The following is a 1153433-nucleotide window of genomic DNA, read 5'->3' on the forward strand; positions in this document are numbered from 1 at the left end:
TAAAGTTGTGGCTAAAGTAATGTCTAAAGTAAAAGTAACGGTCAAATTCAATTTTTATATTAGTTTTGCTGTCACTTTAGCCTTGAAAAAACGAATTTGACCGTTACTTTTACTTTAGACATTACTTCAACTTTAACTTTTGATGAAAAAACTGGCCGTAAGTTGTATTAGGTTATTAATAACATCGCTGTTACGAATTTGATGGGTTTGAAAGGATATTGCATCTATTGAGAAGACCAAACGAACCGTTAATTTTGCAAAATTATCAAAGTGGCTATTGTGGTAGTTATACTATTCAATCGACAAAATGATCAATTTGTATTCAATCCACTGTATCGTTTTAATAAGTATATTATTATAAATTAATATGTAATTACCGACTAAACATCCATTTAATAAACACAGGTCACCTAAAATCAAACTAATATAATAAAACCAATAATTTTGGACACAAGCCACCTTTCTGACAATAGCTTGCGAACACAGCAGGCGAAAACAAAACACTGTCTGACTGTACCTAAAAAAATCCCCTGTTGAGGCCCAGAGTTTTTTCTATGTCGACAGGGCCGGATTGAGCAAGCGCGCAGGCCACTGACACATCGTGAACTAAGTCTGAAATCGCTTATCCGTTTGGAATAAACGTGGAGGTTAATGCTGATTTTTTCTTGGCTGGTAGCTAGTTGTATACAATGTATTTCAGATCGGTTAAATAGTGAGAGTCCCTAGAGTGTGAATATCAACGTGTTACGTGCACCTCGACTTGGTCACATAACGTGGTGTTTCGGTGCTTTCGCGGACAAGTCCTACTCGAGCGTACCAACCTATACATATTTATTAGTTAGTCTTTAAGAGACTATGGGACAGTGTTGCCTGAAAATAAATAGGTATATTTTGATTTGATATAAAAAATATTGCAAGGTCCTTCAAAGTATTAAAAAAATCTTACTTTAATCTGAGTACACACTTTACAGCGAAAAGAACTAGGTCGTTCCCACTGCCCTTTTAGGCATAAGTTGCAGGGCCCTCCTATTACGGGCCTACAATTACTTCTTCGAAATCCGTCCCTGAGTACAGCATAGGGCAGCGGTCACCAGACCATTGAAACGGTGCCAGGGTAATTGCACCACCGTCCTTGTACCCAGGCTGCTCCAATTACACCCAACACTAACGTCACGGGAACTCTAACTGTACATAAAGGATTTCATAAAATTTTTCACTCAACGCACTCCAGTATTTTTGACAGGGCACCAAGTTATTGTGAAATTTTGAGGATTTTTTGGCGGATTTTTGGTTGCAATATCGAATTAGGTTGTTCGGTGAAGCTGTGTTATCTGAACATGTGAATTAAGTTGATATTATTACAAAAAAAAAACTTATTGTATCTTAAAAAAATCTTATCGTAACCGACAAGATACAATATGATACGAAATATCAATTAAGAGTTCTAATCTAGATAAATATCCAAATGAAGTCTACGGGCCTACATCATTTCAAAACTGTAAACTACTTAAATTCCTTACTTATGTATTTTTTTATTTACGTAGATGTTTACTTTCTATGAATATTATTTTTCATAATGTAATTTGTATTTGTAATTTTTAATAAAATATTACATTTCAAATAATAAGATTTTTTGCAAGTAATGTTCATAGCATATCTAAGTTATCCAAAACAATTCATGTCTTTTAAACATTTTTATAAAGCTGCATTGTCCAAAAATATTTTGAAATAAATTGTCTTGAATTTAAGAATAAATATTTTAACGTAATTTACATTCTTCTAAATGTTAATGACAGCGAAAAATCTTAAGACAAAAAATAAGAATTTGATTACCCGTAGTAATAAAATGAAAAGCTTTTTGAGGACAAATCAATTATGTAAAATTGTTATAAAAATGACACAAAATTTTACTGCAGCATATTTGAGTTTAGAAAAGTAAATTGTGCAAATAAAACTAGACATAAAAGATTCTAGAAGGAACACAGGTGGGTTTTTGAACACTGAATTTCTGAAACACCATTTCCCTATTATTGAAGTCGTGGACGTCAAAATAAAGAATTATACATTACAGGCTAATCTATTTTTGTAGAACGCTGCACTCAAAACACAAAAAAGTCCTAATGACGGACGACAAACTGAAAAAATTTTCTTGTTAAATAAAAGTAAGAAGAGCAAAATAAAATTATGTACTTAAAACAATATTCTATTACATTGCATCTCATAAAAATAATTTGTAAACAGACAAGAATTAGTATACATTACCCCAGCTACACCGCAATCAGATCCAGGGTCTAAGCTGAAAGCTTATTACAGTAACTAAAGAAAAATTATGCAAACAAGCTGTGTCGCTTATTGGCCACTTTTTCCTTCGTCTCAGATATATTTTCTTGAATCTAGGTCGATCCAATAACTGATCAAACTAGACTTGAATGGTGGAATACGACCACGTTATTACAGTCTTATGCCAATTTTCACCAACAAGAAACGGCCGGTTAAGGAAAACAACTGTTTAATATTGATTAAAACCTCCTATACTCAAAGGTTAATAATTTACTCGACACTCATATTCCTTCAATTATATATTGTTGAACATAAAGAAGGAGGTTTAATGAAAATTCCCACTTTGTAGTAAAAGACAGATTGTCGTTTAATCAACCGATTACGTAAACGACCATCGGTGAAATTGATCCACAGTATTAATACCATTACATTTTGATTGAAGACCTGCAACGGTACAATAGAACCAGAAATTTATTGGTTACTTAATCGTAATTTCAAAAGCAATCTGTTATCCAAATCGTATATTACAAGGGTAAGATTTGGACAGATCTGTGGATCCTTCGGGGAAATCAAGTGATCCTGACTGCGGCGGTTCATTGGGCATCAGTCTAATGCGATCCATTGTTAGGTATTACGGCGGTGTTTCGCGTAATAGCGTAATTTAACTTGGTATGTACAGACAAGCCCAAAACGCTTGTAACGGACCAAGAATACTGTTGGGAGTTCAAACCGTGAATCAGTAAGAAGGTAAGAGAATTTGTTAGTACATAGAGCTGTAAGTAACTATGTATGCAAACGATACAGCAGTTCTCAGGGCGTTATTCAAAATTCAGTAATCAATCCACTTAAAATTCAAGTTAGTTACTAAGTCTTAAAATGAATGCTCTCAGCATACTAATAGGAGCAACCGTGCAGAATTTCGGCCAGTAATTTTTAAGCCTATCGTATTAAAAATTCTTTGAAATAATAGGAGTTTTGCAAAAAAGTTGTTCATACTTAGTGCAAATAAAACGATTTTTAAGAAAAATACTCGTCTAAAAACTTAAATTTCAAAAGTTATAATTTAAGGACCCCTAAAAGTTACTAGTTGTAATCGATTCATTAAGTCACCTTTGCTAAAAAAATGCAATTTAAAATTGAACACACTGATTGGCCAATTTAAAATTTGGGACGTTCTATCTAAAGTTCCATTAGCATTAGCTGGCCGAAAACGATTCTAAATTCAAAATAATAATCGTTAAAATTTTAAAGTGCGTTTTAAATGCAATTTTCACTTGATACCGCGACTGTACACAACATGAGACTATCCGAAATTATCTAATGTGTAATGACAGTGTCCAATCTGATGAGGGTCGAGCCCCGGCCAATCTGAAAGGAATTCCAGTTAATATGGCCGTTATACCGAAACACCGATCCCTTGTACTATATGAACCTCTACTTGGCATGCAAAAGCCGTCACTAGATGTCTCTGTTCTACCGCTGGTTTTGTACTAAAGTTACTTTGGAACTAGCTACAATACCCTCAATGGATGTGAAAATAATGTGTAACTTTTGAGTTCAAGTGTACCTAAGTACAGTCGAGGTCAAAAGTGGTAGTAATAAGCGATTAAATCTACAGCGGAGTTTAATGTTATCCACGCATGACTAGTTATATAAATTCGCAATATTTGTAATGGAAGCATCAATGTGAGTTTGTGTTTATTTTTAATTTTACATATGAGTTGCAATTTCATCGGGATTATTAATTTGATGTTTAATTTAACTTTTTTAATTGAAAAAAAGTGATTTTAATTTAGAAACGCAGGCTTTATTTTTTACAAAAATATAGTGTATTCATATCTGAATTGTAAACGTAAATGAAAGAATAAACATTTTTAAATGCAATCCCAACATTTTGTCAGGCACAGATACGTTCTATAAAAGGGTCATGATTAAACCTCAACACACGTTACGAGTCAAACAGAACGCCCCTCTTTGGAAAATGCAAAAATCATTTTCTTTTTTAATTATAACCAAGTTGTATGTCATGCAGTTAATCAGAGCGCCGACGTTGTTAACAAACACACGAACAAAGGTGCTATTAAACAAAAGTGCTCTAGTTCCCCACAAAAGGATGTCACAAGCATCCCACTACTACTACAAAAATCCTTCTGCATGCCACTTAACCTTTATTAGAAGTGCACAAAGATCATTTTCGTTTGACCTAGTGGTTTGTTTGAGTGGTCACGATCAACACTTGGGAAAACAATAAAAATCGCTCACGGATCAACTTTTTCCTCAAATATCCAATTTATTTATGTGTTTTATGAGTGTCGAAATGTGAATTGAAGAGTCTTGAATTCCTCTCCTTGAGGCAACAGTGTAGTTTATTATAATAAAACATCTCGCGAATGTTTTTACGATAACTTTTTATGGTACATAAAAGTGGAATATCTATAATAGTGAGCTATTTGGTATAAACTAGTTTGGTCTGGTATTGGTTATGATTATTGACTTTGTATCGACTCGTTTTGGTCAAAGAGTGGTGGAATTAAATTCTAATCTGCGGTGATGTTTTTATTAAAATAAATATTTTTGAGCTGCGTTTTTTGTTTAGCAATTAGTTTTAAATTTCGTTGTATCAATTATGAACTAAATTAAATTTGATTCCACTGAGGATTGTACGTCATTGAGTTAAACGTTGAAAAGAAATAAAATAATTATATAAAAGCCAGTCTTGTATGAATCTAGATAAATCTGAAGATTCAATTTTAAATTAAGAATAGGGCATCAAATCAAATTTTGTATCTTTGTTTAATCAGAAATTACTTGAAATTGAATTGGAATAGATTTCATGAATTTATTATGAACCTGAATCTAAAGTGTTAATGATAGCCCGCGTTGATTTTAAATGGATTTATTTTATAAACTTTAAAGTACTACTCAGATAAGCTATTACGCATGAAAAACTTTTGAGATAACAAGTTCAAAGATCAATTAATTATTTATCAAAACTTTGAATCATTAATATGCCACAAATAAAACAAGTCGTCAAAGCAAAATGCTACGAAACCGTAGCCGCGTAGCACTCGTAGCACTGACTACGGCGTAGCAACGACAAACATTTTATTTATTGATAGGTTCAAAGAATTTATACCACAGTTTGTACATAATATTACATACATGGTGTGATGTGAACGTAGGTGTGTGAAAGTTAAACAATGTGACACAGGGGACAAAGCAAGTGGAGTGGTGAGCCCTCCACTTTCAAGACCTTTTGTTCTATGACCCTGCCAGTGATGTTTCTTTTGTAAGTGGTGTGAGTTACAAGCTAGGTTGAGGGTATATTTTGATTGGATATTGTGGAAAATGGACACACGATAGATTTGGATTCGAATAATAGGTGATCTGCATAATTCGAGAAGACATAAAGTAATTACTTATTCACACGTCATTGATGTTTGTGTTCTTTCTTTTGATTTTTTTAAAACTTTTTCCAGTTTTCTTAACACATGCTTTTATTTGTTACTAGTGTTCCACGCGGTTTCACTTACGTCCCGAAATTCAATTAATGTATTTTATGCTGTCCTGGTACATGGGGAGCAGTTACATAAAAATACAGTGATATTGTATTAAAAGTTTTCAGTAATTAATATCCATTGTTCACCATACCATACAAGTTTGGACTCATAACGAATTTATCATACAATTGCTACTTTTCAAGTTGTAATACAGCTATGTATTTAGATAGTTTTTACTTTCTATCTAAAGACCAATTACATAGTTTATTCACAGCACACATTCATTTCTTACCGCGTTCTCCTACAAATTGTACCACAAGCTCCCCAGCAGACAGGAAGCAGTGTCTCTTTAAAACAACCACACAAGATCGCTTTTGTATCGCTGACATGCCCCGCGGCGGTGTGAATATTCTTTAATTCTACCTTCCACCTCGTTATTCAATCACAAACCATTGTTTTAGCCCTTTAATTGAAAATGCTGGTTGAAAAGGGTTATCGTAACTAATATGAATAATGTAAATACGTGTGTTTGTTTGGTACAGTAAAACGGCTGCATTGATTCAGATGTAGAGTATCCTACATATGTTTAGGCGGTCGCCAGTTTGTTTGGACTTATAAATCAGTATGGAAACGAATGGTAGTACGCACATACAACGATCAGGTATTTGGCTGGTATCAGACCAGCTAGATCTTTTTCTTTGAATTCTCATTCGATTTTCTTTAAAAAAAAAACCATCGAGCTAACTGTCGGCCGACTATTTAGTCTGCAGTGTGCTTCATCTGTGTCGCAATACGATATGGACAGAGATGAAAACACAAGAAAGAAGTAGAATAGAATAGAATAGAATAGACTATATTTATTTGCTTGAAATATGGTTAGGTACAATATAGGTCTTATAGTACCGGGCAACTAATTTAATTAATAGAAAAACAATTGTAATGCACGCTGTTATGTAAATAAGTTCTCTGTCATGTTTTGCTTTGCGTACATGCCGTAAAGAACGTAAAGACTGTTTGTCAGGAAAACATTGAGTTAACAATGTTTAGAGTCTTTTTTATCTTTATATTTTAAAAGTTCTCATACCATTCCGATAAGCCAGACAGACGTAATACTGGACCCATTTTCTAGAAGGATTTTTCCGGTAACACGAGTGGAACCACGAGAAACAGCTAGTACTACATATGTTGTGGCAGTCCGAAGGTCAAGGTTCAATTCCCGGTTAAAACAAATATTTGTTGGCTGGCCGATGTTTGCTGAGCGTCTGGACTTTCGTGTTAGTGATTTTATTACGATTACGTCTATAGATTGATAAATTTCTTCTTCTTAGTACTAGAAAACATTTAACACAAGGTTTTCTTTCGTTCTTGAGAAAATACAATTGTTATTTTTTGAGTAAATATCGGTAAAGTTAAGCCTAATGTAGGAGTAGGTTTTAGGATTATTTCTTCCACCAACCTTATCAAAAATTTTATAGAATCAGTCCACTATTTACATGAAAGAGTCAGACTAATTCCCTATGGAAGAATGTCTTACAGACGCTTGCTTGCTGAGGCAGCAGGGTTTTTCAAAAGATTTTCCGCGACCCTGGTACACAAAGGGCTCCAGAAAGAAGAAAGGTTGGTAGGGTTATCTGATGATTTCCCACCTGAAAAAAAAAAATGTCTCGCGTTTTCTAATCTGTGATCGTGCTATAGATTGTATGTATTTTTAATTATTCACAAATTCATTGTATGCAGGTGCACTTACCATAAATGTTGTACAATCATAACAGTAAATTCTATTCCTTTCTGTAACTAATGTAGAAATTCAGTCCCCTGGGTTTGTAAGACTCATCTATTTATTTTATTTACTTTCATATATATACGTATTTAAGTGTATCTCACACAAGTAATGCATTTAATTTCGTAAATATGCCAATTACGAGAATGTCTTCACAGATAAATATTTCTCAGGCCGATATCATTATAATGATAGCCTTACTCACCGTTTTTCCACGATTGTACCCTCGTCCAGTGGGAACCCGTACCGGGATATAATATAGCCTCTATACTACTCTGGACCAGTGCAGGTTTCCAACAGTGAAATCATTTTTCAGGTCGGCTCAGTAGTTTCGGAACCTTTAGGATACAAACAAACGCAAAAATCAACTTATTTTATTAGTGTAGAGAACGTATTTTTTCTTGCTCATATGGACTTCATTTACAAATAATTTTACACTTACACTTATTAGTCCCAAAGTAGAAACAAGTGCATGTTGTTTTTCCAATTAGCACCTGTATATCTGATTAGCAAATTGTTAAAGGCAAACCTCTGTGCGGCATTTCTATGCTAATGCATCGCGATATACAAACGAACTGATGACTCTACTCCAGTAATTGTGTTAAGGCGACGTTTCTGCTTTTGTCACTGTTTTTATTATTTTTATTGTTACATATGTAAACATGTACTATAGGTTTACTAAAATAAAAACGTAATATATTTAAAAACTGTTGCACAGCCAAACAAAATAAATAAAAAAAATAATGCACCTGTTAAAAAATTATAGCTTTTAGTAAATTTTCTGGTTTCAATAAAATAAATATAAATAGATAAATAGATCATTTTTTTGTGTTTTTTTTTCAGTTGTTCGTATTTATTTTAACATGTACTATTGAAGGTATACAAAATAATTAGAAAATGATGTAGTGTGTTTGTCACCTGTCAGTCACATAGTTATGAAATACTAACGTTTAGGTTGACAACTTTTCAAAAAAAGTAAATTTTCTAATTTGTAACCATTACAATAAAAATATCTATCTTGATATTCAACAAATTGCATACATTGAAAGTCCCATACTTAACCGCTGAACATCTGAAAGCTACATTAGTTTCAACTGAAATGAAACTAGGTATATATTTAGAAATAGTTTCGTGTGACAAGTCTTCTGCATTAGTGAGATCAGAACCAGTCGTTATTAAAGTTCTGCATTTAGAAACTGCCTAATTTAAATCGTTACACAAAATTCTAACATTTGACTTATTAAAATGTATTTAAGTTTGAAAGTTAATCTTTTTAATTTAAAAAAAGTAAAAATATTTTGCTTTTTAAATTGCAAGCAATTAATTTCTTTTTTTCTGAGCAAATTAAAATGGAGCTCAATTAGAGATATGATTTTATATGATTTGGATTTTTAATGAATGCTCTCAACGCAAAATGTTGTACATTATTATAACTGCCTAAAATTCTCTGATATACCTACATATATGGTGAAATGTTTGGCGATAATTTCTTTTCAATTATGCAATAATTTAACGGTTACTGTTAACTTCCTTTATTATTTCCTTAATTAAGGTTTAAGGCTAAAAAATAAAATAAAAATTCCACTCTTAAACACAAAAATTAAAACCACGTTGGCCCCAACTGTACTTTTAAATGCAGGTACAGGCGCGCACAAAACGCTTCTCTCAACATTTTCTCACATAATTATTTTTTACTTCACAAGACTACATCTGCTAAATTAAAATAAACTCTCCTTCATATTACGGTATGCTAGAATTTTTTTGTTAAAGTATTTTTTAAATTTTTCGACTGTACCGTGCACCCTTAAAAAGGACTCAGATGTATGTTTGACTAGAAGTGACAATTCAATTTTGTTCCCGGAGCTGGTGGAAAAATCCCGACTCGGAAGAAAAGTAATCAAGATATGTTTGAGATGAGGTGTAGGGAGTAAAAGCCTTGCTGTAAATGTGCATATACTGAAGTACTAAGACACCTACTTAGCATAGTTGATGGAGTTCATTGTTTGCGCTCTGTAATCTACTTTTACTTGGCTATGGTAAACATTTACCCGCTCACGCTATGTAAGGAGTCCACATGCAGTTAAGATCGGTGAAATAAATTAGTAGGATCGCACGACTAGATAAGGAACGAAGATATAGTGTGGTATTATTTATCTACGGTATAATATGTCCCTATGTTAATGTAAATAAGTTATATTACATTGAAGAGCAATGAATTTTCAAAATGACTTCAGAAGAAGCTTCTTTACTCTACTTTTAACTCTTAATTTTGACAGAAATTAGTTACATATTTCTTGGGACAGAATCGTCTTTAACAATTTGTATTTGATTTAATGAATTATCGTATAAGCCACTTCCAGTCATCACGCACCATTGTGCACAACTAATTCCCTGTGTACAGAGTGTCGGAAATTAAATTAGAATAAACATAATTAAACAGTTGGCCCCATTCGCTTCGACTTTCAAAATTACCGTATTTAGGGGATTAAATGCCCCCAGTGTTTATAATACTGGATTTTGGGGGCCCAAAAAGTGTATTGTGCTTTTCGTATGCCATTGGTGATTACATTAATTATATCATTAGCATAAAATTATTTTTCTTCTGCTACTCATAGGGGTCGTTTTGTGTCGTGTTCCTAAATCAAAATTATTTTTTGGTAAATGAAAAAAAAATGACCGCTAACATTTTTTTTAAAATTAGGATTTACATAATTAAGGTGCTCTCGGTTCACCTATCCTAATGTAATGAGCATTTAATTATTTCTATTTTAATTACATACCTAAACCAACCACCGGTCACCAATTACCCTTTATGGCTATACAAACCCCTAATGGGACACCAAAGCATGGTAACCCTTTTTAGATGCTTCAAAATTTCCAAAGTTTAATTAAACCGCCAATTTATAAGTCACACCAATATACACCACGGAAGTTTGTAAGCTCACCACGTCGATACAACATATTTCTGGCATATTTATCTTTCTTCCCGTTTGAAGATAATATTTTGTACGCCTCACAATAAGAAATATGAAAGAACATTCCTCCCAATAGCACAAACGGACGCTGACAAAGAAAATCTTTTGACTCAAAATTCACGTCGAATATTGCTAAACAAGGCGAAAAATTATTTTTCCAAATGTCATAATCTTCACGTGAATATTCGAAGTGTAGTATACATTGCAGTATTTGTTTGAGTGTACGAAGTTTCAGTTGTTAGCCGTGCGGCAATGTTTAACTAGTGAGGCGGTTTGCACAAGTTCGCTTTGCGCATGTATAGAACATAGTGCAACAGATAATTTTCACGAGAGCCTCAAATTCAGTAGACTCTGTGCCGCCGTGGGGGTAGTACGCGCCTCGTTGTGGCTCCATGTGAAGTTTCCTTCGCTTATCGGTGTTACGAAATTTGAAAATCGAACGCTTTTGTTTTAAGTGGCAGTTTGTTTATGGACGAATTATTTTGGGTTATTTTTGAGGTGAGTGATTTTTAAATATTTTTATTATCTTCAAAGGAGTTTTTATTCGTGTGTTAATAATATTGCGTAACAGATTAAACGATAGTCGTTGGGAAGGCGCAATTTTAAACTGGTGCCATAATTGCCGCCTTTATAATTATGGATTACTTATGGTACTTGTTTTTTTTTACATAGCTTATGGCTGTTTTTTTCCTTATGTCTGATATACATACAAGTAATAAATCTACGAGTAGGTACTGTTTAAATCTACCCGTGTCCTGAAAATAAAACAATTTGATTATCTAAAATAACAGTTTAAAAAAATCAGCTTTTATTTATAAAAACATGACAATATCCATTCACCATCTTATTTTAAACCAAAAAAACTATCTGTAATTCAAACTCGAAAACCATAAACAGTCGATTTAACCTGAAAACGGAATCGTATCGGTAATCCGCGGCTTAAGCCTTAGAGACATTAAGAGCGCTAGATTTATTATATAAGTAATTCCACGGGGTCGTTTCGGTCGACGCTTGATCTTAGCTCAGTTCCCGGAAAGGGGAGAATGGTGCTAAATAGAGTAGACTACGGAGTAAGCCTATTGTGTAAGATGCTAGGCAGTATTATCACGCACTGGGATTGCTAATGCAGCTATTGGCATATGGGGCTATATTTGTAAGCATATAGAGCCAGTTTCTGCATTAATTGCACGTTAAAGAGGTTTCAAAATCATCATCATCTGCTTAGCCTCTTCCTATCTATGTTGGGGTCGGGTTCCAGTATAACCGAATGCAGCTGAGTACCAGTGTTTTACAAGGAGTGACTGCTTTTCAACACAGTTACCTGGTCAATCCAGGATCGATCGAATATATCAAAATGAAGTGGAAATTAATATTTTTTCAAACTATTGGAGTCCGGTTATTCAAGCAGGATGATGTGCAATCAATGGCCGAGTATGCTTTTCATCTTGGTTAATGTTGTATAGTTAAGACCATTGTTAGTAAGGCGATGATGAAAGCTTATACAGTTGTAATAGTTTCTGAACAATGCATTACCTAATTGTTTGCATGTTATCATCTACAAAGGTCCACTATACACAAAATCTTGTTACGCAAAAAAGAGACTGAAAATATGAGTATTTACGAGATTGTGAGGCATTTACAACACCAAAGTAAGAATAAGAGAGTTGACAGAACAGAACAGATAAAGGGAAGTATGCGTTATACCTAAGTAAAATGGCCCCCGCTCAGCATAATGCTGTGACCCTATATGAGACGGAGTCCCAGCGCAGATTTTAGCTAAAGCAATATCAGTAGGTTTGTTCAATCTTTAGATCAACAGACGCAGTGGGGATCAGAACTCTTATAAAAATTAGACAATTAATGGTCGTAGTGTGGTCACCTTTATATGATTCTGGTTAGAAAGGAACATTATATTATTTGTACAAGTATTAACGAAACTATTGATTTTAGTTATTATATGAATTTTGTATAAATTCCAGTAAGAGAATATAGGTTGCCCGGGAATCTGGGTTGTAGAAGTTAGATAGGTAGTCGCTTCATATAAAAAACTAAAGTATTTAGGCTGATCCCAACATTTGTTGGGAAAAAGCTAGGAGAAAAAAAAAGCAGATCATGGAAGGAAAGGGTGTTCTGTAGAACTTGATGTTGCTATACTACAGTCTCGTACTAGCGTTACGGGATTATGAGTAGATACATCATCACTACATAATATTTTTGTTTTGTCATTGTAATCGAATCTGCGTGCGTACAAACAAAATCGTGAGTGAAACAATAAAAACAATAAGACAAAACAAAGAATGATATAACCTTTTTCTTGACACTTATTATGTAATATTTAAATGATGCCTTTGTTTGATAGCTTTATTATATGAATGCTATGTTTCATTTACTTGGATTATTATATTGGTATTGTGAGCCCAAGTAACATCGTCATTCATCAGCAGCCCTTTCATTGTTCTACTGCAGGATACAGGTTTTCTCTCATACAGAGATGGATTAAGTGTTAATCTTCACGCTTGCTCAAGACGGATTGGTGATTTCTGGCTTTGAGTCCAGGTTATTCAAGAAGTTGTATTAGAAAGTACATATGACACAGAGTAGTAACATTGGTACTTGCCTGATAGAAATATGAAAAAAAACCGTCATACTCGTACCGAGTCTGACGTTTAAACAATTAGGCTTTCAAGTCACATAACGATTTACTTTGGATTTATATTTTGTTTATTGAGCGTATCTAATCTTGTAATTAGTTTACTTGTCAATAATATTCTAGCAGACATTCAGCAAATACCAAATATTTAATCAAAATTGTCCTTAGCTCTGTCAGACAGTAAATAATGAAGGTGGGCACAGGATGCGCGACAATTTGTTTTAGTTCAATCTCCACCTACTTACGCCTTATCAAGATGAACTGATGCTCTTGTTAGTCATCGGTGCTAACGCTCGTGTGATGTTCGTTCTATTATAGTTTATGTTCTCATAAATTATAGTGACGGGAATAACAGTGACTATGTTTTTGGTTTCTATAGGCCTCGTGGGTAAATCTAGGTGAAGGTTCGATTCCAGGTCGATGCAAATTTTCTTAGCTTGACATTTTAAGTATATCTTGGACACCAATGACTTTGGCACTTACGGGTAGTCAAAAGCCAGTAAGTCTGACAACCAGTTCTGCTTGGGGGTTGTAGACTTTTTAGAGGTCGCTTCGTGACGCTGACATTTGTTGTTATGAAAGTTGACTTGAATAAAATAATTTATTATGTTTGAGATCTTGTTTATCGTAATTGATAGTAGAATATAGGTATCATGCCTTTTTAATGTCGGTCCTTTTTTGTTCAATTAGCTTTTGTTCATCGGTACCTCGCATAAAAGATTTTAAGAAGGAAATTCAAGGACATTTCAGATAAGATAGGTTCAGCGTTTTTAGGGATTGTTTATTCTATAAAACATCAACTAAGAATATCCAGTATTATAGTAAAATCCCGGATAATGGCCTCTTATTTCCCAAGATCAAATGCTAGAAATGACCGAATACTCGCACAATCGGCATCAAAAAGAAAAATATCATATCAAAGGCTTATAACCTAAATGTCATCGTCCTATTCTTAACCCAATTTATTTATATCTTATTATTCCATACAACACTATAAGCTTAGCTTAGCATTCATTCCCTTTCGGGGCTAATCCTCTTTCATACAGTCTACCCATCGTTTTCTTAGTGGCCCTCTTTTGTTGTAGAAACATTTGTACTCAAAACCTTTTTGGTGGCATGTCCTTCATTCCTTCGCCTTACATACCATGACAAACAATTTCTATAGAAATGTTGTCATTGACACCATTTTCAAACTAATACTTACGTATAATTATAGGTAGTTGTTTATAACTCTTGATTTTCTTCATTATTTACATCTTTTAAATGTTCATGGGAACTCTCATGAGTTTCACTTCAACACACATGCAGGCAGTAAAATCACTCCAAAACACATGCAGGCAGTAAAATAATTCTTTGGCATTATAGAAAAACAAAAGTGTTTAAATCCTCTATTATTATTTCTTTATCACCAGCTTCAATAAACAGAAAGCTACTTATCTTCTGCGCTTGCAGTGTAACAGAATCCGAACAAATGTTCGAACGAGCATATCAGTATGCAAACCGCGAGCATGGACGGCAGACATTTGTGTTACGGCGTCCAAAACATGACGCGCAAAGGGATGTGTTTCAAGCAATTATAGAATTTAAACGCTCCCGTACGAAATGTTTCGGATAATCAAAACCGCATCAGCACAAGCTGTGAGAATTTTGTTTTAATTACGGGTTGCTTGTTTCGAAATAACACGGAATAATGATGCAGCATTTACTAAATAACATTGGCAAAGGAATGCTGAAATAAATGCAGTCCATTTGTTTGATGGAATTTTATTGATATTCGTACTAGTGAGTATCGGTATTCGAGCAATATGCTCACATATTTGTGCAAATATAAATTAACATTTATCGTAAAGAAACTTTTTCACATTCTGTTATGAGACTAATCTGTAACCATCTCCAATGCCTCCTTGGCTGTCTTTATGATATCTTATCTTGAAAGAGTCTCAACAAAACTAAATTCTGATAAATAAACTTCATCTAGACAGAGTTAGCAACATCATAGAGAGATTTAGCAACCAAACCCTACGTTTGATCCTTCCATCAAAGCCTTAGGCCTTCTATTACTATTTTGCCAATACTATCTCAGTCACCCAATTCTCTCCCATCATATGACGATTAACTTCAAGAGACACAACTAATACTTCATAAAAACGACCAACTGGTATCGTATACACCTCATAGGACCTTCATTCATTCACTCGAGTGAACGTAAGTACTATCTTGACCGTAACTTAATGAAGATGGACCGTGGTCCAGAAGCCAACGGTTTGGAAAAACTTGGGTAAAAAAGAGGGAATTTATACATTTCTAACATACGCTTTTCTAGGATTTAGTTGTGATTCCCTTTAGAAAAATTAAAGGAAGAAAATATTTAGAATTTATGATGAAGATTACCCTATGGCTCTTTTCTGAGCATCTACCTTTATACGCAGCTTATATCATGTTTATGTATTCATTTTCCTTTAAAATTATTAAAATGTTTTTGAACCATGAATAAGACGCTGAGAATATTCAAAAACTGACCATTAGAACTAGCCTACGCATTCTTCTATTGACATTTTTTTTCATTTCAAGAAGCACATCATTCCTTTTTCTAAATCAAAGAAAATAACAACTATGATGAGCTAAGATTATAATTAAAACTCTTCTTTTCATGATGTATTTGTTTGTATGTGTTTTACAATCAAGATCTGAACACCTGATCAATCCCGCCTTTCAATAACTGCAGTACCAAAGGCATAGACGAAGCAATGGCAGCTTCAAAACAAAGCAGAAATACTCCATGTATCTGTGATTAAACCACCAACATACCCTTGCTATAGGTACCCGATACCCAGTCAAGATTGAAATTTTTGGGAAACAATATTTTGTTCATAGAATCGTTTCTAGAACAAGTTATACTCGTAAAAAGTCGAAAATGACAAGCTACTTACTGATCGACAGCAACTTAAGTTTATTTGTACAAATTAACATCGATTATTCTCGATTCGTATATGAAAAAGTTCTTTCTTTCAACAATACATGTAGCAACACATGTTTTCGATTAGACATTGATCGATTCGACGCCTCGATTCGCGTACCTAAAATTATAATTGAAAGTTAAATTTTGAAGCGAAACTTAATACCTAATATTAGTATAGTCCCTTTTACGTCCACTGGTCAGTAGGTACACAAAAGCTCCATTAAATTTGTTACCAATCCATCAATGGACAGCGTGTGCCTTTGTGCAAAATCTATTCATAAAATATATTACGTTGTCCATAACGTACTTTAAAATATTAGAGCAAATGTGGCTAATGTGGTCATGTATAAACTAAATACCTTTTTGACTTCACCACTTTAAATGTCAGGAATTATGATGAGATTTTTTTTGTAATCTGCATATAAAACAGTCATTTTCGTCTAGGTTATTTGCTTTTGGAACTTTAGCTTTTATAATCTGGCATGTGGGAAAATGTGTAGGCTCCTATAATGGGTAGAATCAAAAATTTTGAATTACGAACCGTTTCTTTTTTTAACCATTTGTCAGCCTCATTAAATATTATCAGCCTGAAAGTATTATGTATCTACATGTACATATCTATTTTTAGTTTCCATTATATCTCCAAAGTCATCTTATTTTTTAAAATCTATGTTTGACACACGGTCATGAGGAGTGCCTACGTTCCAAATTATCTACATACTTATAAAAAGCCACAACGATATTATGACATCAGAGATTATGAAATTAAATCCAAAAATATCAAAGGCCTCGTGTACGTAGGCCTAATATTATAACTACGTGCTTATACGTATATAAATCTGTCAAAATACTTTGTTTATTGCGTTCTCATATCGCCTTTTAGAATTTTAATTCAGAGGGCATTAGAGTACCCTACAGGCCGGAAATTTAATTTCCTTTACGGTGACTTACATATAGATACACATATTTATAATATGCTCAAACCAATGAAGGTTTACATTGAATACATTAATTTGGTCATGTATCTAAGGGAATTTCTAATTTTCTAGTGAGCTAGAATGGCTATCTTTTCAATTAGAGGGTTGCTTTAGCCTAGAGGAATATGTAATTTTGGTGCTTAAATGAACCTATTGGCTCAATGTGTTCGATGGTGCTTAAAATTAAATATATAGGTACGTTTTTTAAAGGTAGAATGAAACAGTGATAATTTGTTATTAAAACTCAGATTTGAACTTTTATATAGGTACATATGAAAAATTAACAGTATTTATTATTATGTTTCTATATGTAGGTATGTGTGTTAACTTTTTTACACATGTAACAAAAAATAAAAACTAAAAAGCATGAGCATCAAAATGTTCGTTTGCGTCAACAATTCAAAATACTACTATATCGTGTGCTACAGTTTATAAATTATTGTTTTCGAACTCCGCTTTTAATATTTCACCATTTTCTGTTTGCTATTTAACCCCCGACGCAAAAACGACGGGGTGTTATAAGTTTGACGTGTCTGTGTGTGTGTGTGTGTGTGTGTGTGTATGTGGCATCGTAGCTCCCAAACGGATGATCCGATTGTAATGCGGTTTTTTTTGTTTAAAAGGTATGCCAGTCGGGAGTGTTCTTAGCTATGTTTGGTGGAAATCGGTTCAGGTCTTCAAGGTCATCAGCTCGTTTGCTAGATGTGATAGGAATGTTTCACGCTCAGTTCACTTGCAAGTATATGTGGGATCTGAAATTGGAAACACTAATGTCTTTTGGAACCACTGAGCTGGTCTGCTGTTAGGGCACGAAGATAGGAGACGTAACCCTGAACTGCCTTTTAGTAAACCCATCGAGTTTGGGCTCGTTGAATTTGTCTTGACGAGTTCTCTTCATGTTTCTGATTGACGAGAACCTGATGCTGGAAATGGGATGTGGCGGATGAAACCCTGGAATGCCGGAATGAAACGGATAAACCGATTTATATTTTTGCTGAAAATCTAGAATGTCCAAAGGTTAATCTTTATTTTTCTCAATCTGTGCAATTCTCCCAGAGCCAGTTTGTCATGAGGATTGTAAAACAGCTTCCTTTGGCCGAGATCGCATATAACGACCCCATCTTAAGATAAAATAAAATAAACGAAAGAAGGAAAAATTAAGGAGCTCCTTTAAAAAGCATGAAATAAAATTAAATTATAAATTTAAAAAAACCCCCGACCCAAAAAAAGTACGCAATAATTATGACAAAAGGTTAAAAACGCTAAACCCTATAAAAAGCAAAAAATAACTTTTAACACTAGGTAAACTAAATTTTGACGTGTCGGGGGACCGCTTTCTACCTTCATAAATACTTACATAAATCAAATGATACCTACCTAATTACAACATTCGTTTAAAAAAAAAACACGTATCTAAAGTAATGAATTAGAGCGGTCCCCCGACACGACAAAATGTAGTTTCCCTAGTGTTAAAAGTTATTTTTTGCTTTTTATAGGGTTTAGCGTTTTTAACCTTTTGTCATAATTATTGCGTACTTTTTTTGGGTCGGGGGTTTTTTTATTGAACTTTTGTTTTGCATACTACACATGACTCGTAGCTCGTAGTTACGTCATCATAACCCTGTAGTGACCGCTTTGTATTGCTTCGCATGCAAAGAACTCCTTATTCTCTTTTTGCTTTTCCCAATTTTAAACAACCAAAGGCCAGTGTTTGTAAAGAAGTCCCCAATTTCACCAACAGTATAAAGAGAACGCTGTGTTACCAAACGAAGAAAAAATGTTCCAAATAGCTTTACTATCAAAAACGTGCCAAGTTAGTCATCTCTTTTCAACCCTTGCCAAGAGAGAGATAGCTTTTTATGTGCAGACAACCACAAGCCTTAGTGGGAGGGTTGAAATAAATAATTCTGTACAATTTGCCTCACAACCGACCCCTGGTCCAAATCATTAACTCCAAAGGGTCCCGAATCTTAAAGACGTCTTTAGTACCACTGATTTGAATATTCCTTGTTATTCATTAAGTCCTTGGTTTGGATATTTACAAGACGCATCAGTCGTTAGGAGTGGGTGAGCTTGAAGGGTGCTTATAATTCTTGACGCCTCAAGCTTACCCTCAATTTCGTAAACAAATCCTGGGGTGCAAGTATGTCTTTAATGAGTACCATTTATATTGAGAATCTGATGATAAGATTTTGTTATTTCGTTAAATGATTTTCAGTGTTACAGTTCTGTTACGCATGAAACGTTACATGAATTACCTAAGCTATTTATTAAAATTATACGTCTGAAGAAAAATAATATCGTCATCATCAGCCTATTTATCGGCCCACTGCTGGGCACAGGCTTCTTCTCGCACTGAGAAGAATTAAGCGTTAGTCACCACGCTTGCTCACTGTGGGTTGATCAGAAAATAAGATTATGAAGAACTTCGACGCCGATGTTTATAAACCCAATGTCGACAGTTTTTCTTAATATCCATTTTTACCAAAACATTCCGAACAACAAGCAGTGTTATAACACTTCGAATCGAGAAATTTATACACAGAGTTCTTAAAACAAAACCCAAGCTAGCGGAACGTAAATCTGGGGTGTCCTAAGCATAAAATTTGTTGTATCCTTAATCATTAATCTTGTAGGCAATTGTGTCTAATTCTCGGAGCTTCCTTTAATGTAATAAATCAACTTAGTAAGTACGACTGGTGTTGTGGGTAGGGCTGTTCGTTTCGGTTTCGTTAACAACGGCTTATATTTAGAGTAGATGTTGCAAGAAATTTTGTTCTCATGGATTTAGGTACTGTATTTGTGTGTGAGTACAAGTTTTCGTACTGAGAATCTAAGAATAGGCATTTTTGAATGACGAATTATGCAAGAACCGTTTTCGGGCTGTTTTGATTCCATTAATTTTATTTATATTTATTGCTGCTAACTTTTAACCAGTATCTCCCCTGATGGCAATCGAAACTGTGATAGAAAATGGATCACATTTGTTTTTATAATTTAACTTACATACCTAGACACACGTACGTGTTTTTTGCAATATAAACGTCACACAATATATATAGGCACATTTGAATAAAACTTTTATGTAAAGGCGACCTTTAATAAATAGCAACGTAACATGAATCGATATATTTTTTAGATTACTAGGTAGGTAATATTTTATATTCGTTTATCGAGATCAGCGGGCTTAGTTCATGAAAAATATAATAACGTGTAGAATGTTGAAAATAATGAATTTCTACTGAAAGTGAAAAAAGCGTGATCATGAGAAAGTTTAGCTTTAACGTTTATTTTCTAGCTTATGCCTGCGATTTCGGCCGCGTCCTGAGGGACTTATGAATAAAAATTTGCCTATGTATTATTTTGATATATAACCTATATTACTGCTAAGTATCCATCTAAATCCATCCATGTGTTTTAGAGTGAAAGAGGAACAAACATCCAAACAGACAAAATTTCATGTATAAAAGATTTATAAATGACTAAAGATAATCTAGCTACCAGGCTAGCATAGAAACCGAGGAGGTCTACCAGCCACGTTATTCTAACAAATGACTTGACCTCCCCTTTGTGTGCTTTCCTATACAAAGCAGGGGTCATGATTGATTGGATAGTACACAATGTGGTTTCCCGAATTCCGCCCATTATAGTTGATAATTGATTGTATGATAATTGCCTGGTGACAGGTGATTGGCGAAGAGTTGATTGATTTTCACGCAGGTGAAGTCACGGGCATAGTTTGTAGGCTGTGAATAAACTTCCAGTAAACTGCTTGAGCGTCTGTAGTGTACTTTTTGTAGGTGGTGCAAGTGGTCTGATATTGTGCTAGTAGTCTGATGTTGCGCTAATAGTCTAACTAGTCTGAAAAAATATTTATGTACATCAATTTGTAGTTTATGTTAGTGGCGTGAAGCCATTACACAAAACAACATTTATTTTGAACGTGTTGATTTCTCAAAATGCTAACATAAACTTCGTTGTTTTTTTTCTTTTAATAATGCGATCTCATTTAACATTTACTCTGGCAAATTGCATTAATAAAAAGTCTTAAATGAATTAGGCACTTAAATTAATGGCAGCGATCAATTAAACTTTAACTGCAACTAAAAGCTTTATACTCCGTAAATATAAAAGCTAAGTAACATCAATAGTTATTCACCGAGATTATTTACGCCCTGTTACCCCTTACCGAAAATACCTTTTGACGAATTAATATTCGCGTATACATAATATATGAGTAACATCACTATGGACCTATAGTCCCCAGCTCTGTCGGACTACAAAAGGATTTGTCAAAACAATTGTTTAAACTTCGTATTATGTTTTCGGCGTAAACATGACGCATCGTGCGTAAAGGTCCTAATCCCTAAATAATAGTAATGTATAGCACTAAATTAAACGGGCTTTTAACTACTATTATACATTTATTATGCCATTGTGAGTGTAGTAACGATAATGTATTGATGTAGCTTAAGATGAACTATCACTCGCGAAAATAGCACCGTTTTACGGCTAATGGCGGCGCTCCGCTCGGATCATTTAACTGAAATCTTTTGAAGAAATATGTATACGCTGAAAGTGCTTAACTTTCATTATGTTTTCTTAATATTATTTCTGTGAGCAGAAGTAATTTTCAACTCGATTAACTCGCTTCTTAAGAGCTAAATTAATGCTCAAATACTTCAAACCTAGCTTGTATTTATTGCTGTATAACAATATTCTTGGAACTATTTCTGATGTTGTTTTGTTTCCTGTGATTTATTTCTGTTGTTGTGGTTAACATTGAAAAGAGGTCACGAACAATATTGCCTCATTTCTGTGTCGGTTAATTGAGTGAAATATCTGTATAAATCATTTGTGGGGGCGTTGGAAAAACAATTGAATCAGCTGCTTGTTCCCACGCCTCGGAATAATATTAAAGGGTATAATAACGTAATATTTCTTGAAGGTACCTACAGTCGGGAGCAATGAAATCGGGTCTCGTTACAAAAATCTTGGAAGCCATGAATCTTAGCTTACTGAAGAGAATATAAGTACTGTAGAGGTTTTGTATTATAGTTTTAATGAATGCTGGTGATAAAATCGGTCACGCATTTGAATGTTGTTTTTTCAAAAATATAGGCAGTTAGATTTTTATGTGGATTTGTAAATTCTGCCAACGGGCCCAAGAAATGAACATAAGTTGAAAAATCTACAAAGGATTTGTATAAATAAATTTCCAAAGATCCTAGTTACTATAGTGCGCTACCGTACCTAATCATATTTACTTTTTATTTTAGGTGCTGTGTTACATATTCTAATATACCTACCTAGGTGCTAGTGATTGAGAACGTTTAAGTAAATAATATACTCATGCTAAGGGTTTCAATTCTTTCGCTAAAGCAAACTAAAGCTTGATTGATGGCCCCCGAGTGTAACAACGTAATAAAGCGTATTATTATTAAATTGGATCACACGTTTGAGTTACTGCGATCTTCTTTTTTGTATTTAATACTTATACGTACATAGTTTGGTTTAGAAGATAAAATATTGATATGGACCATTTATTATTTTCGTATTATAAGTTGGGTCACAGACTTTCTGCATCATAAAATAGGGTGTTTTTCTTCAAAATGCTTGGTAACAAAAATAACTGATTGTTAAAGTACCTATGGTACTCAAAATAATGTCTTCCAGACTGAGTTACATCAAAAATTTGATTAAAATGACAACTGTGAGTAAGTAATTTTTCTAAAATTTTAATATAAGACGTAAAATCTTAAGTTAAGTCCCTTTCCCTAGTCCAGATTTCTTCCCAAATAAAACGCACGCCGTGTCTACAATGCCGTACAATTTCCCTTCGTTATGAAAATCTAAGGGTCGAAGAACGGTCGAACATTATAACATAATGATTATAATAGGCAAACAGAAAATGGCTTACAACAGCAAATTGGAATGACGGCCATAAAACTGTTTATAGCCTTGTTAGCTTAGTTTACTGTTTCTTAGTACATTGTGCATTGTTGTCCTGTAAGTTAATTTACTTAGACTAGATACATGACTTCAGTTTCCTTGGAGATAATAATTATGTCAAATGGTCTTCTAGTTTAGTTGGAGTTCTATAAAATCACATATTTTTGTAATTTATAGCTCCTTCACGGCATCTGTATTTCCTATTGGGCACTGAAAAATTTACTGACTCATTTTCAAGCAGTTTTCATTATCATAAATTATCTTTACGGTGAATGTTAAGATGCATGTTCTAAAATATACCTATGCGAAACCAGAACAGTGACCTTGTTCGTAAATGAAATACACAACAATCAAGTTAACATTTTTAATATAATACTTTAATAAAAATAAAGGTCAGAACACACAATAAAAGTCCATAAACAACACAAGACAAACAATGGACATTTCACAAAGGCGAGCGCACACTACATGATAACTTGATCCTCAGCGTAAAAGCTAGAGTAACAACACATACATTTTCTATCCTGTCACTTTAAGCTCGTGACGTCACCGCTTCCTTATGACCACGGAGGAAGGAAAGAACAGAGGTGCCATAAGGAAGGTAGGTAAAACACATTCTTATAGATTCCTTAGGCTGATTTTACAGTCATGCTGATCATGCGCTGACGATCAGCGCCGACGACCACAAATATATGAAACTCTATGAAGCTTTTTTGAATGACGCGTAGCTGTCAGCGCAGACGATGTTCAGACAAAATACGCGCGTAGCTGTCAGTGCCGACGGTCAGTGTGACTGTAAAACCAGCCTGACTGCCTCGTTGGTCTAGTTGTCGCAAGTGCGGCTGCTGAGCACGAGGTCTCGGGTTCGATTCCCGAGTCGGGCCGAAATCGCTTTGTGGGTTTTAGAAGACTTTCACAAAGCAGCCCGTAGTCTGGAAGTTGGTGATTGATTCACCCGTGCATCGGAGAGCACGTAAATGTCGGTCCTGCGCCTGATCTCTCTCCGGTCGTGTCGGATTGCCGTCCCATCGGATTATGAGAGTGAAGGAATAGGGAGTGCACCTGTGTGTGCGCAAATGCTCGTGCACTATAATATGTCCTGCGCAGTTGGCTGATCTCCTTACATGAGAACAGCCGCTGTAGCCGATAATCGGCTAGGAGGACATCATCAAAACCGGCCTAAGCAACATACGGTAGGCGTTAGTAATCAGCTACTAGAACTAATTAGACGTTCGTGCTCCTTCTCAAATCAAAACAAATTTTTCAAAATTAGTCTTGATTGATTGGGAGGTTTATTTTTGAAAATAAATGAGGATTCCTTAGAAGGCGTGCAAGGGCAGAGCAAGTAAGGTTCCTCGTCCCCCGGACATCTGAATTGTGACGCACTACTTTTTTGGGAGATGTTGCGTTATGACATCTCCACTGGTCGTTTTGTTTTCCATGTTCTCGACCATTTAACCTGACCTCAGCTGTATAACTAGCCATAAAAGTAGTAATAGCCCATTGTGGTTACTTCAAGGGCCTTTTATTGAAGTTCATAAAGTAATTGCAGGCTAGCTTAGCAAGTTAGTAAGTAGAGCTTTAACTACCACCTCGAATGTCTGTGTACCTAGTACTCTGTGGTGATAAAAGTTGAAGTAGTGATTTGAAATGTAGTGGGAAAAGTTTGTGTCAATGATTATTTTATTATATAGAAACAATATCTGCTGCATTATTTAAGTTTAAGAACTCAGGAGATTCATAAATTGCGTTGGTATATACCAGACGCACAAAAATGAAAGCAGCCGAGTAAAGCTCTTTCTGCAAAGTATAAATAAACAATTCTAAGGTATAAAATCTCTAATATAAATAACTTAATAATACCTATACTAAAAACTATCCTATACCCATTTAAAGAAAATCATAAAGTATCATAGAAATAAAATATAACCCATCCAGTATCCACCTAGAAGTGGCATCATTTGCTCTGAACCACGAGTGAAAGATTAACTAGAAGAATTTATGGCTTCGTCGTAACTGGAAGCGGTACGTCCGACAGGACACCCCAGAGACACACTCGCTGTTAATGACGTCCTTCATACAATTTAGTGCGTAACACCAACTCACGGTTGACGTGAATTACAGATTAAATGGACAGGTATATTGGCCGTTTAGGTTTCTTTTTGGAAATCTTTTTTTATTTTTGTAACAGTAGGTAAGTATGCAGTTGTTGAAAGTAGCCATGTTAACATAGGGTATTATTCAATAAAGCTTAAATTGAGATTGGTGTGCACTTACGCTTAGATTCGATGTAAACTAGATAGTGCTTGATAATGTATGTTACATATGTAAGCTGTTGAACCTTCATTAATGTAACGGCCTATAAATTTGTAACAGCCTAAGCTATTCAAAAAAGAGGATATCTTTGTAGCACTAACTAACAGAGGTTTTATAGCTATCCAAAATAGCGAGTTTCATTTAAAATACAGTTCCGAATAAAAGGAAAATAAATCTCATTCCCACTGAACTGCTGATAATCTAAAAGACAATTTGTGACCAAATTATGGTATAATTGAAATAAATATACCAAAGCATTAACAGAATAAACATTTTCGAGCGGAAAATCGACAAATAAACGACAAACAATACATCAACTTCAGGGCATAATTAGTGAAGCGCAACTTTGGTAAATTATGGACATTAGCTATCGAAATGCTGAGCAATGCCCATGGCAGCTCGTGTCGAGTGTACCTACCAACCGTAATATGTAAAGTAGACCCAGCCATTAAATATTTAACGCACACTGTGAGAGGACGTCTTAAGAATTTACGCAGGCCACACGAGAGGCTTAAGTTTTTACGTAGCGTCTGTAAGACTAGTGCGTAACTCGGAACGTTGTATTTTATCTTGATTTGTCGGTTATGAAAGGAATATAAAGTAGCCGGAGAAAATGACTGCCTCATTTTCTTCTCAAAAAAGTTAATGCTTTTGACGTATAAAACTGTTATTTTGTTACTAAAACATCATACTAGGTATCATTTATCAAACCGTGACCTAAAATAAACACGATCTGAATTTAGAAATAATTATCTACAAGTGTAACAAAAATGAACAAAAATCATTTTACGTGTGTATAATTAATATTTTAATATTGTCACCACGATATTAGTTTACGATCAAATCATTTGATAACAGATATTGGTACGACACGTAACTCGAGTAATTTAAATCCAATTAGTGTTCGTACATTGAATAATTTAATAGAATTACTATAATGTTTGTTTTGTTAGAGATAGGTATTAAACCTCAAGGTTCATAACACTAATCTTGCATTTACCTTCAAAGGTTTGCTTTTAATTTCATTCTAACGCATTAGAGTCCGTTTTAAACCATTAAACTAAGTAATTGTTTCAGCGAGCAATTTCAGTTAAAAGCAACATTTGAAAAAGTAACGTAGAATTTGCTTTATCATGGATATTGCAGATTTAGCAGTATGGTTTTAAATACATGTTTCATATATACTCTTTAATAAATTACCCCAATTTCACCACAAACTGGCCGTTTTTAAATATTGGTATTTGAAAAAAGAATACCAATTTATTTTTGCATGTGAAAGTGACTGTGACCTCGTGTTCGTTTTATTTTTAATCTTAGAACAATGATTTGTTTATTCAAAAAATTGTAATCTGGGTTGTCAAAACTTTTTTATTTATATAGCCATGGCACATTTTTAATTAGCCCAAAAAAACAAGGGTCGGAGCGGCTGTGTGTAAAGTCACGTAGAATATCGTCAACAGCTGTCAAGAATAGAGTTTATAATAAACGGAGTATGGCTTAGGGTCGCCATGCCTTATTTTAATTAAGTTCTCAAGTAATGTAATATAATTAAAGCAGTAAACAAACAAGTACAGTTCACGAACAATATATGAGTAGTTTGGATATAAACATAAGGAGGCTATGTTACCTTCATCCCTCGCGAAACTTTCATTCAATTTTGGCTAAACCGCGCGATGACAGAATACAGATTTTTGCGCAAAACAGTTTTTGTTCTTTACATTTAATCAATCTGTCTGCCTAAATAAATATTTATGCGGACGACGATATGGTTTATGAAGATTTATTATGAATTTAACGGAAAATAATCGTCTTTTTAAAGCAGCTTTTTATTTTGTGCCGGCTTACGTTCTTGGCCTACATAAAGTCAGCTAGAGTAAATATTTCGCACGAAATTAATATTTTACTCATTCTGACTTGTCCAAACACAAATATTATGAAATTACTTTTTAGTAGAGAGATGAAACTAAGTGACGTTGATATAAATACGAGAGCTATTCAGATTAACTTGAATGTAAATATTTTTTAATTACGTTAAAGCTGCGAATTTTTCATGAATATTTTTAATGAAATTCATGTCCTACATTTTTGACAAATATTTTATTTTAGCGAGCTTTTGTATGACAGTAGAATACAATGCATATTATTTTTTTATGTTTGAGTAGTTGAATAATAATTCTTGAAATAACCACAATTTTGTTTTATTGAGCTAACAAATATCAAATTACCAGTACCTACCTACGCATATTTATGAAAATATGATTTGTGTTCATACGAGAGTACTTTTATCGATCAAAATATTTGAAACATACTTTAATATGTTACGGTATAGATTGATTCGCTTATCTTTGCGTGCAGCCTGTGTGTGAAGGCATGTCAATATCCAATTTTCCTTTACGGGACATGCTTCTTCCCCTTACACATGCACATGTAGTATCAATAAAAATACATTGGCATTTTTATACTGAATATTTTGATACTAAAGTTCCAATATACAGAATATTATTTTTGATATACCAATCCGATTTAGATACTGAAATACCATAATGTCTATTTCTTTGTGATATAGTCGTTCGCATTACAAACGCTTTGACATAAGGTTCGAAATTCAAATGTAGGTACCATAAAACTCAAAGCAGGTTTAGAGGAAAGTTTTACTGGCCATAAACAGAAGGCTGGCAACCGACAAAGTATTCGTTATTTAAAATAGAATGTCGCACTCATGTGCATTAGCTGAGTGGTGGCCAGTGTTTATTTATGCACTGTTGCTAATTTGGTGTTGAAGGAGTATTTAGTTAAAATATATTCTGGCTTACCATGGTCCACACTATGTAGTTTGCGTTGATAAAAACAGGCGTGATAAAAATGTTATAAAGCCTTCATAGCGTGTGTGTATGACGAGTCTACTCACAAAGTTCGATAAAATAACTTGACGTAAGTCTTACATTTTGCTCTCCGATGATATGTCTGTTCAGAAAAGATAAATAATAAATAGCACTAGATATGATTGCTAGAAGATCGATCTAACCTATATAAAAATTCAGGTCACGAGGGAAATTGATTTCTTGGGAAAACCCTTTCGATATTCCAAGAACGCATCGACTAATTTATTAAATTGTATTGTTTTGATTTCAATCTTGTTTTTGTTTTCGCACGACTTCATAAAACGAGTGAGTTATGAATGGGGCGAGTTTGTAAATAATTTCGTTTTACGAAAACATTCGCAAACAAACGCATTGTTTTTCAAGTCGACAAAAACTACACAAAACTTAATTAAAGACACCGACTTTCGAAACAATGTATACGAGCTTTTTAGGGAATGTTGAGGATAAAAATATTTTTCATTTTGTGTGTCACAATTTTTTCGAGATACAATTTTCATCCTACATAAATTATGCTTTTGTTTTCTTAGTCCCAGCCTAAGTTTAAGATCCTTTCAAAACCTAGTAAACGAGGTAACATTTTGATACAAAAAAGAGGATAAGGTGCTAATAATGTTGGCGGGAGGGCTCAGCGTGACGTCATCAGGCTTTATCTCCAGGGATAGCACTCGGCAGATGCCGACTGGCTACACGTTGCAGAAATATGGCCTGCGGGCTGCAGAGAGAACGAATAGCGGATTGGGACTCAACTATTTGATAGTTTTATTACTGAAGATGAGTTTCTAGAAGAGAATTCCGTAGAACTTTATTGTTATTATTACCATATTAAAGCAATTCTACAAGTTCTGTAATGTATTTTATAATGTAATTGTTAGATTCAACGCGGTTCCGTCTTTGTAAGATTTCGTTAAAAAGCTGAAGACGAATAGCTAGTTGAGCTAGATATTCTGAGAACATTTTAATGTTGTTGTTTCAACAGAGTTCGAGTTATTTTAAAGGGCCAACTGAAGTCAAAATACAAGTCGTGGAATACGCAATAAGTTTCCAATTCAACTTGTTTCAAACTTTGCAACTACAAGCGTCAACTGCATATGACACGACTCAGGATACCCCATGAATTTTTAATGACCAATCAAAACTTTCTCATAGTATTGATTGAGTCAACTTTTGAGCCAATGTTTGAGCAAACTTCCACGTTCCGTTCACAACTTGTACCGTGGTCCGTCATGTCTGTTCTCAGTGCGGACCGTTTATTCATTATTCACTTCGTCGACGTTCCGTTAAACGCGTTACTCGTTTGCGACGCTGCCGTTTGGCTGCCACTGCTAAATAGGTTAGACAGAAGGCCTATTAGTGAACACATCGTTTTGGGCACAGCAGTTTATTTCCGCCAGTTAGTCAACATAGAATTTGAGCTAGATTTGAACACTCAATGTGTCAATGCACTCACTAGAAGTTGCTTAATGACTACAGAAGACTTAATAATATGGCCACGGCGGCTATTCTCACACAAGGAGATAAGCCAGTTGCGCAGGACATATTATAATGCACAAACATTCGTGCAGACACAGTTGCACTCTCTATTTCTTCACTCTCATAGTAGAACAGAAGATTACAGAATACATGTTTATAAATAGGACAATACATGTATACAGTCAGTATTTATGAAAATTACAAAACCAAAGACACCAGCCACAGATCATGAAACTTCTAGACTAACCTCTTTAGTCACACGTCCCGTGTCACAGTGGCAACTTATTGCTCTGTGACGTCAGATGTCATTGAGAAAAATGGCGGCAGCTGGGCAAGATATTGCGGATGCAAGTGACACCGGGCGTGCATGCAAATGAGCATAGTTTGTCTAGTCACTCTTCTGGAGTAAGTACTAAGTTGCTTCTTTGTGGGGTTTAGAACAAAGTTTAAAGGTATTTTTATTTTTGTAATACATACTGCATTACAATACTTGATATAAGTGAAGACTTGCCATTGTCCCTATTAACTAAACTGTGTTATTCCTAGTTATTTTAGCAGTAAGTTTTCCATGTTACGTTTAAAAAAAAAAACTACATTATGTGTACTCTATTTCATTCGCTTACGAAAACTTAACTGTAAGGTTTAATATAAGTGTAACGTGCCAATAGACTGTGAATAGTCTTTTCAAAAGAGACAACTTTGCACCAAAAAATATGCTCATGCTGTTGGAAACATATCCAGCAACGTAACCTTATTAAATCGGCAAAGTAACACTTGGACATAACACAATCACCATTCAAGAATAAACCCTCTCAAAACTTCTATTTTCAAATTGATAAATACAGCTCTCTACACACAGTTCTATTGTTACTCAATCTACAGTGTTTTACTGAAGCGAGAACAGCGACATCGGCAATCCAGTGTGAATTGAGCCTAATTGAAATACAATACTCTGTTACTAGGAACAGATTCTAGCATCGTATGTACTTAGACATTTGCACTGAGGAAGGAAAGATAGCGGAGACGGCATAAGGAAGGTAGGTCAGCCGCATTCTTGTAGGTCACCCAATGTACGTTACGCCAGATCAGTTACTAGAGCTAATGAGGTGTTCGGATTCCTTGTCAAATCAAAACCAATCTGTCAAAGTTTGGTCTTGCTTGATTGGTTCCATAGAAGGCGAGTAAGGGCGGATCTAGTAACGTGCCTCGTCTATCGAACTCCTGCATTTTGGCGCGCTACTTTCTTAAGAGATTTTGCGTTATGACACCTCCGCTAGTCATTTTGTTCTCCATGTACATTTGTATGTACTACGAAGTAACGTAGAACTCGCAAGGGACTCGCCCTGAAATCTCGAAGAGAAAAGTGAGTTATCGGGACTGACATTGATAACTAATTCAGTCTGTCTTTCTGTCTTTCTTTCTTGCGGAGTGAAATTATGTGGTCGTGTGAACGGGATTTATTGTAGTACGTATTGTATTGAGAAATCTCTATCGAATAAGTACATCGACTAGAGAGACATTTTCCAAATGAGTTTTGCACATCGTAATAATACTGCAGTGTAAGTAGGGAGGTCTAAAGAGTACACAACAGTTTTTTAGTTGGTAGAAAAGATAATATCTCGCGCTCAAAAATATACCTAAGTTATTCTGTTATCTAACAAAAATATGAGCCCTATTCTGTTCTGTCAAAGACGTCGATCAAAAATTCCAATTTCTATCTTGTTGCTGTCATTTATTACCCCTAAAACATGGACATTTCTATTACCACATTGACGCTAGACTTTAAGAGAAAATTCCGCTCCAATATTTTCCTTTATTATCAAAATAAAAAGCAAAACAATCCATAACTTCAAAACAGAATGATGGATCGTTCTCTTTATAACCTCAAAGTTTAGATAGTCGCCCTCGGACGCAGTAAAGGCCCCGGAGGAAATTTCATTTCAATTTTTGCGAACATTCCCTATTCCTACACAATTTAATAACCAATGAGGGCGTAGTTCGGAGATGACGTCACAATACATGCTCTTAACTAACAAGGTTTGGTCTGAAAGCAAAGACAAGCGCGGCACCCCCCAAGCGAAATAAGTTATCGATAACTCGCTCTGTGAGCGGGCGTAATATCGATACATTATCGATGGAACAGGTTCGCGTAGGTACTTTGCATTAATTTGTTAATATTTGGCAATGGCTGTAATTAGTTTCTTGCTCTCGATATTCGGGTATCGACTGCAAATGTAGGTTAATTAATTGCGTTTGTTTCTAATTACTTTACGGTGTGTTTTTAACAAAGAGTTGTTAATTAAGCAAAATCTTTAAGGATTTCATAATTTTGTTTATACCTTACTGTATATACATATACTTCCTTAGTTAGCAGTATTCAGACTCCAAATCGATGGTTACATCATCGATAAACCCAACTGCACCGCACATCGGAGACAATTTCGAGTAGATTGGCAAATCGGTCACGTTCACAATATAATAGCTTTTAATGCATGACAAGGAGTAATGAAGCGTTGAAGCAATCTCTAGCTCGTACAGCATCTTCTATTGATCATTATCCCCTTTACAAGATGGATTTACTCGAACGAAGTATGCTAATGCTGTGATAAATAATCGCTTGCTTAGAATTGGAAAACGCTTTAAGTACTTTGAGCCTCTAAGACGATTTCGATAAATCGAGTTCGATTAATCGAATGGAAAATCGAATAAATAAACTCGAGTGATAATTATGTTGGTTGGATGAATTGTAATTAATGTTCCAAGTAAATAAGGTGACTTCTTTGACAGCAATTTTTAAGGTTTGAATAAGATTGACGACGAAGTTTGAGATTATCCTAGGATTTAGTAGAAAGCTTTTTGATTGAATTCTATCTAAACATTTTATTTGAATATCAAAAGACATTAAATAAATCTAAAATATACAGTGCTTAGTTACATCTAAAAGAAAGAAGCCTTTCATAAAAACAATGTATTTTAAGCGAACATGACAGAATGTCTGATACTGCTACTTATTTTCTGATTTATTCTGTCCTAGGTCATGTTGATATTGAATAAGTTGTTTGACATAAATTCTTGTTGAGCGTTTCACCGAAAAAATATTAATAAGAAAAAAATACGATGCCCAAAAAAGTTGTCAGATACCTATATGAAATATATGAAGAAAGTTTGTGATACCGAACAGAAATTTATAGCGGGCGCCTTAAAAACTCCGAAGTGATAAATTGAGAAAATATTGCTTTTCATATACAAATAAGTGAGGGGACCTTAGCTTGGGTTCACTTAACGTGATTCTTGTACCTGAATATTTATAAAATGAAATGTATGTCGAGCGAGTTTATTGGGAAATTTTGTCCTTGCAAAGGGCGCATTTCTTATTAAGAAAGTATTTTTATAAGTTTGTTTTGACACATTTACTGATGTGTTCAGCTTGAGTGTTATGAAATAGTGTTTTAGTAGATAAGCATTTCATTCTCTTTAAAAAGAGTTTTGAAAAGTTTTTGTAGTCAATATCTTGTGTAGAGACGATTTATTATTTTGGCAGTGTTGATTAAAGATGTTACGCTCACCTATCATCAATTTTTTTTTATATATCTAGTCTTCAACAAATAATAATAACAAACACAAATAAATGTTACAAGCCAAACTACAAACATTGTGGGTCTGTAACGCCGACAACAGAGGCATAACTACTAAAATATACAGCAATTTGGATCGCACTAATTAAAACAACACATTACATATTCTAATCGCCGTACGAATGTTAAATACTAATACTAATAGACACTGGATAATAAGGGTTGTTAGAATTACCATTATTAATTACGAACAAACCTTCGGCTAGGAATGTTTGTTTCAAATTATCTTAATAGCTTTCTGTTATTTTCATATAAGTTTCTTTAACGCAAGAACTACTGGGTGGATTTTGAGAAAATGAGTCAGTTACATACATAGTTTAATAGTTTAAATTCTACTTTTATCCATATGAGGTAAATCGGATTGGTACGTTTAGCGTGAAAATGAAACAGATGATGTACAGATGCCACTAACGGCAAAGTTATTTTACAAGAACTATATTGATGATTTTCAGACATCAAGCAATTACGTCTTATGTAACAATGTACTTTTCTTTTTATCCCTATATCTTTTTTTATTAGATAAACAAACATTATCATATTCATATGAAACTCATAGATCTGGTATATTGAACTTCGGCGCCTGTCGTAAGTTCGCCCTCAAGTTGGCATGTCTACCAACAAACTAACTAGATGCCACTGAATATTCATGCTCCGAACTTATACCACAGACATCTTATCACTGTGCTGTGTTATAAAAATACTAGATGTTCTACGCGGTATTAAAATAGCTTATTTTCTTTCTCAGGCTCTAGACTATTCGTGTATCCAAATTTATTTGAATCTGTTCAGTAGTTTTGGCTGGAAGCTCGACGGTTTAATACATTAGAAATAGTTTTATAGGCTACTTTTTATCCGGGTGCGTGAAATCGTTGTAAACAGATGCGGGCAAAACCGTTTGCGAAAATCAGTACATATTTTTATAAACGTGAAGTTTTGGATGTGTGTTGTTCTATAAAGCAAAAATGATTAAACGAATTTTGATGAAACTCCGCAGTAATTTAGCTTTCACAAAGGCTTTTTATCAGAAGGCAGAATGAAGGGAAACACCAAGCTCAAAAGCTAGTCCTAAATAATGTATATAAACATCTGCCTTCACTCATAACACGTATAAGTTCGCTTCGTCGCTTTAACGGAGGGGACTAAAGGCTTACGTCCGGAGACGGCCAGCATTCGCCTATTAACTAATAACATTACACGCGGTCACCACACACCCTGTCAAGCGTACGGAATATGCCAGCATTTTCCCGCCAATATACGTCGCCATCTTGTCTCCTTATAATTAATTCCATAAAGCTATTTTTGCGAAAGTAGCTCGTGTATTACCAACGCTTTGGTGAAAATGTTTTATTTACTCCAAAGAGATTAATCGAAGCAGAACTAATATTTGTTGTTAAACCAATGTTTAATCACGTATAAAATATGTTGGGAAAGTTTAATCTCTACTGTCTAGTTCGTTGCCCATTCAAAGTCAAATACTTTGTTCAAATAAGCTTTAGATCAGTCTTCGAACGTATGAAAGGTCATATACCTGGCCACTACACAGTTTGAAGCTAATAAAAAACCAAGGACATCAGGAAAAGGTTTTTCCAAGACCTAGTGTTTATACGAAAAGCCGTCTAAAAAGTATGTACAAATCTATGTAATGTACAAGGCTTTAGAAAGTGTGGATTTATAAGTCCAAAATCACTAAAATACTTTGAGCAAGTGTGGTGATTAACGCTTTACATGGCGAGTAGGTCTGTGCTATACAATGAGACCATAAGTTAGAAGGTTGATGATGATGATACACAACTCCTTTTAAAACACCACACCAAAGTCCACATTCTTTAGTTAATTGAGAAAAAAAAACGAAATCAAGTCTACACATACTAATTACTTAAACTAAATTAGATATCGGATAAGTAATTTAATTTGCATCAAGGATACATTAACTCGTTTATATACGCAGTAGAAACCTGCTAAAGCGGGAATTCAATTCCATTATGTAATTTTAAAGTACTAATATATTTCCGAATAAGTCGAGCGTAGGAAAAAACCCTTTTTTCAATCAATTTGTTTCATTTGGGCTGGTCTATATTTGGATTGGAAATGTTAGCGTTAGTAGAAGTTTTTACGTAACGACAGTGAGGATAGGTACTATTAATAAAATTTGTTTGGTCAATGATGTGTGGAACTTAAATAAATTAAGGTAAATTGACTGGTTAAAACTATTTGAATCTCAGGAGACATGGAACGTAGGTACTGGACTAGGTATGTGAGTAGTAAAGATGAAGCTGACTTTGTAAATCTGCCAAAATAATATAAAATGAAGTTCTGCAATTATTAATGGGGAATAATTCGTGGTTACCCATACCATGATTAGGAATAGTTCAGTTGAATTTTTTGCTATTATTACAAAAGATTGCCGTTGCCCAATCTTGGAACGTACTTAAAACTAACCAACTTCTGTTAAAAAAAAACTGGTATATTTTCCAAGTTGAGAAAATAACCAAATATTTACCTACTTTAAAGTTCTCTTCAAAAACGTAAAATGTATTTAGGTACTTGTGGCAAGAGTTATATTTAAGGTAATCTTAAAATTTTGCTTGTAATATTATAACACATTATACAAGTCCAAAGCTTCGAAGCAAAGCTGTAACATTTAGATATTTTTGGTCCATTTCTCTGAAATTCGTTTCAGCTCTAATCTAGATTGGCTCAAAACCTACATTTTGAACATTAAGTCGGAGTTAAAAACACTTTTGTCCAAAACGAGGTTCTAGTTTAGAACGCTATCTAGTAACGTAACTACCTACCCACATTATTTTTGGTTGATTAGCTTTAGGGTAGGTATAAAACAGCCGAAACTAAGGCGAACAAAAATGGAAAAAAATCTTCTTCATAGAGTCATTTTATAAAATATGTATTTTTGTATTTACATATTATCTTTTGCTTTATATATATGAGTAATTTATATATCTTTACTATGTCTTTTTACACAGTCTATCTACATACTTATCTTTATTCTAACTCTCCTAATCGGGTCTGCTGGAAGAGATTTCGTTAGAAATAAGCAGTAGGTACCTTTGGACTATTTTATGCTACCTTTACTTCTTTTGTATTCTCTCTGTGTACATAAATGGTTAAATAAATAAAAAAATATATATTTTTGGAAAATTAAATCTAAAAATATCTCTAGACATGTTTAACGTATTTTATATAAAAGGTCAATATAATTCAGGTGAACAAGGCAGGTTGATGCGGGTACCCTTGCTTGCCCAAAGCGACAGGTTGACGGCGGGCCACGTTCACCAACCACTGGGGAACGATTACGTGTCTCCCCGTACATAATCGTTTATTTTATAACCGCTCACTCTTTATCTTTGGGGAATCAGCCTTTTGGGCAATTTGCCTTAATATTAATGATAATTACATGGCAGGAATTATGCTTAATGCTGTCGTAATTTTCAATGTTCATGGGATAGGTGTACGGAATTTCAATTAAATATTATTTATGTAGCTTTACCATACAAAATTCTAAAGCCTTATAACCTCGACAACAATAACTGAAAGAGCGAATTCAGAACGAGTACTGTTCAAAAACCAGTCTTACTAAGAAGGGTTGCCCGGGTAACTGCGTTTAGGATGTCAGATAGGCCGACGCTCCTTATAAAATACTGGTACCTAGCTGCATCCTGTTAGACTTGAAACCGACCCTAACATAATTGAGAAAACGCTAAGTAATCAGATGATAATTATGACTGTATTATGACTGTATGAAGAAGCAAAAACAAAAACAAAAGAACAACGAGAAAAAAATTTAAGTCACGCCCCGTAAGCTCGTCACTATAGCATAAGCCTTCCTAGATTTTAAGGATATCATCAAATACCTCATTAAAACACCCCAAACAAAACAAGATATACACATCAACCTTCTCGTCTAAACAGGCAAGCTATTTCTCACACAGAATTAGGTAACATAGAATGAGCAAGCGTAGCTGTAGCTAATTTGCGAGCGTACTGATTAGATACCCACCGTGCTCATTCACCGCCGCAGGATTACAAGTTGAACCTAGATGCGTTGCGGAATCAAATTACGAACAGGAATAAGGGATTCATTAGACATTTTTGAAGGCAGATCTTTGAGTATCGAATTCTTCATTTTATACATATCTTTCTTATACATTTGTCTGTAAGAGAGGGAAAAGGGCCAAAAAGCAAATCATTCAAGTCTTTATAAGCAAATTGATTAATATAGTCAAAACTCGTGGACATGTATAGCACATTTAATTTCAAAATTATCAGTTGCTCACCCTTTTTTACTACAATACACAATACAATTTGTAGTTGCCTTAATTCTAACAAACTCTTTTTCCATTTATTTTTGTGAAATGCGGGGATTATAAAAATGAACGGGGATTATAAAAATCCATCCTTAAGACTAATCAGTCTGAACTCACTGAGTCACTCTCGCAGATTTGTTTTATAACAAATTATTTTTATGATTATTCTCTACAACCCAGTTTGCTACCTCAACAACTGTTCTCACATGTCTATTCCTTTCCAAAACAAAACTGCGCGTTTTCATCAAGAAATTGGGAACTGGCATCGAATGCCAGTGTTCTGATTGAGCTAGTCGTTCACATTCACCAGTCTTCCTTTTGTATCGAAACTTCGCGTTCTACAGTTCGACTATGCATATTGGAATGTTTTACATTTCTGCAGAAGTTCGATAAGGTCCCCCAGTTTGTACACAAAAGAATCAATGTAGCAATATCAACTATTGTTCTCAGAACTAATAAGGTCTTTACCCTTCTGGATCCGATTAACGGATATTTACTTAGGAGCCCTTTAGTATGTCCCATGTGGGAACCGAAACTAGTACAACTATTTTCGATACTTACACAAAGAAAAAGATTTCTTACTAATTCCCTTGTAACTCTTTGTTGTAGGTATTGTTTTTTGTTCAGGACATAAATAGGTAGGAAACTTTCCTTCACTACATCACTAAGTTGGTGTTCAAAGCAAATAACATAAAGCTAGTTAAATAAAACCCGAATGCTGCTTAAAACACTAGAACAGCAGAATACTAAAAGTCAATCATATCTAAGTGCCTTAGATCTCAAAAAACTGAAGTGTTTATAAAATATTTCTATTAGATTAGACAAGCAGAGCAGTTCTCACGGGACGCGGGCAAAACCACTGGCCGAAGCTAGTAACTTCATAATTAAAAATTCTTAAACTGAACACAACAGTATCGTATAACATTCTGCCTAAACAATAACTATACAAGGCGAAACACATGAAACAAAGGACGGTTCACTATACTGTACGTACGTATGTATGTACCTACATAGGAATTGTACACAATAACCCTCTATATGATTTCACTGGAATATTATTATGGTGTTTACAGACAAGGAAATAGTGTACTAACTACTTCCACTTATTAACCCGTGGACAATGGTGTGGGTTATATGTTCACCTATTTATATTGTAAAACTTATAGTTTAAATTTTAACATATAACTGTTTTTTGTCCCCAATAAATAAAATTAAAAAACTATGTGTAGCGTTACAAATAGAAAGTACATTTTACCATAAGTAAAAAAATATATGATTACAGTCTGACCGTTTTTGAGTTAGCAGGTGCTGTCAGTCAAACTGACAGCTGTCAACAGCACCCGGTAGCACTATAAGGTTTTTTTAGTGTCGGGTTTGGATTGCCAAAAAGTATTTATTCCTACTGTACTGTTGTACTGTTACTGCCTTTTTTTTTATCGTCCCACTGCTGGGCACAGGCCTCCTCTCACACGGAGAAGGATTGAGCATTAATCACCACGCTTGCTCAATGCGGGTTGGTGATTTCAGACTATAGTCCAGGTTTCCTCAAGATGTTTTCCTTCACCTTTTTGTCAGCCATTGGTGTCCAAGATATACTTAGAAAGTACATACAAACTTAGAAAAGTTGCATTGGTACTTGCCTGACCTGGAATCGAACCCACACCCACATACTCGAGAGGTTGGTTCTTTACCCACTAGGCCACCACGACTTGTTCCTACTGGTTCGAAGTTATAGACAGAACAGTCGCTAATAGAACTATTCAATTTATTCATGACAAGATTTAAATAGAAATACCGAAATAGAAAACTATGACACTATTCCCAAAGTCTGGAACTTAAAAACAAGTGGAATTGCGTTTCAGAATCTCGAATAGATCTTGTATAATAATAGCTGTCAGCCACATTCTAGGTGAACGAGCTAAAACTAAAATACAGACGGTGAAGGGAAAATTGGAACGAAGATTTCGTCAATACCTAAAGATATTCTTATCCATTGTCTAACACATTTGACTCTAAGGAAAGCAGAATTAAGGCACAAAATTTCCTTTACAGAGCGAAATTAAAATTAATAAAAGTTTCTTTTCGTAACGCCTTTAACCTAGATCTTTTCTAAGTCTGTTTAGTGTCTTAAAAATCTTGTTACTTGAATCTTTAGTCTGGTATATTTCATTTTTGGAACAAGGAGTACAAATCGTTTATTTATACTCAACTACACTTCATCTAGCTAGCACCAAGAAATATGTGAAATATCAAAACAAGACTATGACCAGCAAATTACATCCTAAATTCGCTATAGCAAAATGTATCCTAAAATAACGCAGCAAATGGCTAGATTTGATTACTCACAGACCATTGTATAGCTAAGACCTTCCACTAAACTAATTCCTCTATACATAATGCCATTACGTTCCAAGTCTTAAGCAGGAAGAAAGGCCATCCGTCTGATGTTATATCTATCCCTTTAATAACGTTATCCGTATTAATTTTATTACTGTGAGTAAACCTTGTTTCTGTGGCCGCACTTTTACTTATATCCTCAAGGATGAGCCAATGATTTTAACGCAATTTTCGCCGCTCAAAGTGAGTCGCTAATGTTACAATCTATTTTAGTTTCGTGGAACGTGACGGAGATGTGACTATTGTGTGATATACCAGGATGTTTTTTTTCTCAGTTTTTGAAAATGAAATTAGGGGCTAATAGAAGCTGTCCGAATTGTCCTTTGAATATCCCAAATTATTCACGCATTGTATTTCTTTTTGGCAGTATTTTCCTGCATTTATTAAGTTCGTAATTGTTAAGTTCGGAAAAAGTGTCAAGTACCTAGTATCTAGTCTCATTAGTGAAAAAAAACAAATTCTAAGTAAATTATTTTACTGTTTCCGAATCTTTTTTTTCTTTTTCTATTTTTTCCGTTATAATTCAGGTCTCCTCTCAAACAGAGAAGGAAACCTCCAAAATAGCTCATACAACAAACAGTTATTAATTGACGCATCAAATAATAATTAATTGCGCCACAAAATCAAACAAACTTCCAAATAAGCTTGTTTAAGCATATTTGTAGCATATCGACCGGCCTCATTAGCTCAAATTTGAAACTAATACAACTTTATGCTATCGTTGTAATAAGATTACAAAATCTGAACTCGGGAACGCGTTCCGTTGATATTAATTTGTGCAAGTTGGGAACATCACCTGGTGCCTAATTACTTGTATGTAAGACATTTTCAGCAAATTTTGGTTCATGCTTTATAGCTTTATTGGCTTTGAAAATCTAGCCAAAGGGTTTCATGATGATAGAAAGGAAGGGGTTGTGTTCAGAGAGGCAAAGATAATTTTACTAGGAGACTTTATATCAAACTAACATTGTAAATGTGAAGTCTGTGAATCTGTCGCTTTTTTACAAGCCAAAATTGCATCAAAATCAATCCAGTAGTTTTAGCGACTAAGTAACTACAATAATTATACATAAACACATCCATCCTTCTAAACATCCGCATTTACAAAACCTAAAGGAAGGTATTAAAAATATTCTATCTTATCTCAGTTTCACAAAACTTAAAGCAGCGATATCACTTAAAACAATTTCAAAGGCTCAACTTCATGGAGTGAGGTTCTGCTCAAATAATTTTCTTTAATCCTACTTCAATCTTTTTTCATGGCCACGTTTCTTGGCCGGTCGCCAAGGCTTTACTGAAGAAACTGTTCGTGCGACTATTGACAAGCACAGAATCCTTTCATCCATGTTATTATGGTAAATGTTCCTGATTTTACGGAAAATGGCTCGAGGATTTGATGAATTTGGCAAATCTGGTAGAATACCTAATAGGTATGTTAGGGGTTTAGATTTATGTAGGTGATATTTTATTAAAGATAGGTAAATCAGAACGTACACAACGTTATAAAAAATCACGCAGCGAATAAAATTACTATAGAGTATAGACATAACGAGGTTCATACCATTAGCTATCACGGCATAAAAGTCAGGCTTTCTCTCAAGGCGTTATTAAATATGCCGCATAGCAACATCGCCTCAAGCAATAAAATGAGAAAGCTAAAATATCCTGTTACGTCAAACCAAACACGTCTCAAATGAACACCCAGAAAGACAAATTGACATATTCCCAACTTTTCACTTTATTCTGAAGAATTTTAGTACCCTTCCGCGTTATATAACCCCCTAGTCGCCGGTTTATGATACCCGCGTGCAAACAGACTACCGGTAACCGCAAACAAAAAGTTTTCTATCCAGTTCGTAAATACAAACAAAAAAACAACAGCTGCCTTGTCACAGCGAGAATTATGGCCACCACAAATTAATGCCTTCCGATTTCTATAAATTAATAACTCGCTGTAGAAACATAAATCAACAATGAAGAAACACGCGAGAATAGAGAAACTGATACCAATATTAATGTCATAATGATGTATGTACCTACCAGTGATAAGACCTTATTAATGTGCATGAAAGGAACTACATGAATACCAAATTTTCACATATGGACTTTGTATTTGTCTTTTAAGATAATCGGAAGAAAACCTTTCAAACAAAGATTATGTAAGTGATATCTTTATTTGACTTCACTCTCATGATTCAATGAAAAAGATAAATAGGATTTGCTGAGGCAATCGTTTTAGAGATGAAAGTATTTATATTAAGGTTAAGAACAAATAAATAACGGGAATACCCTTACGCACTACGCACTTATAAATAAATATTTGATTCGTGATATAAGAAGGTGCTACCGACATCATACTCAACTTTGGCAATTTCATTCAAAATTCCATCTAAAATTTCGAAAGCGATGACATATTTTTGCAGAGTTTGTGCAAAGTTGTGCAAAAATATGTCATCCCATTTCCTACGATTATCCAAGTTCCCTTGTTAGTATTCAGTACGTGTTTCATTCGGAATCAACTTTTAAAGTATTCTTAGCGGGATCTAAAATCCCGGTCACACAAATCCGATTTTAACGAAACACAAAAATAGTTGATAAAAACTTTTATACGCGTTAAAAATGCATTTTAAAACCCCGGGAGCACTACTTTTAATCCGCTTGCGAAACTTTAACCAAAAGCAACTTTATAGTTTCAAAATCCTAAAAGCCGAAGGCTGACAAAACTGGTCGCGACATCTAATACTCCGTATTATATAACATTATTAGCTGCCTTCGTTTTAATTAGGTTAAAACTTGTTAATGGAAGATCTTTTTGCCGTGTCGTGACCTGGCAATGTGTGAAACCGAATATTTAGGGTTATTTATGAGGGTAATATATCAAAGGGTGACCTGGCCCTTCGTGGGATGCCTGTGCTGCTATGAAAAAGAATATTTTGTGTTTATCTGTGGCACGCCTCCCGTACGTGTAATTACACTGTATCGCAATATATCGTATTTAGGGGCCCCGGACGACAGTATTGGAACCGAATCGATATTAATACGAGTCGTGTTTATTACCTTCCATTTTATTCGTTTGGCACATGTTTTTATTTGGAGCAACGAACAAACAATGAGATTGTCTCCATTTAAACTCACATTGTTATCTTTGATGATACCAATATAACATTTTCACAAACCTGTGTTTTTACTTTAGTATATTTCACGCTCGTGTTTTCATACCCTGTTCTAGTTTGATGTCCTTTTTGTTTCGCACGCAGACTTAAATAACTTTTCCCGGCTGCAAAACATAAAAATGGCCTGTAAATCTTAGTCTACTTGTGTTATTATTTTAGCCCATTTCCTTAGGCTTACAGATTTATGTGAAAAGATTACCGATAAGATTTTTTCTTTAACATTTTGTTACAGTATGGAAGCAACTTCAGCTAGTACCAAATTAGTTATAGACTATCATTTCTTATCTGAACCTATTAAACTAAAGCACTTAAGAAAGCTTTTAGATCACTGTTATTACCTTCATATTATCGTATCTTAGAAATTTATAAAGGCCGACTCTTCTAATAACGTCTGAAGAATAGTTGGCTATTTAAACTTTTATATACATCGAAAGTTGTGACTTTAGATTATATCCAAACGAGTTCGATATACAAATATTCAAATTCTCTTTCTTTTGTTTCAGATATTTTGGTTTGAAGAAGAATGGAGCAAATTACGAAATATTTGGTCATCATCGCGTCACTAATGACCGTCAAGTTCACAGTGACGGGCAGTACGAATGAAGACACACAGCCAAAAATGGAAAGGCTGTATTATTCGCCGATGTTTATCAACGTTTGTGACATCGTCGACCGGCGGTCCAAAGTGCACTGCTATTGTGACAGTAACAAACCAAAAATGGCCACAAGAGCGGACTGCTGGGTGTTCAGCGGAGGTATTACTGAGGAAGACCTCATCTGGCCCAGTTTTTCATCGCAGTCGGAAATAGAACACCTGATGTTCAATGTCAGGTCAGACGACGCGCTAACATTCATACCAGCGAAAGCTATAGTAAGACTAGACAAACTTAAACATATCTCTATACAATTTGGAACCATCAAAAGGATCCCACCATATGCTTTCACAAATTCTTCAACAGTCAGACAAATCGTACTGAAATCGAATAAGATTGCAACACTAGAGAAGCACTCATTTTCACAGATGATGATGCTATCGAACTTAAGTTTGGACGAAAATCAAATTTCGGAATTAAAGAGGGACGTGTTTATTGGTTTACCTAACCTTCACGTTCTACACTTATCGAATAACAATCTAAGTTTGATACACGAAGGTTGTTTTAAACACTTGAATAATTTAATAGAACTCAATTTGGACTATAATTACATATCAGTAGTGACTAGGGAAATGTTGGAGGGACTGGAAAACCTTTCTCGGTTATATTTGAGGAATAATAAACTGACGATGGTTGGCAATTTGGCTTTTAGTGAGCTGTGGGGCTTGAAGGAGCTCATGTTAGATAACAATGCCATAGAGTATATATCAGAAAGGGCTTTCGGTGGCCTAGCTCAGCTGAGAAAATTGTCGTTGTCTGGTAATAAACTAAAAACGTTCTACGAAGATATATTGGAGGACATAAGGAGCCTGGTCGTATTAGACCTGAGGTACAATATGTTGGAAGTGATTACGTACGAGACTGTACGTCCCGTGGTGGAGAATGACAAATCGGCTTCAACTGCAGTTTATTTGGAAGGTGAGTTAGAACTTTTCTTATTTATTACCCTAATACCGACTATTAAACCGAATATATGAGCGGTTGACTCACGTGACTTTCCACCCGTGAACACCCGGTGCGTATGGGGTTTTGAATATTTTATTCTCAGTATACCGTCTAATGCAAAATCCGATTACTTCGGTACCATTCTCTTTGTTTTTGCTCAAATCTCCTTGTGAATACGAAAATATAGGAGTAGATTTTTGTATTATTTATGATGTGGTTTTCATGTAGTAAAATATTATGAGCATCCTGTTGGTGAGATACGTATATATCACGCGCGGGTAACATTTATTGTCACGTTGAAACACACACCGTTGTCACGTATTGTGTAAATATTTCATGAATAATAGACCCGATCATTAGTCACGTAATTGCTCCGTGACGGAAAATCAACTGTTTGTTTGACGAAAATAGGAAAAAAACGAAAACAATCATTACACCACTTGCGTGCCCATTACGTGACACTATCTAAACAGATAAAAAAGCTGAGAATACCAAATTGTATTATATTGAAGGCCTTCCAAAGGCGATTGGATACCTGGCCGTGGTTTACCTACGTTTATTTTGGCAGTTCCGAGGGATTCCGTTGCGGGTACGATATTACAATTCTCGTTTCAAACAAAGAAACGGAATTTTGTTTAGACTAAAAATAAACACGTATTCAAGTTGAAATTCTATCGTATATCGGAGGATAAATGGTTGAGAAAATGGGAAATCATTGTAGCTATAAATTTCAGTGTCGCAAAATGGAGTAAAATCAATACGAATACTTTGATCCTTGCTAACGTGACTTTATAGAGGATAGTTTTAGTTATTTTTGAACGATTTTGTACAAGTCACAGCGAAGTGGCCTGTTTTCGTCGATTTCTATTAATTGGGGACGTTGAATCAATTTATCAAAGCTAGATAGACTGAACACCCTATTCAATACCTACTTTACTTTTTGTGAAAGCAAAGTCGCTTTTAGTGTCACATTTCGTTTAGTATACAAAGACTACGTAGTATGTAGGTAAAAATGTCAGACAAGCAAATATATTCAGTCATTTACATGAGTGTTCCTTACGAATAATGTACCTAAAAGCTTAGATTGTATAAAAAGCAAAATGGTATTTTTGCCAAAAAATAAAAAAGTAATGTGAGAATCTGTTTTCTTTGTTCACAAAAAACTGAGCTTAATATTAACGCGTATAAAGTACGGCTCTTTAATAGCAGAAAATATTTAAGTATTTTTTAAAACGACTTCACATAATATATCTTGGTGCTGTCATGGCCATTGACCAGCTCAAGATTGATCGAACAGAAGCTTTAAGCTCTACAGTAGAACGTAAAAATAGTACATTAGAAAGGGCTTCTCTAGACTCCGAAGTCGATCCAGAAATAAACTTTAATCTTTATTCAAAGAATCTATTTCTTAGCTTTCCTAATAGTGATGGACGTTCCAAATTGAAACGGTTGATATGATAAAGGCGTCTAGCTCCGAATATAGAGCAATACCTTTGTTCTTTGACCGATATTCTATATATTTAGTGTAGCTACGTGCCCCCGGTAACTTATAACTACCAATTCAATTTCGTAAGGGTCGACTTGATATGCGTGGTCATCGAAATCGTGTGAGCTCTAGAGGCCATGTCGGCGCCGCAAACGATTTGAATCGATTATTGATTCAATAGAATATTGCTAAATGCGGGATTTCAAAGAAATATAAATAGAGGGCTCCTTTGGGCGTTCGATAAAATTTAAATAACCAATAGCGATGCCAAAAATCGTTCTAGTATTAGTTTTGTTTTTTTTTTCAGACCACTTTTGTTAGACCTAAAACTAAATTGTGGTCGTAAACAAGGGATTTAGGTGTTAAAGTGGTACGTGTTTTCGCCAAGTACCTGTAGACCTCGGTAAATTAAGACTTCGCATTTACACGAGGGCTATTGAGACCTCTCTAAGTTTCAGAAACAGAAAAAACTTTGCATTACCCGAACCCACATTACTTTAAGTGCTGCTAAAACGAACAATTGGTCAAAAGCTCTCCACTTTGAGCATAATAGTGTTGTTACGAAAATAGCGTAGCAAAGAGTATCAATGTGGGTAACAATGTGTGCACAACACTCGAAGCGTCAGCGGCGCCAAATATATAGTCGCGTGACACTTGCAAACGACACTTATATCTCAATCGCATTTGATACACAATTTCGGCTCCGGAAGATACACAAATCCTTTTATTTCTTGCGTTTCATAGACATCGCGTACGTAAATCACCTTTCCACCGTTGGCAGGATTGCACCTATATTTTGCGGAGCGACCCGATAAATTTGGCCCGTCCCACCATCGGGAAATAGCTTTTTATTCGCAAACCCGTTTGTTTTTTACGTGTTTTGTGTGTTGTATCGGATACAGGTCGCTTATTTTATTATTCACGAGTGGCTTTTGTGACTTATTTGTTTATTTTTTTATATTATTACTTTCCTCGTTACGCTAGCGAGCTTTATTCTTCTTACTGTGAATAACAAGTTGAGAACGGAACATTAAGATTTTCGTGACTTACACCGTCATAAAGAAGGAAAGTTTTCATGGATGTTGTCTTTCTTTTGTAATAATAAGAAGGTTTTATTCGACGCGAAAATTCTTAATTTTATTTTACTGTTTCAATATCACGAAAATATTTCGCATTCAGAAATCTCGAAAGTTGTTTTCTTTTATAGCTTATTGCCTTTTAACATAAAATAGAGAAAAAGTTTTTTAGTTTCGCCGAACCACTAACATTTTAGAAGTTTTCTTGAAGTCTGTTAGAGGGAGAATATTTTTATTAATTCAATTAAGTTCCTAATGGTTGACCTTACAGTGAATTTGATTCAATTAACTGCATCAAAGAAAGTCTTAATTTTAATAACTCACCTTCCAAACAATTTTATAATTTCGCTTCCAAGAGAACGATCGTCCGTCGAGTTTCATTTTGTCGATTAAATTTTGGGAATTACAGGAACGCAAGTTGGGCATTTCTTAAATAACTGTGGAATAGGAGGCTAACTCGTTTGCCGGCTGAGCTCAGCGTTTGTTTGAGGGATTACTCTAGATAAGGTTTTTCAAAAAAGGATTCTGGATATAACTACTTAGCTATGCGACTGTACATAGATACATTATACGATTTGTTTTCCATTCACCTGTTTATTTCACCTAATCTCTGCAATGGTGGGACTGATTTTTTTTGGCTGATACTTGAGGTAACAGAAAATAATATAGGCTATTTTTATCAGGGTTTGGAATGTAGGTTCCTTTGGACTCCAGTGAAACCGGGAGAAAAAGCAAGTATTTTCATAAGTCTACATTTTCTTATTGACTTTAATATAATATTCAGTCCAGCGATAGCACTAAAGTTTGAGTCATGTAGGTTAGACAAGAATTAATTGTAGTAAAACTGGGTCAGATCTCTATGTGGTACAAATTGAATCAAATCAATACAAACTGTTTCAAACGGATTTCAGTTCTAACCCTACAGTGCTTGGAAATAAATCTGCTAGCGATTTGATAGATCGCTTTTAATAAGCAAATTCGTTACTTTTTAGGTATCAAAACATGAGGAGCATAGTGTTTTACATTTGCTTAAATATTATTATGCACCTATTATCAAGTTTGGCTTCAAGAAATTAAATTACAACTTTGACCTCAACTACCAAATTTTTATTTTCTGCAATCTATCCTTAGTTAAGGAAATATCAAAATCAATCTGTCTACTGCTTAGCATACCAAAACTACTAAAACGAATAAAATAAAAAGTCCACAGATACTCTAAAGTCTGAGAAAGGACAGAAAGGGCCTTTATCCACGATCAGGAAGAAGTTAGATGGGACTTTAGGCAAGTTCCAGTTTCAAACCAGTTCTATAAAGTAAACAAACTTCGCTGATGTAATTATTGGCGGATATAATATTCCTGTACAGTAACGTCAAACCCAAAATCTAGTCGCCTCTCGTCCCCCATTAAGATTCATGTCTTGACGAGAACCAAGCGTAATGATAGCACGTCACTTTGATAAACTAATTTTAGTTAATTGTACACGTATCGTGTAAGATACTAGTTTAGTTAGTAAGTTGTGCTAATCTGGACAGGCTGTATTGAGAATAAATCATAGACATACAATTTGTCATACACATCTGATTTGTCATTCTTCTTCTTTCTCCTGCCCTGTTCCCAATTTTATTTGGGGTCGGCGCAATTTGTCATTCTCTTCCATTTTCCACTGTCACTTTTCATACTGACACTCACTCCCTTCCTATTCATGTCATCTTTCAGGCAATCCATCCATCCTTTCTTAGGTCTTCCTCTTCCTCTCCATCCATCTACATTCATACTTAGCATACACTTTGTTGCATGCGTATCATCCCATTTGTCATAATTTGTCATTCTACTGATAAATAAGTTTCGTAAAACTAGTAATTTCTTCTCGTCAAAGAACATTGAAAAGAAAATTGACGGATAAGTTACTCAAAGTAACCTAAGAAAGGCTTTAATCTAATAAGCTCGTAAATACTGGGTTAGATATTGCACGTTTGACATTCGTTCAGTGAATACTACAATTTTTGACTTTCGATTTTCCATATCCAGTTCCATATTTCAATATTGATGTGAGTTGTTTCTTACTTTTTTTATTGTTTCTCCATATTATGTTTTATATATTATGTACCTTTGTAAATGTACGTAACAGAACACAATTCTTGTGTTAGCGATTCAGTAACTCCACGCATTGAATTTGTCGGCCACTATTTGTTCAGAATAGCGGCATCGGGGCGTGCCTTACCGATCGCCATTTTTCTTCTGCCAGCTATCTGGCGGAGGCAGGACGCTGCGTCGGCAACTCTGATAAATCCTCCACGGAATGCAAATAAAATAGATCACAGACACAAATAAAATTATTCTCCCAAAAAGGTTCCAATAATTATTTTTTGTTATTCCGTCTGTACCTGTTCTTTTTTTTAAAACGTTTTTTTGTTTTTTGGTGTGTGTTGTATTGTGAATTTAATACTGGCAACCTGGCGAGGTGCTAATTGGGAATTATGGAGCTTGAAGTTACGGGGACAATATAAATTAGAAACTTTTTCGTTTTTTGTTCCGACGTGGCTTGTTCGTTTGTTACCTCTGTGAATTCCATGAGGCGTAAACCATAATGTTAGCGAGTAGCATTTTTAACAGGTTGGATATTTTTACGAGGATAGGATAATTAACGAAAACCTTTGTGCTCGAAAAGTCTCGCTGATAACATAATCATAAATTCAATGTGTATGTTTTGTAGGCTTTGTATAGGACGCTTTTTATGCTGAAAGAGATTCCTGTAATAGAGAAACCTGTCTAGTTTATTACTATATATATATATCTATATTTGTTTGTTTTAATGTTTAATACATAATTTGTTACCGTTGTTCAACTTATCATCATTGAGCTATGCAAATTTTTTGACACCTGACAAACATTAAATAAAAAAAAACTCAATTGAAAACATGACGTGACGTATGAAAAACTATTGGTAGCGTTTTCCATTTTTTTATCTATTATTTTTGAACACCCGTGAAACATCCTTCAAAAAATTTTATTTTCTATACCAACTGTCAGTTTCAACCCTATCAATGTGAGGTTTTAAATTGCTCGTTACTCGATAAAGGTTTTGCGAATTCGCGTTTTATAAAAAAATAGGATTGAAATAACTTCCATACGACAGCTTGTTATTAAAATACTCTGCTACATATTCAAATGTTTCGTATAAAATGTTAAAATTGCAATTTGAGTGATACATCTATTACTCAGAACTAAATTGCACTGTCAATTTTTAGATTGATTTCAAAATGACTATAAATATCGTCCAGTATATTTTAGACCGAGTGTTTATATTTCCATTTATTTATGTCTAGTTTAAACGACGAGGAAAACTTTATAAAGAAAATGTAATTTAAATGTGTTTCAACCTCTTACTTGACACGTGTAACCACAGGTACATGAGGTATACGCAATTAGCGAGTTTTAATTTTAGAATCAGTGCTTAGTAAATAAATTAATATAGTTAGGGAAAAAAAAAGCGTTTTGAAAAGAGAACACTCTGGTCTGATCTGTCTGGTCTGGTAGAGAATGCCTTGAGGCATTAAGTCCGCCAATGTACCTACTTTGTACATAAAGTATAAATAAATAAATAAACACTGAATAAAATATTAAGAATTCGTTTCAAACCTCCACGGACTGCAAACTTTTTTTTCTGAGTTTAGTTTGATCGGGCTTTTAATACCTAAGTATGGAGTTGTATTGTTGTATAAATACTCTTTACAAGATCAGGATATCGGCCTAAGAAGTTTGTTAGGATTCGTGAATACTTATGTAGGTATAGTTGTAGTAATGGCCGTCAGATTAGCTAGCAGTCTGCGAAGGCTCTTAGATCGCATTTGAAAAACTGACCGTAAATGCTTAGGTATAGCTCAGTCATTTTGACAAAAGGTACAAAGCACTTCGTCGAAGCACTGGAATGTTCTAGACTTTTAATGCGAAGGTTCACTAAACCTCTTAGTTTGGTCTGTAGGTATAGAAATAACACATTAGTACTGTACTTGTGTTCAATGTAAGCTAGGGTATGTGTCCTATCGTGTCTCCGCAGTTGGCTAAATACAGGCTTAAGTAAGATTTGTGGGGACCATTCGCGTACCTATCGCTGTTTAGCAGTTACGGGTGAAAGCTTGCTTTAACGTGTTACTATTGTTTGGAAAATTGACATGCCGAAAGATTTATAGGTACTTTTTTAAGAAATAATACATGTTGAAAAAAAACTGAGTTGCTAATATTTTCCATTTTTTATATTTTATTAGGTACAATAGTCATGAAATATGTTACGTTAATGTGGTACCTACATTTTAATTCGATCTATAATGTATTTACATAAGCCCACATAATATTATTACCAGTACCCTTTGTGCCAACGAGTAGACCACAGCCCACCACACAGCCCAATACACTGCGCTTAGTTGTTACACAACGATGCCAGCATAACCGAAACTTATTTATAATAGCTATTCCTATTAAAATAGAGCAAACAAACTAAGCTTTAAACAAACTGCGCAATAATCCATTCATTGGCGAAAACAAACACCGGTTATCCAGGTTGAAATATTTAAAGTACCGTCCTTGTTACCACAGACAAAATTAACAATTACAAAATTGCGTTCCCACGCCAAAAGGTAAAATTAAAGAATATAGCATAACCGTAAGCAATTAACATTAAAATTGTTATTATACCTCAAACTGTTGCCATAATGGTCAAAAAATTGTTTTAATATTTTTCGTTACTTACAGACTCTCCTAATATCGCTATGGTCGAGATATTTTGTTACAAATTGGCTTGAACTCCTCCTACACTAGAGTTGATTACTAAAATAAAATTTAAGTAGTACAAAACTGCGTCGTAAAGGTTTACGTGGCTAAGAGCCCAGCCCTTGAAATTGAGCCGCTTCCACTAGCCGTGAAAGGGGTGGCTAAATGGCTACCTACTACGGTCTGCCTCTGGTATTAAGTGTCGAGGCTCATAAGTATGGTGTATATTTTTATGATGGGTAGAAAATAGCTGGTTCCTATGATGGTAAGTGGTTACGCCACTTATTGAAATCTGCTTCAGTAGAAGCACTGTTAATAGAATATTACAATACAGTGACTCAATCATCATATTATGATATTTAAGCTCTTACAACCCATTTATTCATTCATTATTTGCCATTTTTGAGCAGATTGCCATTTTTGCCATTAAATCAGGTTTAGCTTTTATTATTGCGTGGTTTATCGAATTACCCGTCACTCAAAACTTTCAACTTGTACCCAAGTAAACCTTTCTTGGATTTTAATTAAAAATTAACTAAGTAAAACTTAGCCATGGTTTTCATTAGACAGAACTAATTAATTAGAGCTTAAAAAAATCATGCCCTAAAAAACTATTTATAAACATTTATGCAAATTAAAACTACCTAGAAGGAAAGTCCTAGTTAGTAACCTAATTAATTCCACAAAATTTGGGCGTGTAATGCCTAAGGAAAGTGTGGAGTCACGCTAAGCGAATGACTTGTGTATTTTGGCTTGGCTGCGAAAAGGTTCAGAAGTCGACGACCACAATCATTAATCGACCACCAAATTCGATAGCTAAGTTTGGGAACAGGTTATTTTTCCGCAGGATTTTCTCGAATTTTCAAAACAAAAACGATATTTCACTTCTACATTTGTTTTCGAAAGTACTTTCTAGATTTCTAATCACATTGGATTCTACTTACAGATTCGTTACAGCAACAGCTTCATAAAACGACCAAAACCAAGCAACAAAGAGTGCAACGAAACCACATATTATGTAACAGCCTGTACACAGCTCTATTCTGTTGCCCGCGGCTCAGCTCAGCTTGTCTCACAAGTTAACAACCATTAATCGACCATCGAATTGGATATATAGTTTTCCGAAACGTCTAGATTTTTTCTTAAAACAAAAACGGTGTTTTAATTGTTCTTTACTTTTTGGAACCTTCTTATTTTTCTTGAAAAAAAACACGCGTGACCTATCCACGTTAGAGTAAGATGCAACGCGCCACGTCCTTCATAAACGACCAAAACCAAGCAACAAAGAGTGCAACTACACCACATATTATGTATTACGTAACAGCCTGTACACAGCTCTATTCTGTTGCCCGCGGCTCAGCTCAGCTTGTCTCACAAGTTAACTTGATTGTAACAAGCTCGCAACCGTCCCGTGAAACATTGTAACGTGTTATATAACACAGACTTTTGTAATCAATTGAAGTACGGCAGTGAATGGGATAAGTACGCTCACGATACGGAACATATTGCTGATATTGTTTCGTGTTCTTAGTAGTTAGTTTGGTTTATGAAGTATTAGGAGTAGTATTAAAGTGCAGTTTTTATATTCAGTTAGAATGATTTTACACGACGTGTTTGACGATAATCTAATGGAATCTTTTGATTATCATACTTGCCACATGTTTAATGACTGACTAGGTCTACAATACAGGCTGTTCCCCACGATTTCAGCCACGCCCCCAGAAAACTATTTTCCGTACACTTAAAAAAATTGATTAGACTATCCTGTGTACCAAACTATTAGCAGACATTTATTAACTTTTACATTTTTAATAGTTGTAAGATTTTTTATAAATTAAATAGGTTCTTTTTGGCCCTTACAAATTATTGCACTAGATTCTATTCTTGATTAAATTATTATCCATTTCCCACAAAGTATTGTGCTCACCATACCGGCGAAATAACATAATCCATGACATTTCCTCGGCCTTGGTACAGTTTTCTGAATGGAACTGTCCCTTCGACACAAATGTACCACACTTCCTTAACCTTCAACAATCTTATAGAAACTAGATTTATTTGCGGTTTTTCCAACGGTTGAATGCTATAGTGATTTAAACTCATATCTGAAATCTTCAACCGCGAGAAGAGGGTCGCCTTTTGTTCGGCAAAAACCATACGTTACGTTGATTAATTGATGATAACAATTTTGATAATAGGAGGATTTTATCATTGTAATTGTCATTTCAAAAGACCATACTTTTGTACAGCACCTTTAAAAAAAAATGCGACCAAAATAGCAAAAACAAACTATGAAATCGTAGTCAAGGGAAATTAATTTAAAGTTGGGATGTATTAGCTTTAAGTGATAGGTACTCAACCATTATTAGTTCCTCAATAATGCCATAACTTTTTATAGGTCAATTTTAATGTACTTTAATCATGCCAATATGCCAAATATACGGGTTAAACATACTTCTGTGTGTTTTGAGCGTATTTGCCTTTTACCAATAATAGATCCTTTTATCAATACAACCCACGGCTTATTACATATCAGATTTATTTTGGGAGAAATACTCCCATTATTGAATGTGTAATAAAATATCGGGGAGAGAATAAACCTTTTTCTAAAACAAGCACGTTAACAGGCTCTCTGTTTACAGGTAACCCACTCAGCTGTAATTGTCGTCTCTCGTGGATATACGCGTTACGCAATGAGACCAGAGACAACACGCTGAGGCAAGCCCTCGAGAAAGTATCGTGTGTCACCGACCTCACCGCCGACCGGCACTTGAACGACCAGGAAGATAACGAAAATGTCAAAGATAATGCCGTACCCGAAGACACTTATGACTATTACGATAAAAACGACGACTACGCTGAGAAGAAATTCACGAAAAAGGCTACAAAACTCACCGATATACCCTTAGAAACTCTCCCGTGCCCTAAGGAGCTCAGGCAAAATGAGGAATATGGACACCCGGTCCAGAACGAGATCAGGCTAAAAGCTTTTTCGCATGCTGATAAAATCTCTCCGTGTTTAATCTTAATTGTATTTATGCTGTTGTGTTAATTATAAGTATGAGACAAAGATATTTGTGATATTAGACGTTAATTAGTATATTTCTCGTGTACAGATATATATTTATTTCTGGATGTAGATGTCGTTGTCGCCTATTTTGTGCGGTGGTTGGTAGAGCAATCGTTTCGTTTAATTAATTCGTGTGAGCTGTTATTTTGGAAAGCGTATGCGCTATGACATATCACTGGTACTTTTAATCCATTAACGTTATTAACTGTTTATGAAACGTTGACTGAAAATTAAAATCCGCAGTGCACTTGTCATAAACATTAATGAATATGAATATTTGTAGTTCTAAACAAAAAAAAAGGCTTTTTCGATACTACCTAAACCACACAATTATTTGTAGTAGGTACTCCTGTCAATAACAATCAACCAGTAATTGGACGACCACCGCACACTTCTATATTTCAAAAATAAATGTTCTATTTTGTTGAGCGTGTCAAGTTTCATAAGGTGCACAGGCAAAAAATTCATCTCGTTAAAGAAGACTCCTAAGGGATTAACCCAATGTGTGATTCAGCTATTCGGGCAAAATTCCGAATGCGAGCATCGTGAGCCCGGACGCTTAAAATTATCTAGCTTTCGGGAATTTTACCAGAGGTTTATCTACTAGGTATATGTTTTAGAGCGAAAACGAAACTCGGCTTTTAATTTAAGCCGGATTGATGTAAATAGTTACACAGACTTATTTTATTGTTGATCGAGTACCAGGAACGTGGGAGATTGAGTAATGTTAAATTGTTTTAGATCAAAATGTTCTATATTCGTACGTATTTCATTCGCGCAATTAGGGTAAAATTAATGTTCTATAGTAAAGAATGCACACGTAAATACATGCGGCTTTTCATTTGTGAATTAAACTTCATATAGGTGATTAATAAACGTGGAATGTCACGAGTGTATGTTAATATTTTACTAAAAGGACTAAAGTATGAATTAATTTTGTTTGATATAGGTAATGAATATTTGAGCATAGACTTGAAACTATTTTCAATCTAATTCGGAAGGTTTTAATAGAAACCTTTTACAGCTGTTCTCATTACTCTCTTAAACTTATTTGTTCTACTGTCTGACTGTACAAAAGTGATATTTTCAAGACGCAAGCTGTAACATTTAACCGCAGTCCTGTACATTGTCTTCATGTTCATTCTTTTATTAGAAGTATATTTATCATAAGTCTTATGTATGTACGTTTCCACCATAAACAATATTAGAATAAGAAATAAGAAAAATTTTATTTATCCACAGTTACATACAGTTTGTTTGCCTTAAAATTAAGTAAGGTACATTTATTAGGTGTAACTATATTGTAGTAGCAGACATTGCTTTCTTGGATCGGCGGCCCCCAAACTAGGCTAGGCCTGTATCTTGGGAGCCCGAGTTGCGGTTACATGAGTTTTTTTGTCGTGTGCGGTATATATGTGGACAAAGATAGAATATAAAAAATTTAAACAAAACGTAAAAAAATTTAGGAAAGACTATTTATTTATTTATTTATTTATTTATATACTTTTTGCACAAACAGTACAATGGCGGACTTAACGCCTTAGGCGTTTTCTCCCAGTCTACCTTTGGGTGGTGGGGAAATAGCAGTGGTAGGTGCAGTTTTTAATATAATCTATGTAAAGAAGAAAAAGAAAGAAATATTTATATATATATATAGAATATATAGACAATATTACATAAACATAATATATACATATATACATACATACATACATATTACATTTGCCATGAGAGACAAAGAAGTAAAAAATTATTACATATTGCTACAGCTTCTCACAAAGTAAGTAAACTTTTTTGTTTTTGGAATTAACATAAGTATAATTTTTAACACAACTATAATGTACTTTTGTCCGCGATTACCTTTTCTTATGTCTTAAAAATAAATATTTAAACCGCGCATAAAATTTGACAGAAACCGGCTATAAAATAGAGTCATCTATTATACTAAACACAAATTGAAAATCTGGCCAATTGTATTGAACAAAGTATAAAATACAATTAGGCCTAAATGACCATGATCTTAGCGTTCAAGTCTATCAATCTTAGCCTATTCAAATTAGTACTTCGTCTGTCCTTTCTAAACAATGGACGTCACATAGGCAGGGCTTTTAGCGATAAGACCGCTATTACTATCTATCGCTTAAATTATCTTAGTCTGTGTAGAATCAACAAAGAAATATATACTGCAGCTAACAAGACCGGTTTGTTTGAGGAGCTCAAGTTTAACAAAACAAAGACTGTCTGAACTGAATCAATTGGCTCATGGGGTTATTTAACAACAAATGGATGTTACTTTAATGTTGTGTATGTTTTTTTAAACTAACTAGCTATTTGATTTGAATATTACCTTACTAATACTTGAGGAAACCTCCAGCTAAGCTGAGTGTACTTGTGCCTCCAGTGAATTTACGTCAGTTGTGTAATTGGTGGCGATAGAATTAACCACTTCTCAATTGTTGTTCCACCTCAGGTATTGGGCTATCGCAGTTTTAAATTCATAATCCCATATCCCTTTAGGTTAATAATTTTTCAATAATACTTTTAACAAAACTGAAGCTTGGTCTCAGCTTAGCAAACATTTTGATTCAATCAATCAAAAGGCGCCTTACACGTGGTCAAGACAAGACTTATGCTTGAGTGGTTATCGATTTGGGAAGGCCGGTGCCTAGAATTTGAACACAGAACTCAATTTGGCCGGCCCCATATCTTCGTATCTATTCCTCAGAACTTATAGGTACATGCAGGGTAGTCCTACACTTATCAAATATCATCGTTCAAGTATATCTACTTTTTTTAAATTCATAAGCTCTACAACTTATTGTTTGAAGACATTTTGATTCGGATATTGATGATATTTGTTAAAATGTTGTTGTTTTCAGGACACAGTTTTCATGAAGACTTAAGCATCAAATATTGGACTAATATTATTTGATAAATCTTCGCCTCAACTTTAGAAAAATGCGTACCTAAAACCATTAAAAATCAGTCAATATCACCCTTACTGAAATATATCAAGGGCACATATAAAAACAAAATTTGTATGTAGCCTTTGATGCCGTTGATAGAGCATAATAGTCCATTACTAGTGCAAGTAATAAAGCATCGTGTAATTGCCACGTATCATGAATAAATAATTAACATCAATTTCGTATCAATTTGATAATTGCATAATAATTTGTTACGTTCAAATTTCAGCTGTGGAAAATCATTTTCGGGAAGCACGTGTTTGAAAACTTTTTGAATTTAAATTTTAGTGGTGGAAATGTAGACTTTAAAAATAAATGGATAAGGAAAGATACTGAATACAAGTAATCACAAAGATACAGAAATATTTACAAAGCAAAATACAGTAACATTTCCTTCCTCAAATGATATCAGCAACAAAATTATAATTATGCTTCTTGTACAAACATTTCGAGTCTAATTTAAGTTTGATCCCGCGTAACGATACTACTGCCATCTATATCAAGATTATAGCCCATTTTATCCTTTAATTATACATGAGACCAAAGCCAGTGAAGCAATTCCCGCGGAATTTTATTAAATATCCTGTTAGTAACGTGAACTGAATTTTTATTATAACCTCCATGCCTGAACGCCTCATATTATACTTGAATACTTTTTTTTCGGAATGTAAGGCGTGTGAGTTTTTTAATGGCCAGGTACTTTTTAAATGTAGGATAAATATTAAAACCTTGCATTATAGACAAAACCACAGGATAAAACACATTCCATTAGTGAAAAGTCAGCCCAAATTATAAAACATAATGGGCCGAGTGGATGCAATTTTATCTAGCGTTGTAAGCTGATTTTACAGTCACAATTTTTCAAAATATTTTGGCTATCAGCATTGATGGTGAACCTTGAGGTCAGCGTCTACCTAAACCTAGCAGTGCCAACAAGTTTTTAAACAATCAAAATAATTTCTTTATTCAAACGTCTCGTATCTGCCTATTCAGCCTAAAACTAGCCTAAACCTTTCGAGTCAACCATTTACAAACTCTTTGACATAAAGACGACTTAAACACAGTTTGACCGTTTATTTATCAATTCCTTGAAATCCGACTTCAGCTTTGATAATATATTTCTAGCTCATTCATGAGTGTGACGTAGTTCAGCCATACGATTCCATGTGGTAAGTTTCCCGATGCATATTCAATATCATGGTGAGTTGCGAATAGACTGCTCTATGCAAGTCAATATGGTTTGTAAAGCTGAGCTGGTGAACTGGAGTTTAGGTTGCGACTATCAAAATACGTGTGTGTACTGTCTTTATATTTGGACTGTGTAATCAATGTGCAGATTTTGTAAGGATCTACTGTAAATTGTATGATTCAATTACGTACTAAGTTGTAAAATATTTAATGTTTTCTTACTACATTCTGTGTTAAGACAATTCAAGTATCATTCAAAATGTTTAAGCAGATAATGAGAAAGAGTAAATAAGGCTTGAGTAAAAAGTTAAGTAAAACCTTCCGAAATAATTTCACGTATAAATAAGCTTCATCAAACATCTGTACGCAGATCGCAATTTATTATATTGTTCTTACAAATAAAAACAATTGGAAATTGGCCTGTATTTGTAATGTTAATATTAATATTTAAGATCAAATTCATAGATTTTCATCGTTGAAATTATATAATTAATTGTACAAAATGTATTCCTGTTAAAGATATCGTGTATATTATAATTATTAGGTTGTGTATAGTCTTCAATTCTGTTGTAATAAATATTTCTACCCGTGCTTTGTTCGTTTTATTTTTGGGTCAATTAAGGGCTATACTACCTGGTAATTTACAAAAGATCCCATCATATTTGAGGGTAAGTAATTATAGGTAAGTAATTTAGTTGCGGACAGCCACTGAAGTTTGCAAAACTGTACCAATGTTTGAAAAAAATGTAATAAATTTGGTACATACACGGTTCACACAATAGTGATACAGAGATTATAAAACGACGAGCAGACAGACATAAAAAAATAAACTTTCTGCGATTTTTCAAGTTATTTGAACATGTTATTGTATCTTTCAATTACTCTTTTATTTACCGCAATAAAATACATTTAGACGTCTAGACGGCCAGAGTGGCAAGTATAAATCCCATCCATGTACCCTGTACAAAATAATGTACAGAAATGTGCAATAAACGTGTACCGTTCTAAGCACATTATTTATTTAATTACAACAGTTGAGCAGAGATTTTAAAAATAATTCCAAAAGTTTAAAATAAAATGAGTTTTGCTAAGCAACTATCATATTAAGTACTCGTATAACATAACAAAGATGCTCAAACTTCGTGAATTTACGTAGATAATACAAAGCATCAAATACTTTTAAACTTATCATTTAAATTAAACATGGTACGCAGATAGTCTACGCCCCGATCTGGGATACAGTCTACTTTCTACCGGATTGCAAAAACTGTTTCTTCAGAGACGTAGATGTACACCTCGGGAAACAACTAGCTTTGAATAGAAAGAGATTTCAGTTAATATTTCAAGCTTAATTTAATCTTTCCAGTCAAAAACATATCTAATAGACTCTTTAAATGAAGTCTTATATTTCGGGTTTTTTCAAGAGAACCCATTTATTTTAATTGGAAAAATAAAAGTCATAATTTCAAATGCCTTTTCTAGTGAACTGATGTTCCTCCTAAAATGAGAAATTATTCTGTAATTTCTGTGAACACTGCTTCTGAAGCTGAAAGTCAACATGAGACAGACTGGCCATAGCTAATTAAGTTCTTTAACTGATGGCCTGAAAAACTATGTTGACGTCTGAACTTATTTTTCAAACACAAAAAATCTACAATATTATAAATATGGAGATTTTGTTTGTTGGTTGGTTATGCTTTTGAGGTAAATCTGCGATCCAATTGTGATGGTATGTAAGGAAGTTCCTAGTTTACTTAAAATGCAGGTAAACCCTAGTGAAAAAGCTAGGGTATCCTTTATCTAATACAAAAACACAAAACACAGAACTCTTTTATCAACAATTGCTTTAATCTATAACAAAATGTAGTTTTAACAATGATCATGAACAAAAAAAAAAACAAATAAAAAATATTGTATTGATTATACATAGTTTCTGCTCTAATAAAAAAAGGAATTGTAAGATTGAATGTTACAACTTTTTTCTTTAATATTTCCACCAAAAAAATATATAATTATTATTCGAGTTCCACGTAAAGAGAATACTTGATTCTTCACTGAAGTTGGAAACGAAATGGTTGTTCTTTGTTTGAATTTTATAATAATACGTCTTCGCTCTTTTTTAATTCCGACTGGGAAATATGAATAATTGTTTTTTGTTTTGTTTATATACCTACGTAGCGTAGCTCGTGTTTGATATTCCAAACCCGCCGTACCCCGCCTCCCGTACTTGCGAGTCCGACAGCTATACATGGAAAAAGCGTCATTTAGCTGTCTTCTGAACGGCACAGTTATTTGAAAAGATCTGTCTATATTCCAAAAGGAGCATTTACATCCAATACTCAACTTAACATACCAATCAGTCAAGCATAATTCTAATTAAGTTAGGTATTTGTTTTCAATTAAAACTTCTCATTCCTTTTCCAATAGACTAGAAATCAGGTTCTGCTACCGTTATCATTGCGAGCTGGCGGCGAAATAACTCCGGCGGTATTATGCTTCGTTTAAACTGATCCAGTATTGAGGCTAGTAGCTGCTATAGAATGACTTGGCGGGATTGTGTTCTTGGACAAAAGATGTATTTACATAATTGGATCAAGAAAATATATTTTTACTAAACGTTTTATCAAGTGTAAGTATATGGGGCAGCAGGAACTACCAAGACTGACGCCCAGAAATACATTTCAAAATGATTAGTCTTGCATGGTGAGTATAGTGTAGATGTTTCTTTTATTATTAAAAAAAATATAGAGTTTTTAAGTGATAAAATAATGTACTAGCTAGTAGACACTTCCTTTTTGGTCACAATCTGCTTTCAAAATAACCAAGATTAAAATTAAGCTCCGCAAATAACAGTACTATGCCACGAGTACGCCAAAGTAAACGAGGCTTAAAGCGACTTTGTCCCGACTATCTCGAGTGAGAAGATAAAAAATTATTAGCTTTGAAACTCTAAAACAAAGTCGTAAACTTTAAGAAAGTTGGTAAAAATTTCGCCATTTCATCCTAACCTTGGCCCTTTAGCCTGAAGATGATGGATTCCACAGATTTATTGAGCAGAGATGTATAATCTTGCAAGGAAGAGAAAAAATATTGTCTGATGCCCGCTATCTTTTGTTTTTTCTGAAGAAAAAAATAATGATAATGATAGCATTTACTTTCTCTTGGGATAATAGGCATCCAGTGAAAATTAGCTCTTTCTTTAAAACAGGATTGTGATTGAGTACTAAGTGGGAAAACACCTGGTGTATTTATTTTTAGAACTTACCTAAAACATTGATCGTCGTCTTCAATTAATATCCATTATAATTTAGAATAGTGGTTAAAAGTAAGCGAATCTCGTTCAAAAATGGTAAGTCCTATTAACAAAAAAAAAATTGTTTGCTTTGCCAATAGCATTCCTATAGGTACAAGGACTGCTTGAAATGATTGAATGAAATCATTCAGGTCATGGAGCCCAAGTCCTGTCAAGGAATTTTAGACTTGGTACGCATTTCCTTACGTGTGACCAGATAGCTGGACTCTAACTTTTGAATAAATGTGTACTTTTCTAAGAAGTAATGCTGGCAGACTTCTGAGGGCATTATGTAGGGAGTATGAAGACAGTTCAGGAGCGATCGAACGGGCGTGACAAGTAAGCGATAAAGTTTGATATTTGAGTCGTTCAGTTTCACATTCAAGACATTGTCATACTAAAGACTCGACGAGGTATAGTCCGAGAGCCAGTAACTATCAGACCTTTCATGTACACTATAAGGTTTCATTCTCGATAAAACAATGACGGTCTGACAGTCGCTGGCGCTTGGGCCATTGAATTACTGTTGACAAAGTCCTATTTAACTGAAAAAGCAATAATAAATGTATAGAATTAAAAAAAATACTGTTAACATCACCAGAACACATCGAATAACAATAAAACAAACCCGCAAACAAATCTCCTACCAAAAAAAGTATAAGATTTCAAACTGAAACTTTTACCCAACAAGTATTAAAAGTGATATAAAATTAAGTTTGAAAGTATAAACTTATCTGTGGCACACATAAATGTGAACGGAATGAGTGCTTTGATGACGTCGTTAACTGTTCTTTAACATTTCTGCTATAAATTTTGCAGTTTTAGAGACGTTTCGAGAACTAGAAGATAGTGGTGCGCTATTGATATGCTCGACGGGAAACGACATCGTTTTCAGATATGGGGAAATAAAGTTAGGGTTTCGGGAATGTTTCTTTGCTTTCACGATAGTTTTTTTTTATTCGGTTGATAGAAATAATCTTTTGAAATTTCAGTATTTAAGTTAACTAAGCACGATAGCTGTGCTTTTAAGGGCACAAAGAAATTCCATAGATCAATTGGTAAACCGTGTATGGACCGTCAAACACAAGTCTAAGTAGTATCATTTTCCGTAGCGCCCATATAAATCGTAAAACTGATCCCAAAGAAACCTGAACATCGGTATCTAGATACTCAGACTTTGATTGTATGTAACTAAGCCTACCTAAGCCTGTGTTGAATGTTGAGAAAAAAGTTTATTTTTCTTAGTTTGGCAATACACACATGGATGCGTTGGCTAGCTGACTGCCACACTCAGAGTCAGTTAATGGTTACTTAAGTGGCTCCTTAGTATAGATTTAAAAAAGCTCACTCTCAGAGACAATTAATGATCCGTTAGCATCCCTTAATGACAATTAAAGTTAAGTAAAGCAAAACCTTTACTTAACTTTCTAATGATTGATTTTGACATTTATGTTTAAGGTTATAAAAGTAAATAAAATATTTGAAAAAGTCTCAGGAATAGGAATGTTTTAACAACAAAGTAAAGATGAGTGATTTGCTTGACTTTATTGATTTTGTAGACTATACCAGAAGGTTTAGAGTAGTGGGGCCAAATAAGAAGCCCAGGAGGAGTAACATTAGAAGTCTATAGGAATATAAAAGGGTATATTTCTATCAATGTTCAAGCAGTCACTGGGACAAACTTGGAATGTTATGATCTAGTAGCCCGGTGGCCTGGCAGTACCCATGATAATTTTATTTATAACAGCAGTGCAAGTAAACAAAGACTGAATACTGGTGTGTTAAGAGGGATAATTTTAGGGGACAGCGGGTATGCAGTTAGCAATGTGCTACTGACACCGTTTTTATCACCAAATTCAACTGCACAAGAAAACTACAACAGAAGCCAAATAAAATATAATGTGGAATACTGTGGAAAGATGCTTTGGCATTTGGAAAAGAAGGTTTCCTTGTCTCCAACTTGGCATGGGCATTAAGATGGATACAGTTGTGGCTGTTATATGTGCTTGTGCGACATTGCATAATATTTCTTTACAGGTTGATGATTTGGTTCCAAAGAACTGGGAATCTCCTCATATTGAGAATGATGATGTTGTCCTGAGTGAAAGGCGTGAAAGCACAACCAACAGCAATGGATTTTTGGTGCGACAATCTATAGTTGATAGATTTTTCTCATAATATAATTTTTAATAAATAAAAATCCATAAAATAAGAGGAATACTTTTTTAATTGTTGAACAAGAGGCCAATTATGTAGAACAAAGTTTATTTGACTTCCTCGCTGATCTAGTGGTCGCAAGCGCGGCTGCTGTGCTCGAGGTCTCGGCCGGTCGGAGGTCGGGCCGAAATCGCTTTTTGAGTTTTCTTAAACTTTCACAAAGCAGCCCGTAGTCTGGAAGTTGGTGATTGATTCCTGATTGAACTCCTGTGTTATACTATCCCATGCTGCTTGTTTCTTGGCGACTGACTTGCCATCTGTTATTTAAGATTCCACGATTGGTCTCTTTTTAACTAATTGTGCTAACAAAGCTTTTTCGTCCGCCGTGAAATCAGTCACACGTTTGCGTGGGGCTCTTGTTCCTGAAGACTCCTAAAATGAAACAAGCACAAGTTAAATATCTCAAATACATATGTGCAGCTACTTATGTACATAGAAACGAAACTTACCACGATAATATGTTAAGATAAAGCTATTTATTTCAGAGCTTATCACATTTTTCCACACACTTTTCTTTCCTCACGGTTAACGGAACAAGAATTTTAAACGTAACCTTGACACTGACAGTACAATATTGACAGTGATACCAGAAAAAAGTTTCCATGTACTTTATATCATTTACATGAAAATAGGTGTTTTTACGTGAAAACGATGCCGAAATTAACAAATTCTTATTTCTATTGTTGATATACAAGGTTTTAATGTATTTAAATAACAGTTTTTGCTACTTAATAATTTCACATTTTCAGGTGCGGCTACACCTTTCGTTTATCGATAAGCATTATCAAAGACAATTTGACGATACTCTGCCCTACGGATACTTAAAGCTGTCATTAACTAATGAACCCTTAAATTTCGTCTCTGGGATATGTCGTTCATTAACAGATTTAATGATAATTAGTTAAGGACTCGTTAGGACTAATTTAAGTATCCATTCTGAGTGTGGCAGTGAGTCTAGTGTTACAGCAGTAACCACACTCCTGGAACGACTCTGGCTTAGCGCCAAACATAGGAAACAGAATTTAGCTTCATCTCATCAAAGAAAGCAGATATTTCTAGAAAGAACTATATTCGGTAAACCATCTTGAGATTCATAATAACTCTTCATCTACGGTGTTGGCACTTCATATCGATTATTTGGAAATTAAATACTACCTTTCACGAAATCAATAAAATCGTACCTTTGAATAGATTTCATTCAAGTCGATACGATGGATTCTTACAAAGTATCTCCTCTAAGAATGGACTTTATTGGACGTAAAACGTACCTGTATCGGTATTCTAATTTTAACGCGAATCGACGTCTATTTATAGTCTTTGAATTCAAACGGCATTTACTCTTTAAAGCATTGTACTTTTCACTGTCACATTGAAGCAACACTCGCTTAGAGACAGAGGAGCAGAAAGTAATAAGTACGAACATACAAAAAACATACCACGTAATACCATATTTTTCGTATCACAATCATAAAAGTAACGAAAAATGAACACAAACACAAATGATAACCGCACGTTTCCGCCGTAAAAGGAATATTTAACTTCCAAAAATATACCTGAAGGCGATACACACGCTATATACAACATTTTATTCAGAACATTTCACAATGACAATTTCAATTTGCAGCAAAACATACTTGTTTATAGATTTCCAAAATACACATTCCCTATTTGATAGTTTCACAGAATATTACAAAGAGGAAACACGAAATAAATAAGCCTTCAAACGTATGAAAGGCCCATACATCTCGCAATGCCAACACGGAAATATTAAAAAATATCTTTTGAATCGAACGCGCTATTTGCAGGTGTAAGGAAATTGGACCGCGGTATAACGTAATGGCTGTATTTCCTCGACCTTTCATTTATTTCAGTTGAAAAACCCGCCACAGCTGGAGCATATTTGGCCCGCCGAAATTATCTGTAAGGATTCCAACTAAAGCCACATGGCAATAATCCGAACGAGATCCTGATTAGAAATCCGCCTAGGCAGGGGACGACCCTTATTTGAATTGTCATTCGTACCTACAAATTCTTATCTGATCATACTTGATATAATTCGGATGGGTTTATTCATTTTCAATTCAATGAAAACGTCAGCCTATTTTGTGATTGCGAATTCCGATTTTCGAGTATCTCGTCGGTTCTATGGCAGCTATTTATAAAGAGCTATTCGGAATTGATAATTTACTTCCCTATATCAAATCAGCAATTTTATAAAAGCACCGTAAGTGCTGCAGAAAATTTCCCAAGTGGAATTCTTGCCTGTTAAGCTTATTTGAGTTTCGCAATGTACGTTATGGCAAATATTTAAGTTGGTATAGGTCCCCAAAGGCGGCGTATCGTATGCACGCGATATTCCATATTCTATTGCTGGTTGCCACAAAGTATATATAGACATAAAGATTTTTAAGCTGTATCTGGCAGTGTAATAAACAAAGTTAGATTAGAGCTGTTACTAATGTTCGATAAAAAAGTCGAGATCGGCGAGGTATCCAAATTGCCGAATATGCTGCCAAGCTGGAACTGTTCCAAAATCAAGTTTGAACTTCAGCATTAATCTGACACTGTAAATTGGAGGGATTATAGTTTAATACAAAATTATATGGATACACAGGTGCTTTACATAATAAGTACATAGTGAGCAGAAGGGGTGTTATTACGAAATATAATGCGGACTATTTGTGCGGAATGAGAATTACAAACTTGTAGTTATACGGGACCAGAGTTGTATGAGGATATAAAGGACTTGTCAAATATTGCTAATTGCTTCTGAGATTAACTTGGGACAGCTAATGAAAGAGTTTTCCGGATTCAAAGTGCGTTATTAATAGTTTGGTAAGCTACTATTCGCAGAATTTGGGAAATTTCCTATAATAGGTACACAGCAATTATGTGGGTCAACAACCCTTCCAAACTATTAGATTGGGTTATAACAACTTGTACAAAAAGTGGATCAGAATGAATTAACATTCATATCTGTGCACCATATACACAGATTACAGAAGAGAACTTCTGAATACGGCGAATAAATTATTACCTTTGAGTTCAAAGACAGACCTAATAAATTGAAACTTATGTAGATATGTACCTAATTATATAGCATACATTTAGCGAATACAACATGAAAATTGTATAAAATAAAATACATTTAATTTTAATTAATTTGTTCTAATGTTCGAGAAAACAAGATGATTCCGTCATTTCATCAACGTTCGTACTCTGCGCTTGTAACATAATTTTCCCATCACTCGGAAAAAGGGTTAAACTCGGTAAAAAGACTGGAAAATTACATTGAATAACGTCAGTTAGAATGTTTCAGTGAAGTATTTATTTAATGACTACCAAGAAATAAAATGTTAGTGTAGTGTCTAGTAGCTTAGTATTGTAGTTCTGGATTTGATCATGATTTTAAGCTCATCTAGTAGGAGAACTAGATATTTTTCATGAAGCAAACTATCTCTTAAATCGTTTATTGTATATAAAATACGTTTGACGTTTTATTTTAAGATTTATAAGCTTCTGTCCGGGACTTTACCCACATAACCACGTGGATAATATGTCATGCTATTATGTGTACATACGCGATACACCTACACCATCACTATTAGGCGTCATCCTAATTGGGAGCGATCGTACGATGGCGCGATGCGTTTTTCATCTCACGATCAAAGTGGTCGTACAAAGACCTAACAGGTGTCCTAATAGATCGCGCGATGTCTATCGTGCGATGCCGTCGCTCGATGACTGGCGTCGCGCTTACGCCATTTTAACGGTGGCTCTTTATATAGGCAATATTGCTTTAAAAATTGCAGTACCTACTGTGTGTTACTGGTGTTGGCCCTTGCCCCTTTCGTCCCGCGCCCCCCGCGCGTCGACGCATGGCGTATGTAACCAATTAGGACACTCAAAAGAGATCTGTTGCTTTGAATACATGATCGCACGATCAAACAGATCGTACGATCGATATTAAGCATTTCATGTGCTCGCACGATTACTTGCGAGGTTCAAATAGGACACTCTGATGAAATCTGTATGTTTGAACTCATCGCACGACGAGAACGCATCGTGTCATCGTACGATCGCTGTCAATTAGGACGACGCCTCATACCATACACGAGTACATACTTACAAACTTCTACATGTATAATGTTAGTAATTAAAGTATAAAAGGTTTCCTGACATAACAGCACAGCATTTAATCTTTATTAAAGGATACCTTAAGCCTAGCCTTTACAGGAACATGACAAATCGATACCTGTAAACAGGTACACAAAAGATCTAAAGGACAGCCTTGCTAATGCCCCTTACGGCCTTTGAGCCCCTAAATGGATGACCTATGAATATTTGTTCCCAGTCTGCATGTTTACATGCCTATGTAAATATTGTATCTGTCATGTCAAATCCCGACGTAAATAGGGCAGGGAAAGCTACGGTATAATATTTTTAACCGACTTCCCAAAAGGAGGTTTGCAATTAGTCGGTATCTTTTTTTTAATGTATGTTCACCAACCAGGTTCTTATAGACTGGACCGATTTGCAAAATATTTTTTTTTGTTATGAACTCCTGTTTTTTGAACTCCTGTATTATACTATCCCATGCTGCTTGTTTCTGGGCGACTGACTTGCTATCTGTTATTTAAGATGCCACGATTGGTCTCTTTTTAACTAATTGTGCTAACAAAGCTTTTTCGTCCGCCGTGAAATTAGCCTCACGTTTACGTGGGGCTCTTGTTCCTGAAGACTCCTAAAATGAAACAAGCACAAGTTAAATATCTCAAATACATATGTGCAGCTACTTATGTACATAGAAACGAAACTTACCACGATAATATGTTAAGATAAAGCTATTTATTTCAGAGCTTATCACACTTTTCCACACACTTTTCTTTCCTGACGGTTAACGTTTCAAGAATTTTAAACGTAACCTTGACACTGACAGTACAATATTGACAGTGATACCAGAAAAAAGTTTCCATGTACTTTATATCATTTACATGAAAATAGGTGTTTTTACGTAAAAACGATGCCGAAATTAACAAATTCTTATTTCTATTGTTGATATACAAGGTTTTAATGTATTTAAATAACAGTTTTTGCTACTTAATAATTTCACATTTTAAGGTGCGGCTACACCTTTCGTTTATCGATAAGCATTATCAAAGACAATTTGACGATACTCTGCCCTACGGATACTTAAAGCTGTCATTAACTAATGAAAACTTAAATTTCGTCTCTGGGATGTATCGTTCATTAACAGATTTAATGATAATTAGTTAAGGACTCGTTAGGACTAATTTAAGTATCCATTATGAGTGTGGCAGAAAGACTGTTTTACTTAGTAATCTGACATTAATAAAGTTAGATACGTTAATTTGATTAAAGAATTACGTTTGCACGTGTTTTACTCTGAAATAGTAATTTTTTGTAGTAAAATTGTATTTTAAATCTTATTAAACTAGATTAAAAACATTATGAGTTGAGTTATTTAGAGAAAGACTTCAACACTTCGAGATATTTTTAGAATCCCTTTTAAACATTAATGTTCGTTACTTTTCAAATATTTCCATTGTCATTCTCTGAATATTACCGCCTTTCATTCGTGGGCGTCACAGAAATCATGAGCGGTTCATATCGGGAAGATGAGAGGCAAATGAATTGTTAGCCTTGTTGTTCCAACATGATACCGTCCTCGAACGAGTACACAGAGATGAATTGATGGTTACGAACAAACTGTAGGCGTGTGCCTACATCTCGCTAATTGATCGTACAGTCAGCAAAGATATTCTACAATTTCCCTGAAATCCATAATATTTGATGTATTCTAAGAAGTATTTCAGAGGAACCCTTGAAGCAAGAAAAAATACTTATATTTAAAAAAAATATGTTTAATCTTTTACTGCTGAACGTATAAATTTCCAGTTAATAAGTAATAAAAACAAAGATTTCTCTTTAATCATTTGCGTAATTAATTCTCAGAACAATAAAATCTGCAAAAGGCAATTCATTTTTGAGAAAACATTTTCACTCATATTTGTCGAAATATTTTACTCGCTTGACATAAAATTCAACAAATACATTAATGCCATTACGATGCTCCTTACACAAATTCCCCGTTTCCCACAATTTGAGCCTACTTGACACACTGACAACGCGCCAACAAGGACCAATCTTTTACTCGGCCTACATCAAAATTACTGTCCTATTAACCACATTTCATTCTTCACAGCGAAAGTCAAGGAAATGGGTTCCCAATGTTATTTAAAATGTCTTTTAACATAATTTCCTGAGGCGCATTCGGAAGAGGTAGAAGTTAATTTATTTACTCCATCAAATTCAATTTGGATGTTAAATAAACAGCCGGTTTACCTTAGTTATATTTCGCTGCTTCTTACTTTAAATAAACTTGTTATTTATACAGCTAGTTTTGTTTATAAATGTGTTTTCTCAAAATATTTGTGCTAACTGAGAATTTAAAGCTCTGGTTATTTTAGGATGCTAAAATCTAGATGAAAATTTTGGCACAGAGAGGTGACCAAATGGTTTACTATTAAAGATATTCAATGAACCGATAATATTTACTCATTTTTTGAGTATGTAGCTATAAAACAAAAATCAAACGAAACGACAATGAGTACTTATACATTCTCTGCGAAAAACTTTCCATTTGAAATTATTAAAATATAAAGCCGTAAATATTAACTTTTTCATCAAAACATTTGATCAGACTTTCGAGTCATAATAATTAAGAGAAAGCACTTCATTACGCAATCATTACAAAAAAAAATCTTTTTCAAAAAACTTTCTATCTCTCGTGATTTAATTCGTGGGAATATGAAAAATTGTTATTTCAATTTTAAATAAAGCAGTAGAGAACTGAAAGAAAATTGGGTTGACTTGGGACCCGCAACGAATTTAATGAGAAAAATATTACGAACGTACTTTTTATGTTTCCCTTCACAACTGATCGTAATGACGGATTCTGTGTACTTTCGCTTTCATTATAAACTTAATCTTGTATGATAATGTTTCTCGTGTTTTATATTAAGGTATCTTTGTTTACGAGATTCATGTTTTGTTTGATGCAATTATATTTGTTTCATAAAAGTATATGTATGTTTAGTTACGTTAAATATTTTATGAAGTAGCTATATCATTCACCTACCATTATACGAAGTTTTTTTTTGTTGAAAAAGTGGGTAGAGACTTCGTTATCTTAGAATAAAACCTCAAAAATGCAATTCTTGCAAAGAAATGCATTTCTAGGGAGAAAACTTTGAAGCACGTGATATTTCTTCCTTCTGAAAAGTTAAGACTTTTAAGGCATCGAACAACAAAAACCATCATCATCTGCCTAGCCTTTTCCCAACTATGTTGGGCTTGGCTTATAGTCTAACCAGATGCAGCTAGCTGAATACCAATGTTTTACAAGGAGCAACTGCTCTGACCTCTTCACTCAGTTACCCGGGAAACCTTATACCCTAGATCATTGTCAGACTTACGGGCTTTTGCAACCCGTAATGCCTGCCAAAGATGTTCCTTGACAGCCGAACAGAACAGAACAACAAAAACCATCAGTTAAAAAAAAAACAATATCAGAATTACCAACATTATTCAGGCCATCATTTCGCAACCGTCGTAAGAAATGAACGAGTAAAAGTGTTTTATTTTACCGTTGGACAAAAGACTGGCAACCTGTTACGTCGAGGTGCATAACTCTTAGCCGCTGTAATTACTTTCAGTCGTAATATCGCCTTCAGTTAAGAAAATATTTCAGTTTTTGTATCGTAGTATAAAAGTGGCCTGGTTTGTGAAGGAAATTGTTACAGTTTTGTGCTGTGTATTTCTTTATAAAATGTGGTTGTTAACATACATACTATGATGTTATAGACGTTTTGTTTTACTAGAAAATATTGTGTGCTCGTGAAGGCAAGCGGCAAGATCAACACACAACAAGAAAAAATTGAAGAAAATCCAGCAAAAAAAAATATCATGTGTGTATTACATACTATGGTAAAACTACCTATACATATTTTTAACAAAATCCCAAGGTGAGCCAACATACCGCAAAAAGAATAAAAACAAATGATCCAACTTTTACTGCCAACATGCAAAAACCAACGAGATTATCAAGGAAACAGCCAACAGCCGCACCGAAACAGATACACAACATTATGTAACGACATTAACACAAAGATCCACTAAAACAAAAGATAGCGTAATAGGGAAATGAAAATGTGGTTTCATTTGCAAAGGTCAAGGAAAACTGTTGGCGAAATAATTACTGTGACTATGCCTAAGGCTTATCTTGTTAAGTTTGCCGTAACTATTATTGTTGGATAGTTACGTATATTTTGTTAAGTATTTAGAACATCGTCGTCATCATCATCCTCTAGTCCTTATTGATTTTATTTGGGGTCAGCGCGGCACGTTTTCTGTTTTCACGTCAAGTATTTAGAACATTAAAAAAAAATTACGACCCCCATCAAAGTAAGTAAGAAAAATATATGAAAAGTGACTGAACAAAAACGCAAAAAAAAAACACTTTAATACCAGATCCCTCTAAAAAGTACCAACTTGTGCAGAATTGCAAAGAAATTTTGTATATTTGAATATTACTGCTGATCTCTGAAGCAAGACAGTCGTACCTTTAAGAAACGCTAAAAATAACTGTTTCGCAAACATCTCCTTTCTGCTGAAAAAACGAGAAAAAACCCGCTTTTAAGTAAATGTTGAACAACGAGAATTCGTGCCATTTTATTTCTATGAACTTACTTATTATTCATTTCAGTGTTTTACCTGCAGGAGTCCGCTTTGCTTTTACTATAAATTAGCCGATGAACTACTTATTTCTGAGTCGGAATAAGACCTTCTAACTCAATAGGATTAATTACTAAAGAAAGTTCTTCAGTTATTTCATAAGCACTGTTCGTGTAATTATGTCTTAGAAGTCCGTAGACAATGGCATGTCTATAAACAGCAGATTTTAATATGTGGAGCCAACTGTAAGGTAACGTTATTTTTTGCATTGACGTAACAATCAGGATTTTAACCTGATTAGTAAAAATTTACCGCTACATATGCCATGAAAACCACTTCATTATATCGATACGTAAAAACAAATACGATCGCCAAAAAAACAAAAGGTGTATTTTCACACATTATTTGCATACAAATTCAAATGGACACAATAAAAATATATCTATCGCGTTTTTCGAATAACAGCTGTTAAAACTCCCGCGCAAAATGTAAAAACATAAAATTACAATTGAAACATCAAAGCTCGATGGTATTTAGAAAATGCTCTGCTTTTGTTTAACCGGTACAAAAATACCACTCGTACAATATACCACAGGCCACGTAAATGAACAATATAACATACTTTTGTACATTTATTTTTGGAAATACAGAGGCGATATGCCAAAACATGTAGAATATTTTATACTGACATACAAATTTCAACTCCAGAAAAAAGAAACCTGTTATTTACTCATAAGTTAAGGGTCTCCTTTTAGTAAGATAAATGATAGAGAACATTGCAAAAGAATATCACTCAATACTTTGGAAATTAGAGCATATAGCATAGTAGAGAATTCTCTTTTACAAATAAGTAACCACAAGTAACATCATTCAGATATTATTTCGAAACCTTAGCACAAAAACAAAATAAAATAATTTAAATTTATTAAAAAAAATCGGTTCAATCGCAAGTATTTTACATTTTCCTACAAAAATATACAGAACTTTAGCGAAACATGTACATAATTATTTGTTTAACAATAGAACAATACAAGAACACAACTGATGTACTCCATTATTCGTACCTAGATGACTCCATTCCCTTTCATGGGATCCTGGTAAGTGTAGATACGACTTAAAGATGTCTATTACACAGAATGTTGTAATTAGGTAACACAACACTCTAATATTAATCACGTTGAGTATCACTTTCTTCGTAATAATGTCTTGTGAAAGCCGATTTCCGAATAGCTTTGAAGATTTGTATGTAAACATAGTCGAAATGTATGGAATATAGGCTGTATTTTATAATACAGCGACTAGTAAGTTACATATTAATATTATGTTAAAGTTAAATATTAAATTAAACATGTCAGTACTAAAAAGTACTTACACAAGTTATTAGATTTTCTTGAAATTCTTAGATTGAGCGTACTTCAGCCAGCTTGTTTAAATATGTAAAAGATAACATTTGTTCATAAAATATGTCAATTTCGTAAAATAATAGTATTAGTTTTGATGTTAAGCCTTCACACAAAGCTTCCAATCCAGGTGAAGCTCCTGACATTGAACTTTCTGAAACATTCGCCATACTTACTAACTTCCAACACATTTATAATAGAGCCACAATACTGTGTCAAAGAAATTGTAGCCTTAAGCGTACAACGACAAAGTTCAAAGTAGTTTGGCGCGAAGTCGTATGACACATTATTGAAAGGACTTAATTTTGTTGGCAGCACGGCCAAAGTCCGGTCTGGTAGGTGTAAACCAAAAAGTTTTGACACTCTAGTCCGGACAGACCTGTTTTGTAACAGATTGTACGTATATGGCATATACGTACATTCTTTCAAATTGATTATGATTGTGACTTGCGTATGTTTGTAGAAATTATTCTCTGAAATAATCCTCACAAAAATGACAATAGAAACCCTGCGTTTCAAAGAGAACCTTTATCTAGCGAGAGATTAATGCTGCACAAACCCTCCCAAACCATTGTTGAACTCGTAAAACAATGAGAAATAAACCTTGATATAATCGCAGCAAAACCACGTTTTGATCGATAGCCACGAAAATATGAGAACACAAAGAAAAGTAAAGTTTATCAATGGCGCTTGAGGGCGAGTTGTACTTACTTGTGAGCGACTGAACACGCACTTAAGTAAACATAATTGTTTGAAAACCGACGAGACGTGCAACTGACGTACAAGATTGATAGAACCTTTGTCAAGATGTAGAATTACTGAAAATGACTCGCCTCGCAAGGTTCTGGATATAAGGACCAATCTCGTTTGGTCCTTATGTGTTAGTGGAAAATTACCTTTTACAGAGAGTTAATCAGATAGTGGTTACTTAAGTTGGTATTGAAAGCTTTTGTGTATAGTTATTATTTCTGCTTTTGTGTACTGTGAATATTTACTTTATTAGATGGGTATGGCAAACATAAATACTTGTAAGTAAAATTATAGATCTAAACTTAAAAGCGAAAGGGCAAATGGCAACATTGGCCTAACCTTTTACCCTATTGGTGAACAATGAAGAATATGTTCTTTTTTTGCTGATCCTCAATAAAGGAAAACTATTAAAGCAATGTAGTTCTTCTCGCATCGGTTCTTCTCTATAAGTTTTTTTTTTTTGCCGCCGAGATTTAATAACTGCTATTAATTGGTCTTTTTACCTACAATGCAAGCTTTGGACATTAAACTTGAATTTTATGAACCTTCCTACCAACTTTCCTATCTAACTTTAACATAGTAATAGAGATATAGTATTTTATTTTAACAATGGAAAGAAATTAGGATAATGCGTTAACATCAACAAGGGACGGCTTGTATAAAGTAACTCTCGTAATTGAATATTGAGGCTGAAAAAATAAAAGTAACAATCCAAATAGGTATGTAATTCAAGAATTATTCCCGAACATAACAGAAAGGTCCCTAAGCTACCCGAATTTTATGCGCGCAAATGTAATTCTTACGCGAGGCTGAGGCGTTATTGAAGAAAACTTTTGTGTTTAGGCCTCTTAGCTCAAAACTACGGACAAAAATATAGGCCCAGAACGCATTATCCTACTCTCTGGGAGCGCACTCGAACAAACTTGGCTCTTCCATTCCTCACAAATTCTTTTATGGCCGAATTTACCGAGCCTAGTAAATTAATCTTCGTACAGATTGGGACAATGGGGGACTTAGCAACATAATACAGAATTCTTGTCGGCAAAATTTGGCGCCAACAAAAGATTTGTTCTAAATAAATGGACCTTTCAGTTTACGGATTTCTTTATAGCTTATACGAGTCGAATTTGATTTTTGGAAACAATGATAGCGGAATCACCTTTCCACCTGCATTGTACCTTTTGTTAGCGGGCGGGCCCTCGACTGCCGCCTTAATTATGTCCGTATAAATCGACAGAGTCGAAAACACTCGTAAAATTCGTTCACAAAAGGAAATGAGTAAAATTGTACGGACGAAAATATCCGTTAGCCTTTCATTTGAAGTAACTTATTCACTTGTTGTAATTTTATTGAAGAACTGGAGCTATTCTTGGAAGTTTTATGTTTTCATTTCTCAGTCAATTATCTGGGCCTATTGTACTTGGGGTTGCTCCACATTTTACGCGCACATTTTTATATATTTTTTTTAGAACGAAGCAACATTAAGGATTCTCGTTTGACATGTTTTCTCGCGTAATGTGTGAAACATTGTGACGTAACATTTATCGACGGCTCCTTTTGTGGTTGGCTTCCCTCAGTCTGGCATTTGTTTGATGGCAAAATCAAATATTTGAATGGTCGACAAGCTATTCACGGTGTAATAGATAAAGGAACATTTCTAAGGAACGATGGAACACGTGTAACTTCTGGTTTTTCTGTAGCAAAAAACATCGAAATATACCAAAAAATCTTTCTTAACATAGATTTGAACTTATTTGAGAATAAAGCTTTCCCTGAAATCGGTGTCTCTTTGTGTGTAAGGAGCTACACGAGTAATTTTTTAATTTAGGTAATTATTATTTTACTATAGGTAAGTATATTTGCCTACATATCACTGCGTATCTATCCTATAAAATAATATTTACTAAAGAAAAAGTGAGCAAATAGAAACCGCATCAAGATGCTTCAAAATTTGGAAAAAGGCATTCATATTATAAATAATTTTCTTAAAAAATACTTCAGTCAGTCAGATCAAACAAAACTTCATCTAGTAATTTGAATAGTCCTTACACCAATAAATCAAATAAAATTCGAATTAAACTAGTTTCACAATGAATATGTTATACCTACATCTCTCAATACCTACGACTAGACCCTTGTTCTAAGTTATGTAATTGAAGTATTCATAAATCAAGTACCTCTTATTCACGAATTAATTAAGATGAAGATCTAGTGTCTGCCTTTGTTTTCGATATAACATATCACATATGGTCTTGTGGTAGAATAAGTATGTAGGTATATAACCAGGTACATAAAAGCTTCAAAGACAAGTAAGTCCTTGTTATATGCCTACAAGTTTGAACAAACTGTTCACTAATGTGTTAAGCTAAAGAAATAATTATGAATATGTAACAAATAGGTATATCAACATATAATTAAAGATGTCTGCTCTTCTTGTACCAAAAAATGGAAAGGGAACAAAAGGATATTTAAAAGTATATAAGGGTCATAATTTTTATATAAAGAAAGAACCAAATACGGTCTAAAATTAAATTCATGATCCTTATCCCCGTATTCCACTTCCACAAAGCAAATCAGTAATCAACAGACACTTCTGTCAAAAAAATGTTCTAAAAATAATCATTCAAAAATCGTTCATTCTATTCTTAGCATAACAAAGAAAGCAATCTAAAATCAAAGACTCATTGAATGTCAAGATCTGTGAAACAAATGCACATCGCTCAATATTCGTATTTCGAAATATTCTTTGAACGAACACTTAGCTTAAAAGCCAAACTAATGGTCGAGTTATTATGTTCATAAAGTAGCACTTACTTGTCAATGGCTAGAACTATGTCTAGATCTAGAAATAAGTGAGGTCAACTTAGAAAGTATTTGGTAAAGTGAGAGTTGTTTTAATTGAACGCTGATGACCTTTATAAGGGAGCGGTTTGTTTATGCCGTAGTACATATATACTTAGGTTATTGGGTTTTTTATAGCAAGAATTGAAGTACATATAATTTAGTAATAAGTAGTCAATTATTCGATCATCATTATCTCTTTTAAAAAATGTCATTATGCAGATTTTATTCAACTTCTGTAAAAAATATGAGGAAGATAACATTTACCTAAGTCTGCGTAGTTAGGATAATTCTGTGAAGACCAACTTTGAAAAATACTTCAGCCAGCACTAAAAACTTCAACCCGACACCACTTAGACTCTCAGTAGGGCCGGTGTGACCGAGACTATAGACCGAGAAAATAAAATTAATTAAAGTGCAACTGTTCTATACATTGTTTTATTACTAGTTAACGTCAGCAGTTTTGGATATAAAGCAGCCTATAACTTTTCTCGAAAATATTTCAGTATTCGACAGTAATATGGACTCATCACCATGGGAATTTTCAAATCAATTCAATAATCTAAGAATAGCTATATGAGTACCTATTTGATATTCAAAAGACAATTCATAACTATTTTTGCCAACTAGCTATTAGATTTACCCATGCTAGAGGATCCACACAAACGTCAGAATAAACCCGTTTCACCCACAAGCTGACAACGCGGATAGTTCGCGAGTGACACAATTACGCGAGTATAATTCCCACAACTTTAGACACACAATCTACGTCCCATCCATCTGTTAAATCCAGTTAAAAAATCACTTAGTATGACCGCCGTAGTTACACGCTAAGCCTACCACTTAGCTCGTACAGTCAATCAAGTAATTGCTTCACCCAAATCAAACCAATTGCTATCAATTATCCACCCAATCGGCAACATTCCCATCCCTAGCGTCTCATAAAGTTACAAACACAACACTCCAAACATCCGATACAAAGGTAACAACCACAAAGTCTAACAAAAACGACCTGAACACGCAAATTCCGAGCCGTTTGATCGCAATCATTACGTCTGACGTATCAAACGGAAGATTCACGACATAAGCTTCCTCCCAAAAAATGAAACTTGCAAGCGGGCCATAAAAATCGTCAATTTTACGGATTTCCGAATTTCGATGTGCGATTCACCGTGAACAGTGAATGCTTGGGCGAGCGAAAACTTACAACAATCGACAGTTTTCTAACGCGTAAATCTTTTCGTGGGCAACCCTATCGGTGACGACGTTGCCAACTATCGTGATTTCTCTGTATCGCGGATTTGTATTCTTGTCTTTTGCTAACCCTAATTTTCTGCATGGTTTATATGGCTTTTGTAATGTTTCAGGAACCAGATATTTATAACACCTATGATAGTCCTCCCTCATTCGAAGGCAGTATACGGAAATAGCTGTCGTTTGTGATAATACTCGTAATTTAAAACGACAACAACCCTAAGGGTTGTCTGCTGATCGAAGGGTCGTGGGCTTGAATGGGAATCTATTAGGTCATTACCCACAGACAAGTTGTCGAACCGTGTCTTTCTGATGACTCGTGAAAATTACAAGATATCGTATCTGCTTGCAAACGACCGGACATAATAACCAAAATGTGTTGTGGTAAAGGGTCACTGGTCCACTTTGGGGATCGCGTAATTATTTTAAGTGTCGATTAGATAGATAATTTATTTAGTACTTACTTCAAATACCTAACATAAAAAGGGATTTTATTATTACAAAATCCTATTATCGTTATTATAACAAGCAATAACTGCGTCATAAAGCGAAACTAATTACAAATTCTGCTAATTACGTTCTTGAGCTCCAGTTTATTAATTGCTTATTTTTAAAATGCCTAAGACCAAAACAATCTAAAATAGGCAACGATAAAAATCTTCTAAATCTAAAATATACGGTTTATCGCATAACGAGAGTTTTTTGCCCTAAATAATTTAGAACTAGCAACTAAATAGCTAGGTACTATTTACTATAATCTGAAACGGAATCTTGCGTATAAGTACGGGTCGAATTGACCCGGTATTTTATTTGTTACAAAATAGACCATTTCATATAAACGTAGAAAAGTAGTTATGCATACTTGAGGATTTAGATTGATACAAATTACTATTTTATTTTCCGAATGAAGTAACATTTTTTTTTTAATATTGATCATTAAGTTTTACAAACGATTCAAAATAAATAAATAGTAAGAGATACCTACATAAAATCATTTTATTTTGCCGATAATTCCAAGAGATTGAACTCACTCGCGACCCGATACCTTTTTATCTTTCTAATGACATGTTTCTTTGTCCGCAGTGTCCAATTATCTTTTACGAAAGATCCAAGAGGATCTCAAATCTTTGGAATCGGAATCAACATTAAAGGTTCCTTTGTGGAACCATTGGAAATGATTGTTAATTAATTGTAAGCAATTTAATTTGAAAAATCGAACAGCGTTTTCTGGAATTGATTGATTTCACGTTGAAAATATTTAGGTATTAACTTACATGTGTAAGGAATTTTAAACCTTAAAGCTGTGTTAATAAGGAAGGTTTTAGGAAAACAAGAATAAATAATAATATCACTGTTTCTGAAAGACTGTTCGGTAAAACCCTGTTCTTTAAATACTTTAGACTTTACGATATTCAGGAGCAGAAAAATTGCTCCTTTATTTAATGCTCTTTAGTACTTTAATAAAATATTGCTTTTTCACAAAGCATTACGTTTAAATAACAAAAAATACAGTCATATTAATACTTTTATTACCTCGTATGAAATGTGGTGCACCGGATTTGACTGTCAGACTTTCACTGGCTAAAACCAACCTGGAGCCTTTTCAGTGCTTACGGCAACTATTTTCTCCAAAGTTAGTTAAACCCTTGACCATACTGGACGCTTGAGAAGTCAATCTGAAGACCATATGATAATGTACAATGTACAGTCACCAAACTTAATTGCGGCTTGCTACTAACTTCAGGTTATAGGTGTGCGTAAGTGGGGCGCACCTTTACCGTTCATGACAACATTTAGTTTGTTTCATATTATACGCGTTTAAAAAAGGTTGAGTCCAACAGTGCACTCTTGTACCTACTATTACAAGCCGCGAATAAATTTATACTCTATGCTTCAAGCTTTAGGGTATAAATTCCTTAAACATGTACATAAGTGTTGGAATCTATTTGATGTGAAAAAAATACTTAATAACAATGTACGTCCACATATCACAGGTAAGTAAATTAGTTATAGTGGCCGACTGTACTATTAATTTTCTAGTTACAACCTCGTCAAGGTCAGGAAGCACTTAACCATGTATTAACGAGAAGGGTCAAGGGTATAGCCAAGTTTAAGGGTAGAGCTTAAGATGGTATATCTTTTGAAGATTTTGTAGCAGGAAGTTTACTTCTGATGAGTTTAAAACCGCTGTATAATTTAGTTTGTAGCATCCTTGTGGTTTTATTACTTGGTTGCTTGGCTGTCAAGACATTCTAAACTTTTAAAGTCATATTGATGAAACTTCAAAATCTTTGGAACTATACTTTTCCGTTACTTAGTCATACTGCAATTTAACATATAATAAGATGGGAAATAGTGAGAATGGATGGAAAGGTAGAGGACAAAGAAATGTTTTTAAGTTATTGATTTTTGTTTTTGCTTATTACTAATCAATTAGAATAATAATAGAATGGTACTGATTTTGTATGTACTTACGCCATCGCAAAAAGTAAGCCACATTTCTTCTAACAAAATATTACAGAAAAATTTCCACGAACCCTTTCACGAGCGAATTTCCTCGAAGAAAATTTCCGGAATCAATTTTGTATTTTATTCGTCTCTAGTGGGGGATCTAATCAATACACATTATGCTCTAAACGAGTTTCCCTGGTTAAGTTTCCCCAGGATACAGGTAAACACGTCTTATTTATAATAGAGGCGTGATAAGTGGCGGTGCGAACTATTCTTCGAGCAATTTATACGCGTATTGCCTCGCGCCTCGCGCCTCGGTCGAGAGAGGAGTTGTGCGGTTGTTGGGAAATGTATGCATGGATGTGTGGTTCAATTTTGGAATTGTTGTCTTGTTTGTGCTAGAGGAAATCGTAAGTATATGCTGTAAGTATATTAAAGTTGTACATCTGCCTGTTAAAAAATTATACCTATATCTACAGCTGAAGTTCTGCGTAATACTAACTACTACTGCTTAACTTATATTATTTAAACGTAAGTCTTCTGTTACTGTTGGTAACCATAGACTGCACTGTTCCAAAAATATGGCTATTTCTATAAACAGAATAAACATGATCTTGGGCTACAAAAAGTAAAATTACAAGCATTTCTCAGTAAACAAACAAGGTAATAAAGTAAATAGTATTACAAAATTCACACTCACACCTTTTAAGTATGTCTCATCCCAGATTACGAGTAATAGCTTTAGATCAAATGACAGATGAAAATACTGGTACTCAGCTTCATCCGGTTAGACTGGAAGCCCACCCCAACATAGTTGGGAAAAAGGCTCTTAGGATGATGATGAGATCGAATTAATTTACTAGGAACCGAAACACACCTTTTAATTTTACCTTTTAGTCACAAGACTCCAATATCCTATAAACCCGCTATCAGACGTTTAAACTTCTTTAACGTTCACCCAAAACAGCTGCATTATGTTTATTCACAGTGCAATTGCAGGTTGTAACAAGTTTTTATTTGCTTGCCAGCTTGCTACTGAGAACGAACAAAGTAGAACAGAAACTTTGTTTTGTTGCTAGTACGTATTATTTACATTTACTTACATAAAAATAAATGTACTGGAAACAAACGAATGGTTGATAAGCCCTTTTTAAAATTGACTTCCAAAATATGATGTTTCATTGTACAACAAAATGTAGATGTGTGGATGTTTCTTACTCTTTCTCGCAAAAACAACTAAATGGATTTTTATGAAACCAGGCATCACCCAAATAATTATTACGGAAAGTACTACGCTTAGAACGCAGGCGAAATATACGTGCGTATGTAAATATAAGTATAGATGACAAATAGTTTTATAACTGTCTTAAAATTACGCTTCAAACATGCTCATGCTTTCTTAAAAGCTTTTTAAAAGAAGTCTTAAAGCACTAGACTATAAAATCGTTAGTTGATATTAAAAAATACTGGAACAAACACAAACAAAGTCATCATTTACTTCTAAATAAACAGACATTTATAATACTTATCACTCATAAAATATTAAAGCTATAACGATTTTCGGAACACCTTCACTTTAATACATTAATAATTTACTTGAATTATACTTGAAGTGGCGACTTTATCGGTGTAGACGTTAAATCAGGTGAAGTGTAGTTTATTTACATTTGTTTGACAAAACAAGAATATTATCGAAGTGTAAAGTACGAACCAAATGACTTTGATTTTCGACTTTGACTTTGGTAAAGATGCGTGAGGGCTATACCTATTTGACACATAGGATTTTCGGGTTTGGTTCATTCTGAGGTAAATACCAAAAATAGGCGAACTCACTTATATTTTTAGGGGCAACTTCATATAAATAAATGCAACTTTTAAATTATTTTTTCAATTTATCTGTAAAGCTAGAGAACTTAGCTCCCTAAATACTGTTATAACTTTCCCGCTGTAACATTTTGTAAAACAAAAATATTTTAATCTCTCTCCCCAAAGCCTGTGAAGGAAGTATGAGAGACTGAACGCAACCAAAAAAAATATTTACTCGCTTTTCCTTTAACGTCGATCTGAGCAAAAAGATATAATAGGCTGCTTATCTTTCTCTTAGTCGTAAACTTGAGGAAAAGGGTTGCTTCACTATGAGATAGGCAAAGTACTGATAAGAGTGTTCTTGGCAATAAGTTTATCAATTTCACTCGATTTATGGAAAAGAACAGCTTTTTAGCGCATACTTTTTTTCGGCTGTAAAATGTTAGCCTTGTTGAGATTTTTTTTCGGTAAGTTTCTTGAAGGATTTCACAATAAAGTGCGGTAAGTCTCACACCGATCCTTTTAATATTATTATATTATAAACTTACGAGTTAATGTTTTCGTATTTATACTTTTATGTGTTACCTTCACTTGTTAAAAACCACACGTTACTTTAAAAAGGTACCTATTTTTGAACGAAGGTACCTAGTTCCCTATGTAACACCTGTGATAAGCATCACACTATGGACCTATGTATTATCTACACATGTTTTTGCAAATAAACGAATTTGAATTTGAATTCCCTCAGGAAGCGAATGAAACTGCTGGCCAAAGCTATTTCACAGGTAAAGGTAACTACATAGTAATCAAAGTACTAGTATTAGTAAAGTACTGGTAATCTTCTAGTAGGTAGTAAGTAGTAAGTAATGGTAACTTGTAATCAAAGATCAATTCAAAGACTCACTTATACCCGTCAGGCTGGACAGCCGACAGGTCAATTTATATGAAGATGAATATTTAATGTGGCATCATGAACATTAAAGGGTATTTAGGCCGAAGTCTAAATATTAATGCTTATGATACTTACAAGAGTTCAAAGGGAATGCGTAATGTATGATTTAAATGTTTTTACTGAGGTAAATAAATAAATGCTGGCATTTGTACATCTTTGAAGGGTGTTTGGAGTATTTAGAAGCCAGAATGTCGGATAAAAATCTTAAAGATTTTGAGGGTAATTGAATTGAGAAGTCAGATAGACAGTCGCTCCATATAGCTAAGACATTACCACTCAGCCTCCTATGGTAGGAAGCTTATGACAACTAAAATTTAATTTTGAAAAGCAGATAGTGAAGTAAATTATTATGACGAAGTAGACAAATTCTACATTTAGAAGCCGACACCAAAACGCTTGAGCCTGGGTTGACAGTATTCATCGGATCAATCCCAACCGCTCAATTTAGTCGCTTGAACTCATACTTTAAGTCGTTGAGTCAACCAACTTCCCACTGGTATATAACTTTTCCGCATTTATGTACAGTAATTAGCAAAAAAATTACCCTTCTTGGTATTTGGGTATAAAGCTCAAGCTATTGGTTGAAAAACCCCCGACCCAAAAAAAGTACGCAATAATTATGACAAAAGGTTAAAAACGCTTAACCCTATAAAAAGCAAAAAATAACTTGTAACACTACGTAAACTAAATTTTGTCGTGTCGGGGGACCGCTCTAATTCATTACTTTAGATACGTTTTTTTTTTAAACGAATGTTGTAATTAGGTAGGTTTGATTAGATTTATGTAAGTATTTATGAAGGTAAAAAGCGGTCCCCCGACACGTCAAAATTTAGTTTACGTAGTGTTAAAAGTTATTTTTTGCTTTTATAGGGTTAAGCGTTTTAACCTTTTGTCATAATTATTGCGTACTTTTTTTGGGTCGGGGGTTTTTTTAAATTTATAATTTAATTTTATTTCATGCTTTTTAAAGGAGCTCCTTAATTTTTCCTTCTTTCATTTAATTTATTTTATCTTAAGATGTGATCGCTATATGCGATCTCGGCCAAAGGAAGCTGTTTAACAATCCTCATGACAAACTGGCTCTGGGAGAATTGCACAGATTGAGAAACAATAAAGATTATCCTTTGGACATTCTAGATTTTCAGCAAAAATATAAATCGGTTTATCCGTTTTATTCCGGCATTTCAGGGTTTCATCCACCACATCCCATTTCCAGCATCAGGTTCTCGTCAATTAGAAACATGAAGAGAACTCGTCAAGACAAATTCAACGAGCCCAAACTCGATGGGTTTACTAAAAGGCAGTTCAGGGTTACGTCTCCTACCTTCGAGCCCTAACAGCAGACCAGCTCAGTGGTTCCAAAAGACATTAGTGTTTCAAATTTCAGATCCCACATATACTTGCAAGTAAACTGAGCGTGTAACATTCCTATGACATCTAGCAAACGAGCTGATGACCTTGAAGACCTGAACCGATTTCCACCAAACATAGCTAAGAACACTCCCGACTGACATACCTTTTAAACAAAAAAAACCGCATTACAATCGGATCATCCGTTTGGGAGCTACGATGCCACATACACACACACACACACACACACACACACACACACACACACACACACACAGACACGTCAAACTTATAACACCCCGTCGTTTTTGCGTCGGGGGTTAAAAATATGTTCTAATCAAAAGATGGTAGGTTAACAACAAAAACAACCTACACAATTATTTCAGTAGTATTCCAATTGACATGCTCTTCAGCTTTTCCAGAGTAAAATATAGTTTTCCTTCCCCATAATGGCTATTCGACCTCCTTCGTCTCAAAAATACGTTAACTCCGTCCTAGCTAAGTGATGTTGGTCGTTAAGGCACAGCCCAGATAACTGAACAAAATAAAGTGGGGTATTAAGGCGAAGATTTTTGTTTGCGGCCAATTATCATAACGTGGTAGTACCGTGCGCTTTGTGAACGGAGCCTAAGTTTAAATCTGCGAAAAAATGTACTCTAAAAATTACTTCTCTCTTTTGTATTATGTACAAACACACCAACGAGAAAAATAATTCCTGCAATTCGTATTACATACATGCATAACCAATAACCAATGAACTGTACTTACCTACCCATTTTGGGAGAATTTCTCACAATTCAAATACACGTATTCTTTTCTCCCGCCAATATTTGACAGGTGTCAAACTTTTTTTTTATTCCTAAAATACGCTCAACCAGCCAGGAGTAAATTCAAACAAAGAGTTTAATACTCACTGTTTTGCCGAAACAGAGTCAACGGCTACTGTCAGTCGCACAAATGGTTTTCAGCTTTCGTGTCGCTTAGAGTTTTGGTTCGTAAACGCAAAGAGCATAGGAATAAGTGTATAATTAACCGGATTCCGCTTGTATTTCTGTCGCCTAAAGTTCTTTAGTACGTTTTACACGTCGTCGTAAAAGATCTAAAGTTTCGGGTGGTTTGTTTAGCTTGAAAAACGAGTAATGTTAGATAAACTAAGCTTAGGATGGCGCTGTGTTTACTATAAATTAGTTTAACAAATATAACCTTAATTTAACCTTTATTATTATAATTATTATAATTTAACCTTTATTCACAAAAATAAATACAAATGCATAAAAAAGGTCTTCAGCAAAAAATTGATCTTTTTCTATTTCAGTGACCTAAAAATATTCATCTACTCATCTATATATAAATAAATCAACGATACCTTTAATTTTTTCCATAATATAAAGCAATACAAACTTAATTCCAGCAAAACAAAACACCAATAAAATTCCAATTTAAAATCGTTTTCAAACGAAACTAAACAAAGAGAGTAATAAATTCAACCTTTAGCATTTATAAATATTTCCACATATCTCAGGATATCCGCGCTTTATCTCAAAGAAACCTGTACGCTCCACGCTTACAACTTATGTAAATAGAACCGTCAAAGGATTTACATATGAACGTAGATTCCGGGAAAAATCCAAAAACTTTTGCTAAACCTGAACATAATCAACATCTTAACTAAATCCCGGACCGTAGCCGCTGACACGTCTGTCATAACTGTCTAGAAACGTCAAATTTCACTTTACAAACTTACAAAAACATATCAAAATTCACTTATTAAGCAATTTTCAACTCTAACCCGTTAAAATAAAGCTGAAAAAGCCACTTAATTAGCTTCGTTACCCGCATCTGCAAGTTGGCCGCGGATTATGTTAACTAGGTTAGCCAGAAAATGTATGTCAAAGAGATTTTGTGTCGTATGTCGCCTTTTCTGACAGAACTTTCAGCTTCTCTAAATAAATATGAGGAATAATTTATTTTTACCTTGTGTTTTTGTAGCATTTTTTCCAAAAATTTGAAATTTTGCCCTAAAGTAGTTAAACGTTGAAAGGTCACGAATTCCTAATTAGAGTAAGCCTTTGATGTTTAATGTTGTTAAGTAAATGGATGACTAATATTTTTTAATAGATGTATTTTCATTAAATATTTATCAAACATCGTAAACGCTAAGAATATAAATAACTAAATAACTAGGTACACATAATTACGAATAGGCAATTAGGTATTTCCGTTAGCAATCAAGCAATACATACTCAAAATAAAACTCCGTTTTTGGACTCAAACTTCGGTGTAATAGATGATGACGCAAATAAAACTTATACGGTAAACTATGGACTTATTTCTGGCGTGAGCTTTCCCTTTGCAATACATAACCAAGTTATATTACAAACGTACATACATAAGGGGAAATGTATATCTTAATAACATATTAGTAACGTTAGTTATTCGAGGAACTTTGCCTCTATTCACTAATGAACGATAACGATGTCTTCACCTTACATTAATTGTAATGTAATATTATATACTAGCTGTTTGCCGCAGTTTCACCCGGTTTCCGCATAAACTACTTCTCAGTATCTGGATAAAATATAGCCTATGTCACCCGACGGTAGTGTAGCTTCAAAACAGTGAAAGTATATTTCAAATCGGTTTTGTAATAATGAAGTCTTTAAGATACTAACAAACCTACAAAGTTCCTCTTCATAATATTAGGTACCAGCAGTTTTGTTTGCGTACCATGAGAACTACTTCCCAGATCAAGTTTAGCTTATGTCAACTGGGGATAGTGAAGCTTCACTGCAGTGAAAGAATATTTCAAATTGGTTCAGTTGTATTAGCAAACAACTATTCAAAAAAAAAGGTTCCTCTTTATATTATTAATAATATAAAAGTAAAGACGTGCGCATTTAATACGTAAACGTTGTAATTCTACACAAAGAAAAATAAATATTCCTTTCCTAGAAGGAGATAAAGATTCTGTCAAAGCCTTAACATTTTTTCGTTACGTAGTTGATGTTTATTTTTATTGGAAACCCAAATTCCTAGTAATCGTTTTCAAAGCTTTCTTCAATTTCAATGTTACATTATCCGTGATAATGACTTCTGAATTATAGATGACAACCAAACAAAAACGAGAAATAAATACATAAAATAGCCACTAAAGAAATAAATTAGTACTTTGACTTCTTAAAGTAATCTAGGTTATATCAGTATAATTTACATACGATACTATAACAATAAAATACAGGCCTACACAGAATAAAAGATAAATAAAAGAGGTATTTGTTTAAATTCAAACCACTCCGAATGCAAAATTCTTGCTCCAAATTGAGCACAGAATAACCGAATATTTTCTTTGTACATAATACAAAATCTATTGGTAAGTACAGTACCTATGTAGGTATATACGTCCTCCTTTCCTGTCCACAAACGCAATAGGATCACAATTTACTATGACATACGATGTTTTATAACTTCAATAAGCGCTTTACAAGTAATTCCACCACTGCAGTACTTAATCCCTTCACAGTTGTTTGACAGGAGTTTCGGAGTTTCGTGAAAACTGCATTTTGTGAATAATAGCTGGTTTTATGGATATTGGAAAATTGGTACACTTGTGGTAATTTTTAGCGGGTATTCGGGACTTTTTTGCAAAATTGATGAGTATTTCTACGTTGTTCTCAGAACAAGGTCGTTGGCCAGATCTGACAAAGGTCGCGCGTAGGTGCTGGATATGGGGGAATCCTATGTTCAACAGTGGACGCTATGGTTGAGATAACATTTATGTTTTCTTTGTAAAAGCCAATGTTTGTTTATGTACGTAAATTCCTATTTGGTGTCTTAACATTTCAAATATTTTTAGTATACTTCTCTATATAAGTTTTTAAACGCAGAAGAACTTAAGTTTTACTAACATTAATTATTTTTGACATCTCCGCATCCTGTATATAAGTATTGTTTTACTGGAACAGTTTTATTAATACTCAAGGAAAAACATGGACTAAAAATAATATGGCATCCTAAAAGACTTATTCTAAAATCCCTCCCTATTTGACTGTACCTATATCAAAAGAACATAGTGTAAATATACAAAATAAATTGTAGGCACACATACGTTACTAGATTTGTATCAGTTAGCTTAGAAATGTGAAAAATGTACCACAAAATGTTTTGACCTCGTGAAAAAAGGTTCTGACACAAAAACAAATATGCAACGCTGTATCGGTTCGAGTTACATGTGTGTTTCACTGTACACAGTATTTTGTTTTAGGACAAAAGCCACATGAAAACGTTTTTTGACTAAGCGTTTGATTATTTGTAGGTACTTTACTTAGATTTTACTACTGGATGGATGTTTGAACATTAGTTGTTTTTTTACTTAAAAAACAGTTTTTATCGAACTATACAATAATGTAAACTATTTATGCATAAATACAAACGAAGGTGCATTCGATGCAGATCTTTGCGAAACTGTGTAGTTGGCATAAGCATCAAGCAAAGAAACTTGACGTTTAAAGTCAATTAACAAAATATCTCTTTCGAATAGAAACTTCTTAAGTTTACTTTTCGCTACTTATCTATGAATTATCTTGAGTTATTTTTTGTAAGGACTATCACGGCAAGAAAATGTCAAATTAGACCAATAGTTTCCGAGATTAGCTCAAGCAAACAAACTTTGAAATATTTAGTTTTGTTTTTATTGTATTTTAATTCGTGTACATAATAAAGAGTAAATCTATCTATCTATTGTTGCATTTATACATATAACATTACCACAGATGTTGACTCAAAATATTTACCATTTCCAACTCTCAAGACTTCTCATGATTGATGGTCACCCTACAAGGGTGTGATGTTATGTGTAACTTTGAGGAATTTATGTGACAAGCCTAGTAACGGGTGGTGTTACGAATTAATTATCGCGTTCAAGGGCTGTGGTTAATTAAACAGGTAAAGGTACCCGTGACGTTGGTTTGCCACAAAATTATGTGTGTTAATTACGTATTAAGTGGGCGGCTTATTAAAAAATGGGGAAGTTTTGTTTCTGTGGGTTGTTTTGCGTCGTAAGTGTATGTATTTTTGAATTTTGTTTGTTTTATTTAGGTGGTTGAGTAAAATTAGAACGAGAGATCTTGTGGTTTCAAACATACATACATACCTAAGTACCATAAAAAGCATTACAAAGGCTATATTTGTGTGTAAGTATTATGGTGCTGTGTTCTCTGTATGATGACTCTATATGTAGCTTGTCGCCCCAGAGCAACGAGATAATAAAGTCTGATATTTACAATAACCAAATCTTGTTTAAACTTTTTCAGAAGATTAACCATAACCAAAATTTAGAAAAATCTTACGACAAGCAAAACTAATTGATTAACCTGAACTTACCAAACCATTCATTGATCTCAGCTTAACCTCAAGCTAATCCTGTTACTTTACTAGTTAAAGCTTGTCAAATCTACACTTATAGGTATGACTGTACATACAAACACAAAGGCATGTCATACAGTGCAAGTTGTAAGCGATACAGGTCACCGAGCTGTCATCGCCTGTTCACGAGAATGCGCTGAGTTTACTGAAGTTTAGTAAACCTAACATTGTGAATTTTAGGCCAATCTAATAAATATCTAAACAAAATCAGGATCAACAGAGAAAAAAAACTAATGAAAATTGTAGAAATGTTGATAATTTACAAAAAAAAAAACAAGTATCTGTTTATGACACGCCGAAAGAAAACTCTTTCCGTACGTAAATCATTTAGTTACCAAGTCACAATACATATATACATACAAACACAAAGGCATGTCATACAGCAGTGCAAGTTGTAAGCGATACAGGTAACTTTACGTAGCTGTTGGGTCACCGAGCTGTCATCGCTTGTTCCTAGAATGCGCCGAGTTTACTGAAGTTTAGCAAACGTGTTTGTAGCTTTGTAGTATTGTGTAGCTTAGGCCAATGTAATAAATATCTAAAGAATTACAAACCAAAATGATCAGAGAAAGCAAGCAAACAGCAATACTTATACATTCTTACAAAAAAAAACACAAGCATTACCCACGTTTAGAAAGAACTGTTTGTCGTACTACGGTAAAATATTATGGCACTCAAAACTTCGCTTTAATGTGAAATATTTATTTATTAGTTTCAGAGATTAATTTCAAACACTCCCACACAAACTTTACTCCCTCTCACTTATATTTAGTCATCCATATATTAGTCCTTCTTCTTCCGAGCCTTTTCCATCCATATATTAGTATACCTACATAAACATCTTTCATCAAAATAAAAATACCTATCTTATAAAATATACTGGAGGTCTTCTTACCTTTTCAACACAGCAGAAAATCTCGTCATGTCATAATTGTACGAAGCATTTTCAGTTCCCATGGGACGAAGCCATTTCTCTTCCATAATGTTGTCTTAACTACTGTAATGGGTTAATAACTATAGATGTTACGGTTGCGAACTCTATCCAATGCTTTATAATATTATGTAAGACATGTTATATTCACATGAAAGTCGTGGTGGCCTAGTGGGTAAAGGACCAACCTCAAGTATGAGGGCGCGGGTTCGATCCCAGGTCAGGCAAGTACCAATGCAACTTTTCTAAGTTTGTATGTACTTTCTAAGTATATCTTAGACACCATTGACTGTGTTTCGGATGGCACGTTAAACTGTAGGTCCCGGCTGTCAGTGAACATCCATGGCAGTCGTTACGGGTAGTCAGAAGCCAGTAAGTCTGACACCAGTCTAACCAAGGGGTATCGGGTTGCCCGGGTAACCGGGTTGAGGAGGTCAGATAGGCAGTCGCTTCTTGTAAAGCACTGGTACTCAGCTGAATCCGGCTAGACTGGAAGCCGACCCCAACATGATTGGGAAAAGGCTCGGAGGATGGACATGTTATATACACATCGAAATTAGAAGAGAAATAGAGATTACAGGTTTTTTATATCCTTCAAATGTCAAAGTTTGTATGTATTGTTTGTATTAAAACTAATGGATCAATTTTGATGAAACTTAGCAATAATATAACTTACACAAATATACATACATAAACATACAGATACAGTTACATGAAAATAACATACATACAGGCTACTTTTTATCTGGTTTCGATAAGTCCCTCGAGAAGCGGTTAAAACTGCTGGCTAAAGCTAATTACTAAATAACCCCAAAATCATCGTAAACCAATTGCAAATGACCATTAAATTAACCTAACAGCTAATTTGACAAGCTCACTCTTACTCACAGTAATAAAAATGGTTATTAAACTTAGTAAAGGTTGAATACTTAGGAGCAGAAACTTCGAGACTTGAACTTAAGTTCCGTTTGAACGCTGAGCGAAGATGACGTACCTTCCGTATAAACAGACGTTTAATTTATGAAATTGGCGATGCGTTAGCGGAAACTAATTTGAGGTAAGTACCTAATATTTTTTTAGGAAGCTCTTTATAAAATTTCCTGGAAAAGCTGAATATTTTTATTAATAGAAAGAAAGAGGTTTTGGTATTTGGTAAAACAGTGTAATTTTATCTCAATTTACATCAACATATCGTCGCGGTCTTATTCCAATTTCATTTAGGGTGGTCGCAACATGTCTTCTTCATCCACACATCCTTGTCCATCCTCCGAGCCTTTTTTCCAACTATGTAGGGGTCGGCTTCCAGTCTAACCGGATTCAGCTGAGTACCTGTGCTTTACAAGAAGCGACTGCCCTATCTGACCCCCTGAACCCAGTTACCCGGGCAATCCAATGCCCCTTGGTAAGACTGGTGTCAGACTTACTGGCTTCTGACTACCCGTAATGACTGTCAAAGATTGTCAATGGCAGTCGGGACCTACAGTTTAACGTGCCATCCGAAACACAGCATCCTTGTCTGATTTCTTAACCAAAAGACACTTCAATTTTCCTCCTTTTAATATATTTCCCGCTAATCAGTCCCATAAAAGAAAACCAAAGACAGTATTGAAATTCCACAGACACCAACATACCGCTTAACAACAATAAGTTCTTATACAAAAAGCGGCCACGGTCTTTATACCCCGGTAGATTAATATTGGATTTAATGAAAACCTTTAGAGGAACATAAATCACTGGGCCATTGATGGCGCGGCTTATTAGCTCGGATAAAGACTGTCGCAGTATGGACGCTTTCAGTAAACATTCCACTAATAGATTTATTGAATATCTGCGGCCTACGCTTGTTAGATGAAGGAAATATCAAAGTTATGGCTGTTTTATTTGGTAAGCTTTTGTTTTTTCTATAAATGTTATAAAGGTTATTTTTTGGGATTGTTTTATTTTGTTGCTGTTTATTTTTGGTTTGCTTGTCTGATCTCGTAGATTCTAAATATAAATGCTTAAATATATCTCTCACGCGAGCCAAATGTCGGCTCATGATTTTATACATACTTGTTTTTTTGTGAACATCCATTTTTTATAGTATCAGCTTATTTTTTTCTCAGTTCTTACAATTATTGTGTGCAATATTTTTGGCCATACACCGGACTTAATTTAAATCTGCAATTACTCTAAAATACACAAGTCATCTGGCGACTATACACAACTCATTAAAAACAAAAGAAAACACAGCAATCCCAAAACCCCCTCAGCATACAAATTAACTCCATAGTCAGCAAGGCCATCCATAACAAGTGCAAATGAAAACTACAGAACTAACTTCCTTTACAAATTAGCATATAAACAGCAAGAATTTCATAAGACGGACGTGTGGAGCCCGCCCATGGAGAACAAAATGACTGGCGGAGATGTCATAACGCAAAATCTCTTAAGAAAATAGCACGCCGAAGTGCGAGCGAACTTTACTAGCTCCGCCCTTATACGCCTTTTCTGGATCCTGCCCATTATTTTCCAAATAAAATCACTGATCAATCAAGACCAATCTTTGACAGATTTTTTTTGATTTGACAAGTAACTCGAACGTAACTGATCGCGCCTACCTTACGTTGCTTGACTTACAAGAATGCGCCTGACCTACCTTCCATATGGCATATCCGCTATATTTCCTTCCTCCCTGAGAGCGCCTTAGAAGCGTCTTTGTCCAACATTTCACAGTTGATTGTACAAGTTATATCGAATGACTTGACTCCGTGACTGACTCAAGGGAATACAAAAACAACCCCGCAACCCTTCTTTGTGAAAACTTAATATTTGATTCTTTTAGACTGGTTAATCGTGAGGAACTCGTGGCACACAGGTCGATGGATCATAAGGTTAAGCAACGCTTGGCGTGATTGGTTCGTGGATGGGGGACCATCTTTTCATTACTTCTTCCGCATTTCAGAAGGCATATTAAATCTGTATCAGAAGATAATGATGACAAGTATTAAAGTTGCCTCTAAATTGGTTGACATAATAACAACATTCTTAACTTATTAGTTTTACACAATGCAACGAGATATTTATTCGAAAACTCCAGCTTCCTTTTTCCGTATTTTTGTTACGAACTCGGAAACAACAATAGTACATTCCTTACCCAAGTTTGGCTATAACAATACATCGGCCCTTTGTACGCAAAACAACTGAACGAAAATATTGTTATTTTCATATTTTTAGTAGCTGTATTGATCATGTAATATAGCGACCCTAGGTTAACAATGGCGTAAGTGGAAAAACGTATTTTATTAATTTATTTATATGTTGAGACAGAATAAGTTAAAACACATACTTCAATATTAAAAAATATAAAATGAAACATTTATATAAAGAAGTACCAGGTCAAATAAATTCAACATTTTGCATGCAATTCTTAAACCACCGTTTATGGTGCTAGATTGGGTACTTTTATGTATTTTGTTAAAACATGATTCATAAACAAAAAAGTTATACCTACATACCTGGTTTATTTTTTTCTCTCTCCTGTAAAGTTGGTGTTTTCACCTTACGCCCTTATACACTAGGTGTGCGATAAGAGGTTATTGAAAATGCCTCGCAAATACTACTGATGCTTATGAAGAGTTTTCACGCGCTTCCTTAGAACATGTAGTCTCAGTTATTTTTCAATTTCTCTAATAAATGTAATTAGTTTAGTTTGTCTGTTTGTCTTCGTGAGGTTTAAAATCGTTCTAATGCTGGTGTCACAGATAAGGTGATTTTTCGACCTTGACACAATTGTTTCTAGATTTGCGCTTTTCAATGAGAAAAATAATATTTATTAATCCTACTATGCGACCAGATTGTATTTGAGACAAAATTCATACATTGTAAATCATTTCTAAATTACTTATAGCCTCCTTAATTTACATATTTCAAACATCGATATAGATAATATGGGTATGTTATAAACGTGGCTCAAAAACACATCTATTTACTCCGGTTCCAAAAAACATCTGCATATCATTAAGGCTCATATTTTAGTCGTGCAGTCTACCCGCATTTCACGTTTATAATCTCGCTCATAGAGAGCTCAATCTAGAAAGTGAATATTCACGTTATCAGATAACAGAAGTTAGACTCGTAAACGAAATTCTGACAAATGTTAGACGCAGTTATCTCGATGGCACGAATGTCCAAGCAGATTATATGACTCAAATGAAATGATGCTTTGGGAAATTATTTTCTCAGAAGTCAAGATTTAAGAATAATATTAGTGAGTAGCTACAAATCAAGTTTCCAGAACATTCCAGTCCTTCTCAGAAGATCTCTCGATTATTATAAGTATCACTATAGACCTTTTATTGTAACTATGGTGGGTTCTCTATTCAATACTTACAATACTTTCCTAATATTAATACTTTTGTTGATTTTGAATCTATCGATAAGGTATTCTCGAGAAAATTTACTAGAAAGTCTCCAAAAACTTTTTGATAAAAATTTAAATCGACTTCAATAATATACCTAAAACTTAGCCCTGAGTCTGACAAAGGCTATGTCAAAAACCGCATCAAAATCAGGTCTGGTCAAACAAAATCCCCCTTTTTTAAACTCGGTTAAAATGCAATTTTACCTTCCACAAAATGCAAGAGAACACAGTAGCACAACTAGTTTTGGTATAACCGGGTAAAGTATGCGAGTTTCATTTCAAAATTCTTCCTCTATATCATTGGGGAGTCTGAAGTTGAGTGGATTTTACGTGATTCGACTAGCGATGGTGGCGAGCGATCCAAATGCAGTTCTTTTAGACATCGTTAGCTAATAATGTAGTGCAGTCTCATTTATTACTTTATTGCTGGGGACGAGGGAAAGTAATTCTTTATGGGTATGATTTAAGCTGTCACCATTTTAATTCATTTTGTGTTTCTTAAATAATAGGGTTTGCCCTCAAAATAGTAGATTTGTCACCAAAATGTATCACCAAACAATGTAAAATCAATTCCACAATAAATTACCGAAAATCATGGAGATATGGGGTCAAGTACCAAATAAATGATTTTGTATGTATTATAATAGGTTTTTCCTAATAGTATTTAAGCAAACTAATTTAAAGAGATCACCAATAAATCATATATTATATCACTAGAAAATTTCATGAAGGTCTAAAAATGTAGGGTGGTGGTCATCATCCTTTCAACCAAAAGAGTCTACTACTTAACTGGCCATGTGTCTCCCCCCAAGGGCTTTAGTTTCCACAGGTAGTATAAATATATTTAAATTAAATTTCTAGCTGAATAGTAAATAAAACACTTAATCAAAGTCAAAATAATCAATATTTATTGTTAAAAATCTCGCTGCCCGCGCCCCGCATCGTATGATCGTACCTACAACCAACCTACAACCCATTCGTTGAGGCATGAAAGCGCGCCAATTTGTCTCCCTTCCCTTTGAACATATTTTTATTAAAATTATAAACTGATGTATTAAATTGGTAACGAATTCATTATTTTAATAACTGAACGAAATAAAATGTAACTACTGTATTGGTGACAAAATAACAAAAAAAAAGGAGTCGCAGTCAGGGATCGATTAATCGATTTATTTGGTGACAGATCTACCATTTTGAGCACCAAGCTATTATTTAAGTAATAAAACTATTATTATAAGAACGAAGTTTATATTCATGTAATGCACTACAATTTTATTGGTAATCCATCTCATATTTTACACATTATATTAACAATAATTTGCTAATTCATACCTGGGAATACTCTTTGTTTATCTGAGAACGAAAATATTTCGTGGCGATAGATCTATTTATTAGGTGATACAACTTGATGACAAATATAAATTTTGGTGACAAAAAATATAGTTCCCATTCTTTATTTCTTGTTTCAGTGTTTCTGATTGTGTTATGCAATCATCATGTGCCCAGCCATTTCTTGACAAAGGGGTCGGCTTCCAAATGCATTTGTTTGAGTGCTATTGTCTAAGATAAAATGACTACCTACTCTTATGATTACTACTTAATATGATTTTCAAAGATCGAACAGCCGAGCCTCGATCAACCCATGCGGCTGTTTATAAGCCACGACATCCATTTCGCATTTTCCATTTCCAATATCTTATTTAATAAGATAGTTCAACACACAATGACTCGAAAAATAATGTAACAAGCAATCAAGCTACTTAAATGTATAATATGGAAGCTATATATTTTAAGTCACTAAAAACTATGTCGCAAAATAGATTGAGCGCTCTGTAGTGTCTCCACCAAATGTTCGCACCGTTATCACATACCCATGTGTATGAATTTCGCTCTTTCTATCAGTAACTTTGCTTCTACAGTAAATAGTAAAGTAAATAAAGCGATATTACTACTCATAGCTCTAGGCAATATCAACAAATATTTCAAATAACTTCTAAATAAACTCTTCGAAATAGAACCTCTTACGCCTTAAATATTAATATTTATTTAAATAGACTAATAAATAATGTTTGCCTTCTTATTACGGTTTCTAAATTAGGTATAATGTACCTCTATGTTTTATCAATTCAATATGAATTTTTTCATTACGTTATATTTATTACTTTGGGCTCATCTCAAAGCGAGTATTTTGGGCGAAATTTAGGAAAGCATATCTTGGACATCAATGACCTATTTATTACATTAAACGGTAGGTTCCGGCTGTTACTTGAACATCTTTGGCAGTCGTTACTAGTAGTCAGAAGCCAGTAAGTCTGACAAGCAGTCTTACCAAGGGGTATTGGGTAGCCCGGGTAACTGGCTTAAGGAGGTCAGCTAGGCAATCGCTCCTTGTCCACTGGTGCTCAACTGCACCCGGGTAGTCTAGACGCCGACCATACTTGGGAAATGGCTAGGCAGATGATATTATCCAAACCAACTGTCCCACATACCTACATAATATCTCTTTAATAGTACAAGCAAGTTTACTAATCGAAGTTACAATACTCGTTACCCATATAAGTTTGTCTATTTGTTTAACCCACATACAAGTTCGGCTTCATCTCACATTAAATTGATCTAAGGAGCAAAACTTTTTGGTTACTTTTATATAGATGTCTATCTGTATATCTACTCTTTGGTGGAGAAATAGATGATTGGTTTGTTTTGAGAATAACCAACCGATTCATCATCATCATCAGCCTATCGCAGTCCACTGCTGGACATAGGCCTCTCCAAGTGCACGCCACTGAGATCGATTTTCGGGCTCTCGCATCCAGCTCCTGCCAGCCGTCTTGCGCAAGTCATCACTCCACCGTGCCTGAGGACGTCCTACACTACGTTTGCCGAGGCGTGGTCTCCACTCTAGAACTCGTTTACCCCAACCAACCGATTAATAACCGATTAATCAACAAAACGCTAAATTAACGCCTATCGATACGTAAACTGCAGGGGACTATTTTAATTTTGTAGGTACTTTTATGTACTGATAATTGGCGTTGAATTCATTTAATCCTAAAGACTAAAACTGATTTCCAGGGAAATACAAATACTTTTTGTTTTAAAATAATTTTTATGCTTCATTTTACAAAGCTACGTTAAGTAATTCCAGGAATTTGTAATTAAGTAACGGAAACAAATAGTTTTTACTATGTTCCGTATATAAATGTTTGTCATTATTCGATACATTTATAAAATATGTATTGTTATACAGAATATTATTTACAATGATCCATTAAATATACCTTCATTTTAAAAACAATACGAAAGCTTAAACAATAACTTAAAATACAAGATACATTTATTCGAATCTCATTAAAAACAGTCTTACGTAGAAGCATACTTTATCACTAATTTTGAAAGGCTTTCTGCCACACTCAGAGTCAGTTAATGGTTACTTAAGTGGTTCCTTAGTATAGATTTAAAAAAGCTCACTCTCAGAGACAATTAATGATCCGTTAGCATCCCTTAATGACAATTAAAGTTAAGTACAGCAAAACCTTTACTTAACTTTCTAATGATTGATTTTGACATTTATGTTTAAGGTTATAAAAGTAAATAAAATATTTTAAAAAGTCTCAGGAAAAGGAATGTTTTAACAATAAAGTAAAGATGAGTGATTTGCTTGACTTTATTGATTTTGTAGACTATACCAGAAGGTTTAGAGTAGTGGGGCCAAATAAGAAGCCCAGGAGGAGTAACATTAGAAGTCTATAGGAATATAAAAGGGTATTTTTCTATCAATGTTCAAGCAGTCACTGGGACAAACTTGGAATGTTATGATCTAGTAGCCCGGTGGCCTGGCAGTACCCATGATAGTTTTATTTATAACAGCAGTGCAAGTAAACAAAGACTGAATACTGGTGTGTTAAAAGGGATAATTTTAGGGGACAGCGGGTATGCAGTTAGCAATGTGCTACTGACACCGTTTTTATCACCAAATTCAACTGCACAAGAAAACTACAACAGAAGCCAAATAAAATATAATGTGGAATACTGTGGAAAGATGCTTTGGCATTTGGAAAAGAAGGTTTCCTTGTCTCCAACTTGGCATGGGCATTAAGATGGATACAGTTGTGGCTGTTATATGTGCTTGTGCGACATTGCATAATATTTCTTTACAGGTTGATGATTTGGTTCCAAAGAACTGGGAATCTCCTCATATTGAGAATGATGATGTTGTCCCGAGTGAAAGGCGTGAAAGCACAACCAACAGCAATGGATTTTTGGTGTGACAATCTATAGTTGATAGATTTTTCTCATTAATAATAATTTTTAATAAATAAAAATCCATAAAATAAGAGGAATACTTTTTTAATTGTTGAACAAGAGGCCAATTATGTAGTACAAAGTTTATTTGACTTCCTCGTTGATCTAGTGGTTGCAAGCGCGGCTGCTGTGGTCGAGGTCTCGGCCGGTCAGAGGTCGGGCCGAAATCGCTTTTTGAGTTTTCTTAAACTTTCACAAAGCAGCCCGTAGTCTGGAAGTTGGTGATTGATTCCTGATTGAACTCCTGTGTAATACTATCCCATGCTGCTTGTTTCTTGGCGACTGACTTGCCATCTGTTATTTAAGATTCCACGATTGGTCTCTTTTTAACTAATTGTGCTAACTAAGCTTTTTCGTCCGCCGTGAAATTAGCCACACGTTTGCGTGGGGCTCTTGTTCCTGAAGACTCCTAAAATGAAACAAGCACAAGTTAAATTCTTCAAATACATATGTGCAGCTACTAATGTACATAGAAACGAAACTTACCATGATAATATGTTAAGATAAAGCTATTTATTTCAGAGCTTATCACACTTTTCTTTCCTGACGGTTAACGGAACAAGAATTTTAAACGTAACCTTGACACTGACAGTACAATATTGACAGTGATACCAGAAAAAAGTTTCCATGTACTTTATATCATTTACATGAAAATAGGTGTTTTTACGTAAAAACGATGCCGAAATTAACAAATTCTTATTTCTATTGTTGATATACAAGGTTTTAATGTATTTTAATAACAGTTTTTGCTACTTAATAATTTCACATTTTAAGGTGCGGCTACACCTTTCGTTTATCGATAAGCATTATCAAAGACAATTTGACGATACTCTGCCCTACGGATACTTAAAGCTGTCATTAACTAATGAAAACTTAAATTTCGTCTCTGGGATGTATCGTTCATTAACAGATTTAATGATAATTAGTTAAGGACTCGTTAGGACTAATTTAAGTATCCATTATGAGTGTGGCAGTTTGTGCTCCGAAGATAAATGACTACGGCGTAACTACTACGTGGCTTGGGTGTATGACGTCATTGCTACGGCTACGCTCGCTACGAGCTCGTAGCAGCCAGCTACGCGGTCGTAGCAGCCCGCTACGATTGGTTACGGAATCAATTGAATTCACTCTGCAGTGGTTGGTCGACATTGTGCTTTTGACAAATTTGAATATTTATTTCAGGCAAGTTTTTTTTTTCTGTGACACCGTGTTTTTATGTGAAATCTTTTTTACTGAATATTTAAGTAAATAAAACTTTCGAATGAAATAAAACTGTATGAATCAACCCAACAAAGAAGTTTGTAAAAGTATTTTATTTTGTTTTTTTATCATGTTTTATTTAAAGTAAAATATTTTATCCAAAAATACATTTACACAGGCGAACTGAACCTGTTAGTCAGCTCATTTAAAAACGTAAACTTTTAAAATAAACAGTACGAATTCCTCCAACCGTTAATTAAAAGAAAATAACCAATACTGCTGATACCGTTCGAAATAAATGAATTATTAGTATATATTCGATTATTTGTGCTCTGTAAACATACTTTAAATTAATTACGCATGGAGGAAAATTATTCCAAATATTCATTATGGAAAATGTCCTCTTATTTGTACTTTATTTTTTTCATATAAATTTAATTTTAGCGGTAAATAAATAGTGTTTGTATGTAGTCGAATTTTACAGATTTACGAGTTTCTGACTGCTCTACAGCTCATAAATGCATTACGTTTTTTCAAAACTATCAACAATCAAAACGTGAAGGAAAACATTTCGAGGAACCCTGGACTATATAGTCTGAAATCACCAACCCGCATTGAGCAAGCCTCAATCTTTTACTATGTGAGAGGAGGCCTGAGACCAACTGTAGGACGATAAAAATACTGTGTTGACGATATCAATCTTTGAATTTAAACAGATGCAAAGCAGATTTCTTTTGTTGTTCAGAACTATACAATCATTAGTATAATTAATGAATTAACACAAATATAAATACCCACTACTCTATTCACACTGGTTTTCATAAAAATATCACTCCTATCCTTAAGGGTGGGTTTCGTAAGATTGGCACACATCGAGTCAGCTGTGAGCGAGGGAATCAATCACGAACATGTCTTGTGACGTCACAGCGTCAGGCAAATGTACCAATTGAATGTTTACATAGAATATGTTTATTTATGTTTATGTATCATTTTGGAAAATAAATCCTCAAATATTTTCAATTTTTTTAGTAATAATTTAATACCATGTGTAATTTAAAGTCTGTAATTTTCATTCGCTCTCCGGAGGAACTATTTGTTTTACCTGGATAAAATGTAGTGTATGTATACTGACTTATTAACTTTAAACAGAGATCACGTAACATTCTGATGATCAAAGGATTGTTGATTTATAGTAACTCTTGCTATTCTTTCCTCCTATTATGCTTGTGTCTGAAATTAGTTAACTTTATTACTACAACGGGCGGGGATGAGATTCAAGGTTCTCCAAGCCGGCACTTTAGCTACTGGACTCTGGGCTAAATTAAAATTCATCCTTTCTCCTTTCACGGTCACCACGAGGCGAAAACAGCTCGTTTACCATTTACATAAAATAACAGTACTAAAGTTATCTGTAATTCGGTCTTTGTTGTTCCTGATTTGGAAGACAAACTTAGTTTCAGTGAGATTATGGGAAAACTCGAATTACTTTGAGTACTCGTGCATAAGAGAGCCTCTCAACACCCGGAAAGCGAAACCCACAAATATTGTTACACCCACAATAGATAAATAATGTTCAATTATATAAATAGATTTATCAATTTTCATCTACAGTGTCTATATATACAGGGTGATTGTATAAGGAAAATGAATTTGGATATTGCGATTTGATGTCACCTTTTGGAACATTCTGTATACAGAGGAAAGTTTTGTATGTATGTAAGTAAAATCCCTGCAACCCAGTTATCTTTGAATTAAATAAAATAAAAAAATCTACTACTCATACCTAAAAAACACGTTTCTGAACCATAAACCGATGTTCACTAGTTACAAATAACCAGAAACCTACTCAATTAAGAGGCTACTGAGTTTGTTATGGACAGCCGTTTCTGTTCAAATTCAGTGTAAGCTGAACTAAGAGGAATAGACTATGCAGCCCACAATTCCTACTACACGCACACAAACATACAATTTCTGCGAACACCCTCTGTCCTCGATTCTCGATAACAACATAATTCGTATGACAAAGTTCTCGAACTCTCTGGAACCCTGCGGATGACAGCACTGAACATCGATGGCATTTGGAAGGTAAACCGCAGTCGGGATACAGACCGTGTATGTTGGTATAAACTTTGTTTCGTATTACCAAGAAATTAAATGTTCTCTAAAGTTACATGGAATATAGATAATTTTAGTTGGTCAACAGAGGTTAAACATTCAAGGGTCCTACTTATACTATGTATTATGTGAATTTTTGGGTTTGGAAGTTTCTTTCCCAACCACGTTTTACGGATATATAAGTTGAGTTTCGTTGTGACGGGTATATCTTGCACTGACCTATTAAATACTACGCGACCGCCCGCATCGCTTCGCCCTTTATAAAAACCAAGAAGAAGCCCTTTCTGCAGACAGATTTGATTATTGTTAGCACGAATTCATCTTAATCAAATGATCCATGAATCTCACCAGCCCCACCCAAATTAGTTATACGTTACATGTAATCTAATTACAGAATCGCTTTATGAACATAATTTCATAGTCCGAAGCACATGACTTCACAATAACAAGACGTCAATAGCAGCGGAGGGTAACCACAGCGGAGTCACCACGCCTTGCATCGCCGGACACCGGACGAACGACCCGGACGCCGGACGATCGACCCGGACGCCGCTCCCGAACCGGACGCCGACCGTCAAGCTTTTTAAAATAAATATTATTTGAAAGAATTCGATATTTTGTTGCTTCAGTTGTGAGTAAATTTATTCAGATGCTCGTATGTTTTAATCAATGTAATATGTAAATGTTGTGGAAAATGGTTCATTCCATTTATTGCGGCGAGACGTATTCGAATAATTTATTAGAATTTCGGTTCATGTCAGCGTTTGGAGGAGCGTTAAATGTAAATTCGACATATGCGTCGATAACCCGAAAATGATAATAAACTGTTTGACAAGTTTTTCCATTAAAGCGGGATTGGTTCTTACGACCCTTAAGATTTTACTAGCATATTTTTTGTAAATATTGACGAACAACCTTATAAGGAAACAAAGACTACAAAAACTATACATTAAAAAAATGTATTATAAAAGCCACATTGACAGTTTTATCCAACACGGCTTCTAATAAAAAAACAGCCTCGCATCGATATAAAATTACCCGGCCCAATAAACCAGCCTCTCCGATGCTTAGAAAATTGCATCCATTACTCGCTCCGTATGCAAGAGGAGCATTAAAGTAGTTAGTAATGGAGCAATGGATATAATTTGTGGTGCAAGCCGGCCGGTGTAAGAGCATTGTTGATTGTGGGCGAGATAAGTTCACGAGGTTAATGTTAAGCCTCAACTTTAGTGGTTGTATTAGCTTATCGTATTTGCGTTTTAATAATGGCAGAAGATTATATATGCAATTAAAAACTTGAGAATCTTGAAGAATACATGTCACTTTGCTAGTAAGTCCAATGGACACAGAAAGTTCTTTAGCTTTAATTTAAAGTTGTTATTTAATGCAACATAATAAAATAAAATTTCAAAAATAGCGTGTTAAAAAAGCATTTTACTGCAAGAATAGGAGACAAGTAAGAAGTTAAAGACATCTTTGTACTATTAGACAAGGACACAGTTCTTTTTTATGTAACTCCTTAACGTAATGTTTAAGATGAATTGGATTTTATTTAAGTGACACATTTAACTCAGATAAGGAGCATCTAAATAAAAGTATTTAAATACCCACTAACTCGCAAAAGGCTTTATGCAAAAGAATATTATAACACATACTTAGCCACAAATCGTTTTAGATCCACTATCTAAAAGAAACCAAAGCACGTACAAAATAGGCACAAGCATAACGTTGATATACCTGCGCCACAATAGATGTATGCGCGCCACCTGACTCATCAAAGCGCCATTTGTCGCGCCATCCCGGGAACGGGCTGACGGCACTCATAAAATATTTAAATTCTTTGATATATCCCCTTTTTATAGTGACTGACAGTGGAGTGTGTGATTAGACGGTAAAGAGTAGATTGGTTTAATGTTAAGTTATTATTACTGAGTTGTCACACTAGGGGCTTTTCCGCTCGGATCTTGAGTGAGCAAATCCAAGCGACAAAAATTTGGTTTTGATCTTTGACAGATCGAACAGACGAACCGAGCAGGAAATCCGTCAGTGCAAAAATATTGTTAAGGGTGCGTTTAAAACGAACAAACAAAGAACTAGTAGAGTAAAGGCATTCTTTCACAGACACAGAGTTTTATTTATTCTTCTTTAAAGAACTTGATACGCGGTAAAGAATGAGTATTCACTTGTTTGGTATAAACGAACCCTTCTAAATCTTAATGTTAAATATACAACTACATCTTAACAAGTAAATGATGAACCAATAAGCCCATAACAGTAAATATTGAAAGACAAATATCGAGTCAGTGACAGCTGCGCCTCAAAATTAATAAAGAAGAATACAGGCTTAATATGTTTCATAACATTATTCATATCTCGTTGAACGTAAATTGGGTTAATCAATTACTATAGTCCTTGTAAACAATATTATGGCGTACTTTAATCCCGCTGTGTCAATATTGTAGGCCTGAATCAACATGACCTAGCGATGCTTTATTATTGCTTGTAATGTATAAACAATTGAAAGATGTACTTAAATCGTAAGATTTTTTCTAAGCTACTAGTGAACTTGCAAGAAACTCGTGGCTATGTAGTAGCTGAATCAAATATAATATAGTAAGGATATAGGTTTTTAGGCGATTTGCAAAGAACAACTCAGTTTATCACATAAAAAAAAGTTTGCTTCAACTTCAGCATGGGTAACACAGCCTGACAGTCATTAAAATCGTGGACATATTCATACAGAGAAAACGACCAACTCATGCCAGTTATTAATAGTGTTCCATTTTACCAATTTCGGTAAGTAACACTAAAAATATTGGCAGAATATTCGCAATAAGAAGGCCATACACGCATAGGGGCGCGCGCCGCGCATGCCAACTACCCAAAGTGATAAATAACATATCGGTACCTAATAACCGCAGACAAAAATAAACAATATATTATCGTCACCGCAGGACGAGTCTCGTTTGTAACCCACCTATTACGTAACTTTACGAGCTATAAACCGGACAAATGAAATAGTTTGTCGTGCGAACGCAATAGCACCGCGTCGGCCCGTCAATTTGTCAAGTCGTATGTTCCACTGGCTCCCTCAAAATTGCTTTTGTATGCTACATGTTTAGAGTTGTGCGTAAAGATAAGCGAATGTGAATTATATTGCCTAGATCGTAAAGCCGTCTACATGGAACAGATAAAATGATATTATTTCTAAATGTTTGTATGTGTTTCGCGTTTCTGGTTTATGTTATGAGTAGGAGGGTCGTATGTAAAAGTTAACACTTTCATAAGAACCCTCGTTTGTTAGCTGGTGAATTCTAAACTCAATGTTTTAGTGCAGTAATATTTTGGCACTTACACGACAGTTTTGTTTGGTTATGTTTATGTGAATGAATTATACTAAAATTTTGATGTCGTATTTTATGATTATGATGATGAAAGCTGCACCTTTTGGAAACCAGAAACAGTCCTTAAAATACCTATACTTCAACCTACATGCGAGCCACCAATTCAGTAGAAACATTGCCATAACAATAATTCTAAGTATAGCTCATCTCACAAAGACCTCTTCCAACAGCAAAAGACTACTAACACAACGATTGACATAAAAACCCGTCCATAAAGTACGAGTTCAACAACTACTGGTAGTTGTTACAAACAACTGTGTACTTGCTGTGTCGTTGTTGAATACAGAACGAACTCATAACTCACAACTTTAGGATCATGATATGCTGTAACAAATTGTGATGTCGTTCTATACAAATACCTTTTGAATTTAAATTTTTGTTGTTTATGTTTTTTTTTTGCGTTTTGTTTATTTCAGGTATATGAAAGTAGCCTAGCCCGGTTTCAACCCTGTGTCAAGTTGATTCCAATAAAGTGATAGAAACCTTAACTTTAAATAAAACGTGATGAAAAGGTAATTACAACTTATGACAAAAAATAATGATAGTATTATAAAATTATTAAAAAACACAGTGGACAGACGACCTTATAAAGGTCGCCGGAAGACGCTGGATGCAGGTCGCCTCCTACAGGTATCTGTAGAGATCTATGGGGGAGGCCTATGTTCAGCAGTGGACGTCCTATGACTGAGATGATGGTTAAAAAATAAAGATCTACTTTTAGTACACCCTAATTTATTCTACTAAAACATCCAAAACAAGACGTGGCACTCGAGTTACTTATATAAAAGTTTTTGCTGTTTTCCTTTCCTAGAACACATTTCTATAAAATAGTACCACACATTATACAACTCTACGTTTCTACGAATAGACTTCGTAAAAGTAATTATACATTATTTTACTTAACGTCTAACAAGGCCAATGTTTTGTTCCACGCATCTTGTTATGTCACTGTCGAGTTTTTACAAGCTATTTTTTATGTTAGTTTTCTTGTTTACAACTCGGCTCGTGGGAAGCTTATTATTTGTAGGAATGTTTTGTTTTATTACTTTTAAAAAGTCTTTAAAAATACGATAATGTGTTTTAGTTACAATTTTAGTAGTCAGCGTAGTATTTTATGGTAAATGCTAATAGCCTGCTTGAATCGTCATCGTAATAAGCAAAGGAAATTGCCACAAAATATTTTATACATCTATTCTTTTGAGAGCACCATCGATTTTGTGTCAAAAAATCCGTTTATAATTGAATTTGCTCTAGAATGGCACTTTATTACTGATTGCAATATCTCAAACATTTCAATGGCAGTATATTGACACTACAATACGACCCCATCCATCATCCTTTTCAAAATCATAAAATGTATTCTTCTTTCTCGTCAAACGCCAAAGAGCTCAATTATTTGAATGGAATGAAAAGAAGTGTGAATGAGAATGTTTTTCAACAGCTCGGTAAAAAAGAATTTTATCATTGCTCTGGGCATTCTAATCATCTAAATTTAGGCATTGTTCTGTATAAAGTTTCGCCCGACAGTTCATTATGTTACGTCCTCTGAAAGTACAATGGCAACAATGATTTTTTGTACGCACTTATTTAGGTGTTTTTATTGAGCAAAGATTATAAGACTTGACTTTATTTTTAACTTGTAAGTGTAGCTAAAAATAAATTCAGGTGTATTTTGAAAGATATCTTGTCTTACCATTCATGACCAAAGTAATATTTTGTCAAAATAATGACCTTTCATATATCAACCTTAATTACTTAGGCGGTTAAATGTTACCAAGGTATTTCCAGGCAGAATTATCAAGCGCACAGCTCGTATAAGTCATGCAAAAAAGCTGAAACAAGCTTTCCATTTAAAAACGTACATAATACAAATATTGATCAACCATTTTATTATTATCGTATCGCAACAAAAAAATGCTAATATCCTTAAGAAAATATTGTGAAGTCTCATTATTCTGTTAACACTTTGTAGTCGAGGAGTCAGTCACCGTGACATTATATTAAATGGATTTTCTCTAGTTATTTAAATGGAAGGAGTAATTCCTGTTTTTAATAGAAGCGCATAAAATAGCTAATTTTAGTTCAAAGTATTAATTTGCCCGACTACAAACAATTTTCTCCATTGAAAAAAAGTAGGAACGAATAGATCAACATTTGTATAAAAGACACATGATACATGAATGGTTTTAGAAGTACATACATATTTTTCTTAAATACTCGACAAACGTGTTTCTATGTTTTTTGAAGATAAACCATGAAGACACAGTTTAAATATATTCACTGTGAATTAAAAAAAAACTACCCCTGGTTACACAGAAAATACACAGAATCGAGTATAATTACAATCCGCTATAAAACATATATATAACTATCTAATATATAATACACATAAAAATACACAGCTTGAAACATATAAAATAGGTATAAAAAAGAATTATATCATCTAATTTAGACAATATTACAGCTCAACATGTATTATAACGGGTAAGATTTAGTTCGTAAAATATGTGAGTATGTTAGTATGAAATATGTGCGAGGCAATAAAAAGCTACATTATCCCTAGGTGGTATTTTTATCCCGGAAATAAGAACCGTTCCTACGGGAGTGTGTGGGAAATCGTGGAAAACGGTGTTAAATATTGGCTTTCAAAATTACAGTAAGTACTATGAATAGACTTCTTAGAAATGTATTTTTTGGTCCATTAGAAAACTTGAAATACATTAGGCATTTCTATAACGGCCTACATCTCTTTTTATTCTAACTCCCATAATGGGCCTGCTGGAAGAGATTTGTTATGAAATAAGCCGTGCCTTGTACTATTTTTGCTTAATTTCTGTATTCTGTGTGTATAACTGAGTACATAAACGATTAAATAAATTAAACAATATTCCATATAGATACAACTTTTGCAAGTACAAAGCAAAGCACTGATTGCTATATCTACCAAGGAATAAGTCAGTCCGTTCCTCAGCCGGTAATCTGGTCTGCTTAATAACAATAGATTATCATCAATTATCTGGCTGCCAGCCATAGCTTATCCCTTTCAGTCGTCCACTTGCTAGCTAAGAGATTTATGATCTAACTAGCTTTGCTCCGCGGTTTCCTTTGAGTCTAGAAGTTCTTTTTTAATGTACTTAAGAAAGATTTGATATTTTACCTTCGTTTTATTAATTTTACCGGTCTTTATTACCGGAATTATTTTTTTAGAATATATTTTGTATAGAAGCATCAAACAATCAAATGGGCCATCATTCGAAACATTTTACAAACAAAAACAGGAAAAAGAAAATTGTGGCGTCATGAAGATATGTATTACGTACCAACGTACCTGTAATTACTAAACTTTATTATAGTAACATAATTTTATTAGGCAACGTTTTACAATTGATAGCATAGAACAATCTACAATTTTTACCAATTCTTTTTTTTATTGCTTAAATAAATAAAAATCTAAATTATCCGACTCCCCGCCTACCCATTTATATATGTACAGTATACAGTACACGCTTTGTGAAGCAAACAGTACCACCATCATAATAAATAACACGACAACAAAGCAAGTCGCCGATACACAACATTTACCAATACATTCACTTTCAAAGCAAATCAAAGCTCTCATTAATTTAGCGGCCGAAGAAATATGACGATGGAAAGAATACGGCGACCAATGAAGACTGCGAATAAACGTGGCCGACATTGATAAATTAATAGTCACTTGCATCTGTTTCCGTTATTTTTCATTTACTTTTTTAGTTGTTAACTACGCTCCTCTTCGGGTTTGATCTTCTATTAAAAATGTTAATGTTTTCTTATTTAAGAAATCTTTGTTATTTTTTCTTATATGCTACCTATTATCATGACTAATTTCATCTATGCTAATTGTATTGCTTTTCGATTATCCAAAACGGTTTGATTACTTTTGAGATTAGATGGAACAATCAGACTAACGCAGAGATACAAAGTGTGTATTTTAGAATGAATACATTTTCAAAATTGTCAGTAACCTAAAAACAGTCCCACACTTAACAAACAGACACTTTTCACATCATTTACGTATATTAATAGGTGTTCGCGAGTTCGACGGTTCAGCAGTAATGATTGTTCGATGCATATGTGTCACAATAAATACGTTTTGGGCCGCTTTTGTCCTTTGTGGGGCGAAATACATTAATCAGGTGCGCGGGAATCGGGTCAGTAAACGGTATGTTTTTGCTTATATCTGAAGATTGCAATAATATTGAATTTCTATAGATCTGGTTCATTTGTTTTATATTGTATCAAAAGTTCTGCATGAATGAGTATCAGAGTTGAAGGATATTTAATACAGCAGATTTATTTTATAATGAACTTTGTTTTGTTTGTCACTTATATTATGTATCGAGGCTTTTATGCGTTGTTATGCTGAGTTACCTTCAAAAGTTCAATGTACAGTGACAAAAAAGATCGGGATTAAAATACTGAGCTTCTGATAAAAATAAATTGGTATCTAAATCCCTAGTAAGTAATCTAATCTTCCCTTAAAAATTTTTAGGCATTAAAAAATTAAACAGTTTGCTGCTGTTATAAAAACAAAAACGACCAGACGAAAAAAGTCCAATAATCTTCCTCTTTCGCAACTTAAACTCAACTCAAACCTTAATAAACTATCGAGGGACGAAACTAAATAAAAACTCAGTGACCAATTAAAAACTTGGTATTTTTGTTCACAACAGGATGTCATTCTAACTGTGCCTATTTGCCGCATCAGCGAATACGCGATTCACTGTCTTGAAATTAAACTACGTTCGGGAATGTTCGGTTTAAACGAATCTCCACGAATTCACGCTTTGGGGATAATAGTACTTATTTATTTTCGGGCTGGTGTAGCTTTGAACGGAGAACTGGTTTAATGCGGTTTGTAGCGAGATGCTGGCAGAATACGTGCTTGAAGACTGAGTTTGATTAGGGGGTTAATTTATGACATAAAATTTTAAATATTGTTGATTGTTTTTAGGGCTTCATTGGTTGGTTACCAAAAGCATTGCATGCGAGAATGGATTCCAATAAGAATTTGACGCATCTCCACTTCACCATAAATATGTCGTTTCTGTAAATATTTAATACAGATTATAAATATAGATAGCACATGGTAAGTATCTAGTATCAATGTAATCATCATGCAACAATAAAATGTACCTACATTTTTTCCAAAATCAGTGATATTACCCGTAGGTATTTAAATTAGAAAGTTACGTAAACCTTGTCAAGCTACTTTTATAGGTGAGCAGAGGTGAACACGGAACAGTGTGCACCTCGGAAATTCTTTCCTAACAATTTACAAGTTTGGAAAAACTCGCGAACTACAAGTTTGATACGACGAAAACTCCCACGCTAACTGTTCCGCCGGGTCTATTTAGGTGATACTTTCGTAATAAGTTTAGATTAAAAATATTGCAAAGTATTGTAGGTGTAAATACAATGGGTTCTTTGTGTTTAAGTAAAAGTCAATGCGATTGGACCAGTTTTGGGATTCTTGGTATAAAAGCTTAGCCTTATTTTAGCTGTGGAACATAAATGGAATAATGACTTTTCTTGAATAGTGTCTGTCTGTCTGGTTACACAGAAATGATTTTATTAACTTAGGTCGGATTCTAGACCCTATGACCAAAACTAAGTTGCTACTTTCCAATATGGAAAAGTCGAAAAAAAGGATCGGGAATTGTTTCTTTCAATAGTCAACAGTGAATAAATTCAAAATCGAAACCTGGGTGCATCAATGTGACTTCTAGCCATAACTGCCCTATATGAAAATCATCTCGAGAAAACCTGGCCACGCCAATCCACTTTCATAAGAATAAGCCTGTACTCAGTAAACACGAGGATAAACAAAATAGGTCAATTATGATCATCATCAATAACAGTATTATTAAATCAATACCTTCTGATTATCTCACAGCCGCTCTATACACGTAATTATGTTTTAAACCCAAATCAATTGGTTGCCTTGTGTACTGGTTACATTTAATTGATCAATTATCATCTGTGTGAGTGCAAGAGCCGTGATTGGCTGTATTATTCGCATCGAATATTATCAAGTGTTATGGTGGCAATATGTTTTAGGGTACAAACACTCTATAAACTTTTAGTCGGCCGATAGTTTGTTTGGGCTCAAACTCAGTATGAAGATGAATGGTAGTCCGCACATTACAAAGATCAGGTATAAAGCCGGTATCAGATTGACTGAAAAGTTGGACTGTTATCAATATTTTCCTTTAGAAATACATTTTACCAACCATCAGGTCAACTCTCAGCCGACTATTTAGTATGCAGTATGTGTTGAAATAGTATGTTTAATACTATATTCATGAATAATTTCGGATTTCTTGGAAATTGTGAATAATTTTACAAAGCCTTTTCGGATCTATATTGGGTTTGATGTAGCTAAATAGATTAGCGGATTATTGTTGTTTCATTGTGTGTTGTGTTCCCAGAACTAAATAATAAACATTAAAATTCCGTGTATTTTATACATATTATACAGGGTTATTGGTAAATCACTAACAACCTTGCAGGACTGTATTACTAAAGTCATAAACTACAACTTTTGTTCTATGACTTTTTATAAAACATAATACATTTGCCAAAAACAAACCTACAAGATTTCATTGGTCTATCTAACACATTTCAACTCTATTTTGCTATAGTGATAAGCACGCCCCTACCATTTCTTCACAAAAGGCCCAACAAAAGGCCCGATCGAGACCAGTCGAGCGATTAGTCGACCTTAGAGTGTGCGGACGAGTCGAGATTATCACACATTACAATAAATTCGTTTGGTGAAGGGTTGCATTTTTAGAATGAATGCAAGATCTTTGTCTACCCTACGCCTCCCGCGCACTATTCTCGTACCTAGTCATACTTTTGAATTGGTAACTCGCTACGCTACGATTTCCCGCCTTTTTACGAAAAGGTCAAATAAAAAAAAATAAAAAAACAAAATATCGTCTTCTTCACGTACTGTGTGCCTCGGTGGACGATCACTATCCCTGATGGCATGCCGGAATTGCCCGTAATCTCGTAACCTATGTGTGGCGGCTAGCATTGTTACTCAGCTAGGTGTAGGGATGTTTGGGAATCGTATGGCGTGTTGGCGACAGGCTTCCGAAACATTGTCATCACACCTAGCCAGCGTTCGCACCATTTCCGTGTACTCGACATTTGAATATCGATACGCCATACTGTAAAGATAATTATGTTCGCACCACCGAATTTACCTACAAGGACACGTATGATGCGACGCGGGCGCATAAAAACGACTGATGGCCGCTCGTAAATAGGTCAAACGCTCCCCGCCTGAGCCCCGCTCCCTGCTCCCCTCCGCTGTCTTTTGTACTACTGTTTACTGTGCTTCGCATAGACCTCGTAACTTTTAGAGCGTTCACTTGAAATATTTTAATTTTTGTGTGAAAATTTTGATGAACTAAAATCTGAGAATTATTAAAAGTCATAGAACAAAAGTTTTAGTTTATGATATTAGTAATATGGTCCTGCAAGGTTGTTAGTGATTTACCAATAACCCTGTATAGAACTAAAATAAATGTTCCTCTACTTAGAACGGTTCAACTAGTTACTATTTTGACGTTTTATAAGTGCTTTTACATGTTCACTTATTGTGTAATATCATCTTCATCGCAGTCTTTTTATCTTCCCACTGCTGGGCACAGGCCTTCTTTCACACAGAGAATGGTTGACTTTTGCTGATTGCAGTTTTTATAGTCCTCGAGACGCCTTTAACTTAAATCAGACATTGGTGTCCAAGATATACTTAGAAAGTGCATACAAACTTTGAACAGTTTATAACGAACTATTATAACATACGAACGGTCGAAAAAAATCTAGGATAAGTAGTTCTGCACTTCTTTAAATATTTCATTAGAAGCCTGAGAGGTCAGATGGTAAAGAGTCCAGTTACCCAAACATAAACCACAATTCAGGACCTTATTTTCATCCATGTATAATTCAATTTACTTAAACAGAGAATTTTTGAACAAATATTTAATTCAGGAAGGTTTGATTGTCTATTTCTCATAATTGTATTGATGTCGATTCGAAATTGGCGTCCTGGTACGTTGATTAACTATTTGACGTTGCCATGGCAACAAATGAATATTTCACCATTGTCATTGATTTGTAATCAGTTTGGTTGGTTATTGAATGGCTTTAAATTGGCTTCTGATTGGAAACTTACCCGACAGGGATGAATATAAAGATATTTATGTCAATAGTGACCTCAAAAGCCTTTATAACCTACTGCTCTTAGCAACAAAATATGTTCATGTTTTGATTGTGTTATATTTTTTCAATGTCCTTAAATAGTTTAGTTTACCTAAAATTTTTGCGTGCTATGTTCATCTTAGCTAAACATGCTTGTACCTACTGTATTATTATTGAACACCTTTGTATACCATGTTTAATGCAAATAAACGATTTATTATTATTATTCAAAAAAACATGTTCAAACACAAACAAATGCTCTTATGGAGAAGAACCGGCAAAAAACTCCATGGTGGCTAATGGTTCCTAATTGAGTCACAAGAATTAAATATAATAGGTATAATAATAATATATGTTGTCGGTAAATGCACCTCTACCAATTTACCAGTACATTATGCACCGCAAGATCATTCCCGTATCTTCATTTTCATGAAAACTTAACTACCGCATTTTACGATCCCGCTAGGAGTTTTGAAAAATTCTGTCTCTCGTTGCTACGTCATAAAATAACATTCATATTGTTATCATGCAAAATATCTCACCGCTGCATTTAAATATATTTTTATAATAAAATTGAAGAATATGAGTTTTGAATGCGGCCGAATAAAATGATACCACAGCTATGCAAATAATTAATCACGTCATGTATGTGTGTGTGAGTGTAACTGACAAATGGTTGATTGTTCATTTTTCATGCTTGATTGGATTTTATCGTGTTTTAAATTAATTTTGGGTTTTATAATAAATATCAGAGTACTACTGCGATTAAAATGATATCTAAAATTTATTACTTTTTTTTTCAATAACATATTTATTACACGTTGGCTTTGAAAAAGGAAAATTTGAAAAAAAAATGCAAAATAAAATTTTTAAACATATGTATGTATTAGTTTTCTACACGGTCCACTACATAACTACAACTTTTTTTGCTAATGACGTTGGCCAGATTTCCATAGCCGAAGGATGTTTAGGAATACCATAATGTTAAACCAAAATTCAGGATTCTTAATTGGATGTCGATCAAATTTGACCACTATAACGACTTATTGTACTAGCAAGCAGAATTTCCGAATTAAATTTGATGCTACGACCTCGTAAATCCACATTATTTATTCAAAATAGGCATTTCCAGCACTACGTCAAACATGCTTTCATCAGCGATAACATGTTTGGTTTATGTTTAATTAACGCAGTGAATACTCCAAATATTTTTAATATCAACATGACTTCATATCTGAAATCGGTCCTCACCTCACTTGAGGCGAGCGGTATTTACTCAACGTACTAAACAAACAGTCGAACGTACCTTGTATTTACATATGATTTGCCCCGAAACTCGTTGCTCATCGATTACAAAGAAATTGGTATCGAGTCGGTGCCCTTTTCTTTGAGCAAACAGTCAACTGTTTTGTGTGATTTTGGGCCATTTCAATGTACGCTTCCATGGGACGTCAATGGCGTGCCTTATTTGTATGTGTGACCTCTTTTGCTCGTTTTAGGAATGGTTTGATGACGTGATGAAACGGGGAGATTGTTAAGATTTTCTCTTTGCAATTTTAATGTGTATTGATTGCATTGATGTTTCCCTTTGAAATAATATTGAGTTGCTTTAGAATGGGCTTCGAGGGGAGTTGATCGTTAATTATTTTCCATGTCATGTGATCGTAGTCGGTGTAATTGGTGGTTTAATTGGGTTTAATTATTTATTAAAACAGAAGACATGCATATAACCTTAAAATTATTAAATAAATAGTGATACATAATTAGACTTGATACCACAAAGCATTCAACCCGTACATGACCAAATCTGCTCTAAATTGGACTTATAACCGCAAAATCATTTGCACAATGTCTGTTATTTGAAGTGGAAGCTTTTCCATTTGATGTCCACCATTAATTGAAGATGCGATAATAAAAATGCACCACAATAGTTTAAAACCAGAAAATACGAAGCTGCATATCACCGCAGGAGTTTAAAAAAACTGTTAAAACGTAGTTTCGCGTTATTTTTCCACAGCGTTCTCTCGTGGGTGATAAAAATATTCATTTAATGCCTTTTATATATTTTTCTGTGCTTACTTATTATAACTCGCGCTTTGTTCCAGCGATGGTCTCATAAAAACATTATGAGGAGACATGAAACGTAAACCTCTGTGTTATTATATGGCTTATATATTTTATACGGAGGTTTCGAGTGAATTTTAGTATTGTCAGCGGTAAATATATCTCTTTTGGATGAATTCGGATGCTTTCGTATTCGTAAATATTCTGTTAGACGTGAAAATATTTTCCTCTAATTTTGGAGTTTATAGTCATAAGTGCCTCCACTACACTACACTTCATTATGTACATATGGATCTACATTAAGCTTAGCTTGCCGTACGCAGATGAGTCTATTCATTTGGTAGTGTACCTACCAAGATGGTATAAATCATTGCTTGTTTTTGCAAAGGTGATATAAACGGGCGTTTCACTTACATTCACACATCCAACTGACTGATTATTATCAGATGACTATTTTACCATTGTTCAACCATACATTTGACTTCGAAACTCAAAATAAAATTCATCCCATAAATAACCATCAGAACTAAATCGTACATCATAAAATATAGTTTTGGATCGTATGATGTAGGAACTCGCCTAACGTTTTGCCAATAACCGCATAACTAGCCGCTTGATAAAAGTGCTCTTTGGCCAACTTCCAAACTGTTCAAATAGTTTAAGCCAAAATGATTGAGTCCACTTTATTCAAATTACGGTTCTATCATTTTGTTTAAACTAATGACTTTGTTAAAACTAATACATATTGGGTCTCTCGTGGTATCCTCTTCCTCATATAATGGTCCATCCCTTTTGGTTGGGAGCTTTATAATATTAAATGTGCCTCTGCCAACTTTATAGCAATATAGCTTATAACGGGTGATTTTTTTGCTGGTATCTTTTTGGGAACACTGTTTTTGGCAGATCACGCGTGAATCGTGTCTTGTGTCATTGTCAAACTTGTTCAGTATGGTCTATAATTTAACCATGAATCGACTTACGAACGAACAACGCTTGCAAATTATTGAATTTTGCTATCAAAGACAATGGCCGAAACGTTACTGTGAATGGCGAGCGCTACCGTGTGATGATTGACATGCCTGACATGTGGTATCAACAAGACGGTGCCACATGCCACACGGCACGCGAAACAATGGCCTAATTGAGAGCAGCCTTCCGTGAACAGTTTATCTCACGTTTTGGGCCATTCAGTTGGCCGCCTAGATCGTGTGATCCAACGCCTTTGGACTATTTCTTGTAGAGCCAGCAACGATTGACGCACTGGGAGCCAATATTGAAGCATTTATTCGTAATATACCGGCTGATATGTTGGAGAGAGTGCCGAAATTGGGCCTTGCGAATGGGCAATCTAAACCGGAGCCGCGGCCAGTATTTGCATGAAATCATCTTCAAACATTAAATTATATTGATCGTTCTATCGATTCCAATAAAGATTTCATCAAATTTTTAATTTTTTTTGTGTTTTTTTTGAAAATCAAATCCTATACCTCTTAAAAAATCACCCGTTACATCAGAATTACACATAAACTTTTACCTGGCTGCAGGTCATACTTCTCTGGGATTACATGTGAAACTGAGGGTTAAGTTTATGTGAAATATACACCACCAAGAGAAATAATATCACGATTCTTTTATTTCTCTGTGTAACACAATGTTCTCCTTGTTCTTACGAAAACCAGATAATCATTAACTTGAACACAAAAACAACGTTTCTCTCAAAAATACGTCCCTCCCGCGCTTCTACCGGCAATGTAGAACAGCCATCGACGTCAATGATGCCATAATGACTGGCAGATAGCAGATAAGCCCCGTAACTGCAATACGTTTAGACACAACGGATCCAAAACTCGATAGATTCCAGATTACGAACTGTCAAAGTACTTTAAAACTCCTTATCGAGTTACCTATCAGTTTTATTGAGTTTCATTACGTTTTGTATGGCGGCCATTGAAGGAGGCCTTGAAAAGGTCTTCCTGAGTACCGTAAAATGTTATATTTTGTGGACGAAATTGGCAGTAACTTTGTTAATAACGGGTTTTGAATTGGTTCCATTTTATTTTATTTTTAAATGCAGGTGATAAAATCTCATCTGAATATTTTGACTCCGAATTCTTTGAGAAGTATTTACATACTACAGTTTTTTTTTACTTGTCCAATGAGTTTTAACTTCTTAATTCGACCCTGGGATTTCTTAAACATAGAAAAGAAATATGTCTGAAACTCAAAACTGTACTTGAAAAGACATTAAAAATATGTAATTGTTCAAAGAAGAAAATCTTCAATTTAAATAATAAAATAACAACGAAAAGAGAGTAAGTTGATCATATATTCTCCGTATATTATATGAGAAATTGTTGAAGGAATTGTAGAATTCTTAAAACCAGTAAGCTTAAAGCACTATTAAGAAATGTACGTAGGATTTCCAAATGAAAATGTAGTTAGTTTATAACATGATAAAATGTTTCAATGCTGATAGTGTATTTCAAATCAGGTTACTGACTACCTGGAATTGTCTGTTAAAGTATCATTTCGACCTGATGTACCTACTCCAAAACCTTTCTTCCTTCTCAAATGGGAAGGTTAAGTTTGTTTGTGATATTTTCAAGGTACAAATAAAGAAGATACTTGGTTTTGTGATGATACTAAACTGTTTTTATGTGAGAAATCATCAGGTGACCCGTCCCGCAGTGGATGCAATACATAGAAGTCTCCGACTTCTTGGAGTTTATACCGCTATTTCTTTTGGAGCCCTTTAACGATCCCGCAGGCAGCGGCAGGCTCCAGCACACAACAACTCCACAGAGTTAGCTCAATAGATTATACTTAGAAGATGGTTATAGGCTCTTAAATATTATGTGCAAAGTTCAACTGTTCAAGTCATTTAAATAGAAAGATATATAGCATAGATTTATAGCATAGATTGTAAGAAAACGTGTTGTGATAATAAAATAAATAAATAAATAAATAATAAATATAGTAAGTTAGTGTATGTTAATGACATGTGTGTTACTTATTGAGTCATGCGACGAACGAGCAAAACAGCAAGCAAGTTATCGGAAAATAGTCATAAACATAAGCACTATACTCTCGCATCAATGACTCGAAAGCACCTCTTTACAAGCATAAGCACCGACGTTCCTTCTACTATCTTTAAGAGTTTCAAGTTGCCTACAATCCGCTTCTCAGTATTGGCCAAACGGCTGCGAAATCGAATGAGTTCCGTGTAAAGGAACGTTATTTATACTCTCGTACGACTGGATGCGACTACACTCGGATATATGACGCTGTTTCTTAGCGTAACTTGGAACGTTTATTAGGTACAATTGAATTTTTGGTAGTTGTTGTAAAGTTTAAGCTGGTTTTATGCGTTAAAGATATTTTAAATGAAAGGCTTCATTTTACTAGTACTCTTTCGTTACAGACTAAGGACATATAGATAGGTATATTCATTTGATGGCCCCTTTGAAGTAAAAATGTTTGAACATATTTTATGAAGTACCTATGTATATACAAGAAATATGTAATAGAAGGATGGACGATGGAAAAGAAGGAACCCTTATAAAGTTGATCATAACTGAGTTCTTCAGAAACCCCTAAGATTCCATCTACGAACCTACAACTAAACCAAAGAAAAAAATATTTCGTCACACTGAACAATACACCCTTTTGTTGAAACTGAAACAAAATCGTGTTTCTTTGCTAACAAGCAAACTTTGGCGTTCCCTGAACCAAACCCGGAATAAAAGCTTTTAACCACAATAGAGCAAATAATTAAAACGATGACTCGTGGTTTATATGAACAAGAGAATATGGTGTTGTCATAACAGGAACGAAATGCGAAACTACCATTTTTATTTACGTAATTACTATCAATATGAGGTCGTGTGTTGTAAATTGATCTTTTAAATGGGCTTATGGTTTTGAGTGATGATTGATGAATTAATTTAATACTTAACATTATTTTTCTCTGTACAGTATTATGGAAACGAAAATACAAGTTGTTCTCATCTGTTATTAACGATCTTAAGAGTGCCATGTAGGTAACGATGACCTTTATGTACTTAGAATGCTACAAAATCATGCTATTACTTCTTAGTTCGTACTCTGAAGGCTACGAAACTGCAGAACCGATTTGGAAAAATCTTTCACTGTTAGGAATCTATACTATCCACGGATGATATGGGCCATATTGCACGCGAGAATGGAGTAAGAGAACTTTTTTTCAGGGGCAGGTGAAGCCGTAAGAAACCTTTACATTAAGAGGCCTTCACAACTTATACAAATCATTGCACAAAACATGCAAAGGCTTAAAATAAAAACATATTCGCATTATAAACCCCGTAAGCTTCAATCGCGAGTTACCTGGCTTTTAAATTAAACATAATAAACGGACCATTACTCTGAATTACACTCGGATTTATTTAGTATTCGTATTGGGAAAATCCCGGCCATATTATACAACCACTCGGGTTACTGTGCAACAAAAGTTTTGTGATTTCTGCTTATAGATAAACTAGCATTATTCAAATTTGTGTTTGCAACTGACTGTTATAATATTCTGACTATGTATTCACATTTTCAAATGATAATGACACAATTACATAACATAGATTGTTATCTTACGTTTTACTGTAGTTTCATCCCCATCCCGTGAGAACTACTGCCCTCAAAATGGAAATAAAATATATTCTTTTAGATAGAGCGAATGAGTCATTCTTGAATGTTGTCTTTATCACCTTATCGGCCACTGTTAGGCTCTCCTTACAAATACAAAGACAATGTGCATGTATACACACAATATACATTCGTAATATACAAGATTTTGAACGACATTAAATAATAATCATTAAAAGTACTACTTGAAGAACTAACGTCGTAGAATATCAGGTTACTTTTTATCCTACTAATTAAAATTTGTAGAGATTAATGCTAACAAAATGCCTTAATTCCTCCGAACAATAGGGATCTAGTTACGCAATCAAGTTTCTATTATGTAATAAGATAAAAACTGTTCATAATATTTTATATTTCTTGTGTTACCAACCATAACTTTATTAGTCAGTCAATTACTGATTTCAAATAAATTAAAATTGATAGCTTCTAGCCATCAAAATTAATAAGTGAAGTTTTATGATAGTTTGTAACTAAGATTTTTTATTCTGGTAATATCTACTGATTTTAGAGTTTCGTACCCAACGAGAAAAACAGGACCTGGACACTATTAGCCTATTACTATCAAATTATTTTATTATTATCACTACGACTTCGATCTCAGTGGCGTGCACTTGGAGAGGCCTATGTCCAGCAGTGGACTGCGATAGGCTGATGATGATGATGATGACTACGACTTCTCTGTCCGTCTGTCTGTCACCAGGCTACATCTCGAGAAGGGTGATAATTAGTCGGTATTATTCAAAAATCATACCTCTAGATAAATTCTTGCGGCTATATGAGCAACAAATACAGAGAACCCATCATACTCGTTTTTTTTTATACATAAAATACGAATATTAGAACCGAACACAGGCTTTGTTACATTGCCCTTCTACCTTTACAAACCTTGTGACATTCCCAACACTCGAGGTGAAACCTGCTTCAGGACATTTGCCTCCAAAAATAAGCAACATTTTCATTTAAAGAATTACTTTAAAATAAACTCGTAAATTAGAATCATGCTAATATGAGTTATAAATCCTAATTACGCTCACAAAGGGGCGTCGCAATGAAGTATATTTAGTTAAATAAACATTAATATTACAGAGTGGGGATCCCTGGTTTACTCTCATTCGACTTTCCTTTCTGCTCGGGGTATTTCATTACGCATTCCCCGGTTTGTCCCGGCCCCCGGCTGCTATTGAGAAGATGCATGACGCTAGAAGAGCTCGTCTTCAGAATATCTTGAGATAACCATGATGGAGAAGAAAAGTTATTGAAGTCAGTAACTGTGCAGATATTGTCACTTAAATACTAGGTAGGCAGTGGACTTATGTCCAGTTTGTCGTAGAATAAAAAAGGCTCGAACAAATATGATTTAACAATGGTGGTGAAAAAGTTTCAGTTGATTTGGTTCAGCTCACTTTTTAAGATAAAAAAATCTCTCTCGTAAAAAGAACTGCTTACCTTATCCCCCCAATCCACGAGTACCGACGTCTAAATTTATCTAAAACCAATATCCTAACTCTATATGATAGTTGTAAAATCAGTTTACTCGAACCATTCTTCAAACTTCCACCTTTCAATTTTACGTGCATACTCGAAACTTTTTCCCTCTAGCCGTCACTGAAACTAGTTTGAAACTGTCCAACTATGCTGAGTATAGGAGCTTCAATAAATTTTGTATCCTTGGCAGATCCGGGCCAAATAAACAGAACCGGTTTATGAAGAGTTCCGTATGTAATGTCGTAAGGCTGTGGTTGTTGTCGCTGAAAAGAACATCGTTACTTCAAGTGGGGTCTTTATGAGGTAATTTCGGTACATTTGAAAGAGTTACACCGTTGTTAGATGCAAAGTTAAGTCTGTCAATGCGTCTTTTATTACATTTGAGGTATTGGAGTTGCTCTTCGTTAAAAGATTTAGTAGCTGGTTCGGTAAGTTAAAAATAGCCTTCCGTATACCTATTAACCATACCTACACACAAAACACAAAACTTTTCTTAATAACACATTTTTAATAACTTTAATTAAAATAATTTCTTTATTACGTCGGAGGCTACGTATCATACGTCAGTCTCACTTGAAAGTTGCGTTAAGTGAAGCTCTCATTTCTTGGGACTCCACTTCCTAGAAATTCACAACATTTACTTAAGACTAAACAAAACATAATTGAAGTTTTCTATAAGAAACTTAATGTTTCCCGCAATTTCGATAGCGTCTTAGTGGCACTTCTATAAGCATCAGAAAAAAAAATCCTCCTTCGCTTTTATATTGATATTTTTCAACAATATTTTTTTTATTGCCGATAGGCTCGGCTAAACTCACTATCTCACCTGATGGTAAGCGAAGATGTGTTAGAAGATGGACGCTTATCTACCTCTAGAAGAATCCTATTCACTCTTGATATCCGTTCTAATGTACAAATAATAACTCTTAAAATAATCTTTAGAGCCCTTAAGTTTTTGACTAAAAATATTCTTAACTTAGGTGTATTCTTTACTAATATCTTTATTTAAAAAAAAAACGGATATTATACAACCCATATTTTTGTAACCATTTCTTTCAACATAGGTTAAACCTGTCTTTCTTTGCGAACTGTAGGTACACGGAATATGCAAAGAGACGCATCCTTTGTCCGCAGAACTTTCTTGTTGTTTGTTCCACCGGTTTGGGGTTTGTTGTACAGTTATTTTTGATGTGCGACCCCTAAGATTAACGGTTGACAGATATTCTCGAGTTTGTCACTATGATACTAGTTTTCGAACAGCGTTTGTAAGTTCTAGCTTTTAGGAATAGACGGAGGACTTGTGAATGTGAATGTAAATAGATACAATTGGATACTGGAGGTTAATTATGAATACTAAGAGCATTTTATGAATTGACAAGATGTAAAGTAATATTTATTTTGTACCTTGAAAAGCTTTGAACATTTGAATTTGGTCACCAAAGCTAATATTGCTGATGAGATGAAATGTCAGCTCATTAATTTGAGTTTCACTCAGACCTAATATTCTATGAAAATAATACTACCAAATTGTTATACTTCATATTTTGAACATAACAAACGTGTATTTTCTGATCCATTCTGACTACCAGTTCTAAGAACCAAGCCTCTAGCTTGCCTGCTTTATAATGTAAAGTAAATACCATATGGAACATATACAATACGGAATTTGTGGTTCCATCCACGAAACTACAAGGAATAACTTTACAAATACAACAATTTTCTTTGACATACACAAAATACTTAAAACCTACATTAATGTCGGTTAAACAGACACAAATTCCATAGTAAAGTCACAGGTGACATTTGAACCAATAAATTGACTAAGGTCACCCTCTAGGGGAAATGTCCCATAAACATTGGAGATGAGTATTTGTTCTTTTTATTTACACGTTAAACCTTCATGGAGTCATAATCCCGTAGAGTATCGCTTCCCATTGAACTGGGAACCCGATGTAAAGTTCAAATTGTACTCGGATCGTTTGGGGATTAAAAAGTTTGAGAACCACTTGGCATTTTGCATGACTTGTTTTAATTTATTTATTTTGGAATATTCAGTTTTGTTAAATATGTATTACATATTTTACTTATGAGTGCATTATAAGTAGATTTCATGTTTCACATCTTATAAACAGAATAAGTTTGCTTACTTCGTTATATCTAGATGTTTCTATTCAAAGTGAATTTTAATGGCGCAGTCCCTCGAGTAATCAAAAGTCATTTATTTAAATTTAAATAACCTAAAAGTAAGTTTTTCAAACACTGACTTTTGAAAGACAAATAGTTCATTTACTATTCGAGATAAAGTTACGCTTATCTAACTATGGGCCTTTGATAATAAATTAGATTATAATAAGGTTCAGTGACTATATTAACTATTACAGACACTTCTAAGAAATATTTTATAAAAATATATATAGCCACAAAATCTCCATTGGACCCGTTTCTAAGAAGACATTTACGAGTACGTAATCCAAGAGAATGTTTTGTGAAACAAAATGGATTCCGTTCCAAATACAAATCGCCTGTCTGATTGACACGAAACATTTGTTACAGAAACATTCAGTTCACAGACTATAAATAGAAAACAAATTAAAGAGCCCGACGATAATCGACTAACAAAATGGACAATACAATAAAATTTTCGGGACGGAAATTAAATCGTGCACGGGGAACGATTTTCAAATGTGTTGAGGACAATCTATTGTGAGTCTAAGGTCAGTTTTGTTATTACGATTATTTATATAAATATTTGGCAGTTGTATTAGGCTCGAAACAAAAAGTATATATAACATTTTCTAATTAAACATTAACAGCACTCTTTACATTGTACTGAACTAGCTTTAACTCATAAAATGCTTTCTTAGGATTAATGTGAGATTTACTAAGTTCTTAATGTATCATACCTGCTTAGTACATTAAGATAAGTAAGATACATAATAAGCAAATGATAATTAGTGTATAATGTACTTACTATATTACAATAACACATACCTATATCCAAATGGCACCTCTTCTGTTAACCTAGTTGGTTAAAAAATACGTCAAATAATAGCAATAACAAAGTTTTTTTCTACAAAAAGAGAAATGTTTATGTCTACAGGGAACAAATACTGCCATCGGCGAGATGTAATATGATGACACTCCATATCCATCCCTTCGGGGATGAGGATCCTGATGGTTCGGTTATGTGTCATTTTACTATCTGTGTGTGTAGGATGTTGTGTGGATGTGTGTGTAAGTAGCTATTAATAGAAAGGCGATCAAAGGTTCCCATGGAAAATTGGGGTAAAGAGTGGGTGGTTTCGAGTTACTTTATTACATTTTGTACAGATATGTTATCTTGTTAATATAATTTGTATTTTTATTTTAGATTTAAATATTCCCCGATGATAATAAAAACACAAAATTAAGAGACATTAAAAATTCACAATAATTGCTATTTAAATTTAATTTATATTATTTATTGTACCATAACATCCCAACACTGCCTATCTGCCTATACCGTCTACCCAACCAATCATGTCTTATAATATGTTTTGATCGACGTCCGACGAGCAGTCGATTAATAATGCAGCGAACAGAATCCATGCGTGTCTCAATCTGGGTTATGCTAACCGCACTAACATCATTACATCACTGTTGTAATGATCCGCAAAGCATGCTCCTAAGGCTTCGAACCCATCGGCTCAAACATTTCCATTAATTATTACACACACGCCTAATTAGCCACCGCATATACCGTTCTTTGTATGCCCTCAGAGAAACCACTACTTTAATATAAGTCCCCGTTCTAATTAATTCAGATCTTCATAATCAACGACCCACGAAACATCTCAGTCATTTGAAAATTGTGTTCACAATGAAGGTGGAATATTTTAAGCTAAATATTTTCACTTGTGCTCTCGTACTTTATCTGAAATGTAAAAAGTAATCAACATAAAGTAAACTGTTCGTTGAAAAGCGCGCCATATTTGAGAGCGGTAGATCGATTTGCTTTATTCAAAACCCGACTGAAGAGTCAACAGAGGGCCTTTTATCGTAATTCTTTGCTCGTGAGCTTAGTGATTGTACTTTTTCCTTGTCAGAATAAAATTTAAACAGCGGGCAAATAAGAGTCGAATTTGCTTAGGTCACGCCGGAGATGTCAGACGGGGAGAGATATTACTTCAAAGAGACCGCAACACTTTTACGACGTCACAGAGGAGTGCGGAATGCAGCACCATTTGTTTTTTCTTCTTGCGTCCGCACTCGCAGCAGTGTGTTCATAGCTCAAGCGAACGCATTAAGAGAATGGCACCATTTGTGGGGAATTTCATTAGTCATTCCCTGCGGTGGGGGTATTCCATCATAGATTCCTTTCGCGTCTCACGTACCGCGGATACTTCGCAGACAAATATGTCGGGAATAGGGGTGAATTTTCAATTGGATCTTCATTAATTATTTACCGAGCAAGTTCTCAGGATTGTTCGGTAAATAACGTATATTGGACGCGTAAATATGTTGCGTAGGCTTGTTGTGCACACTAAAATCCTATTAGCGAAGCGACGATGAAGTTAACCGCAGTGTGTCATAGCGATGTCTCAACTTTACTAGTTAATAACAACGTGAATCAATCTAGGCCACAGAGCGAGCACCTTGTACCAGTTCAGTATAACAGGCGCCTGTCTCGTTACTGCAGATACGTTCAGAAAATCCTCTGGAATTTAATCAAAGGGAGTTAGGGCATATCAATATTGGACCGTAGAAGAATATTATTCTCATTTAATAATTGAGTAGGCAAAGCTTTTTGAGAAAATTAAAGATTTTCGATGCGTCGACTAGTTTTTTCCATTTACTTCGTTTAGGTGGATTGGCTTGTGGCTGATGGGTTCAATTGCAATTGGATATTGGGATTTGAACTTAAGTGGTTATTAGAGTTTTGGTGCGAGTGAATTCATTTTCTTTTCGATTTTGGAAAGCAGTACCTATAACTAAAGTTAAGTCTATGTTAACTTTAAATAATCTTTTTTATTCATACTATTAATATATTTTTCAAATGACCACTTATTCAGACCATTTCACCCTACACACCCATATATTATTACTAAGGCAAAAAACGGTAGAATCACGTACCACAATTGCCACCAATGCTATGTATACCATTTCAGTACCGTGACCTCTATCCTCTAGCCTCTAGGATATTGAAACTATTCTGAAACGCAAACCTCAAATTGGAAAGTCAGTGTAAAAGCTTGTTGCCATGTATTTTTGTTTTTATATTTTTGTTGGGTAAGCTGTAAAAGTGGGTGCAGGAGATCGTAGTCGTTTTAACCGACTTCAAAAACAAAATTCTAATTATATTTCGGATGTTTCAGAGATTCATAAACTATGTAAAGAAACGCCGGTTATTTACAACAAACTAAACCTATTACTATGTATATCTACATTCTACAGCACTAAAATATTGGTATTGCTATAGACCACATTACTATTTTTTGAATTTAGAAAACGACATCTAAGCAAAACTATCTCACGAGCAATTTAAAATTAGAATTCAGAATACTCAACTTTTTTTCTAAGGTACTCCAAAGAGGCAAGAGTCTTGTAGTGGTAATGAAATAAGTTGGCCAGTATCTGCCATGCCATGGGTGAGCATGAGATTGTTTTTTTTTTTTTTTCATGGACCCAACAGATGAAGACTTTTTGCAATGCTCCCTTGGATAGTTTTCTTATAAACACAACACGTCAGCTTCGATAATAGTCATAAAAACTTGGGACGTAAGTAGGACCATATAGTAAAATCCCGATACGGAGGAAGGACGACAATTTCATCGGGATGACAACCAACGGAATGTTTGGACGTGCGGAATATTCTAGAGTCCCGAATCGGAGGCTATATAAAAACAATTTTTTGCGAACAACCGAGTGATTTAACGATCGACTTGAATCCACGAGTTTTTTTTTTTTTCGTACAAAGGAAGTTTTTATAGAAATGGATTACGTTAGGGATAGGACAGAAGCTCCGCGGTCGTTAGCTTAAATCCGACGCGAATACTAATGTTCCTACGTTTTTAAACATTTTAATAAAACCATACTTACTGATAAAGCTTTTAGACCCAGTCTTCGCAACCGTACCAGGTAATTTCTAATTACGTTTCTGTTAAGTGTCTAAGTTTTTTTTTAAATATAGGTACTTGTGGTGGCTGAAAATCCGATTAATATACATAACTAAAATATACATCGCAAACATAGCGTATGTCAATACCATGTGTAAGAATAATTTAGGTCCAGCTGTTTCCAAGTTTTTCTTTACATACAGCCATACATACATATCCACTTTATAATATCAGTATTAAAAAAAAACATAACAAAAAAAAACGCTTTTGAATATAATCAAAATGACTATAACTACGGTACTTGGTACTTCATCCAATTAGATTAAGGTATGTTTTCTTCATTCGTTATTATAAATATTACAAGAAGTTAACAAACTCTAACAAATAACCTCAGTGAGCACCTGTTACGTTACATCTTCGCTCAGTAAATGTCTCAGTAAGTTAAATCGACTGACTACAATGTAACTTAACTCTCACTTTAGAACAGTTTAACGTGGCAATAAAAATGAATTTAAACACAATGTATTTTTCTTTTTTGTTGATGTCATTTAAAAGCTTTTTTTTTACTTTCTCAAAGCAATAAACAATATTGAATGTAGACTAGGATTGGAGTACACAAATTGTTGAATAATATCGAAGAGATTTTTATTATTTATCTTTTATGTACATAAAACCGAAATCCAATAGCTAAACTTTATATTGCAACTATTATTGATAGGTAATATTGCAACTTTTGTACAAATTTATCCAAAATGTAGCGTACCACTGCGAATTTGCATGATATATTCCCAAAACTTTGCCTTGTATTTTGTCATTTGCTCAAACTAATACTACTTTAGAAACCCAGGAAAGGCTAAAAATAGTATAGAATTTACATAAAACTGGCGACCAAAACGCAACGATTCCAAACTCAAAACGTATGGTACTAGGAACTCGTTATATGGGGATCAGTAGAATAGCGTTGCATTTGTATAAGCTTACCAATTAAGCCGCGTAACTCTAAACTAACTGTCTGCGCTGGTGAACTGTCATAAAGTACTGACATGTGATTGGTCGGTTTATGTCGACGTTATGTTACGGGAATTCTGGAAACTATAGAGCTATGGAATTCTGCGTATGTGTGGTTTGGAGTTACATTTTCAGTTTGTGTCACCAAATATATGAAGAAGAGAATTTAGGCAGCCAGTAATTGATAATTATTATACACTGCACGTTGAAAGCGAATAATTTTGTTTATTTGGAGCTATCTAGTAAATGAAAATCTGAGAAAGGACTTAGTGTACTCTACTAAAAAGATGATAATGCAAACAAAATCACAAGAAGCAGACTTACTAGTAATATACACATTACGTACAACTTATTCGCAAATAAAAAGGAAAAAAACTGATAATGTTTTCCGAATATATAAGCAGCATCATAGTTCTCAGTGTTGCCATGAAATACGTCAGTTCTTTCTTGTTTTTATAATGGCAACAATCTTTGTGTGCCATCGTAACTACAAAAGGAATATGAGACCAACTTCGTGTTGAAAGTTTTATCTGCAATTTCGTAGTACTAACTAAAAATTGTGGGCGAAAACTTTTCTTTTAATATTATTTTCTGGGTGTTTTTGTTCTTAAATATGGTAACATTTTAAAACTTTACGCTGTGTATTCCTATCTGTTGGAAAGTGCACGTGAAAGAGACTGGGTGTTTTTCTATAAAAAGCAACAGCTACCTATTTTGAGAAATGTTGTATCATTTCTTAGAAAATCTTTAAGTACTATTGAGCCAAAAATCGGTGGGACGGGTAAAATACAGATTCATTAAATTATTAAGCGAAGGAGATAATGTTACACAATGTCATATGATATCCCAGAACATATTTTAAACAGAACAGATAGAAAATATAAGTTATTGTTTTTAATAGAAGGTATTTCAAGAAAGAAATAAATCAGCTTCGTAGACAAATCGAAACCTCATATTTCAAAAGATATTGAAACCAGGCTTATAATCCGATACATGAACAGCAAACAGCCGAACCGATACATGAATATACAGCAAAGTTCCGTTCGCAAAAGAATAGAACATTTATACAGGAGGCTAGTCCCAAAAATACAGCCCGTCTGGAAACAGGCACCATAGAGGAAATCCTCGACCGTCGGCCGCAGGAAAAGCAATAAAAACTCCTATAATCTATACAAAGCTTTATGGAGGCTCGTCGGCGTCGGTGCAATTTTTTTTCACCCGTTTGTCTTGTAAATCACATGATATTTATGTTGATAGAACGCGTTCGCCAACTGTACCCAACTTGCTTCAACCCCGTCTGTTTTCGATATTGTTTTGTTTTATTCGAACCCCAAGTATTCGGGTTTGTTAGGATCGTCATACGTCTTTGTTCGGATTGAAACTTTGTTCGATATGTTTATAAAGTAGGTACAATGTTACGATGTTTATGGGAAATAAGATATGTTTTAGTGAAAGTTTTTTGTCTTTTTTTCGGGAGGGTGAACAAATAAGGGAGGTTTTTTTTAAAAAATAATTCAATTTCGTATCATAACTATCACTGTTCTTAGAACTAATTCTGCATTATTTGATTTTCTGTTGTGTCATCCGCGCAGATGCTACGTCGTAGCAATTACGTGCACCTATTGCTACGACATAGGTGCTAGCAAACAACAGACATTGCTTAACCTATATTTTATCGTACATATATTTATTTACATCAGCGTGGATTCTTATGGCTCATTTCCCAATAAAAGTTTCGGCAAACAACAATCTGAATACGTTACTTATCATCGCCACACTTTACGAACAATTTATAAGAAAATATTGTCGTTACAAAAGAAACATTGTTGACAAAATGCCTATAGAAAGTGTAAGAGCTTTTTCAACTAAAGATTTTGCCAAGATTATTCGATTAGAAAATGTTATAGATGTAACGATGATTCTGTGTTTTAGTTAGCGGCATGAAAGTTAAATAAAAGATTTAAATAAAACTACTTTTACGGATTTTATCGCGGTTATATTATATTATTTAATCCCGACGTTTCGGATCCTTTACAGCATCCATGGTCACGGGCAGACTAAGGTGTTGGTCGTCTTGATATATTAGTTACAAACAGCTACCCTACATTTTGTTAAAATTTTGTTAAAATTTTGATAAAATCCGTAAAAGTAGTTTTATTTAAATGTCTAATATTCGCGTAAGTGTCAGAAATTAAATAAAAGATGAATATGAATCTACATATACAGATTTTATACTGTTTATACTGAAGAGTTTATTAATTTGATTTCTTGGTTTTAGATAACCCATATATCGAGTCAGGCTGCTTTTTATCGACGGCACACGGGTGAAACTACTGGCGCAAGCTATTGGTAACATTGAGCACCAATAGCGATCAGACACCATAATTTTATTTTATATCTTATTGATCTAGGAAAGCACCAAACTTATAAGCAATATCTTTTAGATAAACTTTCCAAAAAAAATCTTCGGTAAATGCAGATCTGCATTGCGAAATCGTCGCACGATTATTGCTCTGTTTGTGTTTACTCGGGATGATAGTCGATTCGCACGAAACTTCGTGTATTTTGTGGGAATTTTTAATATCTGTGAACTGATATGTTATTCCACGTGTTAGAGAAGTGTGATATAATCCTACAGTTTTTTTTTTTTGTCGCAGTGCGAAATCAATAAATGTTTGCTATATTTTGTGGTGTGGAAAAGAATCCAAGTGAAGATCAAAATAAAGGATTGGCCGGTGTGTTTTTCATGTAGAAGACCAGTAAAAATTTGAATTAAATTAACTGAGCCTTTTAGCAATATAAAAAACAAGAGCTTCAGTAACATAGTGATAAAAAAGTAAAATGTGTTAAAGTAAAACTAGTAGGTAATTTACAGCGAAAAACATATTTTATTTTTCCTAGTATTTATATAAAAAAACGATATTTATTAAATAAAAGTTTCTCTACTAACTCAATTCCCACTAAAAGCAACAAAGTAAATATTCTAAGAGAAACGCATCAATATGTAAATAACAAACAGGCTACACACACACATGTACAGAGACACACATAAGTCAACTGGGTACAGGCGCATCACACAGACTTCCTAACAATTATGTCAGGACGTAACTAAATACAGAAGATCCATTTTTAAACATAATATGAAGAGTTCCTTCCGTCAATGCTGCTTCGTGAATCCTTTTATCTACTGAGGAAAATCGCAAGAAACTCCGTTCAGTAGTTTTTGCGTTTATCACGAACAGACACGCAGACGTACAACACTGGTACTTTAATTATTTTATATTAAATTTATCTATGTATACTAAAAATATAAAGCTAAAGAGTTTGATTCTTTCGATGTGCTGAACTCAGGAACTACAATTCTGATGTCAAAAATGTTTGAGTGCCTGAAAAAGTCTCCATTCAAAGAGCTGGTTAAACCTCTGGCGGAAACTAGTGTAATGATAAATTAATTAATTGTTCTGTGAATATGTGTACATCTGTTTATGTTAAAAAAAATAAAGTTTTATTAATTTATCAAACATGTACCGAAAGCATAAATGATAATAAATAATCAGCCTTTCACAACACAGGAACAAATTGCCATCAATCATAATTTCTATTATTAACTATCAAAGCTGTAATAATATTCATAATAGCTCAAATAACAATTGTTCATTGATCATTGTGCTCATCAATTAACGTTTGAAACACTTTATAATTGTCACTGGCAACTTCAAAACTGTTCTCAATGCTTAACTGAGTTCCCTTGTTTGTTAGTTATTTGTAAATCACTGAATCCATTATTATCATCAGCTATCATCTTCCACTGCAGGGCTTGGCTCTCTTCTGATAAAGAGAAGGCATGAGCTACTCTCACCACGCTTGCTCAAGGTAGCTCACTACTGAACTGATTGCAATAAAATTATACTGAACTAATTGTACTGAGCGTAGTAGCTTGAGAACAGTTGTACAGTCAACTTCAGGTCAGTGGTAACAGTTTTATAGGAAAATCGTACTTATTACTATTAAGTTAAGGAGCATGACAGTTACCACTGATGTGCAGTCTAGTAGACTGCACACAGACCTACCATACGTATAGGCTGTCATTATCCCGATGCTGGAAAAAGTGATGAGACACAGATGAAACTGCAGCACATAGCTTGTAAAGCTGATGATTTTCTGAAGTATAAAAATAGTGTAAAGTAACCTAAAGACTATCGTTAGAATTATCCTTACAAGATAGTTCTTGAACCTTTACTTCTCCAACTCTCTACTTGTTCTACGCAACCCGAACATATCTTCAACCAAACCTTCGGCAACACATTCGAAGTATTCCACCCATACATGTAGCGTATGTAGCTTCTACTATTCAATGACCCACAGATCCAAGATATATTCTCTCATAGATAATGCTCTATTGTTGGTACATACAATGCGTACATCACTGCTATCAAATGTGCAATGGATTCCTGTCTGGCCATCGATATTCAATATGAACGCATCATTTGTTGTTGACCGCACCTACGAAATTGTTCGAGATTTCGAATTTCGAACTGACTTTTGGTTTTGTGTGGTCGATTTATTTAAATTTAGAACTTCGAACTTCATTTCTTTTTAATTCATATTTTAACTTTTGTTTCAGCAAGAAGTTTTCAACACTTCCGTACACTTTGAAAAATCAAGTCCTGCTACAGTCAACTGATTATACGATTTAAGTAAATAATATACCAAAATTAAAAACAAAATGTGATATAAAAGATCAAGATCGCTTTTCCTTCCCTGAATAGCAACAGAAACGAACTTGCGATAACACTGTAGCCGGCCTTTCAAGAGGCAAATAGTCAACAAAAAGTAAGAAAACTGAATCGTTCCTTTTTCTGGCATCATAACCAACACCTACCTATAGGTACATACCTGCCCACCAAACAAATCACCTCCCACTCACCTACCCATAACTCTCAAAAGAATCGACTATACTACAACAAAGTGCATGTAATATAAACACTCATGTTTTTCAGGTCTGTATTAGGGAACCCTCCATTAGGTTGGTGCGCTATACCAGACGGGGCCGAGCGTTTTTTGCTCTCGCTTGCCTATCTCTATAAATCTTTGTAAGTGGCTCGTTAGTCGCTCTGGTCAATTCCCGTCCAGTTTCCACGTTGAGATTTTTTATTCATCCAATTTGGGAGGTATGTGTTACTGTTAGAGAGAAATAGAGTTCCCGTAGGTATCGACCTTGATACATTTGCATTTCTTGCGTATAAATGTGGTTTTTTTACACTCCTTGTTTATCTATCCTACTAATATTATAAGAGCGAAAATCCGTTTGTTTGCTACGCTTTCACGCAAAAACGACTTAGTACCTATCATCATGAAACTTAGTACACATATTCTTGGTGGTACTAGAATGAATAAAAGATACTTTTATTCAGTAAATAAAACTAGTACAGTTCATTAGGGAACAGCTAGTACTAAAAAACAAAACAAAATAACAAAAATTATATAATTATAAAGTTTGTATTTTGGTTTGTCAAGTAATGAATAAACTTAAAAAGTACTAGACCATTTTAAAAATCTGTTGAAAAGCTGCACTCTTCCCGAGTAACATAGGCTATCCCAGTTCGGGCAGTAGTTCCCGAGGGACGCGGGTGATAACGCGGGAAAACAGCTAGTTTTCAAAATAAAATGAAACATATTATTTCGGAGCTTATTGATGGATTGCTCTTTGATGGACTACTTAATTTTAAAAGCAAGGATTATGAATGAGATTAATAACGTCAGGATATTATTTTTGCACAGCTGGGTAAATGCATGTTTCTATATACAGAAGGTACGATCATACATTTTATATGTATGCATAGGGTTAAAATTAAAAGGCCAAATAAACTAGTTGATTTTAATATATGGTCTGACAGTTCTTGGTGCAATTGGCAATTGTTGGAGTCAATACAGAAAATGCTATTCTCCCCTGAAATCTGAGTAGCTAAAAAGTTTGTGTTACGAAACTTAATATACAGAAGTAACTGAAACGTAAATAAACTGTAACTGGAATCGAGTTACATTTGTATTTGAGTAATCAGAATAGTAATTTGTCACCATCAATCATTTACGTCGACTTAATTACACATCCCGGTTGAGTTAATATACTAACAGTAGAACCTTTGAACTCACTTCAGGTATATGTTGAAGAGATTTTAGATTTGTTTTCATCAGCTGTAGTAACAAGTAACCTACTAATAGAAATCCTCAGATAAATACAGACAACAGCACGTCAACCAACCTCAATTTGTCAAATGTCTTCAACCGATTTTCAATCTTAGCACTATAATGGAAGGTTATATGTTCGATTGGTAAAAAAATACAGATCCAGATAGGTTGGCCTGCCGGTGTCTGTATATACGGCAACCGCAAATAATTAACCGATAATAAAGTTTATCAATATTTAAAGAAATAGTAAGACACTTTATACATACATACAATGACAATTTATAACAAATACGCAGTACTAACCTTTACATTTAACGCTAAATTATTTGAACTATCTCGAATTTAAATTCATTAGAAAGACTAGGTATTACAAAATTCGAGTAATTTTCAAAGCGTGGTTAAGTCTGAGGTCGTTAGAAATAGCAGTTCTAAACTAGAATTATTTATCATCCTGAATTTAAACCTTTAAGTTCGTGACAGGCTAGCTTTAGCCCGGATTTCGACAAAACAAAAATAGTTATTCGCGATTTTATTAATTTGGTCCTAGCTTAATATTTAGGTCAGTTTCACAGTTATGGCAGTCTCGATTGGATAGCATTAGTAATTTATACTTCCATCAATTTTAGCAAAAAATTGCTACTGAAATAGATATTTCAATCATAATGGGCTTTTATGCTCGATATTGCATGGCTGATTTTAAAATGGCAAATTACCTTTTTGTGCCGATAACAGAGTTGGGGCTAAAATTAAATTATTCATATGAATGTTTTTTTGTTTTTTACCTTTTATAATATTTAAAATTACCCTATTGTTATACATAATAGGTATTGTATGTAATTAGTAGCTTCAAGACAATTTAGTACCTAGAAGTAATTCTAAACTACGCACCATTGCCAATTGCTAATAAAAAGAGGTACCTACGTTCCGCCTAACCAACTGAAATTAGTTCGTTTCATTACCTAAACAGTTTAACGAGGAAGGGCTGAATTGTAAACGTTTTTCTGCTAATCCTTTGAGTGTGAGTGGAATATGCAAGGGCTTAGATCATTGAACCAACCGGAGACGCCATTGGCAAACCTTCTTCTCTGCCAAAAGTACATGATCTGTTATAACAATCTTGTCGGCTGCGTGCATTTTGATGTGATCCTAACGATATCAATGCAGTGTTGTTATTTGTTGCCTTGCTTTGCCTCTGAGGCGTAAATGAGTATACTTTTTGCCCAGAGATTTGTGCTGTTGACGTTTCCAGTTATTTAAATAGTCTAAGTGCAAGGGTTTGTCTCAAGGGCGGTGAGCCTCGGGTCTTAGTAGATTAGCGCGCGTGGCTTTTAGTATTTAAGCAAGATATATGAATGATATGGGAGATTTATTTGCTATACTATGTAGTTTATTGGTATTGTGCTACGATTTAAATACAATGCTTTAAACTATGGGTTTAGTTTAGCCTCATATAATCATTCTGAAATAACTTATTGTCGGATAAAATAGGCTGCGAGGCTTTTTTACGCTGCTTTCAGACTGGCGGATTTTTGTCGCGCGTTGCAAATATTAGCGTATATGCTCAACACAATGTGGGTTAAAAACTGCCGAACCGTGTGAAATGTCATATTTCGTATCAGTAGTGGTGAATTCGTTTATTTACCTGTACGAACCGGACGATGTCTCTTGGAAATACCGAGCTTAAAATGCACTAGTATGAAAGCGCTGTTACACCATCAGTAGAACCTACTTAACACAATTTATTGTTCCTACTCAACATTAACTTCATTGTAATTTCAATTTAAACTATACATTTGGAATTCCATTTTGATTTTCAATCCTCGTTTCTCAGTAGTCGTTGATTCTCTTCGTGGGTGAGTGAGGTACATAGATTGTTGGTGTAACAAACCAGTGTGGGCGATATTTCCAGAAATCTATACACCCACGTGACGATCTGACAGTGTTTTGTTGACGTTATAACTATGATATGTTCTGGTGGACTGGTTTCAACACAAACCAATTTATAACAATTTGGTTTCGAAATAATTTACAATTTCTATCAAACTGACAAAACCAGAAAAGAGCGTTGAAAAATACATTTAGAATATAAAACTATCACAATATACGAAATAACACAATTTATAACACACTGACAAAACCAGAAAAGAGCCTTAAAAATATCTTTAGAATATAAAACTATCATAGTAAAATAAGCCGTCCTTAGGCTGATTTCACAGAATACATACAGCTTATTTATTTCTAATTTTATTCAGTTTAACATGCTATTAAGTAGGTAGACTGACGACTTGGTAAGTCTATCTATCTCGTGCTCAGTTGTATGTCGCGAATCTTGTCACATTCATTATTCAAACTCAGCACAGTGGATTCCACATAGAGCTCAAAGTGAGTAGAAAAGTATTGCATTAGAAGCAATACATAGGACGTTACTTCAAGCAGGAACTGAGTTAACCGTTCAGAGATCAGTTTAACTAACAGTCCAAAGAAACTTCCCATTATTTAACTAAACTAAAATTTTAAACATCACGAGTTTGTTTGTTGGTTAAAACGCTCTAATCTGGCAAACTACTATTTGAAGCCATATTTTAGTGACCATTAATCAAGGAAGCTTATAGGCTACATTTCATCTGGGTCCGCGAAATAATTCCCAAGGGACACGGATGAAATCGCTAGTGAAAGCCAATAAAAGCTTTTATTAGTGTACCTACCAAAAATCGAAGAGTCGTTTCAACTGCCAAAAAGTTCTATATTGTATTAAGGTATCTTATTATTAGTTGTGGTTGATCTTACATAATGTAGGATTTATCGGTGACAGCGCATCGGAGCGCATTGGAGCGCAAGGCCGCAGTTGGATGACTGCTATCGGCGTCAAGCGTACTGTAACGTTCTAGCGCATTCCAGTATATTATTTACTTAGTTTTATTTGACACGGTTTTATATATGTCATGGGGAAAATGGTTGCCTAAAACTAGCTCCGTGGTCTTTTGCATGATCGCCCTCCAAATTTTATTTGTGGCCTGCATGTTATCTCCACAACATTATTTTCTCAATTGGCTTAGACCCGAGTTTACCGACAACAGTAAAGTCTTAACACCAATGCATACTATGAATTTTCACATCTAATTTTCAATGTAACCATTTGAATTAAACCGGTCATGGGGTCAGAAAAATGGGGCTCAGACATCCATGTTGGAAAATGTTTCAAATAGACGTAAATTGCTGAGAGTATATTAATTTATATGGTATAATCAACGAGGAACCACATTCAAAGACATCGTCATCATCATCAGCTTACGTCGTATTCAAGTAATGCAACCCTTTAATTCCTGCATAACCCTTTACTTACCGCTACTTAAGTACACATCCAATGTTGATAAATGGGGTGTCAATCGATTCGTAATTATGGGGCGGGACACATTGGTACCATATAAATATACAACCATGGCCCGGAATAATTTCTTGATACCTTTGATAAGTAGGTTATAAATTCATATACTGCTACACGTGTTTAAAGAAATATGTTGGTTTTTATGACACGTGTCAAACGTCTGTTTAACTTCCTAGAATAGATTAAAAATAAATTATTACCTGATTTACTGTCAATGCGGCCATGAGTAAAATACAAAAAAAAATTTGCACTGTTCAATCAATTCATGTAGAATACAAGACCTTTTTGCGCTACTTCTGAATAAGTGTGATCACCCTCGTATCGAAATATTTACTTCAGCTAGAAATACGATTGGATATTGGCGAAAATATATCGTTTTAATATCTTGCGTACACTTGGAGTAAGCCACTCCAATAATACGTATGTAAGTTCTTTTATTAACTATGGACTAATACGACGACACACACTTTATTTATTTCTGCTTTGTAGAAAATAAAAGTTTTAATTATTGTTTTTTTTTTAATTATTTACGCTAAATTTTGTGAGATGACTGCTGATAGAATAGAATGAAAAAAAGAGCAGGAAAATGATCATTTTAATTACTGTTTATTTTTTGACTTTTTAATATTTTGGTGAAAAGGTCACTTTTTATTATTAAAATTCAGGAGATATGCTTTAATTTTTTATTAATTCCACGAATCAATCATGGATTTAAAATGTACGTCTTATATACATATAGGTAACATGCTGTTAAAGTCTGTCCGCTACGTAGAAGTACTTTTGTTAAAAATATATAATATCAGAGAAATCGTGTTCCATATTAAGTACAAAATAAAGCGGATTAAACAAAGGAATTAAGCATGAAAAATTATGTACAAAATTAACTGCAGCTTCAGTACAAAGTCAGTGTAAAGACTATTATACGTTAATTGACACTTATAAATCTGATGTCAATGCGTCAGGTTGCCAGTGAACAAAATTCGGAACTCCCGCTTTATTGAATTACAAATTAAACTTATTACGTGGTCCACCACAATAGTTTCTGAAAAGCTTCAAAATGATGCAGTGTAATAATTTTACGTAATCATTATGGTTAAAAGTAAGCTAGTTTGTCTGTTCCGCTATCACGCTCAAACAGCTGAGCTAAGATGCTTATGGCGTATTAAAGAACCACAGAGATGAGTGAAACTGCAGAGAACAGCTTGTTCTAGCTCAGTTTATTATGAAAATGGAAAATGGTACTTTTCGAATAACATAGAAAACAGTTAGGTATGTATTATTTGTACGAGTGGTACCTACTGCATATTTTGCCTTATCCATATTTTGTCAGTTTCTGTATTAAGCAGAAACTTGTGCTTTTTGTATTTAATTTTTATTTTAAACAAGTTTATTTATTTTTTGTTAATTCATAAAGTAACTATACAAATATTAACAATTTTGACTGTCGCAAAAAAATCAAGAGGTTCAAAGAATTCCCCATCATGACTAAATCGATGAACACATTGGATATTTTTATCATGATGCATAGATTTCCATCTTATAAGGTAAACATACAATTTTTTGAAGCGTTCACTTGACAAGGGTAAGTCCAAATGTTGAAGCGGCGCCATGACAGTTAGTTTTGACAGCTGACAGTTGGCGCCAATATGGCGGTCAATCGCCTTAAGTTATTTATTATTTGATTCCTTTATTCGTCTTTATAAGTTTTGATCGATTTGGTATTCGAAAGTGTTTTTTCATAAGGTATGTTTTTTTATCATAAAAATATAATTTATGCATACGATTTTACTTTGTTTGAAATAAAAATATTAGTAAAAAATTCTACAACATACTTTTACCCCTTTCCGCTAACTAGATAAAGTACACGATAATTTCTTACTGTCTGCACACATGTCTTACACGTCATTTATTTCTACGTGATTCCACCCTTACGACCTTGGTCCTTCTAGACACAGCTCTAATTTAACAGGTGTGACGAAACTTAATTTAAAGTACAAACATTTTAGACAACATTCTTAAAGACATACAATATCGTTAGTTTAAAACAAGTGTATATACCTACGACGCCATTGCTGTATAGCAGAGCCTCATTTAGGTGCAAGTTCTCTCAAATATGGGCAAACTTTAGCGAACTCCGACACTACACTACTCTACGAAAATATGGACTAAACGTTGTACATTACCCAAGTAATTACTTACATCGCTGTTATTATGTAGAACTTGTTATTAAGTGCTTTGTTTATATAATTTTTTATATACAAATATGATCCCTTTTAAGCGACTTTCGAAAAAAGAAAGAGGCTTTCGATCAGATTTTTGACCTACAAAGTTATGTCTCAAATAAGTGTCATAGTTGGAGTGTTTGTTCAAAAGAATGACTACGTAGGTAGGTATATGAAAAGAACAACCACTATGATATCACATAACTACTATCACAGCAAAATTATCTATACAGATGAGAAGCAGCACCTACGTATTTTCATAAAGAAACAACTTCAAGTACCTACATGCCTAGATACCTCAACAGTGGCAGTAAAATAAATTAACGCCTAAAAACCCCATTTTAAAGGAAGATCTGCTCCACTTTCAACTAGTAAAAGTTTTAATTTGCTACGTTTTGTACAAATTAAAACTGTAGCAATTACGACTAGGCCGGAGATATCAGAACTTTTTATTTATTTAACTTAAATGTTACCATGTTGAAAAAATAAGAAGTATATTTTTTGTTTAAATATTTTTTAGTAAATAATGCTTAGATAAGAAAGAAAAGTAATATTAATAACAAGAAAATTGTAGACTTTGAGATGTAATTTAGATTTATCTGTGATTTTGTAAAACTAAGACCTGGGGCTACGAAAATGAATTGGTTTCACAGAAGTTTCTACAAAAAATCATCAAAAAAGTTTTTTCTGTCTGAAATATTATGATATAGAACCTATTATTTAAAATGCTTATCAATACGTTATTTGTGCCTAATAATACTCTATTTATTTAGTACCCGCTTCAGCTAGGTAATGTGTTTAATTCATAAAACTATGTGAAGTGCTATGGTTCCATTAAGGTCCTTAATATCGTAGATAATAATTAAGTAATCGATATTACGCACAAACTCTGTCTTTGATGTTAAAGGCACAATTAGTAGACCAGATCTCTTTGTACTTTAGTAATAATTAATTATATATTAGCACAAATTGAGCTAAATATACCTACTTATACCTACCTACTTCGTAATGTGGTGCCTATGGTTTAAAACATACAATAAGATTTTTCAAAATATGCTTTTATCGATAAGACCAGCGCCCATTATCACCTACTTTCATTACTTCTAAGATCAAAAAATGTAAAAATTGGTGTCCCTAATAATGTATGTATATCTATCTATCTGTCTATACTCGTAGAACCAGTGTGCTAACTTGATCACCTTTCTTTTTACACAAAACTCTTCCAATCATTATCATTCCTCAGGAAACGACTTAAGCAAACATTTCATTTATAAAATATAACAGATCAACTTGCCATTTTGCTATTCATGCTATAATCTAGACAATTACAACAAGTAATTTACATAGTACTTTTGGATACATTTAAGCAACCATTTTAAATCTTGAGTTTCTTACAGGTAATTTCTGAAAGCACAAGTAAAATCACAGTCTACTTACTACCTAAAGGCCTCACAATTTACCGAAATGGTCACAAGTAGGTACCCAAGAGGTTCTCTAGACAAGTATGTATTTAACCTAATAATTTAACCTGAATATAAACACTAAGGTAACAAGTAGGTAACAAGAGTTTAGCTAAGACGACTGGCAGACAGTATTGTGTTGGTATATGCTAGCAAGGAGATTAGAAATTGTATACCTATGTATATTACGTATGTATGTACTAACATACTAGCTTTCTCAAGTTGCTTTGCTTGTCGTATATTTGTAGAGGTAAGGGTTAGTTTTCTTAAATCCTGTTGATCATTTCTTTTATTATCAAATAAATATATATACTTACAGTGATTATCCTATATTATATGAACAAAAAGAGACAAATGACAACTGATACACACCGCGTAGGGCGTTAAGTCCGCCATTGTGCATAGATCGATACAAAATCGATCTCAGTGGCGTGCACTTGGAGAGGCCTATGTCCAGCAGTGGACTGCGATAGGCTGATGATGATGATGATGATAACAAACTCTGACAAAACAAACAGATATTTTTATTTGATATACTCTTATAGAATAGACAGAGTAAATCAATATTCGTATATCATTGCTAAGATTTTGTCGAGGTTTCTCGAGCCTAGAATGTGTCTGGCAGGATATCGTCTCCACCGCAGGCCTATGTAGGATTGTAGGTAACACCCACACAAAAGTAAATACTCCATATATAACTCGTATGTACTGAGTATTAGTGATAAAACCTTCATTGTGTCCTTAAGTGAAACATAAATGTATTGTATGTAGGTTACGTTTCTATATTTCTATAACCTTTAAATGTGGACTGAGCTATGAAATATCTGGATCTAATAAATCTGGTTCAAGTAAAGTATGCTTATGTCCAGACATTTTCCTTTCATCATCCGTATTCTTAAACCGATTGGTTTGACTGTTGGATATCCAGAGTTATTTATATTTGTGTTCCATATTTTAAATCAAACGTATTTTACTTTAAAAACATCAGCAAGCCAAGATACCGCAACGAATAAAACCGACAGCTGATTCCGTAAGCACATTTAAAAGTTAAACAGTAGACGATTACAATCTGTTCTGAAAACAGGGAACTTCGCCCACCCTACGTAAGAATGTTTCAAGTAAGCTGCATTAAGTCAAAAGTACAATAAAGTCAGAGTTCGGTCGTTCCGTGCCGGATAGTCGCGTGCCTTCATCATCCACCCGCCCATCCCTCGATATGACATCCGAAGCCTTCCTAATATTCCCCGAATGAATAAATTGGGTACGGTTTTGGGCATATGAGCAATGGATATTTTTAGCCGAACATTTCAGATTGACGTTTAAATATAAAATTTATAAAGCTGCGAATTGGACGTTTGGATATAAATGCGTTGTTGTTAAAGGTCAAATTCATTTGTGATGCGGTTGATGCTTTATTTGCGATTCTGAGTAATTTGTATTCAGAATTGTTACCTTTAAAAATCTGTGTTCAAAGATTGCTTTTTCTGTGTTAATTAGAAGTCTTCTCTATACACGTTAAGTAGCAGTATAAAAAATCGTCTGTGACAAAAAACCACAAGCTCCTTTGACAAAATCGCTGTACAAAATAATCCTTAGTAAAACGCTATCGTATGTAGTAACAGCAAAGAGTTCGACGCCTCTTAATCCAGCCATATTAGCAGTTTCAGCCACCGGGGATTCGCTCAGAGCATATTAAAAAAAATGTGCGCGTTTAAATTTAACTTAGCAGAAAGTTCTAGCAAAAAAGGTTTAACGGTCGCGGTTAAGGGGTCCCAGCAAACATTCAACATTTAGTCTGTGCAGCTTTTTTTTAAATTCGTAATTGAATTGTGTTTAAAAAATGTTCTATATTAAAGGTATTGTTGTTTTAGGTGAAATTCTACATGATAGTTAACTAAATGTTTTCCTTAAAATGTAGATGTTGACCTAGTAAAGTACCTAGGGATGAGCCTGGGTACTCTAGTTTTGTTAATCCTAAGTCAATTACGTTTAAGGGAGGTTGAATCAAGCCTAGTAACAGCGCTCCATGACCTTCAGCCAGCTACAAATTAAGCAATTTTATTCAAATTCATAGCCTTTTTCGTGTCCGTGAACCTGGCAGATCATTGTCTAGCAGATCAACTTTTTTTTTGAGTTCTTATCGCATGCAGATGAGTTCTATAGTTCCTGATAGTTTTCAGGAATAGTTCTGCCATTTTCAGCTGAAAAACGATAGTTCACAAAATGATCTGCTAACTTCCGGTAGCAGAGCATTTTTCAGAAAATCAAAAAAAAACTGAGATATTGTCACATAAAGATGAGTTCCATAGTTCCTCATACTTTTCAGGAATAGTTCTGGCGTATTTCAGCTGAAAAATATTTTTTTTCCCAATTCACGTTTGAGTGTTAACAGAGCATGAATAAAGATTAAAGTGTTATTTTCAAAGTTCAATCCAGATAAAAGGGCGAAAACTCATTTGTTTTCGATAGATGCTTCATGAAACTGTAATCTAGACTTCAATTCAAAACCCAGAACTCTCACTAAAGTATCAGCAGAGCATGGTTGAAAGTAAGAAACTGTGAAATTTCACGTTTTAATATGAAAAAATATTCAAAAAAATATTTTCGCGGTTCCAATTACTCTAGGAGGCGGGAACTATCGCGTTTCTGATAGAAGAATACATGCACCATTATATAGAAGCAGATTCAAAACCAGAACTCTCACTAAAGTATCAGCAGAGCATGGTTGAAAGTAAGAAATTGTGAAATTTCACATTTTAATATGAAAAAATATTCAAAAAAATATTTTCGCGGTTCCAATTACCCTAGGAGGCGAGAACTATCGCGTTTCTGATAGAAGAATACCAGCACCATAATATAACAGCAGATAAAAACCCAGAACTCTCACTAAAGTATCAGCAGAGCATGGTTGAAAGTAAGAAACTGTGAAATTTCACATTTTAATATGAAAAAATATTCAAAAAAATATTTTCGCGGTTCCAATTACTCTAGGAGGCGGGAACTATCGCGTTTCTGATAGAAGAATACCAGCACCATAATATAACAGCAGATTCAAAACCAGAACTCTCACTAAAGTATCAGCAGAGCATGGTTGAAAGTAAGAAACTGTGAAATTTTACACTTTAATATTCAAAAAAATATTTTCGCGGTTACAATTACTCAAGGAGGCGGGAACTATCGCGTTTCTGATAGAAGAATACTAGCACCATTATATAGATACAGATTCAAAACCAGAACTCTCACTAAAGTATCAGCAGAGCATGGTTGAATGTAAGAAACTGTGAAATTGCACGTTTTAATGTGAAAAAATATTCAAAAAAATATTTTCGCGGTTCTAATTACTCTAGGAGGCGGGAACTATCGCGTTTCTGATAGAAGAATACCAGCACCATAATATAACAGCAGATTCAAAACCAGAACTCTCACTAAAGTATCAGCAGAGCATGGTTGAATGTAAGAAACTGTGAAATTGCACGTTTTAATGTGAAAAAATATTCAAAAAAATATTTTCGCGGGTCTAATTACCCTAGGAGGCGGGAACTATCGCGTTTCTGATAGAAAAATACCAGCACCATAATATAACAGCAGATTCAAAACCAGAACTCTCACTAAAGTATCAGCAGAGCATGGTTGAAAGTAAGAAACTGTGAAATTTCACATTTTAATATGAAAAATATTCAAAAATATTTTCGCGGTTCCATTACCCTAGGAGGCGGGAACTATCGCGTTTCTGATAGAAGAATACCAGCACCATAATATAACAGCAGATTCAAAACCAGAACTCTCACTAAAGTATCAGCAGAGCATGGTTGAAAGTAAGAAACTGTGAAATTTCACGTTTTAATATGAAAAATATTCAAAAATATTTTCGCGGTTCCAATTACTCTAGGAAACTATCGCGTTTCTGATAGAAGAATACATGCACCATTATATAGAAGCAGATTCAAAACCAGAACTCTCACTAAAGTATCAGCAGAGCATGGTTGAAAGTAAGAAATTGTGAAATTTCACATTTTAATATGAAAAAATATTAAAAATATTTTCGCGGTTCAATTACCTAGGAGGCGAGAACTATCGCGTTTCTGATAGAAGAATACCAGCACCATAATATAACAGCAGATAAAAACCCAGAACTCTCACTAAAGTATCAGCAGAGCATGGTTGAAAGTAAGAAACTGTGAAATTTCACATTTTAATATGAAAAAATATTCAAAAAAATATTTTCGCGGTTCCAATTACTCTAGGAGGCGGGAACTATCGCGTTTCTGATAGAAGAATACCAGCACCATAATATAACAGCAGCTTCAAAACCAGAACTCTCACTAAAGTATCAGCAGAGCATGGTTGAAAGTAAGAAACTGTGAAATTTTACACTTTAATATTCAAAAAAATATTTTCGCGGTTCTAATTACCCTAGGAGGCGGGAACTATCGCGTTTCTGATAGAAGAATACCAGCACCATAATATAACAGCAGATTCAAAACCAGAACTCTCACTAAAGTATCAGCAGAGCATGGTTGAATGTAAGAAAGTGTGAAATTTCACATTTTAATATGAAAAAATATTCAAAAAAATATTTTCGCGGTTCCAATTACTCTAGGAGGCGGGAACTATCGCGTTTCTGATAGAAGAATACATGCACCATTATATAGAAGCAGATTCAAACCCAGAACTATCACTAAAGTATCAGCAGAGCATGGTTGAATGTAAGAAACTATGAAATTTTACACTTTAATATTCAAAAAAATATTTTCGCGGTTCAAACACTTTCTTACTTTCAACCATGCTCTGCTGATACTTTAGTGAGAGTTCTGGTTTTGAATCTGTATCTCTAAAATGGTACTGGTATTCTTCTATCAGAAACGCGATAGTTCCCGCCTCTTAGAGTAATTGGAACCGCGAAAATATTTTTTTGAATATTTTTTCATATTAAAATGTGAAATTTCACAATTTCTTACTTTCAACCATGCTCTGCTGATACTTTAGTGAGAGTTCTGGTTTTGAATCTGCTGTTATATTATGGTGCTGGTATTTTTCTATCAGAAACGCGATAGTTCCCGCCTCCTAGAGTAATTGGAACCGCGAAAATATTTTTTTGAATATTTTTTCATATTAAAATGTGAAATTTCACAGTTTCTTACTTTCAACCATGCTCTGCTGATACTTTAGTGAGAGTTCTGGTTTTGAATCTACTTCTATATAATGGTGCATGTATTTTTCTATCAGAAACGCGATAGTTTCCGCCTCCTAGAGTAATTGGAACCGCGAAAATATTTTTTTGAATATTTTTTCATATTAAAATGTGAAATTTCACAATTTCTTACTTTCAACCATGCTCTGCTGATACTTTAGTGAGAGTTCTGGTTTTGAATCTGCTGTTATATTATGGTGCTGGTATTCTTCTATCAGAAACGCGATAGTTCCCGCCTCCTAGAGTAATTGGAACCGCGAAAATATTTTTTTGAATATTTTTTCATATTAAAATGTGAAATTTCACAGTTTCTTACTTTCAACCATGCTCTGCTGATACTTTAGTGAGAGTTCTGGTTTTGAATCTGCTGTTATATTATGGTGCTGGTATTTTTCTATCAGAAACGCGATAGTTCCCGCCTCCTAGGGTAATTAGAACCGCGAAAATATTTTTTTGAATATTTTTTCACATTAAAACGTGCAATTTCACAGTTTCTTACATTCAACCATGCTCTGCTGATACTTTAGTGAGAGTTCTGGTTTTGAATCTGTATCTCTATAATGGTGCATGTATTCTTCTACCAGAAACGCGATAGTTCCCGCCTCCTAGGGTAATTGGAACCGCGAAAAAATTTTTTTGATTATTTTTTCATATTAAAATGTGAAATTTCACAATTTCTTACTTTCAACCATGCTCTGCTGATACTTTAGTGAGAGTTCTGGTTTTGAATCTGCTGTTATATTATGGTGCTGGTATTTTTCTATCAGAAACGCGATAGTTCCCGCCTCCTAGAGTAATTGGAACCGCGAAAATATTTTTTTGAATATTTTTTCATATTAAAATGTGAAATTTCACAGTTTCTTACTTTCAACCATGCTCTGCTGATACTTTAGTGAGAGTTCTGGTTTTGAATCTGCTGTTATATTTTGGTGCTGGTATTCTTCTATCAGAAACGCGATAGTTCCCGCCTCCTAGGGTAATTAGAACCGCGAAAATATTTTTTTGAATATTTTTTCACATTAAAACGTGCAAGTTCACAGTTTCTTACATTCAACCATGCTCTGCTGATACTTTAGTGAGAGTTCTGGTTTTGAATCTGTATCTATATAATGGTGCTAGTATTCTTCTACCAGAAACGCGATAGTTCCCGCCTCCTAGAGTAATTGGAACCGCGAAAATATTTTTTTGAATATTTTTTCATATTAAAACGTGAAATTTCACAGTTTCTTACTTTCAACCATGCTCTGCTGATACTTTAGTGAGAGTTCTGGGTTTTTATCTGCTGTTATATTATGGTACTGGTATTCTTCTATCAGAAACGCGATAGTTCTCGCCTCCTAGAGTAATTGGAACCGCGAAAATATTTTTTTGAATATTTTTTCATACTAAAATGTGAAATTTCACAGTTTCTTACTTTCAGCCATGCTCTGCTGATACTTTAATGATAGTTCTAGATTTGAATTGAAGTCTAGATTACAGTTTCATGAAGCATCTATCGAAAACAAATGAGTTTTCGCCCTTTTATCTGGATTGAACTTTGAAAATAACACTTTAATCTTTATTCATGCTCTGTTAACACTCAAACGTGAATTGGGAAAAAAAATATTTTTCAGCTGAAATACGCCAGAACTATTCCTGAAAAGTATGAGGAACTATGGAACTCATCTTTATGTGACAATATCTCAGTTTTTTTTTGATTTTCTGAAAAATGCTCTGCTACCGGAAGTTAGCAGATCATTTTGTGAACTATCGTTTTTCAGCTGAAAATGGCAGAACTATTCCTGAAAACTATCAGGAACTATAGAACTCATCTGCATGCGATAAGAACTCAAAAAAAAAGTTGATCTGCTAGACAATGATCTGCCAAGTTCACTGACATGCCTTTTTCCCCGTAAATATATAATCCTTTTATACGCAAACCTTTTGTAATTTGCCCAAAGTTTAACCCTAGAACTAATATAGAGTTTTACTTGTAAGAACGGAAAGGTTAGTCCCTCGTGTCCGAAACTTCCTTCCTCGATAAAACATTTATTATGCGCGGCTATTAAAACTTTGTATTCGATGACACTTTGTGACACCTCTTTTGTTGAGATTTTTATCTTTCTACTAGGTAATAACATGAATGCCACAAGATCATTGCCCTCTTCATTATATTCTTGTAATGCTAGTATGAAAAATAGCTCAGGAATATATAATTACGACACGATACATTAACTTACGCGTAGGAGTGTCAGGCTTTATAAATAACTAAAACACCGCCATGCTCCTCACTGAGCTTTGTGACTTCGTTCTAACTTTCTAATTTCTTAGTTTTTAATCCTTTACACGGTTTTCTTTTAACACTATTATCTCAGCATCCTGTCTTTTCCTATCCATTTAGATCCTATTCCTACGCATCCTACATGAAATAGAAAATGTAGTAGAAATCCGAATACTTCAATCCATATCACAACAAATTATGAAACAGAATACGTAAATCGAAAATCTCATAAATCAATTTCATTAAAATGCATTTCCAGGAATCGGTCCACTTCAAAAGTAATTCTCTTTTTGTATTCGCATCCCGTTCCGCATTCAGACAAATCAAATGACGTCTCATTTAACAGAATGGCTCCGATAAACGACTTTCGTTCAAGAGTTATGTGATCTTCCATGTACATAAGTATACTGAATAAAATTTCCCCCAATTTTTCAGGCCGTCCCGTAAACAATGGACCGTGTTTGTAAATTGATTTCTGACCGTTGGATGCAGAAGGATGAAGGGACGAGATACGTCAAGCCGTGGATGGCATTAAGAAAAGGTTTAGTTAACAGAGTGCGTCAGAGAAAGTGGGGATGTCTTGAGAAAAAATAGACGATATGTGATAAAGCCACAGCTCACTCGATAAGAAGTTGTATGGCTGAAGAAGTTATATTATTGAATTATTAAAATATTTCTCAGAAGAACTCCTTTTATAGTATGTATCTTCCAAGTTACGAGCACACGAGCTAACATAATACTCCTATCTGCAAATTGGTCAGCCTAGTTTCACACGGCACAACGCTTCATCTTTGCACAATACACTGTTTCTGATATTACCTAGAGAACACAAGTCACTAAGACACATCAACGTCTTAATCCCGTAAATCACATCTAGACGTATTCACAACAATCTTAGGATAGCTCAGTGTTGACCTAAAACGTACACAACAGTATTATCCTGACGTCGGAAGGTAATGGTCTGAACGACGTTGATATAAGCACAACAGAATATTAGCATGAAAATACCACACGTTCTTTGTTTCAAAGGTTCCCTAGATATATGGGTACTGGCGAAATTACTATTTTGTAGGCTTAATTTCAACGCTTGTACGCGAAAATGTAACATTAAGGCAGGCCGTTAAACTTTTTATTTGTCGTCAAGTCTGTTTTCTTTAAGAGCACATTTGTTATGCGCCATTTACTCCGTGCCGGTCGCAGTATAATCACTGGGTATTATGAAGAAAAATACGTTTCCACATTGACAGAAAGACATCAAGGCATGTTTTTGGTATATTTTTATGATGCCGCTGAGAGTACAATAAAGTTTTTAAAGCTTTGTACAAATCTTCAAATATTCTCGCTTTGCAATGTGCCACAGTTTGAGTGAACGTTTGGCAGAGAGCGAATCAGCTATCTTCACAGGCAACAAAGTATTTGTTTGATCGACCAGCTTCGCATAAAAGCTGAAGTTCTGTGAGGCATGTGGTGCGCTGAAGCCAATATGGCTCAAAAACTAACAACTCTAATAACTAACTACATGCAATGCTGGCAGAATCGATTCCCTCTAAATCGCCGTCGCTTTAAATTCCGTTTATCCTAGTTCCGGAAAAACTCATTACACATCCCAAACTGAGTCCAGCAAAACCAATTATTTCTCCATCCATGTGCGTGCCTGCACTGTTCTCTAAATTCCTGAACATTTCACTAGAAATAAACGAGCGACTGTTAACAATATTGAAATGCTTAAATTCGAGTCATTAGAGCTATAAGCAGGGTCGTAACGTGAGTTTTCTACGTCTACCCACACATGGAACCGGGCCAAAATGAAACGGGGTGGTGCGCCGACATTACCGACCGAACCACTTTAAACATCCAACTAACAGGTTTTATGAGACAATTTGCTTGGCATTTACATACTTGTTAAAGACTTGATAGGTCCGAACAATTTTATAGCTGCGGACGAAGGGACCAATAGTGTTAATCGTGGTTGGTCTTCCGAGTCGACAAGGGAGAGCACACTTCATAGCTGCTATATACGAACCCAATGCATTATCCTTCACACCTCAAGCGTGGCCCTGAACTGCCTAGTACATTGTTCCAGGTTGATTTATACATTGACTCCGGTTGCCATTTGCATTGCATTGACCTACCTTAAGTGTTTGCTTGAGTCACACATTGCCACATTGAGTTGAAAATAGCTTTGAAATTTATTCTCTCGCACTAAGTGGTACATTTCCTTGTTCTGTCAATTAAAATGGCTTAGTAGAGCATCGAATGGAGTTGCATTTATACACTGTTGAGTTCATTCTTATGCCTGGTTCATTTGCCATTTTATCTCACACTAGATTTTTTCTCGGGGTTTCCCCCGTATCGTCACTTCTTCCCGTACCCGAATAAAATATAGCCTATATTAATTGAAAAGAGTGTAGCTTTCTAACGGTGAAAGGTTTTGTGAAATAGATCAGTAGTTTCGGACCCGTTTGTGGGGACAAACAATTTGTTTTTACTATTTGTTATAGATATATTTCTTTTGATTTATGATCGAGTATTTATCTATGGTAAAGCTGGTCTTCACAATACAGAATGAAACAAATGACAGTTGCATTATGTAGTAGCAGCAATGTTCGATGTTTAAAGAAAGGTCGTCGCACACGTGACGATATCGAGCAACCAGTATGAAAGTTTAATATACTGTAAATAATGTATCTGTTCCGTGATCTCGGATTGTTTCTACAGAGTTCTTTTTTTCAAGATTTCTTTGTAAAACGTGTTGACTTGACAAGTTGACTCGTATAAACAAGTTATTGTAGATCTCTTTCCAATTTCAAAACCCAATATTTGAATAACCTTTGCAATAAACCGAAATTTGACATGCAATAAAATATATATCAATAAACCTAACGAGCTTTTTTGTACCCATAATCGCAAATGAATAAAAGATATTATTTGATTTGAAAACAATGGACACTCGACCTCTATAGAGCTCTAGAAGAAAAGCCTGAGATAAGTATCTGGACACATTGGATAGCTATAGTTCAGTCGTTTTTCCCCGATGTGTTCAAACAAGAACACAAAACAAACTAGGGCTAACACGGAGCTCGCAAAATATCACGGAACGAGATCTTATACCGAGGAACAACAAAGGCATAACTCACAAACAACAGCTTTGCATAACAGCAAAAATCTTTTACTTTTTTTCAGTATTTTTTCATTTTTCAGCACGTTCAAGTTTAGATATTAAAGCTCTAGGTCGTATGCTTAAGACAGATTAAACATAAAAAAGTTAATATAATAAGTTTTTTCGCTTTACTCTTTCGTGACATAATTTTGTTTTCAATTTTGGAACTCGGCTAATGACATTTCGTTGCCAGCATTTAATGTCATTAAAACTTAAGAATAAAATGTTTTTTTCTTTCTCTGGGCAAATAATATATACTCGGTCCTGCGTTATAAAGTGAACCCCCAAAAATGAGTGAGTAATGGTTGTACAATTTTAAATGACTCAGATTAATTCGATTCGACAAAATCGTGTCCGTATCTAAGCATTTATCTGGAATTCTGCATCAATGTTTTGTCGTTTTGAAACTGAGAACATTATCGTCGGATGAACAATCGTTTGCACGTCGCATCTAAAGCTGATAACTGTCAATGGAGAAGTATCTGAAAAGAACGCAATAAAACAAAAGAAAAATAAAATAAATCAGTCATTTTCTTTGAATAGTTTAGATACTTATTTTTACTCACTTCGTCATATAAGTAGGTTGTATAAGTGGCTATCCAAACCCATGTGCACAACACTTTTAATAATTGTGCATGACACAATCATCAAGACTTTATCTGATCTAAGAATCAACAAAGGACCACTTCAGTTCTCTTCAGATATTATAGCAGACCAACATAGGAGTTTTAGCAGTATACTAACAAATTGATATTAAATCCATCTTTATTAATCTAACTCTCTCAAACCCATTTCTCAATTCTAATATCATTCAAGATCCCTGCTCAGTTGCAATCAACTTGGGAAATGTAAATGTCAAGTCACAGCCAACCATCTATTGGACTCCGATTTCCTCTACATATGCACTGACTTGAGTACCGCCATTTTTCTCAACTAATGTCACTTGCTGCCTTCCCAGCAGAAATGTTTTATTCAAGGTTCACAACCGTGTTTGAATCGGAAAACGAATTGAGAAGTATTTCATCGCAAGAATAATGTTGCAACTTTGTATGTATTATTAGTGTTATAAGCTGAAGAGTTCGTTTGTTACTTGTTTGCCTGTACGTGCTAATCTTAGGAACCAATTTGGATAGACAAGCTTTGCCACGGAACACGAAAGAAACCAAGAATGTAAACGTCTCATAACGTTAGTTTATTAAGTATCGTATATAGTATCGTATAAGGTTCGATTAGGATATTAGAATAAGGATTGAAGGTTTCGTGACCACAGGTTACTTAGTTAAATCAAGACTTATTTCCTCTTATCATTAGGATGTAGGTTTGGACCACCTACCTCTTTTTTCAAAGTCCGATTCGGCCTCTGACGTGGAATGTTGAGTATCTTAGAACCCCTTATAGTCTGAGCGAAACTTCCCTTTATCACTGGACTGGAAAAAGTCTAAGCTCGATTCAATTTCTCGAGGGAGTTGCGTAAGAAAGGCCAGCCAGCTTTTAAGAAGAAAATTAATTTGTCTTGAAAAAAGTTTACTAAAAATTACCAGCTTTCGCGAGATAAACATTTCTATTCGTATTTTGAAACAGACCAATATATTAATATCCTCAAACTTGGGTATAGAAGGTTTATCACAAGAAACTATATGAGGCATACTTGTTAGTTCAACTGCACATGCACATTGTCTTTCCGTGTGTTGATTCGGTTGAGTCGCCAAGACATACAAAGACAATATACATATATCTGCATTAACGCACACAAGTATGCCTCACTCGATTTCGTGATATAAGAGTAATCCGATGAAGGTTAAAGTTAACACACATATCCTGGAGCTAAAGGCAAATATACAGACAGATAGTGACTTTAGCATTAAAAATACGAATAAAGATAAAATGCTTTCAGTAAGGTCCATTTTCCCGTAACTGATCCAATAAATCAATGAAAGGATCAATTATAAATGAGCACTCGTCGATAGTTAAAACGTTGCAACATCAGAAGCAAGCTACTGAATTCACTCTTCCGTCCAGTTCCCACGATTTGCATAAGAGTACCGGCACACTAGACACTGAACAGTCGGCCGACAGTTGAGCCTATGGCTGCCAATTTTCTTTTTAGGGTTCCGTAACCAAAGGGTAAAACGGGACCCTATTCTTATATTAATATATAAGAATAATAAGTTTAATAGTCTTCGCTCCTCTGTCCGTCCGTCTGTCACCAGGCTGTATCTCATGAACCGTGATAGTTAGACAGCTGAAACTTTCACAGATGATGTATTTTTGTTGCCGCTATAACAACAAATACTGAAAACTAGAATTCAATAAATATTTTGGGAGGCTCCCATACAACAAACGTGATTTTTATAAATAATGGTACGGAACGCTTCACACTTGGCCAGTTTTTTAAAGAAAATTATGATTCCACACAAAGCTTTCAGTCGGCTGCATCAGACAGCTAAATACCTGATCTTAGTAATGTGAGCACTACAATTCATCTTCATACTGATTTACGAGCCCAAACTATCGGCCGACTAAAAGTTTGCAGTATGAGGATGAGGGCATTCTAAGTAGATAAATAGTCAAAAGTGTTCGTATACTTCTTTCGTTTTTAGTTTGAACTCATACATCAAAAGTAAGACTGTGTGTTAAGATTTGCACTGAACGTACGAGTTCTTTCGCATTTCAAGAAAACTTTTCTAGAAGCTGACATAATATGAGAAAGATTTGAAACTAAATGTGGAAAGAATGGAATGTTAACATTTGAATCGCATTTAGCTTATCATTTTGAACCGTGGGAGTATTAAACATCTATTTATCGACTATTACCAACATAATTAGTACCTAGCTAATGATTGGCTGCATGTGTACTATATTAGTAATTGAGACCTTTCGATAGCAAAGACGTAGACAGTTGCATAACGAGATGCTTGATGTCATATTTACTCACTATTTAATACTACAAGCTGTAGATTAAAATATTATTTATAGGACTTCAAAGAATTTACGTTTCCGTTCATTCAATAAATACTTCATGAAAGAGTTTCCTGAAATTTCGCCAAATGCAAAGTAGAAATACATTTGGTTTTGCTCATAAATATTGCTAATGGTTTAACAGTACGGAATAGAATTCCAAGAAATAAATCCGATTGCTACTCTTGAGGAAATGCGGCAAATACGGACTAATAACTCACTCTCACAGAAATGGAAATTAAACGAACTGCACTCGGTTAGAAGCAATAATAAATATTTAGTGCATGCTAAATAAACGGACTCAGAAAACCAGGAACAATAGTACGAGTGAGTAGAAAATATACCTTAAAACCTTATAAACCGTTTCTTTTAAAAGACAATAATTTACTGAAAATTGATTTTGCGGCATTAGGTACGATATATCCTTACACAACGAATAATTTTATCTCTGAAGTATGCCTAATCACTGTGGAAGCACCTTACCTATGGACACACCCGAACACACTATCTCGTGATCATATTAATGTTAGCTGCAAGCAATTGACAATATCATGTATTAGAAAGAAAGCAGGCCAACAAAGGTAGGTTAACTATTAAGTAGATGTAAAAAAAAAATTAACATCAATGTAAGTTTTTTTACTTTTATCAAAATTATTATTTCATCTGAAAATAATAATAGTATTTCCATTCATAAAGCACCATATAAATAAATAAATAATAATAAATAATGTCTGGACACCTTTTCACACACTGTCGGTTAGCCCCATGGTAAGTTATTAATTAACTTGTGTTATGGGTGCTAACACAACTGATAAACTACATATAGCTACATATATACATATTTATAAATACATATTGTAACACCCAGACCACGGCCAACAAGCATGCTCATCATACAAATGTCGACCGAACCGGGAATCGAACCCGGGACCCCAGGTTCGGCAGTCCGGCATGGTGACCATTGCGCCATCGAGGTCGTCTAAAAAAAAAATAAAGAAACAATTTTTTTTTGTTTTTCATGGTGAAAACCTCAAAAGTAAATAAGGTCAGTGTTCATTACTACTCAAGCTACTGCTGAGATTATTCGGTGGTATTGTTGAATATATTTCGCTCTTTTGGTTCGCGAATCGGCAATGTTCGCAAACCCGGGTTGCAGTAAGTTTGGCACTATCATTGTTGCGTTTGTAGAACTAGTAGTGTGTTTGTTTAAAGATTTATTCTTTTGTTTCGAATTATCCTTTTGAGGGGTTATAGTAATAGTAATGATGAGTTAGTAAGGTGAACTATGTACTTTGTAATTCTGAATTATTTAGAACCTAGCAAAGACCTCGCATGAAAACTATTAAAATTAAAATGATCATTCGAAAAAACCTAAAAATATTCTAAAAGTGAAAGTTAGTATGTATGGATGTTTGTTCCTCTAACGACCATAAACTACTGGCCAGATCTTTGTGAAACCTGGAATTCTTATAGCTTAATATCAGAATAACATATAGATACTTATTATTCATATTCGAAAAGTATTCCTTCAGCATGCGGGTGAAACTGTGGTTAATAACCACGCCACAAATTCGCTCCTAAAACTAAACTGCAAAACTAAATCACAAGTTAAAGTCAAATAAGCGAAGCAGATTAATTCAGACCGCATATCGTCTACATTATATTAAAACATGTTTCATCCCGAAATCCCCCGGTATTCGACGTCACAACTAAATCCTTAGCCGAAATATTATCGAGTAAACGGGAAAATTGTCGCCGCAAAACTTCTAGCTACTAGGTTCCGCCTGCGGTTTCGCTCGCTTCCTGAGGAAATGACTTCTTGCAACCGGACAAAAAGTATTCTATATGTTAATTTGATGTATAAACTTTATTATTGCCAAGTTTTATCAAAATCCGTTTACCAGTTTAATCGTTATTGAGGAACAAATACCAACACATCCAAACTCACAAACATTCACATTTTCAACATCAGTTAGATAGGTACGCAAATTCTCAAACTACAGATACTTGCAAGAAAATAGGGGTGTCACCAAAGCTTTTTGTACCAGCACGCAGTTATTAAATCAGTAGGAAATGAGTTGCTAAACCAGTAAAAATACGGTCATAGATCCAATTTAACGGTAGTTAGGGGTGACACGAACCACGTTGTAGGTCAACTGATTTCCTGATAGCGGTTTTGGGTCGCAACAATTAATATGTTGAGTGTATGGAAATGTGATGTAGCGGTATTAAATTGCTTTACTTGGAGGAAGGAATAATGTGCAAGAATATTGGAATATCATACTTATACCTACTTCTTAGTTGTATTGTTACTGTTCCTTTGTGTGTTTGGTTTTAAGATGAAGTCTCTAAGCAGATGATTTTTTTTAAAATAATGAATTTAATTCTACTAAAATAAGTGTTATAATTCGGATAATTAAGATAATAACTATGGTTGTGTGATGTAGAACTCCGAAAATAAATAAAGTATATCAAAGAGGAGATCCGAGTAAGTAAATTGAACACATACGTATGTATAAGAATATCATGTCTTAACCTCAACAGAATTATGATAATGGTCAAGTTCTAGTTTCACAACTTTCTTTGAGAAACTTTGAAAAGCAGAAGAAACGTAAGTAGAGTCGGTGTTTCTTCGTTTTCATTGAATTAGGTACTTTTAAGTTTGACCGCGATATTCGTGGTGAGAGTACGGTGATGCGGTTATTATATAGAAGCTTCTAAAAATTACCGCTGAATTGTTTCTCTGTATGATACTTGGTGTGTTTTGCATGAATTGGTGTTTAAATATCATATATTATTTTAATTTCTGATTGTATAATGCTAATGTGCCAGCAGCCTTCGTGATGGCTTCATCACTAATCAACTTTAAAATTTCAAACATAAACAAAGATTGTACCTAAATAAGAAATGTTCCTAAATCAAGCGACACAGCTACACGTACTTTAGTGCGAGATCAAGTAAAAGCAGCAAATTCCTCTCAAAGCCGAATAAAATAAAACACAATCGGTGAGAAAATTAACAGTCCCGAATTAATATACTTTAAGCTTCGGGTACACGATTCGCAGACCGGCGTGATAATTTCCAACAATCTCCGACACAAATCGAGGGCCAGATATTCCGGAGCGCCAGTCCAAGACGGAAATATAATGGCCCATTTTTTATGCACGCTCGAATTTCTGGCCATTGACCCGAAAATTCCAAAGGCCTCGTCAAATGAAAAGTTGTCACGACTTTGGGAAATTTACATGTTTTCCGTTCGGGAATGGATTCCTGAAACCCGAGATGATGTTAAGTGCAAGCGTTCCCTTTTGGGTGGAGTGGCACTTCCAGACGTTATTTTTATCTTAGTAACGCTCGCACAACGCTAAGCTGTGGGAAGATCCCCATGGAGAATTAATAAATAATACCCAAAAGAAGTGCGTTTACATAAATAATGAAAAGAACAGCCGACATTCTTTGGATGGGTCATGATAATCCCCCGTTTTTTTGTTGTTTTTTTTTTTATTCTACTAAACTTAAATTATGTGTACTACGTTGAATGAGGTTTTATTTGCAAGGCTTACATTATACTACAGTCGATTTCTAACACTAAGAAACATTTATAAATCGTTTACTTACACTTTAAAGTGAAGGGTTAATGAAGTATAAATCTTACCAACGAATATTACACAAACAATCTCTTAGCTTAACATTAAAGCTATGCCTCGCCTCCTCACCTATTTTAATTAGCTAAAGCGACTAGTAACAGTAAGTACTAATCAACCTACATCATTTAGTAAAAGAACATAATCTAGACTAAAATAGACCGCTAAATAAGTCCTGAAAGAAACGATCGTAATCCCTTCCCTCTTTTATATAAGTCGTTTAATTAATTATGAAGTTTTTGCTTCACTAAGTAAGATTAAGTAGAATGGAGCCAGGTTCCAATGGCGCCGTGAATTAACATTTAAACTATGCTAGGAGGCTGAATGTTTTAGACATTCTTTCTGGCTAGATTAAATATTTAAGTGAGATTTTTTTTTTCATCTTCAATTAATATTTGAAGATGACGAAAGGTTTTCTCAAGCCCTTGCTGAGTCAGGCTCTTGATATGCGATGAAGAGTGAAGACCCACGCTTAGGTACAGACCCTAAATATCTATTGTTCATGGTTTCTTGAATCTGGATAATGTTATCTATATAGATTCAAAATACATTGTAATAAACATTATTTTAAACGAGCAAGGGCGTTTCACAAGATTTTGACACAATTTTTACCCCGTCGCGTCGATTTGTGTTTTTTTTGTATGTGTCTACGCGAATAAATGTATTTTCTTTCTCTCTATTAAACACTTTCTCAACCTTCCTTCAAAACATATTATGAAAATAGTTTTACCCATCACAAAATGCACGAGCAGACTTCTATGTAACAAAATTAGCACGGTAATCAAAATGAGAATTCTACGAACAATGTTTGAATGAAGCAACACAATGCACAACGCATCAATTCGTAACGCATAATGTTGACTAGCTCTATGGTCAACAATTAAAATATAATCATGTATTAACTAAGAGAATGTGTGGCTTTGTTACCGACAGTATCAACGTTTGTAATTAATTATCGTGTGCGGTCAAGCCACAATAGTGGAATAGGCATTAACATCGATCTATTTACCCGCTGTGTTAGTTATATCAAGCAATAGCGCAAATGCTAGAAGAAAGATATTTTTGACATAATTTTTTTATCCTTATTAATATTTTACATGTGAAAGTAACTCTGTTTGTCGCGCTTTTTATCTGGGATTTGTTGTCTCGGGCCACGCATTTTTTTTTTTGTAAGGTTTCATTTTAATAAGACTATAAAATAATTGTTGCTACAATACTCACTCATCTACCCTTTTTTACGACTTTCAAAACTTTTTCTAGCTACAGTTGTAAAGGTATTATGAAAAACGTGGAAAAACACTAGATTTAAGTTTATATAATTCTCTTAAGATCTTAGTTTCTACTAGGAAAAGATACTTGTTGAGATTATACGAAACAAATTCCAGAAAATCCCCATAGTTCACTTGTATAATAAACAGACATAAGGGTATTTAATAACTATAACATTTATTACAATTTTACTGTATCTTTCATATTGTTTTATTATTGTTTGTTATATGTATTCTTTGAGAAAACAATAATACTAATGAATTTGGCTTTCATTTTCTTCAGCTTCGCTTGTACATGATTATAAAGCCCGATTTTCATCAAAGTGGAGAGGAACGGAGAAGTCTTTAAACAGCCAATGGAATTTCATCACTGAGAGTACTGACAGAGAGGAGACGATACGTTGAATAACGAAATTATATCGGCTGTTGAAAAACTTCTCTATTCCGCTATCCCTTGGTGTAATCTGGGGCTAAGAATTTCACTCATGAACTAGCACTTTGGTCCGGGGCTGCGGGATCGTTCGAAAGAGTTACCGCGGTCCTGGTACATAAAAGGCCTACGAAGGAACACGATGGCATTTGATGATTTTTGCCATTTATAAAAAAAAACAGCTAGTACTTTCGCTACGTAATATTATTCATTTGTGGACCTCAACAGAATGTGTACAGCTATTAAAAATGGTACTGCCGTTTCTTCTAAGAAATAGGAACGCACAAAGCAATTACTCAATTACAAAACTTGGAGAAGTCTTCTAAACCTTGTGTATAATTAGCTTCACAAGGAATTCTATGAAAATCTTACTAAAGAGGCCAATTAAAGTCAGGTTACTATTACCGATTTGAAAACATATATTATGTTCATGTACATCCGAAAGTGGTGTATCAGAAACTTAACTACCTACTTAACTTGCACTGATGTGCATTGGATGCATGCTTAAAACTATTAATCTAGACAAAATTTTCTGGAGATAGTTTGTTAGGTTCCGAAAGGTTTAATAAAATATTATACATGGTACACTATATTGGGTATGTTCAGTACATAACAGTCAGTACATTACCTTGTAAAAGAGTAAAAAAAAAATACGTATGCGTAAATATACCTACATACGCAAATATAATGAAATAGATAATAATAAAGTGGAGCCCTACCTACCAGTAACTTGGATCCTGCTAACGATGTCAGTAGAAGAATAGATATTTAAAAACTTAAAAGACATGTTCCATAATAAATAATGTACCAAAGATATATCGTTTTATCAATATCCAAATGCCTCTGAATACAAAAATACAACCCCAAACGGCAGAAACACTATTTTCTTTTTCCTAATGCCCATAACGTTGATAAATCCATATTGACAAAGCCATTTATTCGGCGACGGTTGATTAAAGCTATCAATAAGCTTGGAAGTCAACGACCTTTCTTCCATATTTTAGGGGTATTAGGTGTACTTATAAACCTTTATATTTATTCTTGGAAAGTACGTAGGTAAAGTGATAAATGCTTACTATTATTTAATTTTTTAAATATCAATACGCCATCCCCTTAAAGGTTAAGCAAAGGTGTTGTGTTGGCATCGTTATGAGTACACCTACGTCACAATTGTTATGTTGGTCCTAAGTCATAGAGGGCGTGACTTCTCCCATTAATCAGGCTCAAAACTGATATTGAAAAATTCAGTTCGAAAATAACACAATACTTTAGCGACCCACGAGTCAATCTCGTGACAGCTTATTGTGATTGTGATAGTAATTATATGTACTTTAATGTTTTCACCATCACGGTAATATTATAAAGGTAAAGCTTGCGAGTGTGTGTGAGACGTCTTTTGATGAAACTTATCACTATCGAAAGTATTATGACGTACAGTCCTGCGATTCTATAAAATTCGATCAACAACTCGCATTTCACTTCGATTCGTAATGTCATTTCATACTTTAGGGGAGGTAGGGGAGGGATGGGCACTTTTTCACATTTATTGCATAAAAAATCAGATTTTACAGATAATCAACTTTTATTGCCATTTCTTATGTTTGGTTAGATAAAATCAAAGAGCTATCCTAAAAATTACAATCAGTTTCAACATTACGAGATATTTAAACGGTTTAAATAAAACCGTCGACACGTCAAAATTTTGTTTAGTCTGACATGCTTTAGTTGGTACTTACGTAGTGTTTAAAGTTACTTTTTGCTTTTTATAGGGTTTATCGTTTATAACATTTTGTCATAATAATTGCGTACTTTTTGGGTCGGGGTTTTTTAAATTTATAATTTTATTTTATTTCATGGTTTTTAAAGGAGCTCCTTAATTTTCCTTCTTTTATGATGGGTTCGCTATATGCGATCTCAGCCAAAGGAAGCTGTTTAACAATCCTCATGACAAACTGGCTCTGGGAGAATTGCACAGATTGAGAAACAATAAAGATGGACCTTTGTTGATCCAGGGTTATATACCATTCTAGGGTTTCATCCGCCACATCCCATTTCCAGCATTAGGTTCTCGTCAATCAGAAACATGAAGAAAACTAGTCAAGACAAATTAAACGAGCCCAATCTCGATGGGTTTACTAAAAGGCAGTTCAGGGTTACGTCTCCTATCTTCTTGTCCTAACAGCAGACCAGCTCAGTGGTTCCAGAAGACATTAGTATTTCAAATTTTAGATCCCACATATGCTTGCAAGTAAACTGAGCGTGTAACATTCCTATCACACCTAACAAACGAGCTGATGACCTTGAAGACCTGAACCGATTTCCACCAAACATAGCTAAGAACACTCCCGAATGACATTCCTTTTAAACAAAAAAACCGCATTACAATCGGATCATCCGTTTGGGAGCTACGATGCCACATACACACACACACACACACAGACACGTCAAACTTATAACACCCCGTCGTTTTTGCGTCGGGGGTTAAAAAGAATGGTTTGCGACGGGAAATTCCTAAAGATTTAATATAACGAGCAATACAAGAGGTATGAAAAGGTTAAAAAATAAAATTAACAGCTGATAAATATGGAGTCCCTAGATCAAGTTGGCAACGGTACCTGAAACAAGATTCTATAAAGGATTTTTAGCGCAGATTTATAACCTCACAAATTTTCACTGAAGAAAAAGAACAAAAATTTACAAATTATACATTACATGGTATGTCCAAGCCTCCCTACCATAGGGAGCATTGGACACTTTTGACTTAAACTAAACTCAAAAAAAATCGGTAAAAAAAACTTAAGTAAAACGGTTTTATCTTATGTGCACTGAAAACTAGAAAATAAAAAATAGTTACTTACCTGTCAACCTACGTAGGTGGTCCCGGTCATATTAGACTAAAATAAAAACGTGGGGCCCATAAACTATTGCTGTAGTACCTCTTCTAGAGGTATAATAGGTGTGGATTGCATCGACTTACTATAATCGTAACTGGAGATTTTGACAATCAATCATTAATAATAGAAAATACACATACCTTTCATTAGTTTTCTCTTTATAACGATCCGAAACCGCAACAAAATATTTAAGTACTTTTACGAGTGTTTGTTCTTGACAACTCACAGAAATGACAGATAGTCTATGGATGAACACCGTTACCAGTCGGTAACGTAAACTACCCAATAAAAAAAAAAAAACTATGATCAAATCAGAATAAAAGGACCCCCCCTTTTATTCTGATTTGATCATGTCTCCCAACTGCCCATCTCTCCCCTACCTCCCCTATAGATAGACAGATTTTGGTAGATCTGTCAAAATCTCGAGTTTAATTTAGTTCAACTTGTCAACACGCTCGATAGTGTAGCGCTAGTGTAGTTTGACAATGTCAATCACGAAACTTTAAGGTAGAATTCCGTGGGTCGCGATTGTCGCAGCCGCGCGCAACAAAAGTCAACCTATGAAAATGTATGGCACCGCTGCCGAGGGCCGCGACAGTCGCGCGCGGACGACGAATAGGGTATTTTAGTCTAGATGAGAAAAAAATTAAAAGTGTATTACAATGATTGTTTAGAGGAAAAGCAATCGGGAAATGTTAGTTTCACTTCGTAAGGTACATAACGACGGGTAAAAGGCAAAAGGGGTCAAGCACCACAGATCAAATTGTTCAGGAGAGTAAAAAGAAAGTTTTAAAAAATAATATCTCTTTATTGCTTTATTGAATCACATCACAATCTTCAGAAAAGTTTACTTAAATACAATGTTCTTTAATAATTGTACATCAAAATAAGCCTGAGATCAATAGTTTCAAAGATAGATGTCGCTTGACCCCAGGTTTTTACCAGGTTTATCGCATTTGCGAGGGGGTCAAGCACCAATATTGAATGTTGGAATATTTAGATTTTGGCCTAAGCTCCATGTGTATGAAGTAGTAAAGTATTTTATTTTATTTGGCACAACAGATCATAGAACTAAGTCAGATTTTGGCTTAAGTTAAAATATCTTAATTAACAGTATTATTTTATATTTGGCACAGCAGGTAGGTAATAGAACTATGGATTATGTATTAAATTAAAACAATACAAGGAACAAAACTGAGATCCAAAAAACAGCAGTTACCTAAGTGATAGTACATACAACAGCATGTTATCACATTATTTGTAAATAAACCACAATAACTTGGTAATAATTATGATTGTTTACATTTTTGCTAATTTTTAATGATTTCCTAAACGCGTGAACCGATTTACATGATTCAAAAACGGATAAAATGGTTTTATACAAAAATTGGTGTCAAAAAAAAGGTCTAGCCTTTTATTTGACACCAATATCGTTAAGATATCTCAATAAACACATTTTCAAGTTGCCCTCGTAATAAAATTATCCAACATGTACCTATGAAACGCGTACCTACTACCTATTATCAGTTCTTAAAAAAATCACGTTTTTTGTATAGGAGCCCCCCAGAATATTTATTTGATTCTAGTTTTCAGTATTTGTTGTTATAGCGGCAACAGAAATACATCATCTGTGAAAATTTCAACTCTCTAACTATCACGGCTCATGAGATACAGCCTGGTGACAGACGGACGGACGGACGGACAACGGAGCGAAAACATTAGGGTCCCGTTTTACCCTTTGGGTACGGAACCCTAAAAACTATCCTAAGAAACGTTAAATTTATTTTTATAAAATAAATAAAATGAGGATGAATTTACCGATGATAGTAGGGGAATCACGGCATCTTAAATTTCTTCGACCCCTCTATTGCTATCATTATAATCAAATACCTAACCTTCTTGGTACTAGCAAGTCTTTTTCGGCCTAAAACACTTCGCAATTTCACGTTTTCGGGAGTTGCAGACATGTTTTATATAAAATTTTAATCTGTGTTAAAAACTGCGATCGCGTTTCAAACACACGTGAACTCGCTTTCACGTACCTAAACGAGACATATACCCATTTGCAAGGGCGCTGTCGTGCGTGCGGAGTGGATCAAATGCAACGTAATGAAAATAAAATTATTTAAGAAATGGGGCCAAGCGCCAATTTATGTTTAGTTGACAATTTTTACTATTGGTGTAAGCGACGTTATAGTTATTAAACAAATAAAAGAAAAATGGATACAAACGACATATTTACTTCTAATATTGTTTTTAAAATTATGCCAAATGACAAGGCGATACAAAAACGTAAAGTTGGTGTCGCTTGAGCACTTTTGGTAAGTATCGATTTGGCACTTCAGTACAAATAATTCTTTGGTACAAGCGACTTTTTTTCATGCTAGGAAAACGATACTACGACCATTCGAAAGAGAAAAAATAGTGGAGTTGGGGTCAATAAAAAAGTTAAAATCGCAAAATGTGGCGCTTGACCCCTTTTGCCTTTTTACCGTCGATAAATATATTTTTTATTGCAGTTTAAAGTTTTTAGGTTTTTTTATTAGGGTTCCGTAGCCAAAATGGCAAAAACGGAACCCTTATAGTTTCGTCATGTCCGTCTGTCCGTCTGTCCGTCTGTCCGTCTGTCACAGCCGATTTACTCGGAAACTATAAGTACTACAGTGATGAAATTTGATGGGAATATGTGTTGTATGAACCGCTACAAAAATATGACACTAAATAGTAAAAAAAAGAATTGGGGGTGGGGCCCCCCATACATGTAACTGAGGGATGAAATTTTTTTTTTCGATGTACATACCCGTGTGGGGTATCAATGGAAAGGTCTTTTAAAATCATATAAAGTTTTCTAAAAAACATTTTTCTTAAAGTGAACGGTTTTTGAGATATCAGCTCTCAAAGTCGTAAAAAGTATGTCCCCCCCCTCTATTTTTATAACTACGGGGTATAAAATTCTAAAAAAAATAGAGGTGATGCATGCTAATTAACTCTTTCAACGATTTTTGGTTTGATCAAAGTATCTCTTATAGTTTTTGAGATAGGTTGATTTAACTGTAATTTACGGAACCCTTCGTGCACGAGTCCGACTCGCACTTGGCCGGTTTTTTATCTGTCTTTGAACACTACGAAATGTCGCCGCCATGCTAATGACGTCATTACGGTAGTAAACAAAAGTGTCAGTTAAAATTTTCAATACATATGTTAAGAAATAATCACACCATGTATGATTCACCGCGATCCGTTCCTTGAAGCTGCCACCATCGATGCTTTGTTTCGCAAGACCTCCCGAACGCCGAGCGCTACCGGGAAATATCATACCGTGGGGACCAACCTGTGATTCAGTGATTGCGTTATATTGTTCGTTTTAATTCAATTATAATTTAGACTTTAGAGATCACTTTTTGTTCTGACATCGAACAGATTGTCGCGTGTTAGAAATAATTAATTGTAACATTAATTACTTTATTAAACGTATTATAAGTCAATTCGTTTCGGTTCATTTTGCATCCTCAACGACAGCCCTACCTAATTGGCGCAGTCGGTAGGATGCTCGCGGTACGTTTCGCGTAGAAGATTTCCGTAATCGCGTGAAGCTCCGCCGTAGCTTGTCTAGCTGCATCCAGAGCATCCGAATCTACAAGTAGTGCTGCACCAGAGGTCTATCTAGACATCGATAGCGCAGAGGGACCGAAACATGTTCATGTGAGTACACTAGATTCTTTTTAGTGGTTGCTCAGTCCTAGCCTTACTAACCTGTGTTAAAATATAATTTGCCAAGATTTTTCATTTAAGAAGATCAAAGGACCCTAGGATAGTTACTAGTAATAGGCAACTTTTTATAGATAGAAGAAGAAATCTTAGTTTGAGTAGTATAGAAGAAGAAACGGATATGTCTGAATTAGATATCATTTATAAATCCTTAAGATTGGTACCCGACTTCGACGGGAACCCGAATGTGCTCACTAGATTTCTAAAATTATGTGACCAATTAGTAGCTGAGTTTTGTAGTGCAGGCAGTAGTGAATTAAGTAGGTGTGCTCTTCTCAATGGGATTCTGAACAAAGTAACAGGCTCTGCTGCTCGCTTAATCAATTCTAATGGGATTCCATCCGATTGGCAAGGCATTCGAACTGCTTTAGTGAACAACTTCGCGGACCAACGAGATGAGACCGCTCTATATAATGACTTAGCAATTTTATCGCAAGGTTCTAGCACCGCGCAGGAGTTTTATGAACGTTGTCAGAATCTATACAGTACTATAATGACTTATGTGAGCTTGCATGATACCCTAGAGACTACTATTAATGCTAAACGAGATCTTTATCGTAAATTAACGCTTCAAGCGTATTTGCGTGGTCTGAACGATCCCTTAGGATCGCGGATACGTTGCATGCGCCCGGAAACCATAGAAAAAGCATTAGAATTTGTGCACGAGGAGACGAATACCATGTATCTACAAAATCGGAACCAACGACTACCTGACAAAAAATCTATCAATTCTATACCCGTGCCAAATCATTTTGTAAGTGCCTATAAAATGCCTAACCAACAGTTTTCAATGCCTGTGCCTAAACCTTTTAACTATAATATGCATGGCTTTTCACGCCCTAATTTAGTTTCACCATCTGCACCGCAATGGAGACAGAATATGTATCAACCCCGCCAATTTGGTCCAACTCGTACGCAACAAATTTTAGATCACCACCCCAAAATTATAACCCTCAACAAAATAACTTTCAAATAGGTTCGCGTCCTAACCACCAAGTTTTTAACCAACCTCGTCCTATGAGTGGTGTCAGCCATTATGTAACAAGACAATTACCACCTACTCAACCAGCTATTACAGGACATAACTGGATAAAATCAGGGAACCCACCCCCTACGAACTACTTTAAATCTAAAGAAGTAAATTATAATAGTTTCATTGACAATTCTACATACGATGAATATGCTGATTATAATTATTACGATATTAGTGACTGCGTAGAATATCAGCAACCGTATGAATATTCTGTACAAGAACTTTCAGAAAATTCTACAGATACGCCCCAGGTGGAAGCCGATATAGTGAAAACGAACGAGCAGGATTTTCCGAAGGACCGGGAATCCGACATCTTAAAATAGAAATTAATCTTCAAACACAACGTCAGCTTCCATATATCCAAATCGCGTCACCACCTATAAAACTCTTAATAGATACAGGTGCAAATCAATCCTTTCTGTGTCCCGAGGCAGTGGAAAGATACTTCAGTAACGTACCAGTAAATTACGAGCCTTTTGAAGTTAAGAATTTTCATACAACCTCTAGGAATTACTATTCAATTACGTTACCTAGCTTTAAAGAATTTAACAATTCCGATAATACGACATTTTACATTTATAAGTTCCATGATTATTTCGATGGGCTTATCGGTACAGACTTATTAGACAAGTGGGAGGCTGTAATAGATTATAAGAATAAATTACTAAAAACTAAAACTGCTTCAAATGCTATTAAAGTGTATGATTCGCGCAACGCAAATTTGTATGAGGATATTATACCGGCAAATACTTCCAAATTACTTAAAATTCCAATTAATATTCATGACGGACATGCATTTATAGAAGAACAAACTATTTCTAATTGCATTATTGGCGAATGCTTAACTACTGTTTCAAATAATAGGGGAATAGTAGAAGTAACTAATCCAAGTCGAAGCGACGTTATATTCTCCATGGACCGCGCGATCTCTGCAGAAGTGTATAATGTACAGTGTACACCTGGAAATAACCAGCAAGACCGCGTAAAAGAAGTGATTTCGCGCCTACGCACTGATCACTTAAATGTCGAGGAGCGTACGAACTTAGAACTGCTTTGTGCTCAGTATGCAGACGTTTTCTACTTAGAAGGAGAGCCCTTAACTTTCACCAACAAAATAAAACATTCGATTAAAACAACAGATGAGGTTCCAGTTTACACAAAAAGTTATCGGTATCCGTATGTCCATAGACAGGAGGTACAGGAACAGATAGGTAAGATGCTAGAACAGGGAATCATTAGACCTTCAAATTCAGCATGGAGCTCCCCAATTTGGGTTGTAGCTAAGAAAGCAGATGCGTCAGGAAAAACTAAATGGCGTATAGTAGTTGACTTTCGAAAGCTTAATGAAAAAACTGTAGATGACAAGTATCCCATTCCCAACATAGCCGATGTCTTAGATAAATTAGGTAATTGCCAATATTTTACAACTTTAGACCTTGCTAGTGGCTTTTACCAAGTAGAAATGAACCCACAGGATATACCGAAAACTGCTTTTAACGTAGAACATGGCCATTTCGAATTTCTACGCATGCCCATGGGTCTTAAAATAGTCCATCTACTTTTCAGAGAGTCATGGATAATGTGTTGAGAGAGCTTCAGAATACTATTTGTCTAGTATACCTAGATGATATAATAGTTTTTAGTACATCCCTTCAGGAGCACATAATTAACCTAGAGAAAGTATTCAAGAAATTACGCGAGTCCAATTTTAAAATACAAATGGACAAATCAGAATTCCTAAAATTAGAAACGGCTTACCTTGGGCATGTTATTAGCAAGGATGGTATAAAACCTAATCCTGAGAAAATATCGGCAATTAAAAAATACCCCTTGCCTAATACCCGTACAGAAATAAAACGTTTTCTAGGATTACTTGGTTATTATAGGAAGTTCATACCAGATTTTGCTAAAATAACCAAGCCTCTGACCCAATGCTTGAAGAAAGGTTGCAAAATTGTTCAAGATCAAAATTTTATCAAATGCTTTGAAAAGTGTAAAACTCTACTTGTTAATGATCCAATCCTTCAATATCCAGACTTTTCAAAAGAATTTATACTCACAACAGATGCTTCGAATTTAGCAATTGGAGCCGTTCTTTCTCAAGGTCCCATTGGATCAGATAAACCAATAGCATACGCATCGAGAACACTTAATACCAGTGAAATAAATTATAGTACTATAGAAAAAGAATTACTCGCCATTGTGTGGGCAACGAAGTACTTTCGGCCGTATCTTTTTGGTAGGAAGTTTAAAATCATGACAGACCATCGGCCTTTGCAATGGGTAATGAATATGAAAGAACCCAATTCCCGCTTAACACGTTGGAGATTACGCCTAAGTGAATATGATTATACAGTCATTTATAAACCAGGGAAAATTAATTCCAACGCCGACGCTTTATCAAGAATAGAAATCCATAATGAAGAGTCTAGTTCTATTGTCGTTAACACTTCTGACAAATCCGATTCAGAAAGAACCAAAAGTATCGACTCAAGAACCGATAGTATTCATAGTGATTTAGAAAGCCCCATATTAGAAGTACCTATTACTGATGATCCCCTCAACAGATTTAGTAGACAAATCGTATTTAATGTGGTTGGCAATATTAAAATTAAACCTCACATAACTCATCCTTTCGAAACTTATACAAAAACTTGCATACAAATCTCCAAGTCAAACCTAGAACAAGATATAATAGATGCTATAAAAGAATATGTTACCCCGGGTCTAAAACAGGAATCTTAATTAATCCCTCAATAGAAATGTATAAAATTATACCGGTCATACAAAGATACTTCAAAAATTCAGCAATGAATCTAGTTCTTTCCAAATTAGAAGTTGAAGATGTTAAGGATTACCTAAAGCAACAAGAAATTATTAAGAACTATCATGAAGGCAAGACGAACCATAGAGGCATTAATGAATGTTATTTAGCTCTGTCTAAACGTTATTTCTGGCCAAAAATGAAAGACCAAATTTCAAAATTCATAAATGAATGTCTTATTTGCGGTCAAGCAAAATATGACCGTAATCCTGTAAGACCTCGGTATCAAATTGTACCACCACCTACCAGGCCTTTTGAAGTCGTACATTTGGATCTATTTAGCGTAGACAGTAATAAGTACCTAACAATTATCGATGCATTCTCGAAATATGCACAAGCATATTCTTTGAGAGATGCTACAGCTGTTAGTGTAATCCAGGCTCTATTAAAGTTCTCTTCCCATCATGGTATGGCTCTTAAATACATTACGGATAATGGCCCAGAGTTTACAAATCAGCTATTTTCTGAATTCACAAAATTACATAAAATTCAACACCATAGAACATGCCCCAATACACCCAACGAAAATGGAATGATAGAACGCTTCCATAATACCTTACTCGAACACTTGCGTATCTTAAAATTAGAACACCGGAATGAATCCGTTTGCAATCTTTTGCCATACGCTGTAATGGCTTACAATAGTTCAATCCATTCTTTCACGAAATGTCGCCCTATAGACATAATTACTGGTCATTTAGATCCGCGAGATCCTTTAGACATGGATACAACACAGCATCTATTGCAAGAATACATAGTAGATCACCGTAAGCGAATGTTAAAAGTATATGAAATTATTCATGAAACCGCGCTTCAGCGTCGTACTGAAATAACCGAGAGCATTAATAAAAATCGCGAGCCTGAGCAAATATATGCACATGATCAGCGAGTCCTTGTCAGAAATCCTTTAGCTAATAGACAGAAACTAGCTGCTCGCTATACGCCTGATACGGTTGTTACAGATTTACATATACACATTTATACAAAAAGAAAGAGAGGGCCCGTACCCAAGTCGCGCCTGAAACGGGTACCTAATAGTGCTCGTTTGTTACAGGATACAGAAAATACTAATCGCGTTGATGCTGGCTCAAGCCCTGAAGCAGGGACAAGCGGACGAGATAACACTTGAAAGCCTAGAAAATGGTCCGGGTATCCTCCCCTTCAACCTGGGACCCACTAGAGTCATTTCTCATTTCCATTCCTTCATTCAAATTATAAATTTAAATAATGTGCGAAATAGATTAGAATCTGTTAGAGAAAACTTAAGCAATCTAGCACCCGACTTAAATAATAAAACGTCATTACTTTACGCTCCTCATATCAAATACCTTGCTACAAAATTAAATGATATGTCAGATCAGTTGTTAACTTTTCAAGGAAAACGTTTAAAAAGAGGCCTTATAAACGGTCTTGGTTCCATAATCAAAAGTATCTCCGGTAATTTGGATTATACAGACGCATTAAAGTACGAAAATGCTATTGCTATGCTACAAAAGAATGAGAATAACTTAGCAATGGAAATAAACCATCAAATAAGTTTAAGCAAGCAGTGGGCATCCCAGAGTTCAAATGTTACAGATAGGATAGTAGAAAACCAGAAGAAAATAGAGAACATTATTAAAAATATCTTAGATAACGATGCTAGGAAAGAGGAAGACGCAATTAAGTATTTTCATTTAGAACAGCTACTTACAATGCTAGGCGATGATATAGATAACTTGTCTCAGGAATTGTCAAAATTACAGAATCTATTGGCATTCATAAAAGCTAAAAGCATCCATTATTCTGTTCTCGATTATGATACTTATAAAGTTATGTTAAATAAATTAAGAAGTTTATATAATTCAGAAGTAGTGTTAGATATTAATTTTAGAGAATATTTAGATCTTTTAAGATTAGGATATTATTATAAAGATAATGATATAATCTTGGTAATTAAGTTCCCAATTATGAATCCTAATAACTTCATCCTTTATAAATTATCCTTGGCCCCTAATAGTAATAATGAAGTTATAATCCCTACCTATCCATACGTAGCAATCCACGAGAAAGATCTACTGTATATAGAGACAGAATGTCCGAAGTATAGTCACGGTCATCTTTGCGAGGACAGCTTAAACCGACACTACGGAGAGCAAACGAGCTGCATTCAACATCTTATACTTCAGCAACATATCCATGAAACCTGTCGAGCAACTCGAGTAATCTTATCGTCTCAAGCCATGGAACAATTGGATGATCGCCACTACGTTCTGAGCTTTCCCAACCTAACGAAAGTTCACTTAACCTGTTTCCAAGATCAATACAGAAACCTTCACGGAAGTTATCTAGCCGAAATACCTCAAGGGTGTGCTCTACAAACGTCCATCTTTACCATCGCTAACCACCATGATCAAGTGAAAGGACGAGTTTTGAAAATGCTGAATATAGAATATAGTAATGAAAACCCATACAAAGCGACAGCGAAGAACATCTTGAAATTGAATAGCATAGATTTGAGTCACTTACACTCAACCAATATCAGAATCGCCTCTCAGCAACCGGTGACTTTGGATACGTCGAACTTAGACACTCTCTATCACACGACTATACCTGTCTATCTGCTCATCGGTGCATCAGTACTCATTATAAGCATCGTCCTCATCCGCCGTAAATGTGTGCCTTCGAAAAATATCAACCAGAGGGAAGAAGAAATAACCAGAACACAAGAAGTCCAGGACAGCCCCAGCGATCCTATGTCTCTATCAGCACTATTTTCGACAAAAGTCTCCAAATAGCTGCTGATCCTGCGGAGGGAGTTGTTAAGAAATAATCACACCATGTATGATTCACCGCGATCCGTTCCTTGAAGCTGCCACCATCGATGCTTTGTTTCGCAAGACCTCCCGAACGCAGAGCGCTACCGGGAAATATCATACCGTGGGGACCAACCTGTGATTCAGTGATTGCGTTATATTGTTCGTTTTAATTCAATTATAATTTAGACTTTAGAGATCACTTTTTGTTCTGACATCGAACAGATTGTCGCGTGTTAGAAATAATTAATTGTAACATTAATTACTTTATTAAACGTATTATAAGTCAATTCGTTTCGGTTCATTTTGCATCCTCAACGACAGCCCTACCTAATTCATATCAAAATATGTATTACTGACAGCTGTAGTTTTTTACTAACGTAATGACGTCATGACCAAAAAACAATCATGGCGTCCGTTGTGTGCCGCGTTTTCGCGAAATACGCGCGTAATTTGAAATCATGATAAAACAATTAATTTATATTCGTACATAACGTGAGAAAAAAAAATATTTTTAATTTTTTAGAGATATATTAAGACTAAAGAATTTATTTAAGATATATTTCAAAAATGCATGTAATACCCTATTTCGTGAGCCGCTCGCGGCCGTACGCTTCTCAACATGGTCTAGCGCTTAATAACATCTATAGAATTTTAGTAAAACCAGAATTAAATTGTTGACAATGCCGCGAGCAGCTTACGAAATTCGTCGGCCGCGCGCGACTGTCACGGGCCACGGCAACGGTGCCATACATTTTCATAGGTTGACTATTGTCGCGTCCACGGAATTCTACCTTTAGAACGAAGTCGAAGTGAGAGTGATGTCGAAGTGAGTTATGATATTTTATAGAATCGACATGCAGGCTACTATTTATCCGGCTGCGGGATGTAGTTGCCCCAGGAAGCGAGTGGAACCACTGGTAGAAGCTGGTATAAATATAATTAGGACCCTTTTTGATTAATTGACTATAAGTAAAAGTCCTATTTGTGTTAAATCAACCGTAAACGGGTTCAGGCAAAATACTTTTAATGAAAACACAACCAATACATTTCACACAAAATAAACCTTTGTGCGTGAAAAAAAGGTAACGTAGAGAAAATACAAATGATACCATACTATTTTTACAGTACAGATAATTTGAACAACTGAATAAACTACAGGAAAATGTACCGATTAATCAGCGAATAACAAAATTAAATTATGCTAAAGCGAAATAACCAAACGAGCAATGTTATTATAATGTTACATTTTCATTTTTAACCTTCACACGAGTTCAATTGTTGTTTTAAGACCATTCGAATCGAATTATGTTAAAAAACCTTTTTGGTGTGCTATGTACGTTTAAAAAAAAGATTGCACACCCATATGAATAAAAAAGTATATTGCCTACAAATAAGATACGTGTTCCATTTACAAAATCATTGAACGTTATTTTAACTTGAACACAAAATCGCCAAACTATATTTATTTTATGTATGAATGAGCTTAAAAAAACTGCTCGAAGATCCAATATTTTTAAGTGAAACGATATACATTTGAAATGAATTCATATTTCTGAATATATGGGTGTCGTGTCTCATATGCATTTAAATAAAGTACTGCGAACATTGTATCGATGTGGCAAAAGGTCAGAACTACTTCTCTTAGCATTCCGAGCGAGTAAAGATGCAAGCAAATACTAGCGAGAAAATAAATTTGAATCTACGGTTCGAGCAACAAGCTACTTTCATATATATCGAGAGTATAATCATAATCGAGAAAATTATTTCTCTCCAATTTTCCGAGATCAAAATTCCACTGATATAAACGCTGTAGGTTCAAAGCAAAAAGTTGCCTTATCTAATCATATTAAATTTACAACAAGCCAAGTAACTCAAGAGCTATTAAGGAAGATCTTATTTCTCTGAAAATTATAAATGTTATCTAAGCGAAACGGAGTAAAACTATTTGAAGAGTATTCTTGTTAAATGTTATTAATATCCTTAAATAACTTGCTGTTTCTTAAGTAAGATACCCGTTTATTTCGGTATCATTTGAAATCATAGCTTACATCAATTATGAACAATTCTGTTTAGCAAATAAATCATTAGCATATTTTTCCGTAACTCTAGATCAAATTAAAAAGATTGTACATAAGTCCATATAGAAGCATAAACAATACAGTATCTTTTTCCGCTCTCTCCTCACTCACACCACAGTATAAAGAAACATTCTAGAGGCGTCAAAGAAAAATCGTAACAATTTATTTGTCGGGTCGCCCCTGAATGGAGAGAATTTTCGCTGTCCCGCCATTACGAGCCCTTTCACTCACAACGCTGTATTATGTAATCTCCATCATTAATTTGTTTCATTTTAAAATTGGAACCTCGACTTCGGCCAGTAATAAAAAGTTAAATAGTCTCTGGTTGCGTCCATTTTTTTTTTGTTTGGCTTCATTGTAAGTGATGGCCAGTTTAGCTAAGTGAGCAAGGAGTTTGCGTATGGCCGGTTTTCAGGTGGCCTAGATAACTTGAGGCGCTCTAATGAGCAATAGTGTAGGGTTGACAACTTAGACCGTCTTGGGCACGACGTCTGAGGTTTAGGGAGACTAGAGATGTGTAGATATGTAAATGCAGAATAAACAGGTATTACAGCGTCTGTGCGGTGATAACGTTTGCTCTGCGTAATACAGGGATCATGGAAGGTACCTCTGATGTTTAGAGCTCTGAACATTGTTTACAGGTTTTGTCCTTACTTTGTTCAAAGTCATTCGGTACCGCTATTTGTCTTGGGAGACCTTTTTGTCGCGAAACCAATGACTGGAATATTCAGTGCCTTTTTTTGTTACATAAAAGTGCCTGGATTTTGTTTGCAAAGATCATGTCGTAGTGTACCTACGTATACCTACCTATCATAGCAACAAGTGTAAAGTATGTCATCTCTCGACGGATATCTGAGTCAGCTTTCATTCTGAATGTTTTAACGCACCATTTGACATTACCGTAGACAATTTTCGAGGGAGACGTGTCAGCCATTTTGTTATTCCATCGTTATCCATACATGTAGGCACCAGAGGCGGCTCGCCCTAAGGAGCGCTGGTGCAGTGAACTCCCTCTCATAAAAAAATATAGGTACCTACTTAATAATAAAATTAAACTCCTTAAATTCATTACCAATATTATTACTTATTCAAAAACTATTGTAAAGAACTACTGTAAATACTAATTAAAAAAAAAGACCTTTACACATTACCTACCCATCCCATAGCCCACACCCGTCATACCATACACGTCATACACCATCATGTCATAGGTAACGCGCGAAGCGGAGCGCTCGCGATTGCGCTCCAATGAAACAGGATTCAATACATTGCATAATACGAAATCCAACAGGAGTGAAAGAGAAATTTCGCCATAGGCCTGCGCGTGAAACAAAAGATTTTCTATGCAAAAATAGCCAATTTTGGAGCGCCGCTCACGCGACGTTGCCGGTCGGTCTATTTTACCAATCGCGCGCGCCCGACAGCGATTGCGCGCGACGTTGCCACTCTGATATAAACAAACAGATGACAGATCATGCATGCGCGCGAACTGCGAATGTAATTACTAATTCGGGATTTTTTAAATTAATAATCACATACGTGTTGAAATAGATTGTACTTGTTACTTATTACTATTAATGTGAGTGTTAAAATGGACAATTATAATGTGGAGTTCATTAAAAACTGTGAAATACCTTACAAATTCGGATTGAATAAATTAGGAACTTTGACTTTGACTTTTCAAGTGAACACCCAAACAATTTTGTCACAAGCCGCCTCTGGTAGGCACATGGGGTAGGTATATGTAGCAAGTTTTTCAAGGTATTTTTTTTGTTGTAAATAAAACAATGGGTACTATTGACAAAACTATTTATTGTAAAAAGGTACACCTTTCAGTGCGTAGTACTAATAAAAAATAGTGGAAAAATACTTTGTTATATAGCAATTGTTTACTGTTATCCGATCAAGTGGAAAAGTACTTAGAGATAACTAGAGGCCACGTGGGTGATTATATTTTTTATGTTGATCCTTTTGGTTCATAGAAACAATTAGGTTCAATAGTAGGTAGGTAGTTACTAGGCTAGAAAACGCTGTAGTTACTAGGCTAGAAAACGCTATATTTTCTAGGAAAAATCGTAGTTTTTAAATTATTGAAGACCATTTTCCAACATCATAGCAACGTATTATGTTTATTTTTTTCTGAAGTAACTAATTTTTATATTTATGAGTTAATAGATAAAGTTAGAATGCGTGGTTTATATAATCATCAGCCTATCCTTTTTATTGCATTCAATTCAACCATAAAAGATCTTCGAACTAACGAACTTGTCATGCGTTCAAAAACCAGACACTTATACAGAAAACAACGAGAATAGGTACCTAATGCAGTAGACTTTACTATTAACTCCAAAATTCTGCAGAAACACTATCAAAATGGCCGTTCTGTGCACCAACTTTAGTCTGCCATCGAAAATTAAGACCATTTGAATGCTCATTAAAACAATTTAACCAGACAACTGAGTGAGATTACCAAAAAGCTTAAAAAAAGCGAACAACGCAAACGTTTTAAACTGCTGTCTCGTTTTTGTTTGTAGACACAAAACTGCAAATATGTCGTCTGTATATTTGCGCAACTTTTTTGGGTTATGCTTTAAACAAAGAGCCTTTATCATTCTTAATGTTTATCATTGCGTCTGTCATGAAACGGTTTTTTGGTAGGTGTGTAACTGTGAAACAAAACAGAGCACAATTTAAATTAATTAACAGTAGCGAATTTGACTTTTTGCGACATGACAACATGAAGGATGAATCGATCGAAATTGTTAGTAAAAAAATCCATCATTAACACATTGTGGGCAGTAATTCCAACAGTGGAAAGTAACGTCGGCTTATACAAATCTAGTAATCAGCCTCCCACTGCGTTAAGATGTTTTTAACAAAAATAATGACTCCAAAGATAGTAGACCGTGGGCGTCACGCACTTGGCACGTTTTTCGCTACCTAAAAAGTTCAACAGAGATCCGACTAATAAGTTTCTAACAAGAACTAAGTAGACAAAAGTAAACACATTGGAACTCGAAACAGCAAAACCAATAAATAAGCCGAAGTAAAGCCGGGCTTTCACTTAATAGGAGCTCACTTCACCACGTTTCTACAAGATCTCATTGATAAACTTGTACATTTGTTCACAGTATTGCCACCTAAACAAAGCCAATTAGTAATAAATCAAAATTGAAAGCCGAAGCCCCAATTATCCTGAGTCCTATTAGATAGTAACTGTTTAATTAATTGCTGTGATAGCCGACTGTATAATGTCTTCGTATATTAGATGTATTATCTCGGCAGATAAGGCGTGTTTTGTGAGTATCGGCCACTATATCTCTGTGAAGATGTAGGCGTTAACTTAATGAGAACATCCTGTGAAATGTATTAATCTAAGAGGTTTTAATTAGTAGTGGCCGAGTAATGAGATAAAGCTGATGTTACTTATATTTATTCAGTAAGTCTAAGATTACAGTTTTCTTGGTAAAGTCTTATATACATATCTTATATATATATTTTGCTATCATGAAATATCTTTAAGCTTTAAATATCTTTTGCTTTATAATAATTTTGATGTTAAATAACAGGTGTACGCACGAGTGAAACAATGTTTACGCTCATTAATTTTGTCATTAGTCATTAAACAAGTACATTTGTCCACAAACCCTTGCCCATACGAATTCCTTTGAAGCGACTTAATGTGTATGGTTGTCAGAAACAAACATGCACATATAAAGGTAACGCATTCAATCAGTCTATGTAAAGGTAGTATTACATTTGACAAATATCTTGGTCCAATATACATTTGATAACTTACACATCTTCGTCAAATATACCTACTGGAAGCAAAGACTTGATCTAATAATATAAAAATAAATGTAAATCAGAAGGTCTACAAGTAATTTGTGGCCAATTATAATGGCTAAATATTTAATGCATGTTCATGAAAGTTATGAACTCGTACCAAGACATTTGACAAGTATGATACAACCCTAAGAATCTCCCACGCCCACACAAACCATTGAACACTTCAATTCGAGCAAGACCACTCATCCGTCGCCGACCCAACCAATATTAAATCTTAATAATTTCGTTACACTGATCAATAGGTAATTAATTTGGGCGCAAACAACCCCGGCCTGTGACGTCACACCCGCGTCAAGTGTGAACTCGATGTGTTTTGACGTTCATCGCAACGCTGATATGGTTGCCAATAACAGGGCCCAACTTGGCCAAGTAGTTCTAAGTTAGACGGGTCACGAGAGTTCGGTTATTAGAGCTGTGACAACCCTGTTACGGCGTGCAGCTGAAGAGCTGCGAAGGTGTGTCCCAAAGAGTTTGTAAGCAACTTATTTTGACATCAATAAGCAATTTAACCATCCTTTTTAACAAGTATTTCGTGTGTTGGTTGAGTGAAGTGACTAGATACTACACTGTTATAGAAAAACATAGCAGAATAGATCAAGTTTTGTATGCTCAATTGAAATTAAAGTAATTTTCATTACCACTGATGAACTCAAATAGACAATTAATACCTAAGTAAATAGTGTTTCTGTATAATTCCTAGTAGGTACAAGATATCTCCCAGTTTACCAGAACATTGCAAACGAAATTGCTCATAACTTCTAATCCCTGAACCGTGTGACCTAGGTATATAAATAATAGATAGGTTTTCGTGAATGTCGCAAGAGGAGATCAAGGGATTATTGTTAAGGGGATAATCTGTGGCTCTTACGTCATAACCGCTAGCGATCCGACTTACGAGACCAAAAAACAGTAGTTAATCTTCTGAGCGGAAAACGAGGACAAGTGGCGTTTAGATTCGATTTAAAAATCGAATTCGGAGTTAAAAACAAAGAACGTTTCTATCATTCAAAAGTCGGATTCATAAATAGAACTTCTTTTGTAGATAACATTTTCATAATCTTTAGAACATAATCTAGTAGTATTCAAATCAATTCTGATGAAATCTACCAAAAGCTTTTTATTCACAAGATTGAAGAGACAATGTGCAATTCAAAAAGAAAAACACGATTTTCAATTTCGCCCGCGGCACTATGTGAAAAACATTGTCTTCATTTTTATAAGTAAATTAAAACAAAGGTCTTTGTAGAGAGAGAATTTATATCAATCCGTTGAAGACTGGAACTAAATAAGACTAAAATAATGACTTTGTTAGAGAACAAAAGCGGATTAAATTAAATAAAAATATGAATGTGATAAGTCTAACTCAAACTCATTCTGGAGCAATCGTGATTGTATGCAAAACGTGTCGTATTATCTATAATGATGAATAAATTCACGCTTTATCAAAATTCATGTCAATCGATTTAATATCTGTTGAACTAGGAGACGGGCGACCGAATTGGTACAAGAATGATTTTGCAACGTTGCCAAATGAGAAAATACATTCATGGATCAGTTGCCATGACAACGCAGAGCAAATTTCACTCAGAGCGACAGAGCTCAGCTTAAATAGATTAGATCAGCTAATTGAGAACGCTCTAGAGTTCAACCGAACAGTTTGTTTCATTCGATACGCGAACAAATTGCTCGCTCGGCTATATCAGAGCTCAACTATTTAACCCCGCATGTTATTGCTGGCCCGATTAACTGTGAACGCCACGAATGAAACTGTTCGGATCGCTAACTACGAGCCATATGTACGCAACCACGCACTGTCTAACCGCCTATACTAAAGTATCTACGCGTTCCGTCCAATCGGGTCATTTTCTGAAACATACAATTTTCTCTTTTATCGCTTCCCAGGTGTTTACTATTTGATTTTATTACGCATCCTGTCCGATGTATTAAAATTTCAACGTTTGCGGACGACTCCATTGAATGTTAATGCGGTTGGCGCTCAACAGCAACAATATTGTTTTATGGGACAACAAACCGAGTGTTTTCCACGCCGCCATGTTTTGATTGCTCTGTAAATCACACACATGGAACTATTGTGGCCGACAAACGCAGATGAACATTTTTGACTAACGATACAGAATTTCATAACGTAGTAAACAGCCTGTTAGCATGCGAACTGCAAAACGAATTTTATTTATTTATGAATGCTTTTGTCAATCTATTATCATGAAAATATGCAGGAATTTTACAATAGAGCTCATTTTACGTTCTATTTAGTAAATAACTAAAGGGTATTATTAACTTAATGGCCATGTGAAAAGCTGAATGCATCGTTGCCTTTGCCACTCAGTTGGAACGCATCTTGACATTTATTTAATTTCATTTCTCTTGCTGGATCTAGAGTACTTTTATCCTGGACATAGAATCTGTACAACGAAGGATTTGAAATTTGAACTCGTGACTTTTCCTGCTGGGTCATAGACAATGTCTTATTGTTCTTTACGCTAGATTTATTTCAAATGTAAATTCTAAATGCAAGTAAAAGAATAAACAATAGAATAAATAAGAGTATTAATTAAATAGCAAGTCGTATTTCCGAGCGCTGGCAGCGAGCTGCGTTAGTGAAGGCAATTTGCAATACAACAAGTTTTAGCAAAGTTCTTAGCTGCACTCGAACTAAGCTAAGAACGTACGGGTAATTATTGCTATCGACCTATTTCAATGAAATACGTATATAAACGAGCATTCAGTATTTATACAAAGGAATAAACCCGGTTTTGCTCCAGCTTTTTGAACTAGGTACTGTTCGACGTCGTTTGCTCTGCTGCTTAGCTTTTGTTGATTCGGTTTCAAATAAACTGCACTTTTGTTTACATACGAGTATATTTTCGTTTGTTAACTTTTGTAATATTGTTCTTAAGTATACGCAGAAAGAAAGTACTACCGTTGCTTCATATTATATGGTAACTTCTTTGTTATTCGTTTCTTTTTATGAAAAAAAAACATTTGTGATCAACATATAATACGCAAATCTACGACAAAATTATGTCTTGAACTAGTTGATCGATTCCAAGTAGGTATTAGTGGTTTCTCGCGGTTTTAAAGCGGAGTTCATTCTCAGATCTGGATAATACCTCAGTTTACTAATTATAGTTATTCGTATCCATCTGTGGATTTGGGTACTAGAGATAGTATTTTGATATTTGACTAATGTCGTAGTTCAGTCTCCAGTAGGCAAATGGATAGATAGTTAGGTTATTGAAATCCACCGTTATTTGCGTACCAAAATTACACCGACATCAGTTCAGTTACCTAAACATGAACAAACACATATTCTCATTTATATTTCACTGATAACGTCAGTTACATTTTAATATTTTATTTTCCTGACAGTACATAGTTTTGAATTGCAGAAATGCGAAAACAATGGTCGTTACAATTAAATTTTATCAGCCATTTTAAATAAAGCCTACATTTGAAGCAATATTTATTTATGTTATTATTTGCATATTTAATCGTTATCAGCTAAATTGTGTGTTGTTTAAATACTAATGCGATTTAGATTATTACTTAACTATAGTTTTATCATCATACTTGCAATAGCATTTTGTGCATAAAATATTCAATCCTAAAACAAAATAGATATATTATAGATTTTTTTTCAATTAACGTTAGTCCTAAAATAAAGTAGGTAATCCTTGTTAGTGCAATTTCGATTAAATAAAAACTATTTGTGTTCAACTGCCAAGCATCGTTGCCAACAATTATTAATACATACATATTGCTTCTTTATTAAAACTCATACACCGTTCTTGCTCCATACTTGTTAGCACAAGAAGTACCAGGCAGTTATAAATTGCAAGGTTTAACGGAAAAACTTTGCTATCGTCGCACCAAGGACCGAGCCCGATTTACCTCCTCCAGATAACGAGTTCCAAGGACCTGTTGGGGTCTATTTTTAATTTTCTAATCAATATGCGGGAAAAAAAGCATAATTTTTGGAGACAACACCTTTTGTGGTGAACTTTCCCTATAGGCTGATATAACTTGGGAGTCGAGGTACCAAAACAAAAGCGGAGATTCTTAGATAAGATAAGAGGTCGGGATATTAAATGACCTCGTTCAACTTGTAATTTTTGGGATCATACCAATTTAAGTCTTAAGAAAGTATAGACTTTAAATTTAAAAATTTTGAAAGTAACTTTGGAAGCGATCAAAGAAGAGTTAGCAGTTAATCTTGAGAGCAGTTATCGGAAATTGTTTTCTTTTTTTTATTATTAACTTATGATGATGGTAACTTTTTATTAAGTTTGCTCTTGATTAGTTCGTTGAATATGAAATTAAGAAGAACTAGCCAAATTATAAGAAGTTTCTAATAAGCGAGGTTATCAAACTACTTTAATATTATATTAATTATAAATATCTGAATTTACGATACACGCCCCTGGAAACATTCTTCATTACCAACAAAATAAAAAACCAACCACACATTTCATACAAATACACCATAAATAAATTCACAGTACTCATAAAGCGGCATTTCTCCTCCTATATAAACAAGAGCTCTCACTAGCAATCACAATGTTCTAAAGCACACACTTTTGATACGTTTGTGATGTCACGTGCGCAGGGTGTAGCCAAAAGTTTCACCACGAATTTCCCCTAGAGAACGTCAGTCAACAAAAACCGTTTCATAAAAAATGGTACCTACATACAGAATTTTTTATCCTCTTTTCTACTTCGTCACCTTTCTGATAAAGTCAACGGTTCTTAATGTATCAACATTTGGTAATATAATTGATTTATCCTTAACTTCCTTTTAGGCAAAATTAGACTGTTTATTTGAGAGTACGATAATAACACATCTGTTTTCTCAGTACGGTTCGACAGTGGGTGTTTGTGTGGGTGAGTTACACCCACGTGTAATACATTGGAGCTTTATAATAGGCTTGTTGTTTGGATCGGTTATAATTTACTCAGATTTCGTAAGCGAATTAGAAAGGCAACCTAGTTTGAGCCATTTTTAATGCAATTTATTAAAGAAACTTGAAAATGTCAAACTCCTATTGACAAAACTCCTCGGTATTACCTACTTATATATAAATGTATGAAATTAAATAAGCACCATTAAAAGACAGTATAAAAAAGTTTTGGATACTATCGTTTTATAGTACAGAGGCATAACATTACATTCTTTTTTGTATTTCTAATCAATTACATTCACCCAGATATTACACCTTCATACAAAGCTATAAACTTCACCTCTTTACAAAATACGAGTACCCAAGTAAGTAGCATATATAAGCATTAAGCATACATATATAACTTTAACTTTGTACCACAACACTAAAAGTTACACATTACCCTTTATGATAGTCGCTATGAAAAACTGCATACCTACTAACAAAATATGCACAAGCGTTATATAGTCACCAGTTTTACACAAAGCTTGTACGTGCAATCATATTACATCAGACATGTGATCTCGTGGTCTCTTATTTACTAAAAAGTGGCTTCAAGAAGTGTACCTACTAAGCCTACCTACATAGCAGATTGGTTAATAAGAAGATTGTATGGTGGTGTTCCATATATTTTTACGGTGGTTTTCCTTCTAAACTATTTGATTGATTATATGATCAGATTCCATCGAATCAGAGAGAAGAAGGTTTTTAAGAACCAATAAAATTGATCCGCTTAGTGAATACTATTGAGTAGGCGGACACGAAATGTTTGAGTAATGAAATTCTCTTGGTTATTACTATGCCAAAGTCTGTATCGCAATTTTGTTTCGATAGTTTATAATTTAATTTTTCTAAAGCTCTTAGTTTTACAACTAAAACTTGTTGATTCCACGAAGCAGCGTCAAATAAGTTCCCTTCCAATTTATAACAAACCGTCAGGCAGCAGTTCACTAGTTGCCAACTTTACACCCAACACAATTTATCTTACCGTGAGCTGCTCTCACTTCACCTTCATTTGGACTGTTTTTGTACTTAACTGACTTTTAATTAACTAAACGGTAAGTGCTGGAAACTTGGCACTTGTCAGAACCAGAGAGTTTCAAATGTCTAGCATAAATAATAGCGGTAAACATGTCGGATATCCGACGCTGCAATGAGTATTAAAATACTCTGGTTGCTCGCCAAATTAAATTTCCTCGATTCGTATCTCCACGGCTTATCAAATGGCCGAACACGCAGTTCACGAATTGATTAAACTTGTGCGTACTTAATCTCGCTCTGTGAGCGGCTATTAAGTTTTATGTCAAGAAAAGTGCGGCTAACTGCCTTATCAGCTTTGAAAGTCTTAAGTTTGTGATAGTTCTTCTGGAACTTTTAATCTCAGATTTAATATTATGAGTCTAAGATTGTAGGGATCTAATAAAGGTGCTTGATATATTTGAATAGAACTTTGAATATTACTGTTAACTTTCAAGAATTTTAAGCTGAGATCAGATTTTTGTTTTCACGCGAGAACGTAGATAGTATAAGCAAAGGTGCAAATGTAATCTAATATTTGCTTTTATGCGGGAGCACAAAAATAAGCGAGGCCAATTTCCACGTTGCTATGAAAGCACTCTATGAAAACAAGTGCAACGTCGCGTCTTTTACAAAGCGCAAAATGTAACAGTGTTAGAGGCGGAATTCCCACGATATAACAGGTGCTCGTAAGTATTAGCAAAACGGCGATTAATATAAAAGGAGTGCACGTAAACACATCAGTGGTATGGTGCCAAGAATCCCAAGCGTATACTTAGCGAGAGCCGGCCGCCATCCGCAACACGATGCATGGGACTACAGGGTTAAAAGCCAGGCAAATCAGAAGTATTAAGCACTATTATTTTCTACGATCTTTTGTAGGTAAAGTTGTGCATATTATGTGACTTTTTTAGAGTGCCTGTTGTAAGTTTAATCTTGTCAGCATCGTCCGCCGTTTGATCACCGACTGTAATAGGAGTTTCAGTGCAATATGCTTAGTACGAACTTCTCAATTATATGTAGTACATGTTTTGCAGTTGTTGACAAGTACGTCTTCTTGGAACACACGATCCAACTCGGGAAGTCCAACTTCGAGAAAGAGGTCAATCGTAATCCAACTCGGCTGGACAGTGTTTGGGAAACTTCGCAACATGTCGTCCAAAATACTTGATGCGATAGTCGTTTGTTTCCAGTAATGACTTGTGTTTCTAGCACGTGGTTAAAGTACCAGCCTCTTAGGAGCAGGTTCGATATCAGGTCAAGCAAGTTACATGTACTTTCTAAGTTCATCTTGGATACCGGTAACTCGTTTAGGTTTCTTCTGAATAATTTTTCAGAAGAAACCTAAACTCTAAAGTTTTAATTGCCAAGTGTCTTTTACCAAGCATAGCGATTAACACTAATTTCTTCTCAATAAGAGGTCGTTGCCCTGCAGTGGGTCAATAAAAGGCTAATCATGATAAGTAATATGAGCTACTATCATGCCTCACCTGTCTTAATCCTCACCTAACCACTACACTAATGATGATGTATTATCACTAACAAACCAGTCTGACACGAGGCTTGAATTACAAGTTGCATCACAATGTGAGCGGAAACCTCTGATGTCAAGCATTCAACAATATGATTGACACATGGTTGTATCTCCACAGACGGGAAATTACTACTTGCGAGATAATGGACGCGACTGTACACTGATTATGATACAAACACTTGTGTACGCGTATTACTAATCTTAGGGCTAATGTTCATATATAGCTGTAGTTAGTGTGACATAGCAGTGGTATTACCAAAATGGCCTTTGTTCGTAAATTCATACACCACTGATGATGCATGAATGGTGAATGTACGCATGGCTTCATATAGTTCAGTTTGAAAAAAAAGTGTGTGCAATAGGCCTAATATTCCGTTCTATACTACAAACAACAAAAGTCCACAACAAAGCGGTTACTAGTATCAGTGCCAGTTACATTTGGGCAACAACCCAACTTGATACTAAATACTGAAATCAGGTTTATCGTTCGGCATATTATTATGTAAACGATACCATTAAATTCATACTTAATTTTAAACACTGTTCATTTCTGTAGTATCAGAGTCATAAAATCCAAGCAATATGCGCCTACGACGTAGCCTCGTAGCGCTACGAGAATTCGTAGTTTCGTAGCAAATATTGCTTCGAGTATATTGGTAGGCGAAGTTTATTTAGAACGATAAGTTCTTAACCTTCTTCCAAGAATGATCGAGTAAGCTTTCAGTTTATCTAGAATCGATTGAATATGAATCCTTTTAGCGAGAGTTTTGTTGGAGTTTCAAACCCAATCTATTGGAAGATATATATTTTAGTCTATGTTGATAAACTTGTTGAAATGTGATATGTTTGTAGCTTGCTTAGATTATAAATTATTTGTATTATCTCTGTAATACCCACTGATGTTCGCTGTGAAACTTATATAGGCTTGTTTATTTTTGTCAAAAGACATTTCAACGTAACACAAACTGCTTACGCTAGTTTGTTCAACGTACCGTACAAGTACTGCGTACATCCTGTACGAGTACTACTGAGCTCAGTGCGTTCCACAACGTTAAACGTAATTTAAACTTTCGAACGTTCCAAACGTGACGTCATGAGCTACACTTCTGTTCTCACATGCATTCGAACAAGCCGTCGGTATGTTTACAACACGCACACATGCAAACTACACCCACACATGCTCAAGACCAACGGATGAATTTCTTGTTCCGACACAGGTTTACATTGCACAATGAAGATTTATTTGTATTGCTGTGTTCAAGTATAACTTTGAAAATGAATCGGGTATGTGGATGGGTGTGAATAAGAATATGTAATGGGGTGGAAAGATTAAAATTTATTTAGGTGAGATCATCCATGTGTACTTTGTATAATGTATGGCTTAAACGAAGAACAAACACAATATATGTGATTTTTAATTTGATAATAGGACTCAAAACAATTAACTTTTCCTTTCACGTTTCCTGTGCACAAAAAAAACATAGAAGCAAAATTTTTTACAAACTATTTAACAACTATCACAAAAGACCAATAAAAAATAATTTTCCGCACCAAAACATCAGTACAGCAAACAACAATACAAGCGCATGTAACTTGTATGACAAAGTTCAGCATGACACGCACAGAACAAAAAAACTACAATACTCGCTCCTGACAGCCAATGAGTCTCCCAAACAAAAATAATAATACTTTCACATGGCAGATTAAAAACATGCATTTTTAACGAACCTTTATCGCCAGCGCCTGAATATTATTTTAATCGAAAACAGAACTTTTAATTAACGCGGAAACACGTAAGCTTTGTATAACATAATCGGGGAAAAGTGGATAAAATTGTGAAAAAGATTTTATAAAATTATTTTTTACAAAATCATGGCTTTGAAGTGGTTATTAAAAGTAATTTGTGAGTACACGCTCTTAATTTAAATAAGGGTGACGACACAGTTTTAAGCTTGATTTGAAAAGGGGACGTAGGAAGTAAAACCTTTATTTTTTTCAATAAGGAAACTATTGATATCAAGAACACCAACATTCACACAGTTGAAACTATATTGTATTCTGCATCCTATACTTCATTTCCATAAAAAAATATCATCGGCAGACTGTATGGAAAAGGTGCCTAAATATTCTTCAAATAAATATGCGACGCGGTAGAAGTCAAAAACAAAAGCTAATTATAAACATACGCCGTGCGATTAACTGTGACACAATTACGCACAAATATGCTACTCAGGACGTAGAAACAATTTGTAAACCAATTTTCTCGACAGAACGGATTAAATCGAACATTTCCTGTATAATCCGTCGCTTCCTTTCCGTTGAATATTCAAATGAATCGTGTTATTAAATTTCTGTGGATAGCCTTTTAATTTTCTCTCTAGGTATTTCAAGTCATTCCTAACAAAGCAAAATAAACAAAATTATACAGTTCAGAATGATAAAATAAATTGGAATCGCAAATCAAATAACGTTTGTTTTTCTATGGTACCTAACCTTTTTATTTCGCCTGTTAGTTTTTTTCGTTTTAGTAATTTTCCCAATATATATTTTGTATAAATATTGGCTTGGGTGAGGGCCTTTATATTAAATTGACCTTTAAGTGATCTGAAATAACGTTGGCAATTTCAAAATGAACTGGCGAAGTGTGTACACTTACTTTGTCTCGCAGTTGCATCTGTCCATTCATTTAATATTTTTACTTGATTTCTAAAAATTACACACGTCTACAAAGCATATTAACCCAAGAATTTATCTACGAAAAGCCAAAATATGTTTTCAAATCTAAAAGTTGGGCATAATTGCAAGCGCCGTAAGATAAACAATAAGTTCACTATTCTAGAAAATATTTCTCTCAACAACTAAACCCTGGTACATAAATAAATTTAAATAAAATCTTAAAGAGATTGTGGCGTCTCCGTTTACGAGCACACTTAAGCAATCCCTTTCACTCAATGAAGTTTAACTTGCTCAAAGTATTAACTTGTTTAGACGACAACCAGTTAATACTCCTGATGTTTCTATTCGCTCTCAGATCTTTAAATCTTTTAACGTATTGAGGTGCTTACTATAAATTGGATTACTGCGGTTTTAAACAAGAATATACGGCAACTTAAGTCTTTAAGTGCTTCATGCAGAACTTAAAGATGCTTTTAACTACCAATTTAAGAGCGCAAATAACCTGGTAGAAAATAATAGTCGAACTTATAAGTGACCAGATACAAGATCTTGGAGGTAAATACAATAACTTGAATTGAATATGTTAAGTAAGGTAAGCCTATTTCATTTCGCAATCAACATTATAACAATTCCGCATAAACAAAATCGCATCGCAATGTTGCAATGCATGTACGAGAATCATTTGATTTGTTGGTATATGCATACCTAGATTTGAAGGGTCCATTATACAAAGTGCGTCATACCATAAGGTATATGTCGATTAATAAAAATATGCAATGAAAAAAAATATTTTTTCGAACAAAGTAAATATAATGAAAATGTAACAATATGTACTCAAGTACATAATGTTACATGGTATGTATTCAAGTACAAGAGAAAAAGCACCCCAAAAACTGGTTCAGTAATTCATATAGTAATTGAAATTCAGGCTAGTTCTATTTTGAAGGCACAGCCAGCCCCTCCCAGTTCAACAATAGCCTGACATGTAGGTACAAGTGCATTCTACCGGAATATGCACTACAAAGACTTGCTCTGTCAAACGAAGACTGATAAAAGGAAAGCAAAGGGCGCCAAAATTGATTGGAAACTCTTGACGTTGGATGAAAATAAATCTATAGAAATCTTGACGGGTTAAAATGACTTACAATCTTTTTCATACTGGTGGATTTTTCAAGCGGATTTACCGCGCGTCACCGCTTAAAGTCAAGTCAAAACAAAGTCAAAATGAAGGCTAGTTTTTAGCACTTTTTCACGTCAAATTCACAAAAGGATGGTCCATATGAGTGGTTTTTAACGTCATTTTGTACCAACAGTTGTCAACTGTTTGTTGCCAATCCCCTCAAAAAACCCGCCTGTGTAAAAATGCTTTAGCATTTATATTATAACCGATGTTGAATTTCTAAACCAATTTTAGCGCTTTCCCACTTTGATTTTCCATTCATTCAGTTTTTTCCGGACAGTAGGCACGAAAACGAACAGCAAACAATTGACAGCTACCAGTTCTAACTATGACACGTAAAATCGCACGACAGTATACTTGCATGACATGCATTGCATAGTTTACTTTTTACATTAACGTGGGTATAAGAGCCACTTCTAAGTTTTAGTTTCGTAATACCATCCAACTAACTAACAGCCATTATTAACGCAAATCAGCTCGAACACGTATATGAGGAAATCCTTACTAAAGTTACAATGTAAATATAAATGTAAGTTTGTTTGTTACACATTCATGGCAAAACGGCTAAACCAATTTGTTAAATACGTTAAATTAAACACGAAGATGGCAAGGGGGCTTACGGGTTGCTGTTGCCAAAACTACTGAACAGATTTTGTTAAAATTTTACAGCCGTTCAGTTTATGTATTAAAATAGCATTTGCGTTACTTTTTATCTGAGTACAGCAAGGACTTTTCTCAGAACGCGAGCAAAACCGCGAGCAGAAGCAAGTTATTAATAAAACTCAAAATGGACACATAAACGCGAACTATGGGGTTTGTTGATGCGAGCCAACATGTTTTGTACCCTCGCTGCATATTTATATCTTAATCAAGCCTGGCAGCTGTTCCTCTATGGCGCATTACTACTCTATGCTTACGTGTCTTGAACGTATGTCTTGGAACAAAGCCTAGCGTTTAATATTTTGGCAGCTGACTTATACAATGTTTGCAGTCACGGTGAGATGTGTTTGTATTGTTTTGATGTTCCGGGTGGGAGATTGATGTGACATGTTTTATTGAAATGTAAATGGTACCTACTTTATGCATAGTTACCTGATATCTTCTTGCTTAAATTCTGCATCGTTGAAAGTTGAGTCCATTTCATAGTTCTAATACTGAGCGCAGGCTTCTTCTCACACAAATAAGGATTGAGCGTTAATCACCACTCTCGTTCTATTTTGGGATAAATTAATCATACCTAGAAGGCACTTTACTTTATAAAGGAAGTTTCTAATTTTAATGCCAGCTTGTATACTGGAATATATTTAGATATATCCGTCATTACGTAAGTTGATATAGCACATAATACAGGAAATATCAACACCATAGTTATACATATACATAATATCTTGACTGTAAGACAAACAGTCAGTGATGCCAGTTTACACAAGCCGATCTTGTTTAAACAAGTCTAAGTATGAATAATCATGACCCTGTAACGCACAGTCGGATAGCTATTGATTTACTGCCGTTTCAATATTCTATCTATCGTTTTGATATTTGAAGACAGGGCCAAGGCCTGCCGGGGCTGCGGGATTGTTCGAAGGAGTTACCGCGCGGGTCTGGTACATAAAAGGCCAACGAAGGAACTTGATGGGTTTTAGTCAGTAAGAGTCTGACAGTCGCTCACTGCTTACCCCTGGCGGGAGGAGTCATTTGTTGATATCCCATAAAAAATACCTTACATATGAAACTAATGTCAAATTCTTATCCGTAGAAAGCAAAACAACGGATAGTTCGAATATTGGGAAAGATCGTTGTCTATTATGCTTCGTAGGCTCGTCGGTAATGCTTGTGTATTTGTAAGCATTTATTATGTTTAATTTGCTTTTGCGGTTGCTGATTGATGTTTAACAATTATTAATTAGTGTGAAATGTGTTAGAATATGTAAAGTAATTTTCAATGATCATTATCATGATATCAACGTTTCACAGACCTTCATAAAAGTCCTTACAAAGCTGATGATCATGCAAATCAACTGAAAATTCCAATGATGAATGAACCTTAATATCTCTAGATTTGTAAATCTTTAAATTGAAATGTCAGAAAATATATTATGTCATTTGTTTCTAATAACATAAAATAGAACCATTGGCAAAATCACTGAATAAAGCTACTACTTTCTACAATAAAAGTTTCCAATAGCCACATAAAAAGCGAAGCACCTGGACTCCAAATATTAAAGTGAAAAGTAACAAGAAATTCGGAACGGACACGAAAATGCTATCATAATTGTTCGATAAGCGGCCATAAAATTTCTTAATTTTACCTTTTTCCTTCCCGAATCTATATTTATATTTATATTTATATCTGCAATACTGAATCTATATTTATATTTATATCTGCAATACAACTTTTGAGGCTATTTTCAAAGTCAAAAACGTTTATTGAAAGTACGCTAGTTATTAGCACTTTTTCACGTTAAATTTACAAAAGGACAGCACCCCTAAAACGCATATTGAGTTCAATTACTGGAAAATATTATTAGGTTTGTCATCCTTGTGAAACGGCCAATAGCTTTTCAGAATTTGAATTCCAGCCTCAATTACAGGCTTTAACTTCCTATTATTTTACCCAAACTGGCGATATCAGCCTTCACTCTAATATCCTTCTCAAAAATTTTACCTAAGTTTCACTATTACCGTTTAATGTTATACATGAAAGGCGTAATTCTCGGAACTATAAACTGTGTAACGTTTGATAGTCTGTGAGTTCGTTCATGCGTATCGAAAGCGCATTGGTACAATCGCATATGTAGGCCTTTGAAACGCCGACAAATGATGCTCTTAGTAAAGGGTGAAGTTTATGCATGCTAGTGGATGAAAGAGATGAAGGAAAAGGTATTTTTTTCTTCTTTAAGGCTTTTTGTATTATGTGAAGTATTTGTGTATGTATAAAGTTCTATATCATTTATCGGTTATGATATTTGAGTGGGAAGTGTTCAAAACGATGTCGCATTCACATTTTCGATATGGGCATCGATATCTGTAAAAAATCTTCGTGTTTGAAGATTTTATAGTTTCTTATTTAAGTTCAAATGTGGGAATTATATTGCTACCACCAGCGGTTTCCACCACCATTCTGACGGAACTAATCTACTCGCACCCGGATAAGAAAGGACTACTTCTCGGTTGGTAGCTTTTATCAATAAATAGGATGGTTTCGAATAGTCGAAGTCGTGGTGGCCTAGTGGGTAAAGGACCAACCTCTTAAGTATGAGGGCGCGGGTTCGATCCCAGGTCAGGCAAGTACCAATGCAACTTTTCTAAGTTTGTATGTACTTTCTAAGTATATCTTAGACACCATTGACTGTGTTTCGGATGGCACGTTAAACTGTAGGTCCCGGCTGTCATTGAACATCCTTGGCAGTCGTTACGGGGTAGTCAGAAGCCAGTAAGTCTGACACCAGTCTAACCAAGGGGTATCGGGTTGCCCGGGTAACTGGGTTGAGGAGGTCAGATAGGCAGTCGCTTCTTGTAAAGCACTGGTACTCAGCTGAATCCGGTTAGACTGGAAGCCGACCCCAACATGGTTGGGAAAAGGCTCGGAGGATGATGATCCTTCCCGAATTTGATCGAGTGTCCATTCTGGAGGATTTTTCTCGCCCTCTTATATTTACTTTGGGAATTAAGGTTTGTTCATGTCTACAGATATTGAGCGGTCTAGACTCATGACTTGGGTGACAAAATAGTCTTTAGGTATTAATATTATAAACAGGTTTTTTTTTTTGTTTGTTTGTACCCTAAAGGATCCCAAAAAACTGAACCGATTTGATAAATTCTTTCACTGATGAGACGCTACACTAGAAGTAGGTCCGATACTAGCAGTACCTTCTACGAAATACAGCTGAAACCGCAAGATACAGTTAGTAGTCTCTTTATACAGCAAAGGCTAGCATTTTCAAAAATGTGTTATATGTGCTGGTTCTTATATGTGATATTCAAACTATAGGACAGAAGTTTAATTATTTACTTCTATTTTACAAGAACTGTTGTCTGGCGATGTCTGTCACTTTCCGTGCTATTTGATGTGAACGAGGCTTTACCACAGTTGGTAACAAAGCACCGAGCATATTGAAGGTACTATGTAGGACTGAAACTAAGGAATGTAGTTAATTAAGGCAATTTGTGTTGGCTGAAACATTTCCGACAATGTCCGAATTATGTGGGAGTAATGAATTGTTGCTTGTTTTCGTTGCTACTTCATTTTGCGAAATATTTCCGTGAAACGTTCCTCCACTATATTACATTGTATTGCATAATTGGAAAACTCGTATGAATTCGATGTGATAAATATTTAAACACTCACATAATTAAAATTTTATTCCAATGAATTTTTAATCCTGAATTGTAGCTAAAAAGACGTTTGAAGAAAAGGTACAGGCCATAGGTATAGTCCATAAGAATAACACTAGTACCCTTTAATCTGGGTAACCTGTGAATTGTGATAAAACTTATGTTAACACCACGATAGAAAGAAAAAGGTTGACATATTGCGAGACACACGCACACACACACAAACAAACACACAAACAGAGCTTTGTACACAATATTAGGTAATCAGTGCCGACGTCGAGCGGACTGTTTAATTAAAAGAACAAGGAACTGCTCTTTATTCCTACAAACGCTGATTATTTGAGTAAGTATTTACTGAGTTATATACTACATTATATACATTGTATGTGTGCATTGTTTTTACGCAATTGTCACAAACGTTATCGTCAAACGTCTTTGTTTCTGTTGGGCAGTTGCAGTGCTGCTAAATGTCGAAATAAAAGTATAATAAATTCAGACAGAGACAGCCCTACTACAATAACTTAAACATCTGTTGAACACTAGTCTAAAAAAGTGTGGCTTCAAAACGGACCTTATTTCAACGTCATAATCTGTCAATTTTTAGACAAGTGTTCAACAGACATTTACAAGATTTTGTGGTAAGATGGAGAGACTTTATTATACAAACCAGACAGGTAGTTAAAACATTAATACCATAAGTCCTCATACCACTAAAATAAATAACAAGATATAATCAGAATGGCACCAGTTTATAACCGGTGCTATCAAATAATAAACTCTAGCAGATATACGACGGAATAAAGAGGAAAATTACCTCCACAAGTCCACATAGATATTCTTACGAATCTACATCTATTGGTAGCACTCATAAAATCTAAAAGTGCTTCCCTGAGCTATCTGAGTCGGTTTACTGCAAAATACCTTCCCGGAATCCGTTCCATTTTCTTAAAATTATGCTCTAGTTTATAAAAGTATAAAATTCTTTGCGTTCGACGTGCTTTTTCGTTCATAACTGTAAAGGTTTTAAACCTAAGTTAAGTGTGCCGGTATTTTTTCTTCTTTCTTTACTCTAAACTACTGAACTACTTCTAGTAAGATTTGAAGTGGTACTTTCCTATCATCCTACCCTGAGTCATTTCATGCCTAAAGAGTGGTATTAATTCAAAGTAAACCTTTTATTCAACCGAGTTCAAAAAAAAATTACACAGTTTGTACGTATGGTTATGCCCGATCGTCTCACTTTTAGCTGAACCAATTTTGATGCGTCTTCAGCATAGCACTTGTCAAACCTAGAAGAAGACTTTAGGTGTACATACATTTTGAGTCACTTTATATATCCTATTTACGTATATTAATTAATAATAAACAATACTACATATCTGTTTAATTAATAATTATATACCTACTACAGAATTGGTAGTCTGTTGTCCTTTGTCAATTACGGCTTCAATGGCTCGTGTCATCATGTGATAAGGTGCACCACAATCGCTGAGACACAATTAGTATCACTATAATTGGTAGCTGGAAGTAATAAGCTTCATTATTGGTCCTTCGCTACTAATTATAAATGGGAAGTAAGCTTTTGTGTGTGTTTGTTTTTTGTGATTTAACTCTAAAAGGCTATACACAATGGGGTTAAATACCAATTTATTATAGGTGGCTGAAAATGTTCGGGACAACAGCCGAGCCAGGCAAGAGAGAATATAGCAAGAACGTAAAGGAATGCCAGACTAAACTGTGTTTAAAATATAAACTAAAAATATTTCTAATAAACCGGCCATTTTCAATTAAAATATTGTCACGTTGCATGCAAAGAAATTTATAAAAGAACCGCAACCCTGCAACGCTCGTTCAAAAAAGTATTAAAGAGAAAATTTAAAATTCTTAATCTAACTCCCTTTGTGAGTAAGTAAGCTTTACTTACTTGACTACTCTTTTGATGTTAAGTTTACACGCAATGGGGATAAGCAGAACTGAACTTAGTATTTCATTAAGTAAATATGGAGTTACTGCTGCAAAACAGCTGTTCGCTAACTGTCAAAGAACAATCTCGAAGGAATCGTCGTCTCAAAGGTCCACAGTCCTGTAACATAACATTGCGAAGTCCCAGCAAAGAATGGAAAATATTTATTTTAGAAACGGCAGCAAAAAGGGAAACATACTGTGTAAACAACAGAATGCGTTCCGCATAACACGTGTAACCTCTACAAAAGGCTGGAAAAATCCTCTGTACCTTTGATTTTTAACATTAATAATTCTGTTTAATGTCATCTCTACTTTGACCGCAAACACACATCATTTATTCCGATTTTACTCATCATCCTCATCCTCGGAGCCCTTTTCCCAACTATGTTGGGGTCGGCTTCCAGTCTAACTGGCTATCTAACCTCCTCAACCCATTTAACCGGGCAACCCAATACCCCTTTGTTAGACTGGTGTCAGACTTACTGGTTTCTGACTACCCGTAACAACTGTCAAGAATTGCAAAAATTAAAAAATAATACAAGGTCCCCTCGGTCACCGGTTTATCTGAAAAGTTTTTACTACTCTAGTTTAACAAATAACTAGTACAGCTGCATTTTCCCGCGTCGCAGATAAACCGTGACTTACCGCAGAATAATGACGTCACCGCTCGTATTGGCAGATTATTCCTGCAGACATGGCGCTGTAATTGGCGCGAAAATGACAGTTCCCGCCAGTCGGCCATCAAACGTCAGAATAAGTATACTTGGGAAAGCTTTGTTTTTGTACTGTAAATAAGGATTAAAACTGTATTATAATAAAATATGATAGTTAAGAATTATTTAAAAATATATTAAGACAGATATTAACCTCTGTAAAGTTTTTATTTACATTCAGCCATGACACAAAAATTCTAATTTGGAATTTCAATATGCCAAGCCAGCCAGCTACACAAAAAGCAGAGGCGTCTTACCTGTACCCAAGTAAAAATCTGGCCACATTTTTATTCAAATTAAAAATATAATAAATTAGCCCCTGAATAGGGGAGTTTCAAAAAGCTATCAAGGGAACAGTCTTTAGTTAGACAGGATCCTACAGTTTAAGGGGTGCCTGTTTAATTTTCCTCTCAAAACTTTCACCGTATATCTCAGAAAGTATTTTCCTAAATTTAAGTTTTATTGAAAGAATTATAGAGCACAAGTTTAACATCGTCATTATTGTAAGAATAATGGATATAGCTTAAAATGGAAATTAGCGTTAGTGATTTACGCCCCGACTAACAAGGCGCAAACAGATTATACAAACGAGGAAAGCTGTGGTTTTTCCATTAGTTATATTAATTACTAGAGTTATATCAGACATAAATTTTGTTCACAACAAGGAAAAAAAAGTCTACAGGATACAAATCGTTTCTTCAAAATATGCGTAGGTAGCATTTCCAGTTACTTAATTCACTTTATTTATTTGTTTCGCTAACTTTTATAAACAATCTGAAACCTTACAATTTTCTTAGCTCAAATTAACACAAAAACAATGTTATTTCATAATCTTATTCAATAAAATTCCGTCTGTGAACTTTCCATCGGATACCAGTTGCGAAAGGGTGGTTTTCATTTACATAATACTTAATATTCCTTTTCCTTTGTAAATCAAATAAATTGAAACGATATCTAAATCGAATAAAGCTCTGTGGTTTGATTAAAAGATTTTTGTTTTGTGTCCCAAACGTTAAACGAAGTTCTTAAATCATTTCTAAACTAGAAAATTAACTTCAACAAAAATGTTGTGAAATTCTAGTATCATTGTAAAAGAAAGAAATACACCTCGACTTTTCATTTTAATTTTGATAGCGCGGTTTGAAATAAAATTCTCTCAGACACCAGCTATTGGAAGATTTTAATTAATTAAAAACCGCTGCTAAATTCTTACAATTTTTCAGCAATAAAACGTCAGTTTAGTGGTTTAATCTAAAACCGAGACATTTGAAAATTGCTTAATTACATTAATATAATAACTGAATGAAAAGTGGCTTTATAATTTTATTATTTAAAATTCACCTGACAATGTAGGTGACATGACAATTATCAATTGTCAATGCACAATCGAATTTCCCAATAAGTTCTGTCGGCCGTCATTGTGTCAGAACCCTGGTGCAATTTCCCGCGAAAAATAGGAGTAACATATGGTTTTAACAGTCCATTACTTTTTATAACACGTCGCTTTTTATAGCGCCATATATATACAAGATAAGAGTGATATTCAACGCTCTTAAATTTACAAAACAGCGTGAATTGATGAGGAAGGTAACCTGAGTCATTGTTGTAATTGAAGTACATTAAATAGTTGTATTAAGCTGATTGAAATGACGAAAGTATACAGGAGTATAAACCTATGTCAAACTGTTACATAGGTAATATATTATCTACTAGTACCTTGTGAGTACAGATTTGTTGAACTATTTTGTTCTAAACTCATTCAAATTGTTACAAATGCAACGTTCTCTTTAACAATAGTAGTATAAAAACTAAGCATGAACTATGCCCTCTGGATATTGAATTTTAGTTACTCAAAGTTCAGCTCTAAAGAAACAGTCTGCGTCAACAGGCTAAGCTAATGTAATTTGAAAAATTGTTAAAGCTTTCCAGGAAATTCCAAGTTTCTTTTTGATCGAGGCATTATCTTTTGATAAGCCATAACGTATCTTTCTACAACGGTTTCATACAGGACTTATGAAGCTCATAACGCTATGAATTCATATTGACATTAAATATTAAATCACTCAGCTATTCCGACATGTTATTACGACTTAACTTGGAAGCACTAATGAAATTCCTTAGCAAATGAAAACTTGGTAAACAGGACCGCTCGCTTGAGCGAATGATACAAAACGGTATTTATGAACCGACCTATAAATAACTGAATAGTTGCGTAGGCATAAGAAACGGAATTCGGCGAGTACTTAACTTTATAACGTGGATGTTTTGTTTAGTTCGCCGCAGCCGGCAGCCGCCGCGGGCAACCATGCTTTCCGATGTTCAAGGATAAAATACCAACTCTGTTTTTGCGGTTACATGGAACTTGATGGGTATTGTTCTAAATTATTCGGCGGGTTAAAGGATAACATTGACATTATGATGTTATCTTGGAAACTATGAAAATATTCCCAGAAATAAGGTTTACAATGGAGGCAACATTGTTAACCGTGCTGTGTAGGAACGGTGTAGCTTTAATTACGAAAACATAATTTTAATCAACCCACGGAAGCATCTCATTACCTGACGATGACATGAAATGATGGGGACTAGTCGTTGGGTTTATTATTATTATAAATATCACGGTTAATGAGTCTCAGCAGCGAAAAGAACAGATGCGCATATCCTCTTGTCACTGCTCGACTGCAATTACCATTCATCTTTTCTAATAATACTATGCATCTATAAAAACATAATGGTCCGAAAAAACAAAAACACATCAATTAATTGAATTAGGTACGAATTACCAAAACCCATAGACACCGGAGTCATCGAAAACTGGCGGGTGCGGGTTTGTCACAAGAGACAAGACCACCGGGGGGCGGAGCACTTAGATTTACGACCAACAACTTGGTCCGCACTTAATTTATGACGAGAAACTTTCCTCGCGCGTAAATAATAGTGTTCAAACGAATTAGCGAATTGCTTGACGACTCGCCGACGATTGCTTGACGTTACGCCTGGTTGTTTGGACCCTGTAATGTACTTATAATGATTATTTGGAAGACCTTCGAAAACATTTATAAAGGTTTCGTATGTTTTAACCTTGACTTTGGATGAAAATGAACTTGAAAAACTCGGAAAGGTTCACAGTTTTTGTACGATTTATATAATAAAGGACGACTTCAATCGTCGTCAAAATTTTCCATAAGTTAATCTTTATCATTGTCATATTCTTATATCAATAAAATACATATAATAACAGTATCGCCTATCCTTTCAAGACCGATGAAAGCTCTACAGTTTGATGAGAAAATTATGAACCAATAAATTGGCGCAATATTACTTTTACCTGTCATCTCATAACGCAAACTCAAACGACTAATTAGAGTAACCTACTAATACCAATTAAGTAGCTTATCTCCATATTACGCAATTGGTGTTCTCAAACACGATAATACGAGACTCGATATGATCTAAGAATACCGTGGTTCCAGCCTTTATGTTCAAACTTTATCAATTTAATTCGAAACTAATGTCTACTTACGTTGATTTACATTTCTCATGAGCATTGTTAGAATTAAACTTGTTACCTATAATATTGTCATAAGTTCTTGTTAAGTTAGGGAATCTTATTGAGGGTACCTATTTTCCTATAAAGGCTTTTAACATTTCTCTTAGATCACTGATTACACCTGAAAGAAATCATTAATTCTAAAAGATGTTCAAAGCAGTCAAAATTGTTGAAAAAATCAAACAAAAGATTTAAATTGATCAAAACCTTTTATCTCAATTTGTTAAATAGCCCACGGGGTTACTTGGAAGAAATTAAGAATCGCAAAGGCTGCATTATTTCATAACCAATACCCACCAGGCTAATTTTAAATCGTTATAATTTTTGGAGAATATTTTACTTTATTCAGCTGAACATGATACCTACTATATCTTTTCACATACACATACTTATCTTTTCCTTTCGTCATCTGTAGGTGTGTGAGGCGTTGTCATGCAATCAATCAATCGTAGATAGATGAAATCAGCACATTAGCACGTATCTACTTAAGTACTTACACAAATTCCCACGTGGGCCTAAGCATAGGTAATTCAACATTTAAATGTCACCCATTAATTATGTTTTATGTATGTATTTTGCGTTCAAAACGCGACACTTCGAAGCAATTCATTTTAGTTAAAGCCCTATATTCACATAATGATGGCAATTTTCAAACAGCAATAAATTTTCCGCGCCTAAGTATATTTATTATAAAAATTCTGTGGGACTTGGAGTAGCAAGTAGCCGCCGCGTGTGTTAATTAACTCTATTCAAGCGGCCGTTTCTTTTTTAAATACGAAACAGAAGCAGGCCGCTAACAAAGCAATTATTTTCTTTGCAAAATTAATTATTTCCCTTGTATTGGTGTTCTGTTCTCTCGCTTTAATTACCGAAGTGGGTGCTACGTGTTGCGACTTGCGACTAATTGACCGTAACGCGCACTAAAGTATACCGCCCCGCCACAGAAGGAAAAATCTCCCGTAGCCCAATGCGAACTAATCATGGTATTGGGAAAAATAATTACTTTTATTACGTACAGGCGAGCATTGAACCGCGAAATTGAATGGCATTCTTGTATATTTCTAATGTAAATGGTACTTTAGTGAACAAAAATATTGTATACACGACCGAACGACTTGAAAGGAAAATACGTTTTGCTTGTATTCTTAGCCTTTAATTAGGAAAGTTAACGTACCGATTAATATAACATTTGTTTTCTTTGAAAGCCTCTGCTGAGGAAACAAACTTATTACGTAATTATTTGATGTTAAATTATGAGACGTTCCTTGATCGTCGTGTTGTGTGTTGTGCGTGGGAGTTTTCACATTAACATATCTACATGAGATTTAGACATCACTAGTGAAACATGTAGGCGATGCTATGATATGAAGTTTGTATTTACCTAGTAGAAATCGTAAGGGCTTTAGCTCATATTACTTTATAACATTTAATCAATCCCAAAGAATATTTCCAAGTGAATGCTGCAACAGTACATTGTTGTCCCCGAATTTAATGACATCATTCGTTTATCCAGAGCTCAAAACTTTTCAATAGAGCGCTTTAATTGGTGTAAAGGCCAAGTTGGTCTACTGTTTCTCGCATTCTGCACTGTGGAACAATTTTACCGAACAACAAGTCTGGCTAATGGAAATTAGCTTCCAGGGCTAATTGCCATGAATACGTTTAACATAAATCAACGGTGTTTTAAAAAACATGACGTGGGAGAAGGGAGAATTTTCGGGGAAATAATACCTTTTTAATGGAAAATCTTTATCGCATGTACAACATTTGAATATGGAAATGTAATTTTTTCTTACCTTTTGCGGTGTTTTCTTGTTAATAATTTATGTATTGAAAAGTTGTAGCTAAGTATTGTTTCTGAAGAATAAGAATTTTAATGGAATGAAGAGAAATAACGATTTTTAATATCTCGTCTCGTCTTGTACAACATAATTATAGGTAGGTAAAGTTATAAAAAGTACATAATATAATTTAAATTATTTTATTGGATTGCATTGTTAATATTTTTTACAAATACATAGTGTTGTAAAAGTTACTATAATAAATCAATTAGTCGTCCGCGTTACACTTATAATGGCGCCAAACCCTACAGACCTCGTTCTAAATTAATGTTGATAAATTGTATATTTTTATTAAAGCCCCTAAGATTTATGAAGTTCTGCGCCTTATTTAAGCTTTTAATTTAAATATTAAACTTTTTACGCAGCTCCGCGAGAGGGTTAAGAGAGGCATCAGCGTTGCTCAAGACCACTTACCACAAGATTTTGTAAGTGTAATTAAAGAGATGGTAATTTTGCATAAAATAGGGATAGGGACTCGCCTATCAACTACAAGCACATTAAGATTTCCCTCTAAAGAGGTCGCGAATCATTAATTTTGGAGTTTCCAAATCCCGCCGAAATGTTTGACAGTTTGGAAGTTTGACTTTTTATAATGGAAACCATAAGGAAGAAGCGGGCCACATTGTCAGAAATAACAATATTTGTAACTTTGTAAGCTTCATAATTCTTTTATTAAAATGTTTCACCTTGTGCTAAAGTGGTCTTTATAGAGTTTGACAAACAGCTGTCAGTCTCCCACAGAGTTTAAAAAACGAACGCAAAAATACAGTCGCGTACACATTTCGTGTTATCAACATGGACCAGTAAACACAGCTCTTAACAGAAATGAAAATTAGCCGGCCATTTGAATTCAAATTACCAAACTTAATTTACCTTTTGTTTTTTATATTTACAGCGGTGACTGTACTCATTAATTTTTATTTCTGCTAAGCCTCGGGTGCTTTTGAAACAATTTCATAAACATTTTTGTCTTAATTTAAATTATTTTTTACTTTACATTCTACGATAATAATATCGCGGTTCACCCAAAAAGTTGAGTAAACTATAAAAAACATTTTCAGTCTTATTTGCGAGCAATAATGAGCGAATGCATTCTCTTCATTTTAATGCGAAACAAAAAATATATCACAAAGGATTCGGCTTTTTGCAAAGTTAATTATTACAAATACCTTTAAATTCAGATATTTTGTTTCATAATAATACAGGTACATTTGGCAGTGATATCTTGTTTTTGTTTCACATTAAGCAGATTTGTTCGTTATAATATTCCAAAGGCAAAACACGTTCTTAAAGTACCTATTTCGTTATAAAGTTATAATACTAGATCATTATCATAATAAAGTGCGTAGTTATAACTACAAGATAACTAAATGAAGGATTTTGAAGAAAGTTATAGAAGTTTTGATTGTTTTTGTTCAAGATATAAATGTTTACTTGTTAGCTATCTTAAAAGCTACTGATAAACAAAAGAAAATTTCTGAAAAAGAAAAAGTTCAGTCCTATATTTCTCTTCAAAAACTTTCACCTACAATACAAGTGATGTTATATATAAAGTTAAATAAAACAATTACAGTCGTATTTCATAAATGCCTGTCCGTCTGTCACAACCTTAGAAATAAAAATATAATAAACAAAAATGTACAAGAATTAAAATATATAATGAAACAGAAAATTACTGAAATAGTCAATATACAATTTTGTTTCTAACAAAATCAATAACAAATCTTAAGTACATTGCCATTACTACCGATTTTTTATTTTCCAATGTTCTGGCAACACTGCCGAGATTCACAAGCGAAGCGCATCACGCTAAGCGTTGCCTACTTAATTAATACATACTTACAACTAGCTTCAGATCTACACAGTTGTTCTCAACACGTTAATAAATAAAATAATCGTAACACTTGTCTTTTAAATAAGTCTAGGCCCATAATCTTACCAATTTCAGCTGTGAAAATACACCAACTTGCAGTCATAGCAAAATATTGCTTAAATCCAGAGTGCCCTAACATTTGTTACTAAATAATCACAAATACCTACGCTAAGTAAATATTATAAATATAATTTTGTACTGTCGTAAGTCCGTACACTTCGATATGGCGATAAAAATGATATCACATTTCTCCTTCGAAAATTTCGTATTCTACCAATAAGGTAGCAGTTTATCGGGGCAACACGTGTTTGAATTGTGAACCTTATTTTATAGGAAATTGAGTCTATTTTCACACGTATTGTCGGGGTGCTGGGCCATTTTTCCTTGAATGTGGTAGTGTGTCATCGTTGTTACCGGTGTTGTTATTGTGTAAGAATGACATTTCTACCCCTGCGTCGCCACCCTGAATACGAAAAGGAATATTAAAAACAACATTAAACATAGAAGTGGAAATAAGCGTATGATAAAAATCGTTAAGAATGATCGTATTTAGGTATTGCAATTAGTGGTGGGAACATAATTCAATTATGACATCTCAATGAACGTTAGAGCTATTTCTTGAAAGTGATTCTCTCTAGTCTTACCTCAGAATGCATAGGGTTGGCCGTAATAGTGATTGGCACTTTGGCCGGGATGTACCCGTTGGCGCCTCCGCTCTCCGGCACCGATCCTTTCTCCTCTGTAATAAATCATTCAATGTGTTTTGACAGCCCTGCTTTGAAGTTCCTATTATGACATCAATGTTTTGTGATTATGTGATTATATTGTTAAGTTAAGCTCTTGTCATTTCATGGTCGGATGATCCGAAGACGCTGTTTTGACGTTTAATTAAGTAAATTAGATTGATGCATTTGTTAATTGGATTATGATTTTGCAGCTAATGTTACTTATGTTGTACGTTATTGTTTACCAAATAGTACAAAACAATGAGATGTAAATAGAAATCATACATAATAGTGATAGCACGGATTACTTAATAGTTACTTTGTGTGATAGGTACTTTACGTAAAGTGGTGCGGCAAAAAACCTATAATGAATATTGAAACTATTCGAATAATAAAAGTTAATTAACACAATTAATCATCCTCCGAGCCTTTTTTCCTAACTATGGTCGGCTTTCAGTCTAACCGGATGTAGCCGAGTACCAGTGCTACAAGAAGCCACTGCCCCTGCCTGACCTCCTCAACCCAGTTACCCGGGCAACCCAATACCCCTTGGTTAGACTGGACATTAACACAGTAATATTAAAGAATATTAGACCACCAAAATCTCAAACACAAAAACTGTGGATAGGTGGATAGGCTGTGACTTTAGAATTTTTTGTATTCTGTTAACTTGAATGTGGTTCTGGTGTTATTTATTTGTAGACATTTGAAACACACAAACAAACTATCATAATAACATTTACATTAGCACATACTATCAGTAGTGGGTCGCCTGGCTCGGCGACACAGCAGCAGCGCGGTGGCCAGCACCAGCAGCAGCGCCGCCGCGCCCAGCGCGCCGCCCGCCGTCACCAGCGCGCCGGGCGCCCCGCGCGAGGCCGCGCCCGCGCTGTTTGTGTCGGCGCTGCTCGACGGGCTGCTGCCGGGGCCTGCGCCCGCTGAGCGGAGTGTTTTTGCTGTCTGGATGGGGATGGTGCATATATTTTATTTACTTTTTTTATTTAACAAATCAAACAGTCACATTCAAAAATAGTAGATAAGTATATAGTGGTAGAAGTATGTAATGTAGCATGCGTGGTTCTTTCTATGTAGTTGTGTAAAATGTTGATTGCGCATATGTTTAAATCTGTGTAGTCTGGTGAATGGGATAAAGCATTACTTTGTTTTGTGATTTAAAAAAAATATAATATGTAAACTCGTATCACAATATGAAAATTCGAAAAAAATATGAAAATTCGAAAAAAATATGTACAAAGTAAAAATGAATTAATGAATCTAATGTATCAAAATCTTTCAGGTTTCTACAATAATTAGCTAACACGCACTGCTGAATTTACTACTCTGACTATTGACGCACTATTAAGGAGCCAATCACAGACGTGATAAGCTTGAAACTCGAAAATGTGACGCAAACTAAAGGATTATCCCACAGCTCAATTTACCATCATCATCATCATCAGCCTATTGCAGTCCACTGCTGGACATAAGCCTCTCCAAGTGCACGCCACTGAGATCGATTTTATCAATTTACCTTAATAGCGCTGAACTCGGAAGCAGCCTGCGCAGTATAAGCCTGCAGCTTGATGTCATAGCCGGTGTCGGGCACGAGGTGCGAGAGCAGCAGCGCGCGCGGCGAGCCCGACGTCGTCACCTTCTCGTACGAGCCCGCTGATGACACCGCGCGGTAGTACACGTAGAAACCTTCCGCTTCTACTTCGCCGCCGCTTGTCCACTGAGAGATAATGGAGTTATTAAAGAGTTTATAAAAAAAACGATATTATAAGAAGACTTTCTTGATGACAAAGCAGACGATTCAGGACTTTTAGATATGTGAAAAAACCATTTAAAATCTCACAGCTTTGTGCAATGAAGTGCTGATGATGAATCGAAAATAGGGTTAATAACTTGATACTAACTGATAAAGATAGGTATATTTGGAAAGAGAAACATAATATCTGTCATGCATGACTGTTATCATCATCAAACTTTTTATCGTACCAGTGCTGGGCACATGACTCTTGTCACATGCATAAAGATGATGCGTTAATCACTGCGCGTGCTTTATAAGGTTTGGTGATTTCAGACTGTATGGTCTAGGTTTCCTCTAGATGTTTTGCTTCCCCTATATCGAGGTATGTAACTCACCGTCCAATCCAGCTGTATAGTAGTAGGCGACATAGCAACAGCCCGCGTTAGCACGGGGGCTCGCGGCGCTTTAAACCCGCCGCGCTGCAAGTGGAAGCGCGCGCTGGACTTGCCCAGCTTGTTGTCCTGGTTCGAGTATACGGCTGCGATGCGGAACCTGGGTATGAGAACACTTCGTTAATTCCTATTCAAGTAGGTGTACATAATAGAATATGAAACGGCAGTGGACTGGCAGTTTCTGACGGTAGACTATGGCCCCTAGAGAAGAAGGGTCTTGTAAGAGAAATGTAGTAAAGAACTTCCTCAAACCAGATATATCGACGGCTTTAGGTCACAACTAAGGTTGTTAGGTCACCAGAGTTAGTGAACTAAGTACCAACATGTGCACTGAACTGTGAAGAACTAATATTTGAAAACAGATTACGCTAGACCATGAAATAGCGTTTAGAATGTTGATCTAAATGTGTAATGACACGGTACGGTATTATAAAGAGTACCAAATACTTTTTTCAAAAGATCAAATCAAATAAAGTTGTATCGAATACATTGAATTTCAGTTATGTTTAAGCTTAGCAACCGCGCTCACCGCACAGCCAAGTTGGCAGTCGTTTTAACAATATCACGCAAATAACCGGAACGCGGTGTATATGACTATGTGGCGAGGGTGGCGTTGTGGCAAACTATATGAACAAGTTGCATTTGCCAGTACCACTGCACTGAATACGACCTTTTAGTGCCCCGCACACAACAAACTTAGTCGCCCAATATTTTGACTACGGTATCAGATTGGCTGAAAAGTTTGATTGGGTTTATGATACCCTTCAAAGTTGTTAACCAAACATTTGGCCAAGTAACGGCCGACAGTCTGGAGTGTGCAGGGGATGTAATTCTTCAGAGAGATCACGAAGTCCTCAATCGCTTTTAATGAAGAAATTAATGTGTTCATACTCCCTAAATATCACATATCTTAAAATACACCTGAGAGTTTAACGTTCCAACTACGTGGAAATTAAGTATATAGCCAACATTCCTAGAAGTAGGTAGAGTTATCGTTTATAAAACACCAGCATGACATTGGCTACATAATGGTGGGACACCTTTTCAAACACGGTCGGTTAGCCCCATGGTAAGGTATTAATTAACTTGTGTTATGGGTGCTAACACAGCTGATAAACTACATATAGCTACATATATACATATTTATAAATACATATTGTAACACCCAGAACACGGCTAACAAGCATATCACACAAATGTTGACCGAGCCGGGAATCGAACCCGGGACCTCAGGTTCGGCAGTCCGGCGTGGTGACCATTGCGCCATCGAGGTCGTCGGTACATGCATGATGCCTTCAAAGACCGATAGTTGATGCATATAACTTACTTATAATATTTGCCAGGAGTGAGTCCATCGATCTGATACGAGTGTATGTACGCCGGGATGTCCTGGTTGGCAGTATTCCACTGAGCATTGCTTGAGTTGCTCACCTCTCGGTATTGTACCTGAAACGGAGCCAAACGTTTATGCAACTCGTCACCTTGTTATCTTTATGTAAATATAGGAATAATAAGATACTATTCGTGACCCACGGTTTCTCTCATTTACAGCCCACGACATGTATTGAGATTTGTGTAAAAGCCTGACAGACAGATAGAGTTATTTTCGCATTTATCAGTAAAGATAAAAAGTACGATATTGCTTGCCATCTTTAATTTTGAAGAAAATACGCACTATAAAATTGCTATCAACATAAAAACTTGGTCTAGACATCTAAGGCCACTCATCTTACAATAACAGAAATTGAAATGAAGCTTGGCTATCTCCACAAAGTGCTTTCAATAAATCCTTAGTTTCCGCGAACAGAATTAAAACGAATGCCAATTTGCCATCGTTAATTCCAATGAGTACCCTCACTCAGATAGACCACAAAAACTTACAGCTCGTATAAAATGCTAACTTTTGTCCGCATTTCCTTCTGTGAGCATCGGCGACGGACCAAAAGCAACGACTTAAACCATTACTTTAGTCCCTTTGAGCATTTTATACAAGAAAATACGAGTTCTCAAGAAAATAATTATGAATCGCGTTGTGTATCTTGTTTGTGCGATGCTCTCTACGTTAAGACGGGCTTTTCTTTTCTGACGTATGATATGAAACCTTGTGCGAGTTACTAAAATATGAAATGGAGACGTTGAACTTTATTTGGACCATCTTGAAGTCGTGATATTCCTGGTTTAAAATGTATTCGGAATCAAATCAACTACTCGTTCCCTTTTATGCACCCATTCTACTCAATTAATAAGTATTTACAACCAACTTAAAAAAAAGAGTTTCTCAGTTTGATCTCCATGCATGTAATTGTTTTCTGCATAGTATTTGTCAGACTTAGGAGAAGATTTGTTTAATATATTATTGAAGTCGTTTTTTTAATCTCAACAAATAGGGCTTACCTTGAAGAATCTTATGGGTAATCCTTGGTTGTCGTGTGACCATGACACCATGACGCTTTCATCATTCAGTCGTGTAACGTTGGGTCTTGAAGGAGGAATCATTACGGCTGGCAACAAAAACTTTTTTTAGTATCAAATACCATTTAATTTTTCCTAACTTAAGATACTTATGCCAGATTTCCATATAAAAGAAATTCGTTATACGTTAAGAAGATTATATCAAAGAACTAGCGAATGACTCAATTCTACTTTATGGAAACCGGGTATCAATCGTGACTTAATTATTTTGTTACCTTTATGTTTTCTAGAATTTTTCCTGTTGTGCCTTTTTGGTGGTTGAATGGAGTATCTTGTCTTTGGGACTTCTGCTGGGTAATCCTGCACCAAAGAAAGAAGGTAAGACAAATATTATTCTGAAGTTAGGTCTAGTAATGAACAGTTAAACACAAAAAGCAGATCCAACTACCTTTACATATAAAAGTAAGAGTATGGTGAAAACAATCAGAGTTTGACGCACTTCATGGCGATTCCCAATTTCTTTTTCTTATTTTTGAGTTTGATGAGGTATATGGTGACATTAGTTGCGAGCCGCCATTAAGTTTGGCGTCATCTGTATACTATTCTTACCTGATCAGGAATCTGCAGAGGTACTACAGTGAGCATGCCGGCGCCGTAAGCGCAGCCGAGCTCGTTGCACGCAAAGCATTGCACGATGCCCGCGTGACGTTTCTCCACGTGCTCGATGAAGAGGTCCGTATCTAGGAAGAAATAAGGGTCATTTTTGTTTAGCAAATTTTTGTTTGGCAGAGAGATCATAGAACGGCTGAAACTGTTTCTAAAGTCACGGTTTTAAATCCTTAAAAGTGAATCAAAGGAGGTAAGTCACATTCGCTTATACATACAATAGATGTACCTACCTACTTGGAAAAAGCGAGATAATAATGATGATTTTTAGTTGTGAAGTCAGTCAAACAAAACATTGTATTCTTCACGAAATTGAATTCTCATCACGAAATTCAATTTGAATCGGTGAACAGTGAAAATCTGTGTCCCTGATATTTCTATGGACACGATGTCAAAGGATAAAAATAAATAAAAAAGTTAAAACCAATAAATTCATCAGGTCGGAAGTAACATCGATATTGTGATTGGTTTTATGTCTGCATTTTATTTATAAAAAACGTGCAACAGGTATCCATGGCAAGTAATATTTATGTCCTTCATGGACGAATAAACTACCGGACACTGGCGACAAAAAAGCAATTGATATATGACGTTTTATGCAAAGGTTCACAAAAATAAAGTTTTCATTTTTACCTTAAAATACTGTATTGATTTATTCAGGCAGTTTATGGGAACAGTAGCTTTATTAAAGAAAGATATTGCAGGTTTGCAAGTACTAATATGAAAGCCAAACTAGCAACTAACTAGCTGTTGCTATATTGTACCTAGCTGCTTAACCACTTTTGACTAAAGAGCTAGATGTCAAAGACTTCTTTAGATACAAGTTGAGTTGCTATAGAAGTCCCTAATGTTAAGTTCGATCGCCAAATCGAGCCATTTAATGTGTAAAGTATATTAACAGAAACAATAATTAGCTTTTACATAATATTACATTAATAAAAATCGACTCACTATTAGCCTTAACACCCTTCTCATTCTTCAGCACCTCAGCATTTAAGACCCAGTACACACGAGGAGTTGGTTGTCCAAAGGAGTTGCCACAGGTCACATGCGCCTTGCCTCCTTCATTCGGCGTGGACACGGAGACGTTGCCGTCCCATCGAGGTGGCTGTAAGGCTATCACCTTCCAGGAACGACGGATGCCGTTGGCCGTGCATGAGTACACGCCCTATAAGAAAGATTGGGGAATTTATATTGGTACGTGGTGTATGGGGTCAAATATCACCTTAGCAAAGTAATTTTTTGTAATTATTTTCGAAAGTAAATAAAATTGACCTTTCTTAGGCATTGCTGTTTTATGTAAGCAATTAAAAAAGCATAATGACATGTCCTAATTATTTTGGTACCTAAAGTCAAGGCTTGAGACCCTTTTTAGTGTCGTGGGATCAAATAAGTTAAGACCTAAGGTCGTCTCTTCACAACACCAAAGAGAACGCCGCCTTTGATTTAAAGACACAAAAAATATTTTCTAGATGAAGGCAGTACTTCTGAAAGGCACTCCAAAGCTTCTCGTGTTTGAGGGGGCAGAATCTTTTCTGCTATCTCAAAGCCTTCAAACACAATAGAATGCTTACACAAAAAATATCAAACACAATGTAAATAAAACGCTTTCACATTTTATAATGTTTTGAGATGGTAAAACTTCAACAGAACAATCTTGGGAACAATATTGTTCGAGGGAGTATTGTAGATGCTGGCGAGTTATTATTTTAATTAAATTGTCGGTCTTAAATAGAATAAAACATTGTTAAGGGGTATTTTTAGCAAATTGCAAAATTCTAGTTACCCTTTAAGACTTCCAGAATATTTAAGTCAATCAAAAATAAGAAAAACTAACCTCTTGTTCAGGTGTAAAAGGCGATATAGTCAGCATATGTTCATTCTCATAGGCCCTCAGTTCGCCGTCTCCCTCCAAACTCCATGAGATCTTAGGAGGAGGGGTACTGACAGCTCCGCACCACAGACGAAGCACGCCGTTGGGTTTCACCGGCATCGTTAGCACGTCTTCTTCGTCTATCACTCCTACGTAGTCTTCTGTTTCTAGAAACCTGGAAAGAAATAGACAGCTTACATTTTTATTCTTTGTAATGAGTTTTCTAAACTATTCAAACGAAGGATGAATGTCTTGTTGGTCTAATGCGGCCAATTGCGACACCTTTGAATGGAGTCTCGGATTCGATTTCTCTGCCTGTGGCTCTGGAGTGCATTATTGTATTGAATATCTATCTACTCTCTATAAATTAATTACATTGTTTTACGTATTTCAGAGAACACGTTTCTAGTTGTTTTCAGCTCGTTGTTTTGCTCAAAAGCAGTCATTATAAATGATGTAGGCGCAGTTAGTGTCAGATTACTTCGTACGTTGAATATACCCAATTATATGACTGTGTCTAAGCCTAGTTGTAGAAAACCTATGAAGAAAACCCAGTCATTTGGGCTTATCAATTTTATCCAAAATGTAAAAATGTTACTGATTCACTCACCTAACATCCCTGCTAGCTTCGCGCTGAACATTCAAGTGCGTCCTCTGTGCTATCTCAAGAGCTTCTCCACTGAGCTCGTTGGTGGCCCTGCAGCTGTATGTGCCACTGTCATCAGATGTCGCGTTGTGTATTACTAGCACACCGTGAGGAGTTTCCAACTGTTTCCTCTTGCCCTGGGAGAAAAACAATTGAATGTAAGTTAAAGCTTGTTGAATATCTTCAAAACCATAAGACAATTGGTAGCTACTAATGGTGGCTGGTAGCAATTAGGTAGCAACTCTTTGTATGTATTTCGAGATAATCGGTGGGGAGTGACAGCGATTCTGATGGAAACTATTCCCTAACGTCACTAACAGAAGATCCACTGTTGCGTGAATGACGGCTAATATTTGTCTTGTTTCTAATTTGTGAATGAGTAGTAGTACGATACACATTGCCAATCAATTGGCAGCATAGGTGCACCTACTACGTACTTTGTTAGCTCTTCAATCTTTATTGAGAAAACACATATCGATTGATACGCTTGACAACAAAGTTGTTATGAAATAATCAAAAGATAATATTTGACGATAATGTATGCTTCAGCTCATGTTTGGATAATGCCGAAGCGTTTTTCATCATACCGTGCATGGATCTGTTTATCTAATAATTTATTTTACATACATTTTCCAAGTCACTCTACACAGTGGTTAAAACTGTACTTAAAGATTCCTTATAAAGCCCAATCTACATCTTTACGAAAACAATAGATTTATTTGTTAACGACTGCACTTCTTACATTAAAATTGTTCTCTTTCAACAAACTGAACATGTGCATACCAAACAAAGTTGGTTAAAAATATTCGCATATAGGTTCAGCTTACAAAGCGACCGCTAGTACACTAAACATGCTTTGGTTCTGCGAGATAGAGGCTAAGCTAAACTTTGTTTACCAATTATTCACAAACAAAGCTTATAAGCCTTCTAGAGGATCTGATTTCTTTTAAATATAAACTTTTGTTCCTGTATTATTGCTGAAGAGATCGGCGAAATATAAATCTGGTTTACACTGAAATAAATATCATTGAAACTTCCCGATTCCTCACTAGAGCCCACGCCAGTATGATAAAAATTAATTATTTTTTGACGCTCTATTACTTGGTCAAATTATAATATCGGCCGACTAAACGTTGTGTACCAGTATACGGGGGCTCTTAGTCATGAAATAATTTCGATTATAGACCAATCTTTGCTTTGATTGAATAAATTTTAATCAGAAACATATTACATAACTGACTAAAATAAATAACTGACTTTGATGATGATCGTGATGACATCACACAATGAAATAATTACTAATTCACCTCTCGTACGCGGTAATCAAGCTATAAATCTTATTAATCGTTCGTAGGAATAAACCGAACCACATTTTAACGTAAGTCTGTATATTCCTGTTACATTTTACAATATTTTTTATTGTTATCGTGGCACTAAAGCAAAGTACTAATTAAAATAATGGCTAGACTCGTCTAATGTTAAACAGACGTTGTAAAGTAAGTTAATAAAAATATTAGAAAGGTACATTCTCCCTATGTTTCGCAACTTCATCAGAAGATAATTACATGAGAGAGTACATAAGGAAGTACATAAATGAGTACACGTGGATATGCGCACGTATTAACTCCCTACATTCTCCTACCAGAAATTAAAACTTGGAAATATGTATGAGAATTTCCAGCCATATCGAATAAATGTGCCCACAACCTTTTTAAAAAGCTGGATCCGCCCCCGACTGATACAAGTATGGCTCAACCGTTTACTTGAAACAAAATATCTACACTTTAAAACGGTTGCAAATAAATATTAATCAGTTCTACCTACCCTGGACCCTTCCTTCCACCAAGTGAGAACAGCTGGTGGCTCCGACATTGGCTCCTTACAATGCAGGATAACGGTATTCTGTAGGGGAGCAATGATCACTCTCTCTTCGGCCGTGATCTTGTCAGAATGGTTGATAAGCCTCGCTACCGTCAGCCGAGCGGGGATGGATGTCAGGCTTATGGCTCCATACCATACTACACACTGGAACAAAATAAATAGAATATTGTTGATAAATAATAATTGAAAGTAAGCGAAATCGATTATGAATGCACCGATGTAGATAGGTTTTATAGGTAGACATTTTAGATAGTTATAAGCTACTTTTTATCTACGTAAATAAAGTGCCTAATAATGAAAGTAAAGCAGTAAGTACCTATTATAGCTGTATACGAAAAGATTTCCTCTATATTTATTTTCGGAGTTCACAAAAAAAAGACCGAACAACAGGATAGATGACTACATTGACAGAATTTGTAGTCGCAAAAAGTAAACCCAAGAATGTTAACGGTCTCATAACGCGAGCAAACTCACGGAAAACAGCAAAGTCGATTTAATAACTGCTGCATGTTCGATCTGAAATGTTTGACTGACGATGTGCGAATCAGAGTTTTAATCAAAAAGTGTTGATTCACTTTCCACTTGACTTTTTAGTTTAGCCGTGAGTAATAGCAGCGCTGGAAAATAGAACTAATCAAATGGGAGTGGTATTTAGTACAGTTTTTTTTTACATTTCATATACGATGCCGTTTTGAGCCCGGAGCGTGTGTGAAATGTTATCGGCTTTTTCTATTAAGCATTTCTCGAGTGGAGCCTGAATTTAATAACAATAAAAGCCCTCGTATACTGCAAACTTTCAGTCGGTCGATAGTTTGATCAGATACTCAAATCAGTTTGGAGATGAAAGGTAGTGAGCACACTACAACGATCAGTTATCCGGCCGGTATCAGAGCGACTATAAAGTTTGACAATCTTTACTGTTTCTTTCAAAAAAACCTGACTGACCACTGAGGAAACTACAGACCAACTATAAGAAACGTAACATGCACATTGTTGGCGTATTCTCTTAAAAGTGTCTATCCATTATCCAATTACGTCGTCTAAGACAGAAAACATGTGACACTCAAAGCAATTAAATCCACCACCTACAACCCAATCCAATGATTACAAGTAGCTAAAATTAGAAGCTGATCATTATAATATAATCTACCCCAGGTGAAACTCGGACACTATTCAGGATTCCCCGTGGCTTATCCCTTAGTCACCTCTTACGAGGCCCATGGGAGCTACGTGATCATCCGTAACCGACCATCACATGGGGACGATTGTTAATCTTGTCTGATCTTGATATATTGCCTTTTAGCGGGCTCTGGTTTCAGCAAAATTAGAGACTTCTATTTTGGGAATCTAGTACGGTATTTTTGCGGAAAACTTGATGATGTCAAAATCAAAATGCATTTGTCCGAAATAGGCTAAAAAACAATGTTTTTCGAAGCTCGAAAACATCCTCCCTTCTTGAAAAATCTACTATCCTACTAGCATCGACATAAAAAAATTACGGATTTGGTTTCTAGAATTCGTCGAAACAACAACGACCAATTAATTTTTGTAACAAATGATTCGTAAAACGATAATATTCAAAACCCGGATTCGTCATTTAACTATCTAAAACCATAGAGATTAAGCGTGGTTTTGTGCCGCCAATTGAAGCATTATTTCGAGTAACAGTAATTGCCTATTATTGTCAGCCTTAGGCTTGCACAAATGGTAAATACCATTGTCAATCATTTGTAGCTAGTGGTACAAAATTATGTTAGCGTTAATTGCATTTAGTTGGCATTTATGCAAGCCTTTGAATCGACGAATTTTGAGTCCAACAACATTGTAATTTTAACTGATTGGTATCTATACTAATATTATAAAGCTAAATATACAATATTATGAAGCTCGTTTGTTAATTGAATGTAAGCGCTTTACATGAACTAAATAAAAAATCTTATAAGCCCATTTATTAATGAAAGCTTTTTACTATTTTCTATCTGGGTGTGCGAAGTAGTTACATTCGAAACGCGTGTGTAGCCGCTTACGGAAGCTAATATACGGCATGTACTAAGGATATGCATACCTGATACCAAGTAGTTTCCATATTCATCAGAACTTCAACCTCCAACTTAGTACTTCTTCCTGGCAATCCCGGTATGATCTTCTTGCTTTCCCCTTCCTCCACGTCTGTCCAATGATCATCATCTCTGTCTGGTTTCCATCTCCAGACGAACCTCTCACCAGGCACGTTCACTTCGCACTCGAAGGTCACTCTATCACCGAGGGGTGCTATCACAGACTCCGGGTATTTTGTGAACTTCATCTCCAGTTCTGGAAGAAAGTATAGGGCTTATATTAATATTAATTGTAGGTATAAATGGCTTTCATAAGATGTCATATGTCGTCACTTGTGAAGCTGATGCTACGACTGCAGCATCAAGCCATCACTGTTTATAATCCATGACACCTCACCATTTCAATCACTTGTCGGAAAAATTTTCGCTATGAATAACTTTCAAAAGTTGAGAAAAGGTTACTCAAAACGTACCTATATCTAGGTACACCTATACTCTCTTCACGTCTTGGGGATTATAGAAGATGAAACATTCTGTATACAAAATAATAATATCGCAAGCGGGCATTGCATCGATGCCGTGAAGGATGAATATGGAGCTAAAGGAATTTCTGCAGAGGATATAGAAAACCGGTCAAAGAGAACATTCTGCTGGAAGATAGGGCCTGACAAAGCACAACGTTACAAAATACATACACGGACAATCTTATTCAAAACATATCAAATATGTACCTAAAACAGAATTCATACCATAACACATAAGAGCGTTCGAAGATGACAAATTACGTTCGAAGATGACTTTGACGGTTTTGTAAGTAATTTGTATTTCTCAACTTACTGCGAAGATTTGTCTATTGCGCTTCGTTGCAAGTTTGGAACAAGTTCCAAGTAACAAGTTCGAATTGAACTGCTTTTAGCAAGATAAACCGATGTCGTTCTCTGAATGTAAAACAGGTCATAAGAACATTTACGACGTGAACGTTGCAAGGAGAAAAATTTCGTTAAACTCAACCGACATTTTATCACATTTATCGAATGTCCGTAATCAATACACACGTAATAAATAATTCTCAAGATCAAAAGGAGCACAATTAGAATCTTTTTTTTATTTGCATACCAAAAGACTGGCCATAACAATAAAAAAAGAAATCTTGCCGTCCTTGATACCTTGTTACCCACACATTTCGATCTCGGATGACGCATACAACTTCAGCAGAATAAGCTCATAATAATACATTGTGCATACCATTTACGACCTTATGCTTTTAACCAATAAGTTCACATTGAAACGCAGCCTGTAATTGAGATGTTACGTTTTATTTTGCTTTGTTGTCGGGCACCAATTTATGTGATTTCAGTCCCGTCAGTCATTGACCGTAACTTTATGGAGAATTTTTAAAATTTCATCTCTTGCCGTGTACAAAATACTTTACGAACGAATTGAAAAGGCGATTTTGTATTGAAAGGCACGTGTTCAATATTTATTATATTGTTGTCCAGTTATTGGAATAAAAGATGTGACTACATACTGAAAGAAAGATGCAATTTAGTGTGGCGATGTTTTAAACAGTTGGTGTTTCAATTACGAGTATATCTGCAGGAGACTTTTTGTAGTAGCGTGTATATTGTTGTTTTTATTGGATTTGACATGGATTATTATATGGTTAAATTTTATAATACTACAGAGTTGTTGTTAGTGCTGGCAATAAATGCGAATAATATAACATTTTTAGTAAATACATATAGGTAATCGGATTCTCATTTGTCTCTGAGGCTCTATATCAAAGTATGCAGAATATATTTTGGTGATGTAAAATGATTATCGTGATTGCTAATGATGGTACCCATTCAATTAGAACCACGCCTTCCCTATAAAACGTGAATCATTTCCTGAACATCGTCTTTATACCTTTAATTAATTATAATTATAATACTCTACTTGTGTAATTATTACCGCTTTTCTGACAAAAAAATAATAGTTGTATGAGGTAAGATTAGGATCTTTAGAAATAAACAGTGTTTATGTCTCGTCTCGCAACTAAAGCGATACTTATGTTAATTTATTCGGAACATATTCTTGCACTTAACTGAATCTACTTTTGGTTATAAGCCATTACGGCCTTTTCATATGCATTTCAACTTTGAATAGAGAATGTTGGAACGTATTTTAAATTCAAAAAGATGAATTTTCTTAACTGGGTATTTGACGAGGTCAAAAATAAAATCCTTATCATATTTATTTGGTAAAGCATCTTCATATAATGACACTTTCATTTATCGTTTTGATGGAAAATATTTTCATATCGTTGTTGTAGGCCACCAAAAACAAGTGTACAGCTTGACGTGAAAAATCCGTGACGTCATATTCTTTTTGTAAAAAAGAAAGCGAATATGACGTCACGGATTTTTACTTAACTTGCATATTAGAGAAACATTTTGACAGTTCACTAAAAGTACCTACTGAATGTTTTGTGCAGTTGACAGCTGTCAATTTTCAAGGGACAATAGCATTATTTGTACTGACTGACAGAATTTATCACCTACACCAAATAAAGGTCAGACCACTTTGAATTTTACTAGTTATCAAATACCGAATTCTAAAACATGAACAAATTACAGATATGCATCAAACGCCATAGAGGAACGCAACAAGTGATGTTCACATGCATTCCGTACAAACCGGTTGGCAACACCATCGCATCGCCACGAGATGTGATGCTCTGTGGGATTGCCAATCATACGGACTAAACCTCATCTGTGTTTATATATTACTGAACTTATTTACTTGTATGTACTTCTATTACCTATCAAGCTTTGGAAAAACGTATTTTCTTTACTCTTTGTCTTTAATAAAGGTGTCGTTTGCAAAAGAAAAATGTCTTAGATAGCATGATGTGGCCCAATCTACACTAGTTCGTTTGTATTCTTAAGGCTCCGAAACTCTTCCCGAATAATATAGGTTATCTTTTATCCCGGTACGGGCAGTAGTTACCACGGGACGCGGGTGAAACCCCGGGAAAACGGCTAGTGATTGATATTTTTGTAAATTCACTTGTAGTCAAAGATGTATTTAGATAGCTAATTTGCAATTTTGGTAAACTAGAACTCTAGAGCTGATGATTTAAACCAATTACACTCCAGAGCATTGAAATCGGGTCACTATCATAAATTCTCCTAACCTGTAAATTTTGGTACAGTGAATAGAAATAAATGTAGTTCTACGTTCGATAACACATGGCATACAGTTTTTTGCCCAACTTTATGAAGCCATTATTCACGTTTCAGAGATGGTAAAATTTTTGTTAGCGTCCCAAATGCATTGATAGTAAATCAAGATATTTATGAGCTATAATTTTATATACGAGCTATCATATTTCAATGCCTAGGTATTCTGAAGTCGTGGTGGCCTAGTGGGCAAAGAACCAACCTCTCGAGTATGAGGGCGCGGGTTCGATTCCAGGTCAGGCAAGTACCAATGCAACTTTTCTAAGTTTGTATGTACTTTCTAAGTATATCTTAGACACCATTGACTGTGTTTCGGATGGCACGTTAAACTGTAGGTTCCGGCTGTCATTGAACATCCTTGGCAGTCGTTACGGGTAGTCAGAAGCCAGTAAGTCTGACACCAGTCTAACCAAGGGGTATCGGGTTGCCCGGGTAACTGGGTTGAGGAGGTCAGGCAGGGCAGTCGCTCCTTGTAAAGCACTGGTACTCAGCTACATCCGGTTAGACTGGAAGCCGACCCCAACATAGTTTGGGAAAAAGGCTCGGAGGATGAGGTATTCTGAACGCCAATACACGTTGAATAGCACTCTGAAACGACGATAGACATCGAAACAAAATTTCATAAAACTTGTAAACTAAAATTCGATGAATATGTAGATTTATATTCAAATTGCATGTGTGCAAATAGTAAATGTAATAATTGACACACAAATAAATTCTTAGTGATTAAATTATCGACAAATTTCACCATTATATAAACATTATGGAACTTAATTCAGAATTCCGAGTAGATTAAAATGAAGGATGCATCGCATAAACAACGTAGCTTATACCTAAGCCACCATTTTTTGGAAACGCCTTTGCTTCAAAGTAATCATATTCTTGTCTCGGTAAACTCAATTTAAACCAAGGAAATAGACTAATTCTGTTCAAAGAAACAGTCATTGCATGAAGCCGTAATATTTATAGCATATAATTCCAAACATTTTCCTTCTTCCGATTTTCAGTAAAGAAAGGAATTTAAGTTATTCAGGCGAACGTACGCTGAGATAGCTTTCGAATCGCGTTCGTAAATAACAAGTGAATCATATTATTATTTCACATTGCCTTTCATATCGTCGGTCGTTAAATTGACAGGACTGTTGTATGATATTGCATTTTTAATCATTATCGTGCATAATAAGAGCTCGTACATAACGAATCCCAATATAAAATACGCTGCAATAATTATATATTTAATTCATTTTTATTGAGAGGTCACACGAAATCTTTTAACACGCTTATAATTATGATGTTTTTACCTAGTATCTTTTAAAAGTGAATGTTTCTTCTTTTCTTTATTCACTAACGACTAGCTGTTCCCCAAGGCTTCGTTTGTGTCCCGGGTGAACTTCTTCCCGTTCCGGGATAAAATATAGCCTATGTCACCACAGGATAATTTACCTTACCAAAATGAACTATTTTTTCAAATCGGTTCAACAGTTTAGAATACTTTGAGGTACAAACAAACAGAGAAACAAAAAAGTCCTTTAATGTAATATGATATGATATTAGTTTATAAATTTCAATTTTGCCTCACAATAACTAATTTACAAAGTTTCAAATCAAGTTAACAGTTGCAGTTACCAATCAAACTCAGAAACAAACGCCAACTGAAAATCTTGACACACAACATCAAACATCCGAACCGCCGTCTAATCAAGTGCTGACCAAATCCAATTTCTGAACGAGCCGTTTCGAATCAAAACTAGTCTTGGCAGAGAAACGGAAATAGAAGAAAAAATATAACAAATCCTAAACGAGTAGGTGGCACTAATGACTTCACACAAATACTTGGACAATAATGACTAGTAAGCGTAAAATTTGTTCGGCACACACACACAAACATAGGAAACTTTTTTGGGTTCCCTTCAAAGTGAATAGAGGTATTAGGGACCCTTTGAAAATTAAGCTCCTTAATTTTTTCTGTAATGTTGTGTCTGACTGAATAATAATAGTGCAGAAGTATGAAATAAAATTACAGTGTGTTAGCCAAAATACACGTCTTACATTGTTAAAACAAATAGTATGATTTAATGAAATAAAATACACTATTAACATACATTGATGAATTGAATGCGTGTAAACAAAAGCTTGTTTCCAAAACATTAAACTTGATTGAAACTTCATAGCCACGTTGTAGGTACTGCTTTATTTCATTCATTTATAAGTATTAATATTCATACATAAATAAATGCGTATACACGGAACCCAGTAATCTGTGATATTTTTTTTGTCCTTTTACCGCCACTAAGTCGGTATCGTTGTGTGCGTAGCTACCTGCGGTATCCGGGAGCTTGGCCATCGTGTCTGCTACAATTCCAAAATAGACAAAAAAATCTTATCGGTTAACACCTCGTACATCACTGTTCTACTATCCTTTCACGCCGAAGACAACCTTTATGAGCACGCAATGATTATCGAAAAAGGCTTTTGAGATTTCCTTCGAAATAACTACGAAGATATACAGATACCTATTAAGAGATAGGAGTTTTGTAGTATGTATTTACGTGGTAACAATTTGTTTCGTATTCCTGGTACATTTGAGTTCAGAGGTGTTGCTTTTAACATATTAAAATCGAGTCTATGATTTCAGAATTAAAGATACTCTTACCCTTTGAAAATTGTGGCATGTTTCTAAGCTATAACATTATCAGCAATGTTAGCTATATTATCTAACTATCGGCTTTCCCAAACCTATCCCTGCATAACGTAATATCCAGCTTGATGCACTAACTTCTGACCGGATCATACCTACTCAAATACTTAATTGCTTGTACCAAATATTTTTTAATAAAATGTATACTCACGTGCTATAGCTGGCACGAGTATTGCCAGAAGCAGCTGCAAACGCAACGCCGCCGCCATATTGGCAACCTGAAAAAAAAAGGAACGGATTAAAAAAAAACAAAGCTTTTTTTGTTGGAAAGGGAACCAATGCTATAAGTCTGCTAGATATTTGAATGTGTTCCCTTTGAAATAAGCCTTGAGTATAACGAGCCTTCTTTTCCTTTTTGCAAGAAGTAGTTGTGTCATAAAAATTATACGGCTTACGGATATTTATCATTATTGATGTTTTATTGTAAATAATAATAGCTTACAAAGTGGTATTTCATGTTTGAGAATCTTTCACAAAAGCCTTTATTGATACTTGAATTAAAAACATTAGCACAAATACTTAAGATGTTAGCTCATCATAATACAGAGGTATTACAGATCTTAATCATTAGGATTAGTCAGAGGTCACCAGTTCATAGACAACGAATTAAGACTATCTCGTTATCTCAATTAGACACGGCAACTTCTATGATCTACTTTATAGATTAGTAATCATTGACGTTCCAAGGAGGTTAACAAAGACATTCAAAACCTCCGTGGCACTTCGCAACACTGACCCTTCAAGGAAGAATTGAGCCTTGAAAAGGGTCGGATGAAATGTCAAAACGTTCATCCAATAAAAAAGTCCGATTCAAAATTCGAATAAAATTGTTCCTTTTGAATGCAAATCTCATATGACAGCCTTTTAAATGTCGAACGCGTATAAGGAAAGATGAACCGACATCAAAGTCTGTATGACAATAAATTAATTCGAAGATAAAACTTTTATGCTGTAAATTAAGAGGGCGTGAAAACAAGACAGAAATGTCTTTAGTTATTTCTTGTTTCTGGGAATAATACTTAAGTATCCACTAACCCAAATACGACCAAATATAAAGAGTACCTATGTACCGACTACTACTGTATGAAAGAAAACAGTTTTTCGTTGAGTTTTAAATGCGAATCTTCTGTTTATATTCCTCTGACCTTAATTAAATAATGTGTATCATATTTATGTCTCTTAACTCTTTTAACTCATTACACGCAAGCGTCAACTTAAAATTTTAACCGAGAACTTTATAATATCCAGCACAGCAGCTAGAAAATATGATTTCAAACAGCAACGTTTTAAACGCATTTGGAAAGCGAAAGCATTTTACCACTCAGCCTATTTATTTCTGTCATAACCCACGTGAAAAAGCAAAACACAATTTTAAAATTAGAACGCCGTTGAAATCGGAAACCAACGCGTGCCAATAAACCAAAATAATACGTTAATAACTCGCTAACCGCTACAGACCGTTATTTATAAACAAAACTAACTTCAGCAACAATGATCCTTTTATTGCATAACTCCGATACATTCTTGATCGATCGTGCGTTTACAAGAATGTGTTGTCATTTCGTCTCAAACATCACAAGATTAAATGTCAATATCTTTGATAATTTGCATAGCTACGCGAACTTGATCATAAAAATTAATGTATTTATGAATAACTCAGTGGGTCGCTAATCTATGGTAATTATTAATTTATAGACAGACCACCGCGATGTTTTTGTTGACTATTTATCACAAAGTTGACATTAAGCTAGTCGTAATGGCGGTAGTATATCGTAATCATCTAGTAATAGCCAGTGAAGAAATCGCCGATCGATAACCACTTGATATTGCTGGCTAATGGCCAGCTAATAACGTTAATAGATGTTAACTCTAACGTTATAGCCCGGGTTATCGAGCCGCGAACGTTATTTTATAAAAGTAATCACGGTTTCGCCCACACTAACGCGGTTCTCTCTAGTCCTGACTTTCCTTTTTCGTAGCATTAAACCCAAGCTTGTTAGCGGCGAAAGAACTTTGTTTTTCTAAAGTTAATTTGCTGGCAACTAAAAAAAAAGAAAGTATTTTTTTCTACGCCAATTGGTAGGAACATCTCTATGGCACTCATAGGTATTACCTTTGCCAAATGCTTTTATGTAAAGTAGCCTGAACGGGGTAGTAGCGTAGTGCTTGGCTAAATTTTCTCATCCTGGAAAGTTGGGCGTATGTACACCAGTCAGTTCCAAACTATCGAATAAATATAAGGGGTTTATTTGAATCGAACTTCGGATACCTAGTTTGATTGTACTTAGTAATATTAAAGCAACGAGTTCCGCGAGTGAATTTTACTTCAATGTATTAAAGTTAATGTATATTTTGCTTCAATGTATATTTTGCTTATGTTGCAGTCAGATCAATACCTCGTTACTCTTTGCGTACGTCAATTTCGCGAGTGGATCTAAACTTATGCTTGCATCGCGAACAAAGGGGAAATGCAACAATAGTTGTGCGACGTTGCAAACATGCAAAATCCGCTCTTAGGGACGCAACATGTCGCTCAATTTGAATATAGGTTTACAGCCAACAATACATTATCACTAAAGTAATGTATGTAAGATGTAGTTATCATGATGGATTAGCAAACAGTTTAGCCGTAGAGTTTGCCGTCACAGTCATTAGGTATTCCGCACACGCTGAAGGTGGTGGAGTTGTATCGGCTACTAAATAACAAGAATTGGCTTGCATGTGTGACTAACGATTCATAGAAAAGGGATCACTAATAAAATATGGGTGAACGTGGACAATAATATAACTGTTTTTGTTGGAACACAAAAACACGCTTCCTCGTTCAGTTATTTAACGGAAGTCGGACTCGAAAGCTCTTATTTCTGTTCTAGCAAATTGGTTCTTAGTAACAAATGACAACTGTCTTTATTAGTTTACTCTTTTATAAAATGTTTTTCGCGTAGACAACCAATGAGAGAAAAGTAGGAATTATGCTAGGAAAATAATGCTATTAGGAGAAAATATGGTACTGTAGTAAGAAATAAAGACCTACATATTTTTATTTACTTGTTTACGAGCGCCTAATATTCAAGAGACTTACTTTTGATTTCCTAGGTTTACTATTACTTCAAAGCCCGACTATATCTATGCGTGATTGATGGTAATCAGATCTCGAAATGTAAATGCAATTTTGATGATGTTTGCAAATTTAATAAATAATTTGATAAAAACCAGGTGCTTCTGTTCCCAAACAATATTTAATTCATAGCACTTGATACTCACAAAATCGTCATCAAAAATGATGTTCTCATAATTGAATTGTATTGCTTAATTAAATAATAATTTATTATAAATACTGCACAATCTGTTTAAAATACTAGCACAATTGAAATTTTGTACGAAATGGTAGATTATTGAAATCAGGCGTCATATTTTAAGCTTATCGCAAATACGATTTACAATGAGGTATTTTTAGTGAAATACATACCGCAAATTCTAGTTAATTGCAATTATTACATTATTGCAGTACGTAGCCGTTTTCCACTGAATTTCGCTGGTTTTAACGTGAATACCTTATAATTACGGGAAAATATTATTAATAAATTGTTCTTATTACTTTCTCGTTCGTTAGCAGGATTTGCTTGATTTAACAGTAGTAAGTATAGGAATCAAAATAAAGTCTTTATCCTCCCTAGAATTTTTATACCATGTACTTTATTCCAGAAATAGATTTAACCTTTTTTAGCCTGATAATAGTAGTGAAACTACACATATACGAACAAATTCGCCAGTTCATTGTTTTCTTGAAATAATTTTCCGATTACTGAAAGAGTCTCAGCTGTTATGAAGTGACGGAATTCTCGGAGAATCTTGAGAAATAGAACTAAAAGGGTTATTTGAAGACAACTGTATTGTTTTAAATTTACTTCATATGAAACTGGTCTGTACTTCACAGAAGTTCTGTTGGCAAAAATTTTAAATTAATACAATAAATTACGCGATATATTACAAACTGCAAGTAAAATGCCTTCACCCACTTCCTGAGAGAATTACATTCCATACTGGGATAAAATATAGCCTATGATACTGACAAAGAACTTGGCTTGATATTGGTAAAATATTTTTCAAAAGCGGAGTAGTAGATCGAAAGATTACCACTGCCTAACACTACCTAATACATAACACTATCTCTTATTTATATTAGCAGAGATTAATAATATTGAATACTTTGTGACTCATTATTTTATATCAACCTATATGCTGCTCTATTGTCGTCATCTTGAAAAACAGCGGTTCTTAAATAAATACTTAGTGATTCGCAGTTACTTTCAGTCTCAAAGATACCTTAAAAATGCGTTTTCATTCCTTTTTATTACATCTCGAGTTCTGTTTTGGTTATAGCCAAGGTAATTTGGATTTTAGGATTCACTTGGCGTTTTCAGAGTTTCAATATTAATCATCAAAAACTACTTTTCATCCACATCTACATCAATCAGCTTTTCAATTTAAATTTTTGTGTCATCCCCAAACGAGTAAAATATAATATTAAATTATCACATTTTTATGACATCAGATATGTTACGAGTTTGAACCAGTGGTTTAAAGAGAGTAAAAAGTTTCGTTAGTGTATACCTAGCGTTGTAGTAACACTGAAACCGTTTTTAAAATCTGACCTGTGGTTTCTGGGACGTGCTATTGAAGTAAAAAAACTATTCAGACTTTCCCACTGTTGGACTAGTCTATAGTACCCTAGATAACCAAAGCCTTAAGGGTTTTTTGCTACGCTATTCATAGCTAAACGCCACTTAAGGCCAGCTTCTTAGCAAAGCAATCTAATTCAAATAATTCTAAACGCATTAATGCTTAAAATGTCCAACAAAAACTAAACCTAACAAACCTGATTAGACTTCTCAAGAACATTTGTCCACATTCATTGAGTCCCGAACAAATTGTGCAATAAGCCCGTGTTTGGTAGTCACGGTGAGCGTCTGCGCATGTCAGAAGCAATGCCGTTAGACCACATTACTCTAAGGAGTTTTTATATCTCGTCATCATTGAGGATTGCAGTTCTAATGATACTGGATTAGGTGTGGGGTATAGCGATGGTTTGTTTGAGGTTTTAGTTGCTATACGCGGATTGCAATTACCGATCTATCGTTTGATTTGTCTTAATGGAGATAGGGAATTGGAACTAAAACTTTATCTCTGGTTAGCAAATAATTGATATATTGAAATCTGTAGTACCTAAGATGGTTTATGTCCGTAATGGAAAATTAAGACTTTTGCACCTATTTACTTGTTGAAAAGTAAAACTATAAGGACGGTATTAAAGAAAAACATCTGTATCATATTATTTAATTAAATGATAACAAATGGTTTTATGGTACCTTATTATACTTACATACGTTCAAATTCACATGGAATATGAATTCATGCTGCACTAAAATGCAAATACTTGGAAAAGGTATTTATTTATTTAATAATTCCTATTACTCAGAATAAATGAAACCACGCTAGTTCTCTCAAATTATTGTTCGGAAATTCCAACAAAATATTATGTACCATCTCTGTGGTTGGAGAGCTTATTGTATGAAAATAGGGTTATGTTTTCCGTTGTTGATACGAATCTTAGGAGTAATAAAACTACTCGTATATGTAACTATGTTTTTGAGAATATTACCTGTTATTTTTTAACAAGTGTAGTCTTATTCAGAACTATGCCTCGTCGTCTCGGTTTTCAGATGCCTGAGGCAATTACGATAAATACGAAATAAGCTACACGTTGCTTGGTAACCAATGCAGATGCATAACCCAACCAAAGTCGGCTTTGCTAACTATAGAATGATTTACTAGCTGTACAATCCTTAAATTACTTTACTGAAGTACTGTAAAGCACGTACAACTATATTAAGTGCATGTACAGTGCACGAGTGAAATTGAAAGTGTAAATACATGGTGTCAACGCTAAAGTCACGGCCAGAGTTAGCTTACTTTAACACTTTGTACTACATTGTACATCTAATATAAGATACGGTAGGAATGTGGAAGTCAATATTTAGTATAGCTTGTTTAAATTTCGAATGTTTATGTGAAAAAAAAATTTTGGAGTGATCATCTTGTCGTGTTGCACCAATTTCAATGAATGACAAGATATGTCAAACTCGAAGTGTCATTTGAACAACCCTAGCTCGAGAATCTGGATAAAAGTCGGTGGGCAAATCGGGAAGTCTTAAAATAAGAGAGCAGGTTATGATTCAGCCCACTTGCAGAAAGGACACTTAAATTCCACTTGTGTTTCATTTCATGCTAATGCAACTCGAGTACGTACTCCGGTAGTCCATATCAGGAAACCTGTCAATTAAGCAGTCATTTATAGAAATCAATTATTTGATAACCATTAAATAAAAATAAAAGACCCCAATATATTCGTAACATATACTCAAGCATCCTAAAACAGAATTCCAATAAATACAACCGTCATAAATTAAACGAAAACAAACCGATTACTCAATCAATTCGACAGTTAACGTACGACATTCATTGTTTATTAAATCAACAATTAGAAATGCTAAGTACTAACCTAAACAAGACATCTAAGTAAATGACAGGGGCTTTCAATCAAAACAAACGAAGCACGATTGATAGTGACACAATAATCGTTAAGTTAACATATCATTACAGTTAGGGTTCCCGCATTGCTATGCCGGCCATGTTCCTTCGAGGACATCGTCTACGCAACGTCGGTGTTGTCAACTGCACGTTCCAATATAAATTAGTTACATTTTAAAATTCGAATCTATAAAAAAAATCGCATTCTTAATATAGTGATGCTATTTAATAGTCTACGGAAAAGGTACGATGCAGCTTTTTGATTTGAAACACTATTGGAAATGGGTATTTTCGAATCGCGCCTTTAAAATGCTTTCAAAATTTCATTTATATTTTATTGTATACAATGTGATGCATAGAATATGTACAAACGGAACAAACCAGCTACATCTTTGCAATTCTACAAAACCACTACACCGCAAGTTTATTGCTGGCCCATACTTAACATGCGTCAGTCCATCCGCACTGCGCACAGCCACGAATGCACTAACCCACTAAGGAAAGCTAAAGCGTGTCTAACATCATTCATATGTCTTACAAATTTAGGAGTGACCATTTTTCTTGTTTGTATACGAATACGAGATGTCATACTGGCAACACCACCGCGTACGCCGCTGACGTTTCCTCGCTAAATTCAAATCATTTTGGACATGGTTTAGTGCTTCCTCGACAGGCGCGCGCGTCGCATTAGGATTATTGAAATGCGGATTTATGGCCAGCTAATTGACGGCTGCCGGTGTCAGCTCGCCACTACATACGTACCTTCATCTGACGTCACTGTAATGTGTAGATTAAGGATGTATCGTTTTTCTATTCGCTGTGTGTACGAAAACAGGAAAGAGCCCCGTTGTGTTCAAGTTTTACGAAGCAATTAAACGCTACATTGTTTTAGTAAAGTTAAGCTGATTGGCGAGGATCTTGTTCGTGCGCCGATGGCTCATGTTTTGTAAGATTCGATTTATGATAAGTAAGCGACGTTACAATTTAGAAAGGTCTTACTTTACGAATGGCATCAGATAACAAGTCAAGATGTTTAAAATATAAATACCAAGTGAAAGCAAAAGGTACCAAAGGTCTCAGAAAACTAAGACTAACCTATCACGATTAGGGACCACGATTAATCTGCGGAAACTTAAACCTTTTACCTCTTTTCTGGAAATTGGCTCTCTACGAGATAAGATGGGCGTAGGATTTATACAATGATTAGCAGCCACAACTGAAGTAAACACTATTTTCACCCACACCATTCAGAGAAACGACTTTGTGAACGGTTGCCAGATGCCCATCTCCTTTATTAGGTACACCTACGTACAACTACAGACAGTTCAGTCTATGGTCGTAAGCTGTTGATAAACTTACACATTGCTCTTTGACGGCGATCAGCATAAACCTCGTCTTTATAATACGATTATAATTATCTGTCAGAGTAAATCTTCCTCGTCTTCATCGAACAGTAAGTTCCTTTTATCGGGACGTTACCACCTAACTTTTTAAGTGATGGATAAACTTTGTAATATAATCTCCGCTTTATTCACACACCAGGAATTTGGGAATCTCAATAGCTGGCTTTCCTCGTGGCCTATGGCTTCTTTGCCTTCCCGAATTGACACTTTCTTTTTACCTTATAATCAAACAACCTAATTTTATTTTTACAGCGAATTACTTGAAGTCTATTGCATTTTATTGTGAAGGCAAAGGATCGCAAGCCGTAAAACGTTCACAACAAACTAAAGCAAGAGGTATATAATCTTTATTTGGGTGCATTCAGACTTACATTTACTTTAGTATTTTTTTAATCGTAGTCGAGTTTATTACAGCTATCAAACTTACTGCAGGAATACATTTTAAAGGTTGGACACGCCAATGAAATGGAGAGGACGTTTAAAATCGTTATGAAACCGAAACCCTTTATTCTCGTCACACCCACAACATGAGTGTTAAAAGGATAGTAGACAGCCATCATTGTTTTCGATAAATGCCTCGTAAAGAATTGATGGGCCCGCATACCACACGCTACGTGCGACTATAAAATTATTGCTTTTATTTCTTTGATGACAAGAGGTTTTTGACGAGGTTGTACGACGTAATGGTTAAGGAGATAAAGTTAACGCGAAGACGCTGTCGACGTAATGAAGGTAGAACTTGTCACAGCTGCGGTTGCACTCGACGAGAAAATAAGATCCCGTCTTATACATGGCAAGTATGGGGGAGTGGTAGAAGTATACTGTACCATTGTACATTTCATTTAATTATTTACCTTCATGTTATCACAAATTAGCTCGGGAGAAGATGATGATTATCACACTTAGTACACAGTTTCAGCAGATGTCTGAGCTTAGATATTCTTTCGGCAATTTTCTCACACTTTATCAAACCGATCACGACGAGAACAAGAACGTAATTAAGCATTCAAGGATACCAATTGTTGTTGCATTCAAACATAAGGAGTCACCCTTTATTGGCATCGATTTCATTCAAATTATGTACTTACAACGCATATCAAATTACTGGCGTACTCAGAGCTACAGGCAAAATTGCTTTTTTTAGCATCCAAATAGAAAAAATACTTAAGTAATACGAATTTTACCAATGTATGTCTTTGAGTGCGGCACCTAGCTTTAACATGACTGGGTATAATATTCTAATACGTGTTGTGGAGCACTAATACAGGTCCAATTTACATATCAGTGAAAGTAGTAGTCAACACCTATTTCTGTAAATTATCTAAAGGTAGGTAAATAGATACATAAATAACCCTACACTGCATTAATTAGACTACAAATGTTATCTTCCCTCTACTTTCTACCGATATATGAAAGTTTTACTGGAATTAAACTCGCGATATGAACCGCTCATAATGTTTGCGGTACATGTTTATTGCTTGTAGTTTCTGACACCGAGACCAAGTACTTAATATATACTAGTGTGTTACGTTAAAGAGACACTCTGTTATAACCGCGGGTTTTCTTCGGTAATACCGCAAGTTTAAATATTAGTACGGGTTGATGACATAATTTTGAAAGACTGGTTAGCTGAACTTGAAGTTTTTTTATTTTATTTTACCTTATAGACCCTTAATTTATTAAGAACAAAAAGGATTTAACATTCGTAACAACCAAATAATAGTCACAAAAAAAACAAGGTCGTTATGATAAACAAATAAGGCAACATAGCACATAATATATTACTGAATAGCTACTCTATAAACTGTAGCCTAAGTTCAAAAGTTTCTGCTCTGCCAATTATTGGATAAGTTAATCTATATTTGTTAATTTCTCACTTGGGACTCTAACCACGTGACATCCAAAATCGTAAATCTAAAAGCACTAGACTAGAAAATTAAGCTTCTTCGCCAACACTCTGAAAATGATATCTCGTTGAGTGACATGGAAAATTCCGATGAATTTGAGAAAAGGCCACGTGTTATATCTTGTAGCTTATATAAGGATACAATATGAGTGAATGTGGAGATGTGGAGCTACTCAATTGGAAAGGCGTAGGTTGGGTCTTCACATTACCCCGGTAGAAGGTCAACTTGAATGAATAGTGAGCTCTTTGTGAAAGATACAGTCCAGATTAGCACTAGTATTACTAACTTTGGGTTTGTTGCTAAGTGGTTTTGTTACTTTGGGATAAAAATCTAGGTGAAACTACTTTCAGCTTTGCAAATACACGTTTCTGTGGATTTTCAGGTATAAAAAGATCACCATCTCTGAGCTATTTCTATAAGTACTAAAACTATGAGCTACGTTTAGTTACGAATCAAGCGACAACCCCACAGGCAAAAACTTGCACAACATAAAACTAATAACAAAAGGCCAGAAAATTACTGCTACATTCAATGAATATAAGAGAAAATGGACCATAATCGCCAGTGTACGAAGACTGCAAAGGAATGCCGCTCATCCGTCGGACTCTGACATAAATCCTACGAAAGAAAGGCTATCCTTTTCATTCCGTAAACAACACAAAGTTAATGTGAAACTTTATTTTATTTTGTTATCTTCTTGTAGCATTTTTCCGTGAATTCCTAAAGGTCCGATTGTGTACGGAGTTCTGGCCTTAATGAGGACAGGACCAGCTTATTATTAAAGTCTTGCTTTTACATATAATATGGCAGCTATCGATTGGCCTTCACGACCTCTTGGAAACTAAATGTTTATATATTCTCCACGTTTAGCTGTGTTAATGTCAGGGCAACTTTCTTTGGTAACTAGGTAAGAACTTGATGACCTGAGGTTTCTGTAAACAGCTTTTAACACAGGGCAAGAATATACGTTTTACACCATACCATAATATCATCCATTCGATTAAGATTATTGCATCCTATTAATACAACAATCAAAGCTTCTTAGAATGTAGAAGGAAACTTGTAAAATGCATATTTCTTTTCAAAGGATATGAATGAAACTTAGCGCACAAATAAAGACTATGTTCTATCTTTGCATACGAACATACTAACATTAACAGTAACATTCGGAAGTGTACCTATAGCACAGATATGTTGAGCTCAAGTTGAAGATAAACAGATGTTGTGATTCGAACGCAATAATCACCCTAATCAAGAACCGGCAACACTCAAAGCATAAACAATTACGCTCTATAAAAAGTGCTATAAATAATAATGGATTGCAGAAGGCAGTCGTGCAGTTCGATACGAATCTCTACTTAATACATCCACCTGTCGGCGCCGCATTCTCTAGGGACTGAGGGACGCAATTTCCGGTACTTATTGTTAAGCGGAAAGCTACAGTACCTGAACACATTGACAATTCAGACAAGATGGATAGTTCGGATAAATAGAAAATACTGGGAGCTGTAATTTTATGGAAAACACCTGCCTCCGAGTCATTAGTCTTCATCTAATATTTGCCGTTTGCAGATATAAAAGGTTTTGTAAGCTTCACGGCATCGGAGATTCTAAATGGTCTTTGTATGGAATGAGGTTAAGAAATACTATTTTAAAAGAAAAGATACCTTAGAAAAATATATTTTTACGAAAAGCTAATATGCGTGCACCTACAAACATTTGTTAAGAAATAAATAAGAATAGGTTTATTGATCCCTAAAGTCGGACAAGAATGCGGAATATCTGCAAACTTTTACAATAGTCTGAGATATCCAGTGACCTAGTATCGGACCTCAGTAACTACGCATTGTAAGTCTGAGACCCAGTAACGAGCCGAGAGCCAATATCGAGGACATACCATAGAAATGATACAAGCGATAAAACGGCAGTAGTTAATGAACCGGGCAATACTCGTTATCGAAGAACAAACCCGAGTTAGTCGACAAACATACGTCATTCAGAACACGAGCACATTGTCAGCTTATCAAATGTTAATTAAACTGTTTATATTACTTTACAGACTCATTTTTTTATCTCTAAGATTTTTTATAGCACAAGAACTTCTTTATTTGCACTTTCTATTACGTGCGAGGAAAGGTAGCCAGCAAATGCAACAAAGAGGAATTTTCTAAGAATTTGCAGCCGGTTTTACACCTTTGCTCTGGTATGTCATGTGTAATACCTTCTATTTATCTTAGCTCTTTTCTTTGAGTAAGCCACGTTGGCGCACTTTTGTATGGGTAATTTAAGCCGCTTGAATTATTGAAGCCACATGCAGGGTAAGTACTGAAGATGCTAATGTGAGCTCACGTATGCGAGCACTTTGGATCTAAAGCTGCAAAACAGACAATCGTTTAAATGTCAACGTTGATTGCTTCTCCTATTGCATAAAACACGTGTTGAAAGGTTTTAATACGCTTTAAGACCAGTGTTTGGACACCCGATGTGAAATGTTTTCCACTAAAACAGAACTCATAGTGAAGAAACTTTAGGGATAGCCTGCGCTGTTCGACTAATATCCTGGAGGGTATTTCAAACATCGGATCGCTTAAAACGGAACACTTCCTCATTTTGTCACTTGCCCATTTCTAAACTCGTAGGTCTCTAAGTGCATCGATCACCATGTATACAATTCGGTCTAGGGTTGTCTCTTTTGCACACAAGTTAATACGTAATTTATTAATTTTCTAGACGTTTCCAAATATTTTTATTGAATTTTAAAACAATGTAACTATCAATTCCATATGCTTCTGATGTTCCACAACAGTTTGAAAGATTTTCTTCCTTGAAAGTTTCGTTTAGAATGACTTTTGGTGATCCTGAACTCCTAACCCCTACCAGGTAATTAGGGAGATGTTTGGCCTTTTTGACCAGTTCCAAAAAAAGGTTGTCAACCCTACATGCGTTGTGGGTAATACGAACCAAGCTAGTACCCGGAACTATACGGTGTGTGGTCCCGAGAGGGGGGCGCGGAAATCGATGACATGCGATCCAATTTCAAAACAAACGCTTTTGGACACCGCCATTATTGATTTGTAAAGCATCGCTTCAATGCTTAAGACATTATTGTCATATTAAGGGGGATTTAACTTTGAGGAAGAAACTTTTATAATGATGGATGGTGCTAAAAAAACTCATTGCCTTTTTACTGATTAAATTATGTCTTATTTTAGCATTACACATACTTGTTTAATGTGTACTAATCTCATAATTCTGTATATTGAATAACGTAATCATTGATGAACGTGATCTAAATTTGAAACAACACGCATCTCTCAAATTGGTTTAACAAGATTGTCTAACTAACTAACAAGTCTAATAAAAGCATTTCAAACAAATAATTGCTTGATGCTTACGAAACTACATATAATAATTGTAGCTCAAAGCAAATTGGTTGGTCTTTGAAATAATTAGGCGGTTATTATTTGGTTAATTTACAATTTCCCGCGAACTTGTAATTACATGCGGACCGAAGGATCTACTTCGTGTATCTCGTTTGGTCCTATATTCTTCTCATACCCTTTTAGGGTCCTGTAAAATAAACGTATAGGAAAAGATACGTCAAGCACAATGGTACTTATAAGCAATTTGTTAAAAAGCAAGTACATAGAACCTTGAAGTAATAAAACCTTCTTTTTCGGAAAGGCCATTGTCTGTTTCTAGAATGAATTCGTGTCTGGTGATAATAAAAAAATCACTGTCAACCCTTTTCTCATTGAAAATGCATTGAACAAATTAGTCTGTACTAATTCGTGGGCGTGCTTAAGAGGAGACAACTTGACGATGTCTCACACTCCTAACAACAGATATTAATGACACAAATCAGTTCCACATCAATCAACAGTGATACGATCAGTATACATAACTAATAACCGCTAGTTACTCGTAAGACTTTCTAAGTAAAATGCACCTTCGTTGCGGCTTCCTAGCGTTTGAGATGATATCACAATCCACAGTCCATTGTTTATCTTGTGTTGTGAAGGGCGTAGATGTCGGGCTTTGATAAAAATAACCTTAATAATGGGAAGAAAGCCGGCCCGGCTACCTTTCACTGGCACAATTGTTTTAGCGAGCTGGGCTTAGGGCTAGCTTTGGCATCCATTTTAATTTACGAACTGAGACATTGTAGGCACTGGAATGTTGGGAAATGTACTGATATTTTCTTTGGCTTTTATTTTATTTTGTGTGTATTTGGACGATACTGTCTCCTACATTTGTCATTATTTCGTTGTGTGGTTTTTTATGTTCGTTTTAAATTAAATGATTATATTATTGTTGTCATATTTCTGTTGCACGCGTCTAGTCGAGCGAATATGTTTGCACCAAAACTGTGCTGTCCGTAATAAAAGCGTTAAAGCACCCAACAACCGTCTTTATAACAAGGAACACAAACGTTCTCATTCACAGATACTTCACGCTGTATTTTCGCGTACATTTCTTTCCTTTTATGTATTCCTCCAATAATTTTATGTATACAGTTGCCTATTTTGAATAATAAGTCTATACTGTTTACGTAATCGCCACTTGGATGTAAAATTATCAAGCGAATGTTTTCGGAATAGGCGCGCGGTCGTTTCGCCAGCAACAATGTAATGATAATGATCTTAAAAGAAGATAAACGTTGGAAGAACGTTCAAAGAAGAATTACAAAGATTTACATAGTCTTTTTATGACAGGTGTTTATATTTTCCTCCGCGTTTTATTTTTGTTCGCAATTGAAATGTTATCAAGCTTCAAACCTCCTTTGTAGACTTATTTTGTGTGACGAAATAAAAGCTATGATGTGCCAGAGTATATGTAGGAAGGCACTCACCTATGACGACAATAATTCGTCATATTTCGTGTCTAAACTTAGAACACCTATTTTAGGATATAATACGTCGACAGGTCAAAAGTATATTATTAAGTACTGTACTAGTAATAACTCGATAACGATAATTGTACGGCTACTTGTAATTAACATTGTAATAGGCAAGATAAGGATCCCAATGTATTCCATATTAACGTTTATGCTTTCATGCAAGCAAAAAGTCAATGTGCGCTTCTGCGATATTGCAAAAAGCTTATGATACTAAAATTTTAATTGACAGCAAAAACGCTAATGTTTACTAATTGTTCTGGGTTTGCTGAACCAGTTTCTTTGTAACAGAAGATATTACTCATGAAAATCATTCTTCATGGAAACGTACTATTGTGTATTGTATTACCTGCTGTAGGTACTGAGTTCATAAAACAAAACCGCGATTCATTACAATTACGAGCAACTTATTCAGATAATTATCTACCTAGCTTTTTCCCAACTATGTTGTTCCCAGCAGGATGCAGCTGCGTACCAGTGTTTTACAAGAAGCGACTGCCTATCTGTCCTCCTCAACCCGGGCAACCCAATACCCGTTGGTAAGACTGGTTATCGGACTTACTGGCTCCTGACTAACCTTAACGACTGCCAAAGATGTCCATGTGACAGCCGCTACCTACAGTTTATCTTGCCCTCCGAAAGACGGAGCAATTCAAGCAGAAGATAAACAAAAAAGCATCTAAACATTTATATAGCAACAAACTTATATATCAGACAGTCAAACATTACTTACTAATTTATTTCAATTCTAGTATCAACAAAAAAGCTTCTTTATTCACGGTTATTAAAACCAGCACGTGAGGTCAAGCACCTACTTAATCTACGTCTCAAAGGACCACCATGAAATAGGAACTAGTTGTCGAACGATAAAGATCGCTTTTGCACTAACCATTGTTTTAAAGTAGCACGTGTTTAAGAGCGCACGTGGACCATTTACGAGATTCCAATCATTTTAGCGGAATAAAGGATGTAGGATGTTGTAACAGTTTGTGATGCTAAAGCACTATCTACTTGGTGCTTGAAATATAGTTTTCAACGAATTGAGGACCCCCCCCTTTTTGGATGTCGTCGGTTAAAAAAAACAAGAAGCTACAAGTCAGTCAGATCTTTGGTCGGAAAATTCTTTCATTTCTTCTTCATTCTTCAAATGAAGTTTGTTCTCACACAAAATTAAATAAGGTTTTGTTTTAAGGTATTAATTGACAAATACCTAGCAAATATACTTAATTTATTTTATATTCTAAATATGCAAAGCTTTAATCAAACACCTACCTACACGAATATTTAGTGTCTAGATTATGACTAATCCTATATCGTAAAACTATTCAAATCTGCGAATAATCCTTGTAATAAATTATTGCTGCAATAAACTTAATGCTCGTATTCTAACCATGTACTTAATACTATATTCTGAATTCTTTAGTAATCATAACTTATAATATAGGTACCTACTATCTCATTGACAATTTTAGTACGGCGTCTACAAAGACCAATTCCTGGGCCATAGACTAGAAGCTCACTTATGTAACCTGCTTAACAAGTTATTAATACTGGCAAGTTATTTACAGCCATGACGTGGCTAAATATGTCCTGTCCATGTTCGAATAAATTAGATCACTGTTCACAAAAACTAGGGATTGCATCCTTCAACTTGAACATTAAAGGCGTAAGCTTGAAATACCACTTTTTGTATCGAGTTATATCGAGGCAAGCCAATGTTGATAAAAGTAATTTTAAATACCTACAGGTATGCCTTTTTGTGTAAATAATATTTTCAGCTTATAAATGTTTATAATTGTTTCTTATGGCAGAGGGGAGATTGGGCAACTTTGGAATTGAGTAGAGCTTGGGAAAAAGAGGCTTGAAGGGTAGGTAATAATGTTAATATAGTGGGAATGAGAACTTAAAATAAACTTTTTGCCAAGATTAATAGCATCTAATTTTTGTATTGTTTTTGTAGGATCGTATTAGTACGATTTACATAATTGGGAAAAATACTGCTGAGTAGTCAAACGCTTCTACGGCGCGTAAAATGTAACATATCTGAATGAATAGATACTATTTTTACCGACTGTGTTTAATAACTTTCATATGATTTTTTCAATAATCATAAACGATAGAAACTTTAGTTCTTGCTATTTTCCTTCTAGAAAACCCATAAAACTTTATAAATTCATTTATAACTTAGATTACAATCTCGGACACATACTATTTTATTGATACAAAAATACAGCGGATGTTGGTCTGCCGTCAAGCAACAAGACGAATGTTCTTGTACAGAGGCAGTTGAATCACATTAATAAAATGTGAAATCCCTTCGTTCTATGGCGTCTGTGTCGCTGTTACACTGGTTTCAAATAACCCGTTTATCTCGAGGCGACTCACTAATGTTTGTGGAGTATACCGACAGAGAAATGGAGCGTCAAGACACACAGACAGTTAGTGCACTCTTATTAACCTTTAAACTGCAGTTGTATTGAAATCGTGCCCCTGGCGTCGTAAGTAGGCGTGCTCTAGGTTGATTTATGCCTTCATGATAATAGTGAACGGAACCGCTCGTGGGATCTAGTAATGTATTCCAAAAATACCAGTTGTGACGTGGCCAAAATATTAGACACCAATTAAAATTGTGATCATGGAATTTGACGTGTGGTGAGAACGAGCCGAGTGAGGAATGCGAGTCTTCTAGTGAGGCGAGCTATAACGGATGCAGAATATCATTGTGTGTATATCAGCCTTGAGAAAACTAGTATCTACTAGTAACTAGGTTTGGGATTATTAGCGAACAATCTCGTCACAACATAACTGCTTAGCAACAACGAATTTTAATGAATCATTAAGACCTACGCTGAAATATCTTTACGCATCCTAAATGAGGTTAGTCAACTTTTTACCAAAAAAATGTTATCTAACCAATTCACATTCTCCGCAAATGACATTATCTTGATGCGATACACTTACCTACTTCTATAATTTATTTTTAAACTCTGAGTAAAGTTAAAAAATCTGCAGTGCAAATTTTTATCAAAGTCATTCAGTCTATTTGTGGAAGACGCTATGTCTCTGAAATCACGTACGCATATTCTTATCACGTATGTTCGTAATAATTTATCAACGTACGTAGATACATAATAATTACTGGTTTGTGTACGACTCCACAATATTGGGATCAAGCCACCAATCAAAAAGATAAAAGCAACCCAATCAATGAGCAAATATCAATGACCATTCAATTAATGCCCATTTCATGAAATGCAAGGGTAGGTACCTATTTATGATTTTTGCGGAGTTCATATTTCAGGAAATGTTCATCAGAGTTAGACAGTGTAAATAGCCTAATCCTTCATTTATCTCACTGTGGTTTGGCTTCATTGCATACGATCGAGCATAGAATATCTTTGAAAAGCATCTTAATTTTAGTAAGTACTCCAAATTCCCATGAAAAGACAGTTTCGTTACCAATTATTTAGTAGCACAACGATATTTGCCCACATTTTCTAGAAATCTGAATTAATTAGTTCTTCGAATTAAGTAATTCTTATTTATAAAAGAGGTAGATACGAATTAATACTGTAGCAGCTGCTATTCAAAAAGGAATCGTACAAATACAACTGATTCCACGTGATATTCGTTCCTTAAAGCTTTCATCAGATTAATGATAATATTAATATTTTTCCAACAAAACCACTTAAAACACAATTTCATATTATGCATTAAAATCATAATAGGTATTTCGGAGAACACTAGCGAATTCGTAATTGGACGCATGAAACGTACCTACATGAACAATTATAATTCTATTGTCCATAAAACTATTTTATGTATAAAAGCAACCTATGCACTCCCGTACATTTGGGTTATCAAAATAAATTGGCAAACCGCCAGATGGTATTTTTGTTTAGCATCGTGGATTCCAAAAAAGTGGCTGAAATATTTTTTTCATTTCGGAATTACATTATTTTAAGTACCTGACTAAATAGGCATGTAACAGTGTAAACTAAACAGTTTTGAATGTTCCTGGATATAATCTTTTTTCAGTCTTCGTCTAGTTTTGTTTTTACTTAATCTATGCCCAGCAACTTTGTGTCATAATCGGAGCGATGATTTTGAAAGTTAGGCTGAATTTTAAAAACATTCAAGAACAAATAGGTTTAAAGATCATCTTGTCGATGTTTTAACAGTTTGTAGGTGCAACTGCAATTACAACTTAATTTAAACGCAGAAGTGTACTACGCCACTAGACGTTAAAAAAACTTAATAATGTATAAAACCAACTTCTGTATTATTAATCATATCCAATCTCTGAGAAACCCATCCATCAAAAGAGGTGCTTACACGAGAATATTTTAATGAATTCACTCAAGATGGCTCGATAATGTGCATCAACTGGCCAGTTCTTCAACCTACGATTTCAACGTTTATTGTGTAATAGCCCTTTATTCGAAATACCTGTTTTACAGCATTACCTCTCATTTTATGGAGCTACTTGGTGAACTTGGAGATGTTAATAATGACGCCGTGCATGATATCCGGAAATTAAAGCCGTATTCTCATCTCAAACAAGACTTAAGCCGCTCAGGACTATTAAGCAGATAGTATCTAATTGAAGGGATGGCGGGAACTGAGGATGAATTCAACACAATTTAATTCACATTATCATATCGTAATGTCAGCACTAAAATCAAGGGATCGAAAATAGAACTGACATATAATTTACCTATTACTTATTTCTGCTAAATATGAAATCCTGTGGGACAATTTTGGGACCAGATTTTCTGTATTCTTCCAGTCTATTTAATCCACCAAACACGTAACTGAATTGTTAGCACCTGAATTAATTCGATATCTCTATCAATAAATGGATTAGTGGAATCGGAATTGATTCCTCGGAGCATCTGTATCTGACTTAGTAATCTAGCTTCAGTCGAACATTAATTGAAATCCTAGACCCTACTGCATGATTATGTGAGGTCTTTATCGGTCCTACAATTATATTTAGTAATTTAAAAAGCACCTATAAATAATACAAGGTAAATATAAAATGATTATTTAGGACCTGTATTTGGATAAAGATCTTTTAGGAGCCAAGAAAAAAATACTCATACTGGTGAATGTAGTATTCACGTTGAATTCAACTTTTAATAAAGTGAGCTCTAGTAGCTGCGAGATACCAACTTTTAAACCGTACACCGCACGTCTGCTTCGAACGTGAATCCGACACGCGTATGTTCATAGTTTTAAGTTCGGCTTACACCGTATCTCTCACAGTTTATTAGTATGAATCGTATGAATGAAAGATAACAAACTGCTTCTAATTTCACAGGAAGCAACAAACGATAAGCGTGCACTATTTCGGCGATGACTTGACCCCTAACCTTCTGCATAATACAATAAGATTAAACGAAGCTGATACCTATTTACATTAACAACCACGAATAATAAATTAAAATATTCACGAATCCTTAATTTCTGGAATATAAATCAACATTAACGTCTTGTGGCTCAAAATACCCCAACCTACCCTTTACAATTACAACTTCAGAATAATTTGAAATGTGTTTACTGGCATTGTTTTTGGGTTAATTTAGAAATCCGGAGCACATGTCTCGGAATTCATGAATTTAATGTTGTCTGTTTACCAAAACAACACAATAACATCTGTGTTCTCATGTGTTTAGAACGAATGTATCTATCAATGTCGATGTCCTCAGGTACAAAAGCAAGAACACTAAATGTGTTTTGGTAGAAGGTACAGTTTCGATTGGACAGAAATTCGATAGACAGGCAAGGTGCGCCGGGGCACAGCGAGGTGCATTGCATTCCTGCAAGAGGGACGCGAGAGGGAATCGGCTGCATTCTTAGTTATTCTTACCTTAACAAACAAAAATCCCACCAAAATCCACTGGTACTTGTGTAAAAATAACTTCAACACATGTTCTTATCAACACTTATGTTATGAGAGTGTGTTGATTCACAGAAAAATTCAAGTTTAATTGTTTACATCACTGTCGAAAAAAACACTGAAGGAGCACACATCCGAACGACCGGCCTATAACAAGCAAACTGGATTCATTTGGCTTGTCTGTCTATGACGCGGAATGCTATTGCTGTGTCTCTCTTCAACCTGGTACATAATTACATATAGCTGTCCCGTTCACTCAAAGAAAGGCGCCAGTGCACGGCGCGGGCGCCGACTTCTTCCTTCGGGACTTAAAAAAAACAAAAGCTCTTTTGAAACAAGTTACTGGTAATGGGGCTTTAGGTGCCTGTCAAGATATTGTATGATTTAAAATTTGTTTGAGATGCCATCAAGTAAAAGACGTGACGGCTCGGCGTGAGATTCTGTACAACTTGAAGACAAGATAAATGGTAGCATTCTAAAAAGCAGATTAAGATAGAGATATAGGAAAAACCCGAAACGACGAATGTGTACTTAATTTAGCTTCACAAGCAAGTGTTTAAAAAAATATCACAATAATATTCCTTTCATATTTTAAAGATACAGGGAAGTGAACAACAAGGATAGATCTGACTGATCAAGTTTGCGTTTACCGCAGTCGTTTCGTGAGTTGCTGACCTTAAATTGTCCGTAAGATGTGCATAAAAAACATCGACACGTTTTGGATCCCTTTTATCAAAGCTTTGACTCCTTCCATGTTAAGGTAAGTATCGACCGAGTAGATATCGAGAGATCTTAGCAACAAAATACAAGGATCCTGAAAAAAAAGTTCTAAACATCTCGTTAAGTTTCAATAAAAAACTAAAGAGACAGTATCAATATTACAAAAATCTAACAAGCAGTATATTACCTACACCAGTTACCAGACAGCAGTTGTACACACAGTTTTCTCAAGTGTATTTCGCGTCCAATATTTACTTTAGACAAAGGTGTAATAAAGAAAACCTTCTGTGGGCGCAGAAGCCGTGAAATTGTGTTGCTACTAGTTTCCCCTCAGTAAATACTTAGTTTATATGCGCTCAACACACTTGAAAGGAACGTAGACAAACGCCTACAGAAGTGTAAGAACTGTAAGAACACTTATACATAGATTGGCAAACATTGCACGACGATGGATGACCGACCATCTGATGGCGAACTCTTAAGTCATCTAAAGATTGCCATGACTATGTGGTCACTTGTAGAAACAGTACGAAATTAATTTTTATTAAGTATTGTCACTGAAAAACAATCGTGACCCTCTCGCTTCGCTCAGGGTATGGTTCAATAGTATCAACCAACATCAGTTTCATAAATTAAGGTAATCGATGTAGGTAATTGCTTATCGATTACTTGATTCGATGGTGATCTATGAGCAAAACCGATATTAGTCTCAGGGTCAATTCCCACTGGAAGAGCAGCGGCCGGCAGCGGCCGTAAGAGCACGGACAAATGTAAGAGCGCGGCGCGGCGCGGCCCAGCGCGGCGCCGCGCGGCCCGCCGCGCTCGCGCTCAATCCCTTGCATTTACGGCCGCTGCCGGCCGCTGCCGGCCGCTGCTCTTTCAGTGGGAATTGACCCTCACTATCTACCGAATATCAGGACCATAGTGTTGCATTTAGCGTGTTTGCCAAAAAAGTTTTGATAAATTCTTTTTCAGACACCAATACATATTTAGATGCGTTTGACACGTTATTTGCTAGATCCGTTTACAAAATAAATACCAAGAACTACATAATTAGCGGCACGTGTAACGATGCCTATAAGTATTAGATCATATCGTGCGCAAAGTTAGCAAAGCTACAATATGTATACTAATACTATAAATCTGAAGTTTGCAAGAACGCGCAAAATCAGGAACTAGAACTACTGATCATCATCATCTACCGAGCCTTTACCCAACTATGTTGGGGTCGGCTTCCAGTCTAACCGGATTCAGCTGAGTACCAGTGCTTTACAAGAAGCGACTGCCTAACTGACCTCCTCAACCCAGTTACCCGGGCAACCCGATACCCCTTGGTTAGACTGGTGTTAGACTTACTGGCTTCTGACTACCCGTAACGACTGCCAAGGATATTCAATGACAGTCGGGAACTAGTACTACTGATCTGGTTTGAAAAAAAATTTACAGGTTAGATAGCCCATTTATCGGGGACGGCTATAGATTATTTTTATCCGGGTGCGCGGAGTAGCACTCATTGGACGGACCGAAGCTAGTATGTAATCAATAAAACCACAATGTATTCATTCATGTATAATTTTATTTTCATTTGCGACTGGGTTGAACGAATCTCACTTAAAATGTTATCATTGTATGACCTAAGTCCGCACACTGTTTCACTAATACGGACACACAAATTTTATCACGGAGTAGTGAATAAATGAAATAGTGACAGAGGTGGTAGGCTTGAACCGGTAATACATTCCCACTTGGTTAGACCATGAAGGTAGCTTTATAAGGCCGAGTACTAACTCCATGTGTTAACTACTCCATGTTTCACAGACACACTCGACGGCGCGGACGCATCTTTAATTGCTATATGAATGCGTTTAAACTTTAAAAACAAAGGTAAAATTACAAGCCTCTTGCGTTTACGTATAACTACTTAGGTCCCATTCTTTGACACATCGTTTTCATAAAATAAAAGCGCGCTAAGTGATTTTTCACTCGTATTGTTGTAATGTCATTCATAAGTTATAAGCTCACTGGATGGGTCCGCACCGTCGTACATTTATACTACAGTAAATATTGTAATGGAGACAGATATTAGGGAAGTCTAAGGGGATCAGTACATCATCTTTTACCGCACACAAACCTGCAGAATGATTAAATAGGTACACAGATTTACACACAAATCGCTTAGATTATTAGATAACTAATTTTATGTCGGAGCGAATAGAACAGTGTTCGTTACAATTTGTGCTTACACTGTGTCTGCAGTAGAAAAACAGTATAATACTCACAAACTTATAGCCTTTAATATATCACATAAAGTTTAGGTACAATAATAAATATTTTACACTCTCGCGTCCGTTACTGGGGCCACTGCTAAACGTAGAGAGAAGCCGCTTCAAGTAAAAAAAACATTCATTACGAAAACAAGGACAACTAAATAAATTCATGTTTAAATTCATTCACTGTGGAAGGCGGCCACCGATTGATTTGAGATTTATTTGTAAGTTTTTTTGAGTGGCTTGTTCGTTTTCGGTAACGCTAAGTAATAACAATAAATAACATTTTATAACATAATTCATGAATGGGAATTGTATTCCAATAATATGAAAATCAACAATAAAAATTGCAATAAAACGAAAAATTATAAAAATCAGAATTAGTGATATTTTCGGGCGAGAGTGAGATCGTTCAAATTGTTGAAATCTTCTTCCAAAGAAGGCTATTAATATTAAAAACAACCAAAGAAAAAGTACATCAGGAAAAGCCAGCTTACCCTGATCCAAGGAGAAAATCTGTATAAAAAATAATGAATTAATTAACGGATGGAATCTCTTGTGAGATCGAAGTCGCCAACCTCCATTACCAAGAAAGACTTGATCAAAATGCATGGAGTAATGACCTAAATGCAAAGATATACAATCAACAGACCACATACAAAAACAAACAAGCCACACAGTCATTTAAATAAAAAATAAATTAGACTAATACATTAAGTTACGCGAGATGATTATAACTCGGAATGATCGTCTTGGCTGTCAGACAGTTGTAGCGGCGGTTCTGTAGTCTCACTCTCACTCTCATTCTGTTTCTCTGTAGATGGCGCCTCTTCTTGCGTTTCTCCTACCTTCTCTTCTTCCACTTTCTCCTCTTTCTCTCCACCCTCAGCTTCCGGTTCAATAACTGTCTCCTCAGTTTTATTTTCAGACTCTTTCTTCACTGGTTTCTTAGGCCGCCAAATCTTCATCTTGTTCAAAAGATATTTCATCTCCCTGTCTAAGTTCGCCATCTTCTCTCTAATGCTGTCGACTGTCAGTTTAATGTCATCGTTCTTTTTAAGCGCTTTCTGTTCTTTGATAGATGTGCTGAGCCAAGAAGTGGTTTCCTCAATTTTCTTTTCTAGTAGGTTAATTTCAACATCTGTGAATACGTCTTTTTCTGGGTTAGCATCTTTAGTGAAGTTTTTAGCCATTTTGAGGAACTCCCGGGAGCTGTTCAACATACTGCGGAGAGATGAGACAGCATCGGGCCTCTCTCTGTGTTCCCAATGCTTATAGAAGATTGGGCTTGTCTTATCTTTGAGAGCAGCTAATTTAGCCTCAAACAGTTCTGTAGCCGCTTCATAACCATCTTCGTACAACCACTCGGATGTTTCACTACACAGTTTCTTGATCTCCTCAATCTGTTGTTCAGTACCACATTCGGCGTATTCTTCCATGTCCATTTTCATTTGTGCGTCGACTACGAAAGCTTCGAGATTGTTCAGAGCGGTTTCCCTTTCGATGCGTTTTTTGTCGTTCAAGTTCAGTTCAGTAATTTTAGCTTTAGATGTTTTAAACTGTTCTGGTGAAAGAGGTTGTAAGTTAAGGAGCGATTCCTCAGTCTTGATAGGTTCTTTCAGTATGAGAATCTTAGGTTTGGGCTTAGTTTCAGGGTCAGTAGCATTTTGTTTCTCGCCTTCTGTTTGGTTAACTTTCTTAGTATCATTCTTGGCTTCTTCCTCTTGAGGTTTCTCTTCAGACTTTTCTTCAGCCTTTTCTGGTGATTCAGCATCGGAACCAAAGAGTTTGCTTATCGTGCTTCCAATTTTAGATAGTGTACTATCTTGATCTTCGTCTTCAGCAACCACCTTTTCGGCAACAAACTCAACATTGACAAGGTTAAGTATGCCAGAGTCGTCCAAATTGAAATGGGCCTTAATTCCTTTATGTTCGACATTTTCACCGGTATGCTTGGCTAACGCTGCGCCTACTCCATTAAGTACAACTTGGCTTAAGTTCAAGGCACCAACATATTGAAGCTCGTTTGAAGGAATGTGGTCTAGCTCGGCATAGTTAACATGGAAGTCAAAATCGTCGGTGTGTTTGTTGAAAGTGATCACTTTCTTTTGTGGGTAAGGGTTCATGGGGCCGAATAGTGTCCTCTTGATCTGAAACAAATATGATAATTTTAAATACACATTGAAAAATTAATATTTAAGTAGGTCCCGAAACAATAAATAATTTAGTCGCCAACTTGAAAATGAAGAAGTAATCCGCTATTTGTGGTTTCAATAAATATACCGATACCCACGTATTGAGAACCTCCTCATTCTCGGGATGTCGGTTAAAAGCAGTTTCAAAATGTTGGTGATGGCTTTTACTTACCAATTTGTCGTTGCCGTCAACGTGTCTGGTGAAAGTGACTTGAATAGGCAACAAGACTGCGTCGCGTACATTCAAAGCTGCTACCTTGTATCCAGTCGCGAGGGATGCCGCCCTGGAAATAACAATTAATGTTTATTGTAGAATATCATAAATATTAAGTAAATGAACTATGTATGTACTTTAATCTTTGTTGAGTTTTATAATTATGTGGATAAAATAAATATTATATTCCGCATATTTAATATTTATTAAATTATTAAATATGATTAATATTTATTAAATATGCGGAATTTTTGACGGCAAGTCGATAACGACACTGAGGAGTCGAATTATACCTCTATATTATATAGATATAATATAATTTACGTTACTTTATGTTAGTTGAACTCGGGTTTCAATTTTAGCCATATAACAAAAAAAAACATTGAACATGAAGAATTAATTGTCATTTAAACTATTTTATTTAATTACCTGTAAACAGCACCCATCGTAGCAGCCTCATCAGCATTAATAGACCTCGCAGGCTCATGTCCAACAGCATCTTTAAGGGCATTAAGTGCCGCCGGGACCCTAGAACCACCGCCGGCTAACACCAGTCTAGCTCCCACCCCAGCCCCACCAGCCGCGCCGACCGCTCTCTGGACAACTCCTGATACTCGGGGCCATAAGTCTGCACAAAGCTCTTCGAATTCCGCACGAGTTACCTGGGTGCGAGAGAGAATACAATGTTAAGATTACGTGTAAATGTTTGTCAACTAATGCTATTGTTTTTGAGGTGGTTTGTAAACTGTGTTGTTTTGTATAGGTACAATGGTTGGAGAATTTGCGTGTTAATTTTCGGAATTTTGAAGACTACGTATTGTGGACAATGATGAAATTGAAGCGCATGCGACAAGAACCTTTTTTGAGGTATAGTACGAAACTCTGCGATCAAAAAACCAACAAACTGTGGAATAATTTTGAAAACTAATTGATTAGTATGTGAAAGATAAATAAAGTACAAAACCAACATTATCACACATATGGTATTATAAAAGAAATAATTACAACTTGCTATTTTATAGTTTATATGAATGACCGCAATCGAGCTGATTAATAAATGGTACAGTGAAATATGTATATTGAAAAACAGTTAATGAAAAAATTATATAGCTTGACTGAAATTGAGTTCTGTAAGCCTGCATAGAAAGTATCGTGTCAATTTACCGTGACTATCACTCTATTGCCACATATATAAACTTATATACCTACTAATTCAATAAAAAGGAAATATTTTTAGTTTATTTGTAGCCTTAATGCTCCGCTATTATAAGCCTTAATGCTCCGCTATTATACCGATTCGAAAAAACCTATCATTTTAGGTATCTACACTATCCCCGAGTAACATAGGCTATATTTTTTCCAGGTACGAGAGGGAACTTCCCCAGGAACTCGGGTGAAGCCGCGGCAAACAGCTATACATTACTTCTTAATTAAAGTTGTCAACTTACAAAAAGAAAATGTCATTTAAATAAGGCTTTTACAATTTGTATCGACTTTTTATTAAAATTCGTTAACAGTCCGACATTCTCAGATTAAATGAACTTAATATTCACTATTGAAAGATAATGAACTTTTGAGCAAAAGCTTTATCAGTATGCAAGTTGGGGACGATCTAAAAACGAGCACCTGAATGATTGAATGTCAATAAATACTTAACAATCTCAATGATTTATGCGTATAAATTATAAGCCATTCATGAAAACAAAATGTGTTCTAGTTTGAGGCTCCTTTACATTACGATTTTTTTTTAAAGTAGTGCAACATACGCGACTCTATGATTTAAGAAATTCACTTTATGAGCGCATCTAAGAAACGAAAAAATCACCGTGTTTATCAAAAAGACAATTAAATACATAAACCTCAAAGTCCATAAATTAATTCATCATATTCATCAAACTAACACCATGCTACGTAGGACAGGATTTGACCCAATAACGTTGACAAGCAACACGCACGGCTAACGGTTTGGAAACCATTTGAATGATTAATATTGATAATCCACGCATGGCTGACACACAGCTGTGTTAACTGTTGAATTTGGAAACATAAGGATATGTTTATATTGAACATAGGCATCAGCAATTAATTGACGATTGCTTGACGATTGTCTTTATCTTGTTATTTTATTTTTATGTTTTTACTCAGAAATTTATTTTTTTTCAAGCTTAAGCATTTTTGACCTAGAAATGAGTATTAATTACCTTACGAGATATCTCTATCCCAATTTGTATCTAAATTGGATTGAATTGTTTATACTGTGTACAAGCAATCTTGCTTTCGCATTTATAACACTAGGAAAGATTATGATAATCTAACTAAAGCTAATGATAACATAGATTTATTAAGATTGGTGTTGTATGACTTGCAAAAGGTAACTAAAGATAACTTCGATTGGCTGTTTTTCTGTCCAGTCTTAAAGTTAGACATTTTCTTAATTTCGAGAAACCGTTTTATTTATTATATCCAATGATGGTCCTTATCAAAAACCTATATATAAAAATGTAACAATATTGATTGAAAGTACTCACCAACTGCTTGAAGTCCTTATCATCAAGCAAGCTCTCAATCTGAGCATAGAACTCAGTATTCGCCGACAGGATGATCTTAAGCCTTTCAGCTTCTAGGAGTAGTTTCTCCATAGCACGAGGGGACGCTCTGACGTCACCGCCGCCGTTCGCCTCCCAAGCTTTGATGAGGTGCTCGCGAAGACGGAGGGTCATTTCATGCCCACCTAATGTTCTGAGAAAGAGAAATATATTGTTTTGACAAACTTCAGATATTTTGGTATGTAAGGGATACTTGTGAGAAAAAAAGTTTTGCTTATTTTTTTTATCCATTTCAGTAAGAGTTTCAGATTTTGACCGGTATGCATGTACTTAGACCTGTGTGCGATTGGCTGAAACGTTTTTATGCGGTTTTCATCTCAGTATGTGTTAGAGTTAGGATAAGTAAAAGTTTATGTTAATTAAATGGCTTAGGAGAATAGCATAAGTACGTAAATCCAATTCTTGAGGAGTTAAAAAGGGCTATATTTAGTACCATGTATTGTAACTTAAGAATCAAGAAAGTATAAAAAAACGATGATTACTTACACTCAAACGCTGGGTTCATCTGGTATTGAATAAATTATAAGTGAACCGTAATATACTTAGAAAAGCATTAGTACATGAGTGTTTACTTAATCGATCGTCAAAGGCAGCATGGGTCAAATGATCAAGGTCAAGACATGAGTGCTACAGTCTGTAGGTCCAATCACTCGATTTTTATCATATCCTACGTTGCATTTCAGAATAAATGTTCTAAATACATATACAACGTCTTCTCTTCAAGCAGAGTTAGACCAGTACTGTATTACAATACTCAAGCAGAGAACATTCTAGAAGACAGACCTCTGGCCTAACAGAAGCTATACTTCTTCGCTAAATAAAATCAAACCTCTTTTCTTCACTTGTCACTGGCATAGTGGCAGACAAAACAAAAGGAAAAAAAACTGTAATCTTCGGTATGAGATATGAGTCTTACCTGTCAAATCCAACTCCCAAGACCTGCAGCTGAGGAACAGTCTCGACGTATCCCTTGTCCTTTATCTTAACAGTCTTGTACTCAACCAACGCCGCCTTAGTGGAGGCAGCGCCCATGTCAAAGAATAACGCATGCCATGCAGTCTCGTTGATTTCCTGAGAATTTTTTTTAATGAGGATTAACTTGACACAAGATTACTTTTCCACAATTTTTCAACCCTGTCTTCATATAGGTGTATTTGTGGGACAGATGGTATGCCCAAAAATATTTTGAAGTATATTTTTTTGCATATTAAGCAAATTCAATGTGAATTTGGACCAGAGGCTGCTAAATCTTCATCTTTTAATATATTTTTTAACTAACTTGACTTGAACCAGCTTCCCTAAGATTAAAGGCAAAGATTTAAACTGGCCAAGTGCGAGTCAAACTCCCACAGACAGACATCAATTTCTTCTTAATAGGCTCACAAACTGTATGATTATCTTACCTTTCTCCTAAATATGCCATAGTTGATGGCGATAGCGGTGTAGTCATTAATGAGTTGTAGTACATTCAAGCCGGCGAGGGCAGCTGCATCTTTGAGAGCCCGACGCTCAGCCTGGTTGAAGTAACCGGGCACTGTGATCACACACTCTGTGATTGTTTGACCTGAAAATTAATATACATATTAGTAAAACTGCTATAGGCATGTAGTTTAGAGTTCATGTTTAAAAGTCTAATCACATGTGAATGTACATAAAACTACATAACAGATCAGTGGTAATGTTAGAAAGTGCGTCAAGTTAGTCCATGACTGAGCATTTATCTGCGAATAAAAAAATATTATACTCATGAAGTATTAAGTAAGTAAGTAAGTAAATTATATTTCAGGAACTCTAAATGTAATTAGCAAGAATGTGTTAACTATGCAAATATGGGGCCGGTTGACATTCTTGACTTATCTTAAAATATTTCTGAAAGACTCAATTCTACTTATACTAAACTCCATCTACCATTAAATTACAACAGGAAATAAATAGAATAACTAAGTCTCACCATGACTAATTTCAGCAAAATCTTTAGCCTTGGCCAAGAGTTGTGCGACTAACTCTTCAGGAGTAAATGTAGTGTTTTCATCATGTATGAACAGGGGAGTGCCCCTTTCTGTTGCTACCATCTCATAGTATGGGTAGCGAGCTCTGAAAGAAAATGTGCAAATATGAAACAATAATTCAAGTTAAAGATCAAAAAGAGTTGACGACAATTTTCAATTGAAATTCGGTGAAAAATCTGTCCATGTGGTCAAGTAAAGTATCAAGTTGCAAGTGATCTTCCACTACTGCTGCTATATCACCCAAGAAAAATCTCTTAAGCCATATATCCAATTGTGTTTCAACTACAGGTTTATTTCAATACTGCGTTAACTATTTAATTCATGAGGAACTATGTATCAATAATGATAGACAGATTTCGTTGCATACCAAAATTCATCCACATTAGTTCCAAAATTTTCCCAAAATTATGTTTTATATGGCAGTTTAGAGTATGCTTTAGGATTTATAATAGGGAAAAAGGCTTTAAAATAATGTTTCATTTGATTATTATTTGTTTAAATTTTGAATTGTAACAACAGCTAAGTACTTGAATTTAATGATGCAACATGCTTTCTGATTAAACTATGTGTTAATTGAAAATTTTCTCAAGTTCAATTCAAACACATGCTTCTTCAGATTGAAAGATAAATGAGAGTACATTATCAAGTTACATATTTTTTTTAGTAACATTAGATTGTTACTTTCTCTATAAAAGGCTGTACGTCGAAGTGTCACTGACCTGTAAGCCTGCACCAATGGGTGATCAAATGGCTTCCCAAGTAGATCCAGCAAATATTTGTAAGAATTCTTCGGGAATCTGACGCCAACAGTGACTGCGTCTTCACCGAACGTTCTTACATCGTCTCTAAACGCCACGACAGCTGGCGTCTTCCTCTTAGACTCCTTATTTAACACTATCTCCATCGGTACTCCCGGAGACACGATACCGACCTTCATCCATTCTGATCCCAAATCAATGGATATTACCGCTGCAGCCTCCGTTTGGTGACTTAAAAGTAGTGGTAACAGTAACACACTTAACACCCCAAACATTTTCTGTAAAGTAAAATGGAACTATGTGAAAAATCTCGAAACAACGAAAACACATCAGTGATTCCGGAAAATAGGTTGACGCAGTAAACAGTAAACGAACGTTTTATGAGAAAGTATGCACTTACAATATTTAAAATCATTTTCTTTCAAAACGCTAACATCTAGAATATTTATTTTATAGTATCACTATGCTTAGAACAGTGAGGAATAATTAAATCTTTTAAATTTTATTTTACAACAGTGAGCCAGCTACTTTAGTCCACGTCAAGTTTAACGTGTTTTCTTCTTTTTGGTTAATGGTATTGTTGCCAGATTATACAGCCACGTTACAATTTTTCTTCCACAATTTTTTTAGTATCAAAATAATGATTTATATAATTAACTTCATTGAAAGTTCAATTAACGCACGGCGATACAATGTTTTTGTACGAATACATGTTTGAAAACAGAATTCGTATTATGCTATTAAACAATTAATTTATCCAAAAATCGACTAAGCTTTTTGTTCGATAATATCAGTGTTACGCTTCTCTCTAGCATACTCGGAAACGGAAAATGAACCATAGATATTTACAAATCATATGTTTATTTATGTAGGTTGCTCTTTAGTTTATGGTTTGATTGGGTGTTGAGGAAGGTGTTTGTTGAGTGTTGATCACAAGCTATCAAGCTATGATCACAAGTACGGAGGTCGCGGAATGCTGTTTATTTATTGTTATTAATTTATAATTAGTGCGTCTAACAAACAATACAACCTCAAGGTAAGTCAAATGTATTGTAGATGTTGGTCTCTTATGATTTTGATTACAAAACCAAGCTAACTTATAGTTTAGTATCATGATTACATCTGTTTTTATGCTCAAATATATTACGCATTTTGGATTTTGCACCCATAATAATGCAATATTGGGATACAACGATGCGCACATGAGGTGTACAGCGTGGGGGGATAAAAGTATCGTTTACATGCGGTTCTAAAAATGTGACTAGACGCATGAATAACGTCGGGACGCATTGGTGGCGCTCCTTCTAAATATGGAACGGGTGTTAGTGAACGTTTGTGTTGTCCTCGGCGTGGTATCTGCGGCAGTCCCTGCGATTATGTAAGAGCCCTTGGAGGTGCGCGTCGGCACGTGCATACGAAGCTGCACGCGGCGGTTCCACGTCGGAAGCACGACGTAGGACGCACGGGCACGACGCAATCGCGCACGCGGTATCCGCGCTGGCCGGACACCAGTTTCCTAGCAACACGTTGTTGATGCCACTGCTGACCCAATGAATACAATAACACATGGTAACTAGCTGTTACATCACACCTCAATTGCATCGCGACCGTATTTTAGCTGCTTACGTTGCTAGGGTGTCTATTAGCCATAACATAAATTGCCTATGCAGTCTCTAGGAGTGTTAGTTTGACTGCTGTGACCACTGAAGTTTCTGAGTGAGTATTCCCATAAAAATCCATTACATTATTTTTTTAAACTAATTTCTGACCTTGGTATACTAATTGCTATTGTTTTCAATCAAGTATTGCTTGTAAGAAACCTAGTGGAGCATGAAATCTAGAGCCTACTGCTGTTGGCTATAAATAAAGTCTAGACCTTTGTGTGACCTAGATTTCAGTTCACACTTCCTGTAGGATTTCTAATTTTAAGTGTCACCCAGAGACAGTGCTCTAGTTTCAAATGAGTATGTAGGTCCATTTTTAGCTTTCTCAATTTACCTTTAAATAACATCTTTACTCAAATATAGATAGAATTACTTCATGCTTAATTATTATTTTACTACTACTAATAATTGTAATTAATCAATCAACCCATGTCATGTTATGATGGTGCCACATGTGTAATTTCAACTATAGGGGGCAAAGACCTCAAATAATTAGAAAGATCATTAACTCTACATTTCATAGTGAGATCTAGACAGACGCAAAAGTATTTCTCACTGAATAAAATTAACATACACATATTGTAAGTTGTTTCAAGGCTATGTATATTTAATCTTTACCAAAATGATAAGTATTATCTTTCTGAACTTACTGTATGGTAAGTTAAGATAGCGTGGCTTGAAATGTAATGTTTTATCTAGATTTTCAAAGTAAAGTGTCATCCATTCACACCTTCATAAATGTTTGATCATAGATTACATAAATGAAAGGAAATATTGACACCATTATTTCACTATCAAGCCTAAGAATTCATAATCAGATAGAAATAAAATAGCTTAAATATTATCTCATGATGATAAAAGTCTTTAGCATATTTCTAAATCCTTTTTATAAATCATAAGTGATGCTTTAATATCTTTAATGTTATATTGTCTCAAAAAAGATGTGTTTCATAAATGCAAAAAGGACCAGTTATTCAAGAGTAATTTATACAAAATAATAATAGAATAATAAAACCAAACAGAACAATTATAATTTCTAGAAAAATGCAAAGCTATGCAAAGTATATTTTTTTATTCAATAATAATCCAAAGAAATAAGCATATTGTTCTTTTAGTAGCCAAGCTTACTCTCACTGTTATCAGGAATCAAAACAAATAAATAACAACATTGAATTATGATGTCATCATTTCCTGATTGGATGGGCTGCGTGAAGTGGCACATGATACTCTTGTTTGTTTACACCTAACTTTGCACATCTCATTGATTGATTACATTGTTTTATGTATTTAAGGCTCATCAAGTATGTATCTCAAAACGACAATTTAAAATGGGCCATAAAAATAGGCCACACTGTATACTACTGACATAATCTTGATACTTGAAAAAAATGATTTATTGTTCTATGAAAAAAAATATTGTTTAAATTCCATTCATATTTTCCTGTTATAACCAACCTAGCTAACTGTAGTAATTACAAAATCGGTTTTTCAATACTTCGTAATATAGTGTCGCTTACACCGATTTAAGTACAAGGCTTTCCTGTTTGATGTGTACAAACTGTGATGACTAGAAGCTTCGTCCACGTGCCGGATCCATTCTCATCGACAAGATTGTTGACATCCTTGTCTTGCACAAAGATAACGCGTCTAACGTAAGCTCCGTTAGACCTAGAATACGATCACAACAAATTATCTAGTGATAATATTTTCTCATGGACAGGTTCGTTTAGCGTGCTAATCGACTAAGCTAATCATTTACCTTATGCAGGTCCGTAAAAGGGCATTGTAAATAAATCTGTCGTTAGATAATCAGTGTTGTGTGTCATTCCGCGTGTCGGTGCGAGTTCAATTCGTTGATGACACGGGGACGCCACGACACGACGCAACCACGCCATTACATTTAGCTGTTTGTTACTATGCCAAGGTCACGCGATATTATGTGATTGTGTAGCTACTTGACGCGATAAATTAAAGATAAAAATACTTTTATTTTCTTTTTTGCGTACCTATTCTAAATTTTTATTACGTAAATTCGGTAATGTTACACAATAATGTTGATCACACTGTTTAGATCAACTCAGGTCGTGATGTTGATGCTTATTACGTCGTTGATACACTCTCATAATTTTGAAGAATAAATAATTAAGTGATAAGCAGTATAGGAGTCCACTGGTATATTAGGTCTGCTTAGATAACTTATCAGCAAACCTAAGGCTGACGTTTTCATCACCTTTTAGTTCCCAGTTCTCATTTAAACAGCCCGGTACATTGTTAGCAGGTACTTACCTACTTATAATGTCAACGGCCTTGCGTAAAAAACTAATACATTTACTCCAATCAAAACGTATTCATTAGCACGGAATTAGACGTCCTACAACGGAGCGTCGTGTACTTAGAAGCCGAATTAATTCCTAGTCCAATGACTAATGGACAAGACACAAATAATTCGGCTGATTGCAACATCGCTTCCGAAGGTTCGGAGTTGGGGCACGCTGTCACTTACATCGTATTGCGTCAATTTGACAATGCGTACATTGCATCTGGAATTCTGGACACCTATAACTTCATATCCTTTGGCTTAGACAACACGATTTTCACTCGTAGTAAAACAGCGTTAAGCATTTAACTTAAACTTGAGATCATCTTTTGTTCATTATCCTTGGATCTCTGTGATATGTTAATGCAGATGTCCTCTACTTAATACGACTTTGGTACCCGTGTTCGTCACATGATTTCTTTGAATTTTAAAGCCTCTGTACGTAGTTGGCTTCATGAAAATTCAACGATAATCGAAATCGGTTTTATTCAACTTTGACGCAGTGGAAATCAAATGGATTCCGGTTAGCAATTATTTTTCTTTTGAATTCATTTACACTAGGTTGCCTACCCGAGGACCTAATGAATACACTAGGCTGATAATCAAAGATATGAATCTACAATCTTTGATAGTTAGTCCACCATTATGCAATAGGCGATTGTGACCACGAATCGCCATCCTTACATGTAATTTTCCACCATCAGATGGCGCCAATGCGCGGCGAGCGGGGCGGGTCCCCAGCGCGAGGCGCTCGCGCATCTCTGCCGCTTCCGCGCCGGCTAATCCGACAGATCGCGAGACATGTAGCCTCCAGCGGGCGGTCGTTACGGCGACTAGAGGTGTCGGGCAGGGTCATTGACAACTTCGATGACATTGAAGATGCGTCCGACGAGTCCGATATGGAACAGCCACAGCCTGCGTAAGTATTGGTTATGGTTCAATTGCTGTCAGGTATCCAGCCGTTGTGATTGTTAGACATAGCTTACATATCAAATTGTATTAATGCATTCAAGTCCTACTTTGTAATGTGCTCTATAGAAATTATTCCGATGACGATCCAACTCAAAATATTTTCGACCAGCTTTTAAAATTGAATTTAGTCCAGTGAAATACTATTTAACTATCGTACGAATAACAAGCTCATTTCCCGAATAGCAGCGAAATCCCAACTTATTTTTGAATAAACTTTCGAAAGTGCGGCGGCTACGACCTTTTATTACTGCGCTCTAACAGTTTCCAACATTCACACTGAATGCTGAGCTACCATTTATAGAGAACTCATTTTATTTGTAAATAGTCCACATTCAAGTTTTCAATGCGCATTGCCTAGATCAAACACGCCTATTGACTGTCTATTGACCTCATATAAAGTAGACAGGGAAATAGTCACGGCGCCTGTCCAACTATTGATAAAGTCAAGTAATCACTGAATGTTCAGTTGTGACAGATCTGTGCTAATATTTATAGCTAAAAGGGCCTTCAGATTGCCTCTTATCGTTGAAAGGGTGACCTAGCAACTGAGCTATGAAGGGGAATTTTCAAAGTGACTTTAGTTGGTAACTAATGAGTTTTTGCTTGTCTGTTTATACTTTGAAAAGATACAGGCATCCGTTTGTTTTTCCGGCGATATCAACAGCTTTGTTCAATACTTCCTCTTTCTAATGATACTATGATTACTTATTCTGTTGAATACGGAAGTTCGCTTTAATCAGTGACACCTTACCGTCTTGAGCGGATGACGAAGTATTTGCATAGAGGAAGCTCGCGTCTCGCAAGGGACATGGCATCTGCCAACTAAATTGGTAGTTCCCCTACGACTTTGTATGAATATTATATTGTTAGTAAACAGTCTAAAGTGATTCATTTCAAATCAATGTAACAACTTTCCTTTGTTAGTTAGTAGTAGTACCACCTCCGAGGTGTAAATGTTTTTGTATGTTTCCTTAAGCCTGTTTAATAATAAAGTTGCGTGACGGCTTGTAACAAAACAAGTGGTAGGCCAGAAAAATAAGCAAACTTCTCAAACATATGAATAATTTATTAAAAACAAAATCTTTATGTTCGATGGCACGTGTCCTCCAGTCATCATGCGGACGGCAACACGTGACGTGTGATGCCCAGCTCCGACAAGTTTTATTAACTGTTAATTTTGATCAACATAGTCTTATTGTGAATTTGTGACCTACTTTGGACTTGTAGCTTTGGTTTTATCAACGGTACGTAAAGCATTGGTGCAGTGTAATGAGTACTGCTATTATTCTAGTTTATTTCATTGCGATATCTAGTCATCCCGTTGCATCAGAAAATATTCCAAAAAGGCCTTCGAATAAGGCCAAAAATCCGAAATAGATTGTTGCTATCTAAAGTATCAACTTTGCTCAGCTCATCAATCAAGCGTAAGTCAGTGTACAAAAAAAACTGATAAAAATAATGTTATCATTTCGCTAGGTTAGTGGGTAAGACAAACGACTCACGATAACACGAGAATTGTTGCCGTGATTGATAAAGAAATGATTATGACATCGCTTTTGAGCAAAGTCTTGCAAAATCGTTTGAACGTAAACAGTTTTATTGTCTATAAAATAACATACTGGCTAATTAACTTCACAATTAGTTCAGTAGTACCAGCATTCCCAAAAGCCGTTACTAATTTAACTGAATAATGTTTCATTAACTGCAACTAGTAATCAACTACTAGAACTCCCCTCGAACACTAAAACGTGGTCGGTCAATCCCTACCTACGTCATCGGAAGCTACAGGGCCGAACAAATGCTTTTAGTATTTATTCAACTCACAATACAACCTTTGGTATTTGAATAAGCGAACATAGCAATCAAATGAAAACCCCAACATAAAGCCAGAGCTGGTCGGTGAAGTTTTCATTAATAAGTTTTAGTGCAAAATGTAGGAACGCCCTGAACTATGTTTCCTTAGGTGATTCGATTAAACAACTTTTGTTCTACAAGAATCGATTACTGGTTTTTAACGACAGAACCATAATCTGCTCTAGTATTTACTGTTACACGTGCTAAATGTATTTCAAACAGATTGCATAATGATCATTACCACATCCGACTGCAGTATTCGGTAACATGTTCTAAACTTGCACTGAAATAACCTAGACACCAGGTATTATTTTTAGAAGTAAATCTATACGTTAGTTTAGGAGCATTTCTCCCGGGATATCTAGGCGATGTTAAATGGAGTGCGTATAACTATCGTAAACCTACATACTAGGTAGTATTTTAAATATAAAAGCGAAGTTGCTTTCTACCTATAGTATTCACGTGTATGTACCAATCAATATATTTTATTAAAATCTCATCAGGCTGTTTCATAATCCTCACGTTGTTTGATTTATAGAACTCCAAATTTTCAAAATTCCAAGGCCTGCGAACGGTCCATATTAAAAATTTTTAAGTCCCCGTATTTTCCTCACGTAGATTTTAGACCTATTTCCAGCAAACTTTGTCAGTGCTTAGTAAGTAGTATTATAATTATAATCCATAGTCTCGAATAAGATGTTCTCGTTCATCAGGGTGGCTTGCGGAGGCAACGCCGGCAACCTACCCCCCGCTGACCACGACGACGACCTCACCAGTCTGAGCTGGCTGCAAGACAGGAATTTACTTAGAGGTAGCTTAGACACTACGGCTTCACTTGACTGAAGATCGCTTAGAAAATTGTCTAGTCATTAAGCTTATGACGTAATGTTACCCCAGTGGGCGGGACGGAATCACAGCGAGACGCCTTGCATCGTCTCAGACAAGACATACTTGCATTGACTGCGAAGTCTATATTTACGCCTTATTCTACCACAAGTCACATAATTGGACCAGCTTCAAGATTACCATACAAAATTTCTAGAGTATTGTCCGCTTTTCAGTGGCCTATTTCTTCAATTTGATCAAGCGATTACAGATGAAATTTTTACATGGAAATCAGAAATTATGTATTCGTTTTGCGATTTGCGACTTTAACAAACATAGCACTGCCTCAGTAACAATATTAAGTGCCGTTTCAGCCTGCAAATGAACCGTTGCAAAACATAAAAGTTTGTTATCACTAATACGGAATAACATTCAAACATTTTTTGCTTCAACTTAAATAATTTTAATTTTCAAATGTGAACTGAACACAAACTTGCTCTATTCCAGGTATAAATCTGACAAAAAGTGGCGTGGATATGGAAGACACGAAAATGATTGATAATCAAATTATTGTGAAGGTGAGTTAATGATACCACGAACTTTAATCAATAAACAATTTAAAAGTTTCGTTAGTAGGATAATAATTACGACCTTTATGGTAAAAGCAGTACAATACCTTATAGCCAAAACAACTTAAATGAACCAGATTCGAAAACGTTCCCGTTTTATTTTACTATAATTTTACTGCCGATAGCCCTATTTATACCTTGGCGTTTATAATCACATTATCGTTTTCATGGTCTCTCCGCGAACTTAGTCCTAAGCAATCATCTTATACACATTACTAGTAAATCATGACAGGAATAGGGTTATAGCATATTAACACTTTTACCACTCAACATATTGTATCGAAGATTGCGCAGGACTTAACTGATGATAATGAAGTGTTCACGAACTCGCTAGTTTTGTAAGGTCGATTTTTTGTGAAGCAATTACTCCTTAAACTGGCATTTAGGAAAACATATATTTCCATTGTGATTCGAAAGAGTAGCGCAATTTGCTCTTTACAAAGTAAACTCGCTACCTGATGCAATATTTAATAACGATATACCTGACAACGGTTTGTCAACTGAACATCGCTCGAGACTATAAGTGACGGCTACAGGAAAGCAAGTTCGTTAATAACAAGTTATCTCATATGACCTAAGTGAAACCTATACTTAACTCTCTGTCATGTGGCCTCAAAATATAAACCTGTGTAGTACTTTATACTCTGAAAAGATAAAGCCTCGAGGTATGTACTTACGTCTTTTGTATCACATAAAAGCCTTTAATAACTATTCATGACGCCTATTTAATGATACCTTGAAATCTATTGACAATATTGCTACGGTCTAAAGCATGATTTGTATAAGTTGAATAATCCTAAGTTGTAAGCACACCAGAAACCATTAAAAATATTAATAAAATAAACTTATCTCAACAATCTGAAGTTACGTATAATAACTCTCCTTCTGGCGAAATCGGGTAAAAATAGAAGGATTTCTTACGTTCCACTTTCTTTCTGCGCCCCGAAGTTGAACATAAACTATTTTGCGTCCAAGTCCGTGGATACGGCATTTCGCAAGTTGCAGTGATACTTTACAAAAGTATGTCATAAAGTATTTAATTTCAAACGTGAAGTTTTCTTCATAACATTTAATAATAGGTCATAACAACAGCATTATTTAATAACTTCGTTTATGTGTTAAAGTAAGTGAATGAAGTAATAAAATGTACGAACAACCTGTGCACGACTTAACGGATCAAGACGTCACAGTCGCAGTACGTAGTATAGTGCGATTTCAGCGTAAGCGCCACGTCAGCCTCGTGTAAACACAATGCGCTAAGATTGTGATAGTGCGCAACTTTTGATAAGCTACTATCTTGCTCACTAGTAACCTATATTTCTTTTAAAAATCTGGAAATATATTCTAATCTTGTATTGCAACTTGTCTAAAATCTGCAACTCTCAATATGTCGCTTGGATTTACGTACTATGTTTATGAAGTGATATTAGATCCTGCGTGTATATCGTCAATTTTGTTTGAAAGAATTAGGTATGTTATATTTAATCAGACATAGAAATGTAATTTCAGCAAGTCCCAACACAGAGATGATATACATAGACACTTCGTTTATGCGCCCTACGTGCAAGAAATACAGATTTTGTAGCTCCAATGGTGACCAGCTATGCAGTATTTCTCAGTAATTCTTTGCATATTATTATAAAGTACTAGGAAAACATTCTGAAGCGAACTTCATCATAATTTCTCAAAGCCATGGAATGCGTTAAATTGGAATACTAGGTAAAGATTAATTAGTGTTCGAAATACGAGTACTTATTTTGCCTGCAGCTTTCACGGTAAATAAGTATATTATTAAAATATATTTTACATGGAGAAATAGCTTCGAATACTCTTTGGTATTTATGTCTAGACTGTCTAAACTTACACAAGGTAGTCGATGTTTTATCGTATCACTGCAGTCTAGAGGAAATCAATTTGTTTTCCCTCTAGAGTGCATCATTCATTGACACAACACAAACCTGAGTCATATTTATAACTGTTTTATAGTACCAATGTATAAAATCGTTGCATTACTAGATAATTGCTCACTGCCCTTCTAAGAATAAATCATAATGAGATGTGCAACGCGTATTCGTTTAGCTTCGAGAATATTCTTTGTCTATATTATAATCTGATATTTTTTATTCGAAACGAATTCGAAAAAGTTTAATTTGCAAACATGACTTTCAGATTTTTGATAGAGCATAAATTAGAATCATGTTCGGTAGGTGTAAAAAGTATATGTGTTTTCTTTTGTTACTGCCCGTATATTTGCATTTGTATTGTTTTATGTACACAAGTGCAGGTTCGACAATCCGCGCTTGTACGCGTGCAAGTGTGGAGGAAGCACTCGTTTGTAGCCGACCTACATTTTTACTATCTGGGCGTTGTGAACTTAATTTCATGTCCTTCCGAATTCTGACTAGATGTTAGTCAGTCACCACACTTTATATGATTACGTAGTTCGTATATTCTAACTTCTACTATCTGCAGCAAAAAATAGCCAGACAGATAGAGTAGGGTTGTCAACTTTTAGAAAGTAAATAAAATATTTTTTTATTCCAAATCAAAGAATTATTAGTTCGAAATTTTCAGAAAAAAATCTTATACGGTCCTGTAAATTACTTGAAAATAATAAACACGTGATTCATATTGTTGACCGTTAAAAGATCAATGTTCAACGTTCAAATAATGTTGTAATCGTTGATTTATTTATACCTACATAATATATAATTATCTTTCGTAAAGTTTTACAATATTGATAGGTAGTACACCCATACCTTTATCTCTTGAACGTGGAATGATAACGATATAGGATAAGTGATCACAGACTAAATATTATGTAAAGCTTTAATAAATGAGGTTTTAAGGATATCACGTCTAAAATTATAGACTCTGCTAGCGGTTTCTCCCGCATCAGGAGGAAAATACTTCAGGCACACGCATAAAAATTAGCCTTTATCTGTCCTCGAGAAATGGGCTAGGTACCTTACACTGTGACAATTTGTGGAAGTAGGTCCAGATCATCGCGATAAAGCAAACAAACTCTTCAGCTATTATATAGAAAAATAAATATACATATGTATATTTCTAGTACAATTCGCCTTTTTCTGCTACTTTTGGATGTTCTTAAAATCTTTAACCCGAGTGTGGATTGCATTTTCACTTTCTGTTGGAGTATTGCCAAAGTACGCCGCTTTGTATCGCTCCCTTAAGCTTACTATATGCACCTATGTAATGCTATTACACAGGTATTATAAGTGGGAATAGTCTTTAATGACAAATCTTGTCTGCTTTCAGATATGAAACAGTTAAATATTTTTCACTAAGATACTTTAATGATTGTTAAACGCGAATGTACACCAGAGGCAAACTATTACTATATTATTTGAGTGTCCATTACATACATTGTAAAATTCACTAGAAGTTTTTGGAGAAAAACTCGGAGTTTTTTAGGAAATTTTGGTTCTTTTCTGATGATGATTTTAACTATGAAGGACGTACTAAACTGCTCTTTCTTTCTCCCACAGAGAGAGATAAAAACACCACCACCCGTAGCCCGAGTACCATCCCCCCCTCGCACCCCTTGCAAGGCCCCTCCCTCCCCTCCCGCGAACACACACACAAAACCTCCTTACTCCTTCTCGTGTTTAATCTTCATGGCTATCGAGGCAGCCCCGGCTAGAGCCCTTCCCGTCAAGGAGATCTACGCGTGGATCGTACGTCACTTCCCTTACTTCAGACATGCGCCTCAAGGGTGGAAGAACAGTGTTCGGCATAACTTGTCCTTGAATAAGTGCTTCCATAAGGTCAGTTGGTGTATTTTTTCTTTATATTTGTTTAAATTTTATTAAGGCTGTTTGTTTGCCAGGAGTTTTTCAAAAAAACAGTTCAGTAAACTGTTTTGTAATGTTTCTATCAGGGTTGCCAAATTTCGTCTCTTATTTATCTACTTCGTCGCAAAATCGGCTTTACTCATTTGAATGATAGAAGTAAATTTTGTATATTTTTGTGTCAGGTGGCAGCTGCCCCGGGACTCGGTAAAGGTTCACTGTGGACGGTAGACCCGCAGCACCGCGCCTCATTATTACAGGTTGGTCAGTCTTTGTCTGGTTAGAAAAATGTCTTCTTTATATTGATTAGCAACACCAGAACATTGCTTTTAATTTTTTTTATACTTCTATTACTTGTTAAAACAGTAACTTATATCAATTTGGTAAACAAAAAGCTAAATCGTCAAGTCAAGCAAAACTTCAATGTAAATCATCCTAGAAGCAAAAAACTTTAGCTTCCACTGAGATATCTGACTCCCAATTTTACACATTTTCCCTATTTGTCATGCTCAGAGTATAATGGTAAGTACCCACCGCCAATAGCTGAAGCAGCGGACAACTCTAGAAAGTTCTGACCAGAAGGTTACCCCGCAGGCGTTCGGGAGACAACCGATCCCCACCGCGGGGGAGCCGGAGTCCCCCACAGAGCCCGAGGGGGAGGTGCGGGAGGAGGGGGCGAGGGTGTCGTTACTCGCTCGCCGATTGGCTGATCCGGAACCTGGGGCTGATGAATACTTGGCGGCAGCTACTGTGCTCGCCATGAAGTATGGGCCTGCTGTACTTGACCAGGTGAGCATTTACTTTTTGGTGGTTAATTACAATACACATGCAGTAAAAATAATCTACCACTGTATCCGTGTCTGATATAAGCGAAACATGCCTGTAATATGGTTGGGTGGAGTCAAAAATAAAAGATGTACATTTTTAAGTAAACTTGTTTCTTGAGGCATTTTTCTTAATGTTATGCCGTCGAAAACACACCTTTTAAAAATTATAACATCACACACGTTAAGCGACTTCTGTGAGTTAAGCGGACGTCCAAAGCGTTGTCCATGCCGTGTGGCCGGTAGCTCTGTCATAGGTATCCGCGACAGTTAAACGAGCGTGCGCCCGTAGCACGCGGGCAGGCGAGCCTCCTCACACAACGCTGCTCTAATGTGACCTGATATTAGCTCGCGAAGCGGCCGTAGGCGTCGTTCGCTTGCTTGCTCGCAAGTCTTAATACATGTTGTTTTCCTTAGCTGCCACCGGCCGCACACCTGGTGATCTCGCGCTGCGCCCGCGACGAGCACTCGTACAGCGGCGGCGAGGAGCGGCGCACGGCCGAGGCGCTGCTCAACCTCGCCGGCGTGCGCTCCGAGCCCGCGCCCAGCTAGCCGCCTCACACGTATGTACACGTTACTGTAGCAGTGAGCTGCGAGCAGCACTCGCACAGCGGCGAGGAGCGGCGCACGGCCGAGGCGCTGCTCAACCTCGCCGGCGTGCGCTCCGAGCCCGCGCCCAGCTAGCCGCCTCACGTATGTACACGTTACTGTAGCAGTGAGCTGCGAGCAGCACTCGCACAGCGGCGAGGAGCGGCGCACGGCCGAGGCGCTGCTCAACCTCGCCGGCGTGCGCTCCGAGCCCGCGCCCAGCTAGCCGCCTCACACGTATGTACACGTTACTGTAGCAGTGAGCTGCGAGCAGCACTCGCACAGCGGCGAGGAGCGGCGCACGGCCGAGGCGCTGCTCAACCTCGCCGGCGTGCGCTCGAGCCCGCGCCCAGCTAGCCGCCTCACACGTATGTACACGTTACTGTAGCAGTGAGCTGCGAGCAGCACTCGCACAGCGGCGAGGAGCGGCGCACGGCCGAGGCGCTGCTCAACCTCGCCGGCGTGCGCTCCGAGCCCGCGCCCAGCTAGCCGCCTCACACGTATGTACACGTTACTGTAGCAGTGAGCTGCGAGCAGCACTCGCACAGCGGCGAGGAGCGGCGCACGGCCGAGGCGCTGCTCAACCTCGCCGGCGTGCGCTCCGAGCCCGCGCCCAGCTAGCCGCCTCACACGTATGTACACGTTACTGTAGCAGTGAGCTGCGAGCAGCACTCGCACAGCGGCGAGGAGCGGCGCACGGCCGAGGCGCTGCTCAACCTCGCCGGCGTGCGCTCCGAGCCCGCGCCCAGCTAGCCGCCTCACACGTATGTACACGTTACTGTAGCAGTGAGCTGCGAGCAGCACTCGCACAGCGGCGAGGAGCGGCGCACGGCCGAGGCGCTGCTCAACCTCGCCGGCGTGCGCTCCGAGCCCGCGCCCAGCTAGCCGCCTCACACGTATGTACACGTTACTGTAGCAGTGAGCTGCGAGCAGCACTCGCACAGCGGCGAGGAGCGGCACATACCAAACCTTCTTGAATAATGATCGGTTTCGATTGTTACCGAATTCCACTGTGATAATCTTAGTATTTACCATCTAACACCCAAAACCGACCCTAAAAATTTAACCCTATATACTTTTTTTTACATTAAGCTCGTGTTGTTAAAACCTAAGATTAACAAATACTCGTCCTTTTACAGCAACACAAACACTCCACTCCATGTCATCGGGCCCTTTCTGAACCGAGGACAGCTGTCACTTCGTTCTACATGTATCGTTATACATGATGTGTTCATCGATGTCTTCTGGTACTCGACGGACAAACAACCGTCTCTATACATCTGTATACATATACATGATATACAATGTAGTCTACTTGTATTTGTATACATATATTGTTTGTTCATGTCTTTGGGTACTCACTGTGCTGATACTATGATCGGTTTTCTGTCTTTACGCATTGGACTTTGTCCATTGACGCTGGCTGGCTCTGATACTCATCTTTCAAAAGACAGTGGTCACTTTTCTGTCTACAAAATTTCAACTTTGGCAGTGTATGACAAATATGACAGTCCAGCATCCATTTGTGGTTATCTGCACATTGAGTGCCCATTGACTTTATGTTCTACGGTTGTTAATATCTGAGAAAATGTTACAAATGACTTCCAGTCTAGTGTCCAGCAAGAGTACCAACCCTGTGACATGATAAACTATAGATATCTTAAAGGCAAAGTGATTTTGCAACAGTACTGTGCTTGCAAAAGTTATTTGTTCTATTTTTCAAGAGTATAGAATACTTTTTGTTCTGCTAATTTCTCAAAGGCACTATTGTAATTTGTTCAGTAATAATTATAAATTATGACTAAGTTATCGAATCAATAAAAAATAAATTAAATGAAAAATTAATTTTTCTCAGGGCTAAGCCCTTAAAATTCAGTGATTCTAAACTGGCATATGAGTTCGTAGAACAAAAAAATTATGAAAAAAATGTCTTGATAATTTCTGATTCTGTTGTCGCAATTAATAAATAGACAAGTTTACCATTCTCTAGTCCAATAAAGACAATCCATATAGCACATCTCGGCGAGATACAGATGTCTTTACTGTAAATGAAATATATTCAATATGAAATAGTTTACGTGCTTAGGTAAAATAGCTCACTTTGCTGTCTAGTTAGGACCTATTTTCTCATTCAATATATTTTCCAAATGTAAAACATCACATTTATCATAAAGACAGGTGTTACGAGAGCCGTGTTGCTAGAATAACTACACTTTACATAATAGTAGATACTTATAGTGATAGATGTGATACTACTGATATACTGTTTAGTATGAAATATTTTATTTATAAAAATAATGGAAAATACTTGAATAGTTACTCCCCTATATGCATTTAGGTTTTTTCCCCCATTTACCTAATAGTCAATCAATCGTAATATATTGTAAGAATTAATTATTCTAAAAATAATTTTAAAGTAATATAGTGTTCCCGTATTTCCGTCGATCAATTTTGATTTTATGCCTAATGTTGCCAGAGTAATGTACGAGTGTACATTGTATAGAGTTGCTGTTGAGCATAATTAAGACGGAAGTGTGGCGCATCATAGATTTTAAGTTATAATTATTTTAAGCCGCATTCACTTACGCGTCTATTTATCCTGTCAAATTTATTTTGCCCGCGTCTGCAATATTTTAAGTTACATTTTCACCACTAAGTATAAATATAAAATTACTGATTCTAAACTGAGCAATATTTAACATATAATTCTATGTAATATATCTTGTGATCTGAATATACAAATATTGTATACAGGGCGATCAAAAATGTATTTTTATCTATTCAAATTGCGTTACTTCCAGAAGTGATAGTACATGTATATATTTACATTGTAGCAAATACTTGCATTAGCCATAAGCAAGCCGTATTTTGTGTTCATGTAGCAAGGGAACTACATACAATCGCCTACTGTGTTAACAAAAATCTTATTTATCATAATAGATAAGGACTTGTAACTTCGTATCTGTGCGTGATTAGGTGAAAAATGTACTCAAACCATTTACCGGTATATTTACTAGCCAGTAGACAGTTCCCGTTGTCTCGCAGTTAAGACTTAGCATGTAATGGCAATCGCCTCAGATATAGAGAAATTTTATTAATCATTGTAAGGTATAGTTATTAATTTTCGATATATTATGTAGCTGCTTCCTCTCTAGAGACTATAACAATCACTACCGTGAATTTATCTCTATGTACAGAAAACGGTAAACTTCTAAGGCCAGATCCAAAAGTCCAAACCGTTCTATTCCTGATTTAAATAAGCGATATAAATTATTAACAATCAAGTTATTGATATAATCGTGTTCGCCATTTTAGAAATCTATTTTCAATATTTGGAAAATTCAATGTCATTAAAAGTTTGTATGGCGGATGAATGTTGCTATTTTACATAGCCAAAAATATATCAATGCTCTTATATTGGTGTGGCTGAAATGCTATTGTATAAAATATTGGTTAAGTAATATATGTGGTACAAGGCCGTTTTCTCTCAAGTGCCTACTAAATGCTTCTATTCTATCGTTAGAGAATTATAACTGGAGTACGGAGTGTCGTTAGAGAGGACGAGTGCCGGACTAAATACCGTTCAGATTTATTCATACTTTTTCTGTTTAATATTTAAACTTTATTCATGACAGGGGACGTATTCATGGATGTTTGCATACTACTTTACATAACACCAAAATAACTAGTGATAAGTAGGCTGTGACAGACTTAGAATAAAATACAACTGTGTGTTTATGAGTCCCGTTAGGAAATATTATTTTCATACTAAAACATTTCCGAACGTGTATTTATTCGGCGCTCGCGGCAAAGCCTTGAAAGAATACACCAAATAGAGTTAATTGTGATAAAACTTCAGTTTAGTTTATCGTTTGTTTGAATGTCTCGTAATATTAGTTGGGTTTTTGGTATAATAATGTCCAATGGTCTCCCTCACCACAGTTTAATAAAATGTCTCAACACTTAAATAACATTGTACTATGAAGTAAGTAGAATAAGAAAGACAAGTGAACTGTGGTGTAGGAATCTCTTAATTGTATCGTAAGCGACCATATTTTTATTTGAATGGCTTGATTAGTACAATTTCATTGGTGTTTCGTCGTGTTTACGCGTAGGAAGTACTAGACTGATGCAATGACTGATTTGTGATGAAGCAATATTATTTATTAGTGAAATTGATATACTTTTTGTTTCCCCCGAACTAACGGCTTGTTTTTGTCGTGACCATGACGTTACGTGCGTAGCGTTACTTAATTAATATGCCAAATAGATATTTAACTGCAGGAACCATTTTTTCAATCAGCTAATACATTTTGGTGTTAGTAAATAAAATTGGGGTAAATATGTAGTAACACGCGTGGATCGGCATGCAATTTCCGTGCATGCGTATCAAATATGTCAAAATAAAATGTAACTCAAGTTTCAAAGTGCTTCTGAACCAAGGCGAAATGCTTAGATATATTTTCCAATCCTTATGATTTGTTGACTTCCTCGTAACTAAGTTTTGTAGGCAAATGAATGGTCTATGTGTGCCAAATGTTTATGAAAATGATAACATTATTACCATATTATATCAAGCAAATTCAAATACCAGTAATATGAATGTATTTATATTAATAAAAATACTATGTAACGCATAGATAGATTAGGTCGTAAGTGATATTATAGTAATATAATTTAATTGCTAAATAATTAAAATACATACATTTTTGCTGTATTTAGGAGCGTCTTCCATCTTACTCGTATTGTTTTCTCTTAGATAAGTATAGTTGGAGAAAAAAGTTTGCGTTATCGTTTGAACGATCTGAGGGGCAGTCAATATGTGATATTGTGCTTTTCTTGGGAGGTCGAAAACAGCAGAGTTAGACTGTGTTAAACACGTCTAGATAATAAGAACAATACATTGAAATGTAGCGTTGGAATGAATCTTTTACGCGCGAACTTTTTCCTGTAACCGTACACACTAGCCTTTCTTTCGGTGGTATGTAGATGAAATTTTACAGCAATAATTAGTACCTAATAGTAGTACTTTGCTGGTAGATGCTACGTATATAATTATGTGTGATAAAACGCGATTTATTTATTAAGTGCTGTGTTTAAATTAAATTTTATGATCGTAAGCAACTTTCAAGCAATATGTTCACCTGTTATGGTCACAGACCAACAAGCTTTTATAAAGAAATCATAAATAGATTTAAAACCAATTTAATAATAGGAGATTCATAATAATAATTAAATCATTTCAGTTGTTAATGATCATAAAATTCCTTTTAAAAGTTATATCGATATGATATTAAAATTGTTACGGCTCATGTTCTATGGTCAAAAAGAAGATTTTTTTTATCGATTAATTTATTCTTAGGTTAATTAATGATGCTGTTATTATTTGTTTGTAAAACGGAATTTTTAAACAAACTGTATGTCTTTATTTGAATTAAGTGGTATTTGTTTGGAATTATCGTTTTACGGACTATATTGTGAGTTCACCGCTGTAGACAATTGCTTGTGAGTTATGAAATAGATTTTGAAAAAAATCTTGTTGAATGATAATATTGGATCGACATTGATACCGTGCTATAGCGGTGACGTCACAATACGCTAAAAGCTCGCTCTACGTTGGTATGTCCGAACTATATTTAAGTATAAAATTAAATTATTGTTGTTGTTGATATTTTGCCGGCTTTTGAACGACACCACTCTTTATTAATATTATTGCTATTGTTGAGAGTTATTGCCAAATTTTTATTTGTCCTAAAATCTTTTGTCTTTGTACATATCCATTAAATAAATTATGTACCGAGAATTCATTGTTTTTTCTTTCGCATGAACCCTTTTGAAACTGAACTGCTGAGTCATAATTAGAACTATTGTAATGAATACATAATATCCAAAGAAAATCACTTATTTTGCTTGTCTCTAGCCTTAGGCCGTATACAGAAAGAAAGCTGGAAGAAGCTGAAACTTATATGCGATTATCGGCTATACGGCTTAATATGGTTTGGTTATCATTATAGATATAGATAATTGTGCGACTGTGTCTTAGTAAATAAAACCAACGGGATTGAATACTGAATTCATTTTATTACAAAAAAGAACAAAAGCATGGCTCTACAACCAGTCAGTACGTAAACATACAATAATAATATTTGTCTTAAAATTACAATATAGTGTTGTCTACCTTATTTAACATCTATTAGAATATTATTTCCAACGTTCGACATTATTAAGACACCACCGTTACAAAGATTTTCTTTCCTTTGTCTATTTCTTTAAAAAACCTAGCAAATCTGACTACGCTATGTATGATTTTTTTACAGTCGTATAAATACAGATGAAACCCATATTATCTGTTTAACGTCTGGTACTAAAAGATTACTTCTATGGAGTATCTTATTTTTGCCACTTGTATCGAAAAGAGTAATTTCAAATTCTTTAAAAAACCTAATTCGCAGCTGTATTGCACATAATTATCCAATAAGATGACTTCTTTTCATCACCCTTAGAGCCGCCGTACACGGACTGCTTCAAGCAGTTGAGACCGACTGCTTAAAGCCGCGACCGCGCAGGGAACTATAGTCATTCATTCGCTGCCGTACACACGACTGCTCGAGCAGTCGCGACCGCTTCAAGCCGTCAACTGCATGATGAAATTCCATCGTGCCGTCGACCGCTCGCGAGCGGTTGCGAGGCATACACCGACTGCTCGAGCCGTTGACTGCGCTAGAGCAGTCGACAGCTCTCCGACTTCCCTCTCCCCCCCGCCCTTTGCGGCCTCGCGGCGTCTGTTTTCTCATTTGCCGACTGTTTTTTGAAAATCAACTGCTCGAGCAGTTGGGTCGTAGCTCGAGCAGTCAACAACCGACAGCTCAAGCAGTCGACGCCGACCGCTCGAGCGGTCCGTGTATTTCACTCAGCCGCTAACTGCTCGAGCAGTCCGTGTACGGCGGCCCTTATATCCACCTAAAGAATATTTAGATCAAAGTTAAATTCTATGACTTTTTGCTCACACGTATTAAATTTTGTTTAATCCCAACACTTTTCACTTTTTCAACAGTCCAATCTTAAAAAATATTCCTAAATTAACTTGTCACTTCGCCATTCATGTTAATAACAGAATTTATATCAAATGTTATTTTTCAGTCCTGTATGTTAATCCTAAAACCTTCGATTAGGTTACTCACGTGACTACAAAAAAAAGTTTTTAAAATTGGAAGTATAATTGTTATGGACCATGTGATTAATTCGGGCATTATTTATAATGCCCGAGCATTATGAATAATGTCTAGCTTTATCGGGCCAAGTGATTAATAACTATCTTAACTTCATTATTTATCACATTGCACGGGCATTATTATATTGCTACATAATAGTTGGGCAATTTGATAATAAAGCTATATTTTATGCGGTGCGAGGGTGGCAGTTGTTGTAATAAATAAATCCTGTTATTTGCTACATATTTTATGATTATTGTTTTAAATTATATGTTCTATTTTAATGGGAAATTATAAGTCTAGCCACAAAATTATGAATTGGACAATTGTCATCTAATTTACTAACTCGGCCTCGTTTTTCTTGATCTCATTTTTCTTGGCTCGTTTTTTTTTTATGGTAGAATTTAATTTGGATTCAAAACATTGTATTAAAAACTGAACTTAGTGACGAAAACGAATCGCTGCAAAACCGACTCCACGTAGTCTTGTCTGCCCTACCCCTAGAGTGCAATTCAAAACCGCGTAGGCACGGAGGGGCGAGGCGGCCTGCGAGCTGAGGCGCAGGTAGTTGAAGCGCTCGCCGCCGCGGCTGAGGCTGGCCGGCTGGGCCGGCCAGCAAGCCGAAGCTGCGGTGGTGAGCGTGAAAACCATCTGCGACGATAAGCTCGCATGGGACCGCCGGAGCCCCGCAGCGCCGGAGCCGTGACAGAAGCCATGCTTGCTGCATGTTGTATGCTTACTTCTATGCTCTGTCAATTGATATGGGATGTGTTATATTTAGTTTAAGTTAAATGTCAATAACAATAAAAAAAAATGAAATTAAATATGTTTGTATTACTTTGCCCAAAAAGGTCACGGGCAATATGTATAGTGCCCGGTCAATTTGATTGTTTGAATAATTATTATCAAATTGCACTCTCATATTGGGCATTATTCATAATGACCGGGCATTATGCATACTGCCTAATTTATCACTTGGTCCATAACATAATCATTGTTCTGGTAACCCAGATCTAGACAACCGAAGGCCAACCTAAATACAAAACGACTCAAATCTGTATTTCCTTAATCTCTTTAGTTATATTTATGAAAAAATCGTATATTACAAACTCTTGTGTCAACATTTCTTATCCGTGGCAAGTTCGTTCCTTGTGCTACCAGTGGAAAATATTTCAAGTAAATAACAACGATCTATGAACTAAACTGTTCACGAGAAATATATCTGTCGGGCTTCGGCCGGAGACTGCTCCATAGGGCAGTAGGGGCATTTCAATCTGAAAGTTAGAAAAAGTAAATGTTATCAAACAAATATTTAACTAAACATAAAGTTAATAGATTAAAATCTGTGTGAAATAAATGCTGCAGTACGGCGTATTTACAGAGTGTACATAGCCAAAACGCATCCATAGGAAACTGCTCGCTGATATTTTGTAATGCTGTTTTTTAATTTGTGATTTCAAAGTATACACGAATTTTGCGTACTGCTCGAGTATAATTCGTAGCTTAGACGTGCACATGCATCATTCCAATTTATACACGGTCAAATTTAACTATTCAAAATTAATATTAGGTAAAGCATTAAATAAAAAAGGCTTTTGAATCTGAGTTTGTTGATTAAAAATGGGTGCTAATTAAACAGGCTTCTTTTTAATATCATTATTCGCCCACAAAAAGGACGATGGGCGTTTTGGTACCCTGTCCAACAGTGTTGATTCTAGTACCATTGCGTAGGTCTTGGCAAGGTAAAAAATGTTTACTATGACGACTAGTCCTTATTCCTTGTCCATTTCGCGTGACATCGACTAATTGAATGTGTAATGTTCATAAATCATCAACGTAGATCTTCTTCTTCTTCTTAGCGTTTATCCCGTAGATGTAGTTCTTAAATCCGACTGTACTGAATAAAAACTGGTAAAGTAACAAAAAACAGGAATTTGGCCTTCTTAGAATTTTCCCCTGCCGACTGCTATAAAAAAAGTCTGTGTGCAAGCCTTTGCAGTTCACGCAGAACTAGCTTATGTATTTGATGAAAGTCTTTCGGTAATTACAATCAATTAATGTTTAATGATTATCATGTTTAAATAACAGATTTTTTATTTCATATAATGTGTAGGTACATGGAAGCCAGTATGTTTAAAGATAGTATGTAACTAGAATGATTACTTGTGTTTTCAGAAATGTTTTGAACTTTTGTCAAATCAGATGACGATTGTGTTTCCGTAGTATAGTACTCCATAAACTATTACAACCTTTAGATTATAATAGAGTGTATCTCAAACAATGTAAGATGTCTATTAACTGAGTTTAAAATTATTACACTGACGACATATGCCTCTGAATGAATTTGCATATATGGATGACATACTTGTTTCTATGTCGATTCAATTTTTATCGTTACTCGGATCGGACAGCTAATTGAGGCAAGCCCCGTAGTTTTTATTATTCTTCTCGTAAATACCTTTCTAATGATATATCATACGTTACTGTTAGACCGGGTACCAAATCCCATAGAAAGTGCCCATTGTCCTTTATGTTGCCTTCTAAATTACTAAGTCAGCCACAATTAACGAGCATCTAAATAATACTATCTTAGCCAGTAGTATCTTCTAAGTAAACCACTCTAAATACAACTCAGCATGATGGTTATTTTTTAGCATCTAAAGGACAATGGGCAAAAATATATGGGACCTGGTATAGGTACCCCACCAATAGGAATGTCATATATATCATTGGATAGGCCTTTTTATGTAGAACAATATTTACTATGACAGCTTTGCTGAAATGTTTGTCCGTTCTGAGATATAGATCAAAAACTGTGCAAAAGTTAGAACTAAGTAATCTATTGATACCTCAAGTTTTTAAAGGAAAATCTAAGTACTAATAACTTTAAGTCTTGTAAGTACTACTGTGCCCGTTAGGATCCATAATTGTTACTATTATGTAGCATTTCAACCTTTTATTGTACCAACTGGATGTTGGGCGTAGTGAGAAACCGCACCAATAGGAAAGTCATACATATCATTGGATAGGTCTTTTTAACTGGAACAACATTTACTATGACAGCTTTGTTCTATTGTTTGTCCGTTCTGAGATATAGATAACAAACAATCTTAAAACTGATGCTAATCAATACTGTAATCTGATTTTCTTTCATACAAGACTTACACTTAGTAGTTCTTAGATTTTCCTTTAAAAACTTGAGTTAGCAATAGATTACTTAGTTCTAACTTTTGCACAGTTTTTGATCTATATCTCAGAACGGACAAACATTTCAACAAAGCTGTCATAGTAAATATTGTTCTACATAAAAAGGCCTATCCAATGATAAATATGACATTGCTATTGGTGGGGTATACCAATCTGCCCATTGTCCTTTGTAGCATGCATTCTAACAGTAAACTTCTAAAATACTATTAAATGACACCATAAAATATATTTAATTAGCTTCTAATTTTTTAACTCAGTACGTTTAAAATGTAAGCAAGCAACATGCAGCAAGCATCGCTTCTGTCAAGGCTCCGGTGCTGCGGGGCTCCGGCGGTCCCCTGCGAGCTTATCGTCGCAGATGGTTTTCACGCTCACCACCGAAGCTTCGGCTTGCTGACCGGCTCAGCCGGCCAGCCTCAGCCGCGGCGGCGAGCTTTAAAACTACCTGCGCCTCAGCTCGCAGGCCGCCTCGCCCCTCCGCGCCTACGCGGCTTTGAATTGCACTCTAGGGGTAGAGCAGACAAGACTACGTGGAGTCGGTTTTGCAGCGATTCGTTTTCGTCACTAACTTCAATTTTTAATACAATGTTTTTTAATTGAAGGTTATAAATGGCAATATACTAAAAACGAGGCCCAGTTAGTAAATTAGATGACAATGTATAAGTAATGTTGTAAAATTAGAAGCTTAATCATATGTTCAATAAATAATTTTGTGGCTGCACTTATATTTCCCATAAAAAAATCAACTTGTTTAAAAAATATACTAAAAGAAATTGATTTTACGAGCATGATTAATATTTAAATTAACATTAAATGCTAGGTCGTGTTTTAATCAAAATGGCAGCATGCAACTGCAGATTGAAATCGTAAAGTTTTTCGCGCCTATTCCAGTGTATACACGATTAGTTTGCATGCGGACTAGCACTGTATATTATGGAACAAAGCAAGTTACTTTGGCCACTACAAAATATATGCGAGTATTTGCGTACTGCTACTGTATACATCGGAAGACTTTGTATAAAAAGTGAATTCCAATCTATTCGCGACTAGTTTCACACGCTTGCGTACTAGCCATGTATATACTGTAAATACGCTGCAGTACGTATGCTTTACCAAGAGCAGTGGAAAACAGTTACTTTTTATCATCGAACTGCAGATCGGTAGAAATAAATAAATGGAAGATGAATACGTGCTACGCGGCCCAAATAAAATAGTTATAAAAGAAGGAGTATGATGGTGATGTCTGATCAAAAAAACAAACATTGCTCTTATGGCCCGTCGCATGAAACCACGAAAATAAAAAAAACCTTCCAGAATGAAGTACTTATAAATCACAGAAGAAAAGATGAGCGCCGATGCCATAAGGCAGGTAGGTCTGGCGTCTTCTTAGAGTGGCAACCGTGGCAACGTCGCCAAGCTGCCAGAGTAGCCAGAAGCCACGTAGGGAACTGTAGCTCGTGGCCACGCTTCCAATTTGGCGACGTTGCCAAACCGTCGCCAAGTGAGTTAGGTTCCTTACATTTCAATACTAACTGCTTGGATACGTAGCCGGCGACGTCGCCATTGGCGTCCTAGTGAGGCAGGGCTCTTATAGGTCAAATAACGTACGGTAGGCGTGACGAAAACAATTAGTGTTAGTTATGACATCTCCGCATCATTTCTCTCTCTGTAGATACCATATATGTACAGATGTACTTACTTGGCACCCATAGCGAGTTTGTTGAGCGCGTCCCTGGATATGACGTGTCCGCACAGCAGCCGCATCGGCGGGTTCTGCTCCGACGCTTGCTGACGGAGGATAGGGCACGCGAACACTGAGTGGTAGCCGCCGCCGTCTTCGCCGAGGTCCACCTATAAATTTTGCGCATTTTTAATTAAAAGTTCTTGATTGACGGTTACAAAACTCAGCAGACCAAAGACAGGCCCTACAATAGCTACATGAAAGAATTTATTTCTTTAATTAGGAAGAAACTAAAATTAGGGTCAGGGCAGAAACGATATTTTAATTGGCAGGAGAATCGTTTTCAAGTAAATATACAAAGTCACAATAATACACATGGAACGTTTCCCTAGCCACTAAAATTAAAACCACTGAATTTAACTTGAATTACTTACCTCAAAAGGCAGTTCATCATCAGACCACGCAGCGATGACATGTGGGTGCGTCATCTTGGCTCTGATGTCGTGTAATGCAGGCAGCACGCGGGCCCCCGCCAGCACGCCGCCCGCCAGCGGCGACAGCGGCGCGAGACGGAGCAACGCACAAGCTTCCTTTATGAATAGCTCTGCTGCTTCCGCGCCTGATAGCAAAAGGTCATGTTAGAACAGGGTAGAATCTGTTATTTATTGATTTTATTAATGTTTCTTTAATATATTATAACATTGAATACAATTTTATGTATCAAAGGTTTTTCTAACCTACAGACAGACATGAGTTGCTGGGGAGTTTGTTCCGCCACTTCTTCTTCCCAGCAAAAACACATAGGAAGTGGTGAAGGGTAGGCGTTTTGGGGTTTGTCTTTTGTAAATTCCTGACGTTCAAAAAGTGCTGTTTTGCAGCCAAGTTTGAATAAATGATTTTTGATTTTATACACGATACAGAAATATGACGGGGCCTGCAGCGAGTGCTGTGTACGTACCGAGCGCCTTGGGGTCGAGCAGGTGCTGGTAGATGTCGGGCGCGGGGCCGGCGCCCGGCGTGCACCAGGCGAGCGCGCAGACGGCGGCCTGCAGCGAGTGCTGTGTACGTACCGAGCGCCTTGGGGTCGAGCAGGTGCTGGTAGATGTCGGGCGCGGGGCCGGCGCCCGGCGTGCACCAGGCGAGCGCGCAGACGGCGGCCTGCAGCGAGTGCTGTGTACGTACCGAGCGCCTTGGGTCGAGCAGGTGCTGGTAGATGTCGGGCGCGGGGCCGGCGCCCGGCGTGCACCAGGCGAGCGCGCAGACGGCGGCCTGCAGCGAGTGCTGTGTACGTACCGAGCGCCTTGGGGTCGAGCAGGTGCTGGTAGATGTCGGGCGCGGGGCCGGCGCCCGGCGTGCACCAGGCGAGGGCGCAGACGGCGGCCTGCAGCGCTCGCTCGTGTCGCGCGGCGTGCGCGGGGAAGCAGCGCCGCGCGTACGCGATGGCCGCGCCCACGCCCTTCTCGCGCGCCAGCTGGGGACACGAACACGCAATTATAAGTCAACCTAACAACTCCTGCACCTGGCGCAAGTAAGAATAAATGTCTCTGAGTTACATAAATATGTATAATACCTTGAACGCCTGCATCCTATGCAAAGTAAACGGCAGTGGTGAGTTATGTAGCTCATGGGCCCTCCTCTCGGTCCAGTGCAGGGCTGCACTAGGGTCTCCCTCGGACAGAGCGGCGGCACAGCGCTGCAGTAACGCGAACGTACAAGTTCGCTCCACGCCCGTCACCTTCGCTTCCTCGACGAACGTGTCGCCAACGTCCTCTAAACCCTGGAGTAAAGTAACAAGGTCATGATGATATCACATCATAATGCATTTGTATGTTTGCATGGGTATTTGCTTCTTGTTTTTGGGAAGCTGGTAATACAAGTTGGTTGGAACTTTTACTCTGAATATGCTTATTGGAAATCAGAGAACAAGTTATTTTATGAACACTGAAACCTTAAGCAGGCCAGGAAGAAAACAGATTTGCCAATAAACCTGTTTGCAAAAAATACTTGATACATGATATTTATTATCACAACATTTGACAAATTTGATCCTTCTCCGTGTGAGAGGAGGCCCCAGCCCAGCAGTGGGACGATAAATAGGCTGTAACTAACTAACTAAACTAACTAACTATTTGACAAACAAGTTAAGGGTACTAATTTTTTGAATTAATAAAAAAATAAGAAGAAAGTATTCGTTTTTATCAATAATCTCTTACCTGTCTATATAAATGTTGAGCAATAGCCTGTTCCATGATAGGCCTATTGGTGTCATTGCAAAAGGACTCGGCCTTAGGTGCCACAGAGGCATAATCAGCAATGAAGTGCCTATCAATTGATTTGCCCACTCTAGACACTGTGGCATGGAGTTCTCTATGCTCTGAAAGATTAAATACAAAACTTTTGTTTAACTACAAGTAATAGTATTTTTCTTTTATTTTTATGTCTGTAGTTACAAACAGACAGGATATAAGGATTGCCAAATCAATTTAATGTACAAATACACTAGAAGATCTTAGATCTGAAAGAAAGGTATTTCAAAGGGTATGTTGTACTAAATCATGATATCAATGATAGATCATCATCACTACTGAACATGGGCTTTCTAACAACATTCTTACCATCTGGTCATGATTAAATTCCCAAAGAGAGTATTTTTTACCTGTAGACATTTGAAACACAGTCTGTTTGACTGATGAGGCTAAATCACCAACCACCATAGCTTGTGCTGGAGATAATGGTGTGTTTTCAGGCTCTGAAATATATTAAAAATGAGAAATCTTTTAAAAAGCATCATTAGACATCATCATCTATACAATTCAACACACAAAATTGACAATTGATTTGCTGTTAATCAAGTACATATGTATTATAACTTGACTGCCTTATACGGGTATGCAAATTCAAGCTCCTATTTGGGACCATGGACTGCAAACTCTAAACCATAGAGGTAGTCAAAGAGGTCATTATGTGTGCAGTAGCAAAAGTAAAATCTTATCCAAGTAACAGGACTTTTTTTGTGTGTGTGGCAATCTTATCACCAATGTAAGCTACACACAGACTTTTTATAAACACACTTGTTATTGCAGTATACATAACATAGTGCTTAAAATAGCTTGTTTACTGCCAAGCTTAGATAAGAACTAGGCAAAGAACACCGAAATATAATGGCGAATGACTATTAAAAATACTGTTTTATGAAGGTGAAAGTAAAACTACAACAGCTTATATGTAACAACAAAACTTATGTAATTTTACAGTAGTACTGATGCTAATACTACAATTCTGAAGCGAAATGTTAAGGAATTGATACGATTTAATGTAAAATGAAAATAAACTCGTCATGGCCATAAAATATTCATGTACAGGACACATTGCGAACAAAGAGGGCACGTAGAGGGGGAAAACAAACCACTTACGTTTTGCGATTTCTTTTCGCAGTTCTTCAACTTGATCTATAATATCTTGCAGAACTCTGTTTGTATGATCATTTAGAGAGTTAAATTTTGTTAAAGCTTTGTCCAAATCTTGCTCCACTCCAGTGCACGAATCCATTATTATGCGATAACTTTATTCAATTTTAATAATCTTCACGCAAAGTCGTAACTTTGTTTATCGGATATGAAGTACAAAACGAACAAAGACGCGTTATTTTATAGGTAAATAAGGTAAATATTTTTAGACGAAATATATGAAAACAGACATTTTGCCTTCAGCTGAATGAATTTCCAAATTACAGAATGAATGACAGACGTCAGCCTGACCGCAACCAACAGAAAATAATCTGACACAAAAATAATATGTTGTCAACAAAATTGTCGTTGGTTTGCCGATTGGTGATATTATTTATAAAATAAATCGACTAATTTCACTACTCAACAACTAAGTGGCAAACCACGTCTATGGATATCTTAAAATATTTCGTTTACAGTCTGTTATTCTTCTATATTTGTTCTTTTAGTCTATGATCATTGCACAATTGTTCGATTTCGGTCTGCCGTTTTAGGTTAGAATTTTTTTATCGAAAAGGTATTGAAATTTATTAATATTATACGTGTTGAAACAGCCTTAACATGGCACAAAGTAAGCTTAACGATATGGCGGGCAAATTCGCCAAGGGTGGACCCCCTGGACTCAACGCCGGCCTCAAAGTGGTCGCCGTTGTAGGTGCGGCAGCCTATGGCATCTCGCAATCCTTGTTTACGGTTGAGGGTGGTCATCGTGCCATCATGTTCAACAGAATAGGAGGAATTCAGCAACACGTCATGAGCGAGGGTATGCACTTCCGTATACCTTGGTTCCAGTACCCTATCATTTATGACATTAGGTCCAGACCTCGCAAGATTTCATCACCCACCGGGTCTAAGGATTTACAAATGGTCAACATTTCTTTGAGAGTACTCTCCCGTCCTGATGCGAGCTCATTGCCTACAATGTACAGACAGCTTGGCACTGATTATGATGAGAAGGTGCTGCCATCAATTTGCAATGAAGTATTAAAATCTGTTGTTGCGAAGTTCAATGCTTCACAGCTCATCACTCAGCGTCAGCAGGTGTCTCTTCTGATCAGGAGAGAGTTGGTGGAACGAGCAGCCGATTTCAATATTATACTGGATGACGTCTCTCTGACTGAACTGAGCTTTGGTAAAGAGTACACTGCTGCTGTTGAGGCTAAACAAGTTGCTCAGCAGGAAGCTCAGCGAGCTGCTTTCGTTGTGGAAAGAGCCAAGCAGGAGCGTCAGCAGAAGATTGTTCAAGCTGAGGGTGAAGCTGAAGCCGCTGAAATGTTGGGAAAAGCTATGGGTATGAACCCTGGTTACTTGAAGCTGCGTAAGATCCGTGCCGCTCAGAGCATTTCCAGAATGATTGCCCAGTCACAAAACCGTGTCTTCTTGCCTGGCAACAGCTTGATGATCAACCTCCAGGACCCCACCTTCGACGACTTGTCTGAGAAACTGACTAAGAAGAAGTAACACGAGGCTCAGAGTGTGTACGCTGAAAGCCTGGAGCCTGCGACCACTCTTACAGATGTTGATGCTGCTGTTCTTATAGGTGGTGTTGCTTCAGTTGTCGTTTAGTGCATTTGTTTGTGTAGGTACCATGAGCATTACAAATAATACTATGTAAAACAGCCAGTTAAAAATGTAATATTGCATTTTACGTTATTTAGTTGTAGGTCTATAGTATGTATGGGAATCTAATGATTTAAATAAAACATTCAAAATTATAAAAATGTTTGTTATTTACTGCCTTGTCCACAGGAGTTTATAGATAGGGGATACTTTATTGGTCTGGGAGGTATACTATACCAGAACAACAACACAGGTATCTAAACAGATTGAATGATAAATGAACACAGCTCAAAATCAAAAATCTTGCAAAAAAGAATTTAGATATAAACCGTCTTACCACAAAAACTTTTTAACGTCAGTTTATGCCTTGTCTAAAAAAATGTCAAATTATGACGTTGACATATGGTTCATTTTGCAGCCAAAATTTTATTAGACAAGTGTAAAACAGGGTTTAAAGTTTTTGTAGTAAGGCCCTACATGTCAGACAAGAGCATGGAAAGTGATATAAATAAATTAGGAGGGGGGGTGATGATGATGAACCCCAAAATGATGCATTATATGTCTTCGAAAACACAGCAATGATGTGAAGAAGCAGTCCTATGATTCTGTGAAAATATCGAGAATATCAGTCATATCTGTATACAAATCGAGAATATCCTCCCAATTTCTGTCACCACAGGGCTATCTGTCATACTTTACCGCCAAATTTTCAACCGGCGCCATTGCATTCTTGTGATTCGTTCAAAACGCATGAAAATTTTTTTGTCAACTGCAAAAAGTTTAAAAAGTCAGTGTAAAAGTGAGTTTTTCAGTGCTTTTTCTGTAGAAAACACGGCAGTTTATATAATAAAATGGACTCGGTGAGTAATACGTGCGAGAACCGCGAGCGAGACGCGGCCGCTCCGGATGGAGGGCAATCGTCGTCGACAAGCTCGAAGGCGTTGGAAAGTAGTTCCTCCTCATCCTCGGAGTTTGAGGAGGGCACGGCTTCGCCCTTGCCTAATAAGCGTTCTCGTGCGTCGGCGAGGAACCGTAAGTACAAGTCTAAACATGTCCGTACCGATCCTCGTGTTGATACTTTGATGTCGCAAATGGCGTATTTGTCTAATTACTTGAGTTTATATCAGTCAGGTTACTGCTATAATGGTAGGGCAGCGCCAAATAGTACAATAACGAGCTCGCAGCCTTCTGCTGCTAAGGACAGTTGTGCGGAACAATTTATTACTTTGCCGGCACAGCCCGAGTCGCTCTCTCTAAATTTGGGTGCCTTAAGCACCGAGATAGACAGTAAGAAAAATATTCCACCTAGTGATAAGGATAGGTTTAATGAGTTAAATAAGCTGCAACAATTTGACTCGCAGGCTTGGAAGGGCATTAGATACAAGCAAGCTTTGCAAGGTTGCCTTGCAACCCCAGGATTTACAGGCCTTATGGTCAATGATGAGTTGTGTCACTTTAATAAGAATAAGGATTATTTAGCTGCTACTGAAATGTTTTTAGCTGGTATATCTAACAAAGTCTTAGAGCAAAGACAATTGTTGAAATCGGGTTTACAGAATATTGTAGATTGGGCTAGCGCGGATCCAACTAATTTGAACCCTAAGTCATTGGTGGACAAAATGTCTGAGATTTTTGGACCTGGGTCTTCGAGTTACAAAAATTCAGAGACCACAATGCAAATTATTTGTGGAAAACGATCTGAATCTATTGAGGTTAGGCGGGACAGGATTTTGAAAGAAATTTCAAATACGAACCTTAGGAACACATTGAGGAATGTTCCACCTAGTGCTGAACATTTATTTAGCAGAGAGGCACTACAGCCTATTATACAGTCCCTCGGAGGGTCTCAGGTCTGGCTGAATACTCCAACCTACCTCAAGGAAAGGAAAGTTACAGAGCGGGGTGAGCCCTTTCAAAATAGAAAAAATAATTTTAAAAATAAGTCTAGAAAGTTTGATAAGAAATTTAAGCATACTTCTAATAAAAACCGGCCCTTTCGTCAACGTTCCACTAACACAGCCAATAACGATAAGTCCACCAGATCTAAAGAAGAATGACTCTCACCGGGTGTTCAGAGGAGGTTGCCTAAAATTCTCCACAGAGAGATAAGCTCAGTTGGGAGCAAACCAGTTCATTTTAAACACTATAGCCAATTACCGCTTGCCATTCAGAAGCAAACCTCCCCTGACATACCCCGGTCAGAACTTTTTAAAGTGTATAGCCACCAAAGTTTCCCTGGAAATGACAAGAGTGATTCAGGATTTAAAGATGCAGGGCATCCTGGAGAAGCCAGCAGTGGTGGATCCCGGTTTCTTCTCAAAAATGTTTTTAATAAAGAAGGCGGATGGGGGATTGAGACCCATCTTCGACCTCAAGGCTTTGAACAGGTACATAGCCACAAAGCATTTTTACCTAATTTCACAATTAGACATAGTTACCTTTCTTCAAGCAAACGACTGGCTAGTGAAGATTGATCTTCACCAAGCCTATTTCCATTTGTGTGTCGCGGAGACTCACAGACGGTTTTTGAGGGTTGTTTACAATGGAGAAATTCTCCAGTTAACTGCTCTGCCATTTGGCCTATCATCGGCGCCTCGTGTATTTGCGGCAGTCTCAAACTGGGTGGCAGAGATCCTCAGGAATCGAGGCATTCGTCTTTGGTCTATTTGGACGACTTCCTCCTAGCTTGTCAGGACAGATCCAAGTTAATGGCACAAGTTGCGGAAACGTTGGCCGTCTTGGAGTCTTTGGGATGGCACGTGAATTACCAGAAGTCGGTGACGGAACCAACACACAGGTTGGAATACTTGGGCCTGGTCTGGGATACTCAGTACCTAACAATCGCCTTGCCCATCAGAAAAGTAGAAGGAATAAAAGCCTCCCTGACAAAGCTATTAAAGCGGGACAACTGCTCGTTAAGAGAGTTGCAGAGCGTGTTGGGAAAACTAAACTTCGCCAACTATGCGATTCCCCAGGGCCGTCTTCACTGTCGAAAGGCCCAACTCTTCCTGAGAAAGTTCTCCCGGAGAAACCAGAAGAGAAACTTGAGTTCCGGAGTGCGAGAGGACTTCCGGTGGTGGTTGGAAGCAGTAGAGGGCTGTCCAAACCCGTTACTCAAGAAAGAGGTAACGCATTTCTTGACCACAGACGCAGCGGATGCGGGCTGGGAGCAAGTCTAAACAGCAAGTATCTCTCAGGCAAATGGGCCACGAACCAAAAGCCTGGCACTCGAACCTAAAAGAGATGTATGCCGTTTATGCGGTAATAAGGTCACAGGGTCATTGTTACAGAATGCCCACATTTTGGTTCAGACCGACAATCGGACTCTAGTAGCGTACATAAGGAATCAGGGCGGGACTCGGTCCTTGAAGCTGTTAGGCCTAACAACCCAGTTGTTAGAGTTGACTTGTCGGCTGAACATAACGCTGACAGCGTACCACCTGCCAGGAAACCTAAACGGTATTGCAGATTGCCTGTCAAGGGGAAAGTCAGTACCCGAGTGGCACCTGCTGCCACCAGCCACGGAGGCAGTGTTCAGACAATGGGGGGTTCCAGAAATAGATCTCTTCGCTACAAGAGACACGGCAGTAGTTTCAAGGTATGTCAGTCTAGACTCAAGGGATGGCTCCGCAGAGTTCTGCGACGCCTTCAGCCAAACTTGGGACTTTCAGACAGCTTGGGTATTTCCACCTCCAAGCATGATGCCCAGGGTTCTGGCACATCTGAACAAGGCAAGAGGGACATACTTTGTGATAGCGCCACAGTGGACCCAGTGCTTTTGGTTTCCCGACCTGAAGACACGCGCGCAAGTACCCCCACTTCCCATAGAGAACCTGAGGGAGGTGCTGCTGGACAGGACGACGGGACTACCTCCACCGTCAGTGGACAAGCTGGTACTTCAGGCTTGGAAAATTGGGGGTGGGGAGATCAAGTAAAGGACTGGAGCACGGACGAACAAAGATTGTTGAGAAGTAGCTGGCGCCCCTCCACTATTAATACGTATAGTGCACCTTTAAAAAGATGGATACTTTGGTGTGAATCCCATGGAGTGGATAATAAGTGCCCAGAGGGCAAGGACCTAGCCAGATTTTTAGCTAATTTATACTTAGAGAAAGGTTTTGCATACAGCACGGTAATGTTGCACAAGTCTGCTGTCTCAACTTACTGTGCACCTAGGGTTGAGAACTTGGCCAAAAATTTTTCGTTCAGCAGGTTTTAAAGGCAGTGAGTCTAGCTAAACCACGCCCAGCAAAGCTACCAGTATGGGATGTTAAAATATTGTATGAGTGGTTAAAGTCTTCAGAATTTCCAGACACTCTTTTTTATCAAAGCAGACACACTGCATTGATTCTTTTACTTGCATCTGGCCGAAGGTTGCATGATCTTACACTTTTGGAGCTTGGTGATCAAGGATATGCTGAAACTGAGGACACAGTAACATTCTGGCCAAAATTTGGCTCAAAAACAGACACAAGTTCTCATAGACAATCAGGCTGGCTTCTCATGAAGCACCAAGATTCTAAGCTTTGCCCAGTCACTAACGTTAAGAAGTTAGTCAAGATTTCAGAGACTAGACGCAATCAAACTACAAATGTTAATTCCCTTTATATCAATCACCGGTGATACAAAGCCTGCCTCTAAGACCATGATCTCAGGATGGGTGAGGTCAGCCTTCAAATTGGCACAGATAGATGGCTACTCTCCAGGCAGCATAAGGTCAGCAGTGGCCTCCAGGGGATGGCTAGACAATAGACCTATACAGGAGATATTAGAAAGAGGAAACTGGAAGTGTGTGGAAACCTTTTCTAAATATTATTGTAGAAATATAAATAAGCCTGTCAGTGAAGATGTCCCTGGTCTACTTTATAATAATTTTAAAACAATGTGATTAATAGTGATTATATTTGATTATTTATGATAATTTGATTTTGATCTCAATTATTAAGGCTGAACAGCTGAAGTGTTTATGTTTGAAAATTATTTGTTAATTTGTGGCAGTTAAACTGCATTTTTATTTATCAATCCTAAGAAGGAAGTTATGTTTTTTGTTTTCACATTGAATTGTTTAATTTGAGTTTCTTGGTAAGAAAAATATAAATATTTTAAACTAATAGTGTGGTTGGATTTTGTTCTTAACATTTTCCCAGCAAATATTGAAAGTTAAAGATGGTTCAAAGAGAGTGATAAGAAGGTTTGTTATAAGGAAGTACCTAGTAAATTATATTACTCTCACATTGCATTCTTGTGTTTTATAATTTCTGATCACCAGCAGATATCAAACAGGTCTTCACATCATTGCTGTGTTTTCGAAGACATATAATATGACTGTTTTGCATTAAGACAAAACAGGTATTATATGTAGAAGAAAACACAGCAATGAGCCAAGGTTCTTGCTGATGATGAAGACTGCAATGGCGCCGGTTGAAAATTTGGCGGTAAAGTATGACAGATAGCCCTGTGGTGACAGAAATTGGGAGGATATTCTCGATTTGTATACAGATATGACTGATATTCTCGATATTTTCACAGAATCATAGGACTGCTTCTTCACATCATTGCTGTGTTTTCTTCTACATATAATACCTGTTTTGTCTTAATGCAAAACAGTCATATTTCTTAAAAATATAACCTAATTTGTAGAGCTGTGAAACCAAATTTAAAAATGATATTTTTTTTCTCTGATAAGCCGAAAATAGATCTCAGTGGCGTGCACTTGGAGAGGCCTATGTCCAGCAGTGGACTGCGATAGGCTGATGATGATGATGATGATGAATTTTTTTCTGTTGCTCTTAACACATCCATTACTTATGTTGGATTTTTTTTGGGATTTCTACTACTGGATCTGCACTGGACTGCAAAATACACCAAATGGAATGTGTATCGTTGACCAAAACGACATTAGCTGTGTTCATAAATGACAAAAAATATAGTAAATGGGAAAATCGTTGCATTCTTTACATCATGTGTAAAGAAATCAATGATTATAGTGCATAAACATCTTGAACCCTGAAGAAAGTTGTGTCCCTTAAACAAAAAGGTTATCACAGAAATAAAAGAATATTAACGGTTACTATAATTTATTAAACAGAACTAAAACACAAAGTAATCCATTGAACAAAACTGTTTACTTCTTGAGAGCAGATGGCTGAGGGCATCTAAACCTGGACATCTCTATTTCAGCTTCGAAGAAACTCATGTTATCGTACTGAAAGTATTCAGGAACTTTGTAGGCTCCAGCCTTCTGAGGATCGACGCCAGGGCCCACTGGCTGTGCCGCTGGATGAATTACATTGCTGCTCAGCCCAGGAACGTCTGGTGGTGTTTGACTGGCTTGCGCGGGTGGTGGAGGAGTGCTCTGAGTACCTTCGCTGTAAAATCTAGTTAAAGCTCTCAAGGTATTCCTTCTCACAGCATTCATTGTTATTTATTACACAACCGCAGCGACAGCGACCGACAGTAATAAAAAAAATCTATACGATTGACATTTACATTTTTGACTTTGACTTTTCAAAAATGTTAATGTTGCTGTTTTTTTTTCGTAAAATGTCACAGCCATTCATATTTAGAATGCCATTATTTGGCATACACCAGACCAGACACTTTTCTAGTCCTACATCCTGATGAAAATAAAATTAAATTATCGAGCTAATTATACTTATACATATTCAATTAGCAGGCCCACATTGGGCTGACAACTAAAGTTTAGGTTTATGTGCACTCTGCTGCCCGTTGCTCTTCTCATTCCTGTCGAGTAAACTCGAGTATTGGATAGGTGTTGAATTTCAGATACCACTCATCATGTATTGCGGACTTTATCCGGTTACACACAAATGGATGTGAGAAGCAACCATTGAAATCCTCGATCTGTAGATCCGGGATCAAATACTTTATTCCTTAGTTCCCTTTAAAAACCAATATCTAAGTGGCAGATCGGCTGGTTGATACTTCCGATGACCCAAAGGCTACTACTTTTCGCAAGGAAAAAGCATCAGAATCCAACATAGCAATCTTTTTGTACTAAATCTGGTAGGCTTAAGTTTAGAAATTGGATTGTTGCAAAATTAACGATAAATGGTTTAATATTGTGTATATGCTTAGAATCTGCTACAAAAAAATGATTAGTCGATTATTGCTACCGAAAACATTGTGGTTTAATGTAATTAAATAATTAATTTTTTGTAAACGTAAACTTTATATCGAAGGATATCTATGTGAATTACGTAGGTGCCAGCAACACTAAAAAAGCAATATTATTTATTCATTAACTAAAAAAGTGGATGATGGATGGATCGTTACACGGGCACTCTTTACTTCCGTGGTACATTGCGTCTCCTCTAGTGTCTATGGTTCTTTTTCACGACTGTTTTGGATAGTTTACCTACCTTGCCTATATTGCCGATTTTTCGGGTTCGAAGCGGAATATGTGTATAATTTTACTGTGTAATCTATAATATAACATGTTATAATGTTTTTCAATCATAGTTAAGTCTAATTACTTTGTAGGTGTCCGTAAATCACAAGTTCAGCCATTTACATGAAAGGTGAGTACAAAAAATTGGTACCTCTATTTTTTTTTGTAAAGCCTATGTTTCACCTTAGTGACACTAGAGAAATAGCGAGTTTATGAATGTGACTCTGTTATTTAATTGATGTGAATGTGTTACCTGATTATGAATAATTATTCATACAGCGCTGCATAAGTTATAGTTCATATATATACCTATTTGCCGCTATTTTGTATATTATATTTATGTATAGCAACTATAACGCGACCAAGTTGAATAGGTCATGAGGAAGCACTACGTTCCATTTCATGTTAGGGTATTTTACAATCGATAGAGTATCTCTGAGATGCAACATAATAAGCAGCTAAGTATAGTGATCTCAAAATGAAAGTTTTTGGCAAAATATTTGTAAATGCTCCAATAGGAAAATCTGTGTTTATAAACTGAAAATAGAGGCGGGCTGTGTAACTGAGCCAACGAAAGAAAAAAAGTTACAGAATTGGAACGTTTTTTAGTCTATGGTTTTTTTATTTGGTTTTTGGAAATTGCGAATCGCAACATTTCTTTGCATTATTGGTCGACGGTCGTTGTCATTGAATTTTATTCCTAATTAATGGTTTTTATAAACATTCTGTGTAATTAATATAGTAACTAATATAGACACAAGATTAAGATACGTACTCCATTGTGAAAACTGAAATGGCGGCCGAGGTGCCTGTATCTGATGTACTTTGCGAGGCGATGGAATATTTATCCAAACTCGGCACTAATTTACGAACACGATCCGAAAGTCTGAAGGAAAAGAGAATTAGTAAAAATAAGTTAAGAAATGCGCATGCCGTTCATAAAGCCGCCCAAAAAGTGCTTCTTATATGTGAATTGTCTAAAAGATCGCTGGAGAATGTTGAAACCGGAGTGCGAAAAGTTCTGTCTATAGTGAACGCATCTCAGGCGGACACCGGTAAAGGCGGGAAAAACATTGATGTGAAAAATCATGAAACCAATGATAAGTTTTATTATTTTGAACATGACTCATTTAAATTGCGCATATCCAAGAAAGTTCCAGTGAAGCATTTTAGGAGTGTTAAAGTACTTGCCAAAAGAATGCCTGTTTCTATGCAAGATAAATATCCTGTATATTACGATTGTAAACTCAAGCAACAGAGAAAAAAACAATCTCGAAAACTGTTTGAAGAAGAGCAAGAAACAACTTCAAAGAGGAGATTATCAACATGTAGTCCTCGCAAAAATCATATTAACAGTAAGTCTCAAGATAGTCAAGAAGATATAAATGAAGTTGTTTTGTCTGATGCAAGTGAATCTAATAAAACAAGTAAGGATGAGAAGTCTAGGAGAAAAAGTACTGTTATTAACATGCAGAAAATATCCCTAGATGAAGACACGGCAGATGCTACTCCTGCAGAGTCAGTAGAAAATGAAGGTGATAATTCCAAAAGTGAGAAGAGTAGGAATGAACAAGCTAGTATCAAATTAGTTTATTCACAAACAAAAACTAGACCAGCAAGTGCCCAAGGTAAGGAAGATTCTTCAGTATCAGAACTAATTGAATCTTTTGCAAATGTTGCTAAAGTTGATGATAAAGAAGCCACTCGAAGTAGTGATAAAAAACAGGAAAAAGAAAAGGAAGCAAACATTGTGAGGAAGAAGTTCAGTAAGATCAAAATTGTTGATGATAGCTCAGACAGTGAGAACTCTGTGAAAGATAAACCGAAGGATTCCACTCAAACTAAAATACAATCTGCTAATGAAGATAATGAGGAAATGGTAACAGAACCTAAAACTAAAAAAAGTAAATACTGTGAAAATGATAGTGACTCTATGAGTAAGGCAGACTCTGATAATAATTCAACACGAACAGATAATAGAGAAAATGATTCCACACCTTTAATAAGATGTGTAAATATAACTAAGCTACTTAAACCTGACGTAGCTGGTATATTAAATGGCAAGCAACAGAGAACCAGCAAACCACAACTAGCCAAAAAAATGGGAATGTGTGCCAGTAAGAATAACAACAAACAAAAGGACCTAAGACAGTATATAAACGTAAATAATGATTCAGATGAAGAATTTTGGACACAAAAAAGAAAAGAAGCCAAGTTATTCAAACCTAAGAAGTTAACTATAGATATAAATAAGTTGCCTGCTTTTACTGAAAAATTTTTGCTTTGTCATAAACTCCAAAAAATTATACAAGGTAGCAAAACCATTTATGAGTTACCAAAAGTAAATAATAAAGAAGCTGAGCAGAAAGTGGACAATATAAATGAGGTTAAAAATGCTCTGCTCATTGATTCTGGATCTGAAGACAATGAGAGTATGTCGAATGAGGTGCGGAATGTCATCAACTCACTTCTTAACGATTCTGATTCTGAATTAAAAGATGAAGCTACTCAAAATAGTAAAACAGATAGTGAAAAAACTAGTCAAACAAATTGTGAGCAATTAACAGATCCAGCAGCAATAAAAGATGCACTTCTAAATGAATCCGACCCAGAAAACAATGAAAACACTCATGTAACTAAAAATACAGCCAGTGATACAATTACCACAGAAAATGAAAAAGATCCTGAAAAAATCAAAAATTCTTTGCTGAATGACTCAGATTCTGATGGCAATCATAAAGATGACAAGACTAATCCAAAACCTGATGACAAGCATTCTGACTCTAATGCTCCAGACGAATCAACACTAGTTCCTAAAATAAAGTCATCTCTTTTACATGATTCGTCTGATGCTGGTTCAGAGTCAACAATGATAAAAAGGAAGAAGAGAAAATTAAGTAGGACCAAAAAAAAGCATGGCTTGAAAAGTATGCAAGCTAAAAAGACGCTCTTAAATCATTCATTAAGTTCAGATGACGAAGAGCATTCTCAGGATCTTGATGCAGCGTCTAAAAAGCGCAATTATAAAGTTAGACGGAAATCGCGTATTTCAAGCTCCTCTTCTGGCAAGGATGATCTAAATTCTAACTCCAAGGAAACAGGCAAAAGCGACAGATCATCAGGAGAGGATAACAGTACTGACAAGCTTGATGAACATTCAGATTCCAGAGTTAGCAAGGTTAGGACATAAGTATATTAATTCATAGTTATAAAATATAAGAACATAATAAAAGTACACTGTATTGCCATTTTTATCCTTTTGAAATGTTATAGATAGCAAGCAATTGCATTTATAGTTTTAAGTGAGTTAACATTCATGTCTACTGGTGTAACAATATCTGTTTTAGGATAAATACGTTCTGTATGATTGTGCATTAATAGACATTTTAGCAATTAAATGCTGAAAGAAATAATTGGAGTTTTCTTTTCGCACAAATCAGATCAGGAATCAGACAGATCATTTTAGTTACTATCCTAATTTTGTTGCAAAGTCAAGGTATAAACATTCTTAAATTACAATGAAAAATGACAATTTGTAAAACTAACAATTTAAATCTAACCATGTTTATTCTCCATGCTCTGCCATAGCTTCTTTTAAATACAAAGCAAAGGTATTAAACATGGTAAAAATAATTAATTACAGATGGTACGCTCTAAAGCAAAACCCAGTGGGAGCAGCGGCCAGAATTCAGACAACCAAGATGCAAGGGACAAAGAAATTGATGGGTAAATATTCAGTTAAAGAAAGGGTTTAAAGAACTGATAAATTCAGGACTATTTTGGATCCTACAAAACTAAATATTCACATCTGTATTGCCGTTACGCACGTTTTTATCTGAAAATCATGGGTATACAGAAATCACTTAACTACTCTTTGGTGGTAGTGCATATTCAATTGCATAAGTAGTTGTGGCCTATCTATATATGAGAGTCCTATGAGAATAGGATAACCTATTCTCATCATCCTACTCAGTATATTATCTATGTCCATAAACAATTTCAAAAAGTTTCACTGTGGCAAAGAAACTGTCACATTTTCAATACTGATGGATTGGTATTTCTACTTTGTTTATTACTGGTATAATTTGTTAGAAAGCTCATTTTACTGAAATAAAATAATAGATTTATATTATTAAGTCTACTATTTTATTTCAGTATTGGGGTTGAGTGGTATTTTATGATGGCATAGGAGTGTGATGCAATTAATAGTCATGGCTAATTACATCATGTATGCACCTGAGTACAACCATATTGTTATCCGATTTGGCATTACCATTGGCTAGTGGTTCATTTATGGCCGTTCCCAGTATTGTGTCTATCTGTGGTTTTACTTGAGATATATGGGGCTAATGTCAAAATTCTACCAAGTAAGCAAAATCATCATCCTCCGAGCTATTGTCCTAACTATGTTGGGGTCAGCTTCCAGTCTAACCGGATGTAGCTGAGTACCAGTGCTTTACAAGGAGCGACTGCCCTATCTGACCCCCTCAACGCAGTTACCCGGGCAACCCAATACCCCTTGATTAGACTGGTGACAGACTTACTGGCTTCCGACTACCCGTTACGACTGTCAAGGATGTTCAATGACAGCCGGGACCTACAGTTTAACGTGCCATCCGAAACAGTCATTGGTGGTATACCAAGTAAGCAAAATCACAGATAGAATATTGATAACGGCGCTTAGTCAAAACCTAAGAGTCATTTTACTAAAAAGGCTGGGCAACATTGACCACAGATTTGGCAAAAAATTATGGGATGAAAAAAAATCTAACATCCGAGAAAGTCCGCCTGTTAAAAACTGCATTTACATTGAATTATGGTTTATAATAAATCACACACACAAAGACAGCCTGTGAACTGTGTTCAGGCTTGCGTGAAATAAGCTTGCGAACCTGTGGGGTAGCTTGCCCTTATGATAGCTACTTAGCCTCTACTTTCGTAATAGATAGGTATACCTACAGGTAGTTAAAAAAAAATAAAGAAACCTACACGCCTACGTCCATTCATGAAATGGATAACCAAGCGATATTTGAGTACCCTTGAAATATGAGATTTGCATGCTTTCAAAACATGAAAGTAATGTACAGTCAGCAATAATAAAAGCCCATACACAGCAACTAAAATCTGAAATTCCAAACTTAACCAGCCTGTAATTCTTCATATACGGCACATACATATGGCATTTTAGTGTACCTATAGATATTTTGAGACTGCGTTAATGGTTTTTTGTTGTTGCTATCCTACACTATACAACCGATCTCACCAGAACAGAGACAAATAAAAACCCATCATTGGATACGATATTCGTTGTAATAACGAGATACTAGCCATTTTCCCGCGGTTTCACTTGCGTCCCGTAGGAATTACTGCCCGTAAGGGGATAAAAATAGAGTGTAGCTTTCCAACAGTGAATGATTTTTTCAAATCGGTTCAGTAGTTTCGAAGCTCTTATATAGAGTACAAACAAAAACAAAATTAGTATATAAGTGTAGATATTCAGCTCTTAAAATTACAATCTCATTTGTAGACTAACAGACTTGAGTAGTTTAAATAAACCACATCGACGGCGCGACCCATCGAACAACACTGGCAGTCGGAGCTCTGCAAGGAAGAACAACAAATCTAATTCCACGCCAGTACTGGGTGAAGACTTGCTGCAGGCTGCCAGCAGCTCTGAAGCTTCCGAAGATGATAATGTCTTAGAAGAAGGTAGATACTACATGTTATAGTAAAATTTGTTGCTAAACTACGTAATCACCTCTTGTTTGCACCAACTAATTTTGATTTCTGACACCTATACAGTCTGCCCGTGACCACGGATGATGTAAAAGGATCCGAAACGTCGGGATTAAATAATATTAATATAATAACGATAAAGTCCATAAAAGTAGTCTAATATTCGCGTATTAGTGTCAGAAATCAAAATTTGTTGCTGCGTGCTCTTTAAGTACTCTATAATCAAAACAACAGGTGATTACGAAATATCTACCTATATCTATACTATCTAAAGTAGATCTATAAGAATTTCAAGGGTGGGTTGAACTATTCCACTATATATAATCAAACTGATGCAAATTGGTCGCATCTGTGATTTGTCAACTGGATAATATAGTTATTATCGTTAGAGTGAAATGGCGCAACTCACCCTAAACGAAGGTGAAGGTACTATTTCAAGAGATTCAGGCTGCCCGCCCACTTCCGACTGTTTGTAGGACAGATAAATCGGACCGATTTTTTGTAGGACATGTGCTTTGGACTATTGCTGTTAGTCTGTTTTACTTTTCGGTGGTGTTGGTCACCTATTATCGGACATCGGTGGGCAGCGTCAAGATACATGAAACTTAATAAAGACAGTTTTCATAGAACTTTTTATATATTATTTAATTTCTTGGTAAAGACAATAAAATGTTTCAAGCTGAGATATACCAACACCTTAGTACGCCGTATAGCGAGTAGACTCGACTGCCTGTATATGAATCACTGCTGCAGACTTTCCACTTCGGTGATAGATCTGCACTGGTGATTTGATACAGGCGGTTATCTTAGGTTTAGGATCCTTTGTTTTGTAATTTACTAACATACTAATTAAGTAAAAATTGTTACTAACAAAATGAGTCATGGATACTTGAATAAATGAATTAAATGTTATATATTTCATTCAAAATATACTTCGTCTTCCAGATTTGCCTGCAGTAACAATACCAGGACTCAACGGAGATAGCATCAGTCACTTAGCTAAAGATGACTTGCTTGGTGACAGTGACTCTTCAGTCGCACCTGATAAAGAACCCAGTGAACATGAGGTATTACTATATTTTTTATTCATATTTTCTACAATATTTAATTATAATGAAATGTATGTTTAAATATCTGTATATTTCAGGAAACCCAAAATGGTGAAGAGTCGGAAGAGGAAAAGTAAGTTTAGTAATAGTATAAAATGAAATAATAAATTTACCCTTATAATGAGCTTAAGAGACCTTTACATATACATACATAATATTACATTACTTTTAATAACTTGGTCAGTCGGAACTTGGCTGAGACTTATTTTTTACACCATCAAATTATTATCAATTAAATTAAATATAATTTAATTCACAGTGTACAATTAAAACGGCAACGTAAACAGAACGCGATATCATCCGACTCGGAAGGCGGGACTTCGAATCGTAAACAAATTGACGAGGATGTCCGAGTCAGCGACTTTGAAGACTCGGAAGACGAGAGCTCCGAGTCCGCTAAACGCAAGCGGAAGAAGAAAGGATCGGAAAGCGATGGGTCTGTGGAGTCAGGGAATGATGGAGGGTAAGGAATATGATGTTCGATTTTTGAAATTTGAATTGGTCCGCTTCTAATCGTCTTTGTTAGTGTCAGTGGTAACAATTTTATAGGAAAATCGTACTTATTACTATTGAGTTGGGGTGCATGACAGTTACCACTGATGTGCGGTCTACCGTACTAACTGAACTTATGTAAATGTATGGTATAAATTGCCTAAGGCCGGCAATACACGAACCGCTCGAGCAGTTGCAACTGATTCAGTCGACAGCTTGAAGCTGTAGCCCCTGTCTTCTTCAAGCGGTCTGTGTATTGCCGGCCTAAGGCCTGTAAAAATAACATAGTTTTTATTTTTTCCGGATGCGGGAAGTAGTTTCTTCGGGAAGCGGGTAGAACCACGGGGAATAACTAATTTACTACTAGATCATGTTGTAATTTATTTTGTTCCACCCCTTCAAATTGACAAAATAATTCTTGCTTTGTTCACAGCAAAAAGAAACGTCGTCGTATAAAACAAGTGAAAGACAGCGATGCATCTGGATCTGACACGGAAAATGAAGGAAGGAATAAACATGGCAGGAAGAATATACGTAAGGTAAACTTCATTCATTCATTTTTACAGATTACAGAATAAATAAGTCTAGAATAAAACTGTAGTGTGTTTTATATTGTGAATATATGCACAATTTGGAGGTTGTTCATCATTTTTATCACCAAATGACCCCTCCCTCTGTGAGTGCAGCGTAAGGGAGTGTCAGTCTCTTACTGACTAAAAACCACCATGTTCCATGCCAGGGATTGGGTAACTTTTTCCTTGGGAAAATCCTAATTATTTTTTTGCATTACAGGTCATGGGTAAGAATCAATTGGAGGAGGCAACTAAAAAGGCAGCGCGTGAAGAAAAAGAAAGGATGGCTCGTATTACGGAAAGACAGAAATTGGTAAGCATAAATATGTACTTCAACAATTGAAACTTTTTTCTCTCCATTTCTTTTCATATAGTGTTGCTAATCTGAAGTTAGCCATTTAACGAATCGAGTTTCCGCATGTCTATTGTTCAGTTCATACATTTTGACTATCGTGAAGTCGCAGTTGCTCATTTCGAGAGTCCAAGCCCCTCGACGAGAGCTGAAGTATCTACAATTGAAAGATTATCTCGTGTTAGTTTGAATTGCTTGTCGATAATACTTTATTTTAGCAATGATATCATGAATCCCCTTCATTAACGTTATCTCAAAGCGTTTTATTTTCGGCCCCACGTTCTCCCTGCAAAAATCCCGTATAAGCCTCTGAATACTCTATCGAGATAAATATCTTTATTTCACTTTTCTTTATCTTTCACAGTACAATAACTTGGACTTTGACGAATCTGGCAAACCAGATGAAGTGGTTCTGGAGAAGGTGGTCTTGGATTTCGATCCTGAAACTAAAGAACCTCTGATTGAGGTCGATAGGGGACTTGTTAAAAAACTGAAACCACATCAGGTAAGTAATTTCAACCTACATATTTTACTTAGTAAAACAATGTTTGCAAATGTCAGGGTTGTTTCCAAAAGAATAAATATTTTCGCAGTAAAAGTACAGTAATTTGATAAATATGGAACAGTAAATGCTAATAAAATGGCATGTTTTATTAATGCGAACACCTGTCTGTGTTGACTTTTCTGTTATTGTTTTTCCTTGAGAGAGAATGCTTATTTACTTTAAACTATACTTCTCATCTTGACATGACATATCTGGTTTTGTTTCTCGCAGTATTGAAACCAGATAATATCTGTGTCCCCCTATCTTGTTACTAAAGTTTATCTCAATCTTTGATTCACATTTATTTACACAATTACACAATAAAATACCACATTCACATACCTAAAATTGGTTTCTACGAAAACTCTCTGACAACGTTCCGTGGCGACAAAAAGTTTACTAACATTTATATGAATAAAGTTTTTTTTATGTTTTTAGGCGAACGGTATAAAATTCATGTGGGACGCTTGCTTTGAGAGCGTCAAACGTATCAAGAAGGACAAAGGCTCTGGGTGTATACTTGCCCACTGCATGGGTCTCGGTAAAACTTTACAAGTAAGTATATTGTACTATAAAAAATAAGTCTTTCAATAAAATTCTATCTATGTACAATGTCTGCCTAGCCTTCAGCCGTTTTTCCCCTAGCCCAACCGGGTTGGGGTCGGCTTCCACTCTGACCCGATTTAGCTAGTTCCATGACTGGTTGTTAGACTTTCTGGCTTCTGACTACCCATACTGACTGCCAAAGATGTAAAAATTATAGCCGGCATCTACCGTTTATCGTGCTTTCCGAAACACGGAAAAACTTGTCATGACGAGGTGGTCACCTTTGCACATTTAAATCAGTGAAGTAATTTTCTAATCTTCCCCCATCTAAAACTGAAAAATTTCTTTTTGTTGAATATAATTTTTAAATAACATAAATATATCCCAGGTAATATCCTTAACCCACACCCTGCTGATCCACGGCAGCCTGACGGGCGTGAACCGAGTGCTGGTGGTGTGTCCGCTGTCCACCGTGCTCAACTGGGTCAACGAGTTCCGCATGTGGCTCAAACATGCACACTCCGAGTTCGAAGTCGATATCTATGAGTTGTCCAGGTAAGACATTCAGGGCCTTACTACAAAAACTTTAAACCCTGTTTTACACTTGTCTAATAAAATTTTGGCTGCAAAATGAACCATATGTCAACGTCATAATTTGACATTTTTTTAGACAAGGCATAAACTGACGTTTAAAAGTTTTTGTGGTAAGACGGTATAAGTTAAAGAATTACCGCGGCCCTGGTACATAAAAGACCTACGAATAAGCATGATGGGTTTTAGTCAGTAACTGTCTTACCACACAACATTAAACGTCTGTTGAACACTTGTCTAAAAAAATGTCGGTTTATGACGTTGAAATAAGGTCCAAACGACACTGTTACCGATTTAAGATTCTTATTTAAGATCTTAATTTTTATACTTAATTATCTTTTTGTGATCTCATTCTGTAATTTATCTCAATACCTACCTAGTCTAAAATTAGCAAGTTTAATTTTAATTTTGTATGCCAACAGGCAGAATGTATTGGAACTGAACATGACACACTTGTACCTGCATGTTATACAAATAAATAAAGAAAGACATAACTAAACATGAACATCCCTGTAGATACAAGCAGAACTCGGAGCGAGCGTTCCAGCTGCAGCAGTGGCTGTCGGGCGGCGGCGTGTGCGTGCTCGGCTACGAGATGTTCCGCAACCTCTCCGCAGACAACAACCGCAAGTTCAAGAAGAAGATGCTCAAGAGCTTCCAGGAGAGTCTCGTTGATCCAGGTACCTACACACTTAATAATAAGAATTTTTAAAAGTTCAAAACCCAACCAAACCTTGTCTCTAGCCTTGAAATGCTACCCATTAGGCAAATCGACTGTAGAAACTGAAAACGTACCATAAGTGTTGTCAAAACAGACAATAACTAATTCTCTTGTCTTGGATGGCAAAGATCTAAGAATAACAGGAAAAAATCGACTAATGTTACATCATATATGAATATCTTTTTTTTTTTTGCTATGGGACAATTTATGAAATATTTTTACTGTAGTTAGTTGTTACTTGTTTTTCGCGTTCATTTTGGAAAAATGGCTAGAGCGAATAGAATCTCGACCCTAAAAACTCCTTTCTGAGTATGTGACACTAAACACATTGTATTATTCGCATATAGGACCAGATTTAGTGGTTTGCGATGAAGGGCATCTCCTGAAGAACGAGAAGACCAGTCTATCGCAGTCCATGAACAGAGTGAAGACGCGACGCCGCATCGTACTCACCGGCACACCGCTACAGAATAACTTGAAAGAATGTGAGTTTTAGATGCAAATATTTTTATAATATAGAAAGAAAGAAAGAAAATAAGTTTTATTGCGCTAAAATATTTGGAATTTATAAAAATTATAATCTGTTAGTGGTTTAACAAGGCAGCCGCTCCTTGTAAAACACTGGTACTCAGCTGAATCCGGTCAGACTGGAAGCTGACCCCAACATAGTTGGGAAAAGGCTTGGGAGATGATGATAATCTGTGAGTGGTTTTCTGCAGTTGTACCCGTATAAGATCGGTATCAGGCTAGGGTATTAAACGCATGCATACTATCGCTTTTGTAAGGGAATGTACGTATGTCTTTTGCAAACCACTACTACTACGACGAGTATGATATAAGTAACTATACATGTACTATTGATTGGAGTGAATTTCAGATGTTTTGTTGCATAGATAAATGCTGGTCTGAAATAGCTCTAAAACATAAGCAGCGGTTCGTTCATCTACATTCTATTAATTTGTGTTATATTGTCACCAGACTACTGCATGGTGACATTCGTGAAGCCGAACCTGCTGGGTAAATACAACGAGTATCTGAATCGCTTCGTCAACCCGATCACTAACGGCCAGTACACCGACTCCACGGAGCATGACATCAAGATCATGAAGAGACGGTCCCATGTACTGCATAAGATGTTGGATGGAGCTGTACAGGTATGAAGCTTTATAAACCGTAATATTGTTACATATCATGTATAAGGAACTACTCCTAATACTTTTATCTTTGCCTATTTGTAATCATATGAAGCAGAGCCTACAAATAATTTGGTAGATAAAATACGAATGTTATCTGGTGTCATCATTTTCAGAAAAAGTTTTGTTCTATTCTACAGAAATGTCTATTACAGGCAGGAAGGTTCACTGTATAAAAAAATATAAATTATCTAACTACTGTTTCCCGCGGCTTCGCTAGCATCCCGTGGCAACTGACCAGATACAATATAGCTTATGTTATCAGGGAATAGTGCAGCTTCTCAACACAGAATTATTCAAATCCGTACAATAGTTTTGGTGCCTTTAGTAATATAATAATATTATTATGTATAGATAAGCGTGTTTTAATATCTTATCTCTTTTCAGAGGAGGGATTACGGGGTGCTGGCGCCTTTCTTACCTCCGAAGCACGAATATGTGTTGTTCATAACTCTGTCGGAAGTTCAAATTAAACTTTATCAGCATTATTTGGATAACTATTCTAGAAGGTACGTATTTGTCTCAATATACCTAACTAACTGTGTACTTATTTATTTTCAGCAAACATGTTAAAGCATCATGTTGTCTGATGAGAAAAGTTGCTTTGATTCGAAAATGTAGGCGTTCTAACCAACATAAAAGCTAATTTGCTTTCCTTCTTTTCTTCAAGTCAATAGATTTAATTTAAAATGTATTAATGTACTTTTATATCATAGTTGTAAAACCAATAGATTTTATTTCTCATATTCAACTTATATCACGCAGACCGTTACCGGGCAAGTCGTCAGGCTTCCTGTTCCCCGACTTCCAGTCTCTGCAGAGGATATGGACACACCCGCTCGTGCTCAAATACAACTCTGAGCGATACGAGATTATGCAGCAAAAGAAGGTAAAAATACATATATTCCTCGAAAACGTTGTGTAGTTACCTCGTTAATAATTGTACTGAAAATGTTCTTATGAATTTTAATTTATGTTGTTTTTTTCTCGTTCTAGAGGGAGAGAGAAGAAGAGGAGTCTGAAGGATCTTTAGTTGATTTTATAGATGATGATTCTACTCCAGAAGTAAGTTAAATAACTAAAACTTTATACACAAAATCATATTTGCGGGTCTGTCTTATTCGTTCACATAAATAGTGCTAACCAACAAACTGTTTAATAGTGATAAATTGTTTTACGTGGCAAAGTAGTAATCAGTTGGGTACTATTTTGTGCCGAAGTAGCATTCTGACCTAAATATCTCAAGTTTACGATGTAAAAACACACTCAACTTTTTAGTCTATAATTTATTCGGATTCCGTCAAGACATTTCCATCTACCACAGTTTTAATTTATCAAACTTTTTTCAGGAGACTTCAACAGAAGAATCTTCTGATGACCTATCAGACATGAGCGACGATAGCCGCAAGAAGAGTAAGAAGAAGAAGTCAGCCAAGAAGAGCAAAGCGAAGGAGTCTAAAGTGGGCACGCGGCGCGGGACGCGCGCCAATCCAGGTAGCGGTAATGTCACCAAGCGCTGCTTATTATTGGTTTTCAGCTGGTTTTACTTAGCAAATATTCATTTTAACGCTTAGTTAGTAAATATCCTTCTACTGTAGGAATAAGCTAGAAGTCCTAAACCTTTGTGCGAATAAAATTGTAGTCCCTAAAAATGGTTGTGAAATTCAGTTCAATATTAATTTACAATATTGTGCAATTTAGGGCCGATTTTTCAATCATCAGTTTACGTCTATATATCTGCGGAATAAATATGGCAGTTTGACATATTTTCCTTAAAAATCTGCCAAAACGTCATTCTTAAGATATAAGTTATCTGGCAATCGAAAAATCGGCCTTAAATTATTTTTAGGGAGTCCCTCAAGACTTGTTTAACGTTAATACAATCTTAATTGCATTTTTTGCCATTTATTTACGCATAGTAAAAAAGCTCTCTATTATTTTATGCCTTTGAACCGGATGCCTTAATTTTTTTCTTGCTTTGGCATAAATAAACCTACCTAGGTTTAATCTACTGTAATTCCACAAATAATTACAATTTGCCATTATTTCTCCAGTTGAAGTAGATGAAGAAGACCAAGACATATCTGAAGTAGTGGAAGTTCGCAACGAGAACCCGACGGAGTGGTGGATCAAACTGGTGGACGATGAGGAGTTGGATGACATGCGGAACTCACACAAACTTGTGTTGTTGTTCGATATATTGAGGCAGTGTGAAGCTATTGGGGATAAACTGTGAGTATACATTTTATTATTTTTAAGCTTTGTATTAGGAAGAAACTTACATTGTTACGGCCCTTTCACACTTAGGTCCAGTTTTTTGCAGGATCCCGTTTCATCGCAAAAAATATGATATGCTAGTGTTCATACGAGCAAACCGCATTCCTGCAAAATGCTGTTCCCGTCGATTTGCGCAATTCGGTTTTGTCACTTGAAACTGGATCGTTCGTTCAGTAAAAAGCGGGATCCCGATTAATGACACTTTAGAGTTACATAAAAATGTGTTGAAATTGTAACACAGATGTAACTAAATAACTATGTATGTTACTATGAACTAATTATAATATTTTGAAACTGGAAACACGGTGACCAATTTAAAAGCAGTGTTTTAACAGTGTTCCAATATGATATTGGACTGTGCTATTGTGGCATAAAACTAGCTAAGTTTCTTATTCAAAATTAAGGTTTAAAAAACTGCTGAAGGCCCCACAATTCAATAATGTCCGCGTTACAATTAAACTAATAATTTTGTTTCGCAGGCTGGTGTTCTCCCAGTCGCTGTATTCACTAGACCTGATAGAACATTTCCTGGGCAAAGTGGACGAGGCCACGCAAGAGGGACGCATCGACGAGAAACTAGGAGGACATGTCGGTAAGGAGTTGCGATATACTCACACTCGTCGTTTCAATAAATTGGATCAGAATCAAGAAAAAAGTTACTACCTATTTGTAGCTACTTAATAACAATCCGCATATCCGGGAGTTCATAGAGCGTACATAAGGAAATACATAGAGTGTACATAAGGAAATACATAGGGGAGTACATAGAGTGTATATAAGGAAATACATAGAGTGTGCATACGGGGGTACATAGTGTAGATAAGGAAATATATAGGGGAGTACATAGAGTGTTCCTAAGGAAATATATAGAGTGTACATGAGGAAATACATAGTCATAATTTATAGTTCGCATGGAAGTCCTGTTTTTGAAGTCAGGGTCTTAAAATTTGTAGTTAGCCCGCTTACGATTAAAAAAAATTGTACGCGGACGAAGTCGCAGGCGACTGCTATTTATAACATAAATTACTTGCTTTGTCTGATTGTCTGATTGTCAAGGAGGCTGCAGACTGTATTGTTAATATGTATTTTTAGGTTCTTGGTCACCGGGCGTGGATTACTTCAGACTGGACGGCTCTACTTCCTGTGAGAACAGATCTATTTGGTGTAAGAACTTCAACAAAGAGGATAACCCAAGAGCTAGGTAAATCTTTATAGTAATTTGTGTATTATAATAGCGTCCACTGCCGATTTCGGCCACAGCGGCTGTTCTCATGTAAGGAGATCAGCCAGCTGCGCAGGACATATTATAGTGCACAAGCATTTGCTTGGACACAGGTGCACTCACTATTCCTTCACTCTCATAGCCCGATGGGACGGCAATCCGACACGACCGGAGAGAAATCAGGCGCAGGACCGACATAAACGTGCGTGCGTGAATTTTAATAAGACTAAAAGCATTGAGAAAGTAGTGCTTGTAATAAAAATATAGAAGTCAGCAAGAAAATTCCCTATTTATTAAGTTGGTTTAAAAGCCATTCAATTTCATATACATATAAGCCAGACTAAACTTTTTATTTCAATTCACCTTACATAGTGAAACAAGATTCAAATACTTACTTACCTGTTGTTGTTGTAGCCTTTTTTATCGTCCCACTGCTGGGCACAGGCCTACTCTCACACCGAGAAGGATTGAGCCGTAAGCGTTAATCACCACGCTTGCCCAATGCGGGGAGTTGATTTCAGACTTTATAGGCCAGGTTTCCTCAAGATATTTCCCTTCACCTTTTTATCAGCCATATATGTATACTTATTTACCTACTTAGGTACTTTTTACACAGTCAAAAGAGATCCAAGTGAATGCTCAACTAATGCAATTTTACCTATAAATGTAAAATGTTCTCACTTCAGATTATTCCTAATATCAACACGTGCCGGTGGTCTGGGCATCAACTTGGTGGCCGCCAACCGCGTCGTTATATTCGACGTGTCGTGGAACCCCTCGCATGATGTGCAGAGTATATTCAGGGTCTACCGCTTTGGACAGAAGAAACCTTGCTATGTTTACCGGTTTTTGGCTATGGTGAGTACATAGATTTACTATTACCCCTACATACTCCCTTATGTACTATGTTCTGACAACATAACAGGTTTTTTCTTCAAACAACATTTTACTGTGAATTTCCACAGTTAGCAGTTACTTTAACAAAAACTGTATCTATTAGCCCTAGATTTCTTAGGGTTTCCATCATCAGATCCTGACCTAATGACTATGGGATGAGACCACCTGGGAGGTATACCCTGTCAAACAAAAAAATAATTTTGCTAAACTGTCCAGGCGTCTTTGAGTACCTAATCAGCGAACAAATTACAAGATCCTCCTTTTTGCGAAGTCAAGTAATGGCAACAATTTAATTATAAAACTTCATGCTTTACCCAGGGCACAATGGAAGAGAAAATCTACGAGCGTCAAGTAACAAAGCAGGCGATATCCAAACGCGTTATAGACGAGCAACAAATAGACCGGCACTACGCAGAGAACGATCTCGCAGAGCTGTACAAGTTTGACGCTAAGCCTGACGAGCCGCGGCCGCTGCCCACGCTGCCTAAAGACCGACTGTTTGCCGAGATGCTGAAGGAGCATGAGGCACAGGTATGTTGAAATTATAAAAATCTGGCGCATGCGTCCCGAGGGATTTACTTCCCGTCACCGGATAGAAAGTAACTTGTCTTTTTTTGGCAATAAGAATATGTGTCAAAAAACCATTATATATTCGGTCGTCAAAGCATGATTGAAAATTAACATTGAAATATGTACCTATAAATAAATCCAAAGCCACAAAGATTTACATTTATACCATAAGTAGGATTCCCTACGAGAATTGCAGCCTGATTAGTTAAAATCTATTTTTAGCAATTTTTTAAAATATTTATGGTGGAATTTAGCTACAGCACTAATTTTAAAACACTTCACGTGTGGATTGTGGAGCTAAGCTAACTGTTTAGCCTTAATTTAGATGTACCTTCAAAAATATTTATATTTAAAAAGTTGCTTGCTTTTACGTGCGATGAAATCAAATCATGTTCCCCAGATCTACAAGTACCACGAGCACGACTCGCTGCTGGAGAACAAGGAGGAGGAGACGCTGAGCGAGGAGGAGCGCAAGGCGGCGTGGGAGGACTTCGAGAACGAGAAGAACCGCCCGCCGCCCGCGCCCTTCCCCGCCGCCTGGCCCATGCACAACGGCATGGGTGAGGGATTGTCCTACTATTATTATACTGAGTTTCATACCAACAAAATATATACAAATAATATATAGAATATGTTACTCGGGATAGTCTAGCTTCCCAACAGTGAAATAATTTTGCAAATTGGTTCTGTAGACTAAGATATAAAACAATCTAACAAGCTGAAGATGTGTGTACTCCAAAGTCATGATAATTTTGTACTAAAGTTAGGTGTTGTTTTCGATATGCAGTTTAATCACTTTTGAGACTTACACAAAAGTTAAATAGCACAGAATGCTGCATCATTCTTCATTCCGTTGTAATGTTGTGTATTTTTATTACATTTTCTTTTTAATTAAACGCTTAATATGGGTTGTTCATAATTATTGTGATATGCAAACAATTTCATCTGTCATAAGATTTTTTTCCACTTTCTTTTTCCTAAACAAATGTGCCACTGTTACTAAACACACTTACATTTCCAGTCCCCGGGCTGCTAGCTCAACAGCAGCAGCAGTTAGCGTACGCGGCGCTGGCGGCGATGCTGCGCAAGGACATGCCCAACATCAACGACAACCAGATCCGAGACATGCTGCCGCTCATATACAACTCTAATCCGGGGGTGAGGATATGCATAAATATGACTTTTTTAACTATTTCTTTCAGTACAATCTATTGCCTGTGTACCCTATAAGGTTCATGGCTGAGTACATGGTGTACTGGGGAATAATATGGAATTGTAGTAAAAAAATAACAATTATTTTCTGTCCAAGTGACTGTCTTTGTAGCCTGTATTCATTGGCCACAATGTATTTTTTTGGCACATAAATACTGTGAGACTCCTTGTATTCACACACCCAATTTATAAGGAAGAATTGTGAAAGTACTGCTTATGCGATCTTTTTTTATTACAAGCAACCCTTTCACATGTGTAAATGGATGAATTGGAATCAATTATAAGTGGGCTTGTGTATAATTATCTGATACTGGTATCTGTGAATACCCCACCATCTCATTTGTGAAATTGGACACGTTATGAATTATGTTCTCCTTTCATTTTACTCCATCATGATTTTGCATCACCACTCATAATTTTATTTCACAACTACATAAAACCGAACTCAAATATTTGATTGGCGTCTCGATCATCAAGTAATATGTTAATTTGAACTACCTATACAAATTAGCCTACAAAGTAAATATGCACTTATTCACGTTTATACATTTATCTGTTTAGATGTTCGGTGGATATGACTTTGGCGTAAGTTTGTCGATATACATATTTCTATCCCTTATGTTTATACGCCTACCCAACGCCAATAGATGTCTATTTTATGTTCAAAGCATGTCATTTTCATTATTTTGTAGTGACGCATATTATTTTAATACTTAATTAAGACTCCTTGATAATGTGGTATGTTTTCGTGTTCTAGCTGATGCAGAAAATGAGTGAGATATACAAATACACTCAACCGGGAATGATGAATTCTGGTATGATGAACCCCGGTGTTATGAATCCAGGTAAGTTATTCTCAAAGACGAATAATATTTGAGAATCTCCTATTAGTCCTACTTTACTTACTTAGTTGGAAATGCATTTTTTTTACTAATATACATTACAATTATAAATAACTTCTGCTGAAAGAAAAACAATACTATATGTAAAACAGCTGTTTACTTTGAAAATGGACAGTCAACATTCAAATTAAACAGTTGTTTTAGGGAACTGACTTTTATGTTGTCAGTGGACTTGGGCCTAAAAGGTTACAATTTTGATTACAAAGTGAATAAATAAAATAAATTGTCGATATTGTAGCAGCAGGCGGAATGGGAGGTACCAGCGGGCTGCAGTACGAGCCGCCGTGGCAGCGCCAGCAGCAGCAACAACAACAGATGCGCTTGCAACAACTCATGCAACAAAACGTGAGTGTCCAATGTTTTCATAGCGCATTGTATTGTCCCAATTATTGGGCTAAGGAGGTCTGATAGGCACGCATCGAGTTACACTGGAAGCCGAACCCTATTTAGTTGGGAAAAGATTGGGCAGATGATGATTCTCATGCCATTAAATTATATTTTTTTCCTCCTTATTATGTAAATAAAATGTTGAGATGACTAGCGCTTGACGCTCATTTTGCTAATGCGTGTTTACAATCCAAAATTAACCACTAACAACATAATATTAAACTATCAAAAAATACTAACATAACATTGTAACCATTAGCAAAAAGTGCGTCAAGCGCTAGTCACCTGATACCCTATATCTGATGCAGCAAATGGGCGCGAAGTTCTACGCGGGCGGGCTCGGGTCCCGCGACCCCGTGGCCATGGCGCTGCAGCAGCAGCGAGCGCGCGAGATCATGCTCGGCGGGCCCGGCGCGGGGGCCGGTCGCCCGCGCGGCCGCCCGCCGCTCGCGCCGCGACATCCGCCTGCTCAGGCGCAGGACGTCGTTAATCTAGACTCCGACTAGACTGGTAACTATACTAGCTTCTGTCCACGGTTTCATCCGCGCCCCGAGAGAAGTGCTTTCCATACATGGATGGGGTTAAAAAATATCCTTTATACTTCTTCCGGGCCTAACCTAGTTCCTCACAAATTTTCAGACAAATCGTTTTTGAAGCCCAAAATACTATACAGACAACATACCAACTACCGTGACGAAACTGTTTGGTTTTTGCATGAAATCTGCAAATGAAGAAAATCAATTTATAACTATTTTATTAGTAAAGAATATCCCTTGTTCATTATCATACTAACATAATTATGGTATCCTTAATAAAGAAATAATTATTGCTTAACATTAGCCTTTATTTCCAACAGGTAGTGAGAGAAGTGCAATGTGGACCGATGTGTACAGTGAACGATAATAGGTGCTACACTGCTATATGGAGTGAGTGTAGTCGCCGCGACTCGCGAGTCTACGCGCTCTGCACTCAGGGTATCATCTGGCCAAAATACACTGATATTTTGGAGTGTTAGAACTCCATATATGTAGCTTTTCGCCTTGAGGCTTGCGCTCTTAATGCTACATATCAAGAATCTCAGTATTTTATTTGTAGTTCAGACCATTTAGATTTTAGCCGTGTAATCTCCATATAATTTCCTAACGAATAATTGTGGCGTCCACATATCAATGTAACTTCACTTTGTTTCGTTAACACCAACAACAGCGGAAGCCTAAGGCGTAGTTTAATAAATGATACGGCGCACAAGTTTGGTCATATTTTAAGCTTCGTAATGATAGTTGTGCTCAGACTTGAAATGTGACACTTGTGCTTGCGGGAGTTAATATTCTACTTTCTGACACTATGTGTGAGGATGACGTAGGGACTATCGAACAAACGAAGCATCCTAGGGAAGCTACTGGAAACTATGTTCCTGATGCTTGTTCATTAATAAAAAAATCAATAATAAAAAGTAATAAACATGACAAATCTTTAAATCAAGTAATTATAGGAGCCTGGCAACACTGGTTACAACTATTCAACCTGTATCCTACCAAAAGGCGCCAGACTTTAGTACAGTATGTGGTAGCTAATATTCATATTGTGTATATTTTGTAACTATCCAAGTGTTGTCGAAAATAATATACAGAATGTGTTTGTATGTGCTCCTGTCGTAGGATGCTTCAGGTGTCAGCTTGATAAATTTTAACTATATCTCTCAGTACAGGAAATTAGTGATAAGTTATATGTTGGTAGTTAGAAAAACTTCTGTGTGTCTAACATAGTAGTGGCCGCGAGAGTGCACATGGAACTGTATGATCTTACACAAATAGGAGTAGTGATCAAATGGAGTGCTAATATACATTTTTGTAACAGTTAGTAGCTCACCCAAAGTGGTTCGAAAGTGTGAGACGACACAGAACGAAGTCGGCATTTGTACTGTGCATTCCATTTGTTTGCTAATCTGTGTCAAGCACCCACTATGTAACAATATAGTGATAATATATACTCTACATATAGTTACTGCAACACCAATCTAAACTTTAATGTTATTCATTGGTTTGTGTATAGTATAATCAATATTTTTGATTCTATAATTACTTTAAAATGGAACACAATTATTATCAACTTAGCACATAAATCAATAGTAACATTGATGTTTAATTTTAAGATTAGAGAAAAGTTATTTTGGTGAAGTTATCACATATTTTGCTATTTGTAGCACATCTGATTTTAAACAGATCTGTTCTAAAGAAATTCCCTTATGATAGTGTAATTTAAGTTGATACAAATTCTACTAACATGAATGACAAGTGACTTGTAGGTGGAGGTTTATAACAACTCCAAAATTTATTCTCGAATAAGGATTTGCAAATGAATATATTTTCGTCTTGCAACTCGTAATTGGTAGTTAAAAGCATAATTCCAAATACACAATGACTATTATATTCCATAATCTTTGTTTTATAGTTTACAAAAAACTATACTCTTAGATGTGCTCCCAAAATATTTATGTATTACCAGAACACAATACATGCTGTTACTTTGAAATTTTACGTGAATCACTTTTCGTTTGGGCCTTAGCAATTGTTAGTTTATCTAAATCTGTGTACTGACATAAAATCATAGTGCAGTATAACTGTGTTTATTTGCAAATAAAAATATTTACTGTGTCTTGTGCACATCACTGTGGGATTATTTAAGTGATGTTTATTTACTGTATTTATTTGCCTGGTACTGAACAGGCAGTTTAGTTGTGATATTGCCTAATATTAAATTTTTGTATACGTTTACTTTAAATCGTCACTGATGTGACTTAAATATTAGATGCAACAATCTTATAGCATATAATTTAGAATACATTCATACCTATAGCGTAACACAGAAATTGTAGTGCATTTCAATTTGCGAGTTTGGTATAATTATTGATTTGTGGGAAATTCTGATTGTTTTCTTATAATTTTGGATTATTTTACAGATTTTTTATGCTTAAAATGTTATTTATAATTGTAATGTTATTAATAAATGAGCAGTATTTCAGTTAGATTTAAGTCATGTTATAACCATTATCACACACAGCCCCATAGTTTATTTTTGTTTTTATACAACTACCTAAACAATAGTGTTGCTACATGAATATTGTGAGGTTGCTACACTCGAGTGAGGACTGCTGTAATTGTTTTATTATTTATGTAATATATAATATAATTGTAACTGTAGAGAACTTCCTATTATTTTGTAGTACAATCAAAGTATAATAAATGATTCAGAAATGTGTAAAACATGTTTTATTTACTTATCCTTCATCCACTAAAGTCAAATATTTAAACTGGCTTACAATTAATACATTTAAATACAATACAACTAGAACACAAAACAGCTTAAAATACTTGATAATCTACTTCTCAATTATCATTTTGTATAGCATAAATCGAAACAACTGAATTTGGTTCACTTCTGAGACTCAAACATTTTGTTAAAACAATATTATTTTATATTTACTTAACACTTTCGCTGCCCAGCTCACCTATGCAATTCCTATCCACATGCCCAAAAATATTTTGCATAATTACATAACAACCCGGTATTCGAGTCCAACAGCGCAATGAGGGGTTTTTCCCTTTTTTCTGCCACCGGGTGGCGCCACGTATGCGTCTGGTCCAAACAGCTGTCAAATAGTATGGAGTGTGCGTTCGCGCAGCGGAATGTTGTTGAATTTAAAGATTTTAATTATGCAGATAATTAGTGTAAGACGTCCTATAATTGTGTATGGTAAATAAAAATTTGTGTATGCAGCCATTGTGGAGAAATTCACCAAAAACAGATTCCGCTGGGCGAACGTTGGCGAACGTTGTCCTGGCGGAACTTTTTTTAATCCATAGACTTTAGAAGAAAAGAGATGTGTCCGAAAATTAGTGTGTATTTGTGTATAATTGATTATGTTTGAATGAAATCAGTGCATGCATAAACTTCGGAGAAATTCAAGTTTCCGCTACGCGAACGTTTGGCCATTAGCTAGTTTTCATATAAAGCGCTTACATAGAGAGCTGTAGATTTTTACATACGTTGTTTTGAATTTGTTTATATTTGTTTAAAAAACATATTTAGAAAAAGTCGTAGGGTTTAAAAGATAAAAATATAAACGTAAAATACACTTATTAGGTCTTAGTTCTTAAAGTATGCAGTTTGGGGTCTAGATTTTCACGTTTACACAAACCTTGTAAGTGTCTCCAACATGTTGCCAAGTATCAATGATGTTCCGTTAGTAATTAAAAAGTTATAGGATATTTTACCATGAACAGATCACTGTTTACAAAGCAGTCGAATATCACGACGTTCTAAAGGAATTGCATGGTAAAATGTATGCCAATAATTAGTTTAATCGTTCAACTATTCACTTGCAAAATTTCATTTCATTAAATTCAGTAATTAAAGAAAGACAATTATAATACTGACGCAGCATCGAAACCCTACATAATCCGACCAAGTTCGGATTGCTACAAAAAAGCGGCCGTGCCATATGTCTAAGCAACGTTCTTAACTTGGAAGGTTAGTATATTTATTAAAATGGTACAGTTGCGTAAACAAGCGTTAGGAAAAAATAAAACAATTGCATTTCTTGAATGAAAAATATTTTTTTAATAATAATGCCACTATCTACGACATTTTAGTTAAAATACATAATGTTTATTAACGTTATTTTTAATCACGTAGTCAAGTAATTTATGTAAGTAATAATAATAAAAATATTTTTGTACACGGATATTTAAATAGAAAAGTACTTGTTAATTGAAGATTTATTTTTATCGTAGATAGTGGCATTATTATTAAAAAATATTTTTCAATCAAGAAATACAATTGTTTTATTTTTTTCTAACGCTTGTGTACGCAACTGTACCATATTAATAAATACTAACCTACCAAGTTAAGAACGTTGCTTAGACATATGGCACGGCCGCTTTTTTGTAGCAATCCGAACTTGGTCGGATTATGTAGGGTTTCGATATTTTAATTGTCTTTCTTTAATTACTGAATTTAATGACATGAAATTTTGCAAGTGAATAGTTGAATGATTAAACTAATTATTGGCATACATTTTACCATGCAATTCCTTTAGAACGTCGTGATATTCGACTGCTTTGTAAACAGTGATCTGTTCATGGTAAAATATCCTATAACTTTTTAATTACTAACGGAACATCATTGATACTTGGCAACATGTTGGAGACACTTACAAGGTTTGTGTAAACGTGAAAATCTAGACCCCAAACTGCATACTTTAAGAACTAAGACCTAATAAGTGTATTTTACGTTTATATTTTTATCTTTTAAACCCTACGACTTTTCTAAATCTGTTTTTAAACAAATATAAACAAATTCAAAACAACGTATGTAAAAATCTACAGCTCTCTATGTAAGCGCTTTATATGAAAACTAGCTAATGGCCAAACGTTCGCGTAGCGGAAACTTGAATTTCTCCGACGTTTATGCATGCACTGATTTCATTCATACATAATTAATTATAAACAAATACACACTAATTTTCGGACACATCTCTTTTCTTCTAAAGTCTATGGATTAAAAAAAGTTCCGCCAGGACAACGTTCGCCAACGTTCGCCCAGCGGAATCTGTTTTTGGTGAATTTCTCCACAATGGCTGCATACACAAATTTTTATTTACCATACACAATTATAGAACGTCTTACACTAATTATCTGCATAATTAAAATCTTTAAATTCAACAACATTCCGCTGCGCGAACGCACACTAGTATGGAATTGTAGGTGCCGAACTTATTGTTTATTGAAATTCTGTTATATTGGAAGTGTTATTGATTTTATTATGGACTACGGTCAGAATAAGGTTTCCGAACTAAAAATTGAGCTAAGAGAGAGGGTGCAAAACTCACTGGTACTAAGGAAAAGCTTGTTGAAAAATTTGTTAACACAATATGATTTAGTTTTTTTTATTTACTCAACCGCAATAGTAAAACAATAATGCAGTGCTTTAATTATAAAATAAAAAAAAAACACTAAAATCGTTCACTATTCATAGTAAAGATAAGCACTTTGACAGTTACCTGGACCTGACGACTCGGTGCTGCCACCTCGTGGACGCCATTTTAGAAAACCCTCATTGTATCGGAACGGGACCCTTATGCCCGAAAACCCGGCGTCCGGGTTCACTTAAGCCCCGCCCACCGAGCGTAGGGCTACCCAAAATAATTTACTAGAATATAATTATTGTGCATTTTTGATCAGAATAAAGAAAATAAATCCCGGCTTGTTCTTTAATTTATTATGTTGTTAAAGAGACTATTTTTTTAATTTTAACGTACATTATGTTAGAACAGATTTACTTAATATGATTTATCTACATGTTTCTGTAAGCTTTTTTTTTAATCAATACAACGCCGACGTGCTTTGTTTTAACACCTGCATAGGATAACAAAGAAAATAAGTATCTAGTTTTTAGTTTAAATACTCGTAATCTCAAAAAAGATGCCGACGGGCTTTGTTTGTCATTTTACGGGCCAGAGATAAAGAACCATAAATCTCGTTATTGCACAAAAGGCGATAGATGCACTTTTGTTTTAACTTTAAAAAAAGTTTTCGGCAAACGATTAAAGGTCTTACTCAGGTAAAAACTTAACCCTTCTTTGCTGCTAAAAGTAGGTACGTATTTACAAAATAATTTAAGCTCATTCGGTATCTATTACTAACATCAAACAAGATCTTACCTAAGTACGCATGTACCAAATTAATACAATACTGGAATGAAGCAATAACTGGATGAATAATACCAATTTACGTTTTCTAATCCGTTATAAACTAAAGCAATGTTTTTTCAATTGATTTCATTTATTTACTTTTGACAACCCTTACAGCTTACTTAGCTATGGACTCGCTATTCGGGTCCTGGGCATGAGCACATGCATCTATAGCTACACATAGCGACGACTCGGTATTCGGGTTGCGGGCATAAGGAATGAACTATGGTTCAACTCGAATCCCGGGTGCTGGGCATCAAAAGTGTTAATCCCATTTCCTGGAGTTAACTTCTTGGGAAACTAAATTATCCCTGAGTCACAGAGTAGCAGAAGTTCCCACAGGGAGCGAGTGAAACCAGCAGCAAAGTCATTTACATTTTGAAAATAAAAAGTTTCATAGATATTCTATCTGTTCCATCCCATACCTGGGCAAAATGTTGCTTATGGTTTGTACTCAGATAAAATTCTAGCTTCCCAATATTAAAAAAAAACATTGGTTCAGTAGTTTCAGAGCCTTTAGGGTACAACAAACAAAACATGTTTCCTCTTTATCAGATTAGTAATAGATAATTGCTACTTTTTCTTCTGTGTTTTATCAGCAATCAGTCCTTGGACTATGAACAGATGAGTTCTGTGATGTAGATACCCAGCGATGCCATCTACTCGCAGGTGTCATTACAACTTTATTATAGTTTTCTAGAGTTATGATGAGATGAAACATTGTAGGCACTTACATTTACACATTCAGATTAGGAATTCCTGTCTTAACACCAACAGATACTTCAATATACTTGAGTAATCTTCGTGCCAGAAATGTGGCATTGTCCGCATCAAACACATTAGCAGTTATAATGTCTAAATTCATCTCACTTTGGAAGTTCATCAAGTCACTCGCACTTATTGCCATAGCGTTTACAGGAAGACCACCAGCGTTCACGAGCACAACACGACGCACTTTCAAGTCCGAATGAACTTGAGATAAAACTCCTTTCGCCCAGTCTAAACAAAATATTCTACTTGTGTCGATGGCCACTATAACGAAGTCCATACCAATTTTGCCAGTTAAATCAAACTGCCTAACAACATCTTCCAGTTGAAACGAACGTAATACACTAAGTTTCCATTGAAATTTACCTTTTTTATGAACTTCTGTTAAAGCTTCTGCTATTCTTTCAATGATATCTCCGCAAGTTGATGTAACAACCACAGATAAACGGTTTTTACAACTTGTAGGGCCTACCCACGGTGCAACAATAAACTCTTCTTCCATCATGGACATTTTATCTGGCTTTTCAATATATTTTTTCACGATATTCTCCAGCTAATTCCAAATCTTTGTAAACTAGTCAGTCAACGTTTATTTTTGAAAGTTTGTTTTGACGTTTTCTTGATTCTGTTCCATTGACAATATTTGACATTGACGTTTACTATCCATAGACAAATGAAGTGTTTTTTTAATAGGTGCATTATCCATATTTCGTTATTTTTGTTTAGATTTTTTAAAATACTCAAGTAAAACCACTAACCAATCTGCAAACCCAACACACAAATTGTCTCTTTATTAAATACGCTTATACTGATTATTTTCTCGCTTTTTAACCCGCGTCCAGTTTGAGTTGCTGCCCACACGATGTGGTAGGTGTGGGTCACACCCGGGTAAAAAATGGCTTAAATATGTTGTTATATATCTACTCCGTTCTGCAACTGTATTACTATAGTACCTACAGTTTTCACACCTTTTGCACATCTATACTAATATTATAAATAGGAATTTTTTTTTGTTTGGTTGTAATGGATAAACTCAAAAACTACTGGACCGATTTTAAATATTCTTTCACCATTAGAAAGCTATATTATCTGCGAGTAACATAAGCTATATTTTATCCTGGTGCGGGCAGTAGCTCCCACGGGACGCGGGTGAAACCGCGGGAAAACGGCTAGTTTCGAATAATTAACTATTATAATAATAAATCAGTTATGCCATGCCGATAAAGTGCTCAAATAAAACACCGTTTAATAAAGAAAAACTTTTAATTGTTTATAAATCTTAAGAAAGTAACTATGCCTAATCACGAATTGCAGTAGGTAACTATGTTAACTAACAAATGTTTAAGCGACGCAAAATCCGGGTCCGTTGGGCGGTTGTGCGTGAACGCCGCGGCGGTTCATGCGACAAGCATGCTCCTCTAGCCGGCAGCTCACTTCGTTGGCGACGTGCCTGTAGTAGTAGAAACGAGGTTGTTCGGCGCTCCACAGTTTTTCGGCCACCGCGCTTGCACGAGGCCATACCCTGAAGTGAAAAATATAAATAATTGCTTCAAAGCCTTCGAATTTTAACTTAGAAAACTTTTAGACTCGGTAACTTGATGAGAATTTCAGAGACAGAGATAATGGCCTCCGAAAGACAAGTTATCAATTATCATGCCTTGATGCCATAATAACTCGTAAATGTTCAATCAAATCGTCAATCAATGAGAAGATACTTTTAAAATACAATAGTGAATTCTATAGATTTTACCTGCTAATCAAATTTCTATCGTCGACGGATTCGCCCCACATGCAAGCCTCGCCTCCCAGAATGTTGTTGAGATCCAACTCTTTGTAATGTCTTGGGATCATCTGTCGAGGATCAACCGTGTAGAATTTGTCCCAGTCTCCACCCGTAGCCAAGTAGTCCAGATACCATGATGACGAGTAGATGACTTTGTGATTGGCTTCGAGGATCTGTGAAATCGGAATTCTTATTAAAAATGCATTAGTGGACAGGGTAAGTAATGTAAAGTATAACAAATTTTCTAAATTGTTAGCTAAAGTGTGCCGAAATGTTAATGTATAAGAAAGGAAGTTCACTATGCGAAGTAACGCACTCTAGCAAGATTTTGTCAATCAACTAGTAAAACGATCGAAAGTGTTTAGAAGAATCCCAAAAATGACTAAGAATATTAGCGACAGAATAAATTTCGTTAGCAATGTGAAGAAGAATAAACCGAAAAGGGCCGAACAAGGGGGACGATTCTCCTAATTTTACTTAAGCGACATACGATTCACATTCGACTGAGATCCAATCCCGACTCAATTACGATTGAAGCGTATAATGTGGCATTCCCCTATTTTTACTTTGATATAAACATTTTAATCTTTTTCTGTCATTCAACAATGAATCAATTTCTTTGTCTGCAAATGATTTACGATTGCAATATGATTGTAGAGCAAACTACCGTATAGAGTCTATACGGTCTATGCTATGCTATAGACCAAAATAGCAGACCAATCGCAAACCAATTGAATGTCGTTGGAATACGATTGATCTTATATTAGTAGCAGAATGCCCGATATGGCTAAAACTGCTATTGCGATTCAATTTCTATTCGATTTTGACATTATTAACTTAGGAGAATCGAGCCCCAGGATAGGTCGCAGGGATTGAAATAAAACAAACTGCAACAATCACAGTACAATTTAATTCTAAACATATAATTAATCTTACAAAAGTAAATAAATGTTAAACTAGTGTAAATTCGAATGTACAAAATGTTATAGTAGTCCGACGCAGTAGCCCGGGCCGCTCGGCGGCGACGCGAGGACGCCGCGCCGGTCCATGCGGCAAGCGTGCTCCTCCATGCGACACGTGATCTCGAAGGCCCTTCTCATGTTGTAGCGAGGGTCCACGGCCGACCACAGAACCTCCGCTGCGGAGCTGGCACGAGGCCATACCCTTAAATCGACAATATTTTTTTAAAGATGATCTCAATCCCTCTTAATGTGGAGTTGGATCTCCTAAGCAAAAGGTTAGCGCATGCTTCTAATAATTTTGTTTGGTAATAATGACGATAGCTTCAATAGGCATGCTTTGTAGCTAACGGTGTATGCATGAGTTTAAAAAAAACAGCAGAAGGCAAATAAGAATTTGAAAAACCTTTCGATCTTAGTTTCATTATGGCTGTGTTCAAGTCGAATATTTCTCTTCTCGTAGAAACAGAACAAAAAAATTTATAACTTACCTGGATATAAAATTATTATCATCAACAACTTCGCCCCACATACAAGCTTCGCCCCCCACAATATCGCTAAGTTTTATGCTCTTAGTTGCGGTGATGATCATCCGTCGAGGATCAACTATATAGAACTTGCTCCAGTCTTCACCGCTATCGATGTGGTCCAAGTACCAAGATGAGGAGTATATGACTTTGTGCCCTTCTGCCAGGATCTGGGCAATCAATAGTAGTTAACCTGACTTCGGCCTACCTAATGCACCCTATAGACAGTATCTATTATTGGCAATCCTTAAGTTAAAGCCAGCTAATGATACCTAGAATTCATACACTTTCGAGGGGTTTTGTGAGTGAATTGAACGTTACAATTGGGATGTACCTTTGTAGAGACAAATATTTGTATAAGTAAATCTTGCATTTGGATCTTATTTGTAGCACTTGCGAAATGTAAGTTATACCTACCTTCCTGTCTACCTACACTTAACTAACGCGGTAAGGGAACCTTAAATTCAGTAAATACTTACTCGGACCATGTCTTCAGGGCCAACAGTTTTCCAAACTTGTACGATGGCATCGCTGGGCAGTTTTACACCTTCATCGAAAACTTCCTGGAAAATATTGGAGACAGAAAGTTAAAAGACCCCTTCAGAAATTCCGGTACACTTGGATGATAATTTTGTTTGAATAGCACTTACTTGCCAAACAATGGGCTTGGACTTCTGGCCCAGTAATGGAAGGACGTTGGTCATGAAGTAAGCGTGTAATTCGCTGGCCGAAGTCATATTGTGGTCATTCATGAATTTCATTAGATCCGGATTTGATGACCTAGAAATATAGAAAAATACGTATTTTAGAGGAACTGGGAACATTTTCCGTTTCAAAGCGTAGGTATATATAAGCGTAGCTTTGCTGTCCATGACTAATTCAAATTCCTATTCGACACAATTTAGTTGAATCCCATAGTAATAAGCAAAGATTAAAAAAAATTACACGTGGACTTCTTTTGTTTGAGTAACCAATTCATTCGTTAAGCGTGAAAAAAAGGGGGTAAGCAAGAGTATCTCACCAGCACTCCAGAGCCACTTCATCACCCCCCAGATGAAAGTATTTGTCCGGGAATCGTTCCTGAACCTCTTTGAATAGATCCCCGATGAGTTTGTAGGTAACATTGTTGGTGGGATCCATAGGCCCTAAGCCAACCATCTCGCCATATTGATAGCATTTCGTCAAGATAGCTGGGTAAGCAACTCCCCAAGATCTTGTGTGTCCTGGTGAAAGATTGTTCTAGATTTTATATGTGCTGAAGAGTAGGTAGATCATCGATGATGATTCTGATGACTATAGAGACTATAATAATCTCTTTAAGTGATTAAGGGGAAAAACATAATGTAGGTACAGGTATTTCTTTGTGCAAATTATTACTCAACTGCAGGTGGAGTTTTCAAAGTAAACATTTCAGTATAGAAAATAAATATTTCTGCCAGGCTGTCAATATGTGCAAATATTTTGTTATCAATGGCTTGCACACCGTTAATAAAATATAAGTATGTAAGTGCATTCTCCAATGTTAAGTGTTTAGATACAACTTGACATAAATCGCGCGATAAAATCAAGGCAAAGCCATCGCATCATACTTTTCTCGTATCGGTCAACGTATTGTTTATCTAAAGGTCAGTTGAGAGTATATTATCGGTTATCTAAAGAGAGCAATTATAAGCGGTTTATTAATTTTATTTTACGCGAATAGAACAATGTCCTGCGAAATTAACAGCGCTGAGTAACCGCTTTAATTATTCTTATATACCCAAGTAAATACAAACAGGGTTTAAAATATAGGAAGGCCTTCCCAGTGCAATATGTACACATAGGGAAAAAGAACTTATCCTATGCAATTAGGCTAATTGAATGTACGTAGCTACTGGGCTTTTAATAACGGACTACCTACATGTTGCGGGAATGTTTTTTTTTTTATCAAACCCAACGGTATCATTTTGCCATACCTAAGTAGTTGTCATGGAAGAGACTAGAGACAATTGCGATTTTTGTTATATTGAATCTATCTATTAGATGTTAAAGCTAAGCTTGTAGAGTGTTTGTATGTTGCTGGGGAGTTTGTTGCGCCATTTCTTCTCCCCAGTAATAACACATAGGAAATGGTGAAGGGTGGGCGTTTTTGGGGCTGTCTCAAGTAATCCGGACATTCGAAAAGTATTGTTTTCAGCAAACTTTGAATAAATTATTTGGATTTTGTTGTTATAGCTAATAGATGTTAAAGTTACCTGGTACATCAAATTCGGGAAGAACTCGAATGCCCCTGTCCCTGGCGTAAGTGACGATCTGGTTGATATTCGTCTTGGTGTATATCATCGAAGGGTCGTAAGCGCCTTGCTCACTGCAAATATTATTGTTCTACTTGAAATGGGTAGGTATTGTGGTATGTAAGAGTTTTACTGTTTACTATAGATAAGGAATGATCGAGTTTATTATAAGATCATTTTTAAATTCGTAGCTGCTCGTTTCTCTGATAAGAATGTCATAGAACTTATGGCCAGTTATTTGCGGTCAGCCGATATGCGAGCCGCTTCGAGTCATAAAAGTTCGAAAAGAATGTCTCTATAATTCCTACCATACCTTCACAACATATTTCTTTATCAATACCTACTAACCTTAACTGCGGGAATTTCTCGCTCTGATAAGGGAAACTCTGGTCGTCCACTATATGCCAGTGCAAGACATTCATCTTGTTCATTTCCATGGCGTCCAAGGTTTTCAGGATATTTGCTACGCTAATGTAATGCCTCGATGTGTCGATCAGGAGGCCTCGGTAGGTATATCTAGGGAAGTCGACGATCTGCGTTGAATTTATCAGAACTTCCTGAAACGAGCGATTAGAGTCATCGGACCGGATTATGAAAAAGCGCATTTGCAATTGCAATTGAGCGCTAACTTATTTACATGATTGAATTTATGATGAATTCTTACTTTATATCCGTTAGACATGTAAAATAGTTGTGCGAAAGTCTCCATTCCTCTGAGGATGCCCCATATCGAGTCACTGGTCAGTGTTGACACCGTAGATACATTGAGACTATCTGAAAACATGATATCCGGATTGTACCAGACATCCTTTTAACGAAGGGAGAATGACGAGTGTCATTGAAGTAAGATGGTCTAAAACTGACACTAGTAAGCTAATAAGTACCTAATCTGAAAAATTTAAGGTAGCTACATATTAAACCCTAACTAAAATAACCTTTTCGTGTTTAAATATAAGATCGGGGGCAAAACTATTTCATAGATTGGCGTTGAAATGCTTCAATATACAGACGTGTATCGAGGCATATCAACATTATATGCTCACGCGTTGCGGTTGAGCGCAAGTCGGAAAAACAATGTTCAGGAAAATACGAGCCTTTAATCCCAAAAATATACCTAGAAATAGCGCTATCCGTAACAATGTACTACAATTCATATTGATGTTAAAAATTGCATGCAGTCATATAAAGCAGTAACATGTTTAACCGGAAAATTAATAGCAGTTGAAAAATTTTACACAATTTTGTTCAGGATCGGCAACTAATTCGTCAACTTAAAGCGCGTAGGTACGCAGTAATATTTAGCTTACATTTCTCATCCATATCTAAATGTGGGTACGCCTCGCACTGTCTCTTCAGATCTATTTGCAGTTCCTGCAAATTTCCTTTGAAGGCAGGGTCCTGGTCAATGGGTCGAGGCTCGACCTGCACATACTTCCAAATTTTCTTGGAGTGCCTCCAGGCTATGTGGTGGGTCGACCTTAATACGGCAGTGTACCGCTGTATGGCATTTTGTAATATGTCGCATGTCATTCCTTTTTCCTGCCGAAGGTAAAACATGCTTACATCAGCTTGTTTTCATAGTCGCAGATGTGGTGTTACGAAAAAGTTTCCTTGTTTATTGATATTGTGTAGGTAGGTAAGTTGTAACAAAAATACTAGATGGGTATATTAGGGATATTTATGGTAAGCATATTGTACCCAAGTGTTTATATTATGTTGAGACCTTTGCTGCCTAGGTACATACTTTTAGGATAACTACGTGAGTAGCTAAAATACCCCGTTTATTTACGTGAATTGACAAAGTTAGTGTTCAATTTTTTTATTGAGCAGTATCCCGGACATCACTTCAATATAATGGTTAAGTTGACCTTAAGGTACGAGTGTGTGTGTTCTTTTTCTGAAATATACTAAGAACCCGCAAATATAACTTGCCCAAGTTATACCTATGTTTAGATACTTTCTGAGTGCATCTTGACCACCAATAATTGAGGTGAAAAAAATAATAATTGAGGAATCCAGAGTTTTAAAGTCTGAAATCGCTATTCTGCCTCGAATAAGCGTGTTGATTAACGCTCATTACTTTTCTGCATGAGAAGAGTTTCTCATACGAATCAAGTTATTAGTGGGCAGACAGGTAGCAGGCAAGGGCGGGAAAAAATTTAAAAATTGCAAAATCGTCCTAGCCATTTACGACCATGTATAATATACCAATAGCCTACGGTATCTCTATTTCGGGCTTCGACTTTTTATTGCTAAGTGCCTAGGTACCTCTTTGGTATCGGAATCTTTAAAGGAAATAGGTGCCTACATATTGCAATTTCCCAGAAGCAACTGCAACTACCTACTGTTGTGTGCAACAGTGTAGTTATCTTTTAATTTGTACAGTCGATTGCCGTATTTTAAATAACATGACGTAAGGAACAATGGGGGGTAATTGAAATCATATAAATCAGGAATCAAGTATATAAATCAGGAAGCTGATATGCTCAAAGTAATGAACAAACATAGGTTGAAAGTAAATTACGCGATAAAAATAATAACGATTTTAATTGTAACAGCATTGAACAATGGATCTAGTGCCTACCTCAATACTTACTACAATGAATGGGCGTAGGTAAATAGGTCTCGTAGTTACCTATAGTTTACTATTACAACCCACTTATTATGTTTTATTTTATGAAATTGTTTTATCAACTACCTAATTGAAACTTATGACAATATTCATCTCAGAATATATCGGTGTCGAGGGTTAATAGTTTTGATATCATCAAACTGATAATTAAAACCACCATGATCATAGATATGAAAAGTCCAATGAACCAAAGCAAAGCATGACAAAAAATCAATACTTTCAACAATGCAAACCGATCAGTAGGTACCCTTTACGTATTTATTTATTTAGTTAATAGGACGTTTGTATCTATCTAATTACGAAAAAAGATGAAGCGTAATTAAATATATAATATACTTTAATTAATTATATTTTAACTTACCGAAAACTTAAAAACTGAAGGTGATAGTCTAAAATAAGTAATTTCTTTTATTTGTTGTTGCGGTTTAGGCCATACTTCTCCTTTCGTCGGTGGAAAGGCAGGACCAGGATTGACCAGATTAAAACTGGCCGCAAAAAATACGCACAATGCGTTAAAAATAATTATTTGCCGCAACATTTTCGCGGCAAAAGCGCGGGTTTTCCGTACGACCCGACTGACAGTCCGGAGTAAACTGATAATCAAAAAGGGTATTTGTCATTTTATAGTCCATAGACTGATAAGAAAACAAAATATGAATAATTAACTTTTAAAGATATCGTGTAAGTTAATGAGACGGTTATAACAAAATTAAACTCATAAATGTTACAAATTATGGCTTGAGTCAGTTATCGGGATAGTGATCATTTGGATCACAGATTTGACTAGACTGGGTATCTAGGAACGACACCGCAGTTTTTTTATTCTAAGCACTAAAAAAATTAAAGATTTAACTTGGAATACAAAAACCATGTTTCTCTTAATATCTATTTAAGTGAACAGCACTAGTCATAAAAAAAAATGTTGACACTTGAATAAAATTTGACAATTGACGTTGACAACCGAAGAGCAGTAATCCATCCGGAATGGAGGGAAATGAAAAGTGGAAAAAGAGTGGAGGAAATAATTTAGTTTTCTCTGATACAAATAACTTCATCTACATGCTTCTAATATGAGTCGCCGCGAAAGAAAATTTCCTGATAATGGCTTTGAAGCCTGGGGTGGCTATATGCAAGCTAAAATTGCAAAATTGGAAGAACAGTTTAGTGCAAAAGCTGGGAAAGAAGAAACGCTTTCCAATATATTTAACGGTATAAGTATTTATGTGAATGGATTTACAATACCGTCAGCAGATGAACTGAAAGTACTTATGACTAAACATGGCGGGATCTATCACACGTATCAGAAAAGTGATGATTTCATAATAGCCTCCAACTTACCCGACACCAAAGTAAAAAATATGTCTCTTGTTAAAATCGTGAAACCTGAATGGATAACAGAGAGCATTGCATCCAATCGCTTATTAGATTACCGAGATTATTTGCTGTATAAAAATTCAAGAACTCAAAAACAGCTTAATTTTAAAAAGGTAATTAAAAATAATGAATCAGACAGTGAAGTCAAATTTTCTGTCAATGAGAACGAAACCTGTTTAGTTGCAAAGGAAACAAATGAGTGTGATGTGGATTCGAGGATAACAGAACCTGAGCCTATTAAAATTAAGGAAAGTAATTCTTTTACTATTGACACAGCTGGTCCATCAACTTCAAATATCATAAGAGATATTAAAGCAGATAATTCATATGGGCAGGATTCTATACAAGTGAAGCAAAATCAGGGCACCATAACAAAAACAGCTGCAGACCCAAACTTTATTTCAGAATTTTATAATAATTCACGGCTACATCATATATCTCAATTGGGTGCATGCTTTAAACAACATGTTAATGATTTAAGAGAATCCAGCAACTTCATATTCCCTGCGCGTGAAGAACTGAAGAGGAACATATTATCAGCAAACAATTTCAATAATTCAAGCCAGTTGAAGTTTGAGAAAAATAAAGTTATAATGCACATTGACATGGATTGCTTTTTTGTATCTGTTGGCTTAAGGAACAGACCTGATCTTAGAGGCAAACCTGTAGCTGTAACACATTCCAAGGGAGGGCAGGGCAGACCAAAGAGGCCTGGTGTAGATAGAAATGTTGAATTTGGTCTTTACAAACAGAAGCAAATCAAGAAAATAGGTAAAGCAGCTGGGAGAACTGAAGATGAAATTGTATTTGAGAGTAGAGTTGATAACATTGCTGATGAAGATGAAAAATATGGCTCCATGAGTGAGATTGCATCATGTTCATATGAAGCTCGAGCAAAAGGTATAGGTAATGGCATGTTTATGGGTGCTGCATTGCGATTGTGTCCTGATTTACAAACCATACCCTATGACTTTGAGGGCTATAAGGAAGTTGCATATACTTTGTACAATACTATAGCCCAATATACTTTAGATATAGAGGCTGTGTCATGTGATGAGATGTATGTAGATTGTACAGAACTATTGGCAGATATGGATATTAGTGTGCAAAGTTTTGCAACATTATTAAGAGAGGAGATAAAGCGTAAAACAGGTTGTCCATGTTCTACAGGGTTCGGAGGTAACCGGTTACAGGCTAGATTAGCCACAAAAAAGGCCAAACCAGATGGACAATATTTCCTTACTGAAGATCTTGTAGAAGAGTTTATGTTTGAAATAAAACTTAGAGAATTACCTGGTGTTGGCAGACAGACATCTACAAAATTGGAATCACTAGGTCATGTCACTTGCGGATCACTGCAGAGTCTATCGTTGGCTACTTTAAAAAGTCAGCTGGGGAATAAAACTGGTGCTCAACTATTTGATCAATGTCGAGGGCGAGATCCCAATCCTTTATCTTTTTATACAGTAAGGAAATCAGTTTCAGCTGAAGTCAACTATGGAATAAGATTTGAAAATAACAATCAGTGTATAGAATTTTTAAAACAATTGTCGGCTGAAGTACACTCAAGGATGCAGCAGTTTAAAGTTTTAGGTAAATGTATTACTTTGAAACTAATGGTCCGAGATGAAGAAGCTCCTGTAGAAACAGCAAAATTCCTGGGTCATGGCTTTTGTAATGTTTTAAATAAATCAACTTCACTGTCTAATGCTACAAATGATCTTGAAGTTATAACTAAAGAAGTGCTTTTAATATGTAAAAAGCAAAATATAGATCCAAAGGAAATGAGAGGCATTGGAATCCAAATGACTAAATTAGAGCCCATCAATAGTAAACCAACGAAAGGAGCAATTAATAAATTTTTATCTAGTAACAAAACTGTTAAAAAAGAGCCAGACCCTGAAATATTTCATTTAAAATCTGAACATCCAGAAAACAGTGATTCAATAACATTTCAAGCACCTGAAGGTTCTAAGAAGAAACTGAATTCACCTGTTAAATTCAAAATAACTACATCACTAAAGAAGTCACCTACACCTGCAATAAAATCACCTGTGAAGAAAAGAGGCAGACCTCCAAAAAGTTTAAAATTGCCACAGTCAACTGCAAGTATTAAAATGAGTAAATTTCTTCAGGGGCAGAATGCTACCAGAGACTTACCATACAAGAATCCAATGATAAAAGATGATAAAACACCCATAGAAGTATCAATAAAAAGGGAGAAGCCTAAAGGATTAATAGGTCTTCCCTGGGACAGAGTAAGAGAGATGTTAAGAGCATGGCTGGAAAGTGAACAGACCCCACTGCAATGTGACATTGATATGATTGTGGCTTATTTACAGGAAATGGTTGTAGATAGAAATATAGAGAAACTGTTTATTTTAATGAATTTCCTCAGAAGAAGAACTAGAGAATTGAGAATTAGTGAGTGGTTGGATGCTTATGATAAAATATGTGAACAAGTACAAAATGCTATGTTAACTGTGTATGGCAAGAGGCTCTTTATCTCTGATTAGGCTATTTATCTCATACCTGTGGAACTTCTTGTAACTAAAATATAGCAAGGGATTGTGTACTTCCCAACATTAAGAATGTTCAAATCGATTGAGTGGTTTAGCAGGCCTCTCAATGCAAACAAACTTTCAAGTAATTCCTTTTTACAATATCAGAATAGAATAGGATTAAAATTAAGGAAAACGTTTTTGTTAATATTTGTCTGTGATACTATTAAATAAAACCATAATTTTGATACAATTATTTATTTTTCATTTTGATACTATTTTCTAAGTCTATAAAGGGATAAAATTAAAAATGTCACTACATTAATTTTGTTTCCAACGAAATTATCACAATTATAACCAAGGGCTGGTGCAAAAATGCTAATGCAAATGTAAAAATTGATTCTAGTTTAAATGTTCAAAAAATTTGGCAGCTGCAGAATTGAATCTCTAAATTGAATAATTATTTCTTTGGCACTAAAAGTACCAAAAAGACTGTAAAACAAAAACAAAATACTAGTTATTTTTTTCACATTATAATCCCAAACCGTTTTAGGATTAAATCTAAAAGACACAATAGGTGTATATTTCATAATTCGAAATGGCAGTTAGTATCACTTAAATGTTAAAAGCACTTTTACAACACCCAGTAATATTCGAAAGATAGATGCTGTGTATAAAGCACTATACAGATAAATATGCAAAAATAATGTCACATAATATTATGTAGTTCAATCTCAGATTTTGTAATCTAAAATTTATTATCACAGTTGCTTATTGCAAACAAACAAAGGCATGTTTACTTGTCAAAACAGCGATCATAATTTACTCTTCAATTTTGTAATAAAAATAATCCATGATTCAGAGCAATGCAAGGTAATGTTGTAATTGTGCTATTAAAAAATATATAATTATGTAAATAAAATAGTTTTATCAAGCTCAAAACTTGCGATAATTCTTAAAACTAAATGCTGTGTGACAACCGTTGATATTTTCTACTATTATAATACTTTGCGATCGATATCACTTCTAAAATAATCCACATGGAGAAAACAGAAACAATTTCTTACAAAAAATATAACTAAACTCATTACATGTTACATCAATGTTAGTAAGACGAACAGTAGCACGAAAATACATAATGAAATGGCATTTGTAGGCAAAAAAATATCACTTATTGCATGTCAGTTGCATCTCTTGTAACTTTGTAAAATATGTACTGTATTTTCTAATGTTAGAAAAAATATTAAGTTATATCGAATACACGTTTCAAAGACTGGCCTTACCTCAGTCTTAGTTCCTCAAAGAAGGAAACGTATAAGTAGGTAGTACATTTGATAGAAATGCATCCGACATGTAGTGCGTCGGTCGTCTCACGCGGTCGAGTTGACAGAGATAGAGTGTTTCAGTTTGCAGTCAATTATGATCTCGTCGCCTGACCTGATGTTGTACGAATACAGCTGCTTTGTGGGGTACTTCATCTCCTCAGGCCCCTGAAAAGGCTTAAGAAATAGTAAAACTGTTAATGCAAACCATAAACAAGCATAAAATGTTAGTGTAGCAAAATAAGAAAAAAAAACCAACCCTTCATGGCAGTGGGGTAACTAATGTGTGTCAGTCGTTTATTTACAAAATTCAACCAATTTATGTTCATTTTATTAGAGTTACGATAGAAATTGTGAATAATAAAATGTGAAACATGCTTATCATCCCTGGATGATACCGAAATAATTGAACCATTATTTAGAATACATGCCATGGAATACATTTCGTAACTTGTGAGGGCCACAAAAATCTCCATAATTCAATTCGTCATGCAAATTATTTAGATATGCGGTGATCATAAAATTATAGTAGTAATAATTATAAAAATATTTACCTGGCTATCCCGAAGTTCTTGATCTACGTAGAAGAGTCTCATTTTAGCGGCGGGGAAGCCTGCCATCCTCTCTAGTCTTGTTTTTAGGTCGGATACAGTTCTGCAAATCGTGATCATAGAAACATTACTCAGTGAGTACATTACATAGCTGGGCAATTAGATGATTGATAACAATATCGTTGGGACTAACAAACCTCTTACGGCCGTTCCCAATATTCTATCCATCTGTTGATTTGCTTCCTAGAGATATAATTTTGACATAAGACCCAAGCACGACTAAACACGGGACGAAGCAAGCAAGACTGGAAGCCAACCCCAACATACAGTTGGGAAAAAGGCTCGGGGGATTTTATTTTATTTTATTTATTTAGGATCTCCAACAAAGGATGTACACATAACATGACATATGTAGTATAAAAAAAAACAATGGGAATAGTGTCGGTGTACTCCTTCACTTATAGGAGACCACAGCATGCACAATATCACTAGCTTACTAATTTACAATATTACAAAAATATCTAAAAATAAAATACAGTTACAAACTAAACACTTATAAACAAAATATACATATACATATACAATTTATATTGGCAAGGTTTTTAGGCACTTTCTAAACGTGGACATACACTGGCAGATGTCTAACTCCGATGTTTTTGCTAGAGCATTATATTGCCTACAGATTCTCGGTATTGCGGCGTAATGCCCAAGGTTGGTTCTAGAGGTGGCGATGTGAAAAAGGCTATAACACTTTACTAATAGGGAGCCGAGCTGGAATTTTTATTTCCATTGAACTCAAAAGTTCAGCGCAGTCAATTGCACCATTGAATATCTTGTGTAGCATGATGCAATCCAGGATCTTTCTGCGGGTGGCTAAGGGATGGTTAAGACCCAAGCAAATGCCAAAGTTCTATTCCCAATAGACAAAACAACAAATAGATACAATATTATGAATGGCCGTTAAATAGAATTACGTACATAGTTAATTAAATTTGGAGTTACACACCTGTAAACATCGACGGTGCGCACTTCGCTGTTGTCGCCGCACGTGAAGGTGATCTGCACGCGCTTCTCCGGCCTCAGGTCCACCGACACGAGAGGGTCTAACTTGCCGTGGACGCCCACCAACTCCCAGTATCTGAAAGCAATATTAAAACACTTAGAACAACTTAGTCAATCTCTGGAAAAAATCCCAATGCAAATACCCTAGATGGAAATAATGCTTTAACTCTATGGAAACTTTAGTCGAAAATGGACGAAAGATATCCTGATACGGCACCCGACTAAGTCAACTTTATATAGTTTGTATTACATATAATTAGTCTGTTTTTGTCATCACCCTTTTTGAGGTTGGTAAAATCACAATCACCAATATTAACCTGTTACGATAACTACGTAAGCAGTTTTAGCCGTGTTAGTGCAACAAGATACTAATTGAGTGAGATTTTATGATTGTGCCCACCTACGTAGTGACATTAGCATGCGAATTTAGTCATTTAGGTCGCAGGCCTCACCTACATTGCTCCTTATTGATTGGACCTTCGGAGCGGTTGCAATTTAGAAGGACATTGCTGCAATATTTTTTTAAGTCAGAAGACAAGCGTCTACACTGTAGATACACTCTATTGATATTTATGTAGACTCTACACAGTCGGAATTTCCAGAAAACGTCATAAAAAACGGACCTACATAAATATCAATAGACATATTATTCATAATAGTCGACCATGTTGTTAATCCCTTTAAAAAGGGAAAAAGGCTCGGGAGATGATTAATTCAGATATTATAATTTATCTTACCTATCGGGCCGATCCGACTCAGGTTTCTCCATGTAGTACCGTATGAAAGCCCTCTCAGCCGCGTCCCGTTCTTCAATGGGCACGGCTCCGCCACCGTTCAGGGTCCTCACGTGAGGAAGTCGAGCTACCAGCAACAGCCGCCGCTCATGCTCTGTGGATTCCACGCGCTCCCATAATGGCCAGCCCTGAAAAATAAGGGGAAAAAAATTAGGTTCATTATTTTTTAAGCACTACCTAACAGATAGACGTTTGTGGCATCACTTATTTTTCCTAGTTATAACAAATAGGAAGTGGTTAAGCGTTTTGGGGACGGTCTGACGTTCGGAAAATGCTTTAACTTTTTTAGGCTCACTTGAAGAAACGCTTTTTGATTTCCATTTGCACATTAATGTATGCAGGTATTTTATGTAGGTAAGTAATTGCAGCATGATAGGTACATTATTTGAAACCTTCACAGCAACATAACGTAGCACTATTGAGTTAAAAATATTGTTTCATCATAATTAATGCTAAGTACCTACATTTTTATTGGCGAAATAAAAACGAAAAAAAATTAAGGCCGTAATTTAAATAAATTATTTTAAAAAGATTTATCAATAGACTTCATATTTACAATTTGCTTCAATAGAAACATAAATTTATACAAAAAGATATGCCCCGGGTGAGGATCGAACTCACGACCTTAAGATTATGAGACTTACGCGCTGCCTACTGCGCCACCGAGGCCGGTGATAATGTTGTCAAATTAGATAATCAGTTTGTATGTACCTACTGGGAAATATTTTCATGATAGTTTATCTTTGTGGCGTGACCACGTAACACACAAAATCACTAAAGTGGCTCATGATTTGGTTTAATATGTACCAAAAGGCATTTTTGACCATTGCAAAGTTTACAACAATTTCATAAGGCCAATGCATAAAGTAGGATTTACTAACGCATAGGTCTTCTTTTCAAGATTTCAGAGTGACCTTGCAATATCTAGAGGGTAAACAGCGAATCCTTATTATAAACTAGAACTAGTATGTAGGTAAGTAGCTAAAAGCTGGCCTAGCCTAGGTATCAAAACAAACATTGCAGATAGGGAAGTAGATTTCTATATCGATCCCGAAATAAACAACTTATACAAAAATCCCGAAGTCACGACTCAAACAAAAGGATCATCGAATGAAACAAAAAGTCGTAGATTTAAATCGAATTGCTTTTTGTTCCTCTCAAGGTTCCGCGAGGATCAAGTTTCCTTGTAGGGCGCGCACGAATGGCTGCGAAGATGTTAGTTCCTAGTCAACTGTCCCGACATGTATTTATGATCGATTAATGTTCACGAACATGTTTTTCCAAGGATTGTTTATGATGGTCGTTTTGTGATCAAAGCTTGTTTAGAAATTTAACCGCTTCTGGGAACATTAGGTGCTTATACGTACCTATATAAATATGTATATCCCTATTACTGGAAATAGAAAAAAACATAGCCTGTCATTAAAGACTCAGTTACGAAAATTCTAATCAAGCTTTTAGATACCCTATTTCTATAGATGACTTTCTAACAGCTTGATTCCGTCGGACCTAAGCCGATAGGTAACTGTTAGGTACTATTCGGAAACTATTCGATATCCTACCTAGTTTGAACCTATGTTTAGTTTGAAATGGATATAGGTGTTTGAACGGACCACACAGAATAACAAGCTAACAAGCACTTTATTTCCAGTTTCCGGCCGTCAGTAACCCTGTGTGTGCCGGAGTTCAGCCTAATAAATTTTCACCCACGTCTGTCATCCACAAATGAAGGTTGCATAGGAAAGTAGCGCTCTCACTAACAAACCCATATCAACTATTCTCTGCTACATGTCAAAATTAGTCATTATCCTGATATTAATAAAGGCTAAAATGACTAAGAGCTTCCAAGCTCAGCTCATTCGGACGGCAAACAATATTAGGCCTAACAGGTAAGGTATTTGAGTTTAGTTTCTAATATTTTAGCGTTCCTTTGTTCTTTCATATATGAGAGATCTTTGAGCGTGCGTTCAACCTCGTTGGCCTGTTTTGCCTAAAAGCGGAAGGCGGAATCACCTTTGCATACATCAGGTCCCTGCGGAATTCGCTAGTGCCGCATTTGTATAGCCTTTTTAATGAGAACTAAGTAATTGCGTTGATAGGAAAAAATCTATGTTTACTAGACATTGAGTGTGGATTTATTTATGTTGATGATGTCTTTGTTTTATACAAACTAATGTTCTCAAAGGCGCTTGCAAACTTGCAAGTAGGTTAAGACGTTCGGAGATTTAATGAGTGGCAAAGACATCGGAACATTAATTAGCACTTTTCGAAAACATTACATACAATCTTCAATTAGCTAGATATTCTTTTTGTTTTGGCCGTTGTATTGACCCCTCCACACGAATCGTCTGACTAACGTGTGACTACCCACGCCGGAAAATGAAACGGTTATAATTTAAAGTCCCACCGTGTCGATCGGTAACAGCCCCGTTCTGAATCATTGAATTTACCGTATCGATCGCTTTGTAGTGTCAGCAGATAGATGCAAAATTAATGCATACACTGGTACACATTCAGGAAATTAGTTTTGCACATTGACGTTTATTTAATTGACTTTTTTTATAGAGGCAATGTACTTATAATATATTGAGATTACATTCCGTATTCTGGGAGTTTTGCAGTCAGTAAAAATATAAATAATAATTTTTAAATGTTTTTTATTTTTATATTTAATATTTAAAAATGTAAATTATATGTTAGAAAATAAATAAATGAAAAATAATAAATAATAATAAAAAGAGTATCACTAAGCTAGCGCGTGATGATTACCCAAACGATTTCAAAGACCCATTAAGGACAGACACAACCGCGATAAAGCCAGCTATTGCAAAAGAAACGACGCATAAAATATGAATATTTCCATATCCATTCTCATTTCGATAGTTTAACAATACGAATAGTTTTGTTTTGATACAAATTAAGAACAAAGACTTGATACACGAGTGCATTAACTTAGTCATAGCTTATTAAATAATAAGTATTCTTACAGCAACATAATCTCGATCTAATACGTATGTAGGTAAAATATAACAAAGAACTAGGAAATATTTTCGTACCGACATACCAAGTCATACCTAGCCGTTGGAACATTATCTTAAGCGTGACGTTAGAAAAACTTAGATACGTAACATGTCATACTTAGTTATTGTGTAATTTGAAAGAAAAAACACGTCTGAGACACTCATGAGTCCATTGTCTCTATTTGAAGAGTGACCACACCCTTTAAAGGTAGAGGAAAGTTGTATCTAGTTCCATTGATCATGATCAATTAATAAAGTTTTAATCGTACTGGCTGATTTTACCGGTCCCATAAAGCTTGTATCGCCGCCATATAAAAATCCTCTCAAGTCCATCAACAATGAGAGAGACATTTCGAAAATAGAATAAAAAGATCTAGGAACCAGAAATTGTATGGAGCCAGCACTATAAAAGGGAAAGGCATTTTGGAAAGTCACGAGTGGTCTGTCCATAAGTGGCGCTCTCCCCTTCCCAGTTGACAATGGCATGTGTCTACATATTTAATATTAAACCTATATTTTATCCGGCTCAAGGGCAGGACATCCATTTTGGATGACGTCAGTTTTACGCATTCCCTGCGAAGTCTGGGGGGACCAATATACAAAGCTTGTAAACTTTATTATTTTTTTTTCTTGCACCTCTTATAAAATAGTTACTTCTTTGTATATTGGCTGTCTACTCCAGTTAATAATTTTAATTTCTACATGAAAGTTAGGTAATTTCCTATCTTTTACTGGAAACGTTTGAAACCTCGTGTTTACGTTGACATTATTATAGCAAATTATCACGTCAGTAACAGAGTAAATTGGTGCAGTTAAACACAATACTTAATTCCATATCTAAATACAAGATAATTACGATAGCGGCAACTAAAATCAACTATCTAAGTTATAGTGCTGTGGCAAAAAATCTAATTAACTGTTACCAAAGGGAAAATACTGCATTGCGTGCGAAGGAAACTGCCTAAGTGCCCTTTACAATGTTAATACAAACACTTGAGTAATTGTCTGCGATAGTCTTTTTATCGATAAACAAGCAATTATGTGAACTGGTTTACAAGTTGTAGAAAATATTAATGTTGGTTTTTATCTTTGTCATTAATTTCTAATCGACTTCAAATATATTTCGATTTCTCATCGTCCTTTCAGTGGCCCAAGAATACCAATCAAGTTTGAACAAGATTTCTTGACAACAAAAAACGTTGGTCCTTTGTCTTGAGGTCTTGTATCTAGCCCCTTAAGTACAATAATTTCCACATGAATGAACTTCCATTCGTCTATCGAACGTATGATACACAAAGGAGTTAGAATATTAATGTTAAGTGCGGATCGCAGGGACAGTTGACCTAAAACATCGAGTGCCGTGGAGAAATGAATTCATAGGTCACGACGACGCCATAGCGACGTCAGTCTGAAAGAGGCATTATACAGCTATAATTATATCATGGTAATATTACGATCCATTTGGGATTAATAATTGAAGATTATTTGACGGCGTCTACTGCAATAAATATAACCAATACACAAGAACTTCACGTATTGTTGACACGAGAGATACTCGATCCGAACGATCGCTGACTGAATGTGGAATTCAAATGCAAACCATCTTTTGTGTAGGAGGTCCCAACAAAAGCCAGTATTAATCACGCCAGCTATGCAGACGTCGCAGACAGACGAGATGGCTATGTAAGTACAAATGCACCGTCAGATAATTCAGGAATTCAATCAATATTGGGTTTAGGAAAGGTAGGTTACAAAGGAGATGAGAATACGATTCCTAGGTAATATAGTAGATAAGCTCTGCATTTTACGGTATGGCTCAAAATGTTTGAACACGGAATAGCATGCACATGCTTTCTGGGTCACCCCGTAGCGACCCGGTCGACACTCCACGCTCAAATCTATAGATTCCGTATTCAACCGGCGTCTACAACAGTTACCTTAATATTATCGAAATGTTACATCTGCATTTTGTAGATAACCCTTCCGATATCTGGGCATCTGCTGTTTATTATGCGAGACCATTTGGTAGAGATCGACGGAACAACGTATTAGAAGGAAAGCAACTGGCTTGAATATTTATACACGTGATAAGCATGTATCTCAAGATACAACAAAACTAGTAGATAGTAAGTTTAATAATAATAGACTTATAGGATTACATCGACACGCATTGTCACATGATCGATCAAACACCAACACAGCTTTTCACTTTGAAGTTAATGATAGGTATCCGTATGATCACGGATGAAAAGAAATAAATTCATAATTCAATCAACAAACTGCATAAAAAACGAGGTGACGCGCAGAAGGCGTGGGCAAAAAACCGAGGAATGATTCGACCGTTAAATGCCCCTATATGAATCACTGACCGAAGCTTATTGTCCTCACACGTGGCAAGTAATTTTCCAATTTGCCCGAAGAACATATTTCAATAAAAGCAACATCAAGGAAAATGCAGCAAGAACCGTCGAACAGGAATTGCATTTAGCAAAGCTAGATCAGCTCTAGGTAACTGCTGGCTATCCATCAATGTCGGAAAACGGTTGTGTTTGATAAAGTTATATTGTATGTGCAGCAATGCATGTTATATTTATTGATATAGTCGATTGTTACCGTAGAAATATTTTTAAATCCATCTATAAATTCAGTAGCCAAATACAAACAAGGCCAAACACTTCAATTTAAATTGAACAGACCTCTTAGTTTGACAGGTAGACATTTGCACAACATCATATTATTGCCTCTCTTCCAGTTCACATACTAAATGTATATTCATTGTTAAGGAATATTATTTAAGATGCTATATTAAACTGAGATGAAGTGCTGTCTGCGCTGCAATAAAGTTACAAAATCTAGAAAATGACTATAATTAAGATAAGCATTACAAAACATTTGAACGACTTCTTTCCCAATCAAATTATTAAAGTAATGACTGTTTAGCACTGCATGTTTCCTGAAATTTTATATTTTAACGATATGATGTCATCGCAAGCTAACATTTACGGCCATGGACTTTGGATTATCTGATACCGCATAGCAATAGTAGATTTTTATTGGATAGGATTGGAAGGCGCTATTTCAGTTGTTCCTAAACGTTATTGCTCGTGTAAACAACAGCAATGAGTCTGCTATAATATTTCGCAACAGGTAGGTAGTAAGCTATTAAGGCTTGCACTCTGTATTATTAGCATCAGGATTGAATGTGCACGCTTCGTGCTTATCGCAACCGACGCGAAAATAGTGGGGCGCAAACACGAACGAAAGGCACATCTAGTGAGTAAGGTAAATACATAAACAGTCGATGCTGTTAAAACGCTCAGCAATGTGCTGAAAAGTCTGATATGTATGGGAGAGACGCATGATGAAAAGGATTTGGAAATTGAACATTTTGGCACAATCATGAAATGTAATCAGAATACAGAGAGAGGGCGTTATGTACCAAAAGCCTGTGATAGATCAATCCGGAAGAATTGCATTAGGTAATGGAGATTGCATACGAAGAGCTACAGACAGACCTGTAGAAAAAGAAACGTTAAAAGTGCAAATATCAAGCCAACCCAAGGTCGACAGCTCAGCTGTTAAAAGTGAACGACCCAAAGAGTTCGATTCATTTTACGAATGAATCATCGCGAACCCTTTACCTTTGCAGTTTTGGGTTTTTATTGACATCCCTGTCTGCGTCAGAGCCTTCTTCTTTAGAGATTTTATTTGTATTTTTAGTTTCTTTTATAAGACTCTTTTGGGAATCATTTTTTGTCAGTTCCCAACGTGTAAAATTTCATATTCTTCTAAGCTTTCCCACATTTTGAGCAAACCGAGTTTCGTCGGTCCTATTTGAACCTACGCAGCAATCACAATGTTTTAAATCCCATGAGCCTCTGCCTAACCGTAAAAGTAGAAAGATTGTGTTAGTATGTTTATTTGTCGCCTACGCTACGCGTGTATGCCTTTATGTTCGACATGTTCAAGTGCATAGTTGAATTAAAGTCGTTGACTGCTGCGATTCTTTCTCCAGTCAAAAGGTAACCTCTATTATTTTTGGATCAGCAAAGGAATCTTACTGTAAATGTAATTCCTGGTTATTCTTATATGTCATCATTCCTGTTCTAGATTTCATGTATAAATAATCATTTATGTCAAGGTGTCTATTTCTTAACCACGAACTCCATCAAAAAATACTTTTGACCATTATGACATCACAATAGTTCATAAACGCATAAAGCGCATTAAAACAAACAGACACACTTTCACATTCTTTGTAGCGTGACGGTCACTATACAAAGCTGCACTACGAACTAGGTTCTATGGTAAAATTAACCATATAAGTTAAACAATATGAGTCATATTTCTTTGTAATGTGCTGGAAACTATGATAAACGATTTGCGTAACAAAGGACATGGTTGTGTGCACAAAGCGATTAACATTTGGAGGGCTTGATGTCGATCATGTATTTGCGCAACCTTGAACTTGATAAGTTTTATTATGTCCTCATTGCGTATAGTTTACTTTATATTATGTTAAAGACTGACGCGGATTGAAAAGTAACTCGACCTTTATGACTGCTGTGCCTGATGCGAACACGGAAAAATTTCACAAGGAAGCCCATTTTCTATAGTCATCTTTTATTGAGAACAAGGCGAATCCAATCCCTGCTATCGACGGTTTTACGATATAAAATCTGTTCAAGTAGAACATAAAGCGTAAGGCAAGGCTAACGTTCCTATTAAATTTGTGAGCTCCCGTTCGAACCGAGACGAGTGGAGACGTGTCGAAATTATGCGTGCCCGCTGTAGTGATCGGTGATATTAGCTAACGTTGCACAACTGGGCGTCAAGTAGGCCGCCACTATATCTGGAAGACCTTCACCTGCATTACAGCAGGCGCCGAGCTCCCGAGGGACGTTACACGGATAATTTAAAACTACAACACTCCTGAACACCTCAGACGGTACCATTCAACGTCAAAATTAGATCGGTTATCGCGAAGTTGTTCGGATTACAAGTTGGCGGCATTTAACGTGTTGGCGTTCTGACAGATTACGCACTGCCAAGTGCACATGCAGTTTAGAGGATTCAATTAAAATAAAACTGTTTGCAGTTCCTTTTGCTAGGCAACGGCCGTCTCAAACATTTAAATATCCTTGCCTTATAAATTACCCATCAATCAATAGCTATTGTACCCTGTGGAACAGCACCACGTCTATTTACTAATTCCTGCTACTGTGTGTGCATAGAATAACGTTTACAATACAGTTCCGGCCATGTGCTGTCCGCATAATCCTGTATTCGCGAGGTCAGTATTTGCAAACATTACAACCTATGTGCCGTGAATACATAAAGGTTTAACAGGTGTGTTGTGAACTCACCTGCACTCGCAAACTCCGAAGAGCAGGAAACTGTGCCAGTCTATCCACCTCGTCCCACGTCGCTAAGCCCGTATTGTTCAGGTTTAGGAAGCGGAGGTGTCTGGAATATCAATGACATCGCTGATGTGACGCACCACAACACAAATTATATTTAAATTCTGAAGATCAATAGGTCAATGGCAATACATATTGACCTCATTGTGTCATAATGATAACAAAATATATTTGTATTTACTCACGGGAAGGCATCGTGGCTCTTTTTATTTCCGTTGTCGTCACTACATTTCTCACATGGGTCTGGAGCTAAAGTCGTAATGGGACAGTCGTTAACCAGCAGGGTTTCCAAATTCGGGAAGGCATAGCCTAGTTTAGATATCTCTCGCCAACTGCTGACGTGGTTTCCGGAGAAATGGAGTTTTTTCAGCTGCTCATGAACAGGTTCACAGGTGGCATCGACGTTGAGCCGGGAGCACGCCTCACACTGATCTTTCTCATTGACTTCTTGTCCAGACAGGTCCACATAAGTGTACTCATTAAGGCTCAAATGCAACTCCTCCAGAGCTGGTAGAACTTTGAGTAACGAGTGGACACTCGGCCAACCAACGTACGTGGAATTCAAAATGAGATGGCTTAGACAGTCCCAACGCGGCTGAAGAGTTTGTGCCGCTTGAATTTGGGCTGAGAGACGGTTGAAGCTCAAGTTTAAAAATCTTACTCTCGGCGTTTGTTCCAGTATTGCAAAAACCTAGAAGAAAAACTCTATGTTAGATTTATAGGAGTAAATATGCGCAACACCGCGGAAATAACTGCTGTCTATAACCAATAATTGGAGTTTGTCGTAACTGTGGGAACGGGGCGCTTATTGCAGAAGGCTTGTTTTCTGTAATCGCTGACGAGGAGGTTATGAACTACCCATATCTGTGATGAACTGAACACAATAAAACCTTTTGATCATAACTTACTTCATCCCACTCGCTGAGCTTGTTATTAGCTATATCGAGTTCGACAACGTCGGCACACTTATCGGCGAGGGCGCAGGCGTCTCCCGCGCAGTCGATGTCACAGTCATTGAGCACCAGGAGCGTGGGTACGCTGAGCCGAGGGGAGCGCTTCGGCACGAATATAGCAACTGGCATGTCATCTATTGGGGGGTTCACTTCGCCCTTCGCGCCATATTTGCGCTCTAGAGCTTCTAGGAGCGACGGCATGTTTGTGGACACCTATGATTCCTGTTTTAATACCTGAAACAAAAATTCATTTTAATATTTTTATATTAATGTTGATGAGTATACACGCTAGTAAGTAGATAAACAAATTGTTAATTCAATATCATATTAATGTCTAACAGCCGTAATAAATGATACAAGTATCGGAAAGGCCCATAAAAAGCAATTACAATCTATTCAAGCATCGTATTGATTGACAATGACAATGAAAAACACGATATTCTAATGTGGCTGGCTATCATTTACACAATCAAAGCCACGAATAGCTTTTGAAATTAATTAATTGGTCAATATTAATGAGCGGTGTTTCCTTCTCGCTTGAAGTCATGCGCAACCGGCTAAATAAATACACAGTATAATGTACGTAAAGCAAAAGTAATAAACCCGACAGACCGGAATATTTGCTCAAGGACCTGTATGACTAGCAAAGTCAAATATTATTTCAGGAATCTGACTGATGGGATCTCTCTGATCATGTGTTTTAATTTTCGACATGTGTTTCACTGACCTAATTTTTCACGGTCATCAAAGAGGTAGTATATTATTAGAAGTATACAGTATACTTTTCTATTAAAGAAGACCTCAAGAACTCTCCTTAAGTTTATCGTCGGGAGAATTGAAAAAAAATATAGTTTTATCGATCTGTTTAGATTCGTGATAACTGTCAATCGCAGTATTTTTAGCCCTGTTCGTGGTGCGTAACTTTATAAGACGATTAAATATTAATTATAGTTTGTGTACCACTTTTATGTATATTCCATATCTATCGATGCGTAGACCGCAGTCTTTCTTTCACCGATATTGATATCGTTTATCGCTTTTTAGTAATCTTGTTGTGTTTGCGAAATAAATACAAAATTACAGTGATGAAACTTTAGAATTGCAGTTTGGTTCTACGCCATTGATATTGCTAAACAATCTAAGCAGCAACACCAAACTTGTCCAAATCGACATTTGGTTTTAATATCAAGCTCTATTCATCATCAAATCTGTTATTTTCACCGAATTTCTAATTCTTGTCACAACATTTTGGGGTCTCCTTGATTACTTGATTGAAATTATCCACGGCGTTATTGCAACTATAAATAAACAACTAGGAACAATATTAGAAGGGATGTTGCTCAATACTAAGTAGTCTCGGGTTGTTCCGAGGCTTCGTGACTCGTGACTGCAGCCAAGGTCGAGTTCAAATGTGCAGTTAAACTTAATTAACGCCTTGTCTTGTCTCACAATAGTTCTGAATTGAAACGACATTAACTACATTATAGTGGAACAGCATTTGGTTTCGCCAATAGTAATTTCAAATTTAATGTTAGACAATCGTTTGTACCTAAAAGAATTGATAATAATGATGATTTTATGTTTTTGGATTTGGTTTATTAGTGATGTCATGATTATTCCTTCAAGAACCCATTCAGGTATAAAGCCAATAAGCTTCGAGTCTCAGAATGCAACAAAAAATGGCCTTACCAAACTAAAGGGACAAACGAGTGACATTGTGCGTATTGATTGTACTTAGCATAGCATTAAAGTACACGTCCATTATTGTAATATTCTTTAGATGCTTGTCAGCTATGAAACTGTCGGTGGAACGTAATAATATGTACGATAAAGTCAAGGCTAATAGAATTTAGCTGGCTTACGTTCAGCTTCTGACTACACAACGAACCGCTTCTAACACGTCTCAGCTATATTTTCCACGAGGGATTTCTATGTAGCTTGCAATTTTAGCGTAAAAGAAGAAAAGGGACATTTTCTTCTATACTCTGTAATAATGCATCGGAGCTCTCTTCGGGATCTATGAATCTTTTAAATGAAGATGTACTTTATTGCTATGGTTCTCTCGATCGTCTATCTTGCCATATAAACAAGGTAGCATCGTGGAATATCAATAAAACATGACATCAGACTGCCATGAAGTGCTATAACCACGCATTACGTATGACATAAAATCCCGTTCTACATTTCCAATGCGCGTATAATTCTGTTGCGAGCGGCCGTGTTGGCTAACTGACGTCCATTGATTGTGCAAAGCATCATGAACATCGCGGATATGTAATGCGATAGTAAATTAAACGTGCATTACGCGTAGCCTAACCTTTTTCATTGAGTGACAGCCCGTATTGAAAAACCACGGGTTACGGAAGCCTTGGCTAGTGTGTAGTAAAATTTACAACGTGGAACGATATTCATAAAATTATCCGCATGTAAACTTAATAATGAGCATTGATTTTCGTTCCTCAAAAAAAAAGGTATTAGGTTGATAAATAAATGTACAATCATTGGACCACTGTTCGGACCTTCTAATAAATTCCTAAAAGCAATAAAAATGTTATCAACCTCGTCAGCTACTACTGGTTTCCAATTCAATATCCCTTTCGAATCCGGAACCGATCGTGCCATGGCATACATTATAAACGCGTTTCGTGTCGTGTTCATAAAAGTACTTCAATTCCCCTATATGAATAAGTACAACTTCGAACGTAGTTTTGGATAACTTGCACTGGCCATCGTAATAAGGTTAACCAATTCCGCTCTAGTTATTGTTTGCATAACATGAGTTAATTTAATCATCTCTACACCAACATATATTATTACTGTTTTATGTCTGTAGTCTTCTCAATTCGTTTTCAGTTCTCAAGATCTGAAAATTAAAATTTTGCCTAGAAGCTAGATCTTGGGAAGTAACTTTAGAAGTATTCCCACGCTTTCCTAAGTTTTTATTCAGTATTTAGATTTAGTTTCTATACCTGAAACAGTTTATTTTTAGTCCATATCGCTGTTACAGTAATGTTGATCCGAAAGCGAGTTTCCCAAGGCCGGAACACTCGTAATCGTATTTTTTGCACAACGTATCTAAATGCTTTTGTTCTTTTTACAGCATAAAATTCAGTACAGAGTTATAATCTAACTGTGCATGTTTTCATAATATTTACATATTTTATAATACTTGATGGCAATTGCGATAAGATAGTGCAAAGACAAAGCGACACACGTCCAGCTTGAAACAATGAGGCTAATAAAATTAATGGGATCGTTTATTCAATGCATTACAAATAACTAGTTATTTTATTCTAGTAATAGTTGTTGTACTCATGTCATGCATGTTGTACCGTTTCGTGCTTTCAAGTAGAATGAATCAATGTTTAAGATGTCTGGATAGGCTTCGCGTGACTGCCTAACATCGTAATTTTGTTAAGGTAGCAAGTCAGGTTGGATTGAAATTTTGCTGCAAACCTATGCTATAAAATACTTTTTGGTTCGAATGTGAAATATACTTCCATCTACCAGAAGCTGTCTTACGTATGCGAAACCACCAAAAGAAGACACATTAGATGTCCCAAAACAAGTGAACAACATTACATCCTCAGTTTTCCTCAAATGCAACGGAAAACATAATCCATTTTTGCCTTTTCCCCAGAGGTAAACAAAATCTCATCTCATGTGCATTTGTTTGCGCGTAGGATTGCTCAGAAGCAAACAAAAGAACGTAGACGCTGTGGTTTCCTTTGTAGCACAAATGAGAATTCATCCACAGGGTGGCCACCCGGCGCGTCGGGCTGGGCGTCGCGACGGCAAGGGCGGCGAACCTAACGTCTCGACTACCCACCACTCTGGTTAGACCACTTTGTTTAATGTCTATCTGTTGCTTAAAGTGTCTACTTCAAATATATTGGCTTGAAAAAGTTTGAGCAAGCATTAATATTGGAGTTCTGATTTAGCCCTTTGAGCTGAATTATGGGAGAATGGATTGGAGAAAATAAAATCTCTAAACTGTGTAGTTTTATGAGTTTTAAAAGAATTTTTGCTGCTTTCAGAGTACTTCAATATCGAGGAATTGGAGAACATTCGTCTAGTTATAGCGAAGTTGTTTGATTTTTAAACAACTTAGGTACCTACTATGCAAAATAACGCGCACCAAAAAACGTATAATTCGACGACATAACCATCTCATTAAGTTGTAAGTACATACTTTTCGAACATAATAATGGCGGATGTTCACAAAAAAACACGTGAATCCCCAACCAGATAATACTGCGCAATACTTTTTGCGCAGCTTTTATACTCAAATCATAGGACAATTTGTAAATAAAGGTGACTCTTTATAATCATGTTTTTCCTTAACTGAACGCTGTTTATGCTAGCTTTCATTATAGTTCATACATTGTTTTTCCAAATCTATTGCGTTTCATTGAGGTATGTATCGATATCAACGTAGGTTAGTCATTAGTACTAATTATAATTTATGGGCATTTATATCTTTAGGAAGAGTAACGATTAAGTAAATTTCCATTAAACGAAATCTGTATGGTCAAAGGATAGAACCTTGCAGAACTATGGAACCGTCCACTCAAAGTTCTTAAACCCAAGTGAAATATGGAGGTACCTATTCCTCGAAGCGCCACCGTTTTGAGGCGCAGTAGGTAGTAATTGTTTTTGGGAGTGCTACTAAAAATGCGCTCCGGGGAATAATAAAGGTGTGCCTCGAAACGCTTGCGCCTCAAAGAATACCTCCACACTTGAATTTACGTTTTAAACTAAAACTACGTAGGTATGTTGAATAAAGTAACTATGCTTATTAAAACTTAGAATTGTGATGGTAATGTTGTTACGCGGTTCCTGAAGGTCGTTCGAGATAAACAGAGTGAAGTACGTGGGCCGCATAACACGTGCGGTTTGGAACATTACTGATTAGAACCACACCATTTGCCTGAATCATTTTGTTTTGTTTATTTATATGCACGCAAGTGTATGCTGATAACGTTGTCTTCATTTTGGTATGAAAAGTAGATATTTACCTATATTTCTTTGTATGAGTGGCTTTTATCTTGCAGATAGATGCAGTTAGCAGTTTTATCATGTTGTAAGTTGAGGAAAATGTTACATTCGTATTCAGATAAGGAGGCGGAACCTATAAAAAATTGCGTTTGTCGATACTTTTTAAATTCTTAGGCCAGCCTGAACCAATAAGTTTTGAATTAAATTACAATTATTTTAATTGATAGAAATCTGCATTTAAAATTAGTAATTATACCTATAAAAATATATTAAGTTTTATTATTTCCGTATATCTACAAAAAATAGTTAAATACAGGACAGGATAACTAATTAGGTATATGGAAACTTTAAGAAACACATAAACGTGTTAGGTAGCTACCTACTGTTAAACAGTAATTCGTAAAATCTCAAAGAACCTTTTGTGTTAAAATTATAATATTGAAAACAACAGCATAATAAATAAGTTTTAGTTATAATTCGCACGACTATCGCAAGGACGGTTTACTATTTCTGAACGCGATGTTGTAATGCGCGGGAATTTCACGCTTTTGTTGTAAGATTAGTGGTGCCAAGATTCAAATAAAAACATGGTCGAGCAATTCCTTTTCGTATTCACATAATTATTTTGTTAGAAAAATATAATCAATTAATCTTATTGGCCATTGCTGAGTTTGTACGTACAAATATTTTAACGAAAAAAGTCATCACGAAAAACAACCTTCCTTAGAATAACTACTCTATTTTCAAGTTTCCATCGACGTAAAGTTTTGTTTTTGCTTACCTAGATACAATATGGAAACTTGTTTTCCCATATGGAGTAAGAAAGAAATGTTCAAGCAATACCAATGAAGCCACTTGTTACGGAATCACAAACATTATCATAATGTTAATTGCTCAATAAGAGAAGCACTAACCAAACGATTGGTAAAACAATTTGGCCACGTTTTTGTTATGAGGAAGTAGGAGATACGCACGCGAATAGAATTATATGGGTCACGGTCAAAATCGATAACATGCTGGCCATGTCGCTCGGTGCACAGAAAAAATGATTACATCACTTTAATTAGTACCACTAGAGAATGTACTTAGCCTATTAAAATATTACCGTCTTGCATCTGAACTCAATTTAGAATCTCGCGATAAAAAATATTGAGCGGGAGAATGCATCCATTTTTGGGGGAAGGCTAATATACGGTATCGATATTTTTTTGTTATTCATCGTTGCGGAACAACCCTATAGATAAAATATTGCTTACTGAGGCGATAAATTCGATTGCGTATTTTATCATCGAGCTAGTCGCCTAGAACAAGGAAGTTCTTTGTACAAAGCGTCATCAGCTCGTAGAATCCGGTTATGTTAATGGCTAATAAAGTAAATTCAAATAGTTATGTCCAAACAAAGGGCCACTTTCATCATGTAAATAAACACCAGTCTATGTACTCACCTAATTTCGTTGTATGTTGCAGTCGAAAGCGTAGACTAGATTTGGGAACTAGATTCAACTTTCCACTTAGAATTACAAAATTTGTACAACGATATTTACTGGCATGAATTGTTATTATTTAATAAAGCGCAACCTTTACAATTTATTAAGAAAAAACATTGAAAACTGACCTTTTTCCACACTTCTATAAACAAAGAGTTTTATCGCACTTTTCTTGACGCTTAATTTTCAAAAAATGCCTCAATAAAAATACACACATTGGGGTTCACTATAATTTTAAAATGAACGAAAACAGCTGTTCACATGTTTTTCAGATGCGCCTTGAAGAGATTTCCATACAGTCCTCCAAACGCACTGAAATAAAATGACAAGAGAATGTTTACATCAATACATTGCACAGACGCAATGCCTGTGTCGCCGCACACTACCGCCAGCTTGTGTACACACAACAGCGAAATATTGACTGACGAGAGTGGGGATGAAAGGGGTCAATGACGTTTACATTTGCGGTGCTGTGTGACAGAGATAGACCGATGTTACTCAAGGGAAAAGCGAGAAGGCAATACAACAAATCAGCCACCTGAGACGCAACACAAGTACAAGTTTGTGAATGTGTGCTTATAAAGCCTAGTATACACAAGACTAGAACTAAACTACTGGAAAAATGTTTTCATGTTATTGTTCCGTACAATATTTTTATTAATTTTTGAAAATTATCTAGGCTCTTGTTGGTCATAGAATTTAGATTGTCCTACATAACTTTTAAAGTAGTAAAACCAGCACTCTTGATATGGCTGTTGATAGTTTTTGGTATCTGGGCAGATGGAAGAATTTCTTACCTTGTATATTAACTGGTGATCATTTAAATTGTAAATTACTATTCTAAATATTTATGCAGTTTTATTATTTTTACATTTTCTATTATTTTCCTTTCAACTTCAGGACCAAATGACTCCACAAACAAAAACATAAAACAATGTCAAAATGTCATGAGAAAGCAGCCAGTGTTATTTAAGATAAGAAGCAAGCATTTAAACGTATTATTTGTTGCATTTGCGTTGAAGTATGCCCCCGTTGTTTATTTATTGGATTATCAGAGGCTGATATGACTCCATTTAGAATTATAGAGTTTGTTTAGTTGATTACTTTAGTTTTAGTAGTCATAATACGCATCACTACAGTGTTTTCTGACAGACCACGTTCCAATCAAAATAAATCTACTTGTGAAGCATTCGTTCCATGTAATTCTACCAGACAAAGGCACATTTTATAGAAAAAATCTAGTCAGCTGATTGACATGTAGAGCTGTCAACAGTGTCATGTCAACATGTTTGTCAAACAGCACAAAACTTGCAGGTTTATCACCGTATTTTGAAATTACGTTGTGATAATGATAGTTAAATGTTTTGTATTGATAAGTAGTTGCCAAGGATAAGATATTTTATACTGAGGAGCGCTTTTGCGAGTGGTAAACCCCCTATTCGATTCCAAGTAAGTGACGAATGTTTGTTATATTTTGAAACTATATTATTTAATTTCATAACATTGTGCCAATTTTCTAAGCTATGTGTGATCATTGGCAAAGACAGGATCATCATGTAGGTGTTAAATGACTACAAAATTGCTGATAAGTTCCGTATCTACATGAAAAAAAACTTGAGAGTATTTTAGTCAATTTGTTCAGATTTTTCCTTGGGTAAAAAAAAAACTATCTGTATTGTTATATTTTTGAATAAGTTACTGTTTATTTTATAATGGTACTTCAGCATGTTTAGTTGAAGCTATTATTCTTCTTGTTATTTATTTTAAAATTATAAGTCTCTGAAACATACTAGTCCAGCAACTGTAGTGTCTGCTGTTTTGTACAGGTATTTGTTTCACAGATTAGCTAGTTTCTGCCACCCACTTCCTGGGGGAACTACTTCCCACTCCCAAACAAAAAGTAGCTTGTTACTCCGATGTACAAGTTATAGTATTATCTGTTCAGTTTGAGAGTGAAGAGTCACAAACAATTTTTAACAGTTATTGCACAATTCATCATGAACGTCTATTTAACCATCCTATTTACAAGTTTCATTAGTCAATTTTGATGACATGTTGGATATCAAAAGTACTTCGGTATAAGGAAAATGATATTGAGAAACGATAATTGTGCTAATTTAATGAACATGGATCATTTTACAAATGTACCTTGTTGTATTGAATATTTAATGTAACTGGTTGTAAACCGTTTTAACATAATAAATAAATAAATGGCAGAGTAGACTAGATTTTGTTAATTCATGGTTTTAAACAAATCTGCATGGCAACGCAAATATGATGATATATGTTTAGTTACTATTGATAAGATTATTTTACTGTTAAGTCCCATTGATACTCTGCTTAAGTGCAGAGGCGTGGCTTATCTAAAATGAAATATCTTCATTATAATATACATGATCATTATACCTTTTTGCTAACCTTTGAAAGTATAGTTAGACAGGATGATATGAACCAAAATACATAGGCCAATTTGAAAAAAAATTTTGAGTTTGAGTTTTGAGTTTGAGGCCTCCCCCTTAGATCTCCACAGATACCTGTTGGAGGTGACCTGCATCCATTATTTATATCATTATTTATTAATATTTTTTCCAGAGAGATTTTAATTTTATATATCTATTTTTTTTTGTATATCCAAGTGGAACTCACTCAACACAATACAATAATAAAATGTGTCTTGCTTCTCATCATAGTGTTTTTCTTACATTTGTTTATTCAATACTTGATTGTTAATGCAACAAGTATGAGATTGTTGATAAATATCTAACACTTATATGAGACAGCTAACAATAATAAGTAGTGTTAATTGATCTTCTCTTAAGAGAGGTTGTGGCTATTGGAGATAAAAATACTGTTTTTTTTTTAAATACAGTATTGAAAGGAGGTAAAGTAGCACTGCTTTGATTCTATTGAAATTTTAGATTTGTAACATTAAGCAAATGAAAAATATTTATTAACATTTTTACTATGGTTGATCCTAAGGCCCTAGCTCCGGCATTAGAATTTCCTGTGTTGTTGGATCTAGGCTCTGCGTTCTGTCTGCATATGTTTAAACAAAATATTCAATGGTATCAATGGAATAAGGTTGAAGTATCTTTAAAACACACCAATATTTGCTCACTAGAGTAGCACCAAAATTACCCGTTTACCGTTTCCAAACAACCAAAGAAAACCTTGGGTGCTACTGTATATTATTAGAACTGTTTTGTTAATTATTTTATCAAGTTTTATGTGCAATTGTGTATGTATGTTTTCAATCTCCTATTTTCCTTGTCATGTGTTTGGTATTTACATAACACCAAAATGTCTATTGTATGATGACTAGCTGTTTACAATTGTGACAGAAGTTCTTATACATTTTCCTTGATAGGTTTATATATTAGCAAGATGTGATGTAGAGGAGATCATTGGCTATCCTGGCGTGAATAGAGGTGCATAGTGTCTTGTTTAAGTGTGTGAAAAAAATTCTTGTGAAAGGTGTTTTTTTTTTGCAATTTATTTATTTCAAATGTTTTTTTTATGTCAAATGTTATTTTATTAGTATTTGTTCTTCATAGTTGCAATTACAAACACAAAATAGACTTTGTCTTTGCCTACTATGCTGTCTCTACAGAACAGTAGCTAAAATAGGAAAGAAAATTAAGAAGGAAGATAGTCACCATACTATATATCGCCTTATAAAAATCTACTTATAGTGTGTAAGCATAACAAACTCTTTGGCATTAATATTAGTAAGGATGATAAAGCCTTTTGCTACTGTTCTGTTTGTATTTTATATGAGCATAGTAGTCTTGACTCATCATTATGCCAACACAGCACATTTATTGTATTTACCTAAAACAAACATTTTAATACTCCTATCATCAATATCTACAACTAAAGATAAACTGCCAAGTAATGCCATCTATGAAGTGTAATACTCACTTATGATGGTGTAATAGTAATAATGTAACTGCCTCGTTGGTCTAGTTGTCGCAAGCGCACCTGCTGAGCGTGAGGTCTCGGGTTCGATTCCCGGGACGGGTTGGAGTGTAGCAAAGGGTGTGCAAGGCTTTTGGGACTTAACATTTTTTTCATAAAAAATGAAAATTTCTGAAAATGTTTTTCATTTCCATCGTATAGAATATCTAAAAATCCCAAAAGCCTTGCACACCCTTTGCTACACAACAACCCCGGGGGGGGACCGAAAGACACAAAGCAGCCCGGAGCCTGGAAGTTGGTGATTGATACACCCGTGCATCGGAGAGCACGTTAATGTCGGTCCTGCGCCTGATCCCTCTTTATTTCATGTCGGTTTACGGTCCCTTCGGGCTATGACAGTGAAGGAATAGGGAGTGCACCTGTGTCTGCGCAAATGCTTGTGCACTATAATATGTCTTGCGCTGTTGCCGAATCTCCTAACATGAGAACAGCCACCGTAGTCGACAATCGGTCAGGAGGAACTCTATAATGTGGTTCCAATTGTCTTATTAATGGCCCAAACTCTCATCGCTTAAATTAATATGATGAATTTTAATATATCGTTTATTTGTTTACACATGCATATATCTCAGAAAACTACTGGTCCGATTTGAAAAAAATAAAAAATGTTAGGTAGCTAATATAATACAAAGGTAGGCCACTTTTTATCCAGGTATTGGCAGAAGTACCATCGGGAAGTGGGTGAGCTGACGAATAGATAAAGCTTCAAGCTCAGATCAAATTGATCTGAGGCTTCAAGTACCAACATTTGTAACTTGCATTACCTTCATGCTTATCATTACTTTGTAACGTAGACTTTTTGTCGAAGGATACTGCATTAGATGTCAATGTAACTGTTACTGTTGATCCAATTAAAAAATATTGTGCCCATTTATCAAGAATAGGCCAACTTTTATCCCGAAGCCAAAAGTAGTTCTCTTAGAACAGACATAGCACAATATAAAGAACTATACATATAGCTTTAGTTAATGACTTCGAAAATATGCAATAACAATATATCATTGTGTAATACCAACGTCTCTTATTGCCGTAGGATGCTGCAGCAGTTGTCATTCGGTGGGTGGCGCGTGGCGGGAGCGGTGTGTACCTTGACGAAGCACGGAGTTCGTGTCAGACAAGTCAGAATGCTGTCCACCGCTATGGATAAGGGGTCTAACTTCTTTTTTAGACAGGTGCGTATTTATTGTTTTTTTTTTGTCGATATGAAAAAAAATATTAAAAAGTATTTGTGAAGAAAACCAAGTGATAGGTAATTATTGTAATATTTTTATTATAATAGTTTCAAGGTAAAATATTTAATTTCAAAAGATTAAGAAGATGATTTAAATAATCCTAGATAGTCCTTCAATTATATTATTAAAGCTAACCAAGCGCGGATCCAGTCCTCAAAAAAGGTTGTGGTCACAGCTACTAGAAAATCGGAACTAGAATCGGCTACTAGAAAAGTACAAGTCGGAGCATGAAAATGCTCATTAAAAATTATGCAAGTCTGAAGATCCAAATCTATTTCAATCAATAACTTCTAGTAGCCAGTAAGCGAATATAGGGACGGTTTGAAGCATTTGGTGCACTTCTCAACTATTACCACCCAAAAAAAAAACGACAAAATAAAATTACGAACCAATCTAATAATGCTAAATATGCGATTAACGATATTTGACTTTTTTTTAATATATCTAAACGCATATTATGTATACTCACTATCAGTTCCGTCTCTAGCTTATGTATCGGGTGCAATCATTACTAAAGCGCCCCTATGTATGGAAAGATTGTGAGTAGCTTTGTTTTTTGCGCGAACGTAGCAAGCCGGAACATTTTTAGATTTCGTCGTAGTTACCCAGTTATAAAACCAAAAGCGAAGACATGGTATAAAACTGTACGTTGCGCGAGCGCAGCGAGCGCAAAATTTTGGAGTCTTGGGACACGAAATCACCCAAACAAGTAAAAAAGAAGCTACTGCTAAGTAAAAAAACCGCGAGCGAAGCGAGCGCGAAATTTTTTGAGTTTTGGAACAAAACAGTACCAAAACAACTAAAAAATTTGAAATAGTGACTATTGTAAATAATAATAATTTTATTGTAATAGACAGTTGCGTTGCTGGGAAGTTTGTTTTGTTCTTCACCGCTTCTTCTCAAACAGAAAGTGCGTGTCGTGCGTGAAAGAGGGCGTTATGGGGGGTGCTACCCTTTTCTACTTTCAATTTTAACTTAAACTAATCTAACGTTTTCGACATTAGACTTAAACCGTAAAGCGAAGAAACCGCGAGCGTAGCGAGCGCGAATTTTTTGAGTTTTGGGACACAATAGTACCTCAAAAGCTGTTATAAATAAAATATGGTGACCTCGAATTAGTAAACAACAGTCATAAAATTAAATGCATCAAAAAAAAGTCTTATTTTGTTCCCTAGTGTTATCATCAGCTTTTCGATTTCAAAAAACCGTAAAAGTGTGATGTGAGAAGTCTAATAAGGTTGTGGGCATGCCCATCGTGCCCACAACGGTGGATCCGCCCTTGAAGCTAACGACAGCATTGTAAATCATGGAGTCCAATAAACTAAAACATTTTGGTCTACTTAGCCTTGAGATATTTCCTGTGCTGTGAGATACTTAGTGAGTCAGAAAAAAATAATTGCCCATAAGTATTTCACGATAACATACGAGTACATTACCCAAAGAAAAATCTAGTGTAATCAGCTGACAGCAGTGTTATTAATTTCCCGCGCGCGACGGTTAAACTAATAACAAGAGTTTTATGTTTCTCTCAATGTTTTTATACTTACATCAGTATGTCCTGTGCAGATGTCACTTTGTTTAACAAACACACTGCTCAGGGTCCAAGGACTTCTACTTACGAACCTGCTAATACCAACTTAAGATCTTAATAATATGAGTTTAGTACCAAACTAACCAAGGGCTATCGGGTTGCCCAGGTAACTGCGTTGTGGAGGTGAGAAAGGCAATCGCTCCTTGTAAAACACTGGTTCTCAGCTGCAGTTTACAGCTCAGGTTAGACTGGAAGCCGACCCCGACATAGTTGGGGAAAGGCAAGACAGAATGCTGAAGTATCATTATTATCAACAGCTTTTTTATCGTCGGATTGACGTTAACACCGCACTGGCTCAAAGCGGTTTGGTGATTTCAGACTTAATAGTCCAGGTTTCCTCGAAATTTCCTTCACCTTTGGCGTTCATCAGCCATTGGCGTCAACGGTATACTTACGAACCAACACAGCACTATCTATATTTTACCCACCTAATATTTGTCTTTAGGTACATACGTAAAACGGAAATTGCATTGTTCTGTTCAATAAAGGTTTCACTATTTAATATGCGTAAGATAAACTTGCATATGTAATGTTAGGGAAGATGATAAGAAGAAACATTTGCATTACGAAACTCATTAAAACATGGCAAAGAATTCATTTATAAGAGTTCAAATATAATGGTACCAAATTATGTAATAACTCTTTAAAAACTTAATATGAGTGGTCTTGCTAATTCGTGAAAAGGTGAACGTGCAAATATCTTAAGTTAACTAAGCAACTACTTAATTAAATATTGCATGTCATGATTAATCATTAATGATTTAGCTATACTGGTCTACGAGTACAAATGCGATTTATGTTCTCATTGAAACTGTGAAAGAATAAGAAATGAAATGGTAATTACTGTTTCATAATTAAATAGAGAACATATTACCAGTGCCAATAAAAACTGGTATCAGGTGAATTATGAAAGAGACCATACATTTTCTTATGCCAATGGTAATTTTCGCGAAATTTCCAACAAAAAAAAAATATATATATAAACGCTTTAAATATCTACTGAGTAGGTAAACGTTTAACAGCTCGATTATCCTATTTGTTTTAGTCAAACGAGTTAAACCGATAAAAGCCTTGGTACTTATCGATGCGAATAAAATACTGTCATTGTCAGAGTAAGTATAGTTAGCAGTTGATATGGAAGATATTATCATCATTATCTATCACATTAGCCAACAAACGTAAATGCCGAAACAAAGCTTACCAAATGACACCTCCCACTAGGTGCAGCGTGAGGAAGTGTCAGACTCTTACTGACTAAAGCCACCATGTTCTTTCTTAAGCCCTTTATGTACCAGGGCTGCGGTAACTCTTTTGAACAATCTGCAATCCCCAGCAATAGTAAAGATTTCTCCTTGCCTCTAAAAACATGTTCAATACGATGTTCATCCCTATTTATATCCACATTTCATAGATAATAATATCCTCAAACCTCTTTACATAGTATATAATCAAACAAACCTCGTTTTTCTTATATTTCGTTGTTCTCTATTCCAGTTGTTCGACACAGTAAGCAGTACTTACACTTACTTGCTGGCTGACAACCGGTCCTGTGAGGCGGTGCTCATCGACCCAGTGCTGGAGCACGCGGAGAGAGACGCCGCCCTCATCAGGGAGTTGGGATTCAAGCTGATTTATGCCAGTGAGTATAGTGTCTGTGACTAAGTTAGCTCTTCGACACAGTAAGCAGTACATACACGTACTTGCTGGCCGACAACCGGTCCTGTGAGGCGGTGCTCATCGACCCAGTGCTGGAGCACGCTGAGAGAGATGCCGCCCTCATCAGGGAGTTGGGCTTCAAGTTGATTTATGCCAGTAAGTTTAGTTTCTGTGATAGAGCTGTTTTTGTATGAGCCCCAGCAGCTGTCTGAGGCTCTAAACTTTTGACCAAAAGGTTAACTACAGACCTTCGTACGCATAGGACTATATGATTATAGAGGTAGGTATATAGAAAGTAAGAGCTTCGGAAAACTCATTCATTCCTTTCGAGTACTTACTTGAAGATTTTTGCTAAATTAATTAGTCTGTCTTTCCTCGAATAATACAACACCTCCTGATCCTCATTTCTGTAAGGAAAAGATGTATCTGAGATTATGAAGTACGTGCAATAAACAGAAAAGGGCACAGCATGATAGGTATGGAGGTTATTCTTTGTAATGATTTTCTCTATATTCAGGCTAAACACTTCCTTAATTCTAGGCGCGAATTATGATGATTTAATTTAAATGATCATTTTCCTATTCCAGTGAACACACACATGCACGCAGACCATATTACAGGCACGGGCAAGCTAAAGACAATACTCCCGGACACGAAGAGCGTTATAGGCAAAGACTCCGGCGCTCAAGCGGACATACACCTGAAGGACGGAGATGTGGTGACCTTCGGGGGACACAAGCTACTGGCCACGGCTACCCCGGGACACACGAATGGGTGCTTCACTTATGTGTGCCATGAACAGGTAAGTTGAAGTTATTAGAGGACAATGCCAGGGTCTGGGCTCAGGGATTACCCACCAGTGGGAGTAGTTCTAGAAAGTTCCTGAGTGTAAGAGCGTTATAGGCAAAGAGTCCGGCGCCCAAGCGGACATACACTTGAAGGACGGAGATGTGGTGACCTTCGGGGGACACAAGCTACTGGCCACAGCTACCCCGGGACACACCAATGGTTGCTTCACTTATGTGTGTCATGAACAGGTAAGTTAAACTTAGAAGCAGTTATTAAAGTACGCCAGAGTCTGGGGTCAGAGTTTGCCCAGCAATGGGAGTAGTTTTAGAAAGTTCCTTTGTGTAAGAGCGTTATAGGCAAAGACTCCGGCGCCCAAGCGGACATACACTTGAAGGACGGAGATGTGGTGACCTTCGGGGGACACAAACTGCTGGCCACAGCTACCCCGGGACACACGAATGGGTGCTTCACTTACGTTTGTCATGAACAGGTTAGTTGAAGTTATTAAAGGACAATGCCAGGGTCTGGGTTCAGGGTTTGCCCAGCAATGGTAGTGGTTCTAGTTAGTTCCTTAGGGTAAGAGCGTTATAGGCAAAGACTCCGGCGCCCAAGTGGACATACATTTGAAGGATGGAGATGTGGTGACCTTCGGGGGACACAAGCTGCTGGCCACAGCTACCCCGGGACACACGAATGGGTGCTTCACTTACGTTTGTCATGAACAGGTTAGTTGAAGTTATTAAAGGACAATGCCAGGGTCTGGGTTCAGGGTTTGCCCAGCAATGGTAGTGGTTCTAGTTAGTTCCTTAGGGTAAGAGCGTTATAGGCAAAGACTCCGGCGCCCAAGTGGACATACATTTGAAGGATGGAGATGTGGTGACCTTCGGGGGACACAAGCTGCTGGCCACGGCTACCCCGGGACACACGAATGGGTGCTTCACTTATGTTTGTCATGAACAGGTAAGTTGAAGTTATTAGAGGACTAATTCAGGGTCTGGGCTTAGAGTTTGCCCAGCAATGGGAGTAGTTCTAGAAAGTTCCTTAAACTAAGAGCGTTATAGGCAAAGACTCCCGCGCCCAAGCAGACATACACTTGAAGGACGGAGATTTCGTAACCTTTGGAGGACATAAGCCAGTTCTGTTTTGAATTGTCCTAGCTTGAAACATGCTAGTTTTGTTTATTATATGAGTCTAGATTATTTTAAGCTAGAACTAGTGCTGTGACAAGTGGTGAAACGTGTATTTCCTGCCTACTAGCCTACTCCACTTAAAAAAATATATTCGCTGGTCATAAAAAGCTAGTACTCAAGGCAGGATAGTAAAATTAAATAAAATCAAAAACTACATTAGGTTGTTATCCTGATAGTTAATCCATTATTGTTTATGTGTCTTATTGCAAAATCCTGCATTTAAATAACCATTTTTATTTCCCAATTTCAGGGCTTGGCATTCACCGGTGACACGCTGCTAATCAGAGGCTGTGGCCGAACTGACTTCCAGGAAGGTTCCCCTCAGACTCTATACAACTCGGTACGTAACGTATTGTTTTATGTATTAGTATAGTAATTATTTTATTTGATAATTTATGTTTTGCATTTTTATGGGCCCTAGTTGCCTGAAATAAAGGAGTAAATAAAAAAATATGTACATTCTCTTTGTTAATTGTAATATAGCATGAAAGAATAAATTATTACCCTTATTGTTATTATAAATGCGAAAGGGTGTTTGTTAAGCCGGGTAAATCGCGGGAAACAGTAATAGTACACGTATACGTATACGTCGACAGAATAGGCTAGTTTCCTAAAAAATAATAATTAGTCCGTCTTGTAGATTGTCCAAAATTAAGCGATACGTATTTTTTCTTTTTTAAATTGGATCAGAACTTGTTAAGATATAGCGTGTTAAAGTTGAGTGTGACGTCACAAGTTGCTACAATTTTCAGGACACTGTGACGTAAAAGGCCCCCACTCCTAATTTTTGAAGTGTATTTGTTTTTTATGTGTGTGTTATCTTTGTCATTTTATGTTTAATTAAAAAAAGAAAAATACGTATCCAATATTTTTTGATTATCTAAAAAGCGGACTAAATATTATTTCATTATTTCGACCCTGGACACTACCCTATTGCTAATTTTTATAATTGTTTAAGGGTATGCATACGTCCGTGCTAGACGAAGCGCTAAAAAAGTTTCACGATTGAGCTCAATAGGTGGCACTGCTCACGTCATACTTCACTCTCATTCTTCATTTTCATTTACCTACCATTTAATTTCAATTGCAGGTACACAAACGCATCTTCACCCTCCCCGACCACTACTTACTATACCCAGCTCACGACTACAGAGGACAGACCGCCACCACCGTATGGGAAGAGAAGAAATACAACCCCAGGCTTACGAAGCCGTTGGAGGAATTCATTAACATCATGAACAATTTGAATCTTCCTTACCCAAAGATGATTGGTAAGTTTTTATCTACCGATGTATTTAAGTAAGAAAGAGTCTTGTTAGTTACGCTATTTAGGCCTCAAGTACGTCTGAACCGATTTGGCTGAAAGTTGGTTGACACGCAGCTTGGAACCAGGAGATGGACATAAGAATGTCTAGCTTTAGTAAAAGCTACCAAAACCACGAAGGTGTAATTGGTTGCAGCTAATGGCAGCTGGTAGCAATTAGGTAGCAACTCTGTATGATTTTAGAGTAAAAATTGGGGTAGTGAATGCCTGATATTCTGTCCGATACACAAATGTCCAAATCCCTACGTGTAAAAGTAATTCTGTGCTCTGCACATTGATTCAGAGTCACATAATCTACAGTCATTTTATATCTTTCACCTTGGGATCAACAACGCTGTAGACCTGTGTAATTTGTTTACAATGTTTTTCTTTTGTTTCAGACAAAGCTGTGCCCGCCAACAGAGTCTGCGGTATACACTACTAGATAAAAACGAATAGAAAAAACAAATGTTTAAAAAAATATTAACAAAATTGCAATACTAACTGTAGATAGATCCTGTAATATTTTGTACTGAATAGATAATCAATCGACTATGCTAACTATTGAATCGATTGCATAAACAAATAATTATGTATTTTCTTTGTAAATATGTGTAGTAATATGTAGGTACGTTATTTATTTACCAGCCGCTTTACTATTTCAACCACCACCATTTTTTATCATTTTATAAAAAAAATATATTATAAAGCCATGTGCAACTTTAAATTGGCGAGATTCTACGAAAGTTGTTCGAGTTCACAAAGGTTACAATGGCGCGGACATTTGAAAAATGTTCGTATGCAATTTGTTACTGTTTGCTAAAGAGTAGACCAGAAGATACATACACGTGAATTCTCGCCTAGTAGTTCTTGTATCTATCTACTATATTTTCTAACTTTCTCGTATAGTCATAACAGTAGTCTGTGATAACGAAACATAACAAAGTTTTTAATGTTAATTATGAAAGTTATTTTATGCAGGGATTTTATAACACTACTCATATTTATAAATATAGCTAGAATCACAAGAGCATTATCATTATACCTTTTGTTCCTATTTTTCATCTTAAAAATATATAAATAAATCAACTGTGTGTTTATAGTATGTAAAAATAGTATTTTTTGTAATAATTTTAAATGTTAAATTGGTCGAATTGTGTAGAACATGTTATTCGTGAATTGTATTTATAATTGTTTAAGCAAAAATGTTATTAATTGTTTTTATGGGAATAAATAAGTATTTTTGACTAAATATCCTGGTTTTATTGCATGTTTGCCCTGAAAATATTGATAGTCACGATAAAAAGGTGCTAGATTTAGATTCTTATAGGCATGAGGTTTTCAATTTAATATTTTGAATCGCTTCGGATTGCTATTAATTACTTTCTATTAATGTTGTCTACGTATAAAATTATGTTATCACCGTTTATTGAAGAGGGGTTTTAAGGCTATAATAAGAGAGAATCGACTCAGGTTTCCAGAACCAGTAAAAAATACTACCGCGTACTACTTGTACGATAAAGACAAGACCATGCTAAAGCCACGGATCTTAAACCGACTATTCTTGCCCAAATTATAATACAACAATATACTGTTCATGAAAGATAAATAAACAAAGTCCATAGGTGCCCATACAACTGTTCTATTACTATCTAACCTATAGCTTCTATTCTAAGTCCAGCTCAATATCTTGACATTTTATTAGCGCTGTGTCTCACTACCCCATGTGCAAGGGGTGGCGCTGACATTAGCCAAATGTCGCGGAAACAGGGGACACAATTAATGGCTTTTTTGATATATCGAGAACGCCCTTGCCTTGACTTCAGTTTAACGCGAGCGAAGTAGAATAATACTGTTGGCTATTTTTAGAAGGAAATTAGGTACATAGGCAATAGATTAGGCACTGCGATATTACTGAGATACGATAGATTTTGTTTCTAACTCTATCAATTGGTTATTCTGAAAACATATTTTCAAGTAAGTACACATTTTCAACATTCTCTGCTCAGGAATCCGGAGAGTAACTATAATCTATTTCCGTAGTGAAGCAGTGGATAGGATTACATAGGTATCTATTAAATTAACTCGAACATCTTAAAACTTTTTACAACAAAAACCGACTTCCGTAGTACCTATACCTAAAACCTTTTCCTAAGTGACAAATACTACGCTGAAAACTGCATCGAAATCGGTGTAAAACACGTGAGATAATCGCGCACAAACATACATAGGTGAAGTCTGTCAACTAAACTTTTATAATTGCATGCCATCGACCCGTTATTTTTAACTAGCTTCTGCCAGCGGTTTCACTCGCATCCCGTGGGAACTGCTTCCCGTACCGGATAAAAAAGTAGCCTATAGCCTTCCTCAATAAATGGGCTATCTAACACTGAAAGAAATTTTCAAATCGGACCAGTAGTTCCTGAGATTAGCGCGTTCAAACAAACAAACAAACAATCAAACAAACAAACTCTTCAGCTATATAATATTAGTATAGATTCGAAGCCAGCTGATGGTAACACACACATAGACACACCATGGGGCTTCGATGCTAATATGATGTACGACTGACTATCGTGCTCGTGACACCTCGGCTGGTCACGATTAGTCACGGGGGGCTCGCCACACTATGAATCAGTTGGAATCTCATTTAATTTATAAGTTGGGGTGCACGTTGCACCACGGTAGGTAAGTTTGTATGAGGAAGTGTCGAGTTTTGAAATTGAGGTAGGCCACGATATACGTACCAACTCATTTCTACATCAGTCTTGATGTCATACAAATTTAGATATTTTTCCAGTTACAGTTAGCTAAGTACATAGAGCTTCACAACTGAAAGAATAGAATCCGTGCTTCATAAAACGAAGTACCTATCTAGAAAGATTCTATTCCAACTGAACTTTGATTAAAGTAAATTAATCATTAATGAAACTATGGATACACAGAAACAATTATTAATTCTATTAAGGTTTTCACAGAACTTTGCAGTTGCTGGTAAATTGCACAATTTTGCAATGACTCAGACAAAGTTAATTGATGCATTTCATTCCATTAGTATGGTCTTATTAGCTATTGATTTTTTAACAATTAAAGTTAAAAGTGAAGATTATTCTAAATAGGCGATGGAGTGAAAAACCTGTGACGTCAAAAATCATGACAACAGCCATGATGCAATATAGCGTAATATAGCAAGAAGGTTGTAATTCACCTAATTCTGTCGCATTCCGTTACAACAGCATATTTGGCGCCACTTCAAGACTATGAGGAAGCTCCCAAAAACATTTGAAGTACTATTACGTTCCAATTTATTTCATAAATGGAACAAATTCCAGAAAACTTCGCCGGACTCATTGGCACGTTCGAATATTTAAATCTCTCAGGCATGGGAATTGACGTCAGCCAGATCTATCGATTAAGTACCATGAAGGTTTTAGTTTTAGCCAAGACCTAAGTAAATGTCTTACTGGCTAAGCGGGCAGATAATATAAAGCTAGTTGGACGCCATTATTAATCACTGGACCGTCTAGGGAAGGAGACTGGTAAAATAACGCAACAGCTTGCGTCGTTAGACAGGGCCTTAAGCCCCGGACTCACTAACTGAGCTCATTATTGTGTAGGATAGCCGTACATGGCCGCTGGGTAAGCGATAGCCGGTTATAGGATAAATAATGGTTATGAGGATCAAAGAGGGCGTTTGGCATTCAGTATGACTTTTATTTGATTGATATCTTAGACTTGTTTTAATGAATCTTGTTAGTGCGGTTTTCTAATGATGGGGCTTATTTTAATTGGATTGTAAATGTCTATGAAATCCGTGATCTAGGCATCTACAATACTATTCGTAAGAGCGTCAGTCAGGCCCTATGAACAAATTATATAGGATTTATCGTTCAATATCCTTCTTTCCATAAAGCCATCAATATCAATAAACTCTAAGCTTATTCTTATTTTTCCGAAGTCTACCATTTGATATTTCCTACAGCAAACAATTCCTTTAAACATACCATTACTTAGTGAAGTCGAACTGGCCCGGGTCCCGACAAATCCTTGCACATTTATCTCCCTTTGCGTCCTTAGCTTTATAGTAAGGCCCGCATGAATACCGGCGCGTCTGGGTGCACGCGACATGCCGTGACGTCACCGGCCGCCCGCCATATGCAAATGTCTAGAATATTCCGAACATGGAACAGAATTGCTAGTGGAGAGGTCATAACGCAAAATCTTCTACGAAAGTAGCGCAACAAAATGCTGGTGTTTGGAGGACGAGATGCGTTTCTGTCACCGCTCTAATAAGCCTTCTTTGGAATTAGCCCATTTTTTGTAATACCAAAAATTGTTGCCTGATGTATCGAAGAACCCGATCGCCTCATTAATTGACTTGTAACTGATCGTTTTGGACATGACCACCGTACATATTTTACCTAGAAGATGGCGCTTGACCTACCTTACAGTATGGTATCTTCTCTATTTTTTCCTGACTCCGTGATTCCGTCGAATGGAGCGCCCAGCATTGCTATGTGCAGATGCTTTAATGGCCCGCCGTGGTTCGCTTCAAAATTCGATTTGCTATCTACTATCTTCCTTTTGAGATGGCCTGATGTGTGCCTGCTCACTTTTGGATAGGGGCTGCCTCGTTTAATGTTAGTTTATGGCCAAAGGATTTCGGCTGTACGACTCTGAATGTTTTAAAGGGTATCGGATGTGTTTGGAAATAAATTTATGTTTGTATCGTTAGGCTTTGCTACGTTTGATGCATACGATTTTTCGATTTGTTGAACCTAACTTAGTATCAAAGGCGCTTTAGAAGCTTAAACACTAACATCAATATGCAATGCGGTGGTTTCAAGGCAAGCGATAAAAACCTACCCCAGTCTCGCACAAGCTAGCACTTGGCAAACCAAGTCCCAGAATAAGCTACGCTACTTAATCAATAATTTCTCGCTAACACTATTTATAATTCTTAGACACGAACTTGTACAAGAATAGGACATAATTTATAAAGCATGTTTTTATGGGGCTAATAATGCCTCCATTCATACAATTGTAACTCTATCTCCACCCGTGAACAATGGAGCCTACTTACATTGATTTATTGGGAGGGAACCACTGAATGATTCAAATGCTGTAAAAAGGAAAACAGATGACGGTCTGTGTTACTTTACTCGCATTTCTGTGTACATGAACTATAGATTAAATGGACTACGGATGAACTTGCTTTTGGCATTACAAATTGAACGAATAAAATGAGATAGACACATGGTGGTCCTTAATCAATGGTTCTAAAGGATAATTTCATAGAACAGCTCTAAGTTAAAGCTATTTCAGCGTTGCATCGCAGGTTGAAACTTACAAAATAACTAAAACCAAAAGATAAAGATAGACTAACATACTTTATCTTCACAAACTTAAGTAAGCCAACGAAAGGATGAATATATAAAGCGAATAGGTATTATACACACAAGTTAACACAATACTACAAAGCTGTCACAAGAACCCACATTTTAATTATAACTTCATAAGCCTCCCAATTAACGAGCGCCGAACAACAAGCAGTAGTTTTGCTAGTTCTGTTAGCTCCCCATTAAATGTTCCTGCACCGAACTTCATTACGAATTCACGAGGTAAATGTTTAAGAACTACGAGAATCTATTCGTTATCTGTGCTGAACTAAAAATCTTAACGGTCCGCACAAAAACGTGATAAAAAAACTTGGAATCAGTTCAATAAAATAGTTCTTTAAAGGGGCTTGCTCTCTTTATAGCAGCTATTCTCATTTTATTCTACTTGATTACGTCACGGATTCATGCCTACATAAAAATGCAATTGGAAAAGATAAAATCTCTGCGAAGGATACGGTATTGTATGAAAAATCATTGTAAAACGAAATACATTTTACGAAGTCTGTTTTTCCCAAAGGGTTTGGGCGGACATTCGGGATTAATTATCTTGTATACGTTGTATGAAGTAGCAGCTCAAAAGCTCTCCACACATATTTATACTGTCGTAACTTCAACACTGTTTTTATTTCAGCCCCTAACTCCGAGCTTTAGCTTAATAAAGTTGACGAGAGCGAGCCCTAGATTTACGTCTATCCGGGTCAGCTCAAAATATGTCCAGGAGTTTACAGCGATTAGTTAGCAAACTTGACGTTCCCTAGTTTCAGTAGCTTCTACGTTACATAAAGGGTCAAAAAGACCGGTGAATTACGTAAGAGCATTTGGTCGGTTAAAGCGGGTCTCGTGTGATCAATATTGGACCAATCATACTGGGGACGTTCGTCGGTTGCCAAAACACCGACGTCAGAGCCTTATTGCCGGCGGCGAATTAATAAAAATATGTGTTCGTGTTGGCTATACGTGGCAACCTATTATGCGATTAATATGGATATCCGTGTAGCTTTAAACTGATGCTGATGTGTTAATTTTATTGGTTATAAAGACTACCGTGAAAACAGGGCCTGTAAAATGTCGCTCAAAAGCAAGTTTCATGTTATGATGTACCTGTGTACGATTCTATGATGCTAGTAGATAACGGTGAGGAAAAACAGAACTCTTCAGGAACTTAAACCCCGAAATGACCTTGAGAGAGCGAGGGTTTCAACACTCATTGCTTCTGTGTTTCAGAAGATGCAGTGGGACAATGATGATGATGATGAACTTAAAAAAAAATAAGTAAAATACCTTTCCTTCAACAATATTCTGATAGGAAAATTACTGTAATGCAATGGTGGTCAAGCGAACCTAGGTATATAGCGTTAGTATAGCCATTCAGTTAAGTATTTCCCAGAAATGACGTCACAAGGTGAATAACTTGTTCCGTGGGGTTGTTTACTAGTACTCCAAAGGAAAATTCTTAGAAACCTTGTGTAGAAACCTGAAATTAAACGTCAGCACCAGTTCCTTTGTAAGTGAAGCTATCTGAAGGTAGATCAATGTTAGAAGTTTACATTAGACAATTGCTTAATAAGAAACTGTAGACTTAAGTTTATATTTAATCTGAGCACAGCATAGTTTTCCCAAAAATGCAGGTTGTTTTATTCTCTGATTTTATACACAATTTGAACAAAAAAATAACGTTTGTTCCGATGTGTTATTTTCCAAACGTTACGCAATTTTTAGGCATACAAAGCGGAATGAAAATAGTTCAACTAAACCTGGGCCCGCATCACGTTTTTCTATGTATTTTTCCGATACTGTTTCAGTGTTATACAAAGGCATATTTATACACAACAGGGGTTATTTACTTACGTACAACTTATATAACAAAAACAATAATACGATATTACGCTCAATATTTCATGAAATACCTGATTAAAAATTAACCCGGTATGCAGTTCCAATATCAGCCCAATAAGCGGATGCGAGGTACTCAATCACGCGGAGTGTGGGGCTGCCGAAGTGCATAAACGACCCGCACCTGACAGACTATCTATCAATACCAGGTTATGTGCACCACCGCCGGAATTCACCGATGAATTTTACCAACCAACTTCGGTATTTAAGCGAATTTCATAAAGCATAACTGACAGAGCTCGAGTTTTTCATTAATTTTTCCTACCTCTAAAGCTTTTTTGCGTTCCATTTTTGAACGGTCTTTCATATTAGCGGATTTTTCGCTCGGTTTTTTCCTGTGGCATCTTTCAGTTGGTACGGGCGTGTATTTGCGACAGAAAACAATTGACAACTATCGCAACAACCGCGTTATAGATTTTTGTCGCTCGAAATATGTCGCGTGGAGAAAAACTAAGTGGAAAAAATCCACTAGTGTGAAATCACCGTAATGTAGGTGAGAGTAATAATAATTAATTCAATAGTAAGTAATGAGCCTAATTTGACGTTTGATGTGGAGAAATTCCGAAACGAATCGGAACGCTAGAGTATTTTCTACAAATAAACACTCGACGTAGTAAATAAGAGTGACTGATGAAGCTTTGCATGTTTTAGTGGTAAATAACTTACATATAATTAAATAGAATTACACATAATAATGTAAGAAAAGATAAACTGTTTAGTATTTATGACAAAAGAGCTTAGGATCAGATTAGGTAATCCTAGCATCAATAAGTCAAAGTTATGAATATAAATAGCACTCTGACCTTCTAGAACATTTCCGAACACTGATGACATAATCTGTGACAGTCCATAAACAAAACGGAATGGAATAGTTTTGACACATGAGCATAGACAACGCGATACGTAGTGAAATTGATATGAGTGCCGTTGACAAGGGTGAGAGGTGAGATACAGGGGCGACTTACGACCAAGGCGATGTAGGGTCACAAGGTAACACGAGCTTTTTTAGCCTGTCCTAGGCAATATGATAATGGAAAGGATAGAATGTAGGAAGAGAAACCTTTGTGTATCTTGTACAAAGATGACTGTAAGATGCAGGTATTGGAAATAAATTCGGAAAGTCAGTATTTGAAATCCGGAACTCACAAACTACAGTTGTCAATAATGACAGCAGTAAAATAAATATAGCAAATTGATATGTCAATATACGACACTGCATTTAATCAAAATTGCAGGTCCATTTAAATCAAAAACCCCTTGTGACTTCTACATAAAACTGAATATAATACATAGGTATCTACTGGAAGCAAACCGCCGCATGACAAACTGTACTTATCTGTTAATACGATAATTAATTCATAACTTTTAAGGTTTATTAAATATTTCAACGAAACTTTAAGGCATATTTCATTCCTTTTAAATTTCGTCTTTCTAAACGCATGTTCCATGGTCACCGATTTTCCAAGTGGATATGACGGACAGACCCAGGGGTGGTGAATGTTTAATGTTGGCCTTCTGAGATTTCATCAGCACTGAACGGATCAACTAAATGCTCTAAGGGACCTATTACTATAGGAAATAGCTTTTACACGTATAAAATAATATCTTTATCTATCTGGATCTTTTAAATAAAACCTAACCTTAAGTACGTAAAGCGCGTATTTTGTTCTATTTTATAGAACCCTATCATAAAGTTATAAGTATTATGTTATATAAATTAACCAATCAACATAACAGGGCCTTCAGTTCGAAATATTTCAATATTAATTTTCAGTAATAGCCTTTCATTAAAACTTATTAATATGCATATCTGCGAATGTCTCTGCTGCTTAATTATTACGTAACTACTTATGTACGTAACAAGTTCCAATGAATTGGAAGCAAAATCCAATGAAATACACTGAATTTTGCTCGTTTCAGTAATCCCAATTATTAATTCTTTGAATCGCAAATACTCTTCTTATTAGTGCTTATTATATGGAACTTAACGTCTACGTAAATGTTTAATTTGCTGTAGGTATGTATCTTTATTTCTCACTAGCTGTTTCCCCTGGATTTTCTCGTGTCCCGGAGGACTTCTTTCCGTACCCGGATAATATGTCACTCGGGGACAGCGTAGCTTTCCAACAGTAAAATATTTTCAGATCGGTTCCATTATTAGCAAACAAACGAAAATATTTATCTTTATTAAAGTATAGAAAACCATGTTAATAAGTGTTACAAATCATGAAAGATCCACGTTGCTATTTCCTTCAATACAATGAATGTTCACAAATACTAACAAAAGGCTGAATCATATACAATCGATTTTGAAAACCTAATTATAAAGGGCATGCCAGGGTGAAAGCTCTGTCACCCTAGGCTGTTGATGACTCAGCGCAGGTACCGAAAGGGTACATTTATTACTGTAGGTTGTGCATAACATTATATTAGAAAATCTACTTATAGGTACTCAGATCTGTAGATGTGAGGCTATGTTGTATATGTGCCTGAATGAAACCTTTCCATCAATCAATTTCGAACTACATTAGAATAGTAATAAGTACTTAATCGGAACTACGAAAAAAACTGACGCATCATCATCGGGAAATCCAGACAAAGCCAGACGAAGACGGCATTCGCGATTCCCTTCGATAGAGTCCTCATTGTACGCAGCGCTTACAGCATTGCGCGTGCGTTATCCTCCCTCGTGCGTCTCTCTCGCACCCGCGGCTTCGCGTCACCCGTCCTCGTCACACCCGGGAGGGTCGATCTATACGACGCTAGGTACGGCTACAGTGGCGTACCAGCGACTAGTACGCAGGTTTCTGGCGTCTGGCACAAACGTCAGCTCTCGCCAGTTCGGTAAAGGAACGCATCGCGGCCGCAAAAATGACGCGCGCCGTGCTTTTTATAAGTGTATTTACCATATTTTTGGACGCGCTGCATGCTGGACAGGTAAGATAAAGAATGGAAGATGTTGTGTGGATTTGTATGAGTGTTGCGACGGCATCGTGCCGGGGACACTAAGTCGAAAATCGATTGAACGTGTTCGGTAATGTTTTCAAGGCGGGTGTAAAGTAGTGGCTGGCTGAAAGGAGCTCGTTCATGCTCTTGCAGATGCCGTAAAAGTTGTTTTCGTTAACGTTTCGACTGCATTTTTTATTCGAGGATTTACTTGATGGATTGCGTAACATTATTGGCCCTTAGGACAGTATTGGAAAATGTGTTTGCGTTCAGTCTTTTATTGATAAGTTAAGGGTAAATAGAGCAACGTTTTCTAGCGAATGTGAGTGCGGAGACGCGTGTTTTTTGTTTATACGGAAGATCTTTTTTTAAACAGCCGAGATTTGCGGATTTGCGGATTGATTCGCGTGTCAGAATCGATAAATGAATATTATTATACAATATCGGGTAGATATCGATCAGAAAAATGATAAATAAATAGGAAAACTTTTAAAGACATGTAATTCATGGTAAATTAGATTCTAATAGTATTTAAATATTGTTGTCATGATTTCTCTTCGACACGGACAATATACGGCTTTCGGACGTCGTAAAAATACTTTTTATGGCTTTCTTAAGTCACTACACTGAAAATAGATGCTAATGTGAATCACTATTACTTTAGTTAAACAGCTAATATACTACTAGGTGTAAATATATTCTAAAATACTGTATGTATATGATAAAAACCTTTAAGATTTGTAAAATCAGTATTTCATAGGGATAAACAAAGAAATGAGGAAAATGGAAAATACTTTCAGTAATTTTCCTTCATAATTCTCATTTGAAATATCATCGGGCTCTTCACAATATATATTGATGAATTATGAATCTTTTCGAAGCTCATTTAAGCAACTCTTTTTGTCAAATATTACTATGTTGCTATATATCATTCTTATCGTGAAAAAGGAACAAATAATAGACCCTGCATTTAGTCTGACATAAAAAATAGATAATTATATCATTTAATCAATTACTAACGAAACAATTACTAATAAGGCGATTTTTTACTACGAGAACAAAACATGAAATACGTCTTTTATACAAAAGGAAAAACACTTAAAGCTCTGTTAATTGCTATAGTTTTCTGAAAGTATCATGCAGTTCCCACAACATCAGCTAAAATAATTATCAACCAGCTAAAACTTATTCAATTAACTGAAATGCATTACGCTGCACTTCTTATAATCAAAAGCGCACTCAGCGCTTTATTGTACAACACAAGCAAGTTCTATTAATTGTACTTACATTAGTTATTCAGCGCTTTTATAGCTTGAAAGCTACACGGTATAAAACAAAAAAGGTCTATGAAAGTAGGCTATCAATCGATTTATCTACGGATTTTACGACCAACGCCGTCGGCTTTTATGAAAAGAGTTTTCATTATGCTTTCAGTTTTCATTTTAAAGGTATTCTTGTATTTATTAGAGTTTTAATGGTTGTAGGAATCAATATCGTTTATATTCTGATGTTAATAAATATGTATATTGAAGTAAAAAGCTTAAGATTGACAATTTATTTCTAGAAAAGTTTGGAAACATAATCCAGGATTTCTATTCAAATTTATATAATTAAATGAATGTTTTTATACAATAATGCAGGCCTAGAAATGCAAGCATCGTTAACGGCAAAGCTAGTTACAAATAAAGCGGTTTAAACTGTCCAAATTATTTGCTGAACCAAAGTCTAAGTTACACCGTAACAAAAGCGACTTGTTCGGCTTCTTATTTTGTTTCTAAGTAGACTTATAAAATCAATTAAAGTACGAGGGGCATTCAACTTTGGTAGCAAACACTTGAAGAGCGAACAGTCTGGAATGTTAGATACAAGTGCGCTCCAAGGGTTTTAGAACTCTTGAACCCAGTTGCTAGTACTTCAAAGTAGATATTTGCATGTATCTACCTACATAACAAATCATATTTGCCCTCCTTTGTATAAAAATACTTTTTATTTTTTTCTGCTAATTGAGGACTGTTAAAACCATCACGCGTTTATGGCATCCACTTCTAAATTCAAATCGAATATTTTTTACATGCAGATTTATTTTAGCATTCAATATCGAACGCAGCTTATTGAATTTACTTTTAAATTTGGAACTAGGCCTCGTTCGAATACCGCAATACTGCATTGAAAAATGTTCTAGTCGGTATTGCGTCATAGCTGAAATACAGGGTGTTTGGCATTACGGGGTAGGTGAAATACAGGGTGTTTGGCAGACGACATAGCTGAAATACATGGTGTTCTACAATTCGGCATAGCTGAAATACATGGTGTTCTGCAATACGGTATAGCTGACATACCTACAGTATGTTCTGCAATACGGCATAACTGAAATACAGGGTGTTCGGCATTACGGCATATACAGGCAGCTGCAAAAGCGTCGGCGCATAAGTAATGCGCAATACTTACGCGTGTTGCCTATACCCTCATTTACATACATTTCTATCTTATTTGCTGCGTCCCTGCACTTATTCCGCACAACGCGAAGGAAATAGCCGTAAATTACATGTGATTCCGATGTGAGGAAATTCGCAATTTTACTTTTGCGGTATAAAATGATTACATATTAGATTGCCTTTCTTTTATACATAGATACTTTAAGAAGTCTGCAATATATGAATCCGAGGTATTACTACTTACTACTGCTTATTGTGAAATTTTTTAACTTTTGCTCTTTTAATAACTTAAATACTTAATTTAGTTACTTTACTATAGTATGTAGGTAATTGAAAAGGTTCCTTTGAATACGTTCATGTCATCTGCATAGTGGTTTGATCAATAGTAACTTGGCGTGCTTCAGGAATTCATACAACGTACATCGATCGGCGGCGCCTTTTGAACCCGCTTGAATTCATTTCAATATCATCTTATGTACGACACAAGTAAATGCTTGCTACAAAATTTAAAGAAGAAGATCGGTTTTTAAGAAATTATCTATGAGGCTCTCACTATAGAGGTAAACATTAAAAAGAAAATATAGATAGGTACCTGCCTCTTTTATAACATGCTGTAGATGACATTTGACACATCTCGAAAAAAACAACATTTCTTTTGAAACTCTGTCTCTTTAATCTTTTATAACAGGAATATGTACATTGTACAAATATCTTTTTCTACTCCCAAGGCTAGCTTACGTCGACTTTTTAACATAACCGGCACAGCCCAAAGCTAAACTTAAAGAACTTTAATAAGGGTATAATAAAAGATATACAGTTACTTAGTTAATGGGGGACCAACTAACCATAGAGCCTGATCGATGCTGATCAGGTATTGAACCTCCCTTAACCGACAAACGTGAACAAATTGTAAATGACCATAGACATCAACCACCTTAAGAGTAGCATACTGCAAACTTTTAGTCGGCCGTTAATTTGTTCGGGCTCATACATCAGCAAGGCTAGAATGGAAGTGCGCAAATTACAGGTATTTGGCCAGATTAAGACTGACTAAAAACTTTCAGCCTTACTACAAACATTTAAATATCTATTGAAAACTTGTCTAAAAAAAGTGTGGCTGCAAAACGGGCCTTATTTCAACGTTATAATTTGTAATTTTTTAGAGAAGTGTTCAACAGACGTTTACATTTGTGGGACGACGATTTGATTTTAATAGAGATTTTATTAGGGTCAACTGACGGCCGACTATTTAATCTGCAGTTTGCGGGTACTAAGTGGTATAACTGTAAGGTATAAAGTATTGAAGAAAACTGGCCATAAAGAGAAGCTCATTGCGCTTGCAAAATCATGTAGCCTTTAGATTGTTCACGCGCAATGTATTCTGCCAGCGCATATCGAATGGGTAATAAAACCTCCTACGTTACTCTGGGCTCCTAATACTTGGATAGAAAACTTTGTGTGATTATGCTTAGATATTACTTTTAGATTTATAAATGGGTTTCAGTTAATGAATGAGAACCGGTTGCTAGGATTATAATTAAATTCCATTTAGTAAATTAGTAATTTCCTCCTATTTTATACAATGAACGTAACCTTAAGATATAAGAAGGAAATTGCATCACTGTTTGTCGACGCCTGTTTTGCAGTCGTCATCATAAAGTATCAACGCACGATACATTTGTCATGCATCCATGCATACATATGCATGCTAAAACCCCTCATACAGTAGTTCGATCAAAATTCGATCACTCCACCACTCGAAACGGCCTCGTCCAGTAATAAACTTTTTTGTTTCCCCCTACACACGGATTCCTTTTAAAAGGGGGATTCGGTGAAACCTGATGGAATATGAGTGATTGACACCGCGAAACAAAAGAGAGAGGCGGCTTTATCGGATCACCTGAATATTGGCTGTCAAGCAGGCCGGCTTTGCGTTCTGACGACTCCATTCGCTTTGTTACATGTTGTGCCAAAGGTTTCTGCTTTGGATCAATGGATATTTTTAGACTGGTACACTTTTTGACCTGTTATTTAATGGATCGGATTTGACATTTTTATTTGGAGAGCTTGTTGGGTGTTTTTAATTGGTCAAGCAGTTTTGCTAGTGAGATAAATATTTGTAGTAAGAACGTTTCATGTCTCGAAGGTGCATTTGTACGATATGCATTGAACTTAGAAAAATTATTCTGTCAAACTATTCTTGTAATGATAGCCTGTAGCAATATGAATTAGAGCTATTCTTCCATAAAAGCCAATTAGCACGTAGGTGCTAGATAATACGGTTCGCTAGTCATAATACTGCTTAAATTGCATACAGCAATTTTATCGACAGTTTCACCCTATACTTTACTGAAACAGTGGTTTTAAGTAGCCTTGCGGTTATAATAACAGCCCATAATTCCCTTTCTTAAAGTAATGCAGTAGCTAGTACGTTCCGCTAAGAAAAACGGGTTAAGGTTGAAGATTGCAAGATTAACTTGATTTACAGTGATGATAGGTTTGTTACTTGTCGGTACATTGCTTGTAAGCACTAATGAATGATTTCCTTCGCCAAGTTTTTCTGTTGGAACGCCTAATGAACTGGTTGGTACAATTTCCTCTGCAGTTTAAAATAATAGTGATAGATTCGATCTGAAAGACTAAAGAAATATAAGATAATTCATATGTATTTCAAGGAAAATAGTAAGTTTTATTCCCTTTTCATACACTCCTGAGCTCCTAGAGCCGGTGCGACAAGAAAAGTCCATTATTCTCACAGAAAACCTATAAAGTAAAACTCCTCGCTTAACTTTTAGCAACAACGCACACTTACACAGACGCCATATTGTTCTGTTTTCAAACCTTTTAAATACGGAGATTCAAATTTCCATTTAGAATTCTCTTTTTCGGAACAGAATGTCTTTTTAAATACATTATCTGGTAACCCAGTCGATGTTGTGAGGATTTATTCCAATTTTCCTTTCTGGCTGGATTTGGGGTGGCTTTGTAGAGTGACCATTGTTTAAGCGGCTCGAGTGCCCTTTTGTTGTGTATGTGTGTCGTTGATAAGGTTAGTCCCGTCCTCTGGTTAATTGTGGAGTGATTAAACCCTACGCCGAGGCGTTAGCGTTTTGTTTAATTGGGATACGACAGCCGACAACACTTTCTAGTTTGGCTTCTGTTTGTGCCTGATTATTCTAAATGAGGTTTACATAAAGGATTAGTGGATTAAAACCTAAATAGGAATATACTTAATACACATGTTGTCAAAGTTAGTGCCTGTTTTTCCCAAAGGACTACAGTACCTTTCAAAAGTTTTTCGTATTTCAGAGTTTTTGTTGTCAACCCTACCTAAATATGGACAACACTTAATATACCTTCGTTTTAACATGAACAACACTCACAAATATATTTCCCGAGACAGCCATCAAACATTGAAGAAAATATAAAAACAAAACAAGATATGACCGAATCATTACCACGTCTAACCAAATTATACCGCATTAACAGCTTCCTTTAACCAATTGCTGACAAAAAACACGAAGTAACCAACACTAATCGCGTGAGTCCCACTATCCCAACACAATGGCCAAAGCTATACATACAGCACACAAGATATAAGTGTTACCAGGTTATTAATTTCAGCTATCTGTGTTCTGCTCTGTCGCAGTGTACACTTCATTGAGTCCATTGAAAACTTGCGAATGGCCACGGCGGCCATTGTGCTAAATGCAGCCAGTTGTGCTTAGATGATCAATATTTTGAATAGAACCGGAATGTTGTTGGTTTGTAGTAGGAACAATGGAGGCAGTTTTCAAGTTTCTGATGAATGTGACTAAGTTAGAAGTTATTTATGTATCTCTATATAAATGGGCGTTATAAAGCTCAATTTTGATAAATGAACTCAAGAAAAGTTCCATAAGTATTTAAAGTAGTATTAACTAGTATTAAGCGACCAGTTTTATTCATATTGAAAGCCAATGCTAAGAGTAGTTTGTTACAATATTTCCCCGCATTACTCAATCACGTTTGAACGAATAAAAACCTTCATCAATGTGTTCTTCAAGCCCAAAGGAAAACGAACCAAAGCCGCATAAAAAACTCGGTTCTTTATGACCCGTTTGCAATATTTTATAGAAATGAGAAACTCATTCATATTTTCTTGAGTTTGCCGAGAATTTTCAGACAGCTTATAAGTTGAAAAAAATTAAAACTTGATTATAAATGTTTGAAAAACGTATAAAGTTCTGGAACGCCGAAGTGAATAAAATTAATTGAACATTTGGTATTCTGGAAAGTTCTTGAGGGTCATATTTTGTTGGTAAAGGTTTATAATACCGTTCCACATAGTTGTGTGTTCAATTTTCCGTCAGTCAATTTCTGTTTTACCAAAGGAATTTCCTATATCTATTTCCAGCACGTTTTCATAATCCATGTGTATGCCGCAGTGTTGTGAGATGCTTACTGGGTTCTAAGTATATTGCTTGTGTACTGAATATTAAGATTTCGAACTTTAGAGCTGAGAGTAATAGCTTTTAAATAAACAATTTATACAGGAACACAGCTTTTATTATTATTTAAAGAAATTCTTAATTATTCTTGGTAATTTTGCTTGCAGCAAGTACATATTTTACAAAATAAGCATATTATTCAATTCTATACACGAGCGTTGAATAGATTTAAAGAAAATACAACAGTGGCACACACCTACCCTCAATTGAAAGAGGTTCTTTGAAATTTAATCCCCGGTTCCAAGATGGCGACGGTGCTCGCCGTGCTAAGCCTTCAGTTCGCGAGATTAGGGCCACGCAGCAAGCGATACTCACTAAATAACGACACTATTTGTGCTTGCAAGACGATGAGATGACAATTAGAAGAAAAACTAAAAGATGAATAAGCTGTGGGACGATAAAAAGGCTGTAAAGAACGAAAATATTGATAAGTAAATATAAAAATAGGTATGTTTACAGGAATATTTAACGTTCAAAAATAAATAAAAAAGCACATTTAATAATTCTATTTGGCAGTTGCATTTTAATATACGTGCATACCTACCATACATATTTGAAATATTTAAAATTGATGATGATGAATGTGATAAACAAAAAAATCCAGTTCAGATTAAATTACTTCCATGGGACAAAAGGACATACAAATAATAATTTTATTTGCGTACAAGAGCCATATTGCATAAACATACTAACACCAGAGTTGAGAACCTTCACTTTTTTGGAAAGTCGTTAAAAATAGCGATGGCGTACCATTCCGTCAGTTTCGTGGCCACATTAGAGCCGTCTTAGAAGTTTCTGCTACGTAGTTTGTGCGCTACAGTCTTTTGTTTAACAAGAATGCAGCAGTCGAGTGTTGTGGGCAGAGAGGGTGCGAAGGGAAATTTATCTATTTTTAGTTTTCGTACAAGGACATGGAGAAAACTTTGTCGTTTGGAGGAATACTCGGATTTCTGCTGTTTTTATTTAGACATTACGTGAACCCTTCAGAAGACATTTTTATACAAGTTTGCGTTTGCTTCCTAAAATTGAAAGTCTTTGTCAACATTAAACACAGGAATAACAAACCTTTTTACTCCACCGATGCTACCATGACACAAACAAACATCATGTCACAATCCTTTTGAAATTCGAACTCTTTTGACATTAGCAATACAAGCAACAGACGAAGGTATAATAGCGTACACAGCCTTGTATTTCTAAAGGAACAACTTTGTGAAACTCGTTTTCTGTTTGGTAACAAGAAAACAGTTGTGCTGTTTTGCAGCAGTTTTTATTGGCCCTGCCTTTGTTTACCGACTAGTTGAGTGCCTGGTTTTAGGGTTCCTTACTTGGCAAAGGCTTAGGAGTTCTCAGTATGAGTTTTGTACTTTAGAACAACTGTGTGGTTTATTGGTAGTGTTTGTAATTCTAGTGCTAGTGTTGTGGGAAGTGGCTTCTTTTGAGATGTTGTCGTTTGTTTGTGATTGTCTCCAGCCAAGTACTTTTCTTGCCAAACTCTTATAGCCTTTTTTATTTTGACATAAATCATGTAAAAATTTGGTTGTTTTTAGAGCCATCGTGTAACTATAAAAAAAATTGCTTTCGTTTTTGGTAAATAAATGAAGAATGAAAAGAAAAATCACAAGTCCGTTAATCACAAGATTAAGTGAAGTGTCTACCAAGTTCCACGGAACCATCACAAAAATCGAACACAACTACTAACAATGCGAAAAAAAACATATCGATGGCATGCCGACAAGTTAACTGTAAAAGATTATCGATAAACCTGTTCGTCCTTGCTAGGACGTCACTATTTATAGGACAGAAATAAAATAGTCTAGACTGCATTCCAGTACGCTAGTACGGTGGTCATCATTTATTCATATCTTGTTGTGGCAACCCCGTCATCGTTTTTTGAGATTGCAATCGATTGTGATAATTGGATTGGATACGAATCGAGTTGAATGCAGTTTTGTTACTTTTTGGTCATTCGATTTGTGCGACTATGTTATTGAACTGGTTTTATAAATTCAGCAATGTAACTCGTACTGTAGTGGCAAAGTAACTGAACAACGCTAATACAAATGATAAGTTATGTTTATTAATATGAGAGCTAAGTAAAATCAGAACAAGATTAGACAAGATATGTAAACTTGAGCGAATGAACTTGAGGTTCAAACAATCAAATCACAGACTACGAGCCCTGTATCCATATGGCTATAAGTTATGTAGTCCAAATGGCTACAAGATCGTGCTATCACATCCTAACCAGGCCGAACAAGGTCCTAAACCTTTGATATTGGTACCGAAGCCTCTACTACGAGCCATCACTGTCTTCAAACTTCATTATAACGACATTGTAACACACATGTTGGATCCTAACTACGTCAGAGCCACTCAAAATGCCCAATGGAGCGGCAAATAGGCCCTTCTGCTCCAGTTGCCATGGCGACGGGCCTAAACACTGATATCCCGGCCCTCCGAGCGAATAAACTAATCTTGTACATTTTATTCTAAGGCAGGCTGCGTGAAAAATGAATTTTGAGGTAACCTCTTCAAGGAGAGTAAATTGCGACGAAATTATTCAGAGCCACTCGTTCGCCAAGTGTGGTGGCTTATGAAAAGTAAATATACCCGTGTTTGTGTTTATGCTTTCCCTACATTTTGATTAGATTTAAACGAAATTTACAACAACAACAACTAGTCCGCTTTTGACAAATTATAATCGAAAAGCAACCCCACCATTTTCATCCCAAATAATAAAAATCGCGAAAAAGGTTTTTAATCTTGGCACTGTCAATTTGTTCGCAACTCTCTGGGGCAACAAATGTAGTGATATTTTATTAAAAGCATTTTCCAATCCATTAGCGAATAAATCAACTATGTATAACATACACATTTATGTTGTTACGTAAGTAGCTGAAGTATTGAAAATTCTGTTACCATCAACGTTATTCGGAGTATTACCGGAGTTTCTAATATTAAATCATGTAGGTAAACGAAAATTTACGTGGCATGTTTATCAAAAACGTCGCCTTATTAGTTAGGTACTCTTTGAGGCAAACTATAATGCAGATTTATGAATAACTTAACGTTTTGGCATAATTAAGTTATTGGTTCTACCTACTATGTATTACAGGACCTGCATTTTATCAAACATATATAGTGAGTAGGCCCCATGTCCCAACGTTGATTAGCATATCAAAAGTTCAGCTATTTTCTATTGGGTGCACTAACATATAATCAATTTATATCTTTGATTAGATACACATTCTCTATTATACATATATTTTTTTAGTACTTTGCTAATTACATTATTAACCAACACAAATACAAACACCAATGAATGTCCGCATACGTTAGCTAATATTCGACGAACCATGTCGGCTAAATCCACAACATAGGTCGGCACGTCTAAACAAGCACTCGATGTATAGAGAGGCACTGGTGCGCGGAACTCGACCACAATGCCTCGTTTCCTGCCCTCTATCCAGTGCCATATGCCAGTAATCCGATTTCCTATTTAAAGGCACCGTCATCGAATCGCCAATGTTCTTTATATCGATACTTTCAATTGCGGAACGGCTGCTCTTTGTTGCATGCCATCGTTGATAACTTAAATTGAATCGAAACGGGTTGAATTGAATGAAGCGCTTTTTATTTCGATGCAGATCAAAGCGAATCTAGACTCGATTGTTATTTTTAACAAGCGACGTTAGGGATCAGCTGGTACTGTTGCCGATTTTCTACCGATTAACCCATTTATGTGCAAATAAAAAGATGAATTCAATTTACATCGGCAAACTCCCACATTATCATGCAACAAGTACATCTAACTTAATCCATTTCAAACTAAATCAACTTCATTAACAAGAACTATAAAGTAATATTCCATAGCCCATACAAAGAAGAGTATTAGGAGTCGGCAACATACTCCGTTTGTCTAACTAAGTAATATTATTGTCTAACCACGTCGCATTAGGCGTCTAAGCCTATTGTGGAATAGTTCCATTATTATCCAGTACTTCCACACACGAAGCTCCGTACATTTAGTTGATTGTTTTAGTGATTATACGGCTAAATCAAATTGCAATCAGCGTTGTTATCCGATTGGGTGCCCGCATCTCTCCTTAATTCGTCCGTCTATCCGCTGTGCTTAGGTTCAGGAGTTGTAGTGATTTATTTTGCTGTTTGTTCGGGAAATTCAGTTTGCAGATTTATTACTTTGCGGTGTAGACTTTTCTCATTGGATTTTGAAAATAAATGTTGGAAGTTTTAAGCATGATTTTCAGAATAAGTTGAATAAGAATCATTCAGAATGAGAATCGTAGGTACTATATTGCATTTATAAAAGCAAAACTTTAGTGAGTATGTATGTTGTTTATTATTTTGATAAAACTTGGAAGTAATTAGGTATATCTGGTATTTTTTTTTTAATTCTTTTACTAGGATAGTTTTTTTTTGTGTTGTAGGTAAATATCTATGTAAATAAAGAATGTTTTTTATCTCGTACATCAAAATAACACAAAGCCCACCATTGGGTGAAACCTAGCTGAAACTAGTATTAAATACGACAACGTGTTACAACGAATGTACTTTGTGTAAAGCCATTTATAAACATATACACCTACATATACAGATACACATAGATATGAATGCTGGACGATAAAGCTCGGTATGTGTTCGCATGTCATTTCTCGCTCCACCGCCACCGCAGCTGCTGCTGAGCTCCAAGCTTTTCAATTTATTTATATCCAGCATACCCACCATACAGTGCAGAGCCACGCATGCGTATAGATCCCCCACAGCGATATTATTCAGCAAAAATCCTTGACTAATGACCTTCAGTCTATGACGTCATCGGTGTGGCCGAGGCTTGAAGATCACCAAAGCTGATTCAATGGAACATTATAAGCCTAAGGGCACACTGCAAAATTTTAGTCGGCCGATAGTTTGTTTGGGCTCATAAATCGGTATGAAGATAAATGGCACGCATATTACAAAGCTATTTATCCGACATCAGAACGACTGAAAACTTTGATTGAATTCAAGATTTAGTTTTAAAATATTATTTGCTAACCATAGGGTTTACTGTCGTCCATCTGTTAAAGGACCATGGGCAAAAATGTATGAAGCCTGGGCTCACCCACCAACAGAGATGAGACCACTTTGAATATACTTGTAAAGCACTAAATATAAAGATTTAAACTCATTTTTGAGAAGAATCCATGGGGTTATTTTGCTATAAATATTTTTCTCCGACCATAAATAAACTAATATTCTGCAAAAAGTTGTGCTGTTATGGCATTGTAGGTTTTGTTATTGAACGCCTTTAACTAGTTTTAATTCCAGGTTTAATGTATACATGAAAAAAAAAACAGCTGCTATCAGTTAAAAATATTTTTGTTAACATTTCAATCAATATCAATAATAATGTCATCTAAATATCCTGCCGGTGGATTAAATTGTGTGTGCCTGCCTAACCCTAGATACCATATTATTGAAATGATATGAGCACAACTTCCTACTGTGCGTCTACCTGTTAGACACGAGCAGTAATACTGAGCGATGGCATCTCGACACATTTCGTTTCTGTTAACCAGAATGTGATGTCCTCCTAGCCGATTATCGGCTACGGCGACTATTCTCAAGTAAGGAGATTAGCCAACTGCGCAGGACATATTATAGTGCACAAGCATTTGCGCAGACACAGGTGCACTCCCTATTCCTTCACTCTCATAGCCCGATGGGACGGCAATCCGACACGACCGGAGAGAGATCAGGCGCAGGACCGACATTTACGTGCTCTCCGATGCACGGGTGTATCAATCACCAACTTCCAGGCTCCGGGCTGCTTTGTGAAAGTCTTCTAAAACCCACAAAGCGATTTCGGCCCGACTCGGGAATCGAACCCGAGACCTCGTGCTCAGCAGCCGCACTTGCGGCAACTAGACCAACGAGGCAGTAACCAGAATGTATACGTAATGTGAACGTGCACGAACATGTCTTGACTATATCCTTCCTCTTAATAGCCAAATCGGTCTAGGAGTCTCCGAGTAATCGGTGAACATACAAAAAAAAGAAAAAAAAAGATCTTGACGAATTGAGAACCTCCTCCTTTTTAAGAAGTCGGTTAATAATATAAATCCTGCGAATTAAGCGCACTACGACTCCTAACAATCGTCTTTTTCTACAAAACCTATTTAGGTGCATATCTTTTTTTTGCCATGGAATTGAAGGTAGTGCCCATAGTAACAATTTTAGTACAAACAAAAACCTTCACAACGGCATATGCTATAACTCTGTTGGACAATGAGCCCAATTTGTCTCATGGTCCTTTGCAGTTTACGGGAGAGCTAACACATCACAGTTCTAAAGTCACTACGTGCTTTGTTTGTCAGTTGCAGTCATCATAAACAAATACCAATCCAATTTCTATGACACAATTGAACGCACCAATTACTTATAAATCGTGACCCCGTATCTATTTACATATATTATCCTCATGTTTGGGACTTCATTAAATATGCCCAAGGAACTTAAGGCACGATGCCTATTCACTTTATATTGTAAACGGTATCTATCTCTAATGTTAGATACGTTTTGGCAACGAGATTTGGGTCACAGCTGTATAGAATTAAACAGTGGGTTTGGGTAAAATGTACGGGATCGTATGCATCTGCTTATTATTCCTACAATTTCGTCCTACCACTATACGAACTCATCTACATAGTTTGTCGCCAATATTCTTCGTATTTGGGCTACTCCTAAGAGATAAGAAATTAATTCAATTTAAGAGTAATTTCAGGACACCTACATTGCTGTAACACAGTTGATAAGTCTATAAAAATTATGATGTCTAAAAGAGCGGTAAAAAGATGTACTGACTTTATCGTTAGTGTTTCTATTATATTCGCATTATATGACGCTACGTTTTGTCGTCTACTAAAATCTTTATTGTGAACCAAAATTATAGTACAATTTTATGTCGGAGCGACTGAGTCGAACCATTAGTGGGGATTTTATGAAGGGCATTTTTACCCTTACTTCGCCATTGTTGTTATGTTATTATGGTTGTGGAAAATAAAAGGTTCTTTAGATGATATAAATATATTAAGTCACCGCCGCAGAAAAGAAAAACTAGGATTATAAGTAAATTGCATCTCAAAGGGTTCATTTGCAACATTTTGCTGCAAACTGCAGTGGACATTACAGAAGAATAAATTTCAACAGTTGACAACTTCGTCCTCTTTGTTTGAGATAAAACAAGATTTATTTTCATGGTGTTTTATATTTCTTGATCTTTTGTCAAGATTTTCAAAAGGCTATTTAAATAAAAAGCCCTCAAGCAAGTGAAGTATGAAATAAAACCCGCCCTCAACGGCTATTATTTTTGACAAAGAATAATACTGAGCAGTTTTCCTCAATTTGTTTTATATACGCCGTTATAACTGAACTCGTGCAATAAGCAGGAACAGTAGCTCTTCAGAAAATATATTGGCTCCGGCTAAACGCTGAAATGCGGGACTTGATGGACTAAAATGCTACGGAAAGCAATCAGGAGTCCGTTCACCGTCTCGGCTTCTAATGGCATTGTAAAAGTTTAATGCGAGCGGGTCCACTCTCCGCGGGATGCACTGACCGCCGCCGCCATTTAGGCTTTATATCGACCCACTTGGACAATATTGTTGTTTTACTGCTGTGACTGACGGTTGCGTCCTAAACAACTTCAACATTACACTCACATAAAAGTGGAAAACCATGTTCTAGAAAATTGTAGCTGAAATTATGGTTTATAAGGATTTATATTGTCTGACAACTTTATTAACCCCCGACGCAAAAACGACGGGGTGTTATAAGTTTGACGTGTCTGTGTGTGTGTGTGTGTGTGTGTGTGTGTGTGTGTGTGTGTGTGTGTATGTGGCATCGTAGCTCCCAAACGGATGATCCGATTGTGATGCGGTTTTTTTTGTTTAAAAGGTATGTCAGTCAGGAGTGTTCTTAGCTATGTTTGGTGGAAATCGGTTCAGGTCTTCAGGGTCATCAGCTCGTTTGCTAGATGTGATAGGAATGTTACACGCTCAGTTTACTTGCAAGTATATGTGGGATCTGAAATTTATAACACTAATGTCTTTTGGAACCACTGAGCTGGTCTGCTGTTAGGGCACGAAGGTAGGAGACGTAACCCTGAACTGCCTCTTAGTAAACCCATCGAGTTTGGGCTCGTTGAATTTGTCTTGACGAGTTCTCTTCATGTTTCTGATTGACGAGAACCTGATGCTGGAAATGGGATGTGGCGGATGAAACCCTGGAATGCCGGAATGAAACGGATAAACCGATTTATATTTTTGCTGAAAATCTAGAATGTCCAAAGGTTAATCTTTATTGTTTCTCAATCTGTGCAATTCTCCCAGAGATAGTTTGTCATGAGGATTGTTAAACAGCTTCCTTTGGCCGAGATCGCATATAGCGACCCCATCTTAAGATAAAATAAATTAAATGAAAGAAGGAAAAATTAAGGAGCTCCTTTAAAAAGCATGAAATAAAATTAAATTATAAATTTAAAAAAACCCCCGACCCAAAAAAAAGTACGCAATAATTGTGACAAAAGGTTAAAAACGCTAAACCCTATAAAAAGCAAAAAATAACTTTTAACACTATGTAAACTAAATTTTGACGTGTCGGGGGACCGCTTTTTACCTTCATAAATACTTACATAAATCAAATGATACCTACCTAATTACAACATTCGTTTAAAAAAAATACACGTATCTAAAGTAATGAATTAGAGCGGTCCCCCGACACGACAAAATTTAGTTTACATAGTGTTAAAAGTTATTTTTTGCTTTTTATAGGGTTTAGCGTTTTTAACCTTTTGTCACAATTATTTGCCATTGATTAGATTAATTTGAAAGTTTGCCAATATTCTAGAAATAATAATAACTTAATAGCTAGTAATATAGCTTTTCTAAAAGTTATATTCTATTAAAATTCTATCAGTACGTCTTAATATAACTATTTTATAGCACTCGTAGTAATATATCAGTATGGATTAGAGAACGATGTCATTATAGGAGAAACCTTCAATTCATTTGTCGTCTGTGAGCTCGAAACAGGTAACGTTTAATGAATTTATCTTGTCAGGGGGAACATTAACCAAGTTTAGGAACAAATTACGAGCGTAAAGTTGTCTCCCACCTTCGAAGTTTGCTCGTAATTACCGCGCCGTCGCTGAAATTCGGCTTCTGCATGCTTCCAGCTTTTTATTGCCGAGTATGGGGCATATCAATGTTCCGTTCTGGCGCAAACGAGCGAAGATAACGGCTTTATTACTTGACGAGGTGCCAGCTTCTATATAAATTCACAAGAATCAATGCGACGATGTTGAGCAGGCTAGCACGCGTTGGGAATCAATATCTGCACAGTGTCAACGTGTTCATGTTCCGTAGTGTTAGCGGCTCGCGGTGCCTGTCTCGACGAGCTCTGTTTTATTAAATGCCGTTTTATTGCCGCTCCCTGATGCTATAAAAGCCTCCACAAGTACTTCTAGTTTTGTAAAATAAAACTGAAAATTTCGGCGTGCCATCTTCTCGGTTTTATCTAGGAAATCTACGGTGCTTTGTAACATTGTCTGCTGTTTTATGTATTGTTTGCTTTAAGGTTTTATGACGTGTCGTTTATATTATACTCGCCCCTGTATTTTATTGTTCCGGTTACACTGTTGAAATTTTGATAAGGTTACATTGCTATAATTTAGCTGGATCTTATGAACTTTTTCTTGGTACATCTTGCGTTCTTCGTGGTGATTTGGACTAGGGTTGAGTTACTCGTTGCAGCCGCTGTTAAGTCGAATAAAAGAAAAGAATAAAATTGTAGTAAAGTGAGATTAGCCGTCGGCGAGTGGGCGCGCTACCAGGCTCGCAGCGGTCCCTAGGAGTGTCACCGGCGATGCTGTGAAACGGAGCATGTAGGTTAAGAGCCCTCCGCGCTTTGTTAGCGCGCTCTAATCACTGGCGGCCCTCGACGGCACGCGAGTCGAGGGCTCGTAGCGCACTAGCGTTTTGTGCCTCTCCTCTGCGGCGCATCTCTACCGTGTTATGTGCGCTTGGTACGTGCCTATTTGATTACAGTACAGCCAACCCAACATGAACTATAACTAAGAATTTATGTATGTTTGGATTTCCTTGGTATTTGTTCAAAAATAAAGGACAAAATAAGCAGGCCATTCCAATAATCAAACTTCGATACCGAAGATATATTTTGTAATAAATCAGAAAAACCAATTCCATCTCGATTTGGCTGGATATCAGTAGCAACTGGCTGAAATCCAAGGTACGCTTTTAAGTTGAGGCTGTGCTATATTTTTTGGGATTGCCCGTAACGTTATCTATGACCAAGTTAAGTTAACATGTATCATGAATCTGTGAAATCAAATACATATTGCATTAGTCTTAAGGTTTGAAATTCGTCGGCATATCGTTTCGTGATCAGCAAAAACGGCAAAAACATTTTGGAAGGATACAACTCCCGCATCCATGATTGTTTTTGCGAAATTTATAGCTTCGTCGGTTTCCGTGCATCGAATTTGTAATTTGATTTTATGAAATCTCTCGTTTGTGACGTTCTTCCCTTCTTCATCTCATATTCTGAAAAACTTTAAAAACTGAAATTGACATCGTTTTAAAGGCAATTTATAGAATTTTTATGAAGAGCAGGTTTTGGTTAACTTGTTTGCCTTCATTCGGTGAACCTCGTTAAGGATTCTGTTTATTTTCGTACAAATATATTTTTGGCTTCGTTTTTGTAGATTGCAAAAGCAAACACGAGTATACCATTTACAAATGGGAGGTCGGGGCAAATAAATACAATTGTTTGTAACTTAACAATATTTCTGCTTTTGTTTTGCCAGTTTGAAATGCGTTAAAAACCATTTACATTTTCCGCTGTCAGTTGTCAACTCTTGCGGAGTGGCCAGTAATGCGAATTTAAAAATTAAGTAGCTTTGTAAGGAGGTTGAATTGTTTATTCTTTAGGGTTGGCTGGGGTCAAATGGATTCTCCGTCGTGGTAATAATGAGGTGGCTTGCTTGTCCCTGCCACAGGACAGGGGGGGCTGTGAGACGCGCGGGGGGAGGGGAGTAAGACGGCAAAACTCATTTCCGGCCTGTTGACGGAAACCAGGCCAGCCAATAAGTAAGAGAAAATTGTATTCAGAAGTCAACTCTTTCGAATTTTAAAAGTTATGTCCATTTTGTTGTTTGCTATGTTTGCACAATTTGGTTTGGAAGTTCAGGTTTAAGAGGAAATTAATGTATCTATTTGTGGTAAATTAAATAGAATGGAATCGGTTCGTTTAGTAGTAGTTTCCTGTGGCGGATAATCGCTGAAACTACAGAACCGACTATATTAATGAAAGGAACTCAAATAGACTAGCACCTGAGTCTAGCTATATCACTATACACAGGATTAAGAGTAGTCCAAATTACCTTTATATCTTGAAGAGTGTACAAAAAGTCATTTCGGAGTTCCGTCATCTTCAAACTGTAGATAAACACTCAGTGAAGTGCCAGTGAGCGGGTCGTGTCAGGGTTGCCTACTAGAAAAAATATGTTTATGCTTTTATTCCATGTAATTGTTTACTATTTATTTTGATTATTTGGTTTTGTTCTATATGTTTTATAAATACTTTAATTATTTGGATAAGGATAGAGTATATAATCTCAGCTTCTAAGTATGCGAGTTAAAAGTAGGATTCGATTTTTTTACACACCACTGTGGAAACAAAGTCACACCAGTGGCGAAAGTTGCTAAAAATATATTAACATTAAAAACGTCATCCTTGATTTTTTTCTTGGTATTTAAAGAATATATCTAGCCTCATAATCAAGGTTCACAATATTTTATAATTTTTTTCAAAAATCTTTACATAAAAATCGTATACAAGTAAAGCTACATTACACCGTAGTATTAGATACTTCTACGACAGAGTTTACGACGTTTCAAACATAATCTACTGTAAATACGGGGATTCGAGGCCCTGCGATAAAGAGCCCCATTTTCCTCTTGTAAATATTTGATGGTATAACTGCTGGGATTTCCTAAATAAAATACTCTAGCTCAACAAAAAAGTACGATAAAATTGACGTAATGCCAATAGAAGTTTTGTGCTAAATCAAGCGAGTGTATTTATTTGTATTTATACGTTTTAGGGTTTAGAATTGTTGAAAAGTTAGGTATCTTTCATACAACATAAAATAATCTGTATGTATTTATTGTTTTTAAATAAATTATTCAATAATTAGTAAAACAATGAAGTCAACAAATAACTTTATTTAAAAGCTCGTTAGTATAATTCGTTATAAAAAGTTTTAAGTTAGAAAAATATTCTACCAAAAAAAAATACAAAATATTATTCTAAGTTATCTCCATCACTTTAAAAATAGTAGTCACAAGATTGATGGCACTTTTCGTATTTTTTGCTCACTGGCCAGGGAAACTTCAGGTGTTCCGTAGGGTTCTAAACTGTTTGCAAAGTAAATTTGTCTTTGGTAGAAGATACAATCTAGGTCTCTAATGACAACACTTGAATTTCTGGACGACCACTAACTAGTTTAATTGAACCTTTCTGAGAAATTACGTAGGTAACTTGGATTTCGTCTTTGGTCAGTCCTTTGGCGGGCAAGATCTATTTGAATTTTGTATAGTGGCTTACCTACGTAGCTTTTGCTATCTCGGTAGGTCTTCAAGTATGCTTGAGACTTATGAAGTAAGACTGTATTCTAATTTTAAGTTCTAAAAGCGAATTTGAATACAGTGGTTTTTTCGGATACTTGAAGTTAACAACGTAGATTTGAATTCAATATCTACATTTCGATAGTTAAAAAAAACGTGAATTTCAACTGCACAGTTAAGCCAGAAAAGTGGATTATAGACTTTCGGTTTTTGTAAAACCAAGAGATATTTCAGAGTTATCTCTTTTAAAAGCAGTGGTAAAGCGATTGGGTATTGTAGCAGGTTAGTAACAGCTCTTCCCATTGTCCATTTTCTCTGCAATATAAGAGACAAGAATTGTATTGTCAGTAATTAGTAGGTACTACAGGTTTTCATGAAGGTTCCACAAAAACAAACTTGCGTAACAAATAGGTAGGAAGGTATATCTGATCCTTATCGTTGTGTGCATGAGCTATCAGACTTTCTTTTGTTTTTCATGTGCCTTATCCTTAACGATACCCTTACATACGTGCATATATCGCGTACATGTAGGTACTTCCTTATTTACGCGATACACGAATGTATTTACACGTAATCTAATATAAACGTGACGCAGCCGAACTGGCTGAATTCTTGTCTTATCGTATTTAGATGACAAGAAAACTCGCAATACCGTCGTGTATTTTACTTCGCGACTTCCAACGACTTCCAAGGTTTTCTGGCAAAGCTGTGGCGCATTTAAATTGGCGTGGTTATGAAGTCGCCAGGGATCGAGGACTGGCAATCCTCCAGTGCCGTTGCCAACATATGTAGGACACAAGTTTTGACATAGCGGGCTGACCTACTTCGCGTTTCTTTCTGACTAGGTTCTAGCTGGTTCAGGGCTGTTTAGCCACTGCAGCTATGCAGCGGCTTTATTATACAAACAGGTACAATTTGTAGTCTAAACTTAATTAAAACTCTTTCGTTATCCTTGAGCTGGTTTTAATATAGAGGGTTATAATTCAGAAATTATTCCAACGTACCTTATTGAGGTGGGGTAAGGGTTGGTTCATATAATAAAGAACACTTGTACTATGAACACTAATCCACTATTTCGTTCTAAATATAAATTCTTATTCATAAATTAAAAAATGGGAAACAAGGCCCTTATAGATTATTTGTAGATTTTAGGAGTCCTTATCTGTAACATTAGCACTTCAAGGAGGTTAATAGTATTCAGAAAGATTATACCGCGATACGTAACACAGTCTCTCGTAGCTTGTTATCTAAAAAGCGTTTAATGACCGTTTCAACTGAAACAAGTTAGGTCTTCAGGACCAAAAGCAGTAATCAATTCAGTCTTCCTAATTTAGTATTCCGAATACTATCATTACGGTTAATAGCTGAGGGAACGGCGATAAAACTGCAGAAAGACATAAAGTTGTTTAAATTATTTAATGGTGGACTAGCACTCTTGTACTTTATAGACACGGGTACGAAAGGCGGAAACTACAGGGCCGCGCCGACCCCCGGCAGCGCCTGTGTGCGAAACCTATGAAGCGCCTCTTTTTTAACGAACCATCATAAAACGAATTTAATTTTTGAATGAATATTTTTAATTGTTAAATTTGACTGAAATAAATGTTCTCCAGTCAGCGGCGGCCCTAGCCATTGCGAGGCTACGTGCGGCAGGTCTAGGCGAGGCCCTTTGTTCTACGTAAAAAGTTTGTTGTGAGCTAGGAGTTATTTTCTTGTTAATAAAAGGACTTACAAGCGGCGCTACCTTCTATGTTCGGCTAAAAAAGGATTGAAAAAATAAAAGAAGTGGAAAATAAAGCAGAGCGTAGCGAGCGCAAAAATTTTTGAGCTTTGGGTCACTAAAGCGCCTAAACTTGTATATCAAAGAACGGTGCAGTCGCGAGCGCAGCGAGCGCGAAAATTTTTGAGTTTTGGGACATAAAAGTACTCTAATCATGTTAGAATGAACGGCACCGACAAGCGAACAGCCGCGAGCGCAGCGAGCGCGAAAATTTTTGACTTTTGGGACATAAAAGTACTCTAATCATGTTAGAATGAACGGTACCGACAAGCGAACAGCCGCGAGCGCAGCGAGCGCGAAAATTTTTGACTTTTGGGACATAAAAGTACTCTAATCATGTTAGAAAGAACTATACTGACAAGCGAACAGCCGCGAGCGTAGCGAGCGCGAAAATTTTTGAGTTTTGGGACTTTGGGTTTTAGAATGAACGGTAGGCACTGACAAGTGAACAGCCGCGAGCGTAGCGAGCGCGAATTTTTAAAAATTGTTTGTTAAAGCTAAGCGTCCACTTGTCGGTATCGTACGCAACGGACGTATCGCACGCAACGGATCGTAGTATTATTTATATAGAAACTCAAACAAGTGCGTCCACCTGTCCGCATCGTACGCATCGCTTTCTACCTAATTTTTATAAGTTTTAATTTAGACAATATATAAACAATTTGACAGCTGTATGCCCTAACATTACAATAGCATTACGAATTATGCTAACTATGCCAGTTACAGTAGAAAGGTCGGAAAGGTCCTTTTCTAAACTAAAACTTATAAAAAATTACCTGCGCTCTACAATGAGTCAGGAAAGATTAACTAATTTAGCAACAATATCCATAGAGGAGGCCATACTACTAGTATTACACACACTTTCAATCAAATGATTGTTCATTTGTTTTGTTTTACCTTAGCTATCTCGTTCGTTAAAATCGAGGAATACCCGTGATCGCATCGGGCTGCGTTCAGAAACTCACTCATACTCATACAAACTCGGCGCCTCTACGGTTTTAAATAACTAGTACTTTTTCCCTGGTTCAAAGAACTGCCGCCGTTTTAACGTTGAGCTCGTAAGGAATGTAAACTAAAACCCTAAACGTAAAATGAAACCATAAACTTGAATAATAATAAACATTAAATATTGAGAGACTTCTTCAATAAGCGTTATAGATGTTTTGTAGTTTACAAGGCCTATGTTGCGCGTATTGTACCTACTTGTCGATACTCCACTACAAAAAACAATCATATAGGTAACAAAAATAATTTAGGTGGCAGTGGCGGCGCGGCGCCCCTATTGTCTTGGCGCCTGTGTGCGCCGCACACTTCGCACACAGGGGCGGCGCGGCCCTGGGAAACTAAAATAATTTATGTACGTAATGAAAGTGTACTGCAGTTTACATTGAAGTTTGTAGCGAATTCTTGTTTTTCTCTTTATTAGCTCATTTAAGAGCTCTCCGTTTTACATAGTTAACGTAAAGTTTAGGAGCAAAATTCAGAATTTTGCTGAAGCGGTATCCTTTCTCTCAAACGAAACACGAAATCAAATGGGTACCTACTTCCTTTACGAAAAATACCAGATTTATTCAGTGCAATGAATAAAAAACGTAAAATAGATTGTGCTGAAAATCGTCTGCCACTCGAATCCTCTTTGAACTGCCTCGTTTTATATTTTTTTCCACAATCGCAATCGAAGGAATCACTCTTTTCTGCCTTTGAACAGTCTATGAAAAAGAAAAATAAATGATACCTTACCCCGCAGCATTTTCCGTATTACAGAGCTGTAGGTATTTATACTCTGTAGTGAAGATAGGACGCTTGTACAAAGTCACATCGCTCCATTTATTTGTGTTAGCTTTCGTATGTACTGTTAGTGACGCTCGTACAAAGTTATCTCTAACACTTTGCGTTGGAAGCGCTTCGCCTTTGCATAGCATACACTGAATATGGAATAAGAAATGCTTGTTTGAGAGGGAATGTGTTTCTACTATTTCCTTATTGGAATGCTGAATATTATGAAGTGTATGTTCTGCGAGCTTATGAATTTGGCTGGATGAATATTATAGAAATATGTATGTGATAGTTTCAATAGACTTACCTATATTCTGTCCCAGTACCTACGTGATTCCATTTTAAGTTCTTTTGTAGTTTCTTTGTAAGCCAATATCGAGGGATTTTGATATAATAATCTTACATACTTACATATGTATTTTAATTTTGCATTGTCTCATCAAAATATCTTAAGGACAATATCACTTCAAACCACTAATCAAAGCACACACAGTGAGTGCAAGCATGCACCAAACTCTGTTTTACGTTATATTACACCGGCAAACACCATCAAAGAGAATTCACTTGTGTGAGGTACCTAAATGTAAACATCGTCGGTAGCACTATGAACACAGCTCTTCGGATTTCAATCGACGACAGAAGATCCGTGCCTCCAGGGAGACCGGCTCTCACGTTCCCTTAATATTAAATGAATCCTAGACTAATGCCCATTTGTATCAAATAAACGACCAATTTCTTCTTTACATTAATAAGTTATCTCTCTTTGTTACAGGTAAGCCGAATCAACTTATTGCGCCGTTTGAAAGGCAGTCAGAGAAACAAAAATGGCAGCCATTACCGTGAAGTTTGCGCGCTCACGCGCCGATTTGAATATTATTCATCAATCGGAATTCATTAGAATATTCACGTCGGATCAGCGTGTTCCTGAATTATGAATTCAATATACGGAGACGCGAGTGCGGGTTGGGTTTTATAATTATTTTTAATTATCCCCGTGGCGGTGGCATGGCGCGAACTTCATGACCACCACGACTCCATCTTGTGAATATTCATCGAGTGAAGAGACCCGCCATTATTTTTCTAGAGAGTCTAACCTAATTTTCAGTAATGAGCCTTGTGGGACGCCGCGCACAATGCGGTGTTCGCACAAATAAAATATCTTGTCCTTTGTCTTTTTCCTTGTATTACTTGATTATAGCGGTTATGATGAGGATTTTTATAGGTATGTTTTCCGCGGAATAATATAATAAAATAAGTAAAATTGTCCTGGGCCCTATTCTAGAGAGAGTATTATAAGTAGACCTATTATTCATGCTGCCAGTATCCAGGTTACACAATATCAAATCTTGCAAAACTAAGAAAGCAGCGAACTCGACGTTAAAATTAACCGCGATAGGTAAGACAGAACTGCGGAAAGTTAAGGCCGAGAACTTTTTAGTTATAGATAAACTCATTATAAGTTCTACCGTTTCGACGTTATATGTATGAGTGTAAAATATTCTGAGGTTCGTACATTTTCTTATCGTCACAGATTCTCATTTGAGATCTCATCTGTTAGATGGACGTGTTGTTTTACTTTTTATTATCCCTATAAAGCGGGGCGTGACCTTGTTTAATAAATTTGCTAGGCTCAGCAGCTCACCAGCTCAGCGCTGTATGACTTGAATAACAAGTTCACTTTATTGCTATATTTTTGCTGACACTCTCACGGGCCTGACAGTGGTTTAAAATTTTAGTGTTGGCAGATTTTAGAAGGTAATTGGACTATAAATGTAGGCAGGACTAAATAGTAGATAGTATTTCAATATAAAAATAAGTATCTTGATTCAAAATTAATAGTTCCAGATAAAAAGTGCAAATTAATGAAGACAGACAATAATTATCTTATAGACTTTTTCGTACACTTGTATCTGCCCAATTTACTTTGTTATCCCACTAACAAGTTATAATAAAGATCCTAAGATAGATTCCTCTACATAAACTGATAAGAGGTGAATGAAAATTAATCAGGTGGGAAAATGAAAAATTATTTCATTTCTCCAACCTCACACGGGCGGGTAGTCTCTGAGTCCGGATATAACTTGACTGATGTTACCCGGATATAAATCAGACTGGGACCGGGAATATTATGGCAACACTATTTTTCATATTTTTTATCGGTAATCTGCTCACAATATATTTTGTGGCATGTGGAGTTTCCGATCTCTATTTTAGAGATAGGTCCTCTATTTAACAGGTCCAAATCTTGCTTAGAATTTTAATAATACTTTTATTAAAATTCTAAGCAAGATTTGAATAATAATAGGTTTCAGAAGTGTAAAAGCTTTAGCGATTTTTATATTGCGTCATTATCGTATTTTCTCTTACCCTCTGCAAAGAGTGTTAAGCATTAAAATTAAAACAAATAAAAACACAAACCAATTATTCATTCAGTATTTACGTAAACAACATCAAACTACATTTAAATAAAAGAGCGCTTTCACCGCAGTACCAGCGTTAAGTAAAATCTAGCGTGTCCACAGGTCGTTACACTAACTTCATCTAACTAATGATCATTAGAAGCTTACAATAGGCAAGTTTCTATTCAAGAACTGGGAACTGGGAAACTGGTAGCTGGTATTAGAAAGTTATCGCGATTGTAACGGTCGAGATATGGATTTACTACCTGTGTTTATATTGATATTAATGTGAAAATATTCCAAGTTGGTTGGCACGCTTAGCAGGAATTACGGGCAAAAATTTAGGCTCAGGAGTGCAAAATGCTGCTTTAATTTACATCATCCTTGATTTTCAATTCGTTGGAGAATAAAATAATCATTAATTAACTATAGTAAAAAAAAATAATCAGACTCACAAATTAAGACGTATGAAGTGTCCTAAAATATTTCATCCTTAACACCTCTTTTAATTAAAAGCTGACATGAACCATTTTTGCAAGACTCAGTGGAAGTGTTAGCGCAAAGAGATTACATAATGCAACAGGCAGTCGCATACCGTCCAGTCATTAATATTCGGCCGGGTCAACGTTCCTCATCAGTATTCACCCGGACCGGTCTCATCACACCACCGTTATGTTACCCCGCCCGGGTGATACCGGACGGGTAAATTGCAAAGTCAGGTGATTGTATTAAACCGGTACCGTGTTAGTTTTAGCTTCAATTATACGTTCTGCTTCTGATATATTTGGTGAGATTTTAATACAGCTTTCAGTGCCTATAAAGTGTAAATCATAAAATGTATTAAGTTTCGTTTTAGATGTGTTCGCTTTTAGTATCATCAAGTTTATTAAAGACATGTATGTAGAAAGACCAATCAAATTTTCTTTCACGAACATAAAAAGCCTTGCCTGTGTTGCGTATATAACGCAATAAAAAATCGGAAAAGTGTCTCCAATCTTAACAAGGCGAATAAAAAATATATTTCATATTTCTTCCCCTTTGATATACTTGCAAATGAAGGGCAAAAAGCAAAAAGGTTATGTCGTGTAAGGAGGTTATATCATCTATTAAACCGAAGCGCGAAGTAAATTCTTCGTTACGTAGGTATACTGCAGTAATTTTACATTTTGGCACGTAAATAATTTGGCATCGAGTGAGATGCATAAATCCATAACTCTGGTGAGAACGGAGCAGCGCGAGTGCCTTTGGAATATTGATTAGAAGACCCATGAAGCTATTGTGCCAACGAGCAGAATATCTTCCCAGTGCAGATACTCCTTACATATTTATGTGGATTTTATACACAATTCAGCCTCAATAATATATCAAAAGCGTACATAACATGATATAAACACACATAAACCATGAGCGTCATCAACAATGAGCGTTTTAATCTTCCAGATTGCAAATGCCGCAACAAAATATGCTAAGTGCGCAGCATAAGTTAGGCTGCAAAACCCTCATTATTCCGTTTTAATTCGGCAATAAAATTACAGCAGAAACGTATTTAAGTTAAAAATAGACCAAAACAAAGCATGCGACGAGTCGTAAAGAGCCGAAAATGTGCGCTAAAAACGTTTGGAAGTACCCGCTGGCCGCCATTAGTGATAGCCGCATATTTGCACGCCGTTTCCAGGGAACACGAAAGCCCAGGACAGTATCCTATCCTGTATCCCAATTACTCGCCTAAACGAGACTCGAGAGCTTCTCAAAAAGAAATGCACGAACAGAGCCCCCACTTCTGCAGCCGTGATATATTTCCGAACGAATGGAGTCGCTTTGTATACTCCAATGTGAAATGGGACTTTGTACCGTGTGCTCAACAAAGATATCCATGAAATGGTATTTGTTTGTCGCTGCAGATGCAGATATACGATGTTGTCCACTTTGTGTTCAAGCGATGTGATTGCTCCTACTCAGTGTCTGTGTTCGAAAATACACTACGCTTATTTTCTTCAAAATGACGTTTCAAGGAATTAAATAGGGTCCTAAGTCAAAGTCATCTAATCATCCGGCTTTCAATCTTCTAAATTAGGTAGATCAGTGACGAAATAATCCTTCGTATTTCGTTTCAAGATTGGTATTGGAGTTAAGCTGGTATTTTATTACACCTCGAGAATTTTGCTCAAACGAGATAATGCTCTTTGTCTTTTTGATTGTACATTCCGTTAAGTCGATGCTGAGCCAATGTAACTCGTATCCTTTTCTTGAAGTGAAACTTTTAAGTTTGCTATTCCCCGAGATATTTCTGACTTCAGTATACTTCTTTGCAACAAGACATGGTCGAGTTTATTCCGGTCCAATAGTGGCGCTAGTCGGGTGGAAGTGTAGTGGATCCTGTCGGGAGCATTCCCTACAGAGTGGAGTGTCCGAGGAGCTTATGCTCTTTGTAATTGATGGGCTACCGGCGACCGTGACAGTTTTATAGCTGGCTTTCGGACAATTTTCTTTTCAAGGTACTCTGATACAGAGTGGAAAGTGTTGAGGGAATATTGTCTGTCTAGTCGCCTGAGTCCCTACTTTACTGTTAAGTGACTTCAGAGTAGGTTATATCTTTTAACTTGAGAGCAATAAATGTGTTAAGTACAGCTGTTGAAATACTTCACAGTGAGTGAACATAAAAAAGTAAATTAAAAGTAGCATGCAAATAGCACATTTAATGTGATTCGTGTTATAAATTACGTGCGTGCCGTAAGGACGGGACTGTTACATTGTCATCGGGGAATAAATTATGAATTCCCGTTTCGCTTCCACCGAAATGTAAGTGAAAATATATTTTGGATAGCAATTTATCGTTTTCCTATCGGCTAATTTGTCATAATCGGTATTAATGCTGTGGCATTATCGTATTTATGATATACCACTAACGGGTACAGGGTTGTATATTCTAATTGCGGAATAAATTAATTATTACGTAACTATTTTAGCTTAACTGTGATTCAGATATATTTTTGTAAGTCTAAAAGCTTTGTTCCGTAAAAACTTGAAACTACTTATCTGTTACTTATCTAAATGGATGGCTTCAGTCGGACAAAGAGGCTGATTAAACAGATAGAGAACTCTTTACTTGAAAAGAGTTATGTTAGTTGTAAACTGCGCAAGTTTATAACGATGAATGCAGCTCTCTGCGAGTTGGTACTGCTGCAGTTGTTTTTACCGTTTACCTTTGCAACGTCAAAGGCAACGCGGTTTTCACTAGCGAAGCGTACTTTCGAAATCCCACTAGTCGCTTTATTATATTCTCTTTACTACACTTTCTATAAAATATTGAGTTAGGTACTTGTTTAATATGTATAGCTGATATTTCTGTAATTCTGTATTGAAAAGGATCAGTCCAGGGTAATATTTCTCTACTAGTTATTTCTCGTATCAGTTTGATTAGGACATCGGTTTCTTTTAGGTATATTCAATAGCGGTTGATTAGGTTCATTGTAGGTCCTGAAATTGGTCGGAGTAATACATTACTTATTATATTTATGTATTTACCAAGGCCCAAGGTCTGTGTAAGTATGAGTATAAAAACTTCGTTTTGTCCTCCGCGAAACCATTTCAAGGGAGCGTAAATTTTAATAAGATGCGTGACATCAAGTTATTTAATGAACGATCTTCAAGGGACCAAGAAGTAGCTGCCAGAGTTCTGTATAATTACTCGAAAAACCATTCAAAGTTCTTCCGAAGTAAAGTTGTAGGGTGACTGGTGAGCTCGTTTTGGAAGAATCAAAAGGAGTGTTGCGTCGACAAAAATGTTTGAAAGCGTCAACGAGGGACCGAAGGGTTACTTCGAGTAAACACTTTAGCGGAAAGTTGTTTGATCGTTTATTACGGATAGTTTTCCGCCGACAGATACTTCCAATTCTTGGAATGTGTGCGTAGGATTGATTTGTTGAATTTTCCATGAAGTTATTAGTTGGGGAATTTATGAGCTCATTGTTGTTTAACCACAACAAATGTAAGAGTAGCTTATTGACTTCGTTTTTATACATTTGGTGTTTAAACAATGTAACTTTAACATACCTTGAACGCAAAATAATGAAGCACAACGCGAAACTTGGCAAAATTTTAATTAAACCCATTTGAAACTCTTCACAAGAATTAATTACCAGTTGGTAACAGACATAATTTGTTCCCTTACGTTGGTCGGCCATTTATAACTCTGCATCCAATAACCGCGGTTCCAACGTTATGCCTCCGATAACGGTATTGAAATCGATATGGACTTCCGACAATGGCGAACTGGCCCTATATTCTCCAAGGGCGTGAGTCGACGCTTTGAGAATCAATTAGCCAAGGATTACACTGGCGCTCTTATCTGTCCGCGATGATGGCGACGCTTCTTCTCATTAAAACTTTGTACACCGCCCTTTATAATGACCTACGTAATGGACGCTCCGACGTAACTTTTAAGGGAGGTTAGTGGACTAATTCAAATTCAGTGTTACTCAGAGATTACGTTAGCTTAACGTGTATTATCTCGATGCTTTCACGGGACTGCTGTTTTGAAAAATGTTTTAATGGTTTTTAATTTTCCATTGTCACGTTGTGCACGCTTTGCTCGGATTAAGTCGGGTTATTGGAACGATTTTACTCTGCTATCCAATTATTTCTGCTTGAATGTAATAAATGTACGTTTTAATAATAAACATTTTGTTTTTGCGCCGTAAGTAGTAGTAGTAACAAAGTAAGTTTTAAGCGTAAATTAATTAAAACTTCCATGATCTGGTGTAGGTGTTCGCGTCGAAGGTAGACGCAGGTATTTTGGTTAATTTCCGACCGGCAAGAGTCCAATTTGTCGCTTAGTAAACTAAAACTTAGTTGTACTTACTGCGATACTAAGAGTTGGTGAACAAAGTCTGTTTATTCGCGGTCCATGACTAAACTTCTGAAGTAAATTGTGTGTCTCCCGGCGCTCTATTTAAGTATTTATTTCATTCTTTATTTATTTAGAGCAAGAGAGAATGGGATGAGCTTTACATTTAGGAAAATGGTATTTGTAGCTCCTTGAGATGAGTTTTAAAGTTCTGTGAATGCGTTTTATTGCTGATAGGTACACTTGAAAACGAAGAAACATGGTCCGAGACAATTGTTTTAAATTATTGTTAATTTTGTGCTCTTTTCTTAGTGTATTTATAATAGAGGAATTTTATAAAAAAAGTAATGATTCTGATAGTTTTGAATTATATAGGTTAGAATATACATAGATTGTTGTACTTATTCAGATGGTGTAGGTAACAACTTCATACTAGGTAGTTAAATAACTGATCGAGTGACAAATATGTAGGTATATCACCGACCTACTGTAGATTAGACTCGGAAATGGCTTAAAAGCTCTTTAATGCTTACAAAGCGAAGAACATTATTTACAGACACACGCAAAAACAAAAAATAACCCAATTCATCTGCGAAAGGAATTGGAGTTATAACAAGAATTCTCATGACAAAGTATATGAAATACGTAACCATATAAATTTCCTTCGTCTCAACATAAAGAAAATCGTGGATTATAAGAAGGTAAAGATGTAATTGAAAACAATAAACTTCGAGCACAGCCGAATGTATCTAACTTATCTGATTTTATTAGAGTTGTTAAATATGTATTTTATCCAGATTTATTTAAGGGAATTTGTAACTTATTTTGATAGCGACTAGACCTATATTACTAGCTTCTACGCCCCGTGGCGTAAACTACTTTGCACCACCATCGCACTTTCCTAGTTTTCTATAATCTTAGTGCATTCAAGTAAACCAAGAAACAATCAAATTTAAAAATCAAATCAGCTTTATAATTTTAATTTCCGTTTTCGTCACTCTTAGTTAATACAAAATTAGAAACAGATACCTACACATGTCCAAGTTCTCATTAAAAACATCAACCGTATCCCAACCCGTTTCACAAATTCACTTTCCTCATCTATCCATCATTTTCCGTCACAAGAACCTCTAGTCCTCAGGAATTACCTTTGCGGAGTTCCCCCGGAGTCCTCATTAAGTCGCTCGGGTACCTCAAGAGGTGCAACGGCCATGACACACTGACTCGCTTCTTTTACTCGACTCAAAAAGAAATACTAGCAGTATTTATTTTACGACTGCAACAGAATTTTTGAGATTTCAGCTTTAATATTTTAATGTGTGGATTTTATGTTTTGGACATAAAGTACTGTAAAATATAGAACTGAAAGTTAGAACACCATTTAGGTTTCTATTTCCAATAATACAGAAATGAGGAAATAAACATTTATATACCTACTGCAGGTACATTATGAACAGGAATACCACAATATCTTCAAGACACAGATACCGCTGAAATATTCGGCTAACGTAGTCGGAATGTAAATTGCGTTTCGTCTCCTCGTTCAAAGCTATGCTATTCAAAACCGCTGTATATAGTCTACTTGACGAAAAACCTTCACACACACAGCTGATCCAAATAAAAACATTTCATAAATCCTTTTTACTTTGTTTTTTGCGCCAGTTTTAGTAGTTCCCGTCATTTGCCAAAAATTAAAGTCACTCATTTAGAACGCTTTTGACATAAAAACCAAAGCCAGTAAAAATGAATCTAAAACTGAATATAAATCGTTTTACTGCGCTTAGAGTGGACATTGAATGCTTGAAAACGGTACTAACGACTCCGCGGCCAGTCCGGTCTCTTTTTTAGGGTTCCGTAGCCAAAATGGCAAAAACGGAACCCTTATAGTTTCGTCATGTCCGTCTGTCCGTCTGTCCGTCTGTCCGTCTGTCACAGCCGATTTACTCGGAAACTATAAGTACTACAGTGATGAAATTTGATGGGAATATGTGTTGTATGAACCGCTACAAAAATATGACACTAAATAGTAAAAAAAAGAATTGGGGGTGGGGCCCCCCATACATGTAACTGAGGGATGAAATTTTTTTTTTCGATGTACATACCCGTGTGGGGTATCAATGGAAAGGTCTTTTAAAATGATATAAAGTTTTCTAAAAAACATTTTTCTTAAAGTGAACGGTTTTTGAGATATCAGCTCTCAAAGTCGTAAAAAGTATGTCCCCCCCCCTCTATTTTTATAACTACGGGGTATAAAATTCTAAAAAAAATAGAGGTGATGCATGCTAATTAACTCTTTCAACGATTTTTGGTTTGATCAAAGTATCTCTTATAGTTTTTGAGATAGGTTGATTTAACTGTAATTTACGGAACCCTTCGTGCACGAGTCCGACTCGCACTTGGCCGGTTTTAATGGAAAAATGTTGCTTTTAATGGAAAAAACTCAATAGGGATAGTGATTACGTAATGTGTTTAATTTTGAATGGAATGGTGGTTAAACTAGTTTGGTGAATGAAGGGTATTTATTATATTATTATCTAGATAATGTATTGAGAAATTTCTCCTTTACGTATATTTATTTTTTGGGATAGCATCTGCTAAAACTACATGGATAAATAAGGTAAGGTTCCCTTTGTCTTTGTGTTTTTGTTTACCTTAAAAACTGTTATCTGTGTATCTGAATATTTGCAGTAGGTATTCCTTTTCGAATGTTACATTAGTTAGCAGCCAAACGTACACTTAGTTAAGCTAAGCTGCATTGGCTAAACCTTCCAAATTGCAATTTAAATTCTTTCTAGAACAAAATAGGTCAGCTAGCACGATTTTCGATACACGATACAAAATTCGTTGTAAACTTTTTGCGCTTATTTAGCGTTTTAAAATTACTTCATTAATAGTATCTACGTTCGTACAAAGGCTACGTAATTGTTTTTTGTACAAGGCAATTTGTTTCGGCCTTCAGATTATACTGAAATGATTTTCTTGTCCTTCAGTGTGGGTAATTTAGTTATTATTGACCGTGGACTTGCGAATAAGTAATAGTCGTCTTAATGTATGTTTTATGTATATGTTAGATACGTACATTCCTTTTTATTGTAGTTCGTATTTCTTTCTTCTCATGTCTACAGCATACCTACATGTATCCCTTATGTAAACCTATTATATTTGTCTTTTGTCTACATATAAGTAGCAAAGACAATTTAGAATTTTATTGTTATTTTAATTTTTATCTTTTTCATTTTAATTTTATGCTAAGTTTAATTTGTTTTGTTGCTAAGTAATTTGTAATACTTTTTTATTTTTATTATGATGTATCCCAGTTTAATTTTAATTATTTTTTAACTATTTTCTCATTAACTGATCTCAATAGTTTAAGATTTGTTCCGGCGGAGGGTAAGCCTGGTGTTCTGTAATACAGGATCAACCTACCACAGACACCAGTCTCTATATCCAATGAAACGTGTACTATGATATTCTTGTACTTGATGATGAGAAAATAAAATAAATGATTGATTGATTGATTGATTGAGAATTACTAAGTCTCAATATGACTTCTAAGTCAATAGCTTTAGAGTCAAACGACACAGTTTAATATGCTTTCCATCCACCACATTACATTCAGTGAAATGCGAAACTCCCTCGTGAATCGTAAAATGACACGCTCCATATAAACCGCATTTAGCGCGACTTTACATTCTCTTTACAACAAACGTCTGTGTAATACCATATTTTCAGCAATTAAGCCGTTAAAGCAGCACCTTGCGACCTAATTAAATATTTACGCGAGAAAAGGGCAGCGCGATTAAGATTGTATTCATTAAGAACGGCGAAGTACGCCCGATTTTACTTAAAACCTTTTTGATAGAATCTGTTTCGACATTGTTACTTTTAATCAGTTGGGACGTTAAAAAGTTTGGTGCTCGTAGTTCGCAATTAAAAGTTTCCGAACTGTTGTTCTTTTTTTAAACTTGGATGAACACGGAAGCTGGGGTGTATTGGTTCCTTTTTTGTATCTCCAGTTGTGCGGTATGTTAAGATGAAGCTTCTTTTTTTCAAACTTTTTGATTTTCTGGGAATGAATATTATGTAAATGTAGAAACCCCTTCAATTAGGTACACTAGTAAAGTCACAACCGTCTCCAGAAACGTATTTCCCAACCATCTTAAAAAATATGAGTCAGCAAAACCAGCAATCTGGTACCAAATCAGGTGGCTTATCTCTAGGGCTCTCGTGAGCGCAGCCCTATCGCCCGACGCCGGCCACTTTTTAATTCCGACCCAGAGAGTGCTCCTCTTATTTACATATCCGAGACTCCTCACCTCCAGGGAGGTAGGAAAAATGGCCGGCTTTCCAAAATAAATGGCGAAATTTAAATTTGTCTTTTTTTTTGAGATATGTAAATAAGTTGTTTTCTGCATTTTGTTGTGTTTTAATTAGGTATGTCAACCAATCGTGTTGCGTCATATTGTTGAGGTTATTTGACAATTTGGGTGCTAAGAAAGAAATTCTAATTAGTTTGCTGCATACAATGGCAAAGTAGAGCTTTTTTTTGCATGAAATTCAGTAACAATCTGCAAGTACATACAATTGCTTGAAACATATTCAGAGCTCTCAACCTAACTCAAGCCTTCTACAAATATAGAGCGCACAACCTTTCAACTACCGTCATTCACGAAACACTATACTCTATACAGACGTCAGAAGGCTTCACTGCAAAACTTTAACAATTCAATTCCCCACTCTATAACCTACTTTACTTCCTAACTAGGACAAAACGATGCCTTAGGGTTAGAGTACTGGAAATTTCCTCCTCAATTTAGAGTACCTACTGTTCACGGAGTTAGGAAAAATGGACGGAGATGCCATGATGCAGGTAGGTCAGGCGCCTTGTTCTAGGTCAAATTTGCACGGTGGGTATGTCCAAAACGATCACCAATTTGGGTTCATTGAGACATTTGTCAACGATTTCTGGTATAACAAGAAATCGGACCCAATGAAGGCGTATAAGGATGAAGACAGTACGTTCCTCGTCCCCCGTTCACCCTCATTTTGGAGGGCTACTTTCTTCGGAGATTTTTCGTTATGGCACCTCCGCTAGTGATTTACTTCTCTATGGAACTGGCAAATAGAGGAGCTCGAGAGGGCATTATATCCTTTTAGTGGCTCGTTCATTATCCCAGACTTTCTTATTATGTTAAGAGTTACACAGTAGTGATGGAGCTAACGTTTTCATGAGCTCTGGGAGTTAGCATTTACCTTTGCATTTACTGAAGAGTTCTGTCCGTAACGTGGAAGTTACTTGCAATGGAGATTCGGATTATGAATGATGAGATTTAAACTAAGAGAAAATAAAGGTTTTTCTAGGAAATAATTTTTGGTACAACATAGAATGATAGATCACATTTTTGCTAATGGAATGATGAAACATTTAGTTCCGACTCTCTATTCATTATTTATATTTCAGTCAAGCTAAAATCTTTACGAAGTTCAGTCTAAAAATAAATCTTCTTCGTGATAAATATTCTATTTTAAGAAGAAGCGACGGAATATTTGAACAGTGAACTTTTCACCGCCTTTAGGTTTAATATACTTGTTTCTTCCACTTAATAAAAATTCGCTTCCTCGGGCGAAATGGGGGCTCGTAGCGACTTCGTTTTTTGTCGGTCGGCTTCCGTTCCAGATTTTTGGCGGAACAAAATCCTGTTGGACGTATTTCAATGAAAATAAAATGATACAAAAATTGCGCATAGATCCTACTCTGGCCCGCACCGTGTTTTGGTTGACGGTCCAAAAATATATTTTGATTGGTTCCGCATAAAATACTGTAGCCGTCCAATTTTATTTCATAACTTATTTTAGGGAATCAGAATTTCTTTCTCTTTTTTCATGTTTGTGGGAATGTTAAATTAACTTTCAAAATATCGGTAAGTGGTTTTGCGATTTTAAAAATAACTCCCATTTATCGATGCGATAAAATTTTGTAGAAGATACATTACGTTTGCCGGCCCAATTTTCTGTATCCAACATTTATTTCTTTTATTTGCGAACATTTGACGTCGCTCACTGATGAAAAAGTCGCATTAAGCTCTATTTATTTACTATGAACGTTGAATCCAGTCAGCCAATGGTTCGTAAAGGCTGATAGGCTCAGCTCGCACAAGCGGGATGAGCACCGGAGCGCGGAGACTCCACTTAATTCAATTGAGCACCAGTTTATCATGTTCGGTTGGCACCCAAATGGATTTCATGAGAGCATTTAAAAGCATCAAAGTGATAATTTCGTTGTAACGCTACTTAAATGTTGTTTGAACATGCTGTTTCGTGTAAATCTGGATGTCAGTTGTTGCTTTCAATATTTGGGGAAACTGAAATTCAATTTTTGGGTTAGTTCTTTCTAATTAGAATGGCCAGATTTTTATGATCATTAAATTGATACATACAACCTGTGTCATGCCATCATTCTCCTACTAGGTTGAAGATTGGAGGCATATATCCGGTATTAGACGACTCTTTGAATACTTACTCGACGTTTTATTTTACTCGAGTTGTTTTTTCGTTCCTCTTTTTAAGTAAAACAACTAATGATCTCTCTGAATACCCTTTAATACCCTAATAAGCGTACATTTATTAGGAGACCAATATTTATGTGTTTGGTGAATACCCCTCATTACCGAAACTAAGAACATAAATTACGAGACGCTCTCGATAAAATTACGCTTGGTCCAAAACATAAGCTTAATAAACGGTAAAAGTAGCTTGTGAGAAGAAATAAATAAATAAAAGAATAAGTAATTCATAAATTTAACTAAAACTTTATTTCTTTAAAAAATACCGTGTCGCGAGGTTTGAGACATGTCACAATAGAACCTTCGCAGGCTCTAGACCATGTGTGTAACATTTAACCTAATTTGAATCGGTATAGAAATGTATTTTTGAGTAAAATCGCGCCACACAGACACAATTGTTACTTTCTCATTTATAAAAGGTATTATCAAACATTATCTTTTTCACAATTTAACCGGTGAAAGGGACTATGATAATTTTACGCAAACACGCTTCATCACCTCCCTTGCACCACACAACAAAAGGCACAATAAAATAGGCGTGGCAGCATCGTTAGCGATGCTTATCTATCTATATGTTAACGCACGAGTGTGAGCATGCATAATATCGTACACGGTTTATTGCCAGCCATCAATGGCTGTCGACACCCGGCTATAAATATTGTACCTACGAACAACCTCCATTTTGTGCAAGAAGATTAAAAGGACCAGGAAATGTGTTTTTGAGAGATCGGTAAATATTTTGTTTTGAGAAGGTATGTATATAAAATTTTTAAGGGGTTGCAAATAGAATCAATGCTTTGGAGGGTGCAAGATTGTTTTCTTTCAAAGGGTGCAATATTAAGCTTTAAAAATCGCGTCAAGCGGTTTTATGATGAAATTAGATTTTATCGAATTATTCCTTCCTATCTGTAAATGGTATTGTTTATTCTATATCCTATAGATTGGATAGCAATAATTTGCATTAAGTTGTTTTGCCACAATATGTGTTTACCATACGCATGGTTTTGCTATTTCTGCACACATCATGGCGTGTAAAATTTAACGAGACCATTATTAGACGAGATGCAGCCGATTGCAGCTGCGTTGCAATATCGTGTTAGATTAGCTCGGTTTGTTTGTTTGTTCGTAAATGTTCATTGGTAATATGTTTGTTTACGTTATTCGCTAAACTTTTTAATTGACATAAACTTATATATCTTACACTTATTTACACATTTTGCGTTAAAGAATGCAATTCTCTTATATTATATCTTAACGTAAACAATTAAAATGACAAGAATGTGGAAATATGGCTTTTCATTAATAAATTCCAAAACCCACGAGTTCCAATTTACTTCACCATCTTTCACGAGCAGTATCTTTGAAAGAATTTTCAGCATTTGTAAACCGTTACCCGGCTTCCATGAAATAAAAGGGGCACTGTTGTTTTTGCTACAATGGCCCCCTGCCCCAAATAGTTGGGATGCCCCATGTCGCGGTCCGGTTTCCACCTTTTTACACGGGTTTTTTATCCGGTTTTTTATCATTTTCAACGGTCCTTGTTTCCAACGGATTTCCCGTGTTGTTTGTTTCAGTTAGTGCCAACATTGGCGTGGCAGATGGATTTTTTATTTTATTTTTGCGGTAGAATCCGCTCGTGAATTTTGCGGCCTCTTAATGCTTGGGTGGGGTATTTCTTATTGCGTAATAGTGGTTCTTATTTTGAGTAAATGTAGGGCTGTTTGTGGAAGATAGATCGGCTGTGAATAAAGAAGGCTTTTCTCTTCGGTATTTTTATTTTTTGTAGTAAAAGAAACTTTGACTGTTGTTCATCCAGCAGATATTAATACTTGTACCATCCGCAGTGATAGTACAGTATTATAGCAATAAAAACGAATTGTTCTGTATTTCCAATAGCGTCCAATATTCCGATATAAAGTTTAAGCCCAATCCGATTGGTTTGCAATAATTGATAAAATCGAGTTAATGTCACGAAACAATTTTGCTCGAATATTATCCAGAATATTACATAGCGGTCATTGACCTGAAGGGTTCATGTTTGGAGAACATAAAATAGCGTGTTCAGTATCGATTTTATAATTCACTCTGGTGTTTATTTTTAATATTTATGGATTTATTGTGTTTGCAATAAAGTGGTAATGGTAGAAAGAAAGTAATGTTGCCTATACAAAATGTATGCTTACAGAAAACATCTGATGCCAAAGGGTTCGATGACTCAGCAGTATTGTTGAAATCCTGCATAGATTTACCGTGTTTTGTTTTTGTATATTCGTCAATATCGTCGTATATTAGGTACATACAGCTGTATATAGCTAGCTAAACGTGTATGTGCCGATTAACGTACATTAGGGCCGAATTTCCATTCCTTATAGACGATATATACTAACTGACGATATATAATTAGATAGAAACTTATACAGAGAGTATATACTACGAAAATATTGCTTAAAATAATAAAAGAGAAGAGAGCTGAAATACGAAAGCAAACCCTTTATTTTGTTGCTTACGGAACAGTAAAGATTCTTAATGTTCTTTTATTTTAATACTCAAAGAGGAGCTGCGAAATAAAATATAGTCTTGTAAAAATAATGGAATTCAGTTCAGACAAGTACAGGTGGCCAAGTGTTTGAGTCTAGCTTTGTTTGTAGTTATTTATGACTTATGGCGTCTAGACTTAGCCATAAAATATGGAAAGGTTATAGTCAAGTTATGTGGGTTTTTACTCAGACACTGTTTTTATAATAATGTTTTAGTTCAGTAAAATAAAGACCACTATACAAAGATATAGATTAGGTACGGTAGGTAACTGCTGCTGAATAAAATCTATACTTCTATACTAATATTATAAAGAGGAAAACTTTGTTTGTTTGTTTGGTTTTAGTGGATAAACACAAAAACTACTTTACCGATTTTAAACATTCTTTCACCATTGGAAAGCTATATTATCTGCGAGTAACATAGGCTATATTTTATCCCGGTGCGGGCAGTACCTACCACGGGACGCGGGTGAAACCGTGAGAAAACGGCTAGTATAACATAAAACTAATTTTCTGTAACTCTATTGCATTTTTACCCAACTACCAAGAAGGGTTATATTCTTTCTTAGAACATCGCACAAAAAAAAAAAATAATTGGGAAATCTACAGTGTTTAATCTATGCCTGTGCATATACTTGTCCTTACTTTCCGTATTCGAGTGAACCAGAAGGATGAAGTTAGTTTTTCTTATATAGGTTCGAGGGTCTTAACGTAAACATGTACATACGTAATAATAGAAGAAATTTATTAATAGGAGTAGCCTGCTGAAGGATAAGTTCGTTGATTGATTAGGATAAGTTGGGCGTAGCGTGTTGCGTTGATATACTCTCGTAGTTATTACATATGTGTAAATTAGGATTATAATAACATGTTATTTACTTTATGTAGTACAAGGTATCGAAGTGGTCGCCGTTGCCGAAATCGGCGTGGAAGATTATTATTAGTACAAGGTAAATATGGAAATAATATACTGAAGAATGCTCTGTAATATTGTTGTAATAGACTGGAAGAGCTCGTGGCTAAGTCAAAGCCGCGCGGATCGATCGATCATAAGGTTAAGCAACGCTTGGCGCGGTCGGTCCGTGGATGGGTGACCATCTTGTCATACCTAATGAGTTCTTCCGTGTTTCGGATGGCACGATAAACTGTAGGTCCCGGCTGCCATTTAAACATCTTTGGTAGTCGTTACGGGTAGTCAGAAGCCAGAAAGTCTGACAACCAGTCTTACCAAGGGGTATCGGGTTGCCCGGGTAACTGGGTTGAGGAGGTCAGATAGGCAGTCGCTCCTTGTTAAACCCTGGTACTCAGCTGCATCCGGTTAGACTGGAAGCCGACCCCAACATAGTTGGGAAAAGGCTAGGCAGATGATGATGATGCTCTGTCCTCGACGAAAGGCAGATGAAGGCAGGTGGTTTTTAGCTGGTAAAAGTCTGTTTCACCCCTCCGCCGACCCCGGGTAGAGGAAAGTCTGTAGTTGTAAAAGAACCGTCAAATACACGAATTATTTTTACGATGTTTTTAAAATCTGTCAAGTTAAACATACATCAAAGACTTGTCTAAAAATGCAATCCGGTGTCATCGTCAGCGTCCACAAAATGTCTGTATTTTATGGTCACTATGACGCAAACTGGTATTTCACGTCGCAATGTTGCTGTCACCATAAATCTATGACCAACTGCGGACAGACCAACTGACGCCGCCATGTTTAATTTGTGGTTTTATGTGCGTTTGTTTACATATTACTGTTACTGTGTAATCACACTGGTGGGAATAGACTGTAATCTAGATACATCTTTGTTACTAACAGATAGTCATCGAAGAACTGTGCGGGGATTTGCTATTTAGGAATTTATCCGAAAACCAGAAAATAGTACTAAATTTTCTAACGTCGAAGACAAAATCGTACTGTGTTATGCTGAATGTTATTGATCTAAAAGCAATATTGCACCACTTATTATAATACGCGAGTACAATATAAACGCATATAAATGAAGCTATTTATATCTGCAGATTGGCACGCTCTTCCTTCCAACTGCAAATTCACTCCGAATCACGGCTTAACTTTAACGAGCTTAAGTTAATCTAACTTATTAAATTCAATGTCAACATTCCGATTCGATTTCTGCACCTAGACCGTATTCAAATACCTACCTACCTAGTTACAGGAATTTGCACCGCATTGCTAGAACTCGAACTATTGACTGAGTAATAAATCTGACGTTCTTCATATTGTTTTACTTTGCACCCCTTCGTTCAAAGAACCCGACAATCTGAATTCTGATGTCGAACTTTGCACGATTGAAGGCGAAGTGCAAATTGTTGGAAAGTCCTGTCTTTTGCGGAACCGATGGAGTTCCTACACCTGAGTGATGCGATGGGAATTGTCTAGCCTTATAAGGGTTGAGGGTAGACGCAATAATGGTTGACAGGTTGATGTATTAGATTAATAGTTTGTTTATGTCGTGTCTAAATTAATATTTATGACCTGCTCACTGTGTATGGTTCGTAACATTTATCTATATAAATAGGAAAATTGATAGAACGACGTACAGGATTTTTTAATTATAAGCTTGGCACACGTAAACCTTTTCCTTGAAAATTGGTACCTTTAGAATAATACAGTGTCTTTGTGTAAAGCACAAGCTATGTGTAATATATAAAGAAGAATGTCACATGACATATTTATAAGAGTAATTTTACGCCGCACGTTTCGTTTTACGACAAAATTCTCACATTTTTCCTGTCTCCTCTGTACTTGGGTAGTGGCGTCAAAAGGTGCAAAGGGTAGAACGCTCTAAATGAGAAATTCCTTTAGTACGTGCACCATACGGGCAGCGGCCAGTGTTGTCCATTGTACTCACACGAAACATCGATATTCGATGATTTTCGTCGCTGCCTTAACGATACTTTGGCATCATTCTAAAAAAAGACACGATGCTTTCTCATCATTCTAAAAAAAGACGAGTCCCTAAATTCGTTTATTAAACTAGAAAATGTTTGCTTTACACGGAACGTTGGTTCGAGTTTTTCAGTATTTATTTCCTTCATTCTGGCTTTAGCAAGCAGTTTATTTTATCGATGTCGATGAATAAATGTTGTTTGATGTTGTTTACTTCCCTACTGAGTTCCAAAGGAACCGAAAGAGGCTATTTGGTGTGCGTATTAATTCGAGCTTCATAATACGGAGTTTATTAAAGAGACTCGAATTTTTCGCGTACTTTTCACCCTATATAGGGTCGGAAGTTAATTTGCTCCAAGATGGCGGCCACGAAATGTAATAAGTAGCCTTTTTATGAGCGCCTCTTGAAAGTGTCTCAAGGTATTTTTGGAGTATTGGAATTTATATAGACTTTTTACTGTTACATTTTGTGCTCGGAAATTCTAATTAATTACATTAAGCTACGTGGTTGTGACATGGAACAGAGTTAAGGCTACATTTTTGGGCTTCTCATTGGCATATTTTTATCTTTCAGAAAACAGGTATTTTTCTTCTGAACTAGAGACATATCGATGTCTTTGTCATCGTTGTTTTTTCCCTTTTAGCATCCCTAGTTCTAATACTAAAACAACATAGCAGACAGCACTTAAAGACAATATTAATATGGATAAGCTAAGTTATATTCATGACCACACTTCATTTCTACACAGTACACATATCTTAACACGCTCATAAATCGCAACAGAATAGCGCTCGACATAAAGGGGTGTATACAACATTCCTTAATACAAACTCCGATAGCCCGGGGTACTAGCTATCTAGCTTCACGCCTTCCATTTGTATTGTACTCGAGAGTCCACATTACTTAGCCGTTATTGGTCCTATCTGGTGTTCACATCGTGGTTCTAACATTGGCGATAAAATGTAATATTAGTGTGGTCTAAGCTTATAATTTTAGATAGTACGGTTAGCTTGAGGACGTTTTGTTTAAGCAGGCATTTACATTTGAATATTATTGGATAGTTATTTAACAGTCTAGGTAGCTAGATTTTTATCAAATAATTTTACAAAGCATCGTTTAAAATACTTTTAAAAAGGGCCAAAATTCAATCTGATATATCAAAATCTATATGCCAACCTTACTCGTATATTAATGAATCAATGTATTCAGCTAACATAACAATTACTAGCAAGCATACTGCACAAACTAATTTAACCTAAACTCAATCAGTGGAGCAACATATTCGATACAGATTCGCCATCAATATCCGTTAAATCACGTTCGGTTGCAATGTCTCAATACATTGAACGTTGGGCCAATGTTGGCCTGTTGGGCTAATGGATATCGTCACGCCAACCGGCCGTCCGTCTTGTCGACGGTAACGACACGACATCGACGTACGTATCGTGAGACGGTTCGTGACGGACCTCCGTGGACATTGTGACTATATTTGAATAAGGTTTATATTTTTTTTTTTTTATGTATTTCAAAATTAGAACTGTTTTGGTTAGTGTTGTAGCATTTTTGAAGGTCAAATACTTACAGCCACTTAAGCTTAATACGGATTAATTTCTATAGCAAACTACTATAAGCCGTGTAGCGACGGCTTAAGAATACATATGTCGCTACCCCTTCTTCCAGTGGGTGTCGTAAAAGTCGACTAATGGAGTATAAAATGCACCAAACACCAGTGCAAGAGAAGGAAAATTCGGAAAAAACCCTCTATCAACCCGTCTGGCCAGCGTGATAGCAGTAGGCTAAATACCTCTATGAGCAGCACAAAAAAGCCACGGCCCCTAGTTCCCGGCAGTCCCGCTATTCCCGGTCATGGTGGCGACCGTGGTTACGGCGGGGCAGGGGGTGCGAAGAATCTCCGGGTTACGGGAGGCCACCAAACAAAACTGACGGCTTGACTCGCATCTGGCGCAACTCGAGGTGGAACTTGGGAAGATTAGGTGGCACATATTAGGGTTATGTGAAGTTCGAAGAGAGGGGGAGGACACCATAACCCTCGAATCAGGTCACCTAATGTGAGACCAACAATCCCAAGGTGGCGTTGGGTTTCTGGTTAATAAGTCCCTAGCTGATAACGTTGTGGAGGTGTCTAGTGTGTCGAACAGGGTAGCGTACCTTATCTTAAAGCTCACCGACAGGTATAGCCTCAAGGTAGTGCAAGTGTACGCACCGACCTTGACACATTCAGACGATGAAGTGGAGGATATGTTTGATGATATATCAAGGGCCCTCCACTTCACTACAAAGACCCATTACACCGTTGTCATGGGGGACTTTAACGCTAAAGTGGGAGTACAGATTTGCGGCGAATCGGCAGTAGGATCCCATGGATTTGGAAGCAGGAATCATAGGGGGCAAATGCTCGTCAACTTCCTCGAACGTGAGGGGCTCTTTTTGATGAACTCTTTTTTCAAAAAGCAGCCCCAAAGGAAGTGGACGTGGCAAAGCCCCGACACTATGACTAAAAATGAGATTGACTTCATCATGACGAACAAGAAGCACATATTCAGAGACGTCTCCGTGATCAATAGGTTTAATACCGGTAGCGATCACCGACTTGTCCGAGGCTCTCTGAATATCAACTTCAAGGCTGAACGTTTCCGTCTGATGAAGGCCAGGCTCCGACCAACACTGCTCCAAACCATGACAGGATCTGAAACGTTCCAGTCAAATTTGGAGAACCGATTTGCCGCCGTGGAAACCACAACAGACGTTAACCAGAACCACGAAAATGTGGTTCGGATCCTCAGGGAGGAAGGTTCGAGATTCTGTAACATGCAGCGTAAGGGCAAGAAATCAAAGCTTTCGGAAGAGACATTAGGGCTTATGAAGAGACGACGTGAAAACCCACCTGTCACTTCGTCAGCTAAGCGGGCTCTAAACCAAGAGATCAACAAGCACGTACGACGCGACCTCCGGTGCTCAATACTCTTGACATTGAAAGAGCAATTGAGCTGAATCGGGGTCAAAGGTGTTCGTACAATCTCTTGGAAGAAGCCACTTGACGAAGCTGACCACAACAAGTGGAGAAGTCGTTTCTTCGGAGCCGGCAGTCCTTTCGGAAGTGGAAAATTTCTATGGCCGGTTATACGCATCGCATGCATCTCGACCTGATCCCGGAAATGAGGACTCTAGAGCCACATTAACGCGCCATTTCACCGAAGACCTGCCAGAAGTCAGCAGTGGCGAAATCGAGATCGCTCTGAGACAGCTCAAAATGGAAAAGCCCTGGCGAGGATGGCATTACAACAGAGCTATTAAAAGCAGGAGGAAAGCCCGTACTGGGGAGCTCCAGAAGCTTTTAATGCCGTCCTGTTTGAAGGAGAACTCCAGAGGCGTGGAGTAGGAGTGTTGTCGTCCTGTTCTTCAAAAGGGAGACAAAACCCAGTTGAAGAACTATCGACCCATTTCCTCCTAAGCCACGTCTATAAGCTGTTCTCAAGAGTGATCACGAACCGACTTGCGCGAAGACTCGACGAATTCCAACCACCGGAGCAGGCTGGGTTTCGGAGCGGATACGGCACCATAGACCACATCCACACAGTGCGGCAGATTATACAGAAGACCGAAGAGTATAATCAGCCCCTGTGTCTAGCATTTGTGGACTATGAGAAGGCCTTTGACTCGGTTGAAATCTGGTCTGTTCTGGAGTCCCTGCAGCGTTGTCAAGTAGATTGGCGATACATCCAAGTGATGAGATGTCTCTACGAAGCCGCTACAATGTCCGTCCAAGTACAAAATCAGCAAACAAGGCCCATACCGTTGCATCGAGGTGAGACAAGGGGATGTTATTTCCCGAAACTGTTCACTAATGCAATGGAGGATATGTTCAAGACGCTGAACTGGAAAGGACGTGGCATCAACATCAATGGCGAACACATCTCTCACTTGCGATTTGCTGACGATATCGTCATCATGGCAGAAACGCTGCAGGACCTACAACAAATGCTGAACGACCTGGCTGAATCTTCTCTACGCATCGGCCTACGGATGAACTTGGACAAAACCAAGGTCATGTTCAATGAACATGTTCTACCGGAACCGATTGCGATACACGGCGCCGTTCTCGAAGTTGTTCGGAAATATGTATACCTCGGGCAGACATTGCAGTTAGGTAGAAACAACTTTGAGGACGAGGTGAATAGGAGAATTCAGTTGGGTTGGGCTGCATTTGGGAAGCTACGTCGAGTCCTAACATCGTCGATCCCACAGTGCCTAAAGACGAAAGTCTTCAATCAGTGCGTCCTACCTGTCATGACTTACGGAGCCGAAACGTGGACACTGACGGTACGGCTGGTCCACAAGTTTAAAGTCGCTCAGCGGGCTATGGAAAGGGCTATGCTTGGCATTTCTCTGAGGGATCGCATCAGAAATGAGGTAATCCGTCAGAGAACCAAGGTCATCGACATAGCCCACCGAATCAGCAAGCTGAAGTGGCAGTGGGCTGGCCATATTAGCCGAAGAACCGATAACCGTTGGGGTAAACGAGTTCTAGAGTGGAGACCACGCCTCGGCAAGCGTAGTGTAGGACGTCCTCAGGCACGGTGGAGTGATGACTTGCGCAAGACGGCTGGCAGGAGCTGGATGCGAGTAGCCGAAAATCGATCTCAGTGGCGTGCACTTGGAGAGGCCTATGTCCAGCAGTGGACTGCGATAGGCTGATGATGAATTTCTATAGCAAACAAGTAAATACCCAATCTATTTATTCGCCTCTAAATTTACGCATATTTAAGTGATAAATGACTGAATTTTTAATACGATGTCAAAAGGACTTGGCAAACTTCTTCAAAGTAATTAATTTCCAAAGAAAATTTGACAGTCCGAAATTAACTTTGTTAATTAGAATCTTTTTCGTGGAATGGTTTATTGACCAAGGGTCTCCGCAAACTATGCTCGGATACACAATCTTTGAGTTAGTAAGACTTTCGAACCCTCATAAATTGTGGATACTAGAATATGAGGTATTAAACTTGCGATATCAGAAACTACAGAGCTAATTGCTGGTTTTAAACTTTGTCTATTAATTCCCAGTTTCAAGTTTGCTTAATATGGTCCTGTTTAAATGAGTTGTTCGGATCTCGGAACTCAGTGTGGGAATCTCTCGATCTAGATTTTCACTTGGTACGTGTTTGGACCGGTCTAAGGCGCCTTATATTGGATTGTGGAGCGTTTAGAATGAAGCTAGTTACTGGCTCGAGTTGTTGGTCAAGTTCTTCAAGATTGAAATAGTTTTTGACGAAACTTTACGTGCAGGATTGGTTTATGTTTATTGAATTGTTTGAGAATTTAATTATTTATCCGCTTAGGGGAATGTTTGTAGTTATAGTCGGTGAGATCGTAACATCCCGAGCTAACGGTTTAATTGTCGGAATTAATATCTCAGTTGGCGGTTGAGTGGTTGAGAATGTTTGCTGTAACTATAACTAAAAGCAGTTTCAGAGCTTAGTTAGAATTAAAATACCTGGCAATACTTTAATTAAATAATAATCTGGCAGTAAATACTGATTGCATCGTAAATATTATTTTTTTGCAATCTGCAGTTAAATATGAAAAGAAAGACATAACTAATTTGTGTTGTGATTTTTTCGCTTTGTGTTTTCTATCTTGGTTGCGGACTCATCTCACTTTACGCTATTAAGGTCCGCCATTTTAATTGCTTCTGTGGTAGAAAATTCGTTAGCTCTCGTGGTAGTTAAAATTTAATATTTCATGTCTCCGTTTTCCGAGCATTTTTTGTTGTTTTGGGTTCGGACGGGAAGCCTTCATTTTGCATTGAAATGTATCTTCGTTTTTTCTAGTCCGCAAGCCCAAATTGGGTCGTATTTTCGGATGGAACAATTTGCCTCATCACAAAATGTGAAACACAGGTTGAGTTTGCGAAATCTGTGCTAGTTCGATACAAGAGCTAGTAGCACTGATTGTCATTCGATTTAGGTGTAGAGTGATCTGATGTTACCGCCTTTTTTGATACAACCATGAGGAGATTACTTAAGTTTGGGAACTGATCTGTTAAAACTAACAAAGATAAGTGAAATATATAATCAATAATACTCCGATTAATAGCTTGCATAGGTACATTACAATTTATACCAGATGTCAAACACAAATATTATCCAGTTTCCATTGCAGATTCAACTGATATTAATAAGCTGACATCAAAGAGAAAATCGCTTTGAATTATGACGTATCAAGTCTGTAATTAACCTGCTATTATTCACGGTATACTGACTCCTGAATTGTTAATCCGACCTAATTATAGAGTACTACAAAATTTACCTTAATAATTAATTAATTTTCTATAATAATAATAAATAATTAATTTGTTTGGTTGTTGAATGAGCTTCGATTTTATCTATTTAATCATTAGTGCTTATATATTTTATTGGAACAATAAGAAAACTTTTTTTTAATGACGTCAAAATCATCAAGTGATCCCGCTGTGGGTTAGCAGCGGTGAGGGAGTATCAGACTCTTACTGACTAAAAACCGTCGTGATCCGTCGTACAATCCGCAGCCCCGGCAGAAATAAGAAAACTGACACCGAACAAAATTTTAAGAGTAGAAGAATTTTTTTTATTGAGCTGGATAGTAGATATTTTTGTGACAAAAAGGTGTTGAAAATTTTCAAGCATCTTTTAAGATATAATTTTGGACCCCAAAACTCACAGCTGGCTTTCTAAAGGAAGCACAAGACTTATAAGTCGCGTGGGAGTCGCGTGGGTAAGCAGAACGATTAAATTAGCATGAGCCGACAAGTCGGCACGCTACCCCGCTTGTGCCGAGATATCGACCACATCAACATGCCTATTCTGGTTCAACTACTCGAGACGTTTCTGATTAATCGTTAACTTGGCGACTTTGTATGTATTTGTTAGGGCTGTGCTGTCGTTCTTTTTTTTTTTAATCTGATGTTTGTGTTTTGTGTTTCTGTTTAAATTTAGAAAAAGTGTGGAGAACAATTCGAGGCATTGAATTGTATGTTTGTCAAAGTGATGGTAGAAACGTTTATAGATTCCGGTGACTGTGCAAAGAGTTGCAGCGTAAGAGGATTTTTCCGTTTTAAGCGAAACTATTTTTTATTCTTCATCTGCCGCTTATCCCTCGAAATACGTTTATCAAATTGAATAGTTACAAAATCATCTCGCAGCTCCATTTATCGAACAACCGTAAAAGGTCTTGTCCGGGACGCAAATTACCGAAAACTGATATCCGTCATAGAAACGGTCGAAAAGTTTGACTTAGCCTCAATTTCGGTCGGCGGATCGCCAGAAATAAATCATATGGGATAGGTATTGTACGAGGGAAGGATGGGATGGGCTGGATGGGCATCAAACCCGCGTTACCCGGCTACCAATTTATTTAAGCCACCGCGTGAAAGGATTGCCCGGGAACCGGTTATCGGGGTCTAGTTTTACATGTAACGGTAGTTCTTCGCGTTTCAATGAAATTTTTCGGATACAATACATTTCTGTATTTTTCTTTGTAAATATTTATTTTTTTATACACAATATGCTTAAATTTTGGTGTTGAATTTATCCACATAGAAATTCAGGTTCTTTAGTCGCAACTAGCAAACACTTTCAAATTCAATCCAAGTCCTAAGGATTGCGGATTGCGTGTCCAAAAGATATCGATAGTACAAGAAATCGAGTACCGTTCCTCTCGATTAACTCGGATATTCGTTTGGGAGCGGTTATTGATCGTTGATTCTATCTATCTACCCTTGACCCAGAAATACACTCGAATGGTATTGTTTGTTTTTCCAACTGTATTGATTTCTTTGTATTTTAGGTCTATCTATGTAAAGGTCGATCTTATGAAAATAGGCAAATATATTTCTTATTTACATCTTTCATATTATGTCTACTAATCTAGGCTTTAACTACGTCCCAATCCCTCTTCAAAATATTTTGCAAATAAGTCCAACTAACTGTCATGCACCTTAACTCAATAGTAATAAGAACGATTTTCTTATAAAACTGTTACCACTGACCTGAAGTTGACTGTACATATTTATTATATCGATGGTAAAAAATAATCTGTAACCTAATTGAAAGCTCAATCATTTGTTGTCATAAATTAAATGAAAAGCGGCTTTCAATCACATCAAAAGACTCAATCAGTGAGCCTGTTGAGCGATCTACCATTGTATGTATCTTATCGACATCGATATCGACATTTATTTACTAGAGGTACTTATGGGAACTTGTTGAGGAAGGAGGTAGGAATATTCCCATATTGACAGTTAAGTGGGGGTCTCTTCTCGCGCAATAGTGAGGAATGGGAAATATATGAGGAATAAGCTGTGTATTGTACCGGGCCAATAGATGTTGGTGGTATATAAGTATATGCACGCAATAAAAATATATATTCTCGTGTTTTTTATTACTTTTAACGGTTAACGTTTATTCGAAACGGTTGTTTATGTTTATGAAGTATTAAAATAGGCGTGAAAAAAAGGATGGTTGATGAGAATATGTGTGTGACTTCTTTTTAACTCATAAAAACACAACTCGTATTAGCAGTCAGGTGAAAAGATTATTCTATGATCCTTTCTAAACTACCTATGTACGTACGTCAATAATATTTATGCCAATTCAGAGATTAGGTAAGTATAATATTTTTCTACTTCAGCTTGTCAATAATATAAAGAAATGTATAGGTATTTTCCAGTAGCTCCTGTTCAAGATATATGAACATTCACTTTGTAAACGGCTTTTATATGAACTTATCGAACCCTGAAAGCATAAAAGGGCACCTATCTATACCTGTCCTTCTCATTATGTCACGATTTCTATACTAACGTAAAGAGATAGATGTCGTATTGAAGACCCGAGCAAAGTGCCAGTGAGGTATGATGGGTAATATCGTTTGTACGTTTTCATGATAAAATATTTTCATTGGTGAAATTCAGGACAAAAATGAAAGCAAAAGTAAAAGGGGTGAATTGGGTTGGTAACTGAGTAAATCTCTCTGATCTAATATTCTGCAACGACCTTATTATTGGCGGGCAATGACCAACGTCTCAATCGGAACGTCTCCATTGTTCATTCAATATCTATATTGTGGGTAGTTGATAAAGGGCGTGGTATTTAGACGCTCTCGGCCCGCTGGATGCTCAGTCGGGCGTCTGCCCCGCAGAGGACGGACGTCACGATCGATAGCTCGCACGCCACATGCATTAAATTGTACGCGATCAAAGCCCGAAGATTCTAATTATAGATATTGCACTGGAACACATTGATGGAATTACTAGCTTGTTTGGTTGTTTATCTACCCCTGCACCATTATTCACGCGTTCTAAAACAGCTGACTGCGAAATCAAAAGAACAGTAGAGCAATTATTATGCTGTTGCTTTCACAATGGCTGCTTCAAAAAGAACTCAATACCCTTTGTGATGTTGTTAAATGATCCAAGCATCAATAAATAATTTATTACAGAAATGAATTCTTCGTATACATCTCAACTTTCCGCTGCAGCCTCTCTGATAACATTAAAAAGCGTATTTTTGTATCAAAGGAGGCCATTTCCTCCGTTTTCCCGATGAATTGACATCCATCGATGTCAGAGCGAACAAAGAAAAATCACAGTACATTTGGCCGAAGTCGAAAAACCGAGTTATTTTAAAGCTTACGACTTCGCAATAGCGGGGAAGTAAAGGAACCTCGCCGTAGATAAATTAGAAGGGATTGAGATTTATATCATCTCGTTTAGCTATGGTAATTCGTGGAATATAATCTTGGAACGGCACTCGATAGATTAAGTACGGTTAGTTTATGCAATGGATCCAATTATTGCTATCGGTAGGATATAAAGTTCAGGTAAAACATTTTATTCTGATAACATAATTCAGGTAGTGAAATATTTTTAACAAACATTTCGCTATTTATTTAAGTCACTAAACTGACTTGAAGATATGAACGTGATTCTAGATTGAAGTGCTCGTATTTTTCTTATTTTTTGGCTGAAGTTATTTTCCAGTTTAACCTTATAAGTATGAGAAGTTAGATTATCTCCAATATATCAAACAAAATTCTGCCGAAATTGAGCTATAGTTTAAGTATCCGTGAAAGCCATTTTTTCCTTGATAAACAAGTAAGTAATAACATAATCACAACAGTTCTTCATTTGTATACACAATTACCAAGAACAACTCTTATCTTAAGCCAATAAAATAGCGTAATGGCTGTTTCCCTTCAGAGGGTAGCTATGGAGTTTGCATTTGACCTTACCGAGGCCGCCGCAGGGCGCCAGGGAGCGCGCTCCCCGTGGGAAACCAGCCTACGTCAACGATACATTCTATTTATTACTTTAACGACCGAGCAATGAGACTCAATTTACATCGACACCCTCCCCTAGAAAAGGTGTAAAGTAAAAGCTACCTTCAGCCACTGTAATTAGGTACATAATGAAACAATTTGTAATCGATCACGTTCGATACCGTTCTAGAGCTAATAAAAACTGAACTTCAGCAACACGTCGTTAGGGTCCTGTTTTGTTTAACTTGTTAAAACAGAAGGTTACTAAGCTACTTGTTTAGGCGTAGCTGTTTAGAACATAAAGTAGATATTTGCTCGGCCGATGTTTTTCAGATATTGTGTGTAAAAGTTTGGCCGTGACGCGTGCTTTTTGTTATTTGCGCATAAAATATGGCCGAAGCCAGTGTCGCAAGTATGTACCTATGCTAATGTTTTTTATGGCATGTGCTCGGAATAGGCGGAGCTGATCGAATTTATATGACACTGTGACGTTTTTCAGAGGACAAACGATGGTTTTATCCGATATTGGCTCGCCGGGGTTGTGGAAGGTTATATGAAGCCCTAATGGTAATTTAACTAGGAACGGAATGGAGTTAGTTCACTGAGATCGCGATAATTTTACAGTGAATGGCCTAACTTAGACCTAGGGTTCACTATTTGCCATATAACTGAAAAGGTCAGGAGTAAATGTCAACTAAAAGGTCCGAAGGTTGTAACTTACAATGCAATTAAGATTTCACTTTGCTAAGATTAATGCGTTTGATATGTTTATAAATTCTGTTTGCAGTTTAATTATAAACTTTTTCTTCGTTTTTTAAGAATCTAATAAAAACTAATTTATCGCTATTCATTTAAATCAGAAAAGAGATTGGCAATTTATAATAATTTTATAACATTTCTGAAAAAGGTATATTTACCTACACTATGAAACAGGCACCTTTATTTGTGGTTGATTGATAGAAAATCATCTAAAGGTCCTTCCTTCTGTGGGTGCAAAGCGATGGAGAGTCAGACCCTTACTGACTAAAACCCATCATGTTCCTTCTGGAGCTCTTCATGTACCAGGGCCATGTACCTCCTTCGAACAATACCACCACATACACATACAACAATGTATAATGAATGTATATGACAATAGGAACATACTTAGTACGTCACCGCTGCGGTTGTGGGCAGCGTTCCGGCCGCCGTATTAATATGATATTGCACATTATTGGTAGCTGGTTCCTAGACACATATGCACACAATGTAGAGTGCAACGTAATGTGGTCGGTGAAACGCTTTGTGTGGTACACTATGGAAGTTTGTGAAAAAGATTATATTGTGTATAGAAGGCGAGTAAAGTCGTGTAATCAAATATTTTTTAGAAAGGACTAGACTTTTCATTGGTTTTTAGATTGATTCGAGATAAATTTGTTGTCATCTACCATCTTCTAAATAAAGACTTCGAGTCGTTTATAAAAACTACGAGTTGCTGGGAAGTTTATTCTTCACCACTTCTTCTTTTCAGCCATAACACTAGGAAGTGGTGAAAGGGGGGCTTTTTGAGGGTGCTTTCATTTTTGTAACTTTGACGTTAAAAAGTGCTAATCTAATTAGCCTATTTTAATAAACGATTTATGACTTTTGCCTTTTGAATAAGAGTATCAGACAAGAAAATCCAAATACCATCTTGTCTATTTCGTTTGAGAATTGAAATCACTCAACTATTGAGGCTAAAAAAAACGGTGAAGTTAAAAAATAGGCACCTAGGACTCAAATACATAGCAAAACATATTTTGTATGCTCGTTACATTCATGTGAAAGAAACGTAACGAAGTGCAAATAAATAAATAGGCAAATAGATGTGAAATCCCAAAAAGCGGCGATCTTTTCCCATGGCTTACTGAAAGCCTCCCCCCAGCCCCTCCGCGTCCCGGCTTATCTTGTCAAAGCTTATTTCACGCTTATTCCTCATGGTTGGTGAGCACTTTGCGGTTGCAAGTTGTTTTTAAAGATATTTCTAATAGGAAAACACTCTATAAAATTCTTTTTGGTAATGGTATATCGCTGTTTGTCCAATTTTTGAGCCGTTAAAAAATCTGTATGTATCTGTGAGGGGGTGATGATCTGTACCTATTCAGACGTAAATAAAAATGGTGACATAAACTGTAATACATATTAAGTGTGCTTAAAATCAATAGTAATAAAATTCGTCGTAGCTTACAATAATTGTGGAAAACTAAATATGACATACCAAATTAATATCCATATCAACGATCAACCAAAAAGCAAAAATTCCAACGTTTCCGTTACAAATTCCATTACACGCAGCAAACGCGATAAATAGGCTATTTAAATTAACAAAGAATAATGTTTTCAGTACACTGCGAACGAAATCCCAGCTTATTAATGGTCCGTATAAAATGTAACTTCGTTCTCAAGAAAAAGTTATAATCTCAAGGTAGCAGCGGTTCCCGGGGGGCGTTCTGTCATAACAATGGTTGGGGGAAAGGGGGGAAGTATCAACTTCACAGAGAAAAATGAATAAAAACACCTACGTAACACGAACGAGTCAAATATCCTGGCAGCCAGGAGTGCTCGGAAATGATTTGCTAACTTGTAGAGAAGTTTGCAATTTGAAAGGTTTCGCTGAGTCGCTGTTTTGGTGATTATGATTGCGTAATAGGGTATGAGGGCCGTGATAGGGACGGGGTTGGGAGGATGGGATTAGAAATACACTTATGTTGTTATGACAACAGAAAAAACTATAAGATTTAAAAAAATATGTTTAAGTTACACAACACGTTTAAATATCGCTCTGTAATTCGGTATCTACTTTAACTAACAAAAAAAGTAAGACAACATTTTACTACAAATGCTACGAGCTCTTGAATGAACGTTTCAAAAACGTGCCAGCTAAAAAGTCGCTCTAAAATTTAGTACAAAACGAAATCCTTGCAACATACATTCTTTGCGCTGGAAATTCGAAAAAGATTACGTAATCGCATGGTTAAGGCTGCTAACGGCCAATTTAAAAAGCACCGCGTAATGTTTGCTTCTTCACATGTTAGGTATCATCAGATGTCTTCGCAATTTCGCCGTATTATAAAGTCATTTGCGGGTCTTCGCTTTGTGAGTTCCACAAAGTAAAATGTTCTGTAACAGGATTCTGTCCTGAATAGACGGAATGAGGTTATATTAACATTACAGTTGAACGAAATTGCTAATACTGTTTCTGCTTACTGTTTGTGTCATATGAATATTTTTACATATATTTTGGGCGGTTTTGGTTTGTCCTTATGATTTTTGGAGGCCTATAAGCTCACGTAAAAATTGCTCAGAAACTAAGATGTTGGATCGGATTTCTTTTTAAAGTGCAAATATTTTGTGATGTCTGCAATTTTTTTTTCAAATAATTTGTAAGCACATAATCTCATCGCACCTACATTAGAGCTTAGTTATTAGTTTTCGATCAAACCCAAAAAAACTGAACTCATCTCACCACTACTTCTCACGCTACAAAAACGAACCTTCCACCCAAGAACTTAAAGTCCATTTTTCTATACCAAGCAACAAAGTGGTACCTTCAATAAGTCTTACCTCATGTCATCTACGAAGCCACTTAGTTCCTACACTTAGGAGCACACGACTGAAACTTGGAACCTCGTTTATCACACCGTAATTTATCAAGCTCCTTCTCAAGTATGAATTTGAATGAAAAATGTGTAAAGCGACGCCTTTATAATTCTGACAAATAGACTAGGATATGACGTCACGCGATATCCGGAAGTTCGCGTGTGGAATTATCGATGGTTATTTTTTTTTGGAGCTATTGTGTTATTTTGGTAATGATGTAGTTTTTGTGTTATTAAGTAAAGTGTGAAATGAAATAGATTTGTTATAGGGGTGGTGTGATAATTTTTGGAATATTTTATGAGTGAGCAATAACGTTTTCGTAATTTGCTGTTTATTATTCGAATCTACACTAGGTTATAGGTATAGCTGTACAAAACATGAGCAAAGGTTTTCATAACCCTTCTGTAATACTGACGTAAAGACATCACTGCGTCTAACAAGACAAGGAATCCGACATCCATAAATCTATATAAAACTTTCATAAATCCAACGTTTACCTCAAATAATTATGCATATGTATGTAAAGTACCAGAAAACATAATGATATTAATTTCCATTTGTTCCAGGTAAGGAGTTGGCGAACGCAGAACTTTCTCAAGTATTCCTTTCTGTTTTAATTAAAGGAACGAAGCTGAAACAATGTTCTGACTGATCACAGACATTCTTTTACGTCCACTTCACAAAGGAACAGTTTTCAGCGATTTGTTAAAACTTCATCCTTTTACATTTACCTACTGTTTTGGAAGACCTAAACTTAAGCTAAGACTTTATAAAAACCATTCATCAAAACTAAACTTTATATAAAAAAAAAATGGATGAAAAAAAAATGCCACTCTATCCTACTTTAATCTAATATACCTACAAAATGTCAAAGGAAAATCGACCCAATTGACAAGGTAATACAGTTCCTTTTGGATGACCACGCCAGGTTTAGTTACCGTCTTACCTATTTCCGTATCAAAGGAACGTTGCTGTGTTCCAATTTCAAAGGAGGTAAGGTATGCATATGCAGTTTAGTTTGTGATGTAAGTAAGTACCTACATTATATCGATCGGCAATACTTATAGCAAATACATAGATGATGTTTACCAATGAGTTTTTCCTTGAGATTAGGAAAAGTAAAGAAGGTAAGGAGTTTGGATCTATCGTGAAAATAAACCCTTTTTTCTGACTGGACAATCAATCAATGAGAAAAAAAATGGGCCACGATAAACGACCGTCTAATGTAGGGATATATACCGAGATTAAGAATAAGTTTCATTGTAATAAATAAACGAAAACATATTTTCCTAAATACCCATTTAGTACAGGTAAAAGCTATAAATTATAATTGATCACGTACACAGTTTTCATAACATTTTGTAGGTACATAAATTTTGCGTAAATTCCAGGCCCAGGATTATAAATCTAAGGAGAGATTCAAGGCTTTAAATGGAGGAAACTAGGGTTGTACCAAGTACGGTTAACACCAAGGATTTAGTATTTTTTTATTTGTATTTTTATTTTTATTTCTACCTAGCCTTTTCCCAACTATATTGGGGTCGGCTTCTAGTAGAATGCAGTACCGGTGTATCCAGTTTTCCGGGCAATTCAATACCCCTTGGTAAGACTGGTTTTCAGACTTTCTGGCTTCTGACTACTCGTACTGCCATAGATGTTCAAATGACAGTCGAGACCTACAGTTTATCGTACATTCCGAGACACGGAAGTTAAATGGAGAAAACTAGGGTTAACACCAAGGATTTAGTATTTTTTTTTACTGCGAGAATATTTTTTTTAGTATGTTGTCGGTAGTCTGCGTGCGAACGGCAACAATGGTTGATAAATTTTCTATTGCCACTACGATATTGTGCGACATATCTAGGGTTACCATCAATCCGGATTTATTAGGGTTTGTCCTTATTGAAACATTATAGCTGTAGGTACTAAATAATATTGTGTATTTTCTGTAACGTTTTACATACAATTATGTTTTATATGTAAAAAATGGCAATTCTCTTTTTAATATACGCAGTTAGGTTTGTAGAGTTGTCACAAAAATGCACCTTTATTCACAGTCTTTACTTTGTGCCACCCACACGTAAGCTTCATACAGACGTTTTACTTCCATGTAATCTCACAAAAGCAGACAAAAGAGCTCTTAAAACGCTGTCTCATTTATGTCCACACAGACCGCTAACCCAGGACAAAAGCAATGGTTCCCGAATGTCCGGAGTAAAACCCATAAATGTATAAACATATTCAGTTTTTTACGAGATGTTATGGAAGTGTTATGGGGCTACGAGTCCCGGGACTGGTTCTCGGAAGATTACACATTTAAGGTAACATAGTCCCACTGTTGGTGGAAATGTCTGTGAAATGGGAAATGTGTGCGGAATGTCCTGACGATTTGCAATGTTATGGTTATAGTAATATCGGTCTGAGTGCTTTAGCTGTACGTACAGTCAACTTCAGGTCAGTGGTAACAGTTTTATAGGAAAATCGTACTTATTACTTTGAGTTAAGGTGCATGACAGTTACCACTGATGTGCGGTCTACCGTACATATATGCGATGTACTTATGATTTACCTAATGAAACAAAAAACGTAGAGAAGTTATTCAGTTAAATACTGTTTCATTTCCATTCGCTCGTTACTCACTGCAAATCATAATTACCCCCCACAACACGTTTAAATCACGTTCAGCAACGAACTCACATTGCGCTATCTTCGTTCTCTAATTGCTTTAAACCCCCAAGAATCAAGAAACAAATGCAATTCGAGTGCCATTATCCCCACTCGGCGCAATTTGGTGCGATTTCAAAGACTTTATTACAGGGCGTTGTGCATCCAATCTCCCCTAGCCAACGCCCTCGGGTGTCATCATACTATTACAATGAAATAGGACCCTGTTATCTTCCGACTACAGGGATGGAATAAGCAAAACAAATAGCGTTTTGTAACTAGCTTTAGAGTAGGTGCACACTGCAGAATAAACTGTCAGCCGACGATTGACTCGTTGGTGAGAAAAAATTCTAGTCAATTGAAGCTTTAGTCGGTCTGCACTGGCAAATACCTGATAGTTGTTATGTGCATACTACCATTCATTTCCATACTGATTTATGAAACCGAACTGTGAAACTGTGAGTTTACAAAAATTTTGCAGTGTGCGAGTACTCTTAGAGTACCAAGTTTTTGTGTGACCGTTAAGTCGCGTGTTCAGGTGTTTCAGTTAATTTCCGAGTGTTATTGTTATTTTAATTTGTTCTTTTTTGTGTTCCGTAATTGTACTGATAAGAGAAATAATGTGGTTACGATTCAAAAGACATTTCATCGTTTGTAACACATGACAGGTTTATTTATCATGCTATCAGATTTAAAATAGCCATAAATATAAATCTAAATCCTGTGTCGACTGTCGGATATCGAAAACAGTGTCGAATATAACTAGTTTCTGTCGAAGAGGGAATAGTAAAAATTTTATGATGCCAATAAAATTGATGTTACATTTTGCTTGAGACCGGATTGACAAAGTCAGCGTCTTGAGCCGTCGCTAGTGACAGATGTCACATAAAATTCGATATTTGACACGTATTTATTCACAAATCTTTTAGATATTATTGACACAATCTAATAAACGAAACATAATATGTACCGTTAATATTTAATATGAACATTGGATTTTTATAAGGAATTCACTTGATATATCTCTAATATTTCATTTTGCTGAATACCGATATTTTTGACACTTTGTCCCTCTTTCAATATTCACCTACGTTAGGTGTCAAATGACACTTACCGGAGCGTAAAGTACTCGTTCGTAATATACGCCATGTATGTGTGCGTAAGTACGCACACATTTCCATCTCTCTGAACGGGGAGCCAATCACGATGACGCTACTATTTCGTTAATGTTCAAGCTGTGATTGGACGGGCAGAAAATTATTCCAAATACGAAAATCGGAAATGTTATGAATGCGAAAATGACTAGAAGTTTCGATAGTTCGCTTTGAAAACAACGGAACAAATGTTAGGTAACTAGAAAATGTTAGATTCGTATGTTATTACATAAGCATCGTGCTTGTTAAAACTTTCAGAGATGGGTATTTACAATGTTGTAGATAAACTAAGCACTAATTAAAAATGAAATTTAATCCGATATTTTACATTATTTTAATAAGAATGTTTTACAGAATGTTAAAAAAAAACATACGTACATTACCAATACATTTTCAAAACAAACAAAAGAGAACACATTTCCAGAGAATTACCGCTCACAAAAACGTTTGGCGAGTAGAAAAAGGGGCTACTCAGGTTGAAACGACAGGCAGTCCCCGAGGACCGATTACAGGCAGCCCCCGATACCCAAGTACCCACTAGTTCACCGGTAATATATTATGACCGTCCTACAGATAAACACCTATAGTTAATCTATTTTGTTCGGCCAACATGACTTTTCATACGATGACGTTTTCCCCATAGGGGCTTGTCCTATAGCTGAGTTATCGATGGCTGTTATTGATCGGTAATATTTTATATACGGAGGTAATGTTGTGGAATATTCTTATCTTTACAGCTGGTTTATTTGTTTGTTTACCCTTTGCTGAGGTGTGAACTGAAAATTTTGGTTTTGAACCATCTTTGTGAATGGTTATTTTAATATGAGAAAATGAACTACGTAACTATAAAAGCAAAATACAGAAATATATTCGGAATGCACTACTATTCCATTTTCACTATAAAGCTAATGTACTAACGTGAACCTAAATAAGCTTCATTTTGCTTTTCACCTGTGCCGTAAAATATCTTACATTACTGCAAATTGGGTACATTCGGCCCCACTCGCAGCGTTTTGGGGGTTACGTAACCCAATAAAATCGGAAAAAATCCTCGTACTAACGGATAATGCGGAAAAATGTTGCAAACGCCGTAAAGGAGTTCCCATTAGCTGGTAATGTAACTCATTAGAGTATTTGCTCTGATGGTTAGTTGGGTACAGGAGACCCCACATGATACGTGGCAGTAAATGAGCTTAGATTTGATACGGCTGAAGAGGGTGGGTAATAGGAAAAGATTTTGTGGAACTAGTTGGACTATTTGGTCAGTTAGAAATATCAAGATTTTTATAGAAGTGTGTCAGGAAAATAATAACATTCGAATTGATTTTAGTTCGAAAAACATTAACATTATAAGAGCAGATGATAAGCATCACTCTGATCTTTTTAAAATACAATTCATAAACAGCAGTTAAAATTGTTTTATACATCTGTAAAATGGGTAATTAACTTTGAATAATATTTGGGACATGTAGAAATTGTGCATTTAGGCAGAAATTCAACTATGCACAGCTACATAAACCTACCCAAGACACGTCGGATTGGCTTACGCAAACGGACTGCGCCTGTCGGATTGGCTAGCTCGTCGGGCTTCACAGACTAAATAACGCTTTATTCGATTCAGGTTAGATATAGTTTGCTAAATAGAATTTTGAGGTTTCAGGAATAATTTTATATCTTAGAATTACGTTTAAAACTATGCACATTACACCTAGGATTTCGTTTAAAAATATTTTTATACTGTTGAATAATTTTCAAAATGTTAATTATGGAATTTAAATAAAACAAAACTGTGTGTGAAAAAGTTACTAGTTTTATCTTAAACTAAAAGGTTATATGAATACCTATCGATTTGACCTTTTTCATTGTTACTTCACAAGTGGGCAGTCTTTTGAGTATATTTTGTTATCAGCAGTTAACAACGGTTTTTTATTCCTCCAAGGCAAGGTCTTCAAACTTTTCACAGATTTTTAGACATTAAAGTGTCAACTTTTATGAACAAACTTCTAAGATTAGGCGTTGATTTTAGATAAACTTTGTTAGACTTTCACATTCCGTTAAAGCCAAAGCCAACTTTAAAGAAAGAAAGTAAGAAAATTCACGCTTCTATTTTTCACAAAATACCTAAGGTGTAATTTCGCATAATTATGCAGAACATGTTAATCGCTTTCAGCACATACCGTCACGTAGTTGACCTCTAAGGTTTCTAGGTCAATGAATAATAGGTGGACTAATTGCTTTAGTATTCAGCACTGACCTATTAACATCTATCAATAGTAGGTACAGTGAGAACGAACTTGTTCAGTCTTTGTTCGGATCCTTTTGTCTGCATACCCCCGTAGAGTGGTGTAGTCGTGAAGAATAGAACCATTGATGGTAATGACACTATCTCCGTATGTTCGTCACGTTTTTGTGACGTATGTCGGAAGTCCCAGTAATGGAGTTTGTTTTTTTTTGCCTACGTTTGATATGTATTTTGGCTTTGACGGAAAATCGTTTTACGACACTGTTATAATTGAGCTACTGGGTGAGACTAAAAAATATTCAAGGAAATGTGTTTTTAATGATTATGAGATTTTTCCAGTCTATATCTAATTTCCTGCGTTATTACTTCTATATTATTGACATAATTATCATTAAATTAATTATTTCATATCAAAGTTGATATTTGTTTAGAAAGATATCTTGTCGATAATTGCATGAGCATTAACAGTTTTGTGTACTTTTATATTTGAACACTAGCGAAACTAAACCAAAATAGAGTTCGTCATCTAATATACATAAAAGTGCGTTAATAATATTCATCCCCACTATTTCGTGAGGGGTAAATAGTCATACATAGTCAATGTGAATGCCGGACCTTTTAGCTGATGAAAGAGAAAAGATTTTACCAAGTAATATGTGCAAATTTTATTGTAATATGTGTTTATTCATAGCTCGAGGGGCATAGAAAAATTCTCAATACACAAAGAAATTAATTTTCTTTTTTTATAAATAAGGGCACGGGACGATAAATAAATTGGCTCATCCTTACCATCTTTGGAGTTCGAAATATTTAATCTTGGAAAATAAATATTTTCATAATTAGCTTTCAGGTCACGTAGCGCGACATTTAGAACGAAAGTAATTTATGTAGCTTAAAATAAATTTCGTTTCAACGTCACAAAGTTCTTTCAGAATAAACAGAAGCGTGGAATTGTCTTCGCATTTTCCCGTTTTCCAAAATGTACGAAGCTTGGTATTTTGTTGCAAGTATACCATGTAATACAAGGGTAGTATCTCAGGCCGCAGTTGCAGTCTCTTCATTATGTCTCAACCCTTTCCCCGCCGTTTTCAAACAAGAAAGGAAAGTGGAACGCGTATTTTCGTCGTTTTTCTTTCTTTTTTTGTGACAAAGAACGTGCAGCATTGGCTTTTCCGCTAATGAAACTCTTTTTGGTCGCACTCTTTGAAGGCAATCTGATAATGAATGGTGAAAACTATTTGAAAACCTCAACGTTCGTTTTCTTCATTCCGATTGAATTAACTTTTGTTCGGGAAATATGATGATGGCTTATTTGATGAGTTTCTGTATTGGTTGTGCTGTCATTGTTACCGATTTTATATTTTGTTGGACTTTTGATTATTGTCATTCGTGTTTATGGGATAGAATGAGGTTTTCGATTTTTGTTGTTTTGTTATGCAATGTTATATTGAAATGCATTGTATACATTATTCCCTTGTAAATAATAATTAAACAATCAGTAATTTTATTAGTATTGCTTGGAGGTTCATACTTTTAATACATCATGTTATTTTGTTTTTTAATCAATTCAATTGTAATTATTTTAGAAGTTGACCTTTAGTGATGTTTAATGTTCAGAATGATGTTGCAATCTATGATTTACCACTTCAAACAAACCCGTGTTATGTACACTCACACCACGTTAATTTCACATGTAATTTCCTAGTTACATACACATGTTTAATGTGAGCAATTAGTCGCTTCGCTTTAAAAGCATATTACTTGCTACTCACCGCGAATAATGTACCTATTAGCTAGATATATTGTGACGTCAGCACACATCTACGAATAAACTGCTACGGTTTCTCGTAGACAGTTCGTAGTCATCGTAGCAACAAGTTTTGCTACGAGATTTTAGAGATGGAGTCAAATTATGACTGACAAGTGACCGAGTCGAAATGCAAAAACGCTGTCGGATTTTACGAGTGCAGATTTTGATGGCAGCGAAACGAGATTTTTATAAAGAGAAAATCTCGACCAAAAAACAGTCGTAAGTATAACTTTCGTCGAGTCTTCTACGTCGCAGTTGTTAATTAGTTTTACATTATTTAAGTCTTGGCACTAGGCGGCAATATACTGGCAAGAACCTTCTGTGCAAAGGCTAGTATGTAAATAGCGATCAAAATGAGCTTTGAGTGTGTTGAGAGCATGTTCAAGGCTGTAAACTGACGTATAAACGGTACCACAATGTTATTAAGCCGAGTATATGCCTCGTTTAATAAAGCATTCTTGTGTACATTCAGTTAATTTGACTTGGGCAATTGCACTCAATGTCTGTTTGAACGCTCCGAGCAATTATGCGATTGTTACATGCTAGGGATGTGGATGTGACAATCAATTATACGAATAGTAATATAAGGTTTTATCGATTCAGTTTTAGTATCGATTTTTGAGTAATCGATTTAATTGGTCGAATTATTCGATACAAGTTGATTGGTCATGCCAGTAGCATAATAATAGTAGTACGATGTCCTGCGCTGTTGGCTGATCTCCATATATGAGAACAGCCGCCGTTGCCGATAATCGGCTGGGATCATCATCATCATCATCATCAATAGAAATAACATAAAAAGTATACATTTTATAAATCAATTTTGTCACTTTTAAATTATCGCTAAAGATAGAATATTCGCCACTTTTCCGTAACACGTACGAAGAATTAAATTAAAAACGTTACCGAGTTATCGCTGCACATTAATTACTTATAATTACTTGCCGGTAATCGACTCACTCAACTGATTAATTCATGTCAGTACACATATTTAATTCTGCAAACATATTCATGATGAGGTTAATATTATAATATTACTTCACTAGCTCTTTTTCCCAAGTTTCACCCGCGTTCCATGGACTGCTCGTACCGGGATAAAATATAGCCTACTAGCTTTCCGCCAGTGGCTTCGCCCGCGTGGTGTGTTGATAAAAAGTGGCCTATATGTTAATCCAGGGTATCACCTATCTACATACCAAATTTCAACCAAATCGGTCTAGCCGTTTTTGCGTGATTGAATAACAAACACACATTTATAATATAAGAAGGAAAGTAGGATACAAGTAGGAAGTAGGATGTTATTTCTGACAGAGTATAAGCTTTTCAGTTGTGAAAGATTTTAAAGAATCGGTACATAGTTTCGGTGCCTTGAGAGTACAAACAAAACTATGTTTTCTCTTTGCAATATATTAGTGTAGATTGCAACATAATAACATTCACATATTATCAAAATAACTAGGCATTGGTTTTCACAGATCATTTCACTCGACCATCGCACTCGTAAATCATATTGATGCGCGTATTGTCATGAAAATTAGGTGATTAACGCTCGCGGTTATCGATCCCTGGGTACATCTCTATATCTCTATTATTTATTCGATTTTCGCCGTGACGTGGCGGTTATGCGAACTAAGTGATTACACTGCATTATGACGTGTTTGGGGAATGACGTGTTTCATTATGTTGATGACACGTTGCCGTTGTGTTGTGTACGTGTTGTTTGTGAAGCTTTTGTTTGTGTTAGTGATTATGAGGTGTAGGGTAATTAGTTTTATTTTAATTTATTTTGGTAATTGTGAGGGTGAGTGGTGTTTGGGGGCTATTTATTTACCTTTATTGATAAGTGGGGCATAATGTTGAGTACCGATCAGGCATTTACAGATATTGCAGTTGGTATATGGTAGCCAAGATAACAAATCGACGTCTAATCTAAAGTAATATAAAAAAGAGATTTTTTTTTGTTTGTTTGTTGGTTCTCTAAAAACTCGGAAACTACTGACCCGATTTGAAAAAGTCTTTCACTGTTTGTAACCTACACTATTACCAAGTAAAAAAGGCTATATTTTATATGGATAGGGTACAAGATCCCCCAGGACGCTAGTTTAAAATCACAAAAGGGCACAAGATATTATAGACTCTCGCAAAGGGCGTACAAGACTAGAATATAATAGAATATTTTTATTTACGTTGAATATAGGTAGATATATATATATACATAAGTTATTACAGGAATGATCTCTAGTTAGTTAATTTTACTCAGGCTAAAGGGTCAGGTCTCAACAGGGTCTATCCTTACAATGTAACCTAATAAAGGCGTGGTTTGTGACGTCACAGTTATATTGTATCTAGGTAATTCAAAACTTGTGGTGGTTCGTGGTCTTCTCAATGTGCAAACTTAAATTACTGGCATGTACTTAGTATTGTTTCTATTAAATATACATGTATATTATGATTAAGTATATGTGGTTATGTAGGACTGCGTGAGGTTTCTATAAACAAATTAGTTTTGATAAGGTTGGCTAATATTAATTTAATTTACACATGTGGTATTAATTTTCAAAGTTAACTAACATTATTTTGTTGTAATAATAAGAAACTGATACTTTTTTTCCTCGGAATTATCTGAAATGTGGTATTTTCTTTTCATTAATATTCATATAAAAGGCTTATATAAATATACGAATATTATTTGCATTTTATATAAAAGTGACAATATCTTTCAGTAACGATATTAACAAACTGAAAATAAAGAAATAAGAGCAGACCCATCAATTTCATTTTGTTCTCAATTTCTTTGTTTCATAAAATTTTATTTTGTTTCGACCAAGTTTTAAAAGCTTCTTTTCTCTTGGGAATATAAAGTTCATTTATACTTTTACTGAACATATTATTTACCTTTTCTATAACACAGTTTTGGTTGAAGAGAATACAAAGTAAAATAAAATATACATACTTGAAATGATAACAGACAGCATCCATCAAGTATACTAATTGTTTTTTTTTAAGTATCAGCATTGATATGATATCTATTCTAAAAAGTATATGAGTCCAAATCAAAATTTTATCCAACAAAAAATTACATTATTATTATTATCTGGAAACTACGGTTAATCTCCAGAAATCGCTTAACAAATTAAACTTTACCTGCATGAGAGTAAAAAATCAATGGTAAATTCCCCTACGTAAAAAGTTCGGTTGCCATAGCAACGCATCTGTCGTTCCCGTTTGTTTTAATTGGTTTTGCTAATTGGCGCCGGTGGCCAAGGCAGAACAACGGAGCCTTGTTTTATTTCTATTTCTCGCCGAGCATTATTTTATGACCCAAATAGCTTAACTTTTCTAAGTAAATATTGTCTTTTGTACATTGAATTTTACCAACCTTACTTTAGTCCAATTTAAAGAATCGACTTTTTAGTTGTAAGAACAGGCAGACATTTTTAAATGAGACTGAAAAATTATTGAGTAAATCTGATTGTATAATTAATAGATTCGTTTCTTAGAAAACAGGCATGATAACAGGCTCTGTAACATAAACCAATCATTTTGTCAGCGATCCATTTATCTTACGACAAAGATTGCCAACAAAAAATAACATGACCTAAGTTTCAATAGCCGTTCTAACAAATCTTCTAGTTTTTATCCCCGTAAAAATACTGAAGTTTCAAAAGAGTATCTGTGCAAAGGATCCTATCTTAATTAACGATGTCCCGATAAAAAGAAGAAAAGGGGGATATTTTATAGAAACCAAGTTCCATTGTTCGGTCCCACCTATTGTTTTCCAGTGACAGAGAATTTTCTAGTCTACTGAGGTTCGGCTTCGAACTGTTTGGAAAAATTACAGCCGTTTTGTGATGAACATCGTTTTAAAGAATAAAAGGGCAAGCCTTTTCAATCGAGTGCCAGACTTAGACTTTATTAAAGGGGTCTGTTTTTTACTTAATTATATTCAGACTTTTCAAAGTTTGTTTTAAGGCTTTCAGAGTTCACATTTGGAAATTACTTATAGGCTTCTCCTTCTGCTTAATGAAAGTAATGATATGCAAAAAATATTAAAAAACCTTACGAGTACCTATGTCTAAAATATGAACATAAACTCCCATTAGATTTCTCTAAACAAATCGGCAAAAGTTTTTGTTGAACCTAAAACTTTCACACGTCCCTAGCCATTTGAAAACCTTTTTAGTAGCTTTTTGCTTATATTTTTGGCGCGATAGACTTTACGTACCTAACGTAAAAGACTTTATTTTATATGTAGGTCTATAACTCAATTTTATTATTGTGCCAACACCTAAATTATTCATGTGTTTGAGGCCAGGGAAAGCATAGAAAATTTGTTGTTTTTGGGATTGAAAAATAAATAATGGTGAGAATTATAGCATTAACTTAATGTAACTGATTATCCACTAAATACTTATAGACATTATTGTGTTCATAAAACTGAACAGACCAGACCACGAAAACTATCCAACTTACTTTTCAATTGTAAAGAAATATGAATCCTTTAATAAAATAAACACAACTTTTGGCCCTACTGATATTAAGCCAAGTAAGACCAACAAAACAAAAACAGTTTGGTTTGGAGACAAACAGTTGGCAACAATGTGTGGCTCTAACAAATTCAGTATAAGTTGGAAAGAGGTTGAACTTCGCACCAACCTCCTTGGGGACTGCGTTTGTGATAAAAACTTTTTACGTCTCGGATCTACATCGTGCCAGTTATGTGGAAAGAGAGATTCTTTTTTCAAATTGTATTCTTTAGTTTGGAGCTGTTGAGCCGTTTGCTCATAGCATGGAGGTTTTTAATACTTCGAAGAAAATAAAAAATAATTGATACAATAAAAAAAAGCTAATACTGGGAAAACTAAGGATTTTATATGGAGGTATGGAAATAGAACGGCTTAGTACCAAAACAGATTTCTGTTCAGCGAAGAATTTTCATAGCCATTGTGCAAAAATGCTCATAAAAATGCGAGAGATTTTCTCTTAACGTACCATTTCATCGTTTTACCAACTTTTAGTAAAAATAAAAGCAGAGCTACATTATCATACACCATTTGGCCCGTTTTCAGAGCCCAACAGATATTTCAGAATGCATTTTCCTGCAGTAGAGAGAATACGAATTTACAAAAATTGTACGTGGCTTGGTCTTGTACTATAGAGAACAGCATTTTGGCATATTGTAGTTCAGAATACCTGAAACAAAGGAAGCTTTGGAGGTGCATTTTTCCACCGAGCAATGGAGCTTATTTTCATATGAAAACACTGGAATTTTTCTTTTAAATATTGCTGTAGTTTATTTAAGTATCGTACGTAAAATAAAATTTTTAACGGTGTTTGTTCGTGTGAAGGATATTTTTTAATGGTAGACAATAAGAACAGGTTTGAAAAACTTTCATTTTTTTTCAATTGTTTCTATAGAGTTTGAAATGTTATCTTCTCTTACTATGACTTTTGTTTACTGTCATGACTATTATTGCACGCACAGGCTGCTGTCACGAGCCGTAAACTCCGAAGGGAAGCTTAAATCATATTTGAAAATAAATCCTTTTCTATCATAATGCAATTTGATCAGAACTGAAAAGATTCCATTATTTAATATCCCGTTTCTCGGCCGCGAAGCAAGGGAATTAGAGCCTTATTTGAATTTTCCAAGAAAAATATTCTTATCAGCTTATGTTAGAAGGACACTCTTGAAGGTCGGTGTTCATTAGGTTTCTATTCCTTTGCCTTTTCAGTTTCTAGTCTTCGGGGAGGTCAGCCACTACCTGATTAGCATAATTTTAATGATACAAAGAGAATAGTTGAAATATGAAGGCAAAAGTATCTTTATATAGGCACCTATAATATTTTATTGTACCGTAGGTAGATATGAAAATTCTCTCATCATTATGTTGACCCACTATCATATTATCAAGTTATGTGACACGTAGGGATAAAATTAATTATTAAAAAAAACTTCAAAATAACTAGGTGAGACCTACTCATTACATAGTATTTTCACAAATAAACATATGCACTCAAAAAAAATCTTACACATACTGGAAAAAGTTCTTCAGCTTACATTTCCTCAAAGAAAGGGGACACAAGACGATCCATTACAAATTGTCGGACAAATATTCAACGATCGTCTATCGGGACTTACGACTAAGGGCTCAACTTCGTAAATAATGTACTCCAAAGGATCGCCATTTTACATAATAGCTTTGGAAGTGGCCTTATTTATCAAAATGGGTATCTTAGACGAGTAAATACCGTTTGACCTGCGATGTGAGATGGTTGCAGACTAGAATAAGCTGTTTTAGCAAGATTAGATGTATTGGGATCTGATTTTGGACGTGATTTGGTTCGGGTAAGTTATCGAATTGGTATGGATAAGGTTTTGATGAGGATGGAGTATTGTTATTGGATTTTATAGCAGCAATATACTCACTTAAGCCTGGTTACTCACCACAGTACATTTAGCTCTCAGTTTTTAAGTTTTAAAAATGATGTTCGTAAATTCGAGTTAGAGTATTAAGTTAAGTATCAGAAAATGAACTTATATTTTATTAAACTCGATACGGACTCGATCCTTCATCATTTTTCTTCTTACATGGATCTACTTCAAAAAATATAATTTCACGAACTATAAAAGAGAATCGTTCCACAGGAGAGTGTAATATTTCTCAAAGAAATTCCACTCCAAGTTGGTTTCCTACGATTTATGATTACTCGTAAAACGGTTTCTGGTTGAATTAGTTGAAAAGTTGTGAAGAACGAGTAAACTTAGTGGAACTTCACTCAGACATTATTCTTTAAACTATGGAGGTTTGATCAAAAGTTTTTAATGTGAGTATTAAGGTGGAGTGTTTGTGTTCTAAGTTTAAAATTAAATTGATAGCGTCTTATCGGCCAGTATCTACAAATTCATCGATATAGTTGGTAGGCAGCTGATGTATTAGATACTCCGTTGCTGATTGCAGTGTCAAGTTTCCTACACAGATGATTGTGTGTACCTCATATACATAGATACGGCCACATGTAGTAATGTTACGGCCACGTCTAGTGCTAGTGGTCCGTTTTGCTTAACTCTGTGCTATGCGTACAAAGGTGATTGCAAAAGCCAGCTATTTTTACGTTTTACAAAGTTCCAAAACACTCACGATTAAAAGCCCTAAAAAGCCTAAATGAACAGCTTTTGCTAAATAACGTCTCTAATTACTAACCGCCAGTCGAAACTAACGAAACGTTACATCAACTGGTAGTTAATGGAATAATTACCAAAATACCTACATTGCTGATCACAAGTTACGTAATTAAGCTGAAACCTTCATTAGGTCCGGCTGGTATTTTGTGCGGCGGCCATTTTGAACTGAAATAGTGTTATTACGATATAATCCGGACACGTCCCGGACACGTCCCGGACATGGGGAAGCTCGCATGATACGGATACTATTTGCGTCATTTCGCCGGTTGCAACTGAAATTAACTCGGCGGACGTGTCAACAATATAATTTTGTTGTTTCTGTAGTACCTACTAATTGCGAAATAATTTAGATTTTGTACGCTCTCGGTAAGCGGATTCCTGCTCAAAGGTATGCGCGTGCACTAAATACTTACCTGTACAAAGCTATAGGCCGCATGTCATTTGAAAATGTTATTGGTTTACATAACTACAACTGTTTTTAAGGTATGTTCAAAATCAACACTAATTTTAACAAGGAAAGAATATACTTCCTAGTTATTCGTCCAAATTGAACCACAATGAGAGTTAGAACTTCAGAACTGTTTTGTTTTCCCCGAGAACTAAGAAAGAAGTTTTGCATCTCTCCATTAGTTCTAATAATAAACAATAATTAGGCTAATAGAGCTGAACAGAAATTAACTTTAATATGGGTCAGTAATTATTTATGCGTCATGCAACGAACATATGCATAGAAGCTTTTTTTCAATATTAATAGTGTGTTTTAACGTACTTTGGTCACGAAACGGCTGGTTTTTACTCCCGTGTAGTTTTTTCTGTTAGTTCTAGATATCATTATTTATTTATTTACTTTTGTCTTACCTTGTCATTCGAGATTAGAAAATGTTTCACGGGTATATTATGCAAAGCTGTGATGTACTTCCCAGTATTAACAGGCATTGTTGCATAAAATTAAGCAAAAAAAATGTTTGGCAAAAAATGTGGAGTTGTTTTTCCAAAATGTAACGCTTTGAGCTAAGCTTCTTCCCAAGTTCTGATACATATACGATATATCACAGGTTTAAGTATCATTCATTCCTTCTTCTATACTTAATACTACCATCGCAACTTTCCCATACTCACAATATAAAGCAAGGTTCTCACCATAGCACTACCGTGCATCGCAGGCCGCAGTGCAGCATAATTCAAATACGTTGGTCTAGAATTCCGCGGCAATATGCGCATTGACGCACCTTGCCTCTCGCATGAATCTTGCAACATTCTGCGGGTTGTATGCTGATGTGGTAGAAATTTTGTCGTGTGCACTGGGTTTTATAATATAGGATTTGTTTCTTGAAAACTGTTTTTTCTGTAATTTATGTGGTTGGTTTGACTTTAAGATTTATAGGCTTTGTTTGGTCTTGCACCCATTACCATTGGTCTTTAAACATCATTTAAGAATACCTAGTTAACTTTTAGCTAGCTCTTATTAGCTAACTTGTAGAAAATACATGATCTATGCAAATACCTCAAAAGCCAATAGAGCAGGGTGAATCCTCCAGTTGTCGGAAAGTGGTCGAAAGTGTAGTTATAAATAGCCGTCGGCGCGCACATTTTTCACTGAAACCTCTCGAAAGCTTTGCGCTGTATATATTCGGTGCTAACGTGAAAACGGACATAATAAATAGTCTTCTATCGACTTCAGTTGTAAACTCGAAGGATTTTCACCGCTGCACTTCCTGTTACACCTTTAGCAAATTATTGCAATACATTTTGTTCTGTCGTCGCTTCTACCTGCAGCTTTGCATATAGTTTGTCATATGAAACATCATCAACTGTCTGTCATATGCAGGCATTTTATCCTCTTATCTGTCAAAAAAGCAGACAGACCTTCACATGCACTTCATTTCTACAATAAAACAATATGTACAAAATTAATAAGCAACATTAACATTGCTTCTACTTCTCCATTTGCAGACACAATGTACAATGAAGTGGTGACTAAGTATCTGGGAATTCACTGACATGAATATTGCGTGACCAGTGAAGGGTTGGGGGTGCGTAGTTTCATGGTCAAACCGTTCTGTCGCATGACCACACCCGTGAGTTAGTTAAGGGTTCGTGGTTTATTTTTATTGCTTTGTCTTATCTTTTGGTTTGTGTTGGTCAGTTGTGTTGTGTAGTTTAATGTTACTAGGCTGCACTGTATGTAATTGGAAATCGGGAATGTAGTGTCATATGAATTTGAATGTTTATAATTCTATTCATCACATAGGTGTCTCTTAAAGTTTGAGATCATCAATATTTTACAAAAGCTACAAGGAAGAAATCGTGTTTATTCATACATGATAGTTCTCTCAAAAATGTCAGAAATAGAATACCAATAGCTATCTGACACAAAAAATACTGAATCACTATTCACTCTACAGACACGCCGCAAAAACATGCAAATCAATGCCTTCAGGTTGTATAAAACATAGCAACTATATAAAGAAAATATTCTTCAACATGGACATAAAAATGTAAACTGAATAAATTGCCGGGAGCCGACGCGTGTTCCAGGTGAGTGAGTCAATCGGTTGGCACGCAACTGGGGCGCTCACCCTATTCAGAGGTTTGTGTATAACAACCGCAGTATGCAAGTTGACAATGAAAATCGATATTTTGTACGGTTTTGCTTTTTAAAATGGTTTTGGAATTGATTGGAGTTTTTGTAGGGTTTGGAGTGGGTCGATGGAGTTAGAAAATCGATGGAAAATAGTAGACTAGATTGTTACTGTGTTTAAACCTGACACAAGTAACAAGAGAAAAAAAGAGTCCTTTTTTCATTGAGGTTTATCATAGATCCAAGAAATAAATAATTAATATAGGTTTCAACTATTACAAAAAATGTCTTCGAAGCATTCAAATTATTACCGTCGGGAAACCTACAAGTTGTATGTTGATAATCTTACATTTCTGAACCTGACTTAATTATATAATAGTTTTTGTTTAATAACTAATGACAAAATTATAGCAGACTACCCGTTTTCCCGCGGTTTCACCCGCGTCCCGTGAGAGCTACTGCCCGCACCGGGACAAAATATAGCCTATGTTACTCGCAGATAATATAGCTTTCTAATGGTGAAAGAATATTTAAAATCGGTCCAGTCGTTTTTCAGTTTATCCATTACAACCAAATAAACAAAGTTTTCCTCTTTATAATATTAGTTTAGATAAAAAACCTCGCGTAATCAATACGAATCGCAAAAACATTTAACCGATTAAGAATCGATATTAATTAGTCGTGAACATCGATGCACCAAGTACCAGGGCGGCATCACAGCGAGGAAGTACAACTCGACGGAAAAGCAATTAAACTTCATGTTGACAGGAAATACGCGACGTCCCCGACATAGGTCACTTCCACTACTGAAAATTACATCCCTTTTCACTTTGCTGGAAGTTTCGAATCTATTTGAGGAGAAAAATATTGTTTATGTTGTCAGATACGTAGTTATTCAAATGATATAGAATTAAGTTGTAAAGAAAATCCATTTCATGAAATAACAATAATTCATTTAGTAGTGTTTTAGGTAACAAATTCTATTTGTCCAATGTTAAAATAAAAAACGATCACATTCTTAAGATACATATGATTGTCAAAATACTGCATTAAGGAATTGACTAAAAAGCAGGTCACTAAAACTGAACAGAACTTTGATATATCAAACATACGAGAGTAGCAGATATGAGGTCTGGTTTCCAAAGTAGTCTATTTTGAATAGTCTCATTTGGAAATTATGTATTTGAAATTGGAATATCTTCTAATGGCATGCATAATCAAACCATATCATAGTTTGGTTCATTAGAAGCAAGCTTAAAATACTATGTATATCAATAGAGGTCCAAAGCTTTACATCCAAATATAGACATGATTTTATGCTGCTAGTAGGTACTCTGTTCATTTAGTTTCATGATTCTCGTTAATTATTCTAGTTTAATACCTATAATCCAGATTAATGGTATGCCATAAGTCAGGTAATGTTATAGTTAATTGCGAGAGAGTATAATATTAATTTAACAAGGAAGCTACAATTTGTATAAAGTCTCTTTGCACTATCACGAAGTCACTAGTAGCTCGTCTCAGGGCGGTAGAATGATTGGACGAGAACTAAAATATCAAGCAAAAATCGTGTTGTGTTCTTTTTTCGACAAAATTAATTTTAACATCGGCCTTAATAAAGTCATGGATAATAATTTTCACATTCTCTCCCAATAACTTATTCTCCTATAACATACATGATAAATATAACAACACAAAATAAAACACATAATGAACTCTCTAGCTACACAATACACAACTTACTCGTGTAAGGATAGATCCCATGATTTTCCATGCCAATGGCTTTCTACCTGTGTTGATACACTCCTGATCACTCCTAGCTACCTACGTATATGGGTATTGTTACATACATTCTGAGTTACAATGGCCGGCCATGCAGAAGGCATGCCTCTTCCAGGGCAGTGAATTGTACGCAATAAGCTATGTTAATTATGCTAGCTAGGTTCTGTCTGTGAATTTGGCCTGTAACGTAGGGCTATTAGGGTTTATAGTGTATCAGAGGCAGTTTTCTGTAGAAACAGTTATTCGTGGAAAATTCACTACTAGGTTTGATTGTGTACGTATAAATGCGGTCTCCATATTTCAAAATATGAAAAATAATTTCTCTCGTTCTCCTCAAAATTGTAGATCTTTTTCAGGCTATACTGTCATAATAAAATAATGTGGGATATTTCGTTGTAATTTACTTCAGTAGAGTAGGGATATTTTCACACACAGGACACAGATAAATTCTGAAAAAAAAAAACATAACGGACTATAAAAAACAGCCATCTTACTATTATATCACACTCTCATGAAATGCTGCAAAACTATCCACCAGGATTCTGCCACGTACGACAAGAAGAAAGCTTTCCAATAATAATATAATTAATCCCGCCCCTTCTCCCAAGCCCCGCCCACTCGATGACGTAGCTTCCGTGTTACCTAGAACCTTCTTGTATAAAACCTATTATATACAAAAGCTAGAGTAATCGCAGCCTTGAAGGTAATTGTTTGTGAAGACGAAATGATAATGGAATTAATCACGAAGCTTTTTCAGGTAAATAGTTTTGAGCTTGAGTTTTGGCTCTATGGATTAAGATAGTAATTTGAATAAAAAAATATAAGTACATTGAAAACTGTAATAATGTTTCTTTCGAAGTGTGCAATAGCTCGCTTTTGGGATCATGGGAAAATGGGATCACTAAAGCGAATTGTGTTCCATTCAATATCTACTCAATAGTTAATATAACATGCCGTAAACACCAAACATCCTCAACGAATTAACGAAATCATACAAGAAAATCCGTCCTCTTAACCTTCTATTAAAATCTCCCATCTGCGTTCGAAGCCAGCTTTTTTCGATAACCCTGTAATATCGAGGAGCATGCAATCAATACGACAGCCGCTCGTAGGTGATTGCTGTTTTCAATCAGCCGGGTTATATGGGTTCACGAATATCTACGACATTTTTCTGTGGTCGTATGCAATTGCATGTGGGATGGAGTACACACGAGTTTATTTGAGCAGACTGAAATGGAATTCAGCGTTTAAGGAAAGTAGTTTTCCGATATGTATGAGCGAGCAAAATTTTTGTAGGAAAACTCATGTCTAACAAATATTTTTACTCATTTCTCGTCTTGTTTGTCAAACTCAGTGATATTACAAGAACAATATCCTTCATTTGCAATCTCTGAAGACTTTAATATATCCTCTAATATATCCTCTCGGGTACAGTCTTCAATCAATTCTAGTCTCCGAGACTTTGTAACTTAATCAACTCGAAAAACTGTAATATGAAATAATTCAAGCACGCGAAAGCTTTCTCTATACGACAGGTAGCTTCACAATACAGAAATACAATGCACGACGCTACCCTACCCACTACTTCAGCCTACGAAGAATTCTATAATAGCTCGCGTTGTTCATTTACCGAGCAGCTCCCGTCGAAGCCAGACGCATTCACGTAATTCAGAACAATGCACCTATTGAATTAAACTATCTACAGCCATTGTGAGCGGTAAATGAAACGGAATATTAAATTTTATCACGCAATGTAATGGCGGAGTATTTATTTCTATCATATTGTTCACGTGTAACGAGTATTGAGTTGGTATTTCAAAATGTTTCGTTATCTTTTTTGTGAATAATCGAATGGAAAGTAGTATGAGATTTGCTTTCTAGATATGAGGTACCTATTTGTTCCGTTCCGACAGTAGCTTGATGTATAGTAGCTTGAACTTCTAAGGTCGAACAAAAGCCTTGAAGTTATTGATTCCTGAAGTTGGCACGCGCAAGTCTAGAAATAACACGAAAATCTTCGAACCTCACGCATCCGTTACACGTCTAGTTGAAAAATGGTTATTCCTCTTAGTGTTCTTATTTGTAATTTTGTGTGAGTTTTTTCGTCGTTTGGCGGGGCATCGTCAATAACACTAGTGGGGCCCGCCATCATATTGCGATGCGCGAGGAGCCGAGGGTTCGTTCGGAAATTGCATCGTGACGTTTTGCTCGATTTTCCCCTCGCCCGTTCGATGGCACCGAAACGCGCTAATTGCTCGCAATCTATTGCTTTTTAATGTGTTTGCTCCAATCGGAAGCTTTATTTTTCGATTATTTTTGTACACCGAATAAACGGTGACAATAATTTTAATTGCAAAGGACTTTTTGAGCGACCGACTTTTGTTTGGTTTTTGTAATTTGATGTTCGGTCGTGTTTGCTTTCGACATTTTGGGTTGGTTTGCGATGAAGCATTCGACTTTTTTACAGTGAAACTATATTTGGAATGAGATTTATTTCCCTATACAAGTACCTACCTTACTGCAATAAATCGAGCAATGCTTCAATATTTGGCCTGTCTCGAGGGGCTGCCAGTCGGACAAGTATGTCTGTACGTCTGTAATCTATGCCCGATGCAATCTAACGTAAGTGGTATGCATGGCGTGTGTTCAACCACGATCGGTACAATGCCGTGATACTGTTATATTCATAGCTACTTATACAACCTATAACTTCAAGTGGTTGTAGGTACGAGAACCTATATGAAGTTAAAATTGAATTTGGAATGCCATGGAACATACTGGCTGGTATTTTGTATCCTACTGTAATTCTAAACTGCATTAATTTGTTTTCCTTGAAGAGGTGCTACTTGTACATAATAGTATGTGTTTAAGTTTTTAAGATTTTTTCTCATAATTATTTCAATTCATAGAATTCAAAGTCCCAATCGAGTGCTTAGAAGCTGTGATTACTTTAGCGACAAAGCAGATTTTCTGAGTATGAAATTAACAAAAATAAATAATTGTAAATACACTGATATTTCACTTATATATTAGGTACACATAACCACTTAAATAAGTAATACCTAAACAAACTGTAACAGATATAAAGCTATTAACTACACTGTCTAAATACGCCGAAGAAGCGATGGCTCGTCGCTTAACGAGCGAACATTGCCTCGAATGGAGCGATTAGACGTGCTGTGTAAACTTATAGTAATTACAGTCTTGTAGGTGTATGTACATATGTATGCTTATTTTGTGCTTTTGTGTCATCTGTTTATGTGAAAACATAGGTTCAAGAAGCTGATGGGTTGAAGTCAAAAACACGTCTGTGAGGGTGTGAAATATAACCTGTATATATCTAGTTTATTGTATATATCTGTATATCTATACTAATATTATAAAGAGGAAAACTTTGTTTGTTTGTTTGGTTGTAATGAATAGGCTCAAAAACGATTAGGCCGTTTTTAAAAATTCTTTCACCATTCGAAAGCTACATTATCCACAATTAACATAGGCTATATTTTATCCCGATACGGGCAGTAGTTACCATGGGACGCATGGGAGGTAAAACCGCGGAATAACGGCTAGTTTCTAATATACAGCTTTGCTGCAACTGAATGCGCCTAGCGATATTGTTCACATGGGACAAATAAAAATTGATCCTCCTTGCACCCTCCTTTTATCAGGATATCTGCAATCGCATCGGAAATATTAGACAACAGTCTAACAACATTCTAAACGACAAAAAATCTTTGAGCTCTATTCTTACTTGCAATGTCTAAGCCAACCCCCCTTACTACAAAGTCATTACAGAAACCCGTAAGCTCTGCATTACTTATAAGTTCCTGGTACCTCAGCTGGGTGATTCATAACCCCAGTCTAGACAACTGGTATTGATCACCAACCCCCCAGTCTGTTGGTGACACGACAATGAATCACCTATAAACAGATTACGGGTTAATACCCCGACAGATTTTAATTGCAGTTGTAAATTTTATTTTTAATGGGAGTCACTGAAACTTTTTGTTTGGGGTTCGAGTTTTGAAGAACTGCATTTTAAAACGGTAATCGCGGTTTAGCGTGTTTGTTGTATTGTAAAGTCTTGAACTAAACTTATTGCAGCAACTTGTTCATGAACTAAACCCTGTAGTTTCTTTCTTTATAATAATTGTTCTACCGATTACAGCGCAAAAACTTGTTCGGTTTAGCTTCAGGAGTATAAAATGAGAATGAAAACAATGGTAGGGAAAATACAGCACGTGCATACGACTTTACAATGGTTGTAATAACGCTACAGCACATATTACATGATGACGTTGCAACGCAGGTAATATCTGTCTTCATTTCTTGCAGAAATATACGTACAAATGTGCATACAGGATAAAACATTCCAGCTTAGATATCCATACAAAATATGACATAACTCCTGCCCGTATCTAATATTCAAATAAACACCTTAGCCCTCAAGAATAAAGTAGGTTTTCGATCAGCATCAATTTCCGAAAGCTATATCAATGGGCTCGCCAATCATAATGATGACTCACAAAACCATTGTTAGCGGTATAATAATCTTGGAGCCAACATTGGCCCGAAGGTTGGTGGCCACTTTTTGACAAATGCTTCTCATATCCGTCTTTCTGACGTAGTCACTTAATCATAGACAACCCACGCTACAGGGATATGACAAATATCGTCTAGACGCCATGATGGTGTATTTGTCCAGTGGACTTGTACCTAGGCAAACAGTTGGCTTTATGGCTTAGCTCAGGCAAATAGAACGTGCATAATGTGAAAGTCCAGAACGGGAATGTTCTTTGCATTTTCAAATGAATTCTCTTAGGGCACTATAATGTCTATTTTCAAAAATATTTTCTAGATTTTATTTAAATTGTTAAATGTCAATTGAAATACTTATAACAATTAAATCCAGTATCGTCATTGTCTATTTGAAATACAATATAATGATATTTGAATTTAGAACTCAACGTACATTCACAATTGACACGCCATTCTATATTCGAAATCAAATTATTGTAATCCGCCGATGACGTGCAAATAAAGAACGAACGCGAAAATTATGAAACAAAATCTATTTTAGTTCATATTTTTGACATTGTATTTTAATATTTATATTTTTATTATTACTTTTAGCTCCTTTTAAACAAAATAACGTACACACAACACAGTACTAAGATACTTAAGCGCAATGAACCCTTACAAGGAACCGCCCCGCCACACATTTACTCCGCTATAATGTAATCTGACTGCAGACTGTAATAAGATGAAAGCACTCATCACTCGCTTGCTTCAATTTACCTGTACTGAAGTTTACCACCCTTTACGAGAGTTTCCAAGGGACTTGTAATAGCTTTTTGGTATAGAATGGCAAAGGTATTAAAGGTATAGTGCCCATTAGGTTAAACAATCACAAGTTTACATACTTATCTTATGTATGTAGCTTAAGATTTGTACCTATACTGTATCATACGAGGAAATTATTTTGCCTATCTCTCAAAACTCATAGGTATTATTACGCAGGCGGTCAAAATCCTACAAAATATTCTCGATTCATTATCTAAACTGACACAGGTAAAATGATAATGTCACAAATAGAAATATCCGGAATAATTGCAACAGTATATTAAACGCAAATAAATAGGTCAAACACGCAAACAACACTTACATAGGCAATGTAGTACAAACAAACCGCGACCACAAACGATCACAAGCATAATTGGATCCTTTGAAATAACAACAGGGCGTTCTAAATATTAATACAAACGCGTATGATATGATTGAACGATACGCCACCTCAAAAGCGTATCTGCGTATCCTCGCGTATTGTCGGATACGCCGATACGCTTCATGCGCGTGCCGATGACACTTTGACAAGCACCTGATGTCGGTCGAATATTTATTTTGCGAATATAACGGCTGTTGAAATCCCGGCTCCAGTATATTTGCTGCCAAAATAAGCCATGTGAAAACGTGAATATTTAAAATACATGGAGCTCTCCTATTTGTTGTTTGCACGAATCACGTAATTGTTTTCGCAAATTAAACGGTTTAATTCAATTGTGTTGGTAAAGTTTGCTTTTTTATGAACTTTCTACTTGGGTTTTTGTGATGGAAAAATCTGGAATTTGTAGACAGGGATATAATTATTTATTCGACCATCTAAATTTTACATGATAGTGAATCGAAATATAGTCAGGCCCCGTCCTGTGATGCATCGCATAAAACGAATGATTAACATGTATTTAGTGCCTTAAACAAGTGCACATGTAACTTGAATGCCATCGTAACTGTTACCACAGGCATTTTTTCAATAGAAAATCCATAAAAACATCATGTTGCACTAAAACTTGAACCAATCTGTACCTACAACAAAATCGAACCATACAAAATGCTCACAAAAGATTACGAAACGCCTAATTAAGCTAACAGAACAGAAACAAAAGCAGTCCTCAATAAAACAAAGGCCACCCTTTAAACACACGAATACTCGCAAACAGCACAAATTCCGGATTTAGTTTCTAATTGCGTTTCAGTAATCGATCCTCCATTTCACGTATCTTCAGTTTATATGCGAAATCCAGCTACCGTTGGCTTGTTAAATCCCTATTCTGCTCTGAATGTAACATTAGGTTAGGCTAGTGTTGGGAAAGCGCCGAATGTTGCCAGTATTATCGCTGCTCAGTTTTCTCATCACGTTCAACGTTAGTGCACCACTAGTTTGAAATCTAGTTCTGTGAGCTGCGTAGTATTTTGGTGCTGATATTGCAATAATTGGAACGTTAACTGTATATGGAGCTTAATATTTTCAATAGAGTTGATGTAGTCTCTCAAAGTGGGCCGGTTCATGGTTAAGATAATCACTTATTTGAAAAAGGTTAGTTTATTTCACAGTTCAAGTGTATTGAAGAACTTTCACTAAAATATTTTGCTGTCTTCCTCCGAGCATTCAGCAGATTTCCCACGACTCTAGTTTAACGATTTACAAAGTCGACACAGAGATACAGATACAGCCGTCGCTTCTTTACTACCTGTAATAAAACCAAACAGTTACTGAGCCCCGTTTTAATCTAATTTGATAAATAAAAGACAAGCTATTACCTAGATGAGTTTCGGAGCTAAGCAACCTCGTGCCAATACTGGCTTCACCGCAATGCAGCCAAAAACGGTGACCTAAAGCCGCGACCTATATTTTCGGATATTCGGATACGCGGATATAATAGACGATGATCCGAATTGTGGATGCGTCTCACGCCTCAATAGATAGTGTTCCATATAGTGCGTGGAATACGTTACTCTCGTTATAAAGGATATTTTTATTTGCAAATGTGAATACTGGTTCTGTCGTTCCGTATAAAATGTCAAAGCGCTTTCTTGGAATAAGAGACTACATAGAGACTTATGCTACTCTTAAACATATTTATTTTACTAATATTGGTGTTATTGTTTTGAAACTAGTTGAGTAGAATACTGGCATTCTCATTCATAACGCCAAAGAAAAAAAACATAACACAGCCCCCAATCAAATAAAGAACAAGATAAAAACAAATGACAATCACACTAAACCATTAACATCAGTGTATGCCCCGACTGACCTACATAAAGAGATTATGATTCAGACACATAACGTTGATGATCCACATTGTGCATGAGGATCACGTCCAACCTGCGGATACGGCGGATACCGCGGATACTGCGGTTCGTAGCACTGCACTATGCATGAGATTATGCGGAAAAAGTTTTATGATATTCCCTTAATAGAATATTCCACGGTCTGGTGCGACAAAAACTGAATCTACTTTTTGTTACGCCGGTCGTCGCCTTGTGTGAAATCTCTGAGGAAGAGTAATGCAGTGGTTTTGCTTGCAATAACTTTGATATTCGTGATTTTTCTTCTATTATCTTTTGTGATTAATGTTCTGAAGTTCAAATGTGTTGCTCGGTCTTTTAAATTACGTTAGGTACTTATCATTTATTTCTTATGTCAAAAATGTACGTAGAGGTCCTAATGAATTTGACTAAGGAGGCTTTTCTGATATTTTTTTGTCCGATTTTTGAAGATGTGTTATAACACATCAAGCCCTAAATATAAAAATAGTATAATACTATTTGATACATTTTTTTTGGGATACCCCGTAAGGAAACCCTTCAGGCTTCATAGAGTGACGTTGAGAACATCATTATAACTTCATTAGCAAATTACAATCCGCATATATTCAGAAGCACGTGATGCGAAGTAAATAATATACTGCTAATGATCGTCGCGAATTGTCAGGCTTATCACGTAGCAATTATACAGGGCACGTCTAAATTCATATTAATGATGTATGAGCTTACTATAGGATTATGCTGAAAGTAGGACCAGACTAGCGACTGTATGCAGCTTCGCCCGTATTTATTGAATATTAATGGTAACTTGTAGAAAGAAGAATTTTGGATTAATTAAAGCACATATAGATATATTCATTATTCATATAAATGGGCTGATTTATGGTAGGTACTTAAAAAGGGCATTATCTTTACTTCTATACTAATAAATAAACCCTGAAGACTCCAAAACTATTGAACCGATTTCAAACAATTATTTGTTGTTGGAAAGCTATAATCTTTCCGAGTAACATAGGCTATATTCCCTATTTTCCCTATATTACTGGTAAAAATTCCTAAGGGTCGCTTGTAAAACCGCGGATAGTTAATTATGAAATGAAATCAAATAAGACAAAATTATCCAAATCAAAACGTATTTTCTTGTCAATTTTCCTATTAGTCCAATTAGTTGAAATACCGTACATTAATTTGATAGAGCTATTTTATACATAAGAATGTCTATTACAGCCGCTAAATATTTTGATCCCCACAAGGTTGCTTACTCCATAAATTAAACAAGTTTGGGAAGTATTTTATTTATGTGTTAACTTTCACGTCATTTCGTAATTACTCGCTTTTGTTTTGGGTACACGGAACTTTAGGTATATTTATCGACTATTATTATTTTATTCCGTACGCGCAGTTTTTTCACATCTCGAGGGAACAACTATTCGTATCAGGATAAAATATAGCCTATGTTACTCGTTTATTTATAATACCTATAGCTTCACAACAGAGAAATAATTTTTCAAATTGGCACAGGCCTTTAGTATTGCAAATGCTTGTGCACTATAATATGTCCTGCGCAGTTGGCTAATCTCCTTACATGAGAACAGCCACCGTAGCCGATAGTTGTCTAGGAGGACATCACATCACCAAATGTAAATAAAATATTAGAAAAAAATATGCTCATTCATACTGTAATAATGATAATTTTGTATTAATTTCTTACCTTACTCACAACAATTGTAGGTTACTTATACACTACTGAAATAACTATACACTCTGACACAAAACAATAAACATATTTATGTCTCTCTATGATACACGCATACCGAGTAAGTACCATAAAAGCTTTACTATAAAGGTGAAAGGGAAGATCCATATTTATTTCCAGATTGACGTCATTAACCTATATATAGGGAACTCTGATTGATATCGACTTGGCTTTCATGTTACGAAAGGAAATTTTTCAAAAGGCGCCTTTATAGAGCAGCTGTATTGGTTATTAATAAATCGAGACAAAAGGCCGTCTTTACGTTATTAGTTTGCTGAATATAATTATATTACAGAGCTAAATTAATATTTCTGATGGATTGACTATGCTGTATCTATGGCGGAGAGAGCGCGCTTAATTTGAAAAAAAACTTGCCTATTATTGTGTATAGTGTCAATTGAAAAAAAAAATAGTTTTAGTGTCCCGTAAATTTTCATGATATATTATACAAATATGTACTTGCCTTCTACGCTAGTACATACGTATGTATTCAATAAATACAACATAACTAAAATCACTTCTATTTCTGATGAAGGCGTAAGTGGGGGTGTTATGTACTCCCACGTTTTGTCTATTTTAAAAGCCCCATTTTATAGTGGGCGAGCCGCCCTTACAATTCTGATTGCTACTGAAAAAAAAAAACGCTTGTAATAAAATTATTAAAACTATTTTAAGCCCGAGCGAGAATTTTTTGTATGCGTTAAATAAGTTAAGCTGTGTCTTACATTTTGACCATCATGAAGTCATGAGATAACATCGTAACGTATGTACTAATACCGTAGTGTATGGACCTGTGAAAATTGCATCTTTAGTGGGCGCACACATTACACGCTATACTTAGCTGTGGATTTACACGTTTTTGTTAGCTTTGCGCCAACAATTTTGGTAAAGAAAGAAAAGAAAGAAAATAATTTTTATTGCGCAACAATAGACGCATACACACACTTAAAATTAGGCACATTATACAGAAATAATGATAGAAGGGGAAAATATGCGTCTTAAAGCGCGCAATACGGCCCTAGCTCAGCATAATGCTGCGACCCGAAATGAGTCCCAGCGCTGGTTTTCAGCGACAGCCGGTGCTAGAATCTCACCATCACATAAACAATAACTAAAAAAGCAAAAATACCTTTTACTCGGACAGTTCCAGTTCAACAGCGAACACAGAATTAATTTAAAGCACCTAACAATTTTGTAACAGCAATTAAGCGTTATACTTTGAACTATAAATATTCAGAATATACAGGCCAGCATCACTGGCACTTTCCACTGAAATTGCCAATTTCCTGGCTCTAGTGACATTTCATAGGTACCTATATCTATAGGCACGTAAACAATTTGTTTTCATACCAATTTGCATGGAGTTCCAGTTGATTTATATGGCTCTAGTTTTTTTAGTCTATGATTGGTGTTTTTGTTTTACGTTTTGTTTATGATTTTCAGCGTTTGTTAGTTGTTTTTTTTATTGATATTGTTATTTTATATCTCTCTACGTTATATGCGTATAAATCGCCAAAGCATTTAGGCACTATTGGCATGTATAGGTTCAATTTATAAGTAATTTGTTTCTTTTATTCAATTTTTATTTCTATAATACAAGCCACATTAACGAATTAAACTTGAAGTTAAAATTACAAATAATATCTTGTATATATTTGTATTCTTCTTTGAATAACGTTTTTTTCTTTAAAATAAAATACAGTAAAAATAAGTAAAATTATTTCTAAGAAAGTCTATCTTAACAAAGTGAATGAATGGGACCTAGACATTTTTTGTGTACCTAATGTAATCATTTATCTTTTAGACACTTGTTTCAGTTAAGGTAAAATACTGAGAAATGTTATCAATAATATTGGAACCCTCGTAGAAATCCATTGTTAAAGAAACCTTCAAATATATTCAGAACCAAATTCAACAATTTTATGTCAATCGTATAATTTACAATTCACACTAATATCATAAAGCTGAAGTGTTTGTATAATTGAAAAAAAGCTGCAAACTATTTCTTATTCCGGGTACACGGTAGTAGTTCCAATGGTAAACGTATGAACTGCCTATTACCAAATAATATCAAAACAAAATTTGTACAATGCAATCGAAAATACATTAAAACAAAACACGCCATTATTAATTATCAATTACCAACAACATTAAATTATGGACAACAAAATATTTAATTCTATAATATTCTACATAACTAGTTTTGCTTTCATAACATTATTATATATTGCAATTATATAATATTGACAGCTGTCATTGGAATGTAATTCAGTTCAGCCATATTGAATTACTTGATCATACACGGTGGAATTATACCTACGAATATTTGAATGCGTTTTTGGTTAAATGTATTTTGAATAACTTTACAGTTTGTAATGTTTCAATAAACATTCTATAGTTAGGTTATTTAGAATCGATGGTAATCCTGTCGACACATATTTTGGAGGTAAAATTATTGATAGAATATTATTACTTAATATTTTAGTATTCATTTAGTACCTGGCTCTGAAACAATTGTCAGTCTTTTTTGTTTCATGCATGACTCAAAGGGCAACATTCCGACAGTTCAAATCGAATCATCATGTTTCTTCATTGCATTAGTTTTTAGTGTTTTACTAAAATAAGTTTACCTAACACCTGTTAATACAGAACCTAAAACTAATTGCACATAATAAGCAGTAATTAAGTTACTCTTTGCTGAACATAGATAATAAAGAACACATCACTTTTAATATACTCAATAGCTTTCATACTTAATAGCTTAAAGTTTTTATATTATGCACCAAGCTTTCATTTTATGCAATAAAGCTTCTTGAAAATGAAATATTGCTAGCTCGAAGATTTTATTTCTGCACAACATGTATAAAACGAAAACATAATTTAACTAATAAATCGAGAGAATAACGAGGTTTTTCGCGACTAACTAGAATTTCAGATTTATAATAGTACCCACATTTATTTTTTTAATGTAAATTTTTCATAACACCACTAGACCTTTAAGGGTCGGTCGTTAATAAATTAAATAAATAAGATAGAGTCTAGACCAAAAAGTTCAGATATTATCAAAGGTTTAACCAATGCGATGACATAGGTCGATAATAAATTGAGTTTACGTAGTCGTTAACAATTTTAAACTTAATACCGAACAAAATAGGATTGAAAATTGAATGAGATACCCAATCAGTAAAAGCTTTTATTTAATTATTATTCTATTAGTTGTCTACGAAACACGCGTGTGTGTGACTTTTCAATACATTTTCTCCATCTAACGGAGAAAATGTTGGTCTAATTTAGAAGCCTGTGCGTAAAATGCAGTATGCGCGTAAAATTGTAGTACAATGTTCTTAACTAATATAAAACCCAATTTCACGTACAAACTATACGCTAGGGGACATAAATTGATTGGAATAGACTCGCGTCCTCTAATAGGGACAATGTCTAGATTTAACGAAGTTAGGGTGGTGTCTCACTATGGTCTGCACAGTCTACGAGACGGTGGTGAGACGAGACTCTTTGCTAGTTGTAAGTTTGTTATATTGTGTGGTATCTTGTTTATTTTTTTACATTGTTTAATTATGTTCCTTGGTAATAAAATATTCCAAGCAATCGTGTCTAGTCACCTGGTAGCGGCTGTGGGATCAATCGGGCAATGGGATAAATATTATTATGCTTATATGAGAGACACAATTGATCTTGTTGTACATTGGAACTGCGCTTTATATAGATGCCATTTACCAGCCTACAACTTACCTGAAAAAATTGCAGATTCGCTACTACCACCGCACAAAGATAGAAAAGGGTTGTTCTAAAAATAAAAAATGAAAAAAAAAAAAACAAAAGAAAATCAATTTAAATCCCAGCGGGCAGCTATTCAATTACTGGAGGCCACCGATATATCGCTCAGGCAGCCAATCAGTCGTACTTTACGCGATAAATTTAGCTTTTACACGTAAAGCCTACGCTGTGATTGGCCAGTGTAGTGCCAACTATATTAACTGGTACTGCGGTGATGAATTGACTGCTAGTTTAAATTGGCTTTGTTTTCTGTTATTGGCTGGTCTGTATAAATTATCTGCTTTACACTTTGAAGGTTTAATGTCGCTGGTTGATTCAAAGTGCATTAAGCTGGAATTAAGTCCTACGCATCTGTGGCATCGGCTGGTGGCTATGCGTCAATAGTCACAGAATGGAAATGAGGTTGTCGATCAACTGCAGCGAGGGACAGGCGTTTGTCGGAATTACAGCCTACAGCTTTATATTTCACAAAATTCAAGCTCAACCATTTAAGGATTTTGAGGAGTTAAGCAGGAGTTTGATCATGCTCTAATTACCTCATTCAAATGATTTTTAACGGGTTGAAGATAACAATACAATTTTGTTCCTATTTTCGTTTATGACCGCAGCGTCTGTCATGTCACTGAGCGATACATAAATAGCCTTTCAAACAACGATAAATACCAGCACAAAGGAGTTATCCTTTTTATATTCTGCACATGCCAAATGATAGATAGCATATCATACCTGAGTGTTCGTAACTTACAAAATCAACCTTTGATTAAATAATAACTTCAACACTTTGCTTCAATGAAGGTCACACTTAATTGAACTAAAATAATAAAAGGTATTTTCATTAAATTTTAAATCTCTCAGGTAAAATATGGATTTGATAACACGGGTGGTCGTATTTAATTTATTTAAATATGGAGGTTCCTTTGATTAAAGGTCGTGGCGACAGCCCTAGCTATGGAAATTGGATTAATATTATCTGATAGTTGATTTGAGTTCTAGCTTTGATGTGTTTATGATGAAAATCTGTAAGCAAATGAGGTGTACATAAAAAAAAAACATTAAAAGGTTTCGGAAAACGTAACGGATACCTATTAATGTTTTATAAAATAGTCCCTGTATCTTATTAATAAGTATTTATTAAAATTGATAAAAACTAATGACTATAGAGTATTGGGTTCTACGAGCATACGCATGGTAATACATATGCTACATATGCTAAAGAAATTCCTATCACTTTTCATTTTTTGAATGGAGAAAAATACACGCTAGATCGTATCTCTTTTGTTTCAAACCTTCATATACCATTTTATAAACCCATCAAAAGTAGGTCGAAGTATACAAATTGGATATGGTTCTCTTAAGCCATAGTTGTCATCTTTGCGACCTTACCGACTAGTGTCAAAAAGTCATGTGTGAATAATATATGACGGAACTTGTAGTCCCGCCCTACCCATTTAAAAGTTAAGCTGCGTAGACAGTACTAAGTTATCTGATTAGTGTCAGAAAGTCGCGTACTTTCGGTTTCTTATGACTCATGAATATGTAGCAGAGATTTTGCTTGTATAAAAATAATGGTTTAGTAGTCTAAAGAAGTTTGGAGACAAGGGTAAATCCATATTTTTAGAGGGAGAAGAATCGGTACATAAAGTAGATATTGTAGGGAGCTGACTTTACTTTATGTAGGGTTAGTTTTTTATCTACTTAAGTACAGCTAAAAGTATTTTTTTAAGTCGAATAAAAAGTGACTGAAATAGGGCTTCACTCGCGTAGTTTTAGTAACATGCTCATAATATCTAAAACTGTTGAATCAATTCATAAGTAGAAATGAATTAGTAAACAATATATTATATTCGTTCACAATAAAGAGTATTTGTGATGAATCTGGGATGCTTCGAAAAAATAAGCTGAATTTCAGGACAAAAAACTAGCTTTACTTAGTCGCTAGCGATAAAACAAACGAGAATCTCTGATAAGCAAAACAAAGAGTGAATAAAACAGTTATTTTAATAACTGAGATATTTTGTCTTTAGGTGGCACGTGGAATAATTTGACAATCTAGCGAGATGACTAGCTAAGTAAAATGACAGCTCCAATTTTACTGCTGTTGTATATAGAGTAGTAAAATTATAACTATGAATACATAAAAAGTTTATGTATCTATTCACAAGGGATATTTTTTCATGGTCGGTTTTCGTTTCTGTGCGATTATTCTAGTACTAGCTGGTGCCCGCGACTTCGTCTGCGCAGGTTTAGTATTTCGAACAATATGTTTACAAATTGTAGCCTATGTGTTATTCTGATGTATAAGCTATATTATTGTAAAGTTTCATTAAAATCCATTCAGTAGTTTTTGCGTGAAAGAGTAACAAACATCCATACATCCATACATACAAACTTTCGCATTTATAATATTAGTAGGATTTAAGATTAATTACATATTTATTTAGGCATAGACAGATCTCAAACTGGAAGCTTGAGTCTGCCATTTGCTGGTACTCTTTCTGTTGTACGATAATTTTCCTTGGAGATACATATTCTTAAAAATTACGTAAGGATGTCGTCACAAAAATTTTGTGAGTAGTGTATTTTCATTAAGACAAATATTTCAAGTACCTAGTAGGTATTTTTAAAGTATCCCTGTGCCTATATTAAACGCTGAGCTTAAATGCTTTCAAATTCCTACGATATACACCCACCTTCCACTAAACATTTTTACAGCTAATAAATAAAGAATTTCAATATTGATAATAAGGGTATCTGAAATTAGTGTATTCATTATAAATATTGACCGTAATAAAATACATGCCTAAATAAACCTTAAAATATTACCTATTAGCAGTCTCGACAAAAAATTAATTTGTTGGGTATTTTCTGCCCTAATATTTCAAATCTCCTGTAGATGCCTTATTCATTAATTTTGTAAATATAAAATACAATTTTATATCGAAGCTAGAGCTTATATGGTTTCTTGGAAATTAGCAAATGATATGATGTTGAATTCTTTTTCTTTATATGACGTATGCCAAGAATTACATAGACAGTAATGTGTTTTCAAATTAGGAACTTTCTCGGAACCGACTGTCATTTCTTTGGAAGATATTTTTTTTTCTTAACACGCTTGCATGTTTCTTGTATGTTTCTGTTTCTATCCAAAACTTCAGGATAATCATAGTTCATGTTCCACAATAGAGGTTTTCATTGTTAAAACTCAATTTAAGTTCTCGTAGCGGTAAAGTTCTAAATAACAATAACTGTAAGTTCGACTAAAGGTTCCAGCGGGAATACAGTAGCTACCACAATACTCGTATATTGGCTTAGACTGTAATTTAGATTGTATTACCCATTGGCGCATTGCAACAATATAGAATAACTTCTTGTATTCTATTACACGTGCTTCTGTATCTCAGTTGTTTTAGAATGTACTGCACAAACAACTCGTTCATTTGTTTTTTTTAGTTGCCAGACATTTGAATCGCTAAAAGGCCTACATTTTCTCTCACCAGCCGTGAACCCCGCGCGATAAACCGTACATAAGTACTATTTGCGCCTTTTAACTACCTCAATTTCGTTGCCATTAACACAGCGGAATCAACAGAGCCACCATATTTTTATAGGATTACGAAAACTCGGGCACGTGTTTCATATTTTGTTGTCGTAAATTAAAAAGTTTGCTCAAACAGTCTCGGTGGCTGACACTTCGGTGTGTTAACCTTAGGGATTGTAGCGCCCTCATAAAAATGTTCGATTCAAATCGTCGCTTCACCCTTGTTCCTTTTTTGCCCCAACCCCCAGCCGTGGGTGTGGTGCGCGCGCACATAAAATCAATACGGTTCGTGTTACGCACAAAATATACGGTGGCAACGAATAGAGATGTCATGGTCAGCTTATCGATATTAATTAGTTACGACACTTTTTGAGGGCCTACAAAATATTGAAACCTTTTTAAAATCTCCATGTTTTTTGTCAGCCATTTTCATTTCATCAGTGCCTACCTTCCTTCGCAGACGGTAAAATAATATTTCTCACGAAATTAGTATGCCCTGGCTGTTTTCTTCTAATTGAATTAGCTACGCTCATTACTATTGCTAGTAATATTCGTGTAATTTATGAGTTTTTCGAGGAAAATGTTGCTGATTTATTTTCTTTGAAGATGGTAGATACTTAGTCTAGTTGTTAATTAACGAAGTTACCTTTTGCAAAAAGTTTCACACAGGAGGAGCTACAACCTTTTAAGGGCGCTTATCAAATAATTCTACGACAAGTTAATTGGGTTCACACTATACACGACAGCAGCAAACAACAAACTGCTCAATGTTGTCAGAAGATCTCCTATCAATTACGTTGTCAATGGAACACTTAGCGCTAAACAAACCTCAACACAAACTAATAGACTTATTAGACATGTGGCTGATTGAGTTATCGATGTCCCGACGCCCATCCTTAGCGACATCTCTATACCATGATTAATGACTACAAAATTTGCACGTTTTAACAGGACAATTCCTATTTTGAATTTGTAATCCAATAATTTAAATGGTGTTTGCAAATTGAACGTTTTGTTTTATTCTGTAAAGGGGGAAACTTCAACGTGATCGAATCGCCATCTATTGAGGGTTTTGAAAAGTTTCCAACAATGCTATTGTATGGAAGCGTGTTTGTGACGTCACCTCGCCGTTGTTATTGTCTGTCAAAGCTTTCATTATATTATTAAACGGTTTCTGTTCGCTTGTTCTAAAAGAAGATATTAAATTAAATTTTTCCTATTCGCATCTATTAATATAAGGGGGGTTTGCCCAAAGGACATTAAATAGGTCACTGATGATGATTGAATTCAAATTGTTACAGCCGTAACATGATATCGGTAATACGATTATCGGCTGATAATTGCGGTACAAAAAGGTACTTCAAATAATTAGCTTAATTGGCTATTATTCTAATGGAGCGGTCATTATTGACACTGATGCTTACTTTCAGACTAAATTGAGAGTTTCCAGATGGGAATTAAAATGGTGTTAATTTTATTGTTAACAATTGGTTCAGCCTTCGGTTTGACCTGCGTTCGTGGATAAGCTATCAAGATCCGTTTAGATGTCAAGCCATGATTGTAACAAACATCCAAATATTCAAACCCACAAACAACAACATTTACAAAATCAGTGGGATTTTCAGTATTTACAAAATATCTAATTAAATATTTCGCTGTAAATTCGTCCTGACTTCTGAAAACAAACGATAACAGAAATGTTGAGAGGTCCCATAAAATCCAATTAATTTAATAGGAGTGTCGCTTTCTACGGGACGTGATTAAAATAACAAAAAAGATCCATTACCCGGTATCTTCGAGTTGGAGGCTTCACACTGAATATTCAACTGAAGACTGAATTATATACGTATGTATGTAGGTATTGCTTCTGCGCTTCGACTACGTTGAGTTAGATCTTGTATAGTGTCATGCAAATGCTTGTAAGATTATGAATGTCATTCGAGGTAAGGAACACGAACATGGTTAGATTATAGTAGGAAAACTGAAAATATCGTACAATGGATTATGAAAAATATATTATTGCCAATGTTCAAGAAAAATACCAGTTAGTAGTTATTGACGTACCTATAGTCGGGTTGTTTTTGTAGATAGTCATCAGAGTACTAAGGGGTGTTTTGTCCAAGAAAAATCTGAATGACTAAAAAAGATAGTTAGATATACTTTAAACACTGATATATACAGCCGTATTAGAGGTAATTAAATTGGAAGCGGAAAACACTATTCAAAATTCAATAAAGATTAAGAGATCCAATGGTGTGAATAACAAAGCTAATGATAAAATACATCTTCTATCTCTGTATTTTCATTACAACACAAGAATTGCTATCATAATTTCCTTTGACAGAATGTAATATCGCTCTACAACAGTTGGAAAATTGCAACGTCTCGAAATTACAGCGAGATTTTAAAAACAAAAGCGTACTAGAAAATTCTAAAGTTGTCTCTTGTTGGACAACAATAGCAATATAGAAAGAAACTAAAATAGGTGCCAATTTCCAAATCAATTGTCTAAAAACTATCTCGCGAAATGAAAACTTATTTAATTTTAACTTCTATGTTTTACACGTTTATTTCTAGGACAACTAGACTCAATACAAGTTATTGTTTCATAGATAATAATATCTGAAATATATTGGCTATTTTCCAGCGTTGTTTTGTCCAATTACATCTAAGATTTATAAAGGCTATGTTTTGTTCTAATTAAGTTAATTTGTCAAGCTTACGGATAAGATTGAGACAAGGCTGACAATTTGTAACTTCCACATACTTAGTTAGGTTCATTTGTTTCTATATGCCCGTGTTCCTTTTAATGAGCCTAATTACTGAGCTATGGTCTTAAAGATCTATATATTACCCAAAAAATCGTAAACTAAAAATAGAATGAGAACGCTATCTTTTTCTTCTCAACGCACATAACACAACCTCTTTTCTATCTCTTATATTAACGCGTTCCTACTATATTTTTCCCCGAACAGTTCTGCAGAACGTATTACGTTTGCTTAGTACACTCGGAGTACTAAGGAAAAATATGTGACATTCTTATAATGGTACCATTCGTATCTCTTATTTGTATGTATAAGAAAGGTTCATACTCGTCAGAGCACATATGATAAAGGTCAGTGAACTCAGTGTAGTTACGGTTAAATAGGGAAATGTATGCTTGTGTATTCAAAGGCTCACGGAAGATCTGTATTAGGTATTGTAACTGAGGAATAGGATCTATTTATATGCCTGTATGAAATGTTATAGATGCTTAGTAATGATAATAGAGTATCTGTAATACAATGTCATAAAGTCCGCAATATCATACATGCTTGATAAATGTGTATATAGGCTGAAACATACTTAATCACTTCAGCAATAAAAGTCAATCGTAAAACATTTATTGTGCCCAATTTTATTGCAACACTTTTTCAATATTCACCTATAAAATATAGTCATAGAATAGTTACATAAAACTGCTTTTGTCATTAAATGTAGCTCAAAAAAGATAAAAAAGTTAGTAAAATAATCCCCAGTCAGTTCTCCAATAGCGGCACTTAGTTTAAAAATAAGTAAAAGTTGAGTTATTTCGCGACCACAATCTAGAGTGTTAATCTGGGTGACAATTGGATTTCCTCGGAGCCGCACGCCTGGTAGGCCGGGTTTGTACAACAAACTGTTCAGAAGGTTCACTCACTCTTTTGTTACTAAATTAGTTTAGTTTTTGACGTTGGAAACAGTTTCCAGTAGTTAAATATCGTAGCCAAAATACGTTAAATTGTCTTTAACGATGACGAAAGAAATGATAGATAGATTGCGTGAAAGTCGACTTGCCCAGAAACAATGTTACCTGTGAGATGACGGCAGCCAGAAGATAAGGGATAAGGGAAGATAAGGGAGGGAGGATGATGATTTTAATGATGACTCATCTTAAATTAGCTTTTTACAATCAAGGGTAACTAAAACCAGCATTTAAATGGTAAGTAAAAGTGTGTTACGGCAGACTTTATATCATAGCTAACGTTTTACTGCAAAATCATAAACCTACGACCTGGGTACGACCACTTATGTTGACTTCATCCTAAATGTATGCAGTATTAAACCTTCTGTACCTATCTGCCAAACGCTTAGTACCGAGAGCACGGCAGCACAGGGGAGCGTGTTATACCTACAGCCTTCCGTCCGGGGTGATATGGTTACGTTAAATACTTTTGAAGGGTTGTTATTCAATCAGTTCTTGCAATATTGTTACCAGTGTGCGGTTTTGCTGCCATTAAATTTGTTTGCCATCGAGGGGTGGTTCGCTGTTCATTTCGTTTTGTAGTGATTCTTTTGTAATTGTAGAGTTATTTATTTTTATTCGAGTTCTAAAGGGATGCTGGAATCAGCTGGGCTTTCGATTTGTTAACGAACGTTTATCGAAAAAACATCTTCTTGTCATACTGTGTCATGGATCAAGATTATGAAACCGATGATGATGTCCTTCTAGGCTTTTCCGTTGACGGTAGCCCTCTGATATATTTTGACAGCTTAATTTTTCGTCGACCATCACAAAACTAGCCAAAGACCTTCAATTTCTTTAAGTTCTCCTAAAACCTGCCTAATAGGTATGCTTAATAACATTACGTCATTTTATAAATCGAAATGCACTCCAACCTCAGATATATAATTTATATCATACCTCTTCTATCTACGACTTACTTTCATCAATCTATCATACTCCTATCCGTAGAACTGCGGCACAACTCTATTACTCTGATGAGCCGTATGATGTATCATCATTAATCACTAACTGTCCCACTTCTATGATATACTGCTAAGCCTAATAGACTACAGGTATATAAGGTGTATACCTATCTATTTATATTACCTAACTACTATATACATAGGTGTATTAGGGACTTATTGTCCTTGAATGTCTCATGACCTAGTCGTTTCGAGAAAATTGTTTATTTATCGTAAGATGGTAATGAAAAAATGGTATGAGACAAGATCGTTCGAGAATAAATGAACAACATTATTTTGTTTACATGTCTACATATTTATGAAGATTAATTTACCTTATATATATATTCAGAAGATAACGACTGGATTCTTGATGTTAATTTTTGTTCTAGTTTTCTTTAAGTTACCTACTAAAATTACAAAAGTACATTTTGATACTGCCTAGAACACTAGCTGTATTGCCACGTTTTACGGTAATACTAATTTCTCGGTCTGTAATTTATACACTAGACTTAATATTTTACATATATATGTATATATCTACAAAATACACTGAACTACACATGAGATATCCTGCCATAATTCACATATACACGTTATTCTCATGACCAAAACTAACGCTTGAGTTCGCCAAGTTTCTATAAATCAATTGGGACAAACTGTTTCACAGCCGAGCACCTACACAACTATATAATATACTTATATATATATACGAGTAAGACAGTACATAGGCGAAGTTTCAACAACTTTGCCAGCGCCCCGGAAAGTGGTGAAAGGAGGTTCCTATCTACACTATGTAGGCACGAATTGTCATAGAGACGGCATGCCTATTTGTTATATACCTACGTGGTAGGTACGCAAATATACTTGCTGAAGTGGAAGTTTATTTTGAAAGGGTATTATGGCTATCTTTATAAGGGATTTGGAGATTCTTTCATGAGTTTTATATGTGAGTGTGTTGAAAGTCAAAGGTCCGATTCTTTTTTCAATTTTGTGGGTTTCCCTGAAAGATGGCCATAGCGATGAATAGTGTATGAATCTATTTTTTTTTTTCTGAAAACAGTGTTTGCAATTACTAATTTATCAAAAGAAGAACATCACAGTGGTTGATTTCTTATTAGCTAACGTAGTGTAGAACGGTGACAATAGAAGCCATACAAGTCTTGAATCCAGATCGATAAAGTATCAAGTACAGTCAAGTACGAAGACACGTAACATTGTGTAATAATCTTCCATGAAAAAGATACATCCCGCACCAAATGTACATAAAATCTATTACAATGTTTAATTTACATCATAAACCATATTTAATTTAATAAATAAAGAACAAAAACAATTATGCTTCGGACTTACTTTATTATATTTTGATTTTTGACTGTAGCTCCAAAACTTTGTTGTTGTTACGAACAGACTTAGAAGTTGAAAGTCATCAAGTGAGCTGAAACTTTTAATCCCGAATCCACAAGAATATAAGTAGGTATATACACTGGTATATACACGTATATATTCTTCTTAGTTTGACGAAAGTTACTGAGCACATATTGGGCCGAAGTTATCAAGTTTGTTCGCTTAGAAGCCTCCAAGTTTGTCGTGACAAATACACATTCGCTGTATTGATGGGAAATCAATATCTTTAACGCGCCCTCTTTTGTTTTCTATTGGCACGTCAAACTTTAGAGGTGACACTTGTTTCATATTTAGATTGTCTTTTGTTTCTTTTTTATTTTTTTCTTGATATAAGTCACTGACTTGGTTCTGACTGGTTTTATTTGCATAAATATTACGGCACTGTAAAACGAGTCGGATACAACAATTTTAGATTCACAGCAGACATATATGAGGCATGTATGTTTATGTTTCTTTTACAAATTCCTGAAGTTACTGTAGGTTAAAACAATTTCCTTAATCAATGGGACTAAAAGCCGGTTCACTCCATTTAACCATTACCACCGCCCTACAAAGTTACAAAATATCCTTCCACCACATAAATATTCCCGTTACCAGCATTACCTATCAGTAAAACAGTTACATTCCACCTGGCCTCAATTTCCCTCCGAATTTCCCTACGCACTTTGCATCGATTTTTTTCCATAGCCCTCGTAAAATTATAATGAAGTTCGTTCCTCCCATAAAATTTATATGGCGATCAAATTAATTTATAGTTCGTACGAGTGATATACTGATACTCAGCATGATTTATATATGTTTGTAGACAACAAATTGTTAACGTGTAACGGTGTTTTTATAGTGCGTCGTTTGGTTAATTGAAATTGTTAAGTATGGTATATGATACTGTAGGACCGGGAGATCACTAGCTTGCTCAAATGAAAAACTTGATTTAAGATTACGACGTTTATTGTACGAGCTCGGGAGGTGAAGTGACAACGTCAGTATAAAAATCCTAATCTATTATTTTTCATGGAACGAATTTAAAATGATTGTCCGGCCATCACCAAAATATAATAAATAAAACCTTTCACGAAAAACTTTCTAACTAAATACTCTACAATACCTACTTATCTCGTATTTTATTATAAGTTGTGTCGTTTTTACAATAGGTTGTATCATCAATATCAGCCTTTCGCTGCCCACTCATGCCGAACTCAGAACTTCAAAGAGTGGAAACCATCTAAGTCTAGGGCTACTTGCAAGCTGCCAAACCTTCTTCAACTCGGATCAGTGATAGTTTAGTTTTCTTTGCCGCTGTTTTAGTCAAAACCTTAGGCTACAATGTTACGTAGGCCTACCTATGGCCAGTTTCCGAGTATGAATATAAGCGGTTTAAGGATAATCACTATACACATACGTAAACGAATATTATTTTTGCAATTACATATATAATTACTGTATGTACACGTCAAGTTTAAGATTTCCAATGTATGTTCATTAAAATTGCACAGTAAATACTCCTTAACAAATACTGCATATGTTTGTTCTAAGAAGATTTATAGCTTAGTAGAATTCATAAGTAAAACAGTCCGCAAATTGAACAGTTTTGGGAACGCATTAAACATGCACGAAGCTCTTAAAATACTTGGAACCTCTGATACAGCTACTATTTCTGAAAACAATTAACAATGAGAGGATTCCTAGAATATCCAAAATAATTCTACAAGAGCTCAACAGTTATTTGGGCTTGAATATTGCTTCTTCCTGCAATATATTGCATATATTTTCTTCCTAGAAGAAACATAATTATTCAAAATTCGATCTCAAAAATTACTCGTAACATTTTTCATATCTTTACAACGCTTTAGCTCATTCTGCTACTCATATCTTACGTATTAAACGTAACATTTATACAAAGCCTTTATATTACCTTCGGGCTTCACGTCTACAAGAATAAAACATAGGTTAGGTTCACCCAAGAGAACAATTCCGGCACACAAGCCACTTACAACTCAGGAAAATTTAAAAACTAAAACGAAATTTTAACTCAAGAATAACCACAGGCTAGGCTATCGGCTTGAACTACATAAAGGAATTTGTTTTAAAAATTAAAACCTTGCAAAGGCTTCGTAACTTGTGCGCAAGAAACTTCGCAAAGCTATATAGCGGGGAATATTTAACTTTGAGATAGGTAGCTTATGTTGCTGGAAATAATATGAATAGAAAAGTAAGTGGATGTAAAATAAATGCCTTATCAAGAGTCACAAAGAGCTTCAGTGATGTAGTCATCAAGTATTAAGTGTAGTGGCAAAAATATATTTTCTCCTCAAAACTGCTTCTCTATTAGTTTACTAAAGCAACCTTAACTTCAAAATTCAGCCAATCTATTATGGAGTTTGTGCCCGCTATCCCATTAAGTTAAATGGTGCGTACTTCAAAAAATGAAATATCTCTCTAAAGTAACGAGACATTAGAGCTCCCACAAAAGCGTCTGAACATTTTATATTTCTGAAACTATTTTCCTAAAATTCTGGAGGCTAAGTGGGGAATATCGCTTTAAAGTGTCCTGGTATGTCTGGCAGCTTTACGGTAGAATATGTAAATATAGAAGTTTTTCGGTGGCAGTATTCAGGCGGTTAGACAAATGGTCCCCGCGTTGCGACACTCAGAGGCTTCCATTTATCATGTCTGAGAGGAATCTATAGGTGAGAAGGAGTCAACCGTGGAGGCCGCACGTACTGAATAGATATTTTTAGGGAGATTTATGTACGGAACTGTGGAATATTGCCTTTAGAATCGAGATAATAGACATATTGCGAGGTATTGAAAAGGAATTTTTGAATACAAGGTTTTGACTGAAAAAGTACAATTAAATAATCATTCTCATTTTTCATAATATAAGTATCTTCTGAAATAAATCCACCAAAGAAAACGATATCCCGCATTCAAACATCCCACATACATTTTACACCAAAAATAATAAATCTGTCTACAATATGCAGTTAAACAAGAACGTGACTTGTCGCCGATTTAAACCAAATTAAAAAGACATTCGCTCCGTCTGTGCATGAGTTTCTTTTTTAATTTCCCCTTCGAGTTGTGCACTGAAGGAGCGTGTAAGTAAAAAATGCGGGAGCGACTGCTAAGGACGTTTAAGTACGGGACTTGCCAAGCCCGGGACTTCGCAGGGCTGTCAGCTGTTGACAGCCCAAATTGTAATATATTATACTCGAACGTCAACAAGGGTCAAGTGTATTTTTGTGAAGGATATTTGTTTATGTTTATTTGTGTAAATAGAGGGTTATGATGATATTATTTTGTTTTGAAATGTTATGCTCTTGGACGAATATAAAGATATTGCGAATAATTCAGTTTCTTGGTGGTAATGCTTAAATGAGATGAATTTATACTCTCATCTATTAAATACTCTTCGAGCGTAAGCAGCTTTGACCCAATGTTTAATATTATTCTAGAATAAAAAACTGACCTATTTACTCCGCTAAAGCCACGAACATTCATTCTCACAAAACCGACAACAATTTCTCTTCGCCTCATTTATCCAGTTAACTAACAGTGACGTAACTAATTATTACTGACAGCCCTATTTTTCCCGATCCTTTAGTGTCGTACTTACAAGTGTCCGCGGGATCTGCATGCATTTGCATAAAGTGCCAAGTTCCCGGACTTGTGGCAACGCCCGTCACTAGCTGGTTTTATTTGTCTGGCAATTGCATTTTCCTAGCTATGCACCTGACTTTAATTTTCTCTGAGATTTTCTTGGAGAAGTTTCTAGGTAGAAGTGTGGCTGTGTAAATTTTGTTTGAGAAATTGAACTGATATTAGGGCACAGCAGCTAAAGAATGTTATTAAAATTACTTATTTTAACTTAAAAAAAATTGAGATAAAAATAAATTCGAAATGTAAAATTATTTAAATAAACAATTGAGGCACATAAAAGCTTCGTTTCTTTAAGCACATAATTATCGAATAATACGATCCATTTGTATAAAATAATAGTACATTTCAACGACCACGTTTCACTTTATTATAAAAGTAACGCAATTAATTCATATGACTTGCGAATTGAGTGAAGGATGTCTGGGTCGACTGAGTCGCTCCACACTCACGTATTTTCATATGCAAGAGACGAACCAAAGGTATTTGTTTACTTATTTCAATGTTATCAGCGAGCAAAATTATATTTAGGTACTTAACATATTGTTAAAACAAAAAAATATGTCACAGGTATTTTTACGATGCAAGGGCACGTCACCTGAACAGATCATCTAAGTATCTTTCTTAAGAGTATTTTAATAACAAAGTACGTATATTGAGCTAGTATTGAATTGAAATGGTAGAAGTCCGAAAATTGAATGGTTCAGGTTTTTACAGTAACATATGTATAAACACCATACCCAACTTGTATACTTAACAATTTTATAAGAGAACCATACAAGGTACCACGAGCTTCAACTATAAAAACCCTTAGCGCATAGTTTAATCACCTCTTTGCTGGACACACCCAACCACGCTGACCTCATCCATCCAGCATGAAATGCCTCCTAACCACAGATAAGGGGCTCATAACCCCGCTACGAAGCCTGGACTATAAAAATAAATACTTGTGTTGGCGACTGTACGACTGCTGGTACTTAGGATGGCACTTTTGGGTGCCAACTGGCAAACGTTCAGTTCACGTGCCTACCCGACAATGTTCAATTGTGTTTACACTAGGCGCCTTTATTTTTGTCTTTTTTATATTTTTTTGGTTTTTGTTGGTGTTATGTTGTAACAAAATGGTATTAAAAACTGGTAAGCATGATTGCTGGAGCAATAATTACTCATATTTTCTCTTTATGATTTATTCACCATTACCTATGCTATCGTTTAAGATGTGTCTGAATAGTGAATACCAAATAAGCTCATACCTAGATAATAAGTCGTCATTATCTATTGATGTCGTTTGCCGAACGTAGGCCTCCCTAAAGCTTTGCAAATATTTCACGGGAAAACTAATTATTCTCATGGGGATATGCTATGGAAGAGGCAGATACCATATGTTACGAAAATGAAGACGTCACGTGTTCCCAAACTTTTGTTCTGGCAATAAATGTTGGATCGTAAACCATGAGCCATGGGGTATTAAGGCTCCATGGGTATACTTACTCTTCAACAATGAGTTCTAACAATAATTATAAACTTATCTTATCAGTTGATTTATTGCAAATTTTCTTGATAAACAAAATAAATCTAAACATTTAATTAAAAATGAACCTTATTCCCTTTATAAATAGAAATGTTAATTCATTATTTTACAAACAACAGCTTAAGACAAAACAGCACAAAACGAAAATCAGTGACAGCAAAAACAGCCTGATAGAAAATTCAATCAAAACGACAAAGGAAGCGCTTTTAAATCGAAATAGTTTTCTAAATAAGCCGGAACAATTTTGTAAAGGCACAACTTTAGCAATATCGGACAGTGAGTGTCGACACTCCCGACATTGCCGACACCGGTCTCCGGTGTACGCTCGATAGGATATTAAATACACTCGACGGCGATGTAACTTCTAACTTTTATCTCGTTCAATTTATAAGTCGACGACTTATGAATTGGTTTGTTGGTAGCCATTTTTATTTTTAAAACTGAATTTGTTAGCTTTGTGTCTGCTTTGAGGTGGTATTTGAATTTAAAAAGTAGTTTTGCTTTATAGCAAGTTTTTTCTTTCTTTAGAATTGATTGTTTTTCTTTTTTCCACGTTATCCTCGCTTACAGCACATGAACTAAATAACAGTGTCTTCTTTCTTGAATTTACAACAAAGATCTCTTTAATGGTTCTCCGTACCTAGATGTTTGGGCCAATTTAAAAAACATAATTTATAAGCATTAAAAAAAGGTTCAGTAGAAGTAATTTCACGCCTAAAAAGCACCAGGGGTCCAACGAAGTAATTGGGGACATAAATGTAATTGTCACGGCTCTGTACCCCTGAAGAGATGTCCAGAGAATTGAGGTACAATGTAAGATTATAGAAAATAACATTTTAATAAGAACCGCTGTATTAAAGATTAGCTGTTTCCTGCGGTTTTACCCGAAAGGGGAAACTTCTTCTCTTACCAGTTTAGAATATAGTCTATATTATCTACTCAGGAATTGTCTAGCTTTCCTACAGTCAAAGTACATTTAAAATCGGTTCAGTAGTCTCAGAGCCTTTAGGGTACAATACAAATAGTCAAACAAAAACATGTTTCCTCTTTATTTTAGTAGTACAAAGGTGTAGATAAGCTAATTATAGAATTTATAATTCTATCGATTTGGTTTAAATCAAATTCAAGTTAAAATTATAAGTCGTACAAATATTACATTTGCCCCTAATACCCTTTTCGAAATACGGGTGATGAAACATTAGCGATCGTTAATTGTGAATTAAATTTAATACGTCTCGGCAATAGGGTCTTATTGAAGCTTTTAACATAATGGCAGCGTGTGAATGAGTGTGTGTGCGTGTGTGTGCTGATAGTAATACAGTTATGATCATAATTGTGTTTGCATGTGTGTGCGAAAGACAATTAGTTGTAAGGTTATTAAAGGCAGATATTCTACGGATCCTTTAAAAATATAAAAGATATCTGAAGAACAAATAAATAGATACAATATCTCCATAGCAAAAGTTATGAATTAAAGCAATTTTTGCTGCGTTTTAATAAAGGACTACGAATCATTTTAGAGCATTAACCTTTCGACAAACCATCCTCCTTGATTGTACCTTCGCGTGAAGTTGGTACCACCTATTTTACGACTTGGATAAGTAATAAAAATATGTACCAACATAATAAATCACGTAGGCACTTAATTCTAGAACATAATCTCGTATATGACGGGTAAAGTATCCCGTTACATTTTACTAGCTTTATTACTTTACTTTAGCTCGTGTGTGGAACGTAAGTCTTGGACCTAGTTCACGAACTTCTATATGACTTGGCATTATTAGGGTTAGCATGACTCATTAAAAAATTGTTTTTATTTTTAAAGAGGTATTAAATACATTGCTTTATGGGGGCAATAAACAAACTATAACGTGGAAATAATTAAATAACAATTGAAAATAAAAATATTCTTTTCTATAATTTTTGCATTGCTTCCAGGATAATTTAAGGCAAATATTGGGACCTTAAATCTGCGTATCACTGCTTCAAATCAACGAAAATGAATAAGTAATTGCTCTTCAAAACTCGCTAATACAGCAAATATTTTCAACCAAAAATAATAGTTATAGACGGGCATTTAATTGACCTCAATTATGCCACAAAACCCGAGTTAACTCAAGCGAACCGGGCTCAATTATGAAAATTATTCCTAGTATTACTAAAACCTCTTTACTGAATATCGAGGAATTAAATGGGGTACAGCCCTAGTGCTGACGTAATTCTCAAGAACTTTCTGTTTTACAATACTAGAGTTTGCACTTAGCGTTCCCTCGTCGGCTCTCTAGCTTTTCTCTCTGGTATCGAGTCGAGCCATCGTGTACTGACTTGTGAGTCGACTAGTCCAACTTAAATGGAGCAGCCTGTGTTTATTCAATGTTTATTGTGCTGTTTTGAAGGCGGACGTGTTGTTTTTTGGCTGGTGTTTGTAGAAATTCGAATTGTTGAATAAAATAGTAAAAGTTGGCTACTTATTAGCCTCGTTGTCATACTTACGCATCACATTATACATTGACGGATTAACACATACAACAATAGGAGATATCCATCTCCCAACACCATCATCATCTTCCGAGCCTTTTTCCCAACTATGTTGGGGTCGGCTTCTCAAAACACCATTGAGCACTTTTAAACTAAAAACATAACAAAATCTGGTACCACGGTACCACTTCTTCTACTTCTTCCATTCCATGAATCGAGTTATCCTAGCTACATTACAAACAAACTATCATATTTCTAACAAAACGTAGCCGACATTAGCATGACAAATTCAACGTACAGTCCAAACTTGGTAGGATCTTGTCACTCAGGCCACTAACGAGCAAACTTGCAAGACGTGCCCTAACTAATATCTGGAGAACTATTCAAGAAACTATCATTTGTACAAAGTTCAAGTTTGTTCAATTGAAACTAGAATGTGAAAAGTTTTATCGTTATTTGTACAGTTATTGTTAGGTACTTGTTTAGTGAGTACTTGTGAATTGTTATGTTAGGGTAATTCTGGGTTGTTGGTACGTCGTTAGAAATGGTAAGAATCAGGATACTTTATTTATATATGAAGTAAAGCCAAAAGCCAGTGTTGCGGTGGCCCAGTGGTTAAAGCACCTGCTTGCAACCTGTGCCTGATTATTGAAGCATCGAAAAGGTCAAAAAAAGTATAATAATGTCAATCAACAAGGTTAGAACTAAGGATTTTCAAAACAATAATCTTACTTATGTTAAACATTTGTTTCACAATATTTTGCTTCAAGAACAAAAACCAACCTCCGGAGTTCATACAAGACGAGAATATTTAAACTAAAATGTTGAGTTGTTTTAATTAATTAACCGAGCGAAGTAGAAGTGAAAACTCTTTAATTAACTGTAACAAGTCGAGTGAAATTCTGTTGGCGTCTTCAAAAGTGGCGAAAAACCTCCACAGTTAGCGTCTGACTTGCAAAATATGGAGTCTGCTTATGGAAAACAAGACAAAACTGTATTTTATTTGGATAAAATACTTTATTTGTAACTATGGCTGTCTTTGAACATCTCTAGGGCAGTCGATACGGGTAATCAGAAGCCAGTATGTCTGACAACCAGTCTGGGTTTGCCAATATTGGGTTGCCAAGGTAACAGAGTTGGATAGATAGGCAGTGGCCCCTTGTAAAACACTGGTACTCAGTTGCATTCGGTTACACTACAAGCTGACCCCAACATAGTTGGGAAAAGGCTAGGCAGATGATGAATTTTGCAATTGCAAATCTTTTATTCATAAAATAAAATCAGTTTAAATATTATATTTTTGAACGCCATCAAAAAAAGTTTGCTTTATTCTCGTAGGTATTCATTTCAAAATTACTTTTTTTATCAAGTGTATTTAAGCTAAAGTTAAATACAACGAGTAAAAATTGTACAATTAAAAACTTTGCGTTAGACAAACTTAAACCCTTTATTCAAATATTTATACTTTTTTTCATAAAATTCTGATTACTTTAGGTATTTCTTCTAGAACTATGTTGCAATGGAGCAATAGAAATGTTACATACAACCTCTGAAACATGATGTATCCTGATGTAGCTTAGAAGTACGGTAATTTTCAAGGCACGAAAAATTTGAAAAAATATCACGGTTATATAAAATCGACCGGTACCTATTTACATAAAAACAGTAAAAACTGGACTATTTCATCTTTATGAGAAAATTTAACGATCCCTTCCTCGTTAACTGACGGAGTATAATTTTATTATTACAGCTTTCATGAAAACCAGAAGCTAAGGTAAAGCAAAAATTAATCCTTTTACAATATTGTTTTTACAAATTGACTTTGTGGGACGAAACGAACCTTCAAGCTGAGTTAACAAATCTTTGCCTTATAAACCAAACTCTTTTCTAAAACAACATTATAAAAAAAAATACATATTGAATTTGGAACGGATTTAAAATTCGAATGTTTTATTTTAAACGCTAGGCATTACTTGCATTGTTTTAATTTCGAAAATAGCGTGTCTTTAAATATTATTTCGATGCTTAGTGCGCTATCAAGGTACATTGCTCCCTTTGTTTACGAACGATCGATTAACTATAGGTTTCAAAGTGCAATGTATAGTAAAGTTAATGGAAAACCGTTGGTAGGGCTGACGTGTATTAGGTTACGGGTTGTTGCCCTTAGTTTGTTCTTTCGTGCAGACGATGTTGTTTCATTTTGAAAGCATTTGAATTTTAAATGTTATCTAGCAATGTATTAGTATTTGCTTTGGATATCTGTTTTATCGTTTTACAAAACATTTTGAATATTTAGATTCGTGTCCACGATTGTCTACAAAATGTATTTACAAATTCTGAATTCACAATGAAGAGAAGAACCAATCACGCGAAAAGAGATTAAGGTTCGAAAAATTGAATTGTGCACCTAAACATTCAATATTTAAAGGTAAATCCAAAAACAAATAAGTAGGTATTTAACTTGACTACGTGCCTACCTAGATATCTATCTAACTCATTTCCTTCTTCACCAAAAACAATTTTTCCAATCTGCAAATTACCTAGCAAACCAAACCATTTATTACCAGCCATTTACCCTAAAAAGGTTTGATATAAAAGAAGAACCTAATTACTTTGCGTTTTATTCTTTATGCGCGCAATATCTAGTCCGTTCGAAATTCGAATATTCTAGAGATAATAACCATAATCGCTGGGTGGAACGACCCGGTCTGTTTTCTTTAATAACCTGTAGGCCAGACTTTCCCCCTCTTCAGTCTAGACTAATCTGACAGGTAGACGCTTGAATGCGTTCGAGTGTTGGTAGAACTTGGAAAATCGATTAGAGCATTCTTTTAGCAGCTTCTCGCTTCATTTGTTTTGAATGGTAATACAGAGGTAATGGTATGTGCTCTGATATTCAGATTTTGGATAATATTTTTGCCAGGTCTTTTAATATTATGTGTGATTTAAGCTGTATGTATTTTTTTCTTACATTACAAAAAAATGACCTCACTCAGAATAATTTAGACTTTCATGGAATTTAAAAGTAATCATTACGTTGACAAGACAAATCGTTGAAACTGTTCCTCATGACATAAGTACAGCAATAACCGACGACGTAGGACCACTTCTTCCGACAAAGTCGAAAGTATTTGATAGCCTTTGAAAAAAAAGGTTATATATTTTTCATATTTTTATAGCCTCATTTGTTTGTTACAGGCCAGCAGTGGGGCTGAGCCTCAAGTAGCCGTGCTCTGCGAGGCGGGAGGCACCTACCACCCCCAGTACATGTCAGCCGCTGGACGATGGACGCCTGATCTTACCACCAAGCCCCATAACTGCCTCAAGGACAAGATGGAGATCCTGGATTATTGCAAGAAGGTAAGGACGATGATAGGAATTTAAATTTTCATATAGATAATGATGGTGGTGAAAATATTTACGTAATGATGTGGGACGGGCGGGAAGAGGTTCATTTAAAGACATATAAAAGTCTGTGTAGGTATTAGTAAGACTGGCTTCTGGCTACCCGAGACGATTGCCAAAACTGCAATATACATAATGACCGCCGGAACTACTTTCCCAAATACTGAAACTCCTTATGTTAAGATGGTCCACAGACCGAACGCCAAGCCTCGCTTAACCTTATGATTGATTAACGAGGCTGATGCTTAGCCACAAGCTCCATACCATACCCTATACTATAACTTGTAATAAGAGATTGAATGAATAACAAATGAGCCATCAGTAACACAGAGGCCTCGTGAGTCTCCCCGTGACCACGACTTAGCGGCCACGTAATCTCATTACCGGCCGCTTAACCAACAGACTTACTAACAACTAATTCGCTAAAATTAATTGCTGACAGTTAACTAAATAATACCTACGATCTTTCTTTATGTTCACGTCATAGTTTTGGTCTTACTTACCTTTTTTGGTACCTAAATATGTTGGCATTGGGCGATGAAAGGAAGGTCATTGCCTTAAATGGTTCCTCAAGATCATGTGAATCTCAAACATTTCTAAAGCCCACTCCAACAAAGCGATACGGAGAAGGTTTAAAACAACCAACAGTATCACTAGTCAAAAGTGTCATCTCAACTCACTCAGTTGCATCCTATTCTTTCTATTCCTCCATCCTAGATAATTTCAATTGGTTGTTTAAAAACTTCTCCGCTCCGATTTGATGGAGTCTGGTCCCAAGGGGTAAACCTATTTTTAAAGAATGTTTGGCTTATCCGATAACTCGCAGTAAGTGTTATTTATTGTAGAAGTAAAAATGCAAACTACATTACGAAGTCTAGATAGTAAGAGTATTTTGTTCACATACGTCAGCATAGTATACTCTCCGACCGAAAAGCCCTTTTAAATTGGCGAATTCCTACATTTCATGGAATACCTGATTTGGGATGGAATGCGCCTAGGCAGAGCACGAGGCAACAATGTGAATGCCTCTGAGCTGCCACTGGACAATGTACCCTAATTAATTTGACTTATGTTTATAGAATTGGGCGCATTGTTTTATTTACCGAGGAACTAAAATCACTTTAAGTATAAAAGTTCTTGTGAATAATGAGAAAAAGTATATATGATGCATAGTGTGAAATTAACTTACGAGAAATTGATTCAGACATTCAATTCCTGTCATTTCATCTACCTACTAATCTGTATAAAATAAGAATTATCAAGATCGTCAAGAAGACTTTTCTTTAGTAACGGTTACTTATTCAGGAATTTGTTTATCTTTCCAGGTGTACCCGAGCCACGACATCACCAACATCGTGGAAGCCTCCCACTACGTGAAGGTCAGCAACTGGTGCAAGCTGGGTACCGGCAACGCGGCCAAGTGCAAGGTCACTCGATGGGTGAAGCCATTCCGCTGTCTTGGTACGTATCCATTACATCACATCATTACTCCGTAATTCGATAGGATCATCGGCTTACAAGGTGGCTTCCGAGTTCAAAAGGAAGTGTGTAACATTATTATTATTCAGTAGGCGACTAAGGTTGGATAATAAGGGTCGCTCCCAACATTACGCTATTACGTAGTGCGCTCGTGCGATGAAAATGAAGTACGAGATAGCTTGGGAGTTTTGCGATAGAGAAAATGGGGCTTATCAGTTCCATCTCTTTCAATCTCTTGAAATAGAAGATACAGCACGTAATAAAAAAAAGAAATAAGGCTCAATTTCCCAACAATAAAGCTATCACAGCTCTCCTTCTCAATGAATTAACTTTATAACTCGTCCTAAATCCGCATGCAATGCATAACTACAAAGAGTGTTTGGCGGCAGAAGGTCCATTCCAATCGGATGCGCTGCTGGTGCCTGAGAGCTGCCTGTTCGACCACATCCACAACCAGTCGCGGTGCTGGCAATTCGCGAGGTGGAACGCCACGGCCGGACGAGCGTGCGCCCAACGAGGACTGAAGCTCAGGACCTTCGCTATGCTCCTGCCTTGCGGAATCAGCCTGTTCTCTGGCGTTGAGTTCGTCTGCTGTCCTAAGCATTTCAAGGGTGAGTTAGAACAGTTTGATGATACAAAAAAATATGGGATTAAAACTAGGTTATAAACCCTAGCATGCATTGTAACTATATCGGTATCTAAATTCTTTCGCAAGTCAATACAATTTCCCTATTACGGGGACAATGGTTTGAGATCACATGTGAATTAAAATGTTGCAAAAAAGATACATTTAAAAATACACACAGTTTATTGAGATAGGTACTTATTTCAAATGTTTACTTTTTATCTTTTAGAAAACGTGAAGATGCACAAGCCCATGGATGTAGGAGTCCCCGTCAGCCCCGGAGGTGAGGAAATGCTGGCTGCCTCAGCGGCGATGGACGAACGTGATGACGACCTTCTGGATGATGATGATGCCTTGGATGACGATGATGATGACGACACCCTGAACCTTAGCGACGATGACGACGATGATGACGCTGATGACGGTGAGTTATTTTTACCATCACACAAAGCAATTTTCCTATTGTAATCCACATAAAAATATTTATTTTCACTCACACGTGGAAATTTGGAAATTCGGATGCATGCACTATACAAGAAAAGTACGACAAAAGGTCCGTGGACACAGTTACGATTGCTTTAAGCAAACACATTCAAATATAGGCTAGATAGTGAGTATGAACTACCTGAAAATATAAATAATTTTAATACATTTCCTTTTTCAGACATGGATGAAGACGAGGACGCAGATTTATCTCGAGACGATGACGCGGAGGATGATGACTATACGGACGGTGACGACAACTCGTGGCCACGACCTGAGACCTCTTCCCAGCCTTCCACCACCACCACATCTACCACTACCACTACCACCACTACGGTAAGTTGTATTATACCAGTATTAGATGCTAATGATACATTGCACTCGATATTAGATTACGTGATAGTTTTATGTGTTCAAGATCATTTTAGATGAATTATAAAATTCTCCAAAGATGATAGAGGTAATAAAGATAATGCCACTGAACAAAGGGCATGGTTTAAGTTTTAAGATCATTTAACGTAACAAAGAACCAACGATTGCAGATGGACGCATAAAGTTAAGAAGAAAATCTTACACAATTAGGTACACTCTGAACCAATTACACAAGCAATAGGTACCATCCACAAAGAAGACAAGACGCTTCTTATTCTATAGCTTGATAATGTTAATGTTAAGACTGATTGTTTAATGGTTTCCAGGCATCTTCCGCTACCTCCGACCCTTACTTCTCCCACTTCGACCCTCGCACTGAACATCAGAGCTACAAGGATGCGCAACAGAGGCTGGAGGAGACGCACCGTGAGAAGGTACAAACAAAAATTGATTTTAAGGATGAACAAATAAAATGTCATATAATATTCCAATCATAATCTGAAGATTATAAAGATTAGTGAGATGTTTGACATGATTCCATGCACACTAGATACTAAAGTAGGTATTTGGGCCAAAGTCCCTGTAAATATGTACATTAATGTGCTGATTGATATCGACTTCCCTTGGTAAATAACTCAATATGTAGCGACAGTTTATTCAAAAGCGTCTGAAAAGCCACCAGTCCACAAAGCTTACATTTGTTTATTTACTTGTTAGATCACCAAGGTGATGAAGGAATGGTCAGAGCTTGAAGACCGTTACCAGCAGATGATGAACAACGACCCCGCTGCCGCTCAGACCTTCCGCCAACGCATGACCGCCAAGTTCCAGTCCAACATTCAGGTACCATACCTACTTAATAGCTTCTAGATTCAATTACAATAGGCATGACAAAAAAAAGAGGTAATTAGTCCGTCTTTTAGTTAACCTTAAATTAATGGACATGTTTTTTCTTTTTCTCATAATCACACACATAGGACCTCGTGGCGGTACAAATCCCCAGTACCACCCTTTATGCCTTATCTCTTAATGATTTAACAACAAAATTAAATTCATGTTCAATCGTTTCTGTAAATCTAATAAGAATCACTGTATTTTAACCCTAACATCACGCCTATTTTTGTGACAATAACCAATAATAATGTGTTTTGCTTGACTGTAACTGCTTATTAATATATAACTGCTTGTTTTCATCAGACCCTCGAGGAGGAAGGTGTAGCTGAACGCCGCCGACTGGCTGCCCTGCATCAGCAGCGCGTGTTGGCTCACCTCGCTCAGCGGCGCCGCACCGCTCTGTCCTGCTACACTCGCTCTCTCCGGGATACTCCTCCTAATGTAAGTTATATACCTTCCCAATCTAAAACCAGTCAGGAGAAAGGCGCAGTCATACCATTAGTGTTACCCTTTCTCCTCAATATAAATATTACAAAAAAATATAAGTTATAAACATTCCTATGTATTTTTATTATATTATTCAACGTGTTTTCTATTTAGACTGGGAAATCATAAGCGGTTGGATCTCTAAAATCAGAGTTTAATAAAGTGATATTCTTCATTTGACTCTAATAGGAATTTTAATTCTATGAGAAAGGATAATCACGTATTTTATGAGAAAGGATAATAATAAAAAATCGGTAAAAAAAACTTTTAAGTCAAACGGTTTTATATCTTATGTGCACTGAAAACTAGAAAATAAAAAAAATTGTTACTTACCTGTCAACCTACGTAGGTGGTCTTGGTCATATTAGACTAAAATAAAAACGTGGGGCCCATTAACTGTTGCTGTAGTACTTTCTTCTAGAGGTATAATAGGTGTGGATTGCATCGACTTACTATAATCGTAACTGGAGATTTTGTCAATCAATAATCAGCCGTAGCGGCTTCACCAGCGAACGCCGAGCTCATGATCTACCAAAGTATAAAGATATGCTTTGCCATAGGTAGGATTTCAGAGGGGCCCCACGTTTTTATTTTAGTTTAATATGACCAAGACCACCTACGTAAGTTGACAGGTAAGTAACAATTTTTTTTATTTTCTAGTTTTCAGTGCACATAAGATATAAACCGTTTGACTTAAAAGTTTTTTTTACCGATTTTTTATTTTCTAGTTTTTAGTATTTAATGAAAATGCCTACCGAATACTCCTCATTCTATCTAGTTCATTAAGTGCATCATTATTACACGGTCTCTTAACTGATAATTTATTACAATCTAATTTTTTTAAAAGTAAATTTTTTTAACGACACCAAAAATCATCAAGTGACCCCTCCGTGGGTCAGCAGCGGTAAGAGAGTGCCAGACTCTTACTGACTAAAAATAGTTATGTTTCGTCGTAGGCCTTTTATGTACCAGGGCCACGGTAACTCTTTCGAACAATCCCGCAGCCCAAGCAGGCCTTGGCCCTGTTGGGCCCTGCTGGGGTTGCTGACAGTATTCTACTTGTGAAGCCCTTTCATTTGATACCCATATTGAGGGGGTTGTGGAAAAATATGTAATCCGCCATTTTGTGCCGGCGGCCATATTAGATTTACAATGTTATTGATATTACTATATTGTATTGTCATCGGAATAAAAGGTGTATACAAAATTTCAGATTAATCGATTGACAGGAAGAGGGTGTTTGAATTACTAAATTGGACCTAAGAATAAAACAAACTGGATGAGCTAAATAAAACCGTTTAAAAATTGTTATCAGCCATTTGGTAGCGGCGGCCATCTTAGATTTCAATTTTGCATAGTAAATTGTATTCTACTTGTTGAGACCTTTCATTTGATACCCATGTTGATGGGATTGACAAAACCTAAGTTGTCCACCATTTTGAAGAGGCCGCCATCTTGGATTTGAATTTTATATAGTACATTGTATTCTACTGGTTGAGCACTTTCATTTGATACCCACATTGACGGGATTGATAAAACCTACGGTATCCGCCATTTTGTACCGGCGGCCATCTTGGATTTGCAATGTTATTGATATTACTATATTGTATTGTCATCGGAAATAAAGGTGTGTACCAAATTTCAGATCAATCTGACAACAGGAAGGCACTGAAATTTCAATTTCTAAATTTGACCCAAGAATGAATAAATAATAAATAAAACAAACGGGGTGAGCTAAATAAAACCGTTTAATAAAACCGTTTAATAATAAAAACCGTTTAAAAATGCTTCAAGTTTAAGAGCTTGCGTTTGAGTCCCTAATGACTTAAAATTGAATCACCCAAAGAATCTGCCCATACTTCATTAAGTGTTATAAAACGCTTATATGACCAGGTTTAAAATTATCACGTCGCTTCGTCTTTCCAATTGAATCATCCAAATAATGAGAGCTATCTACATCTTACCTTGTATCGTTCACATCATCAGGCCCACCGCGTCCAGAAGTGCCTGCAGCGACTGGTCCGAGCCCTGGCTGCTGAACGTAGTGGAGCATTGGCTGCGTGGCGCCGCGCCGCCGCTAACGGACGTGAGGCTGCTGCTGCTGAGCGATCCAGTGCTGCTGACCGTCTTCAGGTATACATTCACATTTATCATTGCCGGGAAAAGGTGGCACCTTAAAATATTCCAGTAGTGGATTTTTCATGAGAAAAAGGATAGTTTTCTATTTGTTTACCTTATGATCTTGATCTAATATAGTCATGTTCTTTATAGGATGCCGACCGTGCCCTTCAACGTGCTCTCTCCGCTCTCCGCCGCCGCCCTCACCTGTATGCTAACATTGGAACTGCTATCGAAGATTACGTTCAGGTAAGCTTCGATATTTTGAACTTCCGATACAACATTAAGTATTAAATTAAAGTCATTTTTTTATCCAGTATTTATTTATTCGTCTCAAAAATGGAACCATCACATTCTCATAAATCTTTACATCACAAATGTTACTCTTGGTGACACAAGACAAATTCTAACATTCTAGTCGATGCAATCCAAGGACGACATGGCGGTCTCCCTGATGGCAATGACTCCTGAGGCTGAGGAACTGCTCCTGGACCGCATTGAAGCCGAGGTGCAGCGTGAACAGGCAGCCCGTGACCAGCTCAACGCCAAGCGAGACCAGCGCACACGTCAGCGACAGGACATCCAGAACGAACGAGTTAAGGTAAGCAATTGAAATGAAGAAATTGATTTTTAGAAGATGGATGGCATTGTGAGTCATGTGACAAAACCTGAACCTAAAACATTACTCCTGTTTACTTTATTAACCTTGAAAAAATTCGCGACTAATTTCAAAGAAACCCTAATCTAAAGCCAAATATGACCTTCCAGACCTCAAACGGCGTGAAAGAAAGCTTGGAAGCCGACGACGAAGCGAGCGAGGCTAGTGAGATCGAGGACATCTCTTCAAGCAGCACCCGCGGCCCCGTCCCTTCCGCCTCAGCCCCTCCCTCCGCGTCCCCCTCGGCGTCTGCCAGTGCGTCACCACTGCCGTCCGCGGCGTCCGTCACGCCACATGACCTGACCACTCATGCTGCCTTCTCACAGGAGACTACCACTACCGTAAGTATTTTAATAGGAATTCTGGTCTTATTTCGTCCAGAATGTTTAATTTCTTAGTATCCATCCGCCAGTGTACATATTGTTGATGTTTGAGAACATTTTCATGGATTGGATGGGATCATGGGAATATCATTTGTTATAGGAAATCATTACGAGCACGGTGACTGACGCCCCTGAGAGCGAAACTGCTGAGACCGGAGAGGTCAGCGAGACTTCCAGCCGACGATCCACCAGCGAGGTACGAAGTCCTTCCAAGCAATATCTAGATACTTTTAGTCATTTAAGATAGACAGAGAAGATTTTTGAAAGAAATTGCGAGTAATATATCTCTTGACTACCTTCACCGGCTACATATTTACTTGTCTGAGTTTAAATAAAGAATATCTTCTTCTTCTTTTATCCCGTCTTGTGACGGGGTCCGCTGGCCGTACCTTCTTCTTACACTTTGCTCTATCCAGGATATCTAAAGAATATGTTCTTCGTTTTGCAGACGGAAGGCGAGGGTCTGCGCGCGGCGCTGGAGCACGCGGAGGAGCGCGCGCCGCCGCCGCCCGCGCACGCGCTCAAGCACGAGCTGCAGCACTCGCAGCCTGTAAGTAGCATCAGCTTCTTATATCTTCTATAGTAACTACCACCATTAAGTCTTGTTAAGTTTTTGTCTTGAAAGAACAACAGTCATTTGATTTCGGTTCTCATTGAAAGTCCTTACAAAGGAGCAATGTAGCCTGACAAAAATTGTCCAAGAGGTGTCGTATTATCTCTTTGTCTGTATTCTGGGTTATAGTGGTCTAAATTCAAAGTGTCCTCTAGACTATTGCAAAGTAAGCCCAGGTTAGATAACAAGAAGTGTGGACGGGCTCCTCGACTTACTTCACCCAATTTCTGTCTCGTTATATTCCTTCCTCATTGGCTCTAATCAAGTCCCTCACCGCGGAACTTCAGTACGGAGGATGCTCTAAAAACACTGGCTTAGCACTTTTGGTAGCAAGAACCTTAACTTCAAGTACTTTGCTGAGGAACTTTAGTGTAGAGGATGCTTTGCAAATGGGATCTAGCTTATCACTTGAATCTTCAAAAACATCAATACATAAGGACCATTTGTTCTTCCAGGGCTACACAGTCCGTGGCGCCGGACTGGCCAACGGCCCCGGGTCAGCAAGCGCGCTGTACCCGGCGCTGTGCGTGGGAGGCGCTGCGCTAGCGGCGGCCGCTTGCGTGGCGCTGGCCGTCGCGCGTCGTCGTGATCGCGCGCCGCCCGCTCAGGGCTTCGTGCAGGTATGATGCGGATCTTAGCTTTTTTATGAAAAAGAATGATCTTCACAAAATGTCAGTATACACTAGTTAACGTTTCACTTCAGCAGCGAGAACAAAATGTTATTACCGTTGAACGTCTTTTGTTTTTCTTTGAGGTCTGCTAGTGTGTCACAAAGCTGAACGTGGCCATACTGAGGAATCAGTATGGTCAAAGATTGATCAGGATAACCATCGTGTGTCTCACTAGTGAATAAAAAACAAAACTTACATGTTTGAGCTGCTGAAGTGAAAATAGCTTTTCTATTTTGTCTGGGTACGGACACGTTCAGTGCCTTAAGTAAATTGTCTGAGATCTCTGAGATTATAACCTGTATGCCAATTAGTCATCATCAATCTAACAAGACTTATGTTTGTCGACAGGTTGAACAAACCGGCGCCGTCGCCCCCACCCCTGAGGAGCGACACGTAGCCAACATGCAGATCAATGGCTACGAAAACCCAACATACAAGTACTTCGAGGTCAAAGAGTAAATTCCCACCTTTTACCATCCCTCCTCTACCTTCTCCCTCCCCCTACACCCCGCTAGGAGTGCGAGGCTCGTCAAGTCCAGCCAAGTGACCTGACTAGTATATTTCGCCAGGTGTACTTTGGACAGGAGTGTTATTGGTTGTTGTGGTGTCCTTTCGGCCAATTCCTCCGTCTATTTCCTTCGAAGCTACACAAAAGCGTTCTAAACCTTGAATCTCATTTCTTATACTAATAATAAGTTTCTTCATGAATACAATGCTTATAGACGCTGCTTGATGAAGCCTCGAAGGAAATGGACAGACTTCTAAATTCTTGTGATGTGTGCTAGATGCCCCTAGAGACAGGGTGTTTTTCTACCCTACACCTTTATCTATTGTCCTCAGCGTAATTCTTTATGGAATGAATGTGTGTGAAACTTATATATTGTTCGGCGAGGCCGCACTCCCGGCGGGGAGGCCTTTTTGTTATAAACTTTCATTTAAATGAAGCTTGTGTGATTAGTGGGAATATTCGTTTGCGGTAACGCGGTCAGTCATACTGTTAAGGTTAGAAGTGATAACGGTTTATTTTTTGTTATTTATTTTGCACCAAAATATTTATTATTATTTTAAGGACTTAGATCTAAGTTTTTTGTCTAGTGTCCTAGAATTCATAAGTGTCACTGTAGTCGAGTTTTTTAAATTAAGTTTTTGATGCCGCTCCGGCAGTGGTGACGTCCGACGGACTCCTTGGTCCTTTGGTGCGTTTTGTTAGTCGTTACTCGAATGATCTCAGTTTTAGTCTGTCTATCGTTTAGCTATAGTTTCCCAGTTTGCTTCGTTGAATGTCACCACTGGGGCGAGTGGAACAAACGTCCATGGTACGCTGTGTATATAGGCTCCGCGTACAAATTTGAACCTAAATTACTTACACTTAATGCCCGCTTTCATTTACTTTTCTAACGTAGGTAGAACATAACGTGAATTTTATGTAATAAATGCGAAAATATATTTTAATAATTAATGTGTACTTAGCGATGGGACGGGCGGCATAGCCGGCGCGGGTGAACGATTTTCTATTCAGTCTTCGATTATTCTGAAACATTCCTTCATAATAATTTAGTAATGATAAGTTGTCGATGAATCTTTCTCTCTGTCATGGTCGCTACGTATACTTCCCGTTCGCCCGCGGGACAATACTCAAGTTCCCGACGTGGAGGACCGCCGTGTACTCAACGTGCGTTTTGTATTTAGTATCGACTCGCGCGACTGTTCCCGCATCAGTGGCGTCGTGCTCACATCTGTTTATCTAGTCAAGGCAACAGGGGCATCTATATTTGGCAGTTTTCGGCAAACGGTTGTGTACGCACCTTGGGTACGCGGTCGCGAGGCAAATAAGCTTAGTGAGTGTATGTACGGTTAATATATAAGTAGATGTACAAAAAGTAATACATTATATAGATGTTTTAGCGTCAGATACATAGATATAAAGCAAAATATAATTATATATCGCATTCGTCCGTATAAAGTAAGGGCTTGCGCTCGTGTCTAATCCCACGTACCACACTTAATGTTACGTCGTAGTTAAGATGTAATTCTGCCTCAGTATTATATACATTTAAGCTTATTTGTTACATAAGCTAATTTATATACACTATTTCTATTTGTTTACGGGCGTAGTGGCGTTACTACAAATGAAGTCATATCAGATCGCCACGGCGCTCTGTTGCTCCTATTTCGCTGCGCATGACAGTTAGCGTGAAGCGAGTATAGATGGCGTTGTTTACAAACTTAGTACGCGGTTTGGATAACAGATGGTGCTGTTGGCATCACGTAGCGAAACAGGTGCGAGTAGGCGCCCGCCCGTGCTTATCGTACGGCATTTACGTAAGTTACTCACTGTGTATAACGTAAGTTTAATCCCGCATCAAGTAACCGCTATGTATTTTTAATAATGATGGTAACGAGCCAACCACTTATTTTTTTAACAAAACTTTTTGCTCAAAATCAGCTGTTTCTCGTCGGTATAGGATGTCTACTTTCAATCGATTTAAATTTATTGTCGTTCGTCAACAATATTCGATGTTAGTAGTACCTAAAACCTGGTTTCCGTACCTTTTCCAATCACTGTTTCACGTATTTTAATAAGTATTCTACATAATAATAAATGGTTTGATGATTTTTGTGTTTACTGTGCTGCATTTTATTGTGAGTTCGAAGTTCAAATTGAATCAATAAATAGAAATTTAAATATTAGTGTTTTTATTGGCGCTATGCGCTGTCTACCCCCGCCACCTTTCCTTTTAGCAGATACCCTTCTTTATGTACTAGCTCTTTCCCGCAGTTCACCGACTACCCGAGGAAATACAATGCCAAAATAAAAGTGTCGTATAACCGTCTCTGAAGTATCCTATCTCTTAGATACTTACTAGACATATAAAACGGTTGCGGTCTGTGAAAGCGTGACAATATGGTGAAAACTTACTTATAATTTGAGAAGTTTAATAAAATCAAGGAAACAAAAATCTCATACGCCATTGTGAATAAGTATCCACCATAACTTATTATCTAGATACTCATTAATATAAGTAATGCCTCAACTTAGCAATGATAAGTGATAAGTTTTGTGCTTGTGCTGTGTAGTGTATATGTATTATGTGTGTCATCGTTTCATAGAAATCATCAGCACCATCATCATCATCTGCCGAATACAGGTGAGTACTAATACGAATTACTAGTATCTTTCACGAAGCCTCTGAAGTCCTGTACACAGTAACCGGGCACCCCAATACTCGTTAATGAAAATACATAGTTCATTACCATCTGCCTAGCCTTTTCCTGATGTAGCCGAGTACTAATGTTTTACAAGGAGACTGCCTATCTGACCTCCTCAACCATGGTTGCCCGGGGAACTGCCCCGGGCAACCATCCCCAGGTAGGACTGGTAGTCAAACTTACTGGCTTCTGACTACCCGTACGACTGCCAAAAACATTTAATGACAGCCGGGACATACAGTTTATCGTGCCCTCCGAAACACGGTACTTAATTCGTGTCCAAGATATACTGAGTAGGTAGGACTAATTGTCAGACTTAATAGTTTTTGGTCAAGCGCTGCTTAACATCTGGGCCCCGATTCTCCTAAGTTAATAATGGCAAAATCGAATAGAAATCGAATCGCAACATGATCGCAATAGCAGTTTTAACCATATCGGGCATTCTGCTACCTACTAATAAAAGACCAATCGTATTCCAACGACATTCGATTGGTTTTCGATTGGTCTGCTATTTTGGTGATTTTGGTCTATACGGTAGTTTTTTCTGCAATCATATTGCAATTGGAAATCATTTGCAGACAAAATGATTCATTATTGAATGACAGAAAAGGATAAAAACGTTTATTTCAAAGAAAAAATAGCGGAATGCCACATACGCTTCAATCGTAATCGATTCGGGATTGGATGTCAGTCGAACCGAGTCGAACGTGAATCGAATGTCGCTTAAGTAAAATTAGGAGAATCGGGCCCCAGATCGATCAGCCCTTACTGCTGTTACCTAGCCACTTACCACTGACGTGATCTTTTCCGCAGCCAAGAACTCTTACAGACCCTCAACTCCTATTATGTAGACAAAAATAATGACATTTTAATCCGCAATTGGAACTTACATATTGTATCCTACTATCTGCCATCTAGTGAAATAACCAACAACTTTGAAGCTAGGATGCTAGCACACGGCTTGATACGTTTTGTGGCACGGGGTGGAGGACTGGGAGAAGTAGCAAATATTTAATATGTTATCAAAATATTCTCACTATCGGCCTCATCTCAAAGCTCAAAGTCGCTCAATGAGCTATGGAGACGGCTATGCTCGGTGTTTCTCTACGTGATCGAATACGAAATGAAGATCCGTAGATGAACTAAAGTTACCGATTTAGTCCACCGGATTAGAAAGTTGAAGTGGCAATGGGCAGGCCATATTGCTCGCAGAGCAGATGTCCGATGGGGTCGAAAAGTGCTGGAGTGGAAACCACGGACTAGCAAGCGCAGCGTAGGACATCCACCAACAAGGTGGACAGACGACCGGTAAAGGTCGCCGGAAGACGCTGGATGCAGGTCCCTCCAACAGGTATCTGTGGAGATCTAAGGGGGAGGCCTTTGTTCAGCAGTGGACGTCCTATGGCTGAGATGATGACCAAAATATTACCGCAACCTTCCAGTTTTGTCATAATGTGCCACAATTACAAATTAATCAATTTTGTAGAGTAAGGTGATCTTCACACTGCCCCGCATCACGCTGCATCTTGCGTGTCGACGCACCTACGCGCGTTCCTGCGGGAGTGCATCGTGCGGGTTTTTCGCGCACTCACGCGCGTAGGTGCGTTTTGTAGATTCACGCACGGCGGCTTCCATTTTCAAATATACACGTCACGCCCATTCAAAATCACGCGCGGCATTGCGGGATTCAGTGTGCCATACCTTGCGTCTCGCCCCGCACCTACGCGCGGGGGTGCGTGTTTCTCCGCATGTATGTGCGTGATCCGCATGAACGCGCGTGGATGCATTTTCAGTGTGTTGGACTATGCGTGTTTTCCATACAAACGGAGATATTTCCATACAACGGAAAAAAACGCATCCACGCACTACGCTGCATCATGCGGGGCAGTGTGATAATCGCCTTACTTTTTAATATACGTACTATGTAGTACCTACTCACATATTGGATTTAAATGCACTTATGTAGCTCTACTCATCTTTAAAACTAAAATCATCCAGATATTTATTTTAATAGTAGCTTAGTAGTAATGGCTTGCGAATGGGCATTACCAATATTACCATTCGCTTTGGAACCAGCTGAAACTTAGGCGATTATCACCCTGCCCCGCATGATGCAGCGTAGTGCGTGGATGCGTTTTTTTCCGTTGCTTGTAAATATCTCCGTTTGTATGGAAAACACGCATAGTCCAACACACTGAAAATGCATCCACGCGCGTTCATGCGGATCACGCACTTACATGCGGAGAAACACGCACCCCCGCGCGTAGGTGCGGGACGAGACGCAAGGTATGGCACACTGAATCCTGCAGTGCCGCGCGTGATTTTGAATGGGCGTGACGTGTATATTTGAAAATGGAAGCCGCCGTGCGTGAATTTACAAAACGCACCTACGCGCGTGAGTGCGCGAAAAACCCGCACGATGCACTCCCGCAGGAACGCGCGTAGGTGCGTCGACACGCAAGATGCAGCGTGATGCGGGGCAGTGTGAAGATCACCATCAAAATTATAAACAGCGCCACCTATCTTCAGCACGCCAAACCAAATTATCTAAACCCTACCCAAATAATATTCTAAACCCGAAACTGATCCGACTTGTCATTACTTCAGATCTGTCATAGATGGCGCTACTAGTGTAGCCTGGACTATGCACACATTGACTGTGTAATTAACTTATTATTGCCCACGCTAGCTTTTACGATCGTTTCATATTCATGCGTCTATGATAGGATCTTTTTGTAAACAGTGTGTGTTTGAATTCTTTAACAAACTGTTGATATTGTAACTTGCACATCAGTTTACTTTGTAATAGGTATTAAATAACTGTACTTACCTACTTATTACCTACCTGTTAGGTTTCTTCAATGTTCGTTGTTGCACTTTCGCTGCTTGATTTCGAATGCAGTTTAGATTGTCGTTTGATTTATTGTGTGTTTAGCTTTATGATGAAAGAGACGATTCAAGGCCTGCACTAAATATTCTGGTACACATACAATTTAGAGCTACGTAATCAATGTCAACACTTAGATAGTTACTTACCTGGCAGGTAGGTATATAGTAGGTGTACATATCTAGATTCTATATAGGTAGGTATAGTGCTTGTAGTTGGTTGTCTATTTACATTTAAAGGTATTTGGTAAAAACTGATTTTCATTGTACATAGGTACCGTATTTTTTGTGGGTAAATACCTACCTAAGACGTTTTATCCAGTATATTATGGACAAAAAACATGATAATGTTGACGATATCACAAGGTGCCGTTACATTGTCAATTTTCCATGAAATGAAAAACAAAGGGATGAGTATTTAAAACAATTAAATTACTTTTATTAAGTTTGTATCTCGTACCTACCTGTAATACTCGTTTCTTGAAATTCCCGGCAACAGCTCAACTTATTATAAAATACAAAGAAAGAAGTAAACGATTCCTTTAAATCTTCGGCAATTTCTGAAAAATTACTGTAGTGAGTAATATTTATACCGAAAAACTTTTCATTATAATTTCGGTTGGTATAAATTAAACATACATACAAATTAATGGGTCAGTATTTTGTTAAAATGAACTACGAATAAAATGTAATGTCACTTAACATTCTCGGACCACCACACGCTCATAATTCAATTTCATGAAATGTCGACCAAAAATATTGTATTACCTATCTGCTGTTTATACAGAAACATCTAAATGCAAAATATGCCTACAATAGCAAACGCTGTGTAAGTATCTTATAATTAAAATAACTGATGTGAATCAAGATGTCAAAGTTGCAGGTCTGAAATGGGTCCGTGTTCTCCGAGGCACAATGAAGTCTCGCTACTCTAAGAAATAGTCACCCATCCAACGACTGTATGCTGCCAGCACAGCTTAATTTTACTAAAATAGCAATCCACACGATTTTTGTATAGAACCTCATGTACTTAGGTATGTGTAAACCTAACCTAACCTTTAACTTAATTTATCTTTGCTTATAAAGTTTATATTGCTATCTTTAACCAACACACAACTTACATACCTCAAAAAAATCGCGATTATGACCAGCATGTTCTAATCCTAAACATTGTTCCATGCTTATGGCGCTATCCCAACACTAAAAAATACGTTATTGAAAAAAAAAATCTATTATCTGTAGCACAGGAACTATCAACCTACCTGTGGCCCCAGCTGCGTGGGTTCAGTCGAAGTTCCAACTAAACTCCCGCTACTAACAGCTGACTTTATTTATTCCCGATTAAGTTATCAAAACTCAGTACACTGCTGTATGGAACACTTTAATTTAAGTAGGTTCTTTGTAGATTATAGAACTAGAAGGAGCTATTAGGATGCCTTAGAAAATGAGTGGAACGTTTTACTAGGTTTAGAATATTGTAGGACCCCATTAAACATTAAAAAGAAAAAATAAAAAAAAATAAAAATAATGTTTATTATCAAAAACGCAACTTTACATTGTGGTAGTTACCGTTGAGCCACAAACTAAGCACAGCTTGTATCTTGTGGCTCTGAGTGCTAGTTAATATTGCTTAAATTATAAAGTTACATAGGTACCAAATCTTTGGAGATGAAATAGTAAAGGAAATTATGAGCTAAGGATGTTGGAACTTAAATTGAGGTACATAATATAAAGAAAATGATATTAAAACTAGGTGAATAAATCGGGCTTTTATGCTAGTTTGGTGTGTATGTGAGGGCATGTGTGAATGAGTGTATGTGTGAGGTGAGAGAGTGTGTGGTGTGTAGTGTCGGTGTGAGAGTGATAGTGTTGATGGTGTGGGTGACTTTGTAGGTATGTTGATGGTGTTGGTGGCTTTGTAGGTACTACAGCAGAGCTTCGGTTTCGATGTAAGTCAGTTTTAGTAGGGCTGCAGTTATCTTCTTTTTACACATATTGTGAGTACAGTCTCTAAGGTCACAAATTCTGTTGACCTTGTTGTACGTGCTAGGATTTGAGTATTGGGTGCAACGTCTGGCTAATTCAGAGTTGGCATTAGGTAAAGGTATTCTAAAGATCCGTTTTCTAAGTAAGTCCTGGTAGTCGGCGCGTTTTTTGATGACGGCGTGAGTAGCAAGAGTTGCCATGAGTATAAATAGCTGTCGAACCCTTAGTACACGGAACTTTCCATACAATGTGTCTGTAGGAAATTTAAACGGTAGTTTTAAGGCTACCTTAATTAGAGCTCTTTGTGCTCTTTCCAAAGTTATGAAGGTGCTTTTTCCAGCACTCCCCCATATGCGTATGCAGTACTGAATGACGGATTGGCAGAGAGCGAAGTATACCGTCTTCAGTACGTCTAGTGGTGAGCAGTCCCTAAGTTTTTTCATGACCTGAATTAGTTTTCGGACTCTAGCAGACAGTGAGTAGATGTGTGCCTTATAGTTTAGGTGTTGGTCTATGATGACTCCGAGGTACTTAATGGTGTCAGTACGTGCGATTGTTTCGCAGGCGCAGTGTTGTTGGGAGTCATTATTTTGCGGTTGTGTGCACGAGTGTATTTTTAGAGTGAATGAGCGTGGAGGACAGGTAGAATTTGTCTTGCAGAACGTAATGAACTTGCTTTTGGTTACATTTAGTGTCAGTAGATTATGGTCTAGGGATTGTGCTATCTCAGAAAGTCCGCGTTCAGCCAGTTCCCGTACACAGTCCCAGGACCTTCCATGAAAGACAATGGCTGTATCGTCGGCGTATGTGACAATTTCGGCACCGTTAAGGGGTAGGCTTACTATGTCGTTTATGTAAAGTGTGAACAAGGTGGGGCCCAGCGTGCTGCCTTGAGGTACTCCATAATTAATTGGAAGGAGTTTACTTTTATGTCCACCTATTTTGACGTATTGCTTACGGTGTGTGAGGTAGCTGCGGAACCATTCCAGTGTGTTGCCCCTAATGCCAATGAGCTCGAGTTTTTTTAGTAGCAGTCCCGTTGATACCGTGTCGAAAGCTTTTGCCAGATCGAGGAATACACCAATGCAGTATTGTCCGTTTTCGATATAGAAGGAAACTCGATCTGTCAGAAGTGACACTGCGTCTTCGGTGGATCTGCCTTGTCGGAAGCCGAATTGCCGGTCTGAGATGATGTGATTTTTATCAAGATATTCTGTGAGTCTTTTGTTAACTATTTTCTCTAATATTTTTGAGACTATGCTTAGGAGAGCTATGGGTCTGTAATTTTTAGGGTCGTCTTTAGATCCAGTTTTATAAATGGGGGTCACGGATGCCGTCTTCCAGGAATCTGGAAAGACACCGGTTTCTAGACTTAAATTGAATATGTGGGTTAAGGGTTTGATAAAGCTGTTGATGCATTTAGAGAGTAAGTAAACTGTGAGTTGATCGGGACCAGGTGCACTGTCTATTTTTAGATTCCGTATAATGTTGGTGATTTCTTCATCGTCAGTAGGACTCATAAAGAATGATTGTGAGTTGTTTTGTTGTGACCGGTAAGAGTCTATTAGTGTGTTGTGTGGTATCCCGAGTTTGTTGAGGATTTTGGCTGCGTGCTGTTCTCCTACGTTGACAAAGTGCTGATTGCAGATATCAAGTGCTTGTGTGGGGGAGGTGCTAGATGTAATTAGTTGTGTAGCGCTGTTTTGGGTGCTCTTGTTTCCGCAGATGTTTTTTATAGCCGCCCAGAGTCTTTTAGGGTTGTCTTTATTTACGTGTATTTCCTTTTTGTTGTGTGTGTTTTTAAGATTGCGTAGCAACATGTGCAGGTAGTTCCTATAACGTGTATAGATTAGGCGTTTGATGTCATCACTAGGGTTAGCTTTGCATTCTAGATGTAGTTTGTCACGTTGTCTCATGCATCTTATTAAGCCGGGTGTGACCCATGGTTGGATGTTAGCAAGTTTCCTGGAGATCTTTATTTGTTTTGTGTGCTTGTTGATTGCGCCGGTGACAATATTGTTAAATATTTTTATCGAGTTATTGACGCAGGAGGAAGTGTAAATGGGTTCCCAGTCGGATTGGGCGATCTCGGCATCAACAGCATTCCAATCAGTTTTAGTTTTCCAGCGTTTGGTTTGTATCGCGTTCGGCTTAAGATGTACACTGCACAGCGCTAAGTCATGGTCCGTGATGGAGAGGTTGCAGACGAGACCGACTGCAGTTGCGTTGGTTTTAACAAATATGTGGTCAATACATGAACCGCATCTCGTAGGAGCAGTGATCGCAGGAGTCAGGTCGTGTGAAGCCATGAGACATGAATAGCTAGAAGCCTGGTTATTTTCTAAGTCTATAATGTTAATATTAATGTCACCAGCTACTATGATTGTTTGCTTATGTTTTAGATCTGAGAGTATAGTGTCAAGGGAACTGAAGAAGGTGTCTGCGTTAGTAAAAGAAGGGGAACGGTATATTGCTAGAAGTGTAATGTCATATGTGATGTTTAAGAGCAAACTGTCAGCGTCAGCTAGATTGGCTTCCGTACTAGTAACGTTATTCCAAGCTGTTCTGATGTAGGTAACAATACCTCCGTTTTTGTTAACTTGGGATGAGGTTCTGTATATGTAGTACCCTGGCATTTCTTCTAAGATTGTGCCTTCACTGAAAGTATGTAGGTATGTACCTACTTCAAGTCAAACAACCGTGAAGCTCAAATTGATCAGTCTTTGGTCTTACGAGAATTGCATCTTGCCTATTTGCATATTAAACACTTATATTGAACCTCAAAACAATGAATAAAAAATGCTCTATGTACAAAGTTACAAAAAAGAAAATAGTACCTATAATATAAGAAAAAGTAAAGACTATCTTCACTTGCCAAGCAGCAATGCATGTTAAAAACAAATGCAACCATTTGTCCGAGGCACCATCAAACAAACATCAAATTCAACTGGTGCCATACGATCGCACTACCTACGTACACACACACACACACACAAACATACGTACACACCCACACATAGACGAACATAGTTTAGTACATACATACGTATAAGTATTCAGTATGTAAGACGATTTGTACGATATTCTCGTAACGGTTGCGCTAGCTTCGATTTGAAGTTACGCACCGTAATACCTACTAGGCGACCCGATTTCAGATTGCTAGACAACTTTGTATATGGTTCAAGATGCTTAATTGTGCATACAAGTTATTATAAATATTCTAATCATTTAATTTTAATTGGCCTTTTCATATGATGAAAATAGGTAATGACAATAACTGCAATAATATGAAAGTTAAGTCTTTTTCTTCAATGATTTTGAAAGAGTCGTAAAAGGATTTCTATAAGCCGCAATCAACAAAGACATCTTACCACCTGCTTTTAACAAAACACTACTTCATTATTGTAGTTCAACAACACAATGATTTGCCCAAAAAAACAGATCAACTAAATAAAAAAAAATAGAATAAGCTATAGAAAAAGCTTTTTGCGTGAACAGAATATAAAATGAAAATATAATTTCAGCGCATTCTAACGGACCGATCGCTGTGAATTCTTTATTCAGAACCTACGTTGCATACATCCAATTATTTATTGAGGCTGAATGTAAAAATAAACTGGCGAGCACTGAAACCATATTACTTAATATGGAGTGAATATCCGATACCTCCATCTCTCATTATGAAACTACGGACGTAATTATTGAAAATGTGCCTTTTTAATGTATGTGTATGTACTTAAGTATTTGCTTTTAATGCATATTATTGGTAGTAGTACAACATTAAAATTGTCTGATTGATAATTAAGCAATAGGATATCTACGATATTTACCACAAGTAATTAAATATTTAGCATTTCTTTCGCCTCCAACAGGTATCTGTGGACATCTAAGGGGGAAGCCTATGTTCATCAGTGGACGTCCTATGGCTGGGATGATGATGATGATGAATTCTTTTGGTGACCAATTGTTTACTTGACTCCGCCAGCAGTTTCACCTGTGTCCCGTGGGTAGTAGACCACGGTCTCAGATAAAAAGTAGTTTTTCTCAATTCTTAATTATCTGAAAGAATGTTTCAACAAATTGGACCAACAGTTCCTGAGATAAGCGCGTTCAAGCAAATAAACAAACCAACTCTTCAATTTAAACATATACAATAACAATATATAGCGCTCATAAAATAAACTATTTTTAAAGATTTATCGCTCGATCGATATCGTCTCAAGTGAATAAAGCTCTGCATTTTCCCCAACCGCTGAAAGAGGCTAATAATTTTGTTATTATTTCCAAGCAATTTTTTGTAGAACAATTCTGCCTAAATTTTATAATGACCCATAACTAGATGCGTCATAATAATTCACAAACCGCAATCGTCGAGTAAGTGATGATTCAGGTCACTTAGAATTTGCCTACAAATAATTACGGAATAATTATTTTTTATCAGTGTCAAGGTGCCTTACGGGGCCACATCCATGATTTTGTAGAACTAAATCTTTGGTTCCCACGAAGTTTACATAGATGAGTAACATGATGTAAGTTATTTTTTGAGAACATTAAGTATACTTTTTGCCATACACAACTACTAAAACTTTTATTAAGCCTTCCTTGATACTTAAATCTATCATGCTGTGAAATAGTTTTCAAATTCGGATCAGCAGTTACTGAGATTAGCGCGTTCAAGTAAACAGACTCTTCAGCTTTGTAATATTTTTAATATATTAGTATAGAATTATAGATATTGATATGAATGAGACCTAGGTACTAACTAGGTACTTAAACTAGGTCTTCAATTACAAATCCGCTTTACAAGCAATCAAGTCCTTCGCTTAAATTCAAGATAATTCGTGATGAAGAGTGAAAGGTATCAAGGTTCCTATTAAAACATGTTCTTCATGTACCAAGCTTGAAATGACAAGCAGTTAACACTATACTACTTCTTCAGTATATGGAAATGTCCTACTTTATGAGCACACTGTAGACTTTTAGTCGGCCGGTAGTTTGGGCTTACAAATCAGTATGAAGATGAACGGTAGTACGCACATTACTAAGATCAGGTATTTAGCTAGTAGCAAACCGACTAAACACACACATCAGAAGCAAGTAAGTCTGACACCAGTTTAACCAAGGGATATCGGGTTGCCCGGGTAACTGGGTTGAGGTGGTCAGACATTCAGTCTCTCCTTGTAAAACACTGGTACACAGCTGAATCCGGTTACACTGGAAGCCGACCCTAACATAGTTGAGAAAAGGCGCGGGAGATGATGAGACCGACTAAACACTTTGATTGAAGTCTCTTTCAAGCGAACGATTCTCTTTAAAAATATATTTATTTTCGGGCCAACTGTCGGGCGACTGTTTAGTCTTTTGTGTGTGGGTACTCTAATTCGCAATAATGTCCATCAGGATTGAGGAGCCACTTTTTGTATCTTAATGAAATTTTGTACATATTTAGTAGTAAGTTAAAAAGTATTGTAGGCTCAATCTTGGAATTTGTAGTATAATAGTTCAAAAGTTATATGAAGACAAAGGTGGCTCCTCAATCTAAATATTTGGACTGAGGAGCCACGTTGGAACACAGAAAGTATACGATGTACATTCTTGAAAATTTTGTATGATTTAGTAGTAATTGAGCGCAATGCGTACTAAAAATTTAATTCCAGTACCTTTAATATTTAAGAAGATACAATACTTTTAATGTGGCACCTTAACCCATACAATGAAAGTGTGAATTCCCATGAATCGTAAGTGGCAAATTCAAATGACACCCCATAAACATTTAGTAGTAAGTGTGTCTGAATTTGTAGTACATAAACAAAGTAGTAAAACTGAGTGAATTTTGTATAAAAACGTATTTTAAGTGGCTCCTCAATCCTGATGGACATTCGCAATATACCACAATGTGCGCCTGTCATCTCCATTTCTCTGTTTGCAAGAATTTTGTGCATTTCGCTAACAAGCTTCTGTGTAGTTATTTCTCAGTATTAGTTTTTACCAGATGGCTTGGTGTGGGAGGAAAAACTGCTTTGTAGTTTTTAATATTTTGTTTTTAGAAGGGCTTTATATTCTATGTAGGTATTTAATAGCCAGGCTTGATACTCTGTGATCAGATATTCCTTATTTAAACAAAGCCGGAGTTTTATCCTACTTTCTATACACTTCCTTATGTAGACTTGTCCTTATTTTGTGTAATTCCGAGTCCTATCAAGCCTTTAAATTTTATGGCTACATCTTAATAATTACAATAATTTTAGGTAGCTCAAAGACACGGACCTTCTTTTCATTACATTATGAATGACGTAATATTTGTAATAAATGAAACTGACCGTCTCCCCTCGGCCAGTTCGTCCCAGCTTACCATTGTACGTTCTTGTATCATCTCACTAGGGGCGTCCCACGCTTCGTTTACCGATTCGCAGTCTCCATTCAAGGGCACGCTGTATCTCTACAGCTAGAAATGACCAAGAAATAATATCTAGGTACCTTGAACAATGAAAATAATATCACAGAAACATTCCGAGAGCTTCTACTGACCTAATTGAACATAGTGCTCTAGAATTTCACCACAAATCCCTGTTTAGAGGAAAAGAGACGCAAAATTAAACTAGAGGAATGCAGGAGCTTAATTTTTTACTGCTCCTTTTTACGGCACAAACATAACTGAAACTTTTCCGACTTCAAATATTTGAATTCGTAAACGGAATAAAATAGAAACAAATAAATAAAACGCATTCGATATTCAAACTAAAATTCACAGTTCAACTGTTTATACTAAACTAACATACGCAATACTTGACAAACGTAGCCGTGGGCTAGTTCAATAGGTATTAATTATGTGTGTGGATCGTCATCCGAGCCTTTTCCCAATTAAGGCTGGAATTACATTATTCTGACGCAGACGCCCAGATACATGTCTACCGCGAAATTGTACCAATTTTGTGCACCAACATTGGTCATACGTGTTGGTGGTAAATTTGTTACGTGGCCAACGTTTTGGGCCAAAAAAATGTTTGTGGAAGCGAATATGGGCAGAAGCGATGATATGAAAATGTTTTAGTGCTTTTCTGTTTGTTTTTGTCAATACGTTACGGTGCAGTAAAAGATTGTTTGCGCTTTAATCAACGAAGCCACTGCTACTCTGACACATTCTAGTACTCTGCATGTACAGTTAGAGAGAAAAATAGTCGTGTACATAAATATTGTTGAACATAATGTTCGTAATAAATTGATAAGTAGGTAGGTATGCCTAGAATTACCTCCTCTCCGCTATAGAGTATAGTATAGAGCTATAGAGTAGCTCCGTCTACTGGACCTTATGTCTTCTATTAAATGAAACTCTTCATGGACAAATTAGCTTGAGTTCCTTCAGGTCGATCAATTATTTCAGCCAAGCAAGCCAATTATAAAAATCTACTTATACTACTTTCACTGTTTTTAAGATCAATATTTAAATCGCTGTCTGGTTATTGACTACTTTTGGCTTTATTACCTTAAAACATATTGATATAACCTCTACAATACCTATTTGAACACACAGAAAATATCAAATATAACGACTTTTTCGACGATTGAAAAATGTTTTACTAGTAAGCGATTTATTTCATATAGGTAGGTACTGTATGGAAATCCTGCTAGGTACATTGGTAGTTTAGGTATGTTTTATATTTTTTACTAATCGCTACACCATATGTTTTGTTATTCAATTTTTATTTTGAATATAAAAGTATTGAAATATTTAACTGTTTTTGCATAACACAAAAAAAATGCATTGCTATTCTGTAACTACGCAGAATTATCGAATCAATACAATAGTATAAAATATTGTATGATACTGCAGTAGAAGTATTTGTATTTATGTCTCATAATCTGCAGAAAACTAGTTTAGTTATATTATATTAGTATTTCCTAAGAATACTTATAGGCTTTTCAGTACTAACTGAAGTTTTCAACGAACCGTCTTTGTTTACTGAAACCGCTGGCGGAAGCTAGTATCAAAGTAAGAGTAATCGGCATTACAGAACTTAAATACTCAAGCACAGAAAGACGTCGAATTATATGAGGTACCTTTATAACCATGTGCCAAACTACGAATAAACAAACATAACTACTTATTACTATGTATGCTATGTTATTAACACGTCAAAAGCTGTTAAAATATGCCAAACATTATAATACTTAAGTAAGTTGTAATACATTAATGACTTATGATTATTATCTTACAATTATAGTCAAAGGTCATATCACTGATCAGTGTCAGGGAGTGATGCATTCCGATAGATATTTGTTTTATTATTTAATAATTTAAATATTTGCTTTTTGTTTAGATACATTCTTAAACTTCATTAACAAATAATGTCTAATGAGTTTCAGAAATCATTCAGGTAGTCAGATAATCAGAAGTCAGTCACTCTTAAACCAGTCTTTACAAGACGTAGGTATCGGGCAGCCCGAGTAACTGGGTTGAGGAGGTCAGATCAGCCAACTCGAAAATACTTGGAAAAAGACTACACTATTGATATTTCAGACAATTATAATTTAGTGTAAGTACTTTTAAAGACTACTGAGTTACTCATTTGCAAAAAGGCGAAAAAATAAATCAATTTAACTAAAAGAATTCCAGCAAATTTCCTTACCTTAATAAAAACATAATTAAAAATCATTCAATTAGATCATAAGGTAAAAGATTCACGTTACTAAACGACAATGTTCATGAATCATTAATGTCATTGCCACTTAGCAACTGCATTAATTGTATTACATAATAATTAGCTTAGTAACAGAACATAAGTATTTAAGTAAGTAATATTGCTGAAGGAGTGTTTTACGATGATGTAGGTATTAGTTTTGAAGATAAACGCAGAATAACACTAATTAACTGATATGTTTTGTTAAAACGGCTGAACGGATTTTAACGAAACTTGGTTCACATTCTACATTAAAATATCATACAAGCAACTTTTTATCACGTTGCGGGAAATTGTTTATTTATTTATTTAATTATTTATTGCAAAATGTATACAGATGCATCTTATGCTAGGTACACATTACCCTGTTAGGGCGCAGCAAATTAACTTAAAACTAAAAGTTATTTATTTATGTTATAATTATGACTTAGTCTATCCAAACTAATATTATAAATGCGAAAGTAACTCTGTCTGTCTGTCTGTCTGTCTTTTCTTCACGCCTAAACTACTGAACCGATTTGTGTGAAATTTGGTACAGACATAGTTTGAAACTTGAGAAAGGACATGGGATAGTTTTTATTACAAAAAAAAATAAAAATAAAATTATTCCGGACATATAGCGCCATCTATTGGTCAAATCAAAAATCTGCTGGTAGTCACTATTCCACGCGAACGAAGTTGCGGGCAAAAGCTAGTATACATATTACATATATATTACATTAATTTATATTATTAGTATATATATTACATTAATTTATAAGAAGTTAACAATATCTAGAAATAATTATTAGTTACGCTTAAATCTACAATATCAACTTTTCCGTGGAGACGCGAATGAAACCGCGGGGAACCTCGTATACGTATAACTCTGGGTCTCGTTAGCAACAAGAGATAGGTACGCCCTTCGTTTCAAGCCATAGGTACTGAATTATTTAAAACCCGTACCGGAGTCACACAACTCATTAATACTACTCCGATTTCCACCTTAATAAGACAAATCTAAAACACTATTCCACACATTTGCGAAATCAATTTATTTCCCGATCCATTAAATCACGTATTGCTTCAATACTTATCCTTGGCCAGTTTTGTTAGACCTCTGCCGTCCCCTTCGAGTGCATTGTTCAGAGTAGTCTTAGGAGCATTTGAATGGTATGTCGGATGTCTTCATAAATTGGTCGACAATAAAAGTTACCCCATGATAAGTACAATGCATGGTGCAAGGGGCTGCTACCTACCCACGGATTAAAGAAAGATGAGCGGATATGCCGTAATGCAGGTAGGTCAAGCTTTCTTCTAGGTCAAATTCGTACGGTGGGCATGACTAAAACGATCAGTTGCGAGTGAACTAACAAGGCGTTCGGATTCTTTGAAACAAAAATTTTTGGCGTATATTTTTTCCAGAGAAGGCATATAAGAGCGGCGCTAGTAACGTTTCTCGTCCCCCACTCAGCCGCATTTCGGCGCGCTTCTTTCTTAGGAGATTTTTCGCCATAGCACCTCCGCTATTCATTTGGTTCTCCATGTAGCTACCCTTACGGGAGATTATAGGGGACTGTCATACGAGGAAATAGTGTTTGGAATCACTTGTGCGATGTATTTGTTGATGCGGCGCGTGATGGAACCGAACTAATGGTGTATCGTGTAATGGCGGCTGTTTGAGTGGAAACTTGTGGCACACTTGCCGTGTTTTTGAGATAGATACGAGGTTTAGATGTACAGGTATTTCAACTGCAATCTATTAAAAGATTAAGGTGCACAGGTTTTTCAATTGTAAGCTATACTTAAATTAAAAAGCTGAAGAGTATGTTTCTGTGTTGGCAAACACGCCAACGCCATTGGACGCGCTAATGTTAGGAATCACTGCTCCTTTAAGAAAAGAATCTGTGATAGATAGCCCATTTACAGAGGAGGGAAAGAAGTGCCTAGTTCGTAACTAGTAATACGATCCCACAGTAAAATTTCCTGTTTTCAAAGCAATTTGATTATAAAATAAGTATGTACTTACATAACTATTTAGTAAGTTCATTGGCTCTATTCTATGGAAACAAATTAAATTTTACCAAACTAGCTTCATATTTTTAACTAATTTTCATCAAGCAAGTGTACCTTGCTATTCAAGTATTACTTTACTCGATTTCGTTACAAGATTGATTGTGCTTCCAAAGCAAAATATAGTAGGTATATACCTCTATATGTTCACAGTCAGAAATCGAGCTTCACAAAGTACGGTCGCGCTGCCCTAAGACAAATCAATAAACACCGTATTTGTCAAAATCGTTTTTGCTTAGCCCCGTTGCTATATGTATACTCACTATAGATATAGAGTGGATTTCGTGGATTTCTATAAGTTATCTATCCTTTGTTCTCCGATTAGGGATTGAATTTTGTCTTGAGCTCCATATAGTTATGTTTTCTACCTCTAATCGCAAAACATCGAATGGATTTGTTAAATAAAATCTGCAAAACCCTATGTCGAGGCATTTCAGGAAAAAATATAACATTTTTTACTCTTAACACAGGTGTATAGATTCAACACAAATTCAGTTTATCCTATTTGTTAAATTAAAAAACCCTAGTAGATAAAGAAAGAGAGTAATGTAATTAGTTATATCACAGGTTATAAGTACATCATTATTTAAACGAATAATATAAGAAAAGTAAACAGAAAAATTGTTTATTTACACACCATTATCGTGACTCAATGCATTATTGGCGTAAGGTTAATACAGTCTTAATTCCTCCGTGTATAACCATGGCTTTCGGCTCAGTGAATCCAGTTGTGCCGGCGACTCATGTTTATTTAAAGATTTTTTTGTTACAGATGTATGTTTTATTGAGAGAGAAATAAGTAAATTATTTGCTTAAATTATGAATAAGGAACTGAACTGAAGTCCCGGGGGAACTGCTTTGCACACTCGGTAATATGTAGCTAAGAGCTTTCGTCAATATAATGGGTTATACAACACTGATATTTTTTTTTAATGGGAGCAGTGGATTATGTGATTTCAATTAAATAAACTTGTCATACTTTGCATAATATTACTATTAATTTGTAGACAATTTATTCATTTATACATATACATTGAAACCTACACAAATGCAGTAATCATCACATCAATTAGTACGTAAATTGCTAGTTTCAGAGTCAAGCTTGTCGCTGGCGCCCAACAGATGGCGTTAGGAACGCCTCGTGCGGTATCAAGTTGTAGACTTATTTACAAGTCCGTAACACATTTTACTTAGTTGTGACCAATGTTAAGGTTTTTTATGTAATTTCTTCTTTCTGTTTGTTTCAATTTAAAGATTGTTTAATGTACTTATACAAAATAAGATATACGTACTGCTGTAGTTTGTCCCATTAAGGTGCTAGGTCATTCACTCTGTCTTGAATGATCTTGTCAAATGCAACTCCCAAACCTTATGAAAAACAGTAAAGCAAATGGATGATAATGCTGCTGTTAGAAATCGATAAGGAATCCCAGGCTCTGCTATATTCAACTACAATAAACAACAAAAGAGCAATTTATTTACGTAATACATAATTTAAGGAATAAAATTATGGATCAAGTAATAAGTACCTACTAAACATTTAACCTATGGCACTAACTAGATCATAAATAATTTAATAAATACAGAAATGAGACTTCACATAAATTATCTTCCAATAGAATTTCAATATTTAAAAAAAAACACACCAGTCTTAATTCTAATTAACCAAACAATTAAGTAATTTAAAAAATTTTGCATACCAAGCAATCCTATGGTTTCCTACCGACTACCATACACCCTTCAACCCTTACGAATAACATATTTTGCGATCTCATTCACCATATAAATCCCTAACCCCTCAGCCACCTCTTATGACTCCATAGGGATAGGATAAGTTCTTATTTGTGCCATAGAAAAAGGTCTACTAATAAAACTACGTGAACTTGTGGAGAATACTTCAATAACCATAAAGCTATGGTAAAATAGCCTTGACCTCATTGGACAACCTCGATGTGTATTAGGTTAATCAAATTCAGACTGACTGTATGTATTTATTAGCCCTTTAGTTTTTGGTAAAGTGATGGAGTTATAGAAACAGTGACTCTAGGCTTCAGAATCCGAAGTTGAACATCAGCTTTCTTATGAATACCAGCCATTACTAAAACAGATTTAGAATTGGTACATACTAAAATGAACCACATAACAACAATGAGTAGCATCTTCGTAATGCCTTAGTTGCTGTTTGGACAATTGCAATCGACAATTCCATTTTAAATTGACTTACAGATAGTTCTAACTTACTTAAGAATTAAAGCTAATGAGGAAACTCACACTTTAATGTGTACCCATCCCATTTGCCTAGCTTTTTCGCTAAAATTAAAACTAAAACTTGTACAGGTACAGGTACACAGCTGTTAACAGTCCCATAGTTTTACAACGACATTCTATCTAATCAAAGGTCAGTCCACGCTTATGTGTGATCGCTTCCCGCCCCATTACTAGGGTTGCCATCGCTTAAGGGTGGTCATGCACTAATTAGTAAACGACTGTTGGCTTCACGCAGAGAATCGTTTTAACCCCTTTGGAAAAATAGGGTTGTACGCCGTGAGAATATTTTGGATATTATGTACCAATTTAAAATAATAATTTTGGATGGTGAAGGCTTGTTCTGTGTTCTGTTATGCATTTGCAATATAAAAGAAAGTTTTGTTAGGATGGATGACGTAGGTAATTAAGACGTCATTTCTGAATTTATTTGAAAGACATTTTACTAATATTCAGTAAAAGCTTAAATATACGTTTATTGATAAATAATTCGGTTTCCGGCAACCCCGGATGAGAATTCAACAAGTTTACCTGTGTTTTTTACTCTGAGCGGTCGAAGCTAGGGATTGCTGTCCAATTATTCCTAACAAAAATGTAGGTACAGTCACGAGAAACATCACAATGAAACATAAAACCAATACTTACTTGTTATTGGCTCGTTACTCGTTAGAGAAGGTTTGCTTCTGACCAGACACTTTTTTACTTGAGCGTACCTCCTTACCTAAAAGGCCTCATTACCTAGATAAATTCTTTAGCATCAGTTTTCTATATAGAACTCTTTATGTAGTTCAGTAGTTTTGTCAGGTAGAGGTATCTTTTGAAAGGTAAACACCTACACAGTTACCTATCGAATAGGTAATTTATGAAACTTTAAGTAACTCCGTATCGTTACCTTCAAATGACATTCGGTAATTTAAAAAGTCGTCGACACTCGTCCATTGCTTGTAATCCGAGTCGATTAATCTCAGAAACCACTTACCGATTTTAAATACTGCTTTTATCGATACAACACTTGATTGAGAATGATTGGACAATTTTGTCATTTTGAATGATTACGTACTTGAAATATTTATATTGTGATAGAGCTCTGTAAGTACCTACTATAGGTAATATGCCAGCTATTCCCTCTCGGTTTCACCCGCGTCCCTGAGGAACTTCTTTCCGTAGGTAATGGGATAAAATATGGCTTATATTACTCGGGAATTCTGTAGCTTTCTATATATTTTCGGAGTTTTTAGGATACAAACAAACGAACGAGTAAATGTAGTTAGAATAGATTAAGGTGCAGTTTAGGGACTTTCTGTGATTTCATAGTTTTTACGAGGATGAGATTTTAATTGACTTATGTTGAAATTTTTAATCATCTTCATCAACTAAATAATTCTAGGCTTCTGACCGGGTAGCTTACATTTATATGCCAATAATATCATCCATGTAACAGTCCGTTATGTATTATGTTCGTCAGCGATCTTAGCAATCTCAATTTCTATTCGGATTAACGTTGCCTAGGTGACCTAGACTCTAGTAGGAAATAGCTAACATATAAGCAATGGTGGAGATAACTAAATAAATAAACAAAAGTGACACATTGGTACGTTGTGCGATATCAAATTATCGAATCGGACTGTCCGTAACACAAGTGGGACAAAATATTGTTTAGAATTATGCCTGTTAAACAACTAGAATAGAATAGAAGTTTATTAGTGGAAGTTAGAAGTGTTTGTAAGTTTTACGTTAAGATAAAAAAAAATATATGTACCTGATTTTATCTGTAACATCTCATTTTTGACATACATTAAGTTTAACTCCGTTCCATATAGTATCCAAATTCATTCTATCTATGATTAATTACCTCTGATGATGAAGACTCTCTGAGAAGAGAACAGTTGCCTTTTTGTAGCACTAACTCCAATTCTGTATTTTTGTCTGTTTCATTCGCCATAAAGCTGTAATGTTCCACAGGGAATTAAAAAGTACCTACCTAATACATAAAGAGAGAGCCAAAAAAATAGCGAAAAACGTAAACTTACATCACCGTCTAGTTCCAATACAAGTAGACAGTACAAAAAGTATTATAAATAATGTGTACTCATATATTTGATTGTGCCACTTTGTTACGGAACTCCACTTTCACGCACGAGCCGCGTCGCATGGCGGGTCAGAACACTCAGAACATCTGTTGTTGTATGTAGTTTTGATATATCCTTTAAGACAAGCTAAACAAGATGATGATATCGCTACGATATTGCGGTATTTATTGATTGGCAATCGTTTGTAAGAATTCTGGTATCATCATTAGTAATGGTTAAAGGTAAATAACTAATTTTGCAACTATCTGTATGTAGGGCTGCCACTCCAAAACTACTTAACCGATTTAAATAAAATGAAGCTAAGCAAGGACGTATGACATATCAGGTGATCCGGCCCTGGCCAAGCTCTTGAGAAAGCAGGCGAACCTATGAGCCTTTGTCCAGCAGTAGACGTCTTTCGGCTGAAACGAGGAAAAACATAGGCAACTTTTTTAACTGTTTGTGGAAAGTGGATCTCCTAAGACGTGGGTGAGGCCGCAGAAAACCATTATATAGTTAACCATAAAAATCTTCTCTTCGCACACAGTCTTGTCGTATAAGGATACTTAATCAAATAAACTACACAGAGCATAACAATTTCAATTTCACTTACTACATCCTTTCTTTTAAATGCCATAGATAATTGATTACCATTTAAATTGTCAACCCCTCTAAAAACCAAAGGTTACACGAGCAACTGTGGGTAGAAATAGCCCCGAAGCATCGTGACACTTCCCCACTCTGAACGTCTATTTTTAGCAGTAAGTAACTATAAGTATACAATCTGTGCACGTGTATATACATATTATATTAATGTAATTAGGTATAATGTTCTGTATTACACTCGGAAGGTAACATTTGGTTAGTGATAAACCTAAATTTTCTTGTCGCTTTATCCTGGATGTAAGTGACACTAAGTAATTATTAGGATAGGAAAACAGTAGCTATGTGATGTGATATGTGCGATTTCTTTTATGAAAGACATATTACGTAGAACATTAAAACTGAAGTCATAAATAACTACGTTGTACATACGTAGTTTGGATATCTAAGATCTATTAGATGTCATGCAAATTGATACTCCGTAAAGTAGCAAAATTGTGCTGTTCAATTGTGGTGAAATTTTGCAAAGTAAAGAACCAAAAGATTCAATTTATATACATAGGACCTTAACTGCACAAAAAAAAATTTAACAGGTAATAGAAAGTTACTAAAAATGTTATAGTAAATAAGAACTGCAACAACTAAAGTTATGCAATGTGTCCAACTTTGAAAGTACTTCAAAGGAAAAGTATTCACTTGAATGGATACAAACCTAACACTAACAGACTTTTATGCACTTCTAACCTAGGAACCTTTTCTATATGAATTCAGCAAAAAAGCTAAAACAAATGACGCCCGAATTCGCAGGAGCTCAATTAAATGAGCAGCAGCAAAATGATAAAATGTAAGGAATTTCAGAACATAGGATTCATTATATACCTATATATGTATAGATACGAAAGAAGATATTTAAATTAATTTGGAAGCTTTTTTTATTGACTGATTGAATGAGGAGCATTTAAAAAAAATCATCATTGCTTCATTGCTTACATAAATAAATTATTGAGTAAACAAAACCCCATCGTTGTTGAAGCACAAAACAATGTGGTTTAGTTCGTCTAAAATGAAATGACACTATGTAAATGCAGTAATTTGTAGGGCCCGTAATTTTAGTTAAGAAAATGTCTATTTTATGTGGCTAAGTCACTAAAAACTAAAATCTTCTAAAGTGCAATCTAGCTCACTTCTAGAACATCCAATAATGACCATAGATAATAAAACACATCAAATACTGACACAGAAAATCATAATGTAATTCGTATTTGTTCATTCGACAAAACTTTTCACACACCGGTATGTAAATTAAAAAAGTTTGTATAGGATTCACCTTTTTCCTTGTTTTATCATAACCATACGCAAGTACGTAGTTACACCACATATTATCTATGTCAAAATGTAATATATGACGTTGTTAGGCTATGGCAACATAGAGATATAGATTTATAACAATATTGTATACAAACTTCCTTCCTCAAATCATTATTGAATACGTCAATGTATTGTAATTAATAACGAACTTTTTAGGTCAAAAAATTATATTCTGATTAATATAATAAAGCTGAAAAGTTAGTTTCCTTCCTTGAACTTACTAATCTCTTGAAGTCCTGTTCTAATTTGAAAAAATATTCAGTGTTAGATAGCTCATTTATCAAGGAAGGCTCTTTATCCGGGTGCAGTAGAAGCTATAATTAATATCTAAATAAGTATTCAACTTTTATTAAGTCAGTATTCTTCACTACTTACAAGCATATTTTTAAAATTACATAGCTGTTTGCATGTTCATTAATTGAATAGCAAATTCAATACCTTAGTAATCTTCTATATTATCTTGGCTAATAATCAATTTGGCGAGTGTAATAAGTACCTACCGTTATGGAATAATATTCATCAAAGAGTACACCATAATATATTTTTTAATAATATTTTTTAATTGCATTTTCTGGCACTAACGTTGTAGGTGGTCCTAATATTCAGGTTAGCCTTATAAGACTGTTATTACTGATAACTAATTTTTGATTATGAGATCTAAAGCACAATTATATCGTTCGTATGATCCTACATACATGGGTTCGATGTACCCTCAAACACGCTTTAAAACGGCTGAACAGATTTTTAGGCAAGTTTACAGTAATATATAGCTTATTCATCAAAATAACATACAGGCTAGTTTTTATCCCGTCGCAGTAACTAGTTCACTCGGCACGCGGGTTAAGTCAAAACCAACAGTCAGTCCCGTCTCAAAGCTTCGCCAATACATATCATCACACGAGAAAGTGCAATAAACAAAAGGTAGGCACAGAAAATAGCTGTAAACGTTAAATATGATGATGATGACATAAAGTACATTCAAGTCCCGTAGGCACAGTTGCAGTAATAGCCAGTACTTTGGCACAGACTTCGAAAACCGTTACGGCTAAGATCCATCTGCGACCTTCGAGCTAAAGTTTGAAATTCGAATGATTTATTTTTTTGTTTCTTTAAATCTTAGATATAAGGCTTTAAATTAAAGAAACTTAATTGTGCTTTAGAGTACCTTGTGTTCCGATTTTGTTTTGTTTATTTTTGAGTCTTTTTAATTTTTATTCTTAGGCTAGCAATCGATCTTTGGTTTTATAAAGCGGTGATTAGAATAATCGAAACAAGAAAAAAAACAAAATGAAACTCACTCAACTCGTAAAAGTTAAAAAACAGCGAATTTATTTGTTAAAAAGATCAGGAATCGATCAAAAATTTAAAGTTCCTATTACATCCAGAATCATTTTTTTTTTAAGAGATTGAAGGATAACAAGCATAAATTCTCTGTGTGCAGGCTAAACACACCTTAAGGTAATAAAAAAAATCAATAAACCGGAGGTCATTAGAATTTTAATAAAGTGGCAATCTCTATTTAAGTCTAGAACCAAATTGCGAACGGTTTTTTGGTGTCAAAAAAACTATAAAAGAATAGACTGCTGTAAATCTATTGAAAACCTATGTCTGGAAGACTTTTTTAACATTAGTATTCTTCTTCTACCTACTTAATAGTGATGCCGTGAAAATATTATGTATTACGAAAAGTAAGGAAAAAAGTATATTAAGTATTACCTTATAAAACTTATAAAACTGAACTTAGATTGTTATTTTTTCTTAAACTTATCACAGGAACTATAGAACCGATTCAAACATAAAGTATTTTTTTTAATTTCAAATAATCTTGTATGACCTCTTTCGAAACGTCAAACGTTGCAAAAGATTTGAAAAATTCTTTTAATTTATCATCCAAGAAGGCTATATAGGCCCATTTTGCTAAATTGCGCGTAGAAGAACACATAAAAAAAACTATATACAGCCGTTAACATCTTTGAAAACACCAAAGTATTCCATACATTTGTCTCCAATCATACTGTACCTAAGTCCTAGCCTGCCAGTTACAAGTCACCATCATTCACTACGGTAGCGTGGCAACCGGCCGTTCCTTCTTTATAATTTACAGGTGGCCTTTTCTTTGAACTAGGCCACTTCGAAACTAGCTGTAGATACATTAATTAGATCTATAATAAATCAAGGAAGGATGGAACATGGAAGGTTAGCTTAAAATGATCTTATAGAAAGATTTTTACTATTGATGAAAATTATTGGGAAACCCATATGTTGTCAACGCAACATGAGTTTAAATTCCGAGTCGGATAAAGGCTGGTAGGCTGGGTAGTATTGATGTATTCTATAAGTTTCATAACTGACGATAAGAGTGTGATTTTGTCCAAAACTTAAGAAAATAAATGTAAATTATAATACACTCTATTTAATACAGATTTACGTAACCAACTCATTCTATTGCTCTCAATTGCACAAAAAAACGAGCTAAGGTCATGATACCGACAAATATGTATCTTCATCGTCAAAATAACTAACACATTGAGTACAGTCTCGCACAAACTACTCTACGTAGTCTATGCTCTTGTAACAGTAAACTGACACCGAGTCATTGCATAGCAACACACCACATAAAAATATATTCCTTGCCTACACATTATTCAGTAATACGAAACTGCAACCTCATTAAAGATATGAATTTAATAACACGTCTCATACAAATTATTACCTCTTATTTATTATATAAAACGTGGCCGAGTACTAAGCTAAGATATTTATGTTTAGCAAGTCGTTTTCATAATGTATCGCGTGTCCATTTGAAGGGAATTTGTTTGATATCCATTTTGTAATTGATGTCGATATTAAGTGGTACAGATTAAATGGCAATACGGTTTGAAATCCGGGATTAATAACAAAGAAAGAAATGTTGGCAAAAGAGAAAATTGGCGGTAACTAATTTGCATTAGATAGGGACTTTTATAAAAATGTATTTTGATCAAAATTCACTGTTTTAAAAGTTATTCATTCACAAATAGCATGGTCCGATACTCTGACGGTAACTAAAGCATTTTGTATGCACACAACGTAATTCACACAGCGAATAGAAGTAAGTATGTTACACTCAACACAAACATAACATCAAGCAAAAAATGGCATGCAAATGATTGAGCTAACACTCTCATCTGGCCAGCGGCGATATCGCTCATTTGCATATGTTATTAGACCAAGAATAAACACACAACGATGACCCAAACTAGTGCGATTAACGCTAAAAGAACAACATTATCTCCACTCAAGTGAAGCCGAGTTACGAATCGCGACGGCCAGTTACGCAATCCGCCGGGAAAGTTGCTCGTAGATAAAAATTACAGAAAAATATATAAGACGGGAGACGAGAAAATACGTCTTATAAACGCTAAGGGAGAATTTGAGGACAATAGACGAGTTTTGTTAATCGTTTTTTGGTTTCTGCATTTCCACGTCTTTACAATTATGTGTCTCGTTGGTTTTGGTCTTGTTAGGCACGGAGTACTTCGCTTTTATACGAGTACAGACTGAGCATTAGCACAATAAAAAGTTTGCTAAATAACGGTAGAAGGTGTATGGCTTTAAACATGCTTTTACAAGTGTACGTACAATTTGATTTTACATTTTGTTTAGAAAGTTGTGTGAATCGAGAGATCGAGATCGGTATGCAATTTTTGGCAGTTTTTTAGCTGACGTAAAATGTGGGCGCGGCCGTGCACTCGATATCAATCTCCATTTAGAATTTAAGATGCGTGTGTGTTAACGAAATAGTGAGAAAAAATAAGTTGTCGTTAAGGCCACTAAGTAAGTCTCCAAAATATATATCACTGCTGTTGTAACTAAACTATACTTAACACTATTAAATAACCCGTTACTCCATTGACGTTCCTCACTTACACAAAGATAGCTGCATTTTCTACGACGTAAACGCGTAGGTAGCTACAAGTACCCAGATCCTTATTTCTGTAATAACTGGAGATTTTACTGCACTACCAAGAACTTTGTACTTTCTACGTTTACCTGCTAAACATAATCAGAGAGCGCTCATTACAGATTGGATATAATCTGTGTTGCAACTGACCAGTCCAGATAGCAGTTTCTCTTGTGACCTTTGCATATTTATATCAGCCCTCACATGAAAGCACTAAAAGGCTAAAATAAGTCACTTTAATGTCACCTGCGTAGGATTACTCCACACTTCACAACTTTGTCCGTCTCGTTTTGAAATCGATTATGAGTAAACCAGTTTTGATTTCAGATTAGAATGTTTTAGGTCTGAGTTATGAATGCAATTCGTTTTATCGGATTCGATGCAGTCATATTTTAGAGGTTGAGTAACTAGAGATACCTCGATACCTTAAGGTATTCTGGTTAGAGGACGCAGCCATTAGGACGCAAGATTGGCGTTGGTCGTAAGTATGGTTCACCGATGTGTCTGCCAAACGTGGTGACTACAGATTACGGCAATGTATGCCCTAAAGCGTTCGTTATAGCTGTCTATGAGCAGAACCTCTCGTATATTCAGTATTAAATGCTATGTTGTTTGTAACCTCTGTTGATGAAGTTTGTTGTAAGATTTTGATCTTTTATAGGATTGCTAGTAGCGTTGTTTTACTAAACTGGCTGCAGAAACTATTTCTTGAATTTGACTAATTTCTATAGTCACGTAGAACCCTTCTTTAGTTAGGAAGATGTTGATGATGATCAAATACATATAGTTACAGGAGCTCCTATATTTGTATATCTAAGTATGTATACCTAACATTTAAAATACAACAGCCACCTACTAAAGTTGTAAGAACAATTAAAAGTGAACAAAACAAAAACATTACTTTTCTTAAATATTAAGCAACACAATCCCTATCAAATTCAAAGAATATCATTGACGTAACCAAAAGGGAACGTGTTCCAATAATTTTCTTGCCATTCCCTTTGACGTACCTGTGATGACCCACAGAGATGCTTCAAAAACGGGTAACCTTACGAAATACCGTTGTCCCTTCGAAGTTACTCAACCGATCCGGTTGGAATGTACTTTGTATTTGTCAGTATTATAGTTGAATTCAGGAATGTAGGTAATGTACAAAGTCGTTAAGTAAGAGGTTTTGTTTTCTGAGGTTCATTATCGAGATTGATGGATTTTGCGGGCAAATGTTTGGTGTTGGTTTATGGTTATGAAGGAAACTAAACTAGCAATAAGTACGTGCTGCCTTACACGATTAGAAACACTGAGTACTTATAGGTAATTAAAGTACTTAACGGTCTTTTTGAGTCTACCAATGATGATCCTCTTCCAGGACAAAACAACCAGAATTTAACGGAACCTATTTCTAGTTCCTGAGATTAGCGAGTCCAACCCAACAAGTCAATTGTTCATTGTCAGTCTTTTACATTAGAAGGTTTACGAAGGTTTACCTTTATTTAATGTTACTACGCGGGCCACGAAAATCAGTTATTTATTTAGATAATTTAAAATTAATTTATGTCAGTTTTGAAATAGCTATTGAATTATAGCTAACACACTGTAATGTGTTTTACTATGTAATGTAATTTAATTGACACTCATTCACCCAATTCTGACTACAAAACTCAATTTTGTGGAATAATAATTATTATATTAAAGGCTTTGCACTACGCCTTCAGCAGGAATAATTCACATAAGTAGATCAGGAACGTAGGTACTAATGTAAATTTTCTAAGCTACTCATATGTACAGTAGATTGCACATCAGTGGTAACTGTCATGCCCCTTAACTCAATAGTAATAAGTACGATTTTCCTATAAAAGTGTTACCACTGACCTGAAGTTGACTGTACCTACATGTATCTTGGACAACAATTAAAAAACCTTAAGAACAAAGTAATATTCTATTGGGAGTTTGATTGTTGCGCTTTCACTCAAACACGACCCAAACGAACAAATATGAAATGAAGCTAGATAGACTCATATGTATCCTGAACACAGGCTTACTTTTCTAAAGACACGGTGGGCGACAAATATGTTGTCAGTTATTCTATTTCCTGCATCATCAACCGTATCAAATAACACAAATAGTTGCTTCACAAAGCGAAGAACAATAACGGTGCAAAAATCCTTTACGTTCCAAGCTGTCTAGGCGTACAAACTCGTCGGTCCACATTACAAGGATCATCAATGTTACTCATAGCTTGTGTTGCCAGGTCTCAGAATTTGCGCGGGACGTCCCGACTTTTAGGGAGCTGGGGACGCGTGCCGATTTGGAATTGATCGGGACGCTAAATGCCAAGATTATTCAAATAAATGAAAATGTTGATACACTTGTACTAGTAGATTATAACGCAATGAATGAATTATTAAATCCAGACTTAAAACCTTTTATTTTTTTATTTAGTGTCCCTTTCTGAAAGCCTAAGTCCTGCAGCCCTAAATTCCGTTTTTTTACGTCATGTACCGATTTAAAGTTTACCTGGCAACACTACTCATAGCCCTCAATGACTTGGACGGTTGGCATTCGACGCATCCGAGTTACTGGTCCCGAAGGTTTTATTACTTAGTGTCGACCCCTGGGTTTGTTCACCGGTTACTTAAAGCTAAGTTGCTGGGAAATAATTCTGTTTTACTTGGTTTTAAGGTAAAGTGTTCGTTTTTGTTTTGTTTAAAAAAATACCACAAGCTAATAAGTAAAAGTGTAGCTCTGTGCGGCTTTTTTACATATTTTTATGGTTTCTGATCCGCATTCCGGTCTGGAAACTCCCATCATCTAAATTGTATATTGAAAAAAGCATAAAACCAAACAGATAATCATTACTTGTGTTAAATAGATATAGATCTAATATAAAAATTCAAGCTAGTTGCACCTTTCCAAGGACTTGGTCTTATGAAGAATTTGAAATCTCAACGAAATAAAAAGCTTGTGTTTTCATGAAATATCTTCAAAACTGCTATATCAGTATGTTTGTTTTGTTGTTTTCCTATATGTATGTTTGTTTCCTACTATATTTTCGCTCACAGCCGAATCAGGCTCGCATGGTTTGCTGATCAAAACATCAATATTCATAAAATAATAGTGCAATACGCTTACGAGTTCGCCTTGTTTTCGTTTTCTCTCACAAGAGGAAGTAACAGGAAAATATTAAACGCGTGCCTTTTAAGGACGTGGCACATTACAGCAGCACGGCAACAGCACGGCTCCACACCAGCATTTAAGTTGTCATTCAATTTAGAGCATTAAATCGTGTATATTATAATATATTTCGTAATGTCAATATGAAAAAGCCAACGGCGAGCAGTCAGCGTGCTTGCCGCTTCCTCACAACTCGACTCGCCGCCCGCGTGCTGCAAGCGAGCGGTCCTCATGCGTACAGCGCGCCGACGGCGTGCTAATTGCGCGCCGACTCCGAGCCGGCAGCGAAACAATGTCATTACGTCGTGTTCAATCATAACATCAATCATAATCGTCTTAAAATAATATTGAGTTTGCGGCGACAGCAAGCTTACACCTCGCGGCCGGCGTGCCGACGGCGAGCGGACGGCGCGCCGACGGCGAGCGGACAGCGCGTGGTTGGCGCGCTGACAGCTAGCCGAAGTCTTAATTCGAGGCGACGCCGTGCTGCTGCCGTGCTGTTGCCGTGCTGCTATAATGTGCCACAAGCTTTACTCTTCTGTAGTCGAATAGAAATGGTGTTTTTGGGAACATCGTACCTACAGATTTTTATCACATACGGCGACCCGCAGACTGCATACTTTTAGTCGGCCGATAGTTTGTGCTGGCTCATAAATGAGTATGAAGCTGAATTGTTGTACATATTACAAGCATTAAGTAATTAACCGATATTAAGATCGACTAAAAACCTTGATTGGATTCACAGTGTGCAGTGTGCGGGTAGATACTCGGAATGGTGGAAATATACATATGTTTAGTCCTTTGTGCTGATGTTTTGTATTTTTAGGGAAAAAACTGTTTTTTTTTAATCGAAAGCGAAATATTTAAATAGCAACAATTTAGCTTTGTGGTTTTGATTTTTTGATTTTGATTGATTGCCCACTGGCCTTACTGCAAGTAAATAAATAAACTAACTATTCACATGACCAAAAAGTGACATCTATTTTTAGGAAAAATACCTACAATTGATTATTCTGTAGCAAATACTATGTATAAAATTTGCATTGTACTTTTATGCTAGATTAGCCACTTTTTACAGTTTTGTGTTATTTGAGTTTATCAATTGCGCGCATGTTTTGATATATATTTTTGATAAATAGGTACGTATTTCTTAGTCAATGGTCAAAAAATAAGAGCACATTATAGTAAATCAATTACGAAGTGAAGATATACCGAATTACATTTTACAGCAACTCATCATGCTCAAAATCAGTAAATGAAAACATTGGCAATTGTCTAGTTAATTACTTAGAGTAATTATTTATACTACATAAAGCCACATGTAACTTAACATACAACCACACAAGCCTATTAAGTTCATAGGAAAACAGAATACAATTCCTAGAATCAAGTTTCAGAGCATACGAAGCTGCCATTCACAAATGCTGTACAATAACTAACCCTTTACAAGAGGTAACTCTCGACCATCGCTTCTGAGAAATAATCTTTGATAGCGCAATGCATTGCTATCAACTGCCATGAAATCTAACAACTAGGCAGCCAGAGGAAGCACTGTTTTGTTAATCCAATATGGCTGCTATAGTTGTAGAGTATTGACTATGAAGCAAACGGTAACCTAATAGTCTTATTTCGTGTAGTTATCTGAGAATATGATCCTGATTCAAAAACTTTTTCATAAACTAGCTTCTGCCAGCGGTTTCACCCGCATCACGTGGGAACTACTTCCCGCACCGGGATAAAAAGTAGCCTATAGCCTTCCTCGATAAATGGGCTATCTAACACTGAAAGAATTTTCAAATTTTTCCGAATTTTCAAATCGGACCAGTAGTTCCTGAGATTAGCGTGTTCAAACAAACTCTTCAGCTTTATAATATTAGTATAAGTAGATGGTGTTTTTTTACAGTTCAATCAAACGTGTTAATGTGTACTAGCTTCCATCAGCGGTTTCAATCGCATCCCATGGGAATCACTCCGCGTTCCCGGTATTCATGTAGATACCTACCTACCCTTCCACGTCATATGGGCTGTCTATTAGGTACTGAAATAATTTTACTAGGTCTTAGTAGTTCTTAAGATCAGCGCGTTTAAGTAAACAAACTCTTCAGCTCTACAATATAAGTAAGGATGAAAATAATGTTGTAAATTACACCTAGCAACATGGCTACATCTCTTTGTTCGCAAAGTGCTAAGGTTTCTATCTTCTAGAAACCTAGATTAAACTTTCAAAGCTATTATCAAGAGGTTTTTAAGACCCTACTCATTCTCAATCTAGGACTTCTACATACCACTGGGATTTTAGGAAAAACGTTTTGTATGTTACCCGGATCACGTATAAGAGTCACATCCCACGCACACTTACACGTCGTATTAAAATTTAACAAACGTTTACTTAGAGAATATAACCAACCGGAGACGCCGTCATATAGTTACGTATTGGATACAACCTGCTGAACAAACCCATGTGTATGTATTAACATGAAATCGTTTTTGATCGAAGCGGCAGCAGCACGTGCCTTTGCCCTCAGATTGTATGCAGTCGTTAGACGTGCGATCGGCCGCTCGTTTCCAAACCATACCTTTACCTTGCTTTCCCCTTGGTCAAAAGATATCGAAGTACTCGAATCCTGTGCGTCACATTTATACATACTTGAGTTTGTAATTTTTTTCATGCTTAGCAATGTGATCGAAAATGCACGACTGAACAATCATTTCGTTGCTTCGCCCCATGCGTAACTTACAAACGTTTTCACATAGATAGAGATTTGTGCTCACAGCGGCTCCAGTACTCTCAATGTTCCAAATAACGTAAGGAAGCAAATGCACTCACACACGCACACAGAATGTTTTTAAACAGTTTACTATGAAATCACATTGAAGACGATCTAGCCGGTACGATTACACAAGCGTGTACGCTCAAACGTTGCGATATTTGGTTTCGCTGCGAAGATTTTTGATATTTCATTTTTATTATGCGCTTTGAAGAAAACTGTTTATCTGCTCTGTAGTTTGTACTTAGGTATGTATATTTGTTTTTGGGATTAAGTATGGATTTAGATGGTACTGTTATATGATGGTTTATTTTTATTCAAAATGGATTTTAAAATGTGATTAATTTGTATTATAGCATATTATAAGCTTTATTTTGCTCAATATTAGGAGTGCTGATATGATTGTGGTGTTTCCTGAACTGCTACTAGTAAGGCTCTGAGCATTTATGTTTTTTATTGTTTTAAGAAAAGCAGTCCTTTATGTTATAGATACTGATGACTAAATATACAATTAGTTCCACTGAACAAAAGGTTGTCTATATTGCACAAGTGTTACTGAAACTCAATAGAATAGGTACTTTCCCCGAATGCAATTTTCAATCATAAACTAGGTATTCCATGAAGATTTTATATTGAATTTTGTAATTCAGGTTAATAATAAAAAGTAATTTATTTCCAACGACAATTACGTATTATTGATCGATACTCACATTGTGTAGCAGGATATACTTACAGACCTATATTCCGGATGAAAACAGGAAACAGCTTTTCCTATGAAACAATTATTTTTAAAGGTTATAGGTATATTTATTTTTCAAAGAAATTACTTTCTGTACAGTGACTTTAATAATACTTAAATGACTGTAATAAGTCGTATTTATTTACCTAAATTAAATATATTTCATAACTATAACTTTTCCTATATTGACAATCAAAAAACAAAACTTTAAACTAGTCATAATAATATTTTAACAACTACTGTGAAATACATAGCACATGAAAGTAACATTAGTGGTTACAACAGGAAAATCTGAAAAAAAATCACTAATTTCAATAAACGAAACAAACAATACAATTGGCATTGAAACCTTCGTACACAATCCAGGATCGTAGTAGGAAACTTGCATGTTAAATGGTATTAGTCAATGAATTAGTTACGACCTTTATACGTAGGTAGGTGCTCTACAGTCTACAGTGATGTGTCAGTATGTAGGTGTAGACTGTTAGAGTGAGTACTGTTGCGGGCGCGGGGAGGGAAGGTCGTGTTTTGTTTATGTTGTTTTAGTTATGAACTATACATATTTACTTTAAGAAATATGGACCCCCAAAACACAAAAAAGTGTCCGCCTCAACAAATGAAATCTATGAATTAGTTACGACCTTTATACGTAGGTAGGTGCTCTACAGTCTACAGCGATGTGTCAGTATGTAGGTGTAGACTGTTAGAGTGAGTACTTTTTAGAGGTGCCGCAATTCTATTGCGGGCGCGGGGAGGGAAGGTCGTGTTTTGTTTATGTTTTTTTAGTTATGGACTATACATATTTACTTTAAGAAATATGGACTCCCAAAACACAAAAAAGTGTTCGCCTCAACAACTGAAATCTGTGAATTAGTTACGCCCTTTATACGTAGGTAGGTGCTCTACAGTCTACAGTGATGTGTCAGTATGTAGGTGTAGACTGTTAGAGTGAGTTCTTGTTAGAGGTGCCGCAATTCTATTGCGGGCCGCGGGGAGGGAAGGTCGTGTTTTGTTTATGACTTCTTTATAATTAGGTACTTAATGTAGGTTATACTTATTTTAAGAAAATGGACTTTCTGACCACAAAAAGTGTCCTCCTCAAGGGATGACATCTATTATTTTGACACTTGCGATGGTTCTAGGGTTAGGGTATAAAGAGAGAGATAAAGATAAAGATACTTTATTTTGTAAAACAGGTAGGTATTTTATAACTGAAAAAAAATAAACAGTTTCTCGAGGCTAAATTAAAAATGAACCACCAGAAACAATTATAATTATGAGAAAACTTCTATAAAAGCAAATAAAATAAATTAAAAAATTTAAATCGTTTATTTTTAGACAAAACAGTCCAAAAAAAATATGAAAAAGTTTTTCCCTCTTCACAAGACTATAGTTTACCAAAGGTTACTAAGTCATGGTTTTATAGGTCATCTAAGAACCAGGTTAAGTATCCGGTATCCCATATTCCTCACATTGGTCCGTCTACCCGTGTAGTGCACTGTTGGGAACTCGCCGCCCGCTGTCTCGGACTCGACACGACATCCATTGTGATCATAATACCCTGGTACTCGAAGTTGGATAACTGCTGTGTATGGAGAAACAATAATTATTATGAAAAAACTTAGAGAAAATAAAAAACTTGTCCCTGATATTCACAAGATTATAATAACTAGCTTCTGCCAGTGGTTTCACCTGCATCCCATGGGAACTCTGCACCCTGATAAATAGCCTATAGCCTTCCTCGATAAATGGGCTTTCTACCACTGAATTATTTTTTTTAAATCAGATCAGTAGTTCCTGAGATTAGCGCGTTCAAACAAACATACTCTTCAGCTCTATAACATTAGTAGGATATAGATTCACTAAGGTTACTAAGCCATGGTTTTATAGGTCACTTAAGAACCAGGTTATCCGGTATCATTGGTCCGTCTGTCCCGTGTAGTGCACTGTTGGGAACTCGCCGCCCGCTGTCTCGGACTCGACACGACATCCATTGTGATCATAATGCCCTAGTACCTACTCGAAGTTGTATAACTGCTATGTGTGGAGAAACAATAATTATGAAGAAACTTAGAGAAAATGAAAATCTTTTCCCTGTTCACAAGATAATAACAAGCTTCTGCCAGTGGTTTCACCTGTATCCCATGGGAACTCTGCACCCTGATAAATAGCCTATAGCCTTCCTCGATAAATTTAATCAGATCAGTAGTTCCTGAGATTAGCGCGTTCAAACAAACATACTCTTCAGCTCTATAACATTAGTAGGATATAGATTCACTAAGGTTACTAAGTCATGGTTTTATAGGTCATCTAAGAACCAGGTTATCCGGTATCCCATATATTCCTCACATTAATCAGTCTTTCCGTGGAGTGCACTGTTGGGAACTCGCCGCCCGCTGTCTCGGACTCGACACGACATCCATTGTGATCATAATACCCTAGTACTTATTCGAAGTTGGATAACTGCTGTGTATGGAGAAACAATAATTATGAAAAAAAATAACATATATCTTTAAAAGACTATAATCTACTACTGGTTACTAAGTCATGGTTTAATAGGTTAGTTAAGAACCAGGTTATCCAGTATCCCATATTCCTCACATTGGTCCGTCTACCCGTGTAGTGCACTGTTGGGAACTCGCCGCCCGCTGTCTCGGACTCGACACGACATCCATTGTGATCATAATGCCCTAGTACCTACTTGAAGTTGGATAACTGCTGTGTATGGAGACACAATCAATTTTTGTAAAGAAAAATTTGTTCTAAGAACCTAAAAGAGGCTTAGGTAAATATAGTTGTAATTTTCCCAAATAAATTGCCATCTCTGCATTTAACTTACAGGACGTTTAATGACACTATCGAACTGAAAAAATGCGAATGCCAGTTCCGACTTGGGACTACCTAGTAACCTATCCTTTTTTTTAGGTTTAGGTGGTCAAAAGAGTCAGTAAATGAATTGATCAAATAATTTTAAAATCCACATTTTTGATTGATATAATGTTTTATTCTCTAACTTTTCCCAACTTTGCACTGTGAGTAAAATGAGGTTATTCTCTCCATTTAGTTGACGAGTGCGTTATGTTTATGAACGATAAATACGCAATACAGTTAAATCGGGGAATCCTTCAATTGATAACCGCGACGTTCCTCCGTTTTGTCAATGTTTGCACAATTACATATTTATGGACATAATTATTCAATTGGAAATTATGTGTAAGTGTTTCACAGTTTACTGTAATATTGTAGGTCAATTTGTCATCAAGTAGCATTTGCCACTAAATAGCACAATTTTATATGTACATAAGTTCCAAGATGAACATCATTTTGCCAATTACATAGCCTATAAAATTAATCATAATTCATTGAAATTCATATCCTTATATAAATAACTGAATACCCTTTCATATTTAAGTCTTCCAAAATAATAATGAAAATATCTTATGTGGACTGATGACAGCCAGTGGCGTCTCTGAGAAGCGAGAGTTTCTGAACTACCCTGACTTAGTCGTCACAATTTTCACATTGAAATATCTTTTTGACCGATTTGCGTACCTTTTTCGGCGATGATGACAGGATTCCATCATGACAACACACAGTCTCCATAGCTGTGCCAACTGCTTTGAGATGAGAATCTCTTAACCCACGTGCATGACGCGTCGTCGACGGTACCTTTACACTGCCCACACGACGCGGTAACTGGAACAGACTCGATAAAAAACAACACTAGCTGTTTATTATTAGGTTGTGATTAACTATGCTTTTTTTTTATAAACATAGACAACAGTCGTTTGTTTGTTATGGTATAGGGAAAATTGGGATTTTTATTTCATTTTTGTTCCTCTTTAGAAATCGCAATGGTAGTGGCTATTAACTGAATTTTAGTACATTAAGTTATGATGATGAAGTTAGTTAGAAGCATATGAGATCGAATCAATTGATCTACCCATGTAATATATAAAATGATCATCTTGGTGGTCAGTAAATAACCACTTACCTACATATGTAGACTGGGAAACATAAGAAGATAGTAAAATCTAAAGTATTTTTTCAGGTCTAATACCTAACTATAGAAAAGTTCTAAACATAAATGTGTATGGTAACTTAATTAAACAAGTATAAAAGGATACATTAACATGCAGTTTGCAGTATAAACTCAATATTTTTGCTTAATCACCTTTTATTAGTTTCAGTGTCAAAGTCACACCTCTGATGACAAAACAGTGCACTGACAGGTCACCTCGAACTTGTTCCATAACCCAGTATGCCAGCAGAACAACCTTGCTCAACCATGTCAGGGTTGCCAACCCCTTCGCAGTTCAGTAATAAAACACCCTTTTTAATTAATCCTGCGGCATCGGGCAACACCATTTGTATACTTACATAGAAGTTGTATGGGTATTTTTCATATTTTGCTGAATATACATATTCCTTGTATCATCAGACTTGAGGTATTATTATTATTATTTTATTATCATCGAAATATATTTCGTTTTTCACTATGTTTATAATGTGACTTATGATGTGTGTGACACGTAAGGGTGTACAAAAAATGGTATTACATACTAGACTTACTTATGTTGGACCACGTCATAACTGAGATCTGCATCATCACCATCAACCCCATATTACCGGTCTTATTATGAATAATCTTCATATTTAATGCTCATATTTGCTTTGTAGATGAGAACCAATAAAATTGCCAATATACCTCTACAAAGAAATAGGTCAATTACAATGATGTGCGTCTCTGAAATGTCGCGATGATACAATGTTCTAAAATTGACATTCAATCTGAATATGATTCATCGACTACTAAGTGTTTCAAGTTATAATATTAATGTTGTTAATCGTTATATCCACGTATTATCAATGTTTATCATTGAGAAGTGTGTTCTCATTGTTTACACTCACATACAAGTCTAACGTCGAAGATTTTTCAAACTGGAACTAGATGGCGCTAGTGAGCCGAAACTCGTTAAGGAGTAGATAACGTAGTAAACTGCTGTGGAACATAAATAAGTGCAGTTTCTTGAACAATTTTTCACGTTATTTTAAAAGTAAACACACAATGTTTCACAAGTCGGATATGTATAGATGTGGAAATTCCTGATTCCTTATGTTCTAAGTCATGCATGTGTGGCAGCATAATTTTTCTATGTTGGTAAATAAACATGTTTGCTTTGATCGTTACGTCATGGCTTAGTTCGTGCTAATCTACGTATCGGAGGTATATAATATAGCACAAATATGGCTACTGCGTTCTGTTTAACTTTTGGGCTTCGCATTGACCGCTAAAACTGTATTATAGGTCAGAATGAAAATGAGTACATTCACCGCGTTGGATCGACGATCGCATTTTGTTTAGTTCGCTGCTTAGGATGTTGTTTTAATTAGTAAAACAGGGATAATATACCAGAATGAGCATGTATTGTAATCTTTTGGGTCGTTTTTGCGGTAAATCATTAGTTTAGGTATTGCATAAAATAATTGTCTCTTAAATTCTTTTGTAAATTGATTTTCAGGAGTAAGTATTGCAATGAAAAACAAAGTATACAGTTTATATTTTATATTTATTTATTGACCATCTCTTAGCTTAAGACAGGAAACATTTATAAAATAGCAGCTAGTCACAATAATAAAATTATGATAACATTTACAAAAACGTTCTTAAACTAAGTATTTCACAAACAAGTACCTCGCCTCGTAGGTATCAATCTTGCATTATCAATTAACTTACATAACTCATTAGTTACTCTTTGTAGATGCCACGTTTATACATAATCCAAATAAAATAATATCCAAGAACTCATGCGCGTGATTAATTTCGTAGTAAGTACATTTATAGATAACTTTTACACTTACGGGAAAATCTCATTCCGGGAACATTTTTCGCGGAACATAATTTATTGCAACGAGAATTCTTCTTATATTTAGACACGGCTTTGTGTAAGCTTGATAGCTAAATAAACGTGTAATAGATCTATATAGTAATATTATGTAGTTCTGTATATAGTATTGCACAATATTGGCACGTTAGTAATTCCTAAATAATCTGCACGTAGACTGTATTACTCATTTCTATTCGTGATGTGCTATGAACTGTTACATCAGTCCTTTCTTTTACGTCATTATCATCAAGTTTATACACTTAGTGATATAGTATATCAACTAATTAAGTAGCCGACTTTATCTCTTCAACATTATTTCAACTGCTTATATTATCCACACGCTCGTCCATTTTATTTTTGTGTATGTTAATTTAAAACCAAATTAATATGTATGGACTAATGTACTGTAAAATGTACATTCTGCAGTTTGGAAGTTCTGTTCAGTACGGTGATGACTCAATCATTTCAACTGATCCTCTGACTCACCGATGGTGGGATATTGAAAAACAGCTCGGGGAATCTATTATTGTAATACGCAGGAGTGCCAAGTAGTAAATAAAATGCCAAATAAGCTGAACTTTTAAGTTTATTTAGATCTCAAGCTCACACGGAACCAATCAAATCATTCAATTTTCTGGAGTATTATCTATACAATATTACAATTTCTTTCAACACATAGTCTCGTTTTGTGTTTTGTCTCGCTCCCTCCCGTCATGCACGAGTGGGACGGACACGAGTTTGATTCAATAATCTGATAGTCTGCAACATCCTTTTCTTTTTCTTACATTTTTCCGATCAACACGATTGAATGACTAAAGCTAGAGGCTCGGTATTAATTTATTTATTTTCTAAGAATCTCACATCGTCCAAAGAGTTGCCACGTTTGAAAATGGTACGAGTACAATCATTATCCTTACGTATAGTGCGACTTGTTGGTAATGACAAACATACAGGAATGTTAGAAAGCACGTAGCTCTAAACAATTCTTGGTCGATTGATGTATTAGAAAATAAAAACCCGTTATAGGACAATAGAGTTCATTGATACAAAACTTCATTTACATTTATGAACTTTTCGACTTGACTAACTGTCAGCCGGATCTCTGAATTCTGTGCGCTCTCAAACGTGGCCGATTTACAGTATATTGAAAAATCTACTTATTTGTTAATATGTGCGTTTTTATCTTCAATTTATAAAGTACATTTGCTTGCAAATTCAACTTTGAACAACTAGTGACCAAAATTAATTGGGACACTAATCTTGTATGAACTTTTTGTAGACTTATATCATCCCCTAATAAGGGCAACAGCTAAGTGTACAAGCGCCTAACTTTATAAATTTTATAATACAATAATGATTATTCAACATTACATACAACATACCAAATGATCAAAAGAAAATCATCTACTCGTCACAAATGGTGATCAAAACTCTAAATGCGATCCTACCGTCGGGTAAACGACATTTAAAATTCGGTTAATCCGTATAAAATGGCCGATATAGAAAAGGAATTATTTTTTTCAAGCTTTTTACAAGCACAATATCCAAACAAGTCGGTTGGGGAAACTAGCACAAATACGACACACAGGCTAGGCTAATATCACAGGAGTGCTGGGAACGGTGCAGAGACCCACCCCACGCCGCGCGCCCGCCGCCCCCCCCCTCCCCCGGCCTCCCCCCCTCCGCCCCTCGCCCCGCCGCGACCCCCGCCCCGCGCGCCCGCACGAGCGCCTCCCCTACCTATTTACTATTCAGAGGGGGCGAAACGGGCTACTAGCGATATATTTTGCGACAATTAAGATTTCAAAAGAAAAGGAACTCGCTTGTTCCGCGGATCAATTGCACAATCGAACTATTGATTACTTTCAAATTTATTGCACAACCGTTTGATAAGTAACGCTTTTTATTACACACAATCCCCCAACTTATAAACGTTGTTTCGAATTGAGCAACACTTGTTGCAAGTCTGATATTAAAATTATTGTAAAATTATATTAACAACGCTTATAAGAGGAAAACGTCCACTCTATCTTGCATTATACAATAAATTAACAATGACACGATAGTTCTCTACAACCCAGATTCAACCCAATTAAATATCATATAATGGTAACAAAGCTTAAAATGGTGACATAAGCAATAGGGTAACATTAAAATGTACAAAACAAAAAACGTTTAAATAAAACTTAAAGCGATAAAGTACAACAAAACTCGTTCAAAGTAACTCTCGGACTTGTTAGCAAAATGTGAGGCGCGCGCAAACGTTGGACGTTGGCCGCCAATGTTGGGCGAACGTTTCCTCGACGTCGACACGCGCCACTTTGATAAGGAAACTAAAACGCCGTCAAGAGTTACCGATGACACACACATACGTCACAAATTTTCCTTTATCACCTTACAGACTATTAGTAACGTTGGCAATTATATTCGAAATGCAGATCCCTGCAGTAAAACTTGGTTTCCACTTGCCAACAGAATAATCCTTATTATTCCAATCACAGACGTGTATGTGTGCATCAAGAACAACAGTTTCCACTCTATTCAGTAACGTCGAACCGATCTCACAAAGGCAGCACAAAATAATACTATTCAAATAAAACTAAATAAGCGTGGAAGTCTTGTTACCGCTCGTCTACGCAACCGTTCCCAGTCGTTTTGCACTATCTCTTAATCACTATTTACTTTACAGTACAATAATAACATAATAATTATCGCTTATAACTATGCCTCCATTATGAACCGTTAATGTTGCACTACAAGTGAGCGCAGTGCCGCGTCACTGTAGCGACAACGTACACTCAGAGTCCTCTGTTTGATAAAAATTAATCGTTGAACACTAATTGGACCGCGCCCGTCGGCAGCGCCTGAGCAACTTTCACTAAATAATAAAAAAAACACGCTAACAAAGTAAGTACTCTTCTTAAACAACAAAGAATTGGCTAAACGTCGACAATCCGTTCCGGGTAACGTAAATTATAAACACGAATCAATAGTCCAGTGATTCTCGAGCCGCGGTGGCGGGGTCGGGCCGGGCCGGAGCCGGCTTCCGAGCGCCTCTTCGCGGCGCACGCGGCCGGCGACTCGCATCAGGAGCACGCGAACACGCCCGTGTTCGCTTACAGTGAGGTGTGGAGGTGCGCAGGGCGGCGCGGTCATGAGTCCAGCACCGTCAGGAGCCCGGGCGGCAGCAGCGGCACGTCCTGCCGCGGCATCTGTCGCGCCAGCTGCGCGCAGCCCAGGTTCGCGTCGCCCAGCTCCGGGATCGCGTCCAGCAGCGCCAGGCACTCGTCCTCGACGGCCCGCCGCGCCTTCTTCCCTACCCATGAGTCATCGCACTCTTCCCGCGCTCGGCGTCGTCTGGCCTCTTTTTCCCGACGCGCCTCTTCACTGAGTCGACAGTATGTGTTATTGATGCATACTGAACGCCTCAGGTCTCTCGCGGGGTCTTCGATGTTCTCTAGTTTCTGCGAGCAGATCTCAATGACCCGCTTTCGTTCCTCGTTAGCGCGGAGGCGCGCCGAGATCATGGAGAGTTTAGGTCTGGCGGCGGGCTCGGTGCGCGGCGGCCCGAACATGTCGTCCTCGAAGGCGTCTGCGACCTCCGCGCCGCGTGAGCTCTCGCGCTCTTCTTGCGGCGTCATTCTGTAACAAAAACGCGGACACATTAGCACATATTAGCGATACGCAAATTTTGGTAATGGTAACGAAATTAGAACAACTTGAAAGTAATTGTATGGAAAATTATAAATTAGTCGATTTTCTAAACCGAATGAATGCTACGCAGTAGCTCATTAATCACAAAGACATTATATTATTAAAAGTACGGCGGAATGTGAACGAGTCAAGGAGAAGCCCTAATTATTTCATAATAACAAGTACTAGGTCAATCGGAGAACAATGCATCGAAGTCCGAACGGGCCAATCAGGTTCACAACTCGTTATAATCCGCTCTCCATTCGCAATCACATCAAAACTACAACAGATATTAGCGAACAGGTTTCAAATATAAAAAACACCTTGAAATGCATTTCGTCAACACCTACCTAAATAAATCAGGGGAAATGATGAAGAACCCTGACATAAACATGATCAGCAATCCACTGAGATCTAATCACTATAAAAATGGTAACTCCAATGTCACAAAGTTCAAAACACTGGCACAATACAGGCGCGCAATTCGTCACTTTGTCCTCGACAACTATAAAAAAGCAAAAAGACTCAAGTGAAACAAAAATAAATAGCGCGGTAAGCGGCGTGCGCGCAGCTCGGCGACCACTCGGCGAATGACAACATACCTCACTGTAGATAAGACATTGAAAAAGCCAATTGCGTCATGTACTGCTACGTACGTATGGAGAGGAAACGGATGACGTAGACCATAGCCGTCATTTTAGACGCTATTGCTTGACTAGTCATGACTCGTCGTATTAATTTGTTTTCGAGACAAAAGAGGAGAGTAATATCTTGTGCCCAATTTATGTGAAATATATAATCCGAATGGCACTAGACTCAGCAACACGAGGAAAATACATTGTCCTGTTCGATAAAAATACTATTGTATCTTGACAAAATTAATAAGTTACGAATGCTAATGTAATAGAAAAAACCCAATATGTATTGCAACGATGGAATTACCAGGATGATAATAATATATTTACCATTGACTAATTTGGAAATACTTGTACAAAATTACATTAAGTATACGAACGTTGGAGACTTCTCGTTTGAAGCGAGGTGGGCGCATGAAACCATACTCTGGGATAACAAGAACGTTCAGAGGACACTTGAAGTAACAATGTTACCCTTCGACCTTTGCAATTGGTAACGTTACTAGCTACTAATACAAAAATACATAAGCCTGAAAGTAAATTACAGACACTTGACCCGTGAAACGAAAAAAGATCTGGAGTAACTGAAACTATGATACTTATAACAAAGGAAAGTACTGAAGGAATTTACAAAGCAAGCGACTTAGTTTTGTGGAGAAAATATGTCAATTTAGATGTATTAGGACTGTGTTTATATTTTAGAGTTTATGGAATCTCTAATACGAAACAAAGAAAGTAAACAATCCAAGGATTCATAAAAGCTGGACTAGTTGTAGGTGAAACACGTTCGTTCACAATCTTATTATCGAAAAGACGTTACGCGCTACGTGTTAGCGCCAAAATTACCCTTTGCTCAGACCTTTGAATCCAAATCTTTTGTTTTAAAACCTGATTCATAATAATTTATGATCCTCTTATTGCACTTTAATATTACAGTCGTATGTTTGTATTATCTCAGTTTATTTATTCAAGGTAATTTGCAAGCAAAAAGACTTGCTCCGTGAGTTCATATAACTTTTGCTAACTTCTGTACCTTCCTTAATAAGGCTAAATGACGAACAATCTCTACAAATGAGAATGAAGAATTGCATTTTATCGAAAGAAAGACCTGAGAACAATGTATTAAATGAAAATGCAATCGAAAAACACTCAACCTGCTAAAATATAAAATTCCATGTTGCTCCAATACTGTTTAATGAGCGAAATATTAATTTCAGCATTAAATGTGACGTAATATGGAGTTGAAACAGCTAATATCGATGTTGCTAACTGTTATTGCAGATATCGCCAACACAATTACTTTAATATGATGTAATAAAACTGCAGTAAACGCATTGACAGCAATACTTCCACTGACATTTAAATTGAACGTTTTCTTTTTAAACCATAGACAAATAGTGACATGTGTACACCTTTTTAGAAATATGTGTAGCCTCTTTTAAGATTATTATGATCGATCTACTTCTGTTGCTGTAACTTTAGGCCAGTCTTGCGTTTTTCCATTCCAATGAATGTACCGAGTACACTGATTGAAGGTAAAATTTGGTCAATGTCGCCCACATAACTTTATTTTGCCCTTCATTTAAAGTTTGGATTATCGTATTTCCCTGAATTATTAGCAGACTTTATTTCGTGCAAAAATCTCTTTCTTCCAATCGTGTTATAATAATGATTTAATTTTTGATGAAAGCAAAAATTTTTATTTACTTCTCAAAAAAATCATAATGTACAGTGTAGTTACAAAGAAAATTAAATCGATTAATCGCAAAACTAATAAATGTGCTCAACACGCTTGGGTCGTGCTTTATTTTTTCGTGTGGCGAATGCGCGACGACAGAGCACCGAGTGTTGGCGACCCCACCAGTTACGATCTAATAAATCTCGCCAGTCGACCGACGCTGCTGCCTACCTGCACTTTCTTTTCTCTGTCCCACACGAGCCGGGGGCAAGAATCCACTGATATGTGAATGCCACCATAATATAGGGGACTTTTTGTAACATTTGACATCGTAGATGACGCGCCCTGTCTGATGCTAGTTCGCCTTTCATGTAGTCCACACAGCGTTTTCGAAATTTATGTAGGACAGTTTAAACTAAACAATGAAGAATTTGAATAAGGTATTCGTTATCAATTCTCCTCGGTTTCGACGAATAAGTCATGTCAGACACAAGTAACGTGAACGTGTGGTTAACTTTTTAATGTGAAAACTTTTCTTTCTCAAATGTTGACGACACGATTTGCTTACTTTATGTTGGTGTTTCATACTGATCATATTTTCTTATTCTAAATTTTACTGATTGCATCCTAAAAGCAGTGGAGCCAAGTATGTAAGAAATGGAATGAAAAGAAAAAATGGAGCAAGGATTTTAGATCGACTCTGGCCAGTGTCACTAAGACTTCGCCAAGCTAAGGCTGCCGTCGCCATAAAGTTGCCAATTTACTTGATAGACTTCGGCGTATAGCAGAAAGTACAGGCTAGATTGCATTAGAAATCATTGCAGACGTATCGAATTCCAATAGGTACACTTCGTATACAAGTCCTTGAAGGCAATAAATGTTTCTATGAAGTAGGTACTTTTTTGCCATACCACTATTTTGTGGGCGTTTTGATAGAGTACCATTTATGGAAAACTTATGATACGATGGATTATCGAATGTAGGTGGAACTGTGGAAGCATGCGATCGGTATGATGGCGGTTTAACGATCCGTCATTTCTTCTTTAATTTTCCGAATCGCACACTTTCACGACAAATTCTTCCATGCCCTTAATTGCAGTATCTGTTGTCTTTATAGTTGTTTCATGAGAACACATTAACTCATTTTCTTTAGCAAATGTGATTTGCACTTATTTTTATCTTGATGGTGTACTTACACTTATGGTATTATCATGTCGTCTAAATATACGTTTAGGAATGTCATTATTTTCATTTTTATCTGATGATTTATCTGAGTGACAATTAAAAAGTTGTTGAAAATCACGTGCAGGCGTAAACGACCGAAATTGTTCTCTGCATTGCGTCATCAATTACTGCTTTCTGAGAATATAATTACAGTGATCATTTTAGGAGATTTAAATTTAAATTATTTATCTATTCCAGTGATTATTTGGAACATATAATTAACGATTAAACAATGATCTGTTTCTATGTGCAATCAATTCTATTAATCATCAAAGTCGTTTTCATGTTTGTTACCCACTCTCACTTGGTTTATGTTTAGATTATTTTTCCTTATTACATTCAGTAATGATGCGCATCAAAGAATTTTTCTATGGAAGCTGGTGAATCATATATTTTAAACAATTACTCGCACCCATCTGACATTGCTTACGTAATGACTTCACAATGGGCTGTACCTTTCTAGGTCGCAAGTTACGAATATAATTAATTCAGTTTCTACTATAAGTAGGTACCTTATTGTAGAACAACTTGGTGTAACTTCCTCACTCTAAGATTCTTTGTATAGTACTTTAGTCTTAGTACAATATCGTTTGGGTATTATCCTCGCGTTCCAAGAAAGCTACTCGGCGTATTTCTCCTACCTCTAAAAACTTGTTTATTTTTAAAAGAAGTTTTATAGTTGAAGTATCTTTTTCTATGATCCTGTTTATTTTCTGTTACTGAATTTTCAAGGAAAATTAAATTGATAGTAGTAGAAACATAATAACTGGTAGCAATTTATCCTATGAATGCCCCAAGGCAGTTTAAAGTTTAAATGTCGAGTGGTATTCCTTTTACGGTATCTAATACAAGGATTGCTTGAACTTGTATCTGCTATGCGTCATTTCTGGCCAGTCATACTAAACGGAATTGCTACGAAATTTTCCCCATACGAATATGATCGAGTACCTACCTAGTACGAATCTTAACAATGAAACTGAAACATAAACAAAAGAGAATCATTCGAAAGAACATTGCCTTTAATACTGTTGAAGTATTGGAGACGTTCCACGGAAGCCGTAAAAGCCTAATACCATGTAGCAGCACGTGGCGTAATGAAAATCACTATATAATATAGTTTGCGTGTTTAAATCGAGCGCCATATAACGTTGATAGGCCACAGCAGACAATGGATGCAGCTCACAGCGTATAAATCACGGATAATGGCTACGTAGTTGACGCGCTTTTTAAACTTATTGACTCTGTTATGGATACGTACAATGTTGTTGATTTTAAACAGGAGTTTGCGGAAATTCTTCTGACGATTACTTAGATGGAGTAAAATTGTGCTAAGGTTAAGTTTTTTATCGAGCCTTAATATCACTTAATTATCATTCCCAATACTTTGAAAACTGTCTTTGAAGGTATAAAAGTTGAACTGTTAACAAACAATCACAAGTAAAACATAAAATACTGAGTTCGGTAACTTTATTTTATCAAGCTCCATTTTTCCACTTTACTAACAAAAGTAGGAGCTCTTGGCACGTTTCCCACGTCAGTAAAGTTTATAATATTCAGTAGAGGAGACACCGATACCGTGTTGTCCCTTTCTGACTTAATAACTGCAAATGATCATGTTTCAAGGAAATCAAATTTCCTGGCATCTATGTAGATTTTAATGAAATTCATAGATTTGGTAATGAAACACACAAAAATGCTTAAGAAGTTAAAACAACGCCTAATTTTATAAAGGCTAGGATCAGCTATTTTAGAGGTATTGGCGACTTGTAATGGGCGATTAATTTCAATGAATATTTTATTACCCAAATAATGCATTTAGCGCGTATGTATTTTAATAACCTCTTTGAAATCTACCCAACTTGCTATTAGTAGTTCTTTTGAACAAAAATATCCAGTTCCGTGCAAGTTATTGAAGTTTCTTCCAAGCGCTTTGTCGTCGAACTTGGGTGGGGTCAACTAATGATTTGATTGGACGACATTGTTTGTAATATTCCGGTAATTAATATAGCGATAACAATTACCAGGGCTAACCCATTGTGTCATAGGTACTTATTAAGTATTTATTTTTAAAGTTTTATATGCATTTTCTTTTTGTTAGGTAAAATCTTTTAGGCTTATTTTCTCATTTATCAGTTTATCTAAGTACTGTAAAAAATTACTTTTTTCAATTTTTTGCTGTCAGGTTTTCAAACAATGCAATAAAGACCAACGAACAACGAAAAACAAAGATTAAAAGCTATACAATATCAGATGATTTTTTTTTAATTAAAAAGGTTCAACATATGGACGCGCATCAATTCCAAATCAAAATTTTACAAATAATATCGAGTCACGAAACCCTATTCTGAAAATCTCGGTAGTCGAATTCGAATACCGTTTGTCACGCTCTTACTGTGCGAGCGAGACAGCGATACTGTATCGTCGAACAAAAGGACCCTAAAGAAAATAAATTATAACATCATCCATTCAAAGTTAACCAATAACGCATCGGTTATTTAAAAAAAAACAGACAAAAATGAACTAAATATTAAGACAAAAAAATACTCAATTGTTTTTAAATCAACACTATTAAAAAATACCCAGTTGTTATTATTTTCGCCACATTACCGCCCGGTATCGGTAGTCCACTTACAGTTAATAGATAATGCAAAGAAACTTTTATAATGTTACCGTCCTTTGTCTAGACGTCTCTCTCATCCAGGATTTATGAAAACTAAGTTTTGTATTTTCTTTATTTTTAAACAGCTTTATTTAATTTTCTCGTAATGATTTTGCAAGTTTAAAATATTTTTAAGACACATCAGACTTCTATTAAATATTCACAAACATAATGCAGGTAATCTCATACATTTAAATAAAAATGAACTAAAGAAAGTAACTACCTATGTTACGACAGGTTCAATTTAAGCTACAATTAAATGATTACGTGCAAACAAAAATATTTGTACACACAAACATAACAATTACGTAAGTAATAGCCAATTAACCATTGACTTCTTTGTTTCACACAGAGAAAGTTTCGCAAGTCAAAAAAAAAAATTCGAACACAAAAAATTCTTGAACTAATTAATATCAATTAAATATAAATTACCTTAAACAATCCAAGAATCAACAGTCCAAAAAGTGTACAACACACCAATTGATTGAAATATATTAATTAATAACAACAGTACTTCACGAAACAATTTAAAAATCGAACGGTTAAATTAAACATAATGCCAACGAGGTGTATCACATAAAACGATCAACTTAGCACTTGTCCAAACAGGCGAGCGGCGAGCGCTACTACATAACTAAATGGAAAGCGAGACGCGAGCGTGTGCAAGTGACGGCTCCGCGCGCCGAACTGCGTCTGTTCTCCCGTACATAAGTTGTGGTGATTTACAGAGGGCGCAGGCGGGCAAGCGCGGCCCATGGATGCTCCCCTAGCGAAGGATACCTCATTATCCTCACTGTAATCCGTGTGCCTTTTTGATAATTTTTATTTATAGGGTGTCACTGGTGGTGACCCCTTTTTTAATATCTCGTTGCGATTGCGGGCTTATCGCGTAAACGCCACTTGTTCTTCAATTCTTTTAAGATAAATACTGTAAGATTCAATGTTTATAAAAACTGAGTTTTGTAAGTTGAATGCAGTTCAGATAATTGCATATTCCCAACTGTAGAGGTTGTGTCTGAATATATTGTACTTAAAACATAAATCTAATCCATTTGTATAACGCACGATCACAAAAAATATTGCTCAATTGATATTCAAGGCTGCAAACAGCTATGATTGTACTGTATCTCGCTAATGTGGTATAGACAATTAAGTTTGAAACCATTCGGAACGTAGCCGCTGCAGCGAAATATTTTGATAATACATTAGTAATTAGCAGTTAAGTATTTGGGTCTAGGTGATCTCATTGTAGATAACGCAGGTAAATGCCAACACCATTTAGACGAACACAAAGAAGGTGATCATTTGGAAGTCAGAACAATTGACGATAATGAACTACGATATGAGGGTTCATAATAAAATCCTGTCTGAGGATTAAGACTTTTGAGTATAGTATATTTACGATATTTGCTCTTTTATGTGGAAGAAAACAAAATGAAGCTGCTAAACGTGCTTCTCTAACTATTATTCCTAGTTTTTTACTGGCAAACACAGGAAATTTCTTTCCCCTGAATTGTTTTGTCTTGTTCAGTTCCACAATAGTACAGAAATAGACATCAAAATGTCTTGTCTGTCAATTACTAATTCCGGCTCTTTTGATTCAATTGCTGCTTCAAACATGTGTAGCTTGTTTTACTTTTTATCCATATTGTATTGTACGTCACCGTGACTAAGGATTTTAGCAGTAACAAATATAACTGCATAAAAAGATCGAACAGTACCGACCTTCATCGATGTGTAAGCACGCACAATATTATAAACATTGGCAGACGGTTCTCCTCGTTTTGCATTATTCGCATTTCATTTATAGCGATTCTTATTATAATCAGCATGGAGCCGTAGCATTTGATTTTTACTTCAAATTTTATTCTCCAAATCTAGTCTCTACAGCTGCTTTCCAAAACCAGTTTCTTTATATAATGTTATAACAAAACGCCAAATGCATTGATCACAAAAATATTTGAAGCAACAGTGAAGCATGTTATCAAAGCCAATGGTTTAAAATCTACTACCTGAGACGGGTCGCCCTTGGCCTCAGACCGACAGCAATATTCTGTCATAGTTTACTAATAAACTTCCCGACCATTTGTCTAACATTTTTAAACAAACTTTCGTCGTCTGCCGAGTTACAAGGAATTCAGTTGCGAGTTTAGTTTAATGAGATTTTTGTGGTAATCAAGTAAATTATGACAGAATAATAATCGTTGATGTAGGTTCCCTATCTATGACAGATATAATACTTGACTTTGAAGTACTGAGTATAATTTTAGAATAAATTAAGAAAGAAGAAAATAATAATGTCAGACTACTTTGAGCATAAGTTACATAACCGCTAGTTTGCGATATTCACCTGCTTTGTAATCACAACATAGCCAAGATTCGCATGAATATAAATGTTACTCGCAGATTCTTGTAGTAACGATAATGTAAGTGTAGTTTCATCTCGATAATACGTTTCTGTTGAATAATTGAATACATTTAAATTTGAATGAGAGCCAAGCAGTGACACAAGCAGATGTCAGATCGACCCTCAAACTGCCATATTTAATCAAGCGCGAAGGTGCAGCCCAACGCTTCTAGCCGTATAAAAATAATTGTCCTAACTCTGATTTATTGCTATCGTCCGATGTTTTATCTATTTGCGAACTTGGTCCAAATGTTAATATTTGAAAAGTATCTTTAGCATATCCGACCAATAAAATTAGGGTCGGAAATGTTTGTTCGGGTTAGAGAATGCGGAAGTCGGGAGGGAGCCGGAACGCATGGTAGCGTTGGTAACCGCTGGGTTGGTGTAACCCGAATATCGGAGGATGGCAGGTCGAGGTTCAATAATTGCGGACCGTCAAGACTTTCACCTTCGGCGCGCGGCGGCCGCGCTCCAAGGCCACCGAGGCACCGTTCACCGTAACTTCCGCCCGAAGCCCGTGGCACGGGCCGCGACACCGGCCGCTCGCGATCGCGTCTCGCGCTTTTGCAATCAGAATTTCGGAAAGCGGTACCAGTGCAACGGCCTCAACTCGCCAACATCGCCAGAATAACGGTTGGACGAAGTCACTCGCTCTTACGTAATAACTCTCAAGGAAATGACAATCGGCTTTTTTGCAAAGTGGAGCGATAAGCAGTGACTGAAATTCTACAAAGATAACGATATTTAGGGCATACAATGGCACTGCTAGGATACAAGTTGTAATGTAAATGACAACAGTAATTGCAATATAAATGACAGAAGACGATTGCAACAGAGAGATTCTGAGAGCTGCGGGTTTTATAAACGCGTATTTATAATAACACAAAAACAGCTTATCGAAGCGTGGCGTTACACCTTTTGTTATTTCATTAGCGGGTGCGAGGCACTCGGAGCGAGTTTACATGCGAGCGGCCGGCGCGCGGCCCGACGCACCCGACCCATATTTACAGTGTACGTACGCTGAGTGTACCATCTCATTCCGCTCGTTAAATCGATGCTTTTAATAGAGATGATGGCTCAAGACTCCATTATATCTAAATAAACGGGAGCGCAGCCACGTGCAAAATACTAGTTACCTGACATTTTCAATATCTTATATTCACAAAATTGTTGCTGCTTAGATGTTAGGGGTTTACGCCTGAATACGGATTATTTTTGTTCAAGCGAGAAACCACAAATGGCATAGGTCACGAAAATTCCAGAAAAAGTAAATCTTCGGGGCAAGCTGTAAGTGAATTGGAAAACACATCGGAAGTTAGCGTTTGAGGAGTTTCTCTGAAAATGCGTCAATTGAGTTTTCAAGTAACGTATGACACCAATCGAAGGTAAACTTTAACAGGTCGTACAATGGCATCGCCAAAACCTCCGTAAATACAAAGACAACGACCGATAAATGTTCGAGGTCACGGAGCCGCGTTGGACACGATACCCTTAAATTTACGTTATCAGCAATCTATTGTGTGACGTCAGAGATAATATTCAGTGCGAATAACGCTATTACATATTAATATTGATAAAAACAACGCTCACCGCGCTGTCGGACAGTAAAGATAGACATTTTGATAATTCGACAATATAGGCCAAAAGTTTTAAACGGAAGAACATATGTACCGATCATTTTAAAACTTATGATTGTTGAATCATTATTTTGCCACCAGAAATCGAAAGTGTTAATAAGATCCCCAGTGGAGATTAAGCAAATAAATATAAGATCAATCGCACTTCCTTTACTAATAACACGAGCTCACAAGAAAACAAAATGACGGGAAGTGAACCGAATTACCTTTGAAACTCGATGATTGAAGCACTTTACTTTAACGCGGAGATATTTATTACTGATGATATCATAGTAGGTTTATGTACACATTGTGATAATACTGAGAAATAGCACGGTGTACGTAACACTGGAAAAGTAGTAACATTATTATAATTGTCAAACTTTGTTGTATTCGGCCGTGTGTTGTTTGGAAATTTCCACAAGACAAACAATACGTATGATCTCGATGTTTTTCAACATCAACCGTTGCGTTCGTGTTGGTGTGACGTGAAGAAAGTTATCAGGTCATAAAATAATGTGTGAATAAGATGGACAGGTGGTCAATTAAATGCGTTTTAAGGTCGTCATAAAAGCTGATAATGAGCAAATGATTAGTCGGCAATGGAGTGTGAAATATAGAAGCAGAAAGGAATGTTACTCCTTTGCCTTTCTGCTTTTATATTTCACACATATGAATAGGAATAATGATTAATAATAGAGAGGACAGACCAAGTCGACACAATGGTCTTCAAATATATTACACATTCACTACATATTAAATTAAATATAAAATAAACGATTACCTAGTCTCATCAAACAAGCTATAACTTATTATTATTTATCGATTTACGCATTATGTATCAACAGCTAGAAGTTAACATATTTTTTTAATGGCTGCAGTTCTAGAAGACACTAAAGATATTCGCAACTAGGTAGGTAATATTATATAATAGTAATAGTCTTGTCAATGAAAGTCAAAACAATATTAACAATTCAATGGGAAACTCTGTTAGCCTCTCAAGTTCAGTATGCATCTGAGTAGTTTATATGGACGATATAGTTTAATAAACTTCTATCAATATCTCGCGTATCTTCTGTTGGTTGAAATCCGGAAATAGCTGGAATATCACTAGCATTTAACTACCAGTTCTCCATGTAATAAAATACATAACCTTCTTTCGTGGCAAACGCATGCTTACGTAAGTTATATCTAATCGATCGTTATCACAAAATGTAAAAAATCAACAAAACGGTTAGCATCTGACTCGATCAGAAAATTCTCCTTGAATTATTGCAACACTTTCAGTAGATTTTAAGCTTTGTTTACACAAACACATTATATTATAGGATTTAAAAGCAATTTCTGCCTTTCACCAATGGTGAGGTAATTGTACCTGCTAATAATTACACGACTTGGTAAAATCATTTCAAATTGAACTAGGAATTGAAAGAACAAAAGACACTAGACTCATTTGGAATATTTCGTACACCTTTCAAAAATGTACAATCAACAGAAATGGCACACATAGCTATGGTTTTGAAAAGCAGTGTCTCGCTCGAACCACTGGCTGTTAATTAATAGCAGTACCAAGAAAGGCCGCAAATCACTACACTATCGCTCAACTTTCTGTTTCACTAGAATTGCTCCAAAAAAATAAAGAGTACGGACACCTAATTAATATTGCAGAAGCTGCACTTCATACTACGAGAAGTAGTGTAAGTCTTTGTAATTTTTATTAGAAAGTACATGTTTCTTTAATTTAATATAGTTACACTTTCACTCTTTTATTGCTCGTGTATTCAATGAATGGAAATCTGATGTTTTAAGGCGCAAAATACTGATGTCAGTCAATCAACCTCATGACCTACTAACTGTAATAATTGATAAGCCATTATGTTCTGTGTATTGTGGGGAGAGAGAATTTCACAATTTAACTTTAGCATCAACAAAGGTTTTAGAAGAGAAATTTCATTTTACACATTCAATGCCATCAAAATTGTATGACGTATGGAGTTAGACTAATAGGAACCGCCTACATGTGAAGAGATATTACAAAAAGTGTTGCAATATCAATATTTACATGAATTCTAAATGTCAGAAGAAATTATTTATAGATTTAAACACGTGAGTAAACAACAAAACGTCTTGACTTGCAAGTTGTAACATAATTATCGGCTGTAAAATTATCTAATACTTAAGTAGCTAATAAAACCAGCACACCGCTAGCGTGCAGTAGTACATACGATTCATACGAACCTACGTATATACTATAACTAATTAAATGATTGCGAGAATGCATTGTATTGGTTAACGTTCTCACTAATAGTGTGGTGATTACGCTCGAATCCCGATGTCGAACAAAAAGACTTGGTCGGCCGATAATACCCGAAGTGTACACGAAAATAGTCGAGTCGACCGTTCGTGGCACCGATACGGCGAGGCTGGCTGACGTCGACGAGTCCTTGATTATTAAAAAAGCAAGAGACAGTTGTGTACTGTTATCGAAGTGATTAGTTTTATTCGGGTCATTAACTCCTTTTGTTTATAGTGCAGTAATGTCTTATCCCTTTCTCTCTTCAGTAACTACTTCAGCCGTCTTGAGAACTGGTTTAATGTTACTGCTATGCATATTTATGTAAGAAATTATGTCCTGTATATAAATAAACATCAATAAAAAAGAACATTTGACCTTTTACAAAATATCGTGGTAGTTGCACACCTACGTATCCGTAGCAATTTGCGTTAAAATATTAAACAGAAGTTAACAAACAAAATTATTATTCATAGATAGGAAATATTACCGAATAAGTGGTACATAATTTATGGTGCGACTACGGGACAGTCCTGCATTGGGTCAATAACTGTGCGCTCTCGTTACACAGTTCCATTGATTACCAAATTAATACGCTGAATCTAGATTATTAACTAATTGCAGAGTTCCCATTTAGTTAGGTATGATGTTACTATTAACGAAGCTGGAGTATGAAGGAATAATGAATTCTGCTCAAGACATGGGCGACCATAATCTTGGTAAGACTTACTCCTAACATTTTTCAAGTATCAAGACTTATATGTGTTCCAATTCTAAACTGATTGTTAAAGTCTAGCTCCTTCACAGAATAACAGTAAACTGTAGCCGGATTACAATTGTATTTACACCACACAAATGTCCAGTGGAACCGTTTCGGATTACCGACCAATAAAATTACACGATTAAGCTTCAGTTAACAGTTTATACAACGTGTCACTCGGGTTATAGGTACCTAAATGATTTATTTACTGATGATGATCATTCAATACATTTGTATGTAGAGTGTAGACTAGTGTTCTAACGTGTTTTTAGCAGTTTTACGTAAGCAAACTTGGGAATTTTGGGGGAAACTTTGTATATCTGTGCAATATTCAGTTTTTTAATAATTAAAAGATGTGTACATTGCATTTTACATAAACGTTTTAGTAAAACAGGATACCAATTGCATTGTAAATAACATTTACATGTTTAATTATCATACCTGCGTTTTTAGTACATAACATAATGTGCGAATCACTAAAGAAAAGTTAACTACTTTTTCATAACGAGTGAAATTCAGTAAAATTCTGTTTTTGTTATAAGTATTGTCTGGTCTTCTGACGGATAACTTTTAAAGTGTTATGCTATCTACTTAGTGTTAAATACTGAAGTAGGTATGAATGTTATTACAGTAATTATTGATAAGATTCTTATTAATAGGTACAGCAAAAAAACCCACATTCATTAAACCTACAGTGAAAAATATGTGTAAGTACGTACAACGTAATCTGTGCTACCGTGCTTTTTTATTTGGATTTAAATATATAATTTAAAAACTGAATTAATAGAGCATTTCATTTGTTTTTCACGCTCTGTTCCGAAATTGAACATCTATAAAGAATGTCTTGGTAGTTACACTACTTATAACTCAAGAATGGCTGAACCGTTTATACTGAAAATTAGATGGGAGATAGCTTAGACCCGAGAGAAGGACATTGTCACCAGTTCTCTAGAAACGCAGGTGCAACCGCGGGCGGAAGCCAGTGTTTTAATACTTTTAAGTGAGTCCATATGTTTGCCTCAAAGTAAATATTTTCCAAAGTTTTCGGTAGGTAAGTTCAAACAATAATTATATTGTTGTCGTCATATTTTTTCACACCTACGCAAAACGCCTAGACGTAGTTCCATTCATGGAGTGACGTCATCACCTTCAAAATGGAAAACGAAATCGAAGGCAGGTAACAAAGGAAAATATTTCAAGTAAACCGAAACTTTTTTTGGCCTATGACGTTAGTTTAGTAATGTCTAGAAGATTCTAAGATATTTTCAGTGTTCAACAGACACAGTACTGTATGTTAATTAAGTCCGCGAGCATAACTTAATTTGCAATCGTATATTCAAGTAAGCACTTAAGCAATAAGTACATCAAGTTATTCTCCAGTGCAATAAACTCTCCGTAGGCAACGTCGCCTCGTTCAAACAATAAGTATTCACACCATGTCCTAAATAACAATGCATCATTTTTTATAGTCCACTAATAAATTAACACTAAAAAGGTAATCTGTAAATTATCGATTTTACATAGCGTCGGGTCATTCACGCTTTGACAATATCAATTAGCCATAGACAAATAGTAATGAGGTGACGCAAACAAAGTATTTACGCAGCATGTTTATTATCTATGGTTGGGATGAGAGGACTTGAATGTGCACTGAAATAAAAGCAAGCAGCCTTTTGCAGTGGAACTTACACTAATTAATTACAAACAAGTGGAGCGACCTAGCTACACATTTCGCGTTTTGTATAAATAAATATAAGTATTTACTCAAACTCCGTTAGGTAGAACTATGTACCTACCTACTTATATGCAGTACTACTATGTAGCTGTGGTTGTCTTGTAGTTCTTTTATAACCTAACAGTTTAGCCTGATACGAGACTAATTAGAGCTATTCATATGAAATATAACCCGTGCTACGTAAATGCCAATAATCTGTATCTAATTGATTAAAGGACCCAACAGGCCCTAGTGTAATAGCCAACGGTTGCCAGTATCATCGTGAACACGGTCATTCAACTCAACACACAAGAAAATCCCAGTTTTGTTCATAGACAAAAATAATTATTTTTGTGACGAAAATTTTTAGTGACGTATTAACCTTACTTCTGACTGATATACAGTCACAGCCATGAAAACATTATTATTAGTGATATTTTTAGATATCAATGTCACTTTGAGCACTCTTGAGCGATATTTGCCAAGTGTCAGTGACTCTGTTGCGTATTATTCATAATACGAAACGTAAATAAACAGAAATATGCCTGTTTTACCGTATCCCTTGATTTCAAACTGTTGCATAAGGCCTTTTTTGTTTTTGCGCGGTACAACGTTGGATTTAGTTCGGACTTTAGAGATCTCACTAGCGCTTCTAAATTCCGTTGGTCTATATCAATCCTAGTTGTAAATGTCGAATGTTATAGGTACATCAGCCGTAGCATTGGCAATACTAGTTTCTTTTTTTTTTGCTATCTTTTAACCGCATTATTACCTCTGTGGTCTAGACGCATAATAATGACCTAATTAAAAATCAACGTTCTATATTTTAAATGTTTGAATAGAGAACGCTTGATGTCAATTACCTCGTCACCCAAATGAACCTCTTTTCATCGCTTGATTATTATCAATTTATCATTATTTATACACCTAAGACGAGACTTACGTGTGCTGAATTTAATGGGCTATCGTATTTAGTTCTTCACGAAAACTGGCATCCTATAGAATTGTTGTTTCTAAGAGATTTTCTCATTTTCAGAGTGTTAATAATAATACCGGAGGCTGAATGTAATTTAAATGCACAATAATAATAATTTACAAGGTTATTTAAATGCATATGCGACGACCTACAAACTAGAAGCATGATGATGCTTAGAATTACCGAAAATGAAGTTTATTTTATATTCAGGGTCAATATTTATCGCTTATTAGAGTATAAAATCTCATTTTATAGATTTTGTTCTGGTTTTCAATATTGTGACGTTTAAGAATTAAAACTGAGCAAAGCGCACGCGTGGCGCCACCGGCGGCGATTAGTCGAGACCCGACGGTTGAGCTGAGCGGACGTGCGCGTGCGACTTGCAGTGTGTGAAAGTACTTTCTAGTGGTTTTATTTACCTGCCCTAAACTTAGACGCTGAACACCACACGTGGCGACGAGATTTCATGTAAGTGGAAATCATATAAATTATGAAAATAAAGTGTCAAAAAAAAAAAATAAATAAAAATAATAATAATAAATAGGGAGGTAAGAGCATGCGAACCCAAAATGCATAAGTATGAATCAATCTTCACAAGGCTACAAATAGATTATTAGACTTAAATAAAACAGAGAAGCACATTATTGTAAGTACAAATGAGTCATAAATTATTGTGCTGTGATTATAATGTCCGTCGAAAAGAAAACAAGTCAACTACTAAAGGCATTGTGCTGAGTATACGGCTAAAGTTGTGTTGTGATGAATAAAAGTCTTATTATCTGTTTAAATATCAAGCGGATTTTCTTCAGTTGAAACACTGTTCGTTCGATGGCGGTAGATTATAGAAGCACGTCAGTTGACAAATAACATACCTACCTACCTACCTATATTATATTACGAATAATAAACAACCCACTATCGAGTTAAAGTTTATTTAGTTTATTTTGTTTTATTAAAAGATGTCACTATCGGATTGAACAAACTTTAACCGTCCCGAATGCTTAAACCAAATACCTATATTTTGTGTTATTATTTATCCGAATGAAATTAACTATAAACTTAAATTTTAAAGTAACGCAGCAAAATGGCTACAAAATACAAAAATGATCGGTTAAGACATGTATAACTGCATTTATTAATCGATGTATTGTAATTAGTTTAGTTATCATGAGTAAATTCATTAATTTTACCATTAAATTATTTACAAGTAGGTTTAATAGTCCATGATATTTGACAGATAACGGGTTAATTTTGTAAATGATAACAAGGATTCACACGTTACACAACTTTAGCATAAGTAATCTGATATTTCAGGTTATAAATATTAATAGCCTTGGGAAGAGTGTACCAAGGGTACAAAATAATAAAACAATTTTGCCAAGGAGCATAGATCGACAAGACAGTGCCAAGGTGCACAAATGTTTGCATACATTCACAATGGTGTACAACCTTGCCAAGGAGCAAACAATTAAGTGGATAAGGACCGGTAAATGATTTCGTAAACATTGTTTATGAATAGTAGAATAACAGAAATATTTAAATTATTTGTTTACGTCTTACAATTAAATACAGATACAATTTCAATTATAATAAAATTAAAAAATCATTTGTTATGATTCACTATGAATCAATTATAACTTTTATACTATTTACATCAAATTGTTTACTTGACCTTAAACATTATTTACAAATTAAAGCTATCTCCGAGTATTTTACATTAGTTAAATGAATATTACGTGTGAGATATTTACAAATTTAGAATACAAATTACATTTCACGTGATAGTATTTTATAACTCAAGATTAATTAATCTGGTCTTATCCACTAAGTAGAAATAGAATAACACCTAAATGTAAATAGCGCCAAGGGTGCAAAGATAATGCAAGTGTAAGCATGAACATTGTTCCAGGACGCCCCAAAAAATGTCCAGCCTTCCACCAGTTGAACCACTGCAATGTGACGGCGATCCCATGTCACTGGGACTCCGCTGGGAGAAGTGGAGACGGGCTCTAGAAATATATCTTCTTGCGTCAGAAATTAAAAACCCAGTTATAAAAAGAGCCACTCTTCTGCATATGGGTGGCACAGCCTTGCAAGAGGTGTACTATAATATCCCTGGAGCGCACATTGAGGGTGCAGATGTAACAGACTCAACAGATGTTTACAAGGTAGCAATAGATAAACTAAACGAGTACTTTTTGCCTAAACAAAGCAAGGTTTATGAAAGGCATATATTTAGACTACTTAAACAAGAAACTGATGAGAGATTTGAAAAATTTCTTGTAAGGCTGCGTCAGCAGAGCAAAAAGTGCAAATTTGCTAATGGGGAAGACGACAACATAATCGATCAAGTGGTCGAAAAATGCAATTCAATGGAACTCAAGAAAAAAATCCTTACCTTAGGTGATGACGTTACACTGGACAAAGTCATAGCGGAAGCGAATGCTATAGAGTCGGTACAAAGGCAGCTCTCGGATTACGGCAACGGTAGTGCACCGCGTCCCATTGCGAATATAAATAAAATTGACACTAAGCGTGAATTTGACCAAAATAAAGGTTGCTCACGTTGTGGAAGTGAGAAGCATAATGGTGACAGTCCAACATGTCCCGCTAAAGATAAAAAATGCTCAAAATGCGGGTATATTGGACATTTCATGGCTAAGTGTCGAACGCGGGCTAGTAAACGTAGGTCGACGCACGCAAATGGAGGAAAAATGCCTATTAAAAAGATAAAACATGACAATAGTGCCAAAAAACCCGAAAATTCTAACGACGATCAGAAAAAGGCATCATCCAACGTCAATTACATATTTTACTTTGATGGGGATGGTAAAATTAGATGCGGCATAGGCGGTGTCGACAACGTTGAACTTTTAATAGACTCTGGAAGTAATCACAACATATTAACTGATAAAACATGGGCCTATCTTAAAAGTTGCAATGTACAGGCTACAAAACAAAATGCAAAACCAGACAAAACATTTATGGCGTACGGTAGCTCGGTACCCTTGACAGTTCTAGGCTCTTTCCAAGCTGTGATTAAAATCGGAGCAGAACAGAAAAACAGCACCTTCTACGTTATCCAAGGCGGGACACGAGACTTACTCGGTAAAGAAACGGCTACAGATCTTAAAGTCCTCAAATTAGGTTTGGACATCAATGCGGTAAGTGAATCTCAAAATCAATCTCAACCCTTCCCCAAGTTCAAAAATATCACACTAGATATAGCAATAGATAATACAATTACACCTGTTAGTCAACCATGTCGACGAATTCCAGTACCCCTAGAGGAAAAGGTTAATAAAAGAATTGACGAATTAATAGAGTTGGATATAATAGAAGCCGTGAATAAACCATCCAGGTGGGTGTCTCCTATAGTACCGGTGTTGAAAAGTGACGGAAGCGTTCGTCTTTGCGTAGATATGAGGGTAGCTAACAAAGCAATTCTTCGAGAACATTACCCTCTTCCCACGATGGACAAACTCTTGCCAAAATTTAGGAAAGCTCGTATCTTTTCTAAATTAGACATTAGAGACGCGTTTCATCAGATCGAAATCAGTGAAGAGAGTCGTCACATCACTACTTTTATCACCACACGAGGACTTTTCCGTTACAAGAGATTGATGTTCGGCATCTCTTGTGCACCAGAACTATTCCAAAAAACACTTGAGAGAATTTTGTTACCTTGTGAAGGAACGCTTAACTTTATCGACGATATTATTGTTTACGGTAGTGATGAAGTCGAACATAAAGCCCGTTTAGACCGTGTTTTAGAGGTACTTAAAGAATATAATGTAACACTCAATCAGAAGAAATGCGTCTTTAATGCTAAGGTAGTCGAATTTTTGGGTCATCAGCTGTCGTCGGAAGGGGTAAAACCTCTAGATACGTATATAAAAAGTGTAGAAACATTTAGAGAACCCAAAACTATTGACGAAATTCAAAGTTTTCTTGGTTTATTGAATTACGTTAATAAATGGATCCCTAATTTTTCAACCACTACTGAGCCTATTAGGAAACTCTTAAAACTGAAAGTTGGTCAAAAGTCAGACCTATCGAAATACTGGGAACAAGAGCAAAAAACAGCTTTTGACCAACTCAAAGTTCAACTCCAGAATATAAAAAGTCTGGGTTATTACGACCCTGAAGATCATACTCAGGTATTAGCAGATGCTAGTCCAGTTGGGCTTGGGGCTGTACTAGTGCAAATCGATGAAAAGGGACCCCGAGTTATTGCTTTCGGGAATAGGAGCCTATCGGAGATTGAGAAGCGGTACTGCCAAACGGAGAAGGAGGCGTTAGCCTTAGTTTGGGCCGTAGAGCATTTTCACGTTTATCTGTATGGTAGGAAAAATTTTGATCTCATAACGGACCACAAACCGTTAGAGGTTATTTTTGGACTGAGATCCCGGCCTTGTGCAAGGATTGAACGTTGGGTTTTGCGCCTTCAGTCATATAATTTTCGTGTTATATACCGCCCTGGGAAAAGCAACATAGCCGATCCTTTTTCTCGTTTATGCCAATCCACACATAATACTCTCGATTGTGAAGATGAATCCCATATAAACCAACTTGTTCAATACGCGAGACCCTGCGCAATCCCTATGCAGACGTTGATCGAATCCTCTGAAACAGATGAGGAGATCCAACTAGTAAAGGAGGCTTTAAACACGAACACGTGGGAGCCTCGAATCATGCAGTATCGAATATTTCAAACCGAACTTTGGACTCACGACGGCATTCTCCTGAGGAATGATAAAATTGTTATTCCTATTAGTCTTAGGAAACAAGTTTTGGATGCAGCTCACGAAGGTCATCCGGGCATCGTAGCGATGAAAGGTAGATTGCGCACCAAAGTCTGGTGGCCTAAAATAGATAGAGATGCAGAGGCTAAAGTTAAAAGTTGCCGGGGATGCACTCTTGTATCTGCTGGGAATCCTCCATTACCGTTAAAAAGACGCCAGCTTCCAGACCAAGCTTGGCAAGACGTCGCGATAGATTTTCTTGGTCCTCTTCCGTCGGGACATTACTTACTCGTAATTGTGGATTATTACAGCCGGTATAAGGAGATCAAAGTTATGAAATCAATTACCACAGCAGATACCACGACAATGTTGAAAGAGATATTTTCAAGATTGGGTATACCCATGACCTTGACTGCTGACAATGGAAGACAGTTTACCAGCCAAGAATTTAGAGATTTTTGCCAAGAAATGGGTATTAAATTACTGAGTACGACCCCTTACACTCCTCAGGAGAATGGCGAAGTCGAGAGACAAAATCGGGATATCCTTAAACGTCTACAAATAAGTCAAACTTTAAAGTCTGATTGGCAGTCAGATCTCTTAGATTACTTAATGATGTGCAATAGTACACCCCATAGCACGACAGGCAAAACACCTGGTGAACTTTTCTTTTCCAGGAAATTTAGAGACAAGTTACCATCTATAGTTCGAGAGAGGAGTGGAGTTGATGAGGAAGTAAGGGATAAAGACATTATAATGAAAGAAAAAGGAAAATCGTATGAAGACAGAAGAAGGAAAGCTACAGAATATGGAATAGAGGTTGGAGAAAAAGTATATGTGAAAAATATGACAAAAGGAAATAAGCTTACTGCTCCATTCAACTCCACCCCACACACAGTTCTCAGCTCTAGTGGGAATGAATATAAGGTAAGGAACGACGATTCAGGCCAGGAATATAGAAGGAACATCGTGCACCTAAAAAAAGTTCAAGGCGAATGGCAAATATATGATCCAGAAAAACACACACAAGATGTAGCACTGGACAGTAATGAGGCGCTGAAAGATACTGACAATATTGAATAATCGTGATTGAAACAATTCCTTCCAAATGGTTGATTAAGTAAATAAGTTTAATTTATGTTACATTAATTATATGTATTTTCTTCATATTGTAAATTAATTATATTGTATTTTCTTCATATTGTAAACAAGGAAGAGGTGTGACGTTTAAGAATTAAAACTGAGCAAAGCGCACGCGTGGCGCCACCGGCGGCGATTAGTCGAGACCCGACGGTTGAGCTGAGCGGACGTGCGCGTGCGACTTGCAGTGTGTGAAAGTACTTTCTAGTGGTTTTATTTACCTGCCCTAAACTTAGACGCTGAACACCACAAATATTGCAACGGCAATGTTGATAAATTGATCAATAATTCTGAATTTAAGCAATACCTAATGATTCAGAACCAAAAAACTACAATTTATAATAAATTCACTTTACAAAGACCGTCAAAAGATACAAACGCAGTGATAAATAAACAATCCTATCTTTGAAAGGACCAAAAAAAATTGCGCGCGTAAAAACTAAAATATTATTGCTGCTCGAAAATTTACTTGGTAACAAATTAGCGTAAAATGTCTGGAGTCTGGGTGGGAGTGATCTAGACCCAGACAGTTGGCGCACACCGTAGGGTTCAGTGCACTTCGATGGTCTGCGTCAATCTGGACAGAACTTTAAAGTTCCACCGTTTTTATGCCTCACGTTAATTAGGTGCCGTTTAGCTTTCAACTTGACAACTAATTCGTATAAAGCGTCGAGATTTATATTAATGGTAAAGACTGAGAATGTTGTATTATTAGAAAATATGGAACAATGATTTAATCAGATGTTATAACTTAACAAACTACATAGGTACTTAACACAGTCTTTCGGGACAATAACGGTACAAAATCAAAAAAGTGTTAACAACCATGACTAACAACCTATAAAAGTTAACTCCTTCACTAATCATGGTCATAGGGAAATATTGTCAAAAAGGCGGCATTTTAACAGCACCTATTATCTTCTCTTCAACACCGTAAATTAAACTGGTAGGTAGGTACGAAGACCGGACGAGTCGGCTGACTGGTGGCGCGACGTCGTTGATTTCCAATTAGTCGAGCGAGCAGTCGAGCGATCAGTCGCCCGATTACAATCTGTTTTCTTTGTCCGGAGCGCTACATTCGGAGCGATCTACGGACCAGTCGCGCCTCCCGCTAGTGACATCTGTGAATCGGTTCACTCCACAATCTTTATGAAAACTGCTATGTATGGCCCAAAGATGCTCGTGGCAGCCCTGTGGGCCCAACCATCAGGTGGGTTTTTATCAAGGGGCTTTACTGAAATTCGGACTCGGCCACTCCTGAATTAATTTGCTACGTATTACGCAGTGTCAGCGAGATTAATCATTTTGTTATGATCTCGATTAGAATAAATCGGAAACAACATGTTTTTGTTTGGCTTTTATAAACAGTCTTATGTTACGCGCAGTATGCTGCTCTACTTGTTTGAGATAGAGCATTTTGAAATGGAAAACATGTTACAGTGGGACGTAAGTATGTAATTAGCGGGTAATATAATTAAATTTGAACATATCCTATGAATGCATTAATTATTAGTGGTGTCTCAAAGCGAATTATGAAGCAAGTACTCTAGCTCTTTGTGAAACTGGTTGACCAGGGAAGTACTATCAGCGTTAGTATTTTTGTAGTGTAGGAGCATCACCGTGTTTCATGTTACAGGGAGCGAGTGCCACTGTAATTGCAACCTAAATGAATAGACTCTAAGGTACATTTTAGATCATGTTTCCCGTGGTATTGCACGGTCTCAACATAATAAACAAAATAGATAATATACCATCTCATCTGCTTTAAAACCAAAACTAAAATAAGGTAGCGTAATAATGTAGACACAAATTATGTAACTAATGCGTTCCCGTAATGAGACCAAGTTATTTCTTAAGTTTGTCATTGTAATTGTAATTCATGTAATAAGTATTAATTACAAGAAAAATATATTAAAAATATTGATGAGTTTTCATATAGGTAGGGAATGGAAAACGGAACCATTTTCTTTCGAAATAGTGTGTAATATGCTTATGCTTATTGATTTAGGATTAAGCTTTATTTGTTATCTTCGTAGACAAAAATAAAGTTTTATCCTTCCTTTCAGAATTGAATTAACTTAAATTAGAGCTATCCGTAATTGAATTGAAAAATTCCATAGACAGAATTTACCGAAAAACCGATGCTCACTAACTAGGGCGCCATATTCTATTCAGACAGATTACGCGAAAGTAGTTCGAATTCCGAACGCTCGGTGTCGTAAGTTTACGCGACCACGCAAACTAGAGCCGCGGCAAATTAGTCGTGGTCCTCTGCTCAGTACATTTCCCTCGGCGCGGAGAGGGACGTCGCGGTTCCGCGGCAACCGGTGATCGACTAAGTACCTTTCACGATCTTGAGGCGCGTCACTTTCCCCGCTCTAGTGAGTTTTTTCGAACGTAACAACATCACGATTACATCAATATCGCATGCGGATCGTTCCGCGTGTAAACTGCACCTGTGAATCGGAACGCATCGGGCTCAGCGAGCTTGCCTTTGCTTATTGTTTATTTATTGACGTTGACATTACTGACAGAATTAATCGCGGCCATCTTCGTGAACTAATGGCACGTTCATTATTACGTGACGACTTAATAAAGAATGCTATGAATGTTCATTTCTATTTCCTGAACTGCAATTAGTTAGGTAAAGTAACATGGTCAACATAATGAGCCCCCTGGGGTGGAGGAACGATTAATAAACTTTTTTTAGGCTTTTTAATACTGACATTATAGTTAAACATGGATGGTTAAAATACACTTGGTTGAAATTGTTACAATAAGTGTAGCTTATAAAAGTGAAGGCTTTTTTTGTATTTCGATAGTAAGTACGACTTCTGCAGTAAATAAGTTAAACTTTATTTTTCTCGAAACCAAATGCTTTCCTCGTTACACAAGAAAATGAGATAGAATTTAAAAATCATTATAGCATCATTGAAAAAAACAAACAAAACCAATATCATCAAAAATTCTATAAAAAAAATCATTTCACACCTTTAAATATTGAGTTCACTCATATGTTAATACTTTTTAGTCCTCCAAGTAACAATAGGTTGTGTAGTACGCAGTAAGTAAAGAAAGCATAGTGACAGTTACGTGGTGGGTCGCAGTTAGCGTCACAAATGATGGATGACGCGGCACGCCCGTATAACGAAACGTAGGCCGCACTCGATAACCGCTTTCCAAACTATAGTATCAAATCAAAACCAGGTATATTGAGGAGCTCTATGGGATTACAATAAAATAAGTAAATACAATAATAAAACTATTTTTAATTATAATTATGATGGTAGATAAGTCGTTAGAAAGATTATGAACAGTGAAAATAATTTTAAATTTAAGTTCAACGATAAAGACTTAAATAAAAGGGAGAATAAATGACGGAAGAGGGAATTTCCTCAAAGTTGTTAACTCTAATTTGAACATATCAATACTTCTACGAAAAGTCCCTTTGGGATCATGGGACGCCATATCAAAATGCCGCATACCAACTGTATGCCAATAAATAATTAAATCGTTTTTAACAGCAGAGTTAAATAATTAAAATATGTACCTATGTGGAGTAAGCGACATTAAAATATTACAAATGTTTTACAGTTAATATATTAAACAGAATGAAAATGGTTTTATGGGAAAAACAGATAAATATGGGCATAATAATTCACCTACATGAAATTATGTTGCAATGTTGATGTTTTGTGGAGTGTCCTTGTGCCTAAGTTTCATTAAAATCCGTCCAGTATTTTTTGAGAAAGAGGAACAAAAATCAATTACTAGTAGATGTAGTGGGGTATTTGTGTACTAGATTTACTCTTCTATGCATTACAGTGTAATAGAAGCAGGCCGGACCAAGTTTCCTTATACGTTTTATTGTCTTGATAATTTTCGAGATAGTTGGTTTAGTCCAAACTAATTTGGTTTACACGGCCTACATTTGCTTCAAACACACTGCTTTTTTGTGTTCAAACAATAAATATATACGTGCTATTTACCTGACCGGCTTCTAGAGATATATTCGAAAATTAGGTATAAAATGAGGTAGGTATTATCCGAGTTGTCTGTGGTCTCTCTATGGACTGACGGAACCAATAATCGAGCTATCAAAATGCTCTGAAACAATTCCCCCAGTTTATAGAATACGATACGCCTCTAAACGATTTGTGGATTAGATTTTGTTCCAAGTTTTAGTAAATTAATAACATTATCACTATCTAATACTAAAGCTCCAAATAAAGGTAGAAAAATAGTTTTTTTGTTGGCTTAAAATCGCTTAAAACCCGATTCCAACTTCGAATAAAACCTCGTAATTTCTGAGAATTCGATCCCGTTTTTAAAAAGCTTCTGCTCACATGTTTACATTTTGTGTTCCTTTTAACTATTAAGTAAGTAATAATTTATTAATTACAGTAATATGAAAGGCTTACATTTTCAAAAGCATGTAATTTGAAATTATAGATGGTTAAAAATGTGTATAATGTCTTTGTGTAGCCAAGAGAGTTGATAAATACGTGAAAGCTTACTGCAATCAATAAATGTTCCCGATGGTTATTAGGCGCGGTTGCCAACCTAGCTTATTAATTTTTAACTTAACCTTGTGCTTTATGAAAGTTATCTTTACCCTTCATATAAACATCTGTACTACAAACGTTAGTTCAACAAAAGATAAAGACAACTTAAGACATTCCACATTTAAGAAAACAAACGTTATTAAAACAAAAGCCGCATATAATTAACATTATTCATAAATCATTTCGGGGATGAAAAATTGAAGGCTAATTAATTAGGATACAATGTAAAACGAGACGCCAAAATCGATTCACAAATGTCGGATCCGATTCACAATATTCATCGCGTAAATCGAGCATTCTATTTGTTTGAACTCGAGTTTCAACGTAGGAGAGCATATCGTACGAATTCCATTCAGCCGAGCGGCGCTGACGAAATAATGTAATATCATATGAATTAATGCACGCACGATTATGTACTCTATTCCTTTGTAATAAAGATGTTACAGTATTTGTATAGTTTATCGCAGCACGAGCGTATATCGAAAACGCAGCAAGCTTCTATTTTTAAAATCGATGCGGTGACCGAAGTGGGACATTTGTATAGCTTTTTCAATTAGGGAACAGTTAGAGACGTTGCGGTTATACAACGTCATAAGTTAAGTTCGTTTTTATGTTCATAGCTTTAAAGTCCTTTATTACCCTAACAGCAATGCTTAAGGAAAAATATGACTATAATTGGTTTATACAGAACTGAAAACAGAAAAACGTAACTATTAAACAAATTCAATCTGTGAATAGCTTTCGAACACATCTTTACTTATTCGGAATCGAAATAAACAATGCCAAGTAAAATATAGTTTGATTTTAAATAAGAACCGAAGTGGTTTTCATTTAAAATGAGTTTCACGATCGCACTTTTAAAACACCAATGATCATGTTAATTTAAACGATATCGCCGCGTTATGCGAAAAAGATGGCGGCTTGCCAAAGGGATTTACCATGAACCACGCTTTGTTGTGAGATTTGTGTAAGCTCTGCTAACAAAATGTTAGTATATGGTAAATTAGGTTCCCATTTGTTATACCTATGCTATTTTCTTTTTTCAAATCATTCTTTATTATGTGGAAAAAAATGATTTTCTTTTTTTTTGACATAATGTTCCAATTTCAAATGCGTTTTTTTATTCTTTATTATGTAGAAAAACTGTTGTTCTTTTTTTTAAATAACGTTCCGTTTTCAAATGCGGTACGGTACGCAATGTGGTATAGAGTTATGCCCTTCGTGCAGTCAGATAGTACCTCGGCAAGTAATACCTATCTAGCCAAACGCTTTCTCCAGCCGCGGTGCGTTCAAGCGTGGGTAATATCATCGCAGCGTACACTGTAACTCCATTGTTTTCTTACTTCATCGTCTTTTTATATGAATTACAAATTACTAGTGTGCTAGTCAATGTTATGCCCCGATATACATATCTCGGCTATCTAATACCTTCGTATCTGATAAAACAAAAAAATATTTACTCTTAATCGTTTTTGTTTTCTTTATATTTCTGACTAAGAATATCAAGGAAATTAAACATTAAGCTTACAGGTAATTCCCAAATGGGTTCAATAAAAAATGGTATTCACAGACGTACTTTCCCAAGTGAAAAGATGAACTCAATAAAAACTACTAGGTAGGTAAGTACTTAAATAACTTTGATATTTCAAGCACTGAACTTACTTTGGACGTTAAAAAACTTGATAGTTCAAAGAAACTCGGCTCTCGTCGGTTTTCCTCGTATCAAAAAGGCGGATCGGATCAAAACACTCGTGTGTGTTGGTACCCACGTAATTTGTGAAACACAAAGAGAACAAGCCCATCTAGTTTCGTACAAAATAACAAATTCGAGTGTAACTGTGTTTGTCACATTCAGGGACGTCAATAAATTGGAATTTAAAGGGCACGCAGTAAACATAAACACAAAGAATAAATAGCCTTGCGAATTCAATCTCGAAGGTCCCGTGGCTTAAATTAATCGCTATCAATTTTCCGCGGCAATTAAAATAAACTATTATAAACGAAATCCAACTTCAGTAAACAATAAAACGTTGGTATAAAATACAAAACAATTTAGCATATTAGCACCTACAGATAGCATTATCAGATAAACAATGAACGATAAGTCACATCGAACGGGAACTGGTTGGGACTGTAATGTATTTTGTATTATGACGGTGCAAATACAATCAACGACAATCTGTTCCGATTACAGGAACACTAAGTGACACTGGTACAAGCCCTAAGCACGTAATGTCATTGACAGCGTGGTCAATCAACTTGATACTGCATAACGCATGCCGGCTGACTCATTATACACTCATTGTCAAGACAGTATTCATAACTCCTGAGCAGTCGCGAGTACATAGTGCCTGACTTAGGGGTGACCCGATTCGTTCTTTGTCTATGATTGATCGTGGCGTGATCACTTGCAATCGACTCAGATTGCTGTAATCGAAACAGGTCGAACCATTCTCTATAGAAAGGGTAAGCATAAAAAATGTTATTCAACGTCCTTTACATTAATTGGTTCAGTCTCAATACGGAAACCTATTTTAGGATGTAAATGCTAAAGTTCATTGAAAAAAACCAAGATTTAATAAAACCGTCTGTTGATGTAAGGTCGCGAAATATCGCGTAAAATCCTAAAAGTTCACACGAGCAGTCGCTTGCAAGAATAAGAGCAGTATCACGTCCCGACTCCCACATTGAAGCCATTTAATTTGAGACCAAAATGTTTTCACGCATCAGCCCTGACAGATGGGTAACGTGGAGTGACGTGTGAATGTAAGCGAAGTCAGCGCTTTTTTCATTCATAAATGTGTGTTATATAAAACTAGGCTGTATTGTTGATCAAAAACTTGTGTTTTGTGGAGGCAAGCGCTTGTGGCGCTGCGGACCGCGGGCCACATGCCCGGACCGTTATGCGAACAGGCGAGCATATCTACTGAGTACCAACTGCGAACCAAGTTTAATGACTGACTGCACAACGCGAACGTGAATTTTGCTCCACGGAATTTCACTGCTGTTCTTGTGGCATTTTTTTTTAAGTTGCATTTTATTTTCCATAGGAATGTTTACTGAAATGACACAGATAAGTTTATTTACATTTCCAGGTTCCAAGTACGATATCGCTCTTTGAAGCAGTTCTTATTTATCATTCAAGACTTTTATGGTTACTAGTACCTATGTATCTGCAATCGAGATAATCCGTTTTTTTATTTAAAAATACCGTTAGATTGTTTACTATGGCATGGATAAAGTCTATACAGAATATTATCCTCATGAAGTTTTACTAAAATATTTAACTACAGAAAACAGATAATAATAATACGCAAAAAGGGTTTTTCTATTCATTAAAATACGTATGTAAACAAGACGATTAAAGAGCCTATAAATATGTTATACAACCTTGAAACATTACGATCGGCTACAGCAGTAACACAGCAGTAGTTCATTTGCTCTTGTTTACATAGGCAGCTGAGCTACTTAACATGTAGCTAATGCAATTATAATTATAATATGACACGATTAATCGACTGCGTCAGACAATCGGATTGCTATCGATAGCATGGCGTGTCCTAATGCACGAGAGCGTTGACTGGGCCTTATCTTATCGTCACACTAGATAAAGTACCACAAAAACTGCCAACTATACGATAATCGTTATTCCTCTCTCAGCACTTGTATTTAATATTTCTGCCGATTTTATTATCGACGTGCCAATCTGCAAAAATGTCAAACGTATCGGTGACATTTAAACTCGGTTATCTCGCAAGGACGCGGAATGATATTACAAAATATAAATACAGAATTAATGTGAACAAGCTAATTACACGGTTATAATATTATTTTCTGTTCCTGGCAGCGGCAAGTTCCATTGGTGGTTTCCCAAGCGTTCACTCCGCCAAATTAGCTGATGAAAAAAAACCTTTCATGAAAGACGAGATGAAATAGCAACCTACAGCGATTTTAATTCCTTGGAGCTTAATACAAAGTGTACATGTGTCACTTTCCTTGTGAAGCGTTGATTACATTTTTATTTGCTTGTGTTTATAATTCGCAGTAGCGTTACGGAAATAGGATTATAAACTCTCCTATCAAAAATGTAGAACATTCTGAATCGTATTTTTAAATTGCTGTATTAAAAATCGTGCCCAATTTCTTCGAATCGCTCAATCTCCAATCCCGAGCTCTAGAAATCTTTATGATAAATAATTGTGTTGTGTCAAAAGGACATTGGTCTTTTTGTAATTCAACTTTAACGCGAGGAGAGCCGGTTCCTCAGCTAGTCTCATACGTAGGCGGGACACAAAGAAATGGGACGGAGTAATTAATCAAAACCTCGAGTATTTTCGTCTAACGTTAATATCAGAGCTTAGTTCCATAGGTTATTTAATTTGTAAGGGTTGGATCCTATTACAGAGTGCTCAAATAAATTATATGCAGGGTTGTCAAGGACTGAATCGAGACGGCCTTGAGGGCGTGGGTGTCTGTAAAGTTAGTGCTTTTCTATCAAACAATATACTTCATTGACTAGACTAGATATCATGTACCTATAGGTATATGTTTAATAGATAATATAAAATGTAGCAAAAATAATCTAAATCGAGTTATCTAGTTAAATAACGTAAACCGATCAAGCGTAAGTCGGCCTCGCGGGAATATGCCGCGACAATTCTGTCAACAAACAATCATTCGACAGAATTGAGGCATCCACTATTGTATAAAACTAGCGAATCACCTGCCAACTTTCATAGACTTTCTTACTTATATTTGTCGTACTCACATCAACACTAATCTCCCTTAATTGACCTCCTTGACCTTAATTGAGTCCCTTCAATTTTCCCACAATTTCGGGTAAAGCAAAAACAAGATTGGAAAGCAAAGAAGCTTCTATCTTTGTAAACATAGTTCAGAAAGTTATCCGTGTTTCAAGAGCCCTATCCATTTAATATTCATGCAACACGCCCGTAGTAATTATTAAGTAAGTCGATAAACTTACGCGTTTATACTGAATAGATCTTCATAATTAACTTAAATAATGTGACCAATGTTTATTAAACCAAAAATATAAATGCTTATGTTTTTATTTATAAAAACTCTATTTTTTCTAAAGCCCAACATTAACAGTCAAATTCACTGCTTCGTAAAATCAATAAGTACAATACACCATAATTCGATTGTAGATGGTTAACAACCACAATCCCTTACAATTATTTATTTGAAAAATCTACCCTCTGCATTATTCGTATCTCGCAAGCGGTGCAGACCAATATGGAGCATAATAAGCTATATATAAAGAGTTTTATTGCGGTACGGGGAAGTAATTTCGCGCCAAAATTAGGGGCACATTTTACTGGCCCCTGGAAGTTTGCCTTCCAGGGAGTCAGCGCCATCTAGTGACAGAAGTTGCTCGATTAATTACATCTTTCACCCCTTACCGAAATCGAATGCGTTGAAATTACAGAATAGGGGCGTTTAACAGAATCATTTTGTTTATGGATTGAGTTGGTAATGAACGCTGATTTTGGAAGTGATTTTGATTATATTTAATTCAAAAATACTAAAGCACGCTCTTGAAATATAATAATTAATTAAGCTATAAAAAGCCAATTTGCATCATGAGTTAGGAATTATACCTACATCCTTTCCAACAAACGCATAGGTATGGTTAAAAATAATGGCTGCACAATGAATACTGTACCGTTGCCGTTTTTAGCCCTGAAAGAGCTTAAAATATTCAGCGGCAAGCGGTATCTAGCCATTCGCGACAACGAATCAAGTTTTTTTACATTATATTGCTATTCCGAAGTCGCACGTTCACAAAACGCATGTTTGTATCTTTAAGCAAAAGTCTCGTAATATTTTTCAAACAATAAAACATAAATAATGCCGGTAACGTGAGCGTATAAGAGAAACTCGGGCTTGCTCATTAAAATGTAAATTGAAGCTGTATTTGTTGATAATATCTAATCCAACTTTATTTACAAAGGTGCGACGGCAGGGTCGAACGTATCGAACCAGCTTGTACAAGACCTAGTTACTGCCTAAGTGCTTTATTGACTTCTAATGGCATAAGAGTAGAAAGTATTGAAGAATGTAACACTTTTTTCCTGTTAGCGATAAAACTATAACATCAGAATGTAATAAGAAAATCACCTAAGATAAGTTCGAAAGGAACACCTATTTGCTTTTGATTTTGTTATTCATTTGTAGGGCGGGTTCGGGGGGTATGACTCCACCCCACCCTGCGTAGGTTTACCAAAAATTTTCGTGTGAAATTTTACCCCGCTATGTTTTACCCTCAGTGCTGTTAGGATTATGACGCTGTCTCGGAACATCATGACACTTGCGCTCTTTTATGTTATTGCGCATTATTTTACGTATTTTTATGAAATGATTTCGACGTAAGTGCACTCAAGCGAATGCGTCAAATGTTATGTGTTACATACACGCGTACGTATTGATTTACTGCTCACTTGTACTCGTGTAAGTAGCGTTACATTTTTTTTCTGTTTGCTGCCTGACAACCAGTTAAGTACAGTGTTAAGTGTAAGTAAAAGTGTTTAAGTACAGTGATCTAGTGCACATTATCGCTGCATGTAAACGACCGAAATCCGGACCTGTCCACGCGCGTCCGGTTCTTTGGTTACTGCGCTAGTCCCCCCCCCTCGCGCGTCTGCTCCCTCCCCCCCGCACAGCGAGCGCAGTGATCGTCGGCCGACTGCTCTGGCCGCCACTTTGCCCGCTGTGCATTACCCGTTGCCCGTCAAAATAGCGCTACATTCTCGCAGTCCGCTTGATTCCGCGTAAAATTGCCACAATCCTAGTCTTGTACTTCGGACACAAAATGTCAACAACATAATGACCGCTTATAACGACCGAAAGTGAAAGAGCATTTCTTTTTTTCTCACAAAATAGATTTGGAACACATTGTATAGCGTAGGTGTAGCAAACCAAAGCAAATAATTCACGTAATGGTGAGTTAATTGAACCGCTCTAAGCTTTCAAAGAACTGTAAGCCACAGGGTGAGCCGAAAGCAAGTCAGCCAGTCTACAAGGTCGCTAACGGCTTGTTACACCACTGCGGCGTGACGTCATGATTACGCGTTTGACATTTTCGTCAGAACTTTGTCGGACAAATAGGAACGTTGTGTACAAAATGCGCTTTATTAACCGCATTTGCAGTAACACTATTATATTAGTGGCTCGTGCAATGGAGCGTGGGCAGCGCCATAGTCACAAGCAGACAATAAAACTCTCGAACATTGTAGATTACTTATTGCGCGAGTAAAAAATTCATTTAGCGATGAACGCCGACGCGATTGTCGCTAGAGGTCGACCCACTTTTAAGTAAGCATTTTGTAGGTCGTTTATCGTGGTCATTTCCCCGGCGTCAAACACTCATGTAAACAAAAGACAGTAGTTCAGCTTTACGCACCGTTGCCACGCATTTTATAAATAAAGATTGCGTTAGTAGTTGCTTTGTTTTTCTTGAATTAGATAATTTGTGTTTATCTTCTTTAGTTTATTACGCTTATTGGTTTTCAATGTCATTATTTTTTTAATGTTTTGTGTTTAAAACGAAATAGGCCATCCCACTTATTCAATCTTATTAATTCACTCTCAATAGAAAGTCGCCAGTTTGTAACTGGCGAAGTGCCGAATAACAGCCAACTTTGATTCTCACCGTATCACTACATTAGCGAGATAATAGCTACATTAAGACACCGCAAGAATAATAATAGCTGGAGGAAAATTGGAAATGTTTCACTTTTCCTGTAATCTGTCGAGCAATCAGTTGTATCATTCAAGATCTTAGATGTTTTCAAGATTGATCATGTTTAAAGTGTTGCTCAGGTTTTTTTACTACTTATTACGTTTTTGCCACAAAAACACCTAAACGTGCAATTACTCCTCTCGGTCTCAATGTATCTAATTACCCCCATTTTAGTATCATTGTGTTTTTCCCAGAATGAACGTTTTTCTACCTGAGTAGGGCACGTGTCAAGGCTGGGCGAACTTAAAATACTGTGAAATAAAGTGCGTTGTGACAAACCGTAACGTACGCAGCACGCACAACCTTCGGTACACGACACTTTAACTAAAACGATATTCAATACTCGTTCGCCGTTTCCTCCTCGAAATTGCGGAGTAATTGGAACAGCAACGAATGAGGTCCATGTACCATTTGCGGCCATTTTTTTATAGCCGCTTTCTGAACTGTTGCACTCAAGGTCTTTATTTTTCGAAATGTGTCATTAACAATTTTAATTGCATGTAAGTTATGGAGCAAATTGCTTTGTTAAATAAGTGTGTTAGGTGGGGGTATAAAACAATGGGTTTGTAGTATAATGGAGCAGCCGTTCTATAAGCGTTGTTTAGTTTCAAGAGCTGACACGAGATCCAGTCTATTAGGGAATGATGTAATCATTCAAACTCGTCGACTATGAATTAGGAGAATTTAAATTCTGATTGTTGAAACAAAACTGTACATAATTATGCTAACATTTTAAAGATCCAACGGGACTACTTTCTTCATTATTTGGAACCGATTTAAAAATGATGTCATTGTGTAAGATTCTATAACCCGATGTTGAAGTAGCCAGCTATTTTTAAACTCACGGTTTAGGATAAAATACAAAGAGAGGAGACGCCATATCAATATCGACTTTAAATCTTTATGGAGAAGAATCATTATTATTTGCTGTCTGTTACTATGAGACCTAAAAACCTTTTTAACAGTTAATTCATTTAAGAAATAAGACCGATATTGGATTAATTATGAATTCTCAAAGTTCTAAATCAGAAAACAGGACCAGTATAACAAATGATACGAACATAGGTTTTTATTCCGAGTATTCACAATTATTTCCGAATAGGGGCAAAAAGCATAACATCAACATAACTCGAAGGGTATGTAAGCGATACCCCGACGTTCTCGCGTTGATAACTTAACCAACCGGAGACGACAACCGCTGCCTTTCCCATTACCAATCATACATAATGTGTATAAGTACGTTAAGTTTGTGCTTGTGTTTGACAATTTTAACCGAATTCGATAAGAGGAGGTTCTCAGTTTCATGGGCGTAAAGTTTATGCTTCAGTTTTTTAAATTTTTGTCGACTTAAAAAAGCAAGTTCTTAGTTTGAGTCAACTGATTATGTGTCGTGTCGATGTAATTCATACGTATTTTGTGATCAGATCAGTGATTACTTTTCCGTATAGATGTTTGATTGCCTAGCGGTTCCGATTGGTTCGATGGTCTAAGTCTAGCGTACTGTTATTGCGATATATTTATGTTCCGACGATCACGTGCATACGTGATACACAGCATGAACTAACTTCTACATATAGCTGTGTCTCCATTAACCTCTTTAGCGATACTTTTCAACAAAGACTGATGCTTTTTTAGTCTATTCTTGTAGTTTATACTTCTTGTATAGGTGATGGCAGAAATATGTACTTACTTAGATGTTTTAGATATGTCGCATCGTACGTAATGTCTTTGGAATAGGAGCTATTTTCGCGTACATTTCGCGGCAGACAGCCGGTTTTTGAGTATTTTTGTGAGTGGCTTATCTATTAATTTTTACGAGATAATTAAAAGATATGCAGCCATTGGTGATTTGTAGTATGATTGTTAATTTTTTGAAAAGTTTTTATTTTTAGTTAATACGAGTAATAACAATTCAAATCAGAAAAGGGGCAGAATAGTTTGTTTGTTCACGTGATAGGGGCTAATACAAAAACAGCTTATCAGATTTATGTGAAACCCATACTAAAACGATAACTTATCGTTTCAGGCATAATAATAAATACGTGGAACAAGTCGTTAGGGTAGCTTGTCATGTTTTTATGTATGCTTAAATAAATAATTTGTCCTGAAGAGAGTTCCCATTAAAAACAAAGTAGATGATAATATATTTAATTTATTCCCAACAATTTATCAAAATATCGTTTTAACAGAGATTGCTGTTATTAATAAAACAGCAGCTGTGATAAGCGTATTCATAATATTCCAGGAACTATTCTGGTTGCTGAAATTTTGATTGCTGTTCGTAAATCCTACTCAACATGAACAAATAATGTTTCCAGGTAATTCAGTATTTGGTTAAATATACCGATTATGAGTTGTAAATATGGTGATATCTACAGTAATAACTGATTTCAGTTGATTTGATCATCATAGAACATAATTGCAATTAAGTGTTTATAGAGGTAAGCGGTAGGTATCTGGTAGGTTGGTTTAACTAAGCCTACTAAACCAAAGATATAAGATGTTTCATAGACATCCATGCTACGAATACGCTACGACTACGCTACTACTACGCTACTTCTACGTAGTTGCTACGCAGCTGCTACGCCTCTTCTACGTAGCTGCTACGCAGCTTCTACGCTAAAATCGTTTTGTGTAAACTCTTTCCATTACAAAAATAAGAGAAAACCAATTTTAATAAATTCAGAAGCTATTTGCAATTTATTAAAGTACACACAAAGTAAGCCAATTTAAAAGAAAAACACATCATCGATGTTTAAAGTGCATCCGAAATAAAAAAACGCACTCCGCTATCAGTCAAAGGCAACAAATAAAAAAACCATTTACGAAAAATATCACGTATGACGTCATCTCGATGTGAACTATTCTGATCATATTTACGAATTCGATCGCATTTATAATTCGAACGATCGCGACGTGGAAGCGATATGTTCCATTTGTATAGAACAGTTGCATTCTGTAATTGACTTTACTGATAAACGCAGGCAAGGCCGCCCTGTATTGTGGCCGATAACGTACTGTCTACCACACATGACTTGCGACTAATGGAATTTTTGTTTCTTTTGTCGCTTACGTTTATCCACACCACAATTAATATTGCTTTCTTTGTTTGTTCCAGGTAAGCCCTTAGTTTCGCGCGCGAGAAAAGTCTAAACAAAATTGGTAAAACATTGAATTCATTTTAAAACGAATCATTCGAGCCGCATAACTGTTTCGAGAAGAAATAAAACTGGTTACTCGTCCTCGATTTTGTTTGCCAAAGTAATTTATTAATATTCTACAATCTACATGTCTCTATACAATTTTCATACGAGAGAGAGCGCTAACCGTTCTATAGAAAAACGATTGCGTATTTGGTAACTGAATTGGTCAATGCTTTCAGGCCCCGTCAAATTCGTTCACGTTTTTGTCGTCCACTGTATTTTCAATACGTTTATTTTAACACGAATGAATTTGATAATTGACCACTTATATGACAAAACCGTGAAAATACCGTTGATTCGTCGAATAGTGCAGTTTTTGATACTTTTTACAGAATATAGAATGAAAAATGCGTGTATGGCAAACATGCCTTGCATACAACGAGATTACATGGGGTACCAATTGCTTTATTTTGTATTAAATAACAACCTAGATTGATAATCACCTACAGCTATAATTTAAAAGTAAATCTGATAACAGCAATCAGTAGTATATTCGGATTCTTCGTCATAAACATGATTATTAATTAAATAAATTGCCACAACATCGATTTCAGCTTTACCTAACACAAGTTTGAATGACTAAAACACTAACAAAACCGAGTACCGTTACCGCTAGACGAAGGTCGAATAGAACCTCTGTGCTCACTCACTATTAAAAAACTAAACCACGGTTCAGTATAATCTGAGTACTTGCATACATGTATTGAGTTCTTATCGTGAATAAATAATGTTATTCGAGACGTACGCTTACGTACAGCGTTGTGCCGACAATACGAGGATAGATTACCACAATGAAGTGATTAATATCAAATAAACATTACGGTATCATGACAATACGCTACTGAACATTTTCACTAAATAGGTAATTCGATTGTCCACCCGCACCTGTGATGTGACCTAGATCTTTGCACATGTAACAAATAAGTTTTTAATATTCAAGGACATTACAAAGGTCGCCAGATAACCTTCGAAAAAATTAAAGCGTGTATGAAATTCTTAATTACAAGTATGTAACCGACTTGACTGGCTAAGCTGTTCAATGGTTCATATTCTATACTTTACTGTTTTAATTACTCTTTTATGTTCATGTCGGTAATTCATCATTATCTTTACTTTTCGCTAGGTATATTGGTTTAAGTTGTGTTTGATGTAGAGACTGACTAGATTTCAAAATTACCTTGTTGCTCAAGACTTTAATTTAGCATAGTGAACGGAGGACAGTGATACTAGTACAATGTGTTAAATTAGTCCCCTAACGTCACTTTATCATCATTTAAAGCAACAATTACCAAAAAGTGGAGCGACGGTAAAGGCAAATTCAATAAATAAATAATGAGCAATATAGTTGTGTCGGGTTCACGCGGTAGGGCCGGCCGGCGCGACTGACGCGCGGAGAGAGCGGCGCGGCCTCCGCCGACGACTGACGTCACTAAGGTCGCCGAGCGCTTCCTACAACATGTCAAAATCGCTCGCTATAATAACGATCGATTCCAAATTCGCGGCTACAGTCATACATCAGGATAGTATACCCATTTTTCAATACAGTAATGTAATACCCAAGTTTTTGCTCCGTATTTTATGGCCTTTGCTTTCTTATCAGTTCATAACATAACGTTTACTGAACACCTGGTAAAAATGACCTTCACAAGTACGTTTTGTATTGCTGTTCAGCAATTTATATCCTTCGTAGTGTCTGTATCGCTGACCAATCTGCACTAACTTATTTATTCAGAACAAAGTAAAATTGAGAGTTAATGATTCGGAAAAACAATAAAACTTATACGTTAATATAATAATATGATTGAACGGCACAATAATCGTACGTGTTGGAAAGTTCCCATGCTAATGTACCTACGTATGAATTTATGATTGCCTCTGAAGAAACAATAGTGGAAACAATCTTCATAAAATCATAATACACAATTTGTGCATCGCGAATGTGGCACAGCGGCACGGTGCAATGAGAACCGAGCGCATTCCTCGATCCATTAATTGATACTGCACATATGAATATACATTTCGGTTCGTTTAGTGGAGACGATTCGTTTTCTGTTCGCTTCCCGAATTTATAATGACAATAACCAAATTACAGTATGCCGATACAATAATGAATGCGCTCTTCACGATATAAATTTTATTTTATTTGCCTTTTAAATGTGAAGATATTCGAACTTCATTAGCTACAAACTAACCATCTTTATTAAAAAAAACTATATCGAACTAAACTACTTCAGTAACATTCAAACAATTCACAAAGCAAAACAAAGTTTTTTTGTTATTGCCCGCAACACAAACAAGGTCGCCACGCGACTGAAAAACTTGATTCGCGTCCATTGAAAGCTTATAGCTTGATGCCACACTGTCGAGTGGGCCGGCCAGCAATGTAACTTGTTTGCACGAAGAAAACGATCGAACCGTACAAAACGCGATTTAATTATGTAGCCTGACTTTGTATGGGGACCGTTTTAGCGGAAAGTTAAGTAGAGACTCAAGTCGGCTTTGTCCCTCAAATAATAGCATACCCTCTGTTTGAGGTCCGTGTAGAAATTGTACCGCTTCCATATTGGCACTTGATTCAATTCTTCCTTTGTCAGTGGACGCACTGGCTGCGACGCCGCGCAGTGTCGTCACAGCCGCGGTGACTGTCAACAAACGCAACGCTGCCACTCAATGAAACGTGATTCGTCTACTTATTAGGCAATTATAAATCCTGCTTTTTGAACAATGTTTGTTTGTGAACGTGGAACGGAAAAATAATATAAGGAAAATGCAAGGTGAAGGTTTATGATTATGACAAAAATTCGCTTACAAAAGTCTTTATTTGCGCAGATAACGCTATTATGTGGTAACGAAGCAAGAACTTAGAATCAAGTTACGAAACAGCGCACTTATACAAGACACTGCAATAATAAACGTAACAAGCGTCATAGCCGAATCAATCAGTGTTGATTACTGAACTAACACATAGCCGTGGAATTTACACATATCGGTGAACGTCGTGTATTTAAAATTTTAAGTTAGTGAGCAGCGTTAAACGTGGAACGAATGTCACTATAGTAAGTTCAACTCAGTCGTGCGCGCGGCCTTATGTGTGGGTAACCCTTGTACATATACAGTGACTTTGTGTGCGTGACAAGAGGTACAGTCGGGTACAATACAGTTATTTAGGGGTTGTATACGGGTGTTTAAAGAAAAACGGTTACTACGTAATTTAATGTTTATTTATTTTTAATGATTATGAATCGCTGTTTGAAAAATCAAATGATAAATTTTCGGATTTGCTACTCTCCAAGGTGAATTATAAATTCTGTTTCCATGTCAAAATGTCTATAGTATTCTTCTTTTTTCTTTTTTACATGTCGACAAGTATTACGCCACATCCCTTCATCAATTTGACTTAAACGTTCATTTATGAGTTTCATTATTTTGTTATGTTGGTCGATATTATGCGAAGCAATATAATTTTTCCACACATTTTGTTTACATTATTATACTAGATTGTACCTCTTTTTACATTCTTAGTCCACACTTTTATTTATTGTCCGCGTACCCCGAGCTAGAAACTATGTACTTAAGGAGTATTTAATTCTTAGATACTATCAATGTCAATTTGAAAAGACGTATGAGAAAATAATGAAAAACTATATTTAATAATAAAAAGCTTTGAATGTTGTTTTATTTTTTGAAACGCTTTATCTGACTCCTTAATAATTTCTCCGTGAATAACTAGTATTTTCGTAAACGACTGTACCCATAACAAAAAGTGATAAGAACACGTCATGCTCGGACGACGTCACAGTCACACGAATGAAAGTTGTATATTTACAAGCCGACGCACACATAGGGCCGCGCGCAAATCTGAGTTGAACTATCTATAATACGTTATGCAGAACTGCAACATGGCGTATAATGAAGATACGTATAGGTTGGTCGCACGCCTACCTAATCTCATTTGTGGCATATTGGTCGACTCGCTCCGTAATCACTAAAATAATACGGCGCGTAGTTGTTGGCGGGAAACGCGTAGAACTTGCGAGATGTAGCGAGTGGCGAGATGGAGGGCGCGGGAACGTTCGCGGTCGCCGGGCAACGCTCGCCCCCGCTTCGTTGATCACTTTTTATGTTCAACTTCATGTCGATGAGTTATAATTGATGCGGTTTTATAATGTTACACACGGCACAGGATATAACCATAAAGATACGTTGCGGTGAATTAAATTGGATCCGAACGACTGCGCCCTAAAATCTGTCCATAATTGAATATAAGACAAAGCTTTTTAACATAATCTTTTTTGAAGTTTTATCTGACGTTATGAGATACTCGAATAAGCCGAACGTTCTGGAGTTTTCTCTAAGTAGTTACTTAGTTAAGGCGAGGAATTGGTCAACAATAATTCCATAACCGGCACGCGCATCTAAGGCGCCAAAAGGGGTCGGAGCGTCTGAGCGGGGCGAGGATAACAATACGCGCGCTAGCTTATAACTAAAAGTCGTAAGCGACAAAATGGTTTTGTAATTTTATTATTTAGAAATGATAATTTGATAAAAATTCCTTCTACAATTTTAAAGAGTATGTATATACTCAACTACTAAAAAAGTTAAGAGGCTTAAATCGGTCCCGTATGCCCACAATATGTGAATCTCTTTTTAAAAAGAGGTATGTTTGATATATTTTTCTCTGTTATAAAAGTTACCTAATCATGTTTCTACAACAAACAAAATAAGGTTTATATCGTGAACTTTCAGATAACCAAGTTGTATTTTGATCCGTTTTGTATTTACTGAGAAAAATTGAAATCCTTGGGGCCAAAAATTCCAATTCGTCCTCTTAAATTAGTTTGGGATCGTTTGCTTTCTTTTTTATGTAATTGGGCTTATTACCGATCTTTTAGTATCGTCCTTGAAATAAGAGTTTAAGCAGTGTGTAAATAAAATACACACGAGATAGAAGGATTTATTATTTTCGTTTCTCATTTTCTATTGTTTTTCTTTTGGGGAAACTGTACTTTTTTCACCTTTTCTTGATGTTGTTTTGTTTGTAAAATTGTTCCAGGAATTGTAAAGGTTACACAGTTTACCTTATGTACATAATTTCCTCTATGTTACTTTGAGGATATTTTGTTCTTCACAATGACATTGATTCAATGATAAGTAAATGATCTTCCTGGTTATGAAGACCGGTTTATCACGCTTAGAAACAAATCTAAGGTCTCTTTTCATATAGCAATACGTATGTGTATTTTATTTAAATAATGTGAACAATTTTGTTACGAAATATAAAGAGAAATAAATTATGTACTTATTATACATTGTTCTCTTTTGAATTAATCGTCTAGTTATGTTAGTATGTAAGAGATTATTGCAGATAATACGTAGTTCTGTGATTAATTGGTCTATTTAAAAATACAATTTAATAGAAAAATACATGACCCCCAACGTCCAAGATCCTTCCAATTTAGACTATATTATGTACACATTGAAAATTATTTTGCTTCTATCAGAATTATAATTAGAAACTTAAGTACTAAGGAGTCTAGACTCAATTAGGCCACAAATCAGATTGATGCACTATTCTTAGCGCAGCTGATAACATTAGTGTTCACCTTGACTGCCACTAGATGGCTCCGTATGACCCCGAAACATTAAACATAATCACGAAACGCTCATTTTGTAACATTCTCAACACGGATTGATGACGTCACACTATGTGTTATATACTATGTATGTATGTACAGCTGTCATGGAGAACATAATGACTAGCGGAGGTGCCATCGAAAACCGCCTAAGAAAGTAGCACGCCAAAATGCGGGGGACGTGGAACGTTACTGTTTTCGCCCTTATACGCCTTCTTTGGATACAACTTCTTTTTGTAATACCAAAAATCGTTGACAGATGTTTCAAAGAGCCCGAACGCCTAGTTAGTTCACTTGCAACTGATCGTATTGTTCATGCCCTTACTTGACCTAGAAGAAGATGCCTGACCTACCTGCATCTCTGCTCATATTTCCTTACTCCGAGACTGCAATACTGTGTATGTACGTCTATGTAGGAATAATGCTTTATGAATGATCTGCAGATGATGCCAATACAAGGTCCCTACATACATATAAATTATATGTACTTACAGATGTATTGGTAGGTATCGAACCTTATTACTGTGAACGCATGTCGGTATGTACAGGAAATAGCAGTGTTAACAGATGAAAACATTGATCACATGATTTCCGTCTCACTTGGTTATTTAGCTGCTTATCACAGTCACTTAGTAAGAAGTAGGTAGGTACCTGTAGATAGAGGATCTGATGTTATATTCTCACTTTATATTATTGCCTATTTAACTGTTAATAATGTATTTTGTATTTGAACTAAGTGCATAGAATTACGTTGGCCTATTTATGCCATTATTAAAACTGTCTACAGTCCAATTATAAGCCTCAGTGACCCTTAGTAAAAAAATATATTCTTAGTACCTTGAAATCGTCAGAACAGGCAACATGTCCATAGGGTTTAATATTCTACCCCGTATAGATACTTAAAAGAATGTTATTTATGACAAAAAATACCGCTCCTCTCAATAGCTTTGTAAATTAGAAAGCTTATAAATGTAGGCTTTAAAGCATCTGTTCCCAAGGGCTGTTTTCTTTTAGAACCTAAGATTTTTCTTTTACATTTCAATGAAATCACTTGATCGCTCCGTTATCGTTTGAAACCATTTCCAAAAAAAAAAACTGGAATGATTAAATATGTACTTAGAAGGTAAGTATAGATAGATGATATATAAAGAAGGAAACCATATTGATTCATGCATTTTCCTAGTATGATAGATAGAGGTACACCTTAGCTGAATTTCTTGAGAATCAGAAACTAAAACAAAGAAATTATAGTTGTCTGTGTTAGAAAGTATATCTAGCAAATACTGGATAATTCAGAAACCATACCCACATATTTCTGACAAATGATTTATGATAAATAATCCTGGCTAAAAACAATAGCAGGATAATTTTTCTAGACCAATTTTTTTCAATCTCAATTTTACAATACAAAACCCTGGACTTACAGGTATCCAGTGCCCATATCATCGGCTTATATGCAGTTCCAGCCAGACCTAAAGATAAACACCAACATCCAGAACAGACCAGAGAGAATTTGTGTATTTTATAACCACTTTTATTAAGTTCTTTGCAAACTCCAGCTTAACTTTCCAGAATATTCCGGGCGTTATTGTTTACCAGCTTGGGACTCCTGGAAGCGTCGCAAATGACTTTATGGAGAGAGAATTTTGAGAAATTTAATTAACATATTTGTTAGTAAGTTATTAGCAAAATTAATATACTCTAAATTTCATGAACTCGATCAACCTAGTTCAAATGGCCCCTTTTTATCGTTATTGGATTCATTTCTGTTTATTCACGGATTTGTTAAAGTATCTTATTGATTCTGGATTCCTAGTACTTTGTAGTCCGAATTGAAAGTTTTTTCAACCAGCTAAATCCAATTACAGATTTGTTGGGAGCGTTAGCGGCTCTCATCGTGTTCGTTACGAGCTACTCCGACGAGGCACGCCTGACTATTACTTAGCTATAAGTCTCCCTGAGAAATGAGGGTTTTTGAAATTTTTTCTGCCACCGGGTGGCGCCACGTATGCGTCTGGTCCAAACAGCTGTCAAATAGTATGGAATTGTAGGTGCCGAACTTATTGTTTATTGAAATTCTGTTATATTGGAAGTGTTATTGATTTTATTATGGACTACGGTCAGAATAAGGTTTCCGAACAAAAAATTGAGCTAAGAGAGAGGGTGCAAAAGTCACTGGTACTAAGGAAAAGCTTGTTGAAAAATTTTTTAACACAATATGATTTAGTTTTTTTTATTTACTCAACCGCAATAGTAAAACAATAATGCAGTGCTTTAATTATAAAATAAAAAAAACACTAAAATCGTTCACTATTCATAGTAAAGATAAGCACTTTGACAGTTATTTGGACCTGACGACTCGGTGCTGCCACCTCGTGGACGCCATTTTACGAAACCCTCATTGCAACAAACTGAATTCTGTTTTCATTGTTTATAATCTGATATGTAAAATTATGGTTTATAGATCTGTTTTATTTTTTGAGTTTTGTAAGTTTTTTTTGTGTTAACAATTTCCTATTATCGGTGTAGTCTTCAAACTCCCACGCGATGTAATTTTTAAGACTTCGGAATAATTTCTGGTAGTGCCTCTTAGTAGTTTCCACTCCAAGATCAGAGGTATTCAGAACTAATTGATATAATATTACGCTGCACACTAACAAGCAATGGTGAGCTAAAGCTATACACAGATACAGATACATACTATACATTCGATGGTACTCGATCAACGACATTGTATACAAACTAATGGGATCGAGTTCAGGGATTACGGTTGTTCAATTGAACAGTTGACGGAAGTACATGTGGACTCAATGCTATAGTTTTTGAACAACTTTATAGAATGACCACGATTATATATAGGAAGAGGACGACTAAAGAAAGGATGGATGGATTGTGTGAAAGACGATATAGTTGCAAAGTGGTACTTGGGAGATTACGTCAAAATAAGACATGCTGCGCTAACCTCAAAAATGGGACCAGAGCAATGATGATTTATAGAATGACAGCAAGATTCGATTTTTTTTTAAGAGGCCTGAAGGTTCGGACAGATAGGAATCCTTAATAATTGAAAAGTAATAGATGTTGATGATGATACTTGACACATACATTATACAACAAATTCCCATAGGCAATTGCTAGTTCCTGACAAAGTATTACATGTTCGAAAACACGTGCATAGTTCAATTAAAAGTTATGGATTCTGACGAAATTTCACTACAGGTTATCTGCTGCTTCGGCATACAATATTACCTTTCACCCACTTAGAAAAATTGGTAAACGAAAACTGGACAGCAAGCATAGACCTCTAAAGCACTCCAATCTTATTGATAAAAGTAACGAAATTTTCTCATCTACCAGCTATTTGTTCAAAGGTCGGGGGTTCAATGCCTACGCGTTACTTTTTTAATAAAAAGCTGGGTGCTATTGTGGCGATTAACACGTCTTGTCGCAACGGCCGGAATACAGATAGCTACGTCGGTACTGTCTAGACTAGGGAATATGGATTCATCCAGCGTTGCTACATATCCGTCGGTTTCAATTTAAGCAAGTTTTGCCAGTTTCTGCAGTTCGTTTATTTTTTTTCATAACTTGTCTTGTTTATTTGGATTTATTATTTTTTATTTTCGAAAGCGTTTTGGTAATTTGTTTGTGCTTTATCTTGTAACTGCAGTTTTCCACTTTAAACAATTAATTATCTTTCTAAACAAATAAGGTATTTTTGAATCTTAACACCATTAATGTTACTAAAAGACTTAATTCTAGGACTTTTATAGACAGGGTCATACTTTTCGTCATTTTATCTAAGCTGACCTTCATTCAATAATTTAAAGACTAGTCTTTTATTTAAATATCCACCTTCCTTATACATAGACGACATACAAAAACAAACTTGACATAAATTCTATGATCTATTTGAGGACATTAGTTAAACTACTGATAACATTTTCTACTAAACATAAAGTTGCAATTTGCTTTATATTATCTTACTACGTACCTACTATATTATCCTAATTGGTAATTTTATGTAAGTCAGGGCCAACTTTGAGTTGTTCCAACCTTGGTGCTCTTTTCACGTTTCTTATAATCCAACCTTTAGAGTCAAAGTCACAAGTAACATTAGTCATCCTTATTACTCGATGACAAGAGTATGTTACTTAGACTTTGGGTGTGGTGCATCACAACACCTATTGGTGCTTTAGGGAGGGAGGGGGGGGGGGAAGACTGATAGTTCGTAACAATTGCTTCTGCAATCAAAGCGTGTATTGGATATGTCCTTGGAGCGAATAAAATGCTCTTCTACACTTTAATCCTTTTGAATTTCAATCCACTTATCGTTCTTATTTTTCAAATCTCGTTTCACCTAAAAGACGTCCACTGCTGGACAAAAGCCACCTCTAAGGTTCGCACTTTGCTTGATTTTCACATCATTTTTAAATAAAATTGCACAATTTGTGACAATAACATAAAATGTTCCTTTTAAAACATGGAACAACACCAGGTACCAACCTACCAACCTACCTAAGCTAGTATGAATGCAGGGCATAATTACGTCATGCTCTATTATTATTGACTTCACATCGCCCAGGAATTAAATATACATTACTTCATAAGTTGAAGAATCGCCTCGCGTCAATCAAGAACGCAAGAAAGCAACTGCTGTTGAAATGAAATAGTGTTACCGAAGTAATTATTTGATAATCCATCATGTGCCTGGCCTTTACCCAAATGGAGTCAACTGAATGTATACGAATACCAGTGTTTTACATGGAGCGGCCTATTTGACCTCATCAACCCAGTTCAACCCACAACCTGGCCACAACCTGGCCAACCTGGCCTGGCCATTATATCAAAGATGAAAGATCTTAAAAAAAACAAACTTCCGCGAACATAGTATGAATTTAATCAATTAGAAGTATCAATGTACCTTCTCAATCAATGATGCGGTATTAACCACAATAAAACAACTAAATACTAGACGTTCTCTTAGTATACACGGTATACACTGCAAGCCATAAAAAACCGACCAAGTGCGAGTCGGACTCGTGCACGAAGGGTTCCGTAAATTACAGTTAAATCAACCTATCTCAAAAACTATAAGAGATACTTTGATCAAACCAAAAATCGTTGAAAGAGTTAATTAGCATGCATCACCTCTATTTTTTTTAGAATTTTATACCCCGTAGTTATAAAAATAGAGGGGGGGGGACATACTTTTTACGACTTTGAGAGCTGATATCTCAAAAACCGTTCACTTTAAGAAAAATGTTTTTTAGAAAACTTTATATCATTTTAAAAGACCTTTCCATTGATACCCCACACGGGTATGTACATCGAAAAAAAAAATTTCATCCCTCAGTTACATGTATGGGGGGCCCCACCCCCAATTCTTTTTTTTACTATTTAGTGTCATATTTTTGTAGCGGTTCATACAACACATATTCCCATCAAATTTCATCACTGTAGTACTTATAGTTTCCGAGTAAATCGGCTGTGACAGACGGACAGACGGACAGACGGACAGACGGACAGACGGACAGACGGACATGACGAAACTATAAGGGTTCCGTTTTTGCCATTTTGGCTACGGAACCCTAAAAACGGACACGTGTCATACATACTTGTGCAATGAAAAATATTCTCTTGCCACAGAATAGAAAATATGCTAGATAAGGTACAATTACTTCATATTGGCTCTATGTTTGTCGCTGGTCATCATGAGTAACCGTAAACTTGATGGTGACATTTTACAACATTCAGTCATACATGTACCTATTTACAACTTTGCATCAGCGTTATAAATGCATACATTGTAATAGCAATTATTATTTTTTGAATGTAATTTAAACGTTCACGTATTGTTATTGGAATATAATATTAATAATTAATCATCCTCCGAGCCTTTTCCGAATCATGTTGGGGTCGGCTTCCAGTCTAACCGGATTCAGCTGAGTACCAACGCTTTACAAGAAGCGACTGCCTATCTGACCTCCTCAACCCAGTTACCCGGGCAACCCGATAACCCTTGGTTAGACTGGTGTCAGACTTACTGGCTTCTGACTACCCGTAACGACTGCCAAGGATGTTCAATTAATAATTAATATTGTTACAATAGAAGAAGATTTTATTAAAATCGGTCGAGTGAAATTGAGACTACGACTCAATTCAAGTTCTCAGTGTTCTATCTCACCAAACAATGCATTATTGATCATAACTTCAATTGCAAGATGCATTAGTATGTTTAAAAGATTTAATGCTACCACAAACAGCCCAGGTTTTAATAATCCTCATAAAAACATGGTCATAAACACCCAGGTTTTTGACATTTCAAGCATAAAGTTTGAACACAGTGTTGGTTCGTCTTTACCTCGTAATCATAGCCTACCTTTTAGTGGAGTTTTACTCGCACAAATACCCGTAAGAGGACTTTAAATTGTTTGTCTGTCAGTCATTGACCAGTGGAGCAATGTTGGCTAACTTCGTGACTATGTTTGTTCGAGCGTTGGGAGTTCTGTCACTGGATTTGTGTGTAACTTCACTCGTGTTCCATTTATGAAAACTGTGGTAAGTTCCTTAGAACTTTATCTATAGTACCTATAGTAGTTTCTGTAACTACTACTTGCTTAATTTTGTTGTCTGGTGAACTTGTTTTAAATAATTAGAAAACATCAAAATTGTATCAAAAACCTACTGAATATGAAGCATACAAACATTAACGCAAAATTATGAACTCATTTCACACGGCCATGTATACGTTATAAATTATAGTCTGACGTGTCAAAAGCAATTAATTTCAGCTGATACGTAAACCTCTGTTTTTAATACATAAGTCATATTACGTAGCTGTCTTTAATACCTTTGTTTGTATGTACAAGGTCTGTTTAAAGTTATTTTTCCCTTTTTATCATAAAACCTTCGCAGTGTAGGTGGTGATCAGAGTAAGTAGCATATTGTTTATTTTTTTTTAAAGGTCACCTCACATGATATAATGTGAAAACAAAAACGGTGCTAATCTTTTCCTGTACCCAACTTTACCGCTCTCTTATTAAAATGGTTGAACAGATTTAGGTAGAAATTGGCATGAATGGCAACTGAAAACTGGGGAATGACATAGGTAGGATAATTTTTAAAACCCCGCAGCGTTACTTGCAGTGTCAAAAAGCCCTTAAAAATGCAGGTGAAAACCAGCTTGTTGATGATAATAATATCATTATTTCAAGTGTATAGAACGATGATTATGCCACGTGTAAATAAAAAAAGATGCAGAAATGTGTCGTGAATTTAATGAGACGTACAAAACAAACAAGAATAACAATAAAGAAGCAATTATCTTAATTGTTGAATAATAATAATAATCACTACTCCATAAGAGTAAACACCATCATTAACGATAACCGTCCATTGCCAATAATTTATGCCACATATTTTTTGTAGCTGGCAACTCAGAGAGGGTTGCAAAGAAACAAAACTTTTTGCTGTAGAAACTTTTTAGTTGTTACGACACACCTCATTTGGAAAAAAACTTTTTTTGCTAAATGTTTACATCTGTTGTTTGCTAACTAGCTTTAGTTACTTCGCAAGAAGATCAGATATTGTTTTCAGTAGTTAAAAAAATAACAAGTGCGCTAATATTACACTTGCATTGTTGCAGTCGATGTTTATTCGGCAACGACAATATGGCTGAATCCTGATCGCGTGACGGTAATGCGTACTTCGTATTATGTAGCTATGTACAATCTTTTAGTGTATGACTTTATGGCTGCATGTTTAGAAAACGTATTAATAGATAATGTAGTTAATGTTAATTTCTCGTCAACACGATCGCATACCGATTCGTTACGTCATGGGCGTCACTAGTCCCCTCCCCTCTCTCCCCTCGCCGCCCCCCCCACCCTCTCCCACCGCTCTAAGTACTTTATCAATCACTTGCGAGATTACGAAAAAGTATTTCAGTGCAATTTTAATGTTGTGACTTTTTTCAGTTTTTGTAGGCGGCTCCGTGTGTCATCTTCAAATGAGGTCAAATAGGTTTGAAACGTAACGACCTTGCTAGTACATAGCATGTAGGTACTTACCTATAGTTCTAATAGCAAGGTCAGGTCAATAGAAAAATACTTACTTTAATGTGTAAGTACCTACCTACCTACGTATGTGACTGTGTAAAAGTTTCTTATCAATAATTCATGTTTATAGTGCAGGTAATCAATTAGGTACATCAGAATGCATTAATGAGGACTTTCTTCTTAATCGCATTAACAAATTGTAAGTGTGTGCGCCGCTCCACTTCGACACTCATAATTATAAACGTCAGTTGATGCTATATCAATTAGTGCGTGCCAGATGCCTTTCCACAGAAAACCAGTTTCGGCCCTTTTTATCGCCGCGTCGAGCGTAACCTTTGTTTCTAAATAGCTGCTCCCTTTACGCCGTACTGCTTGTTTTACTTGTAAAGAATTGAAACCGCTCTCGATACTAAAATGAATTAATAAACTATAAAAAGTGAGAACAATGAGGCTTACATAAAATTCAATTACCTACTACAGAAGAATAAACCGACATAAAAGTAACTCGATTGTGTCCGGCCGACTGAAAAAAAAGTTTAGTGAAGCATTTGCCTACCTGCTAATTAGACAAAGAGCTCGCGATCGCCGCGTCAGTGACAACACGGTACACAAACATGCACACACTGACACATCCGAGATACGATGCGGGAAGCGAGCGAGAATAGCGGGCAAACGGGCGGGTTCGCGCGTCTGTCCGCGGGCGGCTATCGACGAACACTGGGTTCAGTGGCTGCCCGCAATGCACGCGGCATTCATTGGAGCAACGGCAGAACGGGCACGAGCGAGCGCGTCGAACAGCTGATGGGCCGGCTGCCTCGGCGCACACCTGTGTGCCGCACTCTCTCTTTCCCGCACGCCAGCCGCCGGCGCAGCGTCTTGCCCTGATATCGGCGTGACGTTACCGCCACAGCGCGACGCATGAGCCCCGTGTGAACGACACTCATGTGCCACATTATCTCGAGCAAATGTCGCTACTGCCTGCGCCAGCAGCCGCCGGTGAACCCGCTCGCACCGCGGCTAGGTCACCGCGATCGCTATCACTGACTACACCCGCCCATCAAACCCGGCGGCGGAATAATGTACAACACTAACGACCAATCAATTAGCAGGAGCCATCAATTTACATTGCAAAAGTCTTGGAAATATCCACCAGCATGCGTATATAACATACGAGATGAATTAGCAGAATGAGAGTAGCCTTGTAACAATGAACAAATTCCTTGCGTACGTATGCAGTACGCTGAGGCCAGCCGGTAAGAGTAATTTTGGCAGAAAACAATTAGCTTTACTTGTGCTAGCAGCTGTGAAAAACAAATTCATACATAAACACTCTTTGTTTACTATGGTAATGAATTCGAAATAGTTGGAACAGTTTTTTGTTTTAAAAAATATCACTAATGCTGTGTTTATTCTTCACAGATAGTGGTGTATTAGTATGTATGAATTCATATAAAGTGAGGTTATATGCCATTTGATACAATTTGAAGATCAAGTATTGATGTCAAGGAATGTTTTTTGTTTCAGTTTTGTTTGTAATCTCCGGTAGGAGTGGCGTCTGAATCCAGCGTCGGTATTATGAAATATTTAAGTGGCTTGCTACATCTTACGTGCTCGTTGGCATGTCGCATTTCAGGACTTTCACAATTTTAGCTCTGATTTCTAATCATCTGTAACGCTCTACGGTATAAATACTAAATTAAATAAACTTTTATACTTCTGCAACATTCAGAACGAAATGTTTTTTCATTTAGTTTCACGGACAGAAATTGCATACTTAAATATTAAGGCTTTATTAAAAGATATGCAACTAGTCATCCATATTGTCCTAATGAGGATGCATGGTGCATAGTTTTTGCTCCCTGATAATGTTATTTACTTTGAGCATCATCTAATTAAGTCGCTATTTCAATTAGACTATAAACTTGAACTCGGACTGTTGTAACACCTTCATAAACCTTCATTAGAAAGCTGATGAGCCCTAAATGTAATAAACACTGAATTAATAACAGCTACTCATATGCATAATCCTAAAACCATAAACAAGTAAACTAGTGATGTGCACTTGACCGGACTTACTTTCCGGGATCAGTCGACCGAACGTGCCGAGTGTCGCGTCGTTCGAAATTTAAAATTTCGTCCGCGACCGCCCGCGCGCCCGCCATGACGACGACGGCCGGGCAAGGTTGGCGCGAACACGCCGCCCGCCGAGGTCATTGTACACAGATTTTGATGTCCCAAATACCTAATACAGATAGCTAGGACATCAAACTTCGCATTACAGTACAAATGCTTATTGTAGTCGGCAAGTTATTGGATATTTCCCATGCTGATGTCATTACTGTGATTCATTTATTGTTAGTAATGCTCCACTTGCTAAACCTTAGGATTGCATCACTTGTAAAAACTGAAATGATTGTTACTCAACATTTTCTCCTCGTGATAAAGGTACTTGGACATGCATCTGCTAATTTTCACGCGTATTGTAATATTGGAGGGCTTATATGGACCCATTCAGTATTCTTTAATTTATATTTTAAGCTGTTAAGGATACAATACTTGGACACTTTAATAAAAGCAACAATGAGAATTTAACAAAAGAAAGCTTTAGTGATGTATAAAACTAAAGATGAAGGTATTAAATTCCAATAAATAATACTTAGATGATATAACAAAAGCGGAAAATTACCTATATCTACAATTCAACATCTACGATGTCATAACCCTTTTTAACGAGAAAATAAAATAACTTGACTGTCTTGATGATAAGGATTTATTTTTATCCTTAATAAGCAGTATGGCGGTTCTGTTATTAACTTGTAACAATGATCAGGATATAGATCATCTTCTTGCAGCATTTCATAGTTTAGGAGTGTTTATGAACTTGATAAAATAAAACTATGAGTAAATGTTTATGGACTTATGACCTTAAAATTTGTTCTAATCGCTAGTACACTTATTTGCGAGACCATTTAAAAACATTTGCACAAGAAAACAAACTTTTTTGGCAGATTATGTGATATCTGTACTTGGCGTAGTATATCCTCCCCTTATATTATAATAGCAAAGTTAAGAATGTTATCTTTATTCCTCACCCTTACTCTTACACGCAAAATCTTTGGATGAATGGATTTTGACGAATCTTGGCAGTAAATAAATATAATACCTGTAGGAAGGAAGCAACAGAAAGTAGTTCTCCGGGATGTTAGTGAAACCGCTGGCAAAAGCTAATTAATAGAAATTATGAACTGTTCAAACATTGAAATTTTCCACGAAATGTCGGTAGTGAAGGATCCTATTAGCATTTATGCATACGATGTCAGTAACACACATTTTTCGTTTTATCTCTCGAATCGTGCAATTCATAAAATTCCCGGGAAATGAACCTCTGTATCAAAGAGCTGCACATGATTGAAAACATTTTTATTTACACTGCGTATGCAATTAAAGTTTTCAATATTAATAACTTAAAATATTGTTGGATTATTTGATAGCTAGTTTCGTCGTTCTGCCAGCGTCCAGAACAACTTGCTTGACCTTTCTCTCTAAATTGTGTAAGTACACCATTTAAATCGTCGGTATAATAGATCGGTTCAGCATTTTTGGAGTGGAAACCAGACAGACAGGTAGACAGACTTACACATTCATAACATTACAAAGGACTAGGTAACTCGACTGCTAGATTTGAGATGATTTTACTCATTTTAATTCTAGTATTAAAACGTTAAAAGCCTAGTAGTAGGTACTAAATGAAGTTCAAACGGTTGTTCAACCGGTGAGCATTGTTGCTGGCATCATGCTGGCCTGAAATAAGCTCAATACAAAAAAAACGTTGTGAATGGCACTGCGGTGAATGCATCGGGGTTTCCATATCCACAATATGTTAAAAAAAGCCCCGAAAAATAAAAGGCAAACGAAAATCGAGACAAACTAGAGTTTTTGAGGGTTTTTCATAGTGGATTTTTTTGGAAATACTGTCTGAATTGTTAACCTGTACACCGAACTCTTTATTTTCACACCTCTCTATGTAAACGTTGATAACTGATACAAAGGATGAAACTGCTGAAGTTCTCAGTTTTACCTATATGTTTATGTCAATGTTTGTGCGCGATTATCTCACTTTTGACTGAACTGATTTTGATGAGGTTTTCAGCATATTATTGGTGAGACGTAGGAGAAGAGTTTAGGTGTATTATTGATGTCAGTTTTTTTTTGTTGAAAGTTTTAATTCTAACAACGGCGTCTCTAGTTACTGCCCGCGGCGTCTCTCTCTTTAAAGCCACAAGCAATATAACTATACACTCAACGATTATGTAGCTTTTTGTTAGTCTACAACCTACGTACAAACTTTACCTCTTCAGAATATTAGTACTCGACCTCGGATCGTTTCAAACAGATTTAAATTCATCAATAGACTACATTGTTACACAAGAGAGATTCCTTTCAGATTACGTAACTTGCCTCGGTAATACAGATCTCTATATTATCGCAATCCCGGTAAGTAAGTATTATTTTTTCTTCGCATTTTTGCTAAAGAAATGTTACTGAGCGGTTTCCGTTTAACCTGTCATATTCATTCGGGTTCTTATGTACATCTTTCGTCTTTTTGTTTTAGCGAGAATATCCTACCATAGTTAATGTGAGATATTTGTTGCGTTTTTATTGTGTAACTACTGAACTGATTTAGATAGAATTTGTTAAGGATAGAAACTTGAGAAAGGTTAAGAAATTATATCCAGCTGGCTTCTTGGACCAATTTAGCAATAACGCAAGTGACATCGCATGGAAAAGTTAGTGTAGTAAATTGTGGCCTACTATCTATCAAAATATATCCAACGTCTACCCTTCTCAACAGTCTACGATAAATAGTTAACTGTTTGTATTATGTGATTAATATTTGCTACGTATTCAGTTAATCTTGGCTTATTTCAAGTTCACCAGTCATCCCTTAAAACTTACTTATAAAGGTTTCGATCGATACAGGCTCTATTCTCAATTTAAATTCTAGACTGAATATTTTCCATTTGACTGATTTTTGGACGAGTTTCAGTCTTTTCAGGATTCTCATTAAAAACAAAAGGGATCTTTGTTACAAAGTTCAACGTATTAAATATTGATTTAATGGCACTATAAGTACAAAAGTTTAAATTGTTTTCATGGGGAACGTTATTGACGAGTAAATTACGAGATTTGTTTAAAATTGCAGTACTATCTGGGACGTATGCCTCTGAGGGGCAATTAATTATTCTACCTGCCGGCTCGCCGACGTAGCCATTGTGAGTCGACTCGAACCCTTCCCCTCACCGCCTATTGTCTTTTTCTATAAAAGTATATTCACGCCTCTTACGAATCAACCGGCACGGATTTTTGGTCAAATTTTCAAAAGCCGGCTCGTACTTCTTTGATATTTCATTTCGTTTTATTTTGTTTAAATCATTTTGATCCTTATCGCTTCTGTTTTAAAGATCGATTTCTTGTGATTCGGCCCCATCTGTGTGGTCTCATTGAGTCAAATATTGGTGTTACATAAAATCTGTTTTATATTTACGTTCTTTACGTTCTTATAGGTTTGATGGTGAATGAAACAATTTTGAATCATTAAGTACAATCAACAATAAAGTTTAATTGGAGACCTCTAAATTGTTATTTGAATCACTAGGGTGTTAAATAGTTTGCCGACAAAGGATTCCCGGGATAACTAATCCCAGCACTAATCTTAGCAATGCAATGACACTATGCTAACAATTCAGTGAAAACTAAATTTTCCCGCAATTCACTAATACAACGATGGCGATAAGTATATCGTAGTGATGTACACCGCAATCCTCGGTTCGTCGGAGCCCGGCCCCGTTTCCTCGGCCGTCGCGCGGCGCGGGGCGGGGGTGCGGCGGGGCGGCGCGCGGGGCGGGGCAGCCCCGCTAAACGGGATGCGCGCCTCCAATTTACATTTATGAAGTCCCGTAACAGATTCCGGGATGTTTACTTTCGATAATTAAAAACGTCTCAGGTGTTGTGAGACGCATAGTGGAGCGCCGATACGGACCATATATCGTTAATTGTGGGGGCACTATTAGCCGGCGCTCTTTTGTTTGTCGAACTAAAAGCGCTCATAGCAACACAATTAGGGTATTTTACTTAGTAAAACTTCGTTAACATTTTTTAGGGTCCAATGCGGTCCTATATTAGACAATTTTACATATTAGGCACATTTTTTGTTTTCTATATCAATAAATACTGCTTCTATTCCAAACTATCAATCTTTCCTTGCAGGCCACCGGCAATTTGATATGACCAGTCTGACAATAAACATGATATAATATTGTACCATTTATAAACAGTTTGTAGGAACGTGAATTATTTACGGGCTACCTACGCACCTATGTCATATTAGACAGATAAACAGACAGCATCTAAGACTTAGAACATGTCCTAACTCCTAGGATAAGCGATTTCTCAGAATATATTTAGATACAAATCTCTGGGTGGGTAAAAACATAATACTTAACCATTTAACTGTATACATTAACTTAGGTATGTACGACTGTATTAGTGTGGACTATATCAATGCCAAAATGCAAAATCTCCAAATAAAGCCTCTCAAGTATTTTCTCAGTTGCATTTGGTGGCCGTATTCAAATTTCGATCTCATCATATTCTTCCAGCACAGATATCAAAACCCGATTACCTACGTTGTAATGAGGTTTTATTCATTGACCACAATGTCTAAGCTATCTCCTCTTTTGGCCTTTTTTCTAATAACTCTTTGCTTTTTAGCGTCTCGCGTGTTTGGAGACAGTTTACGAATATCCTGTACACGAGGAAAGTCAACGTAGCATGTTTCACTGATGACCACTGCAGATTGTAATGCGGACTGTTAGTACATAGGTTACTACAAACATCGACTACAAGGAAGGAAGATAATTCAATGTATTTTCATGATTCATGATATCTTCATTCTTTCAAAGAATTCGATGCTTAGTCTTGGAGTGAGTGTCATTTGTTTTTTTTGCAAGTGGTTAATTCTATATACACAGGTCCTCCATATTTTGATATGCGGCCTTACATATAGTAAGTTTAAAGAAAGGTAAAAATTAAAAAAAATCTGTTCAGAACTGAAGCAATAATTTAAAACTGTACAAAATAAACAACCGATACCTGTGAAACCTACTGTAAAGCTGAAATGAAAAGAAATGAAACTTTTTTTGTTTTCCAAGGATTAATTTATTCGGATAGCTCCGAAATTAACTACAGGGATTATGAACAATAATAAGCTGATCAGTAAAAAGGGCCATGAGATTTTTAGCCTAAAAATAAATAACCTATATTAAAATAACTAATTAATTTGTTAATATTCAGACAAACTTTTTTTTAGTCCAACCTTATTCTAGAATGTTAAAGTAATCTTTATATAAAAAATAATCTAATCAATCTTACAAGTACAATACTCGAATACTCCCTAAAATTTTAGGCAGATTCCCCTTTTCAACAAGCAGAGCGGATATACTCCAAATTCTATAGAAACTAGCTTTGATCGACTATGAGCGGGGGCGTGACACTTTAACATTTAAAATTGATTAGATAATGACATTGAAAACGAAGTTTATAAATTTTCTACAGTCACTAAATACTTCACATTTAATTTAGTATTTTTTAAACGTTTACCTTATTTTAATCAATATTAATCTATAATAGGGAAATATTAAAACTAGGTATCAAAATATTCATCCGCATCGCTGTCAGCTGGGATCGTGCCCAAAAGGCTGGCTGCATTGCCACGCTGGATGGCAATGCATATCCTTTGACCGAAGTATAGGCCAGCCCTTTGGTCACGAGTGGACTCCACTAATCGCTGAAATAGGGGCACTTGGGCCCCATGGTCCCAGGGTTTCAACCCCAAACGGCTCAAAAATGCAATTGCCGGTGAGGTTTACATATTTGTGCCGCTTGAGGTTTTCCGCGGCCGCAGCAGCTGCACCGACACAGCTCGCCGTACTGGGAAGGTGGGAAGGTGCAAGGGTGTCGACGCAGGTTGCGTCCCACACCAAAGACCTTCCCATCTTCCAAGGCATTATAGACATCCCGTCTGGTCTCTTGCCATCGTCGCGTGCCAAGCCTCTGGGTTCTAAAATGGCTGGCACTCCGGCGGTGACAAGAGCACGACGGATAATGTCATTTATGCTGGCGTGTCGTGCCATGCGACCAGCACTTTTGCTACAGGAAAGACCATGGTGCCCAAGGCGGTCCACAGATTCACCGCACTGGCAGCGATGCGGAGCCGCAGTGGGAGCGCCGAGGCGTAGGCATGTAGCGAGCCGGAATGTAGTGTCACCCAGCATGGTCCCAACGCTGGGTGACGGCAGTGCGTGAAGCCATAGCCCTGACTCCCACTCTCCCACAGCCAGTAGGCGGGCACGCTCAGCAGTATTGACAGATGTTTCAATTAGTTTATTTCTCGTCAATCTGCAGAGCGGTTCGTCCCACTGTCTCTGGGAAGCCGGGTTTTCAGGGAAGGCTGTGTTTGGGCAAGCCACTTTCCAGGCGTTCATGCCATCAGTCAGACACGGCACCTCAGAATCGACCAGTGAAGGGGCTAAAATTTTTTAAATAAGCATCTAACTATAAAACAAATAATTGAAGCTATAAAACAAACAATCTGTAAGATCATCCAGTACGTAAAACAAAATTCTTTCCACAGAGGCTAAAATCAAAATGGCGGAGTAACAACCAAATTGTTATCTATCAAAAACCGAAAAATTTTAGGCTGTCAACGAATGCCTTCATCGAATTATTACGGGGGGTGGTTAATGGGCCAGGAAAAATACTACCCGAGGTAAGGGTAGCACAAAGGATGTCGAAGGGGCGAGCCTTGTTTGTACCACTAACATAAGGAACGAACGCAACACAAAAGAAACTTCAAAACTTAATGAACAAAATAGCACTAAATAGTTTTACTGCTTGTGGGAAAAGTATGTTGATGTATCAGTTATTGTTTATGAATCCGACTGGATCGTGGAATTGTTTACATTACAACACAATACTCGTTAGCCATGCATTCAGTGTGTAATGAACACTTATCTAGTTTTTATAATTATTATCTTCGATCAGAGAATATGGATATGATTTGTGATATTCGAAGTTTGTACCGTATTCATCGTTACCATCCTAAAACTGTTCTTTTCAAAACATTTCACCTCTAGCTAAGTCTCGGCGTTCAGCTGTTTTTAACGAGGTCATCTGTTCGCTCGCTGCTTATTCTTCTATTTTCTACTTTCATGCTTTCGGTCTAGAGCCTTTTCGTTTTGCCTAAAACCATGTTTTGCTGCAAGGACTTTTATACCCCCTCATTTAGGGTAAATATGAACTTATTTGGAATAGCGTTCTAAAGCAGACGCCACGAAATGGAAAAGAAATCAAAACTGCAGAAAGTTGATTGAGGTACATTTTGTTTGGTACGGGTCATTGTCTTAGCCACATGTTAGTCATCAAATGATGCAAATAAAACTACATTGCCAATCACACTTTAGGATAAATCTTCCAATTATGCACGAATTTCAACGGGAAAACCTCTACTGTTGATTATGAGGAAAATGAACAACTTCACATGTTGCTGATAAATTATTTGATGACCAATTAACATCGTCTACCATATATATGCAGTGCAATGTTATTTTTCTTCAATAACCAGGATAAAAAGGCTGAAGAAATATGTCTATTGGAATATTCCATTTATTTTAGGCCCATTTTCACCAAGAACATAAACGTCCGTTTTTGGAAAACAATTCACGTTCAATTTTCAAAGTAAACAGTTGTTTATACGTATTCGAAAAAACCGGCCAAGTGCGAGTCGGACTCGTGCACGAAGGGTTCCGTAAATTACAGTTAAATCAACCTATCTCAAAAACTATAAGAGATACTTTGATCAAACCAAAAATCGTTGAAAGAGTTAATTAGCATGCATCACCTCTATTTTTTTTAGAATTTTATACCCCGTAGTTATAAAAATAGAGGGGGGGGACATACTTTTTACGACTTTGAGAGCTGATATCTCAAAAACCGTTCACTTTAAGAAAAATGTTTTTTAGAAAACTTTATATCATTTTAAAAGACCTTTCCATTGATACCCCACACGGGTATGTACATCGAAAAAAAAAATTTCATCCCTCAGTTACATGTATGGGGGGCCCCACCCCCAATTCTTTTTTTTACTATTTAGTGTCATATTTTTGTAGCGGTTCATACAACACATATTCCCATCAAATTTCATCACTGTAGTACTTATAGTTTCCGAGTAAATCGGCTGTGACAGACGGACAGACGGACAGACGGACAGACGGACATGACGAAACTATAAGGGTTCCGTTTTTGCCATTTTGGCTACGGAACCCTAAAAACGGGATTATTTAGCGTAGTACTATATGTAGATACCTATTCATACTTTGAGGGCCTAAATTCGGATAAATAGAGTCTTTTTTTTAAAGAAGAGTGTGAACTCAAAACAAGTGCCGTACATGACATTCCATTACAACGTGTGTCCTTTACGAATGCGCAATGGCCGATTTCAAGTGCGTTTATAGAATGCAGCGTGACGTCACGCTTTCACTTACCGAGTCTCTGCCTTTACTGAGTCGATATTAAATCACGTGATTTGGTAGGCAAAGACGAGGAATATTTGGCCTAGTTATAATTTGTGTAGCTTTAAACTTAGGTATTGTTTTGGCTATTGTTAATGACGTCAAAAATCATCAAATGAGGTCCCGCTGTGGGTTAGCAGCAGTGAGGGAGTGTCAGACTCTTACTGACTAAAAACCGTCGTGTTCCGTCGTAGGCCTTTTATATACCAGGGCCGCGGTATCTCTTTCGAACAACCTGCAGTAACTCCTTGTACAAGCTTTAGAATCTCTTGGAGATGTATATTTGTATCTACTTTTACATACATATACATAACACTCCATAACTTTTGATTGTGTAGACATAGAGATTTGATCATAAGGGTCCTTTTTTACTTTAGAAGTCCGGAACCCTAAAAACATTAAAACACATTCATTCCATTCTGTAAAACAGATAATGCAAAAAAACAGATCGTTATGAACACACGGAGCAATAAAAATTCCTAACTCAAATATCAGTCACGCACACAATGAAAAGTTTTGTATTACGTTAAAAGACCTTTTGCTCCTGAATCTATGGTCTTTGATTGATAGAAAGAAATGGCTGCGTGACTCAAAGGAATAGTACTATATCCAATGGGGTTAGGGCAATTATAAATTGTGTCAAATTGCCTGGAGCAATATTTGTTTTTACGGCTAGTATCGATTTTTATATTCATCTTGTTGGAGAATATAGATAGGTAAAACTTGAATGCTCAGTTTTATTTTAACTGATTAAAAATAAAGTTAACGCAAGTAAGTGGGCATTACAAATTCAATCCACATCCAGCCCAGCTCCCTAAAAACTGGTAACAGTAATAAAACAACTTTTAAATAAAACAAAACACTCAAGTTGTCGGTATTCGCCTTAATTTTTCTTATTGTTATTTGATACTTACTTTTGGGGCCGGTTCACAAGAACGTGACAATGGGCTCGATTATAATGACCGTCTGAAGGCCCATGGATTCCATTTCCACCGAGATACCCTAACGACTAGCGCCATCTATGTGGCGACTGGGTAACAATGTGCCGCTCCCCAACCGGCAGACTGTTTGGTCCCGTTAAATTTGCTGTAAATTCCAGGACAATTCAACGTTTTCGAGGTTTACGGTCTGCTGTTTCTTACTTGAATAGTACATTTTGAGATGGGAGTCCAAATTGTTTATGAATGTTCATATTGCACAGACAAAATACTATCGGTTGATCGCATTATCTAACAAAAAATCAAGTATGGAATGTATGCAGTCTGAACGCTATCGACTGACAAGCGGATTTAGCCTAGCAACATCATCGCATTATGATCTTGATCAAAGTTAAATGCCAGGCAAGTTAATCTTGCTTTGACCGACATTCGGATAGGTGTTATGAATGATTTAATACCCTATGATTCCATAGGTATAGGTACACCTACTTTAAAATTACATGTTCTTTGGTGCAAATGGAATGCGAATATTAGCCAAACTTCTAAAATAACTCGTTTCATAATTATATCCGAACTAATAACGGTTAAATTATTAATCACTTTCGATTCATTTCGCTGTTAGTGACAAGAGCAGGTAAACTGGACAAGCCGCCTATAAATTGTATATTAAGTTGCAAAATTGTAACACTCAAGTGCTTAGAAAACTGACAAGATATCCTGCAACATTTTGATAGGTACTAAAACTGATTGCAAAATGATGTTAAATTATATATGTTATGGACCATGTGATTAATTCGGGCATTATAAATAATGCCCGAGCATTATGAATAATGTCTAGCTTTATCGGGCCATGTGATTAATAACTATCTTAACTTCATTATTTATCACATTGTACGGGCATTATTATATTGCTACATGATAGTTGGGCAATTTGATAATAAAGCTATATTTTATGCGGTGCGAGGGTGGCAGTTGTTCTAATAAATAAATCCTGTTACTTGCTACATATTTTATGATTATTGTTTTAAATTATATGTTCTATTTTAATGGAAAATTACAAGTCTAGATACAAAATTATTAATTGGACAATTGTCTTCTGATTTACTAACTCGGCCTCGTTTTTCTTGATCTCATTTTTCTTGGCTCGTTTTTTTATGGTAGAATTTAATTTGGATTCAAAACATTGTATTAAAAATTGAACTTAGTGACGAAAACGAATCGCTGCAAAACCGACTCCACGTAGTCTTGTCTGCCCTACCCCTAGAGTGCAATTCAAAACCGCGTAGGCGCGAAGGGGCGAGGCGGCCTGCGAGCTGAGGCGCAGGTAGTTGAAACGCTCGCCGCCGCGGCTGAGGCTGGCCAGCAAGCCGAAGCTGCGGTGGTGAGCGTGAAAACCATCTGCGACGATAAGCTCGCATGGGACCGCCGGAGCCCCGCAGCGCCGGAGCCATGACAGAAGCGATGCTTGCTGCATGTTGCATGCTTACTTCCATGCTGGGTCAATTAATATGGGATGTGTTATGTTAAGAAAATGAAATTAAATATGTTTGTATTACTTTGCCCAAAAGGTCACGGGCAATATGTATAGTGCCCGGTCAATTTGATTGTTTGAATAATTATTATCAAATTGCACTCTCATATTGGGCATTTTTCATAATGACCGGGCATTATGTATACTGCCCAATTTATCACTTGGTCCATAACATTTACAAGCGATAATGCAATTAAAATTGCTTATCGATAAAATAATCCATTGATTATTTTACATGCTCATTAGCATGTAAAAAGAAGTAACTACTCTATATTGCAGAGAATTCGAGTCATTATTAGTTGATCGCACAGTCATATTGATTTCATTTTATTGTAAGCACCAAGTACATCCCAACTCTCCTTTGTGATGTAAATAATAAATTGTATTAGACATTCGACAGTACCAAACCTATTGAACAAACTCCCAGACATTTACGAAGTGTTCAAATAAAGATATAGTGAACAGTTTGGCCAAAGTCGCGCGGAGAATGTGTTTTATTGGCGGCAAATGGCTCAACTTATTATAATCAGCCGCGTAATGGCGTGTCTTTGGTCGAACAAGTCTAGATAAGTCTATGGTCTGGCGTATGTCCAATGAGGCGCACCGGGCGCACCGGCCTCTTTGATACAAACGTGTTAACTTTTTTTTAAGTTCGTTTACGCTTTTTCTTCACTTAAGTGCTAGTTAAGAAACAATAATCTTGATAATGACTCGTATTCTGAGTAGAGCATGCTTCTTAGAGCTTTTTTAAAATTCTTTAATCAATTAATCCAAGACTTTCACTATCTGTTGAGTTCCCAGGTTGTCATAGGCCATACAAAATCCACACGTAACAATTGCGGCAGTCTATTCTTACATAACAAGTAAAAGTTGTATCGAAATAGATTCAGATGTTTCAAAGTTGTAAACTAACAAGCCGGGCTAAAATATTTTCTTTTATTAACTTAATAATGCAAAGGTTACGGTCGTGGAACTAAGAAGTATTTATTATAAGGCGTCGGTATAATGCGTGCAGACGGACTTTTAAAACTAAACTTGTCCTTAAAATTATCAAGTTCAAAGACCCTTTTGTGAACTTTATAATAGTGTAAATCAATATTTCTGTGTCTCATTTCACAAAAGTTTTCTTTATGGTAACTGTCAAAGATTGTGTGAGACGCAATCATACCTAGTGTATTGATTATGTTTCATTTTCATTCCCATTACGTAATTTTGTAACCTTTAAGCGTCCTATAGATTTTTTGCTTTTACTTTCAGTGTAGTTTGTTACATCGTACTGAAATAATGGGTATTATGTCGACATCAGTCCTATTGAGGTAGGTATTACGTACAACAGTTTTGAGAAAAAAGGAAGAGGTTGTGAATTTGTCGGTATCTTTTTTTTGTATCTCAATGTAATTTAAAAACAGATACAACATAGAAAGCTGTGTCGTTTTAATCTCAACATACGAGTATTACCACGCCTCTTAAGGGATTCGGTTAACGAAATTTCTACACAGTGCTACACTTTAAACGACGTTTTGTTTCTAAAAGAAATATGATATGTCATGAATGTTTGTGAAAAAACCAAAGGATGCGATCCAAAATTATGTAAAGAATCCTAGAGAGAATACAGAGCAATAGGCCATGGAGAAAAATGAGAAACCCTATTCGCATTAGATACGTTGTTAGCAAAAATTAATGCCTTTACTGAACATATGTTACGCACCATGCAAATGGTTTGCTACACACAACATTACGCACACGAAGACAATAGTCATTTGCGCGGAATTTAAGTTGGAGTTCGCGCACAGTCCGCGCTGCCCCGTCAGAGTTCTTATAGACAAGTGTTGTGTATGTGTGAGTGATGTAGATGATGAATGTATGGAGAGTATGATGGAAGTAGATTGGCGACTTGAATGCGGTTACCGAGTCGACAATTACCAAAGATACCGCTTCGTGATCTACTGTTGACAGTTGTCGCATTGTTTACTGTTACGTGGAGCAATCCGTATTATTATGTTTGATTGGGTATCTGGCTGTGTCAAGTTTTGATATTATTTATTGTAAGATAAAGGAGTTCAAGAATGCACGATAGATTTTAATTAAAACAGGCTTTCTTTTGTTTCAACTTGAACCTGTTCAGAGCCATCTGATTCCTTTTATAGGAGCCCAGTTCGTAAAATCAGATCATGAAATTGCTTTGGTAAAATCGGAAACAAATAATCACAAGCTGGGTTAAGTGTTATCTTTTTTACAATAAACAACTTAGTGTCGAATTATCAGTTCCCCTGTTTTTACTGTACGTAGTTTATAACTTAAGTTGTTGTTTTAAGATTAATAGAATATGGAACTAGCTGTTTCCCGCTGTTGCACCCAGCTTTCCTAGCTTCCAACAGCGTCAGAGTATTTCAAATCGATTCAGGAGTTTTGGAGCCTTTAGAAGTCATCATCATCATCCTTCTGCCCTTATCCCAATTTTATTTGGGGTCGGCGCAGCATGTTTTCTCCTTCCATACCCTTCTATCTGCCGTCATCTCACAAGTAACATTCTTTCTTACCATATCTACTTTAGAAGTACAAACAAATAATGTTTCCTCTTTATAATATTTGTTTCAATTTACGATATAATCTACATATGCCGTTGCAACTATTCATAAACATTTTTTTCTAACAGACATGAAGGGTCATTGCGATAAGGGTGTGTGACCTGCAATGGTAAAGTTGCGTGCTCACTTCCAATCCTGTAAACCTGTGACCCGTAATACATGCATACTTGACTGTTAGAAATATTGTGTTACTTTATTCTAATATAACTTCTTTTATGCCCTCAAGTAGGAATGCTACCTGATTGCTACATGCATGGGCTGCTCCATACTGGAAAAACAGCACTGACATACAAAATCAAGTACTGAGTCTTCAAAGAAATTAATTTTATAACCTTAATTAAGACAATAAGAGAACTGAAAAGAACCACAGTCAAAAATAGACCAAAAATAAACATTGGTAACCGAATAAGACTAGTAGAACATCAAGGGTCTCCATGTTAAATAGAACTAATGCAAAAATAAACTATAGGTACCAACAGAAGAGACGTTTGACAAATCAATCACAATACAATAGTTAAGTATGATGAAGCGTGTCATATCAGTAGAAAAGAAAAAGTTAATTTACAAGACTTGTACAGAGAGGCATAAGCCAATAATAATGTAAGTAACAGGTCTTCGAAGATTTAGAGTGCCTATACTGCCTACACTGCAGACTAAACAGTGTATGCTAGTCTACCGACAGTAGACCCGATGGTTGGCAATTTTTAAAATGAAAATCTTGATTAAAATGAAAGTTTTCAGTCACTCTGCTACCGGCTAAATACCTGATGTTTGTAATGTGCGTATCTTCATACTGATTTATGAGCCCAAACAAACTATCAACCGACCAAAAGTTTGCAGTGTGGTACTCACAAACTTATTGTTAGCATTGCAAGCGAAGTGACCTAAGAATACGACCATTCATAAACATTTTATAGGACACACACTGATTTCTACAGATTTATTTCAAAGTTCAAAGGTTTTTCTGCTGAATTTGTTTTATTGTTTTCGTCTTTATGTGTTTGTTTATTATTTTCAATTATATTAATAATAGTAAAGTCTTTTACTATCTTATTACTGAGCTTTATGAACCATTGTGTTATATCTGTATTTCTAAAAATAAGTCTTCATGACTTGAAATATTTGAATTAAATTCGCAGCTTTCATTTTTCACGTTGCTTTATTCGGATTCATTAAAATATGGATCAAATCGAACAAACCAACATACTTCGATACTTAACACATCATCTTCCTTAACTACCACTGCCTCATAAAGAAAAGCTCCATATCCGTTAACATTATCACCTTTATTTATCTATAAAAACTTATACAGTAAGTCAAGTATAACTCTCAGTTTGAGTAAAACATACTTGTTAGTAGGTAAACTCCATACGGCTCACCGAGACTCACTTCAAATCGACTCGCATTTAAGATGTAACGTAGCTAATATTCAGATACTCAATCTAAACTAATTCTCGATTCTGTAATGTTAACGTCATTATATGAACATCTTGTGGATCTGTAGTATAAGAATTATAGGTAGTAGTTTTACTCGCATCTCAGAAAAACGACACCCGGATTTCTGGATCCCTTCTCAGGACCTATACTATGTTTGTATTTGTACCTTGCCTTTAAAATAGTTCAGTTAGCCAAAGCCAGAGAAATACACAGTTAGTTACTTTCATGTTTATAATAATAGCTAGACCTAGACAATAATTTCAGTGCAGTAGGTACCAAATTCTTCTTCCCAAATTATCACATCAATAAATTAGTATCTCACTTTGGCTTGGGCCCGTGAGATACTACAAATAACAGGTTTCAATAAACCTGAGCAAATTAAATTTGAAAACCAAAATAATAGTAAGGATTATAAGTAAGGAAGGATAATACTTAAACGTAATACCAGTACCTACGTAAATGTTGTCAGCTTTTCGCCTTTATTTTTCTTTCTGAAAATCAATGGATAATCTTCAGCACCTTTTTGCATTAATCTGTTTTCTGTTTGCTCAGCGTTGAGTTTAAATATTTCAATTAAATGCACTTTAATATCGTAGATCCATTAAAGTACAGAAATACATCTCACTCTCGTGTTTTTGTAAAAGATCAAAGTCGTTTGGATAAATCCATTAAATGGTGCCTTTGTGATAATTAATTCGTATTTTTTCATCTTTTTTATATTTATCACTCTTTCAATGTATATTCATAATTCCATTTAGGTCTAGTATTTAATGATATGTTTGCGTTTAAAAACTGTACATACAAAAATACACTTATTTCCAGTAAAAAAAGGAAGTAATTTTACCGTTAACCACAAAATAACAAAGAGCAGAATCCAAAACGCAATACGCTTAGAAACTTTGAATTTATACACACATGAATCCAAGACATTTCCCCAAGTGGATAAGAAGAAATTATACAACGCCCCACGTGCCACAACTCTAACACACCCTTCTGAAGTTCTCTCCCTCTAATACACGGAAACAGAACGAGATAGATGATAAAACAAAATACACATTCATACCTATACATTTTTAATACTAGATCAAAGTCATAGTTTAAGGTTTTTATTTCATATAGACAAGACATATTGCAGGTGCTTAAGAATCATCAAGCTATAGTTCCAAAGAGTGGGTCTTATGGAGAAGAATCGACAAGAAACTCCATAGACACTCAAGAAAAAAAGTAGTAACAATATTTTATGGGTTGACTCTGAAAAAATTATACAATGCAAGTTGAACTAGGAAGTTTTGTGAGAAAATTGTAATATATACTGATTTTACTAAGCTAATAAATTAAACAAACCAAGTTATATAAAGCAACGATCCTACATATCTACTATCAATGATTATAAAGCAAACGCATCGTTTGCAAATGACATAATGCAGCGATTATTTTAGTTCAAACAAAAACGTTTAGCACAAATTCACATTTATTTAATTAAATGTGTTCGAGTTTGGTAACAAAAATCGTATCAAGATTAATATGATTAATTAATGAATAATTATTTTAAGCCGTAGGAACATTAGGATTTACAAATCGTGTTAGAAGCTAAGAAATGAGGTGCAAGGCAGTGTGTTCTTCAAATGGCTAAAATAAATGCCAAAGAGAAGTTCGCCACCTAAAACACCATAAAAATCCTTTGTATGGTTGTTTCTCCCTACATTAGTTTACAATAGTGACGTTCTGCTAATGCCTTCTCATGGTCTTATCCCATCAAGTGTGAACGCTTAGGCCTCCCGAAGGATCATCCCAGGTCTAGTTAAAGCCATACATTACAACGTAATCCAGCTTTAAAGCGAACATAACCACTATCTACTTAATACATGTCTACCTTCGTGAACGCTCCCTTCTTCTCAAAACTTGACGTCCATAAATCCTTGATAAGTCTCACCTGTCACTGTCGTTCTCTTTTCAATAAAACGAGACGCCAATAGATTTACAGAACGCTTCAATTACAGAGTGCTTACAGACATTTATAAAGTCCCAGTTTTTATTGCGCAGACTGAACGCCCAAAAAAAGTTTTGAAGCATTTTTTCTTTTCCTAAACGGATGCCAGCTGTGAAATAAACGCTAAGCGACTCCATCTGGACATTCATCACAAATATCACTGCCAATCAAATAACATTAGATGTTTGTATATAGTTTAGTATTATGTATAAATAAAAGAGCAGGGATTGATATTACGTTAATTACCTGCCGGCCCGAAACGTCCTTTGTCGGTCGGCTCGAACGGAGTTCATTGATTCCGTTTCTGCGCCCCCTTTGCTCCTATAACGCAAACCAGCTTAAAAGAACCCCAGCCCGGTCCAACGCAACCACCTTTTATCAACATTTTTGTACAGACAAAGGAGGCAGGGGAGCTCAGCTTACCTGGACGTGCAACGCCAACATGTGTTTGTGGCATTGGCCTCTACGTTTCGATACTGGAATTTGGTCTTTAATTGGGGGCTGTAAAGCGTATTTTAGGTCGTATTGCGAATGGAGATTTTTAGAAAATACTTTTTTTGCGTAAACTTGTCAAGAAAAAACGTATAAGATATTAATTACATAATGTTGATGAACTTGTCGTTCGATATTCAAAAGCGATACGTTAGTTTGTAGATGTAGGGTCTACGTGGGCGGGCCGGGAATGTTTCTCTTGCCGCTTAGCACCCCAAAACAAGATGAACTTTGTTCAATGCGTCTACATTAAGAACTCTCTATTGACTCGCTCGTAAATCTAGATCCATAAAGCGTCTTTCACACGCTTCGAGTTCACTTAGTTTATCATGGAATACCAAGAAAGACGAAGCAATAAAAGAATAAAACCTTTAGTAAGTTAGCAACGATAAAAGCGACAAAACGGCGAGTTTAGATTTGTACATAATAAAATACTTTGCGTTACATAACGGTTTGAAGTAACAGGGAAAATACAATATGTATTTGGTAAAGAAAATTGTGTTACATAATAAAAAAAGTTGTTCCGAGTTGTGTTTTAAGAGTTTTGTGACTTCCGCAACGAATTGTGTCATTATTTTAATTGACATTAATTTTTTTAACTTCAATTTATTCACCGTCAGTAGATGTACCTGTCAGTAAGTATAATCATGTTTAAAAGGCCATCGATTAATATCAGACAAAGAATAGACAAGCAAAAAATCGTCGATAAAACTAGAATACAACATAGTAGGCCTAATAAATAATTTATAAACGTATTTGAAGAAATGGACAGAAAATTATCATACGTCTATTAATTTGGTTGGCTATCGAACGATCTATGTTTCGCTAAGCATCGGCCGTCTATATTATGCACAATACAGGCCGGAAGCTTACCTGAACTACGAAGGACTTGAGTCTAACTGTTTTATAAATACCCTATTCTTATGCTGTGACCTTGTGCCGTCGTAATGGCATCCTACCTGCCTAATGTTTTACATTTTATGGATTTGGAACTTCGAGTATTCATTTGTTTTAGGGATTTCAAATTAGTGATGTCCATATATTGCTTTGTGATAGAACATAGCTTACACTTATCGTCAAATAATTTGACCGCTATATAGAAATGGTTTTATTTGTACATTTTTATTCAAAAGTCACTAATTGCCAACTTCGGGGAAGCAATGAATAATGCTGAAAATCGGGTTACTACTATCAATGATTCCCTAACCCGCCCGTTATAACAAAAACTAGAAACAAGTCTTAACGTATTAGAAAGTGAAATAAAATATTTCCTAACGTTGCAACTTTTCTCCTAAACAAAGTCAGTTTTAATCAGTTTTAATAAGTACCGTATCCAAGCCATACATTTTAACTTATGTAAAGATATTATAACGACCATGACTTAGCATGTTTTTAAAATGCTGAGTCATTTATCTTGAAAATGTGAACTAGAAAACAATAGAAAATAAATTATTTCTTCAATAAAAACTCACGCTAAGAGAACAAAATAAATAAAGTGCAAAGGGCGAAAGTTCCACGTGCATCTTGCAAACGCATTTAATATCAGACTTTAAAAAAATACAAGACGAAGCTAAATATAAATTAATTAAAATTTTAAGTTGTATATATATAGGTAAGTTTTTTTTTTCAATTAATGTAAATATTTTGTGAATAAAATTAAAATCTTTACTTAAAAATGTTTCTCTCATAGTACCTAATTAATAACTATATCTGTGAGAAAACTACTTTCAAAGTAAAAAACCTACCAAGTACTAAAATGGACGTATTAGCACAAATCCTATCAAAAAAATCAAAGTACACCTGCGAGCAAACAAACATGGAACACTAATGCACCTTCACATAGGTGTTAGTACACGCAATAAATTGTGTTGTCTGTTAACTATGCCGCGCCTCGTATTGTCGCAGCAGTCTTGCTCAGCTGTCACCATTGCTCTGGAGATATTGATGAGCCCGATTTTCTGCACTCAAGTGCTACCCTTCTAGTAAATTTCGCCATTTGCTTTTGCTTAGGTATTTTAAAATGTGGATATCAGTTTTTATTTAAAAATTCTTATTTTGCTATTATGTCAAGTTTGTTTATGGTGTTGATCCTGAAAAGGAGTACAGTAAAGTTCTACGTTAATAAGAACCATGTAAATATATTAAAAGATTACACAGTTAATAATTGAGGAAAGATTTAGATATATGCAAATAAAGATAAAAACATTGAAATGTAAGAGGAAACATGTTATTGATATAGCAATTTGCAGAATACGGGTATCGCATAATAATTAGATTATATATGTATTTCTGAATTTATATTTTGTGATTTTTTATATAAGTTACTTACGTTTTTATGTTCACAAAGAGATGTGCACAGATTTTAAATTAATATGTTTTAAATAATGTACAACAATGTGCAGCTGTGCTAAATAAACTATTGATAGTTATTACGATTAACTTCCTGAATTGGTATTACATTATTATTTATTCAGTACATAGGCAAAATTATTATCAAAATCACCACACTTAGAATATTTGAGAAACGTTAATTTACATCAATAGCATCTGACCAACATTTAAATATTATCAAGCCGATCGTTAATTGTTTTATCGACATTATTTAACTGGCCCATTGTTTTCTTTATGTGGTCATCTGATCTTATTAGCAGTGTGTCAAAGAAAAGTAATTATTTCTACCATAATATGTTAGTAAAGTTATTTAGAAAGAAAGAAAAAGTATTTTCCGCGAAATTAAAAGATTTAAAAAAAAAATCTTTGAATAATCGATTACAACTATACGTAAAAAATATATAAAAATATTCCGACAAATTAAGAGTCTCACTTATAAGAAGTCGTTTTAAAATAAATAAAATGTAGTATGTATAACATAACATGTAAAAAAATAGATGAAAATAACGTTTCTTTGACACAGTAAATATCAAAAAAATGCTACATTTTAATTGATCGCACTCAAAGTAATGGATTCAGCGTAATATCGGTTCACCTTGACTGCTAATCTCAATGACATAGTTTTAACTTAATTCTGTCTTTCATTAAATATTAATTAAAACGCCATTATGATTATAAAGCATTTTTCTACTATTGGAAACCTCACATGAATATTCTAAAATTCTTCAAAATATTGTCCAATATCCTAATTATTACGATTTTTATTCTAGTAATCCCGGCTACGTAATTTTTTCTATCTTTATCTACTAGAACATAATGTTTGCCATATATTTACTAGTTCGCATGTCCCTGCACGGTGTATAATCCATTTTAAATCAGGTCTCGAGCAACTCACCGGATGTTATTTCCATTGTGACCTAAAAACCGTTATCATTCGCGACACTGTGTGAAAGTCTACACAAGTGTACCGATTAGATTATTTTGTCCAGATTTTGTTCATCACCATTCCTTTTTAATGGCCACGTCATGGGACACAAAGAATACCCATCGATGATAAAACGATCCTTGTCGAAATAACTCCTTTATGTGTGGAAAATATTTGTTTGTGTGCGTCACTTTGTTACGGAATGTGTGCGTTTGACGACTGGTATTACGTGTAATACTTTAGTGCTAACGAGTGTACATCTATGGATAGCATCCGTTGCTGTTTTGTTTGGACTTGCAGCAGCTGTTACTGGTTTTCGTGCAGCAATGAATAAGGTACAAGTTATAAGGGTCGTGTTACTCACTGCCAGCTGTACGGTCGCGTTGGTAATCATATTCTGTTTCGTTTTCCTGCCGTGAGCTTGTAGCTCTTAGTTCATTTTATACGTCACGCCCAACATTGGATCAAACGTTTGTCAATTTGCTACAAGCCGCTTCACATCGGTATTTTATAGTAGCATTAGAATTACAGTTTTATTGTAATCGTATAACATTTATGTAATTGTACACTTTAATCCGAATGCAGCTGTTTTTATTATCTTATCAGTCAACGACTTGAATATGTGTAGGTAAGTATACATTTATTTAAACGGTGCATTCCCTGTCGAAGAGTTTATTCAACTTTTAGCACAGTTTGATCATGAGACCGATTTTATTTTTAACACTCGCTGTAAACATGACTAAAACGCAGCTAAATAACCTACATTTGCGTAGGTACGTAAATAAGAGATCAAGTCTGTTCGTCACGTGAATTGAATTAATGTCTTCCTAAGGTCACAGTAGGTTGGTCATTGTTCTTGGGATAAGTTGTCCCCATAAATATGGCAACCCTACCCGGTGGGTGTAATTTGTAAGGGTGACCACACTGTGATAACTGTCGCCGGGACCCCTCGCAGGTACACTCTACGACATGATAAGACTTCTTATGTCCACCTTTTTTGAGATAAAACTATTATTATGTTGTCACTGTATTCTATCGTGGTCAATTGTGATAATAGAACTTGTTTGATAGTGAGTATTGGAAAGTTACGTTTACTTAAGTCTTAATAGTACAGTCACTAAGTATGAAATACTTTGTAAATGAGTAAGAATTTTGCACATTGTTGTATTCCTATTGGTTCATATAATTATTTTCAAATACATATATACTTATCGTTGTAGGTATTATTTATTGTTTAGATACTCAATAAACTTTGCTTTGGATGTATCGTGGCTATATGTAGATATGTTTTTATAATCTCACTAAAACTTATACTTTAGTTAGGTACTACATAATACAGAACGCTTATCACACCAAAAAATCTATACTTCATTAAAAGGCGCGATTCATAATAATTCGTTCCCATCAAAAACCGTATAAAATTGTTTACACTGCATTCAATATCTGTGTACAGTAATATTAGGGAGTCTGGTTGAATGGTACACAACGCCCGGGGGAAAACAGTGAATAAAAATATTCTTTGAACGTCTAAGGTATAAAAATCTAAAGTGGGCGGGACTTCATAAACTTGATATGAGATCTGCTTGATCTGTATCTACCGATATTTTGCTGAGTTAGTGAAATTATTTAAGTCTATCGCTTTATCTCTTAGAAATGTAATAATAAAACTATAGTAGAATCATAATTTTAAAATGTAATTATATGTGAAATAAATGTATAAATAAGTTAAACGGTTTTATATCTTATGTGCACTGAAAACTAGAAAATAAAAAAATAGTTACTTACCTGTCAAACTACGTAGGTTACGTAGGACCGGGACCACCTACGTAGTTTGACAGGTAAGTAACTATTTTTTTATTTTCTAGTTTTCAGTGCACATAAGATATAAAACCGTTTAACTTAAAAGAATTTTTTACAGATTTTTTATTTTCTAGTTTTTAGTATTTAATGAAAATGCCTACCGAATATTCTTCATTCTATATATGGGTCAGCAGCGGTGAGGGAGTGCCTGACTCTAACTGACTAAAAACCTTTGTGTTTCGTCGTAGGCCTTTTACCTATGTACCACGACCACGGTACCTAACTCTTTCGGACAATCCCGCAGCTCAGGCAGGCCTTGGCCCTGTTGGGCCCCGCTGGCGTTGCTGACAGTATTCTACTTGAGTAGCCCTTTCATTTGATACCCATATTGATTGTGGAAAAAATATGTAATCCGCCATTTTGTACCGGCGGCCATCTTGGATTTACAATGTTATTGATGTTACTATATTGTATTGTCATCGGAATTAAAGGTGTGTGCTAAATTTCAGATCAATCTGACAACAGCAAGGTACTTAAATTTGAATTAGTAAATTTGACCCAAGAATAAATAATAAATAAATAATAAAACAAACGGGGTGAGCTAAATAAAACCGTTTAAAAACTGTATTCAAGGTTCCAAGAAAATCGAGATATCTTTTTGTAACATTGGGACAGAAATAGCAAATAGTAACTACAGATAAAATTAAGAAAAAACATTAATTTTACACGTACACGTGCAAAGGTCTTATCGACTCAAAAATACATGTATTTCAACAACCAGATTTTAAAAAATAAGTTGCTGCCTACTCGGTAGTCGGCGATTCCGTAAAACATGTATTTTTAATATAAAACACAACACTGAGTAACCTTTACTGACTGGCCAGTGCCCTTTGGTAACAGATGTGTACATTACTTAATCCTTATATAGGGCGGCCTACAGGAAATAAATCAATAATAATAAATGAAAAACACGCGCCAATCCTCCCACATCTAAAACCAGCTGTTCCCGTGGTTTCACTCGCTTTATAGAGGAACTTCTTTACGTAACCGGATAAAATGTAACTTATGCCACCCGAGGATAGTGTAGCTTTCTAACAATTAAAGAGTTTTTCAAATCTGTACTTTCGGAGGTTTAAGCAAACAAACAAAAAAAAGGATTCCTATTTATTATATTGACATAGATTAGAAAACTGCACCTACCACTGCTATTTCCCTACCACCCAAAGGTAGACTGGGAGAAAACGCTTAAAGCGTTAAGTCCGCCATTGTACTGTTTGCAAGAAGTATTTTAAATACCTAAATAAATAAATAATCTATGCAATAGAGCAAACTCTTTGGTTACTTAAGTAATTTTCCAATTCAAGTAAATAGGTAAATAAGTCAACGAGCCATTAAGTAGTAACTATAAATTACAATTTACAATTTGGCAGCATATATGAAGATCAGATAACTTCTGTGCAGTATTACGAAAGCCACTTCAATTTGTTCGAAGCTAAACTAGATCAATACGAAAGGGTCACCTTTGATGAAAAGATTAAGACTGATACAAGTGTCATTTATCATAGTATGATTTATAGTGTGAGCTTTCGATCAAGCACACTTTTGTAAATAGAGGTCTGTGATGCACATTATTAATTATGTGGGACCTCCGTTCTTGCATAAGGTTTGTTTTTACAATTTTTTAACGTCTCTTGAAAATATCATTTAACTATCCACCCGCCATATACTGGTAACTGGTAACAGTATTTTCAATATACTGGTAACAGTATTTTTTCACGATTTAATGGATGTTAAAACACATAAACCTTCCTCTTGAAACTCTCTATTTGTTAAAAAAAACGCATGAAAATCGGTTGCGTAGTTTTGAAGATTTCAAGCGTATAAAGGGACGTAGGTAGAGAAAAAGCGACTTTGTTTTATACTACCTAAGTATATGTAGTGAAATCTACTCTTGAAACATACTCTTTTGGTTATACAAACTACAGATCGATACCACGTGCGTTTAAAAGTTCACACAGAGTTCATCTGATTCATTCACAAGCCATGTAGCCGATAACTCAAACTTGAAACTTATCCTTTATTTTTTTAACAATATACAGATTACTATATAGAGCGAGTGGAACGTCTCAAAGGGAGCTCGGAGTGGGGTCTCGGCTAATATAAATATTCAACGGAGGTTAACGGCGGTCGACCGAGGTGAGCCACCCTTGATAAAAAGTTAAAATAGGCTTCACACTGACGCACTCCAAAGTACTGCTAACGTATTATATAAGCTTCAATTTTATGTCGTACGTGTTATCTATCTATCTATCTATAGGTACTTATATTATAAACATGAAAAAATGGTTTCCTGTATGTTTGTTTGTAATGGATAAACTCAAAAACTAGGTACTGGACTGATGTTAAAAAACTTTCACTTTTCCCGGAACGGGTGGAATGTTTAGATATTTTTACAAATAATTTTTAACGGTGTGGAAAACAATATTTATGAACAATGCCAAACACTGAACACATGTAGGTACAATCGCAACAAAATAAAGGTAAGAGATACGCATTAATAGAGGCATAACTTATAAGTAATTTTCCTCACATTGAACAGCTGGATCAATAACACAACAGACACTATAATAATTTACATAAAGCACCACAAATATTGTCATTGAACATTCTAGATTTTATTGAGCCATTATACAAAATAGGCTTACAAATCTAATCCCTACTAATATTATAAATGCGAAAGTAACTCTGTCTGTCTGTCTGTTACGCTTTCACGGCTAAACCACTGAACAGATTTTAATAAAAGGTATAGAGATAGAGTTGACCTTGAGAAAGAACGTAGGATAGTTTTTATCCAGGACTTTTGAATAATTCTTTTGGAAACGCGATATAACCGAATTCTACGCGGGCTAAGCCGCGGGCGGAAGCTAGTACTGTATATTAGCTTGAACTCTGAACTATGATATATCACTCGAGCGAATATTGCTCACAAGTTGTTGATGCCAACTATACCGTATGAAAGGTTACCTACGAGCTGAGATTTTTGCGTGGGCCGACATGTACATGCTTAAAGTATCCGCACACTATAGGCTAAACAGTCGACCGACAGTTACTTAAATCGTTTAATCGTTTATTTCTTCACTTTGTATTTTTTTTACAATACTTTTGCTTAATTCTAAATAAGTGCTGATGCATAGTTGACCCGAAGGTTGGCAATTTTTTTTCTTAAGAATTTTTTCCAGTCAAAGTTTTCAGTCGGTCTGATAACGGACTAAATATCTGATATTTGTATCGTGCGCAATACCGAAGATGAATCTTCATACTGATTTGAGCCTAAACAAATTATCGGCCGACTAAAAGTTTGCAGTGAGCCGAAGCTCTTATGCTCGTCTATATCCTGTAATATGTAAGCGTGCTACAAAATAATTATAAATTAAATAAGTACCTACATCATTTGAGTGATGTTATTCTGAAAAAAATACGCTAAAGATGAATGAAGCTGATTTGAAAATGGGTTAATAGGGAGTCTATTTTGCTAGTTGATTGATACGATTTACTTATTATATGGACTGTTTTTAATATGTACTTCCATTAGTTATAAATATGAAGAAGATACTGGCATAATGAAAAATAATACTATTAGTTAATGATTAAAGATACTTACACATACAGGAATTACATAAAATAGGTCAATGCGGCAATACTGTACCTAGATATAATTTTCCAGTCTTCTCGACTTTGAAATTGCTCAAAATCAAATTAAAGTGAGTATGTAAAAAATACTTACAATTGAAAATAATTAACAATTGAAATAAATGTCGTGGTGGCCTAGTGGGCAAAGAACCAACCTCTCGAGTATGAGGGCGCGGGTTCGATTCCAGGTCAGGCAAGTACCAATGCAACTTTTCCAAGTTTGTATGTACTTTCTAAGTATATCTTAGACACCAATGACTGTGTTTCGGATGGCACGTTAAACTGTAGGTCCCGGCTGTCATTGAACATCCTTGGCAGTCGTTACGGGTAGTCAGAAGCCAGTAAGTCTGACACCAGTCTAACCAAAGGGTATCGGGTTGCCCGGGTAACTGGGTTGAGGAGGTCAGATAGGCAGTCGCTTCTTGCAAAGCACTGGTACTCAGCTGAATCCGGTTAGACTGGAAGCCGACCCCAACAAAGTTTGGGAAAAAGGCTCGGAGGATGATGACTTACAATTGAAAATCCAGTAAATTGTTATCAAGATTTTTAGCAAGAAGCTTAATCTCCAAAACCATACTCCGTTTATCAGAAACCATTTTAAATAAAACCCGTCATCCAGAATCCGTATCAGTTTCACCACTTCTAAATGAAAGTGAAACAATCTGAAACGAGCACAATATAACTCACCCACTTGTTCGTAAAAACGATTTGATGTGTGACAAAGCATTTGTCGGCGACTGTACCGCGCTCCTCGGGGTAAGTTTTGTCAAATATATCGTAGAAGTAAACACTCTAACTGTATTGTGTTTAAAAGTTACTTACTGTTACCCAATTAATGGGGTAAGTCGATTAACAAGACATTATTTAATGTGGTTTATAATTTTTCAAGGTGAATAGTGTAGATTTGAGAGGAGAGTAGAATTATATTATTTTTTTTAGTATTGATTACTGCAAATGAAGACAGGATAGTTACGGCAGCATAAGTTCCAAAATGAAAGCATTCGATGTGTCAACGATTCAGAGACCCGAGGACTTAGCTGTGTAGCTTTGTGATTTCACTATACATACTTTTAATGTATTCAAAAAAGACTTAAAATGTAAAAGAGTCAGTACATTTCCTCCACTGAAATTCACAAATTATTATTTATTACAAAAAATGCGATAAGTGCTAGCTCTTGCTTCCCCAGAGGCTCGAAACCCGTGGGTGTATCGTAGGCGTAATATTGTACACCTTTGCCTAACCTTTCAGGGGTCACCAACCAATAATCTAAGCAACTTTATTCACATTCACTGAGTCATTCATCTCTGAAAATAAGAAAAAATTATATTAATACAAGGGTTCTTTTCAGGAGAGCTGGAAGAGACTCTATACTCATTTTTCCTGAATAAGTATGTAACATAGTTTTCGTTAAAAACCTTAACAGCTTAGTAGATTTATAAGAATTAAGAGAATTAGAAAAACTATTTGCAACATATGGGCCATTTATCTGGCCATTTATTACATATACAGTCATGGACACATAATTAAAGACACCCCCCGACTCGAAGTGAAATAAATAGTTATGGTACTGACATGAGCTTAAGCACAGTATAAACTGTAGTGTAATAATTATTAAAACAAACATTACATTGTGTTCTTTAAATTAAGGACAAAACATATTTTCTTTCTTTAATACTTTAGATATAAAGCTCTATGGGAAATGAACACTAACTTTTGTAGCTGATACTTTTCTGGTCAGCTAATTAAAGACAGTTAAAGCCCAGTTAAGACAAAAAAACGAAAGATACAAATAGTTGCCATACTTTTTTTAAGAAGTGAGTAAAATACTTATGAAAACTCGAATTAGGTAATAATTTAGGTTTATTTCATTAAAAAAATCATTTTAGTCCTATCAATAAGACTAGAACCAAAATTCTGGTAAGTAAAATGTTTTAGGCTTTTTAATATTATATTTTGGCATAAGGATTTATTCATACCACTTGATCTATAGTGAAGACATGGTAATAAATTTATTATTAAAGATTTCTTATCAATGGCACTAAAAAAGACATGGTTTGAGAACAACTCAAAACCGACCCCAAGGAAAACTTGTCCGCAAACAGACTTTAAGGCGGTGCTATAGGCAAATAGTGAACCATTTACATGATTCGGTACTGGTTTTTTTGGGAGTCATCTGATGCTGAAAGGACGACAATTGTGTCTGCAGAACTTTTAGACTACAACCGGGTCGGGAAAAGCTGTAAGGCATGGGTATCGGAAGATGTTACTTTTGGAAAAGCGCCGCGTGTCCATACTGTAGTTGGCTATTTCTATCAAGTGTGAAAGGTGCAGTTAACAAGTGTTCAAAAATGTATTTTTTTTTCTCATTAAACAAAGGGATACGAATAATTCTAAAATAATGTATCGAAATTAGTCGCCTCCAAAACATGAGATGGAACCAAAATACACTAAGAAAGTTCTCAAACATAGGAGGCGAAAAAGTAATAGTATGGGGCTTCTCTCCACTACTTGGTGTGGTGATCTTTTAGAAAGATATTATTAAAAATAGGCGAATTCAAGTACTATAATATTTTAGAAATAGCATTTTGTTATATGCTAAGCATAATTTACCGGTCCTTAGCGCTTTCCAAATTAGAAAAGTTCTCAAAAACACTGTAAGAGTAGTAAAAAGGACTCTTTGATCGAGCAACTTATGACGGTTTTGGTTTGGCCCATCGCAAATTTAATAGAAAAAAAACTGGTGATCGGCCAGAAAACACGATGGCGATAAGTCATACATGAAACATTGATCAATTTTACACAGATTTTTATGAAGCATGGAAGAAAATTCCCGTAGCGACTTAAAACAAAACTGACCGCTTGCACGCTTAGGGATGTCGTGCTGTCATTGAGGTAAAAGGAAATAAACCAAATATTAGTATTCATTAGTATGCTTAGTTACAGTGTAGGAAATGTTGTTATAGAAAAGTACCATCAATAATATTAATAATTTGCATTTCTTCCTCTGAGCAAATGGAGTGTCTTTAATTATATGGCCAGGCCACGTTATGGTTCATACCGCTCGAGATTCGGATAAAGCGAAAAAAAACTTGTCGCGAAGGATCACTGAAGATAGTCTTTAGTTTTAATATTTCACAATGCCCTCTTAAATATTTTAAAATAGAAAGTAAAGTTCCAGTAGCAATCAGAAAAAAGAAATACAGATGAAATGCGGCAGCAATTTAAGATTCCAACAGTGTCTTTAATTATGTGTCCATGACTGTATATGGCTACTTTTTATTCGGCTGGACTGAAAGAAGTTCCCACCGAACGCAGATGATACTAAGTGATGGAAGCTATTTCATAAAAACTGACAAACTTAGCGATAAAAGATAAACAGATACGCAAGTAAAGTACGTTATAAAAGAGTGAGTGAAGCTGGCCGCTTGTACCCGGAACTCATCAGGCATTCTTCATCCGATTTCCGGACGTGGCACGTGTATGATAGATACGAAACCGCAAGCCGTCCGATGTCATTCCTGGTTACTCCCGCTGTTCTTTCCGGATCTTATGAATACTGTTAATAAGTTATCTGCAAGATTTTTAACCGACTTCCATAAAATAAGGTAGGTACTGTACTGTTTATGAATTTCTCCCGGTAACCGATAACCGATTTTAAGTATGGTTATTTTATGTGCTAGCGAGTCCTTCCGAGGTAGGCCCAAAAAATTGGTGGCAAATAGTACTAACCAACTTCTGAGATGCAAAGTTTTTTGAAGAGTACATTGAGTACGTCTAACTCCATTGAATGAATACGATATGCAGCTTCAATTTCATACATTCTAACGTATTTCTTACTAAAACTCAGTTGTTAATGGGCGTACGAAATCGCCTCACACGCGTGTAATCATATAACTACAGGGCAGACACACGAATAACTACAACCACTATAACTTGAGCTGTGAACCCTTTCACATTCCTTTGTATTGTAGGTCCGTAAGTTGGATGGTTGCTAGACTAGCGGAGATTGTGCCGACATAGAAAATTAAAAAAATATCTGCGGAATTCCTTGACTGTGGTACTGTTTATTGTTCTTAAAGTATTTTGGGTGTTGGCGTACAGACTATTAGAGAATTGTCTAAAACTAAAAAATGACTGAGTAATGTTCCAGTATTATTATGTGATAAGTACCTATATTATGCCTTGATAATACATATTTTGTTTCGAAAATAATATCGCTTTTTATTTATGTTTTAATTGATACCTGAATAAAAAACGTAAATGAACATACACGTCATTATTTCCTAGTTTCCTTTACGAAACAAAGATATTTCTTTAACTATGTACATTGTAGGCACAACCTTCATTGGTAACAACGAAATTATCAAAAAAAAATACTATATTTTAGCAATCCTTTTTAGAAATTACAATCGGAGGCGAGCATAGCCGTCGGCTATCGATGTTTAGCATATAAAATGGTCAGACCTTTTACTGTTGGACCTTGAGTAGATTGATTCACCTCGGCAGTAGACGGAGGTCGATACACACACGATGGGATAACTCGTAATACCGCGTTTTATGTTGCCAATGTTGCGAAACATTGCTTTACAGTGAGCTGCAGTTCATTTGGATCAGTTAGGAATATGTTTTAATTGTTAAAAATTATAGTTTAGGTACTGTATATTTTTTTATACAAAAAGAAATTGATAAGCTTACTTACTTGCTGACTTATGACTAGGTATAACATCGTAGTTGATTTTAAGTCCCTTATCCTATTTAAGTAATTACATTTTGCCACTAACACTGGTAATTTACCAAAATAATTTAGTCAATTTACACAAAGTTTAAGATAAGAAAAATGACCAGCAAAATACATTCAAAATGCTCTTTGAAAGTTTATCTTTTCTAATTGCAACGCGGTCTGAATGAAATCACGAGCGTTTAAAGACGAGAATTCGGCTTTTATTAATGGAGAGTTTTACTTCAGCCATTCTAAAACTTTGCTCCGAATTTCTCGAAGTTAACACTACTATGCATCTCAAAATGCAAGGAAATGTTGTTATCTAGCTCGTGGTTCTAATATAAAAGAAAGTTTGTGACATATTTGAAATCAGTCAACTACACTCTGGGACAAAAATCTGGATTTTTTAACACGGCACGCTAATTGCATTACGCATTAATCATGCATTTATTTAAATTACAATATTTTTTAAACTGGCCTATAATTTCTGTCCTCATTTATATCAACCTACTTCATATAAAGTGTCTGCGTGACAAAGCAACCATTGACTACTTATACAGGTAGACACATTTCTCACTCAGAAACGGAAATAAAAAAGCAGAAAAAAATGATGTATTTTTTGCTAAATCACTTTCATATAAAAAATCGGCAACATTTTTAACATTGTGTCAGTCACAAACAGTATAAAAAATAATAAATATCGGATCAGTACGGAAATTACGCTCACTTATCGGGACCGTATCGTTACCGCATGTGTGCTTACGCCCGTCGGGCCGGCGTCATCGCGTCGTCATGCGATACACTCAGAAGGTGAACTTGCAACTGTGTAAGATGTGGTGACCTATTTTTACTTTTAAGTAATTTCTTACATTAAACCACATCATTTTTTTAATAGTAAATGTGAAAAAGTCTACTCAGTTTATAAGAAAAGTATTATATGTATAATTGTCCTGCCTTTTCCATATACGGTAAGTACACATTACTTGACCAGAATTAAAATGCAGCAACTTTAAACCATTCCAAATATTACTAGAGGGAAATAAAATTTCTGTTTTTTTATTCAGACAGTAACATGAATAAACAATGCATAAACCGCAATTTCATGCTAAGGTAAATGTCTAAAACAAATTAATACTTACACAAAATATGAACAAATCAGGTAATTAAAATTACTTTTAGGTAAATATTATACTTCTAATTTTAACAAAATCAATCCATACACTACGATTTTACATAGGTAACACCTGTCTATAGTGACGTATGCTCGTTGATACTTCTGAGCAGACTTATACAACGACCCCCTCTCCCCTCAGCCGTCGTCGCCCCGCACTACGGAACCCCGCTTACCTAAATATTGTTTTCGTAGAAGGCCCGACAAGAACGCTTTGACGGTACGGACTAAATTGACGGCCGTTCGGATGACGATACAATGCAAGGATTGAGTGGTAGATATGCACAATGGATTTACAATATTGATCTGGTAATTGTAGGAAATATTCACACTTGCACTTTGCATTTTTTTGTAATTTTTAGAATGTCCGAAAAGGATTGGCTTCTTAGGATTATCTACCTAGTAGAAATTGTGAAAATAACAAATTCAGCTCATTTTTATATTGATTAGAAATAGTCAACCCAGCAGCGTATTTTGGACTCCAAATTACCTACTGCAAGGCGCAACATTATTCACTTATTTTCCTTTTAATTACAATCGACATTATATTAAGACATAAGTCTTAACATATTCTACTAGAGTTTGCCTTTCCCAAGCCATTGCTCTACATAAGGTTTCACCAAAATGGGAAGCAATACCTGTAGCCGCCGTGCATACAAACGTGACAGAATTATACGACATAGGGACACCAACGCCATCTATGTTTTGCGAGCTATACTAAAAATAACGAGTGGAGTAGTTACTGCGTTTTTACGTTATTATTTTTGTATCTAACACTGATGCATTTAATTAAAAAGAGTATTAAAAAGATACGTTTATTTTTTGTAAGTAAATTTTAAGGTTTATAAGTTATTTAATTTAATTGTTTATCTGTATTTTATATCAGAAATAACGTAAGATAAATTGAATGTACTTACACAATTTCTTTGTAACTTCTTTCCATAGAATCATTGCATGATATATAAAATACAGGAATCGTGAATGTTTAAGCCGCCTTTCAGAGTTTCAGTGGAGTCAATCCGTAAAGTCGAGTACGCGAACGCTGCCTAAATAAATAACGTGGTTCCGAACAAATGTATCTTTTACACTTAATATACGAATGTAGACAAAGCTGTTGAATATTACGCAATCATTTAACTGATGCAGCAATTAATAATAATTATGACAAGTCAAAGATTTTGTTAAAAACAAGCATTATTGTTTATGACAACATATTATTTGTTAAAATAAGCATTGGTGCTTTTATCGTGCTTATAAATAAATTAAAGCATATCTCTGTAAATATGGAGGTATTGTTGAGTAGTAATTATTTAATGAGATTAAAGAATTTCCATGCGCTGGCCTATTTAACTCCTAACCTTAAATAACATACCTAGTATAAGTTTTTGATCAGATCTTTCTTGAATGAAAAATATGAAAGTAACTAAACATTGTCCTTTATTAATTTCGAAAAATATTCAGGTTTTATTAGTTGCAATGCTCATAAAAATAAGCAATAGCCAAATATGAAGCATTCTGAATTACAACAGAATGTAAGAAGTATTTAAAGATACTTCTTACGCGCGAAAATAATTATTCACGACAAGAATAAGAAAGATTATTATCATCCTAACATTTGTGAATTGGTTTTTACGTTTCCAAACAATGTGACTTTATCATCTGATTATCATTAAACGATTGTGATTATATTATCACACGCTAATTTATCATTGTAATAAAATTTATAAATACAGTAAGTATTTAAGACAAAAGATTTATTCAAATTAAGTACAAAATGAAGTTAGTTTTATAAGTACGTATGTATAATCTAACCAGTTTTAAACATTGTATCTGATTTATTCATTAAACTGCATTAATTTTAAATGCGAAATCTTATTTTAGTTTACTAACAAAAGGCCATTTTTTATGGGTACCAGTTATGCATAACTACAAGCTAGTATTTAAAAAATGATTCCTACTTGCTATGTTATTGTACAAATCTACAAGGTAGATAGTTAATCTAAATTGAACATAATTAAAGTCTTTTGTCTATGCTGTTGTAATTGCACGTTTAATTAGTGTATAGTTTCACTCATCATCATAAAGCTAGGGTCAGTTGTAAACTCTATAGTCTTTGGATCAATATATACTCTGTGACAAAGGGACGGCGGATTATATCAACGTTAATTTTATTAGCTCTCAAACAATCTATCGGTTTGCTATTAACTCCATTATTGGCAGTATCGTTCATTAAGATTTAGTACTGCTCTCATCTACGCAGTTCAATAGTTGTTTTCCTTATTTGATATTCGGGACGATTTACACTACATAGCAAAATAACCTTCTGCCCTCTAACTACCGTCCTTGGCACAGATATTCAAAGATTCAGCCCCAATCATAAAATGGCGACAAAATTACCCACTCTCAATTACCGGGCTTTTGAGAAAATAGGAAGAAGTCTCATTATTTCCGTATTGTAGACAAGCATAGTGGGCGCACCGTAATAAAACAAAAGAAAACACACATTTATAAGAAAGATTCTCGATGTTTGAATGAAGTGGCTACCCACTACCCACAAACAGCCAAGGTTGGACGAAATATAATAACGCACGGAACGCCTTTCACAAAATAACAAATGAAATCATCACCACACCACAACTGTTGGCCCAAATGTACTCAATCTTGCTTTGTTCTGATAATGTTGGAACAAAGGTTTGCCAAACCTACTGTATTTAAGTAATCAAACAATCCTTACTGATATTATAAATGAGAAAGTATTTTCTGTCTTTCGCGCTATCACGCCACATCTATTGAACCGATTTAAATTAGTGGACTGATAGTCTAGAGCCTGAGAAAGGATTTAGAAAACTTTTTACTTGACTGCTGGAAGTGGTTCTAATGCAACGTCAGTAAAATACTTCGTAAAATATGTAAATGTAAACGCGGAGTAGACGGAATATTGACTGTATTTAAATAATATTGGCCGACATTGGATATTGAACGGTAATGAACTTTTAAACTTGGTTTGTTCGAACGCGTCACAGAACATATGGGTGGATTCAGTCGGTTACAAAAACCAGCAGAGCCGTTTTATGGCATAGCCGTACATTTCTGTGGCATTATTTACTAGGGTTACAGGACCTGCATATTAATATGCCTGTGACTTCATAAGTCTTCTATAAAAGGTGGCTCGAATTGAAACGATGTACTTAATAAAGTTTTTTTAAAGTAAACAAAATAATCTAGATTACCGATTACGCTTAAAAAATAACTATTCAAATTACATAGATCCTCCTAAATAAGTACATATAAAACATTTTCAATTATGCAGACGTATAACTAGTAGCTCGAAAGTCGTAAAACTTATTCTTTAGTGGAAGTGCCGCCGAGTAAAACATTACAGCGATATCGGAGATAGAAGGCAGCCCTACATTTAATGGTGTCCCATTCCCTCCGTGTGCACGTGCGGGGCGACGGCACCCGAATGCGACCGATCGCCAGCGAACGTCCCACCTTCCATTATCAAAAAGGATTCAAATCCAGACACAGTCTAAATACGAGTAACCTTTTTCTGTAGGCGTTAAGGTCTATATTTGAATGTCATTTTTGTTTGAGTTACGTCGTTTTATTAAACGAACACCGTATGCCCTCGAGACGACCGTAGCGCATGCGAAATCATAATGTCACCTCCCATCTGTGTAGCATACATTACAGGCTTCACACTACACCTGAATTGCAACTTGTTAAACTGGCAGGCAATGGATAAATCGTGGAAAGATAGGACCGCATAGCCTTAAATGGACTTACGGTATTTGTATATAGGTCGTTACTACTCGCTTTGCTTTGTATCGTGTTGATTTTCAAACCACTTTTGTTTGCGATGTTTTTTTGTATGAAAGATAGTTGGATAACGTGCTGTTAGAAATATTTTTATTGTTATCTGTTTAGCGACATCTGTGTTGAAGGTAATGTTCTCGTAATGGGAAGCTTATTTATATTTGTTTTTATTGATTCTTAATAAAAGTTATTGTGTATCGTTTTGCTCGTTGGTGCAGTTTTTCAGGGTTTAGCTTACTAGCGTCTATTAAATATTTCAAAGCAGTGTAGGTACTATACGAGAGACTTTCAAACAAAAGAGTAAGTAGAGAGATTTAATTCTGCGAATATTTTATACATGTAGGAATGCAAAGTTTGCTAATAATAATTATTCCGTAGGAAAATTATTACTATAGTCTGATTTTTAATTCGAGTCAGTAAAATGACATTTCCAGTGTTGCACAGTTTTTAAAAAATAGGGTCCCAAATAAATAGTCATGTGGAAAATCGAGATTTTTAAATCGAGAATTAAAAGTTAGTCTAGATTACATTCATTTATTTATTTGTACATACATTATTTTTTTTTATTAATATCAAATTGGCTTTATATTAACATAAATATGTAATTTACGGAAATTAAACTGAAAACATGTAATTAAATATTACATAAAATACTGTTATATTTTTTTTTTGTTATTGGCAGGACTAAAATAATGACTAAACTTCTAAGTCGATCGATTGTGGAACATCACTATTGTAGTGGGTCACCCTTTTTTGTGAAAGTGACAGTTGCCCCTGTCATTTTACTGACTCGAATTAAAAATCAGACTATAGGACAATATTTCGCAGAAGCTCTCTATTCCCCCCGGTATTTCCAGGGGTACCTACATCAAACGGAACTCGAACGTATACAAGATAGGGAACTGATGAAATAACGCTTATCGATTCAGTTTTCTGATTTTCGTTAATTGACTATTGATAGGCAGAGACACGATTTAAATAAATGTTCTAGGTGCAATAAACACCGGTTTAAAAAATGTGCTCTACATACGCTAAGAAAAAATACAATCCCAATTGAAAACTTTCTTCTTTGTGTATAAATTCAATCAGTTAAAATGTAATTTAAAAACTAAAAATGTAGTTACAGTTGTAGAAGAAAATGCGTAGGTACGGCAAATGAAGTTGATCTATACTAATATTATAAAGAGGAAAACTTTGTTTGTTTGTTTGGTTGTAATGAATAGGCCCAAAAACTACTGGACCGTTTTTAAAAATTCTTTCACCATTCGAAAGCTACACTATCCACGAGTAACATAGGCTATATTTTATCCCGGTACACGCAGTATAAAAATTAAAATAATATAGGTACTTATTGAAACAAAAGTAAGTAGGTATAAAAGATTAGATTTCCCGCTTTGTAAGTAATGAACGCAACTGGCAAGTGATTAAGTGACAACTTATTCAACTTTGACTCCAAGATTACAGGCTGACGCCTAGTTTGGAATTCCTAGCGTAATTGTGCAAAACTTAATTTTCTATAAGTATGTGGAATAAGGGTTTTTTTTGTATAGTATCTAGTAATACCTAGTAGGAACTTTAATTTTGAGTCCACAATATCTCATGAATTACTTTATTAACTGATTTATTAAAAAAAAAACTTTTCAAAATGCTGATACTTACAATAATTAAATAGGTACCTAAAATTCCATTTCCAGAATACTACAAACCATTTTTTCTCGAAATCAAATTCCCTAATTCGGGTGAATTAGGTACCGATTTGAAAAGGCCTTTATTTCCATTATAATAATTTGGTATCGAGCCAAACTTATGAACATTATTTACATAGTAATACTAGATATCTGACATTAAATATGTGGGTTTGACATAACAAGACACTCACTAATATTCAAGGATAGTACATTAAGAAATCTTATGTAATAATGTGGAAAAATTATTGGAGAAATGGAATTTTATTTTTAGATCATCTTCCCGCCCTTATCTTAATTTTATTTGAGGGCACAGCATGTCTTCTTCATATATTATGTATTTTCTTTATATGACGTCATCTCACAAGTAATGTTTAAAAAAAAACGTTATTTTTAGAAGTGAATGAGAATTCTTCCAATAAACATGTTTTAACCTTAGAATCAAATTCCAGTAGTCAATGTAATAAAGCCGCATAATTTATTTTATTACCTAGGAGTTGAGAGCAACTTACCGCACCCGGATAAAAAGTAGACTACTTATGCTTAAGCATAAGTAGTCTACTGAGACTGAAGCTATTTAAATGTTGAATACAGAGATCGTCTACGAGCCTGAGGAATAAGGCTTAAGCCTTATTCCTCAGGCTCGTAGACGATCTCTGTATTCAACATTTAAATAGCTTCAGTCAAAAATATTCAATGATTTACTAAATGATTTAAAATATCCGATGGCAGTTATTTTCGCGCAATAACAACTGGCTATAAAATTATATATTTAACTTGAATCGTTAGTACAGGTGGCTACTCAGGGGTCAATGTCATGTGTTGGAGACAGCTTGAAAATTATGCACTTACACTTGGAAAATAACCTTTTTTATTGGTTGTTCTTTTGTTTTAAACTGTTGTATGTTCTGTGAAATTGATTGATATCGAAGTAACATGCTATATATAATCTAAAGGAGAAAAAAGAGGTAAAGTTTCTGAGCACGAATAATATCTGGATCCGCTGTACCGATTGAGAATAATTTTAACTAAAGAAAAAAGCCACGTTATTTAGAAGGTAAGTAAGTATGTATACCTATATTTTATCCTGATAAGTACATAGACAGAACGAGGTATTCCACGAAGCACACCCGTAGAACATAGCGCACTATTTTATTTTTAAGATCTACATTTTATGTCTACCTATGTTTTACATATAATAAATACTTTTACTTTGAACTCCTTCGCTCGGACTTACTGAACTCTAAGTAAACTGATGATTGAACAATGGTATCTATGCAATAATTTGGAGACTTTAACAAACATTAAGTAGTAGGTACCTATTGCAAACCCGCCTTTTCTTCTCAGCTTATTTTTACCAAAAAGACAGTTCATTGATCTGCTATCGGGGTCCTTCCAAAAACTTAGGTACAACCGTCATTGTTACAATACTCCGTCTCTTTCTTACATAGCGGAAGTGGTCACATTTGGGAGTCATTACGTCACTATTGGCTACATTACATACATTGTTGTTCCAGTCACACGGTTGAGTATGATATTTAAATTATTTTGTAATGTGTAACGTTGTTAGTTAGGTAACTATGCTTCTGTTTATGTCTGTGTTATGTCTAGAATGGATAATACAAGTTTCTGCAAAATTTGTCAATTATCTTGGTCTTAACTTTCTTTCATCATCAGCCTTTTTAGTGTCCCTAATCAGGACAAAGGCCTCTTCTCAACAAAGAAGGACTACGTTGATCACCACGCTTACTTAAAGCTCTATGATCCGGGCTCAAGATGTTTTCTTTCACCTTTCTTTAACTCTATAGAATAGGAGAGCATTAGAACACCTGTCTTGTATTCACAAGTCAAGAATGGACAAACTTAAGCAACCATTACATGACCCCATGTTATTAAAACAATCAACACCTTAACCGATTTATCAAACCACTTTAATTAATACCGACAACACCTGACAAATATCAATTAAATCGATCGAAATCAAGATGGCGGCGTAGACGAACTGTCAAATGTAACACGTGGTTGTATCAGATCGTTAAGGGTGGGCGCACACTGCGGAATTGGGCGGAAATCGGTCGCGCGCGGGGTCGCCTGCGCATCCGACGGCGGTCAATCACCCCGCCCCGCGATCCGGAGAAAAAACACCACGCAATGAATTACAGAAGAACCAACTGGTCTTGATAAGTGTCGAATGATGGAAGTTGGAGCCAAGGACAGAATTTTTAATTTAATGTCCTTTGCGAATAAGGTTGTTCTTATCTAGATAAATGACCTGAGAATTTTGCACTCATAGATTTTTACTTTTAAAATATCGTACTTATAAAATTCACAATCTGTAATTAAAGAACTTGGTAAATACCAATTCAAAGTGAACACCACAGAGTAATTATAACCATTTTACTATTCTCCGATATCCTATGAGTATCTTTGTTTTTCAGCTGACCGCTAGGGAATATTTCGGGTCTTATTTTTGATCCATCGAAGCAGGTGAAATTGCTAGAAAGACATAATGATATTATAATGATTGTACACCTTCTGGTTATTCTCTTTATTGTGTCAGAATGCGCGCGCGCCGACGTGCCAGCTGCGGCCGGTAATTTAGACTGGAAACTTTTTAAGGCTTTTTGTTTTTTACCATAGTTTTGATATATACGAGTATATTAACTTAAGCGCAGCTTTGACATTGTCGCATTAACTTTTGGCTTGGTGTTTTGAGAATAGCTGATGTTTTAAAACTTTAGGCTACTTTTAACCGGTTAAAGAAAGTGGTTCTCCCGGCACAATGAAACCACTGCAGATGCTTTAAAAATAAGTTTTAGTCTTATTTAGAGTCCTCCTAATATTTTACTTATTCGCTCTAATCTACGTTAACATAAATATGAATTTCACTGGTATAACCGAGTTCAAAATTAAAATAACATACCTATATATACCTATATATGCACCTACGGTTCCGTTATGCGAATTTGGCATTATGTATTTTACAAACAGTAGGTACTTCGTAGTTTCATGTTTCCTACTATAAAATACATAACTAGGCTACATTTTAAATCCAACCTAAAATGGACACAGTCAAACAAAAACTCAAAATCGATCACAACCTAACATCTAAAGTAACATCCTGCCTCAAAACAAATAACCGATAGGCCTCAAAAATATCCTGCCCTAATATCAATGGTTATCTATACATATGAGTAGTATGGTGTTTGTTCCCTTCACCCTCGCGCCAGATGGGACAATAACTCCCAACTCGCCCCACGCCATAGATAGAGGACAGGTGCAACTTACCCCATAACGTTGCGTACTTTATTATAACCAAATATCCTGGTTTAATGGCGAAAGGCTTCATTTTTATTTGTCTGTAGTGATACCGATTTTGCGTAGGAATAAATATGGCAAATCTTACTCTTGAATTGCTCTTCCTGGTGGAGTAAATTTTGAGAAAATCCATGCTGTAGCTTTGAGTTTGGTGCAAACAAATGAGGCTTAGTCCAGCAGATACAGGTTTTTTTTAATATTCATATAGAATGCATCATCTCCGAAACTCTTCGACTAACCTAAAAATCTCAAATGCCTACTGCTTAACTTTCAGTTTTTCTGTCAAGAAGTTTCTACGGGACGCGAAAAACGGTGAAACCAATGACGGAATCTAGTGGCTATAAGATAAAGTGTAATATAAATAAATCTAATTCACAGTCAGACTTATAGTAAATATCTTTGTGACAGTTCATTCAGTTTTAATACCTGTTGCTGTGAATATTAGTGAACTCTCACGAGAACGTAATTATACAAATGATACGGGTCTGGCTATTGTCTGGGGGCACTACCCACTGTTTTTGTCTAGCTTGTTTAAAAGACAATCAACATGCCCTATTCGTTTGTCTAGATCTATTTTGAACACTAAGAAAAATTGATCTAGGTATTAATTATGGTTTGTCAGATGGCACGTTAAACTGTACGTCCCGGCTGTCATTGGAAATCCTTGGCAGTCGTTACGGGTAGTCAGAAGCCAGTAAGTCTGACACCAGTCTAATCAAGGGGTATTGGGTTGCCCGGGTAACTGGGTTGAGGGGGTAAGATAAGGCAGTCGCTTCTTGTAAAGCACTGGCATCCGGTTAGACTGGAAGCCGACCCCAACATAGTTGGGAAAAAGGCTCGGAGGATGATAGACTCCTCTTGTATACTTCTTTTATGTACTCTCTTATGAATCTCTAATAGACCCACAGATGCAGGCTTTAGATTGCTACAATTAATATTTCTACCATCAAAATTTAATACCCTTTAGTGTAGGTATTGCTGAAGTTTCATAAATATCTTCGTGATAAGACTTCAAGTTCGTCTTAACTAAAATAAGTCCAACTAGTACAATGTTTATTCCCTATGTGACTATGACATGCATACAAAGGTCAGTTCATCCCTACTTCATACGACAAACAAGTGACGCGAGCTAAAACTGGATAGACTCAACGATGTGAAAACGAGTGCCCGTAACCAGCAATCGGTGTTAACTACTACATAATAGTATGTTATAACAACGTTCGCACTTTCCACCCATTATCTTCTTTATCGAGAGTGTTAGAAGAGAATTTAACCAACTAGAAACGTTACCGTACCTAACTCTCTATGGGGAAAAGGCTAGGCAGATGATAACCCTCTGCCAAATGAGATCAAAAATGAATGCCACGGCGGCTCCCGTAAATTAGCTCACTTTTTCGCATACAGATGTCAGTTACGGCATATGTTCGCTTATATACCTACTCCCTTATGCTTTACCCCTATTTACTCCTATGTACTTTCTACAATTTAATGAATGCATGTTAATTTTTAAACATTTCCACCTCTTTTGATGGATAGATCCGTCCTTAAGAGATGTGTGCCCATGGCGTCTCCTGCTAGTCAAATGCTCGAAGATAGTGCACGAAACTCAAACGTTGGCTATTTACTGTTCGTAACCGTGCCACGTAGCAACTATATAATAAAATAGAATCTTAAGATTACTGCCGATTTATGGACAACGTTACAGGATTTCATAGTCTGTAACTACCTTTATTTTTAGTATCTTTTCTCTATCTTTGTTATGTCACATGGAATTTGTTGTAAACTTTTTATACCTACTACTTATTCTAAAATCAAGGATTTTTAAAAGTAATTTTTAGTAATTCTAGACACAGCGTTATTATACAAGTATGGCAGTCGACTAAAATGGTAGAATTTAATACCCAAGTAATACAAAGTTGCATACCTCAATAATACCTACCTATTTAAACAATATTCTAAATAGCGCATTACCTGCACAAACATCTTTCTACAAAATCCACTTCACATAAAAAAAACAATACACTTTCTACAAAAAATAATAGTTATCTTGAAAACGAAAGTAATCCACATTTTTTTCACCAACCACTTACATAAAGGTCGTAGGATTACGCAGATTTGGTCGTAAGCTATCAATCGTACCTACGCTCAACTTTATTTTTCCGGTGAAAAATAAATGAGTATTTATTGGTAAAGCTTTTTGAATTTAATTTTACTTTCAGGGATTTTTTTGAGGTAACTACCTCTTGTTGTTACCAGGTAATACCTATATACGTTACAACTTATACAAGGATATATGTTCTTATTAGAGCAAAGGTCGTGTTAAACTCTTTGGCTAAAACCTTTTTCATCCCACCATCTCGGAAAGAGTAGTTTTACCCTTTGATAACTGAGCGCAAAAGTCGTTTTTATCCTCTAGAGCGGCAAAGTGATTTGAATTTAGAACATCGTGTGCAATACTCCATTTGTGACAATCTTGATAAGACTTTTCAAACAAATACGTATTAAACAAATAAAATACTGCTTAAAATAATTATTCAATTAATTAAGTAATTTTTATTATTGTTTTTATATAGATTTTTAACCTCGTTTCATTTTTAAACTGAGTTTTCAAATAAATGAACTTTAATAGTTACACTTCTTTTTAATTTGATACTCATATGTGCGCGCCATTTTGTTTTTTTGCATTGAGTAATTTCCTCGATGAGGTGGGATGAAAAGTTACGTGTTGCACTCGAGTGTAAAGATTTTTCACCTTGTGCTCTTTTAATTCCCTCGCTATCGCTCAGGATTCTAATTATTGAAACACTCGCTACGCTCGTGTTTCAATTTTAGAATCCTTCGCTTGCTCGGTCATCAAAATTGAGCCCGCGGTTAAAAAGCAACTTTGCACTCTTGTATAACAAATAACTATTTGTATGTACTAAAACTTTAAACTTTTTGTATCTGTGCTTTCGTGGTATTTTTTTCTTTGTTTCAATTTTGTGGACATTTGATATTTCTTGGTAAGTAAGTAGTAAGGCACAATATCTCTAAATAACTTAGCTCTCCTTTAATTATTGCTCAAATTCTGATAGGAACAAAATGGTCGCTGGTATTTTTAAAAGAAATACGCACAGGTATACCGAAGTTCTTGCGTATTAACTGAACTATACGAAGCAAAGCGTAAACAGCTGTTTTCAAATTCTTTTGTCTGTTTGTCGAAAATCGGGAACGGTTGAACGGATAAAGATTTTTGACAGGATTGCTGACTCAACAATAGTGTAGGGAGATTAATAAGAACTGCGGTTCACCTACATTGTTCACCGTTTACAAAAAATAATCCTCACATGTAAAGTCTATGTAAACATTATTAATAATTGACGTTCATAAAAATATAGAACATTAACATTATAAAGGCAAACACTCGTAGCTTCATTGAAACGTGAAATATATCGCGTTCTGTAGGTAGCAGTATATGTGTATGTATAGGTATCACTTTGATACGAAATATCAGGATCATATTGAAAATAATAATTGAAAATCGTACGGTTTCAAAATCCAACAATCATATTGATATTTGGCCGAAACGAGCTCTATTCCAATTGATTGAATGCGGACCGCGTAGGCTTTGTAACAATGACAGATGAAACCACAGGAATGACCGAAAGGCGCCTAATGTATGCTTATGTGAATACCCTAATCTTCTAAAGGTTTAGATTGAAGTGCCCCTTAAAGTTAATTTTCGTAAAATCTTACGGCGGGTTGTTTTCATGGCCAGTATAAAACGACCCCCGAATTTGCTTCTCATGGCTGGTTTTTGTGGTGTTCGAAGTGAATTACGAGCGGTATGGCGGGTCTCGTTACGTTGGCAGATGTGGAACTAGCCGGGCGTGGGGTAAACAGACTGGTTGACCGACTGCCGAGCTGACAAGTTGAACATTTTGCGGGGAACGAATACTGCCGAGTGTTTCGCACGAAATAAAATATGCTCCGAGCGCTCCACTTTATAATAAGAATTTTCATAGTGATATTTTTTGTTCATAATTGATAAACCACACTCTTGTGCCGCGGTTTGATGAGCGTCGTTAACTCGCTTTACGCCTTTGTAATTAGTACAAAAGAATTTCAAGTACAGTATTTTTAATGGGGGCCTATCTAACAACTTATGCTGTTTTGTTTGTTAAATGTGTTTGAAATTCTTGCATAATGAAAACGTGGATGTTCAAAGCTGTGTTTACGAACAAAGAACTTTGGTTACGTAGCTCCGTTTGCTTATTTTCATTATTTACCTGACTGAAGGTTAATTCTCGGTGTAAACATTTTTAAATCTTCCTGTCTTGTTTTTCATTTCAATATTTTGTATTACTTTTGGTATCAAAGTGGTAAAGAATGTGATATGGAAAACTGGCGTCTGTCTATAATAGTTTACTTTGATTGATTTATAGTTACAAAACCGACGAGTACACTTTAATTTGCAACACCAATTTGTGTTGCAATAATTTAGCTTACATTACTACTAAACTCTCACACACTTTCACGCACATAAGTCTCACACTCAAGTTAGCACAAAATTGTGTCAAATATTTATTGGTCTTAGCTCAAACGCGAAGCTTAGTGCTGAAACCCTTGAAATCAGTAACACCGTCAACCCATATACGAACTGGGTCTGATGCTGAACACTCCTATATTTTCTTAGTTTTATCCGATTTCTCAGGTACAGATCAGATCAGGTCAGATACTTTTACAAATGAAGTCAAATGTCCGAAAACATTTTTATAACTCGATTATAGGTACCTACATTAACTTACATAATCCTTTTACTTATTACTCAAGTGCAAAATGTAAGAAAAACAATCTTCTCATTTTAAAACAGTGTCCGTGGAATTTCTTGTCCAATTCTTTTCCATAAGACCAACTGCCTCAACTGCTTTGACGTTTCATAAGAAATCCATTTCTTTTTCGAATCAAAATCTTTGTCTTATCTTTTCACCTACATAAGTACATACTATATCCATATTATCCTACTAATATTATAAACGCGAAAGTTTGTATGTATGGATGTATGGATGTTTGTTACTCTTTCACGCAAAAACTACTGAATGGATTTTAATGAAACTTTACAATAATATAGCTTATACATCAGAATAACACATAGGCTACAATTTGTAAACATATTGTTCGAAATACTAAACCTGCGCAGACGAAGTCGCGGGCACCAGCTAGTATAGCTATATACTTACCTGAAACAACCTGAGTATGCTTCTCTCAACCTCGACATTATTAAGGTTGTCCTTGATGTTTTATTACACTCGAAGCCAATAAAACCATACCTTTGATATGAACGCGGTTTGCATGCCAAATCGGAGATGTAAAGAAATTGTCACTCAGGTGTCGATATCTAAATATGGTTTAGCGATTTTTGTCTCATGAAGTTATAGCTTGTAGAATGATGTAAGAAATAATACTAAAATATTCTCGTATTTCTGCCTGCAGTTTCATCCGCATCCCGGGAGTCACAGTTTCAGTTTCTGCTTAGAATCTTCAGCATATATAAGGTTATTTTAGCACAGGCTTACCTACACTGACAATTTTTCACCACGGCTTAAAAAAGATATACTTAAAGAACTCAACAAATTATGCTAATGGATGGATCACAAGTTCTTTTATGTAATTAGTCCCTAGTTATTAGTGTAAGCCTAGCATAATTAAAGCACCCTTTTCATTTAATTTGCAGCCACAATTTATTATTTCATGACGTGCGCTCGCTTTGTTGCAAGCAATGTTAACTTGACTCCATCTATGTACTTGTTATAGATGTTTTATCTCACGAATGTGGGTGAGTTAAACTTGTGTGTGTAATTGTACGTGTGCAATGTCTTTGTATGCGTAAGCTCATGAGCGATCAGTATTGGTCGAGTCGCCGAGTCATACAAAGACATTGTGCATGTACAAGTAACACACACAAGTAAAGCCCTCACGCTTTTGTGAGATGAACCGTTTATACATAGTATCATGCATTATGGCGCTTAATTACAATTAGAACTAATACATCGCGATGATAAGCTACTAATATAATAGTAAGTCTAATTATTGCCTTATTATAGGCATATGACGTAATTTGATTGGGTGAAATCTAAGCTAATGAGCACTTGATGATATAAATGTACCTAAGTTACTCATTACTAGAACTTCGTCCCTTAAAACATTTTAAAAATATACCTACATTGTACGGTCGATTTCTATAAAGCCAAATATTCTTTTCAAATGCGAGTCCCATGGCAGTAGTAACAAAAAAAGGTTAGTCGAAGCTAAAGAGGCTCTTCAAAGTTTAAATTTAGATTTAGAACATAACACGATATAATTAATGTGAAATTTCCATCTATACTTAGTTAGCAAAACAATAGATAGACAGAGTATTTAGAGCGGCCGTTAGTAGAGAGCACATTCGAATCTTTTGTATGGAACCATAATAGTTAACTATATTTGGACTTCAGCAAGTTGTATAACTTACAAAAAAAAATGTTATCTGTGGCATGTCATTCTGTCTGCACGCCTCTACGAGTGTCGACCCTTGTCATAGACACGCCTGTATTTATGGCCATTTGAAAATAGAATACAAATTGTTTTTGAATTTGGAAGTATTATAGGCGTTCCTAATGTAATACTTCTTTTAAAAATTGGTTTTATTGAAACAAAATAAAATTAACAAGAATATTTTTGGTATTATTCCTGTTTAGTATACCCACTGCAGCCTATTTTTTCATACATTCAATTAAAAGTTAGTTCAAAATGGTCATAAGGTAAATCAAAAAAGTATCGAATGTAACATTAATGAACTCCTGGCGGTAACTTAATTCCGTCCGTTAAACCTAAGCTGTCAAACTTTTTACCGTATCCGCAGTCCATTCAAAAGTTAATGAAAACCTGAATACAACGTTATTATTTACTAATAGAAGTCGGTCATACAAAATAGCAGACGAGACAGATAAAAAACTATGAAGCAGTTTGTGTGCTACAAAAAATCCAACACTAGTTTTTACGCAAGTAAGTTTGGAAATAAGTGGGAATGCCGGCTCGTAGTCGTAGGTGAGATCTGCGAGGGGTGAGGCGCGGGGCGGCGGCGGGGAGGACGCGGGCGCGGGGAATAATCGATACCCCCATAGAACCATAAGTAGGGTGGACATACGGGATGGATTATAGCTTTTTTGGCCGTAAGTGGGAATTGGGTACTGTCGCCATTATCATGCGAATTTATTAGGAACATCTCTTCGATTTTTTATTCAGGATATTAGAGCTCCTAACTTTTGAATACGCCCTTCGCCCCATTTTAAATTATACTCTTAAGTTTAGGAGGAATATTAAACTCATTATATTCATATCATTTGAAATCACGATATTATTTAAAAGGTTAGTACTCCCCGGGACGGCTTTGCTTCCTTTTACAAAGTTTTGCGCTCGAAATGTTATTATAAGAAAGATTAATTAATTCAACATTGCTTAACTTGAAGTAAAGAATATTGTTCCAAATTAAATATACACTGGGATTCTGAAATCCATTCTTTCGTATTAAAAATGTATTGTTTGGAAGGACTTTAATTTGATGCTTAACAACATCAACAAAGTGGAGCTCAAAATAATTAAAATGTAAATGTAATTCATAATAATTTGTAAATCAAGCGAGGAATCTGTCAAAAAAGTTGTTAACAACGATCAATAGGAATTAAAAGCTGCTTTGTTATAATTTGTCAAGTAGTAGATAAGTCGGCAGTATAAATTGAAATACACATAGCGACTTAAGTCTTAACGTCTTCACTGCAATCGGATTAGGTTCCCAAATTGTGGGCACCCGAGCTCCCATAACAAAAACGTTTCTAAATAGTTCGTCGATAGTGTCCCCCACATCTAAGTGTCGGCTATGTGCACCATAGATGCAGCGAGTTCACTGACACAACCATGGGGGCATGATTCCGCACCGTGTGTCTAATCGTCAATATTGATCCTCCCAAGATTAAATTTTATCAAGGGTCAGAAGATAATGTGTTTTTAAACACTGGGGACGGAAGTTAGAAAGTTGACGAGATTACCAAGTGGCTGCGAAGTAAAAATCTGAATAAATTCTGTGAAATATTGTTTGTGAGATAACAGCGTTCGGTTTCTTTGTTTCAGTGACTTTTTATTGCCTGTGTTCATATTGTTCAATCTCTAAATCTAAAACCTTTCATACATACCGTAATATACCTAACAGCAGCTATATAGAGGTATGTAAAAGCAGATCATAGTGAAATTTCTCAATTTCTCTAGTAAAGTTGTAATTTTACGTTACCTACCTAAAGTTAAGCTAAAACCCCAAACATAAAAAGCTCAAATTTGTTTACCACCCATTCAATCTCGCTAGCTCCATTGACAGGCCACTTTTTCACTACATTCATAATCCACAGATTAAATAAAATAGGCGTGCTTAAAAGTCTCGGTTCCCAATCCCGGCAAAGGCACCGCGCTATTCTGCCAAGTACTTTTCTTTAGTCTTGATTAGTATCGTTTCGCGGGCAGCCGCCATAAGATTTATTTACAATGTTCATTATTGCAAAGTTTTCGCCGAGATATTGTTGTTGTGGAGTTCTTTAGACAAAGGTCAGAGGGCCTAATCACAGTTCGTTACGTTTTAGCGTAGGAGTTTAAATATTTTACAACGTAGGCCGGTGTCATGCCTGGCTTATTGAGCGAGATAATTCTGTTGAAATATTTCATATTATATCTACCGTTATTTAACCATTTCATTATTTAATATTTCCAGAAGGTTTTTTGACTTATTTTAATATTTTGACGTGAAATAAAAATATTTGAATTGGTTTTAAGCCACTTCTAGGTTTCACTCTACATAATTTGCAATATTTTATTAACTATAACTGTTCCATATATTTGTCAATCTATCATTTATGGAAACAATACATACTGAGAACAGGTCATGCAATTATAACTAGTGTATCCGCCATATACAAGGCAATTGATAGAATGTGACAATAGCCAGCCAATGGGCTAACGACGTGATCGCTTTAGCACTCCGATATGTTAGCCCTCAACGATATGCGAACATATGAACCCGTGCCAAATGGTCACAAGAGACATGCTCCTATCATTACGAAAAGAAAGCTGTGAAAATAATGCCTTAACATATGTATGTAGTACTAGCCGTTCCCCGCGGTTTCACCCGCGTCTTGTGGATATTACTGCCCGTACCGGGATAAACTATAGCCTATGTTACTCGCAGATAAGGAACTTAGCTTTCTAATGATTTAATAATGTTTAAAATTGATCATGTAATTTTTGAGCTTATCCATTACAAACAAACTTATATTTGTTTCCTCTTTATAATATTTGTATAGACGAGGCTAGGGGCTTGACAATATTGGTTGAATAATTTTAATAAAAAATATGCAAATGAAAAATTATGCTAGTTGAAATAAGAAAGATACCTATCTATCGCTGAACACAGACGTTTCAGTCACTCCCTGAAGTTATTACAGAAAGTGAAACAAAACAAGACTCGATTCTGATAGAAATTAATTTCAAGAGTCAGAAGCATCTACGTCATTGTTTTAAAACTCGAGCCAGAGACAACCTTAGGCGTTTTGTTCATGGAAACAGAGTTGACACCTTTTAACCTTTTGGCGTCGTCAAATTGCGTGTAAAGTAACGTTCCACATAATTCGACTATTGATCTGACAACTGTACTGACGGAGCTCGGTTTTATAAGGGCTAAATACCCGAGGGGAAGTTTGTCTATAGTCCCGATAACTTCTACGCCTTGCTGTAACAACAAACCAATAACAAAGACTGGCGAATATTGTGGAAATGCGTGGGAACGCTGGCGTCATGACAAACCTTGGCGTGTTGGCGTATTGGCCACGAAAATTGGAGCTAATATTTGTAATGCGAGTTTGGTAGCCAGTTTAAATTGTTCATGATTCACGTATAGGTGCTTACATTGAGTTTTTACTGATTCTTTGTACTGTTGATAAAATATGTATGCGGTTTCGTCAACACTTTTAATATACTGTTTTTCAGCTGAAAAAAAATATGTTTTCCTTTCATAGTGTTGTCTCAGCCATTATCGCGACTGGCGTAGTAACAAGTAAATTAAATCTGAACTTATACATAAAATGACATTTAAATCAAGTGATCCAATCATAAGCCGCTATAATTTAAGTAAGTGTTTAATTAGTAGTTAATCAAATGTCACGTATTGAAAAGCAATTGACAGAATTAGCTTCGCGATCAGCTAATGACAGGTTCGTAAAACATCGATTGGCTTTAGAATTATTTCATTAAGACGTAATTATATGTGTAGCTGGTAGGTATAAGGTGCCTATGTTCATTAAGACTGATATAGTTAACAAGAAACATTTGTTTGTACCTGAAACTACAGAACGGGTTTGAAAAGTTCTGTCACTTTTAGAAAGCAGAGAGGAACATTGGCGACACTTTGTCCGGGTACGGGATGAAGGTCCACCAGGACGCGGGTGAAACCGTGGGAAACAACTAATAACTACTTACAAAATAATACACGTGTAAATTACCTACCAATCAAAATAAAAGGATAGACATGGAGCGGGCGTTAGAAATAATATTAAATTGTAAAAAAATCCTTTTCTCTATCTTTAATCAGGTAACAGCTATAAAATATTGCGTATATTTACCTCCAAAAAAATCGGTAAAAAAAACTTTTAAGTTAAACGGTTTTATCTTATGTACACTGAAAACTAGAAAATAAAAAAAAACTGTTACATACCTATAAAACTACATGGGTGGTCCCGGTCATATTAGACTAAAATAAAAACGTGGGGCCCATTACCTAACTTTTGCTGTAATACTTTCTTCTAGAGGTAGGTGTGGATTTCTACTTACTATAATCGTAACTGGAGATTTTGACAATCAATAATCAGCCGTAGCGGCTTCACCAGCGAACGCCGAGCTCACGATCTACCAAAGTATAAAGATATGCTTTGCCATAGGTAGGATTTCAGAGGGCCCCCACGTTTTTATTTTAGTCTAATATGACCGGGACCACCCATGTAGTTTTATAGGTATGTAACAGTTTTTTTTTATTTTCTAGTTTTCAGTGTACATAAGATAAAACCGTTTAACTTAAAAGTTTTTTTTACCGATTTTTTATTTTCTAGTTTTTAGTATTTAATGAATATTCCTCATTCTATATATGGGTCAGCAGCGGTGAGTGCCAGACTCTTACTGACTAAAAACCGTTGTGTTTCGTCGTAGGCCTTTTATGTACCAGGACAATCCCGCAGCCCAGGCAGGCCTTGGCCCTGTTGGGACCCGCTGGGGTTGCTGACAGTATTCTACTTGAGTAGTCCTTTCATTTGATACCCATATTGAGAGGGTTGTGGAAAAAATATGTAATCCGCCATTTTGTACCGGCGGCCATCTTGGATTTACAATGTTATTGATATTAGTATATTGTATTGTCATCGGAATTAAAGGTGTGTACCAAATTTCAGATCAATCTGACAACAGCAAGGTACTTAAATTTGAATTACTAAATTTGACCCAAGAATAAATAATAAAACAAACAGGGTAAGCTAAATAAAACCGTTTAAAAAATTAAAGTTTCTTTGTTAAAGATTAAGTAAAAAGGCCTAGAAGGCTAGATACTTATCGTACCTAGAATATCATTAGTATAAGTATACTGTAGTTTCGGGGCAACGAACAGACGACAGAACAGTTAGAACTTTGCCCTTACAATACCGTTTCTGTACAAGGTTGTCTGACACGCGGGCCACAGATATCATTAACGTTATGCTTCTCATTAAATATTATTGTAAGTGTTTCATTAATATAAAACTGTAGAACAGTTTAAGTTTGGAGATTAAAATTATTAATATTTTATGTCGATGTATCAATCGAATATGGTGGCTTCAAACTTGGTTAAACCTACGTGGTAATATTTCGCAATAGTCTAGGTATCAGTAGTAGGTATTGCTTCCTACATATGAATTTTACATCACTTGTATAGGGCTATTATTAAAATTCGATCTCAAGTAAGAAAATCAACATAAAGATTAAATATTGTGATGGACGGCTTCAAGACTATCGGATAGTTTGTTTAAACCTACGTTGAAAGTGTGTGTTATCATCCTTAGTACGAGAGTCGAGACACAAACAGCTATGTTCCGGCATGATATCCATTTATTGGCTAAGAAACATTTTTCAGCCTTTTTTTAACTTTCAAATTTTGTATTACCTTTTATTTCGGTCTGTGGTAACTGTGAGACTTAAATAATTTATGTAAACAACAATCACATTAAAATCATTCCTTTGACAGTCTATCTCTCCATGGCCTACCTGAAATAGTAACCTCACTTCCCGAATATATTCGCACAGAAATTGTTAGAACCAAAACCGCAAGTAGGCGAAGGCGGTATATGCAAATTAATTGCAATATTAGTATTCTTTACATTGCTAGTTATGCACAAACCAGCTATTAGCATAAGAATAGGCAAACGAACGTAGAATAAATATTGTATTGCAACTATTTATAACAATTGTTTTCAATGCATATATGTACTTAGGTTTGTTGTTGCATTTTGTCGTGACATATATTAGTGGCCAGTACTAGGTGAGCAGAACACCCAATAATTTGTGAAGAAGATAAGTTCGTTATAACCTCTTTGCACATAGAGTAGGCATAAAAAGTGACCACTCTCAGCTATGGGCGATATTTTAAGAAAGTTTTCTCAATATTTTCTTTTGCTTACATTTTCACGTATGAAAAGTCACCGCAGGATCGCATCTAAAAATTCTCATCTACAGAAATGATTCCCAAAAATCCTTAAAATATACAGAACTACTTATTTATAAAAGTGCAGGTAATGTAAGGACCAGTAAATACCGACCAAAGATCAGATAAATCACCAACACGTCACTACCTTTGCTTTACGAATGTATAAAGCAATGACCTCTATAATACCTCGACTTCTCTCACTAGGTAACTCAGCCAACGATCCGAGTGATCCTTTTAACAGAACGGTTAGAAAAAGTCTTATAAATACTTATGTAGGTAAGCACTATACACATACTAGGTTGGTATATGTTGGTGTACTTATTACTTAGGTACTGCTTTCGGGTGGTTTTTCATTTACTAGCTGCTTTTTATCCATTGGTATTCCCATAGGAAATACACGAACGTAGGTATACTTTGGAGAGCTATAAACCCGGGTCTTTTATTGCTATGAATTAAAAAAATCCATCGTTGATAAAATAGTTTAATAGAAGTTATATTAAATTGTTTAATATGTTCGTTTTCCATCCTTATGAACCGACTATGAACCGTCAAGTCTACATAAAGCATCTAAATCAGTACAGCTGTTTCGGTGCAAATTGTTACATAAAGACTATGTTACTGCTAAATTAAGAGTAAAGTAACTTGTTAACTAAAAATAGAAAAACGTAAATCATAGCTACAACTATCTAAGAAATTAGAACTCCAAAAAATCCACATTGCCCTAAACTTATCCAAGTGAAAACTTGGATAGATAAAAGATTTTTTACTCCCTTTATAAAGTTCGTGCGATAAATGGCAGTGAGTGAAATCGCGTCTAACGGAACGTAAGCCTTGTTCAACGCCAGTCAGTTTATTATTCATGAATAGATTTAGTAACTTATGCCGCTGAAGACTGTCTTATGACCTGGAGAATGAGATGTTATCAACAATTTAGTGCTACTTTTATGCTTTGGACAAGTTATCCAGATGATACATCATGATACATCATGTATCAGTATAAAAATTCCGCTTAATGAAAACTAAAACTGAAACCCATTAAAATGAGGTCTTAGTATCTTAGAGAAGTCAGAAGTACTGTGGAACTGCCTAACTACAGCATAAGGTCTTGAACAACAATAGATTTCAAAGTATATGAAGTTCCATTACGACACTAAAAAGGTCGTAAGCGACGCGCAACCAACTGGCACGGTAATATTTATAGCTGCCTACAACAAGTACACCACAGACTATGTTTAGATGAGCTTACATTGTAAAGCTGCTTGAAAGTAGTTGAGAATAGCTCATGAGCTCGTATCATAGCGTGTTAATGTGCAAACCGGCACTCTATGGCAATAATAGCTAGGATAGCTTAGATATAGCAACACGACTACTATCTTTAGCTATCTATCAATACTTACTTTCTTATCAAGCTGAAGAGTTGTTTGTTTGAATGCGCGTAACTCCTAAATTACTTGACGGATTTATAAAATCGTTTTTGCATTCAAAAGTCCAGTTTTTAAGGAAGGTTAACATCACGGTACAAGTTATAGGTGCTTAGTAGTAACAGTGGAAATAGTGGATACAGGATGATGAAAATCCAGCAAATTGGCGAACCTTGGGAGCGGCTTAGGTTCAGCAGTGGACGTCTTTCGGCTGACACGAAGAGCTAGTAAAGTTCTTGTACTATGAGTAGTAAGGTATCAAGGTATCAGTTCTATAGGGACCTATCGAGACGAGTAACGCCGCATGACACATCTAGCAATCGAAAAAATCGAGAACTCGATCAAACAAGATAAAATCGTTCTTCAAGGGCACTTGGTAGATCGATAAACGCCTTATTTGTAGAAATTGCTTTGATATTTTAGACAATGTGAGAGGAAATATATACGGGTGTCATCATTACTTTTTTGCTTCTATTTTTTTGACTGAATTCAGAAGGAAAAGTTGTTTTTTTTATTAACATTGTGGTATACCCCACCTACGTAATCTAAGAGATTTCATTGCTCATCATTCATACTTTCATTACCATTTTACCCTTATTTGTCCAATCATATAGGTAAGTTACAAAAAAATATTGACTTATACGTATGTATAGGCCCGCCACTGTTATTCCACAATAAATCTCGTACAATCCAACCCCAATAACTATAAGGGCTAACAAAGGCTCACACATCTAATAAAAAAAGCTTAGGCACGGCACAATACTTCATACAAAGCTCAAGCACTATTTGTTCTTTCAAAAATCGAACGATATACGCACCGTTAGTCTCGAATCCTTCGATTTTTAATCGAGTTTAAAATCGAATAATTCTTGCCGATCAATTAACTCGGTAGCGCAACTCGGAATTAGGGCAGAGCCAGCCGTGCCCATATTAGATCTACGTGAGCCGCAGTTGATCCGGGACTGGACAACAATTTGTATTGCGTATTATGTAAGTGACTACATAATTATGGCATTACGACTAAGTATACTGTTTAGTCTTGGCTTAAACTCGACTTTACAGGTTTTATTTGAATATATATGGTAACACTGGCTATTTTCCCGCGGTTCCTCTGGGGAAACTTCTATCGGTATCCGGATAAAACATAGCATAATAGGTATGTTACTTGGGACTGGTGTAGCTTCCCAATAGCGAAAAATGACTTAATTTTCAAAATTTTTTCAAACCGGTTCAGTAATTTTGAGCCTTCAGCTTTTTTTAACAAAAAAAAAACAAAAAGTGTTTCCTCTAAATTAATATATTTCTAAAAAAACATAAAAGTCTCCCATAACAGGCCTGCTGGAAGAGATTGCTTAGGAAATAAGCTGTGCCTATGTACTATGTGTTCTATTTTTTTATATACTATTAAATAAATAAATAAAAAGTCGGAGAAACATCAATAAATTCAAAATTCACAAACACACACACGTATATTTCTTAAAACAAAGATATTGTACTATGTGTTTTGTACCGCGGTATCAATGCAAATTGGTATAATTCATGAAGCGTCAAGCGTGCGATGTAACGCGACAATGTATTCATATTGCCACGCCCAATGACCTGCTAAGGATTTATTACGGAGATACAATGTTCATTAAATACCTTGTGAATAATATTTTTATTTGTTTTAAATGTGTATATATTTAGATACCCGGTCTTATGGTCTTAAATAGTAGCTAATGAACCTTATTGACACAATCGTTTTTACCTCATAACGGTTTTTTGCGAATTATCTGTGGTTAGAATTTTTTTAATTACCTAATTCAATAATTATTTCATTAGACACTAATCCCAAGGATATTTGGTAGAGGTAACAAATAGTAAAAAAATAATTCATCAGTTATAAAATTATATAATCGTTTATTTAAAGTATCTACGAAATTTTGCAACAAATTGCCTAAATTAAATTTAAAAAGTGCTAATTATTACTTTATACTTGAACCTGTCTTTAAGGCGTAGTATGATATTTAAGGTACCTAGTACATCCTGATTCCAAGAAAAATTGCAATTAAAATTTTTGTTCACCACCAAAGCGACTATTTCCCGTTTATTATGGTACAATATTGATTTCTTAGCACTGGGAATCGAAACAATTATCTATAAACCGTACTGGGGTCTGTAGGGGGATTTAACAAAGGGGTCCCTTTTCCCTACCGCCTCGTTCAGATACTCAGAAACAATATGAACCTACTTCGTTTTTTTGTATGGTGTATTCTGCAACCAGCAGTTTGCTAATGTAAAACTTCTTAATCACAGATATAAGCTTCAATGCTTCAATGTATATTTCACTTATTTGTTTCAGTGTTTTTATGTTATTAAACGATATTATGTTGCTCAGGTATAGGCTTTGAGTTATTTTTTAAATCAAGTTAAACCAAATGGTCGATCTTGTGACTAACATACAGCAGTTAAATAAATATTGGCTGCGTAAGATCACCTCGTACAATTAAAATTAGGTATCCGTTAAATAATATTTTTTATGTATGTCATAAATAATTCCTCCAATTACAACATAACATTCAGTCATACAATTACTTTCCATCTTTAAACCATAATTACATATTTATAGTTAATTGCATTATTGACCTAAATCAGACCAATAAATTGAGGTAAAAAATCTTTAAAAACAAGCTTTTATTTAAATGCGCTAAAAAGAAAAAAATAAACTTTTACTGTAACTTATAACGACATTTCATATTTAACATATTTGACACAATTTATATGTTTTAAAAGCTTGTCGCGAGATTTAAGTACTCGTATTTACTTATTAAAATCGCGACAAGCTTTTAAAACATATAAATTGTGTCAAATATGTTAAATATGAAATGTCGTTATAAGTTACAGTAAAAGTTTATTTTTCTTATTTATAAAAGCTTTACCTTTAGTTTTCACCTGGTAAGTTCCTAAGTCTAAATTCTGTAGCGGCGGTCATCTTAGATTTTGATTTAGTAAAGTGCACTTTATTCTACTTGTTAAGTCCTGTCATTGGATACCCATATGGATGGGATTGAAAAAAATAGGTTATTCAGCATTTTGTAGCGGCGGCCATCTTGGATTTTTATTTCGTAAAGTGCAATGTGTTCTACTTGTCAATCCCTTTCATTTGATACCCATATTGTATAGGTACCTTAAAAATAACTAGTCCGCCATCTTGTATAGTTAGCCATGTTGGATTTAGGATGACGTCACATAGCTTAACATGCATTGTCATCCAAACTAAACATGTATGCAAAATTTCAGCTCAATCGGTTGAGGGCAAGTGCCTTAAAATTGAGTTGTAAGATTTCACCCGAACACACATAGTTACATACATACATACATACATACATACATACATTGCAAGTTAAATAAAAGCTTGTAATAAAAAAGGCAAGGTTTGGCCATCTGCCGAGCTTATCTAATTTAGTACACGAGTACTATCAACACGATTGAAAAAAATGTGACTGAACAATATTAACCAAAAAGTTTTTATCTTAAGTTCAATATGACACAATAAAAAAATGTGGCAATTTTAAATATTTGAATTAGGAACTTGGAAGTACAATTTAAAAGGAAAAAAACATTATGTAGAAAAGTACTAACAAGATTAAACTTACTTTTCGGTTCCACGTAAAACCTGAACCATTCCAGAAATATGGCAAGTATTCAAAGTAGCGAAGTTATTATAGTTACGTCGCCGCACAAAATATGCATAAAGAGGTCTTGTACCTAGGATTTGAAAGGCAAAAATTATAATGACTAGACTCCTGACATTTAGTTGGCAAGGATGTCCTTCACTTTCTTTAGGCGTCCCACTTGCCCTAGATCGCCGCAATGGTCTAATTTATTTAGAAATGGCACTACCACCAAAATGTAGTAAGCCTAATTGTTAATTTATAAACGCTTAGAAGCCACGTTGTGAACAATACGCCACTGCTTACCATTACGGTCGGAATGTAGTCTAAACTTATGTTATAGTACAACTTTATATTTGCCGTCGTTTTTTGATCGAATTTATTCGAACCATCTCTGCGGCTTTATCGCACCGCGTAATATACTTTGAGCTTGCTCTAAATTGAGTTCCGTGGCGGCAAATGTAACGTTGTTTCAGTCTAAACACAGACTTGGGAAGTTTGACACTTGTGGGGATCTTTATGTGTTGGCAATAAGGGTGGTTTTCGTTTGTTTTTTGGATCTAATTGAGTGGGTCCTGTCATGGCTTCGTGGTGGTCACTGATGGGATGAGTCACGTCACCATCGCCGTGCATTCTTGGGATGTATCCGTTTCTTAGTTATATTTTTTTATTTGGTTACCGTTTGAACTTGTTTCGTCGCGTTTAATAGGTCATCATGAATGGCATAATTATCTTTATTCTTTAGGTTTTCGAGCGAGAACTTTGATAAGATGTAACCTTTATTTGTAGTGCTGTAGAAAAAAAACAAAATTTTCCAACAAGGTTTACAAATTGCCTGCAATTAAAAAATGAATATGCAAGGCGAATTCTAGAACGATACTAATTACAGTAGATTTATAGAAATAAAATGTTAGCAAGATCCAAGATACGATTGTAATCATCGATTACTTAGATCTTTTACGTATTAATGAACATTAAATGACATGTTTCTTCCAATTAAAAACGTTTAATAAATACATTCACAACATGGTACTTACAAGTCTTCCCAGCTTCTAATTATAGACATTAAGTTTGAAGTGCAACAGTCATAGTTAACAGGTGGCCGACACTGCTTAAACGGTTTAAAAACAACCCAATACCTATCACAGCAATCCAACTTTGTTATAATCAAATTCAATTAAACACAATCTAAAGTACACCTTGTAACAATAGATGGAAGGTTGAGTTTCGTGTAACAACACCACCCTAGTAAAATAACAGGGAGCCCTATTGTTGCTTACGCAAAGATGTAATCTCTTATTTTATTATTACCTGACTGGAAAGGGACACAGGAGGCCCTATAATAAATATTCAACCTTATCCCGCATAACATAAAGTACATTGTACGTTGTCCCCATTTTAATTACATAAGGTTCGCTTTAAATAGTTAAACGACGAAACGGTCTATACCGTGACATGTCAATTTTTCTCAGTTTTGGTGTAAATTGTGTGAAATATGGCAAGTGACGTCACTCCAGTGATGGCGAGAGATAATGAAATTATGCCCGGGGAGGGACAATGCCGGATATGGGCCACTATGTTATGTCCACTGAGGGGTTTCATAATTACTAACATACATTGTTTACGTACTAAACAGCGATGAATGTGAAAATGTGGATTAAAACTTTTTTTTACGAATACTTGAAAGTAGGAAATACCTAAAATATCGATAAAAACCAGATTGTAGGTATTACTTTCCAAGAATTATTCAATGGGCGTTTAACTAATGATTTAACAGAAACTAGGTTTCGCCCTGGGCGTTAGACTTAGTTGGAAATTTCTGAAAACAATAGCTTAAACCGATTATAATAATCGACATTTGATAAACTGAGCACTTAGCTTTCTTATAGGAACTACTGAATTAATCACATAATTATGATAGTCGGTGATAAGATAAAGTAATTATTTAGTGCTAGCTTTCGCTAGTTTTTTAATACATTCTGTGGGAACTATTCCGCGCACCCGGACATAAAGTAGCGTGCTTATAACCTTTCGGTATACGTATGCCTATGGGCCAGGCCACAACAGTGCGTTGCGGCGTCGCATCGCAAAAACAACATTGCACAGCTATGCGATTAATATGATATGCGTCGTTGATTTTTGCGATGCGACGCCGCAACGCACTGTTGTGGCCTGGCCCTATGGGTTATCTAACAATGAACGAATTTTACAAAGCGATCCAGTAAGTCCTAAGCAAAGCGTACAAACAAACAAACTCTATCTAAGCATAATATTACTTTAAATAGATCAATTTATTTGAAAGATTTCGTTGAACTATCCTTATTTGCGTAATCATAATAAGTAAGTAAATATTGGAGCTGTATCGATAAAAATCAGTACAAATATCGATTATCCTTTTATACTTAGGAATAAATATTGCTCCCAACATACAATATTACTACTACAAAACTTGAAATCATAATGATAACCCCATTCATATACCAATTTCCCCGATAGGATTACCAGGCTCACAGCCGTTGGAGGAGGTAGTTCATCCGTTACCTAATAAGGGTTTAAGATATTATAATACTGCACTGCTAGACAGATTTTTCAGCCGCATACAATAACCTGAGTTTTCAAGTGCCAAAATCTGTACAAATATCGATTATCCTTTAATTAATACTTATAAATATTGCTCTCAACATTCAATATTACTACTACAAAACTTCACAAAATGATATTCCCATTCAGTTACCAATTTCCCCGATAGGATTAGGGGAGATGTTCCCAAAACGGGTAAGCTAACGAAAGATGTTAAATAAAATAACCAAGAACATTACATGCGCCTTGTTATTTGTACTCATAGGGTTGTTCATGTAATAAACTTTGGAAATCATAAGATAGTCTTAGTAATCTTCTGCAATATTCTGAAAAAAATCAAAAAAAATAAACCCCTTCGAAATACCCGCTTTGCCCTCGGGGGGGTCCTAAAACGGGTAACGCCTTTGGGCAAAACAGGTAATGAATGAATGTATGTGATAAATGAATTAAAAAACATTTTAAAAAATATCTTAGCCTCCTATTATCCAGGAAATCTTTATCGTTAATTAGTCTCCTTAATTATGTTAAACAGTTTTCTTATTTTGATCAGTCTAGATCACTTTTTTACTTTATTAAATGTTACATTTGAAATTATAATCCTACCAGCAGATAATTTTGTTAAAAATCAGAGAAAACATATTTTAATTTCTTTTTCACGCTGTTCCTGCACTTCTTCAGCTCTCTGTGGCTTCCTTTGTCTTCGATTAGCTTTCTATGGGATCAATTGAGGAAGTGCCCCCTTATTTCAAATCGGGTAGTCACCCGTTATGCCCCTGCCCGTTTTGCCCAAAAGCACGTTTTAAATTTCAACTACCTTAACCTTAAAATAGTAAACAAGGAGACCACTAAGTATTCACAATTAATAAGCCTATAACATGCAAAATGATAATACAAAAGTGCGAAAACCGTATCTTGCACCATATTTGAGTAGTCAGCACTAGTATAATCCGATTTTTTTTAATAAACTCTGCAAAAAACTTTTTTTACATCTAATCTCGAAAACGCTCGTTCTAGGCGCGCGAGCCAACTGACCGTGATCGGCGGGGTGGTAGTGCACCGCTCTACACTCACAGGTTCACACTAAGACCTATAATATACGAATGGCAAAGCCTACCCGTTTTAGGAAGGGTACCCGTTTTAGGAACATCTCCCCTACCAGGCGCACAGCCGTTGGAGGAGGTAGTTCATCCGTTACCTAATAAGGGTTTAAGATATTGTAATACTGCACTGCTAGACAGATTTCTCAGCCGCATACAATAACCTGAGTTTTCCCGTGACTTACAAGTTGTACGAAGAGCTATTAGTGCTTGGCATTAAATTCTATTTCGTTGGAAAAAGTAAAAGTAATTAGTATTGCTTTATGGTTGGTGGTAAAAATAAGTTTTTAGATGATTGAGGTTTCAATTTCGGGTAAAGTGTAAACTGTTTGTCATTTGATATAGAGTTGAATTATTTATTGTTTTAGTATCTATAAGTAGATACTTAAGAATTTTTATTGTGATAAAATGAATAGGAGCTCTTTATCAGTTTCATTTATATTTTGTTAGGTCTTTATCGTGGCGTGTATGAAAAATAAAGAATAGATACTAAATATTTTCAGCTATTCACGACGATTTCCTAAAATTAAAAAATTAGCGTTGTAGAAGTTATTTCCAGCACACTGTCAACCTAATTATACAGTTGCATTAATTATGATTAATCAAAATGAAGATATATGGGCTAGGCACCTTTACTTATGAAATCTACATACATACGAATTATCAGCCCATAAATTCCCTTTACAAAAATAATATCAGATAAACACACGTTAATTACGTACGGACGCACAACTTTTCCACTGTTTACACTCGACTCATGTGATCAAACATTTTATGTTGGAAAGTGTAAGAGCCCCTGAGAGTAATTTGCTGACCCCACCTACCGATGAAAAATACACCCGATCCATATCGGGACTATAAAAAAGTAGCGAAACACGAATAAATGAGATGTTAAAGTTCATAAACCTTTTTTTTTTAGAAAGCAATTTGTCTATAAGAAGTTCTGGTATTCTTTTCTATTGGTGCTTATATATTTATTTTAAAAAAGCTTGAAAAGTACTACAGTAAATAAATTAACTTTATGCCCAACACAAAAGGATCAGATATAAAATGCTTTACTTTAATATTGTGGTCGGTTTCGTTATGTGAACCGCAAACACGTAACGCCATCTAGTAGCACATAGCGGAAGCTTTCAATTCGTATATGCACGATGACAATTTTTATTATTTTTGTCTGGCATTATATTTTTCATTAAGTATAAAATACTGTAAAAAATAAAAATGCTTTATTTTATTATCTATCTACATAAAAAATAACATTGAATCTTTCTTAGTCATCATATATAAAATTGGCGAAGTTGTACTTTGTTACTATACATTGAAGCCGATTTTTATTCTTATTTTTTTTAAGTTTCACAGTGGGTGTCAACCTACGTAACTGTACATACTTATCTAGGGCTCAGTAAAAGCCTCATATTAAGCAAATTGACTCCATTCCATCGCGATACCTTCCACGATACGCGACACAAAATGAAACAGAAACTCACATAATCAAACAAATTAGTTAACCTAAAACCCTTACAAGATATTTCCTCGAAGCCGTGTTGTGGTGCGGCGAGACCGACGACTGATCGGCCGACTGATCATCCGATAAATCGGCCAACAGATCGCAGCTTCATTTTCTGAACGAGCGACGTGTGTTGAGCATCGTCGACGAACACGGTACAAAATGTATTGTCATTGGACCAAGAACGTGTTGCTTTTTTATGACAGCCGAGGAGCTTTACGCTAAATTATCTTGTAATCTTTGTGAATTTGCTTTGAATGCTCCTATTTAACGTAGAGAGAATCTTTGAGGTTTATCTGAAAGGCCGTGAGCGCTTCTTTCATAGCTAAGATTTACCTACATTATTATGTGAGCTCATTTTAGCTTTGGCATCTGTTACGTACTTATCAAAGGAAAAGTGTACCTAAGCTTCGTGTTCGGTGATCAAGTATGATGCACAGAATGATTTTATACAAATGTGGATCTTCTAACAAAACACTGCCTCGCTAGACATATTGCACAGAAAATATAAAACAACAACTGAATACCTTTTCATTACATGTCAAAAAGCAATCATAACCGTTATCTTAAGCACATTAAATGATATTCTCTGCTATAGCTAGGTATATTGAATAAGCATAGCTCCCGCGGACGTTACGACGCGCCAAGCCAGAAAGGTCTATTAAGCGAACGCAGCTGCCCTGCAATAAGTTCCATAGAACTTAAAATACTTAATAGAGTAACTGAATAACTGCTATTCACTGAACAGCTTCATAAAACTTTTAGCTTATCTAACTATTAGCTGTGGGGCCTGTTTTTCTAAGTAAAAACTGATTGGGATGAGGAATCGACTTAGGTGGGACCCTATAAGAGCACGAGTGGTGAAAAGCGAGTAGGTATTCGTTTATATAAATAGTTGTAATTTGAAACTAAAATAAACAAAGTATTGGGAAAACCAGTCATACGTACTTAATTCTTTTTGGCAAAACTTGAACAATAATCTAAGTTTTATATCAAAGAAAAATCTTAAGTTTCCATTTCGAAAAGGTGACAAAAGACGGACGAAGGATGAATACACAGGCAGGTAAGGCGTACCTACTCAGGCTCTGAAAAAGGTTAAAGCTCTTGAATTCTAGAAAGCTGTAGATCCTTCAGAAGTCGTATAATGAAATTATAATGTTGCAGTACTTTATTTCACTTGTTTGAATAGCAACAATCAATGTCGGCTCACCATCAAACTTAGCTGAGACCTCAGCTACGAGAAATGACTAATTTATTAAAACAATAAGTCAATTTCGTTCGCAAATAAGAGAAACTTTTCAGACGACAGCTGAGTAAGTTATGGATTTACATTAAATCTCGGATATTGAGGTTTAGAAAGACTAACATATAAGTAAAATTAAGTCACTTGAAATATGTTTGCACTACATCATAAAGCATAAAAAAATACATTAGCATCAGGAAGCTGAGTTACTCTACAATCATTTATCACAACAATATTTTAATGTTTAATTAGTTGGCCTATTGTCTAGACATCACCCACAAATACAGGAAAGTAAAGTTGTCTTTTGTCGCACATTTAGAAGAATGTTAAATTACCGTCGAACTTGAGAAAATCGCTTGACTGATGTAGACGATGTAGTTATACGTCTGTTCTTCTCTAAGGGATAGTATTGGGGCCCATTCTATAGGGGCTAGGGGGCGACCCTATCGCTATTTATTGAACACCTCGAACAATAGGAACCCGGACGACGTTACCCTACAGAAAAACCGAATTTGCTTGACGATCCGATGCGGATAACGCAAGCTTTGTTTGCGCCCAATTTGAGTTGGTTTATTGAATCCATTACCTAATTTAGGGTATCTGTGTCAGTTATTAAATGGGAGCTTCGAAATTGTGGCCGCACATAGCCAACGCTAGGTTATCAGATATTGTAGATACAGCAATATGAATAGACATGTATAAATTGCCCATACACTCACACCTACAAACAACGCCCATGTAAGTAAAGGGCGTGCCAGACAAAAACAGAGTTTTTCGCCAACCCTCGTCATGTGAACGCTAACTTATTTATTTCATCCGGATAATCGGAGAATTATTTTCAGCTATAGTCTGTTTTTTAATCTCGTAGACTAAATTGACACTTGCAAAATGTCAAACTTTCTAATAATTTTGCTAGCTCTGTGGTGCAGTGTTGTACTTACGATACCGGTTCGTTGAATCGTAACTTTTTACAATAAGTCATCCTGAAATAATGGGCTTATCCTTGATGATTACGCATGGCTTTGCGTGGTCAGATATCCCTGGCAGTTTGTAGCACGTCGTACAGCCATGTGTACGTACGTGAATTTTAAATATAAAACTTTGAATTAATATTAAATTCGTCTATTATAGATAAAAAGTTACGATTCAACGAACCGGTATCGTAAGTACAACACTGCACCACAGAGCTAGCAAAATTATTAGAAAGTTTGACATTTTGCAAGTGTCAATTTAGTCTACGAGATTAAAAAACAGACTATAGACACCTATTCTTTTTCATGCGGATAAAAATCCGGTTAAATGCATGATAAAGCTTTGTGACATACCTTTTAAAAATAACGCGTTTGAAGTTGAGCTTTTCAAAAGTAAAAATTATTTATCTAAACCAAAAATATTTACAAAGTCAGTCAAACTATATACTGTATACTTACCTATGTTCATAATTTGTATTTTCTAGCCAGCATCAAAATGAAGATTTGGCACAAAAGCTAGAGGGCCATGCCATTAAAAATTAAAAAAAAAAATCTAGCCAGCAATGCGTGGATCTTTAAGTGATTGGTCTGCAGATTAAAAAGTACTTTGTCTATTTTTGTTTCTTTTTTAAGTACGAAAATTAAATCGGGTCACCATTCATGAGAATATTATCATTAATTGAATTAAATTAAATATTTGTTTTTAGATCTCCAAAAAACAGAAAGGTTGACTTCAAAAGCCGTAGGTATCATACAAATATTTGATCAGACTCAGGAGTCATGGGATTAAAGCTGAAAACTTTTTAAATTGTAAGCGATATTATTTTTTAGGACGCCATTTATTGCAATAAAACTGTATAAGTAGCGCATAAATTCATATTCTGAAAATGTTGCATAACGTGTAAGAACTTACAGAGCTAATCAATTTTAAATAAAACAATTTATTTACTACAAATGACGTAATTTTTTCGTTCAACTCGGTTTCAGTTTCATTCAGCCGGGTCGTTTTGTAAAAATAGAGCTACTTAACCACATATTAACTTTCTTTCATTCTTTTCAAATAGAATACTTAGGTGCCTACTTACCATTCACAAAATTCTGTCTGTTTACACACTCATAAAAGCGTTAGGCATTGAGTAACAATGATAGCATAGCCCTATTCTATTTATAAGTAACTCAACTGAAAAACTGAAGCTTTACGGGTATTTTTTTAACTTAAAAAATTATCACAAATCATAATTTGATGAGCCTGAACTATTGTTGATGTCTGATTCTTAGCCACAGAAACTTTGCAAGTAATAACTTACACTGATTATGTTAGGAAGATTTATGTAAGCAAGTCAGTTTGAGGCGACAAAAACTGGTCATTACCGATTATATCTGGTTTTTACCCGGGTTTTACCTCAAATCTATCTTCAGTTTCATTCCGACGGTGATCGCTCTTGACGTTTACAGGGAACAACACTCCAAACATCCACCCTCGCGTCCCTCCCCCCGCCTCGCCGCTACCCCTCGCCCACACCCCTCTACTGGAAATATTCCTTTACCACGAAACATCTTCGTTCACGAGAAATTTTCACTATGACCTTACCATTACTCGTGGTGCAGAGTGTTTACTGTTTACGACTAGTTTTACGCCATTCGTATTATATGGAGACCCTTTTAGTGTGAACCCTTCCATGGAATGACAAGTTTTCATACGAATCTAGAGCATCTGGGATGATTGCAGTCTGGAATTACGTTTTGAGAGAACGTGCCTATGATTAAATTATTCTGTATATTGCTTTGAACGGTGTGTTCTTGGTGTCTCTTAATAAATGAGTGTACGAAGTGTCTTAGTGATATTACGACATGTTCGCTTTCTTAATTTTAGCCAAACAATCTCAGAGATATGGGAACACAATAGTCATTAAAATAGCCATAAATCCACACTTTTGCACATAAGTATATTATGTCGTTGTTTAGATAATTTCATATAACCATTGTTTTGTTGTTTCATACCTTAATTGCCTGTAATAATATTTTACTTTGTGATGTACCAATACATATATAGAAAACATATAAGTAATAGTTATCTCCATACAACAGAAGTTCAAATCGAGCTAGAATACAGATGAAAAAAATTAATAGTAAACTGGAATATCTGTATAGAACCCACTTGTAAGCGAAAAAGAAACCGTTGTCCATGTTCGGACTGAATCAAAGCAGCATGTAAAAAAAAACGTCTTACAAAATCAACTGATACTTATTAGTTAAAATCTCAGATCAAAGAAATAGGTTAAATAACTTAGTTATTTTGTATCTTGCCCCCTTCGTGTTGCGGAAAATAAATCTTAATAACTGAAGCTGAAACAGAGAGATACTTATTAAAAAGCAGGGTTTTTCTTCAGTGGTGATTTTTGTTCATAAATGCTTAGTTTTTAATTTTCATTTTAATGCAGCGCACTTCACAAGTATTTTTTCTAACATGACTGGACATTTTATAAAAAAGAAATATTTACATGGTCAAACAATTCCATGGGATTGGACTGCAACCTAAATCCCTTCGTTTACCTGTCAATACCATAGACACCCTTCCCCCTCCCGTTTCACTATGAAAGGAAAAACATTCATCGAATTTAATCACTTCGTCACGCCTAGAAACAAAAGACGTTTGATCAATTCGTAACATTGCGTAAATTCCATCTTACTAGTATTGTACCCAACTTACCTGTACAGCAATTTCGCAAAATATTTACGAGATCCAATTTAAATGGAATCCACCTACCTACTATTCAAAAAGTAAATCTCGTCCGCTATCTGGAAATAGATATTTCATAGACTACCTATCTACCTGTTTGCACGGAAATGCTTACCTATATCTCTGAAATCGATAGGACGTAACTCCTACTTTAATATTTGGTAAGATAGTGCCACAAATATATGCTTAAGGTAGGATGTTATGAGAAAAACATCCTTTAATTGCATGTATGAGTAGGAACACCGTGCATGCGTGTGGACAAAGATCTTACGAAACAAAGGAAGTTACACAAAGCGTCCTCCACATATTGCAACTTCGCCGTACGTTGTGCACTGCCATACTTAGGCGCTACTTAATCAGCGTAATAAACTGGAAAACACGACTACATTACTCCAATTCTAATGACTTATTTCTCTATTAAAATACTACATAATGTCGTCACAATATATGTAAACATACCCATACAGCACAAAAGCGTGTTCTACATTCATCTCACAAAATACGCTAGAGCGTCATAGTAAATGAAGTTGCAATAATTCAGCCCCGGTTACCGGATATGTGCCTTTCGTAGCCCCACTGCGGCGCTCCGACTTAATCGGACGATTTCTTCACCGATCGGTCGGACGACTAAGCGAGGACCTCACTCCGTTGGGAATTAGATAATTTATATGCTTAACTAATCGTTAATTACTTGCTGGGCTTTGTCAGGTTGCTGGTCATTTTTATTGCGGTGAAAGTGTGGTTGTGTTTAGGTTTAGCATCTTGGAATGCGTGAAAACTAAATTTAGCTGTCATGTTTTTTTTATTTTTATTAGGCCCTTTGTATTAGGAATTGGAACGTTGGTAGATAGCCATCTCACATAAGACAGTACTTACAACTCATTTACAACTCAATTTTCATTCGTTTTACACGATCATTTGAAACGGATTGTTTCAGCAGCACATGCCTAGGCCTGTTTACCTGTAATCTACCCTAGGCCGTTCGCATGTTACCAACATACGAAATCCTTCGCCGCACGTGCCCATAGCCTGGCGCGCGTTTATATTAGGACTTTGAATATAGCTTATTTGCGCTGTTTGTTGCTGATGTTTGTTCGTTTATTTGAAGATTTTAAATTTTTAAGATTTTTTGTGTACCTATACCTGAAGTAGAATAATATCAAGTAAAATAAGCTGAAATATTATGAGTGTAAGGACACCCATACGATGTTGGTTTGCCCAATGGGGCATATGTCCATTCCCAATTGCGAACCTCATCTACTCGTGATGACGCATCCTGCTTCATAACGCATGAAGCACTGGTGACCGTCTGAGAGCAGTAGTTATAACCACCACACAGGGCTTAGTGGGATGTTAAATGCCTTGCTTGGAGATGGGCAGCAGCATCTCCGATCAACTGCGATGACCAGCACGCATGTCGCAGCTCGGGGCTTCCCCATTTGTCAGGCAGTGAAAATAAAAACATTTATCAGACAAGTTCATTAAAATAAACTTTGCAGAAGCGTCTGCTACAATGTTCCATCTAGCTACGGCGTAGCTGACTTATCTATCTGCGATAATATAAAAAAATGGGTAATACCTCAGTTTGATATTTCTGGTAAAAGAAGTTTTTTAGCTCTTCTTTGACCAGTCATAAATCGTGCATCCAACCTCCTTCGATCGATGCTTTATCGATGGATTTGTCTATGATTTTGATTAAATGTTTATGTCAATTTTGCAATTTGTCGGATATTAGAATTCTCACTAAAACGTAAAAAAAATAAGTAAAACCTCGAAATTATTTTGTATGACCGTCGTATTCGTATTAGGTACCTACCAACAATGAAGTATGCAAAATCTTTATCGGTGTGCAGCAGTGTATCGTCCTACACATACTGTTCATCGAACTCGGAGTCGTCACAGAGGGAGAGCCATAACTACAGTAGGATCAAGTCAGGCCTGCGGAAGTCTAATCCAGCGGCCATCGTGCTCTGGGCCTTCCACCACCTGCCTTCACGGAACGGCTTGACGTCGCGAAGAGTGATCAACTTCTTGAAGAAACATTACAAAGTGATAGACGATCCTAAAAAGACTGGCAAGTCTATAGGAACTATCATGAGATGCGCTGTTGACTTTGGCCTATTAGAGAAACGCGGTAATAAATATTTCCTAGCAAACAAGAAGCGCTAAAAAAAATCATTGTAAAAGTGTGTCGTTTGGAATCTTTATGTAATTCTCGTCAAGTAACAACTGAGTATAATATTAATATGTACTTAAGTCAGTGTTCATTAAACTTGATTGTCAATTGATATGTTTTTCCTTTTGCATTTCATCGCATGTGTCACTTGTGACAAGATTCATTTGATAATGCAATTTTGTATTTCATGGCCACAATTAGTATAATCAACGAAATATCTATCTAGGTTTCCTGAGCTGACTAGGAATGCATTTCGTTCACAATGTATAGGTACTTAAATAGGTAGACACGACTGTTGTCTGACCTCTGGTCGAGATGTTCCACATTTGTACATTTCTAAGTTGGTGTGCTGTAAAGAGGATCAAATGGATCTTCTCGGATAAATAACGTCGACAGTCATTATCTCTTTTTTAACAAAGGGAAAATCCTCATGGACTATACTCCACCTAGGGTCGGTGCAGGGATGTGCCGGTCTCTTACCGGATAAACCCAACCTAGTTTTGCCTCTAATTAGGTACCTTTTATTGAAAACACGGGTATCGTCAAAGCATTCTTCCGCACCCGGCACAGGTATTGGCCCGCCAGTAATATGCCTGTGTTGATTTCACGAGAGATGAAATAGAAATAAAACTCTCAGGCTCAATAATAGTAATAATATATTTCGCTTCACAAACTTGTATTTACATGATTGATTGCTTACTTAAAATATATTTCGTTAAGTTAGTTACCAAACAACAATTCAAAAACCATAAATACTTAATAGGTGTACTTATACTGATTTTATGCTACATACAGCGTTTCAAAAAGCTTTGAAAAATAAAAACAAAATCAAAATGTGGTGGAATGCTTACATACAACAAACGCCTAAGCAAACAGCCAATCTTAATAATAAATAGCCGTTTTAAACCGCAATAGTAGGTGACGTAAAGATTTAACAGCACATAGTACATATTTAACAGTGATACAACAATACTGTATTTACAACGTAGGTAATGAACACTGTAATATCATTTTATTCATGCAGTCAAGTTTGGAAACTGAGGAGGGATGCGTGGCATGGGTAGCATCAAAAGTTCCTGATGGGGCAGAATTGGTCAAAGATTCTTGACTCAGATTTTTGATAGGCCTTGACTGCACGCTACTAACAACTGGCTAGATATATGAGTGTCTACATTGGAGGCCTAGGCCTTAGAACAAGAGGTCTTCATCGCCTTCGTCGAGCAAGTTCGCAGAGTCAGCCAGGTCCTTACCGGCAGCCAACATTGCCTGTTTGTGCTGTAAGTAACAAAATAGCATTTTAAAGTATTTTTTCAATTAAGTTACCACGTAGAGCATTTTTGAACACCGCTGTCCGGCTGAAGAATTTGTTTGTTTAAGCGAGCTAATTTCAGAAACTACTGGACTGGCTTTTAGGCTATTTTTTATTAGGTGCACGGAGTAGTTCCCAAGGGACAAGGGTGAAACTGCTGGCAGAAACGAGTTAATTCTTAGGAATAAACCAGGTTTACTAGAAAGTTATTAACTGTTTTGATGATTTCAGCTTCATGTTCGTATAAGTTAAATAAATAAGTTCTAAATTGGGAGTTTGCTTTAGCTAGATTAAGTTCAATGAATCTTCAACTCTGTCGCTAAACAAAATGATCCGTTAGTTAGAAGGTTACATAATGTAAATTTTAGGCATATGATTGTATCATAGCAGGAGGTTTTGTCCCTAAAGGCTAACCTTTACAGAAACGTATTTATTAATAGGTTACATTTCAAGTTATGTAAGTAGAATTCCAATCAACCAAGTCAAATTCAAACCAATGAAGAGATAGTTTGCTTTTACCAAATATGCCAGTAGATTATGGGCCTCTTCATTTATGCACATCATCATCTGCCTAGCATTTTTTCAACTGAGGTAGAGTCAACTTCCAGACTAAAAGGATGCCTATCTGACCTCCTTGACCCAGTTACCCGGCAATATCCCTTAGAAGGACTGCTTGTCAGAAGCTCTGGCTTGTGAATACCCAACGTAACGACTGCCAAAGATGTTCAAATGACAACCCACCAATATCGTGCCTTCCGAAACACGGAAGAACTCGTCATCACAAGATGGTTTCATCTGCGGTCCGACCGAGCCAAGAGATAAGCTAAATAATATTTTAAACTAATTTTTATGTATTCAATACAAACAATTTATTTATTTGGTTAGATTACATCAACAAGACAATGTATCAAATAAATATCAAATACCGTGACTTTTACATTCTGTGCAGTATTTTAATAACGCTTATGGGGATAAGCTTTATTAAAATACTTCTGAGACGATGTGATTTATAAACCAATCAACGCGATACTGTCAATAAATTTATTTACTGACAGTATCGCGTTTAGTAATTTATTTCCTCCAGAGTGAGTGAGTGGAGCAATGGCAAACATCTAAAGCATGATTTATGTGACTCTTTCATGGTCGCGCAAATTGTTATCGGGAGCGCTACTAAAAAGTGGGCCTAAAAACGGTGGCGTATAGTTTTACTTACCGCCTCTGCCTTATCCTTGATAATCTTCTTCTTGTCCTGGATCTTCTTCAGCCGGTAGAACTCCTCACGCTCCAGCTCATCCAACTCAGAGATGATGTAAGCGAGTGTGCGCTCCAATCGTGGGATAATTACTGCAATTGGAAAGTTGGAAAGGAATTTTGATGAGTTCTGCAAAGTGCCAATGTAAAGAAAAACCGCTGGTCTGTAGTTCATTGGTACAGTTCGTTCGCCTAAGTTTTATTTACAAAGGTTTTAAAATTTTCAAGACTCTACTATTCCTATTATTTTCTTGTTAAATAGTCAACCTTTATTCCACTTGCATGTCTCATATGTCATCTTTTGTGGGTCAAGAGTATACGCAAGAGTTATTGCCAAATATTTTTTTTTCTAAAACTGACTATTTTCTAACATCTCCATGAATATTTCTATTTCTATTATCTCTACATAAGTTACTAGTAGATTACTAGTAGTGCCACCAGTAGTATTACTATACAATGTGTCCCGGGCATAAGTGACCGCCCGAAATTTTTTGAATGTTTGTACAAAATTAAGGATAATTTCCTTTATATTTGGGACTTACCGCCTTTGGTTTTTTTTTTAATGATTTTTAGTAAATACTGTGACGTGCTGCAGTTTTTTTAAGATATTTCCTAATCTTTTTAAATTCTTTTTTCTTTATTGACTAGCCGACATCATAGTTTATCAATTAAAATTATCAAACATAACAAAAATGTAATAAAACATTTATTAGAAAAAAAAGAAAATAAAAATTCAAAGAAAATAACGCCTTTTTTTCAGTTTTTTCAAAATAAGTCCAATAAATGCCCTCTTAATATCACTTTCTTTTAATTTATTAATAAACTACATGATATTTCCTACAATAGCTCACAACAATGTTTGCTGCTATTTCAAACAAATGCAAAAATACAGTCAGTTGAAATTTGAAAAAAAAAAGAGCAAAGCCTGTTATTAACAGACCTGACAATAAATTTTTTTTAATGATTTTTTTCAAAAATATAAAAGAAATTATCCTTAATTTTGTACAAATATTCAAAAAATTCCGGGCGGTCACTTATCCCCGGGACACATTGTATAGTATATTACTAGTAGTACGATACTACTACTATTTTGTTTTCAAAACATATTCAACTTACCATGCTCAATAGCATTGACACGCCTGTTGGTGATCTTAATGACCTCATCGAGGGTCACGAAGGCTGTCTGCAAGGAAGCCAACTCAACCAGCAGTTTGACAGCACTCTGGAAGTTCTTCTTCAGCTTGGTGAGTTGCTGACCACCTCGGGCCAGACCGGCCAGCTCATATGTATCAGTACCGTCTTGGTACGACTCGAAAATGGGGAGGGTTACACCTTGAATCAGAGAGTGGAGGGTTAGGATTGTGAACTTAGATTATGTCTCAGTTAATTACTGATCTAAGAGTTTTGTTAAATATAATTAAATAAGAGATTTAAGTTAATTTCTATACAAAAAATAATAAAATTCTGCCAAAAAAGTATTCTTACAGTTTACACAACCATTTAAAAACTCATTTACACACTATACCTACGTTCAAGTATGTATTTGTACTATTTAAAAACTATTTACTACTAATACTTTATATTAAATACAAAAAAAGAATTAATATTTCACCATTAAAACCAAGTCAGCTTTTTCAAATCAAAGATGGAAAAACATTGCTTCTAGTGTTCATTCCAACAGCCTAGGCTTGAAACCTGTGCAATGCAACCTTTTTTATTTAGGTCAATGAACTGAATTGCTAAAATACTGGCTGGATTCCAAATAAAGTTGCAAAAAAATTGTGAGAAAATAAATGGAAGCTTGGATGCAGATTGTAAAACTTATCTCATGAATATGCACAAACAGCAAGGATCAAGAGAGTAGGATTACATCCTGCCTCCAAGGGTCCTGTTATTATCTTGCAGGATTAACCCTAAATATCTCTTGACACACAAGACAACATTGATTCTCTATCATTTTATAATTAGAGGCATACAAGCAGTAATGTCCCAGATTTCTGCAAACTCCTGGCTCCATTTAAAGTTAACTATGACTCACCAGCAACATTGTCTTTCTTTGAGCGGATCTTAATTTGAGCCTTGGTAACGTTCTGCAGAACCACCTGGTTGAAGTCTCCGGTAGTAAACTTAGCTTCAGCCAATGAGAATGCAGCTTCTTTCATCACTTCACCCATAAGGGTCTTTGTCTGCAAGTTACAACAAAATGATATTGGTAATTAGTAAATAAACTTCAATACAAGTTTATCTATAGGGTGTAATTATCAAATCTAGTGTAGTCTATGTAATTATCATCATAACATAATAAAGATATATTATATAAAGTGAAAATCAATTACCATATATCAAATAATGGTATTGCTTTATAAAATAATATAAACATCATTAATCATCTAAATAAAGCAGTAAATTTAACAAATAATTAACAGTATAAGAAAAATCAATTACCTCAATAATTTTGCTCAGAATCATACGGAACCTCACTTGGAGGGCGTCAGCCTTCTTCTTCAGGAGACCATGGCCTTTCTGTGCACCAGCCAGACGGCCCTTTATCAACATCTGAGCACTGGAACCAGGACAAATTACATCGTGAGCCAGCCGTAAATGAAACGCAAAAGTTTACACATATATAAATGGACTTTACAACATTATTATTAACAAAACTTACCCCCGAGAAGGGAAAATCGCTAATCTATCTTTTCCAGACATATTGATTTAGGAAAATATTTGGCGTTTTATCCCAATTTCAGGACTTTTTCACTCCCAAACCTAAATCACCTGATGACAGAAGACAAGTGATAAAATATTGTCTATGCGTGGTCTTGTGATCGCGCTCAATGAAAATGGCAATTTGATCGAGTCGATTTTACAAATGAATAAAATACGTTTTCCTGAATTTTATGCTAAATTAAAAACAAACATTCTGTATTTTTTATTAAGAGTATCTTATTTCATCTATCTCCAAAATTCTTTAATTAATATAAAAAGAAACAAATAAACTAAATTAAACGACCTCATGCAAACCCTAAAGGACCTGTCAAATAAATAAAAACATTAAACGTCAAACTGCGAGTGCATTGGAATGTCAGTCATCAATAAATAAGAATTTTCGTAAATAAACAAGTTTAGGGGTATTTAAAATGGACATATTGCAGTTTCCCATAATTGGAAACTTATAGGAAGTCGTTACTTCTGTAGGATTCTTATTTGAATCTAATTAATGCCACAATGGATGATACAAGTTCAACAAGTTTGTGTCGAATATGTCTTCAGCATGGAGCCACACTGCCAATATTCGAGAAGTCATTATTAGGAGATAATATACATTCGAAACTATCCCTTTGTTTACAATGTGAAAAGGTTTGTATTTAACTCAACTATATGAATAAACAAGTGATATATCTGCTCTTGATAATAAGACTGTTTTATGTACATTTCAGATTGAAGACATTGCAGGATTACCACGTCATATATGTACAATGTGCAATACTACATTAGAAACTTTATGTCAATTTATTAATAAGTTTAGAGAGTCATGTAAAATATTAGAAAGTGGTCTATTAATTGTAAAAAAAGAAGAATTTCAGGATCATAGAAATGACCCTATGACTGAAGTAGAAATAGATATAAAAGGAATAAAGGCTGAATCAGAGAACCTCTACGATGATGCTTTCGATGATTATGAAGACACATTACCATTAGCAATAAGTAAGAAAATAAAAAAGGAACCTATTAAGAAAGAGAAGAGAACTCGGAAAACCAAACTTCAAACTGGAAGCAAAACAAACAAGATAGCATCTTCTATATTAGAAGGAAACTTTTCATGGAATGGAGATAGATGGTGGTAATATTTTCGAGTTATCTTCTACTGTCTAAAGCTATGACATAAATTCAAATAATTTTCTGTCCCAACATATCTACTCAGGCCTGCTTTTATATTCTTATCTACAAACCTTGCTATATGATTTTATTTTCAGCATGAAGATAGGTCAAACAACATTAAAGAAATTAGGTAAAAATGATGTCATAGAACCAAAACCCCGACCACAGACTAAAATAAAATTACCGCATGTGAAGGCTTCTACAACAGAGAAACTATGCGACCTTTGTGGAGATGTGTTTAGAAACAATGATCGACTATTGTGTCACAAGAAAAAAGTACACTTTAAGACTCCTGTTAAATGCCCTAAATGTCCAAGAGTTTGTGCCTCAAATTATTATTTAAATAGGCACATAAAAAGGAAACATGAGACCCATAGAGAATTCATTTGCTCATCATGTGGCATAGGTTTTGCATTTAAAGGAGAATTAACAAGTCACTTCAGAAATGTGCATGACAAGCTAGCACGTCCCAAGAAAGTGTATACATGCAAATTCTGTGATAAAACATATAAATGTGCTAAGTCTACTATTATTCATGAGAGATCTGTACATACAGGTAACTGCTGAATTTATTTTTGTTTATATCCCTGCTGTAATTTTATAAAAAATAATACTTATGGCCTTGTTTTCAGGTCAAAGACCGGCTGAGTGTACAGTCTGTAATACCAGTTTCTATCATGAAGATTATTTAAAGGAACACATGAGGTTACATACTGGGGAGACACCTTTTAAGTGCCCTATATGTGGCCGAGGATACGCCCAGAGAGGCAACATGAAGAGCCACCTCCGTATCCACAGGATATCAGAACTAGATGCCATTACGTTAAGCAAATTGAGACCAAATTATATAAAATTACTGAAAGTCTAAAATTAAATTAATTTTGTTTTAAGATTAGCAGAGTAGGGTTGGCACTGTGCATACAATGAGTTAACCATTTTAATTCTATTTTTGTTTTCCATTAGATATCCATTTTGGGTAGGTACTTGAAAATTGTGTTACAAAGAAGTTGAAATAATTTATTTTTGAATTTATGAAAGGTTGATATTTCTATTGAAGTTGAGACACTGCTTCTGCCTTTTAATTACGTGCTAACCCTTAATAGTGCATTACAGAGGTATTGTTATGTCAAAGATATTAGATATTTTGTTATTATGTGATTGAAGTTTTAGTCTTTGAATTTATTTAAGTCTCTTTAAGTCCTTTATTGTCAGAGCTTATATTAATAATGTCTTTATTCAGTAAGAAAAGAGATACTTACACTTGAAGGACTAAAAACATATCAATTACTTTGTTTACATTTAATGTTAGATGGATTTGCTGTTAGTTGCGGTTCATGGATGGCAATCACAATTTCCGTCTGTTAATTAACTTTTATATTTTTCCTGCACTGACTAAGCAAGAGAGTAAGTGCGATCCGACCAGCCGAGGCGCGACGATTCCGCCAATCTCTCGTAAAAAATGACTTGATCAATTTGATCGCGTTAAATAAGAGGCACTATCATCTTTTGTTGGATTATATTACGGTTATAAAACCATTTATGTTGAAAAAAATATATATTTGTTAAAACTTAATAAAATAATGTAAAAATAGCTTTATTACATAGTTATATTTATAAGTGCAATGGGGTTGTTTTCTGTTAAATTTTATAGGATATTTAATAATAAAAACTGTTTTCATTACTTGAAAATATAATTCATATTACAATATTTAGTATTTTTTACAACATTTTTTTTGTTTCTAACAATAACTAAATAACATTGTGGTAGCGTGAGTTGCTGTGTCTGGTTCTTTCCGTTAATCTGCAAAAATACAAATATTTTTTATAAAGAAGAATATAAGTATGATTTTTACAAAAAGGAATGAAGTTTCCCATGGATATTATGGGTACTTGGGATCTTAACATGTCGAACTATTCACACTACTAAGACCAACATTGATCTTAAATTAATTAGGTACTATTTTTTTTCAAGTTTTGACGCTAATGCCGCGGCAAGGATCTTAGTTCCAAAATAATTTATCTATCATAGATTAGTTAGTTATATTGTGGTATCTTACTCTCTTAAGGATGATGAGATATCTCTAAAGCACTTGAGTTTCTCCTCTTCAATGGTTGTCATATAGTTGATTTTGGTCATTTCAATCTCTTTCAGTCTTAATTCTTCTCCTTTTAACTTTAATTCTATTGCTCTCAGCCTTAATTCTTCACTCTTCTGCTGCACTCTTTCCTTTTCAATTTTTAATGTTGTTCTAACTTTATATTCTTCTAAAGATACTTTTCTTTTTTTGTATACTTTTTCTGAAACTAACAAAGCATTTTTCAAAACAAATCATATATTAAAGTTCTCATAATGATCTTGTTTTAACGTTAAAGGAGAGCTTTAGGTGTATATCCCAAGTATGTAATATTTTTTACCTATTAAATTAACTTTCTGGGAATCTGAAGACTCTTCCTCTTGGTTTTCTTCTTCTAATTTTTCATCTGAAATAAAAAGAAAATATATTTGTTCATATATTTTTTCAAAACTCTGTATGATGATCTGGGGCCCGATTCTCCTAATTTTACTTAAGCGACATACGATTCACGTTCGGCTTGATTCGACTGAGATCCAATCCCGACTCGATTACGATTGAAGGGTATGTGGCATTCCGCTATTTTTTCTTTGAAATAAACGTTTTTATCCTTTTCTGTCATTCAATTATGAATCATTTTGTCTGCAAATGATTTACGATTGCAAAATGATTGTACAGCAAACCGTATAGACCAAAATCACTGAAATAGCAGACCAATCGCACACCAATCAAATGTCAATCGAATACGATTGGTCTTTTATTAGTAGCAGAATGCCCGATATGGTTAAAACTGCTATTGCGATCATATTGCGATTCGATGTCTATTCGATTTTGACATTATTAACTTAGGAGAATCGGGCCCCTGTACTTAAATAATGAAGAGGAAATTTTTTTGTTATTGTGTTCTTTAGGCAGGTGACCAATTAAAAAAAAACTGTTAGGGAGCTCTATTATTCCTGAGTAGACTATATTTTTTCAGCAGTAGTTCACACAGGGAAACTAGTAAAACCATGAGAAAAGAGCTACTTCAGAATAATGTTATACCTTGCATAATATCATCTACATCGCAGAATTTACTTTCAACAGGATCATAGCAGCCTAATTCCTCCTTTTCTTCATCCTCATCTGATGATGTTTTTCCTTCATCACCATACTCATGGTTTAAGAATTGAGCCTGAAATTCATCCACAGGCTCTGCTACCTCTTCTTTACTTACTACCTATACATTGAGGAATTAAAAGATTAGATTGATGATATCTTTTTCATTTTCAAAACATGCTTTTCTCATACAGATAAGAACCTCTGCATTAGCTCAATAGTTGCATAAGTATTCTATTTTAACTTTATGCTAACGATGGAGGTTTTGTAAGTAGTTCCTTTTTTTATCCTTTTCTTGAGTTATTTAATTATTAACAATTAAGATTGATAGCATGAAATAAGTGCTAGAAAAAGCTCTTAATTATTTTTTTTGAAAACTACGTGGTTCAAAGTCAACTTTTACTGGTGTCCAGTTTATAATAATAAATGGGCGTCTTTTATTACCATCTCCAAAGTCATGGCGTCTTCCTTATCAGCAATGGGGTAGTTGATCATCTTTAGGAGTCTAAGTTCTAAATCAGTCAATGTTGGTGTGGGTTGTTCCATGCCATAAGTCTTTCTACAGAGCAATATGTTGGCTTTCTTCTTTGTCTTGTTCTTCCAATCGGCCCACATCTGAAATTGGTGTAAGTACTCTCATTAGAATTTTATTTTGGTAGAATATTCTTTATGCAATATTTGAGTTAAGCCTTGCAACATTTAACTACGAGGACCCTCGGTTCTTATAAAGAAAGTCGACCGACCTAGGTTTAAATGATAAAAATAATAAACTTACTTTACACCACTTCCAAGTGTTCTTATAAACTCCACCTTCGACGGCGTTCAGCTGCATCGCGATTCGCTTCCAGAAGTTCTGCTTGTTGGTGTTTGTGTACATGACCCTGCCGTCCACCAGGACCCCATCCTCACTCAGCAGGTCCAGCAGCTTCTTCATCTGAGCTTGACTCACACGACTCATGTTTACTAACTATTAAATACTTCGAAATAAAAATAAAACTGCTAAGGACCAGCTTTCACTCGTAAATTTATACTCTAGTGCTACATAGAGACTACCCCTAAAGCCTAGAGGTATTTTCCAGCAACTAATTTATTATCATCATTAAAAAATAAATATTTTGTTTTAGATTTTGGAATCTGCTAACCAAATATTTTTATTTTGAAATAAGAAAGTGATAGATAGTTTTTTCAATGGGAGTAACAAAGATAGTCTTCTAAATATGCTAAAGAAGCGATGTTCATCGGTATATGGAACGCGACTGACCGAACAATAGAAAAGGTTTGACAGTCACACAATTTTCTGTCAACCTTGACTACATAATAGTGTTGGCCATTCACTCTACTAAAGCAAATTCCTACACTTGATACTGGCACGGTAATCGGCTATATTACAATCATACTCTTTTCTTAGAAGTCGAACGAAAATAAAAAATAACATGCATTACAATATTTTCAGTCGTAGGTTTGTCGTCGTTCATCTTGACGAGGTTGAGTTTTGTTCGTACTTTATATTTTTTGCTCAATATTTTTCTTGTGTCTGGCCAATATCGCATCGGTTGCTAAAGATTGTAAGCACCTCACTAGTTTAGTAACTTCGGGGATTTTTTGACAGGTGACTGACAATACTGAAATCACAGTTTTACAGCTGTATTCGTAAATAAATGTAACGTTACTGCGATCTCTTTGTTTCCAAAACGAAAATATTATTTGGTAATCGAAGTCGTCTGGAGCTTTCAATAAATATGCTGCGTGTTAAAATTCATATAGCACTAAGTGCTATAGGAGCCTTTCTAGGCTTGTCTGCGTTTATATGTTTCTGCATTGTTTATGCAAACATAGAAGCCGGAATGTGGGCGCTGCTATCTGGTAAGTGAAGCGAAGAGTAACATGTCATGTACGTAAATATGGGTAAAAGTAACATCTTAACGCAGAAGATTGTATCGGCATAATGAATCAAGTTTCACCCACGAAATAGTTGCGACAGGCTTTCGATTGGCCTCGAGTGGTTTTTTACCCACTGTCGCTTCTGTGACAAAATTGAGCCATCATCATTGAATAACTTAAAGATTTTACACAAAATTTTCCTCAATCCACTTCTGTCCAGTACCTTATCTATAAATTGTTTCAAATCCTGTTTATTTTCCTTAAATTGACATTAATTGAACTGATAAGTAAACTATGGACAATTAGGTACAATAAAATTAACAGAGGTAACTACATTGAATTACGCTCGCTACAGAACACCCTGAAACCTGAACTACCCTCAACAATAACAAATGGATAAATAACCATAGATTAAAAGTTCTCAAAACTGTTTTTTCCAGGTATCCATGCATCTCTAGCCCTGATGCTACATTGCCACTACCTGAAAGAGTCACTGCACGTCAACTTCTCAAGAAAGGCATTACAATACATTGGAGACTTTGGTATTGTAGGGTTCGTCTCTGGAAGTGCTTTGACACTCTTCTATCTGTTCCTGGAGATCTATTACAAAGCTGGTACGTATAGAAATGGACATATACTCTATTTAAGTTGGCAGTTAAAAGATTAACAATCTCAACATTTTTTTATTTGAAAACTCAGTTTAATAATGAAATATTATGTAAATGCAACTATAACTATTACTTATTCAATTAAATCATTATTTTAACCAGTATTCGGTTAATACATATAGGTAAAAAGTCTTGTCAAGATAGTCGATCTTTAGTACAGTGCCTATTCATATGGACTATTACTGTTTGTTCTTTCTCATGGCTTCATCACAGAATTCGTTCCTGGAGTAGACCAAACTATGGCCTAGTTAATCTAGGACAATATAGCTTTATAATAGAAAGGAATTTTTTTAAACTGGTCTTGTAGTTTTTGTCAAGTCTTCTATAGTAAGATCATAATTCAGTAATCGTCTTTTAAACTACATTCTAATACAGATAGCATAGTTATTTTTAGAACAATATTATGTAGAGACATTGATAACTTTATGAATCACTGATATAGTGATATGAGTTTGATAATAAATTCGATCAATTGCATAAAATAGGCTGTCAATGAATAGGCATAAAAGAAAAAAAAATGGATGTACTGGGAAAAGATGATTATGTTTATATGAAATGTGTAATTTTGTTGATATCGGCTGAAATAAAACTAGTAACTGTTTATAAAATATTGCAAAATGTTTATTCATAATAATATGATAAGGTGTACTATACACTGATAATTACTCATCCCCTTATCACTATTCACACTTAAAACAGTATAGAAATACAGATTTTTAATTACTATATATTAATAACAATACGTTGAATCTTTGAACAAATGTTGGGGTTTGTTTTTTTTACACATATGGTAAGACAACATTAATTGTTGACTCTTGGACTTGTTTACAAGTACAACTTTGTTTCAATAACAAAAACTAATTGATTCAGTATCCATTACGTTTACACGCTACGCTTATATTTAAGTTAGGAGAAGTGACATTATATAGGAATTATGAAAAACGAGGAGATCCCCAGCAGTCTATTAACCCACCTATAATCTATATTGGCGCAACTTCCTATAGATCAAGGTCGCCTTTTCTTATTAGACTACAGCATAGGTCAGCTTATAACCTCGATACGCACTATGAAAGCTAACCTTAACATTAGGAAAAAGTCCTCAGAATATTGCGCTCTAATGCGAAATTTTCGTACTTTAACATTTATTTTGCCGATAATAACGAATATACTTTTTTACAGATGTTATGCCAATAAAGACCAGCATTATCATTCGTCTCGTCTGGTCTTTCATGATGATGAAGTGGGGTCTCATGCTGTACCTCGTCACCAAGAAGTATCTGAGGACCTACAACGACCACCAGCTCTTCTCCGAAAACCCTAACATTGAGGAGACGTAATTATCTCATTGATTGTTAGCAAATTGCTTCAGTCTAAGTGGTTTTGTTTAATTTCGGAAATATCAAAATTGAAGCTTTAAGATAAGGTCACAAAGGGATAAAGCTTGGGTCAATATTGCTGTGAATATTACTTATTTGCAACATAGCAATGTAAGACCTATTGTCTTTTGAATAAAACCTATTGTCCAGTTTTTACCTTTTGTCAGTGAAAACCTGATACAGCAAGACGGAGCACCGGCTGGTAACGAAGACGGTGAAACTACATGGACGGTATAATGACGACTACATTCCTATGATAATTATATAAAAATTATATTTGTATTAACTCGGGCGACGATTTTTTCCAAATTATACCACTGACACCAGAGAATACGTTACCATAGCCCGATTGCAATTTTTCGATTTCAACTGATTTCGTCAGCGATACCCGCTGGATCTTATTAATTGTCATCCTCAATTTTATTTCAGTTTTTGCTTTACACATACCTATACTTTCTGTAATTCTGAAGTTTCAAATTACGCATAAATATGTAAATAGATTAGATTATTCCTGTTATTCTTCTTTTTCATATAGTAAAATGTCTAGGTAAAAGTCCTCGTATCCCTTGTATCGTTAACATAAAAATAATTAAAAGATCTTCGTTTGGTAGCTATTTAGACTTTAAGACATATCAAAATTAAAAAGGTGTTTTTTCTTGAGTCACAAAGCTTTATGTTATTATTTTATTTTAATATTTTTTATTTATATAATCGAAAGCCAACAAAACCACTTAGATATTATTTACGTATGAATCTACGAGTTATAACAATTTATATACTTTTGTGATACCTGAGTGACCTTTATTGACTGAATTATAAAAACATTGTCGAATTTAGGCCAATATTTGACTGAAATTTTCTATGTATTTATGGATATTTTTCTGTTATATTTTAATTTACAAGTCATGCGAATAGAAAATAATTACTACTACTTATCTATTTTTATCCTTTACGTATATCTAATTTTATACTTTTTCTTATCTGACCCATATTATGCCTCTCTCTATACATATCTATTTCTTAGTTTATTTCTTCATTTCTTGATACATCTTAATGAGGTACTTACTTACTTTACTAATAATCTAATAAAAATAGCAGAATTAAATTGTATACTTCGTAAATTAATTGAATTGTAGGACAAGTTACTGTGCGTTTAATATCAACTTGTTTGTTCATTTAGTGTAGTAAAACCTTCCTGTAAAAAACAGTAAGAAATTATTGTAGTGCTAATTCAAAATTAATGTTAAATTTTTGGGTATAAATAAAATAAATATTATGTTATCGTTATATTTATTACAAACAGTTAATTACATGTAGTTAAGACATCTTCCTAGTGTTTTATTAAGTTATATTTGTAACTGTGTCTATGCTATTAAATGATTATTGTCAACTGTAGTTAAGAAATAAATAAAGTGTTTTTTATAAAAGTTTTGCGTATTATTCCGTGATCCTAGAACTGTTGGAATAGTTTCCGTATGCTTGTCAGGTGGCCGAGAGCTTATAAGCTGTGGTCGATGGTCGAAGCATTGCCGTAAGATGGGGGGAGTTTGAATTTGAAAGAAAACACTCAGTTCATAGAGGTGCGCGCCGAGCGCTAGCCGTTGCGTCGCACTTTCCCGCCAACAAGAAATAAAACGCGCGCGCGTAAAATGATCGACATTATAAACTAAACTGCGTGCACTAATGAAATTATAACAGATATAAATATTATTTAAAAATAATATTGTGTTGTGCTACTTCTAACGTCGATGTGGAAGCAAGGGATTCTGCAGTAATAACATAAGTAGTGGTAAGTAAAACAGGATTGCTATACTTTGCGCCTTAGATGTTGAGGAACATGTTTAGTATTTAGACCTTCTGGAACATCGTCTGTCTATTTTATTTTCTAATCCTTGGTGTACCTACCTACCCAAAAAAAAAAAATAATTATAAAAAAAACAGTAACTTCCTTGATACGTGCCAGTATAAAAAAATACTAGAGCTGCGGATTCAAATAAAATCTGAACTCTTTTGAGTGATGTTTTTTTTAATAAGTTATACCTACAACTTAAAAATTTAAATTTTTTTGAGTTGGTTGACTTTAAAAATTAGGTTCGAGTAATGCTGCTTCTTCAGATGCATTAGTACTTAATACCCGTCACAGGTTCTCAGACATTCCTCATAAACTTGTAAGAATGTTATCACTCTCATACATTAATCATCCGGTAACATCCCATCAATATTAATTGTTGCCGAGATAAAGTCATTTGCAACCGGCTTTTACCAATAGATGATAGTATAATTTATTTACATTCGTTAGCATTTTCTGTATCTACAGGCTCGTTGCCAAGGTAGGTACCTAAGTACCTAGAACTTCTGCTCTGGTGCATCACAGATATATTTTTATGCTTGCAATAAATCTTTAAGGAACTACCAACTCGTTACTTTAATTAAAGACGACTGAGTGATTTACAATGAGTCTACTAACGTTATATTATGAGAAATGTGTACCTATGCTAAGATAGACAGGTCTTGAAGATCCACCAGCCATAGATTGCCATAAAAATAAAATAAATGTAGCGATAGTGTACGAACGCGAACTTGCATTTTATTGACATGCCATGTTATTACTTGAAAAAAGTATCTACCCAGTAAAAGTGAAGTGAGCAGCGCGGCCCTTTTACGGTTTAACAGCTTAGCTATCTACTACGAGAATAGCTCTGACTTAGATTATAAATACATTACTAAGCCCCTATATGCTTGTTCAGTCCACATTCACTTGATTTAAACTTTATTGATTACCTACCTCAATTTACTTATATAAGTATTTCTTATTCTTTTTTTTTCTCAATCAGTTTCGCGAGTTAAAGTTTGACATGCTAACTGACAGATAAAATGTCTACCTTACCTAATTCCACGCCTTAGCAGCTAAATAAAATAAAAACTAAAAAATGAGAAGGGTCCGAATTCAAAAGAATTCAATATCAAACATCAAACAAACTTAGGCGAAAGTTACATAGTATTGAATTGTAATTTTTTTGCGAGTCTATAAATATAATGGATAGGTAGGTACCTAAGCTTTTCAATTTTATCAATTTTACTCTGTTACGCTACGCTGCTCATTCGTGAGTAAAAAAATCTTCATGATTGACTATAGGCGTGTATGAATTTAGAGAAAAATAAATAAACAGAAAGTTTATATTGATACACAGCTGAACTAAGTACCATTATTTTTAACATTCACTAGAATCAAGAGACTCCTAAACTACGACCTCTAATTATGCCAATATGAAGCCAATTCGGGTGACCATAGACAATTAAAAGTTTAAAAGAAGAACATATTTAGTTCATTAGCCGCTCTAAAAAAAATATATTATTTTCTAGACTGGCCAGCAATAAATCAGCTAATCAGTGGTTTGTGAAGGGACTGCTGTTTATTTGTATGAGATACGGACAGACTGTTGAATATGATTTATAAGTAACCTCTCGTCTTTAGCAGTGCCCGATGATATTGCACTACAAAGGTGTTAAGCAAATCCAACCAACCATGAACGAGGTGATTGTCCCTTTTGCAGCTAGAAACAATAAAATTGTTTAAATTCGTCTTTGATTTTTGTCTAAAGTCTACTAGAGAAAGAAGCTTTTCAGACGTTTTTCTTTTTTTTTAAACGGTTTTATTTAACTCACCCCATTTTATGAATACCTACCTAAGTAGGTACGATTTGTAAGGCCTAATTCATTATTTAAATTTCCTATAAAACCGACCTTTACTAACATGCACTTAATTACTAACTACAGCATATTTCAAAAAATTGAAAGACATGCACAAATACAAATTATTAAAGCAATTATGCAAGCTCAAATTAATAAAACAAAATGATCAAAGTTCCCGGAACACAGCAAACAATGGAATTGTCAGTTTTCTCTGAAACTAGTCAGAAGATTTACACCACGCACTCAGGTGTCTAGATTAACTTAGAATATCTTATATTATCTTAGTTTTATTATGATTAAAATAAAGCCTAATAAAACTGCAAAAATAATTCACAGCGTTTATCCGTGAGAATCAGTTATATGCAAAGCATAGGTACTTACCCAAGCATTTTGTTCCTTAGTTCACATAAGGAGTGACTATTTTATGGTCGGCATCAATATCTATGGTGGCAATTGACTACTATCTCTTTTAATAACGTAATAAACTTGAACATTCCATCTTAGAGTTCCCATAATTATTAGTGACGAAGCTACCTACACATTGAATGCGGCGTCTCAGTCAAAAGGCTTTAAATGCTATTTTAATGACTAGATTCTAATTTGAAGTGCAAGACGCAATAATATCTTGAGGCTTAGAATATTTTGCACTTATGTTCTAAGTTACAAGCTCTTTATTTCTGCATGCCATAGTATAGAGGTACAATGCTTGGATGGCATCCTGGTCGCAAATTGCTTATTGAGCATAGTGCAATGGTCATAAACTTAGTTTTACGTTATGTTACATTAGCTAAGTTTAGACCTGTAAGTTGTAACATTCCTACAGGAAGACTATACATATACGTATATGAATTTGGCTTTAGCTCTAAGGAAACTATGTGACTAGGTAAACATCACAACACCTCAGATTTATTTTTGCAATTTCTCACTTTCACGGCGAGTTAATGTTCCTTTTAAAACCAGCTTTTTTGTCTCCATGCATGCTCCAGCAACGGAAATAAGAACTCAATAACAAATCTGCATATAGGTACAACATTACAATTTACATCATGTTAAAATACATAACTTCAGTAAACAGTCACGTAATCATCACGGGTGCATTTAAATGAAGCTCGAACACTTGCAATCGGCCACGGCTAATGGTCTGCTTCTGCTATGCGCCGGCGCAGTGAACAGCCCCGGCAGTTGATTCAAATTTCGAAGCTTTTTATCGCGCGTACATTTCACGGAAATCCACTGAATCCCTGGCTCATTTGAAACGGTCCGAGATTACGAATCGAGATTGACGATGGAGTAATGAACGCTGTTAACACCTGGTCGTGTTTTGTTTATAAACATTTAGAGGTTAACGCCAAAAGGTCCGTTAAATTTGAAAATCGCAAGCAGCTGCAAGCTTCCGTATCGGCAGTAAAGTAAAATTACTGAATCTAATCATAATTAGGTTTGTTATATATCCGTGATTAATTAAGAAATACCTGCCTTACCAACAAACTTATTATGTGAAAAATTCAAAACCATTCCACATTCTTTTGCATTACCCATCTACCTACTTATTTCATAATCAAAGAAATATAGCTACATAATAAGTACGTCATAATATTTTATATGTAAGTATGTAGGTACGTACGTATATGAAAAATTCTTTGTTACCACAATTATCACGAATACATTTAACGCAACATAGCCAGCACTAATTGTCTTAGTTCCACAATTTTATAGCATTTCCTGCATTAAAGCAAAGAGCATTAAAATAACACGACTGAGAGGAGTTGACCGGTCAGCAATAGACATTACCTGTACCGGTAAATCTGAGGTACGTAATAGCGCAGTGGCGAGTGGAGAGTATTCGTTCCGTTCCGCCAGCGAGGGTAATGGTTCACCGTTTATTATGCACCACACCACCGCCAGATACAGGAAAAGGAAACATAGGAAACATACTAATGATCGTTTTTACTCCGTCCTCTATATACATAAAATTAAGTTGACATACTGTCACGCACGTGCCATGAAACTGCATCAAAATTTCAATTGGACCTAAGTTACCACCGATAGTGTTAGACCGGTGGCGGCCGCTATTTCCGTATTCAATTAGTTTTTTTAAAGAGTTATTTACCGAAATGAATAATACATTTTTAGTAATCGCTATGTAATTGGTCGGTAGCTGATTGCGCAAACTACATTAGAGCCACTAACTAAACAATAGGTAGGGAAATAGTAATTTATCTTCGCTGCTTCCTTCTTATACCTACTATTGTTTTACGTACCATATATTGTTTAAGATAAGTAAATTAACACATATGCTAAATTCATTATGTATTCAAGATCCTCAGCAGCCTCCGGAAATTCTGGAAATGATAGGCACAATGGTGTTTTTATTTTTTAAATGTAAGTCAGCAGTAGTACCTTACATTTGTAGGTTCGTGCGAGTCCTGAAAAAAAATATTTCTACAAAATACCAGGTACCTACTACTCGTGCGATCCGAATACATGAGGATGTTACCTAAACTCCATTTAATTGCCCACCAAGGCAGGTCCAAGTACCTTTCTCACATTCTAGGACAGGAAAGTTATTTCCAGCCCAACCTGATAGTTCTTATCCGCCCACCACTTTGTATAAGCCTTATATTATCCCGGAGCCGTGAGACTACCCACATTATCGGCCTAATTTATCTACATATTACCATTCTTCCACAGATAATCTACCATGAAATGCTACCATGTATTTTTTTGCTGAAGCCCGGTAGATAGGGTGTGCTCTATGGTCCGAAAGAGATCTTGCTGGGAAAGCAGCCTTTATATATCTAGCTAGAATATGTTGTTATTAATATCTTCCTGTCTTCTTTTATTTTTCATAAAACTTTCTCGGTAATGAGATTTCTGCAATCTAGAGAAACGTCAAAAAAGTTGTAGTCGGTGTTTTATAACATTTTGTGCTGTCGGTTCAGGAAATTCGAAATTTCAGTGTAGGTACTTTTTTATTCCTCTTTTTGGCAAGCGTTTCTTGAATGTTAATGTTCTTCTTTGTTATATCCTCCTTTCTATTCGTTGGAGCCATGACGCATCTAGCGTCATCTGCTGAAAGATGGCCTGCGTCTTATGTGCGCAGACACATTAAGTACCCAAATTAAAAATAGAAACCTTATTAAGTTTGGTCGGTGGTTAAATATATGGAGCTCGGGTAGAAGACAAGATATTCCATCCAAGTGCATGAACTAGTTCCCTCAGGAAGCGACCGCAACCGCAGGATACCGCTATTTTACATACAATATGAATTGAGCAAGTATTGTCGATATGGCTGCATGATTAACTGCACTTAATTAGCAGATAGAATTAGGCTAACGTTAGGTAATCAGGTCAAACGATGGAGCACGAACCGATAATGTCTTGCAACAGATCCGGCGACTAGTCCACCTTCAGCCATTGTATGTACGACCTAACACACCATCGGTACCATTGTGCTATATGTTCATTGTTTGTATTACAAAATCCACCACTAAGACGTCACTGATAAATAAGACCATACATCGCAAACAAAAAAGTTTTGAAGACACTTGTAGGTCAAGAAACTGTCCGTCGCTTTAAAATTAAGTAATACTAACAATGTATTGAAAGTGAAGACAAACTTTAGTTAATAATGTAAGGCCGTCTGCAAATGCAATGTTTATGTTAATGAGGAAGACGTTGCGTCTGCTTTTTCGGCGCACGAGGCGAATTATGCACAAAACCTGAAATGAGTTCAGGGGCGTCAATCTGCACGGTAGCGATTAGTTTTGGTAATTCGACATACCTACACTGTATACATAATGGGAGATTAGTAACAGTCATTAGCATAGGAGAAGAAATATATTGTTCTTTTACAAATACACATTTGCTAATACCTAATCCATTTTGCGGTTTTGCTTTATTAAGGTCGCGTTAGACGCACTAGACTAGAATTCATGTTCAATTTATAAGTCACGTTAAGCAAGAAAAACAATGTATTGTAGCTGTACTATGTCTTCAATTATGATTTAGCTATATCAAGTGGGTAAGCTTTAACTTTCAAAAGAGGACATTTATACTTCTTTTGGAAGACTAGCAAAATAACGAGCTCACTTAATTAACATCGTTTTCTAATAAAACCAAATCAGTAGGCCAAGAGCCTACTCATTAATCACTATTTAAATATCCATATTTTCGAAAAACACGTGGTAATACAAGCCGATTATGTATTGAGGCAAGCATATGTGCCATAACAGCTTACATAACACATTTAAATGAGCTTCCTTTATATACAGCTAACAAAAAGTAAACATCACTTGTCTAGCACATTTTGTAATGCCTAGAACTTGGTACTTCAGTAAAACAGTTACGTGAACGATTTATTTAACGTAATCGAACAAAAGAATACGTAAATAAAGATTGCTTTCTAGTGTTCTTGTTGAATTTCAATACTATATTACGTGAGATGGTCCTCTCATTCCGTGTACGATGTTATGCAGATGTCACTTTCCTGTCAATCACATTCTAAATGTTTTGTTTTTAAATGCATTCGAAGCAGTCGTCATCTGTCACTGCTGAATAACGAATCGTAGCGACAATCTCATGTTAATCTTTTCCGTAGAAAGCATATAGAACCTTGATGTTGTATTGTAATTACTATCGTTTACCAAGTATCTGACTTGTATCTTTCTTGTATCTTCCTATCTACCAATAAACCAAAAGTTTTTGAGGATGGGTGCTCATCGAACTACCTATCGCGCAAAAACTCGTTGAAAATTAGTTTGTTCTTTTATCTAGGTACATACCTATATTGCATTTCTTAAATCCAAAGGTCCAAGATTCAGTGAAACGCCTGTTTATCACAACTAGCAAACCTATAGAATGAAATCGGGAAATATGATACGTTGCAGAACAATACCACAGAAACACACAAACGGTTTCATAATAAATATCAATGATCTACCTCTTGAAATGTGTACGAAATGGTACACTACTGGTAGCCGCTGGCCACTTACAATCAGTGAAATGTCACGGTGTCAAAAGCAATACATCTGTGTATCTATAGCCACTTGACCGTGCCTCAAGAGTTTACTATAGAGCAAGCAAACTCTTACAAGCGGACTCTATAGATAGAGTCTTTAGAGTCCGCTACTCGTGAAGTTGGTAGGATATTCGAAATCCCACCGGTTTTTTTTATGAGTGTACGTACTTAGTCTAACCCAGGCATAGAAAATTCACTGCATCATACAACCACTGTCTTTCGTCTTAAGTTCTCAAGATTCTTATAATTAACATCTCGCTCGTTTTTCTCACAAGCGATAATAGTAATTATCTATTCATAAAATCCGTTGGTTTGAATCTAGTGGTTCTAGTGATGTTTTCTTTTATGAGCCTTTATTCGCGGTCTTGGTATTTATTTACTTTTACATTAATTAGGTATTAATTATGATAAGAAAATTAATATTGTGCTGAGTATAGTTTGAGTTCTGTTTAGCATCTCTCCTGGTTTGAAAACCCTACCTAAGTAGGTACAGATAATAGCATGAATGGAAACAATGAAAACAGAACAAGGAATTGTAAGAAGAAGAGAAAAAGGAAAATAGCGAAAAAGCGTTAAATAATGCCCCAAACTATTATCGATATATGCCAATCTATCAAAAAGGTACAACATACCTAGATATTTTAAGATTGGACTATCAATTAAATAAAATCTTTATTTCATTTAATTAAATTAATATACCTACATAATATGCAAGCACAAACAAAGGTAAGTAAAAAATAAGTACGTAATGCCATTGAAATAAGTAGAGATGTGTTATGCGCTCAACATTCGGCTCCGGTCGGATGCGCACTTTCGCATGTTGCGCAACAAGACACAACACTACGCCATTACATCACCCTTATTTACATACACATAAAGTTTACATTACATTGTTGTAGACTCACCCAGACTCGCCCAAAGATTTGTAAACTGAGCCAAACGGAGGGTTTGCTGGATGGTTCAGCAATTGATTGGCCCTCGAAGAAAACCAATGAATTAAACAGGACATGTAGCTCCAACCAAACAAGTGGCTTATTGTTTTCGAACAGATTGCCATAGTGCAGAAAAACCCACAAAAAAAAACATCGTTGTAAGTGCAAGTTGCATTCATTGCGTGTTGCTTATGAGACAAGGTCGGAAGCAAGGAGGACAGTGGGTTTAGAACCTCTTTTTTCTAATATAATTTAATTGTTTTAATCAATTATATTCTGCAGTTAATAGGACAACTGGTTCTGAATAGCTACTGAGGTACTGATACACGCGATGTTATCTAATAGATGATAAATTGATAGCTATCTACATTATTATCAATGTTTCTGGCTGGATAGATAAATATTTGCGTGTATATCCGATAAAGAGGGAATCGATAATTTCATTAATATAATAATAATAAAATCTTTATTTTTCTCTTCAATTACAGTGTTAAAAGTACATTACAATACAAGTTGCATTTCTAAGAGAATAGTGTCTGCTTAAGGTTACCCCTGTGTTACAGATCACCATTAATCCTATTGAATTTTCTACAGTACATTTTGTAAGGAGAGAGGCAAAGAGAAATCTAAAATACATCTATGCTTATTATCGTAATGCTTATACCATAGACAAATTAAAATAACAGAAAATAGGAATACGTTAACAAACTCATTGAAAATAAAGTTCAATTATTTTTTTACTCGATCGATTTATAAATACGTATGGTGATTAAAGAGACCAGTTGGTTAAAAACATTTAACGTATGCTCCTCGGATAATAAAAATCAGGGAAAACACGTCATACTTTATTAATTAATTTCGACGACCGCACCGGTACCTATAAAATTGATGCTGATAAGATTTGAAGCTTCCGTTCCATGTAATGAGCTAAAAGCCTAACAGGGAATTAATTAACCAAATATATTTATTAATTGATTAATGAAAATGTGTAACCTCAATAATTTTATTGGAACTGTTTTGATATGCATCTGATTAGGGACTATGAAAGAGCTAATTAATTAGTTAATTGGTAGCGATAAGAACTTTATTTCACTATACTAAATGGTTTGTTTTGGAATCAATTTTATTTATTTTCACAATCCAGAGGAACGCTCGGACTGTTATAATAATGGATTGAACATTTTGAAGTTCGGCAACGCCGCAGTGGACGGAAAATTGATTTGCAATTATTGTGCTATTCCACATTTACGGCACAAACAACATAATTATCTTTCGAATGCTGCGAATCCACAAAAAATCGCGGCCAGTGAAGCACATCAACATTTCCTAGAAGCGAATCGAAATGCATCGCTCCCGCTTGGCGTAACGGTGATCCCATTAGGTGCCGCGCAGAGGCCCGCGGTATGTCGCCGCATCGCAGCATGGTATGCGACAGCCGCTAGTACCCCTAGCTGGCATCTTACCGATACCCTACAGTAAGCACCCATTAAAATACGCCGTGTTTTTACCTATTGTGTGCATGACCGTCGCATTCCAGACAAGCTCTTAGTTCTTGAACAAGGATCGTCTTTTTGTCGGAATGCTTTCACGGTTCTTGATTAATTTGAATCTCTTTTTTTATGTACCGTGGCTGGGTGCTGTTATTCTAAGTTGGAAGTGCTTCAGTGTTTTTAATTAACTAAAAAACTGATACTAAACTAGTGTAGATTTCAAGTGGTTATTTGTTAATTGTGGTGTTCGCTGTTAAAGCTTAAGCCACGGAACAAAATGCTAAAGCTGAGAATACCTAATTAGATTAGTTATGCACGATGCTTATGAAGTTGTCCAATGAGAAATGTTGGATAAAAACTCACCCTCTTGCATTCGCAATAACAAATACATTGTGATAAAAAATTGCATTAGACTCGCAAACAAGTGTTTATCGCACGATCTATTCAATAACCCATTATTATAACGCCAACGTAAACCTTTCGTTCCGATTTATTTACTATCTGGCTTCGTGCATCCACCGACAATCGGCAAATGTAGCTAGAGCTCGGAAAATCCAGTACCTCCCCTCGTTGCACCTTGTGTTTGTGGGTCCGGGGGCGGGGGAACAGGTCTATGTATATTGGCGGAGCAGTTAGAACAATGAGTTTAAGGTTGATTGCACCTGACTATGAATAGGGTTTGCAAGTTCGCTACACCGCGACTTTGTTCTTCCGCTTGTTGTATCATGCGCATGCGATCACATAAGAAAGAGTTTAATGGCCTGTATTGAAAACCAAGTGAATAGATTTTGCGTGAACAGTGAACAACAACATTTCTCGGAAGATTATCTAGGCTGTGTTTTGTTTTCGAATTTAGATATAACTTTCTAGTAAAATAGGCCTTTGTAAGACGTTACGTAGAATATTATTCGAATCCATTAAAAATACCTAATATTGAATAATGAATTAGGTAATTAATGCCGGTTTTTGAATAAATAATTAAAGGTACGGAAGTTTTCTGGGTTTATGAGTCTATTAAGATATTTAATAGTTATTAAAGAATCATATTAAGAAATGGACACACTTCGGAAGCTGTTTCTCTCATTGATTTACGGTTTCGTTAATTGCTATATTTCAAGTACCTGTAGGTATGTCCGTTTGTTGGACAATCACTAATTAACTTATGCCTTGGTCTCAACTATTCCCGTTCTCGTGTTAACGAAGAAGGTACAGTTACTGTTCCAATTTCCTCTTTTCTCTCAGCCGGCACTTAAGGTATTTAGTGTACGTAGGTGCACTTAAAACAGTATTCCAGTTAGGTAAGGGGCTTTGAGTGCTTCTACTTTAACATTTCAATAGATAAGCTTCTTGGTAGGGTATATGTAGTAGCTTTCATAGTTTGTTTTAGTTCACTGCTTATGATGGCATAATGCTCGGAATTTTTGGGAGTCGTTTCGTAGTTCACTGGAGTCCTAATGCTAATCCACGTAAACAGGAGAACTTTATTTAAACCCATGGCCAAGCTTAGATTCTCCCGTGTCTGTACAATCCACCACAACCAAGCGTCATGAATTGAAATATTTTATATTAATTTTTATGTTTTATCACCAAGAAACAATAAAACCTACCACACATCCTGCAATTAAAACATCAGTTATATAAGATTACCTTATTTCCTTAACAGATATAATATTTATTTACTATAATACGAACATTGTACAATATTACTGCAGACCGGTCTAGTGCCGGTATCAAATTAACTCGGAGCGTGATCTTCCGCGAGGCCGGAGTAACGGTTCTTACCCTTCAGACCTCGGAATATGCTGACATTTAGCCGCGCGAAAAATCATAGTTCATGCATATCTTGGACTGCAATGTTCGTAATATTTGAATAGATTATGCAGCGTTAGGTAATATATTAGATTATTATGTTGATGTCCACACGTTGGAGAAAACAATTACAATCAGTTTTTTTTCTTAGCGTTTATTGTACCACTGCTGGGCAAATGCCGCCTCATCACTTCTCAACACCTCTCGATCCTTAGAGTTCTCCCACCAGTCAGGGTTGTACAGATCGTCACCCCATCTCTTCCGGGCCAATCAGTTATAGTCGTACACTTATTGATTACAAAACCTAGATGTCTCGTGATGTTTTTAAAAATCTTTACCCGTTCTTCTTGAAGTTATGTTTGAGAAGTGTTAACGAAGAATTTACTTACTGTCGTTGGAACGTGTCCGTGTCAAATTAGGATTGTTACCTCAATGAGTAAATAAATAACAGTTAAATTCCAAGTCAAGGGTTCATGAGGCTGTAGTTGTTACATCATATTAACGTCTATTTACGTAGGAATTGTTATCATGTTTGCTTTTACATAGGGCTCTTTCCTTTCCCTGGAGGCTGGAAGCACTGTGAGAAAAAGATCGCAATTAAGGACCGTTAAAGGTTTTCTAAGCTAGAAACTTTCTGGTAATTTTTACATTACCATAGTCACGATGATCCTTCGATCGTTATTTGCGTCGTGACCTAGCTAAAGCCACCCAAATGACTTTTTTTCTAGTTTCCCAGAATTAGCCACTGTTCATTCCCTTACCGCACGAATAACGGTTTCAGTACCTTCCAAAGACACAGAGTGCTAACGGAATGGACGCTTGTGGATTAACATAAACGCTTGTACACCTCTTGTTTGAAGTTGTTCAAACTAGGAAATTGCTGGTTGCACAACATGCAAAACTCGTTTAGGAATTCACGTCGTCGTTCGGAAATTGTGTGCCTATTATTCATGTTTCCCTTCAGTTGTGCGGTTTTCATTTATACCTTTTATACCTTCACGAGTTTTTCAAGCAGAGACGGCTGAGATGGTTGAGAGATAACACATTATGTTCTTAATTAAATTAGAATGAACTATTAAACTTAATTCGAATGGGATGCCTATACGGGTAGAACTTGATGGAAAGCAATAACATTTAAAGGAAATTACATCTCACATAAACTCTTCAAAGAGCTAGCCGAAGCTAAGTATAGAAATTAAACGTTTTGTTGATATTCTATTTATTTCTTGGTGCCCTTCTTAGATGTGGTACTTACTTAATTTTATAACTTTCGATATTAATACTAATTACCAGAGCTAGTTCTATTAATCTTGTAACTGAGATGTAAACTGAACCGGTGTCCCCAGAAGCCACTCAAATTATTATCTATGAATTAATCTTGAGAATAGGTCCTTCTTTAGTTTTCTTTAAACAAGGGCGCACTTTTAATACCTTAGAACTAAAATATAATTTAATTAACTGATGAATATGAAGTATAGCTATTTAAATCCCCAGCCCAAAATCCAAATCCAAGCCTATTAAAAATCGTGACGTCACAACACTGTAGAGCCCAATTACGTCACATTACTCAGCCAGTATGCAGGCAGCGAACGTCATAAAGGTCAACAGTATTCGTAGGCAAGCGTTAACTGAGGTGGCGGTGATAAACAAGTCATCGTACTGCCACTGTGGCACCACGGTCACGGCCAACTAACGGACTGCCCTACATAAAGGTCCAATTGCTTTACTTCACGCTACTAATTTTTGTTAAGTTGCCTAGGTAGGGGATTTTGGACCAGAGCTGCTTTTGGGTGAATAGATGGATCGTAGCTAAAACTTCTAAACTGATGGTGCCAATTTTTAACTTGTCGCTTCAGTACCCCAGCCATAATGCACTTTCAAAACTCACCCGAATTTCATTTCTTCTTTGAAGATTTTTTTTGACCAGAGAGGGGAACTATTGAACCATACATTAAACATAGAAATCTTCTCACATCTATCTATCTGTCTATAGGTATACCATACATACCTATAGACAAATAGATAGATGTTTGTATTAGAATACTTACCTAACAATATTTCTAGTAGATTTTATTCATTTCTCTAGCAAATAAATATAGTTAAATGGATCCTAAAAGTTCAATGGATTTCGCTAATACCACCTTCACACGTGTTTATTATAATCAAAGACCTACCCGTTCTTCTTCTTTTCGTAATTACACTCCTCATCATTTATTTATTCTTAATTGCCTACTCAGTACTATTAGAACTACCTACAGTCACAGACTAATAAATTGCTCTCTTTATTACCTAACTTTATTGCAGTAGTTCATAACTTAACGGTACTAAGTTAATTAATATTTTGTTGTAACATTACCTATGTAATGTAACTTTGCATAGGGTCATTTCGCCTGTTCGCGTCCATAGCCCAGTTCGCGTCCATTTTGCCGATCTCCTTTTAAAAATCCTCGAAAACAAGTCAATTAACACACTAATCAAACGAAAAGTCATTACCGCTAATACGTTAATGTATAAGAGGCACGCACAGATAGACAAACGTTCTGTGCGTCCAACCAATCCTTTTAGAAAAAATAATTAGTCTAGGCTCTTCAACAAGAAAGCGAAAACACGCAGAATTTTAGATAAAAATTAGTGTGCAGCGGCGTGTTTGATGGTAAGTTTTATATTGTTTTATGTGAATTTTAGGATAGATAGCTATTTCTACAGTTTAATGATTAATAAAAGTATAATGTTTATTATGAATTTGGTAATGTTTTTTATATTTAACGAGTAAAATAAGGTGGACGCGAATTACTACATCGAATTTTACGAAACTTCCACTTTGCGTCCACAATGGACGCGAACTAAAACTACCCTCTATAATAATAAACCAAATTGCGTCCACTGTTTTCGTTAAATACTTGCTTATAAAAAATAATTAAAACATACTGTTTAATATTAATATATTAAACAGTACATTTTTTTATTAAGATATATACGTGGTTATAATTAAATTATCAACTGATATAAGTAATTTCATTTAAGATAAGTTCTTCCGATACAGGAAAAAAGAAGGAAAAGACAACATACACAGAAGAAGATTTAAATAAAGCGTTAAATGTTATTCGAGAGAAGAATAAATCGATAAAAAATATACAAAGAATATGCTACCTTGTCTGATAATTTATTGACTCAACAATTCTTTTAGTTGTATGTTTACACAAAATTATTAAATTGTTTTGTTAATTTAATATGAAAGGAAATCGATCTACGGATCGAAAACGCCTGGAAGAGCTACTGGTCCATGAAGGAGAACTCCCTTTATGTCTGAAGCGGAAACTAGTCGACATGTGTATTCTGCCCATCCTAACCTACGGCGCTCAGACTTGGTCTTTGACCGAATCTCAAAGTCCAGGCTAAAAGTATGCCAAAGGAGCATGGAGCGTAGCCTGCTCAGCATACGGCTTAGTGACCGGATACCTACGCAACACCATTATCCGGTCCAAGATCCGGGCATAGTAGATGTGGGCAATAAGTCTGCAAAGTTGAAGTCGAATGCACCCGGACAAGTGGGCCAACATCACCACACACTGGATCCCTGAGGATGGAAGGTGACCGAGAGGGAGACTAAGAAAACGCTGGAGAGAAGACTTGGACAGCTTCCTCTCGGACTGGCCACAAATAGCGATGGACAGAGAAAAATGGAAGGCTATGGGGGAGGCCTTTGCCCAGCAGTGGGACAGCATAGGCTAATAAAAAAAAAATAAAAACTTAGTATAATCAAGGCGGATCTTAAGCATTCCCTGTGATTTAGAGTAAAATTAACAGAATTGATTACTGTTTATTCTTCAAGTTTCAAAATTAATTGCCTAATTTTAAGTTACTTAAACCAATGTTGAGAAGAATTATTTTTATTTTGTAAAGTGAATTTTAAATGATGATAATGTTGATTTTTAATAATTAAGTGTATTGTTAAATGAAGAAATTGTTCAAATACAATCTTTCTTTATTAATTCTTAACAATTTCACCCCTATATTCCTTTTCAAAGCCGCTGGACGCGAACTGGACCATGGGTGGACGCGAATTGGATTTTGTGGACGCAAACTGGGTAAAACGCCTAATTCTGAGGTTTATCGATTTAAATAGAAAACGTAAGATATTTCTTATACAACTGAAAGTTAATCTTAAAATAGAGTATATAAGGAATACATTACACAAATTTGACATGGAAATGAGTGCTGGAGCATTTTTATTATCGCCGTCAAACTTGCCAACTGCACTAAATGGTCGCCAACAGGCGAAATGACCCTATAATCTTTAATTACAACACTAAGTATACATAAGATTAGGTAATTGATAGGTAAATAAACTAAAATGATTCAGTTATTGCACATTATCAATGTGACTCACTTTGTATGAGACGTTTTCTCTCTATCTTACATGTATTTCCTAAAGTACCATCGCAATACATCATTACTGTTTTAATCGGAAAGACTACAGTATCTACTACAATTTAGGAATTGCACTTTTTGTCCATGCCAAATTGACTACAGTACAAAAATAATGTTGGTAGTTAGTGCCACTATCTCCTGATTCACAACTTTGGTATGTACCTACGCTTTCTATCTATTCTACTCCCAATTGTATGGTGCTAAGCACTTGATCCAGAATCGGAGTACTTCCTACCTTTCCCGACTTTCACCAAACTCACGAGTCAAGGTTCTGTAGGTCACAGGCGCAGGTCGACTATGCGGTAGCCATATCAATCGATATACTATCTAAACAATTTGATATAGCAATTTCAACTCTATATCAGTAGTATAAGAGTCCTGATTAAAATGCAAAGTACGAGTTGAAGTAGATGTGCCGCATTGATACGTGATAAGAATGGGGAGTGAAGTAAGTTAGCGGGACGGTCTTATTAAGGCAATAGGGTTGGTAGAAAATTTAAAATTGTTTCATTAAAAATAATTTGAAAATTTACAAAAAATCTGATTGACAATGTCCCAGGAGTACCTATCAGGAAATTACAATGATTCTATACCTAAGAACTAAAAATGGGCATAAAAATCTTGCACATTTTGTACGTTAACGCACTCTTGTGCTAACGAATGTTTTCCACAAAAAAATATAAATGTCCATTCTTACTCGGTTCTCTTAACATATTTTTCTTTTCTCCTACCGACAATTAACCCCATTACAAGCCTCCAATATTTTTTATGCACAGGCCCACTTAGTACCACGACAAGCCGTAACCACTACGTGTTGGGTTAAAGATCAACTGAATATAAGCGCCATTTTTCCACTTTGGTGATTACTGATGACTAGCCTTTTTGTTGCTACATGACAGGTTACATAGACTAGATACATTATGCTAGCGTAAAATCGATTCGTTTTATTGGTATTTTTGAAATGTGACATCGAGTTGCGTAAATCACTAGTTGTTATAATGTGATACCTACATACAAATTTTCATCGTTTTTTGTTTGATAAATTATGTGTTCTTCATTACAAATAGAATGTTAGGTATTTTTATTTAAAGAAATGTTGCGACAACCCTTAAAAACTTTCGACAAAATTATTCGACGATTTAAGAACTTTATTTTAAGCTTGACGTCTTTGTTGGTTAGAGTAGTCAAATGAATACAAAGTTATGCAAAAAACGATTTCCGTTCTGACTAATGAGAGGAAATGGGTCCTCAGCCATTAAAATAATACCAATAAACGGCTCTAAATATAATATTCGATTCTATTTGTTTAACAATTCTGTAGTCAAGAGTTTGGGAGATTCATTAAGAAGATTGAAGACAAGAGTATTAGCCAGGTGCCCAAATAAGGATGAAAGACAAAACGAGTACATTTCTGGCGAACTCGACATACCTACTTACTTTTACGGTGTAAGGAAATGGAATGGTCACGAATTGTGTAGTGCTGAGACCGGCCGCATGCCCGACCACAAAATAGGTACCCGATTAAAATATGTATATCAAATAGCAGGCTATTTTAGAGCTGTTCACAGTATGTACACATTTTCGTCTGTATCTAAAATCTAGGTAGTGTCTTATACATAGGTAGGTAAGTTGCGGGAGAACATAAATTGCTAGTTGTTGTAGTTGTAGTGTGTTATAGACATCCCTATAATCATAAATGGTCATCATCATCTATGTATAGACGCATTAAAAATATAATTCGTAACTGTACTTGTAACAGGTATCTGTTACTTTACGCCTACACATTTTATTACAAAAAATCTTTCACGTAAACCTTTGTTTGCATAATAATTGGAAAGGGTTCGACAAGATCCGGAACATGTAGGTACGCAATATATCCTTTCACTGGACATTCCCCTTATCATGAGAGATCGAATACAATTGGTTAAGTACCAACATGGTGACGTAATCATGTCCGTCCTAAAGATGCCCTATGTAAAATATTATGTGTAAGCTACAACACTGAAGTAGTACCTCAAAAAACTAAATTGATTGGGTTTGGTTTTAGCCAACAAGTCGGTAGGTACATCGGCCTATCGAAGACAATGGACTCTTAATTTTGCTAATTAAAAGAATCGATTCTTCCACAGACAATGGCGCAGAAAGCGGTACTACTTTGTCCAACCATTTAAACCATTGCAGGGGCTGCTAAAAGATAATCCGTGAGGTTAATCGAAGGTCATCGAAAAACCTGCCATTGACGATGCAACAATGATGATTGAACTAATAAGTTCGGCACGCGTGACCTGAGTTAATTATTGAGAGTTGATAACATGAAACACAATAGAAAATGCATTTATCACTTAATTAAACACCATTCATAAAAGAAGAGCGTAGTTACGACACACGAACGAGTTATACGACAGACGAACGAGATTTCAGCAGTTACCGAAGACCCTTATACTCGTAGCAATAAGCGCAATTATCAAATTTGATAGTTGTCACCCAGGCCCCAATAGACCCTTGGGATATGAAGTGGTAAATCCAATTACCTGTCAAACAACAACAAAAAATATGGGAAACAGCACTTTAGATGAACATCCATGAATGCTGATCTGTTTGCTTTCTGTCCAGACATTTAAGTCCACACATAACTTGAATAGCCTGACTCAAATTAAACAACAATAAGTTTAAATAGAGTGTGGGTGACATTTTCCAACCTTCAGTGCACAACAGTTAGATAACATCTGAGGCGCGAGAGTGAAAGCGTTCCACCAAGTTCACATGTGATCTGTCTCGCTCAGACGGTAGTTACATCAAAATGTAACCTCACCTTCAAAATAATATAAAGTTACTTGATAAAACCTCAAAATTTAGCACTGACTTAAATAATAAGCATTGTAGATATCGGTATTTCGCTAAGCTTCTAGGAAGTAGCGTAACTTGGTTAATCTTGGCAATATGACTCAGGATTTTTTACATGTTTTAAAAAACAATTGGTATCAAATTATAGTTTCGAAGGAGTATCGAGTGTCATTTGGAACGTTTCAACCTTATATAGCCGATTTTGTTTTAACTTAGCTTGTGAAGTTAGATAGGTACAGTGTACAGTGATGGCATGTGGGTGAGTTTTGAATTTGTATTGAGTACTTGAGACCTGATAATGTCTTCACGATCTCGTCTAACCAGCATATTAGGTGCCTGAAAATGTTGTTGTGAGTTTGTCATTAATAAAGCTGCGGTACCTACATAATAGAAATTGACTGAAAGACTATCTAACATTTATTGCCTGTGTGTATGCCGATGCCACAGCCATAAATATGTTTTTCATGAGACGTCAATGGGACTGCCACGAAGGGTTATGTTTCGAAAACCTAATGAAAAATCCAATTTTCTTTCACTTGTTAACGATTTCTCCGTACGATGACCCATCTAGCCACTTATCATGGCGCCTATTTGGCCTTCAATTGAAGTATCCTCTCGAAATTGCCCAACAAGTATCGCTTGCATCAAATTGTTAGCATGTTTTTATCAAACTATGAATTGCATTGTCTGTAAAAAACCAAGTACTCAGGAAGGTTTGACTCTTGGAAGCATTGTTTTTTTGCTTGATAATTGGAATCTGTAGGTAATTAAGAATCTGAAATCGTATAACTTTTTTTGGAAGACTACTTTTTTAGACTAGTTGTTTTAAGGGTACCTATCTGTAATAATCTGCATTATTTCCGTTTTCTCGTGATTTGTCTAGATTCATGCGGCATAGTCATCATCAGTGGTGTCTACCACAATGCTGATGACCGATGGCATATAAGCCTATTGACGTCAGAAGCCACGACGTGTCCGAACCCTAATGTGCAACTAAGTTTATAGCTAGTACCGCTGCTTATGCAGTTAGACTGAGCTGCTCTCATGTGGGAATACGTATACCGTAATAGTAAACACATTACATACAACCGCCAATAAATATTGATATTACTGCAAATGTATTAACGGGAGTCCTCTGCATTCAAACTTTACAAATAAATGCCTACTAGTTGACACCAATGAATGACATAATGTGCCTTGTAACAAATCATTCATCGCATTTGATCAGTCGTCAACTGTATAAAATTGTAATGGCAGCTTCGGCAGCTTTATACTTAAGTCCATAAATCTCTTGATAATTGTGTGTTAATCGATAGAAGAAGTTTTACAGCAAAGTGTTAAACGTTCTAGAAGATATACTATACTAGAATATAGGTACTTGGTTAATTACAGGTTCGTGAATCCAATTTTTAATCTCAGCACATTTGAATATTTTTTTGTGTAATTAATTATAAGCACAAAGCTCTGTGAACTTAATTTAACTGAAAACAAAAGTCTAGGAGATAAACTGATACTGCTTTTATAGGTACACGTCCCGTTTATCCGCATTCCCGGTTGGCGTCGTTTACATCGTATCGTTATGTGTTGCTGGCGTATAACGGAACGACACGGTAACTGTAGCGTACCATGGCGGTCTTTGCGTACCAGTTGTTATGTTAATAGGTTTTACTGTAACATATTTACTGTGTTGCCAAAATATTTGGGTTATACTTGTGATTTGGACTGAAATAATCTACCACAGTGGCGTTTGTCACCGTGAACATAAACTATTACCTATAATAGGCAGGTTTTGCGTTTGCTCCTCTAACATGCAATACGCATTCACGGAATAGATATTTTTGCACACAGATTCAAGTTTCTGGATGTTTTAAAAGGAAGGTTGGAAAATAATCGGCAAACTTAACATAGAATAAAAAACAATTCACTAGAACTGTTGCCTACTCTTTGGTAATTCCACACAATTCTCTTACTTCTCTAATTAAAAAACAATCCAAGACAGAAATAATAAGCAACATGATATAAAACAGGTTAAGCGGCCATAAATAAAATTAATGATATTACATAAGGCTTCGTAAGTGCTGTGTCCAGTTCAACGTGAAAATGAACTTGAAAATATGTTTTATCATATATAAATATGTGTTACATTAGAATACCAAAGCAGTATCCTAACACATAAAATAGACCAGTTAGTCTTGGGACCTACACGTAAGAATATAGGAACTTCAGACATTACTACTAAGGTACCTTCCATAAGTAACTTTCCCGCACTTGCTGTAAGCCGACATGATGCTATCAGTTAAACTAGGCAGAAAGATAGACTTTTGCGTGTAAACGTCATAATTATCGATAAGTAAACCTTTTCCTCGTAATTACTCGTAAAGTAACTTAAGTTATAATAATTAGCGTCTCCTGCAAACCTACGCGGCTAAGTAAACCATACCTCGACTTGTAACAATACGGTGAAACTCATCGATTAATTTCCACTAGAGGAAACCTCGGCACAATGGCGGTGGGAACATCACACAGCTATGATATACGATTAAAACAAACGTAATGAAAGAAAATAGTGATTAATCTGCCTATGAATGGTTGAAATACTCATTTCTTCTTTTCAAATGACTTTATTCCTAGCTTTCTAAATAGAGACATTTTATTGGAATTCTAAGCTTATTATCGGCTACTTTGAGCACATAAAATGTTAATCAATTACTAACCAACCTACTTCTAACCGCTTCATAAATATTTATGTTCGTTATTATATCAAAATTATGTATAAAGACCATCTGATGTGCTCATCAACGCATTTATTTTTGTGAATGGCCTCTACGATTTATGGAAATCAGTAGAGCTTTATCCTAAATGCAAAAATTAAAGACGAGACGATAGAAATTCTAATATCATTGTGACAGATCTAATTAGTGTTTGAAATCTTATTTTTGACGTCCTTCATACATCTTTCTATGAATAACAAAAATGGAATAAGCGTCTAAATAAAAGCCCTGTTGCACCCCACAACGTTCAAAACAGTTTAATGAGGGCGTGTGGGCGAAGAACTTAGTACCCAGTCACTATAGACCATTATGGTCCTCAGGCCTGACTTCATCGTTATACCTAGGTGTTCCTACCTGAGTCACGCGATCCATCTAACCTCAGGTCAAGCTCAGATTTATTGGGGGTCGGTTGCATAGTTGCATCCATCTTCTTTTAAATCGATTTTCAATATTGGCTCTTTGAAATTCACCTTCATAAGTCGAGTATAAGTAGGTACCTACCTAAATAATTATATTGAAATGTTTTCTTAGGTACAAAGGGTAGGTATTTCTAAAAATGCGTTTGTTGACGAATGAGTGGAGATTAACGGGAATTAATCTTACGAGAGTGTTCACAGGAAAACTAATGAGAATAACTTGATCAAGTGCTTTGGAACTGTTAAGTTTTTGTTGTTATTCTCAACCACGTTTTGGTGAATAAACTACTTTTACCGAGCGATTCTCTTGTTCCTACTTAAGCAGTAACTACAGTTTACATCGGTGTTGTTTTTTTAATCGATACTCATTGAAGTTGTGCTTCTGATAGTGTCGATTGATTACCGAATAGAATTGAAGCAAAAATTTATATGCATTTTACTGCCCTTTGGAAGTGGGACTAAAATGATTGGTAGGTACTTGAGTAAGTAGATCTAACATAATGTTTACTTAAGTTAATGCTGTGTTAAACTAAATAGCAAATTAATCAAATGAATGAGGAATCAGACGATTAAATGAAGACACAAAAGCATTAACTACAAAATGTTTGATAATACCTTTGCATTCATTTTTTTTCTAAAATTATTTGGATTAACCATAGAGTCGAAACTCTATGTAGCCGCAGCTTTACATTCACCTGTTCAATTTCACAATGATTTATAAAAAGTAGTTGTATTCAAGTCAAAGACAGGGACAGTTTTTGTAACGGCACATAAAATTTCGAGCATTTTGGCTAATGACACAGTCGACATAATGTATAACGTTTGTCTCCATTTTGTGTCACCATTCGGTACATTTTTGTGTTACACATTACTTTTTCCTGTCTTAAACGACATTAATAAAAATAATAGACGGTGACCATTCATTTTAACAATGTTAAAAGAAAGCAATAAAGTAATGAAGTCACATAAAGCGGATTTAGCTTTAATTGTAACGGTAAAATGTTCGTTTTTACAGGTGAAGCCCATTTACTTTGATACAATAAACTACTGTTTGGTTCCTACAATTTTTTTTCTTAATTTTAGATTGGTTTGCCTGAAACGGTTCTAAAATTGTGTGTTCGCAGCAGCTTTTTATTTTGATTAGAATGGGTTTTCTTCCGCTACTTTGCCGAATATGGTATTTATCATATTTGGCAAGGTAAGTACATCAATAATGACAACGGTAGGTAAAGTCTCTCAAGCGTAAACTCCAACCGACATTTGAATGAAGGTAAATATTTAATAACTCAACACAAACACCGGCACCTAGGTATCTATTACGGGATATTTTCTAATATCCATAAAGATCATTGTATAATTCGTTCTCATCGACAATAGCATAACGGGCTGGCTTCCGAAGCGAAGTCGTGGTACCCAGCGCAGCGAGGCGCGGGAAATCAATTCGGACCAAGCACTTGATTCGCTCATTATCACGTAATTTTTCCTCTTACAGATGGAAGTTACCGCTATAGCTGTATCAACAACAACAATCAATTGAGTCATGAATCCTTGACCAACAAGCATCTCAACTGTATTTGCGACTTAGATGTTGCTTCCTATGTTTATGTTCATAGATGAAACAGATACCTTTACTGATAGGAAACTAAATTGCCTTTCTTCGGTACGTTAGAGTAGGTTCATACTTGTCTAGGCAATAAACCCTTACGAAGAATTATACACATTTTAAGAACCCAAGATGTGTCAAGTGGCACATCCACTTGCCTTTTGGCATAATAACTGATGCAGTTATTATAAAATACATATGTATAGCAAATTATATTCGATGACCGTACATAACAAAACTTTTGTATCTAAAAAATATCCAACAACGAGGTAATTTAATCTAACATTAAAATCATTTACGCACCAACTCGCGTTCCCATCTAAGAAAATTGATCATAATGTCTCAAAAAAATTGGTTGCCGATGTCGACGAACTTCCACGAATAATGATGATAGGGAGCAAATTATGAACACCATTATCTTCTGACAAGTTATTACATTTCGTCTTAACGTTTGTTAAATTCATATAACAATAGTATTCGCACCTAGTGCGGCCATCTTTGAATGTAGCTGAAGATGGGAATGAAATAGGCGTAGCGACTGAGAAATAGATTATTACAATTTGTGTGTCCCGTTATGTAAGTTCTCATGATATGGGGAATGACAGTGCGTGACTATAATTGTATATTGCTTACTGTCTTATTTGGATGTTTGTAGTTTTGTTGTTTTGGTAAGGCACGTAAGGATCTGGATTAAAATAGCTCGGTTATAATAAACAGAAAACACATTCAAGTACTTACTGCTCACAATTTTGCATTGTTTTGCACTTGCGAGCTTTACGAGCCTTTTGCTTACTACCAAGTTTTGTTTCTTGATTTAAATCTACTCTTCTATTTTATGTTATTACAAAACACGGTTTAGACAAAATAAGACAACGTGGACCGACGAAATGTCTAGTACATATTTGGCAAAGTTATTCGTCACTCGAAAGGCGAATCTGATAAAATTATCCGTGCACCAAACCAGATCTCACGCTCGATAAAAATTGCTTTCACTTCAATTGATAATTTTATCTATTTCATCTGTAGTCGTGTGTTGTGTCCATCAGCGCAAAATGATTTTACGGCCTTTGATGTGGCCTTCATACAATTTAGATTTCGTTTTATAATAATTTTAGGAAGAAAGTGTCTCAAGCACTCTCTCTTTTAAGTGGTTTGTTACCTAGATCATAAGATCTACATATAAACCTGCCTATAAAGGCAACCTATTCAAAACTCAAAAATTTTGAATAGGTACTCTAACTACAAAACTAAGCATGAATAAGTAAATCTTTCCATATTTCGATGCTCTTATTGAGACGGTTGCTCGTAGCTATAAAAACAAGCGAATGCGAAACGAAGATCTAGTTTTTATCATCTTACCACAGATTACGTCAACAGAATAATTCGGTATTATTTAATTCTTGTAATGACCCTTATTTTCACACGTGCGACGTTGCAGACCAGGTTGAGATCCCACCGACCACGGTCCCACATTCTTATACAGTTGTAATTGCCCACTAATTGTCAATTACGCAACGCCACATAGCTGTTTATGTAATTGTTTTTGTTTGTGATAAACCTGGGAGTTGGATAACTGTAAACAGAAGCGCATGCCCACGTGAAACACTCGTTTCTGATAATTATTATACATTATTTAACATGCGTATCTTAATTTTGGATGCTGACAAAGATATAGCGAGTTTTGAGCAGTTTCGATTCGTGAAAAATTAAAAACTCAAAAGTGCACTATAGTTTAAAATAATCTTGGAGCTAAAACTATTCAAAGAAACTTGTATTTATTCCAATTACATTGTAAACCTTGTCCGCTGTGTAATTTATATGTTATGGACCAAGTGATAAATTGGGCAGTATACATAATGCCCGGTCATTATGAATAATGCCCAATATGAGAGTGCAATTTGATAATAATTATTCATACAATCAAATTGACCGGGCACTATACATATTGCCTGTGACCTTTTGGGCAAAGTAATACAAACATATTCACACATCCCATATCAATTGACAGAGCATAGAAGTTGAGCATAGTAGATGCAGCAAGCATGGCTTCTGTCACGGCTCCGGCGCTGCGGGGCTCCGGCGGTCCCATGCGAGCTTATCGTCGCAGATGATTTTCACGCTCACCGCCGCAGCTTCGGCTTGCTGGCCGGCTGAGCCGGCCAGCCTCAGCCGCGGCGGCGATCGCTTCAACTACCTGCGCCTCAGCTCGCAGGCCACCTCGCCCCTCCGTGCCTACGCGGTTTTGAATTGCACTCTAGGGGTAGGGCAGACAAGACTACGTGGAGTCAGTTTTGCAGCGATTCGTTTTCGTCACTAAGTTCAGTTTTTAATACAATGTTTTGAATCCAAATTAAATTCTACCATAAAAAAACGAGCCAAGAAAAATGAGATCAAGAAAAACGAGGCCGAGTTAGTAAGTTAGATGACAATTGTCCAATTAATAAGTTTCTGGCTAGACTTATAATTTCCCATTAAAATAGAACATATAATTTAAAACAATAATCATAAAATATATAGCAAGTAACAGGATTTATTTATTAGAACAACTGCCACCCTTGCACCGCATAAAATATAGCTTTATTATCAAATTGCCCAACTATCATGTAGCAATATAATAATGCCCGTGCCAAGTGATAAATAATGAAGCTAAGATAGTCATTAATCATGTGGCCCGATAAAGCTAGACATTATTCATAATGCTCGCGCATTATAAATAATGCCCGAATTAATCACATGGTCCATAACATATACATCCCATCCTGTGTAATGCAGTATTAACAAAATTATGTAAATTGTAAGAGCAGCGTAAACCACCAGCTACCTATTATCAATATTGTTTCTTAAGAATGTGCAATCTTTGCAGAAGTGCTCTAGTCTTTATTTTTGAGTTAATGGCAATAATCACGTAGATCTACATATTTGCTATAACTACATAATAATAGTTACAAGCCTATTCGTCTTTTTAATAGGTATGGTCAGCAACTAGGTTTATCATGCTCAATTTCAGATTTTTGATAGAACTCAGATTCACATAGCATAGAAGATTAAAGAATAACGCTAAACGACAACTAATTTAAGAAATCAGCACGACATGCGAAAGTGACTTTTTTATCTCGCCCGAAATCGCTCGACATACATCATAAAGACCCAATTCAGTCTCCCGTATAAACAATTTAATTGTGTTTCAAACGATTTGTATCTAATGGTACCATCAGAGATTGCTGACAGAGAGCGGAAATATAACCGTATATTTCTAACAATACTATAAATGTATCTCGAGATTTTGTAGATTAATAGGAAGAATTAACTATAAATCCTATGTTTACCGCCTCGATAGCGAAACACAATGGCTCGCTTTTTCAAATATATTTAGCGCCCCTTTCAATATATCACGAGCTAAGATTATGCTTAGAATCTCTCGGTTCGTTCAACGCCCTCAATGAAACGAGCCTTTTCCGACTTGTCCGGTAACTTATTAGTGTCAGGGGTTGTAGGAAATATGTGAAGGTTTAAGTGGACCTGTCTATTACGCATTCCTGCCTACTTTTTACTGTCTGGCTCTGTAGTGCGTGTGCGTCATATAATTTATTTAATATATCGGTAGATATCTGTATAATATTTAAGAAATTCTTCATTAAAAACATCCAAAACAAATCCAAAGCTCCAATTTTGTAAAGTATTGATTGTCTCAAATTGCTTTCATATCCGCCGCCGTAACCGCGGTATTGACCGCAAATTGTCGATCAACTCGGCTAGATACTACTGGCACCTCAGATCTAGCCCGTCTAGTCCTCGCAAACACCTTCGTATTTTATTATTAGAACGCTGTACTTTAGATTCAAGTTCTATGAACTTTATTACGTAATGAAAATGCCCGCATGATATAACATTACGACGACCGACGTTTACGAGTAACTATAACTATTTTTCACATAAATTCTAAAACTGGATTTATTCGATCATACTTAAACAACATAGTATCTCGAGTATAATGCACCTAGATACCTGTTGCTACACCTAGGTGTGTCTATATTCTTTCAAGATTTAAGAGCTATGAAATATATTTCATCCCCCCAAAACGAGGTGTTCCTTTTCTATTTAAATGAGCCTAATAATTGAATTAATTTGTTGGTTGTTGGGGACTAAAGCCATTTTTTTTAATGTTTACAGGGTGCGCCAAGATGTGGCGTGCGATACTGCTGGTATGGCTGGCGTCACCCACCCTAGGGCAACAGATCTTCCCAAATAGGGTGTCCAGCGTATCGACAATCTGCGACAAGGCATCGATGACTGTACACTTAGAGATGGCACAGCCATTTAAAGGCCTTGTCTTCAGTAAAGACTTTTCGAGGGAGTGTCGTGTTCAAGGTAATAAAACCTTTTATTTCAATTACGGTAGTCGATGCTTCAAGTTTCTATTATCGCGGTTTCTAACATTTATCCAGGAACGTGAAATTCCTTCGGGACACGGCTAAAGTCGCGAAAGTGTTAATTAATGATAATTCCGATCTATGTATTTTATTATTAAAAATCGACATGAATCGCTACCTCTATTCCTAGTTGCGGAGTGGGCAATCCTGCTAACTAAGCAATAATTTATGTATGCAGTATGTTGAAAGAGAAATCTCTGCAATGTTACAGGGAACCATCAGAACAAGATTACTCTAAATCTACCATCGAACGCATGCGGCGTGAGAACTTCGACCATGAATACTACAGTTGAGGAGCCCGATGATGAAGAGGATTTGTACTACAACGTCGAGCTGGTCGTGCAAATGGACAGACAACTGCAGCAGTCTTCAGATCAGGAACTGCTTGTCAGGTGAGGAAACCAACAACCAAAGTATTGATCAATCATCAAAAAACTCCTGTTTTTAAGGGAACAGAAAAAGCAGTACGAAAACTAAGTAGTGAATGTGAATTTAAGTTGAATAGTATGTTTCTGACTTGAATTCGCATATTCATCTGTGTTAGCTACATTATCTACTAACAAACCTTAAAAAAGGTAAAATCTCAGTGACGCACAGTTTAGTCTCGTTATAGAGAAAAACGTGAAGTCAAAACACGCATAACATAATAGGAGCAAAAACCTTACGTAACCAGATTTGTCATCGCAGTCGAAGCTGTACACGCAAGGTGCAAGGACATTAGAAAATCTAGTTCCATGTGGTATGCGTCAACTGGTAGATAGATAATAATTGCAAAGCCAGATAAGATCGCTTTGGTTTCATGTTAGCTCATTTAATGCTAAAAGATGCACTTGGTGCGCGTAAAATGTGCAAAATTATGTATTGCGTTTTCTTTTTACGATAAAGCCACTTTGGACCACGCTACTTTGAATGACGCCAAGAATAGAAGTGACCATCTCAGAATATGCACGTAACCCAAAAAGCTCGCATAGGTATTCAAAACGAGATCCTGTTTTATAATGTAGTTATTAAATAGTTCCTAACATGTATAACGTTAAATGTTTTGTGTTTCAGATGTAAACTGCAACCTCGAGCGGTACGCATCAACAGCTCAGCCTTAGAGACGGTTATAAACAATAAATTACGCGAAATGACTACCAGGGAGGCGAAGAAAACGAGGTAAACTCAGATAAATTAGAATAGTAGGCACATGTCCTGTAGGGAACGAGCAAATGACCTCATGCGCATAATTTTATTAAAGTGCTCGATCGCCTACAACACGTATATTATGCATTTTTTTTTCTTTTTACCACTTTAAATTTTAAATTATAGCGTGACTAGAGCGTTGGTTCAGCTATGTAAGGCATGGACTGTGCTGCTAGTCAAGGGCATAAATCCGAATTTTGTATTGAGTCTGACGAGCGAGATAACTTCATTATAAGTAGGAACATACTTATATTAAAATTAGAATAACCATCTCCTCGTTCCACGTGTCAACAGAACTGGCCGCAACCGTCAGGGATTCGCGAATGCGGCAGAAATAGAACAACGAGAGTGGCTGATGGCGGCCGCACGAGCCTGGATGGAGCTCGCACCTGCCGTGTCTGCTGCAGAACCTGCTACCGTTGAAGTCGGACAACCTACAAGATTGCTTATACAGTGCACATTGCCTGGTAAGAAATAAATTACCAATATTTTTTAAGTAGAACGCCTAGCTCAGGGTTTGAGCAATGTTATGGCAGAGTGAATTAGGATTAACTTAACGTCCTTAGTTAGAAGTTTAAAAAGTTAGCTGTTGTGGCGGTTTACCTGAGCTAGTTTAAAAACCAAAAAAAGGAAATAGAAGAATCGGAACCTGCGAAATAACTAACTGAAATAACAGTCATTGTCCCACCAACTGCTACAATAACAATGACGGATCTTGATATAATTTAATTGGAAAATTGTATTGTAGATGACATAACATGTTCATTGTTCATCTTAATTTTGCAGTGGGCGTAGGACTCCGTGTGACAAATTGCGTCGCCCACGACGGCTTAGGAGAAGCATCCCAAAAATTATTGGACGAGGCTGGCTGTCCTATCGATGAGACGATTTTCAACAAACCATCAATCCACCATCACAAACACAAAAGCGCCGAAATCGACTTCTCAGACTTGGAACCTGTTAACCTACAGAAAAATATTGATCAGAAAACCAACATCAAACTAGAAAAAGCAGACCCTGACAACATGTTTAAAAATATTATGACATATCAACATGCTATTACTACATTTGCTGCTTTCAAATTCCCTGATAGAGCTAAGCTACATCTGACATGTGGTATCGAGCTGTGTAAGGGACAGTGCCCACTGGTGGATTGCAAAGCCTTGCAAAAACCACAGCAAACCAGAGATGGATTGCTTAGAAAGGCTCGACTAGATAAAGATGCTAAAGGCATAGTAATCGACCGATTGGAGGTATACAACAGTATAGAAGTACATGCACCTAACATTGAATTAGAAGATGAAGCATCCATAAGAGGTAAGATTTGACGTATGTTTATAATATGTCGAAACTTTTTCAACATCTACTTAAGTATCTATTGATACATACGGTGATATTTTAATAAACAGCTCTTTTTTCTTTACAGGATCAAGAAGAATTGAATCAGAAGAAGATGAATTTGTCAGAGGCTTTTCACCTGGAGACAAGACTATCTGCTTATCACCAGGAAAAATGGCACTCGCTTTTTGCGTTCTAGGGCTGATATTCCTGTGTGCAATCGCCGTGGCTTTCATTTCATTAGTGAGAGCTAGACGCCGCCTGGGCAGAGAGCCTTTGCATACGTCTCTGTCCTTCTACACAGGAAGCAAGAGCATGTTTTCTTCAAGCGAGAGTTCGAGCTCTGGCCTTAGCGGGAGTAAACTTCTTTTAACTGACAGTCCATATCTAGACCACCACTCATCGTCCAGCAACAACTGGCCATATTCTAGAGCTTTTTGACATGAAGCTCGTAGGCGGGAAGTACGTTAACATGTAATATAATGACGTGAAGTGACTTTCCGTTGAAAAGGGTATCTTCAATGAGGTGGTTTCTGATAATCATGCCTACTAAAGTTGCTTTACTGAGGATACAGCATGTTCGATTTTAGAGAGGCAAAGTCTTTTTCATTTCAGTGGATTTAATGAAATCCAGAAGTTTTTTTTTATCTGTTGTTCCGAAAGGGTTGTGAAGCATTTCAATTGATAGGTATTACTAAAATGGTATCAGTTGTTATCCTTTCTGCGATCTCAACTCGCGACTTACTCATTGTTGATTCAGGTTAGAGAAACCTAATCAGATCAGTTTTGCTTGGGTAGTATATAATAATAACAATAAAATGGCCATAAACATCATAATTAATTATGAATATTACTACAGTAGTTTGGAAAAAAAATATGGGAATTCTATAAATGATTTATCAAGTAGTTAGCTTTACAGCAAATTTTCTTATTTAATTCAATAAAAATGCAGACCTTGAGTTTGCAAAATGAGGCTTATATTGAAAAGTAGCAATTTGGAGGGAAAGTACTAATGTGCAAGAATAAGGGAACAGATACTGTATGTAACTTACCTTATTCTTACATAAGTACTTTCTCCTCTATTTGATTGATAGAAGATAGCTTTCAAGTACCTACAAGACCTAACTATTTCTAACTTCATAGTTAGTAATGGGCTATTTATTTTTTAGTAATATTATCCGACTGTTTTGTCGTTTGAGGCGGTGCTTCTGAATTTATGCGGATGCAAAATATTACCAGCTACGTATATAGTTATTACTTTGTCAATAAATAATTGTACTACTTACTCAAAATCATCAATTTGATTGTTTTAGCTTAGTCCAGTAAAGTATAAATTGTAAGTTTTAACAAAAATCTGGTATTGCATTGCATCTGAGCATAACTCTTGTTAATTTATATTCATTAGCACTTCCTCGAAAATTAGCAACTAGTATTACTCTATTAGTATAAGGACATTCAAAATTATGAATGTGACAATAATTGTGATGTAATGATAACAATATTTTGTTTATCATATTTGGATGAAATTTTTATGTTTTTACATTTTGTATTAAAACTATAAATGAATTTAATCTTGTGTTTTAATTTTGTACCTATTTGAGAACCTTTTTTGAAGGACGTATGAAACTGCTCTATAGGCCAAAAATAGAGATATTTTATATTTTTAGTTTGTGTCCTGAGTCCTAAAAATAAAAGTATTTGAAGAAGAAGTAACCTTACCTACTTTATCACTTTATGGGGTACCTAGCTAAAGTATTACTTACTTATGTAGGTCTATAAAACAAATGCAAAATGTACTAATGTGAGTGCGTAAGATGTAAAGCAATCAAAATGAAACCCTGCCCTGGCAGTATGCAGTCTGTCCACCTGCAAACTTACTTCTATATAACAAAAAGGTACTTACTTCTATATAGAATTAATTAATTAATATTAAAGTAAACAAACCTACTTAGGAATGAACTCCTCTCCTTGCTACAATTTATTGTTGTTATTGTAGGTAAGCGTATTGATAAATATCTCATAACATTCATATCACTTTATATATCAAACTCTTCTACAAGATTAAAATAAATTCCGAGCACTTCGTGAGCGCTCCACAGCAAAACAATTAAATAGTTACATATTTATTATAGCTTTTACCGCCACCCAAGTTTAAAAAAATGACAACTGTTAATGACATTTCCAGATAGTTCAATTGTCTATGAATCTAGTGATGTCCTCCTTAAAAGCTTTATTTTTATAATTAATAAAATATTTTTATCACATCTTAAGAAAAGCACTATAATAATGCTATTTCTTATGATTTATTGTCATTCAGTAATTAAAAAGATATATAAATATGAACTGATTTACACCTAAACCATAGACAAAACTTAACAACCTAATGAAATTGGACGTCACTTTTTAAACTTGTAGATGATGTCATTCTCGGCAAAGAGTATTAAGAAAAGCGAATATAATAGACACGACTAACCAAATAGTACATACGTGGTATTTTCTACCAATTTGCTTAAATGTCGTTACTATTGTGTTTTCGATTTTTTAATTAATAAACACTAACGTTAATACAAAAATGTTAAAGGAATATCTGGTATATGAAAGTCCATCCAAATTGAAGTCAAAGACTCTTACGTTAATGTTACCTGGAATATTGAGTGCAATACTGAAAATTTATAATATTTTCAAACTTTTGATATGACCATTCCGTTTATCAGGTGTTTAAATAAATAAAATAAAAACTTGTAAAGTTGTAAAAGTAGGTACTATTCGGTCCGTTATTGTCTTGCTACTCTTAACTTGAGATGTCGCAACTGAAATAAATTTAATCTATGGGATGAGCAGCGCGAAGGTGGATGCTTTTCGCGGTCGGTCTTTCGCTTCGCCTTCGATGCCGTGTTCGTACTCGCAGTCACGGATGATATTTCACCGAATTCTACATGAATAGCGATTATATATAAAATTTAAATCACAAGTGTTATGATATTTATTCTGAAAGTTGGTTTTATGACTGTTTAATAAGTGTATGTGCTGTGGGTTGAGTTGGGTACGATTGGCTACGGTCCCGCATCCAAAGTGATATTTAGTGTGTGTCGACGATTTATGTGTATAACAGGGGTGGAAAAGCATTCCTGGACCAATAATAGAAGGTATGTAAAAGAGTTATTTCATAAAACTGATTAGATTCCGTTTTGAAAATAGTGGGTCGGACGTCATTGCCCGAATTTTGGATTGCTCTGTGCACTTTGGTCTTACTTTTCGTATTTTGTACTTTCTTCTAAACTATTTACGATAGATCATTGTTGATTGTTACTATACGAGATAGATATGCTTCTTTATTGAGAATTTGGGGCTTGGTTTCTTTCTCTAATTGCTTTCAATTGGCTTAAGTAGTAGTATTTCGTTCCCGGTATCTTGTTTCATTTGGGTAACGCCTTGAATGAACGCCGCTTGACGCGCCAGAGCGCCTGAGGCACTATAGTCATACTAGACAACCAACCAACCAACAAAAAAAAAAGCAAACATTTTTTCAAATATTATTTAACTAATAAAGAAATATTTAAGTATTAAGGGCATTTATTTGTTGAATAAATAAAGTACCCACATGAGCACTTCATATTTCCACATCTCCAGTATATTAGAGTTTCAGGGAACTGTACCAGGTTTTATTTTGCAACAAACATTGAATTGCAAAGATTAGTATAAATTCACAGCCAATTTTTGTCTTCAGAATCTTGGCCAAAATTGTCATTACCATTATGTTGAAGCTAGATAAAATGAATATGTTAACACCAAAGATGCATAAATATACATAAAAGTGATATGTAAAAAGTTAAAAAAGGTCCCTATAAGTTTTTATGACAAGTGTTTTATCATATTTTTTATCACACTTGATTAGAATGTTCTTAAAGTAAATCTTATCATTAAGTTTCTGGAATCCGTTGATAGTTGCATTTCTTTTTAAAGCATGGCTGATTTGTTGCATATATTATCAGTAAATATCTGGGACAGGATTACAAACTTTGTATCTACTTATTGATATGTAAAAAGTTTTGTAATGCACACAAATTTTATGGAATTTTTGATTAAAACAAAAATTAAAAACCTAAAAGTATTAAAATGAGACATTCATTCATATTATTTATTTGCATTCCACAATGTATAAAGTAGGTGTTACAATTTTGCTTAGAGCTAGGTACAATTGTGGACCATGTAGGGCACAGCAAAATAAAATAAAACTTACAACTGAAATAATGTGCAATGTAAATATTAAAATTCCAGTGCGACAGATATTCTTATCATGATTGATTTGAAATTGGATCTTCATCAAGTATTGGTAAACACTGATCAATGTCCAATCAAACAACTCCGCCCCATTTAAAGTTTGCATAATCTACTTTCATTTGCACATGTAAATATTTGGCACAACTCGTTCTATACCTCTCTTTTGTTTCTGACTATGTTTGCCTTTTTTATTCCCAGGAAATGGGCACATAATGCCTTACCTACCAGAGAAGGATCTCCATGTATTTCATTACATTAAAAAAAAGCAATAATTCTAAGAATGTGAGGCAAGATTTCATGCTAAACAACTGGCTGATAAGAAATTTAGCATAGAGACTGGTGCTAACGTCCAGACAGAGACAGGGATACTTTTTGCCTGTTCGCGGGACATCATAGATCCCTAATTGAAATCTGGTTATATTATAAAGTAACCAATAACTTAAGTATTACATAATCCTGTGTAAGATATAAAAGCTATAGTTAGTAAACAGGTGGAGTGTACAAGTAATTATTTATCTTCAGCCATTATGTTATCAGTGTGGCAATGCAAGTGGGGCGTGACCGTATGTGTTACTAGGCATTCAAGTGTTTTCTATTGAGTATTGGTCTCTTATATGTGTGTTGAATCACTGCTTAATATAAATCTGAGAATCAATAATTTAATATTCATTATACTTCCTAGGTAGATTAAATGTTCGGCAAACAAATGTTTTGCATTCATTTCAATGCTATTATAAAATGTCAGTCTTGTAATAAAATACATCTCCTCAGAGGCTCTTTCATGAGTTCTTGATTTGGAAAGTATTATAAGTAGATAGTTTTTTTTGAAGTCTACATGCGAGGTATACAGTATTATAACTTTAGCAAGTAATCATTTCTGCTTAAACACCTTGTTTTTGCATTATATAAATGACAATGCAGCAAAAAGTACTTCATTGGGTGATTGATTGCTCAGTACATTGTAGGTAAGCAAAATTACTGAAGCAACCATTGTGTAATTCTTCAAGGTCAAATGTTAAAAGCAATCAAACATGCTTATGAGGTAAACATTACCTTGTAATTCATTGCTCATTATCTTTAAAAAAAGACCAAACAGCATTTTAAGTAGGAGACTAGTAACAGCCGGTTTTGTATGAGGATACAAAAATGTACAGACATGCCCAAGAAGGGAGCAAAATGCCTGCAGCTGTGTGTGATTCAACAGAACTTTGATCTTCAAAGCCATGTGGCTTTACTACATAATGTTAGGAACATCTCGCTGTGATATAATAGTTACGTTTGGAGTCGTCGCCACGTGTTTCAGAATCGACATTAAATTGGGGATCCCCTTTTGCCATCTCTACGTACCTACAACTTTAACAAACGTTACATGTGCTCAGAACATGAAAAGTCTGACAGCCAGTTTTACCATGCCCTTTCTGTGTATGCCCTTTCCTGAAATGGTGTGAGATAGGCGTCATGTAAAATATTGGTACTCAGCTGCGTCGAATTTGACAAAAAACCGGCGGCGACAAAAAGAGCTGGGAAAAGGCTAGCAAGACAATGATCCTCACTATGAGCCAGTAATGACTGATAGGACTATAAACAACAAGGTACTAACAGTTAGTGAAGGACCTAATTCTATCTGTTATTCATTAGAATAGGAGCATGGAACAAAACATCATTGATAAACATTCAAATGAAACATCTGTTGAGAAATGTCTGTCCTTGCAGCCATATGCATGATGGTAAATGCATAATATGTGTTAAGTGGAATTTTCTGTTACATTTATTTTGAATCTGATGATTGAGAATAAAGAGGTGGTCTTACCGTTTAAAATCTCAAACACAATATTGCTAAACTCTTATTTTGGCTGATGAAGCCACTTATTCCCCTTACCATCCCAAGGCCGACTAATAAAGATCGCGTCATGTAGATCCATATATGCTTACATTGCTTATTTATGAGGTTCTCTCAATTTTTGTTGACCGAAATCTGTGCTAAATGCACCAAAGTCAAATCAGAAGGAGGTCAATAGAAAATCATGAAACAGAATTATGATCATGGCTCAATTGAACGACTCGACTCCCATCCGGCCACTGAACATCCTACATGACCATGCAATATCCATAAAAGAATCATGAAAAAATGTATGAGAAGTGTAGCCAAAAATATGTACTCCGCTGTATTCAGATACCAAATACCCATGTTTTCATTCAAAACGTGACCTCCGAAGTTTTCAGTTAAGGCACGTTTCGTGAGTCTTCTATTACATCAGCATCGACATTGTAATACTGTAGCATAAAATTTACAATGCCATTCACAGCGTTTTAAATAGCTGTCAGATAGCTACTTATATCGCTATTTGCTTCTCAAAATTAACAATGCCGAATACCGCATTGCAACGGGAAGGCCTGTATACCAAATTATTTGGAGTATCAGGCGAAAAGATGATGACGCATTTCCTGGTAAGCAAAAGAACGACGATAATGCAACTATGCAGTTGACATCATTGCTGAAAACCAAACATTGTACATATGTATTGTGATTCACTGGGTCATTCAATCAACCACGACTTATGATCAAACAATCTAAACTCAAGAGATCGACGCCTACACCAACATCAGTTCTTCTTTTTGTATTATTCTGACCCATATCGATGTCTTTACCGCAACAAACATGTCAATGTCCCCTTACTGAAAGTATGAATGAGTGGAAACCTGACGATTTAAGCCGCAGGAATGTCATAGATTTTCGCTCTACAAAGGATAATTACAATTATTCTCTGTAGTAAATCCTTCCAATTTAATTTCTATATGAAGAAATTTCCTGTGTCAGCAACCACAGGGGGTAACGGGGTTTGCGTGGCGCGTCCCACAAGGTCGGTCTGCCACTCTGGAAGTGGGAGGGGTTATTCCAGTGTTCCCATCTTAACACAGATTTACCCGGCTTTGTGATAATTTATTCTTTGATAACATTTCAATTTTCTGGGACTATACAACTAATGAAGATCTAGTATTGTTGATTGAAACAGGTATACACTTCCATCGAAAATATTTTCATCGAGTGTTTTTATTAATGTAGTAGTCCATTAGAATCCCCGTTATAAAGGGTGTTTTACACAGGGGTGGCAAGCCGGCGGGGAGGGGCGTGCGTGCACTAGGGATATGCGGCCCGCCGGCGCCAGGAGTTGGATCGATATTCCGGCCCACAGCTCACTCTGTCGAGTTGAAGTCGCGACGCGCTTGTGTGCTGTGTCGATCCCAAGTTCCGTGCCCGTGTGTTCGAATTTTATAGAACCTCAGTGTTGTGGATTTGTACGTTTGGATAAGCGTACGGAGATGAGATAGTCCTCGCTAGCTATTGGTATGTGTATTTGCAAATTTTAATGAATGGGGCCTCCGTCCCATTTAGGGTTACAGGTTTCCGGTGTTTAGTGTCTGTGTTACTTGTTGGAAGATCAATAGTGAGGTTTACGTTGTGATGTCACGTACCTGCTCACTGCGACTTTTTGTACATATATTCTGGGTTATTGATTTGAAAGGTTTATAAATAATTGAGAATTATGCCATTGTACCTATTACCAAATAGGTACAATCTAGAAATTGCTTCGAATTAGTTTTTATCGCCAACCTGAAAAGATATCGATATCCGATAACATTTTCTTCTACAAGAAGCAACATGTTTTTAATCATTTATTATGCCGATGTTACTTGTAGACGAAGTGGTAACTGAAAAAGACGTCTGACACTGAAAAGAGTACGCTATAATGATACCAGTTTACTATTTGTACGGTAAAAAATGCTCATTACATTAAGCAGAAGATGAAATCCTTTTCGTCGTCAAAATATCTTGACCTATTTAGGATTATGACATTTAGGATTATGTCAAGACTGGGGGCATCACATACTTTAAACTAGTAGTTAGTTGATTCCAGCAATTAGTTTGATGCCTTCCACAGTGCCTAATAAGCGCTTCAACCTCTTGACCTGCACTTAATATGCATGCAAGACTTAGGTGTCGTTTTATCTAGACGGAGTCTCCAGACGGAATTTTGCCGGGTGCGTTCAGAAATCTGTCGTTATTTGCAGAGCGGTTGCGCCCCGCCCCCTGTCGTCATCGAGGTCACTCGCGCAGACGTACTGAATCAACTGTCCGATACTGTTTTATGTCAGGATTATAATGTATCGTGGTATACACCAGACTCAACAAAAATTTCAATCATCCATGTACTTTTGAGAATTTTCGCATGAATTCCCAACGCTTTTTTTGGGAGCGTCTAAATTGTGTACAATCAAATCTCCCGTTTTCTACGTCTAGTTTCAAATTATTCGTGCTACTGCTGATCCTAGAGCTATGCATTTAAAGATAAGTCTTAGCACCATTCTAGCGGTCACAATGTTACATCGTATGATATCATTCGTTAAGGCACTAATTTATCGTGTTTGTTATGATGTCATTGCTAACTCAAACATTGTGTTAGTATGTAAGGACAAGGAGATATTCTTTCTGCAGTTTTATTTTAAGTAAAACAATCTGATATTTATCAAAATGCTGCAAATGGCTTATGCCACGCCTTTCTGTTGAAGCTACACAAAACAGTTTTCTAAAGGCCGTAATGACTAAGTAGACGAGGAATGCTTGCCATGATAATACAGAATGCATCGTTGTTGACTACATCTGCTAATGACAAAAAATAATAGATGAGGTCATCGTAGACCTGTTCACAATCGGTCCTGTGACCATTCATCAGCACCCTTTTAAGTTTACATTGAATCTGATATTTTTCGTCTTAGTTTATTGATGTTTGTTCCAACCTGTGGGTGGCGGACATCTAAATTTGCACGATGATCGGCTACTTCGCCGCAAAATGTATTTTACTCCGCACACTTCATAGAACGGTTAAATGAACATCTATTTCGACGATTAGCCGAAGACGATTAGATCCTAATTATAAATTCCTAACGTGACTGTTTAGTTCGAGTTATCTGCGAAATTCGCATATCGAAAGAATTCTTTGATCGAAGCTGTAAGATTTTGTTACTTATTTAAACTTTCAATGCACATGAGTTACGTAAGTGTGCTGATTTCCAAGGTTAAGGAGTTGCTCGGTAGGTACTTTTATATTTCGTTTGTTTTATCATGTCAAGTGGCGCATACAGTTATCTCCCCCAGTTTGTCATGTGACCTTTTAATTGACCCAAAAACGACCATCTCTGTGACATGATGGTTAAAAGAATTATTTGGACGTTCTATTAATAACTTTAGAAATTAAGACCTAATTGGCCGCTAGGAAAATGAAATGAAGTCATTTCAAACAGGTTGACAGAATTGATAATTCCTATTTTTTTGAATTCTTACGAAATTATTGTTGAAGTTAATCACTAATTAATTGTACTCCAATGATCATTAGATGTTAAATGATTAGAATTTGGCTATAAACTATCATTGTTCATGGCTATTCTTAGATACATATACTTATTGTTTACAGGTAAGTCTTAGCTTCTGATGACACAATAAAACCTTGCACGTGACAGCAATATTGTGACTCATTAACAATATAAGTAAATGCGTCTTAAAATCAAACAATATCACGGCTATAAGTTATGCATACGATAAATTAAAGTTAAATCTTCAAAACGTTCTCCCGAACACAAAGCTACGGTTTCTGTGGAATCCAACAGCACTTTTATAGAAATCTAAATTTAGCGAGTTATGGCCAGTACGTAGAGAATCGAGCCGTGAACTACTGGACAAAGGTATCCGTTAATCAATGAATACTTTAGAAAGAGTTCAGTTTTCTATCGACGAACAGATAGAAAGTCATAAATACAATTTAAATGACAGCGACTGTAGTCATGAATCATTTTCAAGGAAAAGTGCTTTATAGGGGGATTTCCCCTGAAGTATTTAGGTGCTTGCCAGATTAAATAATACTACAGTTAAGCAAGAATATTTTATTTATCAATTATTTTACAAATGTTGCTTTAGCACTCAGCTCTTATTGGACAGGACACATTTAACTTACCTACGAGATAAAAATGTAGCAAATGTTATTTTAGCTAACAATTGTTACGTGCCTCGAACTGGTTACGACAGCTAAATTGTAAAAAAAAATACCTTCCCTTCACATTTGATTGCATCTCGATTCTCAACCGAAATTACAAATGGTCGAAGTCCGAGGCCCTTTCACGGTTGAGTACCAAATGCGTTAATGGTACTAACAAAAGGGGCACGCTACCACAAGCTTTCTACTCTTTCTGTCAACAGTTCCCCATTGTGCTTGCTTCTTTGTTTATTATTTTATTCGACTCGGTTTCAAGTTTATTACTACCAAACTATTTGTTTGACGTGTATCTACTTTCTAACGTACTATTAGTTTTTATTGTGCTTGTTGTTGCTTCTGTACCAATAAATTTAAACCCTCCAATTTTGCAATTTTACCGCGAACCCGTAAGATCCTCTACTTGTATTACCATCCATAAAAATCGGATACTCTTAAATTAAGAGGTTGAAGCAATTGAAAATCGCGTTTAATATTCCGGCAGTAGAGTCCTGAGTCCCGCTCTACCGGGGTCGTCGACCTCGAATCCAGTCCATGTCTTGCACTCGCCGACTCACGTAACAACCGCTTTCTGAACATACGTACACACTACACTGGCACGCGTATGTTGCATGAGCTACCCAGTACCCGAAGAGCTGCGTAAACTTGTTCTGAGTTTATTCCAATTTCTTCCCCCTTTCTTATGCAATTGATTTATCTGGCCTTATTACTCGATTATGAATCAAGGTATCTATTATAAAACTACAGATTTACATACAATCGAATAAATTTTGCGGTTGCCTACCTCAATGATTTGGTTCTTGCAAGCCACGTACATAGCCAAAAGTAATAATTAAGGATAGTAACAGCGGGGAAGGAAAAGCTCATAGAAACGTTATTTTGCAGTTAGCAATCAGAATCAGATATAGCTTTCAAACTGACCGGCAGAACCGGTTACGGTTATGAAGACTTGCCAATCTGTTCGTCTACAAACGGATTTCTTTGTTTAAATCCATCCCTAATACTGTTCATTACGACAGTAAGTTCCTAATTTCGGTTTACACCAGAAATTGAATGAGATAATTTCTAACTATATTGCAGACAGGAAGATTTCAAACCTTGTTTTTCGTAAATTTCTTGCTTGTAATTACATGTTTATATGAAATATAGTAATGATGTTACACTGTCTGATAATACCTGGTTTTTATAATGAAATTGTTCTACAGCTTTATTATTTACAACCAAAAAACTCGAACTGTCATGACAACTGAATGGGAGTACACAGTTGATTCACCGGAACAATCTGTCGGCTGTTGAACATCAATTTGATGCAATCAAGTCGGATTGTTAACCATGTTGCTCTTTAGGGACATTATAAAATACTCGTGAATGGACTATGATGTAATACCATTTGAAGATAAACCTTTGAAATAACATGAAATAAAGATAGAGGAAACAGCATTGAAGCCTTGCAACGACATAATAATTGTCGGAGGTTGTCTAAGAAAATTTTCTTATAGTCAATGTTCTATTCCACATGCTACCAATAAATACATCATATTATTCCACTTTAACGTTTGAGTTTATAATGTTCCATGGTTATGGTGCATTGTGCTGTTCCGTCGTTAATTTATTCTGCGTTGCATCACTCGTCACCATTTTAAAAATCGCGCCTGTGTGGCTATTTTACATAGATAACTAGCAGTTATGAACGCAAGCTTTATTTTTCTAAAACAATGGAAGTACTCATAGCTCTCAGCTTTCAACTTCCTACTCGGAATTGCAATCGTCGAAACGAGCTTGACCTACATTGATGTAATCCGGTGTAAGTTCAACTCTGTCTTTAAAAAATCCCTTGATCAATATTTTCCTCTTCGTTTTATTTGACAGATCATAAATGTTCAAGTGTTAGTTATTATCTACTACATAATATGTGAATTCTTAAATGGAGTCTTTCTGGTAGATATTTTAAACCAAAATTTTATCAGCTGGTTAAACTGCATTACATCTTGGAGACATTAACCACAATTCAAATACAACAACTATATATAATTGTCATTTAAAGTAGACCATCAAGACATAATACAAAACGTAACGGTACAAAAGCTTGCACTTCACAGTGCTTTCTACAAGCTTTGAGATAAAATCATTTTTATTACTGGCTCGCTGTCATATCCTCACCAAATTCTTGCCATGGCATATTTTTGGACTTTGTGTGCCAAGATTAAGCAATCCTTTGAATGTTCGTGAAGAAAATATGGTATTGAATACAGATTTCTCTACCGGTATATGAATATTATGGAAAGTGTGTTCACGTGCATTTGCACAAAGAATTTCATTGCAAAGTCATGGCTTGTGAATAATTCATAGTGCATTATTAACACGAACGAACGGCTACCATACAATGGTTACCTATTTTCTTTTCTCAGAATGGATAAAAGTGCCGTTGATTTTAATGATGCCACTGTTTTCAACAGCAACTCCTGAGGAATCTCGCAGTGCATTCATTTGTCCCAATTGTAGCCACAATAAGGCGAACTCGATTGTAGAGACCAATGACATCAGATAATAGGAAAGAAAGTGAGTGCTGATGTTAAAAATTGTTTCCATGGTAGCAGGGAGATTGAAAAAAATTGAATAATATTATTCAAAGAAGTTGAATAAAGTCCAAATTAACTAGAAATTATGCTGTGTCGTTTTAGTCGATATTTTGACTCCTAATGTAACCTGATCTACAAGATGACTCGAAGCCAGACCGACCACCCATCCGATCGTCCATTAGTTCAATTAAAATTGATTAGTCAACAATCGAATAGCTAAGATTGCTTTTCTAATTTATGATATGGCATAACTATATCTTACTCTTACGTTTTATAAATAATTCAATATGGGTTTTGGCAAGGTATCGGAATGTGAGGTTTGGGGCGGTTTCAATGACCATCTTTCTAAATTCTTAAATAATACAAAAATGTCTAAATTCATCTGATGACAAATTGTAATTCTCATAAAAGTTACGAATCTAGTTCAGGACATTGTCCAAGTGGTTGATTCTGCCGTCTGTTTATAATTTTTATGGTCGCTCCGAGTTATATTGACCTAAATAGGCGATAGCGTCATCGCTCCACCGAGGCTAACCTCTTGCATGTAGGCGTGGCAAGTGCATATTGTGCCGAGAGTCATGAGCAAAATGAAAATTAATAAAGAACTTGGTAGAGCTCAAAATTAAGTAAGGAAGTACTCGCCTCTGTAGCGTATTAAGTCGTAAGATTTTACTTTTTTAAGTGCTTTGACTTACAGCTATGTAGACATATCGCGTGTAACATTCGTATTCGTAGTGGTGGATTAGATGGTAGCGTGTAGTGCATGTGTTGCCATAAAACCGGTCGGTCGCGCACAAACAACAGAGCCGGCCTTCGCCGCAGTTGCCGACGACGCCCGGGGTGACGTCACCACGCTTATGTCATACCATTACCATCTATGATTGTGTTCTGTAGCCAAATTGACCTGCAAAACTTAACACTTATCTATTCGAAACATTTTATCTAACTACAAGGACTACTTCATTGCCAATAATACTTCTCACGTCAGAAATAAAGATTTTGACCGTCATACATTCTCATCTACTTAAAGATGATTCGCTCTGCATGACTGTAGACTTCTGACGCTTATAGTTTATTTAGAACAATGTCTAAACAATATTGGCCAGGCTCATTCGTGTACCATTGGTTTTTCAAAAATTTGTCACAATTATGTTCAAACAAAATACAGATTACACTTTTAATTATTGACTATGGAATCTTCTAAGAATGATTTTATTATTTCATAGGATGCCATTTGATAGGTTAAAATGTTTCATTGAGTTCAAACGAGGGGACAGGTAATTAAACTTTTTTCCAATGAAGCCCTTTAGGTGGGGACTTGGAAAGTTGGACTTGTGTTACCGACAAAATAAAAACAAATATGATCTAAAAAGTTCAAAATGCCCCTGAGACTCGTAAACAAATAACGTTGTTATTACAGAACACATTCGTGGTTGCCAACTCACAAATTAGACGTATCCTACTCTACAAAGTTCAGTGGCGACTCCCACACTCTATAAACTCATTGACTCCTATCTTGCCTAGAGGTGATGGTGCAATCACGATGTACTGTCAAAATTTTATAAGTAGAAAATTGGGCTCTTAATAAAACAACCGTTAGCCAGGATAAAAAGAAAACTAATTGGATAATGTGAAATCTGTATAGTCTCTAAATCACTTCTCCATTATTATTATGAACAATAAACGCGATAAACCGAGACCAGATCATAAAACCGAGACGATTGGCCCCGATCAAATTCCACCAAAACTCATATTTCTAAACACGCAGTCTATAAATAAGTAAGCAATTTTCGTAGCGATCTATCTGCAGATACGTGCTTTCCAATGTCCGGTCAGTGACGTTTGGGCGAAATGCCGAGTCACCCGCCACCCCAGCATGGGACATCCCAGTCCCGATTGATCGATATTTTCACCTAATACTTTGTTTAGTCTGTCTATAGATACTACTTGGTGCCCTATTTGCTTGGCCTTCGATTAGTCCACGCATTAATGTGATTGGATCTATTTCCCTTCAACGTCAACATTGCATGTTTTTCAACAGACGAAATGATTTTGCTCTTTATTTATAGGTTCTGAATCCGTTTTCATCACTCAAATTAGAAATCTGATTCACATACATACAATTAAAACATTCTCTATTAGCACCTAGTGCAGGTACCATGATGTGGACCGGATATCCTTTTGTTTCTGCGGTGTAGTCATGTTTTGTGTCAGTGATGGTTTTGTTTATTATTATAAACAGGTTAGTTTCGGAGGGGGAACGTTTTCACATGAGGGAGCGTTTTGATTACGACAGCTAATTAGCCGTGAGTTGTGAACAGCCGGGCATAGCGTTACTGGCGTGGTTTATCTTTAGCTGTGTTTCATAAGTTAAATATTGGTAAAATATAAACTACCACAAGATGGATATTTTAGGTTTTGCACACTCGACGTTACCTAAACCGTCGTACAGGTCACAAGCAACTTTACATTTAAGGCAAACATGTATTGATCGTCCAGTGTGAGTTCTTGAAACATGTGTTCAAAATAAGGACTCGTCTACCTCGCGGAAATGCCATGTACACTATTTTGGCTTGTGACATATTTGCTGCAAAAATATTAAAGCTATACATTATATTTTTGTAATTCATTAGTTAGCACAGTTGTGAGTGTAACTCACGCGACTCGGCTTCGGGCGCGGTTCTATATTTGGGTTAATGGATTCGTCCGCGCACCGCCACCAGCATGGGAAGTGCCTGTTAGCTGGTCCGTCCGCTTTACCGGTTCCAGGCCGCATGATCAAGACCTACATTACCTTTCAGGAGGTTTGCAAATGCACCCGAATCGCAAAATACTACAAACCTGTCTGCTTTCAAAATATTCTGATCTCAGTGATGTGATCTCAGATGATAGTAGTAGTTTCATAGAAAAAGCTTTTCACAACAATCATACGCTCGTAGTCATAAAGTTTCGAATGATTTTCCGTGTTCAGCATAGCCGACATACGAGTTCTTCTTTTCGCCGAATTGTTGATTTTTATATCGAGTCCCTTTTGCTGAGTTAATGGCTCTAAATTTAGAGACAGTTGTGATGTCAGCATACATCCGAAGGTGGAATCATAATCGTGTCGCTACTAGATTTGATTTCATAATGTATTTACTTTGATAATTTATCATCATGAGATTGTTGATGTAAGAATTTAACAGTGTACGTCTAAATGTTATTTTAAGGTTTTTGGTATCACCACGATAACGTTTTAGATTGAGAATACCGAAGTAAAAATAACAGTGTGTTCTCAGCAGAGTGGGAATTAAAAACAAACCAAGTAATGAGCGTTGAAATAAAACTGAAGGTTGATTAAAAAAACAAACAAAAGAGTCGGCTGCGGTTAGAAATGCAGCACAAAGTGGTAGGTTGTACGCGATCCGCAATCGTCCTACTGTGACTGTGACGGACCGTAAATACATCCGTACATAAAAATGAACAGTTATGTGAGGCTAATCAAAAATAAACTTTATCGACTGCAGAATAAAAGCTACGTTTTTTAACGGAATGGAAATGATAGAAATCGCAACGCTTCCTGCGGTTGTAAAATGGGAAATGAAAATGAATGCACATAATTATGAATGAGTTTTGATCTGTGTGTGCTATGGTGGGAAGATTGCTCAATGTACGTACTAAAGCTGGTTGGCTTTTGGATTAGTAGCTTTTAGCATCATTTTTATGCACAGGTCATTGAATGACATTTGGACTAGATATGATTTGAAATTTTCCTTTCACTATTATCTTTAGAATATTGATAAAGCGCATTCATTTTAAATTCATTCAATGGCTTTCTTGCTTGGGAGTAACTTAGTGAGGAGTGAGCCGGTCGTTTCTAGTGCACTAACGGTATTCTAGCTGTTACCACGCTTTACATAATACAAGAGTAAACGTGAAATAGCGTAACGCGAGCATACACGTAATTTACTTGTAACTTACAAGTGCGTGCTATTTCAGAATTTTTTACTTTGTTAGTGTTGTAGGAAGTCGTAACTTTAAAGTATTACGGGCTAATTTATTGGATATTATCATTGACACGGAGAATTTCTGAAGGGTGTAAATGGCTGTGACAAGATGTGATTTTACTGTACATCGATAAAACTGAGCATTGTGGTCAAACGTAATGATTAATTAATGTAAGTCGTCATTACACAAGTTACCTAGGCAGACGACAAGAACCTGATAGTAAGAGAACCTGCTAACATTTAGTAGAAAATTAATTTAACAAGTACAATGTTAAAAACTTCTTGCGCAGTAATAAATCGTCGGGAAGGTAACCAGTAAAGACTACCTTCCTTTACCTTTGAGTGAATTCTACCTCTATTATTCTAAACTTTGTATAATAGCAAACATTAAAACGACGACAACCAATTTAGTGGAAGACTTGCTATTCCAAACTGACACAGGAATTAGGATATCCGCCGCCCAAAGCGGTCCGTCCACTTATGAATGTATGACGGCACTGCGTATCCCCTAGCAGTGCAGATTGCGTGTCGTCTAGTCGTTTACCAGACGCAGCAAACATTGGGGAGGGTCGATGCCAGTACCTGGACTATTAGTTACTGTCTCAACGTCTCGCCATTTTGTCACGCTCTTTATGACTCAAGATAAGAAACTGACAGCCTGCTTGAGACTTCATTATGAAACATTTTTGCAAAATTTGCAGAAAGCGGGGGTTCTGTTTTGGGTGCTAAAGAAGTTTTATGGAGTCCTCATTTTAATCTCTCCGACTAAATACAATGTTTTATGTGAAACCTTCATGCCTTCATGGATTCTTGTGATGAACTCTCTTTCATCATTTATCCGATTACTCCACTTTGTTATCAAAATACAAATCAGCAGAATTCAGTTCGGGAAAGTTGACCTTCCAGTCGGTAATATCTTTAAACGACCAATACCATTCGATGGTGTAATCCAATCTTGAGGAAAATAACGTACGTTTCTGTTGACTCTATTTTCTACTTCCAAGTAATTTGCTGAAACGTGCTACGTCTCCGACCTTTAAGGCTGGGTTCATAATCGCGCTATACTTTAGGTGTGTAGACGAGTTCAAGGGTAGACAACGCCCTAAATCGCCGAGGACCGACTGAATATCAAAGGTTAACATAATTATAGAGTACTTATTGCCTATATTCTGTGGTATGTGATTATAGAATTGTTGTTTGAAACTTAACCGATTGTTTCAATATCCTGTGTGAGAAGTCACTACTTGTTCATAGTACATCGAAAACTTAGGCCGTGTGACTCGAGAATAAATCGGTAGAATTAAACAATCTTTCTAGCTATCTGTATAACCGCAGTATACTGAGTCTATGCCATGACTGTAATGGCAAGCTATGGCTATGGTGTGCTATGGTGTATCGACGACGCCATGTCTGCTACCAGAGGTCAACGACCGCGCTGGCTAGCCTATTGGATACACTTGCTTTGTTCTACTTAAGCTTAGCGTCTTTGATTCGTGCCATAGCTTAATCTAAGTTTATAAAAATACTACAACCAGTTTTGTAAGTTTAGTGGGTATGAGAAGTTTCATTTTGAATTGAAGATTTGATTCCCAAAACGATATTTCCGAACAAGATTTAGTCAATATTTCTCGAAAAAATGTCCACTGGAAAAATGCAATGTGTACAATACAGATTACCGAACAAAATATGCAAAACAGTTAGAGTTTCCAACCCGCAGAGTCCACAGTAATCGTTCAATTGAATGAATGTTTGAAGGCAATCATAACCGTTCGTCAATCACGCGTGACACCGTCTGCCATTATGGTTCGGAATCATTCAATGAGGGTTTCGTAAAATGGCGTCCACGAGGTGGCAGCACCGAGTCGTCAGGTCCAGATAACTGTCAAAGTGCTTATCTTTACTATGAATAGTGAACGATTTTAGTGTTTTTTTTATTTTATAATTAAAGCACTGCATTATTGTTTTACTATTGCGGTTGAGTAAATAAAAAAAACTAAATCATATTGTGTTAAAAAAATTTTCAACAAGCTTTTCCTTAGAACCAGTGACTTTTGCACCCTCTCTCTTAGCTCAATTTTTAGTTCGGAAACCTTATTCTGACCGTAGTCCATAATAAAATCAATAACACTTCCAATATAACAGAATTTCAATAAACAATAAGTTCGGCACCTACAATTCCATACTATTTGACAGCTGTTTGGACCAGACGCATACGTGGCGCCACCCGGTGGCAGAAAAAATTTCAAAAATCCTCATTGAACCAGCTACATTTATATTTATGAAACAAGGCGAAAGCACGTCAGGGAAGAGATTATAAAGAAAAATAAGCCTGCACAATTTCCTACATAATATAATAAAACGGATGATGAAGTCATGAACATGTTACGTTCACACAGTAAAATTATTACAGGTCCATTGAATTGTCTGTTGTTTTATGGGAAACTAAGCCAAGACTTAAATTACGTCAGTGATATAAAACAGCAAACTCTTTATCTGGTGTCAGTTCCTTGCACAACATTATTCAACTTTTAGAAATTGTCTTTTCTCTAATCAGGCGATGGAAGATAACCCGTCAAAACTGCTATGGGTCTGCCATCATGGCTATGTGGGTTCTTTTAGAAATGTGCCCCCATAAATGTATTTATTTACTTCTAACATTACAATTAAATTGCAAAATATAACCGGTTTCGTGTGAGCTGTTAGAGCTGTATGATTTCGCAGATTTCATCTCTACTGGTATTGAAATCTTGATATTTCAAAAACATAATAATATGTAGTCTGGCTTGCTAATTTACTTTTACACGGCTTGAAACAGTAGTTTTTTTCGAGATTGTAACTTGATAAAAATTCTGCAAACTGCCTATCTCTACACGCCTAGGTCTTCATTTGGTTTCTCCTTGAATCTCTGATGTAAATGTTTCGCATCTAATCGTCCTTATTAACTGTATGTAGGTAAATAGCGTCATGAGAATGGGTGTTAGTTATAAATAGAATGCTAATTATGTAAATAGGACTTCGTGACGGATCCGCTACGTGATGGAAAGTGCGAACACCCCAAGCAGTTATGTTGTAATGGTATATTGTTATTGATACCCTGTGGAACAACTGCACAGCTTTTTCTCGGAAACATCGTAACAATGTAATTTGATTTGCATGCTATTTCAATGTTTAGTATACGTAATTTTAAATCAATGAGTAAGCTTAACTGTACTTACAGTTGTTCTGACCTTCAATGTTTGAAGTCTGAGAATTTAACTTTTCTAATTTAAATTGAGATTAGAGTTTCACGAGGGTATTTACTTAGTATTTTTGCCCATGTCCCAGAATCTTGACGGATTTCACTGTAAGATTATGGCTGTGCCATTGTTTATTGTCAGTTGTGTTTAAAACAAAAACTTGTGTGAATTGTTGGCTTTTGTTTTGTCTAAGTGACGTCTGTGCTAAATACGTTGTTCGTTGAGAACATAAGATGATGCAAAGATTATTTGTATCTCTATTTATTAAATTCTATTATTACTCTTGTGATAAGGGACCGTAAGAGTTCATTAAACATTGTCAAATAACGATGAGAGTACCAATTTCTTGACATCGACGGATTTTTGAAGTGCATTCTGAAGTTTTAGCAACGCTCTGTAATCTTCGCTGACAGCTGTTTATTTCTCATTAACACTTAACTGTATCCTTGCTCGTAATACTTGTGAGATAAGAGTGCTCTTATGATAACACTAAGAGGCTTGGGCCTACGTAATTCACGTGGATACCAACGACACAGATTTCTATTGTCGTAGTCAGTTTGAGGGACCTTCGTCAACCGAGCCATTATGCGAGAAGGTCAACCTCACTGCCCAACTGAATTATACTATTCCACCAAATAACGTGAACAAATCAATGACTGGCTTTACGAGTAAACATAAACTGTTAATACCGGCATTGGTCTCCTTTTTATACCTGTCAGTTATTACTTTATTAACGGCTTTAATTTCACGCTACGTTTCTTGACCATTGAACAGTCTATCGCAACCGTATCATATATCCATGTTATTCAGACACCGCTATCGACAATAATTATGACGAATAAAAACTAGAAGCGGTCAAATTATCTCCAATTTGTCAAGGTTAACATGTAATTGTAACCTCTGTGAGTAATATCATCCATGAACAGCAATTTACAAAGCTGGTACATGAGGAGGCTATTCGCGTATGAGAAATATGAATAGTTGCGGATTCCGCGTTGGAGTATAAATGAGTCAGAAGTTACGCAACCTCACATTATTGATCCTGTTGTATAACGAATGCTTTAATTTGGAAACCTGTTCTGATGCAAATTCCTCACACTTCTGTGCGCTAACAAAAGTAACTTCTGCGGCCATTTAGTTGTATTGTGTTAAAATTGTCATTGTTTATCTAAGTACCGTATTCTGTGCTGACGAAATCGTTCTAGGCTTAGGTAAGTAAGCTAGACTAAAACCGTTTCATCTTTAGAACACAACTTGGCTTGTGTTTTTGCTCTAATTCGTGTTAAATGTCACATCGACTGGTGAAGTTACTTAGGTGTGGCTATTAGTCTTGAAAGCAGTTATCTAATCTTATCGCCGGCCGGCAGCGTGATGTCATTTGAAATAACAAAAATATTATACAGCACTCCGTCTTTGTACTGTGTATTCGATTTGTTGACGACTGGTATTTTTGACGAAATTGTATTGCCGTTACTGGTTAGCTCTATGGCTGTTAATTTCAAAATTCAAGGTAATGTAATTAATGGTTGCCTAATTAATATTAGTCTTACGTTATTTCGAAGTGAAACCCCATGATACTCAAGGACTTCGAAATTATTCAGAAATAAATGTTCCTACAAATAGCCGGTGTTATTTTGGGTTGCATTATAATAAACATGATGCAACAGAAATAAAGCATTCGTCTTTTTTAAATACTGGTTTACAGTTCAAGGTTCATTTGTCTGCAGTCAGAATCCGTTTTCGTTATCATGATCTCCCGTAATGTGTGAAAATATTAAAGTAAAAATAAAGATACGTGTCTTTTAAAACAATTAAACGGCGTGAGGCCCGCTGATGATCATGTTCTTGACTAACAAGTGCTAACTGAATTATTTAGCTGACAAATAGGACACTAACTATAAGGCATCCTGTACCTCTCAAGTTTTTATGTGTAGGATGTAAGCTCATGAACGCTAGCCAACTTAGTGACCGCAAAATCAATCCTTGCGCACCGATGGTTGACATCGTCACTGACTCAGGCTGTTTAATCGGTAATAACGTATATTTTTACCTCAACCAACCAAACATAAAAATGAAATGCCAAACAAAATCAAAATAAAGCATATCCGACGTCCGAAATAGCTTGGTCTACCTGAAGTAGATTTAAAGCAAAGCAAAGGGCAAAGGCAAATTCTTAAACATTCTAAAATATTTGCTGCACATGGGATTGATAACTTCTTCCTCCCAGCAAAAACACACAAGAAGTCGTGAAGGGCGGGCGTCTTTTGTAAATTCGACCTTCCAAAAGTGCTGATTTTCAGCCTACTTTGAATAAATGACTTTCTATCTTTTATAAGATGTTAATAGCAGTATTTTGTTGGTTTCAGATAGTTGAGCGTGGCGGCGAGGTAGAGGTTGGTCGCGATGACGACCGACATATCGGTGTCCCGCTGGGACCCGTCCATCGGCCACGGCCAGGAGATCATCGACGAGTTCGAGTACGATGGCGGCAATTCGTCGTCGAGGCTATTCGAACGATCGCGCATTAAGGCGTTAGCAGGTGATTGATTTTTTTAACCCCCGACGCAAAAAACGACGGGGTGTTATAAGTTTGACGTGTCTGTGTGTGTGTGTGTGTGTGTGTGTGTGTGTGTGTGTGTGTATGTGGCATCGTAGCTCCCAAACGGATGATCCGATTGTGATGCGGTTTTTTTTGTTTAAAAGGTATGTCAGTCGGGAGTGTTCTTAGCTATGTTTGGTGGAAATCGGTTCAGGTCTTCAAGGTCATCAGCTCGTTTGCTAGATGTGATAGGAATGTTACACGCTCAGTTTACTTGCAAGTATATGTGGGATCTGAAATTTGAAACACTAATGTCTTTTGGAACCGCTGAGCTGGTCTGCTGTTAAGGCACGAAGGTAGGAGACGTAACCCTGAACTGCCTTTTAGTAAACCCATCGAGTTTGGGCTCGTTGAATTTGTCTTGACGAGTTCTCTTCATGTTTCTGATTGACGAGAACCTGATGCTGGAAATGGGATGTGGCGGATGAAACCCCGAAATGCCGGAATGAAACGGATAAACCGATTTATATTTTTGCTGAAAATCTAGAATGTCCAAAGGTTAATCTTTATTGTTTCTCAATCTGTGCAATTCTCCCAGTGCCAGTTTGTCATGAGGATTGTTAAACAGCTTCCTTTGGCCGAGATCGCATATAGCGACCCCATCTTAAGATAAAATAAATTAAATGAAAGAAGGAAAAATTAAGGAGCTCCTTTAAAAAGCATGAAATAAAATTAAATTATAAATTTTAAAAAACCCCCGACCCAAAAAAGTACGCAATAATTATGACAAAAGGTTAAAAACGCTAAACCCTATAAAAAACAAAAAAATAACTTTTAACACTACGTAAACTAAATTTTGACGTGTCGGGGGACCGCTTTTTACCTTCATAAATACTTACATAAATCAAATGATACCTACCTAATTACAACATTCGTATTAAAAAAAAACACGTATCTAAAGTAATGAATTAGAGCGGTCCCCCGACACGACAAAATTTAGTTTACGTAGTGTTAAAAGTTATTTTTTTGTTTTTTATAGGGTTTAGCGTTTTTAACCTTTTGTCATAATTATTGCGTACTTTTTTGGGTCGGGGGTTTTTTTAAATTTATAATTTAATTTTTATTAGTTCTTATTGTCTGAGGTCTAGCGAAGATATCATCCCTAGATTCTTGCAGAAAAAATCCATGTTTATAAACATCCCTTCAGGTTTGCTGACAAGCCTCAAATTTCATCCAACTGATGTATTGGTGTCTTCATCTATTTCATATACTCCGTGTTATTTCACCAAAAATCTAATAATGTATAGCCAAAAACTTACGATACCCGTAACAGCAAAACTACCTTCAAACAAACCTTTTTGTGTGGTTCCCGGCTATGAATAGCAAAGGTGGCCTTTCATCCACCCCATCGCTTTGCGTAGGTGTTGAACTTAACAGTAGAAATCTTCCGGCTCACATGGCGTGCCAAACCTTTGTCTACCCGGCTTTTAGCCTTCGCATAATGGGTACTCTTTTCATTCTTGTGCTATGCTCGAAGGAAAAAATAATGGGCCTTGAGACAGCAACGGACTTAGATAGGTTAGATTTTCTAGCAATAATGGCAATTTCCACTACGTTCCAACTAAACGATGTTGATATAATTATGAATTCATTTAGTAATATAGAAATTAATTAACAAGTCAAGCAGACGTTCTTAGTGGAATATGTGTCAGTACATTAATTATCGATAAGATTGGAACTGATAGCTACGAAATGCTTGCAGAAATTACATCTAATGTACCTAGCGATCTAGACACACGGCAGTGTGTCCGCCAAGTTCAAGCAAAAAAAGCGACACACCGGCCGTGGGTTATATTACACGAACCATTTCGGGCCAAATTCGACCCCCCTATAACTCAAAATCTATTTTATTTACGCGTATCAAATTTCTAGTATCTGTTGAGACCCCCTCACTTATCTAAAATACAAAATTTCATTAATATACCTAGTGTAGGTTTTGAGATATTGACGTCAGAAAATCGCTATTTTTACTATACACTCACTGACTGACTCACTCACTCATCAAAAACATAGACCACTTCCAATGGTCGTATTGACTTGAAATTTGGCATGGAGGTAGGTCTTTATGTCAAGGTAAAGGGAAAAATCTGAAAATGGCCAAGTGTGAGTCGGTTTCAAAATAATGAAGGTGTAAAATACTCAGTTTAAATTTATACCTCTAAGGAACTAAAGCGAACTGAATTTATTTATATAATATATCTTAGAATGGTCGTACCGATCTGAAATTCGTTACAAAGGTTTGTATTTAGTCAAAGTAAAAATCTGAAAACGGCCAAGTGTGAGTCACTTTCGAAAATAACGAATGTGTAACATTGACCCACGAACATAATATATGATAACATGTCATGTCAGTCAGTTGGTAAATCTAGTCCATTTAGTTATCTAGTTCATTTCTTTGTAAGAAGCATAGTGCATATTCAAAAATCTGAAAGATAGTATATGAGACATTTCCTTAACTAACTTAATCATAAGAAAAAAATAAAATAAACAACTTTACAAAAATAAATGAAATCCCACCCAAAACAAAAATGTGAAAGGCTGCCAAGTTCGATAATATGAAAATCCTTCGCCTATAAAAGAAGTGAGATCTGAATAAGTACCAAGTTCCATACACATACCTCAGTTAAAAATAGTTACTTTTTAATAATGTTACTTGGCAAGTTTTAATAGAAAATTAAATACTTGATTCGTTGCGTTTAGTAGGTTTATAACAAGGTGTGTGAAAACTTGCCAAGTAACATCATTAAAAAGTAACTATTTTAACTGAGGTATGTGTATGGAACTTGGTACTTATTCAGATCTCACTTCTTTTATAGGCGAAGGATTTTCATATTATCGAACTTGGCAGCCTTTCACATTTTTGTTTTGGGTGGGATAGCAATTTATGTCAAGCAAACAAAACTATGTCATAATCGAACCATGTTTGTCACATTTGAGAAAACAGTTCAGTGACCTGTGGAATGCAAACAGATTAATCTGAAAATGTAGGATGTTAGATAATAATGTTTCAGAGGTCGTACCCTTGACATGATTTTATTGTAGGTATTTAATATTCTGATTGTATCATCCACAGTTTATTTTATAACACCATACAGCTTATCAAACTTCGCAAACCACAGCATCCGTTTTTCCGTATAAAATATGAGGTGTCCAACAATTGGTCAGATTTGAACTTGTTTAGGGGGACTATTAGTCTTGGTAAAAACAACTTTTCATCAACTGTCGGTTATTTTTCGATACATCACGGCTTATCTTCGATGTAAACTGTTATCTGTTACTTCAACCAAATCTTCTCGTTGAACCAATCACAATTTACCGTTTTAGCCGTAACCTGGGTAATATATTGTTAAAAAATTGATTATGTGTCATACATTTTCAGTTGTGAACACAAACGTGTACCAACACTATCTATCAATAGTGTAACGAATGTGCTAATAAATTAAAACCTGCCCTGAGTTGTCGACATCTGGCGCATTGGTATCGAATATCCTTGTCCAGTGGTAGTTGAATTTTGTCGCTCTAATTCTTCTCGTCTTTTGCCTGGTGCGTTGGTTCAGTCGCCGCCTGTCGCTGGCGACATGACATCCACCGAGGGATACGAGCTGATAAAAAAAGGAGTAGATATTGAAGTGCCCGGTTTAGAAGTTTATTATGACAAGGTCGTGATAGAACTCAGAGGTTTGTAGTGTTGTGTTATCAAAGTGCTTCAGTGTTGTGCCCATTTTGGATTTCAACATTTTCAACAAATTGGATTTTTATTTCTACTTCATCGATTGTCAGATAAGTGGTGGTGTTATTTTACTGGAATATGATATTAATTTTTGGGATATTGATTTCTGAAATGCCCATAAAATATTCCGTTAAAATAATAGTTTTCTAGGAGTTTTTCCTTATCCATTTGAGTAAATTCAACATTTTGTTGTAGGAAATACAGAAATCATTTAATACCTTACAGATTTATCCAGCTTACATCAATATTCACAATATTGTATAAAAAAAAATTATAACTTTCTGCTTATGTTTAAAACTGTTGGTTTATTGAGTCATCATCGTCACACGTCCGTTGATTAAATTAAGTAATGCGGTACCCTCAATTTTGTATTATTCAATTAAAATAACATGGATAAATGGATATTCCAGTACAACACCCTGCACATCTAGGGCTGTTCTTTCCGCTCTGAAGCGTGCGAATAGCAATCTGATCCACATCTCGAATTACACATATTATATTCCGAACCCAACACCTTATCGAAGTATTGTCGTGTGAGTTATTACGATGTCGTCGGCTGCCCCGGACGGGCAGGGCCCTCCACTGCCGAAGACCACGAAGCCAGAACTCTGGTCGCCGTGGCGCGGTCGACCCCACTGGCGGTTAATGTGTTAACATTCCCTACTTTGTTTTTATCGTTTTCCTTATAATTTGTATGACATTTTACTATGTCCATTATTTTTGGTATTCAGGTCCGTTTTTAAGTAAATTCTAGTCTAGATTAGTCTAAGCTTTGTTTGAGTTTTTTTGGTAAGACTTTTGTACTGTTCCAGACATTGTTAGACACTTAAATGATGTAATTTTAGTCGTGTTCAATCTTCATAATGTTTATTTTAAGAGTTCCCCAAGGCACTGTTCCAGGGCCGACATGACTTATATTAAATGTATCTATTCGCTAACTAATGTTATTTGTTGACAGACGAACGAGAAAGTGTACAGAAGAAAACTTTTCAAAAATGGGTGAACTCTCACTTGGTTCGCGTCGGGTGCCGTATCGGCGACCTGTACGTCGACATGAGGGACGGCAAGCAGCTTATCAAATTGCTCGAAGTGCTCTCTGGAGAGAGATTGGTGGGTATCTTACACGTACACTGCATCTTAGGCTAAAATCTCTACCCTAGCATTCCTAAAAAGTGCCCAAAAACGCGCATGTACCTAGGAGCACCTACTACCTTTTATATGTTGTCATTCGCTAACCTAAAATTCATCGACATCATAACATTTCCTTGCAAATCTAAGTAGGTACGAGTATTACGAACTACCCATTCATGCTAATTGCGTTAGAGTCATTTGAGCCTTATTTAGCACGTTTAGCCGTACACGGATGCTGGTAACAGTTGCTTAGTCCCTTCTTTGAACAAGCTAGAACACTTGCATAATCATCACATGTGTTTGCATCTTAATAAGAAAGCTGGGTAGTTAATTTAAAACATTCAAGTAAGTAATCCTCCCTAACATAAAATCTGCTAGATTCTTCGCTTTATGAAACTAAACATTTAAATAATCTTATAAAGACATATTCAAAGGTTCGTCTTCGCATTATTCAAAGAAGTTGTTCGCAGTACTAGTAAAGCGTTAACGAGGCTTAATTGGTGCCATTACTCCCACTATACTCAAATCTAAATCTTCTGTACTTCAAGTACTGTACTCTTCAACCTATTGTGGTTTCCATGAGCAAATTGTGTTAACAAAAACGTCTGCTATGGTACATGAAATGAAGTAGGTGTATACCTTTGTGTTGTGATGTGGTACTTCAAATAGTCATTTCAACTACATAATAATAATACATAGTTTGCATGAAGAACTTTCGACAGTAGTTTCAACTCCAACTCCATTAGGGCCGCCGTACACGGACTGCTCGAGCAGTTAGCGGCTGAGTGAAATACACGGACCGCTCGAGCGGTCGGCGTCGACTGCTTGAGCTGTCGGTTGTTGACTGCTCGAGCTACGACCCAACTGCTCGAGCAGTTGATTTTCAAAAAACAGTCGGCAAATGAGAAAACAGACGCCGCGAGGCCGCAAAGGGCGGGGGGGAGAGGGAAGTCGGAGAGCTGTCGACTGCTCTAGCGCAGTCAACGGCTCGAGCAGTCGGTGTATGCCTCGCAACCGCTCGCGAGCAGTCGACGGCACGATGGAATTTCATCATGCAGTTGACGGCTTGAAGCGGTCGCGACTGCTCGAGCAGTCGTGTGTACGGCAGCGAATGAATGACTATAGTTCACTGCGCGGTCGCGGCTTTAAGCAGTCGGTCTCAACTGCTTGAAGCAGTCCGTGTACGGCGGCTCTTAACGCTTATTATAAAATTGACCATAAAAGCGAGCTAGCTGGATCTATTTACGACCTTTTCATGTCCCCATTAAACCCATCTTACGGGCTGCGTAAACCTACAATGAAAGTAGAAAACTGGTACAGAGCCGTTAAACTACTTCTGTTTATGTTCATATTTACTTCGCCATTTCTTTACAATATACTACGACCATCAAAGGTCATCGCCTGGGAAAATCTTTCACTATTTCTTAATGCCAATAAAACAGTTTCAATAATTATCTTCTCTGGAAACGATTTATTGTTTTTAAACAACAAAAACTTTCTACAAATGACTGAAGAGGCTTTACTTAAAATGCCATTGTTTTGCTCGTCATTTCAGATAAATTAAATTTAGAAATAAATCATCCGTTAACAGAATAGCCTTAGTGTTTTTGTCACTATAGTATACATAGACAATGCTTAAATTCAAGTTCTTATACGTTAGTCGCATAAAAAGCAAACAATAGCCAGCATCGACCTGTAGAACCGGACTTTATCCCGACTTTGGCGACGCGACGAAGCAAAAATGAATTTGGAATTCTTGTACTTGTTCATGCGCTGTGTAAAGTATACTGCATTGTTTATGGACCACTGTTTCGTTATTTACAACCTTTGCAGACGTCCTAGGCTGGTCTTGGAAGTCTGTAACATATTTTAGAGTGAATTTACTAACTTCTTTCAAAGTTTTCATGTTTTTTATAATGTGGGAATTTTTGATGTGCCCATGTCATTTATAGTAACATGTTTTTTTTTTGAAAGCCATTTTCTTCAATCAGCTGGCCATTTAAGACTCGAGACACGATATGACGATCAATGCTTCTCTAGAAAAAAAAAGAAACTACTACATGACAGGAAAGCAATGCCCCATGATTAACGATATTGTATCGAAGCTGTCGTGACAAAATTCACGCGCCTGTCGCCTTTCATCATATAATGCGACTTCGTTCGAGTCTATCTGATAGGTAAATTGCTTGAAGTCACGCGCTCACTGTCCCATACAAGTCCAAGTCCCATAACGAAGACGTTCACCCAGCCTGCAGATAAACTGTTATGGTAGTAGGTACTCAGTTTCCATTTCATGTAGGGTATGTACTTGTAAAACATCGCTTCGCATGGGTGGTTTATAGGACACGACACAGGAATATATGAAGGCTTGATTAAAATCCTTCTTCTATTTCCATGTCTGATTGTGATCCTCGGATTCGGGTCATTTAGAAAATGTAACAGATTCTCTTTTTATATAGACAACATTTGTAAATCTATTTATTCATCTTATTGAGAATAGGCCTCAAATTGCCGCCGAATCGTAAATATTTAAAGTTTTTTTTTTAAATTGCAGCCTCGTCCAACCAAAGGCAAGATGCGTATCCACTGCTTGGAGAATGTGGATAAAGCGCTGCAGTTCTTGCGTGAACAACGAGTGCACTTGGAGAATATGGGATCCCACGACATCGTCGACGGCAACCCGAGGCTCAGTCTCGGTCTTATTTGGACCATCATTTTGCGCTTCCAGGTAAGTCTACCATACTCATTTATTTTTTTAATATAAAGTTCTGGCTATACTCAGCTTTGCAGCAGTGTTTCTAATACGTAATCGACTTGTTTGTCGGATGCTAGTGGTTAGAAGAGTTAGGCCTCTAGCAGTAATTTTTCTCGTTTTGAACACAGGTCATCTTCGTACATTAATGTCAACATTAGGTCATGTGATCACCTCAGTGAATTGTTTAGTTTCACATTCATAGAACACCATAATGTTGACTTTATGGCGTGAATCTATATTTCAATGGATTCAATAGTACGATGGAATGTTGTATTAAATTATTCACAGTCGATTACTTGTTTATTATCCCTATTCAATAGGCCACCGCGATGAGGATATTTTTGCGTTTAAAACAATTTAACAGATATGAGTATAGGGAAAGAAGATGTAAATTGTACATAATATTAGTTAGGTACTTAATTATATGAAAATAACATGAATGTACTTGCTTTGATTTTGTAGCTACAAACCATATACATAGGCAGATATAGTCTAAATTGAATAAACTTTTCTTGTCATAAATAAGCCTCATAATAATTAAATTTTTATTTGCAACAGATCCAAGACATCACAATCGAAGAAACCGACAACAAAGAGACAAAGTCCGCTAAGGACGCTTTACTGCTGTGGTGTCAAATGAAGACGGCCGGCTACAACAACGTCAATGTACGCAACTTCACGACCTCTTGGCGCGACGGGTTGGCCTTCAACGCCATCATACACAAACACAGGCCCGACCTCATTCAGTTCGACAAGTTGCATAGAAGCAATCCTATGCATAACCTGAACAATGCTTTCAATGTCGCTGAAGAGAAACTTGGACTTACTAAGCTATTGGATGCTGAAGGTGAGTTTAAGCATACAGTATTTTTGAAACGTGTAAAATATGCGTGGAACGTGTAAAATATGCGTGGATATAGCCTTAGATAACTCTGACGGGAACATCATCAGAAGAATGGGTACATAAAAATAAAATAAAGCTATAAGTTAAGTATGACATGATAGAGACCCTGACTATCGAATTAGGTTTATTCCGTCTTACCGTCTATAGTATTCTTCATCTGAAAAACTTTAGATGCCTTCTATCTTACAAATGTGTAATACCACCTTTAAAATTATTTTTATATTTATTTATTATGCCTTTATTGTTTTCCAGACATCGCTGTCGACCACCCCGACGAGAAGTCAATCATCACATACGTGGTGACGTACTACCACTACTTCAGCAAGATGAAGCAGGAGACGGTGCAAGGCAAGAGGATCGGCAAGGTGGTCGGCATTGCTATGGAGAACGACAAAATGATGCAGGAGTATGAGTCGCTTACCAGGTACGTCAGAAGTCCTGATAAACCATGTTCTGATATAGATTTTAGTGAAGTGACCATAGGTTCAGAGATCTGTCAAGTAAATAGCTACAGGTATTGATCTTATTACATGTGCATAAGTCTAATAAATGGGATGTCTTTTGAAAGTTTTCATCAGTCCCGAAATAGACTATTTTTGAAATAACTGTATATTTGAATTCGAATATTTTGTTCCAGCGATCTCCTGCAATGGATCGAGCGAACGATCGAAGCGCTCGGCGACCGAACATTCGCGAACTCTCTCGAGGGCGTACGTCAGCAACTCATACAGTTCGCTAACTACCGCACTGTGGAGAAACCACCTAAGTAAGTCTGTTACCTACATATTTGCTTGCTGACGACAAATAAGAGTCATTTACGTGCCTACAATACGAAAACAATATACTATAAGTTATCCTACTGACATCTGACATTTTGGGTTCTTCAAAAACAATAAGCAATAAATAATTGTAAACTTTTGCATAATATTGCAAGGTGATTACTAAACCCAACTCTTCTTTCTTATATCTTCAAATATATGATTCAAAAGAATTAATCAAGGCCGCTGGAAACAGCATTTAAGGCCAGTGGTAAAACCATAAAAACTGACACCGACACTTCGTGTGCATTATTGTTTTAGAATATATTTATACTATGTTTAAGTTTTTTTATAGCTATCATATGGGCCTTGTTGCCTAAGTTAAATGGACAAATAAAGCAACAATAACATTTCAATTTTTTTCCCACAGGTTCGTCGAAAAAGGCAACTTGGAAGTGCTACTTTTCACGCTACAGTCGCGTATGCGAGCGGCCAATCAGAAGCCGTACACGCCGCGCGAGGGCAAGATGATACACGACATCAACCGCGCCTGGGAGAGGCTCGAGAAGTCAGAACACGAGAGGGAACTGGCCCTCAGAGAGGAGCTGATCAGACAAGAGAAGCTTGAACAGCTTGCTGCTAGGTATTTAACAATGCAAAATTTACAATTATGGACTCCAAAAAAAAGCTCAGCTACATCCTGTGGGACTACAAGTTGACCTCAACATAGTTGGGAAAAGGCTCGGGAGATGGGATGATTTTTATTATGTATTTTGGTTCTGAATGAATGCAAACAGATTTTAAAAGATTTATGTCTGGTTGCGTCAATAAAAGATGTTGTCAAGTTACTTATATATTGCAGCTTAGGTACATTACACAATTTACATTTGGAGTAATGTTAACTATTTCTATTTAAGTCTTTTTTTTACAGTCCAAATTATAAGTAGGGTTCATACATCTAACATAGTTCACTCTAAATCTTACAAAAAAAAAAAATACTACTACATAATGCATATCAAGACAGAACTAACAATAATACTCTCCCAACAGATTCAACCGCAAAGCACAGATGCGAGAGACCTGGCTATCGGAGAACCAGCGCTTGGTCAGCCAAGACAACTTCGGTTTCGATCTCGCAGCAGTGGAGGCGGCCGCTAAGAAACATGAAGCTATTGAGACAGATATCTTCGCGTACGAAGAGCGAGTGCAAGCCGTTGTGGCTGTGTGCTCCGAGTTGCAGGGAGAAAGGTGGGTTTTTGTTTATTTTAGAGTTATGTTTAAATATTCAATTTTTAAGTATTTAAATAACACATTATTTTAATTTTAACAAAAACATAGTAATACAAAATTTTGAATGTTGTTCCCAGGTACCACGACATGGAACGTGTTTCGGCGCGGCGTGACAACGTGCTGCGGCTGTGGGCCTACCTGCTCGAGCTGCTCCGCGCCCGCCGCGCCCGCCTCGAGCTCTCGCTGCAGCTGCAGCAGAACTTCCAGGTCTGTGCCCACACCACTATACACACTCTGCGACAACGTGCTGCGGCTGTGGGCCTACCTGCTCGAGCTGCTCCGCGCCCGCCGCGCCCGCCTCGAGCTCTCGCTGCAGCTGCAGCAGAACTTCAGGTCTGTGCCCACACCACTATACACACTCTGCGACAACGTGCTGCGGCTGTGGGCCTACCTGCTCGAGCTGCTCCGCGCCCGCCGCGCCCGCCTCGAGCTCTCGCTGCAGCTGCAGCAGAACTTCCAGGTCTGTGCCCACACCACTATACACACTCTGCGACAACGTGCTGCGGCTGTGGGCCTACCTGCTCGAGCTGCTCCGCGCCCGCCGCGCCCGCCTCGAGCTCTCGCTGCAGCTGCAGCAGAACTTCCAGGTCTGTGCCCACACCACTATACACACTCTGCGACAACGTGCTGCGGCTGTGGGCCTACCTGCTCGAGCTGCTCCGCGCCCGCCGCGCCCGCCTCGAGCTCTCGCTGCAGCTGCAGCAGAACTTCCAGGTCTGTGCCCACACCACTATACACACTCTGCGACAACGTGCTGCGGCTGTGGGCCTACCTGCTCGAGCTGCTCCGCGCCCGCCGCGCCCGCCTCGAGCTCTCGCTGCAGCTGCAGCAGAACTTCCAGGTCTGTGCCCACACCACTATACACACTCTGCGACAACGTGCTGCGGCTGTGGCCTACCTGCTCGAGCTGCTCCGCGCCCGCCGCGCCCGCCTCGAGCTCTCGCTGCAGCTGCAGCAGAACTTCCAGGTCTGTGCCCACACCACTATACACACTCTGCGACAACGTGCTGCGGCTGTGGGCCTACCTGCTCGAGCTGCTCCGCGCCCGCCGCGCCCGCCTCGAGCTCTCGCTGCAGCTGCAGCAGAACTTCCAGGTCTGTGCCCACACCACTATACACACTCTGCGACAACGTGCTGCGGCTGTGGGCCTACCTGCTCGAGCTGCTCCGCGCCCGCCGCGCCCGCCTCGAGCTCTCGCTGCAGCTGCAGCAGAACTTCCAGGTCTGTGCCCACACCACTATACACACTCTGCGACAACGTGCTGCGGTTGTGGGCCTACCTGCTCGAGCTGCTACCAGTACACGGCTGCCACCACTTGGAGTTTACCTTAAATCGAAAAAAAAAATTATTGATTTTGACGACTTCAAAAGTAAATTTCATAAAAATTAAAAAATATAACATAAAACTTAAAAGAACTATGTAACAATTAAATACTATTTAAATCAGAGTTGGTAGGTACATTCCTTGCCCGTTAATCCCTTTCCGTAAAAAGACCTTTAATGTTGAAAAGAATATAAGTTGAATCGGATCTCAACTTAAACGATATTTGAATAAATATCCGAAGTGAGAACTTCCTCCATTTCGGAAAGTCGGTTTATAAGCAGGAACCCCGCTTATTTGGCCTGTCTTCAAACTACAACAAACTCGGTACTGTGTATCTATCTGGGGTGTAGTGCTTTTACCCCAAACGAACTTCCAAAGGCCAAAGAATTATCGCCATCCATTTTTTATGTATGATAACTTGTTTGTGGCTAAATAGTTTTTTTTTTAAATATTAATATACCAATTTCCATAAACAGGAGATGCTATACATCCTGGACTCCATGGAAGAGATCAAGATGCGTCTTCTAACAGACGACTATGGCAAGCATCTGATGGGCGTCGAAGATCTACTGCAGAAGCATGCTCTCGTCGAGGCCGACATCAACGTGCTCGGCGAGAGGGTTAAGGTGAGCATTAACCAATCATAGCCTTGAAATATCACGTCATAATTGTGACAGCCAATGAGAAACGTTTATGTTTGAATCACGAACACTGCTCGAATTATAAGTGTCAAAACTGAACTATCTGGTACTGGCAGTATAGATGAAATTCATATGTATTTATAAAGAAATTATTATATTTTATGTGTCCATATTTTTCGGCCAATCATTATCTACTGAGGCCTTTCCTAATGTAGAGCACTCTATTCTTCATTTCTATTTACACGAGTCATTGTGTATTGCTATATATTTAATGATTAATTGTTAATGCTGATAACATCAATTAATTTCATCCTTAAATACTAAAACCAGAACCTATATTTTTAAAGTCGGTTAAAAATAAACGTTTCTCCCACAGGTGGTAGTGGGTCAATCTCAGCGCTTCTTGGAACAAGAAGAGGGTGGTTACCGTCCCTGCGACCCCGCCATCACGGTTGAGCGTATCCAACAGCTCGAGAATGCTTACGCTGAGTTGGTGCATCTTGCTGTTGAACGCAGGTAATTAATTACATATTTTTATATAAAGTTTTACAGGAACATAGAATTAAGACATAGGGTTGTCTGTCCACGGAAGCAAATGGAGAAATACTAGCTAATAGCATTGCATAAAATCTTTGACAATGTCATAAAATATTACTTAAATTTTTTGGTAAAAAGCACAGGAGATGACTCCACAATGCAGTCTCTCTGCGCTTTTGTAGACAGACAGTCTTGTCTATATCTGACGATTATGCTCAGAAACTGGTTTTCTTGCACCCCAACATATTTTTCTAATGACAATCATGAGCAGTACCAATACTTATAAAGTGTTATTATAATTATAAATGATAAATAAATTGTTTATTTCTGAACCATCATCACTTATTTAGTATTATACCTACATTATTTGTCGTTAAAACAGAAAGCGTCTGGAGGACAGCCGTAAGCTGTGGCAGTTCTACTGGGACATGGCTGATGAGGAGAACTGGATCAAGGAGAAGGAGCAGATTGTCTCCGTTGATGACATCGGACATGATCTTACTACCGGTAATTATTTATTATTATTATCTCTATAGGTTAAAGAATTTACACAAGAACATACATAAAATGTAAAATACTTCGCATTTGAGAGCAAGGTATGATAAAAATTAGAATGATCTTTGTGGTTCTCGCCTTCCATAAGGTTTGATGCAACATGATTCTTTGAGGGCTTATAAAACCGCAGAGACAAATACTTCACAAAACATCGTTTAATATAATAAACTAGCGACCCGCCCCGGCTTTGCACGGGTGCAATACTGATACTTAATGTAATACACAAGAACAAAAATGTTATACACATAAATCTTCCTCTTCATATACTCTACCTATTAAAAACGCAAACGCATCAAAATCCGTTGCGTAGTTTTACAAGATTTAGGCATACATAAGGATTCAGGAACAGAGAAAGCGACTTTGTTTTATACTATGTACTGATACTGTAATACGAAAGTAATATTATTTCCAGTGTACCTGCTAATATCGAAACACAAGGCGTTGGAAGCAGACGTGCAAGCTCACGAACCGCAGCTGATGAGTGTGGCCGCTGTGGGAGACGAACTCATCTCTCAGGGACACTTCGGTGCTGACAGGATTCAGGTAAATACTAGAAATAACTTGGTTTGGACTATGGTAAGTTTGCTTATGGAGAATAGTTCTAACTTTAGTGAAGATAGCTTCACATTTCTATCAAGAAGGTCGACGAGGTAGATTTCCAGTCTTTCGAGCAATGGATGAGCAGTTTAACCTCTACTAAATATTGTCACAACTCATAAAATACTTAATTTTATATAGGTCAAAAATTCCTATGTAATATCTTACCAGTTGTACAATTCTAAGAAACATAGCTTATAACCTGCAAGAATTTCCAAAATCAATCCCAAACAACGAAGAATTACTGTACATTGGTTTTCTTACCATACAAAAAATGTATGAATGATAACGAACGACTTAACAGTTCCTTTCTATATTATAGGAGTTAACAAAGTCTATTTTTAAGTAAACTATAATATTTATTTGTTTATATCCAGGACCGTCTCCGCGACATCCTATCTCAATGGAACCACCTGTTGGACATGGTGTCTCTACGCAAGAATCGCTTGGACGCCGCCGTGCGTTACCACCAACTGTTCGCCGACGCTGACGATATCGACAACTGGATGCTGGATACTCTTAGGTATGATCATTTATATTTTTACTAGTGAAACATCAGTTTTATCTTTTTAACACGCTTATATTAGCTTCACTTATAACTATGTATGTTAGATAATTTTGAAACCTTAATTTGACCCACTTCCCGATCTTCGACTAGGATGTAAATTTGCGCACACTCTGAGTTCTGATGACAATATATGACTAGCGCTCAATATAATTATTGATATGGAACTCCTTTCTGCAATGCACACGAATAAGCAGAATCTTTACATAATAGCAAAAGCCAAACTTGAAATTTAAAACAAAAATTCTAATAAATTCGTATTTCGATGTTCAGATTGGTATCATCGGAGGACACTGGAGTCGACGAGGCTCAAGTGCAGAGCTTGCTGAAGAAACACAAGGACGTTACCGACGAGCTCAAGAACTACGCCAATGTTATTCAGCAGCTCAAACAACAGGTACGTTATGCCAACATTACTTTATTTTCTTCTCAAACGTTAGGAAAATATCTAGTGGATTTCTGCAAAGTCATGTCTGATTCAATAACTAAAATATGTTTTTTTATTCCATTTGAAAGAAAATAGTTCTCAGTTTCAATTTTCTTTTAGTTTTTTTTAATGTCATTATGTAATTTTTGCTGGCATAAATCTCTTACTTATCTATGTACCTACCACATATATTTACAATCTTTGTTCGAATTTCAAAAAAGTCCTAACCGTTGATGATTATAGTTATGGCAATGAGTTTTTGTAAAACACGCTACCAAGTTCAAACAGAGCTTCATAAATAACTGCAGTTAGTTCACAAATATTTTTTTCACCAGGCGGCCGAGCTAAGTCCATCAGACGCTTCAAGCGCGGAAGTAGTAGCCCGCCTGGGCGCAGTCGACGCTCGTCACGGCGAGCTGGCCGAGCTAGCGCGGCTCCGCAAGCAGCGCCTGCTGGACGCGCTGTCGCTGTTCAAGCTGCTGGCTGAGGCCGACGCTGCTGACCAGTGGATCGCAGAGAAGGACCGCATGCTCGATACTATGCTGCCGCCTAAAGATATTGATGATGTTGAGATTATGAAGCATAGGTGCGTATTTTTTAATACTTGCTGCATAAATAATAGAAATACATACATATTTTACACATGGATTCAGTTTTCATAGTAGATTGATTATACAAAGCTACAAAGCTGATGAAGCTTTGTAAACTTAAATCATAATTGGTTCAGCAATTTTAACTTGATACTTTGAAAAATTCTCTCATACTGTGACTATTTACGCTCTGATCGACTTGTTACAAACGCGTGAATAATGCCCATTTTTACCGAAAACAGAAACGTTCGCTTTCTTTAAAAATTGATCGTAAACAGTTGTTACAAAACAAATTAATATTCTCAATGCCTTAATATTGTACCTCTAACACTGACCCTTTCTACAGATACGACGGTTTCGACAAGGAGATGAACGCGAATGCTTCTCGAGTAGCCGTGGTGAACCAGCTGGCGCGACAGCTGATCCACGTGGAGCATCCTCAGGCCGCGCGCATACAGGAGCGACAGGCCACGCTCAACGCAGCATGGAGTGCGCTCAGGGAGAAGGTACTTGCTAACCAATTATTTAGCCACACATACATTGTAAACGAACACAAAGTACATATAAAAAAAAGTAGCAAACTGGCAAGGGGTATATATGTATGTCTTAGTATAAGCTGTGCTGAGCACTGCCCTGATTTTCGGATTTTCCTGACCATTATTTTGAAATGCTTTGCTTAACTTTATGACGCCTCGAATAAGAGTTGCACAGAAAATATTATAAGGTGGGATGGTGGACGTGTACCACTTGTATGTAACTGCTCGGAAGTTATTTGCGAGCCGCCATTCAGTATTGATATCGAAAATATACAGCACCTATATGCACCGTTGCGTTATTGGACGGCATAAAATTGGTCATTCATTTACATCGAAAACATAACTTCTAGACTACTTGAAATTGATTTTCACCAGAAGACCAAAAATCTTAGTCCGTTCTGCATTCTGAATCAGCTACAAAAAAAAATACATTTACTCTCGGCTCAATATTTTTTAGAAAAAAAAAAAACATGTATATGTAATACATAACACACAATTTGAAATGATTTTACATTATTAACATATTTTGTTGTTCGATAATCTAGGCGGAATCTAAGAAGGACGACCTTAAGTCGGCCCAAGGAGTGCAGACATTCCACATCGAGTGTCGCGAGACCGTCTCCTGGATCGAAGACAAGAAGAGGATCCTTCAGCAGACCGACAACTTGGAGATGGATCTCAACGGTAATGTTTACATGCACACTGCGAATACTACACTGTTAAATGTTACATACAACAAAACAACACAAAATGTATACTTCTAAACTATAATATTATAAAGCTGAAGAGTTTGTTAGTTTGCTTGAAAAAATCTTTCAGTGTTAGATAGCCTGTTTATCAAGGAAGGCTTTAGGCTAGTTCTTAACCGGCTTCGTATAGGAGTTCCTTGGGGATGCGGGTGAAAACGCTGGCAGAAGCTAGTTAATAAATACAAAATTACCCAAGTAAAACTTCTATATTGATAAAAATAAAATGGTAGGTAGATTCACCATTTTTTTGAAGCAGGCAGGACATATTTTTTCAATACTGGTAAATTTTTCAGCAACAAGATATATTCAAATAATTACAGATACGTAATTTAAACTTACAACAAACCTCATTCTATGTGGACGATAATATACACACATTTACACATAGAGGTATTTATTACATAAGTTAACGCTGATCCTGAATGAAGGACCAATAATAGTCGTGTAATGTAACACGATCCTGACTTGACGCGATATTTTAGTTTCCTAGATGATTTGTGGTTGCAAACACAATAAAAATAAATATGTTTTATCAACAGTCTTATGAAGAACTTTTCAGAGTACTGTTGTGTATTTATTGCAGTAATTAGCATTTGTTTTTTGTTAATAAGTTTTAGTGATGTTGAAAGTCTCTTACACATAATTACTGCCTTTTCGGTCGCGAATACTTTTGGTAATTAATAGATTTTTTACAGTGTTGTTGGTCTGTAATGCTAGGGCATAAATAGCTTTAAAACTTAATCAATCAATTCTAATTCATTCAATATTCCAGTGCATTTGCTCAGAGCGTATAATATTATTCACTGCCAACCAAACTATTTTTAACATTGTCATCAAATTAATGGTCTCTAAAATCAGTAAACTACACAGAGCATTGAGTAACGACTATATACGAAAGTTGTTAATTTTATTTCAATGACAACAACACCAATAATAGTTTCCACAGTGAAAATGCGTTTCGATGTGTTCCGCAATATGAGTGGTTTCTCGTCACACTTTCGATATAGTTCGAGTCGCTGCGCATAAAACATTCATAACCATGAGCTAGTGGGTTTGTACCTGAGAGCCACATGCGCGTACTTAGACTCGGAATTTAGGGTGCATCTACACGGTGCACGTAGCTGGAGCAAGTTAACATGCGCAAGTGACAAGAGCACGCGGGTATTTTGCTTTGGTACAAGCGCAAGTCGCTGGACCCGCACATTTTTAAAATGCATGTAACCTGCGGGTTTGCCTTTACATGCGCAAGCTACGTGCATCGTGTAGATGCATTTTTAGTTGTGGACCTTTATTAACTTATGCAGCCTTACTACAAAAACTTAAACATCTGTTGAACACTTGTCTAAATATAAGTGTGGCTCCAAAATGGACCTTATTTTAACGTCATAATCTGATATTTTTAGACAAGTGTTCAATAGACGTTTAAAAGTTTTTGTGGTACAACAGTAGTTATTTTTTCAAAGTTACTAATCAACATACATTTTCAGGTGTGATGACTCTACAACGTCGTCTATCTGGCATGGAGCGTGACCTAGCCGCCATCCAGGCTCGCATCTCTTCCCTGGAGAGTGAAGCCAGCGCCATCGAAGGCGACCATCCCGAGGAGGCTCAGCTCATCCGCGACCGTGTCACCATGATCACTGAGAACTGGGAACAACTTACGCAGATGGTACGTTTATTATTTCGTCATTACTTTGCCTATATCACGACTTCTTATTTAGCGTCGGCGTAGTAGATTTTCTTCTTCCATACTTCCTTATCTGAGGTTGTTGATAAACGCTTAATTTCGGCCTCTTTGTAATTTTCAGTATTTGTATGAAGGTCGAGTCGCATGAAAATGACTTTTTTTGTGTTGTATTTGATAACTCATACACGTTTGCGAAAACTTCTAAACAGTGTCAGTACAACATATGTCACAGACATACTATGTTTTGGATTGAAATTGCTCGTTCTTTATCCGAATTTATCCAAAATATAATTATGCATATATCTATATGTATTAATTGTATGTAATTTGTCCAGCTCAAAGAGCGCGATGCTAAACTGGAAGAGGCCGGCGACCTGCACCGCTTCCTGCGCTCCGTGGATCACTTCCAGGCCTGGCTCACCAAGACACAGACCGATGTCGCTTCAGAAGGTCAGTACGCCATAAAATCACTAAAAATATATGTACCTCATATTTCGAAAAAGTTTTGTTTTTCAAAGAGCTATGATATATTTTTAAAATTTGATTATGTTATTAACAAAAATCAAAATATTATCCAATGTAGATTTTCTTATTAAAATCTGAAGGTATATCCGTTTTACTAAAAGCAAGTCTTATAAACAACCTTGCTCTCCCGTAACCTAAATAAAACTAATTAAAAAAATATAAATGCGAAAACAAAATTGTTTTTCTTTCTCGCGCGGATCTACACTTCCTACAAAGATGATTAACTTGAAAAGTTGTTTTATAAGTAAAACACGATTTAATTTATTTTAAAATAATGTAAAGTTTATCTTTTTAAATAAAATAACAAACTTGAAAAGTAATAAATATATAATTTGTTAACAGATACGCCGTCGAACTTGGCGGAGGCAGAGAAGCTTCTGTCTCAGCACCAGACCATTAAGGAAGAGATTGACAACTACAAGGACGAATACGCCAAGATGATGGAGTACGGAGAGAAGATTACTGCCGTGAGTCTACCCGCTGTTTTTATATACTTAGTACTAAGTATACGAGCATAAAACTTCAAGTTGTATATGTAATTCCAATAATTTAACAGTACAAAATGACAATAAGTTTACGTATTTATCCGTTAAAATTATGAGCGTTTTACGATACTTTTTGCATATTGTTGTAAGAAAAGCATCTTGCCACCACGATTTTCAACCGATTTGTAAGTTTTCCTTTGTCAGTGATAATTTGCTAATTTCTGGTTCCAATAAACTCGAATATACTGCTACATTATGCCATTAAAATTCAATGCTTATTATTACATTGTAACACATTTATACAGGAGCCATCAACACAAGACGATCCTCAGTACATGTTCCTACGCGAGCGGCTGAAGGCGTTACGCGAGGGCTGGGCCGAGTTGCAGCAGATGTGGGAGAACAGGCAACAGTTGCTGACGCAGAGCCTCGAGCTGCAACTGTTGCAGCGCGACGCCAGGCAGGCTGAGGTCTTGCTGTCCCACCAGGAACATCGCCTGGCTAAGGTAACATTGACATTACGATTATCAGACGTTTAAGGAGGAGGGTACGCTTTTTGTAAGAAGAAAATGTCTTCTAACAAAAAGTGCCTTGCCCCTGCCTTGCCGTCAGGGTCCGTAAAACACATAAAAAAGGCTCTAGTAAAAATATTATTTAAATGTGAAAGAAATGAACAAGTATGTATTAAGTACTTAATAATATAACAAGATAAGAACTTTCTTTTCTAATTGCAAGGTGGAGCCGCCCGCCAACCTGGAGCACGCTGAGAACATGATCAAGGAGCACGAAGCCTTCCTCACCACCATGGAGGCCAACGACGACAAGATCAACTCCGTGGTGCAGTTCGCCAACCGCCTGGTGGAGGAGCGGCACTTCGACGCCGACAAGATCCAGCGCAAGGCCGACAACATCGACGCCCGCCGCAACGCCAACCGCGAGAAGGCGCTGCAGCAGATGGAGAAGCTGCAGGACCAGCTGCAGCTGCACCAGTTCCTGCAGGACTGCGACGAGCTCGCCGAGTGGGTGCAGGAGAAGAACGTCACCGCGCAGGACGACACCTACCGCTCCGCCAAGACCATCCACTCCAAGTGGACTCGCCATCAGGCCTTCGAAGCAGAGATCGCGGCTAACAAGGAACGCCTGTTCGCCGTACAGAACGCTGCCGAGGAACTCATGAAGCAGAAACCTGAATTCGTCGAGATCATCTCGCCAAAGATGAGCGAACTACAAGATCAGTTCGAAAACCTGCAAACCACCACCAAGGAGAAGGGAGAACGCCTATTCGACGCCAACCGCGAGGTTCTTCTGCACCAGACCTGCGACGACATCGACTCGTGGATGAACGAACTCGAGAAACAAATCGAGAACACCGACACCGGCACTGATCTGGCATCTGTGAACATTCTCATGCAGAAGCAACAGATGATCGAGACACAGATGGCCGTTAAAGCCAAACAGGTCACCGAACTGGAGACCCAGGCTGAATACTTGCAGAAGACCGTCCCAGACAAGATGGACGAGATCAAAGAGAAGAAGAAGTCAGTGGAACAGAGGTTCGAGCAGTTGAAGGCGCCGTTGTTGGACCGCCAGCGTCACCTGGCTAAGAAGAAGGAAGCCTTCCAATTCCGTCGCGACGTGGAGGATGAGAAACTTTGGGTGCACGAGAAGATGCCTCTAGCTACCAGCACCGACTACGGCAACTCTCTGTTCAACGTGCAGATGTTGCAGAAGAAGAACCAGTCGCTGAAGACTGAGACTGACAACCACGAGCCCAGGATCCTGACTGTCATCTCTAACGGACAGAAGTTGATTGATGAGGGACACGAGGATACGCCCGAGTTCAAACAGCTTATTGACGAACTTACCGCGAGGTGGCGAGAACTGAAGGGTGAGCGAACATACATACATTACTTATTTACTGTCATTCCTACATCGTACGGCTAATACTATTTAGATGAAGTTCGGTTCTTAGATCTGGGTCTTGAAAGTAGTTCCTTAGGGAAGCGGGTAAAACCGCGGGAAACCAAAGTTAGCGTTATGTTGCTCATAGCCAAATAGTCGAGCGATATCTAATAGAACATAAATCTCTAAACATTCTTCTCATTAATATAGGTAATATCTTGCATTAAACGACTTCCTTTTCTAACTATTTTCCTGTGCCCATCAGGGTCCATAATTGTGACAAATAATTTATATTCTCCAACTAATGTACAAAAATACTATATGATATTATTCGACAGATGCCATCGATGAACGCAAGAACAAACTGTCCCAATGGGAGAAGGCGCAGCAATACCTATTCGACGCCAACGAAGCTGAAGCCTGGATGAGTGAACAGGAGTTATACATGATGGTGGAAGACCGGGGCAAGGACGAGATCTCTGCGCAGAACCTGATGAAGAAACACGAGATCTTGGAGCAGGCGGTCGATGATTACGCTCATACTATCAGACAGCTTGGAGAGACTGTCAGACATTTGACTGCTGATGAACATCCGCTTAGGTAAGTTAAAAGAAAAAAATCGCATGACTAAAAATTTTTGGATAGCTTTGTAAAAAACCTGCAGGTAGTTTTAGATAGCATAACAATTTAAATGTACTGGATTAATTTATTCGACTTAATGTATACAAAGTGCTGCCTTTAGCATTTTTTTCCTATACCAGCTGATCCCGCGAACTTCGTATCGTTTAAACATTCCCTGGAACTCTACAAACATTTTAAAATAATAGGAACAACCTTATTCATACTTCTAAATAATTCCATTCCTATTTCTGACCCTACAGCGAGCAGATCTCCGTCAAGCAATCTCAAGTGGACAAACTGTACGCTGGTCTGAAGGACTTGGCGGGCGAACGTCGCGCCAAGCTCGACGAGGCGCTGCGACTCTTCCAACTGTCACGAGAGGTCGATGACCTGGAGCAATGGATCACTGAGAGGGAACTCGTCGCCAGCTCCCAGGAGTTGGGACAGGATTACGATCATGTTACTGTAAGTTTTGGCATATATAATTTGTCTACATTCATCATACCGCGATAAATATAGTACCATGCAGTTTATTTCTTTTCTTCCCCATGGGTTTTCAAGGGATTTCACCTCACACGTGGATAAAACATTTGTCTTTCCTCCTACTTTCAATTGTTTTACTGTATTTTATTTTTAAAAGCAAATAATTTGTTATCTCTTACGGCCGTTCTTCAAATTCAATGTGTTGATTTGCTTACTAGAGATAGAATTTAGACATTACCCCATTCAGGTACGTAATGTAAAATTCCTGTCTGTAGGAAGCCGATCATTAGATGGATAGAATATTGAGAACTGCCGTAAAGGTAATCCGTAACAAGATAAGCTGTCAATACCCATCATTCCTTGCAAATAGGTAATAATAAAATAATCAATCATCAATTTAATGCGCCTTGAAAATCTTGCCGAACGTAACACCAACATGTCATAATTTGTATCGCAGCTGCTCTGGGAGCGTTTCAAGGAGTTCGCCCGCGAGACGCAGGCGGTGGGCTCGGAGCGCGTGGCCACGGCCGAGCGCATCGCCGACCAGATGATCGCCATGGGCCACTCCGACAACGCCACCATCGCGCAGTGGAAGGAGGGGCTCAAGGAGACCTGGCAGGACCTGCTCGAGCTCATCGAGACCAGGACACAGGTAAATAACGATAAACAAATAAATAGATTATTTTTCATTGTACACCAAGAAAATTGACAAAACAGGAAATCACAACACACAAAGAGCAGTCCGTCCAAACAACCTTTGGATGGAGTTTATCTGAAGAGTACATTGAAAACGGGCAGTTTAGGGTGTACATACATCTAGAATAATCTAGATTATTGTTAGATATAAAGACACAAATATTAAAGACTTGTTTATGTAGTTAACATTTGTCTATGTAGGGTAGATTTTCAGTCTAATCGGATACAATCGATTGATTACTTACCCTCTTAATGCCAAATAACTTGGTACCAAGATTCTCTACCCACCCAAAACAAAAATGTGAAAGACTGCCAAGTTCGATAATATGGGAATGCATCGCCTATAAAAGAAGTGAGATCTGAATAAGTACCAAGTTCCATACACATACCTCAGTTAAAAATAGTTACTTTTTAATGATGCTACTTGGCAAGTTTTCACACACCTTGTTATAAACCTACTAAACGCAATGAATCAAGTATTTAATTTTCTATTAAAACTTGCCAAGTAACATCATTAAAAAGTAACTATTTTTAACTGAGGTATGTGTATGGAACTTGGTACTTATTCAGATCTCACTTCTTTTATAGGCGAAGCATTCCCATATTATCGAACTTGGCAGTCTTTCACATTTTTGTTTTGGGTGGGATTTCATTTATTTTTGTAAGGTTGTTTATTTTATTTTTTTCTTATGATGAAGTTAGTAAAGAAATGTCTAATTTATACTATCTTTCAAATTTTTTAATATGCACAATGTTTCTTACAAAGAAATGAACTAGATTAACTAAATGGACTAGATTTACCAACTGACTGACATGACATGTTATCATATATTAAGTTCGTGGATCAAAGTTACACATTCGTTATTTTCGAAAGTGATTCACACTTGGCCGTTTTCAGATTTTTACTTTACTTTGACTAAATACAAACCTTTGTAACGAATTTCAGATCGATATGACCATTCGAAAATATATTATATATTATATAAATATAGATAAAAGTTCGTTTTAGTTCCTTAGGGGTATAAATTTACACCGGGTATAAAACACCTTCATTATTTTGAAACCGACTCACACTTGGCCATTTTCAGATTTTTTTCCTTTACCTTGACATAAAGACCTACCTCCGTGCCAAATTTCAAGTCAATACGACCATTGGAAGTGGTCTAGGTTTTTGATGAGTGAGTCAGTCAGTCAGTCAGTCAGTCAGTCAGTCAGTCAGTGAGTGTATAGTAAAAATAGCGATTTTCTGACGTCAATATCTCAAGACCTACAATAGGTATATTAATGAAATTTTGTATTTTAGATAAGTGAGGGGATCTCAACAGATACTAGAAATTTGATATGCGTAAATAAAATAGATTTTGAGTTACAGGGGGGTCGAATTTGGCCCGAAATGGTTCGTGTAATATAACCCACGGCTGGTGTGTCGCTTTTTTTGCTCGAACTTGGCGGACACACTGCCGTGTGTCTAGATCTTATAAAAGGATTTTATCATCATCATGTGAATAGAGTTTGCACAAAGGTCCATTAAAATTAAAGCATCTTTAAATGTATTGCTAATACTTTTCATCGTGTTGACAGAGTCATCAATAGATTTAAAGAAGCTTTAACTATAATTGGCCTTTTTGCATATCTGATTATATCTGGCTGACTGATTTTTGACCTCCTCGTCTGAGATGGTTAAAGTTCCTCTTAATTATTCTGACAATCCTCTCAATATAATTTTTGGTATAGATGTTGGCGGCATCCCGCGAGCTGCACAAGTACTTCCACGACTGCAAGGACACGCTGCAGCGCGTGAACGAGAAGGCTCGCGGCGTCAGCGACGAGCTCGGCCGCGACGCCATCAGCGTCGGCGCCCTGCAGCGCAAGCACCACAACTTCATGCAGGACCTCAGCACTCTGCACCAGCAGGTATACTTACTGAATATTATATATATGTTGAACTTACATACGTTTTTTTATAGGTAAAAAAAATGCTTAAAGGTAATGTATTGAGAAAATTTTACTCTTGTGATGTCACAGAATGGAAGAAAAAAATTGAGGACGCTATATTTTTGTTGTTATTTTGAAAATGCATTTTGTGATTTTGAAAATGCATTGGGCTGCCTTCATTTTTATAACGTTCGAAAAGTGCTGTTTGGAAGCTAAGTTTGAATAAACGATTTTTGATTTTCATCATACCTAAGAGTATCCAGCATCCAGTTGTCAATATTTTTGCTAGACTAGAATTTCCACGTGCCTATCCCACCCAAATACTCTAAAATATGACTCCCAATATCTAGGTGGAAGCCATCCGCAGCGAATGTGGCCGCCTGGGCGCGATGTACGCGGGCGAGAAGGCCGCGGAGATCACGCGGCGCGAGGAGGAAGTCCGCGGCGCCTGGGCCGCGCTGTCCGCCGCCTGCGCCGCCCGCACCGCCAAGTTGGAGGACGCGGACCATCTCTACCGGTTCCTCAACCAAGTCAGGACTCTCACCTTGTGGATGGATGATGTGGTCAGGCAGATGAATACTGGAGAGAAGCCACGGTTAGTTAAAAAAAGTTGCATTTGCTTCTGCCAGCGGTTTCGACCGCTTACCGAGGCGACTTGAATCAAAAGTAGCGTATATGTAGCCTTTATGTAATTCTGATATATAAATTACATTTAGATATTGCCAAGTTTCATCAAAATTAATATGGTGATTTTTTTATTAAAAAAGTAACAATCGTACAAACTTTCGTCTTTCTAAAACAAGGTAAGATGTTGAATTTGAAGGTTGAATATGTCTGAAGAACCGTCGATTTAAATCTGGTAAACGATTCCTGGCTAGCTTTTGGCGACAGACAGATTTTTTATTAACTTCAATAATGTGCTAACTTCGTACTTCTTGCCCCCAAATCAAGTAAAATATATTTAACGATACTGTTCATTTTAACGAACACATGCAGCATTTGAAAAAAATATTTCATCATATTCATAAATCTTCTTACAAGACCCCTATTAAACATCTTATATCGTTTCCCAGTGACGTCAGCGGCGTAGAACTGCTAATGAACAACCACCAGTCTCTCAAAGCCGAGATCGATACTCGCGAAGATAATTTCTCAGCGTGCATCTCTCTGGGTCGCGAGTTGTTAGCCCGACAGCACTACGCGTCCGCCGACATCAAGGAGAAACTACTTCAGCTGACCAACCAGCGCAATGCCTTGTTACGCCGCTGGGAAGAACGCTGGGAGAATCTGCAGCTCAGTGAGTATATTGTTTTTTTATACCAATCTTTATATATAAAAATGAATCCTTATATCCTTTGGTCACCGTCACGCGTAGTGGAGAGGTAGCTTAGATCCGGGAGAAGGTCTGAAGAGAGTGAGTTTTGTTATCTTGGGACGGGAACAGTTATCTAGAGATGCGGGTGAAACCGCGGGTTGAAGCTAGTTTATAATACAAAAAAAGAAAACGAAATAAAGAAGATTATTTAGACACAAAGAAATTATTTCTTGTTCAGTTAATTAAAAAACAAATAATAACTGCTGGGATATCCATCGGAGGATGGATATAAATTATGTTTCATTCATTTCCGGGTTGTGAGCTATGTTTCATATTACAACATCTGTATATGATATGTCGTTAATCTCGTTAGGTGATGAATAATGAATTATTGGCAGAAATGAAAACTTGGTTATCTAAAAGATATCGATTACATTTTCGAACAAAAGTATCGATAAATCCAAATCGATTTACTCATCCCCACTTCAATGACCACAGTTCTGGAGGTGTACCAGTTCGCCCGCGACGCGGCGGTCGCCGAAGCGTGGCTGATAGCCCAGGAGCCGTACCTCATGTCTCAGGAACTCGGTCACACCATCGACGAAGTGGAGTCACTTATAAAGAAGCACGAAGCCTTCGAGAAATCCGCCGCCGCACAAGAAGACCGATTCTCTGCACTACAGAGGCTCACTACCGTATGTATTAATATCATCATCATCCTGCCCTTATCCTAATTTTATTTGGGGTCGGTGCAGCATGTTTTCTCCTTCCATACTCTTATGTATTATATATATTACTACTACATATTACTATAAATATATAACTACTATGTATTACTATACAAGTAGATTTATATAGTTCTCGGAGAACAAAATGACTAGTGGAGGTGCCATAACGGAAAATCGCCTCGTATGTGCACTCGTTTTGGTCATGCTCTCAGTACGAATTTGACCTAGAAGAAGGCGCCTGACCTACCTGTATTATGGCATCTCCGCTCATCTTTCCTTTCTCCGTGTTCTCGCCATAGTTAATGGCGGCTCGCAGCTAATTTCCGAGTACATGTACGTCCATATCATATGGGCCATATGACTCATATCTCTCACATCTCAGTCGCTCGATGATATCTAAAAATGGTATCTGTGCACCGAGCCGCCATTAAGTTTGAACTCTACCCACTTGACAGCTTGGGGCATGCCGGTGTTTTTGTTGTTTGTAAGCATTTTACTTAGTGTGACTTTAATTTTAGTGGTTTGGTATACTTGTTTTTGCAAACTCTACATTAATATTTTCAGGCAAAGGTTGTGGAATTAAAAAATGCACTCTTTGTAACTTTTTCTACACTTTATATTGATCAAAAATGTATTGTTTTTTCTCACAAGTTCGCTTTGTTTATTTTTAGTGCTTGCACGTTTCAACTGGTCAACAAAGTGCACATGTTTGTACAATTATTAGAATAGGGTATTACATGCATTTTTGAAATATATCTTAAATAAATTCTTTAGTCTTAATATATCTCTAAAAAATTAATTTTTTTTTTCTCACGTTATGTACGAATATAAATTAATTGTTTTATCAAAATTTCAAATTTCGCGCGTATTTCGCGAAAACGCGGCACACAACGGACGCCATGATTGTTTTTTGGTCATGACGTCATTACGTTAGTAAACAAACTACAGCTGTCAGTAATACATATTTTGATATGTATTGAAAATTTTAATAATGAGTAATTATGCTCCGTATCGTTGGTGTGTTGTTTCTAAATGTGAGAACACTAGTGTAAAAACACCAATATAAATATGAGAAACACTTGGTTAAAAGTTGTTTACTACCGTAATGACGTCATTAGCATGGCGGCGACATTTCGTAGTGTTCAAAGACAGATAAAAAAACCTAAAAACTTTAAACTGCAATAAAAAATATATTTATGTACCTTACGAAGTGAAACTAACATTTCCCGATTGCTTTTCCTCTAAACAATCATTGGAATACACTTTTAATTTTTTCTCATCTAGACTAAAATACCCTATTGTACAAACATGTTTGGATCATAATTCGATATCAAACTAATATATTTTGATCAATGTAATTGTCACCTGTTAAATGCACGACTTTATGACTTTGGTGTTTGTATATTTTGCACTCCTTTTTTATTTCAATCTTTTTTGCACTTTATTTCTAATTTATTTTTTCTCATCCACTACTAGCTTGAACAACGTGAATCTTCCATGTGGCCTAGTGCACAGCCTTGGGATAAATGTGACGAATCCGACTTTACCTACGAACCCCCACCCACTGCCCGCTCACACGACCCCCTAACTATCCAAATAAAGAAAAACGAACGACCCGTCAGCCAGATAGTCGAAGAAATCATAACAGATAGCAACAAATTTAACATTCCCGATAAAATTAAAGCTCGAGTGTTAAACATTAATTACGCTAACAACCAAAGGAAAAACGATTCCTATCTCTGGTCGGTGACTATGGCCAATAATCACAATAGTCTATCAACAATATCTGAGGACAGTGTGCCCAATTCTCCTCTTATGTCGCCAACGTCACCCGAAATATATAGTTCCGTTTTTTTCGAGTTCCCCGACCAAGTGGAGAAAGCTAACGAATACTTGGCTTGCGTAGACTTAATATTGTGGGAACGTCTATCATATCTTAACGTATATCCGAACGTCTCTTTGCTGCGACATAAAAGTAATAGTTCCTCAAAATCTAGTTTGAAGCGGTTTATTAGGAAGTGGTCGAAGAAGGTTAAACCTGAGTCGGATATAAAGGGTGAGGTCGCGGTGTTGTCTCTGCCTGGCTTGACGAGTAGTTCGAAAGCTATTAACGACCTCGGGAAAGAAGTTAAGAGTATACCACTGAGTTCGTCCTTACTCCTACTATCCCAGACCCGTAATCTGTTGTTCCCTGACGGTGCATGGTACTATAACTACTTGGATAGTGTAAGTTTGGTGTTGGTATTGCATGTACTTACGCTTGAGCGCTGATCGCATGAATCCTATGTTTCCGCATGACTTCTGCATGACATACGTTTTGCATGATTTTCTTTAGTGCGCATAGGAGTCAAAAGAACATCAAACTTTTGCATTGTTTCTACCTACCTCATGTTTTAACTTAAATTATTCCCTTAAGCCAGTTTTAATTCAAGATATACTAAGTTTCAAAGATAGCCACAATAAAAAAAAAAACAAAAGAACGCTAAAGAAAACCTTTTGCTACACACTTACTAAAGCCCAGCACTAAACAACTAAATACATACACTGCCATAACTTTGTTACGTATACTGATTCTATCGCTCGTTGTGCAGTTCGAAGTGAAGGAGAGGAAGCGAAGGCAGGAAGCCGCGGAGGCCGCAGAACGCGAGCAGCGCGAGAGAGAAGCCGCCGAGGCCGCGGCCGCCGCCGCCGCCGCGCAGGACGCCGTCGACCGCGCGCAGACGCCGCAGGAACAACAACCTCAAGGTCAGTTGCAGATCAACTACGTAGCTATTACGTAGTCAGGCCTATTGGCACCGACAATTTGTTTGATGCCGGTGAACTTGGCCATCGTATTGGAGGATAGACTTGATCTTTGTCAATGAGAACATACAAAATTACAAGTGTAGAATGCCGATCAAAATGTTCTTTTTACGGTCAAATATTTTTTCTTTGTATGTGTTAGTTTAAAGTGATGTTGTACTTTTGGTTTTGATCGGGATTTTATACTTCAATTCTTGTTCAGAGACGATTTTGCTGATTGGTTTAATTTTAATAATGAATATGATGATAAATTCATAAGCTAAGTTACAAAATATTCTAAATAGTAGTCGGCCTTTATTTCCAAGTTTCGACTATAAATGACTGCCAAGTCAGAAACACAAAAAAGAACATTAATTTCTATAAAAGATAGCATCACTTCGTCTCACAGATTGCAATGTAAGCACGCATGTGTAATGTCTTCTTCTAGCACTGTCCAATCATAACGTAAACTGTTCAGTATGATACGATATTTGAAATTTCCACTAACTTTCACCATAACGGTGAATGCTGCTTGCATATTGCAATATCACTTACAAATAGTCATTATGATGAGAATTACTGTTCAACATAAAGTGTAGGACTATTGATTTTAAGTATAAAGAGATTAAGCACATTTCGCACTACAGCCAACGAAGGCTTACGGCAATGCTTGCCGCTTGACGTGTGAATTTCTTTATGCCCTTTTTGATCGCTTATTCAGTCGACTAACAAAACCGCTTCAAACTGAAGTTTAAATAAGAAGTGAGTTGGATAAGTCCGGTTCAGTTAGTCGATGGAATACCGCGTGTGTCACTGGGCCGTTACTTACCGATGTGTTGTCCACACATGCACACGCGTAGTCGTAAGGAGAACATCCACTAAAGCGGCTGAGAAGGCCCAAGAGCGACCGCATTCCCAGCCAGGTAACAAGAGCGCTTATTATAAACCTACCGTTGTTAAACTATACCCGGCTCTTGGCATGTGCTTCTACGGTAGTTTCAAATGGGTGTACTCTGCAGTTCTGTCGGGTTACACTGCGCTCGAATACTTAGAACCACTTGGGACGTTAGTTCATTAACTGTGATTAATTTTATTAGCTTGAAAGCTTTTTTTTATTATGTACTTATTAAGGTATTTTCTTTCGTAATAGGTTTAATTTTTGTAGGTTATTTTTACGTAAACCGTAGTTGGGGTTTAAGCACAGTTTTCTTTTTATTGCACGATTTTCAATTTTATTCTTCACATTACACAGTCTCGTTTTATGGTGATGGTTTTCTTTCTGTCAGTTCATCATTTAAACTACTGTTATCATTGATCATCTCAACCATCAGTCGGGGTTTAAAACCTTTTTAATAGGAAATACACGCATTTGACTATGTGGAAGGCACATATTTTAAATATTGTTTTATACCCCGATATTTTTGATCTTCGTTCATGGTCATATTTCTAGAATATGTAACATATTTTTGTCTACATTTTGATGGTATCGTATATATATTTTATACTATTATTGTGACGTCATACAGCTAATCACGGTGATGGTTTGATACTCTTGTCCCCATGTCTGTTCTGTACTATCTCTGTTTCATTTAATGAGGACTTGTCATTTCATTTAGTATCCCTACTAATGTGGTGTTGTTTTCATCTTCTATAAAAATCTGGTTAATTGGTATAAAGGTATGTTTTCTAAATTACTTGATGTGTATTAAAAATGAGGAATTCAGATGAAGATTACAATAACACCCGCTAGTAGAGAAGCTACCTCATACAATTTACGCCAGAAATGTATTATTATTATTATATATCTTTAAGTCGTGTCCGTTGCTTTCTGTATTCTTGTACAAACGGAGCTGACTCCAACCAAGGTAGGTATAACACTGTAAACTTACTAGCTTCACTGTCTTGCTTCTATATATTATGCATCCGCTTTGTCTATAGCTTATATTTATAAATAAATATATCAAGTAAGTATATACAACTTTAATCTGTACATATGTACACTAGTCTTTTTAATAGTCATCACTTTTTATCACTAACACGGGGCTATGGTTTACCATTAATAGCTTAAAAGGGAGAACCTAATGCTTTCTCATCATAAAACAAAAGAAAATAAATTGAAACCCAGGGAAATTAGGCAGGGTATGTTAACCGGAATGTCGACTATCCTTTATTAATAAGTAATACTTGGAAAGTAGAAGTAATATAGGTAACTCGTATGTGTAGCATGTATGTCTATATTTATATACAATTGCGTACACGTCTTTATGTATACAAGCAATATTGCTTCTCAAAGTGCAATTTAAAATTATTAACGTGTACGGAATTGTAGTAATGTAGCATGTAGTGATACGTAACGTAAGCATGTGAGCACGTAGTGTGTAGACGTAACTGGCACGTAGATGTAACGCATGCAGAGTTGCGCGAGGCGTCCCCCGCCTCGTCCCCCGCCCCGGCCGCGGCTCCCGCCACCGAGCCCGACTCCCCGCCCCGACCCTCCACGTCTAAACAGACGCCCGCCAAACCTGCACGCCTGTCCAGTGAGTATCGTAGACTTAACATAGACTTTAATATCAATGCGGCATGGTTTCAATTTCATTATCATTTGTTTCACAGTTATGTCGTTACAATATCAAAAGTCCTTAGTTATAAAAGAAGTCCTAAGTTCTTTCTTACCTGAAATGAAATTTGAATCATGCCCGTGAATGTAAATGAAACTCTTAACCCGCTGTTATGTAATGGCGATATGGTACCTTAACATGTATTGTACAGTGTATGTGTACCTTGGACTGCATGATAACATCTGTGTTTTTGTTATTTACCTACTACTCTGTGTCAGGTTTAGAGAATACGAACTTTTACAATTTAAGCATGAAAAGCTTTTGTTTTTGCTGCGTCGCAATTTTGTTTTTATGTTGCTTTGAATTATTTTTGTTTTTTTTTGTTTCTTCCTCGTCCCGATCACCTGAATTTGCGATCCTTTGTTGCGGTAAAATGTAATGCCCTACCCGATGAATCCCTGTCACGGCCCTTGTTCGTAACGTTGCACTATCCCCGGTACCCACCCGTCCCTGTCTGGCGTGGACAGCTCCCGGCACGAGCTCGACGCCGGCCACGCCGTCTAGTTCCGGTAAGGTGAAGTCGCGGTCACGAAGCAAGTCGCCCTTCAGGAGTTTCCGATGGCGCACGGCGAAGAAACTGCTGTCCGGAACTCATCATAGCGACGACGAAGGTATCCGTGGTAGGGGACGGTGATGGACGGACTCTGCGCTCCTTTAATTGAGATACAAATATCGATAGTCGATTCAGTTTATTAAGGCATAGGTCATAATCCTTAGCGTGGTTCATGAAAAAGGGTGTAGCAAGTAGAGGTGATATAAGACAAAGGATTTATTACTGTAATAGTTTAATAGGTAAAAAGCAATCTTTGAATTCCCCTTAATCGCTCATAACGAATGCCCCTTGACATTTAGATTATCATGGTCATAGTAAAAATTACCTAAATTGTTAGGAAAATCCTATTATCAAAACTGATTAGTTTTCGTTAAGTCCGTCCACGACCGTCCATCCCTTTTTGCCTTACGATGTGTTTTCGCGAAGAGCTTTGTTTGTGCTGCTGTGATTGTGACGCGCATGTTTTATTTTACTCTCCAATATACGCAATGAAACCACTATATATTCGTGGCTTTTATTCTAAATTGTTCGGACATGACGCCTGTGTATCAAACCTATCACTTTTTAGAACAACGAAATTTTTAGGAGCAATATTAGATGTTAGATTTTAAGTCGCGCCTTTAGGATGAGTTCACTTTTTATTCCACGTCATATAATAAAAAAAAAATATCTTATAGTTAAAAGGTCTCGATATAAAGTGAGCTGATCTGTTGGCATAATATATGTTGTGTTGAACGAGTGTACGAAGTTGTTCTTGTGTACAGAGGGCGCTAGTCCCGCGAGTGAAGACGAAGGCGTAGAGGGGACGTTGGTGCGCAAACACGAGTGGGAGTCCGCCGCCAAACGAGCATCCAACAGGTAAATAACGTTACCCAATTTATCTAACTGCAACAATTTTTACAAGAGCTATTTTACACCCAATTTAACTTTACCCCACACTTATTACAAAATGTTTTGCCTGTAAATAATTAAATTCACGGCTTCCAAAGATTACATCGTCAATTGACGGACTGTAAAAAAAAATATGAATAAACTAATATTTATATCAGGCCCAAATTCATCGATGACATAAACCTCAGTTTACATAAAACAACTTTTTTCTTCGAATTTCCAAGTTCATTGAACATTGTTGTCATTGAACTTTGGTATAAGTATAAATTGTTCATATATCGAACTAGCTTCTGCCAGCGGTTTCACCCGCATCCCGTGGGAACTACTTCCCGTACCGGGATAAAAAGTAGCCTATAGCCTTCCTCGATAAATGGGCTATCTAACACTGAAATAAATTTTCAAATCGGACCAGTTGTTCCTGAGATTAGCGCGTACAAACAAACAAACTCTTCAGCTTTATAATATTAGTATAGATTTAATCAATGGTGAAATGTTTGCGTTCACAGATCATGGGACAAAGTGTATGTGGTGGCGAAGGACGGGCGCATGTCGTTCTACAAGGACCAGAAGGCATACAAGGCGGCGCCCGACGCGCACTGGCGCGGCGAAGCGCCTCTCGACCTCAACGGCGCCGTCGTCGAAGTGGCCGCCAACTACACTAAGAAGAAGCACGTTTTCCGTCTCAGGTATGTCCAACTAATATTGGAATTTAAAAATATTAAAGAAAGAAATATATAAAATTGTAAATATGTAATTGTTAAGATATAAAATACTATTTAATATGCCAAAAAAAAAGCCTTCTTGAAAGTTGGTAAAAGATCGTTAGTTACAATGTCAGAGTCACATTTTGTGGTGCATAACTTCTTTTCAAAAAGGAAGGATGGAGACTTTGTACTATTCTTTGAAAAGTGATTAATTTTACTTTATGTAACCTTATAAAGTATTGTGTTAATAAAACTAACTCTAAGTATTTTTGTAAAGAACGCCTAAGTCGAAGAAATGTTGCCCTTTTCCTAAATGACCTTGTATGATGACTTGTTAACTGACCTGGTTGACGTGTTCCCGCAGACTGAGCAGCGGCGCGGAGTTCCTGCTGCAGGCGCACGACGAGGCGGAGATGGCGTGGTGGCTGGACGGGCTGCGCGCGCGGGCCGCGGCGCCCGCCCCGCGCTCGCACACGCTGCCCGCGCCCGCCAACACCGAGCCCAAGCGCCGCTCCTTCTTCACGCTCAAGAAAAAGTCAGTCACCCTCCTCTCTCAGCTATACGCCCCGTAGCGTGCACGTGTGTACCACATACACTAATCCGGTTATAGCACGGAGGACTAAACTAGCGGAGGTGCCATAACGGGTAATCGCCTTACAAAGTCACGTGCCAAAATGTTGGTGAGCGGGGCACGAGGAACGTTATTGTTTTCGCCCTTATATGCCTTCTTTGGACCTGATCAATTTTTGTACTACCAAAAATCTTTGATAGATATTTCAAATAACGTTAGTTCACTCATAACTCGTTCGATCGTTTTGGTCATGCCTACCGTAGAAATTTGATCTACAAGAAAGCGCCTGAAGTACTTGAATTATGACATCTCCGCTCGTCTTTCCTTACTCCGTGGGTTACAGGGACACTGTCTCTTGCCTTCGCTTCGTATTAATGACCTATGGACACCGGGGATAGCAGAACTACACTGATCTCTTTTCTATAACTTATCTATAATCTATATCTCTAATTAGAGATTGACAGTATAGCATTTACGCCACCTATGATTTGCATGGACGTCATGCTGTTGAAATCTTTTTCAATAGCATGATGTCAGTAAAAACATTTGAATTTATATTGTATTCCGCCGAGATAGATTTGAATGTCTTGAGGCAAAAAAAATCTCTACAGCTACTCTGCCATGCTATCCTCAATGTCCTGAGGCCACTTTTCCTCTTTGCAACTGCTTCAAACAAATGAAATAAGTACAGACTGAAGACTATTTTATTGGCCTACACTCGTTATCTAATTTCCAAGTTAGGCTCAGACCAACCCTTAAAAATCAAACAACCAATTTACTGTCGTAAAGAAAGTTTACTGTTCAGACCAGGGAAAATAATACACACTACATCTTCTTTGCAATATTCTTGTTCGAAATCTTCCATGGAACTTCTAAATCGTAATTTTTTCTCAACTAGGGTGGGCATGGCGTCCAGAAGAGTGGCATTTAATGTTGTCGCCTTCATATATGCACCTTAGATGACTTGCATGCGGGTATATAGGGTTTTAGTTAAAAAGTTTTGGGGAAAATGGTCTCAGATACCACCATTCTATGTCTAACAACATCGATAGATCACTTATTAATTTACTACTTTATTGTGGTCCATGGAATTTTTTCATTGTTCAATTAAAACTTTTTGGTGAATCTGGAATTTTGTGTCTCGTCTGTAATTTTCAGTATAAAAACTATCACTCGATAATGATGTTCATTTTGTTTTGAGGATGGGGTAATAGGGGGTGTTAATAAGACATAATTAACGATATATTGTTGAATCTAAAATATTGACATGGTAACACTTATTCTCTTACCTGCCATGTTGACTGACACAAACGCATAAACACTAACAATTATTATTCCATTTCATTTCGCGAACGATATAACTGACACCCGCTTCATGTCATCAATGACTAACTTTGCGCTATTTTAATCAAAGCTATTGTAAAAATACAGTATTGAATTGCTGATCTTAAACGCGGTTTCACACTGGCGGTGTTTTGTAAAACTGACTGGATTATCCGCTGGTGTGAAACCACTGTAATGCTTTCTGGGTTTCTAAAGATTTTTCTTTGTTGTGTGACTGTCAGATAATTGAAGTAAATGTATAAAGTAATTGAGTAACGTGTGTTATGTCCACAGCTAAACAGTTGAGGAGCGTGTGGGTGCGGGCGCCAGTTTCCTCATTACGCTGCGGGGCGGCCTCGCGCCGCGTGCAGTGCGCGACGCGCGGCCGACGCGTCGCTCGCGTGTGGCGCACGCGTGGCGCACGTGAGGCACGCGGTGCCGACGGCCGCCGCGCATTTCTCACGACGCTTGCAGCTGTAAGCTTTGCTAATGACGAAATATTGTCGACTCGCGGCACTATCGACCGTCGATACGGTCCATGTTATTATTATTAATATTATTTTTTTGTTGCGTACGAAACGTTATTTGAGACTGTTCGGTATCTGAGTGTTCGATCGTTCGCCCTCGTAAACCGTATTTATTGTTCGATATTCGTATCGAAGATTGAAGATATTATAGTAGATTTTATCCAGGTATGTACGATCCCACCCCTCGAAAGTGTAATTGTTATGATATGAAACGATTATGATTAAATAAAATACATATTATTATTATAAAATTCTAAATGCGTCGCTATTTATACATAGATGATTTTAGTGTTTAAATTCAGATTGAGAATATATATATTTTAATTATTTATATTGAAAATGGAGCTAGTGTAATGTAAATTCAGTTGAACTAGAAATGTATGTCGTGCGATTTACTAATGATTCAAATTTAAATAATTAAAGAGTTAATCTATGACCAATGTAATACCAATCGACGGAATTTGACTATCGCATTTGATAATGTTTAACTTAGCTAGACGACGGAGGATTGTAACCGCATTTACATTCAATAGACGATTTCCCAGTGGATTGATGTTTTACTAATTGTATCGACAGCTTTGCTACGTTTGGAGCAATTCGACATAATGTAACGTAAGCTACGTACATAAATTGTATTAGATTTAATTTCCATTATAAAGTGTCTTCTCTTCGACTGTTGGTCGCCGCTGTCCGCTTACAAATGCCGCATTTAAAGTAAATATTATCAGATTTCCTTAGATTGTCGTTGTTAGCGAGGGGCGAGTAGATGATAGTATAGTCGGTAACTCGGTACTGCGTAGAGAGCGGGCGTCGGCGACCAGTCGTCATATAGTAATCCAAGTTGTAAGTATGCTTGATCGCCTCATAAGTGCTTCTATGAAATGACGTATTTCTATTATGAACATTAATTTTGTAATGATTATTTTTACTGCCAATTTCACAAATAATAATTAATTTTTATAAGTAATTATAACTAAATTTCACATTTCATAATATTACGTACACACATTTTTAGTTCTATTCGTGTTATGGTTATTGTATATTTGGCGAGTGTGGTGGTGTTCGCAAGATGTCCGTTGTGTCGTCGAACTACTGCCACATTGATCACTGCATGTTTCGTAAACCTATGTTTATACTTATTTTATTTTAAAGAACTTTATTGATGAGAATATAAAATAAATGATGTTTTCAAAGAATCTGGGTTTTCTTTTATTATAATCACCCCCAAATTTTAATTATCAGATCCTGAAAATAATATTACCACAATTTTATACACATGCATTCTAAGAGGTGAGACGAGGTGAGAAAAATGACTGTTATCATATCTGTTATCAAGATATTGATATCACCTGTCAAATTCTTCCCTAGTACTCCAAATTCGTCATTCAAGAGATATATTTTCTCACGTTCATGTACCAAGAATCATAGTGTCGTATTTTGTTCTGTGAAATAATGATGTTGGCTGTGTTTATAAGTGTATTGCCTCTCTTGGCGTTGAGTGTAAGTGGTAACAAGTGTGATGGTGACCTATGTTCCAAGAGCACAGCCAGGATTGTGGGCGGAGAGATCTCAGAGCAGAATAGTAGGCCTTTTCAGGTAAAACTGTCAGACTTTGACCGTCAGCAAAAAATGAACACATATTTTCGAGTTGATGTTAGAAAAATATATCTATTTAAATGTTAGGAAAAATATTTAGTGTTAATTCCGCGAGACAATAAATCGAGGCTTGCTTGCATTATGTAGTACTTTTCTCATGCATATGCAACCATCTCTTCATTGACAAAACATAGTGATTATTGCAAATTGTATAAAATTCATGTCATGACAACAATAACTGATTGGGATACTTAGTTCGGTATATTCCTCAAAACAACTTATCTAAAACACACACAATGCATAATACATTTATTTGGTACATTCGTTTCCAAACAATGATTTTTATCATCTTTAAAACCACCCATCGCTGAAAACCGCATTGAAATCGGACAATTCGTTATAATATTATTGCAATATTATTTTGCACTAATATTGTAGTAAAAAAAACCTGTTTGATACACGTACCTGAACTACTTTGACAAGTAGGTATATATCCAAAGGGTCGAATTGTTGAACTCTTAGCAAGTCTGCATATACTGTAGGTGGCCCTGTACTCTCGCGTGGGCACGACAGGCGAGCTCGGCTTCTGCGGGGGCGCTCTCATCAGCCAGGAGTGGGTGGTGACTGCGGCACATTGCTGCTTCCATGATGGCGAGGAAGTCAACCATGTACAGGTATTAATGGGTCACTGTAAGGTATAAATGATGTTGATTTACAAAATTTGTAAGATACAAACTCATAAATGATGTTGATTTTGCAAAAAGGTTGAAAGCAACACTTACAAACGAGATGAAGTCGGCACCTATGTCTTATCTGACTACCTTGAGAAAAACACCTGAAAAATACAACCCCTTGTATAAATACATCTCTTGAGAGCGATCTTGTATAATAGAAAGTAAAGACATCAGTATAAGTATTGGTCCTAACACTTAGAGGTACTTATGTTGGTTTACTTATGATATTTATCATTGAAAAATTTGCAAGCATCCTAATCATTGAAAAATATTAACGAAGAAGAATAATGTATATGTTATGGACCAAGTGATAAATTGGGCAGTATACATAATGCCCGGTCATTATGAAAAATGCCCAATATGAGAGTGCAGTTTGATAATAATTATTCAAATAATCAAATTGACCGGGCACTATGCATATTGCCCGTGACCTTTTGGGCAAAGTAATACAAACATATTTAATTTCATTTTTTTTTATTGTTATTGACATTTAACTTAAAATAAACTAAATATTAAACCACTTAAATAATCAGCCCCATGATTTGGATTAATTATGAAGGACTTCTGCCTTAAATGACATCATAAAATATATTTATTTAGCTTCTAATTTTTTTTACTCAGTACGTTAAAAATATAACACATCCCATATCAATTGACCCAGCATGGAAGTAAGCATGCAACATGCAGCAAGCATGGCTTCTGTCACGGCTCCGGCGCTGCGGGGCTCCGGCGGTCCCATGCGAGCTTATCGTCGCAGATGGTTGTCACGCTCACCACCGCAGCTTCGGCTTGCTGGCCGGCACAGCCGGCCAGCCTCAGCCGTGGCGCCGAGCGCTTCAACTACCTGCGCCTCAGCTCGCAGGCCGCCTCGCCCCTCCGCGCCTACACGGTTTTGAATTGCACTCTAGGGGTAGGGCAGACAAGACTACGTGGAGTCGGTTTTGCAGCGATTCGTTTTCGTCACTAAGTTCAATTTTTAATACAATGTTTTGAATCCAAATTAAATTCTACCATAAAAAAAAACGAGCCAAGAAAAATGAGATCAAGAAAAACGAGGCCGAGTTAGTAAATTAGATGACAATTGTCCAATTAATAATGTTGTGGCTAGACTTATAATTTCCCATTAAATTAGAACATAATATAATTTAAAACAATAATCATGAAATATGTAGCAAGTAACAGGATTTATTTATTAGAACAACTGCCACCCTCGCACCGCATAAAATATACATAGCTTTATTATCAAATTGCCCAACTGTCATGTAGCAATATAATAATGCCCGTACAATGTGAAAAATAATGAAGTTAAGATAGTTATTAATCACTTGGCCCGATAAAGCTAGACATTATTCATAATGCTCGGGCATTATTTATAATGCCCGAATTAATCACATGGTCCATAACATATACATAGTCCGAATTAGTATAGATAGACAGCAGCCTTTTTAAAAGGAGCTATTGCCGCCCACGTAGGCAAAAGCTTTTATAAAATCATCGTCTATTTCCTCTCAAACTATTTACAGCTTCTGGTTGCAGGCGATTCTTGGCGCGCATTCTCTATACGATCGCTACGAGAACGGGCGACGCATCGTGAACGTGGCGGAATTAGTGATACACCCCGAGTACAACCCTAACTCGTTCTCCAATGACATCGCACTGCTAAGGCTCGCTAATGTTGTGCAACTTTCTGGTGAGAACATTTGAATTTCAGGGTGAAAGTAAGGGCCTATGCACACCACGTTTTTTAAAACGCGTTCCCCAAAACGCGTTTTTATCCTGCAAAGCAGTCCTGACTAGCGTGCGTATCGCGTCTGTATCGCTAAAACGCGCGTCGACGGCGCGTTAAAAAAACGTGGTGTGCATAGGCCCCAAGGTACAGCTTCTCACTGAGTTACGGAGAAAACAATAAATGCCTGTTTGACTTAGGAAACATCTGTTTCTTATGAAGCACAAGCTAGGTACCTAACCTACACTACGTATATACTGACGTCATTGAATCTATTGTAAGTGTAAGAAAATAAATAATTATTAAAGCCTGTATGAAACCACCATACACGCCAAATCGATTCATGTTAAGAGTTATATCAGGAGTATGTCTCCGTCATTATAATAATAAGGAGGAAAGAGTGACTCACGATTATAGTAAGAATTGTCTTAATAAATCATCACATTTAAAGGAACTTGAATTTCGGTGCCGATGGATACAATGCAAGCCATTCCGACAGGCCATATGTGTAGGTACTATATATAATTTTTTACCTCATTTAGGTACCTACTAAAATAATAAATGACTGTTCACATTTCCAGACATGATAAATACGATCCAGCTGCCGTACCGCAACATTTCATTATTCAACTTCGCGGGCGCCGGAGCTACCATCTCAGGGTGGGGCATTGCAGCACAAGGTTTGTGCTTACCACACGTTTAATATTTTTAATAAAAGTATAATTTATTTCAACTAGGTCTATGTCTAGAAAACCCTTACTGCAAAAACCTGTACTGCCTAATTTGCCATTTGCTGATAAAGAAAAAAAAAAACTAAAGCATTTATGTCAAGATGGCCATCGAAGGCGGGGTAGGCCCCGGAAGAGATGACGGGACGACCTGGATGCCTACCACCCTGATAGGTGGGAAGACTCAAAAGATCGAGAGGTGTGGAGACAAAATGTCGAGGCCTTTGCCCAGCAGTGGGACAATACCGGCTAAGAATATATAAATACTGTCATAGAGCAGTAGGTATCGTTATTTAAACCAAATCTTCCTCTTTGCTAGATTCATTAAAGTACTATAAACAAATATTTTCAGGGGTGAACTTCGTATCACCCACACTTCGGCAGAAGTTCATGACGGTGGTAACAGATAATTTCTGCAACGGCTACTATTTCAACCAGCTCCCGGACACCACTGTGTGTACCTTCTATGGAAGTGCAGGCACGTGTAAGGTAAGGACACAATCGATCAAGAAGAAATGGCCTTGGCCCGCTCAGGTTCACTTTTCCAAAGAATCGTAAGAAGAAATCGACCTTTCAAATGAATTTCACCCGTTTTAGAGCGCCATCTTTTGCAAAGGATAGATATTTACTTATAGTAAAAGTCATCTAGAATTTAAAATTATTCGGTGTACGAATAACTTTAAAAAGCTCCATGTAGGTGTTTTCCGACTGTTTGGAGATGGCCAAAAAAAACACCCAAAGGCGACAGAAACTTCTTAATGTATGATTGGATTCAGTCGCCACGAAAAAGGATGCGTAAACATTTATCTATCTAAAAAGCTATGCATGTTACAGGGTGACAATGGAGGTCCTATGACGATATTTTACAACGCAACCGAAACGGATATTTTGGTAAGTATTCCGACGTAATACAAAATCCATTATGATGTTCGTTGTATTTGTTTCAAATCTCCGATGTTCCTGACACAATGATTTATCCTGTCTGGACAATCTCTATTTCTAAATAAAAAGAAGTTTCCGTTTTTTGCAAAAAAAAAAAACAGATTTTAGATAACACATTTGAAAAAAAAAACTTACTAAAACGTCATCTGATTTCTTTGTTTTGTTGCAAGGTGGGCGTGACGTCATTCATCAGTGCCGACGGGTGCAATGACAACCGGCCCTCTGTGTTCACCCGGGTGCAGAGATACCTCGACTGGATCAACCAAGTCACTGGAATTGAAATTATTTAAACATATCATTCTTTGTTTCTTTTATATTTGCGTGTAAATAAATATATTCAAGTTGCCGATACTTTTTTTTTATTTACCCTTTGGCAAAAGAGTCTTCAGCTTCAGTCACACTACTTTACAAAACTTTAATGGGATACAGCGTCATGCATCGTCAGCCCGATAGTATATAATGTCTATAGTATAGACACAATTATGAATGAAAACCGTCACTGATATTTCCTTATCATTTTTTGAACCATAAACGTTTGCCATAAATGGAATTCATAGACTATCAATCATTTCATTCAGCACACTGATATCTAAATGAAATCTTACAACATTTAGGTTATACAAAAATAATCAGGAAATGATGACTCGAATGTTATTGGTAACACCCTGAATAACCACTTAGCATGACTTTGATTCCCGAGACTTAAAAGTTTTTCATGTTGGACTTTCAACCTTTGCTTTGTCAAATAAGTCAATTAGCTTATTCATCAACTAAGTAAACAGCATTATTTATTTTATAAATAATTGATATCTTATTTATTGTGATTAGGGAAACCCAAAGTTAATCCGTTATTAGGCTTGTATCAACTTGCTTACGAGGAATTAACCGAAATTACATGAATCTAAGTAAGTAAGTACCTATAGGTATACATATTTATCTGTCTTGTCTATTGTTCTTTTCTGAAGTTCCATTCTTTGAGCACAGGTACGTTACGAGTTCAAAGCATGTTTTCTATCGTCCTCTACTATGAGTGTACCTACACGTTTGAATCCAATTAATATCAAAATTAAACAAATCTTAGCTATGAAATTTGGGTCTGTCAAATACTTCTTGCCTTTCACATTTAGGCATAAAAATAAATAACCATATGTATGTAAATACCGACATGATAAATGGAATACATTTTAGGTATTGCAGCATTAGGTGGGTATTTTTATTAATTAAAAATAATAAGTGCTTTTGATAAATAAATGAAAAGGCGATAAAAACTGACAGATAATAAAAGAATGATGAATATTGTATTTTAGAACGATGATATGTGCTTTGTGAACAAAGTACACAACCGGATTTCAGTTAACTTTTATTAGAATGAAATCAGTGTATTTTAGGCCACTGTCTTACAACTTTTTTTCTTATCAGCCCAGCCTTTTCATGGTGAAAGAACAATGAGAAATAAGCTGATTTGAATTCGAGAATAATGAAACTGAAGTTTTAATAATTTCAATCTTTGTAAATAAAAATGAGTTGCATTTAGAGTACCCGAATACTGCAGACTTCAGATCAAAGAAATAGGCTATGTAGTCGGGCGACTATGTGTATTATTGTTCATATTATCAAAGTTTATTTCGCTATCTACCACGTATGTAGGTATAAACCACAACTCACACGATATTAGGTGTTTTATCAATAGTAATTGCTGACTTACGAGATTTGGCACTGATTTGTCAAGGTTTTAAATGGATTATGATAAAACCGTATCAACACGTATAAAATTCTGATTTATCAATAATTATAGCATTATAAATAAACAAGTTCTTAGTTGAAAGGCAATTTTATAACGATTTTTAATATTTTAGATGTCGGTAATTGAACAACTCTACTTACTGAGATTCAAGGATTACCTAGGTACAGCCTTTTCACACCGTCGGATTCTTCGAAGGATACCGTTTTTGCGATTACACTGGAAGCCGTCCCTAACACAGTTCGGAAAAGGCTAACCCGATGATTAGCGATTTTCCAATGTTGTACGGACCGACCGATGCCGCTGTTTTTCCAATCGGAAAATCCGGCAACGTGTTCCATATGTATTGGCTGAAGTTAATTTAAGATTTTTAGACATTGGACTCACACTCACAACATATACACTTTTAACATTAGGCTAGATATTCACAACTGTGTATGACAAGTAATTTGTGACGGTAGTATTATTTTTTATGATAGGTACCCTTTACGGAACGGCATAGTTATTTAGTGTTATTTTTATTTTAAAGCATTTTTCTTTCTTTCTTTACAAATATGTACCAGCTAAGTTTCCATCATAAGTAGGTTCAAAAAACTTAATACAATTTAATAACAAAAACAGAAAATTAAGTATCTGTACCTGATATACATTATAGGTACCCACCTAAGTTTCATTTGGGCATATACTTCATGGTCTGATGTCACCTTTAAACGTATTATATGGGTACTAGTTTATTTCTCAATCTTGCACAAAAATTAAAGTTAAATATTGTCATATTGTAATGTTTTTGATGAACAATTCATTATCTACGATTAATTAGTGACGTACGATTTATATCAGTTCGTTTGTGTATTATTTGTGTTATAAGAATTAAATTGTTCGATCTGATCATCATTTTGTATCATTATGTTAAAATATTATCAATACCATAAGTAATGTGATAAATATGGACCGTGCCCTTCTCCCTCATTCTCAGAGCCCTTTTCCCAACTATGTTGGGGTCGGCTTCCAGTCTAATTGGATGTAGCTGTTCCCATAGCCTGTCGCCACTTTATCCCTTTAATTATGTAATTCAATCCTCTTCATGCCTCATCTCACAAACAGAACTTTATGAGAGGAGGCCTATTCCCAGTAATTGGACGATAGAAAGGCTGATAAACCTGCATTGCAATAACATTATGCATTCACAAAACATAATTGATAATAAGTATTAGCGTGTAAGTTGTTAAAAGCTTGACATATTACTTTGGTATCAGCTGCTTCATCGACATGATAATAGAACACGATCGATACAATACTTTGAGGAACAAATAAATCATACTTAATGTATAGGTAATGGGTGGCTTGTGTTATTTATCAATGAATGGAAAGGTACAAAGAGAGAAGGGACAAGATCCGAGACACAACCTGCACTACCGACTTTAAAAGGTTCAAGTTATTTATTGGCAAGGCTTTTAATCAAACGCTAAAAAATCTGATAACTTCTAACTTCATCCTTAGACTCTGAAAATTTATATTTTTTACAAGACTCATTAAGTCACATTCAACCTTCTCCTGTACCTCATTTCTTGTAGATAACGTTGATCAGGACAACACAAACGCGTCTAAATACGAAAGCTGGTGATTTGAGCTACGCTACTGATCATTTGTTACCGCAATATGTAAAATTTTGAGATCTCATCCATTTTCCAGTATAAACAAAATAGGAAAAAGGAGCGTCTAATAAACATTATCATCATCATCAGTTCTCTGTAATGAATATTTGCATGTCATGTTTTCTGGGTTTTCTTAATGAAAATAAGGTAATGACAGACTTTACCAGCGATTGCGTTTACTATTGTAGAAGGAGATCGATAAAGTACCTATAGTTGGAAATACATTAGGTCATCTACATAAAATTGACATCAATAAGTGCAAGAATAATTGCAGTTGTGTGTGTAGGTACTTAGGTATAAGTCAAATAGGCTTCCAGGACAAAAACATATTTCGCACAATATCTAACGGTAGTCTGTCGCTCCCTTAAGCCGTGTACTCGATTAGATTACTATATTGTTAACGGACACCCACGATAACATTTATCAGTCTAAAATCATTACCGATTAAACTTACGTTTAATAGACAAAGTAATATAAAAGCAGCCTGTAACTGATTTCCTGTTCAAATTAGTAAACATGCATGTTCTTGTCTTATTTGGTTTGTCATTAATTATTTCTGCTTCTGCCTCCGTAGAAGTAAAAACAAATTATCACGATGCCGTAGGTATTCCTACTGCGAGCAAGATCTTGGCTGAAGAAGAAGCAATTTTAGCTAAAAATGTTGAGGACGAGAGGATTGTCGGAGGTGCTTTGGCTCCCGCTAACGCATATCCTTTCTTTGTGAGTTTCATTTGTTTTGTAAGAGCTATTACACCAATAATAAATCATGTTTATGCAACATCTTCTATTCTTTTTTAGGGAGGTTTGCTGATCAGTTTAATCGGTGGCCAAAATTCAGTATGTGGTTCCTCGCTGGTGTCCCACAACCGGTTGGTGACAGCTGCTCACTGCTGGTTCGATGGGCAGCGGCAGGCTTGGCAGTTCCTAGTGGTACTCGGCTCCAATTCGCTGGGCTTCGGAGGCACTCGTATACCCACCAGCCATGTCATCATGCACCCGCAGTATCATGTTCAGTCGTTGGAAAATGACGTCGCTACGATATACTTGCCCTACAGTATTATGCACAATGGTGAGAAAAGTACCTACTTATTGAAATGTTTAGACTTAAATCTTTTGCACGTGCATTAAGTTCTAAAAGTACAATTTCCACTTTCCAGCAAACATCCAACCTATTCGCCTGCCGAGCTTTGCAGAGCTCTCTGATCCGTTTGTAGGAAGATGGGCGGTCGCTGCTGGATTTGGAAAAACTACAGACCGTGAGTATAGTCATTATATCCAAGTTCCATGCCAAGGCATTTTGAAAAACGCGAACGTTCCTTAATATCCACACACGACATTAGTTTTTGTTAAAAACAGGCAAGTTCGCTGGTGATAGCGAAAATAAAATAATTTATCTTGAGAAACGGAGAGTTATAAGAACGCGGCGAAGAACTTTCTTTCATAAAACTTCATATTATCTGCAGACTAGTTCCTGCCAGCGGTTTCACCCGCATCCCGTGGGAACCTCTGCAGGAAATCGGATAAAAAGTAGCCTGTAGCTTTCCTCAATAAATGGGCTATCTAACACTGAAATAATAATTAAATATTGTGTTTCAGACCAACAAGGTGCTTCAACCACTGTCAACCACGTAGCTCTGCAGGTGATTAGCAATACTGCCTGCGCAGCTGTCTACACGACTAACTTCGTGAAGTCCAGCACCCTCTGCACCAACGGTTTTGGAGGAGTCGGCATTTGTGGTGGCGATTCTGGTGGTCCACTCACTCTGTACACCCAACAGGGACCGCTATTGGTAAGAACATTATTTATGGATCGAACTGAATCTGTGTTAATTGCTTGTACATTTCTAGTGTCTAAATAACTTTATCACGTGTGACATCCTGTGGTGAGATTTTGACCATCTAAATATCACCACAGAAAAACTATTTTTATGAGCTTTTCGAAGCATAGGCATTTTTTTCCGGTTGTTCAAAGGATCGTCATGTTTCAACCTATCATATTTTTAATTTGTTTCGACAGATTGGTGTGAGCTCCTTCACTGAGAGGAATAACTGCCAAGGCGGTAATCCATCAGGCTTCGCCCGGGTGACCAGCTTCCACAGTTTCATCAGCCAACACTTGTGAACAAACTATGTTGTGATATTAACCTTAAGCGTCAATAAAGTTATGAACCTATCTAAACATCTGCGGTCGCAAACAGGGACATATTATTGTGTTTTTAATATTATTCATCTTATACCTTATGAAAAACGTAGAGTAAAGTTATTTCAAGTTTAAACCTATAAAAATGTATGGATATTCGTTTGGTTGTACCTAAAAAGCTTTCGAAATGAATAAAACCCTACATTTTTCTTTAATGACATGTCTGATGATATTGCCGATTTTTTTTAATTTCCTCATGCGAACAGACGCCCTTGCAATTAATTTGAGAGCAGCCGCAGTTAAGACTATTACAATAATACTACAATTAACAAAATATACAACATCGCTCGATTAGTCCTACCGTCGTGATAAAATTAATCTGCCATTTAATTAAGCTTGATTAGATGAGATAGTAAACAGAAGGTATATAAGTCACCAATTTAACTCATTCACAATAGAAAATAGTTTTTTCATAATGCGTGCTATATTATTGTTGGGCTTGGGGTTGTTGGCTACGGCCTCAGCTTTAGTGGAAGTGAACACTGGTTACCACCAGGAAATCGGTATCCCCACTGCTGCGAAAATCAAGGAAAATGAAGAAAAACTTTTGGCTGAGAAAGATGAGAGGATTGTTGGAGGTGCTATCGCTCCGGCTAACGCTCACCCATACTTCGTGAGTAACAAACTACTAAGATGGATTTAAAATCTTTAAAATTGATTAACCTTTTGAAGTGTAAATAAAACAAGTCAATGATATACAATTCGATAAAAGTAGTTTGGTACATATGATCAAAAACTTTTCTTTTACTTAATCAAGTTTTGGATCAATATCGTTTACATCTACCTATACGTATTGCAATAAACTTCAATACAGAAGCTACTTCCGTAGTTAAAGATTACCTGAGGCCGACAATAGGCCAGGATGCAGTATTGTTATAATTATTGTTTCTGTTCAGGCTGGATTGTTGATCAGTTTGGTGGGCCAGTCTGGTAACTCAGTCTGCGGTTCTTCGCTTCTATCCGCCAACCGTTTGGTGACCGCCGCTCATTGCTGGACCGATGGTGTCAACCAAGCGTGGCAGTTCCTCGTCATCCTGGGCTCCAACCACCTGTACTCTGGTGGTACCCGCATCGCCACCACCAATGTCATCATGCACCCGCAGTATGTGCCCTCCACGCTCAACAATGATATTGCCATGATCCTGTTGCCGACTAGCGTATGGTTCACCAGTGAGTATGACCAAAATGTCACTCTTTTTGCCCTAAATATCATACAAGTAGAACATGATTTTATTGCTCCTTTAAAAAAGCGTTAGAGTTTTATCGTCAACCTAACCTAATAATAATATCAGTTATTAATTTATAAAAATGTGATCCATTACGCCAAATAATTCAGTGAAGCTTTCCTTACATATCGACGTCTCTGTCTCTTGTTATTTTGGTCTTGTCTCCGTTATACTGTGCTGTCATTTCTTTAATATTCATTTGTCATGCATTTTCAGGTAACATTCAGCCAATCGGCTTGCCTTCTGGTTGGGATCTGTGGGATCAGTTCGTTGGAAACTGGGCTGTTGCTGCTGGCTTCGGCAGAACTAGCGACCGTAAGTTAATATCTAAGTAATTGGAGCTGTTACCAAAACTTGAAGTTCTGGCCAGAAAGCACCATTTTGACTTTTATATATGAGGTATGTTCATTTAACATTCAACATTTAACATTTAATTGTTTTTCTTCCCGCAGAGCAAGTCGCCGCGTCTCAGATCGTAAGCCACGTGAGCTTGCAAGTGATCAGTGTCTTCCAGTGTCAGCTGTCCTTCGGCAATGTGTTCGTTCAGCAGAGCACTATCTGCACGAATGGTAATGGCGGTGTTGGCGTTTGCGGCGGAGACTCTGGCGGTCCCCTCACCCTTTACCGCAATGGTGTTCCCACTTTGGTGAGTAACAGAACAATAGTTTAACATCTGGGGACACGGTAGTTCCCATCAAGTCGAGTAGGTACATATATTATGTTATACTATATCGTATAGTAAAAGTAAACATATGACATCAAAGACTGAATGTAAGCCTGATAAGGAAATGCGAAAAAAAACTGTAAAAATTGTCTAAAAGTCAGCACTTTTTGAAGTGTAAATTTTACAAAAGACAGTCAGCAAAAACTTCACGATTTCCTGTGTTTTTGCTATGTGGGAACGAACTCCCCAGTCCCCAGTAGGTAACACAGTTCTATTTGAACGGTTTGAAGAACCCAAATACACGAAGTAAAAATTTTCGAATGTTGAATGTAAATGGAATCTAATGTCACTTTTTCAGATTGGTGTCAGTTCCTTCGTAGCCAGAGCCGGCTGTCAGCTCGGACATCCTTCTGCCTTCGCGCGAGTCACCAGCTTCATCAACTTCATCCAACAGTACATGTAATTCATACTAGGAGGATTGCGATTTATATAAAAGAAAATATTTTATCTGCAACTTTACCTACTTTCCAAAATAAAATTTTGGTAGGTATACGGACTTTTTATTTTCCTTTTTCAATTTAACTTTAACTACACCTACCTACAACGACAACATGATTTGTTTTCGGCACTGATTTGAAGGGGTAGATATAAACAGCAGTTTTGGTAAGTTAAAAACTATAAATGCCACTGAACGTGCCTAAGTTCAGCAGTTAAAACAAAAATGAGTAGTAAAAAAAAAGAAGTCGGTTACAAACCTACAAACATACAGGTGAAGCTAATAAAAAGCGTGTAATAATAAAATAGATCAGTGAAAATATAATCGAGCAGGGAAATAACTGAATAACCAGTGGTGGTGTGGTGGTTGGTAGACCACCGTATGGCTATACCAAAGGACCGTAGTGGGTGCTGGAAAACAAATTGGTCAGTGATAACCGAACCGGGACACAGTATGAGTGAAGCTAGGTAGTGGGTGAAAGAAAAGGGACTTACATGTGCTGGATGGTGGAGGCGCACGTTGATGCAGGCCTGCGGTGCTGTTTCCCCTACGCGTAGGTACACTATCGCATACACTGGTAGGTAGGTATATACCGTACGGTCGCGGAAAAATGCAATGTAAGAAAAAATGCGTTCGGAAATTAAAAAATCTTGCGTGAGTAACCTGTAAAAATTGCTATTACTAGGTACGTGCGGGTAGTAATAAATCTGAATTTGTTGGTACGACATTTCATTCTAAGTAATTCTATGAACAATGTGGTAAAATAACATAAGAAAATAATAGAATTAAATGGCTTTTTCCTTGACTGAAGGCCTTTAAAGTAAATAGACGGGTCTTCTCGATCGTCATGGGTGGTTTATGAAGTAAAAACCTAATAGATAATCTACTACAACCAAGTCAAAACTGACGTTTAATACTCATTTGTAGACGAACCGTTGCGTTGGTCCTAGTTAAATAGTCCCCCGATCCCCCGATTTATTTATAGCCATTTTATACGATATAAATAAAAACTAACCATGTATAATATTTTTTTTATTTTTAGTCCTAAATCCTTTCTACTCTGACCAGTCTGACCGCGCACCGCAGGCACTATACAGGGTTACTGGTAAGTAGACCGCATCCTTTCAGGAGGTGATAGTATAGGTCAATACGGACAAATTTGACCCTGGGATACACTGGGCAAAAGTTGACCCGTTTCAAGATAATCGAATTTCAAGATCTTTTCTTTACAAGTCGTCTAGGTACACGAATACATTTTTATTATTAGTTAAAAGTCTCGTTTTTGCGGATTTTTGGGTGTTTTGTGCCTTTTTGGATAGCTAGATAAATGTAGATGTTTTTTAAGTATTCTGCACAAAAAAATGAAGAGTAATATTTTTGAGAAAATAACTACTAAAAAAGTAATTGCTGTTCGCTATAATTTCCTCTGTGATTTGTACAGTTTTATGGTTTGTTATTATGAAGTGATTCATCTTCTATCCAAAAACACACAAAAATCCACAAAAACGAGACTTTTGACTAATAATGAAAATTTATACGTGTACCTAGACGACTGATCTTGAAATTCGATTATCTTGAAACGGGTCAACTTTTGCCCAGTGTATCCCAGGGACAAATTTGTCCGTATTGACCTATACTATCACCTCCTGAAAGGATGCGGTCTACTTACCAGTAACCCTGTATATCATTAAAATAACATGGAACCTACAATAGAACCTACAATAAATGATCTCTATAAAAATGGCAGATTTGTCTTTCGATTTCGGGTGTCACTGCTCCCTATGATCTGCCGAACTATTTATCGAACTGCTTATTCCGTTATTTTTACGGGTCATTCAATAATTGGACTGCTCAATTATTTTTAGAACTGACACTGCATAATAAAATAACCGACCAATCGTTTTTTATTACTGTCGATGTTTTACCGTCACATTAATTAAATTAAATTAACAATCTCTTTAGCTTTATAATATTAGTATGGATTAGTGTGATAAAAAAGGATTGGTTATTTTGAATATCGATTTCCTCAATCTGTTCTTATCTATACATATAATAAAATGATAGGAAAGTCAAAACTGTACATTGAATATTTTTTTAAAAGAATACTTGGGGGGTGATCTATTATCGATTCTGAACCCAAATATATAGTTTTTAGAATTTTTGTCTGTTTGTCTGTTTGTCTGTTTGTCTGTATGTCTGTTTGTCTGTTTGTCTGTATGTTTGGTCTCACTGAACTCGAAAAGTACTGCATAGATTTAAATCAAATTTTGCATGAATATTACCTGGGGGCCGGTTCAACATATAGGATATATATTATCACGCTATCACCTACGGGGGATGAGCAATGAACGATAATTTCTGTTAACGTTTCTGCAACAGCGGGTGCAACAATGACACATATTTGAATGTTGAACTTTGTAAGTTTATCGGCCTATTATCAATCTTTACATAGAAAATAACGCTTTTATAAGTAACTTGAACAAAAAACTGAATTTAAAGAAATGATATCCTAAAATTATAGATGAAGAAAATCATGCAGAAACAGATGTGCCATAAAACTGGTAGTAGGTAAAATATCAATTAATACAGACTTCACTTTGTCATGGTATGTTCTTACTTTCAAGAAAAATTAAATGACAACGTGTGTATTTCGCTACTATAAAAACACTACAAGAAATATCAGCGCATCATCAGGGACATTTTTATAATTCTTTTACCATTAGAAAGCTACATTATCTGCGAGTAACATAGGGTATATTTTATCCCGGTGCGGGCAGTAGTTCCCATGGGAAGCGGCACCCACGTCCCGAAGAAATTATGAACTTCCCCACATTCTTAAAAAGTCTACATATGTTGTTCTGACATAATATAAGCTATACCTCTCATAAATATGAATATCCATTCATTTCATCCAATAACAAACATGCATCACACTGAAAGCGCATTGCGAGTCTACGATTTTATTATTATAAAAAACATTGTAATTAATATTCAAACATCCTTAAAAATAAGTTCCTGGTTTTAATATATTACATTATTTCACTTACATATAAATAGAAGGTCCTTATTAATATACTTTTTGAGTAATGAAGAATGTAGGCAAAATACGACTGAAAACATTGTGTCACTTCTAAAACTAACATCAATGGGAATAACTACCTGTCACAATACGTCAACAAGATGTCAACAGAAGACAAGAGTTCGTTCGTTCTGAAAACGTACAAATTACGCGTCGCAGGAAAGAGACTTACTTGCTTTCAACTTCTGATCACAAATCATCGAGCTAAGAATTATATCACAAATACACCGTTTACAATTACGAACAGTCACAGTCAGACCCACGGACTGAGTCTAAAAAAACACCTTTTATATAGCTACGTTTATATCATTTATATTATTCAGTTACAAAGACAGAATTACTATCAAACGTGTTTTCGCTAAATGTTCTATTAGTTTTTGCAAACATACATTCCCAACTCTGATCTCATGGAGGTGGCGCCCGGTGTCACCACTGTGCGGACTGTGCGACCTATCGCACCCGGCCCCGGTTTAAACCATGATCTGGAGCGAGAAGAAATGGGATGACAAAGAATGAGGCGGCGGAGCGACTGAAAATTCCCAACTCTCATCTCAGCCACTGCGGTAAGACACCAAGAAAACCGGATGTCGAGAGACGACTCCCGGCCACCGTAGGCGTGAGCGATTAGTTTTGAGTGGGTCATCGCCCTTCCGGCTTCTGGGAGACCCGTTATTTCACGCGCCCCTCAAGGAGATTCAGCAAACCCCTGTGAGGCCCACACTATCGCTTCATAGAGCTCTGATTTTCTCGAGGCGATCAAGTCAGTTCTGGTCTGTTCGCTCATCAGATCTTTGAAAGCGGTTCGATGATAATATACTGTTGTCCTGTTTACCTACGTGTGACATATAATATGGTATTTAAACGTCCTCCGCAAGAGAGCGAACGTTTGTGCTATTTATAAAGACGAAATTTTACCGTTGTGCAGTAGTGACGCACAGTATACACAGCACTTATGTTTCTTCTGATCTGCTGGCTCCACCAAGAAATGACAAATTGCGAGCGTACATTTTGAAAATCTTGGAAGAACTGCAGGCTTCAAGTGCCAACACACGAATTGGACTTACTCTCTCGGACGTATACTTTACCTGATCGTGAACTAATGCAAACATTTCGGTGGAATTCTAACATAACATAGTGAGTGAGTGCACAGAAAATCCCTGAAATGCAAGTAGTGAAACTATGCGCTTGCCTGATGACTCAGTCATCATCCATCCAGCTATTCCTCAATTGTGTGGGTTTTTGCTTCCAGTCAAACCGAATCTTTTTGAGTACCAATGTTTACTTGGAGTGCCTATCTGATCTCTTCAACCCAGTGAACTAGACACCGCGTTATCCATGGTAAGTCAAACTGTTTGACAGACTTTCTGGCTCCTGATTTGTCGCAGCTGCTGCAGAAAATGTACAAATGACAACTTTGTCAGACCTTTGTTTTATGTGAGAATTACGTAATAATTTTCCAAATCGGTTGACTAGATCCAGAGATTTCCTCAACGTCACAAACTTTACTTCTTTTGTTTAGATAAATAGTCACACATCGTCGACACCACCTTGATTGATCAACCCGTGCTGCTGCTAAGTGGTAATCCTAATTATATTGTTATGTAAAAGAATACACCTACGCTACGGCATAAGTAGTATTTTGACAATTCCAAATTGCCCACGCAGACGAAGTCGCGGGCAACAGCTAGTAGGTAATAGGTATACAGATACTTACCTACCTATGCACCTGTACAATGTTATGAAATATATTGAAAGCTGCACGAGTGCTTTGTTATGATGACATTACTGAAATTACAAGGATTATTTCCTTCTTTACATTATGTAAAATCACATAATTCGATCGAGCCACATGAACAAATTACGTAGCATACACGAGCAGCATTAAAAATTTAAGACCTTTAAAGATTTAATTAGTTTTGGTCAGGTAAAACATTTTTGTAAGATTAATCATTAAAAAAAATCATTTGCTTGCTTCCGCCTAGTGTATTGATAAAAATAGGCTATGTGTTAAACAAGGCATTAGCTATCTACATACCAAATTTCAACTAAATCGGTCCAGCCGTTGCGTGAAAGAATCGCAAATATAGAGGTACATCCACACATTCTCACAACCTTCCACATTTGTAATATAAGTACGACTAATAAAAATAATAAGGATTTATCATTAGCTTTTCCTCACAGCTGATACGCTATGAGTCATGAGAAAAACTTAGCAGGATTTGCACAGGGTGGGAAAACACGCGAAGCAAACCCAATCTTGATAAATGAATCGTTGTTCCTAATTGTATCATGTTTGATAAGATGAGATAATAGCAGAGGGTATATATACGAAATCAATTAAAGTTCTTCATAATAAGAAAAAAAATCCATAATGCGTGCTCTATTATTATTGGGCTTGGGCCTCTTGGCTTCAGCTTCGGCGTTCGTGGAAGTGAATTCTGATTACCACAAGGATATCGGTATCCCCGCTGCTGCGCAGATCAAGGAAAATGAAGAAAGACTTATGTCAGAGACAGCACGAGGCGGAAGGGTCGTGGGAGGTGCTATTGCTCCAGCTAATGCTCACCCGTACTTCGTGAGTAACTTGATGCAGTCAAAATTGTAAAAAATCCTAAGAAAATAACCTGTGCAAAAAAGGGTTCTTATGAAGAGTTTACACGAAGCCAGTTATGCTGGCGCCAGTCCTGCGGAGGTCACTGGCTAGAAAATAGACGGGCCCTCTATTTTCGCCAGTGCTTGAAAAACTGAGGCAAATTCCAAGCCAGCGATGGTTGCCAGTCTTATTGGCTGCCAGTGTTGGCTTCGTGTAAACTATGCTTTTATTAATAATTAGTTTTAATTATGTGCTGCCGGGTTGATCTAGATGTCTTTGACAAAGCAGTCTGAGGGCTGGTGATTTATATACCCGTGCATCGGAGAGCACGCTGATGTCAGTCTTTTATTTTTGATAGGAAATCATTAAATGATACCCTGCACCCACAGTTGAAGGGAGTTTCCGACTCTCTGACGAAAACCCACCAAGTTCCTTCGAACAATCCCGCAGCTCCGGCAGGATTTGGCCCTTGTGGGCCCCACTAGGGTTTGCTGACACTATTTGGCCCGTGCCAACCGTGGCCGACAATCGGCGAACATACCATTATTATTATCCTTATTGTTTCTGTTCAGGCTGGATTATTGATCAGTTTGGTGGGCCAGTCTGGTAACTCAGTCTGCGGTTCTTCGCTTCTCTCCTCCAACCGGTTGGTGACCGCCGCTCACTGCTGGCGCGACCGCTCCAACCAAGCGTGGCAGTTCCTCGTCATCCTCGGTTCTAACAACCTGTTCTTCGGCGGTACCCGCATCGCCACCAGCAATGTCATCATGCATCCGCAGTATGTGCCCTCCACCCTCCACAACGATATTGCCATGATATTGTTGCCTTCTAGCGTATGGTTTACCGGTGAGTATAATGAACAGGATGTTACCTATTCATACTGTCCCAAAATTCCATGCGACTTTTAATGACTGTTTACCAGTTTTGATGCCACCTAATATGATTAATTATTATGTATTTTTGATAGTCGTCTTAGAAGTCCCCAATGATTTTGTCAATTTATCAGATAATCCCTGTCTGATCGGTTGTTATTCAACAAGTATTAATTTTCAGGAAGCATTCAGCCAGTTAGCCTGCCTTCTGGTTGGGACCTTTGGGATCAGTTCGTCGGCAACTGGGCTGTTGCTGCTGGCTTTGGCAGAACTAGCGACCGTGAGTAAAATATATGAACAATTTACCCACATTCCAAACACGTAGCGAGGAAACTGCTTCACTCTCCCTTATGTATGAAAAGAAGCTTCTGTCCTTTCTCTAGCTTTAGTATATGAGTTAGATTTAGCGTGAAAGTGCAACTTTCGCGACTATAATATTAAGTGTAGGAGTTTGAGAAAGCGAGCTTAAAAGAACAATTAATTAAACTTGAAAGCCAAACATAACCAACAGACATCTGAAGTAAACAGTCTGACATTCTCCATGAGACCAACTTTTTGGAACCGTGCAAATAGTGCGACGTTTCATAGGAGCCTGCAAAGGCCTATTTGGAATAACAAAATTTTGATTTTGATTTTTTGATTTTGACAAAATATTCTTCATTAAAATAATTTCTTTTGCAGAACAACTGGCCGCGTCTCAGATAGTGAGCCACGTGAGCTTGCAAGTGATCAGCACGAGTGTGTGCCAGAATTCTTTCCTTGGCGGCATCGTAATTCCAAGCACGCTCTGCACCAGCGGTATTGGTGGTGTGGGAATTTGCGGCGGAGACTCTGGCGGTCCCCTCGTCATTAACCGCAACGGTGTTCCCACTTTGGTGAGCCAATCAATAAGTAATTTAGGGACTAAACAAATGCTGCTTAAGCTAATAAAGTGAACGAAATCAAAATATTTTTACAACTGTCTCGCAGATATACTTAATTGTGATGTTGTATCATCATTTCAGATCGGAGTGAGCTCGTTTGTCGCCATCACCGGCTGTCAACTCGGATTTCCTTCTGGCTTCGCACGTGTCACCAGCTTCATGACTTTCATCCAACAGTACATGTAATTATTGATAGACTGATTATAAACGAATTTAATTTCCTACCAAGTTTGTGTTTTAATCTTGAGCAAGCTGACTGATTATAATGCACAGTCAAATCAAAAGAGAGAGACACGATTTTTTTGTTTGTTATATTTATATATTTGAAAGTAACACCATTTACAATTTAAGGTAGTTACTTCCTACAAAATTACAGCCCAGCCATCTCAGGGCAACCAAATTCGATTAGAAAAAATTTATATCAAATATTTATACAATATAACGGTCCAAGTCCTTCTTACTAGCACTATGCAATGTATACGTAAACGGTGACTGTGATTCTCGTAACTCGGTTCGCTGCGTATTTTCAGTTTTAGCCGCTTAATTACAAGAGGGAAGATTTTAACAATTTACACGTAGCTTTCAAAGAAGTGAATGAGCTATGGGACAATATTGCATTTATATGCCTGAGGATCTCTCAGAAACAAGAACCTATTGTCTAATCGAGATGTAAGAATGAGGATTCAGAACTCAGAAAAACCAGTAAGTATTAAGTATTTTTATAAAGTACTAAAACTAAGCAACTGATAATCTGATTGCATTTATTAATTTTGTTATCAATTGAAAACACGTGGTTGGACAAAGGATGTACTTCGATTGATTGCCATCCATTTGCCATGCTTGAATAAGGATGGTTCACTGGCCAGGTACCTATTCTTGGTGCCGATAAGAAGCTGGGAAGCAGTGTGTTTTGTTGGTACTCTTGTTAAGCCTTTAGCAGTCAGCTTGTTTGCGGCCGCTATATTTGATGTATTTATCAGACCGTTTCAATTAGGCATTGTTACAACAGTAAGTATACAAATATGTTGGACAATAAAGGAAAAAATAATTACTGTGAATAACACTCTCATCAAACTGATAAAGTTAATCGGCGTCTACAATTTAATTACGAATGATTAGATGAGATTAAAAAGCAAAAGGTATAAATAAGACGTCGAAACTCTTCGCTGACTAAAGGAACACATTTTTATATAATGCGTGCTGTAATTTTGTTGGGTTTGGGGCTATTGGCTTCGGCGTCAGCTTTTGTGGAAGTAAAGTCTGGTTACCACCAGGATGTCGGTATCCCAACTGCTGAATGGATTAAGGCAAATGAAGAGAAACGTTTAGCAGAGGCAGCGCAAGACGAGAGGATTGTAGGAGGTGCTATTGCTCCCGCTAACGCTCACCCTTACTTCGTAAGTCTCACATAATGAAATGTCGACCAAAATACTTCTTACATCATTTAATAAAGATCTGAATACAATTTTCGAAAGCCATTCGGCAAAATAGCGATTCTAATTGAATGGCCGTTAAATGGCCGTCTTCTGTAAATAAGTTGATAACGAAAACTAACATGATACCGCCCTATTTTGTACTGGTTTCTATGGTATCCGATGGAACCTTTCACATCAGAACTTCAACCTTTCATGAAAAATAGAGTGCGATGTACAAAAACGTTTTGGAATTAAAACCAAGTTTCAATAATTTCTACGCAGGCTGGATTACTGATCAGTTTGGTCGGGGTATCAGGAAACTCGGTGTGCGGGTCAACACTTGTATCTACTAGAAGTTTGGTAACTGCCGCTCATTGCTGGACCGATGGCAGAAACCAAGCGTGGCAGTTCCTCGTCATCCTCGGCTCGAACATGCTATTCACTGGCGGTACCCGCATCGCCACCAGCAATGTTATCATGCACCCGCAGTATGTGGCTTCCACCCTCAACAATGACATTGCCATGATCTTGTTGCCTACCAGCGTATTCCCCACCAGTGAGTATACCCATATCTTCTAAAGTCTGTGACGCCACAACTAGTGGGGCAATAACTTTTATTCGATATTTTTCATATTTTTTAACTCTCGTAAATTCAACAATCCATTTACCTTAAATCGATTTTTAATCAGATTGATTTCAAACTATATTTGAGTACGATAAACTATCTCATCTTATCTTCTGTGAAGGAGTAATTAGCAGCAAGATTTATACCTACAGTACGTAAAATAAAATTTGCTTTACTCCTATATGTTTTAATATTTTCAGATAACATTCAGCCTATCAGCCTGCCTTCTGGTTGGGATCTGTGGGATCAGTTCATTGGCAACTGGGCTGTTGCTGCTGGCTTTGGCAGAACTAGCGACCGTAAGTGACCTTTACGGAAAAACAAAGAAGATATCAATTCAGGACTAACGTTACATAAGGTCTTCACATTTTCAGATGGGTATGGGTAAGAATATCTTACTTACATTCCTGTTTATTCCACAGAGCAAGCCGGAGCATCTACCATCGTTAGTCACGTGAACCTGCAAGTGATCAGCGTGGCTCAGTGCCAGGCTGTCTTCGGCAGTGTGTTTGTTCAGCAAAGTACGATCTGCACCAACGGTGCTGGTGGCGTCGGCATCTGCGGCGGAGACTCTGGTGGTCCTCTGGTCCTCAACCGCAATGGAGTTCCCACTTTGGTAAATGTCTTAGGAAACACAAATATTCTATAATCTTTAGGTCTTAAATTTCGAGTCCATTGGCCTTAAATTCAATTGAACTGTTATTTCAAACTTAAACTTACCTTTTATAACTAATTGTCATTATCTTCATAGTAGGTAGTTAAGTGTTAATCATTTTCTTTTTTCTATTATTTCAGATTGGTATCAGTTCCTTCGTGGCAGGTCTGGGCTGCCAGCTCGGATTCCCCTCTGCCTTCGCCCGTGTCACCAGCTTCAACAGTTTCATCCAACAGTACCTGTAAATAATATGAGTCTGAAAATATATTATATTATACATTTTTTTATTTACAAGCGTTTATCATTTTTTCCTGTATACCTACACACGTCATTGAGTTTTTGCAGTCCTTCGGGTAAACGTTTCAGATAGTGCAAGTTTATTCACTTCTTTTTGAAACTTTGCGTGGATAACGTGGTGGTTTTGATCGGAAAGCAGCTTGGTTGATGGTGAAAGACCTGTGCATCGGAGAGCACGTAAATATAGTCCTGTGTCTGATCGTTCTCAGGTTGTATGGAATTGCTGTCCCATCGAAATATGAGGGACAGATGCGGGAACATACAGAATGCATTTGTGTCTGTGCAAATGCTAGTGCACTATAATAATCGTATGTCCAGCGAAGCTAAATCTCCTGACCTCCTGAGACTTGAGAGACAATTATTTACTTTTAAAAAAATATTTATAAAAATAACAAAGATACTCATGAATTTTTAATTACACTACTTAATTGATAAATTAGGGTGCAATCTTGTCTATGATTTATTGCTTTGTCTTTATCCATCGATAATTTTACGAAATGGTTTTATTAGATCCGGCAAATCTTGATTGATTTTGCTTCATAAATCTTAATTCAACTATTTTCTAATATTGCTTACGTTCTTTTGTCAGGACCTTAAGATTGATCGCCTATGATTACTTGCGATAATCATTAAACAATATGATCAAAACAAACAATTATGATCAAAACAAGCAATTGCATTCTATCGCAACACATGCAGTGCTTACGATACAATATCCCCCGTGTAGATAGATAAGATCGAAACGGTAGTGAAGATTGCTTGGGATGATAAAAGAATGAAAGCCTGCATATTTCCCACATATAAATCAAAGTTTTCAGAGTTTAACTTATCTCAATACCTTTAGTATCTAGGTATGCAAGTACCTATTCTTGTCATTTTATTTGGGTTTATTACTTGACGGGGTAGTTTTTTTTTATAGAAATAAAGCAACTGCTCAAGCTATAAAGTTTCTATGGCCCTACGTTAATATCGTAATTGGTATTATATTATTTATGGGTTTGGTAGCAGGACCGTCACCACTAATTACTTACGCCGCAGGATTAGTTTCAAAGTCGGTTTTTACGCGATTGTGATAAAGTTAATAAGTATTAAGTTTAGGTAAAAACAAAACATCGATCAAACCTTATAAACGGATTAGGGACCTGTCGACTTAAATCACAGAATTAAAAAAGGGTTTTTTTTCCTTAACGGGGAAAAACTTTCTTTGAACTTGAGCACCTTCATTCTATCGGAAGCAATTGGTGAAGGGAGACGGGTTTTTCAAGACCTGAGATTCAATATCCCTTCCCATTAATGGGAAGAATTTCCATTACAAGAAAAATTTAAACGTTCAAAAAAGACGACGATCGTTGCCCTCAAGGATCTATCTTCTTATCGAGTGAGCTGCAGGTTTTAATCACCTAACAAGTCCTAGTGTCTGACTTTTTTCAAATCCGCCGAGAATAAAACCGGGTAAAACAGATTAGTGTTAATTTATTAAAAGTGCACCTTTCTATGTGCTGATCTCCGGCCACCACAAGGCATGGCCCGCAGTTGACAGATTGATAAAGTGTCGTGATTGGCTGTCAATATCTCTTTTCGATTGTATCGGCGTAATTCACACTGATACTCATAATAAATCTTTGCCTATTTCCTGTTGTTAATTGAAATATGCACATTATTAGGCACACTATTAACTGTAGGTATTCAAACTTTTTATTATTCTAACTTATTTTATATTTCATTTGAGACGGATATATAAGTAAATGAAGCTGGATGCGAGAAGCCGAAAATCGATCTCAGTGGCGTGCACTTGGAGAGGCCTATGTCCAGTAGTGGACTACGATAGGCTGATGATGATGATGATAATGAATGATAATCTTTAATAAAATCTAAAATAAAATATTCGGGTGATCAATTTGAATAAAAACCTCATATCATTCAAGCTCCTTTATTTCGACCAGGTACTTACAATGTGTTCACGAAACTAAGGTATATTCTTTTCACAAGCCAGTCAGACATACAATGATGACAACATTTATATCTTGCTTAACACATATGCTTTGAAACAATACATAGCCATTCATAATATTGGATTTCAAATATTGAAAAAAGTTACCACATTACAGTTGTGAAGAAGACATCTAGAATTTTATTTCGCTTCATTTGTAGTAACTTTTATAATCCCTTCCATAGATAATGGACTTATTTTACTTATGCAATTGAGCAGTCCAAAGAGAGAAAAATAGTTATTGAAAATCGCAAATAGATATCAAAATTTTATAAAATGGCAACTAGAAGCCGCGTGGTCAATTCATCTCCTTCTTGCCTTTACGTCTTTAACTTTATGGTACTTAGTTACTCTCCTTCCATTTTATATCTATGGTAAGAATTAGTGTTGCCACTATTTAGTTTCAAATAAAACAACTGTAAAGTGGTGCTAGGTTTAGTTTTTCTTTCAACGCACAGATCTCATCGAGTACCTTATCCAATCCATTCATTCTTTTTTTTATTATGCACAACAAGTAGGTGATTTTACTATTCATAATTAAAATGTGCGACAGAAGCATTCGCCGTAAATAATTTCGCAAACCGATTCACATACAATAAAATGTATTATAAATTACAACAATCGTTATTTTACATTCTTAATATCATGCGATTATTTATTACACTTTAATGAACATCCAAGCTCCCTGCCATCGTGTTTCAAAGTAATAACAAATTTATGACTAATACATGTTGAGACTAGAGATACAACTTATATCTAACAATGTTATAGCCTACTGCAAATTTCATGATTAATGTATTCACTAAAAATCATAATTAGCTGGTTTATTTCGGGCACACTATTACTAGAAAGCTAAAATAAAATTGAAACAAAATTCGATGTTCTTACAATAAAAATGACGAGTTAAGGTCAATAGTTAAAATAATTGTTAAAACTACAAATTCTAGAAGCTGATATTTAAACACTATTTACAAGCCTCTGCTGCGTACCTAGATACCTTAATGTATATGAACTAAACATCTAATTTGAGGGGACAATTCCACTTTTCAATTTTACATATATAATTTTAAAATATTTACATTCGAATTCACATTCTGCCGGCGACAATTGATGAAATATGACAATACATTCTAAAATAAATATATAGGTAATTTTTATGTTCGAGAGATAGGTATTAAAAATAACAAATATTTACGTAAATCTTAAAAGGAGGCATTAATTAAACTATCTTAATGATATCACAGTTCATTTATGCAAATAAAGACATATAGTTGAATATATATTTAACTCTTGGAATCAACCACCAAAAGAATTGTTGTTATGGCAATGAATTGAACATTTCAACAGAACAACAACATTTTTGACCGAAAGGGTTTCGCGTATAATCCAACATAATATCGCAAATAATAATAATTGGATATCAATTGTCCTGTAAAATGTGCTTTCTATACTTTAGGTAATGCATATACAAGATGAGTATTTAATATAATTAATATTTTTATTTATCGAATAATTTATTCTATTTGAAATGTGATTTTAGATTCCGATAAAGGTGCTTTAATATCAATTATAGTAATTCTGAGCGAATAATTATGATGTAAATATTAGTGTCAATTTAATATCTAATTCGCCTTTTATAAGCAGTCACGCGATTTTAATATTGATCGAATTATAAAATAGGTATGTTGACTAAGAAAAAGTATAATTGCCTAGTCTGTCTTTTAGATTAGAAAACAATATGGGACATTATGTTGTTTATTTAGCCAAATAATAAAATTAAAGAAGATACAATGCAGTTCGGGAGTGGTTTTTCAAATCTAAAAGACGGACTACAAAAATTATATTTTTCTACATATTTTACTTAAAATCAACATCCCTATTACTGCACCTTTAATCGTCTAATTAGAGTGCTATGAATAACACCTATTTAATTTGAATAAATTTATTCTAAGTGAACAAAAGTATGTGTAGACAATGATATGGCCTAGAACCAGTCGTAGTGTGGTGCGAACACGGAGTAAGGAAATATAAGCAGAGATGCCATATAACGCAGGTAGGTCAGCCGCCTTCTAGGTCAAATACGTACGGTGGGTATGATCAAAACGATCAGCTACGGATGAACTAACAAGGCGTTCAACTTCTTTGAGACATTTATCAAAGATTTTTGGCGTATATTTTTTCTAAAGAAGGCATGTTAGGGCGGAGTTAGTAACGTTCCTCGTCCCCCGATCACCCTCATTTTGCCGACGCTAGTTTCTTACAAGATTACCCGGTATGATATCTCTGCTAAACATTGAGTTCTCCATGGGTGCTAATGTTGAAATGTTGAATGTGTTCAGTAGTGTTGATGTTCAATTGGCTAGTGTTGTTGTGTTGTGTTTATGTTGGACACAGGACCTTGAGGATGTAGTCTGTTAGTAGCGTGGGGACGGTGGGACTGTCCTCGTTGATCGCCTTCAGAACTGGAATGGAGAGATTAAAATTATTTTTAGTGTTTTGTACAATGGATATCGTTAAATTAATAAATGAAGAAATTGTGAATTAAATGAATAAGTTTACGATTGCACAATGAAAGAAAATTTAAACGCATGTTATGTTAAAGATGAGCTAAGGAGTTGATAAGGAGGAAAATATGTTACGAAGTAATCTATCAGTGAAGTTGATAAATAATTTAATCATTTCATCGAATTTATTGTTATTAGTCGAGTAGTGATTAGAAATTTGATTTCAATGGGATTTAATTGCCAGTTATACATCTATAATATTTTTTACTATCAGTCTGGAAATTGGCATCCACTTGAAGTTCCCTAAATATCAAGTGAAATCGAAGGAAATCCTACACTAATTAATAATAATTTATTGTTAATACTCACTCTTAATGAGCACTTGGAGCGACTGGTTGTCCGGAGGTCCGTTGTCTAGGTGGAATGGTATCACCGTGGTCAAATACTGAAACACACAGAATTACATTTATTAATTTCACAGAAAAAATTTACAAATTACTTAAGTTTTTAAGGTATAAAATAGCTACAACTTTTATACTAGAAAATTACAAAAACAAAACGGAAAACTTTAATGACAAGTATTTACTTTAAATCAATTAATAGTTTTAATTTACGAAAATTGGCATTTGTAGTGAATTGAGGCCGTTATGAAATCAAAGAAATGTACCAATATTATTTGTAGACAGTTCTAGATACAAATAAGTATAGAACGGAGGAAAGTAACAAATAATAATTGATTCGTTTCAGTTAGTTAAGTTGTCGCGGACAGTGGGCGGAATTGAGGTTCAACAATCCGTTACAAGGGACTTTCACTGTTTGTTTACTTTATTGACATCAATAATATAATAAGAAATTATTCTTTGATCAAAGATACTATTTAAAATATATTATTTTAACTTATGTTTCCCATAAAAAAGGTACGGAGAAGCAGAGGCCTATGGCCCACGCATCGCCATGCGTAATCATCAATTACTTATAAGCATATTATTTCAGGATAACTTATTGTAAAAAAACGATACTTGATTTTATTAACGCAAAGTTTCGGTTGTGCCACATCACTATTCGAGAATTGCAATAAACTGACAACACTCGTAATGTCAGTTTAGTCTACGAGATTAAAAAACAGAGTATAGGTACCTACATCGTTTAAGCTTACCTTCGACTCAGAATGGCTGCCGTTCAAATTAGGCGACCTCGGTGGCTGCGGCCTCTTCTTCTTCTCAATATGATACTGGCGTCTCTTATTCTGAACAGCCAGCAGCAGCGATATAAAGGTGTTCTTAAGTTCCTTCTCGTATTCCAATTCGTCGCGAAGAGCCAACTCGGCGATCAGGGTTTCGGAGAACTCGCGAATAAGAACTTCTAACTCCATAAATATCTCGTTGAGTTGAGCAAGCGAGTAGGTGCGCAATTCTGGAATGACAATTATTTAAATTAATATAGTCTTCGTTATATGTGTAAAGTTAGCTACAGTTTTGAAACGAAGGAAAGTTTGGTCCAAATCGGATATATGTCGAAAAATTAACAAGTAGGTACCTACAGAATTTAGAGGTACCTACATCATGATTTAGCTTACTATTTCATAACTACTATATTACTTTGTATGACTTAGGTAAATTAATTTTGTTACTTTATCCAGTTTTATTCTTTGCATTTACTTAAGGAACATAAATTATTCGGTACCTACTCTAGATCTTTCTATAACGTTTTGTAGACTTAAAGTTCAAAGCCGTAATGGTTGTGAACTAAACACAGGTAAGTATTTGTATCTAGATCACGTCGGAGAAAACATGATTATCTTTCCATTCGGTATAGTTAATAGAATTTCAGACATTGATACAGCCGTCTGGTACTCGCCGAGAATTCATTATTAGATGTTGTCTTTATGTAGGGCTGCCATCCGTCCGGGTTTCCCCGGATTTGTCCTCGTTTGGAGGCCGTCCGGGGGCCGTCCGGGCGGGGTTTCAAGAAGTGTCCGGGGAAAACCCGGACATTTTTCATAGGGCCATCTTAACCTATGGTGCCTGGGTATGCGAATAACCCGGGCGCCTAATAATGCAGAAGTCGAAGTGTCCCAAAACTCAAAAATTTTCGCGGCTTCTTTTCTTAACACATTTTTTTACATTTAGCTACTTTAATATCCCAATATTCAAAAAATTTTGCGCTCGCTTCGCTTGCGGCTTCTTCACTTTGTGGATTTTTTTATTAAACAAGTTTAGGTGCTTTAGTGACCCAAAACTCAAAAATTTTCGCGCTCGCTGCGCTCGCGGCGACTTTACTTTGCAGTTGTTTGTATTTTTCAACATTTTTTTGTCTAACCTATCAAGAAGGTAACTTCTAGTTTCCATATGAGCTTTCTTATTTATGACCTTCGAAATACATTAAGTCACAATCTTTCAATAGATACTAGATACTACATGAGCTAGAGACGGCCCTGACTTTTCATGTAAGGAAGGACCTCATTGAATTTAAGTAATATGGTAATATTAAAAATTAGGTCTTGTTTTGTTAAACAAAAAAAATCGGACTCGTCCAGGGATAAACTGCGATTTACGCCAAATGTCCGGGTTTTTTTAAATATTTGTCCGGGTTTGGCGAAATTCGAAATGGCAGCCCTATCTTTATGTAAAAGTTTATCTTTTATTCCCAAGCACATGTTTTTGTATTAGAAGCAAAGCAGATCTAGATACTCGTAGATCTATACTAATTTAATGAAAAGAAATCTTTTTTGTCTGTTCGTTAGTTTGTACTCTAAAAGCTACGAAAATACAGAACCGATTAGAAAAAATACTTTACTGTTAGAAAGCTACACTATCCCCATAACATAGGCTATGGTTTGTCCGGCTACAGGAAGAAGTTTCCACGGGACGCGTGTGGAACCGCGGGGAAACAGCTAGTATCTAATAAGATCGAGAATAGTTCACATCTGTTGTTCTTCTAAAAGATTTACTAGACATACTAATGTTTACTACCGTAGGTACTCATTCCGACCAGAAAGCATTAATCAGATGTTTTAAACGTATTTTGAGCAAGATCGCGATTCATTTTATTATAGTTTGTAATTGGGTTATAAAATATATCTTATCTTTAATCTGATTAATTAATTTTGTACGGTGAATATAAACGTTTGGAATTATACGTTCGAGGTTGAGAAAACAAAGCGATGCGCCAAATTAATCGCGAGCGCAGGGGTGAATGTACTCAAGCGAAAGAATCGGCGATTGCGCAGCGGCGGGCATCGGCAGTGGTCTTGATTGTACGTCCACGTTGAATGATGAATATCGAGAGCTTTATTCAACAGTTTTTGATTTACTTTCACACTGAATTTGTACATTGATTAGTTTAGGAATGCATAGTGTTAGTTTCTTGAATTGAAAGTTGTTTGGTTTTGTTTTATTTTTAAGTCATTTCAACTTTTAGGATGTAGGTATCTATAATTTAATTACCTACATTCCACTTTGTTTGTTTGATGTTTAATAAACATTTACATTGATGATAATTTTCTTATGTTTATTATTTCTCAAAGTAACTGCATCCAAAAGTAACTTGGCTTAGTAATGCCAAAACAAAAGCCCTTCAGTTAAATCAAGCAATTTCTAGTTTAGTTACGTAAGAGTTTGGGATAAATCAGCAGCACAAAGGCAATGTTCAGTAAACATTATGACAGTTATTTGTCAACTAGAATTGTTGTTATTACCGAGCATTATGTCACCCACTTATATAATTGCTATCTTTGTCGAAAGATTCTCACGGGTCCAGTTTTTAGCTCGGTGGAAACATGACGTAGATACCTACTACTATAATTGAGGCCAGAATCCGGGGAAGTAGGTAAATTGATGTGAAAATATGTACGTTTATTTGATGTAGGTATACGTTTATTTAGTGTATACGTTATATTTGGTGTATACGTTATATTTGGTGTAGGTATACCTACGTTGTATTTGATGTATACGTTATATTTGATCTATAAGTTATATTTGATGTAGGTATAGGTACGTTTTATAGCTGCACCTAGGGTTGTAAACTGACGGTCACATACGATAAGTGACCGTCAATTACTATTAAGTGACCGGTCACATTGGACATTTATTGTCAGACTGGTCAGATATATTAAATAAGTATTTTTAACTTGGTACAATTATTATTTTCGTCTCAAGCAAATTAAAAACATTCATTATGAATGTGAAATAATACCTATTGCCTTTCTAAACTAACATAGTGCATAGATAACCTTTTAAAAAGATAGACTCTCAAGTACGTATTTATTTTTATTGATGTATACAAATCATTAATCATAGAGTGTCGGCGAAATCTTTTTTTTTATCGACGTTAAAAATCATCAAATGACCCCTCCCGCTGTGGGTTAGCAGCGGTGAGGGAGTGTCAGACTCTTACTGACTAAAAACCGTCGTGTTCCGTCGTAGGCCTTTTATGTACCAGAGCCGCGGTAACTCTTTCGAACAACCCGCAGCCCCGGCAAGCCTTGGCCCTGCTGGGCCCCTCTGGGGTTGCTGACATCTCTTTGAGGAGCGCGTGGAGCAACGCGCGCCGTCGACACGGGTCTGTCGTCTAAAGGTGCGTACGGATAGCGTGTTCCTGTGTTACGCGTAGTTGGGAAACACTGTCCACGCGTACATTGGATACGCGTACAGCTCCTGTACGGAGCGCCGCGAACCTGTACGCGAGATCAATCGATCCAGAGCGCTCCGCGAGCCCCAGTCATTCGCCATGACTCCGACAAGAACACGCGTGTTTATTCATTTTGCCGTCCAAATATAGCGTAGCCGGCCGCGTGCGTCCTCTTTGACGCGCGACCAAAAACCGGCTGACGGTCGCTCGCGCTGCGAGTTGGCTCGCGCGGTACGCGTACCCCAAGAGTGAACGCGTAGCTGCAGGTATGGACTAGGCGTTCCGGATACACGTAAACTGAGTACGCGTACCAGGGTACGCGCAATCCGTACGCTCCTGTACGCACCTTGAGTAGACAGAGGGACGATGAGCCACCCGAACTCACCGCCCACAGACCCGCACCTACGGTGGCCGGGAGTCATCTCGCGACACCCGGCGCCCATGGTGTCTACCTGGTCCAGCACGGCGGCTGGGATGAGAGGTGCGAACTCTCTGGCGTTCCGCCTCCTCCTTCTTGAGCATGATTGCTTCGCAGAAGGAGGCGACGGCATCCCATTCCCTCTCGCCCCGGACCATGGCCTGGATCAGGGCCGGACGCGAAAGGTCGCCGCCGCCTAAAGCCTCGACGAGGACCCGGCGGTGCCCCTCCCATGCGGGGCACACCTGGACTGTGTGGTCCACCGTGTCCTCGGGGTTGTCCGCACAATGGTGACACCCGGGCGCCTCCTCACGACCGATTCGGTGCAGGTACTTCCCGAAACAACCGTGTCCGGTGAGGACCTGCGTCATGCGGTACGTGAGGGCGCCATGACTCCTCCCGAGCCATTCCTCAAAGAGGGGACTTACCGCCACGATGGTGGCGTGCCCTGCACTGGGTTGCGACAGTCGCTCCCTCCAGGCCACCATGAGATCGCGCCGGAGCTCCCCCTGCTGCGCGACAACTGGCCGCGGCAGCGGAGTTTCCCCCCGGCGCAGTGTCTCCTTGCGCCAGTCGTACAGGCGCAAGAAGACTCTCGCCTCCAGATTCCACGGTGGCAGTCCAGCAAGTAGGCCAGCTGCTTCGCGGGAGATCGTACGGTACCCCCGGATTAGCCTAATGGCTATCACCTTTTGGGGCACGTTCAGGTAGTGTACAGCCCGCGGCCGTACCGAAAGTGCCCAAACCGGGGCCCCGTAAAGGGCCATGGACCGCATGACCGCCGCGTAGAGTTTACGGCAGGGGCCCTTGGCGCAGCTAGATCCTCTCGATGATCGTCGCAACCCCGCGCGTCATTATGTCGGCCGCCTCCTGGTGCGACCTCCCTTGTGCCAGAACCAGCGTATCGTCAGCGTAGCAGACCACGCTGACGCCGCTAGGGAGGTCGGCGCGCAGCACCCAGTCGTAGCCGATGTTCCACAAGAGCGGCCCGACCCCTGCGGAACACCGCACGACATCTCCCGCCGGGCGAAATCTTATCTTAAAGATCGATGAATGACATTTGGTTAGCTTCGATGATTCTAAAACTTCCGTAGTTTTATAAAATAAAGAAAGAAAAAACGTTTATTTCTACTAAATTCTATTTTTAAACAAAAAAAAAACGATTCTGACGTTGCTGACAATAAATGACAATAAGTGACCGGTCAAATTGGATAAATGTCCAATATGCTCGGTCAGATTGATCGGTCACATATAACGTGACGGTCACTTTACATCTCTAGCTGCACCTAATACTGGCCACAGATTACAGAAAACTAACGTATCCTGGAGCCATGTATACCGACTTTATATTCATCAATTCCTTTTACAATGACAAGAAGTTACAAATTGCTTCGAAATCAATTATGTCATTACGTACAAAAACGCCAACTGTCTCCATTAAGGGTAAAAAAGGCAAACCGGTTCGGTTCTCACAAGATAAAGTCTAGAATTCTAGATATTTTGAACAGTCTGTTTACTATTATATTTAATTTCAAACCTGTTTATATTATAACTAGGTACCTTGCTACAAAAAAAAACGTGTGCGTTGTTGATAGTTTTACCGACTTATAATTTAACAAGGGACCTATTTATAATTTTACTTAAAAGCGTTTTGATGTGCTTAAAAAAGAATTGTTTATTTTTATACTAGTTTACGTAAGGAAAAACGAAGACTTTAGAATTTGTAAGTGTTGCTTTTTATGCATATATCTACGTCTCCTCTAGTCTTGTCAACGCGTGGTGCAAACAAATTAAAATGTATTTTAATAGCTAGTTTATTTTTAGACTTTTTAATTAGTGTTAGAGTATCCGCACACTGCATACTAAACAGTAGGCCGACAGTTGGTTGTTTTTTTAAGAAAAGTATGAAACCACTCTAAGTTTTTAAAGCCAAATACTTCATCATTGTAATTTGCGCAATTCATCTCCATACTGATGAATGAGCCCGAAAAATCTATCGGCCGACTAAAAGTTTGCAGTGTGCGAGTTGGGCTGGTCTCTTAGGCTGGAGTTTTCAGTTCTATATGTGTATGTATGACGTCCACACATTAATGTTCCTAGCAGACTGCGAACATGATTCATGCTCGGGATGTTTACGTCCAATTGACAATATTTGCTTTGACCTTCGTACGTTTAAATCATTAGGCGTGTTTTGTTCATCATTTCTGAGGCCTTAGAATTTTTTTGCTGTCATAATTCTGAAGATTTATGTCGTTTTAAATTAACCTTGTTTTGAGAAAGAGTTTGCCTGAAACTCTATTTAAATTTTGAAACGCAAATTCTTAAAAGATTTTCAGCCGTGTCAATATGCTTGAATTGACCAGGATAAAAGGAGATTTAAGAATTACATATATACTTGGTCACGCCATCACGCGTGAACGGCTGGACCGATTAAGCTGAAAATTAGAGAAGTAGCTAAGACCAGGGAGAAGGACATAGGATAGTTTTTGTCACCGGCTATGGGAAGCATTTATCTCGGGACACGGGTGAAACCGCGGGCGGAAGCTAGATATAGGTAGTACTTACTATCTTCATAGAGCGGCGCGCTAAGTACCTCCTTCCCTTTCTCCAAAGCCTCGTTGTACTCAATAATGTCACCTTCAGATGAAGGCGTGTCTTGCATCATGTCATCAATCTCCTGGATCACCTGCATTCCAAGAAACGTTTAAGCTATAACTAAGAATTCAAGCCTAGTTTCTTGATTGGTGGTAATTGCTTCAAATGTAGGTAAATTATTTCCTGAAGAATGTAGGATTTGGTACCTGGATTCCAAGTTCTAAATGGTTCAGAAAATGTTGAAATTCTAAAGTAGTTAAAGAAATAGTTATAAGGTGGACATTATTGAAATCATACGACGTCGTCATGTTTAATTGGTGGTGACGGTCAACACGAGCCAAAAAATCGAGAAAGAACGATTTTACGCTTCAGCTACACGTACATTACAGAAATCTATAACTTATGTACCTCACAACAAGACCTATAATCGTCTATCTTACCTCATCAGCAGTCTTGACAGGGCACTCATGATCCTGGTGCAAGCCGCCCAGGATGAGCGCGTGCATATCCAGGTCTGAAGCCACGGCTTCGTCTTCCGAGCTGTGGATCTCGTCGTCAGGTGTCATTGAACTCTGGACAGGGAGACAGTTGGATGTTGAATTTTGGAAGATACAGTCTTATTACGAAGACGATAAAGATGGTTTTTGGATTGTGTTTTGGGTGAGTAACTCGCAAGGGTTTACAGGTAAATTACTTGAGTGATTCAAACAAGGAATTACATGTAAAACATATCATATTGTACTTTTGCCATTCAAATTTAATATCGCACCAGCCGCATGGTGTGAAATTCCACACGCCTGAGTTACATGAAGCAAAAACAGCGAAAACTCATCAAAAACTGGAACATCCATTGTTGTTTGATGAACATTACATTATAATGATACGCCAAAAGAGTTAATTTTCCCACGAGACAATGCATAACGTTATTCACAGAGTTTTTTGCTGGCTCATCTTATAATGTTACAAAAAAGTTGAATAAAGCAGTAGAATTTTGTGGAGTTATCTTACTTGGATTTATAAAAGTGGTTGTGCATTTAGTTATGCGGTTTTAACTTTTAGTTTATAAGAAAGATTTAATGCTGCTTAATTGCCCGTCTGAATTATTGTAAGAATGCAACAATGACCAGACGTTTTTTGTACCTGAAATCTGCGGTGTTTCATATTATAGTAGGCAAGTATGCCTGGTACTTAGTGGGTCTTTTTTGGAAGTGGAGGAAATATAAAGTGACCACAAATGTTCTTACCTTCTTTTCGTTAAGGTTCAATGTAGGGATATGCATCTTCCTGGAGAACGATTTAGTCCAGTCAATAGGAAGAATGTTCCCGAAGTTCCCAGTTATCGTCCACCACATTCTGGAAAAAAAGAACATAAATTAAGTACACTGAGTCTTAAATTATATATGATCAACTTTCTTATAAAGGAATGCGTGTATCCTTCAGGTACAAATACATAAATTGTATAATCCCTAAAAGGGGCAACGATAAACCGACGGTATATGTCGGTAAGACCACTTATTTGGAAGTACATTTAAGTTACTACAAATGCCGTGGCCCGTGATATTATCTAAAGCCATAATGATTAATGTAACTGTTCGGTTGTTCGTGCTTCGTTAGAGGATTAAAAAGGCTTTGGAAACGCGCTGGATATTCTACTGAATTAGTAATGCCTATAAACTTCAAAAGATTATACCATCTTCTACAATTAAACGATAAAACGTTATAGTCGTCAGTTCATTACTGTGTTATGGGATGGAATTCTCGTGTGAAGGTTCTGTGTCTTTGTTTATTCAAGTTTTACGAGAATAATACTCGCACACACTAATAAAGTATTAAGTCATAAGATGTCATAATGCCATTATATTCGAGACATTCTGCAGTGACACCAGAGAGTTGATAACATTTTTGCAACATTTTGATAACAGTACGAAAGTAACAAAGAAGCTGATAGAACAACTAAGTATGTCAGATGCACTTTGAACTTTAAATTGCGATAAGAAATCACTGGTGTCTTTCTACACCTTATCTAACAAAAGTCACACACTTGAATTCGTGGAGCTCCAGCTAATTCCCCGACATCCTGAGTTCCCGACGGCGACTCTGGGAAGAGCTCAATTGCGTCAGTTCCCAATTATTCGCCAACAAGGTCATTGTATCTACACCGAATCGTAGTTTTTAACCCCCGACGCAAAAACGACGGGGTGTTATAAGTTTGACGTGTCTGTGTGTGTGTGTGTGTGTGTGTGTGTGTGTGTGTGTATGTGGCATCGTAGCTCCCAAACGGATGATCCGATTGTAATGCGGTTTTTTTTGTTTAAAAGGTATGTCAGTCGGGAGTGTTCTTAGCTATGTTTGGTGGAAATCGGTTCAGGTCTTCAAGGTCATCAGCTCGTTTGCTAGATGTGATAGGAATGTTACACGCTCTCTTTACTTGCAAGTATATGTGGGATCTGAAATTTGAAACACTAATGTCTTTTGGAACCACTGAGCTGGTCTGCTGGTAGGGCACGAAGGTAGGAGACGTAACCCTGAACTGCCTTTTAGTAAACCCATCGAGTTTGGGCTCGTTGAATTTGTCTTGACGAGTTCTCTTCATGTTTCTGATTGACGAGAACCTGATGCTGGAAATGGGATGTGGCGGATGGAACCTTATTTATATGATGATGATTTATATTTTTGCTGAAAATCTAGAATGTCCAAAGGTTAATCTTTATTGTTTCTCAGTCTGTGCAATTCTCCCAGAGCCAGTTTGTCATGAGGATTGTTAAACAGCTTCCTTTGGCCGAGATCGCATATAGCGACCCCATCTTAAGATAAAATAAATAAAATGAAAGAAGAAAAAATTAAGGAGCTCCTTTAAAAAGTATGAAATAAAATTAAATTATAAATTTAAAAAAACCCCCGACCCAAAAAAAGTATGCAATAATTATGACATAAGGTTAAAAACGCTAAACCCTATAAAAAGCAAAAAATAACTTTTAACACTACGTAAACTAAATTTTGACGTGTCGGGGGACCGCTTTTTACCTTCATATATACTTACATAAATAAAATGATACCTACCTAATTACAACATTCGTTTAAAAAAAAAAACACGTATCTAAATTAATGAATAATAGCGGTCCCCCGACACGACAAAATTCAGTTTACGTAGTGTTAAAAGTTATTTTTTGCTTTTTATAGGGTTTAGCGTTTTTAACCTTATGTCATAATTATTGCATACTTTTTTTGGGTCGGGGGTTTTTTTAAATTTATAATTTAATTTTATCATTATAAGCTCTGGTTTTATGGTCCAATTTCTTTAGATGGAATCTCTCAATTGATAATCACGATTCTCTTTGATCGTTTTCATGGATAGTAAAAGCTAAAGGTTGATTGAACAATTTTTAGACTTGAAAGCTGTGCGTCTGATTGTTTTACAAACTGTAGAGGAGTTTCGCTTTTTAAATGCGATCAGTTATTTTGAGAGTAATTGAACCGCATCGAGGTTTCCGTTGGTTTAAACAATTGAAAAGAGTTGCATAAACAATGAAAAGTCTCAAAACTAAAACTGCTCGTCGAACTGTTGATAATATTTCCAATGTTGAGGATGACACTGGTATGAACACCTAGCCGCGCCCGTGACTCAGCCCGGAGGCATAAATTGGCGCTAATTTGAGATCTCGCGGCACGCTACCGCTCAATTGAGGAATGTGTCACTTTATATTACGTATAAGTACTGCATGCAGTTGATCAGAACTTGGTACGCTTGCATGACGTCCTAGTGAGTAATGGTGTTGCTTCCAAAGGCAACAAAGACATTAAGGTTATAAATTATAGACGCATCTTGCTTTATCAGAAAGGACCTATCCTCATGGTACAAACAACGAAAAGCCCGCCTAGAAATGATCCAATAACGTCAGAAAGCATCTGATCTAAAAGAACATAATGCAATCAAAACAAGTGCACATTGGAAAGCAACAATGACTATCAACACCCACTGAGCTAGTCTAATAAAAACTCTTTGAAGAACTGGATGCTATTCTCGGCTTCACACCAGATGGTCTAGCAATGAGTAGAGCACCTAAATACGAACTAGGCAACACACTATTCTTGGGGGTCTTGATAATTATTTTGAAACTATAAAGAAGCAACCTATTCGAATGAAGGAATAGTGTTGATTTTTAGTGATGTAAATCAAAAGCTAGGGAAGACAACCGAAGTTTTGTCTTGTTTGTGTCGTACGTACACGTACGAAAAGTCCACACAACCACAAGAAATTGAGGATGCATTAGAAAAACTAGGGAGATATCGGATATTTAAAATTTTACTCTATACCGTCTTGTAACTTACACATAGATGAATCTAGACGGAATGCCCGTGGGGCCTCACTTACCTACATTGTTTTCATAGTCTTATCTGTTTGACTTATTTGGTCACCTAACCTAGATCGACATCTGCTCTGTGACAAGTCTTTGTTAAGTAAATGATGTCCTCGCATTTCCATTAAAAAATATAAACTAAATAGTTATGTAAGTCTTTCTGTAACGTTATCTTGAGCAGAAAAGGTACACGTGCGTACATTAAGTTAACGGGAACATTTCTCTTTGTTTCTTACTAAGCTTTTCAATGATGTCAGCTGTTATAACATTTTTTGTTATGTCTAGCTAATATGCGGAGGCGTATTTGGTTAGAACGAGACCAAATCATGTCAACAGCATGAGGTCTGGTGCGGTCGTTAGCATTGCGTCAGACTGTCAGACCATATGGCCGCCTGTGCTGATTGAAACGACACTCATCGATGACATTTTGCATATTTATCACATCTATACCACGTGTGGCAACAACACAATCTTTTGCTTAACTTTGGAATGACATTTCCAGTTATCCAAAGAGATTACACCAATGTTTGAACGAAGACAAACATTCGTAATGTAAATATTTATTCTGTAAGTGTAATTGATGGTTCTGTAGAATGTTTCGTCTTCAGTCGTTATTGTCTCTACAGTGAAGGGATTATTCGAAACTTATTGTTTATTTACTGTCTTAAAGCCGGTAGATGGATTTAATGCATATCAAATTGCTTGTGTTACAAACAAATTGTTTTCTTGTTTTGTAAACTGCATCGCATAGTTTTTTTGTTTTGATAATATTTACTGTAAAATAACCTTAATTCGAATGTTTATGATTCCCAAGCATTGTGGCTAGTTATGATGCCAACGAGCTATAGTAAAACCACACAATATGACGACATTCTGGTTTCTATAAAAGATGAGTTACAATGTTTAACTATTTTCCCTTGTCAACTCCGTCATTCATTAAATGGTTGACAAGTCTGATGGTGTGACTCACTGCTTACTCCAGCATTGGCATACACATGTGACAATTTAGGTCTTAGAATCCGCCAAAAAAGTCTACCATGCGTGAGAGGTCGCTAAACGTGATCCAAAATGGCCGGTCCACTGGCCTGAACGGTTTCACCATACTCCTTAATATGGTAAGTACCGTTAAGCTCAGTTTACTTTTCATATTAGCAAATATGATTTGAATACGACTCGCCGTTGCATGTAGGAATTACATGCTTTGTTGACTGCGATATTATCTGCACTTTATTTAGTTGCGATGAAAAGTAACAGATATCTTAGTATTGAATTACCTACGTATTAAGTTACAAATTGATTGTCGTTCTTTGAACGAGTTGATGGGAGATTGTTATCGAGCTTTTATTCTTTTCGTATTTTTAATTTAAATTAGTTTATAATCCAGACAACACTCTCAATAAACAATTATAATTTAAATAAGTATGTAGTAGAACATTACAGATGAGGTCTATTAAGGTCTAATTACAAACGACTGCCAAACCAAGGGAATCATAAACGGATCATAAAGCTAGCTATATCAAGCGTGTTATAACAATTAAATTGTTCACAGCTATTACATTCTCACGTCACTCTCACAAGGACGTTTCAATTCAATTTAATTGGTTACATAAGGTACAAAAAATTGTTCAATGACCCGAAGAAATATACGTTTATCAATTCGCATCAGTGGAAATGTAAAATCTAGACTAGTCATGTCAATGATATAGCAATATTTTACGGTAGTTCTTTATTGTTTTATTAGAAGTCATTTGGAAGGAATTGGAGAAACTGATATGTCATTGGGAATCGGGGCTCTCAATTTGCATCATTTTATTCATGAATAAATTGAACATTATGATGTCTGTGTGTCGAGTCGTCGCTGTCGATGACGTTATCGTTTGAGTATCAGATTTCTCTTTATAATTCATATTTAAATTGGAAATTTTTACTTGATTTGGCTGGTCCTGGTATGTGTCATACATGACAAAAGGCGTTATATTGTCTCTATATTCCTACGTATGCAAACACTTACAAGAACTTAACACAATATTCTTTACGTAGGTTCAAATATAGCATGGTTGGCCTTATAGAACAAGTATTTAATTACTAAAAAGCTTATCCAGCCAGTAATCGTGGCGTAGGCTGAATTAAACATGACCTCACATCCTTATAAGGCTAGCTTAGGTAAGGCAGTAAAAAATGGCGCCCATAGTCATTTCTGATGTGAAAAAAACAACAATAGACGAAACAGAAACTGCGCTTTAAAAATAAAATGTGCAAGGTAACAGTAAAGTTATACAACTGTATTTAGTTGATTAAAGTATTAGAAATGTTATAATGATCGTGTGAAGTGGTTTACTATGTTCCGGATTATGGGCACCTAACGGATCACATTGAATGATTTGAGATGGTGAAAGAATTTTGAGATGATTAAGCTATTAGGTAGGTACTTGTATAGATGCGGAGAAAATAATGTCTCGTTATAACGTGAGGTTCAAATTAGGACTTGTAGATAAAAAACATGATATACCTACACCAGTTGAAATACATATGTGTATAATCAGTTAGATGGATGGACATGTGAACCAATGTGCAGTTTATTAATAAATATTTCCTCCTTCCTTATTTAATGTGACACATAGAAAGTCCTGGTTCCTACGTAACAACCATAACAAAGCAGTCCATTGAGGAAAAACATGAACTATATCGCTCGAATGGAAACAATAATAAGGCAATTTCAACATTTTAGACGTCTAGGTATTCCAGCTGGACATACATGTGTCAATTTTGAATTTCTGTATTAAGTATCTTAGTATCTGCAGACAAGAATAATTTTCGAGGAAGGTGAAGCCCTTCAAAGTCAATCACCCGATTAATAACTGTAGGGTAATATTATTTTAATATCGATTTCTCAGAATCGGCTTTCTTATTTTACACTCCAATCGAGCGTGCATCGATGATTATGGTGTGTTGCGTACGCACTGGTGACTACGAGTGTCCGGGAGACACCGAGGCAGAACTTAATTTAAAATTATTTTTTAAACATCATATAGCTGCACATTTCTTTGAACAATTCCTCACTTACTTACATGAAATGAAAGTAGGTAAAACTTGATGAATTATTGCCAATCATTCGGTGAAATGCTGTATCAGAATTACAGTTCCCGTTTTCAACAATTTATTGAACTGGTACAAACACACAAGTATTTGCTTATTCCGGTAAAAAAACACTAAGTTTCATGTCATGCACTGCATTGTATTCTTCGTAAATCAGCAAATATTTCCGAATATATTTAACTTCCGTAACGTGTGGAATCCGCACAGGTCTGACGCGACGGGCATATGAAACTCACAACACTATAACACTTATTCAAGGCTGCCATATAACGAAAATAAAAGAAAATGGCTCCCCGACTATCTCCTACACTTGTACCTACATTAATATTGTATGTCTGCCATATCATTTGCATACATAAACGAAGCAGTGAAGGTGATTATGTCGACTGAATCAATAATAACATCTTGTTGTGGGCTTCTTACACATCAGCTGATGTCATGTATTTTTAGAAGCCTTTGGATATGAGCTAATTATAGACGATGTATATTTAGAAACAGAAGTACCTAGTAATTTTTATCGTTCACCTGCGTACCTATCCATCCCAATTTATACTTATGAATTTAGAACGGCGTTCAGCTTTGTCCCAACTTCTTCTAAATAGAATCCTTTTTATACTCCCAAAATCGAAAATTCAGGTCCAAACAGAAACAGGAAAGTAGCGTAACAAAAAATATTCCAGGCTGTGTTTGATCGCTCGCAGCTAAGTTTCATTGGTTCTCAGAAATCCTGCGCGACTGGATTTTAGTCCAAGATTCCTTGTCTGACCGATTATGGGCAGGCGGCTAACACAGAGGTGGTCACGTATAACCTTACTTTTATATTTTTGTGGTAGCTTTGATTTTGAATGAGTATATGGCTATATCATGCGTTTAGTAGTAGTGATTACTACCTTGCTGTCAGATTAATCATTATTATTGTATTTAATAGTATAGTAATAGGTATATTGTAATTTATCAGAATTCAATTTCAAACTTTGCTCTACAAGTCTACATCAATAACATTGTGACTGTGTTAAAATGGCATTCGCAGTCATCCGGGGAGAGATAAGAAAGAATGAGGTTAAGTTCACATATCTATTCTACATAGCGCATGATATTTTTATCGTGAGCGAGTCATAGGTCACATACATACACTCATTTGGAAAAAAATATATTGGATTTGTGTCAAAAAATGTGCATATTGTTGTGGAATAACGTACCTATTACGCATTTACCTACATAATAAAGTATGATCACCCATGCTTGAGTATTGTATAGAAGAGAATCGTGAATGTATCAACATAGCATAAAAACATATTTTTCTCATCAAGAAACATCCCTACTTTCCTATGCTTTGTGAAGCGACCTACTTCGATTCAAAAGAAAATGACTCGGAGTTTCTGATTGGATGACTGATTGACATTGAGGGCTGGTCGATCAAGAAGGCCTTGTGCAAGCTCCCAGTAATTGTGATGCGTCGAATACCGATCTCGGAACGGAACACTCATTATAGAAACTTTCTTCAATCATCATTATAAAAATTGTTAGTAAACAAACTTACCGTTTATTGATGAACAATCGACAATAAATAGCTGAGAATTGTATGGTTTAGTCGAGGTTTTTTATTGTACTCCCACGTAACATAAAATTCCCAATGCAGGTAGCATCTTATTTGGATAGGTTTAGCGTTTCTCTTTCAACAGCGCTGTTGACATTCTGAGTAATGAATAACCTATTGTCAACACAAGTTTCCCTAAGGGCAATGTTTCATTATTAAATACCTTCCTGCCCTTTAGTAATGTCGCAACCTTTGGCTTTTTCTAATGAATTTATAAACTGTATTGTATTTTGAGAATGGTAACGAAATCAATATTTCCAGTTGATATATGCATCACCTGTTTCAAACTACTCGTATTTTAACAACATTTTAAGAATGTCTCTGTTGAATTGAATTTGATCCGGACGTCATTCCGTGAGTGATTTAAGCACTTAAAGTTTCAAGTTACAAAAAGCAATTCCACGAAAATGAGTAGCAGGTAGGCACACGGATATTTTTGACATTTTTAGAATCACAACAAAGAAATGAGGGCTCTTCTATTCAAAGTTCAAAAACAAAAGACTGTACCATCTCGCGTGTCTCATATCACGTTACCTAAATATTTATTTATTTATTTATTATTTTTATCTAAATATAAGGCTCATAGACGGGCTTGAAGAGTTTATGACAAATTACTGTAATTCATTGCTGGTCGTAGACGTCAGGCCGACGGCTCTACTCTTCAATTATACAATTAATTGTCAATGGGAGAGCGTTAATCTTATTGCATTTAACTCCTAATTGAAGGGGCGTTATAAACAGCTTCGTAATCTGGAATCGCAGTAACACTAAGTACATACAGTGTTCAGGCTATATAAAGTGCTTTCCTCTTCTTGAGTGACTAAACAACAAAGTTATTATAGAAATATATCGAACGTATAAAATTAAGAACTGTTGCTAGAAATCTCCGCAGAACCGACTACTTTGGGTTCTCTCTAAAATCTTCAAGACATCGACATAAACAGGCAAAAGCAAAACCGCAACAGCCTATTGTAAAGTTGCACGGCGAAGGCTACACACCGAATATGGAGTACGATGCGATATTGATCCGTCCCGACCGCAGCCCGTTCACCCCACTAACCCCGACCGATGGGCGCCGAACAGGGTTGCCATTTGTGATAAATCGTTGCTGCAGTTTTAGTTAGGTCACTGGTTTCATTGTTGTGGGGTTTTAGTTGGTATCTGCTTTCTATTCCATTGCATGTTTGATGTTTGTTTGGATGAGTTTCAAATCTGGCTTTTTACAAGTAAAATTTTTAAACTTAAGAATACAACGGAATCTGTTAATAGTAAGGTTAACGAACTTTCCTACACGATATAAACACAATTCCGTTGGCATGTCGCAATAGAACTGCTTAGTTATGGTTGATTTCCAGAAGCTGCTCAATCAAAGTGGGCTCCTAAGTAGATTACGATCAATACGGAGTAAAGCACCAATGGCTGGAAAGGCGAAGTAGGGCAACATGTTCCGACGAACAATTCCATGAAGACGAAAAAAAATAAAACAAAAGGTAATCACAACAGACAAAAGCACTACGGTACAAGAACAAGTGAATTTTGATGAAGACCCGCCTTGTTTTACGACTCAAGTCGGATATGATATCTCAGGTTTTATTGTGTTGTGTTTGGGTCAAGTATACAGCTATGTAAGGTAACATATCCCAAGGTATGCGCTTGACCCAACCGTAGTATTATTTCATTACTTAACATTGTAAAATCATAGTGGCTTTGATGACTATTAAAGTTATTTAATAATGAAATAAACGATAATTTTGCAGTTACGACGTAATCCGGTCACTAGTTTTATAGAGATTATTCTTAATAACGTGCCATCGACAATCAACAGCGAGATACTTATCTAATCACCATGTTTTTATCACAACTCTTAAAAATAGTTTAGAAATAACAGTTCGCACTTTACGATATTAATTTGGCAGTCAGGCATGCACTTTTGTAACTTTGTAAAATGGTGTCAACGTAATAAAAAACCGAGTGGCATAATGGCGTCCCTCCCGAGACGCCATTTAAATTTAGAACTTTATATAAGTACCTCCACACGTCCACGAGAATATTTTTTAATTTTGCTTGGCGATGTCACTAACCGAGAAGTGTGAATGGGGCCGACGCGAATAGAATCTCCCTGTAGGCATGCAATCTTAATATCAGCAGATGATATTAAAATTCCAATATTTCTTTCTACAATATTACTAAGAAGTAGCGAATAAACTTCTTCAAATTGTGTTGATCTAGTTATTTTAGCAATAAAATTCGGAACGTGCATCTTTGTAAACGTCATTTTGAAAGCTATAAAAACGTACCTTGTACTAGAAAGCAAGACATCGAAGTAATAATTTACAGTTCACTATCTGGTAAGTCAGTGTATTGATTCCCAAAATAGAATGTTTACTTTTTTTTTGTGGAAAGCAGGTGTGAGGTTCTGTGGATCCGGGGAGCAGGTAGTGGCCAGACTAACCTTATTGCCCACTTCCTTCATAAAAAAAAAGTTTAAAAATAAGTCGGAGGCGTAACCTTAATGGCTAGGTGTTAAAGTCACGGACGAAAAATATATGGGTTCGATTTTTAATTTTAGAAGAGTAACGTTAGTTACAAAAATATTTAAGAAGTGCTTTATTAAGCGTGTTTTCAGAGTAACAGTTTTTTTGTTCATGTTGCATTATTTATAAGGAAGCGTTAATTTAAGTTTCTTAGTTGAATAGAAGTCTTAACGTGATTAATGATCATGATACGAGAGCTCTTTAGGTTTATTTTAAAGAAATTTAGAGGCGTATATAAGATGATTTAATTGGATGATGCAGTGAAAATATCTCTACAAACACTGGCTGGAGATTCATCGATATGGGTTATACTTTAGAAAGGTAATTTAATCTTCTAATAAATCACATGGGTACCTACTGGTAACACGACGTGTTTGTTTTGTTAAAAGGTATTTAAAAACATTTTAAGCTTTCTGTGACTGAGCCAGAAAGTTAGGTAGACAGTCTCGATACTGTCTAGTAATTAGTATGCTCGTCCGTACGAATAGAAAGTAAGAGTGTCGGTAAGTTGGAAGCAGTTAGCGTGGGCACATCAACTTGTCCACTTAAAGAGACAAGAGTAACGCATTAGCATATGGCCTTTGGTGCCTTACAAATCGACCATCACGATATATAGCCATCAAGTTTACTTACGTTGGGTAATGTTCGAGTTGACAGAATAACGGTGGCTTTCATACGCGCCATGACAAATGCGTAAGAGCACTTTTGAACTGGTTTTCTTCGATTCTGAGGAAGACGACGATTTCTAGACAATTGCTAGAAGCTCAATTGTTTTGTTTGCACAACTGTTAGGTCCAAAGATACGGTAGTCATCTATGTTCACGCATAGTACCTAAGCTACTTATGCTCAAGCATTATTGTCTTTCATTTTCTTGATTCATTATGTTTAGTACATATTTTAGAACTTCTCGAATATTCCATTTGTAAAGACACAATGCAATATCCCTTTCTTGACAATGGAAGCGTCTATGTTAAACGATAGAACAAACAGTCAGTGTTGCGTCCATGCTTAAACCCGAAATGGGCGACGCGACGCAACGATGGAATGTGTTAAGACCACAATGAAGAATCTTCAACTGCATATTTGACCTTTAGTATGAACGATGGGAGTTCTTGGCACGGGTTTAACAAACAATATGCAGCTTATATGTCCTTGGCTTTGTTTATACATATTCCTTACAGCCTAGATTGACAAATAACTCAAATACATCACTCTTCAACTCCTACGCAAGGTCATACTGTGTACACAAATCTATGCAAGATTTATACTTAACGACTCAGCTGTAGGTCAAACGGCTATTAAATGTACGTAACGGATGTTGTACAAATATTTAGTATGATTTTAGTATCTACAAAATAATTCAAGTTTTGGTATCGAAGGCTTCAATGTTCCGATGAGATCACTTGACAAACTAGAAGCGCAATATAAACCCCACTTAATATCGGCAAATCAATAAGAAACAACAGGCGTGACTCAGTTTATCCATTGGGATATCGATAGCCATTCCACCCCAAATTAGCTCTGCCCACTTAGTACACACGCAAAATGTATAGGTACTTAGTGTAATTAACCCCCTTTTCCAGCCTCGGTTCTGACGCACCCACGCACTAGGTATTTCAGGTAAACCTAGTGAATTTTTTCTCCTCTTTTCTGTTCATGTCAAAGCGCAGTTATTGTTTCTGTTATCTATGTCGAAGAAGGACAATCCCTAGTTACGTAAGTGGCCTGATTTGTATAATTATGTAGGTCGCCGACACGACGCCGCGCAATATGGATGGGTCCGCGTAGAAGATGGCTATTAAGTGCAACGTCGCCTTTATTGGTCCTAAATACGCTGGATGAATATTACAAAGCACAGTTCAGAATTTCTGATTTAGTAAGTTCTGGTATTCATTGTTTATTAGAATGGTGTCATATTGCCTTATCGTTCATGACTTGACTCCACTAAGGGAAATTGTCGCTATTATGTTAATCGCATGCAGTGCATTTGCCAAGTATTACAGTACCTAACTACTTATTTCATGTCAAACCAAAATGTACCTTTCAGTTCTTGTAACAAAAGCTACAGTTTCTTGTAAAGCGCTTTCATTTCCAGGTATGAAACCAGAACGATTCACAACATTTGCATGTGTTTCTGCGCTAGAAATATGTTTTCATAAGGTTTCTATTCGCATTGCAATTAGGTAGATGTTTCCTAGTTCAGTTTACTTTGCAAACTAATTTTAAATACTTGAAAGTTAAGGCGAGGTTACCTAAGAGGCAGACTAGATAAACCTTCACATAGATACCTATAAGTACTAGGCACTTATAGATATTACTTTAAAGTTGATGTGCTTGTACAATGTGAGTGAGTTTCAAAGAAGATTAAGATCTAAAATAGTCAAACTGAGGTTAAATGAATCCAAATTCTACGTGAATAGGTACCTGATTTACCTATCTAAGAATTTTCTTTACATCACGGGCGAAAGCGTATCTTCGGAGGAGGCCTACTTTCAACAGTGGACAGCACCAGCCTGACATGATGATGATTATAATCTGTGTTATTTACACCGTTTATTTTAAGTGAGCTCTCTGGAACCCTGGGGCATTCAAATCCATAAACAATATCAATATGTAATAAAACCTTTAATAATGTCTAACAGCGAATGAATTACCTTGATTAAAGCGAGGCACATAAACAAAATGGGGTCGATGCTTCTGAAGGTTAGTACCTACAGTATCTACGCCTGTAAGTGCTCGTAAACTAGGTACTGAAAATGTTATTGTCAACATCATTACCTACTTTGTTGCCACAGTTTCCTAAACATTAAAACAGACAGTCATAAATTACAAAATGAATTTGAAAGCTGAATACGCCAAGACTGACAATCTCAAAGTCGTATTTTACTAAAGGAAACCAGCGAAGCTTTGCAATTCCCATAGCAATGTCAATTTTGCTGAACAATGCATTGACATAACTTAGAGCTTCGTTTATGCTGAGTAAAATAAAAACTTCTTTACTATAAATCAGCTTAGGAAGATATGAAGTTTTATTGAGAGGTTAACTACTTTTTGTTTGACACAAAAATGTACTTTCATGTATTTTCTAAAAAGCACAGTTACAAAGTTCAATCGGTTCAACAAGCACCAAATAAACAAAATCACTTGTAGCTTTGTTTATAATGAGGTTGCAGTGTATCAATGGTCTATTGATTGACATTCATAGTTGCGTCAAGTCGGTGGAACATCGATCGTGCATTTAAATATGCGTGCGTGTGCGCAGCGCTTGCTTTTATCTGCTGTATGGACGCGATATCGAGTGTGTAGGAGTACCGCCCTTGGCGCGCCTCATATTTGTTATTCATTAGTGAACATTTTGAAATCTTATCTATAAACATTCACTAACAAATTGCTTGTTTACTTTTAAGACACGTACCTTAATCCTACTGAAGTCTCTTCTTTTGGTTAGTGTTTTTCGTACAATCGTTAAACTTTATTAGGGGAATCTATCAATTTGTGTTTTGTTCATTTTTTGTAACCCGTCGTTTCTCTATCGTTTAGTAACTTTGTTAGTTTAGCTTCCGAGTTTCCGTAAACGAAAATCCACTTGATAACTTATAAAACCCGTTTAAATGTTTAATGCATAAAGTCACGTCAAACACAATGAAACTAGAATTATTTATTTGCTTTAAAATTGCAGTATTCATTAACATTATGTCGTTTTAGCAAGAGATATCGTTATCGCTAAGCGAACAAAGGAAATGGAACTAGAAATGCAATGGCTTTTATCGCTAAGGTGATGGGAGCAACAACCTCTCGTTATTCTTTATCTAATTGTCAGAAAAAGTAATTGGAAGTTTATGCAGAAATATGTAAAATGATACGCGTGGGAATTATTTCAGTATTGCGTAATCAGAATGCATAATAGTTAGCCTAGGTAGGTATGTTACCTACCGACCTTTCGCTATTTTTGCTTGTTTGTGATTATACAAAAATCTTTCTATTTTATTCTATGAATAGCAATTTATTAATCTTTGTTTTACTCTCTCTATTGTTTAGGTACTATATAATCCTCCACGTGTTGACTGACGTGACGAACATCTATCAAATACCCGCCACGCCGAGGCAGATTTATCGACCAAAACGAAAGTTGTTTAAAGACACATTCATAATAAAACTATGTTGGATCTAGCGTTTGTATCGCACAATGTCACGAACACTAAGCGATTTAAGGTCTTGCTTGACTTCTCCAAAAACAATTTCGTTTTGGCTTATTTTTGTATTTCTTCTCGTTTTCAGTTCGAAAGTATCACAATTCCAGATTTAAAACCCTTCTGCCTGTATCGTTCTATATCTGGTTCAATATGGGCAAAAAACAATAGACCGGTACTCCACCGGAGCACGTATTGTCTAGAAGGCTCAGATCTCTACAAACCAGGGCTATGAAAAGGCTAAAAATATTTTGAAAGATTTCTGCTTCAAGCACATTGCACAACTCTTGACTTTACTTTTATGCAAGGTACTCTAGTAATTCTCGCAACTCAGAGGCATCCGTATAAAAACTATAAACATCATCATGTTATTTACTGATATGTTAACTACTTCATTGGAAACGAACTTAAATTAGCTGAAATGTACGATACAGGCGAATGTCTGGCATACTGATTATTTTCCTGCGTTTGATCTGATCATTCTGAAATTGCAGATCTATTTTGGAATCGTATTGGCTTCATGATAAACAATTACCAATTAGGATTTCCTGTACGTTAATGTTCCGTTTGTAATCTTTCTTTGGTCTTGTAAACTTGTAACTGATCTAATAGACAGAATAATCATGTCTACTGTCGGAAAATTTATCTTGTTTGTTTTGTGATCTACTACTACGTAGATCGATTTAAATTCTATCATAAAACAAATCAATTCACATTCTAGAATGCTATCGCAAAAGCATTGTAGTAAGTATAGTATGAAGTCATGTGAGCTCCAATCAGTGCGTAGGTACCTATGACGGCAGACTAGAGCACTTCAGAGGCTTCACCAACGCATGTGATAAGTACCAGGTTTAGTTGCAGTGTTTCATTGGCTACACGCTACTACTCAATGGGATTTATTATTATGTATTACATCAGCGTAGACAATGCTGTCCTAGATTTGTGATCCCTAAAGGCGCATTAAATTGAACTATTACAATGAACGGAGAAAAGTGATGGTCCTATTACGCAAGAATATCATCGTCAATCAAACCACTATTACCATTATAAAATAGTCATTAGTGAAGACGTACGATGAGTTGGCCCCCCGCTCCACAATATAAGACGTCCATTTCAAACCAGAAATGTCCGCTGACGCAACAAAATGATTATGTTTTTTTTTTATATATATAAATCGTATTTCATATTTCCTTCTGATGTGTGGATGTGGAAGACGGGAGGAAATTACAACACCTGACCGACAATATTTCATTCAGGTGACTAAGATTACGCCATTTGCTTTCTTCAAAAATATGAATTGCGTTGTTCACACGTGTTGTATAAATAAATTGTTCCTGACCTTATCGTACAAGTTACATAAATATTCTGCTCCGTTTCCAACAATATTGCAAGTGTTGCAATTAATATAAATGCGTTTGTAGTTAATAAAGTATATAGGTATCGTAGCTAGGTAACACCTAACTGTTTTATCTTGATTTCTTGAACGTAATGGTCGGTATATGGGTAGTGTTAGCGCCAGGATTCGCGCCGGTCAAACCGGTCGTCGTCCGCCGTCGGAGAATGTACTACAATCCAGTTCGAGCGACTCGACCTGACTTTCTTTAGCTCCTAATACAGCTAACTTTAAATCTTAACCTTTTGAACACCTTAAGTGCTCAATTTGTCGGGAACGTCAACCGCTAACATGTTGTAAGCACGAAAATATCCTCGGTCGTCGTGAGGTATTCAAATTATGTATCCAATGGAACTGCGGCGGATATAATAGTCACAACGTTCGTCGACGTAGGAAATTCGTTACTATAAATGTAAACTCAAAAAGTGGCTCCTCGTGTTCAGAAGCTATATTGAATTTAGGACATTTTTGCTGTTTTGGTTATTACAGTGCTGTGCTGTGTCATGCTAGTTCTAGTTCTAGTAGCAACTTATTTGAAGGATATTCACAATTAATACGATGCCACATGGTTGGAATATAAAATAGGTGTCCTGTTTTTTTCATTATACCTACTTCATATTATTCCTTTATTATGATTTAATGTGCACGTCAATTAAAAATAGCGTGTACTGACATTGGTATTGATCGCGCCGCAAGGAAATTCCAGACTATTTCAGGGAAGACGTGATTAGCGTGGCCAGTTTTAGTGCGGCAAGCTTGCTGCTATGTCAAAATGTGGTTTTATTTTACACACAACTACCAGTACCTACACTATAATTAGAAAATGTACCTTGTAAGTACATGACGCCATTCTGATTTATCCTCAACTAGGTACCTCAAAGCCGTGTGTGCGACAGGAACGCATGGCAGTGTCCTGCTGTCTCAAAAGCACCTTTATCTTTACAACTCATAAGAGGAGATGAACTCTCGAGTACTTTGGGTCTCAAGAGTAAAAGGGACAGGCAACTATGCGTGACCGTTCTTACAAGCCGAGGATGAAGCGGACTGTCGCGATACATAAATCGATAGGCGTTTCAAATCGTACCCTATGTCATGGATGGAATAAGTTACACTTGGAGTTTAACAGCTGTGCTATAAATCATGCGTCTTTGAAGATTGTATTGAAGTCTTTGTGCGTATCTATAACCTGTATAATAGGTAGAGAGTGTATTCGTATGTCTGGTTAGGAGCATGCGTATAACGCGGGTCTCAAGGAGAGCGGATGGAAGCGAGGTGGGGGAGTTTGAAGAGGTCCGGATGGAACGACGACAGGGCCCGTCCTTGAAAGAGCTTGTTTTGGCAAGGTTACGTGTCTCGTCTCGGGTGTATCGCATCGTCACAGTTTATTCTTATTATGCCGTCTATGTCAAGATATTAGTAAATAAAATTGATACGCCAAATGTATTGATGTAAGCTGATGCTTGCGATTTAATTGCTCCTGAAATCCGTACTTATTCAGAATTCCAATTTTTATTGCGCTGCTAATAATTCCCCAAACTGATTACTCACTGGTATGACCGGTAATGAGTTACAGTTTAGTCATACACGGAGTCATACAAACAATCCAGGACCGGATGACGTGAATCTCGCGAAAATAATCTTAAGGCGAGGGCTGTATTTATAAACATCGTTCAATAGTGTGAAGTAATCCACCGCAATGGAAAAGAACCATTCCGAATTGAAGGGATCTTAAAAACACACCCGGTGTATAAACAATTTTTATTGGTATTCGTGCACGAGAAGCACTTTTGTTAAAACTTCAGAAAGTATTTTAGTTTTTTGTTCTTAAGGTGTTATGTGGTAGGTACCTTTATTATTTATCTGGCGAGGGAAGACTTAGTCATTTTGTATAACTTACTGTGGCTAACCCATCGTGATTATTCGTGATGCCAGGTTGTTATAACAGTATTATTGCCATAATGCAACGGTTTATTGGGACCGGTATAATGGGAATTGTGCGAAAAACTACCGTGTGGGCTGCATCTTAGTAATCATCATCAATCAATTTTCTACATGGACTCATCGTCCCATTATCGAAGAGAAAACAGATAACTTTCATAATGCAATTTTAATCACCGAAAAGTTATTTTCATTAAAATACCTTTATTTAGTTAAAGCGTTTTCTGATTTAGGTTATAGAAATATCGAAATAGTTTCCTTGTTTCCCTCATGATTGCTCAAGTCTTCAAACATGTGCTGATAAATATTTATACAAAATGCAGGTAGGCAAAATTTCTACTCGAATACTACGTGAGATCACCTCAAAACAACAACGTGGGCCGTGTGAGTGTGAGCAGACAGTAGTATAATCTATTTTAAATTGATGGAAGGTCAGCGTATTGAAATGAACACCGGTACCGTCGTGCATATTGTGTTAAATTAGAGACGACCGCGTTGCAGTGAATACGACGCTGACGCCTAAAATATTGAGCTAATAATTCAAGAAAGACTTTGTGACAGTTACAAAATAAGTATATTGAACCATGGGACAGGTCTTATGAAATATGAAAAGGTATCTCCTGCTCATTAGATATGGATTTAAGATGACATTGCTTTTGATCAAGAAAATTAATTGGAAAGGGAGCACATGGCTTGAAGGCAAGAAAGTTGGTGTCAGTAAGACCTCCACTTCAGCACTTGTATCGATTATATAAATAGCCGAACGGCAATCAAATCTGCACGAAACAGCCATATTGTGAGGTGTTGTATTGCGTTGGCGCATTCAAGGAAACTGCGACATATGGCCTGGGATGCGTCATACGGCGAAACTCTGGTTTGCCTGATAATATAGTACAGTGTAGGCATTGTAGAATATGGCTTGTATATGCGCGTAGGTACAGAGGAGACATTACGTCATAATTTGTACCGAGTGCCGGAAGATAGACAGGTCTACAGATACTTTTTATTATATTGCTGTGAAGCGTAGTTTCTCTTATCTTACTTTTAATGAAAGAAAAAATACATCATGGTCCTTATAATATGTATTGGAGCGTGGTAATTAATCTACATTCTTACATAATCGCGTATATGCCAATTCTACGTAGGTACTCGTAATAATTAATTTAAACAAACTGGATTCCTTTCTCCACATAAGAGTTTACTTCATCAATTTAATTGATGATTGGCGATTAAATTATTATACAATTTCAAATTTCATTTTTGCTGTGGCGTAGGTGAGTCACTTGATTTTGAATGTTCGCTTTTATTATAATGTACGCCCAACAATGACAAACTAGCATCTGTTGTTAATATTAATCAGCTGATGATTGTTTTGACACTCAACTATGATTTTTTATAATAATCTATTCCAAGCTCTGTTTTTGTTATCAATTTCCTGTAAGTCATATACGTGTATAGTATTATCATATATGACTTACTTACTCTCTGGTAACAATGAATGATGTACGCAAGTAAAAGTACTAAAGCTATCAATAAAAACTCGTGACAAATGAATCGGTCGAATTTGCATTGTTACTTCGAACCCATCCATTAACAAGTGGCCAATTATGGTATTGTATTCAAAATCACTACGCTGAAAGCTATGGTCGTTGCACCTGGTTTACTCGACCGTGTAATTGTACTGCCTACGCCTGCCAGTGTTTTTGTGGCTGTATTACTTGCTAATGAAGCCATTGTCAAGGATATGGATGGGTATACACAAACAAGAACTGTTTAAGTTGTGCGCTTATAATCACTTAGTATTGCAACTTAATCATTAACAGATAAATGGATTTTTATAGACGACCTCATAAAAATCTTGATGTGTTAAATCTGTGCAGTGGAACAATATTTTTTGCACCGTTCGCATATGCTTTAAAGACAACAAGCCCTGACGTCACAATATGAAGCGATGATGTAAAATATGCTTCAGTAGCAAGACCATGTGTTTTAATTACATAAGGTTCTTTCATAACAAGCCTGAGACCAAGATAATCTCATCATGCCAGTCATTTGAAAGCAGATTTCTTCGAGCATTTATCAGAGTTGCCTATCCATGCAACATCTATAAAATGCAAACCTTAGTTGTTCGCCCACGTACATACGTATACTTCGAATCATGAATTTATTATATTATATAAAATTCATATTAAAAACTTGACGCTATGATTATTGTCAACTGTTGAGGAAGTCAGTCTGCTAAACATGTGCTATAAATGAATTAAAGGCATAACTAGATCTTCAAGTAATAGAACAGTCTTGCACCCAAATTAGACTAACTTTGAATATACAATTAATATTCATAGCTAATGTCCACTCTGACGAAGTATCATTTGTCTTTATAGATGGCCAGATGGGCTCTCAGCTTGTTTGCTGAACATATGATTGATGGTGTACCACGTGTGCTTTATACGGGTAGATTAATGAAGACGACCTTAAAATACACTTACGAAATCATTCCAAGATGACGCTCCTAAGATAATTTCCTAACACATTAATGATGAACTCTGGGGACGGCGCCAACCACCGCGACTCTTTAATGGATACATACACCTTCCTTCTCTCAAAACTATAAAAAGCACATAAAGAACTGGTTGACAATAAACTGTGCACCAATTAAAACTAACGTTCAAAGAACACAGCGAGCGGCTCGAATAAAGTTTACATTTTATGGTGTAGTTGGTTCGGAAACATTTGGATATACCTGGATAACATGAGGTGTGAAATCATGGTTGACTTTCTAATAAGTTAAATTTTAAACAGGATTTTGTTGTTAAAATATGGATAACACGATTAATCATTTTTAAAGCCTTTATCATTTATGGATTATCAAGGAGGGGCTTTTCCTCTTCTATCTGCGATGCTACAAGAAAGGGGCGCTCGCTTTATGTGGGTAGTTGCGAATTGCAGGTCATTGGCCCTGAGCCCGTATGTGTGGGTGCCCTGAGAAACTAGGTTTTAATATTATTGCTTTATTTATAAATATTTCCGAGTATGTACAACAAATTGAATTTTCATTACAAAACGTAAATAGAAGGAATGAAAGAAAATTATGTACGCCTAAACTACATTTTGATAGATAAGGGTTATTTACTTTCTACTTCTACCTATAAAATAAAAGCCTTACGTCATCATACAAATGAGTAGCTGATATTTAGTTACCTACTTAATTTCTGTACCTTATGAACTTCTACTGGTACGTAAAGAAACTTGGAGAGAAACTTGGAGCTTTGTGGAGCTAATTTGCGGCAAAGTGTCGCCGTATGTAAATAGCAAGCGGCTTACAGTAGACAGACAGTATGCTAATTCAATGTTTCCATCGCTAGATCTAGGCCACATTTCCTCTGGGGAAGAGTAGATAAAATTGCAAATGGTGACGCATTTTGCAAACATAACGACAGTTGAATGATTTGGTTATGATATTAACTAACACAAGTTTGAAACATCTGGAGTAGATTGATATTATTTTTATTTTCGACTTCCGAATGCTATTTACGTACCAGGAGACGTGTTATGATACGACTTCCAAGTATGTAACATGAGTTTCCTACAAATTCTTGTTATTAAATGCATATATTGCTGTATTAAATGCACATTAGCTATTAAAACGTTGTTACTTTTTAGAAAGCCTGCTCTGGGAAGGCCACTTCAATTAACCGCTTACGATTAAGATAGACACGCAAACTAAAGTCAGTTTGGAAACTGAGCTGAGGTGCTCCAAACAGGTTACGGTTAAGAAACCTTTTTCGTGCACGCAAATGTGCGTAAGGTCACAGGTTACACCAGTGGCGTAGCGTGGGTATCTGCCGCCCGGGGCAGTTGTCGATTTTGCCGCCCCCTCCCGTGTATTTTTTTTTAACAAGTGTTATTGGCCGTTTGTAATTTTTAACCGACTTCAAAAAAAGGTTTTTTCATCCCACCATCTCGGAAAGAGTAGTTTTACCCTTTGATATCTGAGCGCAAAAGCCGTTTTTATCCTCTAGAGCGGCAAAGTGATTTGAATTTAGAACATCGTGTGTAATACTCCATTTGTGACAATCTTGATATGACTTTTCAAACAAATACATATTAAACAAATAAAATACTGCTTAAAATAATTATTCAATTAATTAAGTAATTTTTATTATTGTTTTTACATAGATTTTTGACCTCGTTTCATTTTTAAACTGAGTTTTCAAATAAGTGAACTTTAATAGGTACTTCTTTTTAATTTGATACTCATATGTTCGCGCCATTTTGTTTTTTTTCCTCGATGAGGTGGGATGAAAAGTTACGTGTTGCACTCGAGTGCAAAGATTTTTCACCTTGTGCTCTTTTGAATCCCTCGCTATCGCTCAGGATTCTAATTATTGAAACACTCGCTACGCTCGTGTTTCAATTTTAGAATCCTTCGCTTGCTCGGTCATCAAAATTGAGCCCGCGGTTAAAAAGCAACTTTGCACTCTTGTATAACAAATAACTATTTTTTGTATCGACGTTAAAAATCATCAAATGACCCTTCCCGCTGTGGGTTAGCAGCGGTGAGGGAGTGTCAGACTCTTACTGATTAAAAACCGTCGTGTTCTGTCGAAGGCCTTTTATGTTTTATGGTAACTCTTTCGAACAACCCGCAGCCCCGGCAGAAGGGGGAGGTTCTCAAGTAGACTTTTCTTTTATATCTTTGTTACTTGATTTCTGGAAGGTTTCAAAATTCCAAATACGCGAGCGAAGCGAGCGGGAAATTTTTATCGGAATTTTAAACCAAAAATTACGTAAAATGTAGCCCAAACGTACTTAACTTTTTGTTTGTTGACAGAGGTAGAAATTAGGGCATACCGTTTTTGAATACGCGAGCGAAGCGAGCGCGAAATTTTTATCGGACTTAAAACAAAAATTACGTAAAATTTAGCCCAAACGTACTTAACTTTTTGTTTGTTGACAGAAGCAAAAATAAGGGCATATCGTTTTTGAATACTCGAGCGAAGCGAGCGCGAAATTTTTATCGGACTTAAAACAAAAATTACGTAAAATTTAGCCCAAACATACCTAACGTTTTGTTTGTTGACAAATGCAAAAATAAGGCCCATAATATAGTTCCTGAATACGCGAGCGAAGCGAGCGCGAAATTTTTATGAGACTTAAACCAAATATTACGTAAAACGGTTGGGCTAACCGTACTTAACTTTTTGTTTGATGACAAACGCAAAATCAAGCGCATGCAGTTTCTAAATACGCGAGCGAAGCGAGCGCAAAATTTTAATAATTTTTTATTTAAGACTCAAAACCAAAATTACGTAAAATGTAGTGTCGCGTGTGTTTTGAGTACCAAATTTTAACAATAATTAATTTTAAGTTTAAAAAGTTTCAACTTGTTTAATGTTTTTTTATTGTTAGACAGTTTTATGTAGCGGCGCAGATACTAGTTGCGAACAATTTTTTTTTAATTGGGTAAATTTTGCCGCCCCCTAAAAGCTGCCGCCCGGGGAATGTGCCCCCTCTGCCCCCCCCACGCTACGCCACTGGGTTACACACGCAATGCACTTATTGTATTCATTAATCATGCCATACATAACGATGCAATTACATAACCAATCGAAAGCATTAGCCTTTGATTGGAAGATTGCAAGAAATTTTCTCTCATTTGCCTAGTAATTTTGCAATTATGAAGGCAGATTAAAGGAGATAAAAGGGGTCTAATCTAAGTCATAACTTGTTTAGTATTCCAAACGACGAGTTTTCGAGACGGACGTGCGTCGTGTGCCACTGTCGATACGAAGATGTTTACGATTCGTCATGAATAACAAGTCTGACAGAATTTTAAACGGTTTCAATAATATTGGCTGCATTATTATGCATGTGAGAGTTTATATCGATTACGAAAAGAGAAAAGCTTGTAAATAAGGTCTCAAAACAGCTTAATTAAAGTAAAATTTCAGTTGCAAGAAATCTTTTTTAATTATGTGAATTGAGCATGTAAAAACATTTGCTTTTAATTTTTAATTCCTTTATTTTCGTCAACAGTATTTTATAAAATTAATTTTAAACGATATAATCAATTGTGACACCATTATTTTCGGATCTGGACACTAACAGCGGAACTCACGAGCATAGTAATGAATGTCAATGAAGACTCATAATGTTATGAGCTATTAGTCCGAAAAAAACCTGACCGCTATTCGCCAGGGTTCGGCGTAGGATTTCAAAAGGTTTTCAACTTTTAAAAGTAATTGCTCCGATGTTAGTAACGCTATAAAATTACGTAAATAATTTCGGAAACGGAATCTTCCAAGATTCTGACAACATTGAAGGACCGATTAACCGATGGTTCAAGTACCAAAAGGAAGCAAGACCTGATTTGAATAAGCACGCCATATGTTATTTAAAAAAACTCGAACAAGGTGTTCCTTTATTGTGTCCAAAAGGCAAGGTGGGCAGACATCTGCGGCCACTTGCGGTCGAATCACGGCAGAATCAATGCAAACACCTGTCACTGCAGCTTACTACCTTTTTAACCCCCGACGGAAAATGTTATAAGTTTTTTTTTAAATATTCGGTTGCGAAGATACTATCGGTTGGTCAAGATTCCTATATTACTTAAAAATAATGCAACAAGTGTTAAGATTTAACGGAGAATGGACTATCCCTAGGTATCTTTATTGCTCCGTAGTTATAAAATAATAGGTCTCAGTCGGTTAATTAGATTTTCCGATTCGCAAAAATTATGTTTGCAGTCTTATTTCAGCTACCATGATTTTTGGCTATCTGGGTGTAAGTACAAAACACTCTTGAATATTTTAATATCATCTGATTATACCAGGTTATCAATAAACAGTAATTCAGCCCACCTCTTGAGAGCAGTGTGCGAATTGTTCCCATTTAAATTTTACGTGTTCTCCGGCCTTCTGGCATTTGGGTCATCTGGATCAACTCCAAAAGATTTAGCTTGACACATAAAATATTTTGTTTGCAAAAAGACTGTAAAACAGATTTAGTTGGAAGTTATGAGGAATCAGTTGACAGGAGGAAATGGTTTCTTTCGTGGCTATTGTTTTATTTAATTAGATAATGAAATCAGGTCCTGTGTGATCGTCACCGTATTCGATATACAATGGTCTCACATAAGAAATGATTAAAACAAAAGACAGAAAAAAAGGCAACAATGAAATGAATAATTGAAACTCATCAGACTCTCATACTGTTCAAAGGGATCCAGCGGGCTGAATAGAAAAAGCTTTTTCATTTTCGCTATAAACAATAGGCTATGTGAGAGACTTTTACTATTATCTTCAGACTCGAGTCATGAGAATATAAAACGCAGATGCTCGGGAAAATTCTTTACGCTCTTTGTGATTGATGTTTGAGTTATCATGCAGATATGTTGATACTTTTATGGATGCATATATAATACGTAGTGTAACTTGATATAACGATAAACATAAGAGATGTATTTAACAGGTATTATGCATAATGCTAATTAGTAAGGTAATTAAGTTCGTTTAGTATAAATTCAATCTTGTTACGGTCGCGTGTCGTTTCGTCTCCCTTAAGTTTGGGTTGGAAACAAAGAGGGTGTGGGGGCAGGGGTGCGATGCGTCATCGCGGCCACTCCGGCACGCACCCCCTGCGCACCCTCGCCCCAAAACATTGATCGATCCTTCTGCCATAAATGCCATGCGCAAAGCCCGCCCTTTTTGTTTATATTTTCTTTTTTCTTTAGATAATCAATTTTATATTTCTTAAAAGGTTTTTTCTGCCTGCTTCTCACTATCAGCATGTTTATTAAAACAAACATATATACTCAATGTTTGGAAAATATATGAAGCAGATGATCTCACATATGATACCATAATTCCTAATTGCATGCTCTAATTATTAGGATGGTAATTGGTACTCACTGGCATTCGTTCATGATCTCCTCCTGGGTCCGAACCTGTACTGGTGCCAGCTTCTCCACGCTCTCCTCGTAGTTGCCGAAACACTTGGTGATTTTCTCATCAAAAGTGTTCACCAAATCTTCAAGTGAACCGGAGAAAGTCTCCGTAAAATTATCTCCTTCACCGTTTTGCATATTGTCCTGTTTGCACTTCACCGGTTTAGGTTCCTCGTTATCATTTATTTTGTTGGAGTCAGTTTTCATTTTGACCATTTCACTTTTGATATTTTTTATGTTGTTAAGACGAATGTCATTACCATTAATGGTTTTTTGTGGGTAGTCAGCAGTTGAAAGGCAGTCATCTGCCTCCTCGATTTGCGCGAGAGGCGCTTCGAACTCGAGCTCGGCCATTCTGCCAGCCGCTTCTCGCATGACCGTACGACCACTCGCGTTATTTGACGCGCGTACACTGAACGCCGCCGGCTTGCCGCTTGACGCCACCGCCGCCCGCCGCCGTCACCGCGCCGCGCCGTCGTACTTGCGTGCCGTGCGTTGATTTTGTGCCCGGCAGCCTTACCTAGGTTCATACAACGTTGTGACTACGACACAGGAGAAAACAGTTCCCTGTGGAAATGAGAAGTAAAGACATTTTTGTGGTACTACGATAGCGCCAGAAATGATAATACTGTAAATACTAGGTAACAGATTAATTATTACCGAAACAAAATAATTAGCTGATTGTATCGAGCAAAAAATAAACAAGCTAATTAAAGCGTAGGAAGGTCTATAATATAAGTCGGTACCTATGTCTCTGCCATGCACGAGAGTATGTAAAAATATTTAGGCGAATAATTGACTTTTAAATAAGTTCTCTTATGAACTACTTTGTAGGTATAGTTTCATGATCTCTTTTTGCTATGGAAGTGCCTACATAAGAACTACATGACATTTTACTGACTTACTTTTTATGGAGAATTTGCTGTTCAAGGTCCTTCACGGTTTGGTAATGAATTCCTCCAAAATTTGAGAACTAATCCTTTCTAAACAGCACGAACAGTAGGTACCTACCGAAGAATTCACACACCATAAAACGTAGGTAAGCCACGGCAAGTTTAACACGTACCGTATCATAAAGCAGTATTTCACACCGAAATTCTAATTATAAGGTACAACAGTCATAAGCTTTAATTTTTCATTTCTGTTTTGCAACAAAATAAACGGTGTTTGCAATTTTGCATGTTTGCGTTGCGCGCCATATTTGATTTGACATTCATGTGGCAGTTGCTAGGCTGAAAAATCAAATATGATTCTGTACGAGTTTTAATAGCGAAAATATTTCTATGAAACGGGGTCGATAGAACAAATCAATATTAGTCAGGAATTCAGAGCCAGGGAAATATAACATAAATCTTTAACTGATAAAACGTATTTGTTATATTTTTTCTTTCGTTTGTTTATGGCAATTGTGATCCAGTGCTGTCAACTTTGACAATTACATTTCCATCGGAGTCGGGATCAAAAATGGAAATTGCAAAATAATAACATGAACTACTTTCAAAATATTAGATAAATTTTAATCGTGCACATCGTTATGTTTTTTTTTAAACGACCTCATGACATCAAAGCAATTAAGGCGTTGCTGAGGTGCTACAGGTAAAATACTTTCGCTCTAAGAATGAAACATTTTATGAATCAAGGAATCTCATCTAATTTTTATGCGTAATATGCTTTCAGTTTAAATAGAAAAAATCACTATGAAGTACTCAATCTGCGAAGAAATTGTTCAGATAAAGATATCAAGGAAGCGTTCATACAAATGAGCAAAGAGGTAAGTGCAAATAGTTATTGATAACTATAGTAAGTACCTACCTATTAGGTAATTATATTTTCCAGATGTGATATTTTAAACTCATTATTGCACAATAGAGTAAATTAGTAAGTGCCCATGATATATAATCTGGGATAAATATTAATTACCGTTTAGTTACCTTAAGATTGGATGCTCACAACATTCAGTGTTACCCTAGCTCACAACTATAAAAAGCAGTTCAAATTCATCCAGTTACTAGCAATGGCTGCCAATGGCTATGTTGTAGAAATTAAATTTTAGAGAGTCAGGTACATATGGATGGTCACATATGGAATGTATAAATGTATTTAGTTCTTAAAAGTTTGAATGCATACTGTAACACCAGGGTGATAATCTTTAAGAGAAAGGTAAAGGAGTGGATGGCCATATGTATGTATATTTTTATATAGAAAAGGTCACTTATTAGAAAATGTGTTCCTGCGAATGCAGTAGATGACTAAAATATTCAGTGAGCATGAGGAATGATGGTATTTAATTCTTAGATCGAAGTATGCTATGAACATTAATATTTTCTTTTGTTTAGACAAACTTGGCCCTTAAGTGAAACAGTAGAATAGTAAAAGTTTAAACAATAGAAAATGAATTGTGTCTCCCATATAGCTGCAAGCTGGCATACAATGGGTTAATGTTCATCATCCTATCATCCTCGTGAGCTTTTTTCATTATTAATGGGTTAATTCTAATATATTCCAGTATCATCCTGACAAAAACAAAGATGCACGAGCACAGGAGAAGTTTGTGCGCATTGTGGAGGCGTACAACGTACTGAGCAAGCCCAGTAGTCGCGCTCGATATGACAGCATGACCGAGATAGAAACTTCCGATCACGGTGGGGCCTCGTACGTGTATAGGTCACATGTACCTTATAAGTAAGGAAGTTTATTTTATCTCATTTATAGGTTTAAAAGGTTATCATTAGAGTTTAATTGCTGAGGCAGAAAATAAATGATCTTATAATTTTCTTCTACTCAAATTCAGTTTGAAGCAAAAAAAGTTGAAATTCAATAAACTTTTTTAGCCACAAATCTGCCCTCTAGATTTTTGGGCAAATAAATATCATCTAAACATATTTGAAAGATTAAACCATATCCCAACTTATGTTATAACTTAGCAAAGAAACTCAATATTATAAGTCTTACATATTTTTTTTTCTATTTCCAGTTTACGTAACAACCCACATTACAGCTACTACTACGAATCCCAAACCAGATCGTCCAATGCAAATGATAGTAAAAATGCAACGTATGGGTCGACTGGTATAAAGAAATTGCCCAACTACGTTATTATAGCAATGTGCACCGGGGTTGCCTTGATCGGGATATTACTGCAAGTGTTTGTAATAAGGTCAGTCTGAAATTTTATTTTTATTAACTATAATTTGTAAGCATACTTAGGCCCATGTTCGACAACCACATAAACATCAGTTTTTTTTAAAACAACTGTTTACATTTTCGATGAAGGTTTAGAAAAACAGATGTTGGAGAAAGTGGGCCCTAATCATTTCGATTTAACATACGTACGTATCTGTATCTTAACTTTCCTCATGAGTGAAAATCGCACGAAAATTCCATATATAAGTAGTTTTTGAGTTTCCGGCAAAATTGCACAGACATCTCAGAGAACTTTTCATCCTATAGTATATATGTGACTATGTATAAGTAGCTGTTACTCATGATTTTTGGTTATCAATTGGAGAATCTAAAGGCATCTCCAAAAGACCAAAATGCTATCCATCACCGTACCTAAACATAATCATCCCATATAAATCGTTTGTGCTTATCATTGTCATTTTGTTTATCCACATCAGAACGTCAGCGTTACACGTTTCTGTCCTATCTGCGCGCCATTCATTTAGATTTTGCAATAATTATTATTTTTGGCGACGCAACATCATCTCAACACAACAACATGTTGTCAACATATATCAACATTATTTCTTATGTTACCTATTTATAAATAGACTTTTATATACATACTTATATATGATTATTAAGTATAGCTTAATATGATTTGTTTAATTGCTTTCAGAAATTTATATGTAGCACAAAGACAGCGAGCTCAAGAGAAGACCAAACGTCTTGCAGAAGAATTGGACAGAGTGCGGGCTGCCGCTCATACTAATGGAAACGAGGTATTTTTATACTAAATATTCTTGTTTCTAATACATATTTGTGATTTAATATCGCTTTTAAAACTTAGATTTTCTTTTTCAATATATGTATTCTCCTTTGAATTGAACATACGGCTGTAAAATCAACTAAAATGGCACGGTGGGTGTAAAGGATGGCTGTCGATTAATTCTCTCCACGGAGGAAGGAAGTATGAGCGAAGAGGCCATAAGGCAGGTAGGTCAGGCGCCTTTTTGTAGGCCAAGTATGTACTGTCGGCGTGACCAAAACGATCAGCTACCAGTCAATTAGTGAAGCGTTCGGGTTCCTTGAGACATCTGTCAAAGATTATACCTGATTGGTCGGTGATTTAGTTAAAAAAAAGAACGAACGATTTCCGAAAAAGGCGTATAAGGGCGGAGCTAGTAACGTTCCTCGTTCCCCGAACACCCGTATTTTGAAAATTGAACCTAGTTGTAGCCTCTATTTAATTATATTTCAGATGCAGACGCGCCTTTTGCTCGACAAGATCGTGACAGCGGCGAACCCGACCGTCGCTACAGCGTCATTGGGACAAGCACTGGCGAGCGAAAAGAAGTGATTTACTTCCACTTTTATAATTTAAAAGTAGAACATTAGACCATAGAGTTGACGTAAACTTTTAGTAAAATTTGACGCGACTTGAGGAGTCCTTAAATCCTCTTTGCAAATGTAGTGTTTTGAGTAATTTATTGTGAGTTTGATGTTGGTTCCTGATGTAGATTAATTTTGTTAGATAATCCTTTTCATACTCAGGTTTTTATATAATTTTTTTTCTGCAAATAGTACAGTTTTGAAAAAACACAGGGGATTGGGGAGAACAGAGCTATTGTAATTCTAAATGTATATGGCAAACGCATAAGAATCAAATGGCAGCTAAAAATAATGTCCATTGATTCAATACCCAATTCAAACGTAGTATACTGGAAATAAAACAATCGCATTTAATTATAGTTTTTGACAGATAGACAAACAAAGTTCAAAAATCTCAAATCGGCCTCTTTGGGGTGATATTCAATTTCAATGCAAATTATTAAATTAGAACAGGAACCAATCTAATAAGTACCTTGTATCGAATCATCAATTTAGTACAATTATTATCAATTTAGTACAATTATAATTAGTTTTACTGCAGTGTACATTATGTAAATATAGAGTAAAAGTTGTTATATGTTTTGTAAATCTTTTGACTTTTTACCAATGTCGCTGTATGTACCTATTTTGATATTGTTTGAACTACCTCCGTAATTGACGTGTACATAATAATTGTTGTAGATTTCGAATTGTGTACTGTACAATATATTTTATACATAAATTATTCATTAGTTTTTATTAGTAGTTCTTATATAATATTATGGGAATAATTAATATAGAAAGTTATTTGTTTGAATGGTTCTAATAAAACATGGGTTAACTAGTTTAGTCAGAGACCACCAACCGCCCAAAAAATACGTACACAAGGTACATACTCTGTTTTGTGTATTGAACCAGTTTTCACTGGTTTGTGGTACCTTCAGGATAACTGTAATCAGTGTTGTGGTATACTGGTAGCTATGCTAAACTGTATGCAGTATGGTTTATACATAGGTGAATGTCATATAATTAGCTCATGTACGTCGTGTCGGATTACCGTCCCATCGGGCTATGAGAGTTAAGGAATAGTGAGTGCACCTGTGTCTGCGCAAATGCTCGTGCACTATAATATGTCCTGCGTAGATGGCTAATCTCCTTACATGAGAACAGCCGCCGTAGCCGATAATCGGCTAGGAGGACATCATCATCATCATCATCATGTACGTGTATAGACCAGGAAAAAACAATTTCACACAATTAAGACTGCGTTTCACAATTAGGCTAAGCTACTTTTAAATTTTATTAGGTTCGCGGTAAAAATATATTTTTTAAGCGCACGTAGGCACTTTATTCTAAATCCAAAAAAATTGTGTCCAAACGAAGGACTGCTAGTTAACTTCTTAAAGAGGTGTCACTATGAACTGGCACAGTTCTCGTGAAACTGGATGTCGTTCCGCGACTAAATTCGGAACACATGTCTGCCCATGTGCTCATACTCCTCCGGCCCTCCATCCGGTCATATCTGTCAGAGAGTAAGGGCGTATTCAGACGTCATGCGCCGATCACGCACAGCACCCGTGCACGCGTTCTGCCCGCCTTAAACCCGCACACGCGCTGCGTCCGCCTCGCACACGCCTCGCGCCAACATAAACTACTAGTGACTGGCCTACTTCGTTCACTAGGCATAGTGGCTTCCAGGTATCACAACGCGTACGCGGGGAGGGTGCAGAGCGCGGGCAGGGCGAGTGCAGGGTCGGCGCGAGGCGGGCGCGGGGCGTATGCATGGCGTGCGCGTGTAGACCTCGTTTAATGCAATTTGAGATCTATTGATGCATTATAAGGCTCAAATTCCTATTTAACAAATTTCAATGCGAGTTGGACGCGGGTGGCGTGCGCTAAGGATAAAATTTATAACACCGATATAGTAAACTTTATTCTTACGGCCGGTGGTTCCTCTCTTCGTTAACCAAAAGGGCGGCAATGTATAATTGATTAAACAATTAGGAAAATCGTTTTTTTAAAGGGTTTGAAAAGATGGGTTGTTACTGGAGGAGTTTCAGTTAGACAAATTGTTTCGCGCTAGGATCCTCCGAGCAGTTCCAAAAGCATTAAAATTTCTTGCCAAACGTTGTGTGTGTAATCTTTTCATATAATGTATTTTTTTCTTGGTAGGTACTTCTTTAATTCCAGTTGGCCCTATTTAAACTTGTCAAGTTCTCTTTACAGTAATGATAACGTTGCAGAAACTCGACGGAGGCTTTAGTCTCGGAACTCGGTTTATCGGAGTCGCCACATCCTCACCCATCAGACGACTGGTCTCACCCAACCAGACATGAAACACTACAAAATTTTATCAAAAAACTTATGTCAATGTTATTGTGAAGAATAACTATTCCGAACACGAAACAAATTGATGGTGCCAGGAATGTGACGTTTTTTTTTGAAAGTTGGCCTCTGAAATCAACGAGTATTTTAGTCAAATTAAACTACATATTAAGGTTAAATTGGTCCTGTAAATATTTTGTGGATTAATGTAACGTAAAGTCGAATTATATCGATTTTATAAATTCGTTGTTTTATTGGTACAGTAACTTCAGAAGTATGGCAAAAGTAGTTTTAAGAACTCGATTGTTCTAAGGGGGAAATAGGTAAAAAAATTTCGAGATATAAAATTTCATAATACATATAGTCACGTATTTATCGGTATGTCACATGTTTCAATAACTTATCTAAAGAGTTTTCAGTCGCAACACATTTGTTGTTAGTTGTTTTTATCGAACATTATCTTGATGTAGACTCTATCGTCGACATGCGGCGGTTCCGGAACGATAAGGGGGCGACCGTCGAGTTTGATCTCGTTGTATGGAGCTGAGTACATGCAGGTGAAGCCGAGCCTCTCGGCGGCCATCGCTGAGTAGGCACTGGAAGTGTCCATGCGAAGAATTCTAACCCCGCGCTGCTTTGCTAGCTTCCTAAAATTATACATTGCAATCATTAGACTTTTAGGAGGAAAATTAAGGTTTTTTTTTTATTCTGGAAAACTGTCGTACAATGCGGAGTAAACTAAAATTTATGCTGTCAGACAGGTGTTAACATGAATTTGCATCATAATTGACCCAGCCCCGGATCTAGGGGGGGGCAAGCCGGGGCCCATGCCCCGGGCGGCAAATTCAGGGGGCGGCAAAATCAGGCGGCTGCCTGATTTTAAATCCTACATCACACATCACAGATTACCATAATAGTTACCTACAGGGCCGTCTTAACCTATGGGGCAGGGTGTGTGTATGTCTCAGGGGCGCCCCACCACCAGGAAATTTCGAAAAAATTACACCCGTTTGATAAGGAAGTTCCATTGTATCATGATACTGACAAGCAAAGTTTCTAAAAAAGTCGCCTTCGCTTTGTTTAATTGATCATTTTGATTATTTTTCACTTTTAACATCCTCCAAATAAGTGAAAAAATTCTCGCTCGCTACGCTCGCGACTAAAATGACAGTGGATGTATAGTTTGTCTGATGGTTTATCATTTTTATTGACGCACCGAATCAACGAACACAAATGGCACTCGCTCTAATCACGGTTTCTTTTTATTGTACATAATTCCCAGTTTCATTTGTGAGTCTTCAGGGCCGTCTTAAGCTATGGTGCAGGGTGTGCGAATACCCGGGCGCCTCGGTCTCAGGGGCGCCACGGGACGCCCCTTTATAATAAGGAAGTTCCACATTGTATCATGATACAGACAAAAAAGTCGCCTTCGCTTTGTTTGATTGATCGATCATTTTGATTATTTTTCACTTTTAACATCCTCTAAATAAGTGAAAAAATTCTCGCTCGCTACGCTCGCGGCTAAATGACAATGCTATTTTTCTGATTGTTTATTATTTTTATTAACGTACCGAATCAACGAACGCAAATGGCACTCGCTCTTATCACGGTTTCTTTTTATTTGTACACTAGCTTCTGCCAGCGGTTTCACCCGCATCCCGTGGGAACTACTTCCCGTACCGGGATAAAAAGCCTATAGCCTTCCTCGATAAATGGGCTATCTAACACTGAAAGAAATTTTCAAATCGGACCAGTAGTTCCTGAGATTAGCGCGTTCAAACAAACAAACTCTTCAGCTTTATAATATTAGTATAGATAATTCCCTGTTTAATTCGTGAGTCTTCAAACAAATAATTTAAAAAAGTTCGTGGCTTTACAATTTACTTAGTCACTTATTATTGTGTCGTAGGCTCAAAAAATTTCGCGCTCGCTTCGCTCGCGCAATATTATACATACGTTACTTTCATAACTTCATGGCTCAAATCCACGCTGTATTACCTTTTATAAGTCAAATGTAGCAAAAAATATTATTTATGAAGTCCTCAAAAACAACAAAGTTTGCGCTTCCGACTTCTTGTTAGTTTCCAGCGCTTTTTTAAATTTATTAACTTTTTGTGTCCCAAAATTAAAAAATTTGCGCACTACTTTCGCTCGCGCAAATTTTTTCAATTTGCATTATTCTGTCTCGAGTTTCATAACTTAAACCTGGCCAACAGTTTGAGCCTACAATGATTTGGACACTTTTTTTTAAAGTCATTTACCTACCAAAAAAGTGACTTTCGTTGGTGAAAATAAACATAAGTAGGTAGGTACGCGGGGCGACATTTTTCAGTTTTTGCCCCGCCTAAAAAAAATTGAAGATCCGGGGCTGAATTGACCTGTTCCAAGTAATACGGATTGCCACCATACTCCGTTTTGCGGTAGATTTGACGTGTACACTGATTTGTTTTTATGCAAATCACGTTAAAAAAATAAAGGCAGCAGTTCTGCCTAATTGTGCTTCAAAGATTCTTCAAGGTTTTCAGCACTTACTCTGTTTCATTCAACAATGCGTTCATGATGCCTCGCTTCCTCCAGTTAGGGTCGGTGGCCGCGATCTTCACATCCAGCAGTTTGTCATCATTGGGGAACTTCTCAGCGAGCCTGGCACCTTCCTCCCGCTTCGCCAACACGTAGAGAATCTTCTTGAATTTAGGGTTTGCACAGTTTTCTGCCATTTGTAAGTAGCCGCTGCCGTTATCTCCCTGAAATGATATTGGATCATAGTACATAATCATCATCAGTCCTATTTGAAACTGAGTCTACATATGTACTTAAACCACATAGGTTCTCGTCCATTTTTGTAGAGGCTTCGGCAAACCATCTTTGTCCCCTTTAAGTCTGTCCGTTGGTACATTTTGACTAAGTATCATAAAGTTTGAAGTTACCACTAGCCAACGTGGGAGTGGCACAGTTATTTGGTGAAAACTGTACTTTATAGTTAAGGTTAAGGTCAGCGATTTTTCAATGAATGCTTATGGATTGAATTTCTTGAGAGTGAGTTATTAAGAGTTCTTTAGGTGCCATTGGTATAGGTACCTACCTCGGTTAAAGTATCAAGTTCGTTAACCATAGCTCCAACAATATTGCCTTCTTTGTCAACTGCCTTGAAGGAACAACCATCGCCTGGCAAGGCCTTCTTGCAGTAATTCTCAAGCTCGGTGCATGTTCCTTCACTGCAGAGCCCGACAGCTAGGTTCATTGGTTCGTCGATGAAGAACGTTCTAGGAAAAGAAAAAGAGCATATTGGTATTCGTCTTGCATTGGTCTTCCTTCACTTTTATGGACATAACATTGGCGCTTATGATTTCAAGAATATATCCGTAATGGGGATCATTCATATTAAAATCGGCCCTTTAAGCTTAACGACTGAGTGCGCTTTCTATCTCCATCTACCATAATTTCTGGAGAACGACGAAATAATGCTTCTGAATCTTGCTTCTTCGAAATCTTCTTATGTAAATTGATTGGGGAAGTACGCAAAAAGGCTTAACGAAGTCAACTTACTTTCTCAACAAGTTCATTACATCTTCAGTGTCCGCAGCTTGAATCGGTTTAATTTCATAACCGGGTTGAGCCATTTTTGCACGTAATCTGGAAATTGATGTGATACTTTTAGTAAGGCTGCCTTTTAAACTTAATACTTATTCCCTGATGGGATAATTAATGATGAATAGTTTCTTGTGTCAAAAATTATAGCCAACTAGATCGACATCGCGGAATATCGAGAGAAACTAAATATATTTGGTCTGAAACAATGTTCAACCAACTTAGTAGAGTCGATTGTTAGAAAGTTGGCACTAACGGGTTCTTGAATGCCCCACTAAGAATATACATAGTAGACTGAGTACCTTACAGAAAAGTGCAGTAATGATATGCAGAAAGCAAGAGTGCTTTAACAAATTGCAAGTCTTAAGCACAAGAGTGGTGGGCGAAACGACATACTTTATGGAAGGCTAATCTGATAGTGTGAGCTAATATTGTATAGACTAGGTACTTAGGTAGTCACTGATTATGATGATTAGATCATTTTCCAAGTCTCTGTGAAACTTTTTATACTCAGTTCAATCAGTGTTTTTGCACGGGTAGGTACCTAGGTGGGGATTTTACCGACAAGTTTTCGATCCATCATTGCTATATTCTCAAATTGTCTGATGTTTGCGTTTCGCAGCAATAGGAAAATACGCTTCTAGATCTTCGATTCGAGGTAAATTTTATGGTGTACCTGAGTAGTAAATCTAGAGGAATTGAGGATGAAAAGCGTTTTTTGACGATCAGAAAGTGATATTTAAGGGGTGAGTGGGACGCCGGGGCTGCGGGATTGTACGAAAGAGTTACAGCAGCCCTGGTACATAAAAGGCCCACGAAGGAACATGATGTGTTTTAGTCAGTAAGAGTCTGACACTCCCTCACGCTGCTAACCCGCAGCGGGGAGGAGTCGTTTGATGAAATCAATTAAAAAAAATGGTTGGGAGGGGCCGCATTGGAAAGCAACAAGTGCATAAACACTTAATTAGACAGATAATGTCTATAAATTAATAGGTAATAAGAGTCCTACTTGATAATTATAAAAGGCAAGTATTCGGTCCAAATCAGATTAGATAAGGATGCCTATCGTTCGGTAATATTTTTATCACTTTATTTTTACAAAGTTGCTACTGAATTAATCCATTTAAATTCATCTGGGATACCTCTAGATACATACCTATTAATACAATAAACCTACACAGTAGCTATAAATTAATCGTTCGCAGGTTATAATTAATATGGCAACTATGCAAGCAATAAAACCTCTATAGATTTTAATTAACACCGGAGCCTCATAACTTACCTCTGTTAACTTTAACTTATAAGATATAAATAACACAGCACATTTGTTTCACTTAATAACTTAAATAAACATTAACAGTTTAATAATAGATTAATAAATTATAAAACTCGGCACTTAAAAACGTGTTTCTTCGTAATAAAATTGAATAAATTGATTATATTGTTATGTAAAAACAAATCGGTTGTAGCGTACGGCGTGCGCGCAGCTAGATAATGTTTTGAACGTCGCCCGGACACATTAACATATTAACGGTGAAAGATAAAAATACTATATTTAAGGCGTATACGCCCGTTTGTTTGTTTAACTTATCGGTCAATTATGCAAAGTAATATTTTTATAGTGATATCATAAATTGCAGATTCTGCTTACGGTATTTTTTTAAATGACCACAGGATATTCATTGAGCATGGGCATAAAAATACGTAAATATGGTAAGTAATTAAAGCCTGTCTTTTCGGTAAGTATGTATGTTTTCACTGGTGTTATATTAATCTTATCTCAATCAGGCATTAGGTACTCACATTACCTAGTTATCGATACTTATCAGTATCTAAAATTAACTAAGGTAGGTACCTATCCTGTAATAGTTACGTACTTGCAGATCCAATCAAATAAAATCGTAGTTTTATTAAAATGTAAATTCTGCGTTTAAACAAGAAACTAAGGACCTAATCAATAAACCGATCTTGAATTATTTATATTGCAGTTGTAATCTAAATCAAACTGACATGTTTGCATTTTAATGGTGCATTGTCTTAACGATTAGCAGTACCTAGGTTGGATTAGTTACCTCTCATATGTAACAACTTAAGCCCAGACTTCTATAGAGCGGAACGGAGAAGTTTTCAAACAAATAATAGGTAGCATTTCGCTAGTCAAACTCGTTATTCTAACTGAAATATGAATATATTTCTGCAGAAATACTGGTAGTAAAAGTAATTGAAAAGATCGAAGGAGCCTTAAGATTCACCGGTAGTGGGGATCGGTCACGACGACCGTAACTTGGCATTCGGCGTCGCTATGTTTACTAATCCTTTTGAACACAAAGTAGGGTTATCACTCATTATTTTGTTTTAGCAGATCATGACTGTCTTTGAACATGTCTTTGGCAGTCAGAAGGCAGTCAGAAGACAATAAGTCTGACAACCAGTTTTCAAGGGAATTGGGTGGCTCCGGTTGAAGAGTTCAGACAGGCAGTCGATACTTGTTAAACACTGGTACACAGCAGTTACTTAGTCATCCGGTTAGTCTGGAAGCGGACTACAATAATAGTTGGTAAAGGCTCTGGAGATGATGAGTATTTCCCAATCATGAAATGATCTCCCTCTCTGGGACTCGGGAGGGAGTCTCAGACCTTTGTTGACCAAAAACTTGCCAATGTTCTTTTTATGAGCCCTTTGTGAAACAAAAACCAGAGTCTCGATAACAATCTCGCAGACTTAGAGCTGCCATCCGTCCGGGTTTCCCCGGATTTGTCCTCATTTCTAGGCCGTCGGGGGGCCGTCCGGGCGGGGTTTCAAGAAGTGTCCGGGGAAAACCCGGGAAAAACGGAGAAAAAAGTATATGTTAATAGGAAATGGATTACAAATGAGGTATTCATTTGTTTAAAAAAAATCGTACTCGTTCGGGGAAAAAATGCGATTTACGCCAAATGCCCGGGTTTTTTTAAAGTTTGTCCGGGTTTGTCAAAATCCGAGGTGGCAGCCCTACCGCAGACCCGTCATGGTTCGGCTCTATGGAGCCTTTCAAATAGCATACATATTTTTGAGGTTCTTCGCATGCAACGCGCATATAACAAGGTGGTATCTGGTGGTAACCCTAGCTATGACAGAACAAATATATTTGGACACCGTGACCGTTGGTGTGACCTTAAGCCAATGACTCATAACAATGTTTTGGGAGTAGGTACAATTTTGTTGTACGAATGTATGATGTGATTATAATGTGCTTTTTCTATTCGTTTTTATTTTGTGTCGAATTATATAAATTGACACATTGTCACCGGGTTCTACGTTGCAATGGACAATGCTCATGAAGTATGAGAAAAAAATCCAGGCCCGGCGCAAAAGAAATGTAACTCAAAATATAGGTAAAAATAAGTAATTAAATATTACATAGAGGGCATTATCGAAATCAGTGGCTATATGTGTGAAATTGCTATTTTAATTTTAACATCTGCGGTACATTGCTACTCAAGATTTTAGAGGTAACATAATGTATTAGTAAAAGGAACAGCAAACAAATACAGTTCTGGTTTAAGAGTGTACATAATGACATGTTTATAGCAAATTCTCCACTATTCTACCTACTTTTACAAGATAATAGGATGATAGAACTAAAACAGGATATGAATGTACTTTTCATTTTAATAATAACGCTTAAAAGTCATCGATTCTTTATTTCTAACACGACGAGATCCAAAAATGTTGCGGGATGCGCGAACTGTTCCTCATGTCTAGCCCACCCTAAGTAATGTAAAACGCTCATGACGCGATGACGTGGGCGCTGCAGCCTGTACTTCGGTATTGATTTATCTTTTTGGAGAAGCTTATTACTTGCCATATTACTTGTTTGTTGTTTCAGATAGCACTTTAATTAAACTATTAGCCCCAGCTGCTCATGTTTCCCCTTTAAAAAATCAAATAGCAATTTCATACATTTAGCCATTGATTTCGATGATGCCTCCTATGCAGTATTTCATTACTTATTATTACCTATAATTTGAGTTACTTTTCGTTTGCGCCGGGCTTGGGTTTTTTTTGAGCATTGTCCTTTGCATCAAAGCTAGATCTCTTTCTCAGCAGATACGCAGAATAGGATATTTAATTTTACTTTATCTTTCGTTTATTAATTTATTCACAGATTAAGACAGTAGGTAAAGGTTAAGTATACAGACATGAAGACCGAGCCTAATTATTTGAAAAAGTACTCATTCAGTACATTAGATGGAGGCTTTGCTAAATGAAGATGGCATTGGATGCATCCAATGCCGAATGCCGTAGAATTCACCTTTCAGGCCTTGCTTTCAATAGGTAAGGAAGCCAATTTGTGATATTTGAGTTCTTATTGCCTTTCGGAAATGTTTAGCTAGATGTTATAACTTCCATTCCATAACAGATGAAATATTCACGACGTTGACTGGTACCATACTACCATATGCTACTCTAACTTTTTTTATCTCGACATGTGGTCGACACACCGTTCAATGTTCATAATTCTTGACTATATTTATAAAATTTGTATTTCTCAGCAAACGTGTGTCTTTGGCATAATTTCAGGGAGATTTTAGCTGGTGAGTATAGGTACCTACCTAATGAGGTAAATAAAACAAATGAAATAATTTATTTACATTTATTGCGATAGGATACAATATTTACAGAATACATCACAATCTAGACATACATTTAGTTTGACTAAGTGAGAAGACAAAAGAATACGAGATTATATCTGTGGTGTTAAGGCAAAAGGGGATGAGTCAGAAATTGTGAAAAATGAGTTAATTACACAGTTGGGTACAAAATTTTACGAACTATCATGGTAAAAAGGAAATAAGTCAATATAATGTATTTTATTTCGTGAATCTCCAATAAAAAATACGAGTCTAGTCATAAATAGCAAAACCTAAAAAGTAAAAAGGAGTTTTGTCTAGTTATCTTCTTATTGCATACGTGATCCTTTACTTATAAAATTAGGTATAATGAGATAAGTCGACTTGTGCCTAAATTCATATTCATCGTTCCGCGTTAGTTGCATTTCGCGCGCGAAGTTGACGTCTTTTTACTAGTGCAACGGTGCAAAAAATCCTAAAATTATGGTTTACGTGGGTAATTTGAGTGTTGAAACCTACAGAAATGAATAGGATTAACAAGTTCGATTTAACTAAGTATGATGGATTTAAAACCTTTAAATTATAAGCTGATTCGGATCTGGAGGACAACCAGTATGGTTTCCGTAAAGGGCGTTCAACAGTTGACGCTATACTGCGTCCTCCACGCATGCGCGTGAGGATCCTGGCGGTCCTGGCGGAGGAAGCAGTCGACCGGGGCGAGGTGGTTTTGGCGGTGCCGCATGACATCGCTAACGCGTTCAACACCCTGCCCTGGGCCCCGATTCTCCTAAGTTAATAATGTCAAAATCGAATAGAAATCGAATCGCAATATGATCGTAATAGCAGTTTTAACCATATCGGGCATTCTGCTACTAATAAAAGACCAATCGTATTCGATTGACATTTGATTGGTGTGCGATTGGTCTGCTATTTTGATGATTTTGGTCTATACGGTAGTTTGCTGTACAATCATTTTGCAATCGTAAATCATTTGCAGACAAAATGATTCATTATTGAATGACAGAAAAGGATAAAAACGTTTATTTCAAAGAAAAAATAGCGGAATGCCACATATGCTTCAATAGTAATCGAGTCGGGATTGGATCTCAGTCGAATCGAGTCGAGCGTCAATCGAAGGTCGCTTAAGTAAAATTAGGAGAATCGGGCCCCTGGAATATCATAAAGGAGGCGCTCCGTTATCATGGAGTGCCAGGGTACCTCCGTCGCATAATCGGGGCCTATTTATCCGAAAGAGCTGTCGTGTACCCGGGTCGAGAAGGATGGGGTCGTCAGAACATCTCGTCCTCAGGGGTCGGTTCTCGGCCCTCTCCTGTGGAACATTGGCTACGATTGGGTCCTGCGCGGTGCGCTTCTCCACGGCGTCAGCGTGATATGCTACGCTGACGACACGCTAGTCACAGCACATGGGTAGACGTACCGGCAGGCGGCCATTCGGGCCACAGCCAGTGTCGCGCAGGTCGTGGGTAGGTCTTGGCCTCGAAGTGGCCTTACACAAATCCGAGGCCCTTTACTTCCATGGGCCAAGGAAGAAGCCACCTCCGGGGTCCAGTATCGTGGTGGGAGGGGTTACCATCGCTGTGGAGCCGACAATGAAATACCTGGGACTCGTTCTCGAAAGTCGTTGGGACTTCGGGCCACACTTCCAGCGGCTCGCTCCTCGGTTGTTGGTCGCAGCTTCAGCGCTCTCACGCTTGTTGCCCAACCTCAGGTGACCCAATACCTCCTGCCGGAGGCTCTATATGGGGGTCGTGCGGGCGATGGCGCTTTACGCCGCGCCAGTATGGGCGAACACCCTGACGGCCCGCAACCTTGCAGTGCTGCGAAGACCACAGCGAGCGATGGCCATCAGGGTTATAAGAGGATCTCACATTAGGATTTCTTGCGACTCAGGGAATCCTAGTGTGAGATCCAGTGTCATATGATATTGTAAACAAATATTTTTTATGTTTCAATAAAGATTTATTTATTTATTATACCGCACGATCTCCTTCGAAGCTGCATGCCTCCTAGCCGGATCCCGGGACTTCGAGACCGACAGCCCTCGCGTCACTCTATACATGGCGCGAGGAAGCGGTGGGGCGGGCCGAGCGCCTCGTGCCTCAGCAAGTTGAGGTGCGCAGGGCAGAGCTCCGCCAAGACCTCATTGCGGAATGGGAGCAGCGACTTGCGCGACCCACGGCAGGGCACGCCGCTATCGCGGCGGTAAGGCCCATAATGAAGGAGTGGCTGGAGGGACGCCACGGCGCCCTCAGCTTCCAGCTGACACAGGTCCTTACCGGACATGGGTGTTTCGGAAAGTTCCTGTGTCGCATCGGTCGGAAGCCCACGCCCGAATGCCACCACTGTGGCATCTGGGGCAACGCAGCGCCGTGACCTAGCGGCAGCAGTAGACGCTGCGGGAAGTCTTTCGCTGCCGGCTGTCGTGTCCTGCATGGTCGGCAGCGAAGATGGATGGAACTCCGTCGCCTCCTTTTGTGAGGATGTGATGGTTTTAAAGGAGGCGGCGGAAAGGGAGAGAGAAGCTGCATCCTCTCTCCCCGCCCGCAGCAGACGTGGAGGACGTCGCAGGCTGACTGATCTCCGGCCACCATAGGGCGCGGCCTGCGGTCGACAGACTAGGGGCGTCTGTCGTCCGATCAGAAACAGGCCTCGAAACGGTGGCGTTGTGTTGCGAGCGCCTCTTTTAGTGGAGCTTGCTGTGGCTGCTGGGTGACGGCCACAGCGGATGACGGGGCCCGCCTTTGAACATCTGGGGGGCCAATACCTGTCGGAGGTGTGGAAGAATGCTTTAGCGATACCCGTGCCCTCGACAATAGGTAATTGAAGGCAACACTGGGTGGGTTTTTAGCCGGTAAGAGTTCGGCACACCCCCTCCACCGACCCCAGGTAGAGGGAAGTCCATGAGGATTTCACCCCTGCCAAAAAAAAGGTATATACGTAAATAATAATAGCAAATAAAGAGACGAGTCGTTCTAGGTTTTTTTTTAAATTTGTACCGTGTTATGGAAAAAGGAGATATGTCAGTTATTTTAATAATTAAGAAATAAAAATATTTTTCGGTTACATGTAAAAGACGACTAAATTAATAAATGAAAATTAAAACAGAGTTGTGTTAATTATTTCTATACACTTTTGATTAAACTGCATTTTTATTACAAAACTAACACGCGTTTTTTTGATTAGCCCCTGGTGAAAAGTTGTGTTTTTTGACTCATCCCCTTTTGCCTTAACACCACAGATATTAATTATAAGAGATTCTACTTTTCAATGAGACCAGCATTGTATTCTTTAAAATTACATTTTTTCTTCAAAATTCGTGCTAGAATTTATCACATCAATAAGGACCCTAAACTCCGATCTACTTCATAATATTGACTCGTAGGTACACTATGTAGTTGCACTGCAATATAATTATAAGTTCTACCATGTAAATGCTCCTACCCAAAAGCTAAGATATACATACCTAGTAAATACCGTCGATAGATTTCTTTTTATAATCCATAGGTAACACAAATTTACATGAATGAAATCATATTCAGAATGCTAATAAATACCGATATTAAGCTAAAATAGTATATTTTCACCAACAAAATAGATAAAACTGTAACTGCGTAAGTATTTACGCTACGTTTAGATAAGTGTTGCTATGTAGCTGATGCATAGATTCTGAGTAGGCGTTAACTTTTAGTTTATTTAAAAAATACGTAAAATTTCATGAATAAGGAGGTATGTAGCTACGTCATATCGTTTAATTTTAATTTTTTATCTGAGATTCTATTTCTTTAATGCTTACAAATAATTTTTAAATGAATCATTTAAAGCGTTTGATGTTTTTAGCGCCTGAAAAGCTTCTGCTTTGGTACTGGGGTATTTATCACTGACCATGTTAATAAATCATTTTGAAAAAATTGCTGGGATAAATAATATAGTTATTGATTCTTCATACGCGAATAAAGCTTTTGTTACAATGATATTACAGGAAAGCACGTTGCTATTATATTTTACAAGGCACCACAAAACTAAATCTATTTACTAAAATTATGGAATGAAAAACTGCGATGCCCGTAACATAAAAAAGGTATAAAAAAGCTTTAAAACAACTGGAAGACAAAAGATTCTTATAAATTGAATTAAATTAATGCTTCACAAGTCTACTGTTACAATTTTGTATCATGGTGTTTAAGATGTTAAGATTTTCACAATATTAATTAATCTTTACAAATCATTATTTGTGTTCTAATCTGTTACAATCCATGTGCAGTTTCTCTTATATTTTCAAACAGCAAAGCAATTACATACCCTGCCTCATCGATACATTATTTTCCATCGATCTATGATCATTCTAAAAACGCGTCAAAGTACAAAACAACACATTTTCATGAGCCTTAAACTTACCAGGTACAAATTATACATGTCATTATATAATTTTATTATTTTCATACACATACTACCTTTAACTACTGCTACAATTTTTGTGTTTGAGTAAAATCGAGCATAGTAAGGTGAATAAGTAGTTTTTATCTAATTGATCTCGACACCATAGTATATTAAATATTGACGATGTGAATTTTCTTCTTGCAGAGTCTGAAAAGAAAAAAAAATGTATTAAAGGAAATTAATATATGAAGCTTTGAATATAATGTAAACATAACGTAGTAAAGCTCAAGTAAAAAAAAACAATTAGAAATATGGCTTCCGACATGAAACCTAAGGTTAGGGTTAATTCTGAAGAAAATACATTGTGTTAACTTTGCTTTGTTGAGGATGATTCCTTGCTCATGGGGGTGCTCAACTTGGTATCTATAACCTGAAGAAAAATAGTTCCTTACCTTACAAATCTTTGATGTAGACGCTAGCTTCGAAGTGCGGGGCTTCGGGCTGCGGGCCGTCAGGAATATCCGCGTACAAGATGGAGTAAACGCTCTTGTATCCAAGTCTTTCAGCCGCGCGGGCCGAGAAAGCCGAAGTTGTGTCCATGCGAATGGCGCCAGCGCCATTTTGTTTAGCGATGCGTCTGGAACATTTAAGGAACAATTGAAGAGCGTTCGGGGTCCATTGTAACTAGGGGCTAATTGTATCACGTGATTGATAGGTCAACGCACTCGGTTATCAATTCGGCTATGATTTTATGTGGAAAAAATCGTAATACAACTTTTTAGGGTTCCGTAGCCAAAATGGCAAAAACGGAACCCTTATAGTTTCGTCATGTCCGTCTGTCCGTCTGTCCGTCTGTCCGTCTGTCACAGCCGATTCACTCGGAAACTATAAGTACTACAGTGATGAAATTTGATGGGAATATGTGTTGTATGAACCGCTACAAAAATATGACACTAAATAGTAAAAAAAAGAATTGGGGGTGGGGCCCCCCATACATGTAACTGAGGGATGAAATTTTTTTTTTCGATGTACATACCCGTGTGGGGTATCAATGGAAAGGTCTTTTAAAATGATATAAAGTTTTCTAAAAAACATTTTTCTTAAAGTGAACGGTTTTTGAGATATCAGCTCTCAAAGTCGTAAAAAGTATGTCCCCCCCCCTCTATTTTTATAACTACGGGGTATAAAATTCTAAAAAAAATAGAGGTGATGCATGCTAATTAACTCTTTCAACGATTTTTGGTTTGATCAAAGTATCTCTTATAGTTTTTGAGATAGGTTGATTTAACTGTAATTTACGGAACCCTTCGTGCACGAGTCCGACTCGCACTTGGCCGGTTTTATGTAACATGTAATAAGAATTACGTAAATAAGCCTATTTAAATATTTTTTTCATAAAATTATAATAATAGCCAATTTGTACAAAGAACTTCGTACTATAGTTTAGCTTTTGTGACATATTAGATTGGCTAGTCTTTTCCTGGTAGAAGCGAACACGACAAAATATTTTTTAATCACAAAGTCAAGGAAGCAATCTTACACGTAATTACGTCTAAGTATCGCGACCTATTCGCGATTTGACATGCTAGTAGGGACGGTTTCCTTGTGAACTATTTACAATAGAATATTATTATATCACAATTATGGCACGCGTGGTTTGTTCATGGGACCAAAACATTGTACTCATATCGCTACAAAATCTAAACCAGTCTTCCATTTTCCGATGTAGGTACTAAAAATACTGAGATTTAAAAAAATATTTTTATTCATTGGGAACTTTTAGACATAGGTTTAATTGATAAAATCCTAGGTTCATTTATGGTTTCAGATTTCATTATTTTCAGGGCCGTTACACCAGCGGATTTTCCTCTCAGTATTTTTTACGCACGATATAAAAAAACCGGCCAAGTGCGAGTCGGACTCGCGCACGAAGGGTTCCGTACCAGAGCAAAAATTAGCAAAAAAATTACAGTTAAATCAACCTATCTCAAAAACTATAAGAGATACTTTGATCAAACCAAAAATCGTTGAAAGAGTTAATTAGCATGCATCACCTCTATTTTTTTTAGAATTTTATACCCCGTAGTTATAAAAATAGAGGGGGGGGGACATACTTTTTACGACTTTGAGAGCTGATATCTCAAAAACCGTTCACTTTAAGAAAAATGTTTTTTAGAAAACTTTATATCATTTTAAAAGACCTTTCCATTGATACCCACACGGGTATGTACATCGAAAAAAAATTTCATCCCTCAGTTACATGTATGGGGGGCCCCACCCCCAATTCTTTTTTTTACTATTTAGTGTCATATTTTTGTAGCGGTTCATACAACACATATTCCCATCAAATTTCATCACTGTAGTACTTATAGTTTCCGAGTAAATCGGCTGTGACAGACGGACAGACGGACAGACGGACAGACGGACAGACGGACAGACGGACATGACGAAACTATAAGGGTTCCGTTTTTGCCATTTTGGCTACGGAACCCTAAAAACTATCGCGCGGTTTCACGTATCATCCCTTGAACCGGTAGTCATCAGAGCGTTTTCCCTCTCTGAAAAACCGAGCGGAAAATCCGCTAGTGTGAAAATGCTATTAATAAATAGGTATACGCGGTATATCGTTTAAGCAAGCTTGTTAACTGTTGTGTTTATAAACACTGTGAGGGACTATTACAACGCAATCATTTTAAGCGTCCTATTTATTTCAATTGCTCTGTCAACAAACATGCATGTTTAGCTCAGATATTTATAGCTTAGGTACTACTTGTTCCAGTTAAGATAATATTGAAATGTCTAGCTTCTTTGATGGGCCGTTAGTAGGTGTTTTCATTTGATTGCGCTTTCGTTCCAAATCACGTGGTGGTTTGGCTTGTAGATACCTATCTATCTATCGATTAAATAAAAATGAATCGTTGTTCGTTATGCTCCTGCTCCATCTGCGTTAGCGTTAACGTTAATGTCAATGGCCAACTACACGTTACTTATAGCATTAAAAATGCGTGTTGGCTACACTTACGCAAAGAGTTAATCCCTCATGAAGTAACGCGTTAACATACATTAAAGAGATTAAACTCAGACACACAAAATAATTCTAAAAACTAAAGCTTTCTCATTTGACCATTCCATTATCGTGCTCGTAAAATGCAGTTACAACTTAAACAAAGTATCTACACTCGTCCTTGCATGCGTGCAATGAGATGGCATTAATGTAGCCAATATCACTTAGCGCTATAAGCTACGCACTAAAACCCTTTGATGCGTCCAAAAAACCGACACCCGAGTTATCGCTTAACGTTTAATGCTATTTATATTGCCATTAGTATAAATTGACATTAAAACGTTGGCCACATCTGCGTAATGCCAAAATTTAACGCGTTAAGACGCAGGTGGAGCAGTAGCATTAGTCTGATTAAAACTCGAGAACGGCTGGGCCGATTGAGTTGATTTTGAACGATACGAAGTTCACGGGATCAGCTAGTTTATGAAATAAATGTTTTAGGTAATTACATTAACTATGCCAATACTTTAGATGCCATTCATTACTGGGTACTTGGCTGTACTGCATCAGAAAGTAGGTACAATAGCATGTTAGTCAACAAATGAGACGGTCTCGTGACGACTCAGTCCTTGTGATGCCGTAACAATTTGCGCAATGAACGCGTAGAACTGTTGACAATACGTTTAATACAAGGAACTACATATTTATATACTTACTGAATAACACGTGTCCATTTATGTATTTTATAACAATACATAAAACAAAGGTAGAGTTATTTTATGGCAATCGATTAACTTAACACATTATAAAGACATAAATATTCTACGTTAAATAAATGTGGTAAGTCGACATAAATATTTTATGTCCAATAAATGTACCAATGTATTGACTCAGCTAAGAACAATTAATTGCACGAGCATGATGATGATTTAACGAAGATCATATTTTATTACCTTTAGATTAGATTGCTATAAGGTTGAGATACGTAGTCAAGACTTAAGTTCACTAATAACCTAAACGACTTTTTTTCTGAATACAATTGTTAACAAGAATTTAATAAATAGCTATAAAACTGACGTTTACTTCGTGTCGGTGCATTCGTGCTTTCCGGCCATTTTCGCCATTCCACTATCGTCATAGGTTTTGGCATTACTCTGAGTTGCTAACTGTAATTTAATATCTATATATCTTGTCCCTGTGTGTATATTCCCTGTCATTACAAACTTGTACGACTTGTACTCGGTAAAATTACATCATAATTAGGTACCTACATATATGGGTCTGTAATTAATAACTTAATTCTGTCTGAATCAAGTATGTAAACGAATATTTTGTCTTAATTAAATTGTAGGATTTTGTCTGTTATTATTGAATTTGCCTCGGGGACTGAATTCATCTAGTTTGTGATTATTTAGTATTTACTAGGATACATTTACATACCGGTATTAATAAGCTTAATGTCATGTTTTATTTGTGAAGGATGACTGATTTCAAATAGATATTATTTTGTTAAGGTGCACTATTTTGTTTTATGATTTCCTTCAGCTATTTGAAGTGCAATAAATAATAATTAATGTTGTTCCATTAAAAATTGTCGGATTATACCAATACGCATACCACTGTGAAATTAAATTAGTAGCGTAGTTCCCGGATCATAATATACTGATTTTCTCGGTATTCAGTATATAGTAAAACGGAATCTGTTTTTTTACATGGTTTTCAGAATTTTCATCGTGAGATGTGAATGTGAGTGAATTGTATTTATCTTAGGTTTAAGGCACCTTCTGTCGATCATTGGGGAGAATTCCTAGGTGTAAAGTCTGAATTAGTATAACTTCAACTTATGTTAAAAAAGTAATTTGTTAATTTTATGCATTATTCCAAACATTAATTCGTTCGCACCTGGTACGTGTGAACAGGTGCATTAATGTAACTAATCGAAACCATTACAAACTACGAGATTGCCATATAGAACCTGATTTATTGATTAACCTTCTATATCAGTGAACGCTTTATTTTACACTTCCTATATTGATAAACAAATTATATCTTAGACTTGAATTATCTGTGTACATTAACAACTAGGTACATGATTGATTGCAGTGTTAAAAAAGCCCGCGGGAAAAATGATCAAAAACACCGTTTTTCTTTTGTTATAAAAACTTAGTTTTGCAAGACTTTTTTTATTTCAGGACTAATTTAAAAGTGCTTACAAAGCTTTAAACGCAGTCAGATAGACTATCCGTCAGTTGCACAAAGCTCCATTAAAGTTAAAACTTCTTTAAATCTATTGCTGACTCTTCCTTTATCAACGAGTCAAAAGTGAAGTGATAGCAATAGATTTAATTAAGCTTTAACTTTAATGGAGCTTTTTGCAACTAACGGCATTTCACAAACAACATAATGTGTGGCTAGCAACTAGTCTACGCAACATTATCTTTACACTTGTATAAACTTGTATATTTAAAACTTGTATAAAGTTTCAACTACATACATATTACTTACTAGCGGTATTTTCGTGGTTTCACCCGCGTCCCGTGATTTAATTTAGTGAATTAAAGTGAAGGAATTACTGCCCGTACTGGGACCGTACTTTCCAACAGTTTCAAATCGATTCAGCAGTTTCGGAGCCTTTTGGCTACAAACAAAGAAAATAATGTTCGCTCTTTACTATGCTAGTATAGATATTCATGGACACGCTTATGATAATAAACTACATTTTTGCGCATAAGTAAATGGTTAGTGCCGGAAGGAATTAAATGTACTCTAGCCAATAGTTAAAATTATTAATAACTGTTAATCGATGACTAACCAAAACGTCCACGTGGCTTTGCTTGTAAACCTTGAACTCTAAGAAATAAATTGTTAGAGTATGTTTGATTTATGTTTTACAAATATGTTTAATAAATCACTATTTATTGAGGTATATTTGCTCTAAAATTTTCTGAAAAATATTATTTGTCGATAAGTACGTACCGGAAATATAACGAACTAGCTGTTGCCCGCAACTTCGTCTGCGTGGGCAAGTTTCATACAAACTTTCATCCCCTATTTTATCCCCTTGGGGGGAGAATTGATCAAAATCCTTTCTTAGCGGATGCCTACGTCATAACATCTACCTGCATGCCAAATTTCAGCCCGATCCGTCCAGTGGTTTCAGCTGTGCGTTGATAGATCACTATGTCAGTCAGTCAGTCACCTTTGAGTTTTATATATTTAGATAGATAATTAACGTAAGGGCGGTGTTTCAAATAAGTTATAAGGTACATTTGGATTGCTCTATCGATTTGTATGATGAATGAATATTTAAATTAAAGATTTCTTTGTCTATACACTTTTTAAATCACGAAACTGAAACTTATAAAGTTGTAGCCACATCATGGAGAAAATTATCTTATTTATTTTGCTTAATATTTTTGGAGTAGATATTTAGGTATCTTTTAGAAAATTTAGATATTATTCAATTCCTGCATCCTTTTCTGCGTGCAGTAAGTATCGTTGATAGAGGTTAGGGCCGTAACTGATTAAATAGAATGTTATTACTTTTTTAACGCTGCAAGCCACTTAATTCATCTATTAAATCGATATATATGTCGGCTGGTTATTTATGCATCAATCTTTATTAAATAAAACAGGAGTCACGCTGTGTCCGAGTTTTTATACTCCGCGTTTATTCACAAATACTCTGGCAGTTTGTCGAAATTCTCTGATTCCATCCTCCTCCTATCCTAATAATAATACCAGGCGTTACTAAGATTTTATACATTCTAGATTTCATACAAATCCTATAGGTATTTTGAGGTTGATAACAAAATCGTTTGTGAAAACTATTTCCTGCACTTTCATTGATAAGGAGCACAGAGCAATGAATAAATAAATATCGAATTTGTATGTAGGTACAAGCTTTACGAAAACGGATAAGTCATTATAATTCAGTGACAATGCGTCAAGACGTCTTCATTTACGTAATAATAATTTGCTAAAATTACGCAATTATTACTTGTGACTGCTATTATATAACGTCTTCATAACAGCCCTATTACAACTGATGTGGCTGTGACAGATAGATTCTTTGTATTCGTAATTATAATGGCATTCATCGTCTGCGACACATTTTTTAGATATGACAAGCTGATTCTGGCTACGGAATTTTTTGTTCTATGATATTCTGGAAGTTCTATATGGACAATTTCCTGATAGATGTTTGATAGAAGGACCCTCGTGGATTGTCAGAAGATAGTTAATTTTCGTACACACACATAATAAGTAATTTGAAGGTAATAGTGAAACCCACCAAACTTCATAGTCAGCCCTTAGCTTAGATGATCATTGTAAAGTACCATATACGTACCTACCTGATCTGATTTCTATGCTGATCGAGACCGGTCGATTAAAAGTTTGCAGTCTTAGGGGGGTTTTATAGGTGCCTAATATGCATTTAAATTGAAATATTAATGATTGTCAGTCTATTGAAATCTGCTATTTATTTGTTCTATTTCTGGCATGACTAACATCTCGTTTTATTATGATTGTGATTGACCAATAATACCTATGTAATGATTGGAAATAGCCGCATAATATCCTTTAAGCTTTTTTCTTAGAATGATGTGTTATTGAGATTGCAGTTTGAATCATCGTTATTTTATTGCTAGAATTAATCAAAAAGTATTTAATCAATGGTCTTTTATGGTTGTTAGTTATATAAGATGTCTATATTTTTTTATACTATAAATATAAACGAGTAGTTTGAAAAACAATAGGTCAGCAGACGGTGGTATGATTCATAATAACTTAATAGGTAAGCTGCAACACTTTTTGGCCTGCGACAGATTTTGGCCCTTTGAAATCTGTCGCGCGTTTACGCTTGGTTTTTGCTACTCGCGAAAAAAATCCGCCTACGTACCTAAAAGCTCTGTTTCATAGTTCTTTAAGAATACTTAAGGTACTTAGCTTTGTATGAATAATCTTAAACAATTAATATTACATTTTTGACGGGCAGACCTTGAGTCAGACATGAGACTGGAATGGAACTAGTTCTTCTAGATGTTAATCTAAGATTACTAAACGTATGCATTTTTTGTGAAGCACGCTCAATTCAACACAACAGAATATCATAAAAACAAAATTGAGGTTATTACAATAATTTTAACAATTTTTAGTCTATTTTTGTAAGATAGATCTGGAACAAATTGATGCTGTTACTATGCGGCATTATTTTTTAATCTATTAACGTCATTTGGATGTTTGAAAATAAAGGAGCATTTTATAAAGGTACGAGAGTCGATATATTGTATAGATTTGACATTGGGAAGGAAAACGTGGACTAATCAGTTTTGAATTCCACAGAATGGGCTATGTATGACAAAGTTTGCGCACTGAATAAAACTCATTCCTGTATAGTATTGCACTGAAATATTTTTAAGTCGTATTCAATAGTAACAAATTCTTCAGCTTTATTCTTAATTTATTTATTTCAGTCAGACTTCGAACTTCCTTGACTTGACGTAAAAATATGGTAAAATGCACATTTTCGTCAGCAAACGTGGTCAATGACATTTTAAGGTTGTAGAAATAAATAATGTGACTTAGAATGGAGCGAATAAGTAGTTAATGTTGCGATTTTTTCTTTATAAGTCCGTTAATTTCAATACGTACCTATACTTATGTCTAAACAAACGACGAATGTATTTTCTGAATTTCTAAAAATGAAATATTACTGTACACACAAGAATAAAATATTAAATTATGTATTTCAAAATGCATTGTTATTAGCACCTTATATAATTTTAATTAGCAAAACAATAAAATCTGGTCAAGGCTTTGCAATACATAATAAAACTGTAAAAAAACAGTACGACGCGACGGGTTAACGATCACATTAAAATTATCATGTAAAAAAGGCTTTTTACAATGTAAATGTAGTCAAAATCATCTACTTAACTTTACATAAAGCTATTAATAACCGTTACTTAATTAATTATTACTTAGAAAATATATGTAAGCAAGTAGGGGAGAGCGGGGCTGAAAGTGCCGGGGGTAAATTGTGCCGACGCGAATATCTCAAAAACAGAAAGAGATAGATATACGATCGTATTGTGTCGCGTAAGGCCTAACAGTCGCGCACACGCGGCTGCCATTTTAGTTGCGTCAGCGACGCGGACCGAGTCGTACTGCATGTGAGGGTCCTCCAGCGCCACGTAAGTAAATATTTTCGTTTCAATACTTTTTGGTCTCAAGCTAGCATTTTTCGTGCTTTTAATATGTGAGTTTTTGTAAAATGTTTGTTATTTATCCTAGTTTGTTATGCAGTGTAATTTTAATGCTTTGTGTACAGTGATTTTTATATGTGAGACAAAATATCACACTATCATAAACGGGGTAAAATGTGCCGTTCATGTGGGGCTGCTTGTGCCGCGGCACAACCAACCCCTAACCAACCTATATTGTTTCAGTACTGTTTATATTTACGCGAACAATTATGAAAGAAAGAAAATATGCAGTTTCCAGCCTCCTCAATCAGTTGATAATAACACAGGAGATAAAAATGCAGCAGTTTTCTCACCAGAGCTAATAAGACCTAAAGCACCTCCCCGACTAATTGGACATACTAAAGCACGTAAAAGAAAGACAGCTGTTCCTACGGACACTCCAGAGAAAAATGCTTTAGCAGAAGAACAGGCTAGTAAAAAGAAGAAAAAAGAAAGCGAAAATAAAAAGAAGGTTAAGGGAAAAGGGACGGGAAAATGCAAGGGAAAGGGTAAACAAACAAAAAAGCCGACTAGACCCCGCTAAGAGAAGAGTATTGCAAGATGACGACAGTTCTGATGACGAACAAGAATGGTTCTGTATCATTTGTTGTGATGCCTATTCTAACTCTGCCCCTGGAGAACAATGGATTGAATGCAGAGAATGAAGAATTGGGCCCATTTGCAATGTATTGAAGATGAAGAAAACCAAGCATTTGTATGTCCTAATTGTTATTCTGATCAATCACCTGGAGAGTAACTAGTTTTGGTATATTTCTTAAAAAGACTCGAAACTGATTAAAAAGTTAATAATTTTGGAACATATTAATAATTGATCTCATTCGCATAAAAATAAGTACAAACTATTGATTAAAAATACGTTTTTATGTATGAATAATTACATAAGAAGCTTCCTTGTTTTTTTTTTATTATAATACTTAGTATTATACAATTAAACTTTAAAAACTGTTGATTTATATTAAAAAATATAACGAATAAATATATTATTATAAAACTGATGTGTTTTAATTCCCTAATTAATTTTCATTCATATAAAACTCCCAGCATTATCAACGGCACAACCGACCTCAGCTACGGCACAACTTGCCCCAGACTGGGGTTGGTAGTGCCTTGCCGCCTCCGTATAAAAAAATCGCATTTTCATAAAAACTATTAAAAATGTGCAAAATCTGAAGTTAAATTCGTAAAATAGATTAAATTTGGCTTAAGATGAACCACTACTTTCAGACATAGTACTTGTTTTATCCGAATCTTAAAAGGATTTGTCAAAATCGGCACTTTCAGCCCCGCTCTCCCCTACTAAAATTGCTTTGGTTGTTTTGCTCAATACATTTTGTTTTTCTTTCAAAATGCCACGTTTTTCTGTCCTTCTTTTATTAAGTCCATTGCAATAATAAACCTTTATGTGTAATCAAATAACATAAACCTGATTTATCCTAGATTTAAACATTATCACCGTATTTTTTCTCTAGTTTCAATTTCCAAATTATCTTCTATTTATGTTTGAAAGCTGTCATTCAATGTTCAACTCGCGCATGTCAGAAACAAAGTTCTAACGATAAGTAAGAACTTGTCAGACGCAAAGTTCTAGAGCTCTCGAAGTTGGGAAGCTAATAATTTCGGTGACACATTTTGTCGACTCCATTGGTTTGTGTTAACTAAAGTTTTGAGCTTATGTCTGTCAAGAACAGATAAGATTTACTTTGATTTTCTGAAATTCCATTGGTTTTTAAAAGAGAAGAATACTTTGCTTAGAATATCACATGATGTAGTGGAAGATATAAGTTTCGAAATTTTTACATCTTTAGCAGAATCGAGATTTTTAACCTGAAAAAGCCGCGGTGTATTTTAAACTGAAATTGGAAAAAAGAAGGAATGTAGGTATTTTCGTTTTCAGAAACTTAATGTCCAAAAAAAATATGAGCAGAATTTTCTCACGGCTCACATCAATTATTAAACTAAATCTATTTCCATAAATTAAAATATTTTTCATGATTATTACGTATGTAACTGAATATTATCTCCTAATTTGTTACCGCAACTTATTTCATGTTCTGATAAAAAAAGCATTTTATTTACTCGTTAGATAATTAAATGTTTATTTATTCAACATTAAAGCAGGTAGTTTAGTGCATATCAGCGTGGGCTACAAATAATGCACATTTTTTGTTATATATTTAAAGATAGTCATCGGTCTAAATCTAAATGTCAATTAGACTACACCTAGTTTTAAAAGTTCATAAGCTCGTGACGTTGTAACGGGACCGATGCACAAAATGGTAGTATTTTTTTGCAATTCATAAAAATTAGAATTGACGTGTGAAAAAGTTGACATATTCAACTATTTATTTGACCTTTAAGTGAAATAATGTACCTAATGTTTGATTGGAGAAATACCAAGTTTTTTTTATGCAGGTAGCTAGAATTCCTGACCACAGAGCATAAATAACAAAAGAAATACAAAATATTTAATTGAAAAATCGTTTACGCGAAAGTTACATGCTTACCCTTTTGGGTGACAAGTTACATCGTCTCCCTAATCCAATCTCTCCTTAACTACGTATTATTAAAAAAAAAAACAGTTCTACTCACTCTGACTCCTCAGCCAAGACCTTCATAATCCGTCGCCCTCGCCACTCAGAGTGTGTGGACGCGATCCTCACTTCTAACATAGACTTGCAGGATTCTGGAACCTTCTCCCAAATGCGGGCTTCATCGTTCAAATGCTGGAGGACTCGAAGGATGCGCCTGAACTTCTCGTTTGGGCAACTCTCTACTTTGTCTGGTTCTTCTTCGTCCTGTTGTAAAAGGTGAAATTTAAATTTAGTATAGCTAAGAAAATATGCCAGTGAAAACCGAAATGTTCAAAGGAAAAATGGGACCCTATTACTAAGACACTGTCCGTCAGTTACTCCGTCCGTCTGCCACCAGGCCTTATGAACCTTTTAATTGAATAAAATTTGAAAATTTTAGATTATACATATAGCCTCCAATTGTATAGGAGCAAACGTGATTTTTGGCCGTTTCATAGATTATAATTATTGTACTGATGCCTTCTTTTACAAAGTGCGATTCGTACTTGGATGTTTTTCTTGAGAGAAGTTGATATGATCATGAAGTTTGGCTTAGTAACTAAGTATTAACATATCTGTTGGTACATTACAGTGTAAATCTAACATTCATAATGATAGCTTCGATCATACTCATGATATTGCTGATTAATCGCCCTATGCAAATATCTGTCATTGGCTTTGTAGGCAAAGGTTAAAGTGAAAGGATAGTTTCCGCATTTTTTCGTGATACCGATGTCACTGAGACTATTTGAATCTTATTTAAATATCCCAATCATTAGATCGTGCTTGCCTGTCAAGCGAAACCCTTTCGTTTTCGCCCTTGGGTCGGTATTAATTGGCATTTAGATGGAATCTAGATCATTCCTCGAAACAAGAAGATTTATTTTCTTGGGAACATGAATTGAGAGGTAAATAATTTAATTCAAATGTTGGTTTTTTTGCTGCATAACTGCATCAGAGCGCAAAAACATTCACGAATTTAAAAATTTTCAGATAAAATAATATTTCATTTATAAACTGAGATAAACCTTATTAACACGAAAGCCACCATTAAGAATATTTTTCTCAGGACTTGCTTTGTTAGATTAAGAAAACAAAAGCACATGGTACTCATCTATCAATGTGCCATAAAATGTTAACAAACAAAAACAACGGGCAAGTTTGTAACATTAATTTATTATTGAAATACTTTGTTAAGCGGATTTCCTTGAAAGTAAGCTTTCATTGTGTTCGCCTTCGTCAACGAAACATGATGCAAAAGTTTTGTAACATTTCAAACAAATAACAAACTTTGTTATTGAATTTATTTATTTTCTAAAGTAGGCAAATGGAAGTTGAACCTTTTATTTACACAGTCATAGCAATATTTATTTCTTTCAGTATTTACCTATCAGACCAGGATTTACAGGAAAAAACCATAGAAAAAGTTTGAAACGTTATGTAAATTAGGAGCTTCATAACAACAGAAGGAGTGTACGTCATGAAATCATAATTCTTTAATCCAGCTACATATTGCCTACAAATCAAAGCGGAGGTAACGTTTCCTTCAGAAATGGTAACATTGACAAGGTAGCATACAAACGATGGAACACCTGCACTAATTAAAAATGTATCACGAACGTCATGATATTATTCGAACCATAATCGTACAATGAGGATAAATTAAGGCATGGGCACGGTCTGGTCCTCAATACTCAAGTCCTCGTTAATATGCAGTGTGCAGACGACAATATGACATCAAATAAAAAATAAGAACGCTGCTCCATAAGTCTTGTGAAACAGATTAATCGTAACATCAATCAAGCCCGTTATTTAATAAAAATATGAAATGTTGGCACTTTAGTATATGGGAAGGTTGTGTCAACCGAAAGATATATACTTCTGGACAAAAGCCTCAAGTTTCGCCACTTTGCTCGATCTTCAGCAACCCGTATCCACTGCTTTCTGAGAAGGCATGAATACCTACATGCGTGTTATTGCGGTTTGATTTTGATCTTTAAGTCTGTTACCAGCTTCGGAGTGGCAAAGATATTTGACGAGAGTGCTGTACACCATGGAAACATTAAAAATACATATTGCTATTGTACTTCGAGGAACAAGAATTGGATCTGCTTACTAAAATTACATAACAACATACTAAAATTCGTACAATCTCTTTCAAAGTCAAACAATCTTACCGTTCTGTGAACAAGTGCGTTTATGATAACTCCGACGAATTCTCCATTGTCATCGACAGCGGCCACTGATACTCCTTGGTCTAGCGAGCTGGCTGCATACTCTTCTAGTTCATGACACCGACTGGTTGGAGACTCTATGAGCTTCACCGCTACGTTCATCGGCTCATCGCGGAAGAAGAATCTGTAAGATTTCTGTAGTTTAGATTCTGATTGTGACTTTCAATTCAGTACAATACCATCATCATCATCAGCCTAGCTTTTAATAACTGACTATGTTGGCTTCCAGCCTCACCAGATACAGTTGAACAAGTGAATCAATACTCAACTAATTGGGTTATACTTGGGGAGTAGGTAAAACTAACAATGGTTAATTTTGTAGTTTCTGATTTTCGTTTAATTGACATGTCACGATTCGACTGAATACCGCCTAACGCCTATATTCTTTCAATATATCGTTGTAGATTTATAAAGAGCCTCTTATGAAATAGTGTAATGAGCGGCAGTTCATAGTTTAATTTGATGACATTTCAATGACATTTATTAAGTCTACAGATGCAGTTTATAACGATGGTGTTGCTTTATTTAGATTGGACAAAGTCCAGTCTGAAGATGGAACGGTAGATTTATTATTATAAACTATTGACAGGTTTTCTGATAGAAAAAAACTCGTTTTGAAGTCACTACTACATAGACAAACATACGATTAAAAATGATATAACAGCAATGTAGAATCTGATGCAAAATTATTTAAAAATACGACTTATTAATCTGATAATCTCTGAGTACTTGTTGTTTTTACAAGATTAAGTTGTTACTGTTTTTATTGCATCAATCATCCGTCTATTTGTTCACTTAATTTTAATTGATTCTTTCTTAGAAACTTTAACTCTTTTTGATTATTGATTGATATTGTTGTTGACAATTACCTCCTTTAATGAATCTGGTACCTTTCTGTATTTTTTATTTTCTACAGTTCTTTCTTACCTTCTGAGGAACTCAAGGGTACGCTCCTTATCCTTAGGACTGATTGTCTGGATGTGGTATGCGGGTTCGATCTTCTTCTGAATGCCTCGCTCTGCCACTTGCTCTGGAAGTTTGTCAGCAAGCTAGAAAGGGAAAACAATCATGAGTATTTATTTTCTACAGAAATTACTTCATAGTTTGGTATAATTATAGCAATTATCTCTCTTCAATCTCCAATAGGTATTTAATCTTTTGCCATAACAATAAACTAGAGAGGCATTTGTATCTTATTTATTAAACTAAGAAAAAATGGTGTGTAAATTAGTGCCTTAGGATCCACCCTACGATGTCATTAAGGAGTAATGAATTCAGTCTTAATATAAATACCAATTGTTTTATTTACGACTTTGTTTTATAAAGCTGTAGGCACACCAAGGAATGTCAAGGTGTGGAGTCTAGATTAAATAGATAAATCGTTTAAATGCGACCGTTTTGTTGCGAAAGCCTTGCAGGGCGCCGAGTACGTACAATCTGTACATTATAATAAATTACGATCTACAAATTCATTGTTAAGGTACTAGGTATATAACATTTTTTAGAAAAAAATGTTTTTAAAATAATACTTTCAGGATTAAAAAAAAATACCTATTTATACCTACTTATTTTTCATAATTTGCATTGTATTATTAAAGACCTTAGTAGCCTGATAAAAAGGAATATCTAACTAGACTAACTATCTTAAAGGAAAAATCTATTATATGTGCTTGGAACTGAGATTGTAAACAGCATCATCAAACACACATTTATTTTCATACAAAATTCTGCAGTGAAATACCCATATACTCTACACGTGTTTTGGTAAACTGCCAATGTTAGGAATGGCAAAAGCTTTAATACACTGAAATATTTAGTTGCACTGCTTTATGCACCACCGAAATATATCTATTTATTGCGTAAAGCAACGTGCTGGACCGAAATATCTCTTAACAAATAAGCGTGGTTTCAAAGCATTCTGGCGTTGGTTTCATAAATTATTTAGATAACTTTATCTTGTTGGTATTGTTGTGCTATTTCAAACAACGGAATTGAATGCTTTACAGTGCTTTCACACCATCGGAATTTCTAATCGATTTTTTTACGGGCGACAAAAAAAAGCCTGTCGTCGGTTTTACGTTTCATCGTTCGAATCGGTGGTTGTCAATTGCTGGACACCGGCCGGTACGATCTGCTTGGGAAAATCGGGCGGAAAATCCTATATTTAGTGTCAAAGTGCTTAAATGAAAATTCTAAAAACCATAAAGAGAGGGTTTTGCATAAGAATAGAAAAACTGGAAAGATGAACCAATATGCAAGTTTAGCATATTTTGTAAACTTATTTAAAAAGATAAGAGAAGATTAAACCTAGATGGCTTAACCGTGTAGTTTTATGACTAGGAATATTTATTCTTGTGAACTAATTATATCAGCCTTTTGCATAGCGTATTGTATCCGGCTGTGTCGCCTTAGTTAGACGTAATAAAATTATGTTAAACCTTTGTGCAGCTGAACTAAGCTGCGGTCATAGTGGCATAAATGTTACTATAAAGCAGTATTTTATACGTTAGGTGCAATACGGTTTCTTTCACCCATGCTTCTAAAGAACTCTGAAGAACTTCCAGCAACCGGCGAAAAGTACTTTGTGTGATTTCTCAAGTCCTAGGACTGTCTTTGTACTCTTTTTAATCTGTTCAGTAGTCTCCTGAGTCATAACAAATGTCGATATATTCAAAAAATAGGAAATGCAATTATTAACGCTCAATCCTTCTCCATGTGAGAGGAAGCCTGTGCCCAGCAGTGGGACGATAAAAAGGATGGAAATGCAATTATAAGTTTATAAGGTGAATAAAGAAATAAAAAATATCTCAGTATGTGTGCACCTTTATGCTATTAAGGTGAACTATTAGCAAAATAAGTACCTGCGTACCTGTACAATATTATGGTTAGTAAAGGATTGATTTAAATGCATTTGTTTGTGAATTAATAGTTAATTCCGACCACTGTCACGATAAACGACTGTAAACGCATTGTTGCAATTTATTAATGTTCCGAGGTAGGTCATTCTAATACATAATATCTACATATCATAAATACATCGATATCTTTGCAGGACAAGAGATTCGTTTTTAGGGTAGAATTTTTTATTATTAAGCGCTGTAGAGATCTATTGGCATAAGGGAATTTAGAAAGTGAATTTCAGTACGACAGTGGTCGGAGCAATCGAAGCTGCAAAACAGATTGCGCCGATCCCGTACAAATCGAAAACAGTCCAAGAAGAATACTGCCCTCACAATAATGACAATAAGATGATAGATGGAATATTTCTTTAAAGGGAACCAAATAGGTTCATATGTAGTATTGTATTTCTTTCAAACATCATAGAACTACTTAAGTATATAACGCAACAATCATTTGTTAACACATCACACAACGCATTAACACGTTTTTAATTTGCTATTCATAACTTATCCCAAATAGGTAACCCCGTTTAACTTCTAGACATGAAATAGACAGCTAAAAATCATCTGTAGCAACCTTGTTGTAGCAATTAAAGTATTAATAGCAATTAGCATTTCGTGAACGGATGTATTTCGTCGCATTGATAGTTATATCCGATCATGTAATAGGCTTGTACAGGATAATAACAACAGATTATAGTAACGATATAATGTCTCATTGAAGGGGATGACCAAAGAAACGATGGATGGCTTAAATGGGTGTCTATAGAAAGAATGTCACTTGTAAAGTGATGGGAGATACAAGAGTGTGGAAGAAGTCAATACGTCGCGTCGACCCCAAATAAAGTTGGGATAAGGGCAGGAGGATGATCATGATGTCCCGTTGGTGGTATTGGAATAATTGTGTAAGTGAACTGAAATTTCATCTAATACAGTTGTCAAATAAGCCTCGCGTAAGTTATTGTGCATGCGTGAGGCGTGCAAATGGAGATCGACAAATGGAAATGGAGTTCATTATGGATCGCAATGTTTTGTGCAAGTTCCATTTTGTTTTCTGTCCGCTGCATTTTGTAGCAAAAAGGTGAATAGCAGCCTTCAGACCATATCGCAACTTTTGACCTCACTAAGGGTCGCAAAATTCTTTAGAACAAAGAGTGCAAGAATTCTTTAAACCTCTTGATCAGATATTGTGACGGACGTGTTATTAGGTTCTACAACTCTCATTTGGTAAGGGTACGGAAATCAAATAAGTGAAGACCATATTGCAGCAGAAATTGGGCAATGAGATTAGATTTGGATTACTTAGGGGAGTAAAAATACCCTGCTATAGCATTGTCATTGTAGCAACTAATGGTAGCTGGCAGCAATTAGGTAGCAACTCTCTATATGTATTTCGAGAGGATCGGTGAGTTGTGACAGCGTTCATGACGCAGACAACCTCGAGGTACATACTTAAATAGTGCTGAATGCATCAATGCAAAAATGCTCCAGCATTGAATGATAAATCGATATTATAATAAAGGTTAATAATAACCAAGGTACCCCAGTACCTTATTATGCAGATAACCTGTACCGTAATATTAGATTGAAATCACAGTTATTTTCCGTTTAGCCGGCAGTAGGCAGGACAATGGAATAACATAACTGTAATTATACCTACTGGGTTAAAGGCGTAATTATTTGTTGCACTTAGTAACAGTTTGTACCTTAATAGCCCGTTATACGTAGTTCTGTTTAGTACACCCGCTTACCTTAACTAAACGGAGAGGTTGGGTTTTAAGAAACATTTTGAAACCCCAGTAAGAAACTGTTGCAGATGCAAATAAAAAAAACGAAATTTGGTAAAATATGTAGAGTTAGGTTTAGCCCCGAGATAATAAATCGACTGTACTCTCGACGCGTATTTCACCCCTTCACGGGGTATCTTCAGGATATGTTGACTCGTCCACAATCATAGTAAACTATTGATGATTCAGAGTACTTAGTACAAAAAAATCTTCTTAAACGATTCCATTGTTTGAACCTATTGCATTGTGCAACGTGCATGTTTATAGACCGTATTTTACTGCTAATAGTGTTTCGACGCTAATGAATTGCAACTACATGAATAAAGCAATTTTATTTCGTGATTATGGGTACATTAATCTGTAACTGTTCAACTTTAATCTGTAGTCTATATCTTAAAGCTAAAGTTAACTTTGCAAGGGAAGCAGAGGTCAGAATTCAGTTTAAGCGATTTTGATGGAAATTGGTACGAGGATATTTAAGTATGTAATAAGTTATATGGGGTAATTTTATATACCTACATAATTTTTTCCAAGACCGGTCCTGCCAGGTCTCGTGTAACCTGGCTACTTAGTTGTGGCAGTCAAGGATTCACTCCCTACCATACCAAAACAATTTGAACATGACACTCATCTGAATCCGGTGAGATTGTAAGCCAACTTTAGCACAGTTGGGAAAAGGCTGGGCAGATGACAAAGTTCCGGCAAGATCCGCAAAATCACAGTAAGCTAGCTATCTATATCAGATCTACCATTGACATAGTCGCGGAAGCAGCTTCGATCACGATCTACCAGAAATGCGGCAGTGACAAGCCCCGGAAATAAGCCTGCACTCCCATTGAAACACCTTATAAAGGATAGACTAGTTAATAAATTGTGGCTTAGAAATAGTTTATAATCTTAGCCACATAATAATAACAATGTGTAATGGACCGACACTTCCGTATCGTGCGACACAATCAGGAAAATATTATCGTTCTATGTACGTATAAAAAAACAATAGATACAAAGTTGTTTTAATTAATTGAATTTGTTGATTGTATTGTAGTGAAAGGAGGCAATGTATTAGCGTCAATATAAAGAACAATGTTTAAACGGCAGATAGAAGAGTAGGTATGGAAGGAGAAAACAAAATAAAATTGGGATAAGGGCAGGAGGATGATGATGATGTTTAAACTTCTATCTATGCTCGTGACAGAATTTGCTATACCTCAGTATGGGTAGGCCATCATCATTTGCATATCCTTTCTCAGATATGTTGGAGTCGGCTTTCAGTCTAACTGGATGCAGCTGAGTAGGTAAGAACTAGTGTTTTATATGAAGTAACTGACCTCCTCACTTTGTTTAATCGTATTGGTAGATATTCTACCACAAAATCAGGATTGCTGCATTTCTCATAAACGTTTTTAATGCATTTTTAAATTTTTTATACCACGAGTTTTATTATAAAACTATTCATCAGTAGTTAGGAGCTGAGCAAAGATAACAAAATCATAATATAGTAGGTAAACGATTATGGAATAATTTATTTATTTATTTATTGATAGATCTATATAATTTAATGTTTAAAGTGTTTATTCAATTACAATTTTTATTATTATTGGAGGCTTCTCAATTAATATGTATGTTTAAAAACAATTAATTCGGTAGATGCGTGGCTAATTTATTTTGTTAAATGCAATGATGATAAAAACAATTATGCAATTTAGCGGAAGGAAATACTTTTAGTTAGTTATTTTTTCTCGTTTACTAACATTCAAAATATACCTATTTCTACATCGTTCTTGTACACAAAGACCATAAATCTTGTTATTTCGTAATTTAATTAAGTAATTAAAATTTTACAGTCCACTGTTCTACTAAAATGCAATTTCGTAGCCTACCTACATAAAAATACAAAATTAACATGAATTTTGGAGCCTAAAAAATCTTATCTAGACTTATTTAACATTGTTCTACAAAAAAACTAGTGTAAACGCAATTTTTGAACACGCTACATCAATCCAATACCTACTCCGGTTGCTTATTACATTTGCTTGCAAACAAATTGGATCATCTAATTTCGATTGTTGATTACACTTCTGTTACAGCCTTTTTATCGTCCCACTGCTGGGCACAGGCCTCCTCTCACAAGAAGAAGGATTTAGAAGTAATCACCACGCTTGCTCAATGCGGGTTGGTGATTTCAGAGTATAGTCCAGGTTTCCTTAAGATGTTTTCCTTCACCTTTTCATCAGACATTGGTGTCCAAGATATACTTAGAAAGTACATACAAACTTAGAAAAGTTGCATTGGTACTTACCTGACCTGGAATTATCAGTGGATTACACTTACTTGCAAGCAAATCGGAACATCTAATGTTTGGTCGCGGTCATTGCCACGCCATGCGTTTCTAAGTCAAGGTCAATTCGTTGCGAAACGCGCTCACGTTGCGCCGATAAGTATGGAAATGCGTTAATTTTGCATGTAGAGCAGAAATTGTGAGGATTTAGCATAGATCTATTTACTTATATTTTAATGCAGTTTGTTGGTATCCCATTTATCGAGCAAAGAGGTGAAACCGGGTAAAGCATATAGGTAGTACTTATGAAAAGGAAATCGCAAAATATAATGTAGGTATGTCACTCTCAGTAGGTAATAATGCAGATAGGCACATCAAAGTGATTTTTATGTATTTTTATTACTCCGAAAGTTCTTAAAATTCATAAGTTCTACCATGAGTAGGGCTGCCATCCGTCCGGGTTTCCCCGGATTTGTCCTCGTTTGGAGGCCGTCCGGGGGCCGTCCGGGCGGGGTTTCAAGAAGTGTCCGGGGAAAACCCGGACATTTTTCATAGGGCCATCTTAACCTATGGTGCCTGGGTATGCGAATAACCCGTGCGCCTAATAATGCAGAAGTCAAAGTGTCCCAAAACTCCAAAATTTTCGCGCTCGCGACTTCTTTTCTTAACACATTTTTTTTTACGTTTAGCTACTTTAATATCCCAATATTCAAAAAATTGCGCTCGCTTCGCTTGCGGCTTCTTCACTTTGCGGATTTTTTTATTATACAAGTTTAGGTGCTTTGGTGACCCAAAACTCAAAAATTTTCGCGCTCACTTCACTTTACAGTTGATTGTATTTTTCAACATTTTTTTGTCTAACCTATCAAGAAGGTAACTCCTAGCTTCCATATGAGCTTTCTTAATTATGACCTTCGAAATACATTAAGTCACAATCTTTCAATATTAGGTACTACATGAGCTAGAGACGGCCCTGACTTTTCATGTAAGGAAGGACCTCATTGAATTTAAGTAATATGGTAATATCCCACCCAAAACAAAAATGTGAAAGACTGCCAAGTTCGACAATATGGGAATGCTTCGCCTATAAAAGAAGTGAGATCTGAATAAGTACCAAGTACCTCATATAATACCTCAGTTAAAAATAGTTACTTTTTAATGATGTTACTTGGCAAGTTTTCACACACCTTGTTATAAACCTACTAAATGCAATGAATCAAGTATTTAATTTTCTATTAAAACTTGCCAAGTAACATCATTAAAAGTAACTAACTATTGTGTATGGAACTTGGTACTTATTCAGATCTCACTTCTTTTATAGGCGAAGCATTCCCATATTGTCGAACTTGGCAGTCTTTCACATTTTTGTTTTGGGTGGGATTTCATTTATTTTTGTAAGGTTGTTTATTTAATTTTTTTCTTATGATGAAGTTAGTTAAAGAAATGTCTCATATATACTATCTTTCAGATTTTTTAATATGCACTATGTTTCTTACAAAGAAATGAACTAGATTAACTAAATGGACTAGATTTACCAACTGTCAGTCAGTTCATGTTATCATATATTATGTTCGTGGATCAAAGCTACACATTCGTTATTTCCGAAAGTGACTCACACTTGGCCGTTTTCAGACTTTTACTTTACTTTGACTAAATACAAACCTTTGTAACGATTTTCAGATCGGTACGACCATTCGAAGATATATTATATAAATATAGATAATTTTAGTTCGTTTTAGTTCCTTCGGGGTATAAAACACCTTCATTATTATGAAACCGACTCACACTTGGCCATTTTCAGATTTTTCCCTTTACCTTGACATAAAGACCTACCTCCATGCCAAATTTCAAGTCAATACGACCATTGGAAGTGGTCTAGGTTTTTGATGAGTGAGTCAGTCAGTCAGTCAGTGAGTGTATAGTAAAAATAGCGATTTTCTGACGTCAATATCTCAGGACCTACAATAGGTATATTAATGAAATATTGTATTTTAGATAAGTGAGGGGGTCTCAACAGATACTAGAAATTTGATATGCGTAAATAAAATAGATTTTGAGTTACAGGGGGGTCGAATTTGGCCCGAAATGGTTCGTGTAATATAACCCACGGCCGGTGTGTCGCTTTTTTTGCTCGAACTTGGCGGACACACTGCCGTGTGTCTAGATTAAAAATTAGGTCTTGTTTTGTTAAATAAAAAAAATCGGACTCGTCCGGGGAAAAAATGCGATTTACGCCAAATGTCCGGGTTTTTTCAAATATTTGTCCGGGTTTGGCGAAATTCGAAATGGCAGCCCTAACCATGAGGTATAATATAGGTAAGGTATTACCGCGAATTTAAAGATGTGAAATATAAATAAAATCACGCCTCATTTCTTAGGTACACAACTTAGGTAATAGGCATATCCAAAATATTTTTTTTTATACTTATTTAAATTTCTCCCTCCAGTCACACGAAGTTTTAAATAATAATACCTAATAATTAAGCAAAATGTTTATATTCTCTAAAATGTATGCCTTCGATTTATCTATTAAGTACAATAATAAGTTATTTTGTAGGTAAGTTCTGTTGATTAATTTAAAAAGTGGGTCAAAATGTTTTTTTTTCTGACAATAAATTAGGTATAATAATTTTCTACCTACTTACAAATAAAACAACATTCTAGAACACAATCAAAATTTAAATTTTATTGTTCTCACTTACTACGTCAAATTATAACCATTAATTTTTTAGCACTAAGGTTAATTAGGAACCAAACTTATTTAATTCGTTTTTAGAACACTAAACATAAGTTTTTATACTTGTTTAGCATACCTGCGTAAATTTTAACATGTTAACGATTAGTTTTCTTGCGTAAAACTGAAATGCAGTTTATTATACCTATGTATTGTAAACAACTTTCGGTAATTTTTTAAATTTATAAACTTTTTTACGCAGTTCCACTCACACCCAGAGAAACCTTAAGAGCGCTATTACAAAATCAAATTGCTCAGTTGTAGGTAAATTAGACGATAGCCGGCAGCACTTGCGCATGTGTGCGTCTAGTGAAATACGCAACGCACACCTGCGGACCGCCACGCGGCACAAACAAACTTGAGACTTTGCCACTTTTTTCCGAAATAATTTATTGTTTTTATAGTTTATGAAATATTATTTGTACCGATGAATTTTATAACCTAGAATAGCTCGATTGAGTTACAATAAACAAGTAATCGTTTACAATTTTTAAATTATTTAATCGACAACCAAACTTTTCACCATGTTTATCAATTATAAGTAATTGATTTATAAAAAAACTAAAATCTATAATTCGTCTTCCATGTATTGTATCTTCATTTTCCTGCAACAATGAAAACTAGGAATGTAGATAGTTTATTAAAACAAATATGTCACGTATACCTTTTGCGGGTGACAAAAAATACTTACCATATTATTTGTACTGGTATTCAATTGAGTCTGATAGTCTGAATTAAATATGCTTTCATTATCCTGCAAGAATCAAAGAAGTCCAATTACATTATTATGCAACAGCGAAACTAACGACGATGACATTTACGTACATATTTCTTTATAACCAACATCAAAAAAAGAGAACCCAATCTATAACATTTTCGAATTAGAATATCATGGCCTAATACTTATGTATATTACATTTCAATCAGATCATTATAACTAATAAATAAAATAAAACTCACTAGTATCAAAACGTGTTAGATGCGTAGGTTGCGCTATATTTTTCGAACTCCGGCGAGTTTACGCGGCGCAACAGCGAGCGATACGTCCCTCCTCGGTAAGCGCCTGGCGCTGACTAAAGTTGAACACCGCGCGTCACAAGATTTATATTGATTTTTGCATTGCAAACAAAAATTATTTTAAAATATTGTTTTACTTTTAAATAGACCAATTTTTTTTTCAAGCTTTATAACAATACCACCTTAATTATTAAATGTTTTTTATTTGAATTTGGATTATACTTTCATAGATAAAAAATATAGTTTCGTACGGAAAATTGTCAGTAACTCTCAGTTTTATAGAATTATTTTTGGTGTAATACTGTATGAATTGTAATAAATTGATTTAAGCACTTCCAAGTACAAGATATAGTTGTATCTTGAACATTTTTATAAATGTTTAAATTGCTATATCCTCGGAGTACCGAAGCATCAAAAGATACCCAAAAGCAACATTTTATGAAACATCCTTTGCAGAGACAAAGATTTTACTGATGTACGTGGACAAATTAAAATATTTATTTAATACACTTTCAAGATAAATGATCAAACTTTCTGAATCTTATTTTTGTTTTTTTATTGTGACTATATCCAAAGCATCAAAACTCGTATAAAACGTTTAAATTCGCGAAAATTTGTGATAGCCCTCTTAACCACAAAGGGACAAAATTACCCAAGTCTTTTTTCAGACTCTTGTGACTCAATTTTGAAAGAAGCGCGGCAGACAGATAGAGTTACTTTCGCATTTAAATATTAGTATTCTACCTAAATCTAGCATTCATATTAGAATTCTAATTGTGCATATCTAAATTTAGGCTATGATTAGACTAGAGATTTCTAAGTAACGAATGATTGAAGAATAGACAGGCACCAGTATAACTTCCGTAACGATTACACGTGGTCAATGTGGTGTCATATGTCTAAACAAAAAACCTACCTAGACCGCACTTTTTCAATGTACACTAATTAACAGCCTATTTCCGCATTGAACACTAGCCACCATTAAACAAAATAACAACAAAAACAGCTCACTATACCGGTCAGAGTGTAGATTTTGCGTAAAAAGTGACACTAAAATCAACATAAACTTGACATTTTGACACTAATGCTATAGAACTAGTACAATCATTTGTTTATTTAGGTTCCGCGTAATTTTATTTATTTCGTAACAAAAAATCTGGAGTAATTTAGCAGTTTTTTTAGTCCATATATTTTAATTTAAAACCTGAAATGCGATTTAGAGTACCCGCATATTGCAGACTAAACAGTTGGCCGACATTGGCGTGATAGTTGGAAAAAAAATATAAGAAAATCGTGAATTCAATCAAAGGGTCTGGGACCAGCTTAATACGTGGTCGTTGTTACGTGTGTACTATCATTCATCTTCATACTGATTTATGAGCCTATGTAAACTATCTGCCGACTTACAGTTTGTAGTGTGCGGATACTCTAAGCGTGTTCTGTTTATAAATTATTTTACCATATAATTACTTTATTTAATGTTTGATCCTTGAATCAATTGTTGGTTAAATTACCGAAAAAAGATAGTATAAACCATGAACCAATTTAATTAATTATTATTTTTCTAAAGTTATTCTTAAAGAAAATACTTTTCATAAGATACTTAAAACCTTCCTACCTTTTTGGTCAATCAATGTCTTTAATATTTACCTTATTAATTCAAACGCAGAACATTGCAATTTATCACTATCTACCCAGCATCAATCAAAGAGCAAATTAATCTTCCGATCAATTCAACGGCCTTGAGACGACTGTTACATAAGGCAGTAACTGCCTCGTTGGTCTAGCTGTCGCAAGTGCGGCTGCTGAGCACGAGGTCTCGGGTTCGATTCCCGAGTCGGGCCGAAATCGCTTTGTGGGTTTTAGAAGACTTTCACAAAGCAGCCCGGAGCCTGGAAGCTGGTGATTGATACACCCGTGCATCGGAGAGCACGTAAATGTCGGTCCTGCGCCTGATCTCTCTCCGGTCGTGTCGGATTACCGTCCCATCGGGCTATGAGAGTTAAGGAATAGTGAGTGCACCTGTGTCTGCGCAAGTGCTCGTGCACTATAATATGTCCTGCGTAGTTGGCTAATCTCCTTACATGAGAACAGCCGCCGTAGCCGATAATCGGCTAGGAGGACATCATCATCATCACATAAGGCAGTGTAAACTTGGCATTCAGATTTTAATAATCGAACGTGGAAGTCTAAACAATTGCAACGAAATATCTAGAAACAAAACAAAGAGAACACTTTTTATTTCGTTAAGAACATTATTGTAGTATGATAACAGAAAACTGATATTGAAATAAAATATGGAAAGTGATAACTAGAATTTCCAATAGCGGTTGTCCTCTTATTCAGAAATGCAACATGAAGGAGCGCCACGATTTTTCTCTTCCGGTTTTCATGTCAGCTTTAGCCTGCATATAATATTTTCTTTGAATTCCCAAATAAGTTATTTCGTTTCAGAGCCTGTCATCGAGTGACCATTAATATTATTCTGATGCATACCATGTCAAGAAATTAATATTAAGCTGTGCCTACGTTTTGAAGTAGCCATTCCACCCGCATCCCGGGAAAATGTAGCTTCCTAATAATAGTGAGAGAATTATTCAAATCGGTTCAGTGATTCCGGAATCAAACAAACAATCATTTTTTTCTCTTTATATTAGTGTAGGTACATAGATTTGAAGTACACCTGCCTAAATAATGGAGAAGGAACTAGAGCTTAATAATAAGTACATTAAGCTACAAAACCACATCAATAGTTGTTCAGCGAAAAAGCGATCATCGAACTCTGGACCTTGGTATTGAACGTGGGCAAGGTCCGCTCACCGGCGCGCGCGCAGAGAAAATTGCTCCACGCAATTATAAAATGTGTTTCAGGCCAGCTTTTTTTGTTATTACGTAACATGAATGCATGGTAAATGACATTTTAAATATAGAATCGAATACGTCAGTGTTTTATTTGTATTTTTGTTGTTAGCAATGTTGTCGTAAGGGCAAAGCTATGTTGTAATATCGAAAATGCCAAATTCTGTGCAAATAAAAGCTCATGGTGGGTTGTCGAAAGTACAATTTTCTTATAATGATCTGCATGTTTTCTTATGGTAAAGTCTGTGATAAATTAAATATAAAGTATATAAACATACAGCTCAAATTGAGAACCCCCTTTTTTAAGTTAATAATGGTATAGAAAATAATGTCTTAATTTCGATAATCGCTTCAAGGAAGGTAGATTATTCGTGTTGTACATTATTGCACGAGCTGAACAAATACAATAAGTATTAGGTACCTGATGCATGTTTATTATTTATTTATTCATAAAACATTTAGTTAACAGCAATACTAGAGTATCCTGTACATTATTACTGTGGCCTCCAAAGTAACACTTATTTCCGAGATTCGCTTAATAGTTGCAATTATCATAAGTTCGGAACATTTCAGGATAAAAACTGTATCGACTCTAAGTAAATCTTAAGTTGACATAGGTACTTAGTTATTGTTATCCTGCTAATACTTTAATTTTCATATTTTTAATTGATACACTTTTGTACTTAACATATTTTATAAAAATAACATAGGTTAGTCATTTTTTACCAGGCTACGGGAAGTATTTCTATCGGGATATCGCTATTGAAATGATTGTTTTATTACATTACTGAGGTAAAGTAAACTTGACCGTGATGGTAAATCAAGTGGAATGTGTTGAGCATATCACGTAAGTAGTACCTATTAAATTATAGTTTTCTGCAGTTCACTAATGTACTAGCTAGCTACTGTAGGTTTCTTGCTCTTTAATGTGCTTGGAAAGTCAGTTTGATCGATTTTAAAAACTATGAATGATAACAGGCTAAGTTTGATTGAGTTCCTATTTTTACAGTAAAAGGGGTTAACGGGGTTAATTTAAACGGAATATTATTTTTTTTTACATGAAGATGTGAACGAAAGTTCTTCTAACATTGTTGAAAAATTGCAGAAAACGGCACCTTGTGTTTGTCAGAACCTATAAGTCTATTCTGCTCACTCAGTTATATTAATCTGTCAATTAAATATTCACAGATGACTTAACTTGCAATAGTGCACTACTTTGAAGTGCAGGAAGTGCAATATTATTAATATAATGCGTGTTTAAACGAAACTGTTTCAGGTTTCTATTCTAATTTGTCTATTCAGGTTTTATGAGAATGGTATCGTAGAACTTTCAGCGTCTTTTTTGTACGGCACATTGGCATGTCGCGAAAGGATGGCGCTAAAAGTGTTCATACATTATATTTTTTATTAAGTATTTATTATAGTCTTTGTCTAAACTCTCATTAATTTTTTTACATACTTAAGGTACCCCAGGGTATCCTTATTAACGTACATTTGCAAATCTAAATTCTTTGATTATATTCTACGGGCTATAAGATTACAATACATTGCACAACCGGATTCTATCCGTCCCGACTAATAAATGAATTAAGGTAGGTACAACTGTCGGCGAGTTCTATGCTTTATAGGTACCAAATACTTAGGTATCCTAAGTAACCTCAATGTTACAGTGCTAAATGAATTGCTGAACAAGCACGGACCTAGTTGCGACACTACATGACTCTAAATCATCATTTGAATAGCCTTTTCCCAGCTATGTTGGGGTTGGCTTTTTCTAAAAAGCTCTGGGATTGTAGCACGATTTTGAATTTTGTTAATTTAATTGGGACTTGTTATAACCGGGAGGATCACAATACTTTTAACTATATCTTCGCTTTTATCGTCAAAGAATATAAAACTATACTTTATGTTTATCGTATTTATTTATGACTTGTTTTCGTTGTGCGAGTAATTTTCTAAGTTTACTTATTCAAATTATGGAACTCCAAACTGGAGGATGTTCAACCGTAATTGAACCTTTTGCAAGTTAATCTCAATAAATAACTTATTTGTAGAGGTACAATCTAATGCGTTAACACATTTCCATTGTTACCGGAACTGGTAATAAATCGGACCGGATTGCCGACGCTAGGTACTAAGAACTGCGTTTTTATTAGACGGCGTCATACAAACAATTATGCGGATTGTCTGTCTTGTCACGAAGTTGATATCTGCATCGCAAGGCCACTAGTTCAGGAAAGCTGAAGATATGTATGCCAATTGTTAGATATAGGCAGTCTATGATGTCAGCCATATTGATTTATGCGTCAGATAAAGTCTTAGGCGTTCTTATAACATTATAGGGAGTTTAGGTTATTGAATTGGATTTTTGCATCCACGTAAAATTTTGCGAGTAGCAAGGAGGATCTCAATTCGTATTTCTGTGTTTTTTTTTTTCTAATAGATACCTAGTCATCCTATTTATTGTTATCCTGTTTTTAAACCTTCAATTGATTCAAATGTTAGTGTATCTAAACAACTCTCAAGTTAAGAAAGGATCCTTGAGTTCCAATTATTTACACAATGTTACTGATGTCGCATAAAATTCGGTTTAACAGACATGCATGCATTGTAACGTCGATGAGTCAACAACAAGGTTACTCCTAGATAAAATAAAAATAATTTACCCACAAATAAAATTAACTATCAGTTTATTTATTCAAAAAGAAAATAAATTACCTATGTGTTTTAATAGGAAAATAAACAAGATTAATTTTAATAAAGAAAATTAGAAAATATGCGGCCTTCTGCAGTAGTTTTGGTAGTTCTTGCCTACATTTTTTTGTTTGTTTGTGTCCTAAAGGCTCTGAAACTACAGAAACGATTAGAAAAATTCTTCAACTGTTCCTACGGGAGGCGGTTGAAACCGGGGAAAAATGGCTCGTTAGGCTGTAACATATTTAACTTTATTTAAGATATAGGTACATTAAAAGTTTTACGTTACACGTTATGAAATATGGAGTATTATCGTTGCGTTATATTTTCGCCGGGAAATATACCTATTAAAAGTAGGTACACATGGGAAATTCCCCAAGAATATTGAATTGAATATTCCAAAAATAAAAGTTAATGTCCCAGATAGATTATTGTCTATTTTGGTATTGCATATTCACATACAAACTAATGTTTGACTGGCGCCAAATGTATACGTTAAAAATATATTAGAATATCATTGTCTAAAAAAAAAACTAACTTCCTAACATAAATGCGAAAACAATTGTCTGCCTATTGCGCTTTCATGCCAATAGTACTGAAACGAATTAAATGATAAGAAGTCTAGCGTAAACGTAGCCTAAGTATTTTTTGTCAGCCTCTAGCTGACAAAAAATACTTAGGCTACGTTTTAAGTGATTCTCCCAGACCATGGGTGATACTGTGGGGAACAACTAGTAATTTATAGGTACATACTCAATATGCCAATAGTTATGAAAAATAAGAAATAGATTATGAGGAACAAAGAGGTTGTATTACACCTAGGTACTCATGTAGGTACCACAGCTTTACCTATATAGAGGTACAATAAATTGATGATGCCTTCAGCCCAGTCATAACACTGACCTAGTTATCAATTATTATGTTATTGATAGACATATTAGATAAATTATCTTGAGACAAATTAAATGGACATCAAGGCGAAACATTTGCAATTGCAATAATTGTACTAGCTTGGGTACTACATTGAAACCTTTTTATGAACAAGACTTTTTGCAAGTCCACGAAGGGTTAAAAAAAAACTTGTAGAAAGATACTCAAGGGGTTAATTAATTACAGTATTACAATGATGGAATTAAACTGTGTTGTTGAAAAATTCAATAAGGATAGGCTTTGTTACAACAAAAAATGGTTTCTCCAAAAATATAATATGAAAGGGGGTAGATGTAAGAAATTAAATTTCTGATTCATTGTTTATGAATTCAATTGTAGTTCAGTCGTTTGAAAATTGTAACAATGTATTTTCTGAAATATTTGAAACATTTTTTTTTACATTTAGAATGTGAGTAGGTTAAGTGTGGGTGTTTCATACAATTTCATTCATTTTCATCAGTAAAACTCACCGTATATTTATCGATCCTCGCATTTTCCCGTTCGAAATGTCCTTTTTCTTTCAAATTCACAATATTTCTAGCACTTGTGAGAGCCATAATTATTAATTAAGAACGTACGTAAAAATAGAACAATTAGATCTGTCACTTTTCGCGCGCAAATACGGGTGCGTTCCGTGTCCCAGCGTCCCTCGCGCCGAGATTCCAAATTCGAATGGTTGCGAAACTCGACGCTTCTTTTATATAAAAGCTGTACGTATCGTTCTAGCTAGACATGATTGCGCCCCCGCGCTTGGTCCTTTCATTCTCCACTTTGCACAGAGTATGCAAGCGAACGCGACCTCTTTCCACTTCAGCTATTGTTCTACCTAAACAAAGCTAGCGTGCACAGGATACGTCTGGAAGTACTGAAATGTGAGACATCGGATTACTGAGATGGTATCTTAGTCATTCCTTAATTGTTTACAGCGCACCTATTTATTTTATGTCTTGATAAATGAGGCGCTGTTGATTTTTAAAATAGAAACAAATGAATATTTAAGTAGATTAGAACAACAAGACTATTGCTGACATTTAGAAAATGAAAAAGGATCATGACCCAAGTCTTGTACCTTCTCATATTATAGTGCCAGATAACAAGTGAATTAAAGCCAATAAGCAATAATTAATGTTAGTGTAATTGAAGTCATAGACAATCAAGCAGTTTGTTAACAAAAAAAAACTAAGTAACTTATAATAGCGAGTATCCTTTTGGACCTGAATGCATTGTTTTAATAATTATTCCGTTGACGTATGAATATCATTGAATAGAATTTATTCAGATACCTATTCATTTTCAAAGCGGGATTTATTACAAAATTGCATCGGTGCTGTGATTTAATGCAGCGTTACACGCAAATTGTTACAAAATAAACTTAATTGAAGTTCTCACGTAAAAATATCTTTTGCTTGTTAAATGTTTTAATTTATAATTATAGGACTGACAAAACGTACTTACCTAAGTGACAATCATCTACCAATCAATCCATACCTACCTACTTTACATTTTTCGTAACTGGAAAATATGTAGTTGGGAGTAGGAAGTAATGTGTCTAGTAAATTCTTATCAGTTGTTCTGTGTCATTTCAGACCGAATATACCAATTCAAAAATGTGTCATTTAGTGGAAGCTAGTGTGTCGATTCATACATGTTGCTTCTTTGCTGGCATTGGTCTAAGTGCCTAGCTCAGAAAAAAATTAAGCGCCAATAATTTACGCTTCTAACCTTTATTGAAGGTCTACTTCTGAAAAAGAAATTAGGGTACCTAAACTGTACCAAATTGAAAACTCTTACAATTTACACAATAATTGAAATTTAAAAACTGTACGCATATTTAATTGCCAAAAAATCAGGATTCCTTACATCATAATGGGTTTACTTTAACAACATAGCGTTTTACGATTCATTATTTTAAATTTTCTAATATTTTTATCCCAAGACGATTGTCCGTAAGGAATCTGATGAACAGAAGAAAAGCATATCTGCATATATTATGCGCGCACCGTAACATAGTAAGTGTAGTATTGTTATATGTTAGTCATACATTATTCAATTGTTAACATATCGCTAAATGCACTAATCGATATGCGAACAGAGGCATTCATAGTTACGCAGTAAGATGCAAATAGAACTACCAGTAGGTATGGTCAACATCTTTTTTTATGGGAAATCATCAAATAACCTACTGTGGGTTAGCAGCTTGAGGGAGTGTCAGACTCTTACTGACTAAAACCTGTCATGTTCCTTCTTAGGCCTTTGGTGTACAAGGGCCGCGGTAACTCTTCAGAACAATCCCGCAAACCCGGATGTTCAATATCTAAAGTACGTAGTACAATTTTTTTTTTTCAAAACTAAAAGAATCATTATGTCTTAACAACACAAATGACAAAATTTTACTTAACATCCTGAAATTCGAATAGAGTAGATGAATACACTATGTTATCGACGACACAATGTTCCGCAGTTTTGAAAATTTCAATTTGATCAGCTACTTTTGAAGCTGACTGTACCTATGTTCATAGATATCTTAGAAATATACCTACATATACTTAGGTACAGTATTGCTCTCAGTTTCACCCATACCTATCAGTATGCACGTCTGGTTGTACTGAATGAAGTGTTTGGGTATGTGTAATAAAATTGCATTTGGTGGAATCTTTCCTTAGCTTAGGTATCGACAAATACTTATACAAAATTATTTAACTCAATACATAAAAAAAATATTAATTCTAAATGTAAAATTTAAAAAAAAATAGAGAAAAATTCAAAAGCATTTTCCTAATTAAGTATGTACATACAAAGTGTTCGCGGTTTTAATTTGTAAAAATTGGTTAAACAGAGAAAGGTTAAGTATCTGACCCACTTACATATAATGTACCTATGTCGTTACAATTTTGACCTAGGATTATAAGAATTCAATATATGTGTTATCTAAAATTACCTATTTACTCTCGTTTTCAAAAATATACTGCTTTTATACTTATTTAAATTCGATTTTCATGGGCATAAGTTGTCTTTTCCTTGATTACAAAAAATATTTACATATCTAACAAAAATTCTGAAACGCCGTAAAACAAGTCTCCTCATGAAATTGTGCTTCTAACCAAACTGTGTTCCTATTAATAAATTAAATATATATTTCTGACTTAATATACTTTTAATTAAAAGAAAATAATATATTCCGTTTAAAATATTTAATTTTATTTAAGAGTTTGGAGTTTGTTTACTTTTTTCAATTAATTTAAATTAATTACTTATTACTTACACGTTTTTTCAACCGAAAAGAGTTACGTTCACAAAAATGTAGAGTTAGAAAAAAATAATTAAAAATATTAAAAAAATATAACTAATGATTAATTTAATGATAAATACATTTTAAAAATATTTTTATTTTTGGGTGCACTTTGCTTATAATATTCTTTATTAATGTTGTGCCTCATCCAGCGATAACATTTTACATCTGTGCATAATACTATGTACATGCTAATTAGTAATACCTGTTCAGTACGCTTGTTGTTTGCTTGTTCCTGAATTTGATCATAAAGCATATTTATTTCACGGCAATTATAATTGAATATTAAAATAAAAAATCGCAATTAGTGGTCTGGTGTTCGGCTTAACAGCTGGGCAAATAAAAAAGATGAATACTTTGTATACTTTATCTATTCTTTTCACTTTATAGGCTGCAGTTTTCTACACCTAAGTTTCGAACAATACCTACTGTCCTAAAAAGGAAAACCGCGTGGAAATCCGTTCCGTACTTTTTGAGTTACTGGTCCTAGGTTTAGTGTTTGCAAACTTCTGCAATTGAATTTGAGGGCTTGGAAGACATCACTTTGTAGATTAAAAATTATAGCATCACCCAGAGTCTGAAAGTTGGTGGTGTTGACTTTCTACACCTGTGCCTCGCTACGATTACGTTAAGCCTGTCGATCGACTGATTCCCTCCGGTCTTGTCGGATTGCAGTCTCATCAGACTATGTGAGTGATGGAATGATGGAATAGAGAGTGCACTTTTGTCTGCGCCTGAGCAAATTTAACACTTGTGAACAGCTGGTTGTTCTCCTTCGAGAACCGCACCTGGACGTCACTAACATTCGTTTATGAGAATATAGACAGGTGCAGAGGAGGTGTTAGTTTAATGAATATGTAAATAAGTACAGACGTCATGAAACCCAACTATCTGACTACTAGAACTAGTAGCATTTTGAATTACTGTCGTTATATAATCAACGCTTTGCTCTTTATAAAAAAAAACATAATCTAGAATAAATAACGTTGCCGGGTTACCATATCTACGAAGTGCAGTATTAACATAATTGTTATTTATATTTAATTTAAAATTATTATAATAAAATCGCTTTATATTTAATCATGTTTGTTGCTTTGCTTGCTATGAATAAATAATTACAAATTTACATAACATTAACGGCAGGCGATTGCACTTTTGTAAAATATAAATCTAATTAAACCAATTTACTATTTAATTTACCTACAAAATAATAATAAACAAGAACTTGCGAAATATAATGTAAAGTATGTGTTTTACTATAAACTTAAATTGCAACTTATTGTTAGAAAAATATATATACCTAGACGACACGACTTTTTAATCTTGCTCTACGTGATGAAATGGTAAAAGATGAAATGTGACGCCCCATCCTTACTTATGTATCGTCGAATGACTGGTCATCATATCTGTACAGCTTTTCTCTTGGCTTCCAGTCTAAACCAGATGTAACTGAATACGAATGTTTTACTGGCCCATCTGAGTATCTGACTAGTACTACTAGTACTCAGCTGGATCTTGTTAGACTGAACCCTAACATAGTTGGGAAAAGGCTTGACAGATGATGAATAAGTCAGACGATCTGACAAAGGTGGATGTAGACCGCTACCAACCTCCTTTCCTTGTAAATCAATAGGGGAGGCCCTGTTCAACAGTGGAAAAAAAGATGATGATGATGATGAAGTTTTGCATGGTAGGTACTGTACTTAGTTTGCCGTTCCTATAACAATTATTTTGTATTAACTCCTTTAACGATTTGTCGTCTGTTCTTTGATTATCAATAAATTAATCTTTACCACCATTAATTCTGAAGTACTGGCAATTTACAAGTTTAATGGAATGCTTAGGTATTGTTCAGTTAACGTCTTGTTTACTTACAACTTGATCACTTATTACGTTAATTAAAACACCTAACTTACGCAAATAATACATTTTAATTTTGCAAAAATCTCCTTGCTTGCTTGCTTTGTTGTGGTTTCACATAAAAATAACTGAACTGATTTAAGTCAGGACTCATCAACCAAATAAGTTGACGATCAATCAGATGTACCAACGTTCGCTGGTGGTAACATGTCCGCGTGATAAAACTGAGCTTCGAAATGTGGTACACAGATACTCCAACGACATTTTTCAGATGCAGGAAAGAACATCCAAGGATCCAGGGATGCGGGTGGAATAGCGGGAACATCTAGTCATAGCTTGAATTAAAGCAGGGTACTCAAAGTTCTGACTCTTATTTATAAAATTCCATCAGAGCATTAAATGCCATAAATCTTTGATTGCAACGGAAAGTTTTGCTTTACCTACCTATACGATGCGGTTTGCCCAGGAATATGGGGTTAACCAACTTATTGAGCTGTGGTAGGTAGTATTGTAGTTATTTAATTATGCTAGTGTGTGTGTGTGTCCAGTGAATAGGGTAGTGTCCAGGGTCGAAATAATGAAATAATATTTAGTCCGCTTTTTAGATAATCAAAAAATATTGGATACGTATTTTTTCTTTTTTTAATTAAACATAAAATGACAAAGATAATACACTTCAAAAATTAGGAGTGGGGGCCTTTTACGTCACAGTGTCCTGAAAATTGTAGCAACTTGTGACGTCACACTCAACTTTAACACGCTATATCTTAACAAGTTCTGATCCAATTTAAAAAAGAAAATTATAATATATATAAATTTTGGACAATCTACAAGACGGACTAATTATTATTTTTTAGGAAACTAGCCTATTGGATTGACGCATTTGGTGCACTTCTCAACACATCATGCTCAAATGGTGCACTTCGCAACTGGTAGGTACACTTCTCAAATGGCACACTTCGCAAAAGGGACACTTTTTAAGTTGAGTGGAGATTTGGATTTTTTTCTGAGAAGTGCACCAAATGCGTCAAACCCAGTGAATTAAGTGAAATAAGGTGTTTCATTGCCTCGCACATCTGGGCTGTATGGTGGAGTGCTTTGCTACGGGCACGGGTACTTATATTTGTAGTTGCGATAGCGACATATACGTTGTTGACAGGTTACATACTTTACGTTCCATAGGTACCTAGGTACTGCTGGGTTAAAAAAGGGTCATAGTGATCATAACTCATTTGACATGATACTTATTAATTAAACATAAATTAACCAAAACTTGTAACTTAGAATTCTCAATAAACAAAAGAATACATAATTACAGCTACTTAATTTTTCTAGTAAAATAATTATTTAAGTAAATAAATTATTAATGATGCATTGTATTTATTAATAGTGAATCCAGCTCGTTGTTAGTTACATAAGTTACATTAATTCAGGTTTATTTTGCAGCAAACCTCACGTACTTACCTAAATAAAATTTTCCTTAAGCATTATTTCTTACTACAATTAAATAACACCGGCAAGTCCCAGGCTATTTATATATATCGTGGAATTATACAATCGCAAGAAAAAACAAAACTAAAGTAGTCTGATAATAACTAAATTGGGTTTCTGCGTAATTATAGGTAGGTACCTACTTTGATATATTTAGGTAGATACGTTCCTAAAATTCAGAGAAACCAAGTCGGTATAAAGATAAAATAAAATAAAGCGATGATGAATTAGAGATTTGAATAAAGAACTTAAGTTTCCTTTTTCAATATTTTATTTTACTAGAGGTGAACTGCGTATAATACCTAGTTGGCACTTTAAGGCATACAACACTTTCAGATACTGAAGTATAATAACTACCTTAAATTAATGAAAACTGAAGAAAGGAAAATTTGATCAAAAATTATCCATTATTATTTTTCTTCATATTTGAATAATAAACAGTAATACGAGTACAAAAACCACTTTAGTCTTGGAATAGGTAATATGACCAGAATCAGAGATCCTAGCAAATTTAATGGGAAGCCATATTGTAAAAATTCCCACGGGTGTTCCGATTTTCTAGAAAATAAAAGAAAATATTTTCAGTCAAATTACCATAATTATCTTGTCATCGGCTAGTATTGAGACACAGTTATAATTCATCTACAATTTTTTTTTCATAATATGTTACCGGTAAAAACGATTTCAGGACTAAGTAATTTGTCCTAGGCTAAACTAGTTTATCATATCGGGCTTAGGACAAACTAGTATGGCCTGGAAGAAATTAGTTTTTACTGAAAGGGTTTGTTCGGTAATTTATATAGAACAATCTGGATGAGATTTGCAGTAAAGTTGTGAAATCGATTTATCGTTTCCGAGATTCATTGGACATTACGCAATGACAACAAACATCAGGTATTCGAGTTTAAATCGATTAGAACTGCCTGTTTAAAGTCAATCATTATTTTGCAAGTCACAAAAATAATGACCATTTAGCTGACTGTTAAATGACCATGCTGAATCACGAAATAACAACGTCAAAATCTTTAAGAAAATGAGTTCTAGAACTGCGTTTCTTGAAATAAGTAATTGCTGCTGTAAAGATTGACACGCCTTTTTCAAAATTCGACCAGAATGACAAAAACAATTGACAATCGTTTATTCCCTGTCAATAAATGACAACTTTACACAATAAATTATTGTGTTTGGAGTCTCGAAACAGAACTCATTGTTGACAGTTGTAGAGGTCAATGAACTTTAACAATAACGAGAAGCTGTAGTGGTCTAATTAAAATACAGATCCCATAATGCCGCCCAAAGTCTATAAATTCTTAAAAAAATTTATATTGAGAACTTAACTTACAGGGAATAAGTTAAGTTTTCGTCGAATATTTTACACAAATACCTCCCAAGTTACAACGTTTTTTTCAACTGCTCATTTTCAAAATCAATTCATTTTCTATTTAAAACTGCCAGCGTCAGTTGATTACTTGTTTTCATCTGTTATGTTTGTGATACTATGTATCCCTCGCTATCTGAAAGCTCTTTCATCGCGTTGAAAGCGCTCCCGACCCCTTTCACCTCACTCTACTGTGACAAAGAGGTACGAATAAAATAAAAATTACAGTAAAGACAACAGTTTTATTATCCCTTTTTTATTTTTTAACACATTCACTGCGTTACGGCAAGTATTTGGCCGTATTTGACTCTCAGCCAGTGCGGTAGCTCGCTGTCCTTGTTTTGCGTACTGTGCGGGGGCGATTTATCTAAGTTCCCTTGCGCGTAGGAATGAGATAGTGATATTTTCAATATTGTTGCTTTTAATATAATAATATTGTACACTAACAATATACGGCAAAATAGTTGCCGTAACGCACAGTAAAATAATTATTTTCATTCAGTGCGGTACGGCGAATATCTTGCCGTACCCCCCCAACCCCGCACCACACTGCATGCGTCCGCGCGGCGGTTCAGTGTGCGCTAGTGCTGGCCGTAAGCAAAACCTAACAATATTTTTTGTGAAAAATATTACGCGGTTCTGCTACAATGAGACGTTCACATAAAAAAACTGGATTTGAGTAGAGAGAGAGAGGGGAAATCATCATCTTGATGCCAAAGATGTCAAGTGTGAAAATAATTCAGTGGAATAACTACCTACTTACTAAGTTTCATACACGTCCTTTAATAGTTTTGTGTTTTTTTTTAAATTGGTCTGTTGGTTGTGGGTTCGAGTTAGTGGTTGTGGGTTCGATTCCCACACAAATCAAACATTCTTTGTCTAGTTGTCTTGGTCTGGGTGTATTTTCTAACTATACTATGCATTATATGTATTTGGGACTAGGTGGCGCTATAGTGTGATTGTGGTAGAATATAAATACATATTTATGTATATTATATAATTAGGTTACATAATTATGTTGATTTATATAATAATATAACACTGATAAATATGAATATTTTATCTACAATAAAAAATATTTTTAAACTATCGACTATCATTCCAGAAGTAAACCCCATCCCTAGCATTTTTTCACTTCTACGCTGTACGGCATATATATTGCCGCGAATGAAAGATTTTGAAAAATCTCTGTATCTTTCAAAGTATAACAGAGAACCCGGGGCGACTGCAGCTAGGTGTATACAAGGATATAGTCTATCGATTTGTTGATAAAAACCATTGATATAGGTGGTTTCCACGTCTGTATAGGCTTTGAAAGTCAGGTTCTGGTACGGCAAAATAGAAGCCGTAACGCATATCAGGAAATATAGATACGGGCAGCATTTGTCTCGTATCGCACTAGTAGAAAGTTTAGATTTAACGCCGCCGCAGTGAATGTGTTAAAGGTGTAGGAAGGCACTTCTGTTTCGACAAAATGATGTGTCTATGGTAATTTGCGAAGGACTTGTAAGTAAAAGTTCGATATGTCAAGATGACATAAGCGATTGGTCGGATCGTAGGTTTTATCTTCTTTAATACCTGAGTTGCATCTACACTGACCGTTTATTTCTTTTAAATATTTTATAGTAACAATAAAAATAAGATAAATAAATTGAGTCGGCCTAATAGCAAATGTTCTAAAATCTGATTCCCATAAAAGTAAATGATTACTTAAAATGCAAATAGCCATGTACAACTGAATGTCTAAGTCTGTGTACAATTTTGATTGATTAGATACCCAGTCAATTATAGGCTAGACATCTAGGCAATGCCCTATGTATATAGCAATTTCCATTATTTCATTACTCTGTAATTCATTAAAACAACTAGGCGACATTGTTCTACCATGTATTATTGTTCCGGAAGACGGAAGGATAAACATGTCAATTTAAGATTTATACCTCATCTGATCTCAGGCATTTACATGGTCTAGCCTTATTCATACCTGTAATCTATAATAATAATTGGTATTTTCTATCCGTCTATATGTATTAAAGTATGTAGAGTCAGTAAGAGTATCCGCACACTGCAGACAAGACAGTTGCCCCGATAGGTGCCAAAAAAAATAAAAATAAAAGAAAATCTTGTTTACAATCAAAATTTTCAGTCGCGTCGGTCCAGGTCGGAGACCAGCTGATACCCGATACCTTCGTAATGTCATCTTCATACTAATTTATGAGCCCAAACGAAACGGCTGACATAAAGTATGCAGTGTGTGCACAAAAAACAAAATACCTGACCACGAGAATCTCGAATGCAAAGCTGTGTTAGCGACTTTTCTAACACAGCTTTTAATATTCTGGAATTATGTGTGTTTTCATTGAGATTATGGATTTCTGCTGACTGTACATGTTTCTGCCTTAACATGCTCACAATAAACTTCCGTGATACAAGCGCGTTTCAATAGGAAATCTCGTCTCATTAGCTATTGTTGCTATTTTACAAGGTTCTTAAAGGTTCATAACTAGTTATAGAGTTCACCGTTTGTTTCAAGTCTTTTATGTTCTTAAAGAGTAATTAAAGAGTGTCTACGTGTTGGAGAATAGATTCTCACGTGTAGAGTCATGCACTGTTGTAAGATGGATGACGGTTTGGTCAGCTTCATGCTGGTGACATATAATCATCGGCACGAATCTTGAGTCCTGACCTTTACCCAGAAGTAATTTATTGGGTCTCTTTTGTAGTATGAAGTGAGGCGCGGGGGCAGGCTAAAGCGATGATTGGCCCGCAGCGCATCGCGTCATAGCCGTCACTCGGTATTGGTTCTTTGCTAATAAATCACTTCTGCGCGCAGGCGAAGGTCAGCGCTCAAGATTCGTGCCGATGATTCTACCTACATACGCAAAGTTAAGTACCTACACAGATTTTTATGCGAAGTGGACAAAACCTCAAGATAAGATAAACTTACTTTTTACACGCTTTTTATTAGCTTCACCTGTATGTTTGTATGTTTGTAGGTTTGTATGATTGTATGTTTGTATGTTTGTATGTAACCGACTTCTTTGGGCGCGATTTTGACCCACTTTAAACGGCCAGATTTCGTTCAAACTTTGTAGATTTATTGAGGACCGATGACAATACACTAATTTGATAAAATTATTCCATTTTAACCGACTTCCCAAAAAGGAGGAGGTTACACATACACATCGATTACTCCGAGGTTTATAGACCGATTTACGTGATTCTTTTTTTGTTCGACTTGGAATAGCTGCCAGTTGGTCCCATATTCATCAGGTCAGGATCTGATGATGGAAACCCTGAGAAATCGAGGGCAACCTTCAAAACTTGTAGGCATACATAGGGTAAAAACTTGACACTTAGGTGTACGCCTAAAAGCACTATTTAACTGTGAAGATTTGGAGCTGACCTGATGATGGAGACCAGAGAGGGTCGAGGGAACTCGACAACTGAATATGTAAACTACCTCGTGTTTGGGCTTAAATTATTTGTATTGACAAGACCTTTGCAACAGTTAAGGTTTGGAGCTGACCTGATGATGGAGACCAGAGAAAGTCAAGGGAACTCGACAACTGAATATGTAAAATACCTCGTTTGGACTTATATTCTTTGTATTGATGAGAACTTCCCACTTGTATGGATAGTGACAACTATTCGTATCACTGAAAAGCTTTAAATAAATAACCTTTTACAAAAAATTAAACCGAGTTCCCAAAACACTAAAAGCAAAAAAACTAATTTTAGGTGCATCGGCCTAGAAGTCGGTGGCAAAATTAACTTAGTAACATCCATTAGACACCGACTTCTAGGCTTTTCAATTTGCAAAATATGACCTTTGTTAATTTATATAATTTTCATCTATAGTCGATAAGGTAAGAAAATTAATTAAAATTTTCTAGAATTTTTCTCTACAGTCGATAAGGCAGGACTCGATGTTAATTTTTATTTCCAATAATTATCTTTAGCCGTTTTCTCTAATATTGACATATTTTTGTATACTAAAGAGAATTTTAATTCTACAAAACAAATAATAGTTTGAAAACAAACTAAAAAGTAGAAAATAAATAATAGTTTAAAAAAACTAAAAAACACGCTTTTTATAGAAAAACGAACTAAAAAATAGGAAATAAATTTTAATGAATTTAAATTAAGAAAACAGTGTTAAAATTTCAATGAATATAAATTAATAATAGTGTGAATACAAAAAAAAATATTTAAAAAAGCGTGGGGTGCTTTTTAAGATATTATCGAAATGAAAATCACTGTACTCATATCTGTCAATAAAATATTTATAACTATTGACACCATGCACCCCACGCTTTTTTTTTAATATTTATTGTATTCACACTATTATTAATTTATATTCATTGAAATTTTTAACACTGTTTTCTTAATTTAAATTCATTAAAATTTATTTCCTATTTTTTAGTTCGTTTTTCTATAAAAAGCGTGTTTTTTAGTTTTTTTAAACTATTATTTATTAAATACATCTAAGTAAGAATAGCTTTGTGAAATATAAAAAGTCAAAGTTATCAATCACAAAAGCGATTTCAAATGTGACAAGCAAAGGGATGGTACGGCATGATTTGTTACGCTTAAAGGTAACAATTTTTTTTTTCATAGCAGCTTCAAAATATTCGTAGCTCTCAGTATATGTTTTCTCATTTACATTCCCTGTTTCACGTGGCTTGCATCGTCGAGCGCTGTGAAAACATCCCCCGTGCCGCTTGCACTACTTCAGAGATCCCTTAGTTCTATTTATATTTTAGATAACGTTCTTTTTAGGTCACTAACTTATTGTATGTGATATCAAAGTTCTGGAATCGTATTTTAATTGTTACAACCTGTATAGGTATTTTTTTGTTTGTCGTACGTTTGATTTCACATTACAATACATTCTTGCTTAAGTCTTTTTTAAATTCAATGAGAATTAATATATTAACCGTTGTGATCGAAGGTTGTCCTCGACACTTTATCAATATGAATGTTGGTTTATTTTCGTTTAATTGGTTTGGAAGTTACTCTTCATTTCATCACGCATACGCGCTGAAAGATTATTTCACCCATTTATATGCTTTTTGACATGTGTCATTGTGTCATGCCCTTCCATATTTTAATTAATTGGTCTTATATACGGAACCTTACAAATTGCTCACAATATAAGTTGTTGCTGTATGCCATCCATGTAGAAAGTTTATTAAAGCACTCTATATCACGCAGTGTGGAGAACTGTGCCAACACTTTTATCGCGAACTACGACATTCATAATGTTTTTATTTTATTTTTATGAATAAAGCCTGTACAATGTTTTTGGTTGATCAACGTGAATTTATAATTCATTTGGCCTTTATCTGCATCTAGGACCCGAAAAAAGTCTATCTCCGCTCCATGCCTAATATCATCTCAATCGGCTAAGTGGTCTTTGCGTAACACACAAAACAAACTTTTCGCAATCACAATAGTACCAAGAATTTCCAAAACCTAACATGAGTACACAAACCACGTGCTAAATGACCTAGCTCCGAAGACACTAGACAGCTTAACCTTGTATGACAGCCAATCAAACTATCCATACATCTGAATCACACTAGGAAGTTAATACTTACCTGTCAAAAGTATTTGCAAAGAAAGATAAATGACTGATCACAGACCAAATGCCATTTCTTAACGCCCAAAGACAAGTAATTGGCATTTCTTATAGCATTGAACCTCAGGTGTCTATACTTTTGTTTCCGGCAAGATATATAATTGTATTTTTAAATTGGTCATTGATAACACCTTAGATCGTGCAGATAAAATGCTAATATTAAGCGGGTTTTAATGACTGTGTGATAAGAAGTAGATTTGTTTGTAGCTTTTAGCGGCTAGGGTTTCATCTTTGCATGCATAGGGAGTGATGATTGCGTGAAAATGGGAAATCATGATGAAATATACCGATATTCAATGACTGGTACTACTTAAAGCTGTAGTTGAACCGTATAAAAAACACACAAGTACTGAGATTTTCTTGGGTTTACAGTTCCTTAAATATTCATATTTGTAAATAAGTGTTATTATTGTGTGTTAAAGAGGAAGTAGACACTTTAGTTAAAGTTCCTGCGCAATGGGACTTAGTTGACAATAATTCTTAATTGATTTGTTGTCATCCTTTCCTCTTGGTGTAAGATGTCATTTCTGGAACGCAAATGACACGTCATGTACCACATGTTGTGATGTCATTCTATTATCTTCAATTTGTTGGCATACGTCATGAATATTCTTTGGAACTAATCAGTTCTCATCATATTTACTTTTATGATGATGAATCGGTTTGACTGTTTGTATATGGTGAAAGACACTGGGACCTTATTTTCAAGTGATCTAACTACAGATCTAAAACAACAAATTTCTGTGTAAGGGTATTAAGTACATAGGTACTTTCTGTGTTCACTTTATCGAGATGCTTAATCAGAATCCATATCTGCAATTATTAGTGATCAAAATTGACCAAAAATCCTGTCTTTTTTTTAATATGTCTTGGGCGGATTCGGACCAAATCTGTCCTAAGCATTTTTTCAAGTTTTTTTTTGTTATTGGTCTAAGTAACGTCAGCAGTCTTGTTTATGCCCGAAAAAATAAGGAAGCTAAACATTATTTTTCTTGCAAATGTTTAGTTGATTTAGTTGCAAATCTAATTTCGTAATCGAATGCAAATAATCCAGCTTCAGATAACATGATCTATATTTTATCGGTCTATCACTTAAAATAAATAATTATCTGGCCGTAAAATTTATGGATACAACAAATTAGATTTCCGCTATAAGATAGGATCTATGTGCTGGTATAGATTGCACTATATTAAGTGTTTGCAATGCAAATACGTGATTCTGCGTTTAATTGGCTAATATTAACGCCCATGTACACCGAAAACATATGTAAACTTCAGCATGTTCTAAGAAAATTGAAGTTTTTGCTGTCGGTAAACTTGGTCTTCAGTACCGTAGAAGAAGAAAGAAAGGTCTGACAGCCGCTTACATATCATGATACTGCCACATATCAATACAGGTACATATACTTCTCATAGTTACTGTTAGGTCAACCCAGTAGGACAGCCCGTGACCACAAATATAATGTATTCAACACCAAGATGTATGATTTAGCTATTAATTTAAACTAGGTACGCACAATGCGCTAATAGACATTTAATAGTTAGGTATGCATGCATTTTATCGAGTCTAGTTTGTGTCAACAGTCGTAATTATGATCGTTTGTTATTGAAATAGGTCCAACAAGGTCTCAGGTGCGTAGGAACTACAATCAATATGAATTAGCTTAGTAACGCACCGGGTTGGCAATCGAGATAAGCGCAAATGGAGTAACTTATCAACACAAGAATTGGGACAACAATACACTCCAATAAGAAAGAAAATCGGTCGATAATGTTGATACAGGTTCAGGATTTAATAGTTAGAAACTCTTGATGCCAGAAAGCCATCTCTAGACGTAAATCATTAAAATTATTTATGACGTTAGTTATATTACGAATGACGTGAGTCACACTTCCAGAAACTATTGATACTCAAGTGGAAATTACTGTAAGTCAGATTGATAATCAGTTTAGTTGTGTCAAAGCCTCCCTTAATTATTTTCATTGTAACTCTCACTATTATTATCTGTTACCATAGCAACGAAGTTGTACCAAATTGTTTGCCTATGTTGTTCGTGACTTGAGCAATAATAACGCACTTTGAATGCCTTTGAACATTTGATAAATCTAAATTGCAAATTGTATTTTAACCAAAACGAGTCATTTAGTACAATTAGGATATAATTTTAGAGATATTTGGGAAATAATACTTATTTCATTTACCTATTTATATATTTAAACGTAAATTACCATTAAAAGCTACACTGTTATCGAGTTACATAGGCTATATTTTATCCCGGTACGGGCAGTTGATAGTTCCCACGGGACGCTGGTGAAACCGCGGGAAAACGGCTAGTGACACATACTTAGCAAATAAATAATTAAGTGAAGTATTCTATTCTATTAAATATTTTGTCCACGCAGCTTTTAATGATTTAAATAAAACCTTTGACGTATTTCATTTTTTATGAGTTACTTACTGAATTTGTAATTGTAACAAAACTATCTACTTCAAGATTGAATCAGACACCTAATTTAATTGTAAGTCGACAATAATAGACCTCCGGTTTTTGTGGTTGTTTGTCTGTTGCTAAGTGATACCACAATACGTGTAGTTATGTATCTATAAGTGTTACCAGTATTACGTGTGTGCAAAGATAAGTTAGTCACACAGGTTTTATAAAAAAAATATACTAGATTTTATACAGGTACCCGGGTTTTTACTACATAGGTAGGTACTTATTTCCTAATAATATAATATATAATATAATCTTTATTTATCAGACAATACACAGTCCATTTTGTTAGTAAAAACACAACTTAAATTTATTGTTAGTAGTTAAACATATTACACCAATTTACCCTCACGCTATACTCACTACCAACTTCACAAAATGCCTAAAGATAGGAGAGTACAGATTCTCCGCCACTGTTTTTAAGATGCTGTTGTTACTAGCCCGAATCCTAGTTATTATTGATGCCGTTTTTTTTCTTATTAAGGCGTAAAAGTCATCGGTTCGATTTTCCGCAAACATTTCCGACGCACTACAGAAGCGGGGTAATCCCAACATCATCCTAAAAAAATATTATTATATTGGACACGCAGGGCGTCCAGCGATCTTTTGGTACAGCTGATCCATAGACCCCCCGTGTACAGACCTTGACAGTACGCTTTAAACAGCGTAATTTTAACCTGATCGGTACAACGGTGAAATCTACGTGCCAACATATTACCTCGGACCGCCAGCGCCCTACGCTCCCTTTCAACGTCTGCATTATCTTTAAGGTCGTCTGTAAGTATATGCCCGAGATATCTGAAGCTATTTGTTCTTTTTATGTTCATGCCATTCATGGTAAAATGGGTATCTGATCAGGGCATTTACCAGCGGCCTTAAAATCATGTACTCACATTTTTCGCATTATACACGAGACCATGCTTAGCTGCATAGCTCTCGCAGACTTTCAGCATTGATGCAATAGAACCTGGAGTCGGGCCCAGCAGCACCATATCGTCTGCATAGCTGATGCTGTTGATGTTTACACCACCAACCGAACAGCCAACACGCATGCTACTGAGCTCGTCTATGAGGTCATTTATATAGGCATTAAAAAGCCTAGGAGACGTTAGCCCTCCCTGCCTTACACCGCATTCTAACCTATATGTATTAGATAATTTGTTAGACCACTTTACATTATTTGTTTGGTTAGCATACCAATACTGCAATAGCCTAAGGAGCTCGTTTGGCACATTCCTGTCCCCCAGCTTTCTCCAAAGCACATCATATGACACAAGGTCGAAGGCTTTGGAGAGATCCAGGAAACAGGCATATACCGGAGTTTTGCGGTCTGTGTAATACTGAACAGTATTCTTGAGAGCCAATATTGCAGTTTCAGTTGAAAGTTTGGGTTGAAAACCAAACTGAGCGTCGTGAAGTTGTAGGTGATGTTTTAAACACGAGTCAAGTAAACTGTCCAGTATTTTAGCCGCAGTAGTAGCAAGAGAAATTGGGCGGTTTCCTAAGTCAAAGTCAAGTCCTTTGGTGATTTCTATTAAAAGCCAAATGAGCCAATTAGCCTATAAGTGGATCCCATGGAGATGAATAGACGAGAAAATCCATGAGAAAGGTCTCAATAATAAGTTAATGGAAATAAAAACATAACGTGACAGAATGAAAGTAAGTACGTAGGTGAGTAGTACTTAAGTATGTGGTTTAACAGACGATGTTACCAAACTGCATCTGGGTCCCGATTCTCCTCATTTTACTTAAGCGACATACGATTGACGTTCGACTCGATTCGACTGAGATCCGATCCCGACTCGTTTACGATTGAAGCGTATGTGGCATTCCGCTATTTTTTCTTTGAAATAAATGTTTTTATCCTTTTCGGTCATTCAATAATGAATCATTTTGTCTGCAAATGATTTACGATTGCAAAATGATTGTACAGCAAACTACCGTATAGACCAAAATCACCAAAATAGCAGACCAATCGCACACCAACCAAATGTCAATCGAATACGATTGGTCTGTTATTAGTAGCAGAATGCCCGATATGATTAAAACTGCTATTGCGATCATATTGCGATTCGATTTCTATTCGATTTTAACATTATTAACTTAGGAGAATCGGGCCCCAGGTATTCTTCTTCAGTCAGAACAATAACATCAGATGACGCATTTGTGCACGTGTTTGCGCTTTTGGCACTGCATATCTATGCAATTCAGATTCAGCGTCGAGATTCCATCTTGTCGAACCGTATGCAAATTATTTCAAGTAAATACGTATTTAATATTAATCACAAATCTAGATGCAAAAGTTTGATTATCTGCTCGATCTAATTATTATTGGTTAAACATAAATATTTGTCATTTTACAACATTCCGTCATCTAAGTGGCAAAATTTGAATAAATGAATTCTAAAGCATTTGTTGGTTCTTTCATGAAATGTTAATTAGTTTTATTTACGAATCAAAATGTCAATTGGATTATTTCGATTTCGATATTCCCACAAAATGAGCTGTTTGACAATTCCTTATTGCTTTGGTAATGTCATCGAAAATGTAATGGTAGCCAATTAGTAGAGTTATACTCATTGATCCCACAGTCAAACCATTGTAACGGTTTTGTGACGCTTAGCACATAAGATGGTTACCTTGTGAAATAAGTAGGGCTGCCATCCGTCCGGGTTTCCCCGGATTTGTCCTCGTTTGGAGGCCGTCCGGGGGCCGTCCGGGCGGGGTTTCAAGAAGTGTCCGGGGAAAACCCGGACATTTTTCATAGGGCCATCTTAACCTATGGTGCCTGGGTATGCGAATTACCCGGGCGCCTAATAATGCAGAAGTCGAAGTGTCCCAAAACTCCAAAATTTTTGCGCTCGCTTCGCTCGCGGCTTCTTTTCTTAACACTTTTTTTTTTTCGTTTAGCTACTGTAATATCCCAATATTCAAAAAATTTTGCGCTCGCTTCGCTTGCGGCTTCTTCACTTTGCGGATTTTTTTATTATACAAGTTTAGGTGCTTTAGTGACCCAAAACTCAAAAATTTTCGCGCTCGCTGCGCTCGCGGCGACTTCACTTTACAGTTGTTTGTATATTTCAACATTTTTTTGTCTAACCTATCAAGAAGGTAACTCCTAGTTTCCATATGAGCTTTCTTAATTATGACCTTCGAAATACATTAAGTCATAATCTTTCAATACTAGGTACTACATGAGCTAGAGAGGCCCTGACTTTTCATGTAAGGAAAAATTCAATGAGGTCCCTCATTGAATTTAAGTAATATGGTAATATTAAAAATTAGGTCTTGTTTTGTTGAACAAAAAAAAACGGACTCGTCCGGGGAAAAAATGCTATTTACGCCAAATGTCCGGGTTTTTTTAAATATTTGTCCGGGTTTGGCGATATTCGAAATGGCAGCCCTAGAAATAAGATAAATAACAAAAAAATTGCAAATAAACAGCCAGCGAGCCAAAGATACCTTAACAGTCCTTACAAAGATTGAAGCATTTTTTTTAAGTTTAGAAGATTTAAGTCAACAAGCTTCTATTTTCAAACATTACAGAACCTATTCTAAATTCGAAATATTTAAAAATACTGAGACTTTTCTGCATGCAACCTCTTTTTTACCATTACAGAGGTTGTACATCTTCGAAATTCAATTTTTTTTTAAATATCGCGACTAGAAACTAGAAAGGTTGTGCTTGTTTATACAACAAACTTACGCAAAGGCCTTGAGTAAATTGGGCCACGTGCTCTTTGATTACAAATTAGTTAGAACTCCTTCGTGGCTAGGCAGGCATTGAGCTGTCTAATGTCTAGTCTAGACTTTACCAGGAAATGGGGAAGGAGCTTTGAAATGTGATTTTGGAAATTTAGAAGAAAATCAAACTATTATTTTTTACTGCACAAAGTACCTATAATGTTAAGAACATAAAATATAGTTTCATCATATAAGGTAAAGCTACAAAAAAGTTGTTGCTAATCTTGATTTCAGTAGGTTAGTCCCACTGAAATCAAGAGAACCAAGAATTTTTTACACTGTTTATATAACAATAAGTATGAATTGTTTCTGACAGCGAAGACACACCTCTAAACACTCTAATCTAGAAGGTAACTTAAAACTGATATGTTTACCTACGTTTTTAAAATAAATTGTAGAAGGATAATTCTACGAATTTCAATAATAGGTACCTAATTGTGTCTAAAAGACTACTAACCACAAATATGTATAAATAGTCCTAAAAGAGAATGGTTGGCACCACAGCCATTCTCCATAATTACAGGTCCCATACCTTATTTTTTACTGCCCTATACTTAGTTCCTGTACATAAGAATTACATCTATATTAATATTATAAAGAGGAAAATTTTGTTTGTTTGTTTGGTTGTAATGGATAAACTCAAAAACTACTGGACCGATTTTAAATATTCTTTCACCATTAGAAAGCTATATTATCTGCGAGTAACATAGGCTGTATTTTATCCCGGTGCGGGCAGTAGCTCCCACGGGACGCGGGTGAAACCGCGGGAAAACGGCTAGTATACATATAAATTAACTAGCTTCTACCAGCGGTTTCACCCGCATCTCGTGGGAACTGCTTCCCGTATCGGGATAAAAAGTAGCCTATAGCCTTCCTCGATAAATGGGCTATCTAACACTGAAAGAAATTTTCAAATCGGACCAGTAGTTCCTGAGATTAGCGCGTTCAAACAAACAAACAAACAAACTCTTCAGCTTTATAATATTAGTATAGATTTAATAAACAAGTTACCTACTTACTGTTGGACAATTGCTTATGTTGACACACAACAGATATAGTTACAATTGATATCTGCACAACTATACGGCATGTAATTAATACTTTGTCACGTTCTATTTAATTGCAGACAGCAACCTATATAAAGGTAAGTAGGTAGGCATTTACCTATGTAAGTACATACTAGCTGTTCCTATAATATGTGGTGCCTTCTTAGATTTTCTGGGAGTTTTAAGTAGTGTCCTTCCTACTGTGACCGGGAGAAACAAGTGAAGACCAGCGATTATTCTATCTCTATGCCTTTTTTCTGCTAGGATTGATGACTCCTCCCGCTGTGGGTGCAGTGTGAGGGAGTGTCAGACTTTTACTGACTAAAACCCATCATGTTCCTTCATAGCCCTTTATGTACCAGGGCCACGGTACCTAACTCTTTCGAACATTTATGTCTAGAGGAAAGATATTTGATGTTTCCCATTCGAATAATGGTAATAAATAGGTGTTTTTAATTATGTACATATTTACAGCTTATCATACTCCCGTAATCGAAAGACTGGGGTTTTAAGTCTATCATGTACCTACACTAACAGTTGAAACCGACCTGGGGGGATTTTTACCCCTCTCTATTGATATAATTACAGCTTATATTCTTCTACAACTGCAAAAGATTCCATTACTCAGGTCCCATGGGGCGCGCTTAAAAACAACCGGATGCAAACCCAGACCATACCTACGGAGTTCTGTTACCGAGAAATTCCACATGGCAAAACCCAATACGCTTTGTCCGACCCTGGTATTGAACTTGACTACCTTTGTTTATTAATATCGGTAAAGATTTGATTAGTGATACGAAGATCTAAATTTAGGCTGGGAAAATACTCTCAATTAGTAAATTGTTTACAAGAAAAAACGATGTTATTTATGCACTGTATCATATACCTAAGTGAAATTTGTTAAAATACCACGAAAGAGCAATCAGCTCCTCGGTTTCATACCCGACTCTCATGGTCATCCATGAGAGTCTTATTCCAGGTTACGCAAGAACCAATGTTGTTAAATAACGGCCTTACTTATAAACGTGAATTAAATAATAAGTTATACGTAAGGGGTGTTTAAGAAAAAATCTTACGTATAAACGTAGCTTAACGAAATTATTTTCTTAGCAATGTCTTAAATGAGTTGTCAAATTAAGTAGCCTCACACCCTTGTTTAACCCGATAATTAGCAAAATGGCTGGATTCTTACCAGCTGATTTTTCATTTCCGGTTTATTGACAGCTCAACTTTTTAATTTTATATTATACGGATGCCATTGTTGCCATTACACAACGTTTTGATGACAAATATTTTTTTAAGCTACCAACATTCAGGTAGTGTTGAGAAATTAGTATGTTTTTATGTCATTATCTGTCCATTTCTTAAGACTTGCTTAAGCAACGTTTATAAGTCAAAATAATTTTATCACTACTTAAGGCTTTAAGTAGTAATTAGTTAAAACAATACTTAGAAGATGATTAGTTGATTTTTATAAGTAAGGCTGTAAATGTTTCTAAGTTAAGTACATATATGTAAGTACTTTCTAAGAACCTATATAAATCTTAACACCAATGACTGACTAAAGAGGTGAATGAAATCTGCCCTTTAAAATCTGCCATGAGCACTGAACAGCGATTCTTCTCTGGCTAAAAAACGCTGATGACGATGAAGAACAAGTGTCTTGGTTAAGTAAGGTAACTTAAACGACAGAACATTTTTGGGTTTGCGTTGTCTGCACCTAGGTACGTCTTTGTGGTACTGAAGTACCTAGCATTTAATAGCACCTGTTTCTAAGTAGGTATGTATGTAATTCGTAGCTATTCATTGTAATTTAAAATATTAAAGTTATTATTGCTAACACATTTTTAATCATTATTATTATTTAATTAATTGTACGTCCACATCAACAACATTGTAAATAAATCTGTCATAGTTATGACAATTATCATAGTTTCATGATTGCTCGTACCTACGTTGCATGTTGCACACACATAGATAATAATTTATAATAAATTCTAAAAACACTGCAGCTATAAAATACAACATTCTTGTAATTCTATTGATGTGTTAATTTTTTATTGAACGTTATTTTATTATTTCCTCAAAAAGTGTCACAAATGCAATGGGCCTTACAAAAAAGTAAATCACATTTGAACCACACTGGATGAATTTTGGATACAATTTGGAAATAAGGTTGATCATATATCAGGAGATATAATGTTACCTTAGCTTACTGCGATGCTGTAGGTGTGAATAGAAATCTTATCATGCTTAATATCTGTGGCCATGCTACTTGCTACTTGAAAACAGGGTTTGTCTTTTCGTCTTATCATATGCCATTGTACGGCCTTCAGCGAAGGGCCTCCTCTTAGAAACAAAACATTTTCAATATCACGTAACAGACCACGTGTAAAAAACTGAAAGTAATTCGATCTCAAAGTATTCGTGTTATAAAATGACCTTCAAAAAATCAATTTGACAGTCAAAATCTAGCTTTCAAATCGTGGTACCATATTTCGATTATGGTTGTGGACCGGTACTAATAATTTTGAAGTCTAGACTGTGTGAGCTAATGTTCGCTTCAATGACATAAAAACTAGAATGAATAATGACAGTTACGTTGCTTACATAATAATTTAAGTAATGCTAATTTATTTAGATGTTTATGTTTATTTTTATTTGAATATTTATTAAATATTAATTTAATGGCTTTATTTAAACATTTACTACTAAACATGAATGCCTTGCGGAACGGTAAAAAATAAGGATATCATTATGTTTCAAAAAGAGGTAGTTAATTTATGAGATAATTTTTAAAGTATATACTGAAATATTTGGAGTTTTTAATACGATTACATAGTAAATACATCATTCAATTAATACCAAAATTGTAGGCAAATCGGTTCCTTCGTCTGAGAACTACTTTGACACAGACACACATAGTGGATAAACTTTTACTAGTCCATGGGTTATACTTATACTTAGTCCCATAGAATAGATATTAGAAGATTTCTATATTATCATAAGTATCACCCCATTTTCACTTCGGGGGTCAATCGAATCGAACCCTTAAAAATTTTGCTGAATTAAGAATTCGCGAAAAATGTTGTAGATTGAACCTGATGATTTTGATACTCAGTTAAGTCAATCATTTAGAAGAAGTACCTATAAAATGTGGGATTTAAGCATTTTTTATGGTAAATCCGCATACGTATTGATCCTAACTAATGTTACCGGATCTGTGTTCCTACTTAAGTAATCCAACTCCGTATTTCGAAGAAATAGTCGCCATTGTTTTATTATGCAGAACGTTTTTAGTTTTTGTCATACGGATGTATTTGCGGACACTAAGTAACAGTATCTAATTACGGGAATACCTTTATTAAAAAACTGTCTGGTCATTGCTTTAAATCTATTAATAAATTAGAATAATTATTTGCAAAAGCTAGTTATGGACTTATGGCGGTAGTGTTGTGTGTGAACTATTTACTCTTGAAATTCATTGTCATAGGATCTCATTGGTATAATTTAAATGAATGGCAACTAACACTTTCTTTAGGAATGTCCTAATGGCTTCTGAATAAATAGTTAGGTAGTTATTGTTGAACTCTGTTCAACCACAAAAAGTGATACCTATATTATAATGTTGACTTTGTCGTCTGTCTAGCCTGCCGATGCCGTCTTATTTGAAAAGGGCTTCTCTAACATTTTGTGAAGTTCAATTAAAAAAAAATATATATATTTTTGCAAGAACTTAGTGCTTAGAAATGTGTAGAAAGCTGTTTTTAGACATGGTACGCATAATTCGCAGGTTTCTCTCTATGGAGCCCTTACCGCCCGCGACGCGCCTGTAGCTTAGGCCATGTTCACGCTATCTACTGATAGAACACAATTTTTGTATTACATATGTATTTTTTTTGTATAAACGGATTTTTATCTAAGGAAGACTTCTGATAATTATGTATCAAGTATATACAAATAAGCGATCGAATGCATGTGCATGATGATACTTTTCGTAGAACCAAGCATGAACGAGAAAATATAATTCAACTCAATTCATATTCGTATCTGAATATTATGTAAAATTGTTCTTCACAACTTGTTAAAATAAATAATAACAATACAGCAAAAAATATCAATATTTCGCATTTCCTTGTTGCAAAAAAACTACCAAAAAATCTACTTGATTAAATGTCAAATTAAATTTTTAGTTTTTAAACTGAAGGTCTTTATTGTTCGATCTATTAATTTAATGACTCATATTATGTTTATTCGAAATCAAAAATATACAGGGTGCAATTTTAATAATCTATGTAACACCATATTTTACGTTAATAATAGAAAAAAAACTGCAAATAAATAAAACTTTTGCTGAAAAGCAAAGACAGCCATGTTAATACGATTTGAAACGAATTTTTATCCTAACTGTAAAACCACCAAAAGCTTTACAAACAAACAGATTCTGCCTTTGCAAACAATGCCAAAAAACATGATGTATGTACTGTCTAATCAACTACATAAGTCAAGTAACCGATCGGACCTTGAATGATTATATAATGTAGTGTTAAATAATGTGTGCTTAGGCTTACACGTGCCGATTTGAGAATGGCTATTTTAAGGTCAAGACAGACAGGACGCAAGGCTGGAAGTAGGAAGGCAGCTAGCTAGGGTTAAGGTAATGGAAAACACGTGGATAGGGTGCGGTAGGTATATAGGTAATTCATCAATTGCTTCAACTGTCTGCTTTCGGTAGATGGCTAAATATAGATTTTGTTCAGTACATATTTAGATAAACAAGATAGCCAGAAAATTGAAAGAGTGCTCTTATGAAAATGAGTAAGTACAGATTTCGTCGTTTTAATAAGAAAAGCTCTGAACTGCAGTTTTGTTCAAAACTATTTAATTGCGTTTCTAGGAAGATAAAGTTTAAAAGCACAGTCATCTCCTTCATGAAAAGTGATGCTTTTACACTTAGTAATACTGATAATTGTCATCACCATGACTTCAATTATGATTTAAGTCCCTAATAAAGAGATTGATCTATCGCCCAATATTGAGATTGACGCACTAACATTTTTTGCACCGTTCATCACTTGTTAGACACTTGGTTTGTATTTTTGTCAAGTCCTGACGACATGCAGGCATCCGTAACGAGCTGACCTAAAACAACTGACATTTTAGACGACTCTAGAAGTATGATAGTTATGTAATACGTTACTTGTTCGAACCCAGTCTTCAGTTTGGCCTATAATGACAAAGTTCTTGATCAATCGATTTCTTCGCTACGAGCCCCTAACCTTGAACGACAGTGGGTTTTTTGTGGACACATTCGATGTGCAGTGAGTACTTTGTTTACACTTTTTAGACTGACACCAGGAAACAGAAATAGATACCATAGGTACCTACTTAATCAGCAAACCATGAGGTTTGCAGTTTTTTTTGTAAGTAATGGAACCTTGAACTCATAGCGTATACAATTGTTCGTAAATAATGTTAAGATTTTTTCCTTCTAGCTTGCAGAAAATTTTCAAAAAAACTCACGAGAGTATAAAGTACCTTTGTGACGTGGGTACGATGTTCAGTAGGAACTGCAAACAGCTGTATCTTGGATTCCTCTTAAAAGCCAGGCTCTTAGTTGAGACCTTAAATATTAGAAGAAATTTAGGCAGTCAATCCGACGCTATGGGGGAAAGATCAGATGGACCACAACCATTAACTTTTGAAATGACTCATCAACTTTATTTCTTCTATTTAAGCCCCATGGGATCAATAATATCTAGTCTAATAATATGAAATAGCTGCTAGTTCAGCAATCTAAGTGTCTCGTGACACAGCGTAGAAATCAAATCATGATATTTTATGGTCTAAACTGATTAATATTATGACTAAGTAGGACCTAATACATTTTTCTATATTAATATATTAATTTTTTTTTGATCTATAACCCAGACCAAAAAAAAAGTCGTGGTGGCCTAGTGGGTAAAGGACCAACCTCTCAAGTATGAGGGCGCGGGTTCGATCCCAGGTCAGGCAAGTACCAATGCAACTTTTCTAAGTTTGTATGTACTTTCTAAGTATATCTTAGATACCATTGACTGTGTTTCGGATAGCACGTTAAACTGTAGGTCCCGGCTGTCATTGAACATCCTTGGCAGTCGTTACGGGTAGTCAGAAGCCAGTAAGTCTGACACCAGTCTAACCAAGGGGTATCGGGTTGCCCGGGTAACTGGGTTGAGGAGGTCAGATAGGCAGTCGCTTCTTGTAAAACGCTGGTACTCAGCTGAATCCGGTTAGACTGGAAGCCGACCCCAACATGATTGGGAAAAGGCTCGGAGGATGATGATGATCTATAACCCAGACCAAAGGCGAAGTCAAAAATTTTAGTTCAAATAGACCTATGCTTATGACGTCAAGCTATTTGCACGGTTCCAAGGAGCTGGTCTCATGGAGAAGAACCGAACACATTTATTTTATGGTGGACGATCATTATTTATTTATTTGCGGATGGAAATAGGTTGATATGATGATGATGATTTATGAAATTAATACACTCTTTTGCAAAAAAAACGGGCACCTATGCGAAATCTTAGTTTTAAGGACTTTACGTGTATTTCAAAGGGTTTTATTGATTGTAGTATGTTTCTAGCATCAAAAGAGTTAGTCGAGCATGCGTGAGAGTGTATTCTAAATTTGAATTTTGTACAATTGCTAAGAAATTGGTTAAACCTTGTTTTGGACTAATTGCTAGAAGAAAGTTCGTCGGTGTTTTCAAAAGTTTTTGAAGTGATTTTCAGGAAAATGATAATGCAGTTTTAATTAATGATTAATGTACTTTTTTGTTAGATCAAAACATTTTTGAGAAAATATGCGTATTTGATAAAATTTTCACCTGCTCTAAATGGGCTATGCTGATGATTGATGACAATGTTAAGAGTTTCGGTATTTTAGTGTAAAGCGTTCTATTGTTTAGATATTGTACCCACATGTTTTAAAATATCGCTTTTTCATAAATAAACACTATTTAGAAGAGTATCAGTACCTTTGGCTGCGACAAAACCAATTTAAAGTAAGCGGTGCCGATCACAACTCGTCTCCTATCGGACTTTGACATTTAAAAAATACCAAATTTTGTGGTAAATGTTAAAATTAACCATATGAAAAATGATGAGGAGGGTTAAAGTTATCTAAAAAGTCAAATTATTGCCGCGTTGAAGCTCTCGATAACTCCATAGGTATCGGGTTACTAAACGGCGATTTAGCTGAAAGGGAGTCAAGAATTCAAAATTATTGGCCAAACGTATGTTTCTTAAGAAATGAGCAGATAGCCAATTATTGTTATGATTTAAGCAGGAAAGTGCTGTAGATGCCAGAAAATCTCATTGTAGGTAAGTTTATTTAATAAAATGTCCGTGGGATGAACACACGCTATTTGAACGCTCAGACTCATAGATCTTCAGAGGTCTACGGAGTTTCCCAAGAGACGAGGTTGTTTAAAAATCATTGATTACGAGACCTTAAGACCTCGTGATTACAGTCTATGCGCTAATTTCTGTATTTTGTAGAATTTCAAGACTTTTAAAAATGTCAAAGTCCGATAGGAGACGAGTTGTGATCGGCACCGCTTACTTTAAATTGGTTTTGTCGCAGCCAAAGGTACTGATACTCTTCTAAATAGTGTTTATTTATGAAAAAGCGATATTTTAAAACATGTGGGTACAATATCTAAACAATAGAAAGCTTTACACTAAAATACCGAAACTCTTAACATTGTCATCAATCATCAGCATAGCCCATTTAGAGCAGGTGAAAATTTTATCAAATACGCATATTTTCTCAAAAATGTTTTGATCTAACAAAAAAGTACATTAATCATTAATTAAAACTGCATTATCATTTTCCTGAAAATCACTTCAAAAACTTTTGAAAACACCGACGAACTTTCTGCTAGCAATTAGTCCAAACAAGGTTTAACCAATTTCTTAGCAATTGTACAAAATTCAAATTTAGAATACACTCTCACGCATGCTCGACTAACTCTTTTGATGCTAGAAACATACTACAATCAATAAAACCCTTTGAAATACACGTAAAGTCCTTAAAACTAAGATTTCGCATAGGTGCCCGTTTTTTTTGCAAAAGAGTTTATTTAGTTACTTACAGAAGTATCCTGAGCACTATGATCAACGAGGAAGAGGCGTGGTACTATGCATAAAAATAAATTACCGAATAGTTTGCTATTAGCCTCAGCATTGTTACTATTTATTTAGCTATACACTTATGCAAGATATTACCTAACCAAGTTACAAAAGTTAGGAGCACTAAGATTTAGTTTAGCACAATCAGGCGACCACGTTGTTATTATTGTTATCAATAAATGTGACCTTTCTGAACCGAGCTATCGTATCTAGGCAATCGATGGTTCATAGATTTAGTACCTATACCTACATTCCATTAAGATGTAATATTCTAGTGTTTGTTAAACTAGTTTGCAGTTATAACGCAGACCTTCTACAGCGGAATCTAGCTATTTTAGACACTTCCGTGATTTCATGAAACAATACAAGCTAGATGAGTTATTGCTCAATTATAATATTTTTGTGTTAAGTGTGAGTGCTTACAAATTAAGTGTTTGTTCGTATCTAAACCTTGTAGACTTAGGTAAACTATCTAGAGATGCTCTTTATGTGAAGTGCATAAATAGTTATTTACTTCATTTCAATCGAAAACGTTTTCTGTCATTAATGTAAATATTGCAGAGAAATGTTACTTTCAAGACGAATTATTGCGAACTCGTTTTGACTGATCAGCATGCCTTGTTCAGGAATTCCAAAGGGAATAGAACCATCTTCTGCACTTGGATTAGAAAAACGTCAATAGCAAAACACTATCTTACTCACCTCCATGGTCTTTTCAATCCTAGTGTGATGCACCTAGAAAATGTTCCGTTCACTATTGGCAGAAGTCCCGAGAGATGTGGCCGAAAATCCCGTGGTCCCACCAACAGTGGGGATCGAGTGCGAATGATTGCAGGATGATAGGGAACGCCGGATGCTCGTCTGCTATCTATTTTATTAGGTGACGTCCTTAGTACTTGAGGGATATGCACAATCGACGAGAAATGTGATTTGTTTTGTGTCATATTTTGTTTGAACGCAATATGTGGTCATTTTTCGAAGACGCAAGCACTTTACAGGCTGAGCTACCTAAAATGAGTGTAAAATATATTTTGATAAGTCTGTTTTTATTTTGCTTTGGACGACGCAAACACTTTTCAGGTAGAGAAGCTGCTTAGAACATGAGTAAGATAGTTATGTTATTACCTATCTCTGGTTTGTGTGCTCCATCACATAAAAGCAAGGCACTTGATGATTTTCTATTCCTTAAAATTCTCACTTAGAATCATACATACAGATCATATACCGTTAAACAGAAGTTGCATCGGGCGGTGTGTAGACTTCTTACAATAGCTTCAAATAGATATGGTAATAGCGGACAATAGTTCGAAACGCGCCGGGCACGCATTTGGGCAATGTAAATAGCATATAAGTAATTTCCTCCTATACTGAGAAAATCTAAAGAACAGTTTTTCGATCTGTAAGAGCTGAATAAGTAGGTACCTACCCAAGTCATTCCATTAGCCTTTTTATATCTACTCCTACGGATAATAAAGGCCTCATGATTGGTGATTTCAGACTCCAAGTTTCCTCAAGATGTTTTTCTTCGTAGCTTCGACTTCAATTTGGTTGTCATTGATGTTCAAGAGAATTATACTAGAGTGTACGAGTAAGTATGTACCTTTCAACCTGAGATCGAACCCGCATGCTTATTCTTTAGGGTGAGAAGAGCTGGTGTTTTAACCACTAAACCATGACCACCTGTAGGTTCCTAAGTATTGGATACAAATGAAACACCTAAGCTGAGGCTAAGCTAATACCCAAATAAATGTTAAACTGAAATAACGTTTGTTTATGACTGTACATAATGGTTTAGATATCCGTATCTATGAAATGAATCATGCATAACATTGTGCTTATTAAATATTGCATATGCGGATATTTATAGTTCCGTATTGTCATCTGAAATCTTAGTAAAATAGAGCGATACATATAATTGATAGGACCGATACCTACTATTCATTTTTTTAGCATGAGAGAGCCACTACACCGGCCACTCCGATAAAAAGTTAGCCTTTTTCAATAAAAGCACAGTCTATAAATGGTTGAGACTTAAATAATATTTCAATTCTTGCCCTAGTTCCTGAGATTAGTGCGAACCATTTAAACCAATACAAACTCTTCTGCTATTTAATCGGCCTCCCGAGGAAAGATAAGAAGCTATTCGTGTTCACCTCTAGTGTAACGGGTGTTGCCGCCTTGGGCTCTGAGGACTTCGTAGTGGATTTGGCAATATATCTGTTATGGACCAAGTGATAAATTGGGCAGTATACATAATGCCCGGTCATTATGAATAATGCCCAATATGAGAGTGCAATTTGATAATAATTATTCAAACAATCAAATTGACCGGGCACTATACATATTGCCCGTGACCTTTTGGGCAAAGTAATACAAACATATTTAATTTCATTTTTTTATTGTTATTGACATTTATCTTAAAATAAAGTTAATATAACACATCCCATATCAATTGACAGAGCATAGAAGTAAGCATGCAACATGCAGCAAGCATGGCTTCTGTCACGGCTCCGGCGCTGCGAGGCTCCGGCGGTCCCATGCGAGCTTATCGTCGCAGATGGTTTTCACGCTCACGACCGCAGCTTCGGCTTGCTGGCCGGCTCCGCCGGCCAGCCTCAGCCGCGGCGGCGAGCGCTGAAACTACCTGCGCCTCAGCTCGCAGGCCGCCTCGCCCCTCCGTGCCTACGCGGTTTTGAATTGCACTCTAGGGGTAGGGCAGACAAGACTACGTGGAGTCGGTTTTGCAGCGAATCGTTTTCGTCACTAAGTTCAGTTTTTAATACAATGTTTTGAATCCAAATTAAATTCTACCATAATAAAAACGAGCCAAGAAAAATGAGATCAAGAAAAACGAGGCCGAGTTAGTAAATTAGATGACAATTGTCCAATTAATAATTTTGTGGCTAGACTTATAATTTCCCATTAAAATAGAACATATAATTTAAAACAATAATCATAAAATATGTAGCAAGTAACAGGATTTATTTATTAGAACAACTGCCACCCTCACACCGCATAAAATATAGCTTTATTATCAAATTGCCCAACTATCATGTAGCAATATAATAATGCCCGTGCAATGTGATAAATAATGAAGTTAAGATAGTTATTAATCACTTGGCCCGATAAAGCTAGACATTATTCATAATGCTCGGGCATTATAAATAATGCCCGAATTAATCACATGGTCCATAACATATCCATTGTATCCTGGATACCTTACTGGCACAGTACATTGTTCTACTCCTCTGTCGTAGCTGTCTTGAACTCTCCTAGGGTCGTAGAGGCTGGGACTCCCTTTGTTGTCCCCATAGGTGCGGTTGGAAGCTGTCTACAACCAACGCCTACTCGTGACCTTTGACAGATCGTCTTGCTGGTGGTCGTCCCACGCCGTTAATCTATCTAATGAATTCAAAGCTTTAGGTACTTAGGTACCTATAGTATGGATGAGGGAGTTAGGATGTTAAGCTCTAAGTGAGTGATGAATGATGATTCTCCGACGCTATTCACTGACCAATGTTTACCTATATAAAAAACTTGCCAGTGATTTCCTACATTCGGTACCGTATTTGAACTAAAGACGGAAAGTTTTGGATAGGGAACCGTTAATAAAAAAAATACGCAAGACGGCACTTACCTACCTACTTATTCCCTGCGGGATTACCAAAATCTTGATAAAAATAATCAATTGTTCGAGTAGAAAGTTCAGCACTTTAGTATCTATCTACTGAATTATTTAACTGCTTAATCATACTGACCTGACTTAGTTTTGTTTTAGTCAAATTCAATATATTTATTTCAGACTTGTTTTCAGTCTATATAATGTTAGTAATAGGTACTGGTAATACACGAAATATCGAAAGGATCGAGAGGAGTGGAGACAAAATGGGGAGGCATTTGCCCAATGACAGTTTGGGCCAACAAATAGTTATTTGTTATACAAGAGTGCAAAGTTGCTTTTTAACCGCGGGCTCAATTTTGATGACCGAGCAAGCGAAGGATTCTAAAATTGAAACACGAGCGTAGCGAGTGTTTCAATAATTAGAATCCTGAGCGATAGCGAGGGAATCAAAAGAGCACAAGGTGAAAAATCTTTGCACTCGAGTGCAACACGTAACTTTTCATCCCACCTCATCGAGGAAATTTCTAAATGCAGAAAAACAAAATGGCGCGCACATATGAGTATCAAATTAAAAAGAAGTACCTATTAAAGTTCTAATTTGAAAACTCAGTTTAAAAATGAAACGAGGTTATTAATCTATGTAAAAACAATAATAAAAATTACTTAATTAATTGAATAAGTATTTTAAGTAGTATTTTATTTGTTTAATATGTATTTGTTTGAAAAGTCTTATCAAGGTTGTCAGAAATGGAGTATTGCACACGTTGTTCTAAATTCAAATCACTTTGCCGCTCTAGAGGATAAAAACGGCTTTTGCGCTCAGATATCAAAGGGTAAAACTACTCTTTCCGAGATGGTGGGATGAAAAAATAGTTATTTGTTATACAAGAGTGCAAAGTTGCTTTTTAACCGCGAGCTCAATTTTGATGACCGAGCAATTAAGGATTCTAAAATTCAATAATTAGAATCCTGAGCGATAGCGAGGGAATCAAAAGAGCTCAAGGTTAAAAGTCTTTGCACTCGAGTGCAACACGTAACTTTTCATCCCACCTCATCGAGGAAATTACTAAATGCAAAAAAAACAAAATGGCGCGCACATATAACTATCAAATTAAAAAGCAGTACCTATAAAAGTTCATTTATTTGAAAACTCAGTTTAAAAATGAAACGACGTTAAACATCTATGTAAAAACAATAATAAAAATGACTTAATTAATTGAATAATTATTTTAAGCAATATTTTATGTAATATATATTTTATGTAATATTTTTTTGTGTAATATGTATTTTTTTTGAAAAGTCTTATCAAGATTGTCACAAATGGAGTATTGCACACGATGTTCTAAATTCAAATCACTTTGCCGCTCTAGAGGATAAAAACGGCTTTTGCGCTCAGATATCAAAGGGTAAAACTACTCTTTCCGAGATGGTGGGATGAAAAACCTATTTACTAATAGGTAAAACTGAAGCTGAGATTTTTTATGTTAAGTGGCTGCCTACGCATTCGGAATTTGGCATCGTCCTTGCCCCAAATTTGATCCTCCCGCGGGTAAACAAATTTTCTCATTGAGTAGCCCTATTATATTATTTTTGGCGGTCAAACACATCACGTTCTTTGTTCCAGTTGCTTATTTCCTTAATAATATATCTACGAGTTCAAATTATCATAGCAAGCAGTTTTTGCGTGGTTGAGTTGTTGTTTGCTCCTCTTTCACACAAAAACTATCATTGGATTTGATAAAACTTGGAAGTAATAATACAACTTCAACTTACTTATCGGAATAACATTCTAACTTCTACTTCAACTTTTGTTAAAGTATTTCGCTAGGGAAGCGAGTGAAACCGCTGGAAAAAGCAGGTCGGTCCTAATATTCCAAAACAATCCGCTCATATCTACTATGGTAAGTAAATAAAACAACAAAGTAATGACTAATTCATATATTTAGACAGGGTACCTCCACTTGGCAGGCACATCCGCGTGATAGAAGTTACACTCAAGCTTGTTGACACAACTCTTGCCGTAGCGACAAGGCTTCGGATGGTAGAAGTGACAAGCGGGGTTCACACAGTTCGGGTAGAACTTGCACATGTTCGGGACCACTGCTGATATTGTCTTGTAATTCGCAGCTGGTACTACATGGGACGCTGGGGAAAGAAAAATGTGTTTTTAGTTTCATGTTATAGACCTTTTTCTTGAGGTGATAAGGTCGTAAATTAGTCGAGGGTTCAAGGTGCAGAGAAGTGCGTAGTTTTCATTAGAATTAGACAGGTATTAATTTAGTTATGAAATTGTTCAATGCCTAAATTCAACGATAACCAACTACCGCCCGAAAGGGTAAGCTAAATAATAATTATTTTTCACACTGACAAAAAATGTGGTTTGGCTGATCATAAAAAAACATAGTTTTGCTTCCTACTTAATTTTATATTTTTGGAACTACTGGAAGCTGACCCCATAGTTGGGAAAAAGGCTCGGAGGATGATGATATTTTTGGAAATACCTGCATTGTACATCTATTTTTTTACGGATATACAAAACTAGCATCTCTGAAGTTAAAAAAATATCTCACAACGCACTTAGCACTCGGCAATAGAGCAGTGGGTATGAGCCTATGACCAGCAGTGGGAGGATAAAAACCGGCCGAGTGCGAGTCGGACTCGCGCACGTAGGGTACCATCCAAATTGATCTATATATGTATATTTATGGATATCAAGCAAAAATGAGCAAAAAAAATCACGTTTGTCATATGGGACCCCGAATACCCCCCGAACTATTTATTTTATTCTAGTTGTCAGTATTTGTTGTTATAGCGGCAACAGAAATACATCATCTGTGAAAATTTCAACTCTAACTATCATGGTTCATAAGATACCTGGTGACGGACGGACGGACAGAGGAGCGAAAACAACAGGGTCTCGTTTTACCCTTTGGTTAATGATAATGATGACGATTAAAAATAAGCTCTCACCAATAACAGGCGACACGGGCACATTTGGCGCGGCCTTGGCGTTGGGCGCGTGGTCGTACGGACAGGCGCGGCGCGTGCAGGCGGCGGCGAAGCGGCAGCGCGGGTGCGCGAAGGCGCACGCCGCGCCGTAGCGGCACAGCGGGAACGCGCGGCACCACACCGGCGTGCGCTCCGCCGTGCTTACTGGGAACAACGAGGCTTTTTAACATGATTATATTAGCTTCACTTGTAACTGTGTATGTAAGAAAATCTTGACCCACTTCCCGTTCTCCGATTAGGGTGAAATTTGACTAGCTAAGAAACGTCATTACAAATCCAATATGGCGGCCTCCCCAAAATGACGCACTGGTCCCCCATGATATGGTTATCAAATAAAAGAGTTTGCTGTCAGGAATACGAAAAAATTAAGTTTTTTTAACTAATCATGTACATCAGAACTAAAAATTTCATCCTAATCGAAAACTGGGGAGTTGGTCAAATTAAGATTCCAAGATTTTCTTACATACATAGTTATAAATGAAGCAATATAAGCGTGTTAATAAAATATCCTACGAGGAAAGGAACAATAGCGGAGGTGCCATAAAGACGCCTTCTTGTAGGTTAAGTAACATACAGTAAAAGTGATCAGTTACTAGAACTTACGAGGCGATCTGGTTCCTTGTCAAATCAAAAACAAAATCTGTCAATGATTGGTATTGACTGATTGGTCATTTATTTTGTAAGTAATGTTTAAGACTAATCAGGCCGGAGATAATGACGTTGACGGTCCCCCGAACATCCGATTGGCGAGCTACTTTCTTAGAAACTTTTGCGTTATAACTAGGGAATGCAATCCCGACTCGAGATTGCAAATTCGGGATCCCGCGAGATTAGAAATATCAATCCCGCGGGATCCCGGAATTTTCGGGATCCCGTCTAATTTAAAAAAAAATTGAATTCAGATGATTGAAAAAGCTAATAACTGCTTGTTTTTGATAGTGAGGTTAATTAAAATAACATGTTACTCGAAAGAAAATAAAAACCTATACCGTCTTACCACAAAAACTTTTAAACGTCAGTTTATGCCTTGTCTAAAAAAATGACAAATTATGACGTTGACATATGGTTCATTTTGCAGCCAAAATTTTATTAGACGAGTGTAAAACAGGGTTTAAAGTTTTTGTAGTAAGGCCCTTATTCTTTAATCTTACCAACTAAATAATAATCAGGTTGTAAGGAAATTAACGTAGGTAAATTAGGTAATCAAAACAATAAGCTTATTTCAAGGGAATTAGGAAAAAGAGTGATTTTGAAAATTACTCCTTAAAAAACAAAGGGTATTAATACTTTCATCTGCTAAACGGCATCTAAAGTCCGTTGCAATGTACCCCGTTGCTGAGAATGCCCTCTGCGACTCAACGCTGGTTGGCAACAGCGTGGCGAAGCAATTATATGCAAACTACAAAAATCGCCCCCTTGTTCCTCCACACTCAAACAAATCCATTTCTTTTTTTAATGGTAGATTCTAATTTGTCTAAGCTCGTGGACGCAGATATACGTGCAAAAGGACTTGGTTGTGTGTGTGTTGCGTCGCTGACCACTGCCGCCCAATCCCGTCAATCTCGAACGGGATCTCGTCATATGATGCGTCGGGATTGATCCCGAAAAATTACACGAGATCTCGCGAGATCGGGATCCCGCGGGATCGGGATTGCATTCCCTAGTTATAACACGCGCGGGACCACCAAGTGTCATCGTTTAAAGCTAAGCGTCCACTAGTCGGTATCATACGCAACGGACGCATCGCACAAAACGGATTAATATTTCACAGTGCGTCCACTGCATCGGCAGCGTACGGATTACCGACGGTGAGTACCAGCATACGGATTGACGATGCCAGTTCATTCGGATTTTCATAGTGAAAGCACGTGTGGACTCTGTGAGAATGGAGGAAAGCGATGAAGAACAATTGGTCGTTGTAGCTTGTTTGTTAGCAGAAGAGGAAGACAGTACACTACCGAGAAGAATGTCTAGTGAATACAACAACACTTCGTGTTGACACGACAAACGCCAAAATGCAAATGGTCGAGACGCAGAGCTAGCGCGCGGACTGCGTCCACTGATCGACATTGCGTATGACGTCATCGGCAGGCATCGCAAAAGTTGCCTCTCGAAGCATAGGCGTCGGCATTGTCGATGTGCGATGCGTACGATGCGGACAGGTGGACGCATTTATATGAGTTTCTATATAAATAATACTACGATTCGTTGCGTACGATACAGACTAGTGGACGCTTAGCTTATGCCGGTAGCTGTCAAATGTTGCCATAAAATACGACAGTGTAAAAGTTTTGCAAAGAGGTATAACTGAATTTTGTCAAAACTATACTTACGTGGAGGGACAGAGTCATATTTATGTGTGTTGGTGACGGTGGCCACGATCACATGCTGGTCACTGCTCACACTTTCCGTTCTTTCCCTCACTCTCTCCGGTTCTCTTTCCTCTTTCTTTCTTTCTCCTTTCTTATCAACGTCAAACACAATGGGGGATGCCCTCCTCTTTTTAGCCGGCACCGACTCCACTTTTAATACATCTGTGTGTTTTCTTTTCTCAGCCTTTTCCTCTTCGTTTTTGATGATTACTTGTGTATCGCTTTCTTCGCTCGTATTACTGAGTCGTTTCTTTTGCGAAGTTTCTAGAACTTTTTCAACAGGTTTTTCTACAGACTTTGGCTCTTTCTCAGGTAATTTTGGCTTTTCTTTTTCTAATTTGTTAATTTCGTCGTCTTCGTTGAGTAGTCCTTCAGTTAGGAGCTTCTTTGCTAGGAAAGCGTTTGGATGGTAACCATCCATTGTGACTATGAATTGTGTGTTTTTGTCCTTATCTACTGATGGGTTGTGAATGTTACTGAAAAGCATAAAGTAGAGTAATTAAAAGGACATTCCGTTTACATATTATTCTGTTTTAATTTTTGAGTGTATCAGTCAAGGGCAATATTTGGAGCGATTGGTCTGTGCCTTACTTACTTAGGGGTATGATCGGATTTCTTGGGTAAAAATATTTTGAAATAGGAGGCTTTCTCCAACACCGTTGAATTGAACCATAAGAAAATGACAATCCAATATTTGGACTTGTTTTTACATGCATCCATTTTACTAATATGTAAACTAATTACCTCACTATAATAAAGTCAATTGCACTTAGCTAACACAAAATGACGCTTTCGACCATACAAATAAGGTTGAATTTTGTTTACTTACATGGTTTCAATGATGAGTGTGTCGTCTTTCCTACTGGCCGTCCTGCCTTCGTTTCTACGAGACGGCGTGTATTCATTGTTTATTATCTTCTTAGTGATTGGGGCGGGGATATATTCGTCCCTGTCAATGTCACTTGGTACCCTGAAGGTAAAGATTTAATATTTATATTGGTATAGAGCATCTTTTAAAGAGACACACAGAATCCATATTTATTAAATTGGATCAAATAAACTTAATATTATGACAGCTAATTTTGATACATTCAATACATTTTGTACTTTAAGTCTATACAAAAATAACCTGGCAAGTTTTAATGTGTTCTATGCTGCAGTGGCGAAGGGTGGTTTAATGAAATAGGGAAGCCGCAGCAAAAAAAAAAACCTGGGGGGGGAGTACTCAGGGATGGGGGGGGGAGGTAATGGAGGTAATTTCTCAGTCCACCTTTTAGCACTGACTGAGAGACTGATAGTTTGAACATGTTTTCTCGAGGAATTCGGCAGATTATTAATATCTATAAAACTTTATTATCTTTAGTTAGGTATATTAACTACATACATTTTACTATACATTTTAAGTATTTAATTTACAACGGCCTGTTAGCCATTGATATTTATCGTAGGTATTTATCCGTCAGGACGTTAGTAATTTTAATATAGACGTAATATTGGTAGGTAATTCATCCGAGCGGCGTGCCCGAGTTTTATAACACGTTTTTATTCTCAAAACTTAACCTTGAAAAATAAGTTCCTTCCTAAAGTAAATAATCTGTCGGATCGGAAAACAGTCTAATGCGATAAACGCTATAGGTACATTAAAAAGAAACCTGACGCCAACTGTCTACGTATCAAAATAACTCATTTCAACGTAGATATCTCTATTTTTCACTAGGTACACACACTGTAGTACTGTACTTGTACTGAGTACCATGTCACACAGCGCGATCGCGGGGATTAGTAGGGAGTAATGATACTGCCAACTATTTACTTTAATCATATGTATATTAATTGGTGAATTCACAGAAAATATAAATTCCCAACTAGCGTCATTAAATCGCGGAGAATCTTAACACCGCGATTCAGGATTTGCATAAAAATGCACAACGCCATCTATGTTGACATAATGTAACTAAAACACTTAAACTAACATAAAATATTGTACACACACGAACTATGTTATTTCCAAATGATACACACACTAATAAATTCAATTAAGTAATACAAAGAACAAATTGTTAATGGTAATTTATCTAAAACAAAATAAGAACAATGAGAGTGAATTTGTCTGATTTGTTTGTTTACATATTTGAGAGTTCTAAGCGCTGTCACTCGCGCGTAGACAGATATAGCTACTCTACTCTTGACGCGTTCTTTCTCGTTCACTCGCGAGTTTTGATTGGTGGAACCCGCTCCGTGAGCCGGCTTACCGCTCGCCCTTATGCCGCGAACATCGCGCGGCGCGGCGTGGATGACGTCACGCAAGCGTAGTTTTGTATGGAGGAGGAAGCCGCGGCTTGTTTAGTAGGAGCAAAATGTTTCAAGTAATTTATAGACAATTTTTTTTTACGGTGGTAGGCGTTTTGTTAACCTACATATTTAAATTGTGTGGTTTAAATGATTATATTAATTATACCTATACCTATATTATAACTTATACCTATGCTTCTTTCTTGAAATTCGAAAGGGAAGCCGATGGGAATCGGCTTATAAGGACGCCTCGCCACTGCTATGCTGTTCAAAAATGAGGCAGTATATTTAAAACAAGTGAGGATTGCGTAAAATTATGGCTACCCAAGAATAGACTGTCTTTAGGTAATTTAAGTGTTCCTATTTAAAAAAAGTAGTGTTGCCTACACAAAAAAAAACGAATGCTTATACAGAATAAAAATCTTCAAAAGAACTTACTTAGAGCTTTTATCATCATCACTGTCCATTTCGAGACTAATACTGTCACCCCGGTCTGTCTCCTGCGTGTTATTCGAAGGCACTTGTATGACGATCTTCTGTGCGTCCACGCATCGACGCATTGGCAGCACTAGAGCACGTTTGATTTGCGGTTCGCTTTCCACTTTTGGTGGCGCCTGAAATATTTAGATAATATAAGGTCATTTAACATCCTTGCCAGTCGTTATGGGTAGTCAGAAGCCATTAAGTCTGATAAAAGACTTATTGAGCGGTATTGGGTTGAGGTCAGATAGGCAACTGCATCCGGTGACTGGAAGCCGACCCCAACATAATTTGGGCTTAGTTTTGTTTGTAAATACTAGTGAATAAAAGTATGTCTTCTTTTAATTATAGTTTTATTTTGACTTTGCTCTTGCCTGCTTGACATGCTTTTAGAGAAAATTTTCAATAACTATGAACATACAACAGACTTACCACAGGCTTTTTTGTATCACAGGATATAGGCAAAAAACTAAAAAAATATATTGTAAAATGCGTGTAAATGCACTAAGGCGTTAAGTCCGCCTTTGTACATTGTTTTTTTTTTAATTAAATGTGTGCAAAAAATTGTTACAGCCTTTTTTGTCGTCCCACTGCTGGGCACAGGCCTCCTCTCACAAGGAGAAGGATTGAGCATTAATCATAAGTAAATAAAATGTGTTACATTGAGTAAGCTCTTATGTGCGTCGGCGACGGCTCTGAGCAGCAGACTGTTGGCGGGCGTGGCGACGCGCGGCCGCGGCCGCACGCGCACCACGCTCGCGCACGTCGAGCGGGTCGGACGGTTCTCTAGCACCGACACTCTGAAATAACGTACATATATTGTGAAAACTACCCCGTTTTTGTGTAGAATAGGCGTGATGACAGGGTCGTAAAATTGTGATTCTAATGAGTCCGCATTTCAGATATTGGAACCATTTTTCTTTATTTTAAGAAAACATTAACAACCTTACGGCAAAAGCTTAAACATCTGTTGAACACTTGTCTGAAAAAGTGTGGCAGCAAAACGGACCTTATTTCAACGTCATAATCTGACATACTGTTAGACAAGCGTTCAACAGACTTTTGAAAGTCTTTGTGGTACGACGGTAAATATTTATTAAGATATATAGCAACAGATATTGAGAGTGAGTCCCCACTCACGTGATAAAATTTATAAAAGTGACGTAACACAAAATTCAATCGTGTTGTTTCTTCGATGTTTTTTGTGAGAGAAAAATATTATCTAGTAAAGCGATAGCGATATTAATACATTTTTGGTACAGTATGATTGCTTCTGTTTCCTTAAAACCAGTAGATACTTACATTAGATACAAATAATCTAATCTGTATTTTATACTAAAACAGTGGAGAAATTAATACGATAACTAAACTACTACTAAAATCTTATATACAAGTGAGGACCCACTTACTTTGAAGTGAGTTTCTTTGGAGCTGGTTCTGGTTTATCAGTTACAACATCTTCTGACACAGTACTTTTCTTCGAAGTTTCTGGAATTCCTCCAAGACGACTCTTTGCTGACTTAGTCTGAGGCCAGAAGTCTGGCTCTCTGTCAGGCGTAAACCTGAAAATGAACTATGTGAATTAACTGCACAAAACGCGATTAATGTTGGCCAATCAAATTATTATTTAAATTTTAATTTTTGAGTGTAAAATTTTGACTCTGAAGTCAATTTTTTTACAAAAAATATGGCCAAACAATACAAATATAAAATAATAATGTAATTGAGCTCATATTTATTCTTACTACCTCAAATTTGCAATTTAACAACCTTTCGGGACTCTCTGTCCTCGTTTTAGATTCCTTTTGTTTTTGATCGGGAACCTTTTTTGGTTCCTCTCGAATCCCGAGCCTATCTCTCACAGGCCTTTTGGGAAGTTTGAGTTCTATTTGGGGTAAGGTCTCTGTGGGTTCTTTTGGGAGTTCTTTGGGGACTTCTGTGGGTTTAGGAGGGGGAGGCGGTGGTGGGGTTGGGGACCTCGGGCGCTCTATTGGAGGCGTAACCGTTACGGGAACGGGTGGCGCCTGTTGAGATATTTCCTGTAACGCAAAAACATATTGTTACAAATAGGTGCCCCAAAAAATTAAGTTTCTTAAAACAAAAAATGTTGTTAAATAGATGGAAAACTAAATTACCTGTAATACATCTTCAGCAAAATCGTTCATCAACTCCTCCGCTTCAGTTCTTATGGTCAAAAAGTCTTCATCATCTGACATAGAATCTAGCTGCTCTGCTAATTTCTGCTTTAACCCCTGTATTTTAGCTTCAATTTGCGTTATCTCCTTTATCTGGTCCTCTTTTGGGGCACCAAGGGTTGATACATTAGTTCTTGGTGGTTCTTCTTTCTCTCCTTGGGTCTCAGGTTGTGATGAAATAGTTGCCGGGTCAATAATAGGCAGAATTGGTCTTTTAGCTTCTACTATTACAGGCTTTTTCTCTACCCTTATTTCTTCTTGAGCAGCTTCTAAAGTGATCCCATGGTTTTTCAATATCTGTCCAGCAAAAACATCTGTTATTGAAGGTTCAGATTCTTTCTCCATATTCATCAATAAAGGAGGTATGTTGGGCCGAATCATATCGTGATGTTTGCTCTTCTTTTTTACTTTGTGTGCTTTTTTATCGTCTTTTTTGCGAAAATGCTTTTCTTTATCCTTTTTCTTTGCCTTTTTCAAATCACTCTTTTTCTGTTTATCTTTTGTTTTCTTTTCTTTACTTTTTCGCTCTTTGGAATCAGATCTCTCTTTGCTTTTGTCTCGTTCAGTTGCTTCTGTTAGAAACCAAAATATGAGAATATTTTAATAGCCAGGGAAAATGTACACAGTGAAAACATATTTTAAGAAAACTCAAGAATTTTGTATTAAACTTACTGAGTGGAGTAGCTACTGTAACTTCTTGGAGCTTCTTTAATACTTGGTGTAGCCAATTGACAAACAGCTCCGTGTTGTCACCCAGAAACAGTTGAAGATCGTCTTCCATTTGCGCCCGCGTTCGTTTATTTGCTACCATTACCATTACATAATCAGGAAGCTCGTCATCTACAGAAAAAAATATGTTTTAGGGCTGTTCTGAATATTCTATCAATCTGTTGTATTATAAAGGAATAACTCATATATATCTCACATCATATAAAGACAGAGCTAAAATTACCTTTCCAATTCATTTAAGTAATATCATGAAACTGAATGTACCCTAACTTTTACCACAGCAGAAATAGTGACAAAATAAATAGCAACAAAAGTTATGTGCAAAAAAATGACAATATTTTAACCATAAGGGTCAATAAACTGTTTATTACTTTTATGTCTATTTGCATGTTAATGGGTGAAATAAATACTTTATAGTTATTTAAAACATTTGGCTCAATAGTAAAGAACTAAAATAAATGTATAAAAAGACACAAATTAATTAAATTGTAGAACTTTCTTAAAATGTTGTCAAAATGTTGTTTATAAATTTGTTAAATCCTAATCATCCTCCGAGCCTTTTTCCCAATCATGTTGGGGTCGGCTTCCAGTCTAACCGGATTCAGCTGAGTACCAGTGCTTTACAAGAAGCGACTGCCTATCTGACCTCCTCAACCCAGTTGCCCGGGCAACCCGGTTAGACTGGTGTCAGACTTTACTGGCTTCTGACTACCCGTAACGACTGCCAAGGATGTTCAATGACAGCCGGGACCTACAGTTTAACGTGCCATCCGAAACACAGTCAATGGTGTCTAAGATATACTTAGAAAGTACATACAAACTTAGAAAAGTTGCATTGGTACTTGCCTGACCTGGGATCGAACCCGCGCCCTCATACTTGAGAGGTTGGTCCTTTACCCACTAGGCCACCACGACTTGTTAAATCCTAATAATCCTACTAATATTATAAATGTGGAAATGTGTGAGAATGTATGTATGTATGTTTGTTATTCTTTCATGGAAAATGGCTGGGCCGATTTGGTTGAATTTTTTTATGTAGAGGCTACTTCTTATCAACACACCACACAGGCGAAGCCGATGGCGGAAGCTAGTAAGTAATATATATTATAAACTCTGCAAACTGTTCGTTTGCTATAGATTATCGTTTTAATACAACCAAATATCAGCTGTATCTTTATGACCAACTAGCTGGTTTCCAACGGTTTCACCCATGAGAGAACTTCGTACCGTACCCGTATGAAATGTAACCTATATTACCTATATTAATTCTTTCATCTTTATTATATTAGAATAGATCTACATATACATAATTCTTGAAGGTTGTTATTTAATTGAAAGCTCTAGAATATATTGACAGGCCCGAAGTGTTCACTTAAGAACAGTATTGTAAGGTTCTTTTATATGAATATGGTTGAAAAGTTTGTTAATTCTGAGTGATATGATGTATTATGGAAGAGTTTGGAAAAAGGCCTTTAGCACTATATCGAAATAATAACTCGATAAGCTGTTTTACAAATACAATCTCTTAGATGTGTCTTCTTTCTAATCATGTTATGTATTCTTTCGAGGGATTGTGATATAATCATTAGGCCTTATTATACATAGATAACTATTGTTTTGTCACATCTTGCATCTAAAGTTAAGAGTAACCTGGTAGCCTGTTTACCATTCATTGAACCTAAAGTAGGTCTCTAGTTACAATGCATTGCTTTTGGAAATGAAACTATACATTTTGCTCTATGTATTTTAGGGCTAAATTGGATATAAATATAATGTTCTCTTACTTACCAACATAGCATCCTAATTCTGTTAGTTTGGCCTTGATGGCTGACTGAAAGTAAAATATAAAATAATCAATACAATCATAGTTCTAAAGTGTCATAAAATTCGTGTCAACAAAAATGCGGAACAGATCGCTCCCTGCGAAATTTTACGCTATATTACGGCTCCATTACCCATCGTAAAAGCATGAACATAATGCAAATAAATTTTTAGCCTTTACGAACACTTATTTTAGGTTAAATACTCATTTATATCCAAATATTCACCCGCATTTTCTGGCCAATTTCGCTGCCGACGACATCCATTTTTGTTATTTGTATCTTACAAGTACACTGTAATAAATTAATCAAGTCTTCTCCATATAGATGAGCGATTTACACCCCACAACACTCCTGAAAGAGTATATTTAAGTGTATTTTCATAGAAATAATCACTAAACTTAACTAATTATTGCTTTGTAGCAATCACGCTATGAAACATTTTGATAATTTTTATTTTTTGGCAGGTTTGTCATTTGTGTTTGACGTTTTCTTCAGAGACGTTCTGTTTCACGCAGTTTCATATTATGGTGTTCATAGTTTCGTTTATTAAAAAATAAAATAATAAAAATCTCGCTATGTAGGCTTCGGCTTTATGTAGGCGGCTTAATCTACGGCAAAGTAAATGTCACAGGCAGCAGTCAGTTTTGTAAGTGAGAGAAGAGCTTGTACACTTGTACGGCATATTTTTTAAGTAAGCCTAATCGAATGGAAAAAATAAGCCCGGCCGCAGACATTCGGTTTCCGGATACGGTTTCCTGATCAGGAATTCAGATTCGGGATTCCGTTACACTAGCGCACACATTCGGTTTTTTTAAGCCACGTATTCACTGGGAAACAATGTTTCAGATACACAGTTTCTGAAACATCACGTAGATGTTTACAGCAACAATGTTTCGGAAATTCTGCCGTCCACATCGTCCACAGAAACAAAATTATATGTTTCTGAAAGAAAATTATTTGTTTCAGAAACACGTATATATTGTTTCTGAAACAGTGTTTATAAACAATTGTTTCTCAATAAATACATGGCTTTATTCGGAATTTACATGGCCAGTACGTAAAGAGGAACCATATTGAAGGCACGACATCATGGACAATGACGAATTGATTGTTGTTGCACTTTTACTGGCGCTAAACAAGAACCGAAACTGAAACCGAATGTCTGCGGCCGGGCTAATGAGGGATTTTCTGTTTTTTTTTATTTTTTTTTACCTTGCTGATGACTAGATATGGTGCTAACCTGCCTAGGTGCGTGAATGTAAGAAAGGAACGGAACGTTATATCTTATAACGAAACGTTTTTGTTATAACAATTAAAAAAATAGAAAATATGGACTAAACTAAAAGGAGGAAATCTGAATTTCTGAGCTCAAAGTTCTCGGTGCAATATTTTTTTTTAACTTGACATAGGCTCACTCACGTGTAGTAGGTACAACGCCATCTGGCATTGATTTTGAGAACTATTTTTTGTTTAGACTCTAGACATTGTTTATTGCTCAGATTATACTATGTTGGGAGGTAGGTAGGTAGATACTTAGATAAGATTCATCACTGTTGTTGATGTTTCATGTTATGGGAGACCACTTATTTTAGTACCTAGAAATAAATTTCCCAAATAAAACAAATAGTTGAAAGTGATGTAAAATACCTATATTTTTCCAACAACCTTTGATATTATTTTGAAGTCATACATTATGGATCATAATAACAAAATAATAAATAACGAATAAACTAGTTATTTACACAATAATTTATTACAAATATTTTCAAGGTCCTTATCATAATATGGCATATTGGTAAATTATATAGTTGAGTATGACTAATTATTTCATACAAAATACTGTTTATTCTTAAATCTAAATTTAGTCATTAGGTATGTGGTAAAATTTGGTCATGAGATAAAAATATTTTACATAATATTTAAAACTTTATACATCTTTGGCCGCAAAAATACATGGAATGTTCTCTAGCTAAAAAAAATGTGCTTAATGTCATATCATAGTTATTTAGAAAACATAACATATTCATCATAGTCTACTTAAAATTAACGGAATGTGGTGTGGGATTGATAAATCTGTACCTACTTCATTATTTTTCTCTCTGTGATTTCTACTGATAACGATACAAATATAAAACGAATTGAATTTTTTTAGGTATACTTGTTATCATCCAACAGACTATACAAGGTAGGTACATACAGTATTATGTGGCTAGTACACAACATTTATTAATTAACGTAGGTACCTACCTAAATTACAACCAATTGAAGTGTAAAGTAGATACAGTAACTTAATTATAACATTTCTTAGCAGAGTATTTTGGAAGACAGAAGCCTGAATAAAACAATACTTATTTACTAAGAATCACCTTATTTACATAACAATATTATGTCGATAATCGCTTACTTGTCGCTCATTATAGGACGGATATTGAGATTAAGTGCATGGTAATTATTTAATAAATAAAAATAAAAGAGAGCGTAGGTGCGTCTATGCGCTTAAATTAAATATCAACAATGTCTTTAAAACATTTTTTATTTTAAGGGAAACTTGATTAGTTACGGGTACTATCGTAATACCTGAAGTTTAATTTAAGTAAAATATTTATTATATTAGGTACTAACGATATGATAATTATTGTACATGCGATAACTATAAATTCATGAAAATGCATGGAATATTTGGTATTAGTCTTGCAATATCTTTGGTATGTCATATGAATGAGCGACAAGTCGCTATACATTGGTTTGTATATCACTTCGTATATCTTCAATTTGGAATCGAGTGACTTTGGGCCCTAAACTTAGTTGGGATCCCGTCGTTAAGGATCTGATTGGATGTCCAGTAGACTTTGAACCAATGCTGTGTTGTGATCCCATTAGTTGAGGACGATTCTCCGATTTGTTGGCAATACTTTGTTGTGAACCAAGTTTTTGTCCAGAAAGTCTTTTTCCAATTTTGGGCCCAAAGCTGACGCTCTCAGTGACTGGTCCGATGCCTTGAGGGCCAGTGCTATGAGAGTCGGGGGACCTGGGGTCTACCTTCCGCCAGGGCCGGCAGGCGCCAGGGTGGCCCGAGGGTCGGCTCTCGACTCCCCCAGTGACACTTGGCTGAGCGCCGTTTGTGTGTTGTTGTAGCTGTACCCGTGACGCTCGTTCCATTTCTCTAAAAAGAATAAAGGACTAGTTAATTGTTGAATAAATATTGACATTGAGTTTGGCATGCAGTATGGTGGCTTAGGCAGTCAAGTGATGATAGGTATGAAAGGTAAGGTGACAATTAAATGTGTTTAATGTGGTGACCTGATCAAGCATTTTGCGGTTGCGGTGAAACGTGACAAAACATGCAGTATGGAATATGAATGGGATACAATGCGCTGAATGGTAAAAGTCCATCTTAGTATGGCTATAATTTCGTCATAAATATAATTCTAAGAACCCGATGGCTTTTGAATGTTGAATATGCCAATCACAATTAAGCAATACCGAATTATTTACACTGAAGAATCATAAGACCATTGAGAATCCAAACACCAGTAGAGTAGCGTCACCATTGCCAATAGCGCGTTATATCGAGTGATACCTTCACGGTCTGATATATGAGGCGAGAGCCGACGTGCGTTCCGACTTCCTGACGGCTTGGCATGCGACCGGCGAGGAGGGATACGCACCGCTGGTGAGGCCTGAGAGTCGCGCCAGGGGGCAGCACAGCGCCGCTGCGTATGCGGCGCGGTACTGAGCGTTCATTATCACGTAGATGATCGGGTTTACGCATGCGCTCGCGTACAGCAGAAGGTAGCCCGTGATGTGGAATACTGTAAACAAAAGTAAGTATCTATTTAAGAAGTAACGTGATTTACCTGATTGATCGTGATTTTTCCTGTTGGTCTTTTGGCCAGCTCACTTAAGGTATTTAGACTGCCGATTATCTTTTAAACTCTTCAAATGAGTTAGACACAAGTTTTATTAAAAGTTCATTGGTAAGATGACAGTGATTTTGAGGAAATCACCACCCCAAAAATGCTCTAAGGAAAATAGATACTTACCAGGGTAATGCACATGATTATCAGCCACTTTCGCGATTGTAATGGGCAAGTAGCAAACTAGGAAAGAAAGAAAGATGGCCAGCACCATCTTAGTGATCCTCCACTCGTTGCGTCTCGCCTTCGTCTCTCTATTGTCTTTGATTGTAGACCTCTTGTCAGTGCTGTTGTTCAGGGTACCAGGACTTGTGTGCTGGGACCTTTGGTGTTCCCGCATACGTTGTTCTGAACTGTGAAAAAGACAGCGTAAATAGAAGTTTAGGCTTTTCTTGTTTTAATGGACTGGATGCAAGAAGCCGAAAATCGATCTCAGTGGCGTGCACTTGGAGAGGCCTATGTCCAGCAGTGGACTGCGATAGGCTGATGATGAATGGACTTTTTATTGGGGTTTGTAATCGGAACAAGAACCTATATGAATGAAGTGCCATAATAATATGATATTCAAAGTCTGGTAAATAAGCATGTCACCTAGGGCATGAGTAGGAAATAAGAATGGATACTTAGTTGCGTAAAAAAGTTATAAAATTTTATAGAACTGTGCTAGAAGTGTAGGTACACTTTTACACAGGACACTGTTCACTGTTACACAGGACAGTGTTTCAGCAGTTTTTTTTTGTTTCAACCGCTTTGTTATAATATATGAGGGTTAGTGAGTAAGTCTGTAATATCATATTTCATATAACATTCATCCAAAAAGTTATGACAACCAAGTGTAAATGGGATTTCTAGCTTGAGGCAAAATTATGATGAACAAGACATTCGGCTGGGTGGAACTTTTAGTTTATTATTTGTTGTTACTGCTAGGCTGCTTTAATATGGTTTCCCTGAAAGAGTAGATACCTATTTCTTTTATAAATTATGTCACCTACATTTCATCATCATTTGATTTCCTTCGTTCATTTTAAGTTGGTACTAAATATAACTTTTCAATTTTGCTAGCACGTGGTTAGACGTTCAAACAGGAGTTTTATTTGCTAGGCTTCCATAGTTAAGATGGCGGTATATTTATTATAGGCAACACTTTGTTGCCGCACGTGGATTGCAACAAACGTAGGTATTTCCTGTTCGTGCCGTTTCATGTTTTGTTCAATTATTGAAGTGTATTAATGTATTTGTCTTTTCATGCAGGCGTGTAAATATGTGATGCAACGTTTGTGATTGTGTGTAAGTTAATAATTAAAACGTTACGAGAACAAGTACCTACTAAGGTGCTCGAAGTTGACGACTAGTGACTCTACAAACAAATGTTCAAACAAAATGATCCACGAGGCATTAAATGGCTGACGTAAGCTGGGCACATTTAGTTGGACAAGAACTACCTATAAAATTACAAACATAGCCAACATACCTGTGCACCACCCAGAATATTCTGGCGTAGCATATGAAAATAAGAAGAGCTGGTACAATGAACGCAATGACGAAGAGTGCTGTCTTAGCTGACCGTCCATTCTCATCCGGCATTATTGAGCAAGTCCCCAACTCAGGATCGTAGTCGAATTTACCTAGAAAAAACTATCATTAGAGAAAACCACTTTAATAATATTAAGGGACGATTTCGACAAAAACACTTTGAAGATACTGCGGAGATTAATCCGTCTTCAATTTCCTTCACAAAGATAAGCTAGGGCCAACTGTTTACTCTGTTGTACCTACAAAGAAACAGTCCAGAGACAGTGCAGTCAACTCCGTGTTAAAATCTGGCCATTAACCCCTAAAAAGAAAACAAAACGTAGACCAGAGAAGATTAGATTTTGACAATTATAGAAGCAATTTGAGTTCTTGTAGGTACCTACCCAACTTTAGTAAACCTAGGTATAAGTTAGGGATTAGCCGACCGAGTGTGTACGGATATGCCTGAAAACAGACGTGGGCCACGTCACGTGGCAGGCAATCAAAATTCAATACCTAGTAAACAAATCAACATGTACTTACATAAAATATTGGAAACGGCAATACACAATATTAACTTAATTATCAAAACTAAACTTAATTCTCTGGTCTATGTTTAGTTTTAAAAAGGTTTAATGGCCAGATTTACTTCAGGTGTGTATATGGGTGGGAATTAATTTAAATAAATAAATAATAACGATGATGATGATGGTAATGATGATGATGTAGTCTTACCCCATACTCCAACAAGGGTGGGTATCTGCATGCCGTACGAGAACATCCACGAGAACACGATCATGATAGCTATGTTGTGTTTGCGGTACACGCGCGAATACCAGCTGTGGTGCGCTATCATTATGTACCTGGAAACAGAAAATAATATTAAACTAACAGCTGTTGTATATGTTATACAAGAAGTAAAAAGATGTAGAAAGAGAAACAGATTGAGAATACATATCTATGCCATAGAAAGATTATCGATCCATTGTGCATAGAATGAGATTAGATAGATTTTGGAACAAGTTGAAGTGGAATGGAGACTATACCTCAAAACAACTACCTACTCAAAGCCAAATAAATACACGAACATCTATAAATATTTTTAGGACTAAATTAAGAAAAATACAGGCAATAAAATCAATCATATCAAACATCAAATAGCCGAAGACGAAAAGACCTCTAGTTGCGTTTAGATTAAGCATCTATTTATAAACGTTACCAGCTATTCTGTTTGCAAGATTAATGAACATTGTATAGTAAAAGGCTGGACCACACACATTGTAATGGTCGACCTCTATGGGTGTCAGACAATGGCGTGTCTGAATTTGCATGGAATAGCGGTGTCTATAATGTTATGTGCAAATTGCGAACTTGTGTCTAGTGTAAAGGTATTATGAACAAAGTGTATGAGACAATTTTGTTGCGTTTGTTTTTGTATGTGATCATAACTGATGATAATGTGCTCCTGACCGATTTTCGGCCATGGCGGAGATTAACCAACTGCGCAGGGCATACCTATTATAGTGTACTAGCATTTTTATCCTCGCGCACAGAGCCGCACTATGCGACAGCTATAGTTAGTAGATAGCAACAAGTCAGTTAGGTACTATAAACCTACTAACTATATATTACAATAGTTAAAACGTTATCCAAAATGATCCGCAAAAATAATAAGCTGGTATTGATACTCGTCGTTAAAGTAAAATCTTCAAAGAACTAGACAGTTACAAAGTTTACGCCACATCACTTACATCCTTGAATCTTCCTCGGTATCTATTCATGGTATTATTGCCATAACTAATATCAATTCACTCTGCGATCCATAAAGCATGGTCTGTTAATACGATTAGTCTATTGCGATAATACGCCAGCAAGGACACACGTGATATGACTCCAGCCAGAGATGGCTCAATTTAAAGACTTTTAAAATTGTTTACTATAACGCTTAGCTATACGTCATTGTGTTAGCTTTGCGGAAAATGTGTGTGCATAAAGGAAAATTGTTTGTTGTCCTTCTTATTAACAGGTTAAGGCAAACATCGCTGTGCTTACGCTTTACGTTTACCTTTATATCTAAAACTTTAAGTAGTTTAGAGGCGCCAAAAGATCTTATTAGCTCAAGAATGTTATTGTAAGCATGAACTACTTAAGTCGTTAAATCTCTTGCAAAATTGAACAGTCTAAAATCGAAGCTCCATCCACAAAGTTTTGCTTACAACAAATACTTAAGCAAATTCCTACGTGTCTTGAATATGTATTTACCTCCCACGAGGCTGCTTACCTGTTCAAGGTTATGAGGGCGATGCTCAGGAGAGAGACGCCGACGTTCCCGTACCTTAGGAACGGGACCAGCTGGCACAGGGCCCCCCCATGGGACCAGGTCCGCGTCCAGAACCCTGATATGGCGAAAGGGAGCACGATGGCGCAGAACAGGAAATCGGCTATGCACAGACTGGAATTATAATAAGTTGCATTTAACAATAGGAATTATTTACGCTAACTGTTATATTGTATGATGATTTTATGCGAAGAATACAATGTAGTTTCTACTGACTAAGTAAACTTCAACTGCTAAGATGATTATTGAAGATTAGGAAGCTTTTATGAGAATATAATTTTAAACTGGTGGTGGCAATCTAATACATGCATAAACGAGGTATGAAAGACAACCCAGTACAATTTAATTACAGGATTGATAACACTTTCGTTGAGTTTCAAAGCTATTATTTCAAGGATGTACGTAAAACTAGACAATTTAAGCATACTAGTATTAGAGTACTGTTGATTGTCAAAGCATTTTGTTAGTTGGTATTTGAGGGCTACGAATGGAGCGGAAACTTTACTAACAGTAGTTGGACATGCGAATATATCGAGTTACCTATTTGGATGTCAAACGGATTTAACAATGTCAAGCATGCTGCAAGGTTTCAATGAAGGCCGGCAATGTTTAGCGCATATTTTATATTTATTTTTGGGAAATGATTAAATGACCCCTCTTTTGCGGTGCAGCTTAAGGGAGTGTCAGAGTATTACAGACTTAAGCCCACCTTGTTCCTAATAAAGTCCTGTCTGTACCAGGGTCGCTTTAACTCTTTCCGACAATCCCACAGCTCCGAAAGAACAGTCACCTCGTATTAAAATTATAGGAAGAATCTTAAACAATAATTGAAAAGAAAAAAAAGAAGCCTAGGAATTAGGACCGTTACGTTCAGTGACGTAGTAAGTTAAGAAGGATTAGGTCTTTGATAGATGAGCTTCTAAAAGTTTATCATGTATCGGTAACGTTAGGGCAAATCATCGATCACTGTAAGGCAACCGATTCTAAGGTTTTTCTTTAAGGATCTGTTGGTCATAGGGTAAGGGTCTACCCATAAAAAAATATAACTGGTCCTAATAGAGTTGCCCCTAATCTTCTATAGATTATTCGTTCTTTCCACCGTGTTTAGACCTATGTCTGTTACGTTCGGAGAGTAATGTTGTTGTTTTGCTTTGTGACCAAATAGAGAATATGTAGGTACGAGATCATGATTCACGTTACATCTGTATTACGTTGCAATTACGTCTATCTTATTATTGTACTGATCCAGCATTATTAATGCTTTGTTTGTTTATTGAACATTGTACTTTTAAATGCTCTGTAAACGACGTCAAACTGTGTGGTCCTTTCGGCAACATGACAACTAAGTAGAGGTGGTCGAATTTTTGCAAGCATACTATTTCGTCATCATTTGCCGACTTGAACATGAATAAGCTTTTAAAAGGATCAAAAATATGAAGAAACGTAATTTCAGACGCACTGAACAAAAATATTGAAGAATAAGAACTGGAGCGAAATTCCGTAAAAGATGTTTTTACGGCAGCTGAACAATCACAAAGTTTCCCGTATAAGTAAAAGTTATAGAAAAAATTAGTTTCTAACTTTCTCACCTCACAAATTGGTGGATTAAACGAATTTTCCAAGAAACAACAATCAAACATTTTGTGGTTGTTTTAAGGAAATTATTGCTGGAACACTATTATAAAGTGTTATTGTAAAACTTAAATTAGAAGTGGTTTTAAAAGCGTTTTAATGTTTGTTTAAGAGGCTTAATTATATTAATTTTGATCTTTAGGTTTCAACTTCTGCTTTGAATAGAGAAATTCGAAACTTGAGGTTTCTATGTTATGATTAAGCGATTTGAAGTTTACGGATCGCTTATCATCACTTCACATTAAAAAGCTACTTAAGTAGGTACTTAGTATTGCTACTGATATTCACAAATAGCCGATAGCACTCTTTGATAAGTGGTTTTCATTTATCTGCTCGGTAAAACAATTATCAAAAATATCGATTAAGAATTACCTTATAATAAAAGCAGCAGCCACGTTCCTCACTTTAGGGCACTTGAGTAAGGCGACCACTGTGAGAAGGTTGCCAAACAATCCGACCAGCATAATGGTTCCTGTCACCACTGCAGCGAACGTCAGCAGTCCTGGAGAAAACCTGGAAACGTACCAAATGACATGATTAAAAAAGCAGTACAAATAGTAAGACTGATCTGACATTTTGGACGACAAATATTACTCTGAGTGGTAGGACGTGTCGGCTTTGGCTAATCGCTTTTAAACAATGATATAGTATCGATATAGTTGATAACGATTGATAAAATATGTAATCAAAATGTTTGAAAGCTTCGGCTGAAGTTTTCTTAGAATTTGTCATTATTTGATGCTTTCCCAATTCCCTATAATCAACCTCGATTATGGGGAATTGTGAAAGCATAATTTTCGACTAACTTTATTATATGCTAATTAGCGTAGCAAGACAACTCTACCTATATGCCAGAAGAAATTTTTGTCATAATATTTCTTCAACATTTAGCTATATTTGACTAATTTTTGAGACTCTTTACTTATTACCGCGTACTGAAAGAGATTTCATAAAAGTTGATCCTCTATACATTATTTATAGAACATAATAGCAGCAATATATATAATATAGATAGTGACCGGGTTATGCGGCTTACTCGACGATATCCTGCTCGGTATAATAATGGGAGTGTCACACAGGATGTGTTTTGTGCGGTGCTTTGACACGAATCGTTTGATGAATGACTTGCCGCGCGTGTGAGCATGGGGCTCGCGATATAAGTACCCAACTACTTCCAACCATCATTTCATGCTTAGGTAACTTTTCCGCGTAAAAATATTACTTATACCTAGTAGTTGACTGAACTGGAAGTTCTTATCGTTACTGCCTTACGATAAAGTTTTCCAACAAAGGGAAGCTATTAGGACTTGTCCTTATAACTCAAAAGATTAGATAAGATGATACAAAATATTTTTAAAGTTTTTCCCAAGTGATCCCAAGAAAATTTCTGAAGTTCACAAGTTTGCTGGTATCTGGTCTATCAAGTATTTAGAAGTTTTGTAAAAGGTAACAATTTAGTGGTGGTCACAAGTTTCGACTCCAAAGTATTTGGGAGTTAGGGATAGAGGAGAGATAAAACTTTTTACAAGCCGAAAAATGGTGGCTCTCTGATTTTACCAGAGATAGCGAAATAATACTTACCAAGTGAAGAAAGAATCTTAGGTATTTTCGGAAAAATATGGCCAGAAAGAAAATTAAAACATCCAGGTTTTGTATTTGTGAACTAAGTAAACTGCTGAGTAACTTTCGCAATTAGGTGCGTTAAATAGTTTCAAGGTAGTAATTAGCAGCAGTAAGTAATAGGTAGGTTACAAGATCTCTAAGGGTGCGCGGAATTATAATTTCAGCTCTCACAAGAAGAAGAAGAAATTCTCACGAGAGAAATTAAATAGTAAATTAAAACATTCCCTCTATATTTTTTATCCGGAGTATCGTATTTCTTTTATTCAGAAGGTTATGGACAAACTGCGCCGGATATCTTTTATATTTCAGTCGTTTATTTTGTCCCGTTCTTTAAGGAGACGAACAATAATTAAGACTACAGCGTTAGGGAATTAAAAAAGTAAGGTATTGCGTACTTTGAAAGAACTAAAATATAAACCTACTTGCCTGCGTCTTGGGATTTTTGTTGATTTCAAAACTGCGTAAGTATGTATGTATAAAACTTGTTTTAGTGGACATATCTGCTTATAGGTAGGTATTTAATCGATAAGTTTCGACAAAAAATGAATTAGAATCTTGAATATTTACAAAATTCGGAGTAAAAGAGTAAAACATTCCGATTTCTGAGGATATAACAGATATGTTACAAGTTGTAGAACGAATACCATGATATTAATGTCACGTATAACTAGTTACATTCTAAACAAAGCTGTGGAAGTAGGTAGAAAGCATCAACTGATGAATTTGTCACGTCTGCGTTTTCAAGGACCAATGACAATGGATCGTGACTTAAATCCCATAAACAAACGACAATTAATTAATTTACCTACTATTGTTTAAAATATTCGATACTCATTTAATGAGTTTTGAGAATCTAAGAAAAATAGTTTTTTGATCTTATTAGCTCAAATATAATGGATAGGCACATATTGAGTCCAATAAAAAATGTCTTCTTGGATTGACTAATCAAGGAAATTGAATGCATATATTTTACTTCAGTGTGTCTCAATGTTTTACTAACAATGTGAAAAGTGCCTTACGTACCTACACCTTGTTGTAAATCAGTCGATGATTTCACTCAGTACTTAATATTATCTAATTGATGGAATATCTTTTTGATAATACTTCTAAAATAAACTCACTTGGATAGTTCACTGGGCTCCACCGTTGCGCTGACTTCGTCTGTAAAATTCATTATGTCATCCGCCATTTTGTACCTGAAACAGATTGCAAACATTTAGGTAAATTATTATTAGTGTTTGTTATATGATTAATTTAAAATGTATGCTAATTATGACAGCAAAAGACTGTATATTTCCTTGTCTATTGTGCAGTACTATACAATCTATAAGCACGTAATACTAATTTAACAAGAAAAGGTCGTCGTACAATGGGTTAACGTGTCTCCGATGCCGGACGATTTTGGTCTCGAAGTGACTAGCATTAACTACGTAGGGCCTATAAGGGAAGACTATGGTGGTGGGTAAAAAGGCATGCCATACAGCTGTAAGAAAGTGTATTTTCCACAATTACCTACACGAATCATCATAATTGTATGCTTCTGTTTAAATAAAAACAGTTGACAGTTGATTCTATGTTCAAATATGTAGGTGCATATGGCCAGTTCTTCAATCTATCTCATCAAGTCCTACGAAGGTTACCAATGCGACCTGACCCATACAATTAAGACAGAGTCTACGGAGTCTTGTGACTCATGAGTCATGTATCAGTTGACGAATTCGAGGCTTTTCGAAGTAATAGTGGCAATGCACCGTGATTCCGCATACTTGAGGAATCATTGTTTTGGCAACATTTAAGCTGAAATCCATGACTGGGATTTTCAAAGGTGCAAAATGACAATAAAGGAAACAAAATACCCGACTGCACACTAAAAAAAGAGTAAAAAAAGAGTAAAACAAGCCCCACAATAATATTGATCAATCAAATGCTAAAAACTAATTATGTAATACCGTTTAAACAATACCTATATTAAAATACACTACAATATGTGTTCGTAATCGATAGTTAAATAAACAGAAACTTATTTTGAATACAAATTTACTGAATATAATTTATAAATATTGATGGAAAGCATCGCAGGCGGGGACCAACAGAGGCTTATTTATAGTCATTTCGGTTGTGCACCATTTAGCAGAATTTTCGTTGGTGGCGGTCAAGGTGGTCCCCGCCTGCGATGCTTTCCATCAATATTTATAAATTATATTCAGTAAATTTGTATTCAAAATAAGTTTCTGTTTATTTAACTATCGATTACGAACACATATTGTAGTGTATTTTAATATAGGTATTGTTTAAACGGTATTACATAATTAGTTTTTAGCATTTGATTGATCAATATTATTGTGGGGCTTGTTTTACTCTTTTTTTACTCTTTTTTTAGTGTGCAGTCGGGTATTTTGTTTTTTTAATAATAATTCTTTTATTTATAACTTTTTAGCTGTTTTTATTTAACGAAAATGTTGTAGATGTAGAAGACTATGTATATGTAAGTACCATTTTAAATTATTTCGACGACATTTGGCTTTAGATTACGAGTGATGTTACTCCGCAACATAAATTTACCGCAAATCTGGACTGTTGGTAGTGAAGAAGAAAAAGAATTAGGAAGCTATTACCCGCAGTTTCTGTGGCCGCTACAGAATTCTTATTACATTCTAATTTGATTGATCAATATTATTGTGGGGCTTCTTTATAAGTTTCGCGTCAGACGACGAAGTATCGAAAAAATCGCTATTTAGAGACGACCGTCAACGACGTGTGCCCTTATGCGTGTGCCCGCATTCGGGCTGTATACTCGAGCATATCCCCCTCCGCACCGCGCCGCGCGCCGCATGCCAGGCCACGCCCTATCTTTTTGCTTGCTAACGCATGAGTTGCTTTGCGTTGACGCAGAATTAACATGTTCCCGTGGGAATTTTAAGAAAAAACGTATCCTATATTAATTACTCCCGTGATTGAAATGAATCTAATGATACCGCATACATATTTTTTTAAAGGGAAATTTAGAAAAAATATCCCGTGGGACTTTTAGGATAAAATGTATCCTATGACACTCCCGTAATCAAGACAAATCTAACGATACCTCATACATCAAAATCCATCAAGCCGTTTAGGCTACAGGAGGTCACAAAGGAACAGACATACATACATACTTACATACTTACATACACTCGAAAAACATTACCCTCCTTCTTTGGCAGTCGGGTAAAAAGTCTGATTTGGCTTTCAGTAGGTACCTAAGTATACATATGGCTAGGTAAGAACAGAAGTAATCCAAGTAGCATTTTTTAAAAGTTGAGATATTCATAGAAATGAGTTATTCCCAATTTGTCATTAGTACCGATTGGTCACCAACTATTTTTTCCATACACCAAATCCCAATTGGTCATTCGAGCAAAATAAATAATTTAATATTTAAATTTTGAGTTCCGATTCGTCCCCCGCATAAAATTTCACGTATCAGAGTACCGTCAGAAATAAAAGTGTTAGAAGAAATTTTATATGAAAAACTTCGATGTAGGTAAAGGTATAGCTCTCATATAAATATAATAAAATTTACATTAACACACAGGTTAAGACAACTTGGGCATTTTATAAACCCGAAAATGTGACACAACAAAAGTACCAGGGGCCCATAACTAGCAAAGAGATTGTATACATAAAAATGATGAATGATGGTGTAAATTGGTATGTTTATCTACAATTAGGAAAAAAACGTAAAATCCTGACACTCTTGACTGCTATACTCCTGTAAGTTATGCGGTCCTAGTACACGATGACTCATCTGATTTATGCGATCCTGGTATTTTGGTTTTGGCCGTGCGGTGTGTGACGCCGTTGAAATCGCGATTTTATTAATAACGTCTTGCCATATTCGGAAAAAACATAACCAAAATAAATATAAAAAAAACATATTACAATATTGTAAAGCTTATCTTGTTGACAGTACTTTTTACAAAATAAAGTACGGATGACCAATTGGGACTAAGCAAAATAAAATATTTTATTTAATGACCAACTGGGACACGTTTTTTATGAATGCCAAATCACTAAAATGACGAATCGGGCATAACTCATAGAAATGCGTTTTTATGAATATCATAATTATGTTGAGCACATTATTAAAAATATGTTTGTTATTTGATAGATATAAACATAACTCAAACTTTCATAGCTGTTTTTCTTTAGTAAATGCAATTTTGATAAAAAAAATTGATATAATTGTAGAAAATAGCAATATTTCTTGAAATACAGAAACGTAACATAAAAAAGATTTTGTTTGAAAAAGTACTGAATAGCACTTGGATTACTTTTGCACAACCTCACTTCATACTCAAAAGTCCCAAAAATCGACTTAGCTCCATTTTGTCAAAAATGTTACTTGGATCACTTCTGTTCTTAACTAGCCATATAAAGCTAGTTAGTTAGGTTGATCATGCTTTTAATGGCTGATCTTCTCGAAATTGAATTGGTACCTTCAAATAATGTTAGAATGAACGTCAAATGATCGTCATGGTTCATAAATAATGGCGGTATAGGGGCCAAGGCTACGAACCATGAAGTCCAAAAAGAATTAACTCATAGTTACGTTGCCTCTACTGATAAATGAATAAACTTTGTAGTAAGATTTCTGATCGCCGAAAATTCAGTTTCTTGCTTTTCATTATGAACTTAACCCATACCCATTTGTATGTAGGAAGAACATATAAACACTAAAAAGGGTTTGAATTAATAAAATCTTTACCAACACGTGTTGAATCTCTTATACCGGAAAACTTTGTATTCCTAAGAGAAATCCGTGAAGTGACATGGAGACCTAAACTCCGTTGTTGTTAAACCCACTCGGTTCAGCACTTACTGGGATTGTAGTAACTCGACCGTAATGGATACTACCTTGGCATGTATTTACAAAGTAGGAAACACTCTAACTTTACTGTATAATAAACTTTATTTTAAGTTTTTTTATTTGATATCATCAAATAACTCTTCTCGCTGTGGGTTAGCCGCGTGAGAGAGTGTCAGACTCTTACTGTCTAAAACCCATCATGTTCCTGAGCCCTTTATGTACCAAGGTCGCGGTAACTCTTTCGAACAATCCCGCAGCCCTGACAGGAATTCAACTGGCCTTTAATTTCAACAAAAACAGGCTCATTTTAGGCTAGCTAGATTTCAGCACCAATGTACCAACACATGCAACGTTAGAGTACCAACCTAATATATGATATCTCTCACGCAAATCACTTGAAATATATTCCCATACCATGAACAGCGAGGGCGCTCCTAACCTAGTCAGGTCATGCCAAGCCCATACCCAATGACCGTGCACCGACATTTTAAAACCGTTTTCACACTACGTCCGTTCTGAATCGGATCAAGATCTATGAAAATATGGGCTGCGAGCATGAGATCCGACTTCCATGATCCAATTTCCAAAACCTGGGGCTTAATCCTGCTATATTCGCTTTAGCGACATACGATTCATATCCAACTGAGATTCAATCACGACACAATTACGGTTGAAGCATATTGCATAAGTATCGTTCGTATCGTACGTTGCATAATTCAAGCTAAGGCTAAAACTGCTACTGAGATTCAATTGATATCCAATTGACACATTATTAAATGAGCAGAATTATGCCCCAGTTCTATGAGTTTTATATGCCCACTTCATAACTTATTATCATGAAATTGAATCGGTCATCGGATGCAGTACGTAACCGGCCTTACAGAACAAAACATAAGCATTCGACTGAAGATAAATTGATGCATCCGTCATGATTACATGAGTCAGTACAATTAATCAGTACAGTAAAAGGTGGAAAAGAGGATGAATTCATTTTGATTTCAATGTAACAGGAGCCAGGTCATAATCTGAGGTCAAGTCGGAATGTCATCATGTTTTAGCGAAGGAGGAATAATACTCGGATTTCATTCATTACAGGCACCTGACCCAGCTAGTTGTTTTAAAATATGTACATACGTACTATACGTATACAACGTATAAAAGATCTACTTTGAGATATTTAATAAATAAATATTATTTATACTCTTGCTTAAAAGGGCTGTCATTGAACATCTTTGGCAGTCGTTACGATTAGTGACCAAGGGGCATTGGGTTGCCGCCGTAACTGGGTTGAGGTGGTCAGATAGGCAGCCACTCCTTGTAAAACACTGGAACTCAGCTGCATCTAGTTAGACTGGTAGCCAACCCCAACATAGTCGGGAAAAAGGCTCGGGAAATGATGATGCTTAAAAAAGTTGTGTGAATTAAAAAAAAAATATCCATGCACAATTACCTTTCTTAGGTACATATGAGACAATACTTATTAATAATTTCTAGTTCTAGTTCTCATAACAAGAACTGGGTGATAATCTTGTCTCGATCAAGGCTATATTGCTGTCAAACTAAGCTCATACACAAAGCTAATTAATATTGGAACACGATTAGCTACATAATATGTAGATACAAAACGGAATGCATGCATGCATAATATTATACGCAACATATTAAGTTGGACAGACTAGTCTACATAATTGATAGCAATCCTGTGGTAAGCCAATTAAGTTCCGATCAGTCAATTTCGTAATCAAATATTAAATGATGTTATTGTCCATATGGGTCTTGAACTAAGTACAGTGGACCGCACATCGGTGGTAACTGTCATGCACCTTAACTCAATAGTAATAAGTACGATTTTCCTATAAAACTGTTACCACTGACCTGAAGTTGACTGTACCTATCTATCTAAATCTAAAAGCTCCGAAATTAAAGAACCGATTTGGAATATTCTTTCACTGTTGGAAAGCTCTATAACTCTACTATTCCTGAGTAGCATAGGCTATATTTAGGTATGGGTAGAAATTCCCATGGTACGCGAGTACCTATAACGGCTAGTCTCAGATATATACGATTGAAATAGTAAATATATGTGCTTATGTATATTTTTTTTATCATATACTTATATTGGAAAACTTTCCCATGGAAATATTCAAGACTTGTCCTGTTGTTCAGAACACAGTACCTACTATTTCATGAACTGTGCATTCAACATTATTAATTATCGTTTAAAGCGTGAGTTAGCAAAAGTTTAAACGGATTAAATGTTTCAAATTAGTTTACCTGCATTGTTCAAGTATCTGAGGACACTAGTTAGCGTGCCCGAATAAATAGCAACTTTAATATCTGAAGGATTAACTAAAATATCTAGTCTGGGACCTCTACTGAAATAAACTTGGCCAGTTATAGCAATTACTAAAGAAATAAACAAACATACAAATCGTTCCTTTTTATATACTAGTATTTACCTAACAAACAAACATAAGAACCGTTATTCTTTATATACTAGTATTAGTAATAGAGAAGTATATAGATTTTAAATATTACAATACCTACGGTTTCAATTGCGTCCCGGAAAATACGTTGCCAACTTAAGTTACCCATGACGGTCTCCACAAAGGCCCCTTATCTACGGGTGAGTAAGTTACAACTTTGGTTTTACCGAAAAAAGCGTCATAATAAAATAACCATACAAACACATATTTGCATTTATATTACAGTTAGAGATATACCTATAGCTTGTCTGAGCTGAAATTATGCGCCCCACTACGGCATTTTCAGTTCGCTGTGTGCCCAAATTGTGCCTCTAATTATATTTAAATAGTGGGATCATTTTGGTTTAGACGACCTATACTAGGTACGTAATACGTATTTATATAACTGAACTGATTCACATGGATCGATGGCCTCACTGACAAATGAAGGCAATAAAGGAATGCATGTATTATGATGCACACAATGCTATTACCCAGTCACTGTGAAGGTGAACTGCAATGTTGTGGAGGTCTCTGATGTCCAGTGACCTTTCTATTTCTGTCCATTGTTACTTAACGGACGTAGAACTCAATTAAAATTTAGTTCGGGAGGAGCTCGGCAATAGGCGGTTGCAACGATCAGTCAAGGATAAGCTGGAACCGCTGCCATTTCTTAGATGGATGACCGTCACCATGATATCTTATTATTGTAATGGGTTGTTAGAGGATAGTATCGTGTGCCATTTATTCGACAAGCTATGTAGGAAGTATTATTTCATCTGGTTAAGTAAGATAAGAAGACGAAGGCAAGACTACTTGTGAAAGGTTCGGCAGACATCATAATCTATCAAAACTCTTGATCTGCCCCGACAAGAACTAAGCTCTTAAATTAAAGCCGAAACTAATAAGTAGATATTTCCTCAACACTGCTCCTAAATATAAATGTAGATATACCAATTTAGCGTTAACATTCACGTCTAAAGAAACAAAACTAAAATGTTTAATTAATGCCGGCTAAGTCGGCGCCTGCACATACGATACAATTGTTTGAATTGCTCCAGAGCGTCAATTTGGTTCACTTAACGCGTTGAAGATAATGCACTCATTGAAGCTGTGAAAATAATTATATATACCTACTTACATATGTACGTAACTACTTAATATAGTTGAACGTTACACGAAAACGGGTAATATTATGAAAATGTCTTGTGGCGTTAACTTATTTTAAAACAGGAAAAACGAATACTTAATATACGTGTATCATTAGGTATGCTTACTAACTATGTATAAAATAGAATTTAAAGATAAGTACTCTTTCCCAAAATGTTGAATTTCATTCATGATAGGTAAGTATGACTGCTAAGTCTGCGGTAAGCTTATGAAAGGAGAATTGGCTCAAATTCAGAATGGCTATTTAGAAACACATTGTAGAATGGTTCTCAAAATATAGTTCACATAAGTTACGTGATAAAGGAAAAGGCTTGCACCAAGGCTCCATCTACACAGTCGCGGCTACGAAGTATGTAGTGACATAGTAGTAGAACCTAATGAATTTTATACTTATCTGTAAGTGTAATAGAATACAAATTAGATACCAGCTCAAAATTCGCAGAAACTGTCGAACATTGTAAAGTCGTTTCTAAGCCGCTGCCTGTGGTGTAAAGGCTGCACCACAAACGTCACGGACGAGGAAAATGCAAAAATAAAATTAATGTTTAACTGTCAAAAACATTTCACATTCTCTATTATTTGTTACGTCAATAAGACCCCGGAATAAAAGAAAACAGAGATCAAATCACATCGCATTATTTACGTTTAAAAAATAAGAATACTTGGGTGTATTTGTTTTGAATTTCTTTTGTTTGTAATATAAGAAAGCTTGTATTTCTCAGGCTTCGCAGGGCAATGATCTAGTAAAGCTCTATGTTTTCCTTAGCGCCTAGTATTGTGTTTCTATTCTATTGAGAGTAAGCTGCTTTCTTATTGGATCAAAAATACTTCCTTTCGAGCGGCTGGCTTTTGATGAAAGCTCTTAGCTTATTGAAGTAAAATTAATACAATTATTGTATGCCAATAAACACCACAACGATAAATTGAAACAAAATTCTTATAACTGCCAATATTTATTTACGTAGGTAGGTTTAACTATATAGGACAAATGTTTTGTATAGATGAAAAAATAAAAATTCAACTCATTGAGTGTGACAATGATTTCCCAATAAAATTAAGGCTCAGGTAAGTAAATTTGTCAATAATATGAACATTGCGCCGAAAAGAAAACTGTATAAGTACCTACTAAACATAACGTCACCATAAAATAGATCTGTTCATTACCTAGGCAGGGCCGGCTTTAACTCTACTAGCGCCCTGGGCGAGATTTCTACGGCGCCCCCAACTGCAATTTAAACCCATACGAAAAACAGAGACATATGTAGTTACCGACTGCGCGAGCGAAGCGAGCGCGAATTTTTTTTTATAGTTAACAAGTCAAAGCAAAAATTAGCTAAAATGTAGCCCAATCGTACATAAGTTATTGCTGACTGGTAAATGCAAAAACACGGGAGTACAGGTTCTGATTGCGCGAGCGAAGCGAGCGCGAAATTTTTTGTTATATTTTAGAACTCAAAACAAAAATGACTTAAAATGTAGCCCAAACGTAGATAACTCTTTGTTGGTGCTGACGCCTATGAATTAAAATTTTGGGACTTAAAGTAGTACCATAAATAGAAACTAGAAGTTACTTTCTTATTAATAAAAGGACTTAAAAACGACGCTACCTTTTTGCTAGGGTAGACAAAAAAAAATTGAAAAATAAAAACAACTATAAAGTGAAGCAAGCCCGAAAAAGCTTTTTTGAGATTTGGATCACTAAAAGTCCTTAACATATATAATAAAAGGCTACTGTGAAGTGAAGAAGCCGCGAGCGAAGGGAGCGCTTATTTTTTTAAGTATTGGGAAATTAAATTAAAAGAATATAGAATTGTTATCCCTTTGTTACAGCTGTTGATACTCCTTCTAGTAAATAAATAAATAAATAAAAAGTAGCTATATGTGGAAAATAATATTGATCAATCAAATGCTAAAAACTAATTATGTAATACCGTTTAAACAATACCTATATTAAAATACACTACAATATGTGTTCGTAATCGATAGTTAAATAAACAGAAACTTATTTTGAATACAAATTTACTGAATATAATTTATAAATATTGATGGAAAGCATCGCAGGCGGGGACCAACAGAGGCTTATTTATAGTCATTTCGGTTGTGCACCATTTAGCAGAATTTTCGTTGGTGGCGGTCAAGGTGGTCCCCGCCTGCGATGCTTTCCATCAATATTTATAAATTATATTCAGTAAATTTGTATTCAAAATAAGTTTCTGTTTATTTAACTATCGATTACGAACACATATTGTAGTGTATTTTAATATAGGTATTGTTTAAACGGTATTACATAATTAGTTTTTAGCATTTGATTGATCAATATTATTGTGGGGCTTGTTTTACTCTTTTTTTAGTGTGCAGTCGGGTATTTTGTTTTTTTAATAATAATTCTTTTATTTATAACTTTTTAGCTGTTTTATTTAACGAAAATGTTGTAGATGTAGAAGACTATGTACCTTACTTTACCTTACTTTACCTTATGCGTGTGCCCGCATTCGGGCTGTATACTCGAGCATATCCCCCTCCGCACCGCGCCGCGCGCCGCATGCCAGGCCACGCCCTATCTTTTTGCTTGCTAACGCATGAGTTGCTTTGCGTTGACGCAGAATTAACATGTTCCCGTGGGAATTTTGAGAAAAAACGTATCCTATATTAATTACTCCCGTGATTGAAATGAATCTAATGATACCGCATACATATTTTTTTAAAGGGAAATTTAGAAAAAATATCCCGTGGGACTTTTAGGATAAAATGTATCCTATGACACTCCCGTAATCAAGACAAATCTAACGATACCTCATACATCAAAATTCATCAAGCCGTTTAGGCTACAGGAGGTCACAAAGGAACAGACATACATACATACATACATACTTACATACACTCGAAAAACATTACCCTCCTTCTTTGGCAGTCGGGTAAAAATGTAAGTGTAAAGTAAAGAAACCGCGAGCGAAGCGAGCGCGAAAATTTTTGAGTTTTGGGACATAAAAGTAGTGTATCCAACGCGCACGGCATTGTATATGACAATACATTAATTTAATTGAAATTTCTTGGTCCAGGAGCGTACCGCGGCGCCTTTGAGCCCGCGGCGCCCGGGTTATTCGCACACCCTGCACCATAGGTTAAGGCGGCCCTGATGCTATCCATACATTTGGATACAGTTCTTGTAAGCTGCGATCTTTGATGAAATTTAAAACAAAAATAGGAGTAAAATTCTGATCAAGGATTGGTTAGGGGCGCCTGCGGCGCCCACTGTGGCGCCCCTCACATCCGGCGCCCTAGGCCGTCGCCCAACCGCGCCCTACCCTAAAGCCGCTACTGTACCTAGGTACATATCTAAATAAGTTCATGTAGTTAGGAATCCTTGAACATTTTCCACGGACGAAAAATTCCACGAGCCCAGTACTACCTACACAGTATTTTCATAGTCCACTGAGAGCTATTATGTTTATACAAGGAACAACTTTAACTGCGAGACGGCAGCTAAGTTTAGAAACTACCCGTGCTAATGGATAGCAATGTGGTCTTATATTAGTACGTTGTAGGTTCTATGTCCTCTCGGGACAGTTAAGTACGTAAATTTTTCAGAATATGGCAGGATTAAAAAAAAATAATGTGATGATTTTGTGAAAGTCTCAAATACCTACTTAAAGTGATAATCTTTTACTTTTTAGGATAAAGACTGAACGATGAGTTTTCTTCTCATGGGATATCTCATATAAAGGGAAGGGTATTTGTTCCCAAAAGACCTGCAATTGCGTAAGTATTTCAATTCTCTACCACTGTATTCTGCGTCAATATAATATGTAGGTATTATTACTTATCAACTAGAATACTAACTAGCCTATTTTGGAGTGCCAAGGTCTTTGTTTTTGCTCAGTTTTTCTGTCATCTTTTTACGAATTCATTTAGTGTTTGTTAAACAATTGAAGTCCTTCGTTTTTCAGTTGTTTTTCAACACGTTTTTTCTTCTTATTAGTATAAGCACTTAATTTAGAAAAACCTTTTGTTGTCAAAGGTGTTGAAATCACTGAAATTAGGCTTTGAAAACTCTTGAAAGCCACTTTGGAAGTCGAAGTTTAAATGGCTTCTTATAAGATCAAAGTCTCCTATGTATATCGTGACACTGAGCTTGTTTCTAGTAAACCGAAGAGAGTTTACTGTTGAATTGAAAACGGTAGGAAGGTATCTATTTCTTTCATGAAGAACTAGTGTCTCCATTTTCTACCGTATTTCTTGAAATTGTCAATAAGTAAGTAAGTATATTTATACTTGTATTTACATAATATTAAAGATATTTTTATACTATTAGTTCTAGTTTATATTACCAAAACGTCTATAGATTGGCTTTCTTCCTGTAAGACTTAGTTCCTCTTTTCTAAGTTTTTATATACCTAGATGTAGTGTTTCAAAGTGAAGCTTCCAAGCAAACATAAACAAATTTTAGTACAATTGTAGCTACTTAGAGATGTTTTTAAACGATGACACAGAAAACCAAGCCGGAAAAAGTAAGCGATGCTAATTAGCATATTCCTTACAGGGAAAGGGCAATGTCTCATTACTTTACTGCTTATACCATTACGTAGGCATTAGTCAGAAGCTCAAATTGTCTTAATGAAATCCGGTACGTAGAAGTTAGCAATCGAAGTCAGTCCAAGCGTATTACGTAGGTATTACGTTTACAGGTTATATTTATGTAGAAAAGAGAAAATATATTATTGTCATTGTCTTTACATGTTTACTTATGCCTAATTATCGAAGGGGACAAAATTGAATTACATTCAGTCCATGCAAAAAGCGATTATTTTATACTTATAAAATGTTCTAAATCTTCAAGACCACTAATTTAGTTCTGATCAAATTAAAAATAGAAGGTTACACGTGCGTCAGTCATTCATAAGAGTGTTTACTTTCAAGCTTCAAATAAAGTGCTAGCATTTAATTATTTGTTATTTATTGTCAATACAACGCTCTTATGACGTCATCATATCATTCATAGTCGTTATTACAAATATCCCACGCGAGATCCCGTTGCACCGACAATTAACCAATTTAGCGCCACTGTCGTTGGTTAACGTAGGTACTCGTACATTGTTCGTAAGAGGATGCGCCTACGCAAGCTCCTTTGAAACAAAAAATACATCATGACTGAAGAATGTCAGTGGAATTGGTTATTTTTTAGTTAAGTATCGTAAACACCCTTTAACTAATCTACACCAATATTATAAAGAGGAAAACTTATTTGTAGTTAGTTATAGTTAGTTAGTTTATAGTTTGTAATGCATAAACTCCAAAACTACTGGACCGATTATACAAATTCTTTCTCCATTACAAAGCTACATTATCTGCAAGTAACATAGGCTATATTTAATCCCGGTACGAGCAGTAGTTCCTACGGGACGGGAGTGAGACCGCGGGGAAACGGCTATAATATTTTTTTTTTTTTTTCCTTTGTGTTATTAATCTGCTATCAGTCTACTCAGACTATGATCAGATGCGTGGAAATACAAGAAGGGTATTTTATAGTAATGGGGCCAGTGCCCAATTCTATTTAGTCAGGCAGCACAATGTCAGCTTTCTTGAGTCTCTTTAGATGGTTCTGCACCAGTAGTGACTGTGACAGAGGATTTGGATGGGAGCTCAACCTTTCCTTATATCTGTTGAGGTACCGTTTGGTTTCTTCATGAATGGTTGGCATTTCCAGATACTGGTGGATTTCTGAGTTCCGAGTATACCAAGGGGCAGCCGCTATGACCCTCAAGATATTGTTTTGGGCTCTTTGAATGCACATAATGTTCGATTTGCTAGCAGAGGTCCACAGTTGGATGCCATATGTCCAGATTGGTTTTATAATGGCGCAGTACACTCTTAGCTTGTTACTCAGTGATAATGTAGATTGTCGACCCAGTAGCCAAAGGAGACTTTTGAAACGGTAGTTTATCTCTGTCCTTTTTGTCCTTAGGTGGTCTTTCCATGTTAGTCTCCTATCCAGGTAGAATCCTAGGTATTTTACACAACTTGACCGAGGTACAGTGTCATGACCCAAGTTGACTGGGGGGCAGTCTCCACGTCTGAGCGTAAATGTAATGTGGTGCGATTTGGGCGCACTAGCTCTTATTCGCCACTTGTTCAGCCAGTCGTAGGTCTGGTCAAGTTGTTTTTGCAATATGCAGCTCGCTTTTTTGGGATCATTGTTACAGGCCAGGAATGCTGCATCATCAGCGAAGGTTGCAACAGAGACGTCAAGACATTGTGGGAGATCACTGGTAAAGATATTGTATAATACTGGGCCCAGAACGGAGCCTTGGGGTACCCCCGCAAGGCACGCTACAAGGGACGATCTTGCATCACGCAGTTTAACTTGGAAATACCTGTCACTAAGGTATGATTTCATTAGGGGGTAAAATGAGTGGGGCAAGAGTTGTTTTATCTTGCACAGTAGTCCTTTGTGCCATACACGATCAAAAGCCTGCTGGACGTCAAGAAAGGCAGCTGAACAGTATTCCTTGTTTTCCATGCATTGCCTTATGGTGCGGTAGACTCGGTGAACCTGCTCAATGGTAGAGTGTTGCTCACGAAAACCAAATTGGTGATCTGGGATGATATTATTTTCCAAAAGGTATGGTTTCAGCCTATTTAGTACAACTTTTTCCCATAGCTTTGATAGTACTGGAGTTAGGCTAATAGGGCGGTAAGACGAAGCTTCGTTGGTCGGTTTTCCTGGCTTGTGTATCATCACAATTTGTGAGATTTTCCAGAGAGCAGGTACATATGAGGTTCTAAGAGACGCATTGATGAGGGTAGTGAGAAAGACGAGTCCCTTGCGGGGCAGTTCCTTAAGTATTTTAGGAGTAATCAAATCAAATCCTGGCGCTTTATTGGATTTCATTGAGGATATTAATCTGGACAATTCGCGTGGAGATGTTGGTCGCAGTGGTAGACAAAGTTGTAAGTCCTGGTTGAGAGTGATATCTATTTCAGGATTCTCAGGGACACAAGATTCATTAGGTTTGAAGACGTTGGCAAGGTGGGTGGCAAAAGTGTCGGTCTTTTCTTGGTCAGTACGGGCCCACGAATTTCCTGATCTGATAGGAGGGTAACATTGTTGCGGTGATGGTAGGTGTTTAGTCGCTTTCCATAGAGAGTGGATCCCATTAGCATGAGGGGCCATTCTCTCTAGCCTTTGTTGCGTTTCTTTGTTTCTAGCGTTCGCAAGAATCTCTTTGAGTTCCTTGATTGCTCGGTTAAGAAGAGTTTTGTCCTGTTCGTGACGTGATGTTTGCCAGATTCTGCGTAGTCGCCTCTTTTCAGCAATTTTTCTTCGGACTTCGAGCGGAGTAAGTCATTTGTGAGCCAGTCTCTTAAGCTCAGGGGTGCTGTTCCATGCAGCTACTTGTACAAGATTAGTAATGTAGAGGCATGCGTTGTCTACATCTTCAGGTGATTTCAGAGGAAGGTTTAGGTTAATCTCGCCTTCAACATACTCTCTAAAACTATCCCAGTCAGTTTTATAATTATAGAGTACGTCGTTAGGCTTATGATAGACAACGGTTTTACCCAGTCTTAGGATAATGGGGGTATGGTCTGAAGAACCGTCAAGACAGGATTCAATTTGGGAAAACTTGTGACAAATGTTTTTTGTGACAAAAAAGTCAACGAGGTCGGGGAGCTTGTTCCTATCAGTTGGCCAGTATGTTGGTTTACCTGTGGATAATGATGTCATGCGTTTTGCATCAATGCTCTTTTTGAGTTCGCGTCCCCTGGTCAACGTGAGCCTCGACCCCCAGTGGGTATGTTTGGCGTTCCAATCTCCTCCTGCTATGAATGTATTTCCTAGGGTCTCAAAATACTCTGAAAACATGTCTTCGTTGATACCGTGCCTAGGCGGACAATATACAGCCGAGATGTTAAAAGGTCCTGAAGGATCTTCCACTCTAACTGCCGTAGACTGGAGGTGTTCAGTCGCAAATGGTTCCAGTAGATAGTGTCTTATACTATTTTTAATTACCACGGCAGATCCGCCATGAGATCCACCACTTGGATGGGGGGTATGGTACACGCAGAAGCCGGGTATGCGTATTTCACTCCTAACTGTCGTGTGAGTTTCTGATATCAGACATATATCGATCTTGTGTTCTATGAGGAATACTTCTAACTCATTTGTGTTGGGTGCAATGCCATTGATGTTCCAGGCGGCTATGAATAAATACATCATTTTGTGAGTTTTGAGACGAGAGTAGTTATAAGGCTCACCAGTGAACCTATTTGTTGAATTAGGAGATCCATTTTTTCGCTCTGCTTCATAAGAATATGCTCCAATGTGTTGGTTTGATGTTGGCCAGCTTGGGATCGATCTTGGGATGCAGAGTTAGATCCATGAACAGCTTCTGCATAAGATTTTTGATGAGTTTTTATTGGGTCTCGTGTGTTGGTGGTGGATTGGTCAGCTGCAGGATTCAGTGCAGTTTGTGTCTGCTGCACCCTTGCACGTGGGGTGCGGTTATTTTTGCGAGCCAGGATATCTTTGTACACCTCACAGCCTTTATAGTTTGCTGGGTGGTCACAAGAGCATAGTGCACATTTGGCTGGAGTGGATCTATCCTTCTTTGTGCAGTCTGAAGTTTTGTGCCCTTCTCCACATTTGACACATCTATGAGGTCGCATGCAGTTATTTTTAGTGTGGCCATACTGTTGACATCGCTGGCATTGAGCAATGCTTTTAGCTTTACGCGGATCTTCTATTTTGACTTTTTGATTAAATATATACTGTATGTTTTTGATCTCGCGATTGTGAATGTTTTGCTTCACATTGACAAAAAAGGTTGAGGTGGGTCTCTTGTTTGGACCATACCGAGCATTAATTATCTCACCGACAATTTCATTGTTAGTAGCTTCGACTGCTTCCCTTATCGCTTCATGGGGTATGGTGTGGTGTAAGTCCTTGATGACAAAACGGTAGCATTTAACATCTTTTGGCGTGAATGTGTGTCCGATGAGACCGTTCTCGCGTATGAGGCTGATCGCTTTTTTATAGTTTTCTGCTGTATTAATCATAACCCGTATGTTGTTTTTGTTGATTATCCTATACTTGAAATCAGCTGGGCTTATAACAGTCTCTATTAATCTGGTCAGTTCCTTGAATCATCTACACCATAAAGAATGATTGGTGGAGGCTTGCTAGGTACCGGTTGTTGATTAAGTTCTCGTTCCGTTATATCGATTGGAAGACCAGTAAATCGATTTCCTGTTTGTCTTGTGGTAGGCGGAGGTGATAGCTCGCTGGTCTTGCGTTTTTTAGGTTTTGGCACACGTTGCCATGTTGGGGGCAGCTTTTCTATATCTGGCAATTCAGAATCGGGTATAGTTGTTGGCAGATTGTTGGGTGCTGCACTTAGATTCAGCATAGAGGGCACAGTATTTGTATTACTTTCTCTAGGTAGCACATCACTAAGAGAGTTAGACCTCTGTCTGGTGAAAAGAGAAGGATGGAATATTTGTTGGGTCATGGCTTTCTTGCTAGTTTTCGTAGAAGTAGCATGCACTGCGGTATTTCTATCATCATCATCGCTGTTCATGGTAGATTTCAAAATTCTACTATGGCAACATTTTTCCAACTGTCAGATGATATGACAATACGACGATATGTCATAAACAAGAATTATGAGAAATAGTAAAAAATATGTAGGTAGGTGAAGAACGATTCGAAAAAACGATTGTCACTTCGTCACTTTTTCAACTTTAGTCACTTTTTCTGTTCAAATCACCAAACACTATGAGTTACTAATAATGTCACATAAAAATCACTATATTAAGATTGTTTTTATAGTATTTCCACGCACTAATATGCAGATTTGCATAATATATTATAATAAATTAAAAATATTATTGAAGTGTGAAAATAGTGAAGAAGATGATATATCTGTAGCTTACACAATTAAACTATAACCATCTTTTTATTGAATCAATAAAGCAACTTGCAAAGTTTATCTTCAACTACGTATCATAATAGCAATCTATTGTAACAATTAACTTTACATACCTATAGGTGTCGTGCACAGCAATAATGATTACATTAGCAGCAATTTGTCGGTCGTTGTCCGTCGGTCCCACCTACACTGAATTATAGATAATGTCCCCTCTGTTATGAATCAGGCAATAATATAATCTTTGATTTATATGTGTAGGAAGAGGACAGTTAGGGGCACGCTTCGTGTCATCCGTCCCCGGATTTACATTTAGTACAGATAGCAACATATTTCATTGGTTTCTTCCGTGGTAAACTAGGCCAGTCAATTGCAAAAATTATGCTTGAATATCCAAGTGATTAAAGCATAATTTTTGCAATTAGTGCAAGTAAAGAGAAGTTTGTATTTATTGACCTTTTTTTATTGACGGGAAAAATCATCAAATGACCCCTCCCGCTGTGGGTTAGCAGCGGTGAGGGAGTGTCAGATTTTACTGTCTTTTCTGTACCAGGGCCGCGGTAACTCTTTCGATTAATCCCGCAGCCCCGGCGGGTGTTTATTAACCTAACGAAACGTTTAAATCTCTGAATGATCTGATCTTTTCGTATCAAATACAGCAGCAGTAATTGCAATTTTTTTTATGGCACAGGTTGGCATTTAGCAGGGCCATTTGGCAGTTTGCATTTGGCATTTTAATTCTGTTTGAAGCTAATTTGACCAATGGCGATATCGTGTCTCTTTTGTTTTTCAATACGCGGCGCAATGATCAGTTTATTAGCCCTGGGGCATGACGAACATAGTCACGAACTTAGCTGACCACTCGTGCATCGTACAAGTAATTGAGTTTCACTTTTCCTTTCATTTTTTTTTCGAAACAAGCATAAATTAAAACTTGATTGTTATTTAGCCACAACTCGTCACCATTTTAAAACAAAATAGTAAATAAACTATAATGTTACTTATTATTTAAATAGCGAAACCTCAAAGGTTTGTCATGTATGGTTTTTCCTGCTTAGTCATACTCACACGTCATATTATGTAAGTACACAATTAAACAACTTCACAATAAGAAAAATACTTTCTAACTTGATATACATACTTTAAAAAAATTTATTCATGTGTTCCTGAAATGAAAATTAAATGACCTGCGTAGCATAAAAGGGCCAATAAATATTAAGTTAAAAAGAACTCATAATTTGAAGATTTCAGTAAAAAGGGTGGTACGTACTTGTGTACAAGGTATTAAAAATATTATAATTTCTAAAACAAGAAAAGGCTTTGAAAATATGCAAATTTTTGGACTTCAAAGCGGAAATCCTCTTTCATAAGTCGTGTTTATTACTTTTTTAATCGTATTTTTACAAAAAAGTGCGTATATTTTTCTTTTTAAGAATAATGTTTATGACTCTTAGCTTCCATTTAATGTATGAAGATTGTGAATAAAATAACGTTTATATACTGCATTGTTTAATTTTCATCTTTTCTCGTTGTAATGAAGAAAATGATGTGGCTTGCTATGCTCAGAAACCTACATAAAGAGCAGTAGGTTCTATAGGAACTATTCGTATCCGTAAAGCTAATGACTGAGTCACGACCACACAATTTTCGAAAGTCCGCCCCGATCGTCGGTTTGTCATAAAAACCAAAACTAGGCTATATTAATAAAGTCTTTTAATTCTCCAACACACATAATTTTATAAAGTTTGAAATAATATATGAAGTTGAAATAGAACCAATTTGAGATAACCAATAGAAAAAATGACGGGATAAAATCCAAAATCTGCAAAAGATTTCGTACGCAAGCTAGAAAAAAACCGAAAGAAGTTACCAAATTATGCATATTCACGTAACATATGAGGCAGAACTGTCGAGTAACATAATAACATAGAGTTATATAAAATATACCAAGAACTATTAACATAATGTACTACAGTGGCGAAGTGACGAATGTCTATGAGTCATAAAAGCTACCTGAGTCGAGAGAATGTTTGAGTCAGCGACTCTGATTCACACCATCATTGGGAAACTGACGTAAAATATTTGCATGTTCACTTGAGATATTTAACCGATGTAAGCCAATATTGTTGGTTTGTTTGTCAGGTGTTATGCTCGTTTCGAATGATGCTGTGGCGTTTTGCTTATCTACAGATAGCAGCTTTGATATTATATTAAATAATATATTTAAACAATTAGGTAAAATTTCAATCCCTAAATTGCGGAATAGCGGAAGGATCCGTTATTGAAATCCACATTAAGTGCACCAAGTAGAAAAACTAGTTAGTTAGTAGTACTTAGTTGTGAAAATAATTGTTTTTCAAATAACACGTTTAAAACATAGGTAACACCTATCAAATATGTCAATGAATCGAGGACTATTAAAAAAACTCCTGCTCCGTTACATTCAGAAATCCAATCGAACAATGCAGATACAAAAAAAAAAACAAAGGTTTGTTTTATAACCGCCAAATGTCATGTTCCTTGACCGTATTTCGAAAGAGGTTACGATGTCCCCTTGTCCCAAGGGATCACTCCAAAAAGTTTTATAAATAGACCCAAGCTGGGAGTTATTTACCATCGTGGGTATAGTATCTGCTCCATTTTCTTTGAGGATATTTGAAAGTTTTGTTTATCAACAGTATATTTGGGAATTGGGACAAGGATATTGAAGTATCGATGTGGCTCGTGGCTTAAGAATAGGCTTCTCAAGGGGTTTGTAATGTACCGTTATAGATATTGTTTTGTTTATGTCAAAGTTTGTTTGTAAGCTTGTGTTGTATGCTGACTTAAGTTATAATCAAATGTTGTGGGTAAAAACTGCACATGTTGTTCTATTTTTCTGTTGGTTTCTCGATTAAAGGAAAATAAATTGGCATTTGATCTTGTAGACAATGTGGCCCAGTGACATTTTTCACAATAATGATTTGCAGTCCAATCAAAAGACACAAAAACAACCAGCCATTATAATTCATACAATATATACAATATCGTCGACAATAGATTTGTCTTCATAAAAAAGTCCTTAAATAAATACGTAGTTCACACGATGAGTTAAGAAAGAACCAGGTCGAGATACCAATACGTCCATAATCGATGTCTCGATCATACATCACACAGTCGTTCCCGCAATACTGGGATATAATCAACCTCAAACTGAGAGCTATTGCATTGCGACTAACCCAAGGAGGAAGGAAAGATAGCGGAGATACCATAAGGTATCAGGTATCAGGCGTTTTCGTGTAGGTCTAGTGACGTACCTACAGAAGGCGTGATCAGTTACCTACTAGCTAACGAAGCGTTCGAGTTTCTTGTCAAAGCAAAACTAAACCTGGTCTTAATTGATTATGGAAGTAAGGGTGGAGCCAATGTTCCTCGTTCTCCGAACACCCATTTTTGGAGCGCTACTTCCTTAGAAGATTTTGCGTTATGACATCTCCGCTAGTCATTTCGTTCTCCTTGGATTAACCTAAATCGAGAACTTACTCGATTATATACATTACTCATATATCATTGATTTGATTTCTTCAGTTTATGTCCTGTGATGGTAATGTGGTTGATTGTCAAGTTAATGTTAGTGATTGATGATCCTTTTTGAGGTTATTTAAACTGGAGGTAAGAAATCGAAGGTAGAAAGGAGTTTTGCAGCAAATACAGACGAAAGTAGTTATATGATTTCATCTTCTGAATAAACATTAATATCCTTATAGTGTGATTTATGCGCTTGTTTTTATTGTGTTATATTTATGTAACATACATTATACTAAAAATAGTGATGTCAAATTATATGGTCTGTAATACCAGTTTTATAATCCATACGTACCCTAAACCAGTTTAGAAAAAAGGATGCAAATAAAATATCGCTGGTGCCATTTAAAGTATAAAGACCATTTTTTACTTAGAGTTGAATGTGACAAACAGTGTTTTGCTATTAATTAAGTTATCTTTGTAACTACAAAATGTGTATCGTGTTATATTGTAAAGGTCAGCTTCAGCACTTAAATAGAGTTGTGTTCAGTAAACCACGCTGTGGTCCACAAAAGGTTGCGAGATATATTTGTTTTAAATATGAGTGGGATATACTGCAAAAATTCTCTTTGAAATGAATCCTGAATTTGTGCGTAAAATATATCAAAGTCTTTGCTTTTTTGCTGTAAAACCACCAACCATCGAAGTATATTCGAGAGTTTCGCAAAAAAAAACAACAGGTCAAGGGAAGTTAGTTAGTAGACGGATAAAAAATGTTACCTAGTTATTGTTATAAAGCAGGAATCAGATGTATAGCTTAGATACTTTTTTTTAACGACGTCAAAAATTATCAAATTACATCTCCTGCTGTGGGTTAGCAGCGGTGAGGGAGTGTCAGACTCTTACTGATTAAAAACCGTCGTGTTCCGTCGTAGGCCTTTTATGTACAAGGGCCGCGGTAGGTAACTCTTCCGAACAATCCCGCAGCCCCGACAGACCTTGGTCCTAGTGGGCTCTGCTGGGGAGCTTAGATACTTCATCCGTACTTCAGTACTCGAATTAATTTCCCCGATTTATTGTCAAGTGCACATCAATAGTTCTTCTAACCACATGTTAAAAACAAGTAGGTACTTAAATAGCTTATTGTTTAGATTAGATAATAGTTACATTATTTATTTCAATATTTAGACAACGTTGCGTAGTAAATGTTTGCACAAAGATAACAAAGAGCATTTATTATGTTTAATGTACTTTCTGAAATATGTTTACTTAGGAGAATATACAATTTATTAATGGCTTTTGTTTATCATGATATTTAAATGAACTGGGTGTCATACCCGAATATCGTGATAGGTAAGATGACTATTATCTAGTAGCTATTTTCTTGCGGTTTCTAGAGGAAACTTACGATGAGATTATGCCCTGTGTTACTCGGCGATAGCCTAGGTTCTCAGCGGCGAAAGTTTTTTTTTTTAAATCGGTTCATTAATTTTGGAACCTCTACAAATATGAGTAAAGATAGAAAGAAACGCAAAAACATATAAAAGTATTAAAGTAAGGTCAACATTGCAATACCTCACTCAATAATGAACAGTTTGTACAAGTGATTTTACTTAGTATACTTCTCACATTCCTGCAAATGGTTGTCAGACAATTCTAAGCCTTATAGAAGTAGTAATAGGGATGAAAATATTGTGTATGTGTTAAGGGGTGTTGATCAATAATGTGTGGTGATTGTAATGGAATGGCATCAGCATAGTGAATGAGAGAATTGAGTGACTTGCTGCACGATTAGTTGTGTTGTGACGGATAGACGTAGGTATTCTTGTCAAGCTGTGATTTATAATTACTGTTCTATCATTCCCTTGCCTATAAGTGATTTTTTTATTAACTCTGTCTTTGCGTCACACAGTCACGCTGGAAGTCTGAAGTGGAGGCTGAAATGTTTTTTGATTGAGATACAAAAACTAAAAATAAAAGGCGGGTAACTTATGCCCATTTTCACCAACAAATACCTAAATTAGGGATCCCCTAAGAGCATTTTCGGAACATTTCGATCAGAATTTCGTTTTCACCAAAGTTTAGGTGTCCCTTATACATAGTTATTTATGTCAAAATTGGGAGAGCCTTTATTCTAAGTGGCACTTAGATTAAGAGATTGTAGGTGAAAACGGGCATTTGTCTACTTTTCTTCAGGGTCATAAGAGAAGCTCCCATGAGCGCGGTTTAAAATTTAGAATAAATGTATGCGTGATGGTAGTAATAAATAACTAATTTGTGGTTTTCTATCGTTTCAGTAGAGTTCTGATAAATTTGGCTAAATTAAACATTACGTATGTCCAATGCTACACTTCAAGCATTTTTCTAAGAAAATTCAATTGTCTGGTTTATAAGATACAACGATAAAATATGTCAGACAAACATACTCATTGAGCATTAGTTGGGATTTTCTATTGCTAAACTAATTAAACAATAGGTATACATATAAGAAGTTGGAATATTAAATAACAATCTTAAAAAGTAAAGATAAATAAATGCTCAACTACGAAGTTATCTATCTAATTTTGCGCATAGTTATCTATGGACTTGGTTTTTCTTTTTACACAAAAAACTGATTTATCCAATATACATAATATGAAGAAATACTTTGTAATAAACTGTTTTTCCTAAAGGGATCACAGATACTTCAGAAAATATGATTTGTAAATGTAATCATATTTTACTTTGTAATTCATTGTCGCTCAATGGTTCTTCCAGTCCATACTATTAGGATTTATTATAAATCTCTTGTAAATTGATATTTAGGAAGAAATGTAGGTTCCACACTACCAATGTTTCTTTTTAAAGGATTTTTCTAAACAATATTATTCATAGATATAAACTAGAATTGAAAGCTAGTCTGATACACAGCAGAAAAATAAATAACACCTATAATATATAAAGTATTGAACAATGTAAACATAAAATCATGAACATGCTTAGCAGATTTTAATTTTTAAAAAAATATTACCAAAAATAACAATACTAAAAAAACTGACTATGTATATTAAATAACTGAATTACGTAACTAGGTGATTTCTTCGGTACACGATCAAAGAAATATTCGAACACTTTTATAAACATCGCCTACAAGGCAACTCGACTGTGACCAAGTTAAATCGTTCACTACCGTAACAAATATGGATTTGCACTGATTCCTTACAAAAAAACTTGCTTACATCTACTTATAAGTCTTGAAGCCGGCTTACTTGAGAAAGTTACTTAGTAACAGTCTTCAGTTTGTTAAGTACAAAGAAAATCGCTCAATGTTGAAGTGTAAAAATATCACTTGCCAATCTCTGTAGGAATAAGAACGCCATTTTTTATTTTTGTTTTTAAATATATCTTTGTACACGTCTTATTTTGCATAAATAGTTCCTTATATTAATTACTACGTTCAAACCAACAAATGTCTTCGGCCTTAACTTAATTTATTACGTCCTCAAGTCTGTCTGACTCTCAAATAAGGAAATCCGAACATGACATACCTTCACCTACTATAAACCACTATAAGGAAAAAAACATGACTCATTCACTGACCGATCGAATTCATTCACAAACATTTGACCCAATCGTAATCGATGAGCAATCGATACAACTCGTGATTCGAGTAATCATCGAATAAACGCCATGATTGTGCTAACCGGAATGTATTTGCTTAAAATATTATATAAAACTTAACTGTTTCGTTTAGTGAGTCATTTCTATAACATATTTTAGTTACATTTAAAAAAAACAATCTGTATACTGAACATTTTTGCAGCCTGATTGCTATCACGAACAATTTTAATTAGGTACCTAAGTATGTACTTAAATCCTCACACGGAATTTAAGAACTGAAAGACGATAAATGAATGAAAAAATACATCAGTAAGTCAACAGTGTAAGTCTCAAGATTTCGTAACAGAGCAAGAACAATCAAGATTGACTTTGAATTATTGAAATGCCATACAATTTCAGGTAAATCCTCTTACCCGCCAATCTAGAAAACAAACCTGAAATTCAGTCAGCAAAGCTGTAAAATCCAAACAATTACTTAACGAACTAATTTTACAGATACGTAACTTCAGTTAGTTAAATGGCTCGTGGTATGTATAATGAAGTGAGTTTAACAGCGTGTGTAACTTACTAAGTGCGGTTCAGTTAGTGCAAATCGTGCATCGATGCATACGAACTTAGTATGTACTTACGAACATAGGTTATTTATTAATCAGTTTGCAAAATGACGAAATCAAAATCAAAATGATGGATAAAAAAATAAGTAAAATAAACGTCACATACTTATTCAATAAATGTACATACCTACATAATTTATATTTCTTTTTTTGTAGGTCTTTAAGTCGTTTCTGACAACTAGTCTAACCAATTGGTATTGGATTGCCCTGGTAACTGGCTTGAAGAAGAAGATAGGCAGTTATTCCATGTAAAACACTATTTCTCATATGATTAGGCTGGCAGCTGACCCCCACATACAAATTAGGCAGATGATGATTTAAGTAATTTATAACATCCAAGCTTAAGAGGATCGTAGTATCAAAACAAGATTACCTAAACGAAATTCTAAAGCTCTAATTTCCTTTTCATGATAGGCTTTATAGATAGGACTGATACGAATCAGGACCTGAATCCTCTCAATTGTGTGGCAACAACAATAGCGCCGGGGCTTGGGATGACAGGCAATAGTTCCGATCATGTAATACCATCGAAGTGTTTTGGCTAGGTTCGAGCAATAGATTGATTACCGCTTGTCAAGCCTCCCACAGACTGTTTACACAACCTCTCGGCGTGGGACGATAGACACCCGACGCTTATACAACAATGTTTTTCTTTCTCCTTAGAGTCTGTTGCCTCTATAAATGGGTTTATAAGATCGGTCATTTTCTTGTCGACTTTTTAAATTATTTTGTGATATTGTGAGCCTATGGAAAATATCGTTTTTTAGTAGGTAATTGGAAAATTATTGATTTAAAGAGTAATACCTATCTAATAGGAATAGGATAAGTATACCTACTCTCTACTACTTTGGAAGCTTCTCAACTTTCATACACACGATTAGGTATCAATTTCATTACTAATTGAGATAACGTCAACTCACTAATCTAGGACATTTTAGGTATTTTAAGTTTGCACAAAAAGTCGTACATTTGCGATTTCGGGTTCACAGAACTCAACACGCTAACATAAGATTTTATCGTAATTTTTATCCGAAAATAAACAGGCTTATCAATCAATATGGCGCCGCACCTCGAAGTCTGTCACTTCGCTAACATACTCGTAAAAATTAGGAAACTTCAGCAAATCCATCAAAGTTATTTAATAACATGTCATCGAGTACAAGAAAAAGTTTTCACATTATCAGTACATTATTTCGATGCCGTACGTACCCAATTTTTTAAGTCAAAATCCGAGGAGTATAAAGTTTTACTAAAACACAATTTAACTTATAAAAAAAAAACAGGCTAAATAAGGAATTAAGGATTCGGGTTGCGTTGAAACGGTTAACATAGATTTTTCTCAACAAAACCCTAAACGGTTCTGTTTAGAGAATGTAAAGAGTCGAGATTTTTTACTCTTGCCAGGTTTTATATTGTCAACGTTACACGCTATGTTACACTAGCAGCGTTGTTCACGTTATCTTTCAAAATACTGGTCACATTTTTGGAGTATTTTAGAAAACTACCGAGCACAGCAATTCGATACGGATGATCTACGCTCGGTGTTATAGCACCAAACCGTTGTTCGACTGAAACAAATGCTCGATCGAATTCCAAAAAGTTTGTATACGAATACACACACTTTTGTCCAGGCTTCACGTGTTATTATGATTCGTCATTGTGTACATCAGTTATTATATTGAGTGAGATACCTGGATGTATCATCAGCAACTTCCAGACTGCTTTGTGAAAGTTTCTTACTACCTAGAAAACGATTTCGGCCGACCCGAATCGAATGTGTCATCACGACGTGTCTTTCTATAAGAGTCGACCAGCAATAACTTTTCCTTCCTTACTTAAACAAAACTATCACTACATAGGTTTACAACCAGTATATAGGTCTTGGTCATTCCGCATAAGGGTCGGAATGCACCAACCACTTCACCACACGTGCTGCCCATTAGAATTCACAACGATGTTCAAAATCCGTGCGTGTATCCAAGGCCTTATTTGAATATCCTGTTTTAGGTTTTCCTGTTCAAGTTGAAATTACATTCGCAGTATAGAAAACTTTGTGATTAGATGCTACGAAACAAATCAAATGTTTTTGTAGTTTTATTACGTAGTTCTCGTAATCCAATATCTCGGGCATGGTTCATAAATTATCCAATTATTTTAGTAGAACTTTATTAACTCTTTGACGTTCTGTGTTTTGCCTACCTATACAAAATGATAATATTACTGAATATGTTTGGCTTAGCCGCTTATAATTCACTAACCTTGTCTGCTAACTAGTCTGTAGCCTAAATACCCCAGAGGTTAAAGGGTTATATCAAAACTATTACGGATAACATTGCTCTACAGTTTGTAATTAATATCAGTTACGCAAATTAGAGTTGCGTTGTAAGCAAGCCCGATGTCGGAAAATCCGGCGTGAGGGATTTTGCGTGAATTCAGATTTATACAGCCAGCGAATATTTTAATTATACTACCTTTTTTCCTAGGAGGGTTATCATCAGGTGAACCCTGACCTGTAGTTGCAGCGGGAGGGGGTTTCACGGACTAAAACAAATCTCAATTATTTTTCCTGGGTCCTTGGTGTCGCGAAAACTCCTACAGCATATGAGTACCAAAAATAATTGTCTTTAAGGTGTATATGGTAGTTTGAATTATAACAAACTTAACGTGCCTACGAACCAGTCACTTTTGTAAGAATTTGAAATAAAAACCTTTGAATACGAAACGTAATGTAAAATAAAATAGTACACAAATCCGATGCAATGATCTTCACGCTCTGGGTAACTTCATGTTTTAGAAGTTTTTATTGCCATAACACAAAGAAAGACAGAGCAATCAGATTGGTTGTGTACACATCACATCTATCTACATATACCTAATACCTCTATAAAAGAGTAACCATGGAGTTTCTTGCCCGTTCATCTCCATAGGAAGCTACTTTTGGACTGGGCAACCTGAATCAAACTTATTTATAATTTTTGACGTTCATAAGTGTTTGTAAAGGCCTAAATGAAATAAATGATTTGACTTTGACTTTTTGAATAGCTGAGAAGTTTGTTTAATTGCCTTAATCTTACTGGTCCAGCTTAAAAAAACCCTTCAATGTTTTTCCGCATTACGTAAATATTTAAGTACCTACCTACTTCAGTAGTTTTTCTTTTCATATTCCATAAGTATGTAAATAGTTTTAAAGTAGGTATTATTTTTAATTGATTCACAAGTCAGTCCTGTTTTTTAACTTTTGTATTGACTAAAAAAGCAATTATTCGTTCTGGTGGAATTGGTTCAACGGTTCGTTGCATTAATATGTGGGTTGATGTAAGATTGAACGTTTGTAGGCAGCCTTTACTGTGCTCAACCGAACGGAAATATCAATAGAAAGCAATGGTGTATTCATGAATTCTGTTTACTTTGGTACCCATAAAAGGAAAATTAATTAGATTGTGAAAAATTATTACTAAAATAAAAGGGTAATTTGTGGTCTATTTTTTATTTCTCAAAGTCATGCTCTTTTCTCTAAATTCCGCAATTTATGCATCAAAAATATTCCTCGAATTGCTTATTAGGTACTTAGGTAAGTAAAGTCAGTCAAGGTAAATTGGTCATTACATATTAAATACTTAATTAGGTTATTCCAATTGAATTAATTGTTGAACTTTGAAAAGTATAATTTTAAAACCAAAAACAGATTACGTAAAAGAATCTGTTTGAATCAATGAAGTTTTTATTACATTTCAATTCAATTGGCGGTGACTGAAGTAAGAAGAGGGTAAGAAGAGGGTTATGCCTTTTTTTAATAACCCAATCAGTGGTCACAATTATTTCAATAAGGGGACCCTAAATGGTGTATGGAAAATGGGATTACACAATTTGATTCGTTGCTAAGCATCGCTGGACTGTGGACACTCGAATGGATGGCTAACCGACAATTAAACCTAATTGGTATCATTGGTGGGGCTGAGGACCAATGCGGGCATTTTACACTGGCTTTTACAGTTTGTAAGTACTTATTGTAGGTATGTCTCAACCGTGTGTTGTTTACGTTATCATTCTTCTTTTATATTTTTAATGGGCCTTTTTCTGTAGATCACCTATTTTTTTACGCGGAAAATACGCTCCCTTATATAATAATACTTGTAATTTCGTTTATTTTGTAGCAATCATGTCTTTCAAATTTTCGTTCTTTTCCACGAAAAATCTATATCTCAGTTGAGTGAAATAGTTTTCTATGGAAAATATTATTTTCCTTTTCATGGAATCGGTTATTCCTTTCTTAGCGAACAACTAACCATTAAGTTAAATACGGAATTATTGCAAACGTGAGTTGCACGTAAGTAAACTTCAATACAACGTCATTGAGGGTAAATATTTGAATGAAACTGTATAAATATAAACGTAATTCTACAAGCTGTCGATACGATGAAACGATAAGGTTCCAGAAATAACATTAGGTACTTTGGCTTTATAAATCTGTCTTCATAAATTGTTCGAAAATCTGTAAAACACTTTATATGCAACAAAATGATTAACTATAGGAAAGATAAATAAAGAAGAAAAAATATGAATGACATGCTTGCTCTTTTGCTGAGTGGTATGATGAGAGTCTGAACGTAAATATGTGTGTAACATGTAATATGTCTGAACATAAATATTGGGTCAATGAACTGTAGCGTTTTAGGAATAAGTGGACCTAGTATGGAAATCCATTCATTTAGCCAACGGGGAAATCTCACTGTGGTTTGGCTCATTAATGACATCATAATTTTAAGTAGGTACCTACAAGGTTAAACATGGTATTTCTCGGTATGGATATTTAAGGATTCTACATCCAAATATCGTATTTCTCTAAGATTTTTCCAGAACTTGTAAGTTCGTATTTCTTGGTCATCATCCTCCGAGCCTTTTTTCCCAACCTTGTTGGGGTCGGCTTCCAGTCTAACCGGATTAGCTGAGTACCAGTGCTTTAAAGGAGCGACTGCCCTATCTGACCCCCTCAACAAAGTTACCTGGGCAACCCAATACCCCTTGGTTAGACTGGAGTCAGACTTACTGGCTTCTGACTACCCGTAACGACTGCCAAGGATGTTCAATGATAGCCGGGACCTACAGTTTAAGGTGCCATCCGAAACACAGTCATTGGTGTCTAAGACATACTTAGAAAGTACATACAATCTTATTCGTATTTCTTAGGCATTAGGTACAAATCATTTTCTATTTAATCATTAGTTTCATATTCTTTGCTTTCAGTAGAATATCTCCTTAGAGCAAACGTCATTGAAGGCCATTAACACTTATTATAACTTAATGAGACTTATAAGTCATTACGATTGCTAAATACCAAGAATGCAACAAAACAAAATACATCAGCAAACCGACCACGACGAAGCAGGAATTACTTGTAAAGTTATGCAAATTAACGATGTCTTTATTAAAAACAATACCTGAGTTCTGAGTCACGCTCGAAGAAAATGATGTCCTTGTATATTATCGTGGAAAGTGAGCCACACACGAAGTGACCAAACAAGGGCCCAGTGAATTTATACGTAATGCTTTTAAAAGGTGAAATAAACGGCCCACTGTTTTGATATCAAACGTACCTATGTTTACGATATCATGCTTCCTAGCCAGTAACTGCGAACTTTAAACGCCAAGCGAATTACAACTCTATTGTAAAGGCAAAACGAATCAATATGAAGTTAAAAGGATTTCAAGATATTAAAACAGTGTTAACGATGTAAGGCTTTTGTTGCGTTATTGCTACGCAAAATATTGTATGATTACGCGACTTAGGTTAACTACAAAGAGTGAAGACAATACTATTTATTATCTAGTGTTTTTCTACGTCACTGTTATCGGTTATCAAAACTTATAACGCTAATGTATCCAAATATTTATTTTAATTAACAAGGTTCACGTTGAGCGGCTCAAACACTTAACTGATGGACAGGATAGACACAAGTAATACAGATTTTTTTACTCCTGATATTATAATTTACAGCAGAACCAAGAGGTTTTGGGTCGACCAGGTAACTGGGTTGAGGAGGTCAGATATGCAGTCGCTCCTTGTACAACACTGGTACTCGGCTGAATCTGGTTAGACCGGAAACCGACCCCAAAACCTGGGAAAAGGCCCGGGAGAAGATGATAATAATTTACAGCAGTACAGAAGAACTATAGCCATTTAGATGTAGGTAACTGAGCAATAAAGTTAAGTTAGTCATCACGAAATTCTTTGAAAAAAAATACCCAAGCGGACCTCAATAAAGTGAACAGAGGTATATTATTCAATAATGCGCATACTAAAGTGTTAGTCATTGCTTGAATGCCTGGGACGAGACACGGTTCGTCGCCAATTTATGTCCAACGTGACAGATAACAATAATAATGTACCTACGTACAATCGATTCAAAAAGAAATTAAGTTTTTACAATTGCAGTATTTAAAGAAGTCATTAGTTCGTCCTTACTTCTTGATGTAAACTCTTTTATTCTTTTAGGTGTGTAGCAGAGTTTTAAAACCTTAATCTTCATAGATTTTAATGAAATAATCAATCTAACACTACCCTGGGCCTCCGTAATAACAATACATTTTCGAAAAATCCACATTTTACAACTCAAAAATTTTATTTCCTGCAATATTCTTGCGATTTAACTTTATAATTTTTAAAAGAGAAACTGATCTCCAGTAAAAAAAATACAAATTGATTCGAGCCTCCAGGCGGTTCTTAAAAGGTTTGGAAAATAAAAACGTTGCCTGCTTTTCTTACGCAAAAATATAAAGAAAGAAAATTTTCTTAAACAACACCACCATTATATTAAAGTCTTTACATAATATTATGAAAACTTGTCGTTTTATCCACAAAATACTGATCGAAAGTCTCCAATCTTGAACGTAGGACTGCTAAAAAAACTTTTGACATTTAAATTAGGTACGTATTGGAAAACGGCACAAGTGACTCAAAGTCAGACCGGTTTATCTGAACTTAATTAAGTATTATGAATAAACATTTCGATGAATCACATACGCTTCTAATATTGTATTAATGTGCCTAGATTTAATTTAACAGCACAATTTATTTATAGACGTTTCTCTTAAGCTCGAGTTGTTTTGCGTCAACAGTGTTCAATATTTATTTATGGAACGAAAAATAATGTTTAAGTTATTGCAAAGAAAAAACAACTTACAGCCGTTATTTCTTTATCTTTAAATTCAAATATTATTTCCGGGGTACTAGGCCAAACGATCTTTAAAAAACAAACAAAAAGTGTTAATAATATTCAGTGGTACGATAACCCTCGGTGTCAAATATAACATTTATCATTTAACGTATACTGAGTAGAGCAAATAAGATGCCATTTGTCGTAATTAGTCACACAATTTATATCATTATAAGGTCCTAACCTTGAGTGAGCTATGCGCTTTGTTGCATACTTCTAGTGGCTACAATAATTGAATTATTGTTTATGCATCTGATAACTTCGCCTTAAATAGAATTTCTTCGCGGCAGGTTCTCTATATTTAGTTTGAGGAATACGTGTGGCCTGGACGTTGAGACGGACCGGTAGACAAAGGACATTGCTCTGCGTCCATACATAGTTGGCCCTGGAGCCAAGAGCATCGGATAATTATGTATTGTATTCTCTATCATTAGTAGATTCCTAGAAGATCTTGTATTTATAGCGGACTAGCTGCATAAAAGATATATTTCAAAAAAAAGTATCAGATTTTGAGGTTATAATCTAACCATAACAACGAATATAATGCTACGTTCACACGCGCGCCGCGCAGCCCGGCGGGCTGCCCGTCGCGGGCCGGCGGACATTCAAGGTGTTCACACGCGCGCCGTCGTGTCAGTCAGTGCAAGAATGGCGAGAAGCGAGGATCTCGGTGTTGTTGCTGTCATAGCCTTTGGCTTAACTTACTTTTTATTGGAAAAAGAAACAAAATGATGAACGACGTTGATCATTCCGCCATGTTGTAATCTCCGATCGAAGGGACTTTCTTAGAACGTTGAATGAAGATCCACTCGTCGCGAAAGCGCAGGAGAGACTGACTGCCCGCGCGCGTGTAAACAGTCGCCGGGCGCCCGCACATTCATCCTTTGAACTTTGCCAAAAAACCGACACTCGCCCGATTCGCGGCATTCACGGGCACGGGCGCGTTCACGGGCTCGGGCGTACCGTTTACACGCTCGTGAACGTGACTGTGCCCGTTGAATGTCGATTTGAACGCGCGCGTGTGAACGTACCATTAAATGTAGGTACCTACCTACCTACGATTTTTCATAGCTTTGAGTGATTTTTAAGAAACTGAAAAGTAGGTAATATCTTAATACCTACCTAGATAATTAGGTACCTATGCAGTTGTTTTTCTAAAAAGTGGATGAAGTACAAAAATAAAATGACATATAACATTAATAACATCAATGACGGACGACGTGACGTTCACAGCAAAACTAGGGATGTAGTACAACACCACACCAATAATCGATTTTTTCGATTAAGATTTACTGTGGTCTTAAATTATTTCAAACTGTCTATTACATCACCTTTGTCATATAAACATTACAAGTAGGTATTTATGACAATGGTTTATTTTACGCCGAAAAATAAATGTTATTTTTGTATTAATTGTCGTAAAAAATGAATAAGATGTTTTAATGATTGTATAGAAATAAAAAGTTTTGATTACTGTATAATATTATTCTTACTACCTATTTAAATTGGAGTATGACTGCATTCATAAAGTATTCTTATTAGGTTTAAAAGAAAGCACTAGAAAAGAAAACACAATCGATCGATTAATAATTCAATGAATAGATTACAATTGATTGGACATCCCTATTGGACTTCTGACATGAAATGACATTAGGCGAAGATGGCGATCTAATTTTATTAGTCGCGTTAAATTCTATTAAAAGTTTATTTTGGAATACAGCTAGTCCGTGATACAGGAGTATTTGCAACTTACATAATAAAATAGGCGATTAATTATCGTATATTCTGATACTCTTTACTGCACAGGGCCAATTTGGACATTGTCCTTTCACGACAAACTGATTGACGTACGATGTTTTCTATTTGATTCACTGTAGGGTTGTCACATTAAGTGAAAGCTGCATCATTGTTTTATGTCGGGTTTTCGTCTTCCAGGTTTTCTAGAAACGTGTTATGATACTTAGACAAAGGGCTTCTATCAGATAACCGGGATAAATTATCACAGTTTTTGTTTAATTATCACCATCTCTGACGTTGTCTTTTCCCACAAATCGTCGCCAAACCAGGTCTGTTTTAATTACTTAATTTTTCCCCCAAGCAAAAATAGGTGATGGATGAGTCGAAAATTTTTCAGTATCATTAATTTTGTTATCCAATCTTTTGTAGGCAAAGTGAAGTAATTAAGTATCCCTTATCATGAACGGTTGATGTAACAGCTGATTGCTATCATACCATTAATTGTGGCGAAGTAATTAATGATGCGGGCTCGGTTTAAATTATTGGAGAAAAACAAGCGTAAATTGAAAATATTATGAAAGCCTACAAGAGTGGCAAAACGTTATTGTACTCATGCTGTATTTTTATGTGTAGTACTAGCTACTATATTTGCGCATCCGGTTCAACTTACCCTATGTCCTTCTTTGATAAATGGACCGTTTACCACTGATGGAATTATTCTAGACGCACTAATAGTTCCTGAGATCAGCGCGTATGAAGAAGCAAACAAACTCTTACTACTAAGGTATAGCTTGTAAGTCTCTGTTTTTGATCACTTCGACTGTGTTTTTTGTAGGAATTAAATAAAATTTTTAATAGAGGAAAAAGACATTTTTTTTGACAACACCATACCTACCTGTGTAGGTACATTAGTACCTACATATTACTAAATAGTTACTAACGAAGGTTAACATTACTTCTGAATACGAATATCATAGAGCCCTATTTCTCATCCGTTTATTTACGGCTTTGAAGAAATTTATTATTTCCTGTAGTTATATTTCCGTATCTCAGACCTTCTCAAAGAAGATTGGCTACTGTAGTCATATGCGAGCACACCAGCGACAATTACCTGTACGGAGTTGAGGCAGTCGCCGTGACCGAAATCGGTCTGGAGTCATCATCATCATCATCATCATCATTTCCGTATCAGTTAACTAGAAATATATGTAGGAACCTATTACGAGTTTGTACAATATTAATAATATCGCGTAACATTTTCATGAGAACACGAATTAAATTATGGACAACGAGGCATCATGGTATTTTGTTTATGCTTTTACCTTTTATAATAAGTAGGTACCTTTTATTTTTATCTGACGACGTTGACGAAATGGTACACATGCTTGAATTTTTATTACGTAGTTTATTTCTGTCTTCTATGTAATTCGCTAATGAAGTTTGAAGTTCTTGTCTTTTTAAATTGAGATGAAAGGAAACGTCAATCGATATGTTATCGGTACGCGTGGGAATATTTGCAGCTGTTATTGAGAACACCTGATTTCTGTAGTACAAAGGGGTCAATAAACTTGCCAGTACAAATCAAGTATTTTTTTTATATATTATATACTATCTATACCTACTAATTTAGTAAAGAGGAAACACTTTTGTTTGTTTGTACCCCAGAAGGCTCCAAAAATATTATAATAAATATTTTACTTTTGGGTAGCTAAACTATTTCCGAGTAAGACATCGCGGTACATCGCGCCCCTAGTCTCATGTAAAGCCTTGCGGTAGGTATAGATAAGTAATTCCCCTTTGATTGCAATGCTTTTAAAACTTTATTTCATTCCAATTGGCTTAACCGCAAACTATGAAAGTTTCACAAACATACAGAGTTTGAATATTAGTGAGGATTATTGCACATGTGGACTTGTGCAGAAATTATAAACAGAAAATATTTATGAGTCCAATTTTCATAAAACCGTAGTTTCTGCATTGTTGCTAAGCTAGTGTGTGCTCTGGGGATTATTAACACTCTCATTAGAATTAAGTGGTTTGATCACTTTGCTGCGCCACGTGCAATATCTAGATGTAATGGCCTTTCACACGGAACAACGATACGCTGCGAGATTTTATTCGCGTGCTGCTATTTTGATGTGCAAACATATTTCGTTTAATTGATAGATTGTATAAAGTATTGAAGTCAAGCTCGTAATATTTAAACATTATTCTTCATGCCGATTGCACACACATGTTCTACATAAAGAAAGGTCCATCTGTAGTTATTTTAAATAATCTTTTCTAATTAGTGGTGGCCACCCAACTTCAATGAAAGTTTATACTTTATATGCATTGTACGTTCAATGGTGCTAGTTATACCATTGTTTTCACACTGCTAAAGATACTCGTTGCGACAAAATCTAGTGTGGAAATATCTTTATAATTGTCGCAATTCTGAATAGAAGTTAAAGTGAAATTAGCTAATAGGTTGACTGGTATTGAACGTTCTCCCGACGACTATTAATGTGACTCTAAGTACCCAGTGTTCAATCTATTCTATTCAAGTAATTACTTAATTTTAGTTGTTCTAAGAAATCTGTTATTTATTTGATTTATGGATATTTCACATTAATGTCTTGCATAATATTAGTTCTAGAAGATTTCTTAGAGAGTATTTATTACCTACATATTACGTACAATCGAAAGTAATTGATTTTATGGGCGTTTTGTTACAAGGTCGTTACATTGTTTTGTGAAATATTTTGCTACCTAGAATATCGTGTATCTAAAACATGTTTCACCTTGAAAGAAGATTTTTAGGACAGACATATTATTTTGGTTACATTATCACATACTGAAACACTGAAACAATACTTAATTTAGTACGAACCTTCAATAAAACGTGGGCTGACCTACATGCCGAGTAAATAAATATCCAACAATTTATACAGTTGTTTAATATTCAGAACAATGTCGTCTGAAATAATGCTATTATGTACTGTATTATGACGTCACAATTGTATTACATTATGTTTAGAAACTATTTGTCTTAGTGGTAGCGATTGTTATAAGCAATAGGTTTCGTAAGATGGTCAGCCGAGCAAATAATTTGGTTAGAGTTGAATATTTCTTTAATAATTTTACTTACGCTCAAAAAGGACAATATTGTAGGAAAAAATTGTTTGTCTTTTGGACCGTATAATTAATTTTAAGATTTAGAGTTTTTAGAGTAATATGTGAAAACCATCCAAGCTATTAAATTGCCATTCTCGGTCAAGTAGGGGAAACTGGGTACGGTTGTGCCAGGGTACGGTAGTGACAGTCGCAATTGTAACGAAACTATACGTAATACGGGGGAGGGGTGTAAGGGAGAAAGACGTGGCTTACAAGCCTAAACACGTTCCCCAATATTGCGTTGCCCGACGCACGACGTTGTCGTAAGCAGGAGCCCACATTGCTTTTCAACAAACAAAAGTAAGTATTTTAATTCGATTTCTTTTCCTAATTACTGTTATTTTTATACAGATAGATTATCTTGTTATTTTTTACTTTAAAAGTTGAACATTAATATTTAATTACAAGTGATTTCTTTTTACGTAAAGTATTTGGCAAAATCATGGCAATTTTTTGTTTTCAAAATGATGCGTTGAGTACGGTTGTGACAATTTTTTTGGGTACGGTTGTGATGAATATCTATACATATAATAAATCTCATATTATTATTTTTTGCTTTTAGATGTCCAGAAAACGTTTGTGGAAGACCGAAAGAGCGCAGTGTGATATCAAAAAATATAAAAATGCCGATGAAGAAGTGAAACAAGGGATTTCGTACATGTAGCTCAAGCTACAAGCCTTTCTACACCTACAAGTTTTAACAGAGCAAATGTTGTTTTGTTGATTGTCAAAACTATGTTTGTAAGCTTATTATGTTAAACATTTCTACAATAAAAGATATTATAGACCATTTTGATATATGTTTAAGCATGTCACAACCGCCCTTGGTATGTGGCCGGTTGTGACACTTTCCCATTTTTTTTTTAATTGATCTTATGAGTAAAACATTGTATTAAGGAACAATCTATTAGTGTTTTTACGTACACAAATGTACAAATTGCGATACAAGTTCCTTTTCTGCGAGCTAATTAGTCAAATAACAAAATTATTGGTGATCAAACGAAAATTGGCACAACTGTACCCAGTCTACCCTACACAAATAAAATTGTATTTATATAAAGCAGACGCTGATAACTGTTAAAGTTTGTCACCATTTATTATTATTTGTTTTATTTAACATATTTTTTTAGCTAGAAACTCAAGGATGAATAGCCTGACAGATGAAATGGCATGTGACTTGGCTCGTATTTACAACATCTTCTAATTTTTTTTTTGGAATTACTCATTGGTACCTATCAAATTTAAATTATTGAGATAATTTAACATGTAGTATTATGTGTTCCGTGCTACTTCCCTAAACATTATAAATATATTTTGAAGGGATGAATGATTATTACTGAGGAAACCTTTGAAGACAAGTGACAAGATGGCCGTCGTCCCGCGTCCTAAGAAATTATTAATGTCTCTCACATAATCCTCTAATTTATGACTAAATATTACTCTCGCGATTTCCTGTTATTTCGTTTACAGCAATGGTACGTCATAATTCGTCGTGTAGAAACTGTATGACGTTTATTTACGAGTTTGAAAAGTCTTATCAGTTTTGTGGTCAACATAATAATAGGGATTTACGAATAACCAGCAGTTTGCCCTCAGTTTCACTCGCTTCCTTTGAGAAGTATTGCATTTTCCTGGATGAAATATAGCCTTTGTGACTCGGGGATACTGTAGCTTGCCCACAGCGATTCTTATATAAGATATATATTAAGGTATTATTTTTAAAAGTGGTATTTTTCGTGGCCAATTTAAAATACGGACTTACCTATTAGAATCACTTTTTTTTAACCTTGTTGTGTCGGATATTAGGCTCTAACATAACATTCACATAGGTACCTAATTAATACAATACTAACTTACTTAATTACAGACATGACTTCATACGAACTTGTCATCGTTTTTTAAGGCCAAGAACATAGGAAGTATCCAAATTAGGATAGGTATAGATAGAGTAACTGACGTAGCGTGATCCCTTCGTTTAGTTAGACGACGGATATCCGATCGACACTGTTTATTTTATCTTCGAAAGGATATGCTAACGTGTTATATTTAGAAATGGTCTTATTATAGTGTAGCTTAACTGCTCCAGCTTTGAGATTCAAATATTAAATGACTTGAACTTTTAATTTACATAAAGTCGTGATGTGTCCTTTTCAATTTTTTCCACATTTTTGATTCGGATAACTTTTAAATCGAATAGTAAAATAATGACACTGTTCTTTAAAGTTAGGTTGTAATTAATAAGTGTCTAGAAATTAATGATTTTATTAGAAATTAAAACTCATTTTGTTTTTAAATGTGTAAGAATATAAAAAAATAGTTTACCTACCTACGTAAGAAATTGTTTATGCAATAGCAAATTATTGAGGAATCGTATTTTCGTAATCCACGTCCAATTTCTGGGACGAATTTATGAGACAAGTTTTGTAAAATAGTGTTTAGGTAACTATTTTCCTAGCAAACTGCCAACTATTTTAATTAAGCCTACGCTTCATGCGGAGATTAGGTATCTCCGATGAACCACTTTAATTCGGGAATAAGAGTTATTCAATTATTTTATTTTACAAAAATGTGGGTAGCACTTACCAATTATCTGCTTACAGAAATAAACCAGCAATCCAATGTCAATTAGTGTTTGTCGATTCAATTCCAGGCCAGTACCGCTTGATTTCTTTGAACACGCATATCAGAGTGTAATAAAATATTGTCACTAAAACGATCCTTGTAACGTACTTGAACGTTTCTGTCATCACAAAACTTGGTAACCAATTTAATTAAATAAATAAATAAATTCGCGCCAAATAATTTTATTTCTCAGCACACGCGTGCGTCGTCTTCAAGAGCATGTGTCACACTGACATAACGACGGTACCGCACAATGCGCGAGCGCACGCATTGTCAATAAACTTGTACACATTAATGACTATCACTCTAAAGTGAACTCTATCGCTCAAGCTTTAAGGTCAAAATAAAACCAGTTAAGTAATAAAGTTAGCGAGAAAACGGGACAGCATGAGTCATTCTACAATCCACAGCTGGCGGCGCGTCATTCATAACTGACTCTCATTATAAAGTCGCCGCTATGACGTCACGTTAAGGCCTATACTCAATTGATTTTGTCAACACTGTATTGTATTCTGACAATGGATGATGGTCTTGGCGGTGTTCCTGCTATTTAAATTATGAATGAATTGTACCTAACACACTGTGTAATATTTTATTACTGACAAAATCAAAGATTGATTAATAGACATGAAAAAAATAAAGGTTTAGCATTATAGAATGGGTTACAAACTGCTGGCATTAAAAGTAATGAATGACTTGGATTGCTTCCGTATTTATAAAGTATCTTGTTTACGTTTATTTTCATTGAGAACAGCTGGAGTTAATTCATAACATTCAGCATTTGCGTTTTACTTACACAATTTAGATGTTATCACTACTCGTAATAAGTGTAGGTAATCATGCAAGTGCACACTTAATACCAACAATAGAATAGTTCAATGTTTCAGATAACTTACTTCAAAACAGCTATTTCCCGCGGTTTCACCTGCATCCCTTGGGAACTCCTTCCCGTGGCCGGACAAAATATAGCCTATGTTATTAGGGGATAGTGTAGCTTTCCATCAGGGAATTAATTTTTCAAATCGAAACAATTTTGGAGCCTTTACAAACAGACAAACAAAAAACGATTTCGACAAATGAATAGGTAACTTTTTCATTTTTCGAAGTTGATTAAAAATGTTTCTCCTTATCATTAGAAAAGATAGAAGAAGGGATATATTAATTAAGTACTTATAGAATTAAAATATAGAATTTTAAAGAAGTTGATGCTGCCAAATACTTACTGGATGAAAAAATATCGTGTATAATAAAAACCTATTAATAAAGACACTTTAGCTACAACATTCAGCTGAACAGTAAGGCTATATGATAGTTTACAATTTTAAATGATAATTGATGATTAAACGAACTTACCTGTACGTGAAGTTCAATCATAATTATACGAAGTGCTTCGTTCGAAGAGATTAGTAACCTGAAATAATAAACCTATTACTTATTCACATCTGTAGTATCACCCAGGATTCACCACATGCACTGAATGTTGAGAGGTAAAAGATTTTTTTTTTTTTTTTTTGTTTGCGGGTGTTTTTGACCTAATACTCCGCTTGTCATTTAGTTTGGAGTGTCTTTAGCCAACGTCCATCGTTGATATTTTTTGGAATGATTTGGGAAGGGCGGGAGGGACTTACTAATCTCTTCGAACGAAGCACTTCGTATAATTATGATTGAACTTCACGTACAGGTAAGTTCGTTTAATCATCAATTATACTCGTGCTTCGTTCTCGAGATTAGTAACCTGAAATAATAAACCTATTACTTATTCACATCTATTAGGTCAAAAACACCCGCAAACAAAAAAAAAAAAAAAAAATCTTTTACCTCTCAACATTCAGTGCATGTGGTGAATCCTGGGTGATACTACAGATGTGAATAAGTAATAGGTTTATTATTTCAGGTTACTAATCTCGAGAACGAAGCACGAGTATTATATTATATCGTGTTATACGAACTCTAAGCGGTCATTAAGTATCACTCAACCAACTCTAAATTACACTTAAGGTGTAATTACAGCGGTAATTAAAATGAAATGTCGTTTAGGGGTGCACGTTAAAAAATAATTTATGTTTCGCGGCTAAATCAGGATTTAATGTGAAAGACCTTTTGTTAAGCGGAGATAAGTACCTGGCGCCTTATTATGACATTAATGACACTCAAAAATAATTCTGATTGTAAGTACATAATGGCGTCCACGGCCGATTTGGCCACGGCGGCTGTTCTCATTTAAGGAGATCAGCCAGCTGCGCAGGACATATTATAGTGCACAAGCATTTGCGCAGACACAAGTGCACTCACTATTCCTTCACTCTCATATCCCGATGGGACGGCAATCCGACACGACCGGAAAGAGATCAGGCGCAGGACCGACATTTACGTGCTCTCCGATGCACGGGTGAATCAATCACCAACTTCCAGACTACGGGCTGCTTTTTGAAAGTTTAAGAAAACCCACAAAGCGATTTCGGCCCGACCCTGGAATCGAACCCGAGACCTCGAAGCACAGCAGCCGCGCTTGCGACCACTAGACCAACGAGGCAAGGAAAGTACATACTTAGTACAAGACGGGTGGTTAAAGCCTACAATAGGGCCATCCGGGTTTCTCTTTGTCATGACAATGGTGAAGTAGAATTTAGGCTACAAAGCTTCCCTAATCTAGCCTTTTCCTGCCTACTTAGGTATACTTCTGATTCTGATATACTTAGGTATACCGAGTAAAGCGCAGTTTGTTTCCGTAGAAACCATGTTTCTAGTCCAGTTTAGTAACGATATTGAATTTTCTCTTTTCGAAAAGTACGATATCTTTAAGAAATCAGTTTTGAATGATCACATGGCATACTTTTGTTTGTGGAAATAAAACTTTCGTAGTCCGATTAGCTGCGCTTTTGTTGCCTCAATTACGGTCTGTTTAAAAACGAAATGTTTGGCTTAAACCTGGGTTCTCCAATAATGAATCAAGCAGGGATAGGTCATGGTTTTCCAAGTCCAGTTAAGTTCGTCTCTCAGTACAGTTAGACGCTAGATAGAGGAATATTTTGTACCTTCTTAATGTATGTAGGTAAACCTCTTACATAAGTATTTGTAATTGTCGGAAAATTAATGCCTAACAAACTTACCTACTAAGCATGAAATGTCTATTTGATTTGCATGATTTTCAATTATGCAAAACATTCGAATTCAATCCATTTACAAACGTATATAGCTTCAAAATATTTAAATGCCCAGCACAAGTAATTGATTATCCAAAATCTCAAGTGTTCATTCAGAATGTTTCTCTATTAATAACGGTTGACAAGACTTCGTAAGTTGCACCAGAACTTACAATGTGGATACACAATGCTTGAATTCGAGCAAATTGAATTATTTCGAATCGTTAGACTGAATATAATTTCAGTTTGTAAGTTACGAGTCTCGGTCGGAATTTTATGAGAATGGTATTTCGGCAATCAAGATTCTTCGCTCCGAGATGATCGCCGAGAAATGTTATTTTCGTGTTTCGTTACAATTTACTTGTTTATGTGATTTGTGGTGGCATCCGAATCATCTAAAATCAATCATTTAAGACAGGAGAGGAGGAGATAGGATTTATCTAAAATAGCGGTATTCGTTTGCAATGAGGGTTTCGTAAAATGGCGTCCACGAGGTGGCAGCACCGAGTCGTCAGGTCCAGATAACTGTCAAAGTGCTTATCTTTACTATGAATAGTGAACGATTTTAGTGTTTTTTTTTATTTTATAATTAAAGCACTGCATTATTATTTACTATTGCGGTTGAGTAAATAAAAAAAACTAAATCATATTGTGTTAAAAAAAATTTCAACAAGCTTTTCCTTAGTACCAGTGACTTTTGCACCCTCTCTCTTAGCTCAATTTTTAGTTCGGAAACCTTATTCTGACCGTAGTCCATAATAAAATCAATAACACTTCCAATATAACAGAATTTCAATAAACAATAAGTTCGGCACCTACAATTCCATACTATTTGACAGCTGTTTGGACCAGACGCATACGTGGCGCCACCCGGTGGCAGAAAAAATTTCAAAAACCCTCATTGTTAAACTTACGTATTTTATGTTTTTTCTAATCTATTCAGCATATCTGAGCTTTATCATTACCTAAATATTCTCCTATGACGATGAACGATTGCAGCCAAAGGACAGACTGACGCCTAGTTTGTGGTTCATAGTCTGAACGTGCAAAATGTATTTTTTATGTCGGAAGCTCAACGCCCCAACATGGGTTTTCTGCGTAACTAGTAAGTGATGTTTTATGAAGGCAATAAACGATGCATCAGAGAATTGATGTTTCTGCAATCATAGGATGTGGATGTGGAATGAATGACAGAAATTATATGACGTACTTAGCTATAAACTAACCGTAAATTTATTATTAGTTTTGCAAAAGTACCGAGAAGGAATCATCATAAAAGTTTGTTCTTGGTTTAAAGGTTACTTATACTTTTCTTTAAGAAACACACGTATGTATATGTATATCAATACATTCTAGTGTATACTTAACTTTTTAAAAACATTTTGTTAACATGTTACAGATCTCTTATAATAATGAATTACATTTGAGTGCATAATCTTAAACACACACGAATACTTACTTTCATACCTAAGCCCTGGTACCTAAAAGAGTAAACTACAAAAAGTTTCTCTTACACCCGAAAGAGTTAAAAAAAATCGTCCTGAAACATATAATTTTCCGTGTCTTTACACACAATTCAGGCAGGTTACATTAGTGTCAAGCTTATCGCCCGACGGAAAGTTGCGGAGATGCGAGCAAGCGACATCACATGATTTATGAAGTGACGCCAACTTTGACAAGTATTTGGAAGCTGACTGAAACATACAACCTTTGTTGTCTAGTCGCTAGATTGTGGAATAATTTGTTAAGATTTAAGAAAGGATAAATAAAAACGATTATTTGTGCATCTATTTGCTGTAATTAAGCAAAAATTCAAATTAGACGAAGCAACGTTTACAATACGAAAAATTAGACAAGTGGATAATATAAATTGCACTCGGCATAATGTTATATTTTTATATAATATTTTTTTGCATTAAAGAATTCCAACGTTAATTTTCAGCGACAGTCAAACATTTGCAATGAATGAACTACTGAAGGTTTTATTTCAAAGCTCAAAACATAATTATGTTTGTGATAAAAAAACTGCTGAAACAGGTTATCAAAACTAAAAGCGGATAATAAATAAATAACACATTCAGTGAGTAGATATTCGAGTTATTTTCCTGTCCACAGTTTTCCCTAGAGTGGAGTCATTAAATCGTCATTTTCTTCAAAGTGGAAGGAAATGAGGGCAATATTTTTCGGGACGTGTTATCGTGGCACATTTAATCAGGGCCGTGCTTTCCAGCTAAAAACAAAGAGGGACGTTGAAATAAATGGGGAATAAAATAAAATGAGGTTTGCTTGATCCTCAATGGACCCGAAAAGGATGAGATAGATGGCCGCGTTGTCAAGGCAAATCTATTTGTCAAATATCAGCCATTTTAACACAGAATAAAGATGTACAGTTGTGAAAGTACCTACTAACGTTCATAAAAAAGACACTCACACACATGTGCTTTGACGAGCTTTCATCGGTGCTATCGGTGCTGTCGCGCAGCGAGCACTTGCGTGTATGAGTGACATTGTTACAAACGTTAGTACCTAGCTTCACAACTGTTTACGTATTTAAACTGTGATTTTAAAACTCGTTGTTGATGATGCGTGTTGAGTTCGATAAAGAATAAATTATATCTGTGTGCCAGTTCTGCGCTAGATTTATGATCAGGTAAATACATTATATACCAAAAACCGCTCGTAAATTGTGACGTTATGCATGAATGTATCGGTCCAGTTTTACGGTAATGTGGTGATAAAGTGATATTGTAATTAATGGCATTATCAAGAGTAGCTTTTATGCTGAAGAATTGATTTAGGTAAATACAATGTTAGCGCTTACGGGTAGTCAGAACACAAAAAGTTTGACAATCGCAAGATTAATTCGGTACTGTGGTATTTACATAAATAATAATAACATTTTAAATTCGCATCGAGCATTTTATTTTTAACTAGCCGTTTTCCCGCGGTTTCACCCGCGTCCCGTGGGAGTTACTGCCTGCACCGGGATAAAATATAGCCTATGTTACTCGCAGATAATATAGCTTTCTAATGGTGAAAGAATATTTAAAATCGGTCCAGTAGTTTTTGAGTTTATTCATTACAACCAAACAAACAAAGTTTTCCTCTTTATAATATTAGTATAAATTGTTTCAAAGGACGTATAATGTATATACTTACCTCTGACATGGGAAATACAATAAAGGGCAGTTTTCTATAAAGAGCCATCGCGAAGATATGACGGTACTTAAGGCTTTAAAGCTTTACGAGCGCTGCAATATTTAATTAAAGCAATTTTTGCTTTATTGACGCAATATTTCATTATTCAGCATTTTTATAATAGTTGTTTAACCACTAGTCTATATTATTTTAGTAGGTAAACTGCTGAACTCATGTCTGCAATATTAACCGCTGAAGCAGATTTTTGTATCTACAATTTTTATTTGATTTTTGTGCGTGCTCTCGTGAATATTTTTCATAATGCACTGCAAAAAGCTGTGCCGTTTGTAGTTGTATTATACGTTATTGTTACATTTCATTGGGTGATAAACATTAAATTGTCAACTGTCTAAAATCTATACCAAAAAGGAATTATTACTTTGTTTGTTTTACCCTAAAAACTCCGAAAATACTAAACCGATTAGAAAAATTCTTTCACAGTTCGAAAACTACACCCTAGCATAAGCTATATTTTATCCCGGTATGAGCAGAAGTCTCTTTTGGACGCGGGTAAAACTGCGGGGAAACGGCTAGTGTAATATACTATTAACATTTATTTAGTTTTGTTTTATTGCCTTGCGGTTAGTAAAACATATTGTTATAGCTGTCGCAGATTATACCTACATATTTATGTTAGTTTTTCGTGCTCAAATTGAATATTGATGCCGGCTTGTTTGTTTAATTCAAATAAGAGCGTTATTTATTTACTAGGGATCAGACTCGACGAATTTGTGATGATTAAAAACTGTGGAAAGCAATGTTTATTAAGTGAAAATTAATAAGTTTGATACTCGGCACAGTTTAATTAAACTGGTAAACAAAATACAGGAAACATACGTAAAGAGGTAGGTACTTATTTATTATTTTTTATAGAAAATAGGGATTACGAACACGATTTTTTGAATGAAGCACATTGGCATTAAGTTATTTCGGTTAACTACTCCCATGTAAATAATGAATGCTTAGTTCAACAGAAACTTCAAAATTCACGTAAAATACAGTACTTACCTACTGGCATTTGTACGGCACTATGTCTCTTAGTAATAGCATGTATTTTCATAGAAATACAGGACTTTACGTCACTAAGAAATTACATTCTGAGAATGCACTTAGGAACCGAATGGTTAAGAAGGTAATGAATTTTGCTTCTAAGAACGACGAGGCACTTTCCATTAATGAAGGAATATATTGTAAAATGTTTTTAAAGAGTTTAATGAAGCTTGTGAAAGGGGCTCGTGGCTAGGTAATACTCGCAGGTCGATCATGAGGTTTCGGGATTGTTCAAAAGAGTTACTGCGGTTCGGTACATAATAGGCCTACGACGGAACACGACGGTTTTTAGTCAGTAAGAGTTTGACACTCCCTAAACGCTGCTAACCCACAGCGGGAGGGGTCATTTGATGATTTTTGAAAAAAAAAAGGTTAAACAGCACTTGACGCGAGCTGTCCGCCGACGGGTGAACATCTAAAAATGATGAGTTCCTCAGTATTTCGGAAAGGATGTTGAATTGTCGGTTCTATTGGTGGTGGTAATTTATAATTTCACCTTTAGAATAAACAACGACCATTATTATTTAAGAAACATAGCTTTTTTCTGAAGAATAGCCCGGCCGATATAGTTTTAAATGTCATTGAACTGAGTGTCTAAATCACTGAGCGAGTGGGTTATGGGTAGTTCACTTCAAAAGCCCTAATTCAGCTTGTTTGGTTTCGAACTAGCCATCTGTTTTAGGCACAGGAATTCTCTTTGATATCTAATAATAATTTTGTCTTCAAAGGGTTTACGCCCGTGATTTTTTAAGCTGAATCGCAATTAAACAATTTCTTAAAAATGAAATTATTCAATACACTGTTATCGGCAGGGGCCATAGTTCCCATAGTTTCCCATATCCTAATCCACTAACATCTCAGCACAATAGCCCAAGTAGCATTAGTTTAGCATAGAATCGGGGATTGTCCTTGGGTCATTTCTATACTGCAACAGGGATAATCGTCGGTTTTGTATCACCATTTCTTTCAGCTTCTACCCCACGCTCGCATCCCAGAAATCCGGGACTCTATAGTCCCGTGGTCTGGTAATAGCATAAAAACGACGGGGTTTGTACGGACGACGAGGTTTGTACAGAAAATGTCCGTGACCATGGATGCTATAAAGTAACGTAAAGGATCCGTAACGTCTGGATTAAATAATATTAATATAACTAATTAGCGTAAAGGATCTGAAACGTAGGCTTTAAATAATATTAATATAACTACGATAAACTCTGCAAAAGTAGTTTTATTTAAATGTCTAATTATTTATTTAACCATTTATGTACACAGTAAACACATGAAAGAAGTAGAAGTAACAAAAAAACTTGTGCAAAGGTACTGCTTATTTCTAATGAAATCTCTTTCAGACCCGTAGCAGATAAGTATTCACATAAGTGTCAGAAAGCAACAAGGACATCAGAATCTCTTCCTGTAATTGCATTGGTTTACTATTTAATCTAGGTCCGAGATCCCAGTGGGTCTAAATAGTGTAGTTAGTAGTTTGAGCGACATTCGGTCCCCGTGCAGGGAGCCACATCCTCATTGAGACTGGAGGGGCTGAGTAAATGGCGTGTAACACAGCTGCCAAGGTGACATGCATTCTGTGACTGAGAATTTTGCTGACACAGTTTTGCTAAAGGAAATGGGTTGGCATATTAACGGCTAAGTAGCTGTTGAAGTGATAATTTTATTGAAAAAAAAAGCATGGAAAAATGCCTTTCTTTCCTGACATTTAAGTTTACATAGTTACTCACACATTATACCTGAATTGATAGAGCGAGGATCAAAAACAATAGAACGTTTTAAGAAGAAAGTTTATTCCACACACGACCTTCATAATTTAAGATCCTACTTTTCTTTACAAACCTTCGAGAACTTTCGTCTTTCTGAAGTACTTATGCTTACTTCTAAGACAGTTAATCGTTCTTCGTATGGGTTAATTGCCTGTTAATTAGCATACGTGCGGTTAACAGCCGTTTCCTTGCCAAAGTTACGAGAATTTTCAAAGAGTTTGGACGGAAATTTAAAATGATTTAAAGCTGGGTTTGTCTCCTCTCTTTTGGAAATGTGTGGTGAAAGCCGTTTGTTTTCCAAGCCTGTATAATCGGGAATCAAGGAATTTTATAGAAGGCGTATTATATAAGTTGCAGTATTTGATTCTGAAAACATGCGACTTTATCTTATACTCGGTCATGAATAGGTACAGTCAACTTCAGGTCAGTCGTAATAGTTTTATAGGAAAATCGTACTTATTACTATTGAGTTAAGGTGCATGACAGTTACCATTAATGTGCAGTTTACTGTACCTATTATAAAATTAATTTTGTTTGGAGATAAGCGCTATCAAGAAATCAAGCTCTTGAGCTTTTTAATATCAGTACCTATAGATTGTTTGAAACACACCTTCGCCCTCCACTATTTCTAAAACAGATACTTAGTTTTCTACTGTGTGAGCTTTCAATTTTATTTTTTGAAAAGCAATTATCGCTATCGATTAACTACATTGGAGTACACTACAGTGCACGTTTATGTCAGGAACATGCTTGCCTACACTGATTGCTATAAGCTTTACGCAAGAAAACTACGTGTTCACAAACTGTACGAGTATTTAGAATAAAATAAAGTAAAGTAAAAAAAAACAAACAAATAAAAAACAAATTTCAAATTTTAAGACAGTCAAATAAACTCAAACAGTCAGTCAAACTTCGTAATAATCTTTCTTTTATATCCACTGTAAAGTAGATGCACACACAAAGTTTCATCATTATCATCCTCCGAGCCTTTTTTCAAACTGTTCAACAGGTTAAAATGACTCTTTCAAGTGATAAATGGAAATGCCTTTCCTACCACAGCTTACTTTGTTTTCGATGCGTACCTAAAGTAAGTAGTTTAAATTAAGACGGGTAAACATTTTACTACGTGAGAATCTCAACTAATTATCGCAAGTTCCTCACATTCTCTATAGCAACTTGTTGCAGGTACCTATGTATATGCATTTCAACGAATTTAACAGAAGCCATACTAAGCCCAAGTTCACCGACAATATTAAACGTCAGTTTTATAGAACAACTGTTTGCATGTTTGGCGACCTCAATGGCGCCATGCCGGACTGCCGAACCTGAGGTCAAGGGTTCGTTTCCCGGTTCGGTCGACAATGATGAGCATGCTTGTTGGCCGTAGTCTGGATGTTATCGGGGCTGCGGGATTGTTCGAAAGAGTTACCGCGGCCCTGGTACCTACATAAAAGGCCTACGACGGAACACGACGGTTTTTAGTCAGTAAGAGTCTGAAACTCCCTTACTGCTGCTAACCCACAGCGAGAGGGGTCATTTGATGGTTTTTGATGTCTTTGAAAAAAAATGTCGAAGATGTTATAATATGTATTTATAAATATGTGTAAATGTAGTTATATGTAGTTTATCAGTTGTGTTAGCACCCATTATACAAGTTTGCTATGGGGCTAACCGACCGTGTGTGACAAGGTGTCCCGATAAATATTATGAATCTCCACGTTCAATTTTTAAATTAAACCATTGTTTTAAGCAAAACGATAGTTTATGTTGAACGTAAACTTTGGCCTTATAATGGATACACGTGCAAAGGTGCAACACTGTGGTTTTCCGTTTCTACTACTAAAGTATGGTCATACTGATTGCTCTGCTATTTAAAGCTTTAGAACAGAAGAAAAAAAATATCGTGGACCATACCACTGCAAAATACTCAAGTGGTGATGCAGGTTTCCTCTCCAGATCAAACATTAGTCTTAGTTTTGTAAGAAACTTTGTTCGTTTGTTTCTTTTGTAGTAGGAAGGTACTTCATTATTTTTAATCACGATACTCACTGCTAATTTTATTTTGGTAAAAGAATCCTTAAAAATGGCTCAGCAGATCCAAAGATACCTGCAACCTGAAAAAGTTTAAAATTTGTTAACATTTGTGCAGATAATCTGATTATCCTAGGAAGCCAGTGAAGTAACTATTTAAAGCTTTAAAATGTAGCATTCGATGTGGCCAAGCTTTACAGCAATAAAATGTCAAAGTAAATTAAGTGCAGGAACTTGCAGGCTTCAACCTTATCACGTTTATGAGTTCTAACGCAGGTTGCCATGGCAACGCACTTATTTACAATTTCTACGACTTCCACCGTAAATTGAAACTTCTCCGATATTGAGTTAAGATTTCTAATTCTTGCACCTTTTCTTTTTAATCGTAATTTGGCACACCTTTGCGCCTTTGAAAAGGTTATTGATTTCTCTTACGTAAGACTTGTTGCTCTGCATTTTGTTGTAGGCGTTACCTGTGAAAACCACTTTATGGACGAATTATATGAGATTCGAAGTTCAGTCGTAAGTAAGCAGTCCAATATTTTCTATCTCTCTATTTTGCCATGAATATTGGCAAAGGATGGAATTATACGATAAAGCCCAATATTTTCTTTGCGCTTCAAAAATCATAGAGGCTATATCGTTTCGCTTCGATGGTTCGTATAAATAAGAACTATTCCGTTTATTTATTTTTTTGTAGGTATATGAATATTATTACATATATATATAACGAGGCAGTCATTTTCTGTCCATAGTGTAAAATTATAATTAAAGATCGTACAAGAAGATATGGATGAGAAAGGCGTTAGGTAGGTACCTAGTTAATTCTATCAAAAGTTCTAAATCCCAAGAGAAGGTACTTGTCGTGTCTGTCTCTCCTACCTCTTTGATTGATTTCGAAGAAAGTTTAATTAATTTTCTTCAAAGTTTTTGAGAACGGTAAAGAGAATAAAACACAGTTAAGTAGTATTGTTTCCAAGTACTTTTTTCACACTGTATCCGCACAGATATTATTTTTTCTCTGACAAAAATATTATTTTAAAGCACTATTCAAATATTATGAAGCGGAATAGTTTCTTTATTTGAACGCGGTAATCTCAATAGTTACTGGACGGATTTGAAAAATCCTTTCAGTGTTAGATAGCTTATTTATCAAGGAGCATTACTTATATGCTACTATTACCTGGGTGCGCAGAGTACTTAGTTCCCCGGGACGTGAGTGAGATTGCTGTCAGAAGCTAGTTCTTATAGGTATAAACACGTGTCAGGTTTTTCATTAAATATTACGCGTGTTTAGTCCTTAGGGAAAACCTTACTTATCTAATCGTGGTCATACTATCCCTTTCCGGTACCATTGCAATGTTATAATGACGTTAGTCGGGCTTAAGGTTGTTAATCTAGTAGACTTCTTTTGCCTGAGGTTTCATCCGTCAACTTCTTAGCATTGCCGTTTAAAAGTTCTTTGACAAACGGGCTACTTAACCTAACCTTAAAATAACTTTTCAAATCGAACTCGTTGTTCCTGAGGTTGGAGCCTTCCAGCAAACAAACAGACTAATTAGCTGTACCTATAACAATAGCGTGAATATATTTATTTCTGAGATGCACACTATATTAAGTTCATGTAATAAGTTACGGAGCAGGTACCAATTAAACGATGCTATGCCATGCTATGTGCTCAAAGAAAGGCCTAGTTTTCAACGTAGTTACGTACTTATATCGAAATGTTAACTTAATTATAACAGTCTTCCATTTAAGAACCGATCTGATGGATATGTTTGACGTTGTACGGAACGTCAATATTTATTCCTCGCATAGCAGTTAAATATGCCTTCAACATACCTACCAAAATACCTATAAACTAGATCCTTCGCTGGCTCAGGTATAATTCCGCCATAACTTATAGTTATTCGTAATTAAAACAGGTTACAATTTAACACAATATTACGAACAAATGTATTGTTTATTGCGAAAGCCCAAGTTTATTATTCTAATTCCCGGCTTGTATAAATTAGAACCTCTATTGTCACATATAAATTGTTTGTCGGGGTAACAGCAATTAATTTAATTCTGCCGTCCTAGCGAAAGGAAACAAGTCATTGTAATATGCATGTAAGGTAAAATAGGAAGGATAAATTCACAAACATTTGGCAGTAATTTCTGTAGCTAGTTGTTTTAATATGCGTTCTATCTCATGTCTTATATTATTAGGAATCTTTAAATCAGTTTGTTTGTTTGACAATAAAAGTGAGGCGAAACATGGAAAAAGGCTGGGGACAATTCATGAATGATAAACACATATGGCCTTACTACAAAAACTTAAACGTCTGTTTTACACTTGTCTAAAAAAATTGTGGCTGCAAAATGAACCATATGTCAACGTCATAATTTGTCATTTTTTAGACAAGCCTTAAACTGACGTTTAAAAGTTTTTGTGGTGACACGGATGGCCGTGGTAATACCTACCTAGTATTTCGGAATGGAACTCAACCTCACCTAAAAAGAGAAAAGGCTAGGCGGGTGATGATGATGAATAGTATTATGAAATAAAACGAAGTCGTTCGAGTAAGCTTATAATAAACAATTGAACAATAACAGAAAATCATACTGGGTTTAGAAGAATCTATACAACATGAGGAGAGCAGCGTACAGAGCTACGGATACGCCAGCTATAACTGTAAAATGTCTTGTTGGGCAATCGTTTTCACACATTCCATACCTGAAAATAAATAAAAAATAAACCAACTTCAATAATATACCAACTTTAAGCTTCCTAATGGCGGGTCTACACGATACATTTATTTTATTTTTTATTTATTTATTTATTTAATCTTTTACAATCAGGCAACAATGGCCCATAGATACATACCTTAAAACGAACATACATACATTATATACAAAACTTGTTAGTAAATAAAACTTAAATCTATGTTAGTAGCACTTCACTTATTGTACACAACGACTGTGCGGTCCTGTGGCACTTGTCCGCGGAAGCGACGGAACACCACGTCCTGTGGCCAGAAGTTCTCGTCCAACACGAGGTGCAGGAAACATGTCGGCACTCGCACCACAAACGCCTTGAAATTGGCGTTATGGCGTGACTCCAGCTGCTGCACTCTCGGGGCGTAATTCAGCTTCTGACGCACGTACTCCACGATGTCCTCCGCCTTAGTGGTGTAGTGTAGGCGGGAGATGTACACCGGGGTGTTCGGCTTGGCGGCACGGATTTTGATGTTAGGCTCAATAGGGGCCGTGCCGCAGCGATTCTTGTTGGTTCGCTGACGGCGCTTCCTCCTTTGCACCGTAACGAACCCCTCATCGTCAGCCCGATTCGGTCCCTTTACGGGCACGGGCTTCTTCGTAGCATCAATGTTGCTACCGGTGACGCTAGCGTAGTCTCGACGTACACCTTGATGTTTCGTCGACGCTGCAGAAACAAGCAGCTGATCGAGCGGTCGACCGGCGGCGAGCGGAGGAGCCGCAGGGACGGGAGCGGGGCAGCGGGGCGCACGAGGCGCGCATTGTGCCGACTCAGCATTCGGCGGTGACAGCGGCGATGGCGACAAAACTGCTGACGCGAAACTTGCACCCGATACATCGAGGCACGCTCCGCGCCGCATGTTTACGTTCGATGCACCCACAGGTGACCCAGTTACTGTCACCGATTTACGCAACTCATTGAGTTCGCTGCGCAATTCGGCGACAGTATTTTGGGATGCATCTAACTTCCTCTGTACATCCGCAAGATTTGCCTTAAGGAAGACAATGTCTTTCAATAGGCTTGTTACGTCGACGTGGTCGAAAGTGACGGGCGGTAGCTTGTTGAGATCCTTCACTACAAACGTCGGCACGTCGTCAGGATCGGTCTCTTTTAGCAGCGTGATGATATCTTGTATGCTTTTCTTTGTCCCGTCACGCCGGCGGGACACCATCTGATCGCTCTTGTTGAGCAACCTGTACAGCAGCTGCTTTGCAGCAGCGACGTCATCCTCGCTGAAGTTCGTCGCGCAGATCTGGACAGCGGACACCTCGTCCATCACGTCCAGCTTCTGCTGCAGGAACGCCAGCAGCTCGTTCGCCACAAGCTGTTCACTCATGGCGATTAAAAAAAAATAACTAGCAACGGCTTAAGCCGCGCTAAAACGATTAATGACAAAAGAACGCGTCAGCAACACGACTGCATCGAATCGCAGCTAGTACGAGACTGTATTTATACATTTACACGGCTTTAACATCGTACAAATATATGTACCTACGAACTTAGTCTTATCATTGACTCAGACTTTATTCAGACTTTTGTATGCACCATTTTTTTCACAGAGAAAAGTCTGTGTGATGTTGGTATTGTATGAACCCACCATAAGTCTGACAACTGAAAACATCCGTCAACATGAGTTATAATTCTACCATTCCCTTTTATTGTTTTTTGTTGTGTATACTTTCGTTATAATTGGATCACGTACCTACATAATGAAACGCAGGATTTGTAATTGCAGAAGCCATATTTTGTGTGTACAGAATATTTTTACACTGAAATCAATATTTGGGATATTTTATTCGGAAAAAAACACGATTTATTTTTCAGGAGAATTCCAGGTCTTTTCTTTTGAATACTGAAGAATACAGCCAACGAAGCCGGGACGCGGCGCAAGTACTCTCGCATTGTAATATTTACATTAATATCTGATATGAGAACTCAGATACAAAATTGTGTGTAATTGAACGTTATGAAGATACGTACATACTTATATAACATTTTCTGAAATCGCAAACAGTGCGTAAAAATGTACCATGATATCATAATAAAAACAAGATCCCCGTGTTCATGATATGAGACGAGTATTATTCGCGTATCTGAGTAACTCGGAATTCTAATACATTGTACATGGTGTTACTTAGTTACTTTTATACAGCTTTGGCTGTTAAAAAAGACGCATAAGTATTCTGAAGTTTAAAATCAGTTCAAGTTTATAGTAATATTTTTATGTAATTGTTTAAATAATAATGGTTTTTTCCTATCTGTTTTCTTGTAGACTGTTTTTTTTCATGAAACCTTAGATACCGACAAGTTTTGATCTTGTGAACAAACCTATAAACATGAGTGATTAAACTTACAGTATTAAGGCTGCCGACAAACTTCTTCTGTTAGGTTACTATGTATACAAAAACAATAAGAAAAATACGTACCTGTGAGTTTCGAAACATACTGTATATAGCAGTAATACCGCGATTACGTGAGAGTAATATTAAATAATTGTATTAAGGATTTCAGGTGTATCGGCAGTACATAATATGCTTTCATAACGATTATTATTTCCAAGGTAATACAATAACATTTACGTTCCTTCATGAGGATAATAATTATAATTTGAAATTTCTAAATTGTATTGTGAAATGATACTTTTTTATTAAGTGGAAAATATTAAAATTAACCTTCGTTCAAGTTATTGTCTGTGTTCCGAAATAAAATGTAAATGTGTGTGTTTTTCTATGATCTCCTACTGCGGATATCAATATAGCCGCTGTTTCGCGATTAGTGATTGACATTAGCTTCATACAATTTATGTCAAACTGCACGTGAATGTCGATCCTGCGCCTGATCACTCTCCGGTCGTGTCGGATTGCCGTCCCATTGGGCTATGAGAGTGAAGAAATAGGGAGTGCACCTGTGTCTGCGCAAATGCTTGTGCACTATGATATGTCCAGCGCAGTTGGCTTATCTCCTGACATAAGAACAGCCGCCGTAGCCATAATCGGCCAGGAAGACAACATCATGTCACATTTCTATTTTTAATCGAATATCAACGAATAGATCCGTTATTGCAATATTGTAATCCGCAATTAGTGAAATCCGAAGAAAACATCTACATTGAATAAAAATAAATAAATAAGACGTTAAATTGGGACAAACTGAGGACATAAATATTATGAAGTAATAGAGAGAAGAGTAAAAAGTCTATAAGTCCAATTTGTAAGAAATAAGTCACAACAACACTCGGAACAACATTAACCTAGATTCAAAGTGATTGTTACATACATTGGTAGTCAGAAGCCAGTAAGTCTGACACTAGTCTAACCAAGGGGTATTGGGTTGCCCGGGTAACTGGGTTGAGGAGATCAGATAGGCAGTCGCTTCTTGTAAAGCACTAGTACTCAGCTGAATCCGGTTAGACTGGAAGCCGACCCCAACATAGTTTGGGAAAAGGCTCGGAGGATGATGATGAAAGTGATTGTTACATAAAATAATATAAGTAGTACCTTAAAAACATTAATCCAAAGAATATGCAGCTTCCACCAATAACAGAGTAAGATGCAACATCTATGCATAACTCAAGTAAGGCTCGTAGGACTGCTTCAATGATTTTGTATATAAGTTTTATAACTATGACCAGTGGTCCGGCGATAGGGTCCATGTACTTTAACACTTCTGTTCATTTCTATTGCCTGCTGAAACGGGGAATTAGGTTACTTCAACACCATCAGTATTTTTAGGGTTCCAAAGGGTAAAACGGGACCCTGTTGTTTTCGCTCATCTGTCCGTCCGTCCGTCTGTCACCAGGCTGTATCTCATGAGCCGTGATAGTTAGAGAGTTGAAATTTTCACAGATGATGTATTTCTGTTGCCGCTATAACAACAAATACTGAAAACTAGAATAAAAGTAATATTTCGAGGGGCTCACATACCAAAAACGTTTTTTTGCTCATTTTTGCTCGATATGCATAAATATATTATATTAGTAATATAGAATATTAGTTTGGATAGTACGGAACCCTACGTGCGCGAGTCCGAATCGCACTTGGCCGGTTTTTTATCGTCCCTCTGATGGGCACAAGCCTCCTCTTACACAGAGAAGGAACAATAGAAGAAACTCTATAATCAACAAGCTTGCTCAATAGTTGGACCTCAAAACGGAGTCACGGTATCATATTTGACGGAGCTATGTCCAAGTTCCGAATTCGTTTTTCCAACGAATCGTATTCTTCAATCTTCTGTGTATGGAAACCGGAATTATATGAGCATTGCAATGGGTCTCCTTTGAAAATTAACTTAATATTTAGTTTTATAATGAGCATGAAGAGTTGTAACAGACTATATTTAAAGAGAGATGATACTTTACCTTTACAATAATAATGACGCTACTGAAATTAAAGTCCAAGCATTAGTTACGTAATCAAAGTATTCATAACAATATTATCAAGTAAATTTAACATTAAACATTATACAAGATACCTAATTTACAAGGGCATTATAATACTAGACTTGTCAACGGTTTTCATAGCTTATAGAGTTTTGTCATAAATTTTCAGTAACTTAGAACAAAGAGTTATGAACAAAGAAGTATTATTACTTTGGGTTTTGGTAATTTACATAAAATAAGACAGGTATTTATTTACAGGCTTCCTGTAATGTTTATTTTGTGTTACTTTCCAAGATCTACGAACAATTCCCACATATTTTATGTTTAGATTAGAAAGTTTCTAATTTAGGTATAATTTATGTTACTGAAAGTTGCTAATTAAGTAGTCATGGTGGCCTAGTGGGCAAAGAACCAACCTCTCGAGTATGAGGGTGCGGGTTCAATTCCAGGTCAGGCATGTACCAATGCAACTTTTCTAAGTTTGTATGTGTCACCGTAAGATTACAAACATCGTTAGATTACAATCTATCTCGAGAGATTGTAAACTGTCGAATTATTGTGAACCGTAACATCTGATTGCAATTTAACGCATTATTTTTCGCTATATTGTAATCTATCGATGAGAAATTGTCAAATTGTCAACTGTCCGAAAGCTCTCCCTGATTGGTCAGTCTTTTTGTAAGATCGACCAATCATGACCAGCCGTTCTGTTGCCATGGAGTTCCCGTAGAGTTAGGAATGAATTTGTGTTTGAAGACAAACTACCTAATTGTTTTGTTTTTTTTTTATAAAAGTTTCTTATAATTTTCCAGTTTCATTTAAATAAAACTACTTTTACGGATTTTATCGCGGTCGGTTTTAAACGTCGGGATTAAATAATATAATATAACCGCGATAAAATCCGTAAAAGTAGTTTTATTTAAATGTCTAATATTCGCGTAAGTGTCAGAAATCAATATGTTTCCAATTTCAATTTGTGTTTGAAGAATAAATATTTCGTTACAATTTGTTCTCTCCATATGTCAGGAATATTAATTACATACTCGTACTAAATAATAAATCTTTGAAGAATTTTTGAAGAGCATTTATTTTATTTAACTGACACCTCTATTTCATTCCTAACTCTACGGGAACTCAATGGGAACAGAACGGATTATTGGTCGATCTTACAAAAAGACTGACCAATCAGGGAGAGCTTTCGGACAGTTGACAATTTGACAATTTCTCATCGATAGATTACAATATAGCGAAAAATAATGCGTTAAATTGCAATCAGATGTTACGGTTCACAATAATTCGATAGTTTACAATCTCTCGAGATAGATTGTAATCTAACGATGTTTGTAATCTTACGGTGACATATGTACTTTCTAAGTATGTCTTAGACACCAATGGCTGATAAAAAGGTGAAGGAAAACATCTTGAGGAAACCTGGACTATAAAGTCTGAAATCACCAACCCGCATTGAGCAAGCGTGGTGATTGATGCTCAATCCTTCTCCGTGTGAGAGGAGGCCTGTGCCCAGCAGTGGGACGATTAAAAGGCTGAAACAGTAACAGTAACAACGGCCATCGTTAAAAGTAGATGAACCAATGAAAATTCTCGAAAGTGCCTCAACAACCAACTTTACATCGTAAACTTCAAAACAAAAATAGATAAATAGTCAAGTAAGTTATCAACGACATGGTGTTTAGCACTTTTTAATAAAAACAAAATTTAAAAAAAATAAGTACGTATATTCGTAAAGATCCCACGGATTATTTTCTGAACGTTGAAATTACACACTAAAACAAATGATAGGTCTGAATAAAAAAATGCGATCATTTTGGCACAAAAGAGTTATAGACGTAGGAGTTATCAATACCCTCTAGGTATTGATGGCAATTTAATGCCTTGTAAATCGACTCCGAGAAAATGGCGTCGATATACGAAACGTCCTAAATACGTCTGTAAGGGAGAAAAGTATTCAAAACGTATTTTGGGAGTATTCAAGGGTAATGGATAATTTATAGACTCACATTAGCAGCTCTATTGAGATATTGAGAAAGTTTACTCGTTTTTTACGGATTCCTTTTAGAGCAAATGATTTGATGGTTTCAAACCAATTCAAATGTTTTTAATTAGATTTTAGAAATAACTGCAACTTAAAATAACATTTTTAAAACATTACTTAAATGCTTATCCTAAAATTCCAAAAAAGATTAATTACATTAAAAAAAAACTGTCGTAATATCGATCAAAGATTTTTATTATAAAAAATCTGAACTTAATTTTTTCGGTAACTTAACAACAAAATTTCATTTAAATTAAAATTGTATTGTAAGGTTAACTTAAAAGTTTAAGCTTGAAACTACGAAAATTTAGAAAGAAAACTATAACTAAATAAAATATTATTTTAAAGTCGATTTAAGTTTAGCTTGCCATTAAGAAACTAATGTAGGTATATAAATTCTTAGTATAACTTCTATCTTATTTCCTGAATACGAATACGAATATAAAATCGCAAAACGAAGTGTACCGACCTAACGATACATAGGTACTCACAGATGGCATAATGTTCTTACCGGTTTAAAATTAAAATTATTTTTACTTAACAATTACACATTATTTAATATTTTATTATTTAAAAAAACCTCATATAGTATTAAGGGTAATTTCCTTCAGTTTCAAAAACTTAAGTTCTTAATAAAATTATATGTTAATTTATAATGAAAATATGGTTAAGTATACGGAATTTAATGGTATTAAATAGTTATGTAGGGTCGCGAACGACCTTGCAAACCGTATAAAATTTAGTTTCAGTTAATATCTGCGACCCTAATCTATTATATTATCAAGTCCCAGAAGGTTCGTATGAAAACTGGCGTGGTATATGAAATGGAGTGTAATTTATCATAAATATCTGCTGTGTTGGGAAAACCAGTCCAAATATGTAGTCCAGTGAAAAATTAACACGCACAATTGGAGAATATTAATTTAGTAGTAAGGTTCGCTCATACTTCTTTTTAAAGCGTCATCACGGTGAAAAGATGACAATTAAAACCGAACGACCGAGTTTTGCCGCCCCAAACGGGCGGCAAAACTCGGTCGCTCGTAGGTAATCTACGCTCAGATTTTTTACGCGCGACAAAAATCCGACACTGTGAAAACGCTGTCTTCTCAAAGAACTACCAGGAACTAACACTTCTTACAGTAAAATACAAGTGTACCGTTTGATATAACATTTAACGTAAACAACTTAAACTACAAATTGAACATCGAATAAGTCGGTGTTAACTTCAATTTGCATAATAAAGCAATTGTTACCATTTCATTTTCAGATGTTGGCACACATCCAAGGATGAAGGGGAACCTTATAATATAGTTTAGAGGAAAATTCTCTCGCAAACAGGAAAGCCGGGGGCTTATTGCTTTATATGTGAGCAATAAGAATCCCATACAAAGCCTTGGTGTTTGCTCATCTGGCCTTTTATATGCTCGAAACCTTTGAATATGACTCGTAAAAGGTTATGGTTTCATTGACGTGTGGCTCATGAAATGTTACGTACAAATAACATTCGGGAGCAATTAATTTATTTAGATCAGTTACAATTCTGGCCAAACTGGATCTCGAGTGTTAGGTACAGTGACCCGCATGATACTCTGCGACGACAAAAAGTTTGATGAGTGCGAGTGTCGTAATTATACCTACGTTATATCTCATACGCATTACAGTTTTTTACCATCAGATTAGCGATTCACACTTCAAAACTGTAAATCAGAGGCCAGTAGGTAAAATTGATTAGAAAGCACGTTTCACCAAAATCACTCATAGTTCGATGGGACAGGAGAGAGATCATTCGGACTCCGATCAGAATCAGGACTGATATCAACGTACTTTCCGATACACGGGTGTATCAATCACCAAGTTTCAGACTTTTGGACTGCGTAAAAGTTTCAAAAACACACAAAATGATTTCAACCCAACCCGGGAATCGAACTCGCGACCTCGTGCACAGGACAATTAGACCAACGAGGCAGTTTGGACGAGGACGAGTCAAGTAAATAAGTAAGGAGACAAAAAGATTGGCAGTGCCTCATTGAAACTTTGAATAAGGCGAATTAGTACAAAAGTACCTACTTAATTGATTAACTTGAAGAACTTTGCTGGGCTTGATCCCTAATTCATGGCTCGGGAACAGGAAAAGGGAACATTCCGTTCTATTTACCTAAGTAGTCTTACTTTTGGAGCGATTTTGACTTTTGACTGACCGTGAGTTTTGAATTGAGAAAGTTATTTGAATCTTGAATTCTCTTTTTAGAACTTTGAACCTCTACAAACCTCTATTTATTTCTCGTGGTGGCCTAGTGGGTAAAGAACCAACCTCTCAAGTACGAGGGCGCGGGTTCGATTCCAGGTCAGGCAAGTACCAATGCAACTTTTCTAAGTTTGTATGTACTTTCTAAGTATATCTTAGACATCATTGGCTGTGTTTCGGATGGCACGTTAAACTGTAGGTCCCGGCTGTTATTGAACATCCTTGGCAGTCGTTACGGGTAGTCAGAAGCCAGTAAGTCTGACACCAGTCTAGCCAGGGGTATCGGGTTGCCTGGGTAACTGGGTTGAGGAGGTCAGATAGGCAGTCGCTTCTTGTAAAGCACTGGTACTCAGCTGAATCCGGTTAGACTGGAAGCCGACCCCAACATGATTGGGAAAAAGGATAGGAGGATGATGACAAACCTCTATTTACCTCTAAATAGTGCCTATTCTCATATAAGGAGCCAGCAACCTTGTAAGCCACCAGCATTTGTGCATGCACAGGTGCAATCGCTTTTCCTTCAGTCTCATAGCCCAACGAGATACGGACCGACATTAAAGTACACACGGGCGTACCAAGTTTCAAAAATCCACAAAGCGATTTTGGCTCGACCAGGGAACCGAACCTGAGACCTTGTGCAGAAGTAGCATGCTACGCGACAACTAGATTAGAGACAGTTTAATCTGAATACATATTTAAGTAACCAACGGTTATCAAGCTGTAGTTATCACTAACTACACTACTAACCAAGTCGCTTTTTCAGTCCCTTTATTTACGCTTAAATCTTCAAAACTACGCAACGGATTTTGATGAGATTTTTTTAATAGATAGAGTGATAAGGTTTATATACCTCTCCCTCTATCCCGCGTCCCGTGGGAGCTACTGCCCGCATCGGGATAAAACATAGCCCAAGTTACTCGCAGATAATATAGCTTTCTAAGGGTGAAAGAATATTTAAATTCCGTCCAGTTGTTTTTAAGTTTATCCATTACAACCAAACAAACAAAGTTTTTCTCTTTTTAATATTAGTAAAGATAACATCTACCTATTAAATAGTGTAGAAATACTGTTACCCCGTGCGAAAAAGGGGTGGATCGCTAGTGGTATAATGATATGAATTAGCATATAAAACTCAAAAGGTTAAATTATTTGGCTTTAAAAAGCCATTGACATGAGGTCAGTGGTTATGGTCCGGAAAATTATAGTGAATTATTGCTGGGATGTCGCCAAAAAGCCTATTTAAATAGGATAAATGTTGCCAGAACGACAATTAGTTTAACGAAATAGCTTCACATTTGCATCTTATGCATCTACTGAGTAGGTCAATTTCTACTACCTACTAAAAGCAGTTTTCATTAGATCATACATATTTAGGTTTTGATATGGTTCGATAGATTTAACGTACTAGTAGGTATCAGTTACTAACCAGATTTGAAAAACCTTTCACTGTTTAAATGGCCCAATTAGGTATAGTGAAATGCTTATGACCAGGTGCGGGGAGTATTTAGTAACGTGGGCAAAACTGTCTGAAACTATGTAAATAAAGTAACTGTTATAGTTAGTAGTAACATATTCAAATAATGCTGAGGCTTGAATTTGCTCCACCTTTACAGAACCTTAATAATATACATTTCCTAAAAGAGTATCAGAATTACATGATGATTTTGTATTTTACGCCGATTCTTTGAAACTATACCGAGTCTACATCCCATGTACTACATTTTCCAATTGTTCGACTAATAGACACTTCATAGATACCCAAATAACTACTTGATATTGATAATATTCCCATTTATAACCGGAGTTGATTACAATCACTTGTCACTTGTAAAAGGCTTTTTGTCCTCGTTTCCACCAGTAGTGTGTACTTTTAACCAACACAACGTCGAAAGTAAGTATTTAACATATTAATTTAAAATTGAGGTCCCATCGGGTTGTGAGAGTGAAGGAATAGTGAGTGCACCTGTGTCTGCGCAAATGCTCGTGCACTATAATATGTCCTGCGCAGCTGGCTGAGCTCCTTAAATGAGAACAGCCGCCGTGGCCGAAATCGGTCGTGGACGCCATTATTACTATTTATAATTTGAAAATTTGTATATTTATCACTACATGAAAAAGTAAGTCTGTAAGTCGATAAACCTAGAAATCACTGATACGATTTTTATACGATTTTCAATAAGATTAAGTTATTTATGTATAAGCAAATTACGTACTTTACACCCGAGCTGCTGACTACAAATTATGGCAATTTAATTTGAATACACTGTTTTGCAAAAAAATGGGCGCCTAAGTGAAATCTTGGTTTTATCGACTTTATGTACGTTTCAAAAGGATTTAAAGACTAGAGTATGTATGTCACTATTATCATCAAAAAGGTAAGGACAGCATGCGTAAGAATATATTCATTCTTAGTTCTGAACTAATACCGAGAAATGAAAATGCAGTTTTAATAAGTATTAATGTAACCATTTTTGAAAAGCTATGCTCATTTGATAAAATTTTACTTGTTTTAAATGGTCTGAACTTACAGATGATTGATAACAATGTTATGAGTTTCGGCATTTTTGTGTAAAACGGTCTACTATTAAGATGCTATACCCACGCTGTTTAAACATCATTTTCTCATAAATAAACACGATTTTGAGGAGTATTATTAATTCGGGCTGCGACCAAACTCCAGTCATAAAAACCTTTTGAAAAAACTAGGTACACAAAGTCATTAAAACCAAGACTCAGCAATTTGCCCGTTTTTTTTGCAAAAGATATTATATATATCTAGGTATTTCTAATATCGACAAGTTCATTTTCTCATTCGTTTTTTGCAGATGACAATTCGCTGGGGTATCGTATCAGCTAGGAAGATTTGCAGTGACTTCGTAAATGCTTTCAACTCTTATGAACACAAGGGTGACCAAGCGATAGTTGCAGTTGCTGCCAGGAATAGGGCAAAGGCTAAAGAGTTTGCTGAAACTCACAACATAAGCTTATATTTCGGTTCCTATCAAGAAATGGCTAGCAGTTCTGATATTGGTAACTGTTTGCCGATAGAAATTACGTCTTCTTTATAGACAAAATAGATATAATTTATTTACGTCGATATCAAATTGTTGTCAATGCATATGAACAATTATCGGACTACTGATTAAAAACAAAGAAAACCTATCTTCTGACTAAAAGTCTCTTACCGCGGGTTGCAATAACCAAACCATTCGTCGTTTTTCGATCAAAGATTGATATTTGACATAATTTGCGTGAAGCCAATCGTCAAAAAGTCGTAGAATTAGTCGTAAAAGTCAAAATTCAATAATCGCTAACCAATCGCTAAACAGCGGTTAGGTCCGTTATTGTAATCCTTTTAACGTTTAGTTTAATTGAAATTAGAAACTTGTACAGATACTGCAGTATGACAAGGTTGATTAGGTACTGTTATCATTGCAGTACACTAGGCCACGAAATGCCATGCATTTCTTTACATCAATACTAATATTATAAAGCTGAAGAGTTTGTTTGTTTGAAAGCGCTAATCTCAGGAACTACTGGTCCGATTTGAACAATTCTTTCGGTGTTAGATAGCCCATTTATCGAGGAAGGCTATAGGCTACTTTCTATCCCGGTACAGAAAGTAGTTCCCACGGGATGCGGGTGAAACCGCTGGCAGAAGCTAGTTATTCATATGTTTGGGACTCACATTGTAGAGTTTTTATTTCAGATGTGGTGTATATTGGTGCTTTGAATCCATTCCATTTTGATCTAGCTAAACTGTACCTTACAAACGGAAAACACGTATTATGTGAAATGCCCCTATGTATGAACAGATTTCAAGTGGCAAGTCTCATAGATATTGCGAGAAAGGAAAGACGTTTTCTGATGGAGGGTGTTTGGTCCCGTTTCACACCCGCTTATTTAGAAATGGAGAAGGAGATAAAAAGCGGAAAAATTGGAGAAGTACTGTTTTTAGAAGCGAATTTCGGGTTTTATACTGAGACTGACAGGATTAGGTGAGTTATGTACCTACCTATTATTTTTTCTTTGGTTTTAAGATAGGTAGCAAATCCATAGCATTATTTTCATAATAAATCCATCAATAAATGGATGACTTAATTTCCAGTAAGAAGGAATACGGTGCCAGCGCTATCCTTGATGCGGGGGCCTACTTACTGCAATTAGCACTCTTCATATTCAAAGAAATGCCAAAAAGTGTCAATGTTTCTGGCACCTTGAACGAACAAGGAGTCGATGTTTCGGAAACTATTGTCCTGGAATACAAAGGGGGTAAACGGGCTGTCCTTAACAGTCACACACGGCTGGAGCTGTGTAATCAGGCGACGGTTTACGGGACAAAAGGACGGATTACGGTAAACTTCATCATTATTTTGCTTTATTCTATCTAGAGTATGCACACACTGCCGACTAAACAGTCTGCCGATAGTCGGTCCTGAATGAAATGATTGAATCTTTTTTGAAAGTTTTTAATCGACCTTGTATGGGCCAAGTTCCTGATCGTGTTGTGTTGCATTAATTTCCATACGTTGATTTATGAGCCCGAACAAACTGACAGCCGACTAAAAGTTTGCCGTGTGAAATAGAAATCGAACACGCCGGCGACAAGCATAGCATGTGAACAGTTTATTTCTATAAAATTTTTGTTGATAGTGTAAAATTATTTCGTAGAAATGGTAAAGGTAAAATAATCCAAGAAGTAAAAGCCGTTAATAAGACTCTGCTGTCTGTCCGTATGGCCATCTCACAAGCTGTGCTACAACTACAAGTACAATAATTATCCCATACAACAAACGTTTATGATGAAAAAGAGGAACTTGAAATATATTCATATAAATTATCTCTGAGTCGCCCTTTGCCGATGTAATATTTATGTATTTTTTTAAGTATTAAGTTTAGTTGCAGGCACCGTGTCACTTCCCAGACAAAATGATAAGCAGCGACGGTTCAGTCAAAAATTTCGAACTCCACACCTCAAAGTACCCGTACAATTTCCATAATAGTGCAGGCCGCGTATATGGGATGTTAGAAGTTGCTCGATGTATAAAAGAAGGTGTGTATAATTTTGATTTTTAGGGTTCCGTACCCAAAGGGTAAAACGGGTTACGGGACCCTATTGTTTTCGCTCCTCTGTCCGTCCGTCCGTCTGTCACCAGGCTGTATCTCATGAACAGTGAAAGTTAGAGAGCTGTTTTCACAGATGATGTATTTTTGACGCCGCTATAACAACAAATACTGAAAATTAGAATAAAATAATTATTTTGGCTGGCTCCCATACAACAAACGTGATTTTTTTTGTCCGTTTTATAAATAATGGTACGGAACCCTTCGTGCGCGAGTCCGACTCGACTTGGCTGGGTTTTTCTTTATTTTGCTCAAAAAGTCTACATATGTTTTCTTGCACAAAGCCCAGAGTATGGTAGTTGCCTTGTCTATTTAATATTTATATGTATATGTCACCGTAAGATTACAAACATCGTTAGATTACAATCTATCTCGAGAGATTGTATACTGTCGAATTATTGTGAACCGTAACATCTGATTGCAATTTAACGCATTATTTTTCGCTATATTATAATCTATCGATGAGAAATTGTCAAATTGTCAACTGTCCGAAAGCTCTCCCTGATTGGTCAGTCTTTTTGTAAGATCGACCAATCACGACCAGCCGTTCTGTTGCCATGGAGTTCCCGTAGAGTTAGGAATGAATTTGTGTTTGAAGACAAACTACCTAATTGTTTTGTTTTTTTTTTTATAAAAGTTTCTTATAATTTTCCAATTTCATTTAAATAAAACTACTTTTACGGATTTTATCGCGGTCGGTTTTAAACGTCGGGATTAAATAATATAATATAACCGCGATAAAATCCGTAAAAGTAGTTTTATTTAAATGTCTAATATTCGCGTAAGTGTCAGAAATCAATATGTTTCCAATTTCAATTTGTGTTTGAAGAATAAATATTTCGTTACAATTTGTTCTCTCCATATGTCAGGAATATTAATTACATACTCGTACTAAATAATAAATACTTGAAGAATTTTTGAAGAGCATTTATTTTATTTAACTGACACCTCTATTTCATTCCCAACTCTACGGGAACTCCATGGGAACAGTACGGATTATTGGTCGATCTTACAAAAAGACTGACCAATCAGGGAGAGCTTTCGGACAGTTGACAATTTGACAATTTCTCATCGATAGATTATAATATAGCGAAAAATAATGCGTTAAATTGCAATCAGATGTTACGGTTCACAATAATTCGACAGTTTACAATCTCTCGAGATAGATTGTAATCTAACGATGTTTGTAATCTTACGGTGACATATATACATAACAATACCTACACCCTTGAAACTAAAATGGTGGAAATATACTGCTAAACCTTAATCAATACTGCTCGGTTTCATGCGGTTTCAAATGCTTAGTTTTCCTTCGTTTATTCATTTATAAATATATGTACTTCATACATTTTAAATAGTAGGTAAATATAAAAAATATTTAAAAAAAATGAAAAAAAAAATCTTACTTATTTCGGCTTTCAAAAAACTACTGAACCGATTTATGTGAAGTCCATTGAGAGTAAGTGCAAGTTTTTATCAAGTTAAGGGAAAGTTTCCCTCGGGGCGCGGTTGCAACAACGGGAAACAGTAAATGATACATAATACTAATTGCCAATATTTTAATAGTATGTTTCTTTACCCAACCCTCAAAACACGATTACTAGCACAAATGATGTACGTATTAGCGTTATGACTTTATAAAACCTGTGTTAATAAACATAGATCACCTATACTACTATAATACTACTAATATTATAAATGTGAAAGCTTCTGAGAATGTATAAATGTATGTTTGTTATTTTTTGACGCAAAAACGGGTGGACCAATTCGACTGAAATTTGGTATGTAGATAGGTGATACCACATAGGCTAAGGTTAAGCCACGGGTGGAAACTAGTTAGTAAGTAAGTAGTAGTTAATAAGGCAAAATATACTATATTTAAATATATATTTTATACTGACTTCTTTATTTTATAGATGTGATTGAATCAACATGGATGACCCACGAGGAAAGTATAAATATTGCCACTATTCAAGATACCATCAGAAATACATTGGGCGTTGACTTAGATTGTGATTATGCAGAATATCCATGTAGCTTCGTCAATTTATTGTAAAAATTGCAATGTCAACATGTGTAAGAAATACTGAACTTAATAAAGGAGGCAAATAATTAAAAGTTGATAAGTTGACTTTTATTGCTTGTCCTTTATGTTAATTTGCTTACTAGTGACCGAATTTTAACATTAGCCCCTTCTTATCTTTAGAAAGCAAAACAAAAGATAGTCAACTTTCTACTTACATTCAATTTTAAATGAACTAATAGATTTACCCCTGTCAAGGACCTAAAATATCACTTGATAGATCGGTACATTAGTGGCAGAAGATAAATTTCAAGTGAAATGTTCATTCAGTATAAATCCTGTCTATCGAATAACTAATCCGGGACAATACAATATAGCTTGTTGTGGTAAATGGCGGAGATTAGGCCCTTTTCGAAATAAGGACAAGCGGAATTGAGGCCTACTTAGAACTAATACCTTAGTTGATTTCGAAGATAAATTACGTTCGGCCTTTCATACAGTGACAGTGTGAAAATTAATGTTTGTGAATAATTCTGCGACTACTTAAACCTACTTAAAGAAGGTAACTTTACGATGTTATTTAAGAAATTGGTCATCATCTTGTATCAAACTGTTTGCTTGACCTGTGTATTACTACTTTTAGAAAAGCATAACGATTTAGGTAGGTACCACTGTTTCAAGCTCCAACGAATTCAATAAGTTTACCTACTGTTGAATAAATAACTAATTTGATAAGAATTTAACAAGGTATTTTTACAACAGTAATATTTCACATTCATAATTCCAAGAAACACATTAAGCTTGAAATCTCATTACAAAAGAATCAAAATATTGAGAGAGGCTTACACCATACATCTACTTACCGGATTTTCTAATAAACGGGTATGTGTTGCTAAGAAAATACATATGTTGTAATATAAAAAAAAACATGTCAAATTACACCAAAAGTTTAAATTCCAACATTTCCAGTTAAAACTTTCATTAAAACTTTCCCTCAATTTTTAAACCACTCTTATTAAACCGTAACCTTACGAGTACCTATGCAGATTATAGTTTCCACATTTTACATACAATATTGTGATTTATATTATTTGACATTTCCCGAAAAGTTGCTACAAAAAGTCCGCGACAACATTTCTGATTAAATTTCGAATCAATTTTACATGGTTCCAATGGATCCCCCAGGATTCCGCAGTGATTTGACACGATTGATGTCTAAGCCATTCGATAAATCTACAGGTAATTGGATTTTGACCTTTCTGGATTCAATTACATTTTTTGTGTGAAACAGAGTGTCTTTTAGAACAGATATCCCTGATGTTCCAGCTTTTGGGAACACTTTATGAAGAATTCAAATGCGCTATATTGCTGAAAAACTTAAAGGGGCATCAAAAATATGCTCATAAGTCCCGCTAGTATTTAACGAATAATGAAAAAAGAAACCAGCTTAAGCCAGTATCAACTGGTCATAATGTGGTAGATAACTCTCGTTTTCCCCAGACGTAGAGTAAATAATAACGCAAGTGGCGTATTCTGACGGGAGCATATTTCATCTAAATTGCTATTCCTACTTAAAGTAGAGGCACATATAGAAGAATTTACTAACAGCCCTGCAATGCGCCTTTCTATTGTGGCACTAGGAAATTTTGCATGCAAGTTTTGGAATAAAAGTAAAAATTGTGAAAACAAAAATGTCATCATAAAAGGAGGTATGTGCCGCATATTTGCTGCAATATGTAAGTACCGCAACCGCTATGTAAGATGTTCTCGCAGCAATAAATGCAGCGGCATTCGAGTACACCGTTGAAAAATAATTCAGTAAGCATATTGCGCCGTGGTGTATACGACAAATAAGGGTTCATCATACAAACTTATATATTCAAATGTGTAAATATTTAATTTCATAACCATAATTGTAATGAGAGATAATCTTCAACTATTCTAGTAAATTTGTGACGACATGTCACCTTATTTGGCAAATAACTTCCCTGTTTGGCGAAAATACACAAATCATCAAAAAGAACTCAGAAAGCAACATTTAGCCGCAATTTATACAAATGTTAAATAAATAAAACCGGCCAAATGCGAGTCGGACTCGCGCACGAAGGATTCCGTTCCGATTTATAAAACGGACAAAAAAATCACGTTTGTTGTATGGGAGCCCCCTAAAATATTTAATTTTAGTTTTCAGTATTTGTTGTTATAGCGGTAACAATAATACATGATCTGTGAAAATTTGCGCTCTCTAACTATCACGGTTCATAAGATACAGACTGGTGACGGACGGACGGACAGAGGAGCGAAAACAATAGGGTCCCGTTTTACCCTTTAGGTACGGAACCCTAAATATGAGCTGTTTTGGAAAACATTCATATATGGGTCTGTACTGGTCCACACATTGCCCCAACTTAATAAAAGCTAGGTAATGAATTTCGAGAATGAGGAGAAAAGTCACGTACGACATATTTGGGTCAAGGCGGTCGTACCCGATAGAACACAGAACATTTTTAATGATATTTTCTCCTCATATTAGCAGGACAATGGGGGTTAATCGCATTATAAATTCTGACAGCGATTCGTGAAGGGAGAATACTTATAATATGCACACGTTTAGTATAAGTATATCACTTCGTCGTGTAGAAAGCTATAATATTAGTATGACGGCTAATGGAGAGGAAATTAAGCGGACAAAATATCGCACTGACCCAAAATAATTGTTAATGTTTCGCGGGATGAAGGGAAAACGATAGGTACTATTAATTTAAACGAACTCATTTAATAATAATATGTGTACAAAAACTCAGTAGCTATCACATTAACACACACAAGATCTGTTCACAGATCCTGAAATTGTAGTTTATTCGCAAAATGGAAAAAGTTCTCTTGTCAATCCTAATAGCATTTTAGGACAGCTCCTTCAAACTTAGAATGGCAAATTGCTGCAGAGAATTAGGAAATTCCCGATAAATTGTCTAAATAATACTGGATTACTAAAGGACAGTGACGTTATCAATTAATCAAATGGTTCGTTAAACAGAACATTGAAATGGCTAGGATTACTATGTCAAAGCTAATTCGGGATCCTCTGAATTCAGACGAACTTTTCGGTGCCGCGGCTTTACTGAGATTGATGAATAGGTTAGGTAAGAAGGCTAAACAAATATTTTGCCAATTGATCTAGGCTCAAACGTAATATGTGCAAGTTGTTGTAATTTGGCTAATTCGATAGCGGTAGTGACACGGGGTTCACTCCTTATGTCCCCTCACCCGCAGTCCATGGGTGTGTCTACGAGTCTACCAAAAAATAGTAAAATATAATTAATTGATCTCGCTTTATATTATTTAGATTTATATATATTATTCTCTTTATTGTGCAAATATAGATTTATTTTATATAATAATGCAGTTTTTTTTAATGAAATACTGGAAAAGATGTGACATTGTACTTACCAGCAATTTTTTGAGCTTTACTTTTATTGGTTTAATCGATTGGTAGAAATGATATAATGTCTAATTGAACTGACCACTCTACGTAGAATATGGCCAATGACCCAAAACCCTCTGTATTTTAAGCGAAGACAATTTATCTTCCATTCTGAAAGGACTCCTTTTCAAAAGACCATCTTTGTTGGAATGACCGAGCGTTCTTATTGGTCTAAAAGGTGAATTGCCATTTTCCCCGATGGCTAGACTTTATTCATTTACTAATAGAAAAAATGGTCCAAGGATTCATTAGTGAAAAGAAATAGCATTACTCTCGTATAGTTTTATAATATAAATTCAAGATAAATAATATTTTCTGTACCGGTCGCCTAGAAATTAAATCTACCTAAAAGAAAATATACCTAGTTTTAATCTGAATCAATTTAAGACCGTGCTTTGCGTATTTTTCTGACGTTAGCCATTCTGCTTTTAAATTTTAGAAAAAGTTAGATTATAACTACAATAATTATAAAATAACAGATTCAACGATCACTAAGAATGTCACAGATCACTTTATTCATATGGGCAAACACAGAATTGCTGTGGTTACCTAAAGCAACACCAAATAGTTCCGCAGTTTCTTAAGCTAGGTACGTGACTAGTTCCCGGACAACGGGATTTTGTACACAATAAAGTTCACAAACTAAAATCATGGTAAACATTTGAACGGGATTTATATCAAAAAGTTCACTGTCATTGTCACATAGAAATGAAACACGCACACACTTAATCTCACACACATATGTATGTGTAGGTGTCCAAGGAGGTTTTCCAATTCCAACAGGTTGTCAAATTAAAGGTGTTGATCTTTTTGTACCTGCTCGCTGTAATACTCCAGGTCCAATAAATAGTACTTTTTGTTATTTTTTTTTATATTCCGTAAAACATTACAAAATTAGATTATTATTTTAATAGATTTTAAATAGCTGATATTCCAAAATATACCTATAAAATAAATTATTTTTCTTACATTTTTTCATAAATAGATTTTTTTTGTAATCCACGTGATATTAGCTCACTTGTTCTCTACACGCAAGGTAAGAAATATTATCAGACAGCCGAAACTTTTCTTAACTCAATGCGTGTATCAAAAATTTTTAAACTTTATTTATCAAAATGAAAAATACTACTTATCAACAAAAATTACCTATAGGTACGTCCGAATAATTGAGGAAAGTATAATTTCCTAGGACGTGAAACTACGAAGTACAGGTTTTGTTTATTTTTACCCTAAATACTCCGAAACAACGGAATCGATTTGAAAATTCTTTCACTGTTGGGCAGCTAGACTACTCCTAAATAACAGTTAACTGTTAACTCAGACTATATTTGTCCGAGTAGGGGAAAATATTACTGGGCGGGTGAAACGCCGGTTAAAACATCTAATATAATCCCTACTAATATTATAAATGCGAAAATAACTCTGTCTGTCTGTCTGTTACGCTTTCACACTGTCTAAACCACTGAACTGATTTTAATAGGTACAGAGATAGAGTTGACCTTGAGAAAGAACATAGGATAGTTTTTATCCCGGACTTTTGAAGAATTCTCTTGGAAACGCGATATAACCGAACACTACGCGGGGGAAGTCGCGGTCAATAGTTAGTATGATATAAAATAAACAGTAATGGAAATCTGAGGTTTGTGTGGGTTCGTCCTCAGATGTTTTACGAAATAATGAATGTTTTGTGTTCAAGCTGTGGATTTAAACGATTAATCAAGCCAATGATTCGACACTTCTCTCTGATTACGACTATACTGCTTGTGGTTTAAGACTGACGTGTACTGGCACATGCACATTTAGATAAACGAAGAAAGAATAGTTATACTAATATAATACTTTTAATACTTATACTTCATCGTTATTCAACTTCGGAATATACTCAAAAACTAGATACTGATTTACTTGATACTGGTTCATACAAATATATCTGAATATGTACCTCCTTTATGGTTTAAGTAGGTATTTTCAAACATTTTTTTTTTGTAATGAATGAAAATATTTTCTGTTATTTGTTTTAATAAGTATATCTTTGTGCGACGTTCCTAACACATGAAAATGTGAAGTAATTAATTACACGGTTCGCTATTCGTTAATGTTCTCAAATGTTTTAGGCGAACCAGATTCATAGTACCTAAATTGGAGCGTAAATAAATTAAATTAATAAAACATATTTTTTAATTAATCTCATTAATCTTACAGTTTCATGAGCAGCTAAGTATTATTTTGGTAAGTTTAATGTTTTATTTTTTATCCTTACTTCAGTGAACACTTCGTTACTTGAGGGTTTCAGATAATTTATGATATTTTTATATATATATGTAATCACTAGCAACATGCCAAATGTTTCGCCGACATCTATTCTACCTACCTGTGCAGTGGTTGTTTTTGAGTTCATCGCAAACAGACGGCGCGGCGGCGGAGGACTATGTTTTATAATATGTATGTAGGGTCTTGAGTAGAACAGGTTAATCCTAATTAAATATAAGTATCTACCGACACAAATCAATTAAGAATCTTCCTAAAATCAAATAACCTAATGTGTTGAGTAATTTTACCGGATTTTCCTTCAGCTGAATGAATGCTTAAAAATCCAAGCTCCTCATATTAAAACACTGACTAAGCACTTATAACGTTTCTCGTTATGTTAGAACAATGTGTTATGAGCACACGTAAGCAGTTACTTACGTCTAAACCTTATAAAACCAATAAGTATCTACGTCACCTTACTAAAGGCTTGCGTCTAATTGCGTGCATGATTAATATTATTGGGAAAACACAACGAACAAAAAAGTTGGGATTGTCTTTGTTAAAATACTCTGACCTTACTTACTCTCGTGGTTTTGACCTACAGATTTTGACGCCGTGAGTAATGTCGCAAGACGGCTGGCAGGAGCTGGATGCGAGAAGCCGAAAATCGATCTCAGTGGCGTGCACTCGGAGAGGCCTATGTCCAGCAGTGGACTGCGATAGGCTGATGATGATGATGATGAGTAATGTCGTGCCGTGAGCTTCCTACTTTTAATTTTCTAACAATATTGTTAGAAACAAGCTAAGATATTTTAGATGAAATGTTTGCGCAGTCTCCACTGAAATTGCACGTTTGCATGATCCAGAACAAAGTTTGAAATTGCACTCGTTCTGAGTGTAGTTTGAAACTTTTAAGCACGCTAGCTGGTCGCTTTCAATAGCACTTGGAAACTCCTTTTTGATATACTATTGTTTGTTTGTGAAAACGATAATGCTATATTCAAAGAATAAGTTGTGTTAAAAGGCATAGTTTTGATATTGTAGAGATAAATGTTATCCAAACTAATATTATAAATGCGAAAGTAACTCTGTCTGTCTGTCTGTCTTTTCTTCACGCCTAAACTACTGAACCGATTTGTGTGAAATTTGGTACAGACATAGTTTGAAACTTGAGAAAGGACATAGGATAGTTTTTATTACAAAAAAAAATAAATAAATAATATTCCGGACATATAGCGCCATCTACCTATTGGTCAAATCAAAAATCTGCTGGTAGTCACTATTCCACGCGAACGAAGTTGCGGGCAAAAGCTAGTATTAAAACTATTTAAAACATAGTTTCAGTAATTCGTTTAAGTCCAACATGCTTACTTACAATATAGGCATGTTTAAAACCAAAACAATCTAAGCTTCCGATCTCAAGTTTCCTTCAAATCCTAAAATTAAAATACTGTTTTTTTTTAAGTCTATAGAAAATGCTTTTCTATTTGTTCATTATCAATTTCCTTTACCGAGAGATGATCCTTTCTATTTAACACCGTCAATTCATCTGTCTTGACGGCTGCCTACGCTAAGATTAGTGATCGGTCCACTTAAGTACACTTTTTCTTCAACGCCTACCAAAGTCACACTAAAGTTCGCAATTTTGGGTCACGAACAAAACGCTAGATTTGTTCAAAACAGGAAAAAGGCTGTTTGCATACCTAATTTACGTGGGCCGGTCAAACAGTTGAATCGAGAGCACGTACCGAAGTGGCGGAGAAATATTCACAGATAAAATTGTACAAACAGTCCTAAGGTCGATTGCCTTTGCAAAATGGCAATATTTAATACATTTGACTTTTTGATTGAGTGATTCAAATTTTTATTCGATCAGCTTTTGTGTTTTAATATTTTGATATCCTGTCTGTGGACAGTATGTCATCAAATACTGGAAAGGGTCAAGTAGGTAAATTAAATCATGTTACATATATTTTAACAAAGATCAAGAACAAAAACTATGCGTTGACAAACTTTCCCTGAAAATCGTTTTCAAAAAGTGTAGCGTCATGAATATGTATGATGATCATGAAATAAGGATATTTTCTCGCATGAAAAACTTCCTAACAACATTAAGTATGGAATGTTTATCAAAATTAAGTTAGCAAATTAACGTGACGCCTAAAACGACACTTCACATTCCCACAAAGTTCAACATAATAGGAAATGCCTGTAAAAGCAATTTGCTTGCAAGTGGCTGCGAAGGCGTTTTCAAGTACAAATGACAAAATAATAGGAACAGGCATTCTTATTGCTTTCATGTTTGGATGGATAAAGTGAGGTAACATTGGAGGAAGTCGTAAAGTAGCACCTGTCATGTAAGAGGTTGTCATGGTAACGGCATGTAATGAGGAGGGATGACACGCATGCAACAGTGTGTGCTAATGTGTATTGCCTGAAAGATGGCATAAATAAGATGGGAACTGAGTGTCAGCATGACGAGTGACAGGGAGGAATAGAACAGAACACACATTGCGTCGACCACAAATGAAATTGGGGGCAGGGCAAGAAGAAGAATATGTTTCGTCTGATATTTGACTTCATTCGCGATAATTCATGTATTTTTTTATATCTGTTACGGCTAGAGCCCGAAGTGCGGCGAAGTACACCTAGCTATATCCGACTAAAGTTAGGTGTTGGGTAAAAAATATGTGCAGCCTTCATCAACAAATAATGCAGGATAAATATGATACTTTTGATATTTGTGCTTTTGTTGTAATCGCCTACTTTCCATTGAGCAATATATACCTACGTATCTATAAAACTTTTTTAACTATAAGTTGACAAAGTTTACGTACTGAATAAATTCATTCCTGTATTATTCAACTGTCAAAAGTAGCATGGCGATCCAAATATGGCTTATCATGAAAGCGTAACAAATATACTATCACATTTTGTTAATAGCTTAAACAGATAGAGCTTCTCGTAAATTCCAAAAATCGTTGTTAAATCTCGTATTTTGTTGCTGACAGTATCAAAAAGAGGTTGATGCCTTATAACAAGATGACTCGCGGTTAAATATTAGCACAAAGGACGGCCCTTCGTTCGCCACCGTTTGTTCCTGGCTTAAGTACCTCGGTCACGGAGGAAGGCAAGAAGTGGAGATGTCGTAAGGCACGTAGGTCAGGTCTTCTTATAGGTCAAGTAACGCACTTTAGGAGTGATCGTTCGGGTTCTCTGTCAAATCAAAATGACTCTGAAAGATCGGTCTTTATTGGTCGATGACTTAGTTCTTAAAAAAACCGGCCAAGTGCGACTTGGACTCGCGCGCGAAGGGTTCCGTACCATTACTTATAAAACGAACTAAAAAATCACGTTTGTTGTGTAGGAGCCCCCAAAAATATTTATTTAATTCTAGTTTTCATATTTTTATAGCGGCAACAATAATACATCGTCTGTGAAAATGTCAGCGCTCTAACTATCACGGTTCATGAGATACAGCCTGGTGACAGACCGACGGACGGACGGGCAGATGAGCGAAAACAATAGGGTCCCGTTTTACCCTCTGGGTACGGTACCCTAAAAATGCAGGTTTTAAAGAAGGGTGGGACTAGCAACGTTCCCCGTCCCTCGAACATCCGCATTTTGGTGCGCTTCTTTCTGACATATTGCGTGACATCTCCGCAAGTAATTTTGTTCTCCATGAGCTCGATTCAAGAAGAATGTTCGCAAACAACGGGCTATGGGGATTATATGCGGTCGTTGCCATACCGCTGATAAGAACACGGATTGATTTCAAATATTATTTTGAGCTTCCAATTCTGATTGTTTGTTAACATAATAGATTTCTTAGAGGGTTCTTTTCTTGACCCGGTAGGTCAGTGAACTAATTTTGCAACGGTTTCTTTAGAAGCACTCCTTAAAATTCTGAAAAGGTAAACTAGAGTGTTAGAAACTGATTTGTATTTGTGCGGCTTCATTGTTCTGCGTTATTACGGTTTTTCCTGAGATAGCCTTTGGGAAGATCTCTCTTCTTCTTCCTTGCTTTACCTTCATTTCTCAACGTTTCACTCCTCAATAGTGGTAATAAAGGATAATAATAAAAAAATATGCTCAACTACATATCTTCAGGCTAATTAAGAAACAATTGGTTATATTGTATAGTAAATTAGGGCCATATCTCGGAGTTATTCCCAATTTGTCATTAGTACCGATTGGTCACCAACTATTTTTTCCATACACCAAGTCCCAATTGGTCATTCGAGCAAAATAAATAATTTAATATTTAAATTTTGAGTTCCGATTCGTCCCCCGCATAAAATTTCACGTATCAGAGTACCGTCAGAAATAAAAGTGTTAGAAGAAATTTTAAATGAAAAACTTCGATGTAGGTAAAGGTATAGCTCTCATATAAATATGATAAAATTTACATTAAAACACAGGTGAAGACAACTTGGGCATTTTATAAACCCGAAAATGTGACTCGATACTTTTTGTGTCGGTAACAAAAGTACCAGGGGCCCATAACTAGCAAAGAGATTGTATACATAAAAATGATGAATGTTATCTACAATTAGGAAAAAAACGTAAAATCCTGACACTCTTGACTGCTATACTCCTTTAAGTTATGCGGTCCTAGTACACGGTGGGCAGTTCCATGGACACTCGTGATCCTGGTATTTTGGTTTTGGCCTTGCGGTTTGTGACGCCGTTGAAATCGCGATTTTATTAATAGCGTCTTGCCATATTCGGAAAAAACATAACCAAAATAAATAAAAAAAAACATATTACAATATTGTAAAGCTTATCTTGTTGACAGTACTTTTTACAAAATAAAGTACGGATGACCAATTGGGACTAAGCAAAATAAAATATTTTATTGAATGACCAACTGGGACACGTTTTTTATGGATGCCAAATCACTAAAATGACGAATCGGGCATAACTCATATCTCGTTAGTAACCACATCAAAGGCGCCGTTAACGCGTACAAGCACTTTAAGTCATGTGTTAACCGAACACTCGATGACTATTCACGCAGTTGTGATCACTTCGTCATAGTCCTAGAACAAACACGGTTCAGTTACTTTACAGGTAGCCGCATCAAAATTTGCTAATGGAATTTAGTTTTGAAACCGCTGATCCGCTGAGCTTAGAAATCAATTCCGTCAAAAAAGTAAAAAATAAAGCACATCTACACTACTTAATAATATTATAAAGAGGAAAACTTTGTTTGTTTGGTTGTAATGGATAAACTCAAAAACTACTGGACCAATTTTAAATATTCTTTCAACATTAGAAAGCTATATTATCTGCGAGTAACACAGGCTTATTTTATCCCGGTGCGGGAAAACGGCTAGTATATAGAAATATAGAAGCGACATATAAGTAGATATATGCCGTGCGAAAATTGAAAATTATGAAAACGGTCGTTGTTCTACGACTACGTTAAGCTAACGGTGCGAAATGACAGATCGAGCGCAACGTCACGTCGAGCAGTTCGGAGAAAATCGCCTCGCGCCGCTTCGCATCGAGATCTCTCACCGAGGACGCACTATCTATTGACACAGAATGCACAAAGTAGGTGCTTTACTGTATGTGGCCAGTATTATGTTTTTTTTTGTTTATTTATTTATGATTTACCAACAACCAACCGTCATACCAACTGTAAAACTAAAAAATGCTGAAAACTGGTCAGCATCACTTACAGGTAAACGGTAAACACCAAACATATTTATTATAGAATTAAAATAATAAGTACTTTTTTCGTTACAACTTAAAGAAGCAGTTCAACGCGGTTTTGTCGCCGTTTGGAATACCTCCGTATAAAAACCAGCCTGAATAAAACTAAATAATAAAATTTCAATGACTAGCAATAAAAAAGTGGGTGTTAAACAGCTTTTTATTTCAATACTACGTATAATAATGCCTAACATTCAGTTTTCGTTTACTGAAAGTAGGTGAACGCCTACTAGGGCTTAGCACGAAATTGTGGGGAGTAGGCGAGAAGCTTTATATTTATTTTCATATTATACTATGCGTGAAATATAAGCTGCGTGATTTGTTTAATATTATATCTTTAAAACCTTTGTAAGCGCCAAACTGTTTTTCAATGTTCAGAGAGATTTTTCATTGAAATTATACCTATTACAAGGATAAATGATCTTTTTTAGTTTATAACTAGCTTAAACTAGGAGTTTTCCCTCGTTTCGAGCTAAATATTTAATAGGCTATTTGAGCATTAAAGTAATTTTTCAACTCTAGATAAGCTAAGTGTTATTTTGTCAAATGGGAATATGCCTATTAAAAAAATAACTTGGAATAGCAAACGACTACATACTCAATACAAGTTAGCTTTTACATAATACAACATAATACATTAAGTATGTACCTACATACCTACCTACCTAATTACATCCTATAATTAAATATTTATTATGGATCGCTTAAGTTCGTTATATTAGTTATATAGGTCAAAGATATTGAGATAACCAATCAAAGGGTAATTTTGAATATTACCTGTTGAAGCCCACGCAGTTTCCAATATTAATCCTATATTTAGATGAGCTTCAACCAGTTTTTAATTCATTACAATAACAAAAAGAAATGATATCAGCGAAGTTAGAATAAAACTGACAGCACTTTAAGAGAAAATATACCTACAGGTATTTCTTATCAACTAGTTGCGATGTTGGCACTATTAAACGAAATAAAATAACCCTAAATCACTCAAATGGTCTTAAAAAATAATTACAAGTATAGAGACTAAATTACACGCCACTTCTTCGGCAGCAGAGGGTTGAAAAGTTAACCCTTAAAAACTGTACAGTCATATCCAATATTGCCCTTTTCAAAACCAATGTGCTTTTAACGAGTTTTCGATATCAGGTTCCTGCCAGCTTGAAGAAACTCTAGTCAGTTATTTGTTTGCCAATATTCGATATAGAAGTAGGTATAAAGTTTTGACCTAAAATCTTACTGACTATGGAATTTTCCATTCCTATTTCTTCGGAAGTAAGATTTAGATTAAGAATTCTAGGAATTTCACAATAACGTCAGTAAAGCTGAATTATTTGATTGCTTTTCAGGTAGGTATATCGAATAATATAGTCTGCTAAGTAGCGGTTTTATCTGGGGTTCCGTGGATACTTCTCCACTAATCCGGGTAAAAGTAACATATAGAGAGTAACATGTCCTCCTATCTAACACTTAAAAAAAATCGAATAACACCCGTACTGTGTTTTTTTAAACCAATTACACTTAAGAAAAAATAGCCTGTTACTGTAGGTAAACATAATAATACCCTTTTCCATCGAAAACACGAGTAAAACACTTCCTGCAACTTAATAAGTAAAATAATATATTTACATGAAACAACCCTGAAAGGAATTTAGCTGACGAGATTTACGCATTTATTATAGCGCCCTTTCAGCTAGCGGGGACGTTAATTAAATATTGTTACGCAAAATACCTTCAGGACTACATAGCAATCAGGTTCATACAGAGATTGTGCTTTTCATATTAAATAATGCAGTAAATAGGACTGAACAACCGTTCAATTAGTAGAAATGGCCGACAAACGACCGATTTTTCAATCATTCACTTCTGTTTGAGAAATAAATATAGCGGTTTCATAAATTTTCTTTACTATAGCTGAAAACGTTAATCATATTCTTCAAATAAAAGTTATCTGGTGATTGAAAAATATGCACTTAATAAAATAATACCTACATTAATCATTCAAGCGTCATCTTCAACCTTCTTCATTGCTCATCGGTCTGGCCAAATCTGTTGCTTGATAATACTCAAATAATAATGTTCCTTTAGTAATCAGCCAAAAACTGGAAATAGTGATTTCGCTGATACGTTTATCCTACTATTAATGAAATAAGCTATAACAGACATCTATTGCATTTTAGTAAAAGTTGGCGCGGTCAGCTACCTTTATAGATTCATGTACATACGTACGTATGTTTATAACTTTTATAGCACAAAAACGACCACTCCTAAAATTCACTAAAATCATAACAAGCTGTTTGATAGCAGGTACGAGGCCGCGGATACAATTACCTAAGATTTGTGAGCAACTGAACACCATTTCTTGTTTATAAACTCTCTGTACAGCGTGATGTTTTGTAAAACAAGACTATTATTGTATATCAAGGTAATCCGAGAGCTGAGTGCATTTGTAATCGATCAAATTAAACCCTGACAACCAAAAAAAAATTTATTTTTTTCTGAAATTATTAAATAACATCTTATTTTAAATTGTTATGGATAAATTGTGGGTCAGGCAGGGCAGTCGCTCCTTGTAAAGCACTGGTACTCAGCTACATCCGGTTAGACTGGAAGCCGACCCCAACATTGTTGGGAAAAGGCTTCGAGGATGGATTTTAAATTGTTATGCCTGATATCTGGAAGTTACAGGCTATTCCATAGGGCTTATTTGATATACTGTTGGTATAAATTGTATACAACTAAAACTGGAGGGTCGGAGTTTCAGTTAGGATCCTGGTTTTGATAATAGCTTGGCTGTCTGTAGGAGGTCGTGCTAACTACATACGTATTTCTTCAAATGTAATGAACGCATTGTGATGAAACTAAGCTATATTACAATAATAAAATGATTAAAAAACTATATAGGTGTATACCTACACCGTAATAAATGACTGCTATTTTCAATCCAAGTTTAACAAACATGACATTATAATTTATGTTAGTATCAAGCCTACCATTCATTCTGTGCTGAAGTGCCTTGTTTACCCAATCTAACATTTATGCGGATTATTATTATTTGTGTAAACACTCTGAGCAAAACATGTTAATGATTGCGAATTTGCGATGGTTTTAATGAAGCTGGTAATGCGTCCTGATCAGCCAAGCCTTGCTTAGTTAGTCGAAGATTTTCACGAATATGAAGTATTTCTGTTGCCGCTATACCAACGAATTTTGATACAGAACTCTGGCGGATTTTTACACTCAAAATAATTCAGATTATATTATCAATATTTGCAACACAAAACAACATGTAATGAAATGGCTTAGTGTCAAATGTTAGTACTTACGTACACTTTCTCCAAAAAAATAGCTTTATTCTTGTATTCCCTTGGCGCCAAATCAGACGGAAAGGTTCAAAAACCGTCTAATACACGTTGATTTTTCTTTAGAAAGTGTAAGGTGAACCAATAATGACGAGTACCGACCCACGCAAGTTGTCGGATTGAATGACTCTTTCCCAAAATTGGCAAAGTATTATTCTTTCTCTTTCTTTGTTCAAATCGTTACTAGAAATAGTTCGTGAACTTTAGTTATTGTCATTGCAGAAATAGTATAAAAGAATATGAAGGCACGTGTAGCTATGACTAGTAATATAGTAATTTGATGGATGGATATTTGTGACTCTAATTCAAAAATGACTAGATTTGTTACAAGCGCGCGCGTTGTGAAGACTCAAATACCACCCAATTAGGACGTTTAGTAGTTAGTAATGAACTAGTAAACATTTGAAGCGCAATGACTAAAACAATAACCATATCTTTCATTTGCGTGCTTTTACGCATCTTTTGTTTCACTCATCAGTAAAAGTTGTCAATGTGTGCAATTTTCGATTGCGCGGAACAGATTAAAAACTGCAATTACATGAAGGTAACATATCTGTGTTACTCATCAGAATCACATACAGTCTTAGTACGGGCTCAAAAAGTAGCTTCTTCAGGTCGCGGGTAAACGAAAAATTGCTAGTGCAAAATGGAAGCCTACTACTTTAACTGTTACCGTATATTACAGGAGTAATATCGTATTTCCCAGCTATTAAACGCTCAGAACTGTGTGACGTTGGGTGACAGGATTATATGTTGCTATTGTTTATTTAATTTGCAGACAAGAGTTTTCTTGAGAGTTGTGTAAAACATGTGTATGAAAATTATGAATAGTCTAGGCTGTGTTGCAGCCCCGTTCCTGGGAGGGCACGTAATGTATTTGAATGCTATTCAGTATCAGCCGGATTTCTCCTGATATTAGAGCTAGAGATATAATTCTAGGCGTATACCGTCCGGATTATAGGATGCAGCCAGGAACATTGTCGGTAGCAATCCTCACTGTGCAGGCCACGCATCAGACCGCTCTATATGGAGGGATGTGTTCTATGGTGGCGACCCTTATCTGTGAAAGAACGACGAAAAAGAAGGTGATTAACTTTCATTGTCTTGTATGTTATTCTTTACGTTAGTTGTCATCGCTTGGGGTTTAGGTATAGGTGCACGAAAATGTCAATAACCCTAATCTAGTCTGACTTCAAATGTGATCAAAACTTGGTAACATATGCCCAGCATTTTTTTCTTTCGTCTACTTACTCACGAAGCTGTCTTTCATTCTTTATCTTTACAAATGTCCTCTTGAATATTTTTCTACCATTATTTGAAGTAACTGCGCTTATTTACGCTCGATAAATTCTGTAAATAACAGACAGAGAGAACACCTGAGCTCTGAGTATATTAAATAAATCAATCGTTTCATAGACAGAGAAAACTTCGAGTGTGTGAGTTATGGCTATCGGCTTCTATTTTTTCCTTTTCTACCATAAAAACTATTTGAAGCAAACTTACTATTCTTAAACTTTAGTCATAAATCCACTAAAGTCCCCGCATAAATCTGGCCTCAATCAAAACTTAGGTTCTAGTTTAGACATGTCCTATAGGCTGAGGTTACGTTGCCAAATTAAGAAGCGATAAATTCATATGAGCTGTGTTTCCTGTGACACCTCGTTGTCATTGTCAGGTGATGCTCAACTGTTTATTTGATGTGTTCCAAGTTTGACTATGAGCGGTTCATCGGTATGTGTGGTACCTACTCCTAATATGAAACATAAGCAAAGGAGCACGAAATGTAGGTCTGTATCTCTTTTATGTGGTATTTAGGTATATTTTTTTAAGAAATCGCCCCCTATAAAACAACAACTGTTTTGTTTGTTTCTATGTATCTAAGAATCTTAAAGTACAATAACCTCCAATCATTCTTCGGCTAATCACGCAACTACCTACTACTAACACAAAAGAGACACTTCAATCAACGAAGCACAAAAGGCTAATCAAATAAGTCCACTTCCATTACAAATCTGTACGCCCTCGTAAACATTAGCCGTCTACAGCCATTTCGATTTAAATGTAAACGTCAACAAATTAAATTGTCTAGCGAACTAATCATTTAAATCGAGGGACGATTAGATTGTTTATGTTGCAAATGAACGGACGTACAAACTCAGTGACTACATAAAAGGCCCCCGAAGAAGCCGCTTGCCGAATATTAATTAACCATCCAAGTATCTGCATACATTTTAAAAGCTAACCACGTCAACGGAACTTGAAATTTCTATGGCTATTCGCCAGAGGAAATGGCGAATACAGTTAGACTAGCAAGATGATTGATTATGTATTGCGAATTATTTATAACTACTAGGTAACTATCATGGAGAGTAATACATTATTATCTTTACCTATACTTCTAAAGGTTTTTTTTTGTATACATTTAAACTGTTTATAATAAGTTCTGCACAAGTTCTTGGGTAAGAAAACAAGCCACATAGGTATCTGAAATCTCTGGAAAACATTTTTTGTGTCCGTCAATGTCAAATTGACCCTTGATTGGCAATTGGGTGTATTTGTGTAAGGGTGTATGTCTTTTTTCAATATTTTTTTTATGTTTATTATTTAATAAACACAAAAACATATTGAAAAAAGACATAAATGCGCATTGTTCTGTGAAATAGTTCTCCGGCTGCGTAATAAAAGAATGCATGTTAAAGGAAAGTTTATTAAAACATTCCTTTTAACTCTCACACACCGTTGTCTACTTTTTTCATCCACACATCTTCTTTCGGAGCTCTGCTGGCAAAAAAACCCTTTAGAAATAAACTGTACCTTAGTTACCCAATTGTATTATATTATGCCATTTCAAATTGTTTACAGGTACATAAATGATAATATAAATATCCATTCAACGTGGCAATGATGAATTTTCGACGCCCTTTATCAGTTTCAAGTTTTTTATTTTATGTAAATATAGATCTAGTTTTTGTAATTGTTTTCTAGCTTGTCATTCGAGTATTATTTATTTACATAATATTTACATTAATTTTAAAAATTAAAAATAAACTTATATATACAACTTAAAACTAATACATAGCATCAAAAAATTGCTCCTCATCGCTGTCACCGGGTAATGTACCCAGAAGGCTGGCAGCATTGCCACGTTGGATGGCAATGCTCAACCTCTGTGCGAAATAAAAGCCAGCCCTTGGGTCACGAGAAGTGTCAACAAGGCGCTTAGAAATTTCCTTCGCAAGCGCGTGAGCACTCGGACCCCACGGCCCGAGAGTTTCAACCCCAAACGGCTCAAACATGTAATTCCCGATAAGGCTACTATATTTGCGCCGTTTGAGGTCCTCTGCTTGTGAAGCGGCGGAGCCGGCACAACACGCAGTTCTAGGAAGATGGGATGGCGCAAGAGTGTCGACGCAGGTCGCGTCCCACACTAAAGTCCTACCCATCTTCCACGGAAATAGCGACATGCCGTCTGGTCTCTTGCCATCGTCGCGTGCCAAACCATTTGGTTCAAGTACGGCTGGCACGCCGACGGCAACAAGAGCCCGACGGATCACGTCGTTGATATTCGCATGTCGTGGTATGCGGCCCGCACTCCGACTGCACGACAGGCCGTGGTGACCGAGGCTGTTGACAGCTTCCCCGCAGTGGCAGCGGTGAGGAGTGCAGCACGAAGCACCCAGACGCAGGCAGGCAGCGAGTCTGAAAGTGGTGTCGTCAAACATGGTGCCTATGTTTGCCGACGGAAATGCGTGAAGCCAAAGACCTGACTCCCATTCACCCACAGCCAGTAGGCGTGCTCGCTCCGCAGAAGTAATTGACGTATCAATGAGATTTTTCCGTATTACTCTGCAGAGCGGCTCATCCCACTGTCTCTGGGAGGATGGGTTGGCGGGTAGATCGGTATTCGGGCATGTGACTTTCCAGGCATTAATAGCCTCCGCCAGGCATGGCACCTCAAAATTGATCAGTGTAATAGGTAGGATTTTCCTGATCAATTTGTCAGTGCCATGGACGGAGGAAATAAATGCCGGTAAACTAATACTGGAAATTTTGCGGACGCCAAGCCCTCCCATACGGATGGGAAGTGTAGCTTGAGACCAAGCTTTGTCATCCAAGGCCACATTTAAAATTGATGAAAGTGTGTGTCGAATTATTTTATCAATTTGATCCAAAAGGTTGATGTGCTTCCATAAATGAGAAGCACGCAATATGTAGGTTAATTTGGGGCCAAAGCAGCAGTATCGTAGGAATAGATCTAGTTAATTTTAAAATATAATGTACAGATTTTGAGGCAATTAAAGAAATGTTAACGCATCGAAAAAAAATAATAGGAAAATCTACCAATATCCACATAAAGATACACCAATCCTTTACACAAGTCAAGACAAATATTTTGTCTTCCGTGACTGAAACGTAATAAGCTACACTTTAATAAAGAAAAACACTATTAGGTATTTCCCCTTTCTTCGTGAGCACGTAAGTGTTGGTCCTCTAGACGTTAGAGTTAAACCACGGGCCCGATTCTACTAAGTTAGTAATGTCAAAATCGAATAGAAATAGAATCGCAATATGATCGCAATAGCAGTTTCAACCGTATCGGGCATTCTGCTACTAATATAAGACCAATCGTATTCCAACGACATTCTATTGGTTTGCGATTTGCTATTCTGGTGATTTTGGTCTATACGGTAGTTTTTCTCTACAATCATATTGCTATCGTAAATCATTTGCAGACAAAATGATTCATTATTGAATGACAGAAAAGGATTGAAACGTTTATTTTAAAAAAAAATTGCGGAATGTCACATAGGCTTCAATCGTAATTGAGTCGGGATTGGATATCACTCGAATGTAAATCGTATGTCGCTTAAGTAAAATTAGGAGAATCGGGCCCCAGACTTCTACCCTGTTTGGTTAGCCAAAGACAATACCGGAACGTCACGTTCTGCCTTGATTCCTAGTTTCTAATTTAATCTAACTGCACCTCAGGGACCAGTTTGCGTTAAACTTTTTAATTTTTTAAACTACGTCGAGATTTCAATTCTCGTATTTTATTCGTGGGTAGAAAATGAAGGTACATACCTATAGGTACCTATTAAAATAACACGCCCTTCAATTGCATTTTTTTTTCAAAATAAAAAATATATAGAAAACACAGTTTGATTACGGAATGTTGAATTTCCTTATTTGTAGTCGATGAAAAACAGTTCTTAACTTATCTCTATATCTATAGGCACTCAATAATCAGAATATTTTAGATTCTCTAAATGTAAAGTCATAGTCCTGAATTTTTTGGAGCTGATATCCTTAACTATTACCTACCTAGCCGAAATCTAGGAGTAATTAAGTACCGTATAGAAATTTCAAACCCAATAGCTGTAGTTTTTTGTTGTAGAGAACTCTAAACTCTCTAAAAGGCTTCCCACTATATACGATTGTACAGCAAAAAGGATTAATTACATACCTCGTACAAAAACTGGACAAACACGTTACTATCTATCCATTACTCTTTCTAGCGAAGATAAAATAACAAGAGCCGACGCAGCATGATGCTGAAGGTGAAAATTCAACCCGCATGGTACCCATTCACCCATATAAAAGTTGTTTACGTACTATGCCTGAGTTTATCGAAATGAGAATCTAATCAGAAAGGTAAATGTCGACTGCCGATATTCCACCATCGATAGTCACTTGTTTTTTTGGCCTTTGCCTGTATTTGGGCGAATTGAAATGAGCGTTTCCTTGGCATTGTATTTGGCATTTACTGGCACACTTTGGGGTGGGACCTCTAAATAAAAGGAGTACCTAGTTTCATAGACGCTTTCATAAAAATATTTTTATTAGCTTTATTATACTTTCCCACCAATATTAATAATCCTTCGTTATTAATTTAACTATCCGTAAATACAAACTGACAAATCTCGTCACGTTTCGGTCAGTAGAAACGATATTCACAGCACTAAAAATTTTATCTGATTCAATCTGAAACACAATTAAAGTTGTCCCAGTAATTGTACCTTCGATCCCTTTGGTACAGGGTGAGGACTGAGGGCACTTAATGTTGAGACCCATCCCTCTGGAGTTGATTGACCCCGCGCGAGCCTGCCTTTGATAAAAACGCCGGGCGGCCCTACCATGTGATTGTATTTTCAGTTACTGAAGGAAAGCGCCAGTCGGCAACGAGCCGTCGCCAACGTCGCGCGTGTCCGCAAGACTCTTTGAAAGCTCCGCGCCGCGTAAATAACTTCGATACATTTCTACGAAAAATAATAAGACTCACTTTTACTAACAGAGTTTAATTTTATTTGAACTATAATATTTTTTAAATATATTTTTCGTGTCATATAAAGTTAGTGGAGTTTTAGTTTGGATTTGAAACTTTTTGTGCGTATGTAAAGGACTACTGTTCGGGAACACTGTCTTCGCACCTAATCATCATCCAATACGGACTTGGAAATTGAACGCATTGAATTGGACTATACCCTCGGCCGAGCCTGTAAACGTGCTCGATGAAATGTAAACGATAACGTGAGGACATAATAATGAATGTTTTGTTGATATAGTTTGAAAACAATCGGTCGTCGGTGCTCGTGTGATTCAATTTTATGCTTTGACTGGCGGCTTCCTGCGACTGCGAGCGGAAGTCACCGATACGAAGACCGAGTGAAGGCAGTTACAAATAGAAGCTCAGTTCACCACCAGAACGGTAACTAACGTTTGTTTTCCCCGAACATGTTTGTTGTGGAACAATTCCCATTATAAATGTCCGTACAATGTTTATCACTTTTACTTGCACACGTTCAGTTATGAAGCAAAACAGCTGCATGTTTGCTGTTTCTATTTGGAAGCTATTTCGACTTGCATTTCGTTACGTCACGGAACTCGCTTAATTGAACACGGGACGTTGCTACGGACTCGGTACATTAATTGGAATTCCTTTCGCGTTCGGATTAGGAATTCGATTAGGCATAATAATTTTGTGAAGAATTTATGACACCAGTGTAAGTGTATTCAACCGTTTTTCGTTGAATATTTAGAGATAGGTCGTGAACGTGACCGGCTTATATTTATGATAACGGGAACTCTTTTACTGGAGAAGGATACGTAATTGACTAAATTATGTGTTTGGTACAAATCTTTTCACATAATTTTTTTATCTGTTAAAAGTTAATAAGAAAAACCAAGTTTTTTATCAAAACAAAGTAGGTTTTTTTCTTTCAGTTTCATGATTTATTTTCTTCATAACATCAAGAACAGCATCTACACAATACAGAAAAAGCATTTTTGTGGTCAGTTAAAGTCGTGTCGTAAAAGAAAATGTCAAACGTATAAATAAACACTTATTTCTGGCATGTTTTGAAATAGATGTTATCTTTCGCTACGCATTATACTTCATTGATGTTATAATAATCATCATTATCAATTTTATTGCTTTTGTACAGTCCTCTCCGTACAAACAGAAGTCTATTTTTAGTACCCACTTGGGGCTGATCCCATCAAGTTTCATCAAGTTTAATGTTTTTGTATTAATGTTAGACTCAGTATTATTGTTTAGTTATTTATTTCCTTTCCCACGTCCATCAGATCTGATTTTAATTGTGTTTACAGTCAATGAACTTTGGTTTGGCAGTTGTTAAAAAGGTAAAATGTCTTCTTTACGTGAATTTGTACGTATTGTCGTAAGTGGTTGCTTGTATTAGCGGCAAAATATTTGAACTAGCTACAGGCATTTTTGGTAATAATACTCTATAGAAATAAAAGTCAGTCAAAATTCAGTTGCTTGTTAGATGTGATGATGTTACAATCTGATTATCTAACTTTATAAGTTCTTCCCTGCTTTCTTCAAATTAATGTGGCTTTATATTACCTATGTTTTATTAAATTACATGTTAAATCATTTATTTACCTACACTTGAATGCATAAATTATTACTTACAATAACACTACCACACCTACTTAGACTGATTTCATAAGACGTAATACGTTGTTGTCAAATTGTTTAAACAAATATGGATCATCGTGTTAGTTCATACATTTGCGTATCATGATCTGTGTCAGGATTGCTAATCAGATCGTGCGTATTTCGAAATACGGAAGACGAATAATGTCAGTATGGTATGTTTGCAATACTCGTTGTAAATATTCTTTTATCTTTTTTGTATCTTACAGTCTCGAACTTACCTATGTAGGAAAAACGGAAACCTGGTATCAGGAACTCATATTACCTCATTTTTGGAGTACCTATCCAGTTTTTATTTTTCAAACATTTCCGTAAAATAAATAATTCGAAATTTGAAATTCCTGAAATATTTCTTTTTTTTTTTTACATTTTGGGAAAACATTTACAAAAGGGCAAGAAACTGTTTCGTTTGTTGGGTTAAAACTGTTTTATTTATAAATATTTTTATGAAAGGAGAAGTTTTCTAAAAAAAAAAAATTACCTGTAGTAACGATTTATGAAAAAGATATTTATAACACTCATTCAAAGTAAGGGTACTAATAAATTGGGTATACTTCTTAGATGATTGTGCCAATTTAATACATTTTTGTTTGAAACGTATTTATTTATATCCATGTATTACGACATAGATTATTTCGTTCTGAGCAGTGATAATCCTACACCCCATTCCTTTTCACACCTGGTCTTTCAAAAGAGCAGTTTGAATCTAGTGGTTGGCAGTCATTAAAAATGCATAAACCACTAATCGCTTAAAGCACTTTAATCCCTTCTGAAGTTCTCAAGTGTTGCTTAATATCATCAGATAACGCTTGGACCCGGGTCCACAGAAGCTACTAAATCCCTAAACACATTTAGTGGTCTTTATCCTAACGACTGTGTCCTTAGGTCAAGTTTGAACCAACTTCGAGTTCTACACAAGAATGATCAAATAGTAATCGAAGTACATGTTATTGAAAATGGATTAGAGAAATCTCATATTAATGAGAAAGCTTTTTGTATTCTCTACTGATAACTGGAAGATTTTTAATTTATACCCACTGGAAGTGTATTGATGATATGATATGATTTTGTATAATATAATATGTATGTTAGTCTTCAAGGTATATTATATATTATCTATGGACCAATGCAGTCTGAAAATAAAGTTGATTTGATTTATACCGTCCATAAAAATTTGAAACCGGTTGAACAATCGTAGTTTGAGGACTATTGTCATAAAATATGACCTTAGTCGAGTTTTATTTTCATTTAATATTTTTGTGTAGGTACTTTTACGTGCCGTTAATATTAATAATATCGAAAATATTGTTCCAAATCGTTCGGAGGAGCATTTGATTGATAGTGTTTTATTTCGGTCTTACGTCTTTTCCTTGGAACTCGACAACCGGGACCCAAATATACGTATTTGATTTATTGTTAGTGGCTATACAGACGTGACAGAAAACAGTCTTTGTGAAAATAAATAACGTTTTATTGCTTCCATCTTTTATTTTATGGTATCGGTTTTTCCTTTCTTTTAAATTACAATCGTTGATTTATTTTTATTTGAATTATTTCGTGTCCTTTATGCTTACGAAATAATGTCCAATATCTCGCCGCTACAAAACATAAGTACGTACCAAGATAAGTTATAGTAAAGACGCACATTAGAGTTGTGCAAATCCTGAAGCCTGAAAAATTGCACATTGAAAATAAATATCAATCCTCATTTCAATATACGCCATATAAAATTCCAGGCATACAATATCAACGGAATTCATTTCACTGATAAAACAAAAGCGTCACCACAAATCCTTTTAGCAGTAACACAGCGCATATCAACGAAACGTTACGTAAACTACGTAAGCTACGTAAACTACGTAAGCTACGAAAATTACGTAAACAACGACATCGCGTTTTATCGTCGTCCGCGACAAACTTGAAAATGTCTTCTAAAATAAAACGTTGTACACAAATCTTTGTAAAACGTTGACTTGTGTACAAGATGGCTCGGAATACTACACACGGAACTACTTTGTTTCACTTGCCTTTGTTTTTTTCAAAATAGATTCTTCATCTGCCTAGCGTTTTCCCGATTATATTGGCGTCGGCTTCCAGGCTAACAAGCTTTAGATGGAGCGACTCCCGCTCAATTCAGTCAATCGAGAAATACCGTTTGGATATTCAAATGATAGCCAGGACGCACTAATTTAATGTGCGTACTTAGTTTTAAAATGTGGGTTACTAAAAACATTAGCCTGACGCTCTAAGAACGTTCTCTTTTGCTTAAAGCTCAGTAACGCGAGCAATTTTCCGTTCGGTTCCAATCTTTTTTCTCGTGTAAGCTGTGATCAAGCGAGTTTTTTTTTGATGGCAGCTATCAATAAATAAGCTCTGTTGTGCATGAACAAGGGCTATTTTGGAGCGGATAGACGGTAATAAGTAGGTACATATTTATAATAGTGATATTCTCGCAAAATACACACTGAAATCAGAACATCGAAATGTGATCAAATAAAAATCCCCAAAATATGCATTTGCAAACGCAAATGTATTCAAATATAATCTGATATCTAGTCATGACAAAGTAAAAAAGTTTCAAATATCATAAGACAAAAACTTTCAACAAAAATAACTCAATAAACTGAATATTTTTGAACAAAAACTATTTAAATTGCTAATCTAGTATTTCATCTAAACGAAAATGGTAGCAGACTGATGAAGAAACTCTTTGCACATAACTAAACGACGTTAAGTTTATTAAGTCTGAAACCAGCTTTTGTTAAATTAGGGGTGTTTGAAAAACATCATACAGCTATTAAAGTTTGTCCAACACTCATTAAAATGTCTGCACAACTTAGGTTGTTACTTGTCAAATTATCTTGTTACAAATCTTGCAAACATTTTTATCTGATATCGAAAAGTTTTTAGAGAACCGACCTCTCGAGTATGAGGGCGCGGGTTCGATTCCAGGTCAGGCAAGTACCAATGCAACTTTTCTAAGTTTGTATGTACTTTCTAAGTATATCTTAGACACCATTGACTGTGTTTCGGATGGCACGTTAAACTGTAGGTCCCGGCTGTCATTGAACATCCTTGGCAGTTGTTACGGGTAGTCAGAAGCCAGTAAGTCTGACACCAGTCTAACCAAGGGGTATCGGGTTGCCCGGGTAACTGGGTTGAGGAGGTCAGATAGGCAGTCGCTTCTTGTAAAGCACTGGTACTCAGCTGAATCCGGTTAGACTGGAAGCCGACCCCAACATAGTTTGGGAAAAAGGCTCGGAGGATGATGATCGAAAAGTTTATTTTTACCGATAAATATCTCTGTTGGACGCTTAAAAGATTAACTGTCGGTATTTGTATTGAAAAGTCAACGTGAGCGAATATTACCTATTATAGTTTTTTCTTTGTAGTTACGAGTGAAACCGGTAATGAAGATATGGAGAAACAATAAATATCACCATACATATATGTATATCTCGTAAATTATTATAGTCCCCAATTTATTCCTTCTCACCTCACTCTTGGTACCCCGGGCGAAATATAAGCGTACATCTTTTTGTTACATAATATACATAGATAGAATTTTCTGTGGAAATCCTAGAAACCAATAAATATCAGTGGCCAGAAATATCGCCTACATAGACACTGACAGACTATTGCTACATTATATTTTCTAGAGGGTTTGGAATCGTAAAATTCAAATAGTTAAAATTTTTCAATAACATGTCAAGATTGAAATCAAATCAATCGACAATCACATTTTCTTTAATTAATTAAACAACATTTCCCAAACACACATTTCTTGGAACTAATTACTTTTAAATTAGCAAACCTCTATGAAGTCTCGATGTCACAGGAATTAATTAAAATCACTGTTTTGGACACATTAATTAGCTAAATATTTGATTGCTTCCCGTACAAAAATTGGTTAGGTACATTTATCGACTTTTCGGTGATGAATGAATGATATTTCCAAGTACCGTCTAATCGCGAAGTTTTTATTACTGGTGGAGTATTAACGAATTCAGATCACATAGGAATTGCCGAACACGATATCCCTGACCTACTTTTAGTCAATTATGTACACGAAACTTTTACAAAGTTCCGTAATCATGTTATCTGATGAGCATTATTGTATAGAAATGTCGGACAACAAAAATCCCGAGTTTATTATTCTGTTTCGTCTAATATTGATGAACCCGTAATCAATTTAGGATTGTTGTTTGGCCCTATAAATGAAATACAAGTTATATTTTCATATAAATGTTATTATTCTTTGTTATATCATACGAGATCTTATCTACATTCATATGAGCATGGTTCATAATGAAGTAAACATTTCCTACAAATTGTAACATCAACACACTTATTGTTACTTTCTTTCCAATCTGAGAATATCATATCATCTCGGCACACGGCCAACTCAATTAGAAGGGAATTCAATATTTTTGTTCCACTATTATCTCTTTTGTTCGGTGTCTGATCGTAGCATTACATCTACCTTGTATTTTCTTGTTACGATTTTACAAAATATATTTTTATATGAGTAAATGAAAATATATTGAATCAACCATTGTATACAATCCCCGGAAATATAGGTAGCTCCTAAAATGGCCCAGAAAGGCGTGAAATAAATTATATAAGACACATTTCCTAAGAAATCCACGCATCTTCTAAATAGCCTGAAATGTAATAAACCTTCAAAATGTCAATGGGATACCACACTGTGGATAAATCCTCGATTCAAAGAAAAACGACTCGATTTTTAGGTTGGAAGGCGTAGCATCATTTAATGATTTGCCACCTCTCCAAATTAGGAAATTTTCACCATTTCAATTCCTGGAATCGTCAGATTTTGAGAAGACAACTTCGATAAACTCTTTACTTAATTGTTAATTGAATTTCTGAAACTGTCTTAGTTCACGCTATTAACCAAATTAGTTCGCGTGATTCACTATCGCCTTGGAATTTCCTGAAAGTTGAACAATAATAATTATGTTGTTAACATCGAATATACTGACTAACTTGTAGACTTGGATGACAAACATGACGATCTTAGTTTCAGTTTGGTAAATCCATCCTTATGGTGTATTTGTTTGCATAACAAACCAATTGCTCTTCTTGGTAAAACTACTGGAGTCGATTGAGAGGGGTGTAATGAATGGTACATTTCTTTCAATTAGTTTGGCTCCCTTTTGGTTAATATTAGATAGTAATAATAGTAATAGTAGATTATTTAGATAGTCGCTAGGAAAAAGACCATCTACCAAATATGTTGTCGAGACTAATCTCAATTAGCTGACTCTGAAGTATGCTTATATTTTCTTGTTTAAATAAAAATAAATTTAGTTTACTTTGACATTATGTACAGTTTGTTTTCCTGTGAAATAATTAAGTAGGTATATGTTATTTCTTGTGACGTGAATGTTCACGGTCATAGCGTCAATATAATGAGGCGTTGTGTGCGCAATCCTTTTGTACAGTCTTGTCTGGATACAATTTCATCTCCCTGTATGTTCGAGAATGCTAGCAATGTTTTATTGTCACGCAGGATATTTTATTTAAATACTAGATTCTCGAGGGAACTAATTCTCGCACTCGAATAAAAAGCCGGTATGTTACTGTGATGGATAAACTATATTACTTTCAAGTTTCAACAAAATACGTTTAAGCGTTTGCGTAAAAGATGAATACACACTCAGAAACTTTCGCCTGTATGATGATTTGGCGTCATGTCCATAAAAATCGATGTTAGTACCTGTTTGTAAAAAGAGAGTCAGTCTTACCAAAATTTAATTTGAATTTGTGCTAATTATTCTGAAAACAAAAAACCTTTTTAATTTTAAAATTACTTGTTTTTTTTTCTTTAACTTTTTATTTAAAAATTATAATGAAAAATTATGCCATCGAACTTTTTCATATCTTTCTATATTTACGATGCACGATATTTGCAAAGATGTTTAATACGTAAAAAGGTACCTACCTTTACCTTTTTGACAAAACCAAAGTCTGATTCGTAACTCAAATCAATAATTCATCCGTTCCGTTTTACTCAAGGGTAAAATTTTTGTAAAATGTTTCCATTTTCCTTTTCTCGCGGAAATTAAATTGGGAACTTTGTTCGAAAAATGTTATTGTATGTGGCGATTGGTATTTTTGGAACACGAATTTGTACGTGAGTGTAAAAGATGTAGCTAAATTACAAATTGTTTTGTTAGGCCGCCAAAGTCAAAGTTTTTTCGGTTCGTAAGTAAATAAATAGGATTTTTTAATAAAATTTTACATTATGCGGCCATTCATTTTTAATTTCATATTTGACTGTTAGTTTTTGCCAGTAAATATTGAATTGAGCATTTTTCAATAAGTTATGTACTTAAAAGCATTGAGACGGTAACCGAAGGTATAGTTCACATCGGTTCCAATTTTACATCAAGATTGATTAATTTAAAACGCGTATTCATCATCATCAGCCTATCGCAGTCCACTGCTGGACATAGGCCTCTCCAAGTGCACGCCACTGAGATCGATTTTCGGCTTCTCGCATTCAGCTCCTGCCAGCCGTCTTGCGCAAGTCATCACTCCACCGTGCCTGAGGACGTCCTACACTACGTTTGCCGAGGCGTGGAAACGCGTATTCGCCCAAAGATATTTAGATATACCTATATAAAATTCTCGAATTTCGGGCATCACTAACTTACCTACAATATACGTATACGTACCTATACAATACACTAGATAAAAAACTTACAAGAATAATCTTATGGCCTCCTTTAAATTACACCAAAGAGAGCATATAATAGTTACCATACCATATTCCTGCCCTAACCAATACCCACCATGAGTACCAAGCCATCAACACTCATTTTTCTTTCATCTAACCCCCCATTTATCTAAAGTTCAGCATAAAAAAACATCAGCTAATAGTTTCATAGCCCCGATCGGAAGTCTATGGGGGATATATAAAAATAGCCCTCCTATACAGATGTGGTATGAACATTGAACAATACAAAACTTATGGCCCGACCACAAATAGCCAGAATGGCCCGCGTCCGTTGCAGGGTTAAGTGCGTATGCGCCGTAACTAGTCTTACTTAAACTGTGCTCTTCATTTACAACTATCTATACAATAAAAGATGTTCATGTTAGTTACACTACTTATAACTCAAGAATAGCTTAACCGTTTAATATGAAAATTAGCGGGGAGGTAGCTTAGACCCAGGAAATGGATAGGGTAGTTCTTGTCACCATCCCAAAGCAAGCAGTTATCTCGGGTGAAACCGCGGTTAGAAATAGATTAAGTAGTTCTCTTTTAAGAACTTTTATAAATAGCAACTTAAAATATCTTATTTTTCGATTTCCTGATAAACTGGTCACTCAGGATAATCTAGGATTACAGGGATAAGGGAGAATTGGGAACAGAAACTCGATTAAACAAATTGGCAATTAATATTCTGACTATTTAGGCGCCTTTTTGTCTCAAGTGAAATACTAAGCGATTAATAATTAAATAGCCATTAACATATTTAAAAGTACGTAAAAGTTTGTAGCCTTATTAAATATTAAAATCGGTATACGTACTTAACTAAAGTTCAAAATTATAACTTTTACTGCATAAATATAAGTTCTTATATTTCATTCACTGGTTAAATTTTAACTGCAAACGAAGAACTTCTACATCATATAAATCGTTCGATCGTATCAATTATTATTATTTATCGTCGGGTAACTTTAAACCAATCTGGATCGGATCTGCTATCGGACCTAAAATCTATCAAGTGGCCACGAAAGTTTTGATGACATAATTGAAGCTTCATCAACTAGTCTAACCAAGGGGTATTGGCTTACCCGGGTACCTGGGTTGAGGGTGTCAGATAGGGCAGTCACTCCTTGTAAAGCACTGGTACTCAACTACATCCGCTTAGGCTAGAATCCGACCCCAACATAGTTGGGAAAAGGCTCGGAGGATGAAGACTATGATGAATTGAAGCTTCATCAAGTCGCCTGTCTCTATTAATTACTCAATTTCGTTAAGGGATGAAATACGAAACTAGGGATTGGTTTCACTATAAATAATGAACGCCTATCTTTCAACGTCGATGTTTTCAATCATTTGATACTGTAGCGGTACTACAACTGTCAACACCGCCATCTACACAGTCGCCGACGCAACTATCCTGCATCGCACATGCAGTATTCGCGCGCACATTAATACGCATAGATCACCCCGACAACAACTGTCGGGCAGTAGCCCACCGGACAAAGATACTGTCCGGTCGGAGGATCCTCCCTTTAGTGCGTGGTATGATGAGCTTTACTCTCTGCTCTCATACCTCCACAATACTATACTGATATACTTCATAACACCAACTAGTTTTTCTCATAAGTACCATAGGTTATATGGACACAACTAGACAGAAGATTAGAAGGATCATCATCTGCCTAGCCTTTTCCCAATTATGTTGGTGTCGGCATCCAGTCCAACCGAATGCACCTGAGTACCAGTGTCTTACAAGGAGCGCTGCGGGTAGTCAGAAGCCAGTCTAACCAAGGGGTATCGGGCTGCCCGGGTAACTGGGTTGAGGAGGCCAGATAGGCAGTCGCTCCTTATAAAGCACTGGTACTCAGCCGAATCCGGTTAGACTGGAAGCCGACCCCGACATAGGAAAAGGCTCGGGAGATGATGATGATCAAATCTCCTTATGCGTCTAAAACAATATCAAAATGAAGGACAAACTAGCTACATAGACTTACCTAATTAAAGTAAAAAACTTGTACCATAAAAAACAGAGATATCACAGCAGGTTCATAAACATTTTTACTATCGAACGTTACTTCAGCTATTTCATATCTGTCAGTCCGTATTTTTTTTTGATAGTTTGTCCCTATAATGTCGTGTTAAGATGATGACGGTGTTTGTTCCAATTTTATTATTCACATAAAAAGCAGGTATAAAAAAATCTGTAATTTTGGACATAAACTATCAAATATATTAAGCACTAGCTTTTGCCCGCAACTTCGTTCGCGTGGAATAGTGACTACCAGCAGATTTTTGATTTGACCAATAGATGGCGCTATATGTCCGGAATAATTTTTTTTTTTTTTTTTGTAATAAAAACTATCCTATGTCCTTTCTCAAGTTTCAAACTATGTCTGTACCAAATTTCACACAAATCGGTTCAGTAGTTTAGGCGTGAAGAAAAGACAGACAGACAGACAGAAAGACAGAAAGACAGACAGACAGACAGACAGAGTTACTTTCGCATTTATAATATTAGTTTGGATAAGAAATAAGTATTACCTTTGTAATTTTTTTCTTTCCTGTCATCTTTCTTTATTATGCGTGTGTACAAAAATTTGTAAATAAATAAATATTACCAATACACCTACCTATAATTAAGTAATTTGAAATTAAGTAAATGATACCTGCAGTTCTAAGCTAAACACTAGGTTATCTAAGGACCAAGTCTCAACATGTTTGGTCCTTCTTCAAAGGTTTGAGTGTAGTCTGCTGTCTTATTCTAGTTTTACGGAATGTGTAGATTTTATTGTGTTCGTTCCGCCTTTTCACTGTTTTTAGTTTTATCTGCTCTGCTCTGACGCTTTTACTATTCACTTTTATATAATGTCCATTTCCACAGCTATTGACACTGCATCTACTTCATACTGAAAAACTTTTAGTCTGTAAATGTTTCATTATTTGATAAAAATACAAAGTTCAATGTGGTTAGACCAAAGTTAAGTAAACTGTAAGTAACAACAGTAGCCATTAAGCCGATATACGGTACTAATATTTAATTAGGTATATTAACAATTAAATATAATGTTATTTTATTATCCTATCAGCCACATATAATCCTAAGTCACATACAATTCTCAAATATATATTTTACCTTTATTAAGTTATATTACCGCATTTTTATGTGTTACCCCTCCAAGCCAAATTATATATTTCATTTTCCGACTTATAAGCACTTATGAACGTCAAAAATATAAATAAGTTTGATTCTAGTTGGCCTTTCTTCCTATGGAGAAGAACGGGCAAGAAACTCCAACATTAGAACCGTCTCAACAAGCATTAAGGCTAGAATACTAGAAACCAGGACAGTGCGAGTGCTCTTTCAGTCCACAGTTTAGACTAAAAGGTTTTTAATATACCACCACGCTTGAAGGACGAAGAAGTTCAAGATGTAGGTTACAATTTTACAAATCATTTAATCCAGCATCGTTATTCATTAAATTTATCACTATGTTTTAGTTATATTTGTTCAGTAAATATGGGAAATTATATTATTGCGCTTTTTTATTTTTTTGTGGGAAATCATCAAATGACCCCCAGCGCACGGGAGTCCTCTTTATAAATAAAAGAATGGTATACATATTTAAGTCATTTCGCTCGTTTTTAAACCGATATTTATTTTTCGGTGGTAATAACACAAATCAAAAATATTTCTTTATAAATGAATGTTTGATACTTATAGATAGTAGATTTTCACTAAAAAACTACGACATTGTTAATAAGTTGAGAAGGTCAAGCCTTTTCTTACAACCTTCATGGTTTACGACCCAGTCTATGCCAGTCTTAAGTACATTAGTTTTATAGCGTCTAGGCTTGGATTATTTATATGTGTAATTATTATTTATTAGTCTACAAGAGCTTCAGTTACTGACACAACTTTTTTTACGAAACAAATAAAAATACGTATACAATATGAAATACATTTCGCGTAATTTTGTAAGGACCAAAAATGATACGCAAAAATAGGACTAAATAGGACATTTTTATTTAATGCTAATTCATAAAATTGTGAAACTTTTTTCATTACAAGCTCATTTAGTTGCAAATTAAGCTGACAAATAAACGTCAAAATTAAAAAGGGAATTTCGTTCCATTTATTTTTTAAGAAAACGTTTTGCTAAAACAAGACTGAGTTTCACGATGGCAATAAATTGAAATTAATATTTTCGTACAAAAGGTGTTCCTATTTGTGACTGTCTGACTGAATTGAATAATACAATGAATTCTTCGGCAAGAATCCTCTCAAATCAGTATTCAAGTGAAGCTGTGGTAATAAACTATCTAAGGCTCCGTCTACAGCCCCTACAACCATAAAAACGGTTGTTTCTATTTATCGGTACTCGTAAACTTCATTCTCATCCCCACTGAAATTTAAATATTTAAGTACCTATACTGAATAAAAGTTATCAACGCATAAGATGCGATTAAGTATTATGAAGTAAACTCTTGATAGACATAGACGAGATAGCAACTAGAAATGGCAATGGGCAACTAGAATCAAACTTAGGTTTATATTTTGACGTTCATAAGTGCTTATAAAGGCGTTAATTATATAAATTATTTTACTTTGACTAATAGTTTAAATACTAAACAACCAGTTCTAAAAATATGTATCTAAAACACAAAAATACACTCACTTAAATAAAATCACTAAAGTAAAGTAAGCATGGGAAATGCGTCGATACAGGAGACATCGAAAAGTCACTATCGACATACATAATGTATGATTTGATGAATGTGCATCAATCATGGAGAATACTGATCAATTAGTAACTGGGTATAATTTAGAACTGGCAACATGAACAGACTAGTAATTAAAGCAATGCTTGCTAATTGTAGAGGTGCTTGAACCTTACAAAGCAATAGCGAATTAGTATCGATAGAAAATTGATGGGTAAATCGAGTCAATTTTGTTAATGATAAGGTACTTAGTTTCATTGTTTCCAATACTTATGATGATTGGGTTTTTTCAATCTTGATGATAACTTGTGCTCTAACGCCGTTTTTTTTATAGATACATGCAATCTTTTTCTGAGTTCCTGTATATTAAAATGAATATTTAAATAAAGTTTAAAATTGAGCTTGATAAGTTTTGTTTTGTTAATAAAACGATTTGTACTTATGATTTTTATCCAACATCAAATTCTCTTTATATCTAGGTTTAAAGCTCCTTCAAAAATAACACCCATCCTTTCGGAGTATTTTGAAATGTACCCAGACGAGTACATTGAAATGTTCTTAGAAGAGCTAATTAAGAGCTGTATAAACAATTAACACGTGCCTCCTGTTTACGCACATTGCATTCATTAGAAGCGTTGTGTTACCACCTCGTTTATTTTACTAACCAATATTGTTAACTTCGCTTACGGTCGTTCCCATATTCTATCTATCTCTTGACTTGTCAGCCCCAACTACATATAGAAAGCACAGCAAGAATGTCTGGTTTTTATTGTCCATCTTTAAAAAGTACTGAAAACCAGAAATCACGTTCAAAAAATCTCCGAAATACCACAATCACACGAATATATTACGCGTTATGACGTCATTTACTTAACGACAGACTGCGGTACCAAAACTCAGGCATTTATATCCCTACTAATATTATAAATGCGAAAGTAACTCAGTCTGTTTGTCTGTTACGCTTTCACGTTTAAGCCATTAAACTAATTTTAATAAAATTTGGTACAGAGATAGAGTTGACCTTGAGAAAGAACATAGGATAGTTTTTACCCCGGACTTTTGAAGAATTCTCTTGGAAACGCGATATAACCGAACTCTACGCGGGCGAAACCGCGGGGAATAGCTGGTTTAAAATAAATGGGGAATGAGCCATAAAAAGTACACGCTACGTACGAAAAATTCTGTGCGTTTATTGTGTTTGACAACTAAGCGTAAGGTTCTCGTGAAAAATATTCCGAAAGACGTCTAAGCACCGCTGAAAACCGCCTTTAAAATTCAATTTTCCTTTTTAAATCTCCCGACGCAGAAATGAAAATGGTTTTGCGCCTACGTCCTTTGTGATGTGGTTAATAAATAACAATATTTTGCTATATAAAGTCTCGGTTTCTTAAATTATATTAGACACTATGCTTCTACCAGTCTTCGCAGGTCACTCTGGTGAAGAAAACATCATTCAGAAATATTAGGTTACAATCTTAGGTTCACTGTGTTCTGAAGGATCATTATATAAAAATTGAATTTGGTATTGTTTGACCTCAGTCAGCTCTCTAATTCAGGCTAGGCTCTTTCTTTGTGAGCAATATTGAGTCACCAACGTTGTCCTACCTTTACTACATTCCATTTCCAACAAGCATAAGCAGCACAAGTAGGTGATCAATGAATGATGAACAAGCATAAGTAGGTGATCAATCCTTCTCCGTATGAGAGGAGGCCTGTGCCCAGCAGTGGGACGATAGAAAGGCTATAACAGTAATAAGTAGCACAAATTCACATCTGATTACTCATTTCTCAAATAAATCAGTTCACAGAAATACTACACCTTTTAAACTTTATACGGATCGATATCCCGAAGTTCGTAATTCATGCCTGTTTGTATTAAATTGAAGGTTAGGCGTTTAATTTTGTTTGGATCCAATATCGGATATTGAATAAATCTAGTCGAGTCTGCAGACGGAAAGTTAAATGGAACTTTCACTCAAGTATTGGTATTGACAACTTTCTTCAGATTGATTGACATGGCGTCGGGGATAATCAGAACTTTTGGTACACACCTTTTTTCCAATTATACAGGCTGGGATCGAGGTTGTGACCAATTCTTGTAATTTTAACTGCCGCATACGTTATCTATCTTTAGTGTGTAATTCGTCATAGACTGATCAACTTAACATACGTGCTCAAACTAGCCCATCAAAGCTAACCACAATTAGCTAATAAATAATAAAAGGAACAAACAACCTTTATTTCAAAATAACAATAATTAGGTCTCTCTAACAAAACAAATGAGACCATCCCCCATTAGCATAGAAGAAGTTACAAATTACCTAAAATTAACACCGGCAACCAGAATGAATGTCATCATTAAAAATAAACAGGACCTTTATTATCCTTGTATTTATTACGGTAAGTCGCCGCTATAGGTCTTGAGGAAACGGCTTTCAGAGTAGCGCTACGTTTTATTATCCGGACTTCCAAGTTAAGTAGTTAGGACTTCCACTCGACCACCAGGACTTGGTCTGGTGGATTGAAAGATAATACTTTGATCCTTATATGCGTAGACATAGGTGCTATATTACAATGGAGTGTTTTCTAGGCATTTACTTCTTTGTAAACTTAAATGAAATCAATTTTTATGAATGCATTCTTCATTTTTTTTACAGTATTAGAGCATGAAGATCAGCCTAGGAATACATAACTTTCAAATTATTATTCTAGTATTCTAAAAAACAGGTAATGATTAATGGCATTGAAGATTAGAAAGAGGATAAATTATCTTTGAGTTACTAACTTAAACTAAGTTTTAGGTTAAAGGTTAGAGACGGCAAGCTTCACTACAGAGTACCTACTAATTTAAATTGGCTTAATAATGTTAAGATTAAAAGCAATTTATTTCCCTAGCCACAATAAACATAGTTTGCCACTTTTGCCTTAGTATCAAGACTTTTTAAAATATTCTGAAAATTAAATAAGGACCGTAATGTGTAGTTATTACAGGTCATTTTCCTTTACACTCAGATTTATTAGCACCTTCATATTTTCACAGTTGTTTTATGTTATTGTTTATTTAAAAACCTCACGTCTGTTGCTAGTTATGAAAATAGTATTTCAGCATTGTTTTGGAGAGAATTTTAATTTAAAACTTGTACGGTTGAAACGTTAATTAACGAGTTAATGGTGCTCTAAAAGTTTTGAAATGTTTGCCATATTTTGTGAGTACGTTTTCAACTGAAGTATTTGTACTAGTTTGTGTTATTTCACCTACCCTAATTTTGGGCCATTTATATTTAAGTATGAAGCGTTAATAACTATGTAGTAATTCAAAGATTACACTACACTTCTGAGTGAAGAAACACAGGATACGTTCAATGAATTTATACAGTCTACCCAGGCCGTGTTACAAAAAGTTTCAATTACCTCTATCCTTAACATTACCTTCGTCACGAACTTGGTTCATTAAATTATTAATCATTACCTCCGCCGTGGCGTAAACTACTTAAAACTTTTACAGCTTATAATTCTCACACCGTTTATTACTTTCACTCTTTATATAGAAGCTAACCATATTAAATAAAAATAAATAATAGTTTTACCAAGCAAACGCTATTTAAACTCATTTTCAAGAGTTTTATAACCAGTTACGGTGTTGTTATAATGAAATAAAATGTTACCATATTAAACAACCCTTTAACGCGCCCATAAGTTCTGGAATAGACTAACATCTGGTTGATTCTTCAGCGGCCACAATAAAAACGAGAGTAACCGATCTCACACGATGTTAGCCGATAGGCAGTAAAACGAATAAAAAATAAAGTTTGGTGCAGACGGCCAGGAATCGAATAAAACGAATGCAGAAGTGCACGTGCGCTGTGGTACCCGATCTTAAAATGGACCAGCGGTGAAAATAGATACGTTTCGCATATTACTTACTCTATTTGTTCCCTCACTGTTCCGATTGTGACGTCACTGGAGATCGAATCGTATGTGATTTGCATATAAGTCTCTATTTTATTTTCGACTTGACATTATTCCTAACCGTGACGTCAGTGCGCTGTTGTCCGATAGGCACAGTGATAAAATATACTTGGACATAACTCACACATAAGTTTCTGTAAAACATATAGGTACCCGAACTTTGCTTTTTTTTCAAATTCAAAGTTTGTCATACCTTAATAAATGAGGGTTTTTGAGAAATCGAATATTCAATTGTGCACTCACAAAGTCAACACTCTTAAATTGTGACCTCAAAAAACTTATTTACTTAGACACCAAAACCCCTTATCTAAATGTTAACATTACCCATTGCCGAATTCCGTCCCATTTGAAAAGCTTAACGTTTTCGAGTTAACTGTTTCAGAACATGAAACTGTAAGGTACAGATTTTAGATTCAGGTCAATCCATATATAAAATTGTCTCCGTGTCGCAGTCACGACAATGTAATTAAAACTGACGATTTACAGGAGATAACCTACTTTGATTGGACTATTTTTAGGCAATCAAATTAAGCCAAGGTTTAAGCCAACAAACGGTATTAAATTAATGGGCTTAGATGCAATTACTGTTTTATTTCATTACGTAAAATAGGGACAAGTCGTGGGTGTCCGGATTAAAGTTAATTCAATTGTGTCAAATTTTAATTGTGTGCGTCGTAAGGTTCTGCTCTGTTTAGAGTACTATGGAGTACTATAGTATACAAATCTTGCTTTTTCCTTATAACAAGTGACTCCTTATTAGACTTCTTTTATCATTTCAGCTCTTAGGAATAATTCAAACGCGTCATACTAATATTGTGTTCTTAAGCTTAATTACACAGAAGTACACAGAAGCTGTTGTGAAACTAACAAATTGATAAAATTCCTTAAAACCTACTTAATATAGGGACAGAAGACAAGTTTCCCCAAGCAGAGTCAAAGTCAAATCATTTATTCCATCCAGGCCTTTACAAACACTTATGAAAGACAAAAATTATAAATAGGTTTGATTCTAGTTGCCCATTCCAAAAGTAGCTTCCTATGGAGAAGAACGGGCAAGAAACTCCCTGGTTACTCTTTTTAAGAAAGAAATTAACATGTTAACACATCTAGTCAGCTATATCTATCTGAATTGGGTACGAGAACTCAGTACGAGTTGTAGTTAAAAGGAGAATTTTGATTCAGATACTCCAATTTGTAAAACAACACAATGTTATGACGACGCATAAGTTGGTTTATGGGGTAATTTTGAATTATTATTTCATACTTAGGTACTTAATTTTTTCGCTCGGAAAATACGCCACTATAAAAGAGCTGTTGTATGTAGTAGCATTTTTCTGAAAGAAGGCTATGACTCTTGTATTCGTTAATATTTAGAAATTATCTAGCCATGAAGGTTCAATTCATAACACACTCCTTAAACAATGGTTTCTATTGTTTAATCTTAAGTACGATGCAAGTTCGTTCCTACAAACTGCACTTACGAACTACTTAATGACGAAAGTTTCCTAAGCATGGTGTTCTCTGTAGCCACGACACAACAAAATAATAAACACGCTACACTTGCTACCTAGCAAACAAACAAGTCATTGTAATAAAAAACAAAAACAATTCGATATGTTTTATTAGTATGTTATTGAAATTACTAGGTTTGTATTTCGTTCCCTGAAACAACATTTTATGGTCGCTGAATAAATTATTATCATGTACTTGGATATGTTCAAAACGAAAAAGTCACACCGTTCAATTTGTGTGTTTTTAAATTTTAACGAAAAGCAAATATATAAGTTTTTTATCTCTAGATCTTTATAATAAGACTAGCTTCCGCCCGCGGTTTCACCCGCGTCCCTACATAACTGCTCCCCATAGCCGGATGGAGACAAAAACTATCCTTCTCCTGGGTCTAAGCTACCTCTCCTCTAATTTTCACCTGAAACGGTTTAGCCAATCTAGAGTTATAAGTAGTGTAACTAACACGACTTTATATAGATTAGGCAGCTAAGAAAACAGCTCGTGTCACCAAAAAATACACACTTTGCAGTCTTTTATAGACTTTCCTACATCAATGAACATAGACATATGTTGTACCAATAAAAACTCTTCATCGAACATGAAATACGAACAGAAATAACGTTGGAACAGTAACAGGTGTGATATTAATAACAAATGCTACATAATTACGGCCGTGGGAACGCGCGAACTTCTAGAACTGTGATTAGAGAACTCATGTGAAAACTGAATATTACGAATCACTGTTAATTACGTCACTAGGAATTAGGAATGCTAATTTGAATTTGAATGGCCAGTTCTTTTTGTTCTAATTTTAAATTGCTTGTTTTTCATTTGTTTAATTGGTTGGTTTTACCTAATAGGTACCTATGTATTAACGTGTTATTTTTAAAGATTTGTGGTGTGATGTATCTTTATAAGTTTCTCATATCATGAAAAACCGGCCAAGTGCGAGTCGGAATCGCGCATGAAGGGTTCCGTACTATTATTTAGAAAATGAGCAAAAAAAATCACGTTTGTTGTATGGGAGCACCCCAAAATATTCATTTTATTCTAGTTTTCAGTATTTGTTGTCATAGCGACAACAGAAATACATCATCTGTGAAAATTTTTCATGAGAAATTCATGAGATACAGCCTGGTGAGGGTGACAGACGGACGGACAGAGGAGCGAAAACAATAGGGTCCCTATGGGCACGGAACCCTAAATAAACTACCTTATACAATGTGGAAAATATAGCGTCTTAGAATCGTGGAAGCTCATGACTACTATTGGTCCTTCCATTATCAGGGGTTTGGAACATGCGCTGGCAAAATAAAGTTTTATAGCTAACAGACATTGCCGACTTCGTGCCGACGTGGGAACATCTCGTAAATACTGAAGTCTTTTCAATACCTAGTTATCACATTTCTTAAAAAGATAATATATATAGCTAACAAGAAGCCGATTAAATATTTCAACTGTCCCAATTCTGAGCATTGGGACAATTAAAGGGCCACGGGCTGATGATGTGTAATTTCTGGTACAAAACTTTTTGTAGGAAAGTGTAGTTTACATAACACACCTTACAAAGCAGCCTAAATGATCTTGGAATTTTATGGACCAATCAAATTTCACCAACAGTAGGCCGAGCTTTCTCGGAGAGCCTTTTACGATGGTTGGTCTTAATTTTATGGACCTCAGATAAAAGATGTCCTTTATCAGAATTTGATTCATGGACCAGAACTAATTTTGTATCCGCTTCAAAAGGGACTAAGTGTATAGAAATTAAATTTTATTGCTTTTAATTACTTTGACAGGATTTCAAAGCATACTTACGCCTGTTTTAGTTTTAATTACATTTTACCAGCGAAAGCGAAGGTAAAGCCGGCGTCCCCGAATGCTACTCAGTAGTATCTACAATTCCACGTCAGAGGCCGTCAGGCAGATTTGAGGAAACTCTGGCAGCAGAGCTATCTAGGTGCAAACGTGCAGCTCACTCGATAGGAAAAAGACCAGCGAAAAGGTGTTTAAGCCTTTTTCTAATTTAAACGAATCTGTAAAAAATAACTTTTAACTCAAAAGAATTCAGTTTTATCATTGTAAATTGTATTGTAAGCAACGGCGGATCCAGGGGGTAGGTCACAAGGTCATGACCCCCCCCCCTGGGCCAGGTTCAGGACCTAAGAGGACCAATAATTGAAATGGTTAAACACGATGTTTTATGTTTTTGTTAAAAAAAGTACCTATAAGATCATTTTTTTCCGAGTGAATAGATAGATACCCACATAGTTACAGGTAGAGTAGTTTTGCTGAAGAATTCGTGCTCGCAACGCTCGCTCTCTATTCTTTATTTACTCTTTATTGTACCCAAAAGGAGGAAACGGGACTCTGTTACTAAGAATCCGCTGTCCGGGTTGTCTGCATTACATGCTGTATCTCATGCAGGGCCGTCTCAACCTATGGTGCAGGGTGTGCGAATAACCCGGGCGCCTCGATACCAGGGGCGCCGCGGGACGCCCCACCACCAGGAAATTTCGAAGAAATTACACCAGTTCAATAAGGAAGTTCCACATTGTATCATGATACTGACAAAATAGTCGCCTTCGCTTTGTTGGATTGATCATTTTGATTATTATTAACTTTTAACATTCTCCAACTAAGTAAAAAAATTCTACCTCGCTACGCTCGCGAGTAAATGACTATGTCTGTACTGTATTTCTGATTGTTTATTATTTTTATTGAGGCACCGAGTCAACGAACACAAATGGCACTCGCTCTAATCACGGTTCCTTTTTATTCGTACGTAATTCCCAGTCCCAGTCTGATTTGTGAGTCTTCAAACAAATAATTTCAAAAAGTTCGCGCTCGCTGCGCTCGCGGCTACTTGTTGCTTTACGATGTACCTACTAAATCAGGTGCTTTTGTGTCGTAGGCTCAAAAAATTTCGCGCTCGCTTCGCTCGCGCAATATTATATATAACTTACCTTGGTGACTTCATAAGTCAAATATAGCAAAAAAAATATTTATGGAGTGCACAAAAACAAAACAGTTTACGCTTCCGACTGCTTGTTATTTTGCAGCGCTTTTTAAAACATATAAACTTTTTGTGTTCCAAAATTAAAAAATTTGCGCGCTCGCTGCGCTCGCGCTAATTTTTACGATTACGTTGTCCTGTCTCGACTTCCATAACTTAAATCTGGCCAACAGTTTGAGCCTACAATGATTTGGAAAAAATTTTTTAAGTCCTTTACCTACCAAAAAAGTGACTTTCGTTCGAACGTTCTTATTTATATCCCTTGTAAAGTACTTCGATCAATATGTACTACTCAACATCTTTCAATAGATACATAGGTGACGCTTGGGTGATGATTGCACCCAGGCGCTACATGAGCTAGAGACGGCCCTGATCTCATGAACCCTTACCAATAGTAAGACGATTGAAGTTTTCACAGAAAATGTTTTGCTGTTGCTGCAATAAAAAACGTACGCCCCCTATTCTGCGTACACAATACTTTTCAAACGTTTAGTCTTCAACCTGAAAAAATTTTCGCGCTTGCTATGATCGCGCTTTCTTGTATTTGTGCTATATATTTGTTATACAGTAAGTACTTTTAATCCTCGAACTGAATAAAAATTTTCGCGTTCGCTTCGCTCGCGCTTTATTCTGTTTCGCATCTGTGATTATGTCCAAGAAATCGCTTTCGCTCAGCTCGGACCATTTTCTACATAAAAACTTTTTTAATCTTAGTCCTCGACCTGAACAAATATTTTCGCGCTCGCTTCGCTCGCGCTTTTTTGGTTGACACGTGTGTGTAGTGTAAATACGAAAAATTGCGCTTACTCTGCTCGGGCCTTTTTCTACATGAAAACACTTTTCTTAATATTCGTAAAAATTTCGATCGCGCTTATTGTATTTATTTAGAATAATATTAAAAGAAGTATACGCTACAATATAATATTTTTTGCGACTTGACCACTACTGTGTGACCCTGGCGCCGAAGCTGGATCCGCCCTTGATTGTAAGTATGTATTTATTTTAAGTAAATTGGCTGTGCCCTAACAGGATATGTATAAAATAAAAAAATAAATAAAAATAACTTTATTGATACATAAAAACCTTTCTTACATTTTATCTTGTTGCCATATTATAAAAAATCTTAACTATAGGAGGATTTGAAATAGGTATACAAGGAAATACAATACAGTTGTTTAAAGGTAACATAATCATAGTGAAAAACCCTGCCTCCCAAACTAGGGAAACCCTGTGACCTAGGAGTCAGTGTTCTGCTTATTACTAGTGCACAATCATAATTAGTGTGGTTTAAGCAGTTACCTATTTCTTTTGTTTGTGGATGTGTGTGTGTATGGATGTGGCTGTATGTGTGTCTCTGTGTGTGTGTGTGTGTGTGTATGTGTGTGTGTGTGTGCGTGTGTATGTGTGTGTGTGTGTGTGTGTGTTACCTACTTAGGATAAGGATGCATTTCTGTAACTGTTTACATTATGCAATAAATATTTTTTTATTATAAGCTAAGTAATGAAATTACCTTTGCCGAATAAACTTCCCAATAAAATATATTTTAGGTACTGAGACTTATAACATACAGTTTTAGAAGTTCAAAAGTAGTAAAACTGCGTTTTCTTATATGGCATATGATCGTAAAAATATAGTAGCTATGGGAATGTATTATAGTTCGGCCGCTCAGAGAATGCGTTTCTGACACATCGCGATTGAACTGACGACGTAACTTTGTAATGGCGTTGCAGTACGATAAAAATATTTTTGCTGGTTGTTTATCGTTTTAACAATTGTTGAGCATTAAAACAACATTATTATATCAATAATAATCAATGAGTGTTGTAATTTTGTGCCAAATTGAGTGTCAAATAACTTGGTAAACAATATTTTTCTAAATCTATACTGCGCTATTACAAGGTTATGTCAGCGCTTTATATTTGTAGTGCTGTGCTAAAAATATCAGGCAAGTATCGTACATAATCTGTTCTGGTTGATGGTTCTTATACAGTTATACTTATAATATAAAATAATACGTTTTGTTTTTTTTTTAAGAATTTGAAAATAATGGACTATAGGATAACTTTTATGAAATATAAAAATAAAACTATGATCAAACTGAACGCGCGAAAGAAAGTAGCATTTTTATATTTAGGTTGAAAATGGTAACCCCAAATGGCATCATGGGCCGTCATTTTGTGACGCTAAATAGTCGTTTGTTGTCGTTTCGTGCGCTAAGACTAAGTGCCCTGCCACATTAGGACGCCAATGGCGACGTCGCCGGCTACGTATCCAAGCAGTTAGTATTGAAATGTATGGAACCTAACTCACTTGGCGACGGTTTGGCAACGTCGCCAAATTGGAGGCGTGGCCACGAGCTACAGTTCCCTATGTGGCTTCTGGCTACCATGGCAACTTGGCGACGTGGCCACAGTAGCCACTATAATGTACACGGTAAAGCGCACCTCCCTCACACAGTCGCCAATGTGGTCGCCAGTCAGCTTGCAATTTCTTGAGCGACGACGTAAACAATTGACTGTCGAGACGCTATGGCCACTCGACTTGGCGACATTTGGATGCCAGAAGTAGCCAGACCTGTGCCGCTGGCGACGTCGCCATGGCGTCCCAGTGAGGTAAAGCTCTAAAAACCTGATTTTGGAAGATTTTGACCGAGTTATCAGGATTGATTCTGTTATTGATAATACCTAATATAATTATACACGTAGGCGAAGATGATGATGAAGACACCACCTCCTCAAGCGAATCGGAGTCTGATTAATATTCTGTACGCACATTCAATTCAATGTACTTACTTTATTGCATAGAAATACAGATTGTAACTTTGTAACAAAGAATAAATAAAACGATTTTATTATAATGAATATTACCTTTTTTTGGTTTCCACTTAATTAACTAAAATAGAAATTTTAAATGATTCCGCCAATTTAAAACGAAAATAATCTTAAAATAATGCGGCGGTTTATTTTGGGGGAACGGTAACGAACTCAGTGTTATGTTGTGCCCATCACTAGTCCTGACTAACTGATAGGTGTCAGGAACGCATTCTCTGAACGGCCGAACTATAGCTGATTGATTCCTTAGTTCATTGCTATCACTTACTCATAGTACGTCATATATAAACGACTAGCTGTTTCCCCGTGGTTTCACCCGTGTCCCTTGGGAACTACTACCCGTGCCGGGATAAAATAAGCTTATGTGTGCAACAGTGCAATGAAAGAATTGTTCAAATCACTGAACTGATTTGTAAGTTTCTTTGGGTTTTTTTTTCTCTTTATTATATTAGTATAATAAACATTCATATGATCAGATCTTCTTTAGCATGCAGTTTTAACAGGACAATACAGTCCAATGAGCGCTCATTATCATAATTCCGCCAAATGTTAATGGAATATTCTGGAACTCATTATATCCATAAATTGAATATTTTCCACGAAATTGAACATCTGATTATATTAATTAATAAACCTGTCATGTTCGTCAGGATGAAAGCCGTTCTCTATTAGACTTAATTAATAGGATTTCCAAGTGTAAATTATGTTCTATGTGATGAAGTCATGTAATATTTTGAATTTCGATGCAAAAAATAATAGCATTTTGGTAATTGTTGTTTTACTGAATTCATGATGTTTTCTTTATTTAAACATTTGTAAGTATAAGTAGAAGGTTTGTTTCCTTGTCGTTAATAAATAATTTTAAAGTCTTTACTAATTAAGTAAGATTTGTGTTAGCACTCATACCTACATAGCTATTGTCATTTTCACAAAAGAGAATTACGAGGCTGCAACATTTTCAGTTTTATTTAATTTAATTTTTGAGCATGAAGGACATATAGGCAGTTAGTACTTGCGGTCATTCACAGTTCGTCGATGGTCCATCTCTATTACACTGAGTGTAAAAAGGTTAGCCCATGGCTTTTTATCGAGCACATTCCATTACCGGCCTATCCGAAAAACCTTAACAGACCAAATCCTATTACAGTTTTTCGATTGAGATCAACCTTAACGGCTAGTAGTGTAACCTTTTGTGGTCCAATGTTTTTGCCAATAGGTACCTATGTTTGGTGCTCAAAAAATGGGTGCTTAAACGGAAATCTTCCAAGATCTCATTCCCTTCTTCATATTTACGGTTATTTGTATCGCTAAGTCCCTATTGACGGTAAGGACACTTAATTATGGGATCTATTTTTAGCTAAATCTTATTACGCACTTTTGCCTTCTCTTAGCAAATTTTCCACCGTATTTGGGTAGTTTATCTATTATTAGCAAAAATGTACCATGTTTACTGGTACATTCGGATCAAAAACCTACTAAGCTTTAGTTGGATACTTAAATGATGCTTCCGCAAATCCTAATCCGATACGAATTATTAAGTAAATTATTATTGTCATTTTTTAACAATTTCTCCAGTTAACGTGTTGCGTATGTAGTTTCTTGAAAACTAATTAAATTAAATGTCGTCATTTTAATGATCGCATTCAGAAATAATCCAATAAGCAGACACTACAGAAATCGTTCAACAATGATCACGCTTGCTATAAACAAAATCTTGAAGTATTTTAACAGCGCTATTAATTTTATCCGGCTTTATTTTTTCTCATTATAATATCTTCCCTTTGTTGTCAACAGTGACACACATGGGTACATCAGAACAATTAATTGCTTCAGCGACTGTCGCTCAAGCGTCTAAAATAACACGCCTTGAAGAATGACATTAGCCATAAAACAAAAGAAGAAAGATCATTATGTTTTACAGCCGCCATATTGGATACCAGATGACGCAGCAAAAAAATATTCCGAGAAGAATCCAATGGGAACGGACTGGAATTTAGAAAAAAAAACAAGTCATATTTCCATATTCTTAAATGATGTGTGACTTTTAACTACGGATTGTTAAATACAAGTACATTATGAGTTTCCGAGAATTCAATCGCCCATAGCCCTTCCCAAACAAAGTGATAAAGGGAATACCAACCGTCGGCCATTGGCACAAATAACTCCCATTTCTACGTAACATGGTCACCTAAAAAAGTGCGAAAAATAGAGATGTTTTCCGCATAGCTCATTTTGAAAACACGATCGCATAAAATTATCATAAGTCATATGTTTACAAACAATGTGTAACGGTAAGACGCTAATGTATACGTTTGTATCACGATCACTGTCACGTGTTTTGTAGTCGTCCTATATTTTCGATGTAAACACAAGTGGGAAGACGCTGGCTAAGTATTTTATATTCGATTAAGTATGTTGGAAAATTATAGGTAAAATCTGCTGTGTTGTTGGTTAAAAACTTTTCAGCTAGATACTACTTTTGATAGCTGTGAATGTTCTTTGAATAAAAACTACGATTAACACTCGTACTTAGGTATATACCTTTTCACTGAAGGATTTTCAAGTAGGTAATCACTTATGAGCATAGACTTAACTCATACATTGTTCCATAACATAATATAATTACGTTTATTAGTATCACGTAGTATCAAATTGTACAATAAGATAGGTACTCTTAGTAGGTTTTTAGAAAACTATACACACAATTTCGTAATAAAACAGCTAAGTTCACCGTGCTTCGTAATCCTAATTATACCTTATAGAATATGGACAGTTTACGCTATAACTGTTGAACTATAAAATAGCAGTTTATTACCTACTCTAGAGTTACTTACATATTCTGACCGTGGCTGCTATCTGAGTGACAGCGTCGTAGGTAGCGCGCCTGTCACGTTCGAGTGGCGCAAGGAGGCGTTACTGTCATGCATCCTTAATAGCTATACCTGATTTATGAACTCCTGGTACATCCGCGCTGATATACACAAGAATGTATCAAGAAATATGAATGGTGGCTTGTCTGTATTTTCGCTAGATTTTTTTTAAAGTTACGCCATTTATGACGTTTACAAACTCTGGTGTAATCAAGTGCTCACTGTTTCAATTGCATGAAAAGTCATAAAGACACATAACATAAATAAAATACAGAATCACTGTATTTATATTAAGACTGTATATACATTTTTTTCATACGATCAGATAAAAGAATGCGATTTATAATAGTCGATAAAAATAAAATAATGAGGAAAAATTAAAAACTTTAAATAACAAAACAAAAGGGGCTCTAAGTGATCACATCAGAAAATTTTATTTTACTTTGAGCAACGAATAAAATATTCGAATGAAAACCAAGTCTTAAGAATACAAAATGAACAAAACTTCAAGTAATTTTAGTTTCGCTCAGTAAGGATTCATTCATAATGTTTATTCAAATCTCTGTAACTAGAAACGCTTTTGATGTGGGTTTCAACCGATACTCAAAGAAGTATACTAAGTTTTCTAGATATAATTATACCTAAACATAATGAGATTTCATAAATTGTAACAATATTTCCTTAGAATTGATTTAAAACAGACATAAGAGTACAAAATAAACATGAATACCAACAAAACAGAGGAAAACATTACTTATCTCACTTTCATTGAACGAAAATCTCGCAACACCAAGAAAGGGGCGTTACAAAAGGTTATAAAAACATTTACACAACCCTTGCGAACTTCCCTACATTTAAAACTTTTCCAGAATATCTTACTTGACACAAAAAACCCCAACATAAAAAAGAACACGCCGTGAAACAGTAAAAGTATTCCTTACAATAGAAATATTTAACAAAAAGTTAACGGACTATAAAAGAAGTTGTAAAACATTGACCGTTTCTAGATATTTATCCGTATTCGTATTCACCTGACGTAAAAACAAAACTAGGTACTAGTTTTGTTTTCACTAAAACCGTAGGTACCACCTACGGCGGATAAATGTACCATTTTACGATTCTACATATAAAATTACGAGTTACATTTCGTCATATAGCTCATAAAATAAACCACTAAATCACCCAGACCTAGATTTGAAACTGACAAATTAGCTAAGTTGTAACATGAGCTCAAATATTACGGAGGATTATTAATAAACAAAAATATATTTTAGTATATTTACTAAATTCAGTGACTGGAACACAAAAAATAGTCCATCTAGGCTGGTAATAATTCATCTGTCGTAATCCATCAACATAAACAAGGCATTTTCTTTATTTAAATTAATAAATATAAACTTTCATAGCTTACGTACGCTAACAGATACCCTGTTATAGGCAACCAGACGCTATATTTGCAAAAAAAAACTATGCTCATAATACCCTCGAGTATGCTCAAACAGCAAATGAAAAACCCTTTTTCAATAGCTCATCGATAACTTCCAAGAACTTCGGATATGTGCGCTGACGTCCCATTGAGTCCGTGGGTTCTTTTTGTACACGAATGCTACGTGAAAAATGGTTCCGCCATATTTTTCCGACGGAATAAACGTGCATTTTTTCTACTTTTTCCGCAATGGGATCCCTAAGGACTTTTTTGATACGCTACACAGATTAGTAACAGACTCCGAATGTAATCAAAAGTGAAATCCGAATATTTCTGGTTTGTGCACTGAAAATTCTTTGTCACATGTAGGTATTGAATCCAGACTCTCTTTTTAGTTTGTCGAACGAACCAATCCCACATAAGAAAAAAACTTTTGAAAAAAACTTTTTACCTAGATCAACTTATTCGATATTGAATCATACATATATTCGTAAAACTTCTCTCCGGTCTGATAGGTACACAATTAATCATATTTCCATCCTAATTCATATCCCGCTAAGCGCTCGATGTAATGCCGACTCAGCTTTTCCTATCTGTTTATTTCCTTAGCCACAGGGCGCCTCCCTCCATTCACGAGAAACTGTTCTCACCCCAAGCCTCATTGTTTTATATGTTCTTATACTGAGACCAGCCCTAATGACTACCGTTGTCGCAAAACTTCACATTTTAACAAAAAAAGAAATTAAAACACCCAAGTGGTTCTTTTATCCGGTCTCATTTTTATCTTTAACCATATTATAAGGTTTTCTTTTTTTTAATGAAAACTGAAGTGTCGGAAGATTTGCGTAATGCCACACAAAGACCGAAGCGTAAATTTGTATAAGCTTAGCTATCGTAGCTTCGTCATCTTGCCTAGAAAATTAGGTTGACTGTGTCTCTCATTGTATAAAATTACTTTGAGCGACAAACTTTTGTCAGCCGCTGAAAGAAGTCCTTGGAAGTACAATTACAGAAATCGGTGAAGTTTAAAAGCATTTAAGCTAACTCATCTCCCACATTCCAGCACTTTTGTGTCTACCTTCACATACACTGTAGCGGGGGCTCACATTATTGTACAAATTCAATTTCAGCGTGTACCATCCAAAAGCAGCGAGCCGAACAATTCGAAACTTATTTGAGTACTTTGTCTCACTGAAAATATTACTTTGTATTGTAGCGATAAACGCAAATGAAATTCTTTGCTAATGCATTTCGCTCTATTCATTTCGTTTATTTAAGGGTAAGTTTTCCTTCCTTACACTATTAATTTGTATTTACTGCGATGGCACATGTGATGGTATAGGTATGTACTTACTGCTTGTATACTGTAAAGAGCGGAATGCAAGACGTTATAAACGGAACCCACGTTTGAACTTTAAACAGCCAAGTTTGAACATCAACATTAGAGAAAGCTATTCAAATATAGGATTTCTCATTACGTAATAACCTTTGAACAGTTTTCAGTTTATGGAATGGTTTTGCAGCAAAACTTTTACTTTATATTGACAGCTGTCGTGAGTTCCGGATAGTTCATTAGGTTCTTTAAGGAGCTAACTCATTAGGTACCCCTTAAATTCAATTTTTGGTATAGGTAAAATGGAAATTACGCTCAACTTCAGTAAATCACAACATTATAATAATCTAATTGAAGAAATTTTCCAAATTATTATAAGCATTTTTTATCAGACAGAGGAAAATTGGATCGACCGGCCCGCTCTCACAAAAGATAATCGAAATTCAAGAAGATAGAATATAAAAGTGAGACCTAATGACCCTTAACTGAAATATACCCTCTGTGTAATTTGCTCGGGCAATACATGAAAATGACGAAGGGCCCATAAAAGGCACATTAATGCCGTCGCCGCGACCAGATCTGGAATCTTCTCAATTTCCTAATGGTTCCATAACAAATGTCATCAGGGAAGCGGTCGGCCAGACAAGCTTCGTGCGAGAATGAACCGACTATTAATACAGCCAATGTACTAGATGACAGGGTACGACCTAGATTTCACGGTGGACGTGCGAACAATATTTCAAATTTAACGAAACTTGAGTAAAAAATATTTCCGTTGAATGTTGCTATAATATTACTGGGACCTACTTCGAAATTTGCGAATTTTGCCGTGTAGCGACGAATTTTGCCGTGTAGCGACGGCTTAAGAATACATATGTCGCTACCCCTTCTTCCAGTGGGTGTCGTAGAAGTCGACTAATGGAGACAATTGCACCGAACACCAGTGCGAGAGAAGGAAAACTCGAAAAAAACCCTCTATCAACCCGTCTGGCCAGCGTGATAGCAGTAGGCTAAATACCTCCATGAGCAGCACAAAAAAGCCACGGCCCCTAGTTCCCGGCAGTCCCGCTATTCCCGGTCACGGTGGCGACCGTGGTTACGGCGGGGCAGGGGGTGCGAAGAATCTCCGGGTTACGGGAGGCCACCAAACAAAACTGACTCTGGCGACGTACAACGGCCGCACGCTACGGCTTGACTCGCATCTGGCGCAACTCGAGGTGGAACTTGGGAAGATTAGGTGGCACATATTAGGGTTATGTGAAGTTCGAAGAGGGGAGGACACCATAACCCTCGAATCAGGTCACCTAATGTACTTCCGAGAGGAGACCAACAATCCCAAGGTGGCGTTGGGTTTCTGGTTAATAAGTCCCTAGCTGATAACGTTGTGGAGGTGTCTAGTGTGTCGAACAGGGTAGCGTACCTTATCATAAAGCTCACCGACAGGTATAGCCTCAAGGTAGTGCAAGTGTACGCACCGACCTCGACACATTCAGACGATGAAGTGGAGGATATGTTTGATGATATATCAAGGGCCCTCCACTTCACTACAAAGACCCATTACACCGTTGTCATGGGGGACTTTAACGCTAAAGTGGGAGTACAGACTTGCGGCGAATCGGCAGTAGGATCCCATGGATTTGGAAGCAGGAATCATAGGGGGCAAATGCTCGTCAACTTCCTCGAACGCGAGGGGCTCTTTTGATGAACTCCTTTTCAAAAGCAGCCCCAAAGGAAGTGGACGTGGCAAAGCCCCGACACTATGACTAAAAATGAGATTGACTTCATCATGACGAACAAGAAGCACATATTCAGAGACGTCTCCGTGATCAATAGGTTTAATACCGGTAGCGATCACCGACTTGTCCGAGGCTCTCTGAATATCAACTTCAAGGCCGAACGTTTCCGTCTGATGAAGGCCAGGATCCGACCAACACTGCTCCAAACCATGACAGGATCCGAAACGTTCCAGTCAAATTTGGAGAACCGATTTGCCGCCGTGGAAACCACAACAGACGTTAACCAGAACCACGAATATGTGGTTCGGATCCTCAGGAGGAAGGTTCGAGATTCTGTAACATGCAGCGTAAGGGCAAGAAATCAAAGCTTTCGGAAGAGACATTAGGGCTTATGAAGAAACGACGTGAAAACCCGCCTGTCACTTCGTCAGCTAAGCGGGCTCTAAACCAAGAGATCAACAAGCACGTACGACGCGACCTCCGGTACTCCAATACTCTTGCCATTGAAAGAGCAATTGAGCTGAATCGGGGTCAAAGGTGTTCGTACAATCTCTTGGAAGAAGCCACTTGACGAAGCTGACCACAACAAGTGGAGAAGTCGTTTCTTCGGTGCCGGCAGTCCTTTCGGAAGTGGAAAATTTCTATGGCCGGTTATACGCATCGCATGCATCTCGACCTGATCCCGGAAATGAGGATTCTAGAGCCACATTAACACGCCATTTCACCGAAGACCTGCCAGAAGTCAGCAGTGGCGAGATCGAGATCGCTCTGAGACAGCTCAAAATGGAAAAGCCCTGGCGAGGATGGCATTACAACAGAGCTTTTAAAAGCAGGAGGTAAGCCCGTACTGGGGAGCTCCAGAAGCTTTTAATGCCGTCCTGTTTGAAGGGAGAACTCCAGAGGCGTGGAGTAGGAGTGTTGTCGTCCTGTTCTTCAAAGGAGACAAAACCCAGTTGAAGAACTATCGACCCATTTCCCTCCTAAGCCACGTCTATAAGCTGTTCTCAAGAGTGATCACGAACCGACTTGCGCGAAGACTCGACGAATTCCAACCACCGGAGCAGGCTGGGTTTCGGAGCGGATACGGCACCATAGACCACATCCACACAGTGCGGCAGATTATACAGAAGACCGAAGAGTATAATCAGCCCCTGTGTCTAGCATTGTGGACTATGAGAAGGCCTTTGACTCGGTTGAAATCTGGTCTGTTCTGGAGTCCCTGCAGCGTTGTCAAGTAGATTGGCGATACATTCAAGTGATGAGATGTCTCTACGAAGCCGCTACAATGTCCGTCCAAGTACAGAATCAGCAAACAAGGCCCATACCGTTGCATCGAGGAGTGAGACAAGGGGATGTTATTTCCCCGAAACTGTTCACTAATGCAATGGAGGATATGTTCAAGACGCTGAACTGGAAAGGACGCGGCATCAACATCAATGGCGAACACATCTCTCACTTGAGATTTGCTGACGATATCGTCATCATGGCGGAAACGCTGCAGGACCTACAACAGATGCTTAACGACCTGGCTGAATCTTCTCTACGCATCGGCCTACGGATGAACTTGGACAAAACCAAGGTCATGTTCAATGAACATGTTCTACCGGAACCGATTGCGATACACGGCGCCGTTCTCGAAGTTGTTCGGAAATATGTATACCTCGGGCAGACATTGCAGTTAGGTAGAAACAACTTTGAGGACGAGGTGAATAGGAGAATTCAGTTGGGTTGGGCTGCATTTGGGAAGCTACGTCGAGTCCTAACATCGTCGATTCCACAGTGCCTAAAGACAAAGTCTTCAATCAGTGCGTCCTACCTGTCATGACTTACGGAGCCGAAACGTGGACACTGACGGTACGGCTGGTCCACAAGTTTAAAGTTGCTCAGCGGGCTATGGAAAGAGCTATGCTCGGCGTTTCTCTGAGGGATCGCATCAGAAATGAGGTAATCCGTCAGAGAACCAAGGTCATCGACATAGCCTACCGAATCAGCAAGCTGAAGTGGCAGTGGGCTGGCCATATTAGCCGAAGAACCGATAACCGTTGGGGTAAACGAGTTCTAGAGTGGAGACCGCGCCTCGGCAAACGTAGTGTAGGACGTCCTCAGGCACGGTGGAGTGATGACTTGCGCAAGACGGCTGGCAGGAGCTGGATGCGAGAAGCCGAAAATCGATCTCAGTGGCGTGCACTTGGAGAGGCCTATGTCCAGCAGTGGACTGCGATAGGCTGATGATGATGATGACTTCGAAATTATATAACGTATTCCTAATTTAGTTCGAAGCAAATTTAATTTTGGCCGGAGTAACAAGGCGGGTCTTATATTGTACGTTCGAGCCGGTTAGAGCTTTTGTACTCTATTTTTATATTTTAGGACATTTTATAAATTATTAGGTCAATAGATTGTGATATTATTAAAGTTGACACCGTTAGTAAAAAGTTTCCTAAAATAGACTTCATTAAAAAAGTTTCTTTTGAAGTCTTACAATAATTTTATATCATTCAGAGTGAATACTTCTTTGTTGCCACATTTTATACCATGTTATTAAATCGTGTAAGTAAACTAGGTATGTATTTTTTTATGATAGGATCAATATATTAAAGCATCAGTACCTACAATAAATGAAATTCTCACGAATTGCTTAATATGTTTTTAATATCAGTGCGATCAGTGTAAAATTATGTGAAAACAGTTCCACAAGCTTTCCATTGTTTTTTCAATCTTCGTGATTAAGATCTTAAGAAATATAATTTCAGATAATGTCTCATTTATAAAGAGGAACATCAAATTGAAATGAGCGTAGGGCGGTAATAAAATTAACATAACCTTTTACTGCTCGTAAGCAATTTGGCCATTTTCGTACCAGTAACATGTTAAAATGTTCCTGTTTTCATTGGAAGGTATAAAATAGGAATTTAAAACCCTATAAAAGTGACTGAGATTGAGGTCGTGTGGATAATGTGAGATGGGAAGACATTGGGATTCCGGAATTGTTACGATTCTTCCGTATACAAAATTATAACTGTACGTATAACTGATCATATATGCACTAATCCCTACTAATATTATAAATGCGAAAGTAACTCTGTCTGTCTGTCTGTTACGCCTTCACGTCTAAACCACTGAACTGATTTTAATAAAATTTGGTACAGAGATAGAGTTAACCTTGATAAAGAACATAAGATAGTTTTTATCCCGGATTTTTGAAGAATTCTCTTGGAAACGCGATATAACCGAACTCTACGCAGGCGAAGCCGCGGGCGGAAGCTAGTCTTGTTATAAGTATTTCAACACTGTGTGTGTGTCTTCAGTAGTATGTGTAGATATGTAGATACAATAATTTGATGACATTTCCACTGATGTCGTGTCAAGTGACATTTACATGCTGACCTTCACCTCCCAAAGGTCCAAGACTTTGTAATCCTGTGTACTAGTGAATGTCAATTGATCGTTATTACAATGCAATAAGGTTCATATTGGCAAGAAACAAATAATCTGAAAATTATAGACATATCCATAGTGATTCTCATGTGATTAGGTTCAGTAATTTGTACAAATTACTTGAATGTTAGGAAGTGTAATGTAGCGGAAGAATCCTAGTTCTATGGAGAACAAAATGATTAGCGGAGGTGCCATAACGGAAAATGACCTAAGAAAGTAGCACGCCAAAATGGGTGTTAGGGGGACAAGGAACGCCACTGTCTCTTATACGCAAACTTTGGAACTTGCCCATGTTGTCGTGATACCAAAAATCATTGACAGATGTTTCAAAGAACGTGAATTCCTCCTTAGTTTAGTCGTTTTGGTCATGCCCACTGTACGTATTTGAGCTAACAGAAGGCGCCTGACCTACCTGCCTTACCTAATAGCATCTCCGCTCATCTTTTCTTACTCCATACCCAGTTCTCTTTAAATGTTATAGCCCACTATATACATATGTAGGTATTAGAGGTACAGAGTGTACCATTTCCGCGTTCACGTTGATCGTTTTCGATCTCAGCTTAATGAGCTTTGAATGACATTATTGAAAGTTTTAATTAATGCTGGGTGGTTGGATTTCTGTTGCAAAAATAACTGTTCTTATTTTTTTAACTTAACATTTATTCAGACGAATGTAGGTAAATAAGGAAAAATAAAGGATAAGTACTTTACATCCAGAAAAAAAACATAAGTAATGATACTGAAACCACAAAAAATCATGACATTTACTTGCCTATGTATTTCAAAAACGACGTCATGTTTAGTATGAATATATCACGCAAATTAAAGTAGGCCGGACCTCTTTTTTGGGTCAAATCCTTTAATCGCGTACATACGTCACAAAAAATCAAAAGGATTACGCATAAACCCTTACACGTTTAAGGTCATTGGGACCTCTTAAACAAGAAAGGTTATTCAACAGAACCGGGTTTCCAGTAAAAATAATGGGCCTAGGCATAACGTTGTTAAGCAAAGGGCTGTTTGCTCGACTGATCTAAAGTTTGGACAAATTTCGACCATTTGCCTGTGACAGTTACTGAAGGGTTGGACCCATGAGCCTCTTAGCAAACACAGAAGGGACCAAGCGACGAGGTCCAAGTGAATAATGTTACATGTGACCGTTTAAAACAACGTGTTTAGAATGTTTAATTGATTTGCTTATGGATGCTTCGTGATTTGGATTGCTGTAAGATATAGTATGTGTAGGTTTTATCAGTAAGATGCGCGTTTAAGAACTAAACTAAAATTGTTACAGATTTCTTCATCAAATATCAGAGCCAACTATAAAACGTAAGTACCTAAACATAATTCTTGTAATTTTACACTTCACCTCAAAATTACTCAAAATCACCTTCTTACGTTATAACGTTATATACGAACACTTACATACACTGACATTCAGTAACAATATTATAATCACATTTTTCAGTTAACGCGTTCTTTGTACTATTGGGACAATAAAGTATTGGCTATTTTTCATCCCTTCTCATTTTACCTACTGAAGTAGGTATAACGTTTTTATATTGGCACTAGCTTTTGCCTGCGACTTCGTTCGCATGATATAGTGACTTCCGGCATATTTTTGGTTTGACCAATAGATGGCGCTATATGTCCGGAATAAATGTTTTTTTTTTTTTTTTAGTAAAAACTATCCTATGTCCTTTCTCAAGTTCCAAACTATGTCTGTACCAAATTTCACACAAATCGGTTCAGTAGTTTAGGCGTGAAGAAAAGACAGACAGACAGACAGAGTTACTTTCACATTTATAATATTAGTTAGGATTAAGCAAAGAGGCGGATAGTTACAACTGGATACCATGGCAACTAATAAGGACTTTTCATTTAAAGGCCCTTGTTTTTTCTACTGTAAGAATTGTTTATAGTAAAACAAAGCTATTGTTAAATATTCACAATTGTAAATGAAAACAAAGGCGAAGGCGTTAAACTTTTATAAAGAAAACGGGAGTTACATTTCTCATTTAATATGAAATATACTTAGTGAGAAAATATTTTCATGAAAATTGAGAAAAATAACTATTTCACATTACCCCATTCAGTAATTATGATTTACATATAAAACTCGTTTTTATAATAATGTTATGGCTAGCAAAGTATTTAATATTATAAACAGTTTATAATTAACCTGATAGCCGTTCGACCATAAGATAATAAGTTAATATCTCCGATAAAATAGGTCAGACCCCCGAGAAACCTTTTTATAGCCAGGTAGACCCTCCGATATGAATTTTTAATGTTCATCAATTTCACGTGATTCGTTTTAGGGGTAAAATACAATAATAATAATAACGTAGTTTGTTAATAGTATTTAGAATACCAAATGCTCGGTTCAAATTAAATTTTGAGGACGTGCAGATTGATCTATTCTACTTAATTCTACCAACAAGACGCAAACTAAATCCTTCAAATTAAATTAAACGTAAATAAATGATTTAACTGTTGGTACGAAAATGTTGATAGTTGTCACCACACTGCCAAGTTCGTGCATTCAAGTATTTGTCAAAGCAGTTATTCAAGTTTCAATTTGCTTCACTTATTTTACAAGACGGATTAACTTTTCAGCACAAAACTTAGTATTTTGGAGCTCAGAGCTGCTTGAATAGAACTGACTGCATAGTTGGGAGAAGTTATGCATTTTCATGACCGCTTTACAACTTTACTTTCACTTCAAAAGTTTCGTAACTTGAATATATATTTGAAAAGGCTTTGTTAATATTATTCAACAAACAAAAAGTCCTAATAACAAATAAGTTATTTATTGAGAAGTTTTTTTCATAACGTACAATCAATGTTTATTTATTTTCACAAAACAAGTAAATCTTTGTGTGTCAAGGATGATATAAATATCAAAAACTTTCAGAATAATCGCAACAGAGCGTTAAAATGTTTTTTATGTTTTGTATTTGTGACTTGATGCTATCTCAATGAAATATTTTCTTTCTACTTTCATCTCTACAGATTAATGGTGAACACTACAAGATAATAAAATGTATAAATGTAAACTGAATGACCTTGAACACTGCAGTGCAATTTTTTAACAGTACCAAAATGTTTAGGACTCTCTCGTTGTACGCACTATTTAATCAGGAAATATAATCATAATCATCATGGTCGTAAGACTCTTCTGAACGTACGCCTTCCTATTATTAAGAGGACTGAACGGAAACGACCCGCGTCCAGAGAGCCCACGCTCGACCTTTGTGAGATCGTCAAACCACCTCTTTGGATGCCGATAATAGTTATTACAATAATGAGATATCGTCTAGTATCGTTGGTCTAATATTGCAAGTGGTTGAGAAAAACACCGAACTGACATTCGCAAAAATCTACTCAACTCTGTCTTTATTAAATTGTGTTTTTTTATTGTATAGCACTATAATATACCCAGCAAAATCTAGCAATGTTATAGTGTAAGCACACGTCTGTCGAACTTTGTAAAGATGTGTCCACTTATAAATTATACCCGAAAAAAAAACTACACTCGTAAAAAAATTGGTATATAAATCAGTAAACTTTCGGAGCCTCTTAAGCTGACAAATGATCAAGTTAAAGGAGTTCAAGTGATCTGGATGGCTTTGTGTGACTTCCAACACATTAGGCAAACGTACGTCATTATGTTGGTAGAAACTGGAGGGTATATCCGCGGAGACGAAACCAGGGAAAAATAAATAATCAACATATTTCTCTGCCTTATCTACAATGTTAGACAGACAGTTTTATCGTATTTGTTTTCTATTTTGAAAGAACAAAACGTGATAAGTATATATTGCTTCTTTTTCAGGAACATCTTTTATGAAAAGTCACATTTTTTATGAGCATGATAACCATAAAATTGAGGATAGCGTACACGATCTAGTACGTTTTAACGACAAAAACTCAATATTAAACTATTGACACACCTACACCTATTTCTAAGTTAAATAATCTTAAGTAATCTGTGTACCAAATAACAATATTATAAGCAACAGTAAAAATATTTTCCAAGCCATCACATGGATACCGTCATTCACATGCGAGTACTTACTTGACGACATAATAGTACATTACCAAACCCTTTGGGTCCATGGGCACGACAGTTATGGTAAGTGAGCCATACATTACAGATATAAGAGTAAAACTTACTTCACTAATAGTACTTAAACTTCTGTGTAACCACTTTTTAGGGTTCCGTACCCAAAAGGTAAAACGGGACCCTATTGTTTTCGCTCCTCTGTCCGTCCGTCCGTCTGTCACCAGGCTGTATCTCATGAACCGTGATAGTAAGAAAGCTGAAATTTTCACAGATGATGTATTATTGTTGCCGCTATATCAACAAATACTGAAAACTAGAATTAAATAAATATTTTGGTGGGCTCCCTTACCTACAACGAACGTGAATTTTTATCCGTTTTCTAAATCGGTACGGAACCCTTCGTGCGCGAGTCCGACTCGCACTTGGCCGGGTTTTTTTATGTGAGTTACAAGGAAACTGTCGTCCTAAATGATCTTCACATAGGAAAGGCGAAAACATTGTTAGATAAAGGAGTAAGTTAAGAGACGTCAAAATCAACGAATTGATTTGCGAATGAATAGTATACTAAGAATTTTATTGGGAAGCCAGAAAGTCTGACAACCAGTCTTACCAAGGGGTATCGGGTTGCCCAGGTAACTGGGTTGAGGAGGTCAGATAGGCAGTCGCTCCTTGTAAAACCCTGGTACTCAGCTGCATCCGGTTAGACTGGAAGCCGACCCCAACATAGTTGGGAAAAGGCTAGGCAGATGATGATGAATTTTATTGGGAACAAGTATTGTAGAAATTATTTTTTTAAAGTAGAAAGGATTATCAATAAGATTGCCGGCCCACAATACTCGGGCCGATTTCCTAATTAGGATTTTCTGGGTAACTTTCAGTAGGACGAGTGCGATGCAGTATTGCTATCGAAATGTTATATTTTTTGCCTACAGAATCATTCACCGCTTATTTGATATCCTTAGCCATTTGCTTAATGCCCTCTTGAAACCATTAATTGGAGTAAATACCACACTTCTTCTGCTATAAATGTTTATACTTACTAGTACTTATAAAAACAAGAGAAACAGCTCATAATAACTAAATATGAGATGAGGTATATAAATTAAGCGTCTTAAGTGTCTACATTATGATGATAAGATTTCTTCTCTAGTTTATTACCCATGTTTTATATTAAAGAAACTGTGTACACAACTATGCGGTCATTAATTTTGTTTTTCCCTTATCGAAGTTTGCCTATTCACTTAACGTTATTACATTTTGAAGGGATTCGATATTCCAAAAAATTTCGGCAATTATTAAAAATGTTGTCGAACACAAATTGGATGTGAAACAATACAAAGAATTCGATAATGTTTTCACAAGACGCTTGCATTATATTTTATTAATTTAGATAACTTTTTTTAATATAAAATAACTGGCTCTTAATTTTACCTAAGGTAAACGTACCAATAGTCGTCGGATTTCGGAAATCACTGACTTTGAAGCGCTACTGTGCGTTAAATATTCAATAGAAAATGATTTTTTTTTGCATGACGTGATAGAATATTTATTCATTATTCTAAGTAACTAATGTTTTTTAATTCATTTTGATGGGTTTATATACTTATTAAGGCAAAAGTAAAAAAAGGGCGATTTGTACCAATAGTCGTCTGATTTGTACGGATACTCGTCAAATATTCCCAGTACTCGTCAACTTTTAATGCTAATGTAAACTCTCTGCTCCTGAACATAAGGTTCAAGTTATGTACATTTTTTGAGCTTGAATTTCTTAAGCATACTTGTTCTTTTGAAACATTAGGTAGGTAGATAGATAAAAACCAAATTCCTATTTAGAATAGCAGGTAATAATCTGTTAGAAATGCAGGTATTCAATAAAACAGATACATGGCTGCATTTTTATTTATATTCCTATCTATCAAACGCTTGGAATCACAAAACCAGTCTATAAAATACCTATACTAATATTATAAAGCTGAAGAGTTTGTTTGTTTGTTTGAACGCGCTAATCTCAGGAACTACTGTTCCGATTTGAAAATTTCTCTCTTCAGTGTTAGATAGCGCATTTATCGAGGAAGGTTATAGGGTACTTTTTGTCCCGGTACGGGAAGTATTTCCCACGGGATGCGGGTGAAAACGCTGGCAGAAGCTGGTATGTTATATTTCTTAATCATAATAACGATGCAATCATGTGCATATGTAGCACGAGTAAAATAATTTCTTTTAAAATAAAATAATTAGTATACACAAAAAATAAAAGCCACATTCATTGATATAGCTTTCCGCGAAATAATTACTAACATTCATAGATATGTAGGTAAAATCTGAAAAAATAAAATATGATTAGGTAACGGGTGATTTTTTTGCTGGTATCTTTTTGGCACCACTGTTTTTAACAGATCACGCGTGAATCGTGTCTTGTGTCACTGTCAAACTTGTTCAGTTTGGTCTATAATTTAACCATGAATCGACTTACGAACGAACAACGCTTGCAAATTATTGAATTTTACTGTCAAAATGCATGCTCGGTTAAGAGAGTGCATCGCGCACTTCCAATTTATGTTTTTTTTTGCCCAAAATGGAAGAATTGGACATGCCTGACATGTGGTTTCAACAAGACGGCGCCACATGCCACACGGCAACGCGAAACAATGGCCCAATTGAGAGCCGCCTTCGGTGAACAGTTTATCTCACGTTTTGGGCCCATCAATTGACCGCCTAGATCGTGTGATCTAGCGCCTTTGGACTATTTCTTGTGGAGCCATGTTAAGGCTCATGTCTACAGGGATAAACCAGCAACGATTGACGCACTGGGAGCCAATATTGAAGCATTTATTCGAGAGAGTGTGCCGAAATTGGGTTTTGCGAATGGGCCATCTAAACCGGAGCCGCGGCCAGCATTTGCATGAAATTATCTTCAAACATTAAATTATATTGATTTTCCTATCGATTCCAATAAAGATTTCATCAAATTTTTCAATTTTTTTGTTTTTTTTTGAAAATCAAATCCTATACCACTTAAAAAATCACCCGTTACAACTAACCGTTCAAACCCAATAATAATAATATCTAATAAGCCCCACAGGGCATCTGAGGCGGATGACGGGTAGTAGCGACCCCGCGGGGCTATATATCTGAGTGCTCCGGGGAGAGTATACTGTCCCCCATCTCCAGTCCGCCGAAGTGAAGGTCTCCCGCCTCTTGGCTTGCCTTTATTGGCCGACCAGAGTGGAGTCGCTAGAGCAGGGTTAGCAGCCTTGCTCGGAGGGTAGGTGCCTCGTGGTAAGTGGCGAGTGGGCCGGTGATGCTGGACCCACAGGGAGCGCGTGATCTGCGTTTAAAGTCCACCGAGGTATCCTCACCCTTCAGCCGCTCATGTACCTGTTGCCCTCTTGTTGCGATTTAGCGACTGATTCCCGGGGCCCAGTAAGTGAGGTGGCGAGTCTCCACCTGCCATTTTAACATGTATTTTATACATCGTCATCGGCAGGTGCCATAGTTCCTCATCATCATCATCCTCTGAGCCTTTTTTCCCAACTATGTTGGGGTCGGCTTCCAGTCTAACCGGATTCAGCTGACTACCAGTACCTACTTTACTAGAAGCGACTGTCTATCTTACCTCCTCAACCCAATACCCCTTGGTTAGACTGGTGTGAGACTTACTGGCTTTTGACTACCCGTAACGACTGCCAAGGATGTTCAAGGATAGCCGAGACCTACAGTTTAACGTGCCATCCGAAACACGGTCATTGGTGTCATTGCAGGATATACTTAGAAAGTATGTACAAACTTAGAAAAGTTGCGTTGGTACTTGCCTGACCTGGAATCGAACCCACGCCCTCATACTTGAGAGGTTGATTCTTGGCCCACCAGGCCACCACGACTTTTCTTCCAGGTGCCATAGTTCCTCCAGTTTCCTATATCCTAATCCACTAACATCCCAACGCAATAGCCCAAGTAGTTTTCCTCCATAGTTAGCAATACTTTAGCACAGAACCGGAGATTGTCCTTGGGTTCATTTCTATAGTATATATATACAGGATAATCGTCGGTTTTGTGTCTCCATTTCATTAAAGTTGTCTCAAAAGGGCATTTTAAATTTTTTTGCTGCATCTGATGTTGTGTGTGGGCCCTTGATTTACAGCTTTTATGACTTTTAAAAGGCCCTCTTGCTTGTAGTTTCTTTCACTGCAATGCAGACAATTTTAAATTAAAAAATCTTACTTAAGATTACTCTTTCTCTCTCAGTTATTTCGAACAAAAAGCATAGTGTAAGAACAGTCAATTTTAAATTTAAAAATCTTACTTAAGATTACTCTTTCTCTCTCAGTTATTTCGAACAAAAAGCATAGTGTAAGAACAGTCAATTTATGCTTGCCACAAATTGTAATCCAAGCGTAGTAGAAACAAAGGCTAGTGCTAGACCTACTTGTACCCAAAGCGTTAGATCTTAATCGAATGGCGGAGGCCTACAGCGGCCAATATATACCTGAAAAAACACTCGTAGAAAGTGCATACTTATAGAAAACAGGGGATTTAACCATTAAGAAACATATGAATTGAATCGAATAACATGACTGTGTACGTGAATCTAGAACCAGCAGAGTAAAATTTGCCCCTAAGAAAAAGCTTAAAAGAAACGCAGTTTTATGAACAAATGTAGTCTAAACCTTAAATATGTTTATTCTAGACAGTTATCAATTTTGTAAAAGTCCCGATATTAGCTATTTATTCGCATTTTGTACTGTAAAACACAAAATATCCTCATTATGACGAGTTTAGGTGCAACTTTTGAACATGTCCCAGTAGTCGTCATAATAATTGTAAAATTGACGGGTTTTGGGTCAAATGGGAGTTTTGAAGTACCAATAGATGTCACATTAAAATAATATATCTTCTATGTTAAAAGTATTCCAAATTGCATATTACATCGCTAGCAAATACACTTAACTATCTAATTAAACAAAGAAACATACCACAGACCCCACTGGAGTTATGTAAATCAAAACACAAAACCACGTGCTGAGTTTCACTTTTGACAGCTGGACTTCACGAAAAAACGATTTTGTTAGGGCACACACGTTTCAAATAATATATCTTAGAAGCCGTGACTGTTAAAACCCCGTATTGTTATTTCAATTGTGCAATATATTATCAAGAATATGTTGATATATAAACCGGCCCATTTTAAGTTCAGTAGAAAATAATAATAAAAGTTTTAAGATTAATTGACGACTATTGGGGCATGACGACTTCACCCGCGTTTACCTTATGAAATACTTAATATTTAATAACAATAACGTTAATCATTCATCATCACCAGCCTATTCAATATTGATCACAGGAATCCGAACAAGTAACATATTAACTCTTTAAAACTTTTTGATTTGCATTCCAATCATCCTTAATGAGTCACCAACACTTATCGATACATCGGCACTACGATTATCGATAGAAGCATTACAAAATATATCGATATAGACTCTGAATTCAAGCGCTGAATGCAAAGTACCAACTGTATGATATTCACGTGCATATAAATGATTCATCTGTTTCGCACGGAAATGAAATCATGCATCGAGATAGGAGTAGATATTTTACTAAATTGTAAATGCGTAATATACGTAGATTTTTTTTTATAGTTTTATTCATAAATGTTAGCAAACAAATGCCAATAACAAAGATTATTGCCGTACACATGCGTTTCGGATATTGTGTTGCAAACATTGCGATATTATGAATGAAATAAAATGTTGTGTTTGACGTACAGGATGAACGGCCATTGAATAATAAAGAAATCCTACTTATATTATAAATGTGAAAGTTTGTGAAAATGTATGGATGTATGTTTGTTATTCAATCACGCAAAAACGGCTGGACCGATTTGATTGTAAATTGGTATGTAGATAGGTGATACACTGGATTAACAAATAGGCTACTTTTTATCAACACACCACGCGGGCGAAGCCGCTGGCGGAAGCTAGTATATTATAAAAAAACATTAGAGTAGATTAAACAGTCGGCCGACAGTTGACCCGATGGTTGGTAAAAATGTACATATATGTAGGTACCGGCTAAATACCAAATCTTTGTAATTTGCATACTACCATTCATCTTCATGCTGATTTATGAGCACAAAGAAACTATCGGCCGCTTAAAAAATTGTAGTGTGTGCCTACTCTTAGCGACGTTTAAAAGGATAACTACCAACATTAATAACAAATTACTGAATTAAATAAGCTCAAAACGTTTATTGAAGATAAAGTTCAACAGGCATGTCAGTAATTCAAGCATTTCGCAAAAACTTATGAAGAGCGTCGACACATTCGTCTCGTAATAATACCGAAAATCATTATCATGCTTGTATTCCCACTGGTTAAACGTGAATATACAAAATCTTACTTACTGCGATATCCACGTGCAAAATAAAGGTTGATTAAATAAAATATTTGGGACATTCAGAATTGCAGATTTTAATTTTAATTGTGATGGCGTTATGTCCGACTCACGACTGTGAATATAATTCGTGTGTTCAATAAAATGATACCAATGAATGTATTCAGAGTTTCAGGGATCCGAAGCGAAAGTATTCGTACTACATATTTCCAATATCAATGTTTATTTTATGAGTTTTTCGATGCTGTTTCAATTCAGAAATATATCAATTTTTTGCCTGCAAAAACTGTCAGGTTAGTCATTCTGTTGTCATTGGAATATTTTGAAGCTATCTACGAATTATTATTGATATTTGGGATTAGGTAAAAAATTCAGGAAACCATTATCGGTTCTAACTGACTAGGGAAAAACTTATGCCTCTTAATTAAAGGACATCTAACAAGGATTTATTATTAACTTTTGACAATCACAACGTGTCAAATAATTGATATAAATCAATTAAAAGTTTGTCAAATCAAGCTACCGTCGAACATAATGAACCAATAATTCCCAATCTTAATGATAAAATCGAAACTAGTTTTTTTTTTTGTTTGTTTGTATTTACTCTTGAGACTCCGAAACTACTATACATATTTCAAGAATTCTTCACTGTTGGAAAGCTGTACTTACGTACTATTCACGGGCAACATAGATTCTATTTCAGGGTTGAGGCAGACGAAAACGCGAAAAATAGCTAGTCAACTATAAAAGGACACATTAATAGCCAGTGGAGAGCCCCTATTTGTTAAACCTCTAATAACCTAATTAAGATTAGCGACAATCTAATTGCAACTAGGAAAACTTATAGACCCGTAAAATTAGCTCTCAGTTAAATCTCGTTATAGGCACTGGAGTTAAGGGATTCAAGTTTATTAGGTTGGTACTAGAACTATTGGGAAATCACAATATTGAAACTCTTTATATATAAACCTGCTTATAAAACGCGAAAAGAAATGAACGCATCGTTTTTGAGTATAGCGTGCCCTTGCAACCAAATTATAGTATAATTTTAAAATAACATAATCATAACTACTAAATTAATAACCAAAGCTTAGACAAGGAATTCAACATTCAGTTAATAAACTTACTACAAAACTTGAAAATCGTCCCTTGAAACCGAAACCACGTGGGGTTTTCGTTCCACAAAATACCTACTTTCATGATACCGCAAAATTGCTGAAAGCTTTTCAGTACTTACCTCTCGGTCCAATAACTTATTTAAAATTGTAAAATGCTTTTAATGTTAAGTAAACGGATTTAAAGCCTCTAATTGCGTAAAAGCTTAACCTTTATTAAGTAAAAATTAAGGTTCACTATGCTTATTCCATTTCAAGGCACTTATCTAAACATAAAAAGCCTTTATGGGTATGAATTTTTATTTATAAACACAGTTTAAAACAATATAAATTCAATAATAACATTTAGTTTATCACACTCACTACATCTGTGTTAAAAGTCTTATTCATATCAAGATTTAGTTAAGTGTCGACCCTAGATGCCTAGACTATGTAGTTACAAGTAGCAAAATACTAAGTAGTCTCATATTAAAAATAAAGACAGACTTCGAATTTTTTGAGACAATGATATTAAAAATGGTTTTCTTTTCTAAGCTTGAATCTTTTCTCATTGGAATTCAAATAAGGGCCCTAGTCGTTAACAACGAATTCATTAAAATCTTTTCAGGAAGCTTAGGTCTAAACCAATTTAGATATCATTCCACTGGAATAAAATTTCGAATAATTGGAGCTGAAAAAATAAGTGAAATTGAATACCTAAATTACAAAAAAAATTGAAGGAAAAAAACAAACATTGGCTGAAGAATGTTTTTTAAATATATTTTTGTAGCGGGACTTACTTGTAAACTTAGTGGGAAAGACGAAATCAATACGCTGTTACTTTTAAAACTATATTTCTCTCCGAAATCTTTTCCGCTGTGTTCGGTTCAACTTAATACTTTATTGCCATTACATCATATACAACATACAACCAACCTAAGTAGTATTTTCAAAACATAAACATTCAAAAGCACTTCAACCAGATAAATACGTCCACATTTCCTCGCAACAAAACTTTTAACACGCCGTAACAAAACAAAAGAAAAGCAAGGAACACATGTGTGTTGTCCTCATTTTATAGTCACCGTATAACTGGAGATATCAAGCATATCAGTCTATATCCGCGTCCAATATGTTCGACATCTGATGGCGGGTAAAAAGAACAAAAGACTTGTCCCTTTGAGCCAACACGTGTGGTTACTGCGGTGACGACGCTGTGAAATGCTCCCGACACTACCAATTAGGTACATGTCAGTAGGGGTTTCACGCGTAAAGCGAATGAGATATTAAAATATTTTTATAATGTAAATCAAGTTATTTTTTTTATAATATGAATAAAGTTATATTTTTTTTATAATATGTATAAAATTTAATGTGTCTGCTGCGTACATATAATTCTATAAATAAACATGTTTCTTTCGAGTGAAACGGTAGTAAAATGTGACTTTAAGTGTCAGTAACAGCAATAAAATATCTAACACGATGCCTACCGAATACGAAACATGTTTTCATGAACAGAACTTCATTCAGAACTATTTGTCTAACAACATAGAAGAGTACGTACCATGCAGGTTTGATTTACCCATGGTTTACAAAATATAAGCCCACAATCAACCGTCATCCCGCCAAACAAAGAAGTCTAAGAAAATGTTTCAGCAGTAAGAAAAGGCCGCTATAAATCGCGGGTCGTATTATGTAAAATTTCATTAAACCATTGTGGCATTTCTATGAGAGCGACGTGACAGCCCTGACAAAAGGGAAGTGGGAACGCTTGGCAAGCAGCCCGCGACTGTACCGGTTACATGACAGATTTCTGAAGATAAATCACACGATTTCGGCTTACCAGTGACTGTTTTGCTGTTTAACTTTGGCCGATATGTGGAGAATTTATCACCTATTTCGGTTCTCCTGAGTAATCTTGGAGTTTGTACCTGATATTAATTGACTGTTTAACTCCTTTAGTTTTACATTTACATTCACGTACCTACGTCTTTAACTCAATTTAAATCTCGTATGGGAGCTTGTCAAGTCAGACATGTATATAAATACGTGATACTAACAGCGTTAAAATTAAAAATATTTATTACTAGCTTCTGCCCGCGACTTCGTACGCGGATCCTGTCCCTTATGCCAGCGACTGCGGGGTCAGCAAAATTAAAGATCTGGATCGTCTGATGTTGAATTTAAAGGGTCCGTTGACGGGAAAACAACAGAATACGCAAAATCATTCGAAACGTTTATTATTATTTTCACTCTCAATCAAGGATCATCGAGGGATTGTTTACAAAAAAATATTAGAAAATTAAAAACACACAAACTTCAGATATTATCCGAAGCAAATACAGAGTAGTTTAAAACAACATCGCATTCAAACCGGATATTACGAACTGTAATTTTATCAACTTTGCTTACACGCTTCGCAGCTGCAAAGCTTCTATACACACCATTAAAACGAGATTTTACATCACAAAACAAAACGTACAGAAGTTATTTCGTCAAATATGGACACTTAATACATCAGCCAAAGAACAAAGGCTATTCGTTACGGCATTCTTTCATGCAACATGATATATCTGACTTAATATTGTATACTGAGATCGCTCGTAAACTGGCCTAAAGCATTGTTCGTTTGACCCATATAGAACAAGATAAACTGCCCCTTATTTCTTTACTATGTCAATGTTACGAGAGGCCAAGATATGCTGGCGACTGTCGTCGTCGTCAATGTGTGCCAACGACCGCTCCAGTTTACCGTCATGTATCAGAAATTAGACACATGTAACATTTTTAAATACTCGCTCTTAATTAACCGAACCGACAAGGCTTAGGTAAATAGGTTGGCTGGAAATAACACATGACTGTACCGATGTGAATATTCCTTACTGTTTTATTGCTTCGAACGTAAACAGGTGGCGAAATCATTCGACGATTGATCTTGTTTAATTTTTTGGTATTAATAAAATAGTGGGCGGGGTTTTATGTTCATACAAGATATAAATGTCGTAAAAAAGTAATGAAAGATTAATATAAATTGGAGACGTAGAACACGTAGACGGAAACCGTACTTCCGATCGAATTAGATTGAAGAAAGAACATACATTCTGATGCTAAATCAGGCTATTGAAATGCAGGATAATGCAAAAGGATACGAGATTTAAATTCATTGTATCAATCGGCGTGCCAAAATAAATGAATGTATAACAAAGTTTGTTCATCAAAGACCTACATCTGATGATTCCATTGTTATTTTATTACGCCATAATATACCTCTTAACTCCCTTGGGTGCCTAACGACGCGTCTCAAACATTAGCAATATTATTCCCATTTTATATGAATTGCATGCATGTCACCATCTTTTAAATAGAAGCTTGTGAAAACAGAGAAGCTGTTATACCTCTTCTTATTAACTCGATATCTTTAAAATGAGACCGTATACAAGACTTTCTGATAACCTCACTTAAACCTCAAAGAACCAACTATTTAAATTGATTGTTTGCCAACTCAGTACGAAATATTCCACCAAAATATTAGTAGCAACCGCCGACTGTCAGAGAGAGCAAGCTCGGGTGACCAGCGAACACTTAAAGGGCAATTTGCATTCCAAAGTCCGTTCGTAAATTGTACTCTATCGAGTATTGCGGTATACCCCACGTTTAGGCTTCGGATTTAGCATATGTAACTAATGTTCAGCGCTGTAGTTTCACCAAATAATTTAATCTAGCTGATAATTTACGAGGATTAAGCCTACGTTCAAATTCCCGGTCATTCGGGGTTGCGTAGGTGCTTTGGTAATTGCGTTTAGTGGTGAAAGTTTGTAAGTTTAACTTGAAATAGTTCATTAACATTCTTTATCAACCCAAAGTTTAAAGTAACTTAATTATATAGTTATTACTTAGTGTACATGTTTTATGTCTCACGCTGTTTACCCGAGAGGTCATCCATGACGATCAAAGTGAAGGGAAGCCAGCAGTTACCTTGCCTGAGCAGCATGCCTTTCTTTAGAATATCCCTAATGACCACGGCCGTCGTAGAAAGACTGAAACCAAAAAAGGTGGAAACAGAGTCAGACAACTTTTTCACAGGGTTACCAACGCATGTTCATCACTTTGGAAACTGAATCGCATGCTACAAAGCGCTAGCAAGTTTTACCTCATGGAAAACAATTAAGCCTAGTCTTTGGTTTCAGGATTAGTATGAATCGCAGTATGTAATGAACACGGTCAAACGTTTCATTCTACTAAGCCCTACGGCGTATTATCATTTGAAAGATCTATGGCTCTGTTTCCACTATGATGATATTCAATTTCCTGTTGTACGTTAAAGTATATATTTAAAATCGGTGCTTTCTCTACTGGAAGTCAACTCTTTACTCATATTTTTATTAATCACTAGTGGTTTTCCTTAGGTTTCACCCTCGTCCTGGGAGAACTTATTTTCGTAATGGGATAAAACTAGCCCACGTACAGCGTAGTCTAGTTTCCTGTGAAAAAAATATTACATTCGGTTCAGAGTAAATCCGGGGCCTGCTCGATGCAAACAAACAATCAAATCTTTCCTCATTAGTATATAGTTTTATTTCTTTGTATATCCTCTAAAATCTAGGTAAATTCATGCTCACAAGAAACCCAATAATAAAAGAAATACATAAGTAGAAATAAGAAACATAATAGGAACATTAAATGTTATACCTAGTTTGAATTGACCTACTTACGAACATTTGTATCTTCGGCAAAGTCGCTCTCGTCTTTGATCTCCCATGTTCTAAGAAATTAATGACTCAGTTCTCGCGACACTGAATTCGAACACGTGTGTTTACAATTAGCTAGTTTTACTTTGATTATACTATTTAATATTTGATTCCACTGTTCATTTAATATATTCTTAAGAATTAATAAAATTGAATTTCTAAGCATGAATTGTCGCATTGCTAGGCAAAGGCCTCCCCATTTTGTTTCCACAACTGGCTATCTCTCGAGTGTTTCCACTAACCAGGGTTTAGTCTCACTTTAATAAAAATAAAATCATTAGCAAGTACCTTTTCATTACTTTATCAAAACATCTTAGGGCACAAAATTATGTAGTTCTAAAACGCCAACAAAGTCGATGAGCCAATTTTACACAACAATCATAAGTAATAACGAGCACGTGTTTCCTTCATATCGAGCTGCATACGAGCATGATCTAAATACTGCATAATGCATACGCAATGACAGATTGTAAGCAATCAGACAGATGCAACTGTTTAATAATAGGCATGATTTCAAATTCTGTCTAACTGAATTTACTTGGTAACCGACTCCTATAAATGTACTTTCGAATTGAGAGGATTAATTGAGAGGCTCTACTACATACATAATTATGTTTAGTTTATTGTTATTTAATATTTGTTTAGTATTTCATATTTGTAATGCACATTTAATTGACCCTACCTCTATCGAATATCTCTATCGCTTTAAGGTTGGCTGTAAGAGAACCCAATTCTGGGTTAAGCTCGCCGTTGTACATAACTGTCTGTATCCCGTACGTATTTACTGTTTAGTGTGCAATAAAGAATCAGAATAAGAATAAACCACTATCTGCCTGAATTCACTACAACCACCTTCAATGTGTATTGTGATGATTTAACGGAGGAAGTAAAGATGAGCGGAGATGCCATAAGGTAATTTAGGCACCTTCTTCTAGATCATACTACTTCGTATTGTGGGCGTGACCAAAACGATCAGTTACGAGTGAACAATCGAGGCCTTCGGGTTCCTCGACACATCTGTCAACGATGTTTGCTTCTGCATATGCTTATCCATACTTAATTGTTACTTCAGGTCATCTATCTAATATTACCTACTACTACTTATGTAGGTAGACTTCTTTTAGTAATTATTGTCTTAAGTAGCGTTTTTCAGGTTATATTAAAAAAATAATGTGAGCTAGGTGAATTCGTCATAGACGAACATGATGAGCTGCAAGTGTACACACTAAAAGCAATTCGCTACAAATAGGTTCCTATTTTCATTTTACTTCAGTACTTTCCCGATTAATATTATTTCATCATGATCCGATCAGATTTATCTCAATCAAGTCTTGCTAATATTACGATGTGTTTACACAACCTGAATCGGCAAGCTGGTGTTGATAAAGGGCATCCACGTGTGACCTTTAGTACCTTACAACTTATTAAGTACAAACAAACATGACATACAAGTTTCTATATAGTGATCCGAGTTTCAATTAAGTGTTAGCCGAAATTCCCTTATAAACTTGAAATGTAAAACTAAACGAAATTAATATAAGTACGTCTGAAAATGATTTATCCAATTTGAAATATAGGACGTTTAAGCTTCAGTTAACTGATATTCGTGGGAATGAGAATCCATAGTATTAGGTATTATAAGTACGAGACATAATGTTTTAAAATACTGCAAAATGACGGTATTCCAAGGCACGGTTTAGTACATAAAGGACTGCTGAAGGAACATGGGTGGTTTTTTGTTAGTAAGAGACTGACACTCCCTTCGGCTTCAGGTACAGTCGAAGAAGACACATAGTGGATTTACTCCAATTGGCTGCTGAACGAAGGGTGTATTTGGAAAAGAAAAAAAAATGAGAGAATCCGAATGATGATATGGTGAATTTGGCAAAAAATCATTAAAATTACGTACCTCATATTTGCACACAAAAACGGGATAATCTATTAAATGGTTACATAAAAGAAAAAGTGAAAGGTTAATTATGCCGTCAAAGAAAAAACGATCAAATGTTGTTAGGGCCCCAAACTGAAAGTTTTTGCGTCCTGACCAATGGAGCCCGACAGCTGAAACTAATTACGAAGACACCTAATTTTTTGGTCACGTTATTAAATAATAGATAGGAAATAATTCATATTTGCTATTGTGCTCGGATGTGTCGACACTTCATGATACTTTCTATTGTTTTGCTGTTAAGTAATGAATAAGAAGCTAGTAATATAATACGATTAGGTTTACTTCTTGCAAATAGGTGTAATAATAGTGTAGGTACTATTCCTGGATATCGTCTTCGTACTTGTCAAGCGCCTGATCAAACTAAACTGTCAGACAACTTGAAAGTCTGCACACATAGACACCTACTCAAAAAACTACCGTCCAACATTATACTCAACTTCAAATCAAAGTAAAGAGGCACAGTAAAACTTTTTACACAGTCGCTTATTGCAATATAAAACGGGCCACGGACCGCAAACTATGTTTTTTGTTAACAAGGGACTTCCATAACATCCAAGCCATAAAATATACATTTATGTAGATAGTCCCTAAAGGGTCCCCTATATTTTCAAGTCCTTTGATGGTAAAGGTAGTTTCATAGTAACCTTTATAGAGAGTAGTCATTTTCCAATTACTGTTACTGTACTTGTTAAAAAAGCTTCTATTAAAAAAATTACACCAAAAGACAAATAGTTTCAAAATTTCAGCATACTTTTTTGTAAATACGTTATTTTTTTATAGCCCTGTAAATATTTGTTTACTCATTTATTTTGATATGTAGGCAAATAAAAAGTACGCAATTTAGGTAAATGAGTAATTACTGAATGTGATAAAGTATATTAAAGAAATAATTATGACAAGCCTATTAGCAGCCACCCACAATCATCCCACTCGTTGCTATTGCGTTCCATTAAAATAACAACACACAACAACTTTGTATTAAAAACACGTCATTCCCATAACGATAATCATATTAAGTTAAAAACTCATCGGCTTAGACATTCCATTAAACATGGCTACGTCATCTGGTCGAGACACCCTCGCGGAAAAATACGAAAAAAATGAGGGCTTGTCCCTGACCCGAATATTTGAAATATTCCTCCCATCAACAAAATAGAAGGAACACGGGCAGAAAGTTCAACATTTATTATATTTATTTACTGCAACTTCCTGTGCAAGATCGTTCGCGGTTACATTTCATAGCCTTTGACGTCACATCCCTTATTTATTGAAACACTGGGTGAACTGGCCACTATCTATTACACGAAGAAGGTTTATGATTAAGAGAATATGGACCGAATTTATGTGTGTTTGTAAGCTGTCAGTTAGAATTAGCTAGCTGTTGTTTTCGTCAAGTTTAGATAGACGCTCGTTTGTTTTGGATAGGGAAGTTCGAAATATTTCATTAGAGTTATATCTTGGGAGACTGCCCGTGGTTACTCTACCATTATATCTCAGCTATCGGCAGTGTTAAGTGCCGAACGATACGTTTTCTCAATTCCAGCAGCCAAATGCTTCAAAGTGCGATACCATGATTGAACTTTCACATTCATTAAATTATTTGGATGAGTACCAAAAGATTTAACAAATTACCTATGTAGTTCTGTAAACAGATGTTCTAATATTATGTTTAATGGTAACCAATGCCAAATTGTGTGATATTAACCATGAAAATGTGTATAAATATTGAAATGTCGAAAGTCTACAAATTACGTCTTGCGTAAGACTTTATTTGCATATCTTTTAGAACTCGCTGTCGGAGCTGCTTCGGGGTATGAAGTTATTTCGTTATTGAAGTAAAATGTCCACATAACTACTAAAGTTAGTTTATACTAGTTTTGTTAAAAGAATAAAGAAAAATACCAAAAAGTTACCTTATCTACTCCATCAAATGTTGGTAGAATTATTCCTCGAAATATTATTGAACAATCATAAATAGCATGTCTATTTTCTCCAAAGGGTTAGTAAGCAAACATGTATTCCGCCCACCTTTCACCAAACAAAGTTACTTACAAAGCATATTAAAATCTCATTCAAAAGGGTTGATCCCCTCTAACCCAATGCCTATAATGCTTTTGCCCAATAAAGTAACTAAGTAATCAAGACTTCATACACCCCAGGCATACATATGAGGGTAAGAACCTAAAACTTTATTTAATAATCGCCTATAGTACATATGACATATGACCTTAATATGCTTCCAGATGAAGGTACTTGAAAGGTAATAAGTCAATAGAGGGTAGTACGTTAAATATAAAGGAAGAAATTGGTCCTCTTTTTTCGCACAATACATTTTTTACATGAACGCTTTGTGTTACTTGTAAGGGACAAAGGGTACCTTTTGTTAAAGTACTCTTAAAAATCGAATGCAGTAAACTTAGGTACCTATGTGTATTTTTGGAAAATTTTGAACAAAAATGAGGTTATGTTGATCCGAATGTTGGAAAACAAGCTGCTCATTTTAATACATGTTTTAAATCAGCTAAAATTGTACATTATCAAAGACTGAAAATTCACAGTTTATTTTGAATTACATTCATAACGGTAACATAAAAGACTTAACTGCGAATAACTAAACCGCGTCAAAAAAATCATCCCCATTGCTGTCGACTGGGAGTGTACCCAAGAGGCAGGCAGTTATAGTATTTTTTTTTGTTTTACTAGGATGGTTTTTATACGTATTGTAAATACGTCAATAAATAAAATTAATACTTATTCTAGTTCGAATTTTTTAAAATACAAACACAAAAATGACCGCACTAAATGCATGATTGTACATTGTGCAGTGAATTATTATGCAGTACTGTGTAAACATACCTCTAATGTTACGTTCCGCCTTGCACAATATCATGTGAGAACAAACAAACATCGGCAAAGGAAGCATCAAAGCTATTTTCAGCTCCATATATTTACGTTTGAAAACATGCCCAACGATTTTCTGTGCCCTTTGCAAGCTAGGTGAAATTAAAGAGAAAAAAAACTCAAAGGATTGTTTCTATAATTAAAAGGGAAATAATAATCAATATATTTTTAAACGACGAAATGGATTCTAAAGCTGATTCAATGTTTACTAATTAAAATATCTTATAATAGTACTTTCTGCCGTTGTCTGTATTGAACTAAATATTATTAAGACACTCATCTAGTTACAGTAGTTTTTGATTTTCTTGAATGATGTACTAAATTAAAATAATAATTCTTTAAAACAAATACGCGTAGATGTATTTCTTTTTCATTTATATAAACAGCCATTTTAGAAATTATTAGCCATTTATTGGTACTACAAAGACACAATCGGTTTATCCTATAAAAGCCGATTCAACAAATCGAATTACTAAACAAATACCTAATGCTTTTAGTTCCATCACAAACAAGACCATTGTTTTTCACCAACCTAATATATATCAGAGGCTTCAACAAATGAATCCATTTGTGCAAATCCGCAATACTGGCTGAATTATCTTTGTACAGTCGCGGACATTAATAGCTGAGCTACTTGACACTGATCTTTATTGACCAGTATAGTGCAATCGGTCTTAAATGCCAAAGGTTACCGTTGAAAATATTGAGTTAACATGTGTACTTATCATTGGAAAATAAGCATCAGATCAAACAGACGACCATAAAGAAAATCATAGATTAAGTTTGTGTTAAGTCTTTGTGATCTCGCGAATATTTACACTACACAAATGAAAAGATATGAAAGTGGCTCAACCACTTTTGTCTGCGACTGTACCGTTCAGGAGAAAAACCTTGCTAATAGAGATGGAAGGAGTTGTAAGCATTCTGTAATTTATGGACACCCTAGCAGCCTATAAATTTAGATTACGAATAGATTTGTATAAACAAAGGTGGGGAAAGTTCGGCAGTTCGTGAATTAATTACTTATTGCTTGGTTACCCATTTCATATGTGATGATGTACTATGTATACGGATATAAGTTTGTTAGTGTACACTTTAAAGTTTGTAGGCAATAATCTGCAGTGAAACAACCTGCAAAATTCTGTAGTATTGATTACAGGGAAGATATAGATAAGGATTATTTTATTTTAACATTTAAAAAATAACCACCCTTTCTGAAAATCTGTTAAAAACTGTACTGTAATCTGTATCTGTAACTGTGTGTCGCTTTTTGCCTAAATCAAAAAGTCGAAATTATAATGTAGTTAAATAATTCTTACAGACTAATGTTTTGCATCTGCATACTGCGTAGAAGCATAATTACTAAGTAATTCATTTAATTGCAATTTTTACAGCTGCAGTAAGGTCATATTTATCATACTGTTCCTGAATGATCACATAGGATATGCGTAAATGATAAATTAATTTAAAGTAGAAGACCATATAGAATATTATGATAATACACAGTATTATTTCCATAATTTTTTATACCGTTTATCTCGTAGGTACTACCAGCTTGACCTCAATTCTAAACAGCAGTGAAGGCAGTTTTAATCACTTCTGTTGTCCATTATAACTTCATCTATTCTACATCTCACACTAGTTTCATAACCAGTGGCATTTAAAGCCATGCTATGCTAATACTCTCAAAAATGCCCGAAGTTTCATACGCTAAACGAGCAAAATTCAAACATTCCAGCCTCATAATTTGGCAACGGAACTCCCCAACCGGCAAATCTATTATAACCCGGCAAATTCCACCGTTTTTAATAAATCGCGATCGAAAATTCCGGAAAAAGCTAACATGACCTCGATTTAATGAAAAAGAAGTGTAATCGAAGCACTACTTAATGAAAATGGCACCATTAATTGTTACTTGAAGACAATAGCACGGACTCACTATTGTATCTCAAACGAGTATAATATAATTCAATTCATTACTTCGCTTTGAACTAAATTTCTTAGTCGCATCTGTATCGATATTGTACTTGCGTTTTTCGTAAATAAAAATAATAAGTTTAGTATCACTAATTATATCCACAAAAATGAACTGAAAATAATTTTGGACTATTCGGTAAACAATAAAAGATAGCAATGATATTTATTGATATTCTTCCAGCGTGTTATTCTATTAGCATTCATTGACGCGGTGAAAGAAAAGTGCAAGCATAAGTAACATTCAATACTTAGCCCTCTGCGTACTTTAGACAGATAACAGCTTAATCATTAAAACGGTGTTATTGAGAAAAAAACCCTGTGACAGCCGGCACACTCATCGATTACGCGACACTTATGAATTACCTACGCAAATTACGCAGTTTCCCCCAAAACGGGCTTGTTATTACGCGAAAATCTCCGGCAGAAGCTACGCTCGTCTGATTTATTCGAACACTTTACCGTCTGCAACCCGCTTCAGTTAGTCGAGTTTCAGATCATATTTTACATTATTATTGTAATCCAAGTTCAGCGTACAATGTTTTTGTAAGTCCCTTTACGCATATTCTGTGGCGCCGACAAATTGTTCGCCGCAATGTAGGCCAGAGTTTTAGGGATTGCGGTCGCCAATTTTACTAAGTTGGGGACATTTAATTTAGCTGATTGACATTTATCCAGTCTTTATATTATGAAAGTAAGTTAATTAAAATTAATTATGATTTTGAATATGTAGTAATGACGATTAAAACATCAATGAAGTGAAACAAAAGTTTGTTAAATAAAATCTAGCATTATTATTTCAAACACGAAACACTGAAACAATTAGAGCCTATCTAGAATTACAAACATTTTCATTGCTCTAGGAATATTCTAGAACAAAAACATCGTGCCTCTATTAAAATCATGAAATACAATTTAACATTTTACAACTTCCATCTAAATGTTTACGTAACTGTTGATAAGGATTTATTCGAAACAAAACACAATGAAACTGAATGTAGCTAAATGAAAATATAAATGACAGGAATTTTGAGAAAGTATTCGTTTATGAATTGGGTGTTCAAAGCACTACTTTATCGTAAAATAGGTAAGTATGGAATATGTAATGACTTCCTACAATATAAGGAATACTTTTGTTTCAATATCTTCATCACTTAAACAATTCATTTCATAAGTTCCAATCCCTCACATGAAAAGTTCACCTCTTCACCATAAAATAATAGAGAACATAAACCCAAATTCACAAAAATATACCTACAAGCTTTTCCCTAATGTTACTGAAACCCTAATTAATGTCTAGAAGCACGAACCATATCCATGATAAATTATATTCAGACGGATATACCCAAGAGAGATCGTTCCTGTCACCGGCGAATCCCACGGTAATCCCATAAGGTCCCCATCCACTGGGTCGTAACACCCGAAATGTACTCAAGACATGAAGAAAGTAAAACAAACTACTAGATAGCAGGGATTTCTTTCGATCCCCATGTAAGTTGTGACGTTCTAGTCGACGCGTACCTTTACTCCGCAGTTTATAGAGGGCACGAAATGGTTCTGAACGAAGCGTTTAGTATTTTTGTTTTATGAATGTAGGTAATAAATTGTGAACATATTATGTGCTCTATCAGTATTGTAAGAATTCGCTATTGGACTTAATTCTTACGCAGGTGTAAACTTTCGCTTTTGAACTATATTCTCACGCATGTGTGTGTGTATACCTAATATAGCAAAGATTGCTTTGTAGCTGTTTGAGTTTGGTTTCTGTTTTTCGGTATTTTTTTTTTGTATGGCATCTCGCAGTTCAGCCTAGGAGGCCGTGTACTGCTTAACCGGACTTTTGTTGCGTTCTGTTATGCACACGGGACTACCTGTATACTGGCGAACTTTTTTAAGGCGAATGGAGACTTTTTCAGACAACGAAAATGAAAGTAATGACACACAACAAACAATTATCCCTGAATTGGTTTTATCATTAAAAAGAAAGAAACGCTTTAAAGACTATTCATTAGCTACTATTCTTAAGAAATAAATTCAACTCATTCCCTTTAATCAAAGACTATAAAACCACTTGACTGCGCATACAGTGCCCCGACGCTCGCCAAAAGTTAGTGATTTTGCGCGTACTATAAGGCTACGATCAGTACGATCCTTTAGTAGCGACCGTGAACTGACCAATAGTAGCCGCGGATTATGCCGCGTCCCCCCGCCCGCAGCGGTGAGTCGTGTTCTTAGAAGAAATTGGCGAGTGCGCTCTCTAGTGGTTATTTACTTTATGCCTTTAATGAACTCATCCACATTTTTCACGGTTTGGTGGTTTTGTTAAAGGAAAATAAATATAATATTTTTGTGATTGTGATGTTTCTCACGTATTCAATAAATGAAGGGGTTCGTTACGGCGTCTTTGTGTACCTAGTAGTAACAATACACAGTGAGAAATATCTTAAATCAACTTTTTTTTTAGGTACCACTAACTTGATAGGTATAACTGATATATTGGTATTCAAACGATTTAGCAGAGTTCTTTTATTTTTCAGTCTACTGTTCTAATAGCCAGTATTGATTAGAACTTAATTCTGAAAACTATTTTTAAGACTTATCTTCTTTTCATTATGATCGTCGCTCGGTCATTATTTAAATCACTTAAATGAATCCTTCGCTGATTGCTAACAATGCACAGTGATTCACGTTCCATACAAAGGCGGCCATAAATACGAAACTCACAAATACTTTTAATTAATTTATTTTACACGTTGAAATATGTTAAGATAAGTGTAAATTATTAAAATTATAACATAACCACATTCATTTAAAAAAAATATCATACTATTTAGGTGTAAAAATTACTCGCAGTAATTTTGTTTTAGACGATAAACCTAAAACATGTCATATTGCGACTTTTAATGAAAAATCTATATAAATAATGGTTATTTATATTAAAAACAACCAAAGGAATAAAATAAAACAGCAAAAATACATGAACAACCCTTTTTGCAAATACACACAAAATATACCAGAATACATTCAAGCTCAAAAGTATTTACTACAAACAGATAACAAATCTAGAACATATTTTGATAGCACACCTTTTGTTTTTAACAGGTAACTTTCGTAAACCTGTTGGGAAGGGATCTGAATGAAGAAGTTGATGGTTCAACTTTGCCAGACTTCTGAGATAAATGTAACTCAATTCGCTCTACATCAATATTTTCAACTACATTCAGTCAATCTGAATATTTCTCTATAAATTTAGACCTGCTACGATTTGATTTTGCCCAATAATGAGAAATTCGTTTACATACATTCATAATTTTATTACTTAAAGTCTCTAGTTTGATATTTATGATGTCATCCGAAAGGCACGATGTTTCGGTCAAAGTATTCAGGACATGTTGCATTTTTCATTTGGACTACCCTCTTTAGAGTGCCAAATGTCAAAAATAGTCGTCCTCGAAACAGAACATTTGAAAGCTTTACCTAAAACAACATGAAAGCTGAACTTAAAATATAAAGTTTTTTCAATACTATGGACATGCATACTTTGACACTCCTTTAACCCAAGAAGGGGCAGAAAGATGCAGATGAAACTTATATGGTTTTATAAGAACATCCTCTTTATTCGAAAAACATTTGCCTCAAGTGCAGCACTGAGCAGCAAAAAGTTATAGGTCCAAATGAAATCAAAGTATACCAAACAAATCTACAAAACGCTACCTTCAATAAAAAAAAAATTAAACGCATTAAAAAAAATAAAAAAGTAGTTGATAATAGAAGTACATACCTTGGTCTTGGACCTCCATACTATCACTATACGTAAACACTTGATTTGGAATAGTGACACTCAAAAACAAAGTGTTAAGTTTTGATGTCTCACACGTTGCGATAATTAGACTCGAGATGCGCCAACTTCCGATGCACAAAAGTGGTCAATAAGTTGACCTTATGACACGGGTATTTAGAGTTTTTGGTAGCTTCTTTACTTGTTAATCAGTTAGTAAGTAGATCTAATGGGGATAAGCCTATGACATTTTTCGATTTATGGCCTTAGAGTGAATCACTGTGCAATGATAGTAAGAAAGTTTTACCCGCCACAAAAAAGTTAATTGGTCACGAATTCGATGTCACTCCGATTTCGTCATCATTTCAAAAATCAAACACCAGCTTGTTTGATTTGAAGACGTGAATTTATTTCCGAAACACGATCATCGGTCGCAAGAATAGCCACCTGAACAGACTTATTGATCACGTGATCATTAATCAATTTGATCGAAAAGTCACGCTGACAAACAACTGGATTGGATTATTAGTGAGTAAACTTGATTAGATTTCAATTTACACGAGCTTGGCCCTCTTGACTGAGCAGGTAGGTATTTATGACGAAAAGTTCGTAGATTCATTGTAACGCTCTGAAGTGAACTACTAATAACTAATGATGATAGTTAAGATATACAAACAAAGTATGAAATGGCTGACTAAACAGAAGGCAAAGTTATCTGACGAAAACTTTTTTTGCGAACTGAAGTAAAAATTACTCAGTTGATTTCCAAAATCAATTTAAATACAAAGCCAAACTAACAAAACAATCGGTTACCAAGCAGTCTTCTTAGAATGAACTAGACTTTACTTCCATAACTTAATAGCAACTCATCAAGAACTATAAATACTAACATCACTTAACCTTTCAGAATAATATAGAATCTATCACAGATTTCAATCTTAAATGCTTCTCAAAATAGGACAATCTTGAACATTTTAAAAAGTCCTATCTAACTGTCAAAAACTGTATCTCTACTTTAAAAGTTTTTAAAAGTTGATGCGACACTTGAACCGAGATTTTTCCTTTTAAGTTTGGACATATCTGAATTGGGTTTTAAGATGTTGTTATTTTGGTACTTTAGTAAGGAAAAAAAACAATATATTGTTATTTTGGTACTTATGTAAGGAAAAAAAACAATATATTGTTATTTTTAAAATACTTTTTTAAGTAGTGCATTGGCCTATAAAAGGCGCATCGTATAAGAGTGGTATTGTGAAAAAAAAAATTTCCAAATCCCTTAACATCAATGTTGTTAGAAATATTTATTGACATCTGTAAACTGCTATAATTAAAACGCCTTAAAATAGCACTATTGTATGAAACTTTAAGAAAATGGTTTCAAAACTTAATATTATACCAAAGTACCTACCTATGTTGCTAGGCCGACATTTATTTTTAACACGTAGTCCCATATGAACAGTTTCACTTGTAGGCGTAAAATTAAAACAATATCCTCCACTTGAAACTTTTCAAAAATTAAATACAAATTCCTGATGTAATATGAAAGTTTCATTATGTTCGCTTGTGGCTTCTGAAAATCAGAGCTTTGATTACTTAGGCAAGCCCTTACGGGTGTAGAATTATCTGAAATTCATTGACGAAGATAAAACAGCTGAGCTAAGATTATGTGGAATAATGTTTACACACAAAATATATAGTAAGCTATTATTTTAAAGAGAAATTCCAATACTTCCTTATATTATTATGCAAGTAATTTTATCATATACAAACTATAATCAAGTTATTAAGCGTCATTAAAAAGTAGTTTGTTTTATTTAAATCCACTTAACCTTTATATAGAAAAGCAAAATAAATAAATGAGGTGCAGCTCAAAACAACGATTTATTTCAGTGGAATATAAATCAATAATTAAGTACTTTTGTTTAACATAAGCCTATTAAACTGATAATTCCTTATTGAAAATCATTGAAATTAACTAGAATGAGGTCAATTTGTGATTAATAAATACAAACTGGATAATTCAAACATGGTCAAAGGAAATACTGATTGACAGCTATCTTTCTGTTTGCTATGCCTTACATGACATTCGTATCCATCAAGGCCACGATAGCTAGATCAGGCTCCTTCTAGAATAGTCGATACAAATACCATATTCACGGTTTCATTCATTTTAAATCAGGTTTTCTCTAACATGCATTCTGTAGTCAATACCGGTTATTTTAAGAAAACTTCTTTCAAAGGAAAATCTATGCGATTTTTTAATAAAGTCACTAGCGTACGCGATTCCACCTGCGTCCGAACAAACGTCTTCCCGCACATGGATAAGTAGGTAGAGGACTAAATCTGCCGTCGTACGAGAGAAGGGCACATATATCATTTTGGTCAAACTGAGATAATTGGGATTAAAGTTTTTACTATATTCTGCTTCATAGTGTGGAAACCTAATTGTTTAAAAGAAAAAAAATACTGATGACATATGCATCAAGGTTAGTACTATTATATTTTTTACTTTTTAGTTTTTATAAATAATTAATTATGAAATAAATTCAAATTATTCTTTTCAACTTAAAAAAAAAATATTTAAAAAATACCACTTACTACAGAGAAAAGGCATAGTTAACCAAATGTGACTTTTCTTTTTAATATTTCAAGCAAATTGGTCATTGAATCTGACAGAAAGGGCACATTTGTCTAATTGCGCCTTTTTAATGTAAACTGACTTAATATTTTACATATAAAAAAAAAAATAATCATGTGAAGAAAGTTTAATAAACTATGAAACATATTTATTGTAAAATAATAAATGGAATCCCCTGCGAAAATTAGCCTCGGCAATATCATTCAAATAAGCTCGAGGGTTGGAATTTTTCAATTTGAATGTTGAGGAGCAGTCTGCAAAATCAAAAAAATCTTGAATTATCATCTTCTTTACTATTGTGCGAGAGCCAGTATCAGATACAGCTTTGCAGAAATCCTCAAAGTCGTATACAGGTTTTTTTGTTTTAAGAGATCGTTCCACTCTGTGGTGGAATTCATCAGCAGCTATGAATGTATGACCAACTTCTAAAATCACTCAAAAATGTAGCCAATAAATACTAATACATTATTATATTTATATTAATGTGTCACAAAAGAAGATTAATATAATAAAAACACGCAAATGTAACAAAAACTTAATCTTACCAGCGCAGCACAGACAAGCGTGCCACCTTCAGGTTCCCAAGTCACAATGGGGGGGGGGTGTTCCCATTGACGTCGAGAGGGCGATGAAGTACCTAGGACTCGTCCTCGACGGCCGGTGGAACTTCGTCGAGCACTTTCGACGTTTGGGCCCTAAACTGGAGATCGCAGGTGCTGCCTTCAAGCGGCTCCTGCCCAATCTGGGAGGCCCAAACGCACCCTGCCATAAACTCTACGCGGGGGTCATGCGGTCCATGGCCCTTTACGGGGCCCCGGTATGGGCACGTTCGGTACGGCCGCGGGCCGTACACTACCTGAACGTGCCGTAAAGGGTGATAGCCATTAGGCTAATCCGGGAGTACCGCACGATCTCCCGCGAAGCAGCTGGCCTACTCGCCGGACAGCCGCCGTGGGATCTGGAGACGAGAGTCTTCTTGCGCCTGTACGACTGGCGCGAGGAGGCACAGCGCCGGGGGGAAACCCCGTTTCCGCGGCCAGCTGTCGAGCAGCGGGCGGAGCTCCGGCACGATCTCATGATGGCCTGGAGGGAACGACTGTCGCAACCCAGTGTAGGGCACGCCACCATAGGGGCGGTAAGTCCCCTCTTTGAGGAGTGGCTCGGCAAGAGTCACTCTCATCCCGGCCGCCGCGCTGGAGCAGGTAGACACCACGGGCGCCGGGTGTCGCAAGACGACTCCCGGCCACCGTAGGCGTGGGTCTGTGGGCGGTGAGTTCGGGTGGCTCATCGCTCATGTATATTTTTAGAAAAAAAAGCACACACAAGCGTGGACTGTCGAGACACGTCGGGCACAACTGGCGCGTTTCAATCAAATCCTGCCCTCCTTTCCTCACCCCTAATCGTAAATAATTTAAAGAAAAGGCACAACTGGTTATTTGTGCCTTTTATACGTAAATTAATTCAGCCGTGCATGGATCATTAATTAAGTAGACAGGGCACATCAGGTATTTGAGCCTTTTCTTTATGTTATGCTGTAAGTGTGCCTTTTCAAAGTAGTTTTTAGTAATAATCTGCATGAAGTAATAGTCACATCTACGTATTTATGCCTTTTCAATATAATGGTAAATAAATGTGCCTTTTCATTGTATAAAACATGAATATTAGTCTCATTTGTGCCTTTTGAACCTACTGTATCTCCGAATTCATTGAAGATAAAATTCTATAAAAAATTGAGTAGATGCGCCTTTTTTTTCTGATTCCAAATATGTATATAACTCAATTTTGACAAAAATGTTAGTTGTGCCCTTTTTTCTTACGACGGCAGAAATCTTCTAATATGTAGGTAAGCTGTGACTACTGCCAAGATTTCATCAAAATTCATCCAGTAGTTTTTGCGTAAAAGAGGAACAAACATCCATACACATGAACTTTCGCATTTATAATATTAACAGGATGTATTTGTAAGTGTACCGGACGTAGAATATTGGGGGAAGTAACAAGGAAAGCGTTTGTTCCAGAGAAATAGGCGTATACGGAATTAAGCGACCCATACTCAAGTATTACCGGAGCCCCAAGTAGCTAAACGCCTCGTGACAAATTGTAACTTCGTTGTCCAAGCCTTATGGAGCAGGAAATAAGGTCGAAATTCATTTACATTTCTATTTCAGTATTCAAACACTGAATTTGGGAAATATTACTCAATTTGAACGTCATGTTGTTGTGAATACTGTCAAATTATTTTGGTGCGATAGAAATAAACTAGTACCGTACAACTGTTGGTGCACGATTCGATTCTGAAAACATCAATGATTTATTATTAGATACATAATCCAACCTATACATTCTTAAGATCTGAGGACCATTGAAGAAAATTATCAATGAAACTTGAGAAAAAGCTTACGAAATATTTAGAGTAGGTACACACTACAAACTTTTAGTCGGCCGATAGTTTGTTCGTGATCATAAATTAGTATGAAGATGAGTGGTAGAACGCATATTACAAAGATCAGGTATTTAGCTGTGTCAGACTGACTTTAAACTTTGATAGGAATTAAGATTTCCTTAAAAATAAATGCCAAACATCGGATACTGTCAACTGTTTTGTTTGCAATGTGTGTGTAGGCATAGCTACTAACAGCCAATGGTTCAATTTTCCGCTAGAAAAATACACCTACATTTATAAAAGACACTTTATATTATATTCTAGAAGTCGTAATACAATTTTCCTTCACATATTTAGGTACGAAAGTACCTTAGTCATTGTAGCTCCAGGGTCCTTTATTATTGTCCTTACTAAGTATGTGGCTAATGTGACCTAACACGCTCGCCTCGTTGAAGCCTTGTCTAAATGGCTAAAGTTGACAAAGACTTAAATCCTACTTAATATTATAAACGCGAAAGTTTGTATGTATGGATGTATAGATGTTTGTTACTCTTTCACGCAAAAACTACTGAATGGATTTTAATGAAACTTTACAATAATATAGCTTATACATCGGAATAACACATAGGCTACAATTTGTAAACATATTGTTCGAAATTCTAAACCTGCGCAGACGAAGTCGCGGGCACCAGCTAGTAGAAACATAATATTACGTGGGCGTATTCACGAAACTGTATTTGGGTTAGGAAAATTATGTAAGCCTCGGTTACAGTTGAAATAATTGTGACAGTTGTTATTTTCGTAATAATAAAGCTTAAATCTTCTTGTAGCCAAAAATAGTACCTATTCTTCAACAGAATTGAGCAAATCGTTGTCACATTAGCATCACCCGGCGCTTTAAGCAAATAACTCTTTTAAAGCATGTACCTATTCTTATCAATCAATCAACTTGACCCCAAATTGTAATCCAGTAATGCGAATGCTAAATGCGTTTGTTCCCTAAATAGAAAAATACAATGAAGATACATCAGACCATTAGACGAATTTAGAAAGGAAAAAAAATACGAAGTCCCCAATGTGAGACATAAATTATTATACAATACAATTATTGTGTATTTTCTCTTGAATTGCCTAATTTCATATTTTAGGCATTCTTGCAAAAATGTATTAAGTATTAAAACGAAAAGAAAAAAATATCGCAAACCACTTATGTAAACCATAGATTTAAGCTCGTCTTAAAAAAGCTTGTAAAAATAGTATATTTACTATGGAGCTGAAATGGTTTCTAAATCTTTCTATAACGTAAATAATCACATAAGCTCCGTCAAATAAGCTATTTTGGTGTTACGATAAGGGTAGTGAAAATAACAAGGGTGGTTTTAATACCCTTAATAACAGGTCAGCTGCGATCGAGGCGTGTGAAGAAAATTAACAGTCTGGTACTACAGCTCAATTTGATGGTATTAACAAGGGTAATTACCACGCCTAACAATCACTCCATTAAGAGAGGAAATTTTGTTTTAAGCCCTAATAATATGGTATTTAGAATAATTACGTACACAAAGCAAAAGCTTATGAATGTGAAAAAGACTGTTTGCGGATAGCTGGAAATCATTAAGTTAATAGTGCAATCTATACTCATTAAACACTACATTACCACTAGACAAACATGCAAAAATACAAGGTATGAATTATAATCTAGCCTATATTGAATATGCAACATAAAGCTGGAGAGCTTTTTCCACCACTTCTTCTCCCCAGCTAAAACACATGAAAAGTGGTGAAGGGCCGTTTTGGGGGCTGTCTTTATTTTGACTGTTCATTTTTTTTTAATAATGTCCCTGAGTAACAACTTTTAAACGATGCTTCTACTTTGTATCGTAAATTCAGTGTTTATTTTCATTTAAGTACCCATCTAATTAAAAATGCTACACAGGGCGCACAAAATACATACCCATCTACAATTCTCCGATTTTCAGGTTGAGAACAAAGACGTGATAAATGGGACAAATCACAAGGGCCTCGATTTTATATCAACGGACTTACGAGCAGGTCCGTTTACAAATAAATGGGAAAATCCGATTGCAAAGCCTGCCTCGACCCAGTTTTTTAACGGTACCGGGAAACGAGAAGGTTTGTCCCACAATATGAATGTTTGTTATTCTAAAAACTTTTGTGTGTTCATTCAAACGTTTTGTTAATTACTTTTACTTACCTTTTTTCTTCTCACACAAATGTTGCCATGTCGATTTGTAAAGGAAATCAGTTTCCTACTTTAATGACATAATTATAAACCAAATTGGTTCGAGCACCTAATAAAAGGTTACATTCTTGAGGATTCTTTGAAAAATGTTAATAATTAATCATTCAGGGCTTCAAAGTGAACTAAAATATATACCTATGTAAGTTCATTTTAGCTTTTATCGTTCCCAATTAAATATAATTATATTATCGCGAAGTCGACGTTAGACTTTCATAATATTGCACGCTGCTTACATTTAATATAACACATCACTTCATCGAGGAAGGTTTATTATAGCTCTTATACCATGGTATAGTATAATTAGCCATTTTACAATATCTCGTTAAACAAGAGAAATAAGAAAACTTTATTTCTACCCGGATAAAAAGCCTGAGGCCTACAATGAAAAATGGGCTACCTAACACTGAAATATTTTTTTCAAAACGGTCTAGTAATTCTCAGCTTTATAAAATTAGTAAAATAACTTAAGTAACCCCTAAGATATAAATTTTATTTTAGTATTCATAACACATATCTCTTAAATATAAATAGGCGCTAGGCAAGTTGATACTAATAAAATACTGGAGTGCCTTATTAGTATGCAGACGAACTTATATATTCAAGAAACGTACATACAAGTTAAGTGTTATGTACTAAATATCAAAATAAATAAATACATGAATTCATATAAGCTTAAATTAAGTAGGTTCATGAAATGAACTTATACTTACGAAGTTTAGGTACTTCGTTCTTCTGAGCAAATGCTCGTGGACTATAATATGTCCTGCGCAGCTGGCTGATCTCCTTAAATGAGAACAGCCGCCGTGGCCGAAATCGGCCGTGGACGCCATTATTATTACTTAATATGTGTTTATTCCCAGAACTTACAAATAGGTAGGACCTTGATATTATATTTCACGGTAAATTCAGGTTATACATATGTGGCGCTAGAGCCGACTTTTTTTCATCCGGATGCATGAAGTAGTCGGTTACTTTAATTAAAATCGATCACCTAATAGAATACAATTATATAAAAAAGTTGAAGTATCATTTTGTTTCCTTGAATGTGCTAATCGCATAAGTTGATTTGCGAGTGAAACCACTTGTCTAGGCTAGTCGTAGAATAGTGTAGAGAATTCAATGAAACACAGATCATTGACTAAAATTGATTATATTTCAATAAATTCTGAAACCTTGGACTGAAATCAAGTTCATTGCTTTTACGAAATAAAACATTTTTTTCTGGCGGCAAACCTTATTGTCTGCCTAAAGTATTCGAAGCGTGGGACATTTTTATTTTATTCGGGACGAATTATTTGACCTCTTTATATGTAGCTTGACCTTCACTTTTTAGACTTATGCTATCTCAGTCTATCGACTGTCATATAATTTTATAAGATATAAGATACTAGCGGTTTTCCTGCGGTTTCATCTGCGACCCGGAGGAAGTTTTCCCGTACCCGAACAAAATATAGCTTAGATCAGTAAGGAATTTTAATAGGCCACCTGGGGATAATAACTTTTCAACAGTGAAATATTTTTTCAATTCGGCCCAGCAGTTTTTGAACCTCATTGGTACTACAAACAAACGAAAAATGTTTTCGCTTTATTACATGTTAAGTATTCTAGATATGTTTATGTGCGTAAAATTAACTTTTCAAAACAAACAATTATGAGAATACTCTGAATTTATTGCAATTTCTTTAATAAGTTTAGTTTTGAAATGCAACAATATATCAAAAATACCAATTTAAGGGTACCTACCACCAGATACCAGATTCTTTCTTATCCGTTTTACCATGAAATCGGTTAAAAATAAACTTAGATATTTTCGTATTTCTTTTACTAGCAGGATTATCTAGGTATTTGCTGTATTTTATTACAGTTACAATTTCTATATAAGTGAATTGAATATTTTATTTTTATCGCCTATTCTGAACTGAGAACGAATAAGTCTAGATTTTATTGCATCTTTGACTTTTGACCTATGTTTTAAAAAAATCGCAAAAATGCTACGAACTAATGTTGCATCAACTATTAATGCATTTAAAGTAAGGATATATTTACTTTTAAAAGTTTTAAGTATATAGTTAATACCTAAAGAATGTCCATTTGCAACAAGTCACTGAACAAGTAAAATTTTAGTTGGTACACAACCATAACTTCTTCCAATTAATAATATACTAGTCAACAGGCTTTTATTGTAAATGATAATTAATTCCAGTACCACAGTACATTGAAATAATAAAATGACATAACGTGGCATTCAATTTCTACTAAGGATTTTGCCTTTTTTCAGTATAAAATCTTCAAATTTTTCCTAAAGAAGTAAAACAGAAATCTCAACATCAAATTAACTTACAAAAAAAATCAGAGAGGAACAGATAAATTAAATTACCAATACGCAATCACTTTAATGTTTACATTATTTTGTGTTTAAGGCCAGAGGGCAATGACCCGATGTATGGGCGTAGAAAATCCTGCTTCACAAGGCGCCGAGGTGTCGAGCTCAGCGGGTGCTGAACACGACTGTACAGTCAACTTCAGATCAGTGGTAACAGTTTTATAGGAAAATCGTACTTATTACTATTGAGTTAAGGTGCATGACAGTTACCACTGATGTGCAGTCTACTGTACATACTTAAGTACGCTTGTACATGTGAGTGGTAAAGTGAAATCGTGGTTTTAATTGGTTTGGAATGTGATAAAGACGTAGGGGGTTTGTAAAGAGTGACTCAGTTAATGATTTCTCAGTGCGTGTGGTGGGTTTGTTTCAGCAAACAAATATTTATTTATGTAGGGCATTTAGTCTATGACAACAGTATCGTACATATTGTATACTTACGTAGTTACATGTATCTTTTTTTTACCTTATAATCTGCAAGATGAATAGTATCATCCAATTACTACATTTCCATCAGAAATTACCTTCATAGTTTAATAATAGGTACCTATATAATACAGTGCAAACTCTTCAAAATCAAGTGCGTAAAATCAATCAATTTTAATTAAAAATTAATTATAGCATGTCTACACAAAATTCATTTAACAAATCAACTTTCAAACAATCAAAACCCATTACATATGAAATTAACTCTCACTTCGAATATAAAATTTAATTAGTTGAATAAATACCACGCAATTTTACTGTGAAATGCATTGGAAAGCTAATATATACTTTTAGTTTCATATTGAAAGATTATATATATAGAGCTAGCACATCGGTCCATTGGGTTTTGCCGGCGGATCCCGTAGAAACAACTCTGCGCACTCGGGTAAAATATAGACTATAGCCTACCTCGATAAATTGACTATCTAACACTAAAATAATTTTTCGAATTAGTTCAATAGTTCCAGAGATTAGCGAGTTCAAAGAAACAATTAAACCAACTCAACGTGAGCTTTATAACAAAAGCTTATTAAAGTGCCTTGAAGGATTATTTTATTGAAAAGTCACAAAAGTTCCGTTCACTAATAGTAACATCTACTAATGAGATAAATGAGAAAGTTTCGTGTTAAAGTTAAATCAATAAGCTTCGCTTCACGTTTCACGTTCTGATTATTTAATCTGCTTTAAACTTACTAAGCTTTATATTGAAAACTGTATGTGTGGTTTTATTCTGTAAACTGTGGACATTGTTTATACCTGTATGAATGCTTTCTATAAATAATCTGTGTCAATAAGCCAATTCTCTTTATCTTCACATCAGTATCGTGATCTAATAAAGTCCCTAAATTATTTTTTTACACAGCTTCGAGTTACAGAATTAAGAGCATGTAGACTTTCTCTAAAAAATCGATACATAAACTAAATTTAACCGGGTACGGGAAGAAGTTTCCCCGGGACGAAGGTAAAAGAGAAACACCGAGTTACAAATAAACACTTAATACACTCTCAAGGAACACTACCTCCACTCAAATCAATTCAATGATTTACGTACCCACAAATCTCCGACTTGACTAAAAGGATTCCATTAATCCCAGTTTACTGGCAACAGTCCAAACGTTGTCGAATTTCCCGTCACAATGGGAAACTACATGCATGATCACGGATACACACGTCCTAGAAATGCCTTACTTGAGGGAAACGAAATGGTAAAAGCCTCTATTGAAATATATCGGTTACCGGGAACATGTACCTATTTGCATTTTTCAGCAAGGAGTATCACATTTTTCGAATGGATGACTATTCCAGTGGTTGTACGTTTGTGGTATATTCAGGATTTTAGATCGAGGAAAAGCGAAACTTGATATTTATATGATATTGTCCGAATTAGCTCCAAAAGTTGGAATAACATCGAATCGAAAAAAAATAAGTAAAGAGATAGTGCAGAGCCGGAGAAAAAATAAAAGCCACGCATTTTATCCCGGTGCGGTAAATATCTCCCTCTGGAAGCGGGTAAACCGCTGGCAGAGGTAGTTATGCAATAAAGGTGGATTTTTTACTCCTGACTTAAACCTTGATTTCAGTACTGTCGTAATGTCACGTTGCAGTAATAAATAATGAATCGGCTGAAAGAGACTACACTATACTAACTTAACTTGATCTCCCTCTATCGCAGTGTCTTCCGAATATGGTACTTATATCTAATGATACGTCTCTTGAGAGTACGGAACACCAAAAGCAAAACAAAAATATAGAATTTTCGTCGTACATTGACACTTCCTCAATAACACTTAGATATAAAACACCCTCTCAAAGATACAATTCCGCCAACGTTACAAGCTAATATGCCATTAAATATTATCCGCACAGAAATCGCACCCTTAGCGCTTGGAAAAATATCATAAACTTTGCACAACCTTCCATAAAACTGATGTTTACTTTGAAGTCACAGCGTTATTTGTTATTTATTTAAGCTACAATCCATCTTCGGGATCGTAATTGAAATCTAAGCTACAACAATATCTATATTGTTGAAGTTTGTGAAAGTTTTCGTAGCTTTTCCTGCGGTAAATGATTGGTGAACGTGGCGAGTCGGTGCACAGATATATTGCAGAGATATACTAGAAGTTGATTGATTATCACGCGATGCTGTGGTTTGAGGAAGACGGTTAACGCTGCTATCGATAACGTGTTGGTTTAGTCATGTCTGTTTGAGACTGTACCTTTATTGAAGATGGTCATTTTTGAGATCGACAAGGATGTTGAACAAATTAAACCTGTATTCCAACATTTACATGAGAACAAGTGAATACCAGCTAATGTGACCCAGCCCCTTGCTCTAATTAGACCTAAATTCCAAGTAGTAGTTGACAAAACCGCCTAAATAATTTAAACCCTACTATTACTCGAATCGAGTCCTTTGACGCAAACGAGTCCAGTTCCTAGTTAAATGACGCTCAATGTGTCCCAGAATCACCATTGCAAATGATGTCACCTTATTCACAGTAGTGTTTGAGTTTCGTTGCAAAACGGAGTCAAGCCTTCACCCACACAGATAAATAAACCTAGTATCAGTTTATAGAACGAGCGTCACGGCTGTGTGTGTCAGATGCAGGGGTGTTCTCTGTAACTCCCACGATTCGGCAATGATTGTCTCTTATGGAACGTAGCAACCCTGTCATTTTTCTAACGTAAGTAATTAGTTATTTCTTTAGCAGCGATGGAAAACAGGGATTTTCTCAACGCTCAGTATAAGAAGTGTTTTGGTTTTTAGGAGGAATTACATTGTGGTCTGTAATACAGTGTCATTCGCATACACTACCAGAGCTTGGATAAAAAAATCAAAATCAAAAGTCATTTATTCAAAGTAGGCTGAAAATCAGCACTTTTCGAACGTCAAAACAAAAGACATTCAAAGACAGTCAAAAGAAAACATTCTCCTATTGGACATTCTTCTATGGTATTCTCGTATTACAGACAGTCTGGTCAGCAACCAAGTAATATAAACAGAATATTAATGTTAGTGATATTTTCCATACATATTGAAGACGGGATTCCCTATTCGTTTGAACCTCAAAAATATTTTTTACTTTGAGAACTTCTTTCATTTATTATATCGATATATTTTTTTCCATTAAAAGTATGAGGCATTTTCATACAGGGTCTAAATAGACACTGCTATCTCTACGTTTTACAACTGACGAATCAACTTTGTGACAATACGAAATACACCCTATTACTTGTACAGAAAGTTTAATATTACTCAGGGACACTAGTGTATCACTTTCTGAACTATTCAGGCACTCATTGTAACTTAATATAATCACTCACACACTATTTAGTTAATTGCATAACGCGTATTTCAAATTGTTAATTTCAAAGCACTTATTGCTTATTTATATACGGACACTTTGGTGCTTGCAGTTACTATCCAGGTCGGAAACATTTGAGGTTGTGAAAGAATAAACGTCAGCTGTCAGTTGATTGATTTATTTCTATTATTGTTTGTCTTTGATTTAAATACAATTATGTTATCCTCAAGTGTTGCACTTGATAGTAGTGCACCTGTTTATTATAGGTACATTAATTTCGATAATCGGGGTTAGTTTTATTACGTTAATGTTTGAACGCATATCTTAACATCGTTTTGTGAATATAGTCTAACCAGCCGTTTTTCAGGGGGTTTCACTTGCGTTTCTCTGCGAATATAAAATCCCACCCAAAACAAAAATGTGAAAGGCTGCCAAGTTCGATAATATGGAAATCCTTCGCCTATAAAAGAAGTGAGATCTGAATAAGTACCAAGTTCCATACACATACCTCAGTTAAAAATAGTTACTTTTTAATGATGTTACTTGGCAAGTTTTCACACACCTTGTTATAAACCTACTAAACGCAATGAATCAAGTATTTAATTTTCTATTAAAACTTGCCAAGTAACATTATTAAAAAGTAACTATTTTTAACTGAGGTATGTGTATGGAACTTGGTACTTATTCAGATCTCACTTCTTTTATAGGCGAAGGATTTCCATATTATCGAACTTGGCAGCCTTTCACATTTTTGTTTTGGGTGGGATTTCATTTATTTTTGTAAGGTTGTTTATTTATTTTTTTCTTATGATTAAGTTAGTTAAGGAAATGTCTCATTTATACTATCTTTCAGATTTTTGAATATGCACTATGCTTCTTACAAAGAAATGAACTAGATTAACTAAATGGACTAGATTTATAAACTGACTGACATGACATGTTATCATATATTATGTTCGTGGATCAAAGTTACACATTCGTTATTTTCGAAAGTGACTCACACTTAGCCGTTTTCAGATTTTTACTTTGACTAAATACAAACCTTTGTAACGAATTTCAAATCGGTACGACCATTTGAAGATATATTATATAAATATAGATAAATTTAGTTCGTTTTAGTTCCTTAGGGGTATAAATTTACACTGAGTATTTTACACCTTCATTATTTTGAAACCGACTCACACTTGGCCATTTTCAGATTTTTCCCTTTACCTTGACACAAAGACCTACCTCCATGCCAAATTTCAAGTCAATATGACCATTGGAAGTGGTCTAGGTTTTTGATGAGTGAGTCAGTCAGTGAGTGTATAGTAAAAATCGCGATTTTCTGACGTCAATATCTCAAAACCTACAATAGGTATGTTAATGAAATTTTGTATTTTAGTTAAGTGGGGGGGTCTCAACAGATACTAGAAATTTGATTTGCGTAAATGAAATAGATTTTGAGTTATAGGGGGGTCGAATTTGGCCCGAAATGGTTCGTGTAATATAACCCACGGCCGGTGTGTCGCTTTTTTTGCTCGAACTTGGCGGACACACTGCCGTGTGTCTAGATAACTTATAACTCTGAAACAGTGCATCTCTCCAACAGAGAAAAAATGTTTCAAATCAATTAAGTCGTTTCGGAGCCTTCAGGCTACAAACAAACAAAAAACCCTCTTTATTATATTGGTACAGATAAGGAGAGCATTTACTTAACAATTTTGACGTCAAAGAAATATAATATTTTTAGAAGAAGGAACATACTCATCTCTGACACTGTTAAAGTAGGCTTGACCTAAACAAGCATATTGGCTATAATGTCCTTCAAAAAGATGAGTAGCACTTGAGAACAGAGCATTATGCGAAAGTAGGACGGTACCTATTCACTGTGTGTGCTTTACACAAACAAACTGACACTCCACTCTAGTATAAAGATTAGGTGAAGGAACTTGGAGGAGTTACTTAGGGAGACTTGCACAACGATAACCAGCCGTATAATTGCTACTTGGACTTTTTTTATGGGAAATCAAAACAAACGCCCAACAATCTCCCGCTGTGGGTGCAGCGTGAGGGAGTGTCAGACTCTTACTGACCAAAATCATGTTCCTTCTTAAGACCTTTATGTACCACGAGAGCGGTAACTGTTTCGAACAATCCCGCAGCCCCGGAAATATCAAAATCTTTACAGTATTGAAAAATAAACTTTTCTCAAAATTCTATACTAGCCTTGGGAAACTACCTAATGATGGGATTGTCACTGCGATTTCTTTACCTGCTGCCTATCTTCGGTGGTGGAGTTCTGAAAATAGTTCGATTAGCGGTCATAGTTAAATGGTGTAAGTGGTGTAACCCACCGTAAGATGCTAAAATATAAGTTAATGGTTTGAAAATTTAACCTGGAAGTTTTTTTAACTAAACTGACGTCTATGCTGTTGGTGAACTTATGCCTCAGTCGCTGACCACACAAAGGACAGCATTTTCTATGCGCTCTTTACCTTATTATATTGTCCTGTGGTCACGATTCTCTGAGTCATTTACTTTGTTGCCACTTTCAGTCATTTGCTGTATGACCTTTTCTTCGAAGCTTAGTTACTTTTTCAATATTTCTTTAAGGCGTTTTTTATTGTGGAAAAAGGCACTTATAAGGTAATAAAGGCAAATATATGAAATAAAAATGCATTTTTCTAAGTTTGTATGTACTTTCTAGGTGTATGATATTTCTAGTTAGGTAACTCCACGTACTGTGATTTATTCAGTTTGTTAAACTGATGTATAAAATCTCATATGTTCAGTTTGTATATTTCATGTTAAGTTTATCTTTTAAAAATATTTATTCGCTCAATTTACTTACTCCCTACGTAGTCGACAAAATGCACAAAAAAGAAGTATATAAGCGCAGCTTTAAGTAAACTCCATTTATGTATTCAATATTTGCATACGCTGAATTTAGCTGGTAAACTCTAAACAAGTTTGAGCACAGCGTGTGTTGGCAAATAATGTCGTTAGTAAGTTAGAATATTATCGTGCACACACAACTTTTTAGTGGCAGGACTTTTATTTATAGCAAGTAGTGTAAGAAGTTGTAGCGACTTAGTGGTTAGAGCTATTGTCTCTTGTGTAGGTTCGATTCCAGATTAAAATTATAGTCACATAACATTTCTCGGTGAAAGTATAAATATGAAAGGAAAATCGTTGAGGAAACTTAGACCTAAAAATTTTGCAATCGCCAAAGTTGATGACAGCATACCTACTTTACTTGACTATGTCGAGACTAGACATAAGTACCTACCTACATATGTACAGTGGTCGTCATAGCAACCCTCAAACACCTATTAAATTTTCCCATCACAAAACCACGAAACCCTTGTTCAACTAACCTTTACTCATAATGAACAACATCACAACAATTTCCTTAACACACACACACAAACACACACATACGAAACAACAAACATAAGACGACAGTTTCAAAACAAAATACGTTCGCTAATGACGTCACGGGCCAGACGTACTTTTACGGCCTATAACGGCATTGGTATGGTAAACAATAATTCATTAACACTGCTAGCTCTCGACCCAAAAACTGGGAATAAGGTCGGTGGACAACCCTAAGTGCAGCCCCGAAATTAGCGTGATTTATAAACTGGAGCGAGCGTGGGTTACGCGTAAAAATGTTGCTTTAATGTACTTTATTCGGGTTAGGATAGGATGCGAAATGTATTAATTGTTGTCTGATAGCAAATGTTATTAAGGAGTTGCCCAGGTAGCTGCATTGAGGATTGACTGTTGGTCCTATAGTGCACTGATTAACTCCTATAGTGCATAAAACTGAGTGCCGACTACATCCTAGTAGAAAAAACGGCTAATGATGTAGATAATGTGTTGACTGTCAGCACCCCATTCATTCATCCAAAGACAGTCTTGGTCTTTCAGAGCTTACCATTGCATCAGCCTACGTAACTTATTTTCCAACATTATACGGTATCATTTAGATGTAGTATATATATACCACACATATCAAAATTATTCTGTAGGCTCCTAATCTTTTTATTCCCCTCTCTATTATTTTTATTCATCACACCTTGTGGAATATTTTTATAAACTTCTTACTATGTAATTTCGTAAGTTTAAAAAAGTTTTGTAAATTCGAGGTGTTCAGGCTATAAAGGGGCGAATCCCTAATTCAAGGAGTAACTTGTCGTGTACTTTATACATAAATTATACGTAGTAGTTTGCAATGTTGTCACACCTTTGTAACTTGGGACCCGTTTTGTGTACTCGTGTTTACCGCCCTTATTATGAACTGCTCATAAAAATAATACAAAACTTTTTATACCAACACCCTTGAGAAAAATGTGTATTTACTGAGATAGAACTAAAATCACGTCCAAATCAAAGTAAAAAGAAAAATAACGAATGTAATAACTGATATTAATTAATAGTTATATAATTATTAGTTGGTGTTCCAAGATAGATAAGCAAATAGTTCACGCTTAATTTTTCTTTAATACTACCAAGAAGGTCAGATCATAAAGTTAACTAACCTCAATGACGAAACAAAAGCTCATTACTCGTAAGATATACTGGCTGTTTATGATCTATTCACCTACTTTACTCGCTAACAACTACTTGCATTAACCTAACTCGGTAATTACTAAATTAACAGCCTCTTCATAATGCTCCGAGAGAGTTGTCTAAGGTTATTATTAAGGGAAATTGTTAACCGAAAGACGGATAACACGGTCATTGACTAGTGATCTTTAGAGCCCTAATAAGGCTAATTCTTACGTAGTTACTTAGTTCAAGCCTTTTGACGATATAAAATCATTATTTAGTAACTAATATTGAACCAATAAACTTTTAAGACAATTACTGATTCATCCTGTAATGAATGATATAGGTATTGTTAAAGTTATAGATACACACCTAAATGTTAAAAGAGAATTAGTGCAGTATTGTATGATTTATTATGTAGGTGCTGGAATTAAATGCTTAAAGTTGATGTACCTTGACAGGCCCCACAATTGTTCTTAGCTTTAAGCCGAATGTAACACCTGAAAAAACTGTGTGAATATGAATGTTTCCATGTGCGTAATATTACGTGACATCAATATAACTTAATTCAGCTTACAGTTCGCTTATTTCACAGCCATAAAAGCAGAGACGATTACGATACAATGGGACCGTGATAATGTTTATGGGTATTCTGGGTCCAGTTGGCACACCCTACGCATTTTTCCCGTGCCTAATTGAAAACGGCTGTCTTTCCCCATTGCTATGCTCTGTTTCACTCCTAATTCGATGATCAGTATGCTCCTACTTATTAAAATGGCGTCGCGTCGGAATAATTTATTGTTTACGTAAATATTGGGTTTATGATGTTTATTTGTTGGGTAAGGTTGTATTATTTTAGAGCTTTTCATAGAAGCGTATCATTTTAGAGCTGTGAAAGTTCCTTTGTGGAACTTTTCTGTTTGAACCGTACGCTCGTTCTCTTTGAGTATACCGACCTTATTTAATGTTTACGTACTTAGTTTTATACTCTACGAAAGGTACACGAACCACATGAGTTACTACTGCATAAACAGTTGTATTAATGATGTAATTTTCCAACAATAAAATACAGATAAGTAAATGTAACATTCCATCTTTATAACAAAACTTACAGGCTGAAAACTTTTTGTGTAACGTCGACATATCATTCTAAGAAGTCATAAAAACATCCATTCATAGTGACATGCAAAATCAACTAAAAATAGCTGGTATTTAATTAAACGCACTTTGAACTTCTAATTAATACCTACTAGTCTAGATTTAGTCGTAAATACAAAGTAGGTACTATAATCTCATTATGAATAAAACTATGAGGAAAATGTTTCACTGACGTAAATACGGCAAATGTTACTTAATTGCGATTTATAACGATTGTCATGATGAAAAATGTTACTAAGAACTAAATATGTAGGTACAATATGTTAACACAAAAGGTAGATTTTTTAGGACCACTTCCAACTGTCTTGAAAAAAGGTGTACATTTTTAGGACCCCTTCTAACTGTATAAAACAATTTGAATACAGGAATATGGACAATACATATTTATTCGTCGAACCTGACCAGCGCTGAACACTCATTATTACCTAGTACTTGTCACAGACTAAAAAATAAGGGTAATAAAACCACAGCCGGACAAGTATTCTACCTATTCAGTATAGTACCCGTGGATACCAGTTTTTCCTCTACACAATTTCCTTTCCTGTGATTCGTAACCCGGCATTGTGTTGCTAATCTGTGGTTGTGGTTCTAAATTTCCCCACTTACATTTTCTATGAACATTTTTATTAAATGAAGGCAATAGAACTTTAAGTGCTACACTAAAATACTAACGAATACAGTGAATCAATTTTTTCCCACAATTCTAACGTTAAAGCGTTTCAAATTGAAACTATTTATTTATAATTATATAGAAGGTACGTAAAAATACTTACTAAAGATAGATTTATTAACTAAGGCTCGTGCCGCGTACTTACAGAGTAAAATTCTTACACCGTATTCTGAGAACCTTAATAAAATCATAATAATCTGCTCTTTCATTCATGTATTCTAATAACAGTTGTAAGATATGAAACTAGCGACATAATTAATTAATTAATTCGAAGAAACAGTTCCATGGCACAAACTAAAAGTCTTTGAACAAGGATTTTTTTATGGGGATGTCTCAAATTTTTAACTTCACAATAAAGTATTTCAGCATGTTTCATTAACAATCCACTTCTTTAGGTTAGTATATAGATGTAGATTATGGGGCAAATAATTTTCACCCGTTCAATATCTGAAACTGTTACTTACTGGGTTGATTAAACTTTCAGGTTTAAGTGAGTCTCCTTCTTAGAATAAAAAATAAAGAAAAAAGGCTCCTGAAGCCTGAAAGATGCGTGGTGGCATTGTAATAAGAAAAACACATTGGTAATGCAACCTATGTGTATTTATAACTACAATGACACTACTTTTAGCAGCTTAAAAACTTTTCATGATAATGATAATATCTATCAGCCTCGAATAAATGTAGACTAAACAAAAACTAAAATATTATAGGTCTCAGAATCCCAATCCTGGCACAAACGTGAATCTAAATGCTTGTGAATTCTGTTTGCAAGGAATAGAATTTAATCTACAGTGACTCAATAAACAAGTACAGAGTCCTATTTCTATTGTTTTATGGAAAATGTACAGAACAATATCTAAGTATTAGCTAACTGCAAACAAACATCAAAGATCACGAGTCTTCTTCCTAGAAATGAAAAATATTATAAAATGTTAACTTGTAAATAAACCATTTTGAAAAGTATAATATTAACAACTGTAGGTAAAAACGAAAACGGCGTGGTTTCATTTTCGAAAGCTTTGAATAAATTCTGCTCGTAATTTAGGGTTTAATAAAGAACAGTAAAAAAGTCTGAATCGTTTGGAAAAACCAGCGCGCAAAACGTTGAACTGGCCTGTGAAAAGTTTTTACAAACTCATTTCGTGCCAAAAGGGATCAAGTGTAATAACGATTAAGCTATTAATTGCTCTTCACCATCTGGTCGACACAGTCTGTTAAAACAATTAAACTCATACAAAAAACAAACAGTAATAAAATTACAGTCATAATAACTTTTTGTGTACAACATCCCTTTTTGTACAAAAAAACAATAAATTCATTTGTCCTATAATAACAATAAACAAAAGGCTTTTGCTCCAAACATTACAATATTATGATTCCTTAGAGTTACAGAAAGAAATAAAGAAAATTTTGTCCCCAAAAAAGATTTCATTTCGTGGAGGATTCTTGGATATACTTTGCGGGAATTAAACGGATCTTACACAAAAGTCTCGGTGATGACGTAACAAAGGTAAGAAAATTAATTTGGTCATTAATTAGAACAGTCAGTGTCTTTGACAAACTTTCTTTGTCACGAAATGTATTTGGTAATACGGAAAGTTAAACCTTGTCTTTTTCTGTTCCTTCGGAATTTGCGAGCGCAGTTAACAATTTTAGACGTCGTAGCGACTAAAATAGTTGTTAATGGTTAACATAATTTTCCCTAATCAAAAACACCGTGGTTAGGTCTTCAATTAATTGAAAAATACAAAATTTACCGGCCAGTAATTTCCCGCTGTTCACTTACATATACCTGTCGAATTATACTTCCTTTCCAATTGTATGTACTTTCACTCCAATTTAAACAAATATATCATTTTAATTGTCTACGTATTGTCTATATCTGTAAAATATTTCCTGTAAACCAATTGGCTTATTCTAAGATTCAATAACTACGCCTTTAACAAAGATGCTTTCAGCAACTCTAACTCATGAAGCGAGACTAATTAATCGAATAGAATTTATGACTGTCTTAATCCAATCACGTCTCATTTACTACAATACATATACATATAGATAAGAGTACCACAAACTGCAGACTAAACAGTCGGCCGACAATTGACAAACAATTTTTTGTAAGAAAATCTTGATACCAATCAATGTTGACAGTCAGTCTGATACCGATGCTTAATACCTGATCTTTGTAATGTGCGCACTACCATACATCTGCATACGGTTTCTGAGCCCAGACTGTCGGCCGACTAAAAGTTTGCAGTGTGCCACTCTCACAGTGTATAACATCAGTCTGTGAACACACTGGTTCCCGTTGAGCCAGGGTTGACAGGTTAAAAGCTTGTCGTAGGCGAACGTTTGAATAGATAGCGTGGGCTTCGACAGCCCTGTCAGCAACCCGTTCAAAAACATCCTCTGCGCCTTTATTAAACCCTTTTTGGAGCACGTAATTTATAATATTGTTCCAATCGAATTGTATTTCATTTGTTTTATAACCAATTTTTGCCTTTGATGTTTGGCATTTTGAACTTTATTGACATCCAGGTGCCTACATGGTGTCAGTAACATATCCAACACTTAGTTACAAATTAATTAATTTAAAAATGGTACGGTTTGAAAGTACCTACTGCGTATGCATCATACGATGCCAGCCCCGGATCTAGGGGGGGGCAAGCCGGGGCCCATGCCCCGGGCGGCAAATTCAGGGGGCGGCAAAATCAGGCGGCTGCGTGATTTTAAATCCTACATTACAGATTACCATAATAGTTACCTACAGGGCCGTCTTAACCTATGGTGCAGGGTGTGCGAATAACCCGGTCGCCTCGGTCTCAGGGGCGCCGCGGGGCGCCCCACCACCAGAAAATGTCGATGAAATTACACCCGTTTGATAAGGAAGTTCCACATTGTGTCATGATACTGACAAGCAAAGTTTCTAAAAAAGTCGCCTTCGCTTTGTTTAATTGATCATTTTGATTTGATTATTTTTCACTTTTTAACATCCTCCAACTAAGTGAAAAAATTCTCGCTCGCTACGCTCGCGACTAAATGACAATGTACGCGCTCTTTTTCTGATGGTTTATTATTTTTATTGACGCACCGAATCAACGAACACAAATAATGACACTCGCTCTAATCACGGTTTCTTTTTATTTGTACATAATTCCCAGTTATATTGTGAGTCTTCAAACAAATAACTAAAAAAATTCGCGCTCGCTTCGCTCGCGGCTACTTGTTGCTTGACAGTGTACTCAATCAGGTACTTTTGTGTCGTAGGCACAAAAAATTTCGCGCTCGCTTCGCTCGCAACTACTTGTTGCTTGACAATGTACTTAATCAGGTACCTTTGTGTCGTAGGCACAAAAAATTTCGCGCTCGCTTCGCTCGCGCAATATTATACAAACGTTCCTTTGTTAACTTCATAAGTCAAATCTACGCTGTCTTACCAAAAATAACTTTTTGTGTACATTAATCTGTCTCGACTCTCATTACTTAAACCTGGCCAACAGTTTGAGCCTACAATGATTTGAACACTTTTTTATAGTCATTTACCTACCAAAAAAGTTACAATCGTTGGTGAAAATAAACATAAGTAGGTAGGTAGGTAAGCGGGGCGGCATTTTTCAGTTTTTGCCCCGCCTAAAATTAATTGAAGATCCGGGGCTGTACGATGCGATGATATTGGAAAACCCGCGGTTAGGCCGTTATCGAAACAGATAATATATCGCTCACTGTTTGCTTCATTAAAATGGATTAAATGTAACAGACTGGCTATTGACAAAAAGTAGGTATAATAATTAGTTATATGGAAACGAGACTGTATAGTAAAACTTATAACCATAATGATTACTTAATTACTGTCGATATCAGGCGCAGGTTTATAATCTATCTCCCTTGTCTATTACAAAAACAAAAAACCAACTCTATTCACAACTTTGTAGTTCTAAGAAAAAGTAATTCAATCGAGTTTGAAGCCGGTAAGATTTATAAGTCCAGAAGGGATACCCTTCTGATTAAATTTCCTACTGTAGCGCTCATTTATTTGTAAAAGTAGTAGGAACTACGTAACATGACAAATTGAGTTTCAGACTTAACCTGCGTCACCTTTGAAATTTTCATGATGGGACCAACTGACATTAGTTCCAAGACATTTGTTTCCGACATCTTCTGGACGGCATGTTTTACCTAGGAAAGTATTTTTTTTCATCTTTATATAATTAAATTAAAGACAATACTCTTTAAGTGTATAAGAAGTACAGATAAAAGATTGAGAAGATCTATTATAGTATGTATATTAAACGTAGCTTTTCATAAGGTACTTAGGCGCTGGACTCTAACAGCTCTCAACTGACCCTATATTGAAATTGATAGATCCTTTATTATAGTAAACACCTAACAACTGCGATGAAGAAGACAAAATTGAAAAAGAACACCTAACTAAACATAAAAAAACTTCAAAACGAAAGTGTGTGAAAGTTTCTTTTATATTACGTTCCACAGCACTCCTAGCTGATATAACGACATTACAGATAAAATAGTGTAATGCACTGCAAAATGAAAACCGAAACAGAATTCTATTGGATTCAGCTACTTTACCCTCCCACATACGAGCGATATTACGTCAGATCTATATAAAAAGAAAATACTTGCAGTGTTATGAGTAGGATATTCTTTATCCAAACATGGAACATCCGACTATTCAATCGGATCCCAAATTTTACCTATTTTTTTATTAAACGGTTTTTTATTAAACGGTTTTATTTAGCTCACCCAGTTTGTTTTATTTATTCATTCTTGGGTCAAATTTAGTAATTCAAATTTCACCCTCTTCCTGTCAGCCGATTAATCTGAAATTTTGTATACACCTTTAATTCCGATGACAATACAATATAGTAATATCAATAACATTGTAAATCCAATATGGCCGCCGGCACAAAATGGCGGATAACGTAGATTTTATCAATCCCATCAATATGGGTATCAAATGAAAGGGCTCAACAAGCCGAATTCAATATACTATAAAAATTGAAATCCAAGATGGCGGCCGCTACAAAATGGCGGATAACGTAGATTTTATCAATCCCATCAATATGGGTATCAAATGAAAGGGCTCAACAAGCAGAATACAATATACTATAAAAAATTGGAATCCAAGATGGCGGCCGCTACAAAATGGCGGATAACGTAGGTTTTATCAATCCCATCAATATGGGTATCAAATGAAAGTTCTCAACCAGTAGAATACAATGTACTATATAAAATTAAAATCCAAGATGGCGGCCTCTACAAAATGGCGGATAACTTAGGTTTTATAAATCCCATCAACATGGGTATCAAATGAAAGGTCTCAACAAGTAGAATACAATTTACTATGCAAAATTGAAATCTAAGATGGCCGCCGCTACCAAATGGCTGATAACAATTTTTTATCAATCCCACCAATATGGGTATCAAATGAAAGGGCGTCACAAGTAGAAAACTGTCAGTAACTCCAGCGGGGCCCAACAGGGCCAAGGCCTGCCTGGGCTGCGAGATTGTTCGAAAGAGTTACCACGGCCCTGGTACATAAAAGGCCTACGACGGAACAAAACGGTTCTTAGTCAAGAGTCTGGCACTCCCTCACCGCTGCTGACCCACAGCAGGAGAGGTCATGTGATGATTTTTGGGGTCGTTAAAAAAAAAGTATCTGGAAGGGCTATGTATTGAGGAATTAGATTGTAATAAATTGTCAGGTAAGAGACCGTGTAATAATGATGCACTAAATGAATTAGATAGAATGAGGAATATTCGGTAGGCATTTTCATTAAATACTAAAACTAGAAAATAAAAATCGGTAAAAACTTTTAAGTTAAACGGTTTTATCTTATGTGCACTGAAAACTAGAAAATAAAAAATGTTACTTACCTGTCAACCTACGTAGGTGGTCCCGGTCATATTAGACTAAAATAAAACGTGGGGCCCTGTGAAATCCTACCTATGGCAAAGCATATCTTTATACTTTGGTAGATCATGAGCTACGGCTGATTATTGATTGTCAAAATCTCCAGTTACGATTATAGTAAGTCGATGCAATCCACACCTATTATACCTCTAGAAGAGAGTACTACAGCAATAGTTAATGGGCCCCACGTTTTTATTTTAGTCTAATATGACCGGGACCACCTACGTAGGTTGACAGGTAAGTAACAATTTTTTTATTTTCTAGTTTTCATTTACAACAATTAACTTAAGCAATAATATAATTTAAAAAATATATATTTCGGTAATTAAATTCATTTGATAATTTTCGATCGATATCACAGAGCTGACTGCTATCCAACACAACAACGTCACAAACTTTATGTTATAACTAAATCCTAAAACTCTCTAAGCATCCTCCTTCATCGTCACTGGGAGAAGGATTAGCTCGAGACACTATCAATAACTCAATGTCACCAGCACTCGCAATCCAGATTACCTTGTAAGTGGTTTGAAACTGGACACTGATCGCCGTCGATACATCTCAGCTTTGTACAAACTAGGCTTACCAGTGTACGGTACGAACAAAATGACGAGGTGTTATAAGGAAATGTCACTGAAAAATCTCTTGAGAAAGTAGCGTTGCCTAAATGCTAGTGTTTGGGCGACGAGTAACGTTACTGGCTACGCCCTCATACGCCTTTTTTTAGTCAGAAATCTCCGACAGATGTCACAAGTAATCCCAACGCCTCGTCAGTTCACTTCTAGCTGATTATTTTGGTCACGACTACCGTACGTATTTGACCTAAAAGACCTACCTATCGACCGATCTACCTGCCTATGCCATCTCCACACATTGTTCTTGCTCAATGGACTCGTACTCAGGAACGATACCTATACTCTACCTACAGTTCATATTTTTAGAGCACCCGTGTCGTAGCTCTCCTCGAAAATCAAAGTGTGTGTTGTAGGTAATGTGTCTTACGATATGTTGTAGTACGTGATAGACAACTGTTGGTGTGTTGAAAACTGCTATTGTGATGTTTGTTTTTTATTTTATCCTTGTTTACAGCAACGCCATTTAATACACTGAAGCATAATCGATGAAGTTAAAACATGAAAATATCTTGTTTTTAATTTGTAGTCAATCTCATTGCGAGTGTTAATTAAGTATATAAAAATATTAATACAATTGTGCTGTCACAGCTAAACTTTTGATTCATTCCGATTTATTAATGTCAGCGAATTCCGCTATTTTCAATTCCAAGTTTGAAACTCAATGTAGCCTATAGATAATTGGTGGTAGAACCTTCAAATTGAATATTCAATATGCTGAAATCCCAGTCTGAATATCTGCTATCTAAAATTTTGAACTATTATCCTCTTGAATATTTGAACAGTCATCAAGTTAGATTATGAAGCCAAATAGAAAAAAAAACATTTATATACAAAGTAGCTTCATAAATTACATTTCATTTTATCTTCAACGCGATAAGAAATAATGAAGGCGCTATACAATAAAGGAACGGAGAGCCACAGCGAGCCCCGTAGTCTCACGGACACAATCACCGACTCACAAAACAAACAGACCATTATCTCGTTTCGTAACTCTCATAACATTACATCTCTATTTACATTGAATTAATAATAAACGAATACTAATTTATCTGTGCAGATAGAGCGGCGAGCGACGAGATACCACCGCTTCCTGAGCAGCTGTGACCCTATAACCTCGCGCATCGACAAAATGCGTTATCACCGCACTACTACCAACTTATTGACCGGGACGAAGGTTCCTTATCAGTCGCACACGAAACCCGCCAACGTAAACATGAACATGAAATAGTGATGAGCTCAATTAACGCGAAACGCTTGTGGACGAATGATGTGTGTTAAATCTCTAAGATGGGTGACCTGCTGCCGAGTATACCGCGGAGTACGTTCGCGAGTGAGCTAGATGGAGGGAACTACAGCTGGGAGGGGGAGGGGGTGAAGGAGTACGGGTCTGACGCGGAGCTGGCAGCCGTCGAGCTGTTCCGTGACTACCCGGAGCCGCTGCTGCGCTTCGCCTCCGTTTGCTGTGTTCTCTTCATGCTGGTGGGCATCCCTGGCAACCTCATCACCATCGTTGCGCTTGCGAGGTGCAAGAAGGTTAGTATCCATGAAATGTTTCATTCAATCTTCTCTATGATTTAAAATGAATTTAAATGTTACCTTTGTGGTGGAAAGCATAACTTCCAAGTAGTGCCGAACGACTGCAACAAATCATGTTTCTTTTTATCAGGGCAGAATTTTTACGGTAAACTATTCATCAGATTTTTTTCTAACCAAACCAACGATTCAAGTCCTGATACTGTGCATTTAAATTCTTCAGTATCTTCGTAGTGTCCATATACCTAACTGGTGACCCAAGTTGAGGGATATCGTTGGCCGAAAATACCGAAAAAGCGAAAAGCATTTTAACGATTGCGACAGGTGAAAGGTCAGCATTATACTGATAACATGTCAGGGTCTGTGACAGAAGAGGGATGCGTAATTCACACGACAGTCAAACAGTATTCCTAAAAATCATTCTATGTTTGATGCTTTATGAAGATTAATATACTTAGGTAAATCAAAAACCGCTTATTTTTCAAAACTGAAGACGTTTTATAAATTATTTGGGGGCTAAACTGGAAAACCCTGGGTATTTTTTCCATTATGTGGCAGAGATTTCATTTTTCTTAAATTCTATTAAATAATTAAACACAAAATATATAACATTTTGGATAACTTATCAAGTACTTGCAAAGGAAAAATTGTGTATGAACGAAACTACAATACGTCATTGTTAAACAACCTTTTTTCCTTTTCATTCAAATTATTTGCCAGCTGAATAACAATATTTGTAAAATGTAAATATTTCTAAAACGGAATGCCCACGTTGAATCGATTATTCATCGAAATTAATTGATTGTACTGAGGCTAGGACACACTTAAATATCGTAAACATAAAGGTTGCCTAAAAATAGGGCTTTGTTTCAAAACTGTGCTAACTAATATTTGAAACATACTTATTATTTTTAAACTAAACAAACAAGCAAGCATGTTAAACAAATAGTTTATTCAAGTGTTCATATCATGACTAATTACACATTTATCATTATTTGAACAAGAAACGAGAAACAGTAAAAAAAACTATAATTTCTCTAACTAAACGTTATACCTATTTCTTAAACATAGATAAGATTTTAAGATGGCTGTGTATACATATAATTAGCTGAACTGTTATGATGGTCAGTAGTTTTAACTGACAGGAATAAACAAATAGCTATCTTCCTTATAAAGATAGCATAAAATCTTTTATAAACATTCTGCTCCAATATTTGTTCTTTTTGCTTTATTGTACACAAGATTACGTACTCACATTTTTACTCTATTTTTAAAGTCACTACATACACTCAGTTGTTTCTCAACTAGTTAGTATGAGGAACTCGTTGATACAAAGTCTAATCGGCTACCCCAGGTAACACGGTTGAGGAGGTCAGATAGGCAGTCACTACACTAAGTAAACAACAAACACTGGTACTCAGTTACATCCGGTTACACTGAATGCCAACCTCCGTTTTCTTAGTTGCGAAAAGCCTAGGAAGATGATAAGCAGACGATCATAAATAATTATGAAAAAAAACAACCGAGTCCATGATAAATAAAGTCTTGTTAGGATTTTTTTCTATTAACGTAAGGGCCTTTTATAATAATCTTCGACAAAATCCCTAGACGACATTATTACTTTCTATTTTTTTTTCTCTTCAGCGTCATAAAATTCATCCTTTTACCAATAACAAGCCACATTAAGTAAGTTACCTGTTTGTGATCGTCAAAGGCTATTCCTAATTCATCCGGGTATGGAAATTCATGCAGGTGAATCCGCGGCAATAGTCTACTAATTTATAAACATACTAGCCGTTTTCCCGCGGTTTCACCCACGTCCCGTGGGAGCTACTGCCCGCACCGGGATAAAATATAGCCTATGTTACTTGCATATTATATAGCTTTCTAATAGTGAAAGAATATTTAAAATCGGTCCAGTAGTTTTTGAGTTTATCCATTACAACCAAACAAACAAAGTTTTCCTCTTTATAATATTAGTATAGATATGTATTTATACTAAACGCACATTAAGTATTCTAATTTATATGCCGCACATAAGGTGTCTCATATATTAACTATTTAACTACAAACGATACATTTGACTACTATTGCATACTTCTCTCGTGATAACAGATAGTGACAACTGACAGTCACAGTTACGTATATACCCATTGACTAATTGTCTGCATTTGTTAAATAAACACTGATATAAATTACCGACAGTCAATGATAGTATCTGGCCGTTAATGTCTTTAGATGGACATTGGCCCTTTGCTAATAGAGCAGTTTATATGAGAAATCTTAACTAATATTATAGAGATTTTTTTTTTGTTTGTTTGTACTCCCAGAGTTTACAAACTACTGAGCCGATTTGAAACATTCTTTCACTGTTTGGAAGCTACATTAACCCCGAGTGACAAAAGCTATGTTTTATACGGATCCCTTTAAGTTATTGAATTAAGGGAACTGCGACTTTTTTATAAAACACCTTTTTATTCAATATTATTTAAATATATGTATATGAGATGTTACTAAGATCTTGTCCATTATATTAATGTTATCAAGCCGTGGTTCACACCGGAACCGCGTCGCGTGTGAGTATAATGTAAGACTAAGAAATATAAATGTGCACGTGCTTAATTTGTGTATGAATTATTCTGTCAGAGAACAACACGTGACTCTTAAAAAACCAAGTTTATAGCAAGGGAATTACTTTAATGTTATGCAATACCTCTTTTTATATGTATCTCAAAAAAACAAATTAAATAAACATAAAATCTAGCTTCTGCTTTATATTTCTGGTAAATTAAAATGCTTCATTACTAAAATCGTAACCTATAAATAGATTATAGCTGCAACTGAGCGAAAACGTAATTAATACGACATCCGATAAGAATGACAATAAGTGCAATGAAATATTGCACTCTTAGGGTAGGTCAGTGATCGCGACCTGCTCAGTAGGTATAAACTATAAATATACAGATTTAACTGCATTCAACAATACGATAAGATTACAAAAGTGAAATTCATTCATCAAACTTCTTACTCTACAGTTATAAAATTATTATTTAAGTCGATGAATTTTATGTGCTGTGAAACTGAATGACTTAACGTGAAAAGTTTTTGAAGTTTAGAACCACATTAAATTAATAATCAAGTCAAACACACCTGTTCCGTTCTGAAAGAGTGAATAAAATTCCAAAACTGTTTGATTAAAGTCAGTTTTCAATCAACACTTTTGATCAATTGAAATTAATAAGATATAAATATCTGGGGTCATATAAAGATTAAAAACGAACAAGCGGCAATCACTTTACAATATACATAGGTTTTTCACCACTCGTCCGTCGTCCAAAAACTAGCTAATGTAGTTTCAATGTTATATATCAGGAAAAAAAGTATAAATTATTATTGTTTTAGGTTCGCAACGCTACCGCTGTGTTCATAATGAACCTGTCATGCTCCGACCTCCTGTTCTGCTGCTTTAACCTGCCCCTCGCCGCCTCCACCTTCTGGAGACGGTCCTGGGCTCACGGCAGGATCCTTTGTCGAATGTTCCCACTGGCGAGGTACGCCCTCGTCGCCGTGTCGCTCTTCACCGTCCTAGCCATCACCATCAACCGATACGTCATGATCTCACACCCGCGCCTCTACCCCAAGTGAGTATACTCTAATAATACATTTGATGTAATCCTCACTTCTAATTAAACGTATCCCATATTACGTATCTTGTGGATTCATTCCGTACGAGGAAGTTAATTAAATCTTACGAAGTTCGTAAACAATAATTTAATTATTCTGATAACAAAAACATGACTTTATTGTTTTGTCAACAGGTTGTATCGGCGCCAATATTTAGCAGTAATGGTGGCCAGTACTTGGGCCTTCTCGTTTGGAGCATTGATAGCAACGTGGTTAGAGAAATGGGGCAGATTCGGCTTGGACCCCACAATAGGGTCGTGTTCAATACTGCCCGACAAAAATAATCGATCGCCAAAGGAATTCCTCTTCGTGGGCGCTTTCATGCTGCCCTGTTTGGCCATAGTTATATGTTATGCTAGAATATTTTGCATTGTAAGAGAAGCTGCGAGAAAATCTCGTGCTCCAGTTCGAGGTCGATCTAGGCCAGGCTTAGAAGACTCCGCCGTAGGTTCAGCATCAACGGCTTTGGAACGATCGCCTGGTCCAGAAAATGGGATCAATCATGTTGCTCCGCCTAGGAGGGCACTACTTGCGCCTCCCGCCCTACACTGTCCTCCAACTCCTGGACCTGAACGCTCGTCGTCTTCTGGCGTAGATACGTTAGATGGACACGATGAGGAATGCGCTCTAGACGCAAAACCTCGGACTCCCAGTGGTGGTGAAACAGCTAAGCGGCTCCGGCAAGCTGCTGTGGCGCTGAGACGATCGCCTGCCTCTGTCAGACCCCCTCGTCTTACGCCAAAAGATAGAAAACTACTTAAAATGATAATGGCAATAATGCTATCATTTTGGGTGTGTTATTTACCCATAACTTTGACAAAGATATTTCGAGAGTTCACGTCGCACCCAGCAGCGAATATAGCTGGGTATATCCTGATATACTTGACGACGTGTATCAATCCTATCATATACGTGGTGATGTCGTCGGAGTACCGGCAGGCGTACAAGAACCTGCTGATGTGCCGGCGCTGGGCGTGACGTTCGCCCGGCGACGGCGCCTCCGAGAAGCGCCCGCCGTGACTAGTCGTAAATCGCTGGACAGCCTGAATAACTGCAAATAATGGACACTCAAGTACATGTGTGTAAAAGATAAGTGACCATAAACTTGTGAACTGTAGTGACAGCGTTAAGTTATTGTTGTATACGTAGGACGTTCTGTTACGTAGACGTTTTTGTAATCGCGAACCGTCCGTGATGGTGTTAGGGGTGGGAAGGAAGCAATTAGAGTGTTTTATACTGAACTGTTTTATCTAAATTAATAATCTCGTGAAATGATACTCAACAGCGGTCGGGATAACAAAAAGTATATCCCACGACCACATTATTCATCTCATTCAGTGTACTTAGTGATTTACAATTTTATCACCAAAATTACATGTATGAATCATTGTTCGTCTCTATTTGTAAATTGTAAAACGTACATTATAAAGTTAGTATTATGTGCGGAACTGTTAGCAATAAGTCAACGAACGTGAGTGAAGTTGTAAGCAATATTAAAGTAATGAGGACTCGCCGGGTTATGGCAAACCGCGGTCTGGAGTATTATCAATCTCGGGCGTACCCATGACTGCTATTGACTCATTAAGGAAAAATAAACAAAAGGCCTGTTACAATAAAATTTAGTCTTCGTATTCATTTGGAGTGGTGTGTTTGCCTCTGAGTGACGTGCATAGATTTGTGTTGGAGTATTGAAATGGGTGAATCTGCGATGTGGGGTAGTGACAATGGGAGTGGGATACCAGGGCTGTCGTCGTATGAGACGAATGAGGATCTGGCGAGAGTGGCACTGTTCGAGGGGTACGAGCAGTCGCTGCTGCAGTTCGCGTACATCAGCTGCATCGTGTTCACTCTCATCGGCATCCCTGGCAACCTGGTCACCATCGTCGCCTTGGCAAAGTGCAAAAAGGTGAGCTTATGTTTGAGTTAATCTTCCTTTAGTATATTTTGGATAAAAAAGGGTTTTTTTGATGACAACAGTTACTATTGAAAAAAAAATAGAAAGTGTTCTACGAATGAAGATTTGAAATGTTTCGAAAATAACGACTCTTAAGAACTGTATACTGCTTTTTTCGGTACGTGTTGTAACACATCTGTCACTTACAAACGTTTCATACTGCATTAACGTTACGTCACAGAAAACTTTACATACAAGCATCTATTCTACCATGGAATATGGACTTCCCACATTGTAGTAAAAAGTGACATTGTATATCATCCCATACTTCGCAAGCAATTATAGGTGTAGAGGAAAAATATTGTCTCCCTGATTCACAAAAGGGAATTATAATAAAAAACTAGAATTAATTGAAAACATTCGTGACGTATTTAGCGGTGAGCTGCGGTTTCGTCCGCGTAGTTTTACCTACTCATCATAGTTCCAATAATATAGGCTTGTGATGAACTCATTTTAATACAAACAAGAATAATGGAACTAGCTTGAGACACCAGTTCGGTGTAAGAAACTATGTATATGAATTTTAACCATTATTCTTTTATCCTAATTATAAATGGCAATTGATGTATTAAAAACCGTCTTAAACAGATTAAAAAGATAGACATTGGACATACATTTTTAATTGGGATACATGCCTTACGAAGATCAGTATGCACGTAAGATAAAAGATGAAATTATGTGGAAAAGCTTATCATAACATTCAATGTCTAAAGGAGATTTAAGACCCAATAGTGGCATATTGATCGATGTATTCACTAATAGTTGGACGTACAGTCCGTCAGTTGGTAAATCGGCTTAAATTAATACCCTCGCACGGATCTAACAGTTGGTGTGTATGGGAAGTTTGTATTCATAGGGTTAGGTAGGAAAATATCCCACATTTCTAAAATCTGCCTACCAATGTATGTATTAAATAACTTAGTTGTGTTTAATAACAAAACATTAGAAAACTACTTATATTAAAAGACTGGTATAATAATATCCTGCTTAAATTTTTTTATTGAAAACTACAAGTACAATTACAAAAATTGTACACGCAAAAAATACACGTGTCATTAATTTGGTATTTTGAACTCCAAAAAAGTCATGACATTCCAAGCAATGTACTGAAATATGAACGTGTCAGCCTACAGCGAATTTCCAATACTTTCAGTCGCCTTTTCATTTATTTTTTTGCAGAACCGACCGTGTTTTGCATTCTTTTTTCCGTTCATTTGTACCTGACTGCGTCAAAGGGCAAAAAGCAATATTTTGAGTAAGAATTTTTACATTACATAGGCCTGAAATTTTCGATTATTGGTTTATTAACTACGGGTGAGTATTTAATGAACCTGTCAATTGTCACGTACCTACTTAGGTACTTCTTTGAACTAACCCACAAAACGTATTGAAAAATAATTTCTGCCGGTACACGCACTATACCTAACTGAAATACAGGAAATATTTTTACGAAATAATTAAATTGAATAAATTAGGTAGGCAGGCCTTTTTGAATGCTGATTTCGAATTAACAGTTATTTTTCCCTAAGTAATAGCTAAAGTTTTTATCTATGAGTATACCCATTCCTCTTAAAATAAATGTAAACATATTAGTTGCAATGAGTTTGACTAAATTAGCTTCATGGACCATCTTTATCAGTCGGATGTGACGAGCTGTACGTGTTTTATTTTATTTTGCTTCAATATTGACTCTAGTCGAAATAGCTGTATAAATATATACCTACACCTTTTCCTAAAATTAAAATGAATTGATAAGTAATAATTAGTGCCTCGGGGAGCACGGTTCCATAGGGCTTTCAGAGTGACAGAAAGAAAAGAAAACTTGTACATACGCTCGAGTATATTGTATGTTCTGTACGGAAAACGACCAATTTTATTTTCATTAAAAAAATGTTATGCAGATTTGCTTTCGAAATATTGCAGAGGCACTTTTGAATTTTCAATATGTAGGTGCCAATTAAGACTCCACCTTGAAATGACGTGTTTATACCACAAACACAGGCTAAGCTTAATCGGCAATATTTTAGGACTGTATAAAGTTTTATTGGAATTTAAACCGTGACACGTAGAACTTAGGTCGATTTTTGAATATTGCGTTTTCTAAAGAAGCAATTTGTACTGTCAATGACAGCCTTCAATTAGTTATTCTGAGCAATTTTAATTTCAGGAAGAAATATTTGGAACTTGAAAAGCTTTCGTGAAATTAATATTTTTTTTATTCATGTTTTATTAAGGCGTACATAAGTAGATACATAGTGGAACATCCAATGGAATGTTTTTACCCTTATTTTACCTGTTTAGCTTGATAATACCTATGCTTGTACTTACATAAATACAATCGACTATTTTCCTTACATTCAACTATTGTATTGCAAAAAATACATTCAGTTCTTCTGTATATTCCTTGGTAAAGAACAAATAATGGAATGTAATTCTTATTAAAAATATGTACAATACCTGAGGACGAATATACCAATTTTAAGAAGGATTAAAAAACGTTGCCGTTACAGGGCAGAAGATAATAATAGAGGACGGATCCTTGATACTGATGAATATTCATTCTTTCGTCATATTTAGTTTCAATAAAAACAAAAAATATCAATATTTAAATGGCTTTAAGCGTAAACCCTTCTCCATATGAGAGGAGGCCTGTGCCCAGCAGTGGGACGATAAAAAAGACTGTAACAGTAAGCGTAAACCTATAAAATACTTAAAACCACAGAAGTACGCGTACTGATGGATGATTCAAATGTTTTAGGACGATTTAATTTAATTATCTATAGAACAAATACGTTATACGTCATCATTAACGTAAACACCACTTGTAATAAATTAACTGATATTATGTGATTGTTTATTCCATGATAACATTTCATTCATATTGGAAATTGAAACCGCATTGTACCTACGTAAATGTGTATTACATATTACCTACTGCGAATAAAGGAAAAGGCTTAACATATAGGTACATTTATAAGCACATGTCCTTGATAAAGAATTTTCCCAACTCCCAAATATATCCAACAATACGAGAACGGTTTAGGCTGGTTTTTCCAGACATACTGACCTCGAGCAGATTGTCAGAACCAACTAAATAAATCAAATTCTAGAACACGTAGATCAACACAGACGATTTTTAGACAATTTACTATAAGTACAGATGATCAGTATTACTATAAAACCAGTTAAAACCAGTAAAAACTGCCTTTCGACCGTCCCACAAGATTGCGTGCATTTCTAGAACTTTCTTTAACCAACTCAATCCTTTCTTTAATTTACAGGTCCGCAATGCAACAGCGTTATTCATCATCAACTTATCAGTCTCCGACTTGCTGTTCAGTTGTTTCATCCTGCCTCTAGCTACGTCCACATTTTACAACAAGTCCTGGGCGCATGGCAAGGCGCTGTGTTTCATGTTCCCGTTTGCAAGATACGCGCTGGTAGCCGTGTCTTTGTTTACGGTCCTGGCTATCACTATTAATAGATACGTCATGATATCGCATCCTCAACTTTATCCCAAGTAAGTACCTACTATTTTTTACAATATAGCCTAGGTGCTTATTCATTTAATCATATTTACATTTTAATTAAAAGCTATTATTAAAAAAGAACTGAAACTAAAAATCATAAAAAAATTCGTTCCCATTGCTGGGACACTGGGACACTGGGAGCGTGAATATTGGTGCTTGGGTTTTCTTATTTAACGATTCTTTTAGATTCGAATCACGATTCATGTATTGGTTTTAATCCAGGCTATTAGCCGTCTTATAAGGTTTCATAAAAGTCTATCCATCATTAACAGTTTAAAGAAGAAACAAACTCCTAAGCAAGGTATCGACCTTCGCTACTTATTTTGGTAAATGCCAGAATGTCACTCTCCCGAGTGATCCTTCAGAAGCGGTTTCCAACCGACCCTTATGTCGACACTCAAAAAAATGAGTTTCGCACTTCTAAGACACCTCTTCAAGTATGGTATGGTTAAGAGTTTTCGTAGATTGATCGATCGTTTTTATTCTTAAATTTATGTTTTATAGGAACCAAGAAAATAATTAGTAATCACACTTCATCAAATCTGACCATAGCACTGTATGTTTAACGTAAAATTCTTCTGAGGCCACAGACTAGAACAGTTAAATATAACTCCAAAAGCTCTTACTTATGTAAGTAATAAATATTTTAAAAACTTTTATTAAAGAAAACGTATTTGTATTGTCAACAGATTGTACACTACAAGAAACATTTGCCTGATGATGGCTGGTATTTGGATATTCTCCTTTGGAGCATTACTGCCCACAAGCCTCGAAGTCTGGGGCCGGTTTAGCTTGGATCCCATCACGGGCTCCTGCACCATCGTACCTGACGACCACAAGAACTCACCGAAGAAATTCCTTTTCATCATCGCCTTCATCCTCCCAAGCGTTGCCATCATCTTGTGCTACGCCAGAATACTGTGGATTGTACGAAAGACTGCAAAGAAGTCACGCAACCCTCCCACTCAGATGAAATCTTTGAGCATGAGCACCACAACGATAGCCACAAGAACAGACTTAGACAAGCGACCATCCAGGAACACCGTGCCAGCTTTTCCTATAAACTGCTTCATCAACACGGGCGCTGAACTATCATCGTCATGCGAGAGTTCTACCCCATCAGAACAAGAGAGACAGTCAGTCACTCCAGAAACAAAGGCACGCACATTCGGACATGAAGGAAAGAATTTTCGTCGCAGTTTCATAGCAACAATGCGATGGACTACGGCACCGCCGAAGCCTCGTCTCCCGACTAAGAAAGATAAGAAGCTACTTACCATGATAGTGGCCATCATGGTGGCGTTCTGCGTTTGCCATCTACCAATCACGTTGATGAAGACCATAGTCTTTGACGCCACAACTCACTCGGTGGCAAACGTAGTCGGGTATGTTCTAATCTATTTCACAACGTGTGCAAACCCAGTTATTTATGTAGTGATGTCCAATGAGTACAGACAAGCGTATAAAAGTTTGTTCCAATGTAAACGATGACATTGTAAACTTTTTTTTGTAAATACTCAGTACTGTGAAATATTTAAATTTTGTTTAATAGTTTGTGAGTCACAATGTGACTGGTCTTAGTTAGAATTAAGCTATTAATCATTCAAATACAAATAATATTTTAAACAAATAAGAATGATTAGTTACGTCTATTGCTATTTTTGCAAATGTGATAAAACATTTCTCTCTACCTAAATTATACACATTATAACAAAAACACAATATATCTTCGACTTCATTAGCGGAAAATTAATTCCACGATAAAATATATTTAATATATAATATTTGCCCTCCCCTTCATAACTTTGACATTCCGATTACAAACAATAAATACCTACCAAAACGACTTCCAGCTGCCTGAACGAGACGATTTTTGTGTGAAAAATATGAAACACGTGTAAATATTAAAATTAGCTTTAGCAATAATAATGTGTAGCAAAAACTCTAATTATTATAATCTTAAAGTTATTCCACATTTGACCTAATAACAAAGTAAATTAGCTAAAGAGTTATACTGATTACAAAATTTGCTGAAAATAATGTCTATTCAAAGCACAGTCAAATTAAACTTTAAGAATCTAGGCAGACCTTTCTGTATTGTATGCCTAATAACTTTGTAAACGACAAAAACTTTACTGTTATACGAACCATATTCTTACGAAAATATTTTTTCAATTAAAATTAATTATAACTAATAATAAACATAAAATACGAAAAAATTGTAAAGAATACGAACAACTCAATGCTTATTGAAATGTATACCAAATAATTTTAAAAGGAACTGATTGCTTGTTACCTCTATCTAGTTTTTACAAAACGGATGATATTCAAACGAAATCTATACGATTACACACTCATGTTTCTACCTAAAGTAAGATAATTACATAAAAAATAACTTATTACATGAGTTTTACGATAAATCTAGATATTTTGATATAAACAAAAAAGCCGAATAAAACAATTCGGATTCTAATTAATAAAAAAACGAAGACCTTTTAATTAAAGGTGACGATTGTTTGTCACGATCATAATGACGTGTTCGTGCAGTAATCGCGGTCCAAATTCCACGTAATTATTACAGAAAACTGTTTTTATTTCTCAACTCTATTCCCAAGGGATAGAACTCAAAATTGATTGATCATAAACAAGCTGATGGCACTATTTCCTTGTTATATTTTTTGCGGTTGACGTATGAACGGTTTGTTTAGCGAAGCAAATAATAGTCACCTAGATGTTAAGGTGTTTCGTACTAGTGTACAATATCAATGTGTGATATTATTGTAAATAAGGAGGATGTCAAAGACATAGAAATTTTAAAGTTTCGATAACGATTAATATTGAATCGAAGACGGTGCTTTTTCATTCGATCGAACCTGATGATGCAAGAGTTTGGCGGGACTTAGTCATATTTATAAAAAAAAAACTCTGTAAATTATTGTAACTTAAAAATAATTAATTATCTTACTTGTTCAGTTATTAAATATGGCAGCATTTTGCGTGGACTCCTAACTAGTTATAGAATTCAATAAATTAATGAAGTCTGTTAATTACAATAATGACATCGCTTTGATTCAACTATGTACGAATATATAAAGCCAAAAGACGACCATTCCAAATGATTGTCTGTTTTTGACGAAATATTGAAATGTTACTAGTGTTTAGACTTAAATGTTTTATAATGATAGAAATATAAATAATTTGTTAGTTAAGTCGTACCCTAAGATTTCCCAAAGATATGTTATAATTGTATAAAGGAAGTTTATTTAGTCGATAGGCCATTTTTACTGTATTTATTTGAAGTAAGATAGCATGATCAAAAAAGCTTAGACACCGATCCTTGAATTTGTGATTTATGGATATTTAAAATGGACTTGATATTCCTCGAGCAAAATTATGTTTGTAATGCTCAAATACTGTGTTTTGTTTAAATTGTAATCTTTGGTAGCAAACGAATGTGTAGGATTATATTTTGTAAACGTTGACATGGGTCTGATAGGATTAACTTTGTTACGATTTGAAATAAGAACCTTAAACATTCGATTAGAAAAGTTGACATCATGAATAATTATGTTTTTGTAAGCTCCGATTACTTCTCCAGCTAATGTCGGTAAAGCCAACCAAAAGATTCGCCACTCTCAACCACATCCAAAAGGTTAAAATGTTTAGAAGTTCTTATTTGAAATGATTTAGATTAATTTTCATGTAGATACCAAATGAGTTTTTAAGCCATAGATATTTTAGTATGAATAGACTTATTATGCCTATTTATTTGTTTAATACAATTTGTAATGAAGTGCGACAACATTATTGATAGATTCGCCAACTATATTCACACATCTGAAAATAAAGTTTCGGAAAAAAGTGCAAATCGAAATATTTTGGTCCAGTGTTTCAATAATTTTGTCACAAATCAAAACTGTTATAGTTAAATACTGTTTTGTATTTCCAAGAGACCGTAAGTGGACATCAAGACGTAGGTACCAAAGAACCAACTCCAGGGGCCAGAACCCAAGCCATTGTACTTACCAAAGATATGATTAAAAATAAATTATAAAATATTACAATACTTTATGGTTTTATTTAACCTTGAAATCACTTGAAGATAGACTGATAAAAACTGACCTAATTTTGTATCTATTGAAACTCATTGAAAAAGTAAGATTTCATCGGTATTTTTTATTAGTTTGACATAGACAGCTTCACAAAAATAAGGTCACGGGAAAATAGATCAACAGTATGAAAAGAAAAATAGGTCAATCCAGAAACGAATCAAATAAAAAATGCAAAGGGCAACCAAACCTTCTAAGAATAAACTACTGCGCTTGCCTATCGTGGAACAGATTTTACATAATTAAGTATATTGACATTAATTAATTATGAGTGGTCACTTTGAATAAATCCATGACTTTTTAAAAAAGTCTGAAAGTAGTGAAAGTAATGTCTGAAAGATGGTGTCGAGAATACTCTCGGCTGACCACCACGAGGTTGCTTAATGCTTATTCATTGGAAAAAGTACTTTCTTACTTTACCCTAATGACCTTAAATAAACGCATTTATACTTTCCTAGAAGGTAAAATAAATAATAGATTTTATTAGAACAGCGTAGTAGATTTTAAACGCAAAAATTCACCAGTGATCAGTCGGAAAAGTCCGCGGTACCTTTAAAGTACGTGCGTAACATCAGTTCAGTTCAATTCACAAAAAAACGATAACGATGAAATCGGTCACGTGTCTAACTTGATTAATTTTCCGATACTGAAATAGATTTTTCCTATACATGTGTAGGAATTCAGAAATGGGACGAAATTGACCTGAACTGAATGGCATTGGATTACAACACTAATGGAACGCCCTACGCGAAAAGCTATGTACCTAAGTATCTATACCTGCTGGCTATCTGCGGTTAGTGTGATGACCTTTAAATTATTTGACCTTTAGATTACATATTATCTGATGTAGAATGCATCAAAACTTGCAGTCGCACACTTATTCGGGTATAAGAAAAATTTATTATAATTTTTTATTTTTTTTGTAAAACAAAATTCTATCAAATCCTTAATATGATAACCCACGTAAAAAAATCCGCACTCAACAATTACTTGTATGAGTCTACAAAATTAAAAACATAAAACATTTTTTTTAATGTGGCACCTAAATGTGGATACAATATTGCAAAAATCACAAAACTCACAAGTAAGAAGCATTTATTAATTTTCTAAATATAATCTTCCGAGAAATGTTCATTCCTGGCCCAGAAATAGCTTCTATTTCAATTACATTATTCTTAAAAACCAGAAGCAGGTTTGTTTAACGAGAAAATTACAAGAAATAGCTTTAACATAAAATCAACTAAGATTAGTCAAGAACGCGGCAAAATCTTATTCTGTCAAACGATAACATGTCTTGTCACAATGACGTTCGAAAAACGAATCCTCCAAGCATAGATGCACGGCTGAATGGCGAGGTGTCTATGGTCGCTCGTTTCTGCTGCCCTCTTTGTAACTACTGGCAGCTAACACGGCCTCTCCTGACACCCTGACGTCCTCGGCAGGATCTGGGTGAGCCTGGTTGAGTCTCGGAATACCTGCACATGCAATAAGCGAGTTGGACCTGGCTCAATTTCGTCATATTTAAATCTCGATTGGTTAGGTTAGAATTCTTTCAGAATAAAAATTATTCGAGGACTTACAAACCTCAAACAAAGTACTAATCCATTTAAAGAAAGAAAAATAAATAACATCAACTTTAAATCAAATAACAAGTACAAAATGAATAACAGAACACTGGTATACCACCCAGTGACTCGCAAATAAATAACGTCAACTTTAAATCAATTAACAGATACAAAATTAATAACAGAACACTGGTATACCACCCAGTGACTTGAAAATAAATAACGTCAACATTAAATCATATAACAGGTACAAAATTAATAACAGAACACTGGTATACCACCCAGTGTAAGTGTGTCGAGTGTAAGGCTGAAACATATTAGTTGTACACATATAAACACACAACATACAAAGAAATCATGTAAATTATTAACCTGGTTTCGAGTCTAAGCCTGAAACATAAATCATGTAAGAAGAAAGACAATTACTTTTACTGATTAGTTATACCGTGAGCGCAAGCGTGCACTCAAGCGCAAGAAATATGTTATCAAGAACAAATACTCGAACTATACGGAAGTCATAGTCAAATCAAGTCATAGTCAAGCCAGGGGCTCAAAATATACGGAAGTCATGGTCAAGGCAAGTCATAGTCAAGCCAGTTGTTCAGACTATACGGAAGCCATAAGCCAGGGGCTCAGACTATACGGAAGCCATAAGCCAGAGGCTCAGACTATACGGAAGCCATAAGCCAGAGGCTCAGACTATACGGAAGCCATAAGCCAGAGGCTCAGACTATTCGGAAGCCATAAGCCATGGGCTCAGACCATACAGAAGCCATAAGCCAGAGGCTCAGACTATTCGGAAGCCATAAGCCATGGGCTCAGACCATACAGAAGCCATAAGCCAGAGGCTCAGACTATTCGGAAGGCATAAGCCAACAGAACCAGCAGGAGCACCAGCACAGCAGCGCTCGTGCCACGACCAGGAGCACCGGCAGAGCAGCGCTCGTGCCGCAATCAGCAGCACCAGCACAGAAGCGCTTGGGCCACGACACGGCCGTTACACATTCTCGTGTATAAGTCTGCGAACAAGCACTTACGACATACATTTCGTTCGGCCACTTCTGACCATCAAAATCTTTCGTCAAATCTGGAAAGCTTTTCGCTCTCAAAGAAATAAATTCAAGGCATAACTTTGAAACTATGTCTCAGAAATATCATTATTACTAATCATGTGTCAGCAACGCTGAAAACACAACTACCATTGCGGTTTGATAAGTTACGTGTAGTTAACTTCACTTCAGCTTTTGCTACACAGAATACTCATAGGTGACAATACCAATGGTTGGTACATTATTACACATTTTTTCACTTAATACAGCTAAGAGCATAATTACTTCCGATGTGTAATCAAAACAATAGAACAGATCACCTGACCTCAAAGCATGATACGCCAACTCTGCTATCCACTGGCTTTCATTACCGGAGTATACCAAACGAGATACTGGCCGTCAGCACTCTGTACAGCATGCTTGTGCAGCAGCACAGCACCCGGGGAGCATGAAGTGTCACAGCACTCTTACTATGTCAAATGACACAGCACCTGGAGCGCTTACACCATCAGCTCACACGGCTTAGGCTTATCCTCAATACCTGTAGTCAAAAGACAAGTAAGCAAGCATCTAGCTAAGGTAACCAAACTTTCAATTTGTAAATTTTAAAATGGCAAAAAAATCTAGAACCTGAGCACAATTTTCACTATTCCATTTCAATGAAAACAATTTGAGTAAGTCAATATCAAATCAGTGTGCATTTATATCACAAAAGCAGTAAACTTATATTTCTGTGTAGGTACTTGTTGAAACTCTCATGAGCAGAAAGATTAGAAATAAATATTATTGGGCTCATTTACATAATAAGCCTGTTAGTTATCTGACTCAAGTTCTCATACACATTCAGTATGTCTTTAACCAATAAACCACAAAGGTGGATTACAAGACATGTATTACATAAAGGCTAAATAAAATCGGATTGATCTCACCATTCACATACAGGTAGGTACATTACAGAATTCTTCCCATAACATCTGGAGCATAGTAGGAGCAAGGCATGTTGTTCACGGACACCACAGCAATACATAGGCAGAAACTCATTCCACCCAAAATACACGAGAGCAGCATCAGTGTACTAAGCTCGAGCAATTCTCGAGCTGCCTGCATAGCATTTTGAATCTACCGTTGCGTAGATTGCAACGCACTGTGATCCATTACAAAATTAAAATAGAACAGCAAAAACTTCGGTAATGGCGGATATCCTTACACCGCGTCGTGCTTAACAAAAGTGCCAATGAATCTGAAACTGAAATCAAAAACTTTATAGTGGGAGTGAGACTATCCCACTTCTGATCTTAAAAACCAGAAGCAGGTTTGTTTAACGAGAAAATTACAAGAAATAGCTTTAACATAAAATCAACTAAGATTAGTCAAGAACGCGGCAAAATCTTATTCTGTCAAACGATAACATGTCTTGTCACAATGACGTTCGAAAAACGAATCCTCCAAGCATAGATGCACGGCTGAATGGCGAGGTGTCTATGGTCGCTCGTTTCTGCTGCCCTCTTTGTAACTACTGGCAGCTAACATTATTATATTTTGACAATAATTCATTTCCATAGCATTCGTTATTTATGAGCCAATAATAAACATTTCACATTTCTTTAATAAATTCTCCCTCCATTAAATTGTGTGGACTTTGCTAAAAATATTGTGTACTTCACGTAATTATTATTTGCAACACAATATTTTCAAATAATTTACATTTTAACACACAATACACATATAAAAAGTTCAATGTATTTTTTTTTATATTCACGATTATCTACTTTTACATGGCTTCAAATGTGGTTAAATAAGCAGAACTGTAATTCACAAACCAAATAGAGTTTCATCGATATATTTCGGGCTTTATAGAATTCAGCTTTTTTGTTGAAATATGATTCCTTGAATAATCATTACCATACATATCTCACTATTCCAGCTAAAAGATAATTTGATGATCTATCTCCAGATTTGATTTCAATATAAAAGCTTAGTTTACAGATTCAGATTCTACCATCAATCACTGACCTGAAGAGAGAATAAAGCAAAAAAGGTGACGAATCATAAATGTACGACCATTAGTCATCTCACCTACGCTCTAGTGAGGTAAATAAATCGCTGTGACAATCCTATCACTTGGTAGTTTCCCATGGTACAGAATTGGAAAGAAAGCTTATTTTTCACTACTGTAAAGATTTTTGAAAAAGAACCCGCTCACTACAAACTTTGACCTGGCCGACATTTTGTTCGGGCTCTTTAATCAGTATTAGATACATAATAATAGTATGCATATAACGACGATTAGGTAGTTGGACCGACTAAGAGTCGATCTAATTTTAACATGTATTTTTGATACTAGATAAATGCGATGCCAACGCGAAAATTCCAAAACTAAAAAAGGCAGATATTGAGCTATCTTTTAACGTGCAAGTGGCATAGATAATAACACAAAATAATGCCATTGAAGTACGTACTTCTCGCCTATTCATTTCTATAATAGTTATGTATGTGGTATGGTCATGATTCCCTTCATCTTCCATCCATCAACCTAATTCTCCCTGTCCACTATTAGATATGGGGCTCTGCCTAATTGCATCATAATGGCCCGCCCTCCTTTTTCTGTACAGTATATTATATTTCATGCATCTAATCTTCTACAACATTGGTGGCTCATTTTTCCCTTTTATTGATGATGGCAAGCTTTTTACCACTTTCTTACCTGATAGTAAGCAAAGAAATGGTTGAAGAAGAAGCAGGCTTGCCTAGAAGTAACCTATTCACTCTTTGCTTAAAGACCCTAAGGTTATAGCTGCCGGGAAACAGACTCAGGCAGAAAACGAATCTAAAGTAAAACCAAAATCTTTCAAAATTATGCCATCCAGATGATTGAATAATTTAATAAAATTTGCTTTAACCGAGCTGTATTTAATTATACAAAGCAAACCTAAATGAAGAAAATGCAAATTGCATAATCATCTTTTCAATTTATATGAGCTCCTCCATTTTTGTTTCATTTAATGGGATTAATATTCCCTGAAGCGCGGAGCTTTCAATTATTACGTGATATTAAAATGAAGTAGATATATCTAGAACATACTTCAATATCATGTTTTGCTAGTTTAATGAAAACCACTTTGCTATAAACAGTTATGAAGAGAATGATGAAATATTGCGTACAACTACGAAATTCTATTTTCGTTTTGGGTAATTCGTGTATTCAAACATTCAATTTCTAATGAGAACTCGTTACTTTGAATTCTTAGTTCAGTTTCATACAATTAATAATATCACACAACGAGCTACAAGACATCAATATCATAATTACGAAAACTAGTCAGTCCAAGATTCACGTAGCCATTATCTTACGAAATCAAAAATATTGTTCGTCTACTACTAAAACTAGATCTTTCTCGAGGAACAAGCCAACCATTAGAACAAGTGTAACGAGAACAAAAAAACCGGGAGTGATTTATCTAAAACTAAATCACTTGACATTTTTCCCGCGTAGGTACCGACGCGAAAAAAACAAGCCCGAATTCATTTCGGCCAAGAATAAGGGCAAGAGTACACCTTACGGATTTCCGATAAATGAAAACATCAGTCAGAGTAATGTGGCGTTCTATCATGTTCGCTCAATGTGAGGACACGCACCTACAATTTGAATAAATTGACCAATTTCTTTTAGCGTGATAACATTTTCTCACCTATTATGAGTGGTGATTTTCGGCAAATAGCAGTTTCCTTTGGCACACCTTTGGTAATAAATCGAAGGGGAATTATATGGGCTTCGTATGATGTCGAACACGTCTATGGAGTCACGCACCCGGCCGTTATGTTAATTTAGGTCAATATGCTAACTTCAGGAAGTGATATTGCTGTGGATGTGGGTACTAAAGTCAAGCTGTTACCAAGTATATTGAGCCTATAAATGATTATGTCATTTAAATTTAGTTCAATGCGAATTCTCGTAAATTCTATTAAGAATGCTTGTAAAATACTTAATTGTAATCTGATCACAGTTTAGATGACGATTTTTACTCAAAACCATTTAAACCATCCTACGAGTAAAAACATAGATCTCCAGATACTTAGCGGGGTAAACTAAAAAATTCTTTACTTTTTTCGATCCGAACTACTTTACATTTACTTAGGTACTTAGTTTTCATTACAGCGATGCTTAATAACCTTGTATTTAAAGCATAAAGGGTTGTAGGCTTTAAAGGAGGGGTAAATCACGGGGAGATTACTTCATCCTATCTAATTGACGGAACAATTCCCCAAACAATAGGCAGGTCATCTTGTCAAATGATATTTGATGGTTGACACGGAATTAATGTTATTGGAACAGGGGATTTGCAATGGACGGTTGCCTAATTGAATGATAATCTCCGCGGGCTTACAAAATCACGAGGTTAAATCTTCACGAATTTCTTTGCTTCAATTTTAAGTGCGATAAATCAGAAGAAGTTCTCATAAGAAGTTGTACAGTCAATAATGTACGAACTGTCTACGTTATGTCGGAAATCTTTCATACAGTGTGAAACATTTCTACATACCTATGTGTAATACCTTTTTTTTTAACGACGTCAAAAATCATCAAATGACCCCTCCCGCTGTGGGTTAGCAGCGGTGAGGGAGTGTCAGACTCTTACTGACTAAAAACCGTCGTGTTCCGTCATAGGCCTTTTATGTACCAATGCCGCGGTATCTTTTTCGAACAACCCGCAGCCCCGGCAGGCCTTGGCCCTGCTGGGCCCCGCTGGCTATGTGTAATACCTTCATTAGAAAAAAACTAGAATCCTTTCGTACATGATCATAAATGTTGTCACTCAAGTAAATTCAAGACAAGGGTAGTTCCCCAAAGAGAGTAGAAAACTATGTATTATCCATATTAGTCACACGGCTACGCAACCAGTGCAATGACCCCAGTCAGCCGGGCTTTTCTCACCCGTAACAACACTACGACAGCCGAGGGTCGCTTTATCTACCTCAACGTATTTTTCCTTACATTCCGCAATAACAACCGATTTAATATCTGGAGTAGGTAGGTACCTGGTAAACACTCCATGATAAATACTCGGCCGCTTGAGGGCAGACGGGGACTAAGAGGCCTGGTACACCCCTTCTGATGGCATCTCCCCAAACGATTTGTAAATTGCTCTATTAATTTAGAATCCTGTGAGATGTTATCGCCCGTGAAATATTGGGGTGGCACAGGTTTGCGTGGAAATTTTCAGCGGTTTCATGTAACGGCGTGTCGTCAAATTGAACTGCAAAGCTCACGAGTATTTTGGGAGACAGCAATTTTCGTAATTGATTTTATGTAGGTAACATGACATCTTGGCATGTATTACAATGAATAAAAATGTGCTATATTATAAGTTAGGCAGTTCCTGTTTATATTTTTGTTTCTGCTTTTTTTATTAAAAGTTTGCTTTACACATTCCAATTTCGAAAAATAAAATTCCGTAACAAGCGCGTTCTAAAAAAACAAATAAAACTAAGCTACACAGGAATTAAAAAAAGAGAGTACAGGTTCATCAAGTTGTAAGATTTTTTTTTGTTGCAATCGTTCTTTTTGACCAGGTTCATCAAACAATAGGTAGGTAGATAATACCTCTCTTGAAATAGAAATGTTGCAATTTCCATAAAAACAAAGGAACATAGATTTCTATAGTCATTAGTATTCAATGAAGGGAGAAATCCAAACAAAGAAAAATAATTACTTAATCCGAGTGAATCTGTTATTTTCTTTGTAATTTATACAATTCTCTCCTTATAATTTAAATCGCTTAATCAAGCAGAAGTAATAGAATAAATTTCTTTAAAGTTATCCCTGAAAACAATATCTATTCAGAATTCTGATTAGTTTAATTAAACTGGCTTGAAATTTGTGTCTTTAGCCTTTGTGTTTCATTACAAACATAAATTTTGCGAAAATCCTAATAATTTTTGATTCATGAATAGGTTGTTAATACTTTATCATAATAATTTGGTATTTCCTCGTGATATACTTTAACTTTCTTAATGAAGTTTCCTCCCGTTGTTATATTATTATTTATTAAGGTTATTATCGTCATCAATAAATGGATTAAGCACTCTTAACCTGTTTATAAACTAATTTAAGACTCTTATTATAACAAGGAGGTTCCCTTTTTAATAAATGCCCTACTTTCTCAGCTATAAATGGTGTAGGCTCATCTAAACACAAAAGGAAAATTCATGCTTACGACAAAAATAGACCTAGTACTTATACTCGGGTTTGTCTCATAAACTAAGTAAGAAATGTGATCACCGTTTGGTTTTGAAAACGATGAACTTTAATTCTCATTCAGAAATTATAACTCGACATGAACAATAATATATCAGAAAATTATACAGTTTTCCTAAAATTATGTCAAGTTAACTTATTTCGTAACTCCTATTCATTTTAATTTCAATGTTCCGAAAAGAAATGGAATGAATAAAACATTTTGGTCAAATATTTGCAATGAAAGGTAAAGCTTAGTTCTTATTGCTATGAATAACAAGCGTGCTCTCCGGGGAAGCTGTTTATTTTCATGTTCACTCTTAATTTATTTTTCCAATTAGGTGATTCGGTGTTGAATTTTCCTTTAAAAACAATCTCAAGGGCAAAGTTCGGCGTTCACAAGTATTAAGTTAATGTTGACACATCAAAGAAACTTAATTCACAATTTTATTATTTTTGTCTCGACTCTCGGCCAAATAAACTGAATTGGTAACACCTACATTGTTTTTCTATTCGTATGATGTCTTTCACAAAATTAAGTACTTAAATAAAAATTATATAACGAAGAATAAATCTCATACATACTTTAAATGTCAACGCGGACCATTAAGTGACCAAAAATCCTAACGAAGTTTTTTTGAAAACACGTTACTCCGTAATTTACATGCAAATCTGAACCCAAAGAAAAACAGGGCCATGTTGGCAACACGTAAATGATGAGGTCAACTGAATGAAATCGGAGTGAGATAACGAATTCTCAGAATCTATGTCAACAAAGTTATCTTAAAAAAGACGACGTATTTTCTTACTAGCCCCGTTCCACTCTACGTGCCTTCTTTGTATGTATGACCACAGACGCGGCCTAGCTTGCTTATAAGTAAGATTTTTATCAATTTTGATATACCTAATATACTTAATATTTTTCGCAAAACAACCTCCGCTTAATGTAGTTGGCTCGCTATACGAAACTTGAGTAAATTGAGCCTGTCGCATAACACACGCATATATTATGAAATTGCTATATTCGTGTTATTTAGTTACTACATCAAATGAAACTATCTTTGGCATTCCCTTACATACATACACGCACACCTTCATTTCTCTTCGCTCCATAATTCTAATAAAATCTCATCAACACATTTCCGACATCGCCTTTTCCAAAAATAGCTCTCGGGATAGCTTCCTTATACACGAAACATAATACAGAACTTCGCAAATTATATTCCCTTATCGGTAATGGGAGTCAGCGTGTCTACACTCGGATCTCGTCGTGTTGTCCACTTGATTGATTGCACCTACATTATGTGATACAGCTGCCTAAATATATATAGGACATATAACCTATTTATGTATAAGCGTAACGATCTTTAGATGTTGACTGATGAGCGGGAAAGTTATTGTCATAGACTGCCTTGTTGAACGGTAGCTATTATACCACCGAAGTTTTACATAGTGCACGTTACATAGAAATAAGAAAGACCTCATTGGTTGAACCATTTCCATTCTGCAGGAATTATTCATCTCATGCTGAGGCCAAGGTCTATTTAAATGGGAATATAATAACGTCGAAATTACGGAATCACATCTTCAACCCACTAAACCGACCGTAAATGAGGTTTTAGCCAACAGCTAACACACTTACCCTTTTTCTTAAATTCCCTTAAGTCCGAATTCAACCCCACATTCGGAATACAATTCCAACAGAATATACTCTGATATATAATAAAAGGTTTTCAAAAAATATATGAGAAATGAAAATAACATTAGGTTGTAATCTTGGTGAATCACGCACGGTTTCTATTGTGAGGATGCCCTACCCGTAATCCCGTCCGTCATGCGAAGTTCAATGTTCTGGCCATGGAGAATGTAAGAAAATGGAGGAACAATCTTTTAAGTAATTTTATTTATTTATATTTTTTCAAAGTCAAAGTATTCTTATGAAGGAGGTTTTGAGAGTAGTGACAGACTTTAATATACCATAGAAGAACATAAACTTCAGTATTTCACACTTCTACACGCATGATTTCACAATCATTGGTGCCCAAGGTAAACTTAGAGAACTGTCTATGAAACCAAAGCTAGGAAGTGAGATAACCACGCAAATAATTCATGCAATATTTTTATTATCAAAAAAATGTTAAATATCCTAGTAAAATTAGTTCAACATTCTAAATTCTGCCAAATTTTCATACAGATGATCTCTCCGTTCACTATTTATGCCATGGTCTCACTGCCATATATCAAAGTCGGAGACCACAGCACAGCTTGATTACACGATGAAATAACAAGGAAAATCGATTATCATCCTCTATTGTTATCTTAATAATAACATGCTGGTCCTACAGCATTATAGTGTGTCATCATGTTTTTTTTTGTTTTTGTATGTACAACATCGTAATTTTCTAAATTAGAATAATATCGAATTAAAATATGAACACCAGAATGAACTAATGAACAGTTAAATAATTTTGTTTCCTTATAATCAATGACCAAACGAAGACATGGTACTAAAATGTGTAGTGTTCAACCAAAACTTAATTGTACAGAAAAAAAATAATATAACAAATCTACAAAAACTAATGAAAAAATATTATTTCTTCACAGAAACAAAGGCCTACATTATTTACCAAATACTAATAAACCCTTTAATAAGAAAGTCCTGGTGGCATTCTAACTTCAGGCCAAACAAATAGTGTTTAATTCTGCCTTAGAGATATCCTCGCCTAAATCAGATAAACTTGGATGCCTATTGCTGACTTCAGTTTCCCCAAAACAACTGTACACGTGCTAGATAAGGTTTTTATACTTCAGATAAAAGAAAACAAAGCTTATTTTGTAACTCTTTTGTTGAAATTTTTGTCTAAACTATTTTCCTGTTATATTGAAAAACACTCTTGGGTAGCGTTAGGCTGGCGAAAATTGTAATTCGTACAGCTACTTTTTATAAAGGTAAACTAGAGGTAGGTATACTAAGCAATAGAAGAAATGCAGTAGTGTAGGATTTTGAAGAAACATACCAGCGTAAAAAAACATTTATTTGATGAATTACTGCGGATTACAGTAACCGATCCTTCTGTCGTGTCTAGTCTAGAGATAGAAAGACATAATTTATATGAAGCTTATATATAGGTAGGTATAAAAAACCTCCAATCGCAAAACAACAACATAGTGAGTAGGGAAATATTTGCAACGGTAAAACTCATAAGGAGTTGGCTCAACTACTTGAATTTTCTGCAGCCCCGTGTAACTTCAAACACGGTGTGGACGTATGAGAGCAGAGAGTAAAGCTTAGCTCAAAACTTTTATAAGTAGTGTAAAACCAAGTGGCCTACAAGTCACTTGAGGACTTATAAGGTTACACGCTAACTTAAGGGTAAATCCCTTATAAGCCGATGATCCTATCAATATGGGATAGCTTTTGTTTTTTATTTGGTACAGTTTCAACCTTTTTTAATCTTATCCATTTTGTTTTTCATTTAGTAGAACACACGTTAGAGTATAATCAAGTACATAGTTTAAGTTGGTAATTAATTTAAGTATTGCCATTCAACGTGGCAATGCTGCCAGACTTTTGGGATTATCGAGTGACAGCAATGAGGACCAATTTTTTGGTGCGCTTTATTAGTTTAAGCCGCATATTCTAAGATTAAGAATTGTAAATATACGAATACTATATGTTCTATATTGCACACATTCAGTCACAAAAAAAGAAAGGAGTACGCATAACCTACGATCTTGATTCCCCCATCACCAATATCGTAGATACTCTAATATCATGTCAGCAGTAGTGGAATCTGACACCAGGAAATTAAATAGCTGAAAATATAACGTAACAATGTCCTATTGTCATGTGTTTCATTGTCAACGTATTTCGTACTGGATTTTGTAAGGTGCGAGAAAAAAGAAAAAGGATTTTTTTCTTCAAACGATGTCATTTTCCACTTCCATTTTTTTTGTCTGAGTTGTTCACGTAAAAATGTATGAACAAAGTGTGTACTAAGCAGAGTTCGATTGGGTAACAAGCAGAGAGGTTCTAATACGAGTGAAAGAAAATCTGACCTCGTTTTTATAAAAAATACTTATTGTAATGGTCCATGAAACCCCATCAATATCACATATGGCCATGCTATATGAAACCAAGCCTTTTCGGTTTCCACTCACGTAAAGGGCACAAGATCAAATTGCCCTATAATAAATGTGGGTATTCATTCGAATTAAATATTTCTGACCCGGCCACGGGCGACAATACAACAAATTGTTTGGATATCGAGTGCACTAATTTATTTTATTTAACTATACAAAATATAAATACCTTTTACACATTATAATTACGAGATGCAAGACAATAAATACACTCGATCTTTCTATAATTTTATTATTGATCTTGTAATCATGAAACCTATAAAATATAACTTTATTTTCGAGAACGAGATAAATACAATAATAATATTAGCCTTTCATTACTCCCCAGATTGCTTCGCACGTAAGAATCATGAGGACGAATATAAAAGTCTGAAGATATTAATTTCCAAAAACTTATACTCAAGTATAGATAAACATAACGTGTTAGTAAATGTGGTGATTAAATTCCTAATTGACTATTTATACTGCCAGACTGTCAGGGGCATACTGAACATGCAATATGAGGTCAGAATTAGCATCATAACACCGACTCAAACGAGTGTTGTACTATCTGAAAATTCTAATATTATCCCTAAGTACTTTCTAAACAAGTTTTCATGTCGAAGTTCATCCCTAGAGCAGCCGTAAATCAGTGAAGTTAGCGAGCCCCCAGGAGGGCGTTTAGTGGCTTATTCCTTGTTAACCCCAGAAGAAACTGCCCAGATAAGTCTTATAGATTCACAAGTCGCTTTGTGCCGCTTAATAAATTGTGTTTCGAGGCAACCGAGCGTGGATATCGGAGTATTTATGACTTTCAGTAAGCAAAGAAATAATAACCGCTGAGACTGTAATAAAACGGCTTTTTGTTATATTATTGGATAAGTTACCCGGCTTTCGTAATGAAGCTTTATATTTGAATAATACTTTGGAAAGAAGATTCTATTAAGCAAAAACGTGTAAACGGAATTTTGCCGGCGCTTAAATCAATGTGAAAATCTGGGTCATTTAGCAAAAAAATCTATCTTCGTACACGTCTATCGGTTGAAAACAATTGGAGCCATTTCTTCTCCAAACAATTCAAGCAGAAAGGGATTCCTTGGCTAAAAACATGTCTAACTACGAAGTTTAGGGTCATCAATCTCCCAGCAAGTTGGAATCCGACAATAGTGGGCGACTCGGGCTGCCACCAATTAGGGTCACGTTTCAGCTCCGTAAGCACCCTTATCACCCTTCAATCAAGTCCAAGCGCTAACAGAATCAATACTTCAGTACAAACTGCTGAACAGACAATAACTTTACATCGTTCAGGCTAAACGTTCCTTCGTTGAATGTTCACACTAAAGTTTCCCTCGCTTACAATTTAATCGTCGAGTGATTATTCTACAATTTAGTGCTTCTTCAAACAGCATTTAATTGAATAAAACACGCTGTGAGCTTTATCTTTCAGATTCTAATTTATTTTGGATGATATTTAGAAAGTTGAATTCAAAAGGTGTTTTTAAATAAATAAAAGTCTGAAAAAAATATGCTTCCATGTTTAGATTTGAATTGATACTGAATAAATTATTATATTTATTCGATTTGAGTTGCTACAAAATAAAGGTGTATAATTGATATCGCTACTCATACCTTTATAAATAAACGTAACAATAGATACAAAACGAACAAATTGGCATACGGATGCAATAAATTTCCGATGAAATATAATAATTCGATACAATATAAAAGCCTAAAATATGCCTTTATCTTTGTTTTTATGACTGTTCTACCAACCGAGCATTTTATTTATTTACTGGCCATTTGCCAGTAATGGAATGCCCTGCGGGTTTCGCCCTGAAAATTGAACAACCCTATGCAAATGTTTCGCTTTTAATAAACACATTTCATAAGCATACTTACCTATTCATTACTCTCTTAAAAACAATGCAAAGTACAGTGGCTGAATGATAAAGTTCGCCACCATAGAGTTGACTTTCGTATGCACTATTAGAACTAGAAGGTTTGAATAGTTTTAAAGGGTAATATGTGCTAGAAACGAGTAACGACCATTTCTTTTAGGACCGTTTATTTTGTATGCGTTCCCAATACTCCCCTAATACATACTTATATCTCACTTCACAAAGAAACAATAACTAAATAAAAGTACCCTATACCTTCGTAAATATATATATGGTGTACATCTAAACTATTAACAGTATGTCATCGAAATACGACAGATATTTCTTGTTACGTACTACAGGCAATTTTTCGTCTGGAGTAGTGAGGTTAGTAGCCCAAACCGAGCCCAAAACACCATTAATAATAAGGAGTATTCACATTGAATAATGTACTGTGTTTATGGTTCCGTGGTAGAAAAAAAATATCAAGAAAATTCCATAATTTTACTGAGACCCGGCAACTAGTATGAAATAGTTAAGGATTGCAGATTTTGGCGTGAGAAAGAGCTAAGTTATTGTCTATCTATTTCTCACCTCGTCATTAAAAGATGGCGCTAGATCACGCATTGGCGAATTTATTTTATCTTTGCCATGTCCGTTTTTTTCCACACAAAATTATGAGAACTTAAATAATCTACAGAACCGCTTTTGTTAAATTTCGCTCGCGCTTGACTGTGGTTTCTAGCCTAGGCACTCTAATATTAATGTGCTTTTACAAAATAACAATAGAAAATAAAATATTCTGGAAACAATATTATAAGACCTTTAGAAAAAAGCTTTCTAGGCCGCAATTCTTATCTTATGCCTATTTTTAAAAAGATAATGTATTTTTTGCGGCATAGAAAATTTTTTAATTGCGTCCTAAGAACAATATATAACAATAGATTCTGTGGTCCATTTTCCCTTAAAACTAAGCAAAGCCTATTGATTTCGCAGTGAATGCATTCACGTCATAAACTGACTATTATGCAGGCTCATAATTTAATGCAGTTTACCATATTTCTGCAGTCCGCTTAGAGAGAATGATGGACTTAATTTACTTTCCACGTCACGTCATACTATAATCTTTACTAGCTTCTGCCGGCGGTCTCACCCGCTTTCCCTCGGGACCTACTCTACACACCTATATAAAACGTAGACTGCCCCAATCAATAAATAGGCTATCTCACTGAAATATGTTTCATATCAAAACAGAAGTTCCGGAGATTAACACGTTCAAACAAACTTTTCGGATTTATAATATAAGAGATCGATGACGAGTTTACTCTATCTAAATAAATATCATTTTGAGTAAGTCCTAAACAGCTAATGGCAAAAATACTCCTGAAAAATCCATCAGTTTTAAAAGATCCATTTTCATTAAAGAAAAAAGCTGGCTAGACAGGTACATTTTCCGAAATAATAACCGGAGCTAATGTAGTCTGTAAAACTTGGTTTTAAAATATTACATGCACTTTCAAATCCTTTCTTCAAACCAGCTAATGTATCCTGAAATGTTTCAAAAGCGCAATTATTAATGTCTTGTGCTGCATTGTTGAATCGCAAGAGAGCACAATGCTCGAAATATTCTGACTTATTCATTCATTCGTTCTTCCCATTGTGGCA

At 36.0% G+C, this 1153433-nt stretch overlaps 36 protein-coding genes, 5 long non-coding RNA genes, 1 other non-coding gene and 2 pseudogenes across 85 annotated transcripts; 27 read left to right on the top strand and 17 right to left on the bottom strand.

The window, feature by feature from the left end:
• The first annotated feature begins 10884 nt into the window (after positions 1 to 10884).
• Positions 10885 to 56355, top strand: LOC110384594 (connectin). The gene is made up of 3 exons (XM_021345949.3): positions 10885 to 11033; positions 43772 to 44839; positions 54839 to 56355. The coding sequence occupies exons 2-3, from the start codon at positions 43792 to 43794 to the stop codon at positions 55246 to 55248; spliced, it is 1458 nt and encodes a 485-aa protein (XP_021201624.3). The 5' UTR covers positions 10885 to 11033; positions 43772 to 43791; the 3' UTR covers positions 55249 to 56355.
• A 7857-nt stretch (positions 56356 to 64212) lies between these two features.
• On the top strand, positions 64213 to 102150 carry LOC135117943 (uncharacterized). The gene is made up of 2 exons (XR_010277268.1): positions 64213 to 65047; positions 101705 to 102150. It is a non-coding gene; the product is annotated as an uncharacterized LOC135117943 (long non-coding RNA).
• Positions 102151 to 108732: 6582 nt separating this feature from the next.
• Positions 108733 to 442980, top strand: LOC110384575 (persulfide dioxygenase ETHE1, mitochondrial). Of its 6 annotated transcripts, XM_064038412.1 has the most exons (8): positions 356570 to 356761; positions 360324 to 360462; positions 363781 to 363925; positions 364357 to 364571; positions 365999 to 366088; positions 366839 to 367019; positions 367453 to 367502; positions 442968 to 442980. In XM_064038412.1, exons 2-7 carry the CDS (start codon positions 360325 to 360327, stop codon positions 367494 to 367496), a joined length of 813 nt encoding a protein of 270 aa, XP_063894482.1. In that variant the 5' UTR covers positions 356570 to 356761; position 360324; the 3' UTR covers positions 367497 to 367502; positions 442968 to 442980. The 6 variants fall into 6 exon arrangements, with proteins under 6 accessions (XP_063894485.1, XP_063894486.1, XP_063894482.1 ...); XM_064038415.1 differs by lacking the exons at positions 356570 to 356761; positions 442968 to 442980 and adding an exon at positions 108733 to 108736 and having other exon boundaries at positions 367453 to 368303; XM_064038416.1 differs by lacking the exons at positions 363781 to 363925; positions 442968 to 442980 and adding an exon at positions 363608 to 363752 and having other exon boundaries at positions 356567 to 356761; positions 367453 to 368303.
• On the bottom strand, positions 207152 to 248160 carry LOC110384540 (interference hedgehog). 2 transcript variants are annotated; one of them, XM_064038490.1, is made up of 16 exons: positions 247955 to 248159; positions 227436 to 227502; positions 221371 to 221618; positions 219249 to 219449; positions 217389 to 217561; positions 216743 to 216953; positions 215857 to 216073; positions 214849 to 214979; positions 214515 to 214599; positions 214222 to 214328; positions 213155 to 213273; positions 211771 to 211927; positions 211157 to 211357; positions 210381 to 210585; positions 209545 to 209639; positions 207152 to 209363 (listed from the first exon to the last, which is right to left on the bottom strand). In XM_064038490.1, the coding sequence occupies exons 2-16, from the start codon at positions 227491 to 227493 to the stop codon at positions 209250 to 209252; spliced, it is 2322 nt and encodes a 773-aa protein (XP_063894560.1). In that variant the 5' UTR covers positions 227494 to 227502; positions 247955 to 248159; the 3' UTR covers positions 207152 to 209249. The 2 variants fall into 2 exon arrangements, with proteins under 2 accessions (XP_063894560.1, XP_063894561.1); XM_064038491.1 differs by lacking the exon at positions 207152 to 209363 and having other exon boundaries at positions 210369 to 210585; positions 247955 to 248160.
• LOC110384464 (hypoxia up-regulated protein 1) lies at positions 250261 to 259327 on the bottom strand. The gene is made up of 9 exons (XM_021345751.3): positions 259154 to 259327; positions 258715 to 259031; positions 257938 to 258080; positions 257390 to 257550; positions 256903 to 257057; positions 255909 to 256119; positions 253810 to 254042; positions 253339 to 253450; positions 250261 to 253121 (listed from the first exon to the last, which is right to left on the bottom strand). Exons 1-9 carry the CDS (start codon positions 259166 to 259168, stop codon positions 251703 to 251705), a joined length of 2766 nt encoding a protein of 921 aa, XP_021201426.3. The 5' UTR covers positions 259169 to 259327; the 3' UTR covers positions 250261 to 251702.
• Positions 259696 to 278041, top strand: LOC110384465 (forkhead box protein N3). 2 transcript variants are annotated; one of them, XM_064038385.1, is made up of 9 exons: positions 259696 to 259789; positions 263439 to 263653; positions 266274 to 266371; positions 266893 to 266963; positions 270524 to 270802; positions 271012 to 271086; positions 271406 to 271615; positions 272068 to 272213; positions 273378 to 278041. In XM_064038385.1, exons 2-8 carry the CDS (start codon positions 263439 to 263441, stop codon positions 272200 to 272202), a joined length of 1083 nt encoding a protein of 360 aa, XP_063894455.1. In that variant the 5' UTR covers positions 259696 to 259789; the 3' UTR covers positions 272203 to 272213; positions 273378 to 278041. The 2 variants fall into 2 exon arrangements, with proteins under 2 accessions (XP_063894455.1, XP_063894456.1); XM_064038386.1 differs by having other exon boundaries at positions 271421 to 271615.
• LOC110384552 (E3 ubiquitin-protein transferase RMND5B) lies at positions 280443 to 288122 on the bottom strand. 2 transcript variants are annotated; one of them, XM_064038395.1, is made up of 8 exons: positions 287751 to 288118; positions 286994 to 287086; positions 286551 to 286711; positions 285908 to 286114; positions 285631 to 285808; positions 284772 to 284956; positions 284356 to 284507; positions 280443 to 280723 (listed from the first exon to the last, which is right to left on the bottom strand). In XM_064038395.1, exons 1-8 carry the CDS (start codon positions 287884 to 287886, stop codon positions 280657 to 280659), a joined length of 1179 nt encoding a protein of 392 aa, XP_063894465.1. In that variant the 5' UTR covers positions 287887 to 288118; the 3' UTR covers positions 280443 to 280656. The 2 variants fall into 2 exon arrangements, with proteins under 2 accessions (XP_063894465.1, XP_063894464.1); XM_064038394.1 differs by lacking the exons at positions 280443 to 280723; positions 284356 to 284507 and having other exon boundaries at positions 284783 to 284956; positions 285296 to 285808; positions 287751 to 288122.
• Positions 288278 to 289564, top strand: LOC110384545 (prohibitin-2). The gene has a single exon (XM_021345859.3). It carries the CDS (start codon positions 288405 to 288407, stop codon positions 289302 to 289304), a length of 900 nt encoding a protein of 299 aa, XP_021201534.1. The 5' UTR covers positions 288278 to 288404; the 3' UTR covers positions 289305 to 289564.
• Positions 291645 to 292582, top strand: LOC135117966 (uncharacterized; annotated as a pseudogene).
• LOC110384569 (uncharacterized) lies at positions 295528 to 295821 on the bottom strand. The gene has a single exon (XM_021345886.3). It carries the CDS (start codon positions 295819 to 295821, stop codon positions 295528 to 295530), a length of 294 nt encoding a protein of 97 aa, XP_021201561.2.
• LOC110384590 (transcriptional regulator ATRX homolog) lies at positions 296725 to 319400 on the top strand. Of its 9 annotated transcripts, none has more exons than XM_021345945.3 (30): positions 296725 to 296944; positions 300458 to 300540; positions 302342 to 302523; positions 303496 to 303617; positions 303698 to 303732; positions 303919 to 304122; positions 304585 to 304690; positions 304944 to 305036; positions 305440 to 305580; positions 306058 to 306174; positions 306554 to 306720; positions 307273 to 307436; positions 307825 to 307962; positions 308456 to 308631; positions 309058 to 309179; positions 309436 to 309559; positions 309667 to 309735; positions 310020 to 310170; positions 310725 to 310902; positions 311427 to 311539; positions 312040 to 312148; positions 312856 to 313027; positions 313385 to 313597; positions 314037 to 314196; positions 314658 to 314794; positions 315410 to 315433; positions 315606 to 315693; positions 315989 to 316095; positions 316446 to 316647; positions 316994 to 319400. In XM_021345945.3, the coding sequence occupies exons 2-29, from the start codon at positions 300458 to 300460 to the stop codon at positions 316641 to 316643; spliced, it is 3693 nt and encodes a 1230-aa protein (XP_021201620.3). In that variant the 5' UTR covers positions 296725 to 296944; the 3' UTR covers positions 316644 to 316647; positions 316994 to 319400. The 9 variants fall into 9 exon arrangements, with proteins under 9 accessions (XP_021201620.3, XP_021201616.3, XP_049700526.2 ...); XM_021345941.3 differs by lacking the exon at positions 296725 to 296944 and adding an exon at positions 297423 to 299992; XM_049844569.2 differs by lacking the exon at positions 296725 to 296944 and adding an exon at positions 297423 to 299992 and having other exon boundaries at positions 316461 to 316647.
• On the bottom strand, positions 319414 to 324275 carry LOC110384589 (uncharacterized). Its single transcript, XM_021345940.3, has one exon. The coding sequence runs from the start codon at positions 324165 to 324167 to the stop codon at positions 323625 to 323627; it is 543 nt and encodes a 180-aa protein (XP_021201615.3). The 5' UTR covers positions 324168 to 324275; the 3' UTR covers positions 319414 to 323624.
• Positions 324901 to 332448, bottom strand: LOC110384543 (beta-hexosaminidase subunit beta). Of its 2 annotated transcripts, none has more exons than XM_021345855.3 (10): positions 332192 to 332447; positions 330506 to 330737; positions 329863 to 329972; positions 329547 to 329755; positions 329160 to 329272; positions 327947 to 328148; positions 327576 to 327705; positions 327405 to 327488; positions 325407 to 325612; positions 324901 to 325178 (listed from the first exon to the last, which is right to left on the bottom strand). In XM_021345855.3, exons 1-10 carry the CDS (start codon positions 332366 to 332368, stop codon positions 324998 to 325000), a joined length of 1644 nt encoding a protein of 547 aa, XP_021201530.3. In that variant the 5' UTR covers positions 332369 to 332447; the 3' UTR covers positions 324901 to 324997. The 2 variants fall into 2 exon arrangements, with proteins under 2 accessions (XP_021201530.3, XP_021201532.2); XM_021345857.3 differs by lacking the exons at positions 324901 to 325178; positions 325407 to 325612 and adding exons at positions 326331 to 326603; positions 326890 to 327095 and having other exon boundaries at positions 332192 to 332448.
• Positions 332797 to 335958, top strand: LOC110384601 (DNA repair protein REV1). The gene has a single exon (XM_021345955.3). It carries the CDS (start codon positions 332901 to 332903, stop codon positions 335718 to 335720), a length of 2820 nt encoding a protein of 939 aa, XP_021201630.3. The 5' UTR covers positions 332797 to 332900; the 3' UTR covers positions 335721 to 335958.
• Positions 335948 to 355758, bottom strand: Mlt (mulet). 5 transcript variants are annotated; one of them, XM_049844595.2, is made up of 8 exons: positions 355441 to 355758; positions 348783 to 349061; positions 348060 to 348565; positions 347821 to 347920; positions 339378 to 339562; positions 338585 to 338716; positions 337582 to 337681; positions 335948 to 337195 (listed from the first exon to the last, which is right to left on the bottom strand). In XM_049844595.2, exons 2-8 carry the CDS (start codon positions 349026 to 349028, stop codon positions 337076 to 337078), a joined length of 1389 nt encoding a protein of 462 aa, XP_049700552.1. In that variant the 5' UTR covers positions 349029 to 349061; positions 355441 to 355758; the 3' UTR covers positions 335948 to 337075. The 5 variants fall into 5 exon arrangements, with proteins under 5 accessions (XP_049700552.1, XP_049700549.1, XP_049700550.1 ...); XM_049844592.2 differs by having other exon boundaries at positions 335948 to 337204; XM_049844593.2 differs by lacking the exon at positions 355441 to 355758 and adding an exon at positions 355271 to 355423 and having other exon boundaries at positions 335948 to 337204.
• On the bottom strand, positions 340031 to 340103 carry Trnam-cau (transfer RNA methionine (anticodon CAU)). The gene has a single exon. It is a non-coding gene; the product is annotated as a tRNA-Met (tRNA).
• On the top strand, positions 377109 to 498423 carry LOC110384524 (amyloid-beta-like protein). 4 transcript variants are annotated; one of them, XM_064038409.1, is made up of 17 exons: positions 377109 to 377280; positions 486749 to 486910; positions 488281 to 488416; positions 488824 to 489045; positions 489289 to 489483; positions 489724 to 489878; positions 490241 to 490348; positions 490632 to 490757; positions 491112 to 491249; positions 493281 to 493427; positions 493566 to 493661; positions 493846 to 494013; positions 494181 to 494411; positions 494554 to 494649; positions 494902 to 495003; positions 495522 to 495686; positions 496086 to 498423. In XM_064038409.1, exons 1-17 carry the CDS (start codon positions 377215 to 377217, stop codon positions 496194 to 496196), a joined length of 2424 nt encoding a protein of 807 aa, XP_063894479.1. In that variant the 5' UTR covers positions 377109 to 377214; the 3' UTR covers positions 496197 to 498423. The 4 variants fall into 4 exon arrangements, with proteins under 4 accessions (XP_063894479.1, XP_063894480.1, XP_063894478.1 ...); XM_064038410.1 differs by having other exon boundaries at positions 490301 to 490348; positions 493831 to 494013; XM_064038408.1 differs by having other exon boundaries at positions 488827 to 489045; positions 493831 to 494013.
• A 39508-nt stretch (positions 498424 to 537931) lies between these two features.
• Positions 537932 to 592958, bottom strand: LOC110384473 (uncharacterized). 3 transcript variants are annotated; one of them, XM_021345768.3, is made up of 2 exons: positions 592683 to 592958; positions 537932 to 541005 (listed from the first exon to the last, which is right to left on the bottom strand). In XM_021345768.3, exon 2 carries the CDS (start codon positions 541002 to 541004, stop codon positions 540516 to 540518), a length of 489 nt encoding a protein of 162 aa, XP_021201443.2. In that variant the 5' UTR covers position 541005; positions 592683 to 592958; the 3' UTR covers positions 537932 to 540515. The 3 variants fall into 3 exon arrangements, with proteins under 3 accessions (XP_021201443.2, XP_021201442.2, XP_021201441.2); XM_021345767.3 differs by lacking the exon at positions 592683 to 592958 and adding an exon at positions 547685 to 547955; XM_021345766.3 differs by lacking the exon at positions 592683 to 592958 and adding an exon at positions 541407 to 541672.
• On the top strand, positions 557302 to 562581 carry LOC135117979 (uncharacterized). The gene is made up of 3 exons (XM_064038672.1): positions 557302 to 557486; positions 558928 to 560182; positions 562441 to 562581. Coding segments are annotated over exons 1-3 (1266 nt in total). The 5' UTR covers positions 557302 to 557484; the 3' UTR covers positions 562450 to 562581.
• Positions 592959 to 666052: 73094 nt separating the features above from the next.
• LOC110384549 (V-type proton ATPase subunit D) lies at positions 666053 to 670799 on the bottom strand. Its single transcript, XM_021345863.3, has 6 exons — positions 670639 to 670799; positions 670419 to 670536; positions 670012 to 670159; positions 669090 to 669305; positions 667936 to 668066; positions 666053 to 666688 (listed from the first exon to the last, which is right to left on the bottom strand). Exons 1-6 carry the CDS (start codon positions 670677 to 670679, stop codon positions 666602 to 666604), a joined length of 741 nt encoding a protein of 246 aa, XP_021201538.1. The 5' UTR covers positions 670680 to 670799; the 3' UTR covers positions 666053 to 666601.
• A 204-nt stretch (positions 670800 to 671003) lies between these two features.
• LOC110384570 (zinc finger protein 572) lies at positions 671004 to 673560 on the top strand. The gene is made up of 4 exons (XM_021345888.3): positions 671004 to 671330; positions 671411 to 671814; positions 671948 to 672408; positions 672485 to 673560. The coding sequence occupies exons 1-4, from the start codon at positions 671199 to 671201 to the stop codon at positions 672718 to 672720; spliced, it is 1233 nt and encodes a 410-aa protein (XP_021201563.3). The 5' UTR covers positions 671004 to 671198; the 3' UTR covers positions 672721 to 673560.
• LOC110384571 (uncharacterized) lies at positions 673525 to 676199 on the bottom strand. The gene is made up of 6 exons (XM_021345889.3): positions 675798 to 676199; positions 675467 to 675637; positions 674969 to 675143; positions 674268 to 674333; positions 673910 to 674156; positions 673525 to 673653 (listed from the first exon to the last, which is right to left on the bottom strand). Exons 1-6 carry the CDS (start codon positions 675978 to 675980, stop codon positions 673602 to 673604), a joined length of 894 nt encoding a protein of 297 aa, XP_021201564.1. The 5' UTR covers positions 675981 to 676199; the 3' UTR covers positions 673525 to 673601.
• A 418-nt stretch (positions 676200 to 676617) lies between these two features.
• On the top strand, positions 676618 to 680374 carry LOC110384527 (heme transporter hrg1-B). Of its 2 annotated transcripts, XM_021345837.3 has the most exons (4): positions 676618 to 676885; positions 677344 to 677517; positions 678751 to 678904; positions 679115 to 680374. In XM_021345837.3, the coding sequence occupies exons 1-4, from the start codon at positions 676762 to 676764 to the stop codon at positions 679182 to 679184; spliced, it is 522 nt and encodes a 173-aa protein (XP_021201512.2). In that variant the 5' UTR covers positions 676618 to 676761; the 3' UTR covers positions 679185 to 680374. The 2 variants fall into 2 exon arrangements, with proteins under 2 accessions (XP_021201512.2, XP_021201513.2); XM_021345838.3 differs by having other exon boundaries at positions 676621 to 676885; positions 678751 to 680374.
• A 151-nt stretch (positions 680375 to 680525) lies between these two features.
• Positions 680526 to 712458, top strand: LOC110384526 (uncharacterized). Its single transcript, XM_021345836.3, has 7 exons — positions 680526 to 680736; positions 708127 to 708324; positions 708598 to 708778; positions 709440 to 709544; positions 709866 to 710038; positions 710358 to 710888; positions 710998 to 712458. The coding sequence occupies exons 2-7, from the start codon at positions 708138 to 708140 to the stop codon at positions 711348 to 711350; spliced, it is 1530 nt and encodes a 509-aa protein (XP_021201511.3). The 5' UTR covers positions 680526 to 680736; positions 708127 to 708137; the 3' UTR covers positions 711351 to 712458.
• A 1287-nt stretch (positions 712459 to 713745) lies between these two features.
• Beta-spec (beta Spectrin) lies at positions 713746 to 772263 on the top strand. 11 transcript variants are annotated; one of them, XM_064038508.1, is made up of 38 exons: positions 713746 to 714055; positions 733402 to 733574; positions 738323 to 738474; positions 741050 to 741223; positions 741809 to 742097; positions 742407 to 742578; positions 742792 to 742920; positions 743343 to 743555; positions 743963 to 744160; positions 744280 to 744409; positions 746002 to 746151; positions 746543 to 746682; positions 747086 to 747210; positions 747671 to 747801; positions 748233 to 748378; positions 748694 to 748817; positions 749183 to 749433; positions 749784 to 749943; positions 750519 to 750657; positions 752210 to 752391; positions 752745 to 752859; positions 753277 to 753401; positions 753725 to 753925; positions 754155 to 755307; positions 755660 to 755921; positions 756203 to 756407; positions 756883 to 757077; positions 758856 to 759035; positions 759407 to 759651; positions 760130 to 760353; positions 760870 to 761066; positions 763691 to 763844; positions 766280 to 766417; positions 766966 to 767109; positions 767816 to 767909; positions 768449 to 768628; positions 769011 to 769225; positions 770835 to 772263. In XM_064038508.1, exons 2-37 carry the CDS (start codon positions 733439 to 733441, stop codon positions 769216 to 769218), a joined length of 7161 nt encoding a protein of 2386 aa, XP_063894578.1. In that variant the 5' UTR covers positions 713746 to 714055; positions 733402 to 733438; the 3' UTR covers positions 769219 to 769225; positions 770835 to 772263. The 11 variants fall into 11 exon arrangements, with proteins under 11 accessions (XP_063894578.1, XP_063894571.1, XP_063894568.1 ...); XM_064038501.1 differs by lacking the exons at positions 713746 to 714055; positions 733402 to 733574; positions 738323 to 738474; ... (6 more) ...; positions 744280 to 744409; positions 766280 to 766417 and adding exons at positions 745100 to 745423; positions 762576 to 763325; positions 764741 to 764803; XM_064038498.1 differs by lacking the exons at positions 713746 to 714055; positions 733402 to 733574; positions 738323 to 738474; ... (5 more) ...; positions 743963 to 744160; positions 744280 to 744409 and adding exons at positions 745100 to 745423; positions 762576 to 763325.
• A 186-nt stretch (positions 772264 to 772449) lies between these two features.
• LOC110384532 (brachyurin) lies at positions 772450 to 777142 on the top strand. The gene is made up of 7 exons (XM_021345842.3): positions 772450 to 772663; positions 773206 to 773337; positions 774934 to 775087; positions 775705 to 775803; positions 776204 to 776340; positions 776686 to 776742; positions 776964 to 777142. Exons 1-7 carry the CDS (start codon positions 772520 to 772522, stop codon positions 777081 to 777083), a joined length of 843 nt encoding a protein of 280 aa, XP_021201517.3. The 5' UTR covers positions 772450 to 772519; the 3' UTR covers positions 777084 to 777142.
• A 3535-nt stretch (positions 777143 to 780677) lies between these two features.
• Positions 780678 to 782394, top strand: LOC110384533 (collagenase). The gene is made up of 5 exons (XM_021345843.3): positions 780678 to 780909; positions 780988 to 781258; positions 781347 to 781445; positions 781786 to 781979; positions 782207 to 782394. Exons 1-5 carry the CDS (start codon positions 780706 to 780708, stop codon positions 782309 to 782311), a joined length of 873 nt encoding a protein of 290 aa, XP_021201518.3. The 5' UTR covers positions 780678 to 780705; the 3' UTR covers positions 782312 to 782394.
• A 379-nt stretch (positions 782395 to 782773) lies between these two features.
• Positions 782774 to 784829, top strand: LOC110384530 (brachyurin). The gene is made up of 5 exons (XM_021345841.3): positions 782774 to 783002; positions 783286 to 783559; positions 783832 to 783930; positions 784068 to 784261; positions 784638 to 784829. Exons 1-5 carry the CDS (start codon positions 782805 to 782807, stop codon positions 784740 to 784742), a joined length of 870 nt encoding a protein of 289 aa, XP_021201516.3. The 5' UTR covers positions 782774 to 782804; the 3' UTR covers positions 784743 to 784829.
• A 5364-nt stretch (positions 784830 to 790193) lies between these two features.
• Positions 790194 to 792470, top strand: LOC110384528 (collagenase). Its single transcript, XM_021345839.3, has 5 exons — positions 790194 to 790429; positions 791020 to 791293; positions 791501 to 791599; positions 792001 to 792194; positions 792324 to 792470. Exons 1-5 carry the CDS (start codon positions 790226 to 790228, stop codon positions 792426 to 792428), a joined length of 876 nt encoding a protein of 291 aa, XP_021201514.3. The 5' UTR covers positions 790194 to 790225; the 3' UTR covers positions 792429 to 792470.
• A 932-nt stretch (positions 792471 to 793402) lies between these two features.
• Positions 793403 to 795231, top strand: LOC110384529 (brachyurin). The gene is made up of 5 exons (XM_021345840.3): positions 793403 to 793639; positions 793940 to 794213; positions 794483 to 794581; positions 794705 to 794898; positions 795078 to 795231. The coding sequence occupies exons 1-5, from the start codon at positions 793436 to 793438 to the stop codon at positions 795180 to 795182; spliced, it is 876 nt and encodes a 291-aa protein (XP_021201515.3). The 5' UTR covers positions 793403 to 793435; the 3' UTR covers positions 795183 to 795231.
• A 1919-nt stretch (positions 795232 to 797150) lies between these two features.
• Positions 797151 to 834910, bottom strand: LOC110384525 (fasciculation and elongation protein zeta-2). Its single transcript, XM_049844597.2, has 7 exons — positions 834391 to 834910; positions 808615 to 808723; positions 807811 to 807942; positions 807341 to 807461; positions 800885 to 801141; positions 800098 to 800173; positions 797151 to 799686 (listed from the first exon to the last, which is right to left on the bottom strand). Exons 1-7 carry the CDS (start codon positions 834798 to 834800, stop codon positions 799604 to 799606), a joined length of 1188 nt encoding a protein of 395 aa, XP_049700554.1. The 5' UTR covers positions 834801 to 834910; the 3' UTR covers positions 797151 to 799603.
• LOC135117991 (uncharacterized) lies at positions 830787 to 831264 on the top strand. Its single transcript, XR_010277291.1, has 2 exons — positions 830787 to 831081; positions 831148 to 831264. It is a non-coding gene; the product is annotated as an uncharacterized LOC135117991 (long non-coding RNA).
• Positions 834911 to 835835: 925 nt separating the features above from the next.
• Positions 835836 to 841451, top strand: LOC110384474 (dnaJ-like protein 60). 3 transcript variants are annotated; one of them, XM_021345769.3, is made up of 7 exons: positions 835836 to 836021; positions 836103 to 836196; positions 836932 to 837107; positions 837400 to 837582; positions 838267 to 838369; positions 838849 to 838943; positions 841202 to 841451. In XM_021345769.3, the coding sequence occupies exons 1-7, from the start codon at positions 835960 to 835962 to the stop codon at positions 841338 to 841340; spliced, it is 852 nt and encodes a 283-aa protein (XP_021201444.1). In that variant the 5' UTR covers positions 835836 to 835959; the 3' UTR covers positions 841341 to 841451. The 3 variants fall into 3 exon arrangements, with proteins under 3 accessions (XP_021201444.1, XP_021201445.3, XP_021201446.1); XM_021345771.3 differs by having other exon boundaries at positions 835837 to 836021; positions 841185 to 841356; XM_021345770.3 differs by lacking the exons at positions 838849 to 838943; positions 841202 to 841451 and adding an exon at positions 838521 to 838673.
• Positions 841452 to 841625: 174 nt separating this feature from the next.
• Positions 841626 to 846394, bottom strand: LOC110384477 (arylalkylamine N-acetyltransferase 1). Of its 2 annotated transcripts, none has more exons than XM_021345775.3 (5): positions 846154 to 846394; positions 844830 to 844916; positions 844366 to 844546; positions 843816 to 844027; positions 841626 to 841930 (listed from the first exon to the last, which is right to left on the bottom strand). In XM_021345775.3, exons 2-5 carry the CDS (start codon positions 844901 to 844903, stop codon positions 841720 to 841722), a joined length of 678 nt encoding a protein of 225 aa, XP_021201450.3. In that variant the 5' UTR covers positions 844904 to 844916; positions 846154 to 846394; the 3' UTR covers positions 841626 to 841719. The 2 variants fall into 2 exon arrangements, with proteins under 2 accessions (XP_021201450.3, XP_049700571.2); XM_049844614.2 differs by lacking the exon at positions 846154 to 846394 and adding an exon at positions 845174 to 845310.
• Positions 846395 to 849495: 3101 nt separating this feature from the next.
• On the top strand, positions 849496 to 852556 carry LOC135117989 (uncharacterized; annotated as a pseudogene).
• A 1189-nt stretch (positions 852557 to 853745) lies between these two features.
• LOC110384476 (arylalkylamine N-acetyltransferase 1) lies at positions 853746 to 915097 on the bottom strand. 2 transcript variants are annotated; one of them, XM_021345774.3, is made up of 6 exons: positions 914982 to 915097; positions 868884 to 869005; positions 867900 to 868080; positions 865742 to 865947; positions 854332 to 854516; positions 853746 to 854086 (listed from the first exon to the last, which is right to left on the bottom strand). In XM_021345774.3, the coding sequence occupies exons 1-5, from the start codon at positions 914985 to 914987 to the stop codon at positions 854333 to 854335; spliced, it is 699 nt and encodes a 232-aa protein (XP_021201449.1). In that variant the 5' UTR covers positions 914988 to 915097; the 3' UTR covers positions 853746 to 854086; position 854332. The 2 variants fall into 2 exon arrangements, with proteins under 2 accessions (XP_021201449.1, XP_021201448.1); XM_021345773.3 differs by lacking the exon at positions 914982 to 915097 and adding an exon at positions 885626 to 885843.
• Positions 862885 to 863638, top strand: LOC135117990 (uncharacterized). The gene is made up of 2 exons (XR_010277290.1): positions 862885 to 863080; positions 863336 to 863638. It is a non-coding gene; the product is annotated as an uncharacterized LOC135117990 (long non-coding RNA).
• On the top strand, positions 893435 to 894259 carry LOC135117942 (uncharacterized). The gene is made up of 2 exons (XR_010277267.1): positions 893435 to 893901; positions 894007 to 894259. It is a non-coding gene; the product is annotated as an uncharacterized LOC135117942 (long non-coding RNA).
• A 4727-nt stretch (positions 915098 to 919824) lies between the features above and the next one.
• On the bottom strand, positions 919825 to 931286 carry LOC110384542 (zinc finger CCCH domain-containing protein 14). The gene is made up of 12 exons (XM_049844581.2): positions 931027 to 931286; positions 930767 to 930809; positions 928922 to 929089; positions 928190 to 928821; positions 927825 to 928093; positions 927464 to 927616; positions 926716 to 926854; positions 926013 to 926188; positions 924112 to 924252; positions 923244 to 923758; positions 920872 to 921054; positions 919825 to 920046 (listed from the first exon to the last, which is right to left on the bottom strand). The coding sequence occupies exons 1-12, from the start codon at positions 931063 to 931065 to the stop codon at positions 919844 to 919846; spliced, it is 2661 nt and encodes an 886-aa protein (XP_049700538.2). The 5' UTR covers positions 931066 to 931286; the 3' UTR covers positions 919825 to 919843.
• Positions 931287 to 932441: 1155 nt separating this feature from the next.
• On the bottom strand, positions 932442 to 982862 carry LOC110384572 (G-protein coupled receptor moody). Of its 2 annotated transcripts, none has more exons than XM_021345890.3 (9): positions 982636 to 982862; positions 942945 to 943019; positions 940573 to 940713; positions 938512 to 938682; positions 936966 to 937093; positions 936190 to 936343; positions 934845 to 935071; positions 934470 to 934613; positions 932442 to 933962 (listed from the first exon to the last, which is right to left on the bottom strand). In XM_021345890.3, exons 2-9 carry the CDS (start codon positions 943010 to 943012, stop codon positions 933535 to 933537), a joined length of 1461 nt encoding a protein of 486 aa, XP_021201565.3. In that variant the 5' UTR covers positions 943013 to 943019; positions 982636 to 982862; the 3' UTR covers positions 932442 to 933534. The 2 variants fall into 2 exon arrangements, with proteins under 2 accessions (XP_021201565.3, XP_021201566.3); XM_021345891.3 differs by having other exon boundaries at positions 933825 to 933964; positions 934382 to 934613.
• Positions 982863 to 996431: 13569 nt separating this feature from the next.
• On the bottom strand, positions 996432 to 1001135 carry LOC126055434 (uncharacterized). The gene is made up of 3 exons (XR_007511457.2): positions 1000990 to 1001135; positions 1000130 to 1000315; positions 996432 to 996590 (listed from the first exon to the last, which is right to left on the bottom strand). It is a non-coding gene; the product is annotated as an uncharacterized LOC126055434 (long non-coding RNA).
• Positions 1001136 to 1007131: 5996 nt separating this feature from the next.
• Positions 1007132 to 1009699, top strand: LOC126055430 (trans-1,2-dihydrobenzene-1,2-diol dehydrogenase-like). The gene is made up of 4 exons (XM_064038646.1): positions 1007132 to 1007199; positions 1008134 to 1008338; positions 1009018 to 1009306; positions 1009417 to 1009699. The coding sequence occupies exons 2-4, from the start codon at positions 1008134 to 1008136 to the stop codon at positions 1009697 to 1009699; spliced, it is 777 nt and encodes a 258-aa protein (XP_063894716.1). The 5' UTR covers positions 1007132 to 1007199.
• A 23747-nt stretch (positions 1009700 to 1033446) lies between these two features.
• Positions 1033447 to 1128949, top strand: LOC110384506 (G-protein coupled receptor moody). 2 transcript variants are annotated; one of them, XM_021345813.3, is made up of 5 exons: positions 1033447 to 1033975; positions 1070108 to 1070142; positions 1123168 to 1123643; positions 1127046 to 1127284; positions 1127462 to 1128949. In XM_021345813.3, the coding sequence occupies exons 3-5, from the start codon at positions 1123398 to 1123400 to the stop codon at positions 1128303 to 1128305; spliced, it is 1329 nt and encodes a 442-aa protein (XP_021201488.3). In that variant the 5' UTR covers positions 1033447 to 1033975; positions 1070108 to 1070142; positions 1123168 to 1123397; the 3' UTR covers positions 1128306 to 1128949. The 2 variants fall into 2 exon arrangements, with proteins under 2 accessions (XP_021201488.3, XP_021201489.3); XM_021345814.3 differs by lacking the exon at positions 1070108 to 1070142.
• Positions 1128950 to 1129020: 71 nt separating this feature from the next.
• Positions 1129021 to 1136877, top strand: LOC110384507 (G-protein coupled receptor moody). The gene is made up of 3 exons (XM_021345815.3): positions 1129021 to 1129233; positions 1132563 to 1132801; positions 1133501 to 1136877. Exons 1-3 carry the CDS (start codon positions 1129021 to 1129023, stop codon positions 1134300 to 1134302), a joined length of 1254 nt encoding a protein of 417 aa, XP_021201490.3. The 3' UTR covers positions 1134303 to 1136877.
• Positions 1136878 to 1153433: the final 16556 nt, after the last annotated feature.

The sequence above is a fragment of the Helicoverpa armigera genome, chromosome 16, assembly GCF_030705265.1.
Source record: "Helicoverpa armigera isolate CAAS_96S chromosome 16, ASM3070526v1, whole genome shotgun sequence".
Lineage (NCBI taxonomy): Eukaryota > Metazoa > Arthropoda > Insecta > Lepidoptera > Noctuidae > Helicoverpa > Helicoverpa armigera.

Excerpts from the sequence above, each read along its gene's own strand:
- LOC110384569 (XM_021345886.3), bottom strand. The coding sequence starts at position 295,821 with ATGAATGCTGTGAGAAGGAATACCTTGAGAGCTTTAACTAGATTTTAC.
- LOC110384540 (XM_064038490.1), bottom strand. The coding sequence starts at position 227,493 with ATGGCGGCGGCGTTGCGTTTGCAGCTGCTTCTGGCAATACTCGTGCCA. Across the intron at positions 219,450-221,370 it reads TGGAAACTACTTGGTATCAG|TGTGTAGTATGGTATGGAGC; the intron begins GTATGCATATCC and ends ATTTTGTTCCAG. Across the intron at positions 216,074-216,742 it reads CTTTTACACCTGAACAAGAG|GGCGTGTACTCATGCACGGC; the intron begins GTTAGTTTTTCT and ends TCTTTCTTATAG.
- LOC110384552 (XM_064038395.1), bottom strand. The coding sequence starts at position 287,886 with ATGGATTCGTGCACTGGAGTGGAGCAAGATTTGGACAAAGCTTTAACA. Across the intron at positions 285,809-285,907 it reads ATAGGATGCAGGCGTTCAAG|CTGGCGCGCGAGAAGGGCGT; the intron begins GTATTATACATA and ends TCGTGTCCCCAG. Across the intron at positions 284,957-285,630 it reads GCTCGACCCCAAGGCGCTCG|GCGCGGAAGCAGCAGAGCTA; the intron begins GTACGTACACAG and ends TTTTGCTATCAG.
- LOC110384529 (XM_021345840.3), top strand. The coding sequence starts at position 793,436 with ATGCGTGCTGTAATTTTGTTGGGTTTGGGGCTATTGGCTTCGGCGTCA. Across the intron at positions 793,640-793,939 it reads CTAACGCTCACCCTTACTTC|GCTGGATTACTGATCAGTTT; the intron begins GTAAGTCTCACA and ends ATTTCTACGCAG. Across the intron at positions 794,582-794,704 it reads CTTTGGCAGAACTAGCGACC|AGCAAGCCGGAGCATCTACC; the intron begins GTAAGTGACCTT and ends TTTATTCCACAG.
- Mlt (XM_049844592.2), bottom strand. The coding sequence starts at position 349,028 with ATGCCGTCGCTCCTAGAAGCTCTAGAGCGCAAATATGGCGCGAAGGGC. Across the intron at positions 348,566-348,782 it reads AGCTCAGCGAGTGGGATGAA|GTTTTTGCAATACTGGAACA; the intron begins GTAAGTTATGAT and ends TTTTTCTTCTAG. Across the intron at positions 337,682-338,584 it reads CGCACCGTCGATGTTTACAG|AACTGTATCCGACCTAAAAA; the intron begins GTGTGTAACTCC and ends CACGATTTGCAG.
- LOC110384532 (XM_021345842.3), top strand. The coding sequence starts at position 772,520 with ATGATGTTGGCTGTGTTTATAAGTGTATTGCCTCTCTTGGCGTTGAGT. Across the intron at positions 772,664-773,205 it reads AGAATAGTAGGCCTTTTCAG|GTGGCCCTGTACTCTCGCGT; the intron begins GTAAAACTGTCA and ends CATATACTGTAG. Across the intron at positions 776,743-776,963 it reads CAACCGAAACGGATATTTTG|GTGGGCGTGACGTCATTCAT; the intron begins GTAAGTATTCCG and ends TTTTGTTGCAAG.
- LOC110384571 (XM_021345889.3), bottom strand. The coding sequence starts at position 675,980 with ATGAGTCGTGTGAGTCAAGCTCAGATGAAGAAGCTGCTGGACCTGCTG. Across the intron at positions 675,144-675,466 it reads ACGCCATGACTTTGGAGATG|GTAGTAAGTAAAGAAGAGGT; the intron begins GTAATAAAAGAC and ends CTCAATGTATAG. Across the intron at positions 674,157-674,267 it reads CCAGAAAGTTAATTTAATAG|TTTCAGAAAAAGTATACAAA; the intron begins GTAAAAAATATT and ends ATGCTTTGTTAG.
- LOC110384527 (XM_021345837.3), top strand. The coding sequence starts at position 676,762 with ATGCTGCGTGTTAAAATTCATATAGCACTAAGTGCTATAGGAGCCTTT. Across the intron at positions 676,886-677,343 it reads AATGTGGGCGCTGCTATCTG|GTATCCATGCATCTCTAGCC; the intron begins GTAAGTGAAGCG and ends TGTTTTTTCCAG. Across the intron at positions 678,905-679,114 it reads AACCCTAACATTGAGGAGAC|TGAAAACCTGATACAGCAAG; the intron begins GTAATTATCTCA and ends ACCTTTTGTCAG.
- LOC110384590 (XM_021345941.3), top strand. The coding sequence starts at position 297,608 with ATGGCGGCCGAGGTGCCTGTATCTGATGTACTTTGCGAGGCGATGGAA. Across the intron at positions 302,524-303,495 it reads TGATAATGTCTTAGAAGAAG|ATTTGCCTGCAGTAACAATA; the intron begins GTAGATACTACA and ends TTCGTCTTCCAG. Across the intron at positions 312,149-312,855 it reads GAGGATAACCCAAGAGCTAG|ATTATTCCTAATATCAACAC; the intron begins GTAAATCTTTAT and ends TTCTCACTTCAG.
- LOC110384524 (XM_064038406.1), top strand. The coding sequence starts at position 377,215 with ATGACGCGCGCCGTGCTTTTTATAAGTGTATTTACCATATTTTTGGAC. Across the intron at positions 493,662-493,830 it reads CTATCGAAGATTACGTTCAG|TCGATGCAATCCAAGGACGA; the intron begins GTAAGCTTCGAT and ends CTAACATTCTAG. Across the intron at positions 494,412-494,553 it reads CACAGGAGACTACCACTACC|GAAATCATTACGAGCACGGT; the intron begins GTAAGTATTTTA and ends CATTTGTTATAG.
- Beta-spec (XM_064038508.1), top strand. The coding sequence starts at position 733,439 with ATGACGACCGACATATCGGTGTCCCGCTGGGACCCGTCCATCGGCCAC. Across the intron at positions 749,434-749,783 it reads GTTGAGATTATGAAGCATAG|ATACGACGGTTTCGACAAGG; the intron begins GTGCGTATTTTT and ends CCCTTTCTACAG. Across the intron at positions 759,652-760,129 it reads AATACTGGAGAGAAGCCACG|TGACGTCAGCGGCGTAGAAC; the intron begins GTTAGTTAAAAA and ends ATCGTTTCCCAG.
- LOC110384575 (XM_064038415.1), top strand. The coding sequence starts at position 360,325 with ATGCTGCAGCAGTTGTCATTCGGTGGGTGGCGCGTGGCGGGAGCGGTG. Across the intron at positions 360,463-363,780 it reads CTAACTTCTTTTTTAGACAG|CTCTTCGACACAGTAAGCAG; the intron begins GTGCGTATTTAT and ends TGACTAAGTTAG. Across the intron at positions 367,020-367,452 it reads TCCTTACCCAAAGATGATTG|ACAAAGCTGTGCCCGCCAAC; the intron begins GTAAGTTTTTAT and ends CTTTTGTTTCAG.
- LOC110384477 (XM_021345775.3), bottom strand. The coding sequence starts at position 844,903 with ATGGCTCAACCCGGTTATGAAATTAAACCGATTCAAGCTGCGGACACT. Across the intron at positions 844,547-844,829 it reads GTAATGAACTTGTTGAGAAA|AACGTTCTTCATCGACGAAC; the intron begins GTAAGTTGACTT and ends TTCTTTTCCTAG. Across the intron at positions 841,931-843,815 it reads GCATTGTTGAATGAAACAGA|GAAGCTAGCAAAGCAGCGCG; the intron begins GTAAGTGCTGAA and ends GTATAATTTTAG.
- LOC110384473 (XM_021345766.3), bottom strand. The coding sequence starts at position 541,450 with ATGTTTATGTCAGGGTTCTTCATCATTTCCCCTGATTTATTTAG. Across the intron at positions 541,006-541,406 it reads ATTTCCCCTGATTTATTTAG|AATGACGCCGCAAGAAGAGC; the intron begins GTAGGTGTTGAC and ends TTTTTGTTACAG.
- LOC110384533 (XM_021345843.3), top strand. The coding sequence starts at position 780,706 with ATGCATGTTCTTGTCTTATTTGGTTTGTCATTAATTATTTCTGCTTCT. Across the intron at positions 780,910-780,987 it reads CTAACGCATATCCTTTCTTT|GGAGGTTTGCTGATCAGTTT; the intron begins GTGAGTTTCATT and ends ATTCTTTTTTAG. Across the intron at positions 781,446-781,785 it reads ATTTGGAAAAACTACAGACC|ACCAACAAGGTGCTTCAACC; the intron begins GTGAGTATAGTC and ends ATTGTGTTTCAG.
- LOC110384465 (XM_064038385.1), top strand. The coding sequence starts at position 263,439 with ATGGCGCCAATGCGCGGCGAGCGGGGCGGGTCCCCAGCGCGAGGCGCT. Across the intron at positions 263,654-266,273 it reads ATGGAACAGCCACAGCCTGC|GGTGGCTTGCGGAGGCAACG; the intron begins GTAAGTATTGGT and ends CTCGTTCATCAG. Across the intron at positions 266,964-270,523 it reads ATAATCAAATTATTGTGAAG|AGAGAGATAAAAACACCACC; the intron begins GTGAGTTAATGA and ends TTTCTCCCACAG.
- LOC110384589 (XM_021345940.3), bottom strand. The coding sequence starts at position 324,167 with ATGTCCATGATGGAAGAAGAGTTTATTGTTGCACCGTGGGTAGGCCCT.
- LOC110384526 (XM_021345836.3), top strand. The coding sequence starts at position 708,138 with ATGTGGCGTGCGATACTGCTGGTATGGCTGGCGTCACCCACCCTAGGG. Across the intron at positions 708,779-709,439 it reads GATCAGGAACTGCTTGTCAG|ATGTAAACTGCAACCTCGAG; the intron begins GTGAGGAAACCA and ends TTTGTGTTTCAG. Across the intron at positions 709,545-709,865 it reads AGGGAGGCGAAGAAAACGAG|AACTGGCCGCAACCGTCAGG; the intron begins GTAAACTCAGAT and ends ACGTGTCAACAG.
- LOC110384549 (XM_021345863.3), bottom strand. The coding sequence starts at position 670,679 with ATGTCTGGAAAAGATAGATTAGCGATTTTCCCTTCTCGGGG. Across the intron at positions 670,160-670,418 it reads TTCTGAGCAAAATTATTGAG|ACAAAGACCCTTATGGGTGA; the intron begins GTAATTGATTTT and ends TGTAACTTGCAG. Across the intron at positions 668,067-669,089 it reads TGTCAATGCTATTGAGCATG|TAATTATCCCACGATTGGAG; the intron begins GTAAGTTGAATA and ends TTCCAATTGCAG.
- LOC110384545 (XM_021345859.3), top strand. The coding sequence starts at position 288,405 with ATGGCACAAAGTAAGCTTAACGATATGGCGGGCAAATTCGCCAAGGGT.
- LOC110384542 (XM_049844581.2), bottom strand. The coding sequence starts at position 931,065 with ATGGATGTCGTCGGCAGCGAAATTGGCCAGAAAATGCGG. Across the intron at positions 929,090-930,766 it reads AGAATTAGGATGCTATGTTG|ATGACGAGCTTCCTGATTAT; the intron begins GTAAGTAAGAGA and ends TTTTTTCTGTAG. Across the intron at positions 920,047-920,871 it reads GCCCGTGTCGCCTGTTATTG|CGTCCCATGTAGTACCAGCT; the intron begins GTGAGAGCTTAT and ends TTCTTTCCCCAG.
- LOC110384530 (XM_021345841.3), top strand. The coding sequence starts at position 782,805 with ATGCGTGCTATATTATTGTTGGGCTTGGGGTTGTTGGCTACGGCCTCA. Across the intron at positions 783,560-783,831 it reads GACTAGCGTATGGTTCACCA|GTAACATTCAGCCAATCGGC; the intron begins GTGAGTATGACC and ends ATGCATTTTCAG. Across the intron at positions 783,931-784,067 it reads CTTCGGCAGAACTAGCGACC|AGCAAGTCGCCGCGTCTCAG; the intron begins GTAAGTTAATAT and ends TTCTTCCCGCAG.
- LOC110384525 (XM_049844597.2), bottom strand. The coding sequence starts at position 834,800 with ATGCGAGAAGCGGCTGGCAGAATGGCCGAGCTCGAGTTCGAAGCGCCT. Across the intron at positions 808,724-834,390 it reads GAGATCATGAACGAATGCCA|AATGTGGTGGACGATAACTG; the intron begins GTGAGTACCAAT and ends CTTTTTTTCCAG. Across the intron at positions 801,142-807,340 it reads CGCGCCGCTCTATGAAGATA|AATTGCGCACCTACTCGCTT; the intron begins GTAAGTACTACC and ends TTGTCATTCCAG.
- LOC110384570 (XM_021345888.3), top strand. The coding sequence starts at position 671,199 with ATGGATGATACAAGTTCAACAAGTTTGTGTCGAATATGTCTTCAGCAT. Across the intron at positions 671,331-671,410 it reads TTTGTTTACAATGTGAAAAG|ATTGAAGACATTGCAGGATT; the intron begins GTTTGTATTTAA and ends TGTACATTTCAG. Across the intron at positions 672,409-672,484 it reads TGAGAGATCTGTACATACAG|GTCAAAGACCGGCTGAGTGT; the intron begins GTAACTGCTGAA and ends CCTTGTTTTCAG.
- LOC110384543 (XM_021345855.3), bottom strand. The coding sequence starts at position 332,368 with ATGTTGCGGCAAATAATTATTTTTAACGCATTGTGCGTATTTTTTGCG. Across the intron at positions 328,149-329,159 it reads TCCCGAATTTGATGTACCAG|GACACACAAGATCTTGGGGA; the intron begins GTAACTTTAACA and ends ATCTTTCACCAG. Across the intron at positions 325,179-325,406 it reads GATAGAAATTTGATTAGCAG|GGTATGGCCTCGTGCAAGCG; the intron begins GTAAAATCTATA and ends TTTTCACTTCAG.
- LOC110384464 (XM_021345751.3), bottom strand. Across the intron at positions 258,081-258,714 it reads CCATTGGTGCAGGCTTACAG|AGCTCGCTACCCATACTATG; the intron begins GTCAGTGACACT and ends ATTTTCTTTCAG. Across the intron at positions 257,058-257,389 it reads ATGGCATATTTAGGAGAAAG|GAAATCAACGAGACTGCATG; the intron begins GTAAGATAATCA and ends AAAAATTCTCAG.
- LOC110384572 (XM_021345890.3), bottom strand. The coding sequence starts at position 943,012 with ATGGCGGATGACATAATGAATTTTACAGACGAAGTCAGCGCAACGGTG. Across the intron at positions 937,094-938,511 it reads GCCCTCATAACCTTGAACAG|GTACATAATGATAGCGCACC; the intron begins GTAAGCAGCCTC and ends TTCTGTTTCCAG. Across the intron at positions 934,614-934,844 it reads TAATCATGTGCATTACCCTG|TATTCCACATCACGGGCTAC; the intron begins GTAAGTATCTAT and ends TTTTGTTTACAG.
- LOC110384601 (XM_021345955.3), top strand. The coding sequence starts at position 332,901 with ATGAGTCGCCGCGAAAGAAAATTTCCTGATAATGGCTTTGAAGCCTGG.
- LOC126055430 (XM_064038646.1), top strand. The coding sequence starts at position 1,008,134 with ATGACAATTCGCTGGGGTATCGTATCAGCTAGGAAGATTTGCAGTGAC. Across the intron at positions 1,008,339-1,009,017 it reads GGCTAGCAGTTCTGATATTG|ATGTGGTGTATATTGGTGCT; the intron begins GTAACTGTTTGC and ends TTTTTATTTCAG. Across the intron at positions 1,009,307-1,009,416 it reads ACTGAGACTGACAGGATTAG|TAAGAAGGAATACGGTGCCA; the intron begins GTGAGTTATGTA and ends CTTAATTTCCAG.
- LOC110384528 (XM_021345839.3), top strand. The coding sequence starts at position 790,226 with ATGCGTGCTCTATTATTATTGGGCTTGGGCCTCTTGGCTTCAGCTTCG. Across the intron at positions 790,430-791,019 it reads CTAATGCTCACCCGTACTTC|GCTGGATTATTGATCAGTTT; the intron begins GTGAGTAACTTG and ends GTTTCTGTTCAG. Across the intron at positions 792,195-792,323 it reads GCAACGGTGTTCCCACTTTG|ATCGGAGTGAGCTCGTTTGT; the intron begins GTGAGCCAATCA and ends TCATCATTTCAG.
- LOC110384506 (XM_021345813.3), top strand. The coding sequence starts at position 1,123,398 with ATGGGTGACCTGCTGCCGAGTATACCGCGGAGTACGTTCGCGAGTGAG. Across the intron at positions 1,123,644-1,127,045 it reads CGCTTGCGAGGTGCAAGAAG|GTTCGCAACGCTACCGCTGT; the intron begins GTTAGTATCCAT and ends TTATTGTTTTAG. Across the intron at positions 1,127,285-1,127,461 it reads CACCCGCGCCTCTACCCCAA|GTTGTATCGGCGCCAATATT; the intron begins GTGAGTATACTC and ends TTTTGTCAACAG.
- LOC110384474 (XM_021345769.3), top strand. The coding sequence starts at position 835,960 with ATGTTTTTTTTTAAACGACCTCATGACATCAAAGCAATTAAGGCGTTG. Across the intron at positions 837,583-838,266 it reads CTGCAAGTGTTTGTAATAAG|AAATTTATATGTAGCACAAA; the intron begins GTCAGTCTGAAA and ends AATTGCTTTCAG. Across the intron at positions 838,370-838,848 it reads CTCATACTAATGGAAACGAG|ATGCAGACGCGCCTTTTGCT; the intron begins GTATTTTTATAC and ends ATTATATTTCAG.
- LOC110384507 (XM_021345815.3), top strand. The coding sequence starts at position 1,129,021 with ATGGGTGAATCTGCGATGTGGGGTAGTGACAATGGGAGTGGGATACCA. Across the intron at positions 1,129,234-1,132,562 it reads CCTTGGCAAAGTGCAAAAAG|GTCCGCAATGCAACAGCGTT; the intron begins GTGAGCTTATGT and ends TTTAATTTACAG. Across the intron at positions 1,132,802-1,133,500 it reads CATCCTCAACTTTATCCCAA|ATTGTACACTACAAGAAACA; the intron begins GTAAGTACCTAC and ends TATTGTCAACAG.
- LOC110384476 (XM_021345773.3), bottom strand. The coding sequence starts at position 885,712 with ATGGCTCTCACAAGTGCTAGAAATATTGTGAATTTGAAAGAAAAAGGA. Across the intron at positions 865,948-867,899 it reads ACGCACTTGTTCACAGAACG|GACGAAGAAGAACCAGACAA; the intron begins GTAAGATTGTTT and ends CTTTTACAACAG. Across the intron at positions 854,517-865,741 it reads GTCTTGGCTGAGGAGTCAGA|ACGCATCGCTAAACAAAATG; the intron begins GTGAGTAGAACT and ends TAAATGTTCCAG.
- LOC110384594 (XM_021345949.3), top strand. The coding sequence starts at position 43,792 with ATGGAGCAAATTACGAAATATTTGGTCATCATCGCGTCACTAATGACC. Across the intron at positions 44,840-54,838 it reads AACTGCAGTTTATTTGGAAG|GTAACCCACTCAGCTGTAAT; the intron begins GTGAGTTAGAAC and ends CTCTGTTTACAG.